This window comes from Moschus berezovskii, chromosome 26 (assembly GCF_049115385.1).
Source record: "Moschus berezovskii isolate FMDL1 chromosome 26, NW_MosBer_1.0, whole genome shotgun sequence".
Lineage (NCBI taxonomy): Eukaryota > Metazoa > Chordata > Mammalia > Artiodactyla > Moschidae > Moschus > Moschus berezovskii.
This window is the reverse complement of record NC_142485.1, coordinates 13,861,740-15,015,172: the sequence shown is the minus strand read 5'-3', so window position 1 is coordinate 15,015,172 and position 1,153,433 is coordinate 13,861,740. Positions and strand designations below refer to the sequence as shown.

Sequence of the window (1,153,433 nt, the reverse complement as noted above, 5' to 3'; positions counted from 1 at the left end):
GTTATATTGTCTCTAGAAACCACTTAACTATGGTTATATGCAGGTACAGTTTCTCCAATTATATGAGAGAAAGCCATACTATACTGTAATGTAATTCTTTGAAAGCCAAATTATAAAGCATAAGAAAATTAACAAATTTTTGATTTTAAATAACTCTTTTATAATGCTATGTAATGCAGCATATACAATCTTAGTTCCCTGACCAGGGACTGAACCTGAGCCCCCTGCATTGGAAGCACGGCGTCTTAACCACTGGACCACCGGGAAAGCCCTCAACTTATTAATTTCATATGAAGTATGACTTATTCCTATTTAGGAACAGAATATTCACTTCAGTACAGTTCTTCCACATGAGGTTCCACACTATGGATACTTGGGTGATGATGACGCAACACACAAAGGTCTCGTTACAGTGCTTGCCGGACAGTCATCAGGTTTTCATAGGAAGATACACAAACATACACAAGACAAGCTTCTTGGCTGCATGGCATGATGATGATTTACTATTAAGTGGAAGTGATCACCAAAAAGTATTCATCCTTATCACCTTCACATCGAATAGGCTAAGGAGGAGGAGGAAGAGCTGGTCTTGCTGTCTCAGAGGTGACAGAGGCAGAAGGGGTGGACGAGGTGGCCGGAGAGGCAGGCAGACTCAGTGTAACATGACAGAAACACACTGTACTTTCTGTCTGGTATGTTTGCATTTTCATGCCCCTAAACACGGTTCTATACAGTACCAATCCTTCTTCTCTCATTTGCTTTAATTTCAGTGCCCGTATCACAGAAGGGTCCATGTTGGAAAAGAAGTCAAAAGCAGTCTTGAATAACTAGAACCCTTTTCAGTTCAGTTCAGTCGCTCAGTCGTGTCCAACTCTTTGCGACCCCATGAATCACAGCACAGCCAGGCCTCCCTGTCCATCACCAACTCCCGGAGTTCACTCAAACTCATGTCCATTGAGTTGGTGATGCCATCCAGCCATCTCATTCTCTGTCGTCCCCTTCTCCTCCCACCCCCAATCCCTCCCAGCATCAGAGTCTTTTCCAGTGAGTCAACTCGTCGCATGAGGTGGCCAAAGTATTGGAGTTTCAGCTTTAACATCAGTCCCTCCAATGAACACCCAGGATTGATTTCCTTTAGAATGGATTGGTTGGATCTCCTTGCAGTCCAAGGGACTCTCAAGAGTCTTCTCCAACACCACAGTTCAAAAGCATCAATTCTTCAGCGATCAGCTTTCTTCACAGTCCAACTCACATCCATACATGACCACGGGAAAAACCATAGCCTTGACTAGACAGACCTTGGTTGGCAAAGTAATCCCTCTGCTTTTTAATATGCTCTCTAGGTTGGTCATAACTTTCCTTCCAAGGAGTAAGCGTCTTTTAATTTCATGGCTGCAATCAGCATCTGCAGTGATTTTGGAGCCCCAAAAAATAAAGTCTGACACTGTTTCCACTGTTTCACCATCTATTTCCCATGAAGTGATGGGACCAGATGCCATGATCTTCGTTTTCTGAATGTTGAGCTTCAAGCCAACCTTTTCACTCTCCTCTTTCACTTTCATCAAGAGGCCTTTGAGTTCCTCTTCACTTTCTGCCATAAGGGTGGTGTCATCTGCATATCTGAGGTTATTGATATTTCTCCCAGCAATCTTGATTCCAGCTTGTGCTTCTTCCAGCCCAGAGTTCTTCATGATGTACTCTGCATATAAATTAAATAAGCAGGGTGACAATATACAACCTTGACGTACTCCTTTTCCTATTTGGAACCAGTGGGTTCCATGTCTGGTTCTAACTGTTGCTTCCTGACCTGCATACAGGTTTCTCAAGAGGCAGGTCAGGTGGTCTGGTATTCCCATCTCTTTCAGAATGTTCCACAGTTTATTGAGAACCCTTTTGCTTGATTTCCTAATGTCATTTTCTTTGCTGGCAGTGCTTCTTCTATATCTTCTTCCTCACTATCTGGCACTGGCTTGGAAGCGTTCATTTAAATCACCTTCTGTTAATTCCTCAGGTGTGGCATCTATTAGTTCCTGAATTTCTCTAAAATCCCTATCTTGAAAGCCTTCACTCTCCATCTTTTTTGCCATATGCATAATCTCTTTCACTATTTCCTTGACTGACTCTATCATAAAGCCTATAAAGAGACACACAGCATCTGGACACAGTTTCCTGCAGCAGGACTGTATTGTTTCTGGCTTGATGGCTTTTACCGCTTTTTCTATGGCAATGGCATCTTCCATGGTGTAATCCTTTTAGACTTTCATGATATTCTGTCCATCATCGACAATCCTTTCCATCGAGTACTCTGTATAAAGAGTCTTAAAAGTCCTTATGATGATGCTGCTGCTAAGTCACTTCAGTCGTGTCCAACTCTTTGCGACCCCATAGATGGCAACCCACCAGGCTCCCCTGTCCCTGGGATTCTCCAGGCAAGAACACTGGAGTGGGTTGCCATTTCCTTCTCCAATGCATGCATGCACGCTAAGTCGCTTCAGTCATGTCCGACTCTGTGTGACTCTATGGACAGCAGCCCACCAGGCTCTTCCATCCACAGAATTCTCTAGGCAAGAATACTGGAGTGGTTATCCTTTTCCTTTCCATTTCCTTTTCCGCCCTGATCTAGAGGCTAACTTAAAAACTTTGTTTTGGGTAAGAAAACCATTTTGACTCCTTTAGTGTTGAACTCCTGGGGTTCTGAGTAGCCAGGGGCATTGTTAAATATCAAAAGAACTTTAAAAGGAAGTCCCTTACTGGTGAGGTACTTCTAACTTCAGAGACAAAGCATCAAGATGGAAACAATCCACCTTGTACAAACAAAAGACTGGCAGTTGCTGTTATACGTTCGCTTCAAATCTCAAGGGTTAGCAGCTTTACAGATAAGGGCTGTCTTCGTCATATACCAACTGAATTTACACAAAACAGTAAGTTAATCTGTTTCAGCCTTAAACCCTGGTGCTCGCTTCTCGTCCTTACTAACGAATGTCCTCTGTGGCATTTTTTTTTTTTCCAGAATAGGGAAATTTCATCTGCATTAAAAACACACTTAGGGCAGATACCCTTTCTCTTCAAAGATTTTCTTAACAGCCATTTGTGAACTCCTCTGCTGCCTCTTGGCTGGCAGACGCTTCTTCTTCTGTTATCTTGACATTTTTTTAAGCCAAACCTCTGTCTAAAATGATCAAACCATCCTTTGCTGGCACTAAATTCTCTAGCTTCACACCCTTCACCTTTCTTTTGCTATAAGCTGTCATACAATGACTTCACTTTTTCTTGAATAATGTTCGAGCCTATAGGGATGCCTTTCTTATAGCAACCCTGTACCCACATAAAAGCTGCATTTTCAATATGAGATTTAAAAAGTCACCCACAAAAAGAGCAAGGTTTTTGTGTCTGCTGGCGTGGCTGCAGGGACAGCCTCACAAACTTCCTTTTCTTTTATAATGATGCTGGATTTCTCTTGAAGTGGTAGGCAACAACAACCACAGACCTGAATCTTTGGTGCCTATCAGTCATTCTACTTTTTCTTGTAATGCCGTCACTTTTCTCTGTTTCTTGGGAGCACTTGCAACATTACCAGTGGCACTCTCTATGGGTTCAGTGGATTTATTCAAGGTTTGCCGTATTGCACTCAACACAATGAAAAATACAGGAGAACCACGAGAGGTCAGTTTTTGCTGCGATGCTCAAGTTACTGGAAAGATGAACTGCTCACGTTGAGAGATGCTTAGTATCACACGGCACGTTAAGTGAACATTCAGAGCACTTGCAGCAACAGGTGGCTGTGAAATTATTTCAGTAGTAAAATGTGTACTCACCCAACAGCAACAGGTGGCTGTGAAATTATTTCAGTAGTAAAATGTGTACTCGAGCCAGCCTTATGCAGTCATAAGATAATACAGCATATTCACATTTGTATACATTTCCCTGGACTGTGACTAGCTATACACATATGATCCATGTTTGTGTACATAAGTTTTGATACATTTTAACTTTTTATGAAGGATTTGTGCAGATTTTATGTAAGCAAATGATAAAATAGATGTGTATCCACTGTATCTACATAGATGTATTAAGATCACACCTTTTTCTTAATTTTTAAATTTTTTTTATACTCCTAGGCTTTGGGGTTTGTCAGTGAGATTTTTCAAATTTCACAAACCTTCAAATGTTTTTTCCAATGTATTTATTGAAAACAAATCTATGTATATGTGGACTGTGCTGTTTCAGGATAAACTGTAGTTAGATTTTTATCTGCCACGTCACTTTTCCCTTTTCACATGACTCATGTCTATTTTGTTCCTCTCTTTCATCTTCTTACTTTCTTTGACATTAAGCAAATATTTTCTAGTGAAGTATTAAATTCTAAATTTTTTTGCACTTTTTAAATTTAGTTTTTTAGTGGTTACTATACTGCTTACAATATACATCATAACTAATCAGAAACATAATTGGAAACATAACTAATAAGAATACAACTAATCAAAACATAACTAATCAGAACATAACTAATGTTCAAGCTGGATTTAGAAAAGGCAGAGGAACCAGAGATCAAATTGCCAACATCCATTACATCATAGAAAAACAAGAGAGTTCCAGATAAACATCTACTGCCTCTGACTATGTGGATCACAACAAACTGTGGAAAGTTCTTCAAGAGATGGGAATACCAGACCACCTTACCTGCCTCCTGAGAAATCTGTATGCAGGTCAAGAAGCAACAGTTAGAACCAGACATGGAACAACAGACTGGTTCCAAATAGGAAAAGGAGTATGTCAAGGCTGTATATTGTCACCCTGTTTATTTAACTTCTATGCAGAATACATCTTGTGAATCAAGATTGGAATCATCATGGAATAAACATTGCCAGGAGAAATATCAATAACCTCAGATATGCGGATGACATCACCCTTATGCAGAAAGCAAAGAGAGGCTGAAGAGCCTCTTGATGAAAGTGAAAGAGGAGAGTGAAGAAGTTGGCTTAAAACTCAACATTCAAAAAACTAAGATCATGGCATCTGGCATGATCACTTTATGGCAAACAGATGGGGAAACAATGGAAACAGTGACAGATTTTATTTTCTTGGGCTCCAAAATCACTGCAGATGGTAACTGCAGCCATGTAATTAAAAGACTCTTGCTCCTTGGAAGAAAAGCTATGACCAACCTAGACAGCATTATTAAAAAGCAGAGACATTATTTTGCTGACTAAGGTCCATCTAGTCAAAGTTATGGTTTTTCCAGTGGTCATGTATGGATGTAAGAGTTGGACTATAAAGAAAGCTGAAAGCTGAAGACTGATGCTTTTGAACTGTGGTGTTGGAAAAGACCCTTGAGAGTCCCTTGGACTGTAAGGAGATCAAACCAGTCCATCCTAAAGGAAATAAGTCCTGAATATACATTGGAAGGAATGATGCTGAAGCTGAAGCTCCAATACTTTGGGCACCTGATACAAAGAACTGACTCATTGGAAAACACCCTGATGCTGAGAAAGATTGAAGGTGAAAGAGAAGGGGACGACGGAGGATGAGATGGTTGGATGGCATCATCAACTCAATGGACTTGAGTTTGAGCAAACTCGGGGAGTTGATAATGGACCAGGGAGACCTGGTGTGTCCATGAGGTCACAAAGAGTCAGACACGACTGAGCGACTGAACTGAACTAATCAGAATCAACTTCAAGTTTATACTATTTTAACTCCCTGATAGCCCAGTTGATAAAGAATCCACCTGCAATGCAGGAGACCCTGGTTCGATTCCTGGTTCTAGAAGATCCCCTGGAGAAGGGAAAGGCTACCACTCCAATACTCTTGGGCTTGCCTTGTGGTTCAGCTGGTAAGGAATCTGTCTGCAGTGCAGGAGACCTGGGTTTGATCCCTGGGTTAAGAAGATCACCAGGAGAAGGGAAAGGCTACCCACTCCAGTATTCTGGCCTGGAGATCCACAGATTATATAGTCCACGCAGTCACAAAGAGTTGGACATGATTGAGCCACTTTCACTTTCAAGATCAATAAACACTATTCCTATATAGCTCTATTAATCCTCCCTCTCTTTATGGTATGATTTTATATATATCCCATCTACTAATGTTACAAATCCAACAATTCACTTTTATAATTATTACTTTATATAGTTTTCTTTTAAAGCAGCTGAGAGAAGAAAAGTGATCAAGGACGTATTTATAGGTTTTGACACGTTAACATTTTTTTTTAAACATTCCTGATGGATTCAAGTCACTATCTGGTCACTTTCTTACCGCAGCACAATTGTGCTCTTACCCACATCTTTTTTCCTTCATTAACTGTAGCTTTCTTTAGTTCTTTAAACTTATTTCTCTATTTTCCCATAAGCTCCACCATTCTGTCTCCTATTTTTTAAGGTATTTTTAATTGGAGGATAATTGCTTTACAGAGTGCTGGTTTCTGCTGTACAACATGAATCAGCCATAAGTAGACATCTGTTTTCTCCCTCTTGAACCTCCCTCACAGCACGCCAGGCCTCCCTGTCTATCACCAACTCCCGGAGTTCACTCAAACTCACATCCATCGAGTCGGTGATGCCATCCAGCCATCTCATTCTCTGTCGTCCCCGTCTCCTCCTGCCCCCAATCCCTCCCAGCATCAGAGTCTTTTCCAGTGAGTTAACTTGTCGCATGAGGTGGCCAAAGTATTGGAGTTTCAGCTTTAGCATCAGTCCTTCCAATGAACACCCAGGATCGATCTCCTTTAGAATGGACTGGTTGGATCTCCTTGCAGTCCAAGGGACTCTCAAGAGTCTTCTCCAACACCACAGTTCAAAAGCATCAATTCTTCGGCGATCAGCCTTCTTCACAGTCCAACTCTCACATCCATACGTGACCACTGGAAAAACCATAGCCTTGACTAGATGGAACTTTGTTGGCAAAGTAATCCCTCTGCTTTTTAATATGCTGTCTAGGTTGGTCATAACTTTCCTTTCAAGGAGTAAGAGTCTTTTAATTTCATGGCTGCAATCAGCATCTGCAGTGATTTTGGAGCCCAAAAAAATAAAGTCTGACACTGTTTCCCCATCTATTTCCCATGAAGTGATGGAAACAGATGCCATGATCTTAGTTTTCTGAATGTTGAGCTTTAAGCCAACTTTTTCATTCTACTCTTTCATTTTCATCAAGAGGCTCTTTAGTTCCTCTTCACTTTCTGCCATAAGGGTGGTGTCATCTGCATACCTGAGGTTATTGATATTTCTCCAGCAATCTTGATGTGTATTTCTCTCTTTCAATATTTAGCTTCTGATATGGTCCCCAGGCAGAGAAGGCAATGGCAACCCACTCCAGTACTCTTGCCTGGAAAATCCCATGGGCGGAGGAGCCTGGTAGGTTGCAGTCCATGGGATTGCGAAGAGTCAAACATGACTGAGCAACTTCACTTTCACTTTTCACTTTCATGCATTGGAGAAGGAAATGGCAACCCACTCCAGTGTTCTTGCCTGGAGAATCCCAGGGACGGGAGAGCCTGGTGGGCTGCCATCTATTGGGCTGCACAGAGTCGGACACAACTGAAGCGACTTAGCAGCAGCAACAGCAGCAGCATGTCCCCGGGGAGACTCAGCTTTGAATATGCAACAGAAGAGCCTCCAGAGGTCATCTGAGGAGCCAACACTTGAAAGCCTGGTGAGACACTAAGATACAAACTCAGCCAAGCTCACTCAGATTTCTTTATCTACAGAACTGTGAGCCGGTAAATGAGTTTTGTTTAAGCCACTACATCTGTGGTAATTTGTTCTGCATTAATAGAAAACTAATACAGTGGTTAACCAGTGTCCAATGTTATTCAACCCTAATCCATTCCCCAGAGAATCTTGTCTAAAAGAGAAATTAGATTGTCTTTCATCTTTGCTTCCCAGTAACTTCAGAAGAAAATTTAAACTTAGCATCGTGTCCAAAGCTTTACCTAAATATATCACCTGTGCTGAGCAAAAGGTGAATTTGTACCGTTGTAATATGCTGCATTTCTCATTCACCTCCAGGTGATTTCACAAGGCATCTTGGTAACTTCATGGGCCATTTAAAATGAAATCTGAACTCTTCACTCCCGTCATTTTTTACCTTCACAATCTGTCTCTCCTCTTTAGGTCACTGGGTTTATCTAGTCTCACTGTCCTCATGCTCACTACACTCCAGTCACACGTGTTCTCAGCATACAGCCTTTGAACTTCTTCTCTCTGCCTTAAATGTTCCATTCCAGATCACTGCTTGGCTGGAGAATTCTTACCATTCAGAGCTTAGCTTAAATGTTGTATCTTCAGAAACGCCTGACCACTTATGTTCAAAGGGCCCACGAGTCACTTTCAGGATATCCCCACTTTATTTTAATCACACATACAACTACATCAATTCAGAAGAAAGATAAAACAATTATAAACATGTGGTCACAAAATGTTTGTTATTGTGTGTGTCAAAATAGATGAAGCAAAAGTCTGAGAAAAACAAAGGGAAGAAATTGACCTTTTACCATTCTAACAGGAGTAAGGTAGTAAGTATCTCACTGTGATATATTTTCTTGGTTATTTATTTTCACCCCTCCCCACATACACTAAAATACCAGTTTTATAAAACAGATAATTAGATCAGCAGCAGCAGCAAACTACACTTCATTCTTTTAGGAAGAGACACACAATTAGCACTCATGTTTGAATGAAATAATAACTGTCATCAGTGTGGGTACAAGGTAATTAAGTATGATTGCACAGTGTACAACCTGCTCAACCACCCATAGGAGGCAGCCACTGAAGGATAAAGCACACACAAAAAAAAAACCCATCATGCTATAATTTAATCTTCATAAAAGAGTTACCGAGTTATAAGGGGTAAGTGAGAAGTTTTCATTTAAACCAGTTTCCCCCACAGTACTCAAGATAACATGATTTATTACCTTGACAAAAGTCTTGATCACTCTAATATCAGAACTGTGGCCAAGTATTACATCCACAGAAAGGCAGGTCAGGGGATAGTGGTTGATTTATTCAGCAGGAGAATATAATTACACTAATTATTATTTTATAATAAATTAGCAGTGATCAAATTCTATAATGGACCTGTTCAGCACTTTTGGCCTGGAAACCAGCAGGCTTAAATTCATTGGGCAATTTATAAAATAGACCTATTAAGGAGTATACTTTTCTAAAAGCTCAGAGGCTAATATTGGCATAGTAGTCTTTATTAAAACCAGTATGGATCACTCAAATCATACAATGGGAACTCTAAATCAAATGAAATTCGATAGTCATAGGGTATCACTTGCCAAGAAAACCCTATTAAAAAGGAAAAGATATTTAGTGAATCAGAAGTTTGAGACTCATTGGCGTGCAATGAGTGCAAGATTTTTCCATGAGAAATATTTTGGAGATCTATGTCAACAAAAATGTAACTAACCTTCATCGCCATTGACTAACTAGCATTTTCTAGATGAAGGCATCTCTGGATCTAGTATTCAACAATCATTACTTCCAGGATAGTTTTGTATAAATTGATTAAGTTCCACAAGTCTTGCATTTTTTACTACCGGAGACAAAATACGCATAACAACAGCAATGTGCCTTTCCATCACATACGCCAGTTAGAGGCTCAAATGCAAAAACTATGATATCATTTCATAAACTACAAGGCAATAATAAAAACGAGCTATGCATATTAGTAATAATGACACTAGATTTGCTAGGCATTGAATACTCCAACACATAGCAACATGCCAACTCACTTATATTTTGTTTTCACAGCAACAATTGCTACCCCCATTGAATAAAAATTAAATAGAGTAAGAGATACAGCAACAACATACTGAACCGGCTGACTGACTCCTTTTACACCCCGGGGACACCGAAGCCCTAGGATCAAAGGCCAGGGTGAATTTCTATGGCTAGGTTAACACATCAGAGGTCAGGGTTGTAAACCTTCTTGCCCCCCATGTTCAAATCTCAAGAGTCTGTGTGACTTTAAAACTTCCTCCCTGTCCCTGAAAGGGTCTCTGGTCATAAGGTTGTATGTGTCCTGTGGCCTCGTGCATTTTTCTCTCCATTCCCCCTTCGCGTGGCATTTCTGTCACTGCATCTAAGTCCCTTGAGGCCTCAGCGTCAGCAGTCACAGCTGGCAGGAGTGATGTCTGGAAAGCCTTTCGGGGTGAAAGGTGTTCTATCCCCCTACAATGCTATCATTATCAGTCATCTCAGCAAAATCAGAGCTGAGCCTCCTTCCAGTGTGACAGCAGCTGCAAGCTGCTGATATCCTCTTGATATGGATTCCTTGATTGTTAACCTAGAATAAAATGTATATTGCTTTGATAAAAAATGCATGCAGAAAAGCTTCTTATTTGAAGGATTAAAAGTAAAATCGGTTTTTGTTCTAATTTCCTTCTGTTCTCTTTGGACTGCGGGAGTACAGACTTATTTTTTTACTATCCTTCTGCTCAAGGCGATGGTATTTTTATATTAAACAAAGGAAGGGATTTACTGCAAATATCCAGGCTGAGCCTAAGGAACCAGGGCTACCAGTCAGTGACATGAAAACTGGACTTTGTTACATGAGATGCCATGCTAGATATTTTCTTCCTTAATTGACTCAGTGACTGCACAAAAGTTCATTTACTGCAATCAATATTACTTTACATTGCGCCTCAATCAAAAACTACTTTCTCTGGTCAATAGCAATTAGACAGATGTTAAGAAATGGCAACGTGAATGGTGATGAAACTCAAGATTTATACCTGCCGTTTTGCTCAAAAAAAAAAAAAAAAAAAAGCCAGGGAAACAGCTAATGGCATTATATTGAATTTGCCACCTTGCAGGGAAGACCTATAACAGGCTTTGGAAAAAAAGTCAGAAAGATCACAGGCCAGGGAACTGAGATGAAAAATCTTGCTAAAGCTTTATTTCTGATGTATTTCTAAGTTAACCAAGATCTAATAAACAACAGGAAAAATATCGAAGCAGAAAAAACACAAAGGACACAGGAGGGATACAAAGTGTTACATTATAGGAATTTTCAAAGAAGTAGAATAATTTCACAGGAGAAGAGCTTTACAGACAGTTGTCTCTGGTTTTAGTAGTAAAGAATGATGGTTGGTGAACACTGGAAAGATAATAAAGATGAAAGGAAATCAGAACAGGAGGCATATTAAAGAGAAATGATGAGACATGAGTGAGCACCTGTAAAGAATTGAAGGGTTTGCCCGAATCAGCTCACTTTGCCCTAACAGGGCGTTGTTTTTTTTTTTTTTGTAAAGATAGAAGTGGACAGCAGGCAACAGAAAGCAAGCCCACATAGGACCGGAATCCACAATAAGCAGTGAAAACCCCACCTGACCTTGGACTCAAACCAAGGACCCTGAGATTAAGGGTCTCACATTCTAATGACTGAACTAGCCAGACAGCCATTACCTAAGAGAACATAGCAAGGTATTTACCTCCTGCCTGAGTGTGTTGGGCTTCCCTGGTGGATCAGCGGTAAAGAATCTGCCTGCCATGCAGGAGAGACAGGAGACACAGGTTCAGTCCCTGGGTTGGGTAGATCCCCTGGAAGACGATATGGCAACCTACTCCAGCATTCCCGCCTGTAGAATTCCATGTACAGAGAAGCCTGGTGGCTACAGTTCATGGAGTTGCAAACAGTCGAACATGACTTTGAAACTAAACAGTGGCAGCAACAGCGTGGTATATATGAATATTGTTAAAACAGTGGATGGGATCACTGGCTCAATGGACATGAGTTTGAGTGAGCTCTGGGAGTTGGTGATGGACAAGGAAGCCTGGCATGCTGCAGTCCATGGGGTCGCAAAGAGTTGGACATGAGCGACTGAACTGAAAACAGTAAATCCTAACAGTTCTCATCACACTGTATCTATAAGAGATGATGGATTGTTCACTAAACTTACTGTGATAATCGTTTCATGATGTATGTAAATTATGTCATTATGCTGTACACCTTAAACTTATACAGTGCTGTATATCAATAATACCTTAATAAAACTGGAAGAAAAAAAAGCTACATTTGATCAAAGCAAAGGTAAAAATGAAATGCTGTGACCAACTCCAAGATACTGAAAGGGAGCAGAAAAGGCCACCCCAAAATGTGCCACTTTGTCATATGAATTATTTTGAGCTGAAATCAATCAAGACCCAGCAGATTCAGGAGGAACTTTTACCTTTTCCGTGATCACTGACCTAGAGCCAGACATCTTGGAATGTGAAGTCAAGTGGGCCTTAGAAAGCATCACTACGAACAAAGCTAGTGGTGGTGATAGAATTCCAGTTGAGCTATTTCAAATCTTGAAAGATGATGCTGTGAAAGACTCCACTCAATATGCCAGCAAATTTGGAAAACTCACCAGTGGCCACAGGACTGGAAAAGGTCAGTCTTCATTCCAATCCCAAAGAAAGGCAATGCCAAAGAATGCTCAAACTACCGCACAATTGCACTCATCTCACACGCTAGTAAAGTCATGCTCAAAATTCTCCAAGCCAGGCTTCAGCAATATGTGAACTGTGAACTCCCAGATGTTCAAGCAGGTTTTAGAAAAGGCAGAGGCACCAGAGATCAAATTGCCAACATCCGCTGGATCATGGAGAAAGCAAGAGAGTTCCAGAAAAACATCAATTTCTGCTTCATTGACTATGCCAAAGCCTTTGACTGTGGATCACAATAAACTGTGGAAAATTCTGAAAGAGATAGGAATCCCAGACCACCTGACCTGCCTCTTGAGAAACCTGTATGCAGGTCAGGAAGCAACAGTCAAAACTGGACATGGAACAACAGACTGCTTACAAATAGGAAAAGGTGTACGTCAAGGCTGTATATTGTCACCTTGCTTATTTAACTTATATACAGAGTACATCATGAGGAACGCTGAGCTGGAAGAAGCACAAGCTGGAATCAAGATTGCTGGGAGAAATATCAATAACCTCAGATATGCAGATGACACCACCCTTATGGCAGAACGTGAAGAGGAACTCAAAAGCCTCTTGATGAAAGTGAAAGAGGAGAGTGAAAAGGTTGGCTTGAAGCTCAACATTCAGAAAACAAAGATCATGGCATCTGTTCCCATCACTTCATGGGAAATAGATGGAAAAACAGCAGAAACAGTGTCAGACTTTATTTTTCTGGGCTCCAAAATCACTGCAGATGCTGATTGCAGCCATGAAATTAAAAGACGCTTACTCCTTGGAAGGAAAGTTATGACCAACCTTGACAGCATATTAAAAAGCAGAGCCATTACTTTGCCAACCAAGGTCCGTCTAGTCAAGGCAATGGTTTTTCCCATGGTCATGTATGGATGTGAGAGTTGGACTGTGAAGAAAGCTGATCACCGAAGAATTGATGCTTTTGAATTGTGGTGTTGGAGAAGACTCTTGAAAGTCCCTTATACTGCAAGGAGATCTAACCAGTCCATTCTAAAGGAGATCAATCCTGGGTGTTCATTGGAAGGACTGATGCTAAAGCTGAAACTTCAATACTCTGGCCACCTCATACGACAAGTTGACTCACTGGAAAAGACTCTGATGCTAGGAAAGGTTGGGGGCGGGAGGAGAAGGGGACGACAGAGAATGAGATGGCTGGATGGCATCACCGACTCGATGGACATGAGTTTGAGTGTACTCCGGGAGTTGGTGATGGACAGGGAGGCCTTTCGTGTTGTGGTTCATGGGGTTGCTAAGAGTAGGACACGACTGAGCGACTGAACTGAACTGAACTGAACTGAATAGAAATTCCTCCGGGGTAGCGGTGGGAAAGAAAATCTAGACGTAGAAACCTCACTTTTGTGTCCTGGTTTGAAGATGCTATTTAACTGTTTGAGAGATGTCCACAAATACTCATGAGCAGAATCGTTCACCCTGTGCCAGGGACCCTGAACTTTCTTTGAGGATCTTGTCTTTTAGCTTTTATCCTTGTCATCCTCTTCATTCATTTTTCTTGACACACTCAGAAGAATCTTTCGCAAACAAGAGTTAATTGGTAATACCATTCTTCTATCTAAACTCTTTGAATAACTTCCTGTTAGGTTCTGAATACATTCAAAACTTCTTCTAATGGCCTGGAAGAACCTGTAGGATACACCTCACTCAACTGGATGGCTGTACCCCATGCTATTCTCCCCAGGTTGAGATTCTCATTACCCCAAGTACGTCTTCACCTGAGCAACCTAACATCTTTTTCTCCCTTCCTTTCCCTTTTGTTAAGAACTCTCCCTAGTGCCTGAAGTTACCAGATGATGTATGGATGTTTGTCCTAGAGAGACAGAGAATTAGCCAGAAGTCCTGATGATATCCCATCGTATTTCTTTTATTCTATTCAAATAAGCATTGATGGGCATTCCATCTTAATTTTTAGTGGTGCAGACTCAGCATCAAAGGGGATTATAGGAAGACCTGAGGGGAAGGAAAACAGGGAGGCAGATGAAAAACCAATTATTAGAGGTATAGCTATAAATATGGAAAATTATCCAAGATTCAGGGGAGGAAAGAGGCTATTTTCCACAGGAGAAACCTCAGCAAGGAATGAATATGAAATTAACAAAAGTAAAGTACCAATGGACCCAAAAAGTCAAATGGAATTACTGAGTGATACAGCGAGAGACGCCGGCCCCGGCGGCGCAGACGCGACGCAAGAGATGCCAGCCCCGGAGCAACGAACCACGCAAAGAGGTGCGGCCCTGAGGAGCTACCCCACGCCTGAGGCCAGGGCAGGCGGCCGAGAGGAGCTACCCCACGTCCAACAGGCAGTGGCTGCTCGGGCGCAGGAGGGCCGAGAAGAGCTACTCCACGTTCAAGGTCAGGAGGGGCGGCCTTGAGGTGATACCCCTCGTCCAAGGCAAGGTACAGCGGCTGCACTTTGCTGGAGCGGCTGTGAAGAGATTTTCCACGACCAAGGTAAGAGAAACCCAAATAAGACGGTAGGTATTGCTAGGGGGCATCAGAGGGCAGACACACTGAAATCATAATCACAGGAAACTAGTCGATCTGATCACATTGACCACAGCCGAATGTGGTCCACTGGAGAAAGGAATGGCAAACCACTTCAGTATACTTGCCTTGAGAACCCCATGAACAGTAACAAAGGGCAAAATGATAGGATACTGAATGAGGAATTCCCCAGGTAGGTAGGTGCCCAGTATGCTACTGGAGATCAGTGGAGAAGTAACACTAGAAGGAATAAAGGGATGGAGCAAAAGCAAAACCAATACCCAGTTGTGGATGTGACCAGTGATAGAAGCAAGGTCCGGTGCTGTAAAGAGCAATATTGCATAGGAACCTGGAATGTTAGGTCCATGAATCAAGGCAAATTGGAAGTGGTCAAACGGAAGATGGCAAGAGTGAACATCGACATTCTAGGAATCAGTGAATTAAAATGGACTGGAATGGGTGAATTTAACTCGGATGACAATTATATCTACTACTGTGGGCAGGAAACCCTTAGAAGAAATGGAGTAGCCATCATGGTCAACAAAAGAGTCCGAAATGCAGTACTTGGATGCAATCTTAAAAATGACAGAATGATTTCTGTTCGTTTCCAAGGCAAACCATTCAATATTACAGTAATCCAGGCCTATGCCCCAACCAGTAATGCCGAAGAAGCCGAAGTTAATCGGTTCTATGAAGACCTACAAGACCTTTTAGAACTAACACCCAAAAAAGATGTCCTTTTCATTATAGGGGACTGGAATGCAAAAGTAGGAAGTGAAGAAACACCTGGAGTAACTGGCAAATTTGGCCTTGGAGCACGGAATGAAGCAGGGCAAAGGCTAATAAAGTTTTGTCAAGAGAATGCATTGGTCATAGCAAACACCCTCTTCCAACAACACAAGAGAAGACTCTACACATGGACATCACCAGATGGTCAACACCGAAATCAGATTGATTATATTCTTTGCAACCAAAGATGGAGAAGCTGTATACAGTTAGCGAAAACAAGACCAGGAGCTGACTGTGGCTCAGATCATGAACTCCTTATTGCAAAGTTCAGACTTAAATTGAAGAAAGTAGGGAAAACCACTAGACCATTCAGATATGACCTCAATCAAATCCCTTATGATTATACAGTGGAAGTGAGAAATAGATTTAAGGGACTAGATCTGATTGACAGAGTGTCTGATGAACTCTGGACGGAGGTTCGTGACATTGTACAGCAGACAGGGACCAAGACCATCCCCATGGAAAAGAAATGCAGAAGAGCGAAATGGCTGTCTGAGGAGGCCTTACAAATAGCTGTGAAAAGAAGAGAGGTGAAAAGCAAAGGAGAAAAGGAAAGATATAAGCATCTGAATGCAGAGTTCCAGAGAATAGCAAGGAGAGATAAGAAAGCCTTCCTCAGTGATCAATGCAAAGAAATAGAGGAAAACAACAGAATAGGAAAAACAAGAGACCTCTTCAAGAAAATTAGAGATTCCAAGGGAACATTTCATGCAAAGATGGGCTCGATAAAGGACAGAAATGCCCTAACCTAATAGAAGCAGAAGATATTAAGAAGAGGTGGCAGGAATACACAGAAGAACTGTACAAAAAAGATCTTCACGACCAAGATAGTCACGATAACGTGATCACTGACCTAGAGCCAGACATCTTGGAATGTGAAGTCAAGTGGGCCTTAGAAAGCATCACTACGAACAAAGCCAGTGGAGGTGATGGAATTCCAGTTGAGCTATTTCAAGTCTTGAAAGATGATGCTGTGAAAGTGCTGCACTCAATATGCCAGCAGATTTGGAAAACTCAGCGCTGGCCACAGGACTGGAAGAGGTCAGTCTTCATTCCAATCCCAAAGAAAGGCAATGCCAAAGAATGCTCAAACTACTGCACAATTGCACTCATCTCACATGCTAGTAAAGTCATGCTCAAAATTCTCCAAGCCAGGCTTCAGCAGTATGTAAACCGTGAACTCCCAGATGTTCAAGCAGGTTTTAGAAAAGGCAGAGGCACCAGAGATCAAATTGCCAACATCTGCTGGATCATGGCGAAAGCAAGAGAGTTCCAGAAAAACATCTATTTCTGCTTCATTGACTATGCCAAAGCCTTTGACTGTGTGGATCACAATAAACTGTGGAACATTCTGAAAGAGATGGGAATCCAAGACCACCTAACCTGCCTCTTGAGAAACCTGTATGCAGGTCAGGAAGCAACAGTTAGAACTGGACATAGAACAACAGACTGATTCCAAATAGGAAAAGGTGTACGTCAAGGTTGTATATTGTCACCTTGCTTATTTAACTTATATGCAGAGTACATCATGAGGAATGCTGGGCTGGAAGAAGCACAAGCTGGAATCAAGATTGCTGGGAGAAATATCAATAACCTCAGATATGCAGATGACACTACCCTTATGGCAGAAAGTGAAGAGGAACTCAAAAACCTCTTGATGAAAGTGAAAGAGGAGAGTGAAAAGGTTGGCTTGAAGCTCAACATTCAGAAAACAAAGATCATGGCATCTGGTCCCATCACTTCATGGGAAATAGATGGAAAAATAGTGGAAACAGTGTCAGGCTTTATTTTTTTGGGCTCCAAAATCACTGCAGATGCTGATTGCAGCCATGAAATTAAAAGACGCTTGCTCCTTGGAAGGAAATTTATGACCAACCTTGATAGTATATTAAAAAGCAGAGCCATTACTTTGCCAACCAAGGTCCATCTAGTCAAGGCTATGGTTTTTCCCGTGGTCATGTATGGATGTGAGAGTTGGACTGTGAAGAAAGCTGATCGCCGAAGAATCAATGCTTTTGAACTGTGGTGTTGGAGAAGACTCTTGAGAGTCCCTTATACTGCAAGGAGATCTAACCAGTCCATTCTAAAGGAGACCAATCCTGGATGTTCATTGGAGGGACTGATGCTAAAGCTGAAAGTGCAATAATTTGGCCACCTCATGCGACGAGTTGACTCACTGGAAAAGACTCTGATGCTAGGAAAGGTTGGGGGCGGGAGGAGAAAGGGACGACAGAGAATGAGATGGCTGGATGGCATCACCGACTCTGTGGACATGAGTTTGAGTGTACTCCGGGAGTTGGTGATGGACAGGGAGGCCTGGCATGCTGTAATTCATGGGATCGCGGAGAGTCGGACACGACTGAGCGACTGAACTGAACTGAACTGACAGTCAGGGAAAGTCTGTCAATGTAAATAGTGGAGTGAGAACGAATACTGAGAAATATAGTTTATATTTTGAATTGACTTGTATAATAGGAGAATGAGTTAAAAAAAAAAGTTTAAATCTTTTAAAAATTATGATTCTTAAAACGTTAACCTGATATCAATTGAGCCTAGAGGCCAAGATGTCATTGCTCCAAAAATAAGCTGCATTAACATTCTTACTATATCCCAAAGGGGCTAAATAGACATTAGACAGATTTGTTTTCCTTCAGTTTCGCTATTTACTTTCTGCAGTGCAGTGCCTTTTATGAATGATCTTCTGTCAAAAAATATGCTCCAGGTACAATGCACACACATCCTGTTGAAAACAGGACAGGGCTTTTACTGTTCTAGCTCCATTCAGGCATCTAGCACAAGTCTGCTGTTATCTCAAACTGTATCGTGCTCCTACCTTCTCACTTAACAATGACCAAAGATCCAATGTATAACCAGCAGAGAGGAGGGGTTGTTTATCTCGTGTGAGGCTACACACAAGTGCAGGAGGCATGAATGTGTTTGCAGCACTTGTCACAGTCCATTGGAAGCTGAAGATGAATCAACAACAAAGAGGGCAGTTTAAATTATCATTTTGATTTCAATTTGCTGCTATAGCCACAAGTAAAAAAGCAAATAAATAATCATTCTATAACAGGAAAAACCATCCATCCTTTACGCCAACCAAAAGGGCTGTAATCATTACAGGAGACTTAAGTGGGATGATATTGTGAATTAAAAACCAGAACAAGCAACGTTAATACTTTGAATCCAAACCTGAGTTCAGAAGATATTTTGTTTTATTTTGAGGTTACTCTGCTTTTGAACCATGAACCAAACAAAAGTTTTGGGGGTTTGCTTATTTGTTCTTCATGTCTTAGAGAAACAAGATAAACAAAATATACATATATATATATATATATATATATCAAACAAAAGTTTTGGGGGTTTGCTTATTTGTTCTTCATGTCTTAGAGAAACAAGATAAACAAAATATATATATACACACACACAATATAGTTTCTTTTTTTTTTTTTTTTTGAACAGAGGAAAATTTATGTGTCGAACCTGGACTGGTCACTTATGATAATATACATGCTACAATTCCATTCTCTCCAATCATTCCACCTTCACGCTCTCCCACAGAGTCCCAAAGACTGTTCTAAATGCCTATGTCTCTTTTGCAGTCTCTTATACAGGGTTCAGGTTACCATTTTTCTAAATTCCATATATATGCGTTAATATACGGTATTGATGTTCTTCTTTCTGGCTTACTTCACTCTGTATAATTGGCTCCAATTTCATCCACCTCATTAAAACTGATTCAAATGCATTCTTTTTGATGGCTGAGAAATACTCCATTGTGTATATGTACCAAAGCTTTCTTATCCATTCATCTGCAGATGGACATCTAGGTTGCTTCCATGTCCTGGCTATTATAAACAGTGCTGCGAAGAACATTGGAGTACATGTGTCTCTTTCAATTCTGGTTTCCTCGGTGTGTATGCCCAGGAGTGCGATCGCTGGATCATATGGCAGTTCTATTTCCAGTTTTCTGAGGAATCTCCACACTGTTCTCCATAGTGGCTGTACTAGTTTGCATTCCCACCAACAGTGTAAGAGGGTTCCCTTCTCTCCACACCCTCTCCAGCACTTATTGCATGTAGACTTTTGGATAGCAGCCATTCTGACTGGTGTGAAATGGTATCTCATTGTGGTTTTGATTTGCATTTCTCTGATGATGAGGGATGTTGAGCATTTTTTCATGTGTTTATTAGCCATCTTTATGTCTTCTTTGGAGAAATGTCTGTTTAGTTCTTTGGCCCATTTTTTGATTGGGTCACTTAGTTTTCTGGAATTAAGCTGCAGGAGCTGCTTGTATAATTTGGAGATTAATCCTTTATCAGTTGCTTCATTTGCTATTATTTTCTCCCATTCTGAAGGCTGTCTTCTCACCTTGCTTAGAGTTTCCTTTGCTGTGCAGAAGCTTTTGATTTTAATTAGGTCCCATTTGTTTATTTTTGCTTTTATTTCCAATATTCTGGGAGGTGGGTCTTGGAGGATCCTGCTGTGATTTATGTCGGAGAGTGTTTTGCCTACGTTCTCGTCTAGGAGTTTTATAGTTTCTGGTCTTACATTTAGATCTTTAATCCATTTTGAGTTTATTTTGGTGTATGGTGTTAGGAAGTGTTCTAGTTTCATTCTTTTACAAGTGGCTGACCAGTTTTCCCAGCACCACTTGTTAAAGAGACTGTCTTTTCTCCATTTTATATTCTTGCCTCCTTTGTCGAAGATAAGGTGTCCATAGGAGCGTGGGTTTATCTCTGGGCTTTCTATTTTGTTCCATTGATCTATATTTCTGTCTTTATGCCAGTACCATACTGTCTTGATGACTGTGGCTTTGTAATAGAGCCTGAAGTCCGGCAGGTTAATTCCCCCAGTTCCATTCTTCTTCCTCAAGATTGCTTTGGCTATTCGAGGTTTTTTGTATTTCCATACAAATTGTGAGATTATTTGTTCTAGTTCTGTGAAAAATATTGTTGGTAGCTTGATAGGGATTGCATTGAATGTATAAATTACTTTGGGTAGTATACTCATTTTTACAATATTTATTCTTCCAATCCACGAACACGGTATATTTCTCCATCTATTCGTGTCCTCTTTGATTACTTTCACTAGTGTTTTATAGTTTTCTATGTACAAGTCTTTTGTTTCCTTAGGTAGATATATTCCTAAGTATTTAATTGTTTTCATTGCAACAGTGAATGGAATAGTTTCCTTAATTTCTCTTTCTATTTTCTCATTATTAGTGTATAGGAATGCAAGGGATTTCTGTGTGTTGATTTTATATCCTGCAACTTTGCTGTAATCATTGATTAGCTCTAGTAGTTTTCTGGTAGAGTCTTTAGGGTTTTCTGTGTAGAGGATCATGTCATCAGCGAACAGTGAAAGCTTTACTTCTTCTTTTCCAATTTGTATTCCTTATGTCTTTTTCTGCTCTGATTGCTGTGGCCAAAACTTCCAGAACTATGTTGAATAGTAGTGGTGAGAGTGGGCACCCTTGTCTTGTTCCTGACTTTAGGGGAAATGCTTTCAGTTTTTCACCATTGAGGATAATGTTTGCTGTGGGTTTGTCATATATAGCTTTTATTATGTTGAGGTATATACACACACAATATAGTTTCTATGTATAATATATAGTCATATGTTATTGTTTAGTTGCTAAGTCATGTTAGACTCTTTATGACCCATGGACTGTAGCCTGCCAGGCTCCTCTCTCCATGGAATTTCCCAGGCAAGAATACTGGAGTGGGTTGCCATTTCCTTCTCCAAAGGATCTTCCCAATCCACGGATTGAACCCGCCTCTCCTGCACTGCAGACAGATTCTTTACTGCGGAACTACAAGGGAAGCCATATAGTCATATATATAGTTACTAAAATGATTCACTTAGAACAAAACGAGAATATAAAAACAGTTTCTAAACTAGAAGAACATTTTCTTTCAGTACTTTCAATTATATACTGTAAATCAGAGACACAATCCTAATCATATGTAGAATGTTGGGTGTGTGTCTACATGTGTACATACCACATGATTATTAGCTATTTGAAGATTAACTTGGGGGGAGTATAAACTGGTATCCATATTTTTCTGTCTTACAGAGTAAAACAAACATCATGACATGGAAATGTTTTTTTCTTTTTTTAATTGAATGATAATTGCTTTACAGAATCTTGCTGTTTTCTGTCAAAGCTGAACATGAATCAGCCACAGGTATACATACATCTCTTCCCTTTTGAAACTCCCTCCCATCTCCCTCTCCATCCCACCCCTCTAGGTTGATACAGAGCCCCTGTTTGAGTTTCCTGAACCATACAGCAAATTCCCATTGGCTATCTATTTTACATATGGTGATGTAATTTTCCATGTTACTCTTTCCGTACATCTCACCCTCTCCTCCCCTCCCACCATATCCATAAGTCTATTCTCTTTGCCTGTTTCTCCATTGCTGCCCTGTAAATAAATTCTTCAGTACCATTTTTCTAGATTCAATATATATGCGTTAGGATTTATCTTTCTCTTTCTGACTTACTTCACTCTGTATAATAGGTTCTAGGTTCATCCACCTCATTAGAACTGACTCAAATGGGTTCTTTTTTATGGCTGAGTTATATTCCATTGTGTATATGTACCACAACTTCTTTATCCATTCATCTGTTGATGGACATCTAGGTTGCTTCCATGTTCTAGATATTGTAAATAGTGCTGCAATGAACAATGGGATACATGTGTCTTTTCCATTTTGGTTTTCTCAGGTTGTATGCCTAGGAGTGGGATTGTTGGGTCATATGGTGTTTTATTCCTAGTTTTTAAAGGAATCTCCATACCATCTTCCATAATGGCTGTATCAACTTATATTCCCACCAACAGTGCAAGAGTGTTCCCTTTTCTCCACGCCCTCCAGCATTTATTGTTCATAGACTTTTTGATGATTGTCATTCTGACTTGTGTGAGGTGATATCTCATTGTAGTTTTGATTTGCATTTCTCTATTTCCAGTGAGTCAACTCGTCGCATGAGGTGGCCAAAGTATTGGAGTTTCAGCTTTAGCATAACTCCTTCCAATGAACACCCAGGATTGATCTCCTTTAGAACTAAACTGAACTGAACAATGAGTGATATTGAACATCTTTTCATGTGTTTGTTAGCCATCTGCATGTCTTGTTTAGAGAAATGTCTGTTTAGGTCTTTTTCCCACTTTTTGATTCGGTTGTTTTTCTGGTATTGAGTTGCATGAGCTGCTTGTATATTTTGGAAACTAATCCTTTGTCAGTTGTTTCATTTGTGACCCAAGATGTGGCCTATCTCGGAGAAGATAGGCCACATCTTGAGAAGAAGGTGCATTCTTCTGCATTTGGAATATACTGAGGATATCTATGAGATTCATCTCATCTAATGTAAGAGTTGTGTTTCCTTATTAATTTTCTGTTTTGATGATCTGTCCATTGGTTTGAGTGGGGTGTTAAAGTCTCCTACTATTACTGTGTTACTGTCAATTTCTCTTTTTATGTCTGTTTGTGTTTGTCTTATGTATTGAGGTGCTCCTATGTTGGGTGCATAGATATTTACAATTGTTACGTCTTCCACTTGGATTGATCCCCTGATTATTAGGTAGTGTTCTTCCTTATCTCTTATAATCTTTAAGGTCTACTTTGTCGGATATGAGGATTGCTACTCCAGCTTTCTGTTTCCCATTTGCATGGAATATATTTTTCCATCCTCTCACTTTCAGTCTATATGTGTTTTTAGGTCTGAATTGTGTTTCTTGTAGGAAGCATATATATGGGTCTTATTTTTGTATCCATTCAGCCAGTCTGTGTCTTTCGGTTGAAGCATTTAATCCATTTACACTTAATTATTGATATACAAGTTCCTATTGCAATTTTCTTAATTGTTTGGGGTTGATTTTGTAGATCTTTTTTCTTCTCTTCTATTTCTTGACTAGATAAGTCCCTTTAACATTTGTTGTAAAGCTGGTTTGGTGGTACTGAATTCTCTTAACTTTTGCTTGTCTGAAAAGCTTTTTATTTCTCCATCAATTTGGAATGAGATCCTTGCTGGGTAAACTAATCTTTGTTGTAGATTTTCCCCTTTCAGTACTTTAAGTATATCCTGCCATTCCCATCTGGCCTGCAGAGTTTCTGCTGAAAGATCAGCTGTTAAACATATGGGGTTTCCCTTGTATGTTACTTGCTGCTTTTAATATTTGATTAGTTTGTGTCTTGGCATTTTTCTCCTTGGGCTTATCCTGTATGGGACTCTTTGCACCTCTCGGATTTGATTGACTATTTCCTTTTTCATGTTGGAGGAATTTTCAACTATAATCACTTCAAAAATTTTCTCATACCCTTTCTTTTTCTCTTCTTCTTCTGGGACCCCTACTATTCGAATGTTGGTGTGTTTGATATTGTCCCAGAGGTCTCTGAGACTCTGAGACTATGCTCAGTTCTTTTCATCTTTTTACTTATTCTGATCTTCAGAAGTTATTTCCACCACTTTATCTTCCAGCTCACTGATTCATTCTTCTGCTTCAGATATTCTGCTATTGATTTCTTCCAGAGTATTTTTAATTTCAGTAACTGTGTCGTTCATCTCTGCACGTTTATTCATTAAACCTCCCAGGTCTTTGTTAATTGATTCTTGGTATTTTCTCCATTTTGTTTTCAAGGTTTTTGATCATCTTTACTATCATCATTCTGAGTTCTTTTTCAGGTAGCTTGCCTATTTCATCTTCATTTATTTGGACTTTTGTGTTTCTAGTTTGTTCCTTCATTTGTGTAGTATTTCTCTGCATTTTCATTATTATCTTTTTTTAACTTATTGTGTTTAAGGTCTCCTTTTCCCTGGCTTCAAGGTTGATTTCTTTCTTTCTTTTGGTTTCTGCCCTCCTAAGGTTGGTCTGGTGGTTTGTTTAAGTTTCATATAGGGTGAGATTTGTGCCGAGTTTTTGTTTGTTTGTTTTTCCTCTGATGGGCAAGGCTGGGTGAGGTCATAATCCCATCTGCTGATGATTGGGTTTGTATTTTTGTTTTGTTTGTTGTTTAGATGAGGCATACTTCACAGGGTGCTGGTCATGGATGGGTGACACTGGGTCTTGTATTCAAGTGGTGTCCTTTTAGTTAGTTCTCACTATTTGATACTACTAATGGTTAGTTCTCTAATAGTCTAGGGTATTGGAGTCAGTGCTCCCACTCCCAAAGGCTCAGGGCTTGATCTCTGGTCAGGAACGAAGATTCCACAAGTGGTTTGTTATGGCATTCTGCTGCTGCTAAGTTGCTTTAGTCGTGTCCGGCTCTGTGCAACCCCATAGACAGCAGCCCACCAGGCTCCCTCATCCCCGGGATTCTCCAGGCAAGAGTACTGGAGTGGGTTGCCATTGCCTTCTCCTATTATGGCATTAAGTGAGATTAAAGCAAATACCCAAAAATGAGAAACCAAAGATGAATCCCAGACAAATGGCAGTTACAAAATCAGGCAAATAACAGTTAAAATAATGGAATATACGCATATACATATACACCCATAAGCAAAGTCAAAACAGTCCAACAAAAATGAAGTATAGTAGATTAACCCAGTGAACAAAGGAAATAAAAAATTATACTTACCAGCTAAGAACATAACTAACTAAAACACAAACTAGGAAACAAAACTAAAGCAAGATGTCAAGTGTGGAATAAAGCAGGTTTCAGTTTTTTTAATCAGCTCGTTTTTATTTGCCTTTCACTTCTAGCATTTCATCTCCACATTTGGCACATGAAAGAGACATCAAGGCTCAAACGAGGCAGATTTTTCTGATTTCCAGTTAAAGAGCTGAGAGAACAAGAGCATTTGACTTGACCCAGGTGGATTTAACGCCAACAACTCTTGTTTCAGGCATTCAGTTTAGTTCAGTTCAGTCACTCAGTCGTGTCCAACTCTTTGCGACCCCATGAATCACAGCACACCAGGCCTCCCTGTCCATCACCAACTCCTGGAGTTCACTCAAACTTATGTCCATCAAGTCGGTAATGCCATCCAGCCATCTCATTCTCTTGTCGTCCCCTTCTCCTCCCGCCGCCAACCTTTCCCAGCATCAGAGTCTTTTCCAGTGAGTCAACTCATCGCATGAGGTGGCCAAAGTATTGCAGTTTCAGCTTTAGCATCAGTCCTTCCAATGAACACCCAGGATTGATCTCCTTTAGAATGGACTGGGTGGATTTCCTTGCAGTTCAAGGGACTCTCAAGAGTCTTCTCCAGCACCACAGTTCAAAAGCATCAATTCTTCGACGATCAGTTTCTTCACAGTCCAACTCTCACATCCATACATGACCACGGGAAAAACCATAGCCTTGACTAGACGGACCTTGGTTGGCAAAGTAATTTCTCTGCTTTTTAATATACTATCTAGGTTGGTCATAACTTTCCTTCCAAGGAGTAAGCGTCTTTTAATTTCATGGCTGCAATCAGCATCTCCAGTGATTTTGGAGCCCAGGAAAATAAAGTCTGACACTGTTTCCACTGTTTCCCCATCTATTTCCCATGAAGTGATGGGACCAGATGCTATGATCTTTGTTTTCTGAATGTTGAGCTTCAAGCCAACCTTTGCACTCTCCTCTTTCACTTTCATCAAGAGGTTTTTGAGTTCCTCTTCACTTTCTGCCATAAGGGTGGTGTCATCTGCATATCTGCGGTTATTGATATTTCTCCCAGCAATCTTGATTCCAGCTTGTGCTTCTTCCAGCCCAGCGTTCCTCATGATGTACTCTGCATAGACGTTAAGTAAGCAGGGTGACAATATACAACCTTGACGTACTTTTTTCCTATTTGGAACCAGTCTGTTGTTCCATGTCCAGTTCTAACTGCTGCTTCCTGACCTGCATACAGGTCTCTCAAGAGGCAGGTCAGGTGGTCTGGGATTCCCATCTCTTTCAGAATTTTCCACAGTTTATTGTGATCCACACAGTCAAAGGCTTTGGCATAATCAATGAAGCAGAAATAGATGTTTTTCTGGAACTCTCTTGCTTTCTCCATGATCCAGCGGATGTTGGCAATTTGATCTCTGGTGCCTCTGCCTTTTCTAAAACCTGCTTGAACATCTGGAAGTTCACGGTTCATGTATTGCTGAAGCCTGACTTGGAGAATTTTGAGCATGACTTTACTAACATGTGAGATGAGTGCAACTGTGCGGTAGTTTGAGCATTCTTTGGCATTGCCTTTCTTTGTGATTGGAATGAAGACTGACCTTTTCCAGTCCTGTGGCCACTGCTGAGTTTTCCAAATTTGCTGGCATATTGAGAGCAGCACTTTCACAGCATCATCTTTCAGGATTTGAAATAGCTCAACTGGAATTACATCACCTCCACTAGCTTTGTTCATAGTGATGCTTTCTAAGGCCCACTTGACTTCACATTTCAGGATGTCTGGCTCTAGGTGAGTGATCACACCATCATGATTATCTTGGTTGTGAAGATATTTTTTGTACAGTTCTGTGTATTCTTGCCACCTCTTCTTAATATCTTCTGCTTCTATTAGGTCCATACCATTTCTGTCCTTTATCAAGCCCATCTTTGCATGAAATGTTCCCTTGGTATCTCTAATTTTCTTGAAGAGATATCTAGTCTTTCCTATTCTGTTGTTTTCCTCTATTTCTTTGACTTGATCATTGAGGAAGGCTTTCTTATCTCTCCTTGCTATTCTTTGGAACTCTGCATTCAGATGCTTATATCTTTCCTTTTCTCCTTTGCTTTTCGCTTCTCTTCTTTTCACAACTATTTGTAAGGCCTCCTCAGGCAGCCATTTTGCTTTTTTGCATTTCTTTTCCATGGAGATGGTCTTGGTCCCTGTTTGCTGTACAATGTCACGAACCTCCATCCATAGTTCATGAGGCACTCTATCTATCAGATCTAGTACCTTAAATCTATTTCTCACTCCCACTGTATAATCATAAGGGATTTGATTTAATCATATCTGAATGGTCTAGTGGTTTTCCCTACTTTCTTCAATTTAAGTCTGAATTTTGTAATAAGGAGTTCATCATCTGAGCCACAGTCAGCTCCTGGTCTTGTTTTTGCTAACTGTATAGAGCTTCTCCATCTTTCGCTGCAAAGAATATAATCAATCTGATTTCGTTGTTGACCATCTGGTGATGTCCATGTGTAGAGTCTTCTCTTGTGTTGTTGGAAGAGGGTGTTTGCTATGACCAGTTCATTTCAGGCATTAAACTAAGCTTAAAGTCAAGGCCTTTTCCCCCCTCCTCACGTCCCCAACCCCCATGCAAGGCCAATTAGGCCTTAATCATGTTTTAAGAGCTTAAAAAAAATTCCATCCATCCCTGAACAAATAGGTTAACTTCACAAGGGAAAATTTTTTCAGTAATCCTTCTTGTGGGTCGGTTTGTGCTACATGAGTCAGCAAAACTCTTAAATGGAAGAAAAAATAAGATTAAAAAAGAATCCCCAGTAGAACTTTCTGTTTTCAATTGCTACCTCCGAATTGAAAAGCACAGCCTCTGTGAGGCGGCAAAGTGGCGAACACCTTAGTAAATGACAAAGCCTAGTCCAGCTTGCCACACCTGGCCTTGAATGCCAGGCCTCTGAATACAGCATCTCAAAAAAACAAAGAAAAAAGTCACTAGATTCTTCCCCTCTCTTCCCGTGTTTCTTTTTAATTATTTAACTTAATCTAACCAAGTTAAGTGGAGAAGGCAATGGCAACCCACTCCAGTGTTCTTGCCTGGAGAATCCCAGGGACAGGGGACCCTGGTGGGCTTCTGTCTATGGGGTCACACAGAGTCGGACACGACTGAAGTGACACAGCAGCAGCAGCAGCAACCAAGTTAAGTTGATCCAGGAAGACCTTCATTCGCCATCTCACCGGCATCCTTACCTTCAGCTTGGTCCGGCTCCTGTAGTTGACTGTTCCTCTTCCACGAAGCCGCTGATCAGAATGGTTGGGTTTGGCCACGCGAAAGGCTCCAGGCTTCCTTCACTGGAGTGTGGCCCCTCCAGCGCCCGTAGAGCGCCACCAGTTTCCGGAAGTGGGGCCCAATTCAACAGGAAGTCGACGCTCAGCTGAGTCTGGGGTGGAGGGCTTCAGGGAGAGCAGGAACCTGCTGACAGAGCTGTCCCTTTAGAACAGGTAAGTCTGTCAAAAGTGCACTTTGGTAAGTTAGTGAGAGTGCGGGGCCTGGGGCTCCAGTTTGGCCTCTTAGAACTTGGTGTGGACATAGCTGTGGATGGACCTTTGAGGTACGTACAGGGAGACGCTAATGGTCTCAAAATGGGTTCCGCCACGTCTTGGGGGCGCCCCTGCCCATGCCTCCCAGGGCTTCTCTGTGGCTGCATGTCAAAGGTATGTTGTCCGTGCTCTCTGGATCTGAATAGTTTCTTAAAGAGCCTGATACGGTATAGGCCCTGAATTCATGCTAGCTTTTTTCCCATGTTTTTTCCTTTTTTAAAAAAATTAATTTATTTTTACAAGAGGTCCTTGTTGATTATCTATATTTTAAATATAGCTGTGTGTACTTGTCAATACTTACCTCCCAATCTAGCCCTCCCCCTTCCCCCACCCTTCGGCCCTGATAACTATAAATTCTGTTCTTTTGCTTGTGAGTCTGTTTCTCCCTTCTAAATAAATTCATTTGTATCATTTTTTTTTTTTTTAGATTCCACATGTAAATGATAGTGTACGATATTTGTCTGTCTTTGTTTGATTTAAGTCCTTAAATGATAGTCTCCAGGTTCCTTCATGGACAGGTGAATGGATAAAGAAGGTGTGGTACATATATACAGTGGAATATCACCCATTTAGAAGAATGAGATAATGCCATTTGCAGCAGCGTGGATGGAACTGAGGGTTATTTTCCCTTTTGAATACTGGGTAAGATAGAGATTTTTAAGTATTACTTCTCTGTGCACTAACAGTGTTGAATACCTGCCTTGTAAGAGAAACCTGTAAGTAAAGCATTTCATTGGTTCTTTACAACAAACCAGTTATTTGGGCACTGTAATCCCTAATTTGGAAAAGAAACAAAGAAGACCTAATGAAGATAACCTAATGCACACAGTTGGATAGTGGTGAAGGTGGTAGGGATCACAATTTTTGACTCCTGTTATCGGTTGAATTGCATCTTGCTCAAAAGTTATGTTGAAGTCTTACCCCCTAGGACTTCATACTGTGACCCTATTAAGAAATAGGGTGGTTACAGATGTAATTGTTTAAGACAAGGTCATATTATAGTAGGATAATATGGTAACCATAAACCACATGACTGGTGCCCTCATAAAACAAGGGTAGAGACCCACAAGGACAAAGTTTCTATGTGACAAGGAGCAGCTATTTCTGTGATGTATCTCCAAGTAAGGAACTTCAAGGATGGCCACCAAAATACCAGAAAGCAGAAGCCCCTAAAATGGAGTCACCCTCTAAGATTTCAGAGGGAGCAGGGTGCTTTCACCATCTCAGTTTCAAAGTCTGGCTTCCAGAGCCGTGTGCTTTTCTAGACAACATGATATTTAATCCAGAACCTTAAGAAAGAATAAGTATGTTCCAGTTTAAAGTCATATTTCTGTTTTATTTTTGTTGTTGGAGATGAAATTGGTAGTGAAGGTGGTGTTTGAACAGCAATACACTTAATATGGTTACCTTAAATTATGGTGAATGTATTCTAAAGATACACATGAGAATAAGTAAGCAAGAATCTTTAGCCATGTGCCTGAGGCTGGAGAGAAGCTGCTGCTGCTAAGTCGCTTCAGTCGTGTCCGATTCTGTGCGACCCCATAGACGGCAGCCCACCAGGCTCCCCCGTCCCTGGGATTCTCCAGGCAAGAACACTGGAGTGGGTTGCCATGTCCTTCTCCAATGCATGAAAGTGAAAAGTGAAAGTGAAGTTGCTCAGTGGTGTCCGACTCTTCGCTATCCTGTGGACTGCAGCCTACCAGGCTCCTCCGTCCATGGGATTTTCCAGGCAAGAGTAGTGGAGTGGGTTGCCATTGCCTTCTCCGGGAGAGAAGCTAGGTAAAGCCAAACACCCAGGCAGAGGAGAGCAGGAACCAAGCAAAACTAAGGGCCCTGAGCTTGAACTAGGGAGATCATCTGAAATCCAAAGCAGATCTAGGAATCTTGGAAGCAAAACGTCTGAGGTTTCACTCTCGTTGTCTACCATTAATTCATATCCTTTGTGTTTGTCCAGTTTTCTGTTAATTTGCTAATTTTCCCCCTTGTTTTCTAGCACAGATTCCAAGAAGTGAATCGGATTGGCTCATTTAATAATCATCATTTATATTCGGGCAGTATTTTTGCCACCAGGTTGTGTCATAAGCTACTGGTCATCCCATTCCATTTTTCCAGGTCGCCCCCTTGAAAGAGATAACAGGTGGGACAATCCTAGAAGAGACTGTACAGCAATAGACTTTCTGAAGGACACTTCTGATACGGTTGTGAGGGGCCTTATATGTCTATCTAAAGAATTCTAATTTTATTATTTGATTGCAATTAAAAGATGTTTTTACACAGGGAAGTGTCATGATTAATGTTGCCTTTTAGAAAGGCCTGGGAGAAGAAAAGACAAACGCTCTGAGAGCAGTGGGTAAGATATTAGTGAGAAGCTTTGCAAGCATCCAAGCTAGTTAAGGGCAGAAGTCTGACTAGAACATGGGGCCTTTCTGCCTTCTGCTCCTTGGTTGTGTCACACAGAAAGCTGATCAAATATCTCAGTCACAGATCACTTGAGATAGCCTGCTTTGTGGTGGTGGTGGTGGTTTAGTTGCTAAGTCATATCTGACTGCTTTGTGACCTCACGGACTGTAACCCCCCAGGCTCCTCTGTCCATGGGATTTCCTAAGGAAGAATACTGGAGCGAGTAGCCATTCCCTTCTCCAGGGGATCTTCCTGCAACAGTGATCGAACCCACGTCTCTTGCTTGGCAGGAGAATTTTTTACCGACTGAGTGACCTGGGAAGCCCAGTCTGTGATGACCTTTGCTTTTTATCCAGCTTTATTTAGCAGTAATTTATCAGTACAAGGGATGTGTGGACTTAGGGCGCTGGGCACTGATACACCATGCCTCTACACAGGGGGAGAAACACACACAAAACAAAAACCTGTGCTGTTCCTCCCCATGATTTTAACAACTGAGTTATATAAATCCTTTTTGCTTCAGAAAAGCAAAACATCAACCAGAAACCTTCCCCAAAATGGCATTGTAATAAAGATTAAGTGCGGAGAGACCCATTTTTGCTTTAGGTAAAAGACACCTTGCATATTTACCCTCCTCCTCTGATTTTCCTCTTTTTAAAATATTTATTTATTTTTAGTTGATTGATGATTGCTGTACAATATTGGCTTGATTTCTGTCATACATCAAACAACTTTGCCCGAGTTCTAAGGATTCTAATCACATTGCAATGAAGCCACTTTGGAGAGGGAGGAAGTTTTGACAGGAGTTGGGTGTGTCTGAATCCCCATGTATTCAATACAATGGACACAGAACAGAAAACATTAAGACTAATGTCACCCAGGCATTTTCTGTCTTACATTTTGAACAGTTGTTCTAGATGGAAAAATACAAATATTCTTGAGCAACAAGAAAAGGCAAGCAGGCTGCTGTGGTTGTGGCTGTTTGTTTCCACTTTGCATCTTAGTGAGTTTCCTAATAGTGCCTTTGACAAGTAACACGGTTTTCCACTTGTGATCAAAATTGGTACAGAATAGGTGCCTCTCCCCTCGGTATCAGCTTTCTCTGTTGCCCCAGGAGATTTTTTGTTTTTATTCATAAATTAAATCATCTAAAGCCACGGCTAAAAAGGAAGATGTTTTATAGTGAATAATTACACCAAGATCATTTCATTAACCCTTCATTGCCCTCAAATCTGATTTAAAACTTTCCCCTCAAAGAACATAATTGGAAATATAGGAAATCTATCACAGTAAATGACAGAGCTGGGAGTCATGCTCGCATGGCGTGTGATGGAAAAAATGCACCTTGAGGGGCACTGCCTGACCTTTTCAAGAAATCAGCAGTTGTAATTACGCACTAGAAACACACCGAGTTTCCAAAGAGACCAACGGAGGAAGACACAAGGACAGCATATTACATCCAATGCATTTCTCTTCCTTTTACACCAAGTGTGTTGTATAGTCTGTAAGAGCAAGTCAGATGGAAAGCCTGGATTTAAATTTTGCATGTTGTCTACCACCTTCCAAGTTTTCCTGTGATAATGGAGGTTATGCTAGTTCCTAATCCGTAAAGGACTCTGATGATGCTGTGCAGTCATGTACATAAATTTATAAGCAGAGAGGTTGGCACAGAGAAGACTCCTAAGAAACGTTAGCTCTTTAATGTAAAATAAGCTCTTTGCCTTGCACTAAAGGAATTTGTCGTCTAATGGAAATCATAAAGATCTGGAAGAAGTTACTATTTTTGATTAATTTGATTAATTGATGTTGATTCTAGGTATATTTAGAACCACTTACTTCCTCAATCACTGTCCATTTGGTTGTGATATTGCAGAACTATTCCTGGCCTCTGTTGTCCTCTGAAGTCGGAATATGTTATTGTTAGTGTCTGTTGCATTAGGTGATGCGAATAAAAGAGATGATGCTTATCTCATTCAATTTTAGAGCTCATCAACCATGGAAAGATTTAGCGGTTTAGCATATTGGGAAAACCTGTTCATAGTAGTCAGCTCAGTTTGGGTCTAACATGTTATTTGTTTAGTAATATTAACGTATATAATTTCTATCTGTTCTTACTCTATTTATCCTTGCCTACAACAGTTATTAATATGCTGAGTACCTAATGGTGATTTCTTTTTCATTCCATCATTGTGCTTTTTAGTTGGAATTTTACTATAAGGAAGAGCTGTTCTTCCTTATTCATTTATTTACTCACATCAGTATGGACTTGTGCATCATTAGTTTATCCTGTGGGTTACAATCCATTACTTTTGTTACATATTTTGTTGCTCAAATTGCCCAAGAGTTGGCCTTTGGGAGTACATCTTGGCCCCTGTACTATTTGCACATGGCCCTGTCTTCTTTGGAACATTGATTTACTTTCAGGCACCACAGAGAATTATCCCAAGCTCTGTTTTTATTTTTTTCTACACCAGCCTTGGAATCCTGTTTTTCCAGGGAGCTCTGGTTCCTTTTATTGAAAAATGGAATTTAGAAGTTAAAATCTGGATGCAAGGTGTGCTAATTTTTATCAAGATAGCATTGCTTCTAGGTCCTCTCATCAGACAGGGCTAGGACACTCTTAACTATATATTCCTACATTCACACATCTACATTCTTGTATTTATCTGTGTTTATATATATCTGCGAGCACACAGATTCATGCTGATTTCCATTGTCCTCTAAGTTAGGACTTCAGTTAAGTACTACAGAGTTCAGTTTAACATTCCTTCTTTCCTTATCCAGAATTCCTTTTTCCAACATTGAGGAATGTGACTCCGATTACTTGCAGTCTATTTACTTCTTTGTTCAGTCTCTCTATGTGCACCAAGTTGTTTCCGAATTGCTAAGCTGTACTCCTGTGAAAACCGAACTTAGAAAATAGAGGACACTATCTGTGGACAGATTCTTTGGTCTTTTTGAATTATAAAATACATAGTCAGAAAGCTATATTCCAGTTATTTAAATGATTTATTTTCTTCCTCCACTTATTTCAATGTACGTATTTACTTTTACTGCAGTTGGATTCATTTGTTTCTATTCCCTTTTGGATTCCCCCAGCAGTTCAGTGGGTTTCATTGATTTGTGATTCATTCATTCTTTCATTTTAGGATATTCTAAGGGTCAGGACTGTAACAAAAGCTGTCCTCAGAGCAGTGCTCTCCTCCCTCATCCTGTTAGCTCGTTGCCATCTCACAGTCTTTTCATCCCAATCCTACCTTCCCCCTTTAAGTAATCAGTCTCGTAAGTTTCCAGTTTAGTCTTCCTGTATTTATTTTTGCACATATAATTAGAGACATATATAGCTTCTTACATCCCTTTTTATTTTCTTGCACAAAAGTAGCACACTGTAGATACTTGTATATGCTTTTTTGTTTTCACCTAATCCGATCAGTCCATTCTAAAGGAGGTCAATCCTGGGTGTTCATTGGAAGGACTGATGCTAAAGCTGAAACTGCAATACTTTGGCCACCTCATGCGACGAGTTGACTCACTGGAAAAGACTCTGATGCTGCGAAGGATTGGGGGCGGGAGGAGAAGGGGACTACAGAGAATGAGATGGCTGGATGGCATCACCGACTCAATGGACATAAGTTTGAGTGAACTCCGGGAGTTAGTGATGGACAGGGAGGCCTGCTGTGCTGTGATTGTGGGTCGCAAAGAGTCGGACACGACTGAGCAACTGAACTGAACTGAATAGTATATGCAGAAAATTTCCCTATATCATATCACTTTTTAGAGATCTTTCTCATTCTTTTGGTTTCTGTGCTGTTAGGATATATCATAGTTTATTCAGTCCTTCTTCTATGCATGGGCATTGGGGATATTTCCAGTGTTTTGCATAAAGAATGCTGACATTAATAAACTTGTGTAGATATATTTTTGTATTGTTGAAGGTATTATAATATTTTTATAGTTTCTGGTATATAATAAATATTAGTTACCAATCCTTCCAAGCATGAGAGGGCCTGAGCTACATTGCTGCTCATGTCCAGTGTATAAAAAGGAAAAAAAATGTCCTAGGTTGGAAATCAAGAGACAGTCTAAAGGACAAAGTCTACTAAGAGGAAAGAGGAGGATTAAACTCGACATGATATAAAAGAATCTGCAAATCCAGTTGAACCAATGTGTTTGGGGAGAAGAAAATCAAAGAAGAAAAAGTCCAAGGCCAAAGTGAATGGAGTCCTTTGCTGGAAATGGATAGCAAACTATTGTTAAAGCCACAAAGGAAGTAAATGACTCATTGCAGAAGGGCTGGCAAGAGTGCTCTTTTTGGGGAAAAAAAGGTCTCGACTATTATTGATGGAAATGTAATAGATTTAGGCTATGGGAAGTAAAATGATGACTTCTTCTCTTTCTGACATTTTTTTTTTGAATGCATCTAGGGCTTCCTGACCCACATCCGTCCATTCAAGAATTCTCCCCTAAGACAGTTCTCCAATTTTTATAACTTCAAGTTGATGCATATTAAAAAATTATTTCTGGCTCTGTGATTGTTCCTTTTATCTTTATCCTGGTTTGCCTTAAGTCAAAAAGATATTACGAGTCCATTAATGTAACAAAGGAAAACAGAAAATTGTTAAAAGTTCTCATTATGGTATCCAGGCATTTCTCCCACTAGGTGAAAGAAGTGTTTGAGGCACCAGTAAATACATTCATCTTTTGTGTTAAATTCTAAAATAATTGAAAGACAGACATAGACATCAGAGGGTCAGAAAACAAAACAGCATCTTTAATACAAACAAAACAAAAAATGAAGTAAATAAAACAAAATCCAAGAATGTGATTTAATCTCTGATAACAGCGATCTTGTTAACACCACATCTCTATTAAAATTTCTGTGATACAGCGATCTTGTTAATGCCATGTCTCTAGCACAGAAGCAACAGGAAAATCAAAGGCTTCCTTCGTGGGGATCTGTCTAGCAGAAAATAGAAGCTTCCTGCCAACAGATTGAGTGTAAAAGGGTTGGAACTGAGCACACTCAGGTATACTTTTCAAATTCATCAATCAAGTAACTTAATTTCTGTTGCCATGTGCAGACTGATTAAAGATGGGGAAAGAGGCAAGTGTCCCTCTCTGTGCATAAATTAGTAGTGAGGAAAGTTGTTTCTTCGGTAATACTGCACACCCATCCTCACCACTGGAAAAATAACTTCCAGTACACACACTTCCAAATGTGAGAGAGTAGAGCTTTTATACTCTAAGTGCACTTTTCAAAGACACACCTTTTGCCTTTTGAGGTGGCCATATGTTCAGATTCTGGGTTTTATTGTATATATTTTGGTGCATCAGGGCCCAGCTGGCTCCTGATCTCAGAAGAATGCTTGGTGGCAAAGCACTTAGCAAGGGTCCTGAGCTCCTAATCTATGATAATTAAACACCCCGGACTCCCACTGCTTCTGTCTCTCGTTTTGGGAGGGTTTTTACTTATTTTTAATTTTTTTTAAAAGTCAGATGCTGCTTCTACATCTTGAACTAATTATTCTTCCAGAGCTCCTTGATTTGTTTGTCTCATGCAGGGAGAGACAGGTACGAGAGTTAATTAAATATCATCTTGTCAGACAGCCGATGAAATCTTCAGTGCCACTGGCTTTCTGGTGTGTGTGCATGGCTGTGTGTGTTGATGTTGGTAACTTATTCTTCTGTGAGGAGACTGAACGGCCATATTGGCCTCCTTATGTATTTTAATGGCTGGGTGGACTTTGCTTTGAAAAAGATCAAACCACGGCAGCACAGAAGCAAGGTGGCAACAGGGGTCTAACTGGGTGATTGAGCTGACAGCTCTCATAAGTAATTAGGGCCATGTCATCGCCAAAACCTCTTTCCTTGGCTCTGCACTAGACAGTGTGTCTCCAGATCTATTTCATTGTGTCCTTTGTGCTGATGGGGATGGACACAGCCCATTGCCTACAAGGATATAGGAGGCTGTTGGAGAGAATTCTGTTGCTACAAGAAGAACAAGATTATTACAAGAGCAAATATCTGGGTGAGGGACAGGGAGTGAGTGATTGGGATACTGGCAGGGCTTCAATGTCATCTGGGAGGAGAGGGCACTTTGTTTTCAGCTTTATGTACAACAAAGAATTATTCCCAGGCTTTTTATATCTATGGTCACAGATATTGTTTATTTTAGTTTCTTTTTAAATAAGTACATGTGTTGTCTTTGGGGAGAGGATAGGTGAGAGGAAGAAATAGCAGATATAAGTCTTTGAAATTTATCTCTAATTCTAGTTTGTTTAAGAGACACTCTTGTTTCTGGTACGTTAAATCAGTTTATCACAGCTAGACAGATACATATAAGCTAGGTGCACTTATTTTTTTTTTTTCTTTTTTACTAGAAGGATATAATTTAGGAAAATAAGTTTATTTCTTGTTTTATTTATTTTTTGCTTTGAAATTCACTGGTGGCTCAGCTGGTAAAGAATCTGCCTGCATTGTGGGAGATCTGGGTGCAATTCCTAGGTTGGGAAGATCCCCTGGAGAAGGGACTCCAGTATTCTGGCCTGGAGAATTCCATGGACTATATAGTCCGTGGGGTTACAAAGAGTTGGATACAACTGAGTGACTTTCACTTTCACTTTGAAATTGCCAAGAAAAAGTGCCACTCATTTCTTCATTTGAGTAACAAGGAAGATTTTTTTTTCCCCTGTATCATAAAAAAAATAAATAATGAACTCCTTGGAAGGGCCATGGCTACCTTGTCTGGCATCCCTTCCCTCATTCATGCAACAAGATTTTAGGTTCATCATCCACACGTCTTGAAGAATATCTACCTATACTTTTTCTCCACGATCATATTTATCGAAAACCAGCTGCAGGTCTCAGACCCTTGACTGACTAAGTAAAAGACCTCCTGCATCATGATTTTCCCTGTTCATTCCAGCGGCAAGCCATCTTGCCTTGAAGGGCTATACTCTGTGGCCTGAACTCATCTATAATTCTTTTCACATGTTATCTTTAATAGCTCTTTTGTTTTGCTTTCTACAGGAAGGGACTCTGTCTTAAGTGGGCTGATATATAAACTTAACATTCATTCAACAAGGTCCTGATCATATGCAAGTTATTTTTAATTGGAGGTGGGGGATAGGGAAGATACAGAAATAAATAAACATATGAACAGGTAGTAATAATCTTTGAAAAAAATAAAAACAATGAGATGGTAGAGAAAGAGCTGAGGAGGGGGAATTGTCTACAAGTAGAAGTAGGCTGTAGGTAAGTTGAATAGTCAGGGAAGACCTTTCTGTTGTGCAAAATGAAGCCTGAATGAAAAGACAGGACAGAAGATGCCAATATCTGGGATCAGGTGATTTTAGGGAAAAGAAATAGAATAATAAAGCTCTTTAGATTATCATGAGCTTACTGTTATGTGTGGAAGGAGAATGGAAAATGGAAGAAGTTGAAGGTCAAGTTGGAAGGGCCATCAGGTAGCGAATCACATAGGAACTTGTCGTCTGTGAAAAGGAGGATATTAGGTCCAAGGGTTACACAGACTGATTCTCTTTAGTAGAAATCATTCTGGATGCTGTGTAGGTCAGGACTGTGAGAGAGCCACCATAGAGAAGGAGGACCAGTTATGAAGATGATGCATTAGTCCAGGTGAGAATGTATGGGGCTTGGACTAGGGTGGGCTGTAGCATATAATGCTGAGCTTTGTTGAACAGTAATAAATTCACAGGTGATTAAATAAATGAAGAGGAAGCTTTTCCTGGCATGAGAATATCTCCATTTGGGGAACTTCCTTTTGTAAATCGAAAATCTGAGGCAGTCCTAACCTGAACCCTAATTCACACTCTTCAGTTCAGTTCAGTTCAGTTCAGTTCAGTCGCTCAGTCAAGTCCGACTCTTTGCGGCCCTAACCCAAATCCTAACCCTACTCAAATTAAAAGGATTATACTGGGAAAAGCCTTATTCTTCTTTGGACATTTTGATACAATTTTGAAAAAAAATGTGCATTTTTAAAGATAGACGAAAGACTCTGAAATTTATTTGAGCAGAAAACACCGACTCTATGTCTTAATTAATATTCTCCAAGTAAGGGGCCCTCCTCTCTCTTATTGTCTGAACAGAGCTGAATCAACTACTGAGAATCTAGGCAGATGCTGTGCTAAATTAATTAGGCCAGAAATTACAGGAATCAAGAGAACCTATGTTTCTTTATCCTACAATGCCCCTGATTATGTCAGTTGCATACCGTTGAGGTGGGTGCAATACCCACCTCAGTACTCCAGTAGGATTCTATTTACCTGGTTTCCTTGGGCTTTTTTATCCCCTTGAGAAATCACTTCTCTGTTTATCTATGAATTTTACCTCCAAAAATTCAAATGAAATATTCGGAAAAGCATAGTTGGAGTCTTAACACTGTACTCTCAACACCTATGAAGTCATGGATACAGCAGTGTTCAATAAATGTTTTGGGGTGCTACTAATAAGAAAATCACCACCCCTAAAATTAACTCTGTACTTTGACATGAGGGGAGGACCTTTATCTGATGAAAGAATTCTTACTAGGTCATTTCAAGTCACAGGCAGGTGGATAGTTCTCTCTAGAGGATTATGACACATGACCTCCTGCTTGGAAATCTTGACCCTGGTCCATTGATCTTATTTACATAACATTTTTGACAATCCCTTCTCTGTCCAAGGGCAGAGACAGGCTGATAATGCTAAAAGCTAATAGTTCTTTCTTGTGCCTTCACTATTCAATCCTGAGAAGAAAGATGCCGTGTCAATAAAATATGTTTTTATTCCTTTTGCATTATCCAGTGAGAATAAGATGAGCCAAGCCACTTAACTGCCTTGAAGCTGTGGCATTCGGCAACCCTGACTGCTCTCTTAGCCTGAGCTAAATGTGCAGTGACCTCAAGGTGAAGATTTTCATTGACCCTTCCTAAATGCCTAACCCTCCATTCCTCTAGCATCTTAAATGTTTGCTTTGCAAATAGAAATGTCAAAAGGTTTATTTATGAATTTATATCACTAGAGTGACCCAGCAGAAAAATTTGGCCCAAGAATTTATTTATTGGGGGAATGGTTCATAAGATCGGAGTTAGCTGCAGGGATGTGGATAAAAGTAAAAGATGGCGATGGTTTCCTAAAAGGCAGTGCCCTCCACCCTCTGTGTCACCTTGTCAGAGGTGCTGGCCTTTGCTTTAAGTTGGAGGATGAGCTGCCCGTTTGCTCTGCTTTGGGGAGGCGTGATGAGAATCAGCACAGAGTTGGAGAATTTTAAAGATGTTTTATTAATGTGTCCCTTGACTGTTCATTTGCAAAGGGTTTACAAATGCTTTATCAATTATTAATGGTCTTGATACCTAGCTTTAAAAAAAAATTCCTTAAAGTTGGGAAGGATATGGGCATTGAATAATTCACACCCAGTGCCACTTCTACTAAACTAATGCCTTTTAACAGATAAGGCCAAAGTAATCTGGATTAAATTTGTTTATCTCTGGGTCTGTCTCCTTTCCCTTTCTTTAAGCATAGGGACTATACCTTCAAGAACAAGGCGTGTCATCTTGCTGTTAAAATTGGAACCTGGGAGCCAGGACTTTCATGGTTTCAAGCTCATGTTTCCCCTGACCTTGGGTAACAGCTGAAAAGTTGTTTAATAGGTCTCTCTTCTTGACGTTTTCAGATTCCTCTGGCTTTTTTTCTGCTACTCATTTCTAAATGAATTATTGAAGATGAATTTAACCAGCCACCCGTTAGTTTGCACTTTTCTCAGTCTTCATATATCACTTTTGGCCTGTTTTGATTTTTTTTTTTTTTGCTTGCAAAGATTGAAACCATGACTAGTTCTGCATTCTGACTCTTGGTAGATGTTTTTTCTGCTTTCTCACTTCTTCACACTTCCATTTTGTTGCTTTTAACCAAATGCAGTTAGAAATCAAAAGGCATTTTACATTCTGTGTGTGTGTGTGTAAATGTATGGATTTTTCAAGGTCAAGAAGCATAGTGCATTTTCACATAGATCAAGACAGTAGGAATTGAGAGTGGGAAAAACTTAAGCATCATGCAGTGACTCAAGATGAAACCTTTTGGTCAGAGTCCCTTGTCTGAGTTATGAATACAGGCCTGGGGCAGCTAACTTGACTATAGAAACTGGTCTTGGTAAGCACATCCAGGAAACTATGCTTATTTTTTTTACAAGTTTTCAAATTTTATTGGAACACATTCAAGCCTAGTTGTTTACTTATTGCTTTGGGCTACTTTCACATATCTCCAGACGGATAGCTATAACATCTGGAGGGGTCATGTAATAGATCATGTGACCAACAAAACTCTGTGTATGTGTGTGTGTGTGTGTGTATGCTTAGTCACTCAGTTAGGTCCAACTTTTTGTGACCCCATGAACAGTAGCCCACCATGCTTCTCTGTCCATGGGATTCTCCAGGCAAGAATACTGGAGTGGGTTGCCATTTCCTTCTCTCTCTCTATATATATAAATATATATATATATTTTTTTTTCTCTTGATTTTTATGGAAAAAGTTTGCTGGCGTTTAATCTGCAGAAACAGAACATGTAAAGTGCCCTGTATTGTGTGTAGGGCTAGTGGTGCTAAGACAGGGTTGCCGGGTGGTTTTCTCCCCCAAACCCCCATATGCCTTTCTAATAGTGCTTCTGTGTCCCATAAACAGTGTTTACTTTGTAGTCAAGACATCACAATGGTTCAACCATTGATTCCACTGTTGTGGAATCTACTTTCCTCATCTGGACATCTTTTTTTAATTAGTGAGTAGGTTGAAAAATGATAATAGTAAGACAGTATGGGATCTTTCAGAAGTCTATAAAAATCACAATGGAAAAAATAAGAGCAGTAATAAATTCCTACAAAGTTCCCTATACTCTGGGCTCTATTCTAAATGTAAAATAAGTTATTCAAAATTTAAAATAACGTTATGAGTGGTTACTTTTATTACCGTCACCACCATTTTATAGAAAAGGAAATAAAAGTACACAGAGGTTAAGTCATGAGTCCAAGCCCAAGAAGCTGGTGTGTGACAAAACTGGGATTTAAATCCTGGTAATCTGCCTCCCCCATTGCTGTTTATATTCCCTATAAAATGTACTTCAGCTTTTGCAGTTGATAATATCCAAAAGTGTCATGATGTCCAATAGTATGCTCTGATGATGGACTTGTTTCAGCTAATGGAAAGTAGAACATACCAAATGAGAATTACCATGCTAAACAATTTTTATAGTAGATTTAACCCCCACACTCTACCAACTATCTAAATTAATGATTTAAAAAGTATGTCCAGAGTTCATGGCTCTGAATTATAATAATCACCTCCTTACTTGGCAACGAGTGAAGCCTTGGCTAATAAAGGTTTCTAACAAGAAAAATAAAGCCTTAAAATAGGAAACATACTGAAGTTTTTTATCAAATTCCCATAACACAGTTGGGGAGAGAGGAATATATATGGACATGACTGAACAGCTGATTAGTTATATGACATAAGATGGAGAAGTCCATCCTGGAAATTTACAAGCGTATCCCAAAGTCAAGACATTGGGCTAGTTCATGACTTGATTAATGCAGTATTCTCTCGTCAAGTCTCTTTTTTTCTAGTCTTAGTTAGGTTGAAACAAATGATGAACGTGTATCATTTTCCCTGAAGCTCTCAGAAATGTCTTATCACAAAGCAGTTGCCAAACCCTTCTTTTCCAGTCTCTGTTTTTAATTGGCTCACCTCTTGTCATTGAGAAATCACTTTGTTTGGAATTTTTGAGATACCTTTTATTCTGCTCACACAAATACATTAATGTGTTCTGTGCTGTGGCGGCAACATAAAATAAAACTTTTTTCTTCCTGCTCTGAAATTACCAGTTTAGTACTGAGAATAATGATGTGCCTTTAAAATGCCTGCAATTGAGAAAGGAAATGCTTTCTGGAGGAATTGAATTCTTACTTGTTTTTACTCCTGTGATCTTTAACATCCCCCACTCCCATGTCATCACTGAATCATAAAAGCATTAGAAATAATTCCCTAAGTACTCTTTCAGGCCCTGTTCCTATGTGCAGAGAGCACTTCCTGTAGACCATCTTGAAGAGATCCACTCATTCTTTCAATAAATAGTTATTGAATGCTTAGCATGCGCCCAAAACCCCTGCCTAGCCCAGGTGACACAAAAGATAAAAAGACAGTGCCTCTTCTTTTGATGAGCTCACTCTGGAGAAGACAGATACAAAGGATAAAAAGAAAGGTGGATGTTATGATAAATACTTACGTAGATCCTAGCTGGGGAAAATCTCAGAGGACGAAATAGTTTATTGTGCCTCAGGGAGGGAGAAGAAACAGCTTCACCAGGAAGTTGATACTTAAAGATGCCCAAGTAAGGCCATTAACAACTCTCTTTTAATTTAAAATGATAGATTTAAAATCAAATGAGGACATAATAAGTTATTTTTAAATTTAAAAAAGTATGCATTCAAGAAATGGTTGGCTAAGTGAATGACAATCCTTGGCATTCACTGGAAAGTAGGCCCCATAATGATGCAGATTCATTTTTGCTAGCAAAGGACTTACAATTTTTTTTTTTTTAGGTTACTTTGAAATCAGGGTTTTGTTCTAAATTAACTTTATAGTCTCTTTCACCCACGGACCCTGAAAGATGTGAATTGGACTGAAGTTTTCCAGTCTGTTCCTCTGCAATAATGGTTTACCTCTGGATTCACAACCTTTCTTTGTCACTGGAGCTTTAGAAAAAATCCTGATCTGGGAAGGCAAGAACGTCCCCCACTCCTCCAGAAGTTCCTGTCTATCTATTCTTGGCCCTTTGTTCTTCCAAGTAAATTTTATGATGATACTAGGTTGTCCATATCAAGTTCATAAAAGACTTAGGAATTATTACCTATGGATTGAAGGTATAGGTAAGCTTAGAATTTATATTATCATAGTATTCTTCTCCATGAAATAATATATATTTTCTTTTACTTACATCTTTTAAAATGTCTGTTCATACAGTTTTATACTTCTTATCTCTTCCCTTTCCTTCTGCTCTCCGTAGAATTCTGAAAGTAACCTCGAGACACCTGCTCTCCCAAGGCCCAGATTTCTCAGTTCAGTTCAGTCGCTCAGCCGTGTTTGACTCTTTGTGACCCCCATGGACTGCATCACGCCAGACTTCCCATCACCAATTCCCAGAGTTTATGCAAACTCATGTCCATTGAGTCAGTGATGCCATCCAATGATCTCATTCTCTGTCGTCCCCTTCTCCTGCCTTCAGTTTTTCCCAGCATCAGGGTCTTTTCCAGTGAGTCAGTTCTTCGCATCAGGTGGCCAAAGTCTTGGGAGTTTCAGCTTCAGCATCAGTCCTTCCAATGAATATTCAGGACTGATTTCCATTAGGATGTACAGGTTGGCTCTCCCTACAGTCCAACGGACTGTCAAGAGTCTTCTCCAACACCACAGTTCAAAAGCATCAATTCTTCGGCGCTCAGCTAGATTTATAGTCCAGCTCTCACATCCATACATGACTACTGGAAAAACAATAGCTTTGACTAGATGGACCTCTGTAGGCAAAGTAATGTCTCTACTTTTAATATGCTATCTAGGCTGGTCATAACTTTTCTTCCAAGGAGTAAGCGTCTTTAAATTTCATGGCTGGAGTCACCATTTGCAGTGATTTTGGAGCCCCCCCCCAAAAAGTCCATCACTGTCTCCCCATCTATTTGCCATGAAGTGATGGGGCTAGGTGCCATGATCTTAGTTTTCTGAATGTTAAGCTTTAAGCCAACTTTTTCACTCTCACTTTCATCAAGAGGCTCTTTAGTTCTTTGCTTTCTGCCATAAAGGTGGTATCATCTGCATATGTGAGGTTATTGTATTTCTCCTGGCAATCTTGATTCCATCTTGTGCTTCTTCCAGCGCAGCGTTCCTCATGATGTATTCTGCATAGAAGTTAAATAAGCAGGGTGACAATATACAACCTTGATGTACTCCTTTTCCTATTTAGAACCAGTCTGTTGTTCCATGTCCAGTTCTAACTGTTACTTCCTGACTTTCATACAGATTTCTCAAGAAGCAGGTCAGGTGATCTGGTATTCCCATCTCTTTCAGAATTTTGCATGGTTTGTTACCCATACAGTCAAAGGTTTTCTCATAGTCAATAAAACAGAAGTAGATGTTTTTCTGGAGCTCTTGCTTTTTCCAGGGGATGTTGGCAATTTGATCTCTGGTTTCTCTGTCTTTTCTAAATCCAGCTTGAACATCTGGAAGTTCACGGTTCATGTACTGTTGAATCCTGGCTTGGAGAATTTTGAGCATTACTTTGCTAGCGTGTGAGATGAGTGCAATTGTGTGGTAGTTTGAGCATTCTTTGGCTTTGCCTTTCTTTGGGATTGGAATAAAAACCGACCTTTTCCAGTCCTGTGGCCACCGCTGAGTTTTCCAAATTTGCTGGTGCATTGAGTGAAGCAGTTTCACAGCATCATTTTTTAGGATTTGAAATAACTCAACTGGAATTCCATCAACTCCACTAGCTTTATTCATAGTGATGCCTCCTATGGCCGACTTGACTTCACATTCCAGGATGTCTGGCTCTAGGTGAGTAATCACACCATCATGATTATCTGGGTCATGAAGATCTTTTTTGTATAGTTCTTCTGTGTATTCTTGCCACCTCTTCTTAATATCTTCTGCTTCTATTAGGTTCATGTCATTTCTGAGCTTTATTGTGCCCATCTTTGCATGAAATGTTCCCCTGGTATCTCTAATTTTCTTGAAGAGATCTCTAGTCTTTCCTATTCTAATGTTTTCCTAAATTTCTTTGCATTTATCACTGAGGAAGGTTGTCTTATTTCTCCTTGCTGTTTTTTGGAACTCTGCATTCAAATGGGTATGTATGTCTTTTTTCCCTTTGCGTTTCGCTTCTCTTCTTTTCACAGCTATTTGTAAGGCCTCCTCAAACAGCCATTTGGCCTTATTGCATTTCTTTTTCTTGGGGATGGTCTTGCTCCCTGTCTCCTGTGCAATGTCACGAACCTCTATCCATAGTTCTTCAGGCCCTCTGTTAGATCTAATCCCTTGAATCTAATTTCTCACTTCCGCTGCATAATCATCAGGGATTTGATTTAGGTTATACCTGAATGGTCTAGTTTTTTTCCTTACTTTCTTCAATTTAAGTCTGAATTTGACAATAAGGAGTTCATGATCTGAGCCACAGTCAGCTCCCAGTCTCATTTTTACTGACTGTATAGAGCTTCTCCATCTTTGACTACAAAGTATATAATCAATCTGATTTTGGTATTGACCATCTGGTGATGTCCATGTGTAGTGTCTTCTCTTGTGTTGTTGGAAGAGCATGTTTGCTATGACCAGTGTGTTCTCTTGGCTAAACTCTATTAGCCTTTGCTCTGCTTCATTCTGTACTCCAAGGCCAAATTTGCCTGTTAATCTCCTGACTTCCTACTTTTGCATTTCAGTCCCCTATAATGAAAAGGACATCTTTTTTGGATGTTAATTCTAGGAGGCCTTGTGAGGTCTTCCTAGAACCATTCAACTTCAGCTTTTTCAGCATTGCTGGTCATGGCGTAGACTTGGATTACTGTGATATTAAATGGCTTGCCTTGGAAACGAACAGAGATCATTCTGTCGTTTTTGAGATGGCATCCAAGTACTGCATTTCAGACTCTTTCATCGACTATCATGGCTACTCCATTTCTTCTAAGGGGTTCTTGCCCACAGTAGTAGAAATAATGGTCATCTGAGTTAAAGTCACACATTCCAGTCAGTTTTAGTTCTCTGATTTCTAAAATGTTGCCATTCACTCTTGCCATCTCTTATTTGACCACTTCCAGTTTGCCTTGATTTGTGAACCTAACATTCCAAGTTCCTGTGCAATGTTGCTGACTTTACTTCCATCACCACTCACATCCCCAACTGGGTGTTGTTTTTGCTTTGACTCCATCTCTTCATTCTTTCTGGAGTTATGTCTCCACTGATCTCCAGTAGCATATTGGGCACCTACCGACCTGGGGAGTTCATCTTTCAGTGTCCTATCTGTTTGCCTTTTTGCACTGTTCATGGGTTTCTCAAGGCACGAATGCTGAAGTGGTTTGCCATTCCCTTCTCCAATGGGCCACATTTTGTCAGAACTCTCCACCATGACCCATCCATCTTGGGTGGCCTTACAAGCATGGCTTATAGTTTCATGAGTTAGACAAGGCTGTGGTTCATGTGATCAGATTGGTTAGTTCTCTGTGATTGTGGTTTTCAGTCTGTCTGCCCTCTGATGAAGAAGGATAAGAGGCTTATGGAAGCTTCCTGGTGGGAGAGACTGACTGAGGGGAAAACTGGGTCTTGTTCTTATGGATGGGGCCATGCTCAGTTCAGTCAGTTCAGTCGCTCAGTCATGTCCAACTCTTTGCGACCCCATGAATCACAGCACGCCTGGCCTCCCTGTCCATCACCAACTCCCGGAGTTCACTCAAACTCATGTCCATCGAGTCGGTGATGCCATCCAGCCATCTCATTCTCTGTCGTCCCCGTCTCCTCCCACCCCCAATCCCTCCCAGCATCAGACTCTTTTCCAGTGAGTCAACTCGTTGCATAAGGTGGCCAAAGTATTGGAGTTTCAGCTTTAGCATCAGTCCTTCCAATGAACACCCAGGACTGATCTCCTTTAGAATGGACTGGTTGGATCTCCCTGCAGTTCAAGGGACTCTCAAGAGTCTTCTCCAGCACCACAGTTCAAAAGCATCAGTTCTTCAGCGATCAGCTTTCTTCACAGTCCAACTCTCACATACATACATGACCATGGGAAAAACCATAGCCTTGACTAGACGGACCTTTGTTGGCAAAGTAATGTCTCTGCTTTTTAATATGCTATCTAGGTTGGTCATAACTTTCCTTCCAAGGAGTAAGCTTCTTTTAATTTCATGGCTGCAATCAGCATCTGCAGTGATTTTGGAGCCCCCAAAAATAAACTCTGACACTGTTTCCACTGTTTCCCCATCTATTTCCCATGAAGTGATGGGACCAGATGCCATGATCTTCGTTTTCTGAATGTTGAGCTTCAAGCCCAACTTTTCACTCTCCTCTTTCACTTTCATCAAGAGGCTTTTGAGTTCCTCTTCACTTTCTGCCATAAGGGTGGTGTCATCTGCATATCTGAGGTTATTGATATTTCTCCCGGCAATCTCGATTCCAGCTTGTGCTTCTTCCAGCCCAGCATTCCTCATGATGTACTCTGCATATAAGTTAAATAAGCAGGGTGACAATATACAGCCTTGACGTACTCCTTTTCCTATTTGGAACCAGTCTGTTGTTCCATGCACAGATCTGACTGTTGCTTCCTGACCTGCATACAGGTTTCTCAAGAGGCAGGTGAGGTAGTCTGGTATTCCCATGTCTTTCAGAATGTTCCACAATTTATTGTGATCCACATAGTCAAAGTCTTTGGCATAGTCAATGAAGCAGAAATAGATGTTTTTCTGGAACTCTCTTGCTTTCTCCATGATCCAGCGGATGTTGGCAATTCGATCTCTGGTGCCTCTGCCTTTTCTAAAACCTGCTTGAACATCTGGAATTTCACAGTTCACATATTACTGAAGCCTGGCTTGGAGAATTTTGAGCATGACTTTACTAGCGTGTTGAGATGAGTGCAATTGTGTGGTAGTTTGAGCATTCTTTGGCATTGCCTTTCTTTGGGATTGGAATGAAGACTGACCTTTTCCAGTCCTGTTGCCACTGCTGAGTTTTCCAAATTTGCTGGCATATTGAGAGCAGCACTTTCACAGCATCATCTTTTAGGATTTGAAATAGCTCAATTGGAATTCCATCACCTCCACTAGCTTTGTTCGTAGTGATGCTCTCTAAGGCCCACTTGACTTCACATTCCAAGATGTCTGGTTCCAGGTGAGTGATCACGTTATCGTGATTATCTTTGTCGTGAAGATCTTTTTTGTACAGTTCTTCTGTGTATTCTTGCCACCTCTTCTTAATATCTTCTGCTTCTGTTAGGTCCATATCATTTCTGTCCTTTATTGAGCTCATCTTTGTATGAAATGTTCCCCTGGAAACTCCAATTTTCTTGAAGAGATCTCTTGTTTTTCCCATTCTATTGTTTTCCTCTATTTCTTTGCATTGATCGCTGAGGAAGGCTTTCTTTTCTCTCCTTGCTATTCTTTGGAAGTCTGCAATCAGATGCTTATATCTTTCCTTTTCCTTTGCTTTTCGCTTCTCTTCTTTTCACAGCTCAGACAACCTCCTCAGACAGCCATTTTGCTTTTTTGCATTTCTTTTCCATGGGGATGGTCTTGGTTCCTGTCTCCTGTACAATGTCACGAACCTCCGTCCAGAGTTCATCAGGTACTCTATCGGATCTAGTCCCTTAAATCTATTTCTTACTTCCACTGTATAATCATAAGGGATTTGGGCCATGCTCTTTAATCCAATTTTCTGTTGATGGGTGGGGCTGTGTTCCCTCCCTGTTATTTACCTGGGGCCTGGTGGCTCAGAGGTTAAAGCGTCTGCCTCCAATGCGGGAGACCCGAGTTCGATCCCTGGGTTGGGAAGATCCCTGGTGAAGGAAATGGCAACCCACTCCAGTGGAGAATCCCATGGATGGAGGGTTCCTGGTATGCTACAGTCCACGGGATCGCAAAGAGTCGGACACGACTGAGCGACTTCACTTCACTAAACTATAGTGGAGGTAATGAAGACAATGGAGACTTCCTTCAAAAGATCCCATGCACGCACTGCTACACTCAGTGCCCCCACCCCTGCAGCAGGCCACCGCTGACCCATGCCTGTGCTGGAGACTCCTGGACACTCACACGCAAGTCTGGGCAGTCTCTTGTGGGGACCCTTTCTCCTGGGGTCTGGTGCGTACAAGCTTCTGTTGTGCCCTCCAAGAGTCTGTTTCCCCAGTCCTGTGTAAGTTCTGGCAGCTCTATGGTGGGGTTAATGGTGACCTCCTCCGAGAGGGCTTATGCAACACCCAGGTCTTCTGCACCCAGAGGCCCTGCCCCTGCGGCAGGCCACTGCTGACCCATATCTCTGCAGGAGACACTCAAACGCAGTGCTGTCTCAGTCTCTGTGGGCTTTTTGGGTCCTGGTGTGCACAAAGTATGTGTGAGCCCTCTGAGCACCTCTGGAGGGTATGGGGTTTGATTCTAAATGCGATTTTGCCCCTCCTACCCTCTTCTGGAGCTTCTCCTTTGCCCTTGAACATGGGTATCTCTGCGCAGCTGCTGTTCCAGCTCCAGATTTCTAAAAATGCTTAAACCCAATTGAAGTTCAAGACCCTTTTTTTTTTCCTCTGAAGCCTTCCCTGGTAAATGTTATCCCATCATGATCCCTTTCTTGCTCTTTCTCCCCTTCCACATATATTTTTGCTGGACTTCAGTGTGCAGTTGTAATAAGGCCTTTTCAGTGGTTCTGTGTTCTTTTTTTTGTTGCTTGTCATGTCTTTTCTCTTGTAGAGCCTATGAGTGCTTTGCTTTGTCATTCCTCCAATGGACTTAGTAAAAAGCTTGACATTAGTTAGGCTGGCATTCAAAATTGTTTATTGAAGGAACAAAAGACTTCCACAAGTGGTTCCTTTATCCAGAGAGTCTCTTATTTTTAGAGTCAACCCCACTTGGTGATGGATCGTGAGGAAAGAAAGCATTCCCCTCTCTCTGTTACTTCTTTCAGAATTGTCAACATGGCTTTCTTCACACTGAAGATAAATAATCTATCACTTAGCATCAAACTATTTGCTTTTCAAATTGAATATTTCAGAATAATAAATCATAAGAGAAAGGCCATGAATCAAAAATGCCACCCGAACACATCCTGTTGTTTTTTTTTCCTCTCAGCACAGCCCAAAGTGACTGCTACATTGGAATGAATCATCAGATAATCAACACAAAAGGCCTCATTTAAGTTCATTATTCATAGCAAAAGCCTGGCTCTGAGTCCTGATACACTTCAGAACTTTGGTTTACAGAGATAATAAAAACATTGAAAGATATGTCAGACTAACCTGAGCGTTCCCGTCTCTGTATACATGGTGTGATCCTCAGGGGGGCCTCAGTCTCTCGGGGAAGCCTCCTCCTCAGCTCACACCCTCTAAACAACCTCCTCCCCTAGCAGTGCCTCTGGACAATGGTCACTCTGTGCCATGGTTAAGCAGCCACACTCATCGCTCATTCTTTCTTCATCCTTCTGTCAAGTCAAATAATACACTTAAAAAAAAAAGTCCCATTGTCACTCTGAAAAAGGGGAGCAGATTTCTTTGGTCATATATTCATTCAGCAAACATTGGAAGTCCACCCTGCCTGGGAGAGTGTGCTTGTTGTGGAGGGAAGGTGGGTGGATCAGACCTGATCCGCCCACAACTTACACTGACGATGAAAAGTAAGTGGATACACGATTTTACACACAAAGCTGGTCAAACGGAGACATGAGAGAGAGGTCACAGAGCAGCACAGAGGGCTGCTGCCTGAACAGACCCTTAGAGCAGGACACACTCAGAGGTTAACAAAAAGTGCTCCGGAAATGAGGGGTTGGGAAGAAGGGCACCGTCTCTGTAAGAGACCTCTATTCTATTGTTATAATAATACCTGCCTACATAGCAGTGCTCTTCAAGGCTTTGAGGTCGAGATTGCCGTCATCCCACCAGAGTGAGAAGTCTACTGTCCTTTAAACTCAGTGCCCATTCCCATCAGGATGACACCGAAATAGCACATGCCTTCTCCTCCTCCCTGTTTTTGTAAGATATTCCTACTAGCCTTCTTGAAAGTGGTCTTCTCTGTATTTCTCTGAAGCGTTCCCCCATCCTGTCTTCTGCGCGCCCCCTGCCCCCAACCTCCCAACCTCTCTCTCCATGAAATTGCAGCTCTGACCAACAACAACAAAAAACACTTCTTAATTACTAAACTTCTTTTCTCATTACTTTAACCGACACTTGTCAACCCTCTGAGGTGGTGGCTGTTTAGAAACATCCTATCCTGAAACTAGAGATGGATCTAGAGTCTCCTTGCTACCCACTGCTGCCTTCGGATCGTTATCCTACCAATATAATTTTAACAGCCTGTCCCTTTGAGGCCCATGGCATTCTGTTATATCAGCCTCTTCTGCTCTTCACTATTATCATTTATCATGCCTCTGATAACTCCTTTTCATTCATCAAAAACGTTGGTACCTGGGACAAGCTTCTTCCCAGCTCCAAGGGGTGCTCTCAGTTGGAACAACATTAACATCCAGTTCCCTGACTCATCCAAACATGCCTTTCAGATCCTCACCTCATTTCCAAGGACACTCTCCCCCCTGCCTTGGCTGTTTCATTATTTATGTCTGCTCCACCTCCCAAACTTCAATTAAACATCTCACGTCAACCACAGCCTTTTTCTTTATCCAAGTCGTTTCTTGTGTAATTACCACTACTACTCACTTTGAAAAGTTATCTTTCTGGTTTAGTTAGTTAGTTAGTTCAGTCGCTCAGTCATGACCGACTCTCTGCGACCCCATGAATCACAGCATGCCAGGCCTCCCTGTCCATCACCAACTCCCGGAGTTCACTCAAACCCATGTCCATCGAGTCGGTGATGCCATCCAGCCATCTCATTCTCTGTCGTCCCCTTCTCCTCACGCCCCCAGAAAAATTTCTAGTTTCCTTCTACTGCCTAGGCTTCCCCTCTTCCTCAGCAACAGAAAATTTGTATATTGTCTTGGTACATGAACATCTGGAGTAAATACCAAATTTAATCTTGTTCTCTTAACCAACCAGCAGTTGCAGGAGCAGGTGGGATGAATTCCTTTACCTTGAAATAGAGAATGCAAGGAGTGTCCAGGCTGGGAAATCTTAGGATTTGAATTAAGCTGGTGCAGCGTGACTGGCAAATGCCCAGTGTTCCTCCAGCACAATCTCAATTGGTCCTAATAGCAGGAGACAGCAGAGTCCCTGCAGATGTCCTGGAAGTTCCAGACAGACATAGGATCCAGAATCATCCCTGTCTGTATTTGACCAGGAGTGGACAGCTACTGTGTGGTGGAAAGGTGTAGCCAGGACTTGGACAAATGTGGATCGCATAGCCAGACCCTTCAAACTACCAGCATGATAGTTTCACAGGTCATATCATTAGCCTTGAAATAACGGAACTTCACAAATTATATGGTTGAAATTTTTGGACTCTGTGCATTGGATTGCAGCACAGTCTTCTGAAATCATACTCTGCTTCCACTACTCTCTGACCCTGTGTAACTGGGTTGTACTCTCCCACACTTGACTGAAGCTGTTTTTGTCAAGGTCGCTGGTGATAACCATAGTGCTAAATTGACTATACAAATTATTTGTCTTTATTTTATTGACCTGCATTCAATATACTTGACCACATCCACTTTTTTTTTCTAAAACACTTCTAACTTGGATTCCATGACAACATCATCTTATTTATTTTTTTCCCGTACCTCTAGGGCTATTCTTTCTTAAATTTCTTTGATGTCTGGCTTCTTCCATCTGACCTCTAAGTACTGAAGCTCCTCAAGGCTCTATCCTAAGTCCTTCTGTCTAGATGATCTCGTTCACTTCCGTGGACTTAAGTAGCAGATTGATGTTGACTATTCTCAAATTTATATTTCTACTCTATAATTCTCTTTTGCAATTTTATGATTGCATATCCAATGGTCATCTGGGCTTGATTTTCTTAGATTTTATAAGGACAAGATTTCATTATAAAAATCTTTCCCCTTCTTCCCATGTGCCCTAGAAATAACCCTTCTTTCTGAATTTTCCATCGAAGCAATTCTCAAGGGTACTATATTCAGAAACTAAGGGGTCATCCTTGATTCTTTTCTTATTTCCTGTTAATTATGTGTGTAAGTTCTATTTCCGAGTCATCCACTTCTTCTATTTCCAAAATCATGCCCTTAGACAAGCACCATCTCCTGTCTGAACTGCTGTGGTTGACTACCACTGACTGATCTTTCAGTGACTTTGTTTCCCTCCATCTCTTTTCCACATCTTAGGAAAAGGGGTCCTCTTTGGGGTAAATTAAATAATATTTTCCTGTACAAAATCCCTCAGTGGTTCCCTATCAGCTCAGAAGAAACCCCGTTTTTTTAATCCATCCCTGCATGATATGGTCTCAGAAATAAATCACTATCCCCATTTCTCACTGGAAGGTGGCCCTGCCAAAGCTTCCTTTAACATGCAAGGTCCTTGTCATCTCAGAACTTTTGTATTTGCTCCCTTTATGAGATGATTTCCCTCTGTCCTCATTTCTGTGGGTCTCAGAATAAATGCAGCCTCCTCAAGGAAGACTTCCTTGATCATCCCAATTAAAATTGGTCTCCCCAGGGACTTTTTTATTTGAGCCTTTTTTAGCACTTAGTTTCATGTGGAAGTGAAACAAAATGCTAAGATTTATTCCTCATCAGTATTCTTAACATTATCACAGGGCCTGGTACCTAGTGGACAATCACTGTGGGTACTAGACCTTTTCTATACAGGAATTATCAGAAGGAGTTATCATAGAGGAAAAATATTTATAATTTTACTTGGCAGTTTCTGGCATATTTTATGAACTCAATAAATGTTAACTGTTAGTCCCTGTTACCATATCTGTGATTTAAGTTTCACTTCCCTGATAGCTCAGTTGGTAAAGAATCCACCTGCAATGCCAAAGATGCTAGTTCGATTCTTGGGTTGAGAAGATTCCCTGGAGAAAGGATAGGCTACCTACTCCGGTATTCTTGGGCTTCCCTTGTGGCTCAACTGGTAAAGAATCTGCTTTCAGTGTGGGGGACCTGGGTTCAATCTCTGGGTTGGGAAGATCCTCTGGAGAAGGGAAAGGCTAGCCACTCCAGTATTCTGGCCTGGAGAATTCCAGGGGATTGCAAAGAGTCATCAGACATAACTGAGCAACCTTTACTTTCACTTTGCCAATAATAGATTTCTTTCCCAGGTGACAAATCCAGCCTCAGCTAAGATTCATACTATCTCAGCTCTCTCATTGTCAAACCGTGGCTCGCTCAAGGTATAGTTTGCATCTGAATCACGTGGGAAGACTGTTCTACATGCACATTCCTAGGACACATCCCCAGAGATTCTTTCATTATAAATCTGGGGAAAGATTCATAAATATGTGCTTATAATAAACACTCCAGGCCTTTATTTATGAAGATGGGGGTTCTAGGACATCACTTGGGGTAAGTTGACATGGGCTCAATCTATTTCCTCCTCATTGTTCAGTCGCTAAGTCTTCTCCAACTCTTGACCCCATGGACACTGCAGCACACCAGGCTTCCCTGTCCTTCACTGTCTCCTAGAGTTTGCTCAAACACATGTCCATTGAGTCAGTGATGCCATCCAACCATCTCATCCTCTCTTGCCCCCTTCTCCTCTTGCCCTCAATCTTCCCCAGCATCACGGTCTTTTCCAGTGAGTTAGCTCTTTGCCTCACGGGGCCAAAGTATTGAAGCTTCAGTTGTCTCATCAGTCCTTCCAATGAATATTCAGGACTGATTTCCTTTAGGATTGACTGGTTTGATCTCCTTGCAGTTCAAGGGACTCTCAAGAGTCTTCTCCAACACCACAGTTCAAAAGTAACAGTTCTTCACTGCTCAGCTTTCTTTATTGTCCAACTCTCACTTCCATACATGACTACTGGAAAAGCCATAGCTTTGAATATAGAGACCTTTGTTGACAATGTTAATGTCTCTGCTTTTTAATAGACTGTCTAGGTTTCCAATATTTTTAGCTTATCTTGTAGAGTTGAGAAGAAATGTTTTTTGCTGAACAGGAAGGAGGTTTGTTAAAGAGAAACTTTATAAAGAAATGTATGAAAAGAGGGCTTGTTCTAGAAGACCATGACATAGGGAAACCCACTGGAGAGAGTAAACATCAGAGCCTTAGACCTTTGTCAAAACAGACTCTCCTCTCTCATCTCTGTCTCTCTCCTTCCTCCCTCCTTCTTTCTTTCTATCTCCCTCTATATCTGCCTCCCAGTTCGTGGTCATTCATTAATCTTTCTACTTGTATTTGTGTGGGTACAAGATATCTATATCAGTAACACCATCACTGTATACAAAAATCTATAAAGCTTTGAAAGATAGCTAAAGGGATTCCTAGTTCTTTTGTCAATAAGAGGCTGAGCTTAGTCACTCCATCATGTCCAACTCTTTGCGACCCCATAGACTGTAGTCTGCCAGACACCTCTGTCCATGGGATTCTCCAGGCAAGAATACTGGAGTGGGTTGCCATGCCCTCCTCCAGGGGATCTTCCCAACCCCTTTGTGAGGCTAAATCTGCTATATAGGGTTCTTAGTCTTAAAGGGAGTAGCTGTTATGCAAGTCATAAATATGCTACATGGCACATTGATCTTGATAACATCCAACATGTCTATTTAATTGTTTTATCAATGCAGTCTGTTTTGCCAGTTCCTTCTCTGCACCATCGGTAACTAGAGCCAAGTGAAAATGGAGGAGAAAAATCTCATGTACCAAAAAACTTTCTAATCTGTAACACATTTTTTACAAAGAACTGTTTAAATCATGAGTTTTGTTATGTGAATCAGTGAATTTTATCCTCAAAGTCATTTTCTTCTATTTATCCACAGACAAATTTAACTGAATCATTGGGGTTGAATGTTATGCTTCTGAATTGACTTTATTAAAAACCAAAATATCAGATTTTTTTTTGAGCATTTCTCCATGAGGTTGAGTGTCAAAATGCTAAACCTTTAATTTGAAACCAGAATAAAACAAGAAATTCTTTGTTCTCCAGCTATTTCTTAAGAAAGGAGATGTACATGTTGATCCACCTTCTGTAATCAGATTGTCTGTCATCACAAATGTGTTTGTTGGTGACAGAAGTGGCCCATCAAATTCTAACCTTGAACTTTCAATATGAATTCTGCCGTCTCCTTTGAGGGTCATAGTAATGAATGCTTTCATTTTAAGTGCAATAGAATAAGCATCCTCAGGAAAGATCAGAATTTCTTTGTTGTATTTACATCAAATCTTCCCTCAATTGTCGCCATTTAGCTGCCAGTGTAATTATAGATGATATCTTGTGTCTGGATGCCACAAAATCAAAAATGATTGAGCAGAAGCAATTGCTAGCTCTCCTTACTTACCTTACTAGAAAGTTGACAGTAAATTGAGAAGAGGGCACTCAGGTGAAGTACTTCAGAGAAGGTGTGCGCTGAGGGGTATTGCCTTTATTGCCTGCAGGAAGTACTGGAGGACTCAAATCCCTCAATGATTTATCCTCAAATTATCTTCCTAATTTCCACACTCCTGACAGTTCCCATAGATCTTTAACTCAAAACACATCAACCTAACCTGTCGCTGGTTGTACTGAGCCACTGGGTCTGTTGCAGTGCAGCTAACCAACATTCTAATAGTGTAATTGTTTAGTTGATGAATATTTATGGGTTCCATCATGTTCCATGTATTATGCTAAGCACCGGAGATACAGGAATGAATAAGACATTTGTGATCACTAATGCATGAACTTTCAGTCTTGTAGAAAAAAATGAGACACAGTTAAACAAGGAATTATCATAAATTCTGAAAATAATACGTAGTGAGCATATTAGGAAGTATTAGCAAATGAAAAGGAGGATTGATCTCCTGTATATACTACGTTAGTATAGGCATTCTAAGGGCAGAGATGGAAAGGTTGAAGCTGGATTGAGGAATTGGGAAAACAAAGAAGTATAAAAACTTCAGGAAGAAAAATACCACATATTCAGGTGACCTAGGATAGCACATTTGAATACCTAAAAGAAGTTTAATATAAGTAAAGCCTAGAATGTAAGAGTGTATGGAGTTTAATGAGAGACCCTAGAAATAGCTAGGAGTTACATTATGGAGGAACGACTCAAGAAGTTTGGGTCTCACACTGATACCAGTGGAAAGCCATAGAAGGCTTTTAAGCAGGAAAGTGAAATCATTATATCCTTGCTGTTGAAAAGAACCTAGGGGATGACTAGGTAGAGAAAAAGACTCAAGAGGAGAGAGGAAATGAATGCTTGATATGTGAAGCTTAGCAGTTTAGAGCCTGTTAGACATTTAATTTCCCAGGATAATGACAGGACTTGGCATGGAGAAAGAGACAGTGAACCAGAAACTAAATTCTTAATGAGTGAGACAGCAGATGATAACAGTGAGGAGTAGCAGTAGAAGATTTGGTATATGTATTTCAAGTCTTTGCTTGGGTTATGTCTTACAACATCTTTTAGCCAAATCAAAGATATGGAAAAGCTCACAATCAATGATGTAGGAAACTGTTCTTTACCCAGAGGGTGAGGTGAAACTATTTGCTGAACCCAAACCCCAGTACGGATTATATTCGTTAAATTAAAAGTCATGGTAACCTATGGGGCTCTGAGATTGCTTTGTGAGAACTGATAAGGAAACTGCCTGGCATATATTGGCATCCAGTAAATATTTGTTCAGTTACTGGATTTTTTTTTTTTCCCTAGGCTCTCATCCAACTTAGTGTCATTTGTTGTATATTCAGTGCCAAGGAAAATGCTAGTGAAGACTAATATTGTACTTAGTGTATATAGACGTTGTTTTACATATGAGAGTCAGTTGGATTTTAGAGATTTACTAGACTTTGATCCAGCTGGGATTTCCAGCTTCTGTCCATTTCATTCTATGACCTTAGGCAAATTCAGAAATGCCCCTCCTCATTTTATCTTGCACTCAAGTTACAGATCGCAGATGTATCTTTATTAGAGAATATTTGGGGATTCTATGATATATATTATGATAACTGTTCCAGATATTCACTTTTAGTTTGTAATCAGACCTCAGCAGTCATTGTGTGTGCCTCTTAAATTACTAAGTTTTTATGTTAAGTAACTAGAAAAGATCACTTTCATTCCAGTCCCAAAGAAAGGCAGTGCCAAAGAATATTCAAACTACTGCACAATTGTACTCATCTCACACACTAGCAAAGTAATGTTCAAAATTCTCCAAGCCAGGCTTCAACAGTATGTGAACCAAGAAATTCCAGATGTTCAAGCTGGATTTAGAAAAGGCAGAGGAACCAGAGAGGAAACTACCAACATCCACTGGATCACAGAAAAGTAAATGAGTTCCAGAAAAACATCTACTTCTGATTTATTTAGACTACACCAAAGCCTTTGACTGTGTGAATCACAACAAACTGAAAAATTCTTCAAGAGATGGGAATACCAGACCACCTGACCTGACTCCTGAGAAATCTGTATGCAGGTCAAGAAGCAACAGTTAGAACTGGACATGGAACAACAGACTGTTTCCAAATCGGGAAAGGGGTATGTCAAGGCTGCGTATTGTTGTCCTGCTTATTTAACTTCTATGCAGAGTACATCATGAGAAATGCCAGGCTGTATAAAGCACAAGCTGGAATTGATATTGGGAGAAATTAACCTCAGATATGCAGATGATGCCACCCTTATGGTAGAAAGTGAAGAGGAACTAAAGAGCCTCTTGATAAAAGTAAAAGAGTGAAAAAGTTGGCTTAAAACTCAACATTCAGAAAGTGAAGATCATGGCATCTGGTCCCATCACTTCCTGGCAAATAAATGGGGAAACAATGGAAACAGTGGCTGACTTTATTTTGGGGGCTCCAAAATCACTGCAGATGGTGACTGCAACCATGAAATTAGAAGCTGCTCTGTGGAAGAAAAGCTATGACCAACTTAGACAGCATATTAAAAAACAGAGACATTATTTTGCCAACAAAAATCTGGCTAGTCCAAGCTATGGTTTTTCCAGTAGTCATGTATGGATGTGAGAGTTGGACTAAAAAGAAAGCTGACCGCTGAAGAATCGATGTTTTTGAACTGTTGTGTTGGAGAAGACTCTTGAGAGTCCCTTGAACAGCAAGGAGATCCACTCAGTCCATCCAAAAGGAAATCAGTCCTAAGTATTCATTAGAAGGACTGATGCTGAAGCTGAAACTACAATACTTTGGCCACCTGATGCAAAGAACTGACTCACTGGAAAAGACCCTGATGCTGGGAAAGATTGAAGGCAGGAGGAGAAGGGGACAGAGAATGAGATGGTTGGATGGCATCACCAGCTCAATGGACATGAGTTTGAATAAGGTCTGGGAGTTGTTGATGGACAGGGAAGCCTGGCGTGATGCAGTCCATGGGTTCACAGAGTCAGACACGACTGAGTGACTGAACTGAACTGATTTTAAGTAAAATCCACTTTCCATTTCTAGGGATACCATGAACTTCCAGCCTTTCAGGCATCAATTGTTACAACACGTAAGTCCCAAATTCAAAATCTTTGACTTTGAAGCTTCATTTTTTTGAAACCTTATTAATATAGATGCGTTCTCATGAAGTATTAATGTATTCTCTCCAGGCCACAAGGAAAAAAAGCCATAATGAATAAACGAATGAAGACTCCAAATATCTTTAAAATCATAATGAAAGACCATGTTTATAAAGCAATAATCAGAAAATTAAGTTACTAGTAATAAGTCATTTAATATTTTCCCCCAAAATAGGAAAAAATGCTATCATACTGCACACAATAAAAGACACAGGAGTGTGTAATGTGATAGTGATCAGGGTCTCTGAGGAAAGAACACTCTGCGGGAGATGTTATTTTCTCCCGTGGAGTTTGAATTCCTTACAACCATTAATACTTTAAAGGGAAGTTCCAGGAAAGTAGAGATCTCACTATGTAGAATGATTACGGTTTAGAGCGGGGACTGTGTAAATCTTTTTTTAATGTTATGTTTCCTTGAACACTTCACACAGGTTATTTTATAAATAATATGAATACTTATATTGTTATATTAACAAAATATATTAAGATGTTGATAAATATTTGTTCACTGATTCACTCACATTTTTCACATTGCAGGGGGACAGGGTCTATGTCTATAAATTCTGTGCCAAGAAAAGTACTAGTGAAGACTAATATTGTACTTAGTGTGTATAGTCATTCTTCTAAATGTGTTACTATAAATGTATTTTAACAACCTATAACAATCCTATTATTATCCCCAATTTACAGATGAAAACATTGAGACACACCAAGGATAAGTCGCATACTGAAAGTTACAAAGTTAAACTGTCAGTGAGTGGGATTTAAACTCAGACTTTCTAAGTCCCTTAATCTGCGCTGGTAACCATTTAGTGACTACATCAACTTGGAAGATGCACACTTCTTTAGAAAGGCATCATAGCATAGTGATTAAGGACATTGGTTTTAGAAAAAGGAGGTTTCCATTAAAACCTCATTTCTACTCTTTATTAGCTCTGTACCTTGAGCAGTTTTCTTACATCTGTAAACCTTAGTTTTTCCTCTGTGTCAATGAAGAGTGTATTTACTTAGAAAAGGGTTATTAATGAGATAAGAAGGTATACTTAGCAGATATTGGCATTTAATAAACTATAATTATTAATACTATTTCATCTAAGTACCCAGGGAAATTAAATGGCTTGCCCAAGGTCACATAGCTAGTTACGGAAAAGAAAAGTTTAAACTATGGATTTCTTGTTTCAGATAATACCCAATACCGTACATTCTGGCAATGGCCAGTCCCTAGGGATCTCTTACATTACTTGATCAGGTGAGATGACCCAGAAAGGAAACATATCCCCTCACAATGTGGTTACAAAGCACACAGGGTGGCTAAGCTTTTCTAGTGTGTTACGTCACTTCCATCAGCCTGCATGCTATGGTCATCCTGTTTTCTTCAACAAATCAGGAACAATAAGTAACAGAATATTCACAACAAAGTCAATTCATGAGATTTGTCCAATTAAGATTTGAAAGTGCAGTTAAATTTCCATCGTTAATATCCCCATCCCTGTATTAAGTGTTGCTCTGTTTTCCACTCTACACCCTAACATGTATCATCATTCACTTAAGAACTTCACACATTTATAGATTTCCATATCAGCATTCATCTGCTAGTTTCCTGCTTAATATAAGATTACATGAAGAATGTTTAAAAATCTACTTGTTCCCAAATCACTGAAGTATCTTTTTACCCTCCCATGTGTAATAGGAGGAGATGTACATGTAAGGGATGTTTACTATTTGCCTGATGGTTTGGATTTTTTAAACCTATTCATAGACATTGCAGTACCTAAGCCTTATTGTGCCCTTCTTATATATTACATTAGTAAAATTGTCTCTGTTGCATTTAGTTTCTGGGAATTCAGTTAATGCAGGCACACTCAAAAGTGGTTTTAAACATCTTGTGGTCTGCACAGATTCTTACAGGAAGGCCCTAAATGTTGTTCTTTCAAGTCATAGTTTTGATGACCCCCGTGCACTTTCTGCTAATATTTTCCTTAGATTCTCCAAATCTGATTTGATTTAGCCCCAAAGCTTTATAAATGTCCCTGTAACACATGGGGTAGAACTATAATCGATGACTCAGCACATTTCCATCACATAAAAATCTAATTTCCAGTGGCACCACTTACTCTTTCATGCTGAGATCAATAGTTGGAGGGACCCTTAACCCAGCCATGTACCTGTCTACCCAACATGTATTCGTAATACCAGTCTATAAATTCAATAGAGATATTAGGTTACAGGGACATTCATGCTCAGAATAGCAAAATTTCCTGTTTTTTGAGTGTGGCTTCAGACAAACCACTCTTCTGACTAACCACGGTCTTCCTGAGTAAAAGTGAGCAGCAGAGAAGAACTGTGAGTGCTTACCATTGGGTGTGCTGAGTGGACGGACAGAGAGAGTCCTGAGATGTGTTGAAGACCGGTAAAAAGTCAGTCTTTCCAGCTACTTAGTTGGTTTTAAGAACTGATTCTTGGATAAATAACATATTTTTCAGTTGCTGGACTTTTTCAAATAGCTTGTCGAGATCCTTCTTTTTCTGAGTTAGAAAGGGAGCTCTTGGCATCATACCATGGAGAGTTGAATGAATATGTCCTCAGAGCTGTTTATTCACCTGGTCATGCTTTTCTTCTTGTTCATGCTTTTCTTGTATATTTATGGTAAATGCAACTGTGCATCTTCTCAACACCACACCTAAACTCTAATGAGATATTTAATTGGACAAGAGGCATTTGACACATGCTATCAAAACCCACAAAGTTCAGAATCACCTTTGAAATGCTTCTTAAACGAAGGGTGAAGCACTTTTAAATACATTTCTCTGGTAAATTTTAATGCTTTCTAGTTTACATTGTTTTAAAAAGCATGAAACAAAACAGACATTGCTTTCTTATACTTTTCCTCCAGCTAGCTCATTGGTATATGTGTGTGCTAAATCACTTTAGTTGTGTTTTGACTCTTTGCGACCTCTTACACTATAGCCAGCCAGGCTCATCTGTTGATGGGATTTTCCAGGGAAGAATCCTGGAGTGGATTGCATTTCCTTCTCCAGGAGATCTTCCCGACCCAGAGATGGAACCTGCGTCTCTTATGTCTCCTGCGTTGGCAGGCAGTTCTTTACCATTAGCAGCACCTGGGAAGCTCACTGGTAACTGACCTAAATCTAAGCTTCCTCCCCCATCAGAAGTTTACTTTGAATGGTCTTTTACTGAATTGTACCCGAACTGAGATTCCTCCTTAAGACTTTGCTCTTTCAAGGCAGGAAAATTAGATTGGGAAATAAGCTGTCTTTTGTTTACCGAAAAGACTTGATGAATTATTTTGATGTCAGATTTCAGAGAAGAGACCAGAGGAGTAAGACTATGAGAACGCTGTGTTGCTATGTGTGATAAAATAAGGAAAACAATGGAGTTTCTAGGTGAGGCCTGGAAAGACAGGATGGGAGGGCCCAGGAATGGAGAGAAGAAAAGACAGACCTGAAAACAGGAACAGGAGGCAGAGGTGGTCCTACAGAAGGAGACCTGGTATCTGAAGGAAAAAGCAATCGAGACATGATGGTGAGGATGCCTGAACATTTTATAAGAGACATGTTAGTGTTCAAGCGTTGACTCTACCATGACTCTGTGTAATCTCATTTATTCTCTTGATCTTCATCAAAAAGTCTGCTACATATTGGTTTATATGAATTGCATTTTTTTTAAGCTGAAAAAACAGAATTTATACGAAAATTGTAGGCTACAGTCCATGGGGTCACAGAGAGTCGGATACGACTTAGTGACTAGGCATACATGCATGCGGGTTACAGAAGAGCTCAGGGATGTGGAAGTGTATTTACACTCCCATATGTTTATATGTGTGTGTATATATTTATTAGTTCAGTTCATTCGCTCAGTCATGTCTGACTCTTTGCAACCGCATGGGCTGCAGCACGCCAGGCTTCCCTGTCCATCACCAGCTCCCAGAGCTTGCTCAACTCGTGTCCATCGAGTTGGTGATGCCATTCAATCATCTCATCTTCTGTCGTCCCCTTCTCCTCCTGCCTTGAATCTTTCCCAGCATAAGACACTTTTCCAATGAGTCAGTTCTTTGCATCAGGTGCCCAAAAAATTGGAGTTTCAGCTTCAACATCTGTCCTTTCAATGCATATTCAGGACTAATCTCCTTTAGGATGGACTGGGTGGATCTCCTTGCAGTTCAAGGGACTCTCAAGAGTCTTCTCCAACACCACAGTCCAAAAGCATCTGTTCTTCAGTGCTCAGCCTTCTTTATGGTCCAACTCTCACATCCATACATGACTACTGGAAAAACCATGGCTTTGACTAGACGGACCTTTGTTGGCAAAGTAATGTCTCAGCTTTGTAATATGCTGTCTAGGTTGGTCATAGCTTTTCTTCCAAGGAGCAAGCGTCTTTTAATTTCATGGCTACAGTCACCATCTGCAGTGATTTTGGATCTAAGTTGCTGCTGCTGCTAAGTCACTTCAGTCGTGTCCGACTCTGTGTGACCCCATAGACGGCAGCCCACCAGCTCCACCATCCCTGGGATTCTCCAGGCAAGAACACTGGAGTGGGTTGTCATTTCCTTCTCCAATGTGTGAAAGTGAAAAGTGAAATCGCTCAGTCTTGTCCAACTAGTAGTGACCCCATGGACTGTAGCCCACCAGGCTCCTCTGTCCATGGGATTTTCTAGGCAAGAGTACTGGAGTGGCTTGCCATTGCCTTCTCCAGGATCTAAGTTACAGGTGTATAATATAGTGATTCACAATATTTAAAGATCATGCTCCGTTTGCAGTTATATCATAAAATATTGACTATATTGTATTGTACAGTATATCCTTATAGCTTATTTATACCTAATAGTTTGTACTTCTTAATTCCCTACAGCTGTATTGCCCCTCCCTACTTCCCTCGCCCCACTGGTAGCCACTAGTTTAATCTCCATATCTGTGAGTCTGCTTCTTTTTTGTTATATTCGCTAATTCACTGTATTTCTTAGATTTTACATATAACTGATGTTATACGGTATTTGTTTTTCTCTGTCTGATTTACTTCACTTAGTGTAATGCCCTTTCACCCCCATATGTGTTGTGTTCTCACCCCACTAGACTGCCTACTGTTTGCGATGTTCCCACGCTCTGTGCTTTCCCCAAGAGCTGGTCCCCACGCCTGGGATTTTCCTCTCCCTCCCTCTTCCCTGTGCTCACCTGGAGAAACTCCCATCTTCCAAGGCCTCCAATGTCACTGTCCCCTGTGAATTTCTCTGCCCACCTCCTGTCCCTAGACGCCATTTGATTACTCCACGGCACTATGATCTGTCTTCCGTCATGCCGGAATTTATCTTATGTCATTGATAACTTTTTACTGTTCCTGCTCTTTAAAGCGGGGATGGTGTTGCACGAGGTCATTGACGGTCATTGATAGTATGTGACCATAGATTGACCCTTGAGCTGGACCTCGGCAATTAGGTCTCCTTACCGATCTTCTGTTCTTGAAATATGCATTCCACCCATTGTTCCCACACATTGAGACCATTTGGACAGTATATGTGACTTAATCCCCTTAAGGCTTCTACATAAACTCTGAAGATTCTGGAGGTCGGTGCAAAGAGTCCTCACCTTGTGGTGCCCAAGACAAACCTTGTATGAAGATTCCCTTGCTTATTAAATCTGCCACCCACCAGTCTGAGTGGTCTGCCTTTCTTTGGTCTCTCCATGCTCTCTAAGTCTGAGATCAGTTTTCAGATTTCACTCAGGGAATCTCCCAGGTTTCACACTGTTTTATTCTTCTGTGTTCTCTACTGTCTGTCAAAGTGACTGGCCTATACCAGATGTGAATGCCCTTCATTATATTTTGAACTGATTTGGTACAACTACTCTAGCTCTCCTTTTGATTCTGCCCCCAGTAAGGATTAGAACCAAATAAAATCAAAGATGCTTTCACCTAGTTTTGCTCTCCCTGTACCTTTTTTAGTAAACAAATGACAGATTTTAGTCCTCTTTCAGAATGTCTCAATCTGATTTTTGTTTCTGTGAGGTAATTTTAGTCCAATAAAAATAGCGGTTAGGTATGTCAGATCACTCAGTGTGAATGTGGTGGCTTGAGTTTGCAGTTTTCTGTTTCAACCCAATGACATTTCTTTCTCTCTCATTTCCTTTCCATTAATGGTGGGTTTTCAGGCGTTTCATAAATTACTTTTAGCTATTAGTGAAATTTGCCACTTCTTCTTTAAAGTACCATGTGTTCAGATACAGGCAGGCATTTTAGGACCATCTTGAATAAAACCTTATTTTATGCCTTTTTGTATGATGCTAATATTAGTTTATTCATGGGTTCTAAAATTTCTCTCTTCATATTGTTTCATTATAAGAAGTTAAGAGAGATCAAATATGATGTTTGATGTGTGAAAAATTTAACTTAATCTACCAGTCCTGCAGCAGTCTTTCAAGTTGATGTCAGAAGCTCTCCCAGTCCCCTTGAAGACTAGAGAGGGGAGGTGGGAAATGGGAGTCCTGCCCTGCTGACAAGCACCTTCCAAGGCCAAGTGGAGCAGTGGAGACCATCCTATGGAATTGTGCCATAAGACCATTGCTTGCAGATCTTGGATTTCTACCCTTTGATGCTCCTACATCATCTTGTGTCTCTCGGTTGGCTTGGCTTCCACCTCTGTGTCTGCTTCCCTCGGATGATTACCATCTGATTATTGTTCCCAGTAGGCTGTGATTATATCTGATGCTTCAGCTGTCTTCCAAAGTCTTCCCTGATTTCTGTTACTCTGAATTTTGCCTCCCCTGCTATTCCACCTCTGGTCTTCTTTCCCAGACTCACAGTTGGCCAGTGGCTGTGGACTGGCCCGTTTAGATCCTTTACGCCCAAAGCTGCCCACGTCTGGATTGTCTCACCTGGTGCATAGGGCTTTATCTTTGACTTAAGTTTCTCATCCTCAGAATACGGCAATACAAGAGAAATGACTGTATTTGTAATTGTTTCCTTAGATGGCATAATAGAAATATTACTAAAATATATCACAGCTTGTTTCTGGTCCAGATTCTGCTCTTAGTGAGCTCTGTAACCTAAGGCAAGCAGTCAGTGATGAGTCTGCATCAGAATAGCCTGTACAACCTTTTCAATACACAAATTCTTGTTCTCAGTCATGGACCAATTGAATTGGAATCTTAGGAATATGTATTTTTCAGATCTAGGTGATGCTCTTGTTTTTGTTTTCTCAAATTTCCCTCCAGGAATAAAATTTTTCCCTATCAAAAGTGTTTAAGATTTCGGGAGAATTAGAAATAGTAAACATTTGATTTCATATTTATTGTGTTGTTGTTGTTTAGCCACTATGTAGCCTTTTAGTCACTCTTTTGTGACCCCTTGGGATTTCCTAGGCAAGAATACTGGAGTGGTTGCCACTTCCTTCTCCAAGGGATCTTCCCACTGCAAGGATTGAACTCGCATCTCCTGCATTTGCAGGCAAGTTCTTTAGTACTAAGGCACCTGAGAAGTCCTTATATTTATCTAAACAGTGATAATTTTTCTTTTATGTTTATGCCGCTTATTCCTGTTTTAGCATATTGTTTCAGGAGGTTATCATGACCCAGGCTGCATTTTTATTTTTAAAATAAAATACACAGAACTTGAGTCATGGAAGAGTAACTATAAATACTATAAATGCAGGCAAATTCTTTTTAAATTCTGAGTAGTTGTGACACAGATTTCTCAGAATCTCTAGGACTCGTTGTTAATTGTCATTCTTGATAATGTCACATAATATGACTTCTGAGTAACTGATTGTCTCCTAAAAAAAACCAGTGGATTTCACCTGACATCATGCCTCATACATGCAGTAACTATTGTCCCATGACAGTACAGTCTGTACTCTGGAGCTTGAAAATTCTAAATAGAAAAAAAAAAAAAAATTCACCGGTGCCAACAGAGCTGCTTGCTAGAGATGAAGAGATAGCATTAAAGGGGAAAAGAAGAGTTAATTTGTAACATAGCAAGAGAAGTTGTATTGAGTCATTGGCTTCAGTTTAACAGGGTAGGTTTTCTTCACTTAATGCCCAAGTTGAAAATCTTTTCTTCATACAAAAAAACAGGGCAATTTACACAGTCTCTTCAACCATCACATCTAAAGGCAGAGCAAAGAAAGTTGTCATTTGAGGGTAACTGGTAACAGTCATCTTGTAACAGGGAAGACAGACAGAAACGGAGCTTTTAACATAAAATAGGAAATCAGAAGAGAGATAAATAGGGCTATGAATTTACAGCTGATGAAGAATATGTGTCTTGAGATCTTGATATTTTTGCAGTTGAGCTAAAAGACTGAGAATTCTCTACATTTATTATAAAAGCCACAATCATGAAAAAAGTCTACTTTGACCAAGATTAAGAACAGTACAGGCAATGAACAAAAGTTTGAAATCAGAGTAAGATCTGGAATGTAGTAAAGCTGAGAGAATTCATTACATATGCCCCTAACTGTAGATCTGCCATGTTTTTAGTAGGCAAGAGTTGGCACTGCCCACAGTATGTATCGTGTGCTTTCACTTTGTCTCTCTGCATACTTTAGTAATAGTTTGGGAAACTCCAGGTCATTAATTTCAGGATATTTTTCAATCATTTTTCTAAGCAGTTGTGTTGTTTTTCTATATACAATTAGAAACATTTAAAAGATAGTTATACTCAGGTGGGTGGACCTATTTAGCAATGAAGCCGAACATAGAGCAAAGTTCCAGCATTCACAGAATGGTGACTGAGCATTGTCAAGCATTGTTTTGCTGTCCGTTGGGGAGGTGAATTCCCCGAGAAGGTGAAGCCTTCAATGAGAAATAAAGTCAAATTTCTTTCTATAAATCTGCTCCATCTTCTCTCCTGCCCTGTTTCTGTTTCCCACCCTTACCCCCTCACTTAATTCTTCCCTTCTCTTCCTCCCCGTATCACGCCTGCATCCTTCCATTCCCCTCATAAATGTATATTGGGTAGCAAACACAGCGCATATTTTAATTTTCTTCATTTTCCACCGTGCCCAATGAAAAATGCCCCCGAAGGATCATTCTCACTGGGTTCCTGCTATGGAGTCCCGTCTCACAGCCCTGAAGTGATGCTCTCTGGTGCATAGCCTTGCTGAGTTGGACACACACGGCAGCACTAAAATAACAGGATACTCAGACGATGCTGTCGGGTGAACTGCAGTGCGGCAGCTGCAAGCAGGAAGGGTGAACGAACACTTTAAAGGTGCAGCGAAGCACGGAGATGAGCAACCTGCCGTACGAAGCGTGGAGACGAGCGACCGCCTTGGCGGGAGCCCCTAGGCAACAGGGGAGCGGACTGAAGGACCTGGTATTTAGAAATTGAAAACTACATTTTAGCTGACTCTGAGGCCATAATAATTGATACTGAAACTTCCTAGGTGGATGTTTTTCTGTTTTTCTTAAGGTGGAAAGCTTTCCTAATTGTCAGTCTCTTTGGTCATACCGGGATCACCACAAATGGTGTCAATTTTGAAAAAAAAGTTGGAGTTTGGAAGATAGCTCAGTATATTACCCACGTGACTTAATAAAAAGTATGAGCTACGGTGCTTTGGAAACATGGAGAAACAGCTGGCTAATCCTATGAAGAGTTCTTTCATTGTTGGTTTTATTTTTCTCTCTTTATTTTTGTCACATAGGATACACCAGACTGTACCTGACCCTTAAATTATTGATGGATGGCTGACTGATCAATAGATCAAAAGATAGGTATAGGAGGAACACATATAGAAGAATGTGGATTATGGCCAATTAGTCTGAAAATTCAGCCACAGTGATGGGCTCTCCATTGCAATGCACTTGAAGGAAAGCTTTGTAGCGGATAAGAAAATATTGATACATGAAAATCAGGGACAGCCGGTTAACTTGTGCCATGTCTAAGGGCAGCCAGCTTGGAGCATCATAGTATGTAGTATATGTTGACTTGCTTTATAAAGCAAATTTAGAAGAGTATGAACAACTTTCTTATAGTTTATCTTCGAAGAGGTGCGAAATATTACTGCTTCCACATGACAGTTCCATAGAGACAGTATTCTCTCTCTTATATGTTTGAGTAGGAGACAGCTAACCCAGAATCCTGTTTTTCTTTAACTTTAGTGTAGAGTCTTACAGAACAAGAACATTTCCCATCTCACCTCAATAACTGGTCACAGTGGATGTAGTTCAGTTCAGTTCAGTTCAGTTCAGTCCAGTCACTCAGTCGTGTCCGACTCTCCGCGACCCCATGAATCACAGCACGCCAGGCCTCCCTGTCCATCACCAACTCCCGGAGTTCACTCAAACGCATGTCCACAGAGTCGGTGATGCCATCCAGCCATCTCATTCTCCGTCGTCCCCTTCTCCTCCCACCCCCAACCTTTCCCAGCATCAGACTCTTTTCCAGTGAGTCAACTTGTCACATGAGGTGGCCAAAGTATTGCAGTTTCAGCTTTAGCATCAGTCCTTTCAGTGAACACCCAGGATTGATCTCCTTTAGAATGGACTGGTTGGATCTCCTTGAAGTACAAGGGACTCTCAAGAGTCTTCTCCAGCACCACAGTTCAAAAGCATCAATTCTTTGGCGATCAGCTTTCTTCACAGTCCAATTCTCACATCCATACATGACCACGGGAAAAACCATAGCCTTGACTAGATGGACCTTTGTTGGCAAAGTAATGTCTCTGCTTCTTAATATACTATCAACGTTGGTCATAACTTTCCTTCCAAGGAGTAAGTGTGGATGTAGTTAGCAATCCCTTAATGCTGTCTCTATTCTGCCCATATTCAAATTCCTTTAATTGTTCACAAAATGCCTTTGCAGTCAGGTGGTGTCCAACCAGAATCGATGCAGGACCAAGCATCACATATCATTATACACCCAGTAATTCTCTCTTGCTTTAGGAGAGAGGTTTTGTTTCCTTCTTCAACAGCAGAGGCCTATTTAAAAAACAAAACCTAACAACCAAACAAAACTCTCCTCCGTTATCCTGCAGAAAATGTTCTTACTCTCTGGATTAGGCTCTTTATTTTCTCCTAGTGTCATTTTTTTTTTTTTTTCACTTCTGTGTTCTGTATTTCTGATACTTTGGAAATTAGCTCTAAACCTTGAGTTAAACAAGCATTAATAGAATGTCCAGCTGCAGCTGCTGCTGTCGCTTCAGTTGTATCCGACTCTGTGAGACCCCGTCTATGGGAGCCCACCAGGCTCCCCCGTCCCTGGGATTCTCCAGGCAAGAACACTGGAGTGGGTTGCCATTTCCTTCTCCAATGCATGAAAGTGAAAAGTGAAAGTGAAGTCGCTCAGTTGTGTCCAACTCTTCACAACCCCATGGACTGCAGCACAGGCTCCTCCGCCCATGGGATTTCCCAGGCAAGAGTACCGTAGTGGGTTGCCGTTGCCCTCTCCAAGAATGTCCAGAATATCAAATAAATCATGTTCTGTATCATAACAGGAGAGCCATTTTTGCTCTGTTTTTAGCTGAGTTACAGTTCAGATAAGGTAATTTGCCTGGTCTCCCACAATTAATAATAGAAATGCCCCTAGTTTATGTATTCCAATGTGTACCTACTCATTACTATGATATTTTGAATGGCATTTTCCAGGGCAATGTGCCCAAGTTCTAGTCTTTCTGTCTCCTGATTTCTTTTTTCTTCTTTTTCTTCTCCTCCTTCTCCTCTCCTGTCTTTTTCTTCCTCTTCCTCCTCCTCTTTTACACATTTATTTAGGTACAATGGAAACATAATAAAATGAAATGTGTGTATGATACATAGTGGTTTGAGTATATTTTTGGACTGTACTGTTCAGCGGATCTACATGTCTGTCTGTTCTCCAAAACCAAACTGTTCTTGATTATTTGCTGTAGCTTTTTGGTATAAGTGTTGAAATTAGGTACAATAGGAATTCCAATTTTGTTATCTTATCAAAAAATTATTTGGCCATTCAAGTCTTTTGCATTTTCTTATAGATATTAAGCTTGTCATTTTCTACATAAGTATCCCCTAGGATTTGTTTGGGATTTGAATTGAAAAGTCCTTCCTTTTTTAAGCAGCCATATCAGTCCTCGGCAGGTAAACAAGTTTCTTACTACTCAAGTTTTGTATGAACTCCAGCTTACGCATGGTTTTGAAAGCCTCTGGCAAATGCTGGCCCTCACCAGTAGAGAAGTAAGTTTTAGCTGGCGGTGTTTAGCTGCAAACTCATTAAGATACATTTTCAACTACTTTGAAACGCTGACAGTTGAAGTAACTTCTTTAAAGGAGGGAGTGAAACATTGGAAGTTAAGATCGTTATCACTGTCCATTAATTTTTTTTGGTATAAATTCACTTCTTCTAGACTTTAAAAACTCAGTTTTCATAATTATTCAATAAATATAAACTGAAAGAAAAAATTCCACTAGAATCCCAGAAGTGGAAATAGCATTACAATGCTAATACAGTCAGTAGGAGGCCGCAGTAGTCCAGATTATCATACATAACTGTCTCATGGAAACTAATTTGACTTTTATTGTGCTGCTAAATGAAATTATTACATGATCTATAGATTATTGAGCCCTGTGGCAATGCTGGAAAATGAGGCACTGTGCTGCATCTTTTACTTTGATGGTTGCAAGGTTTTTAAAACATTTTACATATTAAAAGTGAGTAAAGAACACTATAATGCTCAGAAACAACATAGTGACTAAATAAATTACTTGCCAGAAACCATAAGTATGGCAGAAATAATGCAGCAAAAGCATTTTCTCATTAACCATGTGCATCCAGTGACGTCAAGACTTTGAAGAGAACTTGGATGCGAGAGCTAAACAATTATGAGGACAAAGTTATTCCTCTGACAGGCATGCCCAGGACAGCACCCCCAGCTGATTCCTTGGCAATCTGCAGTGGATTTTGCATATTCCAGGGAATGCCTCATCTTGGTTGGTGGTGTTGGAAACAATGTACCAACCATGGAAATTCTCAGGTTTTGAAACCATTGGAAATGGTTCAGTCTGATTAAGGGCTGTATTTATTTTTTTAAAGCACAGTTTTGGGCAAAAGAGAAGTGTTTGGAGGTAAAGTCTTTTTGTTACAGGACTTAATTTGAACATACAGTTCAGTTCAGTTCAGTCGCTCAGTTGTGTCCGACTCTTTGCGACCCCATGAATCACAGCACGCCAGGCCTCCCTGTCCATCACCAACTCCCGGAGTTCACTCAAACTCATGTCCATCGAGTCGGTGATGCCATCCAGCCATCTCATTCTCTGTCGTTCCCATCTCCTCCCACCCCCAATCCCTCCCAGCATCAGACCCTTTTCCAGTGAGTCAACTCGTCGCATGAGATGGCCAAAGTATTGGAGTTTCATTATAGGGGACATATTTCTTGTTACAAGAATTGACCTTTGAGTTATAATTAGTATGCTAACAGCAATGGCTCAAATTAGTGCTAGCAGCTAAATTTTCCTATCATTTGGGAGGTCTTCTTTGGAGCTGACTCCCAAATAGAGCGAGTACCCTCTGTTATTCATGACAAATAGATGGGGAAACAGTGGAAGACTTTATTTTGGGGGGCTCCAAAATCACTGCAGATGGTGATTAAGCCATGAAGTTAAAAGACGCTTACTACTTGGAAGGAAAGTTATGACCAACCTAGACAGCATATTAAGAAGCAGAGATGTTACTTTGCCAACAAAGGTCCATCTAATTAAAGCTATGTTTTTTCCATTAGACATGTATGGATGTGAGAGTTGGATTATAAAGAAAGCTGATCACTGAAGAATTGATGCTTTTGAACTGTGCTGTTGGAGAAGACTCTTGAGAGTCCCTTGGACTTCAGGGAGATCCAACCAGTCCATCCTAAAGGAGATCAGTCCTGGGTGTCCATTGGAAGGACTCATGTTGAGGCTGAAACTCCTGTACTTTGGCCACCTGATGCAAAGAGCTGACTCATTGTAAAAGACCCTGATGCTGGGAAAGATAGAAGGCAGGAGGAGAAGGGGATGACAGAGGATGAGATGGTTGGATGGCATCACCAACTCAATGGACATGAGCTTGGGTAAATTCCAAGAGTTGGTGATGAACAAGGAGGCCTGGAGTGCTGTGGTTCATGGGATCACAAAGAGTCGGACACGACTGAGTGACTGAACTGAACTGAACCCTCTGTTCTATTGTGAGAACAGCTGTGCTTGAGATCATCGCTGAAGCATTTGTCACATTTACTGCAGGTAAGTTCTCATGTGTGTGTCTCTCCTACCACCTCGAAAGCTCTGGTCATTCAGAGTCTGTGCTAGCAGATTATGCCACCCCATCGTCCACTAGGTACACCCACCTATCAGCCGCCCAGGTCCATTTACTGAATATTTTATGACTTGACCACAATCCTCCACTCTACCTGGATACGTCAAATATACTCTACATATCGCATAGTCAAAAGTGATTGTATGATTCGCTGTCATGAGCAGAACATGCTGTTGGTTCTTGCCTGCTGCCTTTGATCTCAGTGGAATAGCATTATCATTTACCCAGTTATATAAACCAGACTCCTTGGACAAACCTGACTCTCCCTGTCCACCAACCTGCATTTCCATTTACTGCTCTGGTCCCTTCATAGCCTTTGTACTGTGAATATCTTTTAAATTCCATGCCTTCTTTCCATCTTCATGGTTGCTAACACAGCCCAAACTGCCATCTTCTCTCACCTGCTGCTGCTGCTAAGTCACTTCAGTCGTGTCCGACTCTGTGCGACCCCATAGACGGCAGCCCACCAGGCTCCCCTGTCCCTGGGATTCTCCAGGCAAGAACACTGGAGTGGGTTGCCATTTCCTTCTCCAATGGGTGGAATTGAAAAGTGAAAGTGAAGTCACTCAGTCATGTCCGACTCATAGCCATCCCATGGACTGCAGCCTACCAGCCTCCTCCGTCCATGGAATTTTCCAGGCAAGAGTACTGGAGTGGCTAGAGTCCTATAATAGCCTATTACTCGGTGCTCCAAATCTATAATTCATTTTCCAAAATGAAGCTAAATTGACTGTCTCAAAATACAAATATGGCTGTGCTCACTCAATCTCATTCCTGTCAAAAACGTTTAGTGTTTCCCATTCCTCTAAGGATAAAGAAAACAGAAAGTCTTTATGGGACTGTGGCCCAGCTCCTGACCATCCCTGATGACTATTCCTCCGTATTCTTGGCCCCACTCTCTGGAATCTTGCCACACCAGCTCTCTCTCCTGAAATTCCTCCAATGTGCCACTTTCCCTCTCTAACAGGGACTTGACCCAGTCAAATCCCCGTGTCTGCATAGCCGCCCTTTCTCTGTCATAGCATAAAGTCATAATCACCCCTGACCTCTACTCAAGCCAGTGCTTCCTGGGACAGGCTCGCCTGACCCACCAGCTAAGCTAGATTCCTTGTCTTCGAAGCACCCACCTCCGTCCCACATGTCCACTCCGCTTTTTCATATTTTCCTTCATTCTGTACCTGTCCCATCTTGACTGCCTCACAAAGTCAGATTCCCCATGAAACTGGGACAGAGTCTGTGGGAAACTTGCTCATTATAAGAGCTCAGTGTGTATTTTTGTTGTTATTCAACAGATAAATGAATAAGAGTATGAATAGATACGTGCAAAGAAAACCTTAGAGCGTAACATCACGTTCAAAATATGAATAAACTAGAACATCGTGTTTTTTATATTTCTTTATTTTTCATGTTTCTTATATTTCAATCAAACAACATCTGTTAGTGAAATTTTAGTTTCTTAGTTTTTTTCTAGTAAAGGAAAAAGTGAATTCTTTGATTTTTTTTTTCTTTTACCTTAGTTATTGGGCTTTTTATATAAATTCAGTATTCTGGAATGACTTTTCATCTCCAAACCACCCACTTTCCAATTCAAAATTCACAATACTCCACAGCAGGAAAGAAACCTTATTACTTAGTCTAATGAGAATAGGTTTCTTTTACTCAAATCTTTGATGTTCCATAATGGCCATGCTCTTAAAAAGGGAATTGTGACCATTTATTTTCATTCATTTTAATAAATATCAACCACCTACCAGGTGTCACAGGGCTTGATTGTGAGAATATGGAAATGAACAGGACCACATACTTGTTCTGGTATGAAGTTCGCAGACAAGCTAGTGGTCCAGAGATAACAGTTATGTTTAGAGCCATGATAATCATTTGTTGTAACATTTAATTACACTGTTGCTTGAGTATCCTGGGCCTTTCAAAACACTTAACTCAGTAAATAATATTGACCAAGAGTGGCCCCTTGATAGGACCATTCAGATTCACAATAACAATTTTAATAAACTTGGGAATTCTCAGAATCAAATAGGCAAATGGTTATACATGACTGGAGGAAAGAAACATGACTTTATTGTGAACATTTCTAATAATCAATCACTTTTTATGATCGATCTTTAGCCTAGAGACTGTATCCCCAGCCACAAAATTAAAAAATAATAATTATAATTTTAAAGAACCCTAGGAGGAACAGAAAATATAAATATTATCTGTAATACCCTAAGCATGAAACTCAGTGTCTGTCTGTTCAAGCAAATTAAGTTTTGACAAGAATAAGAAAGAACAAACACTTTTAAAATATCAATATTAGAAGACTTAAACACATTGCCTAACTGAACATCTCTCTTTCTCCTAACATTTGCTTCTTGAACACCAAATTCCTTAAAGCAACAATTCCCATTTCTCCAGTTCCTACCCATTGTTATTTTAATATTGATTGAGACCTTGGTATATGCTGGAGAGACACTAGGCCGGTCACTTTCCATAAATCATCTCATTTAACTCTGCAGAAAACTAATGACCCAGGAACAGTTATTATCCCATTTCATTAATGACTAAAACCGAGGTGAAGATAAATTTAAAAACTTATTCAAGATCATACAGCTAGTAATCAATAGAGTCAGGATTTAAAACCATGGCATCCAACCCCAGTGTCCTTAGTCATTTTGGTGTGCTCTCCTCTAATAAAATATTCTCTAAACTGAATTAAAATTCAAAGAAATGAATAGGGCACAGATTTTAGGAGGGCAGCTTGTGGCTTAGAAATCAAATAATGGATTTCAAATTGTAAAATGTTGGAGGATACCACCTTTCTCCTTCCCCATGGCAGGGAAAAATAGCCATCTTGGTGAGAACAAAATAGATGGACTCTATTTTGAATGGCTCAGTGGATCAGAAACCTCCAGTTGGATTTTAGCAATTTTTCTTTTTGTCTCCAGCTGGATTTTAGCAATTTTTTCTTTTTGTTATGGTTTTCTTTCTCAAAGTTCTTAGCTGAATTTGTGGGGAGACTAAATCAAACTTTCTGGGCCTTCCCTTTTTCTTGGGAGTTTTGTTGGTTGGTGTTTTTGTTTGCTTTGTGAAAATGATTGTTAGTTTTAGCTACAAGTCTAAAATTAAAATCTTGCAGTGAGGTCAGAGGAAAACACATTGAGTGGGTGGAGTTACACAGGCCTGAGAACTGTAAAATTGCGTAGCTCACAGTCCAAAGATTATGAACTTGAGCAGCTTGGCTGGGCTGGTATTAAAGGGCAGATTGCCATGCCACACAGAGTGCCTTCCTCACTGAGGGGCAGTTCTGAAAAGGACAGTGTGCTGGGAATGGGGAGGGGAGGTGAGGCCAAGTCATCTGCCACATCTCAACTTGTTGCTCCTTGTAGATGCCCCAGGGGTATGTGCTGAGGTTTTCAGGTGAACCAGTTTTGTCTTTCCATTTTTAATTATTTGTGGTCAGCGATGAACTTTGGTGTTCATATGGCATGGCAGAACATGCTACTTGAAGATTAATCTACCTAACCTATCCAGGTATCTGCGTGAGCAGTTTTAACTACTTGCTCATTTTTGACAACATGATACACACAGGCACATACATAGGTGTACTTTTTACTCGAGTCTTCTAGACATGGTAGGTGGGGACTGCAGCTTGGGGAAGGGAGAGAGTGACACATGGCATTTACATGTGTATAACTTAACAGAATATTCGGCTTCCTCCTTTTAAACATGTGCTTTATTGACCTCTCTGTGGAGAGACTTTGATAACACCTTAGGTCCCAGACTCACCCTATCCGATCATTATTCTCTTTCTGTTTCTTCTCTGCCCATTCTTCTTTCTCCTTTCCCCCTTCCTCTCAGAAGCAGGGAAAAACAAAGACAAAAAAACTAGGAAGGAAAGAGGGAAGAGAGGGAAATCAGTGGAAGGGGAGAACAGAGAGAGAGGAAAATAAATACACAAATGGACAATGGCCAGACCTTATATAAAAATAGAATTTGAATCTGCCCAGAAACCAAACTCCTTATCTACAAGAACCAGCCCAGGAAGCTAGCCTGCTCCAAATGAGATTTACGAGCAGTCAGGGAATTAATTCCCTGGTGGGTCCTGTAGTTGACTCCCTGCTTCCACGGCAGGGGGCATGGGAACGTATAGGAAGTCAGATGGCTATCTCTAGTAACAATCCAGGAAGCTAAGCAATAACTTCTCTAAACAATCCACTCCAAATGACCAGGGTTTGGTTAATAATTGACAGGTTCTCTAATTTTTGTCCTCACTTTCACCTTAGCACCAACCAGGGAAAGTCAGATTTGCACCCTCCCAATGGCAAAGGATGCCCTACTTCTAGTTGGCCCACCTACAGCTTCCTTATGCCAACAGCCTCCAATTACAACACAGCCGAGGCCTTCCACTGTAAAACTTTGAGTCTTTGCCAGAATGCAAATAACCGCGTCTGACTCTCTTGTGGTAGTAGCTCTGAATAAATAGCCTTTGCTTTTCTCATTTGGTTAGTCTTTGTTTATTTCCACAGAAAAAAGAAAAAAAATGGAGAAAGTAAAACAAGAAAATTTTAAAATCCCATTACTAATTGCTACTTTTAATTTTTGTTTATACTTCCTACATATCAAAAGAATCATAAATTTATTGTGAGAAATGTATGTTTTATGCATCTTTGCATGTCTCAACATTCCTAGCTAAAATTTTTTAATGTAGTAGATATTTTTTTTAATTTATTACTGAATGAAATGAAGCAACATAGCAATATGCAGACCCAAAAGAACCTTGTAAGAACTTTGATGTGACTTCCATTTCAAGTGGGAGAGCTCAAGCACAGAAATGTAAAGCTGTAGCTCAAAACACACAGCTAAACAGTAACTGTTTGAAACTCCTGAATTTTGATTCTTTCCTACTACTTCATGCTTTTTCTCACATTTAATCTCTGAACATACATATATAAATTATATTAAAGGATGTATATCTTTATCTATCTCTCATATATATCAGTTAATTCTTTAATAAAAGGAATGATTCTCTTAAAAATCACACCCCAATTTATATATTGGATATAAAAAAGTAGTATTTTCAGTGCTATGAATTTTGATTTTAAATGGGTAGCTTTTTTGACTATGTGATTAAACTCCCATTTCACTCCAAATTCTACTGAAATAACAGTAATAATGATGATAGGAATAATAATACTATTCATTATATAGCTACTATATAGTAGTATTACTTTTATTACTTCTATATGCTTCTAGTATATAAAAGTATTAAAAGAAAGTAACACCACAACAGTGCTGAAAGTGGTAGAATAAAGGAAGACTTTGGACAGAAGATTTTAACCCATTTCTGTAAGATGAAAGCCAATGGCACCAAGTAGGAAATTCCTGAAGATGCCGGAGAGCTTTTGTTTATAAAATTATGTTTATTTATATTTATCATATTATAAATCAACACTGAGAAAATTAAATAATATTGATTTATTTTTAAATGGCAATCATAAAGTCATTAAATTAACATGGAGAGTAACTATGAAAAACAACAAAAAAATAATGAAGGGTGACATTGTTCATACATTTTTGCCAATCTCTTTTATGTTTGGCTTAAATGAAAGACAACTGGATGATCATATTTGCTTCTGCGTGTAATCTGTCAGGATTTGGTTATTTGGGTTGCTCTCTAGGCAGAAAATCTGCCCTCACACAGACATGCAGTTGCAGAAGGGAGGAGTAATTTAATAGCTATTTTGGATCACTGTAAATCGTCTTCTCTGATACATCAGAATAACTGTAAAAGTTGAGCATGGGGACCAGTGCTACGGCTCTACCTCAACATGTCTAGATTCTTTACAAAGTTTTCTTATAGTCAGAATTGTAAGTGAATAAAAGCAAGAAAACTTGGGACTTCCCTGGAGGTCCAGTGCTGCACTTCCAATACAGGGGGTGCAGGTTCCATCCCTGGCTGGGATCCCACAGGCCTCAAGGCACAGGCAAAAACAAACAAAAAACAAGAAAACTAAGGACGTTTATTAACATGTGTAAAGTATTTGATTCTATAACTTAGTATAAAAATGCATCAACCAAACAAGACGGAGTGATGTATGATGAGAAGGACGGTTGGTGGATGATATTAATAAGTTGGGCAAAGCACTAATTTTAAAATCTAGTAGCGAGTACACGAGTGTTCACCTGAACAGTTTTTCAGCTTCTCAATTTAACATGTTTTCATTAATAAAAGGTTGGGAAATTTTTTGAAAAGTTGCACACAAACAAAAACCATAACAAAATAAAATAAATGAAATGAAATCACCCTGTCCTTGCTATCAACAGAGTCTTGACTTTAGTGTCAGCTCTAGGCTCTCCTTTCAATCAAAGGCTCAAAAGCTGCCCCACTTCGGGTTGGCAAAGGAGAAATTCTCGTTCTGAACAAAGATCTGAGAGGAGAAAACTAGTACATTCATACTGGTACCCTTTTCCAGTGGTGGTTTTGTTACAGGGGCTTTTTTTTTCGATATTTCCATTTTAGAAACTTGCCTTAGAGGTTCTTACAATTTATTTCCAAAATTGATTCTTGGTCTAAACACGACATAAAGTTCTTTGGCCTCAGGGAATAAATATATAATTTTTCTTTGAAATTTGAACATGCCTGTTTGACCTGTCATTTATTGTTGTTTTTATGAGAAACTTTAGAATTTAAGACATGCTTATGAAACAATTACAAAGAGAACTCTACAGGATCTCAAGTTCAGAGGCCAAGAGGGAGATATTAACAGGAAAGAGACATTGGTGTCAGCAACAAAAACAGATTATTCAGAAACATTAAAGGTCATCACATAGATTTACCTTGTGATATCCCTTCTGGTTTCAATTCTTTGTTTTTTTTTTTTTTTAATTAGAAACTAAACTTTCACTTTCATATAAATAAAGCCTATTGAAGGCTTGAACTTTATTTTAATTGGAGTATAGGTGCTGTACGATGTTAGTTTCTGCTGTACAAGGAAGTGAGTCAGCTCTATGTATGCATATGTCCCCTCCCTCTTGGACCACCCCCCTCAGGCCATCCCACCCGTATACATCAGCACAGAGCACTGAGCTTAGCTGCCCGCACTGCACCGCAGGTTCCCATTAGCTGTCTGTTTCACACATGGCAGTGCCCATACGTCAACCCCAATAACCCAATTCATCACCCTCCCACTGTGTTCACATGTCCCTTCTCTATGTCTGTCTGCATCTCTACCCCTGCCCTGCAAAAAATAAAAATAAAAAAGGTTCTTCTGTCCCATTTTTCCTAGTTTCCACATTCACGTGTTAATATGCAGCGTTTGTTGTTCTCTTTCTGACTTGTTTCACTCTGTATGACAGACTCTAGGTCCATCCACGTCTCTACGAATGACCCAGTATCACTCCTTTTTATGGCTTCAATTCCTGATTTCCACTGCTAGCACTGAGAGACCGTGGCAGACCATTTCACCAAAAATAACTGAAACTTCCCTGCATCTTGTGTCTCGTTTTCCAGAAAGCCTAAATAAGAAGAAAGGAAATGAATGTAATAATTTTCCAATGCTTCTATATTTTAGGACTCAAGACACTCAGGAATCTCAGGAATTCTCCTCAACGCTCTACTTCACTTTTTTTTTTTCAATCCTACTCACTCTGAAGTCCATTTTCACAAAATGAGAAGAAAAATGCAGGTTCCACACATGCCAGTTTTACTATGGTCAGCATTCTTTGCAACCACTAAGTAGGACCACAATAGAAAATCCTACAACGCCTCTGTCTTTATCGCCATCTTCATTCAGAGAAGTAAATTCCAAGAGATCTGATGTCGTTGCTTTTGTTTCTTAACAAATATAAAGTTACACAACAGCTCAGCAGCTCTTCAACTTTTCCCTTAGCAGTGGAGACCTGAAGTTTCATCTGTCAAGGTAAAAATTAAAATTTAGGAAATGCACAGCCAGGACCTGCTAATGCTTTTGAACTGTGGTGTTGGAGAAGACTCTTGAGAGTCCCTTGTACCACAAGGAGATCCAACCAGTCCATTCTAAGGGAGATCGATCCTGGGTGTTCATTGGAGGGACTGATGCTAAAGCTGAAACTCCAATACTTTGGCCACCTCATGCGAAGAGTTGACTCACTGGAAAAGACTCTGATGCTGGGAGCAATTGAGGGTAGGAGGAGATGGGGATGACAGAGAATGAGATGGCTGGATGGCATCACCGACTCTGTGGACATGGGTTTGAGTGAGCTCCAGGAGTTGGTGATGGACAGGGAGGCCTGGCGTGCTGTGATTCAAGGGGTCGTGGAGAGTTGGACATGACTGAGCGACTGAACTGAACTGAACTGAACTGAAGCAGTGCTAAAATATGAGATATGTATTTTAAGTGATCTAGGAGAGACTCTTTGCACACCCTTTATTTCACTGCAGATATTGAGGTGTTGAAGAAAAGTGATTCAGTGTCAGGACTAAAGGATCTCAGAAGCTAATAGCTGATTAATACCCAAAGCTCCTCAGAAGCCTGTGTAAATCTCCTCAATTAACCTTCCTCTCAAAAACCAAGAAGTAAATAGATTAGTAAATAAAAATAACCAAATGAACAGCATCTCCAAGGCATCAAGGAAACACATGCAATATGTAGTGTTTTATAAGAAAATTGAGAGGGAAAGGAGAAAGGGAAGAGGCTTAGACAAGAGTATGAACAGGGAGTATGGACAAGGGCTTCCCTTGTAGCTCAGCTGGTAAAGAATCTGCCCGCAATGCGGGAGACCTAGGTTTGATCCCTGGGTTGGGAAGATGGCCTGGGTAAGGGAATGGCTACTCTCTGGAGAATTCCATGGACTGCATAGTCCATGGGGTCGCAGAGTCAGACAAGACTGAGCAACTTTCACTTTCACTTTTTTTGTGGACAGGGAGAGGTTTTGAGGGGATTGAGTCAATGTGAATAGCTCACATTGAAAACCTTATTGATGTCTCTATTATAAGGAATGGGGCTTCCCTGGTGGCTCAGAGGTTAAAGCGTCTGCCTCCAATGCGGGAGACCCAGGTTCGATCCCTGGGTCGGGAAGATCCCCTGGAGAAGGAAATGGTAACCCACTCCAGTATTCTCGCCTGGAGAATCCCATGGACGGAGAAGCCCGGTAGGCTACAGTCCACGGGGTCACAAAGAGTCGGACACGACTGAGTGACTGAACACATTATAAGGAATAAAGATCTAACTGATCCCTTAACTTAATCATCCAGTCCCGCTAGGCCCTGTTGACTGTAATGCCTAGTGTTCATTTTCACCCTTGCTACAGGATGGGTTGGATTGAGTATCCAGGGAATGGAAGTTCCTTAAATATTTTGTCTCACATTCAAACTGAGATTATATCATTTCTCACAGTTTCTCAGTTTTGGTATCTACCAAATGGAAGAAGCCAGACTCTTAGATTACACGCAGAGTTCCATTACATTTCAAAAACTCTTGAAACAGGCTTTGGACCGACACTCAGGAGGTTTAGTCTTGCCTGTAACACTACCTCCTTAGTCTTCAGTAGAGTTTTTCCCATCCTGGGTATAAGTTCCAAAATATGAAAAGCAGTAGTGAACTATAAAGTTCTACCCTCTGTCTTCAGGAAGGATGTTATAAAGGGCCTGGGGAGCTGATGATGGTGGATAGTGATGATCACTAACATTGATTAGGCACTAACTGTATTTAAACACTATTGTAAATATTTTACAGATAATATTTCAATTTATTCTCCCAGAACGCCTATAGATGATAAATCTAAGGCATATTCTTACAGTTAGAGAGACAGTGTATTCCAAGAGTATCACTGATTCTTACAAATCTAATATTTTTTTTAACCTCCTTCACCCCAGATCTGTTGAGATGTCAGAATAAGTCAATGTGTATAAAAATTCTTTAGAAATTTTAAAACAAAATGTAAATGTGAATTATTATTTGACTCACCAATCAGCGCCACATGCAAAATATGGGGCAAGCCATTTGCCTCTTTTTCTGATACATTTCCATCTTAATTGCATCTACTGTGGTGATTTGAACTTTTCTTTCACTTCCGTCCTTTTCATCTATCTTTTTGTTTCATTACATTGCCCGGGAAATCCCACGGACAGAGGAGCCTGGTGGGCTACAGTCCACGGGGTTGCAAAAGAGTTGGGTATGGCTTCGCAACTAAACAAGAAGTTCCAACAAAAACTTAGACGTTGTTTACACCCACTATTAAAGCTCTATTTTCAGATTGTAAATAAACTCTAAGTACATTGTCACAGATTATTTCCCATTATAGTAAGATGAGTTTTTCAACAGTAAAAATAGCAACTTTTACCAGGCTGCCTGATGTTGTGTCCCCATGCAAAAGAATTATTTGGGAGGACTTCTAGAAAAAGCAGGCAGGAAAGAACGGATAGGAAGCAGAATTGGTCAGAAGGAGAAGCTGAATGCAGTATAGAGATGATGGAAGTGGTAGCCAACTCTGCAGAGAATTCTGAAGCTGCAAAGCTATTCCGAGTTGGTATCACTAATCTCTCCTCCCACCGAGATTAGTCATTAATGTAGCCAGTCCCTCAGCAAGGGGTATGATTTTGGCTTTCTCCTGGAGAGACAAGCCCCAGTGTGAGCTGACTCCTGGAGACTGGCTGTCCCAACAGCTGTGCTCATATATTCATTTCTAAACAAGAGTTAGACTGACCACACATCACAGGGGGCCCCAGCTAGATCTAGTTCAGTTCAGCTTAGTCGTGCTTGACTCTTTGCGACCCTATGAACCACAGCACGCCAGGCCTCCCTGTCCATCACCAATCCCCAGAGTTCACCCAAACCCATGTCCATCGAGTCAATCATGCCATCCATCCATCTCATCCTCTGTCGTCCCCTTCTCCTCCTTCACTCAATCTTTCCCAGCATCAGGGTCTTTTCAAATGAGTCAGCTCTTTGCATGAGGGAGCCAAAGTATTGGAGTTTCAGCTTCAACATCAATCCTTCCAATGAACACCCCGGACTGATCTCCTTTAGGATGGACTGGTTGGATCTCCTTGCAGTCCACAGGACTCTCAAGAGTCTTCTCCAGCACCATAGTTCAAAAGCATCAATTCTTCAATGCTCAGCTTTCTTTCGGTCTAACTCTCACATCCATACATGACCACGGGAAAAACCATAGCCTTGACTAGATGGACCTTTGTTAACAAATAATGTCTCTGCTTTTTACTATGCTATCTAGGTTGGTCATAACTTTCCTTCCAAGGAGTAAGCGTCTTTTAATTTCATGGCTGCAATCACCATCTGCAGTGATTCTGGAGCCAGAAAAATAAAGTCAGCCACTGTCTCCACTGTTTCCCCATCTATTTGCCATGAAGTGATGGGACTGAATGCCATGATCTTAGTTTTCTGAATGTTGAGCTTCAAGCCAACCTTTTCACTCTCCTCTTTCACTTTCATCAAGAGGCTCTTTAGTTCTTCTTCACTTTCTGCCATAAGGGTAGTGTCATCTGCATATCTGAGGTTATTGATATTTCTGCCAGCAGTCTTGATTCCAGCTTGTGCTTCCTCCAGCCCAGCATTTCTCATGATGTACTCTGCATATAAGTTAAATAAGCAAGGTCACCATATACAGCCTTGACATGCTCCTTTTCCTATTTGGAACCAGTCTGTTGTTCCATGACCAGTTCTAACTGTTGCTTCCTGACCTGCATACAGGTTTCTCAAGAGGCAGGTCAGGTGGTCTGGTATCCCCATCTCTTTCAGAATGTTCCACAGTTAATTGTGATCCACACAGTCAAAGGCTTTGGCATAGTCAATAAAGCAGAAATAAATGTTTTTCTGGAATTTTCTTGCTTTTTTGGTGATCCAGTGGATGTTGGCAATTTGATCTCTGGTGCCTCTGCCTTTTCTAAAACTAGCTTGAACATCTGGAAGTTCACGGTTCACGTATTGCTGAAGCCTGGCTTGGAGAATTTTGAGCATGACTTTACTAGCGTGTGAGATGAGTGCAATTGTGCAGTAGTTTGAGCATTCTTTGGCATTGCCTTTCTTTGGGATTGGTATGAAGACTGACCTTTTCCAGTTCTGTTGCCACTGCTGAGTTTTCCAAATTTGCTGGCATATTGAGTGCAGCACTTCCACAGCATCATCTTTCAGGATTTGAAATAGCTCAACTGGAATTCCATTACCTCCACTAGCTTTGTTCGTAGTGATGCTTCCTAAGGCCCATTTGACTTCACATTCCAGGATGTCTGGCTCAAGGTGAGTGATCACACCATTGTGATTATCTGGGTCATGAAGATCTTTTTTGTACATTCTTCTGTGTGTTCTTGCTACCTCTTCTTAATATCTTCTGCTAGATCTAGAGGAACACACAAATTCACTTCAGAGTAAATCTTTGTTGAGAGAACATTCTTTAAGTAACCTCCTTTAGTTATGCAGGTAGTTAATTTTAGTAGACACCCACTGCCCTGGAGTTTAGCAAGAGGACCTTTTGTGACCTCAAAGCCTCTTTTCCAAATATGCTTTCATAAGCAAAACTAGTCAGTGGTAAATTTGCTAAATATTATCTGAAAGGGAAAATGTGGAGCCCCTGACCTCTTCCCTTTTGAGATTTAATACTATATGTCAACAATCTTCTACATCTCTACTGAGATATTACTGAGATTTGCTGGCAGGAAAGAACCAGCAACAAAACTAAGGGAGAACTTCAGTCACTCAGTTGTGTCCATCTCTTTGCAACCCCATGGACTGCAGCTCTCCAGGCTTCCCTGTTGTTCACCAACTCCCAGAGCTTGCTCAAATTCATGTCCATCGAGTCAGTGATGCCATCCAACCATCTCATCCTCTGTCGTCCCCTTCTCTTCCTGCCTTCAATCTTTCCCAGCATCAGGGTCTTTTCCAATGAGTCCTTTCTTCGCATCAGGTGACCAGAGTATTGGAGCTTTAGCCTCATCATCAGTCCTTCCAATGAACATTCAGGACTGATTTTCTTTAGGATTGACTGGTTGGATCTCCTTGCAGTCCAAGGGACTCTCAAGAGTTTTCTCCAACACCACAGTTCAACAGCATCAATTTTTCAGTGCTCAGCTTTTTTTTGTAGTCCAACTTAGCAGATCTGGCCCAATAATCCAGTGGTTTCTTGGAATCTGAAAGGTTGTACTCAAGATGAGGTAGGTTCTCTTGTTAATCTGTCTTTTGTTATAGGAGCTCCAGTCAATAATTTAGAAGGAGAGAAGGAAAATGATTTTTCCCCCTTTACAAGTACAAAAGCAGAGAATGTGATTAGGAACTAAGATTGGTTGCTACTTAGTCAAGGCAAGTATGCAGCATCGCTGCAGATGTCCAGAGATGTCCAGAACTAAGAAAAGCAGTGCAGCAGTGGGCAAGCGTGCTTACAACTGGATGAGACTCATTTTCCCTGGTTGTATCTTATTTGCCTTGACAGGTCAAATATTCGTTTAAAAATATGTATTGAGTGACTACAGTGTAAGGAGATCTCATCCCCAGACACTGGGGCTACAGCTACAGACAAAACAGACATAATCTCTGCCTTTAAGGAGCTTAAATCCTAGTAGCAGAGGCATAAAATAAACAGGCAACTAAGGAAATTGAATCATTTCAAATGGGATCAGAATGAGGGAAATAAAACAAAATAAGTTGTATGGAGAGTGAGTGGAAAATACTGGTTCCTGACCAAGACTGTCTCTCCTTCTGAGGTTCTGGGATTATTTAGTGATGATGGAAAGTCATTAGGAGGCAGGTGCTGAATATTCTCTTAGTTATACCAGGAGGTAGTGTTTTAAGTAATTAATTGGAAAAATTAAAAGTGACCTTACTTGTACTCCAAATGGTGAAACCAACATAGATCTTATACCACCACCACCAACAACAACAAAACTCTTAGCCGGAGGGCTTGAGTCTCTGAGAAACAAAATTTCTCAGGTAAAAGGTCCAGTTTCATCTTCCCTGCTTCCTTTCTCACTCCAAATGTAGATTAATATAACTAGGAGAAATGATACTGAACCACTGAATATTTTATAGACTCATGAAGGTTAGCCATTATATATGTTCCTTGGATGTGCCTTATTCACAGCAATTTGCAGCTAATTATGAAACAGCCTAAAGCTCTGTCCGAGGTGGGGAAGTGGAGGGAACCTTTAATTGCCACAGAGAGGAAACTTTGTAAACACACATATAAATATTTCAGAAGACAGAATTAGGAGAAATATATTCTATAGTGTGACTCCAATCTCATAGAACATCTAGCATAATCATTTGTATGTGATAGGTGCTCAGTGACCATTTGTTGAATGAAAACTAAAAGTCAAGAGCAAGCAATGAACATCACACACGCACGCACCCCTGAAATGATTGTTTCCTGATTTTCCATCCAGTAAGCACATGTTCTTGATAGACTGTTTTCAGTTTCTCTTGTACCCTTTCCCATTTGGTCTTTCATTGCTTACTATATATAGCTCCTCCTTAGATTGGGAAAAAAAAGAACAACTCGTATCTCTCTTTTTTTAGGAGTTGTTATGGTAAAGAGATTTAGATATAAGAAAAGAAACTCATATAACAAGATAAAATGGGGATTGAGATTTCACTGATATTTTTTTAAGCTGTCCTGCTTTAGCAATGTAATTTCAAGGTGGCCTAAGCAATATAATTCCAAGAGAGAAAATTGCTTTAAATTATACTGTTTCAAGCTGAGTTAAACTTCATTCTGTGGTTAACTAGTTGCTGTATGGAAGTAAATACTTTGTAGTTACTTTAATCTTCTTGCTATGTCTTCATGCAAGAAAAAAGATAATTTATCAAGCCATAGAATATCATTGAAAAAGATCCAGTAAAGTTATATCTTGTCTTTAGGAAAAGTGGTACTTCTTGTTGTTTCATGACGACTCTTAGACCATTCTTTCTTTGCCTGAGATCTGACTACAAGTGCTGGAGTCCTTTATCTGTGCGACTTTTTCTTCCTTCAGGTAATTTCCCATCCAATTCTTTGTCAAAGTGGCAATGTTCCCATTGTCCAGGGATGAGCTGTTCCAGCAGCACTGTTTGTCATGTTTTTTTCTTTTAATATTTATTTATTTTTGGCTGTGTTGGGTCTTAGTCGTGGCATGCAGGAACCTTGTTGTGGCACTCAGATCTCTTGCTGCAGCAAACAGGCTTCTCTCTCATTGTGACTCCCAGGGTCAGTAGATGCCCCTCATGGGCTTAGCTGCCCCAAGGCACATGGGGTCTTAGTTCCCTGACCAGGGGTCGAACCCCCATCCCTTGCACTGAAAGGCAGATTCGTAACCACTGTACCACCAGGGAAGTCTCCTCTTTGCCTTATTTATTGGAAAGAAAGAAAAAAAAAAGACATTCCATATTGGAAATTGGCTTTGTAATAGGTATCTATGCCTAGAGAATTTCAGTCCATCTCTTTCTCATGAAATTGACAAGCTGGAAGGAAGTTTATCTCTAGGGCTTGCATAATCCCATGGCCCTTTCTTGATTGCAGGGAATAATTTGTTGTTGTAGAGAGGAAACATTTTTTTTTCTCAACCCTCTCAGGGTCCCTGGCTGGGTCTGAAAATTAAACTGACAGATTGACAGGAGGAAAAGCATACAACTTTATTTAATAAGTTTTACGTGATACAGAAGCCTTCGTAAGAGAACAAAGACTTGAAGAAATGATTAACCCCAAGTAATTTCATGATAGGTTTGATGAAGAGTGGATCAGTTCAGTTCAGTCGCTCAGTCGTGTCTGACTCTTTGTGACCCCATTAATCACAGCATGCCAGGCCTCCCTGTCCATCACCAACTCCTGGAGTTCACCCAAACTCATGTGCATCGAGTCGGTAATGCCATCCAGCCATCTCATCCTCTGTCACCCCCTTCTCCTCCTGCCCCCAATCCCTCCCAGCATCAGGGTCTTTTCCAAGGAGTCAACTCTTTGCATGAGGTGGCCAAAGTATTGGAGTTTCAGCTTCAGCATCAGTCCTTCCAATGAACACCTAGGACTGATCTCCTTTAGGATGGACTGGTTGGATCTCCTTGCAGTCCAAGGGACTCTCAAGAGTCTTCTCCAACTCCACAGTTCAAAAGAATCAATTTTTCAGTGCTCAGCTTTCTTCACAGTCCAACTCTCACATCCATACATGACCACTGGAAGAACCATAGCCTTGACTAGACAGACCTTTGTTGGCAAAGTAATATCTCTGCTTTTTAATATGCTATCCAGGTTGGTCATAACTTTCCTTCCAAGGAGTAAGCATCTTTTAATTTCATGGCTGCAATCACCATCTGCAGTGATTTTGGAGCCCAAAGAAGAGTGGATAGTCATGGAGAAATATGAGAAATGAAAGGGTATAGGATGAGTGTAATAAATCAAGGGAAAAAGTAAGGCCTGTTTGTTCGAATTATTCTCTGTGTTCCTTTGTCTTTGGGAATAGCGATGTTCCTTTCCTCCAGAGGTAGGGAAGATGCCACTCACATGAAGGTCCATGACCGGTTTCAGGGAGAAAGGGTAGTGGGAAGATTGGACTAACCTTCCTGTTGCTGACATTTTCTGATTCCTTCAGCATAAAATTTTCAATATGCAAAGCTACCGTATTTTCAAGTAAAGTCTCCTGAACCCCATCTCTATCTTTGCATCAGAACGGTATCTGTTCTGAAAACATCTCCTTCTAGTGATAACCATGAGTAGAATTGACCTCAGAAGTCAAGAACATGAAATTGTAGTTAAAATGAAGACATGTTCACAGCATAGACTTGGGATAGTACACAAAAGTTTGTAGGCTAATTTCCCAGCTAGTGATATTCATTCTGAGCTTAGTCAGGAAGTCTGAAGGTGTGAAAGGTAATATTTTGGACTTGGTTGTTGGTAGTTTTTGAAACAGAACCTATGTATAGGTAGAGTTGAAGAAGATCCTGGACATGTTTCTCTAGATCATATGTTGTCAAAAGAGGTAATATCACTCCCCGAGGGGCAAAATTGATTCTCATGTGGTTAAAAAAAAGTGATATCTATGTAATGTTGACCAGAGAAACAAGAGAAAAGGTTATTTGGGGTCTTAGGTATTGCAATTTTAGAAACACATTAAAACCAAAAGAGTGTTCCAGGGAAGAGAAAAAAGTCAGGGACTTATAAAGGCGAAACCACAAGGTTGTCAAAGTTGTCTGACAGGAATTACGATCGATTCTGATTCAAGAAAGAAAATGTTTGTCCTCAAGGGATAGGCTGACATGAGTTATTTTAGGGTGAGGGTCTGATAAGTGTCTTGAATTTCTGGAATACTGGGTGGATGTTTTGGATGCTATGTTAAGACAGCTAGAGGTCAAAGTTCACATGCGTAAGTCACCCTTCATCAGTGGCCTCCCAGCTCCACTTTAGGGAGTTCTTGCAGCAAAATGAACCCAATTTTGATTTTCTTTTTATACTATATACACATGTATATATACAGATATATGTGCACACACCTAGACGTGTACATACATATTTATGTGTGAGTACTTTGGGAATGGCAACCCGCAACTGTGTTCTTGCCTGGAGAATTCCATGCACAGAGAGAGGAACCTAGTGGGCTACAGTCCATGGGGGTCACAAAGAGTCGGACGTTTTTGAGTAACTAACACTTTTTTTTTACCACAAAGTAATCAATTTTTGTTGATGCACATATAGAATAGTATATATTAAATGTATATGTGTTATATAAGCAAGCAGTGTATCTGTAGTACTAAACTTCAGTGAAGAGTGCAATTAGGAAAAGATTATCTAAAATCATTCCATAGGAGAAAAATAAATTGTGACCATTTTCTACCACCTTCACATTGCCTGTGAAGAGTTGCTGGATAGAGGTTAAGAGAAGTAATCTATTAAATCAAATATAATATATGCTCAACTGGCCTTATTTTTGGCATCTTCAATCACATAAGGTTATATTTTGAAACGAAGGGCTAACCATCAGTTAGATTCTTTGAACTACAACTTGCTTAACAAATAATATTCTATAGCCTGTCTTCACTAATCAAGCTTGCTTTAATTGTTCCTGCAAATTGCATACCCTCCAAGTCACATGACTTAGACAACGTGTCTCATATAACTTAGACAATATGTCACAAGACTCCTTTAATGGTCCCTCTATAGATAACACCTCTGACAAATGAGTCATTCTGTTCACAGTTGCTGAGATCGTTTTTTCAGGAACTTAGAGTCAACTCTTGTCCAGTTTGAGTTGAAGCCAGTTTAGACTAGTTGGAACCACCAACTCTCCAACTGGGCCTGGGCAAGTGGCTGATCGTTGACCTTTTGATGTCAGAGGGACAAAAACCTCAATCTCAGATCGTTGTAATGTCCCCATTTTCTGAATATGCCTCGCATGAAGAAGGATGTAACTCAGAGCAGTGATTACTTACCTTTTTCCTGCCTCAGTCACCTCCCCCTGCACCTCTGAATCACCCTATACTCTTCACTCATGAATATCTCAAGCTCCTTCTCTTTGGGGAGGTGGATCTGAGGCTTGTTCTCTTGTCTCTTCACTTAACCACCTCATGAATAAACCCTTTGTCTGTTGCAAACCTCCATGTCTCAGCTTTTGGATTGCTGCCTGTCGGGTAAACAAACCTGTCTTGGCAACACTTTTATTATTGCTATCGTAAATAAATAATCTCTGTGAAAGTAAAGCTATTCCAAAAAACTTCACTCCTACCAACTCTAAAATTCTATCTAGTTAGATATAAAGAGTGGGAGAAATTAAGGATAATAATGAGAGATTTGCTTCAGCCGGTGTGAGAAAGAGGTACGAATGAAAATTTGTGGGTGGGCTAAGAAGAAATTTTTGCCTGAAATGTTTTCAAAACCATCTGCAAAATCAAATTGGAGCAAATGTGTGCAAGACAATTGTATTTCAGACGCAGAGGAACTCTTCCTTGCTGGAAGTGTAACCTTGGCCATGGCAGAAATAAATGCTCATGGGAAGTGTTCTCCCTCCTTCCGCGTGAATGCTTTCTGTCCTGAGGCCTCGCAAGAGTAGAGACAAGATCCTTTTCATGGCATCAGCCCTATTCACGGATGTCAGCAGGGAGTCAGAAAAGAGACACTCAGCCAGGGAGCTGCCTTTTTCCCTCGGGGAGCCTGCCGCTCTTTACAGGTGATGAGAAAAAGGTGTGATTCTCAAATTTAATGAAACCCCTGAAATTTGAGGCTTTCGGTTAACATCAGGCCATGCTAGAGAAACTCTCAGCAGGCTGTGTTCCTACTGCTGACTGGCTGGATGGATCATGGAGAATTCCAGTCCTCCTCCTCCCCAGTCAAGATAGTTTTAGCAAAGGGTTCAGTTCCCTTCAACTCAGCAGGGGGAAAACAGGCAGAGGGAGCCCCTCAAAGTGCCGGAGACTGTCCTGGCAGCTGCTCCTATCTCCTCCTGCCTGTGCCCTCTAATCAGGTAGCTGTTCAGTTATGTCCAGTGAACCCTCGCTGAGCAATTAAAAAGGCAAACACTTCCTGAGAATGACAGACCTGGAAAAACTGATAATTTGCCTTTGCTCATGACTCAAGACATATTTAAATATTACCTTGGAGCCTGGTTTAGTTGAGCTTTGAAGAAGCCTTACCCTTCCCACAGGGATGGGGTTGAAATCCGCAAAGGACAGTGGGAAATTCTTGCACAATCAACAGTCTTCATAGCTCTCTCACCCTCTTCATTCTCCCCTCCCAGTAAAAACTGTGTCTCTCTGATAGTGATGGCAAGTCACACTACAGTTACTCTGATTGGCTGGTCTTCTTGTGATGTTTCATGCCGCGTGGAATCTCTTTTTCTCCTCAGTAATTGGGGTTGCTATGATTGCAGAGCTGATCACATGAAGAGTTATTTCCTTGGTCATTACCTCATTCTTCTATTCTCAGCCCTTTTCCTCTCCCCTCTTCTGTCTGATTTCTGTCCACTTCAAATGACCCTCAGGCTTTTCAAAACAAGAATGTCAAAAAGAAATAGTGCAAGCAGGACACAAAGGGACAGAAGGGGGCCGGAGATTGCCCTCCTTTTACTGGGAATGGCTGTGCATTGAAGTAGTTACAGATCTCTGAGAATAGTTTTTCCTACCAGTGGGGCTGATAGTAGATATACTCTTATTTTCATAAAGAAATGCTGTTGTATGCTCTCAGATCTTTAAAATAATAGTTTTGACCTAAGAGATACCGTGTTCAAAACTCTATTCTTATTAATAGAAATAAAACCCAAGATGTGTGTAAATATTATATAGCTCAGGGAATGTAGCCAAAGTTTTATAGTAACTTTAAATGGCAGACAATCTGTAAAAGTATTGAGTCACTACGTTGTAAACCTAAAACTTATGTAATATTGTCAATCAACTATACTTCAATTTAAAAATGTGTGTAAAGATACTACACCTTGGAAAGTTGAAGAATTTAAAGAACATCTGTGTCATGTGTGAAAAAATGTAAAAAAATATGTAAATGTTAAAAAAAAAAATAGGGCGTAACCTAAGTGTGAACTAATAATACTGGCTAAACAAATCAAGGTATGTTCTTGCCATGAATTACTAAAGGAGAAAAAGGATTATGTGAATGTATGATTATTAATATTGGGATTTGAAATGGGCCTCTTTGTGACCCCATGGACTGCAGGAGACCAGTGTTCCCTGTCCTCTATATATCAGGATTCGCTCAAACTCATGTCCACTGAGTCAGTGATGTCGTTCAACTATCTCATTCTCTGCTGCCCCCTTCTCCTCTTGCCTTCAGGCTCTCCCAGAATCAGAGTCTTTTCCAGTGAGTTGGCTCTTCACATTAGGTAGCCGAAGTATTGCAGCCCTAGCTTCAGCATCAGTCCTTCCAATGAATATTCAGGGTTGATTTCCTTTAGGATTGATTGGTTTGATCTCCGTGCAGTCCAAGGGACTCCCAAGAATCTTCTCCAGCACCATACTTCAAAAGCATCAATTCTTTGGTCACTCAGCCTTCTTTATGGTTCAACTCTCACATCCATACATGACGACTGGGGAAACCATAGCTTTGACTGTACAGACCTCTGCTAGCAAAGTGATGTCTCTACGTTTTAATATGCTGTCTAGGTTTGTCATAGGTTTCCTTCCAAAGAGCAAGCGTCTTTTAATTTCGTGGCTGCAGTCACCATCCACAGTGATTTTGGAGCCCAGGAAAATAAAGTCTGACACTATTTCCACTTTCCCCCCATCTGTATGCATATGTGGTACCTTTAGAAGGTAAATTTATGAGTAAGAGAAGAGAAGGGTCTTACTACTTTGAGGCCAACCTTTCAGCTCTGTTAGAGGATCCTATGCCTTCATGGCACTTCTTGCACTAATAATATCTCTCAGGAATGCCTCCACCCAAGATCCCCATTCTTTACTTGCTGACACAGGATAATCATGAAGTAACTAGAGACAAAAAATGTGGACTAATCATCTTCCCTCTGGGTCTTATGTTCTCCTTTGTATAATGGGGGAGTTTGATTGAATTTTTCAAAACCTTTTTCCTCTAATAGCCTATGATTGTCTGTGTTGTAGTTATTAATGATGGAGTTTTTTTTTTTTTTTTTTTGTCTTTGGTGAGTGAGATATGCATATGTTGAGTCTATTTTTGGTGGGTAGCTGTCAGCGGCCCTCAAATCACAGGGAACAGGTAGTTGTCTTTCCTGCTGGTCAGCCCACACACAGCGCTCACCTTGCCTGTGTAGAGAAGAGAGAGCAACCCCAACAAACAGGCATCATGAAACCAGAAACTGTTCATAGCTAGTATATATAGACAGTGTGTCTTTGACATTTAGATGATGTGAGTCAAATTAGAAGGTGTCATCAACTGTCTCATTTGTGGCAGCCCAAAAGGTTGCTTTTCTTCCAGACCAAGGGTGGCATGAAGCCCAAGAAATGCTCACCACTGTGTGTAGGGTGTGTGGTGAACACATACAGGGTTGTGTGTGAGTGTGAGAACAGGTAAGAGTGACGTTTTCTTTGTCCAGATAGACTGCCCTCACCTTTCCCCCATCCCAGTAAATATAAGGCTTCCCCCCTTTCCCCTGTATACATTGTTTCCTTCAGAACTTACTCTTCCTGGATGCCACCCCCACCTATCTGGCCCACTCTGAGCTCCATGGGTGACGCTGCAGAATAGTTAGACCCTCACAATTGCTCCACCCTGAGGCTTGGGCTTCCCCTCTTTCTCCAGCTGCCTTGACTTTTCTAGTAGATTGTAGGTATAGGATAGACTTCAGGTAAGCAAATTGCTGACTTTTGTCTGTGAAAAATGAGAGGCTTTTTATTGCTTCCATTGCCCTCCAAGTGTCCAGATACCTATTGCTCTAATGACTGTATTTTTCTTTTCAAACAGGAGGGGGGGAAAGTATCCTTTTGTTTTGTTTCAAATCTTTTTTTTTAGTCACCAAGTTTATGTATTTTGTGGTTAGAAAGAAATAACCATCCAAATACTAATATAATGTTAACACTTTACCCATTTGGGAAATAGATGTTCTGGAAACATGCTTTACTTCTCCCCTTAGACTAAGGAGATGTGGCAGAATTTTCTTCAATATACGTTTAAGTTCTCTATTTTTTTGTTTTTGTTTGGTTTGCTTTCTCTTTAGGGGCCAAGCATTTTTTCCTTCTGAGAACCCTTAATGTGTCTGATTAGAGCTGAAATCTTTGCAAAGATATACATTGCTTACTCATTCACATGTGCCAAGCTCATGGTTGAGAAATTCTTTCTGTATTCACTTCACAAGTAGGCCACAGATCATTCAACTTCTGAGCAGACCTACATCTTAGACACCTGTTACCTGTGGCCTTGAGTATACCCATTAATTGAGCTGTAACAACTGAGACCCAACAGTATCTAAATGAGTATAACCTATGAGATGATCTCGTGAAAGGTACCATTAGAGATAAGCCCTGAGTCCATATTCAATGACCATCACAGGTCCAGAAATAAAGTTTTTTAAAAGCCTAGCTCTTGAGAAGCTTACAAGTTGAGAAGAAATGCAGGTATCAGTGAACATAAATGTAACTAATACAAAAATATTAACTCTCTGTTACCTAGTGTTGTTTAAAATGGAATATTCTGGTTAAACTCTGATATCTACCAAAGAATTACCTTTCACTGGCAGTAAGTTCAAAATCCATTCTCTTAATTATTAAGCTATTTGACATTATTATAAGCATAACAGTACTGTATATCTTCTGAAGTGCCAGTTAAAGTTACAAAAAGCAGAATGTTAGATAATCACGATTATAGACTTAAATGGCATAGAATCATTTAAAGCTATGCTAAGTCTTACATGAGCTTATTTGTATAACTATGCTTGTATCTGTACATAAATATGTGCATCAGCATGCATGCAAATCTACTTATAAAATGGCAATAACGTTTGTCAGTGCAGGAAATCAGTCCTTTCAAAGTGTGTAACCTGTGATTTGATGAGGAAGGACAGCTGCTTTCTTTCCACAAATAAGTATCATCTTTGTGACACGTTGATTTCTAGTCAGTCTGGTTTTGCAATATGGCTGACAATTCCGCTCCTTTAACGTGATTGCCCGATTGCCATGTTTTACTGTTTCTTGAGCCTGAAAATCCAGTAATTGCCTTTCCTACATGTATGTCCTGCTACCCCCCTCAATGTTTCCTCTCATTCTTCAGATAACTATGTTGTGACAAGCACCTGTGAAATATAGCCACTAAGCATTAAAATAATATGATTCCTTCAATTGACATAGAATTCAGAAAACTCTCAATCCATTTTCTCTGTAGTTTAGGACTTCAATTTAATGACCATAAAGTTGTCTTACAAAAGTTGTCTTACATAAAGTTGTGGCTACAAGTAAGTGCCCTGAACTTCCAATATTCTATGCATTATCACCTTGAATGTCCATGGAAAGCTATCACTGTGCACTGCTGCTGCTGCGACAAATAATAAAGTGCTGCTATTATATAGATACCATGAGTCTCTTCCATCATAAAGAATTCTGAAATATTATTTGTAGCTTCTCGTGTGTTTTCATAACTTCTAAAGTTGAGTAAACTTATTCAGGGTGTTCAGGTCCAGGAGGTAATTGGTCAGAGAGTGAGAAGCTGGCATCACTGGTTTCGGTACATTATTATCTTGGTGGCTGAGCTCTAATGAGTGCCATTCAAGGAGGCCAGATGCATCAGCCAAGGAAAGAGCCTGAAGAGGGACATTATTATCATAGATATTCATTGCTGATGTTGATGCAATTATTTTGAGGAATAAGGAAATCTGCCAAGTGTGTGGTGAGATCATGAATGGCCATCTTTTACAATATAAAATGTCTTAACAACGGAAAAAAAATTTAGGACATGTTTTCTCTGGTGAAGAATAAAGTCTCATCCAAGGTCTGAACTAATAATATAGAGTCAACATGAATGAAATAAACACATTGGTTGAAGGATGTGAACAGCCTTGGAGAAAATGATGTAACCTAGGAGTATGAAATCACAGTGTGCACTTATAATAAGTTTCTTTCCCTTCTTATGGACTCAGATCCACAAGACTGAACCATATAATTCAAAGATGTTTTACTATTATTAGAAGGCATTGGCTTCTGGATTCAAAGAGCAAAATTCTGATGAAAAAAACTTTTGATTATGATTATGATGGCCGGGAGGCTGGAATCTGTAATGTAAAGAAGAAAATATTTTCATTTTTTCCAATCATTTTGGATGCAAGAGGATACAGCAAGGTTGTTCCTGAAATATCATTAGGGTTTTTTTTTTAACGGTAGTGTATGAAAAAGCAGGCTTGGGTGACATTCTTACCCTTTACTACCGGTGCAACATGTGGCTTCATTAAAATTTGAATTTGCCATTGCTTTGTCTTCACTATCCTATGTTTACTTGGCAATTTTCTAATTTTCTCTATCCTCGGGGGAAACTATTAAGTCTCCTGTTGAGTTCATTAGCATTGCCCAGTAAATTAAAATGTAGGAGACAGCTTGAAAGGGACAAGGGAACACTATTTGTTAATAAAGCATCTTACCTGAACAAGTTTTTACTAATCAGGCCAGGGAAAACAAAGCTATGTTTAACAAAATGTGCCCACTCAGGAGAAGGAAAAGAATCACTGATTAAGGGAGAAAACGGCTGATATTCAGCCTGACCAGTGGGGATGGCACTCTGACTGCATTTGTGTAGAATCCCTGGCATATTTGGTTGACTGCAGTCCATGAGGATGTGTTATTCAGTCCACTTAAATGGAGACATACTGAGACGTTATTAGGAAAAGTGAATTGTGAGGAAACACCTTCTAGTGATGACAAAGGGCAGAGTGAGGGGGCTGCATTTCCTGTGGATCTTAGTTCAAACTCTTGTCATTTCCTACCCACACCAGTCATCTGTTCAGTGTCTAATGTTCCTGTGCAAAGCTCGAGACTCCCATCCCATCCAAACTCGAAATCCTCTGTGGGATTGTCCTAAAGTGAAAATCTAATCGTGTCACTCATCTGCTGAAAACCCTTCAGAGTTTCCCATAACCTGAAGGATAAAGATCAGAATCCTCAGTCAAGCAGAGAAATCCCTGATAGTCCTGGCACCAGATGACCTTTGCAGTTTTATCTCCTGCTGCTCTTTACTTTATGCACACTTGAGCATTATCTGTACAAAACCCCCTTCATTCTCCCAACTTGCCGTATGTTATCCACAGGGTCATTGCACATGCTGTTCACCTGTCAGTGATGACCAGGATAATCCTCCCCATCTCTTTTATTACTGGTGAGCAATTACCCATTTCTTTAAGACTGAGATCCAATACGATCTTATCTCACTGTATGCATGTGCAGATATGTGTACATCAACCAGGAAAAAAGCTTCACAATGCAAGAGCTGTGAGTTGAGTTTATTCAGTGTCTTCCTGAGGACTATAGCCTGGAGACAGCCTCACAGATAGTTCTGTGGATGTGCTCTGAAGAGGTCAGTACATGTGTGATTTTGGCAAAGGGGTAGGGCATTCAAGCACACATCTCATAGAAGGCTACTGCTAATCATGAGGAGTAAATATCTCAGGTAATAATTCTAGTGCTTTTCTAAATATGGGAAGATGCAAAAATCCAGGTTCATAAAAAATTTCTCCTGAAATATTTCTATCTGAGGACATGTTCTGTCTATTTTCCTAGAGCACAGTTTTCCTGATCTTCACCCTGAAATCCTTTTCAGAGTGTATTGTAGGTCAGGAACTGCAGTGGCTGACTCAGTCCTTGCAGAGCAAGATGATGGGCAACATTCTTTGTTTTACATGTATATGTGTACACATGTATATACATATACATACACAGAGACAGTCTTGTCTCTATTTTGAACAATAGTGTAAGACCATAAGGTGATGGTGCAAGCTAAAGCTGAGTGAGATCATTTTAAGAATCTATGAAAAATTATAATTGTTTCATGAACTTTGAGGAGAGTGAAAAAGTTGGCTTAAAATTCAACATTCAAAAAACAAAGAGCATAGCATACAGTCCCATTATTTCATGCCAAATACATGGGGAAACAATGAAAACAGTGACACTTTATTTTCTTAGGCTCCAGTATCACTGCAGATGGAGACTACAGCCATGAAATTAAAAGACACTTGCTTCTCAGAAGAAAAGCTATGACCAACCTAGACAGCATATTAAAAAGCAGAGACATCACTGTACTGACCAAGGTCCATCTAGTCAAAGCTATGGTTTTTCCAGTGGTCATGTATGGATGTGAGAGTTGGACCATAAAAACAGCTGAGCACCAAAGAATTGATGCTTTTGAACTGTGGTGTTGGAGAAAACTCTTGAGAGTTCCTTGGACTGCAAGAAGAACAAACCAGTCAATCCTAAAGGAAATCAATCATGAATATTCATTGGAAGGACTGATGCTGAAGCTGAAACTCCATTACTTTGGCCACCTGATGCAAAGAACTGACTCATTGGAAAAGACCCTGAGGCTGAGAAAGATTGAAGGTAGGAGGAGAAGGGGATGACAGAGGATGAGATGGTTGGATGGCATCACTGACTCAATGGAGATAAGTTTGAGCAAGCTCCTGGAGTTGGTGATAGACAGGGAAGCCTGGTATGCTGCAGCCTGTGGGGGTCACAAAGAGTCAGACACAACTGAGTGACTGAACTGAACTGAAGTGAACTTTACCTTTTTTTGTTAATAATTTAAAATCACTGTGTCAGCTATAAACATATAGAGAAGTAAAAAAGTAATAAACATATATTTAATACACTATGGTTAAAAACAGATTGAAATTGAAAACCTTTAATTTCCTTGTAAAGAAGGTAGCAGTGCTTTCCTCCTCCTTCTCATGTTATAGAGCAAGCATCTTTTCTATGCCTTGGCAGGTTGTCATATCCTCTGTAAGTTGGAATCAGTTTCCAACATTTTGTTCTTTGAACTTTCAAGGTCCTGAAGTACCTCGAAAGTTCTCTTTAACAGGAAGATTATTTTTGCCAGGATCACTTCCTCTGATCCATCTCCATCCTTTTTGTTATAGTCTCTTTTCTCATTTCTATTGGCAAGTTTGCCTTTATTGAGTTCTTCTGGCTGCATAGCCGGGGTTTCTCAAGTGGCAGCAGTGTCAACATTCCCTCAGCCAACTATATTTTGTTTTAAGTTCAATTCAGGTGTCACTTCCAATGTCATCACTTTTTATTTCTTTGTACAGATTTTATCTTTGTTAGCTACTTTCCTCTTTCAGTTAGTCATACTTAGAAAATATCATGTGGATTTACAAGTAGGAAATAACAAAAACACAACTACACACTTTCTTGTCTGTGCTTAAGGGTACACAGTGAGGGATCAATGACAGAATTGAAAAGAATCGATGTGTTCGTCACTGATCGTGATACACATCTGTTGTTTACATTATTGGTGAATGAAAGAGCTGGCAGTGGGCTTTGTCGTTTTTGTAATTACTCATAGTAAATGTACTGTGGAAATTAAATTTAAACAATGTTGTTGAGGGACGCGTGGTTTTGGTGTGAACTATGTATCATAACTAAATTTCACATGTGTTGGAATGGTGCAAAGCAAGGACTGTGTGGGTGTTAGTCTTATAATTTATTTGCAAGCCCATTTTTCCATCTGTACTGTAAATCCCTGTGTATCAGACGCATCTTTTGTGTCACTTCTGCTGCTTTTGACTATGTCCTCTCCACCACCTGCTAGGCGACTGGTTTCAGATGACAAATTCCGATTGTGTCTTCTGTCGCATTAGGCCCTTCTCACCCCTAGTTCTCCATTTATATGGAGGCATCATACGTGCAGGGGTGTATATGGAGGTGTCTGCTGTGTTTGTGAGATGTCAGAGGATCTGCCTGTCTCTCTTCCTCTGATTTAGTCTCAACGTTGTGTTGAGACTCAAGAGCTTGTATGTCTTCTCACGTTCTTGTAAGATCAAGAAATCTGTTGTGCTGAACCAAAGGCCAGGTTTTGGTGCTGACCCCTCAAAAGTTAACACACATGGTTCTGGGAACGATGGGTCATAATACTGGCCTTTCACATCATCTCAGAGACCTCCTTCTAGAATCTACTTGCTGGCCTCACAAACGGCTTCTGCTAGGTTACAGTTTCTCATTCCAAAAAGAGGAATAATTCTTTTCAGAGTAGGGTACGTATTCCAGTGAACTAGATTCCTCTATTGTCGTGTGTTCACTTTGAGCTGTTCATGTCAGCAGATCAACAGACAAGGAAGCATTTAGTATACTTATGGAGTAATGAACCTAGTCAAACAAAAATATATGTATTTTTATATATGGAATTGAAACTAGCCAATGTAGATTAGTGTCAAGGAAATTGGGCTTCCCCGGTATCTCAGAGAGTAAAGAATCTGCCTGCAATGCAGGAGACCCAGGTTCAATCCCTGGATCTGGAAAATCCCCTGGAGAAGGGAATGGCAGTTCCCATTCTTCCCATTCCCATGGAGTGAATACCCACTCCAGTATTCTTGCCTGGAGAATTTCATGGACAGAGTCTGGCGGGCTACAGTCCATAGAGTTGCAAAGAGTCAGACATGACTAAGTAACTAACACACCACACACACACACACACACACACACACACACAGAGTAGGAAATAAGAAGTATAATTGAAACTTGGGATTTACTAAAAGACATTTCATGGTGTTTTCCTGCCAGTAATAACAATAGTATCACTGGTCATCCAGTATTTTGTTCATCTATTGCAAACAGATGACTCATTGGAAAAGTCCCTGATGCTGGGAAAGTTTGCGGGCATAAGGAGAAGAGGGTGTCAGAAGAAGAGATGGCTGGATGGCATCACCGATACAATGAACATGAACTTGGGCAAACTCCAGGAGATGGTGAGGGACAGGGAGGCCTGACCTGCTGCAGTCCATTGGGTCACAAAGAGTCGGATGTGACTGGGTGACTGAACAACAGCAATAACAATAGACAATCATTGGAACCATGGCCCAAGAGAAACCAAGCAAAAGGACTGTGAGACCCTTTAGGGATGTGATTTTGGTCATTCCACTAGGCAGGTACCAGAAAAGTCAAAGCACAAAGTGCCGGTGAAGGTGGGATTCCTCTTGTTTGAAGGGTATAAGAGGAAGAGGATGAAAATCAGCAGCATCCTCAGAACACACTGCCACAGCAGAGAGTACAGCTTGTTTAGAAAAGCTTCTCGCACTGAGACTTTACAGAGGCTGTGATTGGCCATCTGTTCAAATTGTACCAGCCTTCTTGAGAAAAAAAGTGAGGTTTAACATTTTCTCTTGAAAATGGAGGCCTCTATTGTAGAGTGGGAGCCAGGCTGGTTGCTCTTCTCTACCATCAATTGTGGGAGACTTCTTAATGATATACCAGTCATGTCGGCTCCTTCCTGCCCTGTTTCTCAAATTTTCCCTATCATCTGGGGGGATAGTGCGCTTCTTGATAAAGTATGGGTGTGTGATTTGTTTGTTTGTTACATAAATTTATTTATTTTAATTGGAGGCTAATTACTGTACAATATTGTAGTGGTTTTGCCATACATTGACATAAATCTGCTGCGAGTATACTGCTTGTTTTGTTTTTTTTTTTGGTTTCTAGCTCTTCTTGCTGGGGAGACCTGGTTGAGATACCCTGTAAGGCAGAGAATGAGTTTGCTTGGCATTTCTTGCCTTTTAATATGCATTCAGGGCCTGCCTATTAGATGCCAGCTACTGTAGTAGGTGTTTAGTCCCTGAAAACATGCAGACACAGTCCCTTCCTTAAAGAAGGGAAATTCAGCAGGGAGTTGGGAGGATTGGTATAAGAGGAAATAGAAAGTAAGAACTATACGAGTTTCCCTGGTCATCAGTGAAGGCTTAAAGATAAAGTAATACTGCAGGTGAAATTTGAGGATGAATGGCAAGCCACTCCAGTACTCTTGCCTGGAAAATCCCATGGACGGAGGAGCCTGGTGGGCTGCAGTCCATGGGGTCGCGAAGAGTCGGACACGACTGAGCGACTTCACTTTCACTTTTCACTTTCATGCATTGGAGAAGGAAATGGCAACCCACTCCAGTGTTCTTGCCTGGAGAATCCCAGGGACGGGGGAGCCTGGTGGGCTGCCGTCTACGGGGTCGCACAGAGTCGGACAGGACTGAAGCGACTTAGTAGCCACAGCAGCAGATTTCCAAGCCAATAAGACGAATGAAAGTTTACAGGCAGAAGGGGTAGAGATGCAAAGGTGTGACAGCGTGCTAGAACATGGCATATTCAGAACAGCTGATAACTCAGAGGAAAGACTGAAGGGTAAAAGTGAGAACTCATAATCCAGCAGTGGGGCTTTGGGCTCCAGAAAGAAACTGAAACCTTATCACGTTCACAATAGTTGACCATTAAGAAATTTTCATCAGGAGGCCAGTACAAAGTTATTTTCTAGTTTGAAGGGCTTTTGGAATGTAGGGGAATGGATGGCCTGGAAAGAGGAAACAATTGTAATTATCTCACTAAGAGATTATGAAAGCCTAAAGTAGACAGTGCCAGTATGAATAAGCAGAAGGAAGATGCTGAAGAGACTTGTAAAAGGTAAAAATGATGCTGCTTGGTAATGCTTGAGGTAGTAGGGAAGAGGACAAAGAATAAGTAGTCTGTGACCTTCTCCACCTTTCTGGCTTAAGCAATACACTGAATTAGGAAATTCCCCCAACAAGCTAACTTTTTCTCCCCTGGAGACCTAGCAGCAGAGTGTTTTGGTACAGAGTTGATGTTTTGTAAATTTTTAATTGATTCTAAGTGATCCAACTCCCTTTAATACAGCTGCTTATCCAGCCCTGCAAACGGGATTCCCTTTGAGAAAGTCAGCATGAATTAATATTGTTGTCTTAAGGAATAATTTACATGTTTCTCTCTTAAGGAAAAGTGATTAAAAATGTTCAGCAATAAGTAAGGAAAATGTTTTGACTATATTCAGGCCTTGAAGCTTAGTTTCCACATTTGTGAGTCGAGTGTTCGGCCATCTGGATTTTCCACATGGATCCATTTGAAAGGGAAACTCCAACAGTTTATAATGCTAAATTAACTTGTTTCAAGGGCCAAGTGACATAGTTTCTTCTTCTTGACTATCTTGACAGCTTACTTGTTTGCATTTCATCTGTGCACTTATTTGGGAAGAAATGCGTCTTTCAGTGTGATCCCTGACAGCCATATTATTTAAGATTCAGTGTGTTTTGCCTCCCGAGAACGCAAGTCACATTTGTTAATTTTGATTTATAGATAATGTTTGGTACTCCACTCATGATTTTCACTTAACACACTTAATGAGCATTCGTTCTCACAGGGCCCCATATGTGGTCTGAAAATGTTATTTACAGCCTTTCAAGAAGGGAAGTGTCACTCCAAGAAATGAGATCTCAGCAGGCAGCAGAAGGAGTCAGAGTGGGATGCGCCAGGACCCGGGGACTCCACGAATGCGATTTCAGTGGGTCACATGCTCAGAGGTGAACCTCCATATAGGCAGTAGGTGTCTATTTAGCCAGATAGGATTAGAATAATTACAGAGTTTCAAAATTCCAAATGTCGCAGGCAACCAAAATGCCATGTTGATGTCTTCCGTATTGAGAAACTAAAGGGCATTTGAATTTAACAAGTAGGTCATGGCTGATCACCACACATGTATTTTTAATAGATGACAGAGGAAGAGGCCAGAGTGCAATAGACTGAAGTAAGAATAAAAGTGAAGGAAGATAGGCAGTGGTTGTAGCTGTTCTTATAAGAAGTTTATAGTGGTGAAGGGCAGGTGAGAGATAAGATTGGATTTTGATTATGAGATTAAGGCAGTGGTGGAGAGAAAGGGTTTAATACTTGTTCTATAATGTGAAATCTTTGCATCTATTTTTAGTTGTAAAGGAAAAGAGCCAGTAAAGAAAGAACATTTACTGAACAAAGAGAAAAGGGGGTTTGAATAGTGCTGGAGAAAGGGGGGAAAGTCAGGTCACATAAAGGGAAACTAACTGATTGTGTTTACCTATGATATTGAAGCAAGACTTTGGCTTATTAGGTAGGTCACTCATGACTCAGGAAACTGACTTCAAAGGAGATTTATGGTGAAGCCAATATAATAACTTACCTTCAGGACCTGTGACTTTCACAGGCTCCTTCTAAAAATTAGAGGGACCCTAATAATGTTATCCTTGGTCATATGTATTTGTACAATTTCAAAAACATGTGATATTTTTATAATTGTTAAAGACTGCTATATATTTCTACTCCAGCTTCATCCCCACCATGTGTCTCCTTGTGTCAGGTGACCAAAGAATGGCTGTGAGCATTTGAGGGATATATCTAAGTGGAATTTAATTTAGGAATATATGTAGCTTGTTTTTAGTGAAATAGCAATGTGGCTTATATTAACAGATACAAATGTAGAGATAAATTTTTGACCATTATTTCATCATAGAAATATCCTGCAGAAATATTCCTACCATCTTCTATTCTTTCAGGGCTATCACATTAAAGTGGATGACCACAGGTTGTCTAGCCAGATGAAGGTAGCTATGTGTTTGGCACCAAAGGATGTGGACAGTGGAGCAAAAGCAAAATGAGAAATGCATGAAGCCAGAAGTTAATCTTAGGCAAGATTCTCCAAACTATACAGTTTATATAAGAAAAAAAAAAAAAAACCTCAAAAAAGCTCCTAAAAGTTGACAGCACTCTAAAACTTTTATGACTTTTTTAATAAGTTGTAAAGCTAAGACTTTTTTAAAACTAGCAATCATTAAAACATAACAAGTTAGGGAAATCCCTGGTGGTCCACTGGTTAGAACTTGGTGCTTTCACTGCCAGGATGCAGGTTCCATCTCTGATGGGGGAACCAAGATCTTGCAAGCCATGTAGCCACAGCCAAAAAAAAAAAAAGTTTAGTCCATCAAAATGAATTATCTATTTTTCTATAGGAAAGTATATTTAAAAATCCTTATAAGAAGGGGCTTTCAGAGAGTGTGTAGCTAAATCACATAGGTTCAAAAAGAATTTAGAAATGTCAAGTAGTTAAGAAAAGTTATACTATTCTCTGAATTTTCTGATAATTGTGCTACATATCATATATTAAACATATTAATTTTTCCCAGAGCTTTCTCTTTATCCATTTTTGCACTCAATTTTGTTTTCATAACTTTGCAGCCTTTTTTCTCAGAGAGGGCTCCCAAAATTGTACAAATTTTGAGTTGCACAAAATCTGGGTCCACTGTGGCTTGGGCTGAGTATCCAGCTAGGGGTCAAGGAACTCCAAATTTGAGAATAGGAGGGAGCCGAGACGGGGAGCCTGGTACTTCCCTACCACCAGGAATTGGAAGCCTGACTCTGTAAATTGCCAGACTGACCATAAAAGCAGTGGGAGGAAAGACTGTGTTTGGCCACAGAGAGAGGGAAGGTGATGTTTGTAGAGCATCACAACTATCCAGACAGTATGGTGGACACTTCCTGAATGCTAATTCATTTCGTTCTCTCAGTACTAATATCTGATCTTCAGTGAGCATTTACCCACTTAGCACATGCCAGAAACTTTTCCATGCATTTTGCATATATTACTTATTCAATCGTCACGATTCTAGGAGATTAGTACTATTATTATTCCCCATTTTACTGGTGGGGAAGTTTGAAGGACTTTCATCAGTAATACAGCCATGAGCATACATGGATGTTTGTCTTCAAAACTACAACTCTAGCCACTATAGTGTGTTTGCCTTCTAGTGCCATTAGTCAGTTTATTTATTTTTGCTCCTCTGTGAACTGTAAGGACATTCAGGTAATCTGAATGACTTGTTCAAGGTCACATAGTTTGTGATGGAGCTAAGATGTGGAAATTCTTCTGAATGGTTTCAAACCCAGTACATTTTTCTGCTACACCACACTTTCCCTAATTAAGACTGGTTATCCTGCCTCATAGACTCCCCAGAAAACCTCCAAATATGGAAAACGCCCATGCCAGTTTATGGAAACTCAGAAAGAGTGAGCCCTCTTGTTGTCTGGTCCTCAGATAACTACAGCTAGGTGAAGAGTTCAGAGAGAAAATGCTGAAGCATTTGGTCTGTGCCTAGTAGGACAGTGCTCTTGGGCAAGACAGAGAAGGTCAACTAGACTAGAACCATCAGGAGACAGAGTAGAAAAGCAGGCACTGCATTAAGAGAGGAGAAGTAGAGGTTACAACTCAAAAATACTAAGTGACACTTTAACTACCAGAAAACGGTGAGATAGATAAATTCTTGTAACCTTCGTTTTCAAGATCACTTTCTGTTTTGGGGAGGATTCTCTTGTTTGCTTTTTGTTTTTTAGGTCAGAGAGACGTCCTTCTCATTATACTTGTCATTGCAGATCACTTAGTAAACTATTAAGTGTCTGTGACAGGCTGCAAAATGACAAAGTCAGTTCTTGTTCCTTGAGCTTTTATCACACAGGACAGCCAGCATTGGCTAAACTAAGTGAGAGGAAGATTTTTAAAAATAGAATTGTCACGAGTTATCAATAAAATGTATTTAGTGCTGTGATCATACTAACTTGGTATAAATTAACTAGATTGTAAATCACCTAGGAATTGTATTCTAGTTTTGGGATAGACATTCATAAATAAAAATTCTGAACAAGCACAAGTGCTTATGGCATGACATCAAAAGTCAGAGAAGGGAGTTAACTAACAATGACACTTAATCTAGGTTTAAGTATTGAGTAATTCTGGATATATAATGGTTTTTTTAAAAAGAACAAAATGAGACTAATATTATCAAGTAAGGGGTAAAGTGAAAATAGCATGGTATGCTGGGAGACTGAGGGAACAGAAGTTTGCTTTTGTTGGAGACTGTGGCAAGCGATGTTTGATAGGTAGGTTGGGTGTAGATTTTCAAGACCACACTGAGGAATCTGCACTTCATAAAACAGAGAACTATCAAAATATAAAAGAGGTAAATTGCTGAGTGAAGTCTACTCTTTTAGGAAAATTGATTAGGTGTCAACATGCAGAGTTATTCGGGAAGTTCAAGAATCCTAAGAGAGAGATTGAATGCAGGGAAATCCTATAATATACTAAAAGCTTTCAGCATGTGATGTTCAGAAGCAGAAGTAAGGTGAGAAGTACTGGAATTCACATGTTTTAAAGATGAAACAAGATTTGATGACTCTCTAACATAGCTGGTTGTGTGAAGAAGGATGAAAGCATTTACTCGGTCGATGCTATGAGGGCAGAATAGAGTGTCCAAGTAGAGTGAAAGAGGGAGACTTCATGTAGTGAATTTCAGCCTTCATGGAAGAGATCAGTTATCTGTGGATGTAAAAGAAGAGACTGTCTGCAAATGTGTGACCTATATGTTTAGGACACTGAAATCTCTAAAACGTTACCCTTTATTCTGTACCCAAGCTCACCACCAGTCACATTTACATTAGTAATTGTTTATTTGGTTTCACACACACACACACACACATCAGGAAAGTACTGGCTAGAGATCATGAATAATACAGACTCTAGAAAGTATTATCCCCATGGTACAAGAATCTTTGGCATTCAGGTTCACATATGTTCCCCATAAATCTGACTAACTGAATGTGTCTCACTGGGTCCAGTTAACTCTAGGGCTTGGACAAGATAGAGGTCCTGAGACCACTTCTTCACTGTGCTCAATTAACCAAGGTCATGCTTCCTCTTAGGGTCTTGCTTTGGAGCTAGTTACACTAGCTCTGCCATTTCCTTCTGTTTCCCTTTGCACTTTCCTCACACATCTCACAGCACTGTTCCCTTCAGGCTGCAGAGGCGGGACTATCCCCATTCTAGCTAAGATGTAGCTTCTCTGTTTCATCCTTGGAGGTTTGTTGGAGGAATTGAAATTTTGCAGTTTGGATTTTTAAAAATATTGTCTATTTTCCTCAATTCTTTCTTTTTAATGTCACACATATGTACAGGCATCCCTACCATTTCTTTTCTATCTCTCTTCTGTATCATTAATGAATTGATACAATTCCATCATTTTGCAAGGTATGATAGAGAAAATTTTCCTGATATATGCTCACATTTTGATTGTGATAAGGTATTCATAAGTAGATGTCACTTTTCAAAGAGAAAATCTAAGAGAATAATTGTGAAAGAGTCCCATGGTCTCAGCTCACACAGTCTTGGGTGACTCATAGTGACCCACCACGTCTTCCTTGTCTTCCAGACAATAAAGCAATTGTGGGAAGTAATCAAATATTTCCTACTGATTTAAGTTTCCCTTGTGAAAGGTGCTTGCATAAGGAAAGCAATACTATAAGAAACAATTTATGATTATAGAGATGCTCTTAAATGACCTACAGGTTTATAATTTAACGAAGTATTAATACAAGTGAACGTACTTTGGACTTCAATGTGCAGCAGATCATTAATCTATAACCGTATCAAAGGCTAAACACTTCTTTTTTCCTCTCTTTTTCCTTTCCTTTCTTTCTCTTCCTTCTTTTGTCTCTTGCTTTCTCTGTGTTAGAGTTATCATCTATTGCTTCATGATTTCTATATCTCAGTTACATTTTAAAATAAGAATCAGAAATCCCTAATGAATGTAGAGAAGAGAAGATAGAAAAGAAAGGGTAGGAGTGGTTGTACATATTTGTGAGATTAAAAAGAAAACAGAACAGTGTATCTGAGGAAAATAGGCAATATTTAAAAAAAAAAAACTGTGATGTAATCAGATTTCCATTCAATCTAACGTCTTCTCAAATACTTTGCATCTAATAACAGCAGAAATAGGAGTGCATTACATCAAAATGACATATAGAAGGGGCTCACCCAGCTGGCAGACAGAGGTTCTTAGTGCTTGGGATGGTGTCATTTAATGTGTTTATGACTATTGCTTAAGCATGTTCAGAATTTTATGTACAGAGTTATGAATAGTACTTACTGTATCTCAGTATAAACCACATCTGCATAAAAGGCATATGGAGATGAATTCCCTCTGCACACTTTATCCCAAATTACCAGTGTTAATGGATACTCAAAAATTTTATTGGAAAAACAAATACTGGATATAAAAGCTAAGGTGTAGTTTTCAGGAAGATTGATCCTCAGATTTTTTAATAAGGGTTATTTCAGATAAGCTTTTTATTGATTTCCAATTGATGACCTCATGATGAACTATCCCTCTAACATGGCACCCTTTCTCCCAGGCATCAAAGAAATATAAACACCCTTTCCCATGTAATAGGTGTTTTCAAAATAAAAACAGCAGAAGAGATTCGCACTCTTCAATTTAACCAACAAAGCTAAGGAGGGACTCAAGTAAAGAATTCCAGGGAAAGCCAGGTGAAGTGAAGTGTTAGTCATTTAGTCATGTCCAACTCTTTGCAACCCCATGGACTGTAGCCCACTGGACTCCTCTGTCCATGGAATTCTCCAGGCAAGAATACTTGGGGTGTGTTGCCATTCTCTTCTCCAGGGAATTTTCCTGGCTCAGGGATCAAACCTGGGACTCCAGCATTGCAGGCAAACTCTTTACCACCTGAGCCACCAGGGACCACATACTTAATGGCAGAATGCTGAGAGATCTTCTAGTATATTATAAACACAAGTAATTCTTACCTGTGTAAATGGCTGTGGTGGGCGTACCCACCAACTCCTTGGACTGTGTGGAATGGTTTCATTTCTCAGTCTTTCTTCAGCTTCTAAATTTAGTAGGTTCCCTGTTTTGCCATAACTCTTTTTTTTATGGCAGCAATTTTCATGTTTTTATAGCATTTTTACGACCCATTGAAAGGCCTCTTGGCACGTTGTTTGGCAATGTTTCACCTCAGATGCTGTCACAAAAGAATTCACAGCAATAGGAAGCAGAGCTTCATCAAGGATTCCAACCTACACTTGCCCTGGGTTTAATCGATGTTGGTCCCCAGGTAATCTCAAATTACTCTACAACCAGCTCGATTCTACTCAGCTCCCTGAATCGATGATAGCTAAGTCTGGATGGAAATCAGGAGAGCCTTCCTCCTGAGTGGGTGAGTTCATAGCTTAAAGACTCTATCTGAGGGTACCCCGTATGAGAACCAAACTGCTGTGTTAAGTCCCAACCCATCTAACTTGTCCTCTCACATAGTTTCAGAAGAAAACTTAGTTCTCTACTAAGACTAGAACCTTGAAGTAAACTGTAGGTCGGGTGACAGAGGAACTGAACTTCCTACTCATTCCTCTCCATCCAGTTTATACCAGTGTCCAGCACCCCATGTTCTGGATCTGAGCCCTGTAGTCTCAGAGGGTGAACAGAGCCCCACTTGAACTTAGCTAAATGCTGATGTCCATCTCTAAGATTCTTGAAGCCATCTACATCCCACTTTGACTCCGTCCTCATTTTCAGTCCCTACCCTTCATCCATCTTCACCTCCGGCTGACAGCACCAGGATAAACCAGATCAGATCATCAGCTTGCTCCTGGACTACTGACTTGGATTTCCGACCCTTCCTCATGAGACTCCCAGTACCCTCCATCTTAGCACACCATGCTATTGATATCATTCAAAGAGCACACCCTATTTGGCAGCTCAGACAGCTGGAAGAGGAAGGTAGACCCATTTTTTTCCAAAGGACAAGGAGGCCACAGGGAACAAAAGTCTGAAGCATCTCGAACAAATGGGGAGCTGGAATAGGGGAAATGATTCTGCTTTCTTCATCCAGTCCCATTTCCTCAGTTCAGTTCAGTTCAGTTCAGTCACTCAGTCGTATCCGACTCTCCGCGACCCCATGAATCACAGAATGCCAGGCCTCCCTGTCCATCACCAACTCCCGGAGTTCACTCAAACTCATGTCCACAGAGTCGGTGATGCCATCCAGCCATCTCATTCTCTGTCGTCCGCTTCTCCTCCCGCCCCCAACCTTTCCCAGCATCAGAGTCTTTTCCAGTGAGTCAACTCGTCGCATGAAGTGGCCAAAGTATTGCAGTTTCAGCTTTAGCATCAGTCCTTCCAATGAACACCCAGGATCGATCTCCCTTAGAATGGACTGGTTGGATCTCCTTGCAGTATAAGGGACTCTCAAGAGTCTTCTCCAACACCACAGTTCAAAAGCATCAATTCTTTGGCCATCAGCTTTCTTCACAGTCCAACTCTCACATCCATACATGACCACGGGAAAAACCATAGCCTTGACTAGACGGACCTTGGTTGGCAAAGTAATGTCTCTGCTTTTTAATATACTATCAAGGTTGGTCATAACTTTCCTTCCAAGGAGTAAGCAGTCTAAATAGTATTGTCTGTTACAGGAGGAAGGAAGGAAGGAAAAGAAGAAAGAAGGGAAGGAGGGAGGGAAGAAGGAGGAATTCTCCAGTAAACCAATAGAGTGATTACAAAGCCTAGATAAGAAGCAGACTAGATAGGGAGTGCTCCATTTTCCTTTCATCGCTCTTCATGCCTTAGTTGACTGTACATTGGAAGTTAGGAGTGAATCTCTTGCTTCTGAACCTGGTGTCATCTGAATTAAAATCAACATGAGAAGCTTGCTTAGTGCCACCAAAGTTAACTCAGCTTTATCCTGAAGATGCCGTGGAGCAGATTCCTACTCTGTATCCTCTCGTGCTGCACTTTAGTTATACCAAACCATTTAGTGTGTGTGCTCCGTGCAATCTATTCTTTCTGTCTCTGCACTTTAAGGAAAATATTCTCTATCCATGGAATTTCCTTTAGTCTCTGTCCTATGCAGGCAGCTTGAAGTGATTTGCCAAAGCCAACATCAGATGTCACTTCCTCTCTGAGGCACTTTCTAAGGCATGCATCCCTGTTTCTATCGGCAGAGTAAATCATCTTCCCCTCAGGATGTTGTTCTGGTTGGTGTTATTTCACAATGTAGTTCAGTTCAGTTCAGTTCAGTCACTCAGTCGTGTCCGACTCTCCGCGACCCCATGAATCACAGCACGCCAGGCCTCCCTGTCCATCACCAACTCCCGGAGTTCACTCAAACTCATGTCCACAGAGTCGGTGATGCCATCCAGCCATCTCATTCTCTGTCATCCCCTTCTCCTCCCGCCCCCAACCTTTCCCAGCATCAGAGTCTTTTCCAGTGAGTCAACTCGTTGCATTAGGTGGCCAAAGTATTGCAGTTTCAGCTTTAGCTTCAGTCCCTCCAATGGGAGGGGAAATAGACAAATTAGTAGATTGCAATATGGTAAAGTAGATATAAATGGTAGTCAATGATTATAATAGGTTATGGTGATCACAAAAACACAGTGGAAATATAGATGAGGTGATGATTGATGGGTCATATTCAGAAAGTAATGTTAAATCAATGAGCAGTTCTCCACATGGAATTTTGACATGGTTTTCCCAAAGGCTGTAACCCTACTTTACCTCACTTAACATTTTTGTGGTCGTCATCTTGAATGAGGTAGATCTCATGCTTTTGATTCCCCAACCTACTAAGACTTCTAATACAATGGGTGACAAGGTAAAAATTCAAAAATGTTTGAACAAGCTGGATTTGGTGGATTTAACTGTGGATTTAACTGTGGAATGGGTGCTGGGTCTTCTCAACTACTGGTGAAATTGTAAATTGACTGATACAGTTTTGTTTGTTTTTTTTTTTTTTTTCGGAAACTTGGGGACACATCAAAAACATAAAAAAAGCTTTAAATCAAACATTTCATGTCTAGGGATATTGTCAAAGAAATAACCATACATGCTGTTTAATTTTTGTGTTTTTATACATGAATGCTCATTACATTGTCTGAAATAGTATAGATGAAAAATTAAGCACATTAGTGATATATCTACCTATACATACATATATACAGTATGTGTGTCAAAGATGATGCACTTTAAAAATCACATTATTTGCAAATAGAAATGATCATACTAAGTAAAATAAGTCAAAAAGAGAAAGACAGGTACCATATGATGTCACTTATATGTGGTATCGAAAATATGACACAAAGGAACCTATCTGTGAAACAGAAACAAAATCAGGGGCATAGAGAATAGACTGGTGGTTGCCAAGGGGGAGGAGGGGAGGAGGGGGTGATAGGGAGATGGATTGGGAGTTTGGGGTTAGCAGACACAAACTGGTATATATAGAGTGGATAAACAGCAAGCTCCTACTGTATAGCACAGGGAACTGCATTAAATATCCTGTGATTAAACCATAACGGCTTTGCCTTTCTTGAGATAAGATACAGGTGGGCTCCAGTTGAGAAATTTACAGCCAATAAAAACAGGCTAAATAGCCAGTCTTTATCTCTTCCCTTAAGAGAATAATCATGGCAAAGACAAAGTAAGGAAAAAATCCTGTCTGATAGGGGAGAGACTACACACGCAGAGAAGGCAATGGCAACCCCCTCCAGTACTCTTGCCTGGAAAATCCCATGGACGGAGGAGCCTGGTAGGCTGCAGTCCATGCTGTCGCAAAGAGTCGGACACAACCGAGCGACTTCACTTTCACTTTCATGCATTGGAGAAGGAAATGGCAACCCACTCCAGTGTTCTTGCCTGGAGAATCCCAGAGACGGGGGAGCCTGGTGGGCTTCCGTCTAAGGGGTCGCACAGAGTTGGACACGACTGAAGTGCCTTAGCAGCAGCAGCACACATGCACAGAAAGTCTCCATGGAATCAAAAGTCAGAGGATAATTCCAGGCCATAATCAGTATTGCTCCTCCCAGAAGCCTTCACTTTTAGATCCATCTTGGCTAGGGTGTGCTTGGACACCCCAGGGGAAGGTCCTGAGACAAATTAACCTGGGGTAGGGGGAGGGTGGAGAGGGAGACAAAGCAAGGTGACTGGCCTGAGGGAAGAGGAAGACCTGGAAACTGCCCCTTTACAAACGATTTAAACTTCCCAAAGGCGCAACTCTCTCTGAGCTTACCCATGCGCCTTTCCACGTGTACTTTTCTTTTCAGTAAACTTTTTACTTTCAGTTCAGTTCAATTGCTCAGTCGTGTCTGACTCTTTGTGACCCCATGAATCACAACACGCCAGGCCTTGCTGTCCATCACCAACTCCCAGAATTCACCTGAATTCATGTGCATTGAGTCGGTGATGCCATCCAGCCATCTCATCCTCTGTTGTCCCCTTCTCCCCCTGCCCTCAATCCCTCCCAGCATCAGAGTCTTTTCCAGTGAGTCAGCTCTTTGCATGAGGTGGCCAAAGTGTTGGAGTTTCAGCTTTAGCATCAGTCCTTCCAATGAACACCCAGGACTGGTCTCCTTTAGAATGGACTGGTTGGATCTCCTTGCAGTCCTAGGGACTCACAGGAGTCTTCTCCAGCCCCACAGTTCAAAAGCATCAATTCTTCGGTGCTCAGCTTTCTTCCAGTCCAACTCTCACATCCATTCATGACCCCTGGAAAAACAATAGCCTTGACTATACAGACCTTTATTGACAAAGTAATGTCTCTGCTTTTTAATATGCTATCTAGGTTGGTCATAATGTTCCTTCCAAGGAGTAAACATCTTTTAATTTCATGGCTGCAATCACCATCTGCAGTGATTTTGGAGCCCAAAAATAAAGTCAGCCACTGTTTCCCTATCTATTTCCCATGAAGTGATGGGACCAGATGCCATGATTTTAATTTTCTGAATGTTGAGCTTGAAGCCAACTTTTTCACTCTCCTCTTTCACTTTCATCAACAGGCTCTTTAGTTCCTCTTCACTTTCTGCCATAAGGGTGGTGTCATCTGCATATCTGAGGTTACTGATATTTCTCCCAGCAATCTTGATTCCAACTTGTGCTTCTTCCAGCGCAGCATTTCTCATGATGTATTGTGCATCAATTCAGTTCAGTTCAGTTCAGTCGCTCAGTCGTGACCGACTCTTTGTGACCCCATGAATCACAGCACGCCAGGCCTCCCTTTCCATCACCAACTCCCGGAGTTCACTCAAACTCACCTCCTTCAAGTCGGTGATGCCATCCAGCCATTTCATTCTCTGTCGTCCCCTTCTACTCCCACCCCCAATCCTTCCCAGTATCAGAATCTTTTGCAATGAGTCAACACTTCGCATGAGGTGGCCAAAGTATTGGAGTTTCAGACAGTCCTTCCAATGAACACACAGGATCAATCTCCTTTAGAATGGACTGGTTGGATCTCCTTGTAGTCCAAGGAACTCTCAAGAGTCTTCTCCAGCACCACAGTTCAAAAGCATCAATTCTTCGGGGATCGGCTTTCTTCACAGTCCAACTCTCACATCCATACATGACCACGGGAAAAACCATAGCCTTGACTAGACAGACCTTGGTTGGCAAAGTAATGTCTCTACTCTTTAATATGCTGTCTAGGTTGGTCATAACTTTCCTTCCAAGGAGTAAGTGTCTTTTAATTTCATGGCTGCATTCAGCATCCGCAGTGATTTTGTAGCCCAAAATTATAAAGTCTGACACTGTTTCCACTGTTTCCCCATCTATTTCCCATGAAGTAATGGGACCAGATGCCATGATGATGTACTGTGCATAAAAGTTAAATAAGCAGGGTGACAATATACAGTCTTAATGAACTCCTTTTCCTATTTGGAACCAGTCTGTTGTTCCATGTCCAGTTCTAACTGTTGCTTCTTGAACTGCATATAGGTTTCTCAAGAGGCAGGTCAGGTGGTCTGGTATTCCCATCTCTTTCAGAATGTTCCACAGTTTATTGTGATTCACACAAAGGCTTTGGCATAGTCAATAAAGCAGAAATAGATGTTTTTCTGGAACTCTCTTGCTTTTTCCATGATCCAGCGGATGTTGGCAATTTGATCTCTGGTGCCTCTGCCTTTTCTAAAACCAGTTTGAACATCTGGAAGTTCACGGTTCGCGTTTTGCTGAAGCCTGGCTTGGAGAATTTTGAGGATGACTTTACTAGCGTGTGAGATTAGTGTAGTTGTGAGGTAGTTTGAGCATTCTTTGGCATTGCCTTTCTTTGGGATTGGAATGAAAACTAACCTTTTCCAGTCCTGTGGCCACTGGTGAGTTCCAAATTTGCTGGCATATTGAGAGCAGCACTTTCACGGCGTCATCTTTCAGGATTTGAAATAGCTCAACTGGAATTCCATCACCTCCACTCTTTGTTCGTAGTGATGCTTTCTAAGGCCCACTTGACTTCACATTCCAAGATGTCTGGCTCTAGGTCAGTGATCACATTATTGTGACTACCTTGGTCGTGAAGATCTTTTTTGTACAGTTCTTCTGTGTATTCTTGCCACCTCTTCTTTATATCTTCTGCTTCTGTTAGGTCCATACCATTTCTGTCCTTTATCGAGCCCATCTTTGCTTGAAATGTTCCCTTGATATCTCTTACTCTTTAACCAAAAAAAAAGGAAAAGAATATGAAAAAGAATGTATTTATATATATGTATAACTGAGTCTCTTGAGAAACCTGTATGCAGGTCAGGAAGCAACAGTCAGAACTGTACATGGAACAACAGACTGGTTCCAAATAGGAAAAGGAGTACGTCAAGGCTATGTATTGTCACCCTGCTTATTTAACTTCTATGCAGAGTATATCATGAGGAACGCTGGGCTGGAAGAAGCACAAGCTGGAATCAAGATTGCTGGGAGAAATATCAATAATCTCAGATATGCTGATGACACTACCCTTATGGCAGAAAGTGAAGAGGAACTCAAAAGCCTCTTGATGAAAGTGAAAGGTGAGAGTGAAATGGTTGGCTTGAAGCTCAACATTCAGAAAACAAAGATCATGGCATCTGGTCCCATCACTGCATGGGAAATAGATGGAAAAACTGTGGAAACAGTGTCAGACTTTATTTTTTTGTGCTCCAATATCACTGCAGGTGCTGATTGCAGCCATGAAATTAAAAGACGCTTACTTCTTGGAAGGAAAGTTATGACCAACCTTGATAATATATTAAAACGCAGAGACATTACTTTGCCAACCAAGGTCTGTCTAGTCAAGGCTATGGTTTTTCCCGTGGTCATGTATGGATGTGAGAGTTGGACTGTGAAGAAAGCTGATCGCCGAAGAATTTATGCTTTTGAACTGTGGTGTTGGAGAAGACTCTTGAGAGTCCCCTGTACCGCCAGGAGATCCAACCAGTCCATTCTAAGGGAGATCAATCCTGGGTGTTCATTGGAAGGACTGATGATAAAGCTGAAACTGCAATACTTTGGCCACCTCATGCGACGAGTTGACTCACTGGAAAAGAGTCTGATGCTGGGAGGGATTGGGGGCGGGAGGAGAAGGGGGCGACAGAGAATGAGATGGCTGGATGGCATCACCGACTCTGTGGACATGAGTTTGAGTGAACTCCGGGAGTTGGTGATGGACAGGGAGGCCTGGCGTGCTGTGATTCATGGGGTCGCGGAGAGTCGGACACGACTGAGTGACTGAACTGAACTGAACTGAACTGATAACTGAGTCACTTTGCTGTGGAGCAGTAATTAACATTGTAATTCAACTATACTCCAGTAAAAAATAAATTTTAAAAAATCACTTTATAAATAGTATGTAATTACAAGGTAAATAACTGTGTAAAACTGAAAGACAAAAGGAAAGATCATTTGAACAGTGTTGCATAAAGTCATATTGCAGATGTATACACAACTCAGAGGTCATCCAGGAGCTCACTGGTTTTCAGAAAATTAGTGAAAGCTTGATCTGCATCCTTTAGTCATGATTTGTGGAAATGGAAAACCATCTCCCCAATTTTATGCTCATTCCTAAGGGTTCAAGTGCTCCTGATCCAGTGCCTAAACTGATGGATGATGTCAATTTCAGGCTTCATCACCTCAGGTAAAATATCCCATCCTTTTATCAGTTTCCATAAAATACCCACTCACACTAAGCAAAGGAGGAGTTTTTCATGAATTCACTAAAGATAAGGGGAATGAAGAGAAGGCAATGGCAAGCCACTCTAGTACTCTTGCCTAGAAAATCCCATGGATGGAAGAGCCTGGTAGGCTGCAGTCCGTGGGGTCGCTAAGGGTCGGACACGACTGAGCAACTTCACTTTCACTTTTCACTTTCATGCATTGGAGAAGGAAATGGCAACCCACTCCAGTGTTCTTGCCTGGAGAATCCCAGGGATGGGGGAGCCTGGTGGGCTGCCGTCTATGGTGTCGCACAGAGTCGGACACGACTGAAGCGACTTAGCAGCAGCAGCAGCAGCAGCAGCAAGCGGGTATGGTTACAGGGAGGAGCTACACTTTAGGGCCCTGGGGTTTCCAGCACCTCTGTTAGCCTCCACACTTCCCACACTTCCTCCTCCCCAACCACTGCCCCTCCACTCAGCTCGGGGTCTCACCCCCTCCCTCTGGTGCTTTGGTGCCGTTTGACAACCAGGCCCTGCCTTGGGATCAACAAAGAAGGTGCTGGGCAGAAAAAAAATACAAAACTTTCCTTCTACCTTTGTAGGTTTTCCTGGCTGGTCTAGGAATTAAATTGACACAAAACTGATAAACAGGAGAAAATCAAATTTCATTATATATGTACAAGAATTCCACATACATATGAGGATTAGAGACCCCACATAAAAGAGAAGTTTGGGCACAGAAGGCTAAAATGAGGTCTATATGCCATCCTGAACTAAGGAATGGACTAGGGCCCTGGGGCTTTCAAGGATGGGAGAGTCTTTCACACCTCAACAACTACAAGAAGAGCAGATATTTGTAAATTAGACATTTGTCCTGCTATGACAATGGAGCCACTTAGATAAAATCTATCTCTGCTAATAACTCTACTCTGGGAAAAATCCCCAATATAAATTCTTCCATATAGCTACAGGAGGGCAATAGTTTTTCTTGAAACTACAGGGTCTCAATTGCCTTTAGCTCCAAATAATCCTCATGCAAAAGTGCCACATCTAGAGGAGGCTCACTCTGAACCCCAGAAGCAGTTAAATGTACGTTGGCTGTTACAGTAATAATGGTTTGGTGGCTTAGTCACTACATCGTGTCCGACCCTTGCAATCCCATGGCCTGTAGCCTGCCAGGTTCCTCTGTCCATGGACTTCTCCAGGTGAGAATACTGGAGTGTATTGCCATTTCCTTCTCCAGAGGATCTTCCCGACCCAGGAATCAAACCCACATCTCCTGCGTTGCAGGCAGATTCTTCACCAACTGAGCTATGAGGGAAGCCCACTACAGTAATAATATTCTCAACTAATTATGTACATATCTGTATAGATGAAAGACAACATGGGAGTCTACCAAAATATTAATAGCAGTTAATCCTTGGTGGTAGAAATGAAAGTAATTTTACTTGTATTGTTTATTCTGTGATTCTCAAACTTCCAAAACTGAACAAGTGCTACTTTTTTATTATAAAGAAAAAAGTTTCTTAAATGGAATTGTTTGTTTCATGATAATGGTAAATGCTCCAAAATTAGAGACGAGATCATAATTTGGGGGACTGTTTTAGAGGTAATGTTATAGGAGGGTCTTTCTAACTATACAATTTTATGATTCAAGGGTTGTTGTTAAGATAAAATGGTATAATGAAAATGAGAGTACTTTGAGAAGTACGAATCTCCATAAAAATACACTATTATTTTGATGTTTTGTAGTGTAGTGATAAGTACAATTGCTGGCACTGAATAGAATCTAAACTTGTAGAATGGGATGGAACAGACAACTTTAGGGTAGATGTATGCTATAATGGTTCAAATCCCCAAAATTCATGCTTGAAAAGACAGTCCATGTCTTCATTTCTTTCCTTCCCTTACTTCCTGATTCTCTGCTTTATTTTACCCTAGGACAATAGGAAGGAAAGAAGGTACAATCAAAATTTTTTTCTTATTTCATTATCAAAGTAAATACAAGAATTTAAATAAGTAACTTTTGCCCTGTGATATTATATTTACACCTATAAGACAGAGGTAAGTAATTCTCTGTGATGTCTTCCAGAATTTTTAATCCAATCATTTAATTGTTCATTGTTGCTTTTCAGTTGCTAAGTTGTGTTCAACTTTTTGTGACCCCATGGGCTGGGGCACACCAGGCTCTTCTGTCCTCCAGTTTCTCCTTGAGTTTCCTCAAAGTCATGTCCATTGAGTTAGTGATGCTATCTAACCATCTCATCCTCTGCCACTGCCTTTTCCTTTTGTCTTCAATCTTTCCCAGCATCAGGGTCTTTTCCAATGAGTCCAAGCTGATTCATAAATAAAAATTAAGAGAAGAGAATTCATGCATAGGAAGACTGGTAAATATTTGGGGTTAGAAAAGTAGTCAGCTCTTTTCTGAGCAGTATAGGGAGGGTTAAAATCAAACAAACGCATCCCTTGCTTGTTGAACCTAAAAGTATCAGGAAAACTTTTCAATCATAATGGGCTGTTTGTTTGTTTTGTCTTATTCTGTTTTATTTTCTTTTATCTTTTATAATTGTCTAAGAAAGTTTAATGGGTTAAGATGTAGAAAAAAATTTTTTAAACCTTTGAAAATATGAGGTCCTTGTCATCATTTTCAAGGAGTGTCACCCATGAATATAAAGCATGCTTTCAGCTCTGTGAAACCGTAGCATTAAGATTATTGCACATTTTATTGGCCTTTCCTAGGCTCTGAAACTAGAAATTCATCTGCCTCTAACCTTTCCACCCAAGTCGACTTCATACATAAGTAAAGAGCAAGTTGAAATTACAGGGAGCTGTAAAGAAATGGAAGTTCTCCGCTTTCTTCTTTGAAAACCAATATTAAAATATATGAGGTGCAATTGTCAAACTAAAAAACTGTCAGATGATTCATAAGGAATGAGTGGCCGGCAGGCTGGCCTGACTGATCCCTTACATTACTGATTTTTAACGGGTCTTTGGGAAAGAAGATGGTTATTTCCCATCCAAGTCAGACAACCCTGAAGACGGGGGCTGGCGGGCAGAGGAAAGGAGAACGGCCAGATGCTGAGCACAGAAGGCCGAGGATGCCACCCAGCACAACGTGTTCAGACGTTAAATTGTTCAGTAAACAGCTTGTAAATGAAACCCCAAAGGATTCAATTTCCCCTCCTCGGGCGCCTTCTCTGTCCCACCTGCCCCTGTTTCATCATCTCCCCAGAGCGGAGCGGGAATACATGTCAGGCATCCTTTTAACTTGTCAGGGACTTAACTCTAGCTGAGGCAGCCAGGTATTATAGCTAAATGGATTTACACATTTGAGGGTGAGTATCTGCTTCTGTTCACTGAGCCATGGCATTGATGTCTAATTTGGCGCTTACCTGTCACAGCAACATTGATTGTCGTAACCAGCCTGTACAGGAGTCAAGGGTTTGGGGAACATGGGATCCAGTCCCACCTGATTTGACCTTGGGAACTGCTTCTCCCTGAAAGGTTCTGGACCAGCCTCTCCTTGATCTCTGCAGTAGAGGTAGAGTAAATATGTAGATAGGGATGGAGTATGTGCTGAACTTGGAAAGGGAGCAACAGGGATGTGAAACTGTGTTCCTGTTCTTCAAAACTCCCAACTCCACTTCTTTGATCATCATGAACAGTAATGTTTGAGGCTGATTTCACTTGCTGGTTGTCTTTTGCTGGGTACTGTTCTCTGACTTCATTCATGCAACATTTACTGAGATTCTTTATAGATGTCTTGAGATTGTTTATAGGGAGCTTCCCTGGTGACTCAGACAGTAAAGAATCTGCCCGCAATGCTAGAGACCCGGGTTTGATCCCTGAGTTGGGAAGATCTTCTGGGGAAGAGAATGGCGACCCACTCCAGTATTCTTGCCTGGTGAATCGCGTGGACAGAGGAGCCTGATGGGCTATAGTCCATGGGGTTGCAAAAAGTCAGACACAACTGAGTGACTAACACTTTCTATAAATGTCTAGCAACTGTCCTTTAAGGTCTTGATTCTTATGACCATGAAAACTGAACTGAACAGTTTCCTATGAATATGTAAATCTAGGTCCCAGGGGAGATGGAAGGGAGTTAGTCTGCTGGAATTGAGCATTGTGGAGGTGAGTGATCAGAGATTCTCTTTATGCAAAGACCCAATAGACCCAATGAGAGAGACAGTTAAGGTCCGTGCGTGCTAAGTCACTTCAGTTGTATCTGACTCTTTGAGACCCATTGGACTGCAGCCCACCAGGCTCCTCTGCCCTTGGGATTCTCTAGGCAAGAATACTAGAGTGGGTTGCCATGTTCCCCTCCAGGGGATCTTCCTGCCCAAGGATCAAACCCAAATCCCCTCATTGGCAGACAGTTTCTTTAACACTAGTGCCACCTGGAAAGCCCACATGATCCCATGGAATTCTCCAGGCCAGAATACTGGAGTGGGTAGCCTTTCCCTTCTCCCAACCCAAGGATCAAACCCAGGTCTTCTGCATTGCAGGCTGATTCTTTACCAGCTGAGCTACAAGGGAAGCCCACAGTTAAGGTATATGGTTATAAATGATATTATTACCTACAATTATCTGTTGCTCCAAATGTGGCATTGATCACTTACCACAGTCAAGGTATGTGTTGGTAAATGACACGTGCCCAAATTGGAGCAATAGAATAACTGTAGGTAATAAAAATCCTTTAAACTCTTGGGAATTTTATTAGTAGAGAAAATCATTTCAAGTTGGTGTGTATCTTGCAATCCTGAATATCTTATGATCTTATCATGAATATCAGTGTGAGAAATGATTTGACAGGTTGGGAGCAAGCCTCCATAAACTTCCTGTATCCTCCCCTCTCCTTTCCCATATCCTGTCTCCACTGTTTAACCTGGAGGAATAACCTTGATTTTGTCATTTCTCCCACAGTCATGTGCTTCTGTGAGCAGGCCATGCTGCGTGAGGCCTGTGCGGTATTAACTAAAGCATTTTGTGACCTAGTCCTCAGGAAAGACATGCACAACTGTTGTCCAAATCAACTGAACAGCAGTATTAAATAACAGAAATAATAGTAGGAGTAATCTTTTAGAAAGAAATGGACATCCAGGCCCCTACTCTTCTTGGTTTTATAAGTAATCCTAACAGGGAAGAGATAGAATCCTCCATTCCAGTATATGATGGTTGAAGTGATACTAGACATCAGTAACTAGAACAACACTGGAGACAACACTTTGAATGATGCTTGCTGCTGCTGCTGCTGCTGCTGCTAAGTCGCTTCAGTCGTGTCCGACTCTGTGCGACCCCATAGACAGACTCCAACAGGCTCCTCTGTCCCTGGGATCCTCCAGGCAAGAACACTGGAGTGGGTTGCCATTTCCTTCTCCAATGCATGAAAGTGAAAAGTGAAAGTGAAGTCGCTCAGCCGTGTCCAACTCCTAGCAACCCCATGGGCTGCAGCCTACCAGGCTCCTCCGTCCATGGGATTCTCCAGGCAAGAGTACTGGAGTGGGGTGCCATTGCCCTCTCCTTGAATGATGCTTACAAACCCCAAATTCAACTTCAGGGCCAGCTGGGAGCAACAGATCCTACAACAGAGAGCGGAAGTAGTTTCTGTTACCAAGGATGGACTCCACTGGGCAGAGGATGCTTCAAAGAGATCATTTCAGCAACAGGGGTCACGTCTTGCTCTAAACGAGCATTTCTCACCCCTGGTTATGTGGTAGAATCATCTAGGAAACTTTTTCAAAACACTGATGCCTGAATCCTACCCTCAGGCATCCAGATTCAAATGGTCTGGCATGAAACCTGGTGATCAGTGATTAGAATCCTTAGGAGTTCTGATACGCAGCAAGGGTTAAGAACCCCTACCTTAAGGGAAAGGAGGGACAGGCTAGGCTGGTTGACACAGTTAAACCAATGAGCCTTGGAGCTAAAGGCTTTGACGACCCACACCCACTCATTTGAGGGCACTCCTCCAGGTTACTGTGGCTTAAGAAATGGAAATTACACATAAAAGATCAAACGGATACAATATAATGTCTCCAGCCAGCATGTTAGCTGTGTTTGTCCTATAATCCAAAGCAAGTCTTCAGAGATCTCTATATCTATATGATTATATGTATAATATATTACATATGGACAGGGAGACCTGGCGTGCTGCAATTCATGGGGTTGCAAAGAGTCGGACACGACTGAGCACCCGAACTGACTGAATATAATATATAAATGTAATACCTGACAAGTAATAACATTATGAATATATGTACTGAAATATTCTTAGTTAAATCGATCAGTAAATTGCTCATTTCTTTGCAATAAGACCAAAAGACTCATGGTCAACAAAGATTTCAAGAAAATTTGTAAAGGCAAGTGAGAGTTTGTGAGTAAGGAAACAGAAAACATTTCAGACACAGGGCACAGACATAGTGAGGTTCTGAAGGATTAAAGAAAATATTTAATAGCTTGTTTTCAACTTGCTCTTCTTTTGGAAATAATTTCTTTTCCAAGGTTCTTTTTTCGCCATTTAGAGCTTGTGTATCTCTTAAGATGATGCCTCATCTGTAAGGTGGAAACACTGAAATCATAGACAAGTATAACATGGAATCCCTCTGTAAAATTAAATTAATACTTTTTTACATTAATTTATCTTATCATTATCAAGAATTGAGAATTATTGAGCCTTCTCTGCACATGTAGGATCACCCTAAGTATAGTCAAAATTCTGTCTTTTTTCTGTTATTTGAGCTTTAAAATAACTTCTAAAAGATGATTGGAAATCTATTCAGAATCAAGGGCAGGGTGGGCAATGTTACAATAAAGTCAACTTGATTATGGTTACCAAAGGGGATAGGTAGGGGGAAGGATAAATTGTGAATAGGAGATTGGGATTAACATATACACAACTGTGTATATATGAAATAGATAAACAAGGACCTACAGTATGGCACAGGAAGCTCTACTCACTACTCTGTAATAACGTATTTGGGAAAAGAATTTGAAAAAGAATAGGTGTGTGTATCAAAGAATTGATGCTTTTGAACTGTGGTGTTGGAGAAGACTCTTGAGAGTCCCTTGGACTACAAGGAGATCCACCCAGTCCATCCTAAAGGAAATCAGCCCTGGATATTCATTGGAAGGAAAGATGCTGAAGCTGAAACTCCATTACTTTGGCCACCTGATGCAAAGAACTGACTCATTGGAAAAGACTCTGATGCTGGGAAAGATTGAAGGTAGGTAGAAAAGGGGATGACAGAGGATGAGATGGTTGGACGGCATCACTGACTCGATGGACATGAGTTTGAGCAAGCTCCTGGAGTTGGTGATGGACAGGGAGGCCTGGCGTGCTGCAGTCCATGGGGTCACAAAGTGTCAGACACGACTGAGCAACTAAACCAAACTGAACTGATAGTATATCTAAATCACTTTGCTATACACCTGAAACTAACACAATATTGTAAATCGTTATATACTCCAATATAAAATAAAAGTTTAAAAAATAAAGAGAACTTGGCAGTATCTGTGATGGACGTCTGATCGTTTTGTCACATGTAACTTTCACAATGTCCGTGTGAGGTTTAATGAAATTTAGTGTTCCTGTTTCAAAGAAAGGAAAATTAAAGACACACAGTCAATCAAGAATGACATTCACACATTGGCTTTCTTGTGAACATTGCTGAATTCAGAAGACTGTTAGCTCACAGGAAGACCCATCAAAAAAGCCATCTGGAAGGAGATCCATATCCAGACTCTGTTGCTTACCACCTGTCTGATCTGACCATATTGTTAACTTCTTCATCTCAAACATGCTAATAGTAACTATTTTGCAATATCATTGTGAAGTTTTAGTGAGATAAGAATGTTATGTGTGTAATATAACTGTTCAATAAATGGAAGTTATTGTCAGTCTTAATAATTGTGTTTTTTATTATTAACAGGATCCACTTGATGTTCAAATTGACAAGTTCCTGGATCAGAACTAGCCTTTCAGTTCAGTTCAGTCACTCAGTCGTGTCCGACTCTTTGCGACCCCATGAATCACAGCACACCAGGCCTCCCTGTCCATCACCAACTCCCGGAGTTCACTCAGCAATGAAAAAACAGCTCTGTGAAGGTAGGTGCCACATTTTTTGTTGTGAGTGATTGTATTATAATATATATTTACTGCTGGAAAAGGCAGTTCTTTCAGTACTCATGTTACTTTTTCTGGAGGTTGGAATATGAGAGACAAGAGGAAGATGCTGTCATGCTATTTCCTGCAAATAGACATTGTGTGGCTGTCCTGGGAACTACAGGCTTGAGGAGAGAGGCAGAATTAGAGAGTTAGTGCTAGAAACTTTCTTAAAGATCTCCTGGGACAAAAATCTTCATTATTTTTTAAATGAATGAAAACTCTGAACTGGAACTAAAAGATGTATTTAAAATCCTATTGCTATTTCATGGTACAGACAACATTAAAATTCAGATCTGCGGATTTTCCCATCATTTGTTCAACTAAGTCATTCTTCTCTTTTTATAATTTTTGTCTGTAATTAAATTGCTTTCCACACTTAAGCATTTCTAGGTTGAATTATTTGCAGTCTTGCAGCTTTACTTTCTATGTCTTTAATATACCTTATCTATCCTGTGAAAACTTGGGTCCTCTCTGTGGAGATCAGTTTATCACCTTGAGAGGCACTGAAGTGATAGGATGAAATGAATCCCACTGGGAGAAGTAGAAAGTGAAGAGACCACATGTCCTTGGCATGAAACTTCCAGGTTATATTTTAATTGTAATTCCAATGAAATTATATCATATATTTTCATATACAAGAACACATTGGGGAACACCTAGATCAGATCTGCTTAGAGGTTTCAGTGTGCCTATTTCACTCCAAAACTAAGGATATAAGAGATTATACTTTTGATTTAATGTGAAAATGGCGAGTGGTAGTTATGGGACCACAAATCAAGTACTATTTATGTAGAGGATGAAGAAAAATGTAATCCATTTTGAGATTCATTGACAGCTAACAAATTAATTTTCCAAATCTATTATCATCTGTTCCTCAATATCACTAAGGTAGACAGTGTAATTTTCATCAGAGTTCAGTGATTTACCAAAAGTAACACAGCTCCGAGAGTCCCTTGTACTGCAAGGAGATCCAACCAGTCCATTCTAAGGGAGATCGATCCTGGGTGTTCATTGGAAGGACTGATGCTAAAGCTGAAACTGTAATACTTTGGCCACCTCATGAGACGAGTTGACTCACTGGAAAAGAGTCTGATGCTGGGAAAGGTTGGGGGCGGGAGGAGAAGGGGACGACAGAGAATGAGATGGCTGGATGGCATCACCGACTCTGTGGACAAGAGTTTGAGTGAACTTCGGGAGTTGGTGATGGACAGGGAGGCCTGGCGTGCTGTGACTCATGGGGTCACGGAGAGTCGGACACGACTGAGCGACTGAACTGAACTGAACTGAACAAAGCTCCAAGTTAAGATTCTAGCACCTTAAGAGTAACTTGACTCCCAGCACAGTGTTCTTCCTAATATACTAGTACCTGCTGCTTTTAAGTCACTTTAGTCGTGTCCGACTCTGTGCGACCCCATGGATGGCAGCCCACCAGGCTCCCCTATCCCTGGGATTCACTCAAGAACACTGGAATGGGTTGCCATTTCCTTCTCCAATGCATGAAAGTGAAAAGTGAAAGTTAAGTTTCTCAGTTGTGTCCAACTCTTCACGACCCCCCAAATAATTTGGAGCACTTTGTTTTTCGGAATAAAAAAGAAACTTAAAGAAATGAAATATGTGCAGGACTTTGAGGTTTTAAGAAATGCTTTCCTGTAGCACTTTCAGCAAAAACTGTGTATAGGCAGAGTGCAAAGAGGAAACCTCAACTGAAAAAAAGAATCTGGAAAGGTCAGATGGTGTGAGAGGGCAGCCAAGGAAGCCATCTCAATTTTAGTGTGTTCTTGATATATGGATCTAAACACAATCTGAAAAGACTAACCTAATATATTTTTGACCCAGAGTTGACCCAAACCCAATCCCAACTTGCAAAAGAAGGAAAGCTGAAGTTGAAGGTTTGAAGCCATCAATCTTGTGGCATATCCAAGATGAAGAACATCAGCAAACTAGCCAAGAAAAGGATTACTGATCAAAAGTGAAGGAAAACAAATAACAAGTAGGAATGTTTTAGATGCACATAAAAGAGTTTGAAGATCCTTTACACTGGAAAAATTTTCTGTATATGAACTATTATGTAAACACACACATGCAGTAATATCTTTTTTTCCCCAACTAATTTATTCTGAAATTTACTTGGAAAACCAGTGCAGGGAAAACAACAGAATACTGAGTAATGGGCAACCTTCTCTCATGAGGAATCTAAAATTACAAAATGTGACTGACTGTATTTTTCAGCATTCTCCAGTGAAACAGAACTAAAAGGATGTGTGTATATAAAACTCTATTACATATATACACATATATCTATATCTCTCTACCTATATAGAGATTGATTTTTTATTGGAGTTATAATTGACATATAACCGTTTCAAGTGTGCAAAAGTCAGTATCTGTGCTTATTGTGAAATGATCACCATAATAAATTTAATTAATATCTAGCCATACTTAGTTACAAATTGTTTTTTCTTGTGATGATAACTTTTAAGATTTCCTCTCTTAGAAATGTACAATAGAGTATTATTAATTATAGTCACCACACTATATATTACATCCCCAGGACTTATGTGAAGTTGATTCATTATGTGGAATTGACTTACCGGCTCATGCAACTGCAGAGGCTAACAGATCCCAAGGTCTGTAAGGTGAGCTGCCAAACTGGAGACCCAGGAGAATTGATGATTTATTTTTGAGTACTTGAGGGAGAGTCAGACTTTTGGTTCTATTCTGGCCTTCAACTGATTTGAAAGGCCCACTGACAGCAGGAGAACAATCTGCTTCACTCAGTTCACCAATTTAAGTGCTAATTCATCCAAAAACATCCTGCAGAAACACCCAGAATTTTTGACCAGATATCTGGGTACTATGTGTTCCAGTCAAGTTGACACATAAAATTAACCATCACAATGACTTATAACAAATATGTAGAACTTATAAAACCAAGTATAATATGGATCTTTGATGTTATTTGCGTCTAAAAAAGCATATGTTCATTGCAGTGATTTGTGGCAAAAACACTTACATGATGACCTTAAATCGAGTGTCTTTGCAAAGAACAAGGACATCCAAGAAGAAAAATACAAAATTAAGTTTAGGTTGGAAGCTACAGTTAGAACTGGACATGGAACAACAGACTGGTTCCAAATAGGAAAAGGAGTACGTCAAGGCTGTATATTGTCACCCTGCTTATTTAACTTCTATGCAGAGTACATCATCAGGAACTCTGGGCTGGAAGAAGCACAAGCTGGGATCAAGATTGCTGGGAGAAATATCAATAACCTCAGATATGCAGATGACACCACCCTTATGGCAGAGAGTGAAGAGGAACTCAAAAGCCTCTTGATGAAAGTGAAAGAGGAGAGTGAAAAGGTTGGCTTGAAGCTCAACATTTAGAAAACAAAGATCATGGCATCTGGTCCCATCACTTCATGGGAAATAGATGGGGAAACAGTGGAAACAGTGTCAGACTTTGTTTTTGGGGGCTCCAAAATCACTGCGGATGCTGATTGCAGCCATGAAATGACAAGACGTTTACTCCTTGGAAGGAAAGTTATGGCCAACCTAGATAGTATATTAAAAAGCAGAGACATTACTTTGCCGACAAAGGTGCATCTAGTCAAGGCTATGGTTTTTCCCATGGTCATGTATGGATGTGAGAGTTGGACTGTGAAGAAAGCTGATCGCCAAAGAATTGATGCTTTTGAACTGTGGTGCTGGAGAAGACTCCTGAGAGTCCCTTGGACTGCAAGGAGATCCAGCCAGTCCATTCTAAAGGAGATCAATCCTGGGTGTTCATTGGAAGGACTGATGCTAAAGCTGAAACTCCAGTACTTTGGCCACCTCATGCGAAGAGATGACTCACTGGAAGAAACTCTGATGCTGGGAAGGATTGGGGGCGGGAGGAGAAGAGGACGACAGAGAAAGAGATGGCTGGATGGCATCACCAACTCAATGGAGGTGAGTTTGAGTGAACTCCGGGAGTTGGTGATGGACAGGGAGGCCTGGCGTGCTGTGATTCATGGGGTCGCAAAGAGTCGGTTACAACTGAGCGACTGAACTGACTGACTGAACTGATATGAAAACCCAAATAGGGATGTAATCCAGTTATCTTGAATTGAGAGTAAAAGAAACACACAGTAACCATTTTACTCCTGCCTTGACTCGGGTCATAAACATGGAAGGGTATGTATTGCCTTAGAAATATGTGTATGTGTGACATATTTAACTCTTGCAGTTTTTCTTGATCATTCCTCCACTGGCAGACAAGGCAAACATAAAATAGAATCAAGATTTTCTCTACCTTTAGAATAGTCTTGACAATCGTCATTTTCTTGGAAAAAGAACTGAAAAGCATTGTCTTTAATTAGCACTTTTTAAAAGAAGCTGAGCAGGTAAAAATCAAAACAAACAAAAATGTAAGAAGGCTTTAGAAGTAGTTACCTAAGTGTGATTTTTGAGAGTTTATTTTTAAACTTCTGACACAATGCACATAAGAGTTTTCTGATTTTTTTCTCCCATGTATTAATGAAATCAGATGCTGAATATTCTTTATCAATAAATTACTAATATGAATACAATAATACATAGGTACATTTAAGAACACTTTCAGATCCATTAAGGTATTTGATTCTTACAAAATGGCTCTGATGTCGAATAGGAGATAAGAATAGGTGTCTTATCTTCAGTTTACAGATGGAAAAACTGAGACACAATTCTGGATAATATATTTCCTTGTTGTTTAATCACTAAGTCATGTCTGACTCTTTGCAACCTCATTGACTGCAGCCCATCAGGTTCCTCTGTCCATGGGATTTCCCAGGCAGTAATGGCTAGGAGTCGGAGAAGGCAATGGCAAGCCACTCCAGTACTCTTGCCTAGAAAATCCCATGGATGATGGAGCCTGGTAGGCTGCAGTCTGTGGGGTTGCTAAGGGTCGGACACGACTAAGCGACTTCACTTTCACTTTTCACTTTCACACATTGGAGAAGGAAATGGCAACCCACTCCAGTGTTCTTGCCTGGAGAATCCCAAGGATGGGGGAGCCTGGTGGGTTTCCGTCTATGGGGTCACACAGAGTTGGACACGACTGAAGCGACTTAGCAGCAGCAGCAATGGCTAGGAGTGGGTAGCCATTTCCTTCTCCAGGGGAATCTTCCCAAGCCAGGAATTAAACCCATGTCTCCTGCTTGGCAGGTGGATTCTTTACTACCAGGAGGATTATTACACAAAAATTGAGTAGCAGATCTAAAAAGGGGTTAGACTTTCTAACTTTCATATCACAGTCCCATAAATAGCTTCATTGTTTTCATGTATATTTCTGTATAGATCATTCCAAGGTCTTTTTGAATTGTTTTATCATTGGAGGTGATACATAAATATATATATATATATACATTTTTTTTTCCTTCTTCCAATTGTGCTTGGAGTGAACAACTCAATTCTATCTGGATCACAGGGACTACCATTTTGTAGCTGTCTGGCATCCTCTTGTCCCCCTGTGCCTGAGATGAAAGTCTGATGCATTAGCTCTGCTCTTTCCTTCTATTGCTTAAGCAATGAAGAAAACATTACGCTAATCACACTCAATGTGTGCTATCTCCAGGCACAGCTGTTGTGTAGTCTTTCCAAGCTCAGCCATTAAGGAGTCTTACCAATGACAGAGCCCATTGAGAGCTGCAAAGCAGACACTTGCCCTCTAATAACATCCATTTCTGCTTTCCTAGCTAATTCCAGGAAAGAGAGCCTGTCGGGCAAGGTTTCACAGTCCATAACTCTCCTTTTATTGTCACTTTCCCTCCTCCCTTTGAGGGGCAGTTTGAGAGCCAGCTCCCAAGCATAGCCCATGGAGAAAAAGATTAAGCATGGCTTGGAGTCAACCTCTTTATCAAATGAGCTCATGGAGTTTGAGCAAAAGCAAGCTTCAAAAAAGATAGATCTGCTCTGGCAACTGGTGCACCAGTAAAGATGCCTGTAGGAGAAGCAGTTGGTATCAGAGGCTAAAAATGGCAAACAGTTCTGGCTGCCTAGGAATACAGCAGTTTCAAGTTGTCTGCTCCTGGCTAGTAAAGTAATTGGAACTCATTGTTCCTGGGTTTTGAAGATCATGCTACTGACCTGCCATGGGTAGGACTGAGTTTTCTGGAGAGAGAATGGATAATGAGATTGTAAGATGCTTATGAAAAACTTGGTTTACAAAACACACTCACTTCTGTGAAATCATAGAATGGCAAAAATATGGGTTTTCAGACAGAGATCTCAGTTCAGATCCCAGCTCTGCTCCCTACTAATTGTATTACCTAGAACTAGTTATGAATGCTCTTTAAACACAAAGGTTTCTCTCTCTGTAAATTGGAGGATAATCATGCCCACCTTCCTAATGTCATTGTTTGGATCACAATTCATATGTAATTTAACTGTTATACCTAAATCCCACACTTCATAGAATATAGAGCCTCTCATTAAATGGTGACTCTTATGACTTATAACATGAGCCATGTGATTTAGGGTGGTTATTATTCCAGTAATGAGGATACAGAGGCTCAGATTTCAGTGACTTGCTCAAGATCCCTAGCTGGAAGGGGAAAAAAAGACCCAAACATATCACTCAAATATATACACAATTAGTTCCATCACTCTGTGTGACCCCAGAGTCGGACACAACTGAAGTGACTTAGCAGCAGTAGCAGCAATTCCATCACTCTAGAACTCATAAACTAGACAAATAACAAAATTTTTTTTAAGAAACCTCCAGTTCTTTACCTTGGCATTTTTTTTTCTCCAAATTTCATGAGATTTTAATTCTTGGTTGAATATGCTTACTGGTAAAGAGGTACATTAGAGGAGGAGGATGTAATTGGTTGTGAGCAGCAGGAGAAGAAGGAAAACTGGGGGAAGGAGGCATCAAATACATCCTGCATGCGCTTAAATTACTCCATAGAACAAGCTTAAGGTAAATGAATGGAAACACACTCTGAGATTGAGAAAAACTTTTAGGAAGGACTAAACACATTATCTATAGAGGGGGATGTGGACATAATAGGTGTCCTCCTGAATCAGGAGGAAGGAGATAAATTAGATAGAAAGGGGTTTAATTCAGAACAGTCACTCAGTTGTGTCTGACTCTTTGTAACCCCACAGACTACAGCATGCCAGGCTTCTCTGTCCATCACCAACTCCCAGACCTTGCTCAAACTCCTGTCCATCAAGTCGGTGATGCCATCCAACCATCTCATCCTCTGTCGTCCCCTTCTCCTCCTGCCTTCAATCTTTCCCAGCATACAGGTCCTTTCCAAGGAGTCAGTTCTTCACATCAGGTGGCCAAAGTATTGGAGCTTCAGCTTCAGCATCAGTCCTTCCAGTAAACATTCAGGACTGATTTCCTTTAGGATGGATTGGTTTGAAGTCCCTGCCATCCAAGCGACTCTCAAGAGTCTTTTCCAACACGATAGATCAAAAGCATCAATTCTTCAGCGCTCAGCTTTCTTTATGGTCCAACTTTTACGTCCATACATGACTGCTGGAAAAACCATAGCTGTGACTAGATGGACCTTTGTCAGCAAAGTAATGTCTCTGTTTTTTAATATGTTGTCTAGGTTGCTCATAGCTTTTCTTCCAAGGAGCAAGCGTCTTTTAATTTCATGGCTGCAGTCACCATCTGCAGTGATTTTGGAGCCCAAAAACATAAAGTCTGTCACTGTTTGCATTGTTTCTCCATCTATTTGACATGAAGTGTTGGGACTGGATGCCATGATTTTAGTTCTTTGAATGTTGAGTTTTAAGCCAGCTTTTTCACTCTCTTCTTTCTCTTTCATTAAGAGGCTCTTCACTTCCTCTTTGCTTTCTGCCATAAGGGTGGTGTGGTGTTATCTGCATATCTGAGCTTATTGATATTTCTCCCTGCAAGCTTGACTTCAGCTTGTGCTTCATCCAGCCCAGCATTTCTCATGATGTACTCTGCATAGAAATTAAATAAACAGGATGACAATATACAGCCTTAACTTACTCCTTTCCCAATTTGGAACCAGTCCGTTGTTCCATGTCTGGTTCTAACTGTTGCTTCTTGACCTGCATACAGATTTCTCAGGTAGCAGGTCAGATGCTCTGGTATTCCCATCCCTTGAAGAATTTTTCACAGTTTGTTGTGATTCACACAGTCAAAGGCTTTGGCATAGTGAATAAAGCAGGTAGAATTTTTTCTGGAACTCTCTTGCTTTTTCTATGATCCAATGGATGTTGGTAATTTGACCTCTGGTTCCTCTGCCTTTTCTAAATCCAGTTTGAGCATCTGGAATTTCTTGGTTCACGTATGTTAAAGCCTCTCCTGGAGAATTTTGAATATTACTTTACTAGCATGTGAGATAGGTACAATTGTGCAGTAGTTTGAACGTTGTTTGGCATTGCCTTTCTTTGGGATTGAAATGAAAACTGACCTTTTCCAGTCCTGTGGCCACTGCTGAGTTTTCTATATTTGCTGGCATATTAACTGCAGCACTTCAACAGCATCATCTATTAGGACATGAAATAGCTCAGCTGGAATTCCATCACCTCTACTGGCTTTGTTTGTAGTGATGTTTCCTAAGGCCCTCTTGACCTTGCACTCCAGGATGTCTGGCTCTAGGTGAATGATCATACCACTGTGGTTATCTGGGTCATTAAGATATTTTTTTGCATAGTTCTGTGTATTCTTGCCACCTTTTCTTAGTATCTTCTGCTTCTGTTAGGTCCATACCATTTATGTCCTTTATTGTGCCCATCTTTGCATGAAATGTTCCCTTGGTATCTCTAATTTTCTTGAGGAGATCTCTATTCTTTTCCATTCGATTGTTTTCTTCTATTTCTTTGCAAAACTCCAAAACTGCAACTCACTCCTGAACAACCATCAACAGGAGAATGACAGGTGTTTGAACCCACCAAGAAATGATACCCCACATCCAAAGGCAAAGGAGAAGCCCCAACAAGGTGGTAGGAGGGGTGAAATCGTGTTTAGAATCAAACCTCATACCTGCCAGAGATGCTCGGAGGGCTCAGAAAAGCCTTGGGCACACCAGGATGCAGAGACCCCACAGAGACTGAGCCAGGCCTGCCTTTGAGTGCCTGAGTGTCTCCTGTGGACACACGGGTCAGCAGTGGCCTGCCACGGGGATGGGGGCTCTGGCTGCAACAGACCTAGGTCATGCATAAGCCCTCTTAGAGGAGGTCTTGATTAACCCCACCATAGAGCCGCTGAGCAGATAACCCACAAACTGCAGAACAGTTATACCAAAGAAATTCTCGCACTGTTAAGAAAGTTCTAGGACCCACGACAACCTGGGGATCCAGCAAAGGGACTGAGAACCCACAATGAATCTGACTTTGGAGGCCAGTGGGACTTGATTACAGAACTTCCACAGGACTGGGGAAACAGACTCTTGGAGGGAACAAACAAAACACCTTGTGCGCACCAGGAGCCAGAAGGAAGGAGCAATGTCCCTACAAGAGACTGAGTCACACTTGCCTGTGAGTGTCCAGGAGTCTCTGGTGGAGGGAACAAATAACAGGGAGGGAACATAGCCCAGTCCACCAACAGAAAATTGGATTAAAGACTTACTGCCAAACTGATCGCATGGACCACAGCCTTCTCTAACTCAATGAAACTATGAGCCATTCTGTGTAAGGTCACCCAAGATGCACGGGTCATGGTGGAGAGTTCTGACAAAACATGGTCCACTGGAGAAGGGAATGGCAAACCACTTCAGTATTCTTGCATTGAGAACCCCATGAACAGTATGAAAAGGCAAAAAGATAGGACACTGAAAGATGAACTCCCCAGGTTAGTAGGTGCCCAATATGCTACTGGAGATCAGTGGAGAAATAACTCCAGAAAGAATGAAGAGGTGAAGCCAAAGCAAAAACGATACCCAGGTGTGGATGTGACTGGTGATGGAAGGAAAGTCAGCAATATTGCATAGAAACCTGGAATATTAGGTCCTTGAGTCAAGGTAAATTGGAAGTAGCCAAACAGGAGATGGCAAGAGTGAACTGAACATTTTAGGAATCAGTGAACTAAAATGGACTGGAATGGGTGAATTTAACTCAGATGACCATTATATCCACTACTGTGGGCAAGAATCCCTTGGAAGAAATGGAGTAACCATCATAGTCAACAGAGTCCAAAATGCAGTACTTGCATGTAATCTCTAAAACAACAGAATGATCTCTGTTTGTTTCCAAGGCAAGCCATTCAGTATCACAGTAATCTAAGTCTATGCCTCGACCAATAATGCCAAAGAAGCTGAACAGTTCTATGATGACCTATAAGACCTAGAACTAACACCAAAAAAAAGATGTCCTTTTCATCATAGGGGACTGGAATGCAAAAGTAGGAAGTCAAGAGATACTGGATTGACAGGCAAGTTTGGACTTGAGTACAGAATGAAGCAGGGCAAAGGCTAGCAGAGTTTTGCACTCATTATGGCAAACACCCTCCTCCAACAACACAAGAGAAGACTCTACAACGTGGACATCACCAGATGGTCAACACCAAAATCAGATTGATTATATTATTTGCAGCCACAGATGGAGAAACAGCAAAAAAAGACTGGGAGCTGACTGTGGCTCAGATCATGAACTTTATTGCCAAATTCCGACTTAAATTGAAGAAAGTAGGGTAAACCAGTAGACCTAAACCACTAGATTTAGGTATGACCTAAATGCTTTTGAACTGTGGTGCTGGAGAAGACTCTTGAGAGTCCCTTGTACTGCAAAGAGATCCAACCAGTCCATTCTAAAGGAGATCAATCCTGGGTGTTCATTGGAAGCACTGATGCTAAAGCTGAAACTCTAATACTTTGGCCACCTCATGCGACAAGTTGACTCACTGGAAAAGACTCTGATGCTGGGAAAGGTTGGGGGCAGGAGGAGAAGGGGACGACAGAGAATGAGATGGCTGGATGGCATCACCGACTCGATGGACATGAGTTTGAGTGAACTCCGGGAGTTGGTGATGGACAGGGAGGCCTGGCGTGCTGTGATTCATGGGGTCGCGGAGAGTCGGACACGACTGAGCGACTGAACTGAACTGAACTGAAATCAAATCCCTTACGATTATACAGTGGAAGTGAGAAATAGTTTCAAGGGATTAGATCTGATAGACAGAGTGCCTGAAGAACTATGGACGGAGCTTTGTGACATTGTACAAGAGGCAATGATCAAGACCATCCCCAAGAAAAAGAAAGGCAAAACAGTTGTCTGAGTAGGCCTTACAAGTAGCTAAGAAAAGAAGGGTAGGAAAGGCAAAGGAGAAAAGGAAAGATACACCACCCATTTGAATGCAGAGTTTCAAAGAATAGCAAGGAGAGATAAGAAAGCCTTCCTCAGTGATTGATGCAAAGAAAGGTGTTAGAAACAGTCATTCCTATTGGTACTTTCAGTTCAGTTCAGTTCAGTTCTGTCGCTCAGTCGTGTCCGACTCTCCGCGACCCCATGAATCACAGCATGCCAGGCCTCCCTGTCCATTACCAACTCCCGGAGTTCACTCAAACTCATGTCCACAGAGTCGGTGATGCCATCCAGCCATCTCATTCTCGGTCGTCCCCTTCTCCTCCCGCCCCCAACCTTTCCTAGCATCAGAGTCTTTTCCAGTGAGTCAACTCGTCGCATGAGGTGGCCAAAGTATTGCAGTTTCAGCTTTAGCATCAGTCCTTCCAAAGACCTCGTTAACTTTTGTACAGCCTTGTTACCATCCATTGACAAGCTGATGTAGGACAGAGTGTAATGAAACTATTAAACTCCTAGGATATAACTTCTTACAGGATTAGACCCCTCAGCATATTAGAGATCTGTTTCTGGAGATAATCACTGCAGAATCTATTAGCTCACAGAAACTTTTTCTTAGATATTGCCCTCCAGAATTCTCATCATAACTAAACTGTCTTGCTACAGTCTTGTCCCCTTAATATGTAAGAATAAGAACCCTCAGAATGTATCAGACTCTGTTTTAACTGTTTCACATTATCAAATGATCCTAAGAGGATGTACTAAAAGTAACCTCAAAATGAAACAACAAAAGTGATCACAGAGAAGTTAATCAATTGACTTATTTTCACACCACCAGAAAACAATAGACTTGACATTTAAACTCATGAACTCTTCCTCTAAGGCACATTCTTGTACCCAAGACAGTGTATCTCATACCAGTTCTTCTCATACTATCTATGGTCAAAGGCTTATTTTGTTTTCTAATGTCTTATGAGCAGATACTTTTATACACTGCACTAAAAACCAGTTAGTAGAAAAATGAAATTAAAAGATACCTGGAATAGAACTCCAGTTCTTAAATTACCATTAGATTCAAAATGCATACAATTACTCTGTAAATTGCTATAAAGACTTCTGAATGCTTTCTCAGTGCTTACTCTTATTTTCCTTATGTACCATGGTCCATTAGTCCCCGCTCACACTAGGACTGCACTTTGAGTGACTTCGCTGTAGGAGTAGGGGACTGGGGATGGGCACATTTTGTGTCATTGAAATAAGTGAGGTTGGCAACCAGGTCAGCTCTCAAGCCACAAACCCTTAGCCCTGTGTTCTTGAATAGGAGCTGTTCTTGACCAGGAGTTGGCTGTGGCTCAGATCATTAACTCCTTATTGCCAAATTCAGACTTAAATTGAAGAAAGTAGGGAAAACCACTAGACTATTCAGATATGACCTAAATCAAATCCCTTATGATTATAAGTAAGAAATAGATGTAAAGGACTAGATCTGATAGATAGAGTGCCTGATGAACTCTGGACAGAGGTTCGTGACATTGTACAGGAGACAAGGACCAAGACCATCCCATGGAAAAGAAATGCAAACAAGCAAAATGGCTGTCTGAGGAGGCCTTACAAATAGCTGTGAAAGAAGAGAAGCAAAAGCAAAGGAGAAAAGGAAAGATATAAGCATCTGAATGCAGAATTTCAAAGAATAGCAAGGAGAGATAAGAAAGCCTTCCTCAGCGATCAATGCAAAGAAATAGAGGAAAACAACAGAATAGGAAAAACAAGAGATCTTTTCAAGAAAATTAAAGATATCAAGGGAACATTTCATGCAAAGATGGGCTCGATAAAGGACAGAAATGGTATGGACCTAACAGAAGCAGAAGATATTAAGAAGAGGTGGCAAGAATACACAGAAGAACTGTACAAAAAAGATCTTCACGACCAAGATAATCACGATAACGTGATCATTCTCCTGGAACCAGACATCTTGGAATGTGAAGTCAAGTGGGCCTTAGAGAGTATCACTACGCACAAAGCTAGTGGAGGTGATGGAATTCCAATTGAGCTGTTTCAAATCCTGAAAGATGATGCTGTGAAAGTGCTGCACTCAATATGCCAGCAAATTTGGAAAACTCGGCAGTGGCCACAGGACTGGAAAAGATCAGTCTTCATTCCAATCCCAAAGAAAGGAAATGCCAAAGAATGCTCAAACTACCACACAATTGCACTCATCTCACACACTAGTAAAGTCATGCTCAAAATTCTCAAAGCCAGGCTTTAGCAATATGTGAACCATGAACTTCCAGATGTTCAAGCAGGCTTTAGAAAAGGCAGAGGCACCAGAGATCAAATTGCCAACATCCACTGGATCATGGAGAAAGCAACAGAGTTCCAGAAAAACATCTATTTCTGCTTCATTGACTATGCCAAAGCCTTTGACTGTGTGGGTCACAATAGACTGTGGAACATTCTGAAAGAGATGGGAATCCCAGACCACCTGACCTGCCTCTTGAGAAACCTGTATGCAGGTCAGGAAGCAACAGTCAGAACTGTACATGGAACAACAGACTGGTTCCATATAGGAAAAGGAGTACGTCAAGGTTGTATATTGTCACCCTGCTTATTTAACTTCTATGCAGAGTACATCATGAGGAACGCTGGGCTGGAAGAATCACAAGCTAGAATCAAGATTGCCAGGAGAAATATCAATAACCTCAGATATGCAGATGACACCACCCTTATGGCAGAAAGTGAAGAGGAACTCAAAAGCCTCTTGATGAAAGTGAAAGAGGAGAGTGAAAAGTTTGGCTTGAAGCTCAACATTCAGAAAGCGAAGATCATGGCATCTGGTCCCATCACTTCATGGGAAATAGATGGGGAAACAGTGGAAACAGTGTCAGACTTTATTTTTTTGGGCTCCAAAATCACTGCAGATGCTGATTGCAGCCATAAAATTAAAAGACGCTTACTCCTTGGAAGGAAAGTTATGACCAACCTAGAAAGCATATTAAAAAGCAGAGACATTACTTTGCCAATCAAGGTCCGTCTAGTCAAGGATATGGTTTTTCCCGTGATCATGTATGGATGTGAGAGTTGGACTGGAAGAAAGCTGATCGCCAAAGAATTGATGCTTTTGAACTGTGGTGCTGGAGAAGACTCTTGAGAGTCCCTTGGACTGCAAGGAGATCCAGCCAGTCCATTCTAAAGGAGATAAATCCTGGGTGTTCATTGGAAGCACTGATGCTAAAGCTGAAACTCCAATACTTTGGCCACCTCATACAATGAGTTGACTCACTGGAAAAGAGTCTGATGCTGGGAGGGATTGGGGGTGGGAGGAGACGGTGACGACAGAATGAGATGGCTGAATGGCATCACCGACTCGATGGACATGAGTTTGAGTGAACTCTGGAAGTTGGTGATGGACAGGGAGGCCTGGCGTGCTGTGATTCATGGGGTCGCAAAGAGTCAGACACAACTGAGTGACTGAACTGAACTGAACCAGTCATCTACCCTGATTTAGAAATTACAGATGGAGGGATTCTTCAGAATAGAAATTAGAACTTACTCCGTGCCATACTGAGGGGAGCTGAATGGTCCATGAATTCACATATAAAATAGATTTTGCAAAATTTCTTTCTTTGAGAGCTAGCAGTCTTCTTTCCTCAATTGATCTTGGATCTTAAAATGAATTTCCTATTTCCCTGTGTTTTCTCATGGCCAAAAGCAGTTGACACATTTCCTGAAAAACAAAAGATATCCAATCAATGTTTGTGATTGAAAATTCAAGTTTATTTTAAAAAATACTGTTTATATTAAAACTCCAAAGAAGAATGACACCTTATGGATACGACGTGAGTCTAAAATGATGATGTGCTCCCTCTCTGGAGGTGTAATACTAAAAAGAAGATATTTATATCATAGACAAACTTTGTTTTCAAGAATAATTGACCTACAGCACTATGTTAGTTCCAGGTACACAACAAAGTAACTCAGTATTCTACATTTTACAAAACGATCACCACTGTAGACAAGTATTGAAAGTGACAATTTATTCAAATGAAGTTGGTAGAGGGAGCAGAAGTAAGAAAAGAGTTAAATTCAAAAGTGTTTACTACTTTGCATGATTAAAATATTTAAATACGTTAATATTCACTCTATAAACTTAATGTTCTTATTATTATAAATTGGAGGCTTGAAGCAGTACATGACTGTTCACACAATAAAGACTGCCTTTATAATAAAGTTTTGTATAAATGTCTTTAAATCATGAGTGTTGAGCTTCATGTTAGTCTTCAAAAATACAGTTAGTCATTATTTTTCTAGCAATTCAAAATCCGAGTCACACACAATGAGAGAATGCAGTTTGTCACACGTGGAGACCAATAAATCAGTCTCAGCACCTATTAAACGCTGAAAGCTTTCCTAGGTATGACTGGGTAACGATGGCCAGGGGGTAAAAAGGAATATAAAACTGAATTCTTCTCAAGAAGCGTAGAGGTTAGTTGGGAACACATGGAACAATGAGGCCACAGTCATCTTCTCTTTGTAAAGTAAGGCTCTGTTGCAAGCCCCGCAGCCACGCATCCTGAAAGCACACGAGTGAGAACGCCTAGGCTTTCATCAAATGTTACTTCGTTCAGTCCACTCCCCATGACTTGAGGCTTGAGGCAAAGGCTGCATTACTATTGCCAGTATCTCTTCTGTTTCTTACTACCTGAGTTTTTTTTTTTTAATTTACTTTTTAATTGGAATATAATTTCTTTAGAATGTTGTGTTAGTTTCCACTGCACAACAGTGTGAATCAACCACATGTATGCATGTATCCCTTCCTTCTTGAGCCTCCCTTCCAGCCACGCCCCATCCCACTCCTCTAGGTCATCACAGAGCACCACCGTATTGAGCTCCCTGTGCTATATAACAGCTTCCCACTAGCTAGCTATTTTACACATGGTAGTGTCTATATGTCAATACTTTCTCAATTTGTCCCACCCTCTCCTAAGTTTTAAAATGATTAGAAACTTTAGAGATCTTTAGCCTGACTTCCCTCCCAGAGAAGAGAGGACTTTGAAGCAGCTTCTGGAAGGTAAAGTTCATTGACTCCTCTTCTCCCTCTTCCTTGCTTTTCCTGCTAATACAAGGTGACTTGCAGTGTTTAGGACACCTTTGGGTATATAAGTCACTGCAATCTACAGGGCACTCTCCCACCTCTCCCACGTCAGATCCAAACCATAAAATGTGCCTCCTTTAAAACTTTAACCTATGTATCAGTGTCATAAAAGTCTCACCCTATTTGTCATAAGCATTGAAACAACTGAAAAAATTCAGTCTCCTGGAACAATAGGCACATTTCTAAATCTTCTCTTCAAGAAATATAAGTATTCCTCCCTAGGTTTACTTTCAGAAGTATTTGGTTTTGTCTTTTCAGCATATCTCAAAAAAAAAAAAAAAAAAAATTTTTTTTTTCTATTATCACGTGTGTATTGGGTTGGCCTAAAAGGTCGTCAAGGCTTTTCCATAACTTCTTACCTGAACAAACTTTATGGACAACCCAATAAATGACTCTTACTTCAAGTCAGACTGAATCATCCTGTTCCTGTTGCTGGGCCTGAAGGAGAGCAGGGGCAAAGAAAGCATGTTTTGCAGTGATGATTAGACAGAACGGGAGAGTTACACAAATGTTCATCTCACAACAGACACACTTTAACGTCGGTATACATTGAAGAAGAGAGAAGAAACATTCCCCCTGATAAAGCTAGTTGGGAGATGAATTATCCAGTAGGCTAATCCTATTAAATACTTCAGTTCACAAATCTTAGCGAGAATACACAAAAGTCACTGATTTTTCCCTTCTGTGAAGTTAAGTGTGAAAATTCCTGGCAATTCCCTGCCACGTAGTGACTCAGGGTTCAGGATCTTTCCACTTTACGGCACTGCTAACACCCAGGGGTGACTTTCTCAGGATCCAGAGAAAAACTTTAGACCTCATGACCAAAAACATCCAAGAGTGTAATGAAATAGCTTCTCTCTTACGCATCTAGAATACATCTACTAACTCAGTATCATCCTGGGAAGAACCAAGGCCACAGTCACACAAATACTTTTCTGTGGGTTTATCTTGCTCATGAAGCCAAATCCGGTCTTTGTACCCTGACACCAAAGTAATTTTTGGAGACAGAGCTTTGGGTGAAGTAGAAAAAGAATCGCTTTGTTGCTTTGCCAGGCAAAGGGAGCCACAGCAGGTTAATGCCCTGAAAACTGTATCCCAACCTGGAGTGGATAGTGAGAAGTTTTGCAGTAATTGTTCAAAGAGGGAGTGAACAGCTTGTGGACATTCTGCTGATTGGTTGGTCGTGAGCTAAGTGGGAATCAGCATTGGCAGCTTCTGATTTCAATAGGCCTGAGTCTATGTGCTTGTGGGTAGCATACAGTTTACTTCTACCTGGCAGGGATTTCAGTATCTACAAAACAGCTCAGAGATGTTATTATGTATATCCTCTGAGGGGGAACCAGGACCTTGACCCACAGCTGCACTGTTGTTTCTTTCTGTTTTATATCATCTTGTTTTTGACCTCTCAGTATATGGAATCTTCGTTTCCACCAAGGATCAAACCTGGACCCCTTGTAGCGGAAGCTCACTGGACCACCAGGGAAGTCCCGCTGCTATTGTCTCTTGACTGTTCCTCCTCTGTCTCTGCACCCCCTCCCTTCCCTAATTAGCAGCCATTTGAACCTGCCCTTTGGAACTCAGGGAAGATCGTGGGTGCTGAAGGGAGCCTATTGCCTGCGATCAAGAAATGGACATAAAAAGGCTTTTGTTTCCAGGAGCCCCATAGCGTCCTGCTTGGTCTCAGTACCATTGCACCGGGGACGGTGCTCTGGCAGCTTGAAGCCTTAAGTACCTGTGACAGTGGAGGTCCCAGCCCAGAATCTCAGCAGCAGGTGCCAAGAGCTGGAACACCAGACAGGAAGAGCAGGGTCCCCCAGTCCAGGTGTTGGCCGTCTGCACTTGGTCTGGTTTGGGCCGACCAGGGCAGGAGGCAGCAAGCGCCTCACGCAAACTCGAGTATGTGGTACATCATGAAGTAGTTTCCTCTGCCTCACAGTTCTTCCAGTGCTCTTTCCACTTCCCAGAACCTTTGGTAAAAGTTTTTGTTTAGCCTTTCTCAGTCGATGAAATTTCATTGTCCCACTAAAATGTCTAATTCCCCAAGGGAACCTTTCCTCCAAGCTTTAGTGCACTCTGGTTAACTCCCCAAACCCTCAATCTCAAGTGCCAGCCATGTGCTACTAACTACTGAACAGAGACCTCCCAGGGCAACACAGAATAGGTTTTTATTACTTCACACCTCCCACTGCTTTCCCAAGAAAGAAAAAAAAAAAATTCTACATCCTTACTGAGCAAAGACTGAAAAGATTGGAAAGCTTAGAGACAGAAGATCATCTCACCTTATTGGATTTATCTGGAAATTTTTTGTCCTCTAAGTGGCAGTTACTCTATAATCATGGATTTGGTTCACATTTAAAGTGTCCCTTTATTGACACATATGCACTATTATATATAAAATAGATAACTAATGAGAACCTACTGTATAGCTCAGGAAACTCTATTCAGTGTTCTCTGATGACCTAAATGGGAAGGAAATCTAAAAAAGATTGGATAGATGTATACAGATAACTGATTTACTTTACTGCACAGCAGAAACTGACACAACATTGTAAAGCAACTATACTTCAATAAAAATAAAAAATAAAGTGTCCTTGTTGACAGGAGAGTGAAGACAATGAAGAAATGGTTTACAATCCACCTTCCATGGAGGAAAGACAAACTGGGTACAGTTTTGGAGAGCATGTGCCCTCTCGGACATGCTCAGGTAAATTTCTACCTGGGAGACAAATGCGAGATAAATGCCTATGACAGCTGCTGTTTCCTCAATGGACGGCTCTGTCCCCTGCTCTCTAATAAGTGTCCCCATCCTTCCAGACTGAAGGCAAATGCCTCCTGTCTTCTCCCCTGACCCTCTTACAGCTTTCATGTGATTATCTCTTTGTGGAAGCAGAGTTGAGCCCCCTACCACCTCAGAAAACTTTCAGGAATAAGATTTGTGTCTGATTCATTTCTGTACACCTCACAGGATTGGCACAAATTGAAAGCTTAATAATTATTTTGAGATGCCTCAAGCCCACATCAGTCATACTGCCTGAAATGAGAGTCAGCAATCAGATTCAGAACGTAGATGTATCTCAAGAGAAAAGGTGAATTTGAAGGACAGGTCTAGGATATGTGTGAAATTCAAATGGAATTATATATCTTGACCCTCACTGTGTGAATCCATTTTTTCCCCAAGGAGCAAAGTTAGAGATTTCTACGTTAAAATATTTGCTGAAGTATCAAAATGTATAGAGCTGTGTTTTTTCCCCTTGTTATTCATGATGTATCCATAATGTCTTACTAATTTTATTCTATAGATTATTAGTAACAACTGAGGATCTTCACTACAGTGGGCATCTAAGGATTATCAGCTGGATGAAGAAAGACACAGATAAAAGATAGATGATGGTACACATGACCTTCCAGGTATGTGTTGAAAGCCAAGTCTTTCCTTCCACGTTTACAAATGTCACAAAATTTTACTGACTCTTGATTAGATGCAGGATAGGTGATAGTGAATAAACTCTATTTTAAAGATCTTCTATTCTATTGAAGAGAAATAGAAGAATAACAGTGTATGATGTGGTATAATACATTTCATATGAATCATCAAAACAAATTACTGAGGGGTCAGAGATAGGAGAAATCACGTCTGTTTGGATGAATCACATAAAAGATGATATGGGTGACTTTTGAGAAAGACCTTGATACAAAGCAGAATTTGATGGCAAAGTGTTTAGAAACAGAGAACAATTAACAAAGGGACCAGCAACAGAGAATTTAAGCACATAGTAAGAGAATAATGTCATTTTGTTGAATGTACTTGGATCTGTAGTTTTTCCTCAACTTTATTCAGATGGTATTTTCTTTAATTGATTCAACAGCAGTGAGACTGTGTGAGAGATGTTGGTGTGTATATGTGTGTGTGTATGTGTATGCTCACATGTGTCTTTGCATGCTCCTGAGTGTAGTATGTATTAGTTGAACTGCAGTGCCTTTTTTTCTTTTAATTAATTTATTTATTTTAATTGGAGGCTAATTACTTTAAAATATGGTAGTGGCTTTTGCCATACATTGACATGAATCAGCGACCATACATGTGTCCCCATCCTGAACCCCACTCCTACGTCCCTCCCCATCCCATCCATCAGGGTTGTCCCAGTGCACCAGCCCTGAGCACCCTGTATCATGCATCAAACCTGGACTGGCAATCTATTTCACATATGGTAATATACATGTTTCAATGCTATTCTCTCAAATCATCCCGCCCTTGCCTTCTCCCACAGAGTCCAAATGTCTGTTCTTTGCATCTGTGTCTCTTTTGCTGTCTCACGTATAGGGTCATTGTTACCATCTTTCTAAATTCCATATATATGTGTTAATATACTGTATTGGTGTTTTTCTTTCTGACTTATTTCACTCTGTATAATAGGCTCCAGTTTCATCCACCTCATTTAGAACTTAGTCAAATGCATTATTTTTAATAGCTGAGTAATATTCCATTGTGTATATGTACCACAGCTTTCTTATCTGTTCGTCTACCAGGGGACATCTAGGTTGCTTCCATGTCCTAGCTATTGTAAACAGTGCTGTGATGAACATTGGGGTACATGTGTCTCTTTCAATTCTGGTTTCCTCAGTGTGTATGCCCAGCAGTGGAATTGCTGGGTCAAATGGCAGTTCTATTTCCACTTTTTTAAGGAATCTCCACACTGTTCTCCATAGTGGCTGCACTAGTTTGCATTCCCACCAACAGTATAAGAGGGTTCCCTTTTCTCTGCACCCTCTCCAGCATTTATTGTTTGTAGACTCTTTGATAGCAGCCATTCTGACCAGTGTGAGATGGTATCTCATTAGGGTTTTGATTTGCAATTCTCTGATAATGAGTGATGTTGAACATCTTTTCATGTGTTAGCCATCTATATGTCTTCTTTGGAGAAATGTCTGTTTAGTTTTTTGGCCCATTTTTTGATTGGGTCGTTTATTTTTCTGGTATTGAGCTGAATGAGCTGCTTGTATATTTTTTAGATTAATTCTTTGTCAGTTGCTTCGTTTGCTATTATTTTCACCCATTCTGAAGGCTGTCTTTTCACCTTGCATATAGTTTCCTTCATTGTGCATAAGCTTTTAAGTTTAATTAGGTCCAATTTGTTTATGTTTGCTTTTATTTCCATTACTCTGGGAGGTGGGTCATAGAGCATCCTGCTGTGATTTGTGTCAGAGAGTGTTTTGCCTATGTTTACCTCTAGAAGTTTCATAGTTTCTGGTCTTACATTTAGATGTTTATCCATTTTGAGTTTATTTTTGTGTATGGTGTTAGAAAGTGTTCTAGTTTCTTAATTTTACAATTGGTTGACCAGTTTTCCCAGCACCACTTGTTAAAGAGATTATCTTTTCTCCGTTGTATATTCTTGTCTCCTTTGTCAAAGACAAGGTGTCCATCGGTGCATGGATTTCTCTCTGGGCTTTCTATTTTCTTCCATTGATCTATATTTCTGTCTTTGTGCCAGTACCATACTGTCTTGATGATGGTTCAGTTCAGTTCAGTTGTTCAGTCGTGTCCAACTCTTTGCGACCCCATGGACTGAAACACACCAGGTCTCCCTGTCCATCACCAACTCCCAGAGCTTACCCAAAGTCATGTCCATTGAGTTGATGATGCCATCCAACCACCTCATCCTCTGTTATCCCCTTCTCCTCCTGCCCTCAATCTTTCCCAGCATCAGGTTCTTTTCAAATGAGTCAGCTCTTTGCTTGATGACTGTAGTTTTGTAGTATAATCTGAAGTCAGGCAGGTTGATTCCTCCAGTTCTATTCTTTCTCAAGATTGCTTTGGCTATTCAAGGTTTTTTGTATTTCCATACAAATTGTGAAATTATTTGTTCTAGTTCTGTGAAAAACACCATTGGTAGCTTAATACCGTTGAATCTATAGATTGCTTTGGATAGTATATTCATTTTCACTATATTGATTCTTCTGATCTGTGAACATGGTATATTTCTCCATCTGTTTGTGTCATCTTTGGTTTCTTTCATCAGTGTCTTATAGTTTTCTATATATAGGTCTTTTGTTTCTTTAGGTAGATTTATTCCTATTTTATTCTTTTCATTGCAATGGTGAATGGAATTGTTTCCTTAATTTCTCTTTCTGTTTTCTCATTGTTAGTGTATAGGAATGCAAGGGATTTCTGTGTGTTAATTTTACATTCTGAAACTTTACTGTATTCATTGATTAGCTCTAGTAATTTTCTGGTGGTGTCTTTAGGGTTTTCTGTGTAGAGGATCCTCTACACTGCTGCTGCTTCTGCTGCTGCTGCTGCTGCTGCTAAGTCACTTCAGTAGTGTCCAACTCTGTGTGACCCCATAGACGGAAGCCCACCAGGGCTGAGAATCCATCCCTGGGATTCTCCAGGCAAGAACACTGGAGTGGGTTACCATTTCCTTCTCCAATCTGGATTCCTTTTATGTCTTTTTCTTCTCTGATTGCTGTGGCTAAAACTTTGAAAACTATGTTGAATAGTAGTGGTGAGAGTGGGCACCCTTGTCTTGTTCCTTCCTTTAGGGGAAATGCTTTCAATTTTTCACCATTGAGGATAATGTTTGCTGTGGGTTTATCATATATTGCTTTTACTATATTGAGGTATGTTCCTTCTAGCCTGCTTTCTGGAGGATTTTTATCATAAATGGATGCTGAATTTTGTCAAAGGCTTTCTCTGCATCTATTGAGATAATGATATGGTTTTTATCTTTCAATTTGTTAATGTGGTATATTACATTGATTAATTTGTGAATATTGAAGAATCCTTGCATCCCTGGGATAAAGCCCACTTGGTCATGATGTATGATCTTTTTTAATATGTTGTTGAATTCTCTTTGCTAGAATTTTGCTTAGGATTTTTGCATCTATGTTCATCAGTGATATTGGCCTGTAGATTTCATTTTTGTGGCATCTTTGCCTGGTTTTGGTATTAGGGTGATGGTGGCCTCATAGAATGAGTTTGGCAGTTTACCTTCCTCTGCAATTTTCTGGAAGAGTTGGAGTAGGATAGGTGTTAGCTCTTCTCTAAATTTTGGTAGAATTCACCTATGAAGCTATCTGGTCCAGTGCTTCTGTTTGTTGGAAGACTTTTTATTACAGTTTCAACTTCCCTATTGATGATGGGTCTGTTCAGATTTTGTTTTTCTTCCTGGTTCAGTTTTGGAAGGTTATACTTTTCTAAGAATTAGTCCATTTCTTCCAAGTTGTCCATTTTATTGTCATATAGTTGCTGATAGTAGACTCTTTTGATCCTTTGTATTTCTGTGTTGTCTCTTATGATTTCTCCATATTCATTTCTAATTTTGTTGATTTGATTCTTCTCCCTTTTTTTCTTATGAGTCTGACTAATGATTTGTCAATTTTATTTATCTTCTCAAAGAACCAGCTTTCAGTTTTGTTGATTTTTGCTATAGTCTCCTTTGTTTCTTTTCCATTTATTTCTGCCCTAATTTTTATGATTTCTTTCCTTCTACTAACCCTGGGCTTCTTCATTTCTTCTTTTTCTAGTTGCTTTAGGTGTAGAGTTAGGTTATTTATTTGATTTTGCTCATTTCTTCAGGTAAGCTTGTATTGCTATGAACCTTCCCCTTAGCACTGCTTTTACTGAATCCCATAGGTTTTGAGTTTTTGTGTTTTCATTTTCATTTGTTTCTGTGCATATTTTTATTTCTTTTTTGATTTCTTCTGTGATTTGTTGGTTATTCAGAAGTGTGTTGTTTAGCCTCCAAATGTTTGTATTTTTAATAGTTTTTTTTTCCTGTAGTTGACATCTAAGCTTATTGCATTGTGATCAGAAAAGATGCTTGAAATGATTTCAGTCTTTCTGACTTTACCATGGCTAGATTGATGGCCCAGGATGTGATCTGTCCTGGAGAAGGTTCCGTGTGCACTTGAGAAGAAGGTGAAGTTCACTGTTTTGGGTGAAATGTCCTATAGACATCAATTAGGTCTCACTGGTCCATTGTGTCATTTAAAGTTTGTATTTCCTTGCTAATTTTCTGTTTGGTGGATCTATCCATAGGTGTGAGTGGGGTATTAAAGTCTCCCACTATTATTATGTTGTTGTTAATTTCCCCTTTCATACTTGTTAGCAATTGTCTTACATATTGTGGTGCTCCTATGTTGGGAGTATATATATTTACAATTGTTATATCTTCTTCTTGGACTGATCCTTGGATCATTATGTGGTATCCTTCTTTGTCTCTTCTCACAGCCTTTGTTTTAAAGTCTATCTTATCTGATATGAGTATTGCTACTCCTGCTTTCTTTTGTTCTCCATTTGCATGGTGTATCTTTTCCAGCCCTTTACTTTCAGTCTGTATGTGTCCCTTGTTTTGAGGTGGCTGTCTTGTAGACAGCATCTATAGGGGTCTTATTGTTGTATCCATTTAGTCAGTCTTTGTCTTTTGGTTGGGACATTGAACCCATTTACATTTAAGGTAATTATTGATAAGCATGATCCCATTTTGATACTGTTCATGGGGTTCTCAAGGCAAGTGTACTGAAGTGGTTTGCCATTCCCTTCGCCAGTGGACCACATTCTGTCAGACCTCTCCACCATGACCCGCCCATCTTGGGTGGCCCCACACGGCATGGCTTAGTTTCATTGATTTAGACAGGGCTGTGGTCCATGTGATCAGATCGATTAGTTTTCTGTGATTATGATTTCAGTGTGTCTGCCTTCTGATGCCCTCTCGCAATACCTACCGTCTAATTTGGGTTTCTCTTACCTTGGTCATGGGGTATCTCTAACGGCTGCTCCAGCAAAGCGCAGCCACTGCACCTTACCTTGGACGAGGGGTATCTCCTCAGGGCCACCCCCTCCTGACCTTGAACATGGAGTAGCTCCTCTCGGCCCTCCTGCACCTGGGCAGCTGCCGCCACTTGGACTTGGCATTGCTTCTCTCGGCCACCGGCCCTGACCTCGGGCATGGGGTAGCTTCTCTCGGCTGCCGCCCTGGCCTTGGTTGTGGGGTAGCTCCTCTCAGCCACCGCCATTGACAGGGCAAGGAGTAGCTCCTCTCCACCATGCTTCTGCAGGTGGTTGGTCACGGAGCTGGCATCGCTTCTGTGCACTCGGAGCCACCAGCTTCGCTTCTGCGGGCTCGGAGGAAAATGATAGGATACTGAATGAGGAATTCCCCAGGTTGGTAGGTGCCCAGGATGCTACTGGAGATCAGTGGAGAAATAACTCCAGAAAGAATGAAGCGATGGAGCCAAAGCAAAAACAACACCCAGTTGTGGATGTGACTGGTGATTGAAGCAAGGTCTGATGCTGTGAAGAGCAATATTGCATAGGAACCTGGAATGTTAGGTCCATGAATCAAGGCAAATTGGAAGTGGTCAAACAGGAGATGGCAAGAGTGAACGTCGACATTCTAGGAATCAGTGAACTAAAATGGACTGGAATGGGTGAATTTAACTCAGATGACCATTGTATCTATTACTGTGGGCAGGAATCCCTTAGAAGAAATGGAGTAGCCATTGTGGTCAACAAAAGAGTCTGAAATGCAGTACTTGGATGCAATCTTAAAAATGACAGGATGATCTTTGTTCGTTTCCAAGGCAAACCATTCAATATTACAGTAAACCAAGCCTATGCCCCAACCAGTAACGCTGAAGAAGACGAAGTTGAATGGTTCTATGAAGACCTACAAGACCTTTTAGAACTAACACCCAAAAGATGTCCTTTTCATTCTAGGGGACTGGAATTCAAAAGTAGGAAGTCAAGAAACACCTGGAGTAACAGGCAAATTTGGCCTTGGAGCACAGAATGAAGCAGGGCAAAGGCTAATAGAGTTTTGCCAGGAGAATGCACTGGTCATAGCAAACACCCTCTTCCAACAACACCAGAGAAGACTCTACACATGGACATCACCAGATGGTCAACACCTAAATCAGACTGGTTATATTCTTTGCAGCCAAAGATGGAGAAGCTGTATACAGTTAGCAAAAACAAGACCAGGAGCTGACTATGGTTCAGATCATGAACTCCTTATTGCCAAATTCAGACTTAAATTGACGAAAGTAGGGAAAACTACTGGAACATTCAGATATGACCTCAACTTATGATTATACAGTGGAAGTGAGAAATAGATTTAAGGGACTAGATCTGATAGATAGAGTGCCTCATGAATTATGGATGGAGGTTTGAGACATTGTACAGGAGACAGGGACCAAGAGCATCCCCATGGAAAAGAAATGCAAAAAAGCAAAATGGCTGTCTGAGGAAGCCTTACAAATAGCTGTGAAAAGAAGAGAAGCAAAAGCAAAGGAGAAAAGGAAGGATATAAGCATCTGAATGCAGAGTTCCAAAGAATAGCAAGGAGAGATAAGAAAGCCTTCCTCAGCGATCAATGCAAAGAAATAGAGGAAAACAACAGAATAGGAAAGACAAGGGATCTCAAGGGAATATTTCATGTAAAGATGGGCTCGATAAAGGACAGAAATGGTGTGGACCCAAGAGAGGTAGAAGATATTAAGAGGTGGCAAGAATACACAGAAGAACTGTACAAAAAAGATCTTCACGACAAAGATAATCACGATAATGTGATCACTCACCTGGAACTAGACATCTTGGAATGTGAAGTCAAGTGGGCCTTAGAAAGCATCACTACAAACAAAGCTAGTGGAGGTGATGGAATTCCAGTTGAGCTATTTCAAATCCTGAAAGATGATGCTGTGAAGGTGCTGCACTCAATATGCCAGCAAATTTGGAAAACTCGGCAGTGGCTACAGGACTGGAAAAGGTCAGTCTTCATTCCAATCCCAAAGAAAGGCAATGCCAAAGAATGCTCAAACTACCGCACAATTGCACTCATCTCACACGCTAGTAAAGTCATGCTCAAAATTCTCCAAGCCAGGCTTCAGCAATATGTGAACCGTGAACTTCCAGATGTTCAAGCAGGTTTTAGAAAAGGTAGAGGAACCAGAGATCAAATTGCCAACATCCGCTGGATCATGGAGAAAGCAAGAGAGTTTCAGAAAACCATCTATTTCTGCTTCATTGACTATGCCAAAGCCTTTGACTGTGTGGATCACAGTAAACTGTGGCAAATTCTGAAAGAGATGGGAATCCCAGACCACCTGACCTTCCTCTTGAGAAACCTGTATGCAGGTCAGGAAGCAACAGTTAGAACTGGACATGGAACAACAGACTGGTTCCAAATAGGAAAAGGAGTACGTCAGGCTGTATATTGTCACCCTGCTTGTTTAACTTATATGCAGACTACATCATGAGGAATGTTGGGCTGGAAGAAGCACAAGCTGAAATCAAGATTGCCGGGAGAAATATCAATAACCTCAGATATGCAGATTACACCACCCTTATGGAAGAAAGTGAAGAGGAACTAAAGAGCCTCTTGATGAAAGTGAAAGAGGAGAGTGAAAAAGTTGGCTTGAAGCTCAACATTCAGAAAACAAAGATCATGGCATCTGGTCCCATCACTTCATGGCAAATAGATGGGGAAACAGTGGAAACAGTGTCAGACTTTATTTTTTTGGGCTCCAAAATCACTGCAGATGCTGATTTCAGCCATGAAATTAAAAGACGCTTACTCCTTGGAAGGAAAGTTTTGACCAACCTAGATAGCATATTAAAAAGCAGAGACATTACTTTGCCAACAAGGGTCTGTCTAGTCAAGGCTATGGTTTTTCCAGTGGTCATGTATGGATGTGAGAGTTGGACTGTGAAGAAAGCTGATCATCGAAGAATCAATGCTTGTGAACTGTGGTGTTGGAGAAGACTCTTGAGAGTCCCTTGGACTGCAAGGAGATCCAACCAGTCCATTCTAAAGGAGATCAATCCTGGGTGTTCATTGGAAGGGTGTTCATTCCGATGCTAAAGCTGAAACTCCAATACTTTTGCCACCTCATGCGACGAGTTGACTCACTGGAAAAGACTCTGATGCTGGGAGGGATTGGGGATAGGTGGAGAAGGGGACGACAGAGAATGAGATGGCTGGATGGCATCACCGACTTGATGGACATGAGTTTGAGTGAACTCCGGGAGTTGGTGATGGATAGGGAGGCCTGGTGTGCTGTGATTCATGGTGTCCCAAGAGTCGGATACGACTGAGCAACTGAACTGAACTGAATGATCCCATTGCCATTTACTTCGTTGTTTGGGGTTCAAGTTCATAAACCTTTTCTGTTTTTTCTATCTAGAGAAGATTATCATTTGTTGATGAGCTGGTGTGGTGGTGCTGAATTCTCTGAACTCTTGCTTGTCTGTACAGCTTTGATTTCTCCTTCATATTTGAATGAGATCCTTTCTAGGTATAGTAATCTGGGTTGTAGGTTTTTATCTTTCATCCCTTGAAGTATGTCCTGCCATTTCCTTCCATCCTGAAGAGCTTCTGTTGAAAGATCAGCTGTTATGGGGATCCCCTTTTGTGTTATTTGTTGCTTTTCCCTTGCTGCTTTTAATAGTTGCTCTTTGTGTTTGATCTTCGTTAATTTGATTGTCTTGGGGTGTTTTGCCTTGGGTTTATCCTGTTTTGGACTCTCTGCGTTTCTTGGACTTGGGTGGCTATTTCCTTCCCCATTTAAGGAAGTTCTCAACTATTATCTCAAGTATTTTCTCATGCCCTTTCTTTTTGTCTTCTTATGAGACTCCTATGATTTGAATGTTGGGACATTTAGCATTGTCCCAGAGATCTCCAAGGTTGTCCTCATTTCTTTTAATTATTTTTTCCTCTCTGCTTCATTTATTTCCACCATTCTATCTTCCACCTCACTTATCCTATCTTCTGCCTCAGTATTCTACTGTTTGTTCTGTCAAGAGTGTTTTTTATCTCAGTTATTGCATTATTCATTATTGATTGACTTTTTTTATTTCTTCTAGGTCCTTGATAAACATTTCTTGCATCTTCTTAATGCTTGTCTCTAGTCTATTTATTTGTAACTCCATTTTGTTTTCAAGATTTTGGATCATCTGTATTATCATTATTCTGAATTCTTTTTTAGGTAGACTCCCTGTCTACTCCTCTTTTGTTTGGTTTGGTGGGCATTTATCCTGTTCCTTTACATGCTGAATATTTCTCTGCCTTTTCATTTTGTTTAGATTGCTGTGTTTGGGATGCCTTTTCTGTAGGCTGGAAGTTTATGGTTCCTCTTTATTGTGGAGCCTGTTCCCTGTGGGTGGGATTGGACTAGTGGCTTTTCAAGGATTCCTGGTTAGGGGAGTTTACATCTGTGTTCTTGTGGGTGGAACTGGGTATCTTCTCTCTGCAGTGCAGTGAAGTGTCCAGTAGTGAGTTTTGGGATGTCTATGGGTTTAGTGTGACTTTGGGCAGCCTGTATTTTAATGCTCAGTACTGTGTTCCTGCATTGCTAGAGAATTAGTGTGGTATGTCTTGCTCTGGAACTTGTTGGCTCTTGGGTGGAGCTTGGTTTCAGTGTAGGTGTGGAGGCTTTTGGATGAGCTCTTGCTGATTAATGTTCCCCAGAGTCAGGAGTTTTCTGGTGTTCTCAAGTTTTGGATTTAAGCCTCCTGCCTCTGGTTTTTAGTCGTATTCTTACAATAGCCTCAAGACTTCTCCATCCATAAAGCACAGATGAGCAGTGCCTTTTAAGATTTTAATCTAATATCAACTCTGCCAAGGAATCACTGGCTTCAAGAACATGATTGGTTGTCTGCTTCCTTTGCTAGTTCTTACCATCTCTCTCTTGATCTTTTCCTTCACCTTGAACAGTCTTTGCTGTCTCTGCCTTTTATTTCTCTATGATTTGGGAAATTAACATCTGTTTGGTTTCTCCCAAACTTCACTTCCAGCCTTTCCTTTGGATATTGACTATTTGTCTTATCTCCCTAAATCCATAGTCATTCTGAACTGGGAAACCTGGGATGAAATTATCACACAGAAATGAAATACCAATCGATGTGGCAAAAGATAACTTTTGAAACATGTAGACTGGGGACTAAAATTCTTTTCTTGATTGGATCAAATAATGTTCTGTATAAAACAGACATTTCAATTATACAGCTAGCTGTATCTTCCACACATAAGCAAAACTTTCCATGCTGACCCTATTATATTCAAGATATGGAATGAAAATAAACTAACAGACATTAATTTTTTGCTATGGGAGTATAAACAGAGCCATAGTTTGTAATTATTTCCCAGTTTATTCTCAGTTCTCTAATCTCTGGCAGTATAAATAGGGATGCATTATGAAGTCATTCCTAATAAACTGTGATAAGTTTTAAATCCATGCCAATCCTGCCCTCTATCACAGCTGTGCTTTTAGCATGCCTGAAAGAAAAGATATCAATGTTTGGTTCATTCCTGTTTGGTCTCCTTTGCAACCTGAACTTACGTATTAATTAATCATGATGATGATGGTATATTTCAATTATTTTAAAACATAGAAAACACAGCAGCCACCTATAGGAACTCTATTTCTTCCCCAACTGCTCCTTCCCTCAGGCCATAGAGCCTACCACCACACCATCTGTTACCATCCCTTTGCTTCATTGCCTCATCCCTCTGTCCTTGTGCCAGCCTTCTCTATCTTCATTCTTTGCCAGACATTTAACATGAGGCCCTCACAAAGAAAAACAAGTTTAAGAGAGAGGAGATAAATCCTGCAATTTCATAAAGGTAGTGGTTGTTTTTTGCACTTAGCTAAAAAAATTAATTTTCTCTGTACACCCACATCACTGTTGTCTGCTTCAGCAGATAAGCTTCTTGGGAGCAGGGACCATGTTTTTCTTAATTAGGTATAGGCTTTTTTTGAAGCTTTTCATTCTGGACCAAGGTCTCAAGATCCCAATTGGTGCTCAATAAATATTAAACACAGGCAGTCATTGTCTAATGGCATTTACTAAACAACCCTTTGCATATACTTCTGTTCCGAGAAAGGTTCAACAGCCAAAACTGCTTCCTGCTAGGAATTTATGCTGAAAAATGGACAGTACTGATGCAGCATGGCATTAAGGTGATAAAATGAAGGAAAAAGTTTACATTGTGTTCATATACGCCAAGAATTGACAGACTTTTCTAAGTAAATATTCACATTCTTTGTTTTGCTTGGCTTTCAATCAAGTCAGCTATCATTTGATGGCTGAGTCTCCAGTCCTCTGTCAAGTTCAGAGAAACATAGAACAGACTCCTTCCATAAGAGACAACACAACTTATTCACAGTTATTCAAATTCCTATATTTTAAAGTTAACTGCTTGCATAAATGCTCTGACATGATGCATTAAAAGTCACACAAATAGATGGTTTAAGTGGGGGCTGGGGTTTGAGTGTTCTAAGCAAGTATCAAGTGGATTTCTGCAGCTGTCTTTTATTAGACCTAAACACATTATTTCAAAAATACAAGTTGTAATCCTCTAATCTTAACTGAGAATGTCGACCAGATACCCACCATCTCTCCCCCCCCCCCCCACCATCTACAACATCATTTAACAAAGAAGGTAATTCCTAGCCATTCTCTTTCAAAGATAGAAAGTACACCTTCATATGTCCCAGAGTGGCATTCATTCCTCAAGTGACTTTGGCACTTTAAGAATGGAAAACTATTTACATGGTAGCCTTTAAATCATTCAGTAACCAAACGTCACTAAAATACTAACAATGATTCATGACCAAAAAACATTTCTTATTGGGGGCATCTTGTTCAGATATTTTCCTAAGGCTTCAATGTATTGATTCATTACTAGAAATTAACAAAATAGATTTGCTCTTTCATTTATCCACTCATTCACTTATTTCTTGAACACAGACTATAGGCCAGGCAATGTCCTTTGTACTATGTATATATGACTGAACAAAACAGACACAGTCTTCACCCTTGTGAAGCTTTTACTCTGAATAGAGAAGCAAATGAAGCAGGAAAGAGGGATAAAGAATGCTGGAGCTGGGACTGTGATTTTAAAGAGAGTGGCAGAAAAGGCCTCACTGAGAAAGTGACATCTGAGTGTTGATTGGAGGGAGCTGGCCACATGACCGTGTGAGAGCAAAATGTTCCTGGATTAGGCAAATGCACATGGTAGGGGACCTGCCTGCCACACTTGACAGACTCACTGCAAGCAACCAGTGAGACCAGAGTAAGTACAAATGTAAATAGTGGGCATCCGATGAAGGGGTCAGTGGTATGAAGGAAAAGGGAAGGCTAGGGAAGGTGGGTATGGATCCCAGAGCCTTCACGGGACTTTGACTTTGATTCTGGGTGGAAAGGGAGGCCTTTGGAAGGTTTACTTATAGGTGGGTTTTGAGCTGATTTGAGTTTTAACACAATCTCTCAGGATGTTTTGATGTTTACATCATCAAGGGTAGAGACAGTGGAGGTAGTAAGAGGTAATGACTATTTGTATCTATTCTAAAGGTAGAGCTAACGTTACTTGCTTGTGAGGGAGAGAGAGAAAGAAACGGAGCATGTCATCAAGGATGACTCCACATTGTGTGGTCCAAGGAACTGCACTGCCATTCAGTGAAATGGGGCTGACTGAGAGAGGCAGTCTTCCATGCGAAGGTCAGGGCCTCTATATTGGATATAGTCAAGATGAGATGCACAGTATACATCACAGAGAAGATGCCAAGTAGATAGGTAGACATCTGAGTCTGGAGTTCAGGGAGGAGGTAACAGCCTGGAAATACAAACTTAGGTACTAGTGGCATACATAAGACATTTAAAGCCCTGAGGTTTGAGGAAACCACAAGAGGAGCAAGTGTCAATGGCGAAAAAGTTCAGTATTTTAAAAATGTATGTGTTTGAACGGGGCTTCCCAGGTCACACTAGCGGTAAAGAATCCACCTGCCAATGCAGTAGACATAAGAGTTGCTGGTCAGGAAGATCCCCTGGAGGAGGGCATGGCTCCCAACCCCAGTATTCTAGCCTGGAGAATCCCATGGACAGAGGAAACTGGCAGGCTACAGTCCATATGGTCACACAGAGTCGGACATGACTGAAACAATTTAGCATGAACACATGTGTTTGAACAACATATTTCTTAGACTAAACTCAATTTCCTCAACTAGAACAGAAGCTGGTCAGCATGATTTCTACAAATTCTAACACATCTGATCTCTTTTAAGTATTGTCAATTCAGTTCAGTTCAGTTCAATCGCTCAGTCATGTCTGACTCTCCGTGACCCCATGAATCACAGCACGCCAGGCCTCCCTGTCCATCACCAACTCCCGGAGTTCACTCAAACTCATGTCCACAGAGTCGGTGATGCCATCCAGCCATCTCATTCTCCGTCGTCTCCTTCTCCTCTCGCCCCCAATCCCTCCCAGCATCAGAGTCTTTTCCAGTGAGTCAACTCGTCGCATGAAGTGGCCAAAGTATTGCAGCTTCAGCTTTAGCATCAGTCCTTCCAATGAACACCCAGGACTGATCTCCCTTAGAATGGACTGGTTGGATCTCCTGGCAGTACAGGGGACTCTCAAGAGTCTTCTCCAACACCACAGTTCAAAAGCATCAATTCTTCGGCGATCAGCTTTCTTCACAGTCCAACTCTCACATCCATACATGACCGCGGGAAAAACCATAGCCTTGACTAGACGGACCTTTGTTGGCAAAGTAATGTTTCTGCTTTTCAATACATTATCAAGGTTGGTCATAACTTTCCTTCCAAGGAGTAAGCGTCTTTTAATTTCATGGCTGCAATCAGCATCTGCAGTGATTTTGGAGCCCCCCCCAAAAAAGTCTGACACTGTTTCCACTGTTTTTCCATCTATTTTCCATGAAGTGATGGGACCAGATGCCATATTTCTCCCAGCAATCTTGACTCCAACTTGTGCTTCTTCCAGCCCAGCGTTCCTCATGATGTACTCTGCATAGAAGTTAAATAAGCAAAGTGACAATATACAGCCTTGACACACTCCTTTTCCTATTTGGAACCAGTCTGTTGTTCCATGTCCAGTTCTAACTGTTGCTTCCTTACCTGCATACAGGTTTCTCAAGAGGCAGGTCAGGTGGTCTGGGATTCCCATCTCTTTCAGAATGTTCCACAGTTTATTGTGATCCACACAGTCAAAGGCTTTGGCATAGTCAATAAAGCAGAAATAGATGTTTTTCTGGAACTCTCTCGCTTTCTCCATGATCCAGCGGATGTTGGCAATTTGATCTCTGGTGCCTCTGCCTTTTCTAAAACCTGCTTGAACATCTGGGATTTCACGGTTCACATATTGCTGAAGCCTGACTTGGAGAATTTTGAGCATGACTTTACTAGCATGTGAGATGAGTGCAATTGTGCGGTAGTTTGAGCATTCTTTGGCATTGCCTTTCTTTGGGATTGGAATGAAGACTGATCTTTTCCAGTCCTGTGGCCGCTGCTGAGTTTTCCAAATTTGCTGGCATATTGAGTGCAGCACTTTCACAGCATCATCTTTCAAGATTTGAAATAGCTCAACTGGAATTCCATCACCTCCACTAGCTTTGTTCGTAGTGATGCTTTCTAAGGCCCACTTGACTTCACATTCCAAGATGTCTGTCTCTAGGTCAGTGATCACGTTATAGTGATTATCTTGGTCGTGAAGATCTTTTTTGTACAGTTCTTCTGTGTATTCTTGCCACCTCTTCTTAATATCTTCTCTTTCTGTTAGGTCCATACCATTTCTGTCCTTTATCGAGCCCATCTTTGCATGAAATGTTCCCTTGGAATCTCTAATTTTCTTGAAGAGATCTCTTGTTTTTCCTATTCTGTTGTTTTCCTCTATTTCTTTGCATTGATCACTGAGGAAGGCTTTCTTATTGTCAATTTACTCTCATAAAAATTTATGTATAGAGACGCCCGGCTCCGGCGGCGCAGGCGCAGACGCGGGAGACGCCCGGCTCCGGCGCAACCGACCACGTGCAGAATCGTGGCTGAGATGAGCTACCCCGCGCCCAGGGTTAGGGCGCTGGCCGAGAGGAGCTGTACCACGTTCAGGAGGCGGTGGCTGCTTGGGCACCGGAGGGCCAAGAGGAGCTGATCTACATTCAAAGCAGGAGGCGCGGCCTTGAGGAGATACCCCTCGTCCAAGGTAAGGTACAGCGGCTGCGCCTTGCTGGAGCAGCTGGGAAGAGATACTCCACGACCAAGTGGAATATAAGAATCCAGTGTTCTTGGGAGGAAGGAACAAGATGACGGAGGGATAAGATGGCAAGACCACTTTCTCCCCCACAAATTCATCAAAAGAACATTTGAATGTGGAGTAAAGTCCACAAAACAACTTCTGAATACTGGCAGAGGACATCAGGCTCCCAGAAAAGCAGCCCATTGTCTTCTAAAGGAGAGAGAAGAAATCCAGCTCCACCCACCAGAACACCGACACATGCTTCCCTAACCAGGGAACCCGGACAAGTCACCCGTCCAACCCCACACACAGCGAAGAAACTACGTAATAAAGAGAACTCCACAAACTGCAAGAAGAGGGAAAGGCCACCCCAAGCAAAGCAATATAAGCAAGATGAAGAGGCAGAGAAATACCCAGCAAGTAAAGGAACAAGATAATTGCCCACCAACACAAACAAAAGAAGAAGATATAGGGAATTTACCTGATAAAGAATTTCAAATTTTGATGGTGAAAATGATTCAAAATCTTGAAAGCAAAATGGATTTACAGATAAATAACCTGGAGAAAAGGATTGAGAAGATGGAAGAAAGATTTAATAAGGACTTAGAAGAAATAAAAAAGAGTCAATATACAATGAATAATGCAATAGATGAGATCAGAAACACTCTGGAGGGAACAAACAGTAGAATAACAGAGGCAGAAGACAGGATAAGCGAACTAGAAGATAGAATTGTAGAAATAAATGAAACAGAGAGGAAAAAAGAAAAACGAATTAAAAGAAATGAGGACAATATTAGAGACCTCTGGGACAATGTTAAATGCTCCAACATTCGAATCATAGGAGTCCCAGAAGAAGAAGACAAAAAGAAAGACCATGAGAGAATACTTGAGGAGATAATAGTTGAAAACTTCCCTAAAATGGGGAAAGAAATAATCACCCAAGTCCAAGAAACCCAGAGAGTCCCCAACAGGATAAACCCAAGGCGAAATACTCCAAGACACATATTAATCAAATTAACAAAGATCAAACACAAAGAACAAACATTAAAAGCAGCAAGGGAAAAGCAGCAAATAACACATAAGGGGATTCCCATAAGGATAACAGCTGATCTTTCAACAGAAACTCTTCAGGCCAGAAGGGAGTGGCAAGACATACTTAAATTGATGAAAGAAAATACCCTACAGCCCAGATTACTATACCCAGCAAGGATCTCATTCAAACATGAAGGAGAAATCAAAAGCTTTACAGACAAGAAAAAGCTGAGGGAATTCAGCATCACCAAACCAGCTCTCCAAAAAATGCTAAAGGATCTTCTAGAGACAGGAAACACAGAAAAAGTGTATAAACTTGAACCCAAAGCAATAAAGAAAATGGCAACGGGATCGTACTTATCAATAATTACCTTAAACGTAAATGGGTTGAAATTTTCAAAAAGGCTAGGAAACAATTCTCATAGCCATCAATAGTTCAGTGTTGAGCTCAGGAATAGTTTTTAAAGTTTGGGACAAACTGTAGTATTTGCTATTTGAAGTACTATGTGTAATTGGCATATTACGATGTAACATTGGTCTTCATTTCCAACTTAAAACGCCTAAAAATGCCTAACAGGTTTTTAGATTTGTGAATTTTAGTTGAAATGTATTTTACGATGTTACTAAACCTGCAGAAATATTGAAATATTTCAGAGAACTTATTCACTGTACATTTAATTTATTTTATTTATAAAAGTTATGAACTGTAGAAAGTTTTACTTGTTGGGTCAAATGCTTGTTGCTTCAAATGCTTGTTGCATTTGAAGTGCTAGTTACAAGAAAATCAAATACCTTCAATGTATAAATGCTATTAAGTTTTTAAAGGACTCTGGAGTATGAGTAATTTTGTTTAAAGAAATTTAGTCTGTTCAACTTGAAAAAAATAAATAAATAAAATTGGGAAAAAAAAATTTATGTATACAATTATTTTGTTCTATGGCATTTTCTTTGTATGGGGGAAATTCTATAGGAGCATGCATTTTTGACATAGGCACACAGCTAAAGTTTTCATCTAAAACTTAGAAGACATTAACATGAAGTCTCAATCACCAAAATTACAGAAGGCTACCATTGCATCTGGAAGGCACGTGATAACACTTCTATCATCTTCAGAAAAAACTGTTTCGATGCCATCATATTTTTGACAGGCAGATTAAGATACACAAAATAGATGAATTTTGGATTTTGTATTAGGTGTAGTTGACCAGAAAGGTAAATAAAGCAGCAGCTAACTGGTTGGGAAAATGGTTTCCATAACTGTTGCTGACATATCACCCTGAATTGCTAAGCTGCTTCTGTTGGATTCCAGCCTTATTTGATCATGCAGTCTCTCTATAGAGAGTCTCCTTAATTAAAATATTTTATTTAAATAACTGGAGAGAAATCTTGGGGACGGAGGCAATAGAATTAAAGTTCTTGCTTTGTCACACGTGTTTCTCTGAACAAACGTATTACATCTAGCACTTTCTGGTTCACATACGCAGATTCTTTTATGCAGAACAGCATCTCATCCATAAGATGTTCAAAGACAACATCTGACATCAACAACCTATCTTTTGTATGCTTGACTTTTTTGAGTTATCATGGGTGAAATCAGTTATTTTCCAGGAAAATCTTACATTTCCTTGCCGGTAACCACTTACTCCTTTTTTGCCTACCTCTCTCTGAAACCAAAGCTAAAATAGCTCTTATTGAAAAATTGGACGTATAATTGCTTGGCAATGTGGTGTTAGTTTCTGCTATACAGCAGGGCTAGTCAGCCGCCTGTATACCTCTATCCCCTCCCTCATGAGCCTCCATCCTACATCCTCACATCCCAGCCATCTCAGTCATCACAGAGCACTGAGGTCAGCTCCCTGTGCTATGTAGCAACTTCCCACTAGCTGTCTGTTTTACATATGGTAGTGTATATATGTATGTCAGTGCTGCTGTTCAGATGTGGTACGTATAGAACAGCTTTTAAAGGAAAAGGTGAGGAGTTTTATCCAGAAAGGCTTGCACACAGGGTTTGAGGTCAGTCACAGGGTGAGTAGTGAGACAACAGCAGAAGCGGCAGATCCTTTTCCATCTCCCAAGCTGAAAGCAAACAGAATTTGTTCTCACTGATATTGCTAAAGACTACAGTAAAATCAATAATATCATTTGAGAAGCAGCAGTGTATGCTAGAATGAGCACAATATTTGGAGGGGAAAACTGAGAATTAAATTCTGAGTTGCTCTCTTACATCTTAACGTGCTTGAACACTTATCTAAGCTTCAAGAGCATTAGTCTCCTCATTTGGAACCCAAAAAGGCTGCTGGTAAGCTTAAATAAAAAATTATGTGAAAGTGCTGCCTATAGGGAAGGCAGTCACGCTATTAGTCCCTCAATTTAGAACATATTTCATTAAAATTTTAACATTCTTATAAGAAGTGCATTTTGATAGAACTCCTGTTTGTATTTATAAACTTATACAAGGATAGCACGCTTCTGTTTACCTAATTATCATCTTATTGCAATATTTGCACCAAAAAATTAATTGAGTTTTACATTTGGATATCTAATGCTTAAAGTGTTTTCAGAAAAATGGCACATTTGATGTGCCAGAGATGCTGCATTAAAATGAAAGTTATTATATATGCAGAGGAGCAGAGAAACAGATCTTCATGGTGTAAATTCAAGATATAAAAGTGTACATGACGGGAAAAACAAAGAGAAGACACCAACAAGTAGGCAAAGCTCTGTGCTATTGTCACTGCTGCTGCTGCTGCTAAGTCACTTCAGTCGTGTCCAGCTCTGTGCGACCCCATAGACAGAAGCCCACTGGGCTCCCCCTTCCCTGGGATTCTCCAGGCAAGAACACTGGAGTGGGTTACCATTTTCTTCTCCAATGTGTGAAAGTGAAAAGTGAAAGTGAAGTCGCTCAGTCGTGTCCCACCCTTAGCGACCCCACAGACTGCAGCCTACCAGGCTCCTCCATCCATGGGATTTTCCAGGCAAGAGTACTGGAGTGGCTTGCCATTACCTTCTCTGCTTGTCACTGAGACACGTACAAAAAAGATTGTCTGTCCCATGTCAGGCAAGCAATTAAAAACTGTAGAGATCTCGACCAATCATCTTAGAAAAGACCAAAGAATTTTTAGGAGTGGTTATATGAAGAAGGGACTTCCCTGGTGCCTCAAATGGTAAAGAATCTGCCTGCAGTGCAGGAGACCAGGGTTCAATCCCTGGGTTGGAAAGATCCCCTGGGGGAAGACATGGCAACCCACTCCCGTATCTGTGCCTGGAGAATCCCATGAACAGAGAAGCCTGGTGGACTTCAGTCCATGGGGTTGCACAGAGTCGGACACGACTTAACACACAGCACACACACACACACAAACCTTCGTACAAATGAGCTGTCCCCCTTTTCTAGCAAACCTTCTTATGTTACATATTTCTAACTCCAATGGTATTAAAGAGAATCTAATCAGATGGACAAGGTAAAGTTCACTATGTAAATTTGCAAGTTATTTCTCTCTTAAAATTGCACTGAAAAGGCAGAATAAATGAAAATATTAGAATAAACCAGCAGTAATATTGAAACAATGCAAGAATGCTAATGCCCAGGCTGAAATAGTGATTTCTAAAAGATATATATTGTGTGTGTGCATGCTCAGTTGTGTCGGACTCTTTGCGATCCCGTGGACTGTAACCCACAAGGTTCCTTTGTCCATGGAATTTTTCAGGCAAGAATACTGGAGTGGGTTGCCATTTCCTTTTCCAGGGTATCTTCCCAACCCAGGAATCGAACCCAAGTCTCGTGTCTCCTGCATTGGCAGGTGGATTCTTTACTACTATGCCACCTTGGAAGGTCATAAATATATGCTATTAGGTAAAATTCAACAGAAAGAAGGAACTTACAAACATATACAAAAGAACAGAAAATCCTCTAAAATAAGATGAGTCTTCTTGGCAGAAACTTATAATAAGGACTCAGTTAGTGGAGTCCAGTTCAAACAACGGGCGATAGGCTAGTAGAGTGGTGTATTAATCACCAGCTGTATCAATAAACTTTTGCTTATCAACAAACACATCCCAGATCTCATTGGATTACAGCAATAAACATCAGTTTCTTTCTCTTTTATATGAAAATTGACTAGGGAATCTTAGCTTACTTAGCATGTGAGTTAGATTCAAGTCCTCTTCAAAAGTTTTCTAATTCCAAAATCCAGTCTAGAGCATATCATATGAATATATAGCACATCCTATCCAGGGTTTCCTGTCTTCAAGACCAAAGAATGGAGTACAACAGGGTGAGTGCAAACTTGTCATGCCTCCAAAGCTTATGCTAAGAACTAGGACACATTCCATTTACCAAAGGCAGTCACATGACCAAGCCCCACATCAGTGTTTGGGAAAGTGTCCCCGTATCTGCACAGCATAGCAAGAGGACAGTTTAAGTATTTGAATAATAAAATCTACCACAGTCTTCTCTTTTAGTCACAAATATTCACTTCATTCAAAATATAAAGTGCATTCACCTTATCCTCAATACAGAAGCTCCAAAATTCCACTTGAATTTTCCATCACGCTTAAAGTCCAAGACCTCAGGATAGTCCTCTTATTGGTTCCAAATATAGATCTTATTGATCCAGAGACCTCTGACCTAAAATGCTAATTATCTGCTCTCATATCTCACAATATACAATGTTGGAACAGAAAACAAGGTACCAGCAAAAAAATTCATATTCAGAAGGGTAAGAATGGGAGGCACATGGCAGTCACTGATCCACAGTAATTCTAAAATCTAGCAGGACAAACTTTGCAAGTTTCCCCCTCAAGTGGCAGAGCACTGATTAGAGACCAATCTTACTCCCTGGTAATGCCTATTCCATTCTGCCCCATTAGCTCTTGACTCTGTCCTTAGAAATTTCTTCTCTTATTCATTTTTCTCCTTAGACACATCTGAAAAGGGCATTAGAAAATATTTCCAGGATGGCTGAACAGCATCTCAGCCAGCTTTCTGCCTACCCAAAATTTGAGTATGCAAGGGTCATTTTACCTCTCAAAGAGTCATGATAACTCTAATTCAGATTGGAAATGCATTTGTCAGAACTTGGTGAGCTTGTTTGTTTGGTTTATTCTGACCTATTTTATTTCATCATCTCCATATGCAAATGTCCTTATCCACAGTTTTTGCAAGGTATGACTGAGTTTCTGATGTGACTTTGAGTTTCTTGGCTGTCTGTGGGAACATGCCTTTAAAACCTATTATAAGAGTCATTTTGACTAGCTGAAAGGATATTCTTGGGTCAGATTAATCCAATCAGTGGGTTCTTAAAAAGGTGCTACTGTCATGCCCTTGTTAGTTCTTTGCTCCAGGTCCAGTGTTGAACTTGAGCTCACTAGGTCTTTCTCAGTCAAAGGGAATTATATCATTCAGCCCTGTAACCGACAACATTTATGAATTTTCTCTTTCTTCTCACCCCTATTTTCAAAGAAGTTAAACTCTTTTTTTTGTTGTTTTGTTTTGTTTTCCTCTGAGCTAGTATCATTTTCTTATAGAACCTTCTCAAAACCCTACCAGTAGCAATCAACTCTACTAGCAACATTCTGTGTTGCAATATTTTGAATATACTCAAAATATGATGAACCCCTGTCTTTGGTTGATTCAATAGGAAGAGAGAATGTTGGTAGTTGAGCTTGGGGTGGAGAGAGAGGAGTTGAGGTCTGTTATATACGCCCTTTCTTCCAAGATCACGCTAAAGGAGCAGCAGTTGCCTGGGGCATTCTCTTCTCATGCTTGAATGCAGGAGTAAAAGAGCATAAGCAAATAGCACAAATACATTTGGAAGCCCTCCCTGCTAGAAAGACATGTCTTTGGAATAGTCAAAGGCACGGCCAACCCAGCATTATTAGGGCAGGTGAGTATAATTCTTCCACTGGCAGGGTAAGACAGAAATGAATAGATACTAAATAAAATTTCAATTTGCCATAGCCAGACAGTAATTAATAGCTGTTGTTGAAAGGTTGTGTCAAGGATCCATTTTCACATAAGTAGATTCCAGTATTCGGAGAAGGCAATGGCAAGCCACTCCAGTACTCTTGCCAGAAAATCCCATGGATGGAGGAGCCTGGTAGGCTGCAGTCCATGGGGTCGCTACGAGTCAGACATGACTGAGCGACTTCACTTTCACTTTTCACTTTCACACATTGGAGAAGGAAATGGCAACCCACTCCAGTGTTCTTGCCTGGAAAAATCCCAGGGACGGGAGCGGGCTTCCGTCTATGGGGTCACACAGAGTCGGACACGACTGAAGTGACTTAGCAGCAGCAGCAGCAGCAGCAGATTCCAGTATTTGTCCTTAGGATAAAACTACAGCTCAAGTTTACTTCCACAAAATAATTAAGAGTTCTTCAATATGCCAGGGGCAAAGGTGACATAACTGGAATCCTTGTTGATTTTCAGGAAAACTGAGATTTTCCCCCAAAGCTGAGGAAATTCTCCCTAGTGACAAAAATTGGTCAAACATAACACCTCACTCAAAAAGTTTGAGAAAAATTATTATGAAAATAAAGTTTAGAAATCAACACGAGGACTTCCCTGGGGGTGCAGTGGATAAGAATCTGCCTGCCAATGCAGAAACACAGGTTCAATCCCTGGTCTAGGAAGATTCCACATGCCCTGGAGCAGCTAAGCCTCTGTGTCAAAACTACTGAAGGGCATGCACCTAGAGCCTGTGCTCCACAACAAAAGAGGAGCACACTGCAACAAAAAGTAACCCTCACTTGCCACAACTCGAGAAAGCCCGCACGAAACAAGGAAGACCCATCACAGCCAAAATAAAATCAATGGATAAAATTTTAAAAGAAAGAAATGAACACACAAGAAGGTTATTAAGGAAACAGTTAACACAAGAAACATTTTAAATTATTACATTATATTTCACGTATATAATTGTGTTATATTTAAACTTTAAGTATAAACTAAGTAGACCTTTAATTCTTAGAAAATAATGTAATAGGAAGAAAAGGATAATGAGAAAGACAGGGAGTAAGGGAGAAAGAAAGAATGGAAATGTTATGAAAGAGCAATAATCAGAGTTATTAGAAATTAAATTCTGAAATGATGCAATAATAAAAAAAATTGGACTAAAGAGCAGAAAGTTCATAGGTTATAAATATTAAAATATGTGAATTTGTTAGTTTGCAGAAAGATCAACCCAAAGTGTCTTTCAGATTGCCAAAATAACAGTAAAAAGAATAAAAATTCTGAGATTAAAAAAAAATGAAGAGGAATGGAGTAACTGTGTTGAACATTTAATATCCCACTGAAAAGGAGAAATATTTGCAATATTTAACTAAACATATGGCAAAGGTACCAGACAATCATAGCAGATATCAGACCACTCAGAATGGAAGTCACCTGAGATACAGTGTTTAAGACCTTGTGCTTTTGCTGAGAAGGACACAGGTTCAATCCCTAGTTCAGGGAACTAGGATCCTACAAGCTGAGCAGCATGGCCAAAATAAAAAACAAGAATGGAAATCCCATCATACATTGTACTGAGACTTAGCTGAACAAAGGCGGAAAGATACTTACAGTGCTTTGAAATAAAAATTTAAATAGTGACTAATAAATTGGCTTTTGAGTTCTATACTGCAATGTGGTTGCTGGAATACAATAAATCAGTGTTGTCAAAGTTCCAAATAAGAATGGTGATTATGATGATAATTACTGTTCCTTATTAGTATTTTATCCCTTTGTATTGGGCTTCCCTGGTGGCTCAGAGGTTAAAGCGTCTGCCCTCAATGCGGAAGACCCGGGTTCGATCCCTGGGTCGGGAAGATCCCCTGGAGAAGGAAACGGTAACCCACTCCAGTATTCTTGCCTGGAGAATACCATGGATGGAGAAGCCTAGTAGGTTACAGTCCACGGGGTCGCATAGAGTCGGACACGACTGAGCGACGGAATGGAATGGATGGAATGCTTAGGCAATACCTCCAGTTATTCACATCTAGAAATGAAGTCTCCTTTCCTATTGACTAGGTTTGGTAGCCATCTAGATTCTTCTGTAGCAATTCGAATCCTAATGTACTACCATTTTACTTTACTCCTTCATTTTATTTATATCTTCAACAAAGAAAGTTCAGTTCAGTTCAGTCGCTCAGTCGTGTCCGACTCTCCGCGACCCCATGAATCACAGCATGCCAGGCCTCCCTGTCCATCACCAACTCCCGGAGTACACTCAAACTCATGTCCACAGAGTCGGTGATGCCATCCAGCCATCTCATTCTCCGTCGTCCCCTTCTCCTCCCGCCCCCAACCTTTCCCAGCATCAGAGTCTTTTCCAGTGAGTCAACTCGTCGCATGAGGTGGCCAAAGTATGCAGTTTCAGCTTTAGCATCAGTCCTTTCAATGAATACCCAGGATTGATCTCCTTTAGAATGGACTGGTTGGATCTCCTTGCAGTACAAGGGACTCTCAAGAGTCTTCTCCAGCACCACAGTTCAAAAGCATCGATTCTTCGGCGATCAGCCTTCTTCACAGTCCAACTCTCACATCCATACATGACCACGGGGAAAACCATAGCCTTGACTAGACGGACCTTGGTTGGCAAAGTAATGTCTCTGCTTTTTAATATACTATCAAGGTTGGTCATAACTTTCCTTCCAAGGAGCAAGCGTCTTTTAATTTCATGGCTGCAATCAGCATCTGCAGTGATTTTGGAGCCCCCCCAAAAAAAGTCTGACACTGTTTCCACTGTTTTTCCATCTATTTTCCATGAAGTGATGGGACCAGATGCCATGATCTTTGTTTTCTGAATGTTGAGCTTCAAGCCAACCTTTTCACTCTCCTCTTTCACTTTCATCAAGAGGCTTTTGAGTTCCTCTTCACTTTCTGCCATAAGGGTAGTGTCATCTGCATATCTGAGGTTATTGATATTTCTCCCAGCAATCTTGATTCCAGCTTGTGCTTCTTCCAGCCCAGCGCTCCTCATGATGTACTCTGCATATAAATTAAATAAGCAGGGTGACAATATACAACCTTGACGTACACCTTTTCCTATTTGGAACCAGTCTGTTGTTCCATGTCCAGTTCTAACTGTTGCTTCCTGACCTGCATACAGGTTTCTCAAGAAGCAGGTCAGGTGGTCTGGGATTCCCATCTCTTTCAGAATGTTCCACAGTTTATTGTGATCCACACAGTCAAAGGCCTTGGCATAGTCAATGAAGCAGAAATAGATGTTTTTCTGAAACTCTCTTGCTTTCTCCATGATCCAGCGGATGTTGGCAATTTGATCTCTGGTGCCTCTGCCTTTTCTAAAACCTGCTTGAACATCTGGGAGTTCACGGTTCACATACTGCTGAAGCCTGGCTTGGAGAATTTTGAGCATGACTTTACTAGCGTGTGAGATGAGTGCAATTGTGCGGTAGTTTGAGCATTCTTTGGCATTGCCTTTCTTTGTGCTTTTTCCAAATCTGCTGGCATATTGAGTGCAGCACTTTCACAGCATCATCTTTCAAGACTTGAAATAGCTCAACTGGAATTCCATCACCTCCACTAGCTTTGTTCATAGTGATGCTTTCTAAGGCCCACTTGACTTCCCATTCCAAGATGTCTGGCTCTAGGTCAGTGATCACGTTATCGTGACTATCTTGGTCGTGAAGATCTTTTTTGTACAGTTCTTCTGTGTATTCCTGCCACCTCTTCTTAATGTCTTCTGCTTCTGTTAGGTCCATACCATTTCTGTCCTTTATCGAGCCCATCTTTGCAAGAAATGTTCCCTTGGAATCTCTAATTTTCTTGAAGAGGTCTCTTGTTTTTCCTATTCTATTGTTTTCCTCTATTTCTTTGCATTGATCACTGAGGAAGGCTTTCTTATCTCTCCTTGCTATTCTTTGGAACTCTGCATTCAGATGCTTATATCTTTCCTTTTCTCCTTTGCTTTCCACCTCTCTTCTTTTCACAGCTATTTGTAAGGCCTCCTCAGACAGCCATTTCACTCTTTTGCATTTCTTTTCCATGGGGATGGTCTTGGTCCCTGTCTCCTGTACAATGTCACGAACCTCTGTCCATTTAGAGATATATGAGAACTGTTACAGATAATCCTAGAATTTTCATAAGGATGCTCTTGTCATTGCCTGATACTGAATTTTCTTACTCTCCTGCCCCTCAGGTAGACCCAGCCAGCCTTACTGTCTGGCACTTGATTCTGTTCTTTGTCCTAAGCACTTGCCTCATATTGCTCTGTGGGGTAATAATCACCCCTATTCCCATTCAGCCTATGTCAGGCTCTCAAAATATCACAATAGTTGAAAAACCCTAATTTGACACATGTGACAGAGAGGAATTTGCTGTTTCCTTGTGATCGGAAATTAAGACACTTTCTAAGATACACAGGGTCAAGCAGGTAGAAGATCATCTGTTAAACCATGTTCAAAAAAAACAAAAAATCAAATCAACTCTCTTCCACCATAAAAACCAGAAGTCTCTTTCCTATATTTCATATAGCTTGCAACTTTGTTTTCACAGCAGAAGATAAGGGAACCATGTGGTTCAATAGACAGAGTCTCTCTTTTCAAACAATTAAAGACCTAAATTTGAGCATGACTTTCTCCGTCTATGGGCTGTGTAACTTAAAAATTGTTCTGCCTCAGAGTTTCAGTCTTCTTCATACATAACACGTAAATAACTCCTAATCTGCAGGATTGTTGGAAGAATATGTAAAAGAAAATACCTGGCACTTTAAAAAATTACAACTGTTTTTACTTTTCAAGTATTATTTTACTCCCAAAGGACTCTGGATTTTACAATTAGCATAGTTCTAGAAGTTTTCTACAGAAGAGAATGCCTTTCCCATTTTTGGCAGCCCGGTCAACAGAGAGATTTGTGAGCTGAGTGATGGGCCAATTTGTTGCCTGGATGAATTATATTCAAATAACTTCACATCTCCCCCAGAGGACTGTTGATAAGGTTACAAGCTCATCAAGATGCTGTCCTGAAAATAATAGCTGATTGGGTTTGAACTGAGGTCCCTTAAAGCAAAAACCAAGCAGCCAGGGGTCTTACAAAGCTGATTGGAGTTGTGCCCTCCCCTGGCCTCTGCTTCCTTCTACTTTTGACAACTTAAGGTGGCAGGGAATGTTTCTGGGCAGCTAATATTTTCAGGGTTGTGATCTAGTCTGAGAAAGAGAGAAATTTCTCTAGTGGCAAGTTTTCTCCCTCCCTGGAATGAGCATGCTCACTTGCCCCCTAGTGCCATATCAAATATTTAACAGCAGTGTTAAAAATGGGGCTGAGAACACTCCAAGCCTGCCGTGTCACTTCCACTAACTCTGATTCTCACGTTAAACTTTAAATAGGGTGTTTGTCAGGGTAATTGTTGACCTTGGTAAATAAGTGTTAATAAAATAATACCTAGAAAAACTGTGTTGCATAAATCACATTTCATCAACACTTCGTATTTTGTTTCTTCATGAAATGGTGGGAAACAATCACTTCCATTTTTTTTTTATTTTTTTTGAGGAAAGATATCTTGCCCATGTTGCTGTCCATCCCGTAAATTGCTTCCACATGGAGCATCTCTTATGGGCCCCAACTTTATAGCATGACCTCTTGCTGTATGTCATTCAGGAGTGGTGGTGACTGGCAGAGTACAGTCGGCTGGGCAGGATTTGTCTCTTGCAGCCTTGGGTTTCCAGAGGATTATTCTCCTAATCGTATATTTTTTTCCATAAGCTCTTTAATCAGCCCTTAATCCTCCTTCCTTCCTTTGCCAGAGCTAATTAAATCCTTTATGGCAGTGGGTAGTCTCCATGATGTGGGATCCTGGGGAAGCAGGACTGGGCTCCTGTGGTGAGGATGCCCAGAGAACCCAGTGCAAGGCTGGTGAAGACTAGTTCATTGATCCTAGGGACGTTGCCAATCTACCATAATCTTTTGAAGAAGGTGGGATTTCTCCATCAAGAAAGAGGGCTCTTTCTGGAAGAGTATTCAATACTGGGAATTACATAGAAAGCTGGGAAGGGCTTCCTATGAGACGAATGCTAAGCGTGATTTCACCCCTCCTACCATCTTGTTCCAATCCCAAACAAAGGCAATGCCAAAGAATGCTCAAACTACCGCACAATTGCACTCATCTCACGCGCTAGTAAAGTCATGCTCAAAATTCTCCAAGCCGACTTCAGCAATATGTGAACCATGAACTCCCAGATGTTCAAACAGGTTTTAGAAAAGGCAGAGGCACCAGAGATCAAATTGCCAACATCCCCTGGATCATGAAGAAAGCAAGAGAGTTCCAGAAAAACATCTATTTCTGCTTCATTGACTATGCCAAGGCCTTTGACTGTGTGGATCACAATAAACTGTGGAACATTCTGAAAGAGATGGGAATACCAGACCACCTGACCTGCCTCTTGAGAAACCTGTATGCAGGTCAGGAAGCAACAGTCAGAACTGTACATGGAACAACCAACGGTTCCAAATAGGAAAAGGAGTGCGTCAAGGCTGTATATAGTCACCTTGCTTATTTAACTTATATGCAGAGTACATCATGAGGAACACTGGGCTGGAAGAAGCACAAGCTGGAATCAAGATTGCTGGGAGAAATATCAATAACCTCAGATATGCAGATGACACCACCTTTATGGAAGAAAGTGAAAAGGAATTCAAAAGCCTCTTGATGAAATTGAAAGAGGAGAGTGAAAAGGTTGGCTTGAAGCTCAACATTCAGAAAACAAAGATCAGGGCATCTGGTCCCATCACTTCATGGGAAATAGATGGAAAAACAGTGGAAACAGTGTCAGACTTTATTTTTCTGGGCTCCAAAATCACTGCAGATGCTGATTGCAGCCAGGAAATTAAAAGACGCTTGCTCCTTGGAAGGAAAGTTATGACCAACCTAGATAGCATATTAAAAAGCAGAGACATTACTTTGCCAACCAAGGTCCGTCTAGTCAAGGCTATGGTTTTTCCCATGGTCATATATGGATGTGAGAGTTGGACTGTGAAGAAAGCTGATCGCCAAAGAATTGATGCTTTTGAACTGTGGTGCTGGAGAAGACTCTTGAGAGTCCCTTGTACTGCCAGGAGATCCAACCAGTCCATTCTAAAGGAGATCAATCCTGGGTGTTCATTGGAAGGACTGATGCTAAAGCTGAAGCTGCAATACTTTGGCCACCTCATGCGATGAGTTGACTCATTGGAAAAGACTCTGATGCTAGGAAAGGTTGGGGGCAGGAGGAGACGGGGACTACAGAGAATGAGATGGCTGGATGGCATCACCGACTCGATGGACATGAGTTTGAGTGAACTCCGGGAGTTGGTGATGGACAGGGAGGCCTGGCGTGCTGTGATTCATGGAGTCGCAGAGAGTCGGACACGACTGAGGGACTGACCTGAACTGAACTGAACCATCTTGTTGGGGCTTCTCCTTTGCCCTGGGACACGGGGTATCTTTTGGTGGTGGGATCCAACATTCTCCTGTCTGTGGTTGTTCAGTGGTTAGCTGCAGTTTCTCACAGGAGAAGATGAGCACATTTCTTCTACTCCGCCATCAAAACAATTCGAACTACCACACAATTGCACTCATGTCACACACTAGCAAAGTAATGCTCAAAACCCTCCAAGCTAGGCTTCAACAGTTCATGAACAGAAAATTTCCAGATGCTCAAGCTGGATTTAGAAAAGGCAGAGGAATCAGAGATCAAATTGCCAACATCCGGGGGGTCATAGAAAAAAATAGGAATTCCAGAAAAACATCTACTTCTGCTTCACGAACTACGCTAAAGCCTTTGACTGTGTGGATCACAACAAACTGGAAAATTCTTCAAGAGATGGGAATAATAGACCACCTGACCTGCCTCCTGAGAAATCTGTGTTCAGGTCAAGAAGCGACAGTTAGACATACAACAACCAACTGGTTCCAAATTGGGAAAGGAGTACATCAAAGCTGTATATCGTCACCTTGCTTATTTAAATTATATGCAGAGTACAAAATATGAAATGCTGGACTGGATGAAGTACAATCTAGATCAAGATTGCCAGGAGAAATATCAATAACCTCAGATATGCAGATGGCAATACCCTTATGGCAGAAAACAAAGAGGAACTAAAGAGCCTCTTGATGAAAGTAAAAGAGGAGAGTGAAAAAGCTGGCTTAAAAATCAACATTCAGAAAACTAAGATCATGGGATCTGGTCTCATCACTTCATGGCAAATAGTTGGGGAAACAATTGAAACAGTGACAGACTTTATTTTTGTGGGCTCCAAAATCACTGCAGATGGTGATTGCAGCCATGAAATTAAAAGATGCTTGCTCCTTGGAAGAAAAGCTATAACCAACCTAGACAGCATATTAAAAAATAGAGACATTACTTTGCTGACAAACGTCCATCTAGTCAAAGCTATGGTTTTTCCAGTAGTTATGTGTGGGTGTGAGAACTGGACCATAAAGAAAGCTGAGCACCAAAGAATTGATGCTTTTGAAGTGTGGCGTTGGAGAAGACTCTTGAGAGTCCCTTGGACTGAAGGAGATCCTACCAGTCCATCCTAAAGGAAATAAGTCTTGAATATTCACTGGAAGGACTGAGGCCAAAGCTGAAGCTCCAATATTTTGGCCACCTGATGCAAAGAACTGACTCATTGGAAAAGACTCTGATGCTGGGAAGGATTGAAGGCAGGAGGAAAAAGGGACGACAGAGGATGAGATTCTTGGATGGCACCACCGAATTGATGGACATGAGTTTGAGCGAGCTCCAGGAGTTGGTGATGGACAGGGAAGCCTGGTGTGTTGCAGTCCATGGTGTCTCAAATAGTCGGACATGACTGAGTGACTGAACTGAACTGGGCAGGGCTTCTGTCTAACCTGAAGATCTCTGAAACTATGCTTAGTGATGAAAGGAGTGTTGATGGTGGTGTACCCAGACCACCTCCACACCTCTCACCACAACTGGAAGGTGTTGATGACACCACTCACACTCTAATGATGTGCAGAACTCTGCTTCCTCTGTATCTTTCACTGATCACGCACCTGTTCACTCTCTAATTCTTCAGACTTCTTATATCACAATTGCAGTCCATCCTGCAATTAATCATGTGCTTCCTGATGACATTTCTTATTTCACTGGCTTCAAGTATTACTTGCTTAATGGCATGTATCTGAGTGTTTAAATCTCTCATTTCTCAGGTCATATACTTATTTTTTTTTCCTTCCTTCTATTGTTTTGCTAATTACATACAATTTTTTCAAGACCTCTATAGGTGGAAGGAATGTTTCCTAACTAGAAAATCCCAGTAACTTGCAATTCAGATCACTAGGACATCAGCTCCATTCCTCTGCCATTTGTGTATCAGATGAAGTTTTTTTTTTTTCTTTTTTCTTTTTTTATGTGAGAGTTGGACTGTGAAGAAAGCTGATCGCTGAAGAATTGATGCTTTTGAACTGTGGTGTTGGAGAAGACTCTTGAGAGTCCCTTGGACTGCAAGGAGATCCAACCAGTCCATTCTAAAGAAGATCAATCCTGGGTGTTCATTGGAAGGACTGATGCTAAAGCTGAAACTGCAATATTTTGGCCACCTCATGCGACAAGTTGACTCACTGGAAAAGATTCTGATGCTGGGAAAGGTTGGGGGCGGGAGGAGAAGGGGACGACAGAGAATGAGATGGCTGGATGGCATCACCGACTCTGTGGACATGAATTTGAGTGAACTCCGAGAGTTGGTGATGGACAAGGAGTCCTGGCGTGCTGTGATTCATGGGGTCGCGGAGAGTCGGACACGACTGAGTGACTGAAATGAACTGAGGACATCAGTTCCATTCCTCTGCCATTTGTGTATCAGATGAAGTTTTTTTTTTTTTCTTTTTTTTTTATTAATTTTTAAATTGAAGTGTTCAGTTCAGTCACTCCCTCAGTCATGTCTGACTCTTTGTAACCCCATGGACTGCAGCACACCAGACTTCCCTATCCTTCACCAACTCTCACGACTTGTTCAAACTCATGTCCATTAAGTTGGTGATGCCATCCAATCATCTCATTCTCTGTCATCCCCTTCTCCTCCTGCCCTCAACCTTTCCCAGCATCAGGGTCTTCTCAAATGAGTCAGCTCTTTGCATCAGGTGGGCAAAGTATTGGAGTCTCAGCTTCAACAACAGTCTTTCCAATGAACACCCAGGATTGATCTCATGAATCCTTTATAACTGAGTGCTTAAAATGTGGCCAGTATAACTGAGACCAAAATATCTAATTGTGTTTAATTGTAATTAATTTAAATTTAAATAGCTCTATGATAGCTTACGGTGAATGATGTCGGATTCCTGATCTCCAAAGAAGTTTTAACTTTGGGACCAGTTCAGTTCAGTTCAGTCGCTCAGTCGTGTCCGACTCTCCGCGACCCCATGAATCACAGCACGCCAGGCTTCCCTGTCCATCACCAACTCCCGGAGTACACTCAAACTCATGTCCACAGAGTCGGTGATGCCATCCAGCCATCTCATTCTCCGTCGTCCCCTTCTCCTCCCGCCCCCAACCTTTCCCAGCATCAGAGTCTTTTCCAGTGAGTCAACTCGTCGCATGAGGTGGCCAAAGTATTGCAGTTTCAGCTTTAGCATCAGTCCCTCCAATGAACATCCAGGATTGATCTCCTTTAGAATGGAATGGTTGGATCTCCTTGCAGTATAAGGGACTCTCAAGAGTCTTCTCCAACACCACAGTTCAAAAGCATCGATTCTTCGGCGATCAGCCTTCTTCACAGTCCAACTCTCACATCCATACATGACCACGGGAAAAACCATTGCCTTGACTAGACGGACCTTTGTTGGCAAAGTAATGTCTCTGCTTTTTAATATACTATCCAGGTTGGTCATAACTTTCCTTCCAAGGAGCAAGCGTCTTTTAATTTCATGGCTGCAATCAGCATCTGCAGTGATTTTGGAGCCCAGAAAAATAAAGTCTGACACTGTTTCCACTGTTTTTCCATCTATTTCCCATGAAGTGATGGGAACAGATGCCCTGATCTTTGTTTTCTGAATGTTGAGCTTCAAGCCAACCTTTTCACTCTCCTCTTTCACTTTCATCAAGAGGCTTTTGAGTTCCTCTTCACTTTCTGCCATAAGGGTAGTGTCATCTGCATATCTGAGGTTATTGATATTTCTCCCAGCAATCTTGATCCCAGCTTGTGCTTCTTCCAGCCCAGCGTTCCTCATGATGTACTCTGCATAGAAGTTAAATAAGCAGGGTGACAATATACAACCTTGACGTACACCTTTTCCTATTTGGAACCAGTCTGTTGTTCCATGTCCAGTTCTAACTGTTGCTTCCTGACCTGCATACAGGTTTCTCAAGAGGCAGGTCAGGTGGTCTGGGATTCCCATCTCTTTCAGAATGTTCCATAGTTTATTGTGATCCACACAGTCAAAGGCTTTGGCATAGTCAATGAAGCAGAAATGGATGTTTTTCTGAAACTCTCTTGCTTTCTCCATGATCCAGCGGATGTTGGCAATTTGATCTCTGGTGCCTCTGCCTTTTCTAAAACCTGCTTGAACATCTGGGAGTTCACGGTTCACATACTGCTGAAGCCTGGCTTGGAGAATTTTGAGCATGACTTTACTAGCGTGTGAGATGAGTGCAATTGTGCGGTAGTTTGAGCATTCTTTGGTATTGCCTTTCTTTGGGATTGGAATGAAGACTGACCTCTTCCAGTCCTGTGACCACTGCTGAATTTTCCAAATCTGCTGGCATATTGAGTGCAGCACGTTCACAGCATCATCTTTCAAGACTTGAAATAGCTCAACTGGAATTCCATCACCTCCACTAGCTTTGTTCGTAGTGATGTTTTCTAAGGCCCACTTGACTTCACATTCCAAGATGTCTGGCTCTAGGTCAGTGATCATGTTATCATGACTATCTTGGTCGTGAAGATCTTTTTTGTACAGTTCTTCTGTGTATTCCTGCCACCTCTTCTTAATATCTTCTGCTTCTGTTAGGTCCATACCATTTCTGTCCTTTATCGAGCCCATCTTTGCATGAAATGTTCCCTTGGAATCTCTAATTTTCTTGAAGAGGTCTCTTGTTTTTCCTATTCTGTTGTTTTCCTCTATTTCTTTGCATTGATCACTGAGGAAGGCTTTCTTATCTCTCCTTGCTATTCTTTGGAACTCTGCATTCAGATGCTTATATCTTTCCTTTTCTCCTTTGCTTTTCGCCTCTCTTCTTTTCACAGCTATTTGTAAGGCCTCCTCAGACAGCCATTTCGCTGTTCTGCATTTCTTTTCCATGGGGATGGTCTTGGTCCCTGTCTCCTGTACAATGTCACGAACCTCCGTCCAGAGTTCATCAGGCACTCTATCAATCAGATCTAGTCCCTTAAATCTATTTCTCACTTCCACTGTATAATCATAAGGGATTTGATTGAGGTCATATCTGAATGAATTGGGACCAGGGACCAGGCTTATTCACTCAAGAGTTTTATTAAAGTATAAAAGGAGACAGCGAAAACTTCTGACATAGACATCAGAAGGGGGATGGAAAGTGCCCCCCTCGCTAGTCTTAGCAAAGGAGCTGTACACTTTTTTATTTTTTTTATTGGATGCTAATTATTTTACAATATTATATTGGTTGGTTTTGCCATACAATGGCATGAATCCGCCCCGGGTATACATGAGTTCCCCTTCCTGAACCCCCCTCCCACCTCCCTCCTCTCCTTATCCTCCCTCTGGGTCATCCCCGCATACCAGCCCCGAGCATCCTGTAACATGCATCGACCCTGAACTGGTGATTCGTTTCACATATGATAATATACATGTTTCAATGCCATGTACACTTTTTTAAATTGGCTATTACAATCAATGAAAGAATGTCTCAAGGTTGTAAAGATCTTACTAGACCCACTCCCATAATTTACATTTTAAGATGACAGGATTAGAACTAACAATAGAAAGATCTTACCAGACCTACTCCCATAATACACATTTTAAGATAGCAGGATTAGCCAGAAGGTTTTCAAGAAGGAGAAACTGTCCTCAGTTCAATTCTGTTAAGTTCAGTGGCTCAGTCATGTCTGACTCTTTTTGACCACATGGACTGCAGCACATCAGGCTTCCCTGTCCATCACCAACTCCTGGAGCTTGCTCAAACTCTTGTCCACAGAGTAGGTGATGCCATCCAACCATCTCATCCTCTGTCTTCCCCTTCTCCTCCCACCTTCAATCTTTCCCAGCATCAGTATCTTTTCTAGTGAGTCAGTTCATTGCATCAGGTGGCCAAAGTATTGGAGTTTCAGCTTCAGCATCAGTCCTTCCAGTGAATATTCAGGATTGATTTCCTTTAAGATTGACTGGTTGGATCTTTCTGCTGTCCAAGGGACACTCAACAGTCTCTTCCAACACTACAGTTCAGAAGCATCAATTCTACATCACTCAGCTTTCTTTATAGTCCAATCCTTAGTACAGAGTTTAAGCAGAGTTGTTTTATTGTGTAATCATCAGCTCCGGGCTTAAAGAAAAAAATAAAACATTTTTTGTGACTTAAAGAGATGGGAATACCAGACTACCTGACCTGCCTCCTGAGAAATCTGTATGCATGTCAAGAAGCAACAGTTAGAAGTGGACATGGAACAACAGACTGGTTCCAAATGGGGAAAGGAGAACTTCAAGGCTGTATGTTGTCACCCTGCTTGTTTAATTTATATGCAGAGTACATCATGCGAAATGCTGGGCTGGATGAAGTACAAGCTGGAATCAAGATTGCCAGGAGAAATATCAACAACCTCAGATATGCAGATGACACCACCCTTATGGCAGAAAGTGAAGAGGAACTAAAGAGCCTCTTGATGAAAGTGAAAGAGAAGAGTAAAAAGTTGGCTTAAAAGTCAACATTCGTAAAATTAAGATCACGGCATCTGATCCCATCACTTTATGGCAAATAGATGGGGAAACAATGGAAATAGTGACTGACTTTACTTTCTTGGGCTCCAAAACCACTGCAGATGGTAAATGCAGCCATGAAATTAAAAGATGCTTGCTCTTTGAAAGAAAAGGTATGAACAACATAGACAGCATACTAAAAAGCAGAGAAATTACTTTACCAACAAAGGTCCCTCTAGTCAAAGCTGTGGTTTTTCCATAGTCATGTATGGATGTGAGAGTTGGACTATAAAGAAAGCTGAGTGCCAAAGAATTGATGCTTTTGAACTGTGGTGTTGGAGAAGACTCTGAGAGTCCCTTGGACTGCAAGGAGATCCAACCAGTCCATCCTAATGGAGACCAGTCCTGGGTGTTGATTGGAAGGACTGATGCTGAGGTTGAAACTCTAATACTTTGGCCACCTCATGTGAAGAGTTGACTCATTGGAAAAGACCCTGATGCTGGGAAAGATTGAAGGCAAGAGGAGAAGGGGAGGACAGAGGATGAGATGGTTGGATGGCATCACCGACGCAATGGACATGAATTTGAGCAAGCTCCAGGAGTTGGTGATGGACAGGGAAGCCTGGCATACTGCAGTCCACGGGGTCTCAAAGAGTCGGACATGACTGAGTGACTGAACTGAAGACTAAGGAATGTAGAAAATAAAAGTTTATCCTTTTCTCCTCCTTGAGAATTCCAGACCCCTCTCTCCTCCTCAGGGACCCTGGACTTCTTATCAACCTGCCTAGGAATTGACTCATCTATCACAGTGGCCCCTAAAATCTACCATTAATTCCTCCCATCAAAAAATAAGAATTGCAAAATATAGTTAAGTTAGCAAATAAAAACAAAGTACCATCTTTTTTACCAATGTAAAAAGAAAAATAAGTCTTGAGAAGGGAGCCCAAACCAAGACCATTCTGGGGCTGTAGAGCCTGCTAGCAAAGGGGGAGACGTGCCTGTATACAGCTAATGAACTAGCACAGAATCTCATGGAGTGTGAGAGGTGGGAAGATGAAAGAGCACAGATTGAGTTGTTCAGTGGCGCGGAGCGCCTGTCTAGAAAATAATTTAACCTTTGATCGTTCACTCTGGGGAATAGGGAAGAATGGATCTTACTTTACAAAGAGAAGTGCTTTCTTATAATGGATCTCCATGTAGAAATGGATAAACTAGCTAGTAGCTTTTAACTAGATTGCAGATAAATGGAAATGATTATAGGAAGCCACGCAAATTAGGCAGTAAGGATGACAGCACTGCCGACTCCCCACAGACACCTTTGCAAATACATTACCGCCTGAGACAGAGCTGCTCATTTATTACCATCTTATTTGTATGCCTCTCCTTCCAGCATAAGTCACATAGGATGCTTGTATAAAAAAAAGTAGGATACGATGGATGGGAGAACTTTTTGCTTCCTGCTGTTCACACTGTCGTACAGAACTGGCACTGTGTGGACTTCCTGCAGGCTGGCTAGGGACAGCTAGTTAATCATGCCTCCCCAAGAAGTTCCTGTTTGCTGGAGTGGAGGCTGAGCACATTACTCTCCTACTTGGGTGCTCCCTTCCTCTCACCTCTAGCTCTCTCGGACTAGGGTTTTTGCCCAGCTTGTGGCTGATGAACTAGAATCACACATTGTATACTGCGCGACTGCAAAGGTGGTGTTGATGATGGGGATGACCTAAACTGTAAAACTAAGAACTTCAAATATGAATCCTGCATTGTGAAACTGTCTATATTACTGAATGTAAAAACAGAAGTCAAACACAGTAATGAACAAAGTAGTACAGGAACCTGCAATTGTTCCTACAACATTAATGGGTAATGTTGAAGCTTCCCTGAGCACATCGAGAGAAGCACTTTGGGGAAATTCTACTTGGGTTTCAGTTCTCAAAAGGCAGGTAGCTTACTTGTGCTAAACCAGCTAAACGTATTGTAATATAATTAGAGCTGTTCAGAGTTCTGGGGAACAGCCTGTCAATTCTTCCTGGATTTCATTTTTAATTTGCCTCGGGAGCATAGGACCCACTTCAGAGTCTATTTAAATAGAGACAGTCTTGCACAGGTAGATATGTAAATATCCCTCCAAGGCTAAGTGGTGATGCTAAAAAAAGCTGCTGTAGATATTTGCCAACTGGTTTGAGCTACACACTTGAGAAAATCTGTTCTCTGGGGAGACCATTTTGAATCTTATCATTGCCTAATAATTCTTCCTCATTCCTAAATATGCTTTCACTTCTGTTATTTTTAAATTTGTATAATTTTGGATCTTTTGACTGAGCAGTTCCTTTCCCAGGTATACACAGACGTGTGTGTGTGTGTGTGTGTGTGTGTGTGTGTGTACTCACCAAAAGATATGTACAAGAATGTACATATGAGTACCGTTTAGAAACAGCCCAAATATTTCCCCAAAGTAGAAAAGATAGATATATCGTGTGGTATAATGATTTAAAGGAGTACTACATAGCAGTGGAAAAGAACACAAATGGCTGCACACAAACATAGGAATAGCATTACATCACTAACATAATGTTGACAAATGGAACAAATGAAAAATAATATGCATTTAGAGTTTGTGTGTGTGTGTGTGTACCAGTAGATTAAAAACATGTTTTGGAGTTTCAAGTCAGAATAGTATAAAGAGACACAAGAACTGAAGTGTGAAGTACTGGGAATATTTTATTGCTTGATCTGTGGGTGTGTTTGGTTTAGTTCCATTGAACTATATGCATAACAATTGGTGCACTATACTATGATATTATACTCAGCAAAAACACATGAAAATAGAAAAAGCTTGTTTTACATTTTAATTTTTTTATATGTAAGAACATGAAAATAGAACAAACTTTTCTTACATTTTAATTTTTTACTAAATGCAAATTTTCATTTTACATTTTCATTGTTTAACTAAAGTCCAAATAACACAAAAGCTTATTTCATACAGTATTTTATTTAAAATTTTTGTTAATATAAGACGCAAAATTGAATAAATCATAACCATGAAGTTTGATAAACTTTTAAATTATGTAGTCCCGTGTAACCAGAACCTATGTTTAAAAATAATCAAAGAGTAGTATAATTTTATACCATTGATAAGAATCCTATGCTTCCTTAAATATGACTCTGTGATAAAATAGTGAATACCGAGTGCTTATTTTAGCATATTCATGGTTTCACAATCTTTGATTTTGGGTAACTTGTGTCAATATGAAAGGGAAGTCAAGACAAAGAAGAAATAAAATTTAAATTTAGTTTTGCTTTTTGTGATTAGCTATATGCCAATAACTTACATTAATAATGTTTCAAGCTGATGAATTTGGTTTTAAAAACCTGCGTAGGTAGAAAATGACTCTTATGGTCTTACATGTATAACAATGAACTTCATTGAACTTTATTCATTGGAGATTTGTGTTCTACATCAAACTGCCTAATTCTATCATTCAGTAGATAAATGATTCAGTACATCACATAGCCTTTGTATGTTTTGATTTCATGAAGCAAAATGATATCTGACATCTATTTTGTATTATTTTTGCCTCTTTTTAACTTTTCTTTTTTTCATACTGTTCATGGGGTTCTCAAGGCAAGAATACTGAAGTGGTTGGCCATTCCCTTCTCCAGTGGACCACATTCTGTCAGACCTCTCCACCATGACCCGCCTGTCTTGGGTGGCCCCACAGGGCATGGCTTAGTTTCATTGAGTTAGATAAGGCTGTGGTCTTTGTGATCAGATTGACTAGTTTTCTGTGATTATGATTTCAGTGTGTCTGCCCTCTGATGCCCCCTCGCAACACGTACCATATTACTTGGGTTTCTCTTACCTTGGACGAGGGGTGTCTCCTCATGGCCGCCCCTCCTGACCTTGAACGTGAAGTAGCTCCTCTCGGCCCTCCTGCGCCTGTGCATCCGCCTCTACTTGGACGTGTGGTAGGTCCTCTCAGCCGCCGCCCCTGACCTCAGACTATGCCAAAGCCTTTGACTATGTGGATCACAATAAACTGTGGAAATTTCTGAGAGAGATGGGAATACCAGACCACCTGACCTGCCTCTTGAGAAACATGTATGCAGGTCAGGAAGCAACAGTTAGAACTGGACATGGAACAACAGACTGGTTCCAAATCAGGAAAGGAGTACGTCAAGGCTGTATATTGTCACCCTGCTTATTTAACTTATATGCAGAGTACATCATGAGAAATGCTGGGCTGGAAAAAGCACAAGCTGGAATCAAGATGGCCGGGAGAAATATCAATAACCTCAGATATGCAAATGACACCACCCTTATGGCAGAAAGTGAAGAGGAACTAAAAAGCCTCTTGATGAAAGTGAAAGAGGAGGGTGAAAAACTTGGCTTAAAGCTCAACATTCAGAAAACTAAGACCATGGCATCCAGTCCCATCACTTCATGGGAAATAGATGGGGACACAGTGGAAACAGTGTCAGACTTTATTTCTGGGGACTCCAAAAAATCACTGCAGATGGTGACTGCAGCCATGAAATTAAAAGACGCTTACTCCTTGGAAGGAAAGTTTTGACCAACCTAGATAGCATATTAAAAAGCAGAGACATTACTTTGCCAACAAAGGTCCATCTAGTCAAGGCTATGGTTTTTCAGGGGTCATGTATGGATGTGAGAGTTGGACTGTGAAGAAAGCTGATCACCAAAGAATTGATGCTTTTGGACTGTGGTGTTGGAGAAGACTCTTGAGAGTCCCTTGGACTGCAAGGAGATCCAACCAGTCCATCCTAATGGAGACCAGTCCTGGGTGTTGATTGGAAAGACTGATGCTGAGGTTGAAACTCCAATACTTTGGCCACCTCATGCGAAGAGTTGACTCATTGGAAAAGACTCTGATGCTGGGAGGGATTGGAGGCAGAAGGAGAAGGGGACGACAGAGGATGAGACGGCTGGATGGCATCACCGACTCTATGGACATGAGTTTGAGTGAACTCTGGGAGTTGGTGATGGACCAGGAGGCCTGGTGTGCTGTGATTCATGGGGTCACAAAGAGTTGGACATGACCGAGCGACTGATGAACTGAACTGTTCTTTCTCAATGATTAATTTATTCAACAATTTATAAATGTTTATTTTATTCTTAGCACTATGATAACACAAAGATATATATAAGATAGTCATTTTTCCAAAATAGTTTATGTAAGTTAGAGGGGAAAAAAGGCATGTGATAAACATTAATATATATCAAGTAGTACATGTATAAGTTATATTTAAAGGTGAAAAAAGTACAAATTCCAAAGGCAGGATGCCCCTAAATAAGATTTCCTTGACCAGTGGAGTTGGTGGTTTAGTCACCAAGTCATGTCTGACTCTTATGACTCCTGCCAGGCTCCTCTATCCATAGGATTCTCCAGGCAAGAATACTGGGGTGGGTTGCCATTTCCTCCTCCATGGGGTCTTCCTGAACCCAGGTCTCCTGCATTGCAGGCAGATTCTTCAATGACCGAGCTACAAGGACTGGTAAAACACTGCTGAAGCAAAAAGACCAAAGTTTTCCATGAGAAGAACTTCTCTTCAGGATTCTGTAAAGAGTTCCCATTATTAGGTAGGTTCAGCTAATTATACTCTAGTAATCATTTTAAAGTAAGGTTCTTGGTCCATACAACGTGCAAAACAAAAGCAGAATAAAACCCCCCAAAAATGTGTTTTATAAAAATTATAAATGAAGCCAACTTCAACTCTTCACTGCTTAACTGAGACAGAATTGTGTTTCTTTTATATTCTTACAGTTAACTTCAATTCAGTTGTTAAGTTCGTTTCATACAGAAGACACTAACTCTTACTCTATTAAGAAAGAAAAATCAGAAGTGTTCTTCTCGCAAAAAAGAAAGATAAGTAATCAATGCATTGTGAAAAACCTAGCTTCTTACTATAAAAATTCAAAATAAAGCAAATATGAGACTGATTCCCTGGAATTTAGAGAAGACATGGGTACACAGTATTTATGCAGTAACCCATTAATTAATATTTAGTTTATCAAATGAATGAATGATATAATTCTATTCTCAATCATAAAATGGATGGAGAGAGAATAAATTTTCATAAATAATATTTCAGATTTGTGGTGGGAGCATAGACAGGTACAACTTTTCTGAAAAACAATTGGGCAAAATGTAAAAATTTCAAGAAGTTACGCTATCCATTTTTCAATAGTTTCTCTACAAATTTAGCACTTAGTATTAAAAATAACCAAAACTGTACATAAAGTTTTACATACAAAGATATCCACTTTGTGTTATTAATAATAGTAATAAATTGAATACTTTAAATGTTGGGAGATTTGGGGATGAAGATATTAAATACATAGAATGCAATATTATACATCTGTTAAAACATGTTATCAGTTTATATTATTCATAATATAACTATTAATAGAATAATGTTCACAATGTAATATTTAGGATACAAATTCAGGTATAACTATTATCCCAATTCTATAATATAAACAGAGTTCAGTTCAGTCGCTCAGTCATGTCCAACTCTTTGCGACCCCATGGACTGCAGCATGCCAGGCCTCCCTGTCTATCACCAACTCCCAGAGTTTACTCAAACTCCTCTCCATTGAATCAGTGATGACATCAACCCATCTCATCCTCTGTCTTCTCCTCCTCCTACCTTCAATCTTTCCCAGCATAGGGTCTTTTCCAATGAGTCAGTTCTTTGCATCAGGTGGCCAAAGTATTGGAGCTTCAGTTTCAGCCTCAGTCCTTCCAATGAATATTCAGGACTGATTTACTTTAGGATGGACTGGTTGGATCTCCTTGGAGTCCAGGGGACTCTCAAGAGTCTTTTCCAACACCACAGTTCAAAAGCATCAATTCTTCGGCACTCAGCTTTCTTTACAGTCCAACTCTCCCATCCATACATGACTACTGGAAAAACCATAGCTTTGACTAGACAGCTAGTTTGTTGGCAAAGTTATGTCTCTGCTTTTTAATGTGCTGTCTAGGTTGGTCATAACTTTTCTTCCAAGGAGCATGGGTCTTTTAATTTCATGGCTGCAATCACCATCTGCAGTAATTTTGGAACCCAAAAAAATAAAGTCAGCCACTGTTTCCACTGTTTCCCCATCTATTTGTCATGAAGTGATGGGACCGGATGCCATAATCTTAGTTTTCTGAATGTTGAGCTTCAAGCCAACCTTTTCACTCTCCTTTTTCACTTTCATCAAGAGGCTCTTTAGTTTCTCTTCACTTTCTGCCATAAGGATGGTGTCATCTGCATATCTGAGGTATTGATATTTCTCCCAGCAATCTTGACTCCAGCTTGTGCTTCTTCCAGCCCAGCATTCCTCATGATGTACTCTGCATATAAGTAAAATAAGCAAGGTGACAATATACAGTCTTGACGTACTCCTTTTCCTATTTGGAACCAGTCTGTTGTTCCATGACCAGTTCTAACTGTTGCTTCCTGACCTGCATATAGGTTTCTCAAGAGGCAGGTCAGGTGGTCTGGTATTCCCATCTCTTTCAGAATTTTCCACAGTTTACTGTTATCCACACAGTCAAAGGCTTTGGCATAGTCAATAAAGCAGAAGTAGATGTTTTTCTGGAACTCTCTTGCTTTTTCGATGATCTAGCAATAGTTGACAATTTGATCTCTGGTTCCTCTGCCTTTTCTAAAACCAGCTTGAACATCTGGAAGTTCATGGCTTGGAGAATTTTGAGCATGTCTTTACTAGCGTGTGAGATGAGTGCAATTGTGTGGTAGTTTGAGCATTCTTTGGCATTGCCTTTCTTTGGGATTGGAATGAAGACTGACCTTTTCCAGTCCTGGGCCACTGCTGAGTTTTCCAAATTTGCTGGCATATTGAGTGCAGCACTTTCACAGCATCATCTTTCAGGATTTGAAATAGCTCAACTGGAATTCCATCACCTCCACTATCTTTGTTCGTAGTGATTCTTTCTAAGGCCCACTTGACTTCACATTCCAATATGTCTGGCTCCAGGTGAGTGATCATGCCTTCGTGATTATCTTCGTCGTGAAAATCTTTTTTGAACAGTTCTGTGTATTCTTGCCACCTCTTCTTAATATCTTCTACTTCTGTGAGGTCCATACCATTTCTGTCCTTTACTGAGCCCATGAAAAAGTTAGGGCCCTTGAATAACACAGGGTGCAGGCGATATCCAGAAAGGGATGTATATAGAGAGTCATTATGAGTGTCTCAAATGTAAATGAGAGTATTTTCCTGATCTGTGTTCTCATTCCATGTCTGATGAACTGAGCATATTCTCTGTTACTACCTCTTCAATAGGAGGGTCTTATGGGCTTGGTAACCTTGGAAACTGGATGAGATTATGGGGCTTTAGGGACCTTGACAGTGAAGAGATTTTTTTATTCACAGCTGAGGGAAGGTGTATGAGTTATACCCAAACAGCAACAGGTGTTGATAAATGAGGCCATGATTCAAGAGTGTTGAAATTAACATCATGCAAAGTGGTCATTCACTCCTGTTTTTCCCTCAGCTCAAGTACTGCTTCTCTAAGCATAGAGACATTACTGAGACTAATTCACACATCTAAGTTTTCATTCTTCCACTGCTTGTTCTGTAACCTGTAAGCAATGTACTTCTCAATTTGTTTTTTATTAAATCCATCATGCTTTCATTCATTTTGCTCATCACCTGCCACAGTATCAGTGATGTTCAGTGGCAAATTGAATAGATGTAAAATAATTTTCCTATGCACATTTCACCTGATAATATTGAAGCGCTAACAAAAATTTCTCTCTCAGTTTCAACCTATAGGGACACTATTAGTTATGGCCTACTGAAAGGAAAAATTAAAATGAAGACTCTAAAAACTAAAACATCCAATAATTCTGACATTTTTATGAACTATAAGGCAGCTTGCTTATTTTTTTAAGTAAGATGAAAAATGCAAGACAGTGGGAGTGTAAGTCCCTGAATGTGTAAATGAGTGGGCCCCGGATGCCAGTATTTCGAGGAACTGAGAACGAGTTGTCTGTATTAGAGTCAAAGCAACGAAAAGGCAAACTGGAGAAGAGGTCCCGTAAGTCATCCTTTTCTCTTTTTTTCTTTACATCAGTCACAAAATTAGGATGAATTCTCACACTTTCTTGTTTCTCTCCAGTTCTTTCAAATGATTCTTTCAGAGAAGTCTTTTTTTTTTTAAACAGGAAAATGTGTGGTAGATTAAAGATGTTCTCCCAGACTTTGATTCTCCTCCCATCAAGAGGCGGAATCTAACCCCTCTCCCACTGAGTCTGGGATGGTCTTATTGACTTGCCTGATCAATAATTATTCCAGTTCTTCTGAAGTTAGGCCAGGAAAAAGCCCTGCAGTTTTCGTCTAGGTCTCTGGGAACATTCCGTCTTGGACCCCTAAGCTGCCTTGCAAGAAAGCTAACTGTTGGCCACCATGCTAAAGATCCCACATAGAAAGCTGTGGCCACCACACAAGAGGAGGGGAAAGCCTCAGCTCGGCTCTTTGGGCCTCTAGCTATTGGGCGAGCCCATCCGAGGCCCCAGAAGCAGAGGTGAGTCAGCATAATGCACTACAGTTTCAGACCTGTAAGAAGCACAAAGCCCCATCGTTCTTTTAAACCACTAATTTCAAAATGGTGATGTGGCAATAGAGAACATGATCATGATTAAATAGCATATAACCAACCTGGCCAAGAAACAGGGGTATACCTGGGGCGTGTACTCCACTCCAGTGCCAGTGACCTGAAGGGAATACGGGACAGTGTTTTTTTAATTGAAGTATACTTGGTTTACAATATTACATTCGTTTCAGGTGTACAACATAGAGATGCAATATTTTGTATAGATTATATTCCACTTAAAGTTATTACAAAATAATGGCTATATTCTGTTTCTGTTCCATCGCTCAGTCGTGTCCGACTCTTTGAGACCCCGTGGACTGTAGCCTACCAGGCTTCTCCGTCCATGGGATTCTCCAGGCAAGAATACTGGAGTGGGTTACCGTTTCCTTCTCCAGGGGATCTTCCCGACCCAGGGATCGAACCCGGGTCTCCCGCATTGGAGGCAGACGCTTTAACCTCTGAGCCACCAGGGAAGCCCAATGGCTATATTACTCTCTGCTATAAAATATATCCTTGTCGCTTATCTACAGTAGGATGGAATTTAGGGGAATGGCATTTTTGAAGCAATAAAGTGAAAGGGACATTGTAGTTTGAATCAAATACTCATTTATAATGAAAATCCTTTATTTGGAGCAGACTCCAGAATAATAAAGAGTTTTACACACAACTCAGATCATTTGTTGGATGCATGTTTCTAAGGTAATGTGGAGTTACTTATTCTAAAAAGGGCTGATGATGAGGGCTCTAAATTTTACTAAAGGTTTGGTGTCTGCATTCTGCAGCTACTCACTGTGTTACAGAATTAGCTTTTCTCTTTGTTAACAAGACTTTGTTTATATTTTTGTTTTATTTTCACAGTAAGTTCTAGATAGTCTAGACTTCAGTGTCTGATAATGTATTTTAAATCCTCAATACTTTTCTGTAACCTTTACTATATAGCCAATTTTGTTTTGTTTTTTTCTCCCTACAGATTTTTTCATTCCCATATTGACTTTTGCTTTGAATATATTCTTTTCAACCTTTTATTCATAATCTTTGGCTGAAGCAACAAAAATCGCAGCCGCTAGTAGTAACTGCTTGCCAACCAATGTCTAAAAAATATTGTTCTTATAAAAGTCCCCTCTGATTCATTTTAGAGAAGGGAATGTCAGCCCACTCCAGTATTCTTGCCTGGAGAATCCTATGAACAGAGGAAAGCCTGGTGGGCTACAGTCCATGGAGTCACAAAGAGTCGATTCGACTAAGCAACTTTCACTCACTCACTGATTCATTTTATTGGGTCAGCATTATCATCCTTTCCGTTATTTAAAAATGAAATATTCAAGAATATAGAAAATTGCTGTTAGATAAGAAGAAAAAAATAGTTTTAGGAGTGTCTACACCATAATTCTAATAGGAATACAGATGTACGTACATATACATCAACACAGCAGAAAAATTTCCCACAGCATTTTTTAAACATTTTTAGTAGTATGATTAACTCTTTCAATATATAGAATTTTTAAACTTTTATTTCTTTTATAATTTGAAAAAACACATTTTTCATTTCATTTGGCATACATAAAAGAATGAGTAATACTCGTGTATTTCCGTAAGAGTTTGCAGAACACTTTCACGTAACTTTGCTCACATGGTCCCACAGCAGTCCTATAAGATAAAGTAATAGAACCTTTGGACTTGGTTTCTCTGATCCTCTCACTTCAGCATGCATGCACACTCAGTTTCTCAGTTGTGTTCAACTCTTGGCGACCCCATGAACCATAGCCTACCAGGCTCCTCTATCCACGGGATTTTTCATACAAGAATACTGGAGTGGGTTGTCGTTTCCTCCTCCAGGGAATCTTCCTGACCCAGGGATCGAACCCACATATCCTTCATCTCTGCATTGGCGGGTGGTTTCTCTACCACTGAGCCACCTGGGCTCACTTCAGCTCTCTGGCATAAATTTTAGATTGACATTCCATTTTACAAATAAAGGAAATGGGGCTTGGAAATCTCACAGAGTCCCACAGTTTGAAAGTGGCAGACGCCAAAATTTAATGCACATCTAACTCCAAAGGCAGGATTGCAGCATCCCACAGCACCTCACCTTGCCTGCAGACCACTCCTGTGTTCTCTGCAGCTGTACCTCCTTGCTCCTTTTAGGACATGTTTTGGTCTTGCCATTTCTCTCTAAGTCAGTCATTTGCCCAGATCAGTTTTCCTTGATACCATGTTCTCTGAATGCTGGATTCCTCCCGGCAGCTTGGCTGTGGTTCCACCCTTCCCCATGCTCCAGCTCCTGCTCACACATCCACCATGACTCACTCCAGATCTCAGCATCATCCTGACTGCTCTCACAGTAGTTAGATTCATGCCATGAAAGACTAGCCCTGCTGGCTGAAAAAGTTCCTGCAACTTTCCGAATTTGAGTTTTATCACATGCCAGATGAGAATTATGGGCACGTTTCCCACTATTTTTATGAAAGCTTTATGGGCCCTTTACCAGAAAACTCTAAATAATTGAGTAACACCTTGTTAATTCTATATTAAGGGAGCTATGAAAAGAAGAACTTTAAGTATATATTATCTGATATTTTATTTAAGAGCAGTAAGACATTTGAGTCAACTAGGGAGAAATAGCTACTTCAAATTCATGCTGTTTTGAATAAAACTATATCAATTTAACAAGATTTCATTGCACCAAGAAATGCTGTTATTACATTGTTGCATACATTATGGAAAGTTGTATAGAATTATGATAGTGCCAGCCACGTTTTCATTTTTGTGTTTATCAAAGATTCTGTGACATTTGCCACCATCGTTTGATAAGTTTTGGGTGTTCTCCCTGCCCCCCCGCCCCAGATAGACTTCTCTTACCAATGTGATTCTGTTTTCCTGAATGTGATCTTCAGCCAGTCATATCATAGTCACCACAGGCCAAAGTCCATGAAGGCAAATTGAAAACAGTTACTAGGAATCACACGTACTGTCTTAGAAAGCTCACCTCAAAGGTTCCTTCCACTGACAGGCAACCTTGGAACCCTGAAACACTGCATTGTTCTATGCTTCCTGTATCTTAGGTTAAAAGATGTCTCCAGTTGGTCTCTCGGTGCCCAACCTCTGACTTCCTCCTGGGTACTTTTAACTGTTACATACCTCGTTCTGCCTTTGTCTTATGTTGTAACCCACCATCTTGGAGGGAACAGATGAGATGGATATATGTCTGTTCAAGCTTCATGAAGCCACACTTCAACCCTGGCACTCAGGCTTCTAACCCCCTGAGAATGGCTATGGTCCCTCCATATCGCACCCTCCCAGGGAGCACTGAGATGCCTGTAGTCCAGGTGGGGGCCATGAGGAGATATTTGCTGCCTGGGGTACTGGATCAGGTCATACAAGTATATTCTCCCATGGGAGAAGGAGAGCAAATACCTGGTGGCCTTGAGAATTTACCACTTTCCCCCAGTACATTGGATTTCCAGTTTTCACAGCTTTTAATATACTCCCTCATGGATCAGATGAGTATCCCTATCATGTGGAAGCATTGATAATCTGTTTTATAGATAAAACAAAATTGTAGATAGATTTATAGATAATAAAAAGGTTTCCCTGATGGCTCAGATGGTAAAGAATCTGCCTGCAATGAGGGAGACCTGGGTTTGACCCCTGGGTCGGGTCGGGAAGATCCCCTGGAGAAGGGAATGACTATCCACGCCAGTATTCTTGCCTTGAGAATTCCATGGGCCAGAAGAGCCTGGTGGGCTACAGTCCATGGGGTCACAAAGAGTCAGACACAACTGAGCGGCTAACACAAATAGATAAAAGATTTATAGATTTAAAAAACTTCTAAAAGAAAAAAAATTGAAGTTTAAGTGACTTACATAAGGCCACATGGATATTTAGAGTCAAAATAACTTGTCTTGAAGGCTGCTTTTGCACTGTTCCAAGCCTTTGGACTTAGGCTTCAGGGTCTGGGCTAGGGATTGGACAGAGTCCTGATATCAAGATTCCCTAATCCAGACTTCCTGTGAAGGAAGGTGAAAGACACAGACAGCTGTGAACCAGTGGGTCTGTTATTAAAAGCACATGCCATTTCTGAAGGGAGGAATTATGCAGTGGATCAGAAACAAGAGTGGAGAAGGAGGAGAGTTCATCCAGATAACCGCGTCCAAAGAGCTGAATAGACGGGACGTTGGAAACACAGGACAAGGGTGGAAATGAAGTAGGCGGAAAATTTTAAAGCTCAGTATGTTATGTCAAAGACTGTTGAGAGACCAAGGTCTTCAGTCCTGGGTGCTGGCTGTGCACGTCACTCTGGGAAGTGTTGTACGATCTCTTGGCTGGAGAGCCATTGAAGACCATGCATCACTCTGACGCAGCACCCTCCCCATTTTCACTTTCTTAGCTTGAAGCGCCTCGGCTCCTTCCTGCTTTGTAGTTTATGTTTCCATGTTCTGTCTTACTTTCACCTCTTCTCTTTACCACTTGATGGTTTCTGGAGACTAATAATTAATCAAAGATTGATGACAACTTGACAAGCAAAACAATGATAATTCTGAGTCTAAAGCATCCTTTATGGGCCTCGCTTTTCTGAAGTACAGGCTGACAGAATGTCCCCTGATACTCCTTGAGACCAGATCCTAGTCCACAAGAAAAGGCCCTGCCAAAGCTTTACACTTCCTTCTCCTCTCCCCTCATGAATGCCTATCAACTATCTGAAGGGTCGCTCATCAACCTTAGTGAGTTTGTTCAGTTTATTATAACCATTTATCTGCTAACCTTTCACCATTGTAATCCATAGGTAATTTTATAAAGAGCCACAGTTTCCTTTATTTTCCTGTTTTTGTCTGATTCTTTTCTACCACGTCGGTGCCACTGGTGGTAAAAGTACCAAAGATCGATCATGAAGGATTCAGAAAAATGCAGTGGACTGGCACAGGCCTGAGCCTGAGTGCTCTGCAGCTTCAAATGTGCATGACTTTAGCTATTTACCTCAATCCAAAGTATTGTGCATGAGGCTGCCCTGGTGGCTCAGTGGCAAAGAACCTGCCGGCCGATGAAGGAGATGAAGGTTCAATCCCTGGATCTGTAAGATCCCCTGGAGGAGGAAATGGCAACCAACTCCAGTATTCTTGCCTGGAGAATCCCATGGACAGAGGAGCCTGGTGGGCTATAGGTCATGGGGTCACAAAGAGTCAGACATGGCTGAGTGTCTGACACTTTCACTTTTTTTCACTTTCTCATAGAACTCAGGAAAACAGTTTACTTGTTGTTTGCTAGTTAATTATAAAAATATATGATAAAGGATACAGATAGGTATGTAGCAAGGGGTCCAGTGCTTCCGTGCTCTCTCTGGGTGCCCTACCCCTGACCACCACCATGTGTTCAGCAACAAAGCTCTTCCAGCCCCATACTTTATTGAGGCTTCATCATGTAGTCACAATTGATCATTAAGTACACTTCCAGCCCCTCTCCACTTTCTGGAGAATGAGAGGTAGGACCCAAAATTCCAAGCTTCTGATCATGGCTTGGTATTGTGATGAACTCTTCCCTGGGAACCCTTCCAGAGTCACCTTATTAGAACAAAAGACATTCCTATGTGTTTTAATAATTTCACACTTTATTCATATAAGAGCCCTCTGCCTCACCTTCTGGTGGAAGTATGGGCAGTTATTAAATATAACCAGGGCTTGAAGCTACAAAAATCACTCTAGTGAGCAAAATCCCTGGAAAATTTATAGTCAATAATTCTTCCCTGAATGATGACAGCGTCCCTGGTGGCTCAGTGGTAAAGAATCTGCCTGCCAATGCAGGAGAGGCAGGTTCAGTCCATGAGTTGGGAAGATCCCCTGGAGAAGGAAACGGCAACCCACTCCAGTACTCCGGTAAATCCCATAGACAGAAGAGCCTGGTGGGCTATAGTCCATGGGGTCGCAAAAGAGTTGGACATGACTTAGCAACTAAACAATAACAACAAATGATGACAAGCTAACAAAACCATACATATAAAACTCTATAGATGTATATGTCATGGAAGTTAGGGCTGTTTTTGTGCTTATTTTATCCTTTGATTTACTGTAGTCTCCGATTTTGTTGGACTGCAAATCAACACACACCAGTGTTTGGTTTACTCCCACTGATATATCCAAAAGCTGTAACATTTGCTTCATCTTTTACTTTTGCAAATAAAACCTCTCAAATTTACTGCAGGGATTTACTTTATTTTATTCTGCCTTTTGTTTCTTTATTTTTCCCTTCTATCCCGGCTGGTTAGAATTGGCAGCTGCTTTGCCCATTCCCGGGAGAAAAGCCTACACAGCTAATGATGCTGGTAGGGGTTCCATTCATTGCAAGAAAATGTCAAACAAGGTACTTAGGAAGTGGAATTGGCTGGAGAATGTGGCTGTACATTATTATTTAGAGTGGAGGGGGGAAGGAAGGTCTGTCAGTTCTTTGCATTTAAATGTCATTCTTGTCTGTTTCATGGAGTTTTATGTCAGATTGTGGAATATAACTGAGATTCAGCTAGTATGAGTTAATGGAGCTACTTCTGCTGCTAAGTACCATTTTTCCTCTTGTTTTCAGAGGTTATATGAAAATCTGGGCAGTATGATGTGAAATCAGCATGTCTTTATGCCTTATACACACACACACATACACACACAGAGAGAGAATCACACACTCCATATACTCTCTTGTGCCATTAACTGTATAATTTATGTGAGAATCAAATTGTGGGTACTGCCTGCCCTATTCTGTATGTATTCATCCAGAAGAAATTATTTTTTCCACTATTTCATCTCACACTGAACTAATCTCTTGTTTTCTCATCTTCCTTCTTGTTATCTCCCTTCATCTATAGAAAATGGACATCAACATAGGCACTGTCTTTTTTTGCTTATGAAGGTTATGCTTCTATTTGGTCCTTGTTGTGGACTGAATCTTGTTCCCCCAAAGAGTATACATTGAAGCCTAAGCCCACTGTGATTTTGGAGGTAGGATTTTTAAGGAATCGATTAAGGTTAAATGAGGTCATAGGGTGGGGCCCTACTCCCAGAAGACTGGAGTCCTTGTAAGAATAGGAAGGAGTCTTGTAAGAATTGGGAAAGGAGTACATCAAGGCTGTATATTGTCACCCTGCTTATTTAACTTATATGCAGAGTACATCATGCAGAATGCCAGGCTGGATGAAGCACAAACTGCAATCAATATTACAGGGAGAAATATCAGTAACCTCAGATATGTAGATGACACCACCCTTATGGCAAAAATCAAAGAGGATCTAAAGAGACTCTTGATGAAAGTAAAAGAAGAGAGTGAAAAAGCTGGCTTAAAACTCAACATTCAAAGAACTAAAATCATGGCATCCAGTCCCATCGCTTCATGGTAAATAGAGGGGGAAACAATGGAAACAGTGACAGACTTTATTTTCTTGGGCTCCAAAATTACTGTATATGGTGACTGCAGCCATGAAATTAAAAGATGCTTGCTCCTTGGAAGAAAAGCTATGACAAACCTGGATAGCATATTAAAAAGCCGAGAACTCACTTTGCCAACAAAGGTCCATCTATTCAAAGCTATGATTTTTCTAGTAGTCATGTTTGGATGTGAGAGTTGGACCATAAAGAAAGCTGAGTGCCAAAGAATTGATGCTTTTGAACTGTGGTGTAGGAGAAGATTCTTGAGAGTCCCTTGGACAGGAAGGAGATCCACCCAGTCCATCCTAAGGGAAATCAGTCCTGAATATTCACTGGAATGACTAATGCTGAGGCTGAAGCCCCAGTGCTTTGGTCACCTGATGTGAAGAACTGACCCACTGGAAAAGACCCTGATGCTGAGAAAGATTGAAGGCAGGAGGAGAAGGGGTTGACAGAGGATGAGATGGTTGGATGGCATCACTGACTCGATGGACATGAGTTTGAGCAAGCTCCAGAGCTGGTGATGGACAGGGAAGCCTGGTGTGCTTCAGTCCATGGGGTCACAAAGAGTTGGACACAGCTGAGCGACTGAACTGAACTGAAGAATTGGAAAAGATACCAGAGATTTCTCACTCTGTCAGTCTGTGAGGACACAGTAAGAATGCAGCTGTCTGCAAGGCAGGAGGAGAGGTCCCGCTAGAGATCAACCCTGCTGGCACCTTGGTTGGACTTCAAGCCTCTAGAACTGTGAGAAATAAATTTCTCTTGTTTAACCCACATGATCTCTGACATTCCATTATGGTAACTTAAGCAGATGAATACAGTGCTCAATAAAATGCATGTTCCAAATTATCTTCTGTCCTCTTAGAGATGAGTATATTTCATATAAACTAGCCTCTCTCATCTTGCCCTCTTAGAATTATTTTTGAATGCTTTTGTATTTTAAACTTGATTTTCAAAACACTAGGCTTACAGAAATTGCAAAGCTAGGACACAGCGTTTCTGTGCACTCTTCACTTGGTTTTTCCTAAGGTTTACATCATATATAACCAGAATAAAATGACAAGATCCAGAAAATTAGCATTGGAATATACGGGGTGTTAGTAAATCATCTATAAACTCTGTTCTTGTTTCACCAGTTTTTCAACTAATATTTATTTCACTGTTCTGGTTCCAACTCAGGATTCCATATTATTATTTATCCCTTTTCTCCAAATTGTGACAGTTTCAAGTATTTGATACCTTTCTCTCTCAGGTGCTTACACCTTTGACGAATGCTGGTTAGTTTTCTTTTACAGTATCTTAAAATTTAGATTTCCTTGCTATTTTCTCAGGATTTGATTGAGATTATCCATTTTTTTGGCAAGAATAGCACAGAAATGAATTGTGAGCTTCTCAGTGCTTTATTGCAGGGGCACATGATGTTGATATGTCTTGTTACTGATGATGTTGATTCTGATAACTTTGTTAAGGTAGTATCAGTCACATATCTCCACTTTACAGTTACTTTCCTTTAAAATTGTTAACTATCTTGTGGGGAGATAATTTGAGATTATGCGGATGTTCTTTTTCCTCATATTTTTGTCCACCAATTTTAGCATCCATCAGTAATTCTTATGGAGAAGGAAATGGCAACCCACTCCAGTGTTGTTGCCTGGAGAATCCCAGGGACGGTGGAGCCTGGTGAGCTGCTTTCTATGGGGTCACACACAGTCGGACACGACTGCAGCAACTTAGCAGCAGCAGCAGCAGTAGTTCTTATCTTCAACTGTTAGGACTGAAATTTTTCCTAGTGATAATTTTCATCTCCATCATTCTTCCACACTGTATAATTGGAATTTTTCTGAAGAAGGGGCTTTCCCTTCTCCCTAAATTATTCATTCATTCCATTATTTATTTATATCAGTACAATCTTATGAATATTTATTCTTTGTGTTATAATCTATTAGTGTCATATTTTGTCATTGTTCAAGTTGTCATATGTTTGGTCATTTAAGGGTCTTTCAGTTGGCTCCTTAATTTAAAAATCCTCTATTGCTAAACAAAGGTGCTAACCGTCTTGTGAGGTTTCAGTGAATTGTAATCTTTTGGGTATTGGAGAGGCTCACATCAATGTCAATGACTGCTGACTGATAGGATGGTAGTTGTTGAAGGCCGGGGTAGCTGTGGCAATATCTTAAAAGAGGACAGCATTGAAGTCTGCCACATTGAATGACTCTTCCCTTCATCAATGATCTTTCTGTAACACACAAGGCTGAAGTGTATCCGATATTCTGAATCTTCTGTTGTCATTTCATCAGTTTTCACAGCATCTTCACCAGAAGTTGATTCCATCTCAAGAAACCACTCTCTTTATTCATCCACAAGAAGCAACTTCTCAATCATTCCAGTTTTATTCTGAGATTACAGCAATTCAGTCACACCTTCAGGCTCTACTTCTAATTCTAGTTCTCTAATCCTCTTGCTATTTCCACCACATCTGCAGTTACATCTTCCACTGAAGTCTTGAACCCTTCCAAGTCCATGAAATTTGGAATCAGCTTCTTCCAAATTCCCATTAATATTTATTCTTTGACCTCTTCCATGAGGAAGGAAGAATGTTCTTAATGGCATTTAGAATGGTGAATCCTTTTCAGAATCTTTTCAATTTACTTTGCCCAGATCCATCAGTGAAATCACTATCTATGGCAGCTGTGGTCTTAAGAAATATCTTTCTTAAATAATAAGACTTGAAAGTTGAGATTACTCCTTGATCAGTGGGCTGGAGAATGAATGCTGGGCTAGCAGACATGAAAACAACATTAATGTTGTTGAACATCTCCATCAGAGTTCTTGGATGGCTATGGGTATCATCAATGAGCAGAAATATTTTGAAAGTAGTCTTTTTTTCTGAGCAGTATATTTCCACATTCAGTAAACCTTGTTGTAAACAGATGTGCTGTCATCTAGACTTTGTCATTCCATTTATAGAGCACAAATGAAGTAGATTTAGGCCCTAGGATTTTCAGAATGGTAAATGAACACTGGCTTCAACTCTAAGTCACCAGCTGCATTGGCCCCTAACAAGAGAGTCAACCAGTTTTTTGAAGCCTTGAAGTCAGACATTGACTTCCCGTCTCTAACTGTGAAAGTCCTAGATGGAATCTTCTTCGAATATAATACCCTTTCATCTACATTGAAAAATCTGTTGTTCACTGTAGTCACCTTCATTAATTATCTTAGCTAGATCTTATAGAAAACTTGCTGCAGGATCTATATCAGCCCTTGCTACTTCACCTTGTACTTTATATTATTGTACTTTGTATTGGCTTCTTTTCTTAAACCTCATGAACCAAACTCTGCTGGCTTCAAACTTTTCTTCTGGTGCTTCCTTACCTCTCTCAGCCTTCACAGAACTAAAGAAAGTCATTACATTGCTCTGGATTAGATTTTGGCTTTAAGAAACCTTGTAAACGGTTTGATCTTCTATCCAGACCATGCAAACTTTCTCCATGTCAGCAATAAGGCTGTTTTGCTTTTTTATCATTTGTGTGTTCATCGGAGGAGCACTCTTAATTTCCTTCAAGAATTTCCCCTTTGCATTCACAACTTGGTTAGCAGTTTGGTGCAAGAGACCTAGATTTTGGCATATCTGAGCTTTGGACATGCTTTCTTCACTAAACTTAATCATTCCTAGATTTTTATTTAAAGTGAGAGATGTATAATTTTTCTTTACACTAAAACACCTAGAGGCCATTGTAGGATTATTAACTGACCTAATTTCAGTATTGTATCTTAGGCAATGCAGAGGCTGAAGGAGCTGGAAAGGGATGGGGAAGACCAGTTGGTGGAGCAATCAGAACACATATAGCATTAAGTTTGTAGTCTTGTTCAAGCATGATTCGTAGGACCTTAAAGATAATGACAATAGTAGCACCAAAGATAACTGATCACAGATCACAATAACAAATACAGTTATGATAATAAAAGTTTCAGATATCTGGAGCATTACCAAAATGTGACACAGAAACATGAAGTAAGCAAATGCTGCTGGGGAAAAAAAAATGGTGCCATAGACAAGCTGGCCACAAATCCTCAATTTGTAAAAAGTGCAATATCTGTAAAATACAATAAAGTGAAGTGCAGTAACACAAGGCCTGCCTGTATGTGCATTTTTACATAGAGTCTTATCCATTTTCTTAACTGTAACTTCTTTTTCCAACATTGAGAAACGTGGCTTTCGTTAGTTGCTGTATATTAGCTTATCTTCTCAATCCTAACATGTACATAAATTAGTTTTAGAGTTAATAGCCATATCCCCATGAAAATCAAATTTACTAACAAGAACACCATATCAATATACAGTTGTGGTTTTTTTTGTCATCCATCCAGCATGTAACCCAAGTCATCTTTTCCCAAGTATTTAGGTCAGTTCTTCTCTGTCCCATGCCCTTCAATGTGATTATTTTATTCAAGTTATTCAAGCGTAATACAAACTCATTTGTTACAGTTTGAATTCCATTTGGGATCTCCCCAGCATCCCGGGGTTGGTTTCAATTATTTATTTATTTTGGAGGAAGGGGTTCCCGTCACCGGATTGTGATGAGGAATTGTGGTATGGGTGAGGAACCTTCCCCTTGATCCAACAAGCCATTCTTGGACAGCAGCTGCATGTCTTACAGTTTGACTCAACCCTGACACTACCTGGAGGTAGCATCAGATCCTGCAGTTTAAGGACTCAGCCCTACAAGACCGCCCCCCACACAGTTCAGACACCAATGTCAAGTCTAGTTATCTATACTTCTGACCAACTGGCTGTAAATCAGAGAGCCCCAAGACCCCCTTCTTAGGTTCATTTAATTTGCTAGACTGGCTCACAGAGCTCAGGGAACCAGTTTACTCACTAGATTATCAATTTATTACAAAGGATTCGTAAGAGCAGATGAAAAGATGTATAGAATGAGGTTATAGGAAGAGTGCAGAGCTTCATTGACCTCTCTGAGAACACCACTCTTCCCAAATCTCTGAGTGTTCACCAACCCAGAAGCTTTTCAAACCCCATCCATTTGGGATTTTGTGGAGGCTTCATTACACAGGCATGATTGATTAAATCATTGGTTGCTGACCATCAGTTCAACCTACAGCCCCTCTTTCTTCCTCAGAGGTGGGGTGGGGGTAAGAACTGAAAGTTGCAACCTTCTAATCACATGGCTATTTCTCCAGGCAACCAGCCCTCATCCTTAGGCACTTTCCAAAATTCACCTCATTAACATAACAAAAGACACTTTTATTGCTCTCATCTCTTAGGAAATTCCAAGGATTTTCTGAGCTCTGTGTCAGAAATTGGATGAAGGCCACGACTATATATATATATATATACACATACACACATATGTTTGTGTATATTATCACCCTGCTTATTTAACTTATATGCAGAGTACATAATGAGAAATGCTGGGCTGAATGAGGCACAAGCTGGAATCGGGATTACCAGGAGAAATATCAACAACCTCAGATAAGCAGATGACACCACATTTATGGCAGAAACCAAAGAAGAACTAAAGAGCCTCTTGATGAAAGTGAAAGAGGAGAGTGAAAAAGCTGGCTTAAAACTCAACATTCAGAAAACTAAGATCATGACATCTGGTCCCATAACTTCATGGGAAATAGATGGGGAAACAGTGGAAACAGTGACAGACTTTATTTTGCAGGGCTCCAAAATCACTGCAGATGGTGACTGGAGCCATGAAATTAAAAGACGCTTGCTCTTTGGAAGAAAAGCTATGACCAACCATGCTGCTGCTGCTGCTGCTGCTGCGAAGTTTCCTCAGTCATGTCCGACTCTATGTGACCCCTTAGACTGCAGCCCACCACATCCCTGGGATTCTCCAGGCAAGAATGACCAACCACGACAGCATATGAAAAAGCAGAGATATCACTTTGCCAACATCAAAGTCAAAGCTTTGCAATCTAGTCAAAGCTATGGTTTTTCCAGTAGTCATGTATGGTTGTTAGAGTTGGACTATAAAGAAAGCTAAGTGCAGAAGAATTGACACTTTTGAAGTGGTGTCAGAGAAGACTCTTGAGAGTCTTTTGGAATGCAAGGAGATCCAACCAGTCCATCCTAAAGGAAATCAGGCCTGAATACTCATTGGAAGGACTGAGCTGAAACTGAAACTCCAATACTTTGGCCACATGATGCAAAGAACTGACTCACTGGAAAAGACCCTGATGTTGGGAAAGATTGAAGGTAGAAGGAGAAGGGGAAGACAGAGGATGAGATGGATGGATGGCATCACGGATTCAATGGACATGAGTTTGAGTAGGCTCCGGGAGTTGGTGATGGACAGGGAAGCCTGGCGTGCCGCAGTCCATGCGGTTGCAAAGAGTCAGACATGACTGAGCAACTGAACTGAACTGAACTGTTAGGTAGCTCATCAGTTTCTGGTTTATTCATCCTCCATTTTTTTTTTCTTTTTGCATAGGTTAGCATAATTTCTTAAATTTCTTTCTTGTATAAAGAATAGTATACTTTAGATAATCTTTTGTAATGAAGTCATATATTTTGATGAGAAAACAGGGCACACTCCCCAGTTATAACTGACTAGAGCTTATGAAAACAGGAAACTAATACCCTGGACTTTGGGTCCAAGAGGATATGAATTTGAACCAAGTTCAATTAAGTACAAATTGTGTGATCTTAGAAAACTAACATATCTACATATTAATTCCTTTGTCTATAAAATAAAGATAATATTAGTACCCACATCACAAGCTATAAGGCTTAAATAAGCATTACATCTAAAGCTCTCAACATAGTGCTTGACATTTGATGAAGTACTCAAGAAATGTTATAAGTATTTGTAAAATCAAGTGTATTAATACAGGAACTGTCAGTTTGTAATTAGCTAATTGCTTATGGCTAGAAATTTTTTTAATTTTCATAATTTCTTTCTTTAAATGAAGACCATCAGAAACTGCATACAAATAAATTTTTTCCCCAGAGAATTTTATAAAAAAGAGCTGATCATACTATTAATTTGGAAGAAAATCCTCAACTCTGCCATACTGAAATTTCAGTATTTTTTAAAAGTTCAGATATTCTGTTTGTACTAATCTTAATCTCTTTCACTTTATACTATAAGACTCATAACACTTCTCTGCACCAACTTTCTATGCAATTTTGACAATGGAATTTGTAAAAGAGAAGATCTTTATGGCTAATATAATTTTTTTGTACTGGAAAATAGACAGCTAATGGGAACCTGCTATAAAGCACAGGAAACTTAGCTCAGTGCTCTGTGGTGACCTAGAGGAGTGAGATGAGGGGATGGGAGAGGTCTAAGGGAGAGGGGATATATGTATCTGTAGAGCTGATTCATTTCATGGTACAGTAGAAACTAAGATAACATTGTAAAGCAACTGCAATTAAAAAAAAAGATGCAATTACAAAATAATAATTTTTTGTACCGAGAAGGGTAATGGTAAAAGTAGTTAATCCATTTAAGTATGCTGTCACAGTAATTTTAATATGTTATTATATTTAAAGATGAATTTAAAGTCTGTGAATCTTGTGCAAACTAAGCAATATTGATTCAAAAGAATTGTACCCTGTGTTGGCAAAATTTTAATTTATAAACATTTACTAAGTCCGTGATATAGGTCATGAATTTGGGCAAACTCCGGGAGATAGTGGAGGACGGAGGAGCCTGGCATGCTACAGTCCATGGGGTTGCAAAGAGTCAGACATGACTTAGCGACTGAACAACAGCAGCGGGTCATGCCTGTGTTAGTTGCTGGAGGTAAAACGACAAAAAGAGGTAGCCCTTCCTTGAAGGACCTCACAGTCTAGTTATTTCCTAGAAGTTAGTTACTTGAGTTGGTGGGAAAGTGTGTGAAAACTGGACTTCACATCTTGGATCTCTGATGCAACCAAAATCTGTGTGGTCCATTCAGAATGAATTTAACCAGTTGTAACCCATTAGAGTCAGGTTGGGGGTGGGAGGAGAAGGGGACGACAGAGAATGAGATGGCTGGATGGCATCACCGACTCTGTGGACATGAGTTTGAGTGAACTCCGGGAGTTGGTGCTGGACAGGGAGGCCTGGTGTGCTGTGATTCATGGGGTCGCAAAGAGTCGGACACGACTGAGCGACTGAACTGAACTGAACCCTTTAGAATAATTTTTTCAATCCTCCAATCTGTAAATAAGTATTGAGCAGCTATTAGATGCAAGGCACTCTTCTAGATGCAGGATCCACCACAGTGAATCCCCATTCTCTGGAGCTAGAGGAAGAAGGCAACTCGGCCATCTATCAACGCAAATCAGTCAAGTGATCATTAATGCTAGGGACAAAGTTGATGAAGCGTATGGAGAATGGATGAGTGTGACATTTCGTTCAGATTTGGTTAGGAAAGACCTCTCTAATAACGGAATATCTGAGCAAAGATTTAAGAAGTGGAGAGTCGATGCTATGTGGTAATTTGGAGAAGGAGAATTCCCCTATGCAAATTCAGAGGTCCAGAGTTGGAAGTATGCCTGACATATTTCATCATGAGCTGAGATTCAGTAGGCAGAGAGAAAGGAAATGAGAGAGTAAGAGAAATAAGGACAGTAGGGGAGTGAAGGCCAGTTTCCTATAGGAGAAATTGTCAGAGGATTTTGAGCAGATGAATGGCATGATCTGTCTTACAATTGTAAAAAATTAATCAGGAGATCCTTAATTAAATAGATTTGGGAGACCAGAGGGGAAAGGGTGTGGGTTTTGTTTTTTTTTTTTTTTAGTTTTATTATTATTACTACTATTATTTTGGCTGTGCTGCAAGGCATCTGAGGTATTAGTTCCCCACCAGCGATTGAATGCAGGCCCCCACTTCCCCCACCTCTCCTTCCCCCACACCCCTTGCAGCAATGGGATTTCGGAGTCCTTCCCACTGGACCACCAGGGAAGTCCCCCGGAAGTGGAACCCAACAGGAAGAGGAAAGACTCCAATTCTTTCCTGGCACAATCTCAGCTAAGGAAAAAATCCATGGACTTTTTGTTTATTATAACCCTCCCAACTTCTTTTTCCTCTCTTTAAAAATGTTCTCCTTCCCTTGCTGGGTGGGGACTTAACCATGGCTCACCATTGTTGTAGACCCTGAATTACAGTTTGCAGTTGATTGCTGAGAAATCCCTCTTTCCTGGAAAAATATCTCGCTGTCTTTTTGTTTCAGGTCAACACAGTTTAGAAGGATCCTGTTTGTCTTTGTACTGAGAACAGGCTGTCACGTGTCAGGACACATGGCTGAAAGCAGGGAACTCTGTTGGAGAGGAGATCCAGCAACTTAAACCCAGGTGAGAAATACCACGTCTCAGACACAGGTGGGAGCAGCGGTGTGTGGAGGTGGTGGTTTGCTTAAAGTATTTGAACTTAGATTCATTAAGGGTGAATCCAAAGTTTTGACTTAAGCTTCCATAAAAATCCCATCTGAATCATTAATTATCTACTAAGGGCCCCAAAATAGAAGCCATTCTTCCATTATTTTTGCTGGGGAAGCTGCATTCCATTTCCTGAGAGGGAAAAAAAGGATCTGCAAAAATTAAACCACAGGGACATGTACAGTGTCTCAAATGGATAGAAGCCTATCTCCTGCTTTGCATATCACCTTGCTTAAGAGGACTGAGAAATCATGTGGTCTTACTCACTTGCATAGAATAGCAGCATCCAGAGCTGCTATTCAGACTTTTTCTGACACTCAGCAATGTGAGAAAAGCTGAAGCTAGTTCAGGGCCATGAAAGGAAAGATAAGTGTGGTCCCTCAGTCATATCTGACTCTTTTCGATCCCATGGGCTGTAGCCTGCCAGGCTCCTCTGTCCTTGGAATTCTCCAGGCTAGAATACTGGAGTGGATTGCCATTCCCTTCTCCAAGGATCTTCCCAACCCAGAGATCGAACCTGGGTCTCCTGCATTGCAGGCGATTCTTTACTGTCTGAGCCACATCCTGATGTTATAAGCTGATCCATGTATGGTGTCTTCTTCAGGGCCAGAGATATGCTCTACCTTCCAACCTTACTTTAGAAATTTTACTTTATTGGACTGCATATTTTGGGATTAATTTGCAGCTTAGGCGTTACCATGCTTGAAACTGTCAGTCTTTTACCCCCCAAATGATCCGGTATCTAATGTCCATGAGACTAGAGCACTTTCTTTTTTTCCTTTTAATTATAAATAAAGGTGTTTTTTCTACTCAGATATTTTCTCACAATTTAGAAAAGTCAGATATTTCTTTGTCAAGGGCGGAGAAATACCAGACATATACTGTTCTGTCTTATTTCTGACTGTGAAAGTTTCCTGCATTCTTTCGATTTCTGAAGGCCATGGTGGATTTATTTATTGTTAGGAACTGTCTTTTTTTTTTCAGTCTGAAATATTGTGTTTTTCTTTTCCCTCCACAGTGTGTCAGGTTGCCTACGTTTATCTTAGAAAAATAATAAGACTGACTTGAGAAAATGAATTTATGTTGCTTTGGCTCCTGCTGCACTACCATAAGCATTTTAAATGACTCAGAGGAATTATCTGTATTAATAAAAATGAATTATTAATTGGGTCTTATAATGTAATAGTTGAGTGCTGATTCCTTTATTTTAGAAAGAGGTTTCACTTAGAACTGTAGTGGGTACATTTAGATATACTAATCTTTATTTCAAGCCCTCTTTTTGAAGAAGGCAGCTGTAGTTGCAAATCTCACTGTGGAACCAAAGGAGGAAGCAATAGATTCAAAGGAGAATAAATTTATATATCTAATGTTACAGAAAATAAGTTTATACATTTAATGTTGCAGAAAGCAGACAGCAACCTGACCTGAACGTTACTGCTGGCGGTGGACCCAACTGGTGTAAACCTGACCAGTTTTTAGGGTCAAGTGGGAACGATGATGCTTATTTACACATGGACTTTATTTGTTCATTAAAAGCTGCAGGTAAGCAGTGCTCCCACAAGGATTTGGGGCCAGATTCACAAGGGACCATATGCACTCCTATTTCCCAGGCATGACTTAGTTAATTCAACACAGTTGAATCCAGTGATATTTCAGGTGAGAACACTAGAAAGTGTCCTGTGGCTAGAGTGAGAGAGCAGAAATTAAATGGTGTGACCAGTGTTAGGGCACATCCATTTTCTGAGCCTCAGTTTCCTTATCTGAAAAAAAGTAAAGTGGGAGAGTTGGAGTAGGTACATTTTAAAACAATTTCCAAATACGAGATGGAGAATATCTTTTAAATGTTGTTATCCTTCAGGAGGCCATCAGCATCTAAATAACTTTGTTAATATTGGCGGGGGGGGGGGGCAGATATTCATGGCCCAGTGATCATGCACACATTCGCGGCCACTTTCCCCTTCAGCGTGACGTAGGGAAGGTCATGAGATGTGTTCAGGACCAGTATCAGCCCTCCAGCTTTCAACCACATCTGAACTGGGGTATGGTTAATGGCTGCCAGGAATCTAGTCCCCCTGATCTTACACCAGAAGGGTACATTACCTACATCTGATTTATATTTGACTCAGGAGCAAACACCTTTTAACTCTAGGCCCTAATAATTTAAAACAACCTCTGAATCCAAAATTTCTTGGAATAGGATGGAAAGGGGCAGTTAAAATATTTTTGTGAATTTCCTTCTAGGAAAAAAAAAAAGAATTGTATCATCTAGGAGCAGAAATCCCAGATATGGGAGCCCTTTCGATCCTAAGATGTTTCTTTTATAATATTAATCGTGAGGCTTTGTGGGGTTAGAAGTGATTCCATGATCAGTTGCGACCTCCTCGAAAGCCCTCATTATACCTGAGGTTCATTTATTGATGGTGGGAAAGTCAAAGGGGTAGCTGACTAACCACATAGCAAACATTGTTCTGTTTTTTTTTTTTTTTTTTTTTTTTAGAAAACCATTCCTCAAACAATTATGTGCCAGGCTATATAATAATAATAGCAAACACATGCGTGACACTTGTATGTCCAGTGTAGTAAGTGCTTTATATATAATAATTAGTTTAATCATCACTGTAAGGGAGGTATTATTATCACCGCATACAGATGAGAAAACTAAGGTATCAAATAACTTATCTAAGGTTTCACAAGCTAATTTTTGAAACCAGCAACCTGGCACTTTAGTCTCTGCACTTGACTATGGAAACGGCGCCTGCATCAGTTTCCTCAGTCCTTATAGCATTCTAATTTAGCAGTATGCATCATTCTATTTGGGCTTCCCAGGTGGCGCTAGCGGTAAAAATCCCGCCTGCCAATGCAGGAGACGTAAAAGACTGGGGTTCAATCCCTAGGTTGGGAAGGCCTCCTGGAGGACGGCATGGCAACCCACTCCAGTATTCTTGCCTGCAGAATCGCATGGACAGAGGAGCCTGGCAGTTGTTTGCTTTTTGTTGTTGTTCTCGTTCCTGGAAATTGATGGGTGTGATTTCAGAGTTTGTGTGTCTAAAAAGGGGCGAAGAAGACTCTTGAGAGTCCCTTATACTGCAAGGAGATCCAACCAGTCCATTCTAAAGGAGATCAATCCTGGATGTTCATTGGAGGGACTGATGCTAAAGCTGAAGCTGCAATACTTTGGCCACCTCATGCGACGAGTTGACTCACTAGAAAAGACTCTGATGCTGGGAAAGGTTGGGGGCGGGAGGAGAAGGGGACGACCGAGAATGAGATGGCTGGATGGCATCACCGACTCTGTGGACGTGGGTTTGAGTGTACTCCGGGAGTTGGTGATGGACAGGGAGGCCTGGCGTGCTGTGATTCATGGGGTCGCGGAGAGTCGGACACGACTGAGCGACTGAACTGAACTGAACTGAACTGGTGGCTCAGAGGTTAAAAAGCGTCTGCCTCCAATGCGGGAGACCCGGGTTCGATCTCTGGGTCGGGAAGATCCCCTGGAGAAGGAAATGGTAACCCACTCCAGTATTCTTGCCTGGAGAATCCCATGGACAGAGAAGCCTGGTAGGCTACAGTCCACGGGTCGCAAAGAGTCGGACACGACTGAGCGACTGAACAGAACGGAACGGTGTCTAAAAAGAATTTCAAAGAGGAGGGTAAATGAGTCATAAAGTTCTAAGCAGTAGAGATATGACCCACAAAAGAAAAAAAAATCTCAAGGTCATCAGAGCTTTGTAACTATTAGTTCAGGCCCTGAACAGCTCTGGGTGAAATTTGGCTCCGCGGCTGATGAGTATGGATCCTTGGGTAAGTGACTTACACTGCTGAAGTTCTAAAAATACTTGAATACCAAGCAAGTTAACAATTCAGGAGCCAAGAGAAATGGAGATCCAGTTATAGGATTTAGAGTGTAAGATAAGAATTTGGTCTAAAATCCATATTGGAAAGCCTGGTACTTAAATGTTACTGAAAAAAGGAAAAAGGAGATTAGAACTAAGACTGGCTTGACCCTGAACTGAGTCACATCAGTTTTTCGCTAGGGCTGTCTAAGGCCATCTCTGGCTTTGGGCACATTTGAATTAAGAGCTCACAGAGACGCCAGGTTTTAGCACTTATGACTACAATATTGAGAAGAGGACAGACAACCAATTAGATATCAAGTCCCACTCTAACAGAGTGGGAAATGTGCTATAAGGTTGGCTCTGGAGTGGAGTTTAACCATGCTTCTTTATATGATCTGCCTGTCTGTTTGCTAATACTTTTACCTTCCTAGTTAGAAAATTGGGGCAGTTAAAGAACTACCTCGGAGAAGGCAATGGCAAGCCACTCCAGTACTCTTGCCTAGAGAATCCCATGGATGGAGGAGCCTAGTAGGCTGCAGTCCGTGGGGTCACTAAGGGTCGGACACGACTGAGCGACTTCACTTTCACTTTTCACTTTCCACTTTCACACACTGGAGAAGGAAATGGCAACCCACCCCAGTGTTCTTGCCTGGAGAATCCCAGGGAAGGGGGAGCCTGGTGGGCTTCTGTCTATGGGGTCACACAGAGTCGGACACGACTGAAGTGACTTAGCAGCAGCAGCAGCAGCAAAGAACTACCTGTTTTCCCCACTGGAAACAAATAGTCACCACAGACTGGCATTGTCTCACAAAGCCTTTCTCCTAAGCGTTCCTCATCCTGAAAATCACCAAACGGTCAGCTTATACCTTGTTCTGTGTCGTGTTTAGTCGCTCAGTCATGTCCAACTCTTTGAAACCCCATGGACTTTAGCCCACCAGGCTCCTCTGTCCATGGGGATTCTCCAGGCAAGAATACTGGAGTGGGTTTCCATGCCCTCCTCCAGGGGATCTTCCCAACCCAGGGATCGAACCCAGGTCTCTCACATTGCAGGCAGATTCTTTACCAGCTGAGCTACCACGGAAGCCCTCTTATACCTTATCTCCCTGGAATGAGCATTCATAATCAGATTTGGAAGGACTATGGAGAAGGAAATGCAACCCACTCCAGTATTCTTGCCTGGAGAATCCCCATGGACAAAGGCAAACCATGAGCTACAGTCTGTGGGATTGCAGAGTTGGACATGAGAGAGTGCACACACAGACAGGTCAGTCACAGACTATTAATCAAGGGCCCTACTCATATAATAGTAATGTGAAGATTGATCCATCATTGTTCCTAAGATCTTCAACTTTCTGAGAATTCTGTGGAAATGTTGTTAGAAGCTAGACTGATACTGAAACCTCAGCCTCTCTGTACACCAGTGCCATTATCATCAAATCCCAGAGACAGAGGTTTGGGTGAAGTAGAACAATACAGCTTTATTGCTTTCTCAGGCAAAAGGAGACACAATATGCTTTTGCCTTGAAAATATATGTCTCAGTCCCAGAGGGTTTGATGAAAGGCTTTATAACAGTAGACCAAAGATAGGGTCTCTGATAAGATTATAGTATAAGCTGGGCTTGTACTCCCTTAAGCACCAGGTAGCATGGCAGAGTGGTCTAAGGCACTGGTTTAAGACTCCAGTCTCTTCGGGGAGGAGGGGCACTGGTTCAAATCCTACTGCTGTCAAGAAGCAATTTGGTGCTTCCCAGTTAGAACCTGCCTGCCAATTCAGGAAACATAAGAGACTCGGGTTTGATCCCTGAGTCTGGAAGATCCCCTGGAGGAGGGCAACCCACTCCAGTATTCTTGCCTGGAGAATCCCCATGGAGAGGAGTCAGGTGGGCTACAGCCCATGGGATCACAAAGAGGTGGACTTAGCATGCCCTTAATCTCCTATCAGGTGGTCCATCTCCTAATCTTGATGACCTTCTCTGGTCCTTTAATCTTACCTCAAGTAGTTTCTTGGCTGAACCTCCCTTGATTGACAATTGTTCAGATCCACCATTTGGAACTCATAGAAGGTTATAATGGCTGGAGTCTTGCCTACAAGAAATGGGGGACAAAAAGGCCTCCTAGCCTGGGAGTCCCACAGAGCCCCACTTGGTTTCAAGACCACCATCACCAGAAAAGAAAAGGTATGAAGTTCAAATATATATATGTATATCAATGACCAGCACATAACAGTTGCCACTTAATAAATACATGTGTGCTTAAGTTGCTTCAGTTGTGTCTGACTCTTTTGTGACCCTATGGACTGTAGCCCGGCAGGCTCCTCTGTCCTTGGGATTCTCCAGGCAAGGATATTGGAGTGCATTGCCATACCCTCCTCAGTGTCGTCCCGACCCAGGGATCAAACCCACCTCTCTTATGTTTCCTGCATTGGCAGGCAAGTTCTGTACACTAGTGTCACCTGGGAAGCCCTTAATAAATACAGTGGCATTCAAACAAATAAACGATCATGAAAGGCAAATACACCTTCAGAGAGTAGACTTGCCTGCAACTCAAGGCAACTCACTTGCTTACCAACCTCAAGGCCAAAACTGATTCATTTTCTTCTTTACTAACTTTTTCTCTAAACCAAGTAAAATCTGATTATCAACTGTGATATATCCAAGACATGCCTCCACAAGAAAGATAAGTTTACCCTTCAGTGTCTACATTTTTCTGAAGTTTGAGAATTACCCACTAACAGTTTGCAAGAAACAGAGGGGATATAGGCGGCTGCTTGATGGTAGGTACTAAGACACATCCGAATATAGAGACACATGGGGACCATCTCCCAACCTACATCACGTGACAGTCAAAATGCTTGGAAATAACATGACATGGGCTATTCCATCATGTTTACTGGGAACAGAGACCAACTCAATGTAAGAGCAACTTGGCTTACCCTAATAGGAGTTACAGAGTAATTAAATTCTTCCACATCACATGTAAGTATAATGTGTTAATAAAAAAGTAATCACACCTTCATTGTTTCTGCATGTTCAACTTAATTACATGGCAGTTAGAACTCTCTATCCTTATTCATACTCAGCAAGGACTCCCTTTACCATCTGCTGATATTTAATTAATATACATTCAACACCCTGCTCTATTATTAAATGTAATTTAACAACTTCCTCTGCAATCTAAATTCAGAGCAACATGAATGCAAGACATAATGAAAGAAAACAGCATCTACTCCCCTTGTTAAAATATTATATACATATTTATCTACACATTAATCCAATTTAGGAAAGAGATTTTTCACCTCTAAGCATGCTGTGACTCTTGGAAGCTTCAGGAGTTCGTAGATTACTATGAGCTAAGATAGAGTTCGGAGAAGGCAATGGCAAGCCACTCCAGTACTCATGCCTAGAAAATCCCATGGATGGAGGAGCCTGGTGGGCTGCAGTCCATGGGGTCGCTAAGGGTCGGACACGACTGAGCGACTTCACTTTCACACATTGGAGAAGGAAATGGCAACCCACTCCAGTGTTCTTGCCTGGAGAATCCCAGGGACGGGGGAGCCTGGTGGGCTTCCGTCTATGGGGTCACACAGAGTCGGACACGACTGAAGTGACTTAGCAGCAGCAGCAAGATAGAGTTATCTAGGTTAGCAGAGTTATGTGACATGAAAACAGCCCCCTCTTGACTGTTTCAAAAGGTTGGGAATTTGAAGAATCGGTCGATGATTAGAAGAAAAACAGTAAAATGCTGATTCCTAGCTAATATTTTCAGTAAATGTTTAATTTACTGAAATGGTATTATGTATAAATCCCAGATGTAAAAGAGAGTGATGACAGGGCTTAGAGAATACAGCTGCCCTCATTACCGAAATTCAGATGATGTCAAGATTTCCAGTTTAACTTATATGTACTTGGCATTATAAACCAAAGAATATTAAACCTGCAAGTTTCTAAATGTTATGAGGAAAAAGAATCAGGCATTGACATACTTAAGGTTCAGTTCAGTTCAGTGGCTCAGTTGTGTCCGACTCTTTGCGACCCCATGAACCGCAGCACGCCAGGCCTCCCTGTCCATCACCAACTCCCAGAGTTCACTCAAACTCATGTCCATAGAGTCGGTGATGCCATCCAGCCATCTCATTCTCTGTCGTCCCCGTCTCCTCCTGCCCCCAATCCCTCCCATGATCAGTCTTTTCCAGTGAGTCAACTCATCGTATGAGGTAGCCAAAGTATTGGAGTTTCAGCATTAGCATCAGTCCTTCCAATGAACACCCAGGATTGATCTCGCTTAGAATGGACTGGTTGGATCTCCTTGCAGTCCAAGGGACTCTCAAGAGTCTTCTCCAACACCACAGTTCAAAAGCATCAATTCTTCAGCGATCAGCTTTCTTCACAGTCCAACTCTCACATCATACATGACCACTGGAAAAAACATAGCCTTGACTAGACGGACCTTGGTTGGCAAAGTAATGTCTCTGCTTTTAAATATGCTATCTAGGTTGTTCATAACTTTCCTTCCAAGGAGTAGGTGTCTTTTAATTTCATGGCTGCAATCAGCATCCGCAGTGATTTTGGAGCCCAAAAAAATAAAGTCTGACACTGTTTCCACTGTTTCCCCATCTATTTCCCATGAAGTGATGGGACCAGATGCCATGATCTTTGTTTTCTGAATGTTGAGCTTCAAGCCAACCTTTTCACTCTCCTCTTTCACTTTCATCAAGAGGCTTTTGAGTTCCTCTTCGCTTTCTGCCGTAAGGGTGGTGTCATCTGCATATCTGCGGTTATTGATATTTCTCCCGGCAATCTTGATTCCAGCTTGCGCTTCTTCCAGCCCAGCATTCCTCATGATGTACTCTGCATATAAGTTAAATAAGCAGAGTGACAATATACAACTTTGACATACTCCTTTTCCTATTTGGAACCAGTCTGTTGTTCCATGTCCAGTTCTAACTGTTGCTTCCTGACCTGCATACAGGTTTCTCAAGAGGCAGGTCAGGTGGTCTGGTATCCCCATCTCTTTCAGAATGTTCCACAGTTTATTGTGAGCCACAGAGTCAAAGGCTTTGGCATAGTCAATGAAGCAGAAATAGATGTTTTTCTGGAACTCTCTTGCTTTCTCCACGATCCAGTGGATGTTGGCAATTTGATCTCTGGTGCCTCTGCCTTTTCTAAAACCTGCTTGAACATCTGGGAGTTCACGGTTCACATATTGCTGAAGCCTGGCTTGGAGAATTTTGAGCATGACTTTACTAGCGTGTGAGATGAGTGCAATTGTGCAGTAGTTTGAGCATTCTTTGACATTTCCTTTCTTTGGGATTGGAATGAAGACTGACATTTTCCAGTTCTGTGGCCACTGCTGAGTTTTCCAAATTTGTTGGCATATTGAGTGCAGCACTTTCACAGCATCATCTTTCAGGATTTGAGATAGCTCAACTGGAATTCCATCACCTCCACTAGCTTTGTTCGTAGTGATGCTCTCTAAGGCCCACTTGACTTCACATTCCAAGATGTCTGGCTCCAGATAAACCACCTCCCAAACTCCTAAGTCAACAATACAGTCACATTTTACATCACTGTGCCACCTGATCTCAACTCATTTTCTAAGGAAAATTTTTTACTAACAATATTATAAACGGGAGGCAAGAATTCATTTTAGTTCTATCCAAGCTAATCCAAATCATGCAAATAGGAGATCCTGCTTTGAGATATCCTGGCATGACAACACTCTCTGACCATGTAACTCTTAAAGAACCTCCATGCTTGCTGAGATATCAATAAGTAGGAGGGCACATGTATCAGGAATCCCCTGCTCTGGGGCTTCCCTGGTGGTCCAGTGTTTAGAATCCACTTACCAGTGCAGGGGACACAGGTTCAATCCCCAGTCCCGGAATATCTCCCATGCCACGGAGCATCTAAGCCCATGTCCCACAACTATTGAACCTGTAGTCTAGAGCCTGTGCTCCAAAACAAGAGAAGCCACTGCCGTGAGATCATTTACGGCAAGTAGAGAAAACCCCCATGCAGCGACAAAACCAATAAATACATAAATAATTTTATTTTAAAAAAAGAAAAAACAATTGCTCTGAACTGTGCGTTCCTAAAAATCAAGAAACCCTCTTATAACGGTAGCAACAGAAAACATTCATATTTGAACCTAATGTGTTCCAATTCGGTGGATAGCCTGCGTGGTTTCGATGGAAACTTGAGAATCAACAGTGAAGTGGGCTTGGTTAGGATGTGGTGGACCCTATCTCAGGGATCAAGTAGAGTCCCCTGGTTTGTATGGATCCTCAAAGACCAGTTCAACAGGTCTTGGGGCTCCCATTCTCTATGATATGGGCAACATACCATCTAATGCTGTATACTAAAATTCGTTGTTTCCCTGTTCAGTTCAGAAGGTGATTAGTCCTGGTAATTCTTCTTTATGCCCCTAGTACTATGCTCAGTGTCTTTTATGTGAGTCACTCTCAGTTCATCTGTATTAAATTGAAATTACTTGATCAGGACCCCTGTTCTACCAGGTATTGCAGAAAAAGTTAACTGGGATTACATGATTTTTATAACGTCCTATAGCAAACAGCAAACGTTGTCATTTCTGCCTTTGATATTCTCTTTCCAAAGTTCAAGTAATATCCACCTCTCTAGTTCAGTGAGGGTTAAAGATTCATTTTTTGTCTTTCTCTCAGGGACTTTCTTTCAAGAACTTCTCTCTCATTCCTGCATCACCAGCAAAATCAAAATCCCCTTAGGATGAGTCATTTAAAATATATAAATGCCTGTAAGTCCCAGTTGCCTTTGCAGAGATGCTAGAGGGAAGATGTTTTTCTCATCATTGTAGCTGAAGCAAGCTGTCAATCATTGTTGACAAAAAGAGCCAGCCAAAGCTATCCTCCGGACCAGCTACTGCTACCTGCTCTACAAGACAAGCCCCATGAACTTTCTGTCCCTGACATTCCCAGAAGTCACACAAATGCCTCACTCAACGTATCGTTATCATTTCAGGGGTGCTTTTACTTTTTATTCAATTTTTTTTAAGGTGGGGAGAGATATAAAGGGAGAAAAGAACTCAAAGGAAAAACTTAACTGTAATTTCTGATCACAGTTAACAGCTCTGGGCAGACCCTTGTCTGTGTTTGATTTTACAGGGTTGAAACTGAATGCATTCCCTCTTCCATCCTCAGAGGGCTGTGAGCAGCCTCACCCAGCTGGCTGCACGGTGACAGTGTTCAGAACAGACAGGACCAGACACGGGTGTGGTCCAGCCTGGGCTGCTCCCATCATGATGAGGCGGTGGCATAGTTTCAGGCGATGTATAGTTGTTGTCTTTCTTTGGGATTGGAATGAGAACTGACCTTTTCCAGTCCTGTGGCCACTGCTGAGTTTACCAAATTTGCTGGCATATTGAGTGTAGCACTATCACAGCATCATCTTTCAGGATTTGAAATAGCTCAACTGGAATTCCATCACCTCCACTAGCTTTGTTCATAGTCATGCTTCCTAAGGCCCACTTGACTTCACATTCCAAGATGTCTGGCTCTAGGTCAGTGATCACACCATCATGATTATCTAGGTCATGAAGATCTTTTTTGTACTGTTCTTCTGTGTATTCTTGCCACCTCTTCTTAATATCTTCTGCTTCTGTTAGGTCCACACCATTTCTGTCCTTCATCAAGACCATCTTTGCATGAAATGTTCCCTTAGTATCTCTAATTTTCATGAAGAGATCTCTAGTCTTTCCTATTCTGTTGTTTTCCTCTATTTCTTTGCATTGATCGCTGAGGAAGGCTTTCTTATCTCTCCTTGCTATTCTTTGGAACTCTGCATTCAGATGCTTATATCTTTCCTTTTCTCCTTTGCTTTTCACTTCTCTTCTTTTCACAGCTATTTGTAAGGCCTCCCCAGACAGCCATTTTGCTTTTTTGCATTTCTTTTCCATGGGGATGGTCTTGATCCCTGTCTCCTATACAATGTCACAAACCTCTGTCCATAGTTCATCAGGGACTCTATCTATCAGATCTAGTCCCTTAAATCTATTTCTCACTTCCACTGTATAATCATAAGGGATTTGATTTAGGTCATATCTGAATGGTCTAGTGGTTTTCCCTACTTTCTTCAATTTAAGTCTGAATTTGGCAATAAGGAGTTCCTGATCTGAGCCACAGTCAGCTCCTGAAAGACTATGCCAAAGAATGCTCAAACTACCGCACAATTGCACTCATCTCACACGCTAGTAAAGTCATGCTCAAAATTCTCCAAGCCAGGCTTCAGCAATACATGAACCGTGAACTTCCAGATGTTCAAGCTGGTTGTAGAAAAGGCAGAGGAACCAGAGATCAAATAGCCAACATCCACTGGATCATCGAAAAAGCAAGAGAGTTCCAGAAAAACATCTATTTCTGTTATATTGACTATGCCAAAGCCTTTGACTGTGTGGATCACAATAAACTGTGGAAAATTCTAAAAGAGATGGGGATACCAGACCACCTGACCTGCCTCTTGAGAAACCTGTATGCAGGTCAGGAAGCAATAGTTAGAACTGGACATGGAACAACAGACTGGTTCCAAATAGGAAAAGGAGTACGTCAAGGTGTATATTGTCACCCTGCTTGTTTAACTTATATGCAGAGTACATCATGAGGAATGCTGGGCTGGAAGAAGCACAAGCTGGAATCAAGGTTGTCGGGAGAAATATCAATAACCTCAGATATGCAGATGACACTACCCTTATGGCAGAAAGTGAAGAGGAACTCAAAAGCCTCTTGATGAAAGTGAAAGAGGAGAGTGAAAAAGTTGGCTTGAAGCTCAACATTCAGAAAACTAAATCATGGCATCTGGTCCCATCACGTCATGGGAAATAGATGGAAAAACAGTGGAAACAGTGTCAGACTTTATTTTTTTGGGCTCCAAAATCACTGCAGATGCTGATTGCAGCCATGAAATTAAAAGACGCTTACTCCTTGGAAGGAAAGTTATGACCAAACTAGATAGCATATTAAAAAGCAGAGACATTACTTTGCCAACCAAGATCCATCTAGTCAAGGCTATGGTTTTTCCAGTGGTCATGTATGGATGTGAGAGTTGGACTGTGAAGAAAGCTGATCGCCAAAGAATTGATGCTTTTGAACTGTGGTGCTGGAGAAGACTCTTGAGGGTCCCTTGGACTGCAAGGAGATCCAGCCAGTCCATTCTAAGGGAGATCAGTCCTGGGTGTTCATTGGAAGGACTGATGCTAAAGCTGAAACTCCAATACTTTGGCCACCTCATGCGACAAGTTGACTCACTGGAAAAGACTCTGATGCTGGGAGGGATTGGGGGCGGGAGGAGAAGTGGACGACAGAGAATGAGATGGCTGCATGGCATCACCGACTCGATGGACGTGAGTTTGAGTGAACTCTGGGAGGTGGTGATGGACAGGGAGGCCTGACGTGCTGTGATTCATGGGGTCACAGGGTCAGACACGACTGAGCGACTGAACTGAACTGATAGTTATTGTCTAGCCCTATTTTTTGTACCTACACATGGCCTACCTCTAAAGACCATGTTCTGTTAGCTTCTAAGCTTAACATTTTCTCTTTCTTTAGTAAAATTTGTCACGTCTTTTTATAGTAGCATTCAAAAATTTTAAACATAACCTAAAGTAGGAAATCACCAACTCGATGGACATGAGGTTGAATGAACTCCAGGAGTTGGTGATGGACAGGGAGGCCTGGGGTGCTGTGATTCATGGGGTCGCGGAGAGTCAGACACGACTGAGCGACTGAACTGAACTGAAAGTAGGAAATACATTTTACTTTGCAGTCCAGTGGTAGTGGTGGTAATTTAGTCACTGAGTCGTGTCTGACTCTTGTGACCTCATGGACCCCATGTGACCCCAGGCTCCTCTGTCCATGGAATTCTCCAGCAAGAATACTAGAGTGGTTTCCCATTTCCTTCTCCAGGGAATCTTCCTGAGCCATGGATTGAACCCATGTCTCCTGCATTGCAGATAGATTCTTTACGCAGCGCCATCAGAGAAGCCCATGTGATCCTATAAATATGCACAATAGATTTTTGTGCATTAAGTACATATCAGGAAAACAAATATTTCATAAAACACTGAACTACATTGTGAGACCTTTTCTAATATATTCTATCCATTTTCTTTTCTTTCTTCCCCATTTCCCTCTTCTGTTTCTTCCTATCTAATATGGCATGACCAACCAAGTCCTACTTCTCAGCTTGAGAAGCAATGCCTTATGCCACATTAGCACACCTATTCCTAGATATAACAGTCTGTTTTATAACTGAAACGATTATCTTTTCAATAAAGAAAATAAACCTCACCATCATTTTGGACTGTTTCTGGATGGCTCTTGTTGAATATACTTCTGTGGCCACAGGATCAATACAGTTTTTACACCAGACAAGGATATGGGTCATAAAACAAACAAACAAAAATGTACAGAAGTATAGTTGGAGAGAATAAGATGGCAGAGGAGTAGGTGGACATGGAGTACATCTCTCTCAAGGGATACATCAGGAATACAAGTGCATGCAGACACAGAAGTGCATGCAGAACACCAGCTGAGAACAGACAGGAGTAACAGACCAGTGGAAAAGAATACATAGAACCATGCAAAACTCGGTAGGATGAAGGAACTGGGGGAAAAAATAGGAGTGTGAGTAGGACTGGCCCTGCCCTCAGGGGGCGGGGGAACTGAAGCAGGGGTCCAATCCCCACAGTGGGGGCAGTTGTCTGAGTCAGAGGAGAAACATTTAAGGCTGAAAGTGAAACAGCTGATCTGTGGCAGCCTACATGGAATGAGAATCAGACAGTCCTTGCTTCAGCCATACATACCCTGGACAGGGATGCAAGTCCCCTGGAAGGCGCAGTGGCCAGGAGCTGGAATTTAGGGATTGTGGAGCAATCCCCGGGCGAGGGCTGCTGTTGACTGCAGAGAGACGGATGTGAGGGAGGAGATTGTGGTGGGAAATGCCTGTGGAGGAAAGCCAGGCAGCCATGGAAGCAAGGCGATAATGCTAAATCACATGTAGGGGTTGGAGCCAGCACCATAGCCTCTCCCCACAGGCTAGCATCAGCAGCTGAACAATAGAGAGGCTGGCCCAGCAAACACTTGACTTACTGAACTATAGTGTAGGACCCCACCCAGGGTTCCCCTTTAAGTGCCTGACACATTGATCTACAGGGTAGGACCCTACCCAGGGGGGTGCCCCTCTATGTGCCTGACACACCAAACAATAGAGAAGGACCCCAGCCAAGGGAGCCCTCTAAATACCTGAACTGGGGGCGCTATGGAGAAAGACTGGCCAAAGAGGCCTTCTGATTGCCAGCTATAAAGGGCTCGAAAAAAGACTCAGATAGGGCCATAACTCCTGTGGCAGAGGCAGACCCTGCACACTTTGCACCTCCAGGGTCCCCACAAGCCAAGCAGCTGTGCCACCTTCACGCTCAGCTCTCACTGGGGCAAATCTGCCACAGGCAAAAAAAAATTCTCGCAGCTATATGCGCAGGGTCATTTTGGTCATGTCTAACTCTTTCCGACACTGTGGACTCTGGCCTGCCAGGCTTCTCTGCCAGGGGGTTTCTTCAAGCAAGAATACTGGCGTGTACTGGCCAATACTGGTTGCCACACCCTTCTGGAGCACTATATTTCCTGCTACCCTAGCCGCCAACTCCCCTGAGTACTTGGTGCTGCCAGAACCCCTGCAACCTAAGCAACTTCACCACCTCCACACCTGGTCCTCACTGGGGCAGACCCAAGTTCTCCAGGCAGCCTCAGGAGCAAACCCCGGTGGATGACCCACATGCAGAGGTGGAAATAAAACCACAATTGAAACGCAGGAGCAGTGTGGCTAAGGAAGACCCAAAACCTTCCCACCAGCTATACAAGCTGCAGATTAAATCCACACGATCCACTAGGCAGACTCTGTGTCTATGGAACATATAAAAGCACATTTTAGAGCTCCCACAAAAGAAAACATACTAGTTCTGAGAGATGTGGATATTGGAGGCAAGAACACAATAGGAGTAGGACCAGAGTAGAATCTGAGCTGCCCTGACAACAGGTCCTGAGATCAGCACAGTGTTGGAGGGCATCCCAGGTAGGTGAGGTGGACTGTAACTCCCAGCAAGGAAAAGAACTGACAGCAGTCACTCAAGAAGAACATTTATTATTCTTATGTTTTCACTTGCTCTGTAGATTCTTTTGGATTTTCTTTTTCTTTTTCCCCTCTCTTGTAGTTGTCGATTTTCTTGGCACTATGAAATCTAATTAAGCTTTTGAGTTTTTTTTTCTTCAGTCACATTTTTTATCATTGTCATAAACCTCTGCCTCTATGTTGGGCTTTTGCAGTTCTGTAGAGTTTTCCTTTTTTTTCTTTCCTCTTTTTTTTAATTATTAATTTTATAAACCTATTATTATTTTCCCCATTTATTCCTTTGTTTGCTTTTCCTATTATGCTTTTCCCCTTGTAGTTAATCTTTAATGTATATAAATCTTTATCTACCTCTGTTTAACTTTGCATATGTATTCTTTCTTTCCTTTCCTCTCAACATATATGTTAGCTTTATTTTCACTGCTTTATTCTCCAGTTGGCACCTTGCTTTAGTTTTGTTTTCCAGTTTGTACTTTAGTTTTATTCTTAACTGGTAGATATAATTTTTGGCTTCCTTTGTTCACTGAGTCAATCTAATGTACTTTATTTTGTTGAACTGTTTTAATTTTGCTTATGAGTGTGCATCAGACTCTTTTCCAGTGAGTCAAATCGTCGCATGAGGTAGCCAAAGTATTGGACTTTCAGCTTTAACATCAGTCCTTCCAATGAACACCCAGGATTGATCTCCTTTAGAATGGACTGGTTGGATCTCCTTGCAGTCCAAGGGACTCTCAAGAGTCTTCTCCAGCACCACAGTTCAAAAGCATCAATTCTTCGGCGATCAGCTCTCTTCACAGTCCAACTCTCACATCCATACATGACCCCAGGAAAAACCATAGCCTTGACTAGATGGACCTTTGTTGGCAAAGTAATGTTTCTGCTTTTTAATATGCTATCTAGTTTGGTCATAACTTTCCTTCCAAGGAGCAAGCGTCTTTTAATTTCATGGCTGCAATCAGCATCTGCAGTGATTTTGGAGCCCAAAAAAATAAAGTCTGACACTGTTTCCACTGTTTTTCCATCTATTTCCCATGAAGTGATGGGACCAGATGCCATGATCTTTGTTTTCTGAATGCTGAGCTTCAAGCCAAACTTTTCACTCTCCTCTTTCACTTTCATCAAGAGGCTTTTGAGTTCCTCTTCACTTTCTGCCATAAGGGTGGTGTCATCTGCATATCTGAGGTTATTGATTTTTCTCCTGGCAATCTTGATTCCAGCTTGTGCTTCTTCCAGCCCAGCGTTCCTCATGATGTACTCTGCATATAAGTTAAAGAGTCTGATGCTAGGAAGGATTGGGGGCGGGAGGAAACGGGGATGACAGAGAATGAGATGGCTGGATGGCATCACCGACTCGATATACATGAGTTTGAGTGAACTCGGGGAGTTGGTGATGGACAGGGAGGCCTGGCGTGCTGTGATTCATGGGGTCGCAAAGAGTCGGACACGACTGAGCGACTGAACTGAACCGAACTGATGAGTGTGCGTGTATATTCAGTCATACTCTTTATTGTTGTTATGAACCTCTGCCTCTGTGTTGGACTTTCGCAGTTCTGTGGAGTTTACCTTTTTTTTTCCTCTCTCTTTTTTTAAATTTTAAGTTTTAAACCTATTATTGCTTTTCTACATTTATTGCTTTGCTTGCTTTTCCCTTTTCAGTTAACCTTTAATGTATATAAATCTTCTTTATCTACCACTATTTAACTTTGCATAACTATTCTTGATTTCTTTTCTTTCTTTCCTTTCGTCTCAACATATTTGTTAGTTTTGTTTTCATTGCTTTATTCCCCACTTGGCACCTTGCTTTAGTTTGGTTTTCTGGTTTGTGCTTTTGTTTTGTTCTTAACTTATAAATATAATTTTTAATTTCCTTTGTTTGCCAGGTCAATCTACTCTACTTTATTTTTATTGGACTGTTTTGACTTTGCTTGTGGGTGTATATATATATATGTGTATATTCCATTATTTTAATTATTATTTGCCTGATTTTGTAACTGCCATTTGTCTGGGGTTCATCTTTGGTTTCTTATTTTTGGGTATTTGTTTTAATCTCACTTAATGCCATAACAGACCACTTGTGGAATCTTCGTTCTTGACCAGAGATCAAGTTCTGAGTCTTTGGAGTGGGAGCACTGACTCCAAGACCCTAGACTATCAGAACTAACCCTACAGAGTATCAAATAATGAGAACTCACACAAAGGAAACCACTTGAATACAAAACCTGGCATGACCCAACCACCAGCAGCACCCTGTGCAGGATGCCTCATCTAAACAACAAACAAAACAAAAATACAAACCCAGTCATCAGCAGACAGGATTAACACCTCACTCAGCTTTGCCCATCAGAGGGAAAACAAGCAAGCAAACAAACAAAAAAAATTCAGCACAAATCTCACTCTATACAAAGCTTACACAAACCACCAGACCAATCTTAGGAGGGCAGAAACCAAAAGGTAGAAAGAATTCAACCATGAAGCCTGGGAAAAGGAGACCTCAAACACAGTAAGTTTAAAAAAAAATTGAAAAGGCAGACAAATACTACAGAAGTGAAGGAACAAATTAAAAATGCATAAGTCCAAATAAATGAAGAGGAAACTACCTGAAAAAGAATTCAGAATAAGGATAGTAAAGATGATCAAAAACCTTGAAAACAAAATGGAGAAAATACCAAGAATCAATTAACAAAGACCTAGAAGATTTAAAGAATAAACATACAGAGACAAACAACACAGTTACTGAAATTAAAAATACTCTGGAAGAAATCAATAGCAGAATATCTAAAGCAGAAGAATGAATCAGTGAGCTGGAAGATAAAATGGTGGAAATAACTTCTGAAGAGCAGAATAAAGTAAAAAGAATGAAAATAACTGAGGATAGTCTCAGAGACCTCTGGGACAATATCAAATGAACCAACATTCAAATTATATGGGTCCCAGAAGAAGAGAAAAAGAAAGGGTATGAGAAAAATTTTGAAGAGATTATAGTTGAAAATTTCCACAACGTGGAAAAGGAAATAGTCAAGTCCACAAAGTCCCATACAGGATAAACCCAAGGAGAAACACGCCAAGACACATACTAATCAAACTAACAAAGACAAAACACAAAGACTGTTAAAAGCAGCAAGGGAAAAGCAACAAGTAACATACAAGGGAAACCCCATACATTTAACAGCTGATCTTTCAGCAGAATCTCTGCAGGCCAGAAGGGAATGGCAGGATGTACTGAAAGGGAAAAATCAACAACCAAGATTATTGTACCCAGCAAGGACCTCATTCAGAACTGATGGAGAAATAAAAAGCTTTTCAGACAAGCAAAAGTTAAGAGAATTCGGTACCACCAAATCAGCTTTACAACACATGTTAAACAGACTTATATAGTCAAGAAATACAAGAGAAGAAAAAAGATCTACGAAATCAATCCCAAACAATTAAGAAAATGAAAATAGGAACACATATATCAATAATTACTTTAAATGTAAATGGATTAAATGCTTCAACCAAAAGACACAGACTGGCTGAATGGATACAGAAGCAAGACCCATGTATATGCTGTCTACAAGAAACCCACTTCAGATCTAAAGACACATATAGACTGAAAGTGAGAGGATGGGAAAATATATTCCATGCAAATGGGAAGTAAAAGAAAGCTGGAGTAGCAATCCTCATATCAGACAAAATAGACCTTAAAATCAAGATTACAAGAGATAAGGAAGGACACTACATAATGATCAAGGGATCAATCCAAGAGGAAGACATAACAATTGTAAATATCTATGCACCCAACATAGGAGCACCTCAATACATAAGACAAACACTATCAGACATAAAAGGAGAAACAGACAGTAACACAATAATAGTAGGAGACTTTAACACCCCACTCATGCCAATGGACAGATCACCAAAACATAAAATTAATGAGGAAACACAAGTCTTAAATGCTACATTAGAGAAGATGGATCTCACTGATATCTTCAGGACATTCCATCCAAATGCAGATGGAATCAAGTGCAGACAGAACATTCTCCAGGATAGACCACAACTTGGGTCACAAATCAAACCTCAGTAAATTTAAGAAAATTGAAATGATATCAGACTTATTTTCTGACCACAACACTATGAGTGAAGTGAAGTCACTCAGTTGTGTCCGACTCTTTTCAACCCCATGGACTGTAGCCTACCAGGCTCCTCTGTCCATAGGATTATTCAGACAAGAGTACTGGAGTGGGTTGCCATTTCCTTCTCCAGGGGGTCTTCCCGACCCAGGGATCGAACCCGAGTCTCCCACATTGCAGGCAGATGCTTTACCCTCTGAGGCACCAGGGAAGCCCCCAACACTATGAGACTAGATATCAATTACAAGAAAAAAACTGTAAGAAACACAAACAAATGGAGACTAAACAATGCTTTCTAAATCACAAGCAGGTTACTGAAGAGATAAAAAGTGAAATCAAAGAATTTCTAGAAACAAATGACAATGAAAACACAACAACTCAAAACCTATGGAATGCAGCAAAAGCAATCCTAAGAGGGAAGTTTATAGCAATATAATCCTACCTGAAGAAACTAGAAAAACAATGAATAGACAACCTAACTTTACACCTAAAACGACTGGAAAAAGAACAAAAAACCCCCAAAATTAGTAGAAGGAAAGAAATCATAAAGATCTGAGCAGAAATAAGTGAAAAAGAAATGAAAAAAAAACAATAGTAAAGATTAATAAAACTAAAAGCTGGTTCTTTGAGAAGATAAACAAAATTGACAAAACTTTGGCCAGAATCGTCAAGAAAAAAATTGAGAAGAATCAAATCAACAAAATTAGAAATGAAAAAGGAGAGGTTACAATAGACAATGCAGAAATATAAAGGACTATAAGGGACTATTATGAACAACTATATGGCAATAAAATGGATAACCTGAAAGAAATGGACAGAATTTTAGAAAAGTTCGATCTTCCAAGACTGAACCAGGAAGAAATAGAAATTACGAACAACCCAATTACAAGCACTGAAATTGAAGCTGTCATCAAAAATCTCCGAAAAAACAAAAGCTCAGGACCAGATGGCTTCACTGGAGAATTCTATCAAACATTTAGAGACAAGACAATGCCTATCCTTCTAAAACTCTTTCAAAAAGTTGCAGAGGAAGGAACACTCCCAAACTCATTCTGCAAGGCCGCCATTACCCTGATGCCAAAACCAGACAAAGAAAACTATAAGCCAACATCACTGATGAACATAGATGCAAACATCCTCAGCAAAATTTTAGCAAAGAGAATTCAGCAACAAATCAAAAATCTCATACACCATGATTAAGTTGGGTTTATTCCAGGGATGCAAGGATTCTTCAATATATGCAAATCAATGTGATACACCATATTAATAAAATGAAAGATAAAAACCATAAGATAATAGATGCAAAAAAAGCCTTTGACAAAATTCAGCACACATTTATGATTAAAACTTTTCAAAAAATGGGCATAGAAGGAAGCTACCTCAACAAAGTCAAGGCCATGTATGATAAGCCAACAGCAAACATTATTCTCAATGGTGAAAACTGAAAGCATTCCCCCTAAGATCAGGAACAAAACAAGGGTTCCCACTTTCACCACTGTCATTCGACATAGTTCTGAAAGTCCTAGCTACAGTAATCAGAAAAGAAAAATAAAAGGAATCCAGATTGGAAAAGAAGAAATAAAGCTCTTACTGTTAGCAGATGACATGACACTGTACATAGAAAACCCTAAAGATAGTATCAGGAAATTACTAGAGCTAATCAGTGAATTTAGCAAATTTGCAGGATACAAAATCAGTACACAGAAATCACTTGCATTTCTGTATACTAACAATGAAAAATCAGAAAGAGAAATTAAGGAATCAATCCCATTCATCAAAGCAACAAATAGAATTAAATATCTCGGAATAAACTTACCTAAGGAGACAAAAGAACTGTACAGAAAATTATAAGACACTAATGAAAGAAATCAAAGATGACATAAACAGATGGAGAGATATTCCATGTTCCTTGGTAGGAAAAATCAATATTGTGAAAATGACTATACTACCAAATGCAATTGACAGATTAAATGTGATCCCTATCAAACTACCAATGACATTTTTCACAGAACTAGAACAAAAAAATTCACAATTCATATGGAAACACAAAAGACCCTGAATAGCCAAACCAGTCTTGAGAAGAAAGAATGAAGCTGGAGGAATTAACCTTCCTGACTTCAGATTATACTACCAAGCTATTGTCATCAAGAGAATACGGTACTGGCACAAAAACAGAAATATAGACCAATGGAACAAGATAGAAAGCCCAGAAATAAACATGCGTCTATGGGTAGCTTATTTTTGATAAATGAGGCAAGAATATACAATGGGGCAAAGACAGCCTCTTCAATCAATGGTGCTGGATAAACTGGACAGCTATGTGCAAAAGAATGAAATTAGAACACGTCCTAACACCATACACAAGGATAAACTCAAAATGGATTACAGACCTAAATGTAAGACCAGAGACTATAAAACTCTTAGAAGAAAGCATAGTTAGAACACTGGATGGCATAAAGCAAGATTCTCTATGACCCACCTGCTACAGTAATGGAAGTAAAAACAAAAGTAAACAACTGGGACCTGATTAAACTTAAAAGCTTTGCACAGCAAAGGAAACACTAAGCAAGGTGAAAAGACAACCCTTGGAATGGGAGAAAATAATAGCAAATGAATCAACTGACAAAGGATTACTTTCCAAAATATACAGGCAACTCATACAACTCATACCAGAAAAACAAACAACCCAATCAAAAAGTGGGGAAAAGACCTAAACAGACATTTCTCCAAAGGAGACATACAGATGGTTAACAAGCACAAGAAAAGATGTTCAACATTGCTCACTATTAGAGAAATGCAAATCAAAACCATAATAAGATATCACCTCACACCAGTCAGAATGGCCCTCATCAAAAAGTCTACAAACAATAAATGCTGGAGAGGGTGTGGAGAAGAGAGAATGCTCTTACACTATTGGTGGGAATGTTAATTGATACAGCCACAATGGAAGACAGTATGGAGATCCCTTAAAAACCTAGGAATAAATATGACCCAACCACCATATGACCCAACAATCCCACTCCTAAGCATATACCCTGAGGAAATAAAAATGGAAAAAGACACATGTATCCCATTTTTCACTGCAGCATTATTTACAATAGCTAGAACATGGAAGCAACCTAGATGTCCATTGACAATTGAATGGATAAAGAAGTTGTGGTACATATACACAATGGAATATTACTCAGCCATAAAAAGGAATGCCTTTGAGTCAGTTCTGATGAGGTGGATGAACCTAGAACCTATTATACAGAATGAAGTAAATCAGAAAGAAGAAGATATATATCATATGGCAACCCACTCCAGTGTTCTTGCCTGGAGAATCTCAGGGATGGCGGAGCCTGGTGGGCTGCCGTCTTTGGGGTCGCACAGAGTTGGACATGACTGAAGGGACTTAGCAGCAGCAGCAACACATATATACGGAATCTAGAAAGATGGTACCAAAGAACTTATTTGCAGGGCAGCAATGGAGAAAGAACATAGCGAACAGACTTATGGACGTGGGGAGAGGGGAGGAGAGGGTGAGGTTTATGGAGAGAGTAACAGGGAAACTTACATTACCGTATGTAAAATAGATAGCCAACAGGAATTTGCTGTATGGCTCAGGAAACTCAAACAGAGGCTCTGTATCAACCTAGAGGGGTGGGATGCGGAGGGAGATGGGAGGGAGGTTCTAAAGGGAGAGGATATATGTATACCTATGGCTGCTTCATGTTGAGGTTTGACAGAAAACAGCAAAATTCTGTAAAGCAATTATCCTTCAATAAAAAATAAAATTTTAAAAAATGTTTGTACAAAGTACTGGTCACACTAGTCACACTTGGACTAGTGTGTGTCCTGCTGGTTAAACTACCTCAAGAAAGTGATAAAGAAACTAGAGAGTTTCCAGGGAAGGCAGGTGATAGGGCTGAAGTCCCCGGAGATTCCAGGTAAAGGATATTTTGAAAAAAGTTTTCCTGCAGGGTGTTGTATTTGAATCTGTCTCATGATGTCATCAGGTCTTCCCAGGTGGCTCAACATTAAAGAATTTGACTACAATGTGGGAACTGCAGGATTCGTGGGTTCAATCCCTGGATGGGAAGATCCCCTGGAGGGGGGCATGGCAACCCACTCCAGTATTCTTACCTGGGAAATCTCACGGACAGAGGAACCTGGCAGGCTACAGTCCATAGGGAAGTACAGAGTCAGACACGACTGAAGCGACTTAGCACACACATGACTTCATCACTCTGCTTTGCATCCAGCAGTGAGTCTGGAATTCTTTTAATCTGATTTTTTTAGATTGACATCAAAGGGTTGCTTTGGAAATGAGTGAGTTTTCTTTATGTTTGAACCTCCACAGCATGAATGCATTTATGTCCTTCAACTATGCAACCATGGTGTTGCCTTTAAATTCTAGGACTTGTCCTCTCAATATTTCTGTCCTGGGGGTGGTATCTGTGGCATCTCATGATAGTGTTGCAAGTGAAATGACCTTACAAAGAGATTCCCTTCTTACATTATTAATTAAACACCTTCAGATGCCTGGAGACAAAGGTAAAGATCGATCCATTATTTGAACACGCAGCCTCTGAGCCATAAGCAATTTTAGAAATCACACAATCCTTCTCGCTTCTTAATCCTCTCATTTTTTATGACATAAGCAAGGGTGCCTTCCCTGGTGGCTCAGACAGTAAAGAATCTGCCTGCAATGCAGGAGACCCAGGTTCGATCCCTAGGTCAGGAAGATAACCCTGGAGAAGGAAATGGCAACCCACCCCAGTATTCTTGCCTGGAGAATGCCATGGACAGAGGAGCCTGGCAGACTACAGTCCATGGGGTTGCAAAGAGTTGGATGCAATTAAACGACTAACAGTGAACAAGCAAGGGTGCCAAACACATTTTGTCAACGTTAAGATCAAATTCAATTTCATTGATTCTTAAACCAATCTTGTATTTTTTTTTTTTTTTTTGGTTTGGTTTTGTTGTTTTCTTAAACCACTGTATCATATACCTCAAATGTGACCGGAGAGCTAGTTAAACAGAACACTGCTATGGGTTGGATGTATGTGCCTTCCAAAAATTAATACCTGGAAGCCTTAATCTCCTATATGATGGTGTTTGTGGATAAGGCCTTTAGGAGTGAACTGGGTTTAGAGGAAGTCCTCAAGATGGAGCCCCCATGATGGAATTAGTGCCCTGTTAAGAAGAGGAAGAAATCAAAGCTCTCTCTCCTTCATATGAGCCTCATATGAGCAAGAAGGCTGCTGTCTCCAAGCCAAGAAGTGGGCTCGCACCAAGATACCGAATCTGCTGGCACCTTGATCTTGGATTTCTCAGCCTTCAGACTTTGAGAAATAAATATTTGTTGATTAAACCACCCATTCTATGGGGGTTTTTTGTTGTTGTTGTTTTGCTCTAGTATCCTGAACCGAGTAAGGCAAATATTGTTTTAATTTAATCACTAGCTGGAGAAGAGAAAGAATGTCACTTCACCCTCCATAGACTGCTTTCAATTCTTTGTCTCTCCTTATTCCCTGTTTCTAGTCTCTACCCCAGCAAATTCAACACAGATATGAGCAGGACCACCTGACTGCTCTCAGCACAGGCCAGCAGAGCAAAGCAGGATAAGATTAGGTCTGAGATCTCGGTCATCTACCATCAACATGATCATGTGGGCTTGAGCAATATTTGGGTCAAGGTAATTGTCAGGAGAATCTATTAATTGCACTAGTTAATGGATAATTATCAACTCATAACCATATGCTCTCTTTTTTTTTTGTCCCCTACTTGAAAACATAATACAGCAATGATTTTTCCATTTAATATCCTAATAGACTTGCCTTATCTTGTGTTTCTCTGGGAATTTGTTTAACCAAGACTTCACTGATACGGAGCTGTTGTTTAAATTGAAAAATCGCAATGCCTTCCCCAACAACCTTGATACAAGTCTTATCTGTGAATGAAAGTGACAAAAACATATCTTTTTGTTGAGCCAGTGTAGGGGTGAGCTAAGCCACATAGAGATGTTACTTTAAATCTAGGACGAGGAAGAGACGGCTTGGTCCTTTCTTGGGGTATACCTGATTACAAACACAAATGATATGAATGTGTGACTCTGCCACTTCTCTCTGGAACTTACCAGCAGCGTAAAAGAGGAGGGCACTATATTTTTTTAGGAAAAGGTGTGGCTTTCGCCTTTAGGTTTAAGCAGGAAGAAGATGATGAAATCTGGAGAATTTTTATGTAGACTTCATGTCAACGTCTTGTATCAATTACACATTTATAGAAGCATCTCTAATGTATTTTATGAATTCATAGACTGTGTTGTGGTTGCCAGAGTTAAGCAGCAAGGTAATGAAAGAATGTATTTAGAAGAGCCATTGAGACTGAGCAGGATCCTGTGGGGCTCCTGGGTACAAAGCCTTTCTGTGTCCCCAGTTTTTTCATTATAGAAAATGGACTTCATTCAACCTTCATGACCTTCCCTGTAAGGAAGTGAAGTCACTTCACTTCATGACCTTTACTATAAGTAAGTGAAGTCACTCAGTCGTGTCCGACTCTTTGTGACCCCGTGGACTGTAGCCTACCAGGCTTCTCCATCCATGGGATTCTCCAGGCAAGAACACTGGAGTGGGTTACCATTTCCTTCTGGGCATGTTCAAACATTTGCTAATTAGAAAAGGGATGGGCTGCTGAAACAGAGGAGGGAGGAACCATCAAGAAACACATCAAGAAATGTGTAGCCTTGGGACAAGATCCTGGTCACACACACTTACCCCCCAGGGGTATACATAACAATACTAAAATCCCCACGAGTTAGAGGAGTTAATTGTATGTGGCCCACGAGCACATTGATCCCAAACCAGTTGGAAGCAGAAGGTTGATGATGCCGAGTCCTATCTATTCTTCCAACCAATCAAAAGAATGTCTGCAAGTTGATCAGGCCCTCTTTTAACCATTTCTATGAAACTCCTCACTACTCCTGCTAGGTTGGGACACAGTTTTGAGGGCAATAACCTGCTATGTCTCCCTGTGACTGGCAAAGCAATAAAGTTAATCTTTCCTACTTCATCCAAAACTCTTATCAGTGAAAGTATTAGTCTGTCAGTCATGTCCAACTCTTTGTGACTCCATGGACTGTAGTAGCCTGCCAGGTTCCTCTGTCCATGGGATTCTCCAGGCAAGAATACTGGAGTGGGTTGCCATTTCCTTCTCCAGTGCATGAAAGTGAAAAGTGAAAGTGAAGTCACTCAGTCGTGTCCAACTCTTTTCGACCCCATGGACTGCAGCCTACCAGCCTCCTCCATCCATGGGATTTTCCAGGCAAGAGTACTGGAGTGGGTTGCCATTCCATTCTCCAGGGGATCTTCCCAACCCGGGGATCAAACCTGGGTCTTCCACACTGCAGGCAGATTCTTTACCATCTGAGCCACCAGGGAAGCCCCAAAACTCTTATCTCCTAGATTTAATTCTAGCGAGGCCAGATTTTGCTTCACCATCCTATTCAATTAAACAGAAGTTTTAAGTATTACCTTTCTTATCATCAACAAATGCAACACCTTAAACCAAAACACATCACCCAGATGAATATCTTTTCTGAAGGAGAAGCCAATTCCTTCAGTTTAAGAAATGCCTAGATACGTCATAGCATGTTGAATCTCTTGCTCATTTTCCATTGTCATGTTATTTATTATATGTAATTAGAGAAATAGGAAGGCCCGCACAGTGTGGAAGGAGGGTGGGACCATGTCTGTGTCAGTGTGTGTGTGAGTGAGTGTACCTGCAGATGAAAGAGGAGAGAAGAAGGGGTGACACGGGTAGATATTCAGGGTATAAATGGCCAAGTTTCTAGACCATAGCGTATCTACAGTTGGGTGAGAAAAGCTCCTCAGAGAATTACAGCTGCTTCACAGCCGTGACACTTGCTGATAGATGCACCGCGAGTGTACCATTTCCTGATAAATCATTTCACAGATGCCTATTCCCTAGGTGGGCTAGTAAGAACTGATTACTGGAACTTAGAAGAACCAGAGAAAGATCATCCAATATATTTTAGGGTCTCAGTCTCTCAGCCTCATAGAAATAAAAAATAAAAATTTTTTTTAAAAAGTTTGATCTCTGCAACAGAAGGAGACACAGGGTCAAGTATAGGTAGTTTGCTTCATTCACATGCAGGGTGAGCTGGGCTGGCAATAAATTATTATGAGGTACTCTGAGATGTCTTTAATCTGTCTTTAAAAAGTACATACACGTATACTATTGTTTTGTAGTACTTCTTTTCAGCAGCCAAATCATCCCCAAGAAGGTTGGCTCGCTGGTTTATTTCTATGTACAAGAATGAAATGTATCTGTGTGTAAGAGAATATACTCGCTGACCTTTACATGATATAAAGAAGCACTACGAATCTTAGTTCCTAATCACTCACCCTTCGGCTAGTCCTCGGCCCACAAGGCACTGGTAAAACGCTAGCCATAAGGAAAGAAAATTTTAAGAAGTAAGGAAATGACAGTCACGAAAGACACCAGGTGCCTGTCGGCAAAGTTAAAGGATTTCATACACAGCTGTTCATGGTGGCAGAATTAAATACTTTCATAGCTTCAGAACCTTGTCTTTGCTAAATTTCCTTTTTTTTTTTTTTTTTTGCCTCCTGGGATTCAATTCATAGCCTGTCAGCATAATATTGTCTTTTACTTATCAGGAAAAAAGGTAAAGCGTCTTTAAGGGGATCAGTATTAAATAAGATGGTCTTGACTCAGACATAGAATGAGGGCAGGTAAATTCCACACATCTCCCCAGGGCTCAGGACCAAAGTACATGCAGATATGACGTCCTCCACTCTGGAGAGCCACAGTCCTCAGGGCAGGAGCCAGAAGTCGGGGAGTGAAACAGTGGTTGTGGGGAAGGTAACAAGATGGTGCCAGTCAGACTCTCTCGCCCCATGCTCTCACGCCCTCTCTCCCCCTGTTCTGTAAACAATGACTTTGAACAGTCATGTAACTGAGATCATGTAGCGGAGCTCACTTATCGCACTGCGCATGCGCGTCCCCGAGATACTCGCTTGGCCAAGGGCTGCTGCTGCTGCTGCTAAGTCACGTCAGTCGTGTCCGACTCTGTGCGACCCCATAGACGGAAGCCCACCAGGCTCCCCCGTCCCTGGGCTTCTCCAGGCAAGAACACTGGAGTGGGTTGCCATTTGGCTACTTTTGTTCTATAAGTATATATAAGTTTCACCTTGAAAAGCCCTGAAGCATTGTTGTATGCGGTTATGTTGTGTTGTTATGTTACGTCTGCTGCTATGGCTGCTGCACCAGACAGGAGAGAATAAACGCATCTGCAGTTCTCACGGATCCTCGCATTTTCTTCCAGCCTCTTCAGTTCAGTTCAGTTCAGTCGCTCAGTCGTGTCCGACTCTCCGCGACCCCATGAATCACAGCACGCCAGGCCTCCCTGTCCATCACCAACTCCCGGAGTACACTCAAACTCATGTCCACAGAGTCGGTGATGCCATCCAGCCATCTCATCCAGCCTCTTAGCTCATGCTTTGTCTGCCAGGGGTTCAGCGAACAGTGAGCACAATAAGATTTAGCATGACAATTGGCAACACGAACAGAATCGACAAGACGGTGGTCAAACAACCACGTCAATCAAATGCATAGTTTTATTTACTTGCATCATCTTTAATTCACATAGTAAATATTTGCAGGCACATATTCTACCCATTTTGCACATTACTAAACTGAGTCTTCGAGAGGTTACTTTATTTTCTCAGGGTCACCCAGCTTGTGAATAAATGCCAAAGTCAGGATTTGATCACTGGGCTCAGATGGTTAAGGATCTGCCCACAATGGGGGAGACCGGGTTCGATCTCCGGATAGGGAAGAACCCCTGGAGAAGGAAATGGCCACTCACTCCAATATTCTTGCCTGAAGAATACCGTGGACGGAGGATCCATGGGGTCACAAAAAGTTGGGCACAACTGAGCGACTAACGTTAACTAATTGATTCTAAATTTTTCCCTTGATTCACCAAGCTTCTCAACGGTCAAGCTTGAGAAAAGGGAACGTTTTTATCTAAAAATCATTTAGCAAGAGCTTTCCTCCTAACGCTTGTGTGCTGACCTCATGTAGAAAATTCTGCTAATATTATGGGACTAGCACCTGTGCCAAGGCATTGTCATGGAAGAAAAAAAATGACATAGCACAAGGAAATTGTAATATGTATATAGCAGCCACACACACAAAGGCAACAGAGGATCAGGAAAGAAATAGATTAACTCTGATTTGGATGACTAAGCTTACTCATGAGAAAGGTTTGAATTTAGTTATGCCTTGAAGGAAATCCACACAGATGTGGAGAAGGGGAACAGTATGGCTGAAAAAGAAAAATGAAGCTAAACGCTGAGCAAGAGTGTAGGGCAAAGTCTGGGAGTTTCATAACTCAAATGAATGACAGAGTACGGAATGGTAAAAGGATGCAAATTCCCAAATTCAGAAATTTGTATTTGATTCTGCATACAAAAGGGGCGTTTGAATTTTTCTAAAAAGAAATTTGGTAGTGTAAGAATGGGTTAGCATAAGAACGGCCATCTTAGAGGCTGGAAAATCCACTTTTACTGAGTATGTGACTTGAGGGAAGAAGAACTAGATAAAACCTGGGAGACAAGTTAATCTTAAGGACCAAGAATGTGGGCGGCTGCGACACTGAAAATTAGGTAAACAGGTCTGATAAGTTTATCTCACCAGGATAGAGATATGCACAGCTGTGTGTGTGTGTGTGTGTGAAAAATTCCTGTGAGTTAGGTAATTTAGAAATATCATGATTTGAAAATGCTATATAACCCCTTGGCTCTGAGTGCTCGGGGTCCTTGCTGAAACCCGCTGTGTCGGGCAGACACTTGGACCCCAGCTAGCTGGAAATAAACCTCGCTGTGTGTCTTGCATTATCGTGTCCTCTGTTCCTTTGAGGGAAGGGTGACTCTGGACCCTAACAGTAGGATTGTTTTACAGATAATGAGGGTAATCTGGCCCCAGGATGCAGAAGGCAGAATTTTAAAGTCTTTAGGTTCTGGGGTGAGTACATAGAGTGTGACAGAAATAAGAATATCTGAGGATAGCACTGACGTATTTGCACTACCGTGTGTAAAAGAAAGCGCTAATGGGAAGCTGCTGCATAGCACAAGGAACCCAGCCCAGTGCTCTGTGATGACCTCAACGGGTGGGGTGGGAGGGAGATTAAGAGGGAGGGGTATAGGTTTACATATAGCTGATTCACTTGGTTGCACAGCAGAAACCGGTGCAACATGTAAAGCAATTATACTTCAATAAAAAGGTAATGATAAATGTTAAAAAAAATTATAGTAAAAAAAATCTGGAAAACATATTTCCATCTGAAAGCACTGAGATCTGAAAAGAGTCGCTGAATGCATGGCCCATGTGCCTGACCCTAAATGCTAATTAGTAACAAGCCCAGGTGGTACCAGTTCAATCAGCATCGCGTTTCCTTGGGCTAAAGGTGATCGTTGTTAAGAGAGGAATGGACTGGTTGCATCTGCTCCAGAGAGTGAACAGTGAACATTGCCTCCACCAAGCAAGCTGTGGATAAGCCTTAAGGACAGGGAACTTGATGACAAGAGTCTGAAGGACAGTGAAGTGGAGCTTTATCTCAACTGCTAAGGTAAGCTTCAGGTTGACATCAGCTTATAAAAGGCGAGAATCTGGAAAAGACACATTCATACTCTTAAACCACCCACTCTCTTTCTTCACAGAGACCTCCTAAATGCACTCAGCAAATTGGCCAGCTTTGTTTCTAAAAAGTGGCTTCGTCTGGCCACAGTCAAATGCCAGATAAACTGAATATTTGCCTCTAAATCTTATGACTACAGTCATTTAGGTCTGAAACTATTTAAAGCAGACAAACCCAAATGCTGCATCATTATAATTATTTTATTTTATTTTTTTCAGAAAGCTCCAAGGATGCAGGTGGACATACCAAGAAGCTAATGAGGTTTAAGGTTCAGTGCTCCTGATTTGCAGGACAATTTATGAGGCAGAGAAACAGCCTGAAAACATGTAAAATCTATGGAATTTGTAGGCTTTTGTAATTTTGAGTTGCAATTTATTGGGGCTTTTTTCTTGTCTAAATAAAAACTTGCACTTATTTTTTAAATTCTATTTTATAAAGAGGGCCTCCCCAAATATTATAAGCTTCCTCTCCATGGTTTCTTTACCTTGGGTCATGTAACTTCCTGATGTACCTTCCAAGCTAAATTGGTTGAAAATAGAAGCCCAGCTAACTAAATGATTTCACTCACTAAATATAATTACAGGTTTCCCCACTATTGGAAGGTAGAATGCTCCTATGAAACCTTTCGTAAGTCCAAATGGTGCAAGGAGAAGAAGCAATTACTTTAGGACACGTCTTGCTAATGACACACAAAATAAATCGAGATAAAGCCCAGATGCTCACAGACACCGGTTCAAACCATTGGTGGCTAGATGCTGGGATGCTGATATAGTTCTGGGGAAGGAGTTTGTGGGGCCGCCCTAACTGCTTGGGGTGCCCGCTGCCTCTGTAGCCACCATACTGCAAACAAACACTGAACGCTATTTTCAATTTTCACCTTTTTTTTCCATAAAAGCGTAAATCCTCCTCTGATTTCTTTCAGTTAGAGAAAACAGGTACTAATATTTATTTTTTGTCAAAGCAAAGTGGTGTAAAGTGAACTTTCCAAAAGCAGGGGATACCTATATTGATTTCCAGCCTCTTAACTGTTAGAGGTCATATGCATGCATGTGTTCTCAATAGCTCAATGGTGTCACTCTTTGTGACCCCCAGGGACTGCAGCCCACCAGACCCCTCTGTCCTTGGGATTCTCCCAGCAAGAATACTGGGGTGGGTTGTCATTTCCTCCCCCAGAGGATCTTCCTGACACAGGGATGGAACCCACGTCTCCTGCATTGCAAGTGGATTCTTTACCTATCATTGAGTTGGCTTTGTAATATTTATTTTGCAGCCGTTTATGTCAGCAGTTGACAAAAAAGCCAGTTGTTTGTTAAGGCCAATCCCTCCTGCCAAAAATCTACATAATCTTCATATAAGAGTAGGCTACACCTTTTTCTTCTCTGTGGTAAGTGACAGGCACCCATTTTATCCAAGAGTGATTTCAAGTTATTAAGGAACAGGTTAAAGAATAAAGGTTGAAACACACATCCCCATTTTAAATTGCTGAAAATTTAGTGCTTATATGACATAGCTTGTCTAGTATTATAACAAAGGTCTTATATAAACAATGATAATTCAGTAACTAGAGTTTATATTGAGCTACGGCAGTTTACCTGGCAACAATTGACATCTGCAGAGACAAAGGAAATGGAAAGGTCATTAACAGCCAGATCCTAGTTTCTTCCGGGAGATTTCTACATATGATGATAAACAGTACCATTGCATGGGGGGGTCAGGGCAATGTAACTGTATATCAAACTTGTTTCCCCTTTGTGCAGAACCTCAGCCTTAGAATGAACAACACAGTGATCAGTAAGAGAATTGGCCAAGGTTTTATATGGGATGTTTAATGAGCTAATGGCAGCTCATTAGGGAAAAAGTTGGCTTATTTAAAAATAAACCAAAAAATTCTTATTTACAAATAAAACTGATAAATTCTGCAATGGATTCTGGCAAACCAGAGGATGTTTGTGGAATTGTTCAAGGTAAGTAAATTCATGAGGATGTATGTCCATCAGCCATGAAGAATAGTATTTGGACAGGTGTAGGAACAGGAAATCAACTCCATGTTTTTGTTTGTTTGTTTTCTTCTAATAATGTACATAAACAAATATGGTCAATGCCTGGTCGGAAAGTGGCTTTAGCTTTATGAAGTTCGGCCTGCCTTGTGAAGCTTGGGCAAGCCACCTCCTCTGTGCCACTAGACCCTAGCGCTTTCACTTTACTGTCATCCCAAATCTGTTGGTCACGTGAAGTCAGGCTTTACTGCATGATGTGATTGGACCTGAGGTTTGTGTTTTGGTGGTTTATAATAAAATTTAAATAGAAGAAAAATCCTAGAGGTGTTCTTAATATTTTTCAGTGTTGTTATGTCGGACATGACTGAGCGACCAAACTGAACTGAACTGACCTCTTAAACTTGACTCTGTCTAGAGCAAAAGATACCTGCCGACTGCTGTGTTCTGAGGGTAGGCCTGATTTTAGGGTATGAGCAGTCTGTTGATACAGAGTTGGAGGGGAAGTCTTGTTTTCAAGGACCTGAAGGAGATTTTACATGTTAATAATATTTATTGCAGTTCTTCGGGATTATAAATGTGTGGTGTTCCTATTAAAAATGTGCGTGTTTTTTTTTAATTGTAATTGTCCCTATTCCTACTTCATAGTTAACTTGAGATCCTGATTCAATAGGTATAAGGTGGGACTAGGGCATCTGTGATTTTAATAAATTCTCCAGGTGATCCTGGGGTGATTCTTGCTAATGTTGAGAACCAATTATGAATTATAGATGGTGTCTAGTTTTTGTTATATCCTTGTTAACAAAGTTGTTACATTGCTAACAAAATAATTATGAGTGTGTTCTCGTGTCATTAACATCTCTTTGAGAGTATGATTATCAATGTTTTCATGGTTTCCCATCATAGAAATAGACCATAATGTTTAAAATATTTTATAATTTTAATATTTAAAGTTTTCTAATTTAGCTCTTACAGATTATGTAGTAGGAAACTTTTCTATATATAAACATTTCAAACCGTCTGATATGTTTTTTCAGATCAATTTTTAGAAGTAATCAGTTCAGTTCAGTTCAGTCACTCAGTCGTGTCCGACTCTCCGCGACCCCATGAATCACAGCACGCCAGGCCTCCCTGTCCATCACCAACTCCCGGAGTTCACTCAAACTCATGTCCATCGAGTCGGTGATGCCATGCAGCCATCTCATTCTCTGTCGTCCACTTCTCCTCCCGCCCCCAATCCCTCCCAGCATCAGAGTCTTTTCCAGTGAGTCAACTTGTCGCATGAGGTGGCCAAAGTATTGGAGTTTCAGCTTTAGCATCAGTCCTTCCAATGAACACCCAGGACTGATCTCCTTTAGAATGGACTGGTTGGATCTCCTTGCAGTCCAAGGGACTCTCAAGAGTCTTCTCCAGCACCACAGTTCAAAAGCATCAATTCTTCAGCGATCAGTCTTCTTCACAGTCCAACTCTCACATCCATACATGACCACTGGAAAAACCATAGCCTTAACTAGATGGGCCTTTGTTGGCAAAGTAATGTCTCTGCTTTTTAATATACTATCTAGGTTGGTCATAATAGTACAGACCAAAAGATGTGCTTTCATTAAGGCTTTAAAGAATGCTGCTGTTTTCCAGAAAAGCATGATGATAATTTATACTAGTAGCTATCATATTGCTCTTGTGACCTCACTCCACCAGTTTTAAATGTTATAATTATCTTTATCATTGCTAATTTGACAGCTGAAAACTGTTATCTCCTTGTATTCTTAATGTGCATGTATTTGAATATAGAGATGTTAAACTTTTTTCCTATGTTTATGGAAATCTTTGGTAATCTTTCTTTAGTGGATTGTCTGTTTCTCAAGGAAGAGTTAAAGGTCCTTAGTTAACTACAGAACATGCAGAGATTTTGAAATTCCCTCAGGACATCGAAATCGTCTCTTTCCTCTAACCTCTCAAGTCTAACTAATGAGTACACATGGGTTCCAGTCAGCTATACCAAGGTTACAACTTAAGGGAGGGGTCTCCAATCTAGCATATTTGTCCTCAGGGTCAAAGAAGACAGGAGGGAATCAACTTCCGTTGTCAGTATCCTTCCCTTGACCTCATGGTGCCACAGGCAGGAGGGAAGTCCCCCTCTCCGGCTCTGTGTGGGGCTCCATCCCCTCTTCTGGGGCACTCCCAGTTCCCCGCAACCATCTAGGAGATAGGTCAATCCCTTCATCCCTTAACCCTGTCTGCTGCCACCCTCTACCCCTACCAAGGAACTCAACCTTCAACGTTTCAGACTCTGGCCCCCAACGTCCCCAAATCTGGATGTATCCCCCACCCTCTCTCAATCCCTGACACCTTTCCGCTGTGTGCCCTGAAACTCAGAATCCCTCGTCACCTATGTCTCCATTGTTTTCAGGTCCTTCTCTGAATGCCCCGAGTCCGTTTTGTTCTTTCTGGCTCAGGGAGGAGAGCACTGCTTCTCTCCAGCAGCTTTCTCCACTGGCGGCCCGTCTGTCTCACCCGCTTCCTTATCCTGGGCTCGGGTGTGTATCCCTGTCCTCCTCACCCCTGCAGTTCTTCTCGGAACACAGTCCTCCACAAGCTGTAAAAGCCTTTGGCTGTGAAGCTCATGCAAACTGTTAGTCTCCAGCCCTCACGGTTGAGGTCACTTACACATTGCTCTCATCCCCTGACTGTTTCAGCTCATGGCTCATGCTTGTTCTGTCAACCACTGGTCACAGGATGATTTTTGACAAATTTCAGGAGCCTCAGTTCTGACTCTTCCAACCTTGATGTCTCAGACCCTGATCGCCTCTGTTCCAGGGACTTTGAACTTCACCCAACGTCAATCACTTTCTCAGACAGTTACACCTTATAGCTTGACTTTACCAATCACCACACTCCCTCCATATCCTTGGTTTCAAGCCTCTTTGTCTTTTGAGATCATTCCCTCTAAGCACCCTGACTCACAATTCTTTGATCCTACGGGGACCTTCAGTCCATTGAACCTATTAAATTTCCACAGCAACCTGTTCCTATAATGTCATTGGTTGCTTCCTTACCCAGATTAAACCCCATATTCTAATGTTATCATGCAGATGTCCTCAACTCTCTACTTGTTTGTACTCCCTTGTTTATGTTAAAGTGTTAGTTGCTCAGTCCTGTCCGACTCTTTGCAACCCCATGGACTGCAACTTGCCAGGCTCCTCTGTCCATGGAATATTTTTTAGGCAATAATACTGGAGTGGGTAGCTATTCCCTTCTCCTGGGGATCTTCCTGACCCAAGAATTGAATCCCTGTCTCTCAAGTTTCCTGCATCAGCAAGTGGATTCTTTACCACCTGAGCCACCACTTGCTTCTACTGCTTGGTAAAATCACAAACCTGGCAAAGTGCAACCATCACACTAATAATTTGCAGCATCTGCACAGTTGAATGAGCCTAGGAGGAAACACACATCCATGCTGGGTGATCTCACTTGGAACTTGTCAACGCATTCTGTTCAATAGTTGTATTATATTTCTGGTCCTTGAATTCTCCCCCTTTCCTGGGACCACTGGTATCTTTTTTTCTTTCTACAAGCACTTAAAACATCTTCAATCTTGACTCATGACATTGATTCTTAATTTTCTGAGGAAATAGGAGCAAGAGAAAATAGTATCTACTTCATTTCACTTACTTTAATCTGTGCCTGGGCTTCCCTGGTAGCTCAGCTGGTTAAGACTCTGCCTGCAATGCAGGAGACCCCAGTTCAATTCCTGGGTCAGGAAGATCCCCTGGAGAAGGAACTAGCAGCCCACTCCAGTATTCTTGGGCTTCCCTGGTGGCTCAGATGGTAAAAAATCCACCCACAAAGTGGGAGACCTGGGTTCAATCTCTGGGTTGGGAAGATCCCCTGGAGGAGGGCAGGGTAACCCATTCCAGTATTCTTGCCTGGAGAATCCCCATGGATAGAAGAGCCTAGAGGGCTACAGTCCACGGGGTCACACAGAGTCAGACACAACTGAGCAACTAAGCACAGCATAGCAAAATCTGTGCCTGCTTTCTCTGCCTTCACTCTTGTTACCATACTGGACAACTGCATTAATAAATCCTTTCCTCTAGACACATCCTATGCCATCTTATTTGATGGTTCCTTTCACTAAGAAGTGAAGTGTATTTTCTCACCTTTTGACTCTGGGTTTGACAGTGTAACTTGCTTTGGATGATAAAGAAAAACTGACAGGGCCAGTTCCAAACTGAGATTGCAAATGACCTGAAATTTTTCCACTGGTGTTCATATGCTTCAGCCATTACCATGGACCTGGGCTCCAGAATGGGAAATGTCATTCAAACCCAAGCCCAAAGCATCAAGATGAGCTGAGTCACCAAACTCCAGCATAGAAATATTTCAGACTTGTAACTTCTGTACATCTAATACCACTAAATTATATTCACAACTGAATACAGTTTTCCTTTTTTTATTAAAAATTTTATTTATTTTTTCAATTTTAATTGGAGGCTAATTATTTTACAATATTGTGGTGGGTTTTGCCATATATTCATATGAATCAGCCATGGGTGTACGTATGTTCCCCATTCTGACCCTCCCTCCCCATCCCATCCCTCCGGTTCATCCCAGTGCACCAGTTCTGAGCACCCTGTCTCATGCATCGAACCTGGACTGGCGATCTATTTCACATATGAGTGGATCACAATAAACTGTGGAACATTCTGAAAGAGATGGGAATCCCAGACCACCTGACCTGCCTCTTGAGAAACCTGTATGCAGGTCAGGAAGCAACAGTTAGAACTGGACATGGAACAACAGACTGGTTCCAAATAGGAAAAGGAGTGTGTCAAGGTTGTATATCGTCACCTTGCTTATTTAACTTATATGCAGAGTACATCATGAGGAACGCTGGGCTGGAAGAAGCACAAGCTGGAATCAAGATTGCCAGGAGAAATATCAATAATCTCAGATATGCAGATGACACTACCCTTATGGCAGAGAGTGAAGAGGAACTCAAAAGCCTCTTGATGAAAGTGAAAGAGGAGAGTGAAAAGGTTGGCTTGAAGCTCAACATTCAGAAAACTAAGATCATGGCATTTGGTCCCATCACTTCATGGGAAATAGATGGAAAAACAGTGGAAACAGTGTCAGACTTTATTTTTTTGGGCTCCAAAATCACTGCAGAGGCTGATTGCAGCCATGAAATTTAAAGACGCTTACTCCTTGGAAGGAAAGTTATGACCAACCTTGATAGTATATTAAAAAGCAAAGACATTACTTTGCCAACAAAGGTACATCTAGTCAAGGCAATGGTTTTTCCCGTGGTCATGTATGGATGTGAGAGTTGGACTGTGAAGAAATCTGATCGCCGAAGAATCGATGCTTTTGATCTGTGGTGTTGGAGAAGACTCTTGAGAGTCCCTTGTACCACCAGGAGATCCAACCAGTCCATTCTAAGGGAGATCAATGCTGGGTGTTCATTGGAAGGACTGATGCTAAAGCTGAAACTGCAATACTTTGGCCACCTCATGCGATGAGCTGACTCACTGGAAAAGACTCTGATGCTGGGAAAGGTTGGGGGCGGGAGGGGAAGGGAACGACCGAAAATGAGATAGCTGGATGGCATCACCGACTCTGTGGACATGAGTTTGAGTGGTGATGGACAGGGAGGCCTGGCGTGCTGTGATTCATGGGGTCGCGGAGAGTCAGACACGACTGAGTGACTGAACTGAACTGAACTGAACTGAATATACATGTTTCACTGCTATTGTTTCAAATCATCCCACCCTTGCCTTCTCCCACAGAGTCCAAAAGTCTGTTCTTTATATCTGTGTCTCTTTTGCTGTATAGGGTCATCGTTACCATCTTTCTAAATTCCATGTTTATGCGTTAATATATTGTATTGGTGTTTCTCTTTCTGACTTACTTCACTTTGTATTGTAGGCTCCAGTTAAATCCACCTCATTAGAACTGATTCAAATGCATTCTTTTTAATACCCAAGTAATATTCCATTGTGTATATGTTCCACAACTTTATTATCCATTCATCTGTCAATGGACATCTAGGTTGCTTCCATGTCCTTTGAGATCATCATCAATTCATATATAGTTATAAGAAATAATGCAGAGTTTCCACATACCCATTACCGAGTTCTTCCCAGTTGAAATACCTTGCAAAACTAAATTATAGTATCACAACTTGGATATTCATCCAATCAATGTACAGAACATTTCCATCCCAAGAAGGATCACTCATACGGACCTCGATAGTGCCTTCTTTTCCCTTGTTCAGTAGTATTCCACGACCTGGATGCAGCTTAGTTTGTGTAATCAGTTGCATATTAAAGGACTTGTGGGCTGTTTCCAGTTTGCAGCTGTTATAAACAAACCTACGGTAAACATTTTTGTACAGGATTTGGTGTGAACATAACTTCACTTATCTGGGATAAATGCATAGGAGTGCAATTTGCTAACTGTTGTGGTAATTGCATACTTAGCTTTTTAAAGAAACTTCTAATCTGTTTTACTCAGTGGCTATGCCATTTAAAAAAATTTATTGGAGTGTAGTTGATTCACAATGCTGTGCTAGTTTCAGGTGTACAGCAAGGTGATTCAGTATATTTAGATATATATAGATACATGTATATGGGCTTTCCAGGTAGAGCTAGAGGTAAAGAATTTGCCTGCCAACGCAGGAGACACTAGAGAGGGGGGTTTGATCTCTGGGTCAGGAAGATCCCCTGGAGGAGGGTATAGTAACCCACTTCAGTATTTTTGCCTGGAGAATCCCATGGACAGAGGAGGCTGGAGGACTACGGTCCATGGTGTCTCAAAGAGTCAGACACAACTTCGCATGCACACATGTGTATGTGTGTGTGTGTATGGGTATGTGTGTATAAGTGTGTGTATGTGTATGTGTGTGTATATGTGTGTGTGTATATAGGCTTATTATCATATGGTCTGAATCTGTTCAGATCTGATCTTTAAAGCTGACAGAGATATATTTTTTCTTTGATAGCCAATAAAATAATAAATTCTAAAGTTAGGAGATCAGAATATTAACTGTTCTAAAATCTCATCTCTTAAGATACAAATAATATTAGATTTCCTGAGAAAGCAACGCCTATAGATCTTTACTTTTTACCTGTCAACCAGTCATCATCTGAGAGAGATGTTAAACACTCTAGGGAGTCTTCTAAATTTAAAAAAAAAAAGGTAGAGCTCTTGGGTTTGCTCTGCATCTTAGTTCCTTAAAACCATCTATTCCCAGCAGAGTACATTGCTCCATTTCTGTCTCTTTCATCTCACCCAAAGTGGGCTTAATAGGAAATGGGGAAAATTAGAGGGTTATGGGCTGGGTTGAGGTCTTACTTTCAGTTCAGTTCAGTTCAGTTCAGTTCATTTCAGTCGCTCAGTCGTGTCCGACTCTCCGCGACCCCATGAATCACAGCACGCCAGGCCTCCCTGTCCATCACCAACTCCCGGAGTTCACTCAAACTCATGTCCACAGAGTCGGTGATGCCATCCAGCCATCTCATTCTTGGTCGTCCCCTTCTTCTCCCACCCCCAACCTTTCCCAGAATCAGAGTCTTTTCCAGTGAGTCAACTCACCGCATGAGGTGGCCAAAGTATTGCAGTTTCAGCTTCAGCATCAGTCCCTCCAATGAACACCCAGGATCGATCTCCCTTAGAATGGAGGTCTTACTTTAGGTCACATAAAATAAAGTTTTATTCTCAGGGATTATCAGCACACGAAAGCTCATGTAGGCATTAGTATGATCAGTGGTGGAAACAAGATCACTTGGCTAAATCAAACTAAGGTCATGGTATCTGGTCCCATCAGTTCAGTTCAGTCACTTAGCTGTGTCTGACTCTTTGTGATCCCATGAACCGCAGGACACCAGGCCTCCCTGTCCATCACCAACTCCTGGAGTCTACCCAAACCCATGTCCGTTGAGTCGGTGATGTCATCCAACCATCTCATCCTCTGTCGTCCCCTTCTCCTCCTGCCCTCAATCTTTCCCAGCATCAGAGTCTTTTCCAATGAGTCAGCTCTTCGCATCAGGTGGCCAAAGTATTGGAGCTTCAGCTTCAATATCAGTCCTTCCAATGAACACCCAGGATTGATCTCCTTTAGGATGGACTGGTTGGATCTCCTTGCAGTCCAAGGGACTCTCAACAGTCTTCTCCAACACCACAGTTCAAAAGCATCAATTCTTTGGCACTCAGCTTTCTTTATAGTCCAACTCTCACATCCATATATGACTACTGGAAAAACCATAGCTTTGACTAGACAGACCTTTGTTGGCAAAGTAATGTCTCTCCTTTTTAATATGCTGTCTAGGTTGGTCATAACTTTCCTTCCAAGGAGTAAGCGTCGTTTAATTTCACGGCTGCAGTCACCATCTGCAGTGATTCTGGTCCCATCACTACATGGCAAATAGATGGGGAAAAATGGAACAGTGGCAGGTTTTATTTTCTTGGGCTCCAAAATCACTGTGGATGCTGACTGCAGTCATCAAACTAAGACACTTGCTCCTTGGAAGAAAAGCTATGACAAACCTAGATAGCATATTTAAAAACAGAGACATCTCTTTGCTGACAAAGGTCCATATAGTCAAAGCTATGATATCTCTCCAGCAGTCATGTATGGATGTGAGAGTTGGACCATAATGAAGGCTGAGCACCAAAGAACTGATGCTTTTGAATTGTGGTGATGGAGAAGAATCTTGAGAGTCCCTTGGACAGTGAGGAGGTCAAACCAGTCAATCGTAAAGGAAATCAGCCCTGAGTATTCATTGGAAGGACTGATGCTGAAGCTCCAATACTTTGGCCACCTGATGTGAAGAGCCAGTTCATAGGAGAAGACCCTGATGCTGGGAAAGATTGAAGGCAAGAGGAGAAGCAGGTGAGAGAGGATGAGATGGTTGGGTGGCATCATGGACTCAATGGCCATGAGTTTGAGCAAACTCTGGGCGACAGTGAAGAACAGGGCAGGCTGGTGTGCTGCAGTCCATGGGCCTGCAGAGTTGGACACAACTGAACAACTGAACAACATGACCACAGAAGGCTCAGCCTCAAGATCTCTTGATTCTCTGGTGTAAGTTGTGCGAGCAACTCAGCCTAACAAGTGAAACACCTCTAAGGGTGCCTTGAAAAAGAGCTCAACGGAAATCATAGGTTCCAATTCTCATTTATGCCACCTCACCTTCAGCCATCCTCCTGGCCAGTCATTATACAAGCAAACTTAAGAATAAGAATAAATCTTAAAGAAGAAAGACTTTTATTTTTTTTACTCTTTAAAAACAATGACTCTATGGTAGATGGTTCAATGCAAATTAGAACTGAAATACTGAGATTAAGGAAAGAGAGAAAATAAAAAGAATCAAGTTAGAGTTAAAAATAAAAAATTCAAATTCAAATAAAATTAAAAGATTGAACTTTAAAAATAATAAGATAAAATAGGTGAAATGTAAAATAGAAGATAAAGAGCAAGAAGCCAATGAGATAAAAGGTTAAACACATGAAAGTCGAGAAAATAAAAAATTAAGATAAAAGGCTAAAGTCCAGGAGATGAAAAGTTAAATATGTAAAAGAAAAATGGATTAAGGATGGAGAATAGAATGAGGAACTTAAAATGTAAAGTTGAAAAATGTGAATCTGTAAAAAAAAAAGAGCATTAGGAGAAAAATGTTTTGAAAGGCAAATGGAAAAAAGGGCTTGAATATTAGAGAAACAGGCAATCTTAAAAAGCAGGAGAAAATCCTCCATCAGTTGACTAGGAGCAAGAATTTGCTGTAACTGATTTCTTAGGGGTATTGTGGCTTCCTCTTCCTGCAGTGAAATTTGTCCTTTGAAGTAGCACTTCCCCTCAGGAACCCTACATACAGAGAACTTTTTCATCAAGTCACTTTCATGGTAGGGCCTGGGACTTATTTGTATAAATTAACAGCTGGATGGGGCCCCAGGCTGATACCAGCAGCATCCAGTTTGGCCTCTGAAAAATTCTAGGAAAAGAAAAATGTGATATATAGAATCAATACTCATCACATTATGAAATACAGAATCAATAATCATCACATATATTTGCTTTTTGTGTTAGTTTGGAAAGCACCTCCCTGTTTATTATTTCCTTTTGATGTTGATACTGGCTGGCTTCATGAGGTGGGCAGAGATCATTTGCACCTTCAAGAAGAAACAGATTCCTAGAGATTAGAGGTTTACAGAGCTGACAAGCGTGGAGTGGATAGCATTGCACTCTGAGGGAAGAGCACTAAACATTAGCCTAGTTCTTCTGAACCACAGGTAAACACACTCCTAAAACAGGAGGTAGAACCAAGTGTGAATAAGGGGAAGACTTTCAGAATTTTTGCAGTGAAGCCCATTCGCTTGACCTAAGCTGAAGGACCTCTGTGAATTGCCTTGGTTGGAAGGAAGTCTCTGCAAGGGCCTCCATGCCCTTTCAATCTAATCCTTTTCCTGTTTTCTGCCTGCCCCACCATATGCAATCTCCCCCATAGCCATTTGTGCAGCCACCTCGTGACCTTGCCATGGCAGGTAAGAAATGAGAAATTTTGAGGACGGCTGCACTCCCTGGATTTTCACGGCCTTAGCATAAAAATATTTAGTGCAGGTGCTGTCTGACCAATGAACTGGTGAGGAAGGGTTGCAGAGAGCAGTGAGCCTCAAAATCACCTTTCTGTCTGCAAGGAGCTGCCCCAGCCTCGGGGGCCCTCATAGTCTGTAAACACCAAGGCCAGTAGAAGGAGTTATTGTTTCTGGTCATCATTAGAGAATTTTCACTTTGGGCATAGGGCTCACTATAAAAAAAGAGTGTCATTTTCGGTTTTGATCTTTGCTTTCTGCTGACCTTTGAAGGGGAAGACTTTGTAACCAAAGATTAATGTGAATTTGGACTCCTCTTTGGCTTTGAAAGAACCATCACCGTCTGTTGATAAACCAGGATGTCTGATGTCTGATGAAAGGAGAGGGCAAGGACAACCCTTTCCTCTCCGCTTTCTGCTTCCTACAATTCTGAGTGTCCTTAATATGCTGACTTGATTTTCCTTGCTCTTGAGCTGTTGAAAGATAGATGCAGCTAGGCGTGAAAGAGAAAAGTTAACAAGGGCAACAAAATAAAGAGAGCAAGGCATTATGGGTAATAGAGGAAGGCTCATAAGACATTTTTACAGAGAGAGCCAAAGCTTTCTAAGAATAATATGTAAACCATGAATGCCATAGAAAATCTGAAAATTTTCATCTTTAACTCCTGTGTTTTGGACTCATATTTCTTCTCTGCTCTGACTCGCATACCCCTTTCCCTCTCTTTCTTCTTTTTTTAAAATTTTTCTTGACTTTTCTTTCAAGTATAAAGTATACCTTATACTTTAAGTATTGAAGTATATTTGATTTATAATATTGTGTTGGTCTCAGGTATAAAGCAAAGTGATTTGATTATATGTGTGTGTGTGTGTGTGTGTGTGTGACATATACATATGCATTATAGTTTATTATGAGTTATCCAAAAATTTCATTTGGATGTTATGTGGTGGTTTAGTCACTAAGTCAGGTCTGGCTCTTGCAACCCTATGGACTGTAAGCCTCCTCTGCCCGTGGGATTTCCCAGGCAAGAATACTGGAAGTGGGTTGCCATTTCCTTCTCCAGAGGAATCTTCCTGACCCATGAATCAAACCCTGGTCTCTTGCATTGCAGGAGATCTTCTACATTGCAGGTGGATTCTTTACCAAGTGAGCCACCAAATCCAAATGAACATTTTGGTCAACCCCATGTAAGATATTGTATATAGTTCTCTGTGCTATACATTAAATTCTTATTGTTTGTCTATTTTATATATAATAGTTTGTTAATCCTGTATTTTCAATATGTCTTCCTCCTTCCCCTTTGGTAACCGTGTTTGTTTTGTATGTCTGTGACTCTGTTTTGTAAACAAGTTTATTTTTCTTATTTTTCAGATTTCACATATAATGATATCATATGATATTTTTGCCTGATTTACTTCACTTAATATGATAATCTCCAGGTCTGTCCATTTTCTTGACTTCTTAAAAAGCTTATTTCAAGGCTTCATTCTAGCATCTTCACCTCCAGGTAGAAGCAGCATGATGACCATCCATTCATTTCTTTTTTGCTTGTCTAACAAATATTATTGAATTCCTGATATGTGCCAGGCACTGTACTAGGCACTGCTGCTGCTGCTGCTAAGTCACTTCAGTCATGTCTGACTCTGTGTGACTCCATAGACAGCAGCCCACCAGGTTCCGCCGTCCCTGGGATTTTCCAGGCAAGAACACTGAATTGGGTTGCCATTTCCTTCTCCAATGCACGAAAGTGAAAAGTGAAAGTGAAGTCACTCAGTTGTGTCTGACTCTTTGTGACCTCTTGGACTGCAGCCTACCAGGCTTCTCTGTCCATGGGATTTTCCAGGCAAGAATACTGGAGTGGAGTGCCATTGCCTTCTCCAGTACTAGGCACTAAGAGTGATAATTACAGTAAAGGCTTATATTGAATATCTGCTATGTGCAGTAATATATTAAAAATATTGTGGAAAAGTGGCCTGGATATTCTGAAAGAAAATGCTGACCCAAACCTGCTTCACTAAGACATTACTTCTTGGGCAAAGTCACTTCAGATACCATCCCCCTTCCCTGGGCTTGTGGTTTTCATTTGCAGGAAGGGAAAGTGACTGATAGTTCCTGTTTATCACTTTATGCCAATTTCTTATTCACCCAGATATCAGCTCTGTTGGCAGAAAAGTTATGCCTGGCATCTATCCTATATCTAATGTCAAAATATTACTGGGTCTTTCATTTACAGCAGAAGACAATTCATATAAAGGGGTAGCCATGTGAGGCCATTCAACATTTACACACAACTAAGATCAGTAAACAAAAATAATTCTGTTTATACATTTGATAAAAATCTTCTTCAGTGTCTTTAATGATCATTGTGTTTCAAAGATTCTACCCTCCATACATTGACTTAGTCGTAGCGTTAATCGCTCAGTCATGTCCAACTCTCTGCAATCCCATGGACTCTAGTCCTCCAGGCTCTTCTCTCCATGAGATTCTCCAGGCAAGAATACTGGAGTGGATCACCATTCCCTTCTCCAGAGGATCTTCCCAACCCAGGGATAGAACCCGGGTTTCCTGCATTGCAGGCAGACTTTTCACCATTTGAGCTACAGGGAAGATCTAGTGTGAAAGTGAAAGTCGCTCAGTCCTGTCCGACTCTGTGTGACCCCAGGGACTATACAGTCAAATACTGGAGTGGGTAGCCTCTCCCTTCTCCGGGGAGTCTTCCCAACCCAGGGACCAAACCCAGGTCTCCCGCATGGCAGGCGGATTCTTTACCAGCTGAGCCACCGGGGAATTTATCTGGCCCTCACTGGGATTCGTTTGAGGAAGGAGAGATACAAATGTAATTTTGGTGTCAGTTGAGCTGTTACCAGAATACCAAGCAAGAATACAGATCAGTGAGTAATGTCAGCTTTAGAATGAACTTAACCATACCCTTCAGAAGGCACTCTAACCATGACTTCTTGGTGAGAAACTGGGCTCACGCTGGTGAACACATGTTAGAGGGGATAATTTTTTTTTCCCCATTATAACTAAAATAAAAGACCATTTGCTCAAATTCTTTCATATGTCAAATATATTTTTGTCTTCTAATACTACCAACCTTTGCACACCAAAAATAAAAGCCAAAATTAGCAAAGAAAAGAAATTTGTTCTCATAAGTGTATCACCTTTTTATCCTGTGTTGAAGTAAAGGTAACTTATGTATCACCTAAGAATTAAACAAGGAAAGACAAAGATACATTATACTGTTGGTTTCTTGCTGGTTTGAAAAAAAAAAATTTTTTTTTTTTTTATGGCATTGGAAATACATTCTAACCTAATCAGGAGACTTTTGTTACTCTTTCATGTTCTTCAGTCAAGCATTTATTACAAGGACAGGATATGGAGGTTTAATTAGGGGAGGGGCTCCACATGGGACATTTGTGTCTTAGTTGGATACAAAATCTCATCTGATTTCCAACATTGTTCCGTAATAAATATTTAACAGGATACCATGCAGAGATGGAAAGTATTCAACTCATAGGAAGAAGGAGCACACTAAGCCAATGGTTAAACCAAATTGCTACCTCTTGCAACTGGAGGCAGAAAGATTTAAAGCAAGCCAACAGAAAAATTGAACCACTTCCTAAACAGCATTGAATCTGGATGATGTTAATCCTTCTGCCAGCCTCAATTATGTTCACATCTATTTCCATTTCATCGTGTGTTTTCGTTTAACTGTTTTCATTTAAGCATAAATAAACATTCTATTAAACATATGTGACAGTAAGGGAGGAAATTTGTAAGTCCCGGTAATAGGGCTCAGAGAAAAGTGACCTTTAGAAGGGCTGTGTCTCACCTTGACACAGATATAAAGATCAGAAATCGCTGTCTGATTGGGTCTACACTGTAACTCAAATAAGATGAACACCTCCATCAGGGTCTCAAAATCTTTTGGTGCGTTTGCTGCTCACTTTCACAGTCTTTTCGAATGCTGGAATCATCTGTTTCCATCCATTTCTTCATCATTGCTCACTCAGAAATTTGAAGCTAAGGATTCAGAATGTATCAGGGTTTCCAGAGGATTTAGTTATCTGATAAAATGACAAGGGAATAAATTAGTCAATAACTAAACGACAGGCCTGGAAAATCTGTTTGCAGACTGATTTGCCTGCAATTTGAGTTTTCTTTTAAATATCTACCTAAGGAACCTTTGCCGTAAAGGCAGCTATGTGTTGAATTCTATAAAACTCAAAGGTTGCCTGTATTTGTTTTTTAGACTGGATTTCCACCCGTTGAATTCCTGAAAGAATGGAAATCATAAATAAATACCGATCATAACTCACTATGAAGTTTTTAAATGATTCAAGCTATTCCTTTTCCATCTAGCTTGCTTGCTTTCATCGCTTTGCTCTGTCTCTCCACACCTTTCTCCTTAAAATGAGACTAAGTCTGATCTCGTGGGGTCATTATTATTTCTGAAGAAAAAGGAAAAACCTGCGCCATCCTCCTTCCAATCGCACCCACCACCTCCTTTTCTCCACATCCATGGGGGACCTAATTGTCTAACGCGGGTCAGATATAAATACATCAATACTAAAGGAAGATTCATGGGAGGTGGCCTTTTTCCACTTAAAATTCTGAAGCTACACACATTTTCTGGCAGGGTCTTATAAAACAGAATAGCTTCGATTCATTTAAATTAAAATCCTTCTCATTTTCCTCCTGTTAAAAAAAAGTCAACTCAAGTGACATTTTGCTAATAGTGATCATATCGTTCAGTGAATATTTAAACGTTTGTAAGTTACTGACTATTCTTTTTAGTTTCAAACACTGATTTATTGAGCAGTAGGTACACACTTTAAATATTCATTGAAAGATTCAATACTTTTTGAAAGCATCTAAATAATGGAAAGGAAAATGAACGGTAATAAGAATAACATTTATTAAATGAAAATTCTGTGTCAGATGCTGTTCCAAGTACTTTACATGTATTAACTCAATTAATACAACAGTCCTGGTGTCCCCGTTTAACACAGCAGGAACCTCTGAGAGGTCTATTTACTCACCTTGGGACCCATGAACTGGAAAAAGCCAGCATTTGAACCTTGATCATCTTCAGAGCTCATGTTCTTAATGAAATGAGGAAGTGAAGGCAATGAAAACAGCTTTTAAAGAGAAAACAGAAAGACTATCCGACGTGGTAAAATCATCGATCCAAAGAATAAGAGATGCACAGATGCCCATCTTTTGATGACTGAAGAAGAGATAAGTAAGTAAGTGTAAGCGAAGTCGCTCAGTCGTGTCCGACTCTTTGCGACCCCATGGACTGTAGCCTACCAGGCTCCTCTGTCCATGGAATTTTCCAGGCAATAGTACTGGAGTGGATTGCCATTTCCTTCTCCAGTGGATCTTCCCGACCCAGGGATCAACCTGGGTCTCCCACATTGTAGACAGACGCTTTACCGTCTGAGCCACCAGGGAAAAAGAGATGGCCAGAAATAAATTTCACCCAGCACACAGGAGTCCTCCTCAAATCTCCTCCAGACCAAGTGCAGCATTGGGGCGGGGAGTGCACCCAGAGTGCAGGTGATGATTCCAAAATCCAAGAATAAGATAAGGGATGGAGAGTAAATCGTGATAGCTTCCTGGGGTAAAGATGAGCTTAGGTAGAGAAGAGTCCATTTCATATTATAGTCTAAGTCAGAAAGAGCCTAGCAGAGGGATAGAAGGGCAAGTACAAAGCTGTGAGATCTGGAAGATTCTAAAGAGGAAAAGAGTATGATGCCTGGGGATCTTTAAAATTTGCCTGTAAGTAACAGAAGTGGCTTCCCTGGTGGCTTAGCGGTACAATAATCCATCTGCCAATTATTTGGCAGGAGACCAGGTTCGATACCTGGTCTGGGAAGATCCCTTAGTGGAGGAAATGGCAACTTACTCCAGTATTCTTGCTGGGAAATCCCATGGACAGAGGAGCCTGGCAGGCTATAGTCCACTGGGTCATGAGTCAGATACGACTTTGTGATGAAACCACCACCACTTTAACTGGGAGGACTGAAGAAAAGTGGCATTAAGTTAAAAACCAGTTTCAACTGTTTTCACAACTGACTGTTACCAAAATTCAGGCTCAACTACTGTTCTCAGAGAATCTAAATAGTTTGTTTCTCTACCACATCTTCTCAATATAGCCAGAGTAATCCTAACAAATAAAAATGGAAACTTGTGACTTCCCCACTGGAACTCTTCCAATGGCTTCCCATCTACTTGTTGCAAAATCCAAACCCACAGACCCTTCCACAATGGTCCCCACTCACTGTGCTCTGGCCTCCCTATCTGTGTGCCTCAGGGCCTTTGCACCTTCTGCACCAATCGTCTGCAATTCTAGTACCTGAAACATCGATAAGCTTGCTTGCCTATCATTTTTATGTCTCAGCTCAAATGACTTTTTATTTTGAGGCCTCTCACACAAGGCCTGGGACTCCAAGGTAGCTCACTGGTAAAGAATCCCCTTCACAATGCAAGAGATGCTGGAGACTCAGATTTGATCCCTGGGTCGGGATGATCCACTGGAGAAGGAAAAGGCAACCCACTGCAGTATTCTTGCCTGAGAAATCCCATGGGCAGAGGAGCCTGATGGGCTATAGTCCATGGGGTCACAAAGAGTCAAACCTGACTGAGCACAGCACAGCAGCACACAAGGCTTTCTCTGTCTTTTCTGCTTGCTGGATGCTGTTGGTAACCCACACCATCACCTAATATATTCCATATTTATTTATCTTCATTGTCTCTCCCCACAAGAATGCAAGCTTCCTAATGCAGGCATTTTGTATTCCTCATTGCTATATCCCTAGCATGTAAAATAGCACTGGATCCACAGCAGACATTCAATAATAATTATTGAACAAGTAAATGCAATCAACAGTGCCGAGAATTCTGAATCATGATGATGAGATTGAAAGGTGGAAAAGAGTCCTTATTTTATTAGTCTAGAGACAGTAGAATTTAGTCCTCAGCCATGTTGTATCTGCAGAGCAATTTTTAAAGAATATAAACTAACATTTAAATATCAAGAGAGTTCAGGTAAAAATCCAAAGTTCTGGCTCTTGCCAGAAAGTGAAACGATCTGGCATCCACTGGACCTACACTCCCACATTTCAGCAATTGTCCAAACTTGAGTAGTAGCTGCCCTTTCAGGGCCAGGTCTGCCTTCACCCGTTGTCACACACATCCTTCAACTATCTCTGTAGCATCACCGCCAAGTGTTACTTACCACTTATCATTTTTATTGTACTGTTGGATGGATTATGGGAGAGAAATATTTCTCTGTACCCATGTCTCTGTCAAGACCAGGAAAACAAAAGAGCCACATGGTTCAAGGAAAATGGGAGAGAAAATATTTCTTTGTAGAAGTGAAGACAGTCCTATATGTTAAAATGCCAACATTAGGCCACCTGTGCCATATATTTTGCCTGTCTGGCCCCTGTAATCACTTGCATTTGCCACACCTGTGCTCTACACCAACTGAGAAAAATGAGGGAAATAGTAAACTGGGTCTTGGAGGCCTTTTGGTGATCGGGCTTCATGGCCTTAGAATAAGGAATCGCGACTCAGTGTGTGTGTCTATCTGTGTGCTTTGGCATTCTTCTTTTGTTTAATTTATTTTTGTCTGAGTTTCCTAGGAAAATTTATTTGGGAGAAAACTATTTCAGGTGAAGAGTGTGAAATCTGTGATTTATTATCAAGTATCATGTGCCTTGAACCATGTTAAATTGTTCTACTTATATCAGTTCAATCACTTAATCTTCCCAGCAAACCTACACAGTAATGATCACTATTATTTATTTAATAGGAAGGAAAATTGAGACACAGATAGGAAGAACAACTTGCCAGTATCATCAGAGCCAGTGAATGGCAGAGCCAGAATTTTAGGCCAGGTCTGCCTGGCTCTGAAATTCATGCTCTTCACCATCTCAGAGCACTGCCTTCCCTGTAATGCTCCAGAGAGCCCCACAACTTCTCCACCAGTGACCTTGGTGGATAGGGGTGCCGTCCTGTGCCTTGCGGGATATAAAGCAGTGTCCTTGGCCTCTACCCACTGGATACCAGCAACACTCTCCCTCCACCCACGTGACAACCAAAATTTTCTCCAGGCATCACTGAATGTTTTCTGAATGACAAAGTGGCCCTTGGTTGAGAAACACTTCACTAAAGGGAAGATGAGGTTGGCTCATCCCTCGTTGATCACACTAATCATTAATAGGAGGCGTAGACAGCCAAAACAAAAGGTGGCCGCAACATTTTGAACTTAAAAGTTTAAATACCAAAAAAAAAAAAAAAAAAAATGTAGATATAGCTCCAAATATGGCATGTAGTGACTGAACCACAAGACAGAGAGGACAGACAGGTCCTGGTGAGTGTCCATCCATCCTCAGCACGGACTTCCCCCTCTGGAGCAAGCTTGGTGTAATCAGAGTAAAGGCCCAACTGAGATCATCATACTAAGCGAAGTAAGTCAGAGGAAAGATAAATGTCCTGTGATATCACTTATATGTGGAACCTAAAATATGGCACAAACGAGCCTATCTATGAAATGGAAACAGGTTCAACAGAGGTAGACAGCAGACTTGTGGTTGCCAAGGAGGGGCGGAGAAGGGCTGGAGTGGAGTTTGTGGTTAGCAGATACAAACTATTATATACAGGATGGATAAACAATAGGGTCCTACTGTATAGCACAGGGAACTATATTCAATATCCTGGGATAAATCATAATGGAAAAGAATATGAAAAAGAATGTGTGTATGTGTATAACTGAGTCAGCTTGCTTTACAGCAGAGATTCAGTTCAGTTCAGTTCAGTCGCTCAGTCGTGTCTAACTCTCCGCGATCCCATGAATCACAGCACGCCAGGCCTCCCTGTCCATCACCAACTCCCGGAGTTCACTCAAACTCATGTCCATCGAGTCGATGATGCCATCCAGCCATCTCATTCTCTGTCGTCCCCATCTCCTCCCGCCCTCAACCTTTCCCAGCATCAGAGTCTTTTCCAGTGAGTCAGCTCTTCGCATGAGGTGGCCAAAGTATTGGAGTTTCAGCTCTAGCATCAGTCCTTCCAATGAACACCCAGGACAGCAGAGATTAACACACTGTAAATCAACTACGGAATTTGAAATTGAAATCAGCACTGTTGCTGTGCTTAGTCGCGCAGTCATGTCCAATTCTGCAACCCCATGGACTGTAGCCCTCCAGGCTCCTCTGTCCATGGGGATTCTCTAGACAAGAATACTGAAGTGTGGTGCCATGCCCTCCTGCAGGAGATCCTCCCAACCCAGGGATCAAACCTAGGTCTCCTGCATTGCAAAAGGATTCTTTACCTCCCAAGCCACCAGGGAAGCCCCACTTCGATTAAAAAAAAAAGTCACTCACAGTACTGATCTTTGTTGATTTCAACATGAGCAGCAGGCAGAGATGAATTGGAAAGTTAATAGAACCAAAAAAGAACAGAAATATTAATACTGAAATAGCCTAGCAATGCAACAGGCAGCTGTTCCTTTTTTAAACAAAGATATTAATTGATAAGCTAATTGGCTGAATTTTAAATCAAATGAAAATACGAATTTCAGAAGTTCACTTTATGAAAAATAGTGTTTTTCTTCTATTAAAATCAGTCAGTCAGTTCAGTCACTCAGTCGTATCCAACTCTTTGTGACCCCATGAACCGTGGCATGCCAGGCCTCCCTGTCCATCACCAACTCCCGGAGTTGACACAAACTCATGTCCATCACGTCGGTGATGCCATCCAGCCATCTTATCCACTGTCATCCCCTTTTCCTCCTGCCTTCAATCTTTCCCAGCATCCGGGTCCTTTCTAATGAGTCAGTTCTTTGCATCAGGTGGCCAAAGTATTGGAGTTTCAGCTTCAACATCAGTCCTTCCAGTGAATATTCAGGACTGATTTCCTTTAGGATGGACTGGTTGGATCTCCTTGCAGTTCAAGGGACTCTCAAGAGTCTTCTCCAAATCACAGTTCAAAAGCATCAATTCTTTGGCACTTAGCTTTCTTCACAGTCCAACTCCCACATCCATACATGACTACTGGAAATAAACCATAGCTTTACAGGACTACTGGAAATAAACCATAGCTTTGACTAGACAGACCTTTGTTGTCAAAGTAATATCTCTGCTTTTTAATATGCTGTCTAGGTTGGTCATAGCTTTTCTTCCAAGGAGCAAACGTCTTTTAATTTACAAACTGATGTAAGAGTAGAATTATGATCCTCCCACCTCACCTTTTGCTTCAGTGCCCCCTGCTAAGTGCCCCTGCTCACAACTGTCATTGCGCCCTTCGCTATGGAGTGGCTATGCCATGGTTTTGAAGGGTTGGCATCAGTAATATCTCAAGGCAACAGGTGCTATTTAAGTTTGATTGAACAATGATGCTTTCTGGAGTTAGTATTAATTATAAGATTTATATTCCATAGTATATTTATATTTCATGAAAATAAATATGTGTTGGAATACCTAAAGGAAATGTCTAGCTATAAAATAAGAAAACAATTGATAGGGGGGAAGGTGAAATATGGCTAGAGCTCCTTGTGTGTGTGTGTATTTGCGCACGCCTTCCCTTTACTGAGGGAAGAATAATAGCGTGTGTGTGGCTTAGCAAAATAATATTTATTCCTGGGGAACTGTTTGACAGGTAGCCTGTGTGAAAAAGCTGCTGATGGGAGGCCTGGTGTCTTACCTAATTATGATCCTTGCTTACAAGTCGCAGAGGCCTTCTCCAACTGGTTTATGCATATAGGAAATGTATTAGAAATATTCTCAGGGGTCACACAAAATCCAAAGACATTATTAATAATCAAGATTCAGGAAGATGGGAACCTTCACAGCAGAAGTTCATGAACCTTCCCTGAATTTGTGCTGTTCTCACTCTTGACCTTCAGTTCCCCATCCTGAGAATCTTGTTGGCCCTTCCTAGGTCAGGTTCCAATCCCTGGTGGAATTGGAAGCGGCCAGCATCCCATGGCAGGAAGATGCTATGAGGGGTTTCTTCTTGCTGGGAGAGAGGGCAGTTCTCAATGAATAAAGTCTAAGCAGTCATACCTGTAGATGTCTGGGATTAGGTATTTGAGATAGAGGGAAAAAAACAAATGTAATATAGGGGAAATAAGAATTCAGAAATCACGGGAGTATGACGTAGTGGTAAAGAGTGGTAGACTTTGGAGACTCCAGTGGTCTCCAAAACAAATAAGGTTCAAATTCTTGCTCCACCACACCCTGTGACCTTGAGCAAGCACGTAACCTCTCTGTGCCTCAGTTTCCCCATCTGTAAAAGGAAGCCAGTAACAAGCTGGCTTATGGAGTTGCTGTGAAGGTAAAACAAGTTAATAAAGCTCAAATATTTAAGTGGTGACTGACTCAAAAGAAATGCCAGATACGTGGTAGCTCAGTTAAGATGTTGACACTATAACCCAAATGTGGCTGGTGATGCGGATTTCCTTGGCTCTTGACTTTGCCCAACTTTAGATCATACTTAACCCAAACTTTGGGTGTCCCCCTGAAAATTTCCAACTCCAATATATTAGCTGGGGCGAGAGGGAGGTATAGATGATAGACCGGTAGCCAGTCAAATAGATAGATAGGTATATAAAGCTTTCATGGGCAGCCAAAAATAAAAGATTTTCCCCATATATCAAAATTTAATGAAGTTCTTCTAGGTATCTCTGATCTCTCCTTAAATTCCTCTACTCCTGTAAGTTTCTTTCTTTTGCCAGTGCAAGCTTTGAAGTCCCCTCTAACGGCTCCAGCAATTCAATCTGATTTCAAGTTTGCACTCAGCTGAGAGGTTAAAAAAAAAAAAGGCTGCAGTTCAGCAATCTTACCCTCCATGCCAAGGGGCCCATCTGAGGATCCACACACAAACCGTACAGGCCCCGTCCTGTGCTGGATGCAGCGAGAAGGAAAGTGTAGGAAACTCAAGTGGAGGGATTTCGCTGCAAAGAAATCTAGGTTTAACCCCAGGGTTTTAAACTTTCAAAACTGGAGATACAAAAATATCATTTGAAGCAAGGTGTAGATCAGACAGAGAAAGAGTATTTCAACTTATCAAAGGCAAAACAAGGGCTGCAGGCCTGCACTAAGGCAGATGGTCTCATTTTGATGAAAACGTAAAGCCTGGAGTGGGGATCCTCGTGAAGGTGTATGTGGAGGACCACAGGGGACACGGGGACACTGCCTCTGGGTGCCCTGCAAGTGGGTGCAAGGGAACCAGGGCCGTGTGCAGTTGGCACTCATGCTTTGGATCCCAGTCCTGCCGCTCAGCACCTACCTCTGAGGCTTTGGCAAATTACTTGATTCTCTTCTGTCCCAGTTTTCTCGTCTGTAAAAATACCACATACCTCAGACTTCCCTGGGGGTCCAGCGGTTAGGACTCTGCACTTCCAATGCAGGTGATGTGGGCTCAGTCCCTGGTCGGGGAACTGGGATCCCGTGTGTGGCACAGTGTGGCCAAAAAATTTAAAAATTAAAGAAAAAAAAAAAAACAGAACACATACCTCATATGCACATACCTTGTTTCATGCATTAAAAAACAGCTTCTATGTGTAGTGCCTAGAACAGCGCCTGTACATCACAAGAGCATGCCGTTATTAGACTGATTACATTGATTGACTGGTCATAATGACTGACTATGGAGTCTCTCCATGTGGCAAAAGACGCGATGGGGAGCGGGGAGTTGAGAGTGTGTAGAATTCTGTTAAAATTCCAAAATAGTTTAAGCAATGAACACACTATCTAATATTCAAAGTTATGAAATTATATACCGGATATAGTTTTATAATGCAACAAACCATCCTAAAGTAACTTTTCACCCTGGAGGATGAGATGAAAAGAAAATCAAAGGCACAGGTCTCGATCTGATAAAATGTGGTTTGAAGAAGAGCCACCTCACTTACGTGCTCGATCCCAGTCCTCTCAGAGTCCTGGGAGCACTAGCCTCAGATTCCGTCTCAGAAAATCACTGTGGGACCTGGTGCGAGTCACGGGTTGTAGCCGTACCTGACAGTCATCAGTCTCCCTCCTCATCATGATCTACCGCCTAGTTGAGTGCATAGGTCCAGGCTTATTTAAGAAAGGACTAGGTACTATGGCCTGCTGTAGCATTTCATCCTCTTAACCTTGTGAAGGAGGTATTATCAGCCACATTTACCGACAACGAAGCTGAAGCTCAGAGAATCTCCATGCTTAGGCTCTGTACCAAGACCATACCACTGAGCAGTAGAAACAGGGTTTCAGCTCTGACCTTTCATCTGCTGTAATATGCTGCAATAATTTTTTCTTTTCTTTCTGGAAGAAAACAAACAAAAAGACAACCCTCCTGTTACTTCATGGACACTCCTGATTCCTGCAAAGATCTTACACCTTTTCGCCTTTCAAACTTCCCTTCCCACCTGTTTCCTATACTTGTTTTATCTCTGGCCAAGTCAGCCAGCTCCTGCTGAGTTCCTGAAATTGCTCCCTGTTTTGCCTTTGCTCTTATTTCCACTGCCTGGAGCAGCTCCTCGAGTTCACATTGCTTCTCCTTTCAGGCTTATCTGACAGCCAAACTGGAAGTGATTTTTTTCCCCTTCTTATTAAGAAGTACAGTATACTCTCTGTGCCTCCCTCAAAGCATTTTTAATTTCTTAATCATGAAATGGTGATCGATGTGACTGTTTTATTCCTGGAAACTTTTTAAAAGAAGGGAGTTGTATCTGAAACGTCTCTGGGATGCTTCAGATGGATAGTTTCTGCAGGCTTTAACAGATGAGCTTGAACCAAGGCATCGTTGATCACCATGAACTGAGCAAATGAGCAAGGAGATCCCTTTCAGAGGTGGCCTGGTAGAAGAGTGAAGAACCTCGTTGTGGTACCACGTGGATTACAATAGTTTTACAGGACTAGTTAATGTCCTTCGAATATGACATGATTTGAACCAGCACACAGCTAGGATGCCTGAGTCTGGGAAACCAAGGGTGGAAATGAGAACGAATCATCTCACCGCGACATCCCGTGACCCAGTAGAAGCCTTTGGTTTCTCATTCGCAAAAGTTTGATTTCCTTTTGATCAGAGGTCTTGGTTTCCAAAACAAAGACGCTTCCAAATGACACAAGGGCTTCCTAGTCCTAAATATTGAGACTGACACCTGGTCACTTTGGATGTCTCAAACGAACAAAGGAGTTTATACATTGGCTAGGTGACCTATCAAGGGAAACAGAGTTACTGTCACTCGCGGGGGCATAAATGAGCATGCCTGGAACCCTAGGGATTCTCTGAGGAATCTCTTAGTATCCCCATATTCCATAGTAAACATTTCTGAGAAATTACAATAACAAAATACAAGCAAGACTACTAAAAGTAGAGACCCACCAGGATAAAAACCACACCAACTTGGGTACTGGCTGAGTGCAAAGGGAATATGAAATAAACAGTGGAGGAAGAAAATGTCAAACTGCAGCTTTAGCCTTATGACCAGTTTCAAGAATAGGAACTGGATAGTCATCCATGTTTCTCATTAATTTGCATATATATAAAGCAATTTATCTTTTCCTTCTCCAATTCACTTTTTATCTGATATAAGATATGTTAATAGCGGTTAACTCTATAACTCATTGTTTAAGTTGAAGGATATCAAAAGGATTGTGACTTGTTGGAAGAGTGATGAGTATCACCCAGGGTAAATAAAGTCGCATCCATCATGTGGTATCTCCATTTTTTTGTGCAACGATGATGTGTTTGGTTGTAGTCAGAAGAGCTGCATCAGAGGCTGTTCTGGTCTTTCTTCTGAAGCTGAACATGGGTTAAAGGGGAAGTATGGATATGAAGTTGACAAAAGAGTGGACTCAGCTAGATTATTAGATGCCAGCCTTTCACTTGATCGTTAGTGTGATGCCCATGAAAACAGGTTTCACAGACCTCCAGTTGCAGAGAGCTTCTCGGAGAAAGGCCCCTGCTGTGTGCTCTGAGATTCATCACCACATCTTCACTGAGACCACCCTTGCCATGGGCTACTTCCAGTCGAGGCCTGAGTATGGCAAGGATAGAGAGCAGAGACCTGGGACTCCTCCAGTGACCAACTTTGGTTTGAAGGCTCCCTGAAACTTTGGCGAATCTTCATTAGACTGCACAGTGGTCTATGTCATTTCCACTTAACCCTTCTTCCCTCTTCCTCTGTATACTAATCATATAGAGCATCATGGTCTGACATCGCTCCCAGCTTTCTCAGCTTCCTCTTCATTTTTCTCTCACAGGCATTTCCCCTAATAAAAACTGCATGTTTAACTCCATCTTACAGTCAACTTCATGGAGAACCTGTATTAACACACTTTTACTCTACAATATCCTCTAGAATGCAGAGGGGAAGCCAAGAGCTACATTCCAAGATATTCCTTTCCTCTGTGGCTTCGGGATAAAGTTTACCTATAAGTCACTTGCAGGACATCTAGAGGGCTTCCCTGGTGGTTCAGATGGTAAAGAATCTGCCTTCAATGCAGGGGACCTGGGTTTGATCCTTGAGTTAGGAAGATCCATTGGAGAAGGAAATGGCAATCCACTCCAGTATTCTTACCTGGAAAATCACATGGACAGAGGAGCCTGGTGGGCTACAGTCCATGGGGTCACAAAGAGTTGGACATGACTGAGTGACTCCCACACACACACATGCATACGCACACACATGACATTTACAAGGCAGAACGGAGGTAAGATCATTGTTCTTTGGGGGTCATTGTGAGCAACTGTAGTGGTTTCTCTGATTTCCCTGCGAGTTATCTCTTCACTACAGTAAGCTGGAAAAATATCTTTCCCAAAGACTAAAAATTCTGGTGGTTTATCATCAATACTTTTGAAAAACACCCACTTTAGTGTTTGACGGTGAAGTTTTCAATGACTCTTTCCCCAGTCTTCTAACTTCAGCCTTCCAGAAGGAATAATTGGAGTAGCTCAATTTTCTTAACCATATCCAAACATATACAAAAATAAATTGTATAATCTCTGTACAATGCTTAAAATACAGGTATCCTCAGGGTCCCCATACAGTATTTGAACATGAAAGATGCTCACTAACTATTAAAAGAATAAAGAGCATTCTCTTTTCATTTAAAAGGGCATGATTATCAATTTTTAAAACTAGGTAAAATCCATAAATACTTGACCTTTTGGGTTTATCTTCCCCTGTTCTGCCATCTCTCTAGACTCTAGAGAGATTTGGCATTTGTACTCCCGGCTCCACCCCTACCCACCTAGTTTTTAATCCTAATCTTTCTCTATTCCCTCACACTAGACTCACAAGCATTCACTGGAACACTTCCATTCTGGAAGGCATCACAACCTCCCATGGGCTCATTTTGGTTTCTCTGTTAATGATCTACTATCCCCATAGGAAATACCATGCATTCTCACACAGAGGCCAGTATGAGCTTTGCAAATTGCAAACCTGATTATGTAAAGGCCCACGCTTAAATGTCTTCCCTCGGCTTTTAGAATCCAATCCAGAATCCTTGAATTGCCTTTCGTGGCCCTGTGATATGTCTCTTCTCATTTAGAACACTTTCCCCCTTGCTCTGTGCTTTCACTATAGCCTTTTAAAATTTTCTCTAATATGTATCAGGTTAGCTTTCCATTTCACATGTTTTTTTAGACATAATGTCCCTCTTCTTGAAACACTTCCCTCCTGATATACCCACCGGCATGTGTGCCTGACTCACATGTCTTTCACACAGTAATCTTACTCAGGCTGCAGCTGTCAGCTTGAAACTTACCTTCTTAGAAAAAGCCTTCTCTGATACCCTATGTAGGTCGAGTTTCTGTGTTTCACACCCCCAGAAGGGCTTCTCCTATAAAGCACTTATCACAAGGATATTTAGTTCATTTTCTTAGCTATTTTATCTCCTCCTCTTTTTCATTTAAAGTTCTTGTGGGAAGGGCCCAGTATTCTTACCTTTGCCATCATATTTGTCTATGTTAGGCATTTAATAAATATTTTTAAATAAATCCATAGTCTTCGCATCAACAGGCAAAGTTTATAATCTGTATTTTGTCCGTGTGCCTCTCTTTTGTGTTGGGGACCAAGAGTGAGCTAGTGACAGTACATTGTCTTCAAGACAAAATGCTGGAATTGGAGATGATGTTAACCTTTATCCCATCCTTATTTTTTAAGAAAGCACAATAACTTATCAATTATCAAGAGCCCAGAACATAACACAGTGACAAAATCATAAGACAAATAAAAAATAAGGCCTGTTAATACCCTTAGGATAGCTTAACCTAGTGTTATTTGAAAAAAAAAACACTTTATATTCATCAAAGCAAATAAAGTTTTAAAGTAAAGACATAAAATTAGTGGGTTATATTGCATTTATTATAGACTTATGGCTCAGCTGGTAAAAAATCCGCCTGCAATGCAGGAGACCTGGGTTCGATCCCTGGGTTGGAAAGATCCCCTGGAGAAGGAAAAGACTACCCACTCCAGTATTCTGGCCTGGAGAATTCCATGCATCGCAGCCTGTGGGGTTGCAAAGAGTTGGACATGACTGAGCAACTTTCACTTCCAGAGAATACCACACATAAATAAGTTCTCGTGAAACAATACTCAAAGAATTGCCCAGATTTGTCTTGGGCAGCAGCATAGGATCATCAGATGAAAAAAATGTACCCCCCTAAATTATCTTCCAGGTGCACATTGACCCTTTAATTTTTTATGAAATAAGCATGCAAGCCCATGCTTTAAGACAAGCCTCTCACTCCTCCTACTGACTTTGAGATGAGCCGTTTCATTGTGCACAAAGAAAAATACAATGTCTATTACGTTACTAACTTCAAGAAAGAGTCAGTATCTCAGGAAAAAAACAATACTTCAGACTGCTGAAAATCCAAACAAGCAAAAAGTCACCCTTAGAAACCTCCATGGCTGGTAAATGGATTGTATTTGAGTTTCATGCTTCATTTTCCCCCTCCCAGCTGAAACATTAAGAATTTCTCCAAACAATCTGACCTATTTGTCAAACAACACTCCAGTGGTTGTGTATCATTCTTTTGGACCTTGACCTTAGTCTTTTTTTTATTTTTAAACTTTTCACTTCAAAGTAGTCTAATATCACTAGTAAAGTGTGTTCAAGCTTAACGCTAAGATAGCCTCTAACAAGCTTAGCAAATCATATTATTGTTACATACTGTCCTGGGCACCCACTACTTCTGAATGAATAAAGCCAGAACTCAGATGCCCAGGAACCAAGAAACTGCTGTATCCACATCCTCCAGAATAGTAACCCCAAACTTAGCGCCACCATCAAGGGCTTCAAAAGTGTAAAAGTAGGTGGTTTCTGCCTCATTTAACTCACCTGTTTGGAATCCCAGAGCAACAAAGGATATTCAGATAAGACTAAAGAAATTTGAATAATGTATGGGCTTTGGTTCATGAATGCAAAATAAGCAAATGATTAATCTTATCACCAAATATCATAGTAAATTCCACTTTCAAGTCTTTATTTGTGCAATCTCCCAAAATGAATGTTTTAGCCTCCTCCTTTGCTTATTTGAATTCATTCATTTTTCAGAGCTAAACTGGAGACCGACCTTTTCTATCAATTCTGAACCGACTACTTTAATCCCAGTGGTCTCTCCCTTTAAGGGCTTAGTGTGAGAATATGTGTCACACCATGTAGCCCCTATTTATAATGCTATAACTTTTTTCTTTCTTCCCTTTGTATACATATTTTGGCTTCTTGAATGATTTCAAGGTAAGCAGAAATGTCTTCGGTAAACTTCCTTTATATGGCAATCAACTTTGAGTATAATTCTAGCCTTAATGTATGTGACAGAATTGGTTCATTAATTTTTTAAAAAAATCAAAAGTGATGTGCCCCAAATTGTGTTTTCAGGTTCAATCGGGTATCTATTGGATACCTATCACTAGGTACCATTTTCCTTAGTGTATAACCTACTATAATTTTGAAATTTATAGGAATGGCAAAGACTAACTGATCTTTTCTTTCAAAGAGACTCCAAACTCCCTAATGACTAAATATTGGGTTGGCCAAAGGTTGTTCTTATTGTTTTTGTTTTTGTTCAAAAACTTGAGCAAACCTTTTGGCTCACCCAGTATACAATCTCAACTCTTCAGTTCCTTCATAAACTGAATTCTGCCCCCAACTCCAGTCTTATCCCCTAATATTCTCCAACATTTAACTTATGCTTCAAATAGGAGAGAGAATTCAACTTACCTGGGGGAAAGGAGGTGGATTTCCATGGATTTCCATGAATTTCCATGGATTTCCATGTTCTTCCCTACTTCCACCTATTTTGAAGTGCTCAAACCACTTCAGCTGGTTGCTCCTAACACCTCAGCTAGTAAGAGTTAGGTTCTCCTTCCCTGTTCTATATTATTTCAAAGTATTAAGTCATATTATTTAAATGGAACTATTGCAATACTATGTTGATGTAATTATGTTTACTTATCCATCTTCCTGACCATATTTTGAGACTCTCAGTGATAAGGATTATATTTTCCTCATCTTTATAGCCAGAATAACTCACAGTGTAGTTGGCACTTAATACATCTTCAAATGAGAACTTATTGAAAGTGAAAGAGAAGAAAGTATTCTAGGAACTATGATTCCCAGTGACCTAGTTGGCATCGTTGATATATTTACTACAATACAAAAGAAAATGCAAACTCTTCTAAGAAATGCTTGTAGAAACAACCACTGACCATCTCAGCAAAGAGTCTGAAGCTTGAAAGCACATATTGTATGTATAGTACGCTGTAGATATGACCTTTATCCATTACTTTTTATTATGTATTCCTCAATATTTTATACTTTATATGGGTAGTTTATATTCTATAACTCACCTATACTCTACTATAAACCTCTCTTATCCCCTACACAAATCTTGAACCAACTATCTTTCAATTGCAAACTCTCTTTGAAATTTTCTACATTTTATAAGAATTTGAACTACCCACAAATGTGGCCCTGTCTTCTGTAAGTTTCCAACCAAGCAAATGCAGTTCATAAGCACATTGGCCAAGTGGCTGGCACCAAGACACATAAGCAGATCATTGCTTTAAGATGTAACTTTGTTGTTGTTCAGTTGCTAAGTTGTGTCTGACTCTTTGTGACCCCACAGGTGGAAGCACACCAGGCTTCCCTATCCTTCACTATCTCCCAGAGTTTTCTCAAACTGATGTCCATTGATTCAGTGATGCCATCCAACCATCTCATCCTCTGTCACCCCCTCCTCCTCCCGCCCTCAAACTCTCCCAGCATCAGGGTCTTTTCTAATAAGTTGACTCTTTTCATCAGGTTGCCAAAAATGTGACTTAGTGTCACAGAATGATGAAGCTGAAAGTTACTTTCTTTCATTCATTTAGTACACACTGAGAAAGCACACCTACTGTGTGCAGGTGTAAACCTGGGCTCTGGGATCTTATAGCTCCAGACTTTCATTTTATGCAAGTGAAGAAAGAGGTCCAGATGGGTAAGTCAAGTCCCTTGATCACTAAGCTAATTATCACCAAAGCAAAGGTCTCTGTGATTCCTCCTTCACTGTATTTTGTAGCTCTGAAGAGTCTGGTGAAGTTCTCTAAACAGAAAAGTTTACCATTTCCAGAGCATCCTCAGTACTAAAATTCCACCATCCATTCCTGTGGGCCCCTTCTCTTCCAAATTCTCCTGTGAGAAGTAAGAGACTAATTTTAAAATCTGTAGGAATTTAGAATAAATTCATTTTTAACTGTAGGAAAAAGTTGGAGAAGCATGGAAATTCTGGGCACCTGGCAGGGAAATAGATAATCAAAAACAAGAATAAGGAGCAGGAAGAAAGGAAAATCTAAGTGATGCACCTAAATAGATGCCAACTACCTCATAACTTCACCTTAGGCCCACCCACCCTGTTTCAGAATGGAGTAATTAGCTTGCTGAAGTCTGGGCCCTCCATTCCTCTGTCAGAAGTTCTACTTGTGTATAAACTTCATCCTTCTGCCCATGAGTAGACAGACCTAGTGAAAAATCACCGTGATACAAAGTTTGCTGCTGATTAACAGAGTAACTGCAGGAATGCCCACTGTGGAGCCCAGAGAACAAAGAGCATTAAGTGTTGATGGCAATGCTCTTGCTTGTTTTGGATCAGAAACATCAGCAGGAAGAAAGGACACTTAAGAAAGGATTTTTTTTTTTTTTTTAAGAAAATTGTAAGACCAGAAGAAATTCTAGCAAGAGAACAAGCTTTCTGATAAGAGACAGCTCCAAAATGGCTTAGCTTGGCTGCCTGAATTTTTCACTCATAAATTGATTAGAAGCACTAGGTAGACTCTGAGTGAAAGTAGAAAAGAACCATCCTGGACAACTCAAAGGTAAAGCTTAATAGGGTCATGCCCAGATAGGGGGCCAGTGGAGTGAGTGCATGCTATTTAGAAGAGAATATCAACGAGAAGTGGAGCAGGAAGGCTGATGTGTTGCATCTAAAAATGAAGCCATTTTTCTCCAAGTTTCATATATACATTCCAGACACTAAAATCTAGGACCGTAAATGATGAGTAGACCTATTCATTCTGCTTATGGAAGGTCCCATGAGCATGACTGTGTGTAGCTGCTGCCACCAATGACCCTCTGCTTGAAGCATTTGGTGGCAGAAAAGTCACCCTCCATGTGAGGACTTTGACAAGTGGATCTCCTGTGTGCCAGGCCTGCCACTCTCTTGCAGAGTCCCTGTTTCAGCACCACAAACAGCTCCTCAGAAAGCATCTAGATACATGTAGAAGTTCGTCTTGAAGAGGGCAACAGGGAAAATGGACTTGGGTACTTTTGGTGCCATTTCATTCAGAAATGAGAAGTTACATCTCTCAAGAGAGAATCAGTTCTCAAAGAGGAGAGAAGGTTTAGCCTTTGAATTGGAGTCTGCATGTGCTAGAGGTTTCATCAGAAATACAATGCCAGACAACCCTGAATGACAAAGCTGTAAAGTGTATGCTAAACCTATACCTTTCTTTTGCTGCTTCCTTTCTTTTGACTTTTGATTGTGGAAAGATTCAAACATAAATGCATAGAAAAGAGTGCATATGGGTACATTTAGTACCCATCTTTGAGATTCTAAATAACAGTTGTCTGCCAATCTTGTTTCATCTCAACCTGTTTTACTTCCACTGCGTTACTTTAAAGTGAACCTCAGGTACCATATCATTTTGTCATAAATAGGTCACTGTACCTTGCCATAACCTGTATTTCTTGAGATGTATTTGAGTTCAGTTCAGTCGCTCAGTCGTGTCTGACTCTTTGTGACCCATGGACTGCAGCACGCCAGGCCTCCATGTCCATCACCAACTCCGGGAGCTTACTCAAACTCATGTCCATAGAGTCAGTGATGCCATCCACCCATCTCATTCTCTGTTGTCCCGTTTTCCTCCGGCCTTCGATATTTCCCAGCAGAAAGATGAGCATACGTCCTTCTACTCTGCCTTCGTTCTGCAAATTTTTTTTTTATTTTAACTGGCACTGGATTAAGCTGGGGGCTCTTCTGGGACTTAGATGGTACATTCTTAGCACACCCCCTTCTGTATACCAAGAATGCTTTCCTACACGGTTGATGTAATCTAGGGTGTACGATTTCATAGCTCAGTAAATACAATTGAAGACAAGAGACCTGGGGATGGCATGGTGACTGTTTTCTGCCTTGCCCTTTGGACTGAGTTTAATCTCCAATTTGCTTAAGAAAGTAGATGGAACAATTTTCATGTAAGGCTGAGAGTTTGCATGTGGGGTTAAGGCTAGTGCTTAAAGGAGTTGCTTTAGCAAACATCGAGAACACTGATCAAAATAAATACAGTTTAGGGACCCATGTGTGAGATGAGCTTGGCAGAAAGTCACTTTTCTGACTTTTGCATGGGATTCATCAACATTGACATGGTGAGATTTATATAACGTTTGGATATAACTTCTATTGGCAGAATCTTGGGCATTTACACAAGGGGAAATTTCAGCTCTGGCAAGAGCAAATTCCCACCGTTCATTCATTGATTGTGTCATTTATTTATTCAAAAATGTACTGTATGCTAGCAATTGCTCATGTTGCTTGGGTCAATAGCAGAGATCAAGATAAGAAAAATTTGCTCACATTTTGGAGGGAAAAAGAAAAAATATGCCCTGAATATACAATATAATGTCAAGGTAGATAGATGTTATAACAAGGAAAGGAGACCAAATTAAAAGGAGACTAACTTCAGGGTTGTCTTTTACACACATGGACATGGAAGCCCTCTAGGAGAGATAACTTCTGAGAAGAAGCCTGAATAAATTACGAGAACAAGAAATGAGCAGGTGTGAGTGAAAAGAGACTAGGTTAAAGGAACAGCAATTGCAGATTCTCTGAGATTTAAAGAAGGTGGGTATGTCCAAGAAAAAAGGGCCAGTGTGACTTTAGTATGGTGTCCAGGGCGACAGAAAACCAAGAGGCAGTCCCATCAGTCTTGTAGACCTCTGGACAACAGTAATGAATTTGTTTGTGCTCTCTGCAAGATGTCTGCATTGCTTAATGACAGGCTTGAGTCTGGGCTGTGGGCCTGAGGCTAAGCATTTAAAACAATGGAATAACAAGATGTGTTCAAATTTTTAAAAGACCATGGCGTCTATGTAGGCAAGCAATTTCAAGCAATACAATGAAAGCAGAGACCTTGTAAGAAGCCATTGGATTAATCTGGCAAGAGATGAGGGGATTGAGCCTAACAAAGAGATAGTGAGATGTACTTGAATTTAAGCTACATTATCACATAAAGCTAACAGGACTTGCTAATGGATGTGGGTGTGAGAGACCCAAAAATCTGGGGATTAGGCAATGAGGTTTATGCTGGTGCCCTTTACCAAGATGGAAAAGAGTGGGTCTGGGAGTGATGTAGAACCTTTAGTTGCTAACAAACTACATTTACTCCTTGTTCTCTTTCTTCTGCAAAATCAGTGTGTCCCTCTCTACTGGTCATTCCTAGAAGTAAACAAATGTCCAGTAACATTTCCCATATCATGTCTACTGCTGCTTCAACCTTCCTGGCTTTGCAGAGTCTGGCCCCTTGGGCTATGTTTCCTGCTGAGTTTAGCCAATGAGAGAAAATGGGTAGAAATCAGAGGACAAGAAGAACGAAAACCAATATGGTTCTCCCAGGCCCTCTGCCTGAAGTGGCATCACTGGTAGAATCAAGGACTGAGCCTATTGGCACTTGGACTCTATTTAGAGTTCAGGAAGTTCAAGAGGATCCAGAAAAAAAGGACTAAGATGGAGTGACCAATAGAGAAAGAGGGACCCCATAAACCAAATGATAAAATCTTTCAAAACACGAACTACCAAGCTTTGTCAAATGATGTTGAGAAGTCAAGTAAGATGTAGCAGAGTGTCTATCACATTTCATAACTGATTCTATGAGAAGAACAGCTTGGTTGGGTTGATGAAGGTAAAAGGTTGATCTGGAACATTAAGGCAAAATGTGAAAAGAGGAAATGAATATTGGTTAATTATAATGGGAACAGAAATATGATTATAACTTGAGAGAAATATAGTGTTTGAAGCTGGAATGTTCGAAAGATGGGAGATAACGTAGCCATCAGAGTTGTTGTTTTTGTTTAGTCACTAAGTTGTGTCTGACTCTGCAACGTCATGAACTGCAACACCCCAGACTTCCCTGTCCTTCACTATCTCCTGGAGTTTGCTCAGACTCAGGTCCATTGAATTGGTGTTGTCATCCAAGCATCTCATCCTCTGTCGTCCCCTTCTCCTCTTGCCCTCAGTCTTTCCCAGCATCAGTGTCTTTTCTAGTGAGTCAGTTCTTCTCATCAGGTGGCCAAAGTATTGGAGCTTCAGCCTCAGCATCAGTCCTTCCAATGAATATTCAGGGTTGATTTCCTTTAGGATTAACTGGTTTGATCTCCTTGTAGTCCAAGGGATTCTCAAGAGTCTTCTCCAGCACCACAATGGAAAGCATCAATTCTTTAGTCCTCAGCCTTCTTTATGGTTCAGCTAGCCCTCAGAGGCCATCTAGTAAAGCAGAAATCCCTCTAATTTAAAACAAAGTTAACTTAACAATACCTGAGATACCAACAAAGGTAGGTAAAGGAGCCCAGGATTAGCACCTGGAGGCCACTAATTCCTACTGACCAACAGAACACAGTGGGGGAAAGAATGCTTCCAGAGTCCAAAATGTAGGGTCACACGCAGAAGGTGTAACCACACATCCATTTAGATATGGAGCCAAGGAGAAGACTTTGCTTTGATCAGAGCTCTTCCTCATTCAAGAGTCTTCTCCCTGGGACAATTAGGGAATTGGGGGTTGACATGTACACACTCCTGTATTTAAAATGGACAAACAATAAGAACCTATCGTAAAGCACAGGGAACTCTGCTCAGTATTACACAGAAGCCTGGATGGGGGGGGGAGGGTTGGGGGAGGATGGATATGTATATATGTATGGCTGAGTCCCTTTGCTGTCCACCTGAAATTAACATAGCGTTATTAACCGGCTGTACTCCTATACAAAATAGAAAGTTTTAAAAAATAATAAAAAAACCAACCAAACAAAAAAAGAAAAAAATCCTTTTCCCTGATGACTCAACATTGTCTTGGCAAGTCTTACTGTGTGCAGTGATTCTCAACAATGTCTGTACATCCAAATCATCTGGGGAGCCTTTAAAACATACCAGTGCCCAGACTGTACCTCCAACAGGTTAAATCAGAATCTGTGTAGTGGGGAGCAAAGCTTTGGTGTTTTTTAAAAGATCCCTAAGGATTCTAATGTATAATCAGGGTTGAGAATCACTGCTCAAAATTCTGCAAGGTAAAACAGTCCTGAATGCTTTCTTGCAGGAAAGTGCCTCCAATGCTTGCATCTGGATTTGAGGAATCCATCATTACAGCGAACGGTGAAAGCCCCAGACCTCTTGGTTGAATTAATTTCCTTAATGAAATAGGCTGCCTGAAAGCTCCATCCTTTTAATGCTGTTTTGAGGTTATGAGAGCAAAAGATGAAAAGCCCAGAAGCAATGTTCTCTGTTTTCTTTCACAAGAACAGAATAATTAAGCAGTGTGGTTACCCACATGACACTGAGAGATGCATTTTCCATGGCGCTGTAGGTCACAGCTGAGAGAGGGGCAGGTGTTTATGTTCGCCACGTGGAGGGGGGAATTAATACATCTGATCTCTTCAGACCACTAAAATGCCTTTCAAAAGGGCTCATGTTTGTGCTTCTCCAATTTGGAATCCATCATGTACCTCATAATTAGGGCTTCTCTCTTTCTTGGGAGCCTGTAACATTTGTCACTTTTAGGGAATCAAAGTCTTGAGTCTGTGGATCAGAAATAAGTCCCTAGTCTTTTATTGAGAATCCTGCATTTCGGGTAAGTAATTTCCCCAAGCAGCTGGGATTTAGTCCGTGTTCTTAGTTATAATTAAATGATAAATCTTCATGTGGAAAGCATCCAACAGCAAGGATGTCAGTTTCATCAAAGTGGAATAGATCACAGACACATTTACCTAGGAAGATGATTCCGCTTTGGAAAACTATGTTCTCTTGTCAGAAGCCAGGTGACAAGCAGCTGCCCATGAAGAGCTGGTAACAAAAGTGCTTTAGTGATGCGTGCTGCATCTTTTGCACTCTACATCCATGCAGTTTTCAGGAAATGATGAGTGCTTCCCGCCCTGTCGGACATTGTCTTTCAGCATCAGCACCGCCAGTGCCCAGAGAGTCTTAGCACTCAGCATTGCCTGAAGGATGCTGCAGTGCTCAGTGATGATGCAGTGCACAGCCCGGAAAGCTCTCCTTGTGGCACTCGGGTCATTGTAGCTTTCAGGATGGTTACTTTCAAATCTCTCCCCTAAACAAAAGTCTATTAAATACCTACTGTGGACTGATCTTGTACTAGGAAACATGGAGGTTTTAAGACAACCCTGACTATGACATTTTTGAGTCAATTACCCAGTTAGGCATTGAGAAATATCAATAACCTCAGATATGCAGATGACACCACCCTTATGGCAGAAAGTGAAGAGGAACTAAAGAGCCTCTTGATGAAAGTGAAAGAGGAGAGTGAAAAAGTTGGCTTGAAGCTCAACATTCAGAAAACGAAGATCATGGCATCTGGTCCCATCACTTCATGGGAAATGGATGGGGAAACAGTGGAAACAATGTCAGACTTTATTTTTTTGGGCTCCAAAATCACTGCGGATGCTGATTGCAGCCATGAAATTAAAAGACTCCTACTCCTTGGAAGGAAAGTTATGACCAACCTAGATAGTATATTAAAAAGCAGAGACATTACTTTGCCAACAAAGGTCCGTCTAGTCAAGGCTATGGTTTTTCCCGTGGTCATGTATGGATGTGAGAGTTGGACTGTGAAGAAAGCTGATCGCCGAAGAATTGATGCTTTTGAACTGTGGTGCTGGAGAAGACTCCTGAGAGTCCCTTGGACTGCAAGGAGATCCAACCAGTCCATTCTAAAGAAGATCGATCCTGGGTGTTCACTGGAAGGACTGATGCTAAAGCTGAAACTCCAATACTTTGGCCACCTCATGTGAAGAGTTGACTCACTGGAAAAGACTCTGATGCTGGGAGAGATTGGGGGCGGGAGGAGAAGGGGACGACAGAGAATGAGATGGCTGGCTGGCATCACCGACTCGATGGAAGTGAATCTGAGTGAACTCCGGGAGTTGGTGATGGACAGGAAGGACTTGTGTGCTGTGATTCATGGGGTCACAAAGAGTTGGACACGACTAAGCAACTGAACTGAACTGAACTGAGGCATTGAGAGTTGGTTAAGATGGTGGGAAGCAAAGAGCTTGGAACTGATAATTCAATTTGTCCTTTCCAAATTAAAAATTACATGGCTCTGTTGACATATGTCTGTGTATGTTGATATCTCTATGTTTCTATGTAGTACAGCTTAATTCGTGTTTGTATAAAACATGCATGTGCGGGCGTGCATGCTAAGTCACTTCAGTTGTGTCTGACTCTTTGATACCCTATGAACTGTGTCCTGCCAGGCTCCTCTGTCCATGGGATTCTCCAGGCAAGAATACTGGAATGAGTTGCAATTCCCCCTTCCAGGTCATCTTCCCGACTCAGGGATTGAACCCAAGTCTCTTATATCTCTTGCATTGGTAGGTGGGTTCTTTACCACTAGTGCCACCTGGGAATCCCAGATATGCACAGGGCACTATAACTACAAAGAATTCAGTTAGCTCTTATTGACCAACCCAGTAGTTCTGTGGTCTTAGACAAGTTCATGGATCTAAATCAGTCTCAATTTCCTCGTCAAAACTGTAAGGATATCTATCTTGTTAGTGAACAGATCCTAGAATCAGACTAGCTGCCTAATTGAGCAAACTGCATAACCTCTCTCTGTCTCAGTTTCCTTATTTGTAAAAAAGGACTCGGAACTGTACCTATTGCATATCATCTTATCATTGTCATCAAGGTAACATGTAATATATGAAAGTCTTGAATAATGCCTGACACCCAATAAGTGCTGAATCTGTCAGTTATTATTTTATTGCTAAAGATATTGCTACTATTATTTGCCTCTACTAGACAGCAAATGTTTTCATTGCTCCCTAAGGGCGACCTTTTCATTCCAGCAATATTCCATTGTCAGGTCCTTGTTGCTGCTTTTTTGTTGCTGGAATAATCCTTTAAAAATTTGTCTTTGTTATTGCCAATTTTTCTCCTCTCACTGTTTTTATTTTTAATTCTTTTGTGGTATATGCCACATACTATGTATCTACTTAATCATTTTATGTTGTACAATTCAGTGGCATTAAGTACATTCATATTGTGTAACCATCATCACCTTCCATCTCTGCGTCTCATCTTTCAAAATTGAAGCTCTATTCCCATTAAGTAATAAATCCCCTATTCACCACTTCCCCCAGCAGCCCCCATTCTACATGCTATCTTTATGATGCTGGATGCTTTAATTATCTGATAGAAGGAGACATTGTAGTTGACATTTCACTTAGTATATTATCCTCAAGGTTCATCCAAGTTGTAGCATATGCCAACTTCATGTATTTTGATGTTCTGCTATTAGATGCATAAATATTTGTAATTGTTATATCATCTTCCTATAGTCAAAACATTTAATAATACATGTGTGCTCAGTTGTGTCTGACTCTGTGATCCCATCAACTATAGCCCGCCAGATTTCTCTGTCTTTGGGGTTTTCCAGGCAAGAGTACTGGAGTGGGTTGCAATGTCCTTCTACAAGGGATCTTCCCGACTCAGAGATCGAACCCCGCATCTCTTGCATTTCCTGCATTGGCAGGCAGATTCTTTACCACTAGCACCACCTGGGAAGCCCTTAAAAATATGTAATGTCCTTCTCCACTTGAAAGTTTGATCGTAATGTGTCTTGGCAATGATCTCTAAGTTCATCCTACTTGGAATTCATTGAGTTTCTTCAGTATATACGCATGCATCCAACTCATGGATGTATATTTAGGTCTTTTGTCAAACTTGGCAAGTTTTTTACTATTCTTCAAGTAATCTCTCTGCTTGTTTTCTCCATTCTCCTTCTGGGACTCCCACAGTGCATATGATGGTTTCCAACCATCGCACAGGTCCTTAGGCTCAATTCACTTTTTTTTTTCTTCTTTATTTCCTGTCCCTCAGTCTTAATAATTTAAACTGTACTATTTTCAAGGTCACTGACTCTTTATCTGCCTGCTCAAATCTGTCTTTAAATCCCTTTAGCTAATTTTTTATTTCAGTTGTTATGTCATTTTCAGTTCCAAAATTTCTTTTTGGTTTCTTTCTATGTTTTTTGACTCATAACTGACATTTGCATTTGTTCATGTATTGTTTTCATGACTTTCTCCACAACTTTCTTCAGTTCTTTGAGTATCTTTAAGAAAATTGTTTTAAAGTATTTGTCTAGAAGGTCTGCCATCTGGTCTTATCCTGGGACAGTGTGTGCTGTTTGTTTGTTTTTTTTTTCTTTTGAATGAGACATGTGCTATGCTAAGTTGCTTCAGCTGTGTCCAACTCTTTGCGACCCTATGGACAGTGGCCTGTCAGGCTCCTCTGTCCATGGAATTCTCCAGGCAAGAATACTAGAGTAGGTTGTCATTCCCTTCTTCAGGGGATCTTCCTAACCCAGGCCATGCTTTCCTGATTTTTGTTTGTTTGGTTGGTTTTGGCATGGCTTGTGGATTTTTTTGTTGAAAATTAGATACTCAAATATAATGATATGATAATTCTGGAAATAAGATTCTCCCCATTTCCCAGGGTTTGCTGTTTTATGCTTTTGTTCTGGTGTGGTTTTATTTTAGGCTGTGTATAAGTTAAGGAACAGCCTGAGATGTAAACCTAAGATCTTTTCAGGTCTCTTCTGAGACTGTGCCTTCCCCTGAGCATGGATGGTGGCTTCCTAATTTTCCCTGTATATGTAGTTGCTTTTGAGTGTACTAGTCTTTAATATCTGGCTCCCAAAAGGAGAAAAAGAATAACTGAGAGACCAAAAAAAATGCACACTAGCCATTTAAATCCCCTAAAAGTCACTTTAGCTGGAGAAGGAGGGGCTTGCAACAAGGTAGGAAGGACAAAAAGTCTGCTCTACTCTTTGTCTGCACGTCTATAGCAGAAGCAGCAGTCAGAATATGGATCCCTGACAAGTGGAGGACAGGGTCCTTATTGCCCACCCTGGCTCCCTTAAGCTTTGTGCAAGCTTCTCCAGGAACATGTGCACAGCTGCCTGCCACAGGACAGCCACTGTTGAGCTAAACACTAAAATCAACCAAAGTTAAATGCGGTTTCCTGTCCTGGAAGTTGTAAGCCTTCAATAGAGTTCCGGTATAGTTACATCAGATAGACTCTGCCAGTGCAGTTGTTGTCTCCATTTTCTTATTTTTCAAAATCAGGTTCATTGATGTACAATTTATTTATGGAAAAATGTTCCCACTTTTTGGTACACAGTCCTGTGAATTTGAACAAATGCATAGTTGAGTAATGACCACTATATTCAAAACATAAATCATTTCCACCATCTCAAATGTTCCCTCCAGCCCATTTTTAGGCAAGTCCCTTACACACTCTTAGTCCCAGAAAATCACTGATCTTTTTCCTGCCCCTTTGATTTTGCCTTTTTCAGACTGTAGTATAACTAGAAACATGTAGTATAACTAGAAATATGTAGTATTTTTGAGTTTGACTTTTTTCACTTAAAATAATGCACATGAGATTATTGACTACTAATATAGTATGATATTCTATCATATGAATGTACCACGAATTGTTTACCACACACAAATTGATAGATATTTGTGTTATTTCTAGTTTGAGGTAATTATAAAGCTGCTGTAATCTTTCATGGAGAAGACTGTGTGAAAATAAATTATCACTTTTCTTGGAATTAGGAGTGCAGTGGATGAGTAGTACATAATAAGTGTTTGATTAACTCTGTAAATCTTCTGCAGTCCATTTTCCATTTTGCTTACCCAACAACAATGTATGTATGAGTCCCAGTTTCTCTATTTCTTCATTAGCAGTTGATACTATCCATTTAAAAAAGAAACATTATAAGAGGAAAGGACTAGTGAAATAGGCTGAATGTCTGTACGCTCCTGCAACTGCCCTGCCCCAAGTTCCTCTGTTGAAATTCTAACCTCTCACGTGGTATCAGAAAGTGAGCACTTTGAAAGTTAACAAGAGGCAACCGACCACGTGCAGAATCGTGGCTGAGATGAGCTACCCCGCGCCGAGGGTTAGGGCGGTGGCCGAGAGGAGCTGTACCACGTCCAGGAGGCGGTGGCTGCTTGGGCACCGGAGGGCCGAGAGGAGCTGATTCACATTCAAAGCAGGAGGGGCGGCCTTGAGGAGATTCCCCTCGTCCAAGGTAAGGTACAGCGGCTGCACCTTGCTGGAGCAGCTGGGAAGAGATACTCCACGACCAAGTGGAATATAAGAATCCAGTGTTCTGGGGAGGAAGGAACAAGATGGCGGAGGGATAAGATGGCAAGACCACTTTCTCCCCCACAAATTCATCAAAAGAACATTTGAACGTGGAGTAAAGTCCACAAAACAACTTCTGAATACTGGCAGAGGACATCAGTCTCCCAGAAAAGCAGCCCATTGTCTTCTAAAGGAGAGAGAAGAAATCCAGCTCCACCCACCAGAACACCGACACATGCTTCCCTAACCAGGGAACCCGGACAATCACCCGTCCAACCCCACACACAGCGAAGAAACTACATAATAAAGAGAACTCCACAAACTGCAAGAAGAGGGAAAGGCCACCCCAAGCAAAGCAATATAAGCAAGATGAAGAGGCAGAGAAATACCCAGCAAGTAAAGGAACAAGATTATTGCCCACCAACACAAACAAAAGAAGAAGATATAGGGAATTTACCTGATAAAGAATTTCAAATTTTGATGGTGAAAATGATTCAAAATCTTGAAAGCAAAATGGAGTTACAGATAAATAACCTGGAGAAAAGGATTGAGAAGATGGAAGAAAGATTTAATAAGGACTTAGAAGAAATAAAAAAGAGTCAATATACAATGAATAATGCAATAGATGAGATCAGAAACACTCTGGAGGGAACAAACAGTAGAATAACAGAGGCAGAAGACAGGATAAGCGAACTAGAAGATAGAATTGTAGAAATAAATGAAACAGAGAGGAAAAAAGAAAAACGAATTAAAAGAAATGAGGACAATATTAGAGACCTCTGGGACAATGTTAAACGCTCCAACATTCGAATCATAGGAGTCCCAGAAGAAGAAGACAAAAAGAAAGACCATGAGAGAATACTTGAGGAGATAATAGTTGAAAACTTCCCTAAAATGGGGAAAGAAATAATCACCCAAGTCCAAGAAACCCAGAGAGTCCCCCACAGGATAAACCCAAGGCGAAATACTCCAAGACACATATTAATCAAATTAACAAATATCAAACACAAAGAACAAATATTAAAAGCAGCAAGGGAAAAGCAGCAAATAACACATAAGGGGATTCCCATAAGGATAACAGCTGATCTTTCAACAGAAACTCTTCAGGCCAGAAGGGAGTGGCAAGACATACTTAAAGTGATGAAAGAAAATACCCTACAGCCCAGATTACTATACCCAGCAAGGATCTCATTCAAATATGAAGGAGAAATCAAAAGCTTTACAGACAAGCAAAAGCTGAGGGAATTCAGCATCAACAAACCAGCTCTCCAAAAAATGCTAAAGGATCTTCTAGAGACAGGAAACACAGAAAAAGTGTATAAACTTGAACCCAAAGCAATAAAGAAAATGGCTACGGGATCGTACTTATCAATAATTACCTTAAACGTAAATGGGTTGAAATTTTCAAATTTTCAAAAAGGCTAGATTTCTCATAGCCATCAATAGTTCAGTGTTGAGTTCAGGAATAGTTTTTAAAGTTTGGGACAAACTGTTGTATTTGCTATTTGAAGTACTATGTGTAATTGGCATATTACGATGTAACATTGGTCTTCATTTCCAACTTAAAACGCCTAAAAATGCCTAACAGGTTTTTAGATTTGTGAATTTTAGTTGAAATGTATTTTACGATGTTACTAAACCTGCAGAAATATTGAAATATTTCAGAGAACTTATTCACTGTACATTTAATTTATTTTATTTATAAAAGTTATGAACTGTAGAAAGTTTTACTTGTTGGGTCAAATGCTTGTTGCTTCAAATGCTTGTTGCATTTGAAGTGCTAGTTACAAGAAAATCAAATACCTTCAATGTATGAATGCTATTAAGTTTTTAAAGGAAAAAAAAAAAAAAGAAAGTTAACAAGATAAAAGTGGAGCTCTTAGAATGGAATTAATGTCTTTACAAAAGAGATTCCAAAAAACTTCCTTGTCCTTCTGTGACAGGAAGACACAACGGAGAGATGACCATCCATGAACCAGGAAGTACACTCTCACCAGACCCTTTATTTGCTGACACCTTGATCTGGGACTTTACAGCCTCTATAACTATGAAAATAAATGTTTGCCTTTTAGGCCACCCAATATTTTTGCTATAGTGTTCCAAATGTGCTGAGATAGGAATTGGTACCAGGAGCAGTATGCTGCCATAAAAAATACTTTAAAATGTAGAAAGCTTTGGAACTGGGTAGTAGTTGGAGACTGGAAGAGTTTGGAGGTTCAAGGTAGAAAAAGCTTACATTGCTGTGTATAGATCTTCAAAGGCAATGCTTCTGTGAGAATACTTAAGTAATCCTAATGTCAATGAAAACATGGATGGTAAGCCTCTTGATGAAAGTGAAAGAGGAGAGTGAAAAAGTTGGCTTGAAGCTCAACATTCAGAAAACAAAGATCATGGCATCTGGTCCCATCACTTCATGGGAAATAGATGGAAAAACAGTGGAAACAGTGTCAGACTTTATTTTTTTGGGCTCCAAAATCACTGCAGATGCTGATTGCAGCCAGGAAATTAAAAGACGCTTACTCCTTGGAAGGAAAGTTATGACCAACCTTGATAGTATATTAAAAAGCAGAGACATTACTTTGCCAACCAAGGTCCGTCTAGTCAAGGCAATGGTTTTTCCTGTGGTCATGTATGGATGTGAGAGTTGGACTGTGAAGAAAGCTGATCGCCGAAGAATCGATGCTTTTGAACTGTGGTGTTGGAGAAGACTCTTGAGAGTCCCTTATACTGCAAGGAGATCCAACCAGTCCATTCTAGAGGAGATCAATCCTGGATGTTCATTGGAGGGACTGATGCTAAAGCTGAAACTGCAATACTTTGGCCACCTCATGCGACGAGTTGACTCACTGGAAAAGACTCTGCTGCTGGGAAAGGTTGGGGGCGGGAGGAGACGGGGACGACGGAGAATGAGATGGCTGGATGGCATCACTGACTCTGTGGACAGGAGTTTGAGTGTACTCCGGGAGTTGGTGATGGACAGGGAGGCCTGGCGTGCTGTGATTCGTGGGGTCGCGGAGAGTCGGACTCGACTGAGCAACTGAACTGAACTGAACTGAAGGATCATTCTGATGAGGTATCCATCAAAAATTATGAACATGCTATTGGACACTGGAGGAAAGATGATCCTTGTGATGAAGTACTAAATAACTTTGCTGAATCATGTTCATATTCTACTATTTTGTGCAAATGATGAAGATGGATATTTAGCTGAAGCTATTTTTGTGGAAAATTCTGAAAGAGATGGGAATACCAGACCACCTGACCTGCCTCTTGAGAAAACTGTATGCAGGTCAGGAAGCAACAGTTAGAACTGGACATGGAACAACAGACTGGTTCCAAATAGGAAAAGGAGTATGTCAAGGCTGTATATTGTCACCCTCCTCATTTAACTTATATGCAGAGTACATCATGAGGAACGCTGGGCTGGAAGAAGCACAAGCTGGAATCAAGATTGCCAGGAGAAATATCAATAACCTCAGATATGCAGATGACACCACCCTTATGGCAGAAAGTGAAGAGGAACTCAAAAGCCTCTTGATGAAAGTGAAAGAGGAGAGTGAAAAGGTTGGCTGGAAGCTCAACATTCAGAAAACGAAGATCATGGCATCTGGTCCCATCACTTCATGGCAAATAGATGGGGAAACAGTGGAAACAGTATCAGATTTTATTTTTTGGGCTCCAAAATCACTGTGGATGCTAATTGCAGCCATGAAATTAAAAGACACTTACTCCTTGGAAAAAGTTATGACCAACCTAGATAGCATTTTAAAAAGCAGAAACATTACTTTGCCAACAAAGGTCCGTCTAGTCAAGGCTATGGTTTTTCCCACGGTCATGTATGGATGTGAGAGTTGGACTGTGAAGAAGGCTGATCGCCGAAGAATTGATGCTTTTGAAGTGTGGTGCTGGAGAAGACTCTTGAGAGTCCCTTGGACTGCAAGGAGATCCAGCCAGTCCATTCTAGAGGAGATCAATCCTGGGTGTTCATTGGAAGGACTGATGCTAAAGCTGAAACTCCAATACTTTGGCCACCTCATGTGACGAGTTGACTCACTGGAAAAGACTCTGATGCTGGGAAGGATTGGGGGCGGGAGGAGAAGGGGACGACAGAGAATGAGATGTCTGGATGGCATCACCGACTCGATGGAGGTGAGTTTGAGTGAACTCTGGAATTTGGTGATGGACAGGGAGGCCTGGCGTGCTGTGGTTCATGGGGTCATAAAGAATCGGACACGACTGAGCAACTGAACTGAACTGAACTGAACAGTACCCTTAAAATTCATGTTGAAATCCTAACCCCCAATTTGATAGTTAGGAAATGAGACCTTTGGAGGATTATTAGGTCTTGAAGATGGAGCGCTCATGAACTGGATTAGTGTCCTTATATGGAAGACCCCCAAAATTCCCTTTCCCTTGTGCCTTGAAGCCAAAGTAAGAAGATAGTTGTCAGTGAGGTAGAAAGCGGACTTTCACCAGACGCCTTGGGCTTTCTAGCTGCCACAACTATGAGAAAGAAATGTCTGTTTTTCACCCAGTCAATGGCATTTTTCTTAAAGCAACCTGAACTGACTAAGAGAAGTGATACCACACTGTGGTTTAATATGTATATCCTTGATTATTTATTTATTTTTATTTGGCTGTCCAGATCTTAGTTGCTGCACATTGGATTTTCAATCTTCTTTTAGTTTTGGCATGCTAACTTTTAGTTGGGGTATGTGGAAATCCTTCAGGAAGGATTGAACTCAGCCCCCCTGCATTGGAGATACAGAGTCTTTGTCCAGGGAAGATCCCTTAATGTCTTTTGAAAAACAGAAGTTTTAAGTTGAGATCGAGTCCAGTTTATTGATTTTTTTCTTTTATGATTCATGATGCTATTGGAGATTTTTTAGTTTTATTTGAGATATTTTTCTCCCTAAACCAAGGTGACAGCAGTTTTCTTCCATGTTTCCTTCTAGAAATTTTAACGTTAAGTTTATATTTAGATCCATGACACATTTAAAGTTCAGTTTTGTTTCTGATGTGCGGTTTGGGTCATTCCTTCACATTCAGTTCAGTTCAGCTCAGTCGCTCAGTCGTGTCTGACTCTTTGCGACCCCATGAATCACAGCACGCCAGGCCTCCCTGTCCATCACCAACTCCCGGAGTTCACTCAAACTCATGTCCATCGAGTTGGTGATGCCATCCAGCCATCTCATTCTCTGTCGTCCCCTTCTCCTCCCTCCCCCAATCCCTCCCAACATCAGAGTCTTTTCCAGTGAGTCAACTCGTCGCATGAGGTGGCCAAAGTATTGGAGTTTCAGCTTTAGCATCACTCCTTCCAATGAACACCCAGGACTGATCTCCCTTAGAATGGACTGACTGGATCTCCTTGCAGTCCAAGGGACTCTCAAGTTCAAAAGCATCAATTCTTCGGCGATCAGCTTTCTTCACAGTCCAACTCTCACATCCATACATGACCACGGGAAAAACCATAGCCTTGACTAAATGGACCTTTGTTGGCAAAGTAATGTCTCTGCTTTTTAATATGCTATCTAAGTTGGTCATAACTTTCCTTCCAAGGAGTAGGCGTCTTTTAATTTCCTGGCTGCAATCAGCATCTGCAGTGATTTTGGAGCCCAAAAAAATAAAGTCTGACACTGTTTCCACTGTTTCCCCATCTATTTGCCATGAAGTGATGGGACCAGATGCCATGATCTTTGTTTTCTGAATGTTGAGCTTCAAGCCAACTTTTTCACTCTCCTCTTTCACTTTCATCAAGAGGCTTTTGAGTTCCTCTTCACTTTCTGCCATAAGGGTGGTGTCATCTGCATGCTGCTGCTGCTGCTGCTGCTGCTGCTGCTGCTGCTGCTAAGTTGCTTCAATCGTGTCCGACTCTGTGCGACCCCATAGACGGAAGCCTGCCAGGCTCCCCTGCGCATGGGATTCTCCAGGCAAGAACACTGGAGTGGGTTGCCATTTCCTTCTCCAATGTCATCTGCATATCTGAGGTTATTGATATTTCTCCCGGCAATCTTGATTCCAGCTTGTGCTTCTTCCAGCCCAGCGTTCCTCATGATGTACTCTGCATATAAGTTAAATAAGCAAGGTGGCAATATACAAACTTGACGTACTCCTTCACATATGGATATCCAATTATTCCAGCACCAGTGTTGCCATGTAACACAACATATTCTTGGGAGTATATCCCATTCTATTTATAGGTCTTGACTATAGTAGAAGTGTGGTGATTATACAAGGGTGTAGTTAATGGGGGTCCTCTTAGAATTCTGAATACCGCAGTTCCTTTGCCAAAACTCAGTGACTGTATAAGTTTGGATCAACTTATGAATAACTGTGTTTTATTAATCTATTTATCTATATTTTTTCCAACAACACACTGATTGTAGCTTTCTCAAAAGCCTTGATATCAAGTAGTATATAAGTCCTCCATTTTTTTCCTTCTCTTTAAAACTATTTCCTGATAGTCTAGCTCCTTTGCTTTTCCATATAAGAAAATCTTAGTATCAATCTGTCACTCTCTACAAAAGAAAACTGCTGAGATTATGTAAATTTCTAGATGAGTTTGGGATAGTTTACATTTTAACAGTACTGAGCCTTCCAGTCTATTAGCATTATTTATCTCTCCATTTGTTTAGATTTCATTCAAGTCCTGTCAGCAATGCTTTGAAGTTTTCAGCTACAAACCTTCACATAATTTACTAGATTCATCTTTTAGCATTTAATGTTTTTTGGTGATGTTGTAATAATACTTTTTTTAGTTTCCAGGTTTTATTACTAATATGTAAAAATGCAGCTATTTTTATATATTAATCCACAATCTGCAACTTTGAAAAATTTACTGACTAGTAGGTTCTGGTGCATTTTTGGGATAATTTTATTATTTTAATTTATAGTCCATATGGCCTTTATTTCTCTTTCTTACAAATACTGCGCTATATATGAACTCCAGTGTAATGTAGACTAGGATTGCTGACGGCATCCTTGTTGTACCCAGTACTAATGGAAACTCATTGAATGTTAAACACTATTAAGAATTCACCCATATATTTTTCATGAGGAATTTATCTTTAATTCCTAGTTTTCTGAGGCCTGTTATCTTGAATGAATGTTTTGTTAAATGTCTTTTTTTTTTCTGCCTCCGTTGACATGGTCATATTAATTGTCTTCACCAGCCCATCAATAAAGTGAATTATATCCATTGATTTCAAATGTTTGCATTCCTAAGATGGTCATAATATATTGACACTATCCTTTCTGTATAGTTCTGGATTCCATGGCAAATGCTTTGCTGAGAATTTTTGTGTTTATGTTTTGAGGGAAATTGATTTGTAGTTTTCTTGTCAGGTATTTGTCTAGTTTTTAACATGAGGGAAATGGTAGCCTCATAAAAGCAGTTCTGATATGTTCCATTTTCATTCATTGTGTGGAAGAAATATATAACATTGATATTATTACTTCCTAAATATTTAGTAGAATTTGTGAAAGAAATCATCAGGATCTGGAGTTTACATTGTTTCCATTAACTAAATAGATATATGACTGTTCTTTTACATATTACTTCTGGGTGAGTTGATCAATTTCTATATTTCCTAATTTGTTCATTTCATCTAAATTGTTAAATTTACTGGCTTAAAATGTTTATAATTTTTGCTTCTTAACCTTTTAATGTCTGTTGAACTACTAATGATGCTCCTCCTTGTATATCTAACATTGCTAAATAATGTCCCTTTAGTCTTTTTTTAGAGGATTCTAAATTTTATTGCTCTTTACCATTACTGATCATTGTGTTTCATTGATTATAATCAAATTTATGGTTGCAAGTGCTTTCCTATTTGTTCTATTGATTCCTTTGTTCCTTCTTTTTCTATTTATTTTAGAATTAATTGAGTGTTTTTATGATTCTGTCTAAACTCTTAGCATGTTAGGCATATACATCTTTCTAAGAATATCACAGTTGGTTAACCTTGTAATTACAACATGGGCTTTCCTGGTAGCTCAGCTGGTAAAGAATCCACCTGCAATGCACAAAACCCAGGTCTGATTCCTGAGTCGGGAAGATCCCCTGGAGAAGGGATAGGCTACCCATTCCAGTATTCCTGGGCTTCCCTCGTGACTCAGATGGTAAAGAATCCACCTGTAATGCAGGAGACCTGTGTTCGATCCTTGGGTTGGGAAGATTCCCTGGAGGTAGGCATGGAAACCCACTCCGGTACTCTTGCCTGGAGAATCCCCATGAACAGAGGAGCCTAGCAGGCTACAGAACATGGGGTCAAAAGAGTCAGACATGACTGATGACTAAGCACAGCACCTAATTACAGCATACAAATTTAGTTTATCACAGTTTGCCTTCAAGTAATATCATACTGCTTCATATATAGAGTCTTCAGTTCAGTTCAGTCACTCAGTTGTGTCCGACTCTCCGCAACCCCATGAATCACAGCACGCCAGGCCTCCCTGTCCATCCCCAACTCCCAGAGTTCACTCAATACATATGAAATTAAAAACCTTTGCTTGTTAGAATGGTGATTACATACCCAGAAGCACTGATTACAAAGGACAATTTTATTTATAAATTCTCAGACATTTCTTGCTGGAATCACCAGAAATTCTGGAGCCCGTTATCTGATTTTGCATTTTCCCAGTAGATTACAAGAATGAATCCTATTCTAAATGTAGGTTTTACATGTTACTGATACAGTTAAAGAAGATGTGACCATTTCCCCAAATATGTGTAGTTGATCACATTTAAATTTCACTATAAATTGTATTTTAGAAAACTGTTCATGTAATGTTAACTTATTTCTTTGTCATCAAAATGTTTCTCTACATTGGCCAGATACCATCCTAATCTTGCTATTTTTAAAGAAGTTTAAGAAAGACTCTCATATTGTAAATTGGTAGATAAATCAGTGTAATTATAATTCTCTTTTTCTCTTTGTTTTTGCCATCATTGTCATATATTTTGCTTTTACATATGTTGCAAACCCCACAATGGACCATTACTGTTTTTTTTTTCAATTTTGAAGTAATTATAGATAGGAATAAAATGACTCTTTAAAGTTACCTTTATTTTTATGATTTATATAGGTTTTTGAGGTCCGTGTTCCTACCTAATCTGAAGAACTGAAGAACTCCCTTTAATATTGCTTACAGTACAAATCTGTTTCCTACTTTCTTTCCCTGGTGGGATTTCAGTTTCACATTGTTGTTCTTTTTCAGTTGTTCAGTCGTGTCTGGCTCTTTGCGAACCATTGCAGCACGCCAGGCTTACCTATCCATCACCATCTCCTGGCACTTTCTCAGCCTCGTGTCCATTGAGTCGGTGATGCCATCCAACCATCTTGTCCGCTATCGTCCCCTTCTCCTCTTGGCTTCAATCTTTCCCAGCATCAGAATGGGTTCTTCACACCAGGTGGCCAGAGTATTGGAGTTTCAGCTTCAGCATCCTTCCTTCCAATGAATATTCAGGACTGATCTCCTTTAGGATGGACTGGTTGGATCTCCTTGCTGTCCAAGGGACTCTCAAAAGTCTTCTCCAGCACCACAGTTTGAAAGCATCAGTTCTTCAGTGCTCAGCCTTTTTATGGTCCAACTCTTACATCCATACGTGACTACTGTACAGATGTAAGCTTTGACTAGATGGACCTTTGTCAGCAAAGTAATGTCTCTGTTTTTTAATACGCTGTCTAGGTTTGTCATAGCTTTTCTTCCACAGAGCAAGCATCTTTTAATTTCATGGCTGCAGTCACCATCTGCAGTGATTTTGAAGCCCAAGAAAATAAAGTCTGTCACTGTTTCCAACACTTTATCTCATAAAAGTATATGCTGACATTTTTTCAGCATTTTATAATGTCACTTCAATATCTTCTTGAGCCTACTGTAATATTCATCTTTGTTCATTTGTATCTCTATGAATTTTTCTATAGTTTTGAGAAATTGGAAAATGAGTATGTCTAATTACATGTGTGTGCACTTTGGTTTTTCATTCTTTGTTCTGTACTCCATTTGGGGGTTTCCACTCTCTGCCAATGTTTTGATGTTTTTTATTATCTTTGGAAAATTCCCATCCTTCATTTCTTCAAATATTTATTCTTCCCTGTTCTCTCTCTATTCTGAGATTCCAAGTATCAGCATGTTAGATAACTCACTACTAGTTAAATCTCTTGGATGCTCAGTTATGTTTTTTCTCTTTCTGCAATTTGAATAATTTCTATTGATCTCTTCACTAATTCTCATCTAAACCTAGTCTACCAAACAGCCCTTTGAAAGAATGACTTCTGATATCATTCTTAATTTCTACCCTTTCATTTGTCTCTTCCCTATAGTATATATATATATATCTTTGCTAAAATCCCTCATCTTCATGAATATTGTTCGTGCTTCTACTAGATAGATCCTTTAAGACATGTCACAGTTATTTTTCAAATTGCTGTCTTATAGTTCCAAAATCTGAAACAACTCAGTCTAATTCTGTTGATTGCTTTTTATCTTGACAATGCATTGTTTGTTTTTTCTTGTCTTGCTTTTGTGTGCATCTTTTTTTTTTCCACTGAATCTTAGGCACTTTATGTAGAACAGTAGATACAGGGGTAAATAATATTTATGCCTGAAAGTAGAATTGTTTCTTCCTCTATCAGGCCATTAGAGAAAAGGGTTGAGTCAATCTAAGCAAGAGTTGATCAATGTTCGGATTTCGTTGTTGCTATGGTTACCCTAAGTACCATTAGCTCACATTTCTCTGATGGAACACTGCCACTCACTTCTGATGAGAGTCTGGCCTAGGGTACCAGAGAGTTTTTCTCAGTTCCCTGGTTAGCCCAAGGATTTGACCTTCCCTTCCTGACTGGATAACTGGGGCACTCTCTCTGTACCCTTCCCCTACTTTAACGGACCAGGCGCTTTTTGATTCTCACTGTATACCTCCTATACTTTGGGCAGGGGCAGGGAAGATGCTCTGTTCTCCAGGCTCAGCCTGTTGTAGGCAGGTTTTCTAATAATGGGCCTCAGATAAAGAACTTTATAAGCATTTCAGTTTCTCCTCTGTGTGACAGGCATATTTTCCTTTTGTCTGTGATGGATTTTATGAAAAAGAGCTTCTTGCATCTATCTCAGTGGTAGCTGACCTTCAATATGAGCTTTTGAACCTAAAATGCATCCCTGTTCTTCCTTCAGAAGTAGAAGAAATTTTCTTCTATTCTTTCCTCGGAAAAAGTAAGATTCACTACCCTCTCCCAGGAGCCTTAAAACATTTACGTTGTATGATAAAAAGGGTTCTAACCACTTTGATTGTTTTAACCAAATTATCATCGTCCATTGCCTGGATTATTGTTATAATTTTTAAACGAGTCACCTTCATTCCACTTTTGCTCCAGTACGTTGTCATCATGGCAGTAAGAGTGAATTTTGGAAACATAGGTCAGATCATTTCACTTTCCTACCCAAAAACCCTACAGTGATCTCTGTTTAAGTCAGAATTCTCCAGGCAAGAATACTGGAGTGGGTAGCCTATTCCCTTCTCTGGAGGAACTTGCGGACCCAAGTATCGAACTAGAGTCTCCTGCGTTGCCGGTGGATTCTTTACCAGCTGAACTACCAGGGAAGCCCCCAGTGGGTGCTAGTGGTAAAGAATCTGCCTGCCAATTCAGGAGACACAAGAAATGCATCTTTGATCTCTGGGTGGGGAGGATCCTCTGGAGAAGGAAATGGTAACCCACTCCAGTATTTTTGCCTGGAAAATTCCATGGACAGAGGAGCCTGGCTAGCTACAGTCCATGGACTTGCAAAGAGTCAGACACAATTGAGCACACACACACACACACACACACACACACACCATAGTATATAAATGTTTTACTTGTTTTCTGTGCTTAGTTATCCTTCCTTTCATTAAAAAAGAAAGCATGATTTTTGTCTCTTTTTTACTGCTTATCTCTAGTGCTTTGAAAAGTATCTAGCAAGTAGTACATAGTCATTAAATGACTGTTGAATGAATTGTTAATTCAGAGTTGATTGTATGAATTAAATTAAGTAGCATGTAAAATATTTGACATTCAAGAGTATCTCTGCAAATACTTTTTATGAATACAACAAGCAGTGATGAGCTCATATTAAAAATATTCTTTAATGAACTGGTATGCATTCTAAATTTTTAAACTTTTCCCTATTCTAAGTTAGAAAAAACATTTTAAAGTACATATTTAAAAACTAAATCCCCGTAAGTGAGAAGGTCAAGGTAGCAGAAAACAGTGTGCATTTTACCATTTTTGTGAAGCTTTTAAAGTAGGAAAAGAGTATTTCTCTAAAAGACACAAAACTTTGTGTGAAAGTAATTGTCTATGGAGGCAACCCTAGGGCACTAGTGAGTGAATATCAGGGTTGTATAAGGACTTATTTTCCACTGAATATACTTAGTTCCTGTTGATGTTTAAAAAAATCATATGCATGTACAGACTGTTATAAGTAAATAAAATCCAGTAACTACATTTATAGATGAATTTGACTTCTATAGAGAAACAGGAAAAAGAATTATGTGTGTGTCTATGTCTGTGTGGAGAAAGAGAGAGTGGCTGTAAGGAATTGACTCACTGAGTATAGAAGCTGGCAAATTTAATCCCACAACGCAGGCCAGCAGGCTGCAAACCCAGAAGAACTGATGGTGCAGGTAAAATCCAAAGGCCACCTATTGGAGAATTTTGTATAGCTTGGAGAGGTCAGTCTTTTGTTCTGTTTAGTTCTTCAACTGATTAGGTGAGGTCCACCCACGTTTTGAAGGGCAATCTGCTTATCCAGAGTTGACCAATTTAAATGTAAAATTCATCCTAAAATACTCCCCATGTTGACACATGGAGTTAACCATCATAATAGGTATTTGCCCAAGACAAATGAAACATTCAACCAAAAAATGTCTTATACAAAAATTCATAGCAGTTTTATTCAAAATAGACAAGTCCATCAGCAAGAGAATGGATAAATACACAGTCATATACTTATAAACTGGGATACTAGTTATGACTATAAAGGAAAATGTCCTGGTATGCTCCAATATAGATTAACTGCAAAAGCATTAATCTGAATGAAGAAAGGGTTACATAAAAAAGCTCATAAAAAAAAAGCTCATAAAGTATAACTCAATTTATATAAAGTTCTAGAATAGGCAAAATTAATCTATAGAAGAAAAAATCAGAATGGTGTTGAATCTAAGGGAAGGTACTGAGGAAAAAGCATGAATTTTCCAGGGTAATAGAAATGTTCGTATCTTAAGAAGGATTTGGTTTTCACAGATGTATGCAGATGCCAAACCTATCAAATTGTACACTAAAAATTTTTGCATATACTTAATAGAAATTTTAACTTACAAACAATAAACAAATGCTGAATACTAGTAATAATATGTATGCTCAAGTCTTCAGAAGTACTTAAACATTTCAGCATGCATATTATTAAATAAAGTTTAGTATTTGCTATTGTCTATAGCCTACTTTAAAATGCATCAAAAACTTAAGTGGATTTGTGGATAAACAATGGGAGAGAGAGTTATGTGAGAAAGAAAATGTGGTAAAGTTAATCATGGAAGTTATGTGGTAGATATACGGGAATTCATCATACACGTCTATGGCTTCCTATGTTTGAAACTTTTTATAAGAAAATGTTGGGGAAAAAGAAAGCATAAATAAAATAATTTTTAAACTATCTCTTAATACATTCAGCATAATTGACCCTTTTTTGGTAAAAATGAAAACACACTTTTCCAATTAATTTACATTTAAATAGAACATATCTACAAGGAAAAACTATAATAAATTTTTCATGTTACCTCTTTCATTTCCATTTCATACTGAAGAGCAGAAGCAAACTGTAATAAAAACTAAAGCATTGCTTGTGAGGAAATGCACGTGATTATTCCCTTCAACCAGGCATGAAAGGGAAAATTTTAAAAGAGGGTTCATGAAGCTTTTATCTCCCTGCCTAAAGTGTATTGTTACCGTTGCTATTGCTGTTAGAACTTTAGGCCTAGAAGCCAAGGCACATTATATTGAAGCGTTGATAACAGCTTCCTTTGCATCACTAGAATTTTCTAGTTGAAGGGCTCAGAGATCTTCAGATAGAATAGGGGTGATACCTACCAACACTTGAGTCTGATCCCTGATTGCAAAATAAAAGCCTTTCTCTTACCATAAGTCTGGCAACAACTTTTATGAATCAGTGATTTTGAAAACTAAGTTTTGCAGAAGACAAAGAGTAAAATTTCTTCTAACTTTACAACAACGATTTCAGATATGAAATAAAAACATTGCCTATATCAGAATGACTTAAACGACGTTCATAACTGCACTAAGGATTGTGAACTTGACACCCTATTTTATCATCAAACAAGCGTTCAATTATCTCTTCTAAATAAGAATTCTTTTGGGACCCCCCTCCCTATTTTTGCTTCACTGTTATTCCACTTCCACAGTGTCTTCTGTGAAATACACACACACTAATGCACACAGACACAGCCTGGTGATGTTGAAAAAGTATTTTCCAATAATAGTACATCAGTGCCCTTTCATTTACCCAGGGCCTTACATTTCAATATGCTCGAGTAATTTAAAGCCCGCTAAGAAGGCAATGGCACCCCACTCCAGTACTCTTACCTGGAAAATCCCATGAGCGGAGGAGCCTGGTGGGCTGCGGTCCATGGGGTCCGGAAGAGTTGAACATGACTGAGCGACTTCACTTTCACTTTTCACTTTCTTGCACTGGAGAAAGAAATGGCAACCCACTCCAGTGTTCTTGCCTGGAGAATCCCAGGGACGGAGGAACCTGGTGGGTGGCTGTCTATGGGGTCGCACAGAGTTGGACACGACTGAAGCGACTTAGCAGCAGCAAGACTCAGTAAGGTGATGTTGTCTGCAGCACTAGTTCTCAAACAGTTGTTCAAATAGAGTTGCATGGAAATCACTGAGGTGGCTTATTTTCAAAGCATGCTAATGGAACATACACTACAACTATTCAAGCAGAATTCTGTACAATGGTGCCCAGGGTCTGTTATCCAGATCCAGATATTTTCACTCAATAAGATTTAAGAATCACAATATGCATACCAATGCTTATTCTTGGCATGAGAATCTTCTTTTGTTGTTGTTTTTAATTGGATGATAATTGCTTTACAATGTTGTGGTGGTTTCTGCTGTACAACAGCATGGATCAGCCATGGGTATAAGTATATCCTCTCTCTCGTGAGCCTCCCGCCCACCCACACCCCATTCCACCCCTCTAGTTTGTCACAGAGTGCCAGCCTGGCCTCCCTGTGTTATATAGCAGCTTCCCACTAACTATCTATTTCACATATTGGCGTGAGAATCTTGATTGAAATTATCAGCTGGGGTCCAGCTAGTTCAGCTAGTTGAGATACTGTTCATAACAATGCATGTGGACCTCCTTTTTTTCGTTTTTGTTTTTGTTTTTTTTTTGAATGTGTGGATCTATTGAACTATGGAACCAAAAAGACACAGAAGGATTAATGAAAATGCTTTTATGTCCACAACGCAATAACTTTGCTAGAGTGTATGTATATAGATATAAGAAAGAAAAGTGAAGATGGAATCAAGATAGGCGATCAGATTAATATTTACATGGCTCTGGTTTTAAGACCTAATCCCTTCTTTCTAGAAACTACTAGTAATCTTAAGCAAATAAGTCTAAAATATATCTTTGGTTATAGTCTTTCTTGGACTTCCCTGTTGACTCAATGGTAAAGAGCCCACCTGCCAATGCAGGAGATGAAGGTTCAATTCCTGGGTCAGGAAGATTCTCTGGAGAAAGAAATGGTGACACATTGCAGTGGTCTTGCCTGGGAAATCTCATGGAGAGAGGAGCCTGGCTGGGTACAGTCCATGGGGTTGTGAAAGAGTCAGATGTAACTTAGCAATTAAATAACAACAAGCAGAAATCCTAACCAAGTGAGTCTAAAATATGTCTTTGTTTGGTCACAGTCTTTCTTGTATTTCTCTGTCATCCTGAGTCACTCTTCATCATCTTTGACTTTCAGTGCAATGGTGGCTTTGTTACAGCAGCTATGACATTTAATGTTGGGAGACAACTCTCTATTGGTTTCTCGTGCTCCTCTCTGTCTCATAAGCAGAGGCATTGACTGCCTTTGTTCCAAGGTACATTTTCAAGAATGTGTGCGTGCAAGTAGCCTCGGAAGGTAGAGGTGATGTCTTCCTCCAGAGCAACAGGTAGGTGTGCTTGATGTCCGATACAAAGATTCGAGTTTTCTAAGCCCAAGGGTTCACTCCTGTAACACAACTCATCACATGTTCAGGTATCACCTGCTTCTCTTCACATCACCTCAGATGAACTAGGGTTTGGGACTCCAGTATAAGAAAACACTGAGTCTTTGGCTGCTGGAAATCATTATTGATATTTGTCCTATCTCTAATCTAGAGGTTGTGTGCCTTCTGCGAGCATCTTCTTCCATAATCTATGGTGGGATAATTTACTAGTTTGAAGGTAAAGTAAAATCCCACACGCTTTAAAGTTTTTTTTTTGTTTGTTTGTTTTTGTTTTTGTTTTTCAGTTAAAAGTATTTTTATTGAAAAAGCACAAATGCAAAGAAATGAACAGAGGAAAATTTATGCGTCGAACCTGGACTGGTTACTTATGATAATATACATGCTACAATTCCATTCTTTACAGTTTTGACAGCTAATTGCATAATGTTTTCAATTTCTCTCAACTTACTAGAAGTTCAGACTAAGTCACAAGTCCTAGAAAAGTTTGGGTGGTTCTATAATAGTTATCACTGTTGTTAACTTATAAAATTTCAGGAAGTTTTTCAGCTGCAAGGCAACACTCTGAAATGCTTCTACAAGTGGTTTGTAGACCCAGATACAGTGTCTTTCTTTTCATAGGTTTACACGGTTGCTAGGTTGTCTCTCTTGAGAACTATGAAATATGTTCTTCTGAAGAGAAGAGTTTGGCATTTGACCCCACAATGGCCTGTGCGTATGCAGCAGCTTCCAGGTTAACTCTGAACTAAGACATACTCTCCCATTGATTTTACGATTGATTTTCTCAATGGCTCTCATCAACTTCACCATAACTGCCTAGGCAACTAGAGAGAAGGAATGATGCAGTGATTCCTTACCTAGTTCTCCTCTCTATGGTCATTTATGGACTAGGAAATTATTTTACTTTATTTCATTTTATGTGACTATAGTATTATAACTTAAATAATTTTAAAGATGAAAATCATCTTAGAACTGTCTTCTGTATGTAATCTCCCACACAAAGCAGATGCACAAACTGTAAGCAGACACTGCTTAGTTACCTACAGTGTTGGGAGCTGATGGAATTCATAGTCAGTATTTTTATCATGATTGTGAATATTTAATATTTCAAAATGTCTGCCTATACCAACCCTAAGTTATATTAATCATCTCTGACCATCCATCCCAAGCCCATCATCTGGTGACACCACTGACTTTATCTGTCCTATCCCAGATAATCACCAATGATCTCCTCCCCAAACTAAACTTAGCAAATGACCACAATTATATTTTAAAAGACATGGCTTCAAAATCTTTGAATATTCTGGCAAAATTCACCCTAAAATGAATTCATATGTGCTTTTCCCATGATGGCCTAATGACCAAACCCAACAATGTATGGTCTTCTCCGTGCAGATCCACTACACTGTTGATCTATATCACGTTCATTGTTAACTGGAAACATCAGGTCTTCTTCACATGAATTCCTAATAAACCAGGTTCATCACATTGTAAATGCCAGCAATTGATCTTTTTTCCTTTTATCTAAAGTAATCTAACTGCTGAATTAGTTTGGTGGGTTTTAATCCATTTCCATCCTCTTAGGATTCTTTCCAAGTGTTTATCCTTCAATCAAAACTATTTGTAACTTTTCCAAGATTTCTCATTGAAAACTCTGAAACAAATGCCTTTACACCTTTAATTTATTGATTAAAACATCAGACAGAGCAGAACCAATAACAGAACTCTTTGATCTTTAACTTTAGCCCCCTCTCACAATTGACATAGTTCTAAAGATCTATATTTTTGAGTGTTACTATTTAAAAGGCTTAAAATTTACCTTTTTATATTATCAACTAGAATTTGTATATTATTCCCAAAGTTACAGTGACTTGAGAAAATGTAATGTGTCTTGCTCAAATTTGAAAAAATGTTTTGATTAAGCTTCTGTTATAAAATGTATAAATATTTATTGTAGAAAATTTTAAAATCACACAGAAAAATTAGGGAGAGTACAGTTGACCCTAGAATGAAAGTAGCTGTCCAAATCAGAACTGGTACATATAGCTTGCAAAAAAAACATGTAAATAAAGAAATAAAGATGAAAACACACAGAGCACACTTATTTAATATTATTAGAAAAGAGAGTCCTACAACTTCAAATCACCTGTAGCTAGAGAAATCAACATGAAAGGCTAGTATAGCCATTCTTAGAGTTCTCACTATCACTTCAATGCATGTGTGCAGAGCAGGGCTATGTCTGAGGAGGAAGCATGGAAAATACGAAAAGAGAAAGGAGACACAGAAAAAGTGAACATAAAATCACCACAGAAAAGTCCAACACTGAACTCAAGTCTGAAACCTGGTAACTGAAAGAACTTGTTGTTGTTTAGTTGCTAAGTCAAGTCCAACTCTTTTATGACACGATAGGCTGTAGCCCACCAGGCTCTTGTGTCCATGGGATACTGAAGTGAGTTGCCACTTTCTTTTCCAGAGGGCCTTCCCGATCCAAGGATCGAACTCACATCTCCTGCCTTGCAGGTGGATTCTTTACCGCTGAGCCTCCAGGGAAGCTGAAAAGTTCTAGAAGTGAGTAAAGAATTCAAAAACATTTAGGTGACAGTCTTGGACAGACATTATTTCTGGATAAAAAGGTAATTAGAAAGGAGAGACATCTTTTCAAATTGTAGTAATGAAGGTAAAGAAGCAATTAAGAGAAAAAATAGGGCTCTTGAAAACATGAAAATAAACAACAAGACCTAGGAATTATTTCCTCCCACATTAAAGATACTCATCTAAAAAGTAACTTCATTAAACTGACAAAAAAAATGTACTTTTGAAATATAAACTTTGTTTATGAAATGGATTGAATAAAATTAGCCTATTTCCATATAAAGTTACTATAAGATAAAGACAGAAAATGATCAACAGTATATATGATAAAAATTCCTTTAAAAGAAACGACCACAAAGCATAAAAAAACTATGAGACAACAAACAAACTGAATAAAATACCCTAAAGCAAGTGTTTGAAGATAATGTTTATATAACAAATGCAGTTAGGACAGCTAGAAGGGAAGTAAGAGTTGATGGAATTCAGCAAAGAAACTAAAGAAAAAGGTCAATGCTGGAGAAGACTCTTGAGAGTCCCTTGGACTGCAAGGAGATCCAATCAGTCCATTCTAAAGGAGATCAATCCTGGGTGTTCATTGGAGGGACTGATGCTAAAACTGAAGCTCCAATACTTTGGCCACCTCATGCGAAGTGTTGACTCACTGGAAAAGACTCTGATGCTGGAAGGGGTTGGGGGCAGGAGGAGATGGGAACGACAGAGAATGAGATGGTTGGATGGCATCACCGACTTGATGGACATGAGTTTGAGTGAACTCCGGGAGTTGGTGATGGACAGGGAGGCCTGGCGTGCTGCGATTCATGGGGTCGCAAAGAGTCGGACATGACTGAGCTACTGAGCTACTGAACTGAAAAGATAATTGAGAATGGATTTAAATGAAAATTTAATAAGGGAAACTGAATAAGGACTGATAAACGAACAAAACAATGAGAAAAAGAAAGAAAAAAGAAGAGTCAGAGGGAAAGTGATCCAATCGGGATACAGGCAAAGACGAGCTAACATAAGATAAAATTCCTGAAGAAGAGTGTTAAACAGTGTCATCAAACTTGTATATAAACCTGCAATCCAGAGTTCTGCTTTTGGTCACATGAAGCAAACAAGGCCCTGGCTTACATTCTTGTCTCAACAACTAGAAAACTGGAGAAAATGTATGTCAACCATGCTGAAACACTGAAGATCACTTAGTGAAGGACTGTGATCCATAAAAGAAGAGAAGCAAATGATTCTTAGTGACGAATCGTAGTGAGCCTATGATTAACCCCATACTGGGATGTGTCTATTAATAGCAGAGTGCTATGACTGTGGCTCAGATCATCAGCTCCTTATTGCAAAATTCAAGCTAAAATTGAAGAAAGTAGGGGAAAAACCACTGGGCTTCACAAGTGGGGCTGGTGGTCAAGAATCCACCTGCCAAATGCAGGAGAGATAAGAGACATGGGTTTGATCCCTGGGTTGGAAAAATCCCCTGGAGCAGGGCATGGCAACCCATTCAAGTATTTTTGCCTGGAGAATCCCATGGACAGAGGAGCCTGGAAGTTTACAGTCCACAGAGTCACAAAGAGTCAGACACAACTGAAGCGACTTAGCATGCACACACAGGGAAAACCACTAGACCATTCAGTTATGACCTAAATCAAATCCCTTATGATTATACAGTAGAGGTGATGAATAGATTCAAGGGATTAGATCTGGTAGACAGTGCGCCTGAAGAACTATAGGCAGAGGTTCATAACATTGTACAGGAGGCAGTGACCAAAACCATCCCAAAGAAAAAGAAATGCAAGAAGGCAAAGCGATTGAGGAGACTTAACTCATAGCTTCAGAAAGAAAAGAAGGAAAAAGCAAGAGAGAGAGAGGAAGATATATCCAACTGAAAGCACAGTTCCAGAAAAGAGCAAGGAGAGAGAAGAAGGATTTCTTAATGAACAGTGCAGAGAAATAAAGGAAAACAATAGAATGGGAAAGACTAGAGATTTCTTCAAGAAAATTGGAAATATACAGGGAACATTTCATGCAAGGATGGGCATGATAAAGGACAGAAATGGTAAGGACCTAATAGAAGCAGAAGAGATTAAAAAGAGGTGACAAGAATACACAGAACAGCTATACAAAAAAGGTCTTAATGACCCAGATAACCACAAGGGTGTGATCAGTCACCTAGAGCCAGACATCCTGGAATCTGGAGTCAAGTAGGCCTTAGGAAACATGACTACACACAAGGCTAGTGGAGGTGATGGAATTTCAGCTGAGCAATTTCAAATCCTAAAAGATGATGCTGTTAAAGTGCTCCCCTCAATATGTTAGCAAATTTGAAAAACTCAGCAGTGGCCACAGGACTGGAAAACATCAGTTTTCATTCCAATCTCAAAGAAGGGCAGAGTCAGAGAATGTAAAATTGTGCTTATTTTGCATGCTAGTAAGGTGATGCTCAAAATGCTTCAATCCAGGCTTTAGCAGCACATGAACTGAGGAATTCCGGATGTACAAGCTGTGTTTTAAAAAGACAGAGAAACCAGAGATCAAATTGTCAACATTCCTTGGATCACAGAGAAAGTAAGGTAATTCCAGCAAAGCATTTACTTCTGCTTCGTTGACTATGCTAAAGCCTTTGATTGTGTGATGGGAATACCTGACCACCTTACCTGTCTCCTGAGAAACCTGTATTGGGGTCAAGAAGCAACAGTTTATACATGAAGCAATGGACTGGTTCAAAATTGGAAAAGGAGTACGTCAAGGCTATATATTGTTACCCTGTTTATTGAACTTATACGCAGAGTATCTTGAAGAGATCTCTAGTCTTTCCCATTCTATTGTTTCCCTAAATTTCTTTGCATTGATCGCGGAGGAAGGCTTTCTTATCTTTCCTGGATATTCTTTGGAACTCTGAATTCAAATGGACATATCTTTCTTTTCTCCTTTGCCTTTCACTTCTCTTCTTTTCATAGCTGTTTGTAAGTCCTCTTCAGACAACCATTTTGCCTTTCTTTATCTTGAGGATAGTCTTGATCCCTGTCTCCTGTATAATGTTATGAACCTCCATCCATAGTTCTTCAGGCACTTGTCTATCAGATCTAATCCCTTGAATCTATTTCTCACTTCCGCTGCATAATCATAAGGGATTTTCTTTTGGTCATACCTAAATGGTCTAGTGTTTTCCCTACTTTCTTCAATTTATGTCTGAATTTGGCAATAAGGAGTTCATGATCTGAGCCACAGTCAGCTCCTGGTCTTGTTTTTGCTGACTGTATAGAACTTCTCTATCTTTGACTGCAAAGAATATAATCAGTCTGATTTTGTTGTTGACCATCTGGTGATGTGCATGTGTAGAGTTGTCTCTTGTGTTGTTGGAAGAGAGTGTTTGCTATGACCAGTGCGTTCTCTTGGCTAACTCTACTAGCCTTTGCCCTGCTTCATTCCGTGCTCCAAGGCCAAATTTGCCTGTTACTCCAGGTATTTCTTGACTTCCTACTTTTGCATTCCAGTCCCCTGTAATGAAAAGGACATCTTTTTTTGGTGTTAGTCCTAGAAGGTCTTGTAGGTCTTCATAGAACAATTCAACTTCAGATTCTTCAGCATTACTGGTTGAGGCATAGACTTGGATTACTGGGATATTGAATGGTTTGGCTTAGAAACAAGCAGAGATCATTCTATCATTTTTGAGATTGTACCCAAGAGCTGCATTTTGGACTTTTTTTAACTATGATGGCTACTCCATTTGTTCTAAGGGGATTCTGGTCCACAGTAGTGGATACAATGGTTCAGTCCGTTCAGTTCAGTCGCTCAGTCGTGTCCGACTCTTAGCAACCCCATGAACCACAGCATGCCAGGCCTCCCTGTCCATCACCAACTCCTGGAGTTCACTCAAACTCATGTCCATCGAGTCGGTGATGCCATCCAGCCACCTCATTCTCTGTCGTTCCCGTCTCCTCCTACCCCCAATCACTCCCAGCATCAGAGTCTTTTCCAGTGAGTCAACTCGTCGCATGATGTGGCCAAAGTATTGGAGTTTCAGCTTTAGCATAAGTCCTTCCAATGAACATCCAGGATTGATCTCCTCTAGAATGGACTGATTGGATCTCCTTGCAGTCCAAGGGACTCTCAAGAGTCTTCTCCAGCACCACAGTTCAAAACCATCAATTCTTCGGCGATCAGCTTTCTTCACAGTCCAACTCTCACATCCATACATGACCACGGGAAAAACCATAGCCTTGACTAGACGGACCTTGGTTGGCAAAGTAATGTCTCTGCTTTTTAATATGCTATCTAGGCTGGTCATAACTTTCCTTCCAAGGAGTAAGCGTCTTTTAATTTCATGGCTGCAATCAGCATCCGCAGTGATTTTGGAGCCCAAAAAAATAAAGTCTGACATGGTTTCCACTGTTTCCCCATCTATTTCCCATGAAGTGATGGGACCAGATGCCATGATATTCATTTTCTTGATGTTGAGCTTCAAGCCAACCTTTTCACTCTCCTCTTTCACTTTCATCAAGAGGCCTTTGAGTTCCTCTTCACTTTCTGCCATAAGGGTGGTGTCATCTGCATATCTGAGGTTATTGATATTTCTCCCGGCAATCTTGATTTCAGCTTGTGCTTCTTCCAGCCCAGCGTTCCTCATGATGAGCTCTGCATATAAGTTAAATGAGCAGGGTGACAATATACAACCTTGACGTACTCCTTTTCCTATTTGGAACCAGTCTGTTGTTCCATGTCCAGTTCTAACTGTTGCTTCCTGACCTGCATACAGGTTTCTCAAGAGGCAGGTCAGGTGGTCTGGTATTCCCATCTCTTTCAGAATTTTCCACAGTTTATTGTGATTGACTATTCATTGACTATGCCAAGGCCTTAGACTGTGTGGATCACAATAAACTGTGAAAAATTCTGAAAGATACAATGGTTATCTGAGTTAAATTCGCCCATTCCAGTCCATTTTAGTTCACTGATTCCTAAAATGCCGATGTTCACTCTTGCCATCTCCTGTTTGACCAGTTCCAATTTACCTTGATTCAGGGACCTAACATTCCAGGTTCCTATGCAATATTGCTCTTTATAGCATTGGACTTTACTTCCATCACCAGTCACATCAACAACTGGGCAATGTTTTTGCTTTGGCTCTGTCTCTTCATTCTTTCTGGAGTTATTTCTCCACTCTTTTCCAGTAGCATATTGGGCATCTACCGACCTGGGGAGTTCATCTTTCAGTGTCATATCTTTTTGCCTTTTCAAACTGTTCATGTGATTCTCATGGCAAGAATATTGAAGTAGTTTGCATTCCCTTCTCCAGTGGACCACTTTTGTCAGAACTCTCCAGCATGACCCATCTGTCTTGGGTGGCCCTACATGGCACGGCTCATAGTTTCAATGAGTTAGACAAGGCTGAGGTCCATGTGATCACTTTGATTAGTTTTCTGTGATTATGGTTTTAATTCTGTCTGATAAGGTGAAGCTTCCTGATGGGAGAGACTGACTGAGGGGAAACTGAATCTTGTTCTGATGCTCAGTAAATCTTTAATCCAATTTTCTGTTGACTGTTGGAGCTGTGTTTCCTCCCTGTTGTTTGACCTGAGGCCAAACTATGGTGAAGGTGATGAAGATAATGGCGACCTCCTTCAAAAGTTCCCAAGCACACACTGCTGCACTCAGTGCCCCCGACCCTGCAGCAGGCCGCCTCTGACCCACGCCTCCATTGCAGACTCCTGTGCCCTCACAGGAAAGTCTGGGTCAGTCTCTTGTGGGGTGACTGCTCCTTTCTCCTGGGTCCCTGTGAGCACAAAGTTTTGTTTGTGCCCTCCAAGAGTCTGTTTCCCAAGTCTTGTGTATGTTCTGGTGGCTCTGTGGTGGGCTTAATGGTGACCTCCTCCAAGAGGGCTTATGCCACACCCAGGTCTGCTGCACCCAGAGCCCCTGCCTCTGCGGCAGGCCACTGCTGACCTGTACCTCCTCAGGAGACACACAAACACTCAAAAGCAGGTCTGGTTTAGTCTCTGTGGGGTCTCTTGGTATGCACAAGGTTTTGTTTGAGCGCTCTAAGAGTCTCTGGTGGATATGGAGTTTCATTCTCAGTGTGATTTCGCCCCTCCTACCATCTTACTAGGGCTTCTCCTTTGCCCTTCAACTTTGGGTATCTTTTTCTGGTGGGATCCAGCATTCTTCTGTGAATGGTTGTTCAGCAGCTACTTGTAATTTTGGAGTTCTTGCAGGAGACAATGAGTGCAAAACAGGTAGTTTCTTATAAAATTAAATGTATATGTATATTTGCATGATTCAAAAATTTCACTCCTATTTATATAAGAGAAACCAAAACATGTTCATACAAAGACTTGTACACAAGTCTTATTCCTAATAGCTCACAAGTGAATCAACAAGTGTGTGTCAGTGGATAAACTCATAAACAAATAGTGGCATATACATATAGGGTCTTCCCAGATGGTGAGGTGGGAATCCACCTGCCATTGCAGGAGATGCAAGAGATAAGGTTTGATCCCTGGGTTGGGAAGATCCCCTAGAGTGGGAAAAGTCAACTCACTCCAGTATTCTTGCCTGGAGAAACCCATGGACAGAGGAGGCTTTGGGGCTTCAGTACAGGGGTCGCAAAGAGTTGGGCATGACTGAGCATGCACACACAGCACAACAACATATACATACAGAGGAATACTACTTATCAACAAAAAGAAATAAACTACTGACACATGCAATGGTATGAATAAATCCCAAAATCACGCTGAGAAAGAGAAGCAAAACAAAACAGAAACCAGACACATTTTAGTTCATACTGTGTGATTCCATTTAAATGAATTCTGAAAAAGTGAAGTCTGTAGTGTTAGGAATCAAATCAGTGCTTGCTTAGAGCCATGAAGTGGATCTTGTAGGTGGTGCAAGGGCATTAGGGGAATGGTATTCAATAAAAGGGGACTCAAGGGAACTTTGAGTTATGAAAACTCCTTTATCTTGATTATGGTGGTGGTTACGTGGGTTATATAAGCATATATTTATCAAAAGTCATCAAACTCTACATTTAAAATGGTTGACTCAATATGTATAAATTACATATCAGTAAAACTGAACCTTGTACTGCAAGGAGATCCAACCAGTCCATTCTAAAGGAGATCAATCCTGGGTATTCATTGGAAGGACTGATGCTAAAGCTGAAGCTGCAATACTTTGGCCACCTCATCCGATGAGTTGACTCACTGGAAAAGACTCTGATGCTGGGAAAGGTTGGGGGCGGGAGGAGAAGGGGACTACCAAGAATGAGATGGCTGGATGGCATCACCGACTCTGTGGACATGAGTTTGAGTGAACTCCAGGAGTTGGTGATGGACAGGGAGGCCTGGCGTGCTGTGATTCATGGGGTCGCGGAGAGTCGGACACGACTGAGCGACTGAACTGAACTGAACTGAACTGAAAACTGAACGAGAAAAAAAAAACATAATCAGAAAAAGTTGTTTTTTTAAAAAAAGAACTATACCTACTTAATAAAAAAAAAAAATTCACTGGGGCCTTGGAGTAACTGTGTTGAAATTTTGAACTCTTTGAAAAAACTCTAATGAAGATATTCCAAGTTAAAGATTAAGATAAAAATTCTCAAAATTTAGACACTAAAAGACAAAGTAATAAAATCATATTGGTATCAGGGGCTTCCCACATGGCGCTAGTGGTAAAGAACCTGCCAATACAGGAGACATAAGAGACATGGGTTCAATCCCTGGGTCAGGAAAATACCCTACAGGAGGGCATGGCAACCCTCTTCAATATTCTTGCCTGGAGAATCCCATGGACAGAGGAGCCTTGTGGGCTATATCCATAGGGTCACAAAGAGTCAGACAGGACTGAAGCAACTTAGCATTCATGGACACTGGGATCAGACCTCTAAAGTCAAAATACAAAGAAAGGCAGTAATGCAGCAGTATTTGAATAAACTTTGAGAAAAAAAAAGGATGATACACGTATATTATATCTAACTAAGCTACTATTCAACTGTCAAGGCCACAAATACTAAGTTTACACCTGAAAGGACTCGGGCTGTCTCATGAGCCTTTCTAGAGAAACTACCAGGGGATGATCTTCATTCAATGAAGAGATAATGTGCAATTTTTGGCTAAAATGCTTATGGTAAACATTCAGTATATTTAATTATAGATGTAAGACTAAAACAAGGATGTGTAAAAGGGTGAGAGAGGATTGTATACAAGTATGATCTCATAAAGTACAAAGAATTCAACTTTTTAAATGGAGCAAAAGAGGGATTGAAAACGGGAAAGTAAAATAAGTTCCTTTTTGGTTGAAATGGGAATAAAAAACAAAAGATAATCATTTAATATTGACCAATATACTAATAAGAGGGAAAGCAAGAAAAAAAACGGGGATTATGATGCTCTAAAGGGTAAAAGTAAAAAAGATAATTTCTAGGACAAGCAAACCAAAACTCCCTTTAAAAAATAAAACAAAGAAATTTATGTGGGGAAAAAAAACATTTATTTTAACTTCCCAGAAACAGTCAATTGTTAGAACTAAAATCCTTTCCAACCTCTCCCTCCACACCCTCTCTCTCCCCTTCTCCTTCTCTCCTATCCACTCTTTCTCTCTCCACGTGTGTTATTCGTACAAACCAGGACTGCCAAGTTGTATTTTCATTTCACATTTCATCATGAGCATTACCCATGCCAACAAATGTTCCCAAAAAACGATGACCTTTAATCAATTCATATATATTTCACCTAATGGATGAATTAACGTGTTTGTTCTTCTGAAATCTTCATGATTCATCCTATATTTGTAATCAAGCGTTCATACATGTATTCGGTCATTCAACGTATGTGTATAAGTTGTCTGTTGCACGCAGTACGTCTATGGGCACAATAAAAGTATTCTCTGCCCTCCCTAGGCAGAGAAGGCAATGGCAAGCCACTCCAGTACTCTTGCCTAGAAAATCACATGGACGGAGGAGTCTGGTGGGCTGCAGTCCATGGGGTTGCTACTAGTCAGACATGACTGAGCAACTTCACTTTCACTTTTCACTTTCACACATTGGAGAAGGAAATGGCAACCCACTCCAGTGTTCTTGCCTGGAGAATCCCAGGGACGGTGGAGCATGGTCGGCTGCCGTCTATGGGGTCGCACAGAGTCGGACACGACTGAAGCGACTTAGCAGCAGCAGCAGCAGCCCTCCCTAGGAAGGCAGTTAAATAATTATATGTGTGATTAATGTTCATAATATAGAAGTTCAGAGAAATGTGGGGGTCCAGTTAAATGGATTTTTCTCAACCTTGAGATGAAGTCTAAGTCTAGTTTTGGTATTACTCTAGAAGGAAGTGACGTTGAAGATGAAGTATAGTAGGACTTCCGTGGTGTCCAGTGGTTAAGACTCTATGCTTCCAATGCAGGGAGCGTGAGTTTGACCCCTAGCTGGGGAACTGAGATTCCACACACCATGGCATGGTCAAAAAAAAAAAAAAAAAAGCATAGCAATGTGAAGTGAGCCTGTGATCAGGAGCTGGAGATCATTTGGTTATACTTTCTTATCATTTCCATTTTCCTATCATATCTAAAGTCAGAGCCTCTGACTTTTTTCCTCTCTCTGAATAGACTGTATACTTACTTTTTAATTCGAGAAGATGTTGAAGCTATTTTTTTCTCTAATTATGGTGTCTTAACTCTTCTTTGTGTTAAGATGAGAAAGTAATTTTTCTGGCTTCCTTCTCTCTTGCCCATCTTTATAGATTTTGTTGTTGTTATGAACTGATTCACATTTTATGAATTATAACATGTCTTTCATCATACATATTCTTTAAAGAATTATCTTAGACGTTTGCTATATTCTATGAACATTTTAATGACTGTCAACTCTACACGTAAATGGTTGTTGAGATATTTTATACCACAATTTGTCCATTTTTAGTTCCTTATCTTGACTAATTTTTTGGTGGGCTGTAATATTTCAAATTTTCTTTCTTCCAAAAAAGCGATACAATTGTTGATATTTATATACATCTTGTACATAACATTTTAAAGGAAGATCAGAGTAATTTAATCAGTGAAGAATTCATCATGTTTGGGCAAGATTTACTCTTAAAAAGTGAAATGCTAATCATGAAGAATTAGTTTAAATTCCCCATTTAAAATCCAGAACAATCAAGAGAATAGATCAGTGGTTGTCTGAGGCTGTGGGGCTGGGGAGATCAGATATGAGGCTAGGTGATGTGGTGTGGGGTTTCATTTGGGGATAAGAAAAATGTTATAAAATGCATTGTGGTGATAAACGCACAACTTTGTAAGTATATCATCATTAAATTGTACAGTTTACTTGAATGAATTATGTGGTTTGTGAATTATGTCTCCATAAAGCTGTAAAAAATGAATTAGCTTATTATTTTCACTATTTAGTTGTCTATTGTTTGCTGAAATTCCTCTTCTTTTCCCGAAACTGGAGGCATCACCTGATCATTTCCAGGCTTTTGGCAATCGCTTCTCTTCACCATCATTTCAAACTCGAAGTATGAACTTGATAAAAATCGCAGCCTCGTAAGCATTTCATGCAGACCCAGCTGGATATAATACTATGGATTTAGAGTTCACTTCTAATATTGACTCTTAGTTCTATTTCGCTATTATCTGCCTCTCTGAAGTCTGAGGTTATGACCTCCTCACACTTTCACCCCTTAGCCAAATAAGCTATTACGAGTGGATCTTATCAATGAATTCATGTTCTTGGATAAAGTCTTACTTATACTCTGACCCCCAGGAACCATCACATTCTGCAGAAACTTCATCACAATTGCAAAAACCCTTATAACAAAGAACAAAAGTTCTAATGGTGGGATTTAAGGCAATGGAAGAGATTAGAGGAGCATTTGGCAATATAAAGCGATTTTCAAGTACCCTGAAATCAGGACACATGGCCATACCTCCCACTGAGTCTGACTCTTGAGTGATCCTGGTTTACATTCCCATTCTCTACATTAAATTCTGGGACCATTAATTTAGAATTTCTTCAAAAAATTCCTCTTGCCTAACCTGGGTGGGTTTCATGACATTTTCCCATTTAGCTTGCTTTTTTCTCTCCCATGGCTGTCTGCCCTGCGAACCACTGTCAATGGAAGATGTTGAAGTCGGCTGTTATCAGGAAAGTAATAAGTTCAAATAATTCTCTTTTCTTCATTTATGTTACTTTATTGAAACTTTTTATGAACTTTTGCATTTTTTTCTCTTTAAAATAATGCTGAAGATGCCTAAAAGATTTCAGACACGATGTTTATGAAGCCTTAGAAAAAACAACGAGAAAAACAGAACCAGAGAAAACATGCTTTTAAAAAGATTACCTATATTCTTCTGGGAATTTTTTGTAGTAACTAGAGAAAGAGAACAAAAGTCATACAGCGATATTTTTAAATTAATTTGGCACCACTCAGGAGTGTCTGGAACTCTGTGGAATGAAATCATGGATAACCCTTACCAGTGAACATCAGCTGGAAAAAAACTTATCATCCTTGGGAGCTGAAAGAATGAAGACAGAATCTAGGGCTTTAGAAGAGATTGCCAGGACCCTACCATCCACTAATCCTCCACCCCGAATCCAATCATTAGGGCTGAATCAATACACTCCCTCACTGGTAATAGTCAAATCCTTTTGTGAAGAAAGATGTTACTTTAATCCCAAGTAATCTGCTGCTCTTTTACATACTCAATTAAATGTGCAGCTATCTTTTTTGGATTCTTTTAACATTCCTCTGTTCAGTATAGCCTTCCTTCTTCCTCTTGCTGTGTTCTTGGAAATGAAAATTTATCATGCTTCTCTGGGTTTCAGTGTTGTTCATCATGGTTCTTCAAAGACTGTAAATCAACTAACTTCAATTTAAAAAATAATAATAACTAAAAAAGGAAGTCCCTTGGCCATAAGACTTCCTAATAAAAATTATTTACAAGAAATTTTTCCAAATTAAAAAAAAAGAACTTTTTATTTGTCTCCCCTGCCCTTTTGCATTTTCTCAGGGAGGCACAAGTGTCAGCTGTTGAGGCAGTTTTTAATTATTGACTCATCAGACTTGGCCTTCCCCGGGGACAGGAAATCTGCTTTCTCGCATTTGTGTTATTGAGGGCAATGCCTAAGATATGATAAATAAATAACTGTGCGTGATGAATGTCTGATCCTCCATAGGCCACACGAGAAAACTTCTGTCAAAGCAGCCATGCTTCTTTCTCCTTTTAACAAGGCGTCCTCACCGAAGCTGCCACAGCTGCTGCTGTGGAACAATGAGCAAGTACTTCAAGCACCCATTTTTCCTGTGTTCGGAAAAGAAAGGGTGGCAGCCTCCATAAATCCTAAGTGGTGGGGCCTGTCTGTTTTCATCCTTTCTCAGGTTCATTTTAAAGGAAGAAGAACAAAAGTGAGATTTCCTCTCTGGAGATCTAGATGCCTGTCCTTGATTCATCATTGTGGGACTTCAGGCAACCCACTGTCTTTCTGATTTTCAGTTTCCTTTCTCTAAAAAATATGCATATTACTTTACCCTGCTTATACTGCATCGATGTTGTAAGACAACAATGAAATGATATGCATGGAAAATGTACAAATATGAATGTTTATTAGCATCATTATTAAGAGGTGTTTTTCTCTTTCACTCTTTCTTTCATATGACAGATATTTATTTTAAGGTCTATGAAAGATGGGTTTTAGTTTTGTTCACTGCTATGTCCTGTTACCGAAAACACCACCTCATACATGGTCAGCACTCATTAAATATTGAAGAAAACGAATGGATGAGGATTGAAGAAGTGAGCTAAGCGTCCACCATGCAGTTACCGAGCCAGATGCTGGCTAATATAAAAGTGAATAAAACAGACATGACCTCTTTAAAAATGCCCCCTCTCTTTCCCAATTAATGATTTTTGCCCCTCAATTCAACCTATTCTTCCATTCATATTCTGATTATTGCTTTCTCTTTGTTTTCTCTGGCTTGCTTTCTTTCCTCCCATGATTTTATCTTGGCATTTCAGAAGAACATTATTCAAAGTTTAGAAAGCGATATAATTCAGTGTGAAATTTGATTTTAGTTTTTGATGCTATCTAATTGTTCCAGTTAAGTGTACTTGATTTATGTATATATTACCAAAACATTTTAATTTTATATTTTCGTTTGCCGTTCTAAATAAGTCGTAAAAATTTCTACATGGGAAAGAGAATACAGGCATGACCTCTGCCCTTACGGGATTTATTCAGTGGTTTATCCTTAAGTATGATGTTAGTTGTGGGCATTTTTATAGATTCTATTTTTCAGAATGAGGAACCTTTCTTCTATTCCCAGTTTGTCAAAGACTTTTACTCTATAAAGTGTTGGATTGCACCAAATACTATTCTGCATCTAATGAGATAACAATATGAGTTTTCCTAAATCTATTAATATGTCAAGTTACTTTCATTGCCTTTTCTTCTTTTTTTGTTTCTTCTTTATTTCTTGAGGTATAGTTAATTTACAATATTGTGTTAGTTTCAGGTATACAGCAAAGTGATTCAGTTAAGCATATGTGTGTTTTTCAGATTATTTTCTGTTATAGGTTATTACAAGATATTAAACACAGTTTCCCAAAGTATATAGTAAATTTTTGTTGTCTATCTAGTTTATATATGTTCATGTGCATCTGTTAATCCGATACTCCTGATTTATCACTCTCCTCTTCCAATTTTTTGTTTGTTTTCTATGTCTATGAATATGTTGTGTAAATAAGCACTATTGTCTAGATTCAAAATAGTAATATCATATAATATTTGTCTTTCTCAGTCTGACTTCATTTAGTACAATAATTTTTAGGTCCATCTATGTTATTGCAAATGGTTGTGTTTCATTCTTTTTTATGAGTGACTAATAAGAATTGATGCTTTTGAACTGTGGTGCTGGAGAAGACTCTTGAGAGTCCCTTGGACTGCAAGGAGATACAATCAGTCCATTCTAGAGGAGATCAATCCTGGGTGTTCATTGGAAGGACTGATGCTAAAGCTGAAACTCCAATACTTTGGCCACCTCATGCGACGAGCTGACTCACTGGAAAAGAGTCTGATGCTGGGAGGGATTGGGGGCGGGAGGAGACGGGGACGACAGAGAATGAGATGGCTGGATGGCATCACCGACTCGATGGACATGAGTTTGAGTGAACTCCGGGAGTTGGTGATGGACAGGGAGGCCTGGCGTGCTGTGATTCATGGGGTCGCGGAGAGTCGGACACGACTGAGCAACTGAACTGAACTGAACTGAATGGAGCCTAGAAGAGATATTGAATTTTTCAGTCTGTCCAACTTTTTGCTGTGCTTAGTTGCTCAGTCGTATCTGACTCTTTGCGACCCCATGGGTTATAACCCGCCAGGCTCCTCTGTCCATAGGATTCTCCAGGCAAGAATACTGGAGTGGGTTGCATGGAGTGGCAACTCTTCAAGCTCCTTACATGTGGAACCAGAAACCATAACTCGTATTTCTCTAAATACAACATCCCACTCACATACACACATGCAGTCATTCTCTTAACTCAAAATTCATTTCAGCTATCATTTCTCTTTCATTTCATTTACAAGAAAACTTGTTTAAAGTGACATGCTCATTGTCTTTTGTTAGGGCCCTTTCTTTTTTAACTTGTGCCCATTTCTATAGGGATTTTGCCCATTTCTATAGGGATTTTGCCAGTAACACTTTACTGAAACTATTCTTATAAAATTCACATAAGTGCTTGGTAAACCTAATGGTAAATTATTAGTTATCATACTTAATGTAACAGTAACACTTAACATAATTATTTACTCCTTCCCCTTGGAACTTATTGGATTGGCCAAAAAGTTCGTTTGGGCTTTTCCATAAGATGTTATAGAAAAACTCAAACAAACATTTTGACCAACCTTATATTTTCTTTACTTGACTTCCAGGGTATCACACTCTCATCTTTCTTCTCTGGCTGCTGCTTCTTAATTTCCTCATCTGGTTTTTCCTCATCTCCTTGCCTTCTAGATAATTTGGAACTCAGTCTTTAGACGTCCACCCTTTTGTATTTACTCTTATTATTTAGTGATCTCATCCAGGGACTTTTTTTAAAATAGCATCTATATGCTGATATCTCTCAAATATATATGTCAAGACTGATCCTAGCTCATGAAATACTATGTACTTCCAACAAAAATTTAACTCTGTTATACTCAGCATATCCTTCAGGATACAGATATTTTATTTATTTTTTAAAGATTTTTAAGAATATTTATTTAGGCTGCATAGGTCTTAGCTGCAGCAGGCAGGATCTTCCATTTTTGTTGAAGCATAAAGGACCTAGTTCTCCAACCAGGGATTGAATCCAGGTTCTCTGCGTTGGGAATGTGGTATCTTACCAACTGGACCACCAAGGAAGTTCTAGGAAATAGATATTTTAAACTTAACCTAAGTCAAGCTGAATCTTTGCTTTTCCCCTCTAAACATATTCCATCTAGCCTTCTCCATCTCAGTTAATGGTAAATGCATGCATCTGGTTACTAGGAATTCTGGTGGCAGGGAAATATGTCAAGAGATTAGTTAGGAAAGCTTGTTACTTCCCCTACAACACATAGTCAGAATCCTCTGTGATCAAAATCCCTACTATCAGCTTTCTGCCGAAGCGGCCACTTTCTCTTCTGTGAATTTTTGCCATATTCTTGTAACTTGTCTCCCTTTTTTGATCTTTGTCAAACCTAAATCCTACTCACAACATGCAACCAAGTAGGTTGGATCCTATTATTTCTCTGCATCAACCCGCTAATGCCTTTTCTCCCAACTCAGAGTAAAGGTCAAAAATCTTTCAAGAGCATGGCAGGTCCTGCACAATCAGCCTCACCCATTATCTCTCAAATGTCACCTCCTACTATCTCTGCTTGCTTATTTTGTTCTAGCCACACTCACCCACTTGCTATGTACTTTGCTACATTTGCAAACATTTAGAACTTTTGGAAGTAATGCTTTTATTTCCTGAAATGCTTTCCTTGGATAGTTGTGTGCCTTGTTTCTTTTCCCCCATCGGATCTTTACTTAAAAGTATTATTAGTGAGGATTTTCATGATCATCTTATTTATAACTGGAAATTTCCAACTTCTCCTATTTTTCATTTTAGAATTTATCACCTCCACACTGTGCTACATCTATCTAATTTTTGTTTCTCCCTCACTAAATTTATGAATAGATTTTTGCTTGTTCTATTTACACACTTAAAATTAATATATAGCATGGTGACGTATTATCTTCTATGTGCAAAGGAAAATGGATCTGAAATGCAAATAATAAAATGGGCATTACTTGTTGAGGATTTAGAATATGCCAGCCTCTAGGCTAAGAGTTTAACACATCCTATCTCTCTCATTTAATCTTCACAAAAATCCATTAGGGTAAAAGTGTTCTTCCTGAATATTTCAAGTGAGTACTCTAAAGCAAGAAAGAAGAAATAATTTCCCCAAAGTCAAACATGTTGACAAGGTCAGTTAGTATCTGAGCCCAGCCATTATGATTCTATAAGTCTCATAGAATCAGCCACCACATGAACATTTGATAAATAAAACTATAATTATGCAGATTAAGACCTTCATAATTAATTAATTAATGGCAACACATTCTTCTAGGTCTGTGAGATATAAAAAGAAGATATAAATAAATTGTCCTTCAACTAACTTTTAAAGATGCCAGTAAGATGGTAGTCTCAGGTCTTCCCTGGTGAGTCAGTGTTTAGAACTCCACCCTCCCACTGCAGGGGACATGGGTGTGATCCCTAGTCTGGGACAGTGTGGCCAAAAAAAAAAAAAAAAAATTTTTTTTTTTAAAAGATGATTGTTTCTTTTTAAACACAAACGGTCTTTAAATATTGTTAATTAGGAAAATAAAAGCTTCTAAAATGTTTTTGAATGAAAAACATAGAAGCATTAGACTTTTCTTTGGTAGACTCCCTATTATGTGTTAGGTAATTGTTTAAGTTACGTTTTTTTCTGTCTTGGGCAGCTTTGAATTTATAGCTCTTAAAAACTCCTAAAAGGACACAACTAAAAATTTAATGGGCATTTCAGCTAAGTCTTTTTGAATTTTGTATTAGATTTCCCCTTAGCCTTGGGTAAAGCCATAAAAAAAATTGCCTGCTTAAAAATGTAATCATCACACAGAAACCTTCCTAAAGTCAGCATCAAATAGAATAAAGTATATTTTATTAATGATACAATTCACCAAATTACCAGCCCTGCCACTCTCTGCCCTCCGGGGGAACCTCCTCCTCCAGTTACATGTACACCAGTCACTGGTGTTTGTTCTGTGTAATTTAACCTTCTGATTGCCTTGAATGCTTAATGAACTAGATTAAGTGAAATGCTGATGAAAAGTGTTGAAATCTGCTGGGAAGGGAGACCACTGAAATCCTTGTCTTGAGACAGAGCCCGAAGAATGCAGAGTCCTGATCTGAGGAATTAGAATCAAGAAGGGACATGAAAACTGCTTGTTTTCTCTTCCAAAGTGAGGTTTTGTGAAGGAATGGAGTCAAAGATCCAGTCAGGCCTGGGAATCTAGGCCCCTCTCATGGAGCAGTGGCCCTGTCTCTACTTAAATGCCTTTTTCTTCTTCAACATGTATGTCTAGGACACATACTACCTTGTAACTGATCTCTTCCTCTTACCTCAATGGTTGGTTTATTCTTAGTTTGAAACTGAATAACTTTCTTCTTCAAATTTATGTCAAAGAAAGAGGAGGTGTGTCTCCCTGGGAGACTAAACAATGCTGTAATAACTAAGAAATACCAAGTGAAAATTTAAATGACGTTGAGAATTGAGACGCAAAAGATAAAGCCGTGGCAATTTAAGATAGCAGCTTTCCAGTATCTAACGTGGATTTCCCTACTGAGATGGAAGAAATGGTCCAAATGGCATGCTGATTGTCTGAGAGTAAATTTCTGCTAACTAAATAAATTTATGCACAAAACTAATTTGATTTATTAAACTTATTTACTCCCCAGTGAAATTATGACTTCACTTCAGAGGACATAAGCCAATGAGAAGATAAGTTCTTATTTCTGAAGTATCTTAGAGTGGAATGAGAAGCAAATTGTTTCAACAGAAATGAGCTTTGTGTGTGTGTGTGTGTGTGTGTGTGTGTGTGTGTGTAAGGGCTGCTAAGGGATTTATATAACTGCAAAGCCATACTTACACACTGGAGTTTGTGTGATTACACTTATTTCCATCCTGTTCAGAAGCTACCCTAAAGATACAACTCTACACGGAGCCAAACCATGTGAGATTCTGAAGGAGCTTTTAACAAGCATCACATCTGCTTTAAGACACATACTTCGCTAGTGTAGAATGCTCTGACCCTGAGAGAATTCCACCCCTGATACAGAGTGGGAAATTACGGAATGATTCACACTACTTTCAACTGTTCCTTTATTCTAATACCCCCAATAAGGTGGGGTTTTCTTCCCTTTCATTTATTCTTTAAATGTCTGGAGTTAAGAGTACTTAATTGGGCTGAATCGCGTACTTGGGCATTAAAAGAATTAAATTGGCTGTTTTTAAATTGCTCCAGCTGGCCCCCAAACCATTTTGAAACACTGCATTAGACAAAAACAATTAAAAAGATGTCAGGAGACAAAATATAAGGAGAGAAAGATGGATTTTTCTACTCTACTACTTTCTGACTTCTGATGGAATCTTTTAACAAAGTTGTTTAATCTCCAGAACCTACCTAAATATATATGTTCAGTAAAACTTCATTGAATAAATTAATTCACAGAAAATATTAAAGATGCACAGAAGAGAGGAGATATCTTTTGACTGTGTTTTGACTTTTAAATAACGTTTTATTAATAGATGCAAAGGACACTGATTATTCCTAGAACTTAGAGAAGATACAATTATCTGTACTTTATGTGTGTGTGCAGTAGTCGCTTAGTGGTGTCCAACTCTTTGTGACCCTATAGACTGTAGCCCCCCAGGCTCCTCAGTCCATGGGATTCTCCAGGCAAGAATATTGGAGTGGGTTGCCATTTCTTTCTCCAGGGGATCTTCCCAACCCAGGGATTGAACCCTGGTCTCCTGCATTGCAGGTAGATTCTTTTCCATCTGAGCCACAAAGGAAGCCCTTATAAATCTGTCTGTTTTATAGTTATGCTCAGTCTTTAAGAGAAATAAAACACAAAGTCATATTCAATCACACTTATGATTCATATTTGCTCATGTTATTACCCTACTCAATTCTTTCTTACTGATACAAAGAAAGGTCCAATTTCTTTCTTTTTTTCTTTTATTTTTTCAACTTTTTTTACAGTTTATTATAACTTCATCACTTCCACATTTGTGACGCATATTAAAAATAGATTGTACATTAAATTTCCTCAAAAGTAGATTCTCTCCTTGTTAAAAATCAGAACTTAATAGATCAAACTGCATCAGCTCTTCATTGCAGCATGCATGATCTTCATTCTTCATTGTGTCATGTAGGATCTTTAGTTGTGACATGTGGAATCTAGATCCCTGACCAGGGATCAAACCCAAGCCCCTCGCATTGGAAGCATGGAGTCTTATCCACTGGACTAGCAGGGAAGTCCCAAAGGTTCAGTTTCAAAGATGGGTGAAAAATGGCTGCAGGTAATTAGTTTTGAAATTAGATTGAAATGTTTTCTGAAGAGATGAAGAAAAACTTTATGATAGGGTATCTATTAATAACATGGATAGAGGGAAACCTCAAGGGAAACCTTCACTTAGTACCAGTTTCAGAAATAGGGAGTAGTTTATAACAATTATAAAGTGACATGTAACTATATATACTTGAGTATACACACACACACACACACACACACACACACACACACACACATTTATTAGATCATGCTGGGGAATGACCCAAAACAAGCAGAACTTAAGAAGATTTAACCCCTGAAATAAGTATGAGAAGAGATTTCAGCTGATGCCGTTTGCATGAGAGACAGAGTATGGAGTTTGAATTGTGCCAAAATGGTCTTGGAAAAGACCTCTTAATCATATGGAGGCCCACCAGGGTCATATCTTAAAAGTAAACACTGCATCCCAGGACTGAGGATACCCTTAAAATGAATTGCAAAACATTAGATTCCCCCCGCCACACCAAGTATAACAAAGCTGCTCTCAACAAAATTAAGTATGCAATAGAATTTTTATACATATTAAGAAACTGCTGTATTTGAATCATAGTCAAGATAAAAATTAATCAAAAGAAAAGTGACTCTGAGGTGACATAAATATTGGGTTTAGCACACAAGTATTTTAAAGAAGCTATTTTAATTGTGTTAAAGTATTAACAATGAGGGTGGCTATGCATGTTTGGCGCCAAGGGATAGATGAAAATCTCTGTACTTTTTCTCTCAATATTGCTGTGAACCTAAAACTGCTCTTAAATAAGTCTATAAAAAATAAAAGAAAAAAAAAGAATTATGATGTTGGGTGAAGGTGAATTACTATAGAGATGTCCTTGGGAGATGGAATAAATTCTAATCCTGAGAGCACCCAGGATGGTAAATGAGTTAACTGGACATCATAGTTTTATTCTGATTATTTCTATTTTCTCAGATAATTAGGAAATAAACTACTCACTGAGAGAATTTAAGAGAGGAGAAGGTATGAAATATTTTATAAGGGGGGTGTTGCTTTTTTTCTAACATGTTAGTAATTATCATAAGCTATCCTGTGTATCTCTGCATATAAGTTAAATAAGCAAGGTGACAATATACAACCTTGACGTACTCCTTTTCCTATTTGGAACCAGTCTGTTGTTCCATGCCCAGTTCTAACTGTTGCTCCCTGACCTGCATACAGGTTTCTCAAGAGGCAGGTCAGGTGGTCTGGGAGTCCCATCTCTTTCAGAATGTTCCACAGTTTATTGTGATCCACACAGTCAAAGGCTTTGGCATAGTCAATGAAGCAGAAATAGATGTTTTTCTGAAACTCTCTTGCTTTCTCCATGATCCAGCGGATGTTGGCAATTTGATCTCTGGTGCCTCTGCCTTTTCTAAAACCTGCTTGAACATCTGGGAGTTCACGGTTTACATACTGCTGAAGCCTGGCTTGGAGAATTTTGAGCATGACTTTACTAGCGTGTGAGATGAGTGCAGTTTGAGCATTCTTTGGCATTGCCTTTCTTTGGGATTGAAATGAAGACTGACCTCTTCGAGTCCTGTGGCCACTGCTGAGTTTTCCAAATCTGCTGGCATATTGAGTGCAGCACTTTCACAGCATCATCTTTCAAGACTTGAAATAGCTCAACTGGAATTCCATCACCTCCACTAGCTTTGTTAGTAGTGATGCTTTCTAAGGCCCACTTGACTTCACATTCCAAGATGTCTGGCTCTAGGTCAGTGATCATGTTATCGTGACTATCTTGGTCGTGAAGATCTTTTTTGTACAGTTCTTCTGTGTATTCCTGCCACCTCTTCTTAATATCTTCTGCTTCTGTTAGGTCCATACCATTTCTGTCCTTTATCGAGCCCATCTTTGCATGAAATGTTCCCTTGGAATCTCTAATTTTCTTGAACAGCTCTCTTGTTTTTCCTATTCTGTTGTTTTCCTCTATTTCTTTGCATTGATCGCTGAGGAAGGCTTTCTTATCTCTCCTTGCTATTCTTTGGAACTCTGCATTCAGATGCTTATATCTTTCCTTTTCTCCTTTGCTTTTCACTTCTCTTCTTTTCACAGCTATTTGTAAGGCCTCCTTAGACAGCCATTTCGCTCTTCTGCATTTCTTTTATTTAACTTATATGCAGAGTACATCATGAGGAACGCTGGGCTGGAAGAAGCACAAGCTGGAATCAAGATTCCTGGGAGAAATATCAATAACCTCAGATATGCAGATGACACTACCCTTATGGCAGAAAGTGAAGAGGAACTCAAAAGCCTCCTGATGAAAGTGAAAGAGGAGAGTGAAAAGGTTGGCTTGAAGCTCAACATTCAGAAAACAAAGATCATGGCATCTGGTCCCATCACTTCATGGGAAATAGATGGAAAAACAGTGGAAACAGTGTCAGACTTTATTTTTTTGGGCTCCAAAATCACTGCAGATGCTGATTGCAGCCAGGAAATTAAAAGACGCTTACTCCTTGGAAGGAAAGTTATGACCAACCTTGATAGTATATTAAAAAGCAGAGACATTACTTTGCCAACCAAGGTCCATCTAGTCAAGGCAATGGTTTTTCCCGTGGTCATGTATGGATGTGAGAGTTGGACTGTGAAGAAAGCTGATCGCCGAAGAATCGATGCTTTTGAACTGTGGTGTTGGAGAAGACTCTTGAGAGTCCCTTATACTGCAAGGAGATCCAACCAGTCCATTCTAAAGGAGATCAATCCTGGATGTTCATTGGAGGGACTGATGCTAAAGCTGAAACTGCAATACTTTGGCCACCTCATGCGACGAGTTGACTCACTGGAAAAGACTCTGATGCTGGGAAAGGTTGGGGGCGGGAGGAGAAGGGGACGACGGAGAATGAGATGGCTGGATGGCATCACCGACTCTGTGGACATGAGTTTGTTTGAACTCCAGGAGTTGGTGATGGACAGGGAGGCCTGGCGTGCTGTGATTCATGGGGTCGCGGAGAGTCGGACACGACTGAGCGACTGAACTGAACTGAACTGAACTGATCCTGTGTATCTACCAAGTAATTATACTGAGTTATCTTGTGTATCTTGTATCTACCAAGTCAGTTGATCTTTCTCTGTTTACTGAGACTCAGTTTTGCCACTGTACTATTTACGGAGAGCAAGTATTTATTTGTGTCTATGGCACCTATACTGAACTGATGGCACCTATTTCATTGTCTGGCACACAATGGACATTTAAGCAATACTTCCTAAATCAATAAATGTTTAGAACCTTATTGTATTTACATTTATTACTGACTTTTTACATATATATGTGTTGAAGGCATGCGTTTCATGTTAGTCCTTGAATCCTTTCCAGCATCAATTATCTAGCTATATCCAGAATACTGTCTTCTAAAATTACAAAAGAAACATGCTGCCTTTCAGGGAATATTTTAATGGCTCATGCCCTGTTAATATTCAGATTTGGGAATAGTATTCTCACCAATCTGTATCTTAGAGCAGATAGTTCAACTGTTCCTAGTATACCGTCAGCATGAATAATTCTCACAGGAAAGAAAGACCACACTGTTTGAAATCAGAGATTGTCATTAGAATTTACAGTCCTATTTGGAGTGTTGTTTTAGCACCCTCATGTCCTGTGTCTGTAAACTGGTGTCACATATTAAATGAGATGCCATTGTCCAGATCAAAGTTAGTAAATGGTGGGCATTCAATAAGTTGGAGCTAGGGAACCCAGTGCTTCCATATTATATTTATAATTCTAAGTCAAGTTGACAATGCAAGTTGTCCAACTGGAGACTACAATTTGCCTTGAGCTATATTTTGTCAAAGGAAGAATCACTTGCGTAGAATCCCATTGTTGTATAAATGTAAGACTCATAGGTACCCAAGGACCCAGGGGGAAAGACTGTGATCAAAATTTTTAATGTAAACTGAAGAAGACCTATTGCATTTGAACAAAGAAACAAACCGAAGAACATCGGTGGGTGAATAGACCACCACTGAAAAACCACTGAGGCTTCTGTAAGTGTTTGGAATAGAAAGAACATCATATGAGTGAAGGAGATAACTTTAGAACTGCTTGGGCCAGTACTTTACTGATTGGCAGGAGTATAAGAAACAGCCATAGAAGAAGCCCTTTAGTGGACTCATCATATTCTCTATTTTCTTGCCATGATGCTTTTGAGCAGAGTAGAACTCTATCCTTTCTCAGAGCCCAACTGTCAAGTAGGCATTGATTGAAGTCACTTTTAATTTGAAAATCTAAAACATATATAACCTCATTTGATATTAACCAGCAAATTAGATCATAAAAATTACATTTCTGTAACTAATAATATTAAAATCAGTGGTAGGTGACAGCTTCACAGAGGAACCCCAAGGGGAAAGCGGAATGGCCCACTATTCTCTGTGATGACCTAAAGGGCTGGGGTGGGGGTGATGGGAGAGAGGCTCAAGAGGAAAGGGATATATGTATATTCATAGCTGATCCACATGGCTGTACAGCAGGAACCAATACAACATTATAAAGCAATTATTTTTCAATTAAAGGTAAATTTTAAAAAAGAATGGCCCACGATTTCCCTCTTGTATGATTCCCTTCAGCTTAAATGTTTCTCTGAAGCTCTTTCTTTTTTAAACTCAGGCATCCAACTAAGACAAAACTTAGTCTCCTAATTTCCAACTTCTGAACCCAAGTTCCTACTAATATTCAGTGAGCTCTTCTGCCCTGCTACTTTTTAGAATATTCTGCTGCTAAGTCACTTCAGTCGTGTCCGACTCTGTGTGACCCCGTAGACGGAAGCCCACCAGGCTCCCCCTTCCCTGGGATTCTCCAGGCAAGAAGTGGGTTGCCATTTCCTTCTCCAATGTGTGAAAGTGAAAGTGAAGTCGCTCAGTCGTGTCCGACCCTTAGCGACCCCATGGACTGCAGCCTACCAGGCTCCTCCATCCATGGGATTTTCTAGGCAAGAGTACTGGAGTGGCTTGCCATTGCCTTCTCCGTTAGAATACTCTATGGACAACAAAAAGAACAGCTGAGATTTTTACTGCCTCTTTGGAGAAAATGCCAGCCTGTCTTGTCTTCCTAGAGAAGCCATGAGCTCCTAGTAGGTAAGTACTATCTGATGCTTGATTTATGGTTCTCTATAACATCCAGCACAGTGAGTAGATTTATGATTGATGGATTGGTTAGTTGTGAAAACACATTTTATAGTGGGCAGTGAACCCAGGCATGAAGAAAGCTCTCTGTCACAGCTGGAATTTCCAATATCCCTGTGGTGCTAATCATGACTTCCCTGTTGCTTTACTTATCTGACATCTATTTCTCATCAGCCGTCGCCAACTGCTACCGTTGATATTTTACTGTTCTTTCCCTTGATTGCTGTCCTCCAACCCTGCCTCCCCAAAAAACTCACCCTGAAGAGTTGCTTTTTGGTGTGAAATGCCAAGTCTATAAAAATGTAGTTTATACAAAGACCAAAAAGAAAACTGAAGGCAGTTGGCATAAAAACTTCACTTGATAAATTCTAACTTCACCTTTTTTGAACCTTTTCTTTTGCTTTTGTTATTCTGTTCTATGAAAGTCACTATATTTAGTACCTTGTACTATCTCCATTCTTAAAAGTGAAGAAAATGTTAATTGTGTCAAAGGCTAAGCATCATTTAATTACCCTTTTTAAAAAATGTGAAAGGCACTGAAAATATTTAACCGCCAGGTGAACTTCAGAAAAGTGGCAAGATTAGGCAGTACAGTGTTCCAATTCAATGAGCAGCAGGCTGGGTTTAAAGAATGTTAGTGAATGGATGAGAAAATGTGATTAAAATGTCAGTCCTGCCAATGGTTGATTACTTTTCCTGGAATATACTAATGGAGTTCCTCAAGCGGTTTATTGTGTCTCTTATCCCCACCATCACCTTTCTTTCTGAAGGCAAGTAAGGCCTCCAATATGGTTTCCCAAGTAGCTTCTCACAATTGACGCAGAGGTACATCTTCAAAAATTACATAAGTATGATTAGATGATGAAGCGCTTGAATGTTCTGTCCCAGTTTATCTTTCTTTCTTTTTTTCCAGTTTATCTTTCTAATAGGAATTTTAGCCCTGAGACTTCCAGTCACCCAATTCTCTGCCTCACATTTTTAATGGACTGAAAAAATTGGTGTGGGTGACTGGGTAAAATCTGGTACAAATGACTCAGAAGTGTTGGGTCCATCATAGGGCAGGGTAAAAATGGATATCCACATGAAATTCAAAATTTGAAGAATGGGTGTTCCCCCTCATACCTCTTGCTCTGAAGAAGCTTCTCTGATGTCAGGTTAGCCAGTGCAATCCACTACTGCCGTCTGTTCTGTTCTAATTCACCATCTCTAACTGAAGTATTTGGTTTTATTGTCTATTCCTTTCAACCATGTGTGAGTGTGTGTGTTGGGGAAAGAGAATTAAGAAAACAAAATCAGTTCAGTTCAGTTGCTCAGTCATGTCCGACTCTTTGTGACCCCATGGACTGCAGGACGCCAGGCTTCCCTGTCCATCACCAACTCCCAGACTTTGCTCAAACTCATGAGATGCCATCCAACCATTTCATCCTTTGTCGTCCCCTTCTCCCCCTGCCTTCAATCTTTCCAAGCATCAGGGTCTTTTCCAATGAGTAGTCTCTTTGAATCAGGTGGCCAAAATATTGGAGTTTTGGCTTCAGCATCAATCCTTCCAATGAATATTCAGGGTTGATTTCCTTTAGGACAGACTGGTTGGATCTCCTTGCAGTCCAAGGGACTCTCAAGAGTCTTCTCCAACACCACAGTTCAAAAGCATCAATTCTTCGGTGCTCAGCTTTCTTTATAGCCCAACTTTCACATCCATACACACTACTGGAAAAATCATAACTTTGACTAGTAAAAACAAATTAGCAATAGCATGTGGTCCTTTTCATAAAAGGCTCAGTCTTCTTAAGACACAATCATATAAACTAAGTATTCAGCATGTGTGCATGCTCAGTCATGTCCAAGTCTTTTGCGACCCCATGGACTGGAGTTCGCCAGGCTCCTCCGTCCATGGGATTTCCCAGGCAAGAATACTGGAGTTGGTTGCCATTTCTTCCTCCAAGAGATCTTCCCTACCCAGGTATCAAACCTGTGTCTCTTATGTCTCCTGCATTGGCAGGCGTGTTCTTTACCACTGTGCCACCTGGGAAGCACATAAATAAACTAAAGCCTGCACCAAATGTACTGGAATATAGAAGAAATAATACTCAACTCAGGAAATGGCAACCCACTGCAGTATTCTTGCCTGGGAAATCCCATGGATAGAGGAATCTGGCGGGCTGCAGTCCATGGAGTTTCAAAGAGTCAGACAGGATTGAGCAACTAATACACACTGCATGAGGAAACCAGCAAAAGTATCACAGACACAACAGGTTTGAGTTTGACAAAATTATTGATAAGGAAGTCACCCTACTAGGGAGCCCAGCAGGAACAGATGCACGGTGACATCCAAATCAGTGGTACATCCAAGGAAGCACACTCAGTTGGGATGGTGACAGGGCAGGGTGTGTGGAAGAAGGGTGGGGATTGCAACAATTGAAACTGAAAAGTCAAGATTGAGTATGCTGCTGCTGCTAAGTCACTTCAGTCGTGTCCGACTCTTAGTGACCCCATGGACTGCAGCCTACCAGGCTCCTCGGTCCATGGGATTTTCCAGGCAAGAGTACTGGAGTGGGTTGCCATTGCCTTCTCCCAAGATTGAGTATAGACCAAGATAAAAGATTGTAACACTGATGGAAATCTACTGAAGATGAATTTGGTAAAGAAAATTTTGTGATTGTTCATTTCTGATGGCAAGTGTAGGTAAGACTAAAAGTGAAGTGAAAGTGAAAGTTGCTCAGTCGTGTCCGACTCTATGTGACCCCATGGACTATGCAGTCCATGGAATTCTCTAGGCCAGAATACTGTAGTGGGCAGCCTTTCCCTTCTCTAGGGGATCTTCCCAGCCCAGGGATCGAACCCAGGTCTCCCACATTGCAGGCGGATTCTTTACCAGATGAGCCACAAGGGAAGCCCATAGGTAAAGCTAGAGGCAAGGAAACTAATTAGATCATCTCAGTGGTTCCATGAAGAGAATGCAAAAGCCTTTTGTGACAACAGTGGCACCGTTTATGAAGAAGAGCAACCAGCTTGAGACATTTGAAGCTGAAATTCACATAATTGGGTTGCACTGAAAGATGAAAGCGATACTAGAAGGACTTCCTGGCTTCTGATTTGGGCTTCTGAGTCATTTATAGTCCCTTCAATAAAGCTGAGAATATAGGAGAAGGAGCAAGCTTGAGTGAAAAAGATATTGTTCAAACTTGAACATGTTGTTTGAGTCATTTGTGAGATTCCTCAGGCATTGAACTTGGCAGGAACTTAAATATATGTCTATAATTCAGGAAAGAGTTCTGGTCTGGAAACTTAGATATAAGAATCATCAGCAGAGAGGTAATAATAGAAGCTGTGTCTTGTATGAGAAAGCATTCAGGGTCCTTATCAAGTCACCTCAACCTACCTCAACATACAATTCTAGAATCATCTATGATTGTTTTTCTAGTCAATTTCTTTCCTACTAAAAGAAAGCATATTCTTTTCATTATCTTGACACAAACTTTATGAATTTTTACCCAAATCCCTTTGTCATTCTATTGCCACTTCCTAAAAAAGTTATCTTCTTCCTTTTGACTTCCAGTATTCTATTTTTCCTTTAAACTCAAGTCTCTCTTAGTCTGTGAATCTTTTTGTGACTAATCATACTAAATACTATCAGTACTTCATTTGAATTGCTACAGGTTATACTATATGTCTCAACTATTAGTTACTTGTTTTATTATGTAGTTAATATTAATTTATAATTATATAATAATTTATATAAATGTATAATTTAATGTACATTATTATGTGCAAATTTTTTTGCTTTTTTGTAAAATTATTTTAAAGACAAATATTATAACCTATGAAGGTATATGTAATGTACTATGTCACATACATCATATGTATACAATAGTTTTACTATCGGTTTTGTAACTATGGAAGTGAAAGTGTTAGTTGCTCAGTAGTGTCTGACTCTTTGCGAGCCCATGGACTGTAGCCTGCCAGGCTTCTCTGCCCATGGGGTTTCTCAAGAATACTGGAGTGGATTGCCTTCTCATCTCCAGGGGATCTTCCTGACACAGTGATTGAACCCAGGTCTCCTGCATTGCAGGCAGTTTCTTTACCATCTGAGCTATCAGGTGGTATTGCAACAGTTATACTACTATTGATGCTTACATAACCTCTTTAAAAAATGGTTGTAAGGGTCAAATGAAATAATTTGTAAAAAATGCTTTGTAATTATGAAGCATCTTATAAATTTAAGGAAGATATTATGATACCATTTAAATAATAAATATGTGAGAATTATATATATTATCACATCCTACATGCACAATGAATGATCATAAGAAATAAAAAAGTTTTGGATTAACGGATGTAATATTACAGACCAGACTTGTGAAATATACCTTCGGAGCTTATATTGTTGGCCTTTAAAAGAAGAATCCTCATTTGTGATGAGGGAAAATTTGCATTCTGAACTAACAAAACAAAAGAAAACTCCAGATTCACAGCTGTTCTAGAGAATGTCATGTTAATTATTTCCTCCTTATACTTAGAATTATGCTTTAAAAAATGGTGTTCACTTACACATTCTTTAGAAAGTAGAAATGACCGCAGTAAACATTTAAAATATTAATAAGAAAAAAGTTGGAAGTTTTCACTACCTGTCTGTAGACGTATAAAATTTTAGTAATGAAGAAAGTGTGGTATTGACATCAAGACAGAAAGGAAAAAAAAATACAATGATGTACATGATTAGACCATTCAAAAAGAAATTCACACTCACATGGTCAATCCAATTTGGTTCAGGTACAAAGAAAATTTATTGGCAATAGATTTCAACAAATGATGCTGGAACAATTGAATAGCCATTTATAAGATATTTACCTTAATCCTTACCTCATAGCTTATGCAAAATTTAAGTTGAGATTGAGCCTAGGCTTAAATGTAAATTTTTTTTTTTTTAATTTTTGAAAGAAAACAAGGGAGAAAATCTTAATGACCTTGGGTTTGGCAATAATTTTTTAGATGGAACACACATCATAAACTACAAATGCAGAAATCAGTAATTTGGGCTTCATCAAAATATAAAAAATCCTTTGCTCTTCTAAAGATACTGATTAACATATACACACTGCTATATGTAAAATGGGCTTGCCAGGTGCCACAGTGGTAAAGAATCTGCCTGCCAGTGCAGGAAACGCAAGAGACGTGGGTTTGATCCCTGGGTCAGGAAGATCCCCCTGGAGAAGAAAACGGCCACCTACTCCAGTATTCTTGTCTGGAAAATTCCATGGACAGAGAAGCCTGGCAGGCTACAGTCCATGGGATCAAAAAGAGTCTGACATGACTGAGCATACACACACATATATATAAAATAGATAACCAACAAGGACTTACTATATATATAGCACAGGAATCTGTACACAGATTAGGTAATAACCTATAAGGGAAAATTATCTGAAAAAGAACAACAACAAAAAACATATATATAACTCAATCACTTTGCTGTACACCTGGAACTGGCATATAGGATTGTAAATCAACTACATTTCAATGAAAGAAAAACAAGAAACTGCTATAAAAGTGAAATGACAGGCCACAAACTTTGATAAAATATTTCCCAGACATATTTCTGAGAATATTTTAGTATAGACTATATAAATATTTTAGTCTAGATTATATAAAGAATATTTAACATCTCAATGTTAAAAAAACAAACAACTATATTTTTAAATAGGCCAAAAATATTTGACAAATATTTCACAAAAATATACAGTTGTTAAAATATGTACAAGAAAACATGTTCAATATCATTCAGTTCAGTCACTCAGTCGTGTCCGACTCTTTGCGACCCCATGAATCACAGTACGCTAGGCCTCCCTGTCCATCACCAACTCCCGGAGTTCACTCAAACTCATGTCCATCGAGTCGGTGATGCCATCCAGCCATCTCATTCTCTGTCGTCCCCTTCTCCTCCCGCCCCCAATCCCTCCCAGCATCAGAGTCTTTTCCAGTGAATCAACTCGTCGCATGAGGTGGACAATGTATTGGAGTTTCAGCTTTATCATCACTCCTTCCAATGAACACCCAGGATTGATCTCCTTTAGAATGGACTGGTTGGATCTCCTTGCAGTACAAGGGACTCTCAAGAATCTTCTCCAGCACCACAGTTCAAAAGCATCAATTCTTCGCAATCAGCTTTCTTCACAGTCCAACTCTCACATCCATACATGACCATGGGAAAAACCATAGTCTTGACTAGATGGACCTTTGTTGGCAAAGTAATGTCTCTACTTTGTAATATGCTATCTAGGTTGGTCATAACTTTCCTTCCAAGGAGTAAGCGTCTTTTAGTTTCCTGGCTTCAATCAGCATCTGCAGTGATTTTGGAGCCCAAAAAAATAAAGTCTGACACGGTTTCCACTGTTTCCCCATCTATTTCCCATGAAGTGATGGGACCAGATGCCATGATCTTCGTTTTCTGAATGTTGAGCTTCAAGCCAAACTTTCCACTCTCCTCTTTCACTTTCAACAAGAGGCCTTTGAGTTCCTCTTCACTTTCTGCCATAAGGGTGGTGTCATCTGCATATCTGAGGTTATTGATATTTCTCCCAGCAATCTTGATTCCAGCTTGTGCTTCTTCCAACTCAGCGTTCCTCATGATGTACTCTGCATATAAGTTAAATAAGGAGGGTGACAATATACAACCTTGACGTACTCCTTTTCCTATTTGGAACCAGTCTATTTTTCCATGTCCAGTTCTGACTGTTGCTTCCTGACCTGCATACAGGGTTCTCAAGAGGCAGGTCAGGTGGTCTGGTATTCCCATCTCTTTCAGAATGTTCCACAGTTTATTGTGATCCACACAGTCAAAGGCTTTGGCATAGTCAATGAAGCAGAAATAGATGTTTTTCTGGAACTGTCTTTCTTTCTCCATGATCCAGCGGATGTTGGCAATTTGATCTCTGGTGCCTCTGCTTTTTCTAAAACCTGCTTGAACATCTGGGAGTTTAAGAGCCATTAGGAAATATCACTGTGTAATCACTAGAAGGGCTAAAATTAAAAATACTGTTCTTATTGACTCTTGACAAGAATATGGGGCAATCAGAACTCACATTCATTGCTGGTGGGAAAGTAAAATGGTTCAACTACTCTGGAAAAGTTTAACAGTTAAGAAACTTAACTTCTTAACTGTTAAACATAGACATAATATACAACCCAGATATTTCATTCCTATATATTAATACTTACCCAAAGAAATAAAAATATACTCCCGAAGACTGGTACCTGAATGTCCACAGCATTATTATTTATAGTAGGAAAAAAATTGAAAGCAATGAGTGTGTTCATATGAGTGGATAATAATTTACAGTCTATTCATATAATGGAATATTTCTGTTGATTTTAAAATAAACTTCCAATGCACATAGTACAAATGCATCTCAAAATATTTGTGCCAATGAAAAAACCCAGATAAGAAGGAGTTTATACTGCATGTTTCCATTTATATAAAGTCCTAGAAAAATCAAACTAAACCATAGTGACAGAAATCAAATCAGTTGTTGTCTGGAGACAGGGGCCAGGAAAATGGAGAGAAAGAGAAAGGAGTTACAAAGAAGTAATAAGAAAATTTTGAAGAGTGGCATTAATAGACATGTTCACTGTCTCGATTGGAGTGTTATGTATATGTCAAAACTTATCAAGTTGTACACTTTAAATATAGGCAGTTTATCAAATGTCAGTTTTACCTCAATAAAGCTACAAAAATATTTTAAAGGTTAAATGTCTGCCTTAAACAAAAGGTACATGTCTTTTGGTAGACATTCTTGAGAAAGAAGAAATTTGGTAAACCTGCAGAACTTCTATTATGTTTGCCAGGCCATCCAGCTTGCTTCATATTTCCCTTATTGAGCCTCTTAGAAGTCCCACTTTCATGTTGCATATGATGTGAGGTCAGTGGAAACGGAAAGCCAATAATAAACTGTGTAGAGACCAGGAAAGGCACAAATCCATCTCTTCAGCCTCAGGCACTCCTCACCAGGGCCCAAATGGTATAGTGTTTAGGTGAGAATTTGGCTACATCAACAAAGCAGGAAGCATTTCTTCTTATCAGTCTTTATCACATAGTTTCACTGATAGAGGCCCCTTTGTTTGGAACCAGACCTTTATCGCTATATCCCAGAAGTCATTCATCACAAGAGGCTTCTATGAGACACGTTTTTTCTTTTTTTTAATTCATTATTATTTCTATGAGACACTTAAGATCCCCTTTAAATATATATATATATATATATATATATATATATATATATATGCCTCTAAGTCACTTCAGTCGTGTCCAACTCTGTGCGACCCCATAGATGGCAGCCCACCAGGCTCCGCCATCCCTGGGATTCTCCAGGCAAGAACACTGGAGTGGGTTGCCATTTCCTTCTCCAATGCAGGAAAGGAAAAGTCAAAGTGAAGTCGCTCAGTCGTGTCTGACTCTCAGCAACCCCATGGACTGCAGCCCATCAGGCTCCTCCATCCATGGGATCGTCCAGGCAAGAGTACTGGAGTAGGTTGACATTGCTTTCTCTGATATGTGTGTGTGTGTATATATATATATGTATGTATGTATGTATATAAAGGGCTTCCCTGGTGGCTCAGAGGTTAAAGCGTCTGCCTCCAATGCGGGAGACCCAGGTTCGATCCCTGGGTCGGGAAGATCCCCTGGAGAAGGAAACGGTAACCCACTCCAGTATTCTTGCCTGGAGAATTCCATGGACGGAGAAGCCTGGGAGGCTACAGTCCACGGGGTCGCATAGAGTTGGACACGACTGAGCGACGGAACAGACAGATGTATATAAAACCAAATCACCGTGCTGTACAGCAGAAATTAATACAACATTGTAAACCAACTGTGTTTTTGGTGTTCAGTCACCCAGTTGTGTCCAACTCTTTGTGACTCCACGAACTGCAGCATGCCAGGGCTCCCTGACCTTCACCATCTCCTGAAGTTTGCCCAAGTTCATGTCCATTGCATCAGTGATGCCATTGAGCCATCTCATCCTCTGACACCCTCTTCTCCTTCTGCCCTCAATCTTTCCCAGCATCAGGGACTTTTTCAGTGAGTCGGCTGCTTGCATCAGGTGACTGAAATACTGGAGCTTCAGCTTCAGCATCAGTCCTTCCAATGAATATTCAAGGTTTATTTCCTTTAATGTTGACTGGTTTGATCTCCTTGCTGTGCAACAGACTCTCAGGAGTCTTCTCCAGCACCACAGTTTGAAGGTATCAATTCTTTGGTGCTCTGCCTTCTTTACGGTCCAGCTCTCACAACAAAATAAAAGATAAAATCCCCCATACAAAGTAAATTCTGAACCTTTTCTTGCCATCTGGAATTCCATTTTCTGATATATGTGTGTTTCCAAGTATATGAACAGATTGTAGAAATGTATCATAAAGAGTTACAACAGAGAGTTACAAAGACAATATGAGTTGCCTCATATGAGACAACATGAGAAGCAATCTGAGTTCAGTTCACTGAAGATGAAATGTGCTAAAATATTCAAGAATGAAGGAGCTCAGTCTTCCTTAGAGGAAAAAAAGCTTACTGAGAAATGACAATGGCCACTTGCTTTTGCTAGTCCTCCTTAGCAAAGAGAGGACCACTTGCAGATTGAGCCACCAGTCAATGATAACCATGAATAGCAATGTATCAGAAGATACCTAAGGGCTTCCCAGGTGGCTCAAATGGTAAGGAATCTGCCTGCAATGTGAGAGACCTGGGTTTGATCCCTGGGTTGGGAAGATCCCCTGGAGAAGGGACTGGCAACCCACTCCACTATTCTTGCCTGGAGAATTCCATGGACAGAGGAGCCTGGTAGGTTATAGTCCATGGGGTCGCAAAGAGTTGGACACGACTGAGTGATGAACATCTTCACTTCAGAAGATACCTTCCCACCAAGCAGGAGCAATGAGTCTAAACTTTATCTTTCTGTGTCAAACTTGGCGTCAACCCTGAACACTTGTGTCCCCACTGAGTTGTAGCTTCCCATTATTTATCTGCAAACAGTTTGAATGACCCTAAGTTTTGATCTTCTGGATTATCTGGTTCCATTTCTATTCACTTTCATGAATATTCGCTGAATTCTGCTCTGTGCGTTGAATTATGTTAAATCAATGTACTACAAGGATAAAGACTAACCAAAATCTCACCAAATCATGAAAATAGAAATCTGAGAAATACATGGACGTTGACTTCAATGAACACATATCTAAAATGCAGGACTGACCACCAGTATTATTACTAATCTTGGTCCCATTTTCTATTTATTGTTTGGTTCCAGGCATCTCCTCCTGGGGTTGCTATCTGTTACTGACCCCAAATCTTTCTGCCACACCAGGGACCATCTTGGACTCTGGGTACTAATTCACAGCATGTGTTTTCTAAAAATTTAACAGTGTGGTTTGATTGGCAACCCATCTTAGGGTCATTCCTTCAGCTGGTTCTTAGCATGGCCCATCCTTGCCTTCTTTATCCTCCCTACCGGCTTTCTATAAATGTTTCATAATGTTTCATACCCAAGCTTCTATAGGTTATGGAACTCTAGTGTGTTAGCTCATAATATTATAATGTTCACCTTAGTATTCAAACATTGTCCTTGACTTACCAGAAATTCAGGGAGGGCATCTAAATATCAAGGATCAAGAGTTCAAATATCTGGGATCAATGCCAGGCAGAGGCAAAAAGAGATCATAACTTTATTCAAATATTACAAAAGAAAGGAAATTAGGTAATTCTCAAATATTACAAAAGAAAATTTGATAATTATCTCTCTAGAATGACCACACACACATACACACACAAAAAACACAATTGTTCTAGAATAGTAGACTCTGGCCTTGTTCTTTGGCATAGTAAAAGAAAGGAAGTTATAGACAGGAAGATGCTAAAGGAAATACTGAAGGAGATAGTTAATCTCCAGGAGCTGGTCCTACAGAAAGAAGGTGATGTGATCTGTTGCATACGACAAAATGTTGTCAAAGAGGGGGACTATAATTTTATTTGATACTGTAGTTGGCTGAGATGACAAGGGGAAAATGGATATGAATTGAGATGTTGAAGACAGTAGAGAAAATCAAGTCAGAAATTTTCAATTTTGCCAGTATCACAGGTACAGTGAGGACTTTCAGATGACATGTGTAAGGGGGCAGCAACCTGAGGAAATTAATTCTGTAGAAGAATGTGGAGCAGTCACTTCAGGCGGGGGATGCTATGTTGTATCTCCCACATATAAATAAATGGATCAAGGAGTATTGAGCAGCTGGGAAGACCTAACTGTGTTTACCTAGCATGAAATTGCAGTGGACCCAATTATTTTAGTTTGTGACTTTCCTTGGCTACAGCCCAGCAGAAAGAGTAGAAACAATGCTTGATGTGGTTACCCAGGATCAGGAATCTATAAAGTAGACTTGACAGAAGGTTGGGAGTGGCAGTGGGAAATTCTAAGGTGTTAAAGAGATGTCACAGAATTGTCTGACCATGGGTTCTAAATGTTGTAGAAAGACAAGGGGATTCAGACAGAATTGGCAGCCTGAGGACTGGGAAAATTTCAGGAATTTAAGTTTATGAAGAAAGTGAATAGGCTATCAGCAAGAATAAAGGGTTAAGATAAAGGCCTGATAAAAAGATGACAGCAACAACAGCAAGCACCTCAGAGATCCCAAATGGAATGATTAGGAGGTCTGCAGACATCCTCCCTATTATGTAACGAGGTCTGCAGACGTCCTCCCTATTATGTAGCTGAAACGGTATCGGTGTAAAGGTCGAGACAATGGCAAAAAACAGAGTAGAGAGGAAATGCATAAGCAAGATACTGTGCTTATTGAGAAAATGGATAAATGCCCTGGATATAGACGGATGTGAACAGAGTCATCCAAAAGATACTGAAGAAAATGTCATAAACCCCCCAAAGGTAAGCAAGCTATTGAGTGAAACCATAGTCTGGAAGTAACCATAGCACGAGAGAGGTTAAGAAAAGTCTGACTCCATCAGTTTGCCTCAAGAATTGTCAAGGTGAGGGAACAGAGATGAACTTGGTAAAAAACGCAGGATCAGTAAGCCACTGGAGAAAGCCAATTTTCTATGAAGGCTAAGAGATAGAACACTCATGGAAAAGATTCAGTCATAGGGAAATTTCCTTGTTTAGAGTACCATAAATTTTCCATATAGCACAATTAAATGGATAGGAGAAGAAACAGAAAATGTGCAGGCATGATGTCTAACCTGAAAAATAGTGGGACTGGACAGGCAGGAAAGGGTTTACTCCTATGGTAGTAAGTGTTGAGAACTGGCGTGAAGGAAGTGTTTAAGTGTTAAGATATCTTAACTCTACTCAACTCTTCTTTGCTAAATTTATATCACATTACTACTTATAGATAATACTTCAGTACTGAAAAACAAATCATTGAGGGTTCAGTTCAGTTCAGTTCAGTCACTCAGTCGTGTCTGACTCTCCGCGACCCCATGAATCACAGCACGCCAGGCCTCCCTGTCCATCACCAACTCCCGGAGTTCACTCAAACTCATGTACACAGAGTCGGTGATGCCATCCAGCCATCTCATTCTCTGTTGTCCCCTTCTCCTCCCGCCCCCAACCTTTCCCAGCATCAGAGTCTTTTCCAGTGAGTCAACTTGTTGCATGAGGTGGCCAAAGTATTGGAGTTTCAGCTTCAGCATCAGTCCTTCCAATGAACACCCAGGACTGATCTCTAGAATGGACTGGTTGGATCTCCTTGCAGTCCAAGGGACTCTCAAGAGTCTTCTCCAACACCACAGTTCAAAAGCATCAATTCTTCGGCTATCATTGAGGGTTAGCTGAGAAGAAAACAGGCTGAAAATTAAACTGAGGAAGAAATTTGGATTTCAATCAATTCTTACAGTAAAGAAAATGAGCTTAATGAAGTTAAATAGCCTGTCTAAACTTCCTCAGCTTGGGAATAGAATTCAAGTCTTTTAACCACATTGTGCCTAATTAACTGTCAATCAGAAGACTCAGATTTTTGCCCCATCTCTACCATTAACTAGCTTTCTTTGATTTATTCTTAATCACTGTCTGATTTTTTTCCCTTTATTATTATTTCACATATAAATCACACAAAAAGGCAGTGTTTGCTTCTCCTGTGTCTCCTGGGGGTAGGGTGAACTCAGCCTGGGACCTTATGCTAGAAACACTGCCTAGAGTTTCCTTTCCTTTCTCAAGAAGGAGAAAGGAGAACCTTTAATTTTGAATTCAGGATTCTCAGATTTCCACTAAATTTTTGATCAACATGTTATTTATTAAAGTTGCAACCAGCTATGGGGTTTTCTTTCTGGCCTGCTATTTTTCTTTTATTTCTCATATTCCCTGTGGAACAGTATGCAACACATTAATATACTTTGCCACTGACAAATGTTTGAACTCCGTAAAGTCAGTTCCTCTTTCTGGTCTGTAACTCATTTACTTGTGAAGTGAGGAAGTTGTACATTATTCCTCAAGTCATAAAAGAAGATGTAAGAATTTGCTATGAAACTCTTCATTTTTCCTATTCTCTCTTCCATTTCCCCACCAAAGCTCAAAGTGTCAGGATTTTCTCCAACTTTCAGGATTCAAAAGTCTGTTTAGTTCTAAAATGTATAACAGTATCGACTCTAAGGTCATGCTTCAGTGACAAATAGCCCCCAAACTGGCAGTTCATATCCAAAGAGACACATAGTTTGAGCTATGCTGGGTAAATAAGTTCTGCAGATCTAAGGTACAGCAGTGTGACTATACAGTTAACAATACTGTATAATATACCTGAAGTTTAGTAAGAGAGTAGATCTAAAATGTTCTTCACACAAAAGAAAAGTCAGAAAGATGAAAAAAAGATAACAGATATGTTAGTTTGTGGCAATTATTTTACAACATATTTGTATATCAAAACATCAGATTGTATACCTTAGATGTATACCATTTTTACTTGTCAATTAAAGAAAGTCTTTTTTTTTAAGTCCACTGTGAGCCAAATGAATCCCAGGTTAATCTTCTTTCACATGAAAGCTCAGCATTCACAGCAGCACATGCTATCAAGATCTCTGGGTGAATTAGAGAGTCAAGTATGGAAAACAAAATGCTTTACAAGAAAGTGGCATGTAGAGCTTTTGCTAACATTTTATAAGACAAACAAGTCCTATGACCCTGCCGGAATTCAAGGGGTGGAAAAGCGCAACTCTTCTAATGTCTCCTAATGAAAGAACTGGCTAATGGGAGTAGTTAAAATACCCACACAATTTAGAAACGTAGCATTTAAATTCCATTTCCCCCTACTTTAAGTGCTCATAACAGCCAGTAATAGTTCAATATTCTAGGCCTTCTTGTATTAACATGCTATTAAAATGCTTATAGTAATGTACAGGTGCTCTTATCTTAGTTTAAATACTAGCTAAGGGAAATCGGTTGTTTTCAAATGGTTATAAACAAAGACCATTTGAGATGCATGAACTCTAAATCTCTAAATCGTAAGTGCCCATGGATTTAATTTTCTGTGTACATTTTCAAGTTCTGGGGGGCTTTATTATTTGTGGAATTTAGTTTGTCTGTTTTCTTTTTATTTGCTTTGTTTTTTGTTTTAGTTCTGTAAAAAGGTATAGAAACTAAAAGACACTTATTCGGTCTAGAAATCTGTTGTATTAAAATTATATACAATAATAACATAAGGATAAAATTTTTAGCATGTTTTTCAGTCCTATATTAAGAAAATGTTACTAGCAGTACTATTCGAAAAAGAAACTAGGAAAGAACTGCAACGTAAAGATCACTTGTGAGAAGTTTGGATTTCTCCCCATCTATGTGACAAAACTGCCCCAAATTTACTCAAAATTAGGCTGAGATGATGCCTGCATCTATGCTTTGGGATTTTTCTAAAGATGTATCTTACCACTGGCCTTTTAATTTTCCTTGATTTTCACTTTATCTGTGGAGAGTAGAGCCATTTACCAGAAGTTCACCAAGACAAAATGGGGATTTTCCCAGAATGCTGCATACTAAAGTCAGACTAAATACTCAATTCATATGCCTTTCCCAGACCCTTTCTCATATAGTATGTTCCCACAATAATTGCTAAGTGGGACAAGTGGGACTCATGATTCAGGTCTTTTACCCACAGTTGACTGGACTAGGGACAAGGACATGACCCCCTAGAAAGCTGAGTCTCTGCCTTGGTGATCCTGAGAGCTTTCCAAGTTCTGGCTCAGGAATACCTTGAAAACCAACTACTCTACCCTCTCTCAGTTCCTAAAGATACTGCTTTAACTTTGAAAAAAAAAAAAAGTAGCTTTTCAGGTGCTTAAGGTAGTTTCCATACCTTTATATCCCATTATAAACAAATTAGTCCTGATGAAGAAAGACACTAGGCATTTGCTGTATAATGGTAGGTAAAAATTTTGAGCATATATTGTGTTTCAGATACTATTCTAAGCACTTTACATATATTCTTTCAGGCCTCAAAATTGCCTAAGAGAGTTGTTAACATTATCCTAAATTTACAAAGAAAGAAACCAAGGTTAAGTCACCTGCTGAAATCATAGAGCCAATAAGTGTCAGAGTCAGGATTCAAACTGTTACTGAGTTCAAGTTTGTACTGCTCACAGCACAACAGCCCAATAAATCGAGAGACAAGTTACTGAGGCAAGGAACAGTGACTTTATTTGGAAAACCAACAGACCAAGAAGATGTTAGACTGGTGTCACAAAGAACCATCTTACCTGAGCTAGACTTCAGGATTCTTTTAAACTAAAAGGGAAGAGAATATTGCTGGTTGTTGCAAATTTCTTGGTGCCAGAATCCTTTGTTCTTTAGGTTGTCCTCATGGCTCTGATCTGATTGTCCCTGTAAACCTCCAACAAGACAAAAGTTATTCTCTGTTCTTCAATTTTTTATCTCTACATGAATGCAAAAGTGTTCTGCTTTTAAAGGTGAGAGCCCTGAGAATCAGCTGTCCTGTATATTTCAGGCCATAGGCAGCATTGTTTTATAAATAGGACAGAGCCAGCATGGCTCAGCACAGGGCACAGAGCACAGGGGTTAGTCATTCAATATGACTCCATATTGAATAGGCCCAATGTGGAGTCAGATTTGTTCTTCTCTGTCACCAAGCCTATGAAGTCTGACTCTAGAGCATGTACTTTAACCACTGTGACACAATACTCTTGGAGATAATAGCTGTTGGTGTCTCTCTGCTAGGGTTTGTATTCACCAATGCCGAAAGCATAAAATGATAGGTTTGAGAAATTCCAAAGTGGAGAACCTCCAGAATAAGATGTCTGGAAAATCATCGAGGTTAGGAGAGAGGATGAGATCTGGAGATACCAGGAACTAGGGTACAGCCATCAGAATGCACCATTTAATGCCTGAGAAGTTTGCTGAAATTCTTGCCTGGAGCACTGATGTGGAGTGGAGGATGAAGGCTGTGCCTACTGGAAGTAAGAGCAATGTTTTTGCTTTTGCTGTTGCTGTTGCCTTTTAGCCTCTTAAGAGTTTATAAATTAATGCATCAGCTTATATACATGAATCACTTACCGACTAGGATCTGCTAGTTACTACTTCCTCCAGAACATAATTGATTCAGATGTTTTGAACTATATCCTTTCTACTGTTAATAAACCCTGAGCACTTAAGTGACTGGCGAAGACTGAACAAACAAATAAATAATAGAGAGGTTTTTTTAATATAATTTTATAATCCGGTAACTCCAGCAATTGAATTAGTCTCCAGCACTTCATTACCAGACCTGTCACAGACTAAACATTCTGCTACCTAACAGATTTCTGCAAAGATCCTGCCACTAGTCATGCTTCTAATTTCCTCCCCCTTGACAAGAGATATCAGATATATTATGAAGCGCAGCTGATTTTTATCCCCGGCATTAAAAAAGCTTGTTTTTTTTTGTTGTTGTTGTTTTCCACCTCAATCACACCCTTTTCCTTCATAGGAAACACTCAACGTGACTCATGGATCCTGCCGGTACTTATTACCCTGGGCTGTGCAAGAGGTAAAATAAAAATGATCAGATTTAAAGGGGCAGAAGTAATGAGAATGCAGAAAGAAAATCATCTGGAATAAATGGTTATCTGAGGACACAGCAAATGCTGCATAGCGAATTGTGGAGCCTTGGCAGTATTTCCAGGCCCCCACTTCACGTGAAGGTAAAACAGTCCTGCCTACAGTCTAGGTAGTGGGAAACAAATCAGTGACTCTGCAGGGAGAAAGGCTTGGACTGCTCTAATACTTAACATCTAGAAGTAATCTAGTCAGAATTATTGCAGGATATGGAGAAATCCTTACTATTAACTGGTGAACATAAAAGTTTAGTACCAGGTTGGGAAAAAGGAGATAATTTTGATGAATATATCTATAACAGATGGAGGCCACCAAGAAATATGATTCTTCACCTTTTATCAATAAAGTCAAAATGCTTTTTAAAAACTTGAAGACTGAAATTATGGACAAGCTACTTGTGTGCCAATAGTCACCCTTTCCATACATTAGAGGACTGGCTCCAGGAATTTATATACTTGGACTCATTTGGGAACTTCCAAATTGTGGCAGCCTTTGTTGTGAGCCTTTGTAGTAATGGCCCCTTTTCATCAACTTAGTTCTTTTTTTTCTTATTTACAATTTTAAAGGGCTATATCTATTCCATGTGGGAAAGGATAGATATTTTATATAGTTAGTTTTATAATCTATCGTTTTCTTATCTGTTGGTTCTTCTGTTATTGGTCTGGGTCAGTTCAGTTTAGTCGCTCAGTCATGTCCGATTTTTGTGACCCCATGGATTGCAGCACGCCAGGCCTCCCTGTCCATCACCAACTCCTGGAGCTTACTCAAACTCATGTCCATCACGTCGGTGATGCCATACAACCATCTCATCCTCTGTCATCCCCTTCTCCTCCAGCCTTCCAATCTTCCCCAGGATCAGGGTCTTTTTCAATGAGTCAGTCCTTTGCATCATGTGGCCAAAGTATTGGAGTTTTAGCTTCAGTATCAGTCCTTCCGATGAATATTCAGGACTAATTAACTGATTTCCTTTAATTAATTGACTGGTTTGATCTCCGTGCCATCCAAGGGACTCTCAAGAGTCTTCTCCAGCACCACAGTTCAAAAGCATCAATTTTTTGGCAGTCAGTTTTCTTTATGCTTCAACTCTCACATCCATGCATGACTACTGGAAAAACCATACCTTTGGACCTTTGTTGGCAAAATAATGTCTCTGCTATTTAATATGCTGCCTAGATCGGTCATAGCTTTTCTTCCAAGGAGCAAGCATCTTTTAATTTCATGGCTGTAGTCACCATCTGCAGTGACTTTGGAGCCCAAAAAAAGAAAGTCTCTCACTATTTCCATTGTTTTCCCATCTATTTGCCATGAAGTGATGGAACCAGATGCCATGATTTTAGGTTTTTGACTGATGAGTTTTAAGTCAACTTTTTCACTCCCTTCTTGCACTTTCATCAAGACGTTCTTCAGTTCCTCTTCACTTTATACCATAAGGGTGGTGTCATCTGCATATCTGAGGTTATTGATATTTCTCTCAGCAATCTTGATTCCAGCTTGTGCTCTATCCAGCCTGGCATTTCACATGATGTATTCTGCATATAAGTTAAATAAGTAGGGTGACAATATACAGCCTTGACGTACTCTTTTTCCTGATTTGGAAGCAGTCAATTGTTCCATGTCCAGTTCTAAATGTTGCTTCTTGACCTGCATACAGATTTCTCAGGAGGCAGGTAAGGTGGTCTGGTATTCCCATATCTTGAAAAAAATTCCACAGTTTGTTGTGATCCACACAGTCAAAGGCTTTGGCATAGAAAATAAAGCAGAAGTAGATGTTTTTCTCGAGTTCTGTAGCTTTTTCTTTTTTTTTTGTAATTAATTTATTTTTTATTGGAGGCAAATTATTTTACAATATTATATTGGTTGGTTTTGCCATACACTGACATGAATTCGCCCCGGGTTTACATAAGTTCCCCCTCCTGAACCCCCCTCCCACCTCCCTCCTCCCTTTATCCTCCCTCTGGATCATCCCCGCATGCCAGCCCTGAGCATCCTATAACATGCATCAACCCTGAACTAGTGATTCGTTTCACATATGACAACATACGTGTTTCAATGCCATTCTCCCAAATCATCCCACCCTCACCCTCTCCCACAGAGTCCCAAAAACTGTTCTATACATCTGTGTCTCTTTTGCTGTCTCGTATACAGGGTTATCATTTGCATCTTTCTAAATTCCATATATATGCATTAGTATACTGTATTGGTGTTTTTCTTTCTGGCTTACTTCACTCTGTATAATAGGCTCCAGTTTCATCCACCTCATTAGAACTGATTCAAATGTATTCTTTTTAATGGCTGAATAATACTCCATTGTATATATGTACCAAAGCTTTCTTATCCATTCGTCTGCAGATGGACATCTAGGTTGCTTCCATGTCCTGGCTATTATAAACAGTGCTGCAGTGAACATTGGAGTACATGTGTCTCTTTCAGTTCTGGTTTCCTCGGTGTGTATGCCCAGGAGTGCGAATGCTGGATCATATGGCAGTTCTATTTCCAGTTTTTTGAGGAATCTCCACATTGTTCTCCATAGTGGCTGTACTAGTTTGCATTCCCACCAACAGTGTAAGAGGGTTCCTTTCTCTCCACATCCTCTCCAGCATTTATTGCATGTAGACTTTTGGATAGCAGCCATTCTGACTGGTGTGAAATGGTATCTGTGGTTTGGATTTGCATCTCTCTGATTATGAGGGATGTTGAGCATTTTTTCATGTGTTTGTTAGCCATGTTTATGTCTTCTTTGGAGAAATGTCTGTTTAGTTCTTTGGCCCATTTTTTGATTGGGTCATTTATTTTTCTGGAATTGAGCTGCAGGAGCTGCTTGTATATTTTGGAGATTAATCCTTTATCAGTTGCTTCATTTGCTATTATTTTCTCCCATTATGAAGGCTGTCTTTTCACCTTACTTATAGTTTCCTTTGCTGTGCAGAAGCTTTTGATTTTAATTAGGTCCCATTTGTTTATTTTTGCTTTTATTTCCAATATTCTGGGAGGTGGGTCATGGAGGATCCTGCTGTGATTTATGTCGGAGAGTGTTTTGCCTACGTTCTCCTCTAGGAGTTTCATAGTTTCTGGTCTTACATTTAGCTCTCTAATCCATTTTGAGTTTATTTTTGTGTATGGTGTTAGGAAGTGTTCTAGTTTCATTCTTTTACATGTGGCTGACCGCAAATCAATCAACGTAATACACCACATTAACAAACTGAAAAATAAAAATCATGATTATCTCAATAGATGCAGAGAAAGCCTTCGACAAAATTCAACATCCATTTATGATAAAAACCCTCCAGAAAGTGGGAATAGAAGGGACATACCTCAACATAATAAAAGCTATATATAACAAACCCACAGCAAACATTATCCTCAATGGTGAAAAACTGAAAGCATTTCCCCTAAAGTCAGGAACAAGACAAGGGTGCCCACTCTCACCAATACTATTCAACATAGTTCTGGAAGTTTTGGCCACAGCAATCAGAGCAGAAAAAGACATAAAAGGAATACAAATTGGAAAAGAAGAAGTAGAACTTTCACTGTTCGCTGATGACATGATCCTCTACACAGAAAACCCTAAAGACTCTACCAGAAAACTAGTAGAGCTAATCAATGATTACAGTAACGTTGCAGGATATAAAATCAACACACAGAAATCCCTTGCATTCCTATACACTAATAATGAGAAAATAGAAAGAGAAATTAAGGAAACTATTCCATTCACTGTTGCAGCGAAAAGAATTAAATACTTAGGAATATATCTACCTAAGGAAACAAAAGACTTATACGTAGAAAACTATAAAACACTACTGAAAGCAATCAAAGAGGACACTAATAGATGGAGAAATATACCATGTTCATGGATTGGAAGAATAAATATTGTAAAAATGAGTATACTACCCAAAGTAATTTATACATTCAATGCAATCCCTATCAAGCTACCAACGATATTTTTCACAGAACTAGAACAAATAATCTCACAATTTGTATGGAAATACAAAAAACCTCGAATAGCCAAAGCAATCTTGAGGAAGAAGAATGGAACTGGGGGAATTAACCTGCCAGACTTCAGGCTCTACTACAAAGCCACAGTCATCAAGACAGTATGGTACTGGCATAAAGACAGAAATATAGATCAATGGAACAAAATAGAAAGCCCAGAGATAAATCCACGCACCTATGGACACCTTATCTTTGACAAAGGAGGCAAGAATATAAAATGGAGAAAAGACAGTCTCTTTAGCTTTTTCTATGATCTAACGGATGTTGGCAATCTGATCTCTGGTTCCTTTGCCTTTTCTAAATCCAGTTTGAACATCTGAAAGTTAATGGTTCACATACTGTTAAAGCCTGGCTTGGAGAATTTTGAACACTAGTTTGCTAGTGTGTGAGATGAGTGCAATTGTACAGTGGTTTGAACATTCTTTGGCATTGCCTTTCTTCAGGATTGGAATGAAAACTTACCTTTTCCAGTCCTGTGGCCACTGTTGAGTTTTCCAAATTTGCTGGCATATTGAGTGAATCACTTTCACAGCATTATCTTTTAGGATTTGAAATAGCTCAACTGGAATTCCATCGCCTCCACTAGCTTTGTTCATAGTGATGCTTCCTAAGGCCCATTTGACTTCACATTCGAAGATGTCTGGCTCTAGGTGAGTGATAATGCCATCATGATTATATGGTCATGAAGATCTTTTTTGTACAATTCTTCTGTGTATTCTTGCAACCTCTTCTTAATATCTTCTGCTTCTGTTAGGTCCATACCATTTCTGTTTTTTATTGTGCTCATATTTGCATGAAATGTTCCCTTGTATCTCTAACTTTCCTGAAGAGATCTCTAGTCTTTCCCATTCTATTGTTTTCCTCTTTGCATTGATCACTGAGGAAGGCTTTCTTATCCCTCTTTGCTATTCTTTGAAACTCTGCATTCAGATGGGTATATCTTTCCTTTTCTCCTTTGCCTTTAGCATCTCTTCTTTTCTCAGCTATTTGTAAGGCCTCCTCAGATAATCATTTTGCCTTTTTGCATTTCTTTATCTTGGGGATGATCTTGATTACTGCTTCCTGTACAATGTCAGAAACCTCCATCCGTAGTTCTTCAGGCACTCTGTCTATCAGATCTAATCCCTTGAATCTGTTTGTCACTTCCACTGTATAATCATAAGGGATTTGATTTAGGTCATACCTGAATGGTCTAGTGATTTTCCCTACTTTCTTCAACTTAAGTCTGAATTTGGCAATAAAGAGTTCATGATCTGAGCCACAGTCAACTTCCAGTCTTGTTTTATGAGTGCACAGATCTTCTCCATTTTGGGCTGCAAAGAATATAATTAGTCTGATTTCAGTATTGACCATCTGGTGATGTCCATGTGTAGAGTCAACACTTGTGTTGTTGGAAGTGGGTGTTTGCTATAACCAGTGCATTCTCTTGTAGAACTCTGTTAGCTTTTGCCCTGCTTCTTTTTGTACTACAAGGCCAAACTTGTCTATTACTCCAGGTATCTCTTGACTTCCTACTTTGCATTCCAGTTCTCTATAATGAAAAGGATATCTATTTTTAGGTGCTAGTTCTAGAAGGTCTTGTAGGTCTTCATAGAACCCTTCAACTTTAGCTTCTTCAGCATTAGTGGTTGGGGCATATACTTGGATTACTGTGATATTACATGGTTTGCCTTGGAAATGAACAGAGATCATCTGTCATTTTTCAGATTGCACCCAACCAAGTACTGCATTTCGGACTTTTTGTTGACTCTGATGGTGGCTACTTCATTTCTTCAAAGGGATTCTTGCCCACAGTAGTAGATATAATGGTCATCTGAATTAAATTTGCCTTTTCCAGTCCATTTTAGTTCACTGATCCCAAAAATATAGATATTCACTCTTGCCGTCTCCTGTTTGACCACTTTCTTTTTCTTGTTTGTTTTTGTTTTAATTTATTTATTTTAATTGGAGGCTAATTACTTTACAATATTGTATTGGTTTTGCCATACATTGACATGAATCCACCCCGGGTGTACATGTGTTCCCCATCTTGAACTCCCCCCTTGATTCATGGACCTAACATTCCAGGTTCCTATGCAATTACAGCATCAGACTTTACTTCCATCCCCAATCACACCCACAACTGGATGCTGTTTTTGCTTTGGCTCCATCTCTTCATTGTTTCTAGAGTTATTTATCCACTCTTCTCCACTTGCATATTGGGCACCTACCGATTGGTCTGGCTGCTGCTGCTGCTGCTGCTAAGTCACTTCAGTCGTGTCCGACTCTATTCAAACATTAGTGAATAGAAAAATTACTTGGAGAGGTAAAGTGTGTATACAGTTTCCTGGCATTGTCCCCATTAGTTCTGGGTGAGGTCTTGAAATTGAATTTTTCAACAATGCCTCAGTTGATTCCTACTGTAGTCCTCCATGGACCAGACTTTGGGAAACATTCTCCCAGAAAGACCAAGTTTGCAGAGCATTGCTTAGGAATCACCCTAGCCTGTGCTGTGCTTAGTAACAACGTGGCTTTGGTTCACAGAAGAGCTGGAGAACAAAAGATTGAACAGGAGAGACAAGCACAGACCCATGATGCATCATTCTCTATGCCTGGGCTGGCTGCCCTGCAGTTGGGAAGTAAGGCTCATTTTTGATGAGTAGAAAGGGACTTAGCAAGTTCCTAGGGAAAAGAAGTCTCCTAAAGTCTTAGATTTGTTCATTCTAGTAGTCAGAATCTCATTTCCTATCAGATCATCAAGAGTATTTAAGGCGATAAGATGATCAATTTCCTGATTGTGATTGCAAACTCAAAACAGTACGTTTATGGCTTGGAAATCCCAGAGAAGAGAATCTCTCACTGATGCTGCTCTTAAGGTTACAAGTCAGACCAATACATTTTGATACAGCTTGTCTATCAAGTCACCTAAAGTTCTACTTTTGATCAGTAGACAAAGACCTGAGTCCAAACAGGAAACCTGTGATTAATCAGTCAGTGGCCAAACAGCTGTGTATAAGTGGCTAAATTTGCTCCCTCTGCTTCACACCCTATTTATGATCAGAATTGCAGCTTTGTTGTTGCTCAGTCACTCAGTCATGTCCAACTCTTTGCAACCCCATGGACTACAGCACGCCGGGCTTCCCTGTCCTGCACCTTAGTGCATATAAAAAAAAATCACATCCAAAATTGGTATTTTGTGAACATTTAGTGGTGAAATGGGTGAGAGGAACTATTGCATTATGTACAGCATTTCACTTAAAAAATTTAAAAACCTATTTTGCCAAACAATTTAATAACCACCCCCCATCCCCCTAGTTTATACAGTCCACTAAACAAAGCCCTCTAATGTTAGTATTTCGGGGAACCAAGCCACGTATGAAACCCCAGTGGAGTGGGGACATTGCTATCAGTTAAACTTTCAATCCCTGACTTGCCCTGTAAATCAACAGAAGGAAGATGTTTCCCTTCTTATTAGCCACCACCACCTAAATGTTCCTTTCCTTTGAAATCTAAAATAAAAATGGGAAATATTTTTAGCCCTGAATTGATTAACTGGTTGATCAGCATTTACAGAAGGTATCCGTTAGGACCTGTGGGAGCAATTTCTTAGACAACTTCAATTTCGAAGTTGTCTTCTATTTGCCTAAAGTGATCCTTTCCCTTAAGTGCAGTGAGGTGGCTGAATGTCAGTGCTGTTTCTTTGATGACCAACAACGAGCCTTACTCTAAGGGCAGTGACCTCCTCCATTTTGGATGACATTCCCTGATAATACATCCAGTCTGACACTTAACCCTTATACAACTCAGTAAAAATAGAGGCTCCTGCTGTTTTAATGCCTATGGAAGCATCAAATGTGCTCAGCAATGTAATCATTCCTGTTCAAAGGAGTCTTAGCCTTAAAGTTTTTAATGTTTTTCGGAAGCTCACAGCTGAGAGTAGATAAATGTCAGTACATTGCTCATATTAAGGTTTAATTGTATTATTTTTGTAGAATAGTGGGCTAGCTCATACAATTGACTTTTTTTTTTACACCAAATATGGGAATATGAGAAGCAGAAGTCAAAAGACAAAAGCAGAATCTTGGAAGAGTAAAGTATGATAGGGTTTTCGAAATAATGATACTAGATCTCCTCATTTTACAGATAAGGAAAATGAGGTTCAGAGAAAAGTGTCCCTGCTCTCCAAATAGATCACACTTCCCAGCTGGTGTTTGTCCTTCTTCAACCTGGAACTTTCTTCCATTTGATAAGTTTCTACATATTCTAAATTCCACACTGCAAGTCCACTAGGGATGCGTCTCTACTGTAGTCTGATAGTTTTGTTTTGAATAGTTGGCTGTATATTTATCTCTTTAGGGGAGTGCCTTAATTATCTTTTTATTCTCAGTTCCAACTGCAATGTATTGTACAGAGAAGTTACTTTAAAAAAAAAAACAAACCTGAGTGACTTCTTTAAGGTCACACAAGTAGCCATAAAAACCACTGATTGTGTGTGTGTGTGTATGCGCTCATTAACTTTATTTGGCTAACTTTGTTATATTGACTCAAAGATTGTAGAAGAATTGGCTATGTCTATTATGCTTCTCATTTTAACAGAATACATCTGGAAAAGGTGAAAGTATTGGAAAGACTCAGGTGTATTTTTCTTTTTTTTTGACACTGGATCTCATCTTTATAGAAATGAGAAACAAACAATAAGACCTTGAAACTTGAACAGCATAGGAATAAATGCTGGTTCTCCTATCATTTTTGAAATTATTCAGTTGATATGAACTGTCTACATGAGCTCTTTTTCAACTCATCTGGATATCCCTTTCTAAAAGGGATATTGTAGATGTAAATGAGATTTATGAGATTATGTTTGCAAAGCACAGGAAAACAGTAGGCATTCTATAGAGGTTACTTCCCTTCCGTCTTCTCCCATAATTTGACACTTTATAATTTCCAGACTTTTTTTTCATATGCATTATCTCATTTGAGTCTTATTATAGTTCTGTGGGGTGGGCAGAAGAGATACTACCCTCTAATTATAGGCAAAGAAAATGACATTTGAGATGTGTTTCTAAGATAAAATCAGGTATTTTTTGTATCTATCAACATAGAATCTATCCAGTATCACAAATCAATGCTAAATGTTTTCATATGCTAAAGTATAAGATAAACACAAACTCTTTCATGGATACCCGCACTTTCCTAGCAAAGTCCAAGGGAGTCCAAGATGAACCATGGTGGAGTCTCAGAAATAACCATGATGGAGTCTCAGAAATAACCACAATCCAATCTGACAAGAACTAGTTTAAATCAAATATACTGTCAATATAATAGGATTATAAAGCAATGCAACTGCTAAACATAATGAAACATGGAAGTGATTGTTGTCATTAACTTGTAAACACAATATCCAGACATAGCTTTCTTCATACTGCTGAGATACTTCTTCAGGTTACATGTGGTCAGTATTTTCCCTGAGTGAGTCAGTCTCTTTATTATTAATATATCTCTAATCTTACTGAGCTTCCCTGGTGACTTAGGCAGTAAAGAAGTTGCCTGCAATGCAGGAGACCCAGGTTTGATCCCTGGGTCAGGAAGATCCTCTGGAGAAGGAAATGGCAACCCACTCCAGTATTTTTGCCTGGAGAAATCTATGGACAGAGAGCCTGGTGGGCTACAGTCCATGGGATCACAAAGAGTCAGATACGACTGAGTGACCAACACTTTCCAATCTTACTGATGATTTCAAAAGCATGTGTATAGCTGGTGGCTTCCTCCATGAAGTTCTAGCCATCTCATATATAATACACAAGATGGAAGTCAGATTGCTAAAATACAATGTTGCCCGTGATTCCTTTAAGCAAGGGTGGAAGGGTAAGGGGTGAGTTTGTCTTCCCCTTTAAACAAGGCATATAGCTAGTAAGTAGCCTGATGCTAAGTCGCTTCAGTTGTGTCTGACTCTGTGCAACCCCACAGATGGCAGCCCACCAGGCTCCCGCGTCCCCGGGATTCTCCAGGCGAGAACACTGGAGTGGGTTGCCATTTCCTTCTCCAATGTGTGAAAGTGAAGTCGCTCAGTCGTGTCCAACCCTCAGCGACCTCATAGACTGCAGCCTTCCAGGCTCCTCCATCCATGGGATTTTCCAGGCAAGAGTACTGGAGTGGGGTGCCACTGCCTTCTCTGAGTAAATAGCCACAGGCCTTTAATTGAGCTATTACGTGAAAGAGGATGTGAATAATATATGTTTGGCAAAAGCTGGGACAGGATGCTGGCTACAGTTTCATAGGCCAGTTGTTGTGCATTTCTATGGCGAACACGTAGAAGAGAGTGGACTCTGCCGGTGGGTGTGGTGGACCCCTTTGCTCACACCTTCACTGGCTGTTGGCTGCTCATCTCGTTTTCAAGCGTTCTCTTCTTCCCCCAGATATGGTCAATAAACACATGAAGGTGATTCTAGAGTTGGACACAGCGGTGACCCTCTGTTGGCCAAGCAGGGTATTATATCAGGCCCCTAGATCTCCATTCCCTCTGTAGAAGTACTGTTTGATTTTTTCTCTCTCTGTGTATTAATAGCTCAGTCGTGTCTGCTCTTTGCACCTCTATGGACTGTAGCCCGCCAGTCTCCTCTGTCCACAGAATTCTCCAGGCAAGAATACTGGAGTGGGTTGCCATTCCCTTCTCCAAGGGATCTGCCCAACCTCAGGATAAAACCCGGGTCTCCTGCATTGCAGGCAGATTCTTTACCATCTGAGACACCAAGGAAGCCCCTGAGCACTGCCAATAGGGGAAGTGGCCTAGAAAGAACTTTGTCCTCTTTGAAGATAAAGCACGTCTTTTCTTGTAACCCCCTGATTAAACTCTCTCCTTTTCAACCTTGTGTTTTGTTTTTTTTTTGATTACCCCTACGGTTCATCATTCCAAGTCCTGCAATAAAATGTAAAAGGCATTGGAAAATATACTTATAGAGTTGGAAAGATATGGTAGCATTCAAAATTTTCCTAGAAATCCTAAAGTCTTCTCAATGTGCTAAGTTCCATAGAAACCATCTATTTTACCATTTTTCTTTCATTGCCACTCTTCCACATATTGCCTTCACCCAGATACGTTTAGATGGGGTATAAAGACTGGGATAAAGAAGGAAGGGTAGGTGGATATGGCAACAGTGGGTGACTAGGAATGTCTCTTAGGGAGATAGACATCTGATATTTGGAAAGGAATCATGAAAGTAAATCATCTTAGAGGCATGACTTTGTCATGCATCATTTCTTTCAATAAACTTTTTTATTTTTTAATAGTTGTAGATCTACAGAAAAATTGCTAAAATAATACAGTGAGTTCCCTTATGTTGTTGTTGTTTAGTTGCTCAGTTGTGTCTAACTCTTTTGCAACCCCAAGGACTTTATTTAGCCTGGCAGTCTCCTCTGTCCATGGATTTTCCAGGCAAGAATACTGGAGTGGGTTGCCATTTCCTTCTCTAGGGGATCTTCCCTACCCAGGGATCAAACCCACGTCTCCTGCACATCACTTGCATTGCAGGCAGATTCTTTACCTGCTGAGCGCCAGGGAAGCCCAAGTTTCCTTATATCCCACACCTAATTTCTCCTATTACTAATATCTTTCATTAGTATGGTATATTTGCCAGAACAAACCAGTGTTATATATTTTTATTAAATAGATATTAATATAAATTATGCTACATTGACACAAGTACATTGATATTAAATATATATAATTGTTAAAGTCTGGACAGATTAGCCTGGTGGGCTACAGTCAATGGGACTGCAAAAGAGTCAGACACGATTGAGCGACTAACACTAAACATTCTTCCTTTTTGTCTTCTCTTCCTTTTTCCTTCTTTATTAGTCCTGTCTAAATAAATGAAGACCATCACATGAGACAGTGTAAGACTGCTGATTCACAGCTTGCTATAGCTAGGGAGTCAGGAACTTAAAGACAGGCAGAGAAAAGAAAAGTTCTAGAGTGGGAAAGAGGAAAGGCTCATGTGTGCACTACTGGAAACTGTTCATGCGAGAAGCTGTAGGCAAGCTAACTATACCATCTTATGGAAAAACCCAAATGAACTTTTTGGCCAATCCAATAGAAGTAGGGCATCCTAGGCGATTGGGTATGGGGGTCTCTTTGACTTCCTCTGCTCCATCCTAAGTTGGGACCAAAGACAAAAATTAGAGAAGTAATTATGAACCAGTTCCTGGCCATTAAGAGATTATCATTACAGAAGTTATTGGTCACCTTTCTGGATTGTTCCTAGAGATAGAAATCTGACTTCTTACCAGTCTGTCTGACAGCAGGCTGGGTTCCTGGGCTGTTTACAGTAGATTAAGGGGTTGCTTTCCTGAGCAAATTGCTGCAGGTCATGGGTCAGATTTCAGTTTTACGATATGGTCTGGTTATTGTCCATTCAAATACTGGATCTCTCCTGCCTCTTAACTCTTTCATCTCCTTTTCTCCAAATCTTTTCTCACTTTGCCTTATTTCTTCTTAATACTTGTCTTTTCTCAGTGCTCAGTAAAGATTGGAAAAGAAAAAGATGAAAATGTGGCCAAAATTCAATGTGTAAGGAAACATTTTCTTCCTTTGCATCAAGCTCTCAGTAACTCTTGTCTTAAAGATGGAGAATTAGGGAAATTTTGTGATCCATAAGGTGCAGTAAAGTTTGTTTTCATGAGCACATAGTAAATGCTGTGTTATTATTTGACTATGATCACACATAATATTGAAATGCTTCTCTGTACAAGTTTCCCAGAAAATAGAAACTTAAAAGCTGAAAACATTACTTAGTGTCTTCTGGACGTGAAGTTGGAATGAATATACTTCATTTTCTTTACTCTGGGCTTTGTAACACGTAGAACCATTTTGAGATGAGGTAGCAGAAAAATAACATAGCCTTCAATAGATACCTCTAAAATAGTTCATGCTTCTCACTTTAGAAACTCTGAATGGATCCTAAACGTGGCCATTTGACCTAACAGTGCTTCCTGTCTGAGATGCATTCAAAAAAAAAAAGGCTTTAAAGAAAGTAGATGTTTGTGTCTTCTTGAAATATTACTCACTGGAGCAGTAAACCTAAGTGAATCAGTGAGCAGTAAGAGTGAGAAGCTCATTTAAATTAAGAGCTAGAACTGATATTTTTATGGAACACCTGTTCCTGTGTGCTGAAGATCTGTGATCAAAGTGCTAGGAATATATTCAATTTTCATATTCATTGCAGATTTGCTAAGTTTGTGGATCACACTTTATTATGTGAAATTTATTTTTAATGGAATTCTTCCTCTCTTTTGGATTTATAAAGCTAATTAGGCATTGATACCTTTAGTTGTGAACACCTGCACCATTTTTTCTGATCCACTCTCTACCTAGGGTAACACGGGGGTCTTTCCAAGGGAAATGAATATTGCCATATGTCTCTAAACCCAAAGAGAAGGGAGTCAGGTTAAACACTAGGTCACAACAACCTCCTACTGAAAAAAAAGTACCCAAGAACAGCATTTTTGAAGGTGATCCAGCTGTGCAAGTTGGATCATTGCTCACAGTAATTTTACTAATGCATTCCATCCTGAATTTTAAAAGCTCAGTGAGTCACCCTATATGGCCAACTGCTTACATTATTAAGCAGAACATAAAGGCATTTACATACATTGGCATAATTCATTGCTGGATCAACCAAATTAACTTCTACTTTTGGAAGCCTTCAGACTTCACTTGAACAAAACAAATGGTCCTTTAACCAGTGAAATGTGCTGGCAAATATAGAATTAAAATGTCAGCTGTTTTGAATTTTTAAATTTTATTTTTATTTATTATTATTATTTTATTATATGCCTATGTTGTTCTTCCATGAAAGTAGTTCACCAGAACAGGAGAATCTGGAGAACAAAGGACCATGTGAAGTTGTCTAACATGCTAACATAACACCAATGTGAGGATACAGGACATTCTCCTGGCTTGACTTACCCAGAAAATATCCTTCAATTCATTTCAGAGAGGCAGAGAGTAGACTAAATTCTCTCTGGACGGTGTGTTGAGTCTAGACCATTTCCAGCTTTATGAAAACCAGATTTATATGAGGTTTCTTCAAGTCCTTTATAAAGAAATAGCAATGTTACTGTGTTTGAAAAGAGGTAACAACTTTTTCTAGGTAATAACAGCGTCTCTTCCTGTGGCCATTCTCCACAATTATGACCATCACTCATCATTTATGGTACATGGCACTTTTTATCTTCAGAACATTTGAGGCATTTTATCAAATTTTCCACACATCACTAGGAGGCACCGCTGCCTATAACATTCTGGATATCACACTGTACTTTTGAAAAGTGTCTGGGGATTTTATTTATTGAGTCATTAGTGATAGGAACAGAACATCTATATTTATCATCATCTCTGAAAGAACACGGTCAGTCATTGGTCCATGATTGGAGAGTATTTGTTTAATCTCCAAGGAAAATATATGATTCTTTCCTGTGTTGCAGTTACTTTGGTCATGCAATGCTTTCTCATTTTGCCTTTTATATGTTTGTTCTGTAACTGTATCCGTTAGCAGGCTGTGTCATCAAACACTGAGTATGGTCTCTACACATCTTACACACAATGCTCCTTAGATAATTACCTCGTAGAAAGAGCACAAGTGATACAGCATTAGATAATATTTATGCAGTTTTTGACCATCTTAAAACAGTCTTGAGGAATCCCTATACCACTTTCAAAGATTCTTGAGCTTCTCCAGCATTAGGTAACTCACTAACTTAAGCTAGATTCTGGAGTTGCACAGGGACTAGAATGTCATCATGCATGAAAGGGCTAGAAATAAAGTGAGGCCTTTTCATGGTGGAAAGGCAAAACTGAGACTCCCATATAAAATCAGAACCTCTGTGGAACTACAGACTTAGCAAATAGGTTCACACTAGAAAAAAGTCTAGACATTACCACTGGAAGAATCATAGAGTTTTGTTTATTTGTTTGAGGTCTTCTATAATTTGTTTACTTTAGTTTGGCCTGCCTTCTATTCCTGAGAAAAGTCCCCCTTACTAAGAATTTATAACGTGTGTTTGAGATTTAAATTTATCATTCCAAATAGTTCAAGAACACATAATTATCAAATTAATAAAAATATAAACATAAAATACAAAACCTCTCATATAAATCAAAGGAAGCCACCTAGAATTCACCCCCTAGTCTTAATAATTCATTTCATGCACCAAAATAAAAACATGTAAGGGAATAATCTACTGTGATAGAGCTTTTGGAATTAAAGAACTAATATCTTTGTATCTTCCTGGGGGAAATGTATACATGAATTGTTGAATCTGTTAAGTATGCGTGATGCATGTTAAAAATTTAAGGGTATTTGTAAGAAAATAGAGACTATAAATGTTAAAACAGTGGTGGTATGGGGAAGAAAATAAATAAACTCCAGAAGACAGGAAAATAGAGAAGTAAGAAGCACCAAAAAGCAGGGAAATTAGCAACAAATAAGCTGGAAGAAATGAATCCATGTATATTATAAAATCAGTGTGAGAAACTGCATCTCTAAGAAGATAAAGTTAATTGTTTTCCCTATTCCTCCCACTAAGTACAGTTTAAAACTTGGACATTATAAACAAAAACTATCATCAGAACACACTGAGAGCTGAAGAGAAGGCAAATTGGCTGAGGATCTCAGAACAAGAGGAACAGTATAGTGATCTTTTCCCTGAGTTTTTCTTTTTACCTCATATAATCCAAACTTAGAGCTGAAATTAATAGCAACCCAGAAATACCAGCAAGGACAGAGAAAAGGAGCTCCCCAGCTTCCACTGACACTGCAAGGGGCAGATTTTGCTTTTGCTGGATGGTGGTAAAAGTCCTGACTCTCCACTAGGACTTGTCTGTTACCATCCCAGCAGGACTAAGTAGGATTCCATGATTTATTGCTGGGCGGGTAGGTAGGGGGAAATGTCCAGACTTTCCATATGGTCTCAGGTGACACTGTGGGATGAGGGGAAGGGGTGACAACATTACCATCTGCAGAGACAGAAGTCTCAGCTTGCTGCTCAACATCACGAGTGGTAAGGGGTTGGGGTGTCTTGTTTCAGCCTGGTGGGAGTGAAAGTCTAGGCTTCTGATTTGGCCACTGTTAGATTTGATGAGGATAGAGTGCTTTCTGCAGTGTTTGGCTGGAGAAAAGCGATTGTGGTCCAAAAATGTTTTGTCTTGTAGTGATGCTTCTTTCCTGGACCTTTGGCTAAGGAGTGCAGACTTTAGTTACTTCCAGTGTGGGATGTATGAGGTAAAATGGACTAACACGTGTTCTTCCTCAGGTTGAGGTCCTAGCCATTCTGCCTTCTTCTCTCCAACCTATCAGAGTTTTCTTAGGTTTGTTTTATGTATAACCTGGGCTTCCCAGGTGGCGCTAGCGGTAAAGAACCCGCCTGCCAGTGCAGGAGACATAAGAGATGTGGGTTCGATCCCTGGGTCGAGAAGATTCCCCTGGAGGAGGGCATGGCAACCCACTCCAGTATTCTTGCCTGGAGAATCTTGTGGACAGAGGAACCTGGCAGGCAATGGTCCACAGCATCGCATAGAGTCAGACATGACTAAGCAACTTGACACTGGCACTGGCCTACATACTGTCCAACATGTTTAGTTATACACAGTGTGAGGAACAGGGAAAAGTTCTTTCACCATCTTCCTCAAAGTGGAAGCTTTCTAGATTCCTTTCCAAATCTTCTTGCTCTCAGGAATAAAATATGTTATATATTTATAAAGTGTGTTATATGTATGACATATTATATAGCCAAGAGAGCTTAATAGTTGTACTGCAAGCAGCTTTATATGCTCTCGTAGTCTGTATATTATACTTGGATTTCTGTTCTCCTATTTCTACCACAGCATATTTTGTCTAGAAGAGTGTATCCAAAATAGAGAAAGCAAGAGAAAAAAAAAAATTAAATTGTACTTTCTTCCCTCAACTTCAGCCTTCTGTACAGGAAGTTTATTTCTTTTTTTGTTCTCATGGTTTTTAATGTAATTTTAAATACCTACGTTTATAGTTCTTAGAATTTTCAAAGGTTTGCATATTTTCATCCTATATGAGTCTTATTTTTTTAATAATTTTTCATTTTATACTACCATTTATTTAATGTCTGTTAAGTATTCTACCAAATAACTATACTGCTATTTATTTTTAAATGCTATGAAAAACGATTTTCTTTTTGGCTGTGCCACATGGCTTGTGGGATCTTAGTCCCCCAACCAGGGATTGAACCTGTGCTCTTGACAGTGAAAGTATGGTATTCTAACCAGTGGACTACCAGGAAATTTGCTGAAAATAGATTTTAGAGTTATTTTTTCATGAAATATATTTATCCATAAGTCATACTGATTACACGGAAAAATAAACAGACATGGCCTCAGCCTTCATGGATTTTGCTTTTTGTAAGCAAGATAATAATAAGGAAGCAAACAAAAATACACAGGAATTGCATATTGTGATAGGTGCTGTAAATGGCTTGGAAATGTAATATAGTGGACAATAATAAAGTAGACCGACCTAGGAGGGTCGCCAAGGAAAACTGGACTGAGAGGCTAAGACCTGAAGGAACAAAAAAGAAATCAGTTCTGCAAAGAGTGCAGAAGAGTGTCCTAAGCAATGAAGAGCAGGTGAGAGAAGACTAATCACACGCTGACACAGAGGTGTAGAGAATGACCCCCACACGTCTGGAAACTCCCTTCCATGACCATTTTCCCGTTGGCTTTCTTCAACTCTTCACCATGCTGCTTTTGTCTACCATCTGCTCAAGCAGAAGCTGGTCAGGTCTCAAGAAACATGGTTAGTGCCATCTTTTCCAATGCTGCAGAAGCCTCAGGTCACCAGCTGACTACCCACTCATCTGAAATCAAAACCCTAAAAACAATAACACTTTCTAGGTCATCCAATTTCCAAAGCACAAGGCCAAGGGCAGAAACAAAATGAAAAGAACTGCTATGAAGAAACAATTGAAGACTGGGAATAGAATGCCAGGGTTCCAATCTTAATTCAGCCATGCCTCATTTTTCTTTTTTTTTAATGTGGGTGAGCTGTTGCCTCTACTTGAGAAATTGTTCTTTCTTGCCTAGAAGGATAAAAATCTTGGAGGTGGAAAAGACTTTTGAGATTCAGCGGTATAGCTCTCTTAGCAGAAAACCAGGTGTATACCAATTTCCAGCCTCCATATCCAGCAATCCACTGTACCGCACAGCTGTTACACATAAACCTGCCCTGTCTTAGCTCCCAGGAATTTAAACCAGAATAAATTGTAAGTCATCAGTCTACATGAATGTGTATGATATAGCATTTGTAAACATATTCTATTTATATTTTATATACTTGTACAAATAGTTGGGTGTTTCACTTTCCTCAGAAAAACAACTAGATGTATTCAAAGAAGTGTTAATGTTACATAAGGTGAAGTTAAGTACTTACAGGTTTTCTACTTCCATGAGTATTCCTACCGCTGCTGAAGGCAGAGATGGCTAACTAGTAATTGCCTTGGGAGAATGAGACTCACAGAGCATTTTCTCTTTCAGATAATGTTGAGCATCTTTCCAGAGAAGAATAAGACTTGACAAGAGGGGAAAGCATGGGAGAGATTTGTTTTTAGATGATTCAACCACCAACTGTAAGCCTCAAAGGAAAAAAAATATACAAGACAGAAATAAAAATGAATGATGACTTAATTGGGACAGTATTGGGGCACTGAGAATTTTAGCTGTGCCACTTTAAAGTTTTCTCCTTCGGATCAGAAGAAGAATCAAGGCATACTCTATGGCCAAACATAAGAATCTAGCAAGATAGACTTCATGTTTCTGAGATTTTTTTTTTAATTTCCACTTTGGATGTAAGTAATTTGAAATAAACATTTTTGTTCTAGTGATATCCCCCACTTTATTCACTGCCTACTGAGCTCATTCAACCTGACAATCTCCATTCTACCTCTCCTAGGACCAACATCTCCCAAAGTATCTTATGTGAGTTCTATTATAATTTCAAAATATATCTCAGAAAAGAAAGATTATATGCAAAGTTAAATTTGAGAAATGCTGAATGAAACACAGCTACATGTTCATCTTCTTCAGGGCTTTACCAAAATAAGTTGCCATTCCCACACCTATTTGAGCAAAGTACACTTTATGCATCAAGAGAGATACTCCTCAAAACGGAACTTAGGAACCAAAATCTTATGCTCCCTAGACAACTTGTAATATCAAAGCACAATTCAAGGAATCCTTGTATGAAACAAAAAAGCATAATTTTCATTTCTCCTTTCATATTGCAAAAATGCTCCACAGCATAAGAGTCTGTTATGATTTGCCGCTTAGGGTACACATCTCTGTGCAGAAGCAAGGAGTGTTCATTCTTTTTACCTCCTCATCTGCCCCAAAGCTTGTACTGGACAACGCGATTATCTAATCTTGCTTTCATATAGCCCAGAGCAGGTGCCAGGAACCTCATCACTCTTCTCCTCCTTGTTTTTCTTTCTTCTTTTATATAATGTATCAATCCATGGGGTCATGAAAAAGTCAGTCATGAAATTCGGCCGTGACTTAGATACTGAACAACAACATCTCTGCTAGTCATAATTGACAAATTCATGCTCATTGTGGAAAGTTCACCAGAGTAAAAGAACATTAAAAATCTGAATTGATACTGTATAAAATTATCTTAAAATGTATGTGTGTGTGCACGTGCTCAGTTGTATCCAACTCTTTGCGACCCCATGGACTGTAGCTCACCAGGCTCCTCTGTCTGTGGAATTTTCCAGGCAAAAATACTGGAGTGGGTTGCCATTTCCTACTCCAGGGGATCTTCCTGACCCAGGGACCAAACCCTCATCTCTTGTGTCTCCTGCACTGGGAGGTGGATTCTTTACCACTAGTGCCACATGTTTATTTAGTAATAAATGCTTGAGAACAATCAAAAAATCATGAAGCAAAAGAACAAGAGTAAAAGTTGTTTAGGAAATTTGCCTTAACAGATATCACAATATACTAAATATTCACTGTAATATAATCAATATAATAGTTCATGCTGCTGCTGCTAAGTCGCTTCAGTCGTGTCCGACTCTGTGCGACCCCATAGATAGCAGCCCACCAGGCTCCGCCGTCCCTGGGATTCTCCAGGCAAGAACACTGGAGTGGGTTGCCATTTCCTTCTCCAATGCATGAAGGTGAAAAGTGAAAGTCATATCCGACTCTTTGCGACCCCATGAACTGCAGCCTACCAGGCCCCTCCATCCATGGGATTTTCCAGGCAAGAGTACTGGAGTGGGTTGCCATTGCCTTCTCTGATAATAGTGCATAGAAATGGACAAATTATTTGAACCAAAGAGAAAATCCAAGAATAGATCCAAGAAAATACAATAACATGGGACAAGGGTATATTTAAATTCAATGAGGAACAGTGATTTAAAGAGGCTACATGGACAACAGCTATATCTCAGGAAGAAAATGAAATTACATCTCTTTCACATATTCCTTATAAAATAAATTACAACTGGATTATACACTTAAATTTACTTATTTCAAATGAAAGAATAAACCCTTAGCAGAAAATGCAGGAAATTATATGTTTAAAATATAAAAAGTAGATTTTTTTTACTAAGACAAATATCTCAAACTACTCAGACATAAATATTTCAATATACAAATAAGTAAATTTTATATGCAAAAATATAAAATAAAAAGTCAATAGGTAACCTTGATACCAAAATCAGACAAAGACATCACACAAAAGAAGAAAATTACAGGCCCATAGTTTTTGTGAACATAGATGTAAAAGTCCTCAACAAACTATTAGCAGACCAAATCCAACAATGTATTAAAAGGATGAAGATGCAGAAAAAAGGGGGGGATGGGCTTTGCTGTTAGCTCAGCGGTAAATAATCCACATGAAATGCAAGAAATGTGGGTTCAATCCCTGGGTCAGGAAGATCCCCTGGAGAAGGCAATGGCAACCCACTCCAGTATTCTTGCCTGGAGAATCCCATGGACAGAGAAGCCTGCTGGGCTACAGTCCATGGGTTGCAAAGAGTCGGACTTGACTGAAGCAACTTAGCAGCAGCAGCAGCAGGAAAAAAAAAGAAAAGAAAAGAAAACATCCATTCATGATTAGAAAAAAATTCTCACCTAAGTGGGAACATATCTTAACATAATTAAAGCCATTTACAACAAACCTGAAGCCAGTACAATACTCAACAATGAAAAGCTGACAGCCTTCCTGCTAAATTCAGGAACAAAACAAGGATGCCTACACTTACTGTTTCTATTCAACATAGTATGGGAAGTCAGGTCACAACAGTCAGATAAGGAAAAGAAATAAAAGTTATGTAAATGGGAAGAGCTAAAACAGTCACCCTCCGAGCTGACATGAAACCAAATATGGAGAACCCTAAAAGCTCCACACAAAAACCATCAGAACTAATAAATGAACTTAGCGATGTAGAACGTTACAAGATTAATATATGGAAATGTTACCTTTCTCTATACTAACAATGAAGTATCAGAAAGATAATAATCCATTTAAAATCGTATCAAAAAACAATGAAATACTTAGCAATAAGCTTAACCAAGGAGGTGAAAGACCTATATGCTGAAAACTAAAAAAAATTGATGAAAGAAATTGAAGATGATTCAAAGAAATGGAAAGATATCCCATGCTCTTGGATTGCGAGAATTAATTTTGTTAAAATGGGCATACTACCCAAAGCAATCTACAGATTTAATGCAATGTCTATTAAAATACCCATAACAGTTTTCACATAATTAGAACATGTAATCTTAAAACTTATCAGTTCAGTTCAGTTCAGTCTTTCAGTCGTGTCTGACTCTTTGTGACCCCATGAACCACAGCACGCCAGGCCTCCCTGTCCATCACCAATTCCCAGAGTTTACCCAAACTCATGTCCATCAAGTCAGTGATACTATCCAGCCATCTCATCCTCTGGCGTCCCCTTCTCCTCCCGCCCCCAATCCCTCCCAGCATCGTATGGAACCACAAAAGAGCTAGAATTGCCAAAGCAATCCTGAGAGAAAAGAACAAAGCTGGAGGCATAAACCTTCCAGACTTCAGACAACACTACAAAGCTACAGTAATCAAAAAAGCATAATATTGGTACAAAACCAGACATATGGCTCAGTGGAATAGAACAGAGAGTACGGAAATAAACCCACACATCGAAGTAAGAATATACAATGGAGAAAGAGAATCTCTTCAGCAAGTCATGTTGGGAAGGCAAGAAAGCCACATGTAAATCAATGAAGTTAGAATACTTTCTCATACCATGCACAAAAGTAAACCCAAAATGTCTTAAAGAGTTGTAAATATAAGACATGACACAGTAAAACTCCTACAAGAGAACATAGGCAAACTATTCTGACATAAATTGAAGCAATAGTGAATCTTAGTTCACTTGCCCAAGGCAAAATAATAAAAGCAAAAATAAGCAAATGGAACCTAATCAAACATACAAAGCTTTTGCACAGAAAAGGAAACCATCAACAAAAGAAAAAGACAACCCACAGAATGGGAGAAAATATTTGCAAATGATGCAGTTGACAATGAGTTACTATCCAAAATATATAATACAAGCAATTCATATAGCACAATATTGAAAAACCAAACCATCCAATTGAGATTTGGTAAAAGATCTAAATAAACATTTTTCCAAAGAAGCCATACAGATGACCAATAGGCACATGAAAAGATGCTCAGTATCACTAATTATTAGAGAAATGCAGATCAAAACTACAATGAGGTATCACCTCATACCAGTCAGAGGGATTATCATTAAAAAATCGATAAATAATAAATGTTGGAAAGTACATAGAGAAAAAGGAATCTTCCTATATACTGTTGGTGGGAATGTAAATTGGCACAGCCACTATGAAAAACAGTATGGAAGTTCCTTAAAAAGGTGAAAATAGAGTTGCGATACGATCTGGAAATCCCACTCTTGGGCATATATCTAGACAAAAATATACTTCAGAAATATACATGCACCCAAATGTTTATAGCAGTACTATTTACAGTAACCAAAACATAGAAACAGCCCAAGAGCTCATTAAGAGACAATTGGCTTAAGAAAACATGATATATACACATACACACATGCATCCATGATGGAATGTTACTCAGCTATAAAACAACAAAATATTGCCATTTGCAGCAACAATTATACTTAATGAAGTATACCAAACTTAGCTAAGTAAACCAGATGAAGAAAATATCATATGATATCACTTTTATGTAAAATCTAAAAAAACACAAATGAATCTGTATATGAAACAGAAATAGGCCCACAAACATAGAAAGCAAATTTATGGTTACCAAGAGGGAGAGAGAGCAGAGAAGAGATAAACTGGGAATTTGGTGCTTGACATATACAAATGTAAAACATAAAACAAACGTAAAACGTAAAATAGATAACGCAACAAATATTTATTATATAGCAGAAGGAATTATATTCAATATCTTTAAATAACCTATAATGAAAAAATCTAAAATATATATATTATATAGACATAGGAATCACTTTGCTGTCCACCTGAAACAAACACAATACTGTAAATCAAATATACTTCAATAAAAAAGTCAATAGATAAATGTTTGGCTTTGAAAAAACAAAAGCAGATGACAAACAAAAATTCTTATAATTGTGATGCACAGGGATTCTTTATAAATGTAAGAAAACTACAGGGCAACTCAAGAGAAAAATTAGCAAAAATAGAAAAAAGCAATTCACAGAATACAAATTCTAATCACAAAATTAATGCCATCTAGGTAAATTCACCTGAAGGTGACCATAAAATATAATTTTATGCCACTAAGATTAGCACATATTTTATTTAAAAACCAATATTTATTGCTGGGAGAAATATGAGATGGAAACGTTAATTGTTACTGTCGTGTAGAATATGGAAAGAAATCTGGCAAGAACAATTGAAAGTAAATACACACCATTTAATAATAAATTCCTACTCCTGGTAGGATCCCCCATTGGATAAAGAAAAGCTTCAGTGTGTACAGATGTATGCACACAGATGGCTATTGCAGAATTATTTGCACAGGCAAAAAATGCAAGTAAGTGTCTCTTCTACTTACTAGAAAAGAAGTAGAAAGATGGGAAAAGCATGGCTGCTCCCACACTAGCAAGAAGAAAAACCTGAATCAGCTAAAAAATCACAACTTCTCTCAACATCATCAGAATAACCAGAGGTGGACAGACCCCTCCCAGGGGAGACAAAATAGGCAGACAGGCTTGAGAAGGAAATAGGCAGACTAGAGGAAGAGGAGCTGGTTATTCAAGCGACTCAGATGGGCTCATCTAGGGTCTCTTTTTCACTGAACTCGTGAGATGCTTACAAGAAATACTGGTGGCAGGACAAAATAGAGTGACCCCTCCCCCTACAGACTGCTTTTGGTGTCAATAGGCAGGAGGAGATGAGGAACACTATGGAGAAGTCACAGAGCCTCGCCACCCCCACCCCCTACCACAGACATTTGTCTCATTTGAAACCAAAGCCTTAAGCATCTAAGAAGAGTTAATAAATGCCATTATCTGAAGGGTACACATTAAGACTCATGGTGGCTGGTGGAAAAATAAAACAACATTACTACTAGGCATGCTTTCAAACTGTGGTGCTGGAAAAGACTTCTGAGAGTCCTTTGGACTGCAAAGAGATCCAACCAGTCAGACCTAAAGAAAATCAACCCTAAACATTCATTGGAAGGACTGATGCTGACCACCTGACCTGCCTCCTGAGAAATCTGTATGCAGGTCAGGAAGCAACTGTTAGAACTGGACATGGAACAACAGACTGGTTCCAAATAGGAAAAGGAGTACGTCAAGACTGTTTATTGTCACCCTACTTATTTAACTTATATCCAGAGTACATCATGAAAAACGCTGGGCTGGAAGAAACACAAGCTGGAATCAAGATTGCCAGGAGAAATATCAAAAACCTCAGATATGCAGATGACACCACCCTTATGGTAAAAAGTGAGGAAGAACTAAAGAGCCTCTTGACGAAAGTGAAAGAGGAGAGTGAAAAAGTTGGCTTAAAACTCAACAGTCAGAAAACTAAGATCATGGCATCCAGTCCCATCACTTCATGGCAAATAGATGGGGAAACAGTGGAAACAGTGGCTGACTTTATTTTCCTGGGCTCCAAAATCACTGCAGGTGGTGATTGCAGCCGTGAAATTAAAAGACGCTTACTCCTTGGAAGGAAAGTTATGACCAACCTAGATAGTATATTAAAAAGCAGAGACATTACTTTGCCAACAAAGGTCCGTCGGAGAAGGCAATGGCAAGCCACTCCAGTACTCTTGCCTAGAAAATCCCATGGACGGAGGAGCCTGGTAGGCTGCAGTCCATGGGGTCGCTATGAGTCAGACATGACTGAGCGACTTCACTTTTACTTTTCACTTTCACACATTGGAGAAGGAAATGGCAACCCACTCCAGTGTTCTTGCCTGGAGAATCCCAGGGACGGCGGAGCCTGGTGGGCTGCCATCTATGGGGTCACACAGAGTCCGACACGACTGAAGTGACTTAGCAGCAGCAGCAGTCAAGGCTATGGTTTTTCCAGTGGTCGTGTATGGATGTGAGAGTTGGACTGTGAAGAAAGCTGATCGCCGAAGAATTGATGCTTTTGAACTGTGGTGCTGGATAAGACTCTTGAGAGTCCCTTGGACTGCAAGGGGATCCAACCAGTCCATTCTAAAGGAGATCAGTCCTGGGTGTTCATTGGAAGGACTGATGTTGAAGCTAAAACTCCAATCCTTTGGCCACCTGATGCAAAGAGTTGCCTCATTGGAAAAGACCCTGATGCTGGGAAGGAGTGAGGGCAGGAGGAGAAGGGGACAATAGAGAATAAGATGGTTGGATGACATCACTGACTCAATGGACATGAGTTTGAGTAAACTCCTGGAGATGGACAGGGAAACCTAGCATGCTACAGTCCATGGGGTTGCAAAGAGTCAGACACCACTTAGCAACTGAACAAAAACAACTACTAGGCATAAGCAAAAAAATAACATTGGGTCCTAGATTCTTATGTCAATGCTATTGGAGGTCACTTACCACTGGGGTGGGCTTCCTTGGTGGCTCAGATGGTAAAGAATCTGCTTGCAATGCAGGAGACTCAGGTTTGATCCCTGCGTTGGGAAGATCCCCTGGAGAAGGGAATGGCAACCCGCTCCAGTATTCTTGCCTGGAGAATTCCATGGACAGAGGATCCTGGTGGGCTACAGTCTATGGGGTCACAAAGAGTCAGACACGACTAAGCAACTAAACTTTCACACCACTGGGGAATATGGTGGGAAATCCTTCCTATAAGATTTTCTACCAATAAAAAGAAAGTTTTGATTCCTATGGAGAAGAGAGACAAGAAGGCTGAGAAAGCCCTACCTTTAAGGCCTGCCTAAGAGTGAATCAGGGCCAGAAACACCACCAGTAGTCTTGCAAAACACTGAATAATATGAACCACAGTCTAGCAGTGGCAGAGGGAAAAGAACTTAGTACAGTCCCTCCTTTGTTCATGAAAGGACAGGCAAGAAAAGCTGAATGTTAAGACTGTAACCCCTGGTGGCTCAAATGGTAAAGAATCTGCCTGCAATGTGGGAGACCTGGATTTGGGAAGATCCCCTAGAGGAGGGCATGGCAACCCACTCCAGTATTCTTGACTGGAGAATCCACATGGACAGATAGCCAGGTGGGCTACAGCCCATAGGGTCGCAAAATGTTGGCATGACTTAGCGACTAAGCACTAGGACAGCACAAGACTGTAACAGAAGCACTAAGAAAAGCCTCTGACATGACAGCCCTCTCCCTAAACACAAAGGAACAGCAGATTAATGCTGGAATTTTCTTTTTTTTTTTTGGTAGCAGCTTTATTGAGATATAGTTTATACCACATGTAATTCATCAGTGTAAAGTATACAATTCATGGCTTTTAGGACATTCACAGAGTTGTGCAGTCACACTACGATCATTTGCATCAGCTGCCCCCCGAAATTCTGTACCACTTATATATCCTCACCCCTTCCCTTGCCCCGCACCCCTCCAGCTCTTAGACAAGTAGACAACTCGAATCTGCACTCTGTATCTATTAGTTCATATTAGTCTATCAGTCATGTCCGACTCTTTGCGATCCCATGGACTGTAGCCTGCCAGGCTCTTCTGTCCATGGGGATTCTCCAGGCAAGAATATTGGAGTGGGTTGCCATGCCCTCCTCCAGTGGATCTTCCTGACCCAGAAATGAAACCAGGGTCTCCTGCATTGCAGGGCCATTCTTTACCAACTGAGCTGCTATGGAAGTCCCTTTATAGGTTTATTTGCCTTTTAGTATTAAATTATAAGACTATTCTGTATGCCCTGTTTGCATGCATGATCAGTCACTTCTGTATCAGTTCAGTTCAGTTCGGTCACTCAGTCGTGTCCGATTCTTTGTGACCCCATCGACCGCAGCAAGCCAGGCTTCCCTGTCCATCATCAATTCTCGGAGCTTATTCAAACTCATGTCCATTGAGTTGGTGATACCATCCAACCATCTCATCCTCTGTCATCCCCTTCTCCTCCAGCCTTCAATCTTTCCCAGCATCAGGGTCTTTTCAAATGAGTCCGTTTTTCACATCAGGTGGCCAAAGTATTGGAGCTTCTGCTTCAGCATCAGTCCTTCCAATGAACACCCAGGACTGATCTCCTTTAGAATGGACTGGTTGGATCTCCTTGCAGTCCAAAAGACTCGCAAGAGTCTTCTCCAACACCACAGTTCAAAAGCATCAATTCTTTGGCACTCAGCTTTCTTTATAGTCCAACTCTCACATCCATACATGACTACTGGAAAAACCATAGCTTTGACTAGATGGACCTTTGTTAGCAAAGTAATGTCTCTGCTTTTTAATATGCTATCTAGATTGGTCATAGCTTTTCTTCCAAGGAGCAAGTGTCTTTTAATTTCATGGCTGCAGTCACCATCTGCAGTGATTTTGGAGCCCAAGAAAAGAAAGTCTGTCACTGTTTCCATTGTTTCCGCATGTATTTGCCATTAAGTGATGGGACCAGATGCCATGATCTTAGTTTTCTGAATGTTGAATTTTAAACCAGTTTTTTCTCACTCTCCTCTTTCACTTCATCAAGAGGTTCTTCAGTTCTTCTTCACTTTCTGCCATAACAGTGGTGTCATCTGCATTTCTGAGATTATTGATATTTCTCCCAGCAAACTTGATTCCAGCTTGTGCTTCATCCAGCCCAGGATTTTGCAAGATGTACTCTGCATAGAAGTTAAATAAGCAGGGTGACAATATACTGCATTTTCTAATTTGGAACAAGTCTGTTGTTCCATGTCCAGTTCTAACTGTTGCTTCTTGAACTTACACAGATTTCTCAGGAGGCAGGTTGAGTGGTCTGGTATTCCCATCTCTTGAAGAATTTTCCACAGTTTGTTGTGATCCACACAAAGACTTTGGAGGAGTCAATAAAGCAGAAGTAGATGTTTTTCTGGAACTCTCTTGCTTTTTCAATGATCAACAGATGTTGGCAATTTTATCTCTGGTTCCTCTGCCTTTTCTAAATCTAGTTTAAACATCTGGAATTCATGGTTCACATACTGTTGAAGCTTGACTAGGAGAATTTTGAGCATCACTTTGCTAGTGTGTGAGATAAGTGCAATTGTGCAGTAGTTATACAACACCCTTATGACATTTAAGACTTGCAAACACTGTCTCCCATAGTGTGGGTTATCTTTTCTCTTTTTAAGAAGTTAACATCTATTTGGGGCTGCACTGGGTCTTTATTGCTGCATGCAGTCTTTCTCTAGTTGCTTTGAGCAAGGGCTACTCTTTGTTGCAGTGAGCAGAGGTCTCATTGTAGTGGCTTCTCTTGTTGCAGAGCACAGACATTAGAGCATGCAGGCTTCGGCAGTTGCAGCTTGCAGGCTCCAGACCACAGGCTCAGTAGTTGTGGCACACGGGTTCACGACATGTGGCATCTTCCTGGACCAGGGATGGAACCTGTGTCCTTGAATCAGTAGGTGAATTCTTATCCACTGAGTCACCAGGGAAGTCCTCACTGTCTCTTCCCAGGTTTCTTAAGATATAATTGACATATATAGTATAAGTTTAAGGTGTACAATGTGATGGTTTGATACATATATATATTATGAAGTGTTTACCACAATAAAGTTTGTTAACACATCTTCACCTCACGTAATTACAATTTTTTGTTGGTGATGTTATGGTAAGAACATTAAAACTCTACTCACATAGCAATTTTCAACTGAACAATGCAATAGTATTAACTGTAGTTACCACACTGTACCTTAGATCTCCAAAACTTATTCATATAATTGAAAGTTTGTAATCTACCCTTACAAACATCTCCCCATTTCCCCCATTCCTTAACCCCTGAAAATAACCATTATACTCTCTATTTCTATGAGTTTGATGTTTTTGTGTGTTAGTTGCTTAGTCATGTCCAACTCGTTGTGACCCTATGTAGCTCACCAGGCTTCTCTGTCCATGGGACTCTCCAGGCAAGCATACTGGAGTGGCTGCCATTTCCTCCCCCAGGAGATCTTCCCAACCCAGGGATCGAACCCACATCACCTGCTTGGCAGGTGGATTCTTTACCACTGCACCATCTGGAAAGCCCATTCTTTTATAATATATGCACTCAGTGATATGAATTTGATTCTAAGCACTGCTTTCCTTGCATTTCACAAATTTTGGTAAGCTGTGCTTTCATCTTCACTAAGTGAAAACCAAGTCCCAAGTATTTTTGAATTTCTCTTGAAATATTTTCTTTGGCCTACGGGTTATTAAGAGGTGTATTGCTTAATATTGATATATTTTCTGTTGCCCTTTTTTTGGTTTCTCATTATTTTCTGTTTTGTGAATTTAGTTGAGCATTTTATGTGAATACATGGTCTTTCCTTTCTTAGCATATTATTCATACTTATTTTATTACTTCTAAAGGTTTTTTTTTTATATTGCTCTGGAGTTTGGGGCAACTTATCCAACTCCACTTTCAAGTAATACTACGTCACTTCATAGGTAGTGTTAATGTTTTATGATAACAAAGTGATTCTAAGTCCTCCCTCCTGTTCCTGTATCATTGCTATTATTCATTTCACTTAAACATAAAATATTTATAAACATATATACATACATGTATGTAATCAAGTACATTGTTGCTATTATTATTTTAAATAAACTCTTATTTGAAGATTAATCAAGAATAAGAAAAATAAAAGTTCTTATTTTGCTTACTCCTTTGATGCTCTTTGTTTCTAGTTGTAGATCCATGCATCTGACTCACAGCATTTTCTTTTGCTCTGCAGTTGACCCTTGGACAATAGGGGTTTGAACCGTATGAGTCCAATTATATGCGGAATTTTTTTGTCAGTAGTAAATCCTGTGGTACCACGTGACCTCTGGCTGGTTGAATCCATGGATGTGGAATCGTGAATACAGAGGAACCCCAGATGTGGAGGGCTGACTGTAAGTTACACTCAGATTTCCAACTGCACAGAAAGTTGGCATCCTGACACCCATGTTCAAGGGCCAACTATACTTTTAAAAAACATTTTCTGTAAGGCAGGTCTATTGGTAACACAGCCCCTTGATTTTTTTTTCTGAGAAAGTCTCTATTTCTCCATCACTTTTGAGGGATGATTTCTAGGATACAATATTCTAGACTGGCGAGGTTTTTTCCTCTCAGTACTTCAAGTATTCCACTCCACTCCCATCTAGTTTGCTTGGTTCCTCAGGAGAAGTCAGATATAATTCTCATATTACTAAATAAAGTATTTTTCCCCTCTGAATTCTTTCAAAATTATTTATTTATCTTTGACCTCCTGTAGTTTGAATAAGTCTACAATGTGTGTGTGTGTGTGTGTGTGTGTGTGTATGTAATTTATCCTGCTTAGTTTCCTAATTCTGTGTTTTGATGTTGAACACTGATTTTAAAGAACTATCAGTCATTATTGTTTCTAATATTTCTTGTGTTTCTTTCTCTCTTTCTTTTCCTTCTGGTATTCTCGTTATGCAAGTTATACTTTTTGAAACCCATAGTTCTAGGATAGTCTGTTGCTGCTGCTGCTGCTAAGTCACTTCAGTCGTGTCCGACTCTGTGTGACCCCATAGACGGCCTCCTACCAGGCTCCCCCGTCACTGGGATTCTCCAGGCAAGAACACTGGAGTGGGTTGCCATTTCCTTTTAGGGTCTTTTATTTTCACTTTGCTTTTCAGTTTTTGAGAATTCTATAGATATATCGTTAAACTCAGAAATTCTTTCTTCAGTTATGTCCAGTCCACTAGTAAACCTACTGAAGACATTCATTTCTGTTACACGACTTTTGATCTTTAGTATTTAGTCTTCTTATAATTTTCATCTCTCTGCTTCCATTTCCCGTCTGTTCTTGCATGCTGTTTCCTTGATGCATGAGAGCCCTTAGCATTTTATTCAAAGTTGTTTTAATTTCCTGTCTGACAATTGCAATATACCTGTCATATTCAAGTTTGGTTTCGACACTGTCTCTCTCTCGTTAAACTGTGTTCTGTTGCATTTCAGGAGTTTTGCAATATTTTTTTGATAGCCAGATATGATGTACTGGGTAGAAAAAACCATTGTGTTGCATTTATTAATTTATAACACATATTACCATAATTTAAGAAAATAATAATATGATAGACCAAACACTATTGTATACTTTACTTAGGTGAATTGCACAGTATGTGAATTATACCCAATAAAGCTGTTAAAAGATTAAAATGGTAAAATTATAGAGATGAAGAACAGATTAATGGTCATCAGGGGCTAGTGATGAGGGCAGGGAGACAGTAAAAGGAGTGGCACAGGGGTCCCTTTGTGTTGACGGAGCGGTTCTGAATCTTGATGATGACGACAATGATGATGATGGTGATGATCTGCACATGGAACAAAACTACACAGAACTGCAAACACACACACACAGATTTCCTGGACTTAATATTTCACTATGGTTATTTTTTTGGAGTTACCATCTAGGGAAGCTGGATGAAGAATACACAGGACTGTACTATGTTTACGCCTTCTTGCGGGTCTACAACTTGTTAACTAGAGGTAGGTGTAGAGTGAGAGAAAAGGGAATAACCTAATCTTAAAAAAGACAGAGAGAAAGAGAAAAGAAATAAATTAGTATAGCACAGGGAGCTCTACTCAATACTCTGTAATGATGTGTGTGGGAAAAGAGTGGATATATATATATGTATAACAGGTTCACTTTTCTGTACACCCAAAATTAACACACCATTGTAAATCAACTATACTCCAATAAAAAAAATTTTTAAGACAATAAAATACATAAAAGAAGAAATGATATAGCAGATATAAACCAAAAAAAAAAAAAAATATCACAGGTTCAGGAAAAACTCAAATTCTGAGCGTGGCAATCACTTTCTATCTTAGCAAGTAATTTTTGAGTGAGAGTGACAGTTGGAGCTAGAGGTGTAATTTACTGATTAACATCTGAAATCTACACTTTTCCTCCATCAGAAGCTGCTACTGTCATGTAAGGCCCATCATTTCTCACCTGCATGTAGCATCAGCCTCCCAACTCATCTCTCTGATTCCATCTTACATTTCCCAATCACTCTTCACACAATAGCCACGGTAACCTTTTTAAAATGTCAACCCTATCAGGTCGCTGAAAACGTCCCTTTCCTATATTAAAATACCAAAAAAAAAAAAAAAAGTAATTCTTTTGGGATAGCTTCTATTTGCTACAGTTTACTTTTTACAAGTGACTTCTTAAATGTTCATTTTTATGTGAGTTATGGAGTTCATTTTTCTTCCAAATAATTGACTATTTTGCCTAGATTCAGTCAAGTAAGACTTTCTAAACATCTTTATTTGTGATGTCAGTTTTATCATTCAGTAAATCCAATGTGCTCGTGCCTATTTCTGAGTCATTTACTGTGTTAAATTGGTCTGTTAACTCACAGTATTTTATTATTTTATTATTAAGTTATAATATATACATGTTAATATAGATCCTTCTTTAAGACTTTTAATATTTGAATTCTTGAATATTAATTTTTGAACACTGAACCAAAAATTGGGCACGATTCTCTTATTTTCAGAGAATTCTTAATTTATACTTTCAAGTTTAAAGACCTTTTGTAATTTTCAGTACATTTGTATTTAAACATATAAAGTAAATTGGCATCCTTAAATACTCAGTTGTCTTGTGCAAGAATGAAATGAGCCTACTGAATTGATTCCTGAACATTTCAGTATCTGCACTGATGGTACTTCCAATACAAAGTCTCTCACTGACTTAACCTGTTCTCCTCTAATGATCTGATTCTCCTCCTGGCCTCCATCCACTCCGCCCTCTCCTATACTACTATCCTAGACTTCCTGTGCCTATAATCACCCCTCTCCTACATCCTCAGTTGCAAGTATCACCTCCTAGCTTTCCAGTTTACTCTGCTTAGAACCCCAACGCCAAAGTCCTTAAGTCCTGAAATCCATTCATCTTCTCCCGTATATCTTTACATCCTCGCTGAATTTCCTATATACCTTCAATAACAGCATTTGCATTTTGTTAATGATTATTATCTTTTAGAGATATGCTCAACTCACTTGCTTTTCTCTCCATTGATCCTATTCACCTTGAAAACTTTCAGTTCAGTTCAGTCGCTCAGTTATGTCCCACTCTTTGCAACCCCATGGACTGCACCACACCAGGCCTCCCTGTCCATCACCAACTCCCGGAGTTTACTCAAACTCATGCCCATTGAGTCGGTGATGCCATCCAACCATCTCATCCGCTGTCGTCCCCTTCTCCTCCCTCCCTCAATCTTTCCCAGCATCAGGGTCTTTTCCAATGAGTTAGCTCTTCGCATCAGGTGGTCAAAGTATTGGAGTTTCAGCTTTAGCATCAGTCCTTCCATTGAACACCCAGGACTGATCTCCTTTAGGATGGACTGGTTGGATCTCCTTGCAGTCCAAGGGACTCTCAAGAGTCTTCTCCAGCACCACAGCTCAAAAACACCAATTCTTTGGTGCTCAGCTTTCTTTATAGTCCAACTCTCACATCCATACACAACTATTGGAAAAACCATAGCTTTGACTAGACAGACCTTTGTTGGCAAAGTGATGTCTCTGCTTTTTAATATGCTGTCTAGGTTGGAAACTTTAACCCTGAGTAAACTCAGTTCCCCTCCAACTCATACCATCCACACATGCCATGGAATATGGCTGGAGAAAAGCAAAAACCCTGCAGATGATCCTCACTTTAAATTCATGACCATCAACCTCAAAGGACCTTTAGTGCCACCTGGCAAATCTACCACATTTCCCTATTCCATCCTATCTCCAAATCACCTAGTGACTATTTCATACCTTTATTACAGTCTCTAATCCTCTTGCCCTTCCTCCTCATTTTCAACTGATGATTTTATTTCTTTTCTATTAAGGAAACTGAAACAAAGGACTTTCACAGGCTCTCATCAGTACAACTTTAAATTCATCTGTATTTTTGCCCATTTTTCCGTTCCATTTCTAGAGTTCAACTGTTTGTGTGTTTTTCTAAAACACACTACACAATGGTAGTGTAAATCTAAGTGCAAGCTGGATCCCATTTCCTCTTGCCTGCCCAGAGACATTTCTCCAGTCAATGTCCCGTCTCTTCCAGATCACAAAATTCCCCCTTTCTATAGATTCTTTCCAATCAGTATACACACTTCTCCCATTTTGAAAAAACAGATTATTTTCTTTTATGACACAAGGGTATGTGAAGTCCACTTTCAGATTTTCAAGACTTAACAAAGTCCTTGGTTCTCCTCTCTATCTGTGCTCTCAACCTTAGTGATCTCTTCCAATCCCAAAGATTTTTTTATTAGGTTGAATCATATGAAACTGCTATTATTTTCCATCAAAAAATGATCAGATGTTCTCAATAGTGTCTGGTTAACCTACATTCCATTTATGCCACATTATGCTACACTCAGCTCAGCTGTGTCCTCTCAATCCCAATCAGTGTAGTCAAATGCCCCCTCAGCAGGCCCTAAGGCCATCTAACAGATACAACAACCTTGATGGTTGTATCTGTCCTCCTGCTCATTTCCACCAAACCACTCTGTCTTCTGCTTAACCCATCTAAACTGAAGCTGATTCCATCCTTCCAGTGGTCGATGCCGAAAGTCTTTGAGTTCTTTGCTGTCTTTCTTTTGCTCCCCATATCTGGGTTGCAAAAAATTCCATTGACTCTGCTTTCAAAATAGGTTGAGAATTTCACATCCCCCATTACTCTCATCTTGGGACCAGTTACCATCATTTCTATCTTGGATTATTGCATTTACTTTCTATGTCTCCCTGCTTCAATCTACCCTCTATAAGAGTCTATTCTCAACACAACAGCCACAGTCATCTTTTTAGAACATGTGTGTACGCTTCATCACTCTGTCATGTCCTACTCTTTTGCGACCCCATGGACTGTAGCCCATCAGGGATCAATTCATGGGATTCTCCAGGCAAGACTACTGGAAGGGGTAGCCATTCCCTTCTCTCGGGGGTCTTCCAGACCCAGGGATCAAATCAGGGTCTCCTGCATTGCAGGCAGATTCTTTAAGATTATCTGAGCCATCAGGGAAGCCCCTTTTTAGAACATATCTCAGATTATCTCACTTTCCTTCTCAAAATCACCTGTCTCCCCATGTTACTTAAAATAAAAGCAATATTAAATGCGATGATTTTTAGAAAACCCTACTAACCTGGCTTCCACTACTTTCATAGGCCCACACTGTCCCCTTCTCCCTTGTTGGGCTCCAGCCTTGACATTCTTCTGCCTGGAGTACTCTTTCCCAGTCAGCCAACTGGTGCAAACTCCTGTACGCACCCTGTTTCCTGTCCGTCATCACATCCGCAGTGAGAGCTGCCTGAGAAACCAGCCCTCCCCACCCCCGACAAAGGCACTCCCAATCCCGCCATCCTGGTGAATTTTTCATCATGATTCCACAGCATTAATCACCTTATAGCATACTACACAATTTACTTCATTTTTATGTTTATGACCTATTTTTATCTACTCCTGAAAAATTGCAACTCCGTGATTATCTGCTTTGTTTATTGATTGAATTCTAGGGACATAAAAGAGTGTCTGGTACTGGTAGGTCATAGATACCGGTTCATACCATAAATGCTTTCCTTCTTTAATTTTAAAAATGTTATCTAAATATTAGAAAAGTCCAGACAGTCTTACTTTCTGTATTGATTGAGCTGAGCTATCTGCCATACAAAATTGTTGCAATTTTACATCTCCAATTAATATCACCCAGATACCCTTCTGTTAACATATGCACCATCCTCAGTTCGCACTCTTACATCTATCATTTTCTATTAATGCTTCCTTGCTTTTCCCTTTGGTTTCCAAAATGCTGTCCACCATCTCAGCCACTACTCTGTGGACATCCAAATTTAAACAGAAATATCATCATATTTTACAGCCTTTAAAACTTCTGAGCCAATTCACAATATAAAGTTTCTTTAATAACCACAGTTTTCCTAAACCAGGTTTACCAGCAATAAAATGTCTTTAACTGATTTTTCCCCACTTCTCCTTAAACTTTTCAGCTGACACACTAAATTGATGCAAGTCATGTGATGTGCTGGAATATGAATCTGCCATCCATCTTGATACAACCCAATTCAACGTGTCAGCTGAATTCATTTTCAAAAGCCCTGCAGCTCCACAGAAATGCAGCATTTTAAAGTCACAGAAAGATAACAAAAGATTGGGTTGGATGTTAACTTTCTTAAACCCTGCAAGTGATGAAAGGAACTCCTCAACAGGAAGTGCTCTCTGCCCATCCCTCAGGATAACACTCCCTGCTCTGCAGCAATACCCGTCCTGGACCTCTTCAATGTTCTGTTTCTACAATAAGCAACAGTATTTATTATAAAGTGATCTTATAGAGTCTGCAGTCCTGTAGACAGGCCTCTAAACTGCACAGAATGTAGCACTCCAGTGTAAAAGAAACTAACTCTGTTCTCTTCTACTTTGAGTAACAATAGTCTTTCTTGTCACCCAAGTTGAGAGGTATGTAACTGGCAAATGTACCTTGCTATAGGTAATAGAGAAGGGATGGCAACCCACTCCAGTATTCTTGCCTGGAGAATCCCATGGACAGACCTGGCGAGCTACTGTCCATGGGATCACAAGGAGTCGGACACGACTGAGTGACCAAAACTATAGGTAATAGAAGTAAATTGTGAAATCAGATAATATATTTTAAACGTTTATCTACTGGCACTGAATCTAGATACAAGGTCAGTGTCATTTTGCCAAAGGGGGAAAATATCTTTAGAAGAAATATGTTCATTGTGGTTCATTTTATGTGTCAGATTTGGCTAGGTCAAATTTGAGTACCCAGGCATTTGAGCAAACACTCTTACAGATGTTGCAGTTAAGGTATTTTTAGATGAGATTAACATTTATATCAGTAGTCTTTGAGTGAAGTAGATTACCCTCCATAGTGTGAGTGCTGCTGCTGTGCTGCTAAGTTGCTTCAGTCGTGTCCGACTCTGTGAGACCCTACAGACGGAAGCCCACCAGGCTCCCCCGTCCTTGGGATTCTCCAGGCAAGAACAGTGGACCTCATCTAATTAGTTGAGGACCTTAAGAGGAAAAAAAGACTGTGTTGTCCCCAAGGAAGAGGGAATTCCACCTTCAGCAGCAACATTGAATTGCTACGTCTCCAGCCTGCTTTCCTGCCCTTAAGATTCGACTGAAGCAACTTAGCAGCAGCAGCAGCAGCAGCCTCCACATTTCTGTGAGCCTAGTAGTTCTATTTCTCTGCAGAACCCTGACAAATACACATGATGTTTAACACCATTAAGGGAAAGAGGTCAAAATTAGTATGAAATAAAGTTAAAATCTGTTATTGTTTTCCATTACCCTCTTTTCTCAAAATGAACATCAATAAACCAAGAAGCTTATTTGGTTATTTTTTAGTATCAGTGCTTCTAAGAAGGAAAACATTTCCTAATTTTGAGTTTACAAAGAATAATATATAACCCTTTCTGTGATGTTATATTTCACAGATGTAAGAGTTTTTCTTTACTAATATAAGAGGTATTTTTTTCCAGAATAGTTATAAAGAATACAATCCTTGGTTGACATTGGAAAACTGTTTTCCAATGTTTGCGAAGTTGGGCTTAAAATTTATTCTCAAAAGGCTTTTTTCTCCCAAGTAACAGAAGAAAAATACATAGTTTCATGGTAGCACATGTTTAATGTGCTTGAACCCAAGGGGTGGGGAGACATGAACTACTTATTGGGTTGAAATATCATCTTCTATACCACCAGGAATCAAATTTGGCCATCCTTTGCTTTGTTCTCAGCCAAAAAAATAATGTATAAAATGTTTTAAAGTTTTTCTGAGTCACAATTTCATAGAAAAGACAAGCCACCGGTATAGCATGGTGTTTACAAAGGTGTCTGAATTGGAATTCTAATTTTACCATTTTATAGACATGTCAGGTGGGGATCTTTCTTTCTCATCCACAAAGAAAGAAAATAATAGTATCTTTCTTTGTGTTATTTTGCTACTTAAATGAATGTGATGCATGTAAAACCCTTAGGATGTAATAAACTCTCAATCCATTTGGTCTTTATGTATAAATAGAGAGGTTTTACTTCATATTTCTGATTGTGTCTGTCTACTCCAACCAGTCCATTCTAAAGGAGATCAATCCTGGATGTTCATTGGAGGGACTGATGCTAAAGCTGAAACTCCAATACTTTGGCCACCTCATGAGACGAGTTGACTCACTGGAAAAGACTCTGATGCTGGGAAAGGTTGGGGCGGGAGGAGAAGGGGACGACAGAGAATGAGATGGCTGGATGGCATCACCGACTCTGTGGACATGAGTTTGAGTGTACTCCGGGAGTTGGTGATGGACAGGGAGGCCTGGCGTGCTGTGATTCATGGGGTCACGGAGAGTCGGACACGACTGAGCGACTGAACTGAACTGAACTGAACACATAAAACTAGTTGAGGTTACTAGACACCTGAGGTCAATATAAAGAACAGGAATTAGTTACTGTTTGGTTGCAAAAGTTTGTTCGCTACATGCACTTGTGCTTTTCAGCCAATTGAAACATGAGTTCTGTGTACCAACGCAGCGGAGTTAGCCCTGTTTCTCCTTTATCCAGCACTTTGATGGGAGGCCTCAGCTTTCTGAATACGATGACAATCATCAGCTCTTTTAGATACAGTAGATCCTTCTGAGAAAGTTTCTGAAAAATGTTCCCCTGGGCTTTTGTCCCACTTTCTGCTCTTTTAGTAACCAGTTGTAGGCAAGTCATTTATATTCAAATTCATTTTGGAAAAATCTCCCATGGAATATTTGAATATTTTTCTTTGTTCTTCCACCTCCAGTTCCTCTCCTTTGCCATATTCCTGGTAAGTTGTGTTCTTTCTTTGCTCTCAGATTGCATCTCTTTTTTGTTTATGCTTTGACATCAAAATGTTCTAATGAGTAGAAGCATGGACATTAAATGCTTTGCTGTCATTTTACTTTGACTTAACTTTGATTTTTCATTTTGTTGCTCCATTTATATAGGGACAGAATATAAAATCAAAGACCACATGCAGATACCATAATATGAGTTTATAAAACATGAGTTATCCATTAAACAATTCCCTGTTAAGTAAATTAATTGAATCTCAGTTCTTTTTTAGTCTCTATTTTCTCTGTTGCCTTTTTAATTCATAAAACCAAGCTAAATTCAAATCCTCCCCCAACTACAAGTGAAACACAAATCTTCACCTTTCCCCCACTGTATCACCTTTACGTAAGGTAGTTGCCATATGGACATGTAAAAATCACATCTGCAATTATATGTATACAGATGTTCCACAAATACTGGTTTTAGAGAAATGGATTTTTTCTTCCTGAAAATCTGGAACATCAGACATGTTCCATCTTTATTTAATGGAACAGTCTAAACCTTGCTAAAATTAGAACTTTCATGATTGATTACCTCATTGATCAAACCAAAGCTATTCTGGCATTAACATCTGTTAATCAACCAGATGTTCCTTATGGTCTCAGTGACTGAAGAAGACTCTTTCCCTGCTGATTATGGACTAATGGGGAAGTGCTTGTTCCTAGGGACTCTTCTCAACACTGAAGGAGAGACAATATAAATTCTAAAAATGAAAAAATTTGTGATGAGTCTCTTTTGATCTATACTTGCTACACTGGAGTTGTACACAATTTGTATTCTTCTTTGGGTTAATAAGTCTGACTCACTTTCTGACATCAATCCTAGTCTTATTTTATGGGAGCATAATTTGACTCCCTTTCAGTGAAACATCTGCAATCCACACACACACACACACACACACAAGTAAGCTACTTGTAAATCAAAGGTCTTTACCTATTTTATAACTCAGTCTCTTACTAACCCCTTAGCTTGTCCAAGTACAATGTCAATATGGAAATTTACCTACTGGCAGCTGCCAAATTCTCAGTAAGTAGCTCACAATCAGAATCTCTTTAGTTAGATCAATGCCAAATTTTAAAAATTGCTCCCATGAACTTAGCCTTATTGCATATATATGTATATGCGACAAGGATGAAAGTTTACACTATTCCATTAAATAAAGATGGAACATGTCTGATGCTCCAGATTTTCAGTCATATATATATGGCTGAATATATATATATATATACACACATATATATTTATATATATAAATAAAACTGAGTCACTTTGTCATACACCAGAAACTAATAAATTGTAAATCAACTATACTTCAATAAAAAGCTTTTCAAAAAAAGAAAGAGAAAAGGAGCAAGGAAGGAAAAAGGGAAAGACAAAAGGAAAATAATTTCCATAATTTTTATCTTACCCTTAAGGACGTTTTAAATTGATGTAGGGCCCAAAGCTTTTCCTAGGATACACAGTCAGAAGAAATTTTTCTTTTTTTAAATCTCTCCTTACACTCCATTCCATCCCTAACACTTATATAAATTTTGCTTTAAATAAACCCAAAGAGCATTAGAAATTATAATAAGCTGCAGAACATTTTGGCCTTAGAGGTCTAAAGGAAAAAGGTACCAATAAATAAAGGGATAGACCCAATATCAAGGCTTGGCCTTCAGGTTATGGGAAAGCTAAAGAAATATTTGCACAGTTTTGAGCTCTGGCTTGTTTTAGCTGCAGTTAATAGATCAGCCTTGGCTCTTTTCTTTCCCCTTCATTTCCTTGCGCATCACCTGCATCTAATCCCTGTCCAGGTAACCTGACCACAGCAAAGGAAAAACAGGACTGGTCACGTGTCCCAGACAGTGATGTTAATACCACACGAGGCTGTATACTGTCCTTTCCCATCACAACACTTCTCTTTTTACAGCATCTCATTTTCATCCTCCCAACAAACCTGTGAGGCAGGCTTTATGATTCCATAGCCCAGGGAACTAAGGTTCAGACTAGTCAAGTGAATGGCCAGCGCATACACGATGTGTGAAGAAGCAGGAATTCTAACTGGGTCTCCGAATCTCCAGTTCAAAGAGTTCTTTCTTTATCGCCAGAGTAAGGACGTGGCTCACTGAAATGACAAGAAAAGGTCAGAAAGGATCAGGGCTGAACAAACTGCCATTTCTCCTTCCTCTGCATCACAAATTCTGCCTGGATGACCTACCCAGAGCCAGGGATACACAGTCCAGCATGCTCACAAATCTTAAGATGCTGGCTTCAAAGGGGAGGCGGGGAGGGTGTCTCCAGAGACAGCAGCCTGGCCATGTGACAGTTGTTTGTCTCTTGGATCCACGGAGAATGAAGGAACGGTGCTGAATTTACGCTCACAAGCAACCGTTCAAAGAAAAAAAGGAAACAAAGAGCCCAAACGTCTCCTATTTGTGAGTGATCCTTGCCAGGTGAGACAATGGCTGAGCTTTTCTGAAGCCACCCACGCTGCTGAGCTGTATGCATCTGTGCTTCACCTTAGAAAACTCACAATGGGAATTGGTAACAGCTTTTCGCACAGCGGGAGTGGGTGTAAAGGGACTTTGACTTCACAGCAAGGACCTGGCAGGCCCTTACCCTTTTGGAGCTTCTCCTGCATTATGCCAGTGACACGATATTCCGGAGCCAGGGAAAGCTGGCTTTTCAGGTACCTGGGGAGAAATGTCTCGCTTTCCCAGCCAAGGACTTTTCCAGGGGCAGCCAAATCCAACAGGGACCATCTCTCTTCTTCCTTCCCACAAGCCGACCACAGACTCAGATGGTATAAAGGAGAAAGGAGCGCCATGCCCTCATTCGGTCCATCTCACAGCTGAGACGTAATAAGAACTTCTTTCAGTTCCCCATCAGGTCCGTGTTCATCTTGCTATCTTTGGTCCATCGCATGTAAGCGTTCTTCAACCAACTTGCTGCATGAAAAAAATCTTTATTCTAACTCCCTTAAAAACTTGATTTTTTTTTTCCAGTTTTACGTATTTATTTTTGGCTGTGCTGAGTCTTCATTGCTGGGCACAGGTCTTCTCCAGTTGCCATGAGCAGGGACTACTTTCTAGTTGTGGTGCATGGGCTTCTCATTGCAATGGCTTCTCTTGTTGAGGAGCAGGGACTCTGGGGCTCATGGGCTCAGTAGTTGCGTCTAAAAGTTGTGCCACCTGGGCGTAGTTGCTCTGAAGCAGGCGCATCTTCTCAGATTAGGGATCGAACCCGTATCTCCTTCATCGGGAGCAGGGAGTCTTAGCCCCTGGACCACCAGGAAAATCCCTACCTCCCTTAGAAACTTTAGGAGCCATTCTGGATGGATACTACAGAACTTTCCAAAGACAAGTTCAGCTAATTGTTGATACACGGTTCAGCCTATCCTGAGTCTCAGTCCCTTTAAGATTAATCCTTTGGGAGCCTTTTCTTTAAATCTCTTATCAAGTGGTTACTAGTAGGCTCTATAGCCTGGTGATTATAAAGTGCGTTAGCTTGGGATATAAATTTGTGTTCAAATTCCAACTTCCAACTCTACCAATTGTTAGCCTCATTTTATCCATGTGTAATGATGGACAGGGAGGCCTGGCGTGCTGTGATTCATGGGGTTGCGGAGAGTCGGACACGACTGAGCGACTGAACTGAACTGAACTGAACAGGGATCATAATAACTACCTTTGAGAACAATTGTGAAGACGACAAGAGTAATATGTGCAGAGCACTTATCATGTTCCCCAGCACATTTAATAAATTTAATGAATAGGAACTATACAGATAGCACAGGAATACATGTATACTACAAAGAAAACTAAAGAATATATCATGCCTTTAATAAAATAAAGAAAAACAATCCTTTAAAAAAAGGACACAACTGAACTCTGATTTTTTAATGTCCTTCTGAAAGGCTTTGATCTCATTAGAAATACTACATAGAGCTATAAAAATGGTTATCACACTATATTACTAGTCATATATCTCTTCAGTCTGCTTGGCCCTCATCCCCAGGTCCAATGTTAGCTCTGTTAATTGAACTTGTTAACGCGATTGGCTCAGAGGAACAAGGTAGCAGCCAATGAGGACATGGAAGGCAAGGTTCTCTTCACATCGTCCTTCATCATTTAAAGAACTCACATTTCTTGTATACTCAGTGGGCAATTCAGAGCAATGTCTGGTTGATTTCCCAAAGGGTAGAATTCAATGTTATAATCATCACACACATGGAATACAGCTTCACATATTTGAAAAAGAGAGCAAAACTAGAATATATTCCTTGTTTGAAGTTAATTAAAGTGGTAGTGAAACAGCCCATAAAACACTGTCTGCAGCCAACTAATTCTTCTATACTGAGGATGTTGATTTATCTTGCTGCTAGTGCATATTTTTTTTTTTTAGCTCTCCTACTCAAATAAACAAGAGTGTCTTTTTTGTGTGAAAAATTAACAGGGATGATTAAAAGCGGATGTTTCAAGTGCTTCCTGCTGGTCTCTTACAGGGTGCCCGTTTAAGATTACAGAAGAAAGGAACAAAGTTTTTCCCATCTTAGTTCCTCTCTGTGTTTTAGGAAGTCTTTGGCCTGTACATGCTCACACAATCATTTAGAGAACAAGCTCATTCTTCATTGTTTTAAGGCTGCCTAGGACTGATGCTAAAGCTGAAACTCCAATACTTTGGCCACCTCATGCGACGAGTTGACTCACTGGAAAAGAGTCTGATGCTGGGAAGGATTGGGGGCTGGAGGAGAGGGGGATGACAGATGGCTGGATGGCATCACCGACTCGATGGACATGAGTTTGAGTGAACTCCGGGAGTTGGTGATGGACAGGGAGGCCTGGCGTGCTGTGGTTCATGGGGTCGCAAAGAGTCGGACACGACTGAGTGACTGAACTGATCTGAACTGAACTGAAAGAATCAACAAACTCCTAGATACTACAAGCTGATTCTTTTCCCCCAAAATTTCACATCAAGACCCTTCTTTGAAATCACTCTCTGCCACACCATCCCCACTGGCTAAATGTTCTCCTGTTGTCTTGCTAGCACTCACACTTAGAGTTATCTACTACAGATCTGGCATCATGCTTTATGCTTGATAATCAGTAATTTTTAAATATTTTAAAACAAGGAATTAAAGTCTACCAATGCCATCTTTAATGTAGTATTGTTGACAATATTAATTTTGGGTATACAGCAAAGTGATTCACTTATCAGTTCAGTTCAGTTCAGTCCAGTTCAGTCGCTCAGTCATGTCTGACTCTTTAAAACTCCATGGACTGCAGAATGCCAGGCCTCCCTGTCCATCACTAAATCCCAGAGCTTACTCAAACTCATGTCCATTGAGTCAGTGATGCCATACAACCATATTATCCTCTGTCATCCTCTTCTCCTCCTACCTTCAATCTTTCCCAGCATCAGCGTCTTTTCTAATGAGTCAGTTCTTTGAATTAGGTGGCCAAAGTATTGGAGTTTCAGCTTCAACATCAGTCCTTCCAATGAACATTCAGGACTGATTTCCTTTAGGATGGACTGGTTGAATCTCCTTGCAGTCCAACGGACTCAAGAGTCTTCTCCAACACCACAGTTCAAAAGCATCAATTCTTCAGTGCTCAGCTTTCTTTATGGTCCAACTCTCACATCCGTACATGACTACTGGGAAAAACCATAGTTTTGACTAGACAGACTTTTGTTGGCAAAGTAATGTCTCTGCTTTTTAGTGTGCTATCAAGGTTGGTCATAGCTTTTCTTCCAAGAAGCAAGCGTCTTTTAATTTCAAGGCTGCAGTCACCATCTGCAATGATTTTGGAGTCCCCAAAAGTAAAGTCTGCCACTGTTTCTACAGTTTCCGCATCTATTTGCCATGATCTTTGTTTCTTGAATGCTGAGTCTTAAGCCAGCTTTTTCACTCTCCTCTTTCACTTTCATCAAGAGGTTCTTTAGTTCTTCTTCACTTTCTGTTATAAGGGCGGTATCATCTGCATATCTGAGATTATTGATATTTCTCCTGGCAATCTTGATTCCAGTTTGTGCTTAAATCAGCCCAGTGTTTCTCATGATGTACTCTGCGTATTAGTTAAATAAGCAGGGTGACAATATACATCCTTGACGTACTCTTTTCCCAATTTGGAACCAGTCTATAGCTCATTGTGGCTCAAATCATGAACTCCTTATTGCAAAATTCAGACTTAAATTGAAGAAAATAGGGAAAACCACTAGACCGTTCATATATGACCTAAATCAAATCCCTTATGATTATACAGTGGAAGTGAGAAATAGATTCAAGGGATTAGGTCTGATAAATGGAGTGCTTGAATAACTATGGATGGAGGTTCATGGCATTGTACAGGAGGCAGGGAATCAAGATCATCTCCAAGAAAAGAAATGCAAAAAGGCAAAATGGTTGTCTGAGGAGGCCTTACAAATTGCTGTGAAAAGAAGAGAAGCTAAAGGCAAAGGAGAAAAGGAAAGATATACCCATCTGAATGCAGAGTTCCAGAGAAGAGCAAGAGGGATAAGAAAACCCTCCTCAGTGATCAATGCAAGGAAATACAAGAAAACAATAGAATGGGAAAGACTAGAGATCCCTTCAAGAAAATTAGAGATACCAAGGGAACATTTCATGCAAAGATGGGCTCATAAAGGACAGAAATGGTATGGCCCTAACAGAAGCAGAAGATATTAAGAAGAGGTGGCAAGAATAACAGAAAAACTGCACAAAAAAGATCTTCATGACCCAGATAATCACAATGGTGTGATCACTCACCTAGAGCCAGAGATCCTGGAATGTGAAGTCAAGTGGGCCTGAGGAAGCATCACTACAAACAAAGCTAGGGGAGGTAACGGAATTCCAGCTGAGCTATTTCAAATCCTAAAAGATGATGCTGTGAAAGTGCTGCACTCAATGTCCCAGAAAATTTAGAAAAGTCAGCAATGACCACAGGACTGGAAAAGTCAGTTTTCATTCTAATCCCAAAGAAACGCAATGCCAAAGAATGTTCAAACCACCACACAATTGCACTGATCTCATATGCTACCAAAGTAATGCTCAAAATATTCCAAGCCGGGATTCAACAGTATGTTAACCACGAACTTCCAGATGTTCCAGCTGGATTTAGAAAAGGGAGAGGAACCAGAGATCAAATTGCCAACAACCATTGGATCATTGAAAAAGCAAGAGAGTTCCAGAAAAACATTTACTTCTGTTTTCTTGACTAGGCCAAAGCCTTTGACTTTGTGGATCACAACAAATTGTGGAAAATTCTTCAATAGATGGGAAAACCAGACCACCTGACTTGCCTCCTGAGAAATCTGTGAGCAGGTGCAGATTCAGTTATGCACATATATTATTTTTTTAGTCTTTTCCACTATAGGTCGTTATAAGATGTTGAATATAGTTCCCTGTGCTATACAGTAAATCCCTGTTATTTATTTTATACGTGGTGCTGTGTATATGTTAATCCCATACTCCTAACTTATCCTTCCCCACTTCCCCCTTTGGTAATCGTAACTTGGTTTTCTAAGTCTGTGGGTCTGTTTGTGTTTTGTAAATAAGTTCATTTTATTATATTTTTAGATTCCATAAATAAGTGATATCATATAATATTTTTCTTTGTCTGACTTACTTTCACTTAGTATGATAATCTCCAGGTCCATCATGCTGCTGCAAGTGGCATTCTTTTATCCTTTTTATGGCTGAGTAGTATTCCATTGCATATACATATGGTACTTGTTCTTTATCCATCCATCTGTTGATGGACATGTTGGCTGGTTGCTTCCATGTCCTGGCTATTGTAAATAGTGCTGCTGTGAAGAGAAATATCAGTATCATTTTACAGAAAAGAAATGAAGTTTAGAGAAATTTAATGAGTTGATCAAAGCTGCATCATAGGAGTGAAACCAAGCAGAGTTCCTTTCTTCATTGTTATACGGCATTGCCTTCACTAATAATAGGACTCAAATTGGTGAGGAGAGAAGGAACTTGGAAAACACTGAGCCCAACTGCTTCGTTTCACATATGGAGAAACTAAGTGAGATTAAACGTTTAGCCCAAGCTTTCAAGGCTAAGCTGATCTAAATTAGAAATCTTAATCCAAACTCAAATCTATTGCTCTTTTCACATTTTTAGAATTTACGATCTACCATATAATTCAATTCGACAAGAAAATGCTCCTTGCCAACGCCAGCATTCACTGCTAATTTATTCCATCCTTTCCTTGCTTCCTGTCCTTTTACTTTGCCTGCATTTCTCAGCAAGTGTTTGTCTCTTCACTCATCTTCATTTCTCCAGCTTTCCTCTCCTCAGTCCCTCTGTCTTGCAGTACATGACAGTTTCCAGCTCCTCTTACTACTTGCTCGAGTTTGCTTTGGTTCCCTTGGCTGTCTTTTCTCCCTATTTTCTTTCTATTAATATGTGCACGTGTGCGTGTTAAGTTGTTTCAGGCATGTCCGACTCTTTGTGGTCCTATGGACTATAGCCTGCCAGGCTCCTCTGTCCATGGGACTCTCCAGGCAAGAATACTGGAGTGGGTTGCCATGCCCTCCTCCAGGGGATCTTTCCAACCCAGGGATCATACCTGCATCTCCTGTGACTCCTGCAATGCAGGCAGATTCTCTAACCGCTGAGCTACCAGGGCAGCCCCTGTTAAAGCATACCCACCTGCTTTTTTCAGCCTCCTTTGCTCACTTCCTCTCCTCAACCAGGCCTTATAATGTACAGTCCCTAATGCTTCATCTATAGTTTTCCTTTCTTTATCTCACTCATAACTTTTACCATCACCTATATGCTCATGATTTCCACATCAGCAACTCCACCCTGATATTCAAACTCAAACCGAATTCTGTCTGCAGAATATTCCAACCATCATAAATTTCTACATGCGACATTGACTCAAAATGCTCTTTGCCTCCCATCAGACTTGTTTTTTCTTTTTCTTTTTTCCTTGCTTCATGACATTACCGTCTACTGACCACTTTAACAGATATTGGCCAATTGTTCACCAATATCCATGTTCTATTCCTTAATGTCACATGGCTAGACTTCATTTCCTAGCTCTGTTGTGGTTCAGTGGGCTTCCCAGGGGGCGCTAGTGGTAAAGAAGCTGCCTGCCAGTACAGGAGATTTAAAAGACATGGGTTCAATCCCTGGGTCGGGAAGATCCCCTGGAGTAGGAAATGGCACCACACTTCAGTATGCTTGCCTGGAAGATTTCATGAGCAGAGGAGCCTGGCAAGCTATAGTCCATGGGGCCTCAAAGAGTCAGATATGTCTTTGTTGAAACTAATTGTCACAGAAATTAGCTAACCCTGACCAACAGTATCACCTAGGTGAGTAATGTTAGTCAGGAATGACCCTGTTGCCTTACTTCCTTTGCAAACACAACCATTCTCAATGCCAGGATTCTCCTTATTATCTTTTTTTTTTAATCTCTCCATTTTTACCACTCTTACCTCCATATGTGTGTGTCAGTCACTCAGTCGTGTCTGACTCCTTGTGACCCCATGGGGTAGCCCACCAAGCTCCTCTGTCCATGGAATTCTCCAGGCAAGAACATTGGAGTGGGTAGCCATTCCCTTCTCCAGGGGATCTTCCCAACCCAGGGATAGAACCCAGGTCTCCTGCATTGCAGGTAGATGCTTTACTGTCTTAGCCACCAGGGATGCCCCTTATCCCCATGTAATTGTTCCCATTTATTCTCGTGGTTTCATATCTTTTATTAGACCTAATGCAATTTATTCTCAATTGTACTTTGCCTCAAATACCTTGTAAAATTCAACCCTCTCCTCTGCTACCTTACTTCTTAGGTTAACATCTAAAATATCAATGCCTGGCATCATTTCATGGCCTGAAATCATTGTTATGTGGGTAAACATGGCATGGCACCCAAGTCTCTTTGAATTTTCTTCTCTAAACTTTCGCCATTCCAAATGTTTCACATTTTACTCAAACTATTCACTTCCTTCTTCCCTCACTTTATTTATTCTATTTGTAAGTAAGTAAGAGCTGACTCTTTGGAAAAGACCCTGATGCTGGGAAAGATTGAAGGCAAAAGGAGAAGGGGGCAGCAGAGGATGAGATGGTTAGACAGCATCACTGACCCAATAGACATGAATCTGAGCAAACTCCAGGAGGTAGTAAAGAGAAGGGAAGCCTGGCATGCTGCAGTCCATGGGGTCGCAAAGAGTCAGGCATCACTTAGCAAAAACAAAAGCAATTATAATGGTAGAGAATTATATTCTTGTTCTATGCTATAAAAATTCTACTTATTCTTCAAAGTTCAAAGTCTTTGTGGTACTAGGGTACTTTCTCTCATCCCAAGGTCAGGTTTGATTCCTATACCCTCTGTGTATGTAAGGATTCCACCTTAGCTCTAAAAGTCCTTTGTCTCCTCATTATTTTGAAGGATACTAAAAGCCTAGTATCAATGTCTTTTTCCAGTGTTTATTTCCTATTTCATGGGAGCAAGCTTTGTTCTCAAAGAAAGGAGCCAATGAAGATTTGGCAAATAACTGAGAAAATGAATGTAAGTACAGATGCAAGGTCAAACATATTTCATCTGTGAAACATGTTGCTAGGCACTGGTGTTTAGATAAATGGCTCACGGTCCACTCTGCTTTCAAAACAAAGTCTAATGGTTTCTCTCTATGTATCCCAACTCATCAAAGATTTGTTGTTTTCTCCCGTTGTTCATTTATCTCAACTCTTTGAAGAGGTTGGAGTTCAAAGCTGTCTTTTAACTTTTTCTTATATTTTATGACATACTTTAGGCTTTTCTTGGATTAAGAAGCATAAACCACTTACCCTAGAAAATGCATAAGAGATCAAAGTAATGTACCTCTGAGGAGTACACTTAAGAACTCAGAAAGGGTAGTAATATTACCATATAATTATTTCAATTTATCTCTCTCTCAAAGCCCAAAGAATCCTTTTTCACTTTTCCAGACCGTAAGTGTATCACCTCCTTTTAGAAAGTCCAAGAAGATGGTATACAGCTGATTCATAATATTAATTAATCACTGCTTTTATGTAACATTCCATGTTGTAGCTTATGCTTTTCTTAATTAATTTTACTATCCATACACCTTTATCTCCTTGCTAGGTTTTAAAGACGTTAAGCATAAAATATCCCTTGGAAATTAGTGGGCTATTTTATATGTTGTTTAAATAATCACTCCAGTTTTGTTTTGGCTTGTTTTAATCCTGAGAGTACATAACAAACTATTCATGTTTATTGTGTTTCATTTGGAGAAGGGGGTGTATTTCTTTTGCTTAGAATGTTTAACTGTAGGTTATATATTCCACCTTTGCTCTCCCTTGCTTCTGTGATGATGATCAAGGTAGTTATTTCCAGCTAGGCTCACCTGGTGTACGTTAATTGAATAGGAACTGGTAGGTGGGATCATATTAAAACGAGTCATCTTGCAACTCATAGCATTTTGCTTAGGACTTGGTTCTAGAATTGGTTCTGAGAAGTGACAAGAGGGAGAGAACAAGATTTCCTGTGTGTTAATAACAATGGGGTTTAAATGCCACATCTGATTTTCACTCACAGTTTTTTACTTTTTGTGCCCTGATGCAGTCGCCGTGGTTTCACCCATTTCTTTGTTTGTGTTTGCGCTATACACGATGTCAGGAAGGAATCTGCTTCCTTCATGGCTATGTACTCATGTCAGATTTAGATTCCTATATTTTTTTCAAGGAGGAAGAACTGGAATCAATTGAGGGCCTGCAGTTGGATCCTTGAGGCTATGTAGTTAACATAAATAAATAATCACAGGAGTCATAGTTATATGGTGGCCATAAACCTGCTCCAACTTAGGGTCTGAAAGCACATAAAAGAGAACAAATGGTCTCTCTGCCCCTAACCTTCAACCCTGGCTGTATCCTGCTTGAAACACCAAAATGAGCCGTCTCTCTTCACTTCTCATTAAAAAAAAATAATAATACTATTTATTTATTTATTTTTGGCTGTGCTGGCTCTTCATTGCTGCACAGGCTTTCTCTAGTTGCAGCAAGTGGTAGCTTCTCTGTAGGTGTGGCGAGTGGAAACTACTCTCTGCTTGCGGTGCACAGGCTTCTTTTGTTGCAGAGCACAGCTTTTAGGGCGTGTGGGCTCAGCAGTTGTGGCTCCCCTGCTCTAGAGTACAGGCTCAGTAGTTTCACCTAGGCTTAGTTGCCCGCCGCCCCCCAACCCGCACCCCCCGCAAGTGGGATCTTCCCAGATCAGGGATGGAACCTGTGTCTCCTGCATTGGCAGGTGGATTCCTTACCACTGAGACACTGGGAAACCCTGTCACCTCTCATTTTGAATTCAGAGGGGGGGGAAAAAGAGAAGGTGGTCCATCAGAAGCAAAGGGTATAATTAAAGCTGTCCTAAGAAAAGTAGGACACAAACATTCCTTCATTTCTAGGAATTTTTCTTTCCCTTCCCCCCATAAGAACAAAAATAAAAAGAAATTAGAGGTGACTCTAATAACATTTGGAATGGAGAATTAAGGAAATATTGGTATTCAATGGTTTTCAGAAAAACATTCAATGTGTTGCTTCTGAAAAACATTGAATTTTCTGCAAAGCAGCTTTCTTCCACCATCCTACAGCCAGAATGCCTTCCCAAGCATCTACCAGAGCAACCATTTATCTGACTGGCATCACCCTGCCCAGGTTGCAGAGGCTGGACGGTTTTATATTTTGAACATCAGTGCAAGCTGCTCTCCAAGGCCTCTGAAACCCCTAAGCCAGAAAGTCTGCTTGCAGAATGGAATTCCTTAATCGAATGTTCAAAGCTCATTACCTCTAAGGAGCTCCGGACTTCCTGCCCCACAACCATCTGACAGATAGAAAAAGGAGAAAGCTCCTGCTGGGGTTTTCCAGGGACGAAAATCTTTGTTCATATTTGTTAATAACGCGAAGCTTGGAATCCTCAGACAGCATTTCCCTTCATTGAGTCTGCAAACCTCCCTGTCCTTTTTGCGTGTAACAGAGTTAATTCCCAGAGCCAGCACTAAACTAACACACGATGACAGCTTCTCCCTCAGCTCAGTCAGGCGAACACGCGGCGTCAGGTTCAAAATGAAAGTCCCACGTCCTTCTGTTTCCTGGCAGCGAGGAACAACGCAGGCCGAATCCAATGCAATCCTTTGAAGTCGGATTGCATGGGTCCGGCCCCTGCCCTCTGTTGCCGATAGGTGGCGCTGCTGCAAAGCAGATCCTTAGGCTGGGCGTGCGTGCAGGACCGTGGCACAGAGCTCTGGAGTCGGGTATGCAGCCTGGTGGATGTACCCTGGCACACCCTGACAAACAAACAGTTCTCGCACCAAAACTGATATCTACTCGTCACGAAGCAGATGATTCAAACACAAACTAAAATAGCATTTTTGCACAGGACCCAAACTTTGACCTATATTTAAATCATTCTAGGCTTCTTTTCCATCATTTCCAGATTCTTTTCCTTAAATGAGCTTAACTGTAGTTTACCTCATTAAAACATTTTAAAATATTCATTACATTACAAGTCCCTCGACATGTACTGAGAGTATTGTTGTTGTCTGTTTTAATATATGAGACTCGAGACTTCATATCCTCCTTTCTCCCCTTAACCTGGGAGCTGTCTTTCAAACGATGGCAGGGACCACAGACAAGAACAGAAGCTCTGACTTCAGAAATCTGTCCATCAGAAACAAGGGGGAAAAAATCAAAACCGGATCAAGAAGAGATACACACATATGCATATATATATTTGTGTGTGTGTGTATGTATTTATCTCCCTACAGAATTTATCCGTGTTTTATTCTTTAATGCCTTTCCCTCTCTTGACTGAAAAAAATGTGGTTATTTTATTGAAATGATGTGTATGAAGATAAAGCGAGGTTAAAACGACAGCAACAAGTTGAAAATCATCCTTACCCATCTGTAATGAGTTGCCGATCAGCTGAAGAGAAGCTGCTGCTGCTGCTGCTGCTGCGTCACTTCAGTCGTGTCCGACTCTGTGTGACCCCATCGACAGAAGCCCACCAGGGTCCCCCGTCCCTGGGATTCTCCAGGCAAGAACACTGGAGTGGGTTGCCATTTCCTTCCCCAGAAGAGAAGCTACAAGGAATTAAATGCTAAGTAAGGCCCATTGTCCTGTCCACCCTATGCCTGTCCATCTTTTCTTCACAACTCAGGATTCTTAGCCAGTGAGTGATCTTGAAGCTCAGCTTCATAGAACCATCATGCCACAGAGAATGGAATGGGGAACTAAACAAACTGTTTCAAATTCACATTTCTGAATTTTTTTGCTTCACAGAAAAAAATCACTCTACACCTTCTAAAACTAGTTCTGAATATTTTTGCTCCTAATTCTGGCAAAGCATCAATTTCCAGTGACACCCAACACATCTTTACCATCACAACTCCTCCCAACCCCCCACTGCCCCCACCCAGATGATTCCCTTCCCCACAAAGCTACTTTTCAACTGAATAGGCTCTGGAAGCCAGCTACGTTCTCCTTACATGATTGAGGACAGGCAATGTTAGTTTCCTAAGCTTGGGGAGCTGGGTAGAACAATAGGAATAAGGACGCAGCACAGGCAAGGTCCACATTACGGTTACTGGAACTCAGTTGGTTTTAACTCCATTCTCATTACTGGGAAACTCACTTGTTCCTGACAAGCTCAGCCTTTCTAAGGGGGCCAACCCCCTGAAACACATTTATCACACTCAGTGTTCAGTGCATCTGGAACCTAAGCTGAGAACCATCATGGGTTTCTGGACATTCTCAAGTTATTCTACTGGCCAAAGTTGCATGATTAATATCGTAAAATACCTACTTTCAGGAAATGTGCCCCTTCCTAGTTTAGGTAAATAATGCATTTCTACATAAGAGAAGTTTGAGGGTATCAAACCTCCACCCAAACGGAAAGTTATTGAATCATAAATCTGATTTTATAAAAATCTGTTTCTAATCTTCCTGCAGCTAAACATTATTCTTTACCGCTACTATGTTCAACACTATCAGTTCAGTTCAGTCGCTCAGTCATGTCTGACTCTTTGCGACCCCATGAATCACAGCATGCCAGGCCTCCCTGTCCATCACCAGTTCCCGGAGTTCACTCAAACTCATGTCCATCAAGTCGGTGATGCCATCCAGCCATCTCATCCTCTGTCGTCCCCTTCTCCTCCTGCCCCCAGTCCCTCCCAGCATCAGTCTTTTCCAGTGAGTCAACTCTTCGCATGAGGTGGCCAAAGTATTGGAGTTTCAGCTTCAACATCAGTCCTTCCAATGAACACCCAGGATTGATCTCCTTTAGAATGGACTGGTTGGATCTCCTTGCAGTCCAAAGGACTTGCAAGAGTCTTCTCCAGCACCATAGTTCAAAAGCATCAATTCTTCGGCACTCAGCTTTCTTCACAGTCCAGCTCTCACATCCATACATGACCACTGGAAAAACCATAGCCTTGACTAGACGGACCTTGGTTGGCAAAGTAATGTTTCTGCTTTTTAATATGCTATCTAGGTTGGTCATAACTTTCCTTCCAAGAAGGAAGCATCTTTTTTTTTTTTTAATTTTTATTGGAGGCTAATTATTTTACAATATTATATTGGTTGGTTTTGCCATACATTGACATGAATCCGCCCCGGGTGTACATGAGTTCCCCCTCCCAAACCCCCCTCCCACCTCCCTCCTCCCCTTATCCTCCCTCTGGGTCATCCCCGCATACCAACCCCGAGCATTCTGTAACATGCATCAACCCTGAACTGGCGATTCGTTTCACATATGATAATATACATGTTTCAATGCCATTCTCCCAAACCATCCCACCCTCACCCTCTCCCACAGAGTCCCAAAGACTGTTTTATACATCTGTGTCTCTTTTGCTGTCTCGTATACAGGGTTATCATTTGCATCTTTCTAAATTCCATATATATGTGTTAGGATACTGTATTGGTGTTTTTCTTTCTGGCTTACTTCACTCTGTATAATAGGCTCCAGTTTCATTCACCTCATTAGAACTGATTCAAATGTATTCTTTTTAATGGCTGAGTAATACTCCATTGTGTATATGTACCAAAGCTTTCTTATTCATTCATCTGCAGATGGACACCCAGGTTGCAGGAAGCGTCTTTTAATTTCATGGCTGCAGTCACCATCTGCAGTGATTCTGGAACCCAGAAGAGTAAAGTCTGACACTGTTTCCACTGTTTCCCCATCTATTTCCCATGAATTGATGGGACCAGATGCCATGATCTTCGTTTTCTGAATGTTGAGCTTCAAGCCAACCTTTTCACTCTCCTCTTTCACTTTCATCAAGAGGCTTTTTAGTACCTCTTCACTTTCTGCCATAAGGATGGTGTCATCTGCATATCTGAGGTTATTGATATTTCTCCCGGCAATCTTGATTCCAGCTTGTGCTTCTTCCAGTTCCTCATGATGTACTCTGCATAGAAATTAAATAAGCAGGGTGACTATATACAGCCTTAACATACTCCTTTTCCTATTTGGAACCAGTCTGTTGTTCCATGTCCAGTTCTAACTGTTGCTTCCTGACCTGCATATAGGTTTCTCAATAGGCAGGTCAGGTGGTCTGGTATTCCCATCTCTTTCAGAATTTTCCACAGTTTATTGTGATCCACACAGTCAAAGGCTTTGGCATAGTCAATAAAGCAGAAATAGATGTTTTTCTGGAACTCTCTTGCTTTTTCCATGACCCAGACTATATGTCTCTCCAAAAGATGTTTTCAAGCTAATTTGTAGTTTTCTTTTTAAAAGAACCATTGTATCTTGCATTTCTAAAGACAGGAATACTCATAAACCAATTGAATTATTTTTCCTTAATAGTACAAATATTATTCAAGTCACTTTTCAGTCAATACAGGGTCTGTCTTAGATAACTATCAAGAAGTTCCCACTGTATAGCACAGGGGACTCTTCTCAGTGCCCTGTGGTGACCTAAGTCAGAAGGAAATCCAAAAAAGAGGGTGTGTGTGTATATATATATAGCTGATTCACTTTTCTGTGCAGCAGAAACTAACACATTGTAGAGCAATATACTCCAATAAAAACTTTTTAAAACTCCTTCTATTTCTGGGACATTCCTGGTGGTTCAGTGGTTAAGACTCTGTGCTTACAATGCAGGGGGCACAGGTTCAATTCCTGGTTAGGGAAATAAGATCCCACATGCCATGTGGTGCATCCAAAAAAAGAAAGAAAGAAAAAAGAAATCCCCTCTATTTCTGATCTCCATCCTCTTCTGCCCCTCTGCTCTTTATTCTCGAAATTACATTTTAAAAAATATACAGATAAACATAAAACAGATGCTCAAGTCTACTTCAAAAGATCCTTGTTCACTTGCTATGCAAAGAAGAGAGTTTAGAACCAGAGATCCAGTGAAAGATTGTAGCTTGTTGAATTTCCTTTGAACAGCACATTTCCAAAGCATCATATCAGAACACCCATGACATATCCATTGGTTTCAATGAATTTTTATTAAGTTCTTAGTCAGTGGGGCAAATGAAATTTTAAGTCTGTAATTCTTCAAAGTGGTTCATCTCAATCTCAGAACAATCATCTTAATAGTATTAATCACTCTCCAAAATTATTTATTTCTGTACACTTTTATTTTTCTCTTCCAACTGAATAAATCTTTACTAAAATACACTGGAATACTGGTTGACACATAGGGACTTTATAAGTCATTGTGATGAATAAATAATGTCCCACACATTCTGGTGTTAGAGGTGGAAATAAAATCAGAAGTTAATTCGTCTTCACTCGTTGGTAGGAATGCAAAGTGGTTCAGCCACTTTGGAGATCAGTTTGTTGGTTTCTTATGAAATTAACCATACTCTTACTGTTTGACTCGGAATCTGTGGGACTGAGCAATCCTACTTCTGGTTTTTACTCAAATCAATTGAAAATTTATATTCACCTGTGGTGCTGGAGAAGACTCTTGAGAGTCCCTTGGACTGCAAGGAGATCCAACCAGTCCATTCTAAAGGAGATGAGTCCTGGGTGTTCATTGGAAGGACTGATGCTGAGGCTGAAACTCCAATACTTTGGCCACCTCATGCAAAGAGTTGACTCATTGGGAAAGACTCTGATGCTGCGAAGGATTGGGGGCGGGAGGAGAAGGGGACGACAGAGAATGAGATGGCTGAATGGCATCAACGACTCGATGGACATGAGTTTGAGTGAACTCCAGGAGTTGGTGATAGACAGGGAGGCCTGGCGTGCTGTGATTCATGGGGTCGCAAAGAGTCGGACACGACTGAGCGACTGAACTGAACTGAAGGCCAGTACAAAACCTTTATAGCCACTTTGTTCATAATTGCTGAAAGTTAATGTCCTTCAACAGATAAATAAACTAAATTGTGGTGCATCCATACAATGGAACATGATTCAACAGTAAAACGGAATGAGTTCCTGATGAAACAAATTCATTTTTGCTAAATATAGGAAACCAGACCAAAAACACTACATGTATCCTAGTCCATCTGGTGTGATATTTTTGAAAAGGCAAAACTGCAAGGATGGATATCAAATAAGTATTTGTTTGAAGGATTTGAGGAGGGGGAGTGAGTGACTCAGAGGGGACACAAGGGAATTCGTAGGGTGATAGGACAATTCTATATGGTGCACTGTAGGGTTACATATGACTGTGCATTTTTCTTCTTTCCTTTTCTTTTTTATTTTATTTGGCTGAGCTGGTTCTTAGCTGAAGTACGTGGGATCTTCATACCTCTTAGCTGCAGTATGTGCGATCTAGTTCCCTGACTAGGGACCAAACCCAGGCCCCCTGCTTTGGGAGTGCGGAGTCTTAACCACTGGACTGCCAGGGAAGTCCTTGGCAGTATACAGTGGACTTTATTACATGCAAATTCAAATAAACAGAAGATGTTGGAGGATCCTGGATAAAATGCAGACTCTGATAAATGAGTCTAATTATATTCCAAATACGGGAGAAAAATCTCACTGGAGGAAGTGGGGGGGGAAATGAGGTGACCTAAGTACAAGAGGTAAACAGTGGTTTGACTAGAAAATATGACGAAAGGAAAAACGGTCCTTTGCCTAAACATCATACTATAGTTGGTAAATTTGTTTTTCAGGGGTGCAGTTTAGCTATTCTGAAACTACATGTACACTAGTGTTTAACACATCAGTCAGTGGGTTGTGAATATTGGGAGCTAAGGTTCTCACTGCCAAAGAGAGAAGTGATGAAACCAAATAAAGGTGGGTTAGAGTAGAAGCTATAGTATCAGAGAGGAAAAGAGAAAATAGAGGGGCGGGACTGAAATACAGCAGGAATATAGACATAGGATAGTATCCAGACGTATATATTACGTAGTTCTGGGCAGTGAGAGAGCCCCAAAGCAGCGACAGGCCAGTAGCCACAAGTGCAACTGTGCCCAGATCTTTGTTTCTAAATGCCATTCATTGATAATAGGAACTCGGGCTCCTTGGGGAAATTGTTGATTTGAGGGTCCAGGAAATAAAAAATGATTCTGGGGCATCTGGAAATTCCAGACATTAAAGAAGTGCCCCCTCCCCCAAATAGAGGCATGTCAAAGATATCCAAGCTTCTGACGGCCAACACTGGAACGGAATAAAGAGAATATTGGATTTTAACACAAATAATAATACAAAAGTTCATGACATGGTGACATAAGTAGACAATTAAGTAAATGAATAAGTGGGGAAACAGACAAATAGTACTTATGGAAGAATCCCAAATATTAAATACAGAAGGAAAGCGAGAAATAGAAAGGCACCCCTGGTCCACCACAGTAATAACTGCTTCTTACAGAATCCACTGAGAGATGCTAAAATTCTGTGAGCAAAATGTGAAGGAGAAATAGGAAAAACGAATAGCCTGAAATCATCTCTTCCATAACTTATTAACCACCGTCATGGTTTTAAATATATTCCCAGAAAGTCTTTGATACTCCTCCCTACACAGGAGGTGGACTTTAATACCTCTCCCCTGAAATGTGGGCTGATCTTAGTGACTTGCTTCTAATGAACAGAGTATGAAAAGAAAAATAAACAAATAACAGCAGAGAAGCCTGGCAGAGAGTAGCTTAATAAAGGGTTTGAGGCGAACATCATCAATGATAAGTCACACTGATGTCATGTGCCTTCTGGTAGAATGTGATAATAAGGGCACTTCATCTCTTTAGTATTTTTCCCTTAAACTTATAGCCTCCATCTAACCATGAGAAAACCCAAGACAAACAGACGGAGGTACAGTCTACAAAATCCTTGTACAGTACCTTCAAAAGTATCAATGTTACACACCAAAATAAGAAAAAAGAAACAGATCGGTGGAATCTAAGGTGATGTGATGACTAAATGCAATGCGGAGTCCTGGATGGGATCCTGGAACAGAAAAAGCACTTTTTTTTTTCATGTTTGAAAAACTGGAGAAATCCAAAGAAGCTCTGAAGTTTAGATAATAGTTGTTGCTTTTGTTGTTTTAGTTGCTAAGTCATATCCAACTCTTTTGTGACTCCATGGACTATAACCTTCCAGGCTCCTCTGTCCATGGGGTTTCCCTGGCAAGCATAATTGAGTGGGTTGCCCTCTTCCTGACCCAGGGATCAAACCCACGACTCCTGCCTTGCAGGTGGATTCTTTACCACTGAGCAACCTGGGAAGCTCTCAGCTAATAGTAGTACTGCACTAATATAAATTTCTTAAGTTGGTAAACTTGCTATGATTGGGCTTCCCTTGTGGCTCAAACGGTAAAACGTCTGTCCGCGACACGGAAGACCTGGGTTTGATCCCTGGGTTGGGAAGATCCCTTGGAGAAGGGAGTGGCAACCCACTCCAGTACTCTTGCCTGGAGAATCCCATGGATGGAGGAGCCTGGTAGGCTACAGTCCGTGGGGTCGCAAAGAGTCATACACGACTGAGCGACTTCATTTTCACTTTCTTTCAAATTTGCTATGATTATGTAAGATGTTCACATAAGAGGAAACTGGATCTAGGATATATAAGACTCTTTATACTTTTTTTTTTTTAATGGGGCTTCGCTGGTGGCTTAAAGGGTAAAGCATCTGCCTGCAATGCAGGAGACCCAGGTTTGATCCCTGGGTCGGGAAGATCCCCTGGAGAAGGAAATGGCAAACCACTCCAGTACTCTTGCCTGGAAAATCCCATGGACGGAGAAACCTGGTAGGCTACAGTCCAAGGGGTATACTATTTTTTCAACACTTCTACAAATCTGAATTAATTTTAAGACAAAACGTTTTTAAAAAATATTTATTTGACTGTGTTGGATCTTGGTTGTGACAAGCAAGATCTAGTTCCCTGATCAGGGATCAAACTCAAGCCCCCTGCTTTGGAAGTGTGTAGTCTTAGCCACCAGATCACCAAGGAAGTCCCTCAAGACAAAAACTTTAAAAAGAAAACAAGTTGCTGCTGCTACTGCTGCTGCCCGACTCTGTGCGACCCCATAGACGGCAGCCCACCAGGCTCCTCCGTCCCTGGGATTCTCCAGGCAAGAACACTGGAGTGGGTTGCCATTTCCTTCTCCAATGCATGAAAGTGAAAAGTGAAAGTGAAGTCGCTCAGTCGTGTCCGACTCTTAGCAACCCCATTGGCTGCAGCCTACCAGGCTCCTCCATCCATGGGATTTTCCAGGAAAGAGTACTGGAGTGGGGTGCCATTGCCTTCTCCAGAAAACGAGTTAGCTAGTAATATATGTCAAATGTATATTAAAGACCAAAACTGATACAGGATACCACTGTGAGTATGGACCTTATCAACAAGGAAGCAGATTAGAAGCTGGGTGTTGGAAGGGTGTTTAGGATTCAAAGATCTAGAAAGTAAGAGGAAGTTGTAACAAGAACAGAGTTGTAGCAACAGAAGTGCTCATCTGGTTAAGAAAGTTCTGAGTGAACCAGTCCAGCTGAATTTCGGGCTGGAGAATAACGGAGGGAAGAGATGACAGGACTTTCTTATGGTATAAATAATGGTTTTGCAATGTGGGTGCACGATTTGATTACCTGCAACATTCATTTTTCTCAATGAAATATCTTCGACTTTATTCCTCGGTAAAAGGGTGAGTTCCTTACAATCACCCAGACATTATCGCATCAACTTGTGTAACTAGTAGAAATGTGTTTGTGGTGGTTTGGTTTGGGGCATTTTTTTCAGCCACCAATGAACTTATTACTGACCCAAATATTTGAGTCAGTGTCTCAGAGGGCGTTTAGGCAGAGATGTTAAGATCACAACATTTGATTGAACTCATGAATGGGTTAGAACACTGAGAAATGATGTAGGCTTCCTGGATCCCTGGATCTATTTTTCTTTTCTTTTCTTTCTTTGCAGCTATCAGTCAAAGACCCTGCCAAGTGCTCCTGAGTCACGATTCTCAGATACTGGCCACCCTTGCAAGTGGTCCCTACCCAAAAGTGTTGTCATCTTTGTGCTTGAAGGATATGAGCTGTCTTTACTGGAAATGTTAGTAGTGTTTCTACATAGCTTAACATTTGTTAGTTAAGGAGTCTGCCTGGAATGACTGTGGCTTTGTGTATTGTCACATCCTATAATCCTTGTTCTTCCTATGCACTCAATAGCCCTCTGTGGTCTTCTTGGATGAGCAGCACCTTTTTCACTTCATTTTATGGGAGAAATGCAAAGCGAAGTCCTCTAGGGGGCCAGTTGCCTACTTAGTTGAAGTTCAACTAATGATAGGAACTGTAGTTGAAGCATGGAAGCTAATTGCCTTCACTATCTTCATTCCATTGGCTTTCATTAAATGTCACTGGCCATGTGTTTTCAAGTACCGATCCTGCCATCCAAATGTAAACACATATTGACCCTCCTCATTGCAATCATCAACCCCCCCCACACACACACACAGACACACACAGAGACTCCCCATGGACTCACACACATAACTTTGCTTTCATTACAGAGAATCAAGCCTGCAAATAATTTTCTGCTTTGGGGCAGGAAAATTCTTTCCTGCTGGTAATGAAAACTATAAAAATGTGCCCATGAAACCTCTGTCTCCTTGGAATTCACTGCTGCTCAAACCAAGATTTTGCTGGTAACAAGTAGCTGAGGGAGGGGGTGGGAGGGTGAATTTTGCATGATTGGAGCTGTCTTCATCTAGTCCCGTGCTAAAATCTGGACTGCATGTGACAAGTACCCATGGAAAGTGAGCACATATTCTGCACTCCCCACAACGTGATCAAACATGGATAACTCTTAACGATTCTCCTTTTGTTCTTAAAATTAATTATGGGCTGGTCCAGAGAGCACTGAGGATCAACTCCTGCCTGACAAGAGTGTCTCACTGCAGAGGTTGGCAGGAAAGCATTTCCTAGGATATGAACCTAATTACACTGAAAATACAGAATGTTAAGGATAAAACCTCAGATTCACAATGTGGTTTGATCCAGCAAGGGAAAAAAAGGGAGGGGGGCTTTAATCCAAGCAGAAAATGAGGGTGCCTACGAATATGAATTTGATGGTATTGAGGGAGCCCAGTCAGAATCCCGGAGGCCAGGAGAAAGCCCAGGAAATTGTAACTAAGAGCTCTCATCATTTTTTTTTTCCCCTACCTGCTTGGCACCTTGGTCATGGCCCAGAGAGGCATCATTCATTTTACAGAGCAGTGTGTTCCCCTCTTCAGACTTTGACATCACTGTGAAAATTCAAACGAAGGCTTCTTTGCAGAAGTGGTTTTCCTCCCATGGACACCCCACATTCTGAAGGGAAAAAGGGCCGTGCTGATGACTTTGCCCACACGAATTCTCCTGTGCTCTCCCCATGTGCCCGAGTCCCTTATCCCTGGCATGTGCATGCACATACACACAAACACACACAACTCTTTGGAACTGAGTCCCCAAGAAATCAGAGATTTCTGTTCTATGTGTGATGCCAAACAGGAGCAAAACCTGTCCGCTCCTACTCATAAATTCTGTTTCATTGCAACAAGAAAGCACATTCTTTCTCTGTCTTTCTCACACGCACACTCACACACATCCACTCCCGGAAATGTTCTGACTTTTCAGCACATGATCAATAGGCGGATACCCACCTCAGGAAAGTTGCAGTTGCTGTTTGCATCTCGCAGGCAATGGGAACTCTGGCAAAGCTGTATTCTGAAGAACCATTGAAGTGGTCAGCATGAAGGCTGACTTCATTCCCCAAGAGAGGAAACAAGTGCGCCTTGATGAGGGTGAGTTGGTCCCCATACCATCATATCGTCAGCTCGACTTGTCACAGGGTGTCCTGACATGCTAGCTTGACATTCAAAAAATAGATAGCCTGGATGAGAAATCATGGAGGAAAATAACTGTACATGGCAGAGAGGAATAGGAAGACACTTCTGAACCCCTGACTCCCCAGGTGGCTCAGACAGTACAGAATCTCCTGCAATGCAAGATATACATGTTTGATCCCTGGGTCAGGAAGACCCCCCGGAGAAGGGAATGGCAACCCATGACAGTATTGTCTGGATAATCCCATGGACAGAGGAGCCTGGCAGGCTACAGTCCATGGGGTCACGGAGAGTCGGACACAACTAAGTAACTAAACAACAACAAAACCTTCTCTAAGAAAATCACTCGCTGGCATCCCAAAATGTCAACGTGAACGTCTAATAAGGTTAAGGGATTTGATTCTTTCCAAAGAAAAAGGAAATAATAGTCAAATCAAAAAAATTGTTTAATAGGAAAACAATACCCTGGTCTCTTTCACACCTCAGATGAGAAACTCAAAAATCAATTTACAAAGAAAGTTCTTGCTTTCCTTGTGAATTAGGAACTCTGCAGATGAAAAATTCCTGTCTTTGACTTCAATTTCTGCCACAAACTTGAGAAGCAGCTCAGTTGGTGTTCTCGAAAGCTGCCCCTGAGGGCATGTGATGTCCAATTTTTTTTGATAAAATGATATTTTCCAACCTCATGAATATCACTTCCATTTTCCTGGATGCTTCAGCAGATACATGCAAGACTCTGCATTCAAGTGGATTTTGTCATCTATATCTCTCTAAACACCATTCCCTACCTGAACACTTTTGAATACCACTTAATGAAATAATTTTCTTTGCTTTTAAAAAAAAGCAGTATCCAGTTTTGAAATGTAATCATTCTGTTATCTCAGCTCATTATAATTACCCTTGAAATAATCAGTAATTACCTTCTTTTAACCTGTAGTTCTATCTTGGGCTACAACTGAAGGATTCAAGTGAGAGGAAATGAGGGTTCTCACTCTCCTTGAAAAAAATCTGTTCTTAAGCAAATCTTTCAGTATACACCCTCTGATCCTTTTCTGCCTTGGTTTCTTTACTTGGGTAATTTTCTCTTCAACAGCATTCTCATTTTCAAAGAATAGTGTTGGTTTTAAAAAATAAATAGGTGACTTTCAAAAGGAGGAAGATACCACCTTCTAAAAGGAAGAGAAGAAATACATACCCCACTCACACTCTCTCAGATATTATTTTGTTTTTTGCTCAGCATTGATCTCAAGTCAGTGGTAAAGACACAGAGTTTATGTAACTTATGCCCAGATCAGCTGAGTGGTGGAACTCCCGTCCAGACTTCTGGGATCCTAACGTCCCAGTCAAGGCCTCTGAAGCTTCCCAAGGTCATGAAATGGATGTGTGAGAACTGTCAGAAAAGTTCTAGGATGTCTGAAATTGGGTATTTTTTTTTTTTTGCATCATTTCCAGTATTTGCATTGTTTGAGCTTCAGTATTGAATATTAGTGTTGTAAGAGTTTGTGTGTATGTGTCTATGTGTGTGCTTTTAGCAGTAGTAGGAATCATTAATGTAAAATAATCTAAAATATTAGCATCAGCCATCTTGTTGCTTACTGCAGGCTGTGTTCTTACACTGACCATATAGAAACAGGAGGCAGAGTAAACCCACCACACGTACACCTCAGTCAGGCAGGCCTTTTGCCTGGTCTGTATTGTGAATGGGGGGACATGGAATATAAATAAAAATAATATTAATAAATAAAAATAAATTAAAAGTAAAAATAATTTTTAAATAAAGTGAAAATTTTAAAAAATCAGCAATGAATAAATGTATTTTTAATGCTAAGAAAAATATAGAGAATTTCACCCTTTTAAGCATCTCCTGGATCTTTATTTTTTTTAAATGCCAAGAAAAGAAAAATGGCAGTGCTGAAAACCAAAAACTTAGTAGAAAGAATCCAAACCTTTAATTACCCAAGCTAAATGGAATTTAGAAGCACATCGTGAATGATGAAAAAATCTTCCTTTTTCTCTTGGGAAAAGAAATGTATTTTATATCACTAACAAGAGCCAGAAATAATCTTTAAATCTAAACTCTTTGTGTAAGGCATCTACAAATAGATCAAAAGGCAAAGAGTCACTTCTGTTGTTGTTGTTTAGTCACTAAGTCATGTCCAACTCTTGTGACCCCGTGGTCTGTAGCCCACCAGGCTCCTCTGTCCATGGGATTTCCCAGGCAAGGAGTGGGTTGCCATTTCCTTCTTCAGGGAACATTCCAACCAAAGGATTGAACCCGGGTCTCCTGCATTGGCAGGCAGATTCTTTACCACTGAACCACCACTACCTACAAATATAAAAATAATCTCAGCATCTTTCTTCTGAAAGTCCAACTCATCCACCTTAACTTGCTGGAAGTATGAATTAAAAATTTTTATAGCAGAAGAAAGCCATGTAAATATATACCATAAAATCTATACACAATGAATGTATAATATCTAACTAAATTCTCAATTGTTATTTTTTAAATTATAATACTGATCATAGTGAGTGAATATCAGAATACTATCACAAAGATCAGCTGAATATCATACTTGTATAAGAAGTACACTTATAAAAAGCATAAAAGAATTAGTAATATACTGCATACATCTGATTATAATGTATACTGCTTCTCTATCAGGAATTAGTAAACTAAACTTAAGGGCTAAATCCTGCCCCACTTCCTATTTTTGTCAATAAAGTTTTATTGGAATACAGCCCTGCTCATTTGTTTACATATTGTCTCTGGCTACTTTCATGCAAACACAATGGCAGAATTGAGTAGTTGCAGCAAAGATACTCCGTCCTGCAAAGCCTAAAATATTTATTCTTCTACAGAAAAAGTTTGTCAACTCCTGATCTACATATTTTGTGGAATTGTGTTTCATTAAGGAGCTTTCTTAGATTTACTGCAGTGACAAATTCTGGAGTTAATTGATGAGCTATGATGTGCTTAGTTGCTCAGTTGCATCTGACTCTTTGTGACCCCATGGAGTATAGCCTGCCAGACTTCTCCATCCATGGGGATTCTCCAGGGAAGAATACTGGAGTGGGTCACCATGCCCTCCTCCACGGAATCTTCCCAACCCAGGGATCGAACCCAGGTTTCCCACATTGCAGGCAGATTCATTACCACCTGAGCCACCAGGGAAACCCAACTGATGAGCAGGTAAATTTGTATTTTTGGATAAATTCTGTGATTCTATTTCAGTTCAATGTGATGAAACTAAGTACATGTATAGACATATATAAATCCTAGAAGTATACCTAGAGTTATATCATATAAACAGATATTCACACATACAGGCAAATGTTCATATAAACTCTCCAAAAGATTTAAAGTTCCTCCTTGCTACCTTGGTCTTTCTAAGCCTCAATTTTCCCATTGGTAAAAGGATAACAGTAATTGTTACATTATTGCATCATCATCATCATCATGATACTCACACTCAGTCATGTCCAACTTTTTGAGACCCCATGGACTGCAGCCTGCAAGGCTCCTCTGTCCATGGGATTTTCCAGGAAAGAATGCAGGAGTGGGTTGCGATTTCCTCCTCCAGGGGAACTTCCCCACCCAGGGATCAAACTGGAATCTCTTGAGGCTCCTGCATCATCAAGCAGGTTCTTTATTGCATATTAGCATAATAATGCTATAATGATTAAAGGAAAAGAATGCTGAACAGAATGCCCAGCATAGAATAAGCACTGAATAAATGTAAATTACTAACATCTTAGGTTGCTTTATTGACAATCTTTGCCCCCAAGGAGGTACCTCTATCTCTGAGAGAGGGTATCTGATCTTTCTTATAGGGAAGATCGAAAGTCATTATCAGAATGCTTCTGTTGTCTTCTAGACAACTCATGTATAAAACCAAAGGATGTGCCTTATCAGTGGACTGACAATATGAATTATTGACAATTCTGATTCTTGTCAGAGCTTAATCTAGATTAGCTCTTCTTTGATGCATATAAAAAGATAACTCAGAATGATTGGTCTGTGCCAAGACAGAGTGCCTGAAGAATTATGAATGGGGGTTCGTGACATTGGACAGGAGGCAGGGATTGAGACCATCCTCAAGAAAAAGAAATGCAAAAAGGCAAAAGGGTTGTCTGAGGAGGCCTTACAAATAGCTGTGAAAAGGAGAGAAGTGAAAGGCAAAGGAGGAAAGGAAAGATATACCCATTTGAATGCAGAGTTCCAAAGAATAGAAAGAAGAGATAAGAAGGCCTTCCTCAGTGATCAATGCAAAGAAACAGAGGAAAACAATAGAATGGGAAAGACTAGATATCCCTTCAAGAAAATTAAAGATACCAAGGGAACATTTCATGCAAAGATGGGTATAATCAAGAACAGAAATGGTATGGATCTAACCGAAGCAGAAGATATTAAGAGAGGTGGCAGGAATACACAGAATAACTATACAAAAAAGATTTTCATGACTCAGATAATCACGATGGTGTGATCACTCACCTAGAGGCAGACATCCTGGAATGCGAAGTCAAGCGGGCCTTAGGAAGCATCACTATGAACAAAGCTAGTGGAGGTGATGGAATTCCAGTTGAGCTATTTCAAATCCTAAAAGATGATACTGTGAAAGTGCTGGACTCAATATGCCAGAAAATTTGGAAAATGCAGCAGTATAGCCACAGGACTGGAAAATCAGTTTTCATTCTAATCCCAAAGAAAGGCAATGCCAAAGAATGCTCAAACTACTGCACAATTGCACTCATCTCACATGCTAGCAAAGTCATGCTCAAAATTCTCCAAGCCAGGCTTCAATAGTATGTGAACCGTGAACTTCCAGATGTTCAAGCTGGATTTAGAAAGGGCAGAGGAACCAGAGATCAAATTGTCAACATCCGTTGGATCATCGAAAAAGCAAGAGACTTCCAGGGAAACATCTGTTTCTGCTTCATTGACTATGCCAAAACTTTGACTGTGTGGATCACAGCAAACTGTGGAAAATTCTGAAAGAGATGGGAATACCTGACCACCTGACCTCCCTCCTGAGAAACCTGTAGGCAGGTCAGGAAGCAACAGTTAGAATTGGACATGAAACAACAGACTGGTTCCAAATCAGGAAAGGAGTCCGTCAAGGCTGTGTACTGTCACCCTGCTTATTTAACTTATATGCAGAGTACATCATGAGAAATACTGAGCTGGATGAAGCACAAGCTGGAATCAAGATTGCCAGGAGAAATATCAATAACCTCAGATATGCAGATAACACCACCCTTATGACAGAAAGTGAAGAAGAATTAAAGAAACTTTTGATGAAAGTGAAAGAGGAGAGTGAAAATGTTGGCTTAAGACTCAACATTCAGAAAACAAAGATCATGGCATCTGATCCCATCACTTCATGACAAATAGATCAGGAAACAATGGAAACAGTGACAGACTTTATTATTTTGGGTTCCAAAATCACTGCAGATGGTGATTACAGCCTTGAAATTAAAAGACGCTTACCCCTTGGAAGAAAAGTTATAACCAACCTAAATAGCATATTAAAAAGCAGAGACATTACTTTGCCAACAAAGGTCTGTCAAGTCAAAGCTATGATTTTTCCAGTGGTCATGTATGGGTGTGAGAGTTGGACTATAAAGAAAGCTGAGTGCTGAAGAATTGATGCTTTTGAACTGTGGTGTTGGAGAAAACTCTTGAGAGTCCCTTGGAATTCATGGAGATCCAACCTGTCCATCCTAAAGGAGATCAGTCCTGAATATTCATTGGAAGTACTGATGCTGAAGCTGAAACTCCAATACTTTGGCCACCTGATGTGAAGAACTGACCCATTTGAAAAGACCCTGATGCTGGGAAAGATTGAAGGTGGGAAGAGAAGGGGACGACAAAGGATGAGATGGTTGGATGGCATCACCGGCTCAATGGGCATGAGTTTGAGTAAATTCCGGGTGTGGGCGATGGACAGGGAGGCCTGGTGTGCTGTGATCCATGGGGTTGCAAAGAGTTGGACACGACTGAGCAACCGAACTGAACTGAACTGACCAAGATTAGTATAAGGCAAACACTAATTATCCACTCATTTTTACAATTCATTTATTTGTTTATTTTTGGCTGTTTTGGGACTTCGCTGTGGCACTTAAACTCTTCATTCCTGCGTGCAGACTTTCTCTAGTTGCAAGGAGCGAGGCCTACTCTCCAGTTGCAGTGTGCAGGCTTCTCATTATAGCAGCTTCTCTTGCTGCAGAGCACAGGCTCTGGGATGCGAGGGCGTCAGTAGTTGTATCACGCAGGCTCAGTAGTTGTGGCCCATGGGCTTAGTTGTTCTGACGCATGTGAGATCTTAGTTCCTGGACCAGGGATCAAACCCATGTTCTCTGAATTAGTAGGTGAATTCTTAACCACTGGACCACTAGGGAGGTCCCTAATCATCCATTATTATAGCCTTTTAACGGAGACGGCAATGGCACCCTACTCCAGTACTCTTGCCTGGAAAATCCCATGGATGGAGGAGCCTGGTGGGCTGCAGTCCATGGGGTCACGAAGAGTCGGACATGACTGAGCGACTTCACTTTCACTTTTCACTTTCACACATTGGAGAAGGAAATGGCAGCCCACTCCAGTGTTCTTGCCTGGAGAATCCCAGGGACGGGGGAGCCTGGTGGGCTGCCATCTATGGGGTCACACAGAGTCGGACACGACTGAAGCGACTTAGCAGCAGCAGCCTTTTACACGTTTGTTTAGCATCAAGTTTGCTGACAAAGAGAACACATTGTCTAGGATATATTTCCTTCACTTGACATCAACTTATCAGGTGCCAGGGAAGACCTCTGGGGCATCACAAGCACTAGCCTAGCTCTCCGTGAAATGGCTCTGATTGGGTGACTTGTCCATCCACTGACATCTGGGGTCTGTTTCTTTTTTCCACCTCTTTCTCTCATCAGCTCCACCTGATTTTTGAATCACTGATGCCCAGTGATAATTTCTTGGCTCTAACTCTGGCTTTTGTCATCTCCTGTATATCTCTCGAGCTCAGCATTCCGCTCTGTTTTTCCTTCACTATGGGGAATGAATAAGATTAATTTGTTGCTTCTCCAGCAAAACCCTCCCCACCAGCTCCCGCAGTCTTCCTCCCTTTGGTGGTACCACACCAGATAGAATAAAATACTTTCCCTGATTTAAAAATCTGACCATATGTCCTTATTTTTTTTTAGAGTCACTATAAAAAAAATGTCTACATGAAGTACATTTTTGTACTTCTAGCAAATTTTTTTGAGGGATTTGTCTGTTATTAATCAGGAACTCCAATGGGAAGATTTGTATTAGACTGTTTTGCCCACAGTTTAATGCCAGACACTCTCTCTCTTTTAAATAACTGAAATGTGTGGTTTTTTTCAGACTATGAAGGCACTGTAACCTTTTCTTTTTATCTAGCTACCTATCTGTTGGCTTAATAACTGGGCGCTCAGACTAAATATGACATTTGAATGTAATTACTGCCTAATCCAAGTTTCTATGCGATTTTTGTTATTTTCTATGAAGTCACAAATCTCTTCTTGGTACCCAAGAGAAATATGAAAACAATCCCCACCTCCAAATAGTTTTTTAAAAAAATTTCTTACATGCCATGATTTCTAAACAGAATCCAAGAATTAATCATTATACTTAGACTTTTAGTGAATTGATAAAGGTGTATCTGGGTGTATCCAGATGGTGTTAGTGGTAAAGCCCCGACTGCCTATGCAAGAGACATAAGAGACGTGGGTTTGATCCGTGGGTCAGGAAGATCCCCTCAAGGAGGGCATGGCAACCCACTCCAGTATTCTTGCTGGGAGAATCCCATGGACAGAGGAGTGTGGCGGGCTATAGTTCATAGAGTTACAAAGAGTTGGACGTGACTGAAGGGACTTAGCCTGCACGTAAAGGTGTATCAACGGCTATTAGCCATCTTGAAGTTTCCTGCAATCTTAATTCAGCATATTGTCCAAAACTTTGTCAGTAGGAGGAAAGGAACTAAACACACTTAATTACTAGCTAAGAACCATATACAGAGTGGAGTTGCTGCTGCTGCTAAGTCACTTCAGTTGTGTCCGACTCTGTGTGACCCCATAGATGGCAGCCCACCAGGCTCCCCCATCCCTGGGATTCTCCAGGCAAGAACACTGGAGTGGGTTGCTATTTCCTTCTCCAATGTGTGAAAGGGAAAAGTGAATGTGAAGTCGCTCAGTCGTGTCCGACTCTGAACGACCCCACAGACTGCAGCCTACCAGGCTCCTCCATCCATGGGATTTTCTAGGCAAGAGTACTGGAGTGGCTTGCCATTGCCTTCTCTGAGAGTGGAGTTAGGTATTATTAAATACCATGGCTATTGAGTTAGTTCCTTAAGGAGAGGAAGTTTCATGTCACTGACCAGTAATCCCTGGAAGCCATGGAATCTCTCAGTTTTGAGAAGACATTTTAATTGAGATATAACTGATATATAACATTATATGAGTCGCAGGTGTACAACATATGTTTCAACATTTGTACATATTGTGAAGTGACCATCACAGAAACTTAACAGCCATTACCATACTTTGTTACAGAGTTTTTATTATAATGACAACTTTTAAGATCTACTCTCTAAGCAGCTCTCCAATATAAACACTATACAATGTCCCTTTTATGAGCCATGGTTTTCTTTTCCACTGCTTGTCTCCTACAGTCAAGGGCAGTCCAAGAATAATAAATAGAAATTTCTAGAAAGAAACAATTCAAAAGTTTTAAATTGCTCACAGCCCTGATAAAATCTCATGCCATCCAGTTAGTCACTTGATAGTCCTCTGGTTATCAGATCTACTGTCGAAGTATCACAGTGCTTAAGTTCAAGTCCCCATAATTTACTTATTAATAGCCGCAAAGTACACGAGAGACGAGGCTGGCAATTTGAATGTGCCAAAAAGAAGTCATAAAGTGCTTCCGCAAAGTAAAATGGTGGAAGTCCAGCTTTGCTGTTGCACCTCAAACTGCAAAAGATACAGCTACAGGACATCATAAATTCTTAGTAAAGAGAGTTGCTGTCATTGTAGTTCAATTCCTCAGTCATGTCTGATTCTTTGTGACCCCATGGGCTGCAGCACGCCAGGCTCCTCTGTTCTCCATTATCTCCTGGATTTTGCTCAAATTCATGTCCACTGAGTTGGTGATGCCATCTAACCGTCTCATCCTGTGCCTCCCCCTTCTCCTTTGCCTTTAATCTTTCCCAGCATTAAGGTGTTTTCTAATGAATCAGCTCTTCACTTCAGGAGCCCAAAGTCCAGGGGTTACAGCTTCAGCATCAGTCCTTCCAGTGAATATTCAGGGTTGATTTTCTTTAGGACTGACTGGTTTGATCTCTTGGTTTTCCAAGGGACTCACAAGAGTCTTTATGCAGCATCGCAGATCGAAAGCATCAGTTCTCTGGCACTCACTCTTCTTTATGGTCCAACTCTCTCATCTATGCATGCCTACTGGCAAAACTAGAGCTTTGACTGTATGAACCTTTGTTGGCTACGTGATGTCTCTGCTTTTTAATACACTGTCTAGGTTTGTCATAGCTTTCCCTCCAAGCAGCAAGCATCTTTGAATTTCACGGCTGCAGTACCATCTGCAGTGATTTTGGAGCCTGAGAACAGAAGATCTGTCACTGCTTCCACTGTTTCCCCTTCCATTTGCCATGAAGTGATGGGACTGAATGCCGTGATCTTAGTTTTTATGAGACTGAATTTCAAGCCAGCTTTCACCCTTGTCTTTTCACTCTCCTCTTTCACCCTCATCAATAGGCTCTTTAGTTCTTTTTCACTTTCTACCATTTGTGTGGTATCATCTGCATATCTGAGATTGCTGGTATTTCTCCTGAAAATACATTAAACATATACAATAAGATATTTTGAGAGAAAGACAATATTCACCTAACATTTATTACAGAATATTGTTATAATTATTCTATATTGTTATTAGTTATTGTTGCTAATCTCTGTGCCTAATTATAAATTAAACTTTATCATAAGTATGTATGTATGGGAAAAAAAAACATATGTAGGATTCAGGCATCCACTGGGTTCTTGAAACTTATCCCCCACAGATAAGAGAGGACTTCTGTGTTACTGTCTGTAGCTAACACTGTACATTATATTCCCAGGACTTATTTATTTTATAACTGAAGTCTGTTCTTTTCGACCCCTTTCACTCGTTTCACTTGCCCTCCTTCTATTCCTGGCAACCACCAGTCTGTTCTCTGTATCTAGGAGCGCGGTTTTATTTGATTTTGTGTTTAGATTCCATTTATGTATAAGTGAGATCATACAGTGTTTTTCATTCTCTGTCTGATTTATTTTGCTCAGCACACATAATGCCCTCAAGGTCTATCCATGTTGCTGCAAAAGGCAAGATTTCATTATTTTTGTGGCTTAACTGTCTTCCATTGTCTGTGTATGTATTCCCCGTCTTGTTCATCCATTCATCTATCAATGGACACTTAGGTTGTTTCCTTATCCTGGCTATTGTAAATAACGCTGCAGTGAACATAGGGGTGCATGTGTCCTTTCGGATTAGTGTTATTGCTTTCTTCAGATAAATACCCAGTAGTGGTATTTATTGCTAGATTATATGGTAGTTCTAGTTTCAGATTTTGAGGTACCTCCATGTTCTTTCCCATAGTGGCTGCACCAATTTTCATTCCCACCAACTGTGCACAAAGGTTCCCTTCTCTCCATATCCTTGTCAACACTTGGTATTGCTTGTCTTTTTGATGATAGTTATTTCAACAGGTGTGGTGTGGTAACTCGTTGTGATTTTGATTTCCCTGATTATTAGTTATGTTGAGCATTTTTTTATGTACCTGTTGGCTATTCGAATGTCCTCTTTGCAAAAATGTTTATTCAGATCCTCTCTCCATTTTTTAATCTGATTGATTTTTTTTTTTTTTTTTTGCTATTGAGTTGTTATGAGTTCTTTAGATAGTTTGGATAATAACCTCTTATCATCTGTATGATTTGCAAATATTTTCTGCCATTCCCTAGGTTGCCTTGTCATTTTGTTGACAATTTCCTTTGATGTAGCCCCATTTGTTTATTTTTGCTTTTGGAGTCAGATCCAAAAAATCTTCACTAAGACCTATACACGATTTTACTGTGAGATTTTTTTCTGATTTTTTTTTCTTACATTTTATAAATGGTCATACTATTAACATTCTATATAGTCTCAACAGATAATCACTACTTTAAAATGTATGTGATTACGCTTTTACAGACATTTGAAAAAAAGAGAACCCTTGGTGAAAATGCATGGAGAGAAAATCAAGTGTTTTGAAATCTGTGTATTGTTACAGAGATCCATTGATATGGTATATTGGTATTTTTGTTTAATAAAAATATAAAAGGAAACTAATAGTCCTTCTGTAAATAGTGATTTTTGCATCAGTTAGGGGGCTAGATCTTGGGAAATCAAAGTAGGTAATAAATAATGCTTACTTAAAGGAAATCATAATTTTTTTTTTCGTAGCTTAAACCAAACATTTATTATTATCCCTCTTGGCTGTGAGAAGGTTGGGCCTCCTTGGATGCCCAGTCAACTTTTGGCCTCCCCTGCTGTTGGAGTCACATGGCCATGAGGCTGGAGTCCTCTGGGGGCTCCTTCCCTCCCGTGCAGAGCCTGAGCTGGATCTGCTGGCGAGGCTGGTGGGTGGCTGGGTGTTTCCCTCACTCTCGTGCTCTTCGCACACAGCCTTTCCACATTGCTTCCTTTACTGCCTGGCCGAACTCTCAGGGTAGCCCAACTTCTCACATGGCAGCTGGCTTCCCCAAAGCAACTGGACCGAGAGCTTAAAATCATTTTCCATGGCTAAAATGAAATAATAGTCATAGTTTGCTGCTGCTAAGTCGCTTCAGTCGTGTCCGATTCTGTGCGACCCCATAGAGGGCAGCCCACCAGGCTCCCTCGTCCCTGGGATTCTCCAGGCAAGAACACTGGAGTGAGTTGCCATTTCTTTCTCCAGTGCATGAAAGTGAAAGTGAAGTTGCTCTGTTGTGTCCAGCTCTCAGCAACCCCATGAACTGTAGCCCACCAGCGTCCTCCATCCATGGGATTTTCCAGGCAAGAGTACTGGAGTGGGGTGCCATTGCCTTCTCCGAGTCATAGTTTAATGAACACCAAATCCCATGTCAGATGTTATGGATATGTTTTATTCTATTCTCACAACAACCCACACCCAGAGATTGAACCTGGGACACCTACATTGCAGGCAGGTTCTTTACCATCTGAGCCACCTAGGAAACCCTAAGAATCTAGGAAAATATCACCATTCCTATATTAAAGATGAAGGAACTGAGACTCAGAATTGTTTTCTAATTGCACCACTTCACACAGCTGGAAAATGGGCAATTCAGGCTGTTTTATCCAATTCAGATCCAGATTTGTTCACTCTTTAAAACCTATATCCTTTCTCTTCTGCTGAGCCACCTCTTATGAACCCAGAAAAAGTTAAATGGCAATACAAGAGATAAAAAACAGTTCAATAAATGTGAAATCATGAATATGTAGGTTCTCTAGGACTTCAGCACAAGTGAAATTCCCTATGAACTAGGATTTCTGAGCTTTCTTACAAGGGGTTAAATGATCTAACTGCCACAAAATCTTGTTCACAAGTTGAAGATAATTCTACAAGGTATACATTTCTTCTTATCAGACATTTTTTGCCTACCTCAAATTCTGTATCTTTCCCCCTTACACAGATATTAAAATTTCAGATCTGCTAAAGTCAGAGCAGATATAGTTTTCCTTAAGTAGTTTGGATAATAACTCTTGGTTATCTTGATATTTTTGCTGATTTCCTTTTTACTGTATTAGACTATACCTAGATGATATGAGCATTGTTATTTAAGCCTAAAAGAGAGTCCAATCCACTGATTAAAGCAAGAAGAAAGGGCTATTCCATTAGAAGAGGCAGTTGCTAAATTGATGGAGTATTTTCTCTGCTGGTTGCAGACAGAGAGAGATAGCCTTGTAAAATCCTAAAATGCACCTCAACCTTTGCCTTATGCCCACTGGATGTGACCATCAGGTTTAGAGCTTCATGTCTAGTTGACTCTTATTTCCTGCTGTACCCCCATCTGGAGCGAGAGCCCTATTGAGGGACTATTCCAGTAAGTACAGATTCCAAAGACGGGGAGAGAAATAGCACATACCCATATGGGACATGCAACAGATTCATCTTCATGCTGATCTGTTGTTTTTCTTTTGCTCAGTCACGTCTGACTCTTTGCGACCCCATGGACTGCAGCATGCCAGGCTTCCCTGTCCTTCACCATCTTCTCGAGCTTGCTCCAACTCATGTCCATCAAGTCAGTGTTGCCATCCAACCATCTCATCCTCTGTCATCCCCTTTCCCTCCCGCCTTCAATCTTTCCCAGCATCAGGGTCTTTTCTAAAGAATCAGCTCCTTACATCAGGTGACCAAAGTATTGGAGCTTCAGCTTCAGCATCATGCTAAATATATCACCCAAATCACAGAAAGTGGATCCTTGTCAAATTAGGCAGTGGAATCTTTGATGAGTTTGCAAGAGCTAATATCATTGGCTACATCTGAGGGAATTAAGTTGGCCTGGATAAAGGCTACACACAAGTTGTCCCAATCATTTTCTTTTCTCATGATGCTTTCTAATCCTAGGCTTGTTGTTCAGTCACTAAGTCATGTCTGACTCTTTGTGATCCCATGGACTACACCACACCAGGCTTCCCTGTCCTTCACCATCTCCCAGAATTTGCTCAAACTCATGTCCATTGACTCGATGATGCCATCCCACTATCTCATCCTCTGTCACCCTCTTCTCCTCCTGCCCTCAGTCTTTCCCAACATCAGGGTCTTTTCCAATGAGTCAGCTCTTCTCATCAAGTGGCCAAAGTATTGGAGCTTCAGCATCAGTCCTTCCAATGAATATCCAGGGTTGATTTCCTTCAGGGTTGACTGGTTTGATCTCTTTGTTGTCCAGCGGGCTTTTAGATATTTTATTATTTCTGTGCCACCATCCAGAGTTTTTTGGTTTGGTAAAAAGAGAACAAAGGTCCGCCTAGTCAAGGCTATGGTTTTTCCCATGGTCATGTATGGATGTGAGAGTTGGACTGTGAAGAAAACTGATCACCGAAGAATTGATGCTTTTGAACTGTGGTGCTGGAGAAGACTCTTGAGAGTCCCTTGGACTGCAAAGAGATCCAACCAGTCTGTCCTAAAGGAGATCAATCCTGGGTGTTCACTGGAAGGACTGATGCTAAAGCTGAAACTCCAATATGTTGGCCACCTCATTTGACGAGTTGACTCACTGGAAAAGACTCTGATGCTGGGAGGGATTGAGGGCAGGAGGAGAAGGGGACGACAGAGAATGAGATGGCTGGATGGCATCACCGACTCGATGGACATGAGTTTGAGTGAAATCCAGGAGTTGGTGATGGACAGGGAGGCCTGGAGTCCTGTGATTCACGGGGTTGCAAAGAGTCAGACACAACTGAGCGACTGAACTGAACTGAAAAAGAGGAACCCAATGATACTATCACGCATCTGGACTCTGCGTTACTGGAGGTAGGGATGTGGGCAAGACCACCAGATTCTTCTAGACGTCTGAGGTGGTGCTTGTACACATCATATTTCCTTTAGAGACAATCACCTTTTGAAGGTCTGCCTGCTGAACAGTTTACACCCAAGTGATACCAAACTCTTGGGTTGGCTTTACATCAAAGTTGGTCTCTGGAATTTTGTTCAGTTCTTTGCTCCTCTTACTCCTACCTAGCTTCAAGTTCTAGCTCAGATATCTTCTCCTCCAGGAAACTTTCCAAAGCCCCCTTCCATGCCATGCAATCTTCTGCATGTTCCTGAAATAGTCCACTGGAGGCATCTGTGTATCATGTCTGTCTCCATAAATCCATTAAGAATAAATATCATTTCTCACTTGTCTTTGCACGCCAGTGCCCACCTCCCTGCCTGGCTTGTAGTTTGAGCTCAGTAGGATTTCTTGAACTAAAGAATAAGTGAGAAGAAGCCCAGTGAGTCAAACCAGAGAACTGGATGTCCCAAGCACAAGCACTGTTCTCTTCGTGGCTTGCAAAGGATCTCTTGTACAGGATTTCTGAGGAAGTTATTCCATGTTGCCTCACAGAAGCATAAATCCATTCTTTTCACCTTCTAAAGTTCAAAATTGCTATGGAAAACACAACTGGGAAGTTCTAACAATTCATTGGAGGCTTCACTGGTGGCTCAGTCAGTAAAGAATCTGCCTGCAATGCAGGAGACCTGGGTTTGATCCCTGGGTAGGGAAAATCCCCTGGAGAAGGAAATGGCAACCCACTCCAGTACTCTTGCCTGGAAAATCCCCTGGACAGAGGAGCCTGGTAGGCTGCAGTCCATGGGGTCACGAAGAGTCGAACATGACTGAGTGACTTCACTTTCACTTTTCACTTTCATGCATTGGAGAAGGAAATGGCAACCCACTCCAGTGTTCTTGCCTGGAGGATCCTAGGGACGGTGGAGCCTGGTGGCATGCTGTCTATGGGGTCACACAGAGTCAGGCACGACTGAAGTGACTTAGCAGCAGGGAAAATCCCCTGGAGAAGGAAATGGCAACCCACTTCAGTATTCTTTCCTGGAGAATCCCCTGGACAGAGGGACCTGGTGGGCTACAGTCCATAGGGTCATGAGAGTTGGACACAACTTAGCGACTAAACCACTGCTGCTGCTACTGCAAAGTCGCTTCAGTAGTGTCCAACTCTGTGTGACCCCATAGACAGCAGCCCACTAGGCTCCCCCATCCCTGAGGTTCTCCAGGCAAGAATACTGGAGTGGGTTGCCATTTCTACTACCTGCCAACAATTCATTGGTTCTAACCTGCTTCTCTTAGGAGTCATGGGAAGAGCCAAGAAGAAAGAGGTAGAAACTGATGTCACCAAAGTGGGAGTTTCTGATGATACCCAGACAGGCACCAAGTCCAGGAAAGCAGACAGAACAGAGTGATACCAAAGTAAAGTGGTGTGTTCTCCTGGCACAGGGGAAGAGACAGCAAGCCAAAGGGGTCAGACAAATAGAAAGGGATTCAAGTTAATTTCCGACAAGAACTGACACTATTTGAGACTTGCTTGCATGTGCCAAATTTTCAACAGCCACAGGCTGAATGGCTAATGATGCTGACTTCCTTGCTGCGCTTTCCAGAGATGGGCAGCATTCTCTGGCCGGCTCCAAGGCAGATCGGAAATGAGGAACCCCGGGACGTTAGCTGTGAATGATCCCAGCGCCGACCAGCAGATCACAGATTTATTTAAGACCAGCAGGAAATGAAGTGGGTATCATGGCCCCCTAAGGCTTTCTGATCAGCTTAGAAGGCAGGATGACAATGAGATACAGTAGACAGCCCTCCGAAATCAGTGAAGCGCTATTTGCATCTCTTTGGGGAATAAGAGATGGTGCTGATGGGGAAGGACAGGAGGTCATGTCTTTCACTGTCAATTTGGGAAGCCCCTAGGAGTTTAATCCCAGCCTCCCTTGCTCCAGTGCTGCTATTGGAATGAGATCTTCTGCAAAAGGTTGCTTTGGCAAAAGATGCTACTAATGTTTCTCATTGAGTTTAAAGAAAGAGAGTCAAAGAATTGCTTTATCTCCCATAGCCTCTTCATCGGTGAATAGGATTCATGACCCTGGAGTGAGTGAGATTTGAGTTTCGTCAGGTCAAATACTATCCATGAGAGCAGGCACCCGGGTCGCCCCAAGCTATCGAGAAATTCTTGCGGACAGAAGCGATGAACTGCAGTTCTCAGCTGCATACTGAATGTTTCCTATTAACTCACTATCCTTTGCAGTAAATCAACTTACTCTCCATTACAATAGATGGCAATAGTGTATTACTTGTCAGCAACAAGCTGCCATAATAAGGCTCTTTCAGACAGCCTCTCAGATACAGATTGTGATGTCTGGAGAAATAGAATTGCTTTTTTTAAAAAAGTATGAGCCATGACTGTGTAATGAGGTCAGATCCAGTACTTCAACAGGAGGGTCCCTGACTTTTCTTACATCACAACAAGAAATTAACTGCAAAGAGCATGATGAACATTCATTATTTTAATTGAAAACTATTTATGAAATTGCTGCTGCTGCTAAGTCACTTCAGTCGTGTCCAACTCTGTGTGACCCCATAGATGGAAGCCCACCAGGCTCCCCCATCCCTGGGATTCTCCAGGCAAGGAGGTCCTATGTATTCAGCAACAGAAATATCTTGCCCAAAATGTTCAAAGTCTACAGAAACTACAAATTATCCAGTGGACTCTGGAAACAGCCAGAAGGCTTGGATTCATAGCTTGCCTCTGCAGCTTACCAGCTGTGTGACCACAGGTAGGGTGAAAGTGAAAATCTCTCAGTTGAGTCCAACTCTTTGCGACCCCATGGACTGTATAGTCCATGGAATTCTCCAGGCCAGAATACTGGAGTGGGTAATCTTTCCCTTCTCCAGGGGATCTTCCCAACCCAGGGATTGAACCCAGGTGTCCCACAATGCAGGTGGATTCTTTACCAGCTAAGCCACCAGGGAAGCCCAAGAATACTAGAGCGAGTAGCCTATCCCTTCTCCAGAGGATCTTCCCCACCCAGGAATCAAACTGGTGTCTACTGGATTGCAGGTTGATTCTTTACCAGCTGAGCTACCAGGTTACTTGGACCCCAAACTTACCTCCCAGGTCTGATGAAGGCAACAGTCATCCCTTCTATTGGAACACACAATTGTGGTTTAAATGAGATGACATCCATACTGTGCCTCCACAAATGCCTGTAACACAGGTATCTGATCCATGTCACTTACTATTGTCTTATGCCCAGTGTTTCTAAGTCTGCAGCATTGTACAGTCAGAAGCTCCATTTAATTCAAGGAACTGGAGCATGCCTGCTCCTTATCTCTTGCCCTTCCCTTCATGCCAGAGCAGATTTGAACTCTCGGGAAATATTCCACGGGGGTTGAACATTGAACTTCCCAAAAGAACAAATAAAGAGAACAAAGTCAGCTTGTCCCCACCGGGTTGGCATCTGACAAAGATTTGAAGTGGCTCTGAGGCATCACAGAGAATGGCTGCAAATCACATTGTCAGCCTGAAGTGCATCAAAGCCGTTCACTGGCTTGAGCCACCCCAGGGAGCATCTCCATTCAGCATCGTCCGTGCACTATCGTGCTGGGCCCTGGCAGGATGGGGAGGAGCTCACCATCCCATATGGCACCTAGTTTGTAGCAAGCACTTGACAAGGAAGAAATAATGACAGTAATAACCATTCTTCACCCACAAACAGGACCCCGTTAGGGACATCTGTCACCATTAGCACCACTAACACAAAATCTGATATTACCCTGTGCCACAGAAAATGGGAGGAAACACACTTTGTAGCTAATGGGAAGTTCCCTTGCCCGAGCGATGAACATGGAGAGCATCCACTGATGGTGACAAGCACGCTCCAGCTCTCTCTGTGTGTGTTGCTAATACAGCGAAAGAGCTGATACCTCCACTTGAAGTCATTTTGCTTCTGCTTAGTTCTACTTTTCCAGCCACAATCTTCCTTATAATATCTTAGTAGAATCCTGATTCAGTGGCATCCTTCTTTTACCTCTTGTCTGGACGATAGATGCACCCCCTCCTATCAAAAAGGTCTCTGCAAACTTTGGAAGGAATTTCTGACTCAGAGAACCATAACTGGTCCCTCCCTGCTCTCTGGGTATAAAAATCCCCTTCTGTCACACAAGTCTGGCCTCCCAAGTGGTTCAGTGGTAAAGAATCCACCTGCCAATGCAGGAGACCTGGGTTCAATCCCTGAGTCAGGAAGATCCGCTGGAGGAGGAAATGGCAACCCACTGCAGTATTCTTGCCTGGAGAATCCTTGGACAGAGGACCCTGGCAGGCTATAGTCCATGGAGTCGCAGAGTCGGACACTACTGAGCAACTGAGCACGTGCACACATCATGCATCACATGAGCCTTGAATAAGTCAGCTTCTTAGTGACCAAGGGCAGACGGTGTCTCTGGATCAGTGGTTTGTAAGAAATATAAAACTACTTTCAATGTCCTCATAGGTTTAAGGCTGCACTATTTCATCACAGAAGGAAGCAGGTTAGTCGCAGAAAGAGGCAGGTTTCCAACCTCTTGAGAATTTGACAAAGGTCAGCCCAATATGGAGCCAGTTTTTTCTCTCCTGATTTCTTAGCAGGTGTTGATATTCTGGCTAACTAGGAGAAAATAAAATGTGCATGCCTGATTACTCTAAAGCAATGAGCAAGTCCAAGTCCAATGAAAGATCTTCAAGCGGGACCAACATGATCCCCAATGTATGTGATGTCCTGTTGCTTTGACATTGATGTCTTTGGGTTGTCCTTGGTGGTGTCTCCAATTTGGCCATCACACATTTTCCTGACATCTTCATCATTCTGCATAGAAGACTGGGCTAGTGGTACAATGATCTGAATAACGAAACCAGCTGGAAAGTTCTAAATGAGATCTTTCAGCTTGTCACTTCAAATTGTGAGCCTACATGAACCCGATTCCATTTAAAAAACTGCATGATGCAAGGTAATATATTTTACATTATGTATGTTCTAAAGGGATCTAAAGACAAATGTTCCAAAGGCCTGAAAATAATAGCTGGACCTTGGATATTATTGTTTATTTGCTCATTTGTGTCCAGTTCTTTTGCAACCCCATGGACTGTAGCCTGCCAGGCTTCTCTCTCTATGGGATTTTCCAGGCAAGAATACTGGAGTTAGTCACCATTTTCTGCTCCACAGGATCTTCCCGACCCAAGGATCGAACCCATGTCTCCTGCATTGGCAAGCAGTTTCTTTACCACTGAGCCACCAGGAAAGCCCAAGCCTTGTGCTGATTAGTAAGAGATTGAGTTCCATACTCTGCCTGTTGTTCAGGGGTGTCCTGCCATCTATCCCCCAAGTGCCCCGATCCCTCTAAGCCTCCATTTTCATCTTCAAATGAGAATAATAATATTCCTATCTCCTGGCAGTGGTGGTGGTTTAGTCGCTAAGTCGAGTCCAACTCTTGTGACTCTGTGGACTGTAGCTTTCCAGGCTCCTCTGTCCATGGGATTCTCCAGGCAAGAATACTGGAGTCAGCTGCCATTTCCTTCTCCAGAGGATCTTCCCGACCCAGGAACCGAACCCGGGTGTCCTGCATTGCAGGCAGATTCTTTACCGACTGAGCTGTGAGGGAAGCCCCTTCTATCCCCGAGAGTTGTAATAATGATTAAATGAGCTAATCTGCAAATGGCACTTACCGTTGTGTCCACAACAAAGGACGCCTTTATGAGCATCACCCATGACAATGGTGACAAATTCTATTTCACTTGTCATTTTACTACACATTTCCATGTATGTGAGCATGTGGGATTTTCTTCTCCTGACTGGCCCTGTCTCCAGGTATATTCACATTGAGATTAGAACTTGAACATGTAAATTTCAGGGCAGCATAAATACTCAACCTATAGCATCTATCTTTCTGCATGTAGATAGAAGTATTGAGAGAGAAATATCTGGGTCTCTGCCCCAACATGTCCAATTCTGTGTATTTTTTATGTTGTTCACCCTCTGAGAGTTATTTTGTCTGGGTCATTTTTGCAAACTTATACAGTTGATTTCCCATCAAAGGAAACAGCATGCTAGGTTAGTAGTGTGCTCTGGACCCGCAAGAGTGGTTTTCTTGCATCCAGTCAGCATGTGGTTTCTATAGGACCTATCCCATGGAAATACCCTTACATACAGTATAGCCTTACATACTGCTTATCTTATGACACCATCAATATACCGTAACTTTTAATATCTTGGCTGATGGGGCGAGTGCAGTCTTGCGTTTCTATTCCCACTGGACTGACTGTAGCATTCATAGCCTGCTGGTTGAGAGTCTGTGCTCATGGGAATTCAATGTAACATTTCACTGATTCAGAAACAGTGGATGGAAGCAGCTGGACCCAAACCTTGCACTGTGGACCCGCCCTCCAACTTTATCCCCCCAACAAGGAATCAGTTGACAAAGAAAGACATTTTCCCTTTTCTCTTTTCACTTAACATCTCCTGATGTGCACTCTCAGTGATCATGAACACTTGAAGAGATCCTCTTCATCAGGGCAATGAGCCACTTCTGTGAGAACTGTTGCGTCTCCTTCCATTTATCTCCAGAGATGCTCTTCAAGCTGATTCTTCTTCCCAGGGTTGTTTTACTCTAAGTCAGCAGGGGACCCTCAAATCACCTCCATTTTCACAATTTTTTATATTGAATATATAAACACATTTCGTAATTATTTTTTTATTATTTCTTTTTCTCAATCAAATTTCCAATAGATATTCCAAGGTTTAAGTGATTTTGAAACAATGACATTTAAGGTGATCCCTTCCCTGCAGGACAGCTTAAACCACCTTAAAGTGGTGTTTCTTAACAGATATATGACATCACTGCCTATGTTTAAGATGTGCAACATGACAACTTGATAAATGTATTGGTTTGGTGAAAAATTTGGTTTGGGTTTCCGTACAATGTTATGGAAAAACCAGAAAGAATGTTTTGACCAACCCAATATATATTACAAAATGATCATTGCAATAGGTTTAGTTAACATCCATCATCTCTCACAGTTACAACTTTTTTTCTTATGATGAGAAACTTTAAGATCTACAATCTTTGTAAACTTCAAATATAAATACAGTATTGTGAACTATAAACCCATGCATATATGGTGAACTAATATGATTGTAGCCATGAAATTAAAAGACGCTTACTCCTTGGAAGGAAAGTTATGACCAACCTTGATAGTATATTAAAAAGCAGAGACATTACTTTGCCAACAAAGGTCCGTCTAGTCAAGGCTATGGTTTTTCCTGTGGTCATGTATGGATGTGAGAGTTGGACTGTGAAGAAAGCTGATCGCCGAAGAATTGATGCTTTTGAACTGTGGTGTTGGTGAAGACTCTTGAGAGTCCCTTGTACTGCAAGAAGATCCAACCGGTCCATTCTAAAGGAGCTCAGTCCTGGGTGTTCATTGGAAGGACTGATGCTAAAGCTGAAACTCCAATACTTTGGCCACCTCATGCGACGAGTTGACTCACTGGAAAAGACTCTGATGTTGGGAAAGGTTGGGGGTGGGAGGAGAAGGGGACGACAGAGAATGAGATGGCTGGATGGCATCACCGACTCTGTGGACATGAGTTTGAGTGAACTCCGGGAGTTGGTGATGGACAGGGAGGCCTGGCGTGCTGTGATTCATGGGGTCGCAAAGAGTCGGACACGACTGAGAGACTGAAATGAACTGAACTGAACTGAATATTTGACAATGTGAATCACAACAAACTGGAAAATTCTCAAAGAGGTGGGAATACCACACCACCTTACCTGCCTCCTGAGAAACCTGTGTGCAAGTCAAGGAGCAACAGTTCAAACCAGACATGGAACAATGACCTGGTTCAAAATTGGGAAAGGACTATAAGACTATATATTCTCACTCTGCTTATTTAACTTATATGCAGAGTACATCACGTGAAATCCTGGGCTGGATGAAACCAAGCTGGAATAATGATTGGCAGGAGAAATATCAGCAACTCAGATTTGCAGATGATGCCACTCTAATGGCAGAAAGGGAAGAGGAACTAGAGAGACTCTTGATGAGGGTGAAAAAGGAGAGTGAAAAAGTTGGCTTAAAACTCAACATTCAGAAAACTAAGATCATGGCATCTGGTCCCATCACTTCACGGCAAACAGAAGGATAGAAAGTGGAAGCAGTGACAGATTTTCTTTTCGTGGGCTTCAAAATCACTGCGGACAGTGACTGCAGCCATAAAATTAAAAGACGCTTGCTCCTTGAAAGGAAAGCTATGACAAACCTAGACAGTATGTTAAAAAGCAGAGACATCACTTTGCTGACAAAGGTTGGCATAGTCAAAGCTATGGTTTTTCCAGTAGTCATGTATGGATGTGAGAAAACGTTAGTCGCTCAATCATGCCCGACTCTTTGCAACCCAATGGACAGTAGCTCACCAGGCTTCTCTATCCATGGGATTCTTCAGGCAAGAATACTGGAGTAGAGTGCTGTTTCCTTTTCCAGGGGATCTTCCAGACCCAGTGATCAAACCTGGAACTCCTGCATTGCAGGCAGATTCTTTACCAACTGAGCCACCAGGGAAATCTTTGAGAGTTGGACCGTAAAGAAGGCTGAGTGCTAAAGAATTAATGCTTCGAATTAGAGTGCTGGAGAAGACTCTTGAGAGTCCCTTAGATTGCAAGGAGATCAAACCAGTCAAATCCTAAAGGAAACCAATCCTGACTATTCATTGGAAGGACTGATGCTGAAGCTCCAATACTTTGGCCACCTGAAGCAAAGATTCAGCTCGTTGGAAAAGGTTCTGATGCTGGGAAAGACTGAAGTCAAAAGAAGGGGGCTGCAGAGGGTGAGATGGTTAGATAGCATCACCAACTCAATGGACAGGAGTTTGAGCAAACTCTGGGAGATAGTGAAGGACAGGGAAGCCTAGCGTGCTGCAGTCCATGGGGTCATGAGAAGTCAGACATGACTTACCAACTGAACAACAAATATTTGACAGGGGAGCCAAGAATACTCAATGGAGAAAAGAAAATGTCTTCAATAAATGGTGTCAGGAAAGCTGGATTTTCACATTCAAATGAGTAAAACTAGACTCCTGTCTTACCCAGTTGCTTTAACCTCTGAGCCACCGGGGAAGCCCACTTACCCAGTTCACAAAAACTTAACTCAAAATAGATTAAAGATTTAAATGTAAAACCTGAAACTATAAAACTTCTAGGAGAAAACACAGGAAAAATCCTTCTTGACATTGGACTTGGCAATTATATTTTTTATATATGACATCTAAAGCACTTGAAACAAAAGCAAAAATAAAGAAGTTGGATTATTGCTTTGTAGATAATAATGATGTAGCTAATATGTACTTGTTCTTGCTATATGGTAACAATATACTAATTAGTTAACATGCCTTATAACTACAACCTTCGTAACAGCTCAGTAAAGTATATGCCATTGCTATCATCATTATGTAGATGAAAAAATTTGAAGTTAAGAAGGTTTAATGACTTGCCAGGTGACAGAGAAGGAGAGATGGTAAAGTCAGGATTTGAACCTGGGTGGGTCCAAATTCCAGTCTCTCTATGTTCAGATGGCACCGTGACCTCACACCTTTCTAGTCAGTCTTTTTCTTCTACGACTTTATTTCCTTTCCCTACATGGCAGTAGAACCGGTGGTCGTGATTCATTGCAGTGTAAGGCATTCATGTGTTGAACAAATATTTATTATGGCCCACGAGTGTGTAAAGGTGATTTCAGCTGGTAGAGAGGAAATAAAGTGGATACATGAAGAATTATTTTCTAAATTCTCCCCGATAATTTCTTTTTCCACATTACATGTTAAGTACAGTTTCTCTATTCTACTGTCTCCTATAGAGACTCTGCAGCGTTTTTGTACTTAACTCCTATTTTACACTATGCGGTGCTGTGCAAAAGAGTATATAAGCTATTTTAAAGACCACCTTGGGTAACTTTCCTGTAATGTTTGAATCTGAAATATTTTCCCCTAAACCTTCAATTTTCCATATAGTCAAGCTGCTAAATTGCCTCTCTGAGAGGCAGAAATTACTCTGTTGATTTGATTTCCTTTGTTTTCTTAAGCAAGTATCAGATATAACCAATTTCTTTTTAATCCCACCACTTGTGCCACATCTCTCTCCTCAGATCTAAAACTCTAGACAATTTTGAACATTAAGTGCTTGCAGGAATACTAACTTTTAACGAATGGGAAAAAAGTTATATGTTCTCGTTTAATCAGCATCCTTAAATCTCTTTAAAGATTTTCTAGCCCAGGTTCAAAACAAAAGTGAAGCAACAGACAAGCAATCACAACAACCAGGATCTGGCATCCTTGTCTTCCTTCTGTGCTTCTGCGTCTATTGTTTCTCAAGCAACTCTTATAAGGCTGCCTTAAAGATCTCCCTCAAGAACCAGAGGCAGGTGTTTTTGCTACTGTTTTTTCTTTTTTAAACTTCTTTATGGTTGGGGGCGGGAGGAGAAGGGGACAACGGAGAATGAGATGGCTGGATGGAATAACCAACTCTGTGGACATGAGTTTGAGTGTACTCCGGGAGTTGGTGATGGACAGGGAGGCCTGGCGTGCTGTGATTCATGGGGTCGCGGAGAGTCGGACACGACTGAGCGACTGAACTGAACTGAACTGATGTGGTAATGAGTCAATACGAGAAGATACAGACCTTTATGTTTTGAAAATTTATCATAGGGGTGGCACTCCTTTTGGAAAAGCTGCATTTGAACTCTTGCTTTCTGTAGATCAGGGTTATTTAAAATTAGAAGCAAGCAAGAAGTTAATGACCAGTTCCTTCCCTGAACCTGAATCATGATACAATTAAGTCAAGAGAATATCAAGTAGGGATAATTTCTCTTGGTTACAGAACAAGTGAAGTATGGTAAGGATTTATGCCACTTTAAATAACAGAATCCGATGATTCAAGAGCTCGAATTTGATTATGTGCTTGTGACTAGAATCTCAGCTCTGTCTGTACCTATTCTACCGACTATACAGCACCTCCTATTATCTTCTGCTTTGGTCAGAAGTTTCTCTATGGAATTTGGTTAGATTTTGAATGTCTGTTCACCTTCAATTTAAAACATTCTGCTTATTCAATCTCAGAGTGGGTTTGTGATGGAGGCCTGTGTTGGCTTTCTCTGTGCAGTTTGATTTGGGAAGTTTCAGAACCTCAAAGGTAAGGATTTCATCAGTTTACATGAGACATATATTTGTGTTTAAAAACATGTGCACTTCTGTAAATGAAAACAAAGATTACTTGTAACAGAGAACACACCTGACTCCATTTTGGATCTACTCCTGTATCTCTAAGCCCTGTGCTCTGGTGCCGCCTGTGCTGAGTCATGAGGGCTCTGCACCTTTTGCAAAAGAATGTTGCCTATGGCCTGAAATATGCAGAGTAGCCCATTCTCAAGGCACTGCCTCCTGTGCTTGTCCTTTAAAATATAACACTTTTCCATTCACATAGAGGTAAAAAGTCTCAGAACAGAAAACAAGTGTCCTATTGGAAGTTTATAGGAACACTGTGATCAGACCTGCCTGGATAGCTGCAAAAAGATTGCTGCACCAAGAAATTTGCCACAACCAGCCACACCCCTTCCCCTTTCAGTATAAAAGAAGTCTGGTGGCTCAGTGGTAAAGAATCTGCCTGCCGATGCAGGGGAAATGGGTTTGACCCTTGGTCTGGGAAGATCCCACATGCCATGGTGCAGCTAAGCCTGTGCACAACATCTAGTCAGGCCACGCTCTAGAGCTCGTGCTCTGCAATAAGAGACGCCATCACAGTGAGAAGTCCATGTACTATGATGGACAATAGCCCCTGCTTGCCACATCTGGAGAATAACCTGCATGCAGCAATAAAGACCCAAGACAGCCAAAAATAAATAAATAAATGCAACTTTAAAAAGGAAGGCTGAATTCTACTAATAACTCTGGTAAGATAGTTCTTTGGGTCACTAGTCCACCACTTTCTCAGTGCGATACATTTCAGGATAAAGTCACTATTCCTTACCCCAACATCTAATCCTTCAATTTATTGGACTTTTATGTGGTGAGAAGTACCAGCTGAGATTTGTAACATATTTTAAAATTTCAGGTAAAAACACACATACATTTATATTACATAGACATCCTAAACTTGAAATATAAACAAATTTCACTGTCACACAGACACACACACACACAACTTTGGATTTCTTCAGATTAAATTAGAAAGTACTAGAATATATTCTTCAACTAAAGTGATTCTTTTGAATCAAAATGTTTTCCCTGGTTTAAACATACCTGCAATGATTTTCATATTGAGATAAATCAGAGCACTTAACTAAAGAATGAATTGAGTATTACTGGCCATAATCTTTTATATAGAATTTTAGACTTTAGGTAATATTTATGTGGATGCTCATAACTATGAAAAATAGCCAGAGAAGTTCGTTTGTCCTTACATTATATCAAGCCTTTCTTCTTTATTACTGTGTAGGCTGAACAGAGCAGCAAATGACCTGTGGTTGATGGAGAGAGTTTTCAGTGGAGGCCAAAGTGCCAGACATGGGCAGACCCCCTACTCTGCCTCATGAATGTCTGCCATTTCTGTACCAATTCTTAACCCTGAACCTTCCCTCTTTCTTTTTTTTCTCCCAGTCTTGTAAGGCCCAGAGGCTGAACCTGAAAAGAGGTGAAATTTCTTTTTCTGTCATCTCTTAACTCATCTCTCCAAGTTCATGGAGGTGCCTGGACTGTGCAGATAAACGTTTATCTATCTCTTGTAACACCCTCAATGTCCCACAGGAGATGATTCTAAATCCTTCCCAGAGTTACCTCCACCTGCCTAACTCTTAAGAGGTGACCTTTTTGTTTTCCTCTTTACCTTGTTGAAAAGTGCCAGGGCATCTAGCATCAATTCCTAATCTCATTTCCACTTCAACTAACAACAAAGGCTTTCCATCATCTCAGGATCCCCATGGATGGTACCCTAATCTCACTTCCCTTCGGTCTCGGAGGACGAGACCTCTCTCTGTGTGTAGTCTTGAGGCTGTAGTCTTTTGCATCTCTCAAGAATTTCTTCCTTGAATTAAAAATTCTTTTTAAAACAATTTTAGTTTCTGGCTTTCTGTTGGGCTTTTTTTTTTTCCCTTTTGCTTTTTACGGTGTTCAGGTCTCCTCACTTATAACTAAAAACTAACGAATAAGAAAAACACTAGTGTGTACTTTTAAGAATATAAATTAGAATCTCCTCCTTTCCTCTTGGAAACCGTAGAAAGAAATAATGGGGAGAAAAAAGTGCAAGCAAAAAGTTTCACACACTCTGAAATGAAACAAAAGTCTGGAAAGCTGATGGGGCAGGGTTGTAAGGGAGCTGGCATGGTATTTGACATCAAGAGTAGCTACTTGACATCAAGTAACTACTTCATCAAAGTGAAGGAAATGGTGAGGAATCTGAGTGTGGGACACTCCAGAAAGCACTGGTAACAGTACTTTACTCTTGATCCTGAGGATCAAGAGCATATTCCAAGGTACAATGGCTGAGAACAGAGCTGAGCATTATCCGGAAGCCCCAGTGAGCAGAGACGGCAAGAAAAGTGATAAGGGACAAGACATGGCTGATGTGAGAAATTATTTTATGAAATATCCCTGAAATAAATCCCATGGAAACAGCCTCCTGTGAGCCCAAAGCTGGTAGCAGAAACCCCTCCTGGACCAAATTAATTTTGGAAAAGGGTGGAAGCTTGTTGAGAAGTCACATAGAAAAACACAAGGGAATGTCATCCTGGAGTCTACAATCTGTTTTGCAGGCTGTGGAAGATGGACCCTTGATTTGTAAGATTTTTTTCCTTGCCCCATGTAGCCCCAGTCCCACCCACCATGGAAAACTGCAAACAGCAGGTCCAGAAGCATCTAACCCATTTAACCTTGAGTCATAAAAGAACAGCGGCACAGAATCCATACAAAAATACTATTACAAAGGTGTAAAAAAGTAGTAAAGCCTTCCGACAAGAGAACAGTCACCAGAAAAAATACTGCCAAGTTGCGGCTGAAGATTTAGCCAAAGATCCCCGCATTAAAATGAGTTATGAAGCAATCACTGCAAGCAGGAAGATCACACGGCAGAAAAATAAGAACACGGGGGAAATGGCCACACGACAGGGAGCGGTGAGCATCTGCTGACAGAATCCAGAGAAAACAGAGAAGAAGACTCACAGAAAGGAAGATTACTGGAAAGAGTACAGGAAAGATAGTAACTCTGACTGTCAGTAGCCACTGAATGCACAGAGTAAAAACAAGAAAATAAAAGTAGTAAAATGAATGGAGAGTTAGAAGTGATACAGAGGACAGACGCGAAGGGCAGGCGACATATATATATATATGGATTTTTAAATTGAACTAGAGTTGATTAACAATGTTGTGTTAGTTTCAGGTGTACAGCAAAGTGATTCAGTTATATATGTGTGTTGGAATTCTTAAAAACAAACAAAAAAGCAAATATCTTAAAATGTAATTCAAAAGTCTTTTCTGGAAACTCCCCTGGTGATCCAGTGGTTAACACTCAGTACTTCCACTTCAGGGGTCACAGGTCACAGAAAATAAAAGAAGTATTTAAAAAAAACCTTTCTGAATATAAAGAAACTTTGAACCTACATTTTGGTCCCCTGAAAAAATGGGCCAGAATAGTCAATTCTATGTAAACTTTACTAGTAAAATTTTTGAATGTTAAAGATAACAAAAGAATTTTTCCACATACAAGACACCAAAAAAAGTTAATCCTAAGGGGAAAAAAATACCCTTTGTATAACTAAACTAACATCAGACGTCTCTCTAACATGATACCCAGTGCCAAAACACAGTGAAGTAGCCTCTGAAAAATCGTGAAGGCGGAAGGAGTATGAGTCTAAGATTTTCTGTCTAGCCAAGCTATCCTTTAAGTATATAAAAGATAAAGGCTATGTACAATAACTACCAACTAACAGTTTATTTTATTTATTTTTTAATGTTTTTTTTTTTTTTTTGCCGCATCATGTAGCGTATGGTATCTTAGTTCCCGGACCAGGGATCAAACCCTTACTCCCTGCAGTAGAATTATGCAGTCTTAAGTACTGGACTGCCATGGAAGTCTCCACTACAAACTGTTGAAAATGGAAAAAATCCAGAGAATATTTTTTCTGTAAGTTCTACTTGGAGAAAATAACTATAAACTTGGGAAAGGCTTAGCCTCAGACTAGTATTAAATGGAGACTCTATTTTGCTACAATTAAACTTAAAACCAAGGTGCAAATAAGAGTAACAGAATCACTGGAAATATAAGATGGCTTGAAAACAGAAAATACCTAGCATGAAGAAGAGAAGAAAGTAAGAGGGTGCAAGTAAAAACTTGCAGATGCCTCATCATTAGTAGCTGGGAGGCAAAAGATAGCCTTTAAAGCTGGCAAACCAAATAGTGGAAATATACGCATAGTTAAGAGTACAGTGGTGTTGGAGAAGACTCTTGAGAGTCCCTTGGACTGCAAGGAGATCCAACCAGTCCATTCTAAAGGAGATCAGTCCTGGGTGTTCATTGGAAGGACTGATGTTGAAGCTGAAACTCCAATCCTTTGGCCACCTGATGTGAAGAGCTGATTCATTTGAATAGACACCGATGCTGGGAAAGATTGAAGGCGGGAGGAGAAGGGTATGACAGAGAATGAGAAGGCTGGATGGCATCACCGACTCGATGGACGTGGGTTTGAGTGAACTCCGGGAGTTGGTGATGGACAGGGAGGCCTGGCGTGCTGCGGTTCATGGGGTCACAAAGAGTCGGACACGACTGAGCGACTGAACTGACTGAAGAGTACAGTGGTGAACATGAAGGGAAGATACTGTTAAGTCAATTAGGGGGACACTGAGGCAGAGAGGAGGGAGAGAGATGAGGAATATAAAAGGATTAATTTATTTTTATGAATTGATACAAGATATGGTTATAATGGTGACCATCTGAAAATGTAAACTTTTAAAATATTAGATGATGCACAATTTTTGGAAAAAAAAAAAGAGTCGACATATGAGAGCTCGTCCTCAGAAGAAATAAGTTAACCAGAGCATAACCTGGGGTGTTAGCAGGGCTTACCTGACCTGCAGGAAAGCAGACACCAACTCTATCCAGCCAGCTCTCACCATCTTGTTTCCTCTATACCTGCGACCCCTTTCCCAGGGGGTTTTTCAGGCTTTTTCTCTCCATTTGTGGGGAGAGGAAAAGCTCAGAAGCATGTGTGACTTTCACAGTCCACAGACATAGACTCGTGAACAGCGTGAAATCTGATCAATGACCATAGAGTACTTCTCCTTCCTCTCCACCTCATACCATGTGACTAAGAACCTATTTACAGTAGTGAAGACATATGTTCATAGTTGCTTATATTTGCATAAAGAAAAATCAGGAAATATATTCAGGAAAATAATACACGTGATTACCTGCTAGAGCCAACAGGCAAAAACCAAAATAAATGAGGGTCTGCCTTAAAAGGAAATAGGACCTTTTTATGTTGGTTTGATTTTTTTTCTTACCAAAATGAATGTCTTACCTGCAAAAAAAAAAAATGTATTTTTATTATCTAGAAGTTTAAAACTTAAACATCAACTATTTTAAAATAAAGTAAATTGCATCCCAACTGCAAAAATTTCATCAGAAAACTGTCCTTTAGGGAATTCCCTGGCAGTTCAGTGGTTAGGACTCTCCTCTTCCACGGCAGGGTGCCCAGATTCAACCCCTGGTTGGGGAACTAAGGTCCAGCAAGTTGTACTTACACAGTCAAAGAAAAGAAAGAAAAGAAAAAACTGTTTTTTGATCCTCTTGTTCCTTCACACTGCCATCCTACCTCTTTTTCTTATACACACAGACTTGTTGAAAGAGTAATAAATAGTATTTCAATCAAAGTGTAAGCAAATTATATCAGTTTTTTCCCACTTCCTCACCATCTGTTACGTACCACATAAATATTGCAGTTGACTTGACTTCCCAAGGTCATCCATGATCTTATATGGACAAAGCTATAAAAATTACTACCATTAATAAACCTACTCTTGGTGAGTTGAGAATGTTAGAGAAGCTTGTTATTTAAAAGAAATCAGAAATGAATCTTTTTCTTAGTACATGATATTTAACTCCTAATTTGTTTTTTTCATGTTGTAATTTTTGGTAATTTCAATGCTGTTAAAATAATTTCAGCTGGAATAATTTTGATTCTTGAAATGAAACTTCAGGAGGAATATGACTTGTTGATTCCATTATTTTAAAAAGATCTGTGTATATAGTTAGGTGTGTAGTTACAGAGCCCTTCACAAAATGTCCATACTCTAGTTCAGCAAGTCATGTATTCCAATTCAGCCACCCCAAGTACATGCCATATAGTGTCCATTCATGGAAGCTCCTTCATTCTCCACTTCAGAGTCTCTTCTTAGGCCTCCCCACCCACACACCCACCTGTTTTGAAAATGTTTATCAAATCCACAATTTCATTGGTATGTACTTGCTTCCTCTCGCTAATGCTAACTCCATTTTCCAGGCTTAGTGTGCTGTAAAAGAATCTGAAATTGCATTTTGTCTAAGGTACTTAAGGAGCACTCATTTTCATGACACAATTGAAAGGAAATGTGTTTTAAAAGTAAAAGAAGAACATATAGCCTGAAAAATGCCTTTGTTTTCCTTTTGGTGCCAGAGCTTACTTCATTATGTTAATTCCAGAGGGCCTGCAAAAGAAAACTGACTTCAACTGAACAGTAATCCATAGTGAAATTGACTAATCCAGTTTCCACTTATTACCAACCCTGTTAAACGCAAAAGGTAGTACATTACACTGGGAAAAAAAAAGAAAAAAGAGCACATGCTGTCTCTAAATTGCTAATATATGGGAAAGTCAAGATCTTTTTCCATGGGGTGTGCATGAAGCAATAAAGGGCGTGTGTGCAAATGGGAGTTTTGCAGCCTGTTCTTATAAACACCTGTAGGAAATTCTATCAGAATTCAAGAGTAATCTTCAACACAGGCAAATCAAAGAAGCATTTTTATCTAGCAAAACCAGGCACAGAGAAGAGCAAGTAAAGAGAAATTAAGAATTTCATTAGGAAAAGCCATGAAACAATACAACTGTTCAGTATACTATGTAATGAATTTCAGCTTTGTATTTGCCAGATAACTCATATCCACACATTCCCTGCCCTTCACTGTGCATCAGCTTCTTAAGTACAGACACACACGCAATTAAAGAAGCATTCTCAAAGATACAGAAAATTATGTATAGTTTATCATGTTTTAAGGAAGAAGGGAATATAAACACATGTGTATAAATGTACATATGTGTATACATCTGGGTATACATGTATATACATATAAATATAAATGTATTTGCTCATATTGTTAAGGGTACCCATGGTAGGTAGGTGGGAATATGATAAAGGGAACAAAAATTCAAGCTAAACTTTTTTGACTGTACCTTGCTTTAGAAATTAGACTTTGAAATCATGGACATGTATTATGTAATTCTAAAACAAAAATTTTTGGAAGAACTTAGAAATAAAAACTAAAATGAAATAAAAAATAACTGTGATTCAATTTTTGGCATAGCCAGTCAGAGAGGAAATATTTCAAGGGACTTTAAAACACGATAATTTGGCCGTACATCCACAACGGAATAGATTCCAAAGGAACTGCAAAATAAAAAATGTGGCTGTTTTCGCTAACCATATCATTGGTGGTAATGTGATATTATTCTTATGAGAACTTTGTGTGTATAATGTGAGATGAGCAAATGAGTGATTACATTGGCATTATAGAGAACTAAGATTTGAGGCATGGGACAAATGAAATATTGATGTAAGATCAATGGTATTAAGTAAAATCTCTATAGTCTTGATTTTTAATTGGAAAATCAGTATAAATTAAAAATGCATCTTATTTATTTTATTTTTTAAAATTAATTAATTAATTAGTTATTTTTGGCCATTCCCCGCAGTATACTACATCTTAGTTCCCCGACCAGGGAGTGGAACCTGCGCCCCCTGCAGGGGACGCCGGGAGTCGTCCTGAACCGCCAGGGAAGTCCCCAGTCTTATGTTTTTTTAATGTGTGTTTTCTGCTGCTGCTGCTAAGTCACTTCAGTCGTGTCCGACTCTGTGTGACCCCATAGACGGAAGCCCACCAGGCTCCCCCGTCCCTGGGATTCTCCAGGCAAGAACACTGGAGTGGGTTGCCATTTCCTTCTCCAATGTATGAAAGTGAAAGTGAAGTCGCTCAGTCGTGTCCGACCCTTAGCGACCCCATGGACTGCAGCCCACCAGGCTCCTCCATCCATGGGATTTTCTAGGCAAGAGTACTGGAGTGGCTTGCCATTGCCTTCTCCGCGTGTGTTTTCTAGTTCTGCCTAAAAACAATGAATGACCAAATAGTGGATAAAATCCCTAGTGCCTAATTGTGGTTTTTACATGCTAAAACCAAGTAGAAAAAACAAAAACAAAACAGGACTCCTCAAAGAAATAGCTATTACCAGAAGGAAAATGTCTTAGATACTTTTCAAAATAATCAAAGAGAGGGTGCCTTGGAAAGTGGATGGAGATATAAAGGAAACAAGATGAGCATTTCCACACCAGTAAACAAGAAAGCCATCAGAGAGGATCACACCGAGTTGAAAGAACTTAGGAGCAGACTTAGGTACTACTGCCTGTTCAAAGATGAGCCAGTTTGAGCATTGATCAAGAAAATAATTGCAGTGGCTTGAAAAATACTAAACTATTTAAATCCATGAGTTCATAATGATACAAAAAAGTCATCACTTTTGGAAAATGTTAAGACCAACTCATTATTTTGAAAACTCAGAGATGAAAGAAAATAGTCAAGCATTTAACCTTTAAGAGCTATACCTTAGGGCAACCAAACAGTTGATGAAGACAAATTTCTGTTTATAGAAGTATTCACCCTAATGATCGAAGAAAGAATAATAGATCAGCCTATCTCTAACCTCTAATGAATTAATGCAATTAGTGATTTTTGGATGCTATTACTATCATAACGAGCGGGAAAACGGGAAACTCTGCACCTTCTACCAGAGGGATACACCACCACCTGGGCATGAATTCCTCTGGAAAAAAAATCGAACTTGGATACGATAATTACCAGTGTACATGAACCACAGAGAACAACAGAGCATGTGAGTGTCACGGAGGTGAACCCCACAGCACAGTCTGCAAGAAATTCTACCGGAAAAGGACGGTTCTGTAACAACCACCTATACAAAAATGGTTAAAAAAAAAGAGAAACAGAGGATGAATCCATAAGTCAGAAGACACTTAAGAAACACATTTCTGCAACTAACAAGACATTATAAATCAACTCTACTCCGGTACAAATTTTTTGAAGATCTCTATACAATCCAAGGAATATATTTTGTATTTAAAATGTGGTATTAATTGAAATATGACTGGAGATAATTAGAGAGAAAATAAATTGAGCCTATTAAGAATTCTCATAGGATATCAAAATTTTCAAAGAAATGTATAATGTGAAATGACATGCATATATTATAAACTTGAGGCAATTTATAAATAAAATTTTTAAAGTCTCAAGCACTTAAAAAAAAAGTTAACTAATCACAATGCACGGCTCTTGCTTGGCTCCCAATTCAATAAGCAAAGAGTGAAATAATATAGAATTTGTGAAATGGGAGTGATGTATGGGATACTGACTGGGCCCCAGCAACTATCTCTCAGTCTCCTCAAAAGATCAGAGGTTCTTGGGCTAGCCAGAATCTTCCTGAGTCTCTCTGGAGACAGGTCAGAAGTCCCAGGAGATAACTCTCAACCTGTGAGATGTGATGGTGGATGAATGCCCAGTTTCCTTGACCTTCCATGGCACAGTTCTGACATGTGCCCCAGAGAGTGTCTCCCAGGGTCTCCAGGAGGACTGACTCCCTCCTCACATGACAGTGGCTCATCATTAGCACACTCTTTCTTGACTTCTGTCCCCTCCACTTGGCCACTTCGTCCCACTGGTGTCACCCTCCAAAGTGACACCCAAATCTGTCTCAAGGTCTACTCTTTGTGGGGACCCCAAGTTAAGACAATGACAATTTCACAATAATAACTTATTTTTTCTTTGTCTGGAGTGTGATTATAGCGTTGATGTTATGGTTTTACAAAGGACTTCTTCTAGAGGCAATTTTTTAAATAATTGCGGATAAAATTATATAATGCCTAGACTTTGTTTCAAAATAAGTTATGAGAGGGTTGTTGGAAAAGTGGGTGGAGTTACAGACATGCAAAACTGACTCCGATTTGATAATTGGTGAAGCTTTGTGATGGGTTCATGGAAGTTCATTACACTTTTACCACTACTTTTTATAGATGTTTAATATTTTACATAGTAGAGCTCTATGAAATTACATCCACATCAAAGATATCTCTGGAAATGTTCAAAGAAAGTAGTAAAATTGGTTACGTCTAATGAGGGGCAGTAGGGAGGGAGGAAACTAGGGTGGGAGGACGATCTTTCAATGTATAATTTTAAAAAACCATTTGTTTTTATTTATTTATATGGCTGCTTCAGGCCTTAGCTGTGACATGTGGAATCTAGTTCCCTGACTGGGGATCGAACCTGGGTCCCATGCATTGGGAGTGCAAAGTCTTAGCTACTGGACCACCAGGGAAGTCCCTGTGTAATCTTTTTTAATCCTTAAAAGCTGGACCAACAGAAAGCATTACATTTTCAAAGAGTAGGAAAAATTTTGTACCTAATAATAAAGCTACAGCAGTTAGAGGAGATAGTAAAACGCAGTATGATTGATCACAGCAGTTTCCTGCATAAAGTCTTTCAAATGTAACCCACTGACCTAAAGACAAGGACCAAAATCTTTTAACACATCCCCAAAGTCCCTCCAGGATCTAGTCCATGTCCACCTGTCAAGTTTTAGCTCTTCAGTACTTGACTGGACATGCCCAAACATTTCTTTCGTTTTTGTTAATCTCTTTCTCTCCTCAAAGGGCTTCCCTGGTGGCTCAGATGGTAAAAGCATCTGCCCGCAATGTGGGAGACCTGGGTTTGATCCCTGGGTCGGGAAGATCCCCTGGAGAAGGAAATGGCAACCCACTCCAGTACTCTTGCCTGGAAAATTCCATGGACAGAGGAGCCTTGTAGGCTACAGTCCATGGGATCACAAAGAGTCGGACACGACTGAGCGACTTCACTTCACTTCTCTCCTCAAAACCTTTGCACAAGTGATTTCCTCTCCCTTAGTGTATCATTCTCTAATCCCAGGCTAAGTCCTCATTTCATGTACATAAACAGTACCCTGTGTCACCAGTCATCACAACTGTGATTTCATTATTTTTATATAATAATCTGTAGAGTAGTTGTGATTTTCGTCCACAGATCCAGCTGTGTAAGGAAAATAATCCTTTCTATAATGTCTCTTTCTCCCCTGTTAGAACTTCATCTTAACGAGCACAGGAGCTCTTGGTCCCTCTGGAAATTCTAGGACATGGTAGGCGCTCACTCAATATTTATTGGGCAGAGAATGATGAATGGATGGGTGGATCGATGGGTGGATGGATGAACTGAAGAACAAATAAGTAAATGAACGGATGCATCCTTGAGCAGAATCTTTTGAAGTCCAGCCATCAGTTTTGTTGCCCAAAGATTTGAATTAATGTGTGGATGATCTTTGTATTCCACTGTTTCTGAAATCTAATGAAAGCTTTGGTTTTATGCTGCAAATAAGGAGAAAGAGAATACCCTAACTGAAGGAGATGCCTCTACACTGGGGCTGCCGTGGTGGCTCAGATGCTAAAGTATCTGCCTGCAACGCAGGAGACCTGGGTTCCATCCCTGGGTTGGGAAGATCCCCTGGAGGAGGGCATGGCAACCCACTCCAGTATTCTTGCCTGGAGAATCCCCATGAAGAGAGGAGCCTGGCAGACTACAGTCCATGGCGTCACAAAGAGTTGGACACGACTGAATGACTAAGCACAGCACAAAACTGTACACTGAGGCCACTCCACCCCCTGTATCATACAAAAAATCTCTCTCTTTTAACACTTTAATACAGCAGGTAGTGTGGAGGGAATTCCACCATAATATGAGAATGTTAAGGAGAAGGCAATGGCAAGCCACTCCAGTACTCTTGCCTAGAAAATCTCATGTACAGAGTAGCCAGGTGGGCTACAGTCCATGGGGTCGCTACTAGTTGGACACGACTGAGCGACTTCACTTTCACTTTTCACTTTCATGCATTGGAGAAGGAAATGGCAACCCACTCCATTGTTCTTGCCTGGAGAATCCCAGGGATGGCGGAGCCTGGTGGGCTGCCATCTATGGGGTTGCACAGAGTCGGACACGACTGAAGTGACTTAGCAGTAGCAGTTAGCATGAGAATATTAAAACTTCTTTTCAGTATTATTATCAGTGTTGATAAATAATAATATATGTCAAAGTGCTTTGCACATATCAAGGATTTTAAAATCTAAGTCTGTGCTAATTCATGGTTCAGACTCCCTAGAGGAAGTCCCAGGTTTATTTTAAATAACCTTGCCGCTTGCATCATATAAAGCAAAAACTAACATATATGTTCAAATTCACTCTGAGTAAGAAGGAAATGGCAACCCACTCCAGTGTTCTTGCCTGGAGAATCCCAGGGATGGAGGAGCCTTGTGGGCTTCTGTCTATGGGGTCACACAGAGTCGGACACAACTGAAGTGACTTAGCAGCAGCAGCAGCAAGCAGGGATGTTTAAGCACACAGAACCAAAAGTGGGACTACCTGCAAGACCAGTCAACTGAAAAATGTAAATTGACTGAAAAATAGTTTGAATAAGTAGACTCTTCCTAGACTTTCCTACTTTTGAATTCAGTTAAAGGGCTTCCCTTGTACCTCAGACGATAAAGCGTCTGCCTACAATGCGGGAGACTCATGTTTGATCCCTTGGTTGGGAAGATCTCCTGGAGAAGGAAATGGCAACCCACTTCAGTATTCTTGCCTGGAAAATCCCATGGATGGAGGAGCCTACCAGTCCATGGGGTCGCGAAGAGTCGGACACGACTGAGCAACTTCACTTTCCTTTCTAAAGGGCTAACTTAAATATCTCTAGTTTTTGTCATGCTCATATAACCCATTTTTCCATTTAAAAATATGTGTGTCTATATGGCCAAGAAGGACTCCCTCATTTCTTATTTTTAATATATTTTATCTGTCTGTCTATCTCTTTTGACCATGCTAGTTCTTTGCTGCTGCACGCGGGCCTGCTCTAGTGCAGGGGATACTCGACTCTTCGTTGTCATGCTCAGTCTTCTCGCCGTGGTGGCCTCCCTTGTTGTGGAGCACAGGGTCTAGGGTGCTCAGGTTTCAGTAGTTGCCACGCAGGTTTAGTTGTCCTGTGGCATGCGGGTTCTTCCCGCATGACCAGCAAGGTAAATAGATGCTTCGACCGAGGACCAGGCCACGCTTAACTCCACTGATGCTGTGAAAGGTACATAGCACTTGGTCAACCAGAGTTTCAGCAAAAATGTTAACTCTTTACAGAAGCAAAACCATCACCCTAATCACTGAAGAAGCATAACTGTTTTGAGCTTTGCCTCTGATGCTGTTTGCACCATCAAAAATCTCTGAAAACAAGGCCTTTTAATTTTGGTGCAAATTCTTTGTGGCAAGTTCTTGATGCTACAACATATAATATATGCTCATGGAAACTATTTTCTTTTAATAGGCACTTAAGAAACTATTTCCTTTTAATTTCTTAAACCAGCAGAGCAGGTGCAAATTTATCCTCATGTACTGAAGTGTATTTTAAGTTAATTAAAAAACTTTCTAAAGAGATTGAATATGGTGATTCCCCTTTGAACCAGTTACAATGACTCACAGACTCATTCTTCCTCCTCTTTCTTTGGTGCTAACCCATACATCTGACTCAGCCGCAAAAATCAGTTGATTCATCAAGCTGAATTTCACTTTGAGATAATCCATAATCACTGTAGGGAGTTCTTCATCTTAAGATGTTTATTTGGAGTAGCTAACCCAGACTGTGCTTATGGTGTTACTAACAGTTTGACCCTTGTAGCCATCTATTTTTACTTGCTTATTCACATAAGGATTTTGATTGTATGCTTCAAATGGCTTCTTAAATTTAAATAACCTTCAATTTAGCTTATTCTTAATTCCTCAGTTTCAAGTCATGTTTTCTTGGGGAGCTTCCCTGGCAGTCTAGTGGTTGAGACTCCACGGTTTCACCGCAGGGGCCATGAGTTTGATATCTAGTTGGAGAACTAATATCCCACATGCCACATGGTGTGGCTGAAAAACCATGTTTCCTTGGGTATTCAGATATCAAGTTAAGTCTGGCTTAACTCCTTGCCTTTTATTTGATTGACCAGGAAACATAAATAGGGTGAGATTGGTCTTTAAAAATTGAGTTGCCCAGGGTTCAATGTCATGGAATTCCATCCACCTCCATTATATGTGGAATAAGCCCAGTTGATATTATATTTGAGGTTCTTCAGCAGGAGAGAGAGTTCTGTGGGAACTACTGGAAACCAGCATTAGCAAGACAATGTGAGCTGAATTCAAACAAGACCCAGTCACTCCCATATCCCTAGGATGCAGGCGGAGAAAACCTCAGCGTCGCCAGAAGGCAGATCTGTTTCTCAGCAACACTACCATTTAACTCAGTTCAGCTCTCCACCACACATAGATCAGGGATCATTGTGACAAGTTTTGCACCAACAATTGTGACTGTTCACCAGAGAGTCTTGCACACTCATGAATTATTCTGTCAGATCTTTGCTCTCAGGTCTTATATGGATCATAATAATGGGATTGTGAAGGAAAATATATTCAAAATGTCAGTCGGTACCGAGGCAGAAAGTCAGGGCTTAATGAGGATTAGCTCATGTGGACATGTCTATGTATCTGTTACTTTTTAAAAATTTTTAAATATTTTGTTGATTAAAGTATAGTTGATTTACAATATTGTGTTAATTTCAGGTATACAGCAAAATGATTGTTTATATACATATGTATATATTATTTTTCAGATTCTTTTCCTTTACAGGTTATTACATGATATTGAGTATAGTTCTTTGTGCTATGCTCTCCAGTAGGTCTTTCCTTATTACTTTTAGGTCCTAACTCAAGTTATTACTCTCATAACACAAAGTCTATCACTTCCTCCATATCTAAAAAGTGAGAGGAGAAGAAAGCTAGATATAATTTTCTTCTCTCACATATATATATATATATATTATAGATATATGTACGTATCATACACATACATATATACATATCAATCAATCACATACATATATACATACATTATGGTGCTCCATCATTTTGTTGTGTCCAACTCTTTGCAACCCCATGGACTGTAGCCCGCCAGGCTTCTCTGTCCATGGGATTTTTCAGGCAGCAATACTGGAGTGGGTTGCCATTTCCTTCCCCAACATATATTATATATGCACACACACATATTTATAAGGACTATCTGACTGCCAGTCAATATACTTGCATTTATTGAAATGTTTATTTCTATAACTGAGCACCTTGAAATGCTTTACACCATTGAATTATATGCTAGTAATTGCATAACTTTTTTCAGGGAGAAAAAAAGACATACCAAGCAGATGTCGTATACTCAAGGTATGTCATATTTATTCTACAGATAAAAACAACTGTACTGGTTAAAGTAGAGATATGTTTAGCACATTCCTCCCCATGCTGTGTTTGTTCTTTTTCTCAAACTATACATATTCTATACCAGGAGTGTTTATCTATTTCAACCCTGAAGGCCTTTTCCACACTGGCAGTAAAGAGCGACCTGATACCCCTTGTACATAGCATGATAAGTGAAGATCTGAAATGAGCAGTTCACTTTCACAACCAGTATCCAACCATCTGTCCCTCTCTTTGTGTGTGTGTGGTTTGTAGTTCATGTTTCTCAAGAAACAGAATCCTCTTATACTAATATTCTTGCATAATACAATTCAATTCATTGATTTTTACCAGATGGATTTGCCCTGACTTGTCATTCTTTGCAAGTCCACCTTGTTATTTACATTTATTTTTTTGAGTTTACTTTGAGTCACGCTCATCATGAGGACCCCATAGATGAGAGAGACACTTCCTGCCTTGCATTAACTAAAAACCAATTTGTTACATTGTCAAACACATTTTTCTATAACGTAGCAATAGCAGCATTGGTTGTGGCCAAGTTAAATGCTGTGATACACAATTGTGTTCATTCTTCAATAGGATACACAAGTAATGTACAATAGAACTGCTTTAAGTTATAAGGCAATAACCATGTTGGCCCAACATAAACAACAAGAACACACATATAATTCATTTTGAAATAATTGCTTTGGCACAAACCTAATTGCATTTTGCTTTAATGTATGTAATGGATGCCAGTATATTGTTGTATAAAAGTAATGTGACCTTAAGACTACAGAGGGAATCCCCATCTCCACCTAGGAATTTGTTTATAAAGTTGGAAACTATTCTACCCTGACATTTTATTACCAAAGAATCAACAGATACTTTAGATTAGTCATTAAAAGAAATCTCTGTGCTCAATCTCTGAGTTGTATCCAACTCATTGTGAACCCATGGACTATAACCTGCCAGGCTCCTCTGTCCATGGAATTTTCCAGGCAAGAATACCCAAATGAATTGCTGTTTCTACTCCAGGGGATCTTTCTGATGCAGGGATTGAACCAGAGTCTCTTGAGGCTCCTGCATTGCAGGCAGATTCTTTACCACAGCACCACCAAATCTTTAAAAAGAAAGTAGATCAAGTGTGATTGATGACATTTTGGATACCTTCAAAATTATTTTATATATACATTATTTGGTAATGTCATAATGCCAGAATATTTTGACGACTCAGCAGCAAGGAAAGGAGATCCACAAATTAATTTGACATTGTGTTTATATATTTTCCCAAACACCCAGTGCAGAGGATGATTCTCTTGACATGAATATATAGTGGGAAGACTCTAAAATGAAGAATGGCAGTTTATGGTGAATGATAATGTGTCAGAGAGGACAAGGGGCTCCCTCATCTTCAGTTCTGTGTCTTCCAATAACCACTGCCTACAGAATGGGGGTTACTGATCAGCATTCTCCAACATACACACTGCACACCACAATCCCACAGTAACGGTAGGATTATTTGTTTAGATATTCCCATACATTGTAATACTTGAGCATTCTTATCTGTCAGTTTCCTGTGGGCTTGGAATTACAAAGCAGCCAAATCATTTCAGGTCAAAGCACTGAGAATAAGTTCTTGAACCCACCCAGGTGAGACGAGACTTTGATTAGCAGTGACAAAAATGAAGTGCAGGTCATCCCTGTAGCCGTGCTTTGAGTTGAATGCCAAGTTCTTTCTGTTCAATGTAGCAAAAGTACTATGTTTTTTCCCATGCCTAGTTAGTAAGCAGTTAATGGAAATAATTACAAATAGCATGACTTTTTTTTAACAAAGCCAAGCAGATTTTCCTTTCTGTGTTCTCAACTCATTGTTCTAAAATCATGTCAGTATTCAGAAATTTCCCTGATACTCTGTATTTCTTTACAATCATGATCATTATCAAAATTGTCCTCATCGCATTTATGCAGACAACCGAGTCCACTCATGAAGACATAGGCAAAGAGAAAAAAAATGCTTGCAAAGAAGTGCCTTCCTTTACAGAGTGGAATCAAGACGTTCTTGTTTACCTCTAAGAGAATGACCATGAGTCTAAGGACTGGGGTAATTTACCCAATAAAATAGCCTCAAATATTTTTGAAAAAAGAAGTGTGTCTGGTGATAGAATGATGTTATTTACATAAAAAGAAATAAAATAGCATTTTGAAAAAGAGTTTTAATTAAAATGTTAATTACCTATTAGACATAGTCTTTATTATTTTGTTTAATGGGGCTGACCTCCAGAGATCAAGATTCTTGCACTGAAATTTACCAATGGACTTCTGTCATGTGATGTGTCCTTTGAATATTCATACTTTTTAGATAGCTAGATAATTGGCTGTATCAAAGCCTGAAGCACCTCTTTGCCCTGTCAGGAAAGATGTAATTGTTTCTCAGGACTTGTGAGGAGAATATTAGCTGTTGTGACAAAGACAAATTTTTTTTTAAAGTTTCATCTCCATCTATTAACCCATAGGAAATAAATCAGAGAAGGTGATCATTTACCAATAAATAAATAAATAAGAATATGCATCTTATTCAAGTTTATGAATTCATAGATTTGGGGAGTTGGAGTTTCCTATATGTTTTATATTACTTTATATAATATCCTGGGATTCCCAGGTGGTGCTAAAGAACCCTCCTGCCAATTCAAGAGACATAAGAGACATGGGTTCTATCCCTGGGTCTCTGGAAGGCCCCCTAGAGGAGAGCATGGCAAACTTGTCCAGTATTCTTGCCTGGAAAATCCCATGGACAGAGGAGCCTGGTGGGCTATAGTCAACAGGGTCACAAGGAGCCAGACACAACCGAAGCAACTTAGCATGTGCGTACATACACAGACACACACACACAATATCCTATCACTGATCTCTTAGAACCTGAAGCACTGCCCCTATTATTAAAATATCAACTTGAATTATTTTCACTGGATTAGAAGCAAGAAACCGTTGTATACTCTGAGTCCAGAAAGGAAGGTTGTAATTGAGACTTAGAAAGATTTACCTGCCACTCAGTGTAGGATTGGAGGGGAGAGAGACATGAGCAAAATCTTGTGGTAAAGATATGAACCTACTTGCAGAACAAGAACGGAGAAGGCAATGGCACCCCATTCCAGTACCCTTGCCTGGAAAATCCCATGGTGGGCTGCAGTCCATGGGGTCGCTAAGGGTCAGACACGGCTGAGCGACTTCACTTTCTCTTTTCACTTTCATGCGTTGGAGAAGGAAATGGCAGCCCACTCCAGTGTTCTTGCCTGGAGAATCCCAGGGACGTGGGAGCCTGGTGGGCTTCCGTCTATGGGGTCGCACAGGGGACACGACTGAAGTGACTTAGCAGCAGCAGCAGCAGCAGCAGTGTATATAATGTATCTATCTCCCAGTCATCCCACCTTCCCCTCCCCCAACCATGTCTGCATGTCCTTCCTCTACCTCTGTCTCTGTTCTTGCCCTCTGCTGCTGCTGCTGCGAAGTCGCTTCAGACGTGTCCGACTCTGTGCGACCCCATAGACGGAAGCCCACCAGGCTCCCACGTCCTTGGGATTCTCCAGGCAAGAACACTGGAGTGGGCTGCCATTTCCTTCTCCAATGCGTGAAAGTGAAGTCGCTCAGTCGTGTCCAACCCTTAGCGACCCCACGGACTGCAGCCTACCAGTGTGTGTCAAACAGATACAGCGGGGAAACACTGGTAAACTGCTGTGTAGAGCAGGGAGCTCTGCTAGGTGCCCCGTGATAACCTAGAGGGGTGGCATGGGGCAGGGGTGGGAGATCTTAGAGGGAGGGAACATATGTATGCCTATGGCTGATTCAGTTAATGGTACAGCAGAAAGTAACACAACATTGTAAAGCAATTTTACTCCAATAAAAAGCAAGAAAGAGTGAGAGCGTTAGTCATTCAGTCGTGTCCAACTCTCTGCAACACCATGGACTGTAGCCCACCAGGCTCTCCTGTCCATGGGATTCTCCAGGCAAGAATACTGGAATGGGTTGCCATTCCCTTCTCCGGGGGATCTTCCTGATCCAGGGATTGAACCCAGCTCTCCTGCATTGCAGGTAGGTCCTTTTACCATATGAGCCACCAGGGAAGCCAAAAGGTAATAGAAAAAGACCTGAGAGCTCAAACTAGATGAGTTGTCTGAAAAAAGCAAAAACAAAAACAAGAATGAAAAAGACATCATTAATTATTTGTGCATCTTATATTGATAATTAAAAAGGGAGTCTTTATTCAAGGCATAAACTATGAGAAATTTAAAAATGTACAAAATTAAAACACATTCAAAATATAGAGTATTGGATAATAGTTAAGGATATGGGCTCTGAAGTGAAGAAAATCACTTATTATATGGTTGAAGCTATATACTGAGTTTTAAATTTTCATTGAAAGTGAAAGTCAACTCAGTTGTGTCCAACTCTTTGTGACACTATGGATTATAGAGTCCATGGAATTCTCCAGGCCAGATGCTGGAGTGGGTAGCCTTTCCCTTCTCCAGGGGATCTTCCCCACCCAGAGATCGAACCCAGGTCTCCTGCATTGCAGGAGGATTCTTTTTTTTTTTTTTTTCCTTCATAATTCTTTTTTATTCCTGATGTTTTCTTTTTTTTTTAATTTATTTTTTTTAATTTTACAATATTATATTGGTTGGTTTTGCCCTACATTGACATGAATTCGCCCCAGGTGTACATGAGTTCCCCCTCCTGAACCCCCCTCTCACCTCCCTCCTCCCTTTATCCTCCCTCTGGGTCATCCCCGCACACCAGCCCCGAGTATCCTATAACATGCATTGACCCTGAACTGCTGATTCGTTTCACATATGACAACATACATGTTTCAATGTCATTCTCTCAAATCATCCCACCCTCACCCTCTCCCACAAAGTCCCAAAGACTGTTTGATACAACTGTGTCTCTTTTGCTGTCTCATATACAGGGTTATATTTCCATCTTTCTAAATTCCATATATATGCGTTAGTATACTGTATTGGTGCGTTTCTTTCTGTCTTACTTCACTCTGTATAATAGGCTCCAGTTTCATCCACCTCATTAGAACTGATTCAAATGCATTCTTTTTAATGGCTGAGTAATACTCCATTGTGTATATGTACCAAAGCTTTCTTATCCATTCGTCTGCAGATGGACATCTGGGTTGCTTCCATGTCCTGGCTATTATAAACAGTGCTGCGATGAACATTGGAGTACATGTGTCTCTTTCAATTCTGGTTTCCTCAGTGTGTATGCCCAGAAGTGTGATTGCTGGATCATATGGCAGTTCTATTTCCAGTTTTTTGAGGAATCTCCACACTGTTCTCCATAGTGGCTGTACTAGTTTGCATTCCCACCAACAGTGTAAGAGGGTTCCCTTTTCTCCACACCCTCTCCAGCATTTATTGCATGTAGACTTTTGGATAGCAGCCATTCTGACTGGTGTGAAATGGTATCTCGTGGTTTTGATTTGCATTTCTCTGATTATGAGGGATGTTGAGCATTTTTTCATGTGTTTGTTAGGCAGGCGGATTCTTTACCAGCTGAGCCACAAAGGAAGCCCAAGAATATTGCAGTGGGTAGCCTATCCCTTATCCAGCGGATCTTCGCAACCCAGGAATTGAACCGGGGTCTCCTGCATTGCAGGCAGATTCTTTACCACCTGAGCTATTAGGGAAACCCTGACAGTAAATTTTCTAAATTTAGTAAATTTTCGTTCAGTTCAGTTCAGTTGCTCAGTTGTGTCCAACTCTTTGCGACCCCTGGACCGCAGCACACCAGGCCTCCCTGTCCATCACCAACTCCCAGAGTTTACCCAAACTCATGTCCATTGAGTCAGTGATGCCATCCAACCATCTCATCCTCTGCTGCCCCCTTCTCCTCCTGCCCTCAATCTTTCCCAGCATCAGGGACTTTTGCAATGAGTCAGCTCTTCGAATCAGGTGGCCAAAGTATTGGAGTTTCAGCTTCAACATCAGTCCTTCCAATGAACACTCAGGACTAATCTCCTTTAGGATGGAATTTTCATTACTTAACATAAATTGCTAGAAATTCAATTTAGTACTTTTAAATGTGTAACCTACAGAAGACAATATCCAGTTATTTTAAGTAACCCAGGTTTTTAAGAAAATTTATAAAGTATTGTAATTATCATCACAATTCAGTTCTAGAACAATTCTATCACCTCAAAGCATTACCACACACAGATTTACAAGCAGTTCTTGCTCCAACCCTGCCCTCCCAACCCGTAATCCTAAGAAAACACTGAAAAGCTTTGAGTGAAATTGCTAGATTAGATAGTAAGTGTGTGCTAGTCTTTTGAGAAAACTAGTAGTTTTTCAAAGCCACGACATCCACCAGCAATGAGTGAGGGTTCCAGTTGCTGCATATTCTCAACCCACATTTTATACTGTTGATCTGTTTTTAATATTTTAGCCTTTCTCATAGTTTTATAATGCTCTCTTATTGTAATTTTAACTTGCAGTTCTCTAATCACTAATAGTGTTCAATGGATTTCTCTATGCCTAGTGTTCATTCAGATATTTTCTTTGAAACCCTGAACATGCAAATGGAGAAGGGCCTGACCATTCATGACAAATTCTGCAGCAACAAGTCCAGGAAAGCCAAACAAAGACCTCTGCAGCAATTGGCCCAGAAAGGTCAGGAATTGGTGAATAACTGCCAGATTTCTTTATTTTTGCTTCGTCTTTCAACTCAGGATCAAAGGAGAGCTCTGTTCTTTTTTTTCTTTCATTTTGTTTTTAATTATCTTGCCTAGTCTTAAGCTGTGGAATCTGTCTCCTACTCAGTGCAAGGGATGTTTCTGCTTAGTTTTTGATTTTTCCATTTCATTTTTTTTTTGGTCTGGCTCCCTAGGGCTTGCTTCTGTGTTTACATAGTTTAGTAGTTAGCCAATAATTTGCCAAGAGCTTATATTCAAACACCTGAAGCCTATAAGGCTGTCGTCCTAGGCAGTTAGATGTCTCTGTGGTTCCGGGAGCACACTCATATTTCCAGCCAACTCCCACATCTCTGTCGCCTCTTACTTCTTGCTGGATTCTCTCAGGTCTACTTTGCTGTTGTATGTAGTTACCCAGTCGGTCAGGTATGTGCAAAGAACCTCCGTCAGCACTTCTGGAGCTCTCACCTTTGCAGAATCTCCCATTAATTTCTGCCTGGCTGCCTGCTTGCCACACTGGGCCCTCAGTCTTCAGGTAGCACGCTTGCAGGTGTTTCCCATTCATTTCCTATTGAGTTTGCCATTTACAGCTGACAGAGCTACACGATGTCACTCCTGCCCAACTTGAGTCTCCCACTCGCAGCAAATTTGCTAGGATTTTGGGCCAGTCTTAGGCTGGCAAACCTACAGTTCTCACCAGTCAAACTGGGGCGAGAGGGTAAGAGGCCAGTACTGAGGCCAGTGGTCCCAGACTCCCACTGTTCTTGCCGCAGCTCTTCGCATTTCATCTCCTTGGTTTGTCACACTTTCTCCCATTTCAGAGCCTGAAATGGCTCTTTTTATCCAGTTTTAAGGTTTTTTTTTAGGGGGGGGGAGGCGGTTAGGATTCATTGACACTCAATGCTTCCACAGGCCGATGTTTGCCTTCTTTATCAGCTTTGGAAGAGTCTGAACCAGCTGTTGTATTCTCCAGCACACCGAAGTTCACTTAGATAAACCAGTTTCTCTGTGGATTTTCTTCTCTTTTGCTTCTTAATGTTATTCATTTTTGGTTTCATATATTCTGCCCTGTCTCCAGTTTCTTTGGGGGCATCTATGTCAACCACAAACACGTGAGGGGCAACTCCTATCTACTAATTTTGCGCTGGAGGGTAGTCATGTGGAGACAACAGTGACACACCCCTTGAAAGAGAATATCCTGCAACCCTCCTGAGGCAAGTGATCTCTTTTGTCTCTTTTTCATGTCTTTTTGTATGACGTTTTGGTCATTGCCCATGTTTTCAATTATTTTGCTCCACTAAATACTATAAAAAGAGGCTTGTTTCAATTTTATTTAAAAAATCGTGGATCTGAATTCCTTAGTAACGTGATTCTTTAGCTTGTTGATTCTGGTGATGCACTGCTTTTTTAAATTTTTATTTTATTTTTCAATTTTTGGCTGCGTCAGTTCTTTCTCTGGTTGTGGCACTCGGGCTTCTCACTGTGGTGGCTTCTCTTGCTATGAAGCATGGGCTCTAGGGCACTCAGGCTTCAGTAGTTGTAGCTCATGGCTTTAGCTCCCCTATGACATGTGGAATCTTCCCAGACCAGAGTTCAAACCCATGACCCCTGTATTGGCAGGTGGATTCTTTTTTTTTTTTTTTTACAATATTATATTGGTTGGTTTTGCCATACATTGACATGAATCCGCCCCGGGTGTACATGAGTCCCCCTCCCGAACCCGCCTCCCACCTTCCTCCTCCCCTTATCCTCCCTCTGGGTCATCCCCTCATACCAGCCCCGAGCATCCTATCACATGCATCGACCCTGAACTGGCGATTCGTTTCACATATGATAATATACATGTTTCAATGCTATTCTCCCAAACCATCCCACCCTCACCCTCTCCCACAGAGTCCCAAAGACTGTTCTATACACCTGTGTCTCTTTTGCTGTCTCGTATACAGGGTTATCATTTGCATCTTTCTAAATTCCATATATATGTGTTAGTATATTGTATTGGTGTTTTTCTTTCTGGCTTACTTCACTCTGTATAATAGGCTCTAATTTCATCCACCTCATTAGAACTGGTTCAAATGCATTCTTTTTAATGGCTGAGTAATACTCCATTGTGTATATGTACCAAAGCTTTCTTATCCATTCGTCTGCAGATGGACATCTAGGTTGCTTCCATGTCCTGGCTATTATAAACAGTGCTGCAATGAACATTGGAGTACATGTGTCTCTTTCAATTCTGGTTTCCTTGGTGTGTATGCCCACGAGTGTGATTGCTGGATCATATGGCAGTTCTATTTCCAGTTTTTTGAGGAATCTCCACACTGTTCTCCAGAGTGGCTGTACTAGTTTGCATTCCCACCAACAGTGTAAGAGGGTTCCCTTCTCTCCACACCCTCTCCAGCATTTATTGCATGTAGACTTTTGTATAGCAGCCATTCTGACTGGTGTGAAATGGTATCTCATTGTGGTTTTGATTTGCATGTCTCTGATTATGAGGGATGTTGAGCATTTTTTCATGTGTTTGTTAGCCATCTTTTTGTCTTCTTTGGAGAAATGTCTGTTTAGTTCTTTGGCCCATTTTTTGATTGGGTCATTTATTTTTCTGGAATTGAGCTGCAGGAGCTGCTTGTAAATTTTGGAGATTAATCCTTTATCAGTTGCTTCATTGGCTATTATTTTCTCCCATTCTGAATGAAGTGAAAAGGCAGGTGGATTCTTAACCACTGGACCACCAGGGAAGTCGCTGGTGGTGCAGCCAGTTTTCCGCTATTCATCATGCAGATTGTAAACTCATATTTGTCTTGATTTTCTGGAAGAAAATCCCTGTGTTCAAAGGTTTGTTCTCCAAACAGGACGTTCTTTTCCTTGGCTGTATACCCTTGAGACACTACCCATCTTGCACAAGTTAATTTCATGGTTTCGACTTTCTGTAACCACATAGGTAATATATTTTTGACCCTGAAACCTATATTTAGAAAAGCCTCATTTAAAATTCTTAAAAACTCTTCTAACCTAGATCTTAGGCCAAGATAGATGAGTCTTCTTGTGGCCTATCTTTGTTAAGTGGATATTTCTGGTTCACATTTTCAGTTTTGTTGAAGTACTTTATGCATCCCTGGTTTGTATACACGTCTCATGTTTAATTTTTCCCCTTCTGAAGTTCCAAGGATTCGCTTCATATGGCCAGAGTGAGCATTAAAATGCAATCCTATAGGCTGTAGACTTTGTTAAATTCCGCAGGACAACCCCAGCCTCAAAGTAAGCTTATCTTTCCAGATTTATTTCTGGCCTCTGCATTTTCTCCTTAATTTGAAGGAAAGTTTGAACTATAGAGAAGTATATGATATTTTATCCAGCATTTCTAGCTTTTTCGTTTGTTTTTCAGATGCCAAAAGCAGAAATCTCCAGAGGGGTTTTAGTAATTTCTAGAATTTAGTTCTGACATCTTCTAAGTAGGAAAATCACACACGTATCAGAAATGTTTGTTCACTAGTCTCCTTTTGGCTAAATATAACTTTAATGTATTGCAATGGCTGAATCATCTTGAACATTATTCAGTACTGAGAGTGACAGCATTCTAGCTCATTCACAGTTTTAATGAGAATGACGTGCACTTTGCTTTATCACTTTGGCTCTGGCTTTGGAATAGTCAATCACAAGAGTGCCTTACTCTTTATAGTTTGATCATTTTTAGCCAGAATATGTATGCAAAATGTCTCAGATGCCCTTTTAGCCCCTCCTGAGGTGACTGCAAGGTTTCAAGTACTCCAATATTGTAATGTAATGTAATGTGTGGAGCAAGTGACAGCTGTTACCACCTCCAGGGGAGGAGCCTTACTCCACCTGAAGCAACTTTCCCACTGTTACTCAGTCAACTCTGCACTGTCAACTCACTCCATAGTTTGGGCTTGCTAGAGAGACAGGAGTCACAGAGATATTACAGAGTGACAAGGCTTACTCCCCGACAGGACAGAGCAACATCAGCTTCAATAGTGGGTGTTAGGCCCCCGCCTCAGACTGACACTGGCTGACGGCCTGCATGCATCTCCTCTTTTTATGCAAACAATGGGCCCCAGCCCCTCCTCTGTGCAATCTGAGATACAGAAAGATGAGGGCATGCCTAAAGGCCATATGACGCACACCATTAAACTGAACAAAGAAACGTATCTGGAACCAGTAAGATACTCCGAAACTGGGTGATGTGCTCAGCACAGGGGGTGGGGCTCTTTATCTCTCTGAAATATCCCAGGCGCAAGGCCATTCTTATGGGGTCATGCAGGGGTCAAAAGACCACACACACAAAGGAGACAAACATCTTTTCCCCACTTTTTCACCGCTTACATATACTATACATACATACGTAAATATATATATATATCATATATAGTCACATATATACGTATACAATGCAGTTGTGTGATTCATGGGGTTGCAAAGAGTCGGACACGACTGAGTGACTGAACTGAATTATATTGATATAGAATTTATTTGGTATGAAGTTTCTGTCTCTGGTACATACTGTACATTTAAGTGTATGAATTATGTTAGTTTTATAATTAAAAAGGATTTCTTTCTTAAATTTTCTTTGTTGAAATTTGAATCTTAAAGAAATAATGTTCATTTTGTCTAGCAGAAGAATATAAAGATGCTTAAAATAAATTAGTAATCTCTTCCTACTCTCAAACTCTCCCCGCTTCATCTCCACATTTTTCTATTCATAACAATACACACAAAGTTTACATATTTATTTTTGGTTGTGTTTTGGGGTTTCATTGGCTTGATTAAAATGGAATCCCTATGACTCATGATTTATTTTCCTGAATTATATTCAGTATCTTGTAATAATGGGCTTCCCTGGTGGCTCAGATGGTAAGGAATCTGCCTGCAATGTAACTCAGTCGTGTCTGATTCTTTGTGACCCCATGGACTGTAGATCACCAGGCTCCTCTGTCTGTGGAATTTTCCAGGCAAGAATACTGGAGTGAGTAGCCATTCACTTCTCCAGGGGATCTGCCCAACCCAGGGATCGAACCCAGGTCTTCTAAACTGCAGGCAGATTCCTTACCATCTGAGCCACCAGGGAAGCCCGTTTTTACAAGATACTGAATATAATTCAGGAAAATAAATCATGAGTCATAGGGATTCCATTTTAATCAAACCAACAAAACCTCAAAAAACAACCAAAAATAAAGACCTGGTTTCAATCCCTAGGTCGGGCAGATCCCCTGTAGAAGGGAATGGCTACTCCAGTATTCTTGACTGGAGAATTCCACAGACAGAGGAGCCTGGTGTACTACAGTCCACGGGGTCACAAAGAGTCAGACATGACTGAGCGACTAACACACAGACATATACATCTTGTAATAACATATAGTGGAGTACAATCTGAGAAAAATGTGTATATACCTGATTCACTTTGCTGTACAGCCAAAACTAATACAATATTGTAAATCAACTATATTTCAACTTTAAAAAGAAAAAAAACAACAAACAGTAATCATGTAAGTTTCAAAAATATTCCCCATTCTACTGTTTGTTTTTTGATGTTATATAGTTATGACATTTAGATGTAGTTTTAAAAATCACTTTAATGAAGTGTAACTTACATACAGAAAAATGAACAGATCATAATTATACAGGTTAATGATTTATTACAGTGAACAAAGCCATAAAACCGCCACCCGGATCAAGAAATAGGACAATATCTGCAGCCAAAAAATTCTCCCATTGTCCTCCGTTATTCACGCTGCCTTCCCTCTTTCCTCACCTTTAACAGATATGGATTAATCTTGCCACTATTAAGATTTATATATGTACACATATTTTAAACACACTATGATTTTGTTTGATGGGATCAATTTTCATTTACCTAAAAATGTCACCTTTTTATTGCTTTTTTCTCTATTTTCATATTTGTCTTTTCACATGGTATCACTGTCCTTCTGCCTGAAGGACTGTCCTTCTGCCCTTTAGCACATTCATTGATTTGCATCTGCTGATGATAAATTCCCTCATCTTTTATTTGTGGGAAAATGTTTACATGCTTTACCTTCATAAGTGTATTTTTACTGAATATCGAATTTAATGTGGAGCACTATACCAGGTCACAGGTGTGGAGACCTCTACCAAGGTCACAGATATGGAGCCCTGTACCAAGGTCACAGGACAGAAATCTTCAGAACTGACAAAGCTCCATAGCAACTGTTGCTATGTGTACCCCTGGCCTAAACCGCGATTCCCCGACTCCATATTAGGTAAAATATCTACCCTATAGCACCCTAACCAATCATCTAATGCCACCCTTCCAGCAGGAATTTTCTTCGTCTTGAGGCTATAAAACTTGGACACCTTCCTAAAGGAGTTGATCCTAAAGGAAACCAACCCTGAATATTCATTGGAAGGACTGATGCTGAAGCTGAAGCTCCAATACTCTGACTACCTGATGTGAAGAGACAACTCATTGGAAAAGACTCTGATGCTGGGAAAGATTGAAGGTGGGAGGAGAAGGGGACGAAAGAGGATGAGATGGTTGGATGGCATCACTGACTTCATGGACATGAGTTTGAGCAAGCTTCAGGAGATAGTGAAGGACACAGGAGACTGCTGTGCTGCAGCCAATGAGGTTGCAAAGAGACGGACATGACTTAGCGACTGAACAACAACATAAAAATTGGCTACTAACATATGAGAGGGGTTGGCTTTCCCTGATCTGTCAAGAGGTCGAACTGTTGCTTTTGCAGTGCCCTCCTTATTTCTGTTCTTTGCTCTTAATAAGGGCTTCCCTGATAGCTCAGTTGGTAAAGAATCTGCCTGCAATGCAGGAGACCCTGGTTCGATTCCTGGGTCGGGAAGATCCGCTGGAGAAGGGATAGGCTACCTACTCCAGTATTTTTGGGCTTCCCTTGTGGCTCAGCTGGTGAAGAATCTGCCTACAATGCCGGAGACCTGGATTCGATTATTGGGTTGGAAGATCCCCTGGAGAAGGGAAAAGCTACTTACTTAAGTATTCTGGCTTGGAGAATTCCATTTGACTGTATAGTCCATGGGGTTGCAGAGTCGGACACAACTGAGTGGCTTGCTCTTAATAAACTCGTTCCCTTCTGAACTATTCTTGTGCTCTTTTCTCCATTTATTTTTGTTGGTTTGTTTCTCAGTGCTTCATTCTGGGCATTTTCTTCTGATCTCTCTTTCATGTCATCAATTATCTCTTCATCTGTGTCTATTACAATATTACCCATCCAAAAAATTCTTAGTTTCAATGGCTTTTATCTTTAAATCTGGAAATTTCAATGGATTATTGTGATTTCTTTTGTTCATTGGTGAACTTTTCCATATTTTCATGTAATTTGCCAAAAATATTAATCATATTGACATGTTGATCTGTGCTTTATAAAGCCTCTTAATCTTTAAGGTGTGAGAAATTCCTTTAAATGTTCTATACTATAAAGTCATTACATTTTACACCTATATTTATTTCACTGTAATAATCTGATGGTATTATTCTGTGGTCTTCAGTGTAAATCTGCTTATTTCTACAAAATATTGTTTAATATTTGATAATTTTAATATAGTCACTCAATCATTGGCATTTTGTTATACCTTTGATATTCTGTTCATTTGTATATCATTATAATGTCTTAGTGGGTCTACTTTTATGTATTGTACTTAGTAATTTGAGTGTAATTTCCAGATGAATAATTATTTATACCTTTAATCCTAGAAAAATTTCATCTTGTAGCTCCTGAAAGGGCTTCCCTGATAGCTCAGTTGGTAAAGAATCCGCCTGCAATGCAGGAGACCCTGGTTTGATTTATGGGTTGAGGTCTCCTGCATTGCAGGCAGATTCTTTACCAACTGAAAAATTATTTCCCCACCATTTCCTTTCAGTTCAGTTCAGTTCAGTTCAGTTCCATCGCTCAGTCGTGTCCGACTCTTTGCGACTCCATGAATCACAGCACGCCAGGCCTCCCTGTCCATCACCAACTCCCGGAGTTCACTCAAACTCATGTCCACAGAGTCGATGATGCCATCCAGCCATCTCATTCTCTGTCATCCCCGTCTCCTCCCGCCCCCAATCCTTCCCAGCATCAGAGTCTTTTCCAGTGAGTCAACTCATTGCATGAGGTGGCCAAAGTATTGGAGTTTCAGCTTTAGCATCAGTCCTTCCAATGAACGCCCAGGATTGATCTCCTTTAGAATGGACTGATTAGATCTCCTTGGAGTCCACCATTTCCTTTATGATCACTTTTTTAAACATCTTATTAGCAGAGTATTTAAATCTAGGCTCAAAGTCTCTTAATTTCTCTTACATGTTTGAAATTGTACTTACATTTTTTTTCTATATCTGATGTCTCTTCAATATTATTTTTAACTTAACCAATTGTCTCTTCTCTTTGCCAGTCTTGAGCCCTTTTCTTTTTTTAAAAAAAATTATTTATTTATTTTAACTGGAGAATAATTATTTTACAATATTGTGATGGCTTTTGCCATACATCAACATGAATAGGCCATAGGTATACATATGTCCCCCTCATCTTGAACTCCCCTCCCCTCCCCTCCCCCCTCCCTCCCTACCCCAATCCCTCCAGGTCATCACAGGGCACCGTTTATTACTTTTCAAGTACCATTGTCCAGTTCCAAGAGTTATGTCTTCTTATCCACTAATATTGATTTATTTCAGCTTAACTTCAACTTTGTATGATTTTTATGATTTTATAATAAGTATAGTTTTTCTTTTTATACCTTGGAGGTTTCCTAATAAAGATATTTGATGTCCTGTGATGTTTCTTTCATGAAGAGTAAATTAACATTCACGTTGATTTTATTTTTATGTATTTTTAGCATTATATTTCAGGATATTGGTATTTCAGGATATTGGTTAGTATGATCTTTTTAAGGCAGAAAATTCTTTTTCTTCTCCCCTCCCCCACTTCAACTCTTCTCAATGATTGCCGTTCTGGATTTCAGATTTGTGGCTATCTGCACCTAAAACCAAGCTTAAATTAGGTCTTATAGAAGTCATTCAGGACTTCTGAGTTTTAGAATTATTGGGAGATGTGGCATTCAGCCAATATGAACCAATATATCAATATTAATATTAGGTTCACCTCCCAATGAGAGATTTTTGTCTTTATAATTCATCTTTCCCTAAAGATCCATCTTAGATTGACTAAATTTGACAGATGAGCTTTTCTTTTGAGTTGAAAAATTCCAACTCAGTCTCTTCAAGTTGTTCCAACTCTGATATCCATGTAGCAAGAAACCATTGATTTCCTATTGCACTGGATTATCTGGACTCCCTCATACCACTTCCTGCTTTGGGAGCGAGAGCCCCAGAATGTGCATGCATTTAGCTTCACTCACCACTTGTCAGTTCTGTTCTGCTGATGATCCGTGAAGATATTTACCTTGGCTTTGAGCTAGGCTATTTGTCTTCAGTTTTGTTTTTTCATTGTTGTTGCTGTTGCTTATCATTCCTACGGGTCTGAAGTAGAGTAGGATTAAAGGATAAAATTACCAGGTCATCTTGGTCAGAGCTCATTTCCTTTTCTTCATTCTTGAAGAATATTTTCTAACATTTCAGTTCTTTTGTTTCCCACACACCCATACCCACATCCACATCCACACTCTAGGTATATGAACTAGTTCATTCATACACACACATACACACATATATATGTAGGCATGGGTCACATATGTGATACATAGATGCATTTATATAGATATGTATTCATTCATTCATTTATGTATACTCAAACACACAAACAGTTCATTTGAACACACACATATATGGATCTTCGTCAACTCACCGTGGGGTTCTGTCCCATAAACCCATCATCACTAGAAATACTGTTAAGTTGAAAATGCACTTAATACAGCCACAGAACATCATAGCTTAGCCCGACCTACCTTAAAAATGCTCAGAACACTTCCATTGGCCTAACGTTGGTCAAAATCATTTAACACAAAGCCTATTTTAAAATAAAGCATTGAATATCTCATGCATTGGTTGACTACTATATGGAAAGTGAAAAACAGATTGATTGATGGGTCCAGAATGATTGTGTGTTCCTTGTTCATCCTTGTGATCACAAGACTGAGCTGTGGCTATCAGCAGAGACCATCAGACTACATTTCAATGGCCCTAGATAAGATGAGAATTCAAAATTTGAAGCACAGTGTCTACAGAATGCATTTCGTTTTCACATTATCATAAAGTCAACAAATTATGTCAAACCACTGAAGTTGGGGACCGTCTATATAAATAAATGAACTGGCACAACCACCCAGATGCCCAGAATGTGTGTGTGTGTGTGTGTGTACGTGCATCCATCCAGCCATCTCATTCTCCGTCGTCCCCTTCTCCTCCTGCCCCCAACCTTTCCCAGCATCAGAGTCTTTTCCAGTGAATCAACTCGTCTCATGAGGTGGCCAAAGTATTGGAGTTTCAGCTTTAGCATCAGTCCCTCCAATGAACACCCAGGATTGATCTCCTTTAGAATGGACTGGTTGGATCTCCTTGCAGTATAAAGGACTCTCAAGAGTCTTCTCCAACACCACAGTTCAAAAGCATCGATTCTTCGGCGATCAGCTTTCTTCACAGTCCAACTCTCACATCCATACATGACCACGGGAAAAACCATTGCCTTGACTAGACGGACCTTGGTTGGCAAAGTAATGTCTCTGCTCTTTAATATATTATCAAGGTTGGTCATAACTTTCCTTCCAAGGAGCAAGCGTCTTTTAATTTCATGGCTGCAATCAGCATCTGCAGTGATTAGTTTCTTATAAAAGCTCTAATAATGATCATGGCCCTCTAGTGATCCCCAAAATCTACTCTTGAACTAGACTGTCTCTCTAGGGAAGCTGGTACTTGGATTGGGATGAAGTCATCCTTATACCTGACAAGTTGAGTGGAATATGTGGTTGAATTAAACTGCAAATGGTACTCTCTTAAATTTTATTTTCGGTAAAATACTACTTAACATGTAAAGCAGATCTTTTCTCCTTCAGAATGCATGACAGCCATTTACTAATGAATGCTTTTAAATCTACTGCCCGAGCCTTAAGATATAACAAATTATAAATTCATAGTTTTTTTCCTATAAAGATGGATAAAAGGAAGCAGGCGTATAGTAGGATTTGGGTCAGAAAAGTCAAAACTGTTTTTGAAAATTGGAAATGATCCTGTATGTTAAGCTAGCATTTTCTCTTTGTACACCATTGATTGGAATCATGCAACAGGTACTTAAGTACTGCTTTGAAGGATCCAAAGAAGTTGTCATCCCTCTCTTAGTGACAGGTAGTCATTTCTGATGTTTTATTCCAGAAGGGAGGTCAAGGGAACTGAAGGAAAAAAGAAAGGGAGAGAAGAAAATTTTTAAAAATGAAAAGAAACCTTATTTTGCTTATTTCTTTTATTTTACTTCTTAGAGAAGCCATATTTTTCTTAGTGATTGGCATTTGTACAAGTGGCTTCTTAAGATCAAAGGCTTTGACAAACTTCTTTGATAGCATAATCCACCCCCAAATGCATACACTACCATTCTGTTTGTCATAATTTGTCCCAGAGGCCAGACTCCTTTTTCTTCTCCTGGTCCTTGTACTGCTAACAGGCACTATTGACCTTTCTAGTCTCCAACTTTGACAGATTGCATCCGTCTGTGCCTTAGCCCTTGTTCTGCAGGAAAACAGGCAACTTTAGTGTAAAAAGAAAGCCACTGGCTCGGTTCAGGGCTGGATACCGGAAACTGCGCATCTAACCTTACATCTCCCCAACAATTGACTTTGGGTTCCAGGAAAATAAAGCCACTCTGAATCTTGTAATATTAATGAGGGAATGGAGAGGTTAGAATAGGAGTTTGGTCTGCTTGTCATATTTCTGGACTCGATTCTGTTCTTGACCAGAACCTGAAGGGCAGTCACTTCTTCATGGGTTCGGCTATCTTCTATTTGGGGTGTGAAAAAAGAATGCCATCTACCAGGTCAGTAAACAAAGGACATGGCAGCCATCATGCCATCAATCACTGACAGTGCACCCTGAGGGGATGCAGGATGGAGTAGAGCAGGATACTGGCCCTAAATTGTTAACACGCATATCAAAGGATTGATTTCAATTAGCCCAGACCCTGCATCTCCCCATATATAGAAAAGCACCAAGTTCATTGACCTGAGACATCTGATTTTTTTCGTTAATTAACAGTAATCTTTCAATGTTCCAGCTACCTAGTTTTTGCTACAAAAATCCCTATATGTACTGGATCCTCACTCACCTCTTCAGAGCAGTCCCTCAGAGCTACGTGAGAGGCTGCTGCCTGGGCTCAAGTCCTCAGCAAGTCCACTGAATAAGACATCATTCTCAGCTTCTAGATTCTGCTTTTTCTTTTTCAGTTGGCAGGAGACAGGTGTGTGGTGTAGTGAAGGTGACATGGCAGTCACGGGACCTTGAAATATACATTTATTTTATCTCTGGAAGTCTCTTCCCCTATTTTCTCCATTCACCAGCAGGCATGTACCTACCAGCATAGATCAAGAAGAAGAAATGAATGAATAACTGAATGATCTTCCATGGCAGCTTGTGGAAGGAACGCACAGATACAACCCGGGCAGTAAAAACCTGTCTCAAACACAGACTCCACAAAGCTTTGGTGGCATCTTCCACTCGACAGTTAAGAATCATAGCCTTTCCTCCCAACATGGAAAGCTGCCAGACTCTCCCCGAGCTACCACAAGGTGCTGGGCTGAGAAACTGGCATGGTTCTGATGCTCCGTGGCAAGGTCAGGTCACGAGGGGTTGCATGTTACACTGTCATCAGAGGCCACATCTTTCATGAATTAACACGTCTCATCTTCACCCAGTTTATTATTTTTTTAAAAGAGCTAACACATTAATTTTACTGCCAAAGAATTGTGTTTCTTGTTATTATTTTTAAGTTCTTTCATTCATCTGTGTCAGCAGCTACAGCCCAAACTCCTAGATGCCTGACTCCAGGAAGAAAGTCCTGGAGTAGAAAACGAGGAAGGCAGACTTGCGGTGTCAGGAAAAATGTGTTTGGTTAGAGTCTTACCTGAGTGCCCCACTGCCCTTTCTAAACAAACGTATTGGATTTTTGCACTTTATTGCTGCCTCGTAGCCCAATATCCAAAATAGACTTCTCTAATTTTGTGTGTGTAAGAGAGTCTCCTTAACAAACGATCCCATATTGCCTTTACTAGGGAAGGTTGTTAACCTGGATTATTGTACCCAGACAGACCATCACATGGGGAGCACTCAAGCCTCCCCAGCTCTCAGCATCCTTTTCTCTCCCTATTCCAGCAATTTTCTGAATCATAAGTAGGTTGTGAGCCCATAGTGGTGAATGAAATCCTGTCTGCTCTAAGTCACGTGCATTTCTGCAATAGGCTGCTCTGATTGAACAAGACCTTTCTGGGGAAATGACTGACACAGAATATTCCCAATGGCAATATTGCTTGCAGACTATCTCATTTAATTGTGTTGCTAGGCTCACCCACTGCAGTCGCCAGCTGTTGCTCTTTCATCTGTTGATTTCAGGTCTTCCCCTATTAATGATCATAACTGTATGGTGAACAGAGACAGGGGCTTTTATCAGAAACATCCAGCAGTAGCAGAGCTTAGAAACACTTGGGTCGAGAAATGAGAAATAGTAGTCAGGTTTCTGGAGGAGGAAAGCCACAAATGTGGGAAGACTGCCTCTCTATGGTGCATGCTTAGGAAAGGATCTGTGTGCAGCCTGTAAAGCCCCTAGAAACCTTAAGAAAAATTCTGACAGAGGTTATAACTAAAACTGCCCATTCGGTCCCAAAAGTAAAGCAAGATGTACCACTATGTGGTAGAGTTCTTTTCTGCTCTTTTTCCCCTAAGTTTCCCCCCAATATTCCTAAATCCATCTTCTCCATCTCCTCAGCTAAAGCTGAGTTTTATTCCCAAAGGTCTTGATCTCACTGACTTCTGACACCTGGCTTTTGTTCAGATTTTCAACAGGCATCTCCTGCTCCTAAACTGATCCAGTTCTATTGTTAGGGAGGCCCCGCGATGTCTCCATACTTTTTGAAAGCTTCCTCATCTAAAGGCCTTCCTCTTTCTTCCGAGTATGTTTTGTCTTTAGTAATCTAGATCCAAACTATAGTCCCTTTGGTCTTTTTCATAAAGAATTCACTTGCCTCCATAACCGTCCTGATGATTTGGATCTTCCAGAAGAAAAGCCACATGTTGGCAGGCATGGCTTTCCACCCACCCCTTGGCTTCTGTTTCCCTCTCCATCTCCTGGAACAAGTTCTTTCCCTTACTCATTTTTTTTTTTTTAAGATTATTATTAATGGGTTTTTTTTTTTTTTGGATGTGGATCATTTTTTAAAAAGTCTTTATTGAATTTATTACAATATTGCTTCTGCTTTTTGTTTTGGTTTTTGGGCCACGAGACATGTGAGATCTTAACCCCCAACTAGGGGTCAAACCTAATTCCCTGCATTGGGAGGTGAAATCTTAACCATTGGATCACCTTACTCTTGCAGAATATCTCTACTTTAATGTCCTTTGGAGTTTTACCACTTCTTCCAAACAGGTGGGTTAGATCATTTAAAACATTTTTTTTTTCCAGGCAAATACACAGGCTTTCCTAAGGAGTTATAATTAACAACTTAAACATCATTTATTATATTCAGAAGGGCATATCTTTCCATGCAAAATCTATTTTCCCCTCCAAATTACACTCAAATATTATCTATTTTTTGAGACTAGTTTGGCTAACCAAAAGGCTGCAAAGAAAGAAGGAAATCCTACCACTTGCAACAATAAGAATGGACCTGAAGGGCATTATCCTCAGTGAGGTAAGTCAGAAGGAGAAAAAGTACTGCATGTTCTCACTTATATGTGCGATCCAAAACAATAACAAAGAACAAAATGAACCGAACTCACACATACGGAGGACAGATTGGTGTTTGCCAGAGGTAGGGAGTGGGGGCTAGGTGAAATAGGTGGATGGGATCAGAAGGTACACACTTCTAGTTATAAAACAAATAATTCCTGGGGATGTATGTACAGTATAGCATGGTGACTATAGTTAAAAATACTGCTTTTCTTATGTGAAATTTGCTGGGAGTAAATCTCAAAAGTTCTTATCACAAGAAAAAAGATCAAACTATGTAAGGTGACAAATGTTGACTTGTGGTGATCATTTCATAATACAGACAAATATCAAATCATTGTTTTGTACACCTGAAACTCATATAACATTGTATGCCAATTATACTGTGATAAAACAGAAATACTCTACCTCTTGATCTCTAGGTATCAACTGCTAGAAAACAGTCATAGTCAATTCAAGCAACAAAAACAGAGAAAAACACTTTCCTAAGCCTAGTCATTAAATGAATATTCCTTGGTTACAGCTAACACTTACAGATTAGCTATGATCCAAAATAATTTCTCCAGAACACAACGCATTTGCTACATAATTGTCCCAGTTTCAGAAGGAGTGACTTAATTTCCAACTTGATTGTACTGAGCATTCAAGATCACGATATGCTAGAGTTGAAAATGACGGATCTTCAATAGGGTTAATCTTAATTAAGCTTATCTAGTGAAATACCCCCTTTTTTACAGATGAGGAGACTGAAAAGAGGGTCTGTTGACTTGCCTCAGGCCACACAGTCAGTCCCTGGCAGTGTCAGGGCCCAGCACCCTGGCGTCCTGATTCTCAGGTCAGGTCTTCCATGCTGATCCTCAAGTACTGACCGCTCAGTGTACTTCTCCAGATGGGTATGGATGGTTCTCCAAATGGAATGGAGGACAATTCATGCATCTTATAAAATAGTCAGAGTTGGATTAACAGAGGGTGTATTGAGGTGTGGAACATGATTAATACAGGACCTAAAATGAATCCATGGTCTGTGATGTAATACTGAAGACCCCACCTCTTCCAACCCAATAGTTAAATAGTATTGAGGAAGATGAGGTGGAAGGTCTATCTCTGGTAAACCCGACAGACTAGATACAACCTCAGGCTTTATCTTGGGTTTAGAATTGTTCAAACTGGTGCCTCATTCTTGATGGTCAGCCACTTGGTTATGTCAGTGAGTGAGTGAAAGTCGCTCAGTCGTGTTCGACTCTTTGTGACCCCGTGGTCCATACAGTCCATGGGATTCTCCAGGCCAGAATACTGGAGTGGGTAGCCTTTTCCTTCTCCAGGGGATCTTGCCAACCCAGGGATTGAACCCAGGTCTCCTGCATTGCAGACCAGTTCTTTACCAGCTGAGTCATGTTATGTGACGTTGAGCAAATCACTCTCTACTCAGCCTGACCATCTGCCCAACAAGGATAACAGTACCTAACTTCCAGAGTTTGGTTCTTTTCTGAAACACAAAAACAAAAATATATAATGTATGTTTATGTACAAAAAATAAATATATATATACATGTATATACATGTCCATATGTAATATGCCTATACTGAGCAGGGTATGCACTCAAAGATTCTTAGTTTCCCTCCTCTCTTAATTGTCATCCCGATTTTACTTGACTTATTTATCTCACCAGTTAGACTTATTAGCTCATCTATTTCCTAGATATTTTTCCAAAATAAAATTATTATACTTTTGCACCCCTTTGAAGTCAGTAGTACTTAAATAATATCTCAGAGAAACAGTCATTCCTTTTTCTTTCTTTTTTTGAAGAAAATACTCATTTGTGATATACCTGTCACATAGTCTTGAAGAATAAGGAAAGTTGGAGGATGAATGACTATTTTCCAGGAGACAGGTAAAGCGTATTTGGTAGATTAATTCCCAATTCACCTTCTCAGAGGAAAAGGACAAAACCCTCATTTACCAAGATTCTAAAGAGATTTTCAGGCGAGTCCCTGGCCAGTCCCACATCAGTCTTTGTTTCGAAGCCTTCATTCCCCAGAGCTTGGTTTTCTTGCCCGGGTCCCAAACCTTTTATTGAGCGGCAAGAAGACATGAGGACACGATTGCTGACAGTCACGTGTCTGGTGGCACTCCGGAGAGGAACGGCATGCGTGCTTATCAAGGAATCAGTCTTTCTGCCTATCATCCTCTTTTTCCACGGAAGAAAGCTATTTATCGCAATTACCTCATCCAGAACAATTACCTCACTTTAAACTGTTTATTCTCCCGAGAAAGGTGTTTGGAAGCAGGTAACAACTTGACCAGAGAGATGGATTTTTCAAAAGTACTGTATCGATGTTGAATGTGGGCAGTGGGGAGCCGTTGGGAACTCTTTCTTTCAAACCAAGACTTCATTTTCTGTTGGGGTCCACCAGGCAAAAGGGGACACACATTCTGACCAGCTGAGTTTAGACACCATTCAGGGGGGCTCAATACTGCAAGAGAATGAGATGCCCTGCCTATGGAGCCTTGAACTCAGGTCCAAACCCCCAGGGGTGTTTTTTGCTCTGAAACTGTGTGGCCCAAGGCAGTGTCTCTCAAATGACTCCTTCTGCAGGAGGGAGAATAAGAGGCAACCACAAGGTACTTTCAAAAGCAGTTAAATAAGGATTTGACAGTCTATTCAAAACAAACCACACTTTTAAGAAAAGTCTTCCTTCTTACAAAGGCCCAGCACGACTGCCTTTCCCTGATGCTTAGGAGAAAGGCAATTGCCAGGGCCCAGATTAAAACAAAACAGGAACTGTCAGAAACGAGGTAGCTTTCTGAAAAGTTGGGGGGATTCCAGGGTGATTAGAACCACAGACAAGGAAATTTGGGGGAAAAACAGAAAACTCGATCACATCCTCCGAGGGCACCCATGATCCCCCATCGCTTTCTGTACATCCTTGCGTATTTCGCCTAGCTGCAATAATTTTATTCCAGTAGATATTTTTTTCCCCGTAGATATTTTTTTCCCCACTTGGCATTTGAGTCTTTTTTTTTTTTTGAATGCTTCAAGAGTGTTTCCTAATTTGATTAAAAAAACTGGAAGCTAGAGAGGCAGGGCTGCGAAAGGGCTCAAAGTTGAACAAAACAGTGGTTTCCAGGAAGCAGGAGACTCAGGCTGCCGAGATGCTCACATCTTTCTGCGCCGGGTTCGCCTCCAAGAGAACCGCCGGCTCGGCTCGCACCTTTGGAGCGCGCGTGACCTCCGCAGGCCCCGCGTCCGCGCTCGCCGAGCCAAGGCTTTTCTGCGGAGCTTGCGGGAACCTGGGGCGGGGCGGGGGCTGCGCGCAGCCGCCGCGGGGCTCACCTGCGCCTCCCGCCGCCCGCCCCGCCCAGCGCCGCGCGGCCGGCCGCCCCCGCCCCGCCCGGCCCCGCCCCGGCCCGGCTCATTGGCTGCCGCTCGGAGGGGAGGAGACGGGGCGGCCGCGGGGGTCTCATTAGGGATGCGGGTTCCCTCCTTACCTCCCTAGTCCGGATCCCGGCGGCGGCGGGAGAGCTGCTCGCTAGCGGTGCGGAGGGGAAGGCGGGCGACTCCGGCAGGGACCGTGGCGGCGTCAGTCGCCCTGCCGTGGGAGGCTATGGGGACGCGCGCATCCTCCGGGTGCCCAGCGCGCGGCGGCTTGGAGCGCCCTGCCCCGCTGCTGTAGGGAGCGGCCGTGGAGCAGTCACTCGCTGAAGACCCCCGGGACCCACTCTCCTCGGCCCCCCTGGCTCGCCGAGCCTCTCCCGGGGCGCAGAAGAGGACCTGTACTCCAAAGCGGGGCGAGCAGCATGGGGAGAGCGGCCGCCGCAGGAAGAGGCGCTGGAGGGGCGCGCCGGTGGCTCCCTTGGCTGGGGCTCTGCTTCTGGGCGGCGGGGGCTGCGGCTGCCCGAGGTAAGCGCGGGGCCCAGCGGGCGGCGGGGCCGGGCGGGTGAGGGGGACGGGGGACGGGAGGCGACCGATCGGGACCCTCACTTATGGCCTTGGCTTCCTAAGTTGCGTCCTGCACCTCCCCGCGCGCTCTGAGCGCAAGGGGTGGCTCTGGGGTGGAGGACCTCCGAGGGGACCACTGTCTGTCTCCCACCTCAAGTTTGCGATCAGCTACAATCCTACAGGTTGCTGGGACCGCGGGGCCCCTACCCTGCCTTGATTCTCTTCGCTCGCTCCCTTTACCGAGCCCTCCCCAATTGCTGCAGACTGGAATCCCCCTCTATCTTCACTCTAATCTCGCTTTCCCGAGTCCACTCCACTTCCTTCCGAAGCGAGCCCGTTCTCGGGTAGGCGCCCGGAGGGGTGTCCGAGAGCTCCTGGGGAGAAGGGATCTGATGCTGGGAGGCTCAGTAGGGTGGGATTGAATGGAGATCGCGCCTTTTCTCTTCGGGGAGCAGCACCCAGGTCGAGGTCCGCGAAGCTCGACACGCCTCGGGCGACAGCAGCCCGAGGTCGTGGGCAGCACTGGGCTTTCTTTCGAGAAGGCCGCCGTGTGCCCGGGAAAGCTGCATGCGCTGGCCGCGCATAACTGCGCCTGCAGTGCCCAGCCGGGTTCTCAGTTGGCCCGAGGCCGGTCACCCGGCGCCTCGTCTCCCTACCGGATGCCCGCTCCTGCCCGGGAGCTCGCCAGCGCGGGGCCCCTGAGCAGCAGGGAAGCGGATGCTTTTTTCTACTTAGAAACGTAGACCCCATTTTTCCTGGCTCCTCTGGACTCCAGCAGAGGGAAATTTTGCAACTGGTTTCAGCTCCACCTTGAGCGAGGACGGGGAGCGTCAACTTAAAACCCGCGGACTTGTTTGAAGGTGATCATAAGCAGTGTTACGCATAGCTTGAGGACTGTGCCTTTTATTTGAAATCACCGGGAAGCTTCTCCTTCCCGCTCTTCTTTGCCTTTTTTTTTTTCCTGGGTGTCATCCATTAGGCTTGGAATTTGTAAATTATATTCAGTGACTTACCTAATGCTGGTCTGGCGAGAGGTGAAACTGACCTGCCCACCTCATTTCCCTCGAACATACTGTGAGTAGTCGGGAGACAGAAAAGGGTGGAACGGGTTGAGGATGATCAGAGAAGAACCAGTATCATCTCATTTTTATAAAAGCTAACGGTGTGTTAAAAGCAGTCTTGCTGCCTGGAATGAAGAATTAAAAAAAAAAAAGGTGGATAGAGGTTTTTCCCCTTTTACGATCCTGTTCAGTGACTATTTGCATTTCATTTCCTGAAAAGTTTTTTTCCTCCTTTTAATGGAGTCGGCTTTTTAAAAAGCAGGAAAGGCTTAAAAATGAGCCAGTGATTGCACACACTGGTGGTGGGGAGCATAGTTCTTTTCCTTGCTGGAAGAAGCACAAGCTTCAGCCATTTAATTTACTACGGAGAATGCCTCCTTGCAAAGTCAGCTCTGAGTTGTTTTTAATACACTATTCTGGGGTAAATCGGGCCTTTTCTGGCCTGAATGTTGATTTTAAATGTCTGAGTTTCCTCTTGCTATTCTATGCTGAGTAGCTAAGAGTGACTGATGCCACATACTGACCTTTGGAATTTGGTTGATGGGTCTGTCTTGAATCTAGCTTGAAACAAGAGGTGCGGACCTGCCAAAAAGCCTCTTGGATGGTGTTTTGCTGGCTGTGAAACTAAGGCTAGCACCTCTTGTCGGCAAGCTGTTCTTCGGAGGACTCCTGGAAAACATACTGTACACTCTGCAGGCTTATTTACAACAAATGTCTTGTGCAGATCATAGTAATGTTCAAGACACATGGAGTGGAGCTGTACATCTGACTAATATTTCCCTTGTAACATTTTACTTGCTGGGGCAGCAAGCCCATTACCTTTAGCACCTGTCAGAGATTCCCCAAGAAATGAGCAGTAAACAGGCTACAAAAATCTGTGAAGCCACCGTGCACCTGACTTGGGACAGGTGGGCACAATTAAGAGTTTTTCAGAACAAAGGGTTGATTTCAATGTTACTTCAGTTCTCCCAGCCCAGGAAGCGGCCCCTTCATTGAAAGCAAGATGAGGTCCCCCTGGGGACGTGTTTGCTAAGTGGTGTTGGGGTTGGCCTCATGTTGTTCTTACTTATCCAAGTAAATAGTTTTTTTTTTTGTTCTTCTTTTCACATTGTTTTGAAGGAAGCTTCTCTGCCTTCCCTAAACAACAGGATAGACAGAACTATGCTGTTGACTTTGACTATATAATACAATTGAACAATTTAGTAGCCATTCTTTACAACTAGCTATCATTTATCTGTTTCCAAGATGATTGTACCAACTCCTTTCCCTCCCCTTTTATTTCACTCCATATTTAAAGTAAAACCGTCTGAAAATCGGAATGAGATTTCAGATGATTGGCTTTGAATGTCCTCAAAGAGGAAAATACTTGGGGCAACAGACTGCCTGAAGAAACTACATTCTGGTTCTCTTCTTTGTAAGCCAGACTGACTTCTTCAGATTTATGTTCCTGATGGATAGCATACTGTAAGGAAGGCACTTGGGTACCATGATTACTGTATATTTTAACACTTTCCAACTTAAAAGAAGGTGGTTTAAAAGTTATTCATGACCTGCCAAGTGCTAATTGAATCCCCATCATGTTGTCACACTGATTTGTTTTTGTTCTTTGAAAAAAGGGAGCACCGCTGTTGATCTGGTTATAATTCCTCTGTCAGATCCCAGGCTGAAGGCAGGGAGGAAGATGATCTCAGATAGGCTGTGCTTTCACCCAGTTTCTTTAAAAAATTTTTCTGGACAAGGCAATCTTCCTTACCGTAACCATAGCAATGCATTAAGGGCAAGAGAAATACACGTCTGCTTTATGGGCACAGTAGGTCATGTGGTTTGTGCATACTTAAATCCATTTACCTCCCTCATTCCTACAGTTTTAAATCTATATTCACTTTCTCCTTAATGAACATTATTACTGCCTCCCCTGCCCTACATTCTGCTGCCTTTTCCTCCAAAATCTGCCCCTCCACAGAGGACCATGAAAAAAGAGCCTTTTTTCCCAATTTCTTGATGGGTTTTTCTTTTTGTGACTCTTGGATTGTGCAGTCCAGTGACACATTCTTTTCATACCCAACAAAGGCTTCAGCTCAGGAAATCTCTTTAAGTATCTCAGTTGTTAAGAAATTTCATCGTTTTTACCTGGCCATATAATAGCAGCACCTGTCACCATTTTTTTTTTTTTTAATATTCTTACTAGGAAAAATAGTAATGTCAGCCTTCCATTCTTCCTCACCCTTTGAATGACCTGTCTTTGGTTTTTTATGTGGTACCCTGCAGGCTGGGAAAACCTGTGGAACCCCAGGAATCCTCAGTGAGTTCCATCAAAACTCTCTAAGTGGGACTGGTAGGTCCTGCAGTCTCAGTAGTTGGGGAAACCCTTTCCTGTTGCCTCAATGACTCATAAACTTGTCATCATCCTCCTTCCACTAATAAGGACCCAACTTAAAATATTGAAAGCTTTCAAGGTTTCTCAAGAAATAGCCTGTTCAGTAGTTCATGAAATTTGATATCACTTCCTTGGGTCTGTCTGTCTTTTTTAAATATGGAGGCTGGGGACCCAGACAATAGGGGTTATAGTCTAATCCCAAAGACAGGTGTATGAAGAAAGATTTATTCCATCACATCCTCTTAAGGAAGGTGATGGTGGTGTTACAGGATGTCTTCTTAACGGGCAGACACAGGTGTTCACAGAGCCAGAACATGTCCCCCGTCTTGTTACACCTCAGCCACGAATTCTGATCGTCCCTTTCTTTGGGTGGTACCACTTGACCCACTGCATTATTGTCTCTTCTTCTGCCTTCCTTATTGAGCTGCCTTCATGAACAAACAGCCTCGAATAACCAAAGGGAGCTTTCTTCTGTCATTCTTGGCCACAGGCTCTAGGTAAACCAGGAGACCTGTCACAGTGTTGCTGCTACTCTTTATATCATGCCTGTTCTTTAAGAGAAGGTGTTTTTGCAGCCTTGCCTGAATATTAAATAATACTAGTAGTGACTGTATTTACGGGCTTCCCTGGTAGCTCACCGGGTGGTGGTAAAGAATCCTCTTGCCAATGTAGGAGATGTGGGTTTGATCCCTGGGTCGGGGATGATCCCCTGGAGGAGGAAATGGCAACCCCCTGCAGTGTTCTAGCCTGGAGAATCCCATGTACAGAGGAGCCTGGTGGGCTACAGTCCATAGCGTTTCAAAGAGTTGCACACTAAGCAACAGAATACCCATCCTCACATTCGTTAATTACGCTAAAGAGTTTTGCACCTGTTAACTCATAGACTGCTTAAAATAACTCTTTAAGGTGAGCACTCTTAAGATTTTTCTGTTTAAGACAGGAGAACAACTTCACAGAGAGGTCAGATTCCTTGCTCAAGGCCACGGAGTTTATTCTGTGGCGGTGCCTGGATTTGAACCCACGCAGTCCCGCTCCAGAGCCCACGGTAAAGAGGCTTTTCTAAACTGTGCCGAAAGCAAAACGGCTCTGATATTTTGGTGACACGAGGACTAAAATTATCTCTCTAACTATGAGATTTGCAGAAGAATTTAGAGGAGCTTAAATAAATCTATAAATGTATTCAGCTACATCTCAGAGATTTATGTTGTATGGAAACAGCCACCCTCTCACCATTCAGCTTAATATACTTTGGGATCAGATTCACACTTAAAATTCCGAGCGCCAGCTTCTAATGTGATAACTTGCTCCCCCCACCCCTACCCCCAATTTTGAATTTCAGCACAAAATATTCATCTGATTGAATACGCCATCCATGGAATGGCAGATCCCAAGAGACTATTTGTTGCCTGTCTTGTATTTTTAGCCTTGTTTGCCGGGGAAATGTGAAGCATGAGCTCCGAGACTAGATTGTTAACACCAGAGGTTGCTGTTTCTGCTGTTTTGGGTACTCCTGCTGCTGCTTCTGCGAGGCAGATGGCTCGATTCATTTATAGAAGAGAGAGATTCGTTCTGTTTTGCATCTCCACTTTGAGAAGAACTTTTAATTGTTTGGTACCACATTGCGTTGTCTGCTCTTACCGTGCGCGTACACACGCTGTGCGTATATAACGGGCAGAAATTAGGCGGATGTTCCTGATTCGGTTTGGACCGCGTTATAAATCCACGGCGCACTCTCTTCGAGCCTCTGGAGGATTTCTTTGAAAAGTGGATTTGTGCGCCGGACGGTGGGGACCGCGTTTGCTGTTCTCCACACCCCCTCCCTCTCTGGACTTGCCTGGACTAAGAAATTAGGGGCAGAAATATTAGGCTTGTGTTGATGGGGCTAAAGTAGAAACCAGAACGTGGAGTCCACTTGTCGGCTTACGTCAGACCACGACAGAATGTAAACTGTTTCCTGGTGTTTCAGGTTGTCAGACATCTCCTAATACTGTTTCCGAGAGGACAGGAGTTCAGGGAGGCCTGTTTTTCTCCTATATGATCAGTTTCTTCTGACAGCTTCCTCCCTAATTAAGGAAGCCGGAAGCCAAAAGCCAAAAGCTGTCTTCCAAGTGAGGTCAGTTACAGCCTCACTTAAAGCAGGTATTGACTTTCTGCCCCCAGATTTCTGGTTCATAAAGTGCTAAAGAGCCTCTCTCCCCAGAAAGAGACACCTTGACACTCTATATGCTTCCACTGGAACCTGGCTTATAAGGATGGGAGGAAGCATATGGGGTAATTTCACTGCAACACCATGAAATTTGACTCAGGATGGGTTTTACAAGATGTGTTGTTTCACTTCCACTGAATGGTGTGACTTCTCAATCGGGTAAGTCCAAGGGAAAATGACATTGCAGACATCCCCCGAAGGTAAGTGATTTGGCAGACAGTCATAGGAAGCGGGAGATATTAGAGGTTAAAGCAAAGAAATGCTGATGACTTCAAGGGCCCAACCAACATTGGGATGACTAGGCTTAATGTCATTCATAGATTTTACTATAAAAGCAACTGTATTTACTAAATATTGGTTGAGAAGATTTGCCTCTATAAGAAATTTGTGCCACACTTTGTGGAGTTGTTTTCGTGAGACTGGTGGTTCCTGCCTTGTCACAGTACTTATTTAGTAGTTACCATCTTTATTTGAATTTAATTTAATAAAATCTCCTGGAAGAGGAAGGGAAACCAAATGATCATGGGTTATGAAAGCTAAGCTGGTAATATTTGAAACACACAAATCAGGGCTTTTCAAATGTTAATGTACATTTGAATCACTGCACATCTTGTTAAAATGCACATTCGGATTCGGTAAATCTGGGGAGGGGCTAGACGAGTCTCCATTTTCTGACAAACTTTCAGATGACACTCTGACCACACTTTGAGTAGCAGGTCATAGATGGTAGTAATTCAAGATGTAAAAAAAAATTTTTTTTTTAAATTTTCAGTTTTGCTTTTCACTTAGAAGACAGTATGAAGTCGAGTCCTATGTAAGAGTGTTGTAAAAATGGCAATAGAAGAATAGGCAAAGACAAATGTCAGTTTTAACACAGAGAAATGTAGAACCACTTATAAAACATTCAGGGAGAGCCCCATTCTGATGGAATGTCGTGTCTTACTTCCAGCATTTGGAATGATGGGTGTAATACTTTCAAAGTCTTGGGTTTTGTTTTGAAGTAAGGGGGAACTGATGTCTGTGCCTAGTTCATTTCTTTAAGAAGAAATTGGGTCCCCCAGAAGTTGAACAGTTTGCCCAAAGTCAGAGTTTTGTTGAATAAGGACCTTTTCTACCTCCTTTCATCTTATCGTATCTCGACTCACACTATACTTAAAAATGATCCCAAGTTCAGGATATTGAAAGTGAGGCTGTACTGAAGGGAGAGGTCGAACAGAAACAGTGTTAAAAACAAAAGCAAGGTAATGTTCATGTGGGGTACGTATGCTCCCCGAGCAACTGGATCCTGACGGGATGTGGGAGTAGGTTTTGGGTCCTCCTTTGCTGTGTCTACTTGGCAGTGGCCGTCTTGCTTAATGTTACTTAACCCAGCACTGGCAGGGCTGGTCCCGTAACACATGCTAAACAATATTTTTTACTTTAACCTTATTATGTTAAGGTATAAATAATAATAAAGGTACCATTTCTAAAATTTACTCAGTATTGTGATAAAATATTCAGGAAAATTTAGTTGCCATAAATAATTAAATAACTAAGAGGGTTTTACATACGCCAGCCCCCCACACAACAGATTGTAAAGCCTACATTCCTGGATGCGTGCGTGCTTGCGTGCGTGCTGAGTTGTTTCAGTCGTGTCCAACTCTTTGCAACCCCATGGACTGTAGCCCTCCAGGCTCCTCTGTCCGTGGGATTCTCCAGGCAAGAATACTGGAGTGGGTTGCCGTGCCCTCCTCCAGGAGATCTTCCCAATCCAAGGATCAAACCTGCAGCTCCTGCATTGCAGGCGGATTCTTTGCTGCTGAACCACCAGGGAAGCCCCACATTCCTGGATGCATTATTCTAAAAAGATGATTAAGTGTAAGATGTGACACTATCACGGAGGGCTGTTTTGAATAATTCATTTGCATGTAATTTGACATTTTTAGGTCCATTCACAGTTGGGATAGTTGTGTATTTTTACATCTACCCTGGTATGGAACAGATGATGAAATTAAGGTTTAGAGACTTTTTTTCCCACCCAAGGCTGGACAGAGAGTCATAAATAGCACTTGGACCAGACGCCAAGTCTCCAAATGGTTTCTGGGACTTTCTGACTACCTTGTTAGTCTGTTCTATTTATTTTGGTACCAAATAGGTTGGTTGCACTTAAGCTGGACCTTACAACATTCTGCTCATACTACTTTTGAGACAGGACTGGGAATCCACAAACAGGTGTGATGGAGAAATAAATAAGCAAAAAATTTCAGTGATACCTGTTGACTTCTTGGTTTATGGGGTGGTATGTTTCTCATGGTTATGAACATAAGTGGTCCCATCTGGGAAAGGGAACAAGTAGAAAAGTGTCAGGAGTGACGGAGGCAAGTAAAATTGTGAATATATGAAAAAGTGTATACTGTGTACTGTAGTGTGTGCTTCCCTGTTAGCTCAGCTGGTAAAGAATCTGCCTGCAATGCAGGAGACCCTGGTTCAATTCCTGGGTTGGGAAGATCCCCTGGAGAAGGGATAGGCTACCCACTGTTGTATTCGTGGGCTTCCGTGGTGGCTCAGATGGTAAAGAATCCGCCTGCAATGCAGGAGACCTGGATTTGATCCCTGAGTTGGGAAGATCCCCTGGAGATGGGCATGGCAACCCACTCCAGTATTCTTGCCTGGAGAATTCCATGGACAGAGGAGCCTGATGGGCTACAGTCCATGGGGTCACAAAAGAGTAGGACCTCACTGAGCGACTAAGCACACACACACATACTGTAGTATGGCCTCAGTGGTATGTAAACTATCCTGAGGAATTTGCTAACTAAATTTCTTAAAGGGATTAAAATTTAGTTCATTAAAGTAACAAAACAGTTTGTTCTTCTGCAGTTTTATTTTAAAGATGTCATTATAGGCACAAAGCACTCTTTAGAAATACAGTACTGGCTTCTTAATCTGAATCTCTTTCTAAATGTCTTGTGTGTAATATTAGTGGGTTGGCCAAAAGGTATGTTCGTATTTTTCGAACGAACCTTTGAGCCAACCCAGTAACCTTGTACTTTCTTCTCTCTGAGTACAGTTTCGAGATAAGATTAAATTTTGATTTGTACCTGGAAGTTTTCTGGGAGGAGGAGAAGGGAATGACAGAGGATGAGATGGTTGGATGGCATCACTGACTCAGTGGACATGAGTCTGAGTGATCTCCGGGAGTTGGTGATGGACAGGGAAGCCTGGCGTGCTGCAGTCCGTGGGTTCACAAAGAGTCGGATATGACTGAGTGACTGAGCTGAACTGAACCATGTATTTGAACTTCCAGTAATAATTGTCATCAATGTGTCTTTAAGAATTATCTCCCCTATTTTTAAAAAAGAGATAGAAAAAAAATACCACAAAATAAAATTCTTTGCTGGAGAAATATATGTGTTGTAAGCCTTTTGAAAGGAGCTGGGAAAACTGTAACTGTCCTTCATCCGAATAGTCAACCCTTGCATCTCCCTCAGCCTAAGGACCCGCAGCTGCAGTGATTTCCAGAAGTGTGCATCAGGAAACTTCCAAAGTTATTTTCCTTCAAAAAAAAAGCAATCAGGAGGTTCACAGGTTTTGTCAGTGTGAGGTGTGTGGGTGCGATGTAAGTGTTTGGGGGGTTTGCATTAAAGGAAGAATGGTTTTAAAAATATTTGTCATTTTTTTTCACCTTGGAGCAAAGAGAAAATAAAAATAAAACCCCACCCACCCATTCCCAAATACAAAGATGAAAACTAAAACCCATTGGCTATTATCACAAGTTTAGCAGACAGCTTGAAATGTGCATCAATCTTAGAGAGCAATGTGAAAAGACAGCCCTCCCCTGTCATATCCTGCAGCAGACAACACCATCGCTTGTGCAGTCAATTATTAATAATTGTCAAGGGGATAAGTGCCTTAATGTGCAGATATCTGTATGTATGTATTATATATTAGTAGAATGCCATATATCATCATCATTGCAAACTTACATCGTTAAAGTTCTATGCTATGCTATTAACTTAAATGCCATTAATAACACTTAAACTTGAGGTGGAGACACAGTTTTGACTTGATCGTTAGGTTCTTAATTTGAGTGTCCCTGTTTCTTGCTTTCTCCCTGGTCTTTCCCATCCAACCCCCAGCTCTCAGTCTCCTCTTGTTCCCTGTCTCCTCGAAAAGTCAAAACTGCCTTCCTGGGCCTTCCCTGGCGGTCCAGTGGTTAGGACTCAGTGCTTCCACTGCAGGGGATATGGGTTCGATCCCTGGTCCGGGAATTAAGATACCACGTACCATGAGGCATGACCAAAAAAAAAAGTAGCTTTAAAAATAATAGCAGAAAAAACCAAAACAAACCCCTGCCTTCCTATTTAAGCAGTGCGGTGGGCTGCAAAGTGAAAGGCTGCATGTCCTTCAGAGGTCACTTTTTTTCCCTCAGGTTCTTTTATTTCTAAAATGAGAAGAGACAACATTATCATCAAACTTCCTTCCTGCTCTAATATTATTGTACGATGCTACCTGGTTGTTTTCAGTACCATTTCTTCACAGTAGTTTTGGCGTATCAGGAGGCATTTCATGGTATTTTAAATGTGTCGAAACCTTCAATAACAAGTACTCTGAAAGGAGAATTTTTAGGACAAGTTAGTAGGACTTTTGGAATGTTGTTGGTGAGCCTTGGCTCCAAGTGTTTTCAAGAATCATCAGTAAAAGAAGTGTGATTTTTACGTATGAGTTTCTCTTAAATCGGTGGTTGTAAACTATTGCATGCGTGTGCAGCTCCAGCAGCAGAAGCGGGGTGAGTGTGGAAAAGGGCCGAGTGGGTTAGAGCCCCTCCATGGCAGCCCGTTGTTGCCCAGTTGCGCGCATGGGCTCACAATTGCTAGGTTGACTTCTTATTTTTTAGCAGAAATCATCTATATGGTGTTTCATGGTAAATTTTTAGATTTGAACCTTTCTCCAGTTATTTTAGTAAAATGCCTTTAATTCAAACAAAAGTCACGAGATACAGCACTCAACCTTCCAGTTTGTCTCAAGACGAGGACTTTTGCCACCTTTTGTTAGATTTAAAGGGTCAAGGAATCAGTTGGTCCTCATTTTCAATGACTATCTTCGAGCTCTGCTTCTAAAGCCTTTCATAGCTTTGTGGAGGAGGACTGCGTATTGTCTTACTTTCCTCGTTTGTTTTCTTGCGGTTTGATGACCATCTTTTAGTGTTTGGGTTGCTTTTTCTTTTTGGGTGTGTGTGTCCATTGTCATTTTTAGATTTGCTGTCCCTGTGAAGTTTTGATACAGCAGTCTATATGTTGGGTCGGCCAAAACATTTGTTCGAGTTTTCCCATATCCAAACATTTTGGCCAACCCAGTTTGTACAAGGTTGGTCTTTTTCCTGTCTAGAGAAATTCGCATTTGAGGAGCGTTGTCTAAATGCAGAAGATTGAAAGCATGTGAGTGGCCTTTTATTTAACACATGATAAACACTAATTTGATCAGTACGTTTCTATGTGCTGCTGCATCCCATTTGTAAAGAAGAATCATAAGTTTGTATTGCTGAAAATTTATAGGACCCCAAAATGTCTAGTGAGTGTGTGTTAGTCGCTTAATTGTGTCCGACTCTTTGTGACCCCATGAACTGTAGCCTGCCAGGCTCCTTTGTCTGAAATTCTCCAGGCAAGAATACTGGAGTGGGTTGCTATTTCTTTCTCCAGGGGATCTTCCCCACCCAGAGACTGAACCTGGGTCTCCTGCATTTCAGACGGATTCTTTACCATCTGAGCCACCAGGGAAATCCCAAAATGTCTATGCTGAAGCTCAGATCTCTGCATAAGCAACTGAGGTCTAAAGAAGCAGCGTAGATTGCTTGCCTTGTAGGAGGTCATTTCTATGAATGTTTGCCTATGAACCCAGATCTTCATTTTCTCAATGTTCTTGCCTCTTCTCCTTTTTGGATCCATAATAACAATCACAATCAATAGAGGCACCAAGGAATTCAAAAGAATGATACCCTGAGACTAAAGCCTGTTGCTCATTTCACCCTGCTGTTAAAGGATGTTTCCCTTTTAAATGTTTAAAATGTTTGTTTTCTAAATACCTTTGAAATAGGATAGATTTTTCATCTTTGGTGCTGTTCTGAATCATAGAATGATGAGCCTATGGTTTAAGGGGCTCACGTTGGTTTATCGTAGCAGAGCTAATGGATATTGTATTACATTATTATCTGTATTACATTTTCTTAATCTACATCATAGATTAGTTTTGTGTTTTTATGAAATTTAGGGTGAGTCAAGCTTTTGTTCCAATTACTTACCCTCTGCATCTTTGGTAAAAATTTCTTTTGGCCAGTATGAATTCACTAGAAGACCCTAAATATGTTCTAAATGTGGTTATTAAAAATTCTCTACATAGGATGAAGATAGTCACTTCTGCTCAGACTATGTGATGTTACTGCCATGAATTATAAGAGAAAACCTTATGCTTTATCCAAGGAAATAATTTTAGTATTAATATTTGTCACACAACTCCTAATTCTTACCTGGATAAGTAAATTGCTTCCGGTTCCCATGTTTCCCTGTTTAAACCTGGATATTCATGTGTGGTCGAAAGTGAAGAGGAACTGAAAAGCCTCTTGATGAAAGTGAAAGAGGAGAGTGAAAAGGTTGGCTTGAAGCTCAACATTTAGAAAACAAAGATCATGGCATCTGGTCCCATCACTTCATGGGAGATAGATGGAAAAACAGTGGAAACAGTGTCAGACTTCATTTTTTTGGGCTCCAAAATCACTGCAGATGCTGATTGCAGCCTGAAATTAAAAGACACTTACTCCTTGGAAGGAAAGTTATGACCAACCTTGATAGTATATTAAAAAGCAGAGACATTACTTTGCCAACAAAGGTCCGTCTAGTCAAGGCTATGGTTTTTCCCGTGGTCATGTATGGATGTGAGAGTTGGACTGTGAAGAAAGCTGATCGCCGAAGAATTGATGCTTTTGAACTGTGGTGCTGGAGAAGACTCTTGAGAGTCCCTTGGACTGCAAGGAGATCCAACCAGTCCATTCTAAAGAAGATCAATCCTGGGTGTTCATTGGAGGGACTGATGCTAAAGCTGAAACTGCAATACTTTGGCCACCTCATGCGACGAGTTGACTCACTGGAAAAGACTCTGATGCTAGGAAAAGTTGGGGGCGGGAGGAGACGGGGACGACAGAGAATGAGATGGCTGGATGGCATCACCGACTCTGTGGACATGAGTTTGAGTGAACTCCGGGAGTTGGTGATGGACAGGGAGGCCTGGCGTGCTGTGATTCATGGGGTCGTGGAGAGTCGGACGCGACTGAGTGACTGGACTGAACTGATTCATGTGTGGTGCAAAGGGAACACTTCCCAGTTGGAAAGGTGAACTGGGTCCATTGTGATGTTAATTCAGATGGATTCAGAGGTTGGGTGCTTAGAGGACCGCTAGATGGAGGAGATTCTAAATGTGTGCAAGTAATAGACTTGTGGGCTTCCTGGGTGGCTCAGCTGGTGAAGAATCCACCTGCAATGCAGGAGACCCTGGTTCTATTCCTGGCTAGGAAAGTTCCCCTGGAAAAGGAATAGGCTACCCTCTTCAGTATCCTTGGGCTTCTCTGGTGGCTCAGACGGTAAAGAATCCACCTGCAGTGTGGGAGACCTGGGTTCGATCCCTGTGTCGGGAGGATCCCCTGGAGGAGGGCATGACCACCCACTCCATTGTTTTTACCTGGAGAATCCCCATGGACAGAGGAGCCTGGTGGGCTACAGTCCATGGGGTTGAAAAGAGTCGGACACAACTGAGCAACTAAACATAGCACAATTGACTTGGACTTCTTAGAAGAAAGCCTTTTGAGGCTGGCAGCAGCCCTCTAAAGGCCATGAATTTGGATCCAAGGAGAGTAATTGGATGTAATTTTGAAAGCTTTAATTGCTTTCCCTTCTTGCCATCTCTGGTAGTTTTTTGTTTTTGGCCACACCTTGTGGCATGTTGAATTTTAGTTCTCTGACCAGGGATCGAATCCTCACCTCCTGCAGTGGGATCTGAGGGCTAACTTCTGGACCACGGCCGGGGAAGTCCCATTGATCTTTGCCTTACCATGAATTTTGCATCTCTGATGGCCATGATAACTTGCAAAAAACAATCCCTGTAGTTGAGCTGGAGCTTATAAACTCCAGTGACACTGTAATGATTATTCAAGTTGAAGCCACCTCGTTGGGAAAGTGTTAGACAAGGGAGGGTGTGGAAAACTTCTGATTCTTGGAGATTAGGTGTCAAAATATTCAGGGTTTGGTTATTTTTAGCAGTTATCAGTGAAGGTTCTTGCTTCTGGAAATAATGATTAGGTTTTGAAGCTGCAAATTCCCAACCATCACCCAAAGGATCCCCTGCCTGCCCCGCCACCCTTTTTTTCCCAAACTGGTAGAAACGCTGACCTCTGTAATACTGTCACCCGGGTTAAATGAAAAGATGACAGAGAAGTGCTTTGAATGTGTGTGCCTACTAGCTTTAAAGTTTGAAATTGATATTTAATATTTAAGCAGTTTCGTTGAAACATAGTAGATTGAAAAATGTTGAACGTCACCTCTGTTTAGAAAGATACGTATGTGTGTAATTTAAATTTTGAAGAGAAAATTTAATCCTCATGCTCTCAATCAGCTGATGCCAGGACCTCCATCTCAGAAAAATTTACTCAGCATCTTGGGGGAGAGGATCCACTGATACTGTTTTTAAGTTCCTCAGGTGAGACTCAGTTTGGGAACCAAGGATTGAGAGCCACTGGTTTAATGGGTGCATTGATTGTGAGCAAATGTAGAAACTGATCCTGTTGTTTTTTTTTTTTTCCTTTGAGATTTAGAGAAGATATTTGACAATCCTGATCACAGCAAAGTGCAAGGGATTAAGATGGTCACCCAGGTTGCTCCTCCCCATTGCATTAAGCCTTAGATTTTCATGTTGGATCACAAATAACTTGGATGACTGGCATTGGATAATGGTACTCAGCATTTCAGTCTTAGGAACTTGCCTCTTCCTGCTAGGATGGAGGAACTGAGGTATTGATCAAAAGGATGTGATTAAATAAGAAACATGGTATAATAATGGAACAGAGTTTTAAGAACTCACGGTTGGAGGTGGCACCATATGTTTCCCTTCTGGCAAAAGCTCAAGGGCCCACAAATGGAGAGTCCTACTAGAGCCCATCTAACGTCTCCTACGTCCAGGATGTAAGTGATAAGTGGTCACATTTATAAGTGGGTTTATATCTTGGTGCTCATTGTGGTGTTGGGTGAAGGCAGCATAGCCCCTCTTACAGTGCTGGGCATGGCCCCATCAGCACCGTTGTTGTTGATGGAGTTGGGTGGGAACAGCTGGTACCTCTTTGCCAATTTAGGAACTGTGACATAGCAATTCTTTCTAAAGCAAGTGTTTCTTAAAGTTCTATCCTGCTCACAGCTGCCAATGGTTCCTTCCTTGTCTGTGAAATCAAATAATTTCGTGAATTCTTGCACATGAGTTTAGTTCAAAGAATCAGGATGGGTGTCTGTGCACTTCACCACCGTATTGATAGAATGTTATCAACCCTGACTCAGCTGTGTGTTTCTCCATTATTCTCATCCCACTGGTTCTCCTTCAGAAATAATATTACTTGAATTTTGTGCTTATCATTTCCTGGTCTTTAAAACGATCTCAAACAAATATGTTCAGTTCAGTTTAGTCGCTCAGTCGTGTCCGACTCTCCGCGACCCCATGAATCACAGCACACCAGGCCTCCCTGTCCATCACCAACTCCCAGAGTTCACTCAAACTCATGTCCATCGAGTCGGTGATGCCATCCAGCCATCTCATTCTCTGTCGTCCCCTTCTCCTCCCGCCCCCAATCCCTCCCAGCATCAGAGTCTTTTCCAGTGAGTCAACTTGTCGCATGAGGTGGCCAAAGTATTGGAGTTTCAGCTTTAGCATCAGTCCTTCCAGTGAACACCCAGGATTGATCTCCTTTAGAATGGACTGGTTGGCTCTAGGTACTTCTAAACAAAGTTTACTTTTGCTTTTTTTGACATTTATTTACAGTCTTCAGCAATTGTTTTTTTCACCCAGTATTAGTTTTCAGCTATGTTATGTTGAATCACTTCCCTCCTTTACAATATTTGGTGCTGTGACTGAACCATAATTGACTTATTTATTTTACTCTCAGTGATATTTGGCTAGTTTTCAGGTTGTTTTTTTTCTATTATGAAAAGTGCTACCAGGACCATTCATGTACCTGTCTAACGGTACCCACTTTTCAAGTGTTTCTCATCTGAGAGTAAATTATTAAGACCCAGAGCATGAATATGTTAGAATTTCCAGATAAGCCAAAGCATTTTTCAAAGATGAGTTCTCATCACTTCACATCAGCCAACAGTTATTACTTCCAGGCCTAGAGATTTCTGCTAATTTAGTGGGTATAATATGATTATCTCTGAATGGACTTAATTTCCATATCCCTGATTACTAATGAAGTTAAACATTGTTTCGTTTATTTCATTGCCATTTATATTTCTTCTATAAACACCTACTCAAGTCTTTTGCTCATTTTTTCTATTTGTCTTAATGAATTGCAGGAGTTTTAAATGCGCATATGTGTATGTGTGTGTGCATACTAAGTCACTTCAGTTTTGTCCAGCTCTTTGCGACTCTATGGACAGTAGCCCGCCAGGCTTCTCTGTCCATGGGGATTCTCCAGGCCAGAAAACTGGAGTGGGTTGCCATGCCCTCCTCCAGGGGATCTTCCTGATCCAGGGATTGAACCCGCGTTCTCCAGCACTGGCAGGCAATTTCTTTACCACTAGCGCCACCTGGGAAGCCCATGATTGTGTATGTATGTGTGTATGTGTGTGTATATATATTTTAATTAGCTTTAATATGTTATATGTGGTTGGAATTTCTTTGTTTTTTTTTAACTTAATGGTATTTTCTGATGACTTGGATTTTTAATGTTTTCTTCTTATGAACTCAGTTTTAATTTTATGGTAATCAGTGTTGTCAATCGTTTTATGTTCTTTTGTGTCATGTTTAGGAAATCCTTCCTGAATCTCATGTAGTATATTCTTCTATAGTCTAAAATTTTATATTTTGGTCTTTCATATTTATGCCTTAATCCATCCAGAATAGATTTTTTTTTTTCTGTGTAGAGTTAGGGATTTAATTTCATTCTTTCATGTGAATAACCAGTTGTCACAGAACCATTGATTGAGGGGATCTCCCTCCTTTTTCTAATGATCTGTAGTGCCATCTTTGTAATATATGAAAGTTTCACAGATGCTCGGAGTGTTTTAGTCTGGGGTTAAATGTTCTTCCAACGAATCTTTCTGGTTTCATTTCCCACTGCCCTTTCATGTACCCCCTACTCATCCAGACTCCATGCTGTGCTTCAAAATTGTCTCATGATTTCCTTTGTCTTGTGCATTTTGTCCTTTTCTTATGTGTCACATCCTACCCATGCTGTTGTTTTTAGGTATATTTATTTCTCTTTTGCTTCATATTGTGTATCAGTTTTTGAAAGCAGGCTTTGTTTTGTTCGTCTTTGATACTTGTGAGCAGAAGCTGGTGTCTTTTACTGAATAGCTATTTGATAAATTGTTGACCTAAATTGGGCTTTGGAATAGAAAGGATCTTAGAAATTACCCAACCAGTCTCATTTTATTTGCCCACCCCAATCATTTGGGGTTTGCAGAGTTTCAATGCAGTGCCCAGGGTCATACAGCTTGGTTGGTCCCTGACTTTTTTCCTTGAGCTTATTCTAGAACATCTTTCATTATCAGTTCTGTCAGCGAGGAACTAAAGTATCAGTCACTGTTCAGAAATAGGAACTAATCCTGAAAATCCTGGAAAACCAACACACATGGTAGGTCCATGATCCCTTGGCTTGTTGAATCAGTTTTGGACAGTGATGTTCACACCACATCCAAACATTGAGCATTTCCCAAACATGCTGTACAGGCTCCCATCTCTGGGCCCTTGTTCATATTCCTTGTTCAACAGAACTGTTTTTACAGACCACTGTCCACGAGTCTTCTGTACTCCTAGAGATTAATTTCTTGTTGAATGCTCTCTTTCCATACTTTGACATCACCTCCGTTCCTCCACCAAATAAATAATTAATTTATTTTTTAATTAAAATTTTATTTTTTCTTGATTTTTGTCTCCTTAGAGGTGAGAGGCAATTTACTATTCTACCATGTCTTCTCAGAACCTAACCCAGGGCTGTGTCTGCTCTAAGTTAGGGTTTTTTGTATATAAGTTTTTAAAAAGTTTGTTTATTTTTGGCTGAGCTGGGTCTTCATTGCCGTGTGGGCTTTTCTCTAGTTACAGCAAGCAGACATTACTCTCTAGGTGCGGTCTGCAGTATTCTCATTATGGTGGCTTTTCTTTTTGTGGAGCACAGGCTCTAGGGAGCACGGGATTCCACAGTTGCAGCTCCCGGGCTCTCAGTTCAGTTCAGTCACTCAGTCGTGTCTGACTCTTTGTGACCCCATGGACTGCAGCATGCCAGGCCTCCGTGTCCATCACCATCTCCTGGAGTTCATTCAAGCTCATCTCCATTGAATCGGTGATGCCATCCAACCATCTCATCCTCTGTCATCCCCTTCTCTTCCCGCCTTCAGTCTTTCCCAGAATCAGGGTCTTTTCCAGTGAGTCAGTTCTTCACATCAGGTGGCCAAAGTATTGGAGTTTCGGCTTCAGCATCAGTTCTCCCAGTGAATATTCAGGACTGACTTCCTTTAGGATGGACTGGTTGGATCTCCTTGAAGTTCAAGGGACTCTGAAGAATCTTCTCCAACACCACAGTTCAAAAACCTCCTAGGCTGTAGCACAGGCTTAATTGTTGTGGCCCGTGGGCTTAGTTTGTCCTTGGCATGTGGGATCTTCCCAGATCAGGGATTGAACCCCAAGGCTCCTGCATTGGCAGGTGGGTTCTTTACCACTGAGCCACCAGGGAAGCCTTTAAGTTAGGTTTTTAAGATGCTCCATATGCAAAAACCAAACAAGCCCCCCCCCCAAAAAAAAAAAAACAAAACCCCACCAAAAAACCCACAAAACCTTCAAGTAAGCTTATAAATATGTCCTGTCATTCCACCTTTTAGATGTGTAATTAGGGTGAAATCAAATTTTATGTAATTCACCTATTTAATGCTGGGAACTTCTGAGCAGGAGAACATCCAGAAGTGGAGTCAGGGGGCTAGCAGGGGCTGCCACAGGGTGTCTAGGAGCTGACACATTTTTCTCTACTCTTTTAGTCACATGTGGGCTACATGGTTAGAGTAACACAAGTAATGAGCCTGGAGAGCTTTATTTGTGCCTATTCCAAGTAGCTTTTTTGGGTGAAAAAAAATTTTTTTTCTGACTTAGAAGGATGTTCTGTGCTCATTGTAAGAAGTTTGAAAATATGGGAAGGTACTAAAGAGGACAGAAATCCCCAACAGAGCGTTCAGAAATAGCCACCTTACAGGAGTTCTTATGGTGCCTTTGGTTGTTGGCAGATCTCTACTGGTCCCTCATGTTCTTCAACTTTTGGAAGGAGAACCAGTTACCTAATTACTGAACCAGATACATTAGTTCAGCTCTCCTTGTCTTTTCAGAAAGTTCACATTGTGGTGGCAGACTTAATGCCTCCTTGCTGTATCTTGTGTGCTTTGGATAATGTGAAATGATCACATTGTTGTTTTTTCTACAACTGACCAGAGCTGGTGTACTTACCCTTTGTTGTGCCCAAGATCATGAGTAGCAACTTCTTGAGAAGAGTTACACAGTAGGGCTTTGTGTTAACTGAACCAAGATATACACTTATTTTTTCTCTCTTCAGTTTGAGAAAGGCAAAGTGATTGAAGTACACTTTCAGAACAGAATTTTTGATATTCAGAACAGAATTTTTGACATTTACAACAGAATTTTTAAAATTTTTTAAATTAAAAAATTTTTAAAAACTCTTCAAGACAGCTTTGAAGGATGGTTTTCTTATTCCCAGTATGTTACCGTATACTGGTTTTATCTTGGTGTCAGAATGAATCAAACTTTGGCCAGTATGAGTTCTGACTACTGAATACTTGGACAAATAGGGATACATTTATTAGAATATTTATTGTTCTTATGTGGTTGGGGACTATCTCAGTTGTGGTAAGGTCTTATCTCTAGGTAGCCAAGAGCAGGGATCACATTACATATGCTCAAATTATATTCTGTGTTGTTTTATTTCTTGGAGTTGAATAGGAATTTTCCTAGGCAAAGTTAATTAAGATTAGAGCAATTAGTCATTGCTAGGTCTCCTTCCCACCTTCTTATGCTAATTTATTAATAAAATGCATGTGAAGTAATTAAGATGTAGAAAATGAAAATCAGGAGACCATATATTTTGGCATAGCATGACTTAACATGTTCTCAGCTCATCCATCTCTCCATCACCACCCTCCCTCATGGCCAAAGTACTTAGCTCCGGAGTGAAAACATCAACAGTTCCTCACCTATAGAGTTGTTTTCGTCTATGTGTATCTATCTATACGTCTATGTGTGTGTATACGTAATGACATCAGAGTTCTGTAGCTTGTAATGGTTTTATAGTAAGCTGAATGTGTTTCCTCGTTTGATACCTGCTGACAGGGGCAGTTTGTTTTCTAAATCTTTGAATACTTATTTGGCCTGTTTTAGTAATTCAAGGAATACGTGAAGAGTAGAATGGATGAATCACAATGAGTATTTGTGTGTTAGTTGAGCTCTGATTTGATAATTATGTTAATGTGAATGTTTGCTATGTATCACCCATCACACTAGAGGCTTAACATATATGTGCTTTAATTCCTACAACAACCTGTGAAGGTAGGCGTTATCGTTTGCTTTACAAATAGGGAAATTCATAGTCAACTGTACTTATTTAAGTCCACACTACTGATCACTATGAGCGTAGGGAGTTGGCAAAGGTCAGCTTTGCTCCAACACATGCATTCTTTCCTACTATCAAAGCAGGATGCCTTCTAATTTTGACCTGTATGTGTGTGTGTATACGTATGTGTATACACACAATGGAATATTACTCAGCCATAGAAAAGAGTGAAATAATGCCATTTGTTGCAATGTGGATATACCCGGAGATTATCATACTAAGTGAAGGAAGTCAGAAAGAGAAATATTAGGTGATATCACCTATATGTGGAATCTATAAAATAATACAAATGAATCTGTACACAAAACAGAAACAGTAACAGAATACAGATTTATGTTTACCGAAGGAGGAAGGCAGAGGGGAGGGATACGTTAGGAATATGAAATTAACAGATACAAACTACTATACATAAAACAGAGAAGCAGCAAGGATTTTTTTGTATAGCAGAGGGAACTATGTTCAATATCTTAATAACCCATAATGAAAAATAATCTGAAAACAGTAACAATATATTTTGTTGGACACCTGAAACTGACACGATATTGTAGAAGTACTGTGTGAGTAGTATGATAAATACAATTTGTATCCTCCAAACTAGGTTTTTGTCATCTTAATACATGAAAGTAAATTTAAATTTTAAAAAATGCCCTCTGACTTTGTAATGAAGATTCTCATGAGTGTCAAAGGCTTCTTTGGATATAGTATTCCTTTCAGAGCCAGCCATGGTAGCTTTCCCGAATCACTGTGCTGTCCATATGAAACTAACACAGTATTGTACATCAGTTGTACTTCAATAAATAACAGTGACAAAGAGCTTTCCCAGTCCCTTAGTCCCCAGGGATGGTAGAGGTTCCCTAAGAAAACGTGCTGAAATCCAGCTTCTTGATTCTGTCTTTGGCTCCTGACTCTGCTGTGAGCAGTTTATCAATTACAGGTTTTCCTAATGTGTAAGTGTCCTTGAATATCAGTCTTGTTTTCCCCTTTGACAGTTTAAGCAGTGAGCATGGACATGACAGTGTCTGGCTCTCTGGGCCTGGCTGGATGACAAGCACATTTTGCTGCTCTTATACTTGGGGAGACTGGACCCAATCTCCGTGCCCTCCTCAGGGCCTGTCTGTGCTTCATGTACATTCAAAAGAAGATTGCAACAGTAAGCCCCCTGCCATGGATATGGTATTATGTATGGCTGACCTTGCTTTGGGCAAAGAATATGCATGCGTTGATGTACAAACTAATAATAGTTGGCAATAGTAATTATAGGCCAAATGATTACCTCAGGTAAAATTAGCAACCTGCATTTTAACAGGGCTTTCATCGCCTGAAATTCACTAATAGAATTAACCCCGTTGGTGGATACAGGGAATTCACATGTATTTAACATATCCGTGCACTGTGACATCCAGATTATGGGACCTTTTAATTTTAGTCCTCAAAGGGAAGAAGTTGAGATTACAGAGAAGGAAATAAAATTGGAAGGTATTAGCTAGATTTTCCTGGGTCATTACAGGTTCTAAGTGATGTATCTGAATATTAAAATAAAAAAAAAACTCTTCCAAAAAATAGTTATTGAGTATATTCCCTGGTGGATCAGACAATAAAGAATCTCCCTGCAATGCAGGAGACCCTGGTTTGTTCCCAGGGTTGGGCAGATTCCCTGGAGAAAGAAATGGCAACCCACTTCAGTATTCTTGCTTGGAGAATCCTGTGGACAGAGGAACCTGGCCAGCTACAGTCCACGGGGTTGCAAAGAGTCAGACACGACCGAGTGACTAACATACCAGGTGTATAGATATTGTTTTTGAAAGAGGCAACAAAGAATATACTTACAAAGCACACTCTCTACAATCAGACTGAGTTAGAATTTAGTTTTTAGCACTCATCAGCTGTGTGACTGTAGGAAAATTAACTGACCTTTCTGTATGCTGTCTCCTCATCTGTAAAATGGGGATAAGTAATAGTATCTGCTACTTAGGGATATTGTGAGGATTAATTAAACTCACATATGCAAAGTACTTACAATTCTCATATGTAATATTTTATCTATATTTATCACTCTTACTTCCATATTGAATCACTGTGCAAGAGACTGGGATCTAGAAATAAAAGCTACCGTACCTGCCATCGAGGATCTTCCAGCCGAGTGAGGGAGATGCTGGAATCCACTCTACAAGGCTTTGTGGGAAATTCAGGGAGGAAGTAGAACTTGGAACATGGAGTTTACTCCAGGTCAGCTGAGTGATGAATTTTGAGAAGGATGGTTTGGGAGATAGAGGGCATTCAAGACAGCACAAATCAGGACAAGATTCCTCCCCTCTAAGAAATGACTTCCTCTGCTTACCCCCAGCCAGCCAGTCATCTGACAGAATAGAAAACGTTATATTCCATGGAGAAATAAACATACAGATGTCCTTGGAAGAGGGTTCCGTTGACTCGTTCTGAGGTGTTAAGTTCTGAAATCCCGTCCTCTTTATAAAGTAGTTTCTAATAGTGAGGTACCAATGGCAGACGGAAGCTGCAGCCATCATTTTAAGACTAGATTTCTGACGGGAAGGAGAAGGCTCACACGGAGGACCAGACCCAGGGAAGTGAGAGCCCGTGTTTGGTGGTGCTGTCTGGTGATCAGGATGGGAGAGGTCATGAGTGGACCTTGGTTTTACGCACATGACAGTATGGTCCAGGGTGGAAATTAACGCAGGCTAGACACTCATCCTCATTGTGGCTCAGAAAAGAGTTGATTCAATGAGAGACAGACCCACAGACATTTGAGAGCGGCCGATACCTCGTTCTGTTTTCCAGCCACGGACTCCAGGGTGCTCGGTGTTTATCCCTCTAGATGCTGTAACTGCTCCCCATCACGTGGCTGGTTCATTTTTACCTTTTCCAAGTGAACACTTTAGGCAGGCTGATTTACTTTTTTTTTTTTTTCCTCCTCTCTGAAATAGAGAAGTGCTCTTTAGCACTTTTACCCTTTGAAAATATAAAATCACTCAAGGGCTTTCATATTTTCAAAGGGCAGAAGCAACTTTAGCGAGAGAGAAGAGTGCAAAAAGCCGACTGATCTTTTTTTTTTAAGTGCTATAATGAAAACATGTATAAGACATATCCTCCAGGCCTCTGTGTGTGGACGCTGGTAAGAGGTGGCCGACGTAAAGAGAGGGAGAGGGCAGAGATGGATGCAGATCTGCAGAGTGAGTTGGCTTTCTCTGTGGCTGGGATTTTATTCTTTTCCTTTTTAACTTACTGGGGAAGAAACAATGCTTACCATTTTCCCCAAAGCACATGCTAAGATCTGCCTAAGTGGTAGCCCTCCATAATTTTCGGCCTTCGTTGGATCTTAGTTCTCAACCAGGGATCAAACCCGCACCCTGGAAGTGAAAGTGTGGAGTCCCAAACACTGGGCTGCCAAGGAAGTCTTCAGCCCTCCATATTTTATTTATATTTTTAAATATTTTTTCATATAGACCATTTTTAAGTCTTTATTGAATTTGTTAAAGTATTGTTTTTTTTTTTCGGCCCTGAGGCATGTGGCATCATAACTCCCAGACCAGGGATCGAACCCATGCCCCCTGTAAAATCCTAACCACTACCACCATGGAAGTCCTTGGCTTCCATATTTTAATTGAGAAAATGATGGCTTCCTTCTTTGACATGGATTTGCTAAATCTCAGACCCCTGAGGATGAAATCATAACCATCAGGAATTTCATTGTGTTATTCCTGAGTGAGTTTTGCCTTCGGCGTGACAGCTATAGTTATGTCTCCTGGAAGATGCAGAGAGAGCAGTTGACCTGTCAGGTAAGAAACAAATAACAGAGCTAGCAGCCAGGCCCATTATCTTAGCGCTGCACCATACCTGCACACGGCAGACACCTCTGGAGCGGTCCATCATTCAAAAGGGCCATATTTTACCCAATGAGGTGCTTACTACGAACTGCTATAGAAATGATCTACTAACTCCAGCTTCGTTGGCAGTCCTGGATGAGGGCATTCTGTGTCTCTTTACCTCCTCCCCAAATCACAACAGAGTATTATCTGCAGGTAGGATTTTACTTACGTTTAGTGTTAAATGTAAACATCAACAGTGTCATAAGGCATTCCTGGCAGGTGTGATTCTTCAATGCTGTGTGCCAGAAATGGGGTCCTCTGTTGGGGACCCCAGGGGTTACAGCATTAACCAGCAGGCTCTAGAATTGTCACAGACTTGGTTCTAAGAAGACATCCAGGACACTGCTGGCTCTTTCCAGGTTGAGTTGGGTTGGAATCTGTACATGCGTGCTAAGTCGCTTCAGTCATGTCTGATTCTTTGTGACCCTATGGGCTGTAGCCTGCCAGGCTCCTCTGACCATGGGATTCTCCAGGCAAAAATACTGGAGTGGGTTGCCATTCCCTTCTCCAGGATTGGAGTTTACTGGAGTTTAAAGCCAATGAAGGATACCTTTGCCATTTCGGTGACTCAAGGGTATTGTGATGAATTTTTCTTTTTATTAAGGCAGCCTGCATTGCTGAGGTCTGGAGACAGGGGGAATCTTCTGAGTGGTAGAGTCCCACTCTTCCCTGGCTTTAAAGCAGAAAAGTGATTTAACTGTGAAACCATGTAAGAGTTTATGATGTTGCCTTAGAGAGACTTGCCCATCAAAGGGCAACTTAAAATTCATGCACAGTAGCCACTGTGAAGGAATACCTAAGACTCATAAATAAAACAAACCTACCTTAATTTATGGCCAGGACCTTCTCTACCCATTGAGCTATTCAGAACTCTGCACAATTGATGTTTCTTTCCTCCAGTTATTTCGGTAAAAAAATGAACTCTATTTTATGCCATACAAGCATACTAATAAACCAGTGTTTTGCTGCTTATAAAGGCAAACTGTCACCTGTTAAAATATGTAACTGTCATAGAAAGATAAAAAAGGATCATTTAATAATGATGAACAATGTGCATGTGGCATAAATAGAATCCAAAAGGTAAACAGCAGTTTATTATGCCAGAGCCAGCCAGAGCTATTCCTCAGTGTGGAGGGCTCTCCACTGATCTGTGAGCCCTTCCTTTTAAGGGAAATATAACCTGGCTTAACAGTGATGCCTGTGTGTGTGTATTTAATGGAAGCTCATTGCTGTTACAAAATCTGGACTGTTGCTCTCATGATGGAGGGGAAAAAGTGGCTTTCAGGCGTATATCCTTAACTGATGAGGAAAATCTTCAATGTTACATTGTTTTCCTGAGCTTGATAATAGGGAATATTTAGAAGTTTCATTGTTCTAGTAGGTTTGGAAAGGAGGTTGTTTTTAATTAAGCTCTTCAGCTGCTTCTCAGTGTTTGAAGCCAAATATATCCTAGCAAGAGTATATCTGATGTGACTAAATAAAGCCAGTGTTAGCAAAAATAGAAGTGGGTTTATTGTAGCTGCCTGGGTTTCTTGATCTCTTTTTATCGACCCGTACGAATAATCCGTCCAAGATACAGCATTGAAAACTCCAGATTTCCTTTTTGATGTCAGGGGATGATTGTAGCCAGTGGACAGTATTAAAGTTGCATCCTCGTACACTGAATTTTAAGAGGCACTGAAGGGTTCTTTGGTTTTGGTGCAATGAACAAGAGATTGTAATGAAACTTTTTAAAATTAACACATTCTTCAGTTGTAGTCTGTTCTACTTCAGGGAACTAAAAACCACAAGAAGAGTTTTCTTCTCTTCTGGAGTCATTTCTTCTCCCTGTTTCCGGTTAGCATGTATTTGTATTGACTAAAGTCTTGGAAGTGACAATATGGTCAGCTCAATAAATATTGAATGTTTTAAAGATTTTTGTAAATATTTGCCCAACAGACAGCCTTGTCTTCTTAAATATTTGGCCTTGTATATTAGGTTCAACGTGCAATGATTTAAAAGCTTATTCAACTATTGAACAGAACCATACCAGTTTTAAAAAGTCTTTCCAAGCCCAGTTAAATTGGAAAGCGTTGTATTCAGCGAATAATCAGTTCAGTTCAGTCGCTCAGTCGTGTCCGACTCTTTGTGACCCCATGAATCATAGGCCTCCCTGTCCATCACCAACTCCCGGAGTTCACTCAAACTCATGTCCGTCAAGTTGGTGATGCCATCCAGCCATCTCATTCTCTGTCGTCCCCTTCTCCTGCCCCCAATCCCTCCCAGCATCAGAGTCTTTTCCAGTAACTCAACTCGTCGCATGAGGTGGCCAAAGTATTGGAGTTTCAGCTTTAGCATCAGTCCTTCCAATGAACAGCCAGGACTGATTTCCTTTAGAATGGACTGGTTGTATCTCCTTCTAGTCCAAGGGACTCTCGAGAGTCTTCTCTCACACCACAGTTCAAAAGCATAAATTCTTCGGTGCTCAGCTTTCTTCACAGTCCATCTCTCACATCCATTCATGACCACTGGAAAAACCATAGCCTTGACTAGATGGACCTTTGTTGGCAAAGTAATGTCTCTGCTTTTCAATATGCTATCTAGGTTGGTCATAACTTTCCTTCCAAGGAGTAAGCGTCTTTTAATTTCATGGCTGCAGTCAGCATCCGCAGTAATTTTGGAGCCCCCCAAAATTAAGTCTGACACTGTTTCCACTGTTTCCCATTCTATTTCCCATGAAGTGATGGGACCAGATGCCATGATCTTAGTTTTCTGAATGTTGAACTTTAAGTCAACTTTTTCACTCTCTTCTTTCACTTTCATCAAGGGGCTCTTTAGTTCCTCTTCACTTTCTGCTATAAGGGTGGTGTCATCTGCAAATCTTGATACAAATCAGAGCAGATAAAACTGTATTGACAGGATTCAGAAGGGCTTCCTTGGAAAGCAAGAGTGAACTAGTTTCTGGGATAGGAATGACCATTGCTTTGTGTCCCAGCTCCTTAGGCAGTGTCCCCTTCATACTAAGATTTCTTTTCCTGGAAATTTCCCTTAGCAAAATTCTTAACTGATTTGTTTGCCAAAGTGACTTATAGACCTATAGCAAAACAATCAATTCATAAATTCAAGTTGGAATCCTGAATATTAGGTCCTAGAAAGTTATGACCAACCTAGATAGCATATTAAAAAGCAGAAACATTACTTTGCCAACCAAGTTCCATCTAGTCAAGGCTATGGTTTTTCCCGTGGTCACGTATGGATGTGAGAGTTGGACTGTGAAGAAAGCTGAGCACCGACGAATTGATGCTTTTGAACTGTGGTGTTGGAGAAGACTCTTGAGAGTCCCTTGGACTGTGAGGAGATCCAACCAGTCCATTCTAAAGGAGATCAATCCTGGGTGTTCATTGGAAGGACTGATGTTGAAGCTGAAGCTCCAATACTTTGGCCACCTCATGCGACGAGTTGACTCACTGGAAAAGACTCTGATGCTGGGAGGGATTGGGGGCAGGAGGAGAAGGGGACGACAGAATGAGATGGCTGGATGGCATCACCGACTCTGTGGACATGAGTTTGAGTGAACTCCGGGAGTTGGTGATGGACAGGGAGGCCTGGCGTGCTGTGATTCACGGGGTCGCGAAGAGTCGGACACGACTGAGCCACTGAACTGAGGGCAAGATTTGGTTACCTTCTCATACTCCTTAGTCAAATGAAGCTTTCAGTATCAGAAATCTGTTTCTTCAACCCTCATTTCTATTATTCCTACCAAATTGACAGCAGTTCTTTTTTGCCTTTATGATAAAGTACAGACTCGTTAATGCTGTAGTTTGGCCTCAATCTACCTTTCTTTAATAAGAGAATTTTTAAAGCCAATTCGCTTTTTTTGGCCACACTGCTGGCATGTGGGACCGTAGTTCCCTGATCAGGGATTGAACTCATGCCCCCTGCTGCCCTGCAGTGAAAGCGTGGCGTCTTAACCACTGGACCACCAGGGAAGTCCTTCAACTTACTTTTCTAACTTCATGCCTCACCACTGTCCATTGTCTACTTTACTCTTCATGCAAATGTACCATGAGCTTTTCACAGCTCTGTACCTTTGCATAAGACTGTTTACCAGGACACCCATCCGCCTGACCGCTCTGTCAGGCTGTTGAACTCTTACTTAGTCTTCAAAGCCCAATTCAAAGATGACCACCACTGGCAATTCTTGGACAGGACAAATCACTCCTCCCTGAAGCCAGTACTTCAGATAGGGCATTGCTAGTATTCAGTGGCAATTCATAGATAGCTCATTTCTGTAAGTTTGTTGACATGTCATAGATACCTAATAAATTGGTATTCTTCTTTGTTATGAATGGTGGACTTTTTCATTCAACCTGGTGGTGATGGAACTCCCTGTCTATGGTTTTGTATCCGAACAGGATGGGTATATTTAGACTTTAAAAGAGCATTTGAGTGTTAAGCCTTAATCGCTGGATAGTTGGTTGTGAGAATACAAACCAAATACATCCTTAGCCTGTTAGCCTTGGGGGCTGTCACCTATTTCCCTAGCCTGTAACTATCTTATTTGACAAATAGGAATAAATAAAAATATTCTTTCCCACTGAATTGGATGCAAATTCTGAAGTGACAAAAAATTGACAGAAATGTACTTGAAAATTATGTTCACATGTGGGTTTTTTGACTCTAATTAATACCAGTATTTATTTTAATACATTTTCTGGAAAAAAGCCATGTTTTATTTTTTTGTGATGAAGCTTACATGGGTTGTCCTTTATTTGGTCCAGGAGCAAACATAATCAAACCAGGTCTTGTGATCTCTAAGATCTGGTGACATTTTGGAGAGTAAAAACATGTGCTCATTTATATTCAGCCACAGAATATACAGACCAGATTTACAGCATGACCTGTAGCTTATCAATTCATTGATCTATTTGCTCAGCACTGCAGATGGTATAAGTGCAAATGAATAGAGTGATAAAATTCCTCCACAAGCCTTTGAAGTGGAGCTTGCAGTATAAGCTCTTGGGCTGCAGAATATCTTTTTTGGTGAAATATTGCCAATATAGAGAAAAAAAAGAGAATACTATATAGTGACTATCCCTATGGCTGCACCAAGTTTCATTAAATATCTACTTTGAATCTAGAAATTAATCTTAAAAATTAAGCTTTTTGAATATTTAAACCACAAATTGATTCTTTTGCCCACTCAGCCTATAGGCAGGGCCATCCTGAGATGGAGGAGATAGCATGGAAGAGGTGGGATGACACAGTCTGAAGGGCTTGCCATGATGGTAAGTAATGGTCTGGTTTTCACTCACCTGCATGAAGTGGGAAGATAGCTTGTAAATATTCCTGTGAACAAATATAGACAGTCCTAATAAGACAACTGGGGGTGGGAGGAGAAGGGGACGACAGAGAATGAGATGGCTGGATGGCATCACCGACTCGATGGACATGAGTTTGAGTGACTCCGGGAATTGGTGATGGACAGGGAGGCCTGGCGTGTTGTGATTCATGGGGTCGCAAAGAGTTGGGCACGACTGAGTGACTGAACTGAACTGAATAAGACAAGCACAGATGAAACTAGAAGAAAATGGCAGATCTGTACTTCCCCAGATCTGAGCACTGATTCCCCGTTACCCAGGTTGGGAGGGAAAACAATAACAGTCATACCAGGTTTGATAGAAAGTCAAATCATTTTATAGTGATGTTATTTTGACCACAGTTAATAATAATTCCACCCCTTTGTGGTAAGACTGCTACCTAATCATCAATTCAGTTCAGTCGCTCAGTCGTGTCTGACTCTTTGCAACCCCATGGACTCAGCACGCCAGGCTTCCCTGTCTATCACCAATTCCCGGAGCTGGCTCACATTCATGTCCATTGAGTCAGTGATGCCATCCAACCATCTCATCCTCTGTCATCGTCTCCTCTTGTCTTCGGTCTTTCCCAGCAGCAGGGTCTTTTCACATAAGTCAGTTCTTCGCATCAGCTGACCAAAGTATTGGAGCTTCAGCGTCAGTCCTTCTAATGAATATTCAGGACTGATTTCCTTTAGGATGGACTGGTTGCATCTCCTTGCAGTCCCAGGGACTCTCAAGAGTCTTCTTCAGCACTGCAGTTCAAAAGCATCAATTCTTTGGTGTTCAGCTTTCTTTATAGTCCAACTGTCACATCCATACATGACCACTGAAGAACCATAGCTTTGACTAGATGGACCTTCACAGTATGAAGCTAGTGTGATGCCTAATCATATCATACAATATATTTAAGTGTGGAGGAATAATAACTAGTAAGGGATGTGAGAGTTGGACTGTGAAGAAAGCTGATCGCCGAAGAATTGATGCTTTTGAACTGTGGTGCTTTAGAAGACTCTTGAGAGTCCCTTGGACTGCAAGGAGATCCAACCAGTCCATTCTAAAGGAGATCAATCCTGGGTGTTCATTGGAAGGACTGATGCTAAAGCTGAAACTCCAATACTTTGGCCACCTGATGCGAAGAGCTGACTCACTGGAAAAGAGTCTGATGCTAGGAGGGATTGGGGGTGGGAGGAGACGGGGACGACAGAGAATGAGATGGCTGGATGGCATCACCGACTCGATGGACATGAGTTTGAGTGAACTCCGGGAGTTGGTGATGGACAGGGAGGCCTGGTGTGCTGTGATTCATGGGGTCGCAAAGAGTCGGACATGACTGAGTGACTGAATTGAACTGAACTGAAGGCATTTAAAAAAAAATTTATTGGAGTATAGTTGATTTACAATATTGTGTTAGTTCCAGGTATACAGCAAAGTGAATCAGTTTTGCATATACGTACATCCACTCTTTTTCATATTCTTTTCCCATATAGGTTATTACAGAGTATTGAGTAGAGTTCCCTGTGCTATACAGAAGGTTATTAGTGATCTATTTTATATATAGCAGTATTTATGTCAATCCCAGTCTCCCATTTTATCCCTCCACCCTTTCACTTTGGTAACCATGTTTGTTTCTACATCTGTATTTTTATTTCTATTTTGTAGATAAACTAATTTTTACCATTTTTTAAAATTTTTAGATTCCACATATAAGCGTTATCATATGATATCTGTCTTTGACTTCCCTGAGTATGACAATCTCTAGGTTCATTCATGTTCCATTATTTTTTATAAGATTCTGTATCTTTTAGAGATGCATTTTCTGAAAAAGGGCTATATATTAACAATTTTAGGCTTTGCCATAGGATGTATGCCGCAGATTCACTACCACAACTACTTTGTTAATGAAAGCAACCAAAGACACCCCATTAATGATAAAATTAATATGTAGTGGCTGTGTTCCAATAAAAATTTATTTGTAATAGCAGATAGCAGGCAGGATTTGACCTGTAGAATGTAATTCCCTATGGTTTTTCCCGTGGTCATGTATGGATGTGAGAGTTGGACTGTGAAGAAAGCTGATCGCCGAAGAATCGATGCTTTTGAACTGTGGTGTTGGAGAAGACTCTTGAGAGTCCCTTATACTGCAAGGAGATCCAACCAGTCCATTCTAAAGGAGATCAATCCTGGATGTTCATTGGAGGGACTGATGCTAAAGCTGAAACTCCAATACTTTGGCCACCTCATGAGACGAGCTGACTCACTGGAAAAGACTCTGATGCTGGGAAAGGTTGGGGGCGGGAGGAGAAGGGGACGACGGAGAATGAGATGGCTGGATGGCATCACCGACTCTGTGGACATGAGTTTGAGTGTACTCCGGGAGTTGGTGATGGACAGGGAGGCCTGGCGTGCTGTGATTCATGGGGTCGCGGAGAGTCGGACACGACTGAGCGACTGAACTGAACTGAACTGAACCTCTGTTAGAGATACATTGTAGAAAGGCTTCTGGAAATATGATGTCTGGGATTAGCATCAAAATACTCTGGAAGTGTAGGGGAAGTTTATAGAGATATAAATGAAGAAAGTTGGACCATGTGGTGATAATTATTGACGTTAGGTGATACATAAGGGTTAACAATGTATTTCTGACTATATATATTTAAATAATAAACCTCCAGAACATTAGGACAGACCTTATTTTTTTCCTTCAGGATGTTTAAAAATCAAGGTTCCGTCCAGAAACTTACAAAATTTCGCTATTTTGGATGATAAACGCTCAGAAACTTATTTCAGATTTCTTGAGACCAGAAGATAGTTTGCATTATACCATTGGATGAAAAGTTTCTTTCTTTTTCCTTGGTACAAATGGCCAAAATAATGTGCTCCAAAGATTACAGCATTCAATTGAAATGCATTCCTTTGTTGGCAAGTACTGTTGTAAAACAGATCATAAATTCACTGAAGACTTGAAGGAACAAGTATTAAAAAGACACTAGACCACATGGGAATCTGGCCAAAGAGTTAGATAAAAGTACAGAAATTTCAACATCTCAGAGCTAATGTTTGTTAGACCGTACTCCAGTGGTGAGATGTAGAAAGACCTTTGTCAGTTCCTCTTATTGTATGATGAACTTCACCAAATTTAGTGACTTAAGACCACTGCCGTTTTATTATGCTCTTGGATTCTGTGGGTCGAGAATTCAGTAGGGTTAATAGGGTGGGTTGTCCTCCACTGAAAGATGGCTGGGGCTTTGGCAGGGAAGGCTTGAATGCCTAGAAATGAGGGGACTGGTTAGGAATGGAATCATTTGGTACTTGGTGTTTATGTAGCCTCTGAGTAGTTGAGCTTCCCACAGCATGGCAGCTAGATTTTTTTTTTAGACTCACAATACATTTTTATTTTTATTTACTTATTTATTTTTGTCCATAGCACATGGCATGTGGGATCTTAGTTCCCTGACCAGGGATCGAACCTGCACATTCTGCTTTGGAAGCATGGAGTTTTAACCACTGGCCTGCCAGGGAAGTAGCTAGATGCTGAAAGGTAGCATCCCACGTTGGGTGAATGTTTCAAGGGAGCAGACCATGACCTAATCTCAGAAATCACTTCTGTCAGTGTGGATGGAAGCCATCAGAAGCCCACCTAAATTAAAAAGCAGGGGCATAGACCCACATGTAGATGGGAAGTGTTGAGGTATTAGGGGTCATGTATTAATATAAAATTGGCTTCCCAGGTGGTGCTAGTGGTAAAGAACCAGCTTGAGACTTGGGTTTGATTCTTAGGTCTAGAAGGCCTTTTGGAGGAGGGCACAGCAACCCACTCCAGTATTCTTGCCTTGATAATCTCATGGACAGAAGAGCCTGGCGGGCTATTGTCCACGAGGTCGGACACGACTGAAGGGATTGAGCACTCACACGGAAACTTTATGAATTTGCGATTCTGGTTCTGGCTATATTGAGTTCCTTTTTGCCTTTTTCTTATGAATAACCTTGACATCAACAACAACAATAATAATAAGATTGTCGTACTTAATTAGTTATTATGATCATTCATAGACTGTGTAATTGTCCTTAGGGGAGTGGTTGGTGTGATTTAGTATATTCTTCAAATTAAAAGTAAAACCTTGTGTCCTGTCAGATCTTAAATTATAAGATCTAAGACAGAGCTGCACTGTTCATTTATATTTTTATGAACCTCTTAGCTTTGTACAAGTCTCCAGCAGACACATGCTTCATGGCCATTTAAAACAGTGGCTCATAACACACAGTAAATTTATAGGCAGTCATTTCTTGCAGTTGCCAACTTACGGTATTGTACTTGTGACTGCAATAAAAAAAAAAATCACTATTTATTTCTTTAACTTTTAACATCGAAAAGTGCCCCTAAGGTACATTATGGAGATACTGCTGTGTCGCTGAGGATGGCCTTCTGCCATTTCTCATCAGTAGGACACATCTGTTTGGGTGAGGTTTGTTTGTAAAATACACAAATGTCGTCGTAAACACCAGTGACCTCGTTTGAATTGTATATTGTAGTGTAGTCGATTTACAGTGTTGTGTTAGTGTCAGGTGTACAGCAAAGTGACTCATTTATACACACACATACTCTTTTTCAGGTTCTTTTCCCATATTGGTTGTTACAGAGTATTGAGTAGAGTTCCCTGTGCTCTACAGTAGCTTCTTATTGATTAACTGTTTTATATATAGTAGAGACACCCCTTCTATTTTAAGAGATGAATGAATTCTGAACTGTACTTATAGGAAAGTCACTGATCCTAAAGAGAATGTGAGAGCTGGTTTTCAGATTCTCTCATTCAAATACATGTATCAGGTGCCTCTAATTTTCTAGGTGCTTCTCTAGGCTTTGGGATAGATGGACAGGTTTCTCCCGCCACGGGATTTCCCTTTTCCTGAATATGCTTAAAATGAGTTACAACTCTAAGGATAGCTTTTTACAAGCTTTCGTGTCTTCCTCTTTGACTTAGATAAAGATGAAAGCTCTTTTCAGCTGCGTTGTTCAGTGTGGCCATGGCTAGGGTGTAGTATATGGTCCGTCTACCCACCACTGAATTAAAAGTCCAGAACACACAGCAGTGGTGGAGAGGAGTTATGATTCTGCTGTTCTTGGAATTGTTGGATTTTCAACAAAGAAGTGATGTTGAATTGCTGAGTATTTGTATAGCCCCAAACAAAACTGAAAATGATGTTTTTTAAAAAATAAATGTTACTTAAAGTATAATTTCAGTTGTCCAGATGAGGAATGAGAACTTCACTTTCACTTAAAACATTTTTCCTTTTAAGTGTCCCTCATAGACTGGATTCCCTGGGATGCAGGAACCGACGAGGGTGCTATGGGGTGAGTGGGGGGAGCAGGATTGGAGGAGGGTGAAATTGAAGAACACTGTAGCTGCAACAGAGGTTGCAGAGATTCCATGGGCTCAGAGTGGAATGGGCCATTAGAATTGTCCCAAATGGAAACCACTGCCTATGACTTTAAATACACCCCCATGGCCGTCTTCTGTCCCTAACAGTCCCCAGATCTGGCCTGCCTGTGGGGATGGTGGGGCTTACTTTGATTGAGGAAAACTCTTGAGTGAGAAATCAACCCAGGGCTGGTCTCCAATGTCTGCACCTAAGTGCCCACAGTTTCCCAGTGTATTCACAGGGACTCTGCTTGAACTACCAGGTCAAGATAATTCCCAGTTTCCACAGTGTGTTGCTTTTTTTCCTTTCAAATCCAGATTTTCAGCAGTCGGTATGAGAAAAAGCAAGTACCATATAAAAATCAGTGCAAAGCAGAAAAGGAGGGTGGTAGTGTCCACTCCGCCCAGGGCTTGAAATTAGAGTGCCCAGTGGCTGCTAAGTGGTTAGGACTTGAATACTTACCAAGTTGTAAACAGTAGGTTGGGTGTCTCTTTAATTTGACTGCCATGAAGGACTCTCAGAAGTTAGCAAGTTTGAGGAGCTCTGACCTTAGAACAGTTGTTGGGAGAGAAGGGCTCAACTGCTGCTGCTGCTAAGTCGCTTCAGTCGTGTCCGACTCTGTGCAATCCCATAGATGGCAGCCCACTAGGCTCCCCCATCCCTGGGATTCTCCGGGCACGAACAAGGGAGTGGGTTGCCATTTCCTTCTCCAATGCATGAAAGTGAAAAGTGAGTGAAGTCGCTCAGTCGTGTCTGACTCTTCACGACCCCATGGACTGCAGCCCACCAGGCTCCTCCGTCCATGGGACTTTCCAGGCAAGAGTACTGGAGTGGGTTGCCATTGCCTTCTCCACAACTGAAAGCTTTCAGCCACCAGTGCTTCCAGCTGGGAGAAAAAGTGTTTTGTCCTGAAGTTGGAATCTGGATACAACCTCTAGTGTTCACAGGGAATCAATATTGAGTAACCTTGCCAGATACAAATCTTAAAAGTCAGACATAGCATCAAACAAAACACCACTTCTTGAATTAATCTACAAGAGCCATTTAAAACAGTCATGAAAGTATGGAGACGCCTGTGTCCTAAGATTCTCTGGTTGCCGTCCATCATGTTAACATGTACTTAACAGTGAGGAAATATGTAGGCATTTCCAGATTGGATCAGGAGGTGTGATTTTAGTGCTCAAGTTCCTGGCTTCAACTTTGTGCTTTGGATCTTTATGTTGAATCTTGTTAGGTTGAAAAAGCTTTTAGCCAGGTCTCTTTTGGACTTAAGGAATCCAACTTCCCTCAGTGGAGGCAGTTGAATTCTGAATTTTGCTGTGAAACATAGTGTTAAAACAGTTTCCTCTATATTGGAAAGTTTGCCAAAATATTGATTTCAGAAATATTTTTCCCCAGGGAAGTTACATACTGAACTTTGAGGTTTTAGTTTTACAACATTGCCCCTTCTGGTGTGTGAGTGTATGTGTTCAGTCACTTAGAAGTCTCTGACCCTTTGCAACCCCATGGACTGTAGCCCACCAGGCTCCTCTATCCATGGAATTCTCCAGGCAAGAATACTGGAGTGGGTTGCCATGCCTTTCTCCAGGGGGTCTTCTGAACTCAGGGATCGAACCCTTGTCTCCTGCATTGGCAGGCAGATTCTTTAGCAGTGAGCCACCTGGGAACCCTCCTCCAGGTGGATATATTTGAAAATCTCCTCTGTGACAGTTATTATTGGTTTATGTAAATCCAGTTGTTTTTCCATTGTAGCTTGGATCAGAAAACTCTTACCAAGTGACTGCAGAGCCTGAAAAGTTTGTCAAATGTAAATTTACCATCTTCCACATACATTTTTTTATAACTCTGGGGAAAATACAAACCCTAACAACCCAAAGCATTTCATTTCTTCATAGGTCTCCTAGTATGATTTTTATGCTTATTATGGACTTTTAATCAATTTGTGATTTCTTTTTGACTTACTAATGGAGTATGTGTTTGTCTAATTCAATTGATTGTGCATAATTGTGGTTTGAATGGTGCTCATGTTTACCACTGGGAATCCCAAATCTTGTCTCTTAAAGTTAAAAAGACCTTGCTTATCACCAGCTGGCATTTAAAGAGTAAGATCTTTTCTTAGTCATCATAAAATATAGGTTTCCTCTCATGGGGGTGTGAATTATTATTTTTTTTTATTTTAATTTTTGGCTGTTCTGGTCTTTGTTGCTGCATGGATTTTTTTTTCTCTAGTTGCAGCAAGAGGAGCCTACTCTCTAGTTGCGGTGGGCAGGCTTCTGATTCCAGTGGCTTCTCTTGTGAACCGCAGATTTCAGGATGCACAGACTCAGTAATTTTGGCTCCCAGACTCTAGAGCACAGGCTCAATAGTTGTTATTTACTAGACTTAGTTGCTCCCTGGGAAGTGAGATCTTCCTGAATCAGGGATCAAACTGGTGTCTTCTGCATTGGCAGGGGGATTCTTTACCACTGAGTTACCAGGGAAACCCCAAACATGAACTTTTTAAAAGACACCTTGGGAAAAAAGAAAGACACCACAGTGCAAAAGGACTGCCAGAGTGAAAAGCTAAGAACAAACAGTTTCTTCAGAAGATTTAGCAAATCTCTAGAGCAGGATTTTTTGTAAGAATCCATTGCCTAACTCAAGCACAGCAGAGGTCATGTCCTAGGAAGCTAAACTGTTTCTCAAGGGTCAGGGAAAACGACTCCCTAGCCAAATTGAATTTGTAGCCTGTAACTTATCCGGCTGGTATTAGCAGAGGTCCAGCACCTCTAGGTTCAGTGTGTGTGCGTCTGTGTGTGTACAGGCATACACGTGTCCAACTTTGATGACAGTGACAGGTGATTCATGACACGTCCTTTGATCAGGCTAGAGACTCCAAATCTCATTGCTTTGTGAGACACCCCATTTTGTCCTTTGGTGTCAGAGTTTGATATCAACTTGAATTCGTTCAGTTCAGTCGCTCAGTCGTGTCCGACTCTTTGCGACCCAATGAATCACAGCACGTCAGGCCTCCCTGTCCATCACCAACTCCCGAAGTTCACTCAAACTCATGTCCATCAAGTCGGTGATGCCATCCAGCCATCTCATTCTCTGTCGTCCCCGTCTCCTCCCACCCCCAATCCCTCCTAGCATCAGAGTCTTCTCCAGTGAGTCAACTCGTCGCATGAGGTGGCCAAAGTATTGGAGTTTCAGCTTTAGCATCAGTCCTTCCAATGAACACCCAGGATTGATCTCCTTTAGAATTCGTTATATGTCCCCTAAAAGTGGCAGGTGGTTAGCAGCAGCTTCATCACTTCAAAGTTTGTGTCTCAAACATTGAGTATGTATATGAACCACAGGTGACAACAGCCAGAGGGAGTTTTAGTAGGCAGAACGCCTTAGTATAGTGTTATAAGTATTTTATATTTATCAATTCTAAAGATCTCTGATTACAATGAAATAAGATAAATCTGTACATTTCTTCTGTCACTTTTCTTTCTCATTTTGCCTTTCAAATTTTCACCAAATTTCTCTTCATCCTTGTGCTCTGGTTTCTGTTTTTGCTGCCAGGATTCTTCCCAAAGGCCCAGGGTAGAAGAAATCTAATATTTTGGATTAAAAGTTCATAACATATGTCACCATCTGTTATAAGTAAATTAGTGTGTCCTAATTTCAGGCAAAGTATGTTGGAGAAATAGTTTTATAAATTCAAATCAATATTATTGTGACAAAAATGTGGGAAATCATGTCTTTCATGCAGAAAAATGTGATCTGCATTTCTTGTCTCTGGGGCAATATAATTGAAAATTGATATTCCTGTTCTTGGGGCTTCCCTGGTGGCTCAGAGGTCTCCAGTGCAAGAGACCTGTGTTCGACCCCTGGGTCAGGAAGATCCTCTGGAGAAGGAAATGCAACCCACTCCAGTATTCTTGCCTGGGGAATTCCACGGACAGAGAAGCCTGGTGGGCTACAGTCCATGGGGTCACAAGGGATTGGATATGACTTAGCAACTAAACAACAGTCCTCTTTTTCTTGGTATATTTTTTATTCATGTTTCAGCTCCATGAAATTATGCTTGTTTCATTTTGTTTTCATTATTTTTGGAGTTGAGGTGACAAAGTGTGAGCTTTCAAGATCTAATCTCATCTTCAACATTTACTCTCTGTGTGACTTGAGGAAGTCAGTGTGCCACGGTTTCCTCATCTGTAAAATGGGTATCATGATACTTCCTAGGGCTTGAGCTACTGTATAACTTTGTTTTTTTTTTTTTTTTACTGTATAACTTTGATTTGCCTCTAACAGCTGCTTTGTTTGCATGGCCTACCTTTCACACACCTGTATCTATCAACCAATGTATATTCTAAATTGTTTTCATGTGTAGTTTAAATTTTTTCCCTAGTACTCAGACCTTGTGTAAACAACATAGCGCAGAATTTCTAAGGGATTAGGGGCAGTATGGCCAGAGAAATGGAATCTGTGCAAAGTCTGATTGTTTTTTTGGAAGATGGGATAGAAGTATAATATTTCCTTTGTGGTTTAATGTATGATCAGTTTTGCTAGTGGTTTTATGGAAATCAGAAATACTGTAAAATGTTTTTGGCAGTTTATGTATGTTTCAGTGTATATCCATCTAATTGTGCCTTTTTTATTTATATTTTTTATTGGAGTATAATTGCTTTATAATGTGTTAGTTTTTGCTGTACAGTGAAGTGAATCATCTACATGTGTACATATACCCCCACCCTTTCTGAACTCCTTCCTCCCCACTACCCCCATCCTACCCATCTAGGTCACCACGGAGCACCAAGCTGGGCTCCCTGTGCTATACAGCATCTTCGCACTAGCTGTTTTACACACGATAGTGCTTTGATGTCAAACCTAATTTCCCAGTTTATCCCACCCTCCCCCTCCCTCCTGTGTCGGCACATTTGTTCTCTGCATCTGTACTTCTATTCCATTTTTTCAAGTCCTCTGGATAAGTTGTCAGAACAAGGGGTTATACTGATTGCTCCATAACAACATGGTTATATTGGCAGCGAACTTGCTCTCTGAATGTCAAATATTGACATGTAACAGATCAAAGGTTAGATGTGTGAAAGGTTGCTTGGGTGGTGGTGGGGTTTGGAATTGCTTCTGGGCAGGCAGGTTTTGACTGAAAGTTGATTGATTAAATTAGCACAACTAATAAATAACCCATCAGAATGTTGGTCAGACTCCAATGCATAGACAAGTGAGGTCAAGAAGCCCCAAATGAATCCTGGTAATACAAGTACTCTTCAAGCTAGGGTGAGATTTTGCCAGTGGATTCAAACATTTTTGAGCTATTACTGTAGCTGGGAGTATTTTGAGATGGCTGTATCCAGCTACTTTAAGCAGATACCATTAAAATTTTGATTATCCGTCTTTTCCCGCTTATTTTGATTTCATACTCACTAAGCAATTTTTTTCTGAGTTATATAGTTTCCTTTGTAATTCTGTATATAAGGAGGTGGAGGTGATTTTTGCTTGGGATAGTTGTCTATCATTATTAATTAATACATAAGCATTGGAATGATTGGCCTGTCCAGTGGCAGGAATAAATCTTTAGGATAGTATTTTAAAAATTGGTAAATAGATGGTGCATTTTCAGAGCTTTTTCTCAGCGAAGAAGAGTTTTCAATTACTTTTTCCTTTAGTGATTCTTTTTTCTGTGTTTGCTCTGGTCTCTGTGGTATTCCTATAATGCATGTTGACTATCCTGTACTTGTGTTCATGATCATTTAGCTTTTCCTTTTTGATCTTCATCTCTACCCTTCCCCTTGAGTCTGAAGAGACTTTCCTTGAGCTTTTTCCTTGACTGATTTGAGTTTTTCCACGGTTCGGACTGCTACTCCCTGCCTTTGTTGGTGTCTTAAGTATGTAGGCTGGCCTTTCTGTTTTTCCCCTGTTCTTGACTGCCTCTTTCCGTGATCCTCTCCTTTCAGAGATGCAATGTCCTTTTGAGTTGTATTTAGAGAATACATTTAAAAGAAATTCTTTCATTTCTTATTGTCACGGTGTTTCTTAGGAAGATAGTCACTTTGTCTCTTCAGAATTTCGCTTATGTGCAAGCGGAAACGTCTGTGCTTTTCAAAGATTGGCATTGGCAAGGTATTCTTTCAGAGATGGTGTGGAATACTTTTCAGTGTCTCCGTCTCTAATGAAAGCCGCGGCAGAGGTGGGGATGACCCGAACCAAAGGAGGTACCCCAGGCAGCTTGACCTGTTTGCCAGTTTTTCCACGTCGAGCGGCCGGTGGGAATTCACTGGACTACTGCTTTCTTACTTGGCCTGGTCTAGTTCTTCCAGTTAGCAGCCAACCAGGACCGTACTCCATTCTTCATGCCCAGGGAAAGCCAGGTTTAATCTGTCAGTGACTTCTGATCTCAGAGGGCCCTGCAGCTCCTCGTGGACTCCAGATACACTGGGGAAGTCACCTGTGCCTCATACCACACCCATGCTCATCACCAACCCTGCCACTGTTACCTGATGGATATTGGCAAACTAATTTTCTGGGATCATTTCTGCGACCCTCCCAGGTACATACTTCCTTTGCAATTAGGATGTCTTCCTTTGGGTGTACTTTCCTTAATTTATTTCCATATTATATCTATAAAGTCCTTGAAGTTTCTGGTGTAAAAACCATAAGCAGATTATTCTTTATTTTTAAAAAATCCAACTGATGGTCATTTCAATGCGTGTGTAAACTAGGGAATGGAGTTTCATGGGTTCGAGGAAATGTCTGCCCACTCCAGTATTCCAGCCTGGAAAATCCCATGGACAGAGGAGCCTGATGGGCTACAGTTCATGGGGTTGCCAAAGAGTTGGACATGACTGAGCGATTGAGCATGCATGCATTCTTTACTTTTAAAAAATCCAGTTGATGGTCATTTCAGTGTGTGTCTGAATTAGAGAATGGAGTTTCATGGAATTTCTTTATATTATCTGGAGAAGTGTCTTTTCAAAACAATCCCCTAAATATTAAAAAAATTTTTTTTGCTATTTTTATTGCTGTTGATTTTTGTTATTTTTTGTTTTATTGGGGTATGGTTGATTTACAATAATGTATTAGTTTCAGGTATATTGCGTAGTCACTCAATTATACATAGACATATGTTCTTTTTCAGATTCTTTACTCATATAGGTTTTTACAGAATGTGATACAAATGAACTTGTTTATAAAACAGAAACAGACATGCAGATTTTGAAAACAAACTTATACGGTTCCCCAAGGGGAAGTGGGGGCTATAAATTAGGAGTTTGAGATTACCATGCATACAGTATTATATATAAAACAGATAACCAACAAGGACCTTACTGTATAGCACAGGGGACTCTCCTACTCAATAAATGTTAACTTTTGTACACTGTGATAGGGTCTGGTTATTAGCACCAGTAGTGAGTGATTATCTGCCCTAAGAAAGATACAGGATTTACAGCCTTGGAGAAATCCAATTTCTGCTTTACGCCGGGCTCCCTGCTATGAGCCCAGGAGACTGCGGAGCCTGCCAGAATCTCCTGTACCCTGCTGAGACGCTCTGAGGAGGACGGGGGCATCTCTTGCATTCTAATGATGCCCTCCTTTCAATGCCTGTGTGCTCAGTCATTTTGTAAATAGCGACTGCTGCGTACAGCATTCTTTCCGCAAGAGGAAGGTAAATAAACTCAAGAGGAATAGTTGGGACTTCACTCAATTGTCCACCCATCGGCAGCTCTGGGTGTCCATATTTACCTCGGAGAGAGATGGTGTTGGGAAATGAGGGCCAGCTGTTTTGTGAGATTTAACGATGAACTTGTAAACTATTCAGAGAACGTAAACACAGTATAAATTTTATGTGGGTGGCAAATTGCTCCCAAGCCGAATGACCCTTTGCAATGAAGCGAACGTTTGTCAGCATTGTATTTGTGTTGTAGGTCACATGGGTGATTAATGAACATGGTTCCCAAATTTAAAATATGGAGGAGTGAGTCCTCCGTGGCCCGTTAATAACCAGGGCTCCTGCCACAGTAAACCTCGAGGGATGATGGCGACTCTTCCTTCTCACCTTTATTCCAGCTACTTCCACACACACACATATAAATGCTCTGATGTTGAACGCTGCTGAAATGACCTTGCTTTGCTTCTGAAAGACTCTGGAGGTAGAGGCAGACCCAGGCTGTGGGTGGATTGGGTTCTCCCATCGGCACAAGATCCTCAGCTTCCAATTAACTTCAGGAAACTGGAGTCAAGACCAACAGAAGGTTAACTCTATACACCCCACCTTGTAAATCAAGAAAAATTCAGGATTCTGGGTGCTGTTATAATGGAAATGGAGCATTATCTTTTCAGTCATGCAGGTAAAGACCCAAGCATACTATACTCCTCCATCAGTGTCCCTGAGGGACTGTGTCCAAGACCCCCGTGGATCCCCATACCTATGGGTGCCAAGTCCCTTGTATGCTAAAATGGCATCGTGCTGTCAGTCCTTTGCAGCCGCAGATTCTGTATCTGCTGTTGGTTGAATACATGCACGTGGAAGCTGCGAATCCAGAGGGATGAATGTATCAACGCTATGTATGAAGGAATGCTGCCTTCTCTGTGCAGAGGTTGAGCTACAGTTTCCTTTGCTAGAGGAACTTTTTAGAGAAGACAGCAGTGAAATCTTGATATTCGATCATTTAGTGTTTAGTGAGGGTCTGTGTCCTGTGTTACATGTTAGATCTGAAGCTGACCTTCCTGATGACATGTTTTTCCTGCATCTGCTTTGATCTGTGAAATTGTGTACGTTCCCATGTGAGGGTGGCGGGGGTTACTGTTAATGTGAGGATGTAGGTGGCATAACAAGGAATGCATCTATCTCTTGTTGATGACTTTTTACCTGCTGTCAGCCATAACAGATAGCACTGCTGTCTGTCAGTACATGAAACGTGCCTCTGCTTCTTATACAAATTGTATCTTTAGAAATCTGCATTTTCTAATTTAGCATGGCCCCCTTTTCCTTTGGACTTTACTTGGTGGTAAAGAACCTGCCTGCTCATGCAGGTTAGACATAAGAAATGGAGGTTCGATCCCTGGGTTGGGAAGATCCCCTAAGGGAGGGCACGGCAACCCACTCCGATCTTCCTACCTGGAGATTTCCATGGACTGAGGAGCCTGGTGGGCTACGGTCCATGGGGTCATGGAGAATCAGACACGACTGAAGCGACTGAGCATGCGCACACACTTATTTCCCTTCCCCTTGCCATCTAGTTTTCTTTTTGCCCAGAAGGCCTCTAAGTGGGCTTCTCGATGCTTTCCTTCGTCAGTTCATCCTGTCCTGGGTTGCCAGGTTAATCTTCATGAGGTTCTGATCCTGTCTCTCCCTTCTCAAATTCCCTGGTTCCCCATTGCCTAGCAAATGAAGTTCCCAGATGATATTTATTTAAAGCATACACGTGCCTGCCTCCCCACTCATTATCAGATTCCTTTTACCCGTCACTGCAGACACAATGCCTCCTCCCTCTGCTTCCCCTGGCCAGAGCTCACTCTTTTCTTCACCAACTCCCCAGGTCTTTACGCGGCCTCAGATCTCTGCTCTGTGATCATGTGTCCCTGTACTCTCCTCCCTGTGGGCAAATGTCTCTCTGTGCTGAAGCATCTTTGCATCTTCCTTCTGACTCTGCCCTGATGAGAATGTACCTCTTTCCTGACAACGCCACGTTTCCGCATTTCTCTCTTGGCTCTCAAAGCCCTGATTGAAGGAAGGAGAGAGCTCTCCAGCACCACAGCCACGTGGGGTACAGGAGGGCCACCGTTTATTGACGATCCATCCCTCTATCCCTGGGTGGCCATGTTTCCTGCACTGAGTAATTACAGCGCTTTCCCTTTAACAGTGTTTTTTGGCCAAAGTTCTCTTCTTTCTGAAACTCTCTCATTGCTGTACCCTCTAGCTACAAGACACGCTTCCAAGTCACATAACGTGATTCTTTTTCATTTGTTTTTTGATTGGATGAAAACTGCTTTCCAGTGTTGTGTTGATTTCTGCCATACAGCGTGAATCAACCATAAAGGTACATGTATCCCCTCCCTCTGGGATGTCCCACCCCTCTCGGTCATCGCTGAACACCGCGCTGAGCTCCCTGTGCTATACAGTGGATTCCCACCAGCTATCTGCTTTACACGTGGCGGTGAGTATAAGTCAGTGCTGCTGTATCAGTTGGTTGCATCTTGTCTTTCCCTTGGTGTGTCATCAAGCCCGTTCTCGACATCTGGGTCTATATTCTTGCCCTGCAAATAGGTCCGTCAGTGTGTGGTCCCCTCTGGGCATGCCTGAGAACTGAGCTTTAGGATAACCCCGTCCACTGCCCCCTGTGACCTGCATCTCCATTATTTCAGGGAATAAATCCTGCCATGCCTTCATGCTTCTCAGTGGATATTATTTTCCCATTTCTCGCCTACTTCCTTCATTTCATTTGGTGAATGGTGTTATGATAGTCTTAAATCTAGATATTCTTCTCACTTTTATATTCTGTTTTATGAATTACTTTTATATCACTTCTTGAATACCCACATTTAATGACCTGTCCCCTCACGTGTACTCAGTTATTCTTTTAGGCACTAAAATATTATATTATTTTCCATCACTTAATATCCATCTAGGCAGGATTCTGTTGTAAAAACAGTTCTAAATCTCCAAAGGCTCAGAGCAATTTGCAGAAGCTGGAACTTGGTCTCAATTTTCTTTTCCTTTTCTTAAAATAAGTAGGGGAAACACACCTAGGCATAGTTGGTCTCTTTTTAAAATATCTCGTGAAATAGTGGCCGGTTTCTGAAGACTGCTGTCCATGCTACCACAGCAGCCAACACTCAGAATACGATGCTCTGGGATTGCTAACTACCACCCCTTTTGAATAATTCTGACGCATGACTTTCTTTATGCCTGTTTATTGCTAATATTTAGTTGTAAAGTCTGTGATTCATGGGGTCGCGGAGAGTCGGACACGACTGAGCGACTGAACTGAACTGAACTGAAAGTATGTAAACATAGTAAATAGCCTCCTCTTTTGGAAACCATCAGATCAGACTTGACTGTAAAACTCTGTGACCCTCCTTGATAGCAATTTTCATCCTTTTTGATGTGAATCATCACAAATTTTCGTCATGTGTGACGTGTCTTCAACGAGGAGGAGGGGTTGTCAGGGCGAGGGTAGGATTCCTGTATTTCTTGGCCAATTCTTTGAATAAATAGACAAAGACCACGTGAAGCTTCATCAGACTGTATTATGCTTGTGTATACTGTTTGCTGAAATAATCATACTGATTTTAGAAGTTATATGTACAAAGTAATGCTAGACTCATAGAAAATATAAGCGACTTTTATTAAACTAAATAGCAAATATTTCTCTCTTTAAAATATAGTTTATAAAACCTTCTTTTAACTAATTTTTTAAAAATTCACAACTTTTGGAACTTCCCTGGTCGTCCAGTGGTTAAGACTCCATTTCTGTTATAGGGGGCTCACGTTCTATCCCTGGTCAGGTAACTATGAATCCACATGTCATGCGGCATGGCCAAAAAATTTTAAAAAGCGTTTGCTACTTTTGGTGATAGAGATTTTCTCTGCACAAGAATGGCAAAGTATCACCTCCCTTTGTTACCACCAATACCATCCATCTAAACTCCAGGTTTGATGCAAGAAGTTGCAGATAAATTACCTCCTGGCGATTTCAGTTTATGTACCAGTTGTCACTGGTAAAGAAACCACATTTGTTTTCCATATAGCAATATAAAGTCTGGGAAAGTTATTTAAAATATAATTTGTATTTTCTGTAAACATTTCTGTCTCTGAGTTAGATGTTGCAAGTTATTTTAATCAGTTTGCATCCCCTGACCGAGGGCATTCTTTCCTTTTTGATACCTTCCTGACCGGTGAGTTTAAGAATAGGCTCTTTCTGGCTATTGAATGTGTTTGAATTCTTGGCCTTGAAATAATTATTAACACCTCAGTGATATACTCATGAAACAGTGACCTTTGTGTTTCTGATTTGTTTTTAAGTGTATGGTGTCATATAATAGCACTAATGTATAATCATAAGACTTTCACCTCTGTGTCTACAAACCGCAAACAGTACCCAGTAGATGTGAAGCTGTTTAACAGTGTTGATAGCCTCATTGTCAGACTCAGGGATGAGGAAAAGTCCTGTGGGTTTCCCAGCCCCTTCTTCGCAGAAAAAGACCAGTTCATCTTCAGGCGAACTCCCTTCTGTGGGCCTCCCTAGGAGAATTAGAGCATTCATGCTAGAACATTCTGTACATAGGGGAGATAACCATTATCCCCGAATGTTTGGCTCTAGTTTTGTTTAGAAGTAGTAACTGGTTTCAGATGAAGCTTTGAGTAAGTTGTGTGTTCTATGAATCTGTAAATAAAATTAAATTCTCTCCGTAGGAGATGATAGTTGAATCTGAGTGAGTCGCTGGGTAGCATTCATTTTGCTATTATATAAGATGAAGGTGAAAGGGAAAAGAAGATCAAGCTCGTAGATCAATTACATTTCTTTAGGGAGCTGGAGTAAACAATTTGTTCTTTCGGTCCAAAGCACAGAATGGTAAAAAAAAAAAGTCACTGTTTCATCTCAAATTAAGCTTCTTGTTGAGGAAACCTTACTGGGGATGAGTTATGCAAAAATTAGCCCCACGGAGGGCTGGCAAAGTCACAGGTCTATTTCCTCATCCATGAACTTGACAGTGAGGCTCCCAACATTGTCCAGGAGTTTTACATCTGTCTCCCTCCAGTTTGGAGTTTCTAGGTCACAGAGGTAAGAGTCTTGGGATGATTCACTTAGGAGCTTTTATATGACAGTATATACTTAAAAAAAATAACATTAGAAACATAAGTCACAATTTAGTGTGTGTGTCATTTTTTAGGAAAAACATTCAAAGTGATAACTATTCATGGGGCCTCAAAGTTTTACATAAAGATGAAAAAGCTTTTTGGGAGTTAAGAATTCCTGTAGCCTTCTGTAAAATCTGTCTTGACAACTGTTAAAAGGCATTATCATCAGAAATAGGGCTGCATTTCACTGTCTGTCAAATATAACCCACATAGAGGACTTTAAGAAAGTAAGAGAAGAAGGTGTGTGAAAGCAATTGGAAGAAATCACCAAAGGTCAGCTACTTCTGGCTGCTTTTAGGAGAGACTTCAGAATTACCCTCCACACCAGTGCCCAGGACCTTCAGTGGAAACTGAGTGGTTCAGAATGGTCATTCATACACTGTGAGCAAAAGGGAGTGAAGGAATTTGAAACCACTTCTTTATTTTTGTACAAGTCAACCAACCAACTGTTCTAAAAATAAGTACCTTAGAGGAAATGTCTCTCCAAGGTCATGAGACTTCCTTGGTGGTCTGGGAATAATTTGCAGCCCAAAGCTGGCATCTTCCGGGGGCCTGGGAGCTGCTGGTGGGAAAGTAGACAGGCATTTGCACCAGAGAAATCATTGAGCTGGGAAATTGAAGAATAGTAGTTTCTGGACTCAACTTCACTTGTCCCAGGGGTTGGCTCTTAGACGTTTAGGTGACTTCTGGGCTCTTGTTTTTTTTATGCTTAAATGAGGTGGACAGCAGATTGCATGACCTTTAAGGCCATCTGACCACTAATAGGCCTTGAGTCTAAATTCCATTCCTTCCATTCCATTCTTCCGTTTTTACCTTTTATGTTACTGAACTTCAGCTAATCAGAGGCATAGCTCACGTTTGTTGTAATGATGAGGTTCAGTTTGAAGTCTGACTGGGTCCTTGTTTTATACTTAATTTCATCTAGTCAAAGCTGTGGTTTTTCCAGTAGTCATGTATGGATGTGAGAGTTGGACTGTAAATAAAGCTGAATGCTGAAGAATTGATGCTTTTGAACTGTGGTGTTGGAGAAGACTCTTGAGAGTCCCTTGGACTGCAAGGAGATCCAACCAGTCCATCCTAAAGGAGATCAGTCCTGGGTGTTCATTGGAAGGACTGATGTTGAAGCAGAAACTCCAATATTTTGGCCACCTGATGCGAAGAACTGACTCATTTGAAAAGACCCTGATGCTGGGAAAGATTGAAGGCAGGAGGAGAAGGGGGCGACAGAGGATGAGATGGTTGGATGGCATCACCGACTTGATGGACATACGTTTGAACAAGCTCCGGGAGTTGGTGTTAGACAGGGGGAAGCCTGGCGTGCTGCAGTCCATGGGGTCACAGGGAGTTGGGTGCGACTGAGTGATTGAACTGAACTGAAATATTACCTATGGTCATATTAATATCGTTATAGTTAATATAGTAAATAGTAAACATGCATAATATATTTGATATTGTAATATACTTATGTATTTATAATATATTTACTTTTAAATATTATATATACATATATTTAAAGTATAAAAAATGAGTACTCAGGCTTTCAATTGAACCTCATCTTTACAGCACATTTATCACTTTGGACTCCATCAGTATTTGGTTAGCTGAAGTTTAACAAAGCAAGTAACATATATAACATGTTATAGCATATAATGGGCTTCCCTGGTGTCTCAGCCGGTAAAGAATCTGCATGCAATGTGGGAGACCCATGTTGGATCCCTGGGTTGGGAAGATCCCCTGGAAAATGGCAACCTACTCCAGTATTCTTGCCTGGAGAATCCCATGGACAGAGGAGCCTGGCGGGCTATAGCCCATGCGGTCACAAAGAGTCAGACATGACTTAGTGACTGAATATGCACAACATATACTATAAGTATTTACTATATTATATAGTATACAATTATCATATATGTTATATAGTAAATATAGTATGGCATTTATAATGATATAACATACAAAAATATGTTATATATATTGTGCATATATATATAAATACATATAAATATGCCATAAAACCAAATGTATTCTTCATGCTCCAAGGAGAAATGTGTACTTACTTGAAATGATGGCTGTGAAGAATTGATGCTTTTGAACTATGGTGTTGGAGAAGACTCTTGAGAGTCCCTTGGACAGCAAGGAGATCCACCCAGTACATCCTAAAGGAAATCAGTCCTGAGTATTCATTGGAAGGACTGATGCTGAAACTGAAACTCCAATACTTTGGCCACCTGATGCAAAGAACTGACTCACTGGAATAAAACCCTGATGCTGGGAAAGATTGAAGGTGGGAGGAGTGGGGGATGACAGATAATGAGATAGTTCGATGGCATCACCAACTTGATGGACATAAGTTTGAGCAAGCTCTGGGATTTGTTGATGGACAGGGAATTCTGGTGTGCTGCAGTCCATGGGGTCACAAAGAGTTGGACATGACTGAGCAACTGAACTGAATTATGGAAAGATTTAATGCAGCCATGTCCAGAAGGATATATTTTCCTTAAAGCATTTATTCACTGGTTTTCGTTTAGTTCCTGAGACCATTGATTGTCTTCCCCATTTTGGCCACCTAACTGAATTTAGAGTATTTCTAAAGCGGAGAGATGCATTGCATTGTAAGCTGGCCAGTATCTTGGGAGTTTAGAAAGTCAAAATCGTTGGAAGGATATTATCAACTCTCTAGCCCCAAATCCCTTTATGACTGATACAGTTCTATTTTCTCTTTTTCTGATTTGTTTTATTTCCTCCCTTCGCTAATTTTCCATCTCTGAAGAAGGAACTAAAGTGTCCGAATTGCATGCAGGGCATTTAAAAAGAATTTGTTCTGCATCTCTAATTACCTTTATCTATTATGTTAGGATTTTACTCACTTTGCCAAATTGCACTGCTACAAAGCCCATTAGGGATTTTAAAAACCAGGATTAGTGCATACTGCATATTCAGAACTTTAGTTATTAATTCAGTTCTAGCGGAAAAATTTTGCTCTAATTATGGTAGCATTGCAATGTTGGACATTGGTCAAAGCTTTCAGAGATGGTTATAAACAACCTGGATTTAAGATGAATTAGCCGATTATATTCTGGAGTCAAAAATAAGTATACCACACCAGATTCCCTTCGACCCCAGACTGTATACTGTATTACCCACATTTCTAAGTCTAAGGGCATTTGGCAAGTAATGTCACGCCAGTTTGGGATATTCAAAGTCGCATAATAATATTGATATTAGTGGGTTCCTTAGAGTTGAAACTCCTGTGTGTGAAATCAGTTCAGTTAAAAACACAAAAGTATTTTGCAAGTCATGGAAAAAACCGAAGTCTAGGCAATGACCATCCCTGGGAAGCTTATGTTTGTCTTTATTCAGTTGAATCTACAGAGTTGACCCCAGAGACGTGAAATTTTGTCAGTAACTACTTCTATCTGGCCATTTTTTTATGCCTCCTACAAAAATAAATGTTTTGTATTTCTCACTTTCCTTCTTTTCTTAGGAAAAAATTCTCATAACTTGTCCTATAGAAACTTTTCGACTGTTGGATTAACTTTTACAAGAAAAGTTTACTCTAAATCATACCTGAATCAGCCTTTCCATTTTCCAGTCAGTTATAGGATTAGATAGCAGAAAATAATTTCAGTGGAAGAGTGATTGTACCTCTGAAATGATGTTGATCCAGTTACTGGGACCTTCCTTTTCAGTGATCTGCATAGCAGAGAATAGAAAGAGTTAAATGGTGGAATCACACCTCTTTAGGAGATGTGATTAGGATGTGCTCCCCTTAACAGGTTGGCTGAGGCCGCCTTGAGCAGAGGAACCTAGAATTCATGCCAGGAGGTCTCCTATCCCCCGACTAAGGACATCGTCCCAGCCTGTCCTCCCCAAGACCTAATCTCAACTCCACGGCTACGTTAGAGGACTCACTGATGAGAGGCATAGAAGAGTTCCAGTGCTTGTTGCCCTAGCAGTTAGCGCTGTAAAACTATGAAAGGAGTTCATTTTGTTCCCTAGCGCTCTGCTGTAAGATGTCTTTATTGTTTCCAGTTCTGCATCAGCAGATGCTGAGTATGTAGACCCCAGATTTATTCAAGTTTGGCAGGGTCCTGTGACTTCCACTGGGTGGGTTCCAAAGTTAGGGGCCTGCTTCGGTGTCTGCAGCAGAGGGCATATGAGCCTGGGTTTCTTCCTTGCCTGTAAGATCAGCACTGGTAACTGCTATTCTTTCCCGTCAGTCTCAGATACGCTGCTGGTAGGGTTGCCTTTCACATGGGTCTCCTCTGCATACCACGGGCTTAGCCACAGGGACCTCCTCTGCTGTTCTGGGAAGTTCAGCTCTATGGAGCAGCATCTGCCTTTGACTCGAGCCCATTCCCTCCATGGAGGCCCTGCCTGCAAGTGGAATTCAGCTTTTATCATAGAAAGTGAAAGTGAAGTTGTTCAGTGGTGTCCAACTCTTTGCAATCCCATGGACTGTAGCCTACTAGGCTCCTCTGTCCATGGGATTTTCCAGACCAAGGTACTGGAGTGGGTTGCCACAGAAACACTTCTCTATCTCCTGGCTTCTTCCGAGGAAAGCCAGTCTTTCTTCCGGGTGGAGCCACTCTGGCCTTCTCCCCCTTCGAACATTCCTGATCCAGTTTACCCCTAAAGTTTGATTCTGTGGCCTCTTTGAATTGCTTAAAAAAAACCAACAAAACACAGAACTGTTAGTTCTCACTTGGGAATCAGAAAGGTCCATTTCTCTTAGGTGAAAAGCTTGTGTGTTCTCTTGAGAGTGTGTGTCGTGGAGACCAGCAGGTGGGAAGGGCTCCTCTGGTGCCACAACAAGAGACAGATGGTAGATGATACTGTTCCTTGACTCTTGGTCAGAATGAAGATTAATTGCTGAGGCCTGTACAGAATGGCTATCATTAAAAAGTCTGCAAATAATAGATGTTAGAGAAGGTGTGGAGAAAAGAGAACCTTCCAAAAGCTGTTGGTCGGAAGGTAAATTGGTGCAGCCATTATGAAAGACAATGTGGAGGTTTCTCAAGAAACTAAAAGTAGAGTTGCCTTGTGATCCAACAGTCCCATTCCTGGGTGTATACCCAGACAAAGCATGATAAGAAAAGATGCATGCACTGCTGAATTCATAGCAGCACTATTTATAGTAGCCAAGACATGGAAACAGCCTAAATATTTATCAGCAGATGAATGGATAAAAAATATGTGGCTTTTTATATATAATGGAATGTTACTCAGCCATCAAAAAATGAAATAATACCATTTGCAGTGGCATGGATGGACCTAGAGGTTATCATACTTAGTGAAACAAGTCAAAGACAAATACTGTATGATATCACTTACGTGTGAAATCTTAAATAGGACACCCATGAACATACCTGTGAAACAAAAATAGGCCCACAGATAGAGCAGACTTTGGTTCCCAAGGATGGGGAAAGGGAAGAACTGGGAGTTTGAGATAAGCAGATGCAGACTAATGTATACGGGATGAAGGAACACCACGGTCTCACTGTCCAGCTTGCATGCGGACATACTCAGTCATGTCTGACTCTTTGCAACCCCATGGACTGCAGTCCTCCAGGCTCCTCTGTCCATGGAATTTTCCAGGCAAAAAACACTAGAGTGTGTTGCTGGTTCTTCCTCCAGGGGATCTTCCTGACCCAGGGATTGAACCCACGTCTTTTGTTTCTCCTGTACTGGCAGATTCTTTACCACTGTGCCCACCTGGGAACCCCTTACTGGATAGCGTAGGGAAGTATATTTGATATCGTGTGGTAAACCATGATGTAAATGAATCTGAAAAAGTATGTATGTATATTTGATACCCTGTGATAAACCATGATAAACCGTGATAGAAATGGATCTGAAAAAGTATATATATATTTGTTGTCCTGTGATAACCCATGATGGAAATGAATCTGAAAATGAATAGTCAGATTCTTTGGATATCAAATATATATATATCTCAAATATATGTAACTGAGTCAACTTTGCTCTACAGCAGAAATTAACAGAACATCGTAAATCGACTGTACTTCAATAAAAACTTAAAAAATTGCTTAGACCTCTTAATATGTCTTGGTCATCCTGAGGAAGTAATGAGGAATTCTCATAAAATATATATGCATGGGCTGCGGTTCAGACCTATCCGTTCAGCAGCAGCAAGGGTTGCAGAATATCCTAATGAGAATAAAGCAAAGAAAATAGGGCACATTTCCATACATCGTCAGGAGGAAAAGTCTTGGAGGAACATATGTTTGGTAGCCCTGGATGTAAGTACCAGTGTGTGTTCTTCCACAGTGTGTTGAGAGAAGTGGTACTTGAACGTTGATAAAACCATTAGACTAGAAGAGCTCTGAGAAAGAGAAGTATGCTTTTGAGTAAAGAGCAATGTTATTTGCATATCTTGTTTATTCATTTTCACCCATTTGAAAACTTGTTGCGCCTGCCGTATTGGCACTTCAGGGTTAAGGAGGATAATGTCCCCATTGTCAAAGTGTGCAGAGAACCAGATTTCCCTGGAGCCAAGCAGAGCGTAGTTGGTTCAATGCAGTCAAGATGGTGTCGTTACAGTAGCCGAGACGAGGAAACAACCTAAATGTAAACCAGCAGATGAATGGGTAAAAGATGTGGTACAATGGAATTTTACTTGCCACGGAAAAGAATAAAATAACGCCATTTACAGCTACATGGATGGACCTAGAGATCCTGATACTAAGTAAGTCAGACGGAGAAAGACAAATACCATACGATAGCACTTTTATGTGGAATCTAAAATATGACACAGATGAACTTATCTATGAAGCAGACAGGCTCACAGACATGGAGAACAGATGTGAGTGGCCACAGAGGAAGGGAAGTGGAGGAGGGATGGATTGGGAATTTGGGGTTAGCAGATGCAAATTTACGTATAGAATGGATAAATACAAAGTCCTTCTATGTAGCATGGGGAACCATGTTCAATATCCTGTGATAAATCATAATGGAAAAGAATATGAAGGAGACTGTATATGGGTGTTATAACTGAAATACTTTCCTGTGCATCAGAAATGAACACAGCATTGTAAATCGTCTACACTTCAATAAAATAAAAATTAAAAAGGATGGTGTGAATAGAGAATTTCTAGAATGCTCGGTCAGATGTAAACCTGACGAAGTGAGATTGACATTTGGGCTAGAAGGGTGAATTCGAACTAAGGCGTATCTAGTAAGTGGGGGTGGGTAGCGGTGTGGGGTTGCGAGTGAAGAAGAGTGTGGGCAAAGCTTTGAAACTGTGCACGGATTGTGGAATGTTTGGGGAATGGCAAGTCCGCTGATGGAAGGAGCATCAAGAGAAAGTTGTTGAAGCTGAGGCTAGCCTCAAAGCTACCTGGAGAGAGCCTTATTGGCACTTCTAGGATGTGAGAGCTTTATTTCACAGACAGGAGGGAATTATCTTTTATTTTTAAGCTGGAGAGACCTCTGTGTCAGTACTTACTTCTTTCTTCCCTTCCTCTTTCTTCTTTATAGAGGATTTTATGTGCTTTGTGGAGGATGTGGTAGAACAACAACAACAAAAAATATGTGGAGCCTGGCACTGTCATACATTGCTACTGGGAATGCAAACTGGTACAGCCCTCTTGGAGGAAAAGTTGGTGACACTTGACAAAACTACTTATGCACTTACTGCTTGTCTCTGAACCCCTCATCTAGGAATTTATGTAAAAGGCCCACCTCCAACGATGTGAAAATGTGTACTATATTAATAAGATTACTTATTGTAGTATTTGTAAGCACAAAATACTAGGAACAACCTAAATTTCCACAGAGAAGTGTGATGGAATAAACTGCAGCCACTCAGTGGAGTACAATACAGCTGTAAAAAAGAGTGAGGATGATTTCTGTTAAGTGATTGCTATTGAGTAATTTCTAGGAATTACTTTTAAATAGAAACTCGTAGTACAAAGGGTATCCTGAATGAAAGAGTACCTTTCATTCAAGGGAAAAAAAATATTTAAAAAGGTATCTGCTAATTTGTGTCAAAGAAATGTGGGAATAAAATCAGTAGATTAATTACCTATAGGAGGGGGTGAAGAAAGGGACTAGGAATGAGATAGCAGAGACGAGATGGAAACAAAACTTCTCTTCATATGTTTAGTGTGAGTTTGCCTTTTAGAACCAGAGTAATGTTTCATATATTTAAAAAAACAAAATTAACCAAAATGTGGATGGAACCCAAAGAGAATTCAAGTAATGATAAATGAGTGTAATTGTATCATAAGTGAATTAAGTAACCTTGTGAAGGATGAAGAACTTACCTAAATAACTTTTAAGAACATTTTAACTGGGTCGATGTTAACATTTTAACTTAAAGACTAAAGTCAAACGTGTACACAAAGGCCTTGATCTATTTAGTGAATTTCTTTCCCACAGAGATATGGGTTAGTGATTGTGGAATATTTTGAATATTCTAGGACTGAACAAGCAAGCAGATATTTTGCAGAAAATGGAGAGCTGGATTTTTCATTATTGGAAAAAAAATATTTAAAGCGTAGAACAAATGCTTTGGTGTTGTATTGGTATTAGAGGTATCAACATGAGCACATTTTTGGGGAATGGAGGGTGAATTAATTATATATTTTAAAGTCATCTGTATCAATCAAGGGCTTTCTTGGTAGAACTAGTGGTAAAGAATCTGCCTGCAGTGCAGGAGATGTAAGAGACGTGGGTTCGATCCCTGGATCAGAAAGATCCCCTAGAGGAGGGCATGGCAACCCACTCCAGTATTCTTGCCTGGGAAATCCTATGGACAGAGGAGCCTAGTGGGCTGCAGTCCATGGGGTTGCACAGAGTTGGACACGACTGAAGTGACTTGGCAACATGCACATATCAATCACAGCAAAAAAACAATATTAGTGGTTTTGATATATGTACAGATAGACACAGGAACACGGATGTGTGTGTGTGTGTGTGTGTGCATATGTATATTAGCTGTGTTTGTTGAAAGGGAAAAGACAGAGCAGTGCTGGCTTAGTAACAGTGAGCTCCCATAGCACCTCAATCCTGGTTACTAAATAACCATTTTCAATAAAAGAAACTCTATTTCCTTGAGAAATAATTGTAGAGCTTGAAAAAATATAAGATGAACTTGGACCATCTTATAGTGTCAGCAAGTAATTTTCAAAAAAAGAGGCAGATGTTGAAAAGACACAGGCACCAACCTGAAAGAACTCCCAGAGGTTCAGAACCACTTGAGCAAGGAAATGAATAAACAATGGCAGTATTACATTATAACCCATAGGATACATAAACATCCCCAAGTCCATCCTGATATAAATATTTAACAAATAAATGCAGGAGAAGGACCTTTTTCAGAAAATCCCATTTCATAAATGTAGAAAGTGAGGGAAATAGAAAATTACCGGTGGGAACACAGCACAGTAGTAATTGATGCAAGCTGGATTCAATAAGGGAGGCTGAGGTTTGTGGGTGAAAAGCTTGAGTTGAAACTGGGCATTTGCAACATCTCCAAGTATCTCTTTCAAGGTATTCATTGTGTTACAGATGGAAAATACTAAAGTTAACAGTTCAGTTCAGTCGCTCAGTTGTGTCCGACTCTTTGAGACCCCATGAATCACAACACGCCAGGCCTCCCTGTCCATCACCAACTCCTGGAGTTCACACAAACTCATGTCCAGATACACCCAAAGGCAGTACTTTGACGAAGTGATTAAAGTTTATATCAGCAGTAATAAGGCATTCACATCACGTATCTCTTAATATGCGCAGAAAAGAACCCAACATCATTTTGTGCTGTTCTTGTCAAATATACATAACCTCAAATCCAATCATGGGACAACATCAGAGAAACTTGAGGGATATTCACAAAATTTTGCTTTTGTTTTTGGAAAAGTGTCAAGGACTTGAAGTGTAAGGGAAGCCTGAGAATTGTCTTAAACTATAAGAGACTGGGAGTCATGACCACTCAAGGCGATGGGGTAAGATCCTGAACTGGCTCCTGGAAAAGAAAAAGGACATCCATGGGGAAAAGAGTGAAATTTTAATAAGACCTATATTTTAGAAAATAGGGTTGTGCCTGTATTAATGTCTTGGCTTTCATAATTGTATAATGGTTTTGTAAGATATAACACTAGGGAAAGGAGAGTGGGGAGTGTAGAGGAACCCTTGGTGCAAAGTAAGTTTCAATTTTGAAGAGGGACTGATGGGGGGAGAGAGATGGAGCCTGAGAGATGAATTAAGAAATTCAGCAATAATAAAGAAACGTATGAGTTGGAGAGGCCTAAAATGCGCCAGATTAAATGGGGTGAAAGATTGTGGGGACTGAGAACGAGGCAAAGGGGTAGAATTTGACTCTAGTTAACCCAGGTTGGGTAAATTTAACAGCTCACGGTTCTATGTGAAATATTTATTTGGCATTGAGCAGCTCAGCAGTGCCACTGGGTTTCAAAGAATGAGAGAAGCCCTGCCTCTCCAAATGGAGATGGGCTGAAAGCCAGATCGAAAAATCCTGTCTTGGGAGAAATTCAGTCTCTTCACTGTTTCCTTTTCTTAGGATTCTGGATGTTTCCTGTGGTATAAAAGAGAAAAGTTAACCGAAATGCAATTGAAATGTGATGCAACCTCATAACCTTACTACCAAGTGGAAGAACGGCAGGGCTCTCTCTGCATATTTTCTTTTCCTGAGATGTTGCACACTGTGCAGCCTTTTAGAGGATTTTTAGAAGCTGCTTTAAAGAACTTTCTTTTCATGGTCAGATATAATAGTGTTAGCTGTACATGTGTGAGTGTGTGTGTGAGAGAGACAGAATACACATGGTAGAACAGAGAGTGGGGATTGTTTTTTTTAAGAGTGGGAATTTTGAAGAGATGCTATATGAAGGTAGGATGGAAGATGAGATAACTTTTTAAAATTCTTTTACATGTTTGGACAACACGCATTAGGCATTCATGAAGATCTTATATTGCAAAGTGTTAAGCAGGAAAAGATAATGGTCCAGGAAATTCAGAAATTCTGATGGTTTATTAAGATCTTAAGGCATAAATGTTCTTGTAATAAATAAGCCTTCTTTACCATGTAATAGAATTAAGAAAAATTAAACATTTGTTGATTGGTATGCCAGACGCTGGTGGCTCAAACGGTAAAGAATCTGCCTGCAGTGCAGGAGACCTGAGTTCAATCCCTGGGTCTGAAAGATCGATCCCCTGGAGAAGGAATTGGCAACCCACTCCAGTATTCTTGCCTGGAGAATTCCACGGACAGAGGAGCCTGGCAGGCTACAGTTCATGTGATTGCAAAGAGTTGGACATGACTGAGCAACTAACTTTCAGTTTTCATGCTAGACCCCAAGGAATATGCTTTATATATGTGAATTTTAATTTTTACAAAACCCTGCAGTGTCATTCTTTACTATTTGATGGTTGGAATCTAAGATTTGAAGCAGCATTGCTCAGCAGAAACAGTTCAGGGCACCAATGTAAGCCAAATACATAATTTTAATTTTAGTAGCGACTTTAAAACATAAAAAATGAGTTTAATAATATATATTATTTAGTTCATCCAACATATCATCATTTCAATATGTAATCAATATATAAACATTATTAATGAGATATGGTTTACATTTTTTATACTAAGTGTTTAAATTGGTTCCTAGTTTTGCAGAGAACATATCTCAATTTGGATTCTCGATTTTCATTGGAAATACATGATCTGTATTTAGACCTTGTGAAATGTACAAATTTGCATACCCGAGTTGTTCCAACATGCTTAAAAGTTGTTCCAATAATTGAACTGAGTATCTGCTTTTAAGTTGAATTAAAATGAAATAAAACTGAAAATTCAGCCCCTGAGTCATATTTGCCACTTTTCAAGAGCTCAGTGGTAACCTTTGACTGACGTTATCTTTGACTGGTACCTTTTTGACTGACTGGGATAGGGGATGGTGTAAGTTTGAGTGAGTGAGTGAGTAAGTTGCTCAGTCCTGTCCGACTCTGCAACCCCGTGGACTGGAGCCTATCAGGCTCCTCTGTCTGTGGGGTTCTCCAGGCAAGAATACTGAAGTGGGTTGCCATTTCCTTCTCCAGGGGAAAATTAATTACCCCCAGCCTGTGAGCCCCTAAGTCCTGGAAACAGCAGTTACATCTGAGTTAGTGCGGCTCAGAATTCCATGATCTGAACTCTGACTTCCATTATGAAAATATTGTTGCTTTGAATGAGAGTTTGCTTTATTGAATGTGTGTCTTCTCTGCTTTTAGATAATTCTACTTAAGGCCTGAATGCCTAAAATCAATTGTCCACTGTTAAAGCAGCTTGTTTATAAGCCCGAGGAAATGCAGGCCCTGAGAGCAGCAAGTACATTTCACATTTCAGCAAGGCCAAAATGCTAATGTGTCTCTTAGTTATTCTCAGTCTTTGCCACCATGAAATGGGGACTGAAATGCAAATGGTCAGCTGAAGCCGTTTTGCTCTGGAGGCTAGCTCTGTATTTACCAACCTCCCTTAGTAGTTCTTCTTTAACAGTCTGAGTTGTCTGTCCTTGTCACAGTGCTTTTAATTTTGTTTTGTACGTTTGGGGGGCTCTTTCATGTTAAAAAACAAAAGCCATTAGACTTCTTTTCTCAAGAGAGTCACATTGTTCTCCCTAAAGAGGAGTTTTGGCTTCTAAAACAAGAGAAATCAAGAGAGTCCTTTGATTGGCAGGGAACATTGCCATGATTTGATTTTTTTTTCCCCTTCAGCATCGCTAGAGAATTATTTTGATGCTTTCAAATTTTTCACTGATAATATATTAAGAAAGCCGTAAACACAGTAGGTTCATTTCTTAGTGCTGGCCTGTTACAGACCTGGTTCCTAGGGAGGATGCTTGCTTGTTAGTGATTTGTATTTTTATTTATTTTTTTAAATTTATTTTATTGGAGGCAAATTACCTTACATTAATATATTGGTTGGTTTTGCCATACATTGACATGAATCCGCCCTGGGTGTACATGTGTTCTCTTTCTTGAACCCCCCTCCCACCTCCCTCTTCCCCATATCCTCCCTCCAGGTCATCCCCATGCACCAGCCCCAAGCATCCTGTATCATGCGTCGAACCTGGACTGGTCACTTATGATAATATACATGCTACAATGCCGTTCTCCCCGATCATCCCACCTTCACCCTCTCTCACAGAGTCCCAAAGACTGTTCTATATGCCTATGTCTCTTTTGCAGTCTCGTATACAGGGTTCAGGTTACCATCTTTCTAAATTCCATATATATGCGTTAGTATACGGGTTTTCCTCTGTTTAGAAAGCAGAAAACACTGTTTCTTGACTTTGACCATTCTTCAGATGGTGGATAATTGTTTTTGTACAGAGGGAAGGAAGAGAGTAAAAAAAGAGAAATTGAACGACATGCCAGCAATTTTCGTTAATTTCATAATAACTTAATCTATGTCAGACAAAGTAAAATGAATCACAACCTAAAAGGAAATGGCTTTTTAATGAAAATTGTTCAGGCATGTCATTTGTACTGTGTGTGTATATGTGCGCGCCTGTTTCAGACAGAAGAGCCGTTAAAGAGAAAAAAGAAGAGTGAATATTAAGAGGCCGTAGTAATTTTGTAAGCCAGTGTTTTGTTTTCCTCTTTAGTTTTCTATGTGGAATGTTGGATGCAAATTATATGGGATAAAATAATTGTTCTCTCCCTGAACTATGGTCACAGTGTGACCTATTGGGTTTGCTCTATTTACTGTGTCTGCAGCGTAATTATGAAGCCTTAGCTGCTCTCTCAAATAGTTACAGATGTGGGAGAAAAATAAATTACTTTTGCATGCTAGCCCTGGAAGTCGTGCTGTTGTAATATAATGTAATCGGCCATGAACAAAAGGAAGTTATTATATTCATTTATATTAGTTTGAAAGCCACAGAAATGTATTATATTATTTTAGGCTGAAGAATTGAAGCAGGGCCATTGACGGTATTTTTTTTCCCGCTGATCATCCAGCTTTCCTCTGAAGGTCATCTTCATGAAATGTGATAATTTCAGCCTTTTCATTTTGTTTAAGATAGAAGCAAACCATGAGACCTGTCATCAAATATTTGAAGATGTATGGAAGAAGCATTATGTTTGGTGGGTATGGTTTCATGTGAGGAGAAATAGGTTCAGTGACAGGGCAGATTTTAATGAATATAAAGAAGAAATGATTGTGGACAAAACTGTCTAGAAGAGAGAATTGCTTGAGAGATGGTGAGTTTCTAGAGTCTTCTGTCCTACTTATAGATTCTTTTCTCTGAGATGCTCTAGAATCAGATAGGTGGATCTTTTGAAAAAGCAAACAAAATCATCTAATGTTCTTTTCCTTCCACCCCAGAGACCCATGAAATCATAACTCTAGGGGGAGCCTGGGTTTGTAGCCAAGTATTGCCGAATTGTGAGTAAACCTCTTAGGTATCATGACCTTGGGAGAATTCTTCTTGTCGCTATTAAAGAATTTACAAATATAGAGAGGATTATGATACTTACCCCTTTACATGCAGAAATATGATGAGGTTAACGTGGCTTTCTGTGAGATGTATTGGTCTATTTAGTGAACCTTAAATAAGTAAACCCTACTGCACTATAAAGATAACTTTTATTTTTCGCTGGAAGTGAAGAATAATAGTTGATTAATAGTACTTGGAGTAGTGAATAGATGATGAAAGTTAGGCAAATACACACAGACACACACATATATAATATATATATATAATTATGAACTTTGAAGTAGATGACAGATTTTTTGCATGTATTTTTTTTTATTAGATTTCTTACGTATGTTCTTACCTAGGATCACCCTGTGACTTCCTTGTTTAAAAATTTCTCTTGAAGTTTTTCTCTGTTTCTCAGGGTTAACCAGTATTTGTCAGATTTGAAATAAAATTTTATAAGCATAATTTTAGTAATTTCTTCAAGGGAGAGACACTGTAAGTGGTGAGGTTTTCACCGGCATATGAAGAAAAATATTTATTCACACATGAACACACACAGAACAGGGAAGGGGGAGAAATATTCCTTCTAAGGGATTATTCTGAGTGACCTTTCTTCATTATTTAGGTTTTTAAATTCTTAATGAAATGTTAGTAACTCTTGTTACTACCAGCCTATGAACTGCCTCTGGAATGGAGGCTGTTTTAGATTTATGTTGGGGGTTGGAGGAAGAAGCCCTTTTGTAATATGTCACCATAATGAATTATCTCTGAAATTTGACATGGAGTTTTTTTTTTTTTATATATATATATATATATCAAGAATGTTTCTGCCTAAGTTGGAATATACTTCTGGGATGAGTAGACATTGTCCCAATGTTCCATTTATGTTTCCCGTGGTTTAAAATTGTTTAATTGTAAATTTGAAAACATTTTTGATTGCCTTCACTCTGTTGTAGTTTTTGCTATTTGAGATTTACAGTTGAAAGGCAGTTTGGCAAATCTCAAATTTTGTTAGTTCAGGGTATTCACAGTTGGGCCAATAAAAATGGTGGTCAACATCGTAATGTAGAATTCAAACCCAGGACTTATTTGGCGGTCATTGCGTTGACTCATTACTACTAGTGATTACAGATCATCTGGACAAGATTCCTTATCTGCCTGACGTTCTTTGATCTGGTTTCTGCTTTCCCAGGGGACTCAGGTGAGAAGGCATCATTCATGTAAGCTGTAGGTGGTCTTCAGTATTCCATGAGATGGTGGTGACTCCATCATTTGCCTGGTTCAGTTCAGTCGCTCAGCTGTGTCTGACTCTTTGCGACCCCATGGACTGCAGCGTGCCAGTCCTCCCTCTCCATCACCAACTCCCAGAGCTTACTCAAACTCATGTCCATCGAGTCGGAGATGCCATCCATCCATCTCATACTCTGTCATCCCCTTCTCCTCCTGCCTTCAGTCTTTTCCCAGCATCAGGGTCTTTTCCAATGAGTTGGTTCTTTGCATCAGGTGGCCAAAGTTTTGGAGTTTCAGCTTCAGCATCGGTCCTTCTGATGAATATTCAGGACTGATTTCCTTTAGGACGGACTGGTTTGATCTCCTTGCATGCAGTCCAAGGGACTCTAATGGGACAGTCAGGACACCTAAAAGTTCTTCTTTGGTTACATGAGAGGTTCAAGAGAGAATGAGATGAAGGGCTGAGTAGTGTAAAATCATGTAAATTGCGTTAGATTAAAAAGAGATTGAAATAGAGAAGGCAACACACCATCATCTGCTGGGTACCTGGCTAATTAACCTTGCATTTCTACTTGTGAGGTCTTTTGGGGAGGCAGGGAGAGAATGCTCTGGGATGAAATTGACCTTGCTTTTCCTCCACATGCATATGGAAATGCCAGGCAAGGGCTTTGCAATTAATATTGATTCCATGTCAGAAGCACAACATTGATTGCAATGGAAAAGACTGGCAGGGGTGTGTGGGGGGATCTCCTGAAGCTTTCATTTGGAACATGTAAAAGTGCAAGCCCACATTATTGACTTTGGTGGAGATATTGAGGGGCCTGTGATCACTTACTTCTGATCTGCTACGAAGGCAAATTTTTTGTACCACTTCGATTATGCCTTACATATTTTGTACTCAAAAAGAAGGCCATGTTTGCAATGGAAGCAGCAGAGTTACCTGCCTTAAGCCTTTTTACGGAACGATGGAGTACCTGCATCTATAAATATAAACTTAGAGGGCAGCTTTATTCCAGCCTGTGAGTTTTGTGTATCATGCGTGCATGCTCAGTTGTGTGCAGCTCATTGTAACCCCATGGATACCTGGCCCGCCAAGTTCCTCTGTCTGTGGGATTTTCCAGGCAAGAATACTGGAGTGGGTTACTGTTTCCTACTTAGGAGAGTCTCCCAAGCCAGGGATGCACTTGGATCGGCAGGCAGATTATTCACCATTGAGCCACCTGAGAAGCCCTTTGCATATCATGGGTCTCTACCAAAAGGACATTCTGTCAGCAAGTAGTTAACAAAGCCTCCCATTGAATAGATGGGACCGTATTCTGATTGGTTAATATAATGGCTGTATTCTCACCTGGGACTGCCTTTTGTGACATGAATCCAAGGACACTCTTCCAGTGAAACTATAGACGTGATTTATGGCCAAACAGTCCTTTGTTAACAACTACCATAGGGAAGTCCAATTAGCTGATCTGTTCATTTGGGCCCTATTTGCACTTCTGCTGTCAAGTCTAATTACTTCTTTTTGAAATAAAAACTTTGGCCTTCACTCGGGTCTCTGGTGCCTGTCAGTGAATGATCATCTGTTTGCATCTCCTCAGCTATATTCGCATTTCACAGGTCTGCCATCTGGTCATAGGAACCAAAGCTCCATCAGTATTTATATGTACAAAATGGCCATTCCTGAGAAAGGATGGTTTCAACTTAAGTGAATGTGTGGTTTAAAGTTGATATTAGAATTACGTGTGGACACCACGCTTTGCCAGTCAGCAGCGATTATTCCATGCCATGGATGTTTTTGTCTTTCATAGGAAAGAGCTATTGTGCTGTAAAATTTATAGGACCTGAAATCTGTGCTTTCAGTGCTTGAAGAGGGGAGACGAAGAGGGAGAGAGCTGGGTTGGATAGATGGCAGCCCCCAGCCACAGAGGGGTAGTAATGGCACGACAGCCTTGTCTGTACATCACTTGTTTCATGCTTGATGCTTCCAGAACAACTGCTCTGTCGCAGGGATGTGGGCTGAGCGCTGATCCCTGCTCAGCTGGGCTCTTCTTCCTCAACAGGAAACGATTCCGAGATCTTTGAATGTTTGGGAAGTTCCCCCATAACAATTATTGCTCTCACAAGCCATAATGTTTGCCAGTGAACTGAGCTCTGTTTCAACCTATGGATTTAGAAACCGAGGCATGATGACTTTGCTACCCAGGATCATATATTTTTAGGGTAGAAGGAATTGCAGTTAAAAGTCTTAAACACTCATGTTGCAGACAAGACGCTGAGTGCAGAGGAGTTAAGCTGATGGTTCGATGTGCTAGTCACCGCTTCTTTTGCTTAGGGACAAAACCCTGAATCACTGTTGTGTGTTATGTTTTTGCCCATTGATCATTCAAGTTCTTAGCCTTTGTGGGTCTTTGACTATATTAAATGGGAAATATACATCTGGAAAAATAACTTTTTAAAAACATTTTATTTTGTATTGGGGTATAGCTGCTTAGACTCTGATGCTGGGAGGGATTGGGGGCAGGAGGAGAAGGGGACGACAGAGAATGAGATGGCTGGATGGCATCACCGACTCGATGGAAGTGAGTTTGAGTGAACTCCGGGAGTTGGTGATGGACAGGGAGGCCTTGCGTGCTGTGATTCATGGGGTCGCAGAGAGTTGGACACAACTGAGCGACTGAACTGAACTGATAGCTACTTAACAATGTTGTGATGGTTTCAGGTGAACAGCAAAGGGACTCAGCCATATGTATACAGGTATCCATTCTCCCCCAAACTCCCCTCCCATCCAGGCTGCCACATAACACTGAGCAGAGTTCCCTGTGCTATATAGGAGGTCCTTGTTATCCATTTTAAATACAGCAGTGTGTCCATGTTTATCCCAAACTCCCTAACTGTCCTTTCCCCCCATCCATCCTCAGTTCAGTTCAGTTCAGTCGCTCAGTTGTGTCCGACTCTTTGAGACCCCATGAATCACACAGCACGCCAGGCCTCCCTTTCCATCACTAACTCCCGGAGTTCACTCTCAGGCAACCATAAATTCATTCTCTAAGTCTGCCAGTCTGTTTCTGTTTTTTAAGTAAGTTTATTTGTATCATTTCTTTTTAGATTCTCCATATAAGGGATGTCAAACAATATTTCTTTGTTCCTATGAATACTGTTTAAGCATGAGTCCTGTTACCAAGAACACTAATGTAAAGTTTATTCCAAAAGGTTACTTGTGGATACTTAGCAGTGACTTTTAAAAATTGTTTGGGATTGATACAACCAGAATTCCTATAAGTCATTTCTCTTACAATTTTGTCAGTATAACATAACAGTTTTTACCTAATAATTTAAAATGTTCTCAGACGTTAAAAGACATAAGCCCCTTTTTGGGTGTTACTGGAGATACAGACTCCACAGTGCAGCACCAAGAAATGATTTGAGTAATTCTAGGGTCCAAGAAATTGAATGTTCAAAGATTCCAGGTGGGTGTGTTACATACAGATCATCAAAAGATACTTGGGTCCTCATCAATGAAGAGTGCCAATTTTGAATTCTGATTAACTTTTAATTTTAGTCATTGCTTTTTGAGAAATTATGTGTTACGGTATTGTCTTTGAATGCACTATAAAATAAGTGTTTCTATAGTTTTGGTGCTAAAGAAGACTTTTCATGTCTCTGCCTCTATTTGATGACTTGACTTTTATACTTGGATACTTTATTCAAGTGTTCCTTGAAAGTTCAGTTCAATCAGTTCAGTCGCTCAGTCGTGTCCGACTCTCCGCGACCCCATGAATCACAGCACGCCAGGCCTCCCTGTCCATCACCAACTCCCGGAGTTCACTCAAACTCATGTCCACAGAGTCGGTGATGCCATCCAGCCATCTCATTCTCCGTCGTCCCCTTCTCCTCCCGCCCCCAACCTTTCCCAGCATCAGAGTCTTCTCCAGTGAGTCAACTCGTCGCATGAGGTGGCCAAAGTATTGCAGTTTCAGCTTTAGCATCAGTCCCTCCAATGAACATCCAGGATTGATCTCCTTTAGAATGGACTGGTTGGATCTCCTTGCAGTATAAGGGACTCTCAAGAGTCTTCTCCAACACCATATTTCAAAAGCATCGATTCTTTGGCGATCAGCCTTCTTCACAGTCCAACTCTCACATCCATACATGACCACGGGAAAAACCATTGCCTTGACTAGACGGACCTTGGTTGGCAAAGTAATGTCTCTGCTTTTTAATATACTATCAAGGTTGGTCATAACTTTCCTTCCAAGGAGTAAGCGTCTTTTAATTTCATGGCTGCAATCAGCGTCTGCAGTGATTTTGGAGCCCCAAAAAATAAAGTCTGACACTGTTTCCACTTTTTTTCCATCTATTTCCCATGAAGTGATGGGACCAGATGCCATGATCTTTGTTTTCTGAATGTTGAGCTTCAAGCCAGTGTCTTTTTTTTTTTTTAGAAAGACCACCATGCCATAGCAATAAATAGTTTAACATTTTCTTACATAGTTTAGTGTATAATCCAATGTGAAAGTGAAATTGTTTGTTTTTACATCTTAAGAACTTTGTCAAAAAATAAATAAAAGATGAGAAAACAGAGGGGGAGCCTGAATTGAATTTCAGCCTGAAATTACCTGAAACTGTTACATTTTCAAGAATTTACAGCTAATTTGCAGAGATCTCTATGGAAAAAGATAGTCAGCATTTAGAAGAGCATTTTTCAGAGTTTTAAACAAAATTTAGGAAGGGAATGAAGAACTAAGGATGGAGCAGGAAAAGGAAAAGGAAGGAAAATACTAATTATATACTGCAGATATATTTGCATAGAAGCTTGTCTCTCACTATATATGGAGCATATCATGAATCTGTTTCTGATTTAACTGTTTACAAGTGTCTACTGTGAATGGTCAGATTTCCATGGATGTATCTGTTTGCTAGAGCTGCCTTAACAAAATACCACGGCTAGGCAGTTTAAACAATAGGAGTTTATTTTCTCAAAGCTTGGGGGGCTGGAAGTTCAAGGTCAGGATGCCTGCGGGGTTGGTGGTCCTGAGGCCTCTGTCCTTGACTTGCCTTTTCACTGCATCCTCACGTGAACTTTCCTCTCAGGGCCCACCCCCACCCCTAGTAAGTCTCTGTGAATTCTAATCTTCTAAGGTCCAGTCAGGTTGGACTAGGACCATCCTTATGACCTCATGTAACCTTAATCACCTGTTTAAAGGCCCTATCTCCCAATCAGTCATATGGGGGGTTAGAAATTCAGCTTATGAATTTTTGATCATACACAATTCATTCTGTAACAAAGGATATAAAGATAAGAGTAAGAGAGACACACAATTTGATGGGCTAATTTGACTAACGGCAATGTCCATTCTACTAAATAAAGTGAAAAATGTAAACAGTGCCTGTAAAAGCCTGGGGAAGAAGGATACTGCCCTTGGACCCAGTAGGGAAATGTTCATTGTGGGGATTATGTTTGATACTGGTCTATGGAGCTGAGAAATTGTGAGAAAGAAGGGAAGAGTTGGGGGATTGAGGCAAGGTACGTGGCAAATGGAAGTGAGCATGTGAGCATGCGTACAGGGAAGTTGTGGGTCATGAAACTGAAAGGTTATTTCAGAGAATATTAGGAAAAGTGTCAACGCTTGCCCAGGAGTTGGGACCGTGCATGCTACTATCTGCTTCATGCACTGGATGGTAGATCCTACAGTGATGATGGTCAGCGGTTCCAACTCAGATGCTGGGCAGGCTCGGGTTTTGTATTATCTTGGTTCGAGAAATTACTGAACTTCAGGAAACTTTTGCTTCCTCCTTTCTTAAGTAGTGATAACAGTTTCCCCTTCTTCATCGTCCTGCTGAGAGAACTAAACCTCGATAATGCATGCAAAGTGCAAGCAAGCTATACCGAAAACACTCGACGCATGCTGAGTGGACAGTATTTGTCTCATTCCGCAAGTAATTCAGCGAATATGTAGCATAGATTTGGTGCTGCAACTGGGGTTTAACAGTATAGCAAAATGATGAAGATTGTGTAGAATTTAAATTAATAAGCAGCAAGGTCCTATTGTATAGTGCAGGGAGTTATATTCAATATTCTGTGATAAACCATCATGGAAAAGAATATGAAAAAGGATATATATGTGTGTGTGCGCATAACTGAAATACTTCACCATACAGCAGAAATGAACACAACATCATAAATCAACTATTCTTCAATAAAATTTAAAAAATAAAATACATTGTCACGCCATCAGCACCAACATGCGTGGCAAGTAGTTCGAGGAAAGGGGGAGAGGAAGGCCTAGAGGGGGTGGTGCAGTTGTAAGGAATCCGCCTGTCAATGTAGGAGACGTGTGTTCCGTCCCTGGGTCAAGGAGAGTCCGCCGGAGTGGCAACCCGTTCCAGTGCTCTTTGCCTGGAGAATTCCATGGACAAAGGAGCCTGGTGGATGACAGTCCATAGGGTCACAGACGCTGAGCATCGGGAGAAGAGGGAGGGCTGGAAGCGAAGAACAGATCGAAGCAACTTGAGAAATATGAGGAAGAGGACCTGCCATCAGGTCCTGCAGGATTTGCGCGGTATGTTGTTACCTGTTGTACCTGAAATCCTTGCATCAACACTCCTGACTTCGGCAGCATCAGTTTCCATCTGTTTCCCAGTTTTTTGTTTTTTTAATTCTCTCATTCTTCTTAAAATTCTGGGCTTTTATGCGCAGGCTGTGCTCTGTTCAATCAGTATTTCCTTCTCAGAGGTAAAGTCGTGTTTCCCAAGCTAACATTGTTTTGCAGTTAATTAAAATCAGTTAAGAACAATTTAATTGAATGCTGTCATCAGTACCATAAATCATTGTGATGCTTGGCTGTCAGCACCCCGCTTCTGAAAACACCTCTTGTGGCAAGATCCAACACAGTGTATAGTCATATCCAAAATGTTTAACCAGGATGACATAATTGTCAAATCTGTAATTGTACTTTTACTGCCTGTAGCATTCCCTGCTATTGGAAAATGTCAGGAATCGCTGTTGCAGGCAAGTCAAATGCTGAGGGAGAGGTCCAGAATCAAGTCCTCTGTCGAGATTACAAAGCATCACGATTCCTTGGTGACTTCAAGTTGAGTGCCCTAGGTATTGGAAAATATATTCTAGGGATGTTCACATGACATTTCAAGTTTGGAAAGAATGCACAGAAGTCCAGCCCTGTCTGTGCAACTAAGAATTATTGGGTGTGGAAATTGGATGCAAGGATCTTTTGAAGGGAGTAAGGATGGGTTTGTCACACTGGGTCATATTTTAAAATGAATTTTGACATGTTTGATAGGCTTCATCACACATGATTAGCATCTCCGAATACTTTAAGGACTCCGGTGACACCTGCTGTGTTAGCCAGGACATCAGATCAGAAGACAGATTCGTGGATGTCAGAGGAAGTGTTGAATTGGTGTTGAATTTTCCCCTCTGTTTTAGCAACAAGTGTTTCAATTCAGGATGGCATTCCATGATATAAACTCCCACTAAATTGTCACTATTGTCTAGCCTTTATTTACTGTTTTCCTTTATAATCTAACCTGTCAAATTAGTAGCCCCTCCAACCCCCAAACCAACTTCCTGCGCCCATAGGCAGAATGCCTAGCTGTATCAACAGGCACTCATTTGACAACTGTGTATCAGATGACAAGAGGGTTCTGTCGAGCGCTGGGTAACCACATTAAAATAATTCAGCAGGTCCTTTGAAAGGAACAATCAGTTCAAATTCAATGGAAATTTCCACTTAAAGGGAGTGCAGCCATCACCATCAGAATAGATATTAGTCCACATTTATTTGATTAGAGCTCACCCATGATATGTCATTAGCATGAACTGTGCTTTTCTTAAACTACAAGGAGTGCAAGCCTCATGTCAATTGCAAATATGATGCAGCCTTTCAAATATTTATTTAGAAGGGTATAGTTCATGGAAATCGTTTCTTTGACATTGAGTATAATGCTCTTTAATATCATGGTGCTTTGTTCTTGTGATCTTGCATTTGACTGTGCTGAACTGCTGTACAGAAAACATTTAAGCAGATTGTAGGCTGCTCATCAGCTTTTCTTCTAGATGACATGGAGCCATGTCACATGTGATAGGAAATTGCTCTGATTATCCTGTCCCACGTGGATGTTGTGCGATTATTTGCAGAAAGGAAACAGAAGAGCCTTTCAAGCCTGAGATGGGCAGGTTGTTTTGTTGGTCTTCCACTGACATTTCTTCTAAATGGAAGAATGCAGATGGAGGGTTTGGTCAGTTACACTGGAGACTTATCGAGTTGTCTCTCTCTGTTGCCTTCCTCAGCAGTTAAGAGATGGACACAGGATACGGCTGCCCAGGGCCAGATCCTGACTCTGTCACTAAGGAACTCTGACTTTGCCAAGTTGCAACCTGTTTAGGTGCACTTCTTCATCTGTTGCATAGATATAATAATATTACATAGGATTCTTCTGAAGATTAAATGAGTTTATGTACTTAATAAGCTTAGAGCAGTGCCTGGCACCCAGTAAAAGCTGAGTAAATTTTAGCCATCAATGTTGTTACAACTTTTGTTGATTTGATGTGTGGAAGTTAAATATTGTTACTTTTTTGAGGCTTCATTGAGCACCAGAAAGATGTCCTGAGAATGGAAAAATGTTCTAATGTTCTAAATTGATGGAGCATTTGGATTCTGAAAGTAATTGTTACAGTTTCTCCTTTGAAAAGTTCTGGTCAAAATTACCAAACAGATGGCTTTTGAGCACTCAGAAGAAACTGGTGGTTACTGTCCATCATGATGTGTTCATTAAAAGCGAGTTGTTCCCAACTAACTTGATATCATTTTTGGAAAGAGGTACTGCTGCTACTGCTGCTGCTAAGTCACTTCAGTCGTGTCCGACTCTGTGTGACCCCATAGACAGAAGCCCACCAGGCTCCCCCGTCCCCGGGATTCTCCAGGCCAGAACACTGGAGTGGGTTGCCATTTCCTTCTCCAATGTGTGAAAGTGAAAAGTGAAAGTGAAGTCACTCAGTCGTGTCCGACCCTTAGCGACCCCACCCTTAGCGACCCCACGGACTGCATCTTACCAGGCTCCTCCATCCATGGGATTTTCTAGGCAAGAGTACTGGAGTGGCTTGCCATTGCCTTCTCCTGGAAAGAGGTACTAGGTTGTTGAAATATGAGATGCCCTGCCTGGATTTCTGCAAGCTATGTGGATTCATTATATATTTTGATCAAAATGTGGAAATATAAGCTTAATCCACTGGAGTGAGTATTTCATGAATAGAATACCACAGAAGTGATTATTCTCAAGAGAGATCTCTCATAACTTAAAGTACAGTTGTTTTGTTCACTTCCATATTTATATCCATGGTTTTTGAGAAGATTTGGAAAATATGCATCATATGTGAGTGATACACATTTGGGAGAAGAACATAATGTTGGTGACAAATACAAGTTTCATAGCAGTTACATACTATATGTAGAATAAACAAGGACCTAGTGTATAGCACAGGAAACTATATTCGATATCTTGTAATTACCTGTAGCAGAAAAGAATCTGAAAAAGAATACCCTGAATATTCATTAGAAAGACTGATGCTGAAGCTGAAGTTTCATTGCTTTGGCCACCTGATGCAAAGAGCCGACTCACTGGAAAAGAGCCTACTCATTGGAAAAGACACTGATGCTGGGAAAAATTGAAAGCAAAAGGAGAGGAGGGTGGCGGAAGAGAGATGGTTAGATAGCTTCACCAACTCAGTCAGCATGAATTTGAGCAAACTTTGGGAGATGGTGAAGGACAGGGAAGCCTGGCATGCTGCAGTCCATGGGGTCACAAAGAAGAGTCAAATAGGACTCAGTGACTGAACAGCAACAAAAGCGTAACAGAATCACTTCGCTGTACGCTAAACAAATACAACATTGCAAATCATGCTTCACATTAATAGTTCCCTGTGTTGTATAGTTGGTTCTTGTTGTCTGCCTATTTTATATATAGTTGTGTGTATCTGTTAACCCCATACTCCTAATTTATCCCTCTCCCCAGTCTCCTTTTTGGTAACCATAAGATTGATTTCCATGTCCGTGAGTCTATTTCTGTTTTGTAAATAAGTTCGTTTGTATCAGAGACACTGAACACCACGTAATGATGGCAAGAAATGATCCTCCAAAGAGGATATAATTGAAACTAAGAGAAGTAGGCGTTTGCCCCCTGATGGTAGGGACAGTGGTATTCCAGGTTGCTAAATTGTAGGTGGGGATGTGAGTACATGTATATTTCAGGATGGTTTCTGTACCTGTGATTCAAGTGACAATAGGAAGCAAGGCGGAGGCCACTGAGTTGTAATAGCTAATATTCATACATGCCTGAAACTTTTAAAAATGCTTTAGCTATATTAACTCATTTAAGCCTGTCGTATCCATTAGCTTTTGCTGCATAACACAACTCCTGTAACTTAGGGGCTCATCAGTTCAGTTCAGTTCAGTCGCTCAGTCGTGTCCGACTCTCCGCGACCCCATGAATCACAGCACGCCAGGCCTCCCTGTCCATCACCAACTCCCGGAGTTCACTCAAACTCATGTCCACAGAGTCGGTGATGCCATCCAGCCATCTCATTCTCCGTCGTCCCCTTCTCCTCCTGCCCCCAACCTTTCCCAGCATCAGAGTCTTTTCCAGTGAGTCAACTCGTCGCATGAGGTGGCCAAAGTATTGCAGTTTCAGCTTTAGCATCAGTCCCTCCAATGAACATCCAGGATTGATCTCCTTCAGAATGGACTGGTTGGATCTCCTTGCAGTACAAGGGACTCTCAAGAGTCTTCTCCAACACCACAGTTCAAAAGCATCGATTCTTCGGCGGTCAGCCTTCTTCACAGTCCAACTCTCACATCCATACATGACCATGGGAAAAACCATTGCCTTGACTAGACGGACTTTGGTTGGCAAAGTAATGTCTCTGTTTTTTAATATACTATCAAGGTTGGTCATAACTTTCCTTCCAAGGAGCAAGCGTCTTTTAATTTCATGGCTGCAATCAGCATCTGCAGTGATTTTGGAGCCCAAAAAAACAAAGTCTGACACTGTTTCCACTGTTTTTCCATCTATTTCCCATGAAGTGATGGGACCAGATGCCATGATCTTTGTTTTCTGAATGTTGAGCTTCAAGCCAACCTTTTCACTCTCCTCTTTCACTTTCATCAAGAGGCTTTTGAGTTCCTCTTCACTTTCTGCCATAAGGGTAGTGTCATCTGCATATCTGAGGTTATTGATATTTCTCCCGGCAATCTTGATTCCAGCTTGTGCTTCTTCCAGCCCAGCGTTCCTCATGATGTACTCTGCATATAAGTTAAATAAGCAAGGTGACAATATACAACCTTGACGTACACCTTTTCCTATTTGGAACCAGTCTGTTGTTCCATGTCCAGTTCTAACAGTTGCTTCCTGACCTGCATACAGGTTTCTCAAGAGGCAGGTCAGGTGGTCTGGGATTCCCATCTCTTTCAGAATGTTCCACAGTTTATTGTGATCGACACAGTCAAAGGCTTTGGCATAGTCAGTAAAGCAGAAATAGATGTTTTTCTGAAACTCTCTTGCTTTCTCCATGATCCAGCGGATGTTGGCAATTTGATCTCTGGTGCCTCTGCCTTTTCTAAAACCTGCCTGAACATCTGGGAGTTCACGGTTTACATACTGCTGAAGCCTGGCTTGGAGAATTTTGAGCATGACTTTACTAGCGTGTGAGATGAGTGCAATTGTGCGGTAGTTTGAGCATTCTTTGGCATTGCCTTTCTTTGGGATTGGAATGAAGACTGACCTCTTCCAGTCCTGTGGCCACTGCTGAGTTTTCCAAATCTGCTGGCATATTGAGTGTAGCACTTTCACAGCATCATCTTTCAAGACTTGAAATAGCTCAACTGGAATTCCATCACCTCCACTAGCTTTGTTCGTAGTGATGCTTTCTAAGGCCCACTTGACTTCACATTCCAAGATGTCTGGCTCTAGGTCAGTGATCACGTTATCGTGACTATCTTGGTCGTGAAGATCTTTTTTGTACAGTTCTTCTGTGTATTCCTGCCACCTCTTCTTAATATCTTCTGCTTCTGTTAGGTCCATACCATTTCTGTCCTTTATCGAGCCCATCTTTGCATGAAATGTTCCCTTGGTATCTCTAATTTTCTTGAAGAGGTCTCTTGTTTTTCCTATTCTGTTGTTTTCCTCTATTTCTTTGCATTGATCACTGAGGAAGGCTTTCTTATCTCTCCTTGCTGTTCTTTGGAACTCTGCATTCAGATGCTTATATCTTTCCTTTTCTCCTTTGCTTTTCGCCTCTCTTCTTTTCACAGCTATTTGTAAGGCCTCCTCAGACAGCCATTTCGCTCTTTTGCATTTCTTTTCCATGGGGATGGTCTTGGTCCCTGTCTCCTTTACAATGTCACGAACCTCCGTCCGGAGTTCATCAGGCACTCTATCAATCAGATCTAGTCCCTTAAATCTATTTCTCACTTCCACTGTATAATCATAAGGGATTTGATTGAGGTCATATCTGAATGGTCTAGTGGTTTTCCCTACTTTCTTCAATTTAAGTCTGAACTTCGCAATAAGGAGTTCATGATCTGAGCCACAGTCAGCTCCTGGTCTTGTTGACAGACTGATATCATAATCACAGGAAACTAGCCAATCTGATCACATGGACCACAGCCGAATGTGGTCCACTGGAGAAGGGAATGACAAACCACTTCAGTATACTTGCCTTGAGAACCCCATGAACAGTAACAAAGGGCAAAATGATAGGATACTGAATGAGGAATCCCCCAGGTCGGTAGGTGCCCAGTATGCTACTGGAGCTCAGTGGAGAAATAACTATAGAAGGAATGAAGGGATGGAGCAAAAGCAAAACCAATACCCAGTTGTGGATGTGACTGTTGATAGAAGCAAGGTCCGGTGCTGTAAAGAGCAATATTGCATAGGAACCTGGAATGTTAGGTCCATGAATCAAGGCAAATTGGAAGTGGTCAAACAGGAGATGGCAAGAGTGAACGTCGACATTCTAGGAATCAGTGAACTAAAATGGACTGGAATGGGTGAATTTAACTCAGACGACCATTATATCTACTACTGTGGGCAGGAATCCCTTAGAAGAAATGGAGTAGCCATCATGGTCAACAAAAGAGTCCGAAATGCAGTACTTGGATGCAATCTTAAAAATGACAGGATGATTTCTGTTCGTTTCCAAGGCAAACCATTCAATATTACAGTAATCCAGGCCTATGCCCCAATGAGTAATGCTGAAGAAGCCGAAGTTAATCGGTTCTATGAAGACCTACAAGACCTTTTAGAACTAACACCCAAAAAAGATGTCCTTTTCATTATAGGGGACTGGAATGCAAAAGTAGGAAGTCAAGAAACACCTGGAGTAACTGGCAAATTTGGCCTTGGAGCACGGAATGAAGCAGGGCAAAGGCTAATAGAGTTTTGTCAAGAGAATGCACTGGTCATAGCAAACACCCTCTTCCAACAGCACAAGAGAAGACTCTACACATGGACATCACCAGATGGTCAACACTGAAATCAGATTGATTATATTCTTTGCAACCAAAGATGGAGAAGCTGTATACAGTTAGGGGCTCATAGCAATCATTTATTGTTACTCACGAGTCTAGGAATCAGAAGCTTCATTTTGCTGGAGAGCCAGGCTTGGTCCATCAGGGCTGGACTTTCTCATCTGTTAGTTCTCAGGTGGTGGTTCATCTTGGCTGGATGATCTAGAGTGGTCTCGCTCCCATGTTTGGCATTTGTTTTACTTTTGGTTGGGGCAGTGGAGATGACCTAACCCTCATCTGGTCATTCAGCAGGTCAGCCAGACTTGTTCATGTGATAGTCAGAGGGACTCAAGATTAGCAAGAAGACAAATCTCAGTGTTCAAGCCCCTTCCAAGCCTCTTCCAAGCTCAGGTTCAGAGCAAGTCATGTGGTCCACCCACATGGTGTGAGAAGTGATTCCATGTGAGAATGGTGTGAGAAGTGATTCCGTGTCTTGAGAAGAGTGATAGTGTGTGTGACCAATTTTGTCATCTGTACAACTTTAAAAATTGCAGTGAGAAAGGTACTATTACTGTAAACCTCAGTTACCTCGTAGTTACAGGGAGATTTAACTTGGTCAAGGTCACAGAATCAATGAATGACAGGTCTGCAATGAGACAGTCTGATTCTGTAGTCTGATTCTTACCCTCTCTACTGGCTCCTTGGGGCAGGCATAATAAGATAGGTACCGACCTCAAGAAACACTGTGTGTCATTGTAGGAAGTTGGGATTTTATTTTGAGAGCGCTGGAGAGCCAGTGGAGAATGATCAGAAGATTGACACAGTCAGCTTTACAGCTTAGGAAGCTCACTTGAGCTGCATGATGGAGAATGAATTGTAAGGAGGGCCATATTGGAAATTGATCAACTGATTATTGCTGCTGCTGCTGCTAAGTCGCTTCAGTCGTGACCCCATAGATAGCAGCCCGCCAGGTTCCCCCGTCCCTGGGATTCTCCAGGCAAGAGCACTGGAGTGGGTTGCCATTTCCTTCTCCAAACTGATTATTGGGATGCTGATAAAACACTGGTCTAGAGGAGTGGTAGTTGAATAGTTGTATAATTTAATCTAAACTAAGGAAACGTGTTACATTTTTGTCATATAAACATGACAGTATTGATTCGGTGTCAGTAGCTTGGGGAAACTAGCATTTTGAGCTGTAACGCGTTTAGGGAAGTAGAATTACTTTGTCATTTGTTAGTCAATAAAGAGTAAGAGAGGCAGATGATGTTTGTTGATATAAATAAATGATCGGAGTTGACAGCAGAGGTGTGAAAGGCATTTTAGGGCATGCATTTGCTAATGGGCGTGGTAAAGATGCTTGACCCCATTCTGTCTCTATCAGTGAAACTTATAGATGGTAGTTATCCAGTGAACACAAAACTGCCAAATTAACTCACAAAGTGTGGAAAAAAAAAATTTCTTCAGAATACTGACTGACTCAGCAGCTGAGAAAAATCAGATATGTCGCCCTATTTGAGGATGAAAGGAGGATTTTGTTATCTTATTTGATTGAGCGATTTCTGGCCTCTCGATTTCTGGAATGGTTCGTGTGAGCCTGAATGAAAGTGATTACAGATTTAATCGAGAGTATAATTATTTAGGTTAAATTTTTGTTGAGCCTGCATTTCGGTGTGATGAGTAAGTGAGGTCAGAGATAATGCAGAGACTGTGCAGATTCGTTGTCTTCATTGCTTATATTACTTTGCATTTTTAGGAAGTATGCTGTCAGATGGGTTGTTGGGGACTACAGGAGGACCTTCATTTAATCATTGTGAATGGCCATGACAGCCAAAAAGCCAGTCTTTGAAAGAAAGTGAAATTGTATAACATAAAGTAATTGTTCTGACTTTCAGAGGATAAACTAATAGCTAAACTTATAGTGGGAGAATATTAGAGCTTGCAGAATCCTTAGTATATATTTCAGTTTCTCCATTTTGTGAATTAAGGCAGTGAGGTTCAGAACAGTTAAATCACATTTCCAAGGTTATGTAGCTAATTAGCAGAGTTGAGAAAATAAACCAACTTTCTAGTTCCTGTATAATACATCTTCTGTCATTTGTTGTTGCAGTGGTGCATAATAGTTAGGAGTAATTCATCCCAAAATAGTATGTGTCGGAAGGGAATTGGTGTACCTGTTCTTGCTAAAATTTACAGACAAACCTCTGTCCATTCACTGATAGAGAATGTCTGAAGGTGTTTGAAAGAAAGGGGTTTTGGTTGTTCTGGTCGCCAGCTGACTCTGTTTAGTACAATGGACATTATAACAATATCTTAGTAAATTTACCATGGCCAAAGGTATAATTTTTTTAGCTTACCACCCAAACATTAAATGATAACAATATCGGGATGAACTCAACCAAGGATGCTGAATCACATTAAAGTACTTGAAAGAGACTAACAAGTAGAAAGTAGATTTGTTGTTGTTCAGTTGCTCAGTTGTGTCCCGCTCTTTTGTGATCCCAAGGGCTGTAGCCTCCTATCTCCATGGGATTTCCCAGGCTAGAATACTGGAGTGGGTTGCCATTTCCTTTTCCAGGGGATCTTCCTGACCCAGGGATCGAACCTGTGTCTCCTTCATTGGTAGGAAGATTCTTTACCACTGAATCTAACTGGGAAGCCCCAGAAAGCAGATATGTGGTAATAACATTAGGATGAACTCAACTAAGGATGCTGAATTTCATTGAAGAACTTAAAAAGAGACTTTACAGATTGAAAGCATAGGGCCCAACAGTTAAAAATGAGAAATACAACCATCTGTCAAAGTAGACATTCCTTTCGACCTGTTACGTATACTCTCTTGGTTCCACTGATGTGGGAAACCAGGTTGCTTGGTGAGTTTGGGGTTAGACTGAGGGTCAGTTCAGTTCAGTCACTCAGTCGGGTCTGACTCTTTGCGACCCCATGAATCACAGCACGCCAGGCCTCCCTGTCCATCACCAACTCCCGGAGTTCACTCAAACTCATGTCCATTGAGTCGGTGATGCCATCCAACCATCTCATCTTCTGTCGTCCCCGTCTCCTGCCCCCAGTCCCTCCCAGCATCAGGGTCTTTTCCAATGAGTCAACTCTTCGCATGAGGTGGCCAAAGTATTGGAGTTTCAGCTTTAGCATCAGTCCTTCCAATGAACACCCAGGATTGATCTCCTTTAGAATGGACTGGTTGGATCTCCTTGGAGTCCAAGGGACTCTCAAGTCTTCTCCAGCACCACAGTTCAAAAGCATCAAATCTTCGGCGCTCAGCTTTCTTCACTTTAGATAATTGACAGATATTTATGGTTCCAAGCTTATATTGACTAGTATGTCCATGTTCACTGTAGAAATTTCTTATACTGGGACCAGGCTCCTTAGGCTTGGGGTGAGTATGACACAGCTTCTGGTCAGTAGGGGGATTGGCCCTGCCTAAGCTCTGATGCTGGGAAAGGTTGGGGGCGGGAGGAGAAGGGGACGACAGAGAATGAGATGGCTGGATGGCATCACCAACTCTGTGGACATGAGTTTGAGTGTACTCCGGGAGTTGGTGATGGACAGGGAGGCCTGGTGTGCTGTGATTCATGGGGTCACGGAGAGTCGGACACGACTGAGCGACTGAACTGAACTGAACTGAAGCTTGTTCTGGTTTCTGTCTTCCCTTTTGTCGATTTCTGACTGTCCTCTCTTCTGATTAATACTCTATCTGCCGGAAAAGAATCTGCCTGCAATTCAGAAGACCTGGATTTGATCCCTGGGTAGGAAAGATCCCCTGGAGAAGGGAATGGCAACCCACTCCAGTGTTGCCTGGAGAATTCTTGCACAGAGGAGCCCGGTGGGCTACAATCCAAAGAGTCGGACATAACTGAGCGACTAACACTTTAACTTTTCCCACATCCCAACTACCATATATGTTAATATACTTTCAAGTTTTGTTGGGCATAAGAACTAGTCTGTCTCTGAAAGGGGATTTGACATATCTCTGGTCTAATTTTACTATCTCATTCTTAGAAGACAATGTACTACTCTTTATTTCATGATTCTTGGAAAATAATCACATCACCTCACTGTTACTTCCATGTTCTGCTACCAGTCTGTAGGTTGGTGTCCAGATTCTACATAATGTCCAAGTTCTTTGCAGGGTTTAGATGGACTGATATAGAAAGAGTGGTCTTGACCAGAATTACTAGTTCTCATTCCCCCATTAATAGTAATGAGATGGACAGATTATGTTGCTTGTAAGTGGTAGGACAAGTAGGCACATGATAAATGTAAGGATCTGTAAGGTAGGATTACAAAGGATAGGCATGGAAATCAGATTCAGGGTTTGAAGTGGGTCCCACTTCTTACCAGCTCTGTGGTCTGGGGCAGGTATTTTTGTGAATGATCCTGTTTTATCGTCCGTGACATTTTAATGATACATGTCTTTTACAGTTGTTTTAGGATTTAAAGCAGTTTTGTACACTTAAAGCTTTACTGATGTGGCTTCAACGTAGGTGTTTAGTATTTGTGTATTTTCTCTTCCATGAGAGAACTGGAGATGGTTGACACTTCAAGATGGAGAAAGTCACTTCCCATTGGATAACACTTTAGTATCCTAAGCAAGTCAAAATAGCTTGAATACAAATCCCAGTGTGGTGTGTTGCCAGAGCACAGATTTTGAGTAGTGACCTTTGGATACCAAAGCTGCAGATGTGTGCATTTCTGGAATAGCTGTAACCTGTCCATTCAGAGTGTGTGTGTCTGAGTGTCCTTAGAATGTACAAAAATGAATACTCAGGAGGTTCATGTAACAGAAAATCTACCCAAGTGCATAGAATCTTAGAGAAGGGTCTCACTAACTTTCACTGAAGAAGGTGTCAACTCTTCCTTCAGGTCTTTGGGGAAAAAAAAAGGATTCTGTGGTCTTCCATGGTAGCATTTCATAATCATAACTCATACATGCAGTGCTTTAAGCTGACGAGGCATCTTCAAGCTCACGTTCATAAGTATAGTGACAAGTCTGGATTTTCCCCTTGTCTGAGACATACAATCACATTATAGCTTCCTATTAAAATACACCCTTCAGGCCAACTTAACTTCTCATTTATGGAAACATGAGTCTATTTCCCTTTGCTGTGTGTGAGGCTGTTTGAATTCTTGATCCAGTATGCACTTGGGTAAAGGTCAGATTAATCTGTATTCCTTAATAGGATTGTCTCTTTTCCTGTGACATAAGAGGTTCTTGTCTCTTTGAAATGTGTATTTCGGTGAAGACCACTCCATTATCACTTACTTTCCGTGAGCTTCTGCATTTTTTTCTTTTAAAATAGTGTCTAGCTAAGAGAATCCCTAGACTGAAATATACTGATTTCCATTCCATGGTGAGGAAGGCAGAAAAGAACAAGATGCTTTTTTGACGATAAATTTCATATGTGATCAAAACGAGATACAAAATGTTCTACCATGATTTTCATGTTCTCGTGGGAAATAACCAGTAGTACCTAGAAAGCAAAGAGAAGTGAGGACTGTATATTCTTGACATCACCATTTGCTTTTGTGAAGTCGGCTATAATGACAACAGTTCTTAGAGCAAATTCTGTTCAACATATGAATATTTGTTAGCAGCCCCAGCCTGTCATACTACTTTTCCATACACTCAGGTAGAACCTGACTGTTTTCTCACGACTGCAGTTGGCACTGAAAATGAAAGATGAACTCTGTAGCAGGTTCGTGAATATGCTGATCCGATATGTACTGTAGCTACGACACAGCACCAACTGTCTATCGGCAGATGAATGGATAAAGAAGATTGTTGTATGTATATTCAATGGAATACTACTCACACATCAAAGAAATGAAACAATACCATTTGCAGCAACACAGATGGACCTCGAGGTTATCAGAGTAAGTAAATCAGAAAGAGAAAAACAAATAGCATATGGTTTCATTTATATAGGACTTCCCCAGTAGCTCAGAGGATAAAGAAACTGCCTGAAATGTAGGAGATCCAGGGTTCATTCCCTGGTTTGGGAAGATCCCCTGGAAAAGGAAACAGCAACCCTTTCCAGTATTCTTACCTGGAGAATTTCACAGCCAGAGGAGCCTGGTGGGTTACAGTCCACGGGGTCATAAAGAGTCGGTCACGACTGACTACCACTTTACTTTACGTTTATCACTTATATATGGAATCTAAAATATAACACAAATGAGCTTATCTACGAACAGAAACAGACTCACAGACACAGAGAACAGACTTGTGGTTACCTAGGGGAGAAGTGGGGGTGGGGTGGGGAAAGAGGAACTGGGAGTTTAAGGTTTGCATGTGCAAACTCTTATTTATGGAATGGATAAGCAACAAGGTCCTACTATAGGGCACAGGGAACTGTATTCAGTATCCTGTGAAAGTAGTAGAAAGGAATATGTATAGTTGAATCACTCTGCCATATATTAGAAATTAATATAATATTGTAAATTAACTATACTTCAATAAAATAAAGAAAAGAGAACATGCTCATCTAGGGCCAGACATCCACATAAGCAGACCAGGGACAAGAGTCTTCCTTGGAGCTGGGGGTCCCTGGGTAAGCAGGGTTTCAGTTACAAGTACTGCCTGAAGTTATTAGAAGGCTGCTGACTTTGTGTGTCTCATCACTTTTCCTTTCACCATCCCTTATGCTGATTAAAAATACCGTGGTGCCATTTAAGAAAGCCTTTTGAACTGCTCATTGGGTATTTTGATCTCCATTTTGTAGGCAGGAAATGAAAACCCACAGTACCTACTTCACAAGTTTCTTAAGAGAAAAACATTAGGAACTTGTACGTGAAATCCTCGGCCCAGTGCCTTCAATATCATAGATGTTACCTTTCATTATCCCCCCGGGTAATCAGTGGCTTTCCAGGTGGCTCAGTGGTAAAGAATCCACCTGCCAATCCTGGAGACACTGGAGATAGGGGTTTGATCCCTGGGTCAGGAAGATCCCTTGGAGGAGGAAATGGCAACCAATTCCAGTATTCTTGCCTGGGAAAGCTCATGGACAGAGGAGCCTGGTGGCCTCAGTCCACAAGGTTGCCAGGAGTTGGACAAGACTGAGGACACTCACACACACATGAAATCAGTGATTGGTTTTTGGAGGGAAAACATTTTTAATGACAACTATGAATGAAAGGTGTAATATCATTATGTAAGCAGATTCTGGTGCAGAGTTACCTATATGAAAGGGGTTATTTATTTTTACTACTGGATACAGGATTTATTTTTTTTCTTTAAAGATGGCACACATTAATATTTATTACCTGCTCATTTCTTAGACATACTGAATTGCAAATAATTAATGGTTTGTATTCCTCATGTAAAGAATTGAAAAAAAAATATTTTTTTTCCTTCCTTCTTTCCTTCCATTTTCCCTTTCTTCCCCCCTCCCTGCCTCCCACCTTCCCTATCTTTTTTTCTTTTCCTTTACAGTAGAAAACTGTTCTTCTGCCAGCATAACTCATAAATTGGCTAAGAAAAAAGCATGTGTAAATCTTCAGTTTACAAACTCACCTTAGCTTCTTGGGATTAGCATCAGTTTTGGGTCCACCCCTTTCCTTGTGGTCTGATACTCTTTGTGTCCGTCTGTGCTTGCAGGTAATATTGTTGAATTCCCCTCGGGGACTGAGTGAAACGTGATGCTTTAATCCCCTCTCTGACACTGCCTTCTCAGGAGGATTTAATCCTGATAGGAATAGGGGATGAGTATATGCGAATGTCCCTCATTTGCAATGCATGTTGTGTCTGCCTCTTTAAATAAAGTAAAGGTTAATATGTTGATTTCCTATTTATAGGTAACTTAATGCTTCTAATTTTTTCTAATCATGGCACAAGGTTTTGGCTCAGTACTATGATTTCTTAAATGATCTTTCTAAATCGCTGTAATGATATGATGAGTTTACTACTCTCCGAAGAGGTTGGATTGACAGGTTTAAAGAGACAAATCATCCAGTATTTTTTTTTTTGCCACATAATATCTAGTTATAGCGGCAAGCCCTTCCGTTAAGCAAGCTGTATTTCTTGATGATGTATCTTTGCTGCTGCTGCTAAGTCACTTCAGTCGTGTCCGACTCTGTGTGACCCCATAGACAGAAGCCCAACAGGCTCCCCCGTCTCTGGGACTCTCCAGGCAAGAACACTGGAGTGGGTTGCCATTTCCTTCTCCAACGTGCGAAAGTGAAAAGTGAAAGTGAGGTCAGTCAGTCACGTCTGACCCTTAGCGACTCCACAGACTGCAGCCTACCAGGCTCCTCCATCCATGGGATTTTCTAGGCAAGAGTACTGGAGTGGCTTGCCATTGCCTTCTCCGGATGTATCTTTAGGCATTTATTATTTTAGCCCAGGCATTTCTGCTTTGGCAAACCAGAATTAACAGTAGGGCCAATATGATCTTCTCATAGATGAGAAGAGAATCGGACAATATTCATCTAAAAACTGAACTAATACACTCCATCAGAGGAAGTGGATATTAATTCATTACATCATTTCCATTTCTGACACTTACAAAAGAAACAACTTGACATTTTACTGTTTTTGCTTTCTTCTTTCCCTTTACACATGGATTAAACTTTAGAAAACCCTTTCTTCAGTCAGCATGAGACCTGGGGCCACCTTAAAGAAGCAAACTTTGCTTCCACAGACTAGCACATGTTCTCTGAAAGGGAATGGGCTGCCTAATTGGTGTCTTTATGTTTTTGTTGAGTCTACTTGACACAGCCTTTCCTTGGGGTCACTTGGTTTCTAAGGAAATGCCATATACCACCTTAATGAATTTCCAAATCACCTGTCTGCCCACCTTCCACTCTGTCCTTTACCATTTTTGAGTGTTTCCAAAAACTATAAACTATAAAAAATAGACATTTCTTCCAAGTAGAAAAAAGTCTGAAGGTTTATTCGTTTGACAAATGTCACATTATCAGTTCTTTCTGGAAAGCATTCTGTTGGGCATTGGAAATACGACTGCCGATAACTTAAAACACATATATGGTACCTGGAGGGTACAGAGCACCGTTCTAAGCATTTTTACTTATGTTAATATAGTTTTATTTGGAACACATACATGTTATTCTTATTATTATCCCATATTATTATGGGATAATTATCTTATTAGTCCTATATCAGTGATGAATAAATTGAAGCCCAGAAAGTTTGTGATTTGTCCAAGGTACTTCTAAATGGTGGAGTTGATTCTGTACCCAAGCAGGATTTATGCAAAACTGCTTAGTTGCTCAGTTATGTATGAGTCTTTGAGACCCCATGGATTGTAACCTACCAGACTCCTCTGTCCATGGGATTTCCCAGGCAAGAATACTGGAGTGGGTTGCCATTTCTTTCCCCAGGGGATCTTCCTGACCCAGGGACTGAACTCACATCTCTTATGGCTCCTGCTTTGGCAGGCAGATTCTTTGCCACTGCGCCACCAGGGAAGCTTTGAGAACCAGGAGAGACTCACTCAAATCCGTCTGGACTCCCTGAAGGGGCGGATGGGCACAAGGGGCCTCTGCTGGTACCAGGGTTCCACATCCTCGAGTTCAGACAGAGGAAAGGGATCTGCTCTGGTCCCTTCTTCAGTGTCTCTGGAATCTTCTGTTGAATACAACATGCATTTAAGTACTTGTACAGAGATGATTGATAGCAAAGTCATTGACTTTCCCAGATTCGTAGGCTGTCTTTTTGTCCAGTTTTCATTCAGAAAAGTCCCTGGTCAGTGTCTCAGGAGCATGTCCTGTGCATACAGGTTGTTTGCAAACATAATATTGGTGAGTCACTCCATCTGTTCGTTTAGTGGGTGTTTATTGAGTACTTACTATGTACCAGGCACAATATAAGATGATGATGATGTTTAGTTGCTAAGTTGTGTCCAACTGTCTTGCCCCATGGGTTGTAGCCCATCAGGCTCCTCTGCCCATGGGATTCTCCAGGCAAGAATACTGGAGTTGGTTGCCATACCCTCCTCCAGGGGATCTTCCCAACCCAGGGATCAAACCCACATCTCCCCCACTGCAGGTGGATTCTCTACTGCTGAGTCACCAGGGAAGTCCACTATATAAGGTACTTGAAGACAAAAAGACGAATAATAAAAGTTCTTTTCCCAATTTCCTATGTCATTTTCATCTTTTGTTTTCCTGCTGTTTTCAAGTATTTAAAATGGGTAATGTAGATTTGAGAAAAGCACTTCATAAATTCTAAACTGCTGTGAAAATATTCACTTTTATTTTTATCATTGCTTATTATATTGGACAAATTTCCATGTGCCTGCCTCATAGGTAACTTCAGCCATTTGTTAATTCCATTTATATTCTAGCCGAATGATTCAACTTGGTGTTTGTGGTTACTGAGTAAAAGACACATAGTCAAATAAAATTTCAAAACTAATATTCAGCATGAGATGACCGAGTTGCTAAATGAAAATGAATATTATATGATGAAGGGAAACTGCAAATTTACTTAGGTTTTCCTATCAAATTAACAACTTGCTTGTTACAGAGAATGAATACTAATTAGTTCTCTGAGCTGCAGAAGGCAGCCCATACCTGTCCCAGGACAATGTTTGTTAACCAGCCTCATTTCTTTAAGGTCTTGGCCCCTTTTTTTCTGACACTGACATTAGAAAAGGGCAGAGGACCGTTGTCATGTGCCAGAAACTGTGTCGGATGATAACCACCCTTCACCTCTTTAATCAGCATCTGAGATAGTCATGTTTCTTGAAGTAGGAGCACACCTTGGAAACACTGTAGGATCCTCCCAGCCTGTGAAAAGCTGAAACTAATAAAGACCCAGGGATAGAAGACCCTTGGATTCAGGCCTAAAGCAAGTGCATAGAATCCAGTATTGCAATGACAAAGCCATCTTGTTGGCCTTTGATATTAATGATAAAGAAACTTCATTCTTCAAACACATTCATTATACAAACATACATAAAAAGGTTGGGACTGGAAAAACAAAATTTCTAGTGATTATTTTAAAAGGATTTTACCCTGGAATGTTTCTAGGTTGAAAATCTGAGACCACCAGTGAAAATTTAACAGGAACATCCATGATTTTGTAACAAAGGGAGACAGATTCAAATGCCAGGACAAGGAATACAGGCAGAAAAGTATGATTGAAAAGAGCTTAGAGTGACTTGGCATGTGGGTTGGGGTGGAGAGGGGATTGAACCAGAGTCTGTGTTAAGTGATCAGGCTTGGTTCTAGTTTCCACTAGCCTGAACACAGATGAGGCAGTGCCTTCCATCTGGGTACCGTGTTCAAAACAGAATCAGCTAGAACATGTTCAAGGGAGAGTCACCACTAGTATTAAGAATTTGAAACCAAAAGCTATTTAAGACCTCAAGTGCATCTGAAACATTGAGTTTTATGTGGAAGAAGGAGAAATAGAAGAGTAAGATCATCTATTTCATATTCTCTGTGTTCTGATCAGTCCCAGGACCAGAAATTACCCCAAATCATATCATGGTGGCCTGGTATCTATCTAGTTGAGGCTGGGTCTTATGCATCAGCTTGTATAGCAATACCGTGGTGTTACTAGGACCCTAACTTGTGTCTTTTGGTCTTTCAAGCCCATATTCCTTACTCTCCACTTTGTCGTTTCCTGAAGGGTTAGAATGAGATCAACGAGTATAGACTTTACCAGTGATTTGGATCCAGTATGATGAAGACTTCTCTACATAGTCTTTAATGGTAAATAGGTTTTTGTAGGAAAAAGGAGTTATTCAGGCCTCAGCAGGATGTCCTCTTGGCTCGAATGGTGTCCTTTAAGATCCTTTCTAACTCAAAGTGTGTGTCTTTCTTTTTTAAAATTAGAGTATCGTTGCTTGACAATGTTGCGTTAGTTTCTGCTGTACAGTAAAGTGAGTCAGCCACGTGTATACACATATCCCCTCTTCTGTGAATTTCCTGCCCATTGAGGTCACCAAAGAGCATTGAGTACAGGTGCCTGTGCTATACAGTAGGTTCTCATTAGTTATCTGTTTTTTATGTAGCAGTGTACCTATGGCAATCCCAGTCTCCCAATTCATCCACACACCCCCCACCATCCCATTGATAGCCACGTTTGTTCTCTACATCTGTGTCTCTGTTCCTGCTTTGTAAAAAAAAGTTTATGCCATTTTCCTGGTTTCCACATATATGTATGGAAGTGTGTGTTTCTTGATCTTATGAATAAACCAACAGAACATCAGAGTGTAGTAACACATCACTAAGGAGAATAAAGGCAGGCAGAGAAGGAATGGGTCAGGGCAGGAGGTGAGAAGCCAGAAGATGCAGGGAGAGAAAGCCCCGCTGGTAATTAAGAGGCAGGAGATCCAGAGGAACCCACAGACCAGGGCTTCAGTTTCAAGTGGAAAAGAAATAGGATAGACGCCATCAGCATCCTGAGAACGGATCCTGAGGTGAAGTTCTACAGGATCAGCCCCTCCTCCCCACCAGTGATAGGTACCTTAGCAGGGCATGTGTGGTCCGGGACCCTGGGTGATGACAAGTCTGTAAATGTGTTCAGCTCCCAGAAGTTGCATCATTTTATTGTATGTTTGTTTTAAAGATTCAGCCTTAGTAGAGTTGAAATGGGCATTGCACTGCATGGACAATGCAGTGGATTGACTTATAGAGGGGGAAATTTGCTTGAATGAGTAAAGGCGGTCAGATGTGTATTTCTAAGAATAGCAAAGCAACGAAGGTGCATTATTCCTAGAGCCTCAGCAGAGAGATGAAGGGAAGAAATGGCCATGTACATTAGATGCCCACTGAGTTCTGAAACATACAGCTATAACGATACTTTCTAAACCATGTTTCCCAAAGGGTGTTTCAGTGGTGAGTGTACAGCTCTGTCACTTGAAACTATGTAAATCACACCAGTTAAGTTTCACCTGGACCAAATGGCCTTTCAATATGATGGTGAAGATGCTCTTGACTCTGGAATGTCCTTTTTGTGTGTGTTCCCACGAGGGCATGTTTGCTGACCCATCTCCTACCAGTGGCCTGGGCATACCACTGGTGTCAGGCCATCCCAACATCCTAGAGAGAATTCCCAGCTGATGGAAATTGCCACATAGTCTGTATTTGGCAGGAAGACAGTTTCCCTTCATCCAGGCGCCTGTGATGGCAAGTGGGGCTTGGCAGGGCTCCTTTGCCAAGGGAAATGTATGAACTCTGTCTTCTCCAGGGATTCTACTTATGTCTCCTTTGAACAAGAGGCTTGTCAATTGGAGGAGGAGCCTGGGAAACTGGTTCCCAACCTGCCTATTTGACTGCCACTGCTCTTTCTGAGTTTGGCGAGCTCCCCAGTTGGAGAGCTGTGATTCTCTTGCCATTCACAATGATGGATTGAAGGTGACAGCCCGAGTTAAAGTTCTAAGCTCCCAGCTGGTTAGTGGATTTCACAAGTACAATGTTGCAAGAGTCATTTATCAGAAGTGTGAACCCAGAGACTTGGATGTTTGAGGTGACAGCTGTTAGACACAGTACTTAGAGAAATAACTCACGGAAGATTAGGATAAGAAGGTCTTTGATTTTTTTTCATCCATATGATTGGAGAGTTGGAGTAAGGAAAGGTCTCCATGGACATTTCTGCTCTTCAAGTGCCAGGAAGAGATTTGGGTGATCTCAGATTTCAGTGTAGGCAGCCTTTGAATAAGATGTGTGTGTGTGTATTTGTAAATAAATTTAAAACCCTGGAAAAGATATCCTGGAAGTCATTTTTTTAGAAAAATAGATTTACTTTTGCATATGGCCCTAATGCTGTTATTAGTAGTGGGCAAATAATCCCTGTGCAAAGTCACAGAAAGTAGTGGGCCCAGTTTTTTAGTCACAGATTGTAGAATACATGACAGTTTTGCACTTCAGACAACGAACGCGCTTATCCTCCACAGGGAAGTAAATGAAATCATCATTTGCAATGCTGCCTGTTTTATTTTGGTTTTTGTTTTTTATTGTCAAATCTAAACATCAGTGTTCAAAGCAAGACATTCACTTCCTGGCAGGGATTCAGATTCGGTTAATTCTTGGGAGTTAATAGCTTTGGTCAGGACAGAGGTTCAAGCTCTCCACGCTTCCTGCTGTAAATAATTATCCAAATTCCATTTCAGAGAGATGTCTATGGATCTCTTTTCTTGTAAAGTTTAGTGGATATTGGGCCTCTTGATGTAATATACAGCAGTTCCCAAGGCAGACAAGACTCGGTTTTCGGAGAAAATTTTAATGTGCCAGCTTACACATCCCATATAAACTTAATAAAACCAGATTGGCCCGTTGTGAAAACTACTTCTTCTAAGACAGACTGTCTATATCAGGAGCTGCCTTTATTCTTGGAGGCCGCAGGGGTATCCTTCTGTATGTGACCCTTGAAGTGAATTGGTTCTTTCATAATACATTTTGGAAGGATTCTGCTTCTGTTTCTTCCCCAATCACACACCCACATGCTTATTACACTGTTTGTCTTTCTCTGTCTTTTTCACATCTCCTTTCCCCAAATCCCTGCTTTATTTATGTATTTAATTTTTAAATTAATTTTTATTGGCATATAGATGTTTTGCAATGTCATGTTAGTTTCTGCTGTACAAAGTGACACATTTCTGCCCTGACCTCTTATCTCAACTTTATTTTCTGAGATATTGATGAGTGAGTCAATAGAGTTCTTTTACTCATAAGGTCAACTTTTTCTCTTGGTTTCCCTTTTTAATTTTGTGGACTAGAGCCTTTAAAAAATATCTCTTTTGTGTGTTATATCCTCTAATCATCGCTAGCCCCCATACAAGAGGTATGATTTCTCTCTTGTACAGGAAATTGGACTCAGAGTGCTTAAGTAGTTTGCTCAAAGTCAGAGCCAGAATTTGATTTCGGAATTGTTCTGAAATCTTATGTTCTTATTTTTTTTCTTATGTTTTTATTTTCTATGCTGTAGTCTCTAGTATGTTGGCCCATTTCCCCATCATATAGGAAGATTTCTTATTTCTTATCAGGAAAAATAAGATAGACCTCTTTCAGCATATAGAAGTAATATAGGTAGAGAATATTCCCAATTTCTTGGTTTTTATAGGGGTGACTTATATCTGAAAAAAGAAACATGAGATGACAATCCTTAAAACATTAGATTGGCGTGCTAATCAGACTGGAAAGTAAATAATCACCAGAAAAACGCTGCACATCATGTGAAATTCTGTTAATAGTGCCTTATATCTTGCCTGTTAGGGTTTTTAAATGTTTACTGCATTTTTTTTCCCTTGGCTGTGCCATGCGGCATACAGGATCTTAGTTCCCTGACCAGGAATTGAACCTGTGCCCTCTGCAGTAGAAGCGTGGAGTCTTGACCACCAGAATGACAGGGAAATCCCCTGCCGTTTATTTTAGCTGTCTTTCGATATTTCCTCCTCCCTGACTCCTTCTCGTATATTAGGCCATGATTAGGTTTGCTACAAAACTGAATCAGTAAAAAGTGAAGTAAAAGTTATAAAAACAAGAAGTCTGTACCTGGGGCCCAGCCCAACTTGCCCAGGGGTGGCCTCTCCATCAGCAGAATCAGCGGCTTTGTTCCCGTTGCATGTGCCTCCAGGATGGCATTGAAATCACTCTTATTATTCACATTTCCCTGCATGTTTCTAGACTTGGATTTCTGGCACTTGAGCAGGTATGAGCGGTGCTTTCTTCAACTTGTGGTGATTAATGATAGGTAACATGTACTTGATGCTGGAAAAGATTGAGGGCAGAGGGGAAGGGGGCCACAGAGAATGAGATGGTTGGATGGCATCGCTGACTCAAGGGGCAGGGGTTTGAGCAAACTCCAGGAGATAGAGAAGGACAGAGAAGCCTGGTGTGCTGCAGTCCATGGGGTCACAGAGAGTCAGACATGACTGATCAGCAGCGACAACATGTGATGAATCCTTAAATTCTAGGCACTGGGCTGAGCATGTCAGTTGCATTATCTCATTAAATTGTTCATACTTACAAAGGAGAGAACTAAATCACGTTTGGAAATTTAGTAACTTCTGAACGTTCGCAGCTGCTAAGGCATTTGTTCAAAGCCACAGAGATGGTCAGTAGTGACATCGGATTTAAACCTTTAAATTTTCTGACTTCATTGACTGAGTCTTTCATCCTAGTTCATACTTGATTTCCATGATCCAGTGCAGTATTTGTTACATACTAATTGCTCAACAAATGGTTCTTGCATTGCCAAATAAGAGAGTCTGTATGCTGTTGAAACACACTAGACTAATAATTAGTGGATGAAAGATTCAGTAAGAAAGATGCTGTGTTTGGCTTTGTGATCTCAACAATTAACATCACCTGTCTGGACTATGGGTTTTCTTCATCTGTAAAATGAAGGGGAAATGGTAAAAGGAGCCCTAAGATCTCTTCTATACTCTGGTGAATAAAACCACAAGTGGTGACTAGAAAAATAATTCAAAGCCATTCGCTGACATACCAGTTATTGGGCAAATAGCTATTGCATTATTCCAGTGGCTCTTCAGTTCAGCTTTAGTGGTATAATTCCATTTAGATCTAGATACTTTTTTGCAGGGCCTCTATCATTTTTCAGACTCTTTGTAAAACAAAATACATTTAGGCTTCAAACTCTTAGTTTGGAAATCTGAAATATACATAAGATGGTATGAATGAGCCTGGCTTTGATTACCATAGGCGGCAGAGCTGGGGGCGGCAATAAAAAAACCTATAAAATTGAACTTGATCTGACCCATGGCAGGTCTCCTTAACGCGAGGATGCTTTGGCTTTCAAGTGGATTCTTTCACTGTATTATACAAAATGTGGATAAAGTGATAAGTAAGTTTAAAAGTGATTGTATAAGGTGAAGTGCACTGTCGCACAGGAAAGCATTTTGCCCCAGGGAGACCAAAATTGTCACCTCATTTCTTTTCTTTTAAGGACTCTCTGGATTGTTTGTGGTTGCCGCGGTTGGATGGGTTTGTTTATTGTTTGCCAAGTTAAGATAGTCTTTGATATTTTTTTTTTGAAGAATTGTTATCCAAAAGGAATGTTTTAAGAGGCAGAAGAAAAAGGCCGAGAAACTGAGAAAGAGACAGGAAAAAGAAGGACCAGAGACAAAGGTGTGTGTGTGTGTGTGTGTGTGTGTCTGAGAGAGACATATTAATTCATAAGCCTTATAGATATTTGAAAAAGTTTAAAGACATGGGACAGTTATATGTGGAGGCCATTGGGTTTGCTTGAAGGTCAATGATGCAAAAAAATTAAAACACGGAAGTTGATGGCTTTGGCAGCTGCCTTCTCTAACAGTTTATAGACACTTCCCCACCCCAGCACTGACACAGTCCCTCCCCCAGCCACTGTGGCGTGACTATTCAGCACAGATCCCTGTGGTCAGAAAGATCCCCTGGAGAAGGGAATGGCTGCCCACTCCAGTAAACCTGCCTGGAGATTTTCATGGACAGAGGAGCCTAATGGGCTACAGTCTTTGGGGGCACAGAGAGTTGGACACAACTGAGTGGCTAACACACCTGTTCTCCCTGCGTATGGTAGAATGCTTCACCCATGCAGGTGGCAGTGACCATAAAGATCAGGGGGACCTTCGAACTGAGGGACAGGTGAGTGCTGTGTCCACTTGTCTTTATCTCTCCTGTCGTTTGCACTGCTTGCCTGCTGGTTCAGTAGTTAAGCATAGACAATAAGCAATGTGAGCTTGCACTGCCAGTCAGGTTGCTAGCCTTTGAACATCGTCCAGCCTTTACATATAAATCATTTTCTTGTTTCCTTTGTAAACCAGTTGTTCTCCCAGAGAAGGATCCAGAAAGCGTACTGAACACAGTCAAACCACCTGATATAGGCCAATAAGACTGGGCTATGGATTCAGCCTGCCCTCCTGCTTATATCACTACAAACTGCAGAACATTTGTCACATACTTCTAATAGGAAAACAAGATTTCCTTTGCCTGGATCTTAGGAAAGCTGGTGGCACCAGGTGTAGTTCCCAGCATAAAGCATGTGTTCAGTGTTTAATGATCATTATTATGATTTTGATCTCTCTTGTTTTCTCTCTTCCCTCAGGTTAGTTAATTTCTGTTGTAAGGGTGCTGTCCGTTGACCCGTCTAATAGATGGTCAGGCTTCAGAATGGCTTGATGAGTACTCTTTTGGAGGATAAAATCACAAGCTTTCTGATTTCAGGCCAAAATATGCTAAAATTAAAGTGAATGCCCATAGTATTCTGGGCTTCCCTGATGGCTCAGCTGGTAAAGAATCTACCTGCAATGAAGGAGACCTGGGTTTGATCCCTGGGTTGGGAAGATCCCCTGGAGAAGGGAAAGACTACCAACTCTGGTATTCTGGCCTGGAGACTTCAATGGACTGTTTAGTCCATGGGGTCACAAAGAGCGACTTTCACTTCACTTCTAGTGGTAACCTAGCAGTGTTTTAAAATAATAATGTTAGATCAATGTTTAGCTTTCAGTCTGAATCCATTTAGAAGACTTTTACTATTCTCCTGTGAAGAAGCACAGCAGGTTTATGAAAAGCTCATGTTAAGAGTTTTTGGTCTCATACTCTTGGAATTTCCCTGGTGGTCCAGTGGTTAAGACTTTGGCTTCCAACACAGGAAGTGCAGGTTTGATCCCTGGTTGGGGAGCTAAGATACCACATGCCTCTTGGCCAAAATACCAAAACATAAAACAGAAGCATTATAACAAGTTCAAAAAAGACTTTAAAAATGGTCCACATTAAAAAAAATAAAAAATGCAAAACAAGAAAGTTCTCAGTCTCATATTCTCAACTGCAAATCTTGAGGTTCACATGAGGGTATTGGCAGTAACAACCCCAATGAGACGTGATCTCTCCCTTTGTTTCTTAGGGAAACTTTGTGAAGTATTGTTTGAAAATTCGAAGATTTCATCTGAGTTCTTGTTGAATTTTGACAGCTCTTTTGTTTTCTTTGCTACATTTGAATATGTTGGATTCTGATGACTGGTCAGAACATGATTATCGAGAGAATTCTGTGGTTTTAAAACATAAAATACTGGCAGTTGAACATAGAATCGTGCATGTATGCTAAGTTGCTTCAGTTGTACCCAACTCTTTGCGACCCTATAGACCATAGCCTGCCAGGCTCCTCTGTCCATGGGATTCTCCAGACAAGAATACTGGAGTGGGTTGCCATGCCCTCCTCCAGGAAATCTTCCTGTCCTGCATTAGCAGATGAGCTCTTTGGCACTATCACCTTCTGGGAGGCTCATAATTATACCCAGTCAACTATTAATTATAGAGAGGCAGATTAGTCATGGGTCAGACCAAACAAGTTCTAGATACCTTATTTTTGGGCCAAGGCATTTGATAATTGGGCCATAGGTGATCAGTGCTAAATGTTCACCTCTGTCCATCTTCGCGCAGTAACTGCAGTGGTATCAGGAAGAGGAGGAAGTGAGTTTGACATCTGGGCGGCTGGAGTGTGAGCACCACGAGGAGAAAACCCTGGTCCTCATTCCAACATTAGCTGAGCTGACACGCTCCCAGCCTTGATGATGCGTCTGAGTGGGGTTAATACACAGTTCTAATCAAGCTCTGACTACATAATTCTCCAACCAGGAAGGCAGGTCTCTGATGTCCTAAGTCTCTGATGCCCTTTTGAGTAGGCTGCTCTGAGATCTGAAGTGGATTTCCCATGTAGCTAAAGCCATGTAAGCTTTAAACCTCTTAGTTGTATGGGCCCCCTTCCAAATTCTACTTTGTGTCTGACTTGTAGGTCTCTCAGAACCTGGAACGTTAGTATTTGCTACAATCATGACTTCAGGGTAAATTTCTTCCTGCCACACTAAAATTAGAACATGGGATGCTTTATTGCAATGTTTTAAAATGCTAATACCATAACTTGTATTGGTTCATTGCCAGTTACCTAGCATTCAGATCTTAGAAATTTTGGGAGGGTCTCAGATGCACCGCTAAGTACTCTAAATGAATTAACCGTCAATGTCAATAAAAATTCCTGTAACAGAGCATTTTTCCTCTGTAGAAAAGGTGTGGCAGAAGCCTTCCCTCAGAACAGAACCTTTTTGATTTTTTTTTAAACTTAATTTTATATGCAGTGGAAGCTTACCACTTTTATTTAACTTTACAACCCGAGGGATTGGAATAGCAGGCAGTGAAGAAAATAGATTAAAAGAATAAGTTTAAAAAAACCTTACCTAAACAAGCAAAAAGGAACAGTAAAGATCAGAGGCAGCTGGGAAAAGAGAAGCTGCATGAATGAAATCAGCAGGAATGTGGGGTCATTTAAAGTGTCCAGGCACATGGATCAAAACCAGCTTTGTCCTTAAGGATTTAATTGCAGGCAGGTAACAAAATCACTAATTAGAACAACAGGCATCAAGTAGCCCTTTATATTCTATAGACTAAAGTAAGTGAAATTGCACTAGGGAGGCCTTGCGTGCTGTAATTCATGGGGTCGCAAAGAGTCGGACACGACTGAGTGACTGAACTGAACTGAAAGCTGAATTAAAGTCAATACTCTCCCCTCCCATGCAGGCTGCCATATAACACTGAGCAGAGTTCCCTGAGCTATGCAATTGGTTCTTATTGGTCATCCATTTTAAATATAGCAGAGTGTGCAAGTCCATCCCAAACTCCCTAACTACCATGTATGAGTTGCTCTGCTGGGTACCTGAAACTATCACAACATTGTTAATTGGTTACTCTCCAATATAAAATAAAATGTTTACAAAAAATAAACTCAGCATTCTTTTTCTCAGTAGGACATTTTATAATATCTGAGGCCATATACTTTGGTGATTAAGGGCACAGACTTTGGAGCTGAACTGCCAAGATTTTAAAATTTGGGTATAATCAATGTATAGTAAAGTACACATCTTTATAGTGTCCAGTTGGATGAATTTTGACCTGTATGGTGATGTGTGAACATCACCACAATTAAGATAATAAACCTAACCATCATCCCCATTGTTACTTCATTCCACTTATGAATGCACAGGTCCCTTCTGCATTCCCTTTCCAGGCAATCACTGATCTCCTTTGTATTACTATAAGCTTGCTTTTTCTAGAAAATTATATACGTGGAATCATACTGTGTTCTTTTTTGATCAGAATTCTTTCACTTGACTCAATTGGTTTTAGATTCTTCTACATTGTGTATTTGCTGCTTTTTATGACTCAGTAGTATCCCATTGTGTGTCTGTGTGACAGTGTTTATCTGTTGACCCATTGATGGACATTTGGATTGTTTCCACTTTTTGGCTATCACAAGTAAAACCGTTAAGAACTTTCACGTGCAAAGTCTTCGTGTGGACATTCTTTCAATTGCTTGAGTAAATACCTCCGAGTGGAATGACTGGGTTATATGCTAGATAAATGGTGATTATACTTGGCCTAAATTTCGGTTGTATCATCAACTCGCTTATGACATTGTGTTAGTCACTTAATCTGTTTGATGGTAACTAAGGCACCACTTTATTGGAAGGATTAAATGATACGATTCATGGAAAGCACTTAGTAAGCATTTACAGTATTAAATAATTATTTTTTTTAACTTTAACAATTTAAATACAATTTAAAAATTTTATCAGTGCTGAAATTTATTTTTTTCTTCTCAGGAAGGTTCATTCATGTGAAAAATGATTATTCCATCATACTGCATCAGAAGGGTCTAAGTCTATTGTATTTCCTTAGGACGTGAGCTGTGTGCATGGTTACCGGCTAACAACATACAGAGAATGATAGGCAATCGACCTTTGAAGTGATAGGTTCAAATGAGTGATTTCAATTTCTGAAAAACTATTCATATATTAAAATGCAGGGAAGGTGTAATCAGTCTAATAAGAGTTAGTAATAGCTACCCATTTCTGTGTGGAGAGTCAATGATAAAAGAGCTAAGATAAAGGAAATGCAATTCTTAAGTGTCTCCTTTAGAGTGTAGTAAATTGAGGAGTGATCTTTAGATTGAGGGCTAAGACCACTTTCCTTATCAGTTGCATTGCTTTGGGAACATCATTTAACCTCTCTGCCACTTAGAAGAATGAGACATATGAATCTGTGACATATGATGTGATGAGATACTTTCTTAACATTGCTGCTGAGGCGCTTCAGTGATGTCCGACTCTGTGCAACCCCATGGACTGCAGCCCACCAGGCTCCCCCGTCCCTGGGATTCTCCAGGCAAGAACACTGGAGTGGGTTTCCATTTCCTTCTCCTTAACATTGCTGGCACTCCCTAAAATCTAAGCATTGAATTGAATCATGGTTAATTATGCCCATGGGGAGTTTTATAATTGCTTAAGTAGAGGTACAGTATTTTAATGGATTTATGCAGGAGTCTTCTTTGGTGTCTGGATTCAGTGCTGTGATCATTTTTCAGCGCTATGGATGCTGAGGACTAGCCAAAGATCACAGGTGGTGTAGCTGAGCTCTCAGGTTATATATAGAGAGAGGGTCAGAGCTGATCGGCCATGCCCACTCCATGTCTGCTTTCAAGCAGGCCAGATCTGGGTAGTACCGAGACCTCTTTTTCCCAAGAGCACTTGAAGAATAGACTCTCTGCTAAAGATGCGGTTTTGCAGACACCAAGTTCAGATAGATTCAGGGACATGGTGATTTTTCTTTGATTTTATGTTTAGTTTTACTGTTGTTTTGGATATTCTTTCAGCACTGCCTTGTGTGAAATTAACTCTGATGTGGCACTGAAATTGACACCTGCTCTCTGTCTTCTCAGCTAACAGCTGGATGAACAGATGCCTGTGAGCCTCTGCTGTTCAGTAGCCCCCCTGAACTATTTTGTCAGGATGATCACGTGCATTTTTCATACTTATTTATTTATAAGTTTAGATGCTTTTCTGTGAGTAATATTCAAAATGCTGACCCCATCATGGGAGAGTAATGATTGAGAAATTTTGCAGTGGTTATAAATTCTGATACAATACATCATGGGTTTCAACTGCTGAGTGATCTTGATGTTGTCTTTTTTAGATATCCGCTTGAGGAGACATCAGTGTCTTCAGTACATTTCCACCCCTCTGTCCTCTCATCTCAACATCACCACCTAGCAGTACGGAAGGAGAGGTGTTTTGATAGGAGTTTCCATGGTTCATGCTAATGTCTTTTCAAGTAAAATTTGGTTATTTTCTTGGAGGAATCCTCAGAGGCAGGAACAGCTTACTTGTCAGTATCTTATTTAGATCTTGCTTTTAGGCAGAGTGCTTTCTGTCCATTCTGACATAAGGAAGTAATGTTTTGGGTCACTACTGACATTTTACTTATTGTTGTTCAGTCGCTAAGTCGTGTCTGACTTTTTGCTCTACCCCATGGATTGCAGCACACCAGGCCTCCCTGTCCTTCACTTTCTCTTGGAGTTTGCTCAGATTCATGTCCATTGAGTTGGTGATGCTCTATCTGACCATCTCATTCTCTGCCTCCCCCTTCTTTGCCTTCATTCTTTACCAGCATCAGGGTTATGTGTTTAGCTTATTCAGTGGGTCTGTGGGGTTGCTGCTGCTGCTGCTAAGTCACTTCAGTCGTGTCCGACTCTGTGCGACCCCGTAGACGGCAGCCCACCAGGCTCCCCCATCCCAGGGATTTTCCAGGCAAGAACACTGGAGTTGGACTGCCATTTCCTTCTCCAATGCATGAAAGTGAAAAATGAAAGTGAAGTCGCTCAGTCGTGTCCGACTCTTCGCGACCCCATGGACTGCAGCCTACCAGGCTCCTCCGTCCATGGGATTTTCCAGGCAAGAGTACGGAGTGGGTTGCCATTGTCTTCTCCCTATGGGGTTGAAGCACATGTATTTACTTCAGTTTCCAATCATTGAGAAAGCAGTCAGCTTTTTCTACCAAGTTGGGAAAATCTGCCCAGTCGTGGGCAGCTCCTCTTAGTATTCTGACGTGTACACAGCACATGGTGAATTTTACTCCCTTCAGTAAGTTACTCGAATGCTTTCTCTCAAACAAACCTAACTTCTGATTATCTTTGTTGGAAAAACTATAAAAGCCTCATTCTATGCAAATATGGAAAAACTCTATTATCTTTCCGTATTTCGTGGGGGAAGTAAAAGCAAATCAGATAGCCAAGAAAGTCAATTGATCTAATTTCAACATTTCCAGAGTGGTAATCATATTTTTAGTTATTACTGTCAAAATGATCAATTATTAAAGGTTTGTGTTTGTGATTATTTTCACTCCTGAATTATCCAAATTGATTGGCATGCGGTAAAAATTTCATTTGCCTTTTGCTTTCTCATTGTTGTAAAATGTTTGCAGAATACAAATGATGATATTAAAATTATTGTGCAGTATTCATAATCAGAGTTCTAATTTAAAGTTTTAAAAGGAAATGAGATGAAACCTCTCAATTTTGTGTATGTGTTTGTGTGTGTATATATATATATATATATATATATATATTCAATACTTTATAATAACCTATAATGGAAAAGTAAGAAACAGAAGATTGAGTTTAACGTTGGAAAGCAAGGAGATCAAACCAGTCAATCTTAAAAGGAAATCTACCCTGAATACTCTTTGGAAGGACTGATGCTAAAGCTCCAATACTTTGGCCACTTGATGGGAACAGCTGACTCATTGAAAAGACCCTGATGCGGGGAAAGATTGAAAGCAGAAGGAGAAGGGGACGACAGAGAAAGAGATGGTTGGATGACATCACCAGTTCAGTGGACATGAACTTGGGTAAACTCCAGGAGACAGTGAAGGACAGGGAAGCCTAGCGTGCAGTGGTCCATGGGGCCATGAAGAGTCAGACATGACTTGGCGACCGAACAATGACAACAAAAAGAATGGAAAAGACTCTGAAGAAGAATATGTGTATGTGTAACCATATCCCTTTGCTATATACCTGAAACTAGCATTGTAAGTCAACTACAGTTTTTAAAGAAAAGTACATGGAGAGTGTAGGTGACCTGGGGCAGTTGTGAGCAGAGAGTGGGTGAAAGAGTTAGAAGAATGCATCTGGACTGGAAGACCAGGATGGATGATTGACAAGGAGTTTTCCAACCTCCATTCCCATGAAACACACAGAAAGCACTTTACTAGAGGAATAAAGAAAGAAAGAAAATAAAGTGAAGTCGCTCAGTTGTGTCCGACTCTTTGCAATCCCATGGACTGTAGACTTCCAGGCTCCTCCGTCCGTGGGATTTTGCAGGCAAGAATATTGGAGTGGGTTGCCAGTTTCCTTCTCCAGGAGGTCTTCCAACCCAGGGATTGGATTGAACCTGGGTCTCCTGCATTGTAGGCAGACGCTTTACTGTCTGAGTCACCAGGGAAGTCCATTGACTAGAGGGATACATGCTTCTAAATAAAAGTATTCTTGGGAATGCCTTGGCGCTGAACACCCTGTACAAGGTCATGGATGAATACGGCAATCTGTTGAATGACAGACACAGCAGTTAGCAAATGGTTGTGTGTGGACCAGAGGAATTTTCACTCTGTGGTTTTTTATTTCGTAGCTATTTGATTTAAAACTAGTCACTTTACTTGCTGTGTGGTTACTAGTTTGATGTGTTGGGGGTTCTGCATGGTGTTACAATGTGAGGGTGAAAAAATAAAGCAGCAGATGGAACTGGAGGAAGTGAAGATCCCTGCGTGGTCCACAGGGTGCCCTGGGATCTTCCATTTGCAACTTACAGAGAATTAATCTGTGCTTTGTCTCTGGTACCCAGGTTTCCTCTTCACAATACGTTTGATCATTTGAGATATACAATTGAGAGAAAAAAACTGAATTTGTGTATACTAGTATGCTGCCTGTTGATAATAAATAGCATTGATTTGGTAACCCCAGAGTTGAGGGTTACATAAGCACCCAAAGAGACATCAAGGTTTGTCAATTCATTAGAACCTTGCAACTCAGGGGCCAAAAATTTCCAGTCAGGTGTTAGGTGGGCAAAAAGTATTTTGGTCAAAACTTGACTCTTGATACTCACTGTCCTAAGAGTAAAGTATAATTTCAGGGGAGGAGGATAGCTTTCTGAAATTAATATTCTATAGTTTAAAAATGATTGATTTCAGAACCTGGGAACATACCTGACCTATGAATATTGTAATAGTGATTATCTATAATTACACGCCTATTATAAGTATATTGACATAACTTAATCACAAAGATAACAATTTTCGGGAACACTCAGAGCAAAATCCTTAATATTTCTACTGTATAAATCATGTTGGAATAATTCAGATTTTTCCATTATAATCTAGATATGATATTTATTTATGAGTACTCAATAACTAATAATGGCTTTTAATTGGATACTTGTCACCCATTTTTGATACATGCCTAAGGGAATGGAAAAGGTAAGGCATACTTGACAATTTTCTTTGAGTAGTGTTCCATGTTACATGGATTTTAATTCTTTTTTTTTTTTTAATGTGGACCATTTTTAAAGCCCTTATTGAATTGGTTAAAATGTTGCTTCTATTTTCTGTTTTTTTTTTTTTTGCCTGCAAGGCATTATGAATCTTAGCTTGTTGACCAGGAATCGAACCCACGCCTCCTGCATTGGAAGGTGGGGTATTAACCACTGGACCACCAGAGAAGTCCCTGGATTTTAATTCTTACTTGACCTATTACACAAATAGCCTTCCACATAGATAGCAAACAGAGCAGCCAAAACCAAAATGGTGCGGTGGGGATGATGAGGGAGAAGTCTTTATTTTTAGAGGAGACACATTTGAAGTTGATGGAACTAACGGCCATTGTATTTATTTCTTCCTCTTCTCCTTACCATTTTAAAACATTTTTGGCCTGTCATCTTGATGTAACCTTTACACAAGTACTCAGAAGTAAGTTGAGATGCTTAATAATCATGCAAATTAGGCAGAACAGACACATCTTTGATAGGAGAATTAACTAAGAGCAAAAATGTTATTAACAAGTGGCCAGTGATGTGACAAATATTTTGTGTAAATGGAATTAATAGTGAAACATGTAGCAGCCAGCTTTTATTTTAAAAATGAGAAAAATCATAGTTAATTCAGCTTTATGAGACAAACATCTATTAAACAGATGTTGTATTGTTGACTTCGCCAATAGCTTGCATATTTTTTCCCATTTTTTTTTTTTAACGTTCGGAGAAAATAGGGCAAAATGTCAAACACTGCAGGTTTACAATAGCCTAACTATTTCATCGGAGAAGGGAATGGCAAGCCACTCCAGTACTCACGCCTGGAAAATCCCATGGATGGAGGAGCCTGGTAGGCTGCAGTCCGTGGGGTCGCTAAGGGTCGGACACGACTGAGCGACTTCACTTTCACTTTTCATTTTCACACATTGGAGAAGGAAATGGCAACCCACTCCAGTGTTCTTGCCTGGAGAATCCCAGGTATGGGGGAGCCTGCTGGGCTTCCGTCTATGGGGTCACACAGAGTCAGACACGACTGAAGTGACTTAGCAGCAGCAGCAGCAACTATTTCATAGTATCAATACTGTAGAGTATGGGTTTTATACCCCCGCCCATTTTTAAGACTCTTGGCTATCAATCTTGTAACATGCTGAAAATTTTAACTTGCCATTGATGTAGTGAAGTGATTTTTGTCCCTGATAATTTGCAGTCTAAACAGATCCGTTCATGGAACTTTTAGGACTCAGTGGAGCTCACAGATGGGAGTGTTGTAAATAATATAAAATTCAGTGATCCAAGTGTGTGAGTTCTGACCTTTCCCTGTGACCTCAGAAACCCAAGCATTTGGATTAGATCTTATCTCGTGGGTGGACTGGAGAAGGACATAGCAACCCATTGCGGTACTCTTGCCTGGGAAATCCCATGGACAGAGGAGTCTGGTGGCTGTAGTCCATACGGTTTCAAGAGTTGGATAGTGTTTAGTGACTAAACCACCACCATCATGGAAGGACAGACAGAAGGGAGGATCCTCTCATATCCCATTACTCATTCATTGTGTGAGATTTGATCCTCTACTGAGTGACCACATACTGTGTTTATAAAATTGCTTGCTGTGTTGTATTGGCTTCTGAATCAAAAAATGTTGAAGCCACGTTGTAAACCAACTCTACTTAAATTGAATTAAAATAAATTTAAAAGATGTTGAGTATGATCTTCTGCCATATATGCAGAAATTGCTCAATTCATCGCACCCTCCCGTCCCCCCCTTGGTATCTGCAAGTTTGTTCTTTGCATCTGTGTCTCTATTTCTGCTCTGCAAATAAGTTCATCTGTGCCATTTTTCTGGATTCCACGTATTAGTGATATTATATTTGTCTTTTCTCTTTCTGATATATTTCACTCTCTAGAACAGTATCTAGATCCATCCACATCTCTGCAGATGAGATTAGTGTTATCTTATAGTACTTCTTTTTCAGTTTGAGGGCTTTCCATGGGGATAGGGTAGCCAAGGAGGGAACTTCAAGGGCAGTGTGGCATTGTTATTATGTAACCGATGCATCATGGTCTTCAAAGAAATAGGAAGACTGTACGCAGTCATCTGCTCACATGTACATTCTCTGGCTAACCTTACTGGACCTGAGGGGCAGGTGGAAATGCCACAGTTAGTGCAAGGGAGTTGGTGAACAAGCATTGGGGTCCAGGATGACCTGGAGAGTACCTGACTCTCTCTCCCAGGGGTGTCCGGCAGGCCTGGGCTCCAGGGTCAGGGTGACCTGCTTTGGTTCTGTGTATCAGCTTTCTTGCCTTCCCTGTGTCCCCTTGATCATGCTATACCTGCAGGTGTTGTCGTCATTCATGGTTTGGACCTTCCTAGGAACGTGTCTTGGAGAAACCAACTTTCAGTTAAATCCCTGTCACATGGGTTGCTTTGGGGGTGAGGAGGAAAGACAACCAGTGCAGCTGAAATTTGAGTACCACTGGGAAACTCAAGTGAACATCCAGGGAGCATTTATGTAGTCACTTGGACTTTCAATAACTTTTTGTCAGGTATACTTATTTTATTAGCGATGAATGTTCTTAAAAGAATTAGAAAATTCAGGTCACCCAAACCTAAATGTTTAACTCATCCAGCAGCTAGACGTAAAGGTGGAATAAATCTTACACTGACACGCATCCCTTACTGTGGCTCGCAGGGTCCATCCAGTTTCAGAGCAGCATCGTGTTCAAGAGAACAAGTCCATCAAAATAAGGGGAAGTCAGAGTAGCGTGAATTCTCTAGTTTCTTGGCGTGTTTAAGGGTTAAGTATGTGAAACGTGGTCATCACCTCTAACATGGATGTTTCTTCTTCACACCCTTCAAATACTAGGGCAGCTCCCACACCTTTTTTTCTTTTCTTTTACATACGGCTTCTCCCCAAATGAAACTCCCACTGAAAAAAGCCCACCCATATCAGATTGGTGCCACTTATCTTCCACTTCCTTCGTTTTTGTTCCTAAATTTACGGGACTTAGAAATCTTAAAAATACCTGCTTGACTCACTGGTTCCCTTCTTAGAAGGCTTAGGAGAGAACCAATGCATGAGTGGATCCCCAGCCTCCCTTAGCAGTTCAGGGGGGTGCCGCAGACCTGAAGACATTAATTAATAAACAGTGTGTGTCCTGCTACAGAGATATTTAGACCATGCCTTAGTTTTCTTCGACAGTTTTTTTTTTTTTTTCACTTAGCAGTGCCTTGTATAGTTTGTTCTTTAATAGTTATGTATGCACAGTCATTTCTGGTGGATTTCACAGATTCAATTAAAGAGTATAATTTATTTGCCTAGTCTGCTATTTCTGAGTATATATGATACTTCCATTTTTTTCTCCCATTATAAGTTGCTGTGTATATGTTTACGTACTGACTTGCTACTTTCCTTAGGATCATTTGCAGAAGTGAAATTACTAAGTCAGAGATTGCACATTTCAAATCTTCTGATATAAGTTGCCATTTTATCTTCCAGCAGTATATGGATATAGTGATTTTGCCAGGACCTCAAAAAACCAAGAGGTCAGTATTTGGTTTTCATCTTTGTCAGTAGATAGGCAAATAAGTATATAAATAGCATCTTGTGAAACATCTGGTTTTCTTTTTTCATTAATTGACTTTATTTGGGTAACATTGGTATTTAGCATAATGTAAGTTTCATGTGGCGGAGAAGGCAATGGCAAGCCACTCCAGTACTCTTGCCTAGAAAATCCCATGGATGGAGGAGCCTGGTAGGCTGCAGTCCATGGGGTCGCTACGGGTCAGACATGACTGAGCGACTTCACTTTCACTTTTCACTTTCACACATTGGAGAAGGAAATGGCAACCCACTCCAGTGTTCTTGCCTGGAGAATCCCAGGGACGGGGGAGCCTGGTGGGCTTCCGTCTATGGGGTCACACAGAGTCGGACACGACTGAAGTGACTTAGCAGCAGCAGCAGCAGCAAGTTTCATGTGGACGACCTTTTATTTCTACTCTTTATACACCATAACATGCTCGCCAACAAAAGTTTAGTTTCCTCTCCTCATATAGTTGATCCCCCTTACAGGTTTTGCCTTCCCTCCCTGCTACCCCCGGGACTTTGGTAATCATTGCTCTGTTCTCTGTACCTATGTGTCTGTTTTTGTTTGGTTCAGTTTGGTTAGTTTTTTTATATTCTACATATGAATTAAATCATATGTATGTGTCTTTCTTCTGACTTATTTCTCGTAGCATAATAACTTCAAGATCCATCCATGTTGACACAGATAGCAAGATTTCATCTTTTTACGGCTGAATAGTGTTAGTGTGTGTGTGTGTGTGTGTGTGTGTGTGTGTGTGTGAGTGAGAGAGAGCTCGATGCCATCTTTATCCATTCATCCATTGATTGGCACTTGAGTTTGTTTCCATATCTTGGGTATTGTAAATAATGGTGCAGTAATCATAAGGGTGTGTATATTTTTTGATTTACTGTTTTTATATTTTCTGGATAAATACTAAGAAGTGGAGGATAGCTAGATCATATGGTAGTTCTCTTAATTTCTTTTGTATGTTATACAATCTTCTTTGCGTTCCATAAATTACTCTTCTATCTGCAGCCTACTTTTTCATTGAGGTTTTAGTCTTGATGCTTTGTAAGCATGCTTAATAGATAAAAGAAGTTATCTATTTATCTGGGAAGTATTTCCTAGGGTGGTATTGTCTTTGTAAAACATTAGGCTTTTATACTGGATACGTGAAGAATTATAGTTTTAATTAACAAATCAGAAAATCTTCTTTGCTAAATGATTCCTTTTTACCTTGTGGCCACTACAGGCCTCCTTTCTTCAAGTCACAGCACATGTGGTATCATCTCTCATGTGCTGGCCCTTTTTCAGAGCTTCAGAAATGAGAAGATACTTTATATAATTCTGCAGTGTTGCTGTGTTGAATATAAATGAATGTGTTTGCAAATTCCACTGAAGGATCGCTTTTATCATTCTTATGATTTAAAGTTATTATACTGCACGAGAATTTCATGAAGCATCCATCGAAAGGTTATATTAGATTGTCTATCAAAATTGGTGTTACTGACAAATGCTGGAGAATTTCAGAGAAGACTCTGAGACCAGTATCAGCCAGAGAAGTTGCTTCTTGTGGCAGGCAGTGACTTGAAATGGCTCTGCTGTGATTTCAGCAGGTAAAGAGATAGAAAAAGACATTGTGGGTCTTGTTCTTTTTTTTGTATAAGCAGGAAAGGCCTCTTCCAACACACAGCAAGTAAATAAAAATAAATGGCAATGTCAGTACACAGGCCAGCTGCTCACCCACAATTGAATTGCCCAGTAGCAAGATTCAGATGCTTGTGGAAGCCCAGATGACCTTCTGCTCTACTCTTCACAAGCAAAGCACACAGTGGCCTTGAGTCTTGGGTCAAACTTGGCAGTGAAATTCCATGATCTCTGTGCTTCTGCTTGGATGGAATTTTGTCCTGTTCTGTATCTTTGTTTCAGGCTCACATTCATGGGCTCAGATAATCATACTGTGTAACTGTGGAAGACTGTAAGTGATGTTCCTTGATATGCTGAATAACTGTGCAGGAATATAAATGATATTTATGAGGAAGTTGGGAGTGCTTTAAATATTGTGAAAATGCTGACTTTGACACATTGGGGATAATGATGCAGAAACACTAGGCTCTTTGTAAACTGTTTAATGGCAACAATTTTCTAAATCAAAGCAATCTACACTTCCCCATTTACAATTTCATCTCTAACTACTATAGTCTCATAAAGGGGTTTACTACACAAAACTTTTGCTTTTATGAATGGTTATCCCATACTCTGATGGTTTAAACCATTTATATTTTGTCTTTTAAGGCAGAAATATTCCAGGGGGTTTAGAAAGATATGTTATTTCAGCTGAAATATGGTTTTGTCAATACATGCAGAATTTAAGGAGCACGAGTTTTAAACATGTGAGATGATTTCTTTCTGTAGTTTTTAACATCCTAGATAAATATCAATACTTAAACCATCAGAGTTGTGTGCTTACATACAAATAATGCAATGGTAATGTACATATGTCTCTAACCTGTTGAGTAATGGGTGTGCAATGGTAAATGCCAGAAGGATTACATGGTGTGACTGAATTTCATTTAATTTTTCAAATATGGCAAAGTTTAATCTGTATATTAACGTCTGTATTTGCTAAATTATACACATTTTCCTTTAAAAGCACATTTTCCTCCATATGTGAGCTGGAAAGAATTCTTATAATCTAATTATATTTGATTGTAGCCAATGCTGTTTGCATTTCATAATGCCTACATTTATTTCTGACCTGCTGTATCTTCATTTAATGAGTTTTCCTCTAGAATTATCCATGACCCCCTTTGTTTGCAGCAGAAGAAAAAAATAAGTTAATAAAAAAGACCAGAAGGCTGAGAGAAGAATACCTGCTGGAAAACACTTGAAGACTTGTAAAGGGAGCTGGAAAGCAGTTTCCTGCTCTTGTGTTCTTTTTGTCATGTGGAACGTTTCTAGAAATAAAGATTCTACTGTATTCTGTGCTGAGTACATTTGAATCACACATCTCAATGTTAGTAAGTTCCCTCTGATTCCACTTTTCCTGTTCATTTGCACAGAGAGATTTCTTTTATTCGGCAAAGTAATTTTCATCTTCTCTGCTGGTATAAGACACGGGGAGAAAAGTAAACCTGGCTTTGTGCTCAGTAATACAGTATGCCAGCCTTATATCTCTGTTGCTAAGTCACTTCAGTCGTGTCTGACTCTGTGTGACCCCATAGACGGAAGCCCACCAGGCTCCCCCGTCCTTGGGATTCTCCAGGCAAAATCTCTGGGACTTTGCTATAAACTTTTATTTTAAATGTTCTTCTGTGTGCTCACAAAAATTTAAAGGATATGAAACACATATTACATTTTTTTTTACCCTCAAACACTGAACAAAAACTCATGCATGAAAGTGCCTAATAAAATGGATAATGTCCAAAGGAAGGAAGAGAGGTTTTATAATTCTGATGCAGACCTGACAGAAGGAAATTAGGTTAAAAAGCAGAATAATCTCTTGGTGAGGAGTGTAACTAACCAGTGGAAAGATCGAGAAGATTTGCACATTTAATTTCTGGGGATCTTGACTCTGTATGATTTTACCCTAAACTTTTGGTTCATGGTATGTATATTCTCTGGAGGATTTCCATGTCATTTTAATGTTGGAATTCTTAAAAGAGAAAAAAAAATTCTATAAATTGAAAAACTCTGGCTTTACCTGACTCTCAATTTTCTATATGCTCCTGGGGAAAAAGAGGAGATGAACTTTAGCTGGGGGTAGGAGAGGTAAAAAACTGTCAGTGGAAGCCATATTATCATTATTTAACTAGTAGGAACTGACGGGAGCTGTGTAAAAATAATTATTGTCTTTGTGTGGAGTTGCAAATCAGATTAGAGGCTTTCAATCATAATGACTAATTAAATATTCATTTATATAGAAAATAATGAAAACTCATTAGGACTGCAAAGATTTTTTTCCATAAATATGCTTAAGGAATCATTTTAAAACATTGGTGATGTATGGAAGTTCAAGGTGTATTTTCCTCCTTAGTCATATGTGCTGTTTTCCTGCTCTTTTCCCCCAGTATATACTGCAGAATCAATGTGTGGATTACGGAAACTTCCCTGGTGCTCCAGTGGTTAAGACTCTGCACTCCCATGCAGAGGGCACAAGTTTAGTCCCTGGTTGAGGAACTAAGGTCCTGCATGGTGCACTGTGTGTCCCTAAAAAAAAGTTTTATTAAATGTATGTATCATATTTGGAGCAGGGTTAATTGTCAGAAAGAAAATGAAGGAGAAATACAGAATTCTTAAGGAGCATCTTAACTTCAGGGAAAATATAAAACCATGAAAGTAGCTGATATGTTTACATACATATATAGAGTATGCATAAATATTTGTATATGTACACAATTTTATATGTATATTTATCAGATCATCATATAACCAAGAATTTTTAAGCTTAAGCAGTCAGCATTTGATACAGTTAAAGAAGATGAAAAATTTGTATCATGGTCTTGAATGTAGAATGGAGTCAGTTGCTTATTTGGACAGTAGATAGTGGAGGATCACAGTCCTAAATATATATATATATATATTTAAATTTAGAGTTACAAAGGAAATGTTGTGAGAGGGCAGGAAGACTTCACTGCCCCTTCATTTGCCCAGTTTTGAGTTTTCTGATGATTCCATGTACCAGACGTTGGCAGGCCTGCAGTGATTTTGTCTTTGTTTTGGTTGACTCACATTGCACCTATTCAGCGTAACACAGTGCATCATGCAGACCAGAAAATTTATACATTAGAGGACAATGTACACACCTTTTTAAATTGCTTATGCAAATATATTTAAGTAGATTTAGTCCCCATATCATCGGTGGTGTCTTACCAAAATAAAAAAAAAATCATTCTGTATACATTAATTTGCCCTTTTCACTAAAGAGATATACCATGGGGAAACAGTGGAAACAGTGACAGACTTTATTTTTTGGGCTCCAAACTCACTGCAGATGCTGATTGCAGCCATGAAATTAAGACACTTACTCCTTGGAAGGAAACTTATGACCAACCTTGATAGTATATTAAAAAGCAGAGACATCACTTTGCCAACCAAGGTCCGTCTACTCAAGGCTATGGTTTTTCCCGTGGTCATGTATGGATGTGAGTTGAACTGTGAAGAAGGCTGATTGCCAAAGAATTGTTGCTTTTGAACTGTGGTGTTGGAGAAGACTCTTGAGAGTCCCTTATACTGCAAGGAGATCCAACCAGTCCATTCTAAAGGAGATCAATCCTGGGTGTTCATTGGAAGGACTGATGCTAAAGCTGAAACTCCAATACTTTGGCCACCTCATGTGACGAGTTGACTCACTGGAAAAGACTCTGATGCTGGGAGGGATTGGGGGTGGGAGGAGAAGGGGACGACAGAGGATGAGATGGCTGGATGGCGTCACCGTCACCGACTCGATGGACATGAGTTTGAGTGAACTCCGGGAGTTGGTGATGGACATGGAGGCCTGGCGTGCTGTGATTCATGGGGTCGCAAAGAGTTGGACACGATTGAGCGACTGAACTGAACTGAATGGAGTGAAAAAAATGAGTACAAGTCATTCAGTCAGCAGAGCAAGCTTGGGAGTGTCTGGAATATCATAAAGCACAGTTGGGCAAGAAGCAAGTTCAGTGGATACGACTATTGCCTGCTACAGGATAAGATGGATATACCAAATACTAGTTAATAAGTAAAGATTAGCTTCTTTATTTCTAGGATGACAGATACAGACATTAGTTGAAGCTTTAGATCAGCCTGGGAAAATTGGTGCAGCATTACCACACTGAGAAGTACTCCTCTATCCATGAGAAAAAGAACTTTAGGATAGGAATGAAATGCTGTTTCTCTGTGATGAATGATGAACATGAAAAATTCTGATAATTCCAAAATTTGGAGAGGATGAAAAGAAAGAGTAATGCATATGCTGCTGGCAGTAAAAATTGGGAAATATTTTTTATTATCTAATAAAGTTGAAGGTTCAGTTCAGTTCAGTTCAGTCGCTCAGTCGTGTCTGACTCTCCGCGACCCCATGAATTACAGCACGCCAGGCCTCCCTGTCCATCACCAACTCCCGGAGTACACTCAAACTCATGTCCACAGAGTCGGTGCTGCCATCCAGCCATCTCATTCTCCATCGTCCCCTTCTCCTCCCGCCCCCAACCTTTCCCAGCATCAGAGTCTTTTCCAGTGAGTCAACTCGCCGCATGAGGTGGCCAAAGTATTGCAGTTTCAGCTTTAGCATCAGTCCCTCCAGTGAACATCCAGGATTGATCTCCTTTAGAATGGACTGGTTGGATCTCCTTGCAATCCAAGGGACTCTCAAGAGTCTTCTCAACACCACAGTTCAAAAGCATCGATTCTTCGGCGATCAGCTTTCTTCACAGTCCAACTCTCACATCCTCCATACATGACCATGGGAAAAACCATAGCCTTGACTAGACGGACCTTTGTTGGCAAAGTATGTATATCCAAATACAGCATTTTCATTCTAGAAATATACCTGAGAACAGAAGTTCTCAAATGCTATTTTGTCTCTAGAGTCTTAAACTTTATTAGGAGCCCTAAAGAGCTTTTGCTTCTGTAGGTTTTATTTATTGATTTTTTTTCATTTACATTTTGGCTGTGCCTCAAGGCATGTGGGATTTTTGTTCTTTGACCAGGGATTGAACATTCGCCCCCCTGAGGTAGAAGTGCAGAGTCTTAGCCATTGGACCACCAGGGAAATCCTATCTATTGTGTCTTTACCAAAAGTAAGCATTAAACTTTAGAGCATTTTAAAATACTTATTACCGTATCTAGAATAACAAAAATATACCCACCACATGTTAGCATAAACAGCAGATTTTTATGAAAATTAGCTATGTTTTACAAAACAAAAATGAACTTAAAAACATGATGTTTTTCATCTTTGCAAATATTTTTAATGTTTGGCTAAATAGGAAGCAACTCATATCTGCTTCTGGATTCAATCTATTTGTGGTATGTTGTTTTGGTCCCTATATATGAAGAAAATCTCGGCACACACTGATGTAAACTTAATGAAGAAAGAGGTGTTTTAACAATCTTTTTAGACTTCGATAGGCATTCTTTTTGATACTACATAAAACTTGACATATAGGAGTTTTGTAAAGTTTAGTGGCAATATAATAAAACAATATCAAAGAACATTTACTCTTTGTTTCTGTTCTGGTAGCTTGCATTTCGGTTGGGTGTTTATCCACAATAATTTTGTGATATCATGGCACATTCAATTAGAAAATACTGATTCACTTAGTTCTAAACACCTTCCAAAAGTAGACCCATTTCATAATACAATAGAAAAATTACTTTCATTAATATTACTACTGATTTCATCTGAATAGTCTTTGATTATTAGGAAGCGGTAACTTTACAGTGGCAGATTAAAGTTTTTTAACAATTCTGATTGTCAAATGAAAGCACACACTTCTGTTATTGGCCATGAGTACTGTCAGTTGTTTTGTTTCGTTTTGTTTGAAATGATAATTTCACTGTTTATTTTCAAGACCATTTCTGCTAAATACTCAAGTCTGGATAATAGTTTTTTTAGTCTTTCAGTGTAACAGTGTTCCATGAAAAAAAGAAAAAAAAGCTAGTTTAGCTTATAGCTCAGTGACATGAGTTTTTTTTTTACTTCAGTATCAAGAGAAGGGCTTTATGCATAATTTTTGTTTTCTATAAAGCATGTATTCAAGAGTAGAGACCTAATAAAATCAATGGTTGTTATTACTTCATTACTGTCCTGAGGCTGACACTTCTTTTTCCTGCTGCAGTCACGTGGCAGTATATCAGTTTTGCCTGCAGTTTACTCTCCATTGGTTTTATACCGAGTTCAGTGTCAGTGCGGTGAAAAAAGAAAATCACACTTTAATATTGTTAGTAAAAATAGATTTTTCTTCCTGGTCATGTGGATGTTGTGGAGCCTCAGGATTCTGTGAATCACATTTTGAGAAATACTAAAAACATTTGCATGTCTTCACCACATTATAGGTACAAGTATGTGTACAATTTCAGTTCAGTTCAGTTCAGTCACTCAGTCGTGTCCGACTCTTTGCGACCCCATGAATCACAGCACGCCAGGCCTCCCTGTCCATCACCAACTCCTGGAGTTCACACAAACTCATGTCCACAGAGTCGGTGATGCCATCCAGCCATCTCGTTCTCTGTCGTCCCCATCTCCTCCCGCCCCCAACCTTTCCCAGCATCAGAGTCTTTTCCAGTGAGTCAACTCGTCGCGTGAGGTGGCCAAAGTATTGGAGTTTCAGCTTTAGCATCAGTCCTTCCAATGAACACCCAGGATTGATCTCCTTTAGAATGGACTGGTTGGATCTCCTTGCAGCCCAAGGGACTCTCAAGAGTCTTCTCCAGCACCACAGTTCAAAAGCATCGATTTTAGTTGTGTGTAATACAAAACGCTTGGAAATAACTCCAGCAGCCATTGACTTGAGGATGGAGAAATAAATTGTAGTGCAAAGGAATGAAACTGTGCCATTTGCGGAGATGTAGGTGGACTGACAGATTGTCACACAGAGTAAAGTCAGAAAGAGAAGAACAAGTACCTTATGTTAATGCATATATACAGAATCTAGAAAAATGGTACAGATGAACCTATTTGTAAAGCAGAAATAGAGACACTGATATAAAGAACAAACTCATGGACATCCGGGGGGAAGGAGGGCGGGATGAGTTGGAAGACTGAGATGGACTTGTCTACACTACTATGTATAAAATAGATGACTAATGCGAACCTACTGTATAGCACAGGGAACTCTGCGCAGTGCTCTGTGGTTACCTAAATGAGAAGGAAATCCTAAAAAGGGGATTTATGTATACGTCTTGCTGTTCCACTTTGCAGCAGAAAATAACGCAACACTGTAAAGCAACTATACTCCAATAAAAATTTAAAAATAAATTGTGGTGCACAGGCACAGCTCACTTTACTGCCCTAACCTTCATTGTGCTTTGCATGTACTGCATATTTTGTTTTTTTCTTTTTAATTGAAGCTTGTGGCAACCCTGCATGAAGCAAGTCTGTGGCGCTGTTTTTCCAAGAGCACTTGCTCACTTTGTGTTTCCCTGTCACGTTTATTTGTAATTGTCTTAAGATTTCAAATGTTTTCATTATTGTGGTGTTTGTTATGGTGGTTTGTGATCAGTGATCTTTGATATTACTATTGTAATTGTTGGGGGGCCCACAAACCCTATGAGAGGCCGCACTTAATTGATAAATGTGTGTGTTCTAACTGCTTCACTGACTGGCTTTTTCCCTCTCCCCATCTCCTCTGACTTCTGTCTTTAGGGGTTGGAGAAATATTAAAATTAGGCCAATTAATAACCCTTCAATGGCCTCTTGAGTGTTCAGAAGACGAATCCCATGTATCTCACTTTAAATCAAAAGAAACAAATGATTAAGCTTAGTAAGGAAGGCAAGATAGACTGAAAGCTAAGCCTCTTGTACCAGTTAGCCAAGTTGTAAATGCAAAGGAAAAGTTCTAGAAGGAAATTAAAAGTGCTACTCTAGTGAACATGTAAGTAATAAGAAAGCAGGACAGCCTTATTGCTGATATGGACAAAAGTGTGAGTGTTCTGGGTATATCAATGCAGCCACAACATTCCCTAAAGCTAAAGTCTAATCGAGAGCCTAAAGCGCTATCTCTCTTCAGTTCTGTGAAGGCTGAGAGAGATGAAGAAGCTGGAGGAGAAAAGTTTGAAGCTGGCAGTAGCTGGTTTAAGGAAAGAAGCCATATTCATAAAATAAAAGCACAAGTTAAAGCAGCAATAGCTGATGTAGAAGCTGCAGCAAATTATCCAGAAGATCTAGCTAAGATAATACAGATTTGTTATTGTTGTTGAGTCGCTCAATCGTGTCCAAATCTTTGTGACCCCTTGGACTGCACCACTCCAGGCTTCCCTGTCCTTCACCATCTCCCGGAGCTTGCTCAAACTCATGTCCATCAAGTCGGTGATGCCATCCAACCATCTCGTCCTCTGTCGTCCCCTTCTCCTCCTGCCTTCTTCAGTCTTTCCCACCATCAGGGTCTTTTCCAGTGAGTCAGATCTTTACATCAGGTGGCCAAAGTATTGGATCTTCAGCATCAGTCCTTTCAATATTCAGGACTGACCTCCTTTAGGATGGACTGGTTGGATCTCCTTGCAGTCCAGGGGACTCTCAAGAGTCTTCTCCGACACCACAGTTCAAAAGCATCAATTCTTCGCTGTTCAGCTTTCTTTATGGTCCAACTCTTATATCCATACATGACTATTGGAAAAACCATCACTTTGACTACGTGAACCTTTTTCAGTAATGTCCCTGCTTTTTAATATGCTATCTAGGTTTGTCACAGCTTTTCTTTCCAAGGAGCAAGCGTCTTTTAATTTCATGGCTGCAGTCACCATCTGCAGTGATTTAGGAGTCCAAGAAAATAAAATTTGTCACTGTTTCCATTGTTCTCCAATCTGTTTGCCATGAAGTGATGGGACAGAGTGCATGATCTTCATTTTTTGAATGTTGAGTTTTAAGCCAGTTTTTTCACTCTCTTCTTTCATCTTCATTAAGAGGCTCTTTAGTTCCTCTCCACTTTCTACCGTAACTGTAGTGACATCTGCATATCTGAGATTATTGATATTTCTCCCAGTCTTGATTCCAGCATGTGCTTCAGCCAGCCTGGCATTTCATATAATATATTCTGCATATAAGTTAAATAAGCAGGGTGACAGTATACAGCCTTGACTCCTTCCCCAATTTTAAACCATTCCATTGTTCCATGTCCAGTTCTAACTGTTGGTTTTTGGCCTGCATACATATTTCTCAGGAGGCAGATAAGATGGTCTGGTATGCCCATCTCTTGATGAATTTTCCACAGTTTGTTTTGATCCAAGCCGTCAAAGGCTTTAGTGTAGTCAATGAAGCAGATGTTCTAACTGTTGGTTTTTGGCCTGCATACATATTTCTCAGGAGGCAGATAAGATGGTCTGGTATGCCCATCTCTTGATGAATTTTCCACAGTTTGTTTTGATCCAAGCCGTCAAAGGCTTTAGTGTAGTCAATGAAGCAGATGTTCATTTGAAATTTTCTTTCTCTCTGATCCAGTGGGTGTTGGCAATTTGATCTCTGGTTCCTTTGGCTTTTCTAAATCCACATTAACATCTGGAAGTTCATGGTTCATGTGCTATTGAAGCCTAACTTGGAGAATTTTGAGCATTACTTTGCTAGCATGTAAAATGAGTGCAATTATGTGGTAGTTTGAACATTCTTTGGCATTGCCTTTCTTTGGGATTGGAATAAAAACTGACCTTTTCCAATCCTGTGGCCACTGCGGAGTTTTCCAAATTTGCTGGCATATTGAGTGTTTCACTTTACTAGCATCATCTTTTAGGATTTGAAATAGCTCATCTGGAATTCCATCACCTCATTAGCATTGTTCATAGTGATGCTAAAAACTTCCCACCATTCCCCATCCATCTTGGGTGGCCCTACATGACATGGCTCATAGTTTCATTGAGTTAGACAAGGCTGTTATCCATGTGATCATTTTTCGATGATACAGTAGCAATGAATTTTTCAATGTAGACCAAGCAGCCTTCTGTGGAAGAAGATAACCATCTAGAACTTACATAGCTAGAGAGGAGAAGTCAGTATTTGGCTTCAAAGAGGATAGGACACATCTCTTATTAGGTTCTGATGTATTTGATGACTTTAAGTTGAAGCCCACAGTGGTAAAGCATCCACCTACCAATGCAGGAGACGTTAAGAGTGGGTGCGATCCCTAGGTTGAGAAGATGCCTTGGAGGAGGAAGTGGCAACCCACTCCAGTGTTCTTGCCTAGAAAATTCCTTGGACAGAGGAACCTGGTAGGGTCCAGTGCATTGGGTCGCAAAGGATCAGATATGACTTAGCACCAGCACCACTACCACCAGTGCTCATTTACCATTCTGAAAATCTATGGCCTTTAAGAGTGATGCTGCATCTATTCTGCCTTTGCTCTGTAAGTGGAACAACAAGGCTTGTATGACAGCACACCTGTTTACAGCATGGTTTACTAAATATTTTCAGCCCATTTTAGAGACCTACTACTCAGGAGAAAAAAAAAAATATTTCTTTCAGAGTACTACTGCTTATTGACAAAGCACCTGGTCATTCAAGAGCTTTGATGGAGATGTACAAAGAGATTTATATTGTTTTCATGCCTGCTAGCACATCATTTTGTAGCCCATGGATTAGGAGAAGTTTTGAACTTCAAGTCTTAGTATTGGAGAAATGCATTTTGTAAAACTGTCATTTCCAGAGATAGTGATTCCTCTGATGGATCTGGGTAAAATAAAAATCTTCTGGAAAGTATTCAACATTCTAGATACTGTTAGGAACATTTGGACTATAAAGAAAGTTGAGTGCTGAAGAATTGATGCTTTTGAACTGTGGTGTTGGAGAAGCCTCTTGAGAGTCCCTTGGACTGCAAGGAGATCCAACCAGTCCATCCTAAAGGAAATCAGTCCTGAATGTTCATTGGAAGGACTGATGTTGAAGCTGAAACTCCAATACTCTGGCCACCTGATGTGAAGAACTGACTGATTGGAAAAGACCCTGATGCTGGGAAAGATTGGAGGTGGGAGGAGAAGGGGACGACAGAGGATGAGATGGATGGATGGCATCACCGACTCAATGGACGTGAGTTTGAGTAAACTCTGGGAGTTGGTGATGGACTGGGAGGTCTGGCGTGCTGCAGCCCATGGGTTCACAGAGTCAGATACGACTGAGCACCTGAACTGCACTGAGGAACATCTGTGATTGAAGGGAAGAGGTCACAATATCATCATTAACAAAAGTTTGGAAGAAGGTTATTGCAACCTTCATGAATAGCTTTGAGGGGTTCAGAATTTCAGAGGAGGAAGTAACTGCAGAGGTGGGGAAAACAAGGAGAGAACGGGAAGTAGAAGTGGAGCTGAAGATGTGACTGAATTGCTAAAATCTCATGATAAAGCTTCAGAGAGTGAGAAACTGCATCTTACGGATAAGCAGAGAAACGGATTTCTTGAAAGGGACTCTACACAGGCTGAAGATTCTGTGAAGACTGTTGGAACAACACAGAGGATTTAGAATATTACACAGACTTAGTAGATAATGCAGCAGTAAGGTATGAGCGGATGACTTCAGCTTTGAAAGAAGTTCTACTCTGGGTAAAAAGCTATCAAATAACATTACATGCTACAGAGAAATTGTTCATCAGAGGAAGAGCCAATCAGTGTGCAGGCTTCATTGTTGTCTTCCTGTAAGAAATTCCCACAGCCTCCCCCAAATTCTGCAAATACCACTGATCAGTCAGCAGTCGTCAACATCAAGGCAGGACAAACAAAAAAAAGATTATGACTTGCCAGAGGTTTAGATGATGGTTAACTTTTTGTAGCTATAAAGTATTTTAAAGTAAGGTATATACATTTTTTAGACATAATGCTATTATTACACATTAATAGACTACAGTGTAAAGTAAACATAGCTTTTATATGCACTTAGAAACCAAAAAACTTGTGTGACTCGCTGTATTGCAATACTGGCTTTATGATGGTGGTCCGGAACTGAACCCAGAAAATCTTCAAGAGAAATAGGGTTCTATCTCAAGAGCATAACATTAGATGAAAAGGGAAAAATGAAAAAAAATTATAGACCACTAAGTATGCCTCTACTAAAATATGATCTCCATGAAATTGAGTGTCTTTAAGTATTGAATTCATGTTTGGATCTTAAATATCCACTAATTCCTAGCAAAAAACAGGTACTCAATATGTTTTAAATGAATAATTGCTATCAATAAAATCCAAGAGCATGCAAAACTCAACAATATGATGTTTGGAGAACATCAATGGAAAAAAAAAACAAAACCTCCTTCACCACTTTTGATTTCAAAACATTTCTAGCTTTAAATGTACCCTGAAAGTAAGTTTACATTTTCTAGATAACTATTTTTGACATAATTGCTTAGTAACAGTCAAAATTTTCTATCCTCCATCTTCATTCTAAGTACTTGGGGAAATGAGATTTATAGTTTGTTTATTAAAATAGGGGGCAGGGGGAATTATGTTTACAAAAATGTTTAAGAACATTCCGTCTTCTGTTTCTGAGGTTGGTTTGATTTTCAGTCTGTACACCCTCTTCTTTTGTGACCTTCAAGTGCCTGCAGATCGTTGCATTTGTTGTAGTTTTTTTCCTGCTTTCAGTCCAATTCCCAATATTCATTAAGTAGACAGTGTCTGGGCTTCATGATGGCTCAGATGGTAAGAATCTGGCTGCAATGCAGGAGACGCAGGTTCAATCCCTGGGAGAAGAGGATGACTACCCACTCCAGTATTCTTGCCTGGAGAATCCTATGGACAGAGGAGCCTGGCGAGCTACAGTGCGTGTGTTCACAAAGAGTTGGACACAGCTGAGCGACTTAACACTTTCATTTTTCGGATAATGTTTCAATTTCATTTAATGGGAAAAGAAGGATTTTGAAAACTAACCTAAAAAGTTCTTTCAAATGGAAGCTTATGTCTTTAGATTTCATATTAATCTAGGGAGGATATTTCTTTTGGTTTTAAAACAGCTCTGTGTGTGTGTGTAGTTAAACTTTATAAACTGCCAAGTTGAAAACACTAGTGTGAATATGCGTAAGCTTTTGGCAGTTGAAAATTAGCTTCAGGAATCCACATATGTGCCAGTACTTTTAACAAAGACCCCTATTCCAAAACCTTGAGATTCATTTTTTCCCAAAAGGTCATTGAAAATCCTCTATAATTTTCTCTTACCCACCAAGTCCCTACATGACTCATGAAGCCTTTAAACAGTGATAAACTTTTAACAGTTATAACTGATCTTATAGAAGGTTTTCTAAAATATTCCTGATAGTGATATTTAAGGCACTTGAACTCATAGTATTAAATATATCTATACAGTTTGATTGCGTTTTATAAAGGTAAACAGGTTGACATAGGTCAGTGTAAGTAATTTTAAGTCTAAGAAATTATGGAAAATGGCACCATCTTCCTTGTTAAATTACAGTCAGGACCATCCTCTCTCTCTTGTTTTTGAAGACCGCAGAATCAAACCACTGATCTGTGCATAGAGACTAAGAATTGTTTCCCCTAGAAAATATGACATTAAATAAATATTATTTACAAAACATGAAATTTACTAATCTCAATGCCCCCAAGGAACATTCATTGGGCTGTTGTGTAATATGAGATGTGGTTTGTGTTACTGGAATTATAAATGGTGAGACTTTAATTTTATTTAATATTATTAATAAAAATTCAGGTTGAAAGATGAAAGTGCTATTTTTCCCCTTTTAAGATTAATAGAACCTTAATAGACTAATAAAAGCTGGTGCTTGTATCCTCAAAACGTATTTTTCTCATGACCAAAAGTTTGTATATGTGCATGCTCAGTTGTGTCTGACTCTTTGTGACCCCATGGACTCTGTCCTGCCAGGATCTCTGTGCATGGAATTTTCCAGGCCAAGAATACTGGAGTGGGTTACCATTTTCTAATCCAGGGGCTCTTCCTAACCCAGCAATCGAACGTGTGTCTCCTGCATTGGCAGATGAATTATTTACCACTGCACCACCTGCGAAGTCCAAAAATTTGTCTATTTTATCTTTTACCTCCTCATTTCTCCCTCACTACAGCCCCAGACAACCACCAATATATTGTTTCTGTGAAACTTATATTAAGTAATAACATCCTTTATGTGTCTGTCTTTCATATTAAGTAATAACATCCTTTATGTGTCTGTCTTTCTGGCTTATTTCAGTTAGAATGATGTCCTGCGTGTTCATTCATGTTGTTGCAAATGGCAGGGTTTCCTTATCTTTAATGGCTGAATCATGACATGTATGTGTGTATGTATATAGCTATATATGTATGTGTATATGTATTACATTTTCTTTGTCCATTCATTATATTTTATTTCCATATCTTGTCTGTTGTGAATAATGCTGTATTGTACTTGGGATTGAAGATCTCTCTTTGAGATATTTGTTCCCTCTGGATGTATACCCATAATTGGAATTGCTGGATCATATGGTAGCTCTATTTTTAACTTTTAGAGGAATTATTTGCTGTTTTCCATAGTGGCTGCACCAGTTTACGTTTCCTGTAACAGTGAACAGTGGTTTTCTTTTCATTGCATCTTTGCCAACACATAATATTTTCAAGTCTTGTTGATAGTAGACATCCTAACAGATATGAAGTGATATCTCATTATGGTTTTGCTCATCTTTTAAAATTTATTAAGACTTGTTTTGTCACCTAGCCTATTATCTACCTGGGAAAATGTTCTGTATGAGCTTGGGAAGAATGTGTATTCTGCTGCTGTGGGGTGGAATGATCTGAATATAGCTGCAGGTATATTTATTTGGTTGAAAGTGTAGTTCAAGTCCATTGTTTCCTTATTGATTTTATGTGTGAATGATCTATCCATTGTTGAAAGTGGGGTATTGAAATCCCCTATTGTTATTGCACTGAGGTCTATTTTTATCTTCAGTTGTGTTGGCTAATAAACATATGAAGAGATGCTCAACATTACTCATTATTAGTGAAGTGCAAATCAAAACTTCCATGAGATATCACTTCACCCCAGACAGAATGACCATAATCAAAAAATCCCAGAACCACAATTGCTGGAGAGGGTATGGAGGAAAGGGGGAACCTTTCTACACTGCTGGTGGGAATGTAAATTGATACAGCCACTATGGAGGACATGGGAGGTTCCTGAAGAAACTAAGAATAAGGGATTAGATCTGATAGACAGAGTGCCTGAAGAACTATGAACGGAGGTTTGTGACACTGTACAGGAGACAGGGATCAGACCATCCCCAAGAAAAAGAAATGCAAAAAAGCAAAACGGCTGTCTGGGGAGGCCTTACAAATAGCTGTGAAAAGAAGAGAAGCGAAAAGCAAAGGAGAAAAGGAAAGATATACCCATTTGAATGCAGAGTTCCAAAGAATAGCAAGGAGAGGTAAGAAGGCCTTCCTCAGTGATCACTGCAAAGAAACAGAGGAAAACAATAGAATGGGAAAGATTAGAGATCTCTTCAAGAAAATGAGAGATACCAAGGGAACATTTCATGCAAAGGTGGGCTCAATAAAGGACAGAAATGGACCTAACAGAAGCAGAAGATGTTAAGAAGAGGTGGCAAAAATACACAGAAGAACTGTACAAAAAAGATCTTCATGACTTAGATAATCATGATGGTGTGATCACTCACCTAGAGCCAGACATCCTGGAATGTGAAGTCAAGTGGGCCTTCGAAAGCATCATTATGACAAAGCTAGTGGAGGTGATGAAATTCCAGTTGAGCTATTTCAAATACCAAAAGATGATGCTGTGAAAGCACTGCACCCAAAATGCCAGCAAATCTGGGAAACTCAACAGTGGCCACAGGACTGGAAAAGATCAGTTTTCATTCCAATCCCAAAGAAAGGCAATGCCAAAGAATGTTCAAACTACAGCACAATTGCACTCATCTCACATGCTGGTAAATTAATGCTCAAAATTCTCCAAGCCAGGCTTCAACAGTACATGAACCATGAACTTCCAGATGTTTAAGCTGGTTTTAGACAAGGCAGAGGAACCAGAGATCAAATTCCCAGCATCTGTTGGATCATGGAAAAAGCAAGAGAGTTCCAGAAAAACATCTATTTCTGCTTTATTGACTTTGCCAAAGCCTTTGACTATGTGGATCACCACAAACTATGGAACATTCTTAAAGAGATGGGAATACCAACCACTTGACCTGCCTCTTGAGAAATCTGTACGCAGGTCAGGAAGCAACAGTTAGAACTGGACATGGAACAACAGACTTGTTCTAAATCTGGAAAGAAGTATGTCAAGGCTGTATATTGTCACCCTGCTTATTTAACTTATATGCAGAGTACATCATGAGGAATGCTGGGCTGGAGGAAGCACAAGCTGGAATCAAGATTGCCGGGAGAAATATCAATAACCTCAGATATGCAGATGACACCATTCTTATGGCAGAAAGTGAATAACTGAAGAGCCTCTTGATGAAAGTGAAAGGGGAGAGTGAAAAAGTTGGCTTAAAACTCAGCATTCAGAAAACTAAGATCATGGCATCTGGTCCCATCACTTCATGTCAATAGATGGGGAAACAGTGGAAAGAGTGACAGACTTCATCTTTTTGGGCTCCAAAATTACTGCAGATGGTGACTATAGCCATGAAATTAAAAGATGCTTACTCCTTGGAAGGAAAGTTATGACCAACCTAGGCAGCATATTAAAATGCAGAGACATTACTTTGCCAACAAAGGTCTGTCTTGTCAAGGCTATGGTTTTCCAGTAGTCATGTATGGATGTGAGATTTGTACCATAAAGAAAGCTGAATGCCAAAGAATTGATGCTTTTGAACTGTGGTGCTGGAGAAGACTCTTGAGAGTCCCTTGGACTGCAAGGAGATCCAACCAGTCCATCCTGAAGGAGATCAATCCTGGATGTTCATTGGAAGGAGTGATGTTGAAGCTGAAACTCCAATACTTTGGTCACTTGATGCAAAGAACTGACTGACTGGAAAAGACCCTGATGCTGGGAAAGATTGAAGGTGGGAGTAGAAGGGGACAAGAGAGGATGACATCGTTGGATGGCATCACTGACTCAATGGACATGAGCTTGAGTAAAGTATGGGAGTTGGTGATGGACAGAGAGGCCTGGTGTGCTGTAGTCCATGGGATCACAAAGAGTCGGACATGACTGAGCAATTGAACTGAACTGAAAATCACCATATGACCAAGCAATGCGATTTCTAGGCATATACCCTGAAGAAACCAAAACTGGAAAAAGACACATGTACCCCAGTGTTCATTGCAGCACTATTTACAATATATGAGACATGGAAGCAACCTAGATGTGTGTCAACAGATCGATGGATAAAGAAGCTGTGGTGCATATATACAATGGAATAGTACTCAGCCATGAAAAGGAATGCATTTGAATCAATTCTCATGAGGTGGATGAACCTAGATCCTCTTATACAGAGTGAAGTTAAGTCAGAGAAAAACAAGTATCTTATTTCAACACACATATGTATGGATTCTAGAAGGATGGGACTGACGAATCTATTCTCAGAGCAGGAATGGAGATGTGGACTCAGAGAACAGACTTATGGAGAAGGGTGGGGGAGAAGGGGGAGAGAGGGTGAGATGAATGGAGAGAATAGCATGGATGCATATACACCGATTTATATCTGTAAATCGGTAGCCAATGGGAATTTGTGTATGCCTCAGGAAACTCAAACAGGGGCTCTGTAATAACCCAGAGGGGTGGGAATGGGTAGAGGTGGGAGAGAGACTGAAGAGGAAGGGGATATATGTACACCTATGGTTAATTCATGTTGATATATGATAGAAATCAAACCAATATTGTAAACCAATCATCCAATCCAACCAACCAACCATTAAAAATAAATATTTTTTAAAAAGTTAAATGTCAGTGCCAGCTTTATACATAATAGCTAAAAACCAGTAACAATTTGGATATCCTTCAACAGGTTAATGGTTACAGCATGGTATGTCCACAGCTTGGAATACAACTCACCATTAAAAATGAATGAATTTTTAAAAAATAGTTTAATATGTTTAGATGCTCCAATATTGTGTGTGTATATATATAAAATTGTTACTTTCCCTTGATAAATTGACTCCTTTATAATTGTATAATGATCTTTTAAAATAATTTTACTGCTGCTAAATTTGCTACTAGCCTGATCTGGGTTCCCTTGTATGTGATTAGTCTTTTTTCTCTTGCTTGCTTTTGAAATTCTATTTTTGTCTTTGATTTTGGAGAGTTTGATTATAATGTATTTATGTGAAGATCTCCTTGTGTTGAACCTATCTGGAGATCTTTGACCCTCATGCACCTGTGTGGCTGTGTATTTCCAACAGATTTAGGAAGCTTTCAACTATTATTCCTTTAAATAAGTCTTCATTTCCTTTCTCTCTTCTTCTTCTTTTGGAACTCCTATAACTCTAATGTTATTTTCTTTGATGGTATGCAATAATTTATGTCAGTTTTCTGCTTTCATTCTTAGTTCTTTTTTCTTTGCTGTATAATGTTGAGAGATCTGTATTAAAGTTCTCAGATTTTCTTTTCTTCTGTTTGAGCCTGCTGTTGAAGCTCTCTCTGTTATGTTTCATGGTATTCATTATGTTCTTTAGTTCTATAATTTCTGTTCAGTATTTTTAAAGATCATGTATATCTCTTTGCTGAACATCTCATTTTGTTTACACATTATTTTTCTGAGTTCTTTGACTTGTCTCTCTGTATTTTCTTGACCCTTGAGTTTCTTGAAAATAATTGTTTGAAGTCTTTTTTCTGGCAACTTACAGGTTTTCATTTCTTTGAGGTCAGTCACTGGAAAATTATTATTTTCCATTCATGGTGTCATGTTTTTTGCTTTTTCATGCTTCTCATGGCTTTGCATTTATACCTGTGAATTTAAGGGAGCAGTTGCCTCTTTCAGCCTTTTATGAATTGAATTTGATGGGGAAAGACTTTCCTTGAAGTTGAATACAGAAGCACCGGCTGGGTGGGGTCCAGTGTCTTTTATATCTGGGATGCCACCAAGGCAGGGTCTCTTGAGTTTCTCCCTCAGCTGAAATCATCTTCTGCTAAAACTTCTGGAGTTTTCTGTGGTCAAGACTGCAGAGGTTCTCTGAATGGCAGTATCAGCTAGGGCTCTCACTGTCATCCTCAGAGGTGAAGACTTCTGGGGTCCTTTTGTTCCCCTTTATTCTCTTGGGGAGGATATTTTATTTGAGGTTATCCCTGTTGGCCCCAGGTCTGGTGTGCTGTCTCTAAGTGCAGAAGTGGAGCTGTGGTTGTGGGATCAGGTGCTTGTAGAGCTACCATGGCACCTGGGTCCTGGGATAGAGATGTATTTTTTACGGTGGTGATGCTGGTGTCTGAGATGCAGGTCTGTGCCCATCTCCTGTGGAACCAGGGTCTGCATCTCTGGAACCCAGGGCAGTGGTCTTGGCCTCGTGTGTGTGTGTGTGCACATGTGCGTGTTGGGGAGACCAGCAGTACCACAGGCCTGGAACAACAGGGCACAGCAGTGTCTTTGGCTCAGGGGTGGGGCAGGGTGCAGTAGCAGGAGGCTCTGGGAGTGGTGGGTCAAGAGTCCCAACTCTGGTCCCCCAGAGGGTAGAGTTGGAGATACTAGCAGCTTGGCTCTGCTGATTGGAGGTCAATGCCACAACCTCCTGGGGGAGGTCACAGAATCCTGGGGGTGGGAACAGAGCTACCACATTATAGCCCAGTGATGGCAGGACAAAGCAATGACTTACAACCCCAGGGGCTAGATACAGAGAAGCCCTAGTGCCCTCCCCAACCTGTGTAATGACAAATCAGAGCCACAACTAAAACCTTTGGGTTGGGGCACAAAGCTGCAGCAGCACAGCCCAAGCAAGGCCATGATTTATGATCCACGGTGGGCAGTCACAGAACAGTAAGTAGCATGACCCTGGCGATAGTCCCATTAAAGCCTCATGTCAGGACGCAGAGATGGAGAGACAGCAGCAGTAGCTCGGTCCCAGTGATGCGGGTCAAAGCAGTGACTTAGGACCTGGGTCTGCACCTATGACACTAAATGTGTAAGCATCGGCTGTGCCGCCCTGGTTACTGGGAGTCCCAGAGGGTAGTTACAGAGCAGCAGCAGCTCTGGTCCCCGGAGGACCGGGAGGAGACACGTCAGTATGGGCTCTGGGCAGCTCTATCAGCTGGTTAAGACTGTGGGCTCCTCCACAGCAAATGCTGCTGATGTTCATGACCTCCTTTTCCCTGCGAGGTGAAATCTCTCCCAGTGGATCGCTCCTGGTGCCAAGCTGCTTTGGACTCGGGAAGGTGGTGATTCAGGTAAGATGCTTCCTACATTTTTCTGTGCAGCCATCCTTGGGTTTTGAGCTCTACAGGGTTTCTGCTGCTTTTCACCATAGCCCTGAGCTTTCCTGGAGCTATTTTTGTTGATTTGTAATTGTTTACATACTGTTGTTGTGGAAGAGATGAGCACTGAGATCCTCTAGCCCTCCCTCTAGGCCTCAATCTTTCTGACATCATCTTCTTAATAATTTTAAATGTAAAAAGTTATCAGCATCAAAGATTATAACTAAAATTCTATTGTCTAGTGAAAGCCAAGAAATTTCCCCGTTTTTTCTTTTTAATTGCACTATAATTACATTGATTCAAATGTTGGTGAAAATTAATGACTCACTAATAAGGATCTTAGAAAATTTTTATTCTATCAAGATTTTCTCGATGATAGTTCTTAATGACACTTGACTAATATCTATTTGCAGGGTATTGCCCTCATTACAGCAAAATAGATCAACAAATAGTCATGCAACTCTGATCCTAAATACATAAACCACTGGGAAAAAGTTGATAAATTCAACTGCATTAAGAAAATTGTCATGGTAATACCCTGAGGAGCACATTCAAAAGATAATTTGGGAAAAAACTTTTCAAAACTCCTACCAGAGCCAAAGTGATAGTTTCTTTAAAATAAAGAATCCCTGGAAACCAATAGGAAATGGACCAATACCTCCTTACAAAAATAAGCAAAGAATAGGAGCCAGTGACTTACAGAAGCGGAAGTGTAAATGGCTCTTAAAAACAATACATAAAAGAATTATAAAACACACTGAAACACCAATTTTCACCTGTTAAATTAGCAAAGCTCTAAACAGTAGTAATAAAATCACGTCCATGGATAAAATAAACCACTGACTTTGGTATTGTAACTTTATAGAGTCTGTATGTAGGCAAAATTGAGAGAAATAATCTAAATTATGAATCCATATGCCCTCTATCCCAGAACTCTTACATCCTGGAAATAAGTGTTCTGTGTGCTAGGAAATGAAGGATAGTCATTCCAGCAGAAGAGCAAAAACTAGAGGCATCCTGATATTCATCCATAGGGTTCTGAGTAAATACAGGGCAGCGGACTAGGCACTACTCTAAAAATGAACAAGATATCTCCATATGTATTTTTAAAATTTTCAGTACCTGTATGATTCTTTTTTAAAATTTATTTTTAATTGGAAAATAGTTGCTCTACAATGTTGTGTTGGCTTCTGCTATACAGCAACATGAATGAGCCTAAGTATCCATGTATTCTCTCCACCACCATCCACTCGTCTAGGTCATCACAGAGCATCGAGCTAAGCTCCCGGTGCTGTATAACAGCTTCCCACTAGCTGTCTGTTTTACACATGGTAGGTGTATGTATCTCAGTGCTACTCTCCATATGTATTAATATGGAAAAATCTCCAAAATATGCACTGAGAATGGAAAGGTTCCAGACAGTGTATACTGATTGTGTAGAATAGGGGGAAAGTTATACACATCTGTACATCCATACTCATATACATACTTTTTTAATATAAAATGTACCTATATATGTATATAGGTGTTTATATAGTTATATGAAAGCATATGTGCTTTCAGTGATTGAAATATTTCTAGAAATATTATAGGAAACTGAATATACTTTTCGTCTTCAGGCAAGGGTACTAGGTAGCCGAAGAGAGAGTGGGGAGGGTGACTTTTCTCTATTATCTTTACAGAGTTTTAGAGTTTGGATAATGTAAATATATTACTTATACAGAAAATAAGTGAAATATGTATTTAAAACAGCATAGGAATAAAATATTAATATGACTCCTGCTGTTCATCTGGGTATATTTGGTAGTTATTTGCCAAGTTGTGTTGAATACAAGAAAAGTTATTGGACTCACAGAGCACTATTATTATTTTTTTCCTTTTTTAAAGACTGAATCGGGTGTTATACTGCAAATAGAATAAAATAAGTGGGTCATGTCTTCTGGTGTCAATATGTTTACTCTTTTTTTTTTTCTTTCACCTCTTGTCTTGTTTTTTCTTCTGATACATTAGGCAAAGCACGGGCAATGCTCAAACACATGAGTGACAGCTTGTCACTGGAAAAGTTCATTGTGGGAATTTTTATGAGTTTATGACATCTTTGTTAATAAGCACTTAAAATGAACATCTGACAAGATGTTAACAGAGGGATGCAGTGAACTCTAGTGCAACTGGAGCTATTTCATATGTATGTGTTTTCAAGGTAACTGAACATCTTCTGTATATTATGCAAAATGTATTTTGTTTTGCTTATTCCATGTACTAATTCTTGTCATTGGTCTGGGCACTTTTTATGCCGCCGCTGTGCTTTCGCCGAGGTGAAGGAGAGGTTCTCTTGAGACCAGAGAGACAATCTCTTTTACTTAGGATCCTAAAATGGTGGTTTTGCTTTCGTAGTTCACTGATAACTGCCTCCCAGTTGTTACTTACTGCGTAACAGACCACCTCAAAGCTTCGTGGCTTACACAAAGTCGTTTATATAGCTCATGGTTTTCTGGGTAAGGCTGTTAGGAGGGGCCGGCCTGTGTGGTTTGGTTTGGATCCAGAGCTGGGGCTGGAAGATCCATTTCTAAGAAGGTTTTCTCACGTGTGTGGCGGCTCAGTTCTCTGCGGCCTCTCTCCCTCCACGCAGCGCCTTGTCCTAGCGGCTCTCTCCGGGGCTGTGAGTCCCACAGAGTGTGGGTGTCCAGGTAGTCACTCTGCTCTGGCAGCTGAGTTTCGAGGGACCGAAGTGAGAGCTGCGTGTCTCCTTCCGGCTGGGCCGGAAACTGGCAGTGCGTCACTTCCGGCCAGTTCCAGTATCCGGCGAGGTCGCAGGGTCTGCTCAGACTCAAGGGGAGGGAACACGGACTCCAGCTCTAGGCAGAGGGCGTGTCAAAGAGGTTTGAGGCCACTTCCTTTCTTTTGAAGAACTTGGACAAGGTACTGAGGGATCCGTTGGGAACGTTTGGCCATCATTCAGCTCAGACCTCAAAAGTTGCCTTCCTTCCTCCTTAGCAAGTAACGTGAGCTTCTGGGCCAAGTCAGCGCAACTTACTTATTTCTTTAAAAAACATTTTATCGTGGTGAGGTTGGATGGCATCAGCAACTCAATGGACATGAGTTTGAGTAAGCTCCGGGAGATGGACCGGGAGACCTGGCGTGCTGCAGTCCATGGGGGTCTCAGAGAGTCGGACACGACTGAGGGACTGAACTGAGCTGAACCGAAAAGTCACATATTATAAAACATATTATTGTAACCATCTGTAACTGGACAGTGAATGCCCTAAGTAGATTCACATTGTTGTGCAACTTTTAAATACTTAACGCCCCATTCTCTGTCCCCATCACCCCACCTGGCGCCTGGCACTTACCAGTGTACTTTCTGACTATGAATTTGACTCTTCTAGGTACCCTGTCTAAGTGGAATCAAACAGTATTTGTCTGTACCTAATATATATTCGTGATGGACAGGGAGGCCTGGCATGCTGTGATTCATGGGGTCGCAGAGAATCGGACACGACTGAGCTACTGAACTGAATATATATTGAAATGCCATTTTAAGGTTAACTTAATATATGTCCTATAAACAGATAGTACTTTTCCCTTCGTGTTATATAGTAGGTGAACTTTATCTTGTTAGGAAGTACCTGCCCAGATGAGAACTCTGAACATTGCGGGTCACCCTCTGCTCTTCCTCCCCATTCCCGCAGTCTGTAACCTGACCCTCAGTCTCAAAGCTCTGCTTTCTCTTTCCTGATAAAAAGCCTTTTAAAAATAGTTTCCTTGGTCTTCCATCTTGACATGCCAAGCAGATTGAAGTAACCCCTGAGAACCTTGTAATGCAATGCACTCATCAACAGGACCAGGAAGCTTGTTTCCAGTTCCTTAGCAACCTTGTTACTTAACCAGTGGGCGAGTATGCTTCGGGTCTGTGTCTGTTTTCCCAGCACCGTGTAGCTCTAAAAACATGGTCAGTGCTGACAGTAATAGCTATGGAAATAGATGGTGATAAACGATTTTTGTTTCAACTCCTATGATCCTAACCCACCCTTTTATCTCCCTTTCACTACATACTACCTCTATTTCGACTTCCTTTATATCTTGTCTAGTTCATGCACATCTCCTGATTGTCTTCCCTAATACCAGTCTTGCCTCTCTTCTGTTCTGTTCTTCACATGCTTACTGAAGTGAGCATCCTGATGTGAAAATTGGGTTCTCCTCACTTGAATTTCTATGACTCTTTTGTCACCAGAGTAAAATCAAATAATTTCCAAGCTTCTGAATGATTGGCCCCACTTTCCTTGAGCCTCATTGTGATCGAGTTCCCTTCTCACCTTTTGTTCCAACTACAGGGTCTCCTTTTGGCCCTTGGTGTGTGTGTGCTAAGTTGCTTCAGTTGTGTCCGACTTTGTGTGACCCTATGGACCGTAGCCCTCCAGGCTGCTCTCTCCATGGGGATTCTCCAGGCAAGAATACTGGAGTGGGTTGTCATGCCCTCTTCCAGGGGATCTTTCCAACCCAGGAATCGAACCCGCAAATCTTGTCTCTTTCATTGGCAGGTTGTTTCTTTACCACTAGCATCACCTAAGAAGCCCTTAGTATGTGCTTGCGTTTTCTTGATTGTAAGCTTTCCTCATGATGCTCTTCTGCCTGCATGTCTCTCCCCTTTGTTTTTTTGTTTTTTCCCGTTTTTAACAAGAGAGTTTTAACCCTGAACCATTCCATTTTGACTGAGTTTTAACCCTGAATCATTCCATTTTAACTATCATTTTCTTATGAAGCATTCTTAAGTTTGTGATACACATGCTTATGTGCGGTGACAGTCCTTTTTATAAAATTTTAGGAGCTGGTACTACATGTATCTTTGGTATTACTGTGGAGCTGATATCACTTTAAGCCTTTGGTGAGTTAAGTGCAAACTGGGTTTTTATATGAATCAGTTAAAAACTAACCTGTTACAAATCATGATTGCTTATGAATATGTAAGATACAGGTAGAAAATAGACCTAGGGATTATAAATCTTCATTGGAAGGACTGATGCTAAAGCTGAAACTCCAATACTTTGGCCACCTCATGCGACGAGTTGACTCACTGGAAAAGACTCTGATGCTGGGAGGGATTGGGGGCAGGAGGAGAAGGGGACGACCGAGAATGAGATGTCTGGATGGCATCACCGACTCGATGGACATGAGTTTGAGTGAACTCCAGGAGTTGGTGATGGACAGGGAGGCCTGGCGTCCTGTGATTCATGGGGTCGCAAAGAGTCAGACACGACTGAGCGACCGAACTGAAATGAACTGACTGAAGCAGAAACTTTATTTCTATTTGATTGCTCTTATTTTTGTTTGCTTTTTACATTCTTGCTTTTACACTTAGTGAAGGTCGAACATGTCTGGGATCCTCTCTCTCTCTTTATTTCTTTTCTTCTTGTACTTGGGCTATCAATGCTCTCCAAACAGAAATTCTTTACACAGCTACCAGCTTCCATATTTTTGCCCAAAATCATGAGATGAGGTTCTCTTCTGACTTTGTTGCCCCTTTAGAATGCACATTTCATTGAATGTATCTTCATCTGTGGACATTTACAGGGACTTCCCAGGTGGCATAGTGATAGAGAATCTGCCTGCCAATGCAGGAGACACAGGGAGATTCGGGTTCGATCCCTGGATCAGGAAGATCCCCTGGAGAAGGAAATGGCAACCCACTCCAGTATTCTTGCCTGGAGAATTCCATGGACAGAGGAGCCTGGTGGGTTACAGTCTATGGGATTGCAAACAGTCAGACACGACTTAGCAACTAAGCCAAAGCAAAATTACTAAAGTCTTTGTGGGTCAAGTGGCAATCATCTGTAAACTCTGTTTTTTGATTGAGATGTTCTGATGGTTTGATTTGTCACTATTTGTTATGTGGATTATCAAGTTTTAAAAAATACAGTCTAGTGTCACTAGGTCTCTCCTTTCTTTCAATTCCTACCTTATGGCCCTTTCTTTTCTGGTCCCTCAGCACTGAGTTCAGTAGCTTCTTCAGAGATGGCCTACGTTACATTCATTAAGTGGATGTGTTTCTAACGATCTTCTGTGATGATTCAGAGAGTTAGGATGGGTTCTAAAATGATGAATACCAATTATCATTATATCATAAAAGCTTGGAAGTGAGGGTTAATGGAGAGTTTCTGTACATTAGCTGATTCTCTGATCACTTTCCATTTTTTTCCCCCTGAATTAGCTGAAATTATTCTAGTTTGTCTGCGAATTCAAATAATAACTGCATTACAAATGTGGTTTGTTCTAGGATTTTTTTTTTTTTTTTCATGTCTGCACATCATTCCCAGCTTCTCACTGTGTCCTTGAAGTCTCTCTGCAGTGCATTTATCAAGCCCAGGTCAGTGGCCATGTTATCTAATAAAGTCCCTATATCAGCGTTGTCTCCTGTTTCCTCTGACATATAAATGTATCTATCCTTTCCAAATGGTAGTAACATGTTGAATTCCTATAATTCACACCGAAAGCTTTCTCTTCTGTTGGGAGTGCTTTAATTAGAGGCTCTCTTACCCTAAATTTTGTGGAATGCATCTTCCTTTAAAGTAGCTTGCCATTTTCATTAAATCAGTCAGGGGAGATGTGGTCTCTGATCCTGGGCTTTGCTGAACTGCTGATGTGCTTGATGTTCTCGGCATTTTCCCTGGAATGCTGAGTGTGTTGGAGGATTCTACAATCTGTCTTGTTTAGTGCATTGTCTATAGGTTACCAGTTATTAGTCAGAAAGGAAATTGTCTTCTCTGCTCCACGTATCTGAATCTTGACCGCAGCTGTTAGAAGTCAAGTATGTGCATTTCTGAATTCAATCTATTAATTTCTGCTCTCTTGAGTATATATTTCAGGAGTATGGAAGACTCTGTGGCCATGGTAGTAGCCCTAAACTGTGGCTATAGTCATATGAATATATATTCCAAGAAAAGATATGAAATTGACTATGTAGATATTTAAAACTCCAACTGTAGCTACTGACAATCATTTAAAACTCCTCCTGTGTTTTCTGGTTGGTCTGCTCAGATGGCGGGCTTATGATTGGGATACTATTGCAGAATTGCTATTGCTTCAGATCTATTTTTCTACAAGTTGCTTTAAAAATATTTTTTAAAATAATACACTGACAAACATCACACACACGTTTGGACTCTTTTTTTTTCCCAAACAGAAAGTAAGTTTAATGGATGTTCAAATATCTGAGAACTAGCATGTTTGCCAGGATCATGATAAATGGTATGTAGGTATTGGAGGAGTTTTGGGGTAATTGCAAATATTAAACAAGTTTCAGTCCTTTGCATAATGGAATATAAAGAGTTTTGGACAAGGAGTTAGGGGATCTGGGTTCTGATCTGGGCTCTGCTAGAGTATTTCTCCCTTTCTTTTTTTATTATGTATTTGTGGCCGTGTCAGCACATGGGGGATCTTACTTCCCCAACTAAGAATGGAACCCAGGCCCCCTGCATTGGGAGCACAGAATCTTAACCACTGGCCCACCAGGGAAGTCTGTTAATTTTTTTTTTTTAACTGAAGTATAGTTGCTTTACAATGCTGTGTTAATCTCCAGTGTACACGACAGTGATTCAGATATGCATACATATATATATCTAGTCTGACTCTTTGTAACCCCATGGACTGTAGCCCACCAGGCTCCTCTATCCTTGGAATTTTCCAGGCAGGATAGTGGGGTGAGTTGCCATTTCCTACTCCTGGGGATCTTCTCTACCCAGGGATCGAACCTGCGCCTCCTGCATTGGCAGGTGGGTTCTTTACCACTGAGTCACCTGGGAAGCTATATTTCAGATTCTTTCCCATTATAGGTTACTACAAAATATTGAGTGTAGTTCCCTGTGCTATGCAATAGGTCCTTGTTGGTTGTCGGTTTTATATATAGTGGTGTGTATATGTTACTCCCAAACTCCTAATTTATCCCTCCCTCTTCTCCCCTTTGCTAACCATAAACTTGTTTTCTCTATCTGTGGTTCTGTCTCTGTTCTGTAAAGAAATTCATTTGTATCTGTTTTCTCACTTCCTTTTCTTATGTGAATATTCTCATCTCTCCGTTTCTGTCTCCTTTGTGGTCTAAAGTAGCCAGACTGGATGTTATCTAAGACCTAACTCATGAAACCTCATGGCTACCCTTGATTTTAACAGGGGCAGTAAGCAAATAAGGCAATAAATAGGGCCGTTGGATCTTATGTTATCAGACCGTGTAACCTCTAGGGAACAAGAAACGTTTAGGACAAACTCACAAGGAATTAGCCACTTATCCCAGTGTCTTCAAGATGCCGACTGAGTGTTAAGAAATCAGCACAATGGACTGATTTCTTTCAGGTGGGATAGTGAGTGTCGTTGATATCAGGAGCAGAGAGCACAGAAATGCAGCGATGTGTGGAAGGGTCAGTAGCTTGCAGCCTATGGCATCTATGAAGGAGGTAATTTGGGTTCTCAGAATGGCTTGTGCAAGCTTCTTTCCTTTAACAGAACTGAAAATTTCCAGTCTTGACCATCATTCCCAGTAGTGTGAGTCTTAGTAACAGCTTGAACTAGCCATCTGTTTTAGTCATTTTTGTTTGTTGTTGTTAAATTAGACCTGTGATGCCACTCTGCATAGAACAATCCAAATTAGTAAAAGTTATTTCCAAAAACAGATTATCATATGAAGTGAAGTGAAGTCAGACAGAGGACAGATATCATGTGATGTCACTTACATGTGAAAACTGCAAAAAAAAAAAAAAATGATACAAATGAACTTATTTCCAAAACAGAGATTTTTAGACACAGAGAACAAACTCACGGTTACCAAAGAGGATGGCAGGCTGGGGATGAGGGCATATATTAGAAGTTTGTGATTAACACATGCGCACTGCTGTATGTAAAATAGATAAACAGCAAAGACCTACTGTATAGCACAGGGAACTGTTCAGTGTCTTATGATATTGAGTACCTGTAGTGGAAAGGAATCTAAAATAGAATATATGTATAACTAACTCTCTTTGATATACACTTGAAACACAACATTGTAAATTAACTATACTTCAGTTAAGACAGAAACCAAAAAATTATATGCAGATCATATGTTGAATACATATTATATATTGTATTTCATTCTAAGGATACGTTTTAATCTCTGAATTTGAAGTGTTTATTATTGATGACATTTTCTGGTTAAAATGGGCAAAACATTTTCCTTCAGGGGTAAATAAAATACAGGTGCATCTTGCAATCAATGATAGCTTAGATTTGATGGATTATGGTATTTACCTTTATCACCAGTCATGACATCAGTGCCTTTATTCAAGCAACATTCATAGTGAAGTAGAGATAGAAGACTTTCGTAAATGTATTCGGGATGTTGGGCATGGAAGAATTTCACTAAACTTTTCACACATTGCAATTGAGAATTGAGTCACTATCGGAGGTTGGTCCTCTGTAGCCCTGTTTGCTTATTTTACTATCTACTAGAAAGTTTCTTTTTAATGGAATTAGAAATCTTGAAGTAAATGGATTTCCGTTTTGGAAATGCACTCTTTAAAAGAAAGTAGGTGTAAAAGCACTTAGTCCGGAGCCCATAATGAATGGCAACCATAAAGTGCCTTCTGGGTTAGAGCACTTTCTGGCTAAGTGTATGGGTTTAGCATTTTCGCATTTAGTCTTCTGTGAGGGTGGCCATCTCTCTCCAGAAGCAATGAAGGGCCACATTTCAGCAGATGAAACCAGGGAAGAATCTCTCTCTATCTTAAAAATGACTGGACCACTGTGACAGTGGAAATAACTAGGCTCTAAATCACATGCTAGTAAAGTCATGCTCAAAATTCTCCAAGCCAGGCTTCAGCAAAATGTGAACTGTGAACTCCCAGATGTTCAAGCAGGTTTTAGAAAAGGCAGAGGCACCAGAGATCAAATTGCCAACATACGCTGGATCATGGAGAAAGCAAGAGAGTTCGAGAAAACCATCTATTTCTGCTTCATTGACTATGCCAAAGCCTTTGACTGTGTGGATCACAATAAACTGTGGAACATTCTGAAAGAGATGGGAATCCCAGACCACCTGACCTGCCTCTTGAGAAACCTGTATGCAGGTCAGGAAGCAACAGTTAGAACTGGACATGGAACAACAGACTGGTTCCAAATAGGAAAAGAAGTACGTCAAGGCTGTATATTGTCACCTTGCTTATTTAACTATTTGCAGAGTACATCATGAGGAACGCTGGGCTGGAAGAAGTACAAGCTGGAATCAAGATTGCTGGGAGAAATATCAATAACCTCAGATATGCAGATGACACCACCCTTTTGGCAGAAAGTGAAGAGGAACTCAAAAGCCTCTCGATGAAAGTGAAAGAGGAGAGTGTAAAGGTTGGCTTGAAGCTCAGCATTCAGAAAACAAAGATCATGGCATCTGGTCCCATCACTTCATGGGAAATAGATGGAAAAACACTGGAAACAGTGTCAAACTATTTTTTGGGGCTCCAAAATCACTGCAGATGCTGATTGCAGCCATGAAATTAAAAGATGCTTACTCCTTGGAAGGAAAGTTATGACCAACCTAGATAGTATATTAAAAAGCAGAGACATTACTTTGCCAACAAAGGTCCGTCTAGTCAAGGCTATGGTTTTTCCCGTGGTCATGTATGGATGTGAGAGTTGGATTGTGAAGAAAGCTGATCGCCGAAGAATCGATGCTTTTGAACTGTGGTGTTGGAGAAGACTCTTGAGAGTCCCTTGTACTGCAAGGAGATCCAACCAGTCGATTCTAAAGGAGATCAATCCTGGGTGTTCATTGGAGGGACTGATGCTAAAGCTGAAACTGCAATACTTTGGCCACCTCATGTGACGAGTTGACTCACTGGAAAAGACTCTGATGCTGGGAAAGGTTGGGGGCGGGAGGAGAAGGGGACGACAGAGAGTGAGATGGCTGGATGGCATCACCGACTCTGTGGACATGAGTTTGAGTGAACTCCGGGAGTTGGTGATGGACAGGGAGGGCTGGCGTGCTGTGATTCATGGGGTCGCGGAGAGTCGGACACGACTGAATGACTGAACTGAACAGAACTGAAGGCATATGCTGGAGAAGAATCTTGAGAGTCCCTTGGACTGCAAGGAGATCCAACCAGTCCATTCTAAAGGAGAGTGATCCTGGGTGTTCTTTGGAAGGACTGATGCTTAAGCTGAAACTCCAATACTTTGGCCACCTCATGCGACGAATTGACTCACTGGAAAAGAGTCTGATGCTGGGAGGGATTGGGGGTGGGAGGAGAAGGGGACGACAGAGGGTGAGATGGCTGGATGGCATCACCAACTCGATGGACATGAGTTTGAGTGAACTCCGGGAGTTGGTGATGGACAGGGAGGCCTGGCATGCTGTGATTCATGGGGTTGCAAAGAGTCGGACACGACTGAGCAACTGAACTGAACTGAAGGCATGTGTCATTTTCGAATTTTTCATTTTGAAATATTTTAAGATTCACAGAAAAGTGACAAAAAAGATTTCCTGTAAACCCTGCTCTCAAATTCCCCAAATTAACATTAAGGAAAAAAAAAGTGCAACAGTCTAAAATCATGACATTAACCTTGATCCGTGGTTGTTTTCTTCTTTTTAAAAAAATTTTTCACCTTATTTTTATTGGAATATATATTTAATTTAGAATATTGTGTTTCAGGTATACAGCAAGGTGATTCAGTTATAGATCTATGTATATATATCTATTCTTTTTAGATTCTTTTCCATTATAGGTTTTGTGGTTGTTGTTCAGTTACCCATTCCTGTCCGACTCTTTGCGCCCTCATGGACAGCAACACGCTAGGCCTCCCTGTCCCTCACCATCTCCCGGAGTTTGTCCAAGTTCATGTTCATTGCATCAGTGATGCCATCAAGCCCTCTCATCCTCTGATACCCTCTTTTTCTTCTGCCCTTGATCTTTCCCAGCATCATTTTCCAGGAGTCATCTGTTTGCATCAGATAACCAGAATATTGGAGTTTCAGCTTCAGCATCAGTCCTTCCAGTGAGTATTCGGGGTTGATTTCCCTTCAGGTTTGCTGGTTTGATCTCTTTGCTGTCCAGGGGACTTGCAGAAGTCTTCTCCAGCATCACAGTTCGAAGGCATCAATTCTTTGGTGTTCTGCCTTGTTTATGGTCCAGCTCTCACAACCGTATGTGACCACTGGGAACACCATAGCCTCGACTGTATGGACCTTTGTTGGCAGATTAATGTCTCTGCTTTTCAACAGTGTCTAGGTTGGTCATTGCTTTCCTGCCAAGAAGCAGTCATCTTCTGATTTCATGGTTGCAGCCATTGTCTGCAGTGATTTTGGAGCCCAAGAAGAGGAAATCTGTCACTGCTTCTACCTTTTCCCTTTCTATTTGCCAGGCAGTAGTGGGGGCGGATGCCGTTATCTTAGCTTTTTTATTGTTTAGTTTTAAGCTGGCTCTTACACCCTCCTCCTTCACTGTCATCAAGGGGCTCTTTAGTTCCTCTTCACTTTCTCCCATTAGAGTGGTATCATCTGCATTTATGAGGGTTTTGCTGTTTCACCCTTCTGTCTTGATTCTGGCTTGTAACTCATCCAGCCTGGCATTTCTCATGTTTCGTCATATAGGTTAAGCAAACAGGGTGACACCAGGCAGCTCTGTTCTACTTCTCAATCTTGAACCAATCAGTTGTTCCATACAGGGTTCTAACTGTTGCTTCTTGACCCGTATACAGATTTCTCAGGAGACAGGTAAGGTGGTCTGGTATTCCCATCTCTCTAAGAACTTTCCACAGTTTGTCATGAGCCATACAGTCAAAGGTTTTTGCATAGTCGAGGAAACTATGCAAAAAATTTTTCTGCAATTCCCTTGCTTTTCCTATAATCCAGGGAATGTTGGCAATTTAATCTCTAGTTCCTCTTCCTTTTCTAAACCCAGCTTGGACATCTGGAAGTTCTTGGTTTGCATAATGGCAAAGCCTAGAAGGCAAGATTTTAAGCGTGACCTTACTAGCATAGGAGCTGAGTGTAATCGTCCAGTGACAATTCTTTGGTCCAGTACATTCTTTGGTGCTGCCCTTCTTGGGAATTGGGATGAGGATTGATCTTTTCCAGTCCTGTGGCCACTGCTGGGTCTTCCAGATTTGTGGACATAGTGAATGCAAAACCTTGATGGCATCATCCTTTAGGGATTTGAATAGTTCTGCTGGAATTTCATGGCATCCATTAGCTTTATTAACAGCAGTGCTTCTTAAGGCCTGCTTGACTTCCCACTCTGGTATGCCTGGCTCTGGGTGACCGACCACACCATTGTTGTCATCCAGTTCATGAAGATCGTTCTGTACAGTTCTTCAATGTATTCTTTGCATCTCTTCTTGATTTCTTCAGCATCGACTAGGTCCCTACCATTTTTATTCATTATTTGCCCCTCTTTGGGCAGAACGCTCCCTTGAGGTTTCCAGTTTTCCTGAAGAGATCTCTAGTCTTTCCCTGTTTGTTGTTTTCTTCTATTATTAAGCAGTCGTCGTTGAAGAAAGCCTTCTTGTCTCTTCCAGCTGTTCTTCGAAACTGCACTTTTATGGGCGGTACCTTTCCCTCTCTCCCTTGCTTTTTGCTTCTCTTTTTTCTTTTGCAAAGTCTCCTCAGATAACCGCTCTGCCTTCTTGCTTTTCTTTTCCTTTGGGATTGTTTTGTTTGCCGCCTCGTGTATAGAATTATGGACCTCTGTCCACAGTTCTTCAGACACACTGCTACGTAGATCTCATCCGTTGAATCTATTTGTTATCTCTGCTGCAAATTCATATGGGATTTAAGTCATACCTAACTGGCCTAATGTGTATCCCCAGTGTCTTTAGTTTAAGCTGATGATCTGAACCTCTGTCAGCTGTATGTCTTGTTTTTGCTGACTGTATACACCTTCTCCATCTTTGGCTAAAGAATATAATTGATTTGATTTTGGTATGGACCATTTGGTGATGTCCATGTCTCTATTGTTGTTGAAAATGAGTATTTGCTATGACTAGTGCATTCTCTTGGCAGAATTCAGTTAGCCTTTGCCCTGCTTCATTTTCTTCTCCAAGGCCAAATTGGCCTGTTACCCCAGGTATACCTTGACTTCCTACTTTTGCATTCCAATCCCCGATGATGAAAAGAACATCTTTTATTTTTGGCATTAGTTCTAGGAGGTCTTCTAGGTCTTCAAACAACTGATCAGCTTCTTGGGCATCAGTGGTAGGGACATAGACTTGAATTAACTGTGATGTTGAATAGCTTGCCTTGGAAACGAACCAAGATCATTCTGTCATTTTTGAGGTTGTACTTTGAATTCTTTTGTTGATTATAAGGGCTACTTCATTTCTTCTATGGGATTCTTGCCCCACGTAGTAGATGGAATGATCATCTGAATTAAGTTCGCCCATTCCTGTCCATTTTAGTTCTCTGATTACTAAGATGTTGATGTTTATTCTTACCATTTCCTGCTTGACCGTGTCCAGTTTTCTTTGATTCATAGATCTAACATTCCAGGTTCCTATACAATACTGTTTTTTTTGGCATTGGGTTTTACTTTCATCACTAGACTCATCAACAGCTGAGCATCATATCCGCTTTGGCCTAGCCGCTTCATTCATTCTGGGGCTATTGGTAATTCTCCTCCACTCTTCCCCAGTAACATATTGGACACCTTCAGACCTGGGGGACTCATCTTTGGTGTCACATCTTTTTGGCCTTTTATACATTTCATGAGGTTCTCAACTTTGCATTCCCTCCTCCTCCTGTGGATCACGCTTTGTCAGAACTCTCTGACAAATGACCCATCTGTCTTGGGTGGCCCTTCATGGCATGGCTCATAGCTTCATTGAATTATCCAAGCCCTTTTGCCACAAGAAGGCAGTGCTCCATGAAGGGGATAGGTTATTCCAAGATGTTAAATATAGTTCCTTTGCTATATAGTGGGTCCTTTTGTTTATCTATTGTTTTAGATCCATATTATATTCTAATCCAGAGTTTATCATACTTTTCTATTTTTTTCATACTATTTCTGTTCGCAGCCCAAGAATAAATATTTTTGGCTTTCTTGCCTATAAGGTTCTGTAGCTACTACTCATCTCTGCTGTTGAACAAGAGCATCTGTAGATAATACTTAGATGAATGGCAATAGCTTTGTTTCAAAACTTGGGCTTCCCTGGTGGCTCAGTTGGTAAAGAATCTGCCTGCAATGCAGGAGACCCGGGTTCAATCCCTAGAATGGGAAGAGCCCCTGGAGAAGGACATGACAACCCACTCCAGTATTCTTGCCTGGAAAATCCCGTGAACAGAGGGATTTTCTGTAGCCTGAGGGGTTCAGTTCATGGAGTCACAAAGAGTTGGACATGACTGTGTGACTAATACTTTGCACTTCAGCCAGCCTTAGTTGGCCAACCCACGAAATCCATAGACCTTTTAAAAAAAATTGACAGTTTTCCCACGAATGACTTTTCTTTGGTACAGAGTCCAACCTTAGATCAGATGTTGCATGTAATTATTATGTCTCTTAGTCTTTAATTTGGAATAGTTTTCTTGGTCTGATTTTATATTAGTAACTGTAAAACTTTTGAAACATACTGACCAGTTATTTTGTAGTTTAGATATAAATCTAGGCTTTCGTGGTATTTCTTCCTGTTCATATTTGGCTTATACTTTTTTTTTTTGGATTGTGCCACACGGCTTGTGGGATGTTCGTTTCCCAACCAGGGATTGAACCCAGGCCCTTGGCAATGGAAGCATGGAGTTCAAACCCCTAAACCACCAGGGAATCCCTGGATTGTACCTTTTTTAGGAGCTACACAGAGGTAATAATTGTGAGCTTTTTCTATGCTTTATCTCAGAAGGCCCATTATGTCTATTTATCCTATTATTGGTGATGCTAATATGGGTCATTTGGTTATTAGCATGTCATTTGCCACATTTTCCCACTGTAAGGTTATTCTTTTTCTATCTGTAATTGAAATGTTACCAGTTTCCCTTTATACTGTTCATTTGAGGCTATGTACTCACAATACTTCCACCCATCAGTTTGAGTGTTCAAGGAAATGAAAACCCACTCCAGTATTCTGGCCTGGAGAATCCCGTGGATGGAGGAGCCTGGTGAGCTACGGTGTACGGGGTCGCAAGGAGTCGGACACGACTGAGCGACTTAACTTTCAACTTTCCAGTGACTTCTTCCTTACACAATTATATTAATAATCTGTTGCGTACCAAGTGGTAGTTTTAAAGTTTAACTATTTCTTCTACATTTGTAGGTTGAAATTTTATGGTAAGAATTTGCTTTTCCCTTATCCCTTATTCATTTGTTGGTTCATATTTTAACTTGAGCCGATGGATTCTTATTTTATACTTTGGACTGAGTTCTTTTGCTGTCCTGATTTATGTCATTTTTCAAAACTACCCCAGATTTGACTGTTGGGAGGACCCTGCAGTTATTTGCTGTATCCTTTTAAATGTCCCTGTCATTTCTTTACGGGTTTCCTACGTTATGGCACCCCCAAGATGTCCCGGGCTCATCTTTTGTTGTCCTTGCTCCAGTCCTGGAATCACGGTGTTTTATCACAGAGTTCTGGTTCCTTGTTATACATAAATAATATTCAGAAACCATGATCAAAAGAGTTAGGCACGGTATTTTCCTGGAGTGCCATTGACTCCAAGCCCTCTCAGTGAACAGCTAGACAGTGAATAAGCAAAGTGTACACACACACACACACACATCTGTTTTCATGTTTGTGTCTGCATGTCTGTATCATTATATAAAAGTCCATGAGTTTATGCCAGTATCTCTTAGATTGATCCAATGTAACAGAGTTCATCTTTTCTTTATTCCTTAATTGTAACAGCCTTCTTTTCCAGTGAGTAAGCTGGCTCCCATTATCCATGATATACTTAATTATTTAATCAATCCTAGAATAACACAAGACAGATTTGAAATTGCTAGCCTATATCCTTGTGAAAATAAACCTGTTATTTTTGTGCAATTCTTTGGTTTTTAAAAAATTATTGAAGTATAGTTGATTTACAATGTTGTGTTTAATTGCTGCTGTACAGCAAAGAGCCTCAGTTATACATGTATATATGCTTTTTCATATTCTTTCCCATTGTGTTTTAATCCCAGGATGTCAAATGTAATTGCCTGTGCTGTGTAGTGGGACCTTGCTGTTTATCCATTGTATTTATATAAGAGTTTGCAGGTGCTAATGCCAAACTGACTCCATCATTCCTCCACCCTTCTTGCCCCTTGGAAACCACAAGTCTGTTCTTTATATCTGTGGGTCTGTTTTTGTTTTGTAAGTATGTTCATTTGTGTCGTAATTTAGATTCTGCTCGTAAATAATATCATATGGTATTTATCTTTCTTTTTCTCACTTACTTACTTTAGTATGATAATCTCTAGTGCCATCCATGTTCCTGCAAATAGCATCATTTCATTCTTTTTAATGGCTGTGTACATTTATACACTCTCATATATCCAGCAAAAAAGACATATACATTTATATATTATAAAATAAATGCACATACATACATATTTAAAGGGTATTTTTTGTATGTACTATTGTCTCTAATTGCACAAAAAAAATGGAAACAACCTCCATATGCCTACAGAGAAGAGAGACCAAATTAACCACTGTACATTGTACATTCATACAATGAAACGCTATGTAACAATAACATAAATGAAGAAGATTTCTATGAACTGAGTTGGTGATAATTCTAAGACACATTGTTAACTAAAGGAAAAAATATACATAAGGAGTAGTTTTAAGAGAGGGTGTGAGCATGAAGCCCCTAGAGTACATTGCGTCTCCAACACGGTTTTTTCCCTACCATTTTTTGGTCCAAAATTTTTCCTTCAGAGGATTCTCTTTAGCTTGTAGTTTTCATACAAAAATTAAAAAGAGCGAATGTGAAGGGTGAAGTGATGATGCAATAGCACAGTTACCCCCAGCCACTCACAGTCCCGGAGATGAAGTGTTGGAGAGTTGCCCTTGGTCAAAGAGGAAAGGAAAACTTCCTGCAGTTCCCAGCTCTGAAGACATGGGGAAGGGATCTCTAGTCGGAAATAGAGTTGTTGTGTAAAGTATTGAGTTTTTCTTTCTAGAAATAAGCTAGGTGTCAGCAATGCTTTGCATGTATTCTACTGGGAAAAATATGACGTTAATGGACAAGTAACGGTACAGATACCCTGATCTAAAACTTGAAATGTTTCAACTGTTCCGGTCAGTTCAGTTGCTCAGTCGTGTCCGACTCTTTGCGACCCCGTGAATCACAGCACGCCAGGCCTCCCTGTCCATCACCAACTCCCGGAGTTCACCCAAACTCATGTCCATCGAGTCGGTGATGCCATCCAGCCATCTCATTCTCTGTAGTCCCCTTCTCCTCCCGCCCCCAGTCCCTCCCAGCATCAGAGTCTTTTCCAGTGAGTCAACTCGTCGCATGAGGTGGCCAAAGTATTGCAGTTTCAGCTCCAGCATCAGGACTGATCTCCTTTAGAATGGACTGGTTGGATCTCCTTGCAGTCCAAGGGACTCTCAAGAGTCTTCTCCAACACCACAGTTCAAAAGCATCAATTCTTTGGCACTCAGCTTTCTTCACAGTCCAACACTCACATCCATACATGACCACGGGAAAAACCATAGCCTTGACTAGACGGACCTTTGTTGGCAAAGTAATGTCTCTGCTTTTTAATATGCTATCTAGGTTGGTTATAACTTTCCTTCCAAGGAGTATGTGTCTTTTAATTTCATGGCTGCAATCAGCATCTGCAGTGATTTTGGACTGTAGTTTATATTAATTAGTCAATGAAAGAACTATCCTCAGTTTGGGGGCAAGAAAATATAACAAAATATAATTGAATCTCTAGGCATAATAAGCCAATGCAATAAGAACTGTATCATTTCACACTTTATTCACTACTCCCAAAATGTCATGCTTTTGGGTGGGGTGGGGAAGAAAAAAAGAGGAAAGAAGAGGGGACTCATCCATGGGCTCCTAGGGCGCTTGACCAAAATGTACTCATGCTTGGAATTAAATCGCCTTTTAATTAACCAGTTGCATTTTTTTCTCCTAAAGCAGGAAGAGATCTTGTGTGTGGGAATGCACAGACTGGTACGGTAGACCCTCCATACCTGCGGGATCCATGTCCATGGATTCCAAGGGCCAGCTGCATATTGCCTCACTCTTTGTTCCTCCCAGCTTTGCACATTCTTTGGTGGAGATGCTAATGAACTTCTTCCACTTTCCCCTACTGTTCCATTTCCCTCTGGCCTCATGCTCATGCACTTAACCTGCTTCCCTCCCTGCAGTGCACACACGAAATCACTCCTATTTTGACTGATTCTTCTCCGTCTTCAGCTTTCACTTAGATGCCATTTCTCAGATAATTTCCCCAAACCTCCAGAATTGGTGAGGTTTTTCTGTTATGTATTGCTTTGTCTGTTCTTCTCGAACTCTTCCTGTATTTGCCTACATAAATGTTCATTTCCCCTTCTTCTAAGGTCTTTGAATACCAAAGCTCTGTCTTTCATCTACCTCTGATTTAATCCCCCTGGAGCAGTATTTCGGAGAAGGCAATGGCAAGCCACTCCAGTACTCTTGCCTAGAAAATCCCATGGATGGAGGAGCCTGGTAGGCTGCAGTCCATGGGATCGCTATGAGTCGGACATGACTGAGCGACTTCACTTTGATATTTCACTTTCACACATTGGAGAAGGAATTGGCAACCCACTCCAGTGTTCTTGCCTGGAGAATCCCAGGGACAGGGGAGCCTGGTAGGCTGCTGTCTATGGGGTCACACAGAGTCAGACACGACTGAAGTGACTTAGCAGCAGCAGCAGAGCAGTATTTGGGCTTCCTTGATGGCTCAGGGAAGGAAATGGCAACCCACTCCAGTATTCTTGCCTGGATAAATCCCATGGACAGAGGAGCCTGGCAGGCTCTAGTCAGTGGGGTTGCAAAGAGTTGGACATGACTGAGCGACTAACATTGGTGGCTTGGATGGTAAAGAATCCTCCTGTAATGTAAGATACCTGGGTTTGATCCCTGGGTTGGGAAGATCCCGTGGAGGAGGTCATGGCAACCCATTCCAGTATTCCTGCCTGGAGAATCCCATGGATAGAAGAACCTGGCGGGCTACAGTCCATGGGGTGGCAAAAAGTATGGCATGACTGAATGACTAAACACAGCACAGAGCAATGTTTCCCACCCATCATATATTTACTGAGTAAAAGGATTCACAAATGGCCCAGCAGTTCAAGATGTGAGGCAATGTAAACCGTGGGTCCTTCTTCCCTTGAGTCCTTTAGAGTCTATAAATATAATATATTGAAAAACAGTTAATAAAAGACAACAGGGTTATTAAAGCATGATTACCATCATTTAAGATATAGTACACATTCTATTTTTTTTTCCCACGGTAGACAGCTTGGTAAAAAGCCTAATCACCTAAGATTAATGGAAATTATTTTCATAGCTCATGTCATAATAGAGATCATTAGCCTGGTGCGGTCTCCTTTTGTACAGCTCCAAGTAGGAAAAGATTAATAAAATAATTTGAAATGTAGAGCTATTTGATGTGCCTATAGTGGCTATAATTTAGTTAGTGGAAGTAACAGCAGACTGCAGATCTATTGACTTAAAATGGTACTAGTAATTTTTCTGCTGCAGAACTTCTTAGCGCTTTTCATATGCCCCTCTTTACTGTGAATCTTGCAGAGAATATTTTTTATATTTGTTTATTTATTGGGCCGCACCAGGTGTTAGTGACTGTAATGGCATGTGGGATCTTATCCCTTGACCAGGGATCGAACCAGGGCCTCTTCATTGGGAGCATGATGTCTTAGCCACTGGGCCACCAGGAAAGTCCCCAGAGAATACATTATACAGCATTTCCATAATGACCATGGAGCAGTTTTTTTCTTTCCCCATAAATGAGCATCTTCTAGAATTAGTGATTATTACTATGTATCTATCATCTGTCAACTGATGATCCATCTACCTATCTCCCTACCCATTAAGAGAATTATTTTTGAATTCTTACCTGTTCCTTTCTCTCCCCATGTTTTTATGCCCTTCTGCAATGTCTTTCTGCCATTACACTTTTTTCCCCTAATTTCTCATTTCTTCCCTATATCAAAACAAATAGTTATCTTTTGCGGGGGAGTTAATGCATTATTTTTAAATTAATATCTGTGCAGTGTAGTTGCTTTAAAATGTGCTAGTTTCTACTGCATAGCAAAATGAATCAGCCACACGTATACCTGTATCCACTCCGTTTTGAACTTCCTTCCCGTTTCAATCACTACAGTGTACTAGGGGGTTCTCTGTGTTATCCAGTAGGTTCTTGCTTTATCTGTTTTATACATAGTATCAATAGTGTATATGTGTCAATCCCAACCTCCCAATTCCTTCCATTCTCCCTTCCCGTCTCCATTGGTATCCATATATTTGTTGTCTACCTCTGTGTCTCTATTCAGTTCAGTTCAGTTCAGTTGCTCAGTTGTGTCCGACTCCTCGCAACCCCATGAATCACAGCACGCCAGGCCTCTCTGTCCATCACCAACTCCCAGAGTTCACTCAAACTCATGTCCACAGAGTCGGTGATGCCATCCAGCCATCTCATTCTCTGTCGTCCCCGTCTCCTCTCGCCCCCAACCTTTCCCAGCATCAGAGTCTTTTCCAGTGAGTCAACTCGTCTCATGAGGTGGCCAAAGTATTGCAGTTTCAGCTTTAGCACCAGTCCCTCCAATGAACCTCCAGGATTGATCTCCTTTAGAATGGACTGGTTGGATCTCCTTGCAGCCCAAGGGACTCTCAAGAGTTTCTCCAGCACCACACTTCAAAAGCATCAATTCTTCGGTGATCAGCTTTCTTCACAGTCCAACTCTCACATCCATACATGACCATGGGAAAAACCATAGCCTTGACTAGAAGGACCTTGGTTGGCAAAGTAATATCTCTGCTTTTTAATATGCTATCTAGGTTGGTCATAACTTTCCTTCCAAGGAGTAAGCGTCTTTTAATTTCATGGCTGCAATCAGCATCTGCAGTGATTTTGGAGCCCAAAAAAAATAAAGTCTGACACTGTCTCCACTGTTTTTCCATCTATTTCCCATGAAGTGATGGGACCAGTTGCCATGATCTTTGTTTTCTGAATGTTGAGCTTCAAGCCAACCTTTTCACTCTCCTCTTTCACTTTCATCAATTGCAAATAAGACTATCTATACCATTTTTCTGGATTCTACATATATGGGTTAATACATGGTATTTTTCTCTTAATGAAAAAAAGAATGTTTCAGATACAGTGTACTTTGCTTGTCACTTACAACAGGAACCTCACCCTCCCCAGCTGATAACCTGATCATAAATGGATCATGTTGGGGCCCATGTATGTGACAATATTTCCCTATACTTTCCCAGGGGGAAGCATTAATAATTATTAGAAATGTAATAAAGCTGTTGAATGTTCACATCTCAACTGTAGACTCTAAAATATGTCAGTTCTGATTCGATAGCTGTATAAAAGAGCAAATAGAAATATAGTGAAGTCAAAACTGAAAACAAAAATATATGGCGTTAGTCAGATGACATCCATAAAACAAAGAGGCGAGAAGGGTGAATTTATAATGGTGGCACTTTGGGCTGTGGGAGCCTTGAAGTTTGCTTTCTTGGGCTTGTCCAACCAAATGAACCGAACCAGTTAATCTTTCTGTTGTGCGGTGTGACATGGAAGAAAAAAGTTGGCACTGGAGTCATTTCCAGTGCCCTCTGAACCTTCCTTCTCTCTGCCTTATTTGTTTCTCCCCTGTCTCTCTCTGCTTCTCTGTCCTTTCCTCTGATTTTAATTTATCAACAAGCAGATTTCCTGTAAAGTATGATGGTGCACACAGGTGCCACCCTCTACTTCTGCTTTACGCTGGAAGTAATGGTTCAGTGATGCGGCAGAGTTCATGGGAGAACAGAACAGTCAAACTATGAACCTTCAAGTAGCAAACTTTCACAGATGCAAGCATGTGTTCGCATGTCCAGTCACGTAAGGTAGTTCATGTGTCTGACGTCCCGTGTGTTCATCCTCTACAAGTGCTTGTGATTTGGTGTACCTTGCTGTACAGTACGCTATAGAGTACACTGGGGCAGTATCTTTGTTTCTAGCCCAGGATGTCTGGAAACAAAAGAGTAAAAGCAGAGGTGATGTAGCTGGTTCTGCTAAGAAGCTCCAGCTCTTGCACAGTACCACAATACTTTTCACGGTACTGTACTGTAAGATTAAGAATGTTTTATATATGGTTTTTTATGTATTATAAATCTGTTATATACAGTACAGTACTATATAGCTGATTGTGTTAGTTGGGTACTTAGTCTGACTTTGTTGAACCTCCACACAGATTGGACTAACAAACATGCTCTTGGAATGGAGAGTGTTCATACGTAGGAAACTTACTGTATTCCCTTAAGTAGTCAGGCCATTGGAGAAGGCAATGGCAAGCCACTGCAGTACTCTTGCCTAGAAAATCCCATGGACAGAGGAGCCTGGTTGGCTACAGTCCATGGGGTCTCTACTAGTCGGACAAGACTGAGCGACTTCACTTTCACTTTTCACTTTCACACATTGGAGAAGGAAATGGCAACCCACTCCAGTGTTCTTGCCTGGAGAATCCCAGGGATGGTGGAGCTTGGTTGGCTGCTGTCTATGGGATCGCACAGAGTCGGACACGACTGAAGCGACTTAGCAGCAGCAGCAGCAGTTAGGCCATAGGGCTTTTGAAAGAGATGTCCAGTGTATACACACTTGAGAGCATAGCGCTTTTATAGTTAAGTGGAGAACCCTAATAGAGGCTGTTTATGCAGAGGTTGGCATGTACTCTCACTCCCTTGGAATTTTTTTTTTTTGCCTCTGTCAGAGAAGGCTTTGTCCATATTAAGTGTGTACGTGTAATGTCTGAAATGTTTCCATGTCTTAGTCCAGTGGTGCTAAGAGTTTGCTTGGCTGTGTCCATCCATAGATGGATCCTGGCAAACTTTTCTTTCTCTTCTGGTTTGTTTTCATTGTTTGCCAACAGCTCCCCTGGAAACAGGCATGATGGTTGCTGCGGGATGGTATATATCAACAATTCCAGTTTCCCCTCTATTTTCATCTTCTTTATTTGCCTCAGAATAAGCTATAATGAGCAAACCTACATCTCTGGCGCTTTTGTTTATTAAGGATTTCATTAGGACTTTCTTGCCATGCTTTCACTGTACGTTCAGTATTTATCCTCAGTAGCATAAGGATACATTTTTCTGGGTGGCATCTTTGTATGTTTTTGCTTTACATTTGGAACGTCTCTTCTTCCTTCTCTTTGTTTCCAGCTCTTAAAGAGTATTCCGGGTATGTTTCGCTTTCTTCATTTTTCTTAAAGCTTGAGACCAATTTATTAAAAATTTTTTTTTTAAATTTTGTATTGGGGTATAGGGGTTTAACAATGATATGAGAGTTTCATGTGAAAAGTGATGGGGACTCAGCAATACACATGTATCCATTCTCCCCCAATTGAGACCAGTTTAGAGAGAAACTTTTAATGCAGAATTTCTAAGAGGCTAAAAAGCAGAGACATTACTTTGCCAACTAAGGTCCATCTAGTCAAGGCAATGGTTTTTCCCGTGGTCATGTATGGATGTGAGAGTTGGACTGTGAAGAAAGCTGATCGCCGAAGAATTGATGCTTTTGAACTGTGGTGCTGGAGAAGACTCTTGAGAGTCTCTTATACTGCAAGGAGATCCAACCAGTCCATTCTAAAGGAGATCAATCCTGGGTGTTCATTGGAGGGACTGATGCTAAAGCTGAAACTGCAATACTTTGGCCACCTCATGCGACGAGTTGACTCACTGGAAAAGACTCTGATGCTGGGAAAGGTTGGGGGCGGGAGGAGAAGGGGACGACCGAGAATGAGATGGCTGGATGGCATCACCGACTCTGTGGACGTGGGTTTGAGTGTACTCCGGGAGTTGGTGATGGACAGGGAAGCCTGGCGTGCTGTGATTCATGGGGTCGCGGAGAGTCGGACATGACTGAGCGACTGAACTGAACTGAACTGAACATGCCTGGGGAGGAAGAAACCTTTTTCTAGTTAAATTGTATCTGTGGTCTTCCTAAAATGACCTGGTGAAATATGACTCTGACATAATCTGTAGCACAGTATAAATACTCTATATCAACTTTGACTATTCATTTCCAGAAGGGTTTTCAAATTGAAAATTAAGAAAACAGAAAAGCTTGGGTTTCTGTCATGACATATGGCAGAATGCTAAGATAAATAAAAAATATAGTTTATAGTAACAGATGGATTTGAACCGCACTTGGATCTGTTGAATACTTTTTAATATTTAATTTACAATGAATCTTTAATATAACATTTAACTAAGTGTTCTGTCATATTCTTTTTAAATGTATTAAGTCTTTTCAATGTAATTGTGTCTAGAAAATTTCATAAGAATATTGAGTGTTGAAAATTAAAACTGTCTCTGAAGGAAAAAAAAAACAGTAATTTTCCTGAAATTTTTATGGCTTCCTTTTATTTGTGCTGCTCAGATTGTTGTATATTTTTTTAAACAGTCTGTCAGCCTCTTCTGTATTTTCAGTTTGCTGAAAAAAATGGAACCAAACAATGAAAGTAACTTTTAGTCAAGAAAATCAAACACACATGCTGAGGCCATTGAATCCATTCTGTTTGTTGGGATGGAGCCAAATACTACAGTAGTTTTCTAGCAGAATTACGGTTGTGGTATAATGATGGTTACTATCCCTCATGGAGATAATCTGAATAAATGAAATCACTAAGGAGGTGATAAAGCAACTTAATCAATCATATCTAAAGAAAGCTAATGAAAAATTCTCTAGAGCTAACTTATAATGTACCTTTGAAAACATTTCACACAAAATATATATATATATATTTTTTTTTCCCCAAAAAGAGTATTAGTAAAGATGGAAAGGGTCAGTAACGGTTAAGACGTGTTCTGCTTTATACTTTATGTGTTTGGGTTGGTCAGTAAGTTTACTAGAGATTTTCCATAACATCTAATGGAAAAATCCAAATGAACTTTTTGACCAACCCAGTACTTTCCATTGGACTGCTATACCTTGGTCATGACTTTAACACCTCGGTCCTATTAATGTGAAAGTGAGGAATATAGAGCTGTGTTCTGGGCCCATACTTATTAAACAGTTTCTTCCCTTGCATTTGATGATACTCTTTATTTGGGCATGTGTTAAATTGACATTATCATTTACAAAAAATTAGGTGTTAAAGACATGCAAAGCTTATTGAGGAATATGTCTGGAACTCAAGCCTTTGTCTAGTAAACACCTGTTATAAGATGGAATAACACTGACTGTGGATCTATTCTTTCCTGGTTTGGTACATGAAGCTTGAACCTCGATCTGCTGTCTTGTGTCTTGATAGCACGTGTCACCATAGAAGACACATATTGGACAGGAAGGTTGGGCTAGGTCATGATTCTTGAAATCTGTGTCTCTGTATATTTTGTTTACATCCTTTTATAACTATGGATCCTTTTTTGTTTGTAGTTTTTTTTTTTTTTGCCCCACTGTGGTAGCATTAGTGGTATAGAGCCCACCTGCAAGTGCGGGAGACTAAGAGACAGGGGTTTGACCCCTGGGTCAGGAAGATCCCTTGAAGAAGGAAATGGCAACCCACTCCAGTGTTCTTGCTGGGAAATCCTATGGACAGAGGAGCCGCAAGGGCTACAGTCTAGGGGTCACAAAGAATCGGACACGACTAAAGATAGTATATTAAAAAGCAGAGACATTACTTTGCCAACAAAGGTCCGTCTAGTCAAGGCTATGGTTTTTCCTGTGGTCATGTATGGATGTGAGAGTTGGGTTGTGAAGAAAGCTGATTGCGGGATGTTTTTGAACTGTGGTGCTGGAGAAGACTCTTGAGAGTCCCTTGGACTGCAAGGAGATCCAACCAGTCCATTCTAAAGGAGATCAGTCCTGGGTGTTCATTGGAAGGACTGATGCTAAAGCTGAAACTGCAATACTTTGGCCACCTCATGCGGCGAGTTGACTCACTGGAAAAGACTCTGATGCTGGGAGGGATTGGGGATGGGAGGAGACGGGGATGACAGAGAATGAGATGGCTGGATGGCATCACCGACTCGATGGACATGAGTTTGAGTGAACTCCGGAGTTGGTGATGGACAGGGAGGCCTGGCGTGCTGTGATTCAGGGGGTTGCAAGGAGTCAGACACGACTGAGCGACTGAACTGAAAGTGACTTAGCAGACACTGTGTATTATGGTATTTCTGCATAATATCCCATTAGGAAGCAGATGTTTAGAACCAAAGACAGCTCTAAAACCCTTCCTTGTAGCTATGACCTGTGGGCTTATGGTTCCTTTGAATGGAATGAACAGGGAAGAGCAATGAATTGTTGTCTAACTGGATGGGTGAGGAGGAATCATGATTACAGAGTGTGAACTACTCTTCTGATCTTTTATCTTAGCCTCTGATCTGAGTCTGCTGTTTCTTTCTCTCTTCCTGCCTTCCCAGACCATTTGATAACAACTGTAATAAATCATGTAACACTTGCTTTGGCACATCACTCGTTTTTGACTCTTTGATACCACGTTAATCTTGTCCATTTTTAAAGATTTTTTTTTTTTGATGTGAACCATTTTTTAAGTCTTTATTGAATTTGTTGCAATATGGCTTCTGTTGTTTATGTTCTGGTTTTCGGGCAGCAAGGCATATGGGATCTTACTCCCTGACCAGGGATTGAACCTGCACACCCTACATTGGAAGGTGAAGTCCTAATCCCTGGACTGCTAGGGAAGTCTCTTAGGTGTTAATACGCTTAAACAGGGAAGTAGATGGGCTTTAGTACCGTAGCCATTGTGTGCTAGTTGATGCTGAAACTGCAAGATGGAAAAGAATACCTAAATGGGAAGGAAATCCAAAAGAGAGGGAATACATGTATATGTATGGCTGGTTCACTTTGCTCTACCATAGAAAACACATCATTATAAAGCAACTTTTACTCCAATAACAATTTTTAAAAATACTTACGGCTGCGCTGGGCATTTGTTGCTGCTTGCGGGCTTTGTCTAGTTGCATGAGAGCGGGAGCTACTCTCTAGTTGCAGCGTTAGGGCTTCTGATTGCGTTGGCTTCTCTAGTTGTGGTCCCTGGGCTCTAGAGCACTGGCTCAGTAGTTGTGTGTGGGCTCAGCTGCCCTGAAGCACACGGTTCATCCAAGATCAAGGATTGAACTGGTGTCCCCTGCATTGCAAGGTGGGTTTGTAACCACTGGACCACCAGAGAAGCCCCTTCCAATAACAATTTTTTTTTTTTTTAAGGAATATGTCCCCAATTTCGTAGTGGGTCAGATGGGCTGAATATTTTCCATTCATCCATTCCCCTCTTATTTTCTTTGACTGAATCATTTCTTCCCCCCCACACCAGTGAGTGCCCAAAGAGGTTTTGTCCCAGCACCAGTTGTTTCCTTTATGTGCCAGGTAAGCGATTCTCTCCGCCCCATCCCCTCCCTTTCTCTCACATGGGCTAACTTAGATAACCTTTCCAGAAGGATAACCTCTCCTCTTGTATTTCTTCAGTGGCTCCATAGGTAACAAAGAATGACTTCACTAGGAGGACCCAGCCTGTCCTGATTCTGAGGAACATCAAACGGCGGTGCCGCATCTCAAAACAGTTGCACTTTTGAAACAAATAAGGGTCCAAAGTGAAATGAATTGTGAGTTATTTGTGCCCCACTGTTCAGTGGAATTAGCGCACCATATGGTGCTATGCTGAATGATTCCAAACATACTGGGAAATGCTACCTACTCCACAGGACAATAGGCACTTCTTTAAAAAATACATGGAGCAATAAAGGCTGGGCATATTTATGCTTCTTTTCTCCTGTCAGGCATGTTTTTTTTTTTTTTTTTTTTTAGCACAGCTTTTATTTTCTAGTTAATAAGCATCCCAAATTATGAAGCGGCACATTTGTCCTGCTTGCACTGGGCTATCCACCTGAGCTGGTGAACGTTTCATGTCTCTCTTGAGTGCAGTCAAACTGACAGTTCATACAGCCGGTGGGGGGGGTCCCCTGATAAGGCAGATACTGTTATTATTTTGAATGTACCCTGTCCTGAGAATGTTACCAGTGTTGTGCTGAGGTTGCCTTATCCCCACAGAGACTTTGAGGGTTGAGAGAGAAGAGATGAGAATCAGCTATTGGCAGTTGTACACTATTTGAAGGTTTAAACCCCAGGGTAGGGACTTTCCTGACAGTTTACTGAGTGAGTTTGCCTTGCAGTGCAGGGTGTGGGTTCGATCCCTGGTTTGGGGAGCTAAGATTCCGCATGCCTCGCAGCCAAAAAAAATCAAGACATGAGACAGAAGCAATATTGTAGTAAGTTCAGTAAAGGCTTTACAAGTGGTCCACATCAAGACATCTTTAAAAGAAAAGGAAAAACCCAGAGTTAACTCAGAATTCACGAGTCTAAAGTCATTTTCACTTTTATTATAGATATTGTAGGAAAAAAAATAACTGACGAATACATCAGTACAGACTCACCTTTATCTTATTTAAGCGCCAGAAATCAAACTGAATTTTTCTTTCTCCCATGTGCTTTATTTTTCAAAATGGGTTGGGAATTATTCTGTCTTAGCGGAAGGGATCAGCAAGTATGTGATAATGTAGATTTACAAAGCTGGGATTTTCTTAATACTATGTATTGGCTTCTAAAACACTACGAGCTTTCCAGAGAAATTGTGGGATATTTTTTGGTGACATACTCATCATTTTATGTACGTCTTCAGTGTGTATTGATGACACTGCGTTTCACTTGGAGAAATTACCACCGCACCTATTCTTGGCTTCTACCATAACCGTTCCTTTACTGTTTAGTAGAAGTAATTCAGTTAAATGATGACAGAAAGTATATCTTTTAAATTGAGTTTGTCTGGTGTTCTGAGCCAGGTGTCCAAGGAGGATGATGTAATGTTTGGAATGGAAAGTTTCTCTCGTCAAAAGAAGTTGTAAGAAAGAATTATAAGTGAGAATGATTCTGTGAAGGGTATTCCCCATTTCTGGTTGAAATCTGTCTCCTGAGAGGTTCCAAGAAGGGGCTATGCAGCTTAAAGAAAACAGAAAACTTTTATGTCTAAAGAATTGGCTAAGGATGGTCGAGCTTGGTTGGGTCCGTGAAGAGACCAGACCAGAAGGATGCTGTTAATAATTAGCATCCTTGGTTCTTCTCCACTTCCTTCCACCCACATTCCCATTCCTGTTGAGCATCAGCAAACTCCCATATTTGTTACATCTCAAGAGCATACGCTGGATTCTCATTTCAGTTATATATAATTTCCCTCTACATTCTAATAGATTGCAGACCTACACCAAAGTCTTCATTGGTTCAGACCCTTTGTGAGGGAAGTGAGGTTAGTGACAGTTTTGGATTGTAGAATTTAAAACACAGAACACAGTTATTGGTGTGTAATACATTGAGAATTAAACGCTCTCAGCTTTATCTGAGATTCTTGAGGCTCAACTTTAATAAGGAGGTAAGATGTGTTTTAATTAGCTTAGCGGATCAGATTTTCACCTAGAAATGAACCTCCTATGAAACATGAGAAAATTTATTTTACTCTAAGGAACTGATTGTTCTTTTTATAACCTTTTCTATATTGCTTATTTTCATCATTGAATTTTTTTTATCATGTATACTGTAAAGGTGGAGTTTAGCTCAATATTGTGTCTGAGTTATTAGAAACTGTCATGAACAGTTCAAAGTAATGAGATTGTCTTATAGGGGAAATAAGATAACCACAATGTAAAATGAAAAAGAAAAAGCTTTATTTACAGGTGAGTTTAGACCATTTTCGCCACCTTGAAAGATGAGAGGAATCAAAGCTCTGAAAATCTGCTTTCTGGGCAGGACTGAGTACTTAGCACAGAGTATTTAAGGTGAAAGATGTCTGTTACCCACACGTGTTAAAGGGACCAGAATGCTAGAACGAGTCATTAAAGTGTGCTTTCCTAAGGTTTCCTACCTTGATACACACACTTGCTAGGTGCTGGTGAAGGAGAGGTGAAGAAAAAAGGACACGTGATGTGAAGGTATTAAAATAAATACAGAATAGCCTTGTAATTAGGGTGCCATATCAGCCATTGAAAAAGGAGGAGACAAGATAGGATGAATAGATTTGCAAGAGATAAATACATCAGCAGACAGCCTTAATGGGCAGCTTGAATGGGACTGCTTTTTTTGTTTTCTTGTATAAATGCTAAGTTTTCTTAACAAAGAAAGGACACATAAAATACAATCCTTTAAATGTTAATATGTGTGACCATGAAAACAAGAAAAACAGTCTTATAACACTTACACTGTTAGCATAACAGACACCATTGCGTCTGTTAACAGTCTCCGATAGCATGTGCCTACTCCCTTTCCTAGGTGTAAGGAACAGTTTCCTCTAAGAAATACGAGTGCAGCATAACCCCTAAATAATCTTTTATCTTTGAAGTTATTGACACAACCTCCAGAGATATTAGCACCTATGGGAATTAGGTGATGGTCAAGAAACCTTCCTCCCACAGTTGAATAAGAAAAAGAGAACATGCACACGAAAAATAAACAACTTACAGTTGAGTCTGTACGCAATTATGGCAAACCAGCATTTATACAATAACAATTGTGACCAATGAGATTAATGGTTGTGGCTCTACAATCTATATTTAATTTTAACACTGGGAATTCCATTTGTTAGAAATCACCAGCATTTTAAGGGAAAGTAATAGAATAAAGAAAGGTCGTTGAGAATTTTCTTCTCTAAGCCAAACTATCGATTCAGTGGAATTTCATGCAGTCGGCAGTTCCTAAAGCTATAGAAGAATGGCTGGGCCGTTGAATTTGTCCCATTAGTTCAGTTGCGTTATAAAAGAGGAATTATATTTTTAATCCCCTTGAAGTAGGAGCTCAGGGTGGTATTTGGAATCCCAAATGCTGATCATTTTTAGATTCTCTTGCAATGTCAAAATTCCAGGTGAAACCACTTCTGTATATTCTCCCATTTCCTGAAACTCAGAAGAAATGTGAAAAATTCCTCATAGTTGGTTTTTGCCAGTTATGTGGTCTGTATCCTGTTATGCTGAAGAAGTTTTTCGATTGTGCAGTTTTTTAGTCACAAAAAATCTGACCACTTTCTGTCTTAAGTAAAATTGAGATTACAAAAAATGAATTAAAATGTGCTGTTAGTGGAGCTAATTTCCCCGATGGCTCAAGTGATAAAGAATCTGCCCGCAAGGAAGAAGACACAGGCGGTGTGGTTTCGATCCCTGGGTCAGGAAGGGAATGGCAACCCACTCCAGTATTCTTGCCTGAGAAATCCCATGGACAGAGGAGCCTGGTGGGCTGCAGTCCATGGGGTCACAAAGAGTCGAACACGACTGAGAATGTGCACACACATTAGTGGAGCTGAAGCGATATAAGCAGAGCATGCTGAGTACCTTTTTCTTGGGGGATTCCTTTGATTTGGTGTGATCATGGTACCATGCATTTTCTCTTGGCACTAGGAGGTATGTAGGTGACAGTGATGGAGTGAAGATGGGCACATATGAGTTTTAAGCCCCTCCCAAAAGCCCTCTGCTAAAAAAACTTTGCTTCTCATAATTCCACGAGAATGGGCTAGAGAGAGTTTCTGCAGAATGAAGTGTATTTGATGAAAAATGGCGTTGGCCCGTGAGATGTCCTTTTCAAGACTGAACAAACATAGGGTGCTATCGTGAGTTAGACCCAAGGAATGGTGGCTAGTGAGCTTAGCTGGGAAGAATTCTGGGCTGAGAAGTTCGGTTAAATGTGTGTGAGTAACAGTGGCTATTTGGAGGGGAAGGAGGGAAGGTATATGCTTTTTGGCAAGTGTGTGCCATTGATATAAAGAGGCAGTTGATGGAAATAGGTGAAAAGACTTTTTTGGTTCTGCTTGGAAGTTATTCTTCAACTCCAAGCACTTTCAGAGACTCCCCAAACAGGGCTTGGGTTCTGTTCAAAGCCTTCTAAAATGTGGTCCCAACGTGCCTCTGCAGTATCCACTTGCTCTCCAGGGTGGTCTCTGGGTTCTATAGCCAGCCACCCTCTTCCTCAATTTCTGTTTATAGTATTCCATCAGCCAGGAACACTCACTCCCACCCCACCATCAATCCCCATACTTACCATCTTCTGTGGGCAGCAAAAACCCTACCTTTCTCATAGAAATATCTCAACTGCCTCATTTCATAACACCTGTCTTCTTTTCTACATGACCTTGGGTAAACTGAGGCGGCCATCCACTGAGTGCTTTGCTGTTCAGTTGCTAAGCTGTGTCTGACTTTTTGCAGCCCCATGGACTGCAGCTTGCCAGGCTCCCCTGTCCTTCACTGTCTCCCAGAGTTTGCTCAAATTCATGTCTGTTGAGTCAGTGATGGCATCCAACCATCTCATGCTCTGTCGCCCCCTTCTGCCCTTAGTCTTTCCCAGCATCAAGGTCTGTTTCAGTGAGTTGGCTCTTCGCATCAGATGGCCAAAGTATTGGAACTTCAGCATCAATCCTTCCAATGAGTATTCAGGGTTAATTTCTTTTAGGATTGACTGGTTTGATCTCCTTACAGTCCAAGGGACTCTCAGGAGTTGTCTCCAGCACCACAGTTCGAAAGCATCAATTCTTTGATGCTCAGCCTTCTTTATGGTCCAACTCACATCTGTACACAACTACTGGAAAAAACATAGCTTTGACTAGACAGAGCTTTGCTGGCAAAGTGATGTCTCTGCTTTTGAATAAACTGTCTAGTTTTGTTGTAGCTTTCCTTCCAAGGAGGAGGGGCTTTTTAATTTCATGGCAGCAGTCACCATCCACAGTGATTTTGGAGCCCAAGAAAATAAAATCTGCCACTGTTTCCATTTCCCTATCTATTTGCCATGAAGTGGTGGGACTGGATGCCATGATCTTCGTTTTTTGAATGTTGAGTTTTAAACCAGCTTTTCTTTTACTTTACTTTTCTGCGTGACGTTGGGTAAACAGAAGCTGCTATCCACTGAGTCTTTTGTTGTCCAGTCGCTCAGTTGTGTCTGATTCTTTGTGATCCCATGGACTGCAGCACGCCAGGTTTCCCTGTCTTTCACCATCTCCCAGAGTTTGCACAAACTCATGTCCATTGAGTCAGTGATGCCATCCAACCATCTCATCCTCTGGCGTCCCCTTCTCCTCCTGCCTTCAGTCTTTCCCAGCATCACAGTCTTTGCTACTGAGTCAGTTCTTCCCATCAGGTGGCCAAAGTATTGGAGCTTCAGCCTCAGTTCTTCCAATGAATATTCAGGGTTGATTTCCTTTAGGATTGTCTGGTTTGTTCTCTTTGCTGTCCCAGGGGCTCTTTTACCTCTCCTTATATATTTCTTTGTGTGCCTGTCATTTTCTCCAGTGAGAGGTGAGGCTTTTCTGTAAAGGCACCACGCGCTGTATCATTTTGTCTCTTCCTCAGATCACATGCTTCCTGGTGCCTGATTGCCCAGCAGATACTTTTTGTTCAGCCACAGGGATCATTGCAGACCTTGATCACAGCACCACGTTCAGGCATCCAGCCCAATCTGGGGCGCAGGAGACCTTTGGAAGGGAGATGCTGTCAGACAGAACTTGCCCAGACTCAGGCGTGGAGTGACTGTTGTCCTGTGCGGTGGAACTCAAGTGTCCTATTTGCATTGGAAATCTTCCTGGATCCTGTGAACCCAGCTCACACTGAGAATAGCTTCCTGCTGAGCCCAGCAGGTACACAAAAGAGTGAGTGGTGTGCCGCTGTGGGTCCTGGCTTTGGGGTCGTGAAAGCAAGAGTGTTTTTGTAATTTCAGCACAGTGGGAAAGCTCCCTGGGTCACCTTTCCTGGCTGGGGACCGCAGCCTCCTGCCAGGCAGCCTGGGACTACATTAGTAAACCTCTGTAGGACCACAGGGATGGCTGGAGTGCCTTTGATTCATCTGCCCTTGTGCCTCTGGTTTATCTGTGTTTACTATAGAAAGGTGGTGATATTTACCGGCGGAGCTCCAGGTGGGCCACGGGAAAGATATTCCATATCTGTGGACACTGCAGGGTCCCTGGGACATGCAGGGTCACTTTTCTGATGGATTTAGCAACAAGGTCGCATCTGGCCTTTTTTGAAAAATGTGCTCTTCTTCTGAGCCTGTCCGTTTGCTCCGTTTGCTCTGAGCTTTGAGTTTTCCTCCTGAGAGAAGTTGTCTGTTTCTCTTACGTATACTTTATTTCTGTGTTCCTTTTTATGAGGTGCATCCTTTATTTTCTCAGCACATTACAGACACTCCAGGGTCACCCAGAGCTGCTGCTTCTGTGTCATCCTTGCCAGAGCTCCTTGTATCGTATTTGTTGCTTAGTGATTAGGTGATCAAGATCACTTCTAGCAGCTGCTGTCTCCACGCTCACTCCCTGTCCATCTCTACTCTGAAACATTTAGTGTGTTTTTAAAAAAACGTTGCTGTGATGATCAACTGGCTGGCTTCGTAATCCTGTAATTACATACAGGATCCTTCGTAATCCACATCTCCTCGCCTGTGATACCTTGTGAAAGCCTTTCTACAAGGGCATACACTTGTGGTCCTTAAATTGTTGCTGTTCAGTTACCCAGTCTTGTCCCACTCTTTGTGACCCCATGGACTGCAGCGCCCCAGGCCTCCCTGTCCCTCACCATCTCCTGGAGTTTGCCCAAGTTCATGTTCCTTGCATCGGGGATGCCATCCAGCCATCTCAGCCTCTGATTCCCTCTTCTCCTTCTGCCCTCTATCTTTCCCAGCATCAGGGACTTTTCCGAAGAGTCATCTGTTTGCTTCAAATGACCAAATTACTGGAGTTTCAGCTTCGACATCAGTCCTTCCAGTGAATATTCAGGGTTGATCTCCCTTCAGGTTGACTGGTTTGATCTCCTTTCTGTCCAAGGGACTCTCAGGAGTCTTCTCCAGCACCACAGTTTGAAGGCATCAGTTCTTTGGTGCCCTGCCTGCTTGACGGTCCAGCTCTCACAACCGTACATGACCACTTGGAAGACCATAGCCTTGGCTATATGGACCTTTGTCGGCAGAGGAATGTCTCAGCTTTTCAACACACTGTCTAGATTTGTCATTGCTTTCCCGCCAAGAAGCAGTCATCTTCTGATTTCACGGCTGCAGTCACTGTCTGCAGTGATTTTCAAGCGCAATAAGAGGAAATCTGTCACCGCTTCCACCTTTCCCCTCTCTATTTGGCATGCAGCAGTGAGGGCTGATGCCATGATCTTAGTTTTTTTTTTTTAATATTTAGTCTTAAGCCGGCTCTTTCTCCTCCTTCACTGTCATCAAGAGGCTTTTTAGTTCCTCTTCGCTTTCTGCCATTAGAGTGGCATCACCCCCATGTCTGAGGTCCTGAAAGACACCCCCTTAAATACAGAGTGAGCTGTGTGAGTGCTGTTTTCTGCCAAAACAAGGCATTTTGCCTTGTGACTCCCTTTTCACTTGATCTCAACTCGTTTGGGTCTCTCGTCGTATTTCCTTGAAGCTTTCAGCCTCCTGCATGGGCTCTAGGCAAAGCAAAAGGATTTGAGGGAACTGACACGGTTCTGAAGAGCAAGGCCAGTCTTGGCTTTCATATGTCAGGCTGAAAAGGATGGGTCGTATCACACTGGGAGTGGAGGCTCCTGTACTTAAGAATCAATGACCAGGCGCCGGCTGTGTTGATTGTCACCAGTTCTCTGGCCTGCCAGTCTGGTGACCCAGACAGGTGCCTGCTCTTCCTGTCGGAGGTTGACTGCTGCTCCTGCCCTCCGAGCCCCATTGTGTCAAGAGATTCGTCCCCATCAGTTTGCCCCATAACCAAACCCTGCCCAATCCTGTGAGGGGGCCTATTTAGTGCCTCCTGCTAAAAGTGGGGGTGAACATCCCCCACCCGCAGTGCCCAGCCCCTGTTTTCAGCTACACCTGCCTAATACCTGGTTTCCGGTTCTTAGCACTCCTGGAAAGCCCTGTGACTATCAGGACAAATCAGTCCCTAAGGGTCTCTCACTTTTTCCATTTATTTGTTTAATTTATTTTATAGAAGTAGGTTTGATTTACAGCATTGTGTTAATTTCTACTATACAGCAAAATGATTCAATTCAACGTGATTCAGTGATATATTTGCATATATGTATGTATATATACACATACATATATTGGGTTAGTCAGTATATGTATATATATTGGGTTAGCCCAAAGGATCTTTCGGGTTTTTCCATACTATGTTATGCAAAATTCCAAATGAATTTTTGGATCAATCCAGTATATTCTTTTCTGTTGTCTTTTCCATTATGGTTTATCACAGGATATCGCATATAGTTCCTTGTGTTCTACAGTAGAACCTTGTTTATCCATTCTCTATAGAGTAGTTTGCCTCTGCTGATCCCACACTCCCAATCCACCCCCCTCTCCCCTCAGCAAACTATTGCTAAGTCCCATGGCTTTCATACTCTTTCTGCTGTATTGGCTGGTGAGAGCTACAGAGAGAGTGGAGAAGTCCAGGTGTTTCTCTTCCACTCCTGGGTTGTAAAGGTGCTGGGGGATGGTAGAGCCTTGTGGAAGGAAGGCTGAGGAATGGATCAGGTGTGGGATTGTAGTGCTGGGCTGGGGGCTTCTGACCGTGGTCCTAGTCAGATTGCTTTCCCGTCGTGCCTTGGGGGCACTGGTGAAAAAGCCAAGGGCAGCGTGGTTGGTGGAGTCAGGTTGCAGGTGTGGAGGGGCTCTTTGGATTTGCAGGGGAGAACCCCCGGGAAAAGGATAGAAGACTATTCTCCAGTCTTATTTTTCCAGCCAGCCATTCTCGCATGTCCAGGAGAATAGATGTTTCTTTTGATTTCCTATACTGCTGATTGCGGAAATGGGAGTGATAACACGTGAGCTGTAGTCTCTTGAGCAGAGGAAAGAATGAAAGTCATCTAATTCAACCTGCTCACTTGACAGGAGATAAGTGAAGCCTGCGGGGATTGTCACGTCTGCCAAGGTCACACAGCTGCTCTGTGAGGGCACCTGGCTCCCCCTCTGGTGACCGTCCCCTTGGCAGTGACGCCACCCAGGTTGTCGCGCTCCATTTCAGCTCATTTCCCAGCAGCCCCATAAAAGAGTGCACTTCCTCTTTTCTCCTTTGTATCAATGACATCACACCGGTTGCTTCATCCCCCACGGTGAGGGTCTGAACATCGTCGGCGCCCTCTTCACGCCGTCAGTCACGAAGGCGGTGGATTCTGTTTCCCCTCCATCTGGTGTTATCTGTTCTGTTCCTTTCTTTCTCTTTGCTTTTGTTTTAATATTTTTCAAAAATTATTTATCTGGCTGCTCCCAGTGTTAGTTTGGCATGCGGGACCTTTGATCTTCCTTGTGGCGTGCAAACTCGTGGTTGCTGCATGTGGGATCTCGCTCCCTGTCCAGGGATTGAACCCTGGGAGCTTGGAGTCTTAGCCATCGGACCACGAGGGGAGTCCCTCTTTTCTTCTCGTTGTGTTCCGTGTCCTTGGCACTTAGGTCTGCATGACCCTTTCCAATCACGGCAGTAGTGGGTTTTCCAATCACTGCGGTCAGTGGGTTTTGTAATCACTGCAGTCAGTGGGTTTTGCAATCACTGCAGTCAGTGGGTTTTTCTGACTTTGGGGGCCTCTTGCCCTGAAACCCCACTGCCAGGTTCACCTCTGATTACATGACTGCAGTCCCCTCTGTCTCCTGCCTCACCTGTCAGCTAAGACCTCCTGACTTTACATTGCCTTAGAGTCTCCGCCTGAGACCCCAAGTTATGGAAGCCAGCGACTTAATGAGGAGAAAGCCAACCCTACAGCCCACGTTTCACAAAGGCTACGTGAGGAGAGACAAAAGGGGTATTGAGGCTTCATAAAGTTAAGGCTTCCTGTTTACATTGGCCTGAACAACATACACTTTGACATATTATATACTTGTTTATATTAAAATATACACGTGAGTGTGCGATAAGTTGCTTCAGCTGCATCCGACTCTTTGACCCTATGGACTGTAGTCCACCAGGCTCCTCTGTCCATGGGATTCTCCAGGTAAGAATACTGGAGTGGGTTTCCATATATTTCTGCAAGGGATTTTCTTGACCCAGGAATCGAACCTGAGTCTCTTAAGTCTCCTGCATTGGCACATGGTTTCTTTACCACTAGTGCCACCTGGGAAGCCCATTTATATATATATGAATACACAGAAATATGTCTGAATATATTATAATATCGGGGACACAAACACTCCATCCTATCTGAAAGAATAATGCGGTGGGATGTTGAAAGCTTTTGGAGAGGAATGCCACTGAAGGATTCCGTGGATATGATTTTTATTCATAGTGATGATAATTTTTAATTATAATTTCATGCTTGTAAGAATGTGGCTTCCAGATTAGAAGGTTGAAAGGAAGGCTTATTTGAACTCGTAAAGCAGAGGAAGCCAAAAGTTTACTGTAAAATCTCAAATCAGATGAGGAAGGAAGATTTGGGTTCTTAGGCAATTAAGAGTGATATCCTCTGACAGTTACAGCAGTATGTCAGTTCATCAGGGCATGTGGTTTGGAAACTGATAGTACATATGTGTTAATATTTGCATCATAGTTCTTATCTTAAGCCTAAAAGAGTTTTCATGACCATGTTGAAAAGAAATAAAGAATTCCTGAAGATGATTGATTTAATACCATATTTGCCAGGACCTGCTTACCATCTTCTTGCTCTGACATTACCTTCTAATCAACCAAAAGATGTTTACTGGAGACACTTCCCTGGTGGTCCAGTGGCTGAGACTCTGCTCCCAAAGCAGGGGACCTGGGTTTGATCCCCGGTCAGGCACTGGATCCCACAGCCGCAACTGGAAGACTCTACATGCTGCAGTTAAGACCCAACACAGCCAAATAAATATGTATATATTAAAGATGATCACTGGATAATGAGTAGAAGGAAAGTCTTGAGTTCAACTCTGTGAATAGACACAAAGGCTGTGTGTGTGTTTGCAAAAAAAATTCTGCTAGAGAAATTACTGGTCTGCTTATATAGAGTACCTTACAGGTAGTCAATTTGTATAATAGTCAGCATTAAAAATCAACTTCCTTAACGTTTTGAAGGACTGGAAGAGAGAACTGCGAGGAATCAGAATGAGATTTGTGTGTGTTGACTGGGGTGATCATGAAAAATTTTATGGAGCAAATGATACTTAAATTTTGCCTTTAGAGTCTAAATGATTTATCTTGTTCTTCTTACCTCTGCAAGTTCCGGGGCCCTGAATCCTAGGTGAGTTATAGCTGCAGAGCTGGCCAGTTCTGTGTGAACACATGCCCCCAGCTATCCACCCCAAGCAAGTCACTCAGGGATTCAGTTTAGTGAGACCCTCACCGTATCACCAGCTCAGCCACCCCGTTGTCCACTGGCCTCAGCTCTGGGCCCTTGGGATATTTTGAAACTATTATTATTTAGAATAAGTAATGCTATTTCAAGTCTTGAAAGATGATGCTGTGAAAGTGCTGCACTCAATATGCCAGCAGATTTGGAAAACTCAGCAGTGGCCACAGGACTGGAAGAGGTCAGTCTTCATTCCAATCCCAAAGAAAGGCAATGCCAAAGAATGCTCAAACTACCGCACAATTGCACTCATCTCACACGCTAGTAAAGTCATGCTCAAAATTCTCCAAGCCAGGCTTCAGCAGTATGTAAACCGTGAACTCCCAGATGTTCAAGCAGGTTTTAGAAAAGGCAGAGGCACCAGAGATCAAATTGCCAACATCCGCTGGATCATGGAGAAAGCAAGAGAGTTTCAGAAAAACATCTATTTCTGCTTCATTGACTATGCCAAAGCCTTTGACTGTGTCGATCACAATAAACTGTGGAACATTCTGAAAGAGATGGGAATCCCAGACCACCTGACCTGCCTCTTGAGAAACCTGTATGCAGGTCAGGAAGCAACAGTTAGAACCGGTCATGGAACAACCGACTGGTTCCAAATAGGAAAAGGTGTACGTCAAGGTTGTATATTGTCACCTTGCTTATTTAACTTATATGCAGAGTACATCATGAGGAACGCTGGGCTGGAAGAAGCACAAGCTGGAATCAAGATTGCTGGGAGAAATATCAATAACCTCAGATATGCAGATGACACTACCCTTATGGCAGAAAGTGAAGAGGAACTCAAAAGCCTCTTGATGAAAGTGAAAGAGGAGAGTGAAAAGGTTGGCTTGAAGCTCAACATTCAGAAAACAAAGATCATGGCATCTGGTCCCATCACTTCATGGGAAATAGATGGAAAAACAATGGAAACAGTGTCAGACTTTGTTTTTTTGGGCTCCAAAATCACTGCAGATGCTGATTGCAGCCATGAAATTAAAAGACGCTTGCTCCTTGGAAGGAAAGTTATGACCAACCTTGATAGTATATTAAAAAGCAGAGACATTACTTTGCCGACCAAGGTCCGTCTAGTCAAGGCAATGGTTTTTCCCGTGGTCATGTATGGATGTGAGAGTTGGACTGTGAAGAAAGCTGATCACCGAAGAATCGATGCTTTTGAACTGTGGTGTTGGAGAAGACTCTTGAGAGTCCCTTATACTGCAAGGAGATCCAACCAGTCCATTCTAAAGGAGATCAATCCTGGATGTTCATTGGAGGGACTGATGCTAAAGCTGAAACTCCAATACTTTGGCCACCTCATGCGACGAGTTGACTCACTGGAAAAGACTCTGATGCTGGGAAAGGTTGGGGGCGGGAGGAGAAGGGGACGACGGAGAATGAGATGGCTGGATGGCATCACCGACTCTGTGGACATGAGTTTGAGTGTACTCCGGGAGTTGGTGATGGACAGGGAGGCCTGGCGTGCTGTGATTCATGGGGTCGTGGAGAGTCGGACACGACTGAGCGACTGAACTGAACTGAACTGAACTGAATTTAATTCCAGAGACAATGATCTATATTCTTTTATTTAATTAAGTAGTCATTAGAATGCTTAGTTTCAGGCATCTTTTTGTATGGTCTGAAGCACTGTCATGTGTATGCTGCTGCTGCTGCTGCTAAGTCACTTCAGTCGTGTCCGACTCTGTGTGACCACATAGACGGAAGCCCACCAGGCACCCCCGCCCCTGGGATTCTCCAGGCGAGAACACTGGAGTGGGTTACCATTTCCTTCTCCAATGTGTGAAAGTGAAAAGTGAAAGTGAAGTCGCTCAGTCGTGTCTGACCCATAGCGACCCCACGGACTGCAGCCTACCAGGCTCCTCCGTCCATGGGATTTTCTAGGCAAGAGTACTGGAGTGGCTTGCCATTGCCTTCTCCGGTCATGTGTATAGATTGCACTTATTAAAGTTTTAGCTCTGCCAAGCCATTGTTGTTTAGTTGCTCAAATGTGTTCGACTCTTTGTGTCCCCGTGGACTGAAGCACACCAGGCTTCCCTGTCCTTCAGTATCACCCAGAGTTTGCTCAAACTCCTGTCCATTGAGTCGGTGATGCCATCCAGCCATCTCATCCTCTGTCTTCCCCTTCTCCTGCCTTCAATCTTTCTCAGCATCAGGGTCTTTTCCAGTGAGTCAGCTCTTCTCATTAGGTGGCCAAGGTATATTGGAGCTGCAACTTCAGCATCAGTTCTTCAATGAATATTCAGGACTGATTTCCTTTAGGATGGACTGCTTGGATCTCCTTGCAGTCCAAGGGACTCTGAAGAGTCTTCTTCAATACCACAGAAGATAACATGAAATATTGAAGTTTTGCTCCTTTGATTTTAGCCTAAAGCCTTATCACAAAGCATATAAGTCGCCCTGTGCTCCACACACAGGCCGGTGCTTGATTTAACAGAACCATCCCTTCCTTTCCTTTTCATGCTTTCTTGTTGCAGATATCCCCTGCTTTTGTTTTGTGCTGAAGTTTTCATTTCATTTCATTTCACTCACCTTTATTAAAAGGTGAGTGGATGTGGTTCAGCCCCGCTGGCACGACCACCTGTTTGAAGGTTGGTTGTGATATCAAAAATAGTGTTGCAGCACTTTGAGGGGATTCATTTACCTTTGGGATTTTAATAGAACTTTGCAATTATGGATTATTTCAGTGCAAATACATTTTTAAGTAACAAGCTACTGCAAATCTTAACACCGTAAGCCCAATATAAATCAATTGTAAATAACCTTCAGGAGTTCTTTACAGCTCTGCACAGGCTAAGATAAAATCTGTCAAGGTGAATTGAAAGGCATCTAGAAGCTTCAAATTTGAGGTTCTGTGTTTTCCCCTACAGGAGCTGATGACATTTTTTGATATGTAACTCGGGTCAGACAACTGTATTTCTTATCCTTCTTTACGTTTTTCTGATGTCCTTAAACAGAAAAGAAAAAAACATTGGTGAGATTTTCAGAATTGCCTCAAGTCATGTTTTCTAAGAGAAAACTGAGCTTGTTTGGGGTCCTTCACTTACACAATTGTGAACAGAGATGTCCCTTTTTATTTTCTGATTAAACAAAAAAAATTTAACACTTCCTTTTGTAGATTTGGTTTTTTATGGATCTATTATTTACTCAAAAATACAGTTTTTCATTCACCTTAGAGTTTACGTGCTAAAGTACTTTATCTTTTGTTTTGTCTTGAGACTGAACTTTGATATTTTATTGGTAATAAATTCCAAAAGATGAATGGGAATTGCAAATGAGTTTTTTTGCTTCGTAGATTCATAGTGACTGTGATTGGACGTGGTTCCTGCTGTCATGTCTCAAGGACATTCACACCTGCCAGCGAAAATGGTGCTTGTTCAGGGAGCCCCGTATGCTGGGGAGGTTGTCTGTGCCCCCAGACTGTGGGCATGACTTTGAAGTTTCTGTGAAAGTTTGTGTCTCACTTTTATATCCTTGGTCATAATCCCTCTCTTAATTTGTAGATATTATAGGCATTTTGTTAATATGACATCATCTCCTTTTGACTGAAAGTGCCAGGAATTTGGTGCCATGAGACTGCACAGGCCCAATAACTTCAGATGTAGATGGAACCTTGCTTAGAATACTCCCCACTGGAAGGTACCAGAGAAGAATATGCATTTCGTGATGGTTTGGTAGCCCATTATCATTTTTATTTTTTAATTATTTTTCTTTGAAGGATAATTGTTCTACAATATTGTGTTATCTTCTTCCATACGACAAAGTGAATCATCTGTAAGTACATGTATGTCCCCTCCCTTTTGAACCTCCTCCCCCACCCCATCCCACCCCTCCAGGCTGTCCCAGGGTACCTCACTGAGCTCCCTGTGTTATACAGCAACCTCCCACTAGCTGTCTGTTTTACATACGGTAATGTGTATGTTTCAATGCTAGTCTCTCAATTCGTCCCACCCTTTTCTTCCCTGGCTCTGTCTAAAGTCTGTTCTCTATCTCTATAACTCTATAACTGCCCTGCAAAGAGTTTCATCAGTACCATTTTTAGATTCCTCATATATTCGTTAACACATGATATCTGTTTTTCTCTTTCCGACATACTTCACTCTGTATAGAGGCTCTAGGTTCCTCCACCTCTCTAGGACTGATTCAAATGCGTTCCTTTTTATGAGCCCATTATAATTTAAAGAACACTTCGTATCAATGATCGTATTTAAGTGATTCTGTAAGAGGGTAGTTTAATATCATTCTCATTTTCTGGACAAGGACCTAATCACAGTGGCATTACCAGCAGCTCACCTCCAGCAGAACCAGGGCTCAGGCTAGGACCCATGCCTCTTAACTTAGGACTCGTGTTGCTTTCACTCATCTGTGCTATTTACCTGCAATGCCTGATACAAGCAAGCCTTCCAGTTAAATGTCTTAGCTAAGGGTGGGGAAAATCTGTATATATATTGTAGTCGTTAGACCATGCCTTTGAAGAGCCCACTGTCAAAAGAAGGGGAAGAAAATTACAAGGCAAGTTGAGAAGTGCTATTAGAATTAGGCAATTTTATGTCTATTCGTTTGAGTTCATAGATGGAGAACTGATGGATGTTACCTGAGAGGTTTCTGGGAGAAAAGATCTTTCCATCACAACTTAAAGGATGAATGAGTTCGTAAAGCACATCTCAGGAAGTGGGGCAGTGTGGGCATAGCATGACAGCCTGGCTGAGTGTGGTCTGCCCTTGAGCATAGGCAGAAGTGGAAAGAAGTAGAAACTGAGGCTGAACAGGGAGGATTTAACATGAGTTTCAGGGATGTCCCTGGTGGGCCAATGGTTACTACTCTGAGATTTCACTGATGGGAGTGTGAGTTCGATACCTGGTCAGGGAACTTAAAATCCCACATACTGCCTGGTGTGGCCAAAGTTAACTAAAATGTAAACTAAAGCTTGTCTTTCCAGTGGCAACCTTATTTTGTAGTTGCTGCTCAGTCGCTTCAGCCATGTCTGATTCTTTGCAACCTAGTGGAGCCTGTCGGCTCCTCTGTCCAGGGATTTTCCAGGCAAGAATACGGGAGTGGATTGTCATGCCCTTCTCCAGGGGATCTTCTTGACCTGAGGATTGAAACTGTGTCTCCTGCATTGCAGGTGGATTCTTTCCCACTGAGCCATATAATTTTAAAAAAATATTTTTCTGAAAGGTCCTTGTTGGTTACCTATTTAAAGTAGAGCAGTGGGTACATGTCGACCCCAAATGTCTTGAATTTTTAATAAAGGTAAGTCCATCACATATACGTAGGTGTATGTCAACAAAAAGTTTCATTATTATAATGTGGTCTTAGAAAAGTATGGGTGTGTTCATAAATGAGGTCTGTTTCCCACAGTGTTTAGGATAGGCTGTGCAATAGAAGAATTCAGTAAATACCCGATTTGACAGATTTGGTACTGTCAGTGTAGGGACATCTGTATCTGCATATTCAGACACACCTTTCTTGTGTTCCAGTCTTTCTCCCCTTCCCCTGATTTAGCTTGGAAGTACAGTAAGCACTTCCTTAGAAAGTAGGAAGTACCCCTACATACGAACCTTCAAAGATGGCATTCCACCTGCAGCAGAAGTGCGTGAGGTTGCGGCCCGCCCTCCGTCTCCTGTTGCTGATGAGTCGTCAGCCCTACCATCTCCCACTCCCTCTCCCCCCTCCACTCAGAAACTCCCCTTGCGTGTTCATTTGATGCAGTTGCTGTGTGCCAGCTGTTGTACTTTTCAAGGCTACTGCACTTTTCAAGGTGCTGTCCTGTAAGATTGAAAATGTGTATTTTTGTGCTTTTTTTTAATGTATTATTTGTAAGAAAAGAATCGTAAGCCTATTAGAATGCAATACCACATAGCCCATTGTGTTAGTTGGCTACCTCGGCTAACTGCGTTGGATCTATGTAGAGACTGAAGTTACAAAGACGCTCTAGGAGTAGAACTCGTTTGTATGTAGGGGAGTTAACGTGTTTTGTATCTTTCAAGTCCCTGCTGACAGAGTCAACTCTCTAAAAGCACATTCTGTTGTTCGTGCCTGTTTATTTGGTTGAGCTTTCTTTCGAATGAGTCTGCTTGTTCCTTCAGCACTTTGGGCCGCCTAATGAGATGCAGGACTCTTTATCCGAGTTACAGTTGGGGGTGGCTGCACAAGCCCGAACTGGGCCGAAGGGAAGAGAGAGGTGAGCCAGTGACCCACATTTATGGATTGTGCTACTTAATTAGCAGGTGAAAGTGGCACTCTGTTTCTTTCTTATTTTTTAACTTGACAGGCTGAGCAGAGAGATTCGTGCCCCCAGAGGAAGGTTTTTATCTCCCTACTGTAAAGGTCGCCTTGGAGTTTGGTCTGATTGGGGTTTACATTTTGTTTAGGTCTGTGGATTGATAGTCTGTCAGGAGCTCAACCTGTCTAGATGCCCCAGAAGGCATGGGTCTTCCCTTTGGAATCTGAGGGAGAGGACAGTAAATTATGGGGGAGCCCTTTGGGAGAGGCAGTGTGTGTGGAAGACGCACCCCAAGTGGTCTCCTGAAAAGGCCAGTGTAAAATCGGAGCAGGCCTTGGCCAGCAGCCAGGTCTTAGCATGCTGCTTCCCTGGTGAAACTGACTTAGTTTGCCAGTACTGTGGAATCAGAAACTAAGATGGGGAAGGTCTATGCGATCTCACCACCCTCTTCCCCGCCTGCCAGTCTAGGGAATTGTTCCTTACAGTTGAGCCTCTAGTTCCTTGTCCAGTCCACTTTTAAACGATGCAAGTGATAAAGTATTGATCGTGCCCGGTGCTGAATTTCTTTTGATTTGTTCAAGCTGTCATTCTGCACACAAACTCATGTAACTCCTTGTTAAGATTCTTGCACCACCTGAAACCTACATGCCACAGATTTTCCAGCGGGGATGGTTGCTCTATTAAACAGGGTCCATCTAGTTGTTGTTCTTTTTTATGTTTTGGCATCATTTTATTTGTTTTATTAATTTTCTAGTCTCAAAGCCATATTCAGATGATTCCATTAAAAGGAGGTGGGATATTTGCCATTTTTCAGCAAAAGAATGATAGATGATTGGAAAGAGAGATTATTCATGCCTTGTCACGATCAATATGACTCTATTCTATAACCGCTTTTTTGAAAAGAAGTTACTTAATTTACTTTTTGGCTGTGCTGGCTCTTTGTCACTGCATGTGGGCTTTCTCTAGTTGCAGGGAGCGGGGGCTACTCTGTTGTGCAGGCTTTTCATTGTGGTTTCTCGTGTTTCAAAGCAAAGGCTGTAGGTGCATGGGCTTCATTAGTGGTACACAGGCTTAGTTGCTTCATGGTATGTGGGATCTTTCCAGACCAAGGATTGAATCTGTATTCCCTGCCTTGGAAGTGGATTCTCAACCACTGGACCACCGGGAAAGTACAATGGCTGCTTTTTGTGCGCTTAAAGTGATCTTGTGCTTAGCCACTCAGTCATGTCTGTCTCTTTGTAGGCTGTACCCATGGACCATAGCCCTCCAGGCTCCTCTGTCTATGGAGATTCTCCAGGCAAGAATACTGGTGTGGGTTGCCATTTCCTTCTCCAGGGAAAGTGAGCTTACACGCTAGTTATTTGTGTCCACGTCCTTCTGTCTCCTCTGCTCAACAAAGACAACATTTGGTATTCTCTTCAGCTTTCGTGTTCTGTTGGTCTTGTGTTACCCTCTCACCAATACTGCGTTCTTCTGATGACTGTCCTTTTACACTAAGTGTTGAAACTGGGTCAGGTGTGTCCTCCAGCTTTGTTCTTTTCCAGAATTGTAGACTCTTGAGACTATTTGATGTCTTTGCTCTTCCATAAAAATTTAAATTCAGCATGTCAATATCGACAGAAAAGTTACTGGAACTGGGATTTTGCTGAATTAATAAATCCAAAGGAATGGTGCTCTTTCTAGCTGAAAATTTTTCTCCTGTTTCACAAGAATTCCTGACATCTCTGACTCTGTGCGAGCAGCAGTTTTGTATTTGGTTGTAGTAGATGGCCTCAGTTTCCCTTCTAACCATAATTTGATGATGTCTATAATTGGTTTATTTTACTAACTTAGTTCTCAGGCATGTCTGAGAAAATGAAACAATTGTTGCATGTACTTAAGGTTATGAAAGAGATTATTCTATATTTGAAATGTCAACATTCAGGCCTAATCTGACTTTAACTTCTTTCTCCCTAGTTTTCCTTTTTCCAGTAAACATTTGTAAAGAGAAGAACGTTAGCTGTCACCTATTTTCAAACTATTTAATTTAAACTCTCTAAGAGCATGATGTGTTCAAATTTAAATATAGAAATTATTAACATTGTCAACTAAAAGCAGAAACAGAATATATCTTTCTTTCAGTTCAGTTCAGTCGCTCAGTCGTGTCTGACTGTTTGCAACCCCATGAATCACAGCACGCCAGGCCTCCCTGTCCATCACCAACTCCTGGAGTTCACTCAAACTCATGTCCATCGAGTCGGTGATGCCATCCAGCCATCTCATTCTCTGTCGTCCCCGTCTCCTCCCGCCCCCAATCCCTCCCAGCATCAAAGTCTTTTCCAGTGAGTCAACTCGTCGCATGAGGTGGCCAAAGTGTTGGAGTTTCAGCTTTAGCATCAGTCCTTCCAAAGAACACCCAGGATTGATCACCTTTAGGATGGACTGGTTGGATCTCCTTGCTAAGTTACTTCAGTCGTGTCCGACTCTGTGCGACCCCATAGACGGCAGCCCACCAGGGTCCCCATCCCTGGGATTCTCCAGGCAAGAACACTGGAGTGGGTTGCCATTTCCTTCTCCAATGTGTGAAAGTGAAAAGTGAAAGTGAAGTCGCTCAGTCGTGTCTGACTCGTAGCAACCCCACGGACTGCAGCCTACCAGGCTCCTCCGTCCATGGGATTTTCTAGGCAAGAGTACTGGAGTGGCTTGCCATTGCCTTCTCCTTAGACCCACACAATTTAAATAGGGAAATCTCTCAGCTCTGAGAGCCTGTAAATCAGTTGCTTGCCTTTCTAACAACAGTACCTCATTGTATTTTAACTGGAAGATTGGGTGATTTCTTCTGTTAATTATTTTTTTGTAGAAGGAGACTCAATGCTGTGAGGGGAAAGTCGACAAAAAGCCTGAGGAGGGAAAAAAATCATCTAGGTTATAATTTTTGAAGTGCTCTTGCTGTATTGTTAACCAAACTCTGGCTGCACCGTGTGCACTGAATCTGTGACCTATGAAAAATTGTGTGGATTCCCCCCATTTATCTTGTTTGAGCAGTAAAGAAAATATAATTGAAGAAATGGCATTGAAGTGTATCCTGGGTTATTTGTTATCAAAAGTGACACTTGGGAGGCTTTTCACATGAAATTTCAACATAAGAAGTGGCTGAATCTGTGATGATGGGGATGGGACAATTTGAGTTTAGGGTTGTTTTTTTTTTTTTGGAAGTTCTTGTTGAAAATGATACTGGCAGGGCTTACTTTTTTTCTCTTTTATTTATTTTTTTACATTTATTTTATTTATTTTTATTTTTTAGATTTTAATTGGAGGCTATTACTTTCAATATTGGTTTTGCCAAAACTGACTCTTCTGAAGGTGATGTTGGTGCAGGGGTAGTTACAGACTGACAATGAGAAGTCACCTCTGAAATGTGACTATTGTAATTTGCAGAATGAACTATTGTGCATTTGTACAATGACTATTGTAATTTGTGGAAAGAACCTGCTCCACCCCATAGCAGTGGCATCAGTACCCCCTGGGTGTCTTAGAAATGCAGTCTTAGGCCCTCTGGGTCACTCTAATGCACGCTGATGTATAACAACCTCAGGCTTGAGCAGTTTTCAGTGATAAGTCCCTTCTCTAGTCCCCTAATTTACCTACTTCACCTGCTCAAAACACTTCTGTTTGCTATTATGGAAAATTTCTTCTAACACCAAATAAATAATTTCAGTAAGTAAAAGATCATGGAGAGACTAACAGAACTGATATTCCATGTAAGGATCCTTGAGCTGATTATCCTTGAGCTGGGCCATGTGGTGGCTATGCAACTCTGGATATCTTCCTTAACATCTCTGACCAGTGTCTTCATGGGCAGGATGGGATAATGCAGTGATCATTAGATTATTCATCTCAGTAGGTTTTGTGAGTACCTTATTTAGAGAGGGTGACTGGCACATAGTTAGCATGCAATAAAAGTTCAGTTCAGTCACTCAGTTGTGTCCGACTCTCTGTGACCCCATGAATCACAGCACGCCAGGCCTCCTTGTCCATCACCAACTCCCGGAGTTCACTCAAACTCATGTCCATCGAGTCGGTGATGCCATCCAGCCATCTCATTCTCTGTCGTCCCCTTCTCCTCCCACCCCTAATCCCCCCTAGCATCAGAGTCTTTTCCAGTGAGTCAACTCGTTGCATGAGGTGGCCAAAGTATTGGAGTTTCAGCTTTAGCATCAGTCCTTCCAATGAACACCCAGGATTGATCTCCTTTAGAATGGACTGGTTGGATCTCCTTGCAGTCCAAGGGACTCTCAAGAGTCTTCTCTAGCACCACAGTTCAAAAGCATCAATTCTTCGGTGATCAGCTTTCTTCACAGTCCAACTCTCACATCCATACATGCAATAAAAGTTAGCTATTTTTTAATTATGACTAACACTAAAAACAATTTTTGAAGGGGTGCTCTATGTATTTAGGATTATACAATTGTGCAAATAAATGCTATCTGCTTCTTTTAAAAATACATATATTTTTATTTATTTATTTGGCTATGCCCAGCGTTAGTTGCAAAACTTGGGATCTTATCAATAGTTGTGGCATGTGAGATTTAGTTCCTTGACCAGGGATTGAACCCTCCTGCATTGGGAGCATGGAATCTTAGCCATCGGTTCCCTGGTTCTTCTTCTGAAAGCTGGCTGTAAAAGGATAATCAGCTGGGAAGAGAAGTAATATCAACATTATTGTAATAATAGTTAATACGAATAAATAATATCAAGATTTACAAATGAGTAGCGCACACAACTATGTGAAAAGGACCAGGAGTGGGTAAGGAATAACGCTGCAAAGAATTTTCTTAGGTCCTGTTTAAGAATCAGCTTTTTCTTAAGATGGAAGATTTAGAAATGGAAGCTCCTTCACAGCTCTTTAAACTAGCTCCTTTCCCCAAAGATGCTGAGTGCTGAACTTGCCATCTGCCATACTCTGAGCAGGTTCAATGTGTTTCCTTTGCTTACACAGCTTCAAAGGTTTAAATCAGAGTGTCCTACAGTCTTAGAATAGCAGCCCGAATAAAAGGGCTGTAAGATCAAACAGATCCCTGGCAAGTGCACAGCGTGACTCTAGTGTTTTGATAGGGGATGGACTCATGGCAATCTGTATGCGTGTTTTCAGTGAATTCAGTTCAATGCGAATGTTCTCCCTATGTGTAATTCCCGTGTTCTGTGCTATAGACACATGAACGATACATGAAAATTAGTCCCTGCTATCAAGATTCTAACAGATTCTTTTCTGCAATGGCTGTCCTCTTTTGTTTGTCTGATTTTTCAATTGAGAGTGACTGGTTGTTCTAAAATGTGTTTGATTGAGCTATCTTTGGTGGTAAAAATGTAGGCATTGCTGAGACAGTCAACATTTAGAAGTGAAAAAGCATACGCTCATGGTGAAAGCCTAAGATTTCCCAGCTTAGTAAAATGAGTAAGGCTTTTTAAAAGAGATTTCAGCATTTCATGGGGTGACTGGCATGGTTCCTTTTACTGAATCCATTCATAGTTTATTTGGGTTGCTTTTGTGTTTTTTTCATGAACTTCAGAGTTGACAAGTTGACGGAGGAACATTTGGGGTATGTGTCATTATTTCTTAACTGAGTGGAAATAAGATTCTTTAAACTTTTACCTGTGGTTTTCAACGATAAAGACACATCAGAACCATCTGTGTGGAGTTTTCTATAGAAATACAGAAGCTCAAGGTCCATTTGTGGAGATTCTGAATTTGTAGGTCATGCTCCCCCAGGGTGTCTAATAGCAAGTGGGTGTGCATGTGGTAAATCGCTTCAGTCGTGTCCAACTCTTTGTGACCCTATGGACTGTAGCCCACAAGGTTCCTCTGTCCATTGAATTCTCCAGGTAAGAATACTGGAGTGGGTTTCCATGCCCTCCTCCAGGGTATCTCCACAACCCGGGGATTGAACCCATGTCTCTGATGTCTCCTGTGTTGGTAGGCAGGTTCTTTACCATTAGTGCCACCTGGGAGGTCCCAGGATTGAGTAGCTTGGCCTTTTTCTTGATTCCTATTACTTCTGGCTTTTTCAAGGTGTAAGAGAAAATAAAAAAGTGAGGGCTTTGCTCTCAAATTTTAATGTGCATGGCAGTCACCTGGGCATCTCATTAGAATGAGGTGGGGGCCTGGGGCTTTGCGTTTCCAAGGAGTTGGAGGTGCTACAGATGCTATAGGTTTCTAGAAAGTAGAAACGAACCGGATCAAGATTTGTACTTTTGGACTTGCCTGGTGGTCCAATGGTTGAGAATCCACCTGCCAATTCAGGGGACATGGGTTCGATCCCTGGTCCGGGAAGATCTCACACACCTTGGGGCAGCTGAGCCCGTGCACCACAGCTACCAAGCCCACGCTCTGGAGCCAGTGCTCCACAAGCAGGGCAGCCGCCACAGTGAGAGGCCCAACACTGCAACTGGAGAAAGCCCACATGCAGCAGAGAAGTCCCAGAAGGCCACAGAATCAATGAAAACAAAAACAATTTGCACTTTGGCCGTGACTATAAATAAGAACATCTGATACCCACAGTTTAACCTGCACCCCGCCATGTTCTTCCACCACTTATTTTATAATCAACAGAAAAGAATGTTGTGACTTGCTAAGTGAGTTGTCCTTTCTTCCTTTACAAGATTAAACATAGCTATTACCAATCCTGATAACTACTTTGTAGTATAGATAGGGTTTTGCAACCACGGTTCACCTCCTTAATGGAATTCCAGAAGTTAATGTTCTGACTGATAAAAAAAAGTCAGTCTTGTGGGCAATATATAGAATCAATGAGAAGTTACAGGAAGTGAGAAAGAACATGTGTGTGGACATCTAGATACAGTTATGTCTACCTGATTATACTCATCACTGGCTATTAAAAGACGGTACCTACTCATTATACCTACCTGTTGAGAGCATTTACTTCAAATAGGTTTGAAAAACTCACTGTGCACAGTAAATCCGAATAAATAGGAGGTTTATTTGCCAACATTACTATTGTTGTGGCTAGTGTTAGTATCATTGATGGCAGCGCTCATTTTTCATAAGATCCTTTTAAAAGAACTCTCTTGGTGTTGGGTACAATATAAGGTAAAAATAATTTTGAAGACAAGAATTCTGAGAATCAAAATCTTTAAGGGAAGATTTAGGATCAAATTGAAATATGGAAAATATTTTTAAAGAAAAAAAAGCAAAAATGCTGGTTTTGTTAAGTAAACGTGCACAAGAAATATGTTTCCTGTTGATATAATATTTTGGCACATTATTAATCTTAGCAAAGTCTCTCTAAATGTACTGATGCATGTATTCCATTTTCAAATATCTTGTTAATTTGTCTTTATGGATTGAATGGCCATGTTCTCTTGGGAAAACTGGGTTCCAACTGACAGATGTAACTTGGATGCAATGAATGATAACAACTCTTCATTGTCTTCTGCACTGGTTGCACTAATGCATTGATCTCTTCTCATTGTTGTGAGAGAGTTAAAACACACACACACAAGAACAAAAATGGAAGATATTTTTCCAGTTGCAAGGTCACATCTGCAGAGCCCCCTTTGCTATGTAACGTGTCTGAGGATTAGGGTGACAGATGAGACCCATCTTGAAGGGGAGGGAGGTTGCATTATTTGACCTACCGCATGGGAGATAGATTCCACAGATGGTGGGTCACCCTTGTCCACCTGCAGCTTTTGGCTCCCAGAACTGCCTCATGGGACCGATGCTTCTTTGGTAATCTTTGGAGCCTTTATTTATGTTCAAAAGGCAAGAATTATAGAGCTTCTCCTTGTAATAGGTTGATGTCAATGAGATCTATTTGATAACATATTTATATATAATGTTCTTTTTCTTCATTACTTTTTGGCCTGTGCCGGGTTTTCTTCGTTACGTGGGCTTTTCTCTGGTTGTGGAGGGCGGGGGCTCCTCTCTAGTTGCAGTGTGCAGGCTTCTCATTGTGGTGGCTCCTTTTGTTGTGGAGCATGGGCTCTAGGGAGCAGGGGCTTCTGCAGTTGTGGCTCCTGGGCTCTAAATCACAGGCTCAAAAGTATGGCACAAAGGCTTAGTTGCTTCTCAGCCTGTGGGATCTTCCCAGATCAGGGATCGAACTCATATCTCCTGCATTGGCAGGTAGATTCTTTACCACTGTGTCACCAGGGAAGCCCCCGCCCCACTTTTTTTTTTTTTTTTTTAAAGGAAACTGCTATTCTTTTTATGCTCATTCACTCCAACAGGACAAAGAATACACTATAGATGCTTATGCAAATACAAATATATATTGAAAACCTATTCCTACCGTTTATCCTCTGTAATTGAATGACTCCCTTGATACAATGCTATTTCAGATGATCTTTGGAAGGAAATACTTGCATTTGGCTTTATATATCACACTGTCATATAGGTCATTCTCAGCAATGCTTTCCATAAATTTAGGAATTTTTTTCTTTCACGCACATTGCTAATGCTAAGCTGCTAAGTCGCTTCAGTCGTGTCCGACTCTGTGCAACCCCATAGACGGCAGCCCACCAGGCTCCCCCGTCCCTGGGATTCTCCAGGCAAGAACACTGGAGTGGGTTGCCATTTCCTTCTCCAACATTGCTAATAGTACTCCCCAAATTAAAGACCTCTACAAGCATAGTCCTTGCATGAGATGAACAGCACGAAAGACATGCATGGATTTGAACGCCTGACTTCAGTCACTGAAAATGAAGAGTACCTTGATTCAGGGGTGACTCTTTTCTGCCCTCTTTCATTATCTTAGGGTCTTACAGTCACGGATGCTATTCTCATTAAGCCTGAAACCACCTCATGACTATTTTGGCTCTGATGTAAAGAGAAGGAAAAAGAACCTGAGTTGTAACTTGCAGTTTTACAGAAGTTTTGCACTAGATTGGAATAAGCCACTGTAGAACTTAAACCAGGATGATCTCAGTTTCAACTTTCATGTGACTAAAGTAATAAGTATGTATCTGCTTTAGGAATTTCTTTTCCTTCCCTCTTTCCCCCTTTTCTCCTCCTTCTCTTTCTTCTTGTTTTCTCTTGCCCACTTCTCCTTTCTTTGTGGTCTTTCTCATTTTTTCCCCTATACTTCTTAGCCCTGCATGTTAAATGATGTCAGTGTGGTTTAAGCAAACCACTTGATTGCTCAGTCATGGAGCCAATGAGGTTTGTCCCAGGACTAGATCTCCCTATGCGGAAGAAAATTCTGTGTTCAAGACTATTTTATGATTCTTTACATGGTAAAAGGGCTTCCCTGGTGACTCAGATGGTAAAGAATCTACCTGCAATGCAGGAGATGCAGGTTTGATCCTTGGGTTGGGAAGATCTCTTGGAGAAGGGAATGGCCACGAACTCCAGTATTCTTGCCTGGAGAATTCCATGGACAGAGGAGCCTAATGGGCTGCAGTGTATGGGGTCACATACTCAACTAAGTGACTAGCACACACACACAATGAAAAATTAGAAATTATCTAAATGCTCATGAAATAGAGTTAAACAATTTATGAAAGCAGTGCAATATAAGTGAATATATCCTGTCATGGAAAGTTACAAAACCGTAGAATCCGATTTGTGGTAGATTTATGTTTCTTCTTCTGGGAACTAGTTACAGAGTTTGTACTCTAACACAGTTTGTTCACCAATGACAAGTGACTTTTCTGTATATACAGTTCATTTGAAATAATATTCAAAAAACCATGTATGCTGAGAGAATATGGAAGGATATATTAGAAATTAAGAATAGTACTGAAATTGTTTGGAGGCTTTCATTTCCTGCTTTTTATACATCTGAATAATTTGAAGTTTATGATCAGCATTTATTTTTACTATCTACAGAGGGAAATAAAAATTACGGAGACTTGTGAATTTGTGGTTTTATAAAGTAGACCTCAATGAAGCTTGAAGCAGAGATAAAGGTGAAAAGTATGATGCGATAATACTTCAAAAAACTGAGCCAAACTATTGCCAGCTTCTGGGTCCTCAAGATGGTATGAGCATTCAAAGATAGAAGAATTTCTTTATGAATATTAAGAGGTATTATCTCTCCTATTGCAAAAAATCTTGTCAATATAATTATAAGGTCATGTTAGTAGTGCAAAATGCACAAGGAACAGTCTAGATCAAGGGTAATGTAAGTTGGGTTTCATATACCTTTGTATCTCCAGAGTCTTCATGAAAATCTGGCACTTTCCTCTAGTACATTTGTTAGGTGAATAGGTAGACAGAGAAGTGGAAATACCTTGGCCCATCCTCAGCTTTCTCTGACAAATATTCATTTGTTTTCCCTTTAAAATGTTTTAGATATTCATATTTATAAACCAAACAAAACCCCCCAAATAAAAAGGCTATTCTTTCTTCATAGAACTAGCGGGAAATTACATGGATAATATTTATTAGTGTTCTGGGAACCTCGGATCAGAAGGGAGACCTTTTATTCAAAGCAGTGATGCTCCAATGTGAACATCTTAAAGAACAGGGACTATTTCTGTTCTTATTGTTTTCTGTTAATATCTGGCACTCTGGTAACGATACAGCTATCAAAAAATAGAGGATTTAGCCCAGTAAAGTACCGGCAAATCTGGTAGGGGTAAAAGACAACTTTCCTTTAACCAACATCTTCAACATCCTTTAAAAGAAAAAAGGAATAAGGAAAGGTAGCCAGGAGAGATTATGTGAGGTGGGGTCAAGGCTACAGTATAATTATCCTGAAGTCTGGATTTTCTTTTGCCTTTGTTGCTAGAATTGGTATTCCATATTTAAATAAGATTTTTTTCTGAATAATGTATTTTGGGATTTAATCCTAGAGAAATAATCATTTCAAATGCTTGGAGAGGTTATAAATAATCTATACACCATCCCCTAAATCTGCCCAATATTTGCATCTCTGTGTTCAGTGTTTCCATTCAGAATAGATAGGTGATGGCTAATTCTATATTTTCATAAAGTAAGAAAGTACCTTTTAGAAAAAGAAGAAAATCCACAAGCACTTCCTGAGCCTCTGACATTATTTTCCTCTGACATCAGCAAGTCCCAGATTCTCCTTTGTGTCACCATCGCCAGGCTTTTGTGGCCCACAGCTGCAGAGTTTAAACTTGATTCTTCGGCTTCGTGGAGAGGTCAGGGCTCGAGAACACTGGGAAATTTACCCTGCATATCAAGATGTTGTTACTGGTAATTTCTTATGATGACTTTGTCTCCCTGAGGAAGGGAAAGAAAGGTCCAAGAACATGAACCATGTGAAGTTCCATGTGGAGAGCATGTAGCTTTGATAGTCATTAGATGAAGTGGCCCGTGCGGTTGTATCTCTGAAGTACTTATCTTATGTTGTCCCCTCTCCCTTCTTGGATCGCCTATTATGTTTTAGTTCCGAAATCTCTGCTTTGGCAATTTGATCATTGTGTCTGGGGTCCACCCTAGGTTTAGGAGTCCCTGAGAGGACCCAGAGGACTCAGCGCATGGTCGTTCTCACGGCTGTGATGTGTTACGGTGAAACGTACAGAGTGAGATAGGAAAAGCAGAAGGGGCATGGCGGAGTCCAGGGCCGGCAGACATCAGCGTCCAAGAGTCTACTTGCCGTGGGGTCACAGCAGAGGCACGTAATCCCTCCAGAAACAAATTGTGATAACATGTGTGAAGTGTCACCACTCAGGGAAGCTTGTTGGAGATCAGTGCACAGGATTTCCACTGAGGCTAGTAGGGTGGGTACCCTGCGCCTAGCATGAACCAGAATTCCAGACTCCTATAAGGAAAGCAGATGTTCCACATAAGCCATGTTATTTATGTCAGCAGTCTAGTCCCAATGGATCATTGTATCAGTTCTAGGAATGGGGAAAGCCCTCTTGAAATCCAAGTAGCCAGAGGCCAATTCAAGGCTAACTGTGTTAACATTACTATCCTTTGAAAGGGTAGTAATCTGGCCTGCTAGGCGAACCCTTTTCTACACAGTCTATTTGTTAATGTACAAACTTCTCCTCTTGTGTCCCTGAGATATTGCCACCTGATACAAAACAGGCACTTCTTGAAAAATGTGACACCTAACATCTTGCTAAAACTTAAGCTTTCCTTGCCTGCTCTTTCATCCCAACACACAGTCATCTAAAAGATACCTGGAGTCAGAACCTCCTGGTGGTCCAGTGATTAGGTCTCTGCCCTTCCACTGCAGAGGGCCACCAGTTTGATCCCTGATCAAGGAACTAAGATCCCACATGCTGTGTGGTGTGACTAAAAAATAGAAAAAAACAAAGATAACCAGAGTCCACCCAGATTTGCTTTCTCTCTGCACTGTTCTCAGTTCAGTTCAGTTGCTCAGTTGTGACTGAGCCCCATGGACTTCAGCACGCCAGGCTTCCCTGTCCCTCACCAATTCCTGGAGCTTCCTCAAACTCATGTCCATCGAGTCGGTGATGCCATCCAACCATCTCATTCTCTGTCGTCCCCTTCTCCTCCCGCCTTCAATCTTTCCCAGCATCAGGGTCTTTTTCCACGGAGTCAGTTCTTTGCATCAGGTGGCCAAAATATTGGAGTTTCAGCTTCAGCATAAGTCTTTCCAGCTCATGCCATTCTCATCTCTATATGAGATGGTCATGGTAACCTCCAGAGAGCCTCTCTGTTCAACATTTGCCTTCTTCTGATCCATACACTAGAGGATTCCCTGGTGGCTCAGATGGAAAAGAATCCACCTGGCAATGCAGGAGACCTGGCTCGATCCCTGGGTTGGAAAGATCTCCTGGAGAAGGGAATGGCTACCCACTACAGTATTCTGGTCTGGAGAATCCCATGGACAGAGGAGCCTGGTGGGCTATAGTCAGACGTGACTGAATGACATTTTCCCTTTTTCAACCCATAAACTACAAGGCAGCCTGAGACTGTTTTCTTGAAATGGGAGAACATTATTTCTTAAAATTCTTCCTTGACTTCACATTGTTCTTAAGGTGAACTCTGATGTCTGGAATATGACATCAACTGGGAATATGACCCATCTGGCTCCATCTAGAACTTCCCTCATTTTGCAGCTGCACAGGTCGTCTCTGATTTTACCAAATTCACTGAGCTTTCTCCATCCTGAGACTCTAAACAAGCTCATTTGGACCCCAAGAACAGCTAGAGTTTCTCTAGTTGTTATGCTGTTGTTGTTCAGCCCTAAATCATATCTGACTCTGACTCCATGTGTTGTAGCCCGCCAGGGTGCTCTGTTCATGGAATTTTCCTGGAAGGAATACTAGAATTGGTTACCATTTTCTTTTCCAGGGTATCCTCTGGACCCAGGGGTTGAACCCATGTCTCCTGCATTGGCAGTTGGATTACCACAGAGCCACCAGGGAAGCCCATTGTTAGGCTGACACCTGTTAATTGTTGGAGCTTACTTTTAAATGTGGGCAACCACATAATTTATCATCCAAACGAGAGCACTTCACAGTAAAAAAAAAAAAAAAAGTGTGTTATTTATAATTATTCTGCATCAACAAGTGTAACCTTGGAGATATAACCATTCTGCTAATTGATCTCTCCCCTGGAGGGTCCTTTTTCAACCACATCCTTTTAAATTGGATCACTGTCTCTATAACAACCATTTTCCTTCATACTGCCCACCTCATAATCACTCATTTTATGCTAATTTACGTGATCATTTGCTTAACATCTTTTACCCCCGCAATGGTATGAAGTTTTACAAATTCACAGGCAATATAGCCAGCATTTGGCAATGCCAGTAGACATTTTATAAATAGTCTCTAAATTCATTATTACGTAATAGCACTGCTTCCAAACAGGCATGTTTTAATCTGTCTTTTCTTCATTCTACTTGCTTTATTTATTTTTTTTCCTCACTGATGTTGTATTTGGGAAACTTCATTACATTCTTGGGTTTATCTTTCAGTTGCTGTCTTAAACTGAATGTGTAAAGAATTAATTTGGTTATGTGTTGGAATGTTTCACTTCTGCAAAAACTCTCAAGCATATTGGTTTGCTAGTGATTTGTGTGTATTTTAAATTAAATGGGCATGCTGCAAATTTCAATCATTTTTTAAAAAAACAAGTACTATTTAATAAAAAAAGTTTTCTTTATATCAGTTAATTCATCTCACCCTGTAAGAATGAATTTGCTCTGATCTCCTGGAAGTGGTCAAGTGCAAAATAGGTTTCTGTGAAGACCTTCTGGCATTTCCAGCTCTTTAGGTGGTGATAGAGACAACACCACCTTCTTTTTCTTCAAAGGCCTTAATAGTCAAATAGCTCTTACAAGCTGTGGGTTAAATTAACAATTTGGCTTGACTGCTATCATCCCACTGTTCTGACACCCTATGCTCTAGAGAGTGAGCACTTCTATTTTGTTTCAGATTCAACCTGAAGTGAAGGGTTTGCCCATCAATTTTCAAGCCACGTATTTTCCGCTATCTTTGGGAATTTGTTTACACGCTTACTTCTACATCTGGGCATCACAAATTTACATGCATACGTATGTCAAAGTTAGTATATTTAACATCTGTGTCTGTTTAAAAGATAAGAAAAAAATGTGAGTTGGAACTGAGATTGCTTTAATTACAGAATAAAAGCTTTTCATTGATCTTAATTCAATATAACAGATTTAAATTTTAATCCTGAAAGCTGGATGTAGACACAGTTGATTGCCTTCCCAGTAGGGGTTCCTCTTTACCAGCAGAGCTATCCTCAACTCTGGGGCTGAATGATGCAATGCTTTCTTCTTTTGAAGCCCCAGCTGCCAGGGAAAAGGCATATGCCACAATGAGACCAGAGGGGAAGTCCAACAATAGGGTCTGATTGTAGACAGCTTGGGAACCATGAGACATGTTTTTCTTATGATCAAAACAGCTATGTGTGTAACAACTGTCTTTTTATCTATCTTTAGATATGATTAAAAGCATGTGATGCCTGGAGCAATGGCAGCCCTCCTTTGACCATGAAAATTAAACCTGATGATAAGCAAACAAAAAGATGGAAAGAGATGGATCTTTAATGATACCACTGGGCAGTTGTATTAGTGTTGGGAACCACTACTCCCTCCCTTTCTAATGTAAGATTATAATGTCCTTGTAGTTTAAGCCATTTTTGGTTAAGATTTCGTTTCTTAAGGCAAAAAAAAAAAGCCAGTACACTGGGAAAATTAATTTAAACATCCAAATGCATTTATAATAAATTTACCTTTAAAATGTTCATTTTGAATGTGAGCTTACGTGCATACTCTGGTGAAGTATTCCAGCTAGTATCTGAATTGAGACAACAGACATTTACCACTGGGCTTAACAATCAAGCTGTTCATTGTCCTGGATTCTACTAACCTCAATTAAGGCAAAATTTTGTTAACAGGATTCTTTCTCTTTTACTGGCCTTTTTTTTCTCTTCCTTCCTGATAGGCCTAACCAGAAATGGAGTTTTCATTTTTTTTTTTTTTTTGATTCATAACGCAAAACCCTACATTCATCTCTCTTAATTGTGTTTTCCTTTGGGTCATGAGAGCAACAGAAATTGATGTGTTGGATTTTTATCAACGCAGGTGTCATTTGAGTAGTCAACACAGACTTCCTAGACCAGCTTTTATGGACAGTGATACATTTGGACAGTTTTGTAAGCATTGTATCACCATAACCCTCCACACTCAAAACTACAGTAATAGTTGTTTACAACCCCTTCCTGTTCACTTTTAGGAGTGATGGAGAAAGTTAGGAGTCTGTGATTGTCATGGTTGCCATTATTTCTGGGTTATTTGCCTTCCTGAGTCATGTATGCTTACACAGTGGAAGGGGTGTATATATAAATGATATAAAATCTCTATTCATTAGCGCTAGGAGTTGCCAGGGTGAGTCAGTCCTACTGTTGTGTTGGCACCAGTAATACAACTTGCGTTCTTAATATTCCCTAAAATTACCAGAAATAAACACCAGGATTACGTCACCCTTGGGATGTTAGCTCAGGCCGGCTTTTAAAAAAGAGCTATGTTGTTGTTTAGTTGCTAAGTTGTGTCTGACTCTTTTGTGACCCCATGGACTATAGCCCTCCAGGCTTTTCTGTCCATGGAATTTCCCAGGCAAGGATACTGGAGTGAGTTGCCATTTCCTTCTCCAGGGGATCTTCCCTACCCAGAGACTGAACCTGTGTCTCCTGCATTGGCAGCAGATTCTTTACCTCTGAGCCACCTTGGAAGCCCTAAAGAGCATACCTTCTTATAAAAGGATACAATACTCATAATTGAAAATAGAACATAGATTCAAACGATTATATACAGAATGGATAGGCAACAAGATCTTACTGTAGAGTACAATATCAGGTGCAGAATCACAGCATATTAAATAAACCAAAATAGAAAAGAACGTAAAAAGAATGTATATATGTGTATAACTAAGTCACTTTGCTGTACAGCAGAAATTAACACAGTAAAGCAACTATACTTCAGTTAGAAAATAAATTGAGCCAAGTCCACTTAACCATGACAAAGATACTGCTAAAAACATGGGGGGACGAGATCGAGAGAGAAATAGTAGATGTGATGGTTCTGAGATTAGAAGGAAAACTTATGTCTGCTTGCATATCTCTTGTAAAGCCTTCACACCATCAGAGATTTTCTTTCAAAAAAATTGTAAGAGGGAAAGAGGCATTCCTTGTTCCAATTTCATTCTTCTCTTTTCCTTCCTGAAAGGTGGTACTGATAACTTAGGCTGAACGATGTTGGATTAGTGATCTCCGAAGAAGATTTAGCTTCAGGACCAGGGACCAGACTTGTTCACTCAAGAGCTTTTGTGTAGCAGAGTTTTGTTAAAGTGAAAGAGGACGTAGAAAGCTTCTTATGTAGACATCAGAAGGGGGACAGAGATTGCCCCGCTCGTTAGTCGTAGCAAGGGAGCTATATACTTTTTTAATTGGTTATTACAGTAAATCAAAAGAATGTCTCAAGGCTGTAAAGATTTTACTAGAGCCACTCCCACAATTTACATTTGAAAATAACAGGATTAGTCAGAAGGTTTTGAAGGAGGAGAAACTGTTCTCAAGCAGGATACACTGTTGTTATATTATCCTTGAGTTTAAGCTGAGTTGTTTTGTTGTGTAATCATCAACTCTGGACTTAAAGAAACAAGTATTTTATGTGACTAAGACTAAGGAATGTAGGAAAAAAAGTCTGACCTTTTCTTCTCCTTGAGAACGCCAGACCCCTGTCTCCTCTTTGAGAGCCCTGGACCCCTCTCTCCTCCTCAGGGACCTCAGACTTCTTATCAACCTACCTAGAAATTGACTCTCTCATTTCCCCCTTTTCTTTTAGGAGAATTACATTGCCAAGGGAAAGGGGTATCGTTTTCTTTCCATAACTACTTCCTGTTGTTGAGGGGTGTCATCCCTAAATTGTTGAGGTAACATAAGTCTCCTAACTCTCACATTGAGGGTCTCTGATCCAGGGGCCTCAAGTAATAGTTGGAGGAGGCTGTGGCACTCACAGAAGCCTGGACAACCAGTTGTAACTTAAAAGCGTTTAGACGGTTACAAACAAACCACATTTTACATTTACAGATGTAAGGCAAAACAGTCATTAAGCCAAGTTAAAACATAATCAAAGGTAAAAGTTACATTTTGTGGATAGTTACAGTACAGTAGATCTTGGACCAGGAGGGAATCTTACAAAATCCCTGTGCAGGCTGAGATCATCACCTGAGTGTTCATATTATAGAAGAAATTAAAGAGAAAACATGTCTGATATTTATGAGCCTTCTAGAATACTGCCTTGAATGAAAACAGATAGCCAGACCCTGTTGGAAGCTTTCAAAAGAATCCGGCAAAGTCGGCATTGTCCTGTGCAGATACCGGCATTCATTATGCTTACTTTCAACTGTTAGACTGTCCTCTTAGTGAAATGCGAGAAATATTGATTTTAATTTTGCCTCGTAAATTATGGATTTGACATGGACAGCTTTTGCACAGTTGCATGCCTTGGCACTCTGATCAGTCTTTGTATGATTGCATTTCTGCCCCATTATTCTCCTTCCAGGTGGGTCATCCAAAGGCTCCACATCTCTGAATGTTAAAATCTAATCTGCAAGGTCTGATAATGTCATGTTGAGAGGCTTACAGAAGATGGGATGTATCTCTCAGTATCTCCTATCCTTCTAGGTTAGAATTTGAAATTTATGCAAACACTCTGTTCTCATGAGACCCTAGGAGATTGGTTTTCTTGGGCCATCCACCCACCTGACCAGTGCATTTGTCTGGTAATGGCTTTCATCTTCAACCCTCCAAATGCAGGAGGCATTAGGCTTCTCCATCAGAAGCCTGTGTGATGATCCTTCCTTTCTTCCTACCACTTACTCTTCCATCTTTATTACCCTTAACCCTTCTTTGTCCACAAAGAATAGTGAGAGGTTGAGAACTGTAACTGTTAAGGCATTCAGGCGAGTTTGATGCCCCTTAAATGATTCCATTCTGTTCTTTGCTCACTTAGGAATTCTGCATGAGTGTGGTAGCCCTCTTGGATTTTAAGGATCCAATGCTCATTTCTAGTGTCACCCCAATCTTGGGAAGCCACACCTTTGTGAGCATTTATTTTGCCTCATAAACCTGTTCTTTCCTCCCAGCGTCATCATCAGATGTGCTAAGTCATTGCAAGACAGGCATTTGCAGGTCCTCAGCGGCAGGGAATACAGGAGTTAATGTTTGTTAAGTGTTGGCTGTTTCTGCTCCCTGTCACCTGTATTTATTAATCAGGCCAGGTCATCACATTCCACTGTGTAAATCACAGATGTGAAAGCATAAGTCATTGGTAATGCTCTCCTGTGTTGCTGAAACTCCTTGGTCAGCTAGCTCTCGTCACCATGTCACATTTATATAAGCTGCATTCAGTCCACTTTCTCAGCAGAGATGCTGTGTGTTAACGTGTCTGGGTTGCTGGGTATTCTGGGCAGTGAGGATGGGTGGAGGTGGGTGCTTCTGGATCCAGCCTGGAGCTTTATCGTTCTCACCGTTCCAAGGGCCGCCAAGTCACATCTACTGTGACTGACAACATAATAGTCACCGGAAATGGTCTTGAGAGGTACTGGAAGTACAAGAAAGTGTAAATACTTCAGTGTCTGGAGTTCAGCTACAGTAAGAACATTCTGCTGCTGATGTGGAGGATTGTCTCAGAAAGGATAGTCATCAGCCACCGTCTTCAACCATCCCCAGAATGACTCAGTTCAGTTTAGTCGTGTCCAACTCTTTGCGCCCTCATGGACTGCAGCACGCTGGGCTTCCCTGTCCATCACCAACTTCTGGAGCTTGCTCAAACTCATGTCATCAAGTCGGTGATGCCATCCAACTGTTTCATCCTCTGTCGTCCCCTTCTCCTCCTCCTGCCTTGGATCTTTCCCAGCATCAGGGTCTTTTCCAATGAGTCAGTTCTTCACATCATGTAGCCAAAGTATGATTAGACCAAGCTAAATCCACATAGTCATTCCCGGTGGGGCAGGGTGCCCTGTTCCTGGACCATTTTCTCCTCTGTTCCCTCCTCTAACTTTTTTCCATATCCTCCCACCGAATCTTATCTCCTGCCAGCTCTCTGATTTGCTTCTGTGGAGATGCCATGTGGGTGTTGAGATGTGCTGCCTGCACTTGTTCTGCTAGGCAGAGGTCCTACAGATGGTGTTCCCTCTCCAGGCGTGGCTCCCTAGGGCCTGAGACAGCCTGGGAGAGGACGTGAAGGCCCCATAGCCTCTCTCATATTGAAAACAGAAAGACAGACATTCCAATAAATGGTAACTTCTGGAAGGTTTATTAGAAAACGCAAGGGTTTGTGGAGATGTGGTGGAAGAGAGGGTTTGCCCAGCGTGGTTGGAAATTTCTAGAGGACTAGGCCTTTTTAGGGTTTGGGAAGAGGCTGGGAGAGGTGATCAAATTTGAGTCCCATATGTGAGGGACACACTACCATCCTGATGCCTGGCAGTGGGTTTGAGAAGGAAGAGAAGAAATACATACTAGTTATAAAGGGAGCAGGAGGAGAAGGGGGAGACAGAGGCTGAGATGGTTGGATGGCATCACTGACTCAACGGACATGAGTTTGAGCAAACTTCAGGAGATCCTGAAGAACAGGGAAGCCTGGTGTGCTGTAGTTCATGGGTTTGACTTAGTGGACATGACTTAGTGACTGAGCAACAGCATCAAGGGGGCAGGGTGCTGGGTGCTTGGATTTGGGAGAAAACTGGGGTTGAAGAGTGTCTACACTTTTGCTCCTCACATTATGACCTGGGAAGGGCAGATGTGATCACCTAGTAGAGTCTTAGAAATAGAGATTCTTAGGCCCTATCCCAGAACTGTATCAAATTAGAATCTGCACCCAAAAAATTTGTATTAGCTTATAGGTGATTTACAGTGGTGTTAGTTTCAGGAGTACAGCAAAGTGGATCAGTTATACATGTGCACATATACATATCCTTGTTAAAAAAAAAATGGAGAATCTGCATTTTAACATGATTTCCCAGATGACCTTTAGACACTTTTAAATTTGATCCAAGCTGGTCTATACTAATCGTGGCTAAAGGGACTTTATGTGTTAGGCTCTTGTGCCTTATATTCTTACCTACAAAATGAGAATTATTGTAGTTGCTTTACTCCTGTTATAAATACTTTTAAAATAAAGCACTCATGCAACCAGAAACATTTTTGAAACCAATATGTGATCAGTGAGCTGTCAAGAGTTCAGGGACTTCCTACAAGGAATCTCATTTTCAACTCTGGCAGCAATTCCAACCCAAGTGATGGTAGCTGCTCTCACCCAGATGATGTTGACAAGAGGAGTCATTAGAAGTCAAAGATGGGAGAGAGGGGTGGTGTGTGTATTAGAAATCAGGGAGTATATGATAAGTGTGCATTGGTGCCCAATAAAAATGAGCCCTAAACTCTAATTTATGTGTTGTGTTGTTTGGAAATTTCAGCAATCTGATGGACCAGATCTCAGCAGTGCTTGTGGATTCACGCTGACTGTATGGTTTGATCCATTGACTTTAAGTTGCATACAGGGACTTCCCTGGTGGTCCAGTGGTTAAGGCTTTGATTTCCAACGCAGGGGGTGCAGGTTCCATCCCTGGTCGGGGGCTGAGATCGCACACGCCTCGTGGCCAACAAGCCAAAACATAAAACAGGAGAAATATTCTGACAAATTCAATAAACACTTTGAAAATAGTCCACATCAAAAAAATCTGGAAAAATATTACATAGAAAGGTGACCTGGCAATGGCAGTATATATTTTATGCTAATTGGAAATAACCAATGTTAGATGTGCAAGGAGTTTTAAAAATATTTCCCTAAATGTGTTATTTCCATAAAGATGAGTGTTTCTTTGGTAATGAAGGTTACCCTAATGTTAAATTGTTTCTAGAAGTTGACATTCTCTGTTTACAACTTTTTTTTTTTTACAGGTTCTGAAATCACATTATCACAGTTGATTCATTCTCTAATTTTCAACTTCATTTCTAGTTACAGCTCTGACCAGCTTTTAGCACTTCTTTCCTGTAGGAAAATATTATTACATGTGACTATATCTTTCCTTTTGGTGTGCTGAACTAGAGTATATAAAAATAATATCTGTGTGAATAAAATTTGCTGAATTTAGAATTCTGACATATGTAACTCAGAATTTTAGTTGTATTCTAGGTTTGCAGAGTTAAGTAGACTGAAAAGATAGATGTGAAATTAAATGTTCCTGAGCATTCTGTGTTTATTAATACAGTATTCATTTCATTTTGGAGTATAGATTGATTCAGGAGGTTTTACCTTGCCTTCCATTTTATTGTATTTTACCTTTGTTAGAAAATTGTGCTTCTGATAGGACTAGAGTAACAACTTGGTCCTCCAGATTATAATTATTAATACCTTTTACTTCCTTAAAGAAGAGATCATCACACTAAGTGAAGTAAGCCAGACAGACACAATCATACAAAATCACATGTAAGTATAATCTAAAAAAAAAAAAAATGATACAAATGTACTCATTTACAAAATGGAAAGAGATCCACAGACGTAAGAAACAAACTTATGGTAACCAAAGGGGAAAGGATGGGGAGGGATAAATTAGGTGTTTGGAATTAACAGATATTAACTCTATGTAAAACAGATAAGCAACAAGGCCCTACTGTATCTCACAGGGAACTATATTCAGTGTCTTGTAATAATCTATAATGGAAAAAATATCTATATATACACACACATATATATTAGCTGGAATCACTGTGCTATACACCTGAAACAAACACAGCATTGTAAATCAACTGTAATTTAAAAAAAAAAAACCCACTGAACCTTCAACAATGTAAGTTGCTGCTGCTGCTGCTACTACATCGCCTCAGTCGTGTCCGACCTTGTGCGACCCCATAGACGGCAGCCCATCAGGCTCCTTTGTCCATGAGATTTTCCAGGCAAGAGTGCTGGAGTGGGTTGCCATTTCCTTCTCCGAATATAAGTTGAATGCTATACAAAAGATGACAATAGTTGGTAAACATTATTTTTACATTGCATACTGGGGTATTGATAAATGATACATACTCTTAAGAATTCATGGGAAGTACATATTTTCAAGGATATCTTTACAGTGATAAAACTTAGTCACCCTAATTTTCTAAGACTGTGCTTTATCTGTCCTTTGAGCTGGTCCTGAAAGAACAGAGGAGAGTCACTTGGCATAGAAAAGTTTACAGAGTAAAGGACACTCCTGCCTCGACTTTCAAAAATGCACTTTGCACAGAGCATTTGGTACTGAGGGAGGAGAGAAAGGAGGGGGAAGTGCTTCAGTGTCCTTGAAGGGCTTTGTGAAGACTTTGATAGGACTTGAGATGACCTTCTAGATTTAGGAAACAGAAGAGTAAGGAAACCCATGAGTAAAGTCCCACAGCGGGTCAGTGGCCGTGAGGATGCTCAGTTCAGTTTAGTCACTCAGTCGTATCTGATTCTTTGCAACTCCATGGACTGCAGCACACCAGGCTTCCCTGTCCATCATCAACTCCCGGAGCTTGCTCAAACTCATGTCCATCGTGTCAGTGATGACATCCAGCCATCTCATCCTCTGTCATCCCCTTCTTTTCCTGCCTTCAATCTTTCACAGCATCAGGGTCTTTTCCAAAGAACCAGTTCTTTGCATCAGGTGGCCAAAGATTGGATCTTCAGCTTCAGCATCAGTCCTTCCATGAATATTCAGGACTGATCTCCTTTAGGATGGACTGGTTTGATCTCCTTGCAGTCCAGGGGACTCTCATGAGTCTTCTCCAGCATCACAGTTCAGAAGCGTCAATTTTTCTCTGTTCAGCTTTCTTTATGGTCCAACTCTCACATCCATACATGACTACTGGAAAAACCATAACTTTGACTAAATGGACCTTTGTTGACAAAGTAATGTCTCTGCTTTTTAATATGCTGTCATGGTTGGTTATAGCTTTTCCTCCACGGAGCAAGTGTCTTTTAATTTCATGGCTGCAGTCACCATCTGCAGTGATTCTAGAGTCCAAGAAAAGAAAGTCTGTGACTGTTTCCATCATTTCCACATCTATTTGCCATAAAGTGATGGGACTAGATGCCATGACCTTAGTTTTTTGAATGTTGAGTTTTAAACCAGCTTTTTCACTCTCCTTTTTCATTTTCATCAAGAGGCTCTTTAGTTCTTCTTCGCTTTCTGCCGTAAGGGTGGTGTCATCTGCATATTTGAGGTTATTGATATTTCTCCCGGCAATCTTGATTCCAACTTGTGCTTCATCCAGCCCAGCATTTCGCATGATGTGCTCTGCACATAAGTTAAATAAACAGGGTGACAATATATAGCCTTGATGTACTGCTTTCCCAATTTGAAACCAGTGTATTGTTCCATGTCCAGTTCTAACTGTTCCTTCTTGATCTGCAAACAGATTCTCAGGAGGCAGATAAGGTGGTCTGGTATTCCCATCTCTTGAAGAATTTTCGACAGTTTGTTGTGATCCATATAGTCAAAGGATTTGGCGTAGTCAATGAAGCAGAAGTAGATGTTTTTCTGGAACTCTCTTGATTTTTCTATGATCCAACTAGTTCAGTTCAGTTCAGTTCAGTCGCTCAGTCGTGTCCGACTCTCCGCGACCCCATGAATCACAGCACGCCAGGCCTCCCTGTCCATCACCAACTCCCGGAGTACACTCAAACTCATGTCCACAGAGTCGGTGATGCCATCCAGCCATCTCATTCTCCGTCGTCCCCTTCTCCTCCCGCCCCCAACCTTTCCCAGCATCAGAGTCTTTTCCAGTGAGTCAACTCGTCGCATGAGGTGGCCAAAGTATTGCAGTTTCAGCTTTAGCATCAGTCCCTCCAATGAACACCCAGGATTGATCTCCTTCAGAATGGACTGGTTGGATCTCCTTGCAGTCCAAGGGACTCTCAAGAGTCTTCTCCAACACCACAGCTCAAAAGCATCGATTCTTCGGCGATCAGCCTTCTTCACAGTCCAACTCTCACATCCATACATGACCACGGGAAAAACCATTGCCTTGACTAGAAGGACCTTTGTTGGCAAAGTAATGTCTCTGCTTTTTAATATACTATCAAGGTTGGTCATAACTTTCCTTCCAAGGAGCAAGCGTCTTTTAATTTCATGGCTGCAATCAGCATCTGCAGTGATTTTGGAGCCAAAAAAAACAAAGTCTGACACTGTTTCCACTGTTTTTCCATCTATTTCCCATGAAGTGATGGGACCAGATGCCATGATCTTTGTTTTCTGAATCTGCTGGTATATTGAGTGCAGCACTTTCACAGCATCATAATTTAGGATTTGAAAGAGCTCAGCTGGAATTCCATCACTTCCACTAGCTTTGTTCATAGTGATGCTTCCTAAGGCCCACTTGACTTCACATTCCAGGATGTCTGGCTCTGGGTGAGTGATCACACCATTGTGGTTATCTGGGTCATGAAGATCTTTTTTGTATAGTTCTTGTATTCTTGCCACCTTTTCTTAATATCTTCTGCTTCTGTTAGGTCCATAGTGTTCCTATCCTTTATTTTGCCCATCTTAGCATGCATGAAATGTTCCCTTGGTATCTCTCATTTTCTTGAAGAGATCTCTATTTTTTCCCATTCTATTGTTTTCTTCTATTTCTTTGCATTGGAATAACAGGCAAGTTTGGCCTTGGAGTACAAAATGAAGCAGCGCAATGGCTAACAGTGTTTTGCATAACTAACATCCTTTTCCAGCAACACAAAAGACAACTCTACACATGGACATCAGCAGATGGTGAATACTGAAATCAGATTGATTGTATTCTTTGCAGCCAAAGATGGAAAAGCTCTATACACTTAGCAAAAACAAGACTAGGTTCTGACTGTGGCTCAGATCATGAACTTCTTATTGCAAAATTCATACTTAAATTGAAGAAAGTATGGAAAACCACTAGACCATCAGGTATGACCTAAATCAAATCCCTTACGATTATACAGTGGAAGTGACAAATAGATTCAAGGGATTAGATGTGATAAAGTGCCTGAAGAAGTATTGATGGAGGTTCATGACATTGTACAGGAGGCAGGGATCAAGACCATCTCCAAGAAAGAGAAGTACAAAAAGGCAAAATGGTTGTCTGAGGAGGCCTTACAAGTAGCTGAGACAAGAAGAGAAGCTAAAGGCAAAGGAGAAAAGAAAGATATATTCATCTGAATGCAGAGTTCCAATGAATAGCAAGGAGAAATAAGATACCCTTCCTAAGTATGTGTGTATATATACACACATATATATAAGTAAAAAACATTTCCTAGTAATATTTTGGGGTATAAATGTTTTTGATTGTCCAGTGATATACTTTCAGACAGACACAGAATGTACATACAAACCATTACGCTGAATTTGGTCACTTTCTGAGAAGAACCCCTAGACCACATGATATAAATACAGGTTTTTAAAATGGAAGACTAAACTGTAATTATTCCTCTACTTTTAGATCCTTTGGTATCAACTGTTTACCTAGAAAAGTCTGTGAACGTTCATATCATTTTTGACAAAAACTTTTAATGGAAGCATTTTTAAAAATTGTTATTTGAAAAGAAATCCGCAAGATCTGTTTCAAACATGTTCAGATATAATGATTTGTTTTCAGTGTTTCTCTTTTTTTAGTTAACTCAGATTTTAAACATTAAAGGGCAATTTTGTTCTCTTGCCTTCTTTGTAATTGCTTGTGTTCTCAATAATTTTTAAAATATTTATAATGTATAAATGACTATTTCGGAATGCACATCCTTATTTTGAGAATGATAGAGTCTTAACTCATCACGTGAGAAAGGACAGGATATAAAAGTGCATTACAGCAACCAACATCTTTGTGTGTGTGTGTGCGATCTTGTTACGCTGTGTTAAGCTCCAATTACACGGTAAGTCAAATCTGGGCAGTTGGCCCCAGTGTTACTACCTTCTGCTAGTGTTTGGTTTTTCCCTTTACATGGCTGACAGTGCATGGATGCAGTGTGTTATTTAACAGAAAAATAAAGGAGAAGCAGAAAGAATATTTCTTGTATTAAATAGAAGCATATACAACTGTTGAATGCTCCAGCGCAGCCACCAATTAAAACTCATACTCACTTGCAAGAGTTTAGAATGTAACCAAGCATTTAGATAGGTAGATGGAGACAGAAATAGAGAAAAAAAATATCTATTTTTTCCACAAAAACCCATGTATATAAGTTTCTTAAAATGTATTTGTAATTTAGTTAATATATAGTTCAGGCCTCTTGGTAAATGCCCAGAGTCACATAAACACCATCACATTCAAGATGCCAAGCACTTCTGTTATCCCCTGAGGTCTCCCTCCTATGACCAGTTTGTCGTGAATCACTCCCTCCACTCTATCTGTGGTATCCACCGATCTCTATCGTTTTGGGTTTTCCAAAATTTCCTGTTTAATTAATAGAGTAGGTCGCCTTTTAAATGTAATTTATTTCACTTAGGATAATGCCTTTGTGTTTCATCCATATTGTGATATGTACTAGTAGTGATCTGTTCCTTCTTATTTCTAAGTTGCATCCCGTCGTATGGATGTACTGCAGTTTGTTTATCCAGTCTTTGAAAGATATTTGAATTATGTACCATTTTGGACAACTGTGATTGGACATGCTTTAAAAATTCTCATGCAGGTGTTTGTATGCACCTAAGTGCATTTTTCCTGGATAAATTATATCATTGGAAATGCTAGGTCTTATGGTATGTATAGATGAACTTTATTTATAAACAAACAGAAACTGCCACACTCTTCTCCAAACAAGCTATACCATTTTGCATTCCTGCTAGCAGTGTATGAGAAATCCAGTCTCTAGACCTAGAGAGGTCTGTTGGTATTATTCCTTGATATTGTCAGCTTTTGTTGTTGTTTTAATTCTTAGCTTTCTAATAGCTAGAAACTGATGTCTTATTATGGTTTTATGTTTTCCTAAAACATTTTTGAGAATCTTTTTTTGACATCTGCCTAACTTATTAGACATACATATATCTTCTGTGGGGTTGTGTATGCTCATGTCTTTCACCTATTTATAATTTGGGAGTTTTGCTATTTTGTGGAATTTTGAGAATTTAAACATATTTTCTGAATACAAGGTTGGTTTGTTTTTACCAGATATGCAAGTTGAAAGCAGTTTTTCCCAGTCTGTGACTTGTCTTTTTTCCTTGTAGCACCATATTTAGAAAGTTCTCAACTGTAGCCAAGTCTGATTTATTGAGTTTTTCTTCTGCAATCATGCTTTTTATTTAATATCATATCTAACATCAAAACTAGCTCACCAAGTCCAAGGTTCAGTGTATTTTCTTTTATGTTTTCTTCTCTAAAAGGTATAATTTTACATTTTTATGTAGATCTACTGTCCACTTTGAATTATTTTTATACAAAGTGTGATTTATGTGTTTAGGTAAGTTCTTTTCTTTGTTGTTTTATTCTTCTTCATCTTTTTCTTTCCCCACATAGAAACTGTCCAGCTGCTGGAGCACCATTTGTTGAAAACACTCTTTTCTCCATTGAATTGCCTTTATATTTTGTGAAAAGTCAGTTGACTGTATTTGTGTGATTCTGTTTCTTGGTTTTCTGTTGTGTTCCATTGGGCTGTATCTCTATTCTTTCACCAATACTGCATTCTCTTGATTACCGTCATTTTACACTAAGTCTTGAAACTGGGTCGGGTGTGTCCAGCTTTGTTCTTTTCAGTATTGTTGACTATTGAGTGCCTTTGCCTTTCCATAGAAATTTTAGATTCAGCATGTCAATATCTACAAAAGAAATGTTGCCAAGACAGGGATTTTGTTGAATCAGTAAATAAAATTGCAGAGAATTGACATTTTAAGAACAATGAGTATCCTGTCCATGAGCAGGGATAGCCCTCCATTTGTCTAGGTCTTGGATTTACATTTCACTGAGGATTTATATCTACCTGTGGACAGGGAGGCCTGGCGTGCTGTGATTCATGGGGTCGCAAAGAGTTGGACACGACTGAGCGACTGAACTGAACTGTGCTTTAGAGCAAACCTAGTTAACTCCAAAGAACAACTAGTGTCTAGTATGTTGTAAACATTCAGTATATATGTATTGGATAAAGTAGCAGCTTAGCAAAGATATAATTGATTTTGCCTTTTCTCATCTCACCCTTGAAAGAAGGGAAACCTTTAGGGATTAAGGAAAGGGCACTTTTTTATTTTTATTTTTTAAGACAAAAGAATCCTTTGGGAAAATCACTCCAAAACTTATTAAGCTCAGTAGCCAAAATTAAGTTTTGGTATAATAATAGTCATCATCATGGTAGTGCCTTTTATCTTTTAAGATTTTCTGATGTGGAATATCTTTTTTAAAGTGTTTTGTTGAATTTGTTAGGTTATTGCTTCTGTTTTATGTTTTTATTTTTTGACCACAAGGCGTGTGGGATCTTAGCTGCCCAACCAGGGGTTGAACCAGCATTCCTTGCATTGAAAAGTGAACTCTTAACTACTGGACCACCAGGGAAATCCCAGTAGTACCTTTTACTTTTGAAAAGGAGAAGGTAGTGAGTGGCTTTGTAAGGCAGGGTAAGTTTGTTTTTCACACCATTCCCTGCCCCTGCTCTCCATGTCCCTCAAGCCTGGGCAATGTTAGGAATCTCTGTATGATGGAGTGGAAAGAAGCTTCAATGACCCACTCTTCCAGTGATTATCATCTTGTTTCATTTCATCAGGACACCTGTTGTTTCCAGTGGAATCTTACCCAGACATGCAGTCAAAACAGATAAAAGCAGAGCTGCTCAGGCTAAACTAGACTCCACAGAGTTATTTGAAAGCTGTGTATCATGACTGCAATGATGAGAAAACTGAGCCTCAGTGAGATTATATAACTTCCCTAGGGTCACACAACAGATTGTTTTAAAAGTGTAAATAGAGTTGCCATCTCCTGATTCTTACGGCAAGGCTCCAAGTGACTGCCTTTGCAGATTTTTCTCAAACTAAAGTTTATGTTTCTATGGGAACTATGTTTCTTATCTCCCTTGTCGGATATAGTGAGACGCGTGACTAGACTCTATCTTAGCCTTAATATTTGATTCAAGAGGACGATGTTGGAGGCCCCTCCCCATAGGGTGAAGATGCCCTCATTGATGGCTAAATATCCACGATGAGTATGTTACTATTTTATGTTTTTCTCCTGATGCAGGTGGAAAATACTGACAGACTTGGAAGAGAGATTCCTGAAAACCAGGTGTCAGATTAGTTTAAGGACCCTTCCTAGAACAGGGCAGTGCTTTTCCACCTGGGACCCCTGGCACCCCAGGCAGCAGTGCTGATGCCTCTGGGCTTCCAGAGTTTGTTTTGACTTTGGAGGAAATGGTCTCCTGCCATTTCTGAATGGAGGGAAGTTCATCCTAAGATTTAACAGTTGAGCTGTTTAAACTGGTTGCATTTGCAATTCTTTAATCACAATTGGAAAAAAAAAGCACAGCCTAAAGTTGAGAATTATGTTTTATTTGGCAGTCTTAAGCCTGGAAAGCAGCCTGGCAGAACACTCTGAGGGACTGCTCTCAAGATGTCAGGAGGAGCCAGGATGAATAGGAGTTTCTGCAACAAAATTCAGGGGGTTAGAGCATCAAAAGATGACTATTTAATGAAAGAAAACCAGATAGCCCAAGTTAATGAATTTAGCACTCTTTTATGGAAGATGCTGGGCTCATTGAAATCATTCTTCTGAAGTGCCCCTTAGCTAACTCGGGCCAGTGTCCTGCTTTTCGCAGTCCTGAGGCCCCTCAGGGTGTGCCGTTGTGGGTAGCTGCAGAGGCTGACAGCCTGGTGGCAGGAGGCCTGTTTGTCTCCATCCTGAGTTCCCTCCGGGCTCACCATCAGGGGCACAAGTAGTGGCTGATGGCTTGATGGCTGCAACATGCTTTGTTTGCTGATACTGCAGGTGGCATTCCTTGTCTATAATATGAATTGGATTTTCTTGATATTTTGTGAAGATACAGAAAAACTACAGACATACCTGGGATGAGTCTTATCTGAAACTGCAAATACCATTCCTGATTTCAGAGTAGCTGTGTTATCTCTCCTCTAGCCCTCCATGTTTCCTACGAGCAGAGGCTTTGTGAATGTCACTTTCTCACATGCAGTGCTGGGCACATGATAGATAGTGACCACGTTTTTCCTGAATTGAACGATTGAGTAATAGTTCTTATTTAGATCTCAGTTGAACGCTACCTCTGTAGAAAAGTCCTCCCTCGCCAGCTTACCTGTACACAGACCCCCAGTGACCCTCAGTTTCATTACCCGGCTTTACATCTCGTCTTAGAAGTAGCACTGACATTGTAGTCCATCTCTATTTACTTATTTATAGAATTGTATTTATTTATTTGTGGCTGCGCTGGATCTTCATTGCTGCATAAGGACTGTCTCTAGTTGCTGTGATTGGGGCTACTCTTCATATCGTGGTGTGTGGGCTTCTCCCTGCGGTGACTTCCCTTGTTGCCGAGCAGAGGCTCTAGCACGCAGGCTCATTTGTTGTGAACGTAGGCTTAGTTGCTCCAGGGCATGTGGGATTTTTCTGGACCAGGGATCGAACCTGTATACCCTTCAGTGGTAGGCGGATTCTTAACCACAGGACCACCAGGCAAGTCCCTATATTTGTTTATTGTCTTTCTTCCTCCTCTAGCGTATCATCTCTAGGAGGGCAAGGACTGTGTCCATTTTGCTCTCCAATGTGTGTGCACAATACTTAGAAAAAGTCCTTGGCGTGTTGTGTTAAAAAGTGTGTTGTTGGTGTTCCTCGAGTGAATGAATGATGATTCTTACCTGCCTGGAATGATTCTACTCAAAATGAAAGAAGTGATCACATATCACTTAGGTCCTATCCTATCCCTGTGACACTAGGAAAATATTGAAGAGATGGGAAAGGGGTGGTCTTTCTCCTTCCCAGAACATCTTTTATTGAGAAAAGTTTGTTATCTGCTATAGTTGACCTCCTTGTCTTTCCTGATGGTTTTTATACCTCTGTTACTTTATTGGTGTCTAAACAGCCTCTGGTAAATGTCGGTGTTCTATTTTACATCTACCTCAGGATAAATGCTTCAGGTGTACCTTGAACGCAATATTGGCTGTTAGGTTTCCTGAGAGCCTGCCATGTCCTATTTTTAAAACTCTCCAATGGGCACCAGTGAGGAATATCCTGAAACTGTCCACACTGACAGTAATAGAGATAAAGTGCCCAGATGGGTGGTCTTGCCTCTTCTGATTGGATCTTATGCTAAAAATATAAGCACTACTGGATTAAGTGAAAACAAATGGTTTGGCAGGAACTTCAGAGAGGTTCCCTGGGGCTAAGGCTGCTCCCTGTTTTCAGTGCCAATGTCCTCTGCTCTTTGCATGCAGTGACAGAAAAAAACATGTACTGCAGATCAGAATGAGCTGACATCTTATCCTAAACACCAAGGATTCTTTATGACCACAGGCAGCATACTTAACCTCTCCCTGCCATGGTTTTATCATCTTTAATATGACAGAATGGAGTCCTTTTTTTCCAGAATGAGAATCCTAAAAAATGAGTCAATCTATGCAAGTAAAGCACTCTGAGCCTTTCAGAAAGAAAATTCATACAGTAAGATAAGATGTTGGTAGACGGGCCATTCTGTTCATTGTTCTGATGAGCCTTTCCTACTTGAGTAGACTGCTTGCTATCTGGCTGGGGACACTGCTCTGGTGTGTTCCTTCCTGTCTGTCATGCACAGCTAGTTGGATGTTTGTTCCTAACTCCCAGGTCTAGTAATCTAGGAATAGAACCCAACTCTGACTCCACTGAGAGCCACAGAAAACTCTTTGGAGAGGAAGGCAAGTGTGCAGTCTATAGAGAAATAGTTTTATAACTTATGTGTGGGTCTCGCTGGATTTCTTTTCAGCATAGAAAATGACCTGGTTCTATTGAATTTCACTGTCAGGGTGGTTTCTTGTTTACCTTGAGCGGCAGCAAAGGCACCAGCTAGTGGATTGTGCCAGGAGCTGTATACAGAGTTTGGCAGTTCTGTTTTGTTTATTTCAAGGGGCAACCATGAATTAGTCTGTGCAGTTAATGCAAAACAAATCTACATTAGCTGTGTTCTGTGTCCCTACCTTCTAGATTTCTGAAGATATTCCTCTTAGGTTTCCTAATTAGGGATTTTGATTTTGAAGGCCCCCTTTTTTGCTATCTTAGGCAAATTGAAGATGAACAGCTGAAGACCAGGATTTTAACAGACTTTGGAGAAAAAAAAAACCCAAGCCTTTCATCTGTTTGTTCCTTTCCCTCTTAAACCATTAAGAATATAGTCAGAAGCCTGATGCTACCTAGAGCTTTTTACAACATCATTTTAAGTGTGAAGATAGAACTGTCACTGTCCTGATGACAGGCATTAAATGGGCTGGTGGTTGATGGTGGTGGTGATGATAATGGTGATGATGATGGTTATCCTTTGACTTTCTGCCATCAACTAAGTCACATGACAAAATGTAAAAGGAGACAATTTGATCCTGATGAAAGGGTCTCTCTGCCCAGGGAACTTGTAATCGTGCTCCAAGCCCCAAATAGCTAGAGTTCCTCAGATCATCCATTCAACTTAAGAGAATGGCTGAGATCTTTTCAAATGCTATGTAAAAGTAGTGAGCCTGGCCGAAGAAATCAGAAAACTTGGGAACTACTTTAATCCATCTCTTAAATCGGTAGCAGAGAGTTTTTCTTTTTGTTCCTAGTAGAACATTGTCACACTGAATTTCATAGAGCGTAGATGTTACATCCGTGGGTCCTGATGCTGGCTGCCCATTAGGCTCATTTCAGGAGCTTTAAGAATTACCTGTGTCCTATAACCTCAAGGATAATCAGATTCGTGATTGTGTTCAGACCCAGCTATATAAGTATGTTGTTTGTAAAGCGCCCTAGCTGGTTTTAAAGCACCATTAAGGTTGAGACTCACTTGTTGTGGCATTAACTGATTGTACAAGCTCAATTTCCCTCCATTTCTTTTATATTAATCTTACTGGATGATCTGCAGTAAAGATATCATAGAATTCCAAAAGAGATCCAAGAACCTCTGATAAAATTATGTTTTTAAGTCACTCATCGGTGGGCATTGAGACTTATGTCTTCTTTGTGATCTCTTGAATATTTACGATAAATGTTGTAGAAGAGGAAAGGTTTTTCCTCTCTCTTTCTATCTTCTTTCATTTCAGTTCAGCTGCTCAGTTGTGTCCAACTATTTGCAAACCCATAGACTGCAGCACGCCAGGCCTCCTGTCCATCACCAACTCTTGGAGTTTAATCAAACAATCGAGTCAGTGATGCCATCCAATCATCTCATCCTCTGTTGTCCCCTTCTCCTCCCAACTTCAATCTTTCCCAGCATCAGGGTCTTTTCAGATGAGCAATTTCTTCGTATCAGATGAGCAAAATATTGGAGTTTCAGCTAGGACTGATCTCCTTTAGAATGGACTGGTTGGATCTCCTTGCAGTCCAAGGGACTCAAGAGTCTTCTCCAGCACCACAGTTCAAAAGCATCAATTCTTCGGCACTCAGCTTTCTTTATAGTCCAACTCTCACATCCATACATGACTACTGGAGAAACCATAGCTTTGACTAGATAGACCTTTGTTGGCAAAGTAATGTCTCTGCTTTTTAATATGCTGTCATGGTTGGTCATAGCTTTTCTTCCAAAGAGCAAGCGTCTTTTAATTTCATGGCTGCAGTCACCATTTGCAGTGATTGGAACCAAAAAAAATAAAGTCTCTCACTGTTTCCATTATGGGACCAAATGCCATGATCTTAGTTTTCTGAATGTTGAGTTTTAAGCCAACTTTTTCACTCTCCTCTTTCACTTTCATCAAAAAGCTCTTTAGTTCTTCTACACTTTCTGCCATAAGGGTGGTGTCATCTGCATATCTGAGGTTATTGATATTTCTCCTGGCAGTCTTGATTCCAGCTTGTGCTTCTTCCAGCCTGGCATTTCTCATGATGTACTCTGCATATAAGTTAAATAAACAGGGTGACAATGTACAGCCTTGATGTACTCCTTTCCCAGTTTGGAACCAGTCTGTTGTTCCATGTCCAGTTCTAACTGTTGCTTCCTGACCTGCATACAGATTTCTCAGGAGGCAGATAAGGTGGTCTGGTATTCCCATCTCTTGAAGAATTATCCACCGTTTGTTGTGATCCACATAGTCAAAGACTTTGGCATAGTCAATAAAGCAGAAATAGATGTTTTTCTGGAACTCTCTTGCTTTTTCAATGATCCAGCAGATATTGGCAATTTGATCTCTGGTTCCTCTGCCTTTTCTAAATCCAGCTTGACCGTCTGGAAGTTCACAGTTCATGTACCACTGAAGCCTGGCTTGGAGAATTTTGAGCATTACTTTACTAGCGTGTGAGATGAGTGCAATTGTGCAGTAGTTTGAGCATTCTTTGGCATTGCCTTTCTTTGGGATTGGAATGAAAACTGACCTTTTCCAGTCCTGTGACCACTGCTGAGTTTTCCAAGTGTGCTGGCATATTGAGTGCTTCACTTTCACAACGCCATCTTTCAGGATTTGAAGTAGCTCAACTGGAATTCCATCACCTCCACTAGCTTTGTTCATAGTCATGCTTCCTAAGGCCCACTTGACTTCACATTCCAGGATGTCTGGCTCTAGGTGAGTGATCACACCATTGTGATGTTCTGGGTCTAGCTTCTTTAGGCAAATGTAATAATTAAATGGAGTTATGACAATTTAGTGGGTGAAAGACAACTTTAATTACATGTGTATGGGACCCTCCATAAGAATCTGAGACCCACAGACATCTGGTTGTTGAAGTTTATGTGCCATCCTGAGCTAAGGAGAAGAGGGGCAGGGGTTTGGAGCTTTAAAGTGGGGAAGAACACAGTTCACATGGAGATGGAGATGTTTGCCATGGCCTGTAGAGATCATGGGACTTGGAAAAATTTGGAAAAAAAAAAACAGGCACTGTGTGCTCCCAGTGACACCATACCTAGCCCACACTCTTGTAGTTATCATTGGTGATAGCTCTCTTCCTAGACCAAGCACCGTGTCTAAACTCTTTTAGGCAGTTAAAAGTGAAAGTGTTAGTCATTCAGTCTTGACAGACTCTTTGTGACCCCAGGAACTGTAGCCCATTAAGAGGCCATCAAAAGCTCTTCCTGAGACTTTGGGACCTCAGTTGTCTTCTAGTCGAAATAATCCACATCCCAGAGTGGCACATTTGGTGGAAGCTTATTCTGAACCCCTTCCATGTCTTAGTATAAGACTTGGGTTGTCATTAAAGTTTAGAATTTATGGTGATGAATTTGTTGTCATGTTCCTATAACACATGATATCTTACCTGCATGTATTTTCAAAGTGTAGCCGCCTTTTTCTGCCATTGATATTATTAATATAATCTTGTCACAGTCTTCATTTGTCTTATTTAAAAAAAAAAAATCTTCTAGCCTTGTTGTTAGCCTAATGGAAGTCTTCCAGTTCCTTATTCACCAACCTGAAAGTTTGGAATGAAAATGAACGCTATGATTGACTATTATTCAGATTTCTTTTTTTAAAATGGATATTTCAGAACAAAAACTTTAAAATGACCATATAGCAGAGGAAGTTGAGCTTCTTGAAAAATTATAAATTGTTTTGTTTGTCCCATTTCTGTGTAAGCTCTGACCTGGATGGAAATGTGCAAACTCTCACCTGTGAAGAAATTCTCTCGTCCACCACACTGGTTGTTTCATTTAATCCAAACTTTCCTGCAACCCCCGGTCCCTACCCCAACCATGCAGAGCAGCATGTGGTATCTTAGTTCCTGGGCCAGGAATTGAACCCATGCCTCCTGCAGTGAAAGTGCACAGTCTTAACCACTGCACCATCAGGGAAGTTCCCCTCCAACTCTTTAAGTGTCAGTTTTCCAGATCACAATAATCTTGATGTCTTTTCCAATCTGAGTAGTGAACATGGAAATATGTGCTGGTCCCTAAACAGGAAGACTCATTATTTTTTGCTATCTCTTGTCACTTATTAGAAAATATTCTCTAATAAACTGTCACAGGGCTTAATGGAACTCAACTAGGGCTGTGAATCCAACTTCTGCAGGGAACAGCTTCAAGGAACTTGTGGCTAGACATTATCTCAGACCAACTGAATCAGAGTTTTGTTTAGGGAGGGGAAGGTTTCTGGAGTTAGATGAAGGTATTAAAATTATCCAAGATATTCAGAAAAAAAATTGCTTCTTCCAGTATTATTACAAAAATTTTTGTAGATTTTCTGCTGATAATCTTGTAATTTGTTTCTAAATCTGTAATTGTGCTTGACATAATTGTATAGGCTTACAATCTGACAGACTTCAGGATCTTACTTTATTTTTTTTTTTCCTAAATGGATAGTCAAGTGAGTCAATATAAGTAGGTGATTCTGATGTGGTTAGGGTTGAGAAGTTTTCCCAAACTGTCCTTGACCATGCAGTCCGTCCGATTTATTTTTCCTTCTAATTGTATTTATGTATTAAATAAGCAACAAATGCACATCATTAATTATTTACAGTCTATTCAAAGTTACACAGAGAGGAAAAAGTCTCCCTCCTCCCTTTCCTGTCCCCTTGCCACTTAATTTTCCCTTACCTCCCAAAGCATCACTCTTTGGTTTCTCAGATATTCTCCATCTGATTCCTTTTCAGTGAGTCAGCTATATATCAATACTTCTCTTACCCATAGATCTTGGAGAGTTCCTGCAGCACCCTCTCACTTGCTGTTGGAGAATTCTCCAGGTCATTACTGTGAAATTCCAGTTATCAACTGCTTCTCCTACTTTTGTGATTTTTGTGTTCACTTTTACTTACACCATTTCAGCCTGAAGTATTTCAGAAGATACACCATTAGTCATGAAGGACATGGTAGCTTCTCCTCTATGCTCCCCAGCTTTCCTAACCTCAACTCTGTAAGCTACATCAAATTTAAAATTATTTTATGGATCTAAAAAATGAATGACAGAGGAATAAAGACAACTGAAGTTATATTGAAAGATTTGTGTTTGATCTCTTTGGGAAATGCATTTTGTAAATGGTAAAGTACTTAACAAAGCGGAGTTTTGTTATTGCGACTGCTGTTGACATCACCCTTATCGGATGCAAGATTCCAGGATACCAGAAAGGGTTAGGCATAACTATAGGAAGACTGACTTGCTCTTGGGATTGTAGCTGCTGGCCACATTGTTAGATTAATCATTGAATCAGAAAAAGAAGAGCAGATTTTAGGCACAGAAAGGAAATGTAGAGAGTAAGATTAAAAAAGAAGCAGGTAACTCAGCCCCCACCCCCAAAAAATTAGTTTCCCATTGTCCCTGACACTTTTGACTTAAAAATGACTAATTAAGAGCAAACTTGAATCTGACATTATTAAAATCAGTCTTTCATAAGCAAGTGGCTCTCTAAAGGCCTGGACAATGTAATGTAAAAAATCAATAGTTAGCCATAAGATGGAAAGTTGATGACGGCCCTCAAAATTTCTAATTAGGATAAATACATGAAGAAAACACAGGTGGCCTCACTGTCTTTAGTTTTGTTGTTTTTAGCAAGTATTTGACTTTATGATGTTTGTTTTCTCATAATAGAATCAAGGCCTAAGTAACTTGTGATTTTTTCCAACTGGGAGAGAAGGTGTGTGTGACCTTGATTTACAAGCAATGACATGTCATATTCAGGTTTGTTTCAGTTGTAGACAAACTTCATCTGAAAGACAGCAGATGAATATATTAATATAACAATAATTGTATAGGTTTCGTTAAGTGAGTTTTAAAAATTATTAAAGTATTGTTGCTTTATAATATGGTGTTAGTTTCAGATGCACAGCATAGTGATTCGGTATTTTTGCCTATTCTGTTCTAGGTTATTTTGAGATAAAGGGTAGAAATTCCTGTGTGATACAGTAAATCCTTATTGCTTATCCGTCTTTTATATGATCGTTTGTGTCTGTTCATCCCATACCCCTAATTTCTCCCTCCCAACTTCCTTTTCCCCTTGGGTAACTAGTTTGCTGTCTGCGTCTGCAAGCCAAATTGGTACAGCCACTGTGGGAAACAGTATGGAAGCACCTTTAAGAACTAAAAATAGAACTACCATATGACCCAGCAATTCCACTCCTGGGTACATATCTGGAAAAAAAATGAAAATGCTGCTTTGAAAAGATACATGCCCTCCCATGTTCTTAGCAGAACTGTTTGCAGTAGCCAGGTGACTCAGAAGGTAAAGAACCTGACTGCAGTGCAGGAGACCCAGGATCAATCCCTGGGTTGGGAAGATCCCCTGGAGAAGGGAATGGCTACCCACTCCACTATTCTTGCCTGGAGAATCCCAGGGACAGAGGAGTCTGGTAGGCTACAGTCTATGGGGTCACAAAGAGTCGGACACGACTGAGTGTCTGACACATAAGATATGGGTGCGCTTAAGTGCCCATCAACCAGACATGTGGTATGTAATTATATAGTTTTTAAAGTCCATGATTATCATTGAGATGGAACTTGACCATTTGAAGCTTCTTTAACATTAACTGTTTGAATGTGGGGTCTGCTCTTGGGAGTTAATATCCAGAAGTCTGCTGAGGGAAGATGTGCTGGGTGATTTTTACATCAGATTCTGTGGGGCAAGATGAATTCAGGTACTTGTGTTAGATTTGGATATACATTTTAAGTAGGATTGATGTGGCTGAGGAGTGGGCTGTACAAAAGATTTATTTTCTCCAATAGAGCCATTTGAAAAAAAAAAAAGTGTGCAGAAAAGCAATATATCATGAAGTGAATCAGCCAGTATAGCACTCCCTTCTTATTTTGCTTGAAGTGACAGGTCAAATATACATAATTTTTTTTTTAATGACATGAGTTTAAGTGTTACACAAATAAATTTTCTCTTTTAAACACGCTAATGTCTTTTCATCTGCTTATTTATTATGACATGCGTTCACCTCTTGGTTATTAAATTTCCCTGTTGAAATGGAAACTGTCTTTTCATTTTAAAAGTGATTGCCAGAGAGACACCCCGGGCATGCTTATATTTCTCCTTTCATATTTCTAAGTCAACCAACAAAAGAGCCATTATCCCAGATCCACAGATGTGAGGGTGTCACACTGTATGAGACTTTTGACTCTGATGTCTGGGTTCTAACTATGCTCATTTCCAGCTCCACTCAACAGCACTAGGTGAGGTAGTTTTAATCAGGTGAGTGCATTCATTTCTTCTGGAATGCCCGGAGCTCTCCTCTTTCCAGGCCCTAAGCCTGCTGCTCAGAATGTCGAGTTTTGAAAACAGAGTTGGGGATCAAACCGCTTTAAAGCTAATTGGTGTTGTATATTATTTCTATTTAATTAAAAACAAGACTGTCCTGTTCTTTTTGCTTCTCACTGCCCAGGGCTCGCATCAGCGGTGTTCAGAACTAATCTCAGTGGTTTATTGTAGTCACCCCTGCCCCCCTTAGTTTTCCAACAGCTATCTCACAGCCTCTGGGGAGCAGTTGTTATCGGAAATTCAACCTGTTCCCTTCCAGGGCTGGAGAGTTGCTGCCAGAATTTCATTTCATTTTTGTCCCATCTGCAGGTGCCAGAAGCTGGCTTCATACTTGACATGTAGTGGCATTTGGGGCATATTGTTCATTTCAATAGGCATTAATGATGATTTTAAATCCTTTATTGCAGACCAGCTTTTCCACATGCTATAGACCCCCATTACAGGCTGGTTGAGCACAGAAGTACCTCTGCTGAATTGAACAAATGCTAAAAGCTTTTTATCTCCTGTGTTCACAGTATATGATAGAATGCCATTCATAGTCTGGGCAGGATTCCTGATTGTGACGCCAACAAATAAACAAACCAAAAAAGAAAATCAAGAAAAGGTGGGAATTCATAGGAACAAAAGCCGTCTCCCACTGCGATGTCATATCTCATCAATAATCTCAGTTTCTATATAAGATTACCATGGTATAACAAACTTATGGTTGCCAGGAGGTAAGGCAGGGGGTGGGATAAATTGGGAGACTAGGATTGACATATACACATGACTACATATAAAATGGGCTTCCCAGGTGGTGGTAGTGGTAAAGAACCAACCTGCCAGTGGAGGAGATGTGGGTTCGATTCCTGTGTTGGGAAGATCCCCTGGAGAAGGAAATGGAAACCCACTCTAGTATTCTTGCCTGAGAAATTCCATGGACAGAGGAGCCTGGTGGGCTGGAGTTCATGGGATCACAAAGATTCGAACACCTTGATGCGACTTAGCATGCCCATATAAAATAGAGAACTAATGAAAACCTTCTGGATGGCATAGGGAACTCGACTCAGTACTCTCTAATGACCTGTATGGGAAAATAATCTAAAAAAGAGTGGATATATGTATATGTGTAACTAAATCACTTTTCTGTGTACCTGACACTAACACAGCATTGTAAATCAACTATCCTTTAATAAAAATTAAGGCAAACCAAATCTAGCATATTAAATAGGCTTCTTACCAGCCGACTCTGGAATACTTGTCTTTCCTCTCTCTCTACAATGTCTTAAACGTTATGTCCAAAACTGTGGAATACGCATTGCTAGAATTTTCATGGTTGAGTTGAGAAGGTGTTTAGAAGGATGAAGGTGTACAGGTGTTAATATTTTCATATTTGGTCTCATGTGGACATAGCCTGAAAGCCCACGGGATGGGGGATGGTCACTGACTTCTGCTAGGCATTGGGACTTTGAAAATGTGAACTCACTGTTTGGGTGCAGTGGCAGAAGCTGCCAGAAATCTTCAAGAATCACTTGTTAGTAGAAGAATTCACAGCTCTGCATGGTTCCCAAAATACAGCCAAGAGTATCACAACAGACTGGCTCATTAGCACCTAGTTTTAAACCGCTGCACTTAAGCGACATCACTGCCTTACAGAGAGGGTGATACAAATCATGTGTGAGCTTCTGTGTAGCCAGAATTCTCCAGCATCACAAGTCAGGCCAGTTAAACAGCTCACCGGACTTCCTGCAGGGAGGAATCTCTTGCATCTCTGTGGCCAGGTAATGATCATTTCAGTAATTTTGTTTCGTTCTCCCTCCCTTTGTTTGTTTCATTAGGAAAGAATCTGAAATTAAAGAACCTTGTAGAAACTGCAGGTTTTATAAATACATATTTATTTAATAGCTTTCACAAACCTGGTAAGTATCTCACACACAGCCTCTTGATTGGAGATTGAAGAACAAGATCTCACCTCCTAGGAAACTTCTCAAACTGACACAGCATCTTCTCTTACTGTTTCTTTCCCGTTTACCGATGCCCTTCTGGCTGATGATAAAGGTAGTTGCATGTGTGGTGCTGTGCCTGTTCCCTCATGTATATCTCAAAGTGAGATGTGAACACGGAACCCAGGATGAAATGTCTGTTAGCTCCATCCATTTGAATATAACTAGCCTGGAGTCTGAGAAGTTACAACTCAAGAACAGATGAGCACATGTATTTGTGAAGATACCAGTTCCCCCTTAGGAAGCAGAAGGTGTTTCCTGTTTGCCACTTCCTCCTGTAATAGCCTACAGCTTAGGATATGAGTGAGTGGAGAAGTCAAACTGATGTCCCATTAAACAGATCCATTAATATGGGGAGTTTTTCTGGAGAGGCTGCTATTTCAGTACGTTGGAAGGGAGTGTGTATTTCTCTCTTGCCTTACTACAGAAAGGGTAGACCCGGGAGAGCTATAAAAATCAGCATTCTATAAAGTGTCTGACAAGTCAAGTAGGATACAGCTCAGAAATGATGTGTGACTCCTTTGTTTTGGAATTACCCGAGACCGACTTAAGTTAGAGCCTGGCCTCTGCTGTCTTTCTTTGCAAGGCTGGATCTGGGCTACCTTGTGAGGGCATACACCGTCCCCTTTTCCTCGGGGAGAACTGGGTTTCGTTGGAAGACCATCCTTTCGGTTACTCTGTCTTGCTGAGCAGAGGGTGTTTGAATCGGTCCTGATGTGAGAAGGGGGTTTGACTCTTCTCTGAAGAATCATCTTCTATTGGCAGTGATGGTCTCAAAACGTAGTTGCCATGCCTAGCCGGAGATCATTCACTGGACCCCAGCACTCATGAATGGATGAATCCCCTCCATAGTATACAGTGATAAATGATGACATGGTCCCATGACTGTTGCTGTTCTGTTGCCTTTAAATTTCAGTATGTAGGTACATAGAAAGTTATTTTTTCATATTTAACTAAAACCACTGCCAGTTTTGTGTGCCTATAAATTTGGAAGTGGCTTGATGTCACTTGAAATAATAATAATTGGAAGACAGGCTCTGTCAATAAATTTATTGAGTATACATCCCTGGTGGCTCAGATGGTAAGGAATCTGCCTGCAATGCAGGACACCCAGATTCAGTCCCTGGGTCTGAAAATTGAAGGAACTGGCAACCCACTCCAGTGTTCTTACCTGGGAAATCCCATGGACAGAGGAGCCTGGTGGGCTACAGTCCATAGGGTCACAAAGAGTTGGACTCAACTGAATGACTGAACCATACCTTACCTTTAAGTGCTTTATACAAATGATCCCATGTAATTTTCATAACAGCCACTAGAGGTACACAGCACTTGCTGTCTTTTGACATTTGGAAACCGGGATTGAGAAGTAGTGATTTACTCAGCCATCTCCAGTGACCATGATCACCCATGTCCTAGGAAATTCAAGTGGCGAAGAGTACAGGTGTCTTATTACAGGCTGTCCAACAAATACCCAGCGAGGTGGACACAAAGCTCCTATGTTTCTGTGGCTTGCTTTAGATTATATGGTTACTACTTAAATGCTGGTCCTGGAATCCGGGTCTTGTCACCTTTCTTTCAATACTGACCTCCAGGACTTCCCTGTCAGTCCAGTAGTTAAGACTCTGTGCTTCCACTGCAAGGGGCATGGGGAACTAAGATCCCACATGCTGAGCAGTGCAGTTAAAAAAAAAAGCTGACCTCCGTCAAGTGAAAATCATGTTTTGCTTTTGAGAAGCAGCGCAGTGTGACTTAGCCAGTGGGTCGGTGGCTTGGTCACTTTTGTGTAGGAGGTGGTTCCATCTGCGTGGGGAACTGTGCTTATAGTTCCGTTGGAGATGCAAGAACATAGCAGGTGACTTACCGCGCAGGGCACCTCCTCAGATTGTACTGAACCCCTCCGCTCACACACTCATGAACGAATGTCACTGCTCGTGTGTCTTTAGGTACGTTCACGGGAGCCAGGCTGGCCATGTCATGCCCTCTAGATGCCATCCTCCAGGCAGCCTCCTGACCCTCCCTCTGGGCATGTCTCCTCTCTGAAATGTCCTCTCTCTTCCTGTCTGTCAGCAACTCCTACTCTTGATGATAGGGATTGACTCTTACACGTGAGCGGGTCTTCTTTCCTGATAAAACTACCTTTATTCCCATTAGAAAGAAAACATATTTCTTTCCTTCTATGGATTAATAGACCCATGGGCTTAGAAATTGACTCAAATTGTCATTGATGGGGTACAGTACCTAAGAAGGTGACAATTACTTGCGCTAACCCCAATTTAGGTAAGCAGCAATTGATCACCAGATTTGTGATTATGACTAATTTTTAATAGGTGTCATATTTTGGAGATAAAGTCATTGGAAAAAGCCTCCCGAATGATGCAAAACTAGGTAGGCTGTTTTACAGAAGCATGCAGGGTAACTACTCTTGGCTTTAATTGAAACTAAAGAGCTCAAAGAAGCTGGAGTCAGTTAAGACATAAAATAGCAGTAAGGGGTTTATAAACTGAAAGAAGTTAATAAAGAGGGTAGGAGTTCTGAGTGAGCTTGAGTGATTTCTTTCTGTTGTGCTTTTATACGGATAATGAAGGCAAGTGAGACAGTCAATGACACAGCATACACTGTGAAAATGCAGAAGTCTATGGGAATGTAAGAAATAATTAATAACAGTGCCTATATAATGAGATAATTAATACAGTACCAATGCCAATGTGTAATTTTTAATTTACCACATTAAAAAAAGGAATAAGGTAAAGTCATTTTAATGATATAGTTTATTTAACAGGAAATATCCGAAATATTAGCACTTCAATGTGTAATCAATCTTTTAGGATTGCTTTCGTACTAAGTTTGGGGACTCTGGTGTGTCTTTTACATGTGCAACAAATTTCAGTTTGTTTTTTTTTAACAGTAGAAATTGTTACTTGTATACTTATTTACTTTTCTATTACATGTAATTTAAATTTAAAATTTTTTCCTGCAGACACTGTATTATCTTTTTATGAATCAGTTTTCCTGGGCATTTTTTATCAAGTACTAGACTTCTACTCCAGTGTTCTTACCTGGAGAATCCCAGGAACAGGGGAGCCTGGTGGGCTTCTGTCTATGGGGTCGCACAAAGTCAGACACGATTGAAGTGACTTAGCAGCAGCAGACTTCTATAGTCTGTTTCAGGGTTCAGAAATTCCTTCAGTTATCTATTAAAATACCTTTGTGGATTTCCAGCTATTTTTTGTATCACATATAAATTTTTCATAGACGCAGTTCTGTCAGAGTAGGAATTTTTCTAATTTTTTGTTTCTATAATTTGAAACCTAGTTCGAAATTGCAAGAGCAGTACAATGAAATTCTAAACACTCTTACTCAGATTTAGTATTTATGTTTTTTTATCCCATTTTTAACAAATTTCCATTCAGATTAACCATGTTTCCAGGGCTCAGTAACTCATGTTACCATATTGGACCCAACAGATACAGGGTATCTGTCTAGGAATGATATACAAACCCTGTGATTGTTGGGTGAGCTGCAAAATCTATAAAGCTATAAAAGCCATAAAGTTTTTTACAAAATAAGCTTTCCTAGACTCCATTCATAGAAGCTTTGACTTGGTAAGCCTGTTAATGAAGCTCTGCAGGTGACTTTGGCAGTGACTTTCAGGGTCAGCTTCGCACACTAGCCTCCCAAAGGTGTCCTTCCCCTCATTCCTCTCTCCCCCTCTAACTGCTCTGCTTTTTAGGAAGGTAACTCAGCAGACAACAAATTTGTTTTTATATAAGGAAGGGATTAGCCTATTAGCTGCTGCAACTTAAACAGCGGATGCGTTTTCTCTCTGTTTAACCTTAGGTTATAAGATGGTGGCCGTGGGGCTGATCGGGAGGTGGGTTGCACATCCTGCAGCATGTGGGATCTTAGTTCCTCGACCAGGGATTGACCTTGTGCCCTCTGCAGTGGAAACTTGGAGTCTTAACCACTGGACCGCCAGAGAAGTCCTGAGGAGCTGTTTGTTTGGAGTGTGGGTGGTTGAGTAGAGTTGTAACTGCCCCTCTTCTAGCAGAGCTGAGTGCCGGGGAAGTGGTCTTCAGTCTGTCTTCTGCCCTCTCATATGTCCATTATTTCTTAATTCTCTGCAGAGAAACAGAGTCGGGGAAAAAGCAGACCTCTGGTGAGGTTCTATTTCAGCCCCTGGCTAAATGCATTTTTCTCTTAGCTACCCTTTTAAGCTTCTTGGTGCTTCTGTTTATCCAGCCACAAAACGTGGGAAATGCTGATGTATATACCCTCGGAGACCCCCAGGTTAAAACACTGCTGTGCTCAGTATGCCGTGTCACCTCAGGATTATGGTAAGCTACAGAGCATGCCCGGGAGTTAAGTAAGTGTTTATAGAAATTTGAACAAAGCTGTACTTGAGAAGGTCAAATTGACTCGCTCAAGGACAGTACTTTTTTCTCTAGGGCTCTGACTGCTGCCTGAGAACCAATTGGATTCCTCCTATTGACTGCTCTTCAAGTCACTGGCTTCCTTTTCTTCTAGCCCTGCCCCTGCTCGCCACTTTAGAGAGATTCGGCAGGCTGTGTGTATGTGAAGATTTGCTTTCTGGTGACACTTCTGTGACCTGTTTTCTAACCCTCTCAGGGTTGGAAGAAACCGCAAAACCATTTGGTGAACCTCTGATAAGATCTTTGCACATCTTTTTGTTTCTCCTGATGCTTAACCCTTTCATTTATTTCTTAGCTACCCCAAGAATGGGCATTTCACCATCTCCTAAGGCAGTCCGTTTCATGTCTGAACAGCTCATTTCCCCTTTAATTTAAATGAAATGTTTATTTCTGTAATTTCCACCCTTTGAAGCTGTGTAGGTCATCTGAACAGGACAACCCTTCAAGTACTTGAAAATAACGGTCTTGGCTACAGTTCTTTCACCTTCCATCAAATAGTTCACCTGCCTTTTTAGGCTAATTCAGAGTTCTTCCAAATGTTCTTCAGAAAACGTTCTAAATTTCTTTGTTCTCCTCTGAATGGGCTTCAAGGACTGTACGTTAAATGTGATACTTTAAATATAGTCTGACCAACACAGATTTATAAAAGGTGGATGAAATACAGAAAATAAAGGAGCAAATGAAAACCTATGTGGTTTTCTTTTCTCCTGTGAGTGATTGTAGAATTCACAATGTAGATGATAATCCTGTTTTCCATGTCTTACATGCTTTATGAAACCAAGTAGAACGGTGTGACCTTTCTTTTGCTCAGTATTCCTTTCTAGTATTACACTAGGAGACTTGTTTTCAGGTTGATATAATAAGTAAACTTCCATATGATGGTCTTCTATAATCATCCATATGCTTGTGTTCTTAAGCTGAAGACATCTTTCTCTTCTTTGTATAGTGAGCAGCCTTCAGTTCAGTCGCTCAGTCGTGTCCGACTCTTTGCGACCCCATGAATCACAGCACGCCAGGCCTCCCTGTCCATCACCAACTCCTGGAGTTCACTCAAACTCATGTCCATCGAGTCGGTGATGCCATCCAGCTATCTCATTCTCTGTCGTCCTCTTCTCCTCCCGCCCCCAATCCTTCCCAGCATCAGAGTCTTTTCCAGTGAGTCAACTCGTCGCATGAGGTGGCCAAAGTATTGCAGTTTCAGCTTTAGCATCAGTCCTTCCAATGAACACCCAGGATTGAGCCTTAAAACTATTAAAAAGTTGTATTTTTAACTTCAGAGTTTTGTTGCCTCCACATACCCATTTCTAGTGTTTGAAATTAAGCAGCAGGGAGATTTAGGCTGAATGGTCCAGGACCATTAGAGTGAGAGAGACCTCTGAAGTGCATTCAGCTGCGAAGTGCTAACAGACTACTTAATCCACATCATTGCCTGGCCTCTAGGGTGCGCGCCCAGTGGAAGGCATTTATTTACAAAATTAAAAGCACAGCAAGTGAAAGCCAAGGTTTTATTTAAGCCCGTTTATTGACTTCTATTCTATTTACTAAATTTCTCAGTGATGGAAGATGATGGGCACGTTGGTTCTTGCAATCACTTGGCTCCACTAAAAGTGGATACGTCTTCCTTGATTTATTCCTTTCGCATTGACAAAGCAGCTTTTGGTAGAATTGGAGGTTAGCCAGCTGTTGCTGGAGAGAGTACGTAGAATTCAAGGTTTGGTTTTTGTGTTTTCCTTTTGAATTCTTCTGTCAAGTCTGCTTAATGAAATAAAACCTATAAAGAGAGGCTGGCATCCTTGGGATTTGGTGCCTGTTTTCACCTCTGTTTACCTAAGTCCCTTCTTGCACTTCCAGTGAATATTCTCATATTGTAGGCACATGCGCACACATACACACATGCACACATACACACACACGTATGCACAGATGGACACAAATCTCCAAAAAAAACCCACCTGTGGTTATCTCTGGTAGCATCCACCTAGTCAGAAAACAGAATGCAAAGTCCAGGGATTCTTCAGACTACCGCTGTATTATGTGTTAAATTCTACTTGCTGAAATGCTTTTATCATCAAAGATTTTTCTCAACCTTTTCAGCAGGGTGGATGCCAAACAGAATTGGCTAGCTTTGTCCACCATCAACCTTGAGAGACAAAAGTCTCTGTTTTAAAAATACTGCTCTTTTTAAAAATTTTTGTTTATTCAAGTTTAGTTGATTTATAGTGTCGTGTTAATTACTGCTATAAAGCAAAGTGATTCAGTTACATACACACACGCTTTTTTTAATATTCTTTTCCATTATGGCTTATCCCAATATGTTAAATATATTATAGTTCCTGTGCTATTTGGTAGTATTTTGCTTTTTATCCATATGTAAACTATTATATTTAATAGATTACATCTGCTAATTCTAGATTCCCAATCCATCCCCCCCACCCTTCTTCCCCCTTGGCATAATGCTGCTCTTTGAACAGTGGGTAGACATTTTAGATCCAACAGTGATGAAATGTGGGTGATCTAGGGAGAAATTGTTTATGACAGATGATTTCAGTTAGTATCTTCCTGCAGCATAATTCTGCACTGCGATTTCTTAACTCTTCCCCTTTCTTGTGTACTGACCATACTGGATTAATTCCTTCTTGGTTCTCTTTGACAGTTTTGCCCTCCCTGATAAAATCTCCAGGATGAAGTCAAATTGATCAAACCAGAGTTTTTTCTGGCATGTTCATTCATAAGTCACATGCTTCTGAGATACATTTGACTTTTCCTGCTAATAAAATTGTGAGACATTCTGTGCCAGGGCAACTTAGAGCTTTTGCATCTCAGACTCATAGATACCCTGGGCCTGGTGAGCATATCATAGAATTGTAGTTTGCAAACATTTTCAGTAGCAAACTTTTTTTTTTCCAAGCTGTATCTTTTCTGGAAACCCAATATTTGGTATAGATAAATGAATTAGTTCTCGGGTGGAACTGAGGATGGATAGTCCACAGTCCCAAGGCATGATATCCTGAGAAATTGGCTCATATGCTTTCTGTCTCACTCACTGACACAAGACTGAGAGACTCAAGGGTATGTCACATCATATTTTTAATCCTGCTTCTTGCAGAATAATGGATGATGCTCCTTCCTGGCATGCTTGGACCCTGTTAGGACACATTTTCTGTTGTGCGATATAAGGAAACCATGCTGCTGTTCATAAACTATGACATCAGTTCAGTCACTCAGTTGTGTCTGACTCTCTGCGACCCCTGAACTGCAGCACGCCAGGCCTCCCTGTCCATCACCAACTCCCGGAGCTTGCTCAAAGTAATGTCCATCGAGTCGGTGATGCCATCCAACCATCTCATCCGATGTCATCCCCTTCTCCTCCCACCTTCAAACTTTCCCAGCATCAGGGTTGTTTCCAGTGAGTCAGCTCTTCACATCAGGTGGCCAGAGTATTGGAGTTTCAGCTTGAACATCAGTCCTTCCAATGAACACTCAGGACTGATCTCCTTTAGGATGGACTGGTTGGATCTCCTTGCAGTCCAAGGGACTCTCAAGAGTCTTCTCCAACACCACAGTACAAAAGCATTAATTCTTCGCCCCTCAGCTTTCTTTATGGTCCAGCTCTCACATCCATACATGACCACTGGAAAAACCATAGCTTTGATTATGGTCAAACTATGACATGCACACATATATAGACCACACACAGAAACACACAATAAATTCTTGTTGGATATCCATGTATTTCATTGGATGCCTGAGGTCAGTTAACAAGTGTTGAAATCTTGATCATCAGGGACTCGGCTATTAGAGTTTTCTGACAAGCTTAACTTGGGCAACACAAAAGAAAACAGAAACCCACGGTAGTGAGAAAGAGACGGTTCACTCTTGGAAAACATTAACAACGCCAGAAACCAACGCTCACTGCGGAGATGGTGGCTACGTTTCTGACTATTGAAACTTTTTGTTAAAAGCTTTGATGCCTTCAAGTAAGAAGTAAATAATCATTGGAAAAGTAGGCAGTTTACAAAGGAATCTAATATGGTAATTGATTTGTCATTGAGAGAGTGGGAGGTGTTGCTAAGTTTGAGTAAATCTCTTTGCCCCAGTTTGCTAGTTAAATGGAAAATGTGGTGGCAGTGAAAGTGAAATCTTTTGGCTCCTTTATGCTTCATTTACATTTTATAAAACACACATCACAGTTTATTGTCAGCATGAATATGGACTGTATTTTTCAAAAGCTGTTTCCACGCTTTTTGTCCCTTTCTTTGGTGATACAGAACTGAGGTGTATTGGGAGTTAGTGGCATTAAGAAGTCAAAAGTGGTGTGCTAGAGATTTTTAACTATAATTTTTCATAGAGATGGCAATAATCTGGGGCTATAAGTTGAGCAGTTAATTAGACTTCTCTCTATGTAACCTGTTCTTTTTCAGTTTAGTTCAGTTCAGTCGCTCAGTCATGTCTTACTCTTTGCGACCCCATGAATCACAGCACTCCAGGCCTCCCTGTCCATCACCAACTCCCGGAGTTCACCCAAACTCATGTCCATCGAGTTGGTGATGCCATCCAGCCATCTCATTCTCTGTCGTCCCCTTCTCCTCCCACCCCCAATCCCTCCCAGCATCAGAGTCTTTTCCAGTGAGTCAACTCGTCGCATGAGGTGGCCAAAGTATTGCAGCTTCAGCTTTAACCTGTTCTTCTTAGATAAATATTTTAGCGGATAGTTGGTATTCTTGCCTGGAAAGTCCCAGGGACAGAGGAGCCTGTTGGGCTGCCGTCTATAGGGTCGCACAGAGTCGGACATGACTGAAGCTCCTTAGCAGTAGCAGCGGAGTACCACTATCTTAGTATTTTGTCTCTGTGGTGATGATCAAGGTGAATTTATTCTACCCAAATTGTTTTTATAATGTCAATCTCAACATTTATATCCTTATGCCATAGCTTCTGTAAGGCATTGAACTTGAACCCTTCCTCAATTTATTTTATGATAATGCTGTTATTTTTATTATTTAGCTTTGCAGCTTGAAAATATTCCTTGGGGAAATGAGTTTCATAAGCTTATTCGACAAGTTGTAAAATAAAAATTTCCCATTTTGTCAGTGTTATCACAGTATAGTTTTTTTTTTTTTTACAATAAACTATATCCATTTAAAGAGTACTCTTTTATGAGTTTTGATACCACCACAATCAAGTGCAGAATGTTTCTGTCATTTCCAAATGTTTCTTGGTGTTCCTTTCTGGCGTTTTCCTGTCCCAACCCTCGGCCTATGACAACTACTGAAATTATTTTTTTTCACTAGACAGCCTACTATTGTGTTTGAATTTTAAAACTACCTTTAAAAATGTTGATACCCAGCTTTTTGCTGTTGGCAAACAATGGTAGGAAGAAAAATAGAGTAAAAATAATATGCTATTGGCTTTTCATTTGGGAAGTGTACAGATTCAGTTAGTACAGTAGATTGTTTATAAAGAACTTGAAAACAATACCTGAAAGCCTCTGTTATGTCATCATTTAGAACTAACACACAAACTTTATAAATTTATACCAAAGGATATTTTATGAATAAAGTACAAGGGCACTGAACATCAGATAGTGAAAACGGTTCTGCACTATTTTGAGATGGTGGTACATTAGTTAAGTTTCACCCTACATTTTTACACTGCATTTTGGTTTCCAAACTTTACACAACATAATATTTAATTTAAAAGTAATTTATAAATTGTGTTTTATCTCCAATAATAGTAGTTCTAATAAATTATTCTTAAAAGTGGCATGGCGTGCCTATATGTGTGTCGTATATATAGACATATATGTGCATATATATAGGCATATATGTGCCTATATGTGTGTCATGTCTGATTCTTTGTGACCCTATTGACTATAGCCCACCAGGCTCCTCTGTCCATGGAGTTCTCCAGGCAAGAATACTGGAGTGGGTTACCATTTCCTCTTCCAGGGCATTGTCCAGAGCCAGGGATTGAACTCACGTCTCCTACGTCTCCTGCATTGGCAGATGGATTCTTTACCACTAAGCTACCTGGGAAGCCATGAAGTGGCCTGGATCACTTGTTAAATAGAACAACATAAATAACTTTCTGTGCAACTTATGATTGACTTTAAGTACATAGAGTATTAAAATGAAATTTATGATATAATATTTAAAAACACTGATTATAATTTAAACTGTCTTCTATATTATGTCACAGAGGAATGATTAGTTCTGGAGTCAGGATATCTAGCTTGGAATCCTGGATCTGTAATGTACCTGATGTATGACCTTGGGCAAATAATTTAATTTCAGTACACTTATCTATAAAACAGGGAAAGTAGTGCCAGTCTCGTTATAGTGTTGTTGGGAGTATCAAGCAAGTTTAGCCATGTAAAATGTCTGAAATAGGACCAGACACACAGAAGGACCTCTGTTGTTATTATCCCTCCCCAAAATAGTTATTCTCCCAGTTTTGAAAATATATTATTATGTCATAGTTCTGTAAATCAGAAAAGCTTGGGAAACACCCCACTGAAATACCTGTAATCCATATATATATATATATATATATATATATGTATATGTACATATATATGTATGAATATATATTTATACACACATAAATATGCTTATATAGTATATGTATTATAGATGTATGTATATTTTGTTTTGGCTGTGCTGGATCTTTGTTGCAGTGCTGAGGTTCTTTGTTGTAGCATCTGGACTTTCCCTAGTTGCGCCATGGCTTCTCCAGTTGTCGTGCATGGACTTAGTTACCCCACAAAATGTGGGTTCTTAGTTTTCTGACCAGGGGTTAAACCCATGTCCCCTGCACTGGAGGGCGGATTCTTAATCACTGGACTTGCAGGGAAGTCCCTCAGTATCTTTTATTATGAAATATTTCCTCCCTTTCTGGCTTTCAGGTACTGGCCAAGGTGCTGAAAAGGCCCTGTCTCTCTTTACTGTGCTACCTTTTATCCTGAACACTTCAAACTAGAATCATTTGGGTTAGAACATCCTAGAGTTAGTGCTTAATTCTATGAAATCAATGTAGTCCACTTGGTAGTAGAAAAAAAGGGAGGCATTTTTGATGATAGAAAGATGTGGGAAAGTGGGTCACTTGTCAGTTAAACAAACCATCTCTTATCACACTTGTATTGAAACCACATTGTGTATATTTTTCCTATTTACATGAGAGTAGCAGTTTCCAATTTCTCAGTTCAATTTGCCAAACATTTGGCTGTCTTGCCTGAGTACTTTTGATCTGCAATCACTTTCAAGACCAAAGCAGCTTTGCCTAGTGCCAGGAACAATTAATTTCTCGAGACACTAATAAAGGATGTTTCACTTGGTTGCACAAGTTAAATAGTGAGTTTGTAGTCAAACAAACATATAAACAAACAGAACAGATACTCACAAATTATTTGATTTCTAGAAGTCAGTGTCCATGACTTATATGTTATTATATCCTTAACAATTAATAGTATTGGCATATATTAGGCACAGAAATTCTTATGTAATTAAATCGACTACTTACTTGACTTCCAAAGCAGATTCAGAAAGCTGAAATTTATCTTCATTGACTGTGTTTTTCCTATGAAGATTTAGATGATAAAATTCTATCGGTATATTAAATTTCTCTAAAAATCAGTTCAGTTCAGATCAGTCGCTCAGTCATGTCAGACTCTTTGAGACCCCATGAATTGCAGCACGCCAGGCCTCCCTGTCCATAACCAACTCCCAGAGTTCACTCAAACTCACCTCCATCGAGTCGGTGATGCCATCCAGCCATCTCATCCTCTGTCGTCTCCTTCTCCTCCTGCCCCCAATCCCTCCCAGCATTGGAGTCTTTTCCAGTGAGTCAACTCTTCGCATGAGGTGGCCGAAGTATTAGAGTTTCAGCTTCAGCATCATTTCTTCCAATGAACACCCAGGACTGGGCTCCTTTAGGATGTACTGGTTGGAGCTCTAAAAATAGCAATAATCAAAGTGTAGGATGGATAACCTAATGTAGTGGTGAGAGCTCACGATGAGATCATTCTACCTGGTCAATAATATTCAGAGGCACCTTGGAATTTCCTGTTTTATCTCAAAATGGATATGCCCTTTATTCATTTGTTAAGGATATAATATTGAGTCTTAAATTATTTATAATATTTTCCATATGGATTTTCTAAAATTTCTTTTTGGTTTATGATGTGAATGATATACAAGAAGAAAAAGCTACCAGTTAACTCTTAAAGAAGGAAATAGTAGTTTATACATGTTTAAATGTGTAATTTTTATCAATCTCTCCCAACAGAAACAGTCATAAAAATTAATTCTTTTGTGAAAAACTAGTATTAAAAATAGTTGTGTAATTGTGACATCTTCAGGGGGTGCATATATTGAATTTATGATTTCAAATGTCCTAGATGTGGTGATCTCAGATGTAATATGAGGCTCCCTTGAAGATACCAGTTCCTTTTAGAGGATTTTTGTATATTCTAATTTTGTTTCCCTCATACTACTGAAATATAGAAATGAATTTAATACCATTTTAGTGAAAATATAATAAGAGTCTATGGTTAAATTTTGGTTTTGAAAGCTATCAGTTGTTGCCTTAGAGTTATTCCAAAATGAAAGTATCTTTGGGGGGATGTGGAAAATTTAGAGAAGTAGTTTTAAAATTATTTTAATTTTAAGCAAGAGCTGTGTAACAACAGAAATCATCTCTTTTTAACTTCTGAAATAAAAACGTGGAACAGTTACTTTTAGCTTTTTAAAATAATATTGTTTTTTTGAGAAGGAACTGTTTTCCCAGAAATAAGATTACCATTTTTCTTTCTCGGATTTCTTCTCCTCTTCCTCCTTGCATAATTGTGATTCTCTTGCTGTAAATCTTGGATGATTATCTACTAGTAATCTACTGTCATACTTTTGCCTGTGGCTGTTCAGGTTTCCCCACACCTTTCAGTGAAGAGACTATCCCTTCATCATTGTATATACTCTTGCCTTCTTTGTTGTAAAATAATTGGTCACAGATGTGTGGGTTTATTTTATTATGGGAATCTCCTTTCTGTTTCATTGATCAATGTGTCTGCTTTTATGCTAATACCATACTATTTTGATAACGACAGCTTTGAAGTGTAGTTTAAAATTAGGCTGCACAATGCCATCAACTTTGTTCTACTTTGGTCTTCTCTGGTGGCCCAGGCAGTTAAAAATCTGCCCGTAATCTGCAATGCAGGAGACTCAAGTTTGATCCCTGGGTCAGGAAGATTCCCCTGGAGAAGGGAGTGGCTACCCATTCTAGTGTTCTTGCCTAGGAAATCATATGGACAGAGGAGCCTGGTAGTCTGTAGTCCATGGGAGTCACAAAGGGTCAGACACAATGAGTGGCTAACACTTTCACTCTCAATTTGTTCTTTCTCAAATTTCCTTTGGCTATTCGCAATCTTCTGTGGTTCCATACATGTTTTAGAATTGCTTGGTGTATTTCTGTGAAAGAGGCTACTGGAATTTTGATAAGGATTGCACTGAATCTAAATATTGCTTTGGGTCATATGGATGTTTTAACACAATTAGTTTTTCAGTACATGAGCACAGAATACAGTTTTATTGATTTGTGTGTTTAGTTCCTTCACTAGTATAAATTTTCAGTGTCTTGGACTTTTACCTTCTTGGTTAAATTTATTGCTAGGTATTTTATTCTTATTGGTGAAATTGTATATCAGACAGTTTTCTCAGTTTCTCTTTCAAGTAGTTTGTTGTTAGTGTATGGGGATGCAATAGCTTTTTGTATATTAATTTTGTATCCTGCAATTTTGCATGAATTCATTTATTAGTACTAAGAGTCTTTTGGTGAGATTATTTCCTTTTTCTTGAAGTACGGTTGATTTACAATCTTGTGTTAATTTCTGATATACAGCAAAGTGATTCAGTTTATATTATATATACACACATATATATTTTTTTCGTTTAGGTTATTATAAGATATTGAATATAGTTCTCTGTGCTTTAGAATAGGATCTTGTTGTTTATCTATACTAACTGCTATTGTGTAGTAGTTTGTGTCTGCTAATCCCAAATTCCTAATTTGTCCCCCTGTTCTTTCTACTTTAGTAACTAAAAGTTTGTTTTCTATGTCTGTGATTCTGTTTCTGTTATGTAAATGGGCTCATTTTTGTTGTGTGTTAGATTCCATATGTAAGTAGTATCATATATTTGTCCTTCTTTAACTTCATTTATGATAATCTCAAGGTCCATCCATGTTGTTGCAAATGGCACTGTTTCATTCTTTTTTATGGATAAATAGTATTCCTTTTTAAACATTACTTCTTTATTCATTCATCTGTTGGTGGATGCTTAGCTGTTTCTGTCTTTGTTATTGTTAATAGTGCTGATCAGATATGAAGATAATACCACCCTTAGGGCAGATACTGAAGAGGAGTCTCTTTATATAGGTGAAAGAGGAGAGTGAAAAAGCTGGTTTAATACTCAACATTCAAAAAACTAAGATCATGTTATCTAGTCACAACGTCATGGCAAATAGATGGGGAAGCAATGGAAACATTGACAGACTTTATTTTCCTGGGCTCCAAAATCACTGCAAATGATGACTGTAGCCATGAAATTAAAAGATGCTTGCTCCTTGGAAGAAAAGCTATGACCACCCTAGACAGCATATTAAAAAGCAGAGTCATTACTCTGCTGACAAGCGTCCATCTAGTCAAAGCTTTGGTTTTCCAGTGGTCATGTATGGATGTGAGTGTTGGACCATAAAGAAAGCTGAATGCTGAAGAATTGATGCTTTTGAATTGTGGTGTTGGAGAAGACTCTTGAGAGTCCCTTGGAGTGCAAGGAGATAAAACCAGTCAATCCTAAAGGATCAGTCCTGAATATTCATTGAAAGGACTGATGCTGAAACTCAAATACTTTGGCCACCTGTTGCGAAGAGCCGACTCTTTGGCAGGGACCCTGCTCTGGGAAAAATTGAAGTCAGGAGGAGAAGGGGATGACAGAGGATGAGATGGTTGGATGAGATGACTCGATAGACGTGAATTTGAGCAAGGTCTGGGAGATGGTGATGGATAGGGAAGCCTGGCGTGCTACAGTCCATGGGGTTGCAAAAAGTCGGACATGACTGCGCAACTGAACTACTATGAACATAGGGTTTAATGTATATTTTCAAATTAGAATTTTCTCCGGATACGTGCCCATGAGTGGAATTGCTAGATCTTTTGGTAGCTCTTTTTTTGTTTGTTTTTCAGCTTTTTGAGGAGCCTTCATACTGTTTCCCATAGTCCCTGCAAGTGAAACTATTTTTAATTGCATGGTTAATACCAATACTTGAATGTTGTTCAATTCCCTACTATCATTTACTATAACAGACTTCATTAAATACATCTCATTTTTCATGCTTCATTATTCTTAGTGACAAAGCATGCTCTCAAGGGATTAGGATGGATATTGCATATATAATTTTCATTATAGAAGTCTAAACATATGGCATGACTGTTAGGTATTTCCTAGAAAAATGTCACATTTTGCTCATATCAGTGGCTTCTTGATTTAATATATTACATATCTTCTCTAACATTGAATAAATAGATGATACATCTGTAAGATATAGATGCAATAAAAAAGCAATCCTTTTGATCTGTGGAGAATGATGAATGAAGTTCTTATCTGGCAATAGATAGACAAACAGGTACTCTTCCCGATATCTATCAATGTTAAGGGAAATAGAGCAACATTTATAGATGATTGCCTGATAAATACTCATTAAATGCTGTAGACCATTAAATGTGCTAATAGCTGTTTTAGAGTTAAATTGAATCAATATTCACATACCTGAATGGTATGTTATTAGCTTCCTGTAGTATCAGTCAGTCTCCTCTCTTCTGAGTTATGCCTTGTAGTGGTACCATTAGCCAATACCAAAAGATCCTATAGTAAAGAGACCTGTATAAAATTTCAAGTCTACTGTAAAGATGCTGTTATGATCTTTGTTCATGGGATTGCAGTGCCACTTTCATGAGTTCCCTTGAGGAGAGATGGTTTACTGCTTTCTGAACTTTAATATCAGGAACAGTTGGGTTTCCTCTGAGCAGCTGATTTTTTGTCTTCTAATGGATCCCTGGTTTGTAAACTGATTAGCTTTCTCTTATGGGAAGCCAAAATACTGATTGTACGTTAACTAACTTGATATTACAGTTACATATGGCTCCTTTTAAGACTTTATTTCATGTTTCTCTGCTTTCCCCCCTATTTCTTCAGATGTATGTTATCTTGGCATATTTTATTTTTTTTAATTGAAGTATAGCAACATTTAAAAACTCATGTGAAAATGAGAAGATTAAATGAAGTTAGTTTGTAGAGTACCTTCACAATACCTCAGTAGTGCCCATGATTAGGAAAATCTTAAAATGTATCATTCAGACCAAGTCTGCATTGATGGTTAAATGGGGCACTATTAATAATCATTCTAGGACAGTCAGCATGAAATCAGGTCTGTTGTAGGCAGAGATGTATGGTCACCTTGTATACTGCTGCTGCTGCTAAGTCACTGCAGTCGTGTCCGACTTTGTGTGACCCCATAGACGGAAGCCCACCAGGCTCCCCCATCCCTGGGATTCTCCAGGCAAGAACACTGGAGTGGGTTGCCATTTCCTTCTCCAATGTGTGAAAGTGAAAAGTGAAAGTGAAGTCACTCAGTCGTGTCCGACCCCTAGTGACCCCACAGACTGCAGCCTACCAGGCTCCTCCATCCATGGGATTTTCTAGGCAGTAGTACTAGAGTGGCTTGCCATTGCCTTCTCCACACCTTGTATACAGGAAACCATAAATGCCTTTTCGCTAATGTTTGTTATCAAGGATCTCTCTCTGTACATATACATGTATGTATGTATGTGTGTGCATGTGCTTAGTTGCTCACTCATATCCTACTCTTGTGACTTCATGAATTGTAGCCACCAGGCTCCTTTGTCCATGGGATTGTCCAGGCAAGAATATTGGAGTGGGTTGCCATTTCCTACTCCAGGGGATCTTCCTGACCCAGAGATCGAACCCAGGTCTCCTGCATTTCAGTCAGACTCTTTACTGACTGAGCTACGAGGGAAGCCCATATATGTAAATACATGTGTAGATGCACACACACTCACATATATATGTTTAAAATATTTTCATTTTGCTGAGACTATTTAACATAAGACAGTCAAACCACCTTTATTGGGAGATTTGCTTCAATCCTGGTCTTCACACAATCTTACTTGGCAAAGTCTTTAGCAAGTGGGAAGATTTAAAGTACAAGGTTGAAGTTTAAGTTAAGACTTTAGTTAATTAATGATCAGGAACATACAAGGTAGAGAATCAGAGCTAGAGAATTTGGGATATCAGTTTCTCCAAGAGTAGGGAACATTTATCAGAAGCCCATTTACCAGAATTAGGGCATTAGTTTATACTTGAATGTCAGGAAATTCAGAGATTAGGTCTAACTTTAGAGAAGTCAGGGCTAAGCTTGTATTTGGGACTTGAGAGAGCTCCATTTAGGGAGTAAAGGGAGGCAGAAACTGGAAATCTGAGCTGGTGAATGAGACAACCTGAGTTCAAATATTGATTTTGCCAAGCTGAGTGACCACGGGCAAGTTAATTAAACCGTCTGAGCCATCTTTCTAGATTGCATAATGTAGATAGTAATACCTTCCTCACAAATTGCCTTGAAGATGTGAAATGTACTTAAAATAGTGTCTGCTTTACAGTGGGAGCTCAGTGAATAGTGATTGTCATCGTGTTCCAACACAATGGCTGTGTTCTTGGGCTGATCCATTATGTGCCATGATGAATAAAATAGCATGAGGGTAACCTTTTCTTAATTTGGAGGAAACCCAATGTGACTGGATTATTCTCAGTTGGCAGTTTCCCTGAGATCGATGTTTCCACCCTTTGGTGTTTACTACTGCTTGTCTGCCAGTGGGCGGCAATAGATGACAAAACAAACAGATGAACAGTATCAGTATTTCATACTCTTCTTCCCAAATCAGAGCAGTCCAAGTGTTTCATTGTTTGGGTGAGTTTAAGAACCTATGCCTGGTTTAGAACCCTGTGTCTGGAACATAGTGATGTTCGTTTTAACAGAAGTCTCTTGGCCCATGGAAAAGCAGCTTCCTCAATCCATGGGCTTTGTTTTTTGCTGCCTGAACTGGGATTGGTTGGACAGAAGTGTATCTGCGATCCCTGCAATTTCCAGGAAGGGCAGGCATCATTTGACAGCTCTGGGAAGTCTTTTCCTAGGATAGTTATGCTAAAAAGCAAAAAAAAACAAAAACAAAACCCAAAACATGAAAAGTATAACTGTACTGAACTCCTCACTAAGTCAGAATGTCAACAATCTCTTTTAGGCTGGCATAATTCACCTTATAAAGGTAATCAAAAGGAGGCAGGGAAATTATTTCCAGTTGGAAGAAAATAGATCCAGTTGTTCGATGCAGGGATATAGAAGGTCACAAGGCGGATATCTGCAGCTGAAGACTCTTTTCTTCCAGCTACTCACTAATCTCACTGTTTTCTAACTACAGTTGTCCCCAAGTTCAACTCTGTCACTCTGATGACCTGTATTGCTAAGAAGTAGCAGTAGGCCCCAGGGGCCTCTAACAAACTCTATAGTTTTTCTTGGAGAAATGTTTCTTTGTAGGTAAGAAACTAAGCATCGCCATCTGGGCTTATCTGAGATCCTAAAAGCCCTCTGAATGTGTGTTGATGACCTCATTTTAAAGTCCCCAGTGCATCCTTGGAGCACATCACAGGGACATAAATCACTCTTAGAAAGTACATTCTTCCAAACTCTGTCAGCCTATGTCTCTCAGAAAATACATTCACTTTTGGCAGCTGTTTATGAAGCTTGGCTTTATGAAAAAATAATAATAGTAAAAGGGGAGCTTAAAGATGTTTGTATTCTCTCTCTTTTTTTTTGTTAATTTATATTTTCAGCTGGTATCCAGGCAAACAGTCTCATGACTGCTTCCATTGGTGGCTCCCTGATGCATTCAAGGCTGTTGTTAAATTTGAACCACACTGGACGTAGAAACCCTCTGAATCTCACCTCCTCCATGTAGCCTTCTGTGGCTCCTCTTTTTATTTATTTAGTTTTCAAGATTTATTTATTTTTCGACTGTGATGGTTCTTCATTGCTGTGTGTGGGTTTTCTCTAGTTGCAGTGGGCAGGGGCTACTCTTCAGTGTGATGCGTGGCTTCTTCCTGCAGCAGCTACTCTTGTGGAACATGAGCTCTAGGGCATGGGCTCAGTAGTTGTGCACAGGCTTAGTTACCCAGCGGCATGTGGGATCTTCCCTGACCGGGAATCAAACCAGCATCCCCTGCTTTGCAAGGCAGATTCTCAACCACGAGTCCACCAGGGAATCCCCCTTGGCTACTCTTGCCCTGATTAAAGACAAGTAATATCAATGCTCATAGCTGTGCTATGCAGATTTAGTTGCTGTTGGCAATTTTTATCTTCGTGAACCCACTCTGCCATATAAAACATTTGTCACAGATTAATTTGTATATATTCTTTGATTAATGACTGCTGTGTTTGTCTTAGTATTGTTCCTCATCCATGTGTTTTATAAAAAAATTGTTTGGGGATTCATACATGGTGATCTTATCACTATGGCTACACTAGAAATGTTCTCAAATGAGGGCAAGGAACAGATTGTATCTGCTCCTTTAACTAATGTTTAATAAGGGTCTGCTGCTTAGATGTCTTCTGAAAATGTTGGCTGGTAGAAGATGGTGGCTTTTCAGGGCATGCAATTTCCTGTTGGTATAAATAACTTCCCACTCTCAGCCATGAGCGTTTGGTTTTCTTGTGCAAGAAGATCTTTGTCTTATTAATAACTTTATTGAGGTATGCTCGACAAGTAAACAGCTGCACATATTAAATGTGTACAAGTCGGGGATGCGTATGTGCCTGTGAAACCGTGACTGGCATCAAGGCCATAGATGTAACATTACTAGCAAATGTTTCCTGGCTTTCCTTTATTACTACTTTGTGTGTGTGTCTCTGTGTGTGGGTCTTTGTAAAGATTACCCACTTCGAAACTTGTAAGTATATACAGTACAGTATTGTTAGCTCTAGGCGCGATGCTGTGTGGTCGCCAGGCCTAATTTATGCATCTTGTATAGTTGTAACTCTGGTTCCTTTGTTCAGCTTTCTGTTTACCCCCTCCCCTCAGCAACTGGTAAAACTTTGCTTTTATGAGGTTAACTATTTCAGATTTCACGAGTACGTGAGATCATGCAATATTTGTCTTTTTTCTGTGTCTGGTTCATTTCACATAATGTGCTCCAGGTTCATCTATGAGGTTGCAAAAGGCGGGATTTCTTTCTTTTTTAAGGCTGGATGTTATATGTGCAGTGAATTTCTTTATCCATCCTTCAGTGAACATGTAGGCTGATTATACATCTTTGTTGTGAATCACACAGCAGTGAATGTAGGATTATAGATGTTTCTTTGAGATCCTGATTTCGATTCCTTTGAAAAAATACCCCAACATGAAATGACTGGATGATGTGGTAGTTCCAGCTTTAATTTTTTGAGGAACTGCCACACTGATTTCCACAGTAGCTGTGTCAATTTACATTCACACCAACGGTGTCCAAGGTTTCACTTTTCTCCACTTCTTGTCCACACTTATTTGTTTTTTTAAATAGCCATTCTAACAGGTGTGAGGATGTGGTTTTTGTTTGCATTTCTCTGATGTTTAGTGGCATTGAGTACCCTTTCAAATACCTGTTGGCCATTTGTTTGTTCTCTTTGGAGAGGAGAAAAAATTGTTAGCCACTCAGTTGTGTCCAACCCTTTGTGACCCCATGGACTGTAGCCCACCAGGCTCTTCTGTCCATGGGAGTTCCCAGGCAAGAATACTGGAGTGGGTTGCCATTTCCATCTCTAGGGGATCTTCCTCACCCAGGGATCAAACCCTCCTGCATTGGCAGGTGGATTTTTTTTTTTTTAACCACTAGTGCCACCTGGGGAGCCCTTGGTTACCAGAATCTTATGAAATCATGACTAGATTCAAGACTTTTTAAAAACCAGAGTTCTGGTCCCATATCTAAGGAAGTCTTCATACATCTTATTTATAGAAGAATATATTTAAATTTTCTTGGCCTATCCATACTCTTTGAGGACCATAACATTTGCCAGTGAATACCCATTTCAGAAATAGCTTATGCTCTTTAATAAAAACCTATTTTGCTGATCAGAGATAAAATGTTTGCAGTAGTTACCGTAGCTTTTAGACTATGTGAGCCTGCACAATTCAAGCAACTCATTGTCTTTGTAAATTGAAACTCTGTTACACATTCAAACACACATATACACACACACACTATGCTTAAGTATTATAAAGTATATTACAGGCTTCCCTCATGGCTCAGTGATAAAGAATTCACCTATAATGCAGGTGACACAGGTTTGATCCCTGGGTCATTGAAGATCCCCTGGAGAAGGAAATGGCAACCCACTCCAGTATTCTTGCCTGGGAAATTCTATGGACAGAGTTGCCTTGTGGGCTACAGCCCAAAGGATTGCGAAGGGTCGGATATGACCGAATGATGAAGCACACTCAGACATCACAATACCATTTTATAATAGGAGCCTTTAGGCTCAGAGAGGTTAAGCTATTTGTCTTTGATTTAACAGCTAGCAGTTGGGAAAGGAGAGCAATGATCCCGTGGCTTTGGACTCCATATCCATACATATCATTATTATTATTTTTTTTAAGTTCCTTTGTGTGTGTGGATTTTTTGTTGAGTTTGGTGGTTTTTTTTTTTTTTTGGTCCTTTTTAAAAGTACTTACTTGGCTTTGCCGGGTCTTAGTTGCCACACATGGGACCTTCAGTCTTTGGTGTGGTGTGTGGGTCTTTAGTTGTGGCATGTGGGATCTTGTTCCCTGACCAGAGATGAAACTCAGGCCCCCTGCACTGGGAGCAGGGAGTCTTTAGCCCTTGGACTACCAGGGAAGTCCGCATACATATTCTTCATGCCGTACCATACATTGGGAACTGTTTCTTTCTCTGGGTACTAACGACCAAAGAGTATTTATTTGACTAAGAACAACCTACTTCTTATTATCAAGGAGGAAATTCTAACAACGCTTGTAAAATATGTCCCTATGCATTTGCTTTCTTGGGGCACGTAGAGACTTCGGTATTTGTGAGTCAATTTGCTGTGTGTGGCAATGAGGGTCATTCTCCAGGGGAAGGATGTGGAGGAGATTCAGCAGGAGTTGCAATCTCAACAGGTTACTAAATTACTGCAGTCACAGAAGCTGGCACGCTCAGACTCGAATAAATGGGGAAAAGGAAGATGAGATGGGAGCATAAAAGCTCACAATCAGATGTCTTCTTGCTCCATCATGACGCTGCTTGGTATCAGTGATGTTGGTGACTTTAGTTCTTTGGTGAGTCTCAAAATATAGATTATGGATTCCAATGGGAATGTGGTAAATATCCAGTGCTAATCAAGAAAGAAAACACTGCCTTGTGTCTGCTCCCCATCTTTGCCTGCTGATGGTAGTATCTTCACACTAGAAAGTATTCTCTCTTCTAACAAATTTTGGTTAAAAGCTATACTTTTAAAAAATGAGTTGGTGCTTTCTGGTGTTATTCCCTTGAGGTTTGATAGTTGCCATGTAAATGTACCTGAAGGTGATGTATTAGAAGTAGCTGTTCATCTTTCATCATGGAGAGAGAAACTGGAGTTGTATGCCCTTTGTAGATTCTCTTAGAATAGAGATACAAGAAATTAAAGGAAGCATTTTAAATCAGCTTTACTTCAGTAGAACTTTTTTTAAAGTTTTAATACAAGAAAGGTCACATTCTTCACTGCTTCCAATATGGAAACTGATGGTATTGATTGTTGTATATATTTTTCCTTCCATGTTCTTTAAACACACATTTTATTGAAAAAAAAAATGAAATTATTTGGCACAGCCTAAGTGAAAGAGGAGAGTGAAAAGGTTGGCTTGAAGCTCAACATTCAGAAAACAAAGATCATGGCATCTGGTCCCATCACTTCATGGGAAATAGATGGAAAAACAGTGGAAACAGTGTCAGACTTTATTTTTGGGGGCTCCAAAATCACTGCAGATGCTGATTGCAGCCATGAAATTAAAAGACGCTTGCTCCTTGGAAGGAAAGTTATGACCAACCTTGATAGTATATTAAAAAGCAGAGACATTACTTTGCCAACTAAGGTCCGTCTAGTCAAGGCAATGGTTTTTCCCGTGGTCATGTATGGATGTGAGAGTTGGACTGTGAAGAAAGCTGATCGCCGAAGAATTGATGCTTTTGAACTGTGGTGCTGGAGAAGACTCTTGAGAGTCCCTTGGACTGCAAGGAGATCCAACCAGTCCATTCTAAAGAAGATTAGTCCTGGGTGTTCATTGGAAGGACTGATGCTAAAGCTGAAACTGCAATACTTTGGCCACCTCATGTGACGAGTTGACTCACTGGAAAAGACTCTTGATGCTGGGAAAGGTTGGGGGCGGGAGGAGAAGGGGACGACAGAGAATGAGATGGTTGGATGGCATCACCGACTCTGTGGACATGAGTTTGAGTGAACTCCGGGAGTTGGTGATGGACAGGGAGGCCTGGCGTGCTGTGATTCATGGGGTCGCGGAGAGTTGGACATGACTGAGTGACTGAACTGAACTGAATGAAATAATTTAATCTGTTATTATCTCTTATCCAGTGTTTAAAGGCATTTTAGAGGATCGTTTCTATTTTTTTTTCCAATTTTTTCTTTTATTTGAAGAACATATATAAGCTTTTAAACAATTGTTCCTAAGAGGTTTCTGAGTGCATACTCATAAACCCACTGGGGCTGATAATTATAGGAAGGGGAAGTCTTTTAACATTTCAATTTCTTTAGAACGAACATTTGAGGGGACCGTTTCCTAACCCATCTCTCAATGTTCATCTTCTTGCCAGAAGGTGAATGAGTTTGGAAGCATCATTGGAAGCAGCATCAACTTCCCCATTCTTCTTTCAGACCTGCTTAAGTACAGCTGTGTTCCAGGGCTTGCTTTTATGGTTAGCTTCATACCTTTCGCGTCGTCTGCTACTTCTTCCTACTGAACCAAGTGGTAGACTCTTTAAGGGACTTGGGTAATTTCAGTCTGGAAGCACATCACATCTGAGATTACTTAGAATATTCAAAGAATGCTTACCCTCTGAAAGTAATCAGTCTATTGTAGCAGATGTCCCCCCAGTCTCTGTAGAAGGGCCTGATTGATTTTCTTTTCCCCTCTCAAGTAACACATAGAATGAGCATTCTCCCCAATTCATTCATCTTCTGAAATCAAATTAGAGGAGGAAACTCTTTCCTTGAATAATCTCAGCCTTAGGAAGATCGGTGGCAACAGAAATTATAGGATATGGTAGTATAGTGTATACATTTCTGACTTGGTCTAACCCTGAACATAGGTCTCTGACTTCCAAATTTCTGTTCTATTGTAGGGAAGAAAATCTTTTCCTTTTTTCTTTTGTAGGTTCTTTGACTGGTCCAGTGATGGAATTGAGTTAAGAGATTATTAGAAGAAAACTTTGTATGTATGGGAGCTCATAGAAGTGTGAAACTCAGAAGTGACCAAAGCGGGTAGCTGTTTTTAGACATTTTTAGACAAACAATAAATGTCTGAAGTATTGACATGAGAAAGAAGTATGGCTTTGGAGTAGTAAATTAATAAGGACGTAACAAAGTGTGCTAATGCAGAGTTCTCGGTCTTGAATTCCCTATTTCTGGTGATAAGGATGTTTCTCTACCTTCTCATGTGGGAAGGGCACCTTTCACGGGGAGATTTTATTTCCAGCCTTTAGGGGGACAAAGGAGGGTCAGAGTGACCTTCTTGCATCAGCTGTTTCTTAAGTAACTTTAATTTGAAATAATCAGTATGCCAGAGTGGTGTATTTAGGATGGCCTGTCCTGAATCCCATCACCTTCAACTACAGCTTGCTTTCTCTGACTTTATCAGAAACCCAAGTGCCCAAAGTAACAGAAAACTAAAAAAAAAAAAAAAAAAAAAAAAAAATTATCCTTTTTGACTATAAAAAAAGAAGGAACTTTTACTTGGTGATTTTTATGTCAAAGAACGGAGGGAGATACTATACTTAGAAGTCTCACCTATGCCTTTTAGCCCATTGTAACAATTCATGTTACTGCCCTCTGCTCACTTTTTATTTTTAATTGGAGGATGATCACTTTACAGTGTTGTTTCTGCTGTTCAAAGAAGTGAGTGAGCTGTCAGTGTACATATATCCCCTCACGCGGGCCTCCCTCCCACCCACCCACAGAATCAAGCTTTCTGTGCCTTATCGTAGCTTCCACTGGCTAGCTAGTTTACACATGGTAGTGTGTATATGTCAGTGTCCCAGTTCATCCCACCCATTCCTACCTGTGTCCACACATCTGTTCTTTACACACATCCATTCTTTACATCTGCATCTCTATTTCTGCCCTGAAAATAGGCTCATTGGTACCATTTTTCTAGATTCCACATATAAGAGAAAAATAAATATCATTTATTAATGCATGTATGTGTTCACTTCTTACAAATATTTTTAAATTTAATTTTAGTTAGGTATTTATCCATTTTTGGCTGCACTGGGTCTTTGCTGCTGTGTGTGGGCTTTTCTCTAGTTGCAGCGTGCAGACCTCTCATCGTGGTGGCTTATCCTTGCAGAGCCCCGGCTCTCAGGCACCCCGCCTTCAGGAGTCATAGCCCTGGGGCTCAGTAGTTGTGACACACAGGCTTATTGCGCTGTGACATGTGGGATCTTCCCAGACCAGGGATCAAATTCACGTCCCCAACCATTGGACCAGGAGGGAAGTCCCTCTGCTCACTTTCTACGTGTCTGAGTTGGCATGAGAAACTGTGATGTCGTGCTAGCTGTGGGTGAAGTTTTCATCCTGGGGTAGCACTGTCTCATGTGAATTAGATCTCACTGGGCTCAGTGATGTGTACATCAGTCCTTGTCTATTTCTTCCACTGACTTCAGAGCGCAGCATCCCAGCTTTCTTTCCTTGAACCACTGTCCCGCCCTTCATAGGTTCACTGTTCAACTGGCCTTCCCTCTGACCACATTCACGCCCTGCCCTTCAGTAAGGATAATTCTTTTGAAGAAGCTGAATGGCTTTGTGGCAAGTAATTACAAAAGGATTGGAAAAATAGGCGTTATTAACAAATATGAGTACGTTCCAAAATGTGATAAAATTTTAAAAGCTGTTACTTGACATTGTTAATGAAATAGGAATAGTGATAGATTTACATTCCTACTAAAATGATGCATGTAACATTTATTCCATAATAAATGTTATTCTGAGTCTCTTCTACCTATTAATTCATTCAGCTTATAAATGAAGGCTGTAAATCTTAGAAATCCAATAACAGTTTTGAAGGTTAGGTACTATTATGTAACCTCACTGTTTTTATTTTATAGTTGAAGGAACTGAAGTTCAGAGATAAAGGATGATGCTTTACACACTTAGGAAACATCAACGCTGCGATTCAACCCTAAACAGTCTGGCTCAGAAGTCCATGATCTTACCTGTTAGCCAGTAGTTTAAAGTGTGGTCTTCAGAGTATAGGAACATCAGTGTCACTTGAAAAACTGCTAACTCAGAAACCTTTTGGATGGACCCCACTGGCAAACACTACTGGTTATTCTGATGCCTTATGTAAAGTCTTTCTTTGACTGGTCTCTCTGATCTCATGATTGTTCTTACTTTGCTTTTTAACAATAGCAACAAAAGTTTTAACAATTCTGTAATTGAGAGTTAATTTCATAAATTTGGAAAGTATATAAAAATTATTTTTTAAAGCTGAAATCTACATGGTAATCATGATTATAATTTATTGCTTAGTAGCTAAATCATGTCTGATTTTTTTTTGACCCCATGGAATGTAGCTTGGCAGGCTCCTTTGTCCATGAAATTTCCCAGGCAAGAATACTGGAGTGGGTTACCATTTTCTTCTCCAGGGGATCTTCCCGACCCAGAGATTGAGCCCTCATCTCCTGTATTGGCAGATGGACTCTTCACCACTAATTTGCTTGCATTTATGTAGTACACTGTGAATATGTTTTTCAGTCATTGACAATTTTAAAATACCATTATAAGTGACTCCCTGCATTTTCAATGTGCAGAAATTTTACTTGTGGTTTTTGTTTTGATTCCTACATTTTTGAGAATGTTTTTTTATTGGCATATAGTTTGCATACCATATTACATTGTTTTTACACGAAAAAGAGTCTATAACTCAAAAACAGATAAGCATTGGATTTTTGAATAGCTAATTCATAAATTTGATGTGTTCATTTAGTTCTTTAACCCCCATAGAATTGTTTCATTTTGATATTAGATATAGAAGATCAAATTTTGAAAAGTTAAAAAAAAGAAACAGAAAAAGACAGTAATTGCATTTATTCAATGTCACTAATTGACATTCTTTCTTTTTTTAATTCTTTTATAAAAGTCCCTCACAAAATACTTGGATCAACTCAATGAATATATGTGGAATTCTTGAATAAATGAATGAGCCTCATTCAACCTCTCTGAATTTCAGGCATTTCTGATCTTTAAAAAAATTTTTTTTAGTTGGGTATAATTGTGTTAACAGTGTTGTTTTTCTGCTGTGTAACAAAGTAGATCAGCTATATGTTTACATATATCCTTTCCCTCTGGAACCTCACTCCCACCCCTCTAGGTCATCACAGAGCACTGAACGGAGCTCCCTGTGCTATACAGTAGCTTCCACTACCTATCTGTTTTACACATGGGGATGTGTATATATCAATGCTAGTCTCTGGATTGCCCTCCCCCCTTTCCTCCCCTGCGGCCACAAGTCCATTCTGTCCATCTGTTTCTCTATTCGTGTCCTGCAAATAGGTTCATCAGTACCATTTTTTTAGAAGGAATTTCTTTTTTAATGAAGATTTCTATTTCTTACCTCATTCCCTATCTTTCTAGAGTCTGAGGTCAGATATTTGTTGTTGTTTAGCTGCTCCGTCATGTCCAACCTTTGCGACCCAATGGACTCCAGCACACCAGGCTTCCCTGTCCTTCACCAGCTACCAGAGTTTGCTTAAACTCATGTCCATTGAGTTGGTGATGCCATACAACCATCTCATCCTCTGTTTTCCCCTTCTCCGCCTGCCTTCAGTCTTTTCCAACATCAGGGTTTTTCTACAGTCAGTTCTTCGCATCAGGTGGCCAAAGGAGTTTCAGCTTCGCCATCAGTCCTTGCAATGAATATTCAGGACTGATTTCCTTTGGGATGGACTGGTTTGATCGTCTTGAAGTCCAAGAGACTCTCAAGAATCTTCTCCAACACCGCAGCTCAAGAGCTTCAATTCTTCAGTGTTCAGCCTTCTTTAGGTCCAGTTCTCATAAGAGTACTGGAAAAACTATACCTTGGACTGGACAGACCTTTGTCAGCAAAGTAATGTCCTTACTTTTTAATATGCTAGGTTGGTCATAGCTTTTCTTTCAAGGAGCAAGGTTCTTTTAGTTTCATGGCTCAGTCACCATCTGCAGCGATTTTGGAGCCCAAGAAAATAGTCTCTCACTGTTTCCCTTGTTTCCCCATCTATTTGCCATGAAGTGATGGGACCGGATGCCATGATCTTCATTTTTTGAATGTTAAGTTTTAAGTCAACATTTCACACTCCTCTTTCAATTTCATCAAGAGGTTCTTTAGTTCCTCTTCACTTTCTGCCATAAGGGTGGTGTCATCTGCGTATCTGAGGTTATTGATATTTCTCCCAGCAATCTTGATTTCCAGCTTGTGCTTCTTCCAGCCCAGCGTTGCTCATGATGTACTCTGCATATCAGTTAAATAAGCAGGGCGACAATATACAACCTTAATGAACTCCATTCCCAATTTGGAACCAGTCCATTGTTCCATGTCCGGTTCTAACTATTGCTTCTTGACCTGCAAACAGATTTCTCAGGAGGCAGGTCAGATGGTCTGGTATTCCCATCTCTTTAAGAATTTTCCACGGTTTGTTGTGATCCACACAGTCAAAGGCTTTGACGTAGTCAATAAAGCAGAAAGATATATTTTTCTCTAATTCTCTTGCTTTTTCCATGATCCAGCGGATATTGGCAATTTGATCTCTGGTTCCTCTGCCTTTTCTAAATCCAGCGTGAACATCTGGAAGTTCACAGTTCACATACTGTTGAAGCCTTGCTAGGAGAATTTTGAGTATTACTTTACTATCGGTGAGCTGAGCACAGTTGTGTGGTATTTTCAACATTGTTTGGCTTTGCCTTTTTTTGGGATTGGAATGAAAACTGCCCTTTTTCAGTCCTGTGGCCACTGCTGAGTTTTCAAATTTGCTGGCATATTGAGTGCAGCACTTTTACAACATCATCCTTTAGGATTCGAAATAGCTCAGCTGGAATTATATCACCTCCACTAGCTTTGTTCATAGTGATGCTTCCTAAGGCCTACTTGACTTCACATTCCAGGATGTCTGGCTCTAGGTGAGTGATCAGACCATCGTGGTTAACTGGATCATGAAAGTCTCTTTTGTATAGTTCTTCTGTGTATTCTTGCCATCTCTTCTTAATATCTCCTGCTTCTGTTAGGTCTATGCCATTTCTGTTCTTAATTGTGCCCATCTTTGCATGAAATGTTCCCTTGGTATCTACAATTTTCTTGAAGATATCTCTTGTCTTTCCCGTTCTATTGTATTCTTCATTCTTTGCATTGATCACTTAGGAAGGCTTTCTTATCTTTCCTTGTTGTTCTTTGGAACTCTGCATTCACATGGTTCATATCCTCAGAGCTTTTCTCCTTTGCCTTTCGCTTCTATTCTTTTCTCAGCTATTTGTAAAGCCTCCTCAGACAACCATTTCGCCTTTTTGAATTTCTTTTTCTTGCGGATGGTTTTGATCACCGCCTCCTGTGTAATGTTATGAACCTCCATCCAAAGTTCTTCAGGCACCCTGTCTACCAGATCTAATCCCTTGAATCTATTTGTCACTTTGTATAATTCTAAGGGATTTGATTTCGGTCATCAGCTGGTAAAGAATCCTCCTGCAAAGCAGGAGACCTTGGTTTGATTCCTGGGTCAGGAAGATCTGCTAGAGAAGTGGTAAACTACCCACTCCAGTATTCTTGGGTTTCCTTGATGGCTCAGCTGGTAAAGAATTTGCCTGCAATGCAGGAGTCCTGAGTTTGCTCCCTGGGTTGGGAAGATCCCCTGGAGAAAGGAATGACTACCCACTCCAGTATTCTGTTGGAGAATTCCATGTGTCTCTGTATAGTCCGCAGGATTGCAAAGAATTGGACACTACTGAGCAACTTTCAATCCTGGGTGTTCATTGGAAGGACTGATGCTAAAACTGAAACTCCAATTCTTTGGCCACCTCATGCGATGAGTTGACTCCCTTGAAAAGACTCTGATGCTGGGAGGGATTGGGGGCGGGAGGAGACGGGGACAAGAGAATGAGATGGCTGGATGGCATCACCGACCCGATGGACAAGAGTTTGAGTGAACTCCGGGAGTTGGTGATGGACAGGGAGGCCTCGCGTGCTATGTTTCATGGGGTCGCAAAGATTCAGACACAACTGAGCGACTGAACTGAACTGAACTGAGCAACTTTCACTTTCACTTTGAATGTCCTACTGTTTTTCCCTGCTTTCTTCAATTTAAGTCTGGATTTTGCAATAAGGATTTCATGATCTGAGCCATAGTCAGATATTTGTTGATGACAAAATCATTTAACTTATGCAGGAAGCCCAATTAGTTCTTCATATCTAATGCCTTCTCCGAGACAGTGAATGAATAGTCCATTTTGGCTTGATCACTTCTTACCTGATAGAATTGTCATTGTCTATAAACTTTACCTTGAAGATAAATGGTAAATAAACTATTTGTGAACTATTCTACTGTGTATGCTTTCACAAGCATTAGTGAAAGAAAAGTGAAGTCGCTCAGTCGTGTCCGACCCTTAGCGACCCCACGGACTGCAGCCTACCAGGCTGCTCCATCCATGGGATTTTATAGGCAAGAGTACTGGAGTGGCTTGCCATTGCCTTCACAAGCATTAGTCTCTTTTATTTTTGCACAGAGATATGGAGGTTTCTGGGCTGGTATTGATAACACTTAGCATCATTACCATCACTTGCATTGTTATCATTGTTTCCATCCTCAGAGCTAAGAATGAACATTATGGTATGATTACTTTGTGTTAGCCAGGTAATTCTAAGTGCTGTGTAATAGCTCATTGAATTTATGCACACAGACACACACACACATATTCTATGAAGTAAATACTCTTATTTTCACAATAGCACCAGGTGGAGAAAATTGAGGTCATATAACAAACAAGTGGAATTGCTAAGTGTTTAGTATATAAAAGTATTGAAAAAATGCTTATCTCAAAACGTACTAAATGCCTCCTTAAATGCTTGATGAATCAATGAGCTCTCCTTTTATGTATGGAAAATGTGGCAGTCAGAGAGGTTAAGTGATTTGCTCAAGGAGAAATCACTAGTTGTTTGGTAAAGAGCTTCAAGTTCAACCACGAAGTTCAGATTACAAAATTCTTATCAGCTATGTAAAGGAATGGACCTCAGTTCAGTTCAGTCACTCAGTCGTGTCCGACTCTCCGCGACCCCATGCATCACAGCACGCCAGGCCTCCCTGTCCATCACCAGCTCCCGGAGTTCACTCAAACTCATGTCCATCGAGTCAGTGATGCCATCCAGCCATCTCATTCTCTGTTGTTGTCCCCGTCTCCTCCCGCCCCCAACCCCTCCCAGCATCAGAGGAATGGGCCTAGGAGAGCCCAAGTGTGACAGTTCAGGCTTTGGAACTGTTAGAATTCTTCTATTGGGTTGAACAAAATGTTCATTGAAGTTTTTTCATAAGATGTTACCAGAAAAACCCACTTGAACTTTTTGGTAAACCCAATACTCACATGTATTCTTTTTTGATCTTAAAGTCTTTCTAAGCTTGTTACCTCATGTGCAAAATGGAGAAAATACTGATGTCTTTCTGGATGTATTTTAAGGCTTAAATGACATTTAAAGTGCTTGCAAATGTATCTTTTGGGCAATAATGCCCAATAAATGGGCAATTGCAATTAAAACAGTAGATTTTTTGGGTGAGCTGAATTGTGAATACTGACATGGCAGGGAGAGAAACATTAGAGGGTTAATTAATCATTCCCTCTGCTCCATCTAGATTTGAGATTTTTTAGAAAATCTAGTTCCAAGTCTTTTCTCTGCTTCTATAATTAGTCTTAAAACAGTTATAGGGGGACATCAGAAGATACGGAAGAAATTTAACAGGATCCTACCAGGAAATATTACTCCTCTGTCTGTAAGTGTCTGAACTTTTTTCTGTTTAAAGGTCCTGTCATGTTTAAAGTGTTTTTCCAGCATTCTCCAAAATATCCTTCTCCTGCCTCTTCCCCTTTTGCTTATTTCAGAAATTTTTAGCTGTAACAGTAGTACATTTTGTTATCAGTTTAGCAAATTAGTTGAACCCAGGAAGGGCGTTGTGGGGGAAGCTCTTCAGGAGTTTCATCAGAAGTGTGGGTAACAATGTGTGTTTGCAGCTGGCATCTGAAGTGTGAGGCAGCCTTGTGGGACTGAGCCCTGACCTGTTGGACGCGATGCTTTCGCGGGGTATGTAGTTGTCAGAATTGTAGGACAGCCAGCAAGTGCTGGAGAACTGCTTAGTGGAGTGGGGAGAAATCCACAGTCATTGGCCTGGTCCTGGAATCTTTTCTCTTTCTTCTCCACAAAGCTTTGTTAGACCATCTTGACTCATGCTGATTTCTTTTTTATGAAATAGCCTAGTCTGGCTTTTCTGTTTTTCTGGAACTATTAACGACACATCTTTGTTGGGTTGTATTACACTGGACACGATACCTCAGTTAAGATTTAAGCTCCTCGAGGGCAGAAAATGCAAATGTAACCTGTATAGCACTTAGTAAGCTGTCTTGTAGATAAGTGCTGAATACATCTGGGTTGATGACATACACACTAGCGAACTCTGAGGGTGTGCTAAGAATGTCCTCCTTGTCACTTCTTGTTTTGTTTTTAAAGTCTTTATTGAATTTGTTTTATCACTTCTGTTTTCTGTTTTGGTTTTTTGGCTATAAGGCATGTAGGATCTTAGTTCCTTGACCAGAGATTGAACCCACACCTCCTGCATTGGAAGGCAAAGTTTTAACCACTGGACCACCTGGGCAGTGCCCTCCTTGGCACTTCTGATGACCATTTTTCACATGATTTGTGCCTTACCCGAAGTAGACTAGTACTGTTCTCTACAAAGAAAGAAAATAATGCTCTGTAAGACAGCTGGCCACATACTTAATCTGAGATTTCCTCTTCTGGGCTTACTCTTACCAGTTTATAATATCTTATAACAACACCTCAGTTGGTTCTTTAGCTTAGAAATTAGAAAGGCAAAAATGTTTTTGAGTATGTCTAATGATAAAGTAATAATTCTTCTGATGCCTTATGAAACAGGTACTATTATTATCTTCATTCTCTAGGGAGAGCTAAATACTGATATCAGATATCCTGACCAGCAAATGAAGATTAACTACTGTCGTTGCTGAAAGCAGTCTGCCTTTCCTCAATAAGACATTGGTAATAATCTGTATCAACTAGGAGACTAAGTGAATAGTTCATTTATTAGCAGATCCTTCCAAAATAGTTTCTAGGTACTAGGCATAATTTTAAGCTCTTTAAATGCATTGAGATATTTTGTCTTGACCGTAGTCCAAAGCAGTAGGCATTATTGCTATCCTAATTTTACAAATGAGGAAACACGCATAGAGAGGCAAGAGGCTGTGCCAAGGTCACATGGGAGGTTGAGCTAAATTCCAACCCCAAGAGTAACCTTCTGGAGTTCTCACCTCTTCATACTCTTTTTTTTTTTTTGGTATCGACTGAGTTGTTATTTTTTAAAACTTTATTGAAGTACAGTTGATTTACAGTGCTGTGTTAGTTTCTGCTGTACAGCAAAGTGATGCACTTATACATACATACTTTTTCATATTCCTTTCCATTACAGTTTATCATAGGATAGTGAATGTATTTGGTCAATCAAAATATTAGTTCACGTTTTCCTGCTTACGGGAAAACCCAAACGAACTTTTGGCCAAACCAGTAGCTCCCTATGCTATGCTGTAGGCCCTTGTTTATCCATCCTTATACTCTGAAGCAGTATGCTGCTTTGTAACATTGGTCTTTCCATGTTCTTGTCTGAGAGTCCCTGAGGATCTGGGTCCTGCTATGATGCTTCTTTCTCTTCCCTCTTATTACCAAATATAGGTCACTGTAAATCTGCACTTGGTGCTGGAACTCTCTGGATCCGTCCCTGAGAGTCCTGTGCCTTTACCTTTCTGATGCTGAGTTCTGTCTCCCAGTGCACCTGGCTCTGCACACTGTGATATTAGGAGGAGAAATCTGAAGCACCTTCGAATAAGGGAAAGCCACTTCCTGCTTGGCAGCAAACCAAGCTCGGAGCTTTCTTTGTGAAGCCTTTCAGACGCCCTGTGATCCCTTCTTCCTTTATCCCCACTCTCAGGCAATGACATTTGTTTAATTCAAGAGTTATATAAGTTACTTTCCCCTATGTGGTGAGCTGTTAATCAACATGATGGTTACCTACCCAATTCAAAGTGCAGTGTTCAGAGACTTTGCTGGTGGTCCAGTGGTTAAGACTTCTCCTTCCAACTGAGAGGGTGTGGACTTGATCCCTGCTTGGGGAGCTGGGATGCTGCATGCTTTCGGGCCAAAAAAAACAAAACATGAAACAGAAGCAATCTTGGAACAGATTCAATAAAGACTTTAAAAATGATCCATTTGGAAACCCTTTAAAAACAAAACAAAGAAAACAAAGTTCAGTGTTCAGTGCCTGGCATAGGAAGTGGAAAGTGAAAGTCACTCAGTCGGGTCTGACTCCTTGTGATCCCACGGACCATACAGTCCATGGAGTTTCCCAGGCCAGAATACTGGAGTGGGTAGCCTTTCCCTTCTCCAGGGGATCTTCCCAATCCAGGGGTCAAACCTAGGTTTCCTATACTGCTGGTGGATTCTTTACCAGCTGAGCCACAAGGGAAGCCCAAGAATACTGGTGTATGTAGCCTATCCCTTTTCCAGGAGATCTTTCCAACCCAGGAATTGAATGGGATCTCCGACATTGCAGGTGGATTCTTTACCAACTGAGCACAGAAAGAAAGAAAATGAAGTCGCTCAGTCGTGTACGACTCTTTGTGACCCCATGGACTGTAGTCTGTCAGGCTTCTCCATCCATGGGATTTTCCGGGCAAGAATATTGGAGTGGGTTGCCATTTCCTTCTCCAGGAGATCTTCCCAACCCAGGGATTGAACCCAAGTCTCCCGCATTGTAGGCAGACGCTTTACCATCTGAGCCACCAGGGAAGTCCTGAGCATAGAGCAATCACTAAATATTTATGTAATTAATGTCTGAACCGATGCTCTGAGTTACAGTGCCCTGTACGTATTTAACTTAGTTGCTTCCAGTTTCAGTGTGTGTGTAGAAGAGATTTCTAATTTCCTTTATTAATCAACATTTTCAAGCACCTAATCCACATGATGCTATCCTAATTACCAACCAAAGTTAGATAAAAAGAGACATAGTAGTAGCTTTCTTTGACTTCTTTATGATTTAAGGCTCAAAAAAAAAAAAAAATAAACAGTGTCACTGATGAATCTGCATAAGATGTGCAGACAAAGAAGGGCATTACCTAGAAAAATAAATGGATATTACTGTCCCTGAGCTGCAGGTATTTATTGTCCAAATGGACTTGTGTGAAAGGTTTCTAATGGAAAGATAACAGACTTAGGCCTCTTCAGATGGAGGCATTAGTATTCTGATCCAAGAGTTTCAGAGGCATTAGTTTACTTTGAATATTTTCATATCTTTTTACCACTGGGGCCTTTAATATTGGAACAAATTGATGTCTAGAGTCCAAAAAAAGCTGTTTGGTGTGTGATAGTGGAGAATTAAATAATGCATTTGTCCTGCGGGCTTCTGGCTCTTACACAAAATCAGAATACCCACAGCCCCTTTTGTGAATCTGGATGTCTTCATTGGAAAGTGAGGAAATCTGTTTAATTACTGACCTGAAATGAATGCCATGAGGATGAAGTTGCATTTCTTCCTATTTGAATGTCTGTTCCTGTCTCCAGCAGCATTTGCTGGTACTGAGAACTGTGAATTATCATCCCAGAATATCAGAGTTCTTTTTGAATCGTTACCAGTGGCATCCATTCTGTTGTATCCTATCTCCATCAAAATGGAGATTTAAGATTTGTAAAGCAAATGGATTGTATCTTAAGGGCCTTGAAAAATGGGAGCATGACAGAGGCAAAGTTAACTTGAAAGTGCCTGGCATTGCCTGTGAAAGTTCCAATTTCTGGCCACCCCCAGTCAGAGCAATCTGCCTTTGTCTGATATAATAATCTGATAATTAGAATTTGCCAGTTGTATGGGGACCGTCTTGATGAAAGAGTTAGGAGAAGAACAGATCAACTAAGAGAATAATTGTTTCTTTAATTGTAAAATTCTGTCGGAGAAACGGAGAAAATAGAGGATCAGGTCCTCTGGCATTTTCTCAGTTAATTTCTTCTAATTGTGGTTGGCCTAGTTCTTTTTTTTGTCTGTGTTCCCTCCTTGCAGGCCTCTTTGCTGCTTCGCATCTCATGGGGGTAGCACGCTCAGGACTCCACTTTCCAACGTGTGTTTCTAAAGGCAGAGTAAGACATCTGCACCCACCCACTCTCCAGCCTACCCGGACATTCCCCATCCTTGTTTAGCTGCAGTGTGAAATTAACCTCCTGCCCACGCTCAGTGCAAGGGGATGGCTTTGTTTTTCGTGAGCTGTCTTTTCTTTCCTCCCTTCCCCCTGCCGTTTCTTCTAATGGCAGAAAAGTACAGCATCAGAGAAATAGATGAAAGCTTACAAGAAGATTATGAATCCTGAAACAATTTCCTTATAATTACGTAGCACATTTAATTGCACATGATATACTTGGATCATGGAGTCTTGGGTTTGTAACCTACTATGTGATCCACCCTTGAGAGTCCCTTGTACCGCAAGGAGATCCAACCAGTCCATTCTAAGGGAGATCGATCCTGGGTGTTCATTGGAAGGACTGATGCTAAAGCTGAGACTGCAATACTTTGGCCACCTCATGCGACGAGTTGACTCACTGGAAAAGACTCTGATGCTGGGAAGGGTTGGGGGCGGGAGGAGAAGGGGACTACCGAGGATGAGATGGCTGGATGGCATCACCGACTCTGTGGACTTGAGTCTGAGTGAACTCCGGGAGTTGGTGATGGACAGGGAGGCCTGGCGTGCTGTGATTCATGGGGTCGCGGAGAGTCGGACACGACTGAGCAACTGAACTGAACTGATGTGATCCACCCACTTGACAGCCCATCTCTCTTTTGCCTCACTTTTTTACGTGATGTAGAACAGGGGTGGGAAGGAGAGGCCATAATGTTGCCATAGTTGTTTTTGAGCCATTGCAGCCTGAACAGGCAGGGGTCTAGATCTTAAAAGAGAATGCACTCAGGGATACACAGGAGAATCGGCAAGGAGGAGCAGTCTCTTCACCCAGCTCAAAGATTCAGGTAAGGGGGTCAGAACGTTGTTGTTGTTCAGTTGCCTAGTCATGTCAGACTCTTCGTGACCCCATGGACTACAGCATGCCAGGCCTCCCTGTCCCTCACCATCTCCCGAAGTTTGCCCAAGTTCATGATCATTGCATCGGGGATGCCATCCAGCCATCTCAGCCTCTGATGCCCCTTTCTCTTTCTGCCCTCTATCTTTCCCAGCCTCAGGGACTATTCCAATGCGTCATCTCTTTGCATCAGATGACCAAAATACTGGAGTTTCGGCTTCAACATCAGTCCTTCCAGTGAATATTCAGTGTTGAGATTGATTGGTTTGATCTCCTTGCTGTCCAAGGGACTTTCAGGAGTCTTCTCCAGCACCATAGTTCGAAGGCATCAATTCTTTGGTGCTCTGACTTCTTTATGGTCCAGCTCTCACAACCGTATGTGACCACTGGGAAGACCATAGCCTTGACTGTACAGACCTTTGTCAGCAGAGTATTATCTCTGCTTTTCAACACACTGTCTAGGTTTATCATCGCTTTCTTGCCAAGAAGAAATTGTCTTCTGATTTCATGGCTGCAGTCACCATCTGCAGTGATTTTGGAGCCCAAGAAGAGGAAATCTGTCACTACTTCTACCTTTTACCCTTCTGTTTGCCATGAAGTAACGGGGCCAGATGCTATGATCTTAGTTTTTTACTATTTAGCTTTAAGTCGGCCCTTTCACTTCCCTCCTTCACTGTCATCAAGAGGCTTTAGTTCCTCTTCACCTTCTGCCGTTGAAGTGGTATCATCTGCATGTCTGAGGTTGTTGTTTCTCCGCCTGTTTTGATTCTAGCTTTTAACTCATCCAGGCTGGCGTTTCTTATAATGTAGATTAAACAAACAGGGTGACAGCAGGCAGCCCTGTTGTACTCCTTTCTCCATCTTGAACCAATTAGTTGTTCTGTACAGGGTTCTAACTGTTGCTTCTTGACCCACATACAGGTTTCTCAGGAGAGAGGTAAGATGGTCTGGTCTTCCCATCTCTCTAAGAGCTTTCCACAGTTTGTCATGATCCATACAGTCAAAGGTCTTTGTGTAGTTGATGAAACAAAATTTTTCTGCAATTTCCTTGCTTTTTCTATAATCCAGCAAATGTTGGCAATTTGATCTCTTGTTCCTCTTTCTAAACCCAGCTTGGACATCTGGAAGTTCTTGGTTCACATAATCCCGAAACCTAGAATGAGAGATTTTAAGCATAACCCTCCCAGCATGGGAGGTGAGTGCAATTGTCCAATGGTTAGCACAATCTTTGGTGCTGCCCTTCTTGGGAATTAGAACGAGGATTGACCTTTTCCAATCCTGTGGCCCCTGCTGGGTCTTCCAGATCTGCTGCTGACATAACAAATGCAGAACCTTGATGGCATCATCCTTTAGGGATTTGAATAGTCCTTAATATCCCACCCCCAAATATGCCACTTTGGTGTAAGGATTATTTTGAACTGAAAGCAGTTGAGAAAAAGCAAACCCAGGAAGAGTTCTGCCCTCCTCTGTCGGCCTAAAGAATCGAAGGATCAGTTTCCCTGTGTGCAGACTTCTGCTTCCCGTCTCCCGAGTAGTCATAGAAGAACCACCAGCGTTATTACTAGAGATGGAACCTCAGACCTGAGACAAGTCTGCACAGATTATTTAAATACTCATCATCTTCCACTGGCTTCCCTGTAACTTACCTTTTCACAGTATACTGCCTCTAGAAACTCAACCCCCTTTTTCTTTATCCAGTCACTTCGATACAATTTATCAACCTTTGTTTAAATGGTGTATTAGCTCTCAAGCCTGACACCTTCTTTCACTTCTTTTCTGTGAAGCCCCCATGCACATAACAATTTTAAACATGAATAAGATTTGTTGATCTATTCTCCTGTTAAACTGGCTGTTTGTCAGTTTAATCCAGCGATGCCAGTGTAGAATTTAAAAGTGTATAGGAAAAGTTTTACCCTACCCTGGTGAAGAATCGTTTCTCCTTTGACAGCTTCTTTTTTCTGATTCAGGAAACCTTCTCTCGAGCTCATTTATAAGTCTGAGTCTCAAATGAAAAATATCCCACATCATGGATTTCATTCTTTCATTCCACAAACATTTATTGAGCACATTTATAAATAAAGCTTACTTTTTACTCTTATGTAGTTGACAAGGTAGCAGAGGCAAAATTTTAGGGTCCATAGAGACCTTAGATTTTCTCCAGTGAAAATTACTATGGAGATAAAAGGTCCCATGCATCAACCTTCTTTCACTTTCTTTTCTGTCACCTTAGCTTATCCTGATTTCATATATAAAGTAATTATTTTATAAAGTAGTAACAGATGTTTGACCTTCCTAAGCATAATTTTATTCCGTAAAATAAAAGTTTTTACGTTAGAAATGGATAATCTAACATCATGTAAAAAAATACAAGATGGCTTTTGGGAAACAAATGCACAGAACAGCCAGGCATTTAGAGACCAAATTTCCTAGCAGTTAAGGTAAATCCCCAATGTCCTGCATAATTCATATATATATATATATATATATATTTCATTTTAAGAAAGAGAATCTATTTGTCAAAATAGGCAAGCATATTTCTGATTCCATATTCTGGAAGGAGTTTCATTTGAATATTACCTAGCATTGTAATTCAATGGATATTCTGTCCCTGCCCCACCTTATTTAGAAACTGGGTTATTAGGTTGTTATTCTCCTTTGGTTGGTGGTTTTCAAACTTGAGTGTGTATCAAATACATGTGGAAGGCTTGTTAAACACAGATCGCTGGGTCCCATCCTAGGATTTTTGATTCTATAGGTCTAGGATGGAGCCAAGTATTAGCATTTCCAGGTGATGCTGAGGCCACCAGTTGGAGGCCACCAGTTGGAGATTCACTACTCAAGGCCGTAAGAAGTCAGCAGTTACACACTTATGAGTGAAATTAGCTCCTGTTTGTGGATCCCTGCAGGGTTTAGTATTCACTTACAGATCTTCACTTTTATCTAACACTTAGCATTGTCTTCTTAAAGTACTGTAAGAATGAAGGGGTCATGCGGCTTCAGATATCTTTCCGTCTGACTTGTAACAGCATCACTTTGCTTAAAAAGTACCAACACCAATGAGCTTCCCAGGTGGCTCAGTGGTAAAGAATCCGCCTGTCAATGGAGGAGACATGGGTTCCATTCTTGGGTCAGAAGGAACCCCTGTCGAAGGAAATGGCAACCCACTCCAGTATTCTTGCCTGGAAAAATGCTATGGATAGAGGAGCCTGGTGGGCTGCAGTCCTTGGGGTCACAAATGGTTGGACAGGACTGAGGGACTGAGCATGCAAGCACCAAAACCACTGTGCCAGGTGAGGCAGCACCCGACCACAGTGGGCTGTTGGAAAAAGAGTTACTGCTGTGATTGACAGAGTAACTACAATTGCAATTACAATTACTGCTGTAATTGTAGCCATCAGAATATTTGTTAAGCATTGTTAAATTCAATAGTGCTTCACTTCATTCCACAGAAATCTGGACCTTAGGGACTTCCTTGGTGGTCCAGTGGTTAAGAATGACCCTTGCAATGCAGGGCATGCGAGTTTGATCCCTGGTCAGGCAACTAAGATCCCACATGCCTTAGAGTAACTAAGCCTGTGAACCACAATTCAGAGTCCATGCACTGCAATGAAAGACCCCTCATGATGCAACGAATACCCCCATGCTGCAACTAAGGCCCAGTGCACCCAAATAAACAAACAAGAAATCTGGACCTTAACGCTGCAGTCCTTGGTAATGTTCTCTGGCTTGTTAGGAAAGGACAGTGGGAAAAAGTTATGGGGTGGGTATCAGACGACTATCTGGGATTTTTGCACGATCACAGCCACTGCATATCTCACTTTCAATGTCTTTAGCACTTATAAACTGTAATGCATAAAATGCTGCTACCTGTTTACTTGTAGTGCATTTAGACCAGGTTTAGGGTTATGGCTCAGGGTTATTAAAGTATGTTCTTGAGCAGGTTGTCTTACTTTCTCTGACTAGACCTCATTTTCCTCTTCCGTTAAGGGCAGCAATGTCTACTCTTAATTAGGGTTGCTCAGAAGATTAAATGGTATAGTTTGTAAAATGATTGGCTGGTAATAAACACTTAATTCTTCCCCTTTCTCTTTTCATCATTTGCCTAGTACATTTTTTTTTTAATGAATTGACATTTTCTGTTTATAGTCATAAGGGGAAAGATTCTTGAGTCTTATGGTATTACTGTTTTATTCCAGCCTCAGACTGGAGGCTTTTCCAGTTTAAGAATTAGTAAACTTCACATTCTGACTTCTGACCTCTTCCTCCTTTTTTTTTCTTCTTTAAGATTTGTGTGTGTGTGTGTGTACCAGTTTTTAAAAGTCTTTATTGGATTTGTTACAGTATTGCTTCTGTTTTGTGCTTTGGTCTTTTGGCTTTGAGGCATGTGGATCTTCGCTCCCAGACTAGGGATCAAACCTGTACCCGCTGCATTGGAAGGTGAAATCTTAACCACTGGACCACCTCTTCCTTCTTTAATTGTTTTTCCTTTTCTATCCCAACAGGATGACAATTCCCAAGGTCTAAACTGTTGGCTCTTATCATTTAGCATTCCCACAGTAACAGGTTTGACTATACCTTCACAGTTGTGATAAGTACAGATAGCTAATCAGGTTCTATTGGAGTGGACATGAACATGTCCCCTTTAAGTCATTCTTTCAAGCTGCTTGACATATGTGCATCCCTTTTGGCTCAGGTGCTACCCGTAGACAGGGATGTGGAGCCTGATTCTAAGTAGGTGAACTGGAGAGGGGCTGGAATGATGTCTAGGGTCCAAATCCACAGGAAAGGGGCATGTCTGAGGGCAACTATCTGCTGTTTTAATAAGTTTCTTGGATGCTTATCTTCTGATTTCCTTAGGAGCCCAATGGAAAAAAACGAATCGACTTGAGAACATTGACTGTGTCTTGTTTACTTTCTTACTCCCAGTGCTTAACCCAGTGTCTGCACAGTGTGGGCTCGGTCATTACTTTTGAATGAGAAAGCTTATTAAAATAGCAACATCCTTGGAATTCCTGCACCACCCCGAGTCATCCAAGAATCTCATGAAAGAAAGATTGGCAAGCAGTTTTTCCAGAGACCTATTCAAATTGGCAGCAAAGCACAGAGCATCCAGTAAAGACCTTGTGAGGCTTTATTATTTGATGAGCTCTGTGGTGGACTGGGCATTGAGCCTTCTGGGGATTGCTAAAGCACATTGCTGCCTGCTCTGTGCCTTCAAAAGGCAGCTGCAGGAGAGAGTACTGGCTGGTACAGAACAGGAGGTCAGAGCAGGACCTTGGAGAGTCCCCAGTGAAAGCGCTTCATTGCATAGAAGAGGAAGCTCACTGCCTTCCTGGGGAGACGGTTTCCTGGCACAGAAATGCCCACCAATACCTTTCCCTACCTTGTAATGAACCCAGAAACGAGTTCTGTAATTGAGCACGAGTGATGTCAGGATATGTTCCGCAATGAAGCACCGCTAATGGTGGTTATCGACCTTGTCAGTTGCTCGCTGAGGAGGGCGCACCGTGATTGGTAGGGGGGTAGTGCTGCTATTTCCTGAGGCCACCAGCACTGACCGGTTGGTCATGGGATTTGGTCCCACTTCAGTCCTACATGGCATGTTTAATTAATAGTGTTTAGAGGAAAACAAACAAGAGAACACGGCTGGCATGGAAAGCCCTTACTTTATGCCACTGAGGAAAACGATGATGCCCATTTTAAATAATAAGACACTTACAGATGGATAAAAACAGGTACAGCAGGAGCAGAGCCCAGGGGTGCTGGGGCTGACTGTTACTCACCCAGGGTCAGAGGTGTGCTCCGAAAGGAAAGCAGTAGAATGAGACAGAATGAGGAGCCTTTTTAAAATCGAGGTACCTAGTGCAAGAGTTTCCCTGGTGGCTCAGTGGTAAAGCATCCACCTGCCAATGCAGAGAGATGCAGGTTCGATCCCTGGGTTGGGAAGATCCCTGGAGAAGGAAATGGCAACCCACTCCAGTATTCTTGCCTGGAGAATCCCATGGACAGAGGAGCCTGGCGGGCTACAGTCCATGGGTTCGGAAAGAGTTGGACACGACTTAGCAACTGACCAACAGCAACCTAATGCAAGGTTCACACTTTATTGGGTTTTCCTGTTATATCTTATCCAAACAAGTAGAAGTTTCATCCTCTTAAGTATAAAATCTTTTCTCCCTTCAGTTTGTTCTTCTTCCCTCCACCCACCCCCCTCCTTTTGGCCTTTTCTTTCATGCATTTGGCGGGGGAAAGATTTCAGAAAATCCATAAGCATTGGCAGGCAGATTCTTCAGTGCTGGCCGCCTGGGAAGCCCCCCATGAGTTCTAGAGTATCTCAATTGAAGTCACTGATTGATGTATTAATAATTCATTTTCATACCTCTTTAGCAGGGTGGGATGATGAAATGAGAGATATCATTGGAGAGGTTAACTCATCTGATTTCACTGAGGCTAATTCATCTGGTTCCTTATCGATGACAACCTTTGGTTCCTTGTGTGGACGAGACCCTGTTCCATTCATTCTTTGGGGGAGTCTTCGGGAGTCAGGCAAGGCTGGAGGATTTCAAGCAGCAATGCTGAGCCTCGAACCAGAAAGGAGAGTGGTGCCAATAAGAAGGGAAGCAGGCTAATGACATTTCAATTTTTAAATTCTTGGCCACATTTGTCTCTCATGCTGCAATGTTGCTGAAGTATAACTGCTTGTTGAACACACATTAATTCTGGAATCCGTGGTGAATCCAATCACACAGAGCTGAATTTACCGGGCTCGCTACACAAGCCTTTTGACATTTGAGGGCAAATGTTCAAATCACAAAGCTGAAGGTCATGGCGTGTATTAGACAGGGAGGAATTAAGAAGATGCATACCCCGACAATCTCTTGCAGAGTCTTTATAAACCTGTCACCATCACCAATGCATTATTTATCAGATTAGGTGAGGAAATGTTATCTTTTTTAAAAACAGGTCTTAGTTATGGCGGTGGTTGGGGTCCACTTGTACTCACTGTCAAGTGGGAAAGCATCTTATTTCCATCCCAGACCCTTTCTGTTGCACTAATGAGCTTTTCTGTTTTGATATCCAACTTGTTGTTGCAGATATTTTTAGCTTGATTTTATGCCATTGGACAGTCTTTCTGTAACTGACAAACATTTGCATGAACATAGCTCTCATTAGGTGTTTTTAGGTCTGCCATGGCCTTTAGACAAGTGTAACTAAATGGGAGCGTTCTATCCTGTAAGGTTCAGCTCAGTAACTCATCAGTATTGGCAGTGGTGTTGGCATCCAGTTAAGGATCCGCCAGCTCATCTGAGCAGGAGAGCTGGTCCCTGAACGGTGTGGAAGTTTGGAGTGAAGGGAGAAGAATAAGCTCTATTTTACATCCACAAACTGTGCATTTACAAAACTTGGACTATCAGATTGTTTTTACTCCCGGAAAAGGTAGGAGATTCTTAATTGGGCAGTAAGATGAGGAATGCTGGCTCTGCCACTTTCAGAGTAACAGAGGAGGGAACGTTCCCCTTTTCAAAATGTTCCTGAGGCTTACTTTCCCTAAAGGAGGTTATAATCTCCCCAGGGAGACTGACTTGACAGCTTGAGAGACACCAGATTCAAGATTCCTTGTGGAAATATCGGTTGAAACAAACTCCCTATCAGGAAATAGTCCAGATGCTGCCACATGCAATGCTAAGCCTGGACTTGTTAACTTGAAATTACACCAGGGCCACAGAACCTCTGAAATACACATGGCTTCATCAAATTACTCCAAATCCCCTGGGATAGATAAAGTTTAAACCAAGGAAATGCACTGGCTACAGCGCTACACCACAATGCCAATTAATTTTTATTCATTGATCTTTGAGGGTATGTTTTATTTATCACGCCTGCATTTTTCCTCCTCTTTATTTAGTGTGTGATGCAGAACCTTTTAAAGGTCTGAAAGCTGCTTGAAACCTTTGCTCCCATATTGGACACAATGTTTTGTTTTTTCTGTTTTTTTCCTTATCGGTCTCTTAACTGGCTGTTTTGCTCTGCTTTCTTGCTCTGCTCTGTGCTTATGCCCTTCAGGCTGGCTTGGATCACCCTTCTCTCTTCTTCACATTTAGAAGGCTCATTTGTCCTCACCCGCCAGCAGCCACAGTGGTTTTTCCAGACTGACCATCTGGTGTTCTATGTAATTAGAAAGTGAAACAGGGAAGAGGGTCAGGATAAGTTTCACTATTGGTTCCTGGGCAGATCTTTGCCTTATTATTCTTATCCACATTTGCATTTAGGTGCCAATAAAACAAGCAGATTGGATTTCTGTGCATGGCGTTGCTGGATGTGGCACTGTGTTTCGAGTGCGAGATGTGGTTCTAAGAACAAGACCACCCAGCAAAGGCTACTGAAAGGCTGATATGGTTGATGTGACGAGTTCACTACCTGGGTAGTTAGCAGAGAGGCCTGGTGTGCTGCAATCCATGGGGTCGCAAAGAGTTGGATACAAGTTGGCTACTGAACAACACCAACAAGAAAATGCACTCTACTCTTTGACAGGAGTGATGGTGGGCGAGTTGGGTAGAGCATGGACTTTGAATGGAGATTTGTTGGCAAATTCCATAAACCATTGTTTTTGTAGATGAGCTGGAGACTTTTAGTTGTAGAACTTCTGATCTCTGGGTTTATATTTCATGCTTCCACGTTGCCTTACCTTCTAAATCTCCTGCTTCTGTGCCGTGTCCTAATAAAGAGGAATGACTGCTCAGGGTTTCATCTGGAAGGGTTCCATGAGCAGAAGCAAAGCAGAGCTGAGTGAGGTGATTGACAAGCCTACCCATCACTTGGAGGAGGTGCCCAGAACTCTAATACACAGGACCAGGAACGGATCCTAACACACAGAAGTAGAAATTCCATTCCTTCTGGAGAAGATGTGCCCTTTGGACATCGTTCACACATATTGTTTAGCATTTTAGGGACAAACAAGGGAACAGAAAGTCATGAGCAAATCTTGGAGAGGTACATCACTACATGAATGAACAAATCCTGTTTCATTGATCCTCAAGGCAGCCCCAGGGAGCAGGTGCTGGGAAGTGTGTAACAACTTCCCTAAGGTCAAGTCATGGTTCTGTGATAAGAATTGAAATGAGTCCTTGTTGCCGTTTGTAGAAGACCATGATCAACTATGAACCAACTGAACAAACGAACCAACTTCCCAGCAAGCTAGACACAAACCTTCAGATGCCTGGGAGGGATTTTAGAGGTTCTTTAATCCAGACCTTTCATAATGGATGAGGAAACAGACTTTCTGGGTAGTTCAGGATGTCTGGGTGAATGTTTTGGTGTTCTTAAACATGGCTTTCATGGCTTAGAAAGATTATTTAAGGGCTATTTTCATTTTGAATAGTAATATTCAATTTATTAAAATTACCAATTCAAAAACAGAGTTCTTTCTTAAGCCTTTAAATTCAATTTACAAATCTCATTATTCTTTTACTAAATTCAGCAACTTTAGTAATTGCTTTGAAAGGGTTTCTTTTTTTACAACCTAGTTAATGAAATCACTTAAATATTTTAAACTGCACTTATAAATTTAATATATTTGATTTTCTTTTTAAGTACTTAAATTGTCTAACAAATAAACTTCCCCGTGTGCTTAAATAACACTTGGAAATCTCATAAACTTTTAAATATGTGTGTTACAATAGTACTTGTAACTTTAGAAAAAAAATTTTTAAGAGTTACCAACTTAAATTTACAATTTTAAAAGTTATTCAATTAGGTACCGTTTAAAGCTTAAAGATCAAAAAGATGATCTCTTGTATATTCTACAATGTTGAATTCTCAAGCAATACAAGTGGTGTATTTAAAATACAAATATGCTCATAATAATCTTAAATTTAACAAAAAAAAATAATGGGCTGAAAATTATATACTTCGTTATTTTTGTACTTTATTCTGTATTTCCCTAGGAGTAAATGATTCTTTCAACCAATAAGAGAAAGAAAGTATCATACCAAGATCAGCTGGGTCCCTATCTTAGCATAGATGACGTATTGACCAAAAACGATAAGATGGGAGAAGCAACTTGATTCTTGCCAGAGACAGAGCTCTAATGATGGGTGCAATAAAGTAGTGATTCCAGAACATGAAAGAGATTCTATCTCACAGGTCAAATCTCAGGAAATTTTTTTGTTTTTAATTTGATCTCAGATAAATTTTTGGTCTCTTTTCTCAACCTGTGTAGCTAACAATGGTGGCTTTTTCATTGTTGGTACTTTAAGACATGGAATGTCTTTCCCTTCTGAAATACCACACCCTAATGTAATACTGTGGACTGAATAGATGCTGGATCTGGATTCTTGACAAATGTTTCCTTCCTGGCAGAACTACAGCTTATATAGGTAGAGAGTAAAAGTATTTCCGGCTGTATTTACATCTGTCTTGGCATTGCCTGAATGTGTTTCCACAAACTGAAATGAAGCCCCATTCCTACCACAAAGCCTCCTGTGCCCTCTGTGCTTTTGATTGAGGATTCCTGGAAATTTTTCTTCTTTTGTGTATCTATCAGCCTTGAAAAATTAGTTACAAGGAAGTACAAAGGCAAATCCTTGGAGGAGAAAATGGCAACCCACTCCAGTAATCTTGCTAGGAGAATTCTATGGACAGAGGACCCTGGCAGGCTATAGTCAGTCGATGGGGTTGCAAAGAGTTGGACTTGACTGAGCATCTGAACACACAGCCCAAAGGGAAATACGGTATGCAAATCTGGAAGGTGCCACGGCCATTATGGAAATACAACTATTATAAAAAATTTGCTAGGTACCACTCTTTTTCACACTGGGTACTGATTATATGGTGCTTCCCTGGTGGCTCAGTGGTAAAGACTCTGTCTATCAATGTAGGAGACAAGAATTCACTCTCTGACTCGGGAAGATCCTCTGGAGAAGGAAATGGCTTTCCACTCCAGTATTCTTGCCTTGAGAATAGCATGGATGGAGGAGCCTGGTGGGCTCCAGTCCATGGAGTCACAAAGAGTTGGACATGACTTAGGAACTCAACAACAACTGATTATATGACAATACCTGCCGTATTTACCCTGAAGCCAGACCACCTGGCTTTGCCTCCTCTGCCTCTCATGACTGCGTCAGTGATACCTGCTTCCAGTAACTGATCCAGAAAGCAGTAACAAGACTGGCCTTAGAGGACTGTTGGGTGGCCTAAATGCGCTAAAGTGCAGGCGTTGCAAAGTCAGCCATTTTGTCTGGTTACTGATTTATTCCCAGCACCTGGAAGAGAGCCTGGATGTTACATATGCTCAAAAAATTGTTTCACTAAACATAAATTGCTTCAGACCGAGACTCGAATGTAGAACATGTCCAATACATGTTGGCTCTTGCCTTTGATGACAACTTGTTCACTATCACTTGCAGAATTTTAATTTTTTTATTCAGAAATTGTTGACTAATGTTTGATAGTTTTGTACCAGTATTTACATCTGATATTACTCTAACCCAGAGAAAAGCCTTGGGAAAGCTGAATGACTTCAGCACTTGGGTGCCCAGCTTATTTGTAATTTTCTGGGTTTGAAGGTCTTCTTTCTTATCTTCCTTAGCAGATGTGCACCTTTTATTTTGCCCTATTTTTTCTTTTTTCCTTAAGCGAGCTTGTCTTTACGTCCTCCTTGACTCTCAGCCTTTTCCCTGTGGGTTTTTGTTTGTTTGTTCTGTTTTTGTTGCTGTTGTTGTTTTCTGTGTGTACACCCTTGAAGTGGAGGCAGTCTTTGAAGGTCCATTTTTGACTGTTTATGTTCGTAACTAATCTGCATTCCTGGCTGATCTCCTCGAGGTCTGTAGCTTTAAGTAAACCTCCCTTTATTCCTAGCTCCGACCATCTCATAAGTCAGAGATGCTCCACCTGAGAAAAATCTACTATATTCTCCAACTCTGACAAGAGAATGATATTTTTATTACATTTGAAATTTGATTGATGTGGGACTCTTTCATCCTCCCCTCCAGAACTCAGAGTATATTCAAAACCTTGTCTGTTCTTTCTTCACCCCATCAGTGTTAGCTGAGATCCATATCAGTAACCACGTGGGCTCTTTGATCCCCATCTTTCTGGCCTCCGCAAGCTGGTAGGTACCTCCTCCTTCTTATGGTCTTCTCGCACTGTGATTACCTAGAATAATACCTTTCCTTCCCCCAGTTCCTAACCTCTGGAACCTATGAATCTGTTAGGATATGTGAAAAGGGGGAATTAAGGTTGCGAGTACAGTTGAAGATGCTGATCAGCTGACCTTAAATTAGGGTGAGGTTCTGGGCTGGCTTAGGTGTGCCCAATGTAATCACAAGCGTCTTTACACGTAGAAGAGGGAGGTGGAAGAGGGAGCTCGGGAGTCTGGCTGTAGGAGATCCAGGCGAATGGATGCGAGATGAGCTCCGTCCGGCATTGCTGCATTTGAAGATGGAGGAAGGGACCCTGAACCAAGACCCTGAGTAGCTTTTTGAATCTGGAAATGGCCAAGAAACAGACTGTGCTACAGCCACTGGGAAGTCAATCTGCCTTGCCAGCCCTTTGTTTTCGTCTGCTGCTGCTGCTGCTGCTAAGCCACTTCAATCGTGTCCGACTCTGTGCTACCCCAGAGACGGCAGCCCACCAGGCTCGGATTCTCCAGGCAAGAACACTGGAGTGGGTTGCCATTTCCTTCTCCAATGCAAGAAAGTGAAAAGTGAAAGTGAAGTCGCTCAGTCGTATCTGACTCTTCGCGACCCCATGGACTGCAGCCTACCAGGCTACTCTGTCCATGGGATTTTCCAGGCAAGAGTACTGCAGTGGGGTGCCGTTGCCTTCTCCATTGCTTTCGTCCAATGAGACCCATATCAGACTTCTTAGCTAGGGACCTGTAAGATAATAAGCGTGAGTTTTAAGCCACTGAGTTTGTAGTAAGTAATTGATTATAGCAACATCAGGAAACCAACACACTCACCTTCGTTCTTTTACTCAAGTTGGTCATAATGTTGGGAATAAGCTGCTACTTCACATGGACTTCAGTTCAGTTCAGTTCAGTTGCTCAATCGTGTCCGACTCTCCGCGACCCCATGAATCACAGCACGCCAGGCCTCCCTGTCCATCACCAACTCCCGGAGTACACTCAAACTCATGTCCACAGAGTCGGTGATGCCATCCAGCCATCTCATTCTCTGTCGTCCCCTTCTCCTCCCGCCCCCAACCTTTCCCAGCATGGACTTACTGAAGTCTAATAAACACTTCAAGGCCTAGTATAAATCTCTCCTGCTCTAAAACTTTCTAGGTTCCTGCAGTCAAAATTCAGCTTTCTAACCCTGCTTATTTAAAACTTTATGTCCTGTATCAGCACTTTCTCTCTTTTATTAGATATGTGTGTCTCCCTCTTTTAACATGGACTGTGGATATTCAGAAAATAAGACCCATGTATTATTTATCTTTGAATCTCTCCCGTAAAAGCTTTACATTCAAGCCAATGGTTTTTGAATCAAATTGTAAAAATGCAACACATTGGAAATGATGCTAAATATGAGTCCTAAATGCCCACAACATGGAGATACTCTCTTAATAGAAATAATCTTCATTATCCCATGAGATCATTTCTCTTTGACCCCTTTCTAAAGCAGAAATTCAATCCTTTTTAGTTGAAAGTGAGAGTCAGAATTTCAGTCCTGTATTGATAGTCATAATATGGGTTTTTTAAAGAAGTTTATGTAATGAGAATGTCATTGACCATTTTAAAATACAAATATATGCAAATATATTAAGAAAAAATCTTTTCCTAACAGAACTTCTGTAAACAGCATAATCGCGTTCACAGGTTCTGTGTCTTACTGAGCACAGTTGTATTATGTACTAGTTTTCTGTGTTTCCTTTAGTGAGAGGTCTTGAGAAACTGTGGAAATTTCTTCCTTGCTGCCATCTAATTTCACTTTTTCAATTGGAATACAAATTACAGTCAAGGATGCTCTCTCCTAGACACTCTCTGACAAGGGGTGAAATTCCAGGTTGTGTGAACATGTAGGGCTGTAATAAAATTAGCCTGTGAAACCACTGAGGGTGTCTTCCAAAGCTGCTTCTGACAAGCAACTTTTGAATTTGTGAGTTCAGAAATTCATATCCTCTCATGAGTTCTTCCTTCAGATGCTTTCCTTAAAAATTGCTCCTAACTCAAGGGCCAGTTGTCTTTCCATTAAGTAATGGCAGTCTGGTTTCTAATCCCTGAGAACCCAGGTGAAGCTACTTGTTCTTTTCTTTGCAGTACCCACTTGGTCATGGAACTGTGTTATGGAAAGAAGGGAAGAACAGGTTGGGGAGGTGGATGGGCACATGGAGTTAGTTGGTTTCAAAGACGGTGGATTGACCGTTTGAAAGCACCAGTTAAGCTATGAAGGCAGGGCAGACGGTAACTTACATCACTGAAACACATGAGATTGCTGGATTCATCCCCTTAGATGAGCAGTATTAATGTTCAGTCATTTAGAGCCATTATCGTAGATCTGAAAGCATCCCAGCTGTAATGACACTACGACAGCCCTCACACCAGATAAAATATTTGTTAGAGTAACCTTTCAGTAACCATCCAGGTATTTAAAGAACTTGAGATAAGGGAGAAAATACATGCCCTTGAGTGTGGCATTTTAGGGCAAAGCTAACTTATGGGCAGTCATTGTTAGGAGGTAGAGTTCACTCACTATCACAAAGCATTGTCTTACAACAAGAGCTGTGTCATCACGCAGTAAGCTGCTGATAACCAAAGTCTTTCCCCTCAAAGTGGAATGATTCGTTTTTAGCAAAATGTTGGGTGGCAAGTGGTATTTGGTGACATTTATTCTCTTTTTTTCTACCAAATCTGAAATTCTGTGATGTTATCAAAAGGATTCACACACTGGATGTATTTGTAGCTTCTTTACAAGAAATCCAGAAATGTGCCAACTTATTCCTTAAGGATAATAATGCATCATACAGGATGCTTGGGGCTGGTGCACTGGGATGACCCAGAGGGATGATATGGGGAGGGGGGAGGGGGTTTAGGATGGGGAACACATGTACACCCGGGGCGGATTCATGTCAATGTATGGCAAAACCAATACAATATTGTAAAGTAATTAGCCTCCAATTAAAATAAATAAATTAAAAAAAGGATAATAATGCTAAATTGAAGTAGTATTTGAGCAGATCTTACCTGCTGTTGATTTTAATCCTCTGTTGCAAAATCAAGATGGCACCTCCAGTGCAACAGGTGATGAAACTAACTTAACCTGGAGGCTCAGGATCTGCCACTGCTAGGGTGATGAATAATCACTGAGAACATGTGAAAATGAAGCCTCTGGTGAATGGAAATAGGCAGGGACTTCTGACCATCATCACCAGCTCTCACTACCAGTCAGTTCTCTTTATTTTGCCTGCTTTCTTTGGGAAGCCCAACTCAACCTTCAAAATGGATCAAATGACCCCTTGTGGTAAATGTTGTGTTTCAGTGCTTTTTTTTTTTTTTTTTTCTTGAAAAAATGATTTTGGATTAATATAATCCAAATATCCAAATAAAATAATAAATAACCAATTAAAGAATATCCAAAAACTTGGATATTAAATGCTGAGTTCTCTTGCACAGCTTTGATCCCCATGTTGGAAATTCTGTTACTGCCTTTGACCGCTGTTTCCTAGTCAGACTGTATTGATGGAGGTCAAGATTCTCCAGTCTTTCAAGTTAACGTCGCCATCTGGAACGGTTGTCAGCACTCACTGACTTCTCACCTGGTCAGTGACAGCCAATCGCTCTGGGCCTTTTAATCTTGCAAAGTGACGAGAGTCCTGTTTTGCCATCATTCCTATAGAGCAATACAGAGCGACTCTGAACACCTCCCGGCAAAGTAGGTATAATTTCCAGGAGACAGTACTGCAGACTTTTTAATTAGGATTCTTCCCTTCAGCACACTGCGTTCACAGGTGGGCTAGAAGAAAAGTGAGGGTGTAGGAGTGCTTGGGAAATGGGAGAGCCCTTGTTAATTGGAGTTAGAAATGGGAAAAAAAAAGTGGCCAAAGAAGCCTCTGCAGAGAGAGAAAATATGCGTGTCGTGTGCAAGGTAGGAGTTGCAGAGGGTGGTAGCTGATAATATGAAATAATCTATTATTGCACCTTTCTCAGCAAGTTAAAAATGCTCCAGTGATGTGACAGGAGCTATTAGCTTATTATGATCAAAAAGAAAACAAGTTTTATGAACAACATTCATTTTCAGATTGGTAAAAAATCTTCTAATTATCAGGATGACATATAGGTCAAAGTTTAGAGCTAACTGGATTTGACTTAAAACAGGCAATTCATTTAAGCTCCATGAGGTCATTTTCTTTATCTTTAAAGATGGAATAATACTTGCCAAAGTGTATTCTCTAGCAAGTTAGAATATATGAAATAATACATAGAAAACACTTGGGCTAGTATCCATTTATAGGTAGTATTCAAAGGATACTATTAAGTAGTATTTTCAGAACCTAAGCTGAGGAACCTATCAGTTCAGTTCAGTCGCTCAGTCGTGTCTGACTCTTTGCGACCCAATGAATCACAGCATGCTAGGCCTCCCTGTCCATCACCAACTCCCGGAGTTCACTCAAACTCATGTCCATCGAGTTGGTGATGCCATCCATCCATCTCATTCTCTGTCGTCCCCTTCTCCTCCCGCCCCCAGTCCCTCCCAGCATCAGAGTCTTTTCAAGTGAGTCAACTCGTCGCATGAGGTGGCCAAAGTATTGGAGTTTCAGTTTTAACATCAGTCCTTCCAATGAACACCCAGGATTGATATCCTCTAGAATGGACTGGTTGGATCTCCTTGCGGTACAAGGCACTCTCAAGAGTCTTCTCCAACACCACAGTTCAAAAGCATCAATTCTTCGGCAATCAGCTTTCTTCACAGTCCAACTTTCACATCCATACATGACCACGGGAAAAACCATAGCCTTGACTAGACGGACCTTGGTTGGCAAAGTAATGTCTCTGCTTTTTAATACACTATCTAGGTTGGTCATAACTTTCCTTCCAAGGAGTAAGCGTCTTTTAATTTCATGGCTGCAATCAGCATCTGCAGTGATTTTGGAGCCCCCCAAAATAAAGTCTGACACTGCTTCCACTGTTTCCCCATCTATTTCCCATGAAGTGATGGGACCATGATCTTTGTTTTCTGAATGTTGAGCCATGATCTTTGTTTTCTGAATGTTGAGCTTCAAGCCAACCTTTCACTCTCCTCTTTCACTTTCATCAAGAGGCTTTTTAGTTCCTCTTTACTTTCTGCCATAAGGGTGGTGTCATCTGCATATCTGAGGTTATTGATATTTCTCCCGGCAATCTTGATCCCAGCTTGTGCTTCTTCCAGCCCAGCATTCCTCATGATGTACTCTTCATATAAGTTAAATAAGCAGAGTGACAATATACAACCTTGACGTACTCCTTTTCCTATTTGGAACCAGTCTGTTGTTCCATGTCCAGTTCTAACTGTTGCTTCCTGACCTGCATACAGGTTTCTCAAGAGGCAGGTCAGGTGGTCTGGTATTCCCATCTCTTTCAGAATGTTCCACAGTTTATTGTGATCCACACAGTCAAAAGCTTTGGCATAGTCAATGAAGCAGAAATAGATGTTTTTCTGAAACTTTCTTGCTTTCTCCATGATCCAGCGGATGTTGGCAATTTGATCTCTGGTGCCTCTGCCTTTTCTAAAACCTGCTTGAACATCTGGGAGTTCACAGTTTACATATTGCTGAAGCCTGGCTTGGAGAATTTTGAGCATGACTTTACTAGCGTGTGAGATGAGTGCAATTGTGCGGTAGTTTGAGCATTCTTTGGCATTGCCTTTCTTTGGGATTGGAATGAAAACTGACTTTAACCAGTCCTGTGGCCGCTGCTGAGTTTTCCAAATTTGCTGGCATATTGAGTGCAGCACTTTCACAGCATCATCTTGCAGTATTTGAAATAGCTCAATTGGAATTCCATTACCTCCACTAGCTTTGTTCGTAGTGATGCTCTCTAAGGCCCACTTAAGGGACTAGATCTGATAGATAGAGTGCCTGATGAACTCTGGATGGAGGTTCATGACGTTGTACAGGAGACAGGGACCAAGACCATCCCCATGGAAAAGAAATGCAAAAAAGCAAAATGGCTGTCTGAGGAGACCTTACAAATAGCTGTGAAAAGAAGAGAAGCGAAAAGCAAAGGGGAAAAGGAATGATATAAGTATCTGAATGCAGAGTTCCAAAGAATAGCAAGGAGAGATAAGAAAGCCTTCCTCCGTGATCAATGCAAAGAAATAGAGGAAAACAACAGAATAGGAAAGACAAGAGATCTGTTCAAGAAAATTAGAGATATCAAGGGAACATTTCATAAGGCTCGATAAAGGACAGAAATGGTATGGACCTAACAGAAGCAGAAGATACTAAGAAGAGGTGGCAAGAATACACAGAAGAATTTGCAAAAAAGATCTTCACGACCAAGATAATCGTGATCACTCACCTGGAGCCAGACATCTTGGAATGCGAAGTCAAGTGGGCCTTAGAAAGCATCACTACGAACAAAGGTAGTGGAGGAACCTATAAGTTACCAAAAATACTGTCATCTTTTATTGCAACAGCCAATACTGACTGCATGTGTATTTTTTTGAGTGGGAGGAGGGAACTATGCAGGCGTGATTTAATAAATAACTCAGAATAACTCAACCTCAGATTACCTACTTGATATCATTTCTATGCCTTAATTTCCCTACCATTCGAGGATCTTGATAGCCTTCACTACTCCCTCATCTGGCAGAGAATCCAGAAAGTTTAGATAGCATGAATCTGCCTAATATTTCCATTCAACCAAAAAAGGGCGTTTGAAGGAGGCTATAATGCATTTTCCCAGGAAGACCTGAATGCTCAATATCAGGTTCTCAGGTCAAAATCAGATCTCCCAACTCATTATTGCATTTATGCTCTACATACGTCAGTTTTTGCACCTTAAGAAGAAGTTTCAAAATATGATGGGAGAGATTTTGGAATATGGCAGAGGCATTTTCTGGGGGTGTGGAAATGAAGGAAAGAATGCTGAAACTTCTCAAATGCATGATGGCTGCCTATCTGCTCACCCATTCCTTCCTTGTCTTCTGGGTACCATTCATGAAGGATGCTGTTATGAAGATCACTGGTCCTGGTAAATACATTTTAGATTTGATTTTAAAATGACTTCCCAGCAGAATATTAAGTAAAATCATGAACAAATAGTCAGCCAGGAGCTAAGGACAAAAGAGTAAATATATATTACTAGTAATCAAGAAGCAAACATCTATTCTAATAGTTGCAATTAACTGAGACATATATTAATGCAGGCCTGCTTAAAATAATGTGGAAATACCACAGGTGTGCAGGATCTTGGCAAAGACTCCTCCTTTTTAAACATGCCTTTATGCTGACACATAATATATCTATGCAATTCATTTCATAATGCAGCAGGCATTTATTAAGCATCTTTTCTTCTACTTATGGCACTCTGTTGGCCTGAGGAAAATCGATTGTGGATTCTCATTAAGGAGGTAATGGTTTGGCTGGGTAAGGAAGACATATAGTTTGTGTAAAGAATTAGCATGCGGTTGGTAGGGCATTGACTGGTGAAGCACAGCTTGGCAACTTTGAAACCGATTTCTCCACCCCATCCCTCAGGGCCTTTTGTCTTCTGCGTGTCGTTAAAACATGCCTTTATAGAGATGATCGCACTTAAGTTTGCAGCCAGTTTGAGTTCTTGTTTTGAAACTTTTCTGAGTTAGTTTTTGTAGTTATAAGATGGTTCAGTTCACACTGCGTTAACAGAGGTCCCAGCACTTGAATTTCCTGCTTCTAGTAGCATGGAGCCCAGCCCATGATCACAGCTGTCAACTCAACGCCCACAGTTCCTTCAGAGCTCTTGCTTGAAAAGGACTATTTGGTGGTCTTTCTCTGCATCTAGAACTGATAATGTTTAGCGGCCAATACCCTTATCACCTCGCATTTATTTCAAACCTTCAATATCCAGGGAATGGCCATTCCAAGAGACTCCTTCAGTTAGCGAATATTTCTTGACTTGTTTTATGCTGTAGATGATTTGATTAAAGTGTTTCAACAGAAATAGAAAATTCTGGAATTAGACAAAGCATCTTCCTGCCATCCCCATCCCTGCAAATGGAAAGCGTTGCATAAAATTCATTTTTCAGTTAAGCATTCAAGGAAAACTGTTATAATTAAAGTGAATTGTAACCCTTGCAACCTAGCATGAAAAACATTGGGGAGAACACGTTTTGTGTGTGTGTGTGTGTGTGTGTGTTTCTTTAAAACTGTATTTAAGTTCCCTCTCTCTCTGTTTAGTTGCTAAGTTGTGTCCAACTCTTGGAACCCCATGGACTGTAGCCTGCCAGGCTCCTCTGTCCATGGGATTCTTCAGGCAAGAATACTAGAGTGGGCTGCCATTTCCTTTTCCAAGGGATCCTCCTGATCCAGGAATCAAACCCAGGTCTCCTGCATTACAGGCAAATTCTTCACCAAGTGAGCTATGAGGGAAGCCCCTTTTAAATTCCCTAGTGGATCTTAAAGCAATTCATACCAAAAGAAGCATAGTAAAAACACCCAACTGATGCTTTATCATATAGTGTCATATTACATCTTCCTGGTGTATATTCTGGTTTCCTCCATTGTGATTAAGAATATTCTGGGATCTAGGGATGTTATCTGAGACGCAGTAGACAACCATTTTTAATGTTTTACTTAATAAATTAAACAAACGTATAATGGTGGACACATTTTTGCCTGTTGGCTTTGTTACAGTGTGGTTTGGTGATTATTTAAAGATCCACGGAGTTATTAAAAGAAGAAGCTGCCATTCCAGTAAGATATATTTATGCTTTATTGTAGATAACTGCCAACAGTTTAATGGCTATATAAATTAAAACGAAACAAGCAAACACTCAAGTGTTTGCTTTGTGATTCAGTGTGAGATGGACAAGGAAAGCTGTTATTTTCATGATCTCTGTTTTTAGGGAGTTAAGACACCAAGAGCAAAGTGTGAAGAGACCGTAAGACAGACCTCAAGTGTGTAGTGAGACAGACCTCAAGTGTGTAGTGTTTAAATGAAGTTTTCCACTTAAGCAGAAACTAAGGATGAGTCTACTATAAAGTAGCCAAAGGGTCTTGAGATTTATGTAGTTGGACAAAAAGATCACCTCAAGGAATGCTTCACTGTTCCCACAGGTCGGGAGAAACTTCATGGGGAAAGCAGAGTGGGTGAGAAGGGCTTGGGGACGCAGTCAGAGGGTGCCAGTACAGGAATGAGCAGTAGTAGCTTGTTTCTTCAATTTTATTGTATTGGAGTATAGTTGATGTATAATGTTGCGTTATTTTCTGGGGTATAGCAACACACACACACACATTCTTTTTCATTTTCTTAGCCATTATGGTTTATCACAAGATATTGAATATAATTCCTTGTGCTGTACAATACAAGCTTATTTAGTCATTCTATATACAGTAGTTGTGCAACAGGACTTTATTGCTTAATTTATTGACGTATAGTTGACCTACAGCGTTGTATTAATTTTTCCTGTACAGCAAAGTGATTCAATTACAACGTCAATATATTTGTCATATTCTTTTCCATTACGGTTTATCACAGGATATTGAATATAGTTCCCTGCGCTGTGCAGTAGGATCTTGTTGCTTATCCATTCTATATGCGATAGTTGAGCAGCAGTGGAATGGTTCAGAACCTGTACTAACAAGAGAGGGAGGGGTTTGGTGAGCATTAGACCAGGAAAACAGTCCACAAATGAGGGAGTCAGTGTCATTCCTGGAGATGAGTGGAATGGTGGGGTTGGCAGTAAGTTGATAAGTGGTCCTAAGCTGAGATGGAGTGGGAGGAAGCTAAAAAAAGAACTATTACAAAAAAAAAAAAAAAACTTTGAGAAAAGTGTGAAGCTTTTGATCTGAATACAGAATGCCCTGGTAAGCACCTTAGGAACTATAACTTGCATTTTTAATGGAAACAAAGACACAGACCAACAAGAGTGAAAGCATGCTTACGGAAAGGGATGTAGGAAAGAGATCCTTCTGGGAAAATAAAAATAGAGCATGAGGTCTCCGTCACCATAAAGCCCCTTGGTAAATAATTGAGGGAGAAAATGTTCTTGGCTCAGAAACTGAATCAAGAATCCTCATGAAGTAAAAAATAGAAAAAGTGCCTTGCTTAAAGTAACAGAAGTATTCAGTTGCCAAGATGAATATAAACCCAAGTTTCCTCTCCTCCTGGATCTTTCCATGACACCGGGATGGAAGGCATTGCGTGAAGGTGGAGTGTTGGAAGCTGACTTTTCCATGTGGGTTCAGTGGCACGGGGGTGTGGGTAGCAAGCGCAAATCATAGAGGTGAACCTGAGTTCTCATCTCATCAGGCTGACAGAGCGATGAACCAAGCAGAGCAGGATGTGAAAATAATATTCAAGTTGTCCATTGTAGAATGTGGTGTTTTGTTCAATGTGATCGCCCTGACAGTTGGTGACAGGGCCTCCAAGAAACAAGTGCACTGCTGACCTCAGTGACAGGGAAAGTGTCACCCTCAACTGACAACCTGGGAGGAATAAGAGGGTGAAGAACCTGGAAATGGACCTACGGGATTCATAAAGAAAAGGGAGGTGAAAGAAGATGCCCAGCCAGAAATATGTCTTATAAACAGTGGAATCCAGATTGATTTTAAAAGGTAAATCCTTTGAAGACAGGGACTTTTGTAAGCTTTCGGCAATGCTGAATCTGCAAACTTGAGAACAGTACCCTGGTATATGGCGAGCATTCAATATTTGGTGAACGAATGGATGGATGATGAGAAGATGGATGGGAGTATATTCAGATTATTTTTTTTCCCCCCAAGCATTGACAGTAACGGGCACTCATCCAGAATTTGAACGAGTTCCGTTCACAAGCTCAGGAGCCCCGTACAGCTCTAAGAATGGCATGAAGGACAGACATCTAAGCTTTTAAAGTCAGCATTCTCCACTAAAGACCCTGAATGGTGGAGAGTAGAAACCACCACGATAATGATTAGATTCCATTTGCTTTAGAGTATTAAGAACCTCCCCTGTATGCAAGTTACTGACAGTGTAAAAGTTGTGTTTTGGCTACTTGAGGGGGTGTGTGTGTGTCTACATGTATTTAAATCTGAGGAGATAAACATTCAGACACAGATCTGTGACATCTGTTCATCGGAGACTTCACCTGGACTTTTCCCCTTAATGTTCTCATCCCTTTTCTGATGATTTACCACAGTTCACTTTACATTTTTTCAATTATTTTTTAACTCTTTATTTTATATGGGAGTATAGCTATTTAACAATGTTGTGATAGTTTCAGGTGGACAGTGAAGGGATTCAGCCATACACATATCCATTTTCCCCCGAACTCCCCTCCCATCCAGGCTGCCGCATAACATTGAGCAGAGTTCCCTGTGCTTGCAGTACGTCCTTGTTGGTTGTCTATCTTAAATACAGCAGTGTGTACATAATTGATCCTAACTATCCTTTCCCCCTATGCTTGCCCCCTGGAAACCTTAAGTTCATTCTCTAAGTCTTTGAGTTTATACTACCACAGTTCATTTTATTTTTTATTTTTTTTTAAATAAATATTTGGATGTTTTTTATTTTTTTTTCCTTCACATCTTTTTTTTAATATAGGTTAATTTTTTAAATTTATTTTTTATTGGAGGCAAATTATTTTACAATATTATATTGGTTGGTTTTAAATTTGCCTGCATTCTTATCCTGAGTGGATGCATAACCAAGAATTTTTAATTTGATATGAGTTTGATTTGATTTTTTTAAATGATATTCAACTTACCCACCCATCATGAGAACGCCAGAGGAGACTGTTGTCTAGCTCCCAAAATAGATGACAACTTGTTGAGATGTGGGTTATGGGAAAATGAGTAAAAGACCTTCTCAGATGTGATGTGTGTGCTGCCTTTACATACAGATAATTGCTGCTGTCTTAGAGTCTGTGCACATTGACTGTTCCACGCGCTTCCTCACTTTCCCTGCTCTCTCTTACAGTTAGGGCAAAGCCATGGGAATAGTTCTGGTCACTAACAGGAATGTGATGCCTTACTTCCAGGTGAAGGTAGTTGAAAGCCAGCATGGTGCCTCCTCCCTTTTTCTGCCTCAGCAGCCTTGAAGGCCACATGTTGAGATGGTGGCCTCACAAGATGGCAGAATCTTGGGTCCCTGAGTCCTGGATGGAGCATCACCCCCATTGACCTACTTTGGATCTTATGGAAGCAAGGAAAAGCCAATCATTGTAGGAGGCCTCTGAGGTTTCATGGCTCGTTGCAGTGACTAAGACATACTAACCTGACTCATAAAGTTTTGTATGAGGCTTTAGTTAACTAAACTGCTTTACGGTGCTAGAAAGGAGGCCCACTAGAGGAGTGAATCATAAAAATCCTCATAGGTGGGTGTTGATAATCTGAGCCTCAGTAGGTGAGGTCATTCATTCTGTAAATTACTTAACACATGCTTGACCTGAGATGTATCAACACATTTTTAGAGGCTGATAGAATTAACATCACCATGTGAAGTTGTAAGAGCTTAAAATTCATCAAGGGGTCATTATAAGACTTAGGATTGTCGTTATCATTCACTTTTGCTCCAATAGGGTTTTGTTTCAATCTTGTGTATATTATGAACACAATTTTATTACCGTAAAATTTTCCAAAATGATGCATTGCAAAATTTGAGCAAAGAATTTTTCAGTGAATTTCATGCAGGTACTTTCTGTAGTCCAAGCAGTGTATTCATTGGTGTCTCAGAAAATGATTGTTCTTCAGAATATGGTTCTGATTTAGATGATGTGAATATTAGACCAACAAAAAGACAAAAAAACCTTAGTGACTGATTCTGATACAGAAAGTGGAAATGAATTGGTGCTAGGGAAGACTGTATACATGTGCCAGGTATAGCTATTGAATGTAATAACCTGCCAAGTGATAGTGAAATAACAATTTTTGGTTAGCCAAAATAAAAATGGCTCCTGTAGTCTTTAGTTTCTGCAAAAATCCCACAGTCAATAATGAGTTAAATCCTGGGGGATTAAATTGTAGAGAAGAAACAGACAGATCTGTCCACCACTGTCACTGCCTCCCACTGGAGGCTGAATCTGAACTTTCAACATTTGGAGGAATAAAAGAATATCCAGGGGAAAGGAGTAGTGTGTGTGTGGCTATATTTGTTTTTGTTTCATTTTTCCTGAGCATTGACAAAAATGTTAAACATAGGATTTAACTCAGGAGTCTGCCCTTGATGTTGACAGTGACCAGCAAAATAAAGCACCCCAATGAGACGCTGGGCTTCCCTGGTGGCTCAGGTGGTAAAGAATCTACCCACAATGTGGGAGATGCAAGCTTAATCTCTAGGTTGGGAAGATCCCCTGGAGAAGGGAAAGGCTACCCACTCCAGTATTCTTGCCTGGAGAATCCCGTGGACAGAGGAGTCTGGCGGGCTACAGTCCATGAGGTCGGACAGAGTCAGACACGACTGAATGATTTAACGTTTTCACTTTCACATTGAGACATTAGAGCATGACTGGGACGGCTGGGTTGCACATGTAATTTTTTCCAAGGCCTGTCCCTTTTTCCTTGGTAAGTGCACACAGCACTCACGTGCAGGCCCAAAAGGTGACATAGAAGCAGTTCTCGCAGTCATCGAGCCGGGCCACCTTCTTCCCTGTGCTGGCTCTGCGCCAGGAATTGAACTCCCTGCTTGCCTGTGCATCTGTACTTTGAGTGTAGGACTTTCAGCCTTCTAGAGAGCTGCAGGCTTATCTTGAGACTCCCAGCTTTGAACAGTGACTCCCAAAGGACCCAACCATAGCCTAGTCCTGGCCCGTCTGAACAGGTCGGTGGAAGATGCAGGGAGAGGGGCCCATTTGTCACCTTGTTCTGGGATTTTGTTAGTTATCTAGTCACTAAGTCATACCAGGCTCTTTGCAGCTCCGTGGACTGTAGCCTGCCAGGCTCCTGTCCATGGAACTTTCCATGCAAGAATACTGGAGTGGGTTGCCATTTCCTTCTTGGGGGGATCTTCCCTGACTCTGGGATTGAACCCACATCTCTTGCACTGGCAGGTGGATTCTTTACCACTGAGCTACCTGGGAAGCCCTCTTCCAGAATTGCTTGTCCTAAGAACCTTCTGTTTTGCATTTTGTTTTGACAAGGAGGTTGGGACAAATTGATCTTGGTCTTAATTTCTTGTCCCTCAAGTTTTTAAAAATTGTGACATAGATACATGCTGTTGACAGTTTGCTTATGAGCAGACCCGTCCTCATTTCTAAGTATAGGTAGGGGGTTCGCACCCATGTTACGCTTGCAGAGGGATCCTTTCTTTTAACTGTGGAGCATGTGTTGAGCCCCAGTTGGCAGGTTCTAGCACCATCCTTTTCAACTTCTGTTTGTATAGTGCCCATTGAATGCTTGACCTGAAATAAATGTGGTTGCTGGAGTGAAAAGTGTTTGAGGGCAGTGCTTTTTCATCAGTGACTCGATTATTGGACAATATCTTGTACACAGAAACCTCAACTGTCTCTTGTATTTGCTGTAAGGTGGAAATGCTGTGAGACCTGCAGTCAGCAGACCTTCAGGCTGATCCTTGCTGTTAAATTAGCACTGGTGCTAGTGGAATCACCTTTTAACTATCCTCTGAATGTAGTTGTTCAGCAGCTAAGTCGTGTCTGACTCCATGCAACCCCATGGACTACAGCACCCAGGCTTCCCTGCCCTTCACTGTCTCCTCGAGCTTGATCAAACTCAGGTCCATTGAGTCGGTGATGCCATCCAAACATCTCATCTTCTATTGCCCCCTTCTCCTCCTGCCCTCAGTCTTTCTCAGCATCAGGATCTTTTCCAGTGAGTCAGCTCTTCACATTATGTGGCCAAAGTGTTGACACTTCAGCTTCACTCCTTCCAATGAATATTCAGCGTTGATTTCCTTTAGGATTGACTGGTTTGATCTCCTTTCTGTCCAAGGGCCTCTCAAGAGTCTTCTCCAAAACTGCAATTCGAAATCCTCTGAACGACTCTGCTGCAGATACAAGTTTTGAAAACCAGTGAGTTGGGCCGTGGCCTTTGGCAGGTATACTAGAGTCGCAGAATCCCCACCTCTAGGAAGCAATTCCTGATCTCTACTCTTGGGTCCACTGCGACATCAGCTGGATACCTCACCTCTCTCAGTATTAATTTATTCATCCAGCCACTTGCCCGCTAGTCCATGGTGTTGCTGAGAGTCGGACATGACAGAGCAACTTCACTTTCACTTTTCACTTTCATGCATTGCAGAAAGAAATGGGAACCACTCCAGTGTTCTTGCCTGGAGAATCCCAGGGACGGGGGAGCCTGGTGGGCTGCCGTCTATGGGGTCACACAGAGTCGTACATGACTGAAGCAACTTAGCAGCAGCAGCCATAAAGGTGTCCTGCTAAACGCTTGCAGAATTTTCTTCCACCTCTAATATTGTATGACTATCTGATCTTTCATTCATATCAGTATTCTCCCAGAAGTGTAACTTGAATGTGTGAAGTCAGATGGGAGAAAAGGTATCTCCTGTGACTGAGAACTTGGACACTCTCTGTCCTTAACTTGGAACCTCTTCACAAGGGCTCAGCGCAGTGTCTGTCCTCAGCATCACCGCTGATAAATGTCTGTCTGTCTTCCCTTAGTTTATTCTCCAGGTCAGGTTTCCTTCCTGTTTTCTCCTGACCTCCGTCCTGCAAGACCTCTTGTTGTAGGTGAGCCTCAAGTGAAATTCGCACCTTTTCCTGAAAGTTAAGACAGCTCCCATCCATAGAAGTTCTTTCCTGTTTATTTTTTCTCTGCAAAACTCCAGCTGGAAAAATAAATGAAGGATTATACATATGTATCTTTTCATTTCTTTCAGGCTTCATAGCCCAGGGCCTGGATGCTTTGATCAGCTATTCTGGCATTAATATTGATTTCCATTCTGTTCTTTTTTGTTATTATTTTTCATCCCTTACTGCTAGAATTCGGCCTGTCTTTCCACTGTCTGCATTTCATTCCTTCTGTGATCTTTCTAGCAGGGCATTCATTTAAATGTTTATCCACATGTACTGCACTGACCTGGCAGCCCCCTTGTGGGTACTTCTAGTTTACCTAAAGTGCTGCAAGACACTCCTAATCTTTTAAGATAATTTTCTTTGAACTTTAAAAGATATTTGTCTGCTTTTGTGATTCATTTCACTTAATTTTGAACTTCTCTGAGGGCCTAATTGTAATGTGTTGAAATCCTAGGATGTAGCTTTTTTCTCTTTGATTAGTTTTGAGTTCCCTTCTCACTTGGCATGATAATTATTTTTAGTGTATATATTGCGTCTGTAAGCGGACATTCATCGTTTCCTCTTTTGTCCTTTTCCTCTTTCTCATCCATTACATAGCATTTGGGTATTTACCTGGATAATTTCAAAGTCTGTATCACATCATTGAAAATCAGCTTCTTTTCTCTTTCTCCACAAGATGATTTTTATGATACCCATTGTTTAAAGATGCTGCTGCTAATGATAATGCTTTCTGCTCAGAAAGAATTATTCTTGAATTTGAGTATGGAGAAGATTTGAATGGAGCATTTCTGACATCCAATCAAAGATAATCATGGGTGTCTATTAAGCAACAGGGGAAGAAAAAAATAGTAAAAATGAAAAACTAAATTTATTCAGAGTCTCATGGACCAGAAACTTAACATCATGTTATTCTTCAATACTTTTTACCAAGAATCCATTAATGAACACTCAGTGGTAACATCTGTATACACAGTGCAACTGATAAAAATCATATATTACTATGTCTTGACTGATCACACAGATGGAAGTAGTTAACCATTTTTACTGAGTTTCTGTTTATTTTTGTTCTCAAAACCAGTTTAAGTAGGAAGATAATCTTTGAACACGATCATTGATAAATGAAAGTAAATATTCATACGGAATGTTGAATTTCATGCCAGAGAGCTGACATCACTAATGAAGATGGATAAAAGGCTTTATTAAATCAATGGATAATTTCATTTTAAGAAGGCCCTGGATGCAAATCTCATAATTCATGCACTTACCAGTGTTCTTCCTTGCCATGGCCGTTAGGTAATGACATAGGGCAATAGTCAGAATCTCGAGTTTGGATTCTTGGCCTTATCTTATAGTAATCAACACAGATGGGTTCACCACTTCCAAAGTTTTTGAATTTTTATCGAGCTGTTTTTCACAGTGTGACAGAAACGAAGTGGGCTGCCATGAGGACACCAACATAGTGGCCTTAGTTTAAATGTTGATATACAGACTTTGTTTAGTTGTCAACCGAGAAGGATCTGTAACCAGATTAACAGTCCATATGTTAGAAGCACACATAGGTGGGCCCCCTTTCCTTCAACAGCTTCTGCAGAGAGTGACTTGTTGGCATAAAATTGTTGCAACCTTGTACTTTAATATTCTGATACAAAAATGTAAGCACACTTTGCCTTCAACATCTGTTCTCACTAGATTCTTATCTCAAAGGCCTGTATTTCTTAACCTTCACTACTCCCTGCTGTTATTTGTCCATAAGGGAACCACATTTCAAGCAGACAACCACGCTCGACTTACAGGCATGTGTCTGTCTGTGAAAGGAGAAGCCAACATTGAGTTCTCATCTTTAGTTAGGGTTTTCTTTTCAGTGTTTTTGCTGAAGCTGATGGTATTTTGTGATGTGATAACGTTAACCATTCTATGCATTTTGATCAAGTGTGAATGATATATCTGAGGAAGCAAAAAGTCAAGTACACCCGTTTTGTAACCTGCTTTTAATGAGATCATTAGGGAGTTAAGGCTCTGTTGGTTGAGTTTCACTGTCTTCATCCCTCTTAGCTACTGAGTTTATTTAAATTACATTTCAAACTAGTCATTGTGGAAGAGCGTTTTGGAAAATGAGTGAAATAAAAGGCAAGTCTTTCAAGAGTATGATGTTTGTTTAGATTGGGAGGTTTAGAGAAATGGTGTTTGTCTCTGGACCTCAGAAAGAGGAATGTTGTTGATAGAAATATCTTCAGTACTGGACTGCTGCATTTTCTTTCAAATCCAGACTTTGCTCTTAGAGGCTTTGAAAAGCTTTGTTTGTACCTTCTGATTTTGAGGATGCAAACACACAAACCAGGTAAGCCTGCTTTGCCCAAAACCTGGGGCAGAAAGTCACCTGGCATTTCTAATAAATGATTTGTTAGTCTTTGAGAGGCTGTGATTTTTGATGAGGATATTCTCTTTTGTTGGAGAAGGAACACAAAGGAGTTGAAATCAGCTGATGGCTGGAGCCACAGTGTCACTGTCATGACTGCAGGCTTCCATTACCAGGGTGGGCGTTAACTTTGTAGGGAATCCATCCCTCTTTCCTCTGGAAGGCACTAACGGTTGACTCACCTGTTCCGTGTTGTTTTCTGAGTGATCCCTGACAAACTGTTACTGTCTCTTCCACGCTGCTCAGTGACTCAGTTGAGCCTGAGTCTTCTGCAGCCTCACAGACTGTAGCCCGCCAGGCTCTTTTGTCCATGGGATTTCCCAGGCAAGAATACTGGAGTGGGTTGCCATGTTCTTCTCCAGGGGAATCTTCCCGACCTAGAGATCTATCCTGGGTCTCTTGCTTGGCAAGCAGTTCTTTACTTGGGAAGCCCCAAGTTATCAATTACGTACTAAGTCTATTCAAGATCATTTCAGTTTCCAGTACTGTATTTTATTTCAATAATGAATTAGTGATTTTAATGTAGAGTGTTGAACACACGATCTTTATAGACAGAGGATTTCTTTATATTTGCTTTTAAAGGTATGTGATTGCACTATCAAAACAATGTTTTTCTGAAAAATAGGGAAACTAATGTTAGAGCAATACACATTTTGTCACTTAACAAATAAATTCTACTAAGTTAAGGAAGAAAATTGAAACGAAACAAAGCAACCCTGTGGCATTTTGGAATACATGGAAGAAGAAAGGATTTTTGTTCAAGTTTTTAGTGAGATTAAGAACTGAAACTAGATTTTGAAAATTATTTACGCATTACAGGGATATGATCCTTGTTCTTTGGTGTTCCCTAGGAAACGTCAGGAGGGGTTTTGGTAAAGAGAGAGAAAGACAAAAATCTTTTCATCGTTCAGATCTTTCAATTCGGATTGGTGTGGTAAAATAGATCATCATTAAAAAAAATATTTATTGGCAGCCTCTTATGTTTGGGGACCTGTTCTAGAATACTGGGATACATTGGTGATTAGGTAAATACAGATCTCTGATCCTAGAGGGCTTACATTCTAGCAGGGGCAAGGCTGCTGCTGCTACTGCTGCTAAGTCACTTCAGTCGTGTCCGACTCTGTGTGACCCCATAGACGGAAGCCCACCAGGCTCCCCCGTCCCTGGGATTCTCCAGGCAAGAACACTGGAGTGGGTTGCCATTTCCTTCTCCAATGTGTGAAAGTGGAAAGTGAAAGTGAAGTTGCTCAGTCGTGTCCGACCCTTAGCGACCCCACGGACTGCAGCCTACCAGGCTCCTCCATCCATGGGATTTTCTAGGCAATAGTACTGGAGTGGCTTGCCATTGCCTTCTCCAGAAAACGTATAATAAACCTCATAGCTAAGTGAATTACAGAGAAGGACAGAGGAGATAAGTGCTATTAAAAAAGAAATAAAAGGACAGGGAACAAGATAAAGGAGATGAGAAGAGGCTGCTATTTGCTTTGAGTAGGTAAGGTGGTCCTTATTGAGAAGATAATGTTTGAACCTAAAAGGGAAAGTCAGCAAGGTAGATATTAAATGAGAAGATTCCAGGAAAAAGGAAAAGCCCAAGTAGAACCTCTACAGTGGGAGAAGCAAGTGGGGTTAAAGGAGAGTTCAAGTAGGGAGAATATATGTGAAAGAGGAGCTCGTTTGAAGGTTTTGAACAAAGTATGAAATAATGCAACTTACCTTTTCAAACCATTACTCTGGCTTCCATCAAGACTGTTGGTGCCCAAAGGAGAAAGCAGTGGGATTAGTTATGAGGCCATTACAATGATTTGTTCAAGCAAGAAATTATGATTGCTTTGATCAGGGTGGGAACAGTGGATATGCTAAGAAACAGGTCCAATTTGGGTATACCTTGAAGGGAGAGCCCACAGGATTTCCTGATAATTGGATTTGAGATGTGAGAAAGCAGTCTACCTACAGTGACTCAAGGTAGCTTTTTAAAATTGCATTTTTATTTTATATTGGAATATAACTGATTAACATCTCATGTTTCAGGTGCACAGCAAAGTGATTCAGTTTTATATACACACACACATCCATTCTTTTTCAGATTCTTTTCTCATATTGCTCATTATAGAATGTTGAGTAGAGTTTCCTGTGCTATACAGTAGGTCCTTGATTATCTACTTATATGTGTGTATATTGTTAATCCCAAATTCTTAATTCATATCCGCCATCACCATTTTCCCCTTTGGTAACCATGGATTTGATACAAGTTTGATTTTGAAGCTCGTGAGTCTGTTTCTGCTCTGTAGATAAGTTCATTTGCAGCAGGTTGAATGTAGAATCATGTTGCATCATGCTGGCTTCAGCGGGCAGGGGATTCAGTTGTGGATGTTTATGAGGTGACAGCTAGGCTCCCAGAGGGAGAAACGCCATGCAGGGAAGTGGAATTTTGTCAAAATGCCTGTAATTTTGGTGAACAGAGAGCACAAGAGTTAATAAGAGCTGCGACGAAGTTTCTTTGCTGATTCTGTGGATGAAATCATCTTTGTTGAAGCCAACTGAGTTTATTTGCTTTTTAGCATGTAAAGCTGTTTGCATATTTCATCAGGCAAGCATATCCTACCAGAAAAGGGAATTGACCTTTAACGCTGAATAAAGTGCTCACAGCCCATTTGACTGGCAGAGGATTAGGGAGCAGAAGGCAGGGAGTAATGTCATTCCTATTATCAGAGCTAAGACACGGTGTGTGTGTGTGTGTGTGTACACACGTGTGTGTGCGCACATCATGCCTTCAAGACACTGTGTGTGTGTGTGTGTGTATACACGTATATGCGCACACATCATGCCTTCAAGTTGTTAACACCACAATTTGTGTAATGAAAAACAACCATGAAAACAAATATTAAAATCCCCATCTTATACAGTAGATTTGTACTAGCCCTTCAACACCCACACACTTAACACTTTTCTGCATAATATGATATTAGATTCTAGAATAAATACTCTTCGGTGCCTGTATATCCTTGTCTATCTCTGAATTCAAGTACGGAATAGCTTTTTGAAAAGTGTAATATTGAAAAAGAATTAAAACAATGGATTTTCATCACCTCCTCAAAACCAAAAATGCTCCTCATTAAAAAAATGCTGCTTTCTAATTATCCTCCATATATATGTAATAATTAGGCTTTGTGTTGATATGGATAGAATTTTGTTTGTGGGTTTTTAAAATTTAACTTTAGAATATGCTAGTCTTTTTGTTTGGTTGGGTTTTGGTTTGGTTTTAAATATCCCATTCCAATACCCTCCAATTTCCAAGATAACCAGGGTTAACAATCTGGTTGGTGCTTAGCCCATGACACGTGTGTGTATGGTGTTGGGTATATGTAAGAAAAGTAGGTCAAAAGAATTTCCTGAAAATTTGGATTTGAGGTGCAGGACAATTGTGAAGGTAGCTAGAGTATTTATATAATTTGTGGTCCTTTTGATATCATGCTATCTAAATGTCTCTAGCTCGACTGAATAGTGAGTATCTCACCATACCAGAGATACAGATGTAATCCCTGTTTTTAATACCTAGTGTTTCATATTATTTATTATTTTAATTGTTCCTCTGTGGATGGACAGTCAAGATTTTTTTTTTCTCTTTTGGTACTGACTGTAGTGTTTATAAAGCACTTTATGCCTTATCTGGCACAAAGTCAGCACACTAAAAGTGTTAGCTGATTTTATTGATGAATTTGCCATAGTCAGTGGTGGAGCTGCTGCAGTTTGAACAGATTACCACTTATGAAGACTGTTGTAACACTCTTGCTATACCTCTCCTCCTGCTCCTTCTCTTTCCTTCTTTGTAACAGCTGTCACATTTATGAGTTCTAAACTCACCCTTGAATTAAAGACCAGTGTTTTTTTGGGCTCCAAAATCACTGCAGATGCTGATTGCAGCCATGAAATTAAAAGACGCTTGCTCCTTGGAAGGAAAGTTATGACCAACCTTGATAGTATATTAAAAAGCAGAGACATTACTTTGCCAACCAAGGTCCGTCTAGTCAAGGCAATGGTTTTTCCCGTGGTCATGTATGGATGTGAGAGTTGGACTGTGAAGAAGGCTGATCGCCGAAGAATCGATGCTTTTGAACTGTGGTGTTGGAGAAGACTCTTGAGAGTCCCTTATACTGCAAGGAGATCCAACCAGTCCATTCTAAAGGAGATCAACCCTGGATGTTCATTGGAGGGACTGATGCTAAAGCTGAAACTGCAATACTTTGGCCACCTCATGCGACGAGTTGAATCACTGGAAAAGACTCTGATGCTGGGAAAGGTTGGGGGCGGGAGGAGAAGGGGACGACGGAGAATGAGATGGCTGGATGGCATCACCGACTCTGTGGACATGAGTTTGAGTGTACTCCGGGAGTTGGTGATGGACAGGGAGGCCTGGCGTGCTGTGATTCATGGGGTCGCGGAGAGTCGGACACGACTGAGCGACTGAACTGAACTGAACTGAACTGACTCACCCTGAGACAGGGCAGGGGGTAGGGTACAACCTTTAAAATGAAACAGCCTGAGGACATGCCATAAACTGATTAGAACCAAATAGGTCCACGATGGTGGCCAAGACAGTTCCAGGGCTGACCATAAAGGTCAAGAGTGGGCGGTGACCTAATTCCTGCAAATCCCCACCCCTTCCCTAGAATAACTGGAACACTCCTCCCACTCATTAGCCTGTGAAGTTACCCACCCCCATAGACACTGACAGTCCCAAACCCCGGGGCCCCTCTTGCCTTCCGAGATGGCCCGCCCTCTGTCTGTGATGTGTGTTTCCTCCCTGATAACCCTTCTTTCACTTCACTGTGACTTGCTCTTGAATTCTTTCCTGCGGGAACCCAAGAACCCGCACTTGGCAGCTATCCCAGGGACTCGGACGTGAGCTGGGACGCGATTGTCCTGTCATGCCCCTCTCTTTCCTGCAACAGCCTTATGGTGGATATTCCACAGTATTCACAGTCCATCTGTGATTTCAAGACCAGACTTGCGCTTCTCATCCAAAGCTGCTTCTCCACCACATTTTAAAGGATTCGATTGATATTTCCAGTATACGTCCTCTCATTTGTGCCTAGAACTTGCTCATTCTCCTGCACCTTTTGACCTCTTTACCTTCACATACAGTTTATCACAAGAATAGGTGGATTAGATTCCTTCCGTCTTCTTCAAAACTTTTATTTCCTCCTATTCCTCGCTTTTAGCATCCTAGTAAAAACATGTATGATTCCAAACTTAATTCCATGCTTTTGTCTTCATCCTGTCAAGTATATCCTGTCCATATGCCAAATTCAATGGTTAGAGTATCCTTTATATATGTCACTGTGTCTAAAATAAGCCAAAATGCATCTTTTAACTACAGATTAAAAGATAACTGAGTCCTGGCATTTTAGGAAGAAGCAGCATTAGTTCAAGGCATCTTCTCTCTAGTATCTCAGGTGGCAAAGGATCTATGAGCTACAGTTTGAATTATCTAAAAATTCATCATCTCCCTTGGGAAGAAGTACAGATTCCTTTCGGATGTGTATTATTCAGATTATGAGCATATTCTTCGTCAACTTGAATTAATAATGCCTTTCATTGCTTTCCACACTTATTTTCCCCAGAAGTTTGCTTTTTGAAATTCCAGAATAAATCTAATTTCTTTAAAATGTAACTTTCAACTCCATAAAGAACACGGCCACATTGCCGTCTCATTCCTAGATGAAACTGCTGACTTGTATGCTGCTAGTATAACAATCTTTCTAGTTTACCAGTTCTGGGCACGCCAAAATTATCTTGAAGTATGGACTCACTGGAAAAGACTTTGATGCTGGGAAGGATTGGGGGTGGGAGGAGAAGGGGACGACAGAGAATGAGATGGCTGGATGGCATCACTGACTCGATGGACATGAGTTTGAGTGAACTCCGGGAGTTGGTGATGGACAGGGAGGCCTGGCGTGCTGCGATTCATGGGGTCGCAAGGAGTCGGACATGACTGAGCGACTGAACTGAACTGAACTGATGGACCTTAGACTTGAAAATAGTTGTCTAAATGAGGCCTGAGGAAGAATCTATTAATTTACCAGGATTTTTTTTTTAATCTGATTTGTGCAAACTCAGTGATATGTGTTGGTTAATGAAAGAGAAACTAACTTTAGAAAAGTTAGAGACCACAGATAAAATTTACATCTAAAAATGAATGATTTACAAAATGACCAAGAGATCCAGTTTTTTTAAGGCTACCACCAATCCTACAAGAATTAGGAAAGAGAGGCTGCTCATCTGGAGTCCTCGATCTTGGTGGACAAGACTTAAAGTCTGATTCGTGAGTTGACAGCACAGGACGATACAGATCTCCTCTAAGCATTGTGAAATAATGAGGTTCCAAAAGACCTGTCCTAAGTTCAGAAAGATATCTCACCTCCAAACCACTGATGCTCTGAAGGTGGCCAAATTAGGAGCATTTGTTTACCTGCTTAGTTTACCTGCCATAAATGGATCAAGATATTCTGTCTTCATACATCCCTAGTCATCATCAGGAGATGTGTGTGCGTGTCTGTCTGCCTGTCAGATAGTCTTCCTGAAGTATAGATTGGATTGGGTCACTTCAGAGGGGGAATTTGTTGACAAACTTTGGCTTGAAAGGTGGAAACTGATCCAAGAACTGGAGCGTCTTAATTTGTTTACCTCTGCCTCTTAACAGCACTATGGTGGTTCTTTGGTGTTGAACTCCCTACTAACACCATGACCCAAAAATGCTTATCCCTCTATTATTTGTAATGAGTAAATTGGCACAAAGAAAAATTAAGAGTTGTTTTTGGTTTTTTTTTTTGCTCTATTTTATTATTTTTTTTAACCTACTTTCAACCGCCATGGATCCTAGGAGATATTGATTCATAAGCACCATTCAGAGGAGCAGTGGTTAAATCAATACATTAGCCTGGGATGAGTCTCAGGAACAGATAAAAACATTGTAATTAATTTTTTCTTTAGGCAGTCACTTATTCTGGTTTTCTGACACAAGAGGCTCAGAGTGTGGTTAACACAGGGCAGCTGGAGTTGGGATTCTAGGCAGGAAACTTGTGCTGCATCCAGATGCCGGGAGGCGGGGAGGGGCTTGTGAACCAGCCAATCGATCGCTGCCTCCAGAGACCTGGCTTCAATTTACAATATAATCTTATCTAGATAATGACCCTTAAGGGGAAGCTGAGTTCCTTTATCTCTGCCTGTAATGAATTAAGCATATTTATATTCAATCACCAAGACATCAGTGTCAAGCTCCTTCTCAAAATCCTGTTAAGAGGAAAGGAAGGTGAAAAAAAAAGGAAAAACCCTGCAACCCTATGGAACTGCTCAGCTCTTGTCAAACCTTCCCATTGAGCTAAAACTTGATGCTGCTACAACTCACTGCCTGGGCTTCCACTGGGGCAGCCTGACCAGCTCTTAAAGCCAGAGTCTCCAGTTACCCACATTTTCTCTTTTCTTCCCTCTACCCCAGTCTATCAGTAAGCTTTATCACTTATGCTCTAAAATATTTGTTTCTGTTTCCTCATTCTTGTCACTGATTTCCTATGCTGGGCACCATCTATTCGTTCCTGTCATTGAAGCAGCTTCTTGGTTTGCTGTTCTCATCTGGACACCACTGAGGGTCATTCGTCACCCAGTAGAAAAGTGATCTGCTTAAATGATCAGTGGGGCTGGGTCATTCTGTGATGGCTTCTCCTGACTCTACAGTGAAAGGAATGCCCTGTCTCTCAACTGCCTGCATGACTTGGCTCCTTGTTGATTTTCAGTTGCTAAGTTGTATCTGACTCTTTGTGACCCTGCAGACTGCAGCATGCCAGGCTCCCATGTCCTTCAGCATCTCCAAGAGTTTGCTCAAACTCACGTCCATTGAGTCGGTGATGCCATCCAATCATCTCATCCTCTGTCACCCCCTTCTCCTGTCCTCAATCTTTCCCAGCATCAGGGTCTTTTCCATTGAGTCAGCTTTTCACATCAGGTGGCCAGAGTATTGGAGCTTCAGCCTCATCAGTCCTGCCAGGAATATTCAGGACTGATTTCCTTTAGGATGGACTGTTTGGATCTCCTTGGAGTCCAAGGGACTTTAGGGCACTAACATGGCCTCTTCTTGAGTCACTCTTCTTCTCTGTGTATCGCTGTAGTTTTCTGTTGCTTTGAAAACACTTTACCTCTCTCTGTCCAGTCTTAGGACCAATGCCATTTCCTCTGCTTCAAATTTTCTTCCCTCCACTGTGTGTAACAGTCTCCTTCTCTTTCAGATCTCAGTTGAAAGATCATCTATTCAGAGAGGCAGTCTTGACCATCCTATTCAAACTGGGTCCTCCCAGCAGTCTTTCCGGGCTTTGCATCGATCTAGTTTTTTTCACACTATTCATCACAAACTAATTATTTGTGCTTTATGCATTTTTGGTCTTTGTCCTAGAATAAAATGTGTGTGTGTGTGTGTAATTCATAAAATCTAGGATCAAGTCAGTCTTAATTATTGTTTTCCCAATAAAATAAATGCTTATGGATACTTTTCAGTGCTCTTGTCTGCAGGTGGAGCCAGAGAGAAGAATGAATTTAACAGTACCTCCCATGAGAAGGGAGGGCAGTTCTGTTTCCTGTCAGTGACTCTATAGCAGAATCCTAGTACAGTTTCTTATCTGGATGCATGAGTCCCATTTTGGACCATCATCTGTTTCATGATGTATGGTGCTGGTAAAGTACGAATTGGGCAAGTATCATCCTAGAGAGCCTAAAGTTCTCCTTGACTTAATTGACATGGAGTTTAGTATCACAGGCGTCACTGGTGGCTCAGATGGTAAAGACTCTGCCTGCAGTGCTAGGAGACCCAGGTTTGATCCCTGGGTCAGGAAGAGCCCCTGGGGAAGGAAATGGCAACCCACTGTAGTATTCTTGGCCTGGAAAATCCCACAGAGGAGCCTGTTGAGTTGCAGTCCAGGGGGTCGCAAAGAATCAGAAAAGATTGAACGACTAACACTTTAGTGTTACAGGAAGAAGAGCTAAAATGTATCAAGTATACATTATGTGCATTCCAGGATGCTAAGCACTTTGAATCCCTTGTTTAATACTTAAAGCATGGAGAAGGAAACGGCAGCCCACTCCAATACTCTTGCCTGGAAAATCCCATGGACGGAGAAGCCTGGTAGGCTAGTGTCCATGGGGCTGCAAAGAGTCAGACACGACTGAGCGACTTCACTTTCACTTTTAGTTCTCTCAGTCATAGTGAACCAATCTTCTCTTAATTAAGAAAGGGAGAAGCAGCAGCTGCTTGCTGCCAGCAGTCCCCAAATCTTCTTTTTGGCTTTGAGTTTTATTTTCTGTGTATCATTGACTATAACTAACACTGGTCCCCTTGGATTCATAGTTGGAATAGAGGAGCAGACCTGAGATACCGCCAGCGCTAGCCTGAGCAGAGCTGCCCCTTCCTCTGCAGTTGTGGTTTACTGCTTCCTGGGTTGGAAGGAATAACTGGGAGCTCTGCATGGATCAGACCCTTCAGGCAAGAACCAGTGTGTTAATAGAGTGAATCAGATATACTGACTGCCTGCTCTGCTTAACTGTTATGAAACTAATAAGCAGTTATAAAGCACATACTTTGTTATGTGCTAGGCTCCTCCTCCTGACCTGTAGATAATTTAAGAAGACCTAGGCAATACCATCAGACGTGCTAATTGTATTTGGGTGTTAACAAAAGCAGATCTAGACAAGTTGTCCACTTAAATGGTACCTTTTGGTCAGAAAAAAATTTATTTAAAGATTGTGATCATGTAAAATTACTCAAACCTTCTAGCAAAAATATTTTTTGAAAAATAAACTAAATGCCTTTATAAAAAAAAAATACTTAAAGCAACCCTTTGAGTACTGTGGGCAATTCAGTCAATGTTGATATAGCTTGCAAAACCTATTTTATAAACTAGGCAGTCAGACTCTAATTCTCAATATTTTAATAACACTCATAAATGTATTTGCCTTAAAGAGCCTCCTCTCTTAAACTGTTTTGTTTTTACTGAGGCAAAGATGGTATGATCGCAGCACTCTTAAGTCACCCACATAATACTTCATATAAGTTCATTGGATCAATCTTGATCACTGTTTGATACAGCAGGAAAAAACCATAGATTCATGAGACAAACCCTGAAAAGCTAAATGCACATAAATCAGAAGGGGGGAGGGCAGTGACATAATAAAGACGATACTCTGTCTTTTGCCTTAAAGTTCGTTCTGGTACTGATGATCATCACCTTAATAATTTCCCTAGATCCCTAGGACTGAGCCAATATCTATTTCTAGAATACCTTCAGGGTAGCCTTTTGAGAGATGACAAATTGACTAGAATATATTCCTCTTAAATATATTAATATTCTCAAAGTTTAGAGAGTTGGGGAGAAACCATCTGGTTTATCATTTTCTTCCTGTGGATTACACACTAACTTGATGTGAAAAGTATCTCATTTAATTTCTATAACATAAGCCAAGCACTTATTACTCCATTATGTGGTAGTATAGCCTGATGCATAGAAAGCTTTAAGTAATTTTATATTTTAGATCCTGCATTAATGGCCAGTGTGTCAACCCACTCGCCCTGCAGCTTTGTGGTATCACTCACCCAAATAGCTCTAATCTCCTAAGTAACATGCACAATACAGGCATTGAAGAGAAAGGCTTTGAATTCAAACTACACTTGTCAATCTTGGTTCCCCTTTTCCTAGCAAGGAGTACCTAAGTACAGTTTTGATTTTGCTATGGTTTGGTTTTCTCATCTATAAAGTGGCGATAATCAGAATTTAAGAGTTGTTCCAAGAGTCAGATGAAACATTATATGTCAAACCATGGTGGACACAGGGGAGATGCTCAAATGATGGGTGTTCACCAGGGTCCCCATTGTTGGCACCGACGTCTTAGGTATAAGCTGCACATGACCTGTCCCCAGCTCTGGCGTCCCTGTGGTGCTGATTTCATCCAAGACTTCGTGCAGCTTGGAGATTGCTCAGGGGGCTAGCTGACTATTTCTTAATGCTTTAAATGTCGTACTGCTTTTTTTTTTTTTTTTCTAGGCAGTAATTTACCTTTGACAGTGATGGATTATTATTCAGCTTTGATTCATAGCAGTGTTGCCATATAAGGAGAGAGTAGCATATCAATGAGGAGAGGTGCTGTTTTAAATATGGGAAATATTTTCAGTAATTTTCTCATTAGCATGAACAGAGAGAAAAGCCATTTGCTGAACTCCGTGAGGGGGCAGGTTCTGATTCCCGTTATGCATATGTGAGACTGAGCTCCCTCTCCTATAACGATTCATTCATTGCATGCTGTCTCATGGGATTCATCCCCCAAACACGCACCCGAGTGTGTGAGTGGGGACAGGGAGCCAGAAGCGGCTCCACTGTGGTGGTGATGCTGAGTCAGAATGAGACCCGAGGAGACATCAGAAATCTCACTCTGAGCTTCTCCTTCTGGTAAATGAGAGAATGATCTTTGACCTTTCCTAATCCAAGGGAAAACTTACAAGGATTTGAATCCAAAAAGAACCCGGAGTTCAGGTACAAAAACAAATGTTTATTAACTTGGTTTTGTTCTAATCATCATCATTGACTGGTTTGTTCCATGAAATCAAAGCCAGTGCTAAGTCAGAATACCTGTGTTTTGTCACCAAGGGATCAGGAAAAGATATGTGATTGAATAATGTCTGTCTTTTAAAAAAAAAAAAAAAAAAGGCAAAATGAGTACCTACTTCAGTGAATTTAGTATCATTATCATCCATGTGAAAGTATCGTGCCTTTCCAATATGTAGCTCAAGGAGGTTCCCAGAGATATTTAAAGAGGCTACCTGAGTGTTAGGCTTCCCTCGTAGCTCAGGTGGTAAAAAAAAAAAAAAATAATCTGCCTACAATGCAGGAGACCAGGGTTCGATTCCTGAGTTGGGTATACCCCTGGAGAAGGAAATGGTAATCCACTTCACTGTTCTTGCCTGGAGATTCCTATGGACAGTGAAACCTGACAGGCTACAGTCCATGGTGTCCCAAGAGTTGGACACAACTTAGCAGTTAAACCACCACCACTCTGAGTGTTAGCATTGTAGACATGGAAGAAGTCTTACCTATCCATGCACCCTTTGAACAGCTAAGGAAATACAGGCTGAAAGATGTGAAGGGAGCTTCTCTGGGTCGTAGAACTGAGTCTTAATGTTAGTCTTAATGAGTCTTAATGCCAGCCAAGATTCTTGCAGAAAATAATGATAGGACCCCAGGCCATATTATCTTAACTCTAAGATTCAGTGGATGGTTTTATTATGCTCAGTTCCTGAGAAATTTTAGTCCAGTTACTCTTTGAAGGTAGAGGATATCAGTCTTTGGAACCTTTTCATTACTGCTCATTTCATTATGGATCACAACACTCTGACACATATGCCTTACAAAATTGAAATGACGCTTGGTGTCATGAATGATTTTGTGGTAACATGACTTGGACCATGGTGCTGAGATATTTAATTCAACATAATTCTGAGTGTTTCTGTGAAGTTGTTTTTGTTTGTTTAATGAGATTAACATTTAAATTCTTAACTTTTAATAAAGGAGATTACCCTCCATAAAGTAGGTGGGTCTCATTCAATAAGTTGAAGGTCTTCATAGAAAAAAAAAACAACACTAACCTCCTCTGAGCAAGAATGAATTCTGCCAGCAAACTGCTTTTGAACCCCAACTGCAGTCTGTCCCTGGGTTTTCAGTTCACTGTTCATCCTTGAAGATCTGGGAAAACTACCAGAGAACAGATGTATATCCTGTTGATTCTGTTTCTCTCCTGAACCCTGATTAATATAGATTTTGATCCTGGGGAGTAGGCTTGTTCTATATTAAGTGCCTAGGAATGTGGAAGTGTCTTTGGAACTGGGTGATGGGTGGAGCCTGGAAGAGTTTTTGAAGCACATATTAACATAGAAGTAGCCTAGACTGCTTTGGAGAGACTGTTGGTAGAAATAACATCAAAGAAAAGGATGATTCAAGTGGTGATTCGTCACTTTCATGAGTCAGGACTCAGAAATGAGGTGCTTGCTATGGGAGGAAAGGCAGTCCTGGTTATAAAAATGCAAAGAACTTCACTTGAGTTGTGTTCCAGCATTTTGTGGAAGGTAGAATTTGTAAGTGATGTTGGGAATTACTTGAGGAAGTTTCTAATCACAGCATTGAAGGCATGACTTGGTTTTTCCCCAATTTAGGATAAAATGCCAGTAGAGAAAGTAAAGAATTGGTGAGCAAAAAGAAACCAGGACTTGGATACTTGTAAAACTCTCAGTGTATCCATGTTGGAAAAAAAAAAAGAGAACACATTTTCTGGAGACAACAGCAAGGGGGTGGCTGAGTAGTCATTTGATAAAGAGATTACAGTGTGACTCATGGATCCAATTAAAGTGTTGGCAGAAGACAGAAATAGAAATGGGGTTGCACCAACAGAAATACACCCAGCTTGGGCTCTTGGGGGGACAGATCTGGGATAAAATGAAGGAAGACAGTCAGATTTCTGAGCCTTTAGAGAGTGAACAATACAGGTGTCTAGCTGTGGCCATGTGTTGTCCTTCAAGAAATGGGAAAGATAGATGACCCCACAGGTGATTCAGAGATTGGCAGAGGTGCTTCTGCCACTGTGGAGCATCGGCCCAAGGAGTGAGGCTGTTTCCTCCTTGATTTCAGAAGGCAGGGCTACCTCCTGTGTTTCAGTAGATCAACACTGCCAGCCCAGTGCACCATCCTGGTGGGCCTAACCAAAGAGAATTAGTCTCAAGCCTTGAAAATCAAATGGAATTTGCCCTGGTAGGCTTTCAGACTTGCTGGTGACCCTGGGTTGGTTGGTTGGTTTTCCCTCTTTTTCTGATTCTCCATTTTGAAAAGGAAATGTCTGTCTTCTGCCATCTCATTACTGTAGTCTAAAAATAGATGATGAAGGAAAGTTACATGGCTCAAAATAGCCTGGAGTTAAAACTCCCCTCCATGTCCTCCCCACCATTCTATGCAAAACAACTCACTCACCCAAAGAAGAAAAAAAAAAGTGGACGTTAAGGTTGATTACGCCCAGCTCCCAGCTGGTCCAGCCTCTGGCCGGTATCCAGAATTCCTTGCCCCAGCAGTTTAAGAAATAACTACTCTGAACAACCTTGGAGAAGAACAGGCCCCCTTAAGACAGTAGCTTTCCACATATGTGCCTACATATACTTACTCTTTCCTTGGGTTAGTGCTGCTGCAGCAGCTCACTAATCTGACTGCTGCCCCTTCTGGCCTCATTAAAGGTGATCTGTTCTTGTAAACTGCCTGTCTCCTTCTTTTTCCGAACCTCACCTACTCTAACTCCCTTACCCTAGAGATAATGTGTCTGGTTTCAAAGGTTCATAGCTGTGAGGAATTTTATCTCACGATGAATTATACCTTGAGTTGTTCCCACATTTGATTTAGATAAGAAAGTGAAAGTCATTCAGTTGTGTCCAACTCTTTGCATACAGTTCATGGAATTCTATACAGTCCATGGAATTCTCCAGAGCAGAATACTGGAGTGGGTAGGCTTTCACTTCTCCAGGGGATCTTCCCAACCCAGGGATCGAACCCAGGTCTCCCGCATTGCAGGCGGATTCTTTACCAGCTGAGCCACAAGGGAAGCCCAAGAATACTGGAGTGGGTCGCCTCTCCCTTCTTCAACGAATCTTCCTGACCCAGGAATTGAATCGGGGTCTCCTGCACTGCTGGTGGATTCTTTACCAATTGAGAAACTAGCAGGGAAGCCCTTAGATGAGGTTATACAGTTAAATATGGTGCTGACCTGGTTTAAAACTTTGGGAGCTGTTAGGATGGGCATGAATTTATTTTGCACATGAAAACGTGAAGTTTGGAGGGCAGAGTGTTCTGTTTTCAGTACCTCAGAATGTAACTATATTTAGAGACAGGACCTTTAGAAAGTGTGAAAGTGTTAGTTGCTCAGTAATGTCCAACTCTTGGCAACCCCATGGACTGTAGCCGCCAGGCTCCTCTGTCCATGGGATTCTCCAGGCAAGAACACTGGAGTGGGTTGCCATTTCCTCCTCCAGGGGATATGACTGACCCAGGGATCGAACCCAGGTCTCCCACATTGCAGGCAGATTATTTACCCCCTGAGCCAGAAGGTTAAGTTAAAATAAGGCCGTTAGAATAGGCTCCGGTCCTATCTGATGATGACCTAATAAGAACAGGAAGTTTGATGGACAACAGACACCAGAGATGAGCAGTACAGAGAAAAGACCATGAGTGAGAAGGTGGCCCTGAACAAGCCAGGGAGAGCAGTCTCAGGAGAAAGCAAACCTGTTGATACCTTGTTAGGAGTCTGGTATTTTGTTATGGCAACCCTAGGAAACGAATACATTGGAAACTTTCCAATTCTATTATTCTGGGCTGTTCACTTACTAGACTCAGTTGTATCTGTCACATCTGCTTCGACAAACATGATGCTTTGAATTACTGTGAAAGTTGAACGTTGTGATCAAGGGTATTCCATCTACTCCGGAATCATAAGGTATCATCAGAGGTGTGTGCATGAAAGATTTATGCTCACTTGAAATCACATCCGGGGCTTCCCAAGTGGCAGTAAAGCCATCTGCCTGCAATGTGGGAGACCCGGCTTCGATCCCTGAATCGACAAGATCCCCTGGAGAAGGAAATGGCAACCCATTCCCAGTGTTCTTGCCTGGGAAATCCCAGAGGAGCCTGGCAGGCTACAGTCCATGGGGTCACAGAGTTGTATAAGACTTACTGACTAAATAACAGCAAAATTACACCCAGCTTTGATTTGTATGTTTGTCATTGTTGAAGATCATCTTTGAGTTTTTACAGTTAGTAAATACTGCCCATTTAGAAGAGAGATCACTATCACACATACGTTAACTTCACTTAAATATAACCCTAGGGGAAAGGATCCATTATAAGGATATTATAGCATATTATAATATGTTTTCTTAAAATTGTGAGTTGGTTGTTACTATAACCAGAGATTTTGTTTTATTTAGCAATTTTATTTTCTTTCTTTGGGCAGCCATCAAAAATAGGAGTATAGACATATGGTAATAGTTTGCCTTATTAAGAATTTTAGAGGCTTATGGAAGAGAAATATGTAGATAACCAAAGCTTCCTTTGTACTGAAACTGAAACACTGGGTGATCTTGGATAGAAATATCTTTAAAGTGCATTATATGAATCCTTAGCTTGGTATGTTAGAGAGTCGCCCTGCCTTAGAATATTGTGGGTGATTTGGGGTTTCATTATGAACATTATTCTACTGGTCTCTGAAAGTGCAGCGGATTTTCAGAAGATATTAAAAGGTTTGTCGCTGCTTGTCATTTCATTAAATGGCTTCATGTGGCTCTCTATACCTTGAGTTCATAGGAATAATTTTATCACGTTTTTTTAGACAAAAATTTTTAAACTATTTTCAGCTGTTTCTTTTCCTTTTCCGCCATTCTTTACTTGACTTTTTTTTTTTTTTAAATCACTGTGTACTTAAATAATTGCCTACAGTTTGTAGAGTAAACACATGTAGGCTAAGATGGTAGATTAATTTTTAGTGCATAAATTTTATACCGTTAGTATTAGTTATAAGGTTATCAGTGCTTTCCATTTGCTTGTTTCATTCAGATGAGGCTGCTGAGTGAACTTTAGGTAAAGTATTTTTATAGTAAGTATCATCAAACAAGGCCATCTTTCCGAAAAGTGTCTCTTTATGATGTTTGAAGCCTTTGTGGAAGTGAAATATAGATGCTCTGTTTTGAGAAGGTATGATCATTTATTTAATGTGTAATTTTTCAAAATAAACATGAACTGAATTAGGGAGATACTATTAAGAACATTAATATGACAGACTTGACTTTAAACAATGGGCTTATGGTTGATAAATTGTTTTACTTGCCATAAACAAGAGATTCATTATTTAAAGATACCTCAACTCTAGATCATTCCATCAAAATGTTCTTCCATTTTAATTTTTAAAAACTAGATGTTTTATATGTTTATTTCCATAAAATAAGGAACTCCAACATTATCATCCTTGGCACTTAAGGAATTATTTTCCCAGATGAGGAGTTCCACATCTCAGTTATTTCTGTTTTCCACCCTCACGGTGTGGTATTTGCAGCTTAATAAAATTGTTACAGAACTCAGGGTCAAAAGCCAGTAATTGAGAGGCAGATGTTGGTAGAAAGGAAAGATGCTTTATTCAGAAGAGCCAGCAACCTGGGGAGAAGGTGGACCCTTGTCCAGAGACCATCTCTGAAAATTCTACTCAGCCATGATAATTTTTAAAGGGAAAATGAGCTCAGTTGATGATTGAGGTAGGAGGTCAGTTTCTTTGTTATTTTCCCACTCTGTGCAGACTGCTGGCTTCTCATCTTTCTTTGGATGCTGTCTTGCCTGCATAAATTAACTAGGGGGAAACTGAGGGTAGAGAGGCAGTCACTCTTTAACTACTTAATTCTTCGTTTTTACTCCTTCTAATACAGAAAAGGATCAACAGATTAGGCAAGGCATTGTGTGTATCCCATAAAGCAAAAAAATAAGGAGGTTAAGTGAGACCTAGTGGTCTCATTGCTGTGATTAAAATTTATGGGGAGCAGCTTACATAAAGTTACTTTGTGACATATGTATCCTTTGGCTTGATTTCTTCCCTCCCCCTCAGCCTAGCATATGTTTCTAGTATTTAAATTTCTTTTTCTTATTTATTCTACTCTCAAACCTTTATTTGCAGACACTAACTGTATATTACTATCACTAGCTTTTGTGGGAATGCTTATTAATCAGATCTCTTGTTCCTTCCCTTCCTTTTTTAAAAACCCATTTTCCAAATCACCAGTTCAGGGTCGATGCATGTTACAGGATGCTCGGGGCTGGTGTGCGGGGATGACCCAGAGGGAGGATAAAGGGAGGAGGGAGGTGAGAGGGGGGTTCAGGAGGGGGAACTCATGTACTCCTGGGGCGGATTCATGTCAATGTATGGCAAAACCAACCAATATAATATTGTAAAATAAAAAAAAAAATAAAAAAATAAAAACCCATTTCCCTTATCACTCTTGTAACCAGGTAAGGGGACAAGATGCCCTACCACTTCCTTTTGGTGGATGGCTTTGCATGAATCAAGTACTTGGTAAACAATAACTAGATAATCACAAATATTTTGTTAGCTAATTTTCTTTATTTTCCATTTTTTCCTGAATGCTGCATTCTTCTTTTTTTGCTTTCTTTCTAAATATAAGTCTAAAATTTCTTGCCTTTGTTCAAGAATGAGCTTCAGTTTGGGCCAAGTGAAACACTGTTATGCTACTATTCTGCTTCAAAGCTTCTTAATGTTCATCTCTTAACTATTAGAAAATGTAAATTAGAAGAAATAACTTTATCGGGGTGCAAAAGGAGGGCCATATAAAGGGACTGCTATCATTTTCATCCTTAATCAAGAAAAAGCTCGTGTTGGCTGTCAGTGATTAAGAACTTAGGGTTGCGGAAGCTGTCACGTCCATGACGACACTGAAAATTTCCTCTTATCTCCACTTTAATTTCACTAACAAGTTTTGCTTCAACAAAGCCTGCGACCAAAAAACAAAACACACACATACACACACGTACACAATAATAGTTCACTTGGTGGTTAAGCATATGTTCCTAGTCTTAAAAACTGGAATCCTGTTATGTGATCCATTTCGCTGAAGGGGAGTGTCTAGGTTGTGTCTGTTACATAATGTTGGGTTGTGTGTGTTATGAAATGTTGTGTCACTGTGGCTCTAGAAGCTAAATGCTTTAAAACTCACTGGAATTTCCTTACGTTGTTGATCCTTTGTTTACAGTAACTGAATTTGCTTTCCCGGTTGACAAATAATTTCACGGTATCTGTAGGTTGTTTAAGCTGAAACTGCAATACTTTGGCCACCTCATGTGGCGAGTTGACTCACTGGAAAAGACTCTGATGCTGGGAAAGGTTGGGGGTGGGAGGAGAAGGGGAAGACCGAGAATGAGATGGCTGGATGGCATCACCGACTCTGTGGACATGAGTTTGGGTGAACTCCGGGAGTTGGTGATGGACAGGGAGGCCTGGCGTGCTGTGATTCATGGGGTCGCGGAGTCAGACACGACTGAGCAACTGAACTGAATTGAACTGTAGGTTGTTTGAATCAAAAAACACAAGACAAACCAATAAAATTCCAATCCCACAAATGGCATTAAAACAAAAAGAGTTTTTGGTGTTATTAATATGAAATAAATTAATACTGAGATTTTGATATTGCTTAGAATTAAACAAATTTCTGGGCTTCCCTGGTGGCTTAGCATTAAAATATCTGCCTGCAATGCATGAGATGCTGGAGACATGGGTTTGATCCCTGGGTTGGGAGGATCCCCTGGAGGAGGAAACGGCAACCCACTCCAGTATTGTTGCCTGAAGAATCCCATGGACAGAGGAGCCCGGCCGGCTACAGTCCATGGGGTCACAAAGAGTTGGACACAACGGAGCAACTAAGCAGCACTAAAGAGAATATTCAGTTACATTGCATTTGGTTTGTAGTATTCTTTAGAAGGGTGGTTTGAAGCAGACTTTGTTTTTTTGTTTTGTTTTGTTTATTTCTTTTTGGCCACACTGTGTGGCTTGTGGGATCTGAATTCTCTGACCATGGATTGAACCTGTGCCCTCGACAGTGAAAGTGTGGAGTCTTAACCACTGAACTGTCAGGAAATTCCCTACAGTTTCTTTCTTTAATTGATAAGTTTTCTACAATATTTCTATGAATAAGAGACCTTGCCTTTCTAGGTTTTTCTAAACTATACCAAGAAAAAAGTTACTGAAATTGATAGTGAATTTTTTCTTAAGCAGAAGGAACAACCATGAAAATATTTAGAAATTAGCTTGATTTTAGGTATTTTTTTAATAACTAACATTTGATTACATTGAAAGATGATTTAAGTAATTTATTACTTGTAGGTGAATCCCTTTCATAAAATGGATGCCAAGAGTCCAGTTCTCAAAATTACCTTCTCACTTATCTTGTCTGTTTGTTCTAAATGTGTAAAGTGCCCCTCTAGTTGGTTTTCCCTTTCCTGAACTCTAAAGAAACATACAAACTACATTCTCTGAGATTATTTGTATGTTACATATAAAATTATGCGGTTTCTAGTGATAAAGAATAACTAAATCTTTGGCATCTCTTCAAAACAACTCTGAAAACTTGAGTTCAGTATGTTTCTAAAGAAAATGAAATGATGTATTAAACATGCTATTATACTCCAACAACACTTTACATTATAGTAATTTTTTTTACATGCTAGATGTATTTACCTAATGTCTAAGTATGATATTTTTCCTAAACTCCTAGAAACTTTACTTATACTCTAATAGTTTGGTTACTCTTCAGAAAATCCTATGAGAGAGCCAAGTATTATTATGTTTATTTTTCAGTGAGAAAATCTGTCATCTCTGGAAAGAATTGATTGCTAGGAATTACAGATAGTGACCATGATAAAAAAATATATTCTCCATTCACTATTTGCTATTCCAACCATTGGTACACACTGTCAGAATACTAATTTTTAAAGTGTGAGCCTCATGTAAGTTGTGTCAAGTGTTTGGGATATTTTATTCAGATGCACTTGTCCAAGATAATTCTGACAGATCAGAATTTTGTCCCCATTTCCAAAATCCAAATTGTCAGTTAAATTTTTGTCATCTTAGTTCTGCATCTTTCACATATATTTTTTAATAAAGGGACTTTCCTTTGTCCTGTTTTCATTGTACTTTTCAGCAATTTTCTTTTAAAAGTCTCTGACAGAAGAATCTTAGAAAGTAGTTTTGGCGCTTTTCCTCTCTCTTGGAAAGTCCATTTCAGATTTGTTTCTCTGTCTGGTCTCCTGGTTTTGTATTAGGGAGTGGTATTCAAGGAATAGACCCAGTGAGGCTCAGAGTTTGCCCAGGGCATGAAAAGAGGGACTGAGTTGGGACTAGATGCCTGACAACTCACCTTATTGCCAAGTGATGATTCGGAGCTCATTTTTAATCACAGGAAAGAGACTGGCTGAGGACTCGGGCCACGCTGCAGGTGCTGTCAGACAGAAGCTCCTGGAGAAGTCGGTGTATGTAGAGATAAGGAAAGGATGTCAAAACATTTTTTTTCTAGCACAATTTTGGAGGAGGGTGAATATTTCTATTTGGCTGGTGGAAGCTCATTCTATTAAGTAGGAGAAAAGTCTTGATTTAGACACAAGCTTGAAAGTAACTTCTGCCTGATATTTAGAGACGTGGCACTTGGCCATATCTCCCTCTGGCTGCTCCCCTCTGGGCCTTTGGGACTGCCTAGCTTGTTCATTTCAGCCCTCAGTTTACCTGGGTTCAGTGTAGATCAGGAAGCTAGATTATTTCTCAGGTGTATTTAGGATGGTGTGTGTATGAACATGTTAATTGAAATGCCAAAAGTAATGGTGGCCATCCTCTCCTCTTTGTCTCATCAAGAAAGGGATTTCTTATTCACTAATAGAGTTGATATTAGCTATTCCTATCAGAAGCTGTTCTTTGACCAGTTATTTACATTCAGGTATCCGTCGAGGTGCTAAAGTTACAGTGGTGACCACATGGGCAAAAGTGTGTGTACTTCCTGCTCTCATGCAAATTCCACAAGTAGAAAACAGGGCAGATATTAACCCAACTCATCACAACTGTGGCTGTTTAATTACAAAATGGAATTGGTTTTCTTTTTTGTTTTGTAATTTCTAAATGTATTTTATATTGAAATATAGTTGATTTCAGGTTTTGTATTAGTTTCAGGTGTATTGCAAAGTGGTTCAGTTATACATACATACATATATGTTGTTTTCAGGTTCTTTTCCCATATAGATCCTTATAGAGTATTGAGTTCTGTGTGCTAAACAGCAGGTTCTTATTATCTATTTTATATAGTGTGTATATGCTAATCTCAGACTCCTAGTTTATCCCTTCCTATCCCTTTGGTAACCATAAGTTTCTTTTCTATGTCTGTGAGTCTATTTCTGTTTTGTAAATAAGTTTATTTGTATCATTTTTTAAATTGCACATATAAGTGGCACCATTTATTTGTCTTTTTCTTTCTGACTTACTTAGTATCATAGTCTCTAGGCCTATCCAGGTTGCTGCAGATGGCATTATTTCATTATTTTTTATGGCTGAGTAATGTGGAATTAGTTTTCCAAAGACAGGAAGTATGGTTCTATAAGGGCAGTGAGTGAAGTTTCTCAGTCATGTCTGACTCTTCGCGACCCCATGGATTGTAAACTGCCAGGCTCCTCCATCCATGGGATTTTCCAGTAGCCAATGGTTGAGTCCCCTCAAGCTGATTCTTGGATTGCTACCCAGAGGGGGAGTTAGAAGGGAGCAGATAAAAGCATGTAGCTGACCCAGGAGGATGGAGGGAGGGAAAGACTGGAGTGAAAGGCTGGAGAGGGTTCAGATGGCCAGTCTCGCTGGGTCTTTCAGGTCATTCAAGGCATACGATCTTTGTCTAAGGACTTTGGAAGCCCGTAAGGGATTTCTAAACAGAAAAGATCTTTCTTGCCAAAGTGTGAAGAACAGTTTGATGTGGGTGTCAGAACGAAAGGGAGACACTGGTGGAAAAGTCTGTTGCAGTAGTCGGGGGAAAGACGATGCTTATTTAGATTAGAGCACTGTAGTCAGACATGAATGTATTGAGAAATATTTTAGTAGTCTGATGGGTGGAATAGGTTGAACATGGAGGTGAGAGAGAAAAGGAGGGGAAGTCAAACACAATTCCTACCTATATAAGTTTTAAAAACTGTTTTATGGAGATACAAATTACATGTCACCAAATTGATCCATTTTTAAGTGTACAGCTCAAAAGTTTAGTCTGTTTTTAGAGTTGCACTGCCAACGTCACAGCCTGATTCTAAAATAATTCCATCACTGTAAAAAGAAACTTCATACCCATTTATAGTCACTCGTCATCCCTATCTCTGGCCCTAGGCAACAGCTAATCTGAAAAGATTTGCCTTTTGTGGGCATTTTGTAAAAATGGAATCATGCAATCTGTGTTCCTTTTGTCTGGCTTCTGTCACTCACCAAACCATTTGAGGTGCATCCAGGTTGTAGCTTACCTATGCAATTAGAAACCTGGTCGGACTTTTCTTTTAGAGGGGCGGCACCAGAGAAGAGGCAGGGTTGCCAGTGAAGAGGAAGAGACAGTGAGTTAGGTTTTGGCCACGTCAAGTGTCAGATGCCTTTTTGGTAGTTAAAGCTCTGAGCATGGATAAAGAACACACAAGGAAAAATATGACTTGGACAGGACCTCGGGGTATTCCAACCTTTTTGTAATCAACCCAGGGATGAATTTGAAGGAAACCAAGAAGGAATTAAGGACAGACAAAAAAAAAAATAACATTTCAAGGAGAAGGGAGTTGTTAAATGTGTCAGTGATATAAATTTGTCAGTTAAGCAGAGATGGAAAATGTGCATTGGCGCTATCGTTGTGAAAACCATTGGTGATGTTGGTGGGATCTGTGTTGGTTGAATATAGATTATGTAGATTGAAGATTGAGTTGCGAGGAATAATGAATGTAGGTCACTGTTTTGTGAAGGGGGAGAAATGTAGTGGAGTGTAGATCTGTGTACTGTTTCGACTAACACAATATTTAATCACAGCTAAATATTAAAAGTTATGACCAACCTAGATAGCATATTAAAAAGCAGAGACATTACTCTGTCAACCAAGGTCCGTCTAGTCAAGGCTATGGTTTTTCCCGTGGTCATGTACGGATGTGAGAGTTGGACTGTGAAGAAAGCTGATCGCCGAAGAATTGATGCTTTTGAACTGTGGTGCTGGAGAAGACTCTTGAGAGTCCCTTGGACTGCAAGGAGATCTAACCAGTCCATCCTAAAGGAGATCAGTCCTGGGTGTTCATTGGAAGGACAGATGCTAAAGCTGAAACTGCAATACTTTGGCCACCTCATGCAATGATTTGACTCACTGGAAAAGAGTCTGATGCTAGGAGGGATTGGGGGTGGGAGGAGACGGGGACGACAGAGAATGAGATGGCTGGATGGCATCACCGACTCAATGGAGGTGAATTTGAGTGAACTCCGGGAGTTGGTGATGGACAGGGAGGCCTGGTGTGCTGTGGTTCATGGGGTCGCAAAGAGTCAGACACGACTGAACGACTGAACTGAACTGAACTGTTGACCAGAAGCATCAGTACAGGAAAACCGAAAAGCTCTATGTTATAGAAAAGAAAGGCAAACGTAAGAGGGTCCTGGAAAAGCCGGAGGAATTGGATCAGATGCACACTTGCGGGAAGAAGATGGACTACCTCCAGTAGGAAGAAAACGGAGAGAGATGGGAGCAGATTTATGTTTGACTTTAGGACTTGTGTCTCAGCTCTGTTGGCACATCTGTGTGGCTGAGGCTGAACTGTTTACCTTAAGGTGGTTGGCTGGATTTAGTCATTAGTTATGACCACCAAGCCATGGTTGAGTGTGTACAGAGGATCCACAAGCCCAGCTTCATTAGCTTGAAACCCACAATCATTTTCGAAAGTGTGTGAATCACACATGGCAACAACCAAAAGTTGTTGATTCCACGGTTACTCTTCAGAGAGTCTACTCTTTGACCAGTTATTTACATTCAGGCATCAATCTGGGTGCTCAAGATACAGTGGTGACCACAAGGAGGAAAGTATACGCCAACCCTACTCTCGCAAATTCCATGGGTGGAAAAGCGGGGGTGGGGTGTTAGCCCAAATCATCAGAGAGGCTGATGTTTAACTACAAAATGGGAATAGGTTTCCTTTTGTTGTGACTGTTTGTTTATGTCATTTAGTTGGCAAAATTTCAGTTTTTACGAACTTTCCCTATGTATTCTCATTGCTTTCATCCCTGTTCTCTTCTTTCCCTGGATAAATCCTGCTCTCCCCACCTCCCCCCGCCCCCCCAAACACACACTAGCTTCCAAGCATTCAGCAATTTTTTGAGAATTCTTGCTGGGAAATAGGAATTCAACCAGCTTAGTCTGGTTCAACCAGCAGGATGTGAATAACACTGCTGTAAGCACCTCAGTCATTTGAATCAGCATTTGGCTCCTTCAAATCCGTTTACTTTAATCATGACAATTGATCTACAAATCAAATTGAAGGAAGAGCTTGGGGATTGGTTCAGACTGATAGCTTTGGTAAATGAAACGTTTCTCCAGCCCTCACACCGCAGGTCCAATTATGAGGAAGGCAGGATTCCGTTTCCTTCAGTACTGTCCTCCCACCACTTGCAAGTCCATGTATTAGCTTACAGTTCAGACCAGAGGCCTGATAAGCACCTGCCTTCCGTCTGTCATTGCACTGGGAAGGAATCTTGGTTTTTGTTATCCTTTGTGAAAACTGGGTTGCTGCTGCTGCTGCTAAGTCACTTCAGTCGTGTCCAACTCTGTGTGACCCCATAGATGGAAGCCCACCAGGCTTCCCCGTCCCTGGGATTCTCCAGGCAAGAACACTGGAGTGGGTTGCCATTGCCTTCTCCAATGTGTGAAAGTGAAAAGTGAAAGTGAATTCGCTCAGTCGTGTCCGACCCTTAGCGACCCCACGGACTGCAGCCTACCAGGCTCCTCCATCCATGGGATTTTCTAGGCAAGAGTACTGGAGTGGCTTGCCATTGCCTTCTCCGGAAAACTGGGTTGCTCTGTGTTAATTCACCCTCATGGAAGCTTGTCTCTTCAATTGATCATAACTTAACTGACCAAACTGACAAATCTCCCCACTAAACAAACCACACGTGATTCAGTGGCCTCAGTGAGCTTAGTAGTTGGGAAAACTTTGTGTTCTCTGGGGTGAAGACTTTTAAACTATTGTTGTAAATATATTTTAATTATATCTATTCTGGCATCATCTAGCCAGAGGAAGCAATTTTTTCAGGAGCCCATTTCATCTCCCTTGAAATTTTTGGTCTTAACGTTGAAAAGCTTTTGAGATGAGTAGCTTGGAGGGAGAAATGGGAGCAAGCAGAAGCTCCAGGAGCGAAGGAGCTGTTTATAAACAGCATGTTGAAGGCCTGCTTTCGTTCCCAAGCAGCAGGGCATTATTAATATGTAACAGTTAATACTCTATATTGCTTCTCAGCTATGACTCATTAGTGGAAATATTGTATGATTTTTTAAAAAAATATATGCGAATCATGGCAACACAAACATCTCATTTTCTCATCCTCCTGCCCCCACCCCATGTTTCATAAATGTCCATGCTGGAAATCCAGAACATCTGATATTCTAGCTGAATCTTTGTGCAAGTGAAAATATCAAATTGGGAAGGTGTGTAAATATTGTCTTGCCCCATTCAAACCCAAGATGACATTAAACAAGAGACACGAGTTAGTACTTCGCTTTTCATTGTAAATCCGGTTGATTGAATCCATGGGTGTGGATCCTGCAAATACAGAGGGATGACTCTGGGACTTGAGCATCTCCAAATTTTGGTGTTCATAGCGGGCCCAGGAGTCTGTGCCCCACAGATTGCAAGAATGCATGCGTGCTAAGTTTCTTCAGTCATGTCCAACTCTTTGTGACCCTATGGATCATAGCCTACCAGGCTCCTCTGTTTATGGAATTCTCCAGGCAAGAATATTAGAGTGGGTTGCCATGCCCTCCTCCAGGGGATCTTCTCAACCCATGGATCAAATCCATTTCTCTTACGTCTCCTGCATTGGCCGACAGGTTCTTTACTACTGGCGCCACCTGGGATGCCCACAGATCTCAAGGGATGACTCTAATTGATTGCATGTTTTGATGGCATTAAGCTATGTATTCTAATATTAGTTTCCAGAGATACTTGTTTTTATCTCCTGTTGACTTATGTTAGGCTTGTAAGATGTGAGATGCTTCTATTAACCCCCTTATATTTCTAGTCCAGCTGTGTATACATGAACTTAACTGTTTCCTGTTTTGTGAAGCCATATTTGACATCTCTTTCCTGAACTTCCCATCATTATACTCATCAAATCATACTCACTGAAGGTTTCCAACTTGCATACTAGGCTAAGAGCATCTTGAGGTCTTGTGGTATCCTCATGCTTAGCCAAAAAAAAAAAAAAATTCACAAAACCCATATGCATACACCATGGCTGCTCAGTAAAGGATGGGTGATTGGTTGAATGCATGCATGTGAAAAGTAGACGATTGGGCCAGATCATTTTGAAATGGACCAGATATTGTCTGTTGGGGAGTGAAGATGGGTAAATATGACCTTTTAAAAATAGATAAAAATAAAACCAGAAACTCTGTAATAGGGGCTCATACAACTGTTGTAGGACCAGAGCAGTAGAGAGAAAGATTTAGGTGTTCTGGCCGCTCTGGGTGCTTTACCGTAAGTTTGGTATCAGAGGATGTGTCTCATTTGTGCACTGGTGCTTAGCACATTACCTGCTACTTGGTTGTTATTGTTCAGTTGCCAAGTTGTGTCTGGCTCTTTGCCACACCATAGACTGCAGCACACCAGGCCTCCCTCACAGTCTCCTGGAGTTTGCCCAAGTCCGTGTCCATTGACTGGATGATGCCATCCAACCATCTTATCCTCTGTCACCCTCTTCTTCTGCTTTGCATCTTTCCCAGCATCAGAGTGTTTTAACAGTGAGTTAGCTGTTCACATCAGGTGGACTAAGTATTGAAGTTTCAGGTTGATTTCCTTTCGGATTGACTGGTTTGATCTCCTTGCAGTCCAAGGGCCTCTCAAGAGTCTTCTCCAGCACCACAGTTTGAAAGCATCAGTTCTTTGGTGCCCTGCCTTCATTACAGTCCAACTCTCACACCCGTACATGACTGCTGGAAAAGACCATAGCCTTTACTATATGGACCTTTGTCAGCATAGTGATGTCTTTGATTTTAATATGCTGTGTAGGTTTGTCATAGCTTTTCTTCCAAGGAGCAATCGTCTTCTAATTTCATGGCTGCAGTCACTGTCCATAGAGAGTGAAAGGCTGGCTTAAAACTCAGTATTAAAGAAAAAATAATAATAAGATCATGGTATTGAGTTCCATCACTTCATGGCAAATAGAAGGTAAAAAGGTAGAAGCAATGACAGATTTCCTCTTCTTGGAGTCTAATATCACTGCTATATGGTAGGTGCTCAAAAAAAGTGATGTCTGATGGCTGGAAGCAGGCAGGCAGTCTGACATGAAAGTGCTCTATGGAAAAGTTTACAGGGATCACAAAATGTGATTGCCCAAGGCAGTCAAAATAAGTCCGTCTATGAAGAGGGGCTTAGTGTCAGGAATAAATTCTAAGGACTTCATCGCTTCTGGGCGCTGCCTGACGAAGGCTAAAAGCAAAAGTGCCCTCCCTGGCTAGCCTGCAGCCTGCTTGGCCCCGAGATGTTGCTTTTGTGCCGATGGCTGCTTTCATTAAGTGTCTGTACAAGGGATCTTAAGAAGAGGAGAGCTCTCAAAGGCAGATCACAATGGGCTGAACCCCAGGTAGAGGCAACCGAGTGTGGTGTAGGAGAGAAAAACGAACTCCTTTTAGGAGGGAACCTCTCAAGTTATCCAGAACCAAAGCTTCACAGCATCTGTCTTGATTTTTGAAGTTTCTGTGCAAGGGTACATGGAAGACAAAAAAGACAGTGAAAAGAAACGTTTAAAGTCACCTGTCTCCTAATTCCGAATTAAACCATTTGGATTAAATTACCCCCATTCTTCCCATCATTAGAGTCTATTTCATGAACTTAGACTATTCTCCTGAGCTTTATAGACTTCCTAGTGTTTTACCTATGAGCAAATAGCATCTTGTGCTTTATTTGATGTCTTAACAAAGAAAAACCTTGTGTTTGAGGGACTGACTCATGCTTGTTGGATGTGATTTCCTTTCTTAACCTCAGCATTAAATAAGTTTGGGAGATGTGATGATCTGGATAACTCACACTCTAAGTCTGTTTTGTAAATATATACATAGATAAAATTTGGGTTTAAATACAAAAGAGACTGCAGTGGAATAATGCTTTCTTCTCAGCTGGTGAGAGACAGCTACTACTGGTGGTTTAAGAGTATATTAATCCTCATTGGTAGATATAAATGCATTGGTCTCCCATAGCCAATTATAAATGTTTTATGGGAATTCCCTGTCTCAATTTCTGCAGAGCCTCACTGAGCTAAAGATATCATAGCCTAGCTTACCTGAGGCACATAAAGAACTAGTTAAATAAAGAGAGTCCCAGACTGGGGGTGAACCTGGAGATAAGGGTGGCCCATAAACTTATCATTCCTACAAGCCAAAGTCATTTTTATTCTTTTTACTTTTTAGCCTCACTGCACTGCATGTGGGATCTTAGTTCCCTATCCAGGGATTGAACCCGTGCCCCCTGAAGTGGGAGCGTGGGGTCCTCATCCCTGGACAGCCAGTGTGCATGCTTGGTCACTAAGTCATGTGCAACTCTTGTTTGACTCCATGGACTGTAGCCCATCAGGCTGCTTGGTCCAGGTGATTTCCCAGGCAAGAATACTGGAGTGGGTTGCCATTTCCTTCTCCGGGGGATCTTCCAGACCCAAGGATTGAACCTGAGTCTCCTTCATTGACAGGTAGATTCTTTACCACTGAGCCACCTGGGAAACCCTCTGGACCACCAGGGAAGTCACCAAAGTTCTTTTTTGAAATGCAGAGACCTTATGCCATCACCGACTCTGTGGACATGAGTTTGAGTGTACTCCGGGAGTTGGTGATGGACAGGGAGGCCTGGCGTGCTGTGATTCATGGGGTCGCGGAGAGTCGGACACGACTGAGTGACTGAACTGAACTGTCCTGTTCAGATCTAAGCAGAATTGTTACATTTGCATGTGAGCAGGAACACATTTCAAGGCTGGTCTTACCAGCCTGGATGAAAGGGAAAATCCCCGGAGCTTCAGTGCTCCTCATATATAATAATTAGTCTTCTTATACATATATGGTTGACCTTCAGATGGTATAAGGGGTGGCGGAGTCCACTGTGTGCATGGCCAAAAATCTGCATATAACACGGTTGGCCATTGGCATCCACAGATTCAAATGACCACAGATTGTGTAGATTGGTAGTATCTACCATTGAAAAATAACTGCTTGTAAGTGGACCCTCACAGTTCAAACCACTATTGTTCAAGGGTTGGCTTTGACGAAAATGAAAGTGTTAGTCACTCAGTCATGTCCGACTCTTTTCAACGCCATGGACTGTAGCCCGCCAGACTTCACTGTTCATGGAATTTGCCAGACAAGAATACTGTAGTGGGTGGCTATTATCTTCTCCAGGCAATTTTCCCAACCCCAGGATTGAACCTGGGTCTCATGCACTCTATAATGTAGATACCTATATTTTCATGTTTTTATTTTTTTTATTAAACTTTTAATTTTGTATTGGGTTATAGCCGATTAACAAAACATTTTTGTGATAGTTTCACGACTGAGCCACTTCACTTTCACTTTTCACTTTCACACATTGGAGAAGGAAATGGCAACCCATTCCAGTGTTCTTGCCTGGAGAATCCCAGGGACGGGGGAGCCTGGTGGGCTTCCGTCTATGGGGTCGCACAGAGTTGGACACGACTGAAGCGACTTAGCAGCAGCAGCAGCAGGTAAACAGTGAAGGAATTGAGCCATACATATACACATAGCCATTCTCTCCCAAGCTCTCATCCCTTCATGTTTTTGCTGTTTTAACAGATTAGGAAACTGCTTAACCTCCTTCTCAAAGTGGATCTGTAGGCCATGAGCACCAGTATTATTTTGGAATTCATAGATAGAGAAAATGCCACGATTTTCCCCAGAAGGACGCCATCAGAACCTGTATTTTCAGTACATCCTCCCAGATGGTACTAGTGGTAAAGAACCTGCCTGCAATGCAGGAGAAGCAGAAGACCCAGGTTCCATCCCTGGATGGGGAAGATCCCCTGGAGAAGGGTGTGGCAACCCACTCCAGTGTTTTTGGCTGGAGAATCCCATGGACAAAGGTGCCTGGTGGGCTACAGTCCATAGGGTCACCAGGAGTCAGACACGACTGAAGTGACCTAGCTTGTAGTACTCAGGTGATCTGCAGCAGTGCCCAAATTCACACAGATGAATAACATGGCAAAGCCAGGACTCAAACAGAGGTAGAACTGGCCTCAGAATCTACCTTCAGGTGAGGTGACCTGCCCAAGATCAGAGCCTGCAGATCTCAGAGGTAGGATTTGATCTCTGCTCAAGAATTGGTGTATTTCACTCTCTGTTAGAGCTGCATTCTCTGATGGACAAATTAAGAGTAACGAGCAGCGTAAGTTTTTGTTAATTAGAATGCTTAAAGGCTGTGCTGGAAGTTTTCTTAATAGGCAGGGAGTTGGAATGTTAATTCCCACGCCCACCCGTGGTGTGCCTCCCTCTGAATCATCATTGCAGAAGAGTGTATATTAAAAATGCTTTCTTGTCTGATGCTATCTTGAGATCTAAGGAAAAAGGACAGTGAAAAGAACATTAAATATAGCTACCTGTCATGCACGCGAGCTGTGTGCCCGGCAGAGTGTTCATCAGCATGGAACATTTATAATTTAAATTCAAGAAGCAAAACCATAAAGTAGGAAATATATTATCTCCTGTGAGTTTTGACACATGAAACGGTTGCCATGTTCGGCTGATCTTAATTAGCTTTAGTTCTTGAAGGATGAATGAGACGCAGATGGACGACAAAGATCTGAGGGTCTCCTGGGTTGGGGGCGGTGTAAGGTGAAGTGCAGAAGGAGGCTGTGTCACGTATTCACAGGACTTTCTGGCTGGAAGGAAGCAATGCTTATTGATAAATTCTCACTTTCTTCTGGCGTTACAGCTGTTTGTTAACTTCTGGCATTAACTGTTGGTTAAAAGGTGTTGACTCTGGACCCAGATACCTAGGTTAAATCCTGGGTTAGCCATACCCAGCTATGGGACCTCGGGCAACACATAGTCTGTTTCTATCTTTGTTATATGGCAAGCTAGCAGTAAGTTAGCATTGTTGTTGCTTAGTCGCTAAGTCATGTCTGACTTTTTGTGACCCCGTGGGCTGTAGCCTGCCAGGCTCCTCTATCTGTGGGATTTCCAGGCAAGAGTACTGGAGTGGGTTGCCATTTACTTCTCCAGGGGATCTTCCCAACTCAGATCAAACCCGTCTCCTGCTTTGGCAGGTGGATTCTTTACCACCGAGCCACCAGGGAAGCCCAAGGTAGCATTATAAGAGTGGATAAAAGAGCTGACATACATCCCTTGTTGTGTGTTGCCATCACAGGTGGTCTATCAATGCTGGCTAGCTCTTAGTTTTCAAGTCACTTTGGGGATACCAAGAAGTATTAGATAAGAGTTGCTATAAAACTGTAGAGCTGAGGACTTATGAATGGATGAAGAAATCCCAAAGTGGGATGAGTTGAGAACAAAGGAAGAGAAAATAAGTCAATTTGTCTCAGGCTTAAGTATCCTATGAATGTCTTAGATACCATTCAGACCCGCTATTCTGTTGGCTTCTTTGATTTCGTCATTCTGAAAGAGTCTCTGATTTTAGTGTGTATCAGAATCACCTGGGGAATGGTTTAAGATGTGTGCCGCTGAACTCCGCCTCTCATATGCTGATGTGTTAAGTCTGCTGTAGGAGTCATACGTGTAAATTCTGTTAATCCCACCGGTCATGGTGGTTCTGTGATGGCTTTTCCTCCCTCACAATAAGCCTCTGCCTCACCATTCAGCAACCTGTTTCCACCATCAAGTGCCCTCTGCAAATAGAGGAACAAGTGAGCCATACTTGCATAGGCACTGAGAGAGAAGAGCCATTGTTCTAGACCGGGTAAGGATGGGATTATATGAACTCACTCAGGATCCAGTTACTTGAGAATGACGGATAAGGATGTCAGAAAATTAGAGGAAAATTTAGAAGACAAAAAAATTAAAAAAAAAAAAAAATCCTAGTACAATTGAATGGCCAAAAGCTATTCTGCTACTCTGGATTAAAGAAACTAAATCCAGTGTTCAAAAAATAGTTTCGAATCAATTTAAAAGTTGAGAGTCTGAGCTGAGAGTTGAGAGTCTGAGTCGCATGCAGCATTGGAAGTTCTAGACAGAAGGAAAACCAGCTTTGAGAGTCAGGGTAGGTCAGGGCTCATTAGTGACAGTTTGGTGATAGCGGTGTAGACCATCGAGAAGCCATTGGGAGGACTGTGGTGAGGGTCACTGTGCAAAACCGACTCAGAGCTGCGAGGGCATGAGATGAAGCAACTTCAGTGGTGGGGGGATCCCAGATACTGTCCGAAGCATATGCAATGCAGCATCATCACTGCAGAGCTGCCAGCGTACTTGAGGTCCTCCAACTGTGCGTTAGAGACCGTCTAGATGACTTTAGTACTCTTGCCTGGAAAATCCCATGGATGGAGGGGCCTGGTGGGCTGCAGTCCATGGGGTCGCCAGGGGTTGGACACGACTGAGCGACTTCACTTTCACTTTTCACTTTCACACATTGGTGAAGGAAACGGCAACCCACTCCAGTGTTCTTGCCTGGAGAATCCCAGGGACGGGGGAGCCTGGTGGGCTGCCGTCTATGGGGTCACACAGAGTCGGACACGACTGAAGCGACTTAGCAGCAGATGACTTTATTTTTAAAGCTAAGCATATTATCCCCGTACGAGCTAGTGTATGTAAGTAAGGAAAGCTTTTTGCACAGTGCTTGGCTCTGACCCAGAGTGCCTATGCTCAAATGCCCCCTTTCCTACTTCCAACTGGGTGAACTGAGCAGGTTATAACACCTTTCTGTGCTGTTTCCTAACAACCCACAAGGACTGTTGTGATAGTCAAGTCAGCTTGTATGCTGACATGTTTCAAATAATCCTTGACTTTGAGACATTCCTTGATGTTCACTGTTGTCCTAACTTTCATTTAATATGCATTCTGCCATCTTCAAGTGGTAGGAAAAAGCCCAGACTTGGATGATCTAAACTATAAGAATATTTATTAGATGCGACTTAAATGATTAATTCATATATTCAGTGAGGATGTCAGAAAACCAGGTACTTTGGAATGTTATATTCCATTAATCCTCACTGATTTGCCTGTGTACTCAGACTGGCTGCACTTATGGTAGGTAACAAGATAGCTTAAGGTGTTCCAGCCATCACATCCAGATACAACATCATGTAGTAGAAGAAAGATCCTTTCTTCCTGAGTGTATCTTTCTAAGCCCCCTAGCGTATTGTCATTCACGTCTTAATGGTCAAAATTGTTTTCCATGCTGATTACTGGTAAGGCCAATACAATTGGAAGTATCTTGATTGGCATAAGAAGTTGCAGTCTTGCAAAGGAGAGTACTGGAAGGGATTCCTTTTCAAAAAGGAACAGCAGCTTCTAAGCAGTGGTATCCAAAAAAAAAAGTTTGTCTAGTGCCACACAGAAAGTAGCAGGCCAGGTTTTGACTCAAAAGCTCACAAAGTAAAGATTGTAATTTACAACATAATTCAGAGATCTGTTTGCTTTGGGTCTGGCACCCATCTGTTGAGGAGTCTGGGAGTGCCAATGAAGTCATTGCAGAGGATGTGATGACAGGGGAGTTCAGAACAGGGCAGCTCTGGTCCAGCACAGACTAATGACTTTTTGCTCATCCAAGGTCTGAGATGGAAGGGACCTATTGGTCCTGAGTGGGACAGGTATGCTTTGGGGGCCAGCGCTGTTGGAAGAAGTCTCCCAACCTCCAGGAGTAAATGAGGGGTGCCATTACTGGTGCCATTAGGGGCAGTCTGTCCTGGACGGTGTAATTAAGAATGGCTTTGTGGACAAGGTGCCAGAGGGCAGTGACAGTACAGTCTAGCAGATGGAGAAATTGTCACGGGTCTCCAAGATTGATAAAAGACAAATCAAGACAGAAAAAAACATAGCAACCTTGCTTTTGGAACTGAGTAGGTCGCAAGGACTTTGATGCAAAAATGTTGGAGCTGAAGTCAGAAGCCCTTGTTCTATTGCTCACTGGTTCTGAGATGGCAAATGGGGCACTTAGATTCTCTTAGTAAAATGAACTTGAGAATGACATCTCCCAGGGCTGTTATTGGAGAAGGAAATGGGAACCCACTCCAGTATTCTTGTTTGAAGAAGCCCATGGACAGAGGAGCCTAGTGGGCTACAGTCCACAGGGTCGCAAAGAGTCGGGCACGACTGAGCATGCGCACACATAGGGCTGTTACAAGGGACCGATGGGTTAACACGTGGGAATGCTTTGAGAACTCGAAACTTCCATCTGGTAACTTCTTGACACCCTGATGCTCTTTCCTCACCATGTGGACTCCAGTGCATTCATAATACAATGACTTAGGGAGGGCCTTTTGTTCCACTTAAAGTCAATGCTTATTTTCAGATGCAGCTGGGAAGAAAAGTTGAAACTCTGACCTAGGTCTAGATCGTTTCTGTTTTTTTAATTATCCGCATCTGCGTAGGGCCTGACATCCTGACTTGGTGAGAGAGCACCAGGAGTTTCCTAATAAGAAAGATTATATTTCTTTTCAGAGACCGGTCAGTGAGTGACAAAGACACGGGGAGTTTATACCAAGCCACTGCCTCTGAGTGTTCTCCCGTAATTACTAAACGGGCAAGTCAAGAGGGAGCCCTCCAAAAAGACAAACGGCACATTTTTTGAAGTCTCTCTGGCAAGGAGAAACTGACTCCGTGTCTCTTCCAACGTCCTCTCAAAAAAGAGGATTTCAGAGCAAAAAATAGCAGAAAACAAATTCTGATAGATGGCCAGGTGGCCCCAGGGCAGGGGCTTTGCCTCTCAGAATGGCAGCGAAGCACTAAGCCCCTTAATTACACACACTGGTGATAAGCTTAGGCAGAGCAGAGAGGGAGAATGTTGGAGAATAAAGATGTAGGACTTCGTCTGCAGTCCTGCAGTGAACTGGAGGTAGCTGGCGGAATTCTGTCGCCTTCGGAAAATAAAATTCAGCAATGTGCATGCCTCAGATTTGATTCTGTAAGTATATTTTTTAACACATAAGCATAGCCTGAATTAATCATAGCTAATGTCTGATGAATATAGGATTACTTTTCTGGTTCTCTCTACCACTCCTTAAGGTAGATATTATCAACTCCATTTTTCTAAGACATTTTTTTTTGATGTGGACCATTTTTAACGTGTTTATAGAATTTGTTACTATATGGCTTCTGCTTTATGTTTTGGCTTTGTGGCCTCGAGGCACGTGGGATTCTAACTCCCCAACCAGGGATGGAACCGGCATCCACCTGCATTAGGAAACAAAGTCTTAACCACTGGACCACCAGAGAAGTTCCCTAAACTCTTATTTTAATACATGAGGAGGATGTGATGGCTCAAGATGGCTAAGGGATTAAAATCATCCAAGTTCAGGTGTGTCTGATGACACGTTCTTTCCTGACAGTTAATACTGTGTCATTGGATAAAATGTAGACACAAGGAAGCTGTATAGGACGGAATATGGGGTATGAGGGAGTAATCTATATCCCGGGGGTGGAGAGGACACAGCTTCATTTCTTGAGGGTTGATCAAGGAAAAAAGACTTTGTATTGTGTCAGAGTAGCAGGGAGAAGGCAATGGCACCCCACTCCAGTACTCTTGCCTGGAAAATCCCATGGACAGAGGAGCCTGGTGGGCTGCAGTCCATAGGGTTGCGAAGAGTCGGACACGACTGAGCGACTTCACTTTCACTTTCATGCATTGGAGAACGAAATGGCAACCCACTCCAGTGTTCTTGCCTGGAGAATCCCAGGGACGGGGGAGCCTGGTGGACTACCGTCTATGGGGTCGCACAGAGTCGGACACGACTGATGTGACTTAGCGGCAGCAGCAGCAGCAGGAATAAGGGCAAGTAGCCTGGCTGCAGCCCTTCGTGGGAAACAGGGCCAGGAAGTGGGAAGAGAGGTCCAGGAAAGGCTCCGGATGAGTTGGGCCCTGATGCCAGAGAGGGCTGCTGCTGCTGCTAAATCACTTCAATCGTGTCCGACTCTGTGCGACCCCATAGATGGCAGCCCACCAGGCTCCCCCGTCCCTGGGATTCTCCAGGCAGGAACACTGGAGTGGGTTGCCATTTCCTTCTCCAATGCATGAAAGTGAAAGTGAAGTCACTCAGTCATGTCCGACCCTCAGCAACCCCATGGACTGCAGCCTTCTAGGCTCCTCCATCCGTGGGATTTTCCAGGCATGAGTACTGGAGTCTGGTGCCATTGCCTTCTCCGGCTAGAGAGGGCACACAGAGCCTAATATGGTCCCCATGTAGAGATTTTGCATTTGTTTAGCTTGTTAGGGGCATTAAGAATTCTCTATTTTATTTAAAAATAATTGTATTGGTGTATAGTTGATTTGCTTCCAGGTTGCACAGTGGTAAAGAATCCACATGCCAAGGCAGGAAACGCGGGTTCAATTCCTGGGTCAGGAAGATCCCCTGGAGAAGGGAATTGCAACCCACTTCCAGGGTCGCTAAGGGTCGGACAAGACTGAGCGACCTCACTTTCACTTTTCACTTTCACACATTGGAGAAGGAAATGGCAACCCACTCCAGTGTTCTTGCCTGGAGAATCCCAGGGATGGGGGTGCCTGGTGGGCTTCCGTCTATGCGGTCACACAGAGTTGGACACGACTGAAATGACTTAGCAGCAACAGCAGCAGCCAGTGCTCTTGCCTGGAGAATCCCATGGACAGATGAACCTGGTGGGCTACAGTCCATAGGGTCACAAAGAGTTGGGATACAACTGAGAACACACACACACACATAGTTGATTTACAGTGTTGTGTTAGCTTCAGTTATACAGTACAGTGATTCAGCTATACATATGCATGTATTCATTCTTTTTCAGATTCTTTTCTCATATAAGTTATTACAGACATATTCACAGAGTTGCCTGTGCTCTGTGATAGATTCTTATTGGTTATCTGTTATATATATATAAATACAGAGGAGTGTTTTTGTAAGTGAATCCCAAGCTCCTGATTTATCTCCTGACCCACATTTCCCCTGTGGTAACCATAAGTTTGCTTTCAGTATTTATAGGTCTAGTTTATAAATACGTATGTGTCATCTTTTAAAAAATGATTAGATTCCGTGTATGACTGATATCATGGTATTTGTCTTTCTGTTTTACTTACTTCACTTAGTACGAATGGATGGTCCATCCATGTTGCTGCACGTGACATTACTTAATTCTTTTTTACAGCTGAGTAGTATTCCTTTCGGAGAAGGCAGTGGCACCCCACTCCAGTACTCTTGCCTGGAAAATCCCATGGACGGAGGAGCCTGGTAGGCTGCAGTCCATGGGGTCTCTAAGAGTCGGGCACGACTGAGCGCCTTCACTTTCTCTTTTCACTCTCTTGCATTGGAGAAGGAAATGGCAACCCACTCCAGTGTTCTTGCCTGGAGAATCCCAGGGACAGAGGAGCCTAGAGGGCTGCTGTCTATGGGGTCGCACAGAGTCGGACAGGACTGAAGCAACTTAACGGCAGCGCCAGCAGCAGTGTTCTGTTGTATGTAATTGAGGCAAATGTGGTTCTTGGAGACAGTGGGGCATAGCACATGCTGGATTTCTTCTTTTGTCTTCTTCCCCTGCACTTCCCCCAACCTTTCTTATCAGCTCCTAAGTTAAAATAAGGGTCATTGGTTCTGTACTTGCTTGTGTGCACACCTGTGATCAGCAGGCCCCTCCTGGCTCTGATTCATTTATGGAAAATAAAGATTCAATGTTGAGCTTCTGACAAACAGCCTCTTAAAACCTCTGCACTATGAGGTTGCCCCAGACCCAAGAAAGAGATTATTCAACACCACCATAGCCTCACTAGTGAACTCAAAAGTAGACAGCTTTCCCAGCATCTCGGCTCACCAAGATACATCAGGTTTACAGTCTATAAATTGGAATCTGGCTCCTTTTTTTTTTTCAGGAAGTAATTTTTGCACATTTTCCAGGTCTGTGTGGTTCATACAGTTCCTTCCAGAGTTCCTCCTAATGATCATACCTGCTCCCTGCTCTTATCACATCAAGAACTTACCAGGAAAATTGATGTATACCAAAGATGACACACATGCATCAATGTCTGGTATTTCTATAATGTCACACTTAAATTATTCATTCACTCTTGACAGGGACAAATGTACAGTGAAATTTACTAATTGTGACTAATTGATAGAAAGGCCAATTATACAGCAAAGTCTCCATTCACTGGAATCCAACTAGCTAGACCCCAATTCATCATTTGTTGGGTTTTCATGTCTAGGAGAATTCGTAGCTCTTAGGGAAATCAAGCTTTCAGGGACGTTTCCTCTCCAAAGTGATTGCTAGATTATTCCTTAGGGCCAGTATACAAGTAGCACTACTTTGATGAACGCTGACCTTTCTTGGTAGCCAGGCTTCCTGAGATGCCAAGAAAATAGTGGTGAGTTGTGTAATTCTAACTGTCATGCTGCTGCTGTTGATAAGTTGCTCCAATCATGTCCGACTCTGTGCGACTCCATAGATGGCAGCCCACCAGGCTCTCCCGTCCCTGGGATTAAGAACACTGGAGTGGGTTGCCATTTCCTTCTCCAATGCATGAAAGTGAAAAGTGAAGTCGCTCAGTCGTGTCTGACTCAGCGACCCCATGGACTGCAGCCCACCAGGCTCCTCCGTCCATGGGATTCTCCATGCAAGAGTACTGGAGTGGGTTGCCATTGTCTTCTCCACTAACTGTCATGCCTTCTGCCTAATTCTCAGAAGCTCAGGACCAGTGTACAGAATGATGTTCATAACAATAGCAAAAATGACCCTGATTCCAATATCCTGAACACAATAATAAGCCTTTTATATGGTTTAAATTTTAATTTTGACATCCATTCTAGGAAGAAAGTTCTAAGTTTACCCTTATTTTATATATAAGAAAATGGAGGTTTAGGAGTTATATAAATTACTGAAGGTCTCACAGGAGTAAGTGATATGGGGGTTTCTGAATCCAGGCTCTCTGACTGGCAAAGCTTATTCACTTAACCACTTCCAGAATCTTCTGGGCCCCTGACCCCTAGACAGAGAAGGAGATTAGCTTGAGAGGCCAGGATTGCCTCTTTATCACCTGTGCATTGGCAGAAGATGGACAATGTGTTGATTGGGATGCTGATTTGGGAGTTCAGTGTGTTGATTTGGGAGTTCAAACGTCTAAAGGATGTTGAGGTAATTATATTTAAACTCAGAGATGCTATCATTCTAACCAGAAAACAAACCTGACTGAAATGTCTCACCCGCTTATAGTCTCAGCTAATAGATGCACTAGGGTAACACAAGTTACAAACATAAAGTCTGAATTTAAAAGGAAGACGTTTGATAGCTTTCTCATTTCATATGTGCACGCATGCGTGCTTAGTCATGTCTGAATCTTCGCCACCCCATGGGCTGTAGCCCACCAGGGTCCTCTGTCCATGGGATTTCCCAGGCAAGAATACTGGAGTGGGTTGCCCTGGCCTCCTCCAGGGGATCTTCCCAACCCAGGGATTGGACCCGCAAGTCTCCTGCATCTCCTGCACCGACAGGTGGATTCTTTTACCACTGAGCCCCCTGGGAAGCCCTACAGTCAAGCAAATAGCATTGAATTCTCTGGATAGATTACAAGTGGACTTACTTGGCCCTCATGTAGAATGGAGGCTTCTGAAGAAGTCCTTGAAAAATAGGATTTTTAAACGAGTTTCAACAGTTTCTTCCCCCCATATTATTTACATTTAAAATTTTTACTTGGGAAACTCTCCTTTTAGAGGTGTTTCTAACTAGTATCATTTCTAACTAGTTCAGTTCAGTTGCTCAGTCACGTCCTACTCTTCACTTCCCCATGGACTGCAGCATGCCAGGCTTCCCTGTCCATCACCAACTCCCAGAGCTTCCTCAAACTCATGTTCATTAAGTCAGTGATGCCATCCAACCATCTCATCCTCTGTCATCCCCTTTGCCTGCCTTCAATTTCTAACTGGGGTGTATATTAAGAACACACTACTATGAAATGTGTGTGTCTGTTAAATTACTGACTGTGAGAGCAGATTGTGGATGTGTTTGTACCGTACCTGAGTTCACCATGCATTCTGAGGACTCATTACTCAAACACATACACTCACAAAGGAAATATGGATAAGGCAAGGAAATCTGCCTCTCCACTTATAAGAATACTAACTGAGTTATCAGGCCTGCAGTCGCTTCATTGGTTACCTGGCTGCATTCTCCTTAGTTCTCAAAAAATTTTGCCATTATCTATTTTAAAAACTAATTTAATTTACTAAGAAGAATTTAAATTACCTTTCTTCCCTTGCAATTTATGAGGTAGGATTCTTATAGTCTGACCAAGAGCAATGTCTTGAACTTTGGAGGATATTGCAATCTTGAAGAAAAACACTGGCAAGGAAATCATTGTAGTTTCGTTCTTACAGTGACTCATTTAAGGTGAGAACTCTCAACTTCATTCTACCCTTTCTCTTCTCTCTCACAAGCTTGGATGATTAAGAACTACTCTTGTTTCTTAGTACCTGCTGCTGCTGCTGCTAAGTCGCTTCAGTCATGTACGACTCTGCGATCCCATAGACGGCAGCCCACCGGGCTTCCCCTAGGATTCTCCAGGCAATTTCCCCCAAATTTCCTTTTATCATTAAAAGTAGAGCAGCCTTGGACTTCCCTGGTGGTTCAGTGGTTAAGACATTGCCTTGTATGTGGTGTGGCTTTGATCCCTGGTTGGGGAGCTATGATCTTACATGTCTCAGGGTCAAAAAACCAAGATAAAACAGAAGCAATGTTGTAATCAATTCAATAAAGACTTTAAAAAAAAAGATCCACATCAAAAAATTTTATATTATAACTGAGAAAGACACATGTAGCCCAGTATTCATAGCAGCACTATTTACGATAGTTTGAACATGGAAGCAACCTAGATATCCATTGACAGATGAATGGATAAAGAGGTGGCACGTATATACAATGGAATATCACTTGGCGATTAAAAAAAAAAAGGACAAATTTGAGTCAGTTCTACTGAGGTGGATGAACCTAGAGCCTGTTATAACAGAGGGAAGTAAATCAGAAAGAGAAAGACAAATCGCGTATGTTAACACATATTTATGGAGTCTAGAAAAAATGGTATTGATGAATCCATTTGCAGGGAAGGAAAGGAGATGCAGATACAGGGAACAGACTTGTGCACACTGGGGAAGCAGAGAGTGGGATGAATGGAGAAAGTAGCTTTGACATGCATAATCTGTCACACGTAGAACCGATAACTGGTGAGAAGTTGCTATACGACACAGGGAGCCTAGCCAGGCCCTCTGTGATCGAGAGGGTTGGGATGGGAGGAGGGGAGAGAGGCTCAAGAGGGAGGCGATACATGTACAATTATGGCTGATTTGTGTTGTTGTACTGCAGAAAACATCACAACATTATAAAACAATTTTCCTTCAATTAAAAATAAATTTAAAAAATCTTAGAAACAAAATAGAACAGCTTTCTGCAGCAGTTTGCAAATCATCCTTAGCATCTTTAAGATCTGTTTTCATGCCTTAAGAAAAAAAAAAAACAACGTGTAAGATTCACAGCCTCACTGAGCCAGGGTGTCGCCTGGTTTTTGAGATTTGCCAGTGACCCAGAAATAGGTCCTGTGTACGTGACGTTCTAGTAGAGAAATAGGAAATAGACAATATGCTTTATAAATGAGAAAAAAGGTCTATAAACTTAAAAGGGGAAAGTACTATGGAAAAAGAAGCAGCAGGTTGGGGCATGGAAAATCGAGAGTGAAGGACACAGGTTGTCGTCCTGAACAGAGCTCTCTGGGTTGGCCTCAGAGAAAAGGTGACATCTGAGCTGATAAGAAAGTGAGGGGACGTCCCTGGTAGTCCAGCGGTTAGGACTTCACCTTCTAATGCAGAGGATGCAAGTTTGATCCCTGGTCTGGGAACTAAGACCTCGCATGGTGGGGGGGCACCCTGCAACACCCGAGCCCATGCACACAGCGACCCCCTGTGCCACAGTGATGGAGCCAAATGAGTAAGTATTCAAAATAAGAACTTAAAACACGGTAATCTTTTTTTTTTTTTTTTTAAGAAAAGGGATATCATGACTCCAAAGATTTGTCATCACCCATAGATTCAGACTCAAAGTCCAGGGACCTACAAGGGCCTCGTGTGTGCTCTCTCCTCTCTCTTCCGTCTTCTCATCTCCCATCTCCTCCTCACTGCCCTTTGCCTTCTGCCTCCCCGCTCCCCCCATCCCATACACACCTCTCTCCACATCTGCTTCCTCCGGTATTAAAGTCATGCTCCCACCTCAGGACCTTTGCACTTGCTATTCTCTGTGCTTTCGGACTGTGGTGCTGGAGAAGACTCTTGAGAGTCCCTTGGACTGCAAGGAGATCCAACCAGTCCATCCTAAAGGAAATCAGTCCTGAATATTCATTGGAAGGACTGATGCTGAAGCTGAAATTCCGAAACTTTGGCCACCTGATGCGAAGAACTGACTCATTAGAAAAGACCCGGATGCTGGGAAAGATTGAAGGCAGGAGGAGAAGGGGACGACAGAGGATGAGATGGCTGGATGGCATCACCGACTCAATGGACATGAGTTTAGGTAAACTCCAGGAGTTGGTGATGGACAGGGAAGCCTGGTGTGCAGCAGTCCATGGGGTCAGAAAGAGTTGGACACGACTGAGAGACTGAACTGATTCCCTGTGCTAGAAATGTTCTTTCCTAAATATGCATATGCAATGCTTCCCTACCTCTTTTGCCTTTTCCCATCCTAAGCCCTTTCAGCCGCCACATTACCATCGATTGTAATTCCCCCTTACCCAACAACTTATTTCCTGCTTTATTTTTTCCTATGGAATTTTATCGTCATCTAACATGCTATGTATTTTTAAATATGTCATACATGTGGGGACTTCCCTGGTGGTCCAGTGGCTAAGACTTCGCCTTCCAACACAGGGAGTGTGGGTTTGATTCCTGGTCAAGCAGTTAAGATCCCACATGTCTCACGACCAATAGACACAAACATAAATCAGAAGCAATGTTGTAACAAATTCAATCAGAAATTTAAAAATGGTCCACATCAGAAATTATTTAAAGAAAATGTGTATATTGTCTGTCTCTCCCCGGCCTCAAGAATATCAGTTACTTGAAGGGGAGGGATTTTATCTCCTGATGATGAATGAATATTTCACTCCCAGCATGGTGTCTGGCACAGAGAAGGCGTTGAATAAGTGGTCCCGGACTGACTGACTGGTGTGTCTATAGTGGTTGCTTGCCTATTAAATAGTGCTTTTTTTTTTAATTCCTCTGAAAAGAGTTTGCTGTTTAAAACTAAATAATGCCTGCAGCTGGTCATTTTGTTTACCTCATTTGTTTAATATTTTTAAGCATTGCAGAAATAGACTTCATTGATGGATTGCATAACATCCCAATTCAGTGAATTGGAATCCATTGGTTATCATTATAAACATAGGCCACTTAAGAAAGCTATTGGTGACAAGGATGTGGGGACAGGAAGAGCCTCCAAATTAAACACAGTATTCTGAATTAATTTGCTTGATGTTTGTTCAGTATGTTATTTCAGTGGAACCTTCATTCCCCACCTATCCTAAAAGTGGTTCCATTATGCGTCTTAGCATCCAGGTGACCTAAGAAGTGTAAGCCCCACATAGGAAAGAATGGTTGGACGTGTGCAGAGTTGAGGACCTGGAGTGCTAGTATGCAATCCTCTCTCCATCATAATGTGCTGCAAATGCTTTTAGCTTTTCCCCTTGTCATCACATGCCTGTCCGCCAAGTTCTTACACAGTTAGAAAGTGAGCAAATAGAGCTTTTGAGAGAAGCTTTGAGAAGAAACATTATCAGAATGCCAGAGTGATCCATCTCTGCATCACAGAGCAGATGGAAGTTGTTTCAATGAAGAAAGAAGAGTCAAGCCCAACATCCACTCCAGGCTGGCTTGTGTACAGCATCCTAATCTGAGCAGATAAGCTCCTGTCTTCAGGAACCAGGTCATGGTAGAAAATGATCTTTGGGTCCTTGCAATCCTGACCTGGGAGATGACTAATAACCAAGTACAGCTTTCACCTTTCCTTTATTTTGTTTGAATGTTGCGTTTCTTGGGCTTTAAGAGTCTGAAAATATTTTCTCCTTCCTTAGCGGCCATTCAAACACAAAGCGGAATCAACATTTTAACATTCAGATGAGCCAGAGTTCGTTTACACTTCGAGATTGGGAGTGCACTGCTTTTGTGTGATAATATTGGAAATTTATTTCCACAAGTTATTGCACATTCATTCCTGAAGTTTTCATTGCAGAAAATTGCCAGAAGGAATGGATTTTGTCTTCTTCAGCTGGCAGAACAATTTTCCACCTGTCGCCCAAATATTTGATGAGAAGGATTATGTTGCCGGCTCAGAAGTTTATACTGTGGATCCTTCGGAAGTGAGAGGGTCTAATGAAACCACTGCCCTGATATCAGGTCTAGCTTGCTAAAGTGTCCATGAAGCTGTGGATGGATTTCTGATGGCTAGAGCAATTTCTGAAAGACTAGCTTCAATGATACATAAGCCTCACACATAATACAACACAGAGTTCTCAACTTGCCGCAAATGAGGTTTTTCATCTTTTTCGCCGTAACAGTATTCTTGTATTCAGCAAAACTCTTGTGTGGCCTTGCCAGAGATCTGAATTAATTGCCTGATATCATTGTTGTTCATCTTCCTGTTAAATGGAACCAAAAAGAAGCACCAGTCCATGGGTATAGATGAAATTGTCATTTGATTTCAGGTTCAAGTAATTTATTGTCTCCAATGAGTTTTACATTCTTCTGTCGCTGGTGAAGTGTACTCAGCATAGTACAATCAACAAAAACAGATTTCAACATTCCGTGCATAATGGCAGCAACCTTTTAAACTGTCAGAATAAATATAAAACTGTTTTCCCCTTGTTTCTTCAAACGCTTTATGGACTTCATAAGTAATAATAATATTGCTGCTGTCAGGCGAATTTTTCTGGAGCATAGATTTTATTGTGCCATATCAGGACGCCTCAGTTGCCTCAGAGGAAAGGCTAGAATTCTTGGGCTGGCATTCCTGTGCCTGGATAATGAGATTCTGACTTAGCTATGTTAGCTTATTTTCCACTTTCCAACGTACCTTTCAAGCCAGTGACAGGGGACTATTCTTCCTTGTGCGTTCTTTGTAGATTTCTTAATCCCGATACTTAACGTTTGTGCTGTTTTTCATCTTTCTTAGTTATCAAACTCAAGTTTTACCTTCCCATCATGACCTTACTCAAATTCTTCTCTCCTCCAAAAGCCTTCCATGAAACATGCAGCTGGAAATATTACCTTCGGAACTCAGACCTCTTCTTCATAGACGTTGTTTATGAAGTCTTTCTGTTTATTTCCATCAGTCACATACCAATCTTGAATAAGATTTCATCATTAACAGCATTTTGTTGTATTGTCATTAATGTGAATATAATAACCTTGCTCCAAACGGAGTTGTGTGTTTCTCTTCTGAGAATCTGCTCCAGTTTGTACTAGATGTTGGTACAGTTGACACTTGAACAAACAAAGCTTCGAGCTGTGTGTGTTCCACTTACCCAGATTTTTTTGATATTAACTGCTGCAGTGTCTGAATTGGCAGCTGCAGAAATGCAGACGTGGCACAGATATTTCTGTGGAGGGCAGTGATGCTTCTACAAGGATTTTTGCTTTCACAGAGCCTGGGTGCCTACAGCCCCTGTATTGTTCAGGGATCAACCATACCCCCCACTCACTGAGTGAGTGTCAGCTCACTCATTGGTCATTTGGCATCAGGCCACCACTAATAGAGCTTCAGCAATCTGCAAAAAGCCACTGTGTTGATCATAACCTTTCCCATACGATGTTTTCAACTGATGGGAACAACAGCATTCATATCTGCAGCACCCAAGACAGAACCGAAAAGCTGATCAGCTCTCTGCCTCACTCCTTCTCTACTGCCCTCCCAAAGGTACCTGCCCAGACCTTCCCCGTCCGACTCAGCCCCTGAGCTGCTGCTTTGCCCTCTCTGTGGGCATAGGTCCTGAGGAAACCTTTGCTTTGTTCATCCCTGGAAGTGCTGTGCCATCCTGGGTCAGTGGTCATGTGCAAGTGGATCAGGGATCCCAGGTAGGATGTGCTGTATCTTTTAGTGTTAATTTTACTTAAAAATATTGACTCAGCTGGTGAAGAATTTGCCTGCAATGCGGGAAACCTGAGTTCAGTTGGGAAGATCCCCTGGAGACAGGAAAGGCTACTCACTCTAGTATTCTGGCCTAGAGAATTCCATGGACTGTATAGTCCATGGGGTCACAAAGAGTCAGACATGACTGAGCGACTTTATCACTTACTTAAAAATATGAAGCCATCCTTTTTTGCTTTGTTTTTTAATGAGTTACGTTATAAAGTGAAAATCAAAATTTGGCTGAATTTTAAGAGGCCGTAGGTACCGGAGAGATGTGTTGTTTGTGGTCATGCTGTTCTTTTTCACCAACACGTCTCTACGAAATTTGCATTCATTCTTCTCTGCCAGCAGGATGATTTCAGTGTAATAATTTAAATCTTTGATGTCATCTGGGGGGCGGGAGGAGAAGGGGGCGACAGAGAATGAGATGGCTGGATGGCATCACCGACTCTATGGACGTGAGTTTGAGTGAACTCCGGGAGTTGGTGATGGACAGGGAGGCCTGGCGTGCTGTGATTCATGGGGTCGCAGAGAGTCGGACACGACTGAGCGACTGAACTGAACTGAACTGAGCCTTTTTGTCGTTCAGTCACTCAGTCATGTCTGACTCTGTGCGACCCCATGGACTGCAGCACACCAGGCTTTGTAGTCCTCCGCTATCTCCCTGAGTTTGCTCAGACTCATGTCCATTGAGTCAATGATGCCATCCAACCATCTCCCTCTCTGTCACCCCCTTCCCCTCCTGCCCTCTATCTTTCCCAGCATCAGGGACCTTTTGGTAGTTGTTAGGTTTTTGTCCCCTTCTCTTTGCCTCGTTTTCTAAAATTTCCCCTTTGCTTTTCTTCTCCCCAAACCGTTTCTGCCCCAACTTCAGAAATGTGCCTGCCTTTATCATCTCTGGTTGAGGCAGCTAGCAGGCTTATTACGCGTCTAGACAGTCATGTCAAGAGAACTGGGGATCCAGATGTATGCGTGAGAGAGTGGAAAGGGCAGGACCTGGCTCTTGCTGGTTTCAGGGCAGATCTTAACATGAGGGACAATTAAATACAGGCAGTCTTTCTGTTTCCAGTCTCTTCTAAAGGGAGGAAAGTTAGGTTGGGGAAGGTGAGGCTTGTTTGTGTGTCGTCTTGCGCTTCTCCAGGGCTGGGAGAGACTGAAGAGAAGGGTTGCCTGGACTTTAACCTAGGGTCCTGGGGCACGGCGGACTTCTAGAGCAATTGGGGACCTGCAGTATTTTCAACAGTTCATACAGCATAATGAGAAGTGTACATTTACTCACAATCTATTTTTCTGATTCAGGCTGTAGCTTTTGAAATCCAGTAGAATTATATTGGTAATCATGGATGACTCAGAAATTCTATTGTTGAGAATTTTTTAAAAATACTGAAGAAATGAACACTTGTATACCCACCTTTCACCCAGCTGTTTCTTAATTATTATTTATTGCTAATCATAAGGGTATTATTTTCCAGTCGGCATTATAGATTTTTAACTAGAAAAATAAGTAGTACAGATAAAATGAGAGTTAAAATTAAAGCTTCTTCCTCCAATCCCCTTTCCATCTTCTTTTCCTTCACCATCTTCCCAAAGAGCAGCTTCTGTCTGTAAGTTAATAACTTTGTTTTATTTTCATATTTTAGCATATATTTATATACTTGTGAGTACATAATTTTTACTGCATCACTTTATGACTGTAATTTATAAAAGTTTACAAAAATGGAATCCTACAGAATTTATCCTTCTGTAACATGTTTCTTTTTCCTTCTCATTTAACATAAATTGAGACTTATCTTTTGGTAGATATTCGTGGTCGTTTCTTACTACAAGATAGTAGTCTATTCCTTGAACACACCTTATATGGTTAGTTCTACTCTTATTACATATATTGATTTTATTTTTTCTCTAGGAAGCATCTAAAACATACTTATGGGTGCTTATTTGGGCTCATGTCCTGATAGAAATTTCTGTATGTCTTTTTTAAAAACTATTTATTTGGCTGCATTGGGTCTTAATTGCAGCGTGAAGGATATTTTCTTTTGTCAGGCATACTCTCTGGTTGTGGCAATGGGCTTAGTGGCCCCACATCATGTGGGATCTTAGTTTCCTGAACCGTGATCACACCCACGTGCCTGCAGTGCAAGGCACAGTCTTAACCCCTGGACCACCGGGGAAGTCACTATGTCTTTAATTACTAAAACGCAGTGGGAGAAATTATTTCACAAATATCGTTTGCTAGGCAGAATCCTTTCAACCGTGAACTCCAAAGGAAGAACTAGTCAAAGGAATTGGATGCCATTGATGTAATGCACCTCTCTGCCTATGAACAGGGCTAAATTTAAGTCATCTTAGAAATTTTCTCTATGCCTTTTGAAAAAATACCAGAGTAGAAGTCCGCGGATCCCTTTGGTGGTTTCATATTTTAGTTTCTCAGAGCGCTCAGGTTCAGAAATTTTTCATAGCATTTGACCTAAATTCCTACTTCTATCATTGAAGCCCCCATTGCCTCTAGCTTTCTCCAGAAGTACTGAAGCCCAGGGACTTACCTCCACTCTTCCAATAACCCTTTCTTTCCTGATAGGCTATTTGAAGTTCTTTTTTCCCTTAGCCCAGAGTGTGATCTCTTTAAATCCTCCTCCTTGAACTTCTTCCTCTCGATCATCTGTGTAGTTCTATTCCAGGCTTTTGGAAATTTATTCATATCTTTAGTTTTATAACATATGTGTGTGTGTGTGTGTGTGCATGCGTGCTGAGTTGCTCAGTCGTGTCCTCTTCTTTGTGACCCCATGGACTGTAGCCTGCCAGGCTCCTCTGTCCATGGGATTCCCTAGGCAAGAATACTAGAATGGGTTGCCATGCCCATCTTCAGGGGATCTTCCCAACCCAGATATCAAACTTAGGGCTCCAGAATCGCAGGTAGAGTCCTTACCGCTGAGCCACTGGGGAAGCCCCTAGTTTTATAGTGCTCAAAGCTAAAAAGAAAAATCTTACAATGTTCTTGAGGAAGACTGACAGGATCACCTCGTAACTTTTCATATGCGACTCTCTGTGTTGATACTTATGTATGCATACATATGTGCTACCTCTTATTTGGGAAATGATCTATTGTGTTCCCTCTGCTCAGCAAGATTTACATGCTTACAGTACACATGTATACACACTCACATACAATGATAGTACTCCATGGCTAGATTATATTTAGCATGTGGTCTTTTAGGTTGACCAATTATGCCTTTTGATATGTTGCACAAAGCCATATATTTTACTATGTAGGCATTTGTTTTGGAGAAGGAAATGGCAGCCCACTCCAGTGTTCTTGCCTGGAGAATCCCAGGGACAGGGGAGCCTGGTGGGATGCCGTCTGTGGGGTCGCACAGAGTCGGACACCACTGACTTAGCAGCAGCAGCAGCAGCAGGCATTTGTTTAGTTGATTAAAAAAAAAATCAAAATGAGAGAGTGACTCAAGCATTCCAGAAGACGTGTAAAAAAAGTTCATAGAAGGATTGATTTCAATAGTAAAGAAAAACAAAATGTCCATTAACAGGAGAATGGATAAGTAAATCATGATACATTCACACCATGGAATAGTCAGTGAAATCTGGGAACTGCAGTCAAATATGTTGGCAATGATGAATTTTAAAAACAGTGTTGAGGCACTTCCCTGGTAGTCCATTGGGTTGGAATCCAGCTGCCAGTGCAGGGGACACAGGTTCGATCCCTGGTCCAGGAAGATTCCATGTGGCTCCGAGCAACTAAGCCTGTGAGCCACAACTACTGAAGCCTGTGCGCTGCAGCTGCCGAAGCCCAGGCACGAAGAGCCTGTGCTCCACAAGAAAAATCACCGCAGTGAGAAGCTCTCGCGCTGCGAGGAAGAGTGTCCCCTGCTCACTGCAACTAGAGAAAGCCCAGGCACAGGAACAAAGACCCAGGGCAGCCTAAAATAAATTAAAAAAACAGTATTGAGGGGGGAAAAAGCAATAAGAAGAGTAAGAATGGCCAGTAAACATGAAAATAGGCCCAAAGCATGAGCCATTATGCAAATACAAATCATAATCATGAGATAACTACTTCATAATAACACTAGGATCAATTCAGTTCAGTCATGTCCAACTCTTTGCGACCCCGTGGACTGCTGCATGCCAGGGCTCCCTGTCCATCACCAACTCCTGGAGCTTACTCAAGCTCATGTCCACTGAGTTGGTGATGCCATCCAGCCATCTCAGGCTTTGTCGTCCCCTTCTCCTCCCGCCTTCAATCTTTCCCAGCATCAGGGCCTTTTCAAATGAGTCATGTCCTCGCATCAGGTGGCCAAAATATTGGAGTTTCAGCTTCAACATCAGTCCTTCCAATGAACATTCAGGACTGATCTCCTTTAAGATGTACTGGTTGGATCTCCTTGCAGTCCAAGGGACTCTCAAGAGTCTTCTCCACCACCACACTTCAAATGCATCAATTCTTCGGCATTCAGCTTTCTTTATGGTGCAACTCTCACATCCTTACATGACTACTGGAAAAACCATAGCCTTGACTAGATGAACCTTTGTTGGCACTAGGATGGCTGTATTCAAAAAAGGATAATAACAAAGCTATATTCAAAAACAAAGATAAGGGGACTTCCCTGGTGGTCCAGTGGTTAAGACTTAGCCTTACAGTGCTCAGGGTTTGAATTGATCCGTGGCCAGGGAGTTAAGATCCCACATGCTTCATGGCCAAAATACAAAAGCATAATGTGCTCAGTCACTTCAGTCATGTCCGACTCTCTGAGACTCCATGGACCATGGTCTGCCAGGCTTCTCTGTCCATGGGATTCTCCAGGCAAGAATATGCAATATTGTAATATTCAATAAGAACTTTAGAAATAGTCCCCATGAAATAATCTCTAAAAATAATGTAAAAAAATAACAAAGATATTAAGTGGATTGTATGGAGAAATTTTCATCTCTATACATTATTGGCAGAAATCTATAGCCAGTGTAGAAAGAGTTGTTCCAAGAGTTAAGTGTGGGGTAATCATACAACCCACCAGTTTGACTCATAGATATACCTGAAAGAAATGAAAACATATGTCTGTGCAAAATCTTGTTTATAGATGTCCATAGCAACATTACTTATAGTAGTGAATAGGTCCCAGATGTCCATCAACTGCTGAATAAACTACCGTTTATCCATACAATGGAATATTCTTTAATAAAAAGGAAGCCTAAAAATATTCTGCATGGATGTGCTTTCAGAATAATGCAAATGATGGCATGTTGTGATTCAATTTCTATAAAATGTCCAGAATGGGCAAATTCCCAAAGACAGATTAATGATTGTCAGGGGCTAGGGTGGAGGGAAGAGGAGGAATAACTGTTCAGGGGTACATGATGTCTTTGGTGGGTTGATAGAAATACACTGAACTTAGTTTGTAGTGATAGTTACACAAATCTGTGAATTTACTAAGACACATTGGCTTCCCTGGTAGCTCAGCTGATAAAGAATTAACCTGCAATGCAGGAGAACTCAGTTCGATTTCTGGGTTGGGAAGATCCCATGGAGAAGGGATAGGCTACCCACTCCAGTATTCTTGGCCTTCCCTGTGGCTCAGATGGTTAAGAATTTGCCTGCGATGTGGGAGACCTGAGTTTGATCCCTGGGTTGGGAAGATCCTGTGGAGGTGAGCATGGCAACCCACTCCACTATTCTTGCCTGGAGAACCCCCACTTCAGTTTTCTTGCCTGGAGAATTTTGAGAAAATCCCCCCAAAACGACAATGTGGAGTGGTGGTCATCAGCCTCTGGGTTTCAGACGAGGAATCATATCAGAATTATAGACACATGGTGTGGGGAGTATTCTGTTTTCTTAGGTTGGATAGCATTCTCGTTTTACTATCATCTTCCTTTCTGATGTTTCCATATATTGTTTTTGCTGCTGCTAGTCACTTCAGTCGTGTCCGACTCTGTGTGACCCCATAGACGGAAGCCCACCAGGCTCCCCTGTCCCTGGGATTCTCCAGGCAAGAACACTGGAGTGGGTTGCCATTTCCTTCTCCAATGTGTGAAAGTGAAAAGTGAAAGTGAAGTCACTCAGTCGTGTCCGACTAGTAGCGACCCCATGGACTGCAGCCCACCAGGCTCCTCCATCCATGGGATTTTCCAGGCAAGAGTACTGGAGTGGCTTGCCATTGCCTTCTCTATATTGTTTTTAGTCAGTGTGTATTATTGTACTTTATAGTAAAATTCTGAGTGCATCCTTTTCTTCCTTAAAAGGAGCTTATATTATTCCACTAATGTAAAGTGACCCACGTTTATACCATTCCTGTACCCTAAGACTAATAGGGTGGGGCTGAGGGTGAACATTCCCTTACCACCCCGCCACCAAAAGGTGGCCCATTGCTTAGCCAGCACATTTATGAGCTTTTGGGTTGTTGAAATCTGAGTTGTTTTGTGTTATAAAGTGGAGATGCAAGTTTTTTCCCCCTAAAAGTCAGTTCTGTTATTTTGTTTTTTAAGAAGGACTTAAAAAGGAGGAGGAATAGGTAAGCGTGAGAAGTGAGAGGAAAAAACACAAAGCTACATGGAAGAGTAGAGAATTTATTTTTATGAAAATGATGATCTGATACCCAGTTTAACTTAGGTTTTCCTGAAATTTAAATTTAAATGCCATTCCAGCTCCAGGGACATTGATATAATCCTTTTGTCTAACAAAGATTTTGAATAAGTAAACTTCATCGCGCACTTAATGTTTTGGTTGTTTTTTTTATTGAAATATACTTTACATATCACATACATTAATTTCAGTTGTACAACCTAACAGTTTAATATTTGTGTATATAAAATGATCATAAGTCTAATTAACACCCATCATCATCATAGATAGATATATTTTCTTGTGACGAGGACTTTTCAGCTTTCCTTTCTTAGCAACTTTCAAGTATGCCATAAATGTCATTAACTACAGTCACCATGTGGGAAGTTAGTTCCCCAGTGTTTATTTTACAACTGTACCTTTTGATCCCCTTCTTCCATTTCACCCATCTTTTATTTCCTGGCTCTGGCAAACGCCAGTGTATTCTCTATATTGACGAGCTCACTTTTTTGTTTGTCTGCTTTGACTTTTTAGTTTCAACATACAAGGGAGATCCTAGAGTATTTCTATGTCTCTGACTTTTTTTTCCACTTACCGTAATACCCTTAAGTTTCAGCCATGTTGTCATAAATAGCAAGATGTCCTTTGTGTTGGCTGAGTAATATTCTATGCATACATGTTATATACGTATCATGATTTCTTTATCCATCTGTCCATCATTAGCCAGTTAGGCTGTTTTATATTGGCTATTTTAAAACAGTACTTCAATGAAAAGCATGTCTTTTTGGGTTAGTGATTTTTTTCCCCCCTTTTCAGGTAAATAGGCAAATATTGCTGGACCTATTTTAAATTTTTGAGGAATCTCCATGCTGTTTTCCGTAGCGGTTGCACCGATTTATATTCCCACCAGCAGTGCACAAAGTTTCCGTTTTCTTTGCATCCTCAACAACACTTTATATTTCTTGTCTTTATGGTAATAGCCATTCTAACAGGTGTGAGGCGATAGCTTATTGTGGTGTTGATTTGCATTTCCCTGATGATTAGTGATGCTGAGCACCTTGTCATGTTCCTATTGGCCATCTGTGTCTTCTTTGGAAAAATGTCTATTCAGGTCATCTGTCCATTCTTAAAAAGGGTGAGTTCTTTGTACATACTGAGTATTAGCCCCTTATCAGATACGTGTTTTGTAAGTATTTTCTCCCATTTGATAGGTGCCGTTTTCATCTTGTTGATGGTTTCCTTTGCTATGCAGATTTTTTTTTTTTTTAAAGAAATCACTGGAAAAAGCCATGTTTTAGGAGTAGTGATTGTGTCACAAGAGGAATGGCATTACTGATTTAAAGAGATAGCCGATAAACTAGGGAGGAAGACAAAAGCTAAGAAAATGCTCAGTCTTCCAGCTTCTTGGATAGGTTCCATATAGACAATAGGAACAGTTTATCCTGATGTTATGATTTCCAGCCCCATAAATGCACTCAATTTGGTTGGTGAGAATCTCATTTGAAATCCTTTCTGAATCTTAAAAAAATAGTATATCTCTGGGGTACAAGTTTATTCTTCCATCTGAAGCATCCCTTTTGACTTCTTATATATGTCTCTCTGATTTTATATGCTCACTTTTCAAAATTATAAAAGTTAAGTGGCATTTTTAGTCGCTGCTCTAAAGTTATTACACACGAATCTAAATTGGGTCTCATCAGCACCTTAATGAACAAACTCCTTATAACCCGGCCTTAATCAAAATGTTTTTAAGAATTAGAGCAATGATCAGCTATCAGGCTCCATGTGCTTTGCTCAGATATTAAATTGCAGAATCCCCGAGGAACAGTTCGCATAACTGTGGGAGTATCCCGAGTCTTAAATGAATTCCCCATGTTCCCCATCCCCTGAAACACTGTACACAACACCCCCCACTAATCCTAGTATCCTCGTATAGTATCTGCTGATTCTGATAATTATCATTTAATGATGTCTGAGTCTATTTTTAGAATAAATTCTGTGACAATGCTTTAGCTAACTGGCACGGTACTTGGATGCCTAAAATCAGCTTCAAAGAATAACTTTTCTTATCAGTTTTGCACCCTCTTGGCAATAATCTGATCCAAACTCAATTCTGGTAGTCTTTGATGAGCTCTCATGTGGAGCCAAATCTAAATTCCCTCAAAGACGGATGTTTCGCTTGCCCTTTTCTCTGATCAGTGGAGCCCTCACCGACCTCCAAAAGCTTTCTAAGATGATTACAATGAGTGCTGCGATTGCAGCCAATTCTTGAAATGCCTTGGGATATTTTTACCCTACACGCTGTTTATGCAAAGAGAGGAAGTTTCATCTAAAAGGAATGAAATAGTTCAAGGCAACTTTGTGTTTAAATGTCAATTTTTTTTTTTTCACGTGAATCTCCGTATTCTGTGATAGAAAGAACTCTATTTATTAAGAGAGATGTTTCCAATTCCCTAATCTTGACTCTACCAGTATCTAGGTTAGTGAACTTGGGCAAATTACTTAGATTCCATGACTGGCACTTTGTCTCTAAAATATAAGTTCAAATGGATGATTTCTAGAATGTCTTCTAGAATTAACATGCAATGTTTCCAAAGAAAGGTTTAGGACACTCTGCCCCTTTCTCTTTTTTTTTTTTTATAATAGACACCCCAACTATTCATCTAAGGGGCTTCCCAGGTGGTGCTAGTGGTAAGGAACCTGCCTCCCAATGCAGGAGACACGGGTTTCATCCCTGGGTTGGGAAGATCCCCTGGAGGAGGGCATAGCAACCTGGTCCAGCATTCTTGCCTGAAGAATCCCATGGACCGAGGAGCCTGGCAGGCTACAGTACATGGGACTGCAACAAGTTGAACATGACCAAGTGAATGAACTCGTTCATCTAAAGTCCTGTTTTTTTTAAAAAAACTTTAGTTTGTATTGGAGCATAGCCAGTTAACAAGGTTAGTTTCAGGTGAACAGCGAAGGGACTCAGCCATAGATACACATGTATTCATTCTTTTTCTTCAGGGCCTCTTTTCAAAACACAATGTGATGACTTTTACCTTTGCTTTAAATCCTTGCTTATAGAAACTTGGTTGAGTGCATTTACCAAGTAATGATTATTTGACATCTACCAGCTTAACATGCAGAAGGCAGTGGCACCCCACTCCAGTACTCTTGCCTGGAAAATCCCATGGATGGAGGAGACTGGTGGTTTGAAGTCCATGGGGTCGCTAGGAGTTGGACATGACTGAGCGACTTCACCTTCACTTTTCACTCTCATGCATTGGAGAAGGAAATGGCAACCCACTCCAGTGTTCTTGCCTGGAGAATCCCAGGGACAGGGGAGCCTGGTGGGCTGCCGTCTATGGGGTCACACAGGGTTGGACATGACTGAAGTGACTTAGCAGCAGCAGCAGCTTAACACAGTAAAGTATATCAAACAGGTCTAAGAACAGTTCCTTCTTCATACTTTTGTGATTCAAGGCCTACTTTTACTTACTACAGTGGCATCGTTGTTCTGGCTGATTTTAGAACATTAATTTGCAATCAACAAAGCAAGTAGGAAGAAGTATATCATATCTGTATCAGTAGGTAATTATGTATCAATAGATAAATTGTAAGAAATGCTTATTTATTTGAAGGATCCTATGGATAAGATGGAGTATCAGTTCAGTCAGTTCAGTTCAGTCGCTCAGTCGTGTCCGACTCTCCGCGACCCCATGAATCATAGCACGCCAGGCCTCCCTGTCCATCACCAACTCCCGGAGTACACTCAAACTCATGTCCACAGAGTCGGTGATGCCATCCAGCCATCTCATTCTCCGTCGTCCCCTTCTCCTCCCGCCCCCAACCTTTCCCAGCATCAGAGTCTTTTCCAGTGAGTCAACACGTCGCATGAGGTGGCCAAAGTATTGCAGTTTCAGCTTTAGCATCAGTCCCTCCAGTGAACATCCAGGATTGATCTCATTTAGAATGGACTGGTTGGATCTCCTTGCAGTATAAGGGACTCTCGAGCCACTTAAAAATCCCTTTTGAAACTGTTTAACTTGTTTTAATTGGGCAGAAAGGCATTGTGTTACTTCCGAAGTGTTTAGTCACAGTAAAATCCAGTTCAGCTATTAAAAAAGAAAATCTTTTCTCTCCCTACCCTAGAATGGTCATAAAGAGTCTACAAATATGGTCTTACTTTGTGTGTGTCCCAAATATAACTGGCATAATTATGCCCCTATTTGGCTGATTAAGCACTACATTCTTCTGTAAGTCACTGCGTGGCAGTGCCCCAGCCTTGAAATAGTGGCCTGTGAAAGAAAGGGAGAAACCACAATTTCATTCTAGTAGTATTAAGTGTGGTGTTGGCAATTGAGAATGTTGCTTTGAGGTATAATTAATCTCACCGAAGTCTAGTGTTTTCCACTTAGAAAGCCCGTCATCTGCGTGTGTGGCAAGCCCAGACCTTCATCCAGACCCAGGATCCACATTTATCTTGAGGGTTTGCGTTGTTGCCTGCAGTCATAGGGAAAGGAGTACATTCTTCAGAAAGTGGCTCTTTGAGACCTTGGACACTGGAGTTATAATAAGAGTAGGAACTTTGCCTCATCAATCTTGCCTGGTTCTGTGAAACGCACACATGGCCTCAGGAGCATTTAGTACTTTGAAAGCCAAGTAGATGTCCCGCTAGAGGAATATTCCACCAGAGTTGTTGAGCTTGTCATAGATGTTTGATTTGGGATTTGTGTAGGGTAGGTTGGGGACCTCAGACAGGGTGAAGTAGGAGATGAGTGAGTTATTTTGGTTCTTTTGGAACATTAATAATCTCTGAAGGATTATCTCCAGGAATTTTAAATGTTGAGAGATGAAGAATTTATTTTGTTTTTTCATGTATAGAAAGTATTTTTATACTTTGTACCATGTAAGAAATGGAAATTAACCAGCAGAGAGAAATCCTTATCTTAAATATGTTGATATTTTCTGGAGTACTCAGTTGTCCCTTCCCCAATTTTTTTTAATGACCTGTGAATGCCCCAGTTTCTCCTGTAAGTGTTTGCTTATCAATATAACTCACCTTTCAACACCCACCATGATTGCCTCAGTTGGAGCCTCGTGGCCAGTCACACCCGTTCTGATTGAGTAACTGATTACTTTTATTCATCGTTGGTCAGAAGTTTGTGTGCCTTCATTTCTGTGTTCATCACAGTTAATATGGGGTTTCTCTCTTGTAATGGAAAGTCACTTGGAAAAAAAAAAATGAAAGAAACACCTTGTGATCTGCACTCTGTCTGAGAGATTGGATAGTAAACAGGGGTAGGCTCCTTGGTTACTTTTTTTGGTCTTTGTTACAAATAGAAACTTTGAGGGGCTTCTCCTTTGCCTTTATTTTAAGGATCTCCAGAGTTATTCTGTTGTCTTGCTAGTGGTGCTATATAGAGCAAATGACCATGGTGGTGATGTTTTGATTTGAATCCCTCCGATATGGTGATAGTCACTGTATTTCGGGGGCTCCTACCCAAAAGATGGACAACATCCAGTCAGGTTTCCTGGACCTCTGGAATCAAGGAGTTATTTTCAGAGTTGATTTTATCATCCATTTGGTGGAAAGAATCATTTCCACGTAGGTTTCATGAGGCCATGTTCCCCACCCCCTTAAACATCGTACATAACCCCTACAAATCTAAGCAACCTTCTGTACTGCTAATTCTAAAAATTAACGTTTAAAAATGTTTATTTTACCCTGAGACTCACAGTCAGATTTACTTGTTTCATTTTGCATCCTAGGCATTATGTGTTAGTGATGAAATGGTAAGATAGCACTTACCTAGGCTTCTTTTATTTTCCCCCCAATGAAGTATTGTTCAATTTTTTCCAATTGTAGTACCGTCCTTGTCAGCTTCCTCCAGCATTGCTGTGCTTCGTGTGCATCATGCTGGCAACTTGAAGCACTGTCTTAACTCTGAGCTTTAATGTCTTGACGTTGTTTTCAGATGAAAGTTCTCAGTTTGCTTTATTTCTATTTTGCAGTTACATTAAATCCTTATTCTAATCGACTGTAAACACTTTTGGCTCTCTGATTCATAGCCTTTGTGTTGATAGTTCTAGATGATTCTAGAATTTAATTGAAGTATAGTTGATTTACAGTTCAGTTCAGTCGCTCAGTCGTGTCCGACTCTCCGTGACCCCATGAATTACAGCACGCCAGGCCTCCCTGTCCATCACCAACTCCCGGAGTTCACTCAAACTCATGTCCACAGAGTCGGTGATGCCATCCAGCCATCTCATTCTCCGTCGTCCCCTTCTCCTCCCGCCCCCAACCTTTCCCAGCATCAGAGTCTTTTCCAGTGAGTCAACTCGTCGCATGAGGTGGCCAAAGTATTGCAGTTTCAGCTTTAGCATCAGTCCCTCCAATGAATATCCAGGATTGATCTCCTTTAGAATGGACTGGTTGGATCTCCTTGCAGTATAAGGGACTCTCAAGAGTCTTCTCCAACACCACAGTTCAAAAGCATCGATTCTTCGGCGATCAGCTTTCTTCACAGTCCAACTCTCACATCCATACATGACCACAGGAAAAACCATTGCCTTGACTAGACGGACCTTGGTTGGCAAAGTAATGTCTCTGCTTTTTAATATACTGTCAAGGTTGGTCATAACTTTCCTTCCAAGGAGCAAGCGTCTTTTAATGTCATGGCTGCAATCAGCATCTGCCGTAATTTTGGAGTCCAAAAAAATAAAGTCTGACACTGTTTCCACTGTTTTTCCATCTATTTCCCATGAAGTGATAGGACCAGATGCCATGATCTTTGCTTTCTGAATGTTGAGCTTCAAGCCAACCTTTTCACTCTCCTCTTTCACTTTCATCAAGAGGCTTTTGAGTTCCTCTTCACTTTCTGCCATAATGGTAGTGTCATCTGCATATCTGAGGTTATTGATATTTCTCCCAGCAATCTTGATTCCAGCTTGTGCTTCTTCCAGCCCAGCGTTCCTCATGATGTACTCTGCATATAAGTTAAATAAGCAAGGTGACAATATACAGCCTTGACGTACACCTTTTCCTATTTGGAACCAGTCTGTTGTTCCATGTCCAGTTCTAACTGTTGCTTCCTGACCTGCATACAGGTTTCTCAACAGGCAAGTCAGGTGGTCTGGTATTCCCATCTCTTTCAGAATGTTCCACAGTTTATTGTGATCCACACAGTCAAAGGCTTTGGCATAGTCAATGAAACAGAAATAGATGTTTTTCTGAAACTCTCTTGCTTTCTCCATGATCCAGCAGATGTTGGCAATTTGATCTCTGGTGCCTCTGCGTTTTCTAAAACCTGCTTGAACATCTGGGATTTCACGGTTTACATACTGCTGTAGCCTGGCTTGGAGAATTTTGAGCATGACTTTGCTAGCGTGTGAGATGAGTACAATTGTGCGGTAGTTTGAGCATTCTTTGGCATTGCCTTTCTTTGGGATTGGAATGAAGACTGACCTCTTCCAGTCCTGTGACCAGTGCTGAGTTTTCCAAATCTGCTGGCAAATTGAGTGCAGCACTTTCACAGCATCATCTTTCAAGACTTGAAATAGCTCAACTGGAATTCCATCACCTCCACTAGCTTTGTTCGTAGTGATGCTTTCTAAGGCCCACTTGACTTCACATTCCAAGATGTCTGGCTCTAGGTCAGTGATCACGTGATCGTTACAGTGTCTTGTTAATTTCTGCTGTTTAGCAGAGCAATTCTGTTACAGACATGAATACACGCTTTTCCATTTTCTTTTCCATTATGGTTTGTCACAAAGTACTTAATATAGTTCCCTGTGCGCCACAGTACTTCTTGTTTACCTACTCTCTGTATACGGGTCTGAATCTGCTAATCCCAGAAGCTCACTTTATCCCTCCTCCATCTCTTCTCCCTCTTGGCAGCCAAAGTCTGTTCTCCCTCTGCAGGTCTGTTTCTGTTTTGTAGATGAGTTCATTTGTGTCGTGTTTTAGATTCCACATGTAAATGATACTATATGGTATTTGTCTTCTTCTCTGACATACTTTACTCTGATAATCTCTAGTTCTATCCATGTTGCTGCAAATGGCATTACTTTATTCTTTTTTATGGCTGAATAGTATTCCTTGGAAGGATTGATGTTGAAGCTGAAACTCTAGTATTTTGGCCACCTGGTGCGAAGAGCTGACTCATTTGAAAAGACCCTGATGTTGGGAAAGATTGAAGGCAGGAGGAGAAGGGGACGACAGAGGATGAGATAGTTAGATGGCATCACCGACTCAATGGGCGTGCGTTTGGGTAAACTCCACGAGTTGGTGATGGACAGCGAGGCCTGGCGTGCTGCGGTTCATGGGGTCGCAAAGAGCTGGACATGACTGAGCGACTGAACTGAACTGATGTATTCCTTGTATATATATTTGATGGTTCTCAATTTGCCTAAAAATTCATTCTAAATAAGTGTGAGTCATCTCATTTAGGTACATCTGATGATTTAGTTACACCTGATACTATATCTGAAAATTATATGGTCCCATTTTTCATTGAAAATATAAAAAAATCTTTCCTTCCTCTGATTTTGTAGTGCTGTTGTTTCTCTAATAGAATTTAAAATGGTCACGGAAACTGTAGGTGCCTAGAAGAAAACTGTTGATAAGCTTGTTTTAATGTAATAAGGCTACAGAAGACATTGAGAGTGTAATGTTACTGACCAGGGTTCTTGGCCTTCATTAATCAAATGGAAACTGTTAAGAGGCCAGACAAAAAATTTAGGTGTGGCTTTATTTGCAGCAGAGGGGAGTGAAGACAAATGCCAGGTTCCCTCGTTGCTGGTTCCTCGTACGGGTGAGGGTAAGGGTGCGTCCAGGGATCAGGCTGGAGGAGTGGCTTAGGTAGTTTGCCCACCCCTTCTGTGGTATTGATTGCAGGGGGCATACACAGTACCCTGCTTTTGCTCCCAACACCCCGTTTTTGCTCTGAGATCTTCAGAAGTGATAGTTGGGTTTTTGGTCTTTCTGTGTCTTTTGTAGTAAAGAACCCACCTGCCAATGAAGGAAATGTAAATGACACAGGTTCAGTCCCTGGGTCAGGAAGATCCCCTGGAGGAGGGCATGGCAACCCACTCCAGTGTACTTGCCTAGAGAATCCCATGGACAGAGGAGCCTGGAGGAATACAGTTCATAGAGTCTCAGAGTCTGACATGGCTAAAATGACAGCATGCACGGCAGCATGCCTGTCTCTAGTTTGTCCCAACTATACATACTTATCTTTAATCCCATGTGGTTTGTTTGTATTTTGTTGCTAGAGGAGTTCCTTGTCCAGGTACAAGCATTGCAAAGAGTTCCAGGCCCCAGCCTGTCTTGATGATATCAACATCTATTCTATCAGCAGCCTCTTCCTTCCGAACCTCCCTAACAAGGACATTGTTGATCTCTGGACTGCTCACATCTTTGCCCTGTGAAAGTCACCTCTAAATGTTGGGGAAGGTCTCATTCCTTCTAGAGTATGTGGACCCATTTAATTGATAGTGTAACATCTGCCCCCAAAGTACCAACTCTAGGGTTGCTTGTGTCTTGTAGTTTCAAAATCTTTTCCACAGTAGCACGGGTCATTACTGCTCTCCTCACCCAGACCCTGGGTACCAACAAAATTAAGTGCTTGCTATAAGCTATAGGTGCCTGCAAGCTATCCATCTGTTGAAGACAAATAGCAAACAAGAATAGCCTAACGATATTCACATGATTGATTCATATTCATTTATACATGGAGGAGGATGCTGAGACAGCTAAATAATTAAATCACATAATGCAATTAAACTTACTGCATTCGAGTGATCTTTTTCTCCCATTCTTCTTGCTGACAGTATTTATACTAGGCTTCACCATGGTGCAGCTAAGCTGATTAGGTAATACTAAGCTGCTCAAGTATGTAGTAGGCTTTTTGTTGTTGCTTTTTTTTTTTTTTTTTTTGCGTAAAATTCTTTATATCAAACACCAGATTCTCAAGGTATAACTTCAGGTCTTTAAATGACGTCCGTAAAGGTTTTGTTGGAACACATTCCAGCAGACACGAGTGACCTTAATCCTCTAAGAACACCCAGGATCCCAGAATTGGTCACTGGCTTTCGATCTTAGATATTCCTTTGTAAAGCAAACACATGTAAAATTTTCAGGCATTTCTTGAAATGCTGTTGAGTAGATTGGGCTCTTGCTCTGACAGTTTCTTTCTCACAAAGAAACTAATCTACAGGATGCAAATCTACTTCTTCATCCTTTGCCCATCCATCCATCCCTTAGCTAATATCTAATAATTAGACTAATATGCTAACAATTTATATTGTATATTGATTGCCTAATATATGCCTTATAATACCCTAAGCAACCCACATTTCTCTACTTGAATGTACACAATAGGCTTGTAATACTGTATTATTCACTTTCTACAGGAAATGATATGAAGGATAAAGTAGATTAGATATCTGGCCTAAGATCATATGATTCATTAATAAGAAAGCCTGGATTTGGATCTAGCTCTAACTCCAAAGTCCACATAGGTTTCCTTGCATCAAGCTGCCCCTTGATAAGAGATATCAGAAAGAACAGTGTATTGTGCTTCCAATACAGCTTGGTACAAATCTGTTTCTGACAGTGTTGAGCAGCTTGTCTAAGGAGGATGAAAAAAAGTAAGCCTCCTCTATTGTACACGTCCCACCTCCCAATCAGATAACTGTCACGTCAAATCAGGACACAGCTTCTGTTGTTGGTCACTCGTGCCATTGGTGTATTGTCAGTCTTTGCTGAATCCCAGATCCCAGCAGGCTCAACTACATCTGCGTATTAGGTAAAATAACAAAGGAATTAAAGGCTTTTACATGAGCATCAAAATTTCATCCTCCTATCAATGTCTTAGGTGATTTTCAGAAGGACTTTGTTGTGCAAAGAAGGTCATCTCATTAAGCAGTGAAAGACAAATCCTGCTGCTTTTGCTTTTCTTTATGAATCTTCTGCATAAAATACTGATTTTTTAGAAAAGATGTCAGGGTTTTCCTTAGTAAGACCTTTTTCGTGTGTGTAGAGCTAGCCATTCTTAATCAAAATGTTGTTGTCTTTTGGAATAGTGAAACTGCTCTCTTGACTGCTGTTAGCCCAAATTGGAGATAAATGAGGAAATTAACGCATTGGAGAAAATAACAGAAAAAGTCAGGTGGTGTTAGTATTATTAAGGACTTAAAACAATAGAATCTATAAGTTGTTTAGAATCGAGTTGTTTTAGAGATTATACAGCTATACTGTTATGAAATCTAAAACAAAATGGTAATATACAATTCATAAAAAGTAAATGAAAATAGTTGGATATTCTTTAATATTTACCTTGACTAGTAATCAGAAAGCATGTTTTAAACAACATTTTACGCATCTATTAACAAATATCCCCATAATACGTTTTGGCGATGAGGATAAAGAAAATTACAAACTCCTCTAATGCTGGTGGTTATGTCAATTTGCATGGTCCTTTAGAAAATGAATTTAGTCACACATGATAGACACTTAGTACATTTTCATTGCAAAGATCATGGTCATAAAGTTTTATCACATTTTCACTTATCTATATACTTATTTACCCTTTTCCTTCATAGAACTTCAAGTCTAGAGGAAGGTGCAGTGATATATATGAATAACTGTGTATTAGTACTGATCGTCATGTAAGGACAAGGAAAAGGTGACCCAGAATTAGAATTTCTGTGGTTCCAGAAGGTCTTCATATATGATCAGTATCAACTAAGTTAAACCTGAAGGCTAAGAATAGGCTATGAGCAAAGTAGGGGGATGGTACTGGGGACAGAAGGGAAAACATGGGTGTGTTTCCAGGTGAAGATCATTTGACCTTGAAAGAATTGAGAGAGATTCCCTCTAGCCTCCTGGAGGTGAAGTGATTGGTCACAAAGCTAGAGATGTTAAATGTGGACCAGTTCATGAAAAGTCTTGCTCAAAAGCCATGTCAGAAAATAGGAATCTTAGCCAAAGAATTGACGGGTTTTAAGACAGAAATAGATGGGGAAACAGTGGAAGCAGTGTCAGACTTTATTTTTTTGGGTTCCAAAATCACTGCGGATGCTGAATGCAGCCATGAAATTAAAAGACGCTTACTCCTTGGAAGGAAAGTTATGACCAACCTAGATAGCATATTAAACAGCAGAGACATTACTTTGCCAACAAAGGTCCGTCTAGTCAAGGCTATGGTTTTTCCCGTGGTCATGTATGGATGTGAGAGTTGGACTGTGAAGAAAGCTGATTGCCAAAGAATTGATGCTTTTGAACTGTGGTGCTGGAGAAGACTCTTGAGAGTCCCTTGGACTGCAAGGAGATCCAACCAGTCCATTCTAGAGGAGATCAATCCTGGGTGTTCATTGGAAGGACTGATGCTAAAACTGAAACTCCAATACTTTGGCCACCTCATGCAAAGAGTTGACTCACTGGAAAAGACTCTGATGCTGGGAAGGATTGGAGGCAGGAGGAGACGGGGGCGACAGAGAATGAGATGGCTGGATGGCATCACCAGCTCGATGGACATGCGTTTGAGTGAACTCCAGGAGTTGGTGATGGACAGGGAGGCCTGACGTGCTGTGATTCATGGGATCGCAAAGAGTCGGGCACGATTGAGCGACTGAACTGAAGACAGAATGACATGTTTGAATTTGCATTTTACAGAGTTCATTCTGCTTATAGAATGGATGTAAGGAGGGCAAATAAGAATGATGATGAAGACAGGACCAATTGTCATGATTGAGGGGAGTGATGGTGGTGACTAGCTTAGTAGGAATAGAGATATTGGGCTAGTAGTGAGTTTAAGAGACAGAACCAGTAGGGCCTAGTGATGAACTGGATGTGGGGGTGAGCAAAGGAAAAGTAGGTCATGTCCAGGTTCTAGCATAGGGAACTCAGTGAATGCTAGGATCTTTTTTAAATTCTTTTTTTTAGGGCAACTGAGCCAAATAGTGGATGTGAGGGGCTAAGCCACACGTTCTGTTTTAGGCATAAGGAGTCAGTGGGATCTATGGGAAATTTAGGTGAATACAGCGAGAGGCAGGTTACTGTACAGGTTTGAAGCTGCAGAGAGAGAGAGCTCTACTAGTGATATAAATTCATGTGTAATCAGGATACGTATGGTATAGATGAAATATCAGTGCTATACATGTAACATTTAGAAATAACTAAATGGGGACTTCCTAGCAGTCCAGTGGTTGAGATTTAGCTTTGCAGTGCTGGGAATGTGGGTTCGATCCCTGGCCAGGGAACTAAGATCCCACATGCCACGTGGTGTGGCCAAAAATAATAAAATATAAAAGAAAATTCAATTGTATTATTTAAAAAGCAATAATGAAATGTTAAATAGTGAAGAAATTACCAAAAACAAAACTGATATATCTACTCTTAATCATTAAGAATTGGTTTAATGAAAAGTGAACGATACCATGACAAAATGAGATAACACTGTGAAATATATGTGAAATATAGATGGTGTGTATGTGTGTATACACACATACACACCCCCTATTCACAGAAAGCCAAAATATTAAATATATATTTGAAAAAGATCTGAAAATGAAATTTACCAAATTATTAATAGTATTAGTTTTGGGGAACTTGGTAACAATGGATGATGATATGTTTTTAAAATACCCCTATTATTTGTATTTTTCTATAATTTGCATTTTATCAACATAATAAGCCATAATTTTCAATACAAAATACATCGTAAAATGTTAAAGATGTTTTTGCATTGTATTTGAGTTTGCTAAAATATTTTCCAGTTACAATGTCCTCATAAAAGGGATTTTACAAGATTGTTTCCTCAGTAGAGTTTCTCAATAGACAGCAATACAGAATGTAGTTATAAATTTAATCTTTTGTGGCCCACCCAAACAAAAGCAGCATAGTATAATGGGGAAAATACTCTTTTAGAAGTCAGTAGAGAGATTTCTACTGAATCTGCTCCTTGGAGTTCTTTAGCAAGTTGTTTAACCTCTGAGGGCCTCGATTATTTGTAGGATGAGAGAGTTGGCCCAGATTTTATCTAAGGTGAACTCCCACTCTATTTTGCCTGAGTCCGGGTCACATAGGAAAAAAAATTATATCAAACCGTGTTCTAGTCAAATCAGCCCTTATTTATTCAGATATGTGACTAAATGATCACAGTCTAAGTTGTTTTTTTTTTTTTAATGTGACCTGACATCTACTGGAAGTGTATTTATTTCAAAGGGACTTTAGTGTCTGTTCCTTGTGTTTTTGTCTCTTTCTGTCCTACAAAGATGGAAAGTCCCTGCCATAGTGATGTGCAGAACATAAAACACCAAGCGCTTCCTGAGAGGTAATTTTCCAAGAATGAAAAATATGAGAATGGTGTTGGATTGTTTGCTTTTCTATCATTCAATGTTGTATTAAAACAACCATTTTTCCATAGCTATGAATGGCTTCACTCTTGAAAACTGTCAGTTACAAATGAAAAGTGATAGCATTCTGAAAGCTAAACCATTCCCAAATCGCACTAGTTTTTCACATGAATTTGAAGTCTAATCAGTGGCCCACATTCATACATAAATGTATCTATTGTGGGGCAAAAAATTAAGAAATGATCTTTAAGCTTTATCTCAAACCTGGTTTTTAATAAAATATTACCCTTTTATGTTTACATTTTAAAATGAATTTTTATCAACCTGTCAATCAAATTTTTTCCGTTTTTGTTTTTTCCCCCGGGGACATATTTACCATTTATTTCTGCCCTGATTCATGAATTTCAGCATACTAGGAGTTAGACACCATGAAGTAAAATCTAGACGTTGTCATAGTATAGTTTACTGAGACTTCCATATTCTTGCACTAGAATAGTGTGTATGTGTGTTTTCTGATTCTAAGTGTTTATTTAAGAATGCATTTAAAAATACTGAAAAAGCAAAACACTTAATAAAAGTTTAAATCATCAGTAGTCCCATCACACATTGAAAACCACTGGGCTAAATTTGGCCTCATTTGAGAGTCTCTTTGGACAGACTGTTATTATGGGAACAGGCGTCTCATGCTAAATCTGATTGCACATTGCTGGTTTCCATTAAGAGACAAGGCGCCATCGGAACTCGTGTAAAATCTCTGGATTCATCCCAATTTCAGAAGTCAGTTTTGCAGATGACTCAAGCAAGAGCTTAAAATAGTGGATGATTTAAAAACCAAACCAAAACAACAGCAACAAAAAACTTCCCCTGTGGCCTTGGGAGAAATGTCATTTGTGTTAATGTGGCTGGAAAAAAGACAACTCCTTCCTCAGTACTGGAACAAGCATGGTTTCTTCCTCCTGAAAGCATGCACATGAAATGACTTTAAAGTGGCCTTGGGCTCATGCAATAAACTGAGACAGCTGTCTTTCTTTAATATGGTGATTACTCTGTGTCTGCATCTCAGAAAACTTAATGAAAGGGACATAGAAATAAGAGATGTTGGAGCTGAGTTGGTCCAATAGTTTAGTACCAGTGTCAAAGTCAACTCTTTATAAACTGTTAATTGTAAGGAACACGATATTTTTTTCTACCTACCTCTCCAGTGCCCATTCTGTGCACTCATGGCACACATATGCACTCACCATGTCCTCAGTTGGGACACCTTCCCCATATGTTGCCCATTTCAACTCCTACATCAAACTATGCTGAAATGTAATCTTCCCCACAATGGCTGCCACGGACCTTCCTAAGGAAAGTTGGGCTTTCTCTCCTCTGTGCCTTGTGATATTTTGTATATATTTCCAGTCTACTTTTGGCATGCTTGTCATTGTTCAGTAATTATTCGTCTCTAATTCAATCAGAGGCAGATAATACTTTGACCACCTGATGCAAAGAGCTGACTCATTAAAAAAGACTTTGATGCTGGGAAAGATTGGGGATAGGAGGATAAGGGGACAACAGAGGATGAGATGGTTGGATGGTATCACTGACTCAACAGACTTGCGTTTGAGCAAACTCTGGGAGCTAGAGAAGGGCAGGGAAGGCTGGTGTGCTGCAGTCCATGGGGTCGCAAAGAGTCAGACATGACTGAGCCACTGAACAACAACAAATTCAATCAGGGAGCTCCTTGGGGAAATTGGCTGTCTTAGTTATCTTTAGACTCAATGTCCAGTCCCTAGAACACTGCCTAACCTGAGTAAGGGTGTATCCATATATCAGTTTAATAAAAAGATTGAATATATTAAGGCAAATTGTGGTAGCCTGGGGAATGATGAATGTGCTTTCACAACCTCTACTGAAATCTGAAGTTTCTTGTGTGAGGAACTCAGAAGGACTTTTCAGATTTCTTTGAATACATTGTCAGTGTTGTTTACCATCTACTTTGCAGAATTTAAAATCTGCTCAATGGAATAATATCTTAGCCCATGTATAAGAATGACGCAAGTGAGGTGAACTATGCAAATGAGATGATATAAAACATTTCCATTTTTATTAGAGGTTGGGAAGAAGGCAGATCATTTCTGAGTTTAAAAAAAGAAAACTTTTATTGGAGCCTAGAGAAAGAGTCTGTTTCATAAATTGCATTAAATATTTGGTATGTAAAATTCCGGCTGTTGTTCTGCATTAAATGGATACAATGCACCCCTTACCTAATTAAGAAACCATATGGAGACAAGACACATTTACATAAACAAAAGCAGAGAAGCCAGCGCTATTGTGTTGCCTCTGATTGTGTAACTTGGTTTCTACGGTATGCGTTTTGTTCTCTGGTTTAAATATTGCCGTGGACCAAATAGTTTCCAGACATTGAATGAAATTTAAAGAGCTATTTCTAAGGTGCCTTGACTTCATTTAAATATTGCAGTGAAAAGGACCCTGGAATGCTATGCAGTTTCCTACATTTAATAACTGCTTGCCTGTGTAAAGCCAGTAGTTTTGGACTCTGGCCAACAGGAAATCCATTGTATATTATTACATAGCATTGCAGGATAACCATGTGCCTGGCGTATGGTTTAACCGTTTACTACATGTTTGTTGAATAAATAAATTCCTCAGTGTGTTTTCAGAGTTGCTGACCTAACACAATTGCTCTAGCTTATATATGGGGAGCAAACAGTCAGGAAACGGTATAAACAGCAGTTTGTATTATGACGAGCACTGGGATGAAAATAATAACCATCACAAAACTGAAATATAAATCTTGTAATAAGTTTGGTAATAAGTTTGGAGTGGAAATCTAAATCATAGTTATAATTCTTTCTCTTTTGTTTGATGGTCTTTATCCAGGCAATGATACTGATGGCAGTCAGTGGTGGCAAATTAAATGTATGTAACATTTTATTACTTACTGTATTTTATCGAATATATTATCTCACTTTACCATCACAGGATACCCATTTTATGGATGAGAAAAATGGAACCTCAGAACTAAGTTCTTCCTCAAGGTCACAAAGTTAAACCAGACTTTAAATCAGATTATTTGATTCTGAAAGATCTTTTGTTTTACCAGGTTTAGTCTTTGCTTTATGGCAGAGTTATTGGTGGAACTTGCAAACACAAATGCATATTTTGTTGCAGCGAGAAGTGTTCTTTGGAGATAGAAGAGAAAACAATGAAATGCATTTCAAAATACTCTTGGGGAAAAGGTATGAAAATAATTTAGAATTTCTCAAAATATGTTACAGCTCAACTTCGTTTATACTCTAACCCCATGAAATGCCAGCACCCTTCACTGATGGTCCAGGGTTTTATGAATCCCAATTTGGAATGACTTTTCCTCTACTGCGCCCAGTCCTATTACAGATTTCACATTTCAAACAGTCCACCATTGGCAGTTTTACCTGGTTAAATACGATAAAATGACAAAAGCCCTGGTTCCAGTTCCTTTATTTTTACTGACGTTCACTGCATCATAGTATAGTCCTTGTATTTTAATTGGAGTTTTAGTCGTTAAATATTCCTGCTTAGAAGAGGGGAGACTATTTCTAAAGGAAACATTGCAAAATCCTTCTCATTATTTTATTCTCAATCACGCTTGTTCTCTGACTGCTTTGTCTGTTCCTGACTTTAGTGAAGATGCCTAGTCAGTTGACTATAATTAGTCGAGTCCTTGCTGTGCTCTTCTCTCAAATATTTTCTGAAGACCTTTTCTGGGTGTGTCCATAACACATTCATACAGAACTGGAATCACAGTCCAGCCAAAGGGATCACTGGGTGGCCTTTAAGATGAATGTTATACTTAATGAAAGTAGGTAAGGAACCACACAGATCCTTTAGATTCTCAAATTTTGGTTTTTTGAGCTGTGTCTCATTGACTTCCCTGGTGGCTCAGATGGTCTGGTTAGGCCATCCATGGGGTCGCAAAGAGTCAGACATGACTGAGCGACTTCACTTTCCCTTCTTTGTTGCCATAACATAGGCACTCACTAAATGACCCTATCAGACTTCTAAGGGTCCGTTCACTTGAACTGAAATGGAACTGTGAGGCGTTTGAGTCAGATTTGCATTCAAATTCAGTCCCCACTTACTAGCTGCATAACTTTAGATAAGGCACATGTTTGAAGCATTTTCTGAAATGCAGACAGTGATACTAAACAACCCGCCACTTAGATGTTGTAAAGTTTAAATGACTTAATCCATGCAGAAGGCTTCTTACCATAACCTATAACCATTCAATACATGGCGGCTCTTATTTTTACTCTCTGCTAACCAGTCCATTCTGGCAAGCCACTCCAGTACTCTTGCCGAGAAACTCCCATGGATGGAGGAGCCTGGTAGGCTGCAGTCCATGGGGTCGCTATGAGTCGGACACAACTGAGCGACTTCACTTTCACTTTTCACTTTCACACATTGGTGAAGGAAATGGCAACCCACTCCAGTGTTCTTGCCTGGAGAATCCCAGGGACAGGGGAGCCTGGTGGGCTTCCGTCTGTGGGGTCGCACAGAGTCGGACACGACTGAAGTGACTTAGCAGCAGCAGCAGCAACCAGTCCATTCTAAAGGAGATCAATCCTGGGTGTTCATTGGAAGGACTGATGCTATAGCTGAAACTGCAATACTTTGGCCACCTCATGCGACGAGTTGACTCCCTGGAAAAGACTCTGATGCTGGGAAATGTTGGGGGCAGGAGGAGAAGGGGACGACAGAGAATGAGATGGCTGGATGGCATCACCGACTCTGTGGACATGAGTTTGAGTGAACTCCGGGAGTTGGTGATGGACAGGGAGGCCTGGCGTGCTGTGATTCATGGGGTCGCAGAGAGTCGGACACGACTGAGCGACTGAACTGAACGTAGTTCCCTGGTGGCTCAGATGGTAGAGAATCTTCCTTCAATGTGAGATACTCAGGTTCGATCCCTAGGGTGGTAAGATCTCTGACCACTTGGGAATGGCTACCCAATCCAGTATTCTCGCCTGAAGAATACCATAGACAGAGTACCCTGGCAGGCTGCAGTTCATGGGATCACAAAGAGTTGGACACAACTGAGCAACTAACAACAAAAACAACAAAAACCTAGTTCCCATGTTTTGTTTTGTTTTGAGCTTCCCCAAATACTCAACACCATGAGCACTGGGATTTGATAGAGTGAAGCTTCGCACTATGGCTTTAAAACAGAAGATCTTGAGTGTCAGTGAGTGTTTTCTGCAGAAACAACAGAAAAAAACTGACTATGAGTTGCTTCGCTGCTGCTGCTGCTGCTGCTAAGTCACTTCAGTCGTGTCCGACTCTGTGTGACCCCATAGACGGAAGCCCACCAGGCTCCCCTGTCCCTGGGATTCTCCAGGCAAGAACACTGGAGTGGGTTGCCATTTCCTTCTCCAGGCAGGGCTTAAAAAAAATAACAAATTCTTTGGAGGTGAATGCCTCCTGATGTGTGTTCAGCCTCTGTGTTGTCAGAGCTGGTCGTCTGTGCCCTTCTTCGGTTTTCCTTTGTGCCCTTCCTCAGTTAATACAGGAACGAAAGACAGGTTGATGCCCGCCACGTGTATTCCTTCTATCAGGAAAGTAAAAGCTTTCTCAGAAACGTCTGTTTATGACTCAGTTGCCATCGAAGGGTGTCACGTGGCCCTTCCCACCTGGGGGAAGTAAACTCAGTCTGTGACTCTTCATTCCTCTACCAAGTGGGAGAAGGCATTTGGGGGTTGTCATCAGCATTTGTCACTCCGAGTTTACAAGTACAATCTGAGTTATAAAGCAGTGGTGGTCAGTGTACTGAGATTCCAAGTAAATTTACCTTGAAGTCTAAAATATCCATGTGGTCTTCCATATGATCACCTATTAAAGTAAGTCATCCCCCCCCCACTCGCCTCCAGGCCTAGGATTTCTTAGTTCAGTTCAGTCGTATCTGACTGTTGGCGACCCCATGGACCGCAGCACGCCAGGCCTCCCTGTCCATCACCAACTCCCGGAGTTTACTCAAGCTCATGCCCACTGAGTCAGTGATGCCATCGAGCCATCTCATCCTCTGTCATCCCCTTCTCCTCCCACCTTCAATCTTTCCCAGCATCAGGGTCTTTTCCAATGAGTCAGTTCTTTGCATCAGGTGGCCAAAGGATTGGAGTTTCAGCTTCAGCAGCAGTCCTTCCAATGAATATTCAGGACTGATTTCCTTTAGGATGGACTGGTTGAATCTCCTTGCAGGCCAAGGGACTCTCAAGAGTCTTCTCCAACACCATAGTTCAAAAGCATCAATTCTTCAGGTTTGTCAGTAAATTTTGCTTAATGTTACTTAACTGCAGTTGATTTATGCGGTTGTGTTCATTTCTGTTGTATAGCAAAGTGTTTCAGTTTAACATACATATATATACACACACATTCTTTTTCATATTCTTTTCTATTATTTCATGTTCTTTTCTATTATGGTTGTCAGCAACTTCTAGGTCCCAGCTTGGAACTTCTATTGGCAATTTCCTAGTCCAGTGGGTTAAGAAGCTGGTGTCTTCCAGGGAAGCAGCCTTCACTTTATGAGGGGAGCATCTGAAGGGCAGGGCACTGCTGCTCAGGAATTCAAGCCTGAGCCTAGGGAGGGTCCTCATGAGGGAAGCCGAGATAATCAGTGTGAGAGAAACACCACCCCCAACACTTCACTATGCATACAAAGCAAACCAGGGGAGAGAAAGGAAAATATGTAACTCTTCTGTGTGCCTGGTAAGTAGCTTCAGTATGTTGGACACTTTGTGACCCTTCTCCAGGCGAGAATACTGGAGTGGGTTGCCATGCCCTTCTCCAGGGGATCTTCCCGCTCCAGGAATTGAAGCTGCAGTCTCTTAAGTTTCCTGCATTCGCAGACGGATTTTTTTTTTTTTTTTTGTAACCACTAGCACTCTTCTGTTTTCACTTCATTTCTTTGTCAGAAGGATGCAAGCAAATGTATACCTACAATCTCTCACCATTCTGCTCTTCAGTTCAGTTCAGTCGCGTCCGACTCTTTGCGACCCCATGAATCACAGCACGCCAGGCCTCCCTGTCCATCACCAACTCCCCAGCATAAATTGACTTTTGTTGTTGTTGCTTTTTGTTTTCCTGGAACCTGGCCTTTTCCCTAAGTATACATGATATTTATGTGGCTTCGATAATAGTTAAGAAGAAATTTGACATTCAGCCTTTTTTTTTTCCTCCTCTGAACTTTGAGATTGATTCTTTTAATTTCTTGTCTTTTTTTAAATATTGAAGTTTAGTTAGTGTTGTGTTTCAGGTGTACAGCAAGGTGATTCAGTTATACGTATGTGTGTGTGTGTGTCTGTGTGTGTACACATCCATATCACTGCTCTGTACCAGGATTCTTTGCCATTCTAGGTTAGTTGTTAAAAGGCCTTGAGCATAGTTCCCTGTGCTGTTCTGTAGGTCCTTATTGTTTACCAGTTTTTATACACTAGTGTATATCCATTAATCCTAAACTCCTAGTTTATACCCTGCCATATCCCCTTTGGTCACCATAACTTTGTTACCTCTGTCTGTGAGTCTATTTCTATTTTATGATTAAGATTGACTGATTCTTAATGGACGTCCTTGGAACAGCCAGGACACTTCGAGAAGACCTTCCCATTCCACTCTTCTAATCTCTGAAGGCTGAACTATTTTTATCAAGAGGTGCTTTATTAAAGTAGCAGGAAGATATCCTAATTGCTTTCAGATCTATGTGTTTTGGGACTCCGATGGTTAAAGCTCGATTTATCTTATATTCCAGTCATTTTACTTAGGCTGGTTTAATATTGTCTGTTTACTTAGAAACTGTGTTCTGTGACCACTTACCCCATTTCAGTAGTTTCTTCTCACATTTGTGCACTGTTGCTAATACTAATTAAACAACAACGCATAATGTACACCTGTGTTCACTTAGGCTACCACTTTGGGGCTTTGTATTTGTGCTTTATCGGGTGACCCTTTTCTGTAACAGTGAATTACTTTAGACAAAACTCAAACCCCTGATGGGAGTGTGAGCTGTTTGATGCCCATATAAAATCTTTTAATACCTTTGTCATTTCCTCTAATGCATGGATTTACAGAAGCCTGAGGAGACTTGATATTTATTGAAGATGGAAATTGCCTTGAGCAGTCAATAACAAAATGAATTAATATGTGACATATTTTGTGAAGCCCATTGTAAATATCATTTAAAACATTAAAAAAAAAAACACTTCTCCGAGTCTCTCCTAAAACCCTTCTTTTTCCATGTGATAGATATATATTTTTTGAAGGAGTTTATCAAACTTATATGACTTAAACTGTTTGCTCTCTCATTATTTGGAATATTGGCTTTAATGATGTTTTTTTTTTTTTTGTCTTGTGAGTTAACGTTTCTATTACAAATGTATTTGAAAACTTATAAACCTCAAGCTCTTTAATATGTGAGCCCCCCACCTTGATTTGATACACTTAATGAAAAAAATAGTTTGGAGAATCAAGCTGTTGTGTTTAATTTATTTCAGTGGCGTAGTACTTATGTATTCCTGTTGGTGAACAGTCTTTCCCATAACTCAATATCTTTTATTTCTTTTTTCTTTACACAAACACAAAATTATAGGTAGTCATTCCTTCTATGTCCTTTTGTCTTTGATGATGCCCCCTGCATGCTCTTTAAAAGGACATTCCACCTAATGTTGTGAGTTCTGTTTACCCTTGACCGTGCGTGGTCGCTTAGCTTATTGACTTCACTGTACACAAATGTCTGTGTTTGTTCAGAATTACAATGATGGCAACCAAAAAGCCAGGTTAGGACACAGACACCTCCTGGCCTCCAGACTCTCTTCTGATGGACCTGGATTTTGTTCTGCTGGTTTCATTAGGTCCCTTTTTCCAGCTGGTCGTAAAGACTGGTTTGCTTTGAATTGGAAAAACCCTCTCTGGGGCAGAGTTGATCTTGGTATTGAAGATCAATACCAATACTTGGTATTTGCTTGTTTTGATCTTTCTCCAGAATGCCATGGGAAGGCACAAAATAGGGTTCTTCTTGGTTATGCTCCACAGTGCTCAGCAATTGTATCTTTCTTCCCTTGGCTGTGTGCTCGTTTCCTGGGGCTCAAGTCCTTGCTAAATAGAGTAAAGCAGCAATGGTGCAAAGACAGCTTCTGCTTTTTCTTTTTCATATTATTTCTCTCCACTCATCACTCCCCTATACTTGGGGAGACATATTTATTTCTTCACTTTGAGCAAATTTATTTCTTCACTCTAGGTCTTAAACTATAGCTTGTTAGTGATTTGTTTTGGTTCCTAACCTTCAAAATGAAGTCATCTGTTGGGGCAGGGAATGATGGTCCAAGATAAGCGGAAGAAATACACATTCCCTTTAGAAGGTTTGGTAAGTTTGGAAAAGCAACTATATCCGAGGTTGAACACCAGTCTCCAAGGTTCATAGGTAAAGAAAGTGGACAGCTGACAATCCTTTGGACGTGTCTTATGACCGACCATCCTCCACCAATATCACCGTTATTCATACTCATGTACTGGAGAACCAAATCTATTCCCTCCATTATTTCAGCATTCTGAGGCAGCTGGGGGCCCTCATTGAATACTACGAGGTAACCACTCACCAGGCTGAATCTTGGGATGCAGCCACAGATATCTCTCTCAGATATCTCAACAAAAATATAAAGATTGAAAGCTGTAGTTTGAAGAGGTCCCTATTCATTACCTTCACTTGTCCAATAACCCTGGATGTGTGTCCAGCTAAAGGTACCCTATCACGCTAACTCAATCTCTAGACACTGATTCATTTGCACAGGCCGTGCAGGCCTGCTGATTAGGATGCAGAGTTTTCCAGTACAGATTCTTAGAGCCGGTTGTGTTTTTTGCCCTGCTGTGGGTGCTGCCAGTGTAGACTGTATTCTGACACCTTCTTCCATTTCACAGGAACCGACAATGGTGAAGTCCTCCCCGATTCCATCCCATCGGCTCCTGGGACGCTGCCTCATTTCATAGAGGAGCCAGACGATGCTTATATCATCAAGAGCAACCCCATTGCCCTGAGGTGCAAAGCAAGGCCAGCCATGCAGATATTCTTCAAATGCAATGGCGAGTGGGTCCATCAGAATGAGCATGTCTCTGAGGAGAGTCTGGATGAGAGTTCAGGTAAGAATGGGAAGCAATCGGAAGAATCTGTGGTAGCTTCTCAGATTTTTATGTCAGTGTGACTGGGGAAACCTGTGTTAAGTCAGACACCTTATTTGAGTGAAGTCATATTAACAGTATCCCAGGAATAGAAGAGGGAGTCGTGTCTTGAAATGACTCCACAGCTCTCCTGCTAGTCTACTCCAATATAGTAGAGGAGCATTTTTTATTTTCCTGCTCTATATCACATTAAGACCTAATTTTGTATAAAAGTTAATATTCTCCCTGGAAACAAAATCAGGCAGTCACTGTTTTCATTTTCTGAATGCTTAATATTTTTTTCATGACATAAATCTTTCAAGAAACACCCTTTTAAGCAGCCTAAATTCAGTTTCTCTAATCTTTCTTCCTGGATATTATTCTTATATGCATCATTCTCCATAGCTGATGGTTTCTGAGTCGTCTGAGTTCTTTTGATTACTGTGTAATGATGAAGAAGTTCAAATTAGAAGACCAGACTTGAATAGGATCTCCTGTATAAAAGAATTTCAGGACCATCTTTATTAGATGGCTGATTTGTCTGTTGAGGAGTGATGATGACAATAGTGATCATATTATCTAATATTTATTGAGCATTTACTGTATAACCAGACCTTATCTAAGCTTCTGATACACATTATCCTACTGTCTTTTCAACAGCCCTCTGGGATAAATAATGCTGTCATTGCCTTCTTATAAATAAGGAAATGGAGGCTCAAAGAGATTAAGTAAACTGTGGGCTTGTGCTGGATATCTAAATAAGATCATTTGACTCAAAACTTTCAAAATGTATTACTTTTATATTTTAGTATATAATAGAAACAGTATATGCTTTTGAACTTTGGCTCCTCAGACTAACAGAAAATTTAGCCTCATCTTAAATCCAATTTGATATTACTCTATATTATTGATTTTTATTAGTTCTAAACTTACTAGATGTCAGATTTTGAATAAATAAAAAAGTCATGAATAATTAGGAAGTTGTGTCAGTTTAATTTATTAACTATATACCACTCCTGTTTATTATATTAGGCTAAGTCTTTCAGAGTATTCCAGGAAGGGGAGGAGGCAAACTCTGATCTAGACCTTCATACATACTAATAGGTTTATGACCAGTGTAAGTGCAAATGAAGTTATGATAAATGTCTAAAGAGAGGTAGATGGTGCTCAGTTCAGTTCAGTTCAGTTCAGTCGCTCAGTCGTGTCCGACTCTCTGCGACCCCATGAATCACAGCACGCCAGGCCTCCCTGTCCATCACCAACTCCCGGAGTACACTCAAACTCATGTCCACAGAGTCGGTGATGCCATCCAGCCATTTCATTCTCGGTCGTCCCCTTCTCCTCCCGCCCCCAACCTTTCCCAGCATCAGAGTCTTTTCCAGTGATTCAACTCGTCGCATGAGGTGGCCAAAGTATTGCAGTTTCAGCATCAGTCCCTCCAATGAACACCCAGGATCGATCTCCCTTAGAATGGACTGGTTGGATCTCCTTGAGGTACAAGGGACTCTCAAGAGTCTTCTCCAGCACCATAATTCAAAAGCATCAATTCTTCGGCAATCAGCCTTCTTCACAGTCCAACTCTCACATCCATACATGACCACGGGAAAAACCATAGCCTTGACTAGACGGACCTTTGTTGGCAAAGTAATGTCTCTGCTTTTTAATATATTATCAAGGTTGGTCATAACTTTCCTTCCAAGGAGCAAGTGTCTTTTAATTTCATGGCTGCAATCAGCATCTGCCGTAATTTTGGAGCCCCAAAAAATAAAGTCTGACACTGTTTCCACTGTTTTTCCAATTATTTCCCATGAAGTGATGGGACCAGATGCTATGATCTTTGTTTTCTGAATGTTGACCTTCAAGCCAACCTTTTCACTCTCCTCTTTCACTTTCATCAAAAGGCTTTTGAGTTCCTCTTTACTTTCTGCCATAAGGGTAGTGTCATCTGCATATCTGAGATTATTGAATTGAAGAAAGTAGGGAAAACCACTAGACCATTCAGATATGACCTAAATCAAATCTCTTATGATTATACAGTGGAAGTGAGGAATAGATTTAAGGGACTAGATCTGATAGATAGAGTGCCTGATGAACTCTGGACGGAGGTTCGTGACATTGTACAGGAGACAGGGACCAAGACCATCCCCATGGAAAAGAAATGCAAAAAAGCAAAATGGCTGTCTGAGGAGGCCTTACAAATAGCTGTGAAAAGAAGAGAAGCGAAAAGCAAAGGATAAAACGAAAGATATAAGCATCTGAATGCAGAGTTCCAAAGAATAGCAAGGAGAGATAAGAAAGCCTTCCTCAGTGATCAATGCAAAGAAATAGAGGAAAACAACAGAATAGGAAAGACAAAAGATCTCTTCAAGAAAATTTGAGATTCCAAGGGAACATTTCATGCAAAGATGGGCTCGATGAAGGACAGAAATGGTATGGACCTAACAGAAGCAGAAGATATTAAGAAGAGGTGGCAAGAATACACAGAAGAACTGTACAAAAAAGATCTTCACGACCAAGATAGTCACGATAACGTGATCACTGACCTAGAGCCAGACATCTTGGAATGTGAAGTCAAGTGGGCCTTAGGAAGCATCACTACGAACAAAGCTAGTGGAGGTGATGGAATTCCAGTTTAGCTAATTCAAATCTTGAAAGATGATGCTGTGAAAGTGCTGCAGTCAATATGCCAGCAAATTTGGAAAACTCAGCAGTGGCCACAGGACTGGAAAAGGTCAGTCTTCATTCCAATCCCAAAGAAAGGCAATGCCAAAGAATGCTCAAACTACCGCACAATTGCACTCATCTCACACACTAGTAAAGTCATGCTCAAAATTCTCCAAGCCAGGCTTCAGCAATATGTGAACCGTGAACTCCCAGATGTTCAAGCAGGTTTTAGAAAAGGCAGAGGCACCAGAGATCAAATTGTCAACATCCGCTGGATCATGAAGAAAGCAAGAGAGTTTCAGAAAACCATCTATTTCTGCTTCATTGACTATGCCAAAGCCTTTGACTGTTTGGATCACAATTAAACTGTGGAAAATTCTGAAAGAGATGGGAATACCAGACCACCTGACTTGCCTGTTGAGAAACCTGTATGCAGGTCAGGAAGCAACAGTCAGAACTGTACATGGAACAACAGACTGGTTCCCAATAGGAAAAGGAGTATGTCAAGGCTGTATATTGTCACCTTGCTTATTTAACTTATATGCAGAGTACATCATGAGGAACGCTGGGCTGGAAGAAGCACAAGCTGGAATGAAGATTGCTGGGAGAAATATCAATAATCTCAGATGGTGCTATGGAGGATTTACAAAAATCATGTCTAACTGGGACTCTCAGGAAAGGTGTGGAAGCAACAGCATTTGAAAGGAGCATTGAATATGTGATTCTGTTAATCATAATTGATCCTACACTCTATGGAAGAGAGAGGGGTCTTAGTGGTCAACATTAGTAAATGAAGGAAAGCTGAGTGTGTGTTCTACTTAGCTTTGTTTGGTTGAAATATAAAATTGATACAGGAGATAGCAGTTGATAGCTGGAAAACAGATCAATCAGTGGCATAAAAGACCTCAAATATCCGAGCAAGAAGTCCTTACTCAATTTTATGGATATTTTGTTAATGGTAGGGATTGATTATATTGACATACGGGAATGCAATGGCTTTGAAACTATACTTCAAAAGATGAATCTGGAACAAGCCTTCGCGATGGTAAGGAGAAGCAGGAATGGAGAAGTTAAGAGACTTGAGTAATTCAGCTGAGAAAGTAAGGTCTGCTTCTTGAGGAATGGCCACAGGAATAAGAACTAGATAGCTGATGTGAGAAGCAGTGTCACAAATCAGACTTAATAGCTGAATGATTAAATGAATGGAGAAATAAAAATGAATCTGTTAACAGAAGGAAAAGGGTTATGCAATTAATATTAGTAATCACATTAGCAAGGAGAAAAGTCTGAGATCATTGTTTGAACAAACTACACTTGAAATACTTAGGGGATAATGAAGAGATGTAGACCTGAAACTAAGGTAACCATCAGTAAAGAGTGAAGCCATGGAGATGGAGGATTGTCAAGAGAGAATGGGCAATATGACAAGAAAATGGAACTGGAGATGCAGACACACCTCCCTGGGAGTCAGGAAAAGGAACATCATCACCCAACAAAGAAGTAAGCAGGGTATGCTGTGTTCCAGAGCAAAGGGGGAAAATCATTTCATAAAGATCTTCAGATATTACTATCTCTGCCTAGGAACAATGAAGGAGGCAAAGAACTGAACATATATATCAACAGTGCTAACGATTATGCAGTTCTGAGCTAATTTGGGTTTGCAGCATAAATGCATCAAAAGGTAGAGAATCGCAATTCCCTAATCATTCCACTTTGGAATTAGAATGAGGAAGAAAACAGAAGTGCTTGTTTTAGATATACTATTCTTCAGACCAAAAGTGTGCTTAGAATTCCAGTTTCTAAATGTGAGAATGGGAAGGGATCTCAGTGGTAAACATAGCAGCTCTGATTTGTTTATTAAAATAAAAGGTTCCAGGAAATACAAATAGTTCATGGCATAGCAATTGCTAGAACCCAGATCTCCTGATCTTCACTATGGATATAGTTCCTTGATACTATAAAGGACCATACAGATGCCTGTGGTCTCCTTCCCAATCAAAATACGGACAAATTTCCTTACTGACATCAGGATGGATTTCATCACCTGTCTCAGCATTTTCTATCATCAGTCTGTTTAATTTCCCAAGTATAATCCTTATTGCTATTCCATTGGAGTTTGTCTATTCCTTACCATCTCAGTCATCTCTCCAAGGGCTAATCCCTTATTCAATGTTGTGCTTCCAGCACTGATAGAAGTTTGTAACAATTAAAGGTATAGAGACATTTCCAGGATTCCAGGTATAGTTTCCTTCTTTAAAGAAGGGTTGTGCAAAAATCAAAACCAATGAAGAGAACAAATTGAATCTTCGTATTGGGAAAGTGTTTGCTTCTGTGTTCCAAAGATTGGGATTATGGAGAGACCTAGGTGAATAGATCTAGTGTTAAGAGAGTTTGAGTCACAAACAGTAGCAATCTCATTTACCTTTGCATGAAGACTTCCAAGAAGACTCTTGATATTTGGGGAGAGAGCAACAAAGGGAACACCATTGCCCATAGGACAAAAGCCTATAGAACAATGTGAACTATGAAAGGTCTGTGTCTCTTAAAGTCCGCTAGTCCAACTGGAGAGGGACTCAGATACTAGTGGCTCCATAGGGGTGTGTGTTTTTTCCCTCAGACATTTCTGTCCTAGATTTTGCCCAGTAGTGAACTGAAAATAGCAGAAAACCTTTGGGTAAACTGCTACAAACAAAAGATAGGAAGAACATTGAAAGATCGTCAGCTATTATTTTATACTACTGCTAGAAAATCCTATATCCATTCTCATTTAAAAACGTCTTGATAAATATTGCAGGCCCATTTAACACTCTACCCTCTTGTAATTTCACAACATTCAATTTTGTTATTGCTCCCTCCTTTTAATTCCTTTCTCATTGCTAGGCAACTCCATGTCTTGAAGACAGCGGCGTTGATTACATTCTCTGCCTCCATGTAAAAGTCTCCGCCTTTGCTTCCTTTAAAAAATAAAAATAAAAAAAGACCAATAAAAGTCACAAATTTCAAAGGAACTCGGAAGAACAAAAAAAATCATAAATGACAAAATCTGAAGAGATTATACACTGATTTTTAAAAACAAGCCGTTGAGAAAGAACTTAAATTTTAACAACTACCTTTGAAAAGAATTTAATAAGCACAACCTTTTCTTCCGAGTTATTTTGATTGAATCAATAGAAAAGAAATGTCTCTCCCTAAAACTGTTTTTTCTTCTGTCTGCTTAATGAAAATCGCTGTCTACTGCACACTGCAATTGTGTTTCCTAAGCTCTGTATTCAGAGTGGGAAAGTGGACACTGGAGCAAGACGAGTGGCATTATTAGATCCCAAACTAATGCAAAAGTGCAATTAAGGTTGGAAACAAAATGGCCTCAGGTATTGAAAAATAGATGCATTACCTCCCCTGGGTTTCTTCATTGTGGAGCTGGAGAACAGGAATTGGCTACCTTACAGCCTTAATGGCTTTTGATGGGGTCTGAAAAATAGTTCCTGCCAGTCCAGGGGGAGTGAATGACACCAGGAGACCAAGAACAGTGGGACCACATTTGACCGCGGTAGAGAATTATCCATGCTGTTAAGAAGTTGAAAAGTATCTGCTTCAATATCTTTGGCCAACACAGTCTCCATTTTTAATTCCCAGAGAACTTTGATATTCTTTTTACTTACAAGTTTTCTTTCTTCACCGAACTAATGGGAAATGCATAGGGCCTGGGAGTGTTGGGAGTCCACACAGAATCTTTTGTATTTCCAAATTGGAGGCAATAAGTCCTTTCAGTTGTTAAAGGCTGCAAACTGCCTTTGGTCTTTTCTGGTAATTTGGCCCCGTCATCTAGCAGTTCAAATAAGAAGAAAAAGGATTGTGTGTTTTCATGCAATTTAGCTTGGAAAACCCAGAGCAAGAGTTCTTTCCTGCAGAAAGCACAATTTATTTGACATGAGTTACTGTGTTTGCACAGACATGGCTATACCTCTTAGTAATGCACACTTTTAGTTCTCTGCACAAGCCAAGCGATCCCCCTTCATTTGTTCTGCCTCATTTCATTTGGAAATATGGGAAGTCTTCTTCCTTGTATTTTTCTTCAGTTAACATCTGGAGTTGAGAGGCAGTCCCAATTCAGGCATCATGCCCCTGAGAAAAGGGTGGAGTGTTCCAATAACCCAGAAATTAAAGGTTTTCATATAATAAGCAAGTACGTATACACAGAGAAAAACAATAACCAGGAAAACTCATCCTTGGCAATCAGGATAATGTAGCCTGTGGCAAGCTTGAGTTATCAATAAGCTTAGCTACTTCTTTATTGTTCAATAAAAACGGAGTTCCCTTAACAAGCCTCCCTGGTTCTTATTCTGCCTTGGAGATATCGAACTCTAATGAGTGAAATAATGTGTATTTCAATGCATTATGGGAAAAGTCTCAACTCCAGTAAACTAATATTTTTCTTCTTAAAGAATATCATTTCAGGGATTTCACAGTGAGATTTCCTTCTTAAAGAACTGGAGTCACTCTCTGGGGAGAAGAGGTTAATGGATTGTGTTGAGAAAAGGGAGAAGAATAGAAACAAAAATGTATTAAATCTTTAAAATTTATATCTAAGAACTTCGCTATGCTGGTGATGGGGATTTGGATATAGTATCTTCCAGATAACCATTAATTTGAAGTTACCTTCAGTGTTCACAAATCACCAGGGTACATTTGGGAAGCATATATTTGAGACCACGGAACACAGAAAAATCCATCTCTCAATTGTTCCATTGCCAGTTTGTTGGTTTAAAACTCACGTTTATAGAAACATTCTTCCACCCCACGCAGGTTTTATCTTGTTCATTACTCTTCTTCTCAGAGAGGACCGACCTATTCTAAAAAGGTGTTCAGGAAAATATTATGAATTCCCTCCCCAAATTTGTGACAGAACATGCAGACCTTGTCTTGTGTGTCTAATTTAAACCTGTCCTACACACACACAGAAAAAAAAAAAACTGTTTAATATCATTTTTAGATAGAAGGTAGCTAACCATCTTATATAATTTAACGGCAATTCATGATATCTGCCTGATATTTGTTATAAACCTTAAATTCTTAAGCAGTGTCTTTGGACTTTTGTAGTCTTTTCTGTTCATACAGCATTTAGAAGTGTGTTTCTTTATATGAAGTGGGAATTATGAAGATATTTTAAAAACTGAGGATAGTCCTGTGGTTAAGAGTGTCAGTATTAGTGCAATATGACACCTGCCCTTTTTGAGATCTGTCTATCCATTTACAGACTTTCTTAAGGTAGATATGTTACTTGGTGTCCTTTCATCTCAGCTTTTCCTTGTATAAAATGGCAGTTATAATCGTATCTACTCTGGGAACTATAGTGGGGGTGGGAGAACCTAATCTGTGTGACATACTTAGCTCGGTCTGGTGTATAGCAAAGTCCCCATCGAGGTTAGCCTTCAAAATGATCAATATAAAACTACTCAATGTGTGTATTGTTTTATCTTTTCGGTTATAAAACACTTTATGGTGTTTTACAGTATTACCAATGCATAAATCGACAGCAGTAGTAGTGTCTATGCTTCTAAAAACAAATAGAAAATTATGAACTTTTCCAGTTCCCAGAAGTGCTACTATGCTGCTGCTGTTGTTCATTCACTAAGTCGTGTCTGACTCTTGGCGACCCCATGGACTGCAGCACGTGAGGCCTCCCTGTCCTTACCCAGCTCCCAGAGCTTGCTCACACTCACGTCCATTGAGTCAGTGATGCTCTCCAAGCACCTCATCCTCTGCCGCCCACTTCTCCTCTCTGCAGTCTTTCCCAGCATCTGTATTATTAGTAGCTAACGAGTTGTCTCTTGTGGAACGACATCTTGTTTGCCTAGGATTCACTCCATTGACTTTACATTTTTCTTGGTGACTCCCAGAGCCCCTGGTATCGCCGAGGGAGACAGTGGGGATGATCTCAGGATGATTTTCTACCAGGAAGTTATTGTAGTGTCTGCAGGAATGAAAAGCCATTGACTGGGGCAACAGGATTGGAAATCATGAGTGGGTTACCCACAAGCTGTGAGTACGAGGTCTGAGTAAGTCATTCAGGGGTCCTGTCCTCTAAATAACTCTCCCTTCCCTACTCCTGCCTCTTAAGTTTCCCTTGTGTCTGTTATCAGACCACGCTATCGAGTTAATTTGCTTTCCTCTGCCAGACACCTCTGTGATGATTAATTCTAATCTCCAGTGAGGACAAAACTGGAGAGCTTGGGTGTGTTCTTAGTTTCTGTACTTAAGACTGAACTTGCCGTACTTCTGAGGGATATGTGGAGTGGTTATTATCCAGGGGAAACTAAAGAGTATTCATTAGGCATAGTGCACTTTCAAAGGAGGATGGTTTTTTTTTTATCAAAATACATTTTAATCTTGTTGCTAGGATAAAGTGGCAAAAGACATTTAGCCCTAATTAAGCATCTGCCAGTAAAATGGAATATGGATCTACCTTTCAATTAGCTCCATTTAATTTGCTACTTTCAGTATAGCATGTTGGCCTGAAGACATGTAAGCTCCCTTAAGAAATGGAAGTACAGTTCCATCAAAAGACTTCCTTGCATCTCAAAGTTTTAAGACTTCAAATATGGATCAGATTCATGTGTCTTTACTAGAGACTTGCCCTAGACCCTGAGCTAAATACTGGGTGAGGACAGAGCAGCCTTCAAGTTGTAGGTAGGATGGCGCCCACCCTCGAAGCTTTTGGTGATGCTATAGAGAGAGTAGAAGCCCGTCTTGTGTGATCTTTAGCAACCTGTGCTTCTCCTGTTGTAGAGTTTGTCACACTCCAATGTTGGGGCAGGTTGAAGTGTCTCCCCCTCTGTCCGCAAGTTCCTTGAGAACAAGAATCTTCATCCTTTGCTTTGTCACAGTATCTTCAGTGCCTGGCAAAGTGGCAAGCACATCTGAGGCCTCAATACAATGTTTTAAAAATAATGCAAGTTGTCAACTGTGTCTTTGGTCTGTTTCTTATGATATAGGACCTGCAGCAAAATAATAGGACTAGTAATAGCATAGTTTTAAGATGATGGATATGATGACATTAATAAAAGTAAAGGGACATACAAATGATATAATGATTAGTCAAGAATGATAGTATGTTCTTCAAAATTTGGGGAAACTTAGTTTGAATCTACTTTCTAGGCTCTAAACCTGGGCTTCTTGTTGTTGTTCAGTTACCAATCATGTCCAGTTCTTTGCAACCCCATTGATTATAGCATGTCCATCTTCCTTGACCTTCACTATCTCCTGGAGTGTGCTCAAATTCATGTCCGTTGAGTTGGTAATGCCATCTAACCATCTCTTTTTCTATCGCCCCCTTCTCCTCCTGCCCTCAACCTTTCCAGGCATCAAAATGTTTTCCAAAGAGTCGGCTCTTGGAATTAGGTGACCACAGTATTGTAGTTTCAGCCTCAATCCTTCTGGTGAATATTCAGGGTTGATTTCCTTTAGAATTGACTAGTCTGACCTTCTTGGGGCTCTCAAGAGTCTTCTCCGGCACCACAATTCGAAAGTGTTCTTTGGCACTCAGCTTTCTTTATGGTCCAGCTCTCACATCTGTACATGATTACTGGAAAAACCATAGCTTTTGCTACCTTTGTTGGCAGAATGATATCTCTGTTTTTAAATTTTAATTAATCTTTGCTGTCTAGGTTTTTCATAGCTTTCCTTCAAAGGAGCAAACATCTTTTAATTTTATGACTGCAGTCACCGTCCACCATGATTTTGGAGCCCAACAAAATAAAATCTGTCGCTGCTTGCACCTTTTCCCCTTCTGTTTGCCATGAAGTGGTGGTACTAGGTACTAGATTCCATAATCTTATTTTTTCTAATGTTGAGTTTCAAGCCAGCTTCTTCACTCTCCTCTACTGCCTGGACTAGTAAGAGACAAATGGAAAACGGCCCCTCATATACATGGTGGATTCACTTCTTCAAGTGGAATGGGCTGTTTTTCCTCTTCTTAGTAGACAGCGGAATGAGATGGGGCTGTGTCAGAGCGGAGTACACGCATCAGAGGGACTGGGGCATCTGAGGAGATGCTGCTCTGTTAAAGGAGTTCCTGAATAAGAGGTGGTTGCTTCTCGTGGGGAGTTTGATTTTTCTTTTCTCTCGCCCCAAATTGAGCAAGGTCCCATGCTACTCATGAAGCTGTATTAAAATAGTTCTTTGGAGCTTTATCTGTGGAAGCTAACTCAATAGAATCATTCTCTGGGTTAATTCCCAATCATGAAACTGCACAGTGTAGAAAACCAGGCATGGAATAGGCATAACACTGGGATAAAACAGTCCAGGGAAATGGGCACAGAGATTAGGGTGGAAAACAGTTCCCCACAATCTAGTCGCTAGCCTCTTCACTACTTTCTTGTGGTTTGAAAATATTAGAGGAGGAAGAGGGAGTCTTCTTTTTTTCCTTGAATCTAGTTACTTAGTTTAGTTATCTGAATATCCTACTACAGAGAACTTGCAAAGACTGAACATCAAGTTGTGGTGACGTGTTTAGCCTCAGAGAACCATGTGAAACCCTCCCCATGGAGCCATCCCCCGGCACATCTGAGAACTGGATTGCACCAAAACCCGTGGCAAGATGGTATTGATGGGCTTTATGGAAGTCTGATAATAGTCAGAAGATGAAAGGCAGGGGGACAGTTGTTAGGTACTGGCTGCAGCTGGCATGGTGCTGAACGTTAAGTAATACTCTGGAACCCTTTTCTAAAGAGCAAGTTAGGACTTTAGCTAGAGCCCTGTTGTTAAAAGTGGACCAGAAATAAATACTCTGTATCATCTTAGGGAAAAACTCAAACGGTCTTTTTGGTCAACCCGATAATTTTCAGCCGTTTTCTCTCTGTTTCCTCCTTTCTTCTATATTTCTCTTCTCTGAACAGTGAAGCATAGACTTCAATTAGTTTGAAAATTTCCTAACTTTTATTCTCCCAACAGGATTAGACCTGCTAAGAGTAACTAGTGTTTCCTATCTGATAAATAAGGGGATTATAGCAATAACTGCTGTCAGCATTTTTCTCATTTAAACAAATAAAGGTGACAAATGATGAAGTTCTGTGAGGCTCTGTTGTGTTTAGTACATGCGGAGCAATTACTCATCCGCTGCCAACATTCGTCTCTCTACAACTAAACCATCCACAGCGTAGAAAGCTTATTAGCATTTCTGTTGCATAGTCATATTTTTATCTTCTGTAAGACTCTCCTCCATAACAAAGGCTGATGGTTATAATTTGCACAATAATTTAAAGGGTTGGACTTTTCCGTGCCTATTAGAGTTGCACAGGTTATCAGGTACCATGCTCATCTTATTTATGACATGCCAGCTTCTATTTGCCTGGGATTTTTGTTCCCCTGTAGCACTTCCTGTGAACAAGTTAGCTGCCATCTCTTGAGATGGAGAAGTAGATGATAACCTCTACAATAGTATTGGATGAACTTCAGTGCGGGGCGCTAGGGGTGGGTAGGTGGGTAAAGGTGTCCTGAAATAGAGCTTCTTTAAGTGAATGTTTCTCACATGTGATTTCTCATGTATATATGTAAATGCACATATTTAAATATGTATGCATATACATTTATTAATGCACGTGCACATTGTGCTCAGTCATGTCTGACTCTTTGTGACCCCATGGACTGTAACCCTCTAGGCTCCCCTGTCCATGGGATTTCCCAGACAAGAATACTGAAGTGTGTTGCCATTTCCTCCTCCAGGGGATCTTCTGGACTCAGGGATCAAACCCTCATCTCTTACGTTTCCTGCATTGGCAGACGGATTCTTTACCATTGTGTCACCTGTGTGTGCTGTGCTTAGTCGCTCAGTCCTGTCTGACTCTTCGCAACCACATGGACTGTCAGGCTCCTCTGTCCATGGGGATTGTCCAGGCAAGAATACTGGAGTAGGTTGCCACAGCCTCCTCCTGGTGATCTTCCCAACCCTGGGATCAAACCCAGGTCTCCCTCACTGCAGGCAGATTCTTTACCATCTGAGCCACCAGGGAAGCCCACACCACCTGGGAAGTACTTTATTAATGCATATATTATATATATATATATATATATATATATATATATATATATATACACACACATAATATCACTCAAAGAACAATAGTGAAGGTTTATAAGAGTATATACTATTTAATTTTTTATTTTTATGAAATGTTTTTTGTTATGGTGGAGAAAATTGTAAGGGAGACAAACTGTGATTTCCCAGGGGTTTTCTTGGAGGGTATGGTTGACAAGGCTAAACTCTTCGTGTTAGAAGAAAAAGGACTGGTATGGAGAGCACACTGTGCTTTGTGGGAGGGGGCTGCTGCTGCTTCTGCTAAAGCACTTCAGTCATGTCCGACTCTGTGTGACCCCATAGACAGAAGCCCACCAGGCTCCCCCGTCCCCGGGATTCTCCAGGCAAGAACACTGGAGTGGGTTGCCATTTCCTTCTCCAATGTGTGAAAGTGAAAAGTGAAAGTGAAGTCGCTCAGTCGTGTCCGACCCTTAGTGACCCCATGGACTGCAGCCTACCAGGCTCCTCCATCCATGGGATTTTCTAGGCAAGAGTACTGGAGTGGCTTGCCATTGCCTTCTCCGGTGGGAGGGGGAGGCTAGCTAATTCACTTGGCGGCCTTCTTTTTTAATTTGAAACAGCTGTTTTACAATATTGTGTTAGTTTCTGTTGTATGATAAGTGAATCAGCCATAAGTAGACAGGTATGCCCTCTCTCTTGGACCTCCCTCCCACGCCGCCCCCTCCCGCCCCTCGAAGGTCCTCGTGGAGAACCCAGTTGAGCTTCCTGTGTTATACAGCAGCCTCCCACTAGCTATCTATACATATGATAGTGTAAATATGAAAATGCTACTCTCTCAATTCAGACTGCCCCCCCCTTACCCCCTGTGTCCACATGTCCATTCTCTATATCTGTGTCTCTATTCCTGCTTTGGAATTAGGTTCACTGATACCGTTTTTTCTAGGTTTCATATATATGCATTAATATACAGTGTTTGTTTTTCTGACTCACTTCACTCTATAGGACAGACTCTAGGTCCATCCGTGTCTGTACACATAACTCTCTTTCGTTCCTTTTACTGGCTGAGTAATACTCCGTTGCATGTATGTACCACATCTTCTTCACCCGTTCATCTGTCATTGGACATTTAGGTTGTTTCCACGTCCTGACTGTTATAAACAGTCCTGCAGTGAACACTGGGAGCACATGTGTCCTTTTGATTATAGTTTCCTCAGGGTATATCCCCAGCTGTGCCAGTAGGATTGCTAAGTCATATGGTAGTTTTATTTTTAGTTTTCCTAGAGGGGATGGTTTCACAGGGCTAAAGACCTCATGTTAGGGAAAGAAAACCTAAGCCAGAGAGTTACTATACTATTTTTTTGGGGAAGGGGGTGGTGTGTAGATTGCGAAGTTACTTATAGCTTTTTAAAGAAGCCTGACATCCCGATGCTACCTTCCAAAGCATACTGGGTTTGGAAATAGTTGGCTGATACTCATTCCACTTCTCCAAACCCACGGGGAGCCTCTTTGAAGGACTTGAAACCAAGGCACTGTAATGCTGAAATCATGACTTCAGCATTCCCCTTTCAGCTGTGGTTAGTCCGAATGAGAGGTTGCAGACTTCCTGACATGAATGGGGTGAGATCAATTATGGCCTTCACTGTGGGGGTCTGTGGCCGACTCTCTCTGCTTTCCAAAGCAAATGTATGGCTGTCTATGTGTAATAACTGTGTTTTTCAAGGTTTAGTATTTGATTCTCTGACATCTCAGAGTCTTGCTGGCCTTCAAGGGACTGTCTTACCCAGGGATAGCTCATTCCTAGAGATGCAAACGACTCACCTTTATGAGCACGTCCTTCATAAGCAAACCAACAGATACAGAGCTTTACCCCCAAATATTCCTTTTATTAAACTCTTATTCTCCTGCCCTAACCTTGGACCAGGTACCAGACAAGTAGCAACAGCCATTCTCTCCCAGAGTCCACTGAAATGAAGCAAACTCGCCAATTCTAAATGTTTATACCTTGCCTCTCCAGTTCTTCCCAAGGAACCTGCAGTAAAGTCTCTTGCCCATGTCTCCTGACCCCTCTGCCTCCTGACAGACCCTGGTGCTTCTCTGTGTAGCCCTGGGTGATATGCATCCTATTTCGAGTGATCTGTGAGTGTAAACTTACTTCCTCTGTCTCATTGAAACAGGCGCCAAGTACCCTTTAAGTGCCACAATGCCTAGGTTAACTCATAGCATGTTTTAAGGTTTGGATAGGAAATTCTCTGCTTTATAAACATGATGACCTTGAACCATTTTGAGATGGTGTTTATCTTCATTTGCAGCATAGAGGAAGCTGATGGGTTTAGATATTCTTAAAAGATAGAGAAAGTAAAAATAAGTGTGTGTTCAATACACACACAAATGTACATATATATGTATATACACTTTGGGCTTCTCAGGTGACACAGTGGTAAAGAATCCGCCTGCCAATCCAGGAGACACAAGAGCCACAGGTTCAATCGGTGGGTTGCGAAGATCCCCTGGAGAAGGGAATGGTAACTCATTCCAGTATTCTTGGCTGGGAAATCCCATGGACAGAGAAGCCTAGCAGGTTAAAATCTATGGTGTTGCAAAGAGTCAGACACTACTAAGCACACACAGACAATGATGATATATAATTTGTGTATGTGTGTATTTCTCTCTCTCTCTACATATATATATGTAGGGCTTCCCTGGTAGCTCAGTTGGTAAAGAATCCGCCTGCAGTGCAGAAGACCCCAGTTGGATTCCTGGGTTGGAAAGATCCGCTGGAGAAGGGATAGGCTACCCACTCCAGTATTCTTGGGCTTCCCTTATTGCTCAGCTGGTAAAGAATCTGACTAAAATGTGGGAGACCTGGGTGTATAAATTCCTTTTTAGCCTGAACAGATTTTTGACTTACGGAATGCTTCTTCAGTGAGAGCTGATTGTCAAATGTCTTGTCTCTAAGGCTCTCCATTCCATGATAGAGGAACTTGGGCATATCAATTATCCCACCTCACACCTGGATACACTGATTTGGTGTTCTCTCTCCTCCCTTGCCAGAGAAGGCAATGGCAAGCCACTTCAGTACTCTTGCCTAGAAAATCCCATGGACGGATGAGCCTGGTGGGCTGCAGTCCATGGGGTCACTACCGGTCGGTCACGACTGAGTGACTTCACTTTCACTTTTCACTTTCACGCATTGGAGAAGGAAATGGCAACCCACTCCAATGTTCTTGCCTGGAGAATCCCAGGGACTGGGGAGTCTGGTGGGCTGCCATCTGTGGAGTCGCACAGAGTCGGAAACAACTGAAGTGACTTAGCAGCTCCTCCCTTGCACAGCGCAAAGTAGATCATCCATCATTTGTCTCAAATCTAAACCAGGAAATATAAAACAAGTCCTCATCTCTGCAGCCTACTTCGTTATTTTTGTTTATTCAGCCTAACTTTCAAATCCCCTGTATGAACGGCACACTCCAGTATGCTTTCCGTCCTCACAAACTCTTCTGTAATCTTACTTTCTTCTCTCATTCTCTTCACCTGCTAGCTCTACCTTCTCCTTGCCCTGGTCCGTTCATTCCCACTTCTTTTATTTAAGTGCAAATTAAAGAAAAGCAGTGGCAGCAGTAACAATAAATATCCCTCTAAGGCTTCTTTCCTGTTCGATGTAGGAGATGGCTTTCTGGACTTAAATCTCTGATAAGGTAAAAGGTGTGCTTCTGTGCCCTGCACAAGCAGAGATGTGAATGATCAACTGTCTTCAAGATGTTTTTCTGTGTGTGGTACCTCCCAGAAACTCAGAAAGTCTCATTCAAATTGTGTACATGCTGATTGTTGTGACCCTACAGCGCTCTCATCACACACTATAAATAACATGTCATTGGTTGAGTGGAAGGCAGTGCTTCGCCAGAGTGACTAGTCCACCTCCATTCTTGTTCTTTAAATCCTACCAGCACCCAGGTTATAATCAAATTCCACCTCCTCCACCAAGAGTCCCTGGCTCCTTTAGACTAACTGTTCTCATGGTTCTGTCCCCTGAATTCCCTTTGAACATAAAGGAAAAAGCCTCGTTATGCACCCAGTTTTTCTTTAAATGTGCCCTGCATCAGTGTTATCTCCATAATTAAGTACCTGAAATACGAGGACAGAGTTAAATTTGGATGAAGGGCCTGTGCAGAGTCCTGGTTTGGGTCAAACGGGGAATCTTCCATTTACAGACTATGTGATCGCAGACAAATGACTCTTAAGTCCATTCTCTGGTCTGCAAAGTGAGGCTTCAGTAGCCTTGGCTGTGTCAGTGCCCTGCAGAAATGTAAAGAGTGAACACATGTACACCCGGGGCAGGTTCATGGCAATGTATGGCAAAACCAATACAATAATGTAAAGTAATTAGACTCCAATTTAAATAAATAAATAAATGCAATCTTCAACAACAACAACAAAAAAGATGAACATGTGAAAGGCTAATCATGATGCTGAGCAGTTTGGTGGGATTCAGTAAGCTTATTTTCTCCCATGCCGCCTACACCAGGGCAGAGCACAGGCTTGGCAAATGCCGCTGGCTGCAGAGAGCATGCTGACTCTAAAGGCTGCTCTGCTGCTCATAATGGTTTACCTGATGCTAGAGAAGAAGGTGTCCTTTCCCCCTCAGCACTTCATGCAATGTGGCTGTCCTTCCAGCCCCGAAAGAAAGGCTGATAGTCCTTGGATAGAGGTTTGGAAGAAATTCACACTCCCCAATAAGATGCACCAGGCAAATTTTTGACTATTAGATGGAGAATACAAAGAATACGGTAATGAAAACATGGCAAGCTCAAGGTCTTAGTTTATCCCATTTCCTAAATGTAGTCTTCACCCCTCTTTCTATAAAAGCTTCTCTTTTTCTGTAGCTCCTCATTTCATTGCACCAAGAACCTTTCTTCCTGGGTTCTCAAGGATTCAGCTTGGCTGCATTCCTTGTGTTATCTGGAGTTTTTGGCTTTTCCTTGGATTCCCGGACTCTTCACCATGCATAATCTCTGTCCCCTCCTTATTCTAAGCCTCATGATTAGAGTGACGCTCTCCTGCCATACCCAGAGGCAGGGGCATTTAAAACCACCTGGAACTGTGTTCTGGGGTTGGTTTGTTGAGACCTCTTTAGTCTCTAGAATCCCAGCAGTTAATTTGGTGCTACATTCTTCATGGTAGATTTTACATCAAGAAAGACAGAGGGGAAGGGGGAGAATAACTTGGGAGACTGGGATTGATATTTGCATGCTCCTATATATAAAATAGATAACTAGTCAGAATCTATATAGCACTGGGAACTCTAGTCAATACTCTGTAATGACCTATGTAGGAACAGAATCTAAAAAAGAGTATGTGTATGTATAATTGATTCACTTTGCTGGGCACCTGAAATGAACACAATATTGTAAGTCAACTATACGCTAATAGAAAAAAAAACAATAAGGAAAAAAAGAGCTAGAAAAAAAAAGAAAGCATGGTGTCAAGGGAGTGTGAAAATGATTCTATTGTATGGGAACCACATTGGTTAATATTTTACACTTGTTCTTTTCAGCCTACTCAGCTGTTGGAATTTAATTAGCAGTAATATATTATTGTCAAAGTAATTAAAACCTCGCCTTGATTAAAAACAGAATGGTTTTGATTAACAGGAAGAGGTTGGGCTGGCCTTAACTTTGTCTTTGAGGAATACCCCGGCCTCAGTGGATTGGCTTTGTCTCCTCTGCAGGCTTGAAGGTCCGGGAGGTGTTTATCAACGTCACCAGGCAGCAGGTGGAGGACTTCCATGGGCCCGAGGACTACTGGTGCCAGTGTGTGGCGTGGAGCCACCTGGGCACCTCCAAGAGCAGAAAGGCCTCCGTGCGCATCGCCTGTGAGTATATGCAGGGTGGCCTTCTTGTCCTGTAGGGGCACAGACTAGCCTTTCATAGAGGGGCCTGGGACAGGCAGGTGCTTCTGCAGTGGGGAGATGAGGGGACGGCAAGAAACCATCAGAATTCTCTCCATCTCAATCAGTCCTGTCTTTGAACAGTGTGTTTTTAGTGTTTGAGAATTCCCTCTGGAAGACAATCAGCAAATGAGCTGGGCTCAGAGATTCTGCCTCGGTTGTCAAAATGCAGGTGCCTCCACAATACCAGGAGAAATGGCTTCTCCCCCAAAAAAAGAAAAGAGGAAAACCCACGCCCATGGATTCTGCTCTTCATGATCAGTGACGCAGTTCAGGGGGCATTGATGGGAAGCATTGAGCAGTGACTTTACTGCACTTTGCCAGCAAATCTGCAAAAATAAGACATTAAAGATTAAGGGAATTTTATAGCCTCCTGCTAAACCTCTTTCCTCTGAATCTTAAAACATGGAAATGGGTTTTAAAACTGCATTTGTTTGACCCAAGTAGGACTGACAAAAAGGCTCTTGAGGAAAAAAAAAAAAGAAAGATTGCCTTTCAGAAGAGCCTAAGGTTTCTTCATCACGTTTTAGCATCGGTGTTTTTATCATTTCAAACTTGTTTGGAAATACACAAGCTTCCTTTCTCTTCCTTAAATGAAGATCCCTTCCACCCCAGTGAGTCCGCATGAAATTTCCTGTGCCAAGGAGTGTAAAAGCCCACCCCACAGCCCCTCAAAAGAGGAGGCCAGAGATGGTTACTGTTGTTGTTATTGTATTAATACCTTTTCGAATGCTGCTTTTGAGAGTGCCATAATGAATATAGGTCAAGGGCCATTTATCTGAGGACTCAAGGAGTTCTTCACAGCAAATGTGGCTGGTTTGGGGATTGAGAATAAGAATAAGTTGTGTGTTGCAGGGACATTTCTGTTTCTGGGGAAATGAAATCTTCCTCTCAGCACAGGCCCATCACCTTCACTGTCCTCACACTTTGGGAAGCTCTTGGGTTCACGTTGACTGTTCCTTGGAGGCCAAGGAGGAGGTCATCTTGTAAGCTGTGCTCTTTGATGTAAGAGCCGTGGGAAACATTTTCCCTCTACCTGTAGTTGTTTTAGCCCGTAAATAACTTTATGACTGGTCAGCTGAGACAGGGAATGTTTGATTTTAGTCTTCCTTAAGGCACCAGGCTCTGTGCTTCAAGTGTGGCCTTGGTCAGCCTCGCCAAGGTGTTTGACCCCAGTCAGGGTGAAGCAGATTATCCTTTAGAGCCCAAAGAGGGGAGAAGCAAAACCGCGTAGGGAATTTCACCACAAATTCCCTCCATTTCCTTTGTCTCTTCCATATCGCCTGCCTCCTTCTTTTTACTATTACCTCTGAGCCCCACACTATGATATCCTGTATACAGCATCTCATGCATCTGTCCATCTCCAGACTCTGTCACCTCCATACTTGTCCATTCATTCCTGGCAATTACGTGCCTGCCAGAAACCTCCATAGGTTCCCCGCCTCCTTAGCAAATTTGTCAGAGAATGGCTCAAACCCATCTTGTGTTAACTTCCACAGCCTTTGCTTGTATACACTGTACTCCGTCTTTCTAAACACATTGCCCTTCTGCGTATCACCCTCACTTCTCAGACATGTGCCTTTGCTCCGAGAGTTTCCCGTTTCAGGAACGTGTATCCTGGTGGCTGAGCACCCAGATACTGGGGTCCTGTTGGTTTCCAGTTACTAAGTCCACTCCTTAGTGTTGCGATGGGGGCCAATTGATTGTTCTCTCTGCGTCTAATGTTATGATAAAAGGGTGCTGACGTCCTAGAGTTACTACAAGAGTTAGAGGTATTGATAAATATAGTGTCTAAAATCATCCTCACACAGAGTTAACTCTTATCAATCATCAGTTATTATGACATATTTGATCCTCTGTATCTCCAGTATCATTAGCCAGTGTGTTAACTAATTGAACTGAGTTACATTTCTGGTGCCTTAGTAATTCTTCTGTGGGTTATGGCCATGTAGACTCTAAAACTTCATTTGGGGCCACCCCAAAGTATCCAAATCTCAAAAGTGGGATAGGATTTAAGAAGGTTTAAAAAATGGAAAACACTTTTCACTGCCTACTTTTTAGAGTCAGTTGATACTTTTGTGATAATAGTCTTGCAAATCTCTTTAGGGATTAAAAAATCATTTGGTCATTCTTGTACAGGATATATGCACACATGACTGTAATAAAGATGTGATTTTTAAGTAAAAAAGAAAATCTTTAAAGCCCATGTTATGCAGTTAGCTTAATGTATCTCTCATATTTAAACATATTTTTAATCTCTTCCTATGTAGCATCTTTCTTTTATTTAAAATTATTTATGCAACTCATGACGTGATTTATCATTAAATATTGTATGTGACTTGGGAACCAGTGTATATTAAAATGTAAATTGAAACTTAACTATGTTTAATGGAATCAAAAGTGGAGGGAAAAACTGCCTTTAGGACCTTGCTTAGAATTCTTTTGATTTACTTGCAGAAGGGTTAAAAAACATAAAATAAGACAGTTCTTATTTTTTTTTATAACTTTCATGTTTTGTTGAAATAAGGGATTTCTGCCCACTATTTGCAAGCATTTCCCAGCAAATAACACATTGCACATGAGGATAGTTTTATTCCCAATAAATGAAAAGCCAAATTGGATATAATTGTCACTATATTTCTTCTTTTTAAGATTGGTTTTTGAAGTTCTAAAGGCTTCTTCATGTGCTCAATAAAGATTTTGATATATGAATGTAGCCTATGAATCTGATGACAATTGTCTTGAGGGGACTTTGCAAAATTAGGATCATTTTTGTATGATTGATTAAACTATTGTAGTTCAACATCAGAGCTTCTTATGCTTCCTGCATTTAACCAATGATCCATTAAAAATTTAGCAGTTTCAAAACTGCAGTGGGCAAAACGTTTGTGGCATCTGAGCCATTCAACTGAGAGATATCTTGTCATGATCATGTTAGCTTATCTCTGTAAAAACACCAGGAAGCTTGCTGGCATGCTATCACTTAGAGATCATCTGATTTTCAAGGGGAAAAATACAGACAGTATTACTTTATTCCTGTCACTTATATTTTCATTGAAGTGGTCCCACCTGGGAATCAGTTATCTATGCAGATTCCTGGCTTCTACCCCAGACCCAAGGAAGGACCAGTGAAACTGTGTTTGTATGAGGTTATCCAAGTGATTCTATGATTGTATAACCTTGGGACAGTGTACCCAGGAACAAGGCTTCTCAAACTTTCAAATCAGCAAATCAGCTGAATTCCTGTTAAAATGTAGATGATTCAGTTAAGAGGATTCAGTATGTCCAGTCCACGTTCTGAGATTCTGCCGTTTCTAAGAGTTCCCAGATCATGCCAATATTGCCAGTTGGTCTGTGGACCCTACTTTGAGTGGGAAGACCCTAAAACCTAGAACACCTTAGGAAGCACTGTTTAGGAAGTTCAGTTCAGTCGCTCAGTCGTGTCCGACTCTTTGCGACCCCATGAATCACAGCACGCCAGGCCTCCCTGTCCATCACCAACTCCCGGAGTTCACTCAGACTCATGTCCATCGAGTCGGTGATGCCATCCAGCCATCTCATTCTCTGTCGACCCCTTCTCCTCCTGCCCCCAATCCCTCCCAGCATCAGAGTCTTTTCCAGTGAGTCAGCTCTTCGCGTGAGGTGGCCAAAGTATTGGAGTTTCAGCTTTAGCATCAGTTCTTCCAATGAACACCCAGGACTGATATCCTTTAGAATGGACTGGTTTGACCTCCTTGCAGTCCAAGGGACTCTCAAGAGTCTTCTCCAGCACCACAGTTCAAAAGCATCAATTCTTCGGCGATCAGCTTTCTTCACAGTCCAACTCTCACATCCATACATGACCACGGGAAAAACCATAGCCTTGACTAGACGGACCTTGGTTGGCAAAGTAATGTCTCTGCTTTTTAATATGCTATCTAGGTTGGTCATAACTTTCCTTCCAAGGAGTAGGAGGTAGTTGGCACTCAATAGCTAAGAAAATGACATTCAGAAAAAGGTTAGATGGCATGACCACAGGTCTTCCAGCAAATAGGTGGAAGACATGGAACCATTCATCGTTTGGAGTGTTCTTGCTACTCAGCCAAGTTGATTGCATTCTTCTGTTAAATGGGAATTTGAGAGCCATCATACAAAAAAAACAAGTTAATGTGCATATAAGTGTTTCCTTGAGGGAAGCAGTGATTGCTTTCTTACTCTATTTCTGAAAAATTGAGTTCTTCCATGTGGTCAAATTTTATACACACACACACACACACACACACATATCATACATACACACACCTGTATATAATACATACATGTGTATATATATGCTCATGGGCCCCTCTGTTGGCTCAGTGATAAACAATCTGCCTACAATGCAGGAGACTCAGGTTCAATCCCTAGGTCAGGAAGATCCTCTCGAGAAGGAAATGGCAACCCATTCCAGTATTTTTGCCTGGGAAATCCTGTGGACAGAGGAGCCTGGCAGCCTACAATCCATGGGGCCATGAAGAGTCCAACATGACCGAGCAGTTTAACAACAATTATCTGCACACGTGTAATCCATATGTAGGCTTCCCTGGTGGCTCAGTTGGCAAAGAATCTGCCTAGAGTGCAAGAGGCCCAGGTTTGATCCCTGGGTCAGGAAGATCCCCTGGGGAAGGAAATAACAACCCATGCCAGTACTCTTGCCTAGAGAAGTCCATGGACAGAGGAGCCTGGTGGTCTACAATCCATGGGGTCTCAAAGAGTCAGACACAACTAAACAACTAACATACACACACACAATACATATGTATAATATATATATTTTTTATACTTTGTTATTCTATATATGTATATATAGTTACATAAAATCATGAGCTATTCCTTAGTGGCCAAAAAGATTGGTACAGATTTTGTTTTAGTAGCTGAAGTGCCTGTCGTCTTAAACCATTGCATTTCCCTTCATCATTCCACCACATGTCAGAGAGATGCTGGCTGCCCATCCAGCTGCCTAGGGCTGGAAGTAGCTGAAACTTCAAGTGTTTTTCTAAAGGTAAATAAATCAATACAGCCCAGCCACGTTCTCCCCACCAGGTTGGCAGAAGTCTGTCTCCAGGGAGCATCTCCCACAGGCCTCCTCTCTTTTGTCTGACTCAGTCGAGCTGGAGGTAGTCAGACCACGGTGGCATCTGTTACTTCTGCTGCTGGACGATTGTCAAAACGAGGAATATTCAATTATTCGTAGTTGTTTATTTTCATGGGTGAACATTTGGCCGCTTAGCCATTGCTCTTCCTTCCCGTTTTTCTTCTTCTTCATCTGCTTACAACATGTTTGGCATCTGTCATTAATCCTTTGGTCGGGCAAACTCTTCTTGATACCCAAACTTCTTCTGCCGTATGGGAATTGGGGGTTGAGAGAAATATTGGCCTGTTCCAGTCACATGGCAAGTTGGCAACTTGAGATAAATTGAAACAGGAACCCATTGTTCTGTTGATTATTTTTTACAAGAGGAATCTATAAAATATGGATCCTGAATATAACTTTAATAGCTTATTGGAGACACTCCTCCTAAAATATCTATGCAGTTGTGCCAAGGATGCGTGAAAAACTTAGACGAGAATCTCTTTTAAAAGATATGAAACTCCCTACCTCATTTCACAGCCCCGTAGCAAGAACAGTATTATTTTTTTATTTGCTTCTTTGGTGGGAGAGGGTATGATCTTCTTTTTTTTTTTTTTTTTAGAGGTAGCTGCAGCATCATTGTTATTATTATTATTGGCCCCATTTAACAGAGGAGGAAACTGCAGCACAAAGAGGTTAATGTGAAAGGAGTTTCTGAGCGTGATGTCAGAACTCTAATAGAATTATATATAAAGGGGCAAAATTCCACTCATTCCTAATTCCATACTCATGCAAAATAAGCTGGCGTTTTTTCAGTGTTTGAGGACAGCTCACAGGGCCCTGTTCGTCTGCTTTGGGGGCAGACTTAGAATGTGACCGTTTCTCTCAAAGTTGTTCTTTATTTAAGTGTCTCCTGTCCCTTTGCCAATCTGGGCACACTTTCTGGCACGCATGTCAGTTTGTCAGTGTTCTTTGCAAAGTGTTCGTCCTGCCCTGTTCCCTTCTCTAGCTGAGAGCACCGCAGGTTGGCTGTCTCCTCACCAGGTCTTGGACTAGACGATCATGCATTCTGTGGGTCTGTTCCCAAGGTTTACATGTCCGTCGACGTTGTCTAGAATTCCACTGGCCTCATTGACAGATGACTTTGACTTATTTCATATGGGCTCCTGTATCTGTCTCACATGGGCTGCTATCCGAACAGAATTCCTCTAGCTCAGACTTGGCAATTGCTTTTTTTTTTTTTGAACAGAGGAAAATTTATGCGTCGAACCTGGACTGGTCACTTATGATAATATACATGCTACAATTCCATTCTCTCCAATCATTCCACCTTCACCCTCTCCCACAGAATCCCAAAGACTGTTCTAAATGCCTATGTCTCTTTTGCAGTCTCTTATACAGGGTTCAGGTTACCATTTTTCTAAATTCCATATATATGCGTTAATATACGGTATTGATGTTCTTCTTTCTGGCTTACTTCACTCTGTATAATTGGCTCCAATTTCATCCACCTCATTAAAACTGATTCAAATGCATTCTTTTTGATGGCTGAGAAATACTCCATTGTGTATATGTACCAAAGTTTTCTTATCCATTCATCTGCAGATGGACATCTAGGTTGCTTCCATGTCCTGGCTATTATAAACAGTGCTGCAATGAACATTGGAGTACATGTGTCTCTTTCAATTCTGGTTTCCTCGGTGTGTATGCCAGGAGTGCATAGTTTCGGTTGTACTGGGTCTTCATTGCTGCACATGGGCATTCTCTAGTTGCAGCAGAAATGGGCTACTCTTGTTGCAGGGCATGGTCGCAGGGGTGCACAGGCTTCAGTAGTTGAGGTTCGTGGGCTCAGTAGTTGTGGCATATGGGCTTAGTTACCCCATGACATGGGGGATCTTCCCAGACTAGGAATCAAACCTGTGTTCCCGTCTTTGGCAGACTGATTCTTAACCACTGGACTGCCAAGGAAGGCCAAGAGCGTGGTATCTTTTTGAAAGCCTAGAGGAGATATTCAATTAAACCTGTTAGGAATCTTGGCTTCATGGCTTTGATGAAAATTTCACATGCTAAAAGCTGTCCAGAATTCTCTCTTGATGGCAAAATTAAATTTAAAACAAACACCTTCATGTTTATCTGGAGCTTAGAGCACCTAGCTAAGGAAGGGGATGGACGTTGAAATGCAGCCTGCACCCCATCAGACAGGAATGCACCCTAGAACGTGGCTGCAACCACATGAGTGAAGGGGATGGGTTTCCTTGTGGCTGTTTTATAGCCAGGACCTTGTTCTTGTAGGTGTCCAATTTACACCAAAGTGCCCCCAGAGGCTTGTGGCAGCAGAACTGGGTGCAGAATTTGTGGTACTGAGTGCAAAATGAAAATGTGGGCCCTTCATTCAAAAATCAAGAGTTTCAAGCCATCAGTATTAGAGCAATAAATCAACCATTCTGGTTCATACCCATGAAGATAGCTGTGATGGCAGTAATGGTGATGATTCAGGAAATCACTTTGTATGTGTAATGGTTTTATAGAAAGAGACTAATTGGCATAAAGGCTAGGGACATATTCCAACTGGCTCCATATGGAACTTGAGACAGGATTATTCTGTTTTTGCTCCAAAGCCAGAGGCCACATCACAGGAGCTAAGTTTTAAGATAGCATATTTGCGGTCAAGCCAGCAACTAGAAATGTGCATATACCCAAGCATTCTTCCTGGACTACATTCTCCTGCAAACTGTACATAGGCAAGCGAGGGCTGTATGTCTGCTGGTGGTGATACTGGTAGAAGGAATTATTGCATTGGATGAACAGGTGACTAATAGGGGTTTCTTTCAGAAAACGTATTGTGACATAATTCAGACTTTCAAGAAAGTTGCAGTGTAGTACAAAAAAAAAAAAATCCCATTAAGCTCTTTACTCACAACCTTCAAATGTTTTCATTTGACCATATTGGCCTTGACATCATGTCTTTCTGTCTTTATCAGTGGATGTATTTGTAATTAGACAATGATGGTTTGTATTTTGACTTACGATTAAGTTGCAAACATGCTGCTCCCTTTGCCCTAAATACGTTTCCCCTAAATGCTTTAAATACTGTATGTTTGTAAAAAAAAAAAAAAAAAAACACATTTTCTGACATGACTGTAGTATATTTATCAAGAAATTCACATTGATACAATTCTGTTGTCCAATCTAAAGACCTCATTCATCTTTTATTAGTTGTTCTGGAAAGTCCTTTATAACAATAACAAAAATCCTAGATCATGGCTTTCATTCAGTTGCAAGGTCTCTTTAGCCTTCTTTAATCCAAATAATTGTGTTGTCTTCCTTTGTTGTTCATTGCATTGAATTTTTTCAAGTGCAAAGGTCAGTTATTTTGTGTGGTGTTCCTCAAACTGAACTCGTAAAAAAGAAATAGCAGTCACCTCAAAAGGAGTTTGACAGGTCAAATCTGGGACAATTTGAGTCTCAAAAGAGATCACAGTCAAGGTTATAACTTATTAAATAAGAATCCATGAATCTACACTGATATATTTTTAAAAGAACATAAAAATAAATGGAAGGAGACAACTCTCATTTATAATAGAATAAATGAATAAATGTAGAAGGAATGATGGAAATGGAAAATCATTTAGCACCTGTCATAACACTAATTGATTTAGACAAGTGTCACGGATGCTGAAATCAGTGGCTAAAAGTTTTTAGGAGTAAAAAAATGTTTATAGAACCGAACATGAAAGTATTTCTCCACAAGTCACTGACTCATTGCAAGGGGGGAGTTAGTAATTTAGCAGTAGGGACTCCCTCCACACACCACCTTAATCAGGTGGTCACAGTTGACACCAGCAGCAGTGGGACAAATCCATGAATCACTCCTGATGAGTTAGACTGAGGATATAGCATCACTTCATTGATGTCCTTCCATATATAGCTCATCTGTATTTAACCCCAGGGACACATTGGACAAGGCTAAATTGAGGAACGCTTTACATAATCGGTCATTTTTAACTACAAAGATCTCAAAATTCTAGCCTGGTGTAAGAATGTTGATGGGGTGTCCTGGGGATATAAGGTACTACAGATAGACTTGGTACACCTTTCTGAAATATCAGTTGTATTTCCCTTCAGATCAGTAAAATATAAACATGAACACAAATATGGAAAACATTTTTCTTGAATCGTGGAGATGCAACTAGAAACATCAAAGCCCTTTGGGGCATGCCACATCTTTTTAGGCTCTATCCCTAAATGCCTTGGGGATGTGACTTTCTTCTCCTCTGCCAGTAAGGGTGCTTAGTCGAAAATGTGCTGCTGCTGCTGCTGCTAAGTCACTTCAGTCGTCTCCGACTCTGTGTGACCCCATAGACGGAAGCCCACCAGTCGAAAGTGTGAGTGACACTGAATTTTAAGAGATTGTGATTCTGTAGGTAGAGTAGGGTGATTTCTACAGAATTGTTGTAAACTGTGCTACTGTTGCTTAATGTGTATATAACTGAGTACATTGACCTTAAAGATGGGAACTTCTGGATAGCAGTGTCTGACTTCATAATGTTTCCTACTGTGGATGATGAAGAACAAAATCCCCCAACCAAATAACGTTCTTTCATGTTATTGATTGCCAAGTATTATTTTACTGAGAAGAATTTGCAGAAATAGGGCCACCACCTTTTTTAGGAAATCACAATTCAGTCCGTCATTCTGGCGAAATAAACCTTAGACTTCCTAGAAAATGGCCATTTCTCTAAAAGGCTGTTTCTCCTAGAGGTTTAAGAGGAAGAGGGTATAGATTTTGCTTCAGTTCAGCTCTCATTTTCTCCACTGAATAAACCTTCCGACAGATAGTCTGAACAGATGATAAGCAAATGAAAGAAAACCAAAAAACCCGCAAAACAAAAACACGACTTATCTTTGTCCATCTCTGAGGGCTTTTTGAGCCTTGTGATATGATTGTTAAATTAGTTTAGTATCCTTCTACCAGGATAAGTAAGGAAAAGGAAGTACATTCTAGACATTTGTTGAGTGTCAAAAAAAGCTAACCAAGGTATGAAAGTGCTGGATAGCCATGAATAATTGTCTACCTATGCTAGATAGCACCACAAAAAATAAAATTCCATTCCTTTGAAGAGTTTATACTCTAGTATAGTGAATAGCGTAGACTTATAAACAAGCCTTTTTTCAAGGGATTGTGGCTAGAGTAAGCACAGTGTGTTTTTGGAGCTCACCCAAAGGATAATTTACTAATCCTCAAGTCCTGTGATACATTTTCTGGGCTAATTCCTTAGGAAGGAGGAGGGTTGATTTGAAGACCCTATGTTCAGGTTAAGGAGAGAGCTTGAGTTGTAAGCACAGAAAAATGGACCAGTATGGAAACTGCATTGAACTATGTGGGAAAACAAGAAGTTGGGGCTCCCGGGAGAGGTAGGCAGGTAGATTGTGGAGGATGTTTAGACTCTCTGCTAAGAGTTCAGATATCCATGATGTGGTCTGGGGACACTGCAGTGTCATAATTGGGCAGTGATATGGTCAGACTTTCAAACCCCTGCCCCAGCTTGCTGTTCAGCCACAGAGATTTAAAGGCGAGCAAAGCGCAAGACATCGCTTGCACTAAGTTATGGGACTGTGATGGGGCTTGAACTTTGCTGGATGGTATACTTTAAAGGGGGAAGGGAAAACTGGAGATTCCAGGAACATGCAGTGACCAAGACCTGTGGCTACTTGGATGCAGTGGTGAGGATAAGCGAAGTAGACACTGAGGAATTAACCCCAGGTTTGGGGCTTTCTGGATATGGGGTTAAAGTGACTGAATGAATGGCGATTTCCTGAAGTGAGACCATGGATAGGGTAGAAGAAACTACTGTGGAAAACAAGATGCCGAGTTTGGCTTTTGATCAAGTTATGTGGGAACTCCCCATGGAATATATACACACAGAATACACCCATGGAATATAGGACGAACCAGTCTATTCTAAAGGAAATCAGCCCTGAATATTCACTGGGAGGACTGATGCTGAAGCTGAAACTCCAATCCTTTGGCCACCTGATATGAAGAACTGACTCCTTGGAAAAGACCCTGATTCTGGGAAAGACTGAAGACAGAGAGATTGAGGAGCAGGGAATGACAGAGGACGAGATGGTTGGATGGCGTCACCAGTGCGATGGATATCAGTTTCAGTAGGCTCCAGGAGGTGGTGATGGACAGGGAGGCCTGGCGTGCTGTAGTCTGTGGGGTTGCAGAGTTGGAGCGACTGAACGGAACTGAACCCGTGGAATGTTCAATGAACTGTCTTTATCAAGCAGTTGGGGTTTTGAGCCTGAAGCCCAGGGATCAGCATCAAACATCAGAATTTGGCAAGTAGTTGGTCTTTAGGGTAGTAATGACCTTGTCCATCAGAAAGATAGGAGGAGCAGGTTAGCAGAATAGAAAACTATTCTGAAGAGACAAGGGGAGGAACCAGGATATATAAAAGTTTTTGCAACAAAATACCAGGTCAGAATATCAAAGGATTCAGTTCAGTTCAGTCACTCAGTCACGTCCGACTCTTTGCCACCCCATGGACTGCAGCACACCAGGCCTCCCTGTCCATCACCAACTCCCGGAGTTTACACAAACTCATGTCCATTGAGTCAGTGATGCCATCCAACCATCTCATGCTCTGTTGTCCCCTTCTCCTCCTGCCTTCAATCTTTCCCAGCATCAGGGTCTTTTCAAATGAGTCAGCTCTTCGCATCAGGTGGCCAAAGTATTAGAGTTTCAGCTTTAACATCAGTCCTTCCAATGAACACCCAGGACTGATCTCCTTTAGGATGGACTGGTTGGATCTCCTTGCAGTCCAAGGGACTCTCAAGAGTCTTCTCCAACACCACAGTTCAAAAGTATCAATTCTTCTGAGCTCACCTTTCTTTATAGTCCAACTCTCACATCCATACATAACTACTAGAAAAACCATAGTCTTGACTAGATGGACCTTTGTTGACAAGTAATGTCTCTGCTTTTTAATATGCTGTCTAGGTCGGTCATAACTTTCCTTCTAAGGAATAAGCGTGTTTTAATTTCATGGCTGCAGTCACCATCTGCAGTGATTTTGGAGTCCAAAAAAATAAAGTCAGTCACTGTTTCCGCTGTTTCCCCATCTGTTTGCCGTGAAGTGATGGGGCTGGATGCCATGATCTTAGGATTATTGTTAACCAAAAGAAAACCTGAGGGAGGTAGAAGAAAGGTTCTAGAGGGAGGGGTATACTTATGGCTGACTCATGTTGATATATGGCAGAAATCAATGCAATATTGTAATTATCCTCTAATTAAAAATAAATTTAAAAACAAATCCCAGTATTTCAAGTTAAGGAATTTAGCACTTTTCTCTGTATGAAAAGTGAAAATGTTGGTCTCTCAGTCATGTCCAACTCTTTGCCACCCCACAGACTGTAGCCCACCAGGCTCCTCTGTCCATGGGATTCTCCAGACAAGAATACTGGAGTGGGTAGCCATTCCCCTCTCCGGGGTGTCTTCCTGACCCATGGATCGAACCCAGGTCTCCTGCGTTGCAGAGGGATTCTCTTCCGTCTGAGCCCGGAGGGAAGCCCTTTCTGTGTATGGGGAGATACAAGAGTCTGGGGTCATTGAGACCATTCCTTTGATATGCTCCTCAGCTCTCTGGGGCCAGTGGCCTGTGCTGTCTCCTCCAGGGATTCCTCAGGCACACTGCCGGGGTGGCTGCCTTGGTGGATGCTAGATGGGCTTGGCAGTGGGCAGCCGTTCATTTCCATCCTGAATGCCCTCGGGGCTCACCATTCAGGCAGCTGTAATGTGATGGAACACATTAAAATACAACAGTCTTTGTTTACTGATGAGCAGGCAATAGGTATTTTAGTTCTCAATGGTTTCCCACACTACATGTTTTCCAACCTACTCCCCAAATCCCCAAGTGCTGGGGAAGAGAAAGAACAGTAGACCATGAGTAGAATTGTGTACTTGGTTAAGGAGTGGACAGAGGGGAGCCATGGAGGAAACAGAGAAGGGAAAAAATGACGAGGCACTGAGAAATCCCAGAGTGGAGATTTTTCTTTTTTTTTTTTAAATTATGAAAGTTTGATAGCGCATTTACAGGAGACTTGGAAAATTACAGAACAAAACTGCACATAGTTCCATTATATATTACAGTTATCTTTAAGTAGATAAATTACAAATTTTAGTTGGACTTCCAGTGTCAAAGGAAGAGTGGAGATTTTGATGAAGGAAGAAATGACTCATGGTGTCAGTGTGATCACCAGATTAAAGTAAGACATAGGAGGGGTCCCTTTATTTGCTTCCATTGACCCGAACAAAGCAGTGTAATGAGACAGGGTGACAGGAGATGCTCATAGGTCCAGGAATCAGTGGAAGATGAGAAAATGGAGATGGTATGGATGCCCCTGTCCAAAATTTTGACCACAGACGAAAAATCTAGAGCACTAACTGGGGTTAACCATTTGAGGTATAGATGGATCCTAGTGATGGACAGGGAGGCCTGGCATGCTGTGATTCATGGGGTCGCAAAGAGTCAGACACGGCTGAGAAACTGAACTGAACTGAATCCAAGCATGACATTTAGACAGGCTTATTTTAAAAGGTCACAAGAGCTGGGTTTGAGTTCTGACATCAACTACCCAGCTTTGTCCTCTAGTTGAGTGTCTCCTAAAACTTGCAGCCTACAAGGAGAAACATACAGGGAGCTCTTAAAAGAAATTAAGGTTACTGGGCTTTGTTCAAGATCTGTTGAATCATAACGTCTAGGAGTAGGGTCCAGGAACGCTTTTGTGATTTTGCATTCTTCCCACTGTCCACAAGTCAAGTTTTCTTTGCAGATTCCTCCTCCTCTTCCCATTTCTAAGTATGGTAATACCCTTACGTCTCTCCTTCACCCATAAGTTTTCCCTAGGGGAAATCTCTCACTCCATAACACCAGCACTGTCTGTCTGTTGTTGTTTAGTCACTTAATTGCATCTGATTCTTGTGCAACCCCATGGACGGTAGCCCACCAGGCTCCTCTATCCATGGGATTTCCCATACAAGAATAATGGAATGGGCCACCATTTCCTTCTCCAGGGGATCTTCCCAACCCAGGGATCAAACCCACATCTCCTGCATTACAGGGAGATTCTTTGCCGACTGAGCCACCACAGTTAAATGTCTGTTGACACACTGGTTTTTCTCGGCCCTGACTTGGACCTCATCTCCTGATGACTTTGTTCAGTGCCTCCCTGATATATTCACTCAGATATCTAGTCGGCATCTCAACATAATATGTCCCAGAGAAAACTCTCTTGGTTTTCACCCTGTCAGCGCTGCTACAAACGTGTGTTTCTCCCCCAGTTTTCCAGTTCAGTATTGGTGCCGCAGGGCTCATGGCAAGACCTGGGTGTCATCCTTGACTCTGCTGTTTGCTGCAGTCACATCCCACCAGCAACAAGTCCCGCCCCATCTGTATCCACTGCACATCCTGAATGTGCCCACTTCCCCCCATCTGGTTATTTCTTTACTGCGGTAATCTCACTGCTCACTTTCTTGCCATACTAAAATCCATTCTCCACACAGCAGCCAGAAAGATTACTTAAACAACAAAATATACAAGTCATATCGTGGTCTTCCCTTGGCTGAACTTCTGTCAGTGGATTTCCAAATTCCATGAAGCTGGCCCCATAGGAATAGCTGCTGCTGCTAAGTCACTTCAGTCGTCTCTGTGCGACCCCATAGATGGCAGCCCACCAGGCTCCCCTGTCCCTGGGATTCTCCAGGCAAGAACACTGGAGTGGGTTGCCATTTCCTTCTCCAAGGCATGAAAGTGAAAAGTGAAAGTGAAGTTGCACAGTCGTGTCCAACTCTTCGCGACCCCATGGACTGCAGCCCACCAGGTTCCTCCGCCCATGGGATTTTCCAGGCAAGAGTACTGGAGTGGGGCACCAGTGCCTTCTCCGATAGGAATAGCTAGCCCCTTCTTATCTTGTCTTGCCCCAAAATGCTCTCCTTCCCTGCGTCAGCCCTGGTGACTTCTTTTATTACTCAGGTACCCCTAGTTGTCACTACTTCAGAGCCATTGCCATTCCTTTTTCCTGGCAAGAGTGCTCCAGACCTCTGAGTAGTTGGTTCTTACTTGTGACCTTTAGTTTTATCTACATTATTGGTTAGTCTCTTTGTAAGACTTAAAGTGAAATATAGAGCTTGCTACCAACAAAGTGAGCACCTTCTGGCTGGAGTGATCTCTTAGATCCTTCCTGTTCGGGCAAGATTTATTTAAGGTCAGGCAAAATGCCACTCTCATTTCTTCCACTCACTTGGGCCAAGCAGGAAGCAGAGTGCTAGCTGGTTAGTGGCTTATTGCAGCGTTTACAGGCTTAAGACACATGGCCACATCTTGTCCTGATCGACCTTCCAGGCCTCAGGGAGAACTAGGGAGAGGGGAGAATCAAAACGCTAAAAATGCAGGATAAAAAATGTATTTCTTCTTGCTGCTAGGTTGGCGTTTTCTTTCTCCCTTCTTTTTCTGCCCCCCGCCCCTCCATCTCTCTGTAGTCCTAGTGCTGAATTACAGTGAGATGGTGAGCATTGGAGCCGTTAAGGTTCTTTTTAAGTCATGTCATCTTAAACTCTGCTAGTTCATATCCCTCTCATTTCTGAGGGAGGGCTAGGAGGGCACCCGGGAAAGTCAGCAAAGATTCTGCTGTGTGTGTTGTTCTTAAAATTCTGTCCCATCGACTTTGGAGCTTGTTTGGCGTTCACGTGCTCATCAGGATGCTGGGCTGAAGATAAGCTCTAGTGCTGCTTGTAGGGGACGAGAGGTTTATGCAGCACTACAGACGGGGAATCCTGACTACGGAAGGATAAGGAGTGCCACTTTGCTATCTGCTCCTTGAGAACTGAGCAGACGAGTCTAGTCAGTGGCCCCTAGGACTGCATTGCTTTTTTCTCTATCTAAAGCACATTTGTTCAAGACTTGTGGTTACCAAGGGGAAGCGGTTGGGGGAAAGATAGTTTGGAAGATTGGGGTTAGCAGATTCAAACCATTATATAAAGGATAAACAACAGTCTTACTATATAGCACGGGCAACGATATTCAATAGCCTGTGATATACCATAATGGAAAAGAATTTCTTTAAGTGTATACACACACACACACATATATATATATATGTATGTATGTATATATAACTGAATCACCTTACTGTCTAGCAGAAATTAACCTAACATTGTAAATCAACCATGCTTCAATTTTTAAAAAAAGCACTGTTTCAGTGGCTATTCTTGCATTCACCTAAAGCTCAGTTTTCCCATTAGAACCACCAGGAGAACAATAGTATTCTCAAACAGAAAGAAGGTGGAACTTACCAGTATTTTGTCCCCATAGCTATCAGTAGAGCACGATGTAAAGATACAGAATGTGAGGTATTAACTTGGTTTTAATTTGATTTAGTAGATTGAAAACAAAGAAGTAGAAAATTCCTCTGTTTTCACCTGATAACTTTTGTTCAGATGTGCTATTTAGGTCTTGCTTCAGCTGTCCTTTGTGTATTGACATAGCCCAAATCAATATAATCAATACACAGAAATCGCCTTTTATGGAACCTGGACATAAAGCAAACCTTTGAAGTTTTCCACAGGTATAATTGCCTTATGGAGTCCCCACCAATAGTCCTGCTAAGAGAAGTGGTACTGAGAGCCTTCTCAAGCACAGATGGCTACGCTATGTAGCACACAAGTGCACTGTGATGTCCACTGGACCAGGAACACACATCTGGGCAGGTTAGCTGCTAATGAGAGACTTGCTCAGGAAGGGTATAGTGATTGTGTACTTGTGGATTCTGGCTCTTCTGAATTTGGCTTGATCCTCAAAGAGAATTGGGAGTTCGTAGAGGCACGAGAAAGGGAAAGATAACAACAGTTAAAGAAGCGGGCAATAGTGATCCTGAGATAACAAAAAGTGAAATGAAAATGTAAACCGTTCAGTCGTGTCTGACTCTGTGACCCTATGGACTGTAGCCCACCAGACTCCTCTGTCCATGGGGTTCTTGTCCAAAGGCAAGAACACTAGATTGGGTTGCCCTTCCCTTCTCCAGGGGATCTTCTGACTCATGGATCGAATCCAAGCCTTCTGCATTGCAAGTGAATTCTTTGCCATCTGAGCCACCAGGGAAGCCAAGACATGAGGAAATACAATTAACGGATAAGCAGAGGCCATTAAGACAGGACAGTGGGACTTCCCTGGTGGTCCAGTGATTAAGAATCTGCCTTACAATGCAGGGGACTCAGGTTCAATTCCTGGTTGGGGAACTAAGATCCCCTATGCTGCAGGGCAACTAAGCCTGCGTGCCAAAACTGCTGAGCCCTAGCACTGCAGCAGAAGAACCTGCATGATGCAGCCGAGACTGGATGCAGCTAAAAACAAATTAATATTAAAAAAAATAATAAAAGCAGTTGGTCAGGAGGGAGACAACATCTGAGCTAAAAGGAGTATGAAATAACCCTGTTAACAGAATTTCATTGACTCTCTTTACCCCCTTGCTTGGCCATATTCCAGTCTGTTTATCTGCTTACTTTGTGATCTGTATTCAGGCCTCCAAGCCTGGTGTGTGGTCTTTCTTGGTTTCCAGGGAGTCTTGGACTCAACACTGAGTCTTCCTCATATTCAGTTAATCCTCAAATTTTGATGGAATCTGAATGCATGTTTGTGTGTCCTTGTAAACAAAAGAAGCCAAATACAATGGAATGCGTTGAGTTGGGAATGGCTCAATAGAGAGCAGGTTAAATTAGTACTCAAAGCGTTTTGTGAAACTGCAGCTGTTTCTTCTCACCATAATGGGTCCCTGCTGCAGGATGCTGCCTTCCAACACCACTGTTGCCTGACAAACTATGCTAGTTGTTGTGAAAGGGATAATGACACACCATGCTAGTTATAAAACGATTTATTGACAATGGCAATTTAACAGCAGAGGAATCGCAGAGCACAGGGGAGCTAACGGAGCCCCAACGTTATTCTGTGGCTCAGAAAAGCAGTCTTGAGTAGCCTCCACACAACAGGACCCCTGGCATCATCCAAACCCCTTGATGTCCCAATAAACAGACCCTGTGCATTGCACAGCACCAAGGTGGGATCAGAGGGAACATGGAAAGGTTCACACAATCCAGCTTTCATCTAAGCTGTCCCTCCTTCCCTCTTGCTGCCAGATTTAGTCAGCAGTAGTTAAGGTTGTGGGCTTCCCTGGTGGCTCAGTGGTAAAGAATCCTGCCTGCCAATGCTGGAGACACAGGTTCAGTCCCTGAGTCAGAAAGATCCCCTGGAGAAGGAAATGGCAACCAACTCAAGTGTTCTCTCCTGGGAAATCCCATGGACAGAGGAGCCTGGAGGAGCTATAGTCCATGGGTTGCAAATGTGTTGTACGTGACTTAGTGACCAAAGAATAAGTTAAGGCAACACGTTTCAGAAATCTTAGGACAGAGAAATCTACGTGTGGAACTGTCCTTTAGGGCTGGCTGTCCTTCAGAAAGACTGCAGTGTCAGAACCAGACGATTCACAGCCAGAGCATGAAGTGACAGCAAGGAGCCGCTTGGCATCAACATGGATTAGTGTGTCAAGGATGGGCCGAATTCATAGATGTAAGTAAGCCAGAGAGTTTAAGCCAGGCTGGCAAGAGAAGCATCTGTAAATGTACCAAAATACAAGGAGATTATCACCAAAGAAAGAATTGACCTGACAGGAAGCCTTTTCTGTGCTTCCTCTGGGAACTGGAGCTAGGAACTGACTTTTCAGGTCATAACCATGAGGGGCTGAAGTATTGAGGGCACCAAGCCTTGACTTTGCTTTTGCTGGCATCCATCTGTTCCACGTGTGAACCAGCCCTTTTATTACAACAAATGATCTGTGTTTGGCTAAGTTACAAATTCCTTTTATGTATGACAAACGTGGTTTGTTGTTCCTTTAGTAAAATGTGGGTGGGAGAGGTGTGACGCTGATTTGAATGCCAGCGTATTTGGGCACTGATGGCACTTTGTGCCATCCTCCTGCAGTCTTAACAAATGACCGTGACTATTAAAAAAAAGACTATGATTTTTCACTGGCTGATTTGGTTTGAATGAGTAAATTATTTTTATTTCATTGCATTAACTGCCAGAACATTGAATGAGCCGATAACTCCCTGGTGTTTCTGAGCTGCGAAGAACTATTATTCGGAATTGAATTTTTATTGATTTTTCTGTGCTACAATGACTTTTCTAACATAGTAGCATGAAAGGAAAATGAGAAAAAGGCCAAATAGGGCAGAAGGTGAGGAAAGGGAGGCGACTGCTTCCCATGGCCTGGCCCCAGAGGGACCACTTATTGGCAACTACTGCTGCCTAGTTGATCTTGTTGCTGATTGTACTATTTACAGGTTAGCCAAATACCTGGCTTCATCACTGCTCCCTCCTCTTCCCTGCTTTGGTTCCAGTCGTCGTGTGCCCTGTTGGCATTCTGCTGAGGAAATGAACAGGGGAGAGGGTGAAGAGGCAGCAGAAGCAGACAGAGTGATGCTCCAGATTGATCAGCACTGACGTTTGCTAGCATCCTTCACACTAGCTATGAAGATAGGAATGAATAAGCATTACTTTAACAGCATTATAGTACATTTATCTATTGGAGACTTGTGTGGTATATTGATATAATCATTCAGATGAGTTGACATGGAAGCTCACTGATCGATTTATCCATTCAACAAATATTTATTTAGTGACCACTGTATACCCTCCCAGGTACTGAAGGGAGGCAATGAACCAAACAGATGAAAGATCTTTTTGTCTGCAGAGATTTCCATAAGTAAAATCACATTAGGATGACTATCTCAGCACGAACTAAAGACTGAAAAATATAGTCCTTCTTGCTTCTTTAATAGATGTCGTAGGAGTGAAACTTGGTACAATAAATGAAACAAAATGTACTTCTTTCCTGGCTTCTGATACAGTTTGGTCTAGTTTATAGAATCTTTTGACAACTTGTAGGAAAGAGGGGCTTTTTTTGGACATTTTTTTTTTTCTGGCTGTAAAAGAAATCCACATTCATCACAGGAAATTTTAGAAAATGCAGAAACAGATGAAGAGTATAATGAATATTCCCATAATTATCCAGTAGCAAATCTTTGAAATGCTGAGTGATTTCTTTTAGGGCTTTTCCTATGACATATATAGTAACCCCATACCAGTTGCTATTTAAACATTTTTAAATCTTCAGTCTTGATGTGTGTGTGCGTGTGTGTGTCTGCAGCTTGGTTCAGTTCCCTTCTACAAAATAATGGGAAAATTATTTTTTTTTTCCATAGATGATATAAGTATCAGTGAGATCAGAAGGTAGAAATCTATTTATATTCCACCCTCTCAATATGTATGGATAGAAGACCAAGTCTAATAGAAGCATGTCCTTATGGGATGTGCTAACTTATGGGAAGAGAGGTAGCTACGCAGGCATTTTGCAGAGACTTGCAGGAAAGAAACCAGAGAGCATGTATATGTAAAACAATGTTTTAAGCCAGTAAGTCTGATGGAAATAGTAAATGAGGTATAGTGTGTCCGGCGAAGGCCTGTGAGATCCTCTGCCTCTTCCTACCTATACCTTTCTTTGAAAAACTTGATGAAAGTGAAAGAGGAAAGTGAAAAGTTTGGCTTGAAGCTCAACATTCAGAAAACGAAGATCATGGCATCTGGTCCCATCACTTCATGGGAAATAGATGGGGAAACAGTGGAAACAGTGTCAGACTTTATTTTTTTGGGCTCCAAAATCATTGCAGATGCTGATTGCAGCCATGAAATTAAAAGACGCTTACTCCTTGGAAGGAAAGTTATGACCAACCTAGATAGCATATTAAAAAGCAGAGACATTACTTTGCCAACCAAGGTCCGTCTAGTCAAGGCTGTGGTTTTTCCAGTGGTCATGTATGGATGTGAGAGTTGGACTGTGAAGAAAGCTGATTGCCGAGAATTGATGCTTTTGAACTGCGGTGCTGGAGAAGACTCTTGAGAGTCCCTTGGAGTGCAAGGAGATCCAACCAGTCCATTCTAAAGGAGATCAATTCTGGGTGATGCTAAAGCTGAAACTCCAGTACTTTGGCCATCTGATGCGATGAGTTGACTCACTGGAAAAGAGTCTGATGCTGGGAGGGACTGGGGGTGGGAGGAGACGGGGACGACAGAGAATGAGATGGCTGGATGGCATCACCGACTCGATGGACATGAGTTTGAGTGAGCTCCGGGAGTTGGTGATGGACAGGGAGGCCTGGCGTGCTGTGATTCATGGCATCGTGGAGAGTTGGACACGACTGAGTGACTGAACTGAACTGAACTGAATGATTAAGGTATGTCCTACTGTAATACAGTTTTATGGAACTTTCTACTTCTCTGTTTCAACGCTCATCCCTGTACCTCTTGAGTGCGTGCTAAGTTGCTTCAGTCATGTCTGACTCTTTGCGACCCTGTAGACCGTTACTCACCAGGCTCCTCTGTCCATGGTATTCTCCAGGCAAGATTACTGGAGTGGGTTCCCATTTCTTTCTCCAGGGGATCTTCCCAACCTAGGGATCGAACCTGCGGCTCCTGCATTGCAGGCAAATCTTTACAGAGCCATCAGGCTTGTTTCGTATCTATCCTCCCTGCTGGAGTGTATGCTGTAGGAAGGCTGGAATGGTCTGTGTCGAGTTCAGTAATGTACCCCTACTGCCTGGCACAGTGTCTGGCCATGACCAACAGTGTGAGTGAATTCTGAAGGAGGCTGTTATACATTTATGGAAAACCTGGAGGCAAACTAAGAGAAGGGCTACCCACCGAAAGAAGTTTCTAAAGCAAATGTACCTACTTTCATTTGGATATAAACGCATTCTATAAAAAGATAATTTTTACATTTGGAGGAGTACCATCCTTATATATTAAAAAATAGATAAAAGAGATCATTCACTGAATACCATTTTATCTTACTTAGTAATTTATTCAAACATTTACTTGTAATTTAAAATATCCTTTGAGCTTTCTTTTTTAAAGTTGGCATATTATTACATTATATGAATGCACAAAATGATATTAACCATTCCCATATGATTAAATATTTAGATTATTAGCAGTCATTCAGCATTGTAAATGATGATTTGAAGAATATCACTATACTGCATTTTTCTATATAGCTCTTTAATAGTTTTCTTAGAAAATTTTAGTAGTGGAATTACTGAATCATATAAATGAACTCTTTTTAATAATAGCTGTACTGAGATTTAATCCGTATGACTTGGCAATTAATTCATCTATTTAAAGCATACAATTTGATAGTGTTTCGTTTGCTCTCAGAATTGTGTGATCATCGTTGTTTAGTTGCTAAGTAGTGTCCAATTCTTTGTGACCCCATGGACTATAGCCCACCAGGCTCCTCTGTCAGTGGGTTCCAGGCAAGTATACTGGAGTGGCTTCACTTTCACTTTTCACTTTCACACATTGGAGAAGGAAATGGCAACCCACTCCAGTGTTCTTGCCTGGAGAATCCCAGGGACGGGGGAGCCTGGTGGGCTGCCTTCTATGGGGCCACACAGAGTCGGACACGACTGAAGTGAATTAGCAGCAGCAGCAGCAGCATACTGGAGTGGGTTGCCATTTTTATCTCTAAGGGATCTTCCTAGACCAGGGATTGAACTCACATCTCCTGCCTTAGCAGGTGGTTTCTTGAACACTGAGCCACCTGAGATGCCCTGTGCAGTTATTACCAGAGTCCAATTGAGAATATTTTTATCACGTCATAAAATAGAAACATTCCCAGCCCTTCCCCCCACCTCACCTGCAACCCTAATTAAATGCTTATCAACTTTCTGACTATATGTATTTACCTGTTTGGAACATTTTTTTTATTTCATAAATGAAATCATACAATATATGGTCTCTTCTAACTCATTTTTTTCATTTAGCATTGGGTTTCAAGATTCCTCTACATTGTAGCATGTACCCATCCTTTGTTTATTTTTATTGCCAAATAATATTTGGTTTTATGAATATACCAGTATTAACTTACTAGATAATGAACTCCTAAGTTAACTTTAAGGACATTTGGTACGTATCGTAGGTTTCATGTTTAACCGTTTTCATTTCTCCCAGCAGTGTTTAAGGCTATTCATTTCTCTGAGTCAGTCAATCAGTTCAGTCTCTCAGTCGTGTCTGACTCTGCGACCCCATGGACCGCAGCACACCAGGCCTCCCTGTCCATCACCAACTCCCGGAGCTTGCTCAAACTCGTGTCCATCGAGTCGGTGATGCCATCCAACCGTCTCATCCCCTGTCATCCCCTTCTCCTCCCACCTTCAATCTTTCCCAGCATCAGGGTCTTTTCCTGTGAGTCAGTTCTTCGCATCAGGTGGCCAAACTGTTGGAGTTTCAGCTTTAGCATCAGTCCTTCCCATGAACACCCAGGACTGATCTCCTTTAGGATGGACTGGTTGGATCTTCTTGCAGTCCGAGGGACCCTCAAGAGTCTTTTCCAACACCACAGTTCAAAAGCATCAATTCTTCGGGGATCAGCTTTCTTTAGTGTCCAAGTCTCACATCCATACATGACCACTGGAAAAACCAAACCTTGACTAGACAGACCTTTGTTGGCAAAGTAATGTCTCTGTGTTTAATATGCTACTAGGCTGATCATAACTTTTCTTCCAAGGAGCAAGTGTCTTTTAATTTCATGGCCTCAGTCACCATCTGCAGTGATTTTGGAGCCCCAGAATATAAAATCTATCACTGTTTCCATTGTTTCCCCATCTGTTTGCCATGAAGTGATGGGACCAGATGCCATGATCTTAGTTTTCTGAATGTTGAGTTTTAAGCTGACTTTTTCACTTTCCTCTTTCACTTTCTAGAGGCTCTTTTCATTCAGTTCTCTGTGCTCTTTCTAAAACTGGAAACTATTCTTTTAAACAGAGAAGCAAAACAGAGGCTGTTTGGAAGAGTAAAGAGACTTACTGACACTTTTTAAATTAGTATTTCAGTAACGATTAGTGATATTGACACTTCTAAATATCTTTTATTATTCATTTGTGTCCTTCTTTTGTAAGTTATGTTTTCATGCCCCTTTGACATTTTACTTCAGGGTATTTATCCTTCTCACTTTGTTCCAAAAGTGCCCTTTATAATATATTAAGACTGTTAAACCTCTGCCTATAAATTTTTCTTGTAGTGTTTTAGGTAAAAACAGTTTTCAGTTTTGACAAAACAGTATCTGCTGATCATTTCCTAATGATTCTTTCTCCAATTTTGGGTTTAGAAAAGGCTTTCCTAACTTAAGATCCAATAAGTATTTTATTACTGCTGTGGCTTTGTAGATAATATTTTTATTAAGATGGGATTTATTTTGATATGAAATAAGACATAGATCTCACTTTATCTTTTTATCCAAAAGGCCATCCTAATTTGTACATTATGTATCAGTATATGATATTTAGTATATATCATATGCTAACTTATGTTTTTATTTGAGTGCCTTTGAAAAGTGTTGTAGTTTATAAACAATTTGTATATTGATTAATGACAGGATCTTTTAATAATCATGGCTTTATAGTAGAATATAATAATAGATGTGACCTTAATTAACTCCTGTTATGCACCCAGTGCTATTAAAAGGATTTTACACATATTAACATTTAATTCAGACCCAACTATATGTGATAGAAATTAGTATGTTCATTTTCCAGGTGAGGAGTCTGAGGCAAAGAGAAATAAAGATACTTATCAAGTCAAGGTGCTAATAAGTGGCAGACCAACAATTCAGATAGATACAGGCATACCTCATTTCAATGTGCTTTGCTTTATTGAAGGCATGAAAACAGTATTAATATTGTGCATTTCCATTAGATCTCTTGGATGACCAGGTACATTGTCAATGAAATCTCAACAGTGAGCTTAAAATAGTCAGCAAATGAGGTTGTAGACGGATGAGTTATTATTCAAGCTTTGTTGTTCTGTTATAGAACTCAGGCAGAGTAAATTTAGCATCCTTCTTAAGGGCCGTCAGATTTTCAGAATGGTAAATAAGTGCTGGCTTCAACTGAAGGTCATCAGCTGCATTAGCCCCTAACAAGGGTTGATATTGGCCGTTCTGATAGAAGTGAGGTGGATTTGATGTTTGCGTTTCTCTGGTTAGTGATGTTGAATGCCTTGTCATGCACCCACTGGCCATTTGTACACCTTCTTTGGAAGAATGTCTGTTTGGGTCCTTTGCTCATTTTTTATTTGGATCGTTTGGTTTTTACTATTGAGTTGAATGAGTTCCTTATATATTTAGGATATAATACCCTATCAAATATATAGTTTGAAAATATTTTCTCTCATTCCTCAGGTTGCCTTTCATGTTGATCATTTCTTTTGCTGCCCATGAGTCTGTTTATTTTATATAGTCGTTGCTGCTTGTGATTTTGTTGTCATATACGAAAATGTCGTTGTTAAGGAGTTTTTTTTCCCCCTTTGTTTTCCTATAGGAGTTGCACAGTTTCAGGTTTTATGTATAAGTCTTTGATCCATTTCAAGTCAACTTTTGCGTGTGATATAAGGGAAGGGTTCTCTTGCACATTTCATTCTTTTACATTTGCATATATCCAAATTTTCCAGCACCACTAGTGAAGAGACTGTCTTTTTCCCACTTGGTACATTTGTATCTCGTTTCAAATATAGTTAGTCGTGTATATGAAGGTTTATTTCTGGGCTCTTGATTCCATTTCATTCATCTCTTTCCCTGTTTTTATACCCATACAATACTGTTTTGATTACTGTTGCTTTGTGGTGTAGTATGAAATCAGGAAATGGCATGCCTCCAGCTTTGTTCTTTTTTCTTAAGATTGTTTTGGCTCTTTAAGTGTCTCTTGTGGTTCCATGCTAAATTTAGAATTTCTTCTCTTTCCCTGTGAAAATGACAGTGGGATTTTGATAGGGATCGCATTGAATCTAAGATGGCTTTGGATAAAAGACATTTAACAGTATTAATTCTTTATGAAAATTTTAGTTACTTCTGTTTATTTATTGTAAAATACTTGTAAAATTATTTTTTACAGTTTTAAAAATTTTGTTAAAAATTTCAACTATAATATACCTAGAACAGTTTTTCTTTTCCAAATTATTTTGCCTTGTATCCAGTGAGCTCTTTTGCAAACTCAAGTTTTTTCTCAACTTGGAGAAGACTTAATTTTATCATTATTAATTTAATTATCATTCATTTTCTTTACACTTACTCTGTCCTTCTAAACTAACTATTGTCTTTAAATTGTATTTCTCTAACTCAGCATTTTCTTTTGTTATTTATTTCATCCTTTTTCTGGCAAACTCATTTATCCGTTTGTCATTTCCTCCTAGCTCATGTGTTCAACTTATGTTTACTGATACTAAGAACCTTTCCTATATCAGAAGGCACTGGGACTGTAAGAATAAATATCCCAGACATAAAGCCCATCATTGAACTGATGATCGAGTGAGGGAAACAGATATAGAATATGTAATTATTAGAGTTCTCCTGGAGAACATTTTTTAAACTAGGGTCTGCTGGATACTAAGCTGCCATCTCTAAAACGAATGGCTTGTATTTTGTGAAACTAGGGCTAGGACTCCCTTGCCAGACCCTAGCTCCCCGTAAGGTTCCACCAATAGGGGGCGCCAGAGAAGACCGCAGAGTCAAAGAGGAAGGGAAACTACTTCTTTCTGTTCATTTTCTGTCTCTGTCAATATCATCCCAGCAGAATTTCTGTATAGATGTGGCAGCAGCTTCTTGCTTCACGCTTACTTTTTTAAAGTAATTCCAGATCCAGCTTTTTTATGTGCTGCTCCCCCTCCGTCTCCTCCAAGAGATGCCAGCACCACCAGCCCTTTTTCAGAGGTCTAGGTCTGAAGTCCTGGTTCCTCTTCCAAGTTCCTTGGAGAGTAGAGCCCTCTCTAAGCTTCAAAGTTCTATAAGCTCAGTGTCTTCCTTTGGTTCCCTCACCCCCCATCCCTGGGATGGGAACAGCTCCTAGGAGTTCCCCTTTTGCCTGTTTAGCCCTTCAGTTTTTACGTTAATATTTTCTGTTAAAACAACTGTGTGCTTTCTGTTCCTTGCCTGGATCCTGACAAATCTGTCTTCTGTTTTCTAGTTCAATTTTCAGCAATCTTCAGTATGCTGCTTACTGTCTTCATGACATATAGTTCTAATTCAGCAGTTTTTTTTTTTTTTATGCATAGTGGCAGTTTTCTTGATCTCAGATGTTATCCTATTTATAAATCCCTACTGTAGATTCTCAGTTACTACTTCCTTTTGATTTTAAATAAGTTAAATTAGAAGGTCTCCAAAAATGCCTCTTGTTTCCAGTCTTAGAGGAAGCCATTTCAGTTCTATGGTTTGTCTCCTTCATTTGTAGTGTTAATTCTTTTTACAAGACTGGGGATGTTTTGTCCTACTGTTAGAACTGACACAGTTTTCTCTGTGAATCTTTCAAGCCTTTGAACTAGCATAGGTGATAAACGTATCTAGTTTGCCAATTCAGAAGTTGTCAGGAATTCCCTGGTGATCCAGCGGTTAGGACTCTACTTTTTTCACTGCCAGGAGCATAGGTTCAATCCCTGATCAGGAACTAAGATCCTGCAAGCTGCCTGGCAGGGTCAAGAAAAATACAAAATCAAAAACAAGCAAAAACCCTAAGCAAACAAACAAACAGCAAAACTAGATTGAGTGACCTATGATGAGAATCGTAGGTGGAGCTGAAATCATTTACTTCTATGTCTAAGAATTTATTTCTGTAATTTTTGGTATATTTAGTAGCTCTCTGGAACTTGTCTGGTGTGTTTGCCCTCCTTGGGAATCAAAAGTGCCAGAGTTCCTGCCACCAGTATCAGGCACAAGCCAGAATTCTGACACTGGGGTTTCTTACTCGGTGTGATGCCTGGTGCGTGATGGGCTGCCTTTGATGAGTTGGATCCTTGTTTATGACACCACAGTTGTTGCCTGACCCTCTGTCTTCTGCATTTAATCGCCCTATCTCCGCATTTAGAAGTGGATATCTACTTCTTGTTGGAAAACTTCAACAGTGATTGCCAGCGTCGATTGGAAAGATCAGGACGTTGTGTGGGGGGTCCGTTCTTCAATCTGATCCTGACTGTATGAGATCAAAAAGAAATTTCTCCTAGCTTCTTGCTTATGGACAATACCCTTTCCTATATCCCAGTGTCAATACAGGATTTTTCTTCCTTTTTTTTTTTTTTAAGATTTATTTAACTGGCTGCTCCAGGTCTCCGTTGCGGCATGTGGAATCTTTCAATTGTGGGACATGGAATCTAGTTCCCTGACCAGGGATTGAGCCCGGGAGTGCCAAGTCTTAGCCACTGGACCACCAGAGAAATCCTCAGGGTTTTCCTTTCTTTATATTTGCTTAGCTAGTTCCTTAAGCAGGTGGGAGTGTGGAGGAAAAATGACTTCAGTCTAGTTTCTTCCCATTTGCTGATGTGTGGAAATACCCAAAAACTCTGCATTTTGTTACCATTTCCATTTCTAGTGAGCAAAGACAGGAAATAGACAAAATAGAAATAGTATAAGACAAAATAGACATTCCCACTGTCTGTTTTCTTTGCTTCATTGGGTTGAATGCAGATTATTTGGTGTTGTCAAAACTGCAATCATTGTGTAGCAGCACTGGGTAAGACTTCCTTTTCGAAAACAAAGCAATCAAAGAAAAGGAAAAAGTAGCAAGCAAATTAAACAGAATTAGGCACAAAAATACCACCGTTTCTTTCCATTAGCAAATGGATGTGTCATATAAGAGTCCCCCACGCTCTGCAACAGGCTCATTTCAATACAGAGCCATCTCTCTTATCTGTGGTTTCAGTTTCTCAAAGTCAGCCTTAGTCTGAAAATATTAAATGGAAAATTTCAGAAATAAACCATTCATAAGTTTTAAGTCACGTGCTCTTCCGAGGAGCATGATGAAATCTCCTGCCATCCAGCTGCATCCTGCACAGGAAGTGAATCATCTCTTCATCCAGTGTGTCCTGAGCGTTAATCTTGGTAGCCATCTTGGTTATCAGATCAACTGTCCTGGTATGACAGTACTTGTGTTTAAGTAACCCTTGTTTTAATTATATGGACTCAAAGCGTAAGGATAGCGATGCTGGAAATTCAGGTACACCAAAGAAATACTAAAAAGTGCTTTATTTAAGTGAAAAGATGAAAGTTCTTAATAAGGACTTAGTAAGGAAAGAAAAATGATATGCTGAGCTTCTTAAGGTCTATGGTAAGCATGAATCTTCTCTCCATGAAACTGTGAAGAAGGGAAATCTGTGTTCATTTTTACTGTCACCCCTCAAAATATTACAGCCACCACACTGAAGTGCTCAGTTAAGATGGAAAAGCATTGAATTTGTCCAGTAAGATACTTTGAGAGAGACTATATTCATGTAATGTTTATTACAGTATACTGTTATAATTGTTCTGTTTTCAGTCTTAATAGTGTTGATGTCTTACTGTGTCTGCTTTATAAATTGAACTTTATCATAGGGATGTATGCATAGAAAAAAAAGACAGGATATATAAGATGTGGTACTATCTGTAGTTTCAGGCATCCACTGGGTTCTTGGAATGTATCCCCCATGAATAAGGGGGTTTACTATAGTCCTGATGAGTAAATTAGTCATAAGGAAAGAGGATTTTTCAAAAATGTATTGACTGATTGGTTGGCTGCATCAGGCCTTAGTTGTGGCACATAGGATCCTCTGTATTCTCTGAGATCTTTCGTTTTGTGCCGGCTCGGTAGTTGCAATCCGCCTGCTTAGTTGTCCCGTGGCATGTGGGATCTTAGTTCTCCAACCAGGGAGTGAACCCACATCCTCTGCAATGCAGCACAGATTCTAAATCACTGCACCACCAGGGACATTCCTGGAAAGGGGATTTTTGACTCAGTGATTCCTTGTGGGAGAGCAAAGGAGAATTTGTGGTCCAATTGTGCAGGAAACATGACATTTTTTTCATTCCGGAGTTTATTCACATCCCCATCACTCATAGTTTTGTTATCAATTATGTGTACTTCCTCAAACTTTTGAATCAGAAATTCTGAATCATAAAGGCTGTGGCAATTTGCAGATCTGCTGTGGCAATTTACGGATCTCTAATAGAAGGAAGCTTGGCTTTACAATTTGGGAGGACAGCAGAGAAACGGGAAAATAGATCCTGCCACCTGCCTACAGTGTGAGTCCTTGTAAGATCCTTGGCTTCACATACACTCACGATGATCTCCAAATAGACAGCCCTGCTGACGGAAGACATCAGTCGCCTCTGGGAGGGAAAACATTAAGAGTAAAATTCCAAAGAAAATGAATACATGGATTGCTGGGCTTGTTATTCACGGCGTGTTTCTGACTTGCTAAAAGCAAGTTTAATGTATTTATACCATTTATACAGATGTAACTGATTCTGAAGCTCTGCTCTTTACAGAGAACATATTTCATGTTATTGTAAGCACTAAAGAAAATTAAATCAATAAATCCACAGCCTGTAATTTGAGATCCTCGGTTGAAGAAAAATACATTGTCCGGGAGGGAGGGGGAGGTCTTGAGGAAGGCTTGTCAAACTGTCTTCACTCCACTATCCCAGGCTTTCAAATGACAGCAGAAATAAGCTTGTGAGGTTCAATTATCAAAGTGTTGTTATGACACCTCCAAAAGAAGTAGAGACCAACTCCCACTCTTGTTAATGAAGCGTATGCTTAAGTGGAAAGCCATGCAAATGATATTCTTTCTCTCCTTCTCAACTGTCCCCGTGTGTGTCCTTTTTCCTGAAAAAGATTTGCCGGTGAGTACTCAGAGACTAATGTCTGGACACGTGGTAAATTCTTCCCAGTCCCTGGCGTTGATATTCTCTGTGACCGCTGGCAAGCCAATTAACCCCTCCAAGTGCCACCCTTCTATGTGTAAAAGGTTAATGGTGCAGCTTGTTTGCAAAGAGCCTGGAGTCTTCCCTGAAAGGCACTACATGGATGCCCAGCGTTGTTGTTGGACTGGAGGGCGTTGTATTTTTTAATTATATGTTTGGTTGGATAGGTTATAGATTTTATTGTGGTTGAATGTTGCCTCTTCTCCCTGGTTACAAATAAAAGACTAATAGGTAATCACACTCTATTACCATCTTCTTGAGCTCCCTAGAGGGCGAAGGGAATGCAGAGGTTACAGATTAATAATGCATTCTTTAGTTAATAAAATCATGTGCACCTCAGCTGCATAATAGCTGTGGATGGCAATTTATTAGACCAAGTGTTTTATCAGATGCTAAGTAGATAATGCTAGCAAAGACTCATGAAGTAATGAGTTTTTTCTTTCCTGCTCTCCTAGTAAATCTTCTACCCATCATATCAGTGGAGAACATTAGGGATAGTTTGGTTAAGGCTTATTTGAAATGTGTTTGAATATTCAGGAAAAGGATTCTTAGATTCTGGAACTCCTGAAACCAGGGGTGTGTGTGTGTGTGTGTGTGTGTGTGTGTGTGTGTGTGTGTGTGTGTGTGTGTGTGTGTGTGTGTGTGTGTGTGTGTGTGTGTGTGTGTGTGTGTCTGGAACTCCTGGTGTGTGTGTGTGTGTGTGTGTGTGTGTGTGTGTGTGTGTGTGTGTGTGTGTGTGTGTGTGTGTGTGTGTGTCTGGAACTCCTGACAGGGGTGTGTGTGTGTGTGTGTGTGTGTGTGTGTGTGTGTGTCTGGAACTCCTGACAGGGGTGTGTGTGTGTGTGTGTGTGTGTGTCTGGAACTCCTGACAGGGGTGTGTGTGTGTGTGTGTGTGTGTGTGTGTGTGTCTGGAACTCCTGAAACCAGGGGTGTGTGTGTGTGTGTGTGTGTGTCTGGAACTCCTGAAACCAGGGGTGTGTGTGTGTGTGTGTGTGTGTGTCTGGAACTCCTGAAACCAGGGGTGTGTGTGTGTGTGTGTGTGTGTCTGGAACTCCTGAAACCAGGGGTGTGTGTGTGTGTGTGTGTGTGTCTGGAACTCCTGAAACCAGGGGTGTGTGTGTGTGTGTGTGTGTGTCTGGAACTCCTGAAACCAGGGGTGTGTGTGTGTGTGTGTGTGTGTGTGTCTGGAACTCCTGAAACCAGGGGTGTGTGTGTGTGTGTGTGTGTGTGTGTCTGGAACTCCTGAAACCAGGGGTGTGTGTGTGTGTGTGTGTGTGTGTGTGTCTGGAACTCCTGAAACCAGGGGTGTGTGTGTGTGTGTGATTCTTAGATTCTGGAACTCCTGAAACCAGGGGTATGTGTGTGTGTGTGTGTGTGTGTGTGTGTGTGTGTGTGTGTGAGTGATTCTTAGATTCTGGAACTCCTGAAACCAGGGGTGTGTGTGTGTGTGTGTGTGGATCTTCCTGGCCCCAGAGCAAAGTGTCACGTCTTTCCCATTCTTTGCAGATTTACGGAAGAACTTTGAGCAAGACCCGCAGGGAAGGGAGGTACCCATCGAAGGCATGATTGTGCTACACTGCCGGCCACCCGAGGGAGTTCCTGCTGCGGAGGTAAGACCAGGCCAGTTCCCAAGACAGGGGACTGAGTCCTGTGTGCTCACAGGAGACGTAAGCCAGCCTGGGCCAGGCCTTCTTGCTGCCTGGACCCAACTGCTAAAGATAATGAAGCGGCTGATGGAAATAAGCTGGAAGAGGAAATTGTCTCTCCTCTAATTTCTTAAACTCTTGCCAGCCAATTTGGGTGGAAATTGTTCTGTGCCCTCATCCGTCACCCTGGGCCCTCTGCTTTGTACATTGGTTTCTAGATCCATCTAATAGGCAAAGCCACATGAAAACAGTATAGAAAGGAGGAGGTCGGGCTCCAGTGCCAAGTTTCACGGGTGTTTGCACTTATCCTTCATTTGCTTACGAAACAGACATTCCTGGAGTATTTGTTGTGTTTTAGGCGCTGCTCTGGCATGGGGGACAGCAAAGTGTTGGAGGTCACAGATCTCTGATCAGTTACCTGTTGTTCACAGTGAGGTGGTAGGAATCCAGAGTAGTCATAGTTTTTGCACCTTGCTGGTTTTCTAGAAGCTTCTATCATACAGTTAGACTATAATTATCATTAATACACACTGTGCTGGTGGGGATGGTGTTCTTTCAGTCACTATTAAAAGAGGTTCTGATAGACTAGTAATATGGGTATTAAGATAATATTGTGGGGTCTATTCAGAAGTACAAAGATTGCTTGGGAAAGTCCTGCTTTGGGGTTGGCTGACAGCTTCATTCGGGTTTTCCTGTATAAGTTGATGGAAAAACCTGAAAAAATTTTTTAACCAACCCAATACATATGCAAACATAGGTCTGAGTCAAACAGTAGACAGGCTAGCTGTGACTCTTCTCTGAGCAGCTAGGGGAAGGTCCTGAGAGTCGTGGTTTCCTCACTAAGAAGTAGAGGTATTAAAACAACAGGAAACTTTGTTGTGCATTGCTATGGGATTTTGCATTTGGAAGGACAGAAGAGTAAAAAGTATCAAGGGGAACCGAAAACAGACAGACTTGCTGATCCAGACAAGAAGCCTGCAGCGTGGATTCTATTCAAAGCTCCCAAGCTTCCCTGAAATGAAGTAAACGGACTTGAAAATTAAAGTGAACTTTCCATGCGTGATGCGAAATGATGAGAAAGGAAAATGCTTATTTTTAGATTTGTATTTATGTGAAGCAAACAGATATTTGATCTCTTTGGCCGCCGTCTTGTTCTGTACAGAGAGTGCCCTGGATTTCTGAGGCGGGGAACAGGTAGCTGGGTGTTATGGGGCCGGGTGAATGTCGGTATCATTGAGGACACCCCACGTGTTCCTGGGGGACTCACTCAGGTACCAGCCGTTTGCTATAATCACACCATCTCTCATAACCAGGCTCCCTTCCAAGCCCGGGCTGGGTCACTGTGTCAATTTTGAAGCACCAGAGGGCAGTGAAGATGGGCAGAAAGTCATGGTTTTATTATCTGTTCTGTGGGAACCAAACATTCTCTAGATGTCTAAAAATCAATTTTTACACCTAGAAGAGAGCTTAGATATTTACTTGGCACGGCCTTTCCATTTTAGGGGCAAGAAAATGGATACTCAGATCAATGACCCACCAAAGGTCTTACACCCGTTTAAGTCATAACTCTGTTCAGTCTTCCCAATGTTCCTCAGAACACTCAGAGAAAAGTCCACTTTCATGCCTTGTGTGGTCCAGGATAGTCTAGCCTGCTCTTACCTCCGACCTCGTCTGCTGCTGTTCAGTTTCCGGCCCTGCTGTAGCCACATTAGCCTCCTCACTCTTCAACCGCTGCACCAGCCATGCGCCTGCCTCAGGACCTTTGCACATGCTGACCCCTCTGCTGGAACCCTCTTCCCCAGTTACTCCACTGTTTCTTCCCTTCCTTCAGGGCTTTCGCAGATACCTCCCGCTTAGTGAGGCCTGTTCACCACAGTTCAAAAGCATCAATTCTTCAGCGATCAGCTTTCTTCACAGTCCAACTCTCACATCCATACATGACCATGGAAAAAACCATAGCTCTTAGCACAACCATACTGTATTTATTCAACTTATTTTCGATTAGAATTTAAGCTCCACAGGGAGAATTTTGTTAGTTTGGCCATGTTACACAGAATGTGGGATCTTAGTTACCTGACTAGGGATCAAACCTGCATCCTTTGCTTTGGAGGCACAGAGTCTTAAAATCACTGGACCTCCATGGAAGTCTCATGTTTATTTTTTTATCGCTTTATTCCCCAGAAGAGAAAAGAGTGCTTCTCACATCCAGGTGTCCAATAAATATCTGTTGCATATGAATGAAACATAGTTTCCTGCCTTTATTCCTGAATATTGGAGGTAGTACTGGGACTCAGCCCAGACAAAACTGTGAAATCCACTAGACTCTTGTTTTTGTTTTTTCTCTTGAATGTTAGAAAATGGGTATACATCATTCTTCACTTGGTCTTTGAAGACACAAGTGAAAATAAAGAACAGAGAAGAGAAAGGTAAGCGATGTATAACCTGGTAGGTAAGAGCCACAAGGGAAAATATGCCTTGATATAGAAATGTGTCCCTGAATGTGTACACGTGCACACACATTGAAGTGTCTTCCCAGAGAGCTCAGGGATTTAAGAATTATAAGGACACCAAGGCTCTTTGGGGCCATGGTTGGGAGGGCGGATTCCTGTTGGAGAAAGGATTAGCCTCTAGGAAGCAAGCAGCATTCCTAGCTGGTCAACTGTTGGGTTGGCCAAAAGGTTCATTCAGATTTTCCATACCACTGTATGGAAAAACCCAAATGACTCTTTTGGTCAACTCAATACTTGGGAAAGGCTGAACATGGGTTGAATTTGGAAGCAGCTCTTGAAACATCCCTCCACCTTTCTTGCCCCAACACTTTTGCTGAAAGGAAATGCTGCTACTGCTGCTAAGTCACTTCAGTCGTGTCCGACTCTGTGCGACCCCATAGACGGCAGCCCACCAGACTCCACCGTCCCTGGGATTCTCCAGGCAAGAACTCTGGAGTGGGTTGCCATTTCCTTCTCCAATGCATGAAAGTGAAAAGTGAAAGGGAAGTTGCTCAGTCGTGTCCGACTCTTCGTGATCCCATGGACTGTAGCCTACCAGGCTCCTCCGTCCATGGGATTTTCCAGGCCAGAGTACTGGAGTGGGTTGCCATTGCCTTTTCCGGAAAGGAAATGAGTTGTCCCTATTTGCTCAGTTCCTTTTTCCATCTTTTTGTTTCTTTTGTTTATTTGTTATTGGAGTATAGGGCTTCCCGGGAGGCTCAGTGGTAAAGAGTTTGCCTGCCAGTGCAGGAGATGCGGGTTTGATCCCTGGGTAGGGAAGATCCCCTGAAAAAGAGAATGGCAACCCACTTCAGTATTCTTGTCTGGAGAATCCCATGGACAGAGGAGCATGGCAGGCTATAGTCCATGGGGTTGCAAAGAGCAGGACACGACTGAGCATGCATGCATAGTGGCTTTACGATGTTGTGTTGCTGCTGCTGCTGCTGCTGCTGCTAAGTCACTTCAGTCGTGTCCGACTCTGTGTGACCCCATAGACGGAAGCCCACCAGGCTCCCCCGTCCCTGGGATTCTCCAGGCAAGAACACTGGAGTGGGTTGCCATTTCCTTCTCCAATGTGTGAAAGTGAAAAGTGAAAGTGAAGTCGCTCAGTCGTGTCCGACCCTTAGCGACCCCACGGACTGCAGCCTACCAGGCTCCCCCATCCATGGGATTTTCTAGGCAAGAGTACTGGAGTGGCTTGCCATTGCCTTCTCCGACGATGTTGTGTTACTTTCTGCTATATCACAAATACCTGTTGAGCTCTATGGTAGCTCAGATGGTAAAAAATATGCCTGCAATGCAGGAAACCTGTGTTTGATCCCGGGTTTGGAAAGATCCCCTGGAGCAGGGCATGGCAACCCACTCTAGTATTCTTGCCTAGAGAATTCCCATAAACAGAGGAATCTGGCAGGCTCCAGTCCATGGGGTCACAAAGAGTTGGATACAACTGGGCAACTAAGCACACGTGTGTGTGTGTGTGTGTGTGTATTTATATATATCCCCTTTCTCTTGGGCCTCCCTCCTCCCCCGTCACTCCCCACCCCATTCTGATGAGATTTTCAGCTGTAACCACAGGAGCAGAACACTATGTGTAAAACTTCCAGTCGTCACACACCCTGCTTCAGTGAAACAGTATTTGGGAGAGTTCTTGGCCAGGGCAAGAAGGAACACAATAAATACAGACTTCTCAGTAAGAAAGTATATTTTCTTTTCTGGTGCCTCCCCTCCTGCCAGATTTCTACACTGGTAGGTATTTACTTCCTGGATTAGTTTCCTGGGGCTGCTGTGACAAATGACTACATACTGGGACTTAAAACAGTCAAACTGAATTCTCTCACAGCTCTGGAGGCTAGAAGTCTGAAGTAGGGTGCGGGAAGGGTTAGTTTTCCTGGGGGCTCTGGAAAATGAGCTTAACTCTTAGATTCTGGTGGTTTCTGACAATCCGTGCTGCCCTTGGTGTATAGATATATCACTGCAGACTCTGCCTCCATCTTCAAATGGGTATTATTCTCTCTGTATCTTTTTTATCACTTTCTTTGTAACATTTATTTATTTCACTGTGCAGAGTCTTAGATGCAGCATCAGGACCTCTGATCTGGGGGGCAGCATGGGAGATTTTTTTGGATCTTCAGTTGTGTCATGGAAACTCTTAGGTGGGGCATGTGGAATCTAGTTCCACACTGAGGATCAAACCCAGGCGCCCTGCGTTGTTAGCATGGAGTCTTAGCCACTGGACCACCAGGGAAGTCTCTCTCTCTCTCTGTCTCGGTATTTCTGAATTTTCCTCTTACAAGAACATGAATCATTGGAGGAGGATCAACCTCAATCCAGTAATGCCTTGTGTTAATTTTCTTGGTCACAGTACCTCTGCAGTGACCCTATTTGCAAATAAGGTCACATGCACAGGTTATGAGTGGGCTTGAAATTTGAAAAGGGAGCCACTCTTGAACTCAGTCCACTTTCCACTCCCCCTTGACATATTAATACTCTTATTTTTAACCACATAGACATCATTAGAAATAAATTTCAGAGCCAGGATGGCTGAAAGAGGGCCATTTCAAGGAACAGCTGTGACTGTAGGATGGTTTAAAACAGAAATTTTGAGCTGAAGAGGGGAAGCTTTATTTCCTACCTTTTGTATTATGGATGAATATGGAGAATGTTTCTGCTGCACTGTGGGTTAATGGCTGGTGTGGGGCCCTAACAAGCTTTTATAGCATCTTCTTAAGGTGGGAAAGCATCTGGATTCCAAACACATGTGTTACTTTGAAATTTCACTTATTTATGTGATGGATACTACCTATAGCTGTGCACTGATATTTACAGCTCTTTAGTTTCAGCAATAGCTTACACACTAGTTATCACCACCAACATTTGTGTTTTTGTTGAAGGGCAGGTCGATCTAGAGGAGAAAACTGTGAGAGAGACGCATACAGATAGGGAAAGAAGGTGAAAATGTTCATACCTTCTGAGGTCAGGGTCTCTTGAAGGGAGAATGTCTGCCAGTGCCTGTCATGGGGTCTTCAGATTGCAGAGTATTTTTGTGCTTACTGACCTCTCAGTCATGCGAGTATCCTAATGTTAATGACTCTTCAGAATGGCTATAACTGGCAACTGTGCTTGGAAATTGATCAGTTACGTAATCGTCACTGTGAAATATCATCAGTCAAAGTTACCTTCTCTGAGCAGGTTGTGTTCCGCCCACTCCACTGCACCACTGGTTCCCGTCCTGCACGCTTCCTGTGGGGTCCCAGAGGTCATCACTGGGAGGAGTTGTGACTGGTCCAGTCACAACCTGCTGATGTACCAGATGGTTTTGTCCTGCAGTGGAATAGGAGGTCTCCTACTTGGCACACTGACAGGAACCTTGGGAGCAAGTCTTATTTTCACAAGACACCTCTGTCTTCTCTCTGTAAGATAGAGCATACTTGGCAACTAACTCCATCTAGATGACCAGACAAGGTGCTTTGCAGAAGAACAGAAAGAGTGCCTCTGTGTGCCAGGCACTGTGTTAGTAGTCTTTTCTGGTTTTAATTTAATTTGCAGAAGATTGCTATGAGATGCTAGAAAGCTCTTGGTATTTTCATGTCCATCTTACAAGAACTTGTCCAAGCTTTTCAATCAAACTTAAAGCTTAGACTTTTCCTCTCTTTGCTAGTTGGTGTTTCTTTTTAGTGAGATGGTAGGATTGGTTAGCTTCTGCAAAGCCTTTTTGGAAGCTTGGGACCCCTAGGCCAGTAATAACATATCGTCTTGTTCTGCTGCCTGACAGTCTACCCTGAGAAATAGTTTTTTTTTTTTTTTTTCGTTAAAATCTCTTCCAACTGATATGCTAATCCTAAAGTTGTTGTAATTGCTGTGTTTCTTTGTTTGAAATAGGTCATCTGGCGATAAAACTTATGAACACTGAGGGAATAGAGACTCTGGGAGCAGGGCAGTCCTGGAGCCCCTATGCTCCCAGGGGCCAGGAGCCTGGGTTGGATGCGATCTTAGGAAACAGGAAGCACTGAATGTCTTCAGTTACAGAGAGGGTGACTCGGAGGGGAAGGAAAGGGGGCATATGAACAGGAGAGAATACAAATAGTCTCCACCATTATTACAACTTTCCCCACATTTGGCCATGACCCCAAAAGATCTCATTGTTATAAAGGGCCCCGGTTATAGCCCCATAAGTGCATAATGATGGCTGTATCACTGGGTTCTCTCTCCTGGGAGATAGTCACGGAGTCTGGAAATGGTAAAGAACTGAAAATTCTTAGTGTGGCATAATGAAGGGAAGGTAACAACTTTGGAGTCAAACTGCAGGCCGATCCTGACTAGCATCTCCTAACACCATGACCTATGGCAAATACTGGCCACCCTGAACCTCAGAGTGCTCATCTGAAACTAGGAACAACACTTTTCCTGTAGGATTGCACCAGCCACAGAAGAAGAAAACCCAAGAACATGCAAGGCATCTAGCACAGTTTCTAATACTAAATAAATAGTAGAGAGGATGGTGGCTTCAGTTCTGCCTTCTCATTTTCTTCTTTTCTAAAGCATCGTGAACTTTGCTTCTCAGAGGAAGATGTAGGGTTCCATTACAGTTGAGGATGCAGATTGAAATGGAAAACCTTTGCGGTTTGTAACAGACTTTCAGCCCCGTGAAGAAGGATGCTGCTAGGACCACTCCTCCTTTCCCTGGGCAGCCCATGAGCTCTTCCTCCAAGCCTGTGCCTTTTTCTTGCCTTTCAAGTTCATCAGAGGATGAAGCACCAGAATGCTTCCTGTCTTCCTCTCTTGTTATCTAGTGCATATAATCTTTTATGGGCTTCCCTGGTGGCTCAATGGTGAGGAATCTGCCTATGAATGCAGGAGATAAGGTTTTCATCCCTGGGTCAGGAAGACCCCTGGAGAAGGTAATGGCAGCACACTCCAGTATTCTTGCCTGGGGAAGCCCATAGACAGAGGAGCCTGGCAGGCAGCAGTCCATGGAGGCACAAAAGAGTTGGACATAACTTAGCATCTGAGCACACACAATCTAGTGCGTGGAGGAAATAAATGGTTATTTTGGTTATTTACAGAAGCTGGTAATTATCCATGGTTTTACCTTATCTCTTGGAGAGTCTTATGAATGGCATTCAGTTTATTTCCATCACTCAGTCATATCTGTGTGACCCCATGGACTGCAGCACGCAAGGCTTCCCTGTCCATCACAAACTCCCAGAGTTTACTCAAACTCATGTCCATTGAGTTGGTGATTCCATCCAACCATCTCATCCTGTGTCGTCCCCTTCTCCTATGACCTTCAATCTTTCCCAGCATCAGGGTCTTTTCAGTGAGTCAGTTCTTCGCATCAGGTGGCCAAGGTATTGGAGTTTCAGCTTCCGCATCAGTCCTTTCAATGAATATTCAGGACTGATTTCCTTTAGGATGGACTGGTTGGATATCCCTGCAGTCCAGGGGATTCTCAAGAGTCATCTCCAGCACCACAGTTCAAAAGCATCAATTCTTCAGCACTCAGCTTTCTTTATAGTCCAACTCTCACATCCGTACATGACTACTGGAAAAACCATAGTCTTGACTAGATGGACCTTTGTTGGCAAAGTAATGTCTCTGCTTTTTAATAAGTTGTATAGGTTAGTCATAGCTTTTCTTCCAAGGAGTAAGCGTCTTTTAATTGCATGACCTCAGTCACCATCTGCAGTGATTTTGGAGCCCCCCAAAATAAATTCTCTCATTGTTCCCATTGTTTCCCCACCTATTTGCCATTAAGGATGGGACTGGATGCCATGATCTTTGTTTTCTGAATGTTGAGTTTCAAGCCAACTTATTCACTCTCCTCTTTCACTTTCATCAAGAGGCTGTTTAGTTCTTCACTTTCTGATAAGGGTAGTATCAGCCACATATCTGTGTATCTGAGAAATATTGATGTCTCCCAGCAATCTTGATTCCAGCTTGTGCCTTATCCAGGCCAGCATTTCGCATGATGTACTCTGAATATAAGTTAAATAAGCAGAAATACAATATACAGCCTTGATGTACTCCTTTCCCAATCTGGAACCAGTCTGTTTTTCCATGTCCGGTTCTAACTGTTGTTTCTTGACCCGGATACAGGTTTCTCAGGAGGCAGGTCAGGTGGTCTGATATTCTATCTCTTTTAAAAATTCTCCACAGTTTGTTGCAATTCACACAGTCAAAGTCTTTGGCATAGTCAATAAAGCAGAAGTAGATGTTTTTCTGAAACTCTCTTGCTTCTTAATGATCCAGCAGATCTTGGCAATTTGATCTCTGGTTCCTCTGCCTTTTGTAAATCCAACTTGAACATCTGGAATTTCATGGTTCACATACTGTTGAAGCCTGGCTTGAAGAATTTTAAGCATTACTTTGCTAGAGTTGAGATGAGTGCATTTGTGTGGTAGTGTGAGCATTCTTTGGCATTGCCTTCCTTTGAGACTGGAATGAAAACTGACCTTTTCCAGTCCTGTGGCCACTACTGAGTTTTCCAAATTTACTGGCATATTGAGTGCAGCACTTTAACATCATCCTTAGTGTTTTAAATAGCTCAACTGGAATTCCATCACCTCCACTAGCTTTGTTCGTAGTGATGCTTCCTAAGACCCACTTGACTTCACATTCTAGGATGTTTGGCTCTAGGTGAGTGATCACACCATTGTGGTTATCTGGATCATAAAGATCTTTTTTTACATAATTCTTCTGTGTATTCTTGCCACCTCTTCTTAATATCTTCTGCTTTTGTTAGGTCCATACCATTTCTGTCCTTTATTGCACCTGTCCTTACATGATATATTCCCTTGGCATTTCTAATTTTCTTGATGAGATCTCTAGTCTTTCCCATTCTGTTGTTTTCCTCTGTTTCTTTCCACTGATCACTGAGGAAGGCTTTCTCATCTCTCCTTGCTATTTGGAATAGATGGGTATATCTTTCCTTTTCTCCTTTGCCCTTAGCTTCTCTTCTTTTCTCAGCTTTTTGTGAGGCCTCCTGAGGCAACCATTTTGCCTTTTGGCATTTCTTTTTCTTGGGGATGGTCTTGATCCCTGCCTCCTGTACAATGTCACAAACCTCTGTCCATAGTTCTTCAGACACTCTGTCTATCAGATCTAATCCCTTGAATCTATTTGTCACTTCCACTGTATAATCAGAAGGGATTTGATTTACCCTTCTGAATAAACCATTGATAAACCACTGAATGGTCTAGTGTTTTTCCCTGCTTTCTTTAAGTCTGAATTTGGCAATAAGGAGTTCATGATCTGAGCCACAGTCAGCTCCTGGTCTTGTTTTTGCTGACTGTATAGAACTTCTCCATCTTTGACTGCAAAGAATATAATCAATCTGATTTTGATATTGACCATCTGGTGATGTCCATGTGTAGAGTCTTCTCTTGTGTTGTTAGAAGAGGGTGTTTGCTATGACCAGTGCATTCTCTTGGCAAAATTCTGTTAGCCTTTGCCCGGCTTCATTTTGTACTCCAAGGCCAAGTCAGATTTGCCTGCTATGTATCTCTTGATTTCCTACTTTTGCATTCCAGTCCCCTATATGAAAAGGGACATCTTTTTTGGGTGTTAGTTCTTGAAGGTCTTCATAGAACTGTTCAACTTCAGCCTCTGCTGCACTACTGGTTGGGGAACTATGAAACTATGAGCCGTGCCATGTGGGGCCACCCAAGGTGGACAGGTCATGGTGGAGAGTTCTGACTAAATGTGGTCCACTGGAGAAGGAAATGGCAAACCACTTCTGTATTCTTGCCCTGAAAACCCCATGAACAGTGTGAAAAGGCAAAAAAATAGGACACTGAAAGATAAACTTCCCAGGTCAGTAGGTGCCCAATATGCTACTGGAGATCAGTGGAGAAATAACTCCAGAAAGAATGAAGAGATGGAGCCAAATCAAAAACAGCACCCAGTTGAGGATATGACTGTTGATGGTAGTAAAGTCCGATGCTGTAAAGAGCAACATTGCATAGGAACATGGAATGTTAGGTCCATGAATCAAGGTAAATTGGAAGTGGTCAAACAGGAGATGGCAAGAGTGAGCATTAACATTCTAGGAATCAGTGAACTAAAGTGGACTGGAATGGGCGACTTTAACTCAGATGACCATGATATCTACTACTGCGGGTAAGAATCCCTTAGAAGAAATGGAGTAGCCATCATGGTCAACAAAAGAGTCTGAAATGCAGTACTTGGATGCAATCTCAATAATGACAGAATGATCTCTGTTCATTTCCAAGACAAACCATTCAGTATCACAGTAATCCAAGTCTGTGCCCCAACCAGAATTGAATGGCATTGTTGTTACTAAAAACACTTGGGTATATAAACTTTTTTTTTTATCGCCCAAAGTCCACAGTTTACATTAGGGTTCATTCTTAGTGTTTTACATTCTGAGGGTATGGACAAATTAGTAATGACACGTATCCATCATTGGGCTTCCCAGGTGGTGCTAGAGGTAAAGAACCCACCTGACAATGCAAAAGACAAGAGTCTCGGGTTGGATCCCTAGGTCAGGCAGATCCTCTGGAGCAGGGCATGTCAACCCACTCCAGTATTCTTGCCGGGAGAATTCCCATGGACAGAAGATTCTGGCAGTCTACAGCCCATAGGGTCACAAAGAGCTGGACAGGACTGAAGCGACTTAGCAGACATGCATGCATGTATTCACCATTATAGTATCATACAGAGTCATTTCTCTGCCCTAAAATCCTCTGTTCTCTGTTCATCCCTCCCTCCCCACAACTGGAAAACTCTGATTTTTTTTTTAACTGTCTGCATGGTTTTCCCTTTTCCAGAATGTCGTATAGTTGAAATCATACAGCATGTATGTAGCCTTACTGAGTGTCTTTCACTCAGTAATACGTGTTTGAGCTTCCTTCATGTCTTTTCATGACTTAATAGCTTATTTCTTTTGTAGCATTGGATAATATTCCGTTGTTTGAGTGTACCCAGTTTATTTATTCATTTATCTACTGAAGGACATCACGGTTGCTTCCAAGATTTGGTAATTCTGAATAAAGCTGATATAAATATCCATGTTTGGGTTCTTGTGTGGCCGTAAATTTTTAGCTTATTTGAGTAAATATCAAGGAGTACTACAGCTGGATCGTGTGCTAAGAGTGTGTTTAGTTTTGTAGGACGCTTCCAAATAAAAATATGTAACGCTTCATGAATTTGTGTGTCATTGTTGCACAGGGCCTTGATAATCTTCTCTGAATCATTCCAATTTTAGTATGCGTGCATGCGTGCAAAGTCCCTTCAGTTGTGTCTGACGTTTTGAAATGCTATGGACTGTAGCCTGCCAGACTTCTCTGTCCGTGGGGATTCTCCAGGCCAGAATCCTGAAGTGGGTTGTCATGCCCTCCTCCAGGGGATCTGCCTGACCCAGGGATCGAACCCACATCTCTTAGGTCTTGCATCGGCAGGCAAGTTCTTTACCACTACTAGCGCTCCCTCCAAAGCAAGCATGGTATAAAACTTGAAGGTACTCACCAGGCAGCAGACACAGGTCTAAATGAAATAATTAGTTGCACATGTTTCTGAAAATACCTGAAATGTGAATGGATGATAATTCAGCCTTTTCTAAACGCCATGAGCTCATCCCATTGTGAGATGTATTAGAATGCATTTGTCACTACAGTTGCTTTTAACCTCAACCTTGGGTCAGTTCTAACTAAAGATGGTCACTTTTTAGTGTTTAACACTGTTGTTTAGCTAAAACCAATTTGCTCTTTTCAAAACAATTCGTTATCCCACACTGCACTTTTTTATACTCCCCAATTAAATGCAAAATCTATCTTTCATAAAAGTTAGAAATTATGTCCAATGAAAATCCGACATTTTAATGGTTTTCCACAGATTAAAATTGTAGAGTTCTCAATAAACCCTGATTTACTGATGTTGGTTGTAAAATGGTTATTGCTGTTAATAAAGCCTGTAAATCTTAACAGGTTATATTTGCCTTGGACAATAAAACTTGCCATAAAGGCTTAGTGTCTAAGGCTAATTCTGCACACATCAAGGTAAACAACCTCCTCAAAATAATTCAATGTCTGAGAATTAAAAGCCCAAAGCCAAGCAACTAGCAGATTGTAGCCTTGAGCCACTGCATGCTGGGCAATCTTATTGTTTTTATGTCACCGAGGAATCAAGATGGAATTAGGAATCTAGAATTAGAAAGGTCAAGGTCAAGGGGCCATGTTTTGGCTATTACAAACAGTGCTGCTATGAATATAGGGATGCTTGTATGTTTTTGCATTATAGTTTTCTCCAGATATATCGGAGTGAGTGAGATTGCTGGATTGTATGGCACCTCTATTTAGTTTTGGCAAACCTCCATGCTGTTTTGCATAGTGAATGGATTACATATGTACAATGGACTACTGAAGTGAAGTCACTCAGTCGTGTCCGACTCTTTGCGACCCCATGGACTGTAGCCCACCAGGCTCCTCCGTCCATGGGATTCTCCAGGCAAGAATACTGGAGTGGGTTGCCATTTCCTTCTCCAGGGGATCTTCCCGACCCAGGGATTGAACCCAGGTCTCCTGCATTGCAGGCAGACGCTTTGACCTCTGAGCCACCAGGGAAGCTGGATTACATATGTCCAATGGACTATTACTCAGCCATAAAAAAGAGTGAAATAATGCCATTGGCAGCAACTTGGATGGACCTAGAGATGATCATACTAAGTGAAGATGTGATATCACTTATATGTGGAATCTAAAATATGACACAAATGAATTTTATCTACAAAACAGAAACAGACTCACAGATACAGAGAACAGACCTGTGGTTGCTGTGGGTGAGGGAAGGATTGGGAGTTTGGGGTTTACAGATGCGAACTATTACATTTGACAGTAATTGTACTATTAATTTTAGAATAGATAAACAACTACTGCATAGTACAGGAAACTATATTCAGTGTGCTGTGATAAACTATAATGGAAAAGAACATGAAAAAAGAATACGTGTGTTTGTGTGTATAAAACTTAATCACTTTGCTATAAAGCAGAAATTAAATACTTCCAATTTAAAAAAAATAATTAGAAAAAAAGGTCAAGGGCCTTAGTCAGTGAAGCATAGCTTGGAGAAGGTCCCCTTCTCTCTGTTGACTGATCAGTAGGTTGGACGCTTGTGTAACAAGGTGCAGCCCCAGGAACAGAATGAAAGAATGCACTTTTTGTCTTATAAAGTGTGTCAGAGTCACACCTGTGTCGGAAAAAAAATTACTGGTGAGGGTTGGGGCAGGAGGCTGGATTTAGGGAAAGTGTCAGATACTCAGTCGTGTCCGACTCTTCGTGACCCCATGGACTGTAGCCCACCAGGCTCCTCTGTCCATGGAATTCTCCAGGCAAGAATACTGGAGTGGGCTGCCATCTCCTTCTCCAGGGGGAGTTAGGGAAAGGAGATCATTTTTTCCTTCCAGATGCCCATGTGGAAATCAAAGGTTTTAAAGAAGCTCTGTTAATCTTGGTAGACTTGGTGAACATTTGTCCTACTTTCTTATGTTCAGGGAATTTCTTTTAAAGTCTCACCTCCCTAAGGTAAAAGCTCAAAAGCTTATTTTCTGGTCTTTGTGGTTAGGCCTACTCGTCAGGTGTGCTCACCCAAGGTGGGATGGAGAATTGAGCAAGTGACAAGGTACTGGTATGGACATCCCTCTCTGGAGAGGACGGTGGCGGAGGTACCTGCCAGCAGAACTGGCGAGTCTTGTGGTTGGGAACCGTGTCAATGTCATGGCTTTTGAACTGCGAGGACGCTGCCAAGTGACTCGGTTTCCCCATGATGTGGTTGCTCATTGTTCTATTTGGCTGCCTGTTATGTACCTTTGACTTTACTGGAGATTCTAGGCGTGTGTCTCTGTGTGTGTCTGTGTGTCTGTGTCTGTCTGTGTGTGTGTATGTGTCTGTTTGTGTGTGTCTGTGGGACCCTGTGGACTGGAGCCTGCCTGGCTCCTCTGTCCATGGGGATTCTCCAGGCAAGAATACTGCAGTGGGTTGCCATGCCTACCTCCAGGTGTGTCTGTGGCACAATAATAAGCACATTTGGCTTTTAACCTAAAGGTTGGTGGTTCGAGTCCACCAAGGGACGTTTCCAAACCTTTTGGGCTTCGCTTGTGGCTCAGCTGGTAAAGAATCTGCCTGCAATGCGGAAGACCTGGGTTTGATCGCTGGGTTGGGAAGATGCCCTGGAGAAGGGAAAGGCTACCCACTCCAATTTTCTGGCCTGGAGAATTCCATGGACTATATATAGTCCACGGGGTCACAAAGAGTCAGGCACGACTGAGCGACTTTCACTTCACTTCCCTTCTTCCAGGGGATCTGCCCGACCCAGGGATTGAACCTGCATCTCTTATGTCTCTTGCATTGGCAGGCAGATTCTTTAAAACTAGCATCACCTGGGAAACCCTGGAAGAATGTTATTAGCGATATAATCTTTAATAAATCCTTTGCCACCTACTCAAGTCAGAGCAGAGTTGGTTGCTTGCAATGAAGAATTGTGAGTGCCCTGTCTTACTGCTTCAAGGATGCCTTTGATGAGTACCTGAAAGCATCCCTTAGAACCAAGCATGTCACTATGAGCTAAAGGCTCTTTGAGGGCTGTTGATCTCTCTTTCTTTATCTGTAAAATAAGGAAGGGGGCTGGAAACTGCTAAGGCCCCTTTTGTATCTCCGATTATTCCTGTTGTATAAATAGTAGAATCTGCATACTATCAGGTTTGTTTTAATAACTCTGTTAGACTGGTGCAGACAGTTTTTAAGTCAGAAACCATTTTCCCTTATCCCCTGTGAGGATATTCTTAATGAAAGGTTCATTTATTTCAAGTTTGTTCATTGCCATAAACCCAGGAGAGAATCTGATGACATTGAACTGTTTCGTACAAGAATCACTAGACTATTGTGTTTAACCTCAGTCAAACAGACTAGGAAATGAGGATTTTATTTTTTTAAAAAAGATTCTTAATAATCCACTAGAGAAACGTGGAGATGCCCAAGTTCTGAAGCAGTGGACCTTAGGTATAAATAATTAATTTTGTGCAACCAAAGCAGAGAGAGAATGTCTAATAGTCCAGATAAACTTTGCTTTGAGGAGACTGACAATGAAGACCTTTGCAGAAAGCGACATTTGATTAGAATGTATAATATTGTAATATAAACCTAATGGACTCTTAGAACAGGGAATGTTGAATTGGTTAAATACTAGTAATTAAGTGCCAGTAAATTACTTCTCTAAAAACATTCCTGTAAAAAGAAATTTGCTATCGTAAGAGAGATGGGGAAATGAGGTTAATATAAGTTATTTAAAAAGTGAATGTCTGCAGCCCGAATACCCTCATCATTAATACGGGTCCTTAAGTCAATCTTATTAATGGACTGACTTTTACCACATCCTTATCTGAGAAGTTCTGGCTCCTCACTGAGGAAGAAAAGAAGCCATCTGAAGCTCCTTGATTCATGTTTATTTTCTTATCTTTTTTTTCTTGTTCTGTATTCTGGGAGGGGGTGAAATATGGAAGATAGAATTACATTTTTCAAAAGCCAAGGGTAGAGACACATGATGAAATGACAAAGGCAGTGTCTTGCCTCTTTTCCTTTTTTTTCCATGCATTCTTCTAGGTCAGCCCTACACCCGCAACTTCCTTTCTTTCTTACTACTTTCTGGCGGTATTATTTACAGCCCCATCTCTGTGTTCTCCCATTTTTCTTAGTCTGGAAGATCCTTGACATCCGCCATCTATCTGCCCTTTACACAGTTGGGAGAAGCTCTTTTAACCCAGCCAAGTCTAACTTCCTTCCTGGCCATCCCAGGTGACACTGGCTTTGCTTTCTTAGAAATAGCTGCTTTAATCAGTGTGGCCTGGTCAAGTTAAGGGCCGCAGTTTCTCCTTTCCTCTAATCACTTTTAATGTTTTAATATTTATTGGCGTTATTGTTGATTTACAATGTTGTGTTAGTTTCAGGTACATAGCCACATATCCACTCTTTTGTAGGTTCTTTCCCAGCACAGGTTATTGCACAGCATTGAGGAGAGTTCCCTGTCCTACACAGCAGGTTCTTCTTAATTGTCTGTTTATGTATAGTGGTGTGTATGTTTATAGCATAACACTATGAACAGTTTTCGTTTCTCTTTCTTGCCCTACTTCTTGTATTAACTTCTTATGACCTTATGTCATATTTCCTTGAGCTAACTCCCTTCAGGATGGGAAATGCAAATGATGCTTTTCAGTATCCTTTTATACCCTACCCCTCCCACCCCCACCCTCCCCATCCCTTTCACTCCCACCCTCCCACTCCCCTCTCCCTTCAGTTCAGTTCAGTTCAGTCGCTCAGTCGTGTCCGACTCTCCGCGACCCCATGAATCACAGCACGCCAGGCCTCCCTGTCCATCACCAACTCCCGGAGTTCACTCAAACTCATGTCCACAGAGTCGGTGATGCCATCCAGCCATCTCATTCTCCGTCGTCCCCTTCTCCTCCCGCCCCCAACCTTTCCCAGCATCAGAGTCTTTTCCAGTGAGTCAACTCGTCGCATGAGGTGGCCAAAGTATTGCAGTTTCAGCTTTAGCATCAGTCCCTCCAATGAACATCCAGGATTGATCTCCTTTAGAATGGACTGGTTGGATCTCCTTGCAGTATAAGGGACTCTCAAGAGTCTTCTCCAACACCACAGTTCAAAAGCATCGCTTCTTCGGCGATCAGCTTTCTTCACAGTCCCTCTTCCTTACCTTAGCAGATAACACTTGGCTTCTGGGAATAGTCCGGAAGCCTCTGTGACTTAGTGGATGAATATTCACACGACTGCTTTTTGGTATGCATTTGTGCATGCTAAGTCTCTTTAGTCGTGTTAGATGCTTTGCCACCCAACGGGCTGTAGCCCACCAGGCTTCTGTGTCTGTGGGATTTCCCAGGCAAGACTACTGGAATCGGTTGCCATGCCCTCCTCTAGGGGATGTTCCCGACCCAGGGATCGAACCTGCGTCTCCTAAGGCTCCTGCATTGCAGGCAGATTCAACTGTAAAGCTGAGCCACTGGGGAAACCTGCTCTTTGATATACATAATCATAAATTCTTAAATTCAAATGATCACTTTCAAATTTACAAAGATTTTTCACATATATTGACTCATTTGATCCTTAAAGCTACTATCTGTGGGAAGGCAAATACAGGAATATCTCTGTTTTATAGAATCGTTGATTCCGTGGATAATTTCATGGAGAAACAACTCCATCGCCAACATTCATTATATATGCACTCAATGCCAGGTACTCATACTGAAGCCTTCCAGCAACTTTCTTGGGGTAGGTGACAGTTACACGCCAGTGGTATAAACAAAGAAACCAAGGCACAGAATGATTAGGTGGCTTACTGAGTGATTAAGCCACTCATTGAATCCGGAAAGCCTGGATTCTGAGTCTGTTCTCTGAAACTCAACCTGATGAAGCTTCTTTATATGTTGGATGTCGTATGCTGAGCATGAGCTGAGTAAGATAAGACCCCTGTTGTTTTCTCACCCACCATCTTATTTCATGCGTGTGCTACTAGAAGTATGAATGCAAGATTAGGACATACGTGAACCTGTATGTGTGTGTGCATACATGCCAGCCTTCTGCTTTTTCTTTTCCTCCATTTCTGTTGTCTTTTTTTTTTTTTAATTTATTTCATTGAGGTATAGTTGATTTACGACGTTGTGTTACTTTCTGCTGTAGAGCATGGTGGTTTTGTATATACATATATGTGTACCATAGATACATTCTTTTTCATATTCTTTTCCATTATGGTTTATCACAGCATATTGAAGGATATCCCTGTGCTATACAGTAGGACCTTGAGGCTTATTCATCCTAAATGTAATAGTTTTGCACCTGCTCTTCTCAAGCCCCGGCTTTATCCCTCCCTCACTGCCTTCCTCTTGGCAATCACAAGTCTGTTCTTCATGTCTGTGAGTCTGTTTCATAGATAAGTTCATTTGTGTCATGTTTCAGATGACACATCTAAGTGACATCATATGGCCTCCTCTATTTCTTTACTCTTGGCTATGATTCCATGACTGAGTCTTACTATTCCCCGACTGCAGTGAAACTCCATTCTTCAATGGCCGTGAAATCTGCCCTGTTTTCAAGTTCCAGGGGTGCACTGGCAGAGTTGCTCAGTGCCAGTATCCAGTTTGAATTAACTTTGATTGGATGGAGAAGCAGTTGACAAAATATCTCTTTATCCTCCTCCCTGTCTTCCCTTCTTTCTTTTTTTCCCCTGGTGGGAAATTGCATCCTTTATCCTTTCAGAATTTTCAGAGTATGCTTAAGGTTTCTTAAATTGGGAGAAGAAGCAAATGGATCAAGAGGGAAGGCAATTTGGAGGGACACAGGAGAAGGTCAGCAGTTAATCCATCGATAGTAAACTCTGAAAGGAAAGCACATACACAAAGGAAATGCGTGATTTCTGAGTTAACAGGATGAAGGTGTGGAGCGATTTCTCTATCCTTCGCCTTCTCATGCAGTTGAGCAGCCATAAACAGTCTTTATATCTTGAATTATGCAGAAGTAAAAGCAGTTTGGGAGGCTTCCCCATAAAGAGCTGCGGTTCTGTAATTCAGCAGTAATGCTCCATGGGCATGAATCAAGAGCTCAGTCCCCATCCTGCTGAGACAGCATGGATTTTAATGCTTCTCTGAAGCACGCCACACGCCATCCTGACTTCACTTAGCCAGTGTAGGCTGCCTTTGTTTTTTAGGCACAGCTTTTTCAAACGTCAAACAGAAACCACCAACCACAGCCATCACAGCTTCTCCTGGAACTCTTTTGCCATGATTCCCGAATCCTAATTGTCATCTGGTCTCCTGGAGAAGAGACCCAAGGGGTCTCTTTCTTTAGAGAAATGCCACCATCTCTAATACCTATTGTTTGTTTTTTGTATTAATTTTTTATTGGAGTAAAGTGGCTTTACCATGTTGTGTTAGTTTCTTGCCACATACAGCAAAGTAAGTCAGTTATATGTATATGTATATCCTCTCATTTTTAGATTTCCTTCCCAGTTGAGTCACCACCAAAACATCAGGTAGAGTTCCCTGTGCTATGTAATCTGTTCTCATTTGTTGTTGCTGTTTAGTCACTAAGACGTGTCCAACTCTTTTGTGACCCCATGGACTGTAGCCCACCAGGCTCCTCTGTCCATGGCATTCTCCAGGCAAGAATACTGGAGTGGTTTGCCTTTCCCTTCTCCAGGGGACCTTCCCAACCCAGGGATCGAACTTGGATCTCCCGCATCAGCAGGCAGACTCTTTACCATTGAGCCATCAGGGAATCCCCTGTTTGCATTAGTAATTGGTTTTATACATGTGTGTTAGGTGCTCAGTCATGTCTGACTCTTCATGACCCCATGGACTGTCGCCTGCCAGGCTCCTCTGTCCATGGGATTCTCCAGGCAAGAATACTTGAGTGGGTTGCCGTGCCCTTCTCTGAGGTTTTATACATAGTGGTGTATATATATATATATATATGTCAGTCCCAATCTCCCAGTCATTCCCACCCCTCCACATGGGTTTTGGTTAACTGTGGGCAACTGAAAAAGTACATGAGTGCCCTGTGTGGTTTTTCACATAACTACTAGTCAGATAGAACCTGTCCGTTTCTGCTTCATGGGGTACTTACAGACCCACAGAATAAGCACCTGCCCCCAGGTACTATGGAGATACGTCCAGCTGATCTGACAGCAGTGTCACTTCAGATCCACAGTCTGTGTTCTCTGTAAGAATCCTCGATGGCCTCTGTCATCGCCCTGTGTAGCTCTCAGGCTTCTCCACTCTGTTAAACGTTAAGGAGCCGTGATCTTCCCACAGAGTCGTAGGATCAGCACAGTCAGTACACTCAGCGTGAGAGTGACTTCATGAAACTCCCTGAGCCTCGGCTGGCGCAGGTCACGGTGGCTTCCGCACCACAGGTGACAGGCCCGCCACCCCAGCTTAGCACAGCTCACATCTGCACAGAACTCCGATTCACTTGGCCTCGTCAGTTAAGCCTCCAAGAAAAAAAAAACAAACATCCAGCATTCAGAGCCGAGCAGCTCATCATCCCCTACCGCGGTGCATTTTGATTTAAATGTAACCTAGTCTCTCTTGGCTCTGGCTTAACTGAATTGGAACTGTTCTTTTAATTGTGTATTCAGTCCCGCCTTACAGATCTGGCTGTCAGTCCTCCCATCAGAATCTCTCTCTTGATGTGCTTAGTCATCCTCCATGCACACCAGCACTAGCCCTTGCTAGTCACACGTGATGGTTTAAATGTTGATTTCTGTGTGCAGGAAGTGTCACAAGGGCCAGCGCCATAGCATTTGGAGATCACCTTTGCAGCGACAGCGTCCCCTTTATTATAAGGGCTTCCCCAGTGACTCAGATGGTAAAGAATGTGCCTGCAATGCAGGAGACCCATGTTCGATCCCTGGATGGAGATTCCCTGGAGAAGGGAATGGCTTCCCGGGTGGCACTAGTGGTAAAGACCCCGCCTGCCAATGCAGGAGACATAAGAGACATGGGTTCTGTCCCTGGATTGGGAAGATCCCCAGGAGGAGGGCATGGCAACCCACTCCAGTATTCTTGCCTGGAGAATTCCAGGGACAGCGGATCCTGGTGGGCTACAGTCCTTGGGGTCGGACATGGCTGAGCAGTTAACACTTTCCCTGTGGGAGGTAGCTGTGGCATGTCACGGCAGGGGAACGAAAGGTCAGGTCTGTCTAGTACCACTCCAGTTTGACAGGAGCAGGCACCAGTACATCAGTTCTGGATGAGCCTATCAGTTTGATCTTTCCTTGTCATCTATGTAGTGCTTGAATTATTAATTACCTTAGTTACAATAATCTGTGTATGTTTAGAAAGACTAAAGTATTACATGGTAATGAACATCCTACATTTGCTTGGGAAAATGTCTCCTTGATAGGCAGAGAAGTCACATTCTCATTTTTAATTATTCAAATATAATAATAGGTGATAGGAGTTGGTCCTGTAGAGGAGTGACAGTAATGACTGATCAAGAGAAAAGATAACAGAGCTCATGGGAAGAAAAGCCCTCAAGGGAAGTGGAAGCTGACAAGTGCTGTGTGATATGTATATGTCATTTCACTCAGTGCCATGATCCTTCAAGATGTTAAATCCCCAAGAACGACCATGGCTCTTAGTTACCGTATACCGAGGACCACGGGCCAGGCCCTCTGCTAGGCACTTGCCGTACATCATCCTGTTTCATTCTCACAGCCAAGTTAGGTTCTGTTGTTATTTTCATTTTATAGATGTCAAAATTGAAGCTGACGTTAAGTAGCTTTTCTGAAATTTCTCCGACAGTGAGGGGCAGGTTCTCTTTGATTTCAAAGCCCAAATCTTGAGACAGCCCTATCGTTCTTGTTCTTTACCACTCATCGTGTGCTTGGTGAGTGAGGAAGTAGTGACTCCAGCAGGGGTGTGGCCCATTCCAATATTGCATCCTTTCTGTTCCATCACAGGGGCCTCCAATGAGTGCTGGGTCAGCTCTGTTGTACCTGACGGCAGGGTGTGACTTAAAGACAGCTTATGGGAAGTCTCTTGCTTGGTCTGATAAGCTTTCATTTCTTACTCGTTCAGCAGATGGCTTCTTTGCCTCAAGGAATGAGACCCAGTCTGTACTCCTAACAAGCCCAAGCATCCATCAAATGAAAGGAATATATAAATAACTATCTCAAGCAGAGTGTGTAACCTATTATAATGTAACAGTGATAAAATAGAAGGGACATGATTATTTCTGTTGGCCAGAGTGGTCAACCAAGACTATGCCAAGTATAATTCCCATAGAGGTTTTGAAGGATGAATAAGAGGTCAGCATGGTGGAAAGTTACACAGAGTACTCAGGGTATAGGATCAGCCTGGTTAAAAGCAGGCACGTGTCAAACAGCATGGTTGGCCAGGAAGTACAGTGGGTTTTGTTTGAGAAAGCCTAAAGTACATAGGGGAGCCTCAATGGAGTGGAGACTCATGGAAAGCCTGGTTGGCCATCTGAAAGATGTTGACTTTTTTTCTTAAGTTTTTAAAAAAATTCTGTTGAAGTGTAGTTGATTTAAAATATTGCATTAGTTTCAGACCTACAGTAAAATTATTTGGGCATACATATGTGAGAGTTGGACTGTGAAGAAAGCTGATCGCCGAAGAATTGATGCTTTTGAACTGTGGTGTTGGAGAAGACTCTTGAGAGTCCGTTGGACTGCAAGGAGATCCAACCAGTCCATTCTAAAGGAGATCAATCCTGGGAGTTCATTGGAAGGACTAATGCTGAGGCTGAAACTTTGGCCACCTCATGCGAAGAGTTGACTCTTCCAGTTGACTGGAAAAGACTCTGATGCTGGGAAGGATTGGGGGCGGGAGGAGAAGGGGACGACCGAGAATGAGATGGCTGGATGGCATCACCGACTCGATGGACATGAGTTTGAGTGAACTCCGAGAGTTGGTGATGGACAGGGAGGCCTGGCGTGCTGTGATTCATGGGGTCGCAAAGAGTCGGACACGACTGAACTAAACTGAACTAAACTGACTGATTTATGTATATCTCTGTATTTTCCCCATCCTTTTGCATTATACTTTATTATAAGATACTGAGTATCGTTCCCTGTGTTATACAGGAAATCCTTGTTGTTTAGAGAAACTTTGACTCTTGCTCACTGGTGACAGGGAGCCAGTGAAGGATTTGAATCAGAAGTAAGATGCTAGATTTATGTGTCTGTTTTTTCAGTGTCCTGCTATATTTCGCTCAAGAACCCAACAGTTGGACAACAACAGGGAAGCACATTGGAAGTTGTGAATGTATGTGTCTCTGTGTCATCATTAGAAGTGACTTTTTAAAAAAGCTATTGATTTGTTAATAAATAACTTCATACTTGCAGAAACATCCCAAACGTAAGACCCAGAAATCCACAGAGGAGCCTACTTTCAATAATGCCCTGCCAAGTGCTGGGAACACCATGCCTCCACTGTCTGCGCAAGAGCAGGCCTGTCTTTCCAAGCCCTCTTGGCATTTCTGCTGCAGGGGTCGCTTGGAGCCGGCAAGAGGAAACGTTCAGGATGTAGACGGCTGTGGTCACCAGCCTTGATGCTGCAGCCTTTGGAGCACGATGGTCTTGACTCACTCCATTCACTCTGCCCAGTTCACCTCTTGGGTGCCCTTCTCCCCTCTGCTCAGAACAAAAGTAGCAGCGGAAGAGAGGGCTCAGGCAGTCTCAGGTCCTTCGATGCCCTGCACCAGCCCTTCACCTCTGCCTTCAGTGTGGACTTCCCGAACGACATGACAGCACCTTTGAAGGTCTCCTTTGCCTCCTTTGTACCTTGCTCCTCACATTCCTTGAAACGACCTGAGATCCTGCTGTTTCCCAGAGACTCTGAGTCCATTAGAAGCAGGCATGAAGCTCAGGATTGTCAGGCTCCCCCAGTCATGAGAGTGCTTCACAAAAGTCTGGGTTCTGGGCTGACAAAGGACAGTGGAGTGTTGTCATTTTTGTTTCCGCGAGGCTGGAGCTTTTCATCCAGACAGCGTAGGTATCCTCTCAAAGGCTCTTGGGCACCGCGGCTCTGGAGAGAGCTTTTGTTTTCTTCCGCTCACCTCTGTGACCAACTCATCGTGTGAAGTGAGCCTCTCCTTCAACCTCCCCCCACCATTTTCTCAGCTACCCTTGGTATCTGCATTTACCCTGTACGCACTTGTTCCACAGGCCTCAGTCAGGTAAGCTCCCTGATGCCATTCCAGCTTCCCTGATCTCCTGCGTTCGAAGTGCTACAGCTATTATTCCTTTCATTTGCTTGCTTTCAAGTCTGAAATTTCGCTCACTTTCACTTCTATACCTGGACCTAGTCATGCTCTTATTATGAGCTTTTCATCCCTGAGTTTCCCAGTTTCTCTTGCCTTCCTGGCTTCCAGTAGCAACTCTGGACCCCTGATGAAATTGAGGACAGCTTCCATCAAAGCTAATCCCATTCCCTTTTGTGATACTTGGGCGGTCACTACTTAGGCTCCAAGGGGCACAAGACAGAGCTGGGATTCTCAACCTCAACACAGTGGACATCTGGGGCTGGATCCGCCTTTGCTGTGAGGGTCTGTCCTGCTCCATGTAGGATGTTTATAGCAACCTATCAGATGATATTGGCACCTTAAACCTCATTTTGTGACATCCAAAAATGTCTCCAGACATTGCCAAATTTGCCTGGTTTAGATCAGTGTGTCGGTTCTAGTTTTGGTTCAGTTCAGTCGCTCAGTCGTATCCAACTCTTTGCAACCCCATGGACTGCAGCACACCAGGCTTCCCTGTCCATCACCAACTCCCGGATTTCACTCAAACTCATGTCCATCGAGTCAGTGATGCCATCCAACCATCTCATCCTCTGTCGTCCCCTTCTCCTCCCGCCTTCAATCTTGCCCAGCATCAGGATCTTTTCCAGTGAGTCAGTTCTTTGCATCAGGTGGCCAAAGTATTGGAGTTTCAGCATCAGCATCAGTCTTTCCAATGAATATTCAGGACTGATCTCCTTTAGGATGGACTGATTGGATCTCCTTGCATCTCACTAAGATGCTACTCACAGTGTCTAAGAGAGTAACTGCCCCAAATTGGGTGCCCCAAATTTTTTTCTGACTTGAGCCCAACATCAACAGGTAGTTGTTAACATACGCCCACTGACCTGGGATCATACAGTAGGTAGAGGAAACCATGGTGTGTTCATCTCTTTATAGCCAGCCCTAAGCTGAGTATGTGGCATAGACTAGACACTCATAAAACGTATGTTGAAGCAGTGTTTAAAGGAAAACAGGAAGCAAAAAGTTCCAACGAAAATGACTGTTAGATTCTGCAGATTCATCAGGGAGTTCTGTGTGTTGGGTGGGTGTGCCCTGAACTGTGAAGGATGTGATGAAGCCATGTAAAAAGAGCTGGATAAACAGGAAGCCAGTGTGAGCAGCATGGTGAGTCAGGCAGCCGGAAGTTCTGTTCTCCAAAGAGATTGTCCTTATCTACACTCTGTTGTTGTCTCAAGTAGCCCAAGTTACGCCACATGAAAAAGTAAAAGCCACGTTGCACAGGCCTTGAACCTCTGGATCAAAAATGCATGTCATGGATTAATTACATGTGGCCATGTCCCTGCTAGGGAAATCACCTCCAAGTAGGATGGTGGTACAACATATTCCTGAAGGATGCATCATTCTCTGCTAGGGAAAATCCAGGATGGACATACTTATCCCATAGCTTCACTGGACATGACTGTAAAGGAAATGTGACATGTTAAATGTGGGAGGGAGACCTGGGTTTCAGACCCCCTTCTCAGCCTCATAATTAGGAAAGCTAAAATCCATTGTTTTGTTTTAATGACATCATTGCCTTTTCTACTTGAAAGGCAAGGGGCTAGGGAAAAGCAATCTTTGGGGGACCCTTAAAATCCAAGGGAGGCATTATTTACTAAATCACTATATTTAAAAGCATAGATCTTGGAATAAATCATAAGTCAGATAAGAGTTCAGTCCAAGCATCTCCTTTTATTAGCTGTTTGATCTTGGGCTAATTCTGTGAGCTTTCTGAATTTACTGGTTTTCATGGCAAAATGGGATAATAAGACCTCATAAGGGTGCTGTGAAGACTCATTCAACTGAGATCATATCATTATAACATATACCTGAGTTCCTGGCTCTAAGCACAATAAATGGTTATTACTAATAGTCGTTGTGTTTAGATGATAAACTCCATTCACATTTTGCTGCATTATTTTACTATTTCTCCACTGTGTTTGACTGGGGAGCCAGATCAGCCTCTGTGGTGTTCTCATGTTGTGAATACGCTGTTGACGTGAAGCTGTGTTGAAGTTTGCATTCACTCATCTCTCTTCCAAAATTACATGATCCCATTTCATCCCCATCCCAATTAACCTGTTCTCATCATAGTCCCAGCTAGGCTAATGCATATCTTCCAAATGACTGTGATCTCCCTCCGTTTTCAGGATGCAGAGACAGTGGGAATCATGTGTTCTCAGTGACAAATTCATTTATTTTTCAAAACAAAACAATGAAGCATGTGAACAACTTGATTTTGTCATTGGAAGTGCTCTGTACCAGTCAAGGTGGGAGATCAGGATCACTATGACGAATGGATCTGAGCTCCAAGTGGTAGAATCAGCCAGGAGGATAAATTATCACCTCCCTCTTGCCTCCCGGATGGTAATTTCTTCTCACTGTCTCATCTCTGATGGCCAGCGTTGTGTTTGCCACAGCGACTGTCAGACCAATCACAAACCACACCTGGGAAGCATTTAGTCAGTACATCCAGTGTTTCAAGTTCGGAGTCATTTTATGTTTGTTTGTCCCCCTATTACTTTCTCTGGCTGAGTAAAATCTCTATTACTTTGGACTCAGGAACAGAGAATGGACTGTGAACACCCGAGGCATACATTTTATTTTATTTTTATTCTTTCTTGTGATGACTTCATTATTCCCTTATGCCTGAGTTTTTCCCAGAATTGTTTTTGTTTTTTTCCCCCTTTTTCTTTCTTCAGCATCATCTTCTTTGGCGTGCCCATTTATTGAGTCCAGCTGCATGGAAGTGACCTGATGCCAGGGCTTGGCCTTTGTTCTTTAGAACAGCAAAAGATTTCTGGATTTCATAGACAATGTTAATCCCCTCCCCTCTCTGTGAGAGAATGGACTAGCTGAGTGTTGGTGGCTTTTTATTTTTTTCCAGGAAAGGATGTTAAGACATAAGAACCTTTTTCTTGTTTCTTTTTTGGCTGCACTGGCCAGCATGTGGGATCTTAGTTCCTTGACCAGGGGTCAGACCCCCACCCCCTACATTGGAAGAGTGGAGTCTTAACCACTGGACCACTAGGAAAGTCCCAAGAGCTATTTTCTATAACTGTTATTTCATTTAGAAAAAGTAATTTCACAGCAACATACAGTTGCAGAATTATACATTTTATTTTTTTCACTGAAATATTTACACTATTGTGTTAATTTCTAGTATACAGCAAAGCAATTCTGATATATATATATATATATATATATATATGTATATACACACACATGTTCTTTTCCATTGTGGCTTATTACAGGGTATTGAATATAGTGTTCTGTGCTATACAGTAGGTCCTTGCTTTTTATTTTATATATATTAGTGGTAGCATGTATCTGTTTATCCAAAATACCTAATTTACCCCTTTCCCACCCACTTTCCCCTTTGGTAACCTTAAATTGTTTTTTCTGTGTCTATGGATCTATTCGTGTTTTGCATATAAGTTCATTTGTGTCATATTTTTTAGATGCCACATGTAAGCAACATCATATGGTGGTTTAGTCTCTCAGTTGTGTCCAGCTCTTTGCGACCCATGGACTGTAGCCTACCAGGTTCCTCCTCCCATGGGATTTTTCCCAGCAAGAATACTGGAGTGGGTTGCCAATTCCTTCTCCAGGGAATCTTCCCAACCCAGGGATTGAACCCAGGTCTCCGGCACTGCGGGCAGATTCTTTACTGACTGAGCTACCAGGGAAGCCAATATCATTTTAGTTTGTCTTTGGCTGACGTCACTTAGTATGATCATCTCTATGTCCATCCAGGTTGCTGCAGATGGTGTTTTTTCATTCAGAATTATACATTTTAAATAAACTTAGCTTTCAGTTCAGTTCAGTTCAGTTCAGTCACTCAGTCGTGTCCGACTCTTTGCGACCCCATGAATCACAGCACGCCAGGCCTCCCTGTCCATCACCAAATCCCGGAGTTCACGCAAACTCACCTCCATCGAGTCTGTGATGCCATCCAGCCATCTCATTCTCTGTCGTCCCCTTCTCCTCCTGCCCCCAATCCCTCCTAGCATTAGAGTCTTTTCCAGTGAGTCCACTCTTCACATGAGGTGGCCAAAGTATTGGAGTTTCAGCCTCAGCATCAGTCCTTCCAATGAACACCCAGGACTGATCTCCTTTAGAATGGACTGGTTGGATCTCCTTGCAGTCCAAGGGACTCTCAAGAGTCTTCTCCAGCACCACAGTTCAAAAGCATCAATTCTTCGGCGATCAGCTTTCTTCACAGTCCAATTCTCACATCCATACATGACCACTGGAAAAACCATAGCCTTGACTAGACGGACCTTGGTTGGCAAAGTAATGTCTCTCCTTTTTAATATGCTATCTAGGTTGGTCATAACTTTCCTTCCAAGAAGTAAGCGTCTTTTAATTTCATGGCTAGCTTTACAAACCAATTTTTTAGAATTAATTTATTTATTTTAATTGGAGGCTAATTACTTTACAATATTGTAGTGGTTTTTAGCTTACATTGACATGAATCAGCCACAGGTGTACATGCGTTCCCCATCCTGAACCCCCTTCCCACCTCCCTCCCCATCCCATCCCTCAGGGTCGTCCCAGTGCACCAGCCCTGAACGCCCTGTCTCGTGCATCGAACCTGGACTGGCGATCTGTTTCACATATGGTAATATACATGTTTCAGTGCTATTCTCTCAAATCATCCCACCCTCACCCTCTCCCACAGAGTCCAAAAGTCTGTTCTACATCTCTGTGTCTCTTTTGCTGTCTCGCATATAGGGTCATTGTTACCATCTTTCTAAATTCCATATATATGCGTTAATACACTGTATTGGTGTTTTGCTTTCTGACTTACTTCGCTCTGTATAATAGGCTCCAGTTTCATCCACCTCATTACAAACCAATTTTTATTGTTTTCATTTGTCCTCTGTAAGACTAAAAGTCAAATAGCCCTTGCATTTTGTGAATGAGTGGTTCATGGCACCTGTCACCTTCCTGCTGGCAGCAATGGTAGATTAGAATTAAGAATACTGCTCAAGGCTAGCTATAATGGAAGGAGCAATTAAAAATCTCTTTAGTTCTTTAATCAATTCCTCTGCATTATTCTTATTTTCAGGAATGCCTTTCTTCACATTGTGTCTGTGTTTTTGCTATGCAGTCAGTACTGCCTGGAAGAGAAATGAGCTTACATTTCCATTAGAAGATACAGTAGTAATCAAAGCATCCGAGTCTGTGTAGATATTTACTAGAACATGAAGGAAGAGCCAGACGCCGTGTTGCCCACAGGTTCTCCATGAACAAACGTGATGGGCCTTGAAAATTGATGTCGTATATCATCCTCCACAACGTGCATGACCCATGATGATGGTTTTAGTTTTGTGTTTGATTTACACTTTTGTGCACAAAAGGCCTGAGCTCTGGAATCAGCAGCTGGGAGTTCAGACCCTGCTTCTATCAATCACTGGCTTTATGATCTTATACAACTTCTTCCTCCTAAACTCATTTTCTCACTTATGAAAACAAGTGTTGCCGATGCCCACCTCTGGAGAGTCCTGTGATGTAAATGAAAGGATAGAGTTAACAATGATAGGTACACTGCTTGGCACATAACCTTTGGGGATATAAAGGCACTTCCTTATTCTTTTTTCATTACAACTCCCTTTTAAAGGGAATGCCTAAACAGGGCATTTCAATACCATTCTCTGCTAGCTCAGATGATATAGAGTCAGCCTGCAATGCAGGAAACCCAGGTTCGATCCCTGGATCAGGAAGATCCCCTGGAGAAGGAAATGGCAAGCCACTCTAGTATTCTTACCTAGAGAATTCCATGGACAGGGGAGCCTGGCAGGCTGCAATCATGGGGTTGCAAAGAGTCGGACACAATTGAGCAACTAAAACCGTTCTCAGTCTCGTTCTTAATTAACTAATTGCTATGATTATTCCCTCTCCTCCACCAGCCAGCTGTTTTGAGTCATGCTCTATATATGTATTTGCCTACATATTCTTCCTTGTTAATTTACTCTTTCAAATAGGGTCCTTTTCAATTACAGGAATGTTAATTATTGTTTTTCACCCTTAATTATTATAATCTGCTACAGACTTACTTTGAGTGTGCGTGCATGTGTGTGCATGTGTGTGCATGTGTGTGTTTTAACCCAGTAGTCTGTGAACTTCAGCAGTCTATCCTAGCCTTTTATCTGTTTCCAACAACAGCGTTTCATTTCCAGCCCTGACAGGGCATTCCTCAGTGATGGGCTATACAGCTGCTTTCCTGAGAAGCATAAACTTCCCTTGATTTTTGAGTGTTCTGCAGAGGTTGGTACAGTATTGTAAAACATCTTTAAAACTCTATAACTTGGAAAAAAAATGTTAGAAATGTGCCTTACAGTTTCTCTTTTATCAAATGTTTAACATAGGGTCTGGCACTTTGATGGGCTCCCTTCGATGTTCTCGTGGATATCTACATAAACCGTGATGGTTTATTTACTACTGTAGCTTTTAATGGAAATGTAAAATAATTTCTCTTCTGGGCAGTACCGAGTTTCATTGCAAACCCATCCACCAAATGTGAAATTCACATAAAACGCCAAGTCGCACGCATTGCCATAGATGGGACTCGTTGCTGCCTATTGTTGATCGGCTGGTGTATTTATGGTTCTTGTACACATACTGTAAAACGTAATGTGGCAGGATTGCTGTATTGTAATAAAACAACATGGTGCTTGAGGAAGGAGAAAAAGGGGCTGGTGAATTACAGCCATCATTGTACCTTGTTTCCCATTATTGAAAATGGAGTATGATTATTAAATGCATGCAGTGTGCATTTTACACACTGAGTGATACATCTTGCTTTTTATGTGTGCCTGGAACATCAATATTTGCTTTACTTTTAGGGAACGTTAGTTACAAATACAATAAGTGTGTTTCATTTTTCATTGAAGACATATTGGCTTCAGTTCTCAAGGCAGAGTGTGCAATCTCTGTCCCAATGATTATTGATCTGGAAACTCTGGTGAAAGTAAGCAAGACTCGTTTCTGTAATAAGCAAGCGCGGGTGTTGCTTCTGCTCGCTGAGACACGGGAAAGTGGAGTGAGTAGCAATAATTAAGAGTTTAATTAAATTGTTCCTTGGCAGATAGTAGGACTGTTTCTCAGCTTTGGTTTAGAACCTGGGGGGGGTCTCTTTTCCTTTTGATGTATAGCTGGTCTTCTCATCAGTACTAACGGGAACTGTGAACTGACCCTGTGCCCTTGTGTCTGCCAAATACCCCGTGGACTTTTCTCCTTTGGGCTACACACCCGTGGCGGATTCATGTCAATGTATGGCAAAACCACTGCAATATTGTCATTAGCCTCCAATTAAAATAAATACATTTATATTAAAAATAAATAAATATAAACAAAGAATTAAAAGTCTTCATGTACATTAAAGTGTCAAGGTACTCTTGGAGTATCTTATAAATGCTAAAATAATCATAATTTCTTAGAAGCCCATAAAAGATCCATATGTGCTTTGTGTAGGACTTTGTTTCAGATTGTAATTACAACTGAAAGATTAAAGTATACCCTCCCCTTAGAATTTAATTCTCTGATGAGCTATATGCATAGAGTGACTATGGTGCTTGGCAAACCATGGAAACCGTGCTCCTAAGCTAGAAATGAATGAGCAAGATTAATTACATTCCGTACGGTATTGCATTGATAGCAGGGCACACGTAGCCTTCAGCTCATTTGGATTCAAAGCTGTGTGAAAGATATGAGTGCTTGAAAATGATTAAAGTCGAGCTAGCATGGTACAATTTCCACTTGCTGTGTTGCTGTTACTTTCCCTGGAGCACAGGCTAGGAATATGTATCATGCAGGCATTCTCAGTGCTCTCACAAAAGAGATGTTTCATTATTTCTCTGTACGAGTTCAAACATACTCTGGATAATACGATCAGGCAAACCTCCGTGTCCATGTAAGGACCAAATCTATTTATGAAACTGCCTTGCTGGTTTGTAATTGCTTGTGTTTTCTCCCAGACATCGAATTTGTTGGTCCTGGAGATTAATTCATTTAGTAAAACTCTAGACTGGCTCTGAACACACTGAGAACCAGTGCTCATAACCAAGTATGTGTTAGCTCTACTAGTCTGTAGAAACTGAAGCCCCATGCCCACAGACCCCTCAACACCCATCAATTGATATTATATTAAGAAATGGTTACAAAGGCAGCAACTTCATTATCTTTCTAAATCAAGCACAGATGTAAATAAAATGTTTTTAGGGAATATTTTCTCTTTATTTTTTTATTGAAGTATACTTGATTTGCAGCGTATTGCTTTTCAAGTGTACAGTAGAGTGATTCAGTTATGCATATAATGCAACTCTTCTTTTTCAGATTATTTTTCAGTTCAGTTCAGTCGCTCAGTCGTGTCCGATTCTTTGCGACCCCATGAATCACGCACGCCAGGCCTCCCTGTCCATCACCAACTCCCGGAGTTCACCCAGACTCATGTCCATCAAGTTGGTGATGCCATCCAGCCATCTCATTCTCTGCCGTCCCCTTCTCCTCCCACCCCCAATCCTTCCTAGCATCAGACTCTTTTCCAGTGAGTCAACTCTTCGCATGAGGTGGCCAAAGTTTTGGAGTTTCAGCCCCAGCATCAGTCCTTCCAATGAACACCCAGGATTGATCTCCTTAAACATTTTATATTAGAGTATATCAATTGACAACGTGATCATTTCAGATGGACAGCAAAGGGACTCAGCCGTACATAGGCATGTATCTGTTCTCTCCCAGACTCCCCTCCCATCCAGCCTACCACATGACATTGAACAGAGTTCCCTGTGCTATACAGAAGGTCCTTGTTGATGATCTATTGATATTTTATATATAGCAGTATGTATGTCAATCTCAAGCTCCTAATTTCTAACCTCCCCCTCCCCCTTGTACTGTACTCTTTTTTTTTTTTTCTTTTGACCGTGCTGCACAACTTTTGGGATCTTAGTTCCCTGACCAGGATCTTAGTGCCCATGGCAGTGAGAGTACAAAGTCCTAACCACTGGACTGCCAGGGAAATCTCCAGGAATTTAAAAAGTAAAACAGAAGCAAATTTAAGAAAAGTTTATCATAGTGTCCATCACATCAATCTCTTCCCCAGTTTTTCTTATCAGTTTTATGCACATCCTCTAGAGTAAAACCCAATGACCTTTAAGGTAGAGTAATGAGTTCCAAAACATAACATTCAGACAGGATTACCTGGTTTACTTAATGTAGTAATTTCTGCCCTATTTGTTTGATTCATCATCTTATGATGACAGAGGAGTTGGGCGGGGGAAGATGCTTAGCACGCTCAGGGCACTTTTATTATATTAATTTGTCACCATTCCCTTCATAGAAAAGCATACAGTCTTTTCCCTGGTGAATAATTTATAGTCTGTGGGTCTTCTGTTTAAGAAGGCAGCCATCTTTACTGAGCAAAATCTAGCCCTCTTGTTTTAGAAAGTAACCCAGGATTTTCAAATAGTCATCATGGCAAGAAATTCCAAATGCCATTCTCCAGTTGATAGCACTTTATTGAAAAAACAAGGAGGGGGGCGGTTCTTTTTTCACTGTTTTTGTACTTACTGTACTGTCGTTGTAGGAAGAAAGGTGTGAGTTTGGTGTCCAGGTGACAGACAATACTGCATTTCATAGATTTTAAGACACCATCGATTGTAAGCAGAACCATCACTTTATATGCCACTAAAAAAAGGCCACTTTTTCATCATAAGATGTTATCAACTATAAACATAAGCAGATTTCCAAGATGTCAGTGTGCGAAGTGTGCATGTATGTAGATGTATATATATGTATGCACATATATGTAGTTTTCAGCTGTGCTGTGTCTTCATTGCTGTATGCGAGCTTTCTCTAGCTGCGGTGAGTGAGGGCTACTCTCTAGTTGCAGTGTGTAGGCTTTTCATTACGGTGGCTTCTCTTGTTGTGCAGGATTGGCTCTAGGTGAACAGACTCAGTATTTGCAGCTCGAAGGCTCTAAAGCACAGACTCAGCAGTTGTGGTGCACAGGCTTAGTTGTCGCATGGCATGTGAAGTCTTCCCGGACCAGGGATCGACCCCTTGCCCCCTGCATTGGCAGGTGGATTCTTTCCCACTGGACCACCAGGGAAGTCCTGCATGTGTATCTTAGAATTGGAGAAATATTTCTGTCCTTCTTTCTTTCCTTTTCCCTAATATTGCACTTTAGAAACGTTACAACTCAGCAAACAATTGTCTTTTTTAAAAACACTCGGAACTTAATGTTTTCAGCAATGGATTAGGTATCCAATGACTAGGTCCTCCATAACCTAGAGTGATCAGTTTTATGGGTTCACACAGAAGTGAGGTTTATGAAGGGGAAAAAGAACAAGCTTGGTATCACCAGCGCTGTGAGGAGCTGGCTTACTGCTGTATCACAGTATGAGACTCATTCTTGATGATATAATAATTAGAGGTTTCTCACCAGGTGGGCCCTTGTAGAAAATACCAGTATATAGTATCACAGAATTAGCGAGTGCTGAATCTGGAGAGAATCGCAGTGATAATCTAGATTTGTCCAACCCCTGTTGATACAGATGAGGAAATCAACCTCAGAATTCAGAATGGTCAGATTCCGGACTGGGGCCTCTCCCTTTCTGTGGATATTCTTGTGGGTTTGCTTGCTGCGGAGATGGGCAGAAGATCCAGGGTGCAGTTGACATCCAAAGCCTCTATCCAGTTGCCTTTTGTGTTTGCCATTTTTCTTTCAAACTCCTAGTACTGTTTCTACAACAAGCCTATTTTTCCCTTAAATAATGGTGGTCATATTTTCTGTTGTTTTGATTCAAAGAGTGGATAAGTGCTTAAATATGGGCACTTTTTAAATCACTCTGTCATCTCGTAATTAGGAAATTAGGAAGGGGTATGCTTTAGTTTCATGAAAAGAAAGTGAAAGCATTAGTAGCTTATTCGTATGTGACTCTATAACCTGTCAGGCTCCTCTATCCATGGGATTTTCCAGGCAAGAATACTGGAGTGGGTTGTCATTTCCTTCTGCAGGAGATCTTCCCGATCCAGGGATCGAACCCGGGTCTCCCACATTGTGGGCAGATTCTTGACCACTGAGCCACCAGGGAAGCCCTAGTTTCACGAAAGTACATACAGATTTTTTAGCACATAACTGTAATTTCTTCAAAGTCATGAGAGTGTTGAGATAATTGTAAATGAGGTCATCTGCATGATACATAAATCCTTTTATAATTTGGGGATCATCACTAGATTTTTATTTTCTTAGCTATTTTTATTTCCATTCCTTATTGGATTATTTGAATCCTTTCTTACCTGGCAACTTTCTTGAAATTTTACCTTGAAAAAAATAAACTGGGGAAGATAATGAAGGATGGGAACCCTGGCGTCCATGGGATCGCTAAGAGTCAGACACGACTGAGCAACTGAACAATAAATAGATACTTACATGTGGAAAAGGCTTTAATTTTGTCCTTTATTTTCTGGATTGAATTTGATAAATCCAATGAAATAAATGTGATGTATTGCTTCCATGACAGCAGATGAACTCTGGATGTTTTATACTGGACTTTACTTACAGGAAAGGTTGTTAAGATATTGGAATTAGCGGTAAAGCAACTTCAGCAACTTGCAACATCTACAGACACTCTTGCATCCATTGATCCGTACTCTTCCCGCCCACCCTGCTTGCAATTACTTTGATCGGTATATTATCAGGGATTAATAGGCCCTTATTTAAATCTGAGCAGTCCTGATCTCATAAAATAAGGCTAACTCAGGGATAGTTTACTTTTTTTCTGACACTGGCTGGTTATGCAGGGAGCAGAGGAAAACCCAAAACTAAGTCTTATCCACTCCTAAGAAGCAGCAGGTTTCTGTGTCACCAAGCCAGGAATATCATGGCAGCTAAGTGCATTGAGAATGGTCTGGCTTTCTCTAGGGACCACTTTGCAAACTCTTGTAGAATTTCTCAGAATTTTCTCTGAAATTTTAGGACTCTACCATCTGATCCAGTTTTTCTCTTTCAATTAGTGATTCTTAGGGTGAGCGGGGCGGGGGAAAGGCTAGTTGAATCTTCACAATCTTCCCCATCTAATTCTGTTAACTGGTTTAAAGTGCTACCGAAGATATGATTCAGAGCCAGTTTACAAGGGGAAAAAGAATCTGCCAGACGCTGCCAACTTCATCCCTAATTTAAGCCAGGCGTCTCCCAAGGGCATCATTTTGGGTCTCAAGGATTTAAGACAGCACCTGGATATCTCTGTGCTCAGCAGTCCTCCTTTGTGAATGACAGCGGTTTCTCTGGATGGTGGGTCGCTGATCTCCGCTTTGTGAAAATGAAGCCTATTTGAGCTGGAAGGAAGGAGCCTGGGAAATTGTTTGACTGACTGCCTTACCTCAGGGAAGGTGAAATGAGATCCAGAGATGTGGAGAGGACCGGTGATTGACTCAGAGTCACACAGATAGTTGGTGTCATGGCAGCTGCTCCACACAGCTCTGCTGACTCGGTCGAGTCTTCATTGATTAGCAACACGCGCCGCTGGATGGCTCCACCGTCCACTGTTGGAAAGTTGTTGACCCTGTTTGTGCAGTTCAGCCGGTGTGCAGCCTCATTCGTCTTTGTCACCCCAGCACATGTAGGGGAATTAGAGTTTCCTGAAGCAGAAAAGTGCCCAAAGTGTTCACATCTATGGCCAGTAGTCTGAACAGGGCAGATGGAGAGGAACTTACTCTGATTCGGCTTAGATCTCTTATTCAGTATACTTTACCTCCCTGAGACTCAGTTTCCTCACCTGTAGTAGGAGGATATTGGCGACGATCACCCCATGCCTGACCTTGTAAGGTGTTGTACAGGGATTATGTAATAGTTGTGACAGTTTTGTGATCTGTAGCCCCTCATTCTTGTACTTTTTTCTGAGCATGTTTTAACCTAACTTCTTTTCCTATTTAATATGATTTTAAATTAACCAGAAAAAGAATTTTTCTGCATCATTTATCCAATCCTACAAGGACAAGATGAGCTCCTAACTCAGGTCCAGGTAGGCATTTGCACTCGACACATGTGTAACGTCACCCACTATTCCCAGGTGGTGCTGGTAGTAAAGAACCTGTCTGCCGATGCAGGAGACATAGAGATGTGGATTTGATCCCAAGGTGGAGAAGATCCCCTGGAGGAGGGGATACTCCAGTGTTCTTGCCTGGAGAATCCCATGGACAGAGGAGCCTGGCGGGTTACAGTCCAGAGGGTCACAAAGAGTTGGACACGACTGAAGCGACTTTGCACGCACTTTTCCCTCAGGCTAATAGTCAGAGCCTGGCCACTCTTCCCAGGCTCAAGCACAGAAATCAGCTGCATTGCCACAGAGCAATCAGGATCTCCTTGCACTTAAAACCAAGACCCAGTTATAACCAGACTGCTGACTCTGAGATGAAACCAGCAGTAAATCTGTAACCCTGAACTGGATCTGCATTCGTTGTGGACAGAGAAGTTTTCTGTTTCCCCTATTTGCAGTGAAATTCAGTCTCTTTTCCACTCATGCTTTCTTCTTCAGATGTAAGGAATGCCTACATCTTTTGGGAAACAAATTTCTAACATGGCGTTGATCCCCTCCATAACTTGGAGCTAAAAGACCAGCTATTTAGTTTTGTCCACTTTATGGAATGACATAGAAATCTTTTCCTTCTGACCTCAGGGGTTATGAAGGCTGAGTGTCATTTGACTACAGATCCATCTGGTTGTCTCCTGGTCCAGGTGACCTTTACCTGAGGAGATCAGAGAACCAGCCGGCCCTCGTGGTCTCTGTATGCTCTGGCTGTCACATTCAGAGAGAGATAGGAGGAGACGTGAAATTCTTCTCTGAAGGTCACATCCCTGAAGCCAGGCCTTGCTCCTGTTTGCTGTCTGGTCCCTTGCAGGACAGCATCCAAGGTCACACCTCAAGTTTATGCTGGGATCCTCAGATTCATGGTGGGTGCCCTGTCCCTCCCAGGTGTGACCACCTTCAGGCCAGAAGGGCTCACATAGGTGTAGGCTGACTCACCCTTTCCCCCCAGGTGGGTCCTCACTTACGCCAGGAGTCCTCCCAGTTCTCAGCAACAGACTGGGATTCCTTTAGAACCCGTTTCCTGTCCAAAACTTCCCCTTGACGCCCCACATCTCTACGAACTGCCTGTCGGTGGACTCTCACCTCCTCTGTTTGCACTCTAGCTTTTATTTGTTTATATGCGATTGTTAAAGGTTGCTTTCCATTTGTAGCTATTACAAAGTATCATCTGTATTCTGCATGTTGCGCAGTATATCACTGAGCCTGTCTGACACCCAGTAGGTTGGGGCTTCCACTCCCCCATCCTTGCCAGCACCCCCTGCCCCCGGCCCTGACTAGTTCGTTCTCTGTGAGTCTGCTTCTGTTTGTTGTTGTATATTTTAGATTCCACGTGTAAGTAATGCTGTGTAGTATTTGTCTTTCTCTAATTTCATTTAGCATCATGCCCTCCAAGTCCATTCATGTTGCTGCAGATGGCAAAGTTCTGTTTTCAGGCTGAACAGTATTCCATGGTACATGTGTGTGTATATATCACATCCTCTTTATCGATCTGTAGGTAGGCACTTAGGTCACTTCCATATCTTGGTATTGCAAATAATGCTGCCATGAACATAGGAGAGCATGTATCATTTCAAAGTAGTGTTTTGGGGTTTTTAGAATATATACATTCAAGGGTGGAATCGCTGGGTTGTATGGTAGTTTCCAAGTGGGAAACTATTTTTGGTGTTTTGAGAAAGCTCCATGCTATTTCCCACAGTGGCTGCACCAATGGACTCTAGCTCTGATAATTGGCTCCTTCCTTATAGAAGAGAGGTTGTTTCTCATCTACCAACTTGCAGTTCAGATAGCCTGGGTCCCAGTTAATTTTCACCGAGTCAGTGTGACTGAGGTCTCCTCTGTAGGGCTTTCCACCTCCCTTCAACAGCACCATTTACTCTAGAGCCTGCAGCCCTATCTCCTGCAATATTCCGTGACATTCTCTGCTCCCCTGGGGATATGACTCAGTGTGCAAAAATTTGGAATCACAATTCCAGTGTTTAGGTAAATCAATAGTCTAGCCTTGTTGTTCAGTCACTACGTCATGCCCGACTCTTTTCTACCCTATGGACTGAAGCATGCTGGACTTTATATGCTTGTTAACTGGCTGCCAGGTTTAAAATCTAAATCCTTCCTTGTTGGTGGTCCCCTGTGTCCCACTGTTTTCTGATTTACAATTTTTTTCCCCCTAAACCACAGTCAGTAATTTTGGGTGTACATTATTCAATTGCACCTTCTGGTCCAATACCGAGCAATTTATTTTATCCTCTTTTTGTTTCTTGAGATGAATTATTTTCTGTTTTTATCCCAGGCATAGCCTTTAAAATATCTAGTCTAAAATGACTAGACCTGCATTTTCTGCTGTTCAGTACATATTTGTCACATGGAGATCCATAGCAGTGAGTCCAGGCAGCGATGTGTGTCATAAAGCTGAGTGCGGCTTGAGGCAGGGTCACTTACCCATGGGTGGGAATCCTTAAAAACGGTCAGGAGGAAGGTAGATTCTTAACAAGAAGCCAGATCAAAGCCTGGTGGTTGGTCCAAACCAGTTATCCACTGGAATGTACAGAGAAGAACACAGGTTTAGTAGTTAAAAAACAAGCAAAAAACTATCATTTCATTTTAACTCTGCAACTCTTTCATTGACTTTTGTGGTCTTAAGATTTCTGGAATCTCAGCCCAGATAATATCTGTCTCCCTATGTTATTAACATTTTAAGTCAAGATTATTTGGAAAATGGTTTATAAACTCAGGCGTGCCTGCTAAGTTGCTTCAGTTGTGTCCAGCTCTTTGCGATTGTAGTCTGCCAGGCTCCTCTGTCCATGGAATTTTCCAGGCAAGAATACTGGAGCAGGTTGCCATTTCCTTCTGCAGGGGATCTTCGCAATTCAGGGAACAAGCCTGTGTCTCCTGTGCCGCCTGCATTGACAGGCAAATTCTTTATCATTGTAAACTCATAAATGAGATTAAAACAAACAAACAAAAAATCAGCCATTTTATTTATGTTGTGATCTTAAGCATTTTTCCAGAATCACAGAGAATTTCCGTTCAATCAAGGCCTGTAAGCATGGTGTTTATTTTCCCCAAGAACCGAAAAGCTTGCTTGTTTTTATTTCTGTGTTAAACTGTAAACTAAACAAGGCAACACAAAAAGATGTAGCAAAGATTGCAGCACAGAGACGCTGCAAAACACATCCCTGCACAGAGACGCTGCAAAATACATCCCTACTGATGGGAACGCTAACATGAGAAAGACCTCCATCCCCAGGTCCTCTGGCACAGACTAGAGAGCTCCTGGCAGAGCTGTGTGAATTCACTTCCGAGGCCTTGAGTGACCTAAATGGATCTGTTTGAGAGAATTAAGAGCATTAGAAGAATAATACTGAGTTCCAGGGTATATAGAGACAAGTTATTTCGTTTGGAAAGGTTACACATACCGATTCAGGAAAAAAAATGAAAAAACAGGTGATATGATAGCATACATTGATTTTGAAGTGACTTTTGTGCAATTATATAGTAAATAAAGGAAGAATTCTTATATCCCCCCGCCCCAGGTATTTTTTCACGCTGTCTCTTCAGTCATGTCTGACTTTTGACGAACCCAAGGACTGTAGCCCTCCAGGCTCCTGTGTCCATGGAATTTTCCAGGCAGGAATACAGGAGTGGGTTGCCATTTGTTTCTCTAAGGGATCCTCCCAATCCCGGGATCGAACTTGCATCTTCTGCACTGGCAAGCAGGTTATTAACCACCTGGGAAGATTTCTCAAGAGTTGTACAAAACAGGTACAGGTTTCTTAAGAGCGTCCAATAGGGCTTTGTTTTTCTCCCGCTATTCTTTGGCACCAGAATCTACATCCCATTGTGGGGAGTGTATACCACCTCATTCTCTTCGCCCTCCAAACTCTCCCCTCCCTGTGTCAGTCCCAGGGTATCACATTGCTAGTATTTACACATAGGCGTGTCCTTTGGGTTCCCAAGAGGCAGCTACAGAGTGATATTTCAGCTGCTATCACCTACCACATCCAAACACAACAAAATATTATGACTCTGAAAGGGATGCACGTGTCATCTGAACTCATGAGGTGTGTGGCTTCCACTGTACCTGTCATTCATCCAGGGTCTACCGCTGTACCCAGAAACCCCCTCCAGCACTGTGGCGGTTCAGCTCTTAATGAAGCCAAGCAGAAGTTATAATAAGTCACTGCCTTGCCTGCTTGGAAAACATGATAATGCTCCTCAGTTGTAAGAAATCATTTTAACAACAGTGACTGGTGGCAGTTCATTGATGAAGGCTCTGTGAAACCTGCTCTATGCACATGATGCATGTAGAAAAGGGTTCTTCTGTGTGGCATTTATTCATTTGTAATTTATACCCTGCCGACTTTACAAAAGAATTTGAGCTGGCTGATAGTAAAAGACACATATACAGTAAGATCGTTATGCGTGTAGAAAGGGGAAATTCAAAAATCATATGGAGAGGAGAGACGACAAGAGTTACGTTTGTCGGGTTTTCGTCCTCATCAAGCGATGCAAGGAGATTATGTTCTCAGCCTTCCCTCTCTCCAGCTCACTGAAGTGCCCTGAAGAGGAAACATGTGATTCGGTGCTCAGAGAAATAAACCCTGTAAAATGATGATGGTGGACATAGCAGAGGAAGTTATATTTAGAAAGAAAGAAAGTAGAAATCTTCGATAAGCAAAACCTGCATGGTGATTATACTCTTCCTAATCACTTCGAGTTCTGATACCTGCTCCCAATTCTATATTACAGTTGCCTAGGATTATGCAGGACCTATTGATCTAGAGTCATTTGTGTGGATCGATTTCATGGAGTAGGGGACAGAAAGCAGAGTCTCCCAATAGGTTTTATATCTACAGGTAATAGTTTTTAGTGACTAATCATCTGTCTCAAAGGAAACGATAGATGACCTAAAATTAAACAAGTAAACGGTACATTCTTATGTGTGTGTGTGTGTGATTTGATGTCACCTTTTATTTCTTTTTTTAAATTTTATATTGAAATATATTTAGGTTACAGTGTTAGTCTCAAGTTTACAGCAAAATGATTCAGGTATACTTATATTTATATCCATTTTTTTTTTATATTCTTTGCCCTTCTCGGTTACTTTAGAATACTGAGTAGAGTTCCCTGTGCTAAACAGCCGGTTCTTGTTGTTTATTTTATATTTATTAGTGTGTATGTGTTAATCCCAAACTCATAATTTAACCCCCACACTCATCTTTTCTCTTTGGTAACCATGAGTTTGTTTTCCAAGTCTGTGGGTCTCTTTCTGTTTTGTAAATAAGTTCATTGATATCAAGGATGCATTCATTTGATTGAGGCTGGGTTTCCTGAAGCTCAGCACTGTTGACCTAGGATCCCAGTAATGTTTGTCACTGGGGGGATTGTAGGAAGTTTAGTAGCATCCCTGGGCTCCACCCACTCAGTGTCCATAGAAACCTCCTCCCTCCTCAGTTGAGCCAATCAACAATGACTCCAGAGGCTGACAAATGTCTCCCCTTGATTGGTGGAAAAATTGCCCCCGGAAGGTCGGTTTAGGTACAGACCTGTACAGAGACTGCCTCATAGAGCAGGTAGCACTGCAGAATCCCTCCTTGGCTCTCTCATTCCCAGAGAGGGAATCCCACAGCCAGGGAAAGTATCTGAAGGTGTGGGGATTCCCAACAGGGCCCTGAAAGAATGGTCTTTAATCCTGTTCTCCTGAGGTATTTGTGTATCGTGCCCATCCAAACATTTTAGAGACCCTGACTGCATTCCTGCTAATTCAGCAGATGCGGGTAACCCCAGTCCCATGGCAGACAACCGTGTGTTTACCCTGACAGTCAATAAATCACAAGTCATTTTCACCGGCTCTGTTCCCTGATGGGAGCAGTTCTACATGTCTGCCTGAGGTCTGTTCCTGCACTCATTCTGACCTCCTGTGGGGAAAATGCTAGTAAATCCTCTCCCATTCAACCGATCAGGAAGAAATGTTTGAAACATAGCAAGTTCGTTTTTTAATAGGATCATGCCCAAGTGTACCACAAATGAATGGCTTAGTTTTCTAAGCGAAGGTCCAATCACTGTACGTCAAGGTTGTATATTGTCACCTTGCTTATTTAACTTATATGCAGAGTACATCATGAGGAACGCTGGGCTGGAAGAAGCACAAGCTGGAATCAAGATTGCTGGGAGAAATATCAATAACCTCAGATATGCAGATGACACTACCCTTATGGCAGAAAGTGAAGAGGAACTCAAAAGCCTCTTGATGAAAGTGAAAGAGGAGAGTGAAAAGGTTGGCTTGAAGCTCAACATTCAGAAAACAAAGATCATGGCATCTGGTTCCATCACTTCATGGGAAATAGATGGAAAAACAGTGGAAACAGTGTCAGACTTTGTTTTTTTGGGCTCCAAAATCACTGCAGATGCTGATTGGAGCCATGAAATTAAAAGACGCTTGCTCCTTGGAAGGAAAGTTATGACCAACCTTGATAGTATATTAAAAAGCAGAGACATTACTTTGCCAACCAAGGTCCGTCTAGTCAAGGCAATGGTTTTTCCCGTGGTCATGTATGGATGTGAGAGTTGGACTGTGAAGAAAGCTGATCGCCGAAGAATCGATGCTTTTGAACTGTGGTGTTGGAGAAGACTCTTGAGAGTCCCTTATACTGCAAGGAGATCCAACCAGTCCATTCTAAAGGAGATCAATCCTGGGTGTTCATTGGAGGGACTGATGCTGAAGCTGAAACTGCAATACTTTGGCCACCTCATGCGACGAGTTGACTCACTGGAAAAGACTCTGATGCTGGGAAAGGTTGGGGGCGGGAGGAGAAGGGGACGACGGAGAATGAGATGGCTGGATGGCATCACCGACTCTGTGGACATGAGTTTGAGTGTACTCCGGGAGTTGGTGATGGACAGGGAGGCCTGGCGTGCTGTGATTCATGGGGTCGCAGAGAGTCGGACACGACTGAGCGACTGAACTGAACTGAACTGAACTGAACATTGTTCCTAATGTGCAGCACCCTTTTTAAGGTGTTTTTTAAAGTTAGTTACTTTTTGGCTGTGCTGGGTCTCCATTGCAGTGGGGCTTTCTCTTACTGCAGTGAGTAGGGGCTCCTCGTTGGTTGTGGTGCCTAGATGTCTCGTTGTGGCTTCTCTTGTTGCAGAGCACACACTTTAGACGTGTGGGCTCAGCTGTTGTGGCTCATGGATTTAGTTGCCCCCGAGTCATACAAATCTCTTCAGACTAGGCATCGAACTCCTGTCCCCTGCATTGGCAGGCTGATTTTTAACCGCTGGACCTCGAGCGAAGTCCAGATACTTTGTTTTAATATCAAGTCCTTAAACAGAATTGTACTCTGAAAGACTTTGCCTGTTTTGTCTTATTTGCTACAAACTTTTTCTTCTTGATTGAATCATAAATGTATTCTAGCTCAACTCAAGTTCATCTGTCACACCAAACATTGTCTTATTTAGATGTCATATGGAGGTCGTTTCCCAGGTGCATAGGATAAATTATTTTTTTATGTAGTTCTGCCTCACTTTCCATCGAAAATCCCCAAAGCACTTTGTGGACTAGTGCTTTTATCTTTATAATAATCTGTAAAATTGAGAGGGAGCTGGTGATAATGAGCCCATTGTAGAGATGGATGTGGCCAATGGGATTAGGGTTCCCATTTTCATAGTCCTAATTGGTTTGGGAGAGTCAGGATTGGACTGTACCAGTATGTTGAACCCTGATAATGAAATAAAAACATGGTGAACATAGCTTAATAGAAGAATTCAGCCTCCTCTGTTGGCATTGGTGTCTCTTGGAGCTAATTGGAATTTTTCACAAGTTTAAGTCAAAGGGGTGGGGGCAAATGGTGTGCTCCGTTTCCCAGGCGAGAACTTTTTTACTCTTGTCCGTTAATGAGGATGCTTTTAAGAGACACTCACCCTCTGATACTGTTTAAGAGTTGCTTTTTGAACTGAGTTTTGCTGACCTGCACTTTATTCTGCATGCACCAACTAACCAATATACACTAAACAACATACAACATGGCAGACCAACTTTTTTCATTATGTTTCTAATTCGGGGCCAGCTGTCATTTGTGGCCTTCGCCCTCTATGGTGTCTCTGAGACTGTGCTCTCTTAATCATATAAAGGATGGGGAGGAAAAAATGAAAAATCTTGTAGTACATCCTTGTGCAGTTTTTCTTCATATTTTTTTATTCCAAGAACTACATGTGTACCAATTTGAGGTTTTTCACACTTCTCTCATGTTTAAAAAAAAAGACAATTATTTGCTTTTTAATCCACAACAGTGAAGGAAGATATTTCACCTACATTTCTGCACATATTTTTGTTGTGAGAGCAAATACTTTCTCCATAGTAATTAAACCATAAGGCAGAGTAGCGTCAATGCTCGGCTTTGAAAAAGATTCTAATGGGAATCAGCTAAAATAGGTGCAGTGTCTGCATGAGAAGGCCAGTTTGGGTACAGAAAGAGATTCCTGAGTGAGGATTCAGTGCTTGCAAATGGTATCCAGTGTGTCAGTCAGTTCAGTTCAGTTCAGTTGCTCAGTCGTGTCCGACTCTCCGCGACCCCATGAATCACAGCACGCCAGGCCTCCCTGTCCATCACCAACTCCCGGAGTACACTCAAACTCATGTCCACAGAGTCGGTGATGCCATCCAGCCATCTCATTCTCTGTCATCCCCTTCTCCTCCCGCCCCCAACCTTTCCCAGCATCAGAGTCTTTTCCAGTGAGTCAACTCGCCGCATGAGGTGGCCAAAGTATTGCAGTTTCAGCTTTAGCATCAGTCCCTCCAATGAACATCCAGGATTGATCTCCTTTAGAATGGACTGGTTGGATCTCCTTGCAGTATAAGGGACTCTCAAGAGTCTTCTCCAACACCACAGTTCAAAAGCATCGATTCTTCAGCGATCAGCCTTCTTCACAGTCCAACTCTCACATCCATACATGACCACGGGAAAAACCATTGCCTTGACTAGACGGACCTTGGTTGGCAAAGTAATGTCTCTGCTTTTTAATATACTATCAAGGTTGGTCATAACTTTCCTTCCAAGGAGCAAGCGTCTTTTAATTTCATGGCTGCAGTCAGCATCTGCAGTGATTTTGGAGCCCAAAAAAATAAAGTCTGACACTGTTTCCACTGTTTTTCCATCTATTTCCCATGAAGTGATGGGACCAGATGCCATGATCTTTGTTTTCTGAATGTAGTGGGTACTTAATTTGACTAAATGGATGACAACTGCAAGAATGGACTCTGTCTTCTGCATCTTGATTTTGTTATGGCTTGTTGTTTGTCCCCCAAGAAGGAAAGGATGAAAGTTTAATGTAATGTACTTGAGACTAGCCTCAAGTGAGACTTCCTCACTTGAGGAAGTGAAGAGTACTGACATGAACATTCTTTTAAAAAAAAAATTATTGAAGTATAGTTGATTTACAATGATGCATTAATTTCTGCTATAGCAACAAAGTGATTCAGTTATACACACACACACACACACATATATATCCTTTTTCATATTATTTTCCATTATGGTTTATCACAAGGTATTGAATATAGTTCCCTATGCTATATAGTATGACCTTATTGTTTATCCATCATATATATAATAGTTTGTATGCCCTGATATCAAACTCCGAATCAATCCCTTCCCCTCAGCACTCATTTTGGCAACCACAAGTCTGTTCTCTTATGTCTGTGAGTTTGTACAATGAACACTTAATATGGAAATGTACTGTAGTTAAAAAAGAGTAAAAGCATTCAAGGGTATGTGAGTTACACCTACTTGGGTTTATTTCATTTTTTCCTGCTAACATCTGTTAAGTCCTCTATGGGTCAGATTCAGGGAAAATGCTGTCGATATCATTATAAAGACAGCCTTCTCACTTTGAATTGAATACCCAAAGCAAACTTCCAAATGTAAGGGGACAATAAAAAATGTGCAAACATGTACTGGATCCAGCATGAGAGAGAGAGGCGAATGGAACTCAGAGAATGATGGTGAATGAAATCCCAGGACCATCACTAAGGAAATGGTCTGGGCAGCAGGCCCAGAGGCAAGTAACCCTGGTTGGTACTGAGGGATGGGAAGATCCAGAAAGAGTGTCTCAGAGAAGAAAATGAAATTGTAGCTTACTGTTAGGAAGGAGGAAAATTTCCCTCCACCCGTCTAGCTTCTTATGGCTGGTTGAAGAATTAAATTGACATGAGACAGATTAACAGGAAAAAAATGAATTTCGTTGTGTAAATCTGGAAGTCTCACATACATGAGAGGTTCAGAGACAGAAGCCTAAAATGAGGTCTGTATGCCATCCCGAGCTAAGGAATGGACTAGAGGCCTGGGGATTCCAAGGACGGGAGAGTCATTCACAGGACGAGGACAAGAAGAACAGATGTTTGGAAATTAGATGTTTGCCCTGCCATGGAGATGGAACCACTTAGATAAAATCTGTCTCTGCTGACAAATATTCTCTGGGAAAAATCTCCAACTTAAAATCTTCCGGGTAGTTAAGGTAGGGAGGTGATTTCTCTTGAACCCATAGGGTCTCTATTGCCTTTAGCTCAAAATAATCCTTACGCAAAAGAACGACATTTAGGGGAGGCTTGTTCTGAACCTTTACATCACCTAATTCATTTGTACATATTGAAAGGTTTACAGTTCTTTGGGAACTGAATTTGGAAGAAAAATTGCCTGCATCAAAAATTAATGGAATTATTAACTCCAGGGGGAGGAAAGTGTCAGGAAAGAAAAGTAATCACAGCAAATTAAGTAACTTAAGTGCAAGCAGTGCTAAATATTTCCAATACTGTAAACCTTGAATGTTAATTTAATCAAATGTGTAATATATTTGTTATATTGGTAAGCTGGTGATTGAGAAATGTTTTGCTGAGGGATAGTATCATACTAAATCCTCGTCCTCAACGGTAACAAATAATTGCTACAATCTATTTAAGATGGATAGCAGCAAGGACCTAGTGTATAGTACACAATGTTGTGTATAGTACACAATAGTGTATAGTACACAATGTTGTGTGGCAGCCAAGATGGAAGGGGAGTTTGGAGGAGAATGGATACGTGTATATATATGACTGAGTCCCTTCACTGTTCACCTGAGGTGATCATATATTGTTAATTGGCTATACCCCAATACAAAATAAAAAGTTTAAAAAATCCAATTAGTAGTCAGAAAAGCACATTATTTTTCCCTAGTGATACAAATACTAGAAAATAAAACACAAATTTAGAGAGGAGTTGGGGAGGGAAACCAGTCTTTTTCTTTATGTCATATAAAATCTTTTGACTTTGAAAATTATGTACATGGTGCATTTTCTTCTTTTGAAAATTATTTAAGATATTGCATACAATTCATAAAATTCAAAAAAAATAAATTGAAAATAGTGCTATACCAATTATATAAGCCTAGTTCTCATTTACACTGTAATTCCTATTTTGTACATAATGAGGTTAAACAAGCTAGGCCAAATATTTTCCAGCTTTCAAAGTTCCTTGGTTACACGAAATTGAGGATTCATTCACTCCCTGGCTTTTAATTTTTACATCCTGATCTAATTATGATCTCTGCACTCAGGATTGTGGAGTAAATCACATAGCCCTTCTGGAATTCATGTGCCCAAAAGAAAGTGACTGGAAATTAACATGTGGTCAGACTACTTTTGCTCTATGAGTAGCTTAAATTCAGATTCTGGACTTTGATCTTTGGAGGATTATGTAAAGCTGTCATGAGTGACTCTACATGAGCAAGAAGGCCTGGTTTTAAAAATGTTAGACATCTTAGACTATCACAGATCGGCCTGAAGAAGAATAACTTAGGATTCAGTACTCAAAGATGAAACTGAAATACTGCTCATTCCAAATAATTATGTCTTCCAAAATCTAGAATCCCTGGAAGTTCAGATGTTTTCACCCCTGTCGTTCTTAACTGTCATGTCTCTTAAATTCTTTCTTTCTTTTTTTCAGGGTAAAAGTCTTCTTATTAGAAGTGTTTTTTTTTTTTTCAATTGTTTATTTTAATGATCTATGAACATTTCCTATTTCATAGAATTACGAATTTGAAAATGTGTCAAAATCTCTTTTTATGAGTAAAGGAATAATTTCTACAGCTATTTTAGACTTTTTTTCTGTTAGTTGTCTTTAATCCTTTATACCTCTCTGAATGCCCCCCCCTTCTGCTCATTCTCTCTCTAATAATTATCAGAACTGTAACTTTAACCCCCTGGATCTTGTCTTTCTTTGGGCTTCTTTTTATGTGTAAGATGGCCTTTTTGAGATATGAAAATGGATTAGATTTGGGCCAATCTAAGCCTGGAGCTATAAGTTATTTAATATAGACATTCACAAAGTACAGGTTAGGGTTTAGAAAGTTTCTCAAAGAGACAAATATCTCACACTTCTAGGGAAAAAAATATATATGTATATACATGCATATAATTGACATATATATCTGTAGTAAATCTGTATGACTATGGCCATATGACATATGGTATCTGTATGAATAATGAGCAGAATTTTTTATATTCACCTCTTCCTCTGATACGAAAGCAAACTCTATTAAGCAATATTTTATGGCCGCTAAAGTATCATCTCTTCCTTTTCAGTTTTAGATAGGAGGATTGTGGCAGTATGATGTATTTTATAACTGGGGGTGGGGTAAGGTGGGGAGTGGGAAAGAGAATGCAACATTAGGAAGTCAGAGGTCACTGGAATGGAGGCCTGATCAGATCTTTGCCAACTGTTTAAGTCAGTGGCCTGAAAGCAAAAAGTGAAAGTGTGTGTCACTCAGTCATGTCCAAGTCTTTGCGAACCCGTGGACTGTAAGCCCACCAGGCTCCTCTGTCCATGGAATTCTCCAAGCAAGAATACTGGAGTCGGTAGCCATTCCCTTCTCCAGGGGATCTTCCCAACCCAGGAATTGAATGTGTGTCTCCCACATTGCAGGCAGATCCTTTACCATTTGAGCCACCAGGGAAGCCTAATCCAATCTTCACCAGCTATTTAAGTCAGTGGCCTGCCGGGGCATAATCATGTCTTCCTTTGTGAGAACACACAGAAACTTCATTTTAAAATAAATGCTAGCCTTCATTACAGATTGTCATATACTATTATTTGCAATGGTTTGTGGCAGTATAATACATTTTGTATTATTTCATAGAAAGGAAAGGAGAAGTTAGGGCTCAAGTTCTTGCAGTTTATTCACAGAGACTATGCAAAAATAGTACTATTTCAAGGTTGCTTGTGAAAATTGGAGTAACCTCTAAGGAGACAGACCTTGAAAACAATATTGTTTATCTGAAACTCTAGGCTAACAGATCTCAATTCCAAATGCTTTCGAAGATTTTTATAATGTAAATATAGAAGTGCAGGCACAATCTCCTCGGGAACTTACTTCTCCATATCCTTTCCTGGGTACATAAGGTGGCATCATTTCACATTTTAATACCTTGAAACTCCTCTCAACTACTGCAAGGCACATGGTCTAAGCAAGGAGCTGGTACATTTCTATAAAGCCCAATCCCATTAGTTTATATTCTCTGCCTGAGATTTTTTTTTTTAACATTTTTTTAAAGCATTTTATTTTTTATTGGAATATAATTGCTTTACAGTGTTGTGTTTCTGCTGTACAGAAAGTGAATCCGTTCTATGTATACCCATATTCCCTCTCTCTTAGACCACCCTCCCATGCCCACCCCCCAGGTCATTCCAGAGCACTGAACTATCTCCCTGTGCTATATAGCAACTCCCCACTAGCTGTTTTATACATGGTGCTATATGGTAGTGTATATATGTCAATCTTACTCCACCTTCTCCTTCCCTCTCTGTGTCCATGTGTTCATTCTTTACGTCTGCATCTCTCTTCTTGCCCTGGAAATAGGGTCATTTGTAGAGACATCAGTTCAGTTCAGTTCGGTTCAGTCACTCAGTCGTGTCCGACTCTTTGCGACCCCATGAATCACAGCACACCAGGCCAAAGTCTGTCATACAAGTCAGAAAGAAAATAAACATCATATATTGATATATATATATATATGTGGAATATAGAAAAATGGTACAGATGTCTGAGGCTTTTAACTTTTTCCTGACTCACTGGCCACCTAATAACTTCTCTGGGTGAGACTCACCTGACTACTCCTGAAGTTGATTTTACTCTTGCAGAGCCATAGAAATGGCAGATCTTAATATGACTGTTGTTCATTGCCCAGTCATGTCCAAGTGTTTGTGACCTCATGAACTGCAGCACTCCAGGCTTCCCTGTCATTCAGTTTCTCCTGAAGTTTGTTCAGACTTAGGTCCATTGAGTTGATGATGTCATCCAACCATTTCATCCTCTGTCACCTGCCTCTCTTACTGCCCTCAATCTTTCCCAGCATCAGGGTCTTTTTCAATGAGTTGGCTCTTCTCATCAGGTGGCTAAAGTATTGGAACTTCAGCATCAGTCCTTCCAGTGAATATTTAGGGTTCATTTCCTTTAGAATTGACTGGTTGTATCTCCTTGCAGTCCAAGGGACTCTCAGGAGTCTTCTCCAGCACCACAGTTCAAAAGCATCAAGCTTTTCTGCAGCACTCAGCCTTCTTTATGGTCCAACTCTCACATCCGTACATGACTACTGGAAAAACCATAAGTTTGACTATGCAGAGCTTTGTTAGCAAAGTGATGTCTCTGCTTTTTAATATGTTGTCTAGGTTTGTCATAGCTTTTCTTCCAAGGAGAAGGAGTCTTTTAATTAAAAACAAAAAGTTAAAATTTAAAGACACTTAATATAATAGGCTCCCAGTAATCTATCAGACACAACTGAACTGAATATAGCAAGAATTAACAGGAGTGCTGCAGCCTCATCTCATTTCATGGCTATTAAGTATGTAACTTCCTTACATACCTGGATGTTACCAAAAGCAATGTTAGAACGCAGATCCTGGGATCAAGATTTTGTTTTCTTGTATCTTTACTTTTTGTCCAGATTTTACTGATAGATCATATTCTTGCGCTTTCATAGTTCTCATATAGAAAAGCAATAGAAACAACATAAGATTATATTTTTAGAGACTTTTTCTTCCTTCTCCCTTACCCCCCTTCTTTCCATGGGCAAATCATAATTGTCCACCTAGCCTGACACTTAGGCTTCAACCATTGAGCCTGTATTTTTTCTAATAAACAAGTGGCCCTGGCTAATAGTATGCCTCTAGACTCAACCAAGTCCAAATCAGTTCAGTCTCCCCATCAAATGTGTTAAGAAAGGAGTTATATCAACAGATTGATTTCCTAGCTGGGTTCCTGGCTACTCTTAAAGCCTTTGCTAAATTTCACTAGTACGTACTCCACAGATTACTAGAAAGTACTGTTTTTTGGCAGGTACAGATTTAATTTTAATGAGGCGTTAAGCACCTAGAAGACATCTTAATGATGAACTCAGCTCACAGAAGATATATCTTTGCATAATTACAAAGGACTTTCCCCACTGTCTTTAGTTACAAGGAATTTTTTTTTTTCTCTTCTCCCTGTCCAATTCCAAATCTGGTACAATATGTGTCCTTTGTCGACTTATAACACCCAGGTTCAGTATCTCTGATTGAGAAAGGTACTAGCAAGGCAGCCTTAATGGAAGAGATGCTTTGCTTCTGGCCATCATGCTAACCTTTGTCTATGGAAAAGTGTGAACTTTTAAGTCTCCCTAATTCAGGGTTTCTCAAGCTCAGCACTGTTGATATTTGAGGTCAGATCAGCCTGCTGGTTGGGGAGGACGGTTCTCTGTGAATACTTAGTAGGATGTCTAATCACATCCCTGGCTTCTGTCCAATAGATGGCACTAGTACCTCCCTTAGGCTCTGACAACTAGAAATGTCTCCACACATTATCAAGTCCCATGGTGAGGGTGGGGGACAATTGTCAGTTGAAGAAACATTGTCCTAATTCTATCCTTTTCTCTTGACTTTCTGTCACAATTCCCATCTCCGTTTTAAAAACTCTACAGTTGAGACTTTCGAAGCAGAGCAGTCCTTAAATGACTTCAGAATCACTGAATGGCTCCTGTGTGTCTAAAAATGTTTTGAAATGCTGATGGGCCAGGAAGGAGACTGGGGATGAGAATGAAGTCTGGAGAGGCTGATTTTTCATTTTAATTTAGCTGTAGCAGCAAAATCGAAATACGATAAGGATTAAAGCCCTGGTCTTTATCAGGCTAATAATATCCTGAGCCCTTCACCATTTCCCTTGTAATACCTACAGAAGCAAGGGGGGGATGATAAAGCTGTCCCAGGTGTTGGGCCATCTGCTGTGTTTGTCATAGCCGCTGAAAGATTCCCTCCTACCCACAGCTCCATGGTGCACATTTCAAATCAGAAATTGTATCAAGGCCATTTGTAATCACTAACAAATTATCACAAATCCAAGTTCTGCTGGGTTGAAACTGAGGTTTGTATAGATAGCATCAAGGGTTTTGACCTCCTGATGCTTTTCAGTAAGAATAGGAACCAAGGATTGAGATATAAATGGTTAACAGAGAAAGGGCGATGGAGGTTTCTGTTGGGTCTGTCGTAGACACGTCTGTTGACATTTTCTGAGCATTTAAAGAAAACTCTTTTTTCTCATCAGTATCTTTTACGTCAGTCATCCATCCACAGGAAACCAAGAAATTTGTCTTCACCTAGCTGTATTGATTTATGCTGATTCTACATCTTCTTTCTCCCTTGCTCCACCTCCCTAGTTATTTTTAAGACCTTGAGAATTAAAGTTGATTAAAGGCTTCAGAAGGGAAAGCATCACATCAACCTCAGCTCCTGGGCCCACAGTCTGGATCCCTTTTGAGCATTTTTAAAGCTCTCTGGGCTAATTTCTCAGACTGAAAATGACTCAGTGAGCAGACTGTGAGCTCATGCTGTAACCCGCAGTCAGGTGGTCTACCTGCTACCAGCCTATTTCTTCCCTTCACTGATGGAGACCACCTAAGCTTCTAGTTCAAGAAAGTATAGCATTTTCTCGCTTCCTGTGAAAGTTCTTTGTGAATCATGTTAAAGGGTTATGGTTAATTACATTTGTGCCCAGCTAGCAGAAATGCATGCAAACCACAAGACTCCTTGAACCCACTTCACAGCATTTCTCCATGAAAAGAAATAGATTTAAGTGAATTTTCACTCGTTACTAGTTCTGTCCCTCTTCTTTTGAGTCTGTATAATCTAGGAGAGGTGAAATCACTGAAGAGTCAGACATTCTACACCTGTCATTTCCCTTGACATAGACACCTGTCAAGCAGAGAGACTTGGAACAGTAATATGTGGAATTCTGGACATTGATACTTTTTGGAATAGCTCATATAAATATCATAATATCTAGAGACTATAAACAGAGGTCTTTGGACCTAACAAAAGGTCCATTCCGTGGATCTGTTTGGACAACTTAACAATCCAAGCAGACAATCAAAATGACCTTGGGGCAGGGTAGTTACAATATCCCCGAACTGTGTTTAGTGCTTCTCATGTGTGATATGATGAGAGTACACACACACACACACACACACGTGTGCCACACACACACACACACGTGTGCCCCACACACACACACACACACGTGTGCCCCAGCTATTATTGTATACAAATCTGATTTTGCTTCCTTAATATAAATATCTCTTCCAGACACCTTGGAACCCTTTGACAAGCTTCCCTAAGCTAGCTGTAGAGAGGAATTTCCTCTGGGTGGGTGACGGAGCCCTTATTTGGGCTTAATTTACTGTTTTGGAGGAAGCTGAAGCAGCAGCTTGGTCTCCCTAATTAATCAATTATTGAATCCATTGGGCATGCTTTGTGTGCTGTGAAAAAGATGCAGGCATGCTGCCTGGTTTTCAGTTTTAGCCTCCAGGTGACCCTTTAACAACAATGAAAGAAAGTGGAGGAAGAAACACATGCAAATCATAAGATTTGTTGAAAAGTGAAAGTTAGTCACTTAGTCGTGTCCGACTCTTTGTGATCCCGACTGTAGCCCACCAGGCTCTTCCATGGAATTCTCCAGGCAAGAATACTGGAGTGGGTTGCCATTTCCTTCTCCAGGGGATCTTCCCCACCCAGGGATTGAACCCAGGTCTCCTGCATTGCAGGCGGATTCTTTACCAGCTGAGCCACCAGGAAACGCATTTGCAATATTTCTCTATCAAAAAAATAGGTGAACTCTCTTTGGCTTTTTGTATTCCTACTCTTCTTTCAGAATATGTCATCTAAAGGGAGTGTTTTTCCTGGACAAAAAACCTGGAATCTTACTTCCTTGCAGGAGTATTAAGTGAGACTCTGAACTAGGACATCTCCAAGTAGCTATGAGTGTTCTTCAGAAAATTCGTAGTGACCGGGCACACGAATAGCATTATTCTCTTGAAATTTTTATTCATTTCTGCCCTCCTAGACTCTTGCTGGTCAAGGTCAAGACAGATGAGATATTGATAAGACTTAGACCCAGCTCCCTGTTGTCTTTAGGCCACTGGTTCTTGATAAAGAGTGAGGACTGTGTTCTTCCAGGACTTGAATTCCTTAAAAGCATTTTACATTTTATTTTAAGAATATCTGTATATGTGTGTATGTATTTCCTTGACTCAGGCATTTCCAGATTAAATTAATAGTATCTTCTCTCTGTAGAGACTATTGACCCAGGTAATGTAAATGACATGAGAACAGGTAGGGAGACATAATTACAGTAATAATAAATAAAGTTTATATTTAAGGCAGGGCATTGGCTTACAATTTAGCAAATTTAATACTTTCTGAGCGTTTACTGTGTGTCAGATATCATGCTGGGTTTGGAAGAGGTAGATGAAACAAAATCTATACTTTAAATTCTCAGATGACTAGGGGATAAATGAAGTTTAGAAATAGTTTGGATCAAGAAAGACTCTGGAGTGAAGCACAGAGAGAACACTGGAAAGTGGCCAGGAGCCAGTTGAAATCCGCTCATCACTGTCTCTGTTTTCTCCTGATATCCTCGTTAGTTTGGACAGTATTACTAATACACTGCTTCAACCCGGTCATTTAAATAATTGGGGTTGTGAAACTTTGGACATTCTGTCATAAATGATATATGTCAGTAATGCACTGGACGGAGGGCTGGAATTAAATGATGGCATTTTTATTTATTTGTTTTTTCTAAAATTTTTATTTAATAAATGGTACAAAGCACAATGCCAAAAACATTAACAGTTAAAATTTCACCAAATGAAAAAATACTATAGAATACACAGTTGTAAAAAGCTACATTGCTGCTACTGCTAAGTGACTGCAGTCGTGTCCGACTCTGTGTGACCCCATAGATGGAAGCCCACCAGGCTCCGCCGTCCCTGGGATTCTCCAGGCAAGAACACTGGAGTGGGTTGCCATTTCCTTCTCCAATGCATGAAAGTGAAAAGTGAAAGTGAAGTCACTCAGTCGTGTCCGACCCTTAGCGACCCCACGGACTGCAGCCTACCAGGCTCCTCCATCCGTGGGATTTTCTAGGCAAGAGTACTGGAGTGGCTTGCCATTGCCTTCCAAATGTACGTATACATCTGCTGCTGCTGCAAGAATGGGTGCATATGTTCATAGAAATGAGTTTGTGTGTCTGTCGTAAGAAATATCATAGACCCCAAAATTAAAACAGTGGTTTTCATTGAATGATGGGATCATTGATGATGATTATTTATCCTTTACTTTCTACATTTTTAATAGGAAACATGTTACCAGTGAAAAAGAGGAGTGTGAATTTTAAAGCAGTAACTCTGACTTGATAAATATATTTAACATAACAATATAAATGTGTATTTGCTCAGGTAGAAATGGAATGTTGCCATTGATGTACTGTATTTTTCTAACATTTCAGACACAGTGCTTGCTTCTAGTTAGTATTCATCCAGCCCTACCATCTAAGTGTAACACATTTGTTAACCAATAATTGTGTTTCTACAAAAATAGATGTAGCGTTGAGTTCAAACACTTATTCCCAGTGCAAATAGGAAGATGATTCATTAGCAGATCTTAATGATGTTTCTATCTGTCTGACTTCACCTGCATCTTATAAACAAACAAAAAGTGTACCCTTTGAAAGTAACTGTTTATCAAGAGAAAGTGTCTTCTATCTGTGCCTTCCTGGTTAGCTGTAACTCTGAACATAATCACATGTCGACCCTACTGCTTTTATACACTGTGCAGAAATATACAAGTTGCTGTGGTAATCAAAAATAAAACCACACAGGCAAGCAGTGGAAAATAATTTAGTTATTGAGACCATGGTACATTTATCAATATGCTTCATTATCATTAAAAATCCTGGTTTTGAGCTACTGTGGTGTGTGAGAGAGGGAGTGTGTGTGTGCATGTGTTTGTGTACATTCAATGATGTGCCTTTAGGAACCTCCAACATTATACAAATATTTCATTTTGTCCTAAATTTTATTCAGTGTTTTTAGTGCTGAATCTTCATATTAAGGGGAAGGAGACCTGCAAGGAGAAGTTTGCTGTTTTCTATGATTATTGTCTGGATCCTAATCTTTGAAATGAGTGCTGTAGAGACATGTGCCCTCTTTGTAGATTACATATAAAATAGAATCGCCACGTTCTTATCTGTGGTTTTGACCTGGCTTATCTGTTGGCAGTGTGCAGGCACTTCCTGGTTAAGTAGAAATTAAGGCCAACTTGAAATAAATATAGACAATTTGTATGGACTTCTTTTTATCTTTTACTCTAGATTCAAGAAATCTGCTTACCTAAGCGCTGAAGAGAGCAAGGTTTTGTGTTTCACTGCATCTTTAATTCCCAAGTTAGCAGGATAAAGTAATATCCCAAACACAACTCAGGGAATTTGCTGTTCTTATTCCCACTAACTATAGTCAAGGGATGCAGAGTTACTGCATTACTCAGGTCATTTATTCTTTACTAGAAAATAATTGAAATCACTTTGGAGTGTATCACATACACCTTCTGAACCATTTGGAGTCTCTTCTCCCAACAATGAATCATAAGACAACATCTCCAGAAAGGAAAGAATGAGTCGGTATTCCAATATTTTTTAAAGTACCAAATAATTCCAATTAATAAAAAAAAAAGAGTCAATAGCTCTTCTTTATAGACTATGATCTTCCATTAGCCATTTGGTCTTGTCTTTAAAGTACAAAATTATTATGTAGTGATGTTGGCTAAATCTAGAACTTGATTTTAGGATTGTTAACTGTCTTTAACAAGTGGGACATGGGTACCTGTTCCCACAGTGTCCCCATAGGTCTAAATTCTTAAGGGAAATTAAAGATCCTCAGCTACTTCTAAAAAGTCATTAGTGAGAGAAGTTGCAGAGAGCAAGAATTAAGATAACTTTGGGCAATATTCAAGTCAGGCTCTGATAATGTAAAATTATGTCATTGACGGATTGAGTTCATTATATTTTGGCATGATGTTGTGCCAAGGAAATCTGAACAAGGTGAATGATGCCTCTCTAGCTAATACCGTAGATTACAATCTGAACTTTACAGCATGCGTGTAAAGTATAAGCGACTCTGTTAGGTTCTCGTGAGGCAGCGCAATGTCAAGAATTATCAGACAGGGATGAGTTTGCATTCTTGTCACACACTAAGTTCTAGCTGATTTTTGAGATTATGTTTTTTGAGAAGGAACAAAGGAAAGGGATCTTGTCATAGTTCACAATCACATTTAGACATCAGATTTTTAGAATTGTTGGATGAGACTATTTCTGGAATGAGGACAAGTTCTCATTATAGAACTATCATGATGAACAGGGAAAAGAAGTTTCAAACTTTCAACTCAGACCACGAAGTCTGAGTTTAAATAAAGCAACCATTGAACCCAGATCTTAAAATTAATTTCATAGCATCAGGAAATTGGGATATAGACTAGTTAATGATTAAGACTCAAGATTGCCCGGAGAAATATCAATAACCTCAGATAATGCAGATGACACCGCCCTTACAGCAGAAAGTGAAGGAGAACTAAAGAGCCTCTTGATGAAAATGAAAGAGGAGAGTGAAAAAGTTGGCTTAAAACTCAACATTCAGAAAACTAAGATCATGGCATCTGGTCCCATCTCTTCATGGCAAATAGATTGGGAAACAGTGGAAACAGTGGCAGATTTTATTTTGGGGGTCTCCAAATCACTGCAGATGATGACTGCAGCAATGAAATTAAAAGATGCTTGCTCCTTGGAAGAAAAGCTATGACCAACCTAGACAGCATATTAGAGACGTTACTTTGCCAACAAACGTCCGTCTAGTCAAAGCTATGGTTTTTCCAGTAGTAATGTATGGATGTGAGAGTTGGACCATAAAGAAAGCTGAGCGCCGAAGAATTGATGCTTTTGTACTGTGGTGTTGGAGAAGACTCTTGAGAGACCCTTGGACTGCAAGGAGATCCAACCAGTCAATCCTAAAGGAAATCAGAAGGACTGATGCTGAAGCTGAAACTCCAATACTTTGGCCACCTGATGTGAAGAACTGACTCATTGGCAAAAACCCTGATGCTGGGAAAAATTGAAGGCAGGAGGAGAAGGGGGCGCCAGAGGATGAGATGGTTGGATGGCATCACCGACTCAATGGGCATGAGTCTGAGTAAGCTCTGGGAGTTGGTGATGGACAGGGAGGCCTGGCGTGCTGCAGTCCATGGGGTCGCAAAGAGTCAGACATGACTTAGTGACTGAACATACTTCTAAAAAATAAAAAATCATATATCAACACACATATATATATATGGAGTCTAGAAAAATGATCCTGATGAACCTATTTGCAGCGCAGCAGTGGAGACACAGACATTCAGAACAGACTTATGGATGGAGTGAGGGAGGAGAGGATGGTTATGAATGGACAAGATAGTATGGAAAGATACATTGCCATTTGTAAAACAGATAGCCAGTGGGAATTTGCTGTGTGATTCAGGGAGCTCAAACCAGTGCTCTGTGACCCTCTAGAGGGGTAGGAAGGGGTGGGATATGGGAGGGAGTTCCAAGAAGGAGGGGACGTATGAATGCCTGTGACTGATTCCTGTTGATGTGTGGCAGAAACCAACACAATGTCGATAAGTAGTTATCCTCCAGTGAAAAATAAATAAAAGCGACTCTGACTTCTGCTCTGTTACCGATTTGATGTGAGCCTCATGGTCACGTAGCCCCTCTGACTGTCTTCTCTCTGAGGGAATGTTAACTTAGAGTGGGAGTCAGAGGCCTCCATTACCTTTGATGAAGCAGTTTCTGATACGAAGGATTATTGACAGCAGGAGTATTTTTATTCTCCATTAATAATCATGGTGCTAGATTACAAAAAGAAAAGACACCGTGCAAAAAGACGGCTCTGTTTTTGATGCAGTACCGGGGGCTGGCAATTACAGCAAAGAAGCCAGAAAACTAGAATTTGCATTGCTTGATACTCATCATGAACATCTTTGCGAATCATGATTTTCCATGAGGATGAAATGCCTTGTCAAAATATAGGTTTTTAAGGGACTTTCCCGGTGGTCTGGTGGTTAAGAATCTGCCTTCTAATGCAGGAGACTTAGGTTTGCTTCCCTGGTTGAGGAATTAAGATCCCACGTGCTGCAAGGCCTAGTGCAGCCAAACGTTTTAAAAAAAAATGGTTCCTTTAAATTTCTTCAAGGTCTTGTACTCTCAGCCTGTCAGGGTTTTGGCTCTGTAGTCATATGACAGGTCTGCTCGTAGAACCTCCCTTCACTGTTCGAGATAGTGGGGTATTCCTGTGGTCTAGCCTCTCTGTTGTACTGTTCAACACACAAAGTCAGCTTCATTTAGAGGGTGGCCCTAGGAAGGGGGTAAAAATACACAATCTTTGTGTTTCTGGTATCTGTGTATGAGCTGGGCCAATCCAGGTAGGATTTTCCATAGAAACAGTGTATGTGGCCAGGACCTCCAGTTGCCAGGCCAGAGCTGGAAGGCTGTGTGTCAGTATAAGGGACTAAAGAAGAAGAGAAGCATGGCTGGAGGGACTCAAGGTTAGAAGCGAAGGGTCAACATACAAGATGCACAAAGGACAACATGAGTGATGGAGAGAAAGTGAAGGGAGCGTGGTCAAGGGCACTTCCCTGGTGGTCCAGCGGTTAAGGTTTTGCTTTCAGGGGGTGCAAGTTTGATCTCTGATCAGGGAGCTGAGATCCCACCTGCCACAAAGCCAAAACACCACGCCATAAAACAGAGGCAATATTGTAACAAATTCAATAAAGACTTTAAATATGGTCCACGTCAAAAAAAAAATTGTTTTAAAGAGAACATGGTCAAGAACAGAGCTGGGAGCTAGGTTTGGAGAGGCTGAGAGCAGACAGTTTGAGAAATCAAATTCTAGTTCTGTGGCATGAATCAGGATGGGCTTTACTTGGGAAATATAAGAGAGTATATATCACTTATAGTTTTAGCTTGTTGTTAGTGTTCAGTCACTAAGACATGTCCAACTCTTTGTGAACCCATGGACTGCAGCATGCCAGGCTTCCCTGTTTTTCACAATCTCCCAGAGTTTGCTCAAACTCATGTCCATTGAGTCAGTGATGCCATCCAACCATCTCATTCTCGGTCATCCCCTTCTCCTCTTGCCCTCAATCTTTCCCAGCATCAGAGTCGTTTCCATTGAGTTGACTCTGCATCAGGTGGCCAAAGTACTGGAGCTTCAGCTTCAGCATCAGTCCTTCCAAGGAAAGTTTTTGCTTAAAAAGAAAAAAAAAATTCTTACTCCTAAACAGTTTAAAAAAATGAAACCCTACTTGGCAGACCACTCATCCTTTCTCTACCCACCAAAGATTAATTATATTTTGATATTTGGGCCACTCATTCCTTTCCTTTTTTTTTTTTTTTTTTTTACCTAGAAGAGATATGCATAAATGATACGTTATTTAGTTTTTTCTAGTTTTGAATTTTGCATAGTACTCTTCTGTATCTTATTCAATGTCATTTTAAATGACTGAGATGCACCCAAGTTCACGTGTATAATTCGAGTTCATTCATTCTCACTGCTGGTTATGGTTTTCCTGGGAATATGCCACAGTTTATTTAGTCATTCTCCTACTTAAGAACCTTTGGATTGTATCCAGGTTTTAGATACATGCAAACAATGTTATTATCCCAACTCCTGACAGGCTTCCTGTGCAGATGTGCTGGAGTTTCTCTAGGGTACAGATGTAAGAATAAGCTGGATAATACAGTTTGTGCATATCCAACTTTGCCAGGCAATGACAAATTATTTTTAAGAGTGGTTATATAAAAGTAAACTCTCACCAGCTACCCCTGATCCTTGTGGCCCCGCCTACTCAATGCCACCTCACAGTCTCAAATGTGCACTGCTTTGCCACTAAGGAGAAAGGCAAACAGGTCTTTTATAAAAGTTAAACGTGCTTGCATTTATTTAAAGAGAAAATTAGTTTAAGAAAACTTGCTATAAAGTAAATCATTTCCTTCCTCCTTAGTGTGGATGACTTACAACCATTTTGGATTGTTTCTTGCTTTTTCCATCCATGTTTCAGTTCCTATGTCTTGATTTCTCATGTGGAGATAATACTGTATCAGTAACCTCAGATATGCAGATGACACCACCCTTATGGCAGAAAGTGAAGAGGAACTCAAAAGCCTCTTGATGAAAGTGAAAGAGGAGAGTGAAAAGGTTGGCTTGAAGCTCAACATTCAGAAAACAAAGATCATGGCATCTGGTCCCATCACTTCATGGGAAATAGATGGAAAAACAGTGGAAACAGTGTCAGACTTTATTTTTGGGGTCTCCAAAATCACTGCGGATGCTGATTGCAGCCATGAAATTAAAAGATGCTTACTCCTTGGAAGGAAAGTTTTGACCAACCTAGATAGCATATTAAAAAGCAGAGACATTACTTTGCCAACATAGGTCCATCTAGTCAAGGCTATGGTTTTTCCCGTGGTCATGTATGGATGTGAGAGTTGGACTGTGAAGAAAGCTGATCGCCGAAGAATTGATGCTTTTGAACTGTGGTGCTGGAGAAGACTCTTGAGAGTCCCTTGGACTGCAAGGAGATCCAACCAGTCCATTCTAAAGAAGATTAGTCCTGGGTGTTCATTGGAAGGACTGATGCTAAAGCTGAAACTCCAATACTTTGGCCACCTCATGTGAAGACTTGACTCACTGGAAAAGACTCTGATGCTGGGAAGGATTGGGGGCGGGAGGAGAAGGGGACAACAGAGAATGAGATGGCTGGATGGCATCACCAACTCTATGGACATGAGTTTGAGTGAACTCCGGGAGTTGGTGATGGACAGGGAGGCCTGGCGTGCTGTGATTCATGGGGTCACAAAGAGTCGGTCACGACTGAGTGACTGAACTGAACTAACTCATAGAAAAGGAGGATTTAGCTTTCTCTTCTCTTTTGATCTTTATTAAGTACTTTCCAGACCCTTTCTTCTCAAAATAGTTACACAGTATTTTTTGTTAAATCATTTTATGATAATTTATATGAGTTGCTGTTTGCAAAACAGTCATGTCCAACTCTTTTGTGACCCCAAGCACTGTAGCTTGCCTGGCTCCTCTGTCCATGGGATTTCCCAGGCAAGAATACTGGGGTGAGTAGCCATTCCCTTCTCCAGGTGATCTTCCTGACCCAGAAATCAAACCAGTGTCTCCTGCTTGGCAGGTGGATTCTTTACCATTGAGCCACCTGGGAAGCCCACAATTGATATGGGCCTATAAAAGCTACTTGCAAATTTCCAAGTTATTATAACATGATTACTTTTATTATTCATTATTATGCTTTCCCTGGAGAGTAATTGCTAGATTTTTGTGTCATTTTCTTAGTTTTCTATATGGTTTATAAGCTCTCCACAACCCCCAGCAAATCTTTTCCAGGTATGAAAATTGTCTTTTTGTATATCCAAGTACATTAGGTATTGAATGTTCAGCAAATGTTACCAACTTAAAGAAATCTTTCCTCTAGCCTTATCTGCTTTTAAATGATCTCTCTCTGGATTACACTGGATTCTTTTTTTTTAATGTGAATGATTTTAAGTCTTCATTGAATTTGATACAATATTGCTTCTGTTTTCTATGTTTTGGTTTTTTGGCCATGAGGCATGTGGGATCTTGGCTCCCCAACCAGGAATTTAAGCCACACTCCCTGTACTGAAGGCAGAATCTTAACTGCTGGATGGCCAAGGAAGTCCCTGTACTGTATTCTTGAGATCTCCCATGACCCACAATTGAATTTCATCACTGACTGTTTTTTAAGATCTTCTTATTGTCTTTCTTCATTGTCACCATATGTGAGGATTTGTTTTTATTTATCCTGTTAGGGATCCATTGAATTTCTTGAGTATGAGGATTGGTATTATTTATTAATTTAATAAATTTTGAGCTATTATTTTTTCAATGTTCAGTTCAGTTCAGTTCAGTCGCTCAGTCGTGTCCGACTCTCTGCGACCCCATGAATCACAGCACGCTAGGCCTCCCTGTCCATCACCAACTCCCGGAGTACACTCAAACTCAATGTTACCACTCGAATATTTTATGTTTTGCCTGTTAGGACTTAAAGTGAAGTCACTTAGTCGTGTCCGACTCTTTGCGACCCCACTGTAGCCTACCAGGCTCCTTGGTCCATGAGATTTTCCAGGCAAGAATACTGGAGTGGGTTGCCATTTCCTTCTCCAGGGAATCTTTCCGACCCAGTGATCGAACCCGGGTCTCCCGCATTGTAGGCAGACGCTTTACCATCTGAGCTACCAGGAAAGCCCAATTTAAATTAGAGCTATATTAGGCCAATGCTTCTCAAATTCAGCTTACAAAAAAGTCATCTGAATGACTTGTAGAACAAATTCCTGCCACATGGTGAGTTTGCATTGTGTCTTGAGAATGTGCAGGAGAGGATGCTATTAGTCTGTGGACCACACTTGGCATCAGCTCTGGTAGAATCTCTCATTCTCTTTTTCCAGGGCTTTTAAACGCTTAATCATGTATGCCATATTTTTCTCTCTCAGTGATACTTTGCTTGTCATTTCTGGATATGTATGTGACAGTTTTAGAGTTTTTCTTCAACTATGTCATATTTTATATTTTGAGTTTTATTCATTAGTTTTAAACTTGAATATTTTTAAGCTCCATAAATTCCATTTGTTACTATTTCAGTATTTTCTGATCAATTTTAATAGACTCGTTTTGTTTGAGTAGATTGGGACTATTTTACATCCTGTACCTGTTATTACATAGCATCCTTCTTGAAAATCTGATAATTCTTTTTATTATTTCTACAGATTCATTTATAAGACTTGTTTGCTCATGTGCTTAGAATTATTATTTTTTTTAATCATGTGTGTTTCAAGCTTGGGATTTCATCAAAAGGGATTTTTTGTGACCTATGCTTAGAATAGGGCTCCCCGCTGGTGACTCAATCGGTAAAGAATCTACCTGTAATGCAGGAGACCTGGTTTCGATCTCTGGGTTGGGAAGATCCCCTGGAGAAGGAAATGGCAACCCACTCCAGTATTCTTTTCTGGAGAATTCCATGGACAGAGGAGCCTGGTGGGCCTCAGTCCATGGGGTTGCAAAGAGTCGGACACGACTATGCAACTAACACACACATGCTTAGAATGTGTTTCTCTAGATAGGATTTGGAAATTTTCTCTGCTTGGTACTTTAAGACAGTGATTATTTGATTTTTTTTTTTTTTTTTGAGATTTTTCTTCTCTGGATCCTGGCCTTGCTCTTTGGAAATGAACTTTGGGTGAGGACCTCTCAAGAGACTTTTTTCTCCCTTTTTCCACTCAATGTCAATTCCAAGAAAAGCCAAGTTTTCTGTGGACACAATTTTTCCTAGTGCATCTTCTCTGAGATGTTGCCGTCTGTTGATACCTTCTTTGTGCTGGGTCTCTGATGACCTCCTACTCAGATGTCAGGCTTTGTGCCTGTCCTATTTCATTACCCAAGGGATTGGCATGCTGTTGGAAAATGCCCTCTCCTAGCTTACTTACCCAGAAAACATCTTGAGATGTCTGGCCTCTAATTTTTATCTTATTTTATCACCAGCCTAGACATGCTTTTAAAGAGCTTCCCCTCCCCCTACATGCTACTAAGCATCTTAGTTATTCTGCGCTGGTAAGAACATCTCTGCACATCTGTTCTGTCTTGTTTACAGAAAGACAATTTCCAACTTCTTTGTGGAGGAGGGGGACAGGGCTTGGTATACCTTTCCATGATGTGAGTGGCTAACTTAACATATGCCAGAAGTGGCAGACTGGTTGTATAATTTCAAGTAACTTGCATCACTCCTTTTCCCCTGGGTTTCTCAGATCACAAGGGAATCGAGCTAGAACAATTCTTCATCTCTAAAATCCTGTGGCTTGATGGTGGTGAAAATGATGCACAAAATCTGCTTCCTAATGTCCTCGCACGTTCAGCAGAAACTAGTGGCCACATATACTATGCTTGTTCATGAAACTCATGTGTTAAATTTTCCTTTTTTCTAATAAGAAAAACAGAAATAAAATTAGAAACGTTTCTTCCAGGCTACTTCATCTAGTCATTTTTCCAAGAGTTCATTGGCTCATCAGTTGTTTCACACAGATCCTAAAAATGTTCAAACTACCATGCTTTCCATAATTAAGTTTTTTGTATTCATCTGGTTTCAGCCAATTATCACATGGATATCAGCCAAAAAAATATTGTCATCTTCTCTTATTGAGATGAAAGTCTCCTGGTTACGTACCAAGTATTCAGATGCGTTGTTTTCTCAATTGGTGATATTGGGTGAGTGCCCATTTCCTTAGGGTATTTAATTGGTATCTAAGGGGTCATACATAGAAATAATGGACTTTACAACTCTCTAACTCCTTGTGTATTCCAGCTGCTCTCTTGAAAAGATATTGATCATTTCTGCACTTATTCAGGAAAAGAAGCCTTGTGGTCATCATTTTAATAATGACTACTTCATAATAAACACAACTAGACATCATGGATCCCCAGAGACGATTTTATACCTTTTAAGAAGTTTCTAATTTTGTTGAGAAGACAGAATTTATGAAAAAGTAGTTACTAATAATAGAAGGGAGGCAGTTTGGGATGGACATGTACACCCTGTTATATTTAAAGTGGATAACCCTCACGGGCCTACAGTATAGAACAGGGAACTCTGCTCAGTGTCATGTGGTGGACTGAATGGGAGCTGTGTTTGGGGGAGAATGGATACATGTGTATGTATGGCTGAGGCTCTTCACTGTTCCCCTGAAAGTTTCACAACATGGTTGACTGACTATACATCCCATAAAAAATAAAAAGTTTTAAAAAAATTTTTTTGTGAAAGAAGATAGAAGATACTAAACCCCAGTTTGGGATACAGGACAGAAAGTGCTCTAGAAACGTTGAGGAGGAAGGTGAAATAGTCTGATACAGATAAATAAGCCATTATGAGGGAAAATGGTCCCTCTCAATAGTATCGTATAAACAAAAAAAGAAAAGGTACCAACAGTCAGATTATAATAAATAGCTACAATGTGCAGGCTTTTGTCTAGAATTCACAGATTTCACTAGGTGTAACTATATATTCTAAGTGGGAATAGTTAAAGATGGACCCAACTTTAGTTATGTATTTATATAAAATGCTCCCAAATTTAGTTGTATGTTTATGTAAAATGCTATCTGAATTTGGGTGGGAATAATACTCATCTTGGGTACTATTGATATTAACCCCTGCAGGGTTCAGCAGAAAGAACAGCTACTGTTTTAAGTTACATTAAGGAGACCCATGCCTCAGCCTCCCCACTGAGTCACCTTCTTATTTCCTTGGGAGAGCCAGGATCTGTCTCATAGTCAATCCAGAGCCCTCTGCCTCTCTGCTGCTGTTGGGGTGCCATGAACTCCTGCTCCCCACTCCCTTCTTATTCCTTGCTTTGCTCTTGGCCTCCTGAACCTGTCACAATACAGTCAACTTCAGGGCAGAGGATGTGCATTTAGCAGGATACACCTGATTTCACCATCTCCAGGCTGTACTCCCCCCAGTATCAGCAGGCTAAGCTATAAGGTATGTCAAGGTTTACAGAGACATTGAAAGTTAATGCAAAGGGAATTCTAGCCTAGAAAGCTAAAAATTGAATACACTAGATGAAATAGGGTGCTCCACATCTTTCAAGGGAAAAGCATGGAGTTAAGCACACCACAGGGCTTCCCTTCTGGGATATACCCCAGTTCCTCTTTCTTTAGTTTCCTTCCTTCCTCTCCATCAGTTCAGTTCAGTTCAGTCGCTCAATCATGTCTGACTCTTTGTGACCCCATGGACTGCAGCAGGCCAGGCTCCCCTGTCCATCATCAACTCCCCGACCTTGATCAAACTCATGTCCATCAAATTGGTGATGCCATCCAACCATCTCATCCTCGGTCATCCCCTTCTGCTCCTGCCTTCAATCTTTCCAAGCAGCAGTGTCTTTTCAATGAGTCAGTTCCTTGCGTCAGGTGGCCAAAGTACTGGAGCTTCAGCATCAGTCCTTCCAATGAATATTCAGGCTAATTTCCTTTAGGATGAACTGGTTGGATCTCCTTTCAGTCCAAGGGACTGTCAAGAGTCTTCTCCAACACCACAGTTCAAAAGCATCATTCTTCGGCACTCAGCTCTCTTTTATTATCCAACTCTCACATCCATACATGACTACTGGAAAAACCATGGCTTTGACTAGATGGACCTTTGTCATCAGGGTAATGTCTCTGCTTTTTAATATGCTGTTTAGGTTGGTTATAACATTTCTTCCAAGGAGCAATCATCTTTGAATTTCATGGCTGCAGTGATTTTGGAGCCCCCCAAAAATAAAGTGTCACTGTTTCCATTGTTTCCCCATCTATTTGCCATGAAGTGATGAGGATGCCATGATCTTAGTTTTCTGAATGTTGAGTTTTAAGCCAACGTTTTCAATCTGCTCTTTCACTTTCATCAAGAGGCTCTTCAGTTCCTCTTCACTTTCTGCTTTGAGGGTGTCATCTGCATATCTGAGGATTTTACTATTTCTCCCAGCAATCTTGATTCCAGCTTGTGCTTCATCCAGCCCGGCATTTCCCATGATGTACTCTGCATAGAAGTTAAATAAGCAGGGTGACAATATACAGCCTTCATACTCCTTTCCCAATGTAAAACCAGTCCATTGTTCTATGTCTGGTTCTAACTGTTGCTTATTGGCCTGGATACAGATTTCTCAGGAGGCAGGTAAGGTGGTATTCCCGTCTCTTGAAGAATTTTCCACAGTTTGTTTGATCCACCCAGTCAGCAAAGGCTTTGGCGTAGTCAATAAAGCAGAAGTAGATGTGTCTCTGGAACTGTCTTGCTTTTTCTATGATCCAGAAAATGTTGGCAATTTGATCTCTGGTTCCTCTGTCTTTTCTGAAGTTCTTAGTTCAGAAAGAACTGTTGGAGCCTCACTTGGAGAATTTTGAGCATTACTTTGCCAGTGAGTGAAATGAGTGCGATTGTGTGGTAGTTTGAACATTCTTTGGCATTGCCTTTCTTTGGGATTATCAAGTCAGACCTTAGAGAGACTCAACTTCTTGAACTTCCATAATGCAAATGTTAACCATCTTTGGGGATCTCTACCCCAGAGCTTCACCACAGTAAGCTTGAGCCTTAGTCAGAGTCTGCTTCCTTCCCTTTGCTGTGCAGTCCCGGGGGCATCAAGAACAGCACAGTCCCTGAGGTCTGAATTCTTCACTCTGGACTCCACAGTGGGAAGCTGCACAGCTCAGAATGGAATTTGGTGTCAAAGTTTGTCAATTTTTACTAAGAGTAAAGTGTACATATACCTCCTCATTCTCCCTAGCTTCTAGTAGTTTTTTAATAATAAAACAAACAGCCAGATACACAAACATACAAAATGCTCCTCCTATTCTTCTTAGGTAGATTTGTCTAGAACCACATTCAGCACTGTATTATGATACTATATATAATTTTTATTGAAGTATAGTTGATTTACAATGCTGTGTCAGTTTCAGGTGTACAGCAAAGTGATTATATATATTGGAGAAGGAAATGGCAACCCACTCTATTGTTCTTGCTGTAGAATCCCATGGACAGAGGAGCCTGGCAGGCTACAGTCCATGGAGTTGCAAGAGTTGGACACGACATAGCGAAGTATAGTTGATTTACAGTGTTGTGTCAGTTTCAGGTGTACAGCAAAGTAATGTGTTGATGTTGAGTCACTCAGTTGTGTCTGACTCTTTGTGACCTCATTGACCCCAGCATGCCAGGCTCCTCTGTCCTCCACTGTCCCCCAGAGTTTTCCCAAATTCATGTCCATTGATTCAGTGGTGCTATCTAACCATCTCATCCACTGCTGCCGCCTTCTCCTTTTGCCTTTAATCATTCCCAGCATCAGGACCTTTTACACACACACACACACACACACACACGCCTTTCTCTTCACTGAGTATGATCATCTCTAGGTCCATCCATGTCCATGTTGTTGCAAATGGCGTTATTGCATTCTTTTTTATGATTGAATACTATTCCATTGTGAGTGTATGTATACCACAGATGATACCATATTAAAAAAGAAAAAAATAGAATCAGTTGCTCTTTCATGCCCATTCTGTGTCTACACAAAGATCTGGCTGAAAGTTTGAAATTCCTGGGAATTTTGTGTTGATTATGTGTAACTTAGGTCAGATTACATTTGCAGTTACAGTCAGTACTTAAACTAAACTCCATATGCAATGAGCAGCAGTATAAAGATTTATATTCCTTATCCAAGAAACCCAAAGGGCTAAGTAATAGTTATACATTGTAATTCTTGAATATTTCTAGAATTTTGCCTGTAATTGTGATTATTTTTTACAGTACTTTAAAATTAGTAGAACTTAAGAAGGGAGAAATTTTCATCTTTCAAGAATTATTAAATCAACCAGGCAGTCTTTTATGACTTCATAAGTAAAATGGAAATTTAAATGATCTTGGAAAGCCAGGCATCAAGCCAAAAGAGGCTGGAAATAAAATGCTCTGTAATCCGTTACCCTCAAAGACATATGACTTCATACATGCAACATAGGAAGACATCTCAACATTCTGTGTGAGTTAGCAAATATGTTTCTTTTTTCAATATCTTCCTAATCTTTAATAATCCTTGTTGGCTAAATGGTAAAGAATCTGCTTGCCAATGCAGGAGATATGGTTGTGATCCCTGGTCAGGAAGATCCCTTGGAGAGAGAAAAGGCAACCCACTCCAGTATTCTTGCCTAAGAAATCCATGGACAGAGGAGCCTGCCAGGCTACAGTCCATGCGGTAGCAAAAATTCAGACATGACTTTAGCAAGTAAACAACAATAACAATCTTTAATAGAATTTGCATCTTCTAAAGTTGACTTGCTTTTTTTTTTAATAGATGAAGCATGATCTGGCCTTAATAGGTTAAGGGTTTTTTAGGGTTAAAAATATTAACAACTTCATTTTGTCTGTCCAGGAAATTATTATTTTTAAAACTTTTAAAAATGTTTTAAATGATAATTAGATAATTTTAAATGATAATTAGCCCATATTACATCCATCTTTATAAAAGTATTTTATAAGTGATATCTGTTCATCATAGGCATGTCAGCATACACATAGCAAAGTTTGGAAAAATCAGTTTATTCGGGATTAAAATTAAAGTCTTTTTTTTCCCCAAAAATGTATTGCCTCATGTTTGAAGCTAGGGAATATATCATTTACTCTTTCCCATCCCATTGAACATTGGACCAAGTACAGGACACACAGTAGATGCTCTATAAATAGATATGTTGATGGTCTGAGAGTACCCAGATGTTACATGATGTTATAAAAAAGGAATATCTGATGTGATTAGATGGGGGGAAACTTAGGAAGTGACCTTTTGGGAATATTCATGAGCAAAATAGTTTTTAAATGTCTGATTGCACAGAAAAATAGAAGTCAGCGTGATTGCCCATGTGACAGCAGAACCAGGCTGAATCAACCATAGAATAAGAAGTGGAGTGGCAAGGTGGCATTCTCTGAATGGCTAAAATTGTGCAGTGCATTTTTAATCACACTTTGTTGCTGTTTTTCTTCCTTGGGTCTTAGGAGCAGAAGTAGAAGCTGATTTATGAGTTGAGAGTCAGTGCCGAGTGTCAGATTTCTATAATGAGATTATATATTAAATCTAATGAAGGGAAAATATGCTTACCCAAACCAAATGACAACACCATGATTAAACGACTCCAATCCCGCGGTAGATTTGTTTAGACGATACAGCAGGTAAAGTGACCTCCTCTTCTCCTAGGTTTGTGATCAATGCTGTGAAATGAAGATGTATGTCCTTTATTATTCTGATGACATAACAGTATCACAGAAGCAAATATGAACAAGATGGAAGTAGTAAACCGAGTGATGTGTTGTGGGTATTGGGAAGGTTTGGGTAGATTAATCACCTACGTTCTATTTGATGGTGATTGCTGACTTCCGCAAAGTTGTTTGGTTATGAGCCTCTGTTTACTCCGTGTACCTTTAATTCATGGAGTTCATGGTACATTTCTGTAAGCATGTGTGTGCTTGAATGCCTGCACACCCACATCCATACCCATTCAGAGAAACTGGAGCTCGTGCTTTATCTTGAAGGAGGTGGTAATTACATGGGTATTGTCTTCACCAAAACTACAAGTCCAACAAGAATAGTTCTAGCTTCTGCATGGTACCTCCACATTGCTGGAGCAATGGAAGAAGTTTGGGAAAGGTTTTAGTAGTAACTGGACTTTAATTTTTTTTTTAATTTATTTTTTGGCCACATCATGTGTCATATGGAATCTTACTCGTTTCCTGATCAGGGATCGAACTTATACCCCCTGCATTGGAAGTGCAAAGTCTTAACCACTGGACCACCAGAAAAGTCCCCTAAGTGGACTTTTAAAGGGTCAATACTTGAAAACTTTAGTAAATCTAAGCTCAAATTACCCAACCAGCACCACTTAAAAGAAAAAAAAATTTATTCTTGGAAAAAAAATAGATGAAGTTAGAGTAGAAGTCAGCCCTGTGGAAAGTAGAATGAAGAAAAGTATTTACGTGGAATGATTTAAATAAGATTTCATTTCCCAAAACGTCCATCCATTTTCAGCTTACCTACATTTTCTCATTCTTGCCTGTAATTTCACTATTAGAGAGTTATTTCTTAGATTAAACTTTTTGTTCTAATTAAAATGCAAATCTCCAAGGCTATGACATTTATGTACTTTCCAAATAATTAGTGTTCAATTTGGGATTAAGATATACACTCTATATGGGGAACTGTACTCAATATCTTATATTAGTAATAATGCATAATGGAAATTAATTCTATATACATTATATATATGTGTGTGTATATATATATAACATATATATGTGCGTGTGTGTATGAGTGAGTGAAGTCACTCAGTCGTGTCCGACTCTTTGCAACCCCGTGGACTGTAGCCCACCGGGCTCCTCTATCCATGGGATTCTCCAGGCAAGAATACTGGAGTGGGTTGCCATTTCCTTCTCCAGGGGATCTTCCCGACCCAGGGTTCAAACCCGGGTCTCCCGCATTTCGGGCAGATGCCTTAACCTCTGAGCCATATATATATAATATAGCTTCCTAGGTGGCGCTAGTGGTAAAGAACCCACCTGCCAATGCAGGAGACCTAAGAGACATGGGTTTGATTCCTGCGGCAGGAAAATCCCCTGGAGGAGGACGTGGCAGCCCACTCCAATATTCTTGCCTGGAGAATCCCATGGACAGAGGAGCCTGGCGAGCTGCAGTCCATGGGTTGCAAAGAGCTGAACACAACTGAAGGGACCTAGGGAGCACGTGTGCACTCACAGACGCACGCACACACACACTCACACGTATTTTATATATATATATAAAACTGAGTCACTTTGGTGTACACCTGAAGCTCACCCAACGTTGTAAATCAACTATACCTCAATAAAATTTTTGAAATAATTATTTTCGGAGCCTATCACTGTGGGCAGAACATGAGAGAAATGGGTCAGCTGAAGAGCATAAAAAGAAAGGGTGAAAAATGAATCTAGAAGAAAAGGTTTTATTTATATTTTACTTTTGCCTGGAGCCAACTGGGTGAAAGAAAGTTAGCCTGATGAATGTAATTTTCTCTTGGAAGCTTCCTCCACTACTTTCAGTTGCTCCTCTGCAGTTTTCTCCTTTAATATTCATGCAATGGAGGTCTGTGATCTGTAACCGAGACATCATGGTATTAAGCATGGCCACATGCAGATATTTCTAAGAGCAACTCCATTAAAGATCGTTTTCTCTGGGAGCATTCTGTGCTCTCTGGAGGTGTTTATCACCCAGCGTTTAGCTTTGATCCCCGTAATGTATGCAGAGCCAAAGACACCCTTCATCACGCTGCTTCTGTTGGGAGTTGGTTTATGTTGTAAAGTGGGGGAAAAGGGAAAGAAGGAAGCAGAGTTGCATATATACAGTAATCTATTGAGATAAAATAACACCGCGAGATTAGACGATTAGAGAGGAGAGTGGGAATAGACGGATTCTGTCTCTCCAGGGCTGTCTATTTGCAGTAAATTCTGGCTAACAACAACCTGCTGCCTGCTGCCTACTGCCTGACTCTGCTGGTTCTCATTTCTCTTATCCCATGACCTGAGTTTAGACCACACCACCATTCCCTTCCCCTACACAATTCTAGGGTTAAGCTGTGTATTTTGGAGTTCCAATCACTTGGGAAGGGCCATTGGTAAGTAAGGATGACTTGTAAATCCTCTGCCATTCTTCTCCGGTTAAGTACAGCAAGGCATGGCATTCTGCGCATCGAGTTGCCTCAGAAAAGAAATGTTTATGAGAATCACTGGTGTAGAGAAGAGCTTGTTTGAATGTCCTGGCATATTGGACCTGTTGCTCATTTCTAATCGTTGAAATACTGATGCCTTCTTTGATGAGATTAGAGAAAACTCAGGATCTTGAATCTAAATTTTGGGTTAGGTTTGCCAGTTCTAATGTCTTCTTCTTTGCATCTGCTTTACTTTTAAATTTATTTTTTAAATATTCTAGTTTAATTTTTTATTGAATATAGTTGATTTACAATGTTCTATTAACTTCTGCACCCAGAGACTATCATGCTAAGCAAAGTAAACAAAAGAGAAAGACAAATACCATATGCCATCACTTATATGTGGAATCTAAAATACGACACAAAGGAACCTATCTATGAAACAGAAACAGAATCACAGCCATAAAGAAGAGACTGAAAAAGGGAAGGGACTGGTAGTTGCCAAGGGGGTGGGGGTGGGGAGGGACGGAGTGAGAGCTTGGGGTTAGCAGAAGTGAGCTTTTATATGTAGCTTATTTTTTTTATTGAAGTGTGGTTGATTTACAGAGTTTTGTTGGTTTCAGGTATACAGGAAAGTGACTCAGTTATGCGTGCGTATGCATCTGTTTTTTCAGATTCTTTTTCCTTACAGGTTATTACATAATGTTGAGCATAGTTCATTGTCCTATATAGTAGGTCATTATTGGTTATCTATTTCATATGCAGCAGTGTGTATCTGTTAATCTCAAATACCTAACATTGCTGTTCTAGGTTAATATTTAATTTCCGTTTTTCTGGTTTAAAATCCCCGAGGAGGATTGTGGCCAGGAAGGGAAGGCTTGGGAGTGGGCCCTGATTGACTGAGTATAAAGGAAAGAAACCATCTAAAGAGAACATCTCCTAGTGTGACATTTGTATCTGCAATGACTAGCTTTTCTTCCTGCCTTTATGCTGCTTTTGACTGAATGCTCAGGACCCTTACCCTCACTTCTAGGTTGATCTTTGTGTCAGGTTCTAGAAATAGTCCTCACAGACAGCCAATAGGCACGTGAAAATATACTCAACATCACTAATTATTCAAGAAATGCAAATTAAAACTACAACGAAGTACCAGCTCACACTGGTCAGAATAACCACCATTGAAACATCTACAAATAATACATACTGGAGAAAGTGTGGTGAAAAGGGAACCCTCCTACCCTGTTGGCGGACCCATAATTTGACATACTCACTATGGAAAGCAGTATGGAGGTTTCTCAGAAATCTAAAAGCAGAGCTATCATTTGACCCAGGAATCCCACTCCTAGGCATATATAAAATGTGAATTCAAAAACACACATGTCCTCTATATTCACCATAGCCAAGACAAGAAGACAGCATTAATGTCCTTTGACAGATGAATGGATAAAGAATGTTACTGGAATGTAACTCAATAGATGCAACTGGTGGTTGCTGAGGGGGACCAAGAAATTATCATAGTAAGTCAGAAAGAGAAAAACAAATGCAGTATGATATCATTTATTTGTGAAATTTAAAATATAACACAAATGAACCTATCTATGCAACAGAAAATCAGGGACATGGAGGACACACTGAGGTTGCCAAGCTGGGCAGGGGGTGAGGGAGGGATGGAGTGGGCGGGTGGGATTACCAGATGTGAGCTTTTGTGTACAGAGTGGATAGACAACAAGATCCCACACTGTACAGCCCCGGCAACTATATTCAATATCCTGTGATAAACCATACTGGAAAAGGAAAAAAAAATAGAAGCAGGTCTCTGCCTGGTTGGGAAAATCTGAGGAGCCCTGGCCAGTCCACAAGATACACAGGGTACTTTCTGCCCGTCAGCCCAGAGTGGAGCTTAACTCCACTTCCCTGTTCCTATCTTACCACAGTGACTACAACCACCCTCAGCCCCAACTGGCATACAAATAATTTCGTAAGCAAATGATCAAAGCAGTATCTGTATTTTGTTGATAATTTTCTCATTCTAGAAGGTTCTAGTCTGGGATGCCTGAGTATCCCCCACCAGTGAAACCTGATGCTATCCTACCCGGGCCGGGGTGGGAGGGGGGGGCGGCAGTGTTCACTCATTTCCAGGTCCAGTACTTTCTTTCTGCTTTCCCCAGTTTCCCTGGCTAAGGACCTAGCATTATTCTGCCAGCATTATCTTCTCCTAGGAAAAAGGACAATGGGCTGCGGAACACATTCTCTGCTGCCAGGCCTGAGGATTCTCATAAACGTGTATCAATTCCAGCACTTTGTCTCTGTATGAACTGCCTAAGAGGCGTGTTTCCTTGTATTGGTTGGTTTTAGCAGAGCCAAAAGGGGACAAAACCCAAGCTTGGGGGGAAAACAAAAACAACCACCTGTGCCCTGAAGTTTACACTGAGTTAAGTGCAATCTGGCTCTGTAATAAGATGTGTTCCAGCAGCTCAATCTGTAGTTAGACTTCCAGACTAGCCAGATGGAGTGAAGGCAGGCCCTGCACTTCACTGAAACTGCGGTAGTTCATACAGCAGACGATGCCCCCTGGTGATGCTGCAGTTGATGGGGATGCCAAGGTCGATGCGGGTAGCAGATGTGAGGATGCAAGAGGGAACAACTCCACCCCGCCTGTGATTTGTGTAAGAAATGCAAGCTTGTAAGAGAGGAGTCTTGCTTTAAAGCAAAATAAATACTTCCAGGGGAAAGGAAAGGGTCATATAGCTCCGGGATCCTGAAGTGGGGAATGGACCGGCATGCGGAACCCAGAGCAGGTCACACCAATCCCATTCTCCGTAAATCTGTCACACCCCTGCTCACATTTTCACACAAGCAAATCCAGGCTAAAAATGAGCCACTCTGAAAAGGAAAATAAGTCATAAACGGTCAATCTGCAGTCACAGGTTTGCTGGAAGAGGAGAGACTATTACCATGCATCTCTTTTAGGGCGTCATTATGGGGTTTACTTATTACCAACCAGCGTGTGTAGATGCGTCAATGAATAAATGGACTTGAGCTACTTGATGTGTGCCGATTCGGAGCTCAGGGGGGAGGAGAAACAGCTGACACATTCCTCATCTTTAGACAGCCCAGAACCCAACAGAAAATGGGTTTTTAGCACCTCCTGGCCAAACCCTCACCATCCTGTCCTTTTTCCAACTCATCGTAGTCTAAAGACAGATCCAATCAGCTTGCATTATTGCTGGTCTTAAACACTAGACAGATTGACACTATTGATTGCAGTGGTAGCTACAGCACATTTGATGTTTTGGGCCATTTGGCCTGAAGGTACAATAAAATGAGTATTCATGACAAGCTAAAAACCCACAGGCAAATGAGAAAGGCGCCCCTTTCAGAAATCTCCTCTGTAAGTCTGTCTAGTGATCGTGGCGTGTCACCTCACTTGGATGAGGAGGGTGGAGTGTAGGAATGAAGGCGATTTTTGTAGATCTTGGGGAGAGACAGAGTGACAGAGATGGGGAGAGAGGAAAGAATGATGATAATTATTCACAAACAGAATAGCCTCAGTTCTATCTCAGGTACTATGCACTTTGTAAGATGAGCAGAAGTGGTGGTTGTTTCATTCAGCTGTGTCCCACTTACGTTAGAAAATGCAGATGTGAAGTGGTGGGTTGAAAAATAAAGGGTAAAGAAACTTCTACCAATTTGTATTTTTTAAAACAAGATGTTGATTTATCAACTGAAAAGAACAGGCTCTAAGAAAATGACATGTGACTATCAGCCAGCTGCTAACCTTTTTTTGTATTAAACTGGTTCCAGTTTTATCTTGCACTCAGAGATTGATGGATTGTTTTCTGCAAGCATGCTGAAATTCTGGATGCAGTGTATCTTCACTCAAGCATTGTAGGTATTTTATAGTTTTGACCTATGAAATGATCACCACCAAACCTTATTTTCATTGATGAGGACTCTACAGTACCTAGTATCAAAATGTACTTTATCCTCAAACCAGGGGCACTGGTGGTTGCATGTTTCGAGGATGTCTGTTTCACTGGGTGAGTCCAGTTGCTTAAGTCAATGATCAGTTCTTGAAAGCATCCCACAGCACCTTACAGATAACATGTACAAAACAGGTATTTGAATTTGAAACTGTGGGGCCCCTTGTCTTAGTTAAGGGTACCAGTTGCCCAAGCTGGGAACTTGTGAGTTACGCATGTTTCTTCAAATCCTTCATTCATCCTTCCTCTCATTTTTCAATTATTGCTACTGCTAAGTCACTTCAGTCGTGTCCGACTCTGTGCGACCCCATAGACGGCAGCCCACCAGGCTCCCCCATCCCTGGGATTCTCCAGGCAAGAACACTGGAGTGGGTTGCCATTTCCTTCTCCAATTATTACTACTTATCAATTCTATCCGTTCTGATTTATGTCTTCTCTATCTTTACTTCACTGCCTTATTCATCATTTCCCCCCTTAGTGGCGTAATGACTTTCTATCTTTCTATCTTACTGGAGTAATGACTTTCTAATCCCCAGTGTCACCAGACACCTTCCACATGGATGCCAGAATGATTTTTCTCCAGCAAAATTCCTTTAGTTAAAATCCATCACTCAGCCATAAAAAAGAAGGAAATAATGCTGTTCATAGTCACATAGATGGATGTGGAGATGATCATAGTAAATGAGGCAAAGACAGATATCATATGGTATCACTCATATGTGGAATCGAATTTTTTAAAAAAGGATACAAATGAGTTTATTTCAAAACAGAAACAGACTTACAGATATTAAAAAACAAAAAACTTATAGTTACCAAAGGGAAAACGTGGCAGTAGTGGGAAGGATTAAATCAGGAGGTTCGGAGGAACATATATATACACTACTGTATGCAAGATAGGTGACCAGCAAGGGCCTACCATATGGCACAGGGAACTAACTCTACTCAATATTCTGTGATAACCTAGAAGAGAAAAGAATCTGGAAAAGAATGAATATATGTATGTGTATAACTGAAGCACTTCATACCTGAAAACACAGCATTGCAAATCAGCCATATTCCAATAAAATCAAAAATTAAAGGCAAACATTGGGTAAAAAAAAAAGTCTGTCAATGTCAGCTTCGTGCCTTCAGGGTTGAGATCAAACTCTGAGTGGCATGCAGAACCCATGTTCAAGCTGAAGTTGTTCTGGTCTCATCTTTTTGAACTGTTGACTCTGCCTTGTAAATGAAACCACGTGAAACGATGTGTTTCTAGAATCTGCTACCAGTCCGTGCTGTCAGTGTTGAGTCATGTCCAACTCTTCACGACCCCATGGACTGTATGTAGCCCGCAAGGCTCCTCTGCCCATGGAATTTTCCAGGCAAAAATACTGGAGTGGGGTGTCATTTCCTCCTCCAGGGGATCTTCCCAACCCAGGGATTTAACCCGCATCTCTTGCCTCCCCTACATTAGCAAGAGTGCCACCTGGGAAGCCCCAAAATCTGCCACCACATTACATTAATGTGTTGTTTTACTCTTTCACAAAAATCCTTCCATTCAGATTCATGTTTAACCTCCCCAAATCCCCGTGAGGTAGAGAGAAGGTACTGTTCTTTCTCATTTTACAGAAGAATAGGGCATTAACTCTATGCTGACATAATAGTAAGTACTATGCAGAAGTGATTTTTGAACATTCTTATGTAGATTATAGAATTTTGAATTAAAGGTGGAGAAAGTGCAATGTAAGCTTTTACCATTCGGCAGACTACTGGTCTTCTCAGCTAACATTCAGCTGATTTTTTAAAATTTTATTTTATTGAAGTATAGTTGATTACCCACTAGAAAAGACTCTGATGCTGGGAAGGATTGGGGGCAGGAGGAGAAGGGGACGACAGAGAATGAGATGACTGGATGGCATCACCGACTCGATGGACATGAGTTTGAGTGAAATCCAGGAGTTGGTGATGGACAGGGAGGCCTGGCATGCTGTGACTCATGGGGTCGCAAAGAGTTGGTCACGACTGAGCAACTGAACTGAACTGATAGTTGAGTTAACAGTGTTGAGTTAATTGCTGGTATATAGCAATGTGATTCAGTTCTATGTGCATATATACATTTTTTCATTTTCTTTTCCATTATGGCTTATCACAGACTATTGAACAGCATTCCCTGTGCTATACAGTAGGACCTTGTGGTTTATCCATTCTGTGTATAATAGTTTGCATCTGCTAATCCCACTCCATCCCTCCACTTCCCTTCTCCACCTTGACAGCCTCAAGCCTGTGCTCTGTGGCTGTGAGTCTGGTTTTGTTTCATGAATAAGTTCATTTGTGCCATGATTTAGATTCCCCATGTACATGATATGTGATATTTGTCTTTCTCTGTCTGACTTCACTTAGGATGATAATCTCTAAGTCCGTCCATGTTATTGCAAATGGCATTATGTTATTTTTTTATGGCTGAGTAATATTCCATTGTGGGTTTCCCAGGTGGCACTAGTGGTAAAGAACCCACATGCCAATGCAGGAGACATAAGAAACCAGGGTTCAATCCCTGGGTTGGGAAGATCCCCTGGAGGAGAGCATGGCAACCCACTCCAGTATTGTTGCCTGGAGAATCCCATGGACAGAGCAGCCTGGCGGGCTACAGTCCATAGGGTTGCAAAGAGTTGGAAACAACTGAAGTGACCTAGCACGCGGTATTCCATTGTAGACATGTACTGTATGTCCTTTGTATCCATTTACCTATTGATGGACATTTTGGATGTTTCCGTGTCTGGACTATTGAGCATAGTGCTGTTGTGAATATAAAGGTGCCTGTATCTTTTTGAATTACAGAATTGTCTGGATGTATCCTCAGGAGTGAGATTGCTGTATCATGTGGCAACTCTATTTCTAGCTTTCTGAGGACCCTCCCTACTGTTTTTTGTGGTGACTGTACCAATTTACAGCTGATTTTTAATGAGGTATATACCCATTTAAGATACACGTCTGTACATTTATTTTTTCCAAAATAAATAATCAAATATTTAATTCCCAAAAGATGTAGTTTTTATCTTTTGACAGTTTTGATCATGATTTTCCTTTGTTGATTGTGTTAATATAATTGACTCTCCAAGTGTTCTGAGATGAACCTAGAGTCACCATCTCTTTCCCAACAACAGTTTATGGTACACTAAGGCTTGCAGGGTAATTTTAATTTTTTGTAAATATATGTCCACAAAGCAGTGAGTAATATGGAAAGCTGTATTTTTTAAGGCAAATAAACTGCTAAATATACTATATACAGGCATTGTAAAGTGATAGAACAATGAAGGATAGAAGCAGAGAGGATTGCAGACCAATCTCTACATTGTGCAGGAAACAAGTGTCTCCCCTAGCGATATTAATGGAATATTGTAAGCTCATTTCAGTACCAAAATTTAAATTAAAAAGGGAGGAGGAGGTTATGGAATAAAAGCTGTTGAAAAAATCTCATTTTCAGCAAGTTTGAAAAAAAGTCATGAAGCAATTTAGTTTATTTTTTAAACATTCCCTGTAGTGTTGTGAAGACCAAACAGCAGTTTTGAGCTAGTTCATAAAAACCAGAATGCAAAGATGAGGAGGAGAAACTGAATAGAAAACAAATAGGAAACTGTCCAATTTAATTGACCAGGCTGATTAAAATGAGAAACATAAGCACCCTCCCCAAATGAGAAAATGTTATAGGTACAAAATCACTTCTTTTTAGATTCCCCTTAGAATGTTTGTAATCCACAAAACTATTTATTTTATTTAAAGAATATAAACAAATGAAAAACTCAATTCTTTTAATGAAATTGTATAGTCAACTGAAGTTAAGTATGACATGTGAAAGTAATATAATTTCATTTAAATGTCCCTCCATGAATTTAGAGCTTCAAGTTTTAACACAGTGACTCATTATCCATGATCTGCACAGTGTAAGATTATGCAGAAGTCATGAAACAGCTAGGTAAGGATAGCTGTGAAGATAAAATACGACACGGGACACTTTGTCTTCTAGCCATCTAGAAACAGATTGTTTTTCTTATTAATGTATTAGTTTATGGAAAAGAAAGATGCCATTTAAGACAATTTGTTTCATATCTTAGAGAATAGGAGTATTAGAAACCTTTTGGGAACATATATTTGTTTGTTCAATGAAAATAGCTTTTCTCCTGCTTAAAAACATAATATAGATGGTAAAAAATAGGGTAAACTAGATTTTGATAAAGTAACAAGAAACCTGGAAATCTCAGTGGCTTTAAAGCAACAAAGATGTGTTTATCACTCATATTATATGTCCATCACATGTCAGCTGGACATAAATTAATTAATTAATATTTAATATTTATATATTTTTGGACACTCTTACTGCAGTTCCAAGGTTGATGAAATAGCCATTCTCCAAAAACTTGTGAGCTGTTATGGCAGAGGGAGAAAGAGAAAAGACAAGAGTGTCCCGATACAAGAAATTAAATACTCAGGCCTGGAACCAAGAAGTCACTTCCACTAACAATGCATTGGCCAGAACTAGTCAGATTAACGCAACAAACCAAAAAAGGAATCGGGAAGTACAGCCATCCTTGTAAAGGAGGTGGCCAGATATATTTGGGGACTAGCTCATACTGAAAATTAAATCAATCTAGGAATCTCTAAAGAAAACTTTGATCACTGAAAATTCCACTACCCAAACAACAGTGGGTGAACTGCCTTCTATATCGTTATATGTCTTTGAATATAGAGATAATAAAAATGGTTATTGATCTACTTTTAACAGTAATGCATCGTGGAGATATTTTCCGTTTTGTTAAGAAATAAATCCATCATTCTTTTTGATGGTTGCATAGTATTCTACCAAGTAAATGTGCATAATTGATGTTAATGAAAATTTAGGTTGTTTATAGTTTCTTCATTATATACAAGGCTGAAATTAACATCTTAGCACACTGTCTCTGGATTTTTAGTGATGATTATTCAATTGCATACATGCTCAGTCACTCAGTCGTGTCCAACTCTTTGTAACCCTTTGGACTGTAGTCTACCAGGATCCTCTCTGCATGGGATTTTCAGACAGGAATACTAGGGTGGGTTGACATTTCCTCCTCCAGGACATCATCCTGACCCAGGGATCAAGCCCATGTCTTCTGCATTGCAGGCAGATTCTTTACCTGCTGAGCCATCCAGGAAGCCCTTTGCAGTTGCAACCAGTGGGAATTTACATTCGATGACATCAGTATTTTCAGTTTAGGTAAAAATTACAACATTATCCTGCAAAAGGGATATACTAATTGTACTAATTTATTCTCTAACCTAAAGTCACTGAAAACATCTATTTCTTTACACTTTGCCAACCGTATGTAATTTTTGTTTTTGCCAAAGTAATAGGCTACTATCTCACTTTCATATTCATTATCTGTTGTTCAGTTGCTAAGTAACGTCTGACTCTTTGCAGCCCCACAAAGTGCAGCACGCCAGGCTTTCCTGTCCTTCACTAGCTCCCAGAGTTTGCTCAGACTCATGTCAGTGGTTGGAGATGCCCTGAACCTATCTCATTCTTTGTCGTCTCCTTCTCCTCTTGCCCTCGGTCCTTCTCAACATCAGGGTCTTTTCCAACGAGTCAGCTCTTCACATCAGATGTCCAGAGTATTAGAGCTTCAGCATCAGTCCTTCCAGTGAATATTCAGGGTTGATTTACTTATGATTGAGGGATTTGATCTCATTGCCGTCCAAGGGACTCTCAAGAGTCCTCTCCAGCACCACAGTTTGAAAGCACCAATTCTTTGGCACTCAGCCTTCTTTAAGAGCCAGTTCTCACATCTGTACATGACTACTGGAAAAAAGCTGTACCTTTGACTGTATGGACCTTTGTCAGCAAAGTGATTTCTCTGCTTTTTAATGCATTGTCTAGGTTTGTCATAGCTTTTCTTCCAAGAGGTAAACATGTTTTAATTTCATGGCTGCATTTACCATCCACAGTGATTTTAGAACCCAAGAAAATAAAATCTGTCATTGTTTCCACTTTTTCCTTCGTCTATTTGTGATGAAGTAAGGGGACCAGATGCCATGATCTTAGTTTTTGAATGCTGAGTTTTAAGCCAGCCTTTTCACTCTCCTCTTTCAGTCTCATCAAGAGGCTTTTTACTTCCTCTTCATTTTCTGCCATTAGAGTGTTGTCATCTGCATATCTGAGGTTGTTGATATTTCTCCCTTATTAGAACAGTTGAAACACTTTTCATATATTAGCCCTCTATTTGTATTTGTAGCCTCTAAATAATCTACTTGAGTACTTACCTCATTTTCTGTTGGAATGCGTGTTTCCTACTGATTTTAGCGTGATCTTTGTATATTAAAAAGCAGACTGGTATTCATTCAGAACATTCTGAACGTACTAACCAGCATCTGTTTTTATTGGGTTGGCATCACACTGTACAAAAGTTGCAAAATGTATTTAGTATCTCCCTTGATCTTAGGATAATAATACTTTGTCATATATTACGAACATTTTTCATATTTATCCTTGTGTATGACATTTTTGGTCTATAGAACTTCTACATTTTAGTAGTCAATCTTTATGGTTTCAGCTCTTGTAAGATGCAAAATTCCTTCTCCACTCTAAAATTATGAAAATATTAGCCCATGCTTTCTTATGGTATTTCTGTGGCTGTGCTTGCTGTGCTTTTAATATTCTATATGCCTGAAGTATGTTTTGCTGTAAGGATTCAGTCAGAGATACCACTTTATTTTTAAAGTGGCCCACTGACTTTGGAGAAGTTTCAGTGAATATCATGGAAAATGAACAGAGGAGGACAGTGTAGGTTTATTATTATTATTTGCATTTAAAATAACAAAGTGTGGAGTCCTTTAATGAGCATGCTCTGGAAGGCAATGGCAACCCACTCCAGTACTCTTGCCTGGAAAATCCCGTGGGCGGAGGAGCCTGGTGGGCTTCAGTCCGTGGGGTCACTAACAGTCGGACACGACTGAGCGACTTCACTTTCCCTTTTCACTTTCATGCATTGGAGAAGGAAATGGCAACCCACTCCAGTGTTCTTGCCTGGAGAATCCCAGGGATGGGGGAGCCTGTGGGCTGCCGTCTATGGGGTCGCACAGAGTCGGACACAACTGAAGCGACTTAGCAGCAGCAGCAGAAGGAACTTCATGTTGACATGGAGCCTGGGTCTTGACTTATATTTGCCTTTTACTCCAGTGGTAACTTTTAAGTTCTTAAATATTTTTCTTTCTTGACTTCCATGACACACATTTCTGGTTTCTCTCTTGCCTCAACTTCAGCAGTGTATTTCTGCAGCTTCTGTTTTCCTCTCCTGCTACTTTTCTTCAGCATTTATCTTAAACTCTTTTATCCCCTATCTTACTTCCTGCACGTTGTATATACACCTATAACCATGGATACAGATTTTTCTAAGACTGTGGAATAAACATACCCCAAAAGGTGTTAAGTGTGGCCCTGAAGAGACATCTGGGTTGAATGTTTATTTCAGCCCCTTATGTACATCATGTGACTGTGACTGAAAGTTGCTCGGTCATGTTTGACACTTTGCAACCCCATGGAATAGTCCATGGAATTCTCCCGGCCAGTAGAGTGTGTAGCCATTCCTTTCTACAGGATATCTTCCCAACCTAGGGATCAAACCCAGGTCTGCCACATTGCAGGCAGATTCTTTACCAGCTGAGCCACCAGAGAATATAACTAAAGGCATCATTGAGTTAATTATTCGAGTACTTAGCCTATTTTTCCATTGCCATCCTTATCTGGTTTTTCTTTCTCTTTTCTTTTGATTTCAGACTGCTCTTTTTATATTAGGGACTGAGGGGAAGTTCAGCAAGCCGGTATCTGTGCAGCATCCAAAATGACCTTTCCACTTGGTGTTCTCTCTGTCCCTTGTGTGAGTCAGATATATGTGTGCCAAATTTTGATTGCCCTCTCTTTAAACCTTAGTCAGTTAGTTCAGTCGCTCAGTTGTGTCCAACTCTTTTTGACCCCATGGACTGCAGCACACCAGGCTTCCCTGCCCTTCACTATCTCCTGGAGTTTACCCAAGTTCATGCTACTGAATTGGTGATTCCATCCAACCATCTCATCCTCTGTTGTCCCCTTTTCCTCCTGCCTTCAATCTTTCCCAGCATCAGGGTCTTTTCCTGTGAGTCAGTTCTTCACATCAGGTGGTCAAAGTATTGGAGTTTCAGCTTCAGCATCAGTCCTTCCAATTCAGGACTGATTTCTATTACAATAGACTGAGTTGGATCTCCTTGCTGTCCAAGGGATTCTCAGGAATCTTCTCCAACACCACAGTTCAAAAGCATCAACTCTTTGGGTTTTCAGTTCAGCTTTCTTTATAGTCCAACTCTCACATCCATATATGACTACTGGAAAAACCATAGCTTTGACTAAATGGACCTTTGTTGGCAAAGTAATGTCTCCATTTTTTATTTTTTTTATTTTTTTTTTATTTCTAAAAAAGAATTTTATTAAAAAAGCACAAATGCAAAGATATGAACAGAGGAAAATTTATGCGTCGAACCTGGACTGGTCACTTATGATAATATACATGCTACAATTCCATTCTCTCCAATCATCCATTTTTTAATATACTGCTGCTGCTGCTAAATCGCTTCAGTCATGTCTGACTCTGTGCAACCTCATAGATGGCAACCCACCAGGCTCCCCCATCCCTGGGATTCTCCAGGCAAGAACACTGGAGTGGGTTGCCATATCCTTCTCCAATGCATGAAAGTGAAAAGGGAAAGTGAAGTCGCTCAGTCGTGTTTGACTCTTTGCGACCCCATGGACTGCAGCCTACCAGGAATTCCATCCATGGAATTTTCCAGGCAAGAGTACTGGAGTGGGGTGCCATCGCCTTCTCCATTTTAACATGCTGTCTAGCTTAAATCTTAAATCAACCACAAATTTCTATTCATTCTATGTTACAATTTAACTTATTGTTAAGACTATTGTACAGACATACCTCATTTTATTGAGCTTCACCTTATTGCAGATAATGGGTTGTGGGCTTTTTTTTTTAAATGTGTGTTTTTTTGAAAACTGAATGTTAGTGGCAATCCTGTATGGTCATATAATGGTTATTTTTTAGCAATAAAGTATCTTTTAACTAAGCTGCATATATTGTTTTCTTGGACATAATGCTGTTGCAACACATATCAGTCCATAGTATAATGTTAACTTTTATATTCACTGGGAAACCAAAGATAATTGTGTGACTCACTTTATTGTGAAATTTGCTTTATTGAGGTGGTCTGCAGCCAAACCCACAGTATCTCCATGGTATGCGTGTATACCCATTATAACTTTCGAGTTCATCCCATCACGGCCTCTCCTAGGGTTCTGGTCACAGCCACATAGTGATCTTTCTGCTTCTTGCTTTCCCTGCCCGCCCCCAACCCACATATTCTATACATCATATTAGTTCAGTCACTCAGTCATGTCTGACTCTTTGCGACCCCATGGACTGCAGCACGCCAGGTTTCCCTGTCTATCAGCATCTCCAGGAGCTTGCTCAAACTCGTGTCCATCGAGTCGGAGATGCCATCCAACCATCTCATCCTCTGTCATCCCCTTCTCCTCCTGCTTTCAATCTTTCCCAGCATCAGGGTCTTTTCCAATGAGTCAGTTCTTCACATCAGAAGGGCAAAGTATTGGTACATCAAGTCTTCTTTTTAAATTTATTTTTAATTTTAATGGTGCAGTTATGTCACCTGCCATCGAATCTTTTTCAGTGAACCCCTATCTTCAGATGATTGATTCAGATTCAGATATTTTAGTGTCAATCAGGTAAGGAAATCTGTCCTTCTGTAACTTCTGCATGAAAAAATCTGAAAGCTAATTCCATCTGTTGAGCTTGAAAAGCACCTGAAACTTAAAATGTAGGCGCAAAGTAGATGGCTAAGTATAAGACTATAGGTCAGGTCTCTGAACTGAGCATAATTTGGAATGTTCTTGGGTCCCAAGAAAGTATCTACTTCATGTTTGGATAGAGAAGAAGCCAGTGAAAAAGAGCATGAGTGGCCAGAGTACTGCAAAGAGAGAACAGGTGGTATCATCAGAATCAATGGAAGAGACAGTCCAAAAATGACTTCCTACCCCTGAAGGACAAGGAAGAATACCAAACAGTTTGCACTAAATGCAGCAATATGGGGAACATCAGTGAAGTCAGCAAGAGTGATATCAGTGAGTTGATGGGGTGGAAGTCAGACTGAAAGGTAATGATGCTGCTAAGTCACTTCAGTCACGTCCGACTCTGTGCGACCCCATAGACGGCAGCCCACCAGGCTCCCCCGTCCCTGGGATTCTCCAGGCAAGAACACTGGAGTGGGTTGCCATTTCCTTCTCCAATGCATGAAAGTGAAAAGTGAAAGTGAAGTCGGTCAGCCATGTCCGACCCTTAGCGACCCCACGGACTGCAGCCTACCAGGCTCCTCCTTCCGTGGGATTTTCTAGGCAAGAGTACTAGAGTGGCTTGCCATTGCCTTCTCCGAAGGTAATGATGAGGGGTGACTAATTGCTAAAAATTCAAGAGAGATTCCTGTGAAGCAAAGAAAGGAAGGGTATTGTTTGCTTGTTTCAGATGGCAGAATTTTGAGCATGGTCAAATATTTCATTCACTACTTTCCTGCTGGGTATTTTCTTAACTGTAAAGACGTAGTTAACAATGTCCACTTTACCAAGTGGTTTAAGACGTGAAAGAACCTAAAATAGCCTCTGACATAGCAGACCATCAATATAAATATGTTAATCTCTCTTCTCTTCTCTTCTCCCCCTGTTTCAGCTCCACTGGGCCTTATTGTATGCAAAGTAAAATCCAATGCAGTTAGTTACAACAGAAATCCTTCGTCTTTCTTACTAACCTGCCATCTCTTGAGTATCTCTTTTTCTTTTCTTTTTTTAAGGTACAGTTGATTTACAATGTTGTGTTAGTTTCAGGTATCCTGGAAAGTGATTCAGTTATGCATATATAATCTTTTCAGATTCTTTTCCTTTACAGGTTATTGCAAGATACTGAATATAATTCCCTGTGCTATACAGTGGGCTTCCAAGGTGGCTCAGATGGTAAAGTGTCTGCCTGCAATGCAGGAGACCCAGGTTCGATCCCTGGGTTGGGAAGATCCCCTGGAGAAGGAAATGGAAACCCACTCCAGTACTCTTGCCTGGAGGATTCCATGCACGGAGGAGCCTGGTATGCTCCAGTACATGGGGTTGCAAAGAGTTGGTCCTTGTTTAATGTATATATAGTAGTGCATATCTGTTAATCCCCAGAAGTGAGTGTTAGTCGTTCAGTCGTGTCTGACGCTTTGCAACCCCATGGACTGTAGCCCACCAGGCTCCTCTGTCCATGGAATTCTGTAGGCAAGAATACTGGAGTGGGTGGCCATTCCGTTCTCCAGAGAATCTTCCCAACCCAAAGCTCAAACCCATGTCTCCTGCGTTGGCAGGTAGATTCTTTAGCCCTGAGTCATCAGGGAAGCCCAAAAGCAGGGGTAGGAAGGGATAAATTAGGAGTTTGGGATTAGCATGGGCTTTCTCAGTGGCACAGATAGTAAAAAATCTTCTTGCAATGCAGGAGACCCGGGTATAATCTCTGAGTCGGGAAGATCCCCTGGAGAAGGGAATGGCAACCCAGTCTAGTATTTTTTGCCTGGGAAATCCCACAGACAGAAGAGTCTGTTGGGCTGCAGCCCATGGGGTCACAAAAGTTGGATATGACTTAGCAACTAAACAGCCACAAGCCCTCCCTTTTACCTTTGGTTACTACAGCTTGTTTTTCTATGTCTGCATCTTCTATTTTACAAATAGTTCATCTTTTTCATTTTTTTTTAGATTTTGCAAATAGGTGATACCATATGATATTTTTATCTGACTGAATTCACTTAGTATAATAAACTCTAGATCTATTCATGTTGCTGCACATGGCATTATTTCATTCTTTTTTTATAGCTGAGTAATATTCCTCTTTAATGTCTGTTTTCCTAGGTGCTGGGCGCATTCTATTGTATACCTGTATAATCTTAACTCATTATGTTGCATTGCCTTTTCAGCACAAACATTTGGAGAATAAATTCATTGCTTTCTATACAAAATGACTCTCCTGCCCTCTTTCCAGGTTGGCAATGGTTAACCAGGCAGCAGGTTCTATTAATAACAGAAAAGCAACATGAAAACAATAGGAATAGCACTGGGGTTACCTTTGCAAAAGACGGGCATTACATTTGTGCACAAAGAACTTTTGTTTGAAGAGGGTAATGACAGGCTTACTCACTGTTTTATTCCTAATCAATATTTTGGAGAGAACACAAGAGCTGATGTTCATCACTGTATACAGTGTAAAAGCACTGTCTGAACCACTGATCTGGAGAAATTATCCATACAAGACTTCAGAGTTTGAATTTGGCTATTTTGCACTTGAGTTATTATACCAAGCACGACTTTTTCTTGCTACTATGTGTATTTTTTCCTCTTTCATGGTGGCTTTGTGTCTGTCAGGTAAAAGGAGACTTATATGGAGTGTACAGTCATCAAAGGGATGAAAGATGAATAAGCAGAGAGCTTTTTTTTTTAAGCACCATTAACTCAGTGGCATCTACCTGGGCCGTAGATACACTTAGCTGATTTCATTTTGATAATGCTGTAAGCTGGGCTCTGATAATTGCCTTCTGTAATTGGAACAAATTTATGATTATGCTAATTCATTCTCAGCCACCCAGTATATGGCAGCTCAGCTCATCCATATCTGTCCCTGCATTTCCTTTGTAGATCATTACATGATTAGCCTTTCAGTGTAGCTGATGGAAATATTTTTATTCTGAACAGATCTGGTTTCTCCAGTGGTTTGTGTCTAAGTATGTGTCAGTGATCTGTGTTTGCATTTCCAGATTGTATGTAACTCTGATACCAGCTTTTTTAAAACCAGTTATGATGTGAACGTTTTGAGTCTTTAATGCTTTAATCCCTACTAAGATGGCTATTTTCTCAGCACTCGAGTATATAGTACCTGTTAGTAAGGAACAGAAAAGGGGAACTATTAATTAAGATCCCCTCACCGCCACTTTAAACGCTGATGTACATACAAGAAATTGGTATGGGAGGAAATGTGAGTGCAGAGACTGTTTTGAGTCTCTCTGAAAGCCAATTCTTTGTTGTTGTTATTGTTGTTGTTGTTTTAATATTTATTTATGGGTTTTTTATGGCTGTTTTGGGTCTTTGTTGCTGCGTGCGAGCTTTCCTTAGTTACGACGCGTGTTCAAGGGCACATGCTTCTCATTGTGGTGGCTTCTCTTGTTGCAGAGCGTGGGCTCTAGGCAAGCAGGTTTTCAGTAGCTGTGGCACACATGTGGGATCTTCCCAGACCAGGGATCCAACCCGTGTTCCCTACATTGGCAGGCGGATTCGTAACCACTGGACCACCAGGAGAGTTCCTGAAGACCACCAACTCTTTGTAATCTTGTTAAAAAGTTCTTCCCATCCTAAAATAATCCTTTAAAATGAAGAGGCAAATGATACTATGTTTTAGGTCACTCATTCAGATAGCCAGTGCAGTTTTCAAAGCTTAAGAAGCTTTGGAAGCATCTCCAAGGTATTGCTTTACCAAAGGTTCAAAACCAGAATTCCTTTTCTCCTAGCAGGTGAGAGAGAGCAAATGTAGAATTAGCAACGAACAAGATCCATTCCACGAGGGAGAGCATAGCTGAAAAGCTAATGGTAGCACACACCTCCTTTATGAATCATCTTTTGATTGCAGATCTCTTCCCATCCTTATTTTTATGCTTCATCTGTTCAATGTTGTCTTTTCCCTCTGATCATCATTGGTGTAAATGCTTTACATTAATGTGAACATGTCTCATTTCTCATGACAATGTTACAGTTTCAATAAGCAGTTGATCAGGGTGTTTACTTTCCCAGAGACCATTTACCTGTCAAAATGAATTTTTAAGAAAAGAACACGAGGCTGCACTTGACTTTCATAACTGAACCAGGGAAGCGAAAGGACACCACCGATCTGACTCGAGACAGAGTGTCAGAACGTAACATTCTCTAATCAAAATTCAGGCTTCTGCAGAGGAACTCTTGTCTGTCATTTCATTCCGCATCCGTGAGGGGGATTCTGTCTTTGATCGTTAGGTTTCTCTCCCTTCACAATTAAGCTGAATTTCTACTTCCTTTTGTGATGCATAATCAGATAAGTGGAGCTAAATGGCAGAAAGTGCAGAGTAGGAGGCTTTAAAGTCAATCTATCCGGTCTGGAAAGAAAAGGGAGAAATAGAGGGGAAACATGAGAGTACTGTTATAAATAACTTGAAGGAAATAATATCAGGAGAGAGGAGGGGACAGGTGACATCTAATCTGAAAGCAGCAAAACAAGTGATGGCCTAAACTGAGATGAGAAGGCTCCATTCTGAGTAGGGGCATGCCACGCTATTCTAATAGTTAAGTCCCAGTTAAGACTTACTTTAGAATACCAAGCCGAATCATAGGAAATGTTAAGGAGCCAGCCTTCATGTGATCAGCAAGTCGAGAAAATGGCTGATGTTTTGTGGCAGGAAACTGATTTGAAAGACACAGCTTCTAGTTGTACCATTTTCCAAGTTTGTTGCTTTGGGTGAATCGTGTAGTCTGTAAAATGGGAAGAAAGAGATAGTTTTTGCCTGCCTTGGAACTGTCATGAGGATCAAATGAGGTCAAAGTATTGGGATAGCAGTGTGTTTGCTTTCGAGTGTAAAGACAGTGACCATTACCTCTGTGAGTTCCTTTGTCTTTTCTTCATGGTCACAAGACGGTCGCCTTAGCATCACAATTGCATCCATGCCCAACCAAATAAAAGACCTGAAACACCTATCCCTTTTCTTAGGAAAGCTATTTGCTAAATATTATAAGTTAATTTCCTAATTATTTATTTCCTGTAAGTCACCCAACATTGGCCTTCTGAAGTATTTTAAGACTGTAGGCTATTATCACAAAGATTTCATGGACTATTTTCATTCATTTCTGCCCATTGCCCCAAAGCAAAACCAAACACCAGATAACTGGGAGAGGACTACCCTAAGTTCTGAATAGTTATATAAGGACAAATATTAAGTTTGAATAAGTCTCATATGTTAAAATAGTTCTGGCTACATTCTGAACATCTTGACATGTTAATATAACCAGAACGTATGCATTCAAATAAGAGCTGGCCTTTAAATCAACCGTCTGGGAGACAATATATATAATCAACAGTGTTGCTTTTGTCAAGATATTTTTTGCATCCCTCTGTCCTTAGGGATGATCATAAAATCCCCAAATATATTTTCAAAATTATCTTCACTGGTGTCAATCCTCTGTATTTCAATGTAATTTTGCAAATAGCATGGGGTCATTCCACCCAAATCTGGAAAATAAGATGGATGACTAAACACAATGGTTAAAAGCAAGATTTGAAGTTAAAACTTAGATTTAAATTCTGGTTCTACCATTTATATATATATATATATATATATGGGCAAAGTACTTAACATCCTTGTTATTTGCAAAATGGAGATGGTAAAAATGGTGTCCACCTCGTAGACACATTTTAAGAGTGAAATTAATGAACATATGTACAGTGTTTAAAAGAGTACTTGGCATATGTGTGTGTGAAGTTGCTTCAGTAATGTCTAACTCTTTGTGACCCCATGGGCTGTACCCCACCAGGCTCATCTGTCTATGGGATTCTCCAGGCAAATATACTGGAATGGGTTACCATGCCCTCCTCCAGGGGATCTTCCCAACCCAGGAATCAAACCCATATCTGTTTATGGTTCTTGCATTGGAGGCAGGTTCTTTAATACTTGCATCACCTGGGAAGCCCACTTGGCACAGAGTATACAAGAAATGCTAGGTTTCATTGTTTTGGGCTGGGAAATATTCATTTGATCAAAACACATGATGTAACTTAAAGTAAATGAGAAATGTAGTGGTTAGACCAGTATTCTAGGTGTGGAAGTCAAGGGCTCCCCAGGGTCCTCTGGAAGCCCCTTTTTACCCCTGCCTGGCCCCTCCTCCCCACTCCTGTGTCCTTGGGTGCCATATCCCGTTTACCCCCACCCGCAACTGGAATACATGCTCCAGCCTTCTCATTTTCTCACAGCAATCCAATCATACTTGTTATTTGGTAAGATGGCAACTTACCAAAAAGTTTGAGAGTTTATATAGGGAATGCCACATTGCGAATGACTGTGACTCTTCAGTGTTCCCCTGGCTGGACCTCTCATACCCACTAGAGAGCTGTCTGTCAGACAAGGTTGCCTTCCTAAGCCATCTTTAGTTGTAGTGGGGAGAAAAACCATTTATCACTCTTATATAACTCATACCTTGAGCAAATACATGAAATTCAATATGAGACCCTATGGAGCCATTATGAAATATTAGTGGTTCCCAGAATATATTTAAGAACAACTACGCTCAAAATGTCTCTCTTCCATTTCATATCTAGACTCCACTCTGGGATTTAAAGCAAAAAATAATATCCCCTTCCTTGGCCCAATCCCTGAAATGCAGTTTGAAGTTGTATGTGTGTATGTATAAATCACACCAGTCTCTAAACTTGTATATATGTTAATTCAGACTGAAAGCTTTATTCAACAGATGCTATTGAATATCCTCAAAAGAAGGTTGTATGCAAGTTATAGGAAGATTTAAACTAGTGTTTTTGTTCTTAAGGAACTTGTCACTTAAGATGACCCCCAGGCAACAAGTAGATGAATTTCAGTTCAGTTCAGTCGTGTCCGACTCTCCGCGACCCCATGAATCACAGCACGCCAGGCCTCCCTGTCCATCACCAACTCCCGGAGTTCACTCAAACTCATGTCCACAGAGTCGGTGATGCCATCCAGCCATCTCATTCTCTGTCGTCCCCTTCTCCTCCCGCCCCCAACCTTTCCCAGCATCAGAGTCTTTTCCAGTGAGTCAACTCGTCGCGTGAGGTGACCAAAGTATTGGAGTTTCAGCTTTAGCATCAGTCCTTCCAACGAACACCCAGGATTGATCTCCTTTAGAATGGACTGGTTGGATCTCCTTGCAGTCCAAGGGACTCTCAAGAGTCTTCTCCAGCACCACAGTTCAAAAGCATCAATTCTTCAGCGATCAGCTTTCTTCACAGTCCAACTCTCACATCCATACATGACCACGGGAAAAACCATAGCCTTGACTAGACGGACCTTTGTTGGCAAAGTAATGTCTCTGCTTTTTAATATACTATCAAGGTTGGTCATTACTTTCCTTCCAAGGAGTAAGCGTCTTTTAATTTCCTGGCTGCAGTCAGCATCTGCAGTGATTTTGGAGCCCCAAAAAATAAAGTCTGACACTGTTTCCACTGTTTTTCCATCTATTTCCCATGAAGTGATGGGACCAGATGCCATGAGCTTTGTTTTCTGAAATTTGAGCTTCAAGCCAACCTTTTCACTCTCCTCTTTCACTTTCATCAAGAGGCGTATTAGTTCCTCTTCACTTTCTGCCGTAAGGATGGTGTCATCTGCATATCTGAGGTTATTGATATTTCTCCCAGCAATCTTGATTCCAGCTTGTGCTTCTTCCAGCCCAGCGTTCCTCATGATGTACTCTGCATAGAAGTTAAATAAGCAGGGTGACAGTATACAGCCTTGACGTACTCCTTTTCCTATTTGGAACCAGTCGGTTGTTCCATGTACAGTTCCGACTGTTGCTTCCTGACCTGCATACAGAAGCTTCTAAAATCAGAAATCTGAGATTACATCTTTAAGGACAGCTGAGTTTTACATTTCCTCTAGCAAATCCCAAGAGGCCTGGCATTGGTGGGGTAAGAACACTTGGCGAAAGTGAACGTGTTCATCGCTCAGTTGTGTCCAACTCTTTGCGACCCCATAGACTCTAACCCACCAGGCTCCTCAATGCATAGAGGTCTCCCGGCAAGAATACCAGAGTGGGTAAGCTATTCCCTTCTCCAGGGACTCTTCCCAACTGAGGGAGAAAACCTGGGTCTCCTGCATTGAGGGTAGATTCTTTACCATCTGAGCCACCAGGGAATTTGAGGGGATAAGAACATTTGGTAGATGATACCAACTCATGGCCCCCATTGGCATTTTCTATGGGATGTGAAGGAAGAGAGAGTTCCAGGTTGATACTATCTAGGATTCAAAGGACAACAGGCTTGGGATCCTGCATGGGAAGAGAGCTAGCCTGTTAAAGTGCCTTTCTCTTTCTAGTCTAGTTTTTACACTTTTAGATGATTAATAACAGCATTCGCCTTCCCATGCTCTTATGGAATATTAAGAACAAGAACAGGAGCATTAGAATCTGACATGCTTTCTGATGGAAATAAACCTTTAGTTGTAAAGTTTATCTGTATAGATATACAGGATGTCTGACAAAAGGTCAGAAGAGGCGAAATGTCAAGACTCATGCAAACATTTTCAAATGTGACCCAGCTCTCAGATAAGCTGATCACCCATGAAACATCGATCCATCCCTCTTCCAAAGGAGGCAGCCTCCCCATTCAATTACACTATGCTGCCTATTGTTGCAGAAATCTATAGGGTTGTCAATTACATCCCTTCTCTCCCCAGCTAACCAGAATGACGGATCAGGAACTCGCTGTCTGGCATGAAATCTTTAGTGTCTTTGAAGGTCTGTTTATCCAGATTTGTTTATAAGCTAGAAAAATTTACAAACTGCAGGCCATCTGCACATAACGCTATGTTAATGAACTCATGTGCTCATGTGTCCTGCAAATCCATAAGCTCATTACCTCTGAATAACTGGTTTCTTCACACACTCCTAACTGGGATTATCCATCTAAGCTATATAAGTAGAAAAAAAAAATTTTTTTTTCCTCTGAAGATGTGAATGCCTCGCACCTTCCAGAATGTTAAGTCTTTCTGTCAAAGAGCTGACCTGTTAGCATGAGATCATTTGGATCAATGATTAAAAAAAAAAAAATGTCCATTAGCCTCAGGGTGGTCAATGTATTGATTCCATACAGCTAATTTGAAAATGTGTATTGCTTTTGTTAAGAGCTTAATTAGGGCTTTGTTGGCAACTTGTTGTAAAATAATTTCTGAATTTAATACTCATGCCCTTATGATACTTGTAGAATACTGTATTTAAGTTAAAAAATTCTTAGATGCTTGGCAGTCATTTCTATGAAAAAGCACTGACAGTGGCCCATGTGCCCATGATACATATGAACCAGAGCATTCTCGAATGATGGGGGAAGCCGACTCACCGAAAGGAATTAAATTCAGTAAAGTCTTCATTGCGGTTGCACTCCCAAGAGGCCAGACAGCTCTTATGCTGGAAAAGAGAGAATGAATAGTGAATCTCCATGCAGTTTATGGATGTGTTTTGTTTGATCCTCACAATATATTTTGTAATGTGTGAGTCATCATGTTAGAATTAAGAAATAGTCCATCAAAATGCACAGCCCTGGCTTCTCAAGAAAGAAGGAAGATCTGGTTACTTGGATAGCAAGGAGATCAGACCAGTCAATCCTAAAGGAAACTGACCCTGAATACTCATCCGAAGGACTGATGCTGAAGCTCCAATATTTTGGCCCCCTGATGTGAAGAGCCGACTCATTGGAAAAGACCTGATGCTGGGAAAGATTTAAAGCGAGAGAACAGGGCAACAGAGAATGAAATGGTTGGATGGCATCACCAACTCAATGGATATGAACCTGGGCGAAGTCCAGGAGATGGTTGAGGGACAGGGAGGCCTGGCGTGCTGTAGTCCATGGGATTTCAAAGAGTCAGACACAACTTAGCAACTGAACAACTGGTTACACTGATCACCACTGGTTACATTGGTGGCTGCCTTTTTTGCACAAGTCTTGGAATCTGTGTTTTGTTACCAGCAGCACCAGGTCCCCATACATCCTGACACTGAAGCTATGTACTCCATAAATGTGAAGACTGCTGTGATGCGTTGAAAGCAGAAAAGATCTTAAAGCAAAAATGAGTTCACAGTCATTTTTCATTGCACTATCATTGTTAATTTTTTAAAATACTCATGTCTCTATCTAAAGTGGGAAAAAAAAAAAAGGAGACAGAAAAATGATAACATGTTTTAAGAAAAATGAGAGTGAGCTCATCTCTTGGAGGGAATGAAGAATAGGCCCTTGTCTTTAATATGCAAACAACGTGCCTGGATGTCTTGCACCCAGCGCCTCGTCAGTAATTTATGTTACTTCCCTGGCCCCAGGAACATTCAAGTTTGCAACTGCTGCTGTAGGAAATGCTTTTTTTCCTATTATCTTATTTATTAAACTATTCTGCATTAGGAGCACTTAGCTCATCAAAAATGTTTTAACATTTCTCTAAGTGACAAAAGCATAAATCCAAGAGCAATTCGTCACTTTTATAAGCCCAGAAAATACCAGACTGATTTTCTCATAAAGATCCCGCCATCAGTTAAATGGATAAACGATTAGTGTACGAATAAAAAACAGCCCTGCAGTTAGTGGTCGTAACGTGCCCATTGTTTCTAGACATAATTGCATTGATGGACCTCAGTCATGACACCGTAAACACCAATTATGCCAGAATGTATATATCCTAAGATACCTCATTTGTCCTATATATATTTTTTGGTTTTCAAGCTGTGTTCTGGGGAAACCAAGTAGCAGACCATTGTACATGTTCTCAGTACGTGTGGATGGATGGGGGTAGATTATATGGCAAGGGTCAACTTATAACTTATAGTATGGTGTGCTGAACATCTCCATGGGGTCTGATTTTTTTTTTATTTATTAATTTTCTTTTTTGTTGTGCTGCGGTCTTCATTACTGTGTGCGAACTTTGGTTGTGGCGGGCAGGGGCTACTCTAGTTGCTGTACATGGGTGGCTGCACTCATTGAGGTGGCTTCTCTTGTTGCAGAACACAGGCTCTAGGCATTCAGGCTATGCATAAACACACCCATATTATTTTTCAGATTCTTTTCCCTCATAGGTTATTATACAATATAGAGTATAGCCCCCTGTGGTATACAGGTTTTTTTTTAAGTCCCCAGTCATGTCTGACTCTTTGTGACCCCATGAACTATTTATTATATATAGATAGAAAGATATAGATATAAATATATGTAGTGTGTGTATGCATCTGTTATTCCCAAACTCTTAATTTGTCCATTCCCCCCTTTCCCCTTTGGTAACCCTAAGTTTGTTTTCTCTGTCTGTGAGTCTATTTCTGTTTTGTATATAAAGTTCATTTGTATCTTTTAATTTCTACATGTAAGTGATAGCATAAGATATATATATATAATATCACATATCATAAACCATATGATCAGATAAGCTTTAATTTGAGGAAACAGTCTATGGCTAAATATAAATTTGAATACTACTGTGCTATGTAAGTAAAAGACTTTTATAAGCTAACATAGTCGTTGTTCAGATTGATAAAGACCTTTTCCTTTATGTGCCACAGTTAACCACTAGGAAGAAAAATAACAGCTGCCCCAAGTCTTTTTTCAAAACCTCTGCAGCATACTGCATTTTCTTCCAATCATTTTTAAAGAATATGTATGTGATTTCTTTTTTGTTGTTGTTGTTGTTTTTACAAATTTATGATTGCACTAAACACACACTTTTGCAGTTTGACTCTTTCATGCATTATGAGCTTTTCAGTATTTTCACTGGTTGAAATCATGACCTTTAGTGCTATACAATATTAAATTGAATTATTGAATCATGATTTATTTAAATAGAGCTCTGCCATACTTTTTTACTTTCTTTTTTTGCAACTAAAAATAGTTTATTGTGTTTAAATCCTTGTTTGTAGCCCCAATAATTTTCTTTGGCAAATTCTTGAGATCACAATTACAAGAACAAAAGGCTTACTATCTTTAAGCCTGTTAGATGGAGATAATATTAGGAAGAAAATTAAAGCAGGACACAGGGAGGGAGGGGACCTTGATATATTAGAGAAGGGTTGTCAGGCAAGACCTCTCTAAGGAGGCAGCATTTGATTAGAGACCTGAATGAATGGTGGGGTTGAGCCTTAGGGACACTCGCAGATGAGGCCTTCCGCACAGAGGAAGCAGCAGGTGTTCAGGCCCTGAACTTGCTTTGAGTTTTCTAGAACAGGAAGGAGTCCAGTAGGGCTGGGGTAGAGGGCACAGAGGTTACTTGGGGAATCTAAGGTGGGAAATTAAACTAGGGGGCAGACCAAGAAGGGCTTTCTTAGCCGTGGTAAGGATGTGCGGTTTTGTTCTTAGTGGAGTTCAAAGCTGTAGAATGATTTGGACCCAGTAAAGGATATGACCTAATACCTTCGTGGAGAATCCACTATGGAGGCAGGAATGGCAGCACCAGACAGACCATAGTTAAGAGGCTATTAGTGTCTTGCAGAAAGGAGATAATCATAGAGCAGCAGTAGCAGAAATGCCTGGTACTCTGTAAGTTCAATGAAAAAAATACTGTATGTGTGTGTGTGCCTGTGTACATTTGTGTCATTTTCATCTTTGTTCTTTTGGTAGGAACAATGTCATTATATTGTTGTTCACCTTTTTTTTAGTGGTATAGAATATGTATTGAGTTGTTTAATTAGTGTGTGTTTTTTCCGTCTTATTTTGGATGACGTTTTATCATCAGCTGATATGAGAGCAATGAGTGATTCAGATTATAACCCTCAGATCATCAGATTATTAACATTTTATATATCAAATCTGTGGCAAATATTTTCCTCATGTGTTGACCACTTCATTTTGTGCATGAGGTATTTTTATATAAGTTTTTAATTTGGAGCCAGACCTCTGCTTAATGATTGTGGCTTTAATTTCCTCTGGGCCAAGATTTGCTTTGGAAAGCTTTCTTTGATTTCCAGGTGCTAGGCCTACCTTGGTTTCTGTTTCGAGGGCCACTGCCCCCAGGGTCATTTCCTCACTAGAAATGATTTACTTACTGACCGTGGCCAGACTTTCCCAACTTCCTGACTAGCTGTTTGCTGGGGGGAAGGATGGAAAAAGAAGATGACTTAAGGTGGAGACAGGAGGGAATGGCTTTGTAGGCGCTAGAAATGGAAAGGGTAGGAAATTAGCAATCAGAAAACCAAACAGTTTGCACTCAGAATTTCTGGACCAAGAGAAGAGTGGAGTGGAACCAGAGTCCCCAGACCCACTTTAAGCGGGCTGGTTTGTTCTCTTCAGGGGCCCAGCAGTCAGTTCAGTTCAGTTCAGTTGCTCAGTCGTGTCTGACTCTTTGCGACCCCATGAATCATATGGTGGTTTAAAAAACCCAATCCAGTTGGCTTAACATAAATAAACATTTTATCACAGATATTGCCAACAACTCTTACTTTCTGGTGGCAATGCAGATTTACTTCTTTTCTTGTAAATTTATTTATTTGGATGTTCTGGGTCTTAGTTGCAGCCTGCGGGATCTTTTTAGCTGCATCATGTGGGATCTAGTTTCCTGAGCAGGGATTGAACCCAGGCCCCCTGTATTGGGAGCACAGAGTTTTAGCCACTGGACCACCAGGGAAGTCCCTAGATTTACTTGTTTCCATCTTAACCATTAAATGTAAGGTCCATGGAAGAAGAGGTTATGCTGGTTTTATCTCGCTTTATTCAACTCTCAGGATGACCTCTGACATTCAGTAAATGTTGGAATATTTATCAGTTGAATGAATGAATGGCTGGAAAATAGGCAGTGTTACTGGGGAGTGGAGGATACTTTGTAATGGACTGGTGGTCTGATTATTTTAAAATTGGCTCCACTGCCCTGCTTCATTAAACAGAGCAGTGCTTTTGTACTCTGCTTTTGGACACCATTAGTTCTTATACCCAAGGCTGGCACATGGTGATGCCTTGAGGAGCTGTTGCGGTTGAAGTAAACTTGCCTCCTTACTTCATGGTCCTGTACCATGTTGCTTTTTCAGCTCTTGTACATGTTTTAAAGCAGTTCTCAGATCTCTTTTGGCTATTTTGGCATCATTTTCTTTTCTAAAAATCTGCCTTATCTAGGATTGATTTTGGATTGACTGATGACTTTTGGTATTCTATACTGTCATTCTTGGGATGGTTCTTGGGATAAATATTAAAGTATCAGGATAGGTTGTCTTCTGGTAAATAAACCCCTTTTAATGGGAGCCAAAAATATTTATTAAACCAAATTGCTAACAGGTGTCACTTGATTATTAGTGATAACTTATAATTGTTTACATTTAAAGATGAAATGAGACATCTTCTAAAGCCAACTTTCAATTATCTATGTTAGCGGTGGGCAGGGTACGTGAAAAGAACCCGGATGCACGTACTTACATGTGAGGTCTTTTTGGTGTAGTGACTGCTTTCTTGGTTAAATTACAGTTTTGATGTGTCTGTTGAATTCCTCTGTATAACACAAAATGATAACTAGGGCTAAATGGTTCCTGTCAAACAGGAGCTGTGTACGGTGCTACCAAGATGGCACAGAGAGTGGAGATGTTGTCGAGATGTGGAAGCAGACGACAGCATGGGGAAGGCAGGTGGCTGGATCGGGGAAGCCTGGTCTACTTGCTGAATTAGGGGATGTAGGGACAGTGTGCCCCAGCTTCCAGGAGGATGAAGATCCAGGGAGCAGAAGGTCCCATCTGTGGCTTCCTCAGGTGTCCAGGGAAAGAGTACTTTGAGCCAAGAATAGGTTTAAGGTGGAACTGGAAAGAGAGAAATAGATTCTTTAGGAGAAAGCTAGAGGAAACAAACCAGAGACGGGCTAGTCTATACTCAGAGAACGTGAAAAGTGAGGTTCTTTGGAAGGGAGGCTGGGTCTTAAATGTGTCAGGTATCTGATCTGACCTAAACATCTGCTGAATCACTAAAGGAGTAACATAAATGATCACCAAATAAACGTATCCCTGAAACCAGGGAACACTGAGATCTGAGTTTCATTTCTGTGTTTCTAATTACCCAGTTTTATGTTGTTGTTGCTTAAATGCAAACAATATCAGCATCAAACCTTGTCTGACAACATAACACCCTCTCTGCACAGAGCCCAAGCTCCACCTATATGTGTTGCTTTTTCTGATCTCCATTTGGGGCCAGTTATTGGAGTATCATCATCATCATCATCAGAGTTTGTAACACGGTGAAATATAATGACATGACCTAATTAGTCTTTTCTCTCTTCTATTGCATTTTTAGAAAATAGGTCAAAGTCAATAGGATGCTTATATTCTTTTCCCACCTCCAGTTTATTAGCTGGAGTATTCATGTCCTGAATATACCAAATGAATGAAAAGGATGGTATATGGAATAAAGATTAAAAAGATACCATTCGTGTTGCCATCTTGTGTATTATGTACATCTCTCCCATATGCTCTAACCACTCATGTTCGGTTCCAGAAAAGTTTGTGTGTGTGTGTGTGTTTAATGACTTGTAAACATTCCTGACTTCTGATAGGTGGAATGGCTGAAAAATGAGGAGCCTATAGACTCTGAACAAGATGAGCACATCGACACCAGGGCTGACCACAACCTCATCATCCGGCAGGCACGGCTCTCGGACTCCGGGAATTACACTTGCATGGCGGCCAACATCGTAGCCAAGAGGAGGAGCCTGTCGGCCACAGTGGTGGTTTATGGTAAGACCAGCCCAAAGGCCCAGAGTGGATAGAGAGGATAGAAAGCAGAGGGGTAGAGGGAGGTGCATTTCCTTAGGACTTTCTGTGTCTAGCACTGAAGGGACTCCGCCGGGTTTCCATTACAGCGCCATCTCCTGCTTCAGCCCATCGATAGCTGACGCCTATAGCCGTGAATGTATTTGCTCTTTCATCCAAGATTAGACTTCCAGGGGACAGTGAGTGACATTTTCAATCTATTTTCAAAAGAATTTTAAAAGGCATTTCTTTGCCTCCATTGTGTTTACATTTGAAAAGAATCGAGGTGGGCCACTTCCGCTTCCCACTCTTCCCAAACCCAACATCCACCCCATCCTCCCCAGACTTGGTATTCGCAGTTCCTCTTCTGGCATATGAAATCCACCAAAAACAAACATGACTGTTTGCTGAATAGCTCAGGTAATGGATAAGTGAAATTCCCAGCTATTGAAGTAAGCACTCCCTTCCACAATAGAAGAGCCCTGGGATTGACGTTTGAAGCACTGAAAGTTAATAGAAATTCAGATGCTGGTATTTTCTTCTTCTGCTCTGGAATTTCAAGTGCTGTAGAGATATGTTGGTGAGTTCTTCCTCTGGTTCATCATCTCCTTGCAAAGCGAATTCTCTGTGTCCCTCCTATGGTCTACAGAAGAGTAGACCAGGAGGTGGAGACTAGATCAGCCCCACGGTTGCCTCACAGTGGGGCGGCTGGTGAGGGTCCCCGCCCGTCTCTTGGTCCCTGGATGCCCAACTCACAACACCTGCCAAGTGGCTTGCACATAGTAGGCAATCAGTAAAAACCTCTTTCCTTTCTTTTTTTTTTTTTTGTCTTCTCCCCTCCCCATTTTTCTCTCTCAGTGAATGGAGGCTGGTCTTCCTGGACAGAGTGGTCAGCCTGCAATGTTCCCTGTGGGAGAGGATGGCAGAAACGTTCCCGGACCTGCACCAACCCAGCTCCTCTCAATGGTGGAGCCTTTTGTGAGGGAATGTCAGTGCAGAAAATAACCTGCACTGCTCTCTGCCCTGGTGAGATATGCGGAGATTTACTTCCCCCTTCTGATCCACCGCTACGATTGAGCTGGTGTGAAGCGTTCAGTAGAACCTACCTTCCCAAAGTCAGCATCTTCCAACTTCTTAGAACGGAGCCTTTGTCCAGAGTACTGACGTGGAACTCATTGTAATAGCAGGAACATGGATGAAATACCCCTATGTGGGGGTCATAGTTTTCCTCTTCATACTCAGATTACCCTAGATAACTCCACGTCAATAAGCCAAATGTTTTTATGTATTTTTATACTACCAGTGTTTGATTGGGCTAAGCCATACCCTTCTCTCCTTGGGTTCTCCCACTGTGTAGTGTTCATCTGTGTAACAGGGTGTAGTGAGTTGCCTTTGAGCACAGAACAGGTACCAAATACTTGACCTTTTATCATCAGTCACCGTTCAACTAACCTCATCAGGTTTACCTTTGCATTTAAGACAATGCAATTGGCAGAGACTGCATCACAGCCATTTCTATTTTACATTTGGGCTATGATTGCCTTCCTTTCTGAATAGAGCCTTCATTTACCAAATATGGCTTTTACAAGTTCTTTTGCTCATCTTACTGGCTGTAACCCAATTTATACAATGAGAAATAGATGAGCCAGAAGATGACTTTCTGAATGGGAAGCATATCCTCCCACTGAGAAATAAATGGATCCTGGGTCTCACACACATGATCCAACATTAAGTCCAAGGACACTGGACCAGAGGCTTGTGTCTTTAAATTTGCAAATCTAGTGCCACTCAAAGCTAAGGCGAGGCTTTTGCCAGTTGCCTGTGCTTGGAGTTTCATTTTGAATTTGTATTCAGTATACATTTATTGAGTGCTTACTATGTGCAGGTACTGTGCAAGATACATTTACACAGACAATGTCCTTTAGTTCTGTGTTGTGAGTTTTATGATTCCCCAGTTGACAGAATTAGTAAAGTCAGGCTAAGAGTGTGCTTAGGGTGGCTCAGCCAAAAAATTGACAGAACCAAGACAAGGACTCAGATATTTTGCTTCAAATTTAGTATTTTTATTTTACCCTACACTGGGCTTCCCAGGTGGTTCAGTGGTAAAGAATCTGCCTGCCAATGCAGAAGACACAGGTTCGATCCCTGGGTCGGAAAGATCCCCTGGAGAAGGAAATGGTAACCCACTCCAGTATTCTTGCCTGGGAAGTCTCATGGACAGAGGAGCCTGGCGTACTGCAGTCCGTGGGGCCACAAAGAGTCAGACAGGACTGAGCGACTGAGCACGCACTTTCCCTTGACTAGTCTAGATTAAAAATGGCAATATCTTCGATAACCCACATAAGCATGGTTGGCCTATTCCTGGGAGGTAGTGAAACAATTGCTTCCAACAGCTGCCATAATCTCTAGGGTTGTTTTTTAGTGGAATTAAGTTCAGTTTGTTCGTTTCTACATACAGCAGCAATCCATGACCCAAGAAATTCTATTTATGTAAGTCTTGGTAGCTTGGGGCTTGGCTGACCTGTTTTAGTTTAATACTATCAATATATATGGGTTTAACTTTTTGTTATTGAGGGGCTTTTAGGACTTAAAGAGCATTTATTCTACTTTCTGCTCTAAACTATCAACCCACAAGGAAGTAGTGATTACCAGTGGTTCTTGCACAGAGTATATCTGTCCATTTAAGATGCACTTGGGCATAAAAGACAGGGCAAGAATGGATAATGACATGATTAGCTAACCTGAGGGCACGGGTAATTCACATGTTTGCCCAAATTCAGTAATTGGTCTCATCCTGCAATAGCAAGAGAATTACACCACTGCTGTTGTTCGCCTGTCTCTTTAGGAAAGAAATCATGGAGAGAAGATAAACGGATATATTATTTTCTTTCTGTGGTGGTGGTGATTTCTTTAAAATCCAGCTCTAAGAACCACACTGACCTTGGGGTGAGTCTCCTGACAGCTGTCAGATGCAGTCTAACGATGGCTCCTTCTGTTTCCCTTTGAAGTGGACGGGAGCTGGGAAGTGTGGAGTGAGTGGTCGGTCTGCAGCCCAGAGTGCGAGCATCTGCGGATCCGAGAATGCACAGCCCCCGCCCCGAGAAACGGGGGCAAATTCTGCGAAGGTGTAAGCCAGGAATCTGAGAACTGCACAGATGGCCTTTGCATCCTAGGTAAGATCTTACGGTGCACATCTTCTGTGTCTGTCCATCATAGGAAAAGATGCTATGATAATGCCAGGACCATTGATTCAGTGAAACCAGTTCCCAGAAAACAAAATCCCCCAGAGCAAAAAGAAAATGGGTGGAAAGTGTCAAGTTCAGTTCAGTTGCTCAGTCGTGTCCGACTCTTTGCGACCCCATGAATCACACCACACTAGGCCTCACTGTCCATCACCAAATCCCGGATTCACTCAAACTCATGTCCATCGAGTTGGTGATGCCATCCAGCCATCTCATTCTCTGTCGTCCCCTTCTCCTCCCGCCCCCAATCCCTCCCAGCATCAGAGTCTTTTCCAGTGAGTCAACTCGTTGCATGAGGTGGCCAAAATATTGGAGTTTCAGCTTTAGCATCAGTCCTTCCAATGAACACCCAGGATTGACCTCCTCTAGAATGGACTGGTTGGATCTCCTTGCAGTCCAAGGGACTCTCAAGAGTCTTATCCAGCACCACAGTTCAAAAGCATTAATTCTTCGGCTATCAGCTTTCTTCACAGTCCAACTCTCACATCCATACATGACCACTGGAAAAACCATAGCCTTGACTAGACGGACTTTATTGGCAAAGTAATGTCTCTGCTTTTTAGTATGCTGTCTAGGTTGGTCATAACTTTCCATCAGACAAATAGGTCATTTTAAACATTGTTACCACTGTCAGTTCCACCCATGCGTGTATTTACTGTGAACATAACTAGATATGGTTGGGAGAGAAATGATGTAGGCAAATGTGTTAGACTTTGGGGCTCAGCAGTTCTTTTCTTACAGGGGCCAGTGTTTTTAGGTTTGGTGAAATTCTGATCTGGATCAGCATAGCCTTATATTTCTCCCAAGAATTTTACCAGACTCTAAAGCATTTCTTAATCCTCAGAGACCACGGGCCATGCAGTGTGACCAAGGGACATGTGTTGTGACTGTTACCTTACGGATGGGGGAAATATGGCACTGAGGAGGTGGCTGGGTTTGTCTCAGATTGGTCTGGCATAGCCCAAAATAGAGTGCCCGTTTCAGAACTTCCAAGCCTTTGCGTTATTCCTGAGATTATGTTGTAACTTCTTCAAGTGACTGTCTGCCTGGGTATGAAGCCATGGGAGGATTAAATAGAACCACACAGATGTGAGTTTTAATTTGGTGGTGTCCCTTACTAGCTTTGTGATCTAGGGGAAGTCACTCAACTGCTTAACTTCTCTGAATTGTACCAAAAGTACCCAAAAAGTGCCTATTTTGGTTATCTTCTGGGCCCAGTATTAAAAGAATATATTTTGAATATTTCATGGCACAGAATAGGTGCTCGATAAATAGCAATCCCTTCTCCGCTTGCCCACTCAGATGTACTAAAGGGCATATTGATTTTTCTTAGATCCTTCAAAAACAGGAGATTCGAGGCGCACCTATTCTTTAGAACTAGGTTGCCTTCTAGGATGATATCCAGCAAAAAATAATGTAGTTCAATAATTTGTCATCTTTTCAGGAATATGTGTCACTTTTTATTTAGGAAGATTATAGTATGAAGGAGGCATCTAAGTTGTATTTATTTTTCTGTGTCAATATGCCTAGCTATGCTTGAAAGCAAGCCTCTACAAACAGTTATATTTTCAAAATAAGTTGAAATGGCTAATGCATTAGTTAAGATGATCAGTACATTGAAACAAGCGCTACCTCATAGCCCCATAATTCCTTTACTTGCTCAGTTCGAGTACTGAGTAATCTGCATATGTCGGATACAATACAAAGGTCGGTAATTAAAAAGAACCAAGTCTTGGGGCTTCCCTGGTGGCTGAGATGGTAAAGAATCTGCTAACAATGCAGAAGACCTAGGTTCAGTCCCTGGGTCAGGAAGATCCCCTGGGGAAGGGAATGACTCCTCCCTATAGTATTCTTGCCTGGAGAATCCCATGGACAGAGGAGCCTGGCAGGCTGCGGTCCATGGGATGGCAAAGATTCAGAGAAGACTAAGCGACTAACACTTTCACTTTTCGCCTACCAGTCTCAGTAGTGGAAGGGCCTTGCTCTCTAGTAAATCAAGATAGACAACATTTCCGTGCATCCTCAAAGTTTGCTTGCACTCTTTGGCAGTCATTTCTTTCCCCTACCCCCAACCACCACTTTTCTGTTGTCTTTCAGTTGTCATAACGCGTTCGACATTCCTTCATTCCGTTGCACCTATCAGTAATTAATTTTTTATTTTTGTTAAGTAGTGTTCCATTTTATGGATCTACCGCAATGTGTTTTTCCTTTCTCCAGGTGATAGGCATAGGGTTGTTTCCATTTGGGGGCTCCTATGAACAAAACTGCTATGAACCCTTGTGTACAGACCTTGTGTGGACATATATTTTCATTTCTTTTGGGTAAATACCTAGAAATGGGATTAGTGGTCCATATCATAATCAGGTATTTAATGGTATAAGAAACGTTCTGAAATAACTGTAATCATCTAAATGTTTACCACTAGGGTGTAAGTGTGCTGGTTGTTCCAGATCTTTGCCAGCACTTCCTAGTGGTCATTTTAAATTAAGTCATTCTGATGAGTTGACTCACTGGAAAAGACTCTGATGCTAGGAAAGGTTGGGGGCGGGAGGAGAAGGGGAGGACAGAGAATGAGATGGCTGGATGGCATCACCGACTCGATGGGCATGAGTTTGAGTGAACTCCGGGAGTTGGTGATGGACAGGGAGGCCTGGCGTGCTGTGATTCATGGGGTCACAAAGAGTCGGTCACGACTGAGCGACTGAACTGAACTGAACTGAATGAGTATGTAGATTTTTTTATTGTAACTTGCACTTCCATCATGGCTAATAATATTGAGCAGATTTTCATTTGTTAACTGGTTATTCATCTGTGTTTATTGATGAAATGTCTATTCCATTCTTTTCAAATATAAGGAGACAACACAAACTCAGTAGCAAGAGGTTTAAGGAAATGTGTTTCTGGCTACCCTTGACCACCACCAGATATACCTGAAATATACCTTTAAGTTGTAACTATTTCTTGACATGTTTCTTAACATTGATTAGGACCATAGTTAAGATAATAATCTCATTTATCTTCTAAAAAGCCCTTGACAGGATAACTGTGTGGCTGCTGGTTATAGTTTAGATGATAATTAGATACTTTTGAAATATTAGAAATAAAAAATAGAAATAAGACAATACTGATTGAAGTATTATAGTACATAGTAATAACCTTCCCTGCCTGCCTGCCTGCTCAGTTGCTTCAGTGGTGTCCTTGGGATCCCATGGATGGCAGCCCGCCAGGCTCCTGTCCTAGAATCCTGTCCAGGGGATTCTCCAGGCAAGAGTACTGGAGAGGGTTCCATCCCTCCCTCCAGGGGATCTTCCCAACCCAGGGATCAGACCTGTGCGTCTTATCTCTCCTGCATTGGCAGGCGGGTTCTTTACCACTAGCGGCATCTAACAACCGCCAGTTGGACTTGAGCTTAGGGAAAATTCTATGAATGTCAAGCTCTAACCTTAGTTGACTGAAATTTAGAGTTACTGATTGAACACAGACAATGGTTAGCTCCAAATGTGAGAAAAAAATTATCAAATATGTGAATATTATTTATTTGTACTTATGTTGTTAGTTGAGTAACAGGATACTGACCAGTCCAGATCCCAGTTTTAAAATCTTAGATATTGTATTCATCAGGGTTCTCCAGAGAAACAGAACCAATAGGATATATATATATAAGATATAGGATATACACATACATATATAAAGATATTCATTATAAGAAATTAGCTCATATTATTTTAGAAGCTGGCAAACCCAGAGTCTGTAGAACCAGTGTCCCAGTTCAGAAACTGTCAGGCAGAAGGAGTCTCTCATACCTGGGAAGGATCAGGCATTCAAATGATTAGATGTGGCCCACCCACAGTATGGAGGGCAATTTGCTTTTTTCAGCCTGCCTATTGCAATGTTGGTCTCATCTGAAACACCGTCACAGACTAATGTTTGACCAAATATTTCGGTACCGGATGGCCTGGTCAGGTTGACACATGAAATTAACCATCCCAGATGCATATGTGCTTGTGAAGTTCCAAAGCCTAGCTCCTTCCTTAAAGCCAATCAAGCCAAGGTTCAGCCAGTTACTTTGGTACTGAATGAAACCCTCCTATGAACCTTCGCCATGTGTGGGTTTCTGTCTCACATGTGCAATTGAGTGAGTATTCTGTTTCCATTTTCCAGGAGTGGAAATGAAATGAGCAGAACAGTGAGCTTTAGAATATATTCAGCATTGGAGGTTGACAGCTCTGTTAAATCCCCTCATGAGTTTAAAACGCTGTGTAAGCCTTTTCTTTCTGTTCAACCTCTTCATTCCCCTGTTCCCTTTTCTACTTAAGAATGGGTTTGTCTAGCATTCTTTGCCTCTGTCGTGTGCATATTAAGATGTCTGTCAAACATGATCAGAGACTCTTGATGGTTACAATGACTAAGCTTTTTGATGGAAAAATTGAAGCCTGTGAAATCATAGATGTGAATGAGATGTATTTATACATCAGTGGGAGAGGAGTGTGTTTCTAATGGCCCAACACTGGGATACAGTCTGCCCTTTAAGACACAGAGTGGGTCCCACGTCAGCAAAGATGAACCGCATTTGACTGTGTCTGCAGGAATCAGTGAACAGCAGTCTAGTTAGATGGTGCCAACATTATTCTGTGCTTCTGGTGGGTACTCTGCTGAAGTGTTGGTGAAACTAGCTGTGCTCTCGGGATGGAGATCCAATGAAGGCTGGGTTTGATTAAAATAGCATTTGGCAACAGCTTTATGGAGCAGTCACTTTGTGAAAGATCTGGGTCATGTTCCAATTGGGGAATTTCCTTCATTTGATTTTTTTTTTTTTTCCCTTTATGCCAGACACAACCCTGAAGCAAGTCCTCAATTCCCCAACTTCTCTTGGAAGTTTCACAGTGACTTTGCTTGCCTCTTGGATGACCTACAATTTTTTAATTTTTACTTAGCTCTCAACAAAGCATCTGGATTTCCTTTGCTGTCCCTGAGGGCTGCATTTCTCCTAGAGATGGAGCTGCCAGCTCTGAACGATCGCTTTAATATTGGGGTATGATTGTTGCTTGGTCAGTTGTGACCGAAGCACAGGACCTGAGTGTTATGCTAGCACAGATGGCCACACCGAAATGGTCCCAACAAGGAAATAAATGCCCCAAGACTGGTGAGGTTAGGCAATTGATGCCAATAGCAGTGAGTGCGAGGTTCCAAATTGCAAGCATAAACTAAACATCCAGCGCCTTTATGTTGGAACTGTTCTTTTCCAGGAAGATAATTATGTAGAATGCCTGTCGAGAGATGGGAACTTGTGGATCCATGTTTTCTAAGCTTTAACCTCAGACTCAGGTAGCTTCCTAACTGCTGTCCTTCCCACTTAGTGAACTTAGCTGCTTCTGTGCTTGGAGGATCACTGATATGTACATATAAATGACATGTACATTCCTCATTGGCAGGAACAGTAGGGTGAACATTGTGGGGTGTTTAGTTTGAATCTGAGAAGTAAGGGGAACCTGTTGCCTACACTTTTTATTCCAGTAGATAGAAAACTAAAGGCTTTGCCTTCAGAAGTTTAAGTGAATTCGCTTCAGACAGGATTAGTGCCCAGATGGGCAGTGATGATGAACCCAGAGAAATGCCACAGGGACCTGAAAGAAAAGCTTCACAGCTGAGCTACCTGATGGCTGATCCGTCCTTCTTGTCAGGATGTGAGATAGGTCAGTTCAACACTGACAGTTCAGAAACAGAAAGAGCAGTTACATGGTGCTTTGTTTTCATTTCTGATGAGTACGCTGATAAGAAAAGTTGGGAGTTGACAGTTTGGAAACCTCATCAAGGATAAAGACATCCCATACAATAGCAGGTTCAAATAAACATCCCCAAGCTGCAACTCCAATCTAACCACATTTTCTGTTGAGTTATCTGCTTACATGACCTAAAAGGAGCACCTGAAAAGGTGAACCTCTAATCACATCAAAGGAAAGGTTGCCTCGGTAAGCATTTTCCCTTGGATCATTCTAAACCTCATTGTTATCCATTACAGTAATTACCTGGGTTCCTTCCCTGTATTTTCTAGGGCACTGAATCAGAACATGTTCATTCCAGAGTTGGCTGAGTGCATCTGAAACAACTCTTAGTTTCTGCTGGTGGTTTACCAAATGTCTGCTTTGTATATGGGATTATAACAGATGGATGTCCCTTTATTAAAACAAAATCCACACATCCTTCCTTTGGGCAAAGAGTCAGGACTCACACAGGACTCATTCTTCAACTTTTTGTTGGATAAGTTCATGTTTCAGGGCCCACTGCACTACATAATTGCCTGATTGTAGTATCGTAAAATTTGTAGTATCACAAAAAAATAAAACTGGCATCAGCAAGATAATATACTAGCACAGTGCATTAAGTCGTCGTGAAGTTTCCTGCTGCTTGCTAATTCTCCCAAGGAGTTTTAATATTAAAAACCCATTCCCACTCCATTTATAGTATATAGTAGGTATCCCTTTTTACATAAAGATTTCTCCTAGAAATTCCCAATAACTGCCTCTCTGCATACCAAACAATTGATTAATTCAGAGTTGCCTTTATGTATACTGCATAGAAGATGCAGATATAATATTGCAACCCGCAGGAGTAATAAGAATGTAGATTTGGACACACATGGTAACATTAGCAGCTTAGCCACAGCCTTCCCCCCATGCCCCAGTAAAAACTCTTCCCCCGATGAGACCCAGTAAGAAGACCAGTGAATAACAGTCTTTAACGAGAGAGACTGAAGTGGCTCATAATTGAAGTTTCCCGTGAGTTTAATTAAAAAAGAAAATAGAGATAGCTTAATACTCACGTGTCTTAGTGAAGGCATTTTTAAAAATTTCTACAAGGCTAAAACTGTTCCATTCGGGCCTCATGATAAGAGGACCTGAACTCAAGTACCACCTCCTAAGTGGAGCTGAGCATAAAAAAGGCAAAAGAATGAACCATATACAACAAATCACTGTAAAATGTCTCTGCTTTGTTATCCACCCCCTGTGGATTTTCTCCGTTTATGCATTGTTAAAAAGAAGATAAAGACATCTGATTGTCTTTTTGAGCATAATCCCCCTTCCAAATAAGGGTTGACCTTCATCCATTGCCCAGTGATTGATATGTATTTAGTAAACTATTAAAAAAAAAAAAAAACCTGGCCTCAGGCTTAGAAAAGGAACTTAAGATTACCAATGGGGAAAGTGGAAGAGGGATAAATTAGGAGTTTGAGATTAACATATACACACTGCTGTATATAAAATAGATAAATAACATGACCTACTGTATAGCACAGAGAAATACAGCCAATATTTTGTAATTACCTATAAGGGAAAGAATCTGAAGAAGAATATGTATATATATGTATAGATAGATTCAATCAATTTACTGTGTACCTGAAACTAACAAAACATTGTAAATCAACTATACTTCAATTAGAAAAAAAAAAAAAAACAGTGGCCTTTCTTACCGACCAGTTCTGAAACAAGTACTTAAGATGCTTTTTGTATGCAGGAAATGTTCATTCTGTCATTACCTTTACTTTATTCCTTCATAAACCTGTGCCACACATACAGAGTCACAACAAAGTAACCTACTTAAGAACTTCTTTCTCAGCTAATACAAATCAGTGCAATTGTTCCGTTTCTTTCTTCCACTTTTTCCTATTCCTATCAACTACTCCCCCACAAACATACTTTATTATGAACTTTTACACTGTGCTTACATTCTTTGAATGCGTTTGGACAGGAAGTACTGGGTCATGAGACAGAAACATTTCTAGAAGATATTTTATTTGACACATCTTGTTAACTTTGTTCATTTTATGGGAGGAATTGAAATAAAACACTTCCACTGTAAATAGGAAGGACTTTTGAATTAAATTTGGGCAGCTGGCGAGCAGGATACATTACCTCCAAGATCACATTACTCAGAGAGGGTATACACATCACCAAGAAAACTCAATAGACAGACAAGAAGGGATCCCCATGACAGTGTGAACTGGAGGCAGAAAACCCAATAGAAAGCTTAAAGACATTTCTTCAGGAAGTGAAATTTTAGCCACAGTCGGTGTGAATACAAATTCATGACAAAGAAAAAAGAAATATTTGGTAGATGGCATCCCCAGGAAGCACAGAGAAGGCACTGGCTCTGAACTCAGGATGTGAGACAGTACAGAAGTTGAGTTGCCATGAGGGCTGGCCAGGGTGGGCCTGGGTTGAGCTGGCATTGAGAGCAAAGACTGCAGGGACTTCAGTGTCCTCTGTGTTTCTGAGTTGAGATGTTCTCTTTCTAAAATGTGAGAAATGAACATGAACCTAGAATTGAAAGAAATGAGGAAGCTGAGCCTACAGGATTTGAACATTCATCCTATAGATAACAATCAGGTCCAAGAACCTGGGCTCTGGGGTCAGATTGCTTAAGTTTGAATTTTGGTTGCTAGGCTGTGAGAAAATGTCTTCATTTCTCTAAACCTAAATATACTCATCTAGAAAATAAACGTTATAATAATGCCTATTGGGACTTCCCTGGCAGCCCATTGGTTGGGACACTGAGTTTCCAATGCAGGGGGCACAGGTTTGATCCTTGGTGATAGAACTAAGATCCCACATGCCCCATGGTTCAGCCAAATAAATAAATAGTAAAACCTTCCTTTAAAAATAAAAAGTATTAGTGCCTATTACCAAGAGTTCTTTTGAGGAGGAAATGACTTAATCCATGCAAAGTATTGGATATCTACAGTAAGTGCTCCATTTGTGTAAATAATAATGTGTGCGTGCGTGTGTGTGTTCACATTATTATTCTAGTAATCGGATTCTTCCTGTTGCAGAAAAAGTAGGTTTTCCATTTTCTCCAGAAGTGTTGACAAAAGACACTATAGATATTTTGTTAAAACCTTTCCTAATACATTTGACTAATATTTCTTTGTAGCAACTAGTTCTGAGTGGTAATTTGAGACGTACTGTAGGGAAGCAGTTTACAAGAGCCCTGAAAACCTGGCATCAAACCAAAGGGTCAGCATCCTTTCCAAGAAACATCTCATGAGTATTGGGTTGGCCAAAAGATTGGTGGAACCTTCTGGCCAACCCAATAGCTGAATGAATAGCTCTTGATTTTCCAGTCTTCCTTTGCAGGTGGGATTTAGTTCTAACGAGGAGACAGACCAGGTGATCTATGAGGTCCTGAGTCCTAAATTCTGTGATTCTAATTAAAAATAACTCAAGGTGAATGCCCAGGAGAAAGGTCTCAATGATCCCCAAGTGCGAAAATCATTCCACATTATACTTACAGTTTCCCTCGTGTTATGAAATAGACGTGTCCTAACAACCCCACTCCAGTAGTCTTGCCTGGAAAATCCCATGGACGGAGGAGCCTGGTGGGCTGCAGCCCATGGGGTCGCGAAGAGTCGGATACAACTGAGCAACTTCACTTTCACTTTCATGCATTGGAGAAGGAAATGGTAACCCACTCCAGTGTTCTTGCCTGGAGAATCCCAGGGACGGGGGAGCCTGGTGGGCTGCCGTCTATGGGGTCGCACAGGGTTGGACACGACTGAAGCAACTTAGCAGCAGCAGCAGCAACAACTGTGTTAGAAAATAAATTTTTATAAAGCAGATTCTAAGTTGCCAACACACACTTAAAAACCCTTTCTCATTGGGGGAAAATAAATCCACCATACACACTCCTGGACTCTTCAGCAATCGACAGATTCCAGGGTTATCCTCCTGGCCCAGCCATTCTGGATCAGTGATATTTGCTACCAGTCAGCATTCCCCTTGTTCCTTAAACCCCATCCCCAAATTAGCAGTTTTGCCCTGTTTTTTGTTGTTTTAAAAATATGAAGTAGAGGGACTTCCCTGGCAGTCCAGTGGTTAAGAATTCGCCCTCCAGTGCAGGGGGTACCACGGGTTTCATCTCTGTCGGGGAGGTAAGATCCCACAAGCCTCGTGGCCAAAAAACCAAAACATAAAACAGGTTTGCAGTATTGTACCAAATTCAATGAAGACTTTAACAATGGTCAAGATCAAAAAATAAACCTTTTTAAAAGTTCATTTAAAATATATAAATCATATATTTCAGTAACTAATGCTATCCAGAGTCCCTTATGGTCAGGAAGTTTCCAAAATTTAGGCTTCTGTCCTGTCAAACAAACTCTCCACTTCATTAGTTCTGTGTATTCCAGACCCTACCTCTCTCTTCAGTATATTTATTTAATCAGGGCTCAACAAAACCCTAGGTAAGAAATATTAGTCTGTACTAGAGAAAGATTTAATGTCTGAGATCATAGAGTGGACCAACCATAAAAGAAGTGGCAAGAATCCAATCAGGGAAGTGATTTAGAACAGAGTAATCTACTCTTGTAGAGAATTCAGTGCCCTCTGGGGTGTGCTGAGCAAAGTGAATTAATATAGACAGAGGAAACATCTTTGTTTTGATCCTAACTTTCCTCCTTAAAGTGACAAATTAAATCCATGTGTGTCTTCAAGAGCATTGAGACGTGTGATCCAGAAAATGACGGTGGCATGTACATCACCAGGATGCTTTATCATTAACCCTGGCCTTTCCCTTTCTCTGGAGGAGTGACAACATCATCCTAAGAAGAGCCCTGGGCCTACCCCCTAACCCCTACCCCTAACCCTAGCGTGCAGGGTTAGCGTGCAGTGGAACAGAAAATTACCGTGATCATTTAGAAAGGGCCAAATTATCATGGGGTAGCGAAAAGGGCTCTGAACTGGGAGTCAGGAGTCCTCAGTCTTACTTGTTTTGTTAAGTAGCTTGTGGCTTTGACATATCTCTCTCCATCCCTTGCCTTGTGTCCATAACTATCAAACGGATGTGGGGCCGGGGGTGGATTTTGAGCTAGGTGAGCTCTAAGATTGATTTCAATATGAAAACTTGATTCTAATTTTCCATCTAAATGTAGCTTTTCTATACATATGAGTATAAACCTATATGTAAATGAATTTCATCTTGTATACATGTATATGTATTTTATACATCTGTATGTATAAGATGATAAATACCACTGGCAGGTCAGTGCTGTCAGATATTTGCTTTTTACCAGTTTTGAGGAGATAGTCTAGTTCAGTCACCCCTAAGATTAGCCATTTGGATGATGAGTGCGCAGGGTGATGAGGGGACATCTCTTAGGTCTGAAATCAAGCTAACCCCTCTCCTATCCACAGCAAAGTGGGTAGCCAAACTGACAGCCTCTTCTAGGAACTGAGTCATCAAAGCAGGTCTCTAGCATCGACGCCATTCTCTTCAGTGGGAAGCTACAATGTCCTAGGAAATCCTGCAGAAATTGGGAGATTTGGTGACCCTGACTTTGTAATGCTTGTAACTGAAAGTCCATACAAGGCTGAGTAGCACTCACCCATTCAATAAATATTTATTGAGTACCCACCGTATTCCCTGGTGGCTCAGATGGTAAAGAATCTGCCTGCAATGCATGAGACCTGGGTTCAATCCCTGTGTGAGGAAGAGCCCCGGGAGAAGGGAATGGCCACCCACTCCAGTATTCTTGCCTGGAGAATCCCATGGACAGAGGAGCCTGTTGGGTTACAGTCCATGGGGTCGCACAGAGTCAGACACAGCTGAGCATACAGGCAACTTAGAGTGTCATGGCAGGTGCGTGTATGGCTGGAAGAAGGACTGAGGATGCTTGAAAGTGAACGTGGCAGTCGCTTAGTCGTGCCCGACTCTTTGGGACCCCCTGGACTGTACAGTCCATGGAATTCTCAGGCCAGAATACTGGAGTGGGTAGCCTTTCCCTTCTCCATGAGATCTTCCCAACCCAGGGATCGAACCCAGGTCTCCCGCATTGCAGGAGGTTTTTACCAGCTGAGCCACAAGGGAAGCCCTGAGGAAGCTTAGAATAAATCTACTTGTCAGTTCAGTTCAGTTCAGTTCAGTTCAGTCGCTCAGTCGTGTCCGACTCTCCGCGACCCCATGAATCACAGCACGCCAGGCCTCCTTGTCCATCACCAACTCCCAGAGTTCACTCAAACTCATGTCCATTGAGTCGGTGATGCCATCCAGCCATCTCATTCTCCGTCGTCCCCGTCTCCTCCCACCCCCAATCTTTCCTAGCATCAGACTCTTCCAGTGAGTCAACTCGACGCATGAGGTGGCCAGAGTATTGGAGTTTCAGCTTCAGCATCAGTCCTTCCAATGAACACCCAGGACTGATCTCCTTTAGAATGGACTGGTTGGATCTCCTTGCAGTCCAAGGGACTCTTGTCAAAGATTCTCAATTCACAACTTATTTTCCAGCTTTTTTTTTTTTTTTCTTGAGAGAGGACTGATGGCCTATGTATATCAGTTGCTAAGTATTTCTTTAGCAATTAGTGAATAGTCATCATAATAAACACCCTCCCAGATCTTACTACCATCCCTGATCCATTCCCTACACTGACCTCCCTGTGACCCAGCAACTAAAGAGACCAGCCAGACACACCATGACCCTGTGTCAGGGCTGGTGCTTACACTGATAGGATGCCTTCAATTGATTTTTTAAATAATTTGAATATTATTCTTGCCTTACGGAAAATGGTCACCATGAGATTAATCAATAATTTATTCCCTTAAGCTTGAGTTACATACTCTGAACATTTTTGTTTAGTTTTCAGTGACAGTGTGTGTGTGCATGTTTTTCTGTTGTGGATGGAAGCGAGAGAATCAAAGCAAAGCAATTTATAGGATGAAAAAAGGATTTTAATATGCATCTTCCCTTAGAGCAGAGTTCAACACATCACACTTTATCACTTTGAGGCCAACTGCTGATAAGAAAGTGTAGACACGTGCTTAAACGTCTTTGCAATGACCCCAAAGCATGTTGTACTCTGTATACAGAGCACGAAAACACGCTAACTCACACAGAATCAGTGTGATAGGACTTTATAACGGAGGGGGTAGGAAATTTAGAAACCGAAATGATTAGTTCAAAAATGAAATATGCAAGTGCTCCCTGGAAGTATGGTCATTATGAATACTTATTTGTCTTGAGTTTAGGAAATACAAAAGACATTCCTTAAAGAGATGTCAAATTTGAAAAAGGAAAGAGGGAGGAAGGCAGTCACTCATGCGTATGAATCTTGTGCTTCAGCTGAGGGGCAATTCTGGAAGGTCTTTGTTATCAGAAGTCACAACCATGAACAGTTTTTTAGAGTACTCAACTGACTTCCCCAAATTAATATGATGAGATCTTGAACAGTTCTTTGGTGGAAAATATCAACAGAACTGATGTTCATTCATTCATGTACATCTCAAATCTTACAGGTTTTTATTCAGGTGAGAGTTTTTGCCATTCCAGTCCTGGACTTTCTCTAATTACCTAGCTATCTCTGAGGAAGCCAGCAATTCCTCTAACAAGACATAACCACCTGGGACACCCTGTGAGGACTCTCTCAAAAGCTCTTATTCTCTATACTTGTCCTGCCTGGCTGGATGTGCTCATAATGCACTTTTTACGTTTTTATTTTACGCTGGAGTAGATTTGGCTAAGTAGTTTCAGGTGTACAGAAAAGTGATCTGGTTTTATATATCCATGTATCTTTTCTTTTCCAGATTCTTTTCCCATAGGGAGGGATAAATTGAGAGGTTGGGATTGACATATACACACTACTATTTGTAAGATAGAAAACCAAAAGGACCTACTGTATAGCACAGGGAACTCTGCTCAAGAGTTCATTTTAAAAGGGGCAGCAGATCTTATGATGGTCTGAACAGGCTAGAGAGTGGGGAGAAGAAGCAAGAATCGAACTAATTGAAGTAACACATGGGGTAAACATGGTCACCGAAGAGTTCTTTCTGAGCAGGACCTTAAAGAGAAAAAAGTGACGCAGAAATTAAGAAGCATAAAGAGTAAACAGAGAGAAGTGCTGGGTTTTACACTCTTGTAATTTCGCTGTGTTTCCTCTCACTGGAAGAGTTTCAGGGGTGTTTACGAGAACTGGTGATGCGTCCCTGCGTGTCGTAGAGCCTCAGTGACCTTCTAGCATCCCCGGGAGAATAACATAGACTCTCTGCTCGTCATCTTCAGGGTCTGCCTGACACACTCAATCGTGGCGATATTGCCAGTGCAGAACAGACCTCGTGTTTATTCAGTTATCTGCCAGTGCCAATAACAAAGCAGGTCTGCCAGATCCTGGGATTTCCGGCAACTTCAGAGAGCATTCAGAGAGCATAACACTGCTTCTTAATTAATGTCTTTGAGGGAGACAGAAAGCATGTGGAAATGAAGCACAGTGATGATCAATAACTTCTTTTCTTGCAATCACTAAATAATCAAGCAAATAGCATGTTAAAAAATTTCCCAGCATTCTAATATGAATATATTCAAACACCTAAGAGTCTGTATCACCTAGATTCTACAATTAGCATTTGCTGTATTGCTTTGGACTTCCCAGATGGCACTAGTGGTAAAGAACCTGCCTAACAATGCAGGAAACGCAAGAGACTTGGGTTCAAACCCTGGGTCAGGAAGATCCCCGGGAGGAAAGCATGGCAACCCACTCCAGTGTTCTTGCCTAGAGAATCCCATGGACAGAGGAGCCTGGTGGGCTATAGTCCATGGGATGGCAAAGAGTCTAACACGACTGAAGTGACTTAGCACACACACATGCATATTGCTTTATCATATACCTGTCTCTCTACCAACCCATCTTATTTTTGATACATTTCAAAATAGATTGTAGACATCAGTACACTTCACTCTTAAACACTTCTGCAAGCACACAATTGATTAGAGTTCAATATTTGTTTCAGATTCTTTTTGTTTAACTTTTTATTTTGCATTGGAGTATGTGGAACATTCTGAAAGAGATGGGAATACCAGACCACCTGACCTGCCTCTTGATAAACCTGCATGCAGGTCAGGAAGCAACAGTTAGAACTGGACATGGAACAACAGACTGGTTCCAAATAGGAAAAGGAGTACGTCAAGCTTGTATATTGTCACCTTGCTTATTTAACTTATATGCAGAGTACATCATGAGGAATGCTGGGCTGGAAGAAGCACAAACTGGAATCAAGATTGCCGGGAGAAATATCGATAACCTCAGATATGCAGATGACACCACCCTTATGGCAGGAAGTGAAGAGGAACTCGAAAGCCTCTTGATGAAAGTGAAAGAGGAGAGTGAAAAGTTTGGCTTGAAGCTCAACATTCAGAAAACGAAGATCATGGCATCTGGTCCCATCATTTCATGGGAAATAGATGGGGAAACAGTGGAAAGTGTCAGACTTTATTTTAGACGCTTACTCCTTGGAAGGAAAGTTATGACCAACCTAGATAGCATATTGAAAAGCAGAGACATTACTTTGCCATCCAAGGTCCATCTAGTCAAGGCTATGGTTTTTCCCGTGGTCATGTATGGATGTGAAAGTTGGACTGTGAAGAAAGCTGATCGCCGAAGAATTGATGCTTTTGAACTGTGGTGCTGGAGAAGACTCTTGAGAGTCCCTTGGACTGCAAGGAGATCCAAACAGTCCATTCTAAAGGAGATCAATCCTGGGTGTTCATTGGAAGGACTGATGCTAAAGCTGAAACTCCAATACTTTGGCCACCTCATGCGACGAGTTGACTCACTGGAAAAGTGTCTGATGCTAGGAAGGATTGGGGGTGGGAGGAGACGGGGACGACAGAGAATGAGATGGCTGGATGGCATCACCGACTCGATGGACATGAGTTTGAGTGAACTCCGGGAGTTGGTGATGGACAGGGAGGCCTGGCGTGCTGTGATTCATGGGGTTGCAAAGAGTCGGACACGACTGAGCGACTGAACTGAACTGAACTGATAGCTGATTAACAATGCTGTGATAGTTTCAGGAGGACAGCAAAGGAACTCAGCCATGTATATACTTGTATTCATTCTCTCACAAACTGTTTTCCCAGCCAGGCTGCCACAAAACATTGAGCAGAGATCCCGTGCTATACAGTAGGACCTTGTTGATTATCCGTTTTAAATATAGCAGTGTGTACATGGCCACCCCTGACTATCCCTCCCCTCCATTCATCCCCCCTGGAAACCAGAAGTTTGTTCTCTAAGTCTGTGAGTCTGTTTCTGTTTTGTTCAGTTCAGTTCAGTCACTCAGTCGTGTCCAACTCTCTGCGACCCCACGAATCGCAGCACGCCAGGCCTCCCTGTCCATCACCAACTCCGGAGTTCACTCAAACTTATGTCCATCGAGTCGGTGATGCCATCCAGCCATCTCATTCTCTGTCATCCTCTTCTCCTCCTGCCCCCAATCCCTCCCAGCATCAGGGTCTTTTCCAATGAGTGAACTCTTCACATGAGGTGGCCAAAGTATTGGAATTTCAGCTTCAGCATCAGTCCTTCCAATGAACACCCAGGACTGATCTCTGTTTTGTAAATAAGTTCATTTGTATCATTTTTTGTAGATTCTGCACAGAAGCAATATCAGATGATATTTGTCTTTCTCTGACTTACTTCACTTAGTATGATAATCTCTAGGCCCATCCATGTTGCTGCAAATGGCATTATTTCATTCTTTTAAATATGATTTTCCTGTTCAGAACCCATAACTAATGGTGGTGACAAAAGTATAAAATCAAATGAACACTTATGAAGTACTATATTTTGAAAAACCTGTGCTTAGTATATTAGTGATATTAAGTAAGATAAACTGTCTAGAGAAGGGAGAGATGCCTTTGAACAGAGTAGTAATCACCAAAGGTTTCATGAAGGAAGCAGGAACTGATCTATGCATTGGAGAGAGGACATATTTATGTAGGAGGTTTGGAGGGAGGAGGGCATCCAGAGAGAGGCATCAGCTTGGACAGAAGCACTGAGAGTTCATGGATTGATCGGATGAGAACATGGATTTTTCTTGAGGTGCAGTGGAAACTGCATCATATTTGGTGGGGTGGGACCACTTAATAGAAAACCATAAAGGTAGACAGATAAATTCGCCACAATTCGGAGGCAATGTAGATTCATGGTCGATTTCTGCTTGATGATGCTAGAAAACTATTCCAGCAAATGAACTAGCCAGAGAGAATGGGCAGTGAAGACTGACTCTTCCACAGACTTTAGACTTGGCTGTAAATAATTTGTGATTACAAAGATTGGAGGGTCAATTAAAATAAAATTGAATTCAAGGCATATGTTGGGGCGGGGGGTGGTGAAAAAGGCTGCAAAGCCTTCATCGATCTACATGGTCAATGAAGAAGGAAATAATAAAAGGGGTCTTTGACAATGAAAACACAGGGCATGTCTGGTTTAGTGAAAAGAATGGTGATCATGAGCTCTAATGACACGTGTCAACTGTTGCCCTGAGGAGAGAACTATGCAAGGGCCTCTCCTGGTGGGTATTTGGTCCACGCAGAGTGGCTCTGATGGCTGAATCTCAAGAAATGTGTATGGTATACAAAACCCATAGGAGCCAATTTCAAATAATCACAAGGCACAGGTTTTGAGGGCAGCCCCTTGCCCAGTCTGTGGGTTGGAGAATGAACACTCCATCCTGTCATCTTGCGACATCTCCATAGAGTAATGGTCAGCAAACCTACTCCACACGCATGGCCTCTCTCCTCAGTCTTGCTTGCTCTGATCTGCAGGGTGTGGGCTGCACATAGCTGGCCATGTTTGTTCCCTGGCAGAGAAAGGATAAGACTGGATGTGGGTGGAAAGGTAGGTGGGAAGGTAGGAATGCAACCATAAATAGCTTGTAAGAACAATGGATACCATGGAAATGCTTTGGGAGCATCCTGTATAACAAAGGAAGCCAAAAATTAAAGAAAGGTGGGAAAGAAATGAATCACCACCAAAAATAAAGAGGTAGATTGTTCTGTCTCCCTCTCTCTGCCTGTGTGGCTCTCACCCCTTCCCTTCCTTTCTCTTATGTATGAATATACATATACACCTCTCACACACATTCTTGCTACGCACATAGTGAGACACACAGCAATATTTGCAATACAGCACCGAGACAAAAGCAGACTGCAGAACAGTATATAAAAGATAGTTCCATGTCTTTGAGGGTAAAAATGATCAATTGCTGCCGATAATTTCATGTAGTTTTCTGCTGATATGTGTGGAAGCATCTATGTGTGCATATCATCTTACACAAATAAAATTACAAGGGAAAAAAGAGCTTAGACTTGTATATATCATTTAGCATAATGGTGGTTATCTCTTGGTGGTGGAATTACGTAGGGTTTTTTTGCACTTATCTGTTTTTTTTTGATACAATAACTGCAGTAACTATAAATAATAAAAATGATTTTTAAAGAAAGCATAACAATTTAAAACGCTATTAAGAAACTTTTTTGCATCTTCAGCTTTTGCATCTTTAGCAAAATCATTAGAAGACTGAGTTATAATTCCTTATTATCAATTTCCATTTACCCAGAAGATACTCTTGGTGTATATGTTAGACCCTGTGAAAACTGGTAGGATTTCCCCAAACCACAGATCAGCTGCCACTGGCCCAGAATTACATTTCTCTGCCTCTCAGATCCTTCTGGACCCATCTGTACACTCCAGCTGCCCCAGAACCTCTTAAAGAGGCAGAGAGGAACGAAGTTCGTACACAGAGCCCCGGATTTATTGTTAGGGAGTGGGGGTGCCCTCAGTAATCACAAATACACAAATCCCAATTAATTAGAAGTTCTTGGAGGATGGCCCAGGCATGGGTATTAAAAACAAAAACAAAAACCTCCCAGATAATTGTAATGTGCAGCCCATGTGAAGAACCACAGCTTTCATAGATTAATTTACTAAAGGGGTCATTTGACCATGGCCTTGGAGAGAGGTGAAATTAAAACAGGATTTGGTTGACCAAGGCCAGTAGCTGCGTGGCCCTGAGCCTTGTGAGAAAATGATTATGCAAACAGAATGAACGGACGTGATCCATGAGGTGGGCTGTTCTTACACAACACCGTGAGGTCTGGGGGCGGGTAGGCGGGAGCCCTCTCTGGAGCTCACGGTAGAACAATCTCTAATCAGACATTTCAAGCTAGGAAAGCAGTCTCTGAGAGCAGCTTGCTGACGAGATGCTGGTATTCCACAAAGTACAGCAGAACCCAACTTTGATGCCGATGCCAGGGGACTAAAGCCCTCGTGGGCACCAGTGACTTCAGCCTTTCCCATGAGAAGATGCAGGCAAACACACATGCCAGATCTTAGCATTGTCACCAATGATAGAGAAGCAGCCATTTGAACACTTTTTACTCTGTTTCTGAAATTCATTTTATGTGGATTTCTGTGGAATGTCTTTGGTAGTTATTCTAAAGATTTATAGGGGTGGAAGCTAGGGCACACAGAGGTCTTCTCATCCCTGTCCTTCTTATGTATCAGAGTAAAGTTGCAACTTGCCCTTGGTGCCAGCAAGCAGAAGCCAGGAATCAGCACACATTCCTTTTGTGTTTGGGGGTTTTGGTTTTTTGGCTGTGCCAGGTCTTAATTGTGGCATGAAGGGTCTTCGTTGCAGCATGAGGAATCTTTAATTAGGGCATGTTGGATCTGAGTTCCCTGACTGGGGACTGAACCTGGGATCCCTGCTTTGGGAGCACAGAGTCTTAACTGCAGGACCACCAGGGAAGTCGTTAGACACATGTTTCTTGACTCCCATTCAACTACCCCTGAAATTCACTAGAGTTTTGACTGGTTTCCATGCAGCAGCACGGTGGGTCATTTTTGTCCTCTGAACGAGTATGATGATCATATTCATAACACGTGAAAGTTACAGTATTACTTATCAACTACTATTTATCAACGCGGTCTAGCCCTCTGCTTCACAGCTTCTGGGTTCTGTTCAATCCCCGGAACCAACCTTTAAGAACCTTATTGCTCCCACTTTACTGTGGGAAACACTGGGGTCACGGAGATAGATGAACTCAACATGAGACTTCTGATCCTGAGAGTCTGCACTAATCCCACTGCCAACGATGACAACCCCAGAGCTGGAGGTCGCGAGGTCAGAGGACAAAATGCCTTCCTCTTCTGCCCTGTGCATCCATGTGGTCCCCTGTCCATCCATGTGGTCCCCTGTCCAGGGTCCTTAGCCTTGGAATTTTCAACCCCAGCCTCTCTTTTCATTTTTCAGAACTGTACCAGGTTGAGCTACCCCGTTTTTGCTTTTGTTTTTACAGCTATATTCTATGTATTTTTCAGAGAAGTAGTTCTATATCTCATCTGTTTTTAATCGAGTTTCATTTTGCTACCTGGCATAATCTTCATTCCTGTGGTTTAGAGGGAAGAAAATACTGTTAAGCGCAGCCAGAGCTCCGAACAGCTGTTCTGCACGTCTCTTTGTGTGGCCCTAGCAATGCCTCACTGTCAGATGTCTCAGCCTTGGCCTGCCAGCAGGGCTGTGCCCATGCCAAGTGCTTTCAGATAGCGTTCAATAAGCAAAAACTGAAGTCAGGTTAAAACCACCAAAGTCGTTTTATTCTAATTCTTGAGTGCATTAGCATCTGGACCTTGGGAGCTTCCACCTGCTCTCAGGAAAATATGGCATTGAATCTGTGCAGTCAGGGAAATTCAAGCTTTGGGCTTAAAGAAGCCTGACTGTAAGAATCTGATCATATAAATTTGAACAAATTATCTTTTGTGAGGACTTTTTTTTTCAAGATTTTTTTGAATGGGTCATTTTTTAAAGTCTTTATTGAATTTGTGACAATAATGGTTTCTGTTTTATGTTTCGGGGTTTTTTTGACCGTCAGGCATGTGGGATCTTAGCTCTCTGACCAGCTCTCTAACCACACCCCCTTCCTAGGAAGATGAAGTCCCAACCACTGGACCACCAGAGAAGATCCAGGATTTCCTTTTTAAAAAAAAAGATTGGCCAGAAATCACCCTTAGTCAGTGAACTTCCCCCCTTACTATAAAAAATAAATGGTGGCCCATTTGCAGAAGTATGATTTACACACAACATTTAAAAGCTACTTCCATCACAAAACAGATGGTGAAATACACAAGAGTTGTATCCGAAGCACATGGCAAGGGTTTTCTGTCAAAATCAGTCTTTAGGGCAGGAGCGGGTTAGGGTAAGAGATACTCCGTGAAGGATTTGGAGCCTAGCTATGACTGTCTCCCTGGTAGGGGTTAAGGTGCAGTCAGCCAGATAATATTTACAAAGTTCTCAGATGTGTAGTGTGTGAGACTAGATTCCGTTCAAAACATAATCCAGAATGACAGTGTCTCAACCCGCTTGGCTTGCCTTCAGGCTAACAGGGGAAGGAGAGTACCCAGGGTGACCTTTCAAGATCCCCTACTTTATGGCAGTCTCTGAATGTTAGCAACAGCCCCTGTGCATGCCATCTGATGGTGTTCCAGCAACACCATAAGAAGGCCTCAATGAGAGGGGTGACACACCCTGCACATCCTCTGGAATTTGACATATAGTCTGAAGTGTAGTCTTCCTGGGTTTCTGCCTGGTGGTAGAGTCGTGTTGGCCTGGGATGGGACCAAGGGCAGGGCAGTGGTCAGTGGAGGGACTGTGGTGTAAAGCAGACAGGGTCCCAGGCACCATGTCTCCAAGTGATTTGCAAGATGACTGCAGAATTACTTAGTGATGGAAAATGACAGGAGGATGGTGGATGAAGGGACGTGAAAAGAATGGATAAAAATGTCTATCTCAGTTTAGAAAGATTGAGTGTCTCTTCTCTGTATCCATCTCAGCTGACCACTGCCCTGCTCAATACCAGGATCAGAAGGACACCTTTCCATTAAGATCATGCACTTTTTAACAGATAATTGAGATTGGAAACAAAGAAGCATAATTTCTTAAAAACAAACCTTCAACACACTCACTATACTGCATCTATACCCAACAAGAACAGGAAAAAAAAAAAAACAGCAGAGTTTGGAACTATTTACCCAGGCCATAAAAACTGCAAACCAATGCAGGATCCCTTTAAATATTTATTCATGGATCATTTTTCTACCATCATATGCATTCCTTACCTGAGCAGACTTCTGGCTGGATATAAAACAGGGAAGGCTGCAAGCTCACTGCTCTCATCATGCTGATAAGAATCTGGCAAATACAACAGAGAGAAACTCTAGTAAGCCTGAGGGAATTTTATTTTAAAAGAATGAAGCAATCATCCTAGAAAAAATACTGCCAAAGAGAAAAAATTTTTTTAAATTAGAATGAAAAGGAAAAATAGGAACAACATAATCCATAGTGTCTGCAGAAAGAAAGTGTTTCCTTTATAGAGGTAGACGTGAAGGGATATAGAATATATATCTGCTCCGTGTGAATTTATTAAATGCAACTTTCTTTTTTTTCTCTCTTTCTTTCTTTTAGATAAAAAACCTCTTCATGAAATAAAACCCCAAAGTAAGTTATTTTTCCTCTTGCGGATATCATTTGTTCTCATATTTGCTGCTTTACTGTTATATTTGTTTAGGAGCCAAACAGAATTGCAGTTCCTACGAAAGATCCAGGGCTCTTGGGGGAAGGTTTCTTCTTGTCAGGTTTGGAGTCACATATCAGAGGTTAAAATGGAAAAGAAATATGCACGCCCCTTCCCTCCTTCAGATTAAATCTCTTGCTTTGATTCCATCCACTGGTAGCAGTCCATTTCTCTACAGATGTCATCTAGGACTCTTATTTCTGAGATTTATCTCATTAAAATTTATAAATATTTGTCAGTACAGGCTTTCGCAAGAGCAACCTTGGGCAGTAGCCTGATTACAGAACTTTCCATCTAGGAGTGGGAGGTGGCACCTGAGAGATGAACCCTGAAATCCATGGCAACTGATTAGATTAAGAGCCACAGTGAAATGGCCAGGAATTGAACCTGATGTGGGTGGGTGCTGGCTGGAGCTCTCTGTCTACTGGCTTGCTTCCTGGTGAGGACTTTGCCTTCCCTCCATCTTAGGCATCCACCAGATTTGGGGAAAGAGCACAGCTGGAATGATTGGCAGCTCCACCTTCAGCCTCACGGTGCTCAGACCTGGCTGAACTCGGGGGCCACCTGGAAGCCTTTTATAAATCCCAGTTCCTGGGCTGTCACCCCAGGGAAATCACATGAGAAGAAGAGATTTCGAACCCGGGAATCCTCAGTTTTAAAAGCTCCCTAGCGGATTTCAATGTGAGGCTCGGATTGAGAACCAGTGTCTTAGGAAAATATTCTCAAAACTTAGTAAGCAGACACGTGCATCAGAATCTTTGGATATGGTGGAAGCTGGTTAAATATGACCCTGCAGAAAAATAGAACAAATTAATCTGAATCCCCGGTACAGGGGCAGGGAGAGCTCTTGAGAATCTACATTTTAATATGTTCCCCCAGTGACTCTCAGAAATATGTAAAGTATATCAGGGTGTCATACAGACGTCAAAGTCCACATGGAAGGGCATCAGCAGTGTAGCTCTTAGCAATAGGAGAGTTTGGTTTGTAAAGCTTGTGAAAGATGTTCTTGACTAGTATCTCCCATTTTAGTCTAAACCGAACGGCTTTTGATCTTTTAAATCCTAGGGTATTAAAATTCAAATAGCTTGGGAGACTTAACAGCTTTTATTAGCCACCTTCTTTGAAAGAATTAAGACACTGTGAAGATAGACAGAAATTGGTATCTGGGGAACAAGGGTCAGGAGGCGTGAGAGGAAAAGATACAGTGAAGCTGTGATGTTCCTGTTTCAGATGTTGCTTCAGGCAGGCTTGAGATAGAAGGGTGCCATGACCTCCAGAGTCGGAGAACTTCGCCGAACAACAGAAACAAGCTTTCTTAATTTGTTTTCCCTGCCATCTGCTGCCCATAAAGTCATTATTGGGAGTTAGGCAGTGGCTTTCAAGTCATGCATGGTCTTGGCTGTGCTGGGTCTTCATTGCTGTACACAGGTCTTCTCCAGTTGCCCATGAACGGGGACTACTTTCTAGTTGTCGTGAGTGGGCTTCTCATTGTGGTGGCTTCTCTTGTTGCGGAGCAAGGACTGTAAGGCAAAAGGGCGAAAGGGCTTCAGTCGTTGCGGCTCCTGGGCTCTAGCTCACAGGCTCAGCAGTTGCCCTGCACAGGTTGAGTTGCTCTGCGGCATATGGGATCTTCCCGGAGCAGGGATCGAATGTGTGGCTCCTGCATTGGCCAGTGGCTTCTTTACCACTGAGCCACCAGGGAACCCTGCATGTGTATTTTTTAAAAATTAATTTCATGCTTAGTTTGTGAGTCCAGCGCTGTTCTAATTGGGTTACATCTGTACATCCAGCTATAAAGCCCCCAGTAGCTGTTTATGGTCCTCAGGGACTTCCTGAATGAGTTTTTGCTTGGGGTTCTCACTCCTGTACACCGTGCTTAATTGGTGGATACTGCTGCAGACTCGCTTAAACTGTTTTAATTTGTGATTTTCTAAAAATAAAACCTTAACAGAATCAATGTGATTGCAGAAGGCTCCCAGAGGCATCCGATCAGGGTTCTGGAGGCTGCATGGTTAGGAGTGCATCATACAGAGGCAGCCTGCAGTTTTGTTCAGTGAAAGGGGGGCTTCCTTGAAGACTCCATGAATCATCACTGATGCAAAATCAAAGTCAATTATGAAGATAATTGGGAAACAACCTTTCCCTATATATGGCCGTGCACGTGATCCTCTGCAAGGCGGGGCGGATAGAAGCCATATCTCAGAGCCTCCCACACAGATCCTTGTGAGGCGGGCTGAGGAACCGGCTCTGAGTCGTGGGGAGGTGTGAAAAGAAAGTGAAGTCTGAAGGTATCTGTTGGCAAATCATAATGACAAACTGGGAGAAATCTGTGCTCGGCATCGCTCATGAAAGCACTTATTGTAAATGAGATAATTTAATCAATTACGTTTCCTAATGTACTAAACCGAATGTTTCATTTTCTGCTTCTGCACATCTTAAATTATCTTCAGGTGCTTTATGAGATTTAATCATAGTTAATAGAAACTTCATTACCATCAAATGTGCTTTCAATAAATGTTGTGTAACAATGTCAGGAAGTGCAGTAAAATATAGTAGGTTCTGAATGGCAAACACGCACCCCCGGAGTCAGGCTGAAAAATGGTCGCGTGCAGACAGTGAGACTCCCAGGGGCTTGGGAATGAGGCTTTGCTAAGACGCTCCCCAAGGAGCGGCTGGTTCAGCAAGTTCACCTTAGGGATGAAAAGGATTCAGGCACCCTCTAGAAAATAGCTCAGAATGTATTCTTTCTCCATCTCCCTCGCACGTAGTAATAGAAACACACCCTAAGCCCAAATCCCATTCACTGGTCTAGAGTCAGTTACCTCCAGGATTTCGCCAGTTGAATGTCTCCCAGTTACCCGGATCTCAGCTTTTTCAAAACTGAATGCGCCCTTCTCTGTCTCTGTTTTTAACCCAGGCCTCCTCCCATCTTCCCTCTTTCAATGAATGCTATGCCTTCCACTCGGTAGGGTCCCACACTTGCACAGCCTCCTGGACTGCTGTCGTTTTCCTCTCCCTTCTCCAGCTCAGTACTCAGTGAATCACCACCATCTAACCATTCTGCCACGCAGATATCAAGTTCACCAACTCACTCCATTCGGCATCTTTTTATTGAGTATATACCCCATGGGCATGGACATGTTCTAAGTGGTGGAGAATCAGTACTGAGCCTGCCAGATACAGTTTCTGCTCCCATGAAGCCTGCAGATCTAGTGAGGGAGGTGGAAAAAAAAAAAACACACAGAAAATTCTATATAGAGGGCTGAGTGTCATGGAGGTGGTGCCAAGCGTCGTTAAGAGAAATAAAGCAGAAGAGGCTCAGGTAGGGATGGAGGGAATGTTGCTTTTTTGTGTAAGCTGTTCAGAGAAGGTCTCTGCAGTAAAATCACCTTTGAGAAGACACCTAAAGGAAAGCAAGGGAACAGACATTCTGGATATCTGGGAGGAGAACATCCAGGGCAAGGGAAGAGTGGGATGCCAAGGCTGTGTGATGGGAACCTGCTGCAGTATCCAAGGAACAGTTAGGCTAGGTATCTGAGCAGAGTGGCAACGGAAAGAGGTGTAATAGCTCAGGTCAAGAAGTAGGGCATGGAGGAAAAGTACCAAGTGTATTATAGGCCGTGGTAACGACTTTGACCTTTACTGTGAGTGAGATGGAAAGCTATTGAAGGTGTTTATTCATAGTAACATGACCTAATATTTTCAAAGATAAACTCTACCCACTCTGCAAAATGTAAACATACAGGGAACCAGAGCAGAAACAAGGAGATCTGTTACAATGATCCGTAATAACAGGAGTCTATTCCAATAATCTAGGTTATTACAATATAACTTTTATAATAACCTAGATTCAAGATGAGTGTGGCTTGGGCCAGATAGAGAGCATTGGAAGTTGTAGAAAAGGTCCATAATCTGGATATCTTTGGGAGGCAGAGTCGAAAGGAGTTGCCGGTGCATTAGAAAGAAAAGCATCAGGGATGATTCCAAAATTTGAGCTATGCAACTTGAAGGATGGGCTGGCCATTACTGATCTGGGGCGAACTTGGTTTAGCATATCTGGAGGGAGACTCAAGAGTTCAGTGTTATAAATGCTACATTTAAGATACTTCTTAAACAGGCAGTTGAATATATGAGTCTGGAGGTCAGAGGAGAATCCTGGCAGTGACATAAATCTGGGGCTTGTCAGTATCCAGATGATATTTAAAACCAATAGGTTGAATGAGATCACTGGATAATGAGTGTGAACAGAGAACATATCTGAGGCCTCAGCCCTGAAAGACATCCACACTGAGATATAGGGCAGGTCAGAAGTTACTGCACAGTAGACAGAAAAGTAACAGCCAGCGTAGTGAGAGAAAAGCCAAGTAAAAGGGAAATGGTGTCCGAGACAAAAACTGAATATTCAGGACATCTTTCTTCCTAACTGGGATTTCTACCGTTGCTTCCTGTATCTGGAGTTGGCTGACGTCAGTTTATCTGATCTTTTAGAAAAACATCAATTCTGGTCACATTGCTTCCATGTTTAAACCTTTACAAGAGCTGATTATTGGTTTTAAGAACTGAACAAGGTGTCTACTGTCTATGGGATCTGGTCTCAGATGGCATTGTTTAGTCATTTCATCTTCTCTCAAGCTGCTTAATCATTAGATATTTCCCTTTCTACCCTATCAACTTCCTATATTCTTCCAACAAACAAAACTTCCTAGTTTTTTGAACACCCTGGGCCCATTCGGGCATATAGTTCTTTATATGTTGTTATGTCTGCCAGAAAACTTTCCCTCCACCTAATCTTACCCTGTCGAATGAATCCTTCCTTCAGGCTTCGGCTTGGGTCTTGCCTCTGCAAAGACCATAAAGTCTGAGTTAGTTATACCTCTAATTGGCCAATTGTCAAGCAGTTTCCCTATTTCTATCCTGTATGTTCATTGCATTTATCCCAGGCTGAATTCTCTCTATGATAGACATCCTTCTGGTCATCTGGTAGATAGTATAGGGTCTGTTCACATTTATGCTTGTGGCATTTACCATCATCCCCACATGGCACAGTGGTAAAGAACCTGCCTGCCAGTGCAGGAGATGCAAGAGACATGGTTTCAGTCCCTGGGTCAGGAAGATCCCCTGGAGGAGGGCATGGCAACCCACTCCAGTAATCTTGCCTGGAAGATCCATGAACAGAGGAGCCTGTTGGGCCATAGTCCCTGGGGTCACAAAAGAGTCAGACAGGACTTAGTGACTGAGCACGTACGCAATAGTATGTATTAGATGTTCAATTCATACTTGTTATTATGATCTTACATCTTCCTGCTAACTCCTCACTGAGCATTTTATTGTTAAGGTGAAAATAAAGACTTTGCTTTTATGTATTTATTTTAACTCATTCGTGTAGTAGATATTTATTGCACAATTATTCTGTATAAATAGTCTTGGCCCCGTGAAGCGTGAAGGAAACAATAAGAAATGTTTCTTCTCTACAACTTCAGTACAAAGCAGAAAATGACAGATGATTTGAGAAGAGGAGAATAAGGAGGCAGTTTTTAATAATCATCTGTTCGGTGCCCGGTGCTAGGTGAAAGTCCAAATGGGAAGTTTCCCAGAGTCATTTCTATCAAAGAATGACCCCAATGTGTCCTTGTGTATTAGCCGCTCAGTCGTGTCTGACTCTTTGTGACTCCATGGATTGTAGCCCACCAGGCTCCTCTGTCCATGGAATTCTCCAGGCAGGAATACTGAAGTGGGTTGTCATTTCCTTCTCCAATGTGTCCTTACAGTCTAGAAATTAGGTGTTTCTCGTAGTCTTACTGACACTTAATCCATTCTACATCTTTTCCCCCAAGTACACTGCTTTTATCCATAGTGGAATAATGTGGATTCTGGGAATACACATTCTTGGGTTAGAGAACTCCTCAAAAGATGCAGAGTCCATACTGGCAGGTTGGACATTCTTTTTCAGGCTGTATAGATTGAATGGTACCTGAACACATAGAACTATCTGCAGCCTCGAGCCGTGAACCATGCAGGCATGCTCAGTCAGTCAGTCATGTCTAACTCTTCATCACCCTATAGACTGTAGCCCTCCAAGCTCCTCTGTCCATGGAATTTTCCAGGCAAGAATACTGAAGCTGGTTGCCATTTCCTCCTCCAGAGAATCTTCCTGACCCAGGATCAAACCCATGTCTCCTGCGGCTCCTGCACTGGCAGGCCGATTCTTTACCACTGAGCCACCTGGAAAGCCCACACTGAACCATAATATCTTTAAATTCTCAACAGACTTCTAGGTCTTTAAGCTAACATTAGGTGACTGGCATCAACGCTAATCTTCTAGCCATGCTTTAGAAGATAATTTTTTTTTCTATTTTACCCATCATTTTTCTTTGTCTCCTGCTGATTATTTTCCATTACATAAATATAGCATTTTCCCCAAATTGCATGACTTGTTTGTCCTTCAGAATTATTCCTACTGTGAATCAATTCAACCCGAGCATATGTGCAACATTTGTAATTTTCTTACTGCTTTCAGTCTTTTTATTATCTAATTTTTATTCCATCATAAGTGTATGCCTTTTCTTATGACCATTTTTAAGAATAGCATTGACCTTACTGGACATGATGAAGTTTCCTTCATTAAATACCTTGGAACTAAGCACAGGCACAGTGAATAAGTGATAGAACAGAACGTTCTTCAGCATCAGAGTAACTCAGGGTACTTGCTAAAAATGTGAATTCACAGGTCTCATCTCCCCACGTATTACTATATTCAAAGTTAGAACTTATATCTTGAATTCCCAGAGTAGAAAATGAAAGTGAAGTCATTTTCTCAAGGGCTGGATTTCAAACCCTGCTTTCTGACTCTCTTTCTCATTTTACCTTGTTCTTCCTGATGGGGAAAAAGACCGTTCTTTCGAAATCCAAAGGTAGAATTACCAGATAAAACAGAGAACCCTTGGTTATATTCGAATTTCACATCAGCAGTGAATACATTTTTGACATAAGCATGTCCCAAATACGGCATGAGAAATACTTGCACTCAAGTTATACATTCTTGATCAGAAATTCAAATTTAACTGTGTCATATCTGTAGTTGCTTAATCTGGCAACTTTACTGAAAAGGAAGAATAAAACATGTCTGAATGTGCATTCTCAAGAAACATTTTATTAAATAGATTATCTGTACTGCCAATCTTGGGAGAATGGTTAGAATTAAAACAAATATTGGAGGAGGGAGCCTTTCAGTAAAAGCAAAACATCTGAACAAAAAGAAAGAGGGAAGTCTACTGAAGCACAAAGTCTACTTGAAGAAAATGGATCTGGGCAGTCCTCATGTTATTGTACTTTGCAAATACTACTTTTTTTTTTTTTTTAACAAATTGGGATATTTGTCAGCTCTGCATTGTCAGATGATAGCTACCATTTTTTAGCAATATTTTTTAGTTAAGGTGTAGCCATTGTTTCATTTAGCTATAATACCATTGCACACTTAACAGACTACAGTGTAATATAAACATAACCTCTGTATGCACCAGAAAACCAAACAAGTTGTGTCTGGCCATATTACAATATTCACCCCTTGCAGTTGTCTGAAACTGAACCCATAATATCTTTGAGTCAGGCCTATAATCAGATTCACCTAAAGAGTAGGGTCGGTGTTGTTGTTCAGTTGCTAAGTCATGTCCAACTCTTCGTGACCCCAGGGACTATAGCATGCCAGGCTTCCCTGTCCTTCACTATCTCCGGAGTTTGCTCAAATTCATGGCCATTGAGTTGGTGATGCCATCCAAGCATCTCATCCTCTGTCACCCCCTTCTCCTCCTGCCCTCAACCTTTCTCAGCTTCAGGGTCTTTTCCAGTGAGTTGGCTTTTTACATCAGGTGGCCAAAATATTGGAGTTCAGCTTCAGTATCAGTCCTGGCAATAAATATTCAAGGTTGATTTCCTTTAAGATTGACTGGTTTGATCTCCTTACAGTCCAAGGGACTCTCAGGAGTCTTCTCCAGCATTGCAGTTTAAAAGCACCAATTCTGTGGCACTCAGCCTTCTTTGTGGTCCTGCTCTCATATCCATATATGACTACTAGAAAAACCATAGATTTTACTATACGGACCTTTGCTGGCCAAGTGATGTCTCTGCTTTTTTACACACTGCCTAGATTTGTCATAAGTTTCCTTCCAAGGAGCAGGAGTCTTTTAATTGCATGGCTGCAATCACTGTGCACAGTGATTTTGGAGCCCAAGAAGATAAAGTCTGTCACTGTTTCCGTTGTTTCCCCATGTAGTCACCATGAAGTGATGGGACCGGATGCCATGATCTTAGTTTTCTGAATGTTGAGTTTTAAGCCAACTTTTTCACTCTTCTCTTTCACCTTCATCAAGAGGCTCTTTAGTTCCTCTTCCCTTTCTGCCATAAGGGTGGTGTCATCTGCATATCTGAGGTTATTGATATTTCTCTCGGCAATCTTGATTCCAGCTTGTGCTTTGTCCAGCCTGGCATTTCACATAATGTGCTCTGCATAGAAGTTAAATAAGCAGGGTGGCAATATGCAGCTTTGGCATGTGCCTTTCCCAGTTTGAACCAGTCCATTGTTCCATATCCGGTTCTGACTGTTGCTTCTTGACTGGCATAGGTTTCTCAGGAAGCGGGTAAGGTGGCCTGGTATTCCCATCTCTAAAGTTGGTTGTGATCCACACAGTCAAAGGCTTTAGTGTCGCCAATGAAGCAGCAGTTGGAGGGTCCATATAGAGGAGAAATGAACAAAAGCAGTTGAAAATTAGGATGGGGCAGAGCAGAAAGTATCTTGAGCCATAAGGGAAGCCCCTGTTAGAGTGAACTCGACGCCTACTCAGGAGTCATTGATAGGTTCTGAAGTGGCAGAACCAGAACTGTATTTGGGGAAAGGAACCCACATGTATAACAGTTCAGAATAAGCAAAGAATGGGCCTGGGTATCAGGGAGATGAGGCTGTGCAGAGTGGGTGCCTCCTATCAAAACTGAGATGTGAGGGGCACTGGGGATGTTTCAGTAAGGCGTGTGAGTCATCTGGGGAAGGGGTCGATGGGCAGAAAAGGAAAGGTTACTCTTCAGGCTCAAGCCTGGTCTCTGATGATGTCACTGCTAGAAAAAGAGAATTCAAGAAAATACTTGAAGAGATAAGAATGGTGACCTTATAAATCAGCTGACAAATTGGAGATGTTAGCACAACGCACACTGGTGTGGTGGTTTTATCCACTGAGCAGGAAGAAATATAGGCTGAGGACTTCAGACAGGATTTGAAGCAAGAGATCCTGATTTAAGAATGCTGGGCATCAAAGTAGTAGTTAGCACTGTCTGATGGAGTAGTTGTGAACAGTCTTCAGGAGGAAACAGTGGTTTGGGCAAAAGTCAGCATTTAATAGCATAAAAGAGCAATGAAGTGTACAGAAATAGTGAACAAGTTAAATAACGATAGAGCCTGGCAGTGGGCTGAGCCCATGTAAAAAGAAGTAAAGCATGTCTGTACATTCTGATAGGAATGATCTACAAGGTATGTACATGGTGGGGGAAAAAAGCAACATAGTACAGGAAATCATATGGAAATAGAATCACGATCGTATAACTTTTAGAGTAAGGATAGTAAAAAAAAAATGGAAATTTACATGTTTTTCGCTGAAAGATCCCAAATATACTATCAACAGTGGTTCAGTTCAGTTCAGTCGCTCAGTCGTGTCCGACTCTTTGCAACCCCATGAATCACAGCACGCCAGGCCTCCCTGTCCATCACCAACTCCCAGAGTTCACTCAAACTCATGTCCATCGAGTCGGTGATGCCATCCAGCCATCTCATTCTCTGTCATCCCCTTATCAACAGTGGTTACTTTTTTTAATTTTCTGTATTTTTTTTATTGACGTATAATTCATTTACAATGTTGTGTTAGTTTCAGGCGTACAGCAAAGTGATTCACTTCTATATATATATGTCTATCTTTTGTTTTTCAGATTTTTTTCCCTTATAGGTTATTACAAAATATTAAGTATATTTCCCTATGCCAGGCCGTAGGTCCTTGTTGGTTATCTGTTTTATATATAGTACTGTATATCTGTTAATCCCAAACTCCTAACTTATCTCATCCCCTCCCTTTTTCCCCTTTCGTAACCATAAATTTGTTTTCTGTGTCCATGGGTCATTTTTTATGTAAGTTCATTTGTATCATTTTGTATTCCACATGTATGCAATATCATATATGTTGGCTTAGTTAAAGGATGAATTTTTTTCTTAGTGTAGTATAACTTTTTATAGTTCCTAAAGCACTTCCTCGGAGAAGGCAATGGCACTGCACTCCAGTACTCTTGCCTGGAAAATCCCATGGATGGAGGAGCCTGGTAGGCTGCAGTCCATGGGGTCGCTAAGAGTCGGACTGACTGAGCGACTTCACTTTCACTTTCCTGCATTGGAGAAGGAAATGGCAACCCACTCCAGTGTTCTTGCCTAGAGAATCCCAGGAACAGGGGAGCCTGGTGGGCTGCCGTCTATGGGGTCACACAGAGTTGGACGCGACTGAAGCGACTTAGCAGCAGCAAGCACTTCCTCATCCTGTGTGTGTTTTCTATTTATTCTTTTATTTCAACAGTGATAGAGGTTAACTGGTTAAGAAAATTATGATCAAGAAAGGTTTGATGTTTTAAAAAATGCTTTTTATAGTTCTTTTCAACAAAGAGCTTAGAATTTCATGGATATGAAAAAAGACTGCCTCTTTCAAAGATCAGTCAGGGAGTAAGTCAGGAGAAGGATTGGGGAAGAGGTGATTAGGGAGACCAGGCCGTGTTTGGAGGCAGAAGGCAAGGCACAGGTGTGGAGGCAAAGTTGAAAGATGCGAGACCGAAAGGGAATAAGGAATGAGGCCAGGTCCCTGCGGAGGCAGGAGAGGGCGGATCAGAGCCGGCCTGACACAGAGGAGGAGCAGCTGTTCAGGGAACAGGGAAAGGGAAAGGAAAGCACAGGACGGAGCAGAGGAATTTTGAGGTGCAGGGGAGGGTGTGTGTGTGCTGGAGGGAAGGGGACTCACATGGAAAAGCGGGCAGTGAGAAGCAGAGGTGATGAAGAGAGTAAACAAAGTTCAGAGTAACTGTGTTGATGAAAAGTTTTTCTCGGTCATGGGACATGAATACAAGAATTATTAGGCTGCAAAGAAGGCCCGGGTGGGTTTGCAGCGCACTGGGTTTTTGATGATACTCACCAGTCTAGTTGGTGGGTTCCTCCAGCAGGGCTAGTAGAGCCAGTGCAGGGAGGAGAGATGAGGAGACCGTCCTGTGATGACCACACCATTGGGGGTGAAGACAGATGGGTGTCCAGACCCTATCTTTGCCATTTTCTCATGAAGAAGCCTCTACCCTATCTGAACCTGTACCGTCATCTGTAAAAGAAGAAATAGAATACGTCTACGGCTAATAGATTTGGTTGTGAGCATGAGAATATGATCATGCCTGCAGTTCTCAGAGAAGCAGGCACAAGGTTAGTGCTCCATTACTGGGTTACCCTTGCCATCAAGAGGTTTCGTTGCTGAAATTCAGCCTCCGTACAGTATATCCCCCACATACGAACAAGTTCTGTTCTGAGAGTACGTCTCTAAGTCCACTTTGTTCGTAAGTCCAACAAAGTTAGCCTAGGTACCCAGCTAATACAATCGGCTATATAGTACTCTACTGTGATAGGTTTGTAATACTTTTCACACAGATAATACATAAAAAACAAGCACCAAAAATAAAGAGAATATTTGTTTTAATCTTTCAGTACAGTACCTTAGAAAGTACTAATACAGTAATACAGTACAGTAGCGGGCATACGGGGGCACATTTGCGTCTGAAATTTCATACCTTGAAGGCTCACATGTAGGGACTTACTGTATGCTGGATTAAATATCAGAGACAGAGTTTTGGGTGAAATAGAAAAAGTTTAGTGGCCTGATGCCTTCAAATCTGCATGCCCTGCCCTGGAAACGGTAGTGAGGAGGTGTATAGTTGTGATTCAAAGAGAACGTGATCAGCTCTTGGACATTCTCCTGACTGGCTGGCGGTGAGGTGAGAAGGAGGCTGCGTCATCAACGTACTGGTTCCAACTGGTCTGGGCCTGTGTTCTTGTGGTCAGCAGTTTTCATCTGGTGGGGGCCGGCTTCCTGCGTGTCAGGTGTTTATCCGTATCTTTTAGGGAATGGGTAGTTCAGCGATTCTGCCAGGTGGCAAATTCAGAGTCTAAATAGTTTTCAGTTCCCCAGCCCAGCAGCCATTTTTTGTTTCTAAGTCTTCACATTTCCCAATCGTTAACTTCTGAGTCAGCCTCTTACTGCAGAAGAGAAGGACATGGGGGCTTGGGCACGGTTTCAGTATCAGGCAGTGCGACCAGGGCAGAGGTTCACGGCTGGATAGGCAATGAGCCGGGGAATCGATTCTGGAGTCGAGCTGCCTTGGATTGAATCCCAGCTCTGCTACTTAACCTGTCATGAGGCTTTGGGCAAGACAATGGATTTTCTGGCCTCAGTTTCGAAATTTAAATTGGCGCCTTTTTACACGTTTGTTGGAAGGATTAAAATGAGTTAATCAGTGTAAATAAAAGACTAGAACAGTGCCCGGCATACAGTAAGTGCTATTGAAGAATGTGCTGCTGTCATTGTTAATGACAACAAGGATCTTTTGGAGGATGGCAAGGTGGAAAAGCCAAGATGCTGTCTGGTGACGGGATTGTGAGATTCCAGGCAATGCAGGTATCATCAGAACTGCTCACCGTAGTTGACCAGCGCTGACCACTTAAAAGTTATTTTCTGATGCTTTTTTCAAGGAATGTGGTTTCTCAATGACAAGCATGCATGGTTCAAACAGTAACTTCTGTTATGTGCTAGCATGCAGTTAAATGTTTTGGCACACCCCTTGGTGTCTACAGCCCTGTCTGTACCTCTGGGCCAGGATGAGAAGGGGTTGGGCTAGAGACGGCTGCTTCCTGGGAGTCCAGCGGAGCTGCTAATTCTGCTGGCTTGCATTCATTTTCTCTCTCTCAGCCTTCTCTTTGTGAAGCTCTGCTGTGTGAATTCCTTAGTATTTCACTACCTTATATACATCAAGTCAAGTTGCTGAGTTTTTTCCTCCTAAAACAAGAGCAGTGGTCATTCTACAGTATCTAATAAGATAAAAAGCAAATACCATATGTTTTTCTTGACTTTTTCTTTTATACTGCAGTGTAGTTGATTAACAACGTTGTGATCATTTCAGGTGTACAGCGAAGTGATTCAGTTATCCGTATACATGTATCTGTTCTTTTCAAATTCTTTTCTCATTTCAATTGTTAACATGACATTGAGCAGAGTTTTCTGTGCTGTCCAGTAGGTCTTTGTTGGCGTACATGTCAGGCCCAAATTCTCTAACTGTATGTTTTGAAAGGCATTCTGTTGTGCTCCTTTATTCATTTGTGTAGCTATCTAATCCTATAAAATAGATTCTAATCTGATAGTTAAACTCATAATATGGGAATTGAGCTACATTTCCATGAATAAGTGGCATTAGTATGTCTTTCAAATGAGAGTCCTGTGAAGAGAGGAAGGCAAACTAAATAAACAGCCCTTAAATTTAGTCCTTGGGGTACATAAGTCACTATGAATGACTAGGTGTGATTATAATTCATAAGGACAGGAGCTTGTGAATACCTAGTCCTTGAACTCTGAAGTTCGAAAGGACTTTGAAAAGTCACTTAGCCTTTCTCACCAGCTTTGACCAAAAATATAATAACTGCAGTCATGCTGGTTTTGAGAAACTCTAAAGGAGATTTTACAAGCTTCCTCAGAAATACAGCACAGTTGTTTTTTTTTTTTTTTTAACAACCCTCCTTGTAGAAAAGGTCATTTTAATATCTAACAGAGTCCCAATTGCTATAATAAAAGGCCAGGTCCTGCTTTTCAGCCCTTGTTAGAGTGGGTGACAAGCTGGTTACTAGCTTCATCATAAGTGAAGGTTCATTGGGCACCTACTGTGAACTTCTTTTTAGAACCACGCTTTATGCATTAAAGATCCCCACAAGCCACTTTATAGTTCTCTCTTCTCCAGGCCAAATGAACCCATAAACATTTCCTTTCCAGGGTCCTAGTTTCCAACTATTAATCTTTGCAGCCTTCTCTGTAGATATTTCCACTCCTTCCAGCAACGAGCAGATCCCTCTGTAGTTTCTGACTAATTTGCAATATAAGAGATCTCCCCATCGTTTTTATTTTTGTTTTCTTTAGCCTGTAGATCGTGCACAATTTTTGATACCACATGTTGCGTCCTTCTGAACTTGGCCTAAAGCTTTCACAGTGCTTGGAGAAAGGAAACAGGGGTGGAAACCCAGGAAAGACATCAATCACACATTGATATGTCTAACAGAAATCCAGGGGGAAAAAAATGCCCTATGCCCACAAAGGCAGAATAGTCTGATCAATCACAAAGCTTTTTGTTCAGAATGGAAACAAACCAGCCCCAGATGTAAGAGTGAGCAGACAGATGTAAATGTGTGTGTGTGTGTGTGTGTGTGTAGCTATAAGGAAAAGAGGCTCTCTGTGGCAGGGGTTCTGCAATCTCCCTCAGGCTAGTCTGAGTCCAGGGAGCAATCAACAAATAGTTGCACAGGATGACTCACACATTTCTGGGGGAAATGACAGAGAAGTGCTTGTGCCGAGTGTCAAGCAGGTAGGATGCCTTGGCATTCAGGTCATTAACCATCAAAAGATCCAAAAAGAGTTCTAGGAACCATAAGTGATGTCAGAGTTCTGCGAACCAGGGGTTGGCAGGGTTGGGGGACTAGCCCAGGCACAGTCCAGCTGTCTTAGAGGAGGGGACCCTGCACTGACAGATGGCTAGACAGAGGTGGGTAGCGCCTAGATGCCTAGAGGGATGGAGGGTATATGACAAGGACCCATCCTAATACTCTGAAAGGGGCACAGGGCCTTTGGCTAGCAGGTGGAAGCAGTGACTTCTGATGTTCTTCCAGTGAGAGCTGAGTGTGAGCACACATACACGTGCACACGTGCAGTGGTTCTGCTGTGGCACCCCTCCAAGTGCCCGTGTGCTCCCAGCCATCAAGCCTAAACCTCAGGTTCTCCTGGGGCCAGTCCTGGACACACACGAAAAGGGGATCAATTACATTTGTAAGGACACAGGCATCCTTACAGGGAAACCTACTTTATTGTCCTGGAGAAAAAAGATTAGCAAATGGTGGGGTAGGGGGTCAAAGGGAAGAATAAGATGGAGTAAAAGCAGGTAAATAGAGAAGAGAAAGAGAGGAAAAAGAAGGAAATAGGTGACTCAACTTTAGAAGACTGAGCTCTAGGGATGACTGATGCGGCCTTGAGGACTCGTGTCTGCCTCGTAGCTGCACTTGGATACCAGGGTCCCATCACAGCCTTATCTTTTAGACAGTAATGGAGGATATGGACCATGTGTTAATTCACCCATGTGTCATTTCCACTGAGCAGTTGACCCGTCACAAGTGTATGTTGAATGATGAGATCATTAGATGTAGAAACATCAGATTCCCAGGACAGATGATTCTTGTAAAAATGAATCCCATGGACTTCTGAATCTAGGTCAAACTGCCCCACCAGGTGCTAGGGTGAGCCTTCTAGGGAAGCAGTGATCCCAGTACGAGTCTCTCTCCCTTCTTTCCCTACCCTAGCCCCAAAGTCCCCATATTCATTTCTAAAAATTCTATAATTCAGTATTTATTAAGAGGCTCTGTACATATTCCTGGGAGAGCAAGCACAGTGATCTATATCTGATGTTGATACCTTCATCTGAAGGCGGAGAGTCCTTTCCTAAAACAGAACTTGTATCTTGAGAACAGAGAATTCTGGTTACCTGGGTAGCAAGAGGGTAGATGCCAGGAGCAGCAAGATAGGAATCCAGGGGAACAAAGACAGCTTGTTCCTGCTGCTGAGTTTTGTGTCAGGATTTCACATCCAGTGACGTCCATTTTCAGCAGAAGTACGTTGACACTGGTCATCCTCAGGCCTCTAGTCCTTTCTATTTTAGTACCTGGGAAGCTAAAGACGTCTTTGCATCCACTTTGCCAGCTCAGTGACAGAGCAGCTGCATTCAGGACACTGCCAGGCTCTTTCTCTGTGTGCTCAGTTGCCGAGCAGGTGTATTCTTCCCAGATACACCTTTTAAGATGAAGGTGTCATCGGTGAGCAGCGCCCAAGGACCTGGAGGAAAGAAGGGGAAAGGCTCACTGGCTTGAATCCTGTTCTCTCCCCGTTCCTGGTACCCTGGCTTGCCGCACCTGTGGTGTTCTGTCTTCTCTCTTCTCTAATGATTCCCTCCAAGGAACTTCATTGAGTAGAGGGAGGGTGAGACCGAATGGGGGTGATGACTCCCCTTCTTTCTCCCCACATGACCTAGATGGACACTGGAACTTTGGCGGTGGCATAGGTCTTCACCCTGTGGATCTGGAGAAGACCACCACTGATACCCCACCATTTCTAGCCCTCCCCCATTGGGACCACCATGAAGTTGAACTAAAGCCTAGATGACACTGTGTCTCAATACCTCCCAGGATGCTGTTATGAAAAGCATCTGATCACCCTCTGACCTTTCCGATACTGTTCTTTGAGATGACTGTTTTTTCTCCCCCGTGAATTATTTTTATGTGTTGGCCGCCCTATTACTGAACTGGTTCTGCTTGATTTCCTTGTTCCTGCTTTCATTTGGCGGCACCTTATTTTATAGTCCACTAACTTTGTTGAAAATAAATTTCGTCGTGTGGTTAGTCTTACTCGCTTGATAACATAAGTACCATATTAGGGTACGGCAAACACAGACTAAGTGGTGTGCAATTACAAGGTAAATATGTGATGGGTTTCTTTTATCTGCTAAACCCAGCAGGGGCGACAGAGTAATTACTTTTGGACCTGTTTAGTATACCTACCACATAATCCGTAAGGAGATCAGTTGTGTAGTGAATACTCGCCACCTTCCATTGTTAACGCACTTCAAGGCTTACCTGTTCTTGGGTAGATGTAATGCTGCATTGCACTAGCCATTCCGAGGCTCCTCAGGAATCAACCACACCCCGAGGACCTCTAGCAAAAGGGTTGGAAAGCAGCTACAGTGTTATCTTGGGGGATGGGGAGACACCCACCATCTAAATTTCAAACTAACGCTTTTATTTTTGCTTTGCCCATGCATTCAATAGGATGGAGTAGGAGAGGTATGGGAGAAACAGCATGTGCCCTCTTAGAGACCAGTCCTCTTCCACAAAAAAAGAAACTTCTAGAGTCAAGCATTCAGTTGGTGCCAGCAAACATTGACCATGGACATAAGAGTGCCTGGGACTGAGTGCTTTTCATATCTCACAACAGAAAGTCGCTCATAATGATCGTAAATACCCTGATGACTGTCAGCGTTCTGATGAACTGAGTGACGTGGGCCAAAGCTCAAGTTCATATTCCTGAGCTCTGGTCTCTTGACTCATAGACCATGTGTTACCTTTTCACCTGAGAATGCTCTCTGTGAATGCATGCGCCCAGGCCATAGACAAGCAGAGCGGTTCACCCATATTTTGTCATTGTACGTGGGTCTCATGTCTTCCAACAAAAATAAAATATGTATATATTAAAAAAAAAACTTTGCAGGGCAGTAAGACTTTCTAAAACAAGCAAATTAAGCAGTTGCCTGTTTTTCCTTGAAAATTCTTATATTCTTTTCAAAATTGCTTCTGTTGCAGATTCCATTATGTGGTAAGCTACCTTAATGAAGTTATTTAACTAGCATCCCTTTGATTTATACAAGGTCTTCTAGAACCCTGATTATTGTTGGAGAGTCCAACTCGCGACTAGCCGCATCTGTCATTTTGCCTGATCCATAGCTCCAAATATTCCAATAGTGTTACATTCTATTCCCGGGGTGGCTCTTTGGCACTGTGCCCATGTTGGCCATTTAGGATTGCTCTTGTGTCTTTCAGGCATCGAGAATGCCAGCGACATCGCTTTGTACTCGGGCTTGGGTGCCGCGGTTGTGGCCGTTGCAGTCCTGGTCATCGGCATCACCCTGTACAGACGCAGCCAGAGTGACTATGGTGTGGACGTCATCGACTCTTCTGCATTGACAGGTGGCTTCCAGACCTTCAACTTCAAAACAGTCCGTCAAGGTCAGCGGCGTAGGGCCCCCAACAGCGCGTCCTCAGGACCGTAGGCTACACTCACGCAGGACCCTCGTGCTCTTTGGTCCTGTGTGAGGGTGGCTCTTGGCACTGGGAGCTGCTCCAAAATTGTCTTCACACCTTAGGATGCCAGGTTTGATGGAGGAGTCTGTCTGAGTTCTTGGCTGCCATGAGGACCAATGGTCTCAATTTACTATTGTGGTTTAGTCTCTCAGTCATGTTTGACTGTTTTGCAACCCTGTGGGCTGTACCCCTCCAGGCTCCTCTGTCCATGAGATTTCCCAGGCAAGGATACTGGAGTGGGTTAACATTTCCTTCTCTAGGGGATCTTTCCAACCCAGGGATTGAACCCAAGTCTCCTGCATTGCAGGCAAATGGTTTACCACTGAGTCACCAGGGAAGCTCCTCAATTTACCATTACCCACATTTTAAATATGGTGTGTCCATCTTTGATATGTAGTCAATGTCTCAGATCACCCAACTTTCTACTGTAACCAGCCTGCTTTGGGAATGTATATTTAGTCAACTAAAATATTGATTATTCAAAGCTACGAACCAATGACTCTACCAGGTATATTTATTACACTATTTATTAGATGGAGTTATTCAGTGGAGTTATTTCTAGTTTAAATAAGTAAAAGGATTTTAGAGGATGTGTGATGGGCTAGTTAGCCAGAGAAAAAATGAAATTCTCAGCCTAAATGACTCTCTGCCTTTGCCACCTTGAAGCTGTCTTCTGTTGTAGGGGAAGGAAAATTTATCATGTCAAACAATAGCAGTATTTCATTTTTAAAACAGAAGAGTCATTTGATTTTATTCTACCAACTGACTCTGTTCCTGATTGGGAGATGGGGATGAGACATATAAATGGCTTTTATTTTAGAAAAAATGGAACTGTCTCATTTCCGTAGATGAAGTTTTCTTGACCCTTGTGGTCAATACTGTCACTTTTATTTCTGTTTATTGCTTGTCAGTAACACCTACAGTACAGGACAAGAAGTCTTACCATTTGGCAGTGATGGAGTAGGGACAGGATGGTGCAGTGGAAACCCAAGCAGGCTAGAATGGGGAGATGGTGGGAGAGATAAGCGACTTGACCGCTTACCACTCACTCTTGACACCTTGTGGCCCAGATGGTAAAGAACCTACCTTCTATGTGGGAGACCCAGTTTCGATCCCTGGGTTGGGAAGATCCCCTGGAGAAGGGCATGGCAACCCACTCCAGTATTCTTGCCTGGGGAGTCTCATGGACAGAGGAGCCTGGAAGGCTGCAGTGAATGGGGTCCCTCAAGAGTCAGAAGTGACTGAGAAACTAACACTTTTACTTTCCGGCACCTTGGCTTCTGGTCTAAGTCTGGCTGATCTCAGATAAGAACACATCACCTCAACGTGGGTCTAGAGCTTAGTACATGTGACTTGTTTTGGCTGTGCTGGGTCTTCACTGCTGCGTGCAGACTTTTTTTCTAGTTGTGGCAAGTGGGGCTACTCTCAAGTTGTGATGCCCAAGCTTATTGCAGTGGCTTCTCTTATTGCAGAGCATGGGCTGTAGGGTCTTCCGGCTTCAGTAACTGCAGCACATGGGCTCTAGAGCACAGACTCAATAGTTACAGCACACAGGCTTAATTGTTCTACAACATGTGAGATTTTCCCAGACCAGGGATCAGACTCCTGTCTCCATCAAATCATAAGATATCACTGTCTCAGACCTTACCAATTAAAAACAGAATACACAGTAGTGTGAGTGGCAGCTTTGTGTGTAAATTCAGAGCCTCTGAAGTCAGATTTGAATCCACAATTGCTGTAAAACCTAGCACATCAGTTATTCTGTCTGTCTCAATTTTTACAGCTGTAAAATGGACATACTAAGATCTATCTCAGGAGGGCCTTGTGAGGGTGAAACCACCCGGAATAACATGGCTTATAATACCTTGGCTTAAGTAAGGGACTCAGTCAATGTAGACAGCATCCTTCTAGAAGCTGGTTGTCTCCTCATCCCTTGACAGAGCACACCAGTGAGCTCTGCAGAGCAGCAGGTAGTGGGTGAGAGGGGCGGTCCCCTGATCTGAGCATCTGGGGAAAGCTCACTTGGATAAGCTGATACATCTCATTACCACGAGGCATCTCAGAATGTAGGAAACTTATACTGTGACTGTCTCAGAGTATGTAGCCTTTCCAAACTTAGGTTTACCATTTTCTTTAACCAAGAACTCACAAAACTAGTGACACCAACAGAAGCCGCTTATCCAAATTCTACTCTCCCCTGTATTCACAGTGAAGCTGTGCCTTCCATGGGTGCTCTGTTGTCTTCATGACATCCCTTCTGGAGCAAATATGGTTGGAGCCCCAGCAGCGTGAACAGTGAGACTTAATACAATGTCATACATAGAGTAGACCAGGGCCTTGAAAAGGACATCCAAAGAGAAACTTGTGGTCGCTGGGGGATTATCTTCAATAAGACTTAAATCAAGTTGGCCACCAACTTTATATGTGTCAGTTCAGTTCAGTTCAGTCTCTCAGTCATGTCTGACTCTTTGCGACCCCATGAATCACGGCACGCCAGGCCTCCCTGTCCATCACCAACTCCCGGAGTTCACTCAAACTCATGTCCATTGAGTCAGTGATGCCATCCAGCCATCTCTTTCTCTGTCGTCCCCTTCTCCTCCCGGCCCCAATCTCTCCCAGCATCAGAGTCTTTTCCAGTGAGTCAACTCGTCGCATGAGGTGGCCAAAGTATTGGAGTTTCAGCTTTAGCATCAGTCCTTCCAGTGAACACCCAGGACTGATCTCCTTTAGAATGGACTGTTTGGATCTCCTTGCAGTCCAAGGGGCTTATATGTGTATGTGTGTGTATTTTTCATATATATACACATACACAAATGTACACATATGTGTGTATATAGTGATAGGCAATTAAGACTTAAGTCTAACTCTAGGAAATGTTTTTGCTTCTTGACTTTACATAAGATAGCAGGGTCTTCTAACAGTAGCCAGAAATTAAATGTTAGAAGGTGAGAGCTTGAGAGAAAACAGTCATGAGACTCAGATGCTTTTTCGGGTATCAGTGGAAACTCCTGCTCCAAACTCTTCAGATGTGAGATGGTTCTTCCATCCTGCTTCTTGCTTCATATCCCAGAGTAAGGCAGGTATCTGTAGAGTTCAGTGCAGTTCTGTTAAGAAAGCTCCGCTCCTTATATTATAAAAAGACCATCAAACATGGAAAAATGCCTCATCAAGGTGCTTTTAAATCTACAAGGTATTTCATCTCATTTTGAACCTGCTCCTCGTGATTTGGGATTTTTAGAGCATCAGAACAAAGAGGTGGGAAAAGTCAGGGTTATAGATTTCCTGCTGGTGTTGTTACAAATTATGAAAATGGAAAAACAATAGAAGCTAGTAGGATATGGTCTGAAATTGCAACATTTTCCAAAATATCACATGCGAAACATTTTTGTCAGGCCCCAAAGGAAAATGGTTTAATATGTTTTGGGTTTCAATTTGAGATGTCACATTGATGGACTGATATGGGCAGGAAGTTTGGAACTGAGGGTTATTTTGTTATTTACTAATAAATGAGATTACTTCATCATAAGAAAATATCACAGCATTTCTTTTTAATATTTGGGCATAGAAAAAAATAATGGTTATGTCCCAGCCGATGAGAAAGTCCAATTTCTCATGTTTTTGTAAGGATTATTTTTCTCCGTTTGTTTTGAATCAGAAAGAAGCCATTCTCAGCTGCTCCCCTTGTGGAAGCTGGGATCCTCTGTGCCTCTCAGAGTGGCATTCGTGTTATTAGAGCGAATTGGCTGCTCAGACATGGAGCGGCTTGTGAAGCCCCCTGACCCTTTTGCTCTGAGGACACAACATTTCCTCCCCCAGAAACTGCCCAGAATTCCACAGGAGACGTGTTGGCACCCACGCCACCTCGATTATAAACAGCACCACCTCGTCACCATGCTGTGTCATCTCTTTGCCATTTAAACTGAACAGATGTTATTTTTGCTCCAAACTGGATTGCAAAGCATCTTTCTTTCATCTTTTATTTTTTAGAAGCTCCTCTTTGCCAGTTAAAATAATCCCGTAAACAATCATACCTGAGTAAGTTGCCTGGTAGAGTGCCAGAAATACTTGTTTTGAAAAGGTAGCACATAAAGAACTCGAGAAAAAGATGAGTTAGATCGGCCGCATTCAGGGAATTGACTGCAAAAGCCAGAGCTCCTGATTCCGAGGCTCTGGACGCTATTGATCAGCCTGTTAGAGATACTTTAGATGCACAGGGTGGGTCTGAGGGGTCAGCCGTGACCTGGGCAGCTGGTGAGTACGTGCTGCGTAGTTTGTAGAAGCAGATGTGAAGGAGTAACTGGGATGCTTTACAGCTTCTGAGTGACAGATCCATCTTCTCTGACCAGGTAACTCCCTGCTCTTGAACCCCTCCATGCAACCAGACCTGACAGTGAGCCGAACGTACAGTGGGCCCATCTGTCTACAGGACCCCCTGGACAAGGAGCTCATGACGGAGTCCTCACTCTTTAACCCTTTGTCGGACATCAAAGTCAAAGTGCAGAGCTCGTTCATGGTCTCCTTGGGAGTGTCCGAGCGAGCCGAGTACCACGGCAAGAATCATTCCGGGACTTTCCCCCACGGAAACAACCGCAGCTTCACAACAGTGCATGCCAGAAATAAGACGCCCTACATCCAGAACCTGTCATCACTCCCTACACGGACCGAACTGAGGACCACAGGTGTCTTTGGCCATTTGGGAGGACGCTTAGTAATGCCAAATACAGGTGGGTGGTAAGTGTGCGTTTGTGTATCTTCTAGCGTTTGTTTGAACGTATTATATTTACAAGATGATGTCCTATAAGACGCATTTTTAAGATGTTGACTCTTCCGGTGTCAGAGTGAACACCACTGTAGCTCCGGAAGTTGGCTTGATTTACATGGCAAACCAGAAGCAGCACCGACATTACACTTTGCCATCTGCATCTCAGCATGGACTGAATACTCCATCAGATGCCCTGTTAGGGCTGACAGCCATGCGGGCTCAGAAGGTTTCGGTGGTCTCTAGAGTTTAAGACCCCTCGAAATATATTTCCTAGAACATGATCAGGAAGCACTAAAAACATTCTTTGATATGACTGCCAAATACCGTGTTTATAGTAAAACATGGTTTACAAACAAGTTGACAGATGAATGAAATGACACTCAAACTTCCTCATTAACTGACCTAATGAATACAGTCAGCGTCCATCACCCTTGCTATCATGTTGCTTTATGATGAGCAGTGATGAGGGTTCCTTTTGGGGTTGCTCTTTTGAATTCAAGCTCAGATCCTTGGCTCTGTAGTTCTCAAGAGTGCTTAAGAGTGTTTTCTTCCTTTTGGTTGGAAGATTTTCGTGTTGTTTTAACGTGGACAGCCCAGATAACTTTGACTCTACCTGTGCATTAGTCTTCAGAGCTGCCATCTAAGATGTGGGATGGAGGAAGAGAACAATCCCCAACTGCCCCACCCCCTGCCCAGTATGTGAGCAACGAGATTTAGGGAGTGCTCTAAATCATCACTGTCGGCTGAGAGGAAAGGGAAAATATGAGATCTGCCATTGTTGTTAAAGATCTGGATAGCATTGAGCTAGGACCGGCAGGACCTTCGCAGATTTCTCTGTAGGGTAGAACAAACCCAGCTAAAATATCAAGCATTTATCTTGTACAGTGAATTCTGTAGTAGGACTTAGTCAGACACCTCTGTTCTACTGCCTGACCTTCTAAGTAGATTAGTGACTTGTGCCTGCAATTTGTTCCAAGTTGATGATTGGTTTTCCTATATCCTTTGCTTCATTAAAAACTTAATTTCAGGGAAATAGCCCTCCAGTGCAGACCCAATAATGATGTTGTATTCTAAATTTCCAATTCTCTAAATCTTCCTTGATGAGTAGGATGTGGTAAGAGTCTTTTTATACATATGTATGATGCCCTCCTCCTGGGAGATATGATGGATAGGAGGTCAATGTGTAGGGAGCATGTGGCCATATTTACCAGGTACCCTTCTTGTTGTTTACTTCTGTGGAGGCTCAGACATTAAGGAGTCTGCCTGCAATGTGGGAGACCCAGGTTCGATCCCTGGGTTGGGAAGATCCCCTGGAGAAGGAAATGGTTACCCACTCCAGTATTATTGCCTGGACAATCCCATGGGCGGAGGAGACTGGCAGGCTACATACAGTCCATGGGGTTGCAAAGAGTCACACACAACTGAGCGGCTTCACTTCTTGTTGTTTAGTTGCTGAGTCATGTCTGACTCTTTCTCGACCCCTTGGAATAAGAATCTGTAAATTGGAAACATGGAATCTAGAAAAGGAAAAGATTCAGAACCTGCCCTTTTGAAGAGAAGAGTATGTATATACATAAGAATTATGAATTTGCATGTTGAGTTTTTGTACTTTTATATTATTTCCACTTTCTTACCTAGTGGTTGGCACTTAAGTGGCTGTCAATAGTTACTGGTTGAATAGGTTAGGCCCATCCTCATCTGTGTGTGTAGGAAGGGAGTGCGAGGATCAATCAATTTATCACCTATATTTGTTTAATATTCATCATAGAACGTGAAATGAAGTCACGATGACAGATTTTTTCTTGCTTCCCTTCTGACTTGAGAAGCGTTTTGGTTGACAACCCAAAGTTCCAGTAGTATTATCTATGATTCCCAAACAACTCTGTGAAGGAGCGTTTTCAGAGCTCTGCATGAGAAGCCCTAGACCAGACTGAAGCTGTTCACTGGGAATGAATTTGAGAAAAAATAAGTGCAGGGAACTGAAACATATGCTCTGTTATTTGCAGAACATAAATGTAAAATATGCCCTGGGGAGCGAAAGTGTAAAGAAGAGAGGCTTGGAAATTAAATTGTTCTCATGCTATCCATCCCAAATTATTGTGGGGTGCCTGGCAATGGTTTGTGAGAAAGGTTGGCAGCAGTCCCCACACTCTAAAAATCATTTATTATGCAAAGTAGGACCCGAAAAACTCAGGTGGTTCTGTTGTCCTATCAAATAAAAGGCTCTCAGGATAGGTGGAGTTTGGGGGAGAGTATATCCTTTAATCAGAAATAACTTGTGAATGACTTGTTGAAAATGGATACATCTTTAGGGGAACACAAGTGTGAAGAGCTCCTACAGAGCCATCATTCTTCATAAATTATAACTTACCATCAGCTCCCATGGCCTTTAGTGTCTCTGGTGTTTGACTATCTTCAGTTTCCACGTACAATTTAGATAATTAAGTGGGGGGAGGGAAGTATGTTTAAAGGATCATCATACAACTTCTGATTGAAGGAAAGACGGGATCATTTAAAGCTCCAGTGATCCTACACATTCAGGTTGAATTTCGGTGTATTATGAATAATGTTTCAATCTAAACACAAGGAATTAAGCTGACTTGGAAGGAATGCGATACAATCTTGCTCTGCAAACAGCCCTTTCTCAAAAGTCCACATGCATATTTATTCTGATTCAGTTTGGGAGTTGACTGTCAGGCCCTGATGATCTGCAGAAGACTGCGTGTCTCAAAGCCTGGCTGTTTTTTTTTTTTTCTCTTTACTGAAAGTTTTCAATCCTGTTCATTCATATATTCATGATTTATGAATCATGAGTATATTCATACTCTCTGCCTGGCATTGGGCCACGTGTTACAGATGTAATAAACCATTAGTGCTTTTTTTTAAAAAAACACTGTATGATTTTATTTGAAAATTTAGAAAAGACAAACTAATCAACATATCAGAAAGCAAATGAATGATCATTTGGGTTGGCGATCGAACTGATTACTAAAGGGTGCAAGGGGGCTTTTTCTGGCAGTGGAAATGTTCTATCGTGATTGTGATGGTAACATGAGCGTATACACTTGCCCCAAAACTCGTTAACTTAAGTGTGTGAATCATACCTCGATCAGGGAATAGCGAAAAATGTGAAATGGGAGCACAACAGAGCTCTTTTGGGTTAATTGCTCAGATGGCATTATTTCTTGATGGTGACACTCTGTGCTCTGTCTCTAAATGTCTGATAGGTCTAAATGTCTCCGTTATCATCATAGTCTAAAACAGAGGCAACGGAGAGAAAATGTGATGGCAAACTAAGAATACAGAATGTCTAGGGTTGTGTATTATGTTTGACATTTGGACACACTGAATATCGTGCATATAATAATTTCTGCTCCCCAGCAGGGAAGGATGTAATGGAGCCCACTTCATTTGGCAGCTATATTTAAGGAAGGATGGGCAATTAAAGGAGGAGACTGATCAGAGGCCACTGAGTATGGCAATTACTGTTCTCCTACTGTTGACATTAGGATCCGGAATATAAATAGATACCCTAGCTGAAAAGCTGTGAGCAAGATTTAAATGGGCCTCATTTTTAGTGAAAGATACTGATGATAACTAGTGTGTCACTGAATAATGTTCATAAATGTGAACCACACAACTTGTTTTGCCTTGAGTCTTCCATTCCTCGAGTCTATCGCAGCAAACAGGAACACAGAAGGATATCAGTAAAGTCTGCCATCTCTAGATTTAAATTTATCAGCAGCAGCCTGAAAGCTTCCTGTGTAATTACATTAGCTCTAATGAAAGGAGAAAAGGTGAGTGCTGCATTATTCAGAGGATAGAAGGATACCCTGAGATTTTACTTTGTCAAGATCTTAACTGTGTCTCTATTTCATTTCTTTTTATAAGCAAGAAGCTACATTAAGGAGACTCTCTGCCCTCTCTAGACTCTTCCCTTTTGGCCAAAGTGAGATATTAACTTCATAGCATTCAGGAGAAAAGAGAGGAATTTCCCAGTGTGCTATGAGGTGCCTGCCTGTGCCCACCCCACCTTCGTTACATAATGTTACTGAAGTAAGGCTCCTGAGTTTTCTTTCAGTTTGACATTGATATGAATATGGCTAAGTCACCTTTAGCCTTAATCTTCTAGAGTCTGTTTGGAAATACGGAGCCAAATCGTGGCTACACAGCATCTTAAGTTCCTAAACGTATCCACAAGTTTTCCCTCCTTCTTCAGTTCTCTTGACAAAACACACCACTCCGTCAGTCACGTCCCTAAACTGACTTTAAGATGCACCCTTTAGAAGACAATTACACACCAGGCTCTAGCAAAAATGTTCAATGTCTCACTCATCATCCTAGATACCTTTTCGGGAAATGAATGGATAGAAACAAGGCAGAGAAATACCTTTTAAATTTTAGAGCCGACTAACTGGTACATGAAGAACGGATGCTTTTCAACTGTGGTGCTGGAGAAGACTCTTGAGAGTCCCTTGGACTGCAGGGAGATCCAACCAGTCCATCCTAAAGGAGATCCGTCCTGGGTGTTCATTGGAAGAACTGATGTTGAAGCTGAAACTCCAATACTTTGGCCACCTGATGCGAAGAGCTGACTCATTGGAAAAGACCCTGATGCTGGGAGGGACTGAAGGCAGGAGGAGAAGGGGACGACAGAGGATGAGATGGCTGGATGGCATCACCAACTCGATGGACATGAGTTTGGGTAAACTCCAGAAGTTGGTGATGGACAGGGAGGCCTGGCGTGCTGCGATTGATGGGGTCGCAAAGAGTTGGACACGACTGAGCGACTGAACTGAACTGAAATTCTTAGTCTCAGATACGTATGATAGTGCCGGGTGTCAGGATACCTAATAAGAGACTTTTTACAATGTCAGGAAGGCTTTGATTTTTGAAATTCCTATTTATTGAAGTATAGTTGACTTACAGTGTTCGTGTTAAGTTCTGCTGAACAGCAAAGTGATTCCATTGTGTGTGTGTATATATATACACATACACATACGTTCTTTTTCATTATGGCTTAGCCCAGCATATTAAATGTAGTTCCCTGTTCTATACAGTAGGACCTTGTTATTTATCCATTCTATATATAATACTTTGCATCTGTTAATCCCAAATCATCCTTCCCTGCCCCATTCCCCCTTGGCAACCACAAATCTGTTCTCTGTGTCTGTCAGTCTATCTGCTTTGTGGCATGTATTAGCTTCCACATATAAATGATATCATATGTTTCTCTTTCTCTCACTTTTCTTAGTAATCTCTAGGTCTGTACATATTGCTGCAGTGCCACTATTTCAGTTTTTATGGCTGAGTAACATTCCAGTGTGTGTATGTGTGTGTACACACACACACCCCATATCTGCTTTACCCATTCATCCATTGATGGGAACTTAGGTCGTCTCCATGTCTTGGCTATTGTAAATAGTGCTGCTGAGAATACAGGAGTGCAGGTATCTTTGAATTACAGTTTTCCCTGGACCATATGCTCAGGAGTGAGACTGCTAGATTTTATGATAACTCTTTTTCATTTTCTGAGGCACCTCCATACTATTGTCCATAATAGCTGTACCGATTTACATTAGGAAGACTTTAAGTAAAAATCTGAGTATACACTTGAATGATATGCCCTTCCATATGTCACTGAAAGAAACAATATCTTGTTATTATTTTGTACTTTGTGAAACTCCTATAAATTGCTGTGAGGTGGTCCATCTTTGAAAGCATCTGTAAGTTATTCAGCTGAGGTGCTTCCGGATAACTGGAGAATCTACAAATAACTTCTTGGCTTTTTCCGTTTCAGGGGTGAGTTTACTGATACCACACGGCGCCATCCCAGAGGAGAATTCCTGGGAAATTTACATGTCCATCAACCAAGGTGAACCCAGGTAAGAGACAGAGAAGGATGGCATATTAATGAGATCTGAAGTATGAAATGGAACTTCTGCAGGAAATCTGAAGTTATTAAGATAATGTGACATGGAGGTATGTGGGTGAGAGTGTAAGCTACTTGGACTGTTAAGAGGGAAAAAGTGATTGCAAACCTCTTGGCTTTCTGATTGTAGACGTAACCCAAGGAACCAACATCTAGGTAGCAGACGCCAAAGTCAGTGCATCAGTAGCTGTATGGTGCTAAGTCACTTCAGGCGTGTCCGACTCTTTCGTGACCCCATCAGGCTCCTCTGTCCATGGGATTCTTCAGACAGGAATACTGGAGTGGGTTGCCATTCCCTCCTCCAGGTGATCTTCCCAATCCAGGGATCGAACCTGTGTCTCTTAAGGTCTCCTGCGCTGGCAGGCAGGTTCTTTACCACTAGCACCACTATCAGCAGGGTCTCTCCACCAAGAGTCACTGTCTCACAGAACCCTCCTCTCAAAAGCAAAACATATCCTCCTGGGGGTACTCTTTGGTTTAACACATTATGAAAAATGCAGAGAATAACTGCCTTGTGACCTTTTAGCATCAGCAGAACACCTGCCCTGTAGCCAAGAGACGCTTTCTTAAGCAATTTTTCTCAAAGAAAAAAATAGTCTACACTTCAGTAGCTTTTTGATCTGACAAATTTCAGCAGCATTAAATTCAATTACATAAACAAATACAAATCTTGCCTCATACTTTTTTAATGAAAGTAGCTGGTTATTTTCCTAGCACAACTATGTTATTTGTAGACATATTGCCTTCCTCCACATAAGATAAACCAAACTCCTCTTTAGAAAGCAATTTCTCTTATCAGCTAGATCTATATACCTCTGGCATTTTCAGTCATAACATCTTGGATAGTTTAGAATAGATTTTGTTGTTAGCAAAAAAAATAAAATACACACACACATGGAAGAGAAACAGATGGTTTGAACAGACTTTGATAGCTATCTCCATAAGAGGATTTGTTAGTATCCAGTGGTTTTCACTCTCTGCTTTATGGGATTTGAGAAAAATGGAAGAAAAGGCTCTGCTAGTTGGCTGTTGGGGAGGAATTGGTTGTAAGTCATGCTGTGTTGGGCTCTTGTATTATCTGCTCAGGTCTGTAGACTGATGTCCTTTAGTTGGACACCTGAAAACATTCCAGTGTTGAAGTATCTGCACTTGGCAAAAGGGAAACCAAGAAGCAGAAGTTTTATTCAAAAACCTCAACTAAGCAGACCTAAAAACAGACTTATCCGGAATAGTCACCTTGTTTTTCTCTCTTTGGATGGACTTATTGAAGCAATTCTACCTGTTCAAACTTACGGTCATGGTCAATTACACATAAGCTTCTAAATGCATCATCCTTCAAAAATCAAGTTTGAGGCGGAATCCAGGCAAATTTGCCTGAAAATCATGGCCTCTTGCAAACCCTCCTCCACTCTGCATCCTGTTCCCTTTGTGGTAATGAGTCCACAGAGCCTGTGTTCAGCTCTTTCTTCACAAACCCATCCCTACTTTCTTCTACCACATTATGCGAGAACCAGCATAGGAGTCTTTCACAAATTCAGAGGCACCAAATGCACAACTCACCTCAATCCTCACCTCTTAGACCCTTCTTCTTAGGAGGGCAGAGCTAGATTGTGTCCAAAGACATCAAACATGCAAGGACTTAAATAAAAAGGCTCAAAAATGGGGGAACTAGCTCTTGGGACATCTGAAGTGGAAAAAAAATACATAAACATTTGCCAAAGCCCAAAGGCTTTGAAAGACGAGTTTGGTTTCCTGGGATCACACCCTGCTGAGCTTTGCAAGTTTCAGGTTTATCAGTTTGGTTTATCCATCTGTAGCTAAGGTGTAAGTTCATTGCTGCCTTTTAGGAAGTTGGACAGAAATAGGAACGACGTCCAAAACATCCCATCTATGAGGCGAGCATGTGACAGAGGATGGAGTGAAATTAGATTAAGCACACATTTCCATTTGCCAAAACTTTCCCAGCTGTTCCTGCCTCTCAAGGAAATGACTGGTCACTAAACTGCATCCCACTTACCTTCCTTGGCTATCCTCGCTCCTTTTTTTAGGAGCTCCAAACTACATACTGAAAAAAACACTAAAAATAGTAAATGCCTTTTAGTTACTCTTTTTTTAAAGCTCAGGTAAAATTTTTCCATCCTTGCTAGGGGGCTGCTCAGATCTGAGTTCTGCTTTTAATCCTGTGATTAATCAGGAGACCACTGATGTACCTTGTTTAGTGTCCTCTCTCCTTTGTAAGATCCCTTGAAAACCGATTTTCATCTTATGCTGTCTGTCATTCTGAACTTAAGCTCAGATTAAGACCCATTTTCGCAAAGTTCGTAAAGCTTGAACACCACTGCTCTGACTTTTAATTCATAGGTGTGAGCTTTGGATTTTTCTGACTGCCCATCACTCCACACACAGCAAATTACAGTGGGATCTCCCCAACACCATCTTGATTCTGTTTAAAGGCTGTTCCTTTCTCCTATTGATGATACATTTCTGTTACTCTTTCCTGAGTTACATCCCTGGTGTAGCAGGGTGACGACTTAGAGGAACTGTAACGGATAGCATAGATGCAGATTCTTTAGCAGATGCCCAGGGATGTAGCTGTGTGGAGTGAACCACAGACCCAGAACAAGGCCCTGTATTCACATGGTCTCAGATGGATATACTTAACGTTCTGGTAAGTTTCAAGTAAGCTTGTTCTTTGTCTGAATTGAATGTGCCCTGTCTCTCTTAGAACATCCTACTTGCATACCTGGGAGATTTCCAAGAGGAGATTGTACTGAATTAGCCAAAAATTTCATTCAGATGTTATAGAAAATCAACCAAAGTTTCTGACCAACCCAATACTTGCCGTTCAGTGGAATGATGTCACTCTCCTTCCTCAATGTCCCTGCTTTGTCTATACTCTCAGAGTTGAACCGCCATCCTAATGAAGCTTTTCTAACCTTTTCTATCAGTCTGGACCTTTGGTTGGTCATAATGCTGTGGAAATAAACTCTGCTGACTTTGTGCGCATATAGGTACACATTAAATAGTTTGCTAGAAGGAGACCTTGCATCCTCGGAAAATACTTACTTACCTCTGTCTCAGTATAACTTGCAAGGTGCTGTCACATGCGTTTAAGTCATTTAATCTCCCTAGTAACAAAAGAGAGAGGGTTTTGTACAGATTTTGCGATGAGAAAAAAGATCTAAAAAATGAAGTTTCCAAGAAAGGAAGCTGCTTCACAAGGATGTATTACTTACCAGCTGAGCTGGGATTTGACTTCAGGATATCTGACTCCAATTCCATGGCTCATGGACTAAAGGATGCCATCTCTCCTTGACATCAGAGACTTTAACAGCTTTCTGACCTTGTGTTACAAGGCTTAGCCCCTGGAATTGCTCTGTAAGGGAAGCAGACAGGATCAAGTTGAACATTCCTGAGACATCTACGGTGGTAAATTGCTGTTGTTACATTATAGCTGAGGGAAGAAAGGCTGGAAACAGGTGTCACATCCATGCTGAGACTTAGCGGACATGATGTTCAGAGACTTTTGAGCTCGGTGGCTAAGTGTGTGAGCTCAGGCATCCGAGCCCTGGGTTCAGACTCACTGCTTTTATTCGTGAGACCGCGGGTAAGTTAACATAACTCTTTGACGGTACTCACCTATTAGGGATATGTATAGGATTGTATGATATATACAGTGATACTACAATCTTAAAGATGATAAAATAAGAAATCCTCATTAATACATTGTATTCAATAAAGTATTTCACCTATTAATACTTTAGATAGGTCTATTCCTTTAATCTTCTCATCCATCCTGTATGGTAAACAATAATTATTCTTCTAATTATGTAGATTTGAAAATTAAGACCAAGAAAACTTAGTACATTTGCCTCAAGTGGTAGTAGGACTGGACACCAAAACAAAAGTTTTTTTGACTAATAATGTATTTTTAGACTGTGTCTCACTTTAAGGCATATTATTCTTGAGTCTGGTAAGACGTGTTGATGAGACACAGGGCTTATGCCTAACAATGGAAATACCATGAAACATACAGAGGGGTCCATATTTGGGGAAGACAATGGTAATGTGATAATTCAATGTGGAATTGCGTTCAATAGAGAATCTCACAGAGAGCAGTGGGAAAATGGAGGAGACGTTAATTCTATTCTAAGGATAGATTTACAGAGGGGTTAGAAGGGTAGGTGGCTTAAAGATCTGCAGAACTTGGCCAGACAAAGACAGTGTAAGGGTTACAATTTAAACCCAGTGATTTCTAGCTCCAAGGTACACTTTCCAGTATTTCTATACAGTAGGATGTAGGAATGGGGGTGTTTAAGAGTAAATAAATCCAGGCTTTATTATTATTCAGGTGTAGTTGCTTTACAGTGTTACTTTTTGCTGTATGATGAAATGAATCAGCCCTCTGTATACAACTTCTTGGACCTCCCTCCATCCCCGATTCCACCCCTCTAGGTCATCCGAGAGCACCAAGCTGAGCTCCCTGTGCTATACAGCGGCTTCCCACCAGCTATTTTATACAGAGTCGTGTAGATCTGTGAGTCCCAATCTCCCAATTCATCTCACACCTCTTCCTTCCTGCCAGTGTCCACACATCCCTTCTCTACATCTGCATCTCTATTCCAGCCCTCCAAATAGTTTACCATTCTTTCTAAATTCCATATATATGTGTAAATACATGATATTTCTCTTTCTATGTGTGACTTACTTCACTCTGTAGAGCAGTCTCTAGGTCCATCCAACCTCTGTACAGATGGACCCAGTTGGGTTGCTTTTCATGACTGAGTAATATTCCATTGTGTATATGTACCTCATCTTCGGTATCCATTTATCTTTCCGTGGATATCTAGGTTGCTTCCAAGTCCCAGCCATGGTAAATAATGCTGAAAGGAACACTGGGGCACATGTCTTTGTGAATTATGGTTTTCTCAGGGTATATGCTGGAGAAGGAAATGCAACCCACTCCAGTATTCTTGCCTGGAAACTCCCATTGACAGACGAGTATGGAAGGCTATAGTCGATGGGGTCGCAAGAGTTGACATGATTAATGACTAAACCACCACCACCACCTCAAGGTATATGCCCAGTAGTGGGATTGCTGGGTCATATGGTAGTTCTATTGTTTTTCAAGGAACCTCCATCCTGTTCAGGTGTACAGCCAAGTAATTCAGTTTTGTTTTGTTTTCAGATTCTTTTCCATTATAGGTTACAAGGTATTGAATATAATTCCATGTGCTATATAATAAATCCTTGTCATTTGTCTATTAATCCCAAGTTCCTAATTTCTCTCTCCCCTGACTTTCCCTTTTGGTAACCATAGATTTGTTTTCTGTGTCTGTGGGTCTGTTTCGTAGGTCATTTGCATTATTTTAGGTTGCACGTATAATACTGATTTTTATGTGACTTACTCCCTTGCTCAGGCTCTTATGGCGTCGCCGCTCCTTTCTCCTGGGTCCTGGTGTGCACAAGGTTTTGTTTGTGCCCTCCAGGAGTCTGTTTTCCCAGACTTTCATATGGAAGTTCTGTAATCGAATCCCTCTGACCTTCAAAGTCAAATTCCCTGGGGGTTCTGAGTCCCTTTGCTGGATCCTCAGGTTGGGAAATCTGTTGTTGTGGGCCCTAGACCTTTTGCAACAGTGCGAGGACTTCTTTGCTCTAATCCTCCTCCAGTTTTGTGGGTCATCTGCTCTGTGACTCTAGAGTAGAGCTAATGGCGAACTCCTCCAAGAGGACTTATACCACACACCACGCCTCCCAGAACTGCTGCAGCCAGAACCCCTGTCCCCACCACAGGCCGCTGCTGACCCGTGCCTCCGCAGCAGACTCTGAAACACTCACAGGCAATCTCTTTTGGGGTCACTGCTCCTTTCCCTGGATCCTGGTGCACACACGGCTTTGTTTGCACCCTTCAAGGATTTCTGGGGGGTGTGAGATTTGATTTTAAACACGATTGCACCTGTCCTACCATCTTGTTTGGGTTTCTCCTTTCCCCTTGGACTTGGGGTGTCTTTTTTTGGACCCAACATTCTCCTTTAAATGGTTGTTCAGCAGCTAGTTGCAATTTTGGTCTTCTCACAGGAGAAGATGAGCACACATCCTACTCCCTCGTGTTCCCTTAGTATGATCATCTCTAGATCCATCCATGTTACAGATGGTAAGGTTTCATTCCTTTTCATGGCTGAGTAATATTCCATTGTATATATGTGCCACAGACTCTCTGTCCATCTGTCTGTTGGTGGACACTTAAGTTGCTTCTGTGTCTTGGCTACTATATGTAGTGCTGCTAGGAACTTTGGGGAGCAGGTATCAAATCTTACGCCCCCCAGCTTTAAAATCACTTTGATGCCAAAATATTGCCTTAAGCAACTTCCTTCCAATTCTACCCCAGGCCTAGGCACAGACAGAAGGATTAGGTTTTATGCACTGCTTCACTCACAAAATAGAGAATGCTTCCTGATGTCACAGGAGCTAGAGTAGCCTCACAGAAAGGCAATGGCATGAACTTGGATCTGCCAGAAGTATTTGCAGGTGAGAGGCCCTTGGGATTCTCCTGACACTAGGGTATTTAAGCAGCTAAGTCAATGCCAAACACAGCCGCCTTTACCAAGTAGGCTGCTTTGGAGGGTAGGAAGCCAGCAATGATCACTTTTAACAAGCTTGTCTCTCTTCCCAAACTTTAATTCAAAAGAACTGGGGTCTTTCTAACATTTTTTCAGGAGTTTATTTGTGGGGGGTGGATTTTTCATCTTCTCTAAGAAAGTTTTGATAACTTTGATTAAATAAGGGTGTTTAATAGAACTACCCTATGACCCAGCAGTCTCACTCCTAGACACATATCCAGAGAAAACCATAATTTGAAAAGATACATGCACCTTAATGTTCACTGTGGCACTACTTCCAATAGCCAAGAAATGGAACAGCCTAGGTATCCATCAGCAGAGGAGCTGATAAAGAATATGTGGTGCATATATACAATGAAATGGAATGTATACTCAGCCATAAAAAAGTGACATAATGCCATGTGCTGCAACGTGGATGTACCCTCGATGATCGTAGTAAGTCAGACAGACAAATATATAATACCACTTACATGTGGCATCAACAAAAAGGTACAAATGAATATTCATGAAACAGAAATAGAGTCAAAGATGTAGAAAACAAGCTTATGGTTACCGGGGGGGAAGGAGGGGAGGCTAAAGTGGGAGATTGGGGTTGACATATACACTGTGCTGTATATACAATAGATAACTAATGAGGACTTACTATAGAACAAACAGGGAACTCTACTCAATACTTTGTAATGACCTCTGGGGGGAAAGAATCTAAAGAGTGGATATATTTTATGTGTAAATGGCTCACTTTGTTGTATACCTGAAACTAATACAGCACTGTAAATCAACTCTACACCAATCAATTCTTTTTTAAAACATAAAGGTTTTTAAATAAAAGTGTTTTAAAGAATCAGTTACTTCAGAGCTTTCCCCACATATATACAGAAAATGATGTAGCACAATCATCTCACTACCCTGCCCCAGCTCTCATTTTGCACCCCTCCCCATCCCACAGGCTTCCCTGTGGCTCAGCTGGTAAAGAATCCACCTGGAATGTGGGAGACCTGGGTTCGATCCCTGGGTTGGGAAGATCCCCTGGAGAAGGGAAAGGCTACCAATCCAGTATTCTGGCCTGGAGAATTCCAGGGACTGTATAGTCCATGGGATCACAAAGAGTTGGACACAACTGAGAGACTTTAACTTTTTTCCCCACTCCATGGTTGGTAAGTAGAGAAATGGACCAGAGCATTACTATATGGAGCTTTCTTCTGAGAAGCAATAAAATAAAATCAAAGGCAAACATTCATTTCTTTTTCCAGTTACACTGTCATGTGGATATTCCTGACCAAATGCTTAGACTAGAGTTAGAAATGTAAATGATCTTCCTGAAGAATTTACAAAAGGACACATATTTGGAATTAGGGCTCAACCCAGATGGAATATTTTCCCTCAGAGGGTATGGCCTTCCCACTGGTACCTCTTGGGGTGAGGACTGGGGAGGCAGAAATGGCAGTGTTAGGAAACATTAACTTTGGGGGGATGCCTTGATAATGGTGCAGTAGCTTTGATAGCACAACATGAAATAAGACCAAATGTGAGACTGGGAAGAAAGCAGGTCTGGATGGAGTAAAGCAGACAATTCCTTTTCTAGTAATAACTCACAATTCAGCACTGCAGTGTAGCTGCTTCTGCAGAATGGCTTCATGTAGCTTTTCCTCCAGAGTTGCCAGAACAACACACACAAAAACAAAATTATAAACGACGACTTGATCACATAGCAAGCCTGATAGAGGATACAAGCACTCAGAAATGTCCTTAGGCTGTTTGGGAGGACGTCATTTCTAGAAGACTAAAAAGACAACACAGATATGCATGGCCATTTAACTTGGAAAAATGGTGCTAATGAATCTGTTTCTGGTAAACTACTCTTTATGTCAAAGCAGACATTTGAGGCCATTTTAAAACCACTCATCCAAGGGAAGTGTGAAACTGCATACACTTTTCCTGGGGCATCTGATTTCACAGAAGCTAAGAAATCCCTATCATCAGACTACTGCAATTAGTGTCGTGGTCCCAATCAAAACCTTACCTCTTGAGTGCAAGGTAAGAGCACCTGTCTTTGGCTCTACCCTAACACCAGCTGATTGGTCAGGACATTACTGCAGGGAGAAAGTGTCAGTCACTCAGCCGTGTCTGACTCTCTGCGACCCCATGGACTGTAGCCTGCCAGGCTCCTCTGTCCATGGGATTCTCCAGTCAAGAATACTGCCTGGAGTTCTTCCAACCCAGGGATACTAGAGTGGGTTACCATTCTCTTCTCCAGGGGATCTTCCTGACCCAGGGATCAAACCCAGGTCTCCTGCATTGCAGGTGGATTCTTGACCATCTGAGCTACCAGGGAAGGCAAACCTGGCCAAAAATCTCTGGGTTGATTTGCATCTCTGTCTGCATTCTGCAGCTAGGACGACTTACCCACTAGGTTGTATTTCAAGCCGTCCTACATCAGCTCAGGCAAAGAAAACACTGCACCTTCTCGCTGCAAGAGTTGTGACGTTCACTGGAATATTTCCCGCAATTGGTCTTATGAGCTCAGTTCAGTCAATGACAATGGCCAGATGTACTCAGTACTGTGAACCAGGAAAAATAGGACCCCTTATATGGAAAGAGGTTATTTCCGGTGGAGGTATTAGTTGCAGGACAGAGGTTGTGTTTATGTATCAAGATGATGTTTGGGGACACGGGGGACCTCTTCTATATTCCTGAAATTGACAAACCTCAGAACTGATTTAGAGAAAAAGAAAGAAGGAACTAAGTACCCCCCAACAGTCTAAATTCAGAGACCTCAGCAGCTATAATGTCAAGGCTAATTTTTCCACCTCCCAGCAGAACCTGCTGAGAAGCATCATTTCATCAAAATGGGCACCACCCATCCATTTCGATCATGCCTTATCCCCCGCTATTGACAGGACAATGGGACATGGAGAGAGAAAAAGAGAAGACACATTTGGGGGAAGTATGCGGATCAAAAATGGCTGTCCCTAATCTCACCAAAACCGAAGAGAGTAGCCCCAAGAGAATGATTCATAAAAGTCAGGTCAGCTGCAGGAAGTGACGTTGATAACTGATCTTCATATTGTTTAATTTACAAAGATACAAAGTCCATGGAATTTGCTTGAGCTGTGTCTCAGTGGTACCGAGTCCTTCCCTTCTAACTGCTACCACATTCCTAGATAGTTAACAGTGATAACTGCTAACAAACACATGCCTAAACTGTCCTAGCTGCTGCTGCTAAGTCGCTTCAGTCGTGTCCGACTCTGTGCGACCCCATAGACGGCAGCCCACCAGGCTCCCCCGTCCCTGGGATTCTCCAGGCAAGAACACTGGAGTGGGTTGCCATTTCCTTCTCCAATGCATGAAAGTGAAAGTGAAGTCTCTCAGTCGTGTCTGACTCTTAGCGACCCCATGGACTGCAGCCCACCAGGCTTCTCCATCCATGGGATATTCCAGGCAAGAGTACTGGAGTGGGTTGCCATTGCCTTCTCCAAAACTGTCCTAGAGGACAGTTTAATTCAGTGATAGCAAACATGTTAAGTGTTCAGTGCTACCAGGAAACGGAAAAAAATAAAAGCTTTGGGAAGAGATATCATGCTGCAAATGCCAAGGAGAAAGGGACAAAGAGCTCTTCCATAACTTCCAGGTCCCCATATTCCCAAGAGGTAGAGAAGATGAAGCCCAGGAGGTATGATCCAGAAAGGGTGGATGAAATGAAAACAGGTTTGCCAGGGGCCACTTCAGGGTGAGGAAAAGAGGCTCAGAGAGCAGCTCGAGATGCTGCCAGCTGGGGGCCAGCTGGCCTGTGTACCGGAAACACACAAGGAGCAACAGATGCTTAGGGGCAGCTGTCTGCAAGCCAGTCCCCTGTGCCCTCTGCCAGTGAGGCCTTTTGGAGTCATCTATTTATACTGAATCCATCATAAGCCATCCAAGGAAAATATGCCACTTAAGTAGGAGATGGTGTACATTTCCCTTCTCTCAACCACAGTGCCACAGAGATAAGCTCATGGAAGAGGGAATGTACAAGGTTGTCTGCTCCAGACCCAGCATCTAGAACCTTGTGCTGTGCTTAGTCGCTCAGTCATGTCCAACTCTTTGCAAACCCGTGGACTGTGGCCCGCTAGCCTCCTCTGTCCATGGGGATTCTCCAGGCAAAATACTGGAGTGGGTTGAAATGCCCTTCTCCAGGGGATCTTCCCAATCCAGGGATCAAACCCAGGTCTCCGACACTGCAGGCAGATTCTTTACCATCTGAGCCACCAGGGAAGCCCGTGAACACTGGAAACTTGTGTTTCTGCAAATATCCTTGAGTGTTTACACCGGTGTGTGCAGGGGTACTGGGTGGAGGGGGAGTGTGGAATTTTGAATCAGGTGTAAATTACAGTTTTAAATGAACAAAAATCAGCCCCCAAAACAATTTTAATAATTCAATGTTCCTGAAAATTTATAGAATTAAAATTAAATATCTTCAAGTTACCCTGCTACCATGGACAGTTCCATTAAGCAAAACTGTTAGAATGACTGCTAGGAAAACCAGAACCACTCGATACCACAATAGATGAAACCCAGTGACTCTAATGAATGATTTTTTGCTACATGTGGTGACAGAGACACACAGATTTAACCAGGAGTGAAGGGATGAACCTTGTGTAAAAATGGGTTCGGTTCCAGAGAGAGTGTGACAACTGACTTAAAAACTAAGTAAAAGGCATTCCAGGGAATAGAATGTGCAACAGCATAGAGGTATAAAACAGCACCTCTTATTTTGGAACTAAGCAAATCAGAACAAAATAAGAAAAGTAGAGTGTAAGGAATGAGGCCGAAAAAATAAAGATTTGACCAGGTACAACATTGTTTGTTGACTAAGGGAAACTGAAATATTCCTGGTGGATAGGGATGGATGAGGCTTTCTTACACTTGGTATGTATTATCTCCTGCTTCATCTCCATTGCCACTTCCCACGTTCAAGTCTTTATTTTTCCAGTATCCTTCTGAGTACAGTAAAAAGATGCCTCGTTTTGCCTAGTGCAGATATTAATAGTCTTTCTTTTCACACTCAGAATCTCTCAATTTGGACAATTAATGATAGTCACTCTACTTTGAGTGTCCTTGTGTCTAGTTGTGAACGTTTTAAATCCTTTCTCTAATCCCCAGGTTACTCCCAATGGCAAGTTTTGAGAGAGAGAGAGAGACTTGGGGAAGAGGAACTCAGCAAGATCTGGTGTGTGTGCGGGTTAATGTGGAGTGAGAGAGATGAAGGACTTAAGGATAATTCGCAGAATTCTGGCTTGGGAACTGACAATTAATTAGAAGAGAGAGGTTTGCCAGCTGAAGTCACCTGAGAGTTTGTGATAACAGTTGCTTTGGGAGTGAGTCTGGATTTTTTTCTGGAACAAATACAGCTCTTTCCCTTATAAGAAAAGGGGTAGGAGTAAATTGATTACAGAATAAATAAATACAAAAATTATATGTATATTCGCAAGAAAAAGACAACTGCTGAATTGAAATCCCATGTCACTTGTTTGGGCTTCCCTGGTGGCTCAGCAGTAAAGAAGCAGCTTGCAGTGCAAAAAACACAGGAGAGGTGGGTTTAATCCCCAGGTCGGGAAGATCCTGTGGAGAAGGGAATGGCAACCCACTCCAGTATTCTTCCCTGGAGAATGCCATGGTCAGAGGACAGGCTACAGTCTATGGGGTCGCAGAGTTGAACATGACTGAAGTGACTTAGCACGCATGCCCGCACGTCATTCATTTGGTTGGAGCATGGGACAACAACGCTACTCCCAGCAAAGTATTACTTTGTATTACTGGGTCTGCGTGCCTCATGCACAGTGGAATCCTCTGCCTTCCTTCCTTTCCTTCCTAGCTAGGTAAGAATCTGCCAAGCCTGCGGTAAACTAATGACATACCTAACATGTCAGGAAAGTGGTACAGACTTAGGCATTAACATTGCATGAAAATTGAAGAATTATTAAAAATGAGATGACATGGTTGAGTGTGGACCACAAAGGACCCAGAAGCCCTGAGTTCCAATCCCCTTTGCCACATCCAGCCTGGGCAGCTTTGAGCTAGTCATTTTCTTTCTCTAAACCTCAATCTGTAAATTTTGTGTATTATTGACTGAATTCCAGGATTTGGATGAAGACATAGAGTGACTTTAAATACGACAAGTCCTGTGCAAATTACATGCTACATTTTGTCTATCCATTTTTTTTTTAATTAAAAAGATGAAAAAACACATGGAATTTTCTTGAGCTCTGTCTCAGTGATATTGAGTCCTTCCCTTTTAACTGCTAATGCATTCCGAGATTCAGGGGAAAGTTCAGTTCAGTGACATCAAACATAGTAAGTGTTCACTCTAAAAGCAAGAGCCTTATCTTCAAGAAGACTAGAGTTGGCATATGATCCACAGTCACACTCCTAGGCATATACCCAAATGAAACTGTAATTCAAAATGATCCATTCACCCCTGTGTTCACGGCAGCACCACTCTCAATGGCCAAGACATGGAAGCATCCTAAATGTCCAACAACAGAGGCGGGGATAAACAAAATGGTACACATAGACAGTGGGATATTACTCGGTCATAAAAAGTAACAAAACAATGCCATTGGCAGCAACATGGATGCAACTGGAGACTGTACTAAGGGAAGTCAGTCAGACAGAAAGACAGATACCATATGGTATCACTTATATGTAGGATCAAAGATATGACACAAACACACCTATCTGCAAAACAGCCAGACTCATAGAGAACAGACTTGTGGTTGCCAAGGCAGAGGGGTGTAGAGGAGGGAAGAATTGGGAGTTTGGGATTGGTAGTTGCAAACTATTATATATAGGATGGGTAAACAACAAGGTCTTACTGTAGAGCACAAGGAACGATATTCAATCGTCTGGTATAAACTCATGGAAGAGAATCTAAAAACTTAAAATAATTTTAAATAAAAATTAAAATAAAGAGCCTCATGATAAAAGACACCCCGCATCAATTCTTTCATCTGCCTCTGTTCCCAATAACATTCCAGCCTCTTGATTGATACTTTAGAGCTGTACTCTATGGGTCCAAGCAAGGGGTTCCGGGTGGGCTGGTGTTTGGATGAGGAGATCAGTGTGCAGTCAGGCTGGGGCGGGTGCTTATGCCAACTTGAGTAGGCTTTGTCCCTGCCCACTCTGCCAGGCTTTCCTTGCTGGAGAGTGATGGGTGTAAATGAACGACACTGTTTATTTACTGGCCAGTCACGGATTTGAATTTGGTTTGCTGCTTTGAGTTTTCAACATTTCTATTGGAATAACTACAGTGATGGTATCTAGCTATCCCTTTGAGGAGATGTGACGTTACTGAACTCTGAAACAGCCATAGGGACCCATTGAGGAGGGGAGGTGCTCCGAAATAACAAACAGAGTTGCCACCTGTGCTCCTGAGAGGGGAGTAAATTGCCACCACTTGGGAAGCACATCAATTCCTCCAGGCTACCAGGGCCGTGCGGTGTCATAAAAGGGGCAATTTATCGAATGGTACCGTAATGGCTTAGAAGGGTTAATGCACCTTGAGCTGAAGTCTTTTCTGCCGTGAAATCACAATGGTTTCTTCGCAGAGTCATTTAGGTTAGAATATAATGCCATTAACCCCCAAAATGAGGTGGAGAGGAGAAAAATAGTGAAAGAAAAGGGGGGTTCTCACGTTGTCATCTTATGATCGCTCTTTTTGGAAAAGAGAACTTCCCCGTACCATGCTCCTTACCCATCCCCTCCACCTCACGTCCCCTTGGTCCACACACAAACTGCAAGCATGAAAATTGCCATCATTTTAATCAAAGTGCATTCGAAGCCCACAGGAGCTCACAATGTGAAGTGATTAGAGTGGTCCAGAGGAGTCTTTTAATTAAAGATGCCATTGACAAGATAACAATGGTCTGTGAATGTGGTTAATAGGTCTGAATGGAAGGAACACCTTAATTCAGTAAGAGGAAAGCCACCGATTTGTGAGTTTGATTGTGCATTGTAAAGGAACAGCACATACTGTAATTATTTTTATTTGTATGTGCCGTCTCTTTTATTGCTCATGCTGGAAGTAGAAATAACCTGTCCTATTAAGATATTTAATATATATCATCCTTTCCATTTCACTTGGTTATAGCTTAATAAATATGCCAGGAGAAGACGCCAGCCCACACTGGGGCTGCCCTCGTGCTTACTAAAGCAAGCCCTTTGAAAACCAGCATGATCAACTGCCTCCCTCCCTTGGTTATAGTCCTTAAGACAAACCATAACAACTTTCCAGGACCCCACAAAGTTAGAGGCAGATAGGGAGCTTCACCCTGCATGTGAATTTCAGCTGAAGCATGAAGATAACCCAAGGGTCAACCGACCCCCTCAAAGATTGTGTGGTGTCCGGGAGACAGCAATAGGTCAGAAGGCAGCAGCAGAGGGGTCTCGAGGTCCTAAATGTAAAGTGAACAAGCCATGAAAAGCCCAGTGGTAGACAGAAGAATTGCGCCCCAAAGACATCCGTACCCTCATCCCTGGCACCTTACATGGCGAAAGGGACCTGGCAGATGGGATGAAAAGTTAAGGACATTGAGAAAGAGAGATCATCTGGATTATGCAGGTCAGCCCACAGAAGGATCTTTCTAAGAGGAGACAGGAGTGTCTATCAGATAATGAGATTTGAGGATGTTACAGGTCTCACCGATGGAAGAAGGGTTTCCACCCAAAGAATGCCAGCGACCTCTAGAAGCTGGGAGAGGCCAGGAAACAGCTTCTTCTCCAGAACCTTGAGCAGGATTACTGCCCCGCTGATACCTTCATTTTGGCTCCCTGGGACTTCTGTCACATAACTGTAATATAAATTTGTGTTATTTTGATCCAGTAAGTCTCTGAAAGTTTAGTGGCTCAGTCATGTCCCACTCTGGAACCCTAGGGACTGTAGCCTGCCAGGCTCCTCTATCCATGGAATTCTCCAGGTGAGAATGCTGGAGTGCGTACCTATTCTCTTCTCCAGGGAATCTTTCTGACCCAGGGATAGAACCTGGGTCTCCTGCATTTCAAGCAGATTCTTTACCATCTGAGCCACCAGGGAAGGTAAGAGCCAGTGAGCCTATGGAGCAGCAATAATAGGAAACCAACGCAAGCATCTATTGTGGCCACACTACACCCCTCAGAGTGCTGTTTTCCTTTCTGCAGTGTCTGTGAACACCATCTTCCCAACTCGCATGCCAACATCACACCTTCGAGGTTCAAGCTTTGGAGAGCACGTCCCAGAGAACATCTGTCTCTTCTACTGCTCATGCCCCCACCCAACACCACAGGACCCCCACCACTAACAGGAGATTCTGATCCCAGCTCTGTCACAAGGGGGCGTGACTCCGGCCGTGTCCCTCCACCCCGTGCCACACCCTTCTGTCTCCTTGATGGTGTGAGCCGATTACTCCTGTCCTGTCCCTGCCCCACCCAAATGAAGTGCTTCTCTGACACCAGATTCAGGTTCCTCCAGAGAAGGCTGTTTTCCCTGTCCAGAATGGCAACTTAGCAGTTAGTAAAACCTGTCATAGCAGCGAACCAGCTCGATCCACTCTTCTCCCTTCTCTGGTTCACTTTAAAGCACTCTCCCTAAGCCGTCATTATTCCAGTTCTCCTAGTAAACAATGCTAAGCCCCGACACTGCATGAAAGATGAGGTTTAAATTGTGTCTAGGAACTGGTGATTTGCACATGATTTGTGACTCCTTTAGTATATTAATTGGTAAACACCCAACGAATGTGTGTATAAACTAAAGCCGCTGAACATATGCAGACAGTTGAATCTCTCAGTGGGGTGTTGCTCACATTTCAGCAAAGTCAAATCCTCATTGCAGCCTGTGTGTAACTGCCCCCCCAACCCCAACTCCCGACCCATGATCCTATTTCAGCTAATACCAAGTGGGTGACACCGATCTTGAAGCCTCTTAATAGTAAAGCCACATGCTTCCATCCAAAGCCTTCATAGTGAGCATTTCAACTTGATCAGCATCTAAGTTCCGTTTCAGGAGCCTACGTGATCTGTATCTAACAGGCCACTCCGCCCCCACTGTGTAAGGCATGGCTTCAGATGCTTTCTCAAGAATCACTCAAGTTTTCAAGAACCACACTTTTCTCAAACAGTAGCGCCTAGCTAATGTGCATGCAGACAGTGCAGGTGAAAAATACAAGTTCCTGGCCCCTATCTCAGAAATACTGAATCAGAATCATGAGTGGTATTCAGGAATATAATTTTAAACAAGCTACCCAAGGAATTCAGAACCACATCACAGTTTTACAGCTACTTAAAGGCTGAACGACTGAACTGAACTCAAAGTCTGAAAGAGGACTCTACTGTGATAAAGAGATTTTGTTCAACTTATTTTTCCCTCTCAGTTCAGTTCAGTCGCTCAGTCGTGTCCGACTCTGTGACCCCACGAATCACAGCACGCCAGGCCTCCCTGTCCATCACCAACTCCCGGAGTTCACTCAAACTCGTCCACAGAGTCGGTGATGCCATCCAGCCATCTCATTCTCTGTCGTCCCCTTCTCCTCCTGGCCCCAATCCCTCCCAGCATCAGAGTCTTTTCCAGTGAGTCAACTCGTCGCATGAGGTGGCCAAAGTATCGGAGTTTCAGCTTCAGCATCAGTCCTTCCTCTGTTCTGCCCTTAATCACCTATCCTCCCTTTCTAGAAGTCTGTTTTGTTAAATCATATTTACAGGACTTCCCTGGTGGTCCAGTGGTAAAGAATCCATCTGCCAGTGCAGGGGACATGGGTATGACCCCTGGTCTGGGAAGATTCCACATGCCACAAAGCAGCTAAGCCCATGCAACTACTGAATTCACACTCTGGAGCCCGAGAGCTTCAACTGCTGAGGCCCAAACACCTAGAGCCCGTGCTCTGCAGTGAGAGAATCCACCGCAGTGAGAATTCTGTGCGCCACAAAGGAGAGCAGCTCCCACTTGCTCCAAACAGAGAAAGCCACGCGCAGTACTGAAGACCCAGCGCGTGCGTGCTCAGTCACTTCAGTCATGCTAGACAATTTGCGACCCCATGGACTGTAGCCCACCAGGCTCCTCTGTCCATGGAATTCTCCAGGCAAGAGTACTGGAGTGGGTTGCCATTTCCTTCTCCGGAGGATCTTCCCGAGACTTGAACCCAAGTCTCCTGCGCTGCAGGCAGATTCTTTTCCACTGAGCCGCCACGGAAGCCCCAAGACCCAGCACAGCCATAAATAAATAAATCTTTAAAAAGTAAATCCTGTTTACAGAGCAGTTGTTGGTTAGTTGCTCAGTCATGTTCGACTCAGGGACCCCATGGACTGTAGCCCGCCAGGCTTCTCTGTCCATGGAATTCTCCAGGCAAGGATACTGGAGTGGGTTGCCATGCCCTTCTCCAGGGGATCTTTCCCACCCTGGAATTGAACCCGGGTCTCCTGCGTTGCGGGCAGATTCTTACCATCTGAGCCATGAGGGAAGCCCACTGGAGTTAAGTCTCCCAGGAGACCTAGTCATGCTGTTGGGGTCGAGTGATGTGCCACGCTGGCTTTCTAAAGGGCCTTTCTTTCTGGGAGATCCTGAGATGGTGTTTCCCAATGATCTCAAAGATTTGGTCAGAGCTGTGCAGTGACATACGCATCAGACTCAAGTAAGACAAGAGAAATCATAAGCCTCAAACCATGATTTTTATCCACAGTGATGTTAGCACTGTCGGTCAGTATGAGGATTTCAGGGAAAAGAGAAAAAGAATAATAACAGTTAAAACGCTGTATCATCTCAGGTAGAAAACTGTAGGAGGCTGGAGCCAGCTAAGTATAGCTTTCATCTATTGGCTTTTTATGTCTGTTCCATTAAAATATGATTTAATTATGGATCAACCCAGGGTCTGGTACAGTAAAACTATCATTACCTTCCTACCCGCATTCCTGAGTGATGCTCTGGGTAAAGGTGATCAAAAACCTACATTCATCTGTATTGTAAACCATAAGGAGAAAAGGAGAGAGTGATGATTACGAAGCACAGCGTGGCAGACGACAACAGTCAAAACCGCGTCTTTAAAAAATGGAGCTGAGTGTTTTGTTTGAAAAGAGTGACACGCTGCAAGCCTAGAATCGGGTCAAGAGATATTGAGAACAAAAGCCAAACGTGCCCGGATACAGCTCCAGACCTGCCATGGGCAGCACTTGCCGTCTTGCAGCTGAGCTTCACCGTGACCTTCTGTTGACCTTGGTGGGCAGATGGTACTGCAGAATGTGAGTCCCCTCGTGGCAAGGTCCGGACCACAACCTTGCCACCACCAAGTTCATTGTCAGCGCCCCTAGTGATTGCATTGTAGGAATTCTGGACCGGAGCCCGTCTTCATCCGTATCTTTTTGTTTGCTGCGACAGAATTTCAAATTTAAGGAAAAGCTGCAAGAATAGTACAAGGGACTCCTGAACAACATGGCTTTGAACTGGATGGGTTCACTTTTCAATAGTCAAAAACTACAAGCTGTGTGTGGTTGGGTCCACGGGTGTGGAGCCACAGATGCAGAGAAGCACAGAAGTTGAAGGACAGCCATAAGTTACGCATGGGTTTTTGACTTAGTGGAGAGTGTTGGTGCCCGTAAACTCCCACGTGGTCAGGGGTCCTCTGTATAGAGTTCCCAACCTTCCCGCACCCAGATTCACAAACGGTAACGTTTTAGTATGGTTTCTGTGTTCTGTTTCTCTCTCCGTGTGTAAATACTGGGTTAGCCAAAAAGTTTGTTCCAGTTTTTCCATGTTAGAGGCAAACTTTTGGCCAACCCAATAAAGTACACACAAAGTTTTTAACCATTGTGAATAAGATATTCCTTTGCCCCCAGATACTTCATTGTGTGTATCCTAAACACAAATTGTTACATGACCAAAGCAAATTATCAAAATCAGGAAATCATAGATACCATAGAAAACATAGATACCATATTATTATTTACTTCACAGACTTTATTCATATATCACCTGTTATCCAAATAATGTCCTTTATGGCAATGAAAACTCAGGTCCATTCACTGTGTTCTGTTATCATGCACCTTTTTTGGGTCCCTTTTAATCAAGTGCAGTTCCTAAGGCTGTTGCTAGTTCATTATGTTGACGGTTTTCAAGAGCACAGATCAGCTAGTTTGTGAATGTCCCTCAAGTTGGACTGATATTTGTCTAATAAATTCTTATGATTAGTGTCAGTATAAGTATTATTGGCAGGAATGTTACAGAAGTGATGCTGAGTTCCTTTTGCTTTTTCATATCAAGAAGTATGTTCTGAAAATTAATCCCTTTACTGGCCAGATTAACTGAGAGCTTGGGTTAGATGGTGTCTACCAAGGTTCTCAAGTATAAAGTTCATGTCAATCCTTTGTAATTAATAAGTACCTTGTGGAAAGATACTTTGAAGCCATGCAAATAGTCTATTATTCTTCAAACTTTCACCAGAGTATATAACATCCTATTCAGAATCCTTAACTGAGTCAATTATTAATATGGTTAGTTGTCAAATGATGACTTTCTGCACTTATTAGTTGCCTTCTTATTGTATGGACTTCCCTGGTGGCTCAGGTGGTAAAGAATCTGCCTGCAGTGCAGATCTGGGTTCAATCCCTGTGTTGGGAAGAATCCTCTGGAGAAGGGAATGGGTTTCCACTCCGGTATTCTTGCCTGGAGAATTCCATAGACAGAGGAGCCTTGCGGGCTATGACTGAGCGACTAATACAACGTGGTTGTTTGCTACTGTGTAAAGAGTTTTTCCCTTCCCATTCATTCATTCATATCTGTATCTTTCCTGGTTCCTTATTTTATTCAGTGGGTTATCATCCTTTACTACGATTATTCACTTTGATGCTCAAAATGTTCCATACTTGGTCACTGGAAACCACTGGTTCCTATGCTATGTTCATAACTATTTTGAGCGCTTGTGGCCTGTATTGGGCACTGAGCAGGGGTACAATAGTAAAATAAAAATAAATTAATAGCACAGTGCATTGGAAGGCAATGAGTATGAAATAAAAGAAAAACAAAAGATCAGCTAGCTTTCAGGGTAAGAATGTTGCAGTGGCATTGCTCAGGCCTGATTGGGTTGGAAGTGCCTTGTTAGTTATTGAAGGAAAGGGAGCAAAGGTCTTGTGGGCATGAGAGCTAGTTGTGGGCACATCTGAAGGAAGATTCCAGAGCAGGAGAAATAGCTACACTTCCTTAAGTGGGAGGAAGAGAGCGAGATGTTGGCATTTTCAGTGGGATTCCTCTGACTGCTTGAGAAGTGACCGTGATGGAAACACGAAAGCACTGCCAAGGTGCCTTCAATTCCCATAGTACTCATCCTAAGGCACTGGAAATCCCCTTAAAGCATGTGTGTTGAGGTAAGGGCAATCTATTGACTAAATTTTGGAGTAGGAAGTGGCAACCCACATCCGTATTCTTGCCAGGAAAACCCAATGGACATAGGAATCTGGTGGTCTACAGTCCATGGGGTTGCAAAGATTCGGACACAACTGAGCATGTACACATGTACTCATTGAATAAAGTAGCCATCCAAAAGCACAGTTGCTGTAAAAATAAGACTCATAAAAAGGCAGGAGAGATGGGAGTTGAGGGTTGAGAAGCAGAACCCTCACGCATGGAGCACATAATAGGTGCTTTGGGGGCTTTACTTCTTTTAACTCCAGAACAATCTTAGAGTATATCCTTTTTTTTTTTTTGGCCGCACTGCACATCATGCATAAGTTCTCTGACCAGGGATCGAACCCACAACCTTTGCATTGGAAGTGCAGAGTCTTAACCACTGAACTCCCAGGGAAGTCCTCGAGTAGATGTTACGTGTTATGGGAGGCAAGTGAGGCTCCACAAGGCTTTCCCTTCTACCACCCTGTCTGGTTTTCTTGACACAGAAAAGGTCAGAGGAGGCATGTGGTACCAGAGACAGTAGCATGAAGCACACAGAAAGGACACGATAAAGTTCTTTTCCCCTTCTTCTGTGTTCTCTGCGGCGCCTCTGCTCCTCTCGGTTTTCTGGCTGGTAACTCAGCCGGGTTAGCCATGTGGGGCTTTCTGTCTTGCCAGACTCCCAGACAAGAGGCCCCATGCCCTTTACTAGCACCCTCTCCTGCCACGTGTATTTATTTGGTGGTTGGGGACATCAAAGCTAAAGAGAAGGCAAAATTTTCCCCAGAACTCTCAGCTGCACTGCGAGAGCAGAAATTTGAATTCACAGCCGTGTTTCCATACAGTTGATCAATAAAGCCACCTGCTTACACAGACCTGGCTCTTAAATTATGCGTCTTTTTATACCAGCATTCATAAACATGTACAGCATATATATGGAGAAAAGGCAAGGGCTGGTCATAAAATGAAAACATTCAATAGCAAACACCTCATACAACCAGGCTGTTCCCGAGTGTTGTGTGATGCACAGAGAGGCTGTTCATATTATGGTCCAGAAAATCACCGCTGTTATTAGTTCCCAGTTATTGGTAGCTCACAGCAATTTTAGAAGAATGATTTGCCCTTTTTTAACTCCTAGCAAGAGCATGAATACTTCCTTGGTGTATGTAATACTGGATTGGCCGAAAAGTTCATGGGATTTCCCGTAACATCTTATGGAAAAACTCAAACAGACTTTGCTGAACTCAATATGATATGGGCAAACTTAAATGCCATCCACACTTGCCTTACAAATCTGTGGTTTTGCCCAGTTATGAGCTTCTTCCCTCAGCCCTGTTGCCCCCAGATGTCCTGGGTCTGCATCCATGACTCTACTTGGATGACATTTTTTTCCTGCATCTTCATTTGGGACAGAGGACCAGCCATCTTTAGCACCAACAGAGAAGCACACTGCATCTGGCTACAGGGCTCAGGAGTTCCGGAAATCAGAAACCTGGGGTGACTTTGCCACCGTCTCTTTGACTGACTGTTCTGTGACCTTATGTTGTTAATACCTGCCCACACAGGTGTGTGGAGTGCTTTAATTAATATTTGTAAATCTCCCTGATTGCCCCAGATAGAAGGTGGCAGAAAAGGGCAAATCATTATTAATCACAGGGGGGGAAAAACGGAGAGATTAAGTTTTGTTCCTTCACCAGAGACAGACCTACACACACAGACACTGTTTTCACAGGAGGAGGATTAGACAGAAGTCTTATTTCCTTTTTGCTTCCGGAAATGTCCAATGTCTGCTTAACGCGAAGTTCCATCCCAGGTCCCACCTAGGTTTCTACGAGCACCCTCTCCTAATGCAGTTTTAAGTTATTACCGAAAGGCGCCTTCTATTCACAACGAGTGAGAGTTCATCTAATGAGCCGCTTTCAGTTCATTTGGCATTAAATAATTCCCCCAATTCCCATATGTTTGAACAATATGTTCAACAAGGGGGAATGCTTGTCTGAAAGCTATTAAAGTTCTTTTAGGAGCTTGTCCTTGGTCACTCATATGCACGCCAGCTATCCATGTCTGTGAGGATGCAGGCAGCAATTACCCGGAAAACGTTCTAATGGCTGCTGGCAGGCATCCACGTGCAGACTGCCGCCTCGTGCTGGCTAGAGCCCTCGCTGGAAATTCACATTCGATTCCAACCTCGAGTTGAACATTCTAGGCTGTTCATAGAACATTCGTGACTACTAATACCTGACTTCCCAGACCCACCCACCTCCCCCCAACTTGGCCTGCCCTTCTTAGAGATGTAAATGCACAAAAGGCATATTTTCCATTTTGCCTATGCTTTGCCTGGAAAGGAAGGGCTGATAACTTTGGTTGCCTACAAGGAAGGCTGACTTTGGGGAAGGCAGCTTCTTGGGGAGGGCGGAAGACCCTGTGATCACACTCAGGTCTGCTTTAGGTACAGGAGATATGAGATGCTCCTCCTTGCTTATCTGCATTGACTTCTGTTGCAGCAGCAAATTATAGATAATGAGCTAAAGGGTGACCATGACCGACCAGAGAGGGAAACAAGCAGTGTCAACAAAAGCAATTCAGAAATTAACATGTTAGATGTGCTCGTGGAAAACCCGGTTGTTTATACAAGACCACAGAAAAGGTAGTATCTTTTAGTACTGACTTCATCCTGCTCTTTGGATCAGGGGTGACATTCTTAAATGCCCTTCCTCGGTGAGATGAGAGAAAGCTTAGGCAATAATACCAGTGCTAGCTCTCATGTCACACTGTTCATCTGAGAATCCTGAATTGCTTTACAGACTATATTCTGAATCAGAATATTCCTTATAAGTGAAAATACCGAAAAAAAAAAATCAACTAGCTTTTTCTAAAACACATAGCAGTTAGGGAAAATGGGTAGACTTCTGGGTTCTCATTGATTGTTGTCCTATAACCCACCCCATCTTACTGTTTAGGGACAGAGATGAAAAACAAAAGCCACAAAAACGGAACAGGGAGGCATTCAGTCAGGTGGTATTATTTTCTTTTAGTCAAATTTCTTTGATCTGTTTCATGGCTCTGCCTTTTTGTTGTAAATTATTCACAATACAGGAAAATCCAAACACCAGGTTTAGGTAGAATGATTTTAAATTTATAGCTAAAATAGGGAAAAGATGAAAGATATATATTTATGTATTTGATTATGCAGTTTATAACTGTCTACTGTGTTATCACTATAAAACTTGTGTATTTGCACGTTGGCAGAAAATAAATGTTTTCGAAACCAGAAGAGACATTCAATCCGTATTCATTTGAAGTGTTGCTCTGTTTACAAAAGTAATTTGTTTTGTTGCTGACTAGCATTAAACATATTTGTAGGAGGTGTTGTTGGGATTACCAGATTGGTCATTTCTTTGACAGTTTTGGCTTTGGTCATTGATAATATCATCAACGAGAATAAGGATTCAGCAGCTGGTGTGTAACATGCTAGCCAGGTCTTTTCCTTCTACTGCCCTGTCTTTCTGAAGAAGCATTTGTCATTTTGTTTTTCAAAACCTAGATATGAAATCTAGGCTCACCCTTAGTCTGTATGCTTGAGTGGTTCAAGATAGATGTCTGTAGTCCTGACCAGGTGCCCTTCAGGAGGTGGTGTTCCCCAGGAGGGCATCCCAGAAAGGGTTTTGCTAATAACCCCTGTAACTAAATTCTCATCCAGGTATGCCCCCCCCTTTACATGTTTCTCCCTTTTATTCTTTCTCAACCGTACAGCCTCCAGTCAGATGGATCCGAGGTGCTCCTGAGTCCAGCAGTCACCTGTGGTCCCCCTGACATGATCGTCACCACTCCCTTTGCCCTGACCATCCCACACTGTGCGGACGTCAGCTCTGAGCACTGGAACATCCATTTAAAGAAGAGGACTCAGCAGGGCAAGTGGGAGGTGAGACCCAAGAGCCTTCCTTAAAAACAAACAAAAGAACGGCTGTAGGGAGTTTGGAATGTACATGGATACCCAACAAGGACCTGCTCTACAGCACAGGGAACTCTGCTCAGTGTTATATGGCAGCCCGGATGGGAGGGGAGGGAGAATGGATCCATGTATGTGTATGGCTGGGCCCCTTCACTGTCCACCTAAAACTATCACAATATTGTTAATCAGCTATATTCCACTATAAAATAAAAAGCTTCAAAAAACACAGGGTTTAGGTTCCACCTGTGGAATGGAATAAACTTTACCGTCTCTTCACACAAGTCAGCTGTGAAATTGGTGAGCATTTGCTTGTTTTTTAGGGGTTTGGTGGCCAGTATTTACAACACCCTCAAGGTATTGGCTACTTGTGTGTGTGTCACGTGTGTCATAATGGGAAAAAGAAGCCAGAGAGGATATGAAGCTTTTTCCTTTGATTTTAGAATACAGCTATAATCACCCCCCAGGCATGTACCCTTGTGGGCCTGCCTTTCGTGCATGAGACTGTGACTCCTGCCTTGTTTCCCAGGCCATTGCCCAGTCCCAGATGACTTTCCCTGTGGCCTCAATGGGAATTAGGGAAGGGGCCCAGGGTAAGCCAGCTGTATTCATAAAAGGAATCACTATCTGTTTTTGCCAAAATAGGGAGTGTAACAAATTTATGTGGAAGTATTCAGGAACAGAGTAGCCACTAGGTAGATGTGTCTGAATTAATGAATGCATTGAATCACTCTGTCTTGCCCTGTGTGTGTGAACGCATGTGAGAAACAGTACAAGGAGAGAGAAGAGAGACAAACTGAGAATCCGCAAGAGAAAAGTGAGGACAAGAGAGCCGGTCACAGCAAAGAAAGATTGCAGGGGGCTGGCTATTTTAAGTGAAACCTGACTTATCTGTCTGATGGGGATTCCTTTGATGTCTGTCTGGGGTCAGTTTGCCTGAAAGCAGATGAATTATCTTGTTGGAACACAATGACCTGTTCCAGCTAGCCCTGGGATCTTACCTCCCAGGAGATGCTTCAGGAGAAGGAAGTAAAAGGAAAACCATGTTTCTTGAGGAGAAGAAAATTCCCAGTCGCTTCAGTGGATTACAGTTACCCTGCCCAGCTCTGTCTTGAAACTAGTCCCTCTTCTTTGTTGAAAATGCGTTCTGCTATTTATTCAGTTGTGATACAACCATAGGGGAATTTCCAGGGGTGTGAGATTCCATAGGTTTTATAAAGGGGCCAGATTTGGGGCTCTTTTTCATTATATCTTGCTTTGCCTTGATTTTCACCACATTAGTTTTTCTTCCTAGCACTTCCTCACAGTCATTTACATCCAGACGGTGTTAGATTTACCCTCGATCAAATCGGTCACACATACCTTAGCAGGGAGGGTGAAATACTCTGATACATCTTATTCGAACCATTTATTGGATGGTCCCTCATGCATGATTTTGATGGAGTGAAAAGAGGATAAAGTATTTGAAAGAAAGTAAACATTACCTTAAGGATATTGGAAGAGGCTTTCAGAAATAGACCTTTATAAAAAACATGAAAGTTTGCTCGTTGATGTTAAGGTTCAAGGCTTTTTTTTTTTTTAATTTGGCCTGGGACAAATTAACAGAAAATTGTAGAACTTTGAAAGTAATGTTTGTTATAACCTACTAAATCGAATTCCTACTCTACACTGAATATAGCCGTTCCTTCAGCTCCTGATGTCAGCAGTTATTTTGATAAAAGAAAAACATTTAATACCAAGAAAATGAGATCAATAAAAATATTCTGATTAAAAGATGTTATGTCCTTGCAAAGTGACTGTTAAATCACATTGTGTTTCCTAAGCTGAGAGAACTGAAGACGTCTTTTCCCAACAGGAAGTGATGTCGGTGGAGGATGAATCCACATCCTGCTACTGCCTTCTAGACCCTTTTGCGTGTCACGTGCTCCTGGACAGCTTTGGGACGTACGCCCTCACCGGGGAGCCCATCACAGACTGTGCTGTGAAGCAGCTCAAGGTGGCCGTTTTTGGCTGCATGTCCTGTAACTCTCTGGACTACAACTTGAGGGTCTACTGTGTGGACAACACCCCTTGGGCATTTCAGGTCAGCCTTTTCTCTAATTCCTCTTGTGGTGTCATGAGAACAGGGGGTTTCTTAAGATTGGTGTCAATAATCTGATTGCGGAGGACGGGTCTGGACAATGAACCCACATCACTGGCTCGATGGGGATACCCGTCTCGAAACAAGAGCTGTGTTACTGTGTGCCCATTGATATGCTGAAGCCACGATGAGGTACTTGGCACCCAAGAAGAGAGGAGGAGTAAACTAGCACACAGCACTGTGCGCTAAATGAGAAAACGGACTAGAAGGATAGTCATAATTCGGGAAGCAGAGGCCCAGTCGTGAGAGAGAAGTCTTTGAGGATCCTTTGGGAACCTTCTTGGAGGAATGAGATCTGAGACCTAAAGAGGAAGGGATGCCGTGTCCAGAGAGGAGAGTGGCGTGAGCGAGGAACAAGAGTTATTTGATGTGCGGTGGAGCAATGAGACGAGTGGTTGGATCACCTGAAGCTCGTAGTTCGGGGACGACAATTATAAATCATCCCTCTCAGTAGGTAGTCCCATGACATCCTGGACACACAGTCTGTTAATTTTTAGGTTTATTAGGGCAGAGATGGTTCCTTTCCATTTTTGCTCCTTTTAATCACATATGATCCTTTTTGAATTAGCACCTCTCAAAGAGTACAAGTTTATTAATAGCACCAAAAATAATGCAGAAGTGCCTGTGTAAGCTTTGCCTGTATATAAATAGCATAGCTCTCCTGATGCACCTCATCCCTGGTCCCAGCTATTCCAGTTCTGAATCATTAAGCCCATTATGCTTTTCCTCCGTAACTAGCTTTTAAGACACTGAGCTGGACATCTCATGTTTACCAATGGAAGAGATGCGATGACTTGAATCCTGAACATAAGCCAGTAAAGGTGACACAGTGCCAGCTTATGTGCCCACATCTTCCCTGTCTCTTAAGTAGCACAGGCCATTATAAAGGGTGCGCTTCAGCATCTGACTGTTCGCAAGAGAGCTTTCTCATGGGGGTGCCATTTTGTCAAGAACGTCATTGTAAGCAGTTAAACCTCACCCTATGCATGACATCTTAAACTCTTCCTCTGCTTTTGAGACCCTATAATAGAATTTCTCCAAGATAAAAACCCTAACGGACATTGAATAATCAAAAATCAACTGACATATGATATCACTTACATATGTAACCTAAAAACATGACACAAATGACCTCATCTATGAAACAGAAACAGACAAGGAGAACGGACTTTAGGCTGCCGAGGGGATGGCAGGGACGAGATTAGGAGTTTGGGATTAACAGACGCAAACTATTATATATAGGGTGGATAAATAACAAGGTCTTCCTATATGGCACCAGAGACTGTAGTCCATATCCTGTGATAAACCACAGTAGAAAGTGACAGTCAATCAGTCATGTCCGACTCTTTACGACCCCATGGACTATATATTCCATGGAATTCTCCAGGCCAGAATACTGGAGTGGTTAGCCTTTCCCTTCTCCAGGGGATCTTCCCAACTCTGGGATTGAACCCAGGTCTCCCGCATTGCAGGTGGATTCTTTCCCAGCTGAGCCACCAGGGATGCCCAAGAATACTGGAGTGGGTAGCCTAAAACCACAATCGGGAAGACTATGGAAAAGAATGTATCTGTGCATATATCTGAAGAACTATGCAGTACAGCAGAAATGAACCCAACATTGTAAATCAACTACACTTCAAACAGAAAATTAGCTGAGGTTACTACCACCACTGAATAGTAAAATGCGCCATCACACTAGTTGATTGTTTAGTAACTCAGGCAGATTTTGAAATCTCAGTAAACATGGAGGGCTGGGGTGGATTTCCAATCTCCTGTGTCATATGGGTAACCCACTGCTAACTAGGGTTACCCTGAGGATCTGTTCATCACAACCGCCTTGGAATTAAGGCCTCATAACCGGTTTGGATTTTGCTTTGAATAACACTCTTACTGCTAATGTATATACCAGCAAGTTAGACATTTGCCCAAGGAATTTCTAAGTGACTTGCAGATAATGTATTTTCATTCCTACTGATTGCTACCAGATTCTAGAATAGCTCAGCTGTTCACAGATGGATTGCCGTGGGAATCATGAAAATGAAGCTCAAACCACAGCTTTTCAAACCACTATCCATTCCTGTGGGTAGCAGATCCTTTTTAATCAATGCTTGAGAAACTGGCATGCTCCCTCTAATTGAATATAAATGTCTTTATTTCATCAAGAGAGACTTCCTAAAATTCTTTAATTTTGCTGAAGAAAATTGTTTTCCACTGGAGGTACCTCTGGCCCATTTGTCGGAATCTATTTACCTCCAGTGATTTCTTCTCTCTCCTATCATGTCAAATAAACCTGATTTTAGAGTTGAGTTGGGTTGTACTTGTTATTGACAGGATGTATGTGACAGCTGTCATGAGCAGCAAAGGCCATGCTTTTCCCCTAGGGTTCTGAGAGATCACCAGGCTTGGCTGAATAAATTTCTGGCCTGAATCTGGAAAGATTAAAACATAACTCGTAGCTTTTCTGAACACAACCATTCACTGCCTGGTCTTAGCCTTTGAGTTCTGTGCAAGAAAGGAATATTGCTTTCTGGGTGTTTATCTTGCTAAGTGAACATGTTCACAACCTTCTCCCTGAGTTCATTTAAACTACCTTCGTATCCCAAATCATCTATGTCATATTTTTCATGGCTTCATGTGTGGTAGTTAGAGGGAAATATATAATTACAAAGCCATTAAAATAATTCCACTCGAAGAAAGCCATAGCAACAGTCTAAAAGACTTCACACATTATTATTAGCTCCCCCCAACTTTAGTGGTGTGAGCTGAGCGTCTTGTATGCAGTGATGAGTCACCTGCTAGAACTCTAATAGAACCCTAACTTCTTAGTCAAAATTCACAGGTAGTTTTTTTCATAAAGCATTTCTGCAGAAATTGCCTACCCTGGAATTTGCCTCAGTTATCACTGTAATGAACGTGTTTGTCATGGTTTGGAAAGAGAGGCCACCGTGGCTGTGACACTTGCTGTCTTTATTGTAGTGAATCTTTCATAGCTCAAGGGAGTGAAGAAATCTGAGCCCGGCCAGAACTGGACTTGTAACCAAGAAGGAAACCGAGTTAAAGGGCATGGTTGCATTTTCACGTCCCTTCCATCTCCCTGGGAAATTGTCGTTGTTGTTCGGTCACTGAGTCTTGTCCAGCTCTTTGCAGCCTCATGGACTGCAGCAGGCCAGGCTTCCCTGTCCTTCACTGTCTCCTGGAGTTTGCTCAGACTCATGTCCATTGAGTCAGTGATGCCATCAGTTATGTCCCCCAGTTATGTAAATGCTCACCCTCTTACTGGAAATCCTTGGAAGAAGGGCAGCTTCTAGACCCAGCTCTCCTGTCTTTGTAGAACTAGGTGGGTACCTGGCCAGATAGTGGCCCCACCAAAAAAAATATTCCTTTAGAGGATTTTAATCAAACACGCATTCTTCATTTTCAGCCAGGCCCTCCTTCTCTTCTGGGCTTCCCCAGTAGCTCAGTGGAAAAGAATCTGTCTGCCAGTGCAGGAGACAGGGGTTCAATCTGGGTTGGGAAGATCCCCTGGAGAAGGAAATGGCAACCACTTCAGTATTCCTGCCTGGGAAATGCCATGGAGGGGGCGGGAGGAGAAGGGGACGACCAAGAATGAGATGGCTGGATGGCATCACCGACTCTGTGGACATGAGTTTGAGTGAACTCCTGGAGTTGGTGATGGCCAGGGAGGCCTGGCATGCTGTGATTCATGGGGTCGCGGAGAGTCGGACACGACTGAGCGACTGAACTGAACTGAACTGAAGGAGCCTAGCAACAGTCCATGGGGTCGCAAGGAGTCAGACATGACTTAGCAACTAAGCAACAACAGCCTTCTCCTCTGCCCCCTGCAAAGCTGCTGTGCTTGCTTCCCATTTGCTCTGAGGCTATTTCATCTGAATCCTTGTAACAATTTCTTTGAATGACAAAAACAAAATACCTCATGCACCTTGGTAAGACATAACTAATTTAGTTTCAGATATTTGAAGATATGTTAAATAAATCTAAAATGATCTCTATAGAAAATTAAATCAGGTCCGATAGGCTTTATTAAAAAAATAAAATAACAAATGCCATCTGCCCGAAGGTGAGAAAGGGACCAATGACTTCCTGCTCCTGTATTTCTGTAATAATTAGAGCTACAATTTTGTGTTTCTGTGTTTGACATTGCCACTTTTGATGAATTCAAACCAAAGGTTGCAGAATGGTGATGTATTTTCAAAGCTGTAATATGCTAAGACCTAAGTTTCTGTTATCGTGTTTGTATTATGTTCTCTCTCTCTCTCCACACACACAAGTTCAAACAAACCTTGACATAGGGAAAGCAAGGAATTAAGCACTTGCCATATCTTAGGGGGAAAAAAATGAAAAGAAAAAACAACTAACGTTTTTCTCCGCTGCTTCCAGCACTCCTGCACAGTACCCCTTGGTCCTCATTACTTACTTGGCATTAATGTGGATTTAGAATCTAATTTCAAAGGGTCTCCTCCAGATATAGTTCTTGTGTTTATCAATAATGCAACTTGGGAAATATTGTTCACGTACAACATTTAAAACACCACGGCGACATAATTTCCATATGTGTATGTGTGTGCTTAAGTTCAAACAGTTTTGTCTCATAAATATGTAAATTCAGCCTGCCTGTTTTAGTACCCCTGAAGCACACCTGAATATTGCTGCCTGTCTCATTAAATCAACATAAATGGCTCAGAGAGACACACAGCACAAGGTTCTCCTGGCCACAGCTCCCAGCCCTGGATGACTAGCAACCCCCAATGTGAAATGATGGAATAGAGGAGGTAGAAAAACCGCCGGCCACAGCCTTTAGGTACATTTTATGTACAAGCAACCAGCCAGACCCTACTTTTGAATTTAATTAACACAGGTATCAATTTAACAGTAGATCCCCAGAGATTTAACAAAAAATCCTTGTCATATAGGAGGCAGAAAGGAAAGAATCAGATGGATATCAGACTCACTCTTGGGGTGATTCTTCCATGTGAATGACTCAGAAGCAGCTCAGTACAGCTGTTAGTACCACTGATTCATCTCAAACGTGGCTGGATATGAGCGTCATCTGAGAAGTATTTAAAAATACAGATGTCTAGGCCCAGCCCCCAAGCAAAACACAATAGGTTAAAGGGGTACAGTGGGGAGTTATGGGTTAAATACAATTTCTCCTATTTGGAGAGAGTTTTAAAGCTTCTACTCAGAAGCCAGTTGTGCCTTTACAGATACATCAGCACAGTGATTAGTTCATTATTGGGTTTCTTTGTTTTAATAATTGTTTTGTTACACAATAGCTTATAATTGCTTAATATTTTATACAAGATTACAAGATGCTTAATTGTATGTAGTTGGTTCATATTGAGGGTTCAATATGTGGAGATTAAAATAAGCAAGCTAAAAAACAAAAGCAAACATAAATCATGGTTATATTTAAATAGGGGCCCTAAAGCAGAAATCTTTAAGGGGTATCATTTTCCTCAGTGATAACTATAAATGGATATCCATTTTAAATGGGTTCCCAGGTGGCACTAGGGGTAGAGAATCCACCAGCCAATGAAGGAGATGCCAGAGAGGCGAGTTCGATCCCTGGGGGTCGGGAAGACCCCCTGGAGAAGGAAATGGCAACCCACTCAAGTATTCTTGCCTGGAGAATTCCATGCACAGAGAAGCCAGGTGGGCTACAGTTCATGGGGCCAGAAACAGTCAGGCATGATTGAGCAACTAAGCCCATCCATCTAAAAAGTGCTTAGTACCCTCCATTCTGCATCTCAGGAATGGCTTAGATAGTATAAATAACCCTAGGGCAAAAACAGACCAACTTAGGTCATCTTTACATGTGTCACTCACCAATGAAAAGTTACTTATAGGACAGTGTTAATAGCCGTCTGACCTTCACATGACTCTTAAAAAATCAAGTATAATACAGGAAAATGCAGGGAAATCTCACAGAAAAATACTAGACCATATAACCAATAAGGACCTACTATGTAACACGGAGAACTCTGCTCAATGTTGAGTGGCAGCCTGGATGGGGGAGGAGTTTGGGGGAGAGTGGATATGTGTGTATGCGTGTGGCTGACTCCCTTTGCTATCCACTGTCACAACATTGTTAATTGGCTATATTCCAATATAAAATAAAAATTTAAAATACTAGACCATGAACGAGTATGTATACAGTGGTTCTGTCACTAACCCATGTGACTCTAGGCAAATCACTTTCTTGAGGGTGCATCTCTCTGTTTTCCTCTGTAAATCATCAAGTTTTAAATCACTAAGCACCTTAAATTCCCTTCAAGTGGGATAATGCTATGTTGTTTGTAAATATTAAAATAACCTAGCTCTACACCAAGTAATGCAGGACCTTGAACAAGCCACTTCATCTCCTGACCTTGGTTTATTTCTCTGTACTTTCAGGCACTAAAGAACAGGGTACACCTCAGAGAGCCTAGTCAAATATATCAGTACTATGACAAGTCAACACTGTTGTTACTTCATGACTTTAATATGATTTGAATAAGCAAATTTCATATTTGCCCCTTGATTCTAATCTTGCACTAGAATGGCAAAAAGAAGTTAGTCTGTTACCATGCTAATGATTTTGTTTGGCTGTAAATAAGCCCAAGTGAAAAACTGAAGCTTAAGGATTAAGTGACTTGCTAAAAACTACACAGAAATGTGATTAGATGCCTCGCCTTCCATTTTTGGTTTACCAGATGAATGCTCTCTTGAATATATGTACCCCCCAGAAGATTCCCATGCTCCCTTAAACCCAGTGACATTAAACAAAAATACACGTCCTTAGCATGGTAAGGGAGAATTCATGACTTGTCTCCTACCTTGTATTTTCCATCATCTCCAGCCATACACTTTCCACCGTAACCTTCTATCCCAGCGTACCTTTGTGGAGAGTCCATTCAGTGTCTGGAATACACTCTCCCTCCTTTTCCCATGAGTAGCCCCTATATTCACTTCTAGGTTCAGTTCAAATGTCACCTCTTCTGTTAATTTCCTGCTTCATTCCCTGGTCCCTCTGCCCATCTGGGTTATACATATTTGTAATACTCAGACACTATATGATACTCGTATGCTCACTGTTCTAACCCTCTGTCTAGACTGTGAGCTCCTTGGTGTTTCATTTCTGTCCACCCAGTGCCCAGCTCAGGCATCACTCTGCTGGGCATTCATTAAATCTCCAGAGCGATGACAGAGAGCAGCATCTGTAAAGACCTAGAGGCAGCACCGCACTAATTCTGTTTCCTCCCACCCTGCCTCTTTCCTTCCACTGTTTGCAGCCCTCATTAAACACTGGCCACCCTGTTATTATGTCCAGCATTTAGACGCACAACATAATGAATTACCTAGTACTGCCCGGTCCAGGGTAGTAATTGTCAACCACATGTGCATATCTACATTTAAATTAATTCAAATCCACCATTTAGTTCCTTAGTCACTCTAACCACTCTGGCTAGTGGATACCATATTAGAACACACAGATGTGAACCTTTTCCATCACTGCAGAAATTTCAGTGCTGACTTAGGGCCCCTAGACACACCCCTCCCACCCCAGAAGAGCCGGAGAAGATGACTCTGGAATGGACTGATTTAGTCCTGAGAAAAGACACTGGCAACCTATTAATAATTTACGTGTACATGAAGGATAAAAGCTGGAAAGCTGCTTCTTAGAAACATTTTTATTAATGTTAAATCTATACACAGACAAGAGATGGGAAAGATAACTTCTGAAGATGTTTTCACTCGCTGATAATTGAAATTTAAGTTTTATTGTATTTATAAGCCTAGCTGCCTTGCTTCTTACAATATTTTTTAGACTCTGGGAAGATTATAGGACATAATTAAAGGATTTCAGTTTTCCTATTTAGCCTAGCTGTGTAAGGAAATATTAAGTCAATTAATGGTGATTTTTAAAATGAGGATTTAGGAAAATCTCTTATCTCCAGGAACACTGAGAACCTCACCTCCCCCGCCCCATAATTGTTTAACATTTTGTACAGTTCTTATCTGTTCTGTTATTTCACTTGTCTTATTGATAGGATTCTAAACACAAATTTGGAACCAATTAAATGGTTTCCTTAGAATGTATGTGAATTGTGTTTATATGAGATATAATTATAAAGATTTCTCAGTAAAACATAAAGGAATATTTGTCTCAGGAATTTGATTTCTTTTTTTCTGAGATGAACCTGACTTGACTACTTATTTTTTCTCGGCCTTTTGGCATAGCTTCCATGAATGCTACTACAAATCAACATGATACATGCACTCTGCATTTATTTTGAGCTAAAGGATACATACTGGTTGATGCCTGTGTTGGTTACAAACAAGGGAACCATAGTGGAGAGGGGCTGTGTCTCCCTTTATCATAAAATAGCATGCTGGGTCAGGTTAAGTACAAATACATCCCTTGATCATGGTGATAGCACGGATGAACTTCACACAGTGGTGGAAAATCAACAGTATTACAGTTTGCATGGGGCAAAGGAGGTCTTCTAGTTTTAGAGACAATATATATAAAAGCCTCAACAATACAATAATGAAGAACGATTGTTTCTTTGTGACCAGATCCTTATTTTTCAGCAGCCTGTAGCCCTTAGATCTGACCTTGCAAGGATAGAAGGGTATAAAAGTAGTGTGTGTCCACCATGCTGTTGCCTATTTCTGGGAGACACCTGGGAGGGAGCATACCTATCTATGGAAGGAAAATGTGGAGGAAATTGTGTGCTTTATTGCTCTGCCTCTTTTCTTTTTCTTGTCCTATAGGAAGTGGTTTCAGATGAAAGGCATCAAGGTGGACAACTCCTGGAAGAACCAAAGTTGCTGCATTTCAAAGGGAATACTTTCAGTCTTCAGATCTCTGTCCTTGATATCCCCCCATTCCTCTGGAGAATTAAACCATTCACTGCATGCCAGGTACTGGCCAAGTGGGTTTCCAATAGAAATAGCTTTGCTTTAACCAGTAGGCATGTCACACACCCTAGTCAGGGTACTGACTTTCCTGCTTCTTTAAAACTATGGATTTCATTTCAGAACTGTCACAAATGTGTAACTGTTTGGACTATACCCAGGGAAACCTATTGTCATAAATCCATGGGTTCCTAACAGGTGGGGGAAAAGGTGCTTGCATGTCAGGTAATATGAGATTTATCCTCTCTCCTGTTTAAATCGCCACTCAGGATAGGTTGAAGAAGGTCATCTAACAACTTAGAGCAAGATTTCTTTGTGGGTTTGTTTTAACTCATATCTATTCATTATGAGACACTGTTTTCATCCTGTTCACCTATAGAATGAAGTGGATATTAGGGAGAAACCTTTTAAGGGTGATCATTTTGAGTTGTAGAGAGCTCTGGTCAGCCAGGTGGGATCAAGAGATTTTGTCCTAAATAGATGAAATGCTTGCTGCCAGCTGAATTGAGCAAGATGGGAAGAAGAAATCACAAATTGAGAAACAAAGAAATATTAATGCCTCTTAGAATATTTTTATGTAAAAATATTTATGTGTCATCACTCACATACCTCATTATTAGAGACTTAAAAAAATGTCAGGATGACTTAAGAGTCTCTTTGGATCATGTTAAGGGATTTTTGAATAGTTGCTTAGCATGAAAAGATATCAACCCGTGACCTTGTCACTGAACTCTATGAAAATTTTCAGTGATAAGCATTGTCATCAAAAGCAGCCAACTGGTCTACCATTGTTTCTTAAGCCAGAGTCATCTGGGCTTCAAGAGACAGGACATTTCCTTAACTCTGGAGCTTCTGAGAGACAGATACTGATCTGGACTCACAGGAGGCTTTCACGCTTCTCGGTTCTGCCCATCAGCATAACCTTCAGAGTCCTGTGGGTTTTTTAACCTTTCTATCTTTACAGCATTCATTAAAAAAAAAACAAAAAACATGCACAAGATACACCAGCTTGTCAGAATGGAAATAAGTCAAATCTCAAAGAGAAAAACCTTGACCATGCCATGGGAGTTAGAATAAAGTTGCACCATCACTGCTTTCTACTTCTATCATTCAGAATTTTCTAATCAAATAAGGCCATATTTTCGTTTACTGTTCAGACGTGTCATTACCTCAGGAGCTGCCTCCTCATGTATAGTTTAGTGCATTCAAAACAACAAGTATCTCTCTCAGTGCCCTGAACAATTTTTTGGATATTTAACATATTTTCTTATGGAGAGAGGTTTTCTATGAATAAATGTATTATTTATGATGTTCTAGACCTAGATGTCTCTGTTTCCCATACAGCAGTATTCAAGGTTTGCAGTCCAAATTGAACTTCAGGGTATTGCTAAAACAACTCCTGAGAGTCATGCAAATTCCTCTGTTTTAATCTTTATTTAAGGGTATTGCTTCCCAGGATCTAATGCAAGTGACTCAGTCCAAAGTAACTATGAAATTTAATGCTTGCAGATAAAAACAAAATCAGATAAAGAATTATAACCTCTCAGGAGCACTTAAACAACAATTCCAACACCAGGGATTCCAGTGAGAGCCTCAGGTAGAAAAGACTTGGAGGAGGCTAATGCCTGCTCACCCCAGAGGATGCAACAGGGCCAGCCAAAGCCAAAGGGCGCTGGCTGGCAAGGAACCCCAACCAACTTTACTGTCGGGATGGGTTGGATTGCATAGAGGTTGTGAACATGTATAAATATTTGACTTCTGTAATTGAGCATAATTTGAAAGAGTCGTGGAAAGCTGAAAAAACAATTTAATTTTCTCTGCATCAGGCAGCTTGCCACTGAGGTTTCATTTCCACTTCATTTTTCTTTCCCACAAATGACTTTCTGCTCTATTCTTCCTTTCTTTTCACCACCCTACCACCAATTTCTTTACTCCTATGATCACTGAACTCCCCCAGTATATGTGACTACATATCGTGCTTGTCATAATGGACAGGTTGTGTCTGCTCCAGGCATCAGATGCATACACTTTGGGGAGGCTTTGTGTTCAGCCTGCTTGAACATCATGGAGAGCATCATGTGTGCTGACAAACTGGGCGTGGATAATAGAGAATGGCTTTTGATTTGGCTTAGTGGACAGGAACTCACAGAACTCTACTGCAGAGACAGAAAACCCCACTCCTGCTGACATCGCTTATAGGTCTCTCCTTCACCTGGTAAATGTCCCCATCATCTTCCAAGTCAGTGGATAGAAGGGTTAGAGTTATTGCTATTACTGGTATCCCTGTTTTCTTATTCCTCTCTCCCTTTCTTTAACTTCAAAACAGCAATCTAGGAATCGACATTTTCCAGTCGGTACCCAAAGCTGACTCTCTAAGAAACTTTCATTTTTTTTTTCCATCTGGGCAAGGTGGAATTTCCCAGGAAGGGTGGTATCCAGTGCATAAAATATTAATAGCTGCCCTATGAGACACCAACCAAGAAAGATTCTTAGAATGATGTGAGGTCCAGGTTGGGTTTAGAGCTACGTGATGAGAGCCTACATATAGGAGGACCAACTAGATTTTAGATCTTGCTGGTTTCAATTCTGGAAGATGACAGTTTATGGAACACTAGGATACAAACCTTATTGCTTATGAAACAAAGTAGGATGGATGAAAGGGAGGGGCATGTGAGGTTACAGGAGTTCTTAGGAGACCTGGTTACCATAGCACCCACTAACCTTGATTCAAAGAAAGAAAGAGACCCACAATGCTAGTCTTTCCAAAATAAACAATTATTCATGAGACTCTACCCCAACAAGTGATATGCTGTTGTCCCCTTAGAAGACTCAACAACCCTCCTCTGCATGGAAATAACTCTGCTCTCAGTAGGTTACTGGAACCTGAGAACTACTGAATCATCATATCCCCTCTTCCTTGCTGACTGTGGGGGTAGAGAAGCTGTAAAATATTATAAAGCTGAATCTAATAAAATATTAATTTATTTTTTAAATCCTACAGAACACCAAGCCAGGCTGTCACCTCCGTAGGATGAAAGCAGCTGTCTTCCAGCATGCTGTGTATCTTGGAGAACCCATTGTCTGTCTCCTGCTAGAATATGATTTACATTCTCTCCATCTGCTAGGAAACTAATTATAATGGGACTCAAAAAGAAAACATTTCCGGAATTCTTTAAACACCCATAACTTTGCTACTCTTTGTCCTCTAGTTATTACTTTCCCCAGAATTCCTCTCGGCTCAGTGAGCATCTTGGTGTTTTGTTTTGTATTTTTTGGGGGAGGGGGGGAGAAGAATAAATGAAAGCCAAGATGATTGCCCTGGAAACACACTAATCGCAGTGCTTTTTATTATTTTTAAATGTTTTGTTGAGCACCGCTGGCAGCTGCTACTCAAGTCAACAACAACAAAAATATTCTTTTGACGCAGTTTTAAAATCAGATTTTTTTAATGTTTTGATGGTGTGCGGTGGAATGGAAAGGAAAGCAAGAGTCATTTCTGTTTGTTTGTTTGCCCATTCTCGTGTCTTTCTGCAAGAAAAGATTATGTCTGCACTGGGTTCTTCCATTGTTCTCCAGAGAAAATACACAAAATTTAGCAAGCGGCACGACAGAAGATACTTTTCAACACGTCATCAGTGCCGTCCATTTTTTTCTTTTTTTAACGAAGATAGTATTACCAAAGATTCAAAGCCACTTCAGGAAATGTAGGTTTTTTTGAAGAGCTGGACCTTGAATTCAGCTCTATCGCGTTCTGAAGTCCAAACATTTATATTACACTGTAAGGACTCAAAATTTCAGTTTTAGAAAACAAAAACCTGTTTAGTTAGCGTTGTTAGGCAGAAACACCTTATTTAGGCGAAAGCATCAATGAACCATGGAGCCCTCTGTTATACTTATTTTCACTGAAGGGGATGATATTGAGTGCGTATAAAAATGTAACATATATTCAGCACCATGCATTAAATAGCCAGTGGGAAGCTGCAACTGTACTGCAGTAAATTTAAAAAATGCACTGGTCTGGAAAAGAGTGCATTTCAGGGCTCGAAGATTGAGGCTGAGCAGAGAGAGGATGGGGTGAGAGGACTGAAGCCCTTGCAGGCCTGGCAGGGGCTGTGGTTGATGACGGCAGCCCTGGAGCCATTCTTGTCCCCCAGGCAAAGGGATCGTGTAATGAAGCAGAGTTTCCAGGTGATGTGGTGACATCAGTGATTCCACTCATGATTACAGGCTCTTCCCTGAAAAATACCAGTCAGCTGCTTTCTGCTGCCTCCCCAGTCAAGCCCCAGTCCTCTCATTAATTCTGTGTAGGAGAGACGGAGATGGGAGTCTTGGTAAGCGGGCTACTCCAGTTAGCTATGATGAGACCAGAGAAGAGGCTCACACATGGAGACAGAAAAATTGTAGAATGACAGTGAGAGAAATGGTGGTAATCCGTTCATAAGAGGCAGACTTGGGACTGCCCTGGTGGTCCAGTGGTCAAGACTCCATACTCCCAAGGCAAGGGGCATGGGTTCGATTCCTGGTCAGGGACTATTCCACATGCTGCATGGTGTCCCCTCCCCTCCCCCAAAAAAATGGTAGACTTGTTTGAGAAAGGAAAGGCCAACTGCAATTATTTGTGCTGATTGGGGTATAATGTCCGTGATGGCTGTTAATGAAATAAAAACCAGAGATGTAGCTGCTAGAGTCCTCCAGAGAAATGGCAACTGCGCGTATGTGAGCAGATGAGGATTTGAAGAGCTCAGTCAATGGAGAGAGAAGAGCTGAAGGCTGAGATAGGAAGTAAGAGTTACCCTGGATTACTGAACCAGGACGCCAGCAGGAGTCAGATTAGACAGCAAGGAGAAATGGCGGACCGGGTATAGTATAGAAGTATCTGGTATAGAATTTGGTGCAGGTGGACAGTCATTTTTGAGTGTTTTAGGGAATGACTTCCTCTCAAGTTTGCTGGGAGGCCCACCAATCAGGCTTCCCTGGTGGCTCAGAAGGTAAAGGGTCTGCCTGCAATGCCAGAGACCCAGGTTCAATCCCTGGGTCAGGAAGATCCCCTGGAGAAGCAAATGGCAACCCACTCCAGTACTCTTGCCTGGAAAATCCCATGGACAGAGATGCCTGGTAGGCTACGGTCCATGGGGTTGCAAAGAGTCGGACATGACTTCAGTTTCATCACCAATCAGCAGTGCCCTCTGATGCTAGGAGGGAAAGAGAAGAGTTCATAAGTAAGTCTCTGTTTAGGAAGAAAGTGGGGAAGAGATACCATTCACTGGTTCTGCGCTGCTGCCTTGCTGGTATATGAGCAAGCTGTGCCCCAGATGTGGGTTTCCTTGGTGACCATTAGCTTCATGCTTCTCCCAACATTTGCCCTTGCCTTTCTGTGGGAACCCACTAGTGAACCTTCCAGCACACCCAGCTCATCTCAGTTTCTCAAAAGACTGCTTCCAACCCACTGACATTTCATTAGAGAATGGTTTGGGTTGAGAAAAAAATATTTTAACCAAGGGATTGATGTGCTTATAAAACCTTTGGAAAACCTGGGAGAGCCAAGGTCAGAGAAAGCCCCCAGTGATATGAGGAAATCAGCAAGTTCCATGATTTCGGGAAACCACCACAACCCTGAAGCAGACGGTTCTCAGAAGCCCCTGCAGACCTCATATGTGCTGTCAGCTGAACCCTGAGGTTTGCTTGCTAGTACCAGAGGAACAGAAACCATTTCTGTTCCTTCCCTTCCTTCCAAATTTAAAACAAGTACCTCTCATTGGCACAACAGAAATGTGAACTCCCTGCTGGCGAGGGCCGTGAAAGGTAGTTTTCAGAATTCTAGTTCTTTCTGTGTAGGGGAGAACTGAGGATGGGACAGAGTTGCCTTCTTCCTAATAGCCCACATTCTGCACAGGGATAAAGGCAGCTGCAATGTCAACATATAGACCTTCTCTGAGTCCTTAGTCCATTGCCTTTCCCTTGGCTCAAGTTTGAGAACAAACAAACGAAACAACACCCCTACATCCCTTGCTGGGATGTGTGGCAGGGGTTAGTGCCTGATTTCTTTCTCTCATATTTCCCAAAACTGGCTCTCCTATACCCAAGTCTTCAACAATCTAAACTCCATCTCCCTGCTGATCCCCCCTAGCAAGCACCCAGAAATCAGGATCTTTGAGACTTCCTGCAGAGAAAAATGAGGAAAGCTGCAAGTGTATAGCTTGAAGCTCGGGGATAACCAGGGAACTCTTGGTTCCTTAAAGTGAGTAAATTGAATTCTGAACATGGCTCATAGTCTTGTAACACCTGCTGACATCATCACCAGTCACATTTCAGAGAATCAAAGTTCCAGACTTGATCCATCTTTTGCCACGTTTCAGCATCAATATTGGAGAAAATTGTGTTTGTAGCAACAGGTAAAAGAGGAAATTAATGAGTTACGGGAAAGAGAGAGAAGTGGGATGCAGTTTACTATAGGCTGGGAATATGAGGTCATTGCCAAGGACCACAGCCTGATTCCAGTAGGAGGGAAAGACTTTCTGGTAGATGGAAGAATATCAGTGAGTGACCTCCACTTCACTTTAATATAAACCCACATGTCCGAGACAATTGGTGGCCAGCACTGGCTGGTCATGGGAAAGAAAGAATATAGATTTTATAACACCCCCCCCCTCATTTAGTGAAATGGCTTTTGCCATTCGATTATAAGTCCCTGTGAAGTGGAGACCAGACCTAAATTCTTCAGTTCAGTTCAGTTCAGTCGCTCAGTCATGTCCGACTCTCCGCGACCCCATGAATCACAGCACGCCAGGCCTCCCTGTCCATCACCAACACCCGGAGTTCACTCACACTCATGTCCACAGAGTCGGTGATGCCATCCAGCCATCTCATTCTCTGTCGTCCCCTTCTCCTCCCGCCCCCAACCTTTCCCAACATCAGAGTCTTTTCCAGTGAGTCAACTCGTTGCATGAGGTGGCCAAAGTACTGCAGTTTCAGCTTTAGCATCAGTCCTTCCATTGAACACCCAGGACTGATCTCTTTCTATTCCTTTATTATTTATCTAATACAGTGTCTGGTTATTAGAAGGCATTGTACATATAACTGTGGAGTGCGTGAATTGAATGGAGGAATTGACAAAATAGATTGTTCTGGGCTAACCTGTTGTGTTTGTGTCTCTCTGGTGTGTGTGTGTGTGTGTGATCCTGCAGTAGTGTAATTTTTATGCTGGATATATAGCAACATTATGCTTAACAGTTCAGCATGAGGCTGCAGTATGGGCATAAGTTCTGGCCAGTCACTTCTTCATAATTTTCATGTACATGAGATGATAACATCCTACCCTGGGCTTAGGTAGCAAAGAGTAGGCATCTACTAGGAATCCTCCCATAGGAGTCTTCTAAAGAATCTTTTTGTCATGGAAAAACATGGTGATTAACTTTTGATGGTCTTCTTTCTCATTGTGTGTGTCACCAAGTGAAATCTGAGCTCTTGCAGCATGGTTTTGGAATTCGAATGTTATCAATTGGAATTGACATTAATTACTTTTGTGCTGCCTGGCATATGCTGGGACATTATTTCTACAACAATTCCACCAGAGTCGCTCAGGCAATTATCTCTGCTGCTATCACCGTCATCATGATCATCCTAATTATTGTGATTAGGTCTGTCCTGTGCTCTGCTCATCTCAGCCAGGATCTGCACACCCCAGCCCTCTCCTCTCCCCGCTGTCTCCCCTGCAGGAAGTCCCGTTCTCCCGCGTGTGGTGCAGTAACCGGCAGCCCCTGCACTGTGCCTTCTCCCTGGAGCGCTACACGCCCACCACCACCCAGCTGTCCTGCAAAATCTGCATCCGGCAGCTCAAAGGCCATGAACAGATCCTCCAAGTGCAGACGTCAATCCTCGAGGTGAGTCCTTGGTCTCCAGGTCACCTGACCTGTTTCTAAAGCCCATTATATACACCTATCCTAGTTGTGCTACATGTATAGCATGAAAGAGATTCAAAATTCACTCTTTTAATCCTCATTGCTGATAAGGGAAAATCAACTTTTTCACAGGCTGAAGATTTGAACTGGACCTGGAAACGTAACCCATCAGAGCATAGGCTCTGCAGAGGGACCTTTGGGGAAGGAACTGGTCCAGGGCTTTTTATACACAAAACCACAACCAATCGAACAGTTCATGGTAGACCTGGAATCAGCTGAGATTCATTATTGAATTGAGACATATACCATAAGAAAACACAAGGTCACCATTGGGATGCTTTTCTGCCCGTTCTGACTAGTTTCCAGAAGTCAGTTTTCCCATCTGTGTTATTTCATTTTCAAGGCTTTGTTTCCATACTGTCTTAAAATTTTTTGATACCCTCCAGGATCAGGGTTCTACACATCCCCATTTCCACGAAGCCTAGAGTTCATCAGTACAATAAGAGACAGGATGGATAATAATCTCACTCTCCAAAGTAAGAGCATAGTGCAAAAAGGGATAAGACCTTGTCCAAGGTCACGTGACTACTCAAGGGTAGAGTTAGAATGGAAGTCAGAGGAGAAGTCACTTGGGAACTTGTGCGCTGCCATGGCTTTGATTGGCCCTAAGCCACTGAATGACTCCATGGCTCTGAGCTTCAGCTTATCAAGTAAACTATGGCCTTTCCTCCTGAATGGTTATTTCAGCAGGGGAGAGTAGCTGAGGGGCAGAATCAGAGGAGCTGATGACACCTTATTTAGCAATTTCAAGGTAATCCGTGGCTAGTTTAGAAAAACACACACACTGTTTTGTTCATCTTAGAACATGTACGTGTATATACACACATGGTCTTCGCTGGTGGCTGTGTTACAGAGTCCACCTGCCACTGCAGGAGATGCAGGCTCGATCCCTGGGTCAGGAAGATCCCTTGGAGAAAGGAAATGGCAACCTGCGCCAGTACGCTTGCCTGCGAAACCCCATGGACAGAGGAGCCTGGTGGGCCACAGTCCAGGGGATTGCAGAGTCAGACAGGACTTAATGACTAAACATCAACATATATACATACATACACATACAGTTTTGTGTTTGCATGTATAAATAAGACATATTCATTCATTCACACTTAGCAGAAGGTTTAACACCTTTTGTTTCCGTTCCACTCAATTTCAGGTTTTGATTTTTCTCAAAACATGCAGTCTGCATAGTATCACCACTTCTCTCCAATCTCACTGCACTTCATTGTTTATGCAAAATGAGCATTGCTAATACCCCCAAATAGTTTCCTCTGAAGTGCGGATGGCTTTCCAAAGGAGTGTGCCTCAACATTGACAGCTGTCTTAACTGACAGGTTTCTGCCATATTTGCATTTGTTATTGCCAGTTAGCATTATGCGCTGAGGTAGTCCTGATGGGGAAGGGAGATGCAGAAACCTCAGGCAAGATATATTTAGAGTCTCCTTTTTGAACAGTCATGGCATTTTTAACACAATACATTTCAAAGTAAAATACAAATCGTATAGGAGTTAGTTCTAAAATAAAAAGCAAGTCTGAGAAGAGCTGCATTTCAGAATGAAGAGTGAAAAGGCAGGACATAATGGTGCCACTGATGAAAATTTCCGTAAATATCTGTTAACAGGTCAACAAAAGAATTCCAAGTTTAAAAGGTTTTTTACTTTCTAAGGCATCCAGATACTGAAAATCAGTTTCAGCTATTACAAGATGTTTGTGTAAAAGGAATGTAATAAGGTTGATACTACATCCTGGTACCTTTGCATCTTGCTTAAATAAGCTCTAAAAGTTCATGGAGAGAAAATGAGCTAATAAACTTAATCTTCTTGACTCTACCATTCTGATGCTTCACCAAGTTTACAGTCACTTTGGAAAGCCTTAAAGAACATGACATCACCATCTTTCTTGATAAAGGGAGGCAAAAGTGTAAGAATATTTAGATACTCAGTGTTGGACTACAGCTATCTGATACGTAGGCTGCTGCACTTTAGAGGCTTTATTAACTTGTTTGATCCTATAAGAATCATTTCATTAATAGCTTTAAGTGTCCCTGCTGAATTTTGGCCCAGTCCATCCCCATTTCTTTCTACCAAACTATTTCTTAGGCAGATCTCACTGACCATCACTTTCAATGTCAGAAGAAAATTAATTTTTAAAAGCCACTATATTTCAGGTCCTATTTCATATGCTTTCATGTATAATCCTCAGAATTCTGTAGGTTAGTATTATACCATCACAATGTTAAACAATCTCAAGGAAGTCAGCCTTCTTATCCAAGATCGTACAGCAACTGGATGAGTAGCCAGAGTTCCCAACTGAGACACTTGACTTTAAGATCAAAGTCTGGCTTTCTATTCAGTACTACATCCAGATCCCAATCAAGGGGGTTTAATTTCTTAGTCCTAACCATGGGCCTTGTCCATAATACAAGCCCCCTCTTTAAGGGCTTAGGCAGTAGTGACAAGCATCACAACATCAGCATTTTTCCCTAAGTAGATGAAAATTAGAAAATTCTTTCCTCAAGACTAAAGAAGAATGAGATGCACCTGTTTGTTTGTTGGGCTGGAATTAAGTATTCATTCTGCTGATCTTCAGAAACAGAATTGATTCCCTACATAGAGGTCTGTTTGCAAAAGGATGTCTTGACTGAATGATCACTCAAGGTCCTTCCAACCCTGGGACTGTCTCATTGCTGGGGAATCAGACATCTGGTGGTATACCTGGGATTAAAAAACATCCTCTTCTCCCTAAAAATGACTTGGTTTTATGGTAAATGGTTCAAAGAAAATGAAGATAAAGTTCTGAGAACGTTGGGAATACTTGGAGAGAGGCGGGGTATACTCACGACATGGGTCTGTATCAATCAGTGAGGCAGCAGTAATGGATAGGTTGTTAAAGTGCATCATATTTCATGGTCACTGTACTGATGCAGAAAGCTTCTGTGTGCAGTTCAGTTCAGTCGCTCAGTCGTGTCCGACTCCTTGCGACCCCATGAATCACAGCACGCCAGGCCTCCCTGTCCATCACCAACTCCAAGAGTTCACTTAAACTCATGTCCATTGAGTCGGTGATGCCATCCAGCCATCTCATTCTCTGTCGTTCCCGTTTCCTCCCACCCCCAATCCCTCCTAGCATCAGACTCTTTTCCAGTGAGTCATCTAGTCGCATGAGGTGGCCAAAGTATTGCAGTTTCATCTTTAGCATCAGTCCTTCCAATGAACACCCAGGATTGATCTCCTTTAGAATGGACTGGTTGGATCTCCTTGCAGTCCAAGGGACTCTCAAGAGTCTTCTCCAGCACCACAGTTCAAAAGCATCAATTCTTCAGCGATCAGCTTTCTTCACAGTCCAACTCTCACATCCATACATGACCACTAGAAAAACCATAGCCTTAACTAGATGGACCTTTGTTGGCAAAGTAATGTCTCTGCTTTTTAATATGCTATCTAGGTTGGTCATAACTTTCCTTCCAAAGCATAAGCGTCTTTTAATTTCATGGCTGTAATCAGCATCCGCAGTGATTTTGGACTATACTGATGCAGAAAGCTTCTGTGTTAGTGGCTTTAGTAAGTTAGTAATAGGCTACCATTGATTAATAATAATAATAGAACTAAAACTTTGAAGCTTCCAACAGATGTTTTTGAAATATGTACTTAAATATCCACCCCCCCAAAAAAATTCCCACATATCTAGGCTCAGAACTCCTCCTTCCTACCCTAATTTACAATAGAACCATGAAAGATAAAAGATACATATATGTGTGTGTGTACATGTGTGTGTCTGTATATATATATATAAACATTGATTTTAAATTAATTAATGCAGTGAGCATCTTCATTTGAAGGCATTTGGTTCTTTCTGCTCAGCCCCACATCCATCATGTCCCTTCATGCCTCTTATCTAAATGACTTTCCAAATATAATCATTCATATCACTCAAATTTAAAAAGTATTTCAGTGATTAAGGTAATATATCTCTTCTGTTCTTTAAAGTGGCCATTATTATGTCAGTCTTTAGAAGCAGGTTGGTCCCCCTTAAATTAACCCAACTGAATTACCTAATGATGATCACTAATTGATACTCTATAAAGCAAGAGTATTGCCAATCTTAAAACTGATGTGTGTTGTATGTGCTTAGTCACTCAGTCGTGTCTGACTCTTTGCAATCCCATGGACTGAGCCCGCCAGGCCCCTCTGTCCATGAGGATTCTCCAGGCAAGAATACTGGAGTGGGTTGCCATGCCCTCCTCCAGGGGATCTTCCTGATCCAGGGATCGAACCCAGGTTTCCCGCATTGTGGGTGGATTCTTTACTGTCTGAGCCACCAGGGAAGCCCTGTGGACTAAAGCGAAATAATTTTGCTAATACCGAACAGAAGGGAAGAATCCCCGAGTCATTTATTTCCTCATTCCTTATTAATGTAACAATATTAAAGAATCTATCTTTTGGTAGAAACAACTTAAAATGGGAACCTTGCGTGTTAAAATTTTCCCTTCAAGCAATGCTCTTATCTTTCTTCCAAAAGTGGTGGGGGATGATTTGTCTGTTACAAAGTCGACAGAATATTTGGAATTCCTCCCTGATTTACAGCTCCTGCATTAACCAGGTAGCAGCAGCTTATCTCTTATGTGCAGAGCATGAAAATCTACTGTTCCTCTGCATATTTAATTTAAACCATCAGAAGATGCAGCCACTGGATTCTTCTTAGTTGGCCCAGATGTCTTTTAGAATGCATCATAAATGTTACGTAAAGTGTCATCCTTACCCTTGGGAAATATTTACATTTTAAAACTTTGAGGGACATGGGGGCCCATTTATTAAAGTGTACTAAGCTGTAAAGTAATTAGCCTCCAATTTAAATAAATAAATTTAAAAAAAAGAAATAATTTTTAGAAGTCTCATATAATATTTTATTTACCCTCAAATCGTACCACTCTGTCCATTTTTTTCTGAAGACTTTATGTATTGAGGTGGTCTTTCTTCTGCCAGCAGGAAAGACAGAGCTTCGTTGAGCTGGTCCAATCATAGATGCCATGAGGGCATCTGTGTCTTGTCATTTTCTGGCATGGATACCCCATTCCATTGGCAAGCCACCTTTTCACATGTTATCACTCTTTAGTGCCATTTTTACAATGACAACTACCATATTATCTCATATAGAATTCCTTTTATTCTCCCTCTGGTTTTTACTATTCATTTTAAGGACATTTTCCTGCCTTAAGTCAGGAAATATTTAAAGAAACTATTCCCACTTGATTTCCATTATTAAAAGCTAAAAGAAATTTTACATGCCATGATAAAAAATGATAAATCTTGCAACCTATTTTATTCAGTAAGAAGTCTGAGGTAGTTTATTTTATAAACATCTTATGTATCGGAAAGGAACTGGCTACTCTGCCAGAAATAAGCACTTATCCAGCCAATGTCTATTCATTCAACAGCTACCCGTCCTTCAAGGTCAACTCAAATGCCTCCTCCATGGAGTCCTCCTACTCTTTTTTTAAGCTTTATTTTTAAATCTTTTTTTTAAATTTAAACATCCTATTTTATATTGGAGTATAGCCAATTAACAATGTAATTATTTCAGGTGAACAGCAAAGAGACTCAGCCATACATATATATGTATCCATTCTCCCCTAAATTCCCCTCCCATCCAGGCTGCCATATCACATTGAGCAGAGTTCCCTGTCTATACAGTGGGTCCTTGTTGGTTATCCATTTTAAATATAGCAGTGTGTACATGTCCATCCCAAACTCCCTAACTATCTCTTACCCCCATTATTCCCCCTAGCAACCATAAATTCGTTCTCTGAGTCTCTCTTCTGTTCTGTAAATAAGTTCCTGAAGTCCTACTTTTAATTCTTGAAGTATAATGCTAATATCACTCAGAGCATTTTTCTGAACCACTCTGCCCTGTGGGTTCTTGGTAGCTGTTTTGATGCAGGGTAGTGTAGTGAAGTAAGTCCTGGTAAAGGTGTTAGGGTATCAGAATTCTAGTTTCAGCTCTGGTACCATCTATCTGGGTGACTTCTACCAAAGTTTATAACCTCAGTGGAGTCTATTTAAAAAATGCCAGAAGACTGATTAGGAAATTGAGCCAGAGGGAAGTCCTGTAGCACCCAAGGTCATGGAGCTAGAAAATGGAAACTTGTACTCCAAAGCAAGACCTTTTTGACTCTGAAAACCACACTTTTTCTGTTCATGCTAACTCAAAAACTGGAAGAATTTGGATGAGCATTGTTTTATAATGGTTCAGGGATTAAAGCTAAAACCAGTAAGTAGCATCTGTTGAATCTGGTAACATGTATTTTTACTTTCCAAGAACAAGATATAGTATGTCACATTTCTCAGATGTATTTGACCATGGGACTGCTCTTTCTTGGAACATCTTCTGAGCTGCCCTGTGGGAATGCTGGGTTAAGGCACTGGATTCCAAAACACAGCACCCCAAAGGTCACTGTCCTAAATGGTTACAGAAAAACAAACCAACAAACAAAAATTATCACTCTTTAGTAAGACCTTTGCATGAGCAAGCTTCCTCAGTTAACGGATTTTAGAAGATATAAAATTCACCAAGTCTGAAGTCATATAGCTGTGTGAGCCTGGACACTAGCACAGAAGTGCTACTGTGGCTGTGATGTCCACAGTAGGAAGATGTGCAAGGGTCAGAAAAAGCATCAGGGGAAGGTCACGGGGCAGTTCAGAAAGGGCATGAAAGGACAGCACAAGTTGACAAGTTCCTAATGTAAAGGAGAGTTTCTTGGGGTTTAAACAGTGCTAACTAGTCCCTTTACCCAACCTCAGATTTCTATTTTAATTTCCCTTTGTATTAGTTTTCTTTTGTTGCATAACAAAGTACCACACATTTATCAGAAAAAAAACAACGCCCATTTATTGCCCCACATTTTTTGTAGGGCAGAAGTCTAGGCATGGCCTAACTGGTTTCTCTGATCAGGATCTCACAAGGCTGAGTTCAAGGTGGTGGTGGGAACATATTCTCTAGAGCTCAGAGGGTTTTTTCTAAGTCTATTAGGGTTGTTGACAAATTCAGATCCTTTGGGCTGTAGGACTGAAGTCCCCCTTTTCTTGCTGGCTGTTAGACAGGGTTCACTCACAGCTCCTAGGGAACACTCTCAGGTCCTAACCACATATCCCCAGCCCCAGCTCCCAACCATAGGCAGTTCACAGGATGGCTGTTTGCTTTCTTCCAAGCCACAAGGAGAGATATGTCCGGATAAGAGCTGTATCTTTTCTTTCTTAAGGGCTATTTGATTAGGTCAGGTCCACTCAGCAAAATCTCTTAGTCAGTTCATAATCAACTGATTAGGGACGTTAGTCATATCTGAAGAATTCCCTTGCCTTGTAATCCATCATAATTATGGGAGTGATTCAAAGTACTCTGCTGCTGCTGCTGCTAAGTCGCTTCAGTCGTGTCCAACTCTGTGCGACCCCATAGATGGCAGCCCAATAGGCTCCCCCATCCCTGGGATTCTCCAGGCAAGAACACTGGAGTGGGTTGCCATTTCCCTCTCCATCAAAGTACTCTTCAGGCCTTAAAATTCTGTTAGTCCATATAAAACTTTCAGCAACCGTTCCAACGTGATGGATAGATGTGTAATTTCACATTGGAAACGATAAACTAACTGTCATGATGCACTGAAATAACAAATCTTCACTGGACAGCTCTAAGTCAGAAGAGTGGGCATTCCAGCAAGTGGGAGCTCTTCAGCCTGGACCACTTCACCAGCTACAGCACTTCTCATCACTGACTCATGGCTGCCTCCTATTTTACCAAAGCAATTTCATTCTGAAACAAGACCAAAATATTTACTATAGAATCACACATTAGGACTGGGAGAAACACAAACTTGAAAATGATCAACATACAATCAGTTCCCCCTTGTAGCTTTTCTGATATGTGGCTTCCCAGCCAGCTCCTTTGATCAGCCCATTCTTCTCTGATCAGCTCTCACTCTCAGAAGGTCTCCTTACAATGAACTGAAATCTGTAACCGGGTACCTTCTTCCAACTGATTGTAGATTTTTTTGTTGTTGTTTACGTTGAGAATACTTTAAAAAATCTAATTCTCTCAGCTGAGACCTCCTTGGATATGGGAAGCTGAAGGTTGTTACTCCCCTGAGTGGAAGATGCTGCTGTAAATCTCCAGTCTACGATTTATTAAGCTACTAGAGATGTTATTTACTATGTTAGAAGAGAGAGAGCTTGTCCATATATTTTATAGACTCCATTACAATGGGCAAGCATTTTTTGCATGTGTGTTAACACAGCTTTTCTCAAAAAAAACAAGAGTATTGATCAGTAATGCTTCTACTTAGCTCTGATCCTGTTTTCTTTGTTTTGTTTATAGAGTGAAAGAGAGACCATCACTTTCTTTGCACAAGAGGACAGCACTTTTCCTGCACAGACTGGCCCCAAAGCCTTCAAAATCCCCTACTCCATCAGACAGCGGATTTGTGCTACATTTGACACCCCCAATTCCAAAGGCAAGGACTGGCAGATGTTAGCACAGAAAAACAGCATCAACAGGTAACTGGGGGCAACTGCTAAAAGAGGATTTTACTAAATGAACTTGAAAAATAGAATGGGTTGGGTATATCCAAGTAGTTTCCAGGCCCTGATATCTGTATGGATTCCTCTGGCCATATTTCATGTGACATTTGGCCAAGGAAGTGGGAGAAGAGCAAAAATATGACAAGTGTGTGTGACCTTTCCCGCTACCACACTCCAACTTGGGGATGTCATGGGAAAGTCTTACTTTGGTCCTGATCCCATCTACAAGTTTGCTAACTGGGCCGCCATAATGGGAGTTTAGACTGTGTCATATTGGTACTGGTGAGGGATCTCAGAGAGTGAAAAGAAACAGAGAAGCAAGTTTCTTACACCTCCTCTCCCCGCTAGGGTAACCTTAAGCATTATTTAGCCCCAATACTTTGGCCACCTCATGCGACGAGTTGCCTCACTGGAAAAGAGTCTGATGCTGGGAAGGATTGGGGGCAGGAGGAGAAGGGGACGACAGAGAATGAGATGGCTGGATGGCATCACCGACTCGATGGACATGGGTTTGAGTGAACTCTGGGAGTTGGTGATGGACAGGGAGGCCTGGCGTGCTGTGATTCATGGGGTCGCAAGGAGTCGGACACGAATGAGCAACTGAACTGAACTGAATAAGGATATGCTCAGGCTTCCCTGGAGGCTCAGTGGTAAAGAATCTGCCTGCCAATGCAGGAGACCTGAGTTCAATCCCTGGGGTCAGGAAGATCCCCTGGAGAAGGAAATGGCAATCCACTCCAGTATCCTTGTCTGGGAAATCCCATGGACAGAGGAGCCTGGCAGGCTGCGTCCATGGTTTGCAAAAGAGTCAGGCGTGACTTAGCAACTAAGCAATAACAAAGGATATGCTCAGCCTGAAGAACGGGGTGCCTGAATATAAAAAAGGAAGTTTGAGATGATACTTCCCAGGTTTGAAGGCAGAGGGCTTTAAAATAAGCAAAAGATTACATAGGCCCCACCTGTGAGTCTGCTGCTTAAACCAACCATTAATCGTTACTGTGCTAATGTTGTGGTTGAGTTGAAAAGTAGACTAGAGAGAGTCAGTAATGGACTGTCTTTCTTTGATGAGAAAAAGCAGGGGTGAGTCTATTCAGAGCAACACTGAGGAGGCACCTTCGGGCTCAGCTGGAGGAAGGGTAGGGAAAAGGGATTGATGAATTGCATATCCTGTCTCCTTACCCACCTCGCTCGCCCCAGAATGAAAAGAGAACAAGTCTTGCCAGCGCCATTTGCTTTCCCTTTCCTTTTGTTTCCCTCCCCCACTCCACTTTGGAGACAAAGTCTTATTTTTCTTACTGTGTGGCTTACTCTGTCATTTCCATTTTTTGTTCTTTGTTTTTACAGACATCTTACCTGCCTCTCTCTTCTCTGAAAGGCAGGTAGATGTCTGCCAAGAAAGGATAGAGGGCCATTCCCCGTTTCAAAGGGATCCAGAATCCCAGAATGAAGGGGCCAACTAGAGAGCAGTCAGAGAGGAAAATCAAGAGAAAACAGAATTGGCAGAGACAGGCCCGAAAAGAACACATTCTTGAAAAGGCAGATATTGAAAATGAGAGAATACAAAAATGGACGTGTGTACAGGAGGAAAAAAATTAGGTTGAATTTTTCCCAGCAACTTTGATAAAGGGTGAGATGTGTCATGTGTAACTCGTGAACAGCATGACTAGGAGTTTCACTTTCTGATCAACGTGGGGACAAGAATGAAAACCTTACCCAGAGAATAGAATGTGGTCTGAAAAAAAGAGAAATGAACTTTGGGCAGGGACTCAAAAGCTCTGTACAGCAATCCTGGTTCCACAGCTAATATAAGTCTGCCCCCCCCGCCACATCACTGACCACCCCTATAATACTTTTTCTACAGATGCAATTCATAGAATTCAAACTACATTAACTTGCTAATCCATTCTGGCAATAAGAGTTTATGATTTTTAATTCACCATTTACAAGAAAATAATTGCCACAAAATATCTACATGCCCATGGATGCTGTCATTAATTTGCTAAATGAGCGTGTGCATGTCCCTGCCTTGTTCATTTTTTTCTCCACTTAAGAGTAAACACATGAGAACTACAAGGACTGCCTCCAAACTCATCAGTTTCAGACCTTGTACAGCAGAGAAAATGCATCTCAAACTGGGAGACTCACGTGGACATCCTTTTGTGTCTGGGCTATAATGAGCAGTAACAGCTACACAGGGGCACGCTGTCCCCTCCAATGTCAGGGTCAAAACACAAGAACATTTGATGTGCCAGTTTGGTTTTGTTTGCTTCTGTTTCTCCTTGAAACCCCTTTCTCTAGGAAAGCCTAAATGTCCTTAACATCCAAAATTCAAACAACCTACTCTGGCAAGTTTCTAACATAGTTTCAAGACAATCTCCATTTTCAGTCAATTTTAGTAAGTAAGTGTTACTCATTCAGTCATGCCCAACTCTTTGCAACCCCAGAGACCATATAACACACCAGGCTCCTGTCTCCATGGGATTCTCTAGGCAAGAATACTGGAATGGGTTGCTATTTCCTTCTCCAGGGGATCTTCCCTACCCAGGGATCAAAACCAGGTTGCCTGCATTGCAGGTGGATTCTTTACCACCATCTGAGCCTCCAGGGAAGCCTGAATATATATATGTACGTGTGTGTGTGTATATATATTTGTATATATGTGTATGTGTGTATATTTACACACACATATGCACACATGTATATACGCATGTATACACACACACACACATATATATATCTTCTCCAGCATGGGAAGAAACGTGACAGAAGTGAAGTATATTTTCACATGTCATTTGTTAAAACTTGTTGCATAATCTGAAATCACTGATCTTGCTCTCTTAGGGTTACAAATAATAGGATCCTTATTACATTACATAATCATCCGTTGCTAGTGTGATCATTAACATGTGTTAAAACACAGAAATCTGACATTGTCGACAGGCCAATATCATTGGGTAAGAAAGCTGTTCCGTAGCTTGAGATTTCATCAACCCTGGTATCACAAAAGATGATCACAGAGTCACTCTTATCTTAGGGAATTCACCTACCTCTATCTTGTGACAGCATCTTTACCTGACTCTCCCCTTCCTTTCAATTTCCAAAAGTGAAAAGCTAGTACAGCAACAGCCCTCAAACCATAAAGGAAGAATTGCAAACGTAGTGGAGAGAAACAGTGGCTGTTATCATGTTGCCAGTGAAAACATTCTCCTCCTTTTGGTAAATGCAAATGTCAGTGATGATAATTTGCCTTTTTGTCAAACAAGTGTCTACTTAGATCTGAATAGGAAAGAAGACACGTGAACTAGTAAGTTAAAGGCTTAGACTGTGAGACATGTCGGGGAGTTGCGCGGGGTGGCGTGCTGTAAGACAGCAACACAGGTGGCCTTGCAACTTGCCTGGCATATGGATCACGATAAATAAGCCACACAGCCCAGCAAAGAATGTCATAGTTAACAGCTGCAATTACAGATTCTGTGAGCAAAGTATTACTCAGAGTCCATACTTACTGCATTTTCAGAGCTGAGATTGCACTTTTATTCTACAAATCCAGCTGCAATAATTCTCCTCTTAAGTGCTCTTGGCCACAGCTGATTGGTAGGTGGGTGGGACTAATAAAGAGTTGATTACATAGGAGTAGAGGGTAGGGACCTTTGCTGAGAACTAAACTAAGTAGTATCAGAAACTAACTGCTTCAGCTAGAAGTAATCACCCGTATTTAAATTTCCATAGCATTTTGTATTTTTATGATACTTTTTTAAATTACAGTTAGATATACCTAGATAGTAGGTTCCTGGAGAAGGCAATGGCAAGCCACTCCAGTACTCTTGCCTAGAAAATCCCATGGATGGAGGAGCCTGGTGGGCTGCAGTCCGTGGGGTCGCTAAGGGTCGGACACGACTGCGTGACTTCACTTTCACTATACCTAGATAGTACTATCTACTTCTGGGAAAATCAAGGAATTTGCCCTGAATGAATGACACGAACTTTTCCTTTGGATAGTATGCTGTGCTGTGCTTAGTTGTTCAGTCATGTCCGAGTCTTTGCAACCCCATGGACTGTAACCCGCCAGACTCCTCTGTCCATGAGGATTTTCCAGGCAAGAATACTGGAGTTGGTTGCCATGCCTTTCTCCAGGGGATTTTCCCAACCCAGGAATTGAACCAGGGTCTCCTGCATTGCAGGAAGGTTCTTTACCAGCTGAGCTATCAGGGAAGCCCTTGGATAGTATACTTGAACTTAAAATCTTGTCTAATAGAATTGATATGAATAAACATCAGAGGATTTTGAAAGTTGGTCTCGAAAGAGAATTTGGCTGATATTATGGAAGATTCCTGTCTTTCCCCTCAGTACCTGAAATTCTACCAGTAGGTCATTCCTAAGATTTCATGATGATCATATTCCAGCAATCCTTGTGAAAACATAGCAGCTTGACCAAGTTGCTATGGGAGCAGATGCTGGATAAAGTGCTGCTGCTGCTGCTGCTGCTAAGTCACTTCAGTCGTGTCCGACTCTGTGTGACCCCATAGACGGAAGCCCACCAGGCTCCCCCGCCCCTGGGATTCTCCAGGCAAGAACACTGGAGTGGGTTGCCATGATAAAGTGCATGAGATACAAAAGGGTGAGGAGAAGGGAACTGGCCAGAATGGAAGAAAAGATTCCAAGATGAAATGGAGTAGATAAATTACACTTTATTAATGGTTTCTCATAATAGTATACTTCTTTGAAGTACTGCTAGAGAAACATATTGCTCATCAGTCAGAGTTGCGTGTTCAATTGTACTTTGGATGTTAATGTTTTTGGATGATGGTGTAGAAACTGCGAGCAAATGACATTTCTCAAGCCTCGTGGCTGATCAGTGGTGCTATTATAACTTGTTTTTCCACCAGATCTTTTAACAGGGCTTCTAATGAGAAGCAGAATCTTCTCACGTTGAGGTCACATCCTTTTATTCCCTCTGTCCACTCTGTTAATTGGATGCACAGGAGCAGTGAGATGGCCAGAGGGCAGTGGGGAAGGACAGAGGAATGTCACAAGACAGCTTATTAATCTGTCTCTGAATACCTTGAGAATTCACTAAAAGTGGAACAGGCCCAGTGCCCGCTTTCTTTTGGGGGTAAAGGAAGGAGGAGGAGAAAAGAAAAAGTGATTACAAAATATACACAGAATGCCCGCTTCACAGCAGACTACCAAGTACGGTCACTCAAGGACCCGTGAGACTTTATTTTCACTCTTGTGTTGGGGGATTTGCTAGGATTCCACCAAATGAAACTGTCTGGTTTTTGCAGACTAGCAGTTAGAAAACACATCCTTAACCTTTAAATAATAAAGACAGTACGAGGCTGCCATTTCCAAAAAAAAAAAAAAAGCAATCCTCATAACACTAAGGAGAATTAATACATGGGGAGATAGCATTCATGACACAAATCCTCGGAGGCAAAATATCATAAACCTCAAATCACATTTTCTGGTTCTGGCCCAATAGACTTTTGCCGAGTGTGAATTTGAAGAGCCCTCAGTGTGAAGCCAGAGAGACCCAACACAACCAAGTGGTTGGTGTTCAGACTTCATCCCAGTTAAGGCAATGACTCATGAAACTGCCTACTAATACAAATCTGAAGACAGCCTGGGGCCAGTTTAGCCATGAACAAACCGTATATACAGTTTATAAGTGGCAGGTTTTTCTCCTAAAGGCAATATGCGAGAGAAGCTATTTCTGCCCCTCCCAGAGAACCAAAGTTATGCTCCCACTCTAAGCTGCAAGAGTGGTGACAGGGGCATTGTATTCCTTTTAAGCAGTGGGTGAGTTTGCACTGGTCTTTGAAGGACTAAGTTTCCCTTCTTTCTTTAGTCACTAAGTCATGTCTGACTCTATTGTAACCCCAGGAACTATGGCCCACCAGGCTCCCCTGTTCATGGGACCTTCCAGGCAATAATACTGGAATGGGTTGCCATTCCCTTCTCCAGGGGATCTTCCTGACCCAGGGATTGAACCCACGTCTCCTGCATTGGCAGGTGGGTTCTATAACACTGAGCCACCAGGGAAGCCCTTCCCTTAAGTTAATGTAATTTTCAGAAAAGATGGACATGCCCAAGCCCCTTTATAGTGGAAATAATTCTCTTCGTGGGTTCATCGCAAGCAGTAGTACAAATGCTGACAAAGCCAGAATCCCTGGCTCTGTCTTCATAATTGGAGAAAATGAAATTATGGGGAGGATTTTCCTAATTCATTAAAGAATCCTTTAATAAAATGCTTAACTATTTCTTTTCAGTATGTGTGAAGATTTAAACACATTGAGTATTTTTCAAACAGAAAAGTATCAATATTTCTCCCTTTCCCCCTTCAGGATTAGTACCGTGGTCTTTTATCTTGGAACAAATAGTGGTCTTTCTCCTCTGTCCTCAGGATTCTTGAAAATATCTCAATGTTATTGAAGAGAAACTTTAAATGAGACATATTTTTCCATGCTATATCCCCATTCAAAGAAATTTAAGATTTGCTTTTGCAGTTTTCACTGCCATTCATTGCCAAATATGAGAAATTGTCAGAGGCTTATCATGAATGAAACCGGAGAGCTGAAAACAGTCTACAACTGGCTTTATTCCTTTTGGCAGCTCACTGGGGGTCCTGAAGGCTCCAAGGCTTAAATCCATTTTCTAAAGAAGGAAGAATCCTTGCTAGTCCCTTTCAGGAGCCCGATAATGCAATAAGCAAAAGGAAGAACTATTAATATTAATTTTATTGCCAAATGAATTGGCCCAAAATAATTAATGCACCACTCTTAGGGCACAGCAGAGTGGAACTCAGCATGTTTTCAACTGCCTTTATGTTTTCCTCTTGGGTTCCCCATACCGGCTTCCTTTCATTTGAAGGCACGGGGTGGGAATGGGGGGAGGCGCAGAGGTGACATAATGATGAGCATATTTTGCTTATTCTTTAGGAAATGAAACAGACTTGGTTTATCCTAAAAGCTGCTCTGCTGTTTGAGTGGCCAGTGAGGATGAAGTTTGGGGATGAAAGCTTGATGGACTGACCAAATACTTATGCTGTGTCCAATTACTGTTATTCAGTATAAATGGTTTTTTCTCTTCTATCTGCATTTAAAGAACCATATGGAGGGTTGGTTTTGGTCACATAAGAGGTTTTCATTAAATGAGACAATTAGGATGATAGCAGGGATATTAATTTTTTTTTCATTATGCCTATATTTCAATTCCCTGTTTGGTACTATACAGTAGGATTATGCACCATTCTTGTAATGATGTCTCCCAATTTATTATAGGTAGCTTAACTTAGTTTTCACTTTGTATGCTGCCAACCTACTCAGAAAGAAGATATTTTTTAGAAAAAGTTGACATAGGTATAAATGGCAATGGTTTATAGAATATAAACAAATTTGTTGCTTCAATGTTACAGGTGCAAGTGGTTCCCTTCTACTTGGAAGTGTTGAGTGACACCCTAAATTCTGCATGAAAGTATTGCATGTGCCTGCGATGAGGCATCTTCCGGACTAAAAGATGTGAAGCTACAGCTCAGATGTGGTCCCCTGCTAGATCCATTCATTCTCACAATTAGTTGCAAAGAAGAGCTTACAGCTTTCAAATAGGCATATCAGCCCCCTGGTAGCAAAGCTCTGAGTCACTAAAATAGAGGCTTTGTTATCTGGAATTCAGAATGAAAGGCAGTCCCTTATAGGTCACACATAGTCAGATAGAACTAAGATGCTAAGACAGGCAGACTCCAGCTTTAAGCACATGTGCCTTAGGTAGCTCTTTCTGCCTGTATATCCCTAGGGCTCAGACAGAGCCTCAGAACTGCGCCTCCTCCATTACTGTTATCTGATCTTTCTGTTAACTGACTGAGGATTTAGATATTACTGTTCCCTAAGATGTTTGTATTTGAATACTTCTTTCAAGTACTAAAGAAAGGGTGGTATCTTTCGATTCACACCAGACACCTAGACACTTTTCCTTTTCATCAAATGAGCCCTGGGTTGCAACAGTAAATGGCAGAATTTTATCATTAGGTCCTCAATTCTCTCCTCCTCTCTGTATCCAAAAATGGGAACAGAAGGCACAGTAGCTGTTTCCAAAAATGCTCAAATCTAACCTAATTTCCAACTAACATGGTCATTAGTTTGAGGCTGTATTTTGAAAACTGGGATTGTGTATTAAAATTTTGTGGTTGACCCATATACACCATTATAAGTTGGCCTGTGTCTAACTAGTGAAATTGCTAAAGATTTATGTTCCCAATTCTGCCCTGGCTTCCACATAAAGAATGGAATTTTAATTGGGGATGGGGAACAACAGGGCAAGGAAGACTCAAGAAGGTGAAATTAATCATAGTAATAAAACATCTCCTCAGGAGCTCAGGTGAATAGAAAGCTTGTAGGGGCAACAAAACAAAATTAAATAAACTATTACTACTTAATGAATGTACATGGTTAAATCTATCTAGGTGTCTTAGCATGTGGTTTTTACAGTTTATCTGGCTTCTTTCAGTGAGCGTTCCAAAGGAAAAGATGAGGTCATTGAGTCTACAGGATTTAGGACAAATGAAGACACAGGGTGATTCTAAAGTAAATTCCTAAGATTTAGAGTAGATAACCTTATCTATACAGTATGCAGGGCTTCCCTGATAGCTCACTTGGTAAAGAATCTACCTGTAATGCAGGAGACCCTGGTTCGATTCCTGGATCAGGAAGATCCACTCAGAAGGGATAGGCTACCCACTCCAGTATTCTTGGGCTTCCCTTGTGGCTCAGCTGGTAAAGAATCTGCCTGCAATACGGGGGACCTGGGTTCGATCCCTGGGTTGGGAAGATCCCCTGGAGAAGGGAAAGGCTGCCCACTCCAGTATTCTGGCCTGGAGAATTCCATAGACTGTATAGTCCATGGGGTTGCAAAGAGTCGGACACAACTGAACGACTTTCACACAATATTCTGCATCTTTATGAAACACCACGAAAAAATAAATCTTATTTTTCAAAATTACCTTAGTCGATCAGAATTTGAAAAGCCTATGACAAAAGGTTCAGTGCATAAAAAAGTAACAATTTGAAGCATCTAAGACCGGCATAATAAACATTGGCTTCTTTAAACATTTTTCAAAGAGAAAGGAAAAAATTGTTTTGTTTGGAGCCATCCACCTGAATTTCAAGATGTCTGTTTTTGCCAAATGTTCCTTTTTCATTTCCAAAAAAAGAAAAACAAAGACACACAGGAAATCAACTATTGCTATGAATTCTATTTTCTAGTATTAGCAGCATTTCCTGAATCATATGTGCATTTACCTGCTGGTCTTCAAATGTAACAGCATTATTATGAAGAGAAATGGGTCACACAGATTGGGATCAAAATAATTTCCAAAGGGAAGTAGGAAGATAACCAAATGGTATACCCGTTTTCAAAAAAATCATAATGCATTTGCACACGTGTAAGTGGTAAAATGGGGTTTCCCTAGTGGCTCAGATGGTAAAGAATTTGCCTGCAATGCAGGAGAACTGAGTTCCATCCCTGGGTCGGGATTATCCCCTGGAGAAGGAAATGGCAACCCACTCCAGTATTCTTGCCTGGGAAATCCCGTGGACAGAGGAGCATGGTGGACTATAATCCATGGGGTCGCGAAGAGTTGGACACAACTGAGCAACAAACACTTAAGCAGTAAAATAATCCAGCTATCTTTGAGAAATAGCCTGTATGCCCCCAATCTCTTTGGCACCAGAGACCAGTTTCATGGAAGATCATTTTTCCATGGTTGGGGACAGGGGGCAGGGGATGGTTTCAGGGAGATTCAAGTCCGTTACATTTTTTGTGCACTTTATTCCTATTATTATTGCATCCGCTCCATCTCAGATCATTGGGCATCAAATCTCAGAGTTCAGGGCCTCCTGGCCTACAGCAGTAGCACTCTGGGGTCTTTTGTCTATTAATTATCCTGGGGTGGACAGGTAAGCATAGTTTAATAGGATGCCTGTTTATCCCAAAGCTGACTGAATCATTTTTAATAAGGCTGATATGCTGCTACATGTATCTACTAAAATTAAGTGGAATTTGAGATTTGTGTGTATTGCCGAGTGTACTTGTATAAATTGGGAGCGTCAATCTGAAACATGCTTTGGGGAGCACATTTTACTTGCTACAATATGTTCAGAGATCCGTGCCAAGGGAGAATTCTATTTCTGCCTCTTTGATCATTTAGCTTCCTGTAGCCCTGGGTGCCTAGTCTGCACATCGGGGCATGTGCAGGACTTCTAAGAACCCAGTGCCTGACAAGACTCATCCTGTCCTGCAGCTTTGCTGTTCTTCCTCCAGGCACGTGTGCTTATAACACCTTCGCACCGCAGCAGCATCTATGAATATTCTGAATGGTTTGTTGGGACAAGGATTAATCCCAACCTCCAAAACATATTTTTGATGCCTCTCCTAAAGTTTTGTTTTTACATTGACATGCCCAGATCATCTTCTCATTTCAATCGTCAAAGCTCCCCCAGCAGTTACCAAAGATAAAGATCTCAGAGTGGTTGGAACAGGACATGTAGCTCAGGGACCCCAGCAACTTCACCCTTCTAGGGCTTATTTTCAGCACCAGATGAATATTCAGTTTCATCTTCTCTCAAATGGCTACTACATCTGGAAGTCTACTTTGGGTTAAAAGACAACATGGGATGTGATCAGCACCATGACCTACAGGCCAAATCTGGCCCAACACCTGCTTTTCTAGCCCCAGAGCTAGAATGGTTTCAGGAGAATATGCAAGGGTGGTATGGTGTGACATGTGAAAACTATGACATTCAAATCTCAGTGTCTCTATAAATAAAGTTTTAATTAGAACACAGCCATGCCCTTTCACTTACACATTGTCAATAGCTACTTTCTCACTGCCATGGCAAAGTTGAGTAGCTGTTGCAGAGACCAGATATGGTCCCTGCAGTTAAAAATATTTCCTCTCTGGGCCTTTAAAGAAATAGTTTGTCAACCATGATATAGAATAACGGGTAGCTGTGGGGTTAATAGGATCACAAGGATTCCAGTCACTCCCCCAGACCTGAGTCCATTATTCATCAGTTCAGTTCAGTTCAGTCGCTCAGTCGTGTCTGACTCTCCGCGACCCCATGAATCACAGCACGCCAGGCCTCCCTGTCCATCACCCACTCCCGGAGTTCACTCAAACTCATGTCCATCGAGTCGGTGATGCCATCCAGCCATCTCATTCTCTGTCGTCCCCTTCTCCTCCCGCCCCCAACATTTCCCAGCATCAGAGTCTTTTCCAGTGAGTCAACTCGTCGCATGAGGTGGCCAAAGTATTGCAGTTTCAGCTTTAGCATCAGTCCTTCCAATGAACACCCAGGATCGATCTCCCTTAGAATGGACTGGTTGGATCTCCCTGCAGTACAAGGGACTCTCAAGAGTCTTCTCCAACACCACAGTTCACAAGCATCCATTCTTCGGCGATCAGCTTTCCTCACAGTCCCAACTCTCACATCCATACATGACCACGGGAAAAACCATAGCCTTGACTAGACGGACCTTTGTTGGCAAAGTAATGTCTCTGCTTTTTAATATATTAGCAAATACAAAATATAAACCCTCGAAAATATGAGAAATTTGTACTGTTTTTTGTGGTGCTTGCCAGCATTTGTTTTCCTTTGAAATGACAATGGAGAGCATACAGATTTCCCCCATGTCACAAATGTGTGTCAGTGGTCATTATTCTCATAAATTACATAGATAAAAATTATTACACAGCCCACCTAGAATCCAGTCACACCTAGTCTCTCAGTTTTTGCCTCTTTTTCAGCTATTTCTCCAGTTTGTATTCTGGATGGGATGTGCCCATTTATGTATAGACCTGGAGATATAGCACCTTTCCTCACAAACAGCTCCCTACAGGTAGGAGAAAGTGTCAGCATTCAAAGCAATGTTTTGAGTAAAAGGAACCAGGATCCCTTCAACTACGGAAACAATATTTGCTTTGCTATTTCTATTAGTGTAGAAACAACTATACTGGATTCCAGGACCAACTATGGGGGCAGGGCAGTGGTAGGAAGAAGGAAGGAAAGAGAAGATAAAAGGAAAAGGAAGTAGCGAGAATTATTTTTTAATCTGGGCTTCTCCCTCTCTCAAACTAAGATTCAGATGTATTGGAAAGTGTCTGTCATACCCTGATATTTGTGCTAATTGGCAATCAACAAGCTTTAAGTAGTCTCTTAAGACTTTGGAACAAAATAGAACTTTATTCACTCAAAATTTACTGTGCATGCATTGCTTATAAATGATAATGTGCCCTTAAAAACTTGTCTTCCCTTCCAACTGCTCTTGGGTATAGGAGTTTACTTTGTGATTACACGCTGAGTCTGATGATCGACAGTCATACCATCTTCAAGATAGGCAAATCTTGGTTGACTTTGGGAAATCTTTTCAGTTCATCAGAATTTTGCCGTGACATTTCTGTCCCTGCCTTAAAAGTGCCTCTGAAAACCCGTGACCTTTAATCCTCTGAGTGGCCTCAGTCTTCATCGTAGCAAAGCCATTGTCCGAAAGGTTATCATTTGTTTTCACTGAAAATCTCATATCATCTGAAACGAGCTCCAAGCAATCAACTACTCAGTCGATAGATATTGAATAAATACCTGTCACAGTATTACGATAAGTGTTGTTGCAGAATCAGAAAATGATTAGCTATGGCCCTTCCAATTGTCTGCAATCACACTGAGAAGGCAGAGCTCACAAACATGGAATATATATATATGCATATATATATGAATTTTACTCACATGAAAAAGTAAGCAGAAGCATTAAGAGAAAAAATAATAAATCACTTTGAGCAAAGAGATGAGAATTTTCTATTGTCTGTAAGATGTTACTGTAAAACCTGAATGAAACTTCTGGCCAACCCAGCACAATCCGGGCCTTGTAAGAGTGTAGGATCTTCATAAACAGAGGGAAAAGAAGGAAAGTGGGCATTTCCTAGCAACAGAATTCACTGGATGACAGCAAGGAGAAACGTATTACCTAAGTCAGCATTAATAGCTCAAAGGAAAAAAGAATAGGGAGGGAAAATACGTATATAGCCATAGCTAGGATGAGGCCAGACCAAGGCAAGCAGTGAAAACAGGTAGATATCTGATGATTGAAGAAACAAAATGCAGGAGATATTAGCGAGTTTGGAGCTATAACGAGCTGGAAGGCATTTGCTGTGATTCAACTATAAAAACAATAGAGCATAAATAATGAAGCTGCTGAGTTTCTCAGAAAGAAACAAAGAGAAGACTCAAAAATAAATGTCCTTGTGCGAGAGATTAGAAGAATAGCTGTAGTTACTGGGATGTTTTTTTGTTTTGCTTTTTTGATTCCTTTTTTAATTGGTAGGATATTTGTATGAGAATGGGGACCAATGGGAGGCGTGGAGATTATACTGATTCCTGATGCACTGAATCTGAGAAGGAAGACTGATATCTAATTGGAGCAGTCCCTTGGTCATTTAAAAAGTCTGTCATTAGCTCACATTAACCTAGAAGACAGGAGGCGCAGATTTAGACACTGTCCACTTGGAGTTGATAACTAGTCCATTTGGTATATGAGCCCAAGGGATCACAGATAAAATCTTGACAGCCCTTATGTTCACCATGGGAGCCATAAAGAAGAGTCAGATATTTTGGAAAAAAAAAAAAATAGGAGTTATATCATCACATAAGCTAGTGGAATAGAGCTCTTTAAGAGGGTGTTGAAGAGAGAAACATGCACATATACACACACACAGCTCAAGGAAGGTGAGGACTAAGAAGACGCTTACAGGATAAGAAGGTCATTGGAAACCCTCCAAAGCACAGTTTCAGCTGAGTGATCTGATATGAATTAGACCATCCCCAGGTCTACTTTAATGGAGCTCTTTAGTCCTATCAAAATAATAGCTATTACAGTTCATTTCTAATTCCCTTATAACTATTTGTATTTGTTCCTTTATTTCTGTTTTTATTTTTGTTTTGTCATTTTGTTTCTTCAACTCTGTCTAGGAATTTATCTTATTTTGCTACACAAAGTAGCCCATCTGCTGTCATTTTGAACCTGTGGGAAGCTCGTCATCAGCACGATGGTGACCTTGACTCCCTGGCCTGTGCCCTTGAAGAGATTGGGAGGACACACACAAAACTCTCGAACATTACGGAATCGCAGCTCGATGAAGCCGACTTCAACTACAGCAGGCAAAACGGACTCTAGTCCACTTCCTCTCCTGAGAGAATGACGGCCAGCTTTGGGACATTTGCTTTCAATGGGAAAGAAAGAGGCAGGTTTCTGCCCAGTGGCATTGGGGAGTTCAGCCTTCATTTATAATCAGTCAACATCCCTGATTGAAGACACTGAATTTGATATAGGTAAAATATATTGGTAAGGAAAGGTACAAGCTCTCTTAAACATAAGACGGTTCTACAGTCTCCTCTGAATCCATACTTGGGTTCACACTTGAGGGACTGCTCAGATTTGGAGTGACAAGGATAAAGTGAGGGTTTATCTAGTAGAAGTAACGGTGGGGAAAGATGAGCTGTAGCAAAACTGGGAAGACAGAGATTAAAGCAGCGCATGTTTTGAAACAGATTTTTAATGATGTGCCCCCAAAGGACTGGCTGATGCTGGTACCAGACTGTCAAGAGTTTTCTAACCAACTGGTATGGGAGATGTTGGCAGTCATTGTAAACTGGCTTTTAGAAGTGAGACAGGGTTGCCAACTCATTTATAGACTTCAACGGTGTCAAGAAGGGCATTTAGAATTTCGAATCTGAGTACACCACACCAGCACCAATTCCCTGTCTATCCCAGCCACATAACTGGTCACAAGATAAGAGAGACCACACACTAGTCTTGCAGCATACCTATCCCACCTTCATTTTCTCCAACGACAAATCTATCCACATTCTTTCTTCCCCTTACACTAGGGGAGAAGTTTCAAGGAACATAGACTTTTCAGTATGGGAATTTATTTTTTCTAGCTTAACTCAACAGAACCATCTCTGAGTCTCAGCTAAGCCATTCAAGTTGCAAAAGCTATTAGAACACAGCTTATGCACAGATATAGAGACAAGAGAGGTCAAATCAGATCCAAGAAAATATGAATTGCAGATGCCGCAGGCCTCAAGCTGCCATTTTAGGGTGCAGGCGTTGATTTAGTTCCCCAGCATGGTGGTTATGAACGGATGAGGGGTTTCATGGTCCTTTACAATCCAGTTCTTGAATTTTTCAGCCTTTTGGTACTGTGTTCATACAAAATCTCTCCATAGAGGCTAGATGTCATCCTCGTTTTGCCTCTTAAGAAATTAGCAGATGCTCTTTGCTCTAAATGTTATCCGACTACATAGACATGAGGAATACTTCTACCACAATGTCTCAGAAACTACACACGTTCAGAGAGCCTTCACGCTCCAATAATTCAACCTCCTTGAGTGTGTTTTCTTTAAGGACCATTAGCATAGTGTCGGAGAAGGCAATGGCAAGCCACTCCAGTACTCTTGCCTAGAAAATCCCATGGATGGAGGAGCCTGGTAGGCTGCAGTCCGTGGGGTCGCTAAGGGTCGGACACAACTGAGCGACTTCACTTTCACTTTTCACTTTCACACATTGGAGAAGGAAATGGCAACCCACTCCAGTGTTCTTGCCTGGAGAATCCCAGGGAAGGGGGAACCTGGTGGGCTTCCGTCTATGGGGTCACACAGAGTCGGACACGACTGAAGTGACTTAGCAGTAGCAGTAGCAGCATAGTGTACTATGTTTTAAGTGAAAGGCAGCAATATTGTGGAGAATTGAAATCCACAGATAATACACGACCCCCATCTTAACACTTCATGCTATCCTTTATCCTGTTTAATTATTTTTGACAAAATGTCCTGGTAGACTAAAGATGAACAGATTTGCTCCTGCTCATCTTTTGGTGGATGTTTTAATTAGCTGTCCAGAATCAGGACAACCAAAATCAAGGACCTAGATTAACCACAGGTTGAACAGCTACTTAGAAGTTGACTCCATTAGAATAAAAATAGTCGGGGAATGGGGGACATGGGGAATACTTGGCAGTAAAGATGAAGTCAATTTTTTAAACAACATAGATTCCATGTTTAAAAAAAATGAATCTTCACCTAAGTGAAAAACGACCTAAAGTAGGTTGAATTTACAATATCCTCGGTAAGGCTTTGAAGAACTCTTCAATGTGTTGGCCATTTTCTCTAATGAATGTGTGGTATCCCCTGTATTTGATAGAAGGCTTTGCTACATGAAATTTGAAAGCATCTTGCTTTTCTCAGGAACCAAAGGTATATTATATAGAACAAGTCCTCTTAGAACTGTTGAGCATATTTTCAAAATACCATACCTCCATCAGGAAAACACGTTTTTGCTAGTGCATTCAAGTTGTTTATTCCTTCTAGGAAGCAAAAGAGAGAAAGTGCAAAAGTGTAAATCATTTGCTACCCCTGATATGATTTGAGATAGAAGCGGAAGTTGATGGTCAGTCTCCCAAAATAAACCTGACGGTTGACTGGCATGGGTGGTATGCAGAAAGAATCTGCATTGAACTGCTGAATACGAACTTAAAGAAAACACAGTGTAGAGCTTATATTGTTATCCATCTTGGATGATTTTTGTTTTAAATATCCTACCCGTTTTTCTTCTTCTAATTGGCCTTATAATTGTTTTATCTATTCTGTGAATCCACACAGATCTTTTTTAGATTTTTGATACATTTTTTATATTTTAAAACAGATGGAAAATGTCAGTGTTTTCCATAGAATCTATCTAGATTGTTTTAAGAATTTATTATCAATCTCTGTCTAGAACTTATAAATAAATGTGATAAAGGAGGCAAAAGAACCTAATTCACCTCAAATTTCAGCCCAAAGTTCAAGTCCACCTTTCAATCCATTTTGTTTCCTCCTTAAATTTCTCATTTCTTCCAGGATCCCATGTAGGATTTCTACAGGTTTTCAACAGTAGGAGATTCTGTGGCCATTGCAGGTCAGGATTGTACTGTATTTTATAACAGAATTCCAAAGAGAACCCATGTTGAGATTTACAGACCAAGATATGTGTGTGTGTCTGTGGCAGAAGAGTATGAAACTGCACGTCAGATAGACTTAGCTGATACTTGAACTTGTGGTTACTCACTGCAACCTAAACCCTGGTTTGATTTTAATACTTTCCTATCATATGGCCTTTCTTGAAAGGGATTCATTCAGTCTAAGCACTTACATTCAAAGTCTTATTGTCCTAGAGCGAAATGAAACAATAATTAAAAGTGGTCTTTCATACTTATTAGGCGACTTAAAATTTTTACAGGATAGCCCACTTAATGGCAAATCTTTCAGTCCTCAAATACATTTAAGTCTAATAGTCCAGCTTGAAACATGACTTAAAAGGAGCCACCAAAATGCTGCATTTCCCAGCTTCACCAGACTGCAGCCCCATAAAGGTAATTTACAGTTTTTACAGCATTGCTTGTGCAGTCTTCCAGGCTTACATTAAAAATCCTTTAAGCCAAAAGGAAGCTCACTCTATGGATTTAAATGCAAACTTCATTTACTGATGCAGGAAGTCTCATAAAACTCAGATGTACTCCCACAAAAATTTTATTGGCCTTTTTGTAAGAGATGAATAGGAATTGACAGAGTTCTCTTTAAAGAGGGGGAACTTCTCTCTTTTCTGTTATTTTTATTTCCAACTGCAGGTGTTCTCCTTTGCCACAGTCCCTGTTATTTTCTTTTCAGTTGACTTTGAGAGAAGTTATGAAGTCAAATCACTAAACAGGGTTCTCTTTGGATTAAAAGTTCTGGATGTATTATAGCAGTTTCCCTTGATAGAAATTCTCAACATTGGGATTGATAAGAGAATACTAAAAATAATAGAACTGGTTGAAGATGATATTGTCCACTTTGCAAACATCTGGCCAATCTACCTGTGAATTTCAAAATGTTACAGAATCTTCTGATGTGCTTTGGGTCTTCTTGCCATCTTCCCTTCGATTTCTTAATCCCTCTGTAAAGGTGTTGAGTCAGATGTGTTAAAGGTGAAGTTCTCTCAGAGGGTCTTTGTTCCAGATCCGTGAAGGTCACAGGAACCGTGAAGGAGCTGAGAAACGCGCTTTTCTGGCCCACTGTGTGGCCCATTTTCATTAATTTTCTTCATGAAACATTACAGAGTTCGAATCCTTGGTAACTCCCATTGACTGGACCGGAGGTGACATCCACAGCAAATGGGAGAACAAAATATTGTCCTGCAGACAGTGACACATTCTATGATCCCTTTGATGTTAGTTGCCGTAGCGCCGTATTGACAAAAATCGATGCTTTAGCCAAACGCTGAATGGCCACTGTTTCCGCTGTCTCCACTGTTTTGTCTGCATAGAACTTTCCTGAACTACAAGCAAAAATGTATTTTGTCAAATGTCACAAAGTGAACATGTTACTAATCTTAGGTGTGTTGCATATTTTGTGTTTTTACTTTCCAAACTTCTTTCAAAAGCTGCAGTTATAAAGCTGTTTGGCTGTGTTGACAGCATGTGGTGTTTTTGCAAAAGCAATTCTAGGAGAGCCAGTGTCTACCATGGACTCCTCACATCCCCAACTCCAGGCTTGTCAACAAAAACCGAGATGGCAATTCGTGTGCTGTTATTTTTTTCAAGAAAGAAAAGGGGATGGAAATCAGACCTGGCTGTTAGTCACTAGTGTGTAGTACTGTGATCTGAAGTAGGAAATTTAACTCACATAGAATAATTGTGGTTTTTGAAGCAGCTACTTTGATTTTTTTTCCTTTTGCTGTGAAGATCATGGATTTGGAATGTCCTCACGAGGTGGGCCTAAGACAGTGACACTAAACTCCATGTCTTGGAACCCACCCTCCATCTGAACCCAAAGATTAAAAAGGAAGCAAGCTTCATGTTTAGGCCAGAGATGCAAAAGTTCTTCCCCCATCCCTGATACTGAGTTTGGCAAGGGGTACATTTTTTTTTTCCAAAAAGTTAAATGAGAAAATATATCACTAAATTTGGTAATGTAGTTCTTTGCATGAATGGAAATGTGTGTTAAATCATTTTACAATAGGCATGATAATAATGAAAATGTCCTTTGGCTTCAAACTTTGCTCACCCACCAAAAGTATTTCCCAATCTGAAGCATTATTTACATCCAAATTCCTAAATTGGACAAATTATATAATCCCATTAAAATTGGATATAGAGAGTAGGTAGAAACCTGACTGCGGTTCTGTTGAATCATGAAAAGAAAAGGTGATATTTGAGAATTTGTGGACAGAATATCGTGCCTTCTGACCCCGTTACTGAAACATATTACAAACAGAAATAGATCTAATAATTCTAGTATTCCTCCATTAGCAGCTCTGATGATACTTAAGGGGAAGTCACCTCTTACCAGGAGACTTCCATTTAAGCCTCATCAGAGGGTGACTAAAATATTTCAATCAGAAACACTTTCCAAGGCCTGTCCTAAATTATGTTGACCGCTTTCATTCAAAACTTCTCTGTAAGAAGGTGGGAAACACTCCATCTGTGGAAATTTTCCGGTCAGGAAAACAGTTTCCTCCCTTTCTAAATTGGAATAAAGGCCAACTTAGCATTCCCCATTCTTCAGAACTGCATGCAATCCAGTAAGTCTCAACCTAGAAATATTGCAAATATAAGCAGTTAGAGGAAAACTGGCTAATTCTTCCTGACTCAAACTTTAAAAAAAAGGAAAAAAAAAGATATATAAGTAATGGTTTCCCTCCATTTTTGTATGGAAGCATTTTTAAAACAGATTTCATTTTGTTCTGTTTATTTTGGGAAAGTGTGTGTGTGCGTATGTGTGTGTGTCGGGATGGGGAGGGTGGTTCTTTCAAGTGACTCATATTTCAAACCCATTCCACTCTCAACATTCATTTGATGTGTTCAAAGCCGGAAAAAAATAAAAAGCAGAACTGAATACTTAATTTGACATGAAGCTGAAGGAGTGAACAAGCCAGAGGAGAGAGTTTGAATAAAGCATGGCCTTGGCTTCATACCACACTTTTTGTGCCTTGTATTATCAGTGTAAATTCTGAATGTTGTACAGTAAATACTTGGATGGACTTCTTAGAAAAGGCTGCACTGGCTTCTTTTTCAGCACATGTACATATCTATAAATATATATACATATATATTTGGTAATGCCAAACAGCTGTGTTATATTGTATTGAACAAAAATGGACGGTTTGGATGTTTTATGTAGAGTTTGCAAAAAACTGGATGGTTACAGACTTTTCAAGATAAATGTACAGACATGAATTCCTGCATATCAGTTATTTATGAATAAAGAGTCTTTTATTGACATTTTAGGATACTCCATGAGTGGAACTTTGAACTCTCAATGAGAATCCCTTCTACATACTTCCTAACACATCCGTGCTGGGGCTGGAATGCCTTCTGTATCAAGGACAATTTCCAGTATATTGAACCTAATTAATATGTTGAACCTAATGTCTCCTGTCCTCAAGAAGAAGATAAAATGAGGCACATGGAAGCAAAGATGAGATGATCTTTTTTTTTTTGAGATGATCTCCTAAATATTTCTAGACCACTTCAACAGACACACACATCACCACCCTTGGGATTATAGTTTTATACAGTCTTAAGATACCTGCCACATCCTAACTGGGATACCATTTCCATTATTCCTCAAAATGCTTGCATTATTTTTACAGACACTCTAGAAAATGTTCTGCTGCTCCATGGGAAAATATTAAGAGCATAAGTAATGTTATACACTTCAAATACATCTTGAGTGACTGAATCTGTTTGGAATGGTTTTTAACACATTATTGACCGGGGGATTTTTGCAGAAACTAATGCCTGTGGCTGGCGATTTGTTATGTATGTGAATATTGAAATATCTCCAGTCAATAATGTTCAGGTAACAAAAGATGTATTATTATGCCTCTGGTCAATAAGCTGTTAAAATGCTGAAAGTTCCCAAGAATTTAATAACTACTTATAACTGTCATGTCATCACTCAGTCGTGTCCAACTCTTTGTGACCCCATGGACTGTAGCCAACGAGGCTCCTCCATCCAGGCAAGTGTACTGGATTTTCCAGGCAAGAGTACTGGAGTGGATTGCCATTTCCTCCTCCAGGGGATCTTCCCAACCCAGGAATCGAACCCAGGTCTCCCTCATTGCAGGCAGACGCTTTACCTTCTAAGTCACCAGGGAAGTCCAGTATGATTTACTAGAAGATGGTTTCCAATCTACTTCAATGAGTTGGTTGTCAATGAAAAGGTCAAAAGTTGGCTTAAACCAGTGCTTTCTAAAACTTGGTTTTTTAAACCATTTCAGAGATAAGAGGTTTTGTCCCAAAATTAAGTTGGAAATGTACAGAATAAAATGTTCTCTAGATTTCTGAAAATCTTTATGTGTACGACAGATCTAGAGTATATGATGGAGCTCTGAGAGGAGTATAGGTAACATTTCCTCAACTTTTGGGGGGTCTTACGGGTCTAATAAGACCCGTAATGGGTGTGAATATTCACCAAGTGGCTGTGAGTTGTTTCAGCTATCCTTCCTGATCACTTTAAGGAAGACAGCAGTTTAAAGCTAATTAAAATGTATTTAAGTTACTGGTGGAATGATAGTTGATTCTAATTAACTTAATCTAGGTAAATTAGTATGCTGCTGCTGCTGCTAAGTCACTTCAGTCGTGTCCGACTCTGTGTGACCCCAAGAACTATAGCCCACCAAGCTCCTCTGTCCATGGGATTTTCCCGGCAGGAATACTGGAGCGTGCTGCTATGCCCTCCTCCACAGGATCCCTGACCCAGGGATCGAACCCACACCTCCTGCATTGTAGGCAGACTTTGTTTACTGCTGAGCCACCGGGGAAGCCCATGATTAGGTAGAAACACCCAACAATTTCAGAATTATTGGAAATCATTACAGCAAATAAATCCAGCTTGAGTTGGTCAGAACAAATTTTAACTAGACAAAGGCTGTGTGGACTGACACAAAGGTCCATATATAACTAGCTCATTCTGATGCAAACTTAACAGATGAATTTGAACTGTTATAAATAATTTTTATAAATTATTAAAATTTTAATTGTTAAAACATTTTGAACAGTTTTATAAAATTTTAAACTCTTCAAAATAATTTTTTTTAATGTTTTATCTACTTTAGAACCAATTCTGAGTGGATTAAGCTACTTGGGGCTAATCTAGGTATGTTCTAAGTAGCCAACTTTGTTAGAATTTCAAACTTATTCTGATAGGGATTACTCATTCATTTAAAGATTTATTTAGCATTTACTCAATAATAACAGAGTCTGGGTTCAAATTCTCCCTTTACTATTTAGCATTGGATAATCAGGCAAGGGAATGGCAACCCACTCCAGTATCCTTATCTGGAGAATTTCATGGACAGAGGAACCTGGCAAGCTACAGTCCATGGGGTTGCACAGAGTCAGACAGGACTGAGAGAGTCTCACTCACTCACTCACTCAATCAGGCAAGACACTTAATGGGCTTCCCCAGTGGCTTAGAGTTAAGGAATCCGCCTGCAATGCAGGAGCTGCAGCTTCGATCCCTGGCTCAGAAAGATCCCTTGGAGGAGGGCACAGCAACTCACCCCAGTATTCTTGCCTGGAGAATCCCATGGACAGAGGAGCTTGGTGGCCTACAGTCCATAGGGCTGCAGAGAGTCAGACACGATGAAGCGACCTAGCACACATGCACACAAGACACTTCATATTCCTACTTTATTTCTAATACAGGGATGATCATAGAAATTTAGAAATTTCCAGTGTCTTAAGATTAAATGAAAAAAAAAAAAATACAGGTAAAGCCCTTAGCACACTACATAGTACTTAGTAAGCAACAGTATTAGCTTTTGTCTTACTTTAGAGAGGTCGTATGCAGAGCAGTCAACAAAATGTGTATAAGATCAGCAAAGGCTGGGGAGTAATTGGAGTCTGCCATTCTCTGGATATATGACCTTGGCCAAGAAACTATCTTTAAAAGGAGATAATCATATCAAACTCTCTGGACAGAAAGTAAATGTTTTAGAAATAGTGTAATGCCTGAGCACATCTCCAGGTGTCTCTGGCTGGGTCTGGTACTGAACAGAGATGTTCTAGAACAGTGGTCCCCAACTCCTGGGCCATGGATTGTTAGGAAACAGGCCGCACAGCAGAAGGTGAGCAGCAGGCAAGCGATCAAAGCTCCCTCTGCTTCTCCCCACCTCTGGCGTTGCAGCCTGAACCATCTCTCCCTCTCCAGTCTCCATCTGTGGAAAAAACTGTCTTCCACGAAACCAGCCCCTGGTGCCAAAAAGGTTGGGGACCACTGTTTTAGAGTGTTCATTTTACAGTTATCCCTCACTATGGAAGTGGTTCCAGAACCCCCAGAGATATCAGTCAAACCCTACAGATGCTCAAGAGGCACACAGAAGACGGCACAATATGTGCATGTAACCTCTGCCCACTCTCCTGTATACTTTGCTTTTTTAAACAGTTTAAAGTCTGTATTGAATTTGTGACAATATTGCTTCTGTTTTATGATGTGGTTTTTTGGCCTCAGAGCATGTGGGATCTCAGCTCCCCGACCAGGGATGAAACCTGCACCCCATGCACAGGAAGGCGAAGTCTTAACCCCTGGACCACAGGAGAAGTCCCCTCCCCTGTATACTCCAAGTCATCTTTAGCTTACTTATGGCTGTTAGAGTTGATCCTTGAACAATATGGGTTTGTACTGTGCAGGCTCCCCTGAATACATGGATTTTTTTTTTCAGTAGTAAATACTACAGTGCTAGAGGATCCATGATTGAACCCTCAAATGCAGAGGTACCATGTATGCAGAGGACTGGCTATAAGTTACATGTGGATTTTTCAACTGAGTCCCTAAGCCCTTCATTATGCAAGGGTCAACTGCACAGTATAAATATGTTATGTCAACAGTTGCTGGTGTGCAACAAATTCAAATTGTTTTGGGGAGCTTTCTGGAATTTTAAAATATTTTCAATTTTTGATGGACTGAATTCACAGATGGGAAACCCACAGTACAGAGGACCAACTGTAGAAACAGTACAGTTTCAGGGCCAAAGACATACTCAACTTCAGTGTCTTTCTGATACCTGAAAGCTATTTTTAAAAAAATGTCTTACTACCCATGAAATAAGGAAAAAGAAATTTGCTTTCAAATGTAAAAGGCTAATGCTTAATACAGGTTTAAAAAATACTAAGTTCCCATTTTCTACCCACATAGAATGGTTTGAGAAGCGATTGAGGCAAATGATGAGGCAAGTTCTTATTAAAAAGCTAACTATCAAGAAGACAAATAACACTGTGTTTAAAATCACAGTGATCTGGCACAGAACAGGTGCTCCAGTGAGGTGACCCATTTTCTGATTTTCAGATAAGGGCTTTATAACATGACAATGTTCACAATTTAAACATCACAGAGCCGCCTGGGCATCAGCCCCTGTCTGTGCCAGACCCTCTCTGCTACAAGTCAGTCATTCATAAATAAGATTGATTCATCCTTCAAGAAGCTCACACTCTGATAATCCAGAACCCCAGGAGTCACAGGAGACATGGGTTCTATCCCTGGGTCAGGAAGATCCCCTGGAGAAGGAAATGGCAACTCACTCAGTATTCTTGCCTGAAAACTCCCACGGATGGAGGAGTCTGGCGGGTCCAAAGGGTCACAAACAGTCAAACAACACTGACTGATTTAGCAAATAAACCAAACAAACCTGATAAACCAGAAGATTATCATACCATCAAATGAGAGCTATGAGGGCAGACTGCTAAGGGAGGATGGGGGAGTAGACCAGGATGTGTTGTGTGAGGGAACATTACATGGCCAAGTTGCCACTGGGCTAAGATTTAAAGATAGTTTATTGTTAACCTTTTGTAAAAACCCTATAATCTGTGGCTTAAAACAACCATTTCTTATTCTTAGAAATGTATGGGTCAGCTGGGGGGTTCCACTGATCTGATCCTGGCTTGGCTGATCTTAGCCAGACTCATCCATGTATGTGCAGGTACTGGGAAGGTTAGCTGGGCCAGTTCTTACAGACAAGGCTCTTCACAAACTCTGCTCCACTTGCTTCATGATCTAGGAGGTTAGGCTGGTTATGGTATCATGATAAAGGCAGAGGAAGGGAAGCATGTCAAGGCTTTTGAGACCCAGTCTCGCAACACCACCATTTTTTTTTAATATTCTAATGGCCAATGTAACTCACAAGACCAGCCCATTCCAGAGATAAGGAAATAGAATCCACCTCTTGAGGAGAATCACCGCAAAATTACAGTGCAAAGAATGTGGATACAGAAAGGGACAGAGAATTTCAGTGGCAGTTTCAGTTTCTCCATCAAAGGTAAGAATTTATCAGACAAAAAAATAAAGGGATACAATACCCAAGACATGGAAGCAAGCTACACGTCCATTGATAGCAGAATAAAGATGTGGTACACATAAACAATGGATTATTACTTAGCCATAAAAAAGAATGCAACAAAGCTTTTGTAGTAAAATGGATGAACCTAGAGATTCTCATACTAAGTAAGCCAGGCAAAGGACAAATATGATATCACTGGAATAAGCGGAATAAAAAAAAATCCAAATGAACTTATTTACAAAACATAAAGAGACTCACACAGAAAACAAATTTATGGTTACCAAATGGGAAAGATGTGTGTGGGGGGCTTAAATCAGAAGGTGGGGATTAATATACACACACTGCTATATATAAACTAGATAAGGACCTACTGTATAGCACATGGAACTATACTCAATATTTTGTAATAACCTATGAGGAAAAAGAATGAAAAATATATACATATATATATATATATCTGAATCATTGTGCTGTACACCTGAAACACAATATTGTAAATCGACTGTACTTCAATTAAAAAAAAATACAGGAGGGAGAACATTCAAAGAGGAAGGTTAGCACTGATAAATATATTAATACGTATGTCATTCAGGAAAGGTGGCCATACTGTTTTTCATGCCTCTAGGACCCACTGGATTTTCTACAAAAGGATTTTCCAAACTTCTATGCTGTTTTTAGGTACTGATCCTATGGTTAGCCATGTTTAGGAAAAACTGAGTTAATCACATTTAGAAGATTCCTTACTATGAGCCCTCTCAAAGGATTTTGCATAATAATAGTCATCAACACTTTCTGAATAGTTTAATGTGCTAGGCACTTTACATGGAATCAAACATTGAATCCCCTAGCAACCAATGACATTTTGTTCACATTTTTTGTAAGCAGGGTACCTCAAGAATGAAGGTATGCTAATATGCATTTTTAATCACTCAACTGAAGTTTTTGTCTACACCATTTTCCAAATATCTATTACTACTAATTCCCATTTAATGAGCATGTAGTAACATCTTGCAGTTCACATTTTGGGATTCACTTTTCTAAAGAAATTTAAGAATTAAATTGGGTCCTCCATCTTAAATTAATTTAGTCCAGATTGACTTTATTTCTTTCTCATCTACTAACCTATTTCTTAGCACTTTGCAAAATCTCTTATCTCCAAGCCCATGACAACCTTTTTAACATTTTCATTCTTGCCTGTGAATGTTTGATTTAATCACATTCCACTATAACTAATTAAAAATACACCCTTAAAACTGATGGGGATGAGTTATTTTGTTCAATCTTACAAAGACTACTTCTAAAAGCTGGAGGCACCTTTGCAATTAAGTGATCTGTATCAAATAACCTTGCTGTCTTTAAGCTGAGAGAAAAATTCAATCTATCCTTCCTTTCAAAAAGGTAAGTGTTGGGACTTTGCCGGTGGTACAGTGGTTAAGCATCCGCCTGCCAATGCAGGGGACATGAGTTCAATCCCTGATCCAGGAAGAACCCACATGCCACAGGGCAACTGACCCCGTGCTGAGCCCACTTGGCCTAGAGCCCCATACTCTGTAACAAGAGAAGCCACCACAAGGAGAAACCCTCATGCCACAAGTAGAGAGTAGCCACCACTCGCTGCAACCAGGGAAAGCCCACACTCAGCAGAGACCCAACTTAGCCAAAATATAAATAATTTTTAAAAGATAAGTGTTGGGTATTCAGCTGTAGATGAGATGCCGTGAGGTTAGATGAAATGAGCCGAGTAAATTGAGAAGAAAGTGTACAACACTGTAAATCACCTAGACGTGCTCAGTCACTTCAGTCGTGTCCGACTCTGTGCAACCCTATGGACTGTAGCCCATCAGGCTCCTCTGTTCCTGGGACTCTCCAAGGCAAGAATGCTGGAGTGCGCTGCCATGCCCTACTCCAGGGGACCTTGCCGACAGAGGGATTGAACCCGCAATATCTCCTGCAACACAGGCAGATTCTTTACCATTGAGCCACTCAGGAAGCCTGAGTCAACTATACTTCAATTAAAAACAAACAAAAAAAGCTCTAAGGAAAGTTCTAATCGTAGCTCTCAGGCCTACCAGTGGGGTATCAGACAATTCGTTTTACTTTTTTAGTCTCAATTTTCACATCTGTAAAGTCAGCATCCGGAGAAGGCAATGGCAAGCCACTCCAGTACTCTTGCCTAGAAAATCCCATGGATGGAGGAGCCTGGTGGGTTGCAGTCCATGGGGTCGCTAAGGGTAGGACACGACTAAGCGACTTCACTTTCACTTTTCACTTTCACACATTGGAGAAGGAAATGGCAACCCACTCCAGTGTTCTTGCCTGGAGAATCCCAGGGACGGGGGACCCTGGTGGGCTTCCATCTATGGGGTCACACAGAGTCGGACACGACTGAAGTGACGCAGCAACAGCAAAGTCAGCATCATGAATTCCTGTCCCACTTTCCATATTTGTCTACAATAGGGATCCAAAGAAACATTACATGTAAAAAATAACTTTATATTCTAGTAAATGCTCTGTAAGTATTTTAACCAAATGAGAACTGTACACTTACAACAATAAAGGATCTGAAATTAATTTTTTAGACCAAATTATTGTTAGGCAAGCAAGTAAAAAAGTATAAGTGACCCACACTTCTTCCTTCATCTTCGCTGAGACCTAGGGTTAAATAATTTGGTTAAAATACCCAGAAAAACAGAGATGGTCTCTTCTCCTAGCATCATAACTCTCAAAACCCAAATACTTTGGGAGAGATTATCAATATGAGTATAATGAAAAATTATATAAAATACTAATATCAACTATACATTTATTACCACTGAAAGAGGTTAATACTTCTCTTCTTCTATGGGTCCACACTATCATTTCTTTTTATCATCCTTTACAATCTTGGCCAAAAAAGGAATAAAACTTAACCATTTAATTGTGTGTTCTACTGGCTCACAGCTTTACAAAAAAGTTGTATTTATTTTAAAAATATTTAAAATATGTATTGATTGCCTACTATCAGGGAAACACTTGTCAACTACAAATTGGCATGTGCCATCTACCTCTACAAGGATTAAATCATGTGCTGCTGCTGATTTTCAACACCCCCTGAAAGGAGTTCAGGGTGGAGAGCAGAAATGAGCCACTCTGTGCTCTGGGAAAAACTGGCAGAACAGGTCTTCAGATAGTTAGACATTTTTGGAGCTGATTTTATGAGCCAATTCTTGTTTCTCCTTATATCTAGAAAAGCACCAAAATCCTTCATGGTGACATCTGCACCTCATGACTAGAAGGAACCTTCTGCAAAAAAAAAAAAAAAAAAGGTGCTTGATTGTCTGTGTTCCCTCCACCAAAATCACTCATATACCAAGCATCTCCTACCTCTTGGGCTTCTCAGGTGGCTCAGATGGTAAAGAATCTGCCTTCACTGAGAGAGACTTGGGTTTGATCCCTAGGTTGGGAAGATCTGCAGAAGGGAATGGCTACCCACACCAGTATTCTGGCCTGGAGAATTCCATGCACAGAGGAACCTGGGGCTTCCCTCATAACTCAGTCAAGAATCTGCCTGCAGTGCAGGAGACCTGGGTTTGATTCCTGGGTTGGGAAGATCCCTGGGAGAAGGAAATGACAACCCACTCCAGTATTCTTGCCTGGAGAATCTCAAGAGGAGCCTGGCAGGGTGGTGTCGCAAGAGTTGGACATGACTTAGCAATTAAACCATCACCACCCCTACATCACACCCATACCCCACCACCACCACATCAGCGCTACCTGAAAAGCTGTCTGCTGGACTGTAGTTCCCATTTTGCCCCAAATAAATCCTAACTCACAACTCTCAAGTTGTGCTTTTTTTTTTTAAGTCAGCACACTTATTATTGTATTCTACTGCGTACTAATTTCAAGCAAAAGTACCCCACTCTTCCAGAGATTTCATTCTTCTGGCAGGGGATATAGAGGCAAAGAAGAAAAACTAAATATAGAATAAGTTACACACAGGAGACAGGAATGGGATTTCTGGGGGTGTGATTGAGCTGTATTTTAAATAAGGTTGTCAGGCAAGGTCTCACTGAGAAGGTGACTTTTGACTGAAGAGCTGAAGGAGATGACAAGTGATTCGAGATCATCCCTGAAAGAAGAGGACTAAAGACAAGGGAAATGTCCATTCCAAAGTCTTGAGGTGGAAGTACACTGGTGTATTCAGGGAACAGCAAGGAGGGCCCTGGGGCTGGAGCACTAAGAGAGGAGCAGATGAGCTCAGAGAAGAAAGCGGGGTGATGGTGGATCAAATATTATCTTAGAAGGTCCAGGCTCATAGTCATGTGACTTGAGAAGATACTTGAGGGATTCAAGAAGTATTGGCATGATCACATTCATGGCATGAGAATATGCAAGCCATATAGAGAATAGCTGCTAGGCAATTAGCACTTAGCAGCGGTGGGTGGAGATGACTGTGGGTTGGTTCAAAGTGGTTGCAGTAGGGGTGATGAGAAGTGTTTGGATTATGGGTATATTCTAAAGGTACAGCTGGCAGAATTTTCTTATATACTGGATGGTTGTTGGAAAAGGAAGAAAGCAATGATGACCCCAAGGTTTTGTTCTGAGCAACCATGTTAAAATGTACATTTCTGTTGTTGCTTAGTCACTAAGTTGTGTCCAACTCTTTTTGCAACCCCACCAGGCTCCTCTGTCCATGGGATTTCCCAGGCAAGAATACAAGTGTGTTGCCATTTCCATCTCCAAGGGATCTTCCCAACCCAGGGATCGAAACTGTATCTCCTGCATTGGAGGTAGATTCTTTACCACTGAGCCACTGGGAAAGCCCTCAAATGTGCATAGGGACATTTTAATATAAAAGTTTATCGGCAGTGAGTTTGAAACTAGGGTGCAACTTAAATTTGTTTTCTTGATCCAGGCAATTTAGCAGTGTTTTTTAAAGCATGAGGCCTCTGAAGTAGAAAGAGTGCTTATTAAAAACGTAATTTTCTGAGTCTTACACCTCAGATTTTCACAATCAGACTAGAATGAGTACTAGAGATTAATAATCATACTAATCTTGCATTTCCACAAGCTGATATCTTTAGGAGCAATAAAATCTAAAATTCACTGCGTTAAAACAAATAGTACATGGGTTCCTAGAAAGACTTACTCTACATTTCACCACAAAGAAAGGACCAGTTATTTTTGCACTGAAAGACAGAAAATGATTGGCAGGCCTGTATCCCTTCTTTGTCACCAGCATCAATAACTCATCTGAAGCCGCTGGGGAAAAATAGAAGTTGTGTGGCTCCTGCTATCTCCATCCTTGTCTAAATCTAAGCAGTTGCCAATCCGAATTTGTTTGAGGATTGTTTTTCATAGTTATCATAAAGTGGTAAGCCTGTGGTGGGGAGGGGTAAAAAAAAGTCTGTTTCAATGTGTGAGCCTTCATTCATCACTGACATGCACAATTCCATTTCTTTTCTTTCTCTCCCATTTTTCCTTCCATTTTCAATATAATTAGACTCAGGAGGACTTGAGATTTGTCTTCAAATATTTGAAAGTCTCTCATATGGAAGAGGGATTAGACTTGTTCTATCTGGTCCCAAGTGGTAGAAACAGGATAATTTCTGCAGAAAATACAGGGTGACTTTCTTTTGGCGCGGGGAGAGGTATTCCTTATAGTGAGCATAATTTTCATAGAGCTGTTTAAATTTGGGATGAATTTTTTAAAGATTTTTTTTTAAATTTTTAAAGCCTTTATTGAATTTGTTACAATAATACTTCTGCTCTAGGCCTTGGCTTCTTGACCACGAGGCATGTGGAATCCTATCTCCCTGATCAGGGATCAAACTGGTACCCACTGCATCAGACCATCAGGGAAGTCCCTTGGGATGAGATTGTAAAGCATGTTCATCTTTCATTGAAACATGCAAATAGTGTCATGCTCTCTTTGTTGACACTTTTTTTGGCTTTGAGTAAGTCCTTACCTCCAAGGCACCACTCAGACTTTTTTCCTGTTTTCCTTTAGATCAGATTTTTTACTCCTCCCATTAATCAGGTCTTCTTTCCCTAATTTCAGTTCAGTTCAGTTCAGTCGCTCAGTCGTGACCAACTCTTTGCGACCCCATGAATCACAGCATGCCAGGCCTCCCTGTCCGTCACCAACTCCCGGAGTTCACTCAAACTCATGTCCACAGAGTTGGTGATGCCATCCAGCCATCTCATTCTCTGTCGTCCCCTTCTCCTCCAGCCCCCAATCCTTCCCAGCATCAGAGTCTTTTCCAGTGAGTCAACTCGTCGCATGAGGTGGCCAAAGTATTGCAGTTTCAGCTTTAGCATCAGTCCTTCCAATGAACACCCAGGATCGATCTCCTTTAGAATGGACTGGTTGGATCTCCTTGCAGTCCAAGGGACTCTCAAGAGTCTTCTCCAGCACCACAGTTCAAAAGCATCAATTCTTCGGCGATCAGCTTTCTTCACAGTCCAACTCTCACATCCATACATGACCACTAGAAAAACCATAGCCTTGACTAGACAGACCTTTGTTGGCAAAATAATGTCTCTGATTTTTAATATGCTATCTAGGTTGGTCATAACTTTCCTTCCAAGGAGTAAGCGTCTTTTAATTTCATGGCTGCAGTCAGCATCCGCAGTGATTTTGGAGCCCAAAATAATAAAGTCTGACAATGTTTCCCCATCTATTTCCCATGAAGTGATGGGACCAGATGCCATGATCTTCGTTTTCTGAATGTTGAGCTTCAAGCCAACCTTTTCACTCTCCTCTTTCACTTTCATGAAGAGGCCTTTGAGTTCCTCTTCACTTTCTGCCCTAAGGGTGGTGTCATCTGCATATCTGAGGTTATTGATATTTCTCCCAGCAATCTTGATTCCAGCTTGTGCTTCTTCCAGCCCAGTGTTCCTCATGATGTAGTCTGCATATAAGTTAAATAAGCAGGTGAGCTAACCATCCTGGTAAATCTGAGTGTAAACACTAGGTTTCATCGTCTACAAGGTCTTTGCTGAAAGTGATCAACTCTGCCCCTGTTCCTGGAAAGCAGACAAAGACCATGCTTAAATAAGTGAGTGTGGTTGCAATGCAACTATTTATAGACACTGACACTTGATTTCCATATAATTTTTATGTGTCACAACCATTTAAAAATTTAAGAAATATTCTTAGTATCCTTGTGCTCAATATCACTGATTATTAGAGAAATGCAAATCAAAACTACAATGAGATACCACCTCATATGGGTCAAAATGGCCATAACTGAAAAGTCTACAAATAACAAATGCTGATAGGGGTATGGAGAAAAGGGAACCTGTCCTGTTGGTGGGAATGCAAACTAGTGCAGCCACTATGGAAATCAGTATGGAGATTCCTCAAAAATCTAAAACCAGAGCTGCCACATGAGCCAGCAATCCCACATTTTGGCATATATGAGGGAAAAAAAAAACACTAATTCAAGAAGATACATGCACCCCTACATTCATAGCAGCACTATTCACAACAGCCAAGACATGGAAGGAAACTTAATGTTCATCAAGAGATGAATGGATAAAGAACATGTGCTACATATACACAGTGGATGACTACTTAGTCACAGCAAATGTAATAAAGCCATTTTCCACACATGGATGGGCCTGGATCATCATACTAAGTCAGACAGAGAAAGACAAGTACCATAGGGTATCACTTATATGTGGAATCTAAAATGTGACACAAATGAAGTTATCTACAAAAAAGAAACAGACTCAGACATGCGAGCCGACTTCTGGTTGACAAGGAGCAAGGGGGCAGGGGAGGGATGGATTTGGAGTTAGCAGATACAAACTGTTATACATAGAATGGATGAATAAGGTCCTACTATATTGGGAACTATATTCAGTACCTGTGATAAACCATAATGGAAAAGAACATGGAAAAATATGTGTATATATATGTACATATATATATAGCTGAATCACATTACTGTACAGCAGAATTATATTTATTTAAATTACACAGCTAGTACCTCAATAAAAAATGTTTATTGTACTTCAAGAAAATAAATGTTTAAATCTTAGAAAATGAAAATGAAAAGTATTCTTAGTTCACAAATTATGCATAAACAGGTAGCCAGTTGGATTTGACCCAAGGGCTACAGTTTACACCTGCTGCCTTAGCTTCTCATTATAGACCCTTAGGAGGGACAACGTGTCCAAAGGACACAATCCCATGCATTAAGATCTGAAAAGAGAACCTACATGTTAAGAATCTGCCAAGAACTGGGGGATGGGAGTGGTCCTTGTGCTAAATCAGAAGTCTTTATATGTCCATGTTTTTTATTTAAGTGGGTAATTTTTAAAGAAGTTTCATCTGAAGACATGATAGATGTGCATGCTTTGAACACAAAACCTGGAATAAAAGTCAGAAACTCTAGTAGGGAACTAGGAAGTAGAACTAAATCTGTTAACAAAACTGAGATTGATCACACCTCTACAGGGGTAACAGGTCTACATTTGTCAGAGAGAGAGCTTTTGGGCTAAACTGCACTGTAACCTCACTCATAATAAAGTTTGACTGCTCAGACACGACATTATTGTCTTGTAAAACCAGAGCATCTCCTGTTATTACCCATTTCAGGCTTAAAGTATAATAGATGACAATAAAGACTCTTAATATGTTTAAAGATTATTTCCCAGCCCATTTGGTAACACTTAATACCATCAAAGTCTCCAAAAGGGAGGAACAAAGAATTTCAATAATGCGTACAAGATTTCCTCAAAGGGAGGTTCTGGTGACAGCTTTTCATTTTGGAGCAACTGGTAGAGAGAGAATTCTAAGGTAGTTATCTCCACGTTTACCGGTTTCAATGTGTGAGGCCTTATCTATCACTGACATGTACCAATTTCCTTCCTTTTCTTTCTATTCTATTTTTTTTCACTTTCAATATAATTAGGCTCAAGGGGACTTGATATTTGTCTTCAAATATTTGAAAGTCTGTCAAATGGAAGAAGGATTAGATTTGTTCTACTTGGTCCCAAGTGGAAGAAATAGGACCAATTCTGCAGAAACTCCAGGGAGAGTTTTTTATTCCTTATAGAATGCATAATTTTTACAGAGATGTTTAAAACTATGATGAACTCAGAATTTCAAGTCACTGAAGGTGTTCATACAGAAGCTAGAATACTACTTGGAAGGGGTTTGTAAAAAAGAACTCAGTTTGAACTACTGGGTCCAAGATTCAGTCAACGAATTGTTGGCCTTCATATAATAGCATCTGTATTATTTGACTACTTAATATTGTAAAATACTGTACTGAAATCTACATACTTAAATACTCACAATGACAATTTCTATACTATTTAGTATTTAAACTTTACAAATGATGATACCAAAAATCTAAGAGGCTAAATAGCTTGCCTAAATTACACAGCTAGTAAATAAACTGCAGATTTGAACCCAGATTTACTTGACACCAAGGCCCAGGCTCTTAAAACTATGCTGCTTCTTTGCAGTGGAGGAATGTAATGAGCTTTAAGGACTTGATATGTACTACATGATAGCTTTTAATCTAAGACTGACAAAAGTAAAGGATACAGAATATATGCATGGAAGCCTTACAGCTTTAGAATGAGTACATCAAAATATATACATCACAAAAATATGTTGAGTGAAAAATAAATTGTATGGAGTAACACATATAGTATATGACACTGTTAACACATACTTTCAAACAAGCAAAACAAAACTGCAAATTACTTAGGGACATATACATGGACATTAAGATATAAACATGGATGAGAATAAGTTATACCACATTAAATATTTCTGAAGAATGTGGAAAAATATTGAAATTGAAGAATGTTAAGAGAGACTTTAACTATGTCTCTCTGTGATATTTTGGTTCTTCATAAATAAGATAGGGAGAGAGAGAAATCCAAAGCAAAGATGATTATGATAAGACTTTTCAAAAGTGTGGGCATGTATGTTATTTCCTATACTTTATCAATGCTTGAAAATTTGTATTTAAATATATATATAATTATGAAAAAATTAAAGCAGAAAAATCTTTGTATCTACGTGGCAGATTAGGTACCTATTACTCTGCATCTCTCCTATCCTCAATGCCTACAAAATGATAGCAAAGGAATCTATAGGCCATAAACCCACAAAGACAGGAAGAACAAAAGATCAAAGAGCAGGAAAAGTTAATCTAGGTAGAGAAGTGGTAATTGAGAAACTGAACTCTAGAAATATTTGTTGTTTCTATCTGATGGTTGAGAAACTATCAAATCTCAAATAAAATAAATCAGATGAGAAAATACAGATACATAACAAATTAAAATTGGAAATTAGTATCCAAAGAAAAGCAATTCCAGAGAAAGCAGATAAAACATTAAAAAAGAACCGCCAAAGGAATGAAGGAAAAACACAACTCAAATGGCAGACCAGGAAATAAACTGAGAAGACCTATGAATCACTCTGAGATTTGACAACACCTCAAATAGAAGTTCTTAGATTTTCACAGACAAAGTAAAAAAGATAGAAGAGCATCAGAAAGGAATGAACAGGTCTACCATGGAGGAAATGATTGAACCTTACAACCTGGAATTTTATACTTAGCCAAGCTATCAAACTAGAGGATACTCAATTTTTTTTTAAGTAAATAAATTAGAAGACAAAGCCATTTCAGACAGAAAATGTCTCAAAACTTTCTATTCTTAGGGAAATCCAGGGAAATATGAATTAAAGCACATTAAAAATAAGAAAACTAGAAAAAGTAAAGTCTAAAATCTAGAAACAAAGATCTAAAGAGAGGCAAAAGACCCAGGTTGATGAAAGTTACAGGATGACTGCTGTGCTTCAGGCACATCAAAAAGAATAAAATACCTAGGAATAATGCTACCTAAGGAGGCAAAGACCTGAATTCTGAAAACTGCAAAACACTGATGAAAGAAACCGAAGATGATACAAACATAGAAAAACACTATGTTCTTGGACTGGAAAAATCTATATCACTACAGTGACCATACTCAAGTTAAACTACATATTCATTGCAATCCCTATGAAAATACCAATGGCATCTTTCACAGAACTAGATCAAATAATTCTAAAATTTGAAATAGAAACACAAAAGACCCTGAATTGCCAAAGCAATCTTGATAAAGAATAACAGAGCTGAAGGTATCATGCTTCCTGACTTCGTGTGAGTGCATGTTAAATTGCTTCAGTAACGTGTAACTCTTTGAGACCACAATGGACTGTCACCCACAGGCTACTCTGTCCGTGGCATTCTCCAGGCAAGAATATGGAACTAGGTTGCCATGCCCTCCTCTAGGGGATCTTCCTGACTCAGGGATCGAACCCACGTCTCTGACAACTCCAGCACTGGCAGGTGGGTTCTTTACCACTAGGGCCACCACTAAAACGCTACAGTAATCAAAAAAGTGCCTGGTGGCTCAGATGGTAGAGATCTGCCTGCAATGCAAGAGACGCAGTTTCGATCCCTGGGTTGGGAAGATCCCCTGGAGAAGGGAATGGCAACCCACTCCAGTATTCTTGCTTGGAAAATCCCATGGACAGAGGAGCCTGGCAGGCTACAGTCCCTGGGGTTGCAAAGAGTTGGACACAACTGAGTGAATAACATTTTCAATCAAAACAATATGGTAGTGGCATAAAAATAAGACACACAGATCAATGGAACAGATGAGAGCCTAGAAATAAATCCATGTACTTATGATCAATTAATCTACTACTACTACTATGGGCAAGAAACCCTTAGAAGAAATGGAGTAGCCTTCATAGTCAAAGAGCCCGAAATGCAGTACTTGTGTGCAATCTCAGAAACGACATAATGATTTGTTCGTTTCCAAGGCAAACCATTCAATATTACAGTACTCCAAGTCTATGCCCCAACCACAAATGCCAAAGAAGCTGAATAGTTCCATGACAACCTACAAGACCTTTTAGAACTAACACCAAAAAAAAAAAAAAAGATGTCCTTTTCATCAAAGGGGAATGGTATGCAAAAGTAGGAAGTCGGGAGACACCTGGAGTAACAGGCAAGCTTGACCTTGGAGTACAAAATGAAGCAGGGCAAAGGCTAACAGAGATTTGCCAAGAGAATGCACTGGTCATAGCAAACACCCTTTACCAACAACACAGGAGATGACTCATACATGGACATCACCAGATGGTCAACACCAAAATCAGGTTGATTATAGTCTTTGCTGCTGAAGACAGAGAATCTCTATACAGTCAGCAAAAACTAGGCTGGGAGCCGACTGTGGCTCAGATCATGAATTCCTTATTGCCAAATTCAGACTGCCACTGAAGAAAGTAGGGAAAAACCACTAGACCATTCAGGTATGACCTAAATCAAATCCCTTATGATCCTACAGTGGACATGACAAATAGATTCAAGGGATTAGATGTGACAGACAGAGGGCCTGCAGAACTACAGACAGAGGTTCATGACATCGTACAGGAGGCAGTAATCAAAATCATCCCTAAGAAAAAGAAATACAGGAAGGCAAAATGGCTGTCTGAGGAGGCCTTACAAATAGCTGAGAAAAGAAGAGAAGCAAGAGGCAAGGGCGAAAAGAAAAGATAAACCCATCTGAATATGGAGTTCCAAAGAATAACAAGGAGAGATAAGAAAGCCTTCCTCAGCGATCAGTGCAAAGAAATAGAGGATAATAATATAATGGGAAAGACTAGAGAGCTCTTCAAGAAAATTAGAGATACCAAGGGAACATTTCATGCAAAGATGGGCACAATTAACGGCAGAAACTGTATGGACTTAATAGAAGCAGAAGATATTAAAAAGAGGTGGCAGGAAACACAGAAGAACTATACCAAAAAGATCTTCACGACCCAGATAATCATGATGGTGTGATCATTCACCTAGAGCCAGACATCCTGGAATGTGAAGTCAAGTGGGCCTTAGGGAGCATCGCTATGAACAAAGCTAGTGCAGATGATGGAATTCCAGCTGAGCTATTTCAAATCCTAAAAGATGATGCTGGTTAAGTGCTGCACTCAATACGCCAGCAAATTTGGAAAACTCAGCAGTGGCCACAGGGCTGGAAAAGATCAGCTTTCACTACAAATCCAAAGAAGGGCAATGCCAAAGAATGTTCAAACTACCACATTATTAAACTCATTTCACACGCTAGCAAAGTAATGCTCAAAATTCTCCAAGCTGGATTTCAACAGTACATGAACCGTGAACTTCCAGATGTTCATGCTGGAATTATAAAAGGCAGAGGAAGCAGAGATCAAATTGAGAACATCCATTGGATCATTGAAATAGCAAGAGAATTCCAGAAAAACCTCTACTCCTGCTTCATTGACTATGCTAAAATCTTTGTGTGGATCACAACAAACTGTGGAAAATTCTTAAAGAGATGGAAATAACAGACCACCTGACCTGCCTCCTGAGAAATCTGTATGCAGGTCAGGAAGCAACAGTTAGAAATGGACATGGAAAAATGGATTGGTTGCAAATTGGAAAAGGAATAGTTCAAGGCTGTATATTGTCACCCTGCTTATTTAACTTATATGCAGACTACGTCATGTGATGTGCTGGGCTGGAGGAGGCACAAGCTGGAATCAAGATTGACACGAGAAATATCAATAACCTCAGATATGCAGATGACACCACCCTTAGGGCAGAAAGTGAAGAAGAACTAAAGAGCCTCTTGATGAAAGTGAAAGAGGAGAGTGAAAAAGTTGGCTTAAAGTTCAACATTCAGAAAACTAAGATCATGGCATCTGGACCCATCATTTCATGGGAAATAGATGGGGAAACAGTGGAAACAGTGTCAGACTTTATTTTTCTGGGCTCCAGAATCACTGCAGATGGTGATTGCAGCCATGAAATTAAAAGTCGCTTACTCCTTAGAAGGAAAGTTATGACCAACCTAGACAGTATATTAAAAAGCAGAGACATTACTTTGCCAACAAAGGTCCGTCTAGTCAAGGCTATGGTTTTTCCAGTGGTCATGAATGGATGTGAGAGTTGGATTGTGAAGAAAGCTGAGTGCTGAAGAATTGATGCTTTTGAACTGTGGTGCTGGAGAAGACTCTTGAGAGTCCCTTGGACTGCAAGGAGATCCAACCAGTCCATTCTGAAGGAGATCAGTCCTGGGTGTTCATTGGAAGGACTGATGTTAAAGCTGAAACTTCAATACTTTGGCCACCTGATGCAAACAGCTGACTCTCTTGAAAAGACCCTGATGCTGGGAAAGATTGAGGGCAGGAGGAGAAGAGGATGACAGAGGATGAGACGTTGGATGGCATCACCGACTCTATGGACATGGGTTTGGGTGAACTCCAGGAGTTGGTGATGGACAGGGAGGCCTGGCGTGCTGCGGTTCATGGGGTCGCAACGATTCAGATACAAGTGAGCGACAGAACTGAACTGAACCGAACCATCAAGCATACCTTCAGATTAGCACCCACTGGTTATACTGAGTCTCTGAAAGGTGGCTTTCACAAGGACCACACAGCAGTTGCTCCACAGCATGTGAGACGTTAGTTGCCTGACCAGGCATTGAACCTGCAGCGAATTCTTAACCACTGGCCCAGCAGGGAAATCCCCTACCATAGAATTCTCTGCTTTTTGAAGCACCAACCGAAGGAGAGAGCATTAGTCAGGTTTGAGACAGTAACATTCATGGCGCCTCATTCCCTGAAAGGCACAATAAAATGGATTTTGACTTTAAAGGCCACAATTATTAGTCTCATCTCTCTTTGAAGATTTACCTTCATGGTTGAATGTTGACGACTCATGCACGCAAGTGCACACACACAAAACAAATACAGTCATCCTTGCACACACAAACACACCTCCACACATACAGAGCCGCACAGAAGAGAGTTTAAATCAACACAGGCTCTTGACTTGGGTTGTTCAGTAAGAACTCATTCTGTATCCTGTCTTTCTCCTCCTATGGTTGTTTCCAGTGTTGTTTCCAGTAATGATGGAATAGAATGGAAAACCTGAAAGTCTAACATGAAAATAGTTTTGCTTTCCTGGCATCCACATAGGTTGGTACCTTTAGACATATAAAACAGAGTTGGAACTGCAGGTGAAAAGAAACAACTTGTATATCCTTTGGTCGTGTTTTTTTTGTTGTTGTTAAATTTGAGAAATTTGAGAATACATTTCCATGGTTGATATTGATATGATCATTAGGTTAAGGTTGAATATTGCACAGCTGACTTGACCACATTTTCCCTTGTGCAGCTTGGATCTTAATATATCGTTTAGTGACTGTCTAGATAAAACATTTAATTTCAGGGCTAGCTACTTCTAGCCACACTCGCTTTATTTGCTTTGCCTCTAGGCGTTCTCCTCATCTAGAAATGGTTCCAGCTGGACACAGCTCAAACTAAGATATGCAAGAATGTGGACTTAAGAAAACATTAACCCCCACCCCTAAGAATGGGCTCCCTGGTGGCCTGCAATACAGGAGACCTGTGTTCAATCCCTCGGTCTGGAAGATCCCCTGGAGAAGGAAATGGCAACCCACTCCAGTATTTTTGCCTGGAGAATTCCATGGACAGAGGATCCTGGGGCCTGGCAGGCTACAGTCTATGGGGTTGCAAAGAGTCGGACATGACTGAGCAACTAACATACACACAGACCCCTAAGAATAACCCAATACATGATTTTCTGGAATCAAAGAACAAATGGGTAAGAATGTAAACCCTGGGACTTTCCTGGCAGTCCAGTGACTAAGACTGCATGCTCCCAATACAGAGGGCCGAGGTTCGATCCCTGGTCAGGGAACTAGATTCCACATGCCACAGTTAAGACCCAGCACATCCAAGTAAATAATAATAATAAAGAATATAAACCCTACAACTGAGATTCAATATACTATAGACAGTTAGGAGAAATTCAATAGAACCTGATAGAAATCAGATTGCAGGGAGCAACTACAGTGCTCAGAGGAAAAAACATCAACATAAAGAAGGAATGAGCCTGGCTCAATAATAGGGAACACAACTTGGAGGGAAGAGTATTTCTGAGTACACTACATTGGAAAGCATCTCAATTCAGCCCCTTGAAGGTGACTCAGCTCCCTTGGAAGGAGAGGTCTATGCGTTGAACTTCTGATTGCATCCTTTGTGGATGCTGGAAAGCACCTGTGCTGGAAGATCCCCTACTGCCATAACCGTGTCCCTACATCTTGAGTAAAAAATGATAGTGCTAGAAAAGAAAGAAGTTGCTTGTATAAGCCAGAAGGAGGTGAACACCAGATGTATAGCAAAAAGAGGTAAAAATCCCAACCAGTAAACAGATCACTGCAGAAAGCCAGAGGTCTGTGTAAAGGATGTGGAAAGAGGAATGGGAGGATGGAAAGCCAGAAGATTGACATTACCCATTTTGAGCTGGTGTAGGTGGTATCAGGCTTCCCCGGTGGCTCAGTGGCAAAGAATCAACCTGCCGATGCAGGAGACGCAGGTTCGATCCCTGGGTCCGGAAGATCCCCTGGAGAAGAAAATGACAACCCACTTCAGTATTCTTGCCTGGGAAATCCAACAGACAGAGGAGCCTGGCAGGCTACAGTCCATGGCGTTGCAAAGAGTGGGACACGACTGACTGACTCAACAAGACGAAGGTGGTATCACCTGGGCCAAGCACTAAAGCATAGTCGGTGATGAGAAGAGCCAAGGTATGGTCCAGGGCCCAAGTAAATGTGAAACAAATTCCATATCCTATTTACCACTTTGTCTTTGAACACCCGGAGAAATACAACAAACAGCTACTCAGCAGAGGAGATTATCAATATTATGAATATAGGGTCTGATAACTACGGGAATCTGATTTAGGACTAATAAGCTGGTGAGCTTAGGGGGCATTAAAAAGTTTTATATATTACTTATACCCACACACAAATAAATTCGTTACATAAATATCATTTACAATAAAAGCTACACAACTTTATATATGAGCTTCATCTAAAACAAAGGTGAAGGTTTGCTCTACAACTAAAAGAAAAACCATAGAAATTTGAGAAATGGTACTTAATATGTGCACACAAGTGTCAAATATATTACCTTCCTTTGACAAATGAATTATGTTCAAGAGGAAACCAAATGCATGTACAATAGAAAATAGCAGTGATACTTGTTCTCTGATAGCTTTCATAACGTATGTTTTTTTTTAAAGATTTATTTATTTGTATTTATTTATTTTGACTGCACTGTGTCTTAGCTGTGACATGCAGGATCTAGTTCCCTGACCAGGGATAGATAGTACCCAAGGCTCCTTGCATTGGAAGCACAGAGTCTTAGCCACTGGACCGCCAGGGAAGTCCAATATCATGATTTTCAGAGTTAATACTGAAATGGAGAATCTAGTCAAGGCCCCCCCTCCTTGCGACTCCCCTGAGGCCAGACTGGCTTTAGGCCTCTTTGACAAAGAGTTCCTGCCATATGCTGCTAAGGAAATGGTGTTATTTCCCTTTCAATGAAGTGAATACAAAGAGCGGACAAACACTGTGAAAGCCTCCAGTTCATTAGCTTCCTAGCACATTTGGGTCACATGCTTGAACTCTGGGGTCCCCTCCCAGTCGCAGTTTTGAGATCTGAGGCCTGCTAATTGTTCCCCCAGGGCTGTGTTCAGGCGACAATGCCACCCAGAACCAGGAAGAGCCAGGCATCCTTGTCTTCTGCATCTCCTCTTGGTGTTAATAATTGGGTGCATCTTGAGGAAAGCTGGAAACCCCGGTGACAGCTACCCCCTTCCCTTTTGGTAAAATAACCAGCTCATTAAATCTAAATGTGAAAGGCATTTTATTCTGAAGAGTCACATCCAAAGATTTACTTGCCCATTTTTCACCTGAGTTCCCCCTCCTGCTTATGCCTTTGTATTCACTAATGGCCTTTCTCTAAGTTATATAATCCTGTCACGGGTATAAAAATATCACTTGGAGGCTGCTCGTTGGGGCTAAATCACTCAGCCCTTAGCGGTGACAGGGCGAGCGTCTGAGCCACACCAGAGGCAGGAGGACAGCTGTCCCCTCTCTCTCCAATGTCACTGGGCTGAAGAACGCAGAAGTTTTAATAAGATCATAAAGCAGAGTGACACGGAGGGGCAGGATAGGTAGATTTCATTAGCATTCAGAATGCCTGGGATAATAAACTAGAGCAATTGAGCAGAAATGGGCAATTTGATCATTCAACATTTTTCAACACCAGCCCAAGCAGCTGGTCCTGGAGAGGTTCCGCTGACATCTCTGCAGGCGAGCCCACTGGTGATGCACAGGTGAACGCACAGCCATTATTTTCTCCCACCCGCACTCTGGGCATGAGAGCATTGATGGCGATTTATGAGCTCGGTGAGTGTAAATTGATGATCAGGAGGAGGAAGTCTTTATATATCTTTGCAGTGTAGGTAGCCGCCTTTGGCTGGCTGACTTTCTTTTATGGCAAAGGGCCAATGGTGATCGAACGAGCCCTGCTGCAATGAGAGGAGCCCCCAACACACAGTACCCTCTCCATGCACATGGTTTTCCTGTAGAAACTCTAATCCAGTGTGAGACTAGGCTTTAATGAAGTTATTCTGATTAACGGGCCGAGGAACAACTTTTCCAGAACTGTCATCAAACCAAACATCATCAAAGCAAACATTATTTTAATAATATAAAAACATAATATATAAAATGTATATTGTATGAATTCAAACCTTGTGTAAAAGTTGACAAGATAGGACACTATCATAAACAATCATGGAACTTTATATTTAATAAGACACCGAGTCATTTGAACTACTACATAATTTTTTTGTCTTTGCTTTTTTGTTTGATTTTAGTTCTGATTTGTTTTTTATCTTGAATGCCCCAGGTCTTCCTTGCTTTCTCTAGTTGTCGCCCGCAGACATCTCTTATTGCAACTCTCAGACATACTTGCCCCACAGCATGTGGGATTTTAGTTCCCTGACCAGGGATCAAACCCACACCCCCTGCACTGGAAGGTCAATTCTTAACCCCTGGGCCACCAGGGAAGTCCTGAATCACTATAGAGTTCTTCCTATTCATTTGTGCTTGTTTTTTAAACTGATAGTCCAATAAAAATAATTTTAAATTTAAACTGCTTCTTAATAAGGTGAATGAAGATGTTATCAGAGCTCATAAATGCAGAATGGCTTACTTAGATATTTATCCAGGTGTTTTTGAGGAAGTTTGATGTTGTATTCAGAGCTACATCACAGCCTTATGAGCATCCGACTGACCAAGTTCTGTTTTGAGATCTTACTGTCTTTCTACTTTACTGTATCCGACAGCAAAACCATGTATTAGACATCATGTTGGTTCTCCTGCTTTTGAACAGAATGCCCTTCAGTTTTCTTGTTTGTCATCTCATTTATGTTAGATACTTGGCCTCACATCTTGTTTCATGGAGGGATCTCGTGTGTGTGTGCACACATGCTTGCGTGCTCAGTCATGTCCAGCTCTGTGACACCATGGACTGCAACCTGCCAGGCTCCTTTGTCCATGAGATTCTCCAGGCAAGAAGACTGGAGTGGGTTGCCATTTCCTCCTCCAGGGGATCTTCCCAACCCAGGGATCGAACCCACATCTCCTGTGTCTCCTGCTTTGGCAAGTGGATTCTTTACCACTGAGGCACCTGGGAAGCCTGAGGGATCTCATATTTTCAGCTTAAATAGTTTAAAAAAAAAACCCAAATATTCACTGCTGAAATTGATTCTGATATTATAACTTTAACCATAGAGACTTTATGTATTGATGTATACTGGGGGATTATCATCATCCTTCAGTGTCTTTTGGGGTAAGGCATGAGTATATATTTGTATATAGGGGTGTGTGTGTGTATGTGCGTGTGTGTATATATATATATATATATAAACCTATCCTTGCTCCAGTGGATCTTCCCGACCCAGGAATTGTACCAGGGTCTCCTGCACTGCATGTGGATTCTTTACCAACTGAACTATCAGAGAAGCCCATAAATACATAAACATACATATATATGCATTTACACACAAATTGATTTCACCTTTCCTGTAGCTTAATTGAGAAACTACCCCCACTCATCCAATGACCATGTCAACACATTTTGGAACCACTCTTCACAGATGTCTTAACAGTCATACTATTAAAATGAGCATTATTACTATAAGTTAGAGAGTATTCTATGGAGAAGGAAATGGCAACCTACTCCAGTGTTTTTGCCTGGAGAATCCCAGAGACGGGGAGCCTGGTGGGCTGCCGTCTATGGGGTCGCACAGATTCGGACACGACTGAAGCGACTTAGCGGCAGAGAGTATTCTATTGCAAACAAATATTTGTTTTCTATTTTTCTTCTCTCATCATTTCTTTTCTTTAATTCTGCTTCCTTTCACTCTCAGTCAACGGCCCCAAGAACTCACAGAATGTATGTATTGGAGTAGAAAGAATACCAAAAGAGACTCAAGAAGAACCTAAGAGATGAGGGCCGGGGAGTGGCAGACCCTGAGGGTCCTGGGTTGTGAAATGGAGAAACTGACAGGGCAACCGATGGGCTGTGAAACTCAGAATCAAGTTCAGATTCTAATTGGAATACTCATAGTAGTTTGACTCTTGACCAGCTTGACCTCTGAACAATAGTTGACTTATCTATAATGTAGGGTTAAAAATTTAGTGATATTAGGGGATTATTATGAGGATGAACTGTGGGTGAAGCTCTGAAAGTGGCTAGACCCAGTACTTTATGACAATCTAAGGGGTGGGATGGAGTGGGGAATTGGAGGGAGGTTCAAGAGGGAGAGGACATGTGTATACCTATGGCTGATTCATTTTAATGTATGGCAGGCTTCCGTCTATGGGGTCACATACAGTCGGACACGACTGAAGTGACTTAGCAGCAGCAGCAGCAGAAACCAATAAAACACTGTAAACCAATTATCCTCCCATTGAAAAATAAAATATAAAAGTGGCCAGGGTGCAGTATTTAGATCTGTTCTTTCCTCTATCTACCATAAGTCCCTTTGTGGTCTTGGATAGGCTCAAGACTTCAAATATCATCCATATGCCAACGACTGCCAATTTATCTCTCTAATACAGGACTCACCCTGAACTTCAGATCTATATACTGAACTACTAGACATTTCTTGGATGTTCAACAAGCATATACAATTTAACGTATCGCAAGTTGAGTTTTCTATCTTTATCTTTCATCAACCTCTTTTCTCCTGTGGTCAACCTCATTTGGGACAAGTCTGCATTCCCATTTCTCAGGCCAACATCCTTGGAGGCATCTTGGACTCCTCACTTTCCCTCAAACAGATCCAACTCTTCTGTAATCATGTGAGGTCTAACTTCAATATAATTCCAGAACCCCATTACTTCTCAGTATCTCCTCTGCTAACAAACAACTTGTTATGGTTGACCTTTAATAGAATACTTCCCCCAACAGCAGAAGATGCTTTTCCATTGCTCCTGAAGCATTTACCAAAGTAGACCATATATTGGGACATAAAACACATCTCAACCATCATTAACTCATGCCTAAGGCACTAGCTAGCTTCCCTTCACCCTTTCTGACCCACTATCTATCACACCTTC

General features: G+C 41.0%; 1 protein-coding gene, 1 non-coding gene and 1 pseudogene across 2 annotated transcripts; 2 read left to right on the top strand and 1 right to left on the bottom strand.

The window, feature by feature from the left end:
- The first annotated feature begins 414,209 nt into the window (after nt 1-414,209).
- On the top strand, nt 414,210-414,345 carry LOC129549489 (small nucleolar RNA SNORA51). Its single transcript, XR_008684585.1, has one exon. It is a non-coding gene; the product is annotated as a small nucleolar RNA SNORA51 (small nucleolar RNA).
- A 64,650-nt stretch (nt 414,346-478,995) lies between these two features.
- On the top strand, nt 478,996-1,121,968 carry UNC5D (unc-5 netrin receptor D). The gene is made up of 16 exons (XM_055416581.2): nt 478,996-479,383; nt 843,306-843,524; nt 861,962-862,105; nt 894,663-894,766; nt 999,257-999,437; nt 1,000,311-1,000,478; nt 1,002,461-1,002,625; nt 1,043,026-1,043,211; nt 1,047,633-1,048,010; nt 1,053,849-1,053,933; nt 1,078,731-1,078,899; nt 1,080,782-1,081,009; nt 1,089,845-1,089,994; nt 1,097,704-1,097,868; nt 1,106,302-1,106,480; nt 1,120,520-1,121,968. Exons 1-16 carry the CDS (start codon nt 479,281-479,283, stop codon nt 1,120,722-1,120,724), a joined length of 2,829 nt encoding a protein of 942 aa, XP_055272556.2. The 5' UTR covers nt 478,996-479,280; the 3' UTR covers nt 1,120,725-1,121,968.
- On the bottom strand, nt 906,436-906,536 carry LOC129549482 (U6 spliceosomal RNA; annotated as a pseudogene).
- Nucleotides 1,121,969-1,153,433: the final 31,465 nt, after the last annotated feature.

What these genes read in the sequence shown, in the direction of transcription:
- UNC5D (XM_055416581.2), top strand. Translation starts at nt 479,281, where the DNA reads ATGGGGAGAGCGGCCGCCGCAGGAAGAGGCGCTGGAGGGGCGCGCCGG. An exon ending in AGGGAGTTCCTGCTGCGGAG is followed by an intron (nt 894,767 to 999,256) that starts GTAAGACCAGGC and finishes GACTTCTGATAG; the next exon opens with GTGGAATGGCTGAAAAATGA. An exon ending in AACCATTCACTGCATGCCAG is followed by an intron (nt 1,089,995 to 1,097,703) that starts GTACTGGCCAAG and finishes TCTCCCCTGCAG; the next exon opens with GAAGTCCCGTTCTCCCGCGT.